This window comes from Nipponia nippon, unplaced genomic scaffold (assembly GCF_047370975.1).
Source record: "Nipponia nippon isolate SJK-2023a ecotype South Korea unplaced genomic scaffold, ASM4737097v1 scaffold_10, whole genome shotgun sequence".
In the NCBI taxonomy this organism is placed as follows: Eukaryota; Metazoa; Chordata; class Aves; order Pelecaniformes; family Threskiornithidae; genus Nipponia; species Nipponia nippon.
In genome coordinates, this window is record NW_028262291.1 from 34,402,586 (window position 1) to 35,556,018 (window position 1,153,433).

General features: G+C 39.5%; 15 protein-coding genes, 3 long non-coding RNA genes and 1 other non-coding gene across 80 annotated transcripts; 9 read left to right on the plus strand and 10 right to left on the minus strand.

Moving 5' to 3' along the window:
- Positions 1 to 486: 486 nt before the first annotated feature.
- ZFYVE26 (zinc finger FYVE-type containing 26) lies at positions 487 to 52,582 on the minus strand. 12 transcript variants are annotated; one of them, XR_015702023.1, is made up of 43 exons: positions 52,397 to 52,581; positions 51,717 to 51,929; positions 50,158 to 50,236; positions 49,220 to 49,309; positions 46,749 to 47,301; positions 45,306 to 45,436; positions 44,295 to 44,459; positions 43,063 to 43,151; positions 42,612 to 42,772; positions 39,131 to 39,334; positions 37,902 to 38,555; positions 36,413 to 36,502; positions 35,641 to 35,709; positions 34,865 to 35,016; positions 33,340 to 33,538; positions 32,753 to 33,016; positions 32,452 to 32,571; positions 32,011 to 32,175; positions 30,900 to 31,127; positions 29,372 to 29,477; positions 27,839 to 28,578; positions 27,065 to 27,261; positions 26,069 to 26,173; positions 25,352 to 25,474; positions 24,435 to 24,611; positions 23,026 to 23,272; positions 21,797 to 21,895; positions 19,726 to 19,883; positions 18,616 to 18,785; positions 17,351 to 17,379; positions 14,465 to 14,586; positions 14,155 to 14,375; positions 13,352 to 13,499; positions 11,988 to 12,197; positions 10,924 to 11,139; positions 8,576 to 8,773; positions 8,050 to 8,252; positions 7,007 to 7,148; positions 6,405 to 6,464; positions 4,883 to 5,065; positions 4,087 to 4,131; positions 2,699 to 2,964; positions 487 to 1,542 (listed from the first exon to the last, which is right to left on the minus strand). XR_015702023.1 is itself a non-coding variant. In XM_087746534.1 (42 exons), the coding sequence occupies exons 2-42, from the start codon at positions 51,905 to 51,907 to the stop codon at positions 2,755 to 2,757; spliced, it is 7,710 nt and encodes a 2,569-aa protein (XP_087602660.1). In that variant the 5' UTR covers positions 51,908 to 51,929; positions 52,397 to 52,581; the 3' UTR covers positions 487 to 2,754. The 12 variants fall into 12 exon arrangements, 9 of the variants coding, with proteins under 9 accessions (XP_087602660.1, XP_087602667.1, XP_087602662.1 ...); XR_015702022.1 differs by having other exon boundaries at positions 487 to 1,574; XR_015702021.1 differs by having other exon boundaries at positions 487 to 1,601.
- A 269-nt stretch (positions 52,583 to 52,851) lies between these two features.
- Positions 52,852 to 58,147, plus strand: LOC104020302 (galectin-related protein A). Of its 3 annotated transcripts, XM_087746555.1 has the most exons (6): positions 53,742 to 53,756; positions 53,843 to 53,883; positions 55,863 to 55,951; positions 56,738 to 56,912; positions 57,267 to 57,452; positions 57,977 to 58,147. In XM_087746555.1, the coding sequence occupies exons 1-5, from the start codon at positions 53,750 to 53,752 to the stop codon at positions 57,408 to 57,410; spliced, it is 456 nt and encodes a 151-aa protein (XP_087602681.1). In that variant the 5' UTR covers positions 53,742 to 53,749; the 3' UTR covers positions 57,411 to 57,452; positions 57,977 to 58,147. The 3 variants fall into 3 exon arrangements, with proteins under 3 accessions (XP_087602680.1, XP_009471967.1, XP_087602681.1); XM_087746554.1 differs by lacking the exons at positions 53,742 to 53,756; positions 53,843 to 53,883 and adding an exon at positions 52,852 to 52,949; XM_009473692.2 differs by lacking the exons at positions 53,742 to 53,756; positions 53,843 to 53,883 and adding an exon at positions 52,996 to 53,518.
- A 2,673-nt stretch (positions 58,148 to 60,820) lies between these two features.
- LOC148057150 (uncharacterized) lies at positions 60,821 to 61,530 on the plus strand. Its single transcript, XM_087746553.1, is given in 2 exon segments — positions 60,821 to 60,944; positions 60,947 to 61,530. Coding segments are annotated over 2 exon segments (708 nt in total).
- A 790-nt stretch (positions 61,531 to 62,320) lies between these two features.
- PLEK2 (pleckstrin 2) lies at positions 62,321 to 74,490 on the minus strand. Its single transcript, XM_009473691.2, has 9 exons — positions 72,714 to 74,490; positions 69,900 to 70,064; positions 68,734 to 68,915; positions 67,910 to 68,001; positions 67,389 to 67,576; positions 66,780 to 66,881; positions 65,306 to 65,389; positions 64,073 to 64,151; positions 62,321 to 63,077 (listed from the first exon to the last, which is right to left on the minus strand). The coding sequence occupies exons 1-9, from the start codon at positions 72,762 to 72,764 to the stop codon at positions 62,950 to 62,952; spliced, it is 1,071 nt and encodes a 356-aa protein (XP_009471966.2). The 5' UTR covers positions 72,765 to 74,490; the 3' UTR covers positions 62,321 to 62,949.
- A 3,906-nt stretch (positions 74,491 to 78,396) lies between these two features.
- On the minus strand, positions 78,397 to 89,428 carry EIF2S1 (eukaryotic translation initiation factor 2 subunit alpha). 2 transcript variants are annotated; one of them, XM_087746549.1, is made up of 8 exons: positions 89,270 to 89,428; positions 87,081 to 87,322; positions 85,945 to 86,024; positions 84,983 to 85,134; positions 82,277 to 82,383; positions 80,349 to 80,446; positions 79,245 to 79,388; positions 78,397 to 78,943 (listed from the first exon to the last, which is right to left on the minus strand). In XM_087746549.1, exons 2-8 carry the CDS (start codon positions 87,319 to 87,321, stop codon positions 78,818 to 78,820), a joined length of 948 nt encoding a protein of 315 aa, XP_087602675.1. In that variant the 5' UTR covers position 87,322; positions 89,270 to 89,428; the 3' UTR covers positions 78,397 to 78,817. The 2 variants fall into 2 exon arrangements, with proteins under 2 accessions (XP_087602675.1, XP_087602676.1); XM_087746550.1 differs by lacking the exon at positions 89,270 to 89,428 and adding an exon at positions 88,695 to 89,259.
- A 216-nt stretch (positions 89,429 to 89,644) lies between these two features.
- On the plus strand, positions 89,645 to 100,261 carry ATP6V1D (ATPase H+ transporting V1 subunit D). The gene is made up of 9 exons (XM_087746552.1): positions 89,645 to 89,821; positions 92,628 to 92,745; positions 93,922 to 94,001; positions 95,405 to 95,472; positions 96,198 to 96,242; positions 96,706 to 96,809; positions 97,241 to 97,307; positions 98,771 to 98,849; positions 99,485 to 100,261. Exons 1-9 carry the CDS (start codon positions 89,781 to 89,783, stop codon positions 99,624 to 99,626), a joined length of 744 nt encoding a protein of 247 aa, XP_087602678.1. The 5' UTR covers positions 89,645 to 89,780; the 3' UTR covers positions 99,627 to 100,261.
- An 870-nt stretch (positions 100,262 to 101,131) lies between these two features.
- Positions 101,132 to 160,222, minus strand: PALS1 (protein associated with LIN7 1, MAGUK p55 family member). 3 transcript variants are annotated; one of them, XM_087746547.1, is made up of 15 exons: positions 160,058 to 160,222; positions 138,362 to 138,449; positions 130,994 to 131,507; positions 123,616 to 123,821; positions 117,525 to 117,602; positions 116,634 to 116,780; positions 115,847 to 116,008; positions 112,608 to 112,685; positions 111,512 to 111,695; positions 110,345 to 110,416; positions 109,816 to 109,887; positions 108,907 to 109,074; positions 107,926 to 108,128; positions 106,414 to 106,524; positions 101,132 to 104,287 (listed from the first exon to the last, which is right to left on the minus strand). In XM_087746547.1, exons 3-15 carry the CDS (start codon positions 131,358 to 131,360, stop codon positions 104,111 to 104,113), a joined length of 2,025 nt encoding a protein of 674 aa, XP_087602673.1. In that variant the 5' UTR covers positions 131,361 to 131,507; positions 138,362 to 138,449; positions 160,058 to 160,222; the 3' UTR covers positions 101,132 to 104,110. The 3 variants fall into 3 exon arrangements, with proteins under 3 accessions (XP_087602673.1, XP_087602671.1, XP_087602672.1); XM_087746545.1 differs by having other exon boundaries at positions 123,616 to 123,824; XM_087746546.1 differs by lacking the exon at positions 138,362 to 138,449 and having other exon boundaries at positions 123,616 to 123,824.
- LOC148057151 (uncharacterized) lies at positions 113,949 to 120,322 on the plus strand. Its single transcript, XR_015702024.1, has 3 exons — positions 113,949 to 114,169; positions 114,605 to 114,737; positions 119,271 to 120,322. It is a non-coding gene; the product is annotated as an uncharacterized LOC148057151 (long non-coding RNA).
- A 9,273-nt stretch (positions 160,223 to 169,495) lies between the features above and the next one.
- GARIN2 (golgi associated RAB2 interactor family member 2) lies at positions 169,496 to 178,234 on the minus strand. The gene is made up of 6 exons (XM_087746822.1): positions 178,100 to 178,234; positions 176,344 to 176,546; positions 175,483 to 175,747; positions 173,154 to 173,392; positions 172,183 to 172,229; positions 169,496 to 169,563 (listed from the first exon to the last, which is right to left on the minus strand). The coding sequence occupies exons 1-6, from the start codon at positions 178,232 to 178,234 to the stop codon at positions 169,496 to 169,498; spliced, it is 957 nt and encodes a 318-aa protein (XP_087602948.1).
- An 11,809-nt stretch (positions 178,235 to 190,043) lies between these two features.
- On the minus strand, positions 190,044 to 496,864 carry GPHN (gephyrin). Of its 24 annotated transcripts, none has more exons than XM_087746556.1 (28): positions 496,736 to 496,864; positions 397,353 to 397,431; positions 366,528 to 366,585; positions 332,627 to 332,719; positions 322,424 to 322,462; positions 307,496 to 307,590; positions 302,669 to 302,735; positions 298,226 to 298,498; positions 296,829 to 296,936; positions 291,289 to 291,423; positions 270,629 to 270,685; positions 262,345 to 262,386; positions 247,616 to 247,678; positions 245,177 to 245,219; positions 241,651 to 241,788; positions 235,061 to 235,153; positions 231,595 to 231,650; positions 226,408 to 226,527; positions 222,243 to 222,301; positions 221,873 to 222,026; positions 219,797 to 219,918; positions 210,501 to 210,572; positions 200,783 to 200,870; positions 198,600 to 198,673; positions 195,727 to 195,791; positions 194,335 to 194,438; positions 193,032 to 193,128; positions 190,044 to 191,054 (listed from the first exon to the last, which is right to left on the minus strand). In XM_087746556.1, the coding sequence occupies exons 1-28, from the start codon at positions 496,797 to 496,799 to the stop codon at positions 190,921 to 190,923; spliced, it is 2,592 nt and encodes an 863-aa protein (XP_087602682.1). In that variant the 5' UTR covers positions 496,800 to 496,864; the 3' UTR covers positions 190,044 to 190,920. The 24 variants fall into 24 exon arrangements, with proteins under 24 accessions (XP_087602682.1, XP_087602683.1, XP_087602684.1 ...); XM_087746557.1 differs by lacking the exon at positions 496,736 to 496,864 and adding an exon at positions 495,083 to 495,123; XM_087746558.1 differs by lacking the exon at positions 322,424 to 322,462.
- Positions 496,865 to 522,766: 25,902 nt separating this feature from the next.
- LOC148057152 (uncharacterized) lies at positions 522,767 to 547,599 on the minus strand. Its single transcript, XR_015702081.1, has 3 exons — positions 547,535 to 547,599; positions 525,141 to 525,266; positions 522,767 to 523,809 (listed from the first exon to the last, which is right to left on the minus strand). It is a non-coding gene; the product is annotated as an uncharacterized LOC148057152 (long non-coding RNA).
- Positions 547,600 to 584,376: 36,777 nt separating this feature from the next.
- Positions 584,377 to 602,988, plus strand: BMF (Bcl2 modifying factor). Of its 4 annotated transcripts, none has more exons than XR_015702025.1 (6): positions 584,377 to 584,486; positions 587,169 to 587,489; positions 588,449 to 588,612; positions 593,354 to 593,541; positions 597,114 to 597,319; positions 602,399 to 602,988. XR_015702025.1 is itself a non-coding variant. In XM_087746584.1 (6 exons), exons 3-5 carry the CDS (start codon positions 587,174 to 587,176, stop codon positions 593,534 to 593,536), a joined length of 663 nt encoding a protein of 220 aa, XP_087602710.1. In that variant the 5' UTR covers positions 584,385 to 584,486; positions 586,071 to 586,231; positions 587,169 to 587,173; the 3' UTR covers positions 593,537 to 593,541; positions 602,399 to 602,988. The 4 variants fall into 4 exon arrangements, 3 of the variants coding, with proteins under 3 accessions (XP_087602709.1, XP_087602711.1, XP_087602710.1); XM_087746584.1 differs by lacking the exon at positions 597,114 to 597,319 and adding an exon at positions 586,071 to 586,231 and having other exon boundaries at positions 584,385 to 584,486; XM_087746583.1 differs by lacking the exon at positions 597,114 to 597,319.
- A 41,481-nt stretch (positions 602,989 to 644,469) lies between these two features.
- LOC148057153 (U6atac minor spliceosomal RNA) lies at positions 644,470 to 644,614 on the minus strand. The gene has a single exon (XR_015702088.1). It is a non-coding gene; the product is annotated as a U6atac minor spliceosomal RNA (small nuclear RNA).
- A 19,156-nt stretch (positions 644,615 to 663,770) lies between these two features.
- SRP14 (signal recognition particle 14) lies at positions 663,771 to 674,653 on the plus strand. Of its 3 annotated transcripts, none has more exons than XM_087746596.1 (5): positions 663,771 to 664,061; positions 665,252 to 665,324; positions 665,956 to 666,068; positions 667,237 to 667,269; positions 667,624 to 668,512. In XM_087746596.1, the coding sequence occupies exons 1-5, from the start codon at positions 664,026 to 664,028 to the stop codon at positions 667,711 to 667,713; spliced, it is 345 nt and encodes a 114-aa protein (XP_087602722.1). In that variant the 5' UTR covers positions 663,771 to 664,025; the 3' UTR covers positions 667,714 to 668,512. The 3 variants fall into 3 exon arrangements, with proteins under 3 accessions (XP_087602722.1, XP_087602724.1, XP_087602723.1); XM_087746598.1 differs by lacking the exons at positions 663,771 to 664,061; positions 667,624 to 668,512 and adding exons at positions 664,436 to 664,765; positions 673,375 to 674,653; XM_087746597.1 differs by lacking the exon at positions 663,771 to 664,061 and adding an exon at positions 664,535 to 664,765.
- On the minus strand, positions 669,671 to 714,690 carry EIF2AK4 (eukaryotic translation initiation factor 2 alpha kinase 4). 12 transcript variants are annotated; one of them, XM_087746589.1, is made up of 39 exons: positions 714,525 to 714,690; positions 708,458 to 708,573; positions 707,160 to 707,262; positions 704,403 to 704,576; positions 703,450 to 703,530; positions 702,808 to 702,956; positions 700,438 to 700,553; positions 699,255 to 699,412; positions 698,309 to 698,844; positions 697,825 to 697,934; positions 697,132 to 697,289; positions 696,374 to 696,786; positions 695,554 to 695,623; positions 694,371 to 694,454; positions 693,036 to 693,158; positions 692,465 to 692,569; positions 692,172 to 692,229; positions 691,396 to 691,475; positions 690,565 to 690,666; positions 689,884 to 689,946; positions 688,659 to 688,895; positions 687,962 to 688,037; positions 686,183 to 686,304; positions 684,967 to 685,016; positions 684,705 to 684,873; positions 684,120 to 684,236; positions 683,346 to 683,411; positions 682,629 to 682,799; positions 681,864 to 681,998; positions 681,624 to 681,731; positions 680,733 to 680,861; positions 679,045 to 679,131; positions 677,599 to 677,711; positions 675,950 to 676,008; positions 674,683 to 674,780; positions 673,339 to 673,407; positions 672,676 to 672,720; positions 671,421 to 671,545; positions 669,671 to 670,192 (listed from the first exon to the last, which is right to left on the minus strand). In XM_087746589.1, the coding sequence occupies exons 4-39, from the start codon at positions 704,571 to 704,573 to the stop codon at positions 670,138 to 670,140; spliced, it is 4,608 nt and encodes a 1,535-aa protein (XP_087602715.1). In that variant the 5' UTR covers positions 704,574 to 704,576; positions 707,160 to 707,262; positions 708,458 to 708,573; positions 714,525 to 714,690; the 3' UTR covers positions 669,671 to 670,137. The 12 variants fall into 12 exon arrangements, 9 of the variants coding, with proteins under 9 accessions (XP_087602715.1, XP_087602714.1, XP_087602713.1 ...); XM_087746588.1 differs by lacking the exon at positions 714,525 to 714,690 and adding an exon at positions 710,507 to 710,716; XM_087746587.1 differs by lacking the exon at positions 714,525 to 714,690 and adding an exon at positions 710,447 to 710,716 and having other exon boundaries at positions 689,896 to 689,946.
- Positions 714,691 to 714,790: 100 nt separating this feature from the next.
- Positions 714,791 to 760,348, plus strand: GPR176 (G protein-coupled receptor 176). 3 transcript variants are annotated; one of them, XM_087746804.1, is made up of 4 exons: positions 715,918 to 715,996; positions 716,421 to 716,455; positions 755,564 to 755,816; positions 757,498 to 760,348. In XM_087746804.1, exons 3-4 carry the CDS (start codon positions 755,572 to 755,574, stop codon positions 758,603 to 758,605), a joined length of 1,353 nt encoding a protein of 450 aa, XP_087602930.1. In that variant the 5' UTR covers positions 715,918 to 715,996; positions 716,421 to 716,455; positions 755,564 to 755,571; the 3' UTR covers positions 758,606 to 760,348. The 3 variants fall into 3 exon arrangements, with proteins under 3 accessions (XP_009471960.1, XP_087602930.1, XP_087602929.1); XM_087746803.1 differs by lacking the exon at positions 715,918 to 715,996 and adding an exon at positions 716,135 to 716,186; XM_009473685.2 differs by lacking the exon at positions 716,421 to 716,455 and having other exon boundaries at positions 714,791 to 715,996.
- A 5,003-nt stretch (positions 760,349 to 765,351) lies between these two features.
- Positions 765,352 to 856,326, plus strand: FSIP1 (fibrous sheath interacting protein 1). Of its 5 annotated transcripts, XM_087746807.1 has the most exons (13): positions 765,352 to 766,623; positions 767,736 to 767,867; positions 769,236 to 769,425; positions 770,330 to 770,428; positions 771,810 to 771,982; positions 772,919 to 773,003; positions 776,018 to 776,116; positions 779,124 to 779,230; positions 779,965 to 780,072; positions 786,185 to 786,349; positions 793,721 to 793,858; positions 851,968 to 852,514; positions 855,804 to 856,326. In XM_087746807.1, exons 1-13 carry the CDS (start codon positions 766,315 to 766,317, stop codon positions 855,824 to 855,826), a joined length of 2,175 nt encoding a protein of 724 aa, XP_087602933.1. In that variant the 5' UTR covers positions 765,352 to 766,314; the 3' UTR covers positions 855,827 to 856,326. The 5 variants fall into 5 exon arrangements, with proteins under 5 accessions (XP_087602933.1, XP_087602932.1, XP_087602934.1 ...); XM_087746806.1 differs by lacking the exon at positions 855,804 to 856,326 and having other exon boundaries at positions 851,968 to 852,978; XM_087746808.1 differs by lacking the exon at positions 855,804 to 856,326 and having other exon boundaries at positions 769,236 to 769,413; positions 851,968 to 852,978.
- A 6,741-nt stretch (positions 856,327 to 863,067) lies between these two features.
- Positions 863,068 to 879,173, minus strand: THBS1 (thrombospondin 1). Its single transcript, XM_087746600.1, has 22 exons — positions 879,025 to 879,173; positions 878,737 to 878,828; positions 877,412 to 877,989; positions 876,782 to 876,857; positions 876,369 to 876,565; positions 876,052 to 876,177; positions 874,392 to 874,485; positions 873,890 to 874,063; positions 873,325 to 873,501; positions 872,834 to 873,007; positions 872,520 to 872,647; positions 872,251 to 872,403; positions 871,515 to 871,733; positions 870,851 to 870,958; positions 870,305 to 870,464; positions 869,791 to 869,909; positions 867,905 to 868,139; positions 867,298 to 867,525; positions 866,885 to 867,156; positions 866,361 to 866,458; positions 866,112 to 866,251; positions 863,068 to 865,419 (listed from the first exon to the last, which is right to left on the minus strand). Exons 2-22 carry the CDS (start codon positions 878,801 to 878,803, stop codon positions 865,412 to 865,414), a joined length of 3,531 nt encoding a protein of 1,176 aa, XP_087602726.1. The 5' UTR covers positions 878,804 to 878,828; positions 879,025 to 879,173; the 3' UTR covers positions 863,068 to 865,411.
- Positions 879,174 to 922,593: 43,420 nt separating this feature from the next.
- LOC148057154 (uncharacterized) lies at positions 922,594 to 982,659 on the plus strand. The gene is made up of 4 exons (XR_015702072.1): positions 922,594 to 922,793; positions 977,617 to 977,687; positions 979,823 to 979,895; positions 981,454 to 982,659. It is a non-coding gene; the product is annotated as an uncharacterized LOC148057154 (long non-coding RNA).
- Positions 982,660 to 1,153,433: the final 170,774 nt, after the last annotated feature.

Here is a 1,153,433-nt window from a genome sequence, read left to right on the forward strand (position 1 = left end):
AACCATTTTTAAAAAGGCTGAAAAGCGTCTCTAGGCTGAAATATTTTGCCCTTGCAGGTCAATGCTCTTCTCAAAGAAGTCTGGTTGTAGATTTAACATAAGACATATAACCACACATTTCAACAGACACACACCCTCTCTTTTTGACCTTGGGCAAGCCTTCTTCTAGGCTGATCTATAAATGAGGGAACTAAAGCTCATTTAGCTGTCTCAAAGGGAGGCTTGCAAGGGAAAGTTAGATTAACTTGCAAAGCTCTCTAACGAGGATTACTCGTTTGTGAGAGTACATGCATGAGGCTGAGCCAGCTACCGGGAGGACTTCTAAAGATGCGATACTCCAATTGATCTCAGTGTCGAGGACACCGTAGCAGAGATTTTGCATGACAATTCTCCCCCTTCTAATTACTCTGCTAAGCATAGCCAAAAGCAAAATACAGATCTAGAAAGAGATCCCCAGCTATGCTGAGATAAAAAGCAAACAGAAGATACGTTAACAGTCATAATACTTTATTCTCTTTTTTCATTGTAAACAAACCTTGGTCATTAATAGAGAAGTTCTTTTTAACTGGCAGTACTCAATCCCTTTTTGATGCTCAGAAATTCAAAGCCCCTTGATAATTGCACTATTCGTGACGCAAGGCAGTTAGTTAGTCAGGATCAAAATTCCAGTTCTGCTGGTAAGAGAGAGATCCCTACGATTCCAGGTTAAGAACATCAAATTACAACAAACACTATATAAAGTGCATCAGGTACAGTGCAAAGAGGTCAGGAAGAAAGGCAGGTACGGAACTGACTGGTCTGCATGGCAAACTCCACTCTCTGTGCTCTACACAGCTGGAGGAACTCAAGCAGAAAAGCAGGTATTACAGCCACACAGATCTGGATACCCACAAGCAGTAAAACCTCCTCCCCATAATTAGAGATTTGGAAATGATCAAAGACATGGATAGTGTCATGTTTTAGGACTAGCCTAACAGCTGTAATCTGATGGAAAGCCAGGTCAGTCTGGCCAAGAAAACAAAAGCAGCTTTCATTAGTACTGCTCACTAATGAGATAATGCAAATCTGTGGTCAGGAGATTGTGAAAGCTAAACGTGGTCATTTCTCACTGCTTCACTCCGAGACATTTCTAGCCCTGCTCTAATGAGCAGAGCACCTCCAAGAGAGGTGTTTGTGTCAGTGCGGCACTGCTCAGGAAACACTTCAGGAGATGCACCAAGTCCCTTCCAGTACCATGGAAGTCTGTTCTGTCACGACAGCGGGCTTAGGATAGTGCAAAACTCTTATTTGACAGTCTCAATTATTTTATGTGCTAAAACTATTTACAGTTATATTACACTTCAGAAAACCTGTTGTTTCTTTCGAAGTAAACAACTAAACTTTCTAACAAAAAAGTGAACTAGTTTTCCTACCTCTTGTGCTGAAATACATGTAAACAGCAAACACGAGCTCTTGTGGAGTGCCATCTTTTCTTCTGTTTCTTTTTGAAGGTCCTACTGCTGTCTGCCATTCTTCTGCCCATTTCTCATCTCCCAATCATGGCTGCAGAGAAGCAGCTGCTTTTTTCAGCATCCCTGAACACAGCCATTACACAAAGATTCCTGCTTTTCATAAAACTGAATTAACCTAACACTTCCAGAGCAAAGCGTATCAATATAGTCTATACAGTATGTCCAGTTAATAAAAATTTAGTCTGGTGTTCTATTGTACCTGACAGGGACAGATTATGCTGGTAAGAAACAAACAAATCCCTGTGTGACAGGGATACAGACCGCCTCTTGAATTTTACCACAGCTTGCTCTATCCATATTGTCTGCTATACCTGATGAAAAACTGTGGAATTTTACTGGCAACTGTTCAGTGATAAAGCTGCATCGCAACAATTGATTGGATATTACCATAGCAAAGAAGTACGTGATTTTTCAACTATTTTAAAGGATTATTTTCCCTTTGTACTCCCCTTACAGGATATGCCCTTTGTAACTTCATCCATCTAGTAAGGGCTCAAGTGCCATATGCATGGCACACATCAGACAGTGTGACTGGTAAGGAGAAACCTGCCATGAAGAATCAGTTCCTACCCTGTCAAATGAACTAAAGAAATTGGGCACATTGTACTAGTGTGTGTGTGTGGGGGAAGAGTAGCAATATATATAGATATATATTGTATAATATATATAGCAATATATATTGTATAGAGGCTTAAAAAAAAATCTCTGAATTTCAGTCTTTGTAAAAGATGATCTCTTCAATCTTGAAAAAGTTTACAGGAAACCCATAATCACAAAAAGTTTTATACTCTAGGCTACATTGAGTTGATGAGATTTTTCTGTCCTCTCTATATAGATTTTCTGGATTAAAAATAAAAAAAACATGAAGTTCAGTGCCTTTAAAAATAAAATCAATGAAAAAAAACCCCAAAACCCACCAACAAAACCAACCCCAAACCAGAAACAGATGTGCTCTCTTCCATACACCTAAGTTCTTGCTTGTTCAGTTCGAAACTGCCCCTCCCCCCGCCCCCCATCAAAGAGATAGCCAAAAAACACCCTGAGGTAGTGACTGTTTGTCAAAATACAGGACTGGCACTTGTAATTTAGTTCCCTTCCTTTCACCAGAGGACCATTAGCAGCATCCATTTGCCACCAACATCAGTCAAGAGACTTCCATTTTACCAAGAGATTGCTGAACCACACACCTTGAAGCTGTCTTGAAGCCTTCCCCTTCTGTATGATGGTGAATGTCAATTACTTATTACTTCCTGGTGCCCTGGGGAAGCCGATTTCTCATTTTGGGCTGATGCACTGAGAGCCACTGGGCACAGATGGACTTCACAACGTCATCTCCGCTGTTCTCAGCCAGCTGTCGCACATGCTGGACTAGCTGCACTGCTCGGGTCTTCTCCTGTCTCACCGAGACTAGATAGGCAGAACGCAACTTGTTGCACATCACGTAGGCCTGGATCTGAAGCAGAAGAGGCAGTCAGAACTTAGAAAGCTGTAGTAAATTAACAGGACAAGCTTAAGCAAGGATTCCCTGGAAATACCTAGTTCAGAAGCATGTTGTACAAGGTAGTAGCAGCATATTATGAAGCAGAGTATGGCATGGAGCAGATTCCAACGTAAAAGATGGATAGACAGCTGTATTTTATTAAGTTTGTCTCTTGTGGAAACTCTGTTACTGTATCACCATGAAATTACCATCAGGAATCCTATCTTGTGCATTACTTTACCATATCCTCATAGCAAAGAGTCTAAACCAGTCATTTTCTTCCATTGCTGATTCTAGAACAGCTCACATCTTGCAGTGATAGATCTTACATAATGGCAGAATGAAAAGCCCATTTTTCAGTCTACATACAACAGTGAGTTTGTCAGTTGGAGCAGGACAGAGGACAGTCACAAATCTTAAGATTTTATTCCCAGCTATGCCACTCAGGATCTACAACAATCCACAAATGCTGAGCCACAGTCTCTTCATCTATAAACATGCATCTACAGTTCGCATATTTATCTGTGACTCTCCAGGGGCTTGGCCGGCTGGTATGAAAGCTAACAAAGAAACCAAGTAGTTTAGGCCTCGCTTCCTCGAAGAAAAAAAGTATAGCAGAATTGGAGAAGTTTTATCATTTAACTCTTGATCACAACAGAAACAGTATAATCCTGAAACAATAAGCTGAAAAGGTCATCTTGGAGGTATGTTGATCCTCATTAGCTGTCTGCCATTGCTGGAAACTTACATGCACCTACGTGAAAAGTTGGATAACAAAACTAACAAACCCACTAATGCGCCTCTCTGACATACTTTTCCTCCCACTATAACAAATGCCTAGCCCTCACTCTGAAGACTGTCAAGGAACTAACAGGGATAACATCAATCGGTACCTTCATGTCACAGCTCTACAGTCACAGACACCACAGCCTTGAGGAATTCACTGTGATTTCTACACTCTAGGAAGTGGCCTTCAAAACTTTGGCTTGAGTGAGGATGAGAGAGAAGATGGTGAAGGAGAGCACATAGCCTGCAGACCAAGGCTGGGCTGTTTAGCTCTTGCTAAAGGAGTTCCTCTACTGTACTTTTACTTACCTTGTTTTCATCACTGTCCATATCCTGAATCAGATTATCGAGATCCTGTATCCAAAGAAGGGAAAAGGAGTTCACATTTAGAGTGACTATAGTTTGCACACCTTTACTCCATCAGGGACCAAAGCCCTGCAATAGAGGAAGGGATGCTGAGATCACAGCTAGACAGTTACATCGTCCCAACTGCAAGTCCTGTAGATGTAGAAAACACAAAGCCCAATTCTTCCCTTTACCACAGCTTCTCCTGCCTGCCATGTCTGTGGGGTATCCCTAGAGAATGCTATGAGCCTGGGAGTCCCCCACAGACATGGCTCGTGTTGCAGGAAATGAATTTGTAGGTTCTCTGCACCCCAGCAGAAGTCGGCCCCTTCACTGGGATGGAAAAGACACTGCAATAGGCAAAAGGAATCTTACAGTTGTTTCCTATGGAGGCAGGAGGTTTCTGCCTCCACACATACTCTGTGTTAGCTAGGGAAGCCTCACTGAAGGGAACACCTCCCACCCCAATCAGGAGCATTTGGCAGGATTCTGTGGAGCAAAGGTTCTTTCCCCATCATGGGTACTTCTTTGGGAAGTGTAGGGTAGGAGCATGCTACAGCTACTTATCACTTCCTCTCAGAGTAACTTGCATAAGGCAAACCACACACTCCCACCTTTAAACAATGCACGCAGTACAGAGCCAGAAGATAGGAAGGACTTACTAAAAGAGCAGCACAGGCACCACAGGATGGTTTCCCTGTAGCCTGTATTGTACATACCCATTTTACTTCAAAAGGGACACAAGGCCGGATAGAATTACCTCAGCAGGAATGTTCTTGAACTCATTTAGACAGTTTAGGATAATGTTATCCCCATCATTTTTTGCTGCAACTCCAGACTCATTGACACACTTGAGGAGCTGCCGGATCTCACTGTACTTCTGCTGCTTCACCAGCTGCTTGGCCACTTTGCTGTACACTTCTGTAGCCTCCAGCTGGAAGTCCTAGAGGTAGTTGGAACATCGAAGCAACATGTTAAATGTTCTCAGCAGGTTTTCTCACAGGGAGTCTCTACAACTGAGACAATCTCTCCTAAGGACAAAACACCGTGCTCCAAAAGTCAAAGCTGTTTTGGAGGCCTCTGATTTTCCAGTCACCGCTGCTCAGGGCTGGCTTAAAGGTTTTCTATAATTAGACAGGTAAAACTCAATTTTGCTCAAGAACAAGAGCACCGTTACCGCCTCCTTTTCAGGGGTGGCAAAAAAAATCAGTTTTATTTCTTCTGGCAAAAGATCTTTCCTAGGTCCCTACCCACCTCTCCCTCACTTAGCAAGCTCCCACTATATTCCTCCAGCCACCCCACCAGCAGCCACCCTTTGTGTACCCCAAGAAACAGGAGGCAACTGACCATCACACACCTCCCATATGAAGGAAGAGATGATAAAAGCTGCAGGCTGATCCTGCCATGAGTAAGGCAAGAAAAGAAAAAAAAAAAGGAAGGAAACGGAAGTGATGCTAGGCAGCTGGACTCACTGCTCCATGTTTACTGGGGGTTAGTGACTGCTGGTGCTGCTAAGAAGTGCTGTTTTTCTAAGGCTCTCCATCTCACTACAAAGAGGCGTTCTGCCTTGTACGTCCTGACCTGAAAGAGGGAGCAGGGCCTGCCATATCCACAAACACTGTTTCAGTGTGCCACCTCTGTCCAGAAGTGGCCCTGATATACCCTCTGTCCCAGACAGGAGGCAACTGCAAACTGCACTGCTTGGAGCAGTACCTTTTAGCAGCTCCTAATATATCAATGAGAAACACACAGAAAAGTTTGGAGGCTCATGTGCTATGCTGACTGACAAGCGCCTCAACTTCTACCCAGACATGAGGAAGGAGAGGTCCCCAGAGAGAGTCTCCAGTTAATTAGCTTTGCTCTCCCAGCCAGGAGAATAGTACAGAGATAGCCCTGGCCTTAGTTATTCACTATGTCTTTGCATGGCTATCATGAACTGAAGAGAGCTACCAAGTCAGAGCTCTCTGCTCACATCTGTGATTGTGGTTTGCCAGAGTTAAGTGACTGAACAAGGTACACAGCGAAGGAAAAGCTGTACTTAATTCCTTTGTAGGAACCAATTAGTTTGGAAGTGTCCTGCTGAAGCAGCATCTTCATTTCCTTACCAATGCTCCTCCAAATACACAGACATTTAAGACTTGAACTAGTGACTTTTCTTGCAAGAGGTTTTCCTTTTTGGGGATTAAAAGACATCTCGCAAAAAAGTCTTCTGCTTAAACAATTGCTGCTTGCAGGATTTTCTTTTGTAATAATAATGCTTGTTTTATCAAGTTTTTCCATACCTGAAGGACTCTAAAAGCAATCCCAAACCCCTCCTCAATGTTTTTGCCTTCCAACATGACCTGGAAAGAGAGGCACATACAAGTTTGAGGATGCACATTCCTTTTTCCTTACATACAGTTAAATAATAACGCATTTCCAGATTTTGCCCAGAGGCCAAAACACAGTGCATTACTTCAACAAAAACCAGCACCATCCCAACAAGTAAAGCAAATATGGGGTCTATTGTCACACACTGATTCCCTGTGGGACATTGGGCAACTTACAGATGGAGCTGAGCTGAAGTTAAGAAGGGTTAGAATAATAGCAATATTTGTCTTGTTTCAAAACACAATAGGATGCATAGCCAAATGGCACATTACTATTTGGATTTGGGATCCTCTGCCTCTGAAAGTTTGAACTTTGAGGAGAGGAGCTCCAGGTTCTCAGGTGTTCTCTGCTACTTGGAGGAAAAACATGAATTTTTCATAAACAGTAGGTTGCATATATGCACAAATAACCTGCCCATAATAAGTACCAGAGGCTGCTCCAACCATCAAGTGTTTCAACCTATATGTCAAGAGTATTGCTGATGATAAATAGTGTTTGAAATAGCCGTAAGTACCTTGCAAGCAACATCCATTTTCATGGTATTGTTTCCAAAGAGTGTGGGCAAGGAGGAACCTGTCATTTGAGCGGTTCCTGAGCTCTCACATCGATGCAGGAACTTTGTTACTTCCATCTGCAGATCAACTGTATTGATGTGCCTAGATAGGGGAAAAAAAAAAAATCTCACTTTATTTTGAAATAGAGAAAGTGTCAATTATTATTTGTGCGAACTTGCTACTTGAACACATTTCAAAATATGACATATTTCCAAATGATAATTATTTTCATTACTTTTTGACTTTGTCTTTTGTATAGCCAGGTCTGCAGCAATAAGATACTTTTCAGACCTGTGCACTCAACATGCATCCCAACCTGAAGGTGAGCAGTTGTTCACATTATTTCAAAGAAGTGAGCCAGAGAATCTGGATCCCAAATAAATATCTGCTCCCTCTTTCCCACCTCATCACATACACTCCCCCCCACCTTTAAGTTAAGAGTCGAGCCTAAAAAAAAAAAGAAAGAAAAAGTCCCTAAGGAAACCACGACATAAAAGCGCAAGAACAAGAGAGATCTGGCTAAATTTACACTTCAGCTTTTGAATGCAGGGATTCAGTTATGTCTGGCACCTATAACTTGTACATAGTTAAATGTTGTGAGTTAACCCCGGTAGGCAGCTAAGTACCACAAAGCTGCTTGCTTTGTGGAGAGGAAAGGGAGAGTAAAAGCAAGAAAACTCGTGGATTGATATATAGCTCTATGCACTGTAGGGTTTTTTTGGTTTTTTTTTTTGTTTTGTTTTTTTGTTTTTTTTAAATTAAAGGAAGGTAGATGACACATAGACTGATATTTTTAGTAGAAACAATTGCTCATCTCCTGGGTTGGGTTGTTGGGGAAAAGGTAATGGGAATCCTATACTTGCATCTACATCGAAGTCAGAGTTGGGTCAGGGACAGCTAGCATCTTTTAGCTACAGCCAACTTAAACACAACCACTGGCGGTGGGGAAGACAAAAGCCTGAATTTCCCCTTTCCTATAACTTAGCTTCTTGTTTATAGATACCTCGACACATCTGTAGCAGACATTTTCTTCCGAAAAGTGAATGCCATTTTTTTCCTTCCTGAACTTCTGGAGACCTCCTGCAGGTAGACTTTGAGATGGTCCTTGATCTTTAGAAGCCACGTCTGTTTGCCTCCCAGTTCAGTGTAAGACTTTGCTCCATGAGTGAAAAATCTAATGCAGGTCATGGCAGCACGAACGTGATCCTAGAAGAAATACACTGAACACTAAGATGGACCAAAGTACACTACCTTCACTAATCCTTGTCTGCACTAAAGTGCTCACATAAAGCACACAATGCTTTACGTTCTTTAAAGGAATAGTTAAGCTACTGCAATGTGCCACATCCATGACAAACACATAGCAGGTCAGCTTCAGTCAGGCTCAGGCCTTCCTATCTGTTTTTTAGGACTGGAAAGTAGCAAAAATATAGTTGTCCACCATGCAGATTTACACCACAGTAAATAACCAAAAAGTCTGACAGTATTCAACATTTCACTGAAAGATACGGCACTGATCCTCATCTTACCTTCATGAACTGTTGCAGCTCATACAGAATATGGTAGTAGTTCTTTCTCTGCAAGTATTTGCAGGCTGCAATCAAGTAGACTCCCCAGCTCTCCAATCCTGGATCAATGATTTCCAGCAAGTTCTCCAACATATGTAGTTTTCCACTTTCATAACTTGGAACGAAGATCCCTTCAATGAACACTTCCGATGGGGATTCCTACACAAACATCAGAAAGGTAGCTTGAAGCAAAGCCACTGTGGCTTACTGATTTTCCTTATATAACATAAAGGAGTATTAAGTGAGAGAGATCATAAAATTAATAAATAATTTAGGTTGGAAGGGATCTCTGGAGGTCACTTGGTTCAAACCCCCACTCAAAGAATGGCTTCCAAGTTAGGTCACACTGCTCTGGGCCTGTCCAGTCAAGTTCTGAACATGATCAAAGTAGGGTGATTCAACAGCCTCTCTGGGCTCCTGATCCCATGTCTAAACATCCTCACTGCAAAAAAAAAAAACAAAACAGAAAAAACCCAAAACCAACCAAACAAAAAAAACAAAAAACAAAACCCCAAAAAAACTTTTCCTTATATCCAGTTGGAATTTCCCTTGCTCCAAATTGTGCCTGCTGGCTCTTCCCCTTTTACTGTGCACATATGAGATAAGCCTGGCTCTATCTTCCCTATAATCACCCACTTGGTAGCTGAAAACAGCACATAGATCTCCTTTTGTCTTCTCTTCCTCAAGCTGGAAAAACCTAGCTCCGTCACTCTCTGCATATATCACGTGCTTCAGGCCCGTGATCACTTTGGTGGCCTTCCACTAGACTTGTTCCTATCTGAAAATGTCTTACATTGTACTAGGGAACACAAAACTGGGCACAGTAGTTCAGATGAAACCTCACAAATAGTGAGCTGAGGGGGATATTTACTTCCATCAACCTCCTGACTATGATCTCGCAAATGCAGCCTCACATACTAATGTTACTATGGAAAGAAGCATGTGTGACAGCATGGCCTGCATAAACGTTTTAAAGACATGATATGGATTTTTTTTTTTACTTTTTAAATCTCGCAGTAAGATCCAAGCTACAAAGCCTGTCCACATAAAATGGTTCTAAAAAAAAAAAAAAAAAAAAAACAACTGCAAGATGTTTCATTAGAATCCTAGTACCTTACAGCTTTAAGGTAACAAACCTTCCTCTCTAGTTTGTGTGATCAATACCAAGTCTCCTTGTTCAAAATTCCCTATCAGATTGTGTGTCTGGAGCATTTTCAACATCTGCTACTTGACTAGTGCAATTGTTTCACCAGCACTGCAAAAATATGCAACTTTTCTTTAAAGGCAAATTTAAACTCATATAAAGGACACATCTGAAAAGCAAATTTAACATGCAGATGAGTATGTGAGCTTGGAATGGCTGATGATATAATGAGAAAGAAAAGCTCATAAGATAAATTAATTTTCTATTAATAAGCTCATAAGCAGACCGAAGATAATGGAATTTGGTGTCTCAAGTTGTACATTCTCAGTAAGAATTATTTCAAATAACAATAAATAATCAGTAAATCAAACAAGCACAGAAACTTAAAAAAGAAAAGAAAAGAAAACACCCCACACACTTAGAGCCTTCAGGCTGGTGAGATGTAATGGATTCACATCTCCTTCACACCTCCTAAGAAGCACCCTCAATGAATTAGTGAGAGCCTTGTTAGAATAATTGCTAGGTTTAATTGCAATTTAGCACCAACAGAACTGTTTCTTCCAGACATTCTCAAGCCCTGCTACATTATGCAGCTTTCCTAAGGCAGAACCAGAAACCATTTTTTTGTTTCCCTAGATTTCTGTCCTCTGGGACGTGATCTGTATTCCCTTATATTCCTAACAGTTACAGAAGTGCAAACATGGGTGTCTGATTAAACAAACAATACCAAGAGACAGAGCCACTGTGATACAGACTAAGTGTCTATTGTTATCGGCATGTTGGAATTCAAAATCTTCTTTGTCTTTTCTGAACTGTGTAACAATAGCCCCAGATTTTCAGCTTTGTAGAAAAAAGACAGTGCTGTTGATGCAGGGGCTCTAAAAAAAAAAAAAAAAAAAGAAAAACAAAAAAAGGGGGCACTTTTCTACACTCTAGAAGCCACTCTTTCAACACAATGGGGAAGAGAAGTTATTTTTTCATGTCATTGAATTCCTGTCAGTCACTGGATAGTTCATATAACAACATTTAGGACCTCAGAAAACTCCTGTGCAGAAAAAACACCCAGAATGCTGTATGATGCTCATTACCACCTCAGACTGGCCTTGAAGTCCTCGTAGCTACTTCTCAAATTTCCATTTAGGTGATGGCAAATTAGATTGCTCACCTTATTTAACAAGTGAAGCAGTGCTTCTCTCATACAGTCATGCCTCATGTAAAAGCTTATTATTGCCAGATTAGTGCCATAACTATGTAAATAGAACAAGCACTCTTGATAGTAGCTGTTGTGTTGAATCTTCCCCTCACACATCATCTCCAGAGACAGACTTCTCGTTCTCAGTGTTGCTTCAAGTTCCCTCAACGTGGCAAAGTAATCATCATCCTGCCATTAAAACAGAGAATCAATGATAGCTAATGACTAAAAGGAAAACTTTCTTTTCAATTAGATCTTGTCACCCAGCCCTGAAGCTTTTCTGTTGATGTTTTTGAAACAGATATTGCTTTAGAGGGGTGAGACTCCAGTAATGCTTTTTATGAACACTAGATTGGAACCCTCCTATCAACAGAGGTGATGAATGTCGCTGTAGCTAGCATAGCTGTTTCCAGGGACGGACAGGAGGCTTGTTGATTTAAACACAATTCCACTGTCAACAGCTACTCCAATAACCTAGTTCAAACAGGCTTTTTTATTCTCCTTGAATATGTACTACTAAGACGTCTTTCATCATTATGATTCTGCAGTTACTTAGTACTAAAAGTCATTTTTTGGTACCTAATCAGAACTTCCAGAGCTAATCCCAAACCATGTAACAGTGCTTTTTGACAAGGAAAGAAGAGTGGGATAGCATTTGTAAATTCCCCTTTGAGTTCCTGCAAAGTTATCAGAGTTTCAGCAGAAAAAGGGCATCACAACTTTGTTGGGATTGAGTTTAGTTTCCTCAGACTGTAGTAATAACATGTTAACCAGTACAGTTTTTCCCCTCCACTGAGTATACCCCAAATTATTGTAAAATCCTATGGTCTGGTTCTCAGCCACCAATTCACCGTGAGGAAGCAACTAACAAACATATTTCTCAACAACATTAAGTCTGCAATATGCAATCATGACAAAAGAAGGAAAGAAACCTGACACCTGATACGGTAACATGCATTGCTATAAGATGTCTATTAAAACATCAATACTTGGCTTTGCTATAGCCCTTCAGAGCAGACAGAACAGAAGACTGTTACCGCAATGAGTATGGGCTTCACTGTGGACTCCAGGTACTGTATCACATCCTGGACTAGCCTTGAACCATGGTTCAGCTGGTTTAGATCCACAGGTGGCTTTAAACATCGGTTAAACTTCTCTCTTGCTGAACTTAAATTTCCAGCTTTAAGGCAAGCCATGCCCCAGGCATGCCATGCTCCACTGGGATCCAACCCAGATTTTGTAGAAACCTAAATTAAAAATTGTTTGTTAGTATTGCAACACAGTCCCGGTACAGAAAACAGGAAAACTGGCTTATCACACAGTCTATGATTGTGACCTTTCACTTCCTAAAGCACATTTCCCATTAAAACAAATAAACAAACAAAAACCCCAAAACAAAACAAGAAAAGACATGCTGATTATTTCTGGATTACTGGCATAAAATGTCAACTACCGAAACACTCATGATCTCCAAATGTAGAATTTTTTTTTGTACAAGTTTAAGCAACTATGTATCTGGGAAATTTCAGTTCAGCACTTTTACGATTCATGACATTTTCACATCTGCTTTTCTTATAAAGCAAGTGATTTTTACAGAGTAGAATTCATCAGGTTTGTGGTTTTAAAAAAAAAAAAACCACAACAAAACACAAACAAACAAGCAATAGAAGATGCGTCATGAACTGCCAGGAAATTTTTTCATTTTTCATAACTTTGCTGATCAAATTTATCTCTGATTTTCTTTACTAGACCAGCTGTCCTTAAACATGAACCATTTTTATTCAAATATGTCATCTATTCCTGCTGTTTATTACTCCTTAAAACTCCTAATTCTGTTTGTAGTATCATAATCCCTTTCCTAACAAACTGCAATACCATAAGCAGAGGCTTACAAAATCCTAGGAGCAGGACAGAAGATGATAAACCACATCAGACGAGCTCCGCTACACAGATTTGCCACAATTGCTGATTTCCAAGTAAACACTTGGGAAAGGTGCCTTACTAATACCTGCTGTGGCATTACAGACAAATGAAATCAAACATACAAGCTTCAGATAAGGTCCTGCCACAAAGGATGTCTCAGCCCTTCTACTCGACGCAAGATTCCTCCGTTTAATGACTTTCTTGCAGTTAGTCCATTCCAATTTTAATTGTACTGGGAAACAAGGCCCCTACCCTTCCCTTCAGCAGCCTGCTCCACAGCAGAAGGACTTTTCCTTCTCAGAAATTTTTTTCCAGTGTTCAGAAAATTATTTCTTCCTTATTTAAAAACTTAATTCCACTTTGTAACTGTTTAAATATTGTCCATTTCACACATCACATCCATCTGAACTCAGGAGGGAGAAAAACAAAAGCCACTACAGAAGCATTATTAACACCGACATCCCTCCACTGTCATTACCTCTACAGCTAGCTGATAGTACTCTGCTTCCAGAAGCTGATTTCTTAATCTTGTTACTGCTGCAGGGAGAAGAATCTGATCCAAAGATGGTATTGGACGGTAAGCAGCAGCAACCAAAATATTCAACACATCCACTTTGCTGATGTAGCTAGAAGAAGACAAAGAGGAAACAAATGCATACACTTTCACTATTATCATACACTTAAAGAACTTTATATCAAAGACAACTCTTAGAACAGTGGTTCCTAATCACCAGTGTATCAGGTTTCTCTATCCATCATACTATCCTATTCAGACTATTTTTTATTGTTTGTTTTTGTTTTTTTTTTTCCCCACGTTCAGTGAAACACTGGCAGATACTGATTGCGGACACCAGCTATATGTTACCAAATCAAAATAGTACGTGTGAAATTTATATATTACACCTGCCACCTCAAGCTCTGTAGGACAAAACTTGAGGGAAGTGTAAAATGCTCATTCTCAGGAAGCACAGGTTTAAAATCCTGTATTGAAATATAGATTGAAAGCAGATACACAATATCAGAAGTAGAATATTTACCTCAGTCTTTGTGAATTATTTCTCCCTACTCTGAGAATTTTCTCAGTAATTACTATGTAGTCATATTACTTGAATTTCTACTATTTGAACTCTTACATTATTCTTACATTATGAACTTTTCTTCTTGTTTAAAATCTCCACAGTACAATCACAAAACAACCCTCCCACCCTCCACTCCCCAGTAAAAAAGGATAATGGTCTCGACAATATCTCCATACATCCTAGTGAACATCTGATAAATCACCTGTCACAGAGAGCTAGATCCTGGCTCCTTCCAGCTTTTACAAACATCATTTTGGCACTGAAGAGCAATTGTTTCATGATGTCCATAAGGAGACCAGCATCCAGCTCAGGATTAGTGAGCCCTTGAGACAATTTGCAGCAGTGCTCTATCAGTTGGTGGCCACACACTATGCTGTCACTGTGCAGGCTAAGGATGGCAATACACAAGGAAGAGCTGGGAGCCTGGCAATTCGAGGAAAGACAGACAAACATGGGTATTGAGGTAGTTCTCCAGGGAACTGCTTATATTGGACTCTTTCTCCAGACCTCACCTGTTCATAATAAAATTCACTGCGTACAATTTCATTCTCCTCTTCATTCAGGGAAAAAATCCATTCAAGCTCAGTTGCCTTGGGTATTCGCACCACTGTGGAATATTCATTATTAGAAGTTTCTGCAGCCAAAAAGAAAACACCAGGTAGAATCGTTGTACAAGAAGCAACAAACCTGGCTAAGGACACATAGAATCATAGATTCATAGAATTGTTAAGGTTGGAAAAGACCCTTAAGATCATCGAGTCCAACCGTTAACCTATCACTGCCAAGTCCATCTATACCATGTCCCTAGGCACCACGTCTACCCTTCTTTTAAATACCTCCAGGGATGGAGACTCAACCACTTCCCTGGGCAGCCTGTTCCAATGCCTGACTACCCTTTCAGTGAAGAAGTTTTTCCTAATATCCAACCTAAACTTCCCCTGGCGCAGCTTAAGGCCGTTTCCTCTCATCCTATCACTCGTTACTAGGGAGAAGAGACCGACCCCCACCTCGCTACAACCTCCTTTCAGGTAGTTGTAGAGAGCAATAAGGTCTCCCCTCAGACTCCTCTTCTCCAGACTGAACAACCCCAGCTCCCTCAGCCGCTCCTCATAGGACTTGTGCTCCAGACCCTTCACCAGCTTTGTTGCCCTTCTTTGGACACGCTCCAGCACCTCAATGTCCTTCTTGTAATGAGGGGCCCAAAACTGAACATAGTATTCAAGGTGCGGCCTCACCAGCACCGAGTACAGGGGCACTATCACCTCCCTGGTCCTGCTGGCCACACTATTCCTGATACAAGCCAGGATGCCATTGGCCCTCTCGGCCACCTGAGCACACTGCTGGCTCATGTTCAGGCGGCTGTCAACCAACACCCCCAGGTCCTTTTCTGCCAGGCAGCTCTCCAGCCACTCCTCCCCCAGCCTGTAGCATTGCATGGGGTTGTTGTCATCTGTAATCCTCTCACTGTGCCATTTCCTGCCAGAACCACATGCCCAGCACACAGATTACAGAAAAGCCATTTCTCAGCAGGCTGCCAAATTGTACCTAAACTTACTCTCACTGTTACTAACACCCTGTCACCAAAAACTGGCTCCAGTAACATGTCTTCAACTGATTATCCAACTCTTATCCTGCTGGACATCAAGCACAGCAACCTCCCCTCTTTAGCCTTCCCTCAGGCAAGTTATTAAATATTTCTGTGCAGGAGGGAAGTAGAAATATGAGAACTGTGGGTTACAGCTAAAAAAGGAAACTGAAGAATCAGTTGTAAAAGAAAGGGTAAATTGACTTAACTGCCTGTATCTTCTTTTTAGAATTCAGGTTATTTGAACATATAGTCCCAGCAGCTTTAAGACAAAAGAGTTTTGATGAAATGATTCAAGAAATGTCATTTCTGTGAAAAGTCTTTTTCTTTCCTCCAGATTAAGGAAATTTCTGTTTTGAAATTATTAGCCTAGAACAGCTACAAATCAGATATTGTCTGTCATCTGAGTGCAGCTGAGAATGCACAAGCCCTCTGATGCTCAAGCTTGTGATTGTGGTTCCTGGCAAAAAATCAACGGCCAATCTCACAATGCTAAGAAATGGAGAATAATGCTAATTTGCTACTCTTTCCCCCGATCAACTTCCTCTTCTCCCTGGAAAAACTTAAAATAAAATAAAAAAAAAGTCTCAAAATTCACTGTTCTAGATTTCACAGAAGGACTGTTAAGAGTGTTGAGTAACTCTAAAACTGAGGGGTGAATAAAAAAAGAAAAATGCTATTTCTAAATTGAACTGGAAACTGGAATAATCACAATAAAGCAGGCTTGAAAACATTTGATAAGCCTTCTTCACAGTCTCATCAGATAAGTTAGAAAAGCAGAATAAAATACTTTCCCTCTTAAATCTGAGGACTTCCATACTGTTCATATTCACTCCTACTGAATGAATCATATGGGCCCAGTGATGTGTAGCAATGCTGCAGGCAAAGAGAAAGATCTAACCAGAAGCAGCAGCTCAGAAACTGCATTTCAGCTGTTTCAGTCTTGTAACAAAGGTAGCAGTAAAGCAAAACTTCTGTCAACAAAAAAAAAAAAAAAATTGAAATAACCCATCATACTTAAAGGGGGACAAGTAAGGCAAATTTTGCACCATGTTTCACATGACTGCTGTAAGCACTTCAAATAACTATGTTTTGGTCTGCCAGAATTTCATGTCAGTGTAGGAAAATTTTGCAGAATCACCTCAAACACCAGACTAAGCAACAAACAGTAAATACCTTCTGAGGAAAAATGGCAGACAAAAAGAAAAAGTCAACTAAATTTTGTTATTATTCCTGAAGTGTTATGATATTAGATGTGGAAACTGAGGCACCGAAGAGAAATTACTAGTCCATATTCACACAGTCAGCAAAGGAGACGGAACTCAGGACACAACCAGACCCATGAGATGGGCCTCATCCTGTGCTATCCCCAGCCAGCATGGGGTATCAAACACCACAGCGCACTGCAGTGGTATTCAGAGTTGTACTGTCATGGTTTGTAAAAAGAGGATCACTCAGCACAGCTCTGTAGTGGGCTAATTAATTCCTACTCATACCACAGCCTTTCACTGACTTGTTTCTAGTATGCAAAGTGCGTTCTCCAACTGTTGTTTTTCAGTTCCTTCCTTTAATCCCCATCCAGCACATTCAATATGGGCTCAGACATCTCTTCTAAATCTCAATTTCCATTCACAGAAGTTTGGAATGCTCAATTTCAGCCTGCACATGCAAAAACCATCACTGATATTTTGTAACTTAAGTTTTGATCACCCTTCAGCTGCAACTAGATGTATCAGCTTCCTATCTCTAACTCTGCTGCTAATCAGGCACTTAAAAAAAAAAAATTGAAGTTTAACATTACTCCATTCCTTACCTTCCACTTGGTTCTGATCTTCTTTCCTGCTGTAATAAAATGACAGAAAAACATCATGCCTACTCCAGCAGACTAGGGAAAACATACTTTTAAAAGAGAGATCAATATGGCTAGCCTTTCCAGAACACTGTCTTGTAAAAATCTAACATTTCTCCCTCCCTGTCCTCTCTGACCCATTGCCCTGCCCCTACCCACTAAGTAACTAGTTCTTATAACCTTCTGTAAGAATAGTACTGTTGCACACATCATAAAAAAGCAGGTACTGAGACCAAGAACTGCCCAATATCAGAATATGTCAGAGCTAAAATGAAGTTTTTGGCATACAGGTCTCTGTCCTTAAGATTTAGTTGATTTTGATACACAAATAGGGCAAGTATAAAAAAACCCAGGCACTTAAGCAATTAAAACGTGACAGATGGCATTCAGGCTCACTGCTAGGCTCTGCTGACCTAATCTGGCAGTGTCAGCAATCATTCTGACGCAAACTGGTTTAGCTAGGGGTAACTGCTTGTTTTTTCAGATCTGCACAGTATTCCCCTTTTCCTAGCAAGCCTGCTGATACTGCCAGAGCAGATACTGCTATCTGCAGGCTTCCTAGGAAAAGAGGAAATGCAGCTGAAAGCGCAGCTGAAAAGAGTGGAGTTTTACTCTCTGTGACCCTGTCAAGCCTGCTGATAGCAGTATCTGACACTTTTCACCAGCTGGCCTAACAAACACAACAAATTTCGGTCCAATTCTCAGTTTAAAGCAACCGCATCATGAAGTCTTTCATCACAGCTGTCCCTTTTATTAAGGGTGGTTTCAAAGCCTAATCTAATCATGAACTTGCATTTGAATCCCCAAGAGTTCAAGGAGTTGTAATCAAGGGATTATGGAATAACATTAAAACACTGGTAGGTTCAGCAGAGCTAGTCAACATGTGATGTTAATCCAGGAGCTGAGTAAACTGCAAGAAACTGTCACACTGTAGCAGTTTGTGCTGAATATGTTTGCATCAAAGCATTCAATTCTTAGGTTTGATGATAATTGATGCTTAAAGAATTAAAGACTTTGTTGCCTGGCTTGCCAGGGTTCTTTCTAATATGAAAAGTAAGCTGAGGCACAAGGAACATCCCCACACCTATCAAACGTGAAAATCCCAACAGCTGGAGGCCAAAGAGCTGATGTTGTTATATTATACAGATAAATGCTTATTTCTCTCTCATTCCATTCATGTACTCTGCTGTGTACATGAAATTGAGGAGAATTAGAATGGAAGGACTTACACGTTTGTGTCTTGAACCAAGCCAGGGAGACGTTCTCTGTTGTAGTAGCTATAGCATTGATCGCATACACGAGACAGATTTTCTCTGCAAGCTTCTACTGCCATTTTCTTGGAGGAGCAAGAGCTGCACACCAGCCTGCCACAGCGCCTGCAGTGATGGCGCCTGTTAAACTAAGCAAAAGAGGTCATGAATGAGCAACAGAAAGAATTTACTGAAGTCTCCTCCTATATCTGCCTCCACTCACGAGTAAACTTACTCCATTTGAAGACAGGAAACACCATGCATGATAAGGCTTTTCAGAACTATACAATGATTGATTCTCCCTGTTATAATTCCTTTCTGGAGAGGGCATGGGTGGGGTGGGTGGGAAACAACAAACCAAACAAACCAAAACCCAGAGGCAGGTATTTAAAACATGTTTGCTGCAGTCTTGGGCTTTCCACTATTTAAACTGAACCAATTTTGATCCCAGCGCTAATTAGATCATCTCTTGGAAAAGTCAGAAGCTGTAGACTGTCTCTCTGACACCATCTTAGTAATTTCCAAATTTAAAAGCAATGGATACTTTGAGAAAACAGTACTGTTTCTAAGCAATAGAAGATAACAGACTGCCAGCACACCTGCAAAATTCAAAATTAATCTCCCTTAGAGCACCAATGCAGTTGCTAAAGCACTCTATGAAACAACAGGTTTTAGAGAAGTGTAACCAACAGCAAAGATTACATTTTCTGTATTGGTAATCTGAATTATGAGATGCTCCTGTTACTTCTTGCTAGCACAGTCAACTAGACAGCCTTTTGAAATATCAATACTGCTATTATTACACATTTTTGAGATCTCATAGTTGTCTCCTCTCTGATGACCAGATTTCCTCTTTAGGCCCCATCACTTCACAGGACTCTGCAAGGAGCTAACTGTTGCCAGTCTCCTCAGCTACACTAAATAGAAATTAATGGTTAAATATCAAAGGACCAGCAATCTTGTCAGGCCTACACTGAGGCAGACAAACTTGCTAAAGTAACTAGTGTCTCTTAGGAAACAGACTATGAGCAAGTGTTCATATTAAGGTCACAGTTCTAGGAATGTCTGTACTTCGTTTTTGCTCCTTACCATAGTAAAGCGTTCAGTTTTGCAAACCATACATAGCGTTTCAGTGTCATCAGGTATCCATTGCTGCTTTGGTGGCGGCTTCTCAGGAGGCACAAATTCGTGAGGAAACAAATTCTGCTGCAGACTTCTGTCTCTGGGACTTGCAGATATGGTAACACCTGAAAAAGAGCCAGGCCAAGAAAAACATGGAACTGGATTTAAGCTGCTTAATGGAGTCTTGAATACCAGAAAACAGTAGTGTTTTTTTAGACTTACTGAGGCTGTAAGATCTTTCTGTCTCACAAGATGACTACCATTATCTTTCAACCAGGCATGGCAGAAAAACATTGTGTAAGGAACATATATGCTTTAAGCTAAAATTGTAAGATTGTAAACTTATAGTTCTTTCTACGATTCTATGATAAGCAAGAGTTCATACCTATTAGTAGACCTGTACCATAACAATTACAGAAGTATAAGACAATTTGTCAGTATCTGTTCTTGTATCTATAAGCAGAGACTTAAAGGAGGAAGAAAAAAAAAATACCCTGGTATATGGATACCAAAAAGTGATATAGCATAAAATATAATCTTAAGGATACCCAGCGTTGACTTTTCTGAAGACTGATACTTTTCTTTGTTATCTCAGGAGAGGTGTGGTATGGCTAGCAACAGCATATCCCTCCCTGTTCTGGTCCCCTTTACAATCTACTATGGGGAAATCAGTTCAAAGAGGCTGGAGTTTAAGTCTTTGGCCTTTGGGATCTTTGACCTTGCCAATGAATACTCATTGAATCAAGTTTACAGTATTAGACAGACTTCTAGTTTATATGATGTGAGCCTGTTGCACTACAGGCTAATTAAAAAGTTGAACACATCATTGCAGCCCTGCAAGCCACCTTTTGTGTACAACTAAACTAAAAAAGAAAAAAACCATCTCCATTCCAGTAAAGCTAACCCATGCTCATGCAAGTAGATACTGGATTGCAAAAGAACATTACAGGACAACACATTCAAGTTTTGTAACAACATACAGATATTAAGCTGACCATTATGAGAAAAACTGAAGAGCTACACAGCCCAATCCAAGATGCTGCTGTCACTTCATGTAGGCAAGGCAAGAAGAGTCTTCAGTTCAGGATACAGAACCAGAGAACAGTTCAGACACCCTAAACTAGATCAGGATATCACTGTGCAGCTCTAGTTCAGGCCCATCACTTGCTGAGAATCACTAGCCTTGGAGGTCTGAAGATATCATTTGCTAACCATTTCCCAAGAGCACAGACTGCATCTCTCAATATATATCCTCCGAAGAGTGCACCTCTTGCATTAGATGCTGAATGGAACCTATAAAAGGATTTGCGTTTGTTTTTAAGCCACAAATATTCTTCAGTTGTTCTGGCTTAAATTATTTTGTTTCTATTCATTTGTGTTTGAGGACTGTGAGTGGAGCCTCTCAGACAATACAAGGTGTGCTATTTCCCTTGGGTCACAAGAGGGATCCCAGAAAAAAAAATAAATTCAAGGACCAAAAGAATGACAAAAAAAAAATACAACACAAATGAGATTTCTACTGTAAAACCAAAGTTAAGATCCAGAAAAAAAAAAAGTTAGTGAGCAAAGAATAGGAAGACAGAGAGAAGTACCACAACAATGGGCTTCCAGACAAGCTCTGCTTATATACCTAGAGAGAGAGTATAGAAGTCAAGACACAGAAGGATTAACCTGCAGCACCATTAATCCACTAGCAACCTAGCTTTGGCAAAGAGGTAATTTGTTTTTTCCTGCAGATGCAGTCCTGTTCCCTATGGTCTGTTCAGGCTTGCTTTTTTCTGTAGAGTCTGGAATGGAAAGGTTTTGTGCTGAATTTTCAGACATTTTGTAGATACCTACCGAAAATCAAAACAAAACCATACACTTTTTGTTCCTCTAAGTTTTCTTTTAATTGGGCCCAAACCACCCAAATGTAGAGACCTACTAACTGGCACTAAATGCAACCCAAGTTACTATTAAGTGGTGGGACACACATATATAGGGGATAAAACAAATAAGAACAGGTTGAAAGAAAATGGCACCAAGGTCTTAACCTCACCAGTAAAGCTGACAGGAGATAGTTCCGATGATCCCGATTTAGACAGTGCTTCACACTCCAATACCTGACTGAGACTTTCTTGGATACGTATCAGAGAATCTAGGACAAAGGGAAGAAAAAAATCCCATAAAAAAACTGAACAATCCTGGCCATATGTCTACCTGTTTTTATGAAGATTAGAGGAATCCATTCACAGGAGTATGTAAGAATGTCAGCACAAAACAGGACTAGTTATGTAATTACAAATTACTATGTTTTCATGAAAATTAGCCCACAACAATTCATGCAAAACTATATAAAATTCAATGACCTAAAACACAAAGAAAGGGATCCTTATCAAAGCAATGGACTACTGATAGGCACAGGAATAATACAGCAAAGAATAAGTATCAGATGTGAAAACAATTCGTTGACACAAGATGCTCATGGCAAATACTACATGCTTCACATTGCAGTGGAAGGAACATACTTGCAAAGTTATGGGTCATTTGGCAGGAAAAGATAGATAAGTGATGCTTTTATGTTAGCAAGAGCTGCATCTTTAAATCATGAAATGAAGTCAACATTTGGAAACTGGCATAAAGCAAGTTGGTACCATATATGTAGGTATAAATAGATACTGATAGGTACACACGCCATGAGCTTTTAATACAGCGAAACAAAAGCACTGGACTTGATCTGCAGCACCCTCTGCTGTTCCAGTTCTGAAATCCTGAAAGGAGAGAGCCAAATGCAGGAGAATCGAAAACAACATGGATGAGAAGGGACTGGCAAACTAGAAAGGAGAACTGTGCTGAGAATGTTAAACAGAACTACAAGTTTAAAAGTCTTCTATATGAAAAAAGGAACAGGACTCTGGTACGAGGAAAGACTATGGAAGTTTAAATCCTCATTCGATTTGGGGGAAGATGCAGTTGGCTGCAGGTTTTAGAACTGCTGAAGTCGTCAGTGACTTTGCGTTAAACGGGAATGAAATATAATTGAACAATATCATATAAGAAGAGACCCCAAAAAGGAGCAACAGAGGAAAGTCCAAGAAACTTTTGAAGCTGTTGGTCCTTGAGAACATCTATTTAAAAGAAAGGCAAAGACTTTAAGAACGTATTCTGGGCTAGGGGGAGACTGGAGGCACACATCTAAAAATGTCGTGGCACAACTGGTGAAATGATTCTGGGGGGAAATTGGCTCTTCTTTCCCAAGTGAAAAACAGCATTCTCAGGGACAGTCACCTGATCTCTTTTCTTTTAATGTGAAAGGGAAGTTGAGAGCTTTTTCTGCATATTTGGAGAGCAAATTGTCAATGTCTTCTACAGTAAAACCAATTTCCTGTCCAGCTAAGAGTTGGTGCAGTGTCTGCACAGCAACAGCTACCCAGTCCACCTTCATATTCATGAGGAGCTGTTCCAGCATGAGCAGCGGCCTGGAGGAGAGGTGGAAGTAGTTAACACGGGAGAGCTCAGGCAGAGACAGCAGCACCTGAGACACAAGGAAAAAAACATGTTAAAATTATACACCTTCAAATCTGTGTTTCTGTGAGATTAAAGACAAGAAACTAGCATGGTAGCTTATGCAGACAATGGAATAACACACAGAGGCCAAAAAATGGAGGTGGGACTTCTCAGACCTATTCCTACTTCTGTTACAGAATTACTGAGTGGATTTGCAGAAATTACTTAGCTTCCACTTTCCCATTCTATAAAACACTCCCTCATTTCAGAGGCAGTTGAAGAGTGGAAAGCATTTTGTGACCCTGTGACAAATATGTTGTAGCAGGGTAGAGCACATTCCCTTATTAAAATAAGCTTATAAAAAGAATATTAGCCTAATCTTTATCCTTCCATCATTTGAGGAAACATCAAGAGAAGCAAATAAGAGCAATTCTCCTAAAGATGGGCAGTTAATATAGACATTTTCCAAATTAAATCTTATCTTCAAAAGGGACAAGTAAGCAAACATTCCTTACAAGCCCAGCAAAATACTGTTGTGGCACACACTGGAGCAAGCTGCTATTTGTAGTCCTACAACAAAACCAACATTACCAAAAGCACTGCATTTTGTTTACATATAATGCATCCGAACAAGGTACTCTACTGGTTAGTGCATCTATTCCAAGGCTGAGCACAGAACCTGTATGACTTCTGTAAAGACAATGGCCATCTAAAAAGAGGAGTGATACTGTGTACCTTTGGAAGGCACTTGGGAGAAACATGCCATGTATGTGTCGAAGACCACTATACAGGTGGGCATATGAGAGTAAGTTGAGAGTGCTTTCTTTTTCAGTTGGGACAAAGATAGCAACTGTCCTGATAAACACCACAATTTTATTTTATTCCACCCCACCCTCTTTTAGCCTGTGCGCTCCTCCGCTCCCTCCAACTCAAACACAAGACCGCTCTGTTCATATTGGGAGCTACAACCACCTCATAATGTAGGAATTGCAAAGATGAAGGGGAAGAGAAGTTTTAAGCCATCTCTAACTTTCCTTTGGATCCTGAGGCTCAGGATCTTAGACCTGATATGGTGATAACGCTCTGGTAAAATCTACAGACTTTACATATTATGTATATATTATGTATTATAACATTACTTATATAATTATATATTGCTGTTAATCCCACAACGCAGGAGTTTTACTCACCTTTGATCCTATATAGAGTGCCTGGATTTCATTACGGCGTGCTGTTGTCAGATTCGCATAGAAGTGAGCTGTGAGGTAATCAGCCAAGAAGTGAGAAGCTGCCAAGTTTGGATGCTGGTCAAGGGACTGTTCACTGATAGCAAGGCAAATACCAGGGTCTTCAATTCTTTGTAATAGCTACAAAAACAAACAAAATACAGTGAATCCCTACTACATTCCAGGAAAGTAGCCTTTATAACAGGCATGACAGATTATTGCCCTACAACGGTCCAGCAAGCAAATTACTTTGCACAAGCGTCTTATATATATAAGGATGATTTAGACAATCCATTTATAGACTACTCATTGCCCATTTGCTCCATTTTGTTAATCAAAATATTTTAAAAATTAAAGTAAGCAAAAAAATTAAGCAAGGAATGGGACAGAAGGTGTAGTGATCAGAAGTCTCCACTTTGCTTCCAGGATATTTTCAAAGCTACACAGTCTGAAAGAGCCTGCACTTTATTTTACGCGCTTTGTTATTAGCAACAGCTCCATAATTATTAAAACCAGAAGAATTCACACTTCACTAATTTAGGCACTGAAGCACAACTGACCAATTCCTGTAATTAGTTTCACTTCTGTTCTTCTGCTTCAGCAGCACAGAAATGCTTCATTATGATTTTACAAATATAAGGGGCCTTGTATTTTCATGTAAGTAACATTTATGGTACTAGGTCCAACAACTAGATTGCCAAGCTGGATTTTTCACTTAAGTGGAACAGGGGAGAGCCAGGATCCTGAAAGCATATCTAAGCAAATAGCTTCTCTTAAGGGAGGAACCAAAGAAGTAATGAAACGCACACGCAGAAGGCAAAGAAAACAGTTCTCAACTTATTTGACCCATGGATGTAAGGCTGAAAGAGTCTTGCTATTACCTGCAATGCTTTTTCCATGTCTCCCATCTCCAGTAAGTGAAGAAGGTGCTCACGGTGAAGGTTGATCAAGTCTTCTCTTGGGACAGGATACAAGTGCCCCCATTCCTCACACAACTCATAGTCCTAAAGAATTGGGAAAAAAAAAAAAAAGTAAAAACAAAAAATAAAAGGACAAACTCTACCCTCTCTGATACAGCTGTTTCTCCCAAAGTTCTCAACAACTTCAAGAAATTTTGTAGCTTAGACTCCTCTCCCATATGCAAAAAGTAAATAATTACATTGACAAGGGGAAGAAGATGATAGTCAATTTTGTCAGAGTCACAGCCTGCATTGAGAATACCTTCTCATCTCACAGTAAGCAAGTTGGCTTTTTTGAGAGACACTTTTAAAGCCAGCCAGATCTACAGTATTAATACTTACATAATAATCAAGCCTGCATTATGCCAAAAGCCATGCTATTAAAGTCTTCAAAGTTCTAACAGAAAAGAACAGGTTGTATCTCAAAGTAAGAGTTATAACTTAAGGATTATTAACTACATGTAAATCTTGACATTAAACACAGATCTGTGTGTTTCTGTAGCACAGAATTGAGCAAAGGAATCCTTCCTCCCAAGGTAATCTCCATTGATCAGTGTTTTAAGATGCTATTTCAACAAATTTATCTATTCAAAGTTTAATGCATTCTAATTCAACAAAATCCACATGATGGTGCCTAACCTTTGCTTTCAGAATGATATTCATGACGGCCTGGGGGTCATCAGTGCAGGCTTTTTTCAGATCCTGCCAGTCATTCCACAATGGTTCATTTTGCACATTCAAAATCTGAAAAAGTTATTAGGGTAGCACAAATTTTAAAAGCTTTATCTACAACAATCATTAAGTCTAAGAAAACAGCTGAGGTGATCACATGAAGAGTTGCTTCACACAAAGAAAAAAGTCAAAAAGGAGACCCGCATTTATCTCTAGCCCTTTTCTGGGATGTTGTAATGCACTTGCGCTCCAAAAAAAGACTACATCATTTTCTCAGAGGTATGAGTCTACAAAGCACATTTATAAGGGAAGGTTTTTAAAAGACTAGATGGCAATAATTATGGATGAGAAAGTATATGTATACTGCAGATATTGCTGGCACTAACAGAAACAACTGAGCTGTCAGTTAGCAGAACCATTACCAGACAGAGCTCAGCAGGAACTTATGACTCCTTTGTTTGCTCTGTTTGGCTTTTCAGTCTATGCTGAACTCCAGGTCAGCTAGTCTGACTTGGGTATCTGCACTACCCTGCAGTCAGAAGAACTGACTGCAATACAAGCACGCTTATTGGACCACTAGTCTTGTACACCATGCCTAGGTACATCTGCACCTCTCAAGCTTATAAAATGATGAATTGGCATGGAAAGCTTCCAGAGGCTCTAGCATTTGTATAGAATGGAAAAACAAATACTTTGCAAAAAAGCAGCCTCACACAAACGTTTATGTCTAATCATGTTTGCAGACCTGAATGCTAACAGGAGAGTGGGAAAGCTATGACAGATGGAAGCAGAGTGTTAATTGGATACTACAGCACTGAAAACACATGACCTGTTTTGGATGAAAGACTTGAAAAGGTATTATGATCAAAAAGAACCAAGGGCTAAAACTTTTTTAAAGGGCAAGCATATTTGCTCCCTGCTGCCTATTTCATCTCAATGGTTACTTGAAGAATGACTTCGCACCTTTTGATAAACCTGAAGTTCTTTCTTCCTGCTCTGCAGACTGGCTTTTAGTTCATCAGTTATGCTCAAATCAGAAATGCAATAAGCTAGGATTTCCAAACAGGCATCAAGGGGCCATTTGTCCAGACAGCGCAGGGCCAGCCTACTTCTTAATGTTGCATTTTTTACTGGGAACAAGTATTGCCAGCCATCCTTATCTGTGGAGGAAACAAATCACTAGTTTGAAATTCAGTTTCTATAATTTGGAAAATAAAAAAAAAAAAATCCTTATCCTCATTGGATTGCATCACCAAAAGAAACAGTACAGTGCTGAAAAATCAATGCAAGACTCATCCCAAGCATCAGATTCTTGGGAAGTAACGAAAGCTAGCATGAGATAGTAAGTAACTTTAGACTCCAAAAGGCACCTCCTTTCACAGGATACATCATCCATGTGTGACAATGACACGGCAGTAAGAGATGTTCCATTAACAGTACTATGATTAATGTCTCCTGATCTATTCAGCTCTTCACATAAAAATAACACCACAGATGCATTCCAGTTCTCTTGTACTAAATTGGTCAGGATTTGCACATTTGCAAAACAGAAACTACACCATCAGAGAAAGCAAATTTAGGATGAAGGAAGGAAAGGTATCTGTTTCTATCTTTAGATTTGCTCAAAGGACCACTACTTTAGTTTCTACCTCCTGATCCAGGCTGTATTCTTCATATATTAAAAAAAAAAAAAAAAAAAAAGATGAAGGGAATAAAGCCCAACTTAATCCTTCTTACCTTCAGCAGCTGCACAGCTCAGCACAGCATCCTTCACATTGACCAGCTCCTCCACATCCTGACTGTACAGATCCAAGACCTTCAGAGCTCTGTCCCAATCCTCTGCAGCAAGAGCTTGTTCAAAGACTCCCGTTAGTACCTTAACAGCTGTGGTGGAATGCAATCCTAGGAGAACCAGAGATATGTATGTCTTGCCAGAGAAGACACTAGCCAAACTGCTACCTTCCTCTTGCTGATTCTGAAGTGGCTCAAACACAGCAAGAAGAAATCGTTCCAATATTGGGAACTCCTTCAACAATGCCTCACACTCCCTGGAAATCTGTTCCAAACCTAAAGGCACTTCCCGTCTGCCCCGAAATTCCATCCAAGATAAACTCGATTTGGGAATTTTCTGTATATTAGATGCACTTAGACATGCCACTGTGGCCATTAGCTTCGACTGAGACTTTAGGAAGTCCAGGGAGGAGGCAGTGAGTGTGTGCTGGCTCAAGTCATTCACAGAGGATGGGGCCTGAGTGGAGATATCCTCAGAGGTCACTGCAGAATTGTGAATACGTATTTCAACATCTGGCAGGCAGTGGTAGGCACACTGGTGTGCTAAGTTGCTGATGTTTGTCAGAAGAGACTTTGCCTGGCTGTTTTGCCTTGCACTGCACAAGGACAGTGGTTCACAGCAACAGTTAACAATAACTTGCTGCACATTCAAGTTCAACTCTTCTTTAGCCAAGAGAGAAGAAAGCCTGCAGGATTGAAAACAGAACCAGCTTACCCAGCACATAAAAAAGGTACTTTACAATTACACATTTTCATAAATCTTCCAAATGTTTTGTGAACACAAGGCCCCTAATATTCTTCACAGGTACATACTGCAGAAGAGTACATATCCTATGTTTACTCAGTATGAAAAAGAGGTATATAGCACGACATCAATAACTCAGAGCTTATGCTGCCATTCCTTCAAAGAAAAGGAATTTACTCCTCAAACATTCACTTTTACCTAAATGCGACATACCAAAATCATTCACCATTAGTGCTCATCTTTTTAAGAGCTTCTGCATCAAATCAGACACTTTCCATCCCAGCCTAGTTTAGTAATTTGTGATGGAAGGACCTTAGATTATCCAGTTTACCTACTGACCAGGGCAAGAGCCATGCCCAGCTGTATTCTTAAGAAGCCCTACTGGTCCATTTTATTTTATTACATTGCTAAGCTGCAAGTCTACTGCTCTGAACTGTCACACATTCAGTTAAAAAAAATCCACATAAACGCACTCTCTCTTCACAACAGACAGTAATTGTTAAAAATGAGGAGCCACAGTCTTCCCGAGCAAAAATCTTTGGGTTGGTAGAGAAGCCACTGACTAAGCTCCTCCCTGCACACTAATCCTTGCAGCATTAAGCGATCGGCTGGTGGGACACAGCAGGCTGTACTACCTGTGCTAAGTAGTGAGAGAAGAATTTAATCCTGGCCGAGGTCCAAAGTCACCAACACCAAAATAACCTAGAGAACTACACAATATGAAAAGCACCAACCTGTCAGGATGAACCTGTTTCTCGAACACAAGCTGGGAGAGCAGCTGAGATGGACTCTGCTGTAACAGTATGAAAGGGTTCCCCACTTTCACTTCGGCAGATATATCTTCAAAAAAAATCAGAACATTTATTATAATACAAACATATTAGCTGAATACACTACCCAAGTCTTATTTTAGGAACACAAATTTTAAGAGCCTGAGTCTGAAACCCCTTTGACTAAATTCAGAGGTCCACAGTCACATTAGCGTGGTAAAATCCAGAGCAAATTGCAGGGCATTAGTGATTACGATATGCCTCTCAAACTTGGCACCACTAGCTCACATTTTACTGGACCTATTACCAGAACAGGTAGAGTGGATAGTCTTCGGCCTTTAAGCGAGATCTAGGTTCAAACAGTTTAGCAACTCTACTTCAAACTTTCACCAAAAGATTTATTTGTGGTAAGAGACAGAAAATGTGCAGTATTGGTTTCTGAGGAGTCTCTGAATGTAGATTAGTGAGTCCATGCTCTGTTCAAGTCAAAGTGAGCAAAGGCAGAGAGGGAACTCAGATGTACAGCTGCTTTTAGGAAAGGAGTGAAACCCTGGCCACTATTGCTGAAAAGCCTTTGTATCCACTACTGCATTATGTCAAGTAACTCTGAACAGATTCTCATAAGTTTACCTTTTCCTTTTATCTTCCAGTACAATAAACTTTCCCCAAAACTCACTCAGCCTTTAAATATTGTGCATTTTTTTTTTTTTTTGGCTTTGGCAGTTAGTCAATGAGGATTGAATCATGTCCATATAGAAGTTATGGCTGGTGTGGTAGTGACCTGAGCTGAACCAGCATGTCTGAAAACAGGTCTTTGGCCTTTTTTCTTAACCTCTTGGAAAGGTATTCTCTGAAATCAGTACTGTGGTATTTTACATTACTGCAGCTCAATTAGTGTCAACTTTAAAAAAACAGACAACTCTTTTTTCTCCTAGCACAGTAAGTTGTTCTGTTCTTCTGACAGATTTATATGCTGATGGTGCATTTTTTTTCATGGACCACCATCATCTGCTGATTCTTTGAAAAAGTTCTGCCTGGTTACCTCTGCATAGCCTTCTACACACTCTCCTCTTAGCCTTGTGGAGCAGCAAGGCACAGGTTGTCTCTAAGGGAGCTGAAAAGTGCACAGCATGCTGATCCACTGGATGCAAAAATCAATCTCACCTTATAGGGTAGCGATCAGAATTTTTGGAAGCCGGGGTTGTTTGTTTTCTCTAAACAAAGTGCAGAATTTGGGTCAGTAGTTAACATTTCTGTTCTTGTTTTCCTACTGCCATCAGCTATTTTCATCTTAGCTGTGGGAGGCCGAGGTGTTAAGAAATAAAATTTAAAAAGCAGTGCAATAATCAGTTGAAATCAAAAGATCTGACTATGCAATGTAGGCACGTTTGGCAAGGAACCATTTTTGCACAATTACTTTCCAGAATCGGGCCAGACTACACAGTCTGGGTATCTTCACCCAGGCTCTCACTTTCCAGCAGAAACCCCTTACCTAGCTCTGCATTCAGGCTTCGTAACACAACAGCAGCCAGTGTAGTGATGTAGTCAAAGAAGGCCTTCACAAAGTTTGTCTGCGTGTTGCTCTCTGGCATGGTTTGGACATGCTGGTCAAGAGTTCTCAGCAGGAGCTGTGTTTGATTCCAAACCAGGTGCTTCTCCAGCTCCGTAGGTTTGAGAGAGGCCTGCTCCACCAAGGTGCCAAGCAGGCTCCCTTTAGAATCTGGTTTAAGAGAACAGACGTACGTCCAAGATTCAAGTAAGTATTAAATGCCAAAAAGGAAGGGGGGTGGGGGGGAGAAAGAGAGAGAGAGAAATGCTTTAGCCTAATTTCCTCTGTGCAATTACAGATCTCAGTCTGGGCATTATAATTTTATTGAAAGCAAGAGAAACTTTTACAGCAGAATAAATCAATGGTTCATCTAAATTGGTAACCATGCCTCAGACAAGTTAGAAATACATTACGGCAGGCCTAAAATATATCTAGTTGTGTGTCATTAACACAAAAGCTCATTCTAAAACACAGGTGTTGACCAGTCCTTGTGCTCTATGACATGTAGCCCTTAGACCTCTCCTAAATTTTTGCTCATTAAACACACAAATATCTTTAAATATTTTACAAACACCTACATGACATTTAGAAATCTGGTGAATGGAGGGAAAAAAAAAAAAACAAAGAAAAAACACATAAGAAAACACCCCAGTGCTAGGAAAGCACTGAGAAAAGGCAACTGTGGAAGACTTCTTCAGAACAGGATGAGATGTTTTATGATAGCCCTATCAAAATTGGAAGGTATTATTATGTTACAATAGTTTTATCTCCTTTTTGTTTAAAAAAAAAGGAAACAGTAAGGATACACCTAATTATCTATAAGCTCTCAGGTTAAAATACACTTAAAGAATTCCTTATTAGGACTGAAGAAAAATAGGACAAATAACCTCAATTGTACTCATTGACATTTTCACACTTCGCATTCATGATTTAAAAAAGCTCATATTTATGCATATGTCAAAGAGCACTACTACTAGATTTATAATTGTCTGGACAGGCCAAAACGAAAATTTAGATCCATTTGTCAGTCTTCACGATAACAGAAATAACTCACCCACAGAACGTTCAACACATGTCAGTGCTTTTAGGATTTGATCCAGATTTTGTGATAAAACAATTTCATTAGTAATACTTTCTTCAGTCAAGGCAGGATAGCAAGCTTGCAGAAGGTCTACGATACTGCATCGAAAATGACTCCCTATTTTCTCATCTGAGACCTCTACAAAGAAGGAGAAAGAAACAGCAACTATAACAAAGACAGAAATATTTTTGCACAGAAAAAGGCCCACAGAACCAATAATTGTATTATAATACAACCAGTTTGCCAAATTCAAAGTGTTTCAGTTTATTCAGAATTGAGCTTGGGTCCCCATCCCCTTTTTTTGTTTTAAATACTAAGCTAAAAAATGGAAAGTTCAAATTTCCATTGCCACAGAAAGCAAGAATTTGATTTAAGCACATTTCAACAGAAAATCTTATCAGCAAAGCATCCTACCTGGCTTGGACTGCCCTTGTGATGTGCAGGAATAGTTGAGAATTTTACTTATTTGCTGGAGAACTGCTGGGAAGCCCTTTACACCTTCAGAGTGCAGTAAAACAAAGTCAGGTCGGTGGCCTGGAGAAGTCATTGTGCAAAGGGGACAAAATAAAAGTTAAGAGTGGAAAAAGGAGAAACTAACATGAAAGTACAAAGTGAGATTTAATTAAGACTCAGGTGTTAGCACAAACAACACAGCACAGAGAGGAGTTTTCTGCTCCCAGGCCCATGTCGATAAACACAAAAATTAAAAGCCTACCCCGAGTTTCAAGGCTGTTGTACAGTCTTCTTTCTGCTGTTTCCAAAAGCTGTTTGCATGTCTTCCAAAGATGGCACTGAGTGCAAGCTAGGTCAAATGCTGCCATTGCTGAAGGACTGAGGTCCTCAAGGACTTCCCGCAGAGGATCAGTATGCTCCAGCTGGATGTTGCTGATCCAGAACTTTTCTTGGAGAGTAGGGGCAAGACTTCCAGAAGTTGCAAGCAATTTATCAGTAACATCCGAGATGGAATAAAATACCATACCTACATGTGTCAGCAAAACACACAATCACTAATTAAACCACATATTTATCTCAGATCCTGTCATGGATAATTATTCTCTAATCCTTTAGGAAAATAATTCAATAGGTGGCCTGCTTCATGGACGAATTACTGCAGAATGGATAAAACTAATTGGGCATTGACAGCAATTTTCAGCATTCTTAGTCTCCTTTTAAGTCAAAGAATCACCACGTACTCTTCTGAACAACTGTTGCACTCATTATGACAGTATTCAAATTGCTTTCTCCTGTTTTCCACTTCTCCCTCACCTTTTATGAGAAGAACTCAAAAAACCCAGTCCTTACCAGCAGCTGCTGCATTCCCAATAGCTTGCAGTGTCGAACGGCCACTGCCAGACCTCCTGATGCCTCCAGTGCCATCTGATGCTTGATTCTCAATATTGTGCTCCACTCTTGCCATTTCTCGTACTGCCTCTTGGTAGCGCTCCATGAAAACCAATTCACCATAGCAAGGTGAAGTATCCAGATTAAACATCAAAGCCACCTTTCAAAAATAACAATAGATGTAATTACAGAGCACATGAAAAGTTTTCAAAAGTCAAAGAGCTTTGGGGGTTTTTAGAGGAGATGAGGGAATAAAATAAAGCAGATATTTTAACTGAAAAATGTCCCCACAGACACAGCAGGCTGAAATGTCCTGAAAAACAGGACCTTAGAGACATTTTTCAACTATTTTTATAAAGCTCAGCTACAATTTGCTGCAAGGGTAGAGTTGAATTAATTTTTGTAAACCACACCTTTCAGAATGACTCATCATGATTTCAATACACTGTGTAATGAGAGAAATCCATCAGTTTGGGCCTCCAAAGTAAACTATTTTAAACAAATTCTTATTCAGCAAGGAATACCTTCTAGAAATGTAAACACAGAGTAGATAAGCACAGCTGTGCAAGTTCCTACTATCAAATCAACAACAGAACACAAACCAAGCTTGAATTCTTTATCATCAATGATACTGAAATTCAAAGTAACAAAGCAAAACAAAATGCTTCTTTTGGCCCTGTAAGAAGGGAGAAGATGAAGTGGCATGCTTGACATCGAACAGAACTAATGAGTTGAGCAGTGCTGCTAATGCAATGCTTAAATGATATTAACTGCTCCAATATTGCTATCTGAAACTCAGCCAGGTCACAGCTTTTTGCAGAGGATCCAATCACTGATGCACCTCAAGATGTTTCTTTGGAGCATCAGCCCAAAAGCCACAGAGAAAGGTATGCACAGCTGTGAGGGAGCAAAGAACTACAAGTGTGCAGACTGTCAATTTCAAGTCTTTCTGCCTGTTTTCAGTACCAGGAATTTAGCCTCAAAAACATACCTCCTTCAAATAAATGTAATCACCACTTTGGCTCTGCTTTGGGTAAGGAACGCATTTGCATAAGGAACACACTTGCGTGTTCCTGCCAAACTTACAAGTGGGAGAGTATCATGGTTTTGATTCAGTGACTAAAGTAAGCAGTTCAGATGCTGCTTCCTCTTCCTCCGTAAGCTCTTTGTGTTCTTCATTCAGCTGAAACACTAAGCTTGGCCAGCTCTCATGAGACATTTTCACGCTTTGAGAACCCACGTTTAGAGAAAGCATTTTTATATAATGAGTTAAAAAAACCCCAGCATCCTTAGGATGTTGGTTTGGAATATCTTTGTTCCTTTCACTTGCTTCTATTTCCGAAGTGACCCTTTCACTTGGAAAGCAGATGCTTCAGCTCTATGCTTACCAATACAGAAGCAGCAGGAACTTCATCAGCTATCACAACCACAAACGTCAATACCAAATTAGCTTTTTAATTGCACAAAATACATGCAACTCATTTACCTGATGGGCTTCTACGAAGTTTCCTCTCAAAACACAAGAAACTAACAGTGATTCTGGTGGGGAAAGCATCATAGGAATGAGGGGGTTGTGCTGATGTGGTCTCACCCTGCTTTCCAAATCACAAGAGCCAGACACATTACTGGTACTTCCCTCTGCAAGACCACAGAATTAATCAGTACGCTATTATGGAAAAAACATTTCACCAAATAACAGCCAACTATCAGATAACAGTACTTCACATATTTAACACAAAAATATAAGAGGAGAGTCGCAAGGAAGTTTTAGGGTAAAGAGGTCAACATAAACATCTTGTTAAAAATTCTCGTTATAGTTCACTATTTGGTCAGAACTTTCATTTTGGATCTCATCCAAATGTAACACTGTCTAGCGGCTACATAATGTGGATGCAATGCTAGGGCACTGGTTCAATATGGATAAAGTGAGAAGTCTTAAGTGTCGGACTTATTAAATCAATTTAGCATGCCTAAGCATGTTTTAGGTTACATGACTACCAGTCTATTAGCTTTTTTGATGGTTTCCACTTTGCCACATTGCACAGTTTCCTGAAAGCCAAAAATATCAAGAAAAATCTCATTTTCTTATTCCAGAAGGAGAGATGTATGCTACAAAAAAAGTTAGCCAGAAATGGGAGTTCTGAGAAGTGAAAGGTTCTAATTCTGTTCTGCGTAGAGCAGTAATTCACATTAACTAGCCAAGCAAATACTTCATCATGCACATTGACAAGACAAAGAAATACTACTTTTGTGGCCTAATACCTGAGGTACTGGTGCTTAGCTCACTACTTGTACTTTCTAATGATGGACTGGAAGTTCCCTCTTTCCCACCTAAAATAGAAACAAATCAAAACCAGCACATTAAATGCACTTTTTCTAGACAAGGTAGTTAAAACTTCCTGCAAAGAACAGATCAAGCAACCGCAAGAGATCTTCAAGAGTATCTCACAAATGACCCATCACTGATGTCTATGATAAATGCAAAAACTGCTGATTTGAAGAAAATGCTAGGCAAGAGACTATGTTGGGGTGGCCCATCAGTGACTCACGTCTGATACTTTAAAGCTTCTTATTTTGGAACATCCCACTCCAAAGGCTAAACAGAAAAAGGGTGAGGAACCCAACTTTCTCTTAAGGCTGCCAATTTAAGCCACAAATTCCTGTAAATTCACATCCTAGATACTATTGTGATAGGAATGAAAACATACCAAACAGTCATTGGATATAGTGGAGAAAGGGAAGAATTGGTACTGCAGTTGCAAAGTTCTCCCCTGCTGTAAATCAGACTATGTATGAAAGAAGTTATTTTCCTACCCGAATTTAAAATTAATTATATTTTAGTTGTGCAGGTGAGCTTTAGGAAAACAACCTCAGTCCAAGTGGAACTGGACTAAAACACTTCAGTTAGAAAACTAAAGGAAATAAATTTAGTTCTCTACTCCTAGTCCATTAAATCTAATTGCATTCAGCTATGAGCTCAGCAAAATTATGCACATTTCAGAGATGTCTTCTACAAGTTACTTTTTCAACTCACCTGTCTTGTACCTTTGAGATCTACTTCGTTTCTTAAAGCTGGAGGACCTGATTAAAGAGCAGTATCTCCTGGAAGCTGTAAGCTGATGTTCTGTGAAACATTTAAGCAAAAACATTACCAAGTAGCTGGGCAGGCCATAAACAGTTACTTGTCTACCTTAAAGAATCTATCAGCACATCTACACAGGTAGAGCTATGGCGGCAAATCTCCAAAGGAAACACAGTTCATCTCAGCTAAGACCTCTTCCGCAGCAAAGTTTAAACCAGCACCTTGAAGTAATTTTGATGCAATTCAACTAATACTGTGTTTTTCACATCCACATCCAATGTTGCTTGGAATGTACTATACCTTCTACACACCCCAATGAGTACTAAGGGTCTTTTCCAACCTAAATGATTCTATGATTCTAACTATACAGAAAAACAGGTGTAGTCCAAGTACATAAGCAGCTAGAAACAAGGCAAAAATAATAAGAATTAAAATATTAAAAGAGAGAGTTTGATTTGTCCTTAAGGTTTTGCTGAAACAACTCAGTTCTTCAGTAATGTGGGGTAGTATGAACCCTTACTCAGTCAACAATTCTGGAAGTGAGCAAGTAAGGGGGGTGCCAGCCTGAGACAGAAAATCAAGAGATGCACAGCATTAAGAAAAGCCAGCCACCTTTCCCTGAAAGATGTTCCCCAAATAGTTGTCATCATTTGTCAGAAGACAGGATTCAAAAGTACAGAATCCCATAGAAAGCTGCTGCCTGTCCAATAGAAACACTGAGGGCTGCCTACTCAAACCTAAGTCCCATCACATCCCCTCCTTTATAGGGGGAGACTTGAGAAACAACTGAACACAAGTTTGGAAACTTGGAACATTTAAGGTCCATACTGCACAGTCTTTCTTGGGACATGGACTTTGCATGGTCTGAGATACACAATAAGCCACACCGATACAAGCAGAAATCTGACAGTAGCAGGGCTAACAAGTCATAGTATATGGAGAAAGGTGGGAAATAGGTTCCCGAGTGCATTGTTCTAGCTACTCTTGAGGAGTGGTCTGTATTTCAGAATAATCCAACTTCCTCTGATACGTGTTCCTAACATGCTTCCAGACTAGGCTAAATCAACACTCTGTCCATGAATAACATGAGTCTATCTGGCTTGCATTGGATCACACACCACCATGTCCCTTCATGTCACTGCACTCTCAACATAACTTGTGATGAAGGGGCAGGAGAAAGACAGGCGAACTGAAGCAGTGTGTCCACAAAGGGGAGAGAAAAAAGAAAAAGAAACCCCAAACTTTCTGATTAGAACAGAGATCACTCCTATTGGAGAATGGTGCAAGAATCAGGCGATCTCCAACTAGGTCACTCTCCTAGTATCTGCCAAAATGCGCTCCCCCAGTAAGATGCTCAGGGAATTTAGTCTTGAGACCACTGCCTGGGCAGTTATAACAGAACAGTGTCAGTATATCAGAAAGTGCCAAATACAAAGCCCACCTGCATTTCTGTTACTCATCACCACCTTGTATCGCCAGTGAGCTTCAGAAAGGTATTTGGAAAACTGTAACACGCGACTTCCAAAGGCATCTCTGCTTGCAGAGAGATTCAAGCACTCGACAAGCTCCAGCTCTTCGCGAAGGACGTTACTGGAGTCCCATGGGAGAGAACCCTGAATTTCTTCCAGATGGTTGAGAAGCAATGTGAGGAAGGCATCCATGGCCACATCATCCACTAAAAATCCAGTAACACCACTGGTGAAGTGTTTCAGATCCAGGTAGCTCAGCCTAGAGGTTTCACAGCTTTTGCCACCTAACACTGAGTCATGAAGATCTTGGGTATCTGTGTGAACTGTCTGAGCAGCCAGCAGATGCCTCTCTAATTTCTTTTCAGCCTCTATTAGGCGCTGTGGACTTTCTGAGGTGGAAGACCGCCGACTAGCACTGCCTTCTACCCTCACAGTAGTACTCTTTTTGTCAAGATCATCATCCTCTGCATAGTCCTCAGGTAGAAGAGTCTCAGTATGGAGGTCACTGTAGGAAATAAAAAGCAAGGAGAAGATGTTCTCCAAGACCTCCAGGCGCAGAGGAGCAGGAACACTCCTTAAGAACTGCTGACACTTCACAAGGTACTGAGGAAATACTGAAGAGCATTCTGTGTAATTAAAAACAAAAATAAAGAACATTTCCAACACTTTCCAGGAGTTCCTTCCTCCAACCTTTGCCCTTTAAGAAAATCCTAGAAGAGAGAATGGTCCCAGTGGCTCAGAACCGATAACTCCTCCAGAAATCAACTAAATACATGTCCAACATTTTACATTTAAGAAGGTAGCGTGCCTCCTCCCTCTCTGCAATGCCAATTATCACCTTGCGCAATGACGTGCAAACTCAGATTACACCCATTTTAGTCATTAAATCAGTTTTAGCTCTGGGAAATAATAAGCTTTTACAAAAGCACCCCTGCCACTACCACCCTATATCTAGTACCACCTTCTTTTTGAACTATATTTTTAATACAATTACCTTAAATATTTTAGAACAAGGCAGGTAGCTTATTCATATCTATTATTACTAAAGGTAAGAACACCTTAAAGAAATGCCATTATACTTGTTTGCAAAGCACTCATAGGCCACTGAATAAAAACATGATATGTACACAGAGTGCAATATTATCCCAATACTAAGTGATAATTCAGAGCCCCGCAAATGGAGAAGCACAAGCTACTAAACCTGAGAAAGGAGGCCAATCACCTGCTGGTTCTTCAGAAGTTGCATCTTCAGGGATATCACCAAGAAGGCTGCGTACACAATCTTTGCACTTGGAATGCTTATGTGAATTCACACAGAGAGCATAGATAGCATACTTCATGGCGCAAAATGCTCGAAAGAGCGCCAGATTGCGTTGCTGACTCAGGGTGTTAGGGAGTGTTGCTGCTGTGGAGGGAAACAAGGGTGGTGAGGGGGTAGGAGGTAGACAAGAAAACAAGTTAATTTTCTCCTGCAGTTCCCACACAGCAATATTTATCCTGTCTTTCTGCCCCAGTGCCACCTCCATCCCAGCTTTGCTCTATCTCACAGTTACTTCAGAACATTTGGAGGGGAAAAAAAAAACAACAACAACAACAAAAACCCTACAACAGATGGGCACAGAAAAGTCAGGTCTGGATCCCCTTCTGAAAAGGAAATTTTCTGTGAATTTGTGTTACAGCACCTAGCTACTGTACAGAACGATCAAAATCTGCTCATGACGAGTCTTATTAGAGGTACATGGTTAAGCTACACGGCTTAACCAGACAGACCGTGCCTTCTTCCAGCATCTTAGAATTTTGTGTTCTATCACAGAGCAGGTAAGTAGGGAGATAGTGTAGACTGGCTATGACCATAGTGAGAATAGAGTACCACCACCTCTACAGATTTGTACTAATGAATAGATATCATGGTTGATTCTATCCACAATGGCGGGCCATACAGGTCATACACAATCTGCAACTGATTAAAGAAAAAGTACAGTCCCACAGTTTCCTTCACACATTTATGATAAAGGCAACTTAGAGAAGTATTACACCCACTCCTTCCCTTTTTGCTGGAGGAAAGAAGGTGTCACATGCCAGAGACATGATTCCTTCTTAGTACAACAGAACATCAGAGCTGCAAATTATGTAAAAGTCACATCATCATCCCCTTCACCCAGGAACACAACAGAGTCATATATTCTGTTATACTGGGTTTAGATAAATTATCCAGCTACTGTACAGAGGTTAAAAAAAACCCAAAACAAAACCAAAACCAAAACTCCAGACAGTATTAAATTAGTGCTTGAATCCACTATCCTATTTTCTTATACAAGGGGTAGATTGTCCCTCTGCCTGTTGTCACGCAGCGGAAGCATTAGCAAAGTTTTTTTTTTAAACAAAGCACTGGTTTGATGTACTGATAATGTCCCCATCCAGACTCTGGGACTGAACAGCATTACCTAGCAAGTGTTTCAGCACTGTCCTACACAAGGTTTGAGCATCACTTCAAAGAACAGCACCAGCCTGAACTTTTCTGAAAACTACAGAGCAGCCAAGACAAAAGCCCTGAAAGCATGAATAGTTTGAAACCAATTAGTCCCTATCACTGCAATTCTAAACAGCAACGATCATGGAAACCATAATGTAGACAGCAGACAGAACTGAGGGAACATCCAAGTATGAATCCTTTGCAGAACCCACATGGCCACAGAAATGCTATAATTCACCAGCAGCTCTACACTAACATGTAGCACCTAAAAAGCTCTCAATGTCACTGTATTAAGAGGACTTCAGGCAGGTGAAGCCAGAGATCTGATAAATCTCTTTTTCTCTGAAAAAGAGAAATGTCTAGCTAGAGATACTACAAGATACACACTGGTAATCAAATGCAAGTTTAATATACTTTTGCTTCCCATGTGGAAAGGCTTGGATGCAGTGAGTCTGTGTCAGTATCCGCATCTAAACCAACCCTTTTCCTCGTACCAATATTGAACTACCCTTTAACTATAAGCACTTGTTTTTCCTATGCCAGAAATATTAACATTTTATTCTTCAATTGTGTAACTCATGAGGAAATTTCTGCCCATCGTTTCTTTTGTTAGTGTGACTGATCAAAGCTAGTGTTATGCATTGATCTGAAGGGTGCTTGAACACAACTGTCAACCAGCACCACTGCTTCAGTTTCACTACTGCAGCTGACAGATGTGTGTCAGAAAGAAGGGGAAGAAGGGGAAGTATGTGGGGTGAGGGAAGAAAAAGGCCTGTTAACACTACCAAGTCAGACAAATCAAAACTTCATGACTCCTCTCCTCCCTTTAAGTTTCAAAGTGGGTTATTTTAAAGGAGATTCTATCAAACTGTGTTTATAGAATTATCTGAATTTTACAGTAATCACTGGGCTGAAAAGAGAGGGAGGACTAGTCTTCCATTAACTAGTTCCGTAAATTAAGGTGACCTGAAAAAAGAAGAGAAACCACTGCTAAGAGTTCTTTAGCTACAGTCATGCAGCTCCCAGAAGACATGATGGGACTGCCTCTTCCTGTTTTTGAAAGGTTTTGCCAGAATTTAAGCACAAAAGAATTAAAATACAAGAACTGATTAAAAAAAAAACAGCACCAGCAACAACGGAACAATTAATTTCAGAAAGCGGGACACTGAAACTGGAGATTATATAGAGTCTCAATCATTACATCTTTTAAGACTATTCAAGACAACTGTCACAATAATTTAAACAGCAAAACTTGTAAAAATAGGACTGGAAACCAACATCTTAACAATAGGATACTGGAAGGAGAGAAAACTGCTTCCCACTAGGCAACCTGGAAAATCTGTGCAAGATCCATCACTGAGAGCTCTCCATGCAACTCAGGTTGAAATTATATGCGTACAAATTCCCATCCATAGAATGAACAAGGCACAAAAAATTGCAGCTTCTTAGGTACTAGTACACAGAGGAAGACTGAGCTTCAGTGTCAATATTAAGAGGCCCTATCAGAAAACAGCATTAAAATAGCAGCAGCTGAACTTGGACATAGGCCACAATCAAAAGAGTGTACAAGGAGAGTCACTTCTAAGTGAACTAACGTGTTTAGTAACCTCAGGTATTTTAGGCATGAAATTGGAACATGAGAAGATGAGAGAAGTGAAGCAAGAGGGATGTAAATCAGCCTTAGTGATTTTAATGTTAAAGAAGATTTGGTAAGACTTAATGTTAGAATAATATTAGAAGAAAAAAAAATATTTTGTATCTTTCAAAAATGAAGATGATATAGCATGAGATATTGTCAATTTCATCTCTCTTTGCCTTTTGATTTTTAAATTTAAGTGCACAGATGGCTGAAATCCGAAACATACACTTACTTTTCAAGCTAAGGGTATTGTACAGTATATAAGTTACAATGAGTAGCACATATTATGAGCATGTGCAAAGTCTTGTTACCATTTTGAAAAAGCTCTTTCAGAGATCTGTCCTTGTCAGATCAAAGAGATTCTCCTTCTTGGGAGACAATTTACTCCCCAAAAGGATTCTAACATAATTTCCACATGCTCTCTAGTTTTCTTCCGCAAAACAGCTGATAAGCGGTATCTTTATTTACAGAAGTAGGTCAAAAGAACAGATTCTTCCTGGCAGAAATACTGAGCAGCACATACTTGATGGATCGGGGTTTTTCTGTGTTCTCATGACCCTACACATTTACCCTGCATCTGTTGGTCTCTAGCAGGAACTTTTTGAAGAAGCTCAATAACATCGTCTTCATTCAGTGCCAGAAGATTAGTGAGATGATGAAGAGAGTACACTGCAGTGTGGCAATCTAGACTGTGCAAGTGTTGCAAAAGAACCTTCCTTGGGATAGTAATGCTGCAAGAGAGAACAAACAAAGAGGTGGCACAGATTTGTGTCTCTCAGCCATACTTAAAGACTTATCTCCCACTCTAATTCTGATTCAGCCAAACTACTGCAGTTAAAAAGAAAAACAAATAGCATAACTAATGCCCATGAAGCAATTTCAAGAGCTTGTGATATACAGTCACTAGGAGATGATTAGCCAAGATTCACAGAAAAGAACACAATTTCTATTTGCATACATAAATTAACTAATAGGCAGATTTGGCAAGACAGTTTGGAAAAAGTCCTTCTGATCATTTTACCTGTTTTGCTGTATACACCATTCAAGAACTTCCACCTGAGCCCACAGCCCATCACAGAAATCTTTCAGTACTGAATCATTGCACAGATCCTAAATGGAAAGACAAATTAAAAGAATCCCTTTACAACAAATCCTCTAGTCAGACAGCAGAACCAAGCCTACGTCACATATGGGGTGTTCATAAGACTTCTTTATCCAGATGGTAACTTGCAAGTACAGAAAATTGCCAGTTTTATTACAAAGCCAGCAAGAAAGGGCTATTCTGAACGAGCATCAGAATCAGTCAGCCTCCACTTGACACACCTACAGACCATGGAAAGGAGGCTAAATCCCTTTTCAAGGTTAGCTTTCAAAATGCAAATTAATGCTTCTTAGTAACAGTCTAAGACACTAACCTCTAGAACTAATCATGTACTAGAACAGATGATATACTGGGTAGCAGACAGTTATTCTTCCTTTCCATGTGCTTTTCTACTACAGACGCCTGCCTGCTAAAATCAGATCTAAGACTTTCACTTTGCAGAGGCTACTGAAGACCTTCAGTCTATCACCAATAGATGGTAATTCCCTTAAGGCAATACCAGCCTAGATCTGCCCCAATGATCCAGCAGTGCAAGGCTCCCTGTGTCCCCACCTCTGTGATCCAAGCCACTTGCCTGCAGGCAGACATCATCTGAACTGCAACTACACCCTCAGAGTTAGATCTCTCTCTCTTCTTCAAAGATGAAGACTCCCCCCGAACAAGGCGGATCTTTCAGTCACAGCTCTTGTCATCTATCATTTCATTTTGAGAATGGGTATGGGAAATTTCCAAGCTTCCCTGTTGCTGAACTCTGGTTAGTTGTGACCAGAATTAGTCACTATCAAGGGATGACTCAGTGGACGAAATGACACAGATCAAATGTCCCCCAGCTCTTTTCAAAACTAGTCAACAACCGTTGCCATCCTTCTCTCTCGTGCTAACAACAAAGGTTGAAGACCTTATCCAAGAGAAACTTTCATAATCTCCTGGGCAATCATACTCCCTTCACAGCTGAGGAGTAAGAAGAAAGGCTAGTGTCCAATAACGTTACCTACGCACAACTGTAACAACTTAGCTTTTTTAATTCCATTTTGAGAAAGATTAACGTTCTCACTGGAAACTCCTTGGTTTTATTTAGTTTTATTTTTGCAAACAAATTGCATTATCTGGACTCAGACTCGGATACTGCCACTTGCTTTCTGCTGATTTACCTGAGTTTTGTGGAGAGTCCATAGCAATGCTTTTGCTGATTCCAAGCTTTGACAATGAGTCCATCCTAGCAATACCAAGAGGCGGCTGAGGGGGTTGAATTCTCTCCTCAATAAGCTGTTCAGGCCTGAGTAGTCTTCTCTTTTCAGTAAAGTTAATGCAGTCACCTAGAAAACAAAAGGAAGAAGTATTTATCTTTCCAAAAGGCAGAGACCCATAATGCCTGGCAGGTTATGTAAGCGATTAGCCATTTCAATATTAGCTTCACTAAAACAGTGAAGTTCTGCATCTGGAACTTCCCTAACCTTGTATTTTCAAGCCATCAGGTTACTCTTCAGTAAACCTGTCATGAGGAAAAAAAACACCATTTCAAATGCTTACTACAGAGCCAATTCACACTCCCTCGCTACATTATCTTTATGTTCTTTCTATTGAATATGTCTCTGTCAAGGGCATTATGTAAGAAACTTGAATGAGCACGTTATTTAGAAGTGGAAATATGTTCAACCTTAAAAACTCGCACTTTAACAGTGACCACCTACCTGTATTCTATTTCTTCTATCTAAGTAAATACATTCAAATCATTTAATTCATACCAGAGTGTTTTTCACCAGGCCTTCAAGCTCTTTAAAACATAAATTTTACCATGCAAACTAGTCTCACTGCCCCAAGTCTACCAGCATCAGAAAAACAAAGCAACGAGGTCAAGGTCATGAGGTAAATCAAGTGGCATATCCAACAAAATCACAAGCAGAACACAGGACTTCTTAAATCCTGAAGATCTAATCTTCAGTCTGCATGCAGATGAGCTTTTCCAAAAACCTCACTGAATGTTTTGAGTTCATCACATAGCTGAAAGCAGGGGAGTTATCACCAGTTACCTCCTTGTTCCTATAAATCACAACCCTAGTAAACACTATTTGAATACAAAATGCTTCTGTGCACCACCAAGGTATACAGGGACTGACTTTAGCCACCACTGGGTTTCCCTCTTAACGATTTTATGGCCGCACCAGAATCTGTTCCAGAAAGTGTTTGCTGCTGCTCAAGCAGTAGAAATAGGCTGTCTTCCAAGAAGGAGCCTCTTTGGGATCTGAGAACAAGCTCATCACGGTTCGCTCTGTATCCAGCTGCTCAGATGAACCTAAAAAACATCACAACAAGATTACCTTCCCGTACAGAGGGGCACCTTTGAAAGAAGCATAATTGCTGTTAATTTAAACCGAGAAACACTCAACGTTTCCTCAAATACTAACCCGCTGTTACATGTTAACACTTAAGACTCTCAGATATAGTTACTGGATAACAAGAAAGCCAAGCAGAGAAATTTGACAGAAAATAAACAGATCGGATAGGAAACCAGGAAACTGATAGCAAGAGCCTGTTCAGCACACAGGTTGTTTGCATTAGCTCAGATCACACTGCCTTTCTTTCTCTAGTCACATGCATCTTATCTGTATGTTGCATGAATTCTCATTTGTGCTCTGACACACTATCCTGCTTTGCAGGGCCTTAGCAAAGTCTTGTCCAGCACAGGAACTTCTCAGATCTGTGCAAAGTGAGAACTGAACTACTCCCAGTGAGAGTGAAGGTACCCATATCTCCATTTCTCTTCCCCGACGACGATGTGCTAACTGTAGTTATTATCAGAAATGCCAGTCTGCCGCACCACACCAGCCTGAACTTCCTTTCAGCAATCCCTATGAGTGAAGGGAGAAGATACAAACTCCACTGACTTACACCTCAGGGTACAGAGGCGAGCAGAAGAGGGCAGGGCATTCTAGCTTTTCCCTCTTTGCATGCTCACCTGCCACTTTCCTGACAAGAGCACAGGCACCACTTGCCATTCAGCTTCAACTGAGATCCTCAACTAAATGTACCAGTCTTAGGGAGCTAGACAGAAGCTGTGATGTTATAGCCGGTACAAAAACAACAGCTGGGCTCTGACAAGCAAGCAGGTAATCAAACTGCATCTTCTTTCCAGCTGGGGTATTGGCCCACTCCACACCTCCTTCCACTTCTAGAATTTTTCTTTTCCAATATTAAAGGGCTTGAACGTTTGAACTGTTATTGGCCTGAAATGGAACATCCTTCACCACAGATGACCCCAAGCTGGAGCTGAACCAATGAAAACTTTATATACATATGGGGAGTCAACCTTCTAGTTACAAGCAAGATCTTCAGCAGGAGAAATGCTGAGCAGATTAAAATAGAGCACAACAAGGGGTGGTAAAGGAAGTGCTCACAAAAGAAGGCAGCACAGACTGCAGAAATGTAGGGAGAGCCCTGGGGTTCCTATGCCAATTCCTTCCTTTAAGTCATTTTAGCATCATCTTTGACAAGACTCCTTGGCACCTTAGCAAGAACGCTGCCCAATTTCTTGACAACTTGCCTGTTTAATACCTCAATGGCTTTGTTAAACAAGAAATGAAAACAAAGCAAGAAGTGAAACAAACCTTTTCGTATTGATTTCGACACCAGAAATTTTTCTCTCGTTCTTTCTGTAAGAACACTGCTATACAGGCTTAAGAGGCCATGGCTCTGTTTCCTCAGCATACAGCTTAGCAGCTTCTCCTCCCTCAGTGGGCTTCCCTCAGCCCAGCATACATCCAAGAGCTCCCTGAACAGGTGCCGTACTTCATCTGCCTGATGCTCCACCTCAAAAGTCACTATACTAAGAGCAGCATAAATTGTATCTACTAGTTCTCTTTGATCTAGTTCTCCTGAAATCTCAGAACTGCACTGAAGCCTCTGCAGAGATTTCAAGGAGTCACGAAGAAATTCAACAAAGATGTTTTGTAGAGAGCAATATTGCTGGAGCGAGGAGCTGTGTGCGCCTTGTTCCTCCTGGAAGAACTCCAGCAGGGCTTTTGCCCTTTGGGGAGCCCGCAGCAAAAGCTTTCGGAGAGCTGAAACAACATCCAAACTGAATCTGTGAGAACAGCCATCTCTTCTTTTCCTGTCTGTGATGTGCTTGTTCTGGATGCACTCAAATGCTTCAAACAGTTCCTGGTAGGGTAATAATAAAAGAGTAAGTATTTCAGACTCCATTAAAAATATGAAATAAATTATTTAAAAAAATAGGAGAAACTTGAAAGCAAGAAGATAACTCAATTTAGAAACATCACATTACCTAGGAAATCCATTAATAATGGTCCACCTTGTCCAATATCCTTCCTACAAGAGTGGATATGCCTCAATATGTTACAAAATATAATGCATCCTATAATACAGAGCTACACTATATGAGCCATGTGCTCAGGTTACCTTAGTTCACAGGCAACTCCTACGGGACGGCTGAAGCACTACTGTATCTACCTCCCAGCAATATATTGACATGACTGTATCTTCATAAGTCAGTAAGAACATGACAATTAGTGTTCAGTCTTTTTTTTTTTTTAAATCCTGCTTTTCCAGATTCATACCATCTATCTACTAACTGCATCATCCTTATCAACACTAATTTTTCAAACTTGGTTAAAACTGGCCAACAGATTCAGAAGCCATCTCACACACTTCTTTCTTAAGCAACAATAATTTTTCTTGCTAACAGAAACAAACCTACAATTCTAGAACTAGGAAGGGGAAAACAAACAAACAAACAAATCCCAATTAGCTCTCCCAATAAGGGGTGGGAAGGTGAGGGACAACCCAGTTGAATAGCAATTCAGCAGCACTTGTGGCATTTCTGGAACTATGTCAGTGCTGCCCTTGCCTGGAAGAGACAGCTCTGGGAATATGGAGGGGAGAGGTGGTTGGTGTGCGCAAAAATGAGAATATTAGCAGTAGAAGACAAGTCCACAACATCCTTTTCTTTATTTGTTGAATCAAAACATAACTCTACCTATTAACACGCCTCTGACAGTAATTGTAACAAAGATATGAGGTTGCTGAATCTCTTATTTCTGTGCAACACTGCAGACAACAGCGGAATCTTTCATGACCTTGGAGGTTAGATGGTAACATACACAGACTTCATTAGTCATTAACAGACTTCAAGCAGATTTATTTTAATCAACAGTCAAGTTTACCTTGCTTGCTTTCATCCCGTAATTGCTAATTCTGTATCCAAAGAACTATTGAACACCTTTTCCTTATTCGTATTTAAAAGCTGCAAATAGCCTCTGAATAAATTTTCATTTTCCTCTTATAAAAAGGCAAACAAAAAAAATTCTTTGAAGAGTTAGAACCTATAAGACTAGAAGCAACATCTGAGGACATTCCACACATCATGTCAGGTCTAATTCTGGTGTAACCAACACCAAATTAGGACAGTTTTACAGTTAGTAACTCTCCTGATTTTCTCCTCCATACTTGCTTTTGATATTAATCCATCTTTGCATATTTCCATGTATTTATCAAGTAAATTAGTCTGCATGTATTAATTAATAATGGAAAAATGGGTCCTGGATCTCAGAGCACACATCATACCAATTACCAAATAACGTCTGTAGTAACAGTACAGCACCCAAAAACTTCCAGGAAGGGGGAAACGGGTGCAGAGGAGATGAAAATTAGGAACTTAGGAGGAAGAAAAAGAAAATAGACATACTTTTAAAATGTGCTTGCTGACTATGGTTTATTTTGGCTCACAGTGGGTTTTAGCTTTATGATTACAGAAGGTGTCTATAAGACTGTGGCAAGTAGCTGCAGTCAGGACTGAAGTGTGTTAGAAAGACCATGTAGAAAAGCTTGTTCCTTGCCTGCCTACAGCCTACTCTCTAGCCAGAGAAACCACTTGCAGGCACGCTGGATTAATTTAGGAAGGGATCTGAATTACAGTCTCTTTCAGTTACCTAGAAGATTAATAACACATTAGCATCTCAGGCAGTTAAGTTAGCAGGAAGTATGAACTTCGATCCCAAAACCTGATAAAGTTGGACCCTCTGCATAACTAACAAGAAGTAGGGCATGCTAAGTAGCTCACCTTTAGTACTTTCTCAGAGACATCTTTCTGTAGCTCTTCCAAGAATAACAAAAATTCAGTTTCTCTCTGAAGAACAAGTGGAACAGTTTTCTGAAACATTATAAAGAATGGGACAGATGTTAGCCAATAAAACTTTTATTTATTTACATTACCATATAAACCTAATCTTAGCTATTTCGTTAACATTTTGAGGCAGACTGAAATATCTCTCTGAAGATACCGAATTCTCAATTAAAGGCTCTTCCGCAATTAGGTTCTGCTCCCACACCAGGGGATTCCATTTATCTGTACATTTGCAAACAGAGACAAGTGCTGCTTTGTCAGGAATTACAGTCCCATCAGAGACATCTTTCCTCAGAAGGAAAAGAAAAAATGCAAGTCTATGTAGTGACAGGGACAAATGAATTTAAAAAAAAAAAAAAAGTATGATCACACATCCCAGTGTACCAATTAAAAAAAAAAGAGGAAAAAAGACTATTTTCTCCTTTACTCGTGAAACATACTGCACCTGTCTGTCTGAAAACAGCAATACAGCAAGAACATCCCTCACCATCTAAAGCTTATAAAGAATTGTCTGATGCCTGAACTATTTCATCTTTAATGTAAGAAAGGTGCTACACAAATGCAGAAGTTGATACGCTCATGCGTTCCATTTACAGAAATGCTCAATGCTAAAAAGCCAACTTCTGTTATCTAAACAAACAAAAAAAAAAATCCAATTTTTCTCTCCAGTGTGGAGAAGATTAACAGCTGTTTCTTGACAAGTTTGTTAAAAGCAAAAGCAATGCACCTCTCCAGCTACCTTGAGAACGTAATTCCGTGAAACGTGGGAAAGTCTGTAATTTAAATAAGCAACCAGGCAGACATTTTGCACTTGGAAGTCAGCTAGAAGTCAGAGCTCTAAGTCGCACTTGGAAGTCAGCTAGATGTTTCTGTACCTGATTCCTGGCAAGCCATTTTTCCAGCACAAGAAGCCAAAGCCATGCAGTTCTCCATGGGCTAGAATTCTGTCCGCGTCTACAAAAGCAATAAGCACATACACTGGATTATACAAGGTCATTCCCATCTCCAAGATCCAGCTAAACACTGTCAGAGGTCATTTTGATTTTTATATTTCTTTGTGTAAGATAAAACCAAAGATGACTAAATAGCTGAAGATGAGTCAGACAGGAAGAGAATTCAGAGAAGCCAGAATATTGGTGCTACTTCCACATTAACTCAAAAATTTCTGCTGTGCAAATAACTGCTTTTAGATCTGCCAAATACCAACACTACTGCCATAGTTCTTTGCTTCAAAACAATGAAATTTATTTCTGGTCTAAAGTTCAGTCTATGTAGCCCTCTTTGAGCACTTCAGCAGATTTCTTTGAAATCTGACCACTTGCCAAACACTGCTATTTCCTGTTCTGTCTAGTGCTACTGAAAAAATGAAACTAAGTTTCAGGTCACAGCAGCACAAGTGCAGCTCTTTATCCAAACTAAAAGTGAAGTAATGTACTAATTAAACAAAGAATACTTCTAATTTCCATCAGCTTTTCATGTGCTCCACTACTTCTACACATATTCCAAAACCTACACAGTTAGGCAACATATTCAGTACTGTCAAAGGGACTAGGAAAAGGAAAAAGCACAAGATCGTTTATTGGCCTTTAAAAATCTCAGCACTGCTAACTAAAGCCTTTAGGTGTGATAGCCCAACTATCAAAGATAAAAAGATCAAAAATGCTTATGTCTCATATAGCTGTTAGCAATATTCACCTAACCATGTGCACACCTTCCTACAGACTCCTTTAACTGCTGTCAGCGTAAACTGTTTCTTAGAACCTTTACCAAAATGTTACACAAATTGGAATGTGAAGAAGTATGATCATCTGCTTGGAGAGGGGGAATACCAATGTTCTCTGAAGTGCTAGAAAGTCACCCTTCGTATGCACCTATCTGAGAAGCAGAGATCAAAACTAACCAGGATTGAGTAAAAACAATGCCTTTTCAAAATCCAGCGTGAGAGAAGTAAGAACTCAATAGCATAATTTGAATTTTTTAGAGTTTACATTTTTAGAAATTGGAAGGTGTTTCAAGAGCTGGAAACAAGAACATTTTAAATAACTACGGTGCTGATTTTGGTGGTTCCGTTTCTAAATTAACCGCAGCTCAGTGTCAAAGGAATGTAATTTCAGGAGATGTTCCTTCTCCTTCTTATCCTTCAGTCAAATCTAACAAAATCAGCTCTGAAATGCTTCCAAATAATTTCAAGCTTGTATCAATCACCATGCCAACTGCATAAATGAACAAAGCTCGTTATCGCAGTGGGCTGGGCAGTCTCCTAAGTGCTTGGGCAGTGATATCGACATTCAGACAACAGCACATCTAGAGACATCCTAGACACCTCAGCACTGAGGCAAGTGCTATTTCCCAGATTCTACCTGCCTCCCACAGTCACCACAAAACGGATTGCTCCTCCTCATTTCACACTGAACCTAAACAGTACCTTACTTACCTTACCCCCACGGGACAAGCTACCAGAGCTTGAAGAATTGCTTCCACCTTCTCAGGGCCATCCCCGTGCCACTGGCTCAGCTGGGGCACACAGGCCTGCGCAAGCTCCCAGTCTCCATGCCGTATGCACTCGCAGAAAAACACAAAGAGCCGCTCCAGAGAGACCGCTTCTTCGTTTCCAAAAGAATGCATCTTCCCAGGACGAGCAGATGACCTGGGGCAGGGTGACACACACGAAGGCCGATGCCATAAGGGCGCGCTGGGGCATCACCCCGATTTCTTCTTCGCACTGACAGCGCGCCCTGGGCAGGGACAGGCAGAGAGCCCAGGCCAGGCTTCAGGGGGCTTCTTCCCACAGGGGCAGGGGGGTAAGGCGCCAACAAGCACCGCGGGCTGACGACGCGGCTGCCGCTCGGCCGTCACCGCCCCGCCGCGGGTGCGCCGTCCGGGGGAGGCGAGGCCAGCCCAGCGGCCCGCGGGATGCCCCCGCCGCTCCCCCAGCGCCGCACGAACCCCCGGGCCGCCCGTCCCGGCGGGGAGAGACTGTCTATGGGGGCGGCGGCGGCCACTCGCCCCAGGCCGCGCTCTCTGCCGCGCACCCGCCCGCGGCCTCCCCCTCCCCCACAAGGTCCGGCCCGGCTCGGCGGCCGCCGGGGCCCGTCCTGGCGCGGCCCGCATTACCTGGCGGGGCAGGACGCGGCCACCCCGGCGGCGCGGGGCTCTACTGCACCGCCCCGGCAACACCACCCCTCGCCGCCGCCATCTTGGGCATCGCCTCAGCTGACTGCGCCGCCGGGCGGGCACGCGGGCAGGCGCCCGCCCATTGGCCGAGCTGAGGCAGGATGTAAATACACCGCCATTTTTCTTTGGGGCGCCTGACGCCGCCTCAGGAACCCGGGCAGCGCAAGCCCCGCCCTCCCCGCTAACCACGCCCACCTCTGCTCACCGGCACGCCCCGCGGCCTCCTCTTACCACCCGCCAGCTCCGCCCCGTGCTCGGGCCTCTCCTGGTTCTGATTGGCTCTTGCCCAAAGCTCCGCCCCCGGCGCTCAGTGGGGCCGCAGCGGCCCATCTCCTCCGCGGGCCGCTCGCCCGGGAACCGGCGGGCTGTGAGGAGGTGGGGGGCGGCGGAGCAACCCCTGGCGGGAGGGTGTGCGTGTATGTATACACCTGTATATACGTATGTTATATACACCTGTGTACACACACGTAGAGAGAGAGCTATACGTACAGGGGTATATACATACGTGTGTGTGTGTCCATGTTTATTTCCTCCTTGTGTATGTGTATAACCCTATAGGTATGCCTCACTATATGTACGTCTATGTAGGGATATGTTATATATATTTACCCCTTTAAGAGAGGACAGAAATGGTATCAAAATAAATGACGAGTTATTTGTGTGTATTACACAAATACAAAACGCTGTGCACACACACACATAATTTTAAATACTTGTATAAAAATGCGTAGGTATAGATACAGATATAGCTACAGGCGTAGGCTTGCCAGGCGCTCCTGTGCCCACCCTTGCAGTCCCCCTGCCCTCTCGCTTGCGCCGGCCGTGTTATTTGTGAGCTTCCCCGGTGGGACGAGGCGCGGAGGGCCGTGACTCAGCTGCTCGGCTGGGTGGTGTCCAGCCGGTGTTTGGCAGAGATAAGCCCCCCCCCAACATCCTCCCTTTATTCCGGAGGTTTTGTTTGGTTTTGTCCTGGCACAAAAACCAAAAACTCCTTCGGGGACTGCTGTGGTGGAGGCAAGTGTAAGAGGCAGAGCGGTGATGACAGAAGAGAGGTGTCCCAAAGTAAGTGACCGAGTGAGTCCCCCAGGGCTCCTGAGTGGAAAATGTGGGAAGGGGGCTATGTCCGTGTGCACGTGCTGGGACCCACCAATAAACCACGTAAGATGCCGCAGGAGTTTGTACCATTACCTCCTACGGCATCCTGAGCACTTTTCACCTGTACTGTCAGCTCAACGTCGACAGGGAAATGGCGTGTGGGTAGTCATGCCTCTGAACTCATTTCAGCCGTGCTGAATGAGCTGTAAGTGTTGAAACCATGTGGTCGTCGTTCGATCTATTCAGTTCTGATTCCCTGTGCCTTTAATGATGGTGCTTACTGTGCTGCAGCTCTGGGCAAACAATTTCTCAACGTGCACTTCCAATTTGAGGTATTATTTTGTATCTTGTCTCTTGTGTAGGCAAGCAAGGAGCTTTAGTGGGACACAGGACCTGTATGAGGATGAAGCTCATTTAGCCTGGGATTTTTTATGCTTATTACCAACTCTCTAATTGCTTTATCCAGTTTAAAGTATCTCCTTACAGTCAGACTCCTTACTTGAGGATCTTCTCCCTCACGTAAGACATCTCGGGTGGTTGACACTTTTCTTTTATTACAAAGTTCAAAACATACCTGCTGGAGTCACCTGTCCGCTTCTACAAGGGTAAATGTACATTACTAACAATTAGCAGTAGTGCTGTCATTTTTTAAGGTATTTTTAAATTAATTTCTTCCAATATTGGCCTTGTTAGGAATTAGATGTTTATTAATACATCTGTGAAGCTGTAAAGGTGTCTGGATGTAAATATCGAGGTGGGAAAATAATTTTTTTAAGATCGTCTTAGCAGAAGATATAACTAGTATATTGAAATTAGGAAATGGATTCTAGGCAAAACATTCTTCATCTTCAATTTGTGTTTCTGTTAAGCAAGCTGGCACTCAATAATTTAAAAATCTAACATTGGTTGTATTTTCCAAAATTTAAAAATACTTATGAAATACCTGTAGCAACTTACACTTGAATGGAAGCCCGTTTGCTGTGAACAGAAGTCCATGGGTTTGCATGCTGATGTAGTGCTTCTCATACTCAAAATACTAAACCACGCATATGTCGTGCAGGTCTTCGAGCAAAAAATGTCTGAATTTTTACCTTGGAACACTAGAACGATAAAGCGCTTTTTATCTGAAACAGGGTCTGTTGTGCACTGCCTTGGAATATTATCAGTGTTACGCAAATTGCTAATAACGCTTAGTGTTTTATAGCAGCTTCTTTCTAAGTGACTGCATAGGGAGTGATTACATGCTACAGTGTAGTACTCTGGCATTTGCATTTTAAAGCCATTTCTGAAACTGAAGCCTCAAAGTCCCTATCACTTGTTTCCAAGCTTTCTCTTTTATTTTTCCATGTCAACCATCGCCTATATTAGTTTCTCCACTGACCATCGAAGCTGTTAGAGAATTACTTGGAGCAAGTAAACGTAGCTCTGATCTTTGGGTGGGGTTTGCAACTACAGGTCTCTGTGAACGGGACAAAAGTAGATCCACTGAGAACGCATTTTCTGGCTTTGAAAAAGTGGTGGGGATCAGCTGTGAGGACAGGGTTGCATTTCTGTCAAAATGTAGCGGCGGTGCAGTGTCTATGCTGGCTTTGTGCTCTTATGGCGGAGGACAGAGGCTACCCGGCCCAGCGTAATGCCTGCTGGTGTCAAGTTAGCCTACCAAAATCTGTTAACGAATTTGAGCTGGCAGAGTAAGTTCACGCAGAGTCTGTGCTCTGCGTCATGCTGCCACAAAGCTTTTGGTCTGCTGCGTGGAGCGCTGCAACCAGATTTATTGCGTCGTTAGACCATAGGAGCCATCACCAACTCGTCCCAGGTGTGTCAGCTACCAGGGTCCTGTCACCTGTGAGACCTGTGGGCCACTGCAGCCTCAGCGCTTGCAGTACCTGCTCTGGTCTTGGGGAGTGGTGTCCGTCACCTGAAGCAGTGGTGGCTGTTCCCAGGGCCAGCTGAGGCATGCCGTCAGGGTCGCTAGTCGCGCATATCGCTCAGGTGGACCACCGACAGCGGCCACTCATCTTACTGACGGTGCTTTTGGCCAGAAACTGCCCGCCGGAGCCGGCACTCCTGTCAGGCAGCCGCCACCTGCTTACCAGTCGTTTGGTTGTGTTGGCCCTCTCGCTTGCCTCAGATACCAGAATTGACAGAATTTATACCGAAAGCATAAGAAGTACTTTAGGATGGAAATATTTTTAAATTCCTTTGTACATGTAAAAATAAAATCAAGCTGTAAGAGGTGACCAAAGCAGCTGTTAAAGCCAGTTAACGCACGGCGTGACCTACCGCGGCGCGTTTTCACTGTTCCCTGCAGGTGGAGCAGTACGTTGGTGAAATTAAAGGTGGCCTGAGACCAGCCATGAAACTCACGGTCATCGGGGTGGTACACTCCAACCCCAAGAGGTAGGTGAAGGGGCTGCTGGGGGCTTCACCCCTGCCAAACATGCTCCTACCTGTCTTCTAAATTCAAATGATTTCTTGGGGGTCTGTGCTTTTCGGGAGGAACAAAGTCATACAGATTCATAATTTATAGCTCTATTTAATTTTCCTGCTCTTAGCTTGAGATCAAAGGGTGAGAAAGAATTCACTGTTTAGACCTTCTGACTGCCCCGCCAGCGTTTTCTCCTCCTTGCCCTTATCTAATGCGAACCGGAGGAGGCACGCAAGGGACACTTCTCCTCCAGGAAGAGGTGCCATTTCGAACCCGCATCTCGGCTGTCTGCTGGGGGCTGGAATCAGCACCGTTTGAAAACCAGTGGTTTTGGCACAGGCGGTGCAGGTTCATTGCCGTGTTTAGTCTGGATGACAGCAGCTGTGCTGTCATTACACTTTATTGCATCTACAGTGATCAACTCCAGTGCAATCAACACTGGTGAAGCGTTTTCCATAACCTCTTTTAGGATACAAATTGGAATTGGCTTACCCACAAATATGTTTGATTCCAGTCACAAGAGAGGGAAAGCAACATCAGAAATCACTGGCATCCTACCAGAAACGGGAGGAGAAACAAAGACTGGCCTGTTCTCATCCCTTTCTGCAGCTTTTAAGCCTGTGCACAGCCCCTGTAGGAGTCCCGTGTTTCAGTTTGACAAGAAATCAATAGCTTTCTCTAGTCTTTATAGGCTTCTGATGTGCTTACCGTGTCCTTTCACATTTCTGAAAGTGCCAGTCATTTAATTGTTTTTTCAGCTTTTCAGTGACTCTGCTCTGTGATCCAGTGGATGTAAACAAAGATGTTGGGCTGTTATTTACAGTTAACTTTAGTGACAAGTCCATCACCCGAAATGCACGAATTGCTGGGAAATGGGGAAGAGAAGAGAAGACTATTCCCTATTTCCCATTTACAGCTGGCGACACATTTAAGGTAATTTTGCGGGTACTATGATTAGGGTGGAGAAAAGTGGGGGAGAAAGGCTGAAGGCTACTTATATTACCACAAATAGCTAACTATTGGAATTGACAGGTTAACTGGTCTAGTATGGCGCAGAGAGCAACAGTTCAAGCCCTGATGGGAGAGATCCATTCCTTTCTCCAGTCTTAGTGAGAGAACTCGCTATAAGGATCTCAGCAGAGAATAGGTTATTTATTAGGGGCATTTCCAAAGAACCAGTAGACTTTGTGCTTCACTATCCCCATCACATGGGGTTCTAAGCCCATGCTGGTGAAATTAGCTCTGCTGCTTGTCCCTAACACCATCCTCTGTCCTTTTGCATTGCAGATGGAGCTCTTATGTGAGCACCAGCAAATACGAATCTTGCTGGATGGACGGCAGCTCTGTGACTTCACTCACCGTATTCAGCCCCTGAACTTGGTGAAAGCTTTGAAGATCACAGGGGATATCAAGCTTACCAAAGTGGCTTGAAAAAAAAGGAGACTACAATATCACCAGAGGACAGAGGCAAATGTACTTGCTCGTGTCTGAGAAATGTTTTGTCTTTTTCCCCTGGCTGATTCTGGAGAGTGGGAACTGTATCTTTTTCATTTGCTGATGTGTTTGAAACATACACTTTTTTTCTCATACACATTCAGCAATTGCAGAGCTATGGCTGGTACAGGTAAATCAGGGGGCCTTTGCCGAGATGCTCTCTTGGCCACCCAAACTGCAAGATTTATGGTGCTATGCAGTATCTCACATCCTCATGGTCCCCTAACGCCCCAGGCATGCCAGCTGGTGGAGGTCAGTCCTCTGCAGTGGGGTGGCTGTTACCCTTGTGACAAGAACTGGGCAGTATGCAGGTGGTGGGACTGAGAAAAGAGAAGTAGAAGATTTCCTTAGAAGTTAATAATGGAGTTTGATGGGCCCCAGCAAGGCTCATGTTATCAGGAGGGAATTGCTTTTCCTGGAAGCTCTGCTCAGTCAGCACAAAACCATTTGTGCTTCCCAGTACAGAGCAATAAATGCCTTACAACCATCCCTGTCTCTTGCAGGTAGCGTTCGCGTGAATTGAAAGGTTTCAACAGCTGTGGATTTCACAGTCTTCTCTGGACCAGCCCTAGGAAATGGTATTTGTAGCTGAAACTGCATTGCCCATTCTTGTATCTAATTAAAACTGCATCTTTGCTGGCAAACTTCTTTACCAGCTCTGTCAAATATCTGAATGCATGTGAGTGTTGTGCTGTTATTTCATTGCTGTAGATTTAGAAAAAAGTCCTAAATACATGGCTATTCTAATACATATATAAGCATATATCACAGCTGCTGCCTTTGGCTCTGTTGTGATTGGTTGGTTATAACACAGGATGAAGGGGAAAGTCTCCAGATGAAGAGACTTTTTTTTAGTACATAACTTGGAGAACAAAAAGATCTGCAAAGAGGTGGTTCTGTGGATAGAGGGCTGTGGGGATGAGACTGTGTTTGACTTCGACAAGACGCAGCTGTGCCCTTGAGGCTTGTTGCAAACAAGGCAGCTGTGCCCTTGAGGCTTGTTGCAAACAAGTTTGCGAAACTTAGAGGCAGCGAAATGAAGATGAGGTTGGATACGTTCCTGAAAGAGGAGGTCGCGTGCACCAACTTGAAGAATCAATAAGCAGCGCTGAAGAAACACGTGAACATAAGGCAGTAAGCAATGAGATAAGCTTTGCTTGCTCGTGGACACTAGATCATATTACAAAAGGGATAGATTGTAAAATAAAGCGTCTTCACCTAAACTCATATGCGGAGTCTGTGATTAACTGGCACAAATGGTGACCCCGACGTGATTCGGTCCTAAGAACCACGGACGAGATAGCAGCCGGTGGCAAGCCCAGCTGAACTATACTACAGCGGACCATAGACCTGCTTGTCCGGACAATTAATTGCCTTTGAAAAAGAGGTGAGCAGCTGGGGACGGGAAAAGGGGGGCGCAAATGTCCTCGGAAGAAAAATCTATTTTATGTATATTTTTGCAAATCCTTGCAAAAAGGGGCATAAATTATGATGAAGGAAAGGTTCGGTTCTTGTTAACTTGGTTGTGAAAAAACGGGCAGCAAGCGAACGCAGTGAACGCGTTCCAGGTGGAGACTTGGGAGGAGGCAGGAAAAGTGTTATGGGAAGTGTCCACCAGGGGAGACTGTAATGCCACAAGTGTTTTGACGACGTGGCGTTTACTGAAAGACTCTTTAGAACAATTGAAGTCAGACGGAAAGGCTACGGCGGCTGCGGCTTCTGCTACCACTCCGGACCTAACCCCGCAGGGCATGCCAGAAACACCGACATTGGGTTCGTCCTCCGACATGTCTCTGTTAGTGGGGGCTCAAGCGGCACAACCCTCTACACCCTCTACGCCAATGCCTCCTTCACCTGCTCCCATGGCTTCAACACTTCTGCTAGACCTCCCGATCCCGGCAACCAGTACCCCTCCACTTTTACCGCCTTTCTCTACCGCCCCTAATATCGGTAATCCACAAACCCATAATCAGTTGCCGCCCGAGGAACGGGGGGCGTCAGCCGCTGCTACGAGGTGGCAAAAGATTAGACACCAAGCATTGCAAGCAGGGGATTTAGCTTTCTGTTCAACAATAGTGTGCCCCGTCATACGCAGCAACGGAAATGGCCCTGATGAGCATGAACCTTTTGGCTATAACGTTTTAAAGGATCTATGGCCAACAGTTGCTGCGCATGGACTGGGTTCTCCTTTTACACAATCCCTGCTGCGGGGAATATTTACAAATGAAATGATACCATTTGATGTTTACATGCTTGTTAATCTTATATTGACCCCAATGCAAAAGGTGATCTTTGAAAGCACCTGGCGTACCGCCTGTCAAAATGCCACAATTGGCAATATGCAGCGACAACAGGGCGACCCTTTACAAGGGGCAGGACTCCCCCAGCTTATGGGGGATCCACCGCTAAATCACCCAACGTTACAGGCACGGTTACGACCAGGGATATTAGCACAAGGCAGAGACCTTGCTTTACAGGCATTACTAAGAGTGCCGGATGCCAGAAGAGCGACAAAATCATTTACATTAATAAAGCAAGGGGCAGGAGAGGGGTATATCTCATTCTTAGATCGTCTTAAAGAGGCTTTGGAAAAAAAGTCAAAAATGCAGAAGCGAGAGAGGTCCTGCTCCTACAATTAGCCTTTGAAAATGCGAATACAGACTGTAAAAAAGTGCTCTTGCCTCTAAAAAACATGATAGAAGCTACCCTAGAGGTGGGGTCAATGTCCCATAATATGGAAATATTAGCTGCAGCTTTTGCCGCTGCAGTGAAAATGCAGAAATCATGTTTCTCCTGTGGAAAAACTGGACATTTTAAAAGAGATTGCCCACAACTGAGAAAGGGAGGAAAACCAAGTGCACCAAGCGTACCTGGATTGTGTCCAAAATGTAAAAAAGGAAGGCATTTCGCGAACCAATGCCGATCAAAATATGACGTAGATGGCAAGTCACTGTTACCGGAATTGGGAAACTCGCGAGGGAGCGCGAAAGCAGAGCGTGCTCAGACAGCAAATATGCCATTACAAGCCTTTCCAATTGTCTCCGAGCCAGCACCGCTGGCAGTGCCAGACTGGATGTTTCCATAGACACCACAATCCTAATTACGGACCAAGCAGTGCATAAAGTACCGCTACAGGCCAAGGGACCAATCGGAAATGGATTAAGCACTCTGCTATTAGGTTGCTCTAGTGCCACCCTACAAGGACTATTTGTTTTACCAGGAGCTAAGACCCCATATATGCAATGACTCAAAGAGTTGTATGGACAATTGGGATGGGAGGACCCCATACCTACACCCCACTGTACAGGAACCGCAAGAATTAGGGCTTTTAGGATCAGTACCCATGGATGCGTTTGTACTTTAATTATTCAAAGAATAACACACAAGTTCAAAATGTCAATGCTTCCCTGAATGATTATTGGAATGCAAGTGTATGGTGCAATTATACCAGTGCCAACCAATCTTGATCATCAAAAACCCTATAGGCCTACCAGCGGGGGTGTTTCTAATCTGTGGAGACAGAGCATGGAACAGTATTCCGTCTCAAATAAGAGGGGGTCCGTGTAGCTTGGGAAGATTGACCATACTTACTCCAAACATAACCATGATATTAAATCACAAGAAAAAGAAAACCAGTAGATACAAACGCACAGCGCATAGTTTTGACAAACACTGTCAGGATAATGTCGAATTTTGGAATCCGCCCAATATCATAGCCACTTCAATTCTTGCACCCGGAGCTGGAACCGCACATGCACTCACCTCCTTAAGAAAACTCGGATGTTGGTTAGTGAAACAAACAAACGCAACTTCTATAGCCTTAAGTGGACTTTTGACGGATGTTGATTCAATACGCCACGCCACATTGCAAAATAGGGCACCCATCGATTTTCTGTTGTTCTATGAATGTGAAGACTTTGACGGTATGTGTTGCATGAACTTATCAGATAACTCTGAATCAATCCATAAAGCAATCAGAGATTTGAAGGAAGGGGTTAGCAAATTACAAGTCAGTGATGGACTTGGTTGGCTGAATCATTTATTAGCAAGTCGGTGAGTTAGCGGGTGGATATGCCATTAGTTAAGATGGGTTTATTGTTATTGTTAATGTTTTGTGCTATAATAATGATAGTTCCCTGTCTAATGTCTTGTGTATGGAAAATGCTACAGAATATGATTAAACAAGCTTTTGTGGTGGAAAAACAAAAAGGGGGAATTGTGGGGATAAATGAGACTGTGTTTGACTTTCACGAGATGCAGCTGTGCCCTTGAGGCTTGTTGCAAACAAGTTTGCGAAACTTAGAGGCAGCGAAATGAAGATGAGGTTGGATACGTTCCTGAAAGAGGAGGTCGCGTGCACCAACTTGAAGAACCAATAAGAAGCGCTGAAGAAACACGTGAACACAAGGCAGTAAGCAATGAGATAAGGTTTGCTTGCTCGTGGACACTAGATCATATTACAAAAGGGATAGATTGTAAAATAAAGCGTCTTCGCCTAAACTCATACGCGGAGTCTGTGATAAATTGCCACAGAGGGCTATCAAATTACTCTGTGACTTCAGGGAAGATATATCGCATGCTGTCTTCAGAGGGCTTTTGGAGGCTCTGCAGAGTCTGGCTGTCAGATACAGGTACTCAGATAACACAAGGAATTTTACGAAAATAGTATATCAGCAGGCTGGTCGGGTGTTTTAATCATCTCATACATTCCATTCTACCCTCTGGTGTTGTGGAGAATGTCTCAGTTTCTGTATAAATCTAAATTTACAGTGTGTGAAACCATTATTTTCATATACTCAAACTGCGCTCTGAGAAAAATAATGTCTAAAAAGCACAGGAGATTCAAATGCACTGGACTTTTTTTATATTTAATGATATCAAAGTCAAGTTTGCTAACAAATAATGGAAAATGTGATGGCTTAAAATAGAAAACGCAATAGTCAGAACTGCTATTAGAGTTCTCAGTCCCAATAGCGCTCCACATAGCAAAAGACTTCTGGTACACCAAGAAAGGCAGCCTCAGACACCAGGACCTCTCATGACTTTGAATTGGTCAGTCTTAACTAATTAAGTTCATAAGCCCCTTTATAAAGGGGAAAGGAGCAAGACATTTCTGCTTTAGGATAAAGCACAACCTGGATCTGTCAGATAAAAAACAAATACTTGTACAAAAGAATTATTTTCTTCCATCTTGGAATATTATATCTCATAGTTTCCTTGTAAAGCCCCGTTTTTCTGTATCCTCCTGTTGTCTTTTGTCTCTTGGTTAGATGGTAAGATCTTGGTGGGGAATTATTCTGGCTCTCCATGACTCCTAGGCACCTAGGATGCTGGTCTGCCAGAAATTGCAAGGTGCTAGGTGGCGATACAAATAACAAAAATGGACTATCTAAGGGAAAAACAACATTCCCAGACAATGAGAGCAGGAAACTTGGTCACAAATGTGACTTGTCATTTGAAATGGAGTCCACCTTACTCATGTCAGTGGTTTGATTGCCTCAATCCACTGTGCTCGCTCTGCCTTGGAGCTGGCCTGGATATAATAATGAATGTCATTTTTGGTGATGATTTTGAAGAGGTTGCCTTGCACATTGCCCTTCACTCCTGCAGAGAAAAAAAAATATGACAGATCAGGAAGGTGCACAGAGAAATGCTTTGTGGCAGATATGAAGCTTCATAGGGAAGAATTTTAATTCAGTGAACTAGGGTATCAGACCTTTCCATTTCATTATGGATAAGACAACTAAAGCTCTTATGTCTTTCATTTCCCTTCTGCAAAATAAAGATATAGTACAGACACCCCTCACATAGACTGTATACTGTGCTTCATATATAAAATAGCCACTGTTTAGATGGAGAATCTTACTTGAGTTATACAATGGAGATTTGAACTCCCTACCAGTTTGTGCAGTAGATTACATTTGCTCCTGCCTATCTTCAGGTTCCTTTTAGCAAGGAGCTGTATTTTTCATCATGGCCCCCACCTTGGACCATATCTTTTTCAGACCTTCTCTTTTGTCTTTAGAAAGATGCTCCCTATTTGAGATCCAGGCGTTGTGCTTACTGCCATAAAATAAATTGCTTTAACAGCAGAAACACTTATCTGTGAGGCTGAGGTTCTAGACAAACGCCTAAGCTAAGCATATTCACTAGCAGAACTGTTTTTTGTATTGTTGTCCTTATGTCTCCCCTACATTTGGGTTGAGGACACACAGAAAAGGCATGGCATTAGGGGATGCCTCAAGACTCCGAGTTAAACAGCATTCAAAAAGAAGGCATTTCCTTTTTGTCTGTTAACTCTGGAATATTAATCAGTGTCTTAGGACTGTCTCAGAGGTCATCTGACTGAGAAAAGCCCATAAAAAGAGGAACACCCCAGATATGTGGAAATAATGCTAAAAAAAATCCCCTCGGGTATGGACAACCCAGCAGTATGGGGATTTTTTTATGATATGCCTCTTCCCTTGCTTGCTTGCAAGGGAAGAGGAAAGGCCAGCCCGCTTGTGCATACAGCCAGCCATACACACAAACCCACACCCACAGACTGTACTGCTATGGCATAAATATGTATGTATGAAAGTGTAGAGGCTTGTGCTTACCTGCTGGGACTCCATTGTCCTCCAGTGCTGAGACAAGACAGCCACGAAGAGAAAATCCACCTACTGGCCTGTTTTCTTCCTGCAAAGAAAAAGGAAATGAGGGTTATCTGGAAAATATCTTCATTAGAATAATTTCCCAGAGCACATCACTTATTTTTATGAAGGTGGAGATGTAATGCCAGTCCTTCCAGATATAAAACATCCATGTCACAAGAGAAGTCAATTAGGACATGTAATTCAATGCATTACTATGTTGTTTCAGTCTCAGATGTTTCTCTGATGTAGCTAGGAATGGTGGAGATCAATTAAAAGCACAAGGGAGAGCTAACAATCACATTTCAAACTTATGTACAGTCTTATCAATAACAACCCATATTAAAAAAAAATATTTCTGCAAGTTTTTAGCTTGCTGCTTTTCACTGGGACTGCATGGGAAAAATTTGACCGTTTTCACTAGTAGGCTGGCTCTTTTGTCTGATCTTCAGGTTCTGCAGCTTGAGTTCATAACAAGGGCAAGTTGCAGTGCAAAAAAACCCCACAAAGAAACAGGCAACAAAAAATGAACCGGCTCCATAAGCTCTTTTCACTGTTACGTTGTTTGTGTTTTCTTCATAAAGCATGTCACATAAAGCATTTCTATACATGTTCTTTTAGCAACCTGTTGGGCTTTGTGGTACCCTATGCATCTGGGGCCGATGGATCCACATGCCCTTCTGGGCTGCTCACATTGATAATTATATCCATGAAGATAAATTTTACTATTCCCCGAGCAAGTTTAAAACTGAGAAGCAGAAATTCCTATAGATACTTTGACAGCAAGAAGACCCTATTCAATGTCGGAATAAGAATATAAAAAATCCCAGTAGCAGTATGACCCTCAAAAGTGGTGGGACGTCAGCCCAGAAAGATCACAGCCCAGGAAGAATCCCTGCAGAAGCACAGTCCCAGACTGTTTGGGTACAGCAAAAGACCAATCCCAAGAAAACTGCTGCCCCTCGGCTAAGGAAAAGGAATCTCACTGGGTAAAGACAAGAGGGAAGATGCAGGGATAGAAGACCTTACAAGGACAATCTCCCAGAGTAAGGCCAGAGAGGTTTTATTCCCCAGGAAATGGATAGAGGAACCCAGAAGGAGATTTGGGTGAGAGAAACATTTACAGCATAGTTGTATTTTCATTATAATGTTTGGGTCTGTAAGAGGATTTCTGGGGGTAGTAACCCCCCACTCACATACCTTAGTGGGGTCATAGTAGTGCAAAAAAGCAGGATCAGCTCTCAGAACAAATCTCCTCACCTTCCAGTTTTTCCTCTTGTGCCCCTGCCAAACAGCAGAATTAAAGTTACCACCAGTAAATACCTCCTGCAATGGCCATTTTCCTGCAGGCTGCAGGAGAGACCTAAACAGGTACTGAAAAAAAGAGGTTTTGGAGCTAACAGAGAAAAATCTTTTCTGACATCTTAGTAGCTCCTAGGATTTTCTGTTTAACATCCTTCTCCATACATTGGTAATTATTTCCTCTCTCCCTTCCTTGTGCTGAGAACCAAGAAAGCAGAGTGACAGAACTAAGTGATTATATACTTGATTCCCGCTCTTAATTTCAGATTAAATACGGGTCTTGGATTAAAACGCCATGCCGTGCGTGCTCTGAGGGGATTATATCAGGTCCTTTTGCAGCTCTTCACTCTTCCCCCCAGCCCTCTCAGCTGCTGAGAGTGCAGGGCAGCACTGCAAGCCTGTGCCAGGCCCTGACAGCATCCCCCGGCTCCTGGAGGTTTGGTGCTGGGGCTCAGGGCCAGCCTGGGGGCTGCCCCTTGCTGCTGCTGACCATGGGGAGAGGCTCCTGGGAAGCTCTCATGTCCTGTGGTTGATGGGGGGGGGGGGGGGATGCCCCGTGGGGATCCCCCAGCAGCTCCTGGCACCCAGCCCCCCGCTGCGCCCTGGCAGCTGGAGGAGGGAGGGTTGGGGAGCGGCTGATGATCCGGTTTGCACAACACAAAAACCAGAGCTCAGGGTACAAAGCTTCAGAGTAGGAATATGGCCATGTGGTGCAGGTAGAGTTCCCTCTGCAGGTGGCTGCGTTATACTTTGAAACAGCGTGATTGATCCTCGTCTTGTTCGTAGCAAGGGGCGGAAACTAAATCTTGCAGACAACGGGTGGGATCCTGTAAACAATTACTGCTAACAGGTAATTATGCCTGCAGAACACAGGTCTCACCACCACTAGAGCACCCATGTGTACATGAGTGACTGTCCACAGACTGATGTCCGCTTCACGCAAATGTCAGTCTACTCAGCTTTGAAATTTGTGGCCAGCAGAAGGTCACAGCTGCTCACACGGCCCGGATGGGACAGGTTAGACCAGAGGAACAGTGGATCTGCTTGGAAGTGAATGTAACACCTCTGGTGGGATTTGGAGTTTGTGTGGGACTTTTACCTTTGATGCTGTTTTATACCTTTCAGTATACGCTCAATATATACAGAATACCCAATTAATCCTGCCTGAGCAGCAAGTTCCGTAGCTCACCTCTTTATAACTAGATACTTTATAACTAGATACATGATCACTGATAGTAGTGCTGACAGGCAAGTTAGCTCTGCTGGCCACAACTCTCCAGCCATGCTTGTATAAATCACATTTATTCTCTAGGAAGCCCTAAGAGCTGTCATTTTTCCTGCTTCCCAGTGAAGGTTCAAAGACTTTATTTACCTGTTTCACTAAGAATCCTTGCTTCACAATTGTGCCGCTTAATTCAGAGATGTTAAATTGTAGCTCTTCCTTGGAACTGGTATTTTTCTTACTGCTCTCAGCCTGCAAATAGGGAAAAGATGGTTCCACTTTTTAATTTAAACACACTCTTAAGTACAAAGTTATGCATTTTATTTTCCTTGAGCTGTTTTTAGCTCATTTTTCCCAAGTAAATTCTACTCCATACCCCTGCTGCTCAGCTCAGCAGGTCTGAGGTTTACGAGCAACAAATTACAGCTGTAAAGCTTCCACACACACTGTGGCCTTGAGTGTTACAGAACTATAGCTTGGCCTCTGTTAAATGCAGACACAGCACTGGTCCCGAGGGACACACCCCTTTTAATACCTAATTATCTAATTTGTTGATCCCTCCATAGCCATGTAGTTATTTGTCTCCAGCAAAAGTGCAAGTGTTAGCACTTCTAAAAGCCTAGAGCTGCTCCCTCTGTGTCTGCTTTCATAGCCTGCATATTTTGCCTTCGGTTGCGTGCTGTGCATGTCCCCTTTACCGCTGCCCCAAATCAAGTGAGGGGCAGAGGAGGTGCCTCTGTTGGCAGCCACGTCACTTACAAACATGTACAGTGCGGTGGAGTCGTCGAGGAACTGCTCAGAGAGGTCGCTGTAGCGCGTGGCCTCAATGCTGCGGGCTCCCACGGGCTTGATGAAGTTCTCCTCCATCAGCATGGATGCCAAGGTGACAGCCTCGAACCGTGATACCGCAAAGCTATTGGAGATGAGCCAGTCCACCAAGGCAGAACCTGCAGGGAGAAAGGCAGCTTTCATACCAAGGCAACGTGCTCTTCCAAGGTGAGACAGATGGTCTCCTGCCACACAGGCCTTCATTTGCTGAAACATTTTGGCACCATCACAAAGACTGTCAATAAAGTGCAAAGTTGACCAAAAGTGTGGGGTCCTACGTGTGCTTCCATATATCCAAAGAGCAAGAGAGAAAGGTGTCGGAGAACTTGGCTGCACCACTGCTTGCCACTGGGCCACGAGTGATCCCACCAGGAAGGCAGTGCAGTAGCTCCCTTGTCACTGCAGTGTGGCGTGTCAGATGCGAGGAAGCTCTTTGCCTGCAGCGGGTGTACCTGTGAAGGTCTCTTTGTATCTGTTGCCTTGCTCCAAGTTGCGGGTCAGCTTAATTCCAGCACTGCTGTCACACATTCTCTCCACTATGTGGCTGTAAAAGAGAACACAGGACAATGTTACTAGAATAGAAAGACAGCCAGAAACTGTCGCCTACTTCTGGCAGTGCCTGGGATGCTCTAATGATTACCAGTATAAAGATGGGAAACAGTCCAGATACTCCCCCATAAGTTTTATCCTAAGTACGGTGTAGGAAAATTTATTGTCCCAATAGTAGCTCTAAACAAGATGCCTCACAAAGTATCACAATTTAAAGCACTTCACACTGAGCTATAGTGAGCCTCCATTTACCTTCTCAACACAAAGCAAATTCATGTAATTTTTCTATTTCTGAATCAGTTCTCTATTTCCTCATGTTTAACATGATGCACCCTAAAAATCCTAGTCTGGATTCTGGCTATCATCAGCTTTGAAAGCTCATCAACACAGCGTGAACAATGTCATTGCTTAGTCTTTCCCTGACATTGCATCTTCCAAGGTCATATATCTCCCCAATGAGAACCTCTGCAGCTGACTAGGAAGGTCTTCAAGGCAGCAGTGAGATGCCTGTGCAGAATCCACAACCCCCCCCAAAAAAAATGATGGCCAGGAAAAAGTGCATTTCTGTGCCCTGCCAAAAGTGTGTGCAAACCTAGGGCAGAGCAGCCAGTTTAGAGGCTCCTGGCCACATGGGAGTGGATCTATGCAGAGAGGAGCTTCCCCACCCATCAGCTCAGGCAATTTGCAGACTACAGCAATAGCAGAAGGAGAAAGCATATACACTTACTGGAGGCTGATATTCTCTAGCAGTTTGAAAGACTTCTTCATTCTGTGAAGCTCTTGCACCTGTACTGGGTGACCAGCATGAATAGCTCCAGTGATGTCCAAAGCCCAAGAGTCTCGCTCCTCCCTGGAGCAACATTCAAGGAAATAATCTGTGTTTGTTTTTGTTGTTAGTTTGATGAGTAGCTGTGGAGAAAGAAGTGCAAAGCAATAACATCATTTAGCTATTGTCCTCCACTTGCATTTTGCTTCTTTTGGCACTGGCCCAAGTGACACAAATAAGTCTGATATTGCACCCCACCTGAGCAGTACAGAGCAATTCTTGGCCAGAAGGCTGGTGGGCACAACTCTGGGTTTTTTTTTGCTTCCCCCTTACCCCAAAACCCTGGGTTTTCAGTTCCAAGCATGGTTTGCATGCATGGAGCTTGTGGTACTTAAAGAGAGCAGACCACCCAGACACTGGATTACATGGGAGTGTGCCGCTGACTGTGGAGCTTTTCACATCCAGATCTCTAGTTTCTCAGCAGCTACACACTCTCACTAGGCTCTTTCTGCCATGAGAAGTACTGAAATAGTCAGCAGCTTCCAGAGTCATTTCCCTTCTGGCCCCACTCAGAGGAAGTCTGCCTGGCCGCTGCCCGCGGGTGAGCGGAGCAGCACGGGAGGCACTTTCCCTCCCAGAGCCCTCTTGCTGGAAACTTTCCACAGCAGCGAAAGTCCCATTGGGGAAGGAAAATGGAGTTTGACCTGGCTGCCCGGGAGCACCCCGTGGACACAGCCAGGGGTTAAGGCAACTACCAGAGATCATAAGTTTCCTTTTTTTCCCATCCTCCTCAGATTTTATTGAGGTGTTTGTGTCCTCCCTCCACACACTGTTGGGCTGATGCATTTGCATTTATTCTTCCCACTGTGTGTGTTGGGGGGGAGCATGTTTTGTTAATGGCTGTGACTCAGATTTGGGCACAGGGAACAGCAGACACGATGAGGGAGTTCATTGCTCATCCCGGTTACACTGCTAATGGCAGCTTGCTTTTGGCTGGGCCTAATTCTGGACACACATACCCCAGTGACATGGTTGCAGTAATCAAAGAAGTCAGGAGAAGAGGAGAAGACTGGGAAAAAGTTAGAAAGTGAACATCATTGAGAATGGATACATATTTCCAGTCATACCGGTCTGTTCTCATACTCCAGGCATGGACAAGTAATAGTGCAGCCATCCAAAAAGATCCTGCCCTTTGGAGAAGGCTCCTTCTTGCCTCCTTCAATTTTGTAATACAGCAGCTTATCCTGAAGCAGAACGAACCATCTCACTTTCCAGTTACGAACAATATGTCCCTAGAGGGGAAGAAATCCACATAGCCAACTTTAACATGACCATTGAGAAATGCCCATATTTTCTTTTTGTTTCTTTTTTTTGGGGGGGGTGTGTGAAAATACCATAAACTAATAGGAAACTGTAAGTAAAGAAACACAGGAAGTCATCACAAGTCCTGTTCTCCCCAAAATACATATTTTTAATAACAAAATAGCACGGCTCCATCACTGTAAAATCATGGAGCAACAGAAAGGTGCTTTGCTCTTTCTCCAGGAAGGACATCTTCTTTGCTGGGAAGAATTGTTTCTTGCAAAAGCTCACAAGAATTATCTCAAAGAGCTGTCATTTAGGTGCACACCTGCCCACTGACAGCACCAGGCAGGAACCGGGCTAAATCCGCAACGTGCGAGGGCTCCTCTCCAGTGACCCTGGGTGGTGGTTGATGTGTTTTGTTCTTCATCATTTTGATGCGGCTGCAGGTGCCAAGTGGTTCTGAGAGCGCTTTGCTGGGTGAATTGGCCTTTCCTTACATCCCCTCTTACTGCTAACGAGTGGTTTATTTCTATACTACCTGCCTCCAATCTCCTGGGCTAAACATTGCCTGTGCTACTGTTTCCTGTAAAGGGAATACACTTTTTAATGGCAAAAGGCTGAATGAAGGCTGCTGTCAAAAGCCTCCTGGGTTATGCCAGAATACAGACAAAACCTCTTCTTTCCCCTGTGTAAACAGCCCCTGGCTCTCTTTATTCTGGCTGTACAGGAGAGCAAACCCAGCGAGGGCTGGCACTGACAGGCTCAGTCCTGTCTGACGGTGTCAGGTCCAGCTTCGCGGTGCGAGGAGCTGACTTGCATTTCCACAGGTGATGGAGCATTACAGCTAGCAGGAGCAGCACTGGGTGGAGGGAGCTCTGGCACCTGGGAGAGGGTGGGCATAGCTAGAAGAAACAAACATGCAAGGTCCAGTTGTGGCAGGAATCAAAGCTCATTAATTCTCTATGAGTAAAGGGGAAAACCAGCAATTTCCAAGAAAAGGCGGGGTAGTAAGTCTCTAAAATCCAGGGCACTTTAAATCTAACGTCTTCTAGTCTATACTAAATACAATTTATCTAACCTGGGTTTCTTCTCTCCTTCCCTTTGCCTTCTTCAGTGTTTTTTTTCACCTGTTGTAAAGTCCCTTGGCCATTTTTCCTGAGAGTATGTTCTTTGCTATGGCTCTTTTCTTTCCTTCTTGGAGATGTCCTCTTTTTCAGGAGGTTGCCTTACCTTTTTTTCTTTATCTTTACCTGACTTCCACATGCTTACTTTATATTTATAATACATCACAATACATAATTCAGTCATTTATAATGCATTTAGATCACATCCTTGCTTTGCTGTCGTCTTAAGAAAGTTCTGTTTTCTTTACCTGATCCCACCCCTTCCTCATTTTTTTCTCTGGATCCCTTGTTCCCTTCTCCCTCAGTTTCCTTTAGGCATCTTCTTTGTGGTCTCCTTCCTATCAAAGTGTGTATCTTGGTGATGTTGTGCAGACTGCTGGCAGTTACAGCTCAATGTGCCGATAACCTATTCCTCTCACAGACTTGATGCCTTGGCTTCCCATCTTGAATTCAGTAGTCACTTAGGAGCCACAAAATACAACCGTAGCCCAGAGAGGAGAGCAGGAGCTGGGACTGCTCTGTCCTCGCTGCAGAAGGGAGGATGAGGAACAGCTCAGGCCATGCAGCCCTTCTCCGCGTAGAGCACGGCTTCACGCGGCCAGCAGCTGGCTGGGAGCCCCGCCAGGTGAGCTCCTGACCAGGATTACCATCATGTTAGCACCAGAAGCACTGCCACGTACTGTAGAAAAGCATTTCCCAAGGCGTGGCAAAGCTTTGAACAAACCTTTGAATCACTTTTTTCGTGTGCAATCAAGGACCATATTAGCCATTGAGACAGGGTCTTGGTACTAAAAGCAGCTTATGCCCCTTGCTATGTTGCCCTCTTGTGTCCCAGCTATGACTGGTCCTATAGGGAGAAGTGTTGGAAAGGCTGAAATCTGTGACACCGTCTTTCAGCTCTTTTCTCCACATTTTGGCTAAAATTCTCTTACAGTGCAGTTTGAGGGGTGTGGAAGAAAGAAATTATTTCAAACACATTTCTATGTTGGCATTGCTCCGATCCCCTTCAAAAAGGATAGTCTGTTCTCCATCCTCACAGATGAAATGGGAAACCCTGCTCAGCTGGGTCGCTAAGGAAGGCACAAACTCTCTTAAGAGACTGTCAAAACATCTTCCCTCTCTCCATCCTCCCACGGCTGCTTCCACTGCTGCCCCGCAGCCATTTGCCAGGTAGTTTTTTATGTGCTCTCTGCAGAGGTGTGCCCTAGGTGCAGACATACTGGCTTTCTGATACCTAACTGAGTAATCCTGATAGCTAATTCACTTTCCCCTGGGTAAATACCAATACAGGGAAACTCGAGGGAGGGTAGTGAACACCTGCAGTTCATGCAGCTCCCCCGGCAGGCATCTGCACAAACCTGGAGGAGCTCCTTGCCCAGGAGAAGGCAGGAGCCCCCCAAACCCAGCTCCCAACGGGCTGCCTTGCCATGAGCCCTGGCTCGATCCGGTCCCTGCTCAGGGGCTGCTTCCACGTTTGAGCAGAACCGCACGAAGGGGAACCGGAGCACTTACCCGTTTGACGAGGAAGCCCTCCTTCAGGACTCCAGCTGCTTCCTGCATCATCGTGGCCAGCAGGGAAGAGAGCCGAGCCCCTGCCGAGAAGCGCCTGAACCCTGGCAGCTTGTCCCTCTGCACGCGATTTGTTTAAGAAAGCTCATTTTTCTCTGCTGCCCTCCTCCTCCAACGTGACGCACCCTCCCTTCCCTGTTTTTTCCTCCCTCTCTTCCTACCTATGAGACATTAGTTAAACAGTGAGCTGGCTCTGATACATTACCTGCCCTCTGGGAAGTAAAAACAAAGGGAAGTCTAAAAAGGATCTAAAAAGAATTTCACAGAATTTAGTATAGCAAAAAACCACCACCGAGTGAGTTGGCCAATATAAGCAGCCACATGATGACAAATCAGGTATTGCATGGGAGGGAGAAGCAGAATTATAGAATCACATCCCTCAAAACTTCAGACTAATCAACTTTACTGCTTAAAATTTCTCATCTAATAAACACATCTCATCTAATAAACACATCTCACAGACCAGAACATATAAGTGTAACATATAGAATATTATGATTACAAGGAGACTTTTACAAACTTTCAAATAATTTCTTTTGCTAGAAATTTATTTTACCTAAGAAGCCCCAAAGCACCTAAAAGCCCAATCTACTTTCAGTGACCTCTGGGCATATAAACCAAGATTCTCAAGTTAATATCCTAAATCCCGACATAACCAACTACGCGGGCTTTGGGTAAAGCAGTCTGACCAATGAACACCATGCAGTGACCTCTTGTAACTCCCGAGCACCTCTGAAACACAGCGCCTTTTTTGTGTCTGAATACGAGTGAAGATGTTTATTGCATTTTGAAGACTTTGGCCATGATAAATCTGTTTGATAGATTTATCAGGTCCTGTCCTGATGAAACAAACAAGTATTAGTATTTCAGATAGCACTGCTATTCAGAAGTAATAGTCTTTGCTGTACTGTCAGCGTTCCCTGACTTGTACCAAAATTAAGGTGATATACGTGGGCAGAGCTAGGGGCTGTGATAAGAAACACGATGTAGAGTATAACAAATAAACAAAAGCACTCGTTGCTATGTAAAAAGAGTCCAGAGTTCAGTAAGGCAAAGTGACTCAAGTATGTCTCAGTCTTTGCACACCCGATCAGATTACTCATCACACTTTCATGTGCCGAGGAAAAGGAACAAACAAATCATTTCCTTATCTTTATACTATTTTTTATAACCTTTACCAAGGAAGAGCAAGACACCAAAGAACTAAAACCTGACAATGTACTGGAGATGACCCAGAGAACAGTCCCGCAGAGATCATAAGAAATGCAGTGGGTGACTGAACGCTACCTGAAGTAAGAAAAATCAATTGCTGTGTAAAGAGAAAGCATACTAGCTGAGATTTCAAAAGCAGCCGGCCCATATGGAAGTTACCTGCGTAGCTCCTACCGTACTCCCTTTGCCACTGTGGAAAAGGCAGGCAGCCACGAGGCAACCGGCTGCGTAAGTCATGTCCCAGTTATGTTTTTTCTTCAGTCCACCTAAAGTAAGTACAGTAAGTTTAACAGAACACCTAGGAGAGTACTTTTTGCTGTAGGTATGTAGTATTTTCAAATATATCAATGGAGATTTTTGCATTTTTTTTATATTATTCTGTCCTTAAAATAAAGCAGAAATGAACTGAGTGGATTTTTTTTAATTTAAAAAATAATCTTCATCTCTGTGTATATACCTAAATATATATATATAAATAAAAGTTGTACTCAGAAGCAGAATCTTGGGAAAAAACTGATGCAGTCAGCAGAAAAAAGAAAATAAATTTCAGCTCACAATGCTCTGTACACCAGAATTAAACTTCAGAAAAAAGAAAACTTGACTCCAGGTACACAAGAGACATTACTGCTGCATGTGTTTCCTGGACACGCATTCTTTGTGTCACCAGCCCCAGGAATACAGTGTTCCACCATTCGGTGTTTGAGGTTTGATTTCACATTGTTCAGCTTGTTACTGCAGGCAATTTAGAACAAGGTGGGTGAGATAATTTCATGCTAGTGAGGACAGGCAGAAGCTTGCAGGGGGCTCTCGCTCAGACAGCGATCTCAGGATTGCACCATAGCCAGTCCTTGCTGAAGATCTGAGCGAGCTCTTTTCCTCCAGCACGCAGACCACCCACAACCCTGCAGACACATCTTGGCAAAATTACCATTAGCAACGAAGAATTTTATTGTCAAACTGCTGGTGAATAGTGAAGCAAACATTGCCCTAGCTGGCCATTAAACAACAGGTTTTGTATCAACTTTTTATAATCTAGAGCCTTCACTTTCTTCAATACCTTGGATATTTATAATACGCACATTCCCCCTCCCCCTGTCTCATTCTGTAGTTAATCAAGGCTAACAAACTGCCCTTATATTGCTCCCGGAGGTTGAGTAAATACAGATCTCTCAGACAGCTTTGTGGGAAAAGGGTCATATAGCGTAAAATGAGTCAGTAGATCTGGGCTGCCGTATTCACACATGTGCTGGGAAGGTGAGCTCTGGCATTGAAGCCTCCCAGCAGAAAAGGATGTGCTTCGCTCCGTATAAACCCAGGGAGCTCCAGAAACTGCATCAGGTCTTCTGTGGGACTTGAAACTCACTGAAAGGAGGACCATCTGTTTCCTCAGATCCATTTTATAGTGGTGTTTTCCACATGTCAGCATAGTATTTTAACAAAAAAGCACAGTTGAATGTTTGACATTTTTCCACTCAAAGTGACCCCAAAACACTTTATATGCTATAGAGTTTGCATTGGCATGGCTGGGAAGAGCCACCTGCAGGCTTTGGGCCCACAGGACACTACTCGCGGTTAAGGGGAAGGGCAGGAGCAGCCGGCTCTGGGCACAGACTGCGCTATTTCAGCTGGCCGACCTGGCAGACATTGCCGGTACTGCCAGCTCAGTCCCTCAGGAAGCCCTGAACGGCTGATCAGGAGAACCTGCCCAAAGGACAAGCCCCGTCGCGTGCTCTGCAACGCCCGTCGCGTATCATCATGTGAACAGCGTCACACGCGACATTACACAGATCCAGCTTTTTCAAAGCAGCTTCTTAAGATGCTAGGACTTTGACCTCCAGTGTAGGACACCAGTAAATATAAGTTCCTTTAGTGGATTAGGGATGAAATAAGATGAAAACAAACCACATCAAAGTAGGGAGTGATGAAACATTTCTAGATAAAAGTGAAAGATGTCAAGTGTTCAGAAGTATTCTGACATAAGAGCATATTTAAAATTAACTGTAGAAAGGTGGCAGTGTTTGAAAACAGTTGCTTAATTGTCTAGACTGGAACAAAAAAAAAAAAAATCAGAAATTAAATACCGAAGTGCAGATTCTGCTATGAAGAACAACATGCCAGCTCTGCTGCATCTAAAAAAAATCCCGAGGGTAGGAATCGGAGAGAACACAAGCAAGGAATTGTCACTGTATTAAAAACCAGACAAACGACAACAGCCCCAAGAAAGCAGGGCACCCCTTCTTCAGCAGCCACTATTTCCCCTGATCAGAAACTGGATACTGGACTGCCTGTTACTGGGCTGTGTGCTTGACCTGAGCCAGTACCTCTGTTTGGGTTTTCTTTTGTATTAATGAGTCTTTATCAGATAAGTAAAATTGTTTCCAAGCTGCCAGCCTTACAAAATTAATTTGGGATATGAAAGTCAAGCTGAGATCCTTACAATTAACACATTGGGCCAAGCCCTGTCCAGAGGCAGACCCGTACCTTTCCCTTCAGTTGAGTACAGGAGTGCAAGCGGAGATTTTGGCCTTGCAATTACAATTGAGTAAACAGGACGCTTGCTAATGAACAGCAGAAATATGCTACCTCGCTTTAGCGACTCGACAAAAGATGTTCACACAAACCCCACGACCCTTATTTTAAGCACTTGGTAAGCAAACGCAGCTCCACACATGCAAAATAGACCAGTTGAGATAGAAGGTATCATCTCAACGGCTTCTAAAGATCCTTAAATCACAGGCTACGGCAAGTGAGGCAGGAAGGCCGAGGCTCAGTGCGGGCTTCACAGGTTCAGCACTGCCTTACACACACCTCACCAACAGGGCTTGACAGCGGCCATCTTAGACCTCCTCCTTCCAGCTACTGCAACACATGAGAAATATCCACTAAGTTGTCTTGTATCATCTGTTTAAGCTTCTTGGGTAAAATTTGCTCAGGCAACAGGAGAGCCTGATTTTTATCTGCCGGTGTAATAAGTGATTGAAATGTGTTTATCTTAAGTCGCTTCCTTACCGTCCTCATCATCTCAGTCGATTTTTTTTTCAGGCACTCAAATTTGATACAGAATTGGGTGCACCAGCATGCTGAGGCTCTGATTAGAAAAGCTCCTGTAGTTACTGAACAAGTTTAGCAAACTTTTGCCTAAGTTACTGACAGAAACGATGCTCGCCTATTAACACGCCAGAACGGTTCCTAGAGATGATACCAATTGTAACCCCCAGTAAGATTCCAAGGAAAGTGCACGTGTGGCTCATTTTTCAGTGCTTTCCTTTACAGCACTATTTTGGCATACAGATCCCATGGCGACTTTTTAGTTTATCAGCACTCTGTTCTTTTACCTGAGTAGCCACCTATTGCGTTTGATGGAAGCCAAATCACTGCTAGTAAGTGGGCAAAGTTGGACAAGCTGTTCAAACAGGGAAACTGACATCATCACAAGCCATGACAAGGCTCTCATACGCAGCTTCTAAAAAGGCAGCAATTTGAGAAAATAACCATTAAAAAAAAAAAAAGATTTGTTTCTTCATTTTGTGATAACACATTCAGGTATTTTCCAACATTCTGCAAAGACTAGAAGTTACTTAGCTTTTTTGGCTTTGCACAGTAAGGGTTGGGTACATGTGCACTGCTCTGATCACGCACGGACCGAAAGCGGTATGCCCTTTGTGAATGCCTCCTCTGGCAACACCAGGTAGCAATTATATTGTTTGTACTGGGGCAAGATGAGGAACTCCTAGTTATGGCTCAAAGCCTCATATTTCATGCATTTTTCCTCTAGCAGCACAAAATATTAAGAAAAAAGATGTGCAATATGGCACATGTCAATGGAAAAAAAAGATATAAATGTTTACAAATGCTCCCCTCCAGTTCCCACAGACAAGGAAAACAGGATTTATTTTTTTTTAATACTCCCAACATGTAAGCACATCTTGTTTCTCTTCTTCAGAGAAGATAAACAGGTTGTTTCTAGAATGAATAGCTCAGCTCTGTGTAAATGAGATTTAGGGTAGGCAGAACTGAAGGTCATGCAGCAGTGAGCTCAGAAGACAGCACTGTCTATTTTGAAGTAGGAGTAAGTTCATTAAAGCTCCTGCTATATTCACCTATAGGAGCAAAGTGCAACTATATGTAATTTTTCATTTATCTGCTATGTTTATTGGAATGGTAACAAGCTATGTTCAAAGTTCTCAAGTTCTCAGTCCCTAAACAGATAAAAAACAAAGGAAATGCTGTTTTAAACAAGTCTGCATCAACAAACTTGCAAGAAAAACATTTTGTTCCACTCATTCTTGGCTTGATTTAAAGCAAACAAAAGAAAGCCCTTTCAATGTTAAAGGGGAGTCACCCACTGACCATACCCTTCCAGGTTTACTCTAGGCCACATGAAAAAAAAGGAAAAAACAAACCAAAACCACCCTTGGGAATTACATAGCCCAGAAATTTATTGAATATTTGCTCATATACATTCTGTATAGAACTGTTCCCCTTGCTTGGTTTTGGTGCTCCCAGGAAAGATCATTAACAGACGCACTGATCCGTAATCACCAATTAGGAATTGTTACGTATGAAAATGTTAAGCACAGGGCTGCAACCTCCCTCTGGCCAGATCTGTCTCTTGAATTTGCATAGGCACCTTCCCTTCAAAGGACTCAATTTGTGTAAGCTGCTGCATAAAATGTTACTTAGAAGAGCCTTTCACATATTGGTCTTTTTAAAACAGTAAAACACTTCAAATATTTGCATTTGAAGTTTTCAATACTGGAAACATTTAGCCCAGAGTGTTTGCAATGGGGTCTTTAATTTTTTATACGGTCTCTCTTCTAAATATCCCAGAACATTTAGTCTTCAGTTTTGGCTTCCATTTCCTCAGCATCATCATCCCCATCCACTTCGGCATTTTCCCTCTCCAGTCTTTCCAACTGCCTTGCAAGCTCAGTCTCATCTGTGTCAGTAACTACCTTAGGCTGAAAAAAAACCAAACAAAACAAAACAGAAAACATAGTAGACTGTCATTAAGAAAGACTGTATGTATTTGTAGGCTCTGATTCTACATAAAGAGCAAGAGAGAAAATACATCCTGAAATCATGCAATAAAAACCAGGAAAATTAGAATTTTTGGCCGTTTAAGAAATAGAGAAGTTTAGGGGTCTTTTAGTTTCTTAATACCTTTTTGCTAAAATTTCTCCTAGCACTACTGATCTTGCTGCACTTGAAAAATGTTGCCAGAAAAAAAAAATTACGTTTTAGAACATAATGTGTTCTTACCTCCATCTGCACATTAAAGACTCCTCTCTTCTCCTCAATTTTTTCTTTAATTACAGCCATGGCTTGATTTAGGACAGACAGTCCTTCAGTTCTCTCCAGTGTTGTTGTAGTCATCACATAACGAGGAGGGGCTATCAGATTAATCTATCACATGGGGGGGGGGGAGAGAGAAAAAAGCAAACTCAGTAACAAAACCAAAGAAAAATCCCAAAAGCAAAGTGTGAATGAATTCATACATTGTACATACAGTTCTGAATGTACAATTCACAGAAGAAGAAACATTTTCCCATTAGAAAAATGCTTTCTAGAAGTATAAACAACTTGGATGGTAATAGTAGACAAGAAAGTGCACAGCTTGTCTGATTTCCAACATCAACATCAGTTATTTCTACAGAGTATGTTTATTTAAACAAATATTGCTAAGCAGAGACAATATCCACTTTGCAGATCAGTACCACAGCCTTTTAATTGTTTGAAAAATTATGTGACAGGCTGTGACAACCAGCACGCGGGTTTTGTTGGGCTTTTTTTGTTTTGTTTGGCTTTTTTTTTTTTTAAGATGACTGGATAAGTAAACTTTTCCTTTTCTTACAGGAAACCATTATAAGAAACCATTTTCAAAGACGGAAGTAGTTTCAAGGTTTTTGAAAACACTTATTCAGTAACACACTCAATATCCTCAAATTGTTGGGGAGAAAAACTAAGCCTGGGTATAGTAGCCATTCTACCAACATGCCAACATATGTGGAGCAAACATTCCTTTTCTTGCATAATCTTGTATCTGAAAATAAGATTTGTTGCTCCCTACTTAAGGCTACATAAAGGAGTAGTAGGTATGTGGTGTGCCAATACTAGACTTTAATGAATTGAACAGAATAAATACAGCTTCTTGAACTTGGGAAGCCACAGCACAGTCACAGGAACAACTGGCAGCACACAGCTGAAAGAAAGTGTGTTACATACCTGCTAGAGAAGAATCGGAAAACAAGTACGTGGCTTCCCAGCCTCAGCTATGTGATTGTGACAACTGCACTTGCATGCTACTGGGACCTGAAGGCATCAGAAAACTTTGCTTTTGACTTCACTATTAAGACAGAAACTTACTTTAATGGGCATGTTCTCTGTGGAACAGTTCAAGCCTGCTCTCAAAGCTTCTTTTACTGCATCTATGCCTTCATACCCGTAACAGGCAACCTCAATATCTAGGACAGAGAAATAAAAATAAGACGACTTTAAAGTTACCAAAAGCTGTAGAATCTTTAAAGCTTTTGAACTTAAGCTTTAGTAAAGCTTTTTAGCAACCAATGTTTATCCATGAGAGCCTCAGTAGCTCCCAAAGCTGAGGAAGGTATTTCTCTTTCTTGACTTGTAAGTTGAGGTAAAAGTCTTCATAAATTCTTTAGACGTCCAACATTTTACATTGTGCTTTCAAAAGCCAAGATATGAAATTATATACCCACATTCACTCACCTTTCACCTAATAAACTCAATGGGAATAATTACGTATTTCACATGGAGAGATGAAGACATAAAAGCAATAAATACCAGAGAAAACAAAAGATCTATCAGGAAAAACATAACTTGAAAAAGAGCACATGCATAAAGTCATGGAATTCTGTCAGCAATTACAATAGAGGCATCCCTTGAGCTGCACTGGAATTTTTTTTTTTTTTAGGTAAGTTATATTAACACGTAGTTAAAGCGATAGTTATCTATAGCTTTTTGTAGATGTTTGGAAATTAAGGCATAGACTAATGCTGGACATATCTGTAATACCCTGATTAGTCTAAAGACAAGGATTTCTTTACCTATGTAGTAATGGTACAAGACTAAGCTACACAGAGAAGTTAGTCTCACTTCCAGGTGATTAACGATAACCTGCTAATTCTCCGCTATCACAAACAAATTCACAGAAGAGCATCCCAGCCAGCCTCAGGATGAGACTACAAGCCAGTGGGAAATTTCTACGCTTGCCTTGAAGACAAAACTAAAAACAACTTAGACTATCACAACAAAATAGGCAAGCTGAAGGAAGTAAGAAAACATGCTTGTCAAGTAACTTTATTTTCAAAACTAATGAAGTGCTATTTATGTCAGCAATTTCATTCTTCATGGCAATCAAATCCCACTTAGATTTTTGAAGTCTACGTTAACTCATGGTGATCTAAAGTAACAGGTAAAGGAATTTTTCATTATGTTACTTTTTGCACTCTCCTGGACTTCACTGTCATGTGGATATGGCTTATCTTTTCTTCTCTCCACAGTAATCAAAAAGTGCTAATGCTCTTCAGCATACCCTTGCAGAGTAGAGGCAATTTCTCAGTCTAGTTAAAAAATGTGACTGCTACATTGACTATCTGTTTAATGGCAAGCGTGCTTTTGGGCTGTTCGGTTAACTGTACAACCAGATTTACAGTTTTAACAGTTACGTGCTTTTTCTGCCCACACTGAGCTAATAAGAGACAAAGCAGCTCATACACTCTATGAATACATTAGAGACATGCGAGGCTTGAGCTAACATATCCTGCTGAATGGTCTGCAATCAGCCAATTAGAAATACACCCAGAGCAAAGTCAGAACTATTTTCACATGTTCATGGACAAGTGGCTAAGACATATGCCCTAGCTGTGCTGATAGAGATCAATCATCCTGTTAGGGAACCAAAGAATTTAACACTTTGAATAATGAAAACAAAATATTGCGGATGCAGTAATAACTATAAGATATTAAAATTCATTGTGTGTCAGTGCAATATGAGAGACTGCATTAGATATCAGGACAAGTACTTGGTGTCCCAAGGAATCTGCAGTTCAGGGGAAAAAATAAAAGCCAAACCACCTTGGACTCTGAGGTAGAACCCACACAGGCATTTTGCAAGCAATCCTTGATTAAGGTGTCTTAATTCTGGAAGAACAGTTCCACTCAAATATCAGCACCACCAACACTAGTTTTAATGGAATGTATAGTTTGCAACAAGATATGCTAACTTAAGTGTCAAGACATGTTCAAGTGAACATCTGGAAAGAACTCACCAGCTCGGATTTTGACTGCTTGTGGTGTCAGACGTCTGTTAATATTGTCAATCAATACACGCCTCTCTTCCTCTGTCAGATCTAGGCTATCCAGGATTGCAGGGTCTCTGAGCCAAGCAAAGCAACGTTACAGAAGTTACACTGAAGTGGAATATGACACAACATTAACTTCTGGTACTATTTCGATACTAGTATGCATAATCATAGAGATCTACTAGGCAATGAAAACAGGGAAATTTCTTAAGAGTACATTGAAACACTGGAAGAAAATAAACACATCTATTTCCAAAATATTTTCTATTGGAAGCATTTAGCAACAAAGCAGAAAAGTAGGTTACTCCATCTGTTCCTGGAAGGAAAGATCTGAATTATCACCTTTTTTTTTTTTAAGAAAATAAATTACTTCTGTCCAGCTCCATTTGTACGTGATACACAGAGTGAGAAAAATATATAGTTGCTTAGTATTTATGTTCCCTCCAATGTGAGGATAAACCCATACCATATCACATGAAAGAGAATCCATGATGAATCTGAGGTTTTTGAATTATTTTAGTGTTTCATCCAAATGCAAGACTTTTGTCATTCTACAAAGTAACCTATACTCATCCCGTGTTATTCTGTACTCCTTTTTAACAGCGACTGGATCACAGACAGATACTTATCTGCTGGCTACATTCTGGGCTAACGAAAGAAGAAAGGTTTTTTAGATCACAAGCTAGTAGTGTAAAATCCAGAGATCAGAGAGGCAAACTCCTCTGCTGTTTATACATATAAATTAGCAGCTCTTGTTTGAAAAGTGGTGTCAATTCTCTTTATTGCTGTATCAATTTTATCCAAAATATATCTGAAACAGAAACTATAACCAAAAAGCTCCTCACAAAAATTGTTCCTGTTCTTCAGAGACAGGAGTTGCAGTTCTCTGAAAAGCAATACCAGATCACCTACAATACTACTAGCAGGCAAACAAACTAAAACGGCCCAAAAAACAGAGGCAATATTGGAAATTGGTGTCTGCTGCTATTAAAACGTTATCTTTCATGATTTTATATACTCTGTATATACAGCAGAAGGGCCAAACATAAGCAAACAGAACCCAGAAATATGACAGTTTGTACACATAAAAAAATATGAACCCATATGGCAGAACTGATTTATTGAACATGCAAATTCTGTTTCTTCATTTACAATCTATTCTGTTAAATCTTCAAGTCACTTTCACAAGCATTTTGTAGGCATTCAACAAATGGGTCCTGCATGTTTAAGTTTTACTGATCAGACGGTAAATATACTTTAAAGTTTGCCACCGGTATCCTGCTGTGTGAAACCCCAAAACACTAATCCTCAGTACTATGAAAGAAATAGCAAGAAATAGCAAGTCAAATTCTTAGAGGACATGCTAAGCCTCCAGAACGCACTTCAGCAAGCATAGGAAGGCAGCAATATCCACATTTTTCTGTTCAACCATTACAGCTTTATGTAGTAGCACAACAGGAACAAATAAAAGTTGCAGTCCATTGTCAGAAATCTTAAGGCATTACTGATGAAAACATGACTAAGTATCAGTTACAGAATGATCTGGAATTCCTTCTGCAGCGATGTGCCCAGATTTGCCCTTTACTAGTAAATTTGCTATCATTAGAAAATAATTACTATTCTGTGAAACAGAGCACATTCGGTCCAAATGAAGATACACATTGTCTCTTCCCCAAAACCACAGAGATGGTTTTAAGTTAATCAAAATGCTACCAAGTGCCCTGCTTCTTTAAGTCAACACAATTTCTAAAATTTTGTTACTGCCATCTAGTGTTCAACTCGAGTTCATCACTCATAGGCTTATGTGCTATAAAAGAGTAACATTGGAAATGTTTATTAAGAAATCTATTTTTGGATTGCCAATTTCATGATAGAATCTTTAGAGGGGAGCCAAATAGGTTAATTCTGAAAGCAAATTAAAATACCAGACTTCATTAAAAAATTAAAATAAAAAAGAGCAATCTATCTCAGTGCATCACAATTTCCAACTCTTTCTGTTCATAAGTCCATTTCTAAGTTCATGATCCCATTCCCATTCTTTAAGTTGGGAAGTGTAGAGAAGTAACAAGCCAGCTTGTTGCATTTAAAAAAGAAAAAATTCTGCCTGTGCGGTGGAAGAGTGACAGTCAGCTGTGAGCAGAAATATCTTCAGACACAGAGCTAGCTATGTTGGGAAACATCTGCTTGGGACTAAGAACAGGTAAATTCTGACAGACAAACCAAGATCAGTGCTGCCTCTTCCGTTAGAAATGTCACAGGCTCAATGATAGCAACAGAAATCTCTCCAGTGTTTGTAATTACATGTTTCTCTTATATTATTCACCAAGTGCCTTAGTATTTCTCCACATCAAATTGAATTACTACTTTTAAAAAACTGACATACATGGAGTGGCACTCTCGAAGACGGATAAAACCAAGTCAACTCTAAGCCTTCTTTCTCAAAAGCACTGGGAACTTGAAGAAAGCAATAAGACAGAGAAACCTACAATAAGCAATTGGAAGACTGATGTCAAAATTTACTAGGTTTACTTGACCAGTACATTCTACATACGGACTCTGGAAAAGAAAACAAATAAAACAAAACCCCAAAAGAACATTACGATGGATCTATTCCAGGAAATACTTCTCTGCAATTATGAAATAAACCCCTAGAAGTAGAAAAGGTGTCCTTACGAGACTGCATGCTTGAATGCATCATAAGCGCCGTATCCTGGTCTTTTGTACTTGTCATCAAATACCCAGGCAGTTCTCTGGAACAGACTCTCAAGCTGCTCATCCTTAGTGTACTCCAAGACTTCGGCAACATGACGAAGGATGCTGTAAACCTTGAACACAAAAAGGGTATTAAAAAAACCCAAAACACCCCCCCACTTATCCAGTCTCACACTCTCTCTCTGCCTGACTCTTACTATGAGCTTGTACAGCATAGAATTGAGTCCCGCAGATCGAAGTCCACAACCAAAATTGTTGATGCAAATAAACAATAAAAAATATCAATGATAAAGTGTCTTGTTTCTAAACACTGCATGATGTTGCAATACAATCCTTCCCTATCTTTAGCAATAAATTACATATTGAGTTCTAAGAACTTATAAAATATCAAAACCACTTTATTAATCTAAACCTTTACTGTGTAGTTATGAAGATAAAATTATTCTCTCATGGAAACAAAAAGTATTATCAAGTTGTTAAACAGTATATTTGCATACAAAGAAAAAAAATTTAGAATCAAAGTAATATTTAATGGTAAGCGTTCTACTCAGAAGCATAAGACCACACAGTAGTAAGGGTGGGAGTTGATGCCTTAAACTACTTGCACGCCTTTTCCGTAAAATCTGTCCACAGAGTGCTAAACCAGCACATGCTTTTGGACTTCTCATCATTTAAACTTCCCCCTTTACATCACAGATTTCCAACTGATATATTACGTGATCTACTGATTAAGAAGCAGCTTACCAGAGCACTCATGGACAGATGAGCTGATTATATATATTTGCATGGGCAAATGAGAATCAGAGTATGCTTAATAAATGAGAACAACACTTTATTTTCATATTATCTTATGTCTGCGCATTTTGGTTGCTCAGGAAAGAAACTGGCAACACATGGTGCCTGACTCTAGCAAAGCAACTTACAGTCTTTGATTTTGTGAATTTGTCTTCACATTTGATTGCCTCCTCTGGAGAAACTCTTCTTTTTGACAAGTCAATATAACCTATTGGGGAAAACCATTTTGAAAGTGTCAGGCATTGTGCAAACTATGTCTAACTGCTTCAGAAGAAAAGCATAAAGAACAAATGCTCAGGCTCAGGATTTGCCCCTTGCCTACACTATCTCTACCTGTAGCTACAGAAAGTAACAAACCAAAACCTTAATGAATTTGATCAAATCAAGATCCAAACTAGGGTATTAAATTTGATTTATCTGAAATAAGTTTCTTGTGTGTCTTTCCTCTCTGCTTTTTCTTATCCTGTCATTCATTACTTAATCTCAGAGTTAACTGCAGTTTCAGAAGTATCCTAGAAAAGCATATTACTTGAGAAACATCATACCAACAGTCAGGTTTCTGAAAGATGTGCTCAGTGTTTATTTTCATTATTTCCTTATACCTGGATATAGATTTTAAAGATTGCATGGAACTGTATTATCAAAATCCAACATGTTCTAAATAGAAAATACATTTAGAATATATATTTAGAAAATATATTTAGAATATAACCCTTTTATTCTAAAGAATAAAAGATTTAAACATTCAGAAGACAGGAAAAGACAAAGTTGCCTGTACAATCTCAACTTGTAACCTTCTACAGAATTCACGTGGTACAATAATTACATACATGTCATCTATTTTATAGCAAAGGTTCAAGACTTGTTAATGCACAGGATGGACTGTGAGCATTAGATGTTCACCATTTAGATTTTTAACCACTGCAACAGATGATCCTTCTCTTCAGTTAGGACTTAGAAAATCTACATAGATATCAAAAGAAAATTCCACTTCACTATAGTTTGTTGACCAAACATTGAACTGGTGAGGACCTACTTAAGCAAATCTTTACTGATGTGATTGACCTTCATTAACCCAATTCCCAAAGGACACAGAGGGATGGAAGAATGATCATAAATATCAGATGGCATGATGATGGTCTATTTTGCTTAAGTGTCTGAAAAAAAAAAAAAGAAGTCCTGGCAAACCCAATGAATACTGAAGTTTATCTGCATTTCTCTCTATGAATTCACTCTTGATATAGCCCAAAATATCCTCAAATACCTTTCTCTTTGTCAACTCTTATGACCACGACGCATTCATTCCTCCCGATGCGGATGAGTTTGTTTATGGAACGAATACGTCTTCTGGATAGCTCACTGAGAAGGATCATGCCTTCAATGTTGTTGTACTCCAGCAGGCTGACATAGGCTCCCATTTCGGCAATGGACCGAACATTGACCATCACTACATCTTCCACCTCTGGAAATTTATGCTGGTAGAATCTACAGCTTAGTCCCGGCATTCTGGAATTTGAGCAGAAAGAAACAAAGATTTTATTTCATAGTACATCACTGACTTCTCCTACAAACATGGTAAAAAAAAACAAGTAAGGACTGGTGAGAATAGAGAGGAACACTGGTACAAAAAATGCAAATTAGGACAAGGCTTGTGCAATTCATACTTTGGTTTAATAGAAATTAAACAATAAATTAACTAGTATTTTAGTATTACCACAACCATTTGCTAAGATGCTAACTTTTTTGCATTAAAGTAGAAAAAGCTTGCTACCCAGACCTTATTAGCCACCTCAACTGCCACACTACCTATCCATAGCACATGGTAGAGAAGAGACTTCAAGTGGTGAAAACGTGGCACTGCACACCTTGCATTCATCTAAGTTCATGAGGTTGTGTAAAATTTTAAGTCAGATTTTAACAGGAGGACATGGGAGAGAAGCAGCCTGCAGTGCTCATGAAGGTATCTGTATGCACATAATAAGGCGGCAGGTGAGAGACTGAGAAAGTAAGAGGTAGAGTGAAGCTTCTGTAGTACTGAGAAGGAGCAGACTCCATACTTCAGAAGATGACTTTCTAAACTCAGCACAAGATGTTTGGAATAATTCTCTAAGACCTGCTTCAGAGGCCACCTCTCAGCAAAGAAAGCAAGGGCAATAATCAGAACAGAAGACAGAACTAGCCTGACATGAATGAAGCACTTAAAAAAAGAAAAAAAGCACCCCGCGCCGTATTGCCAGTCAGCAGGGAAAAAAACCCTGAAAAACACACCCAGGATTCTTTCACTATACATTCAAAAAAAGTAAAAAATTAATGCTTCATAATCATGTAGTGATAAGAAGGAACGCTTAAACCTCTTCATTTTCCTGATGATGAATCCTCATACTCATCACTCACCAGGTTAGTTCAATTCCTTTCATCTATGCCTAGAAGTTTCACACAGAAAGCTTCCTACCGAAGTAGGAGCCGAAGACACTGAGTCACATGCATCACTCCTTCAGAAGGTTTGCTCTAATTACCATTTTGAAGTTTTACTTTTGATCTTTACAGCAGTGCTAACGCTTTCTAGCTATATGAGAATTTAGAGAGATGGTAACGCCAAGCACTACGTACGCATGGCCATACAGTTCACAAGACTGTGTCCACCCTTATTTCCATTCTCTACTTTCAGAAAGGAGAAATACAAACTAGTAAAGGATTACAAAAACACTCCTCTAAAGGTTTCATATCACCTCATATAATTTGAAGCTGAACAAAGAACTCCAAGATTAACAATAAAAACTTCACAGTTCAGTTTTCTAGTCCACTTAATGCGGTTCAGCTCAATCCTACGTGTCTACTTATAAGACAGAGAATAAAGATATATTGCAAAGCAACAAACCCCAGCAAGGCAGGATGGACAAACACGGCTCTGCACACAGATTATTTTACTCCTCTCCATAGACACAAGCTTTTTATTTCGGCCTTCTGCGGGAAGCCTCTCAGGAGCAGCACGGTGCCCACAGCGCCAACGCTGGAAATCATCTTTCCAAGACGTTCGAAACGCCCCAGCAAAGGTTTAAGTCCCCAGGGCCGCACAAGTCTCTGTGGAAACTGGCGAAAATGGAGTCACTTCTGACCAGCGACTCCTCCGGCCGCTGGGGCGTCGCTGACGCAGGCGATGCCCAACGACAGCCACAGCACCAGGGAAGGGAAGCGGTCCCCCGGGCGGCCGACACCCGCTGCCGGGCCGGGAAGGGCCCATCTCCGGCACGGTGAGGGCGAGAAGTGGGCCGGCCCCCGGGGGAGCGCGGCCTGGGAAGCTCGCAGCTGCCGCGCCGGTCCCTCCCCGCCCGGGCCCAAGCGCCGGGGCCCAGCCCTCAGCCGCGCCGAGTCCCCTCCCGGCACGGCGGGCCCGCAGCGGCGCCAGCCGGGGGAAGGCGGGGCCCGGCCGTGCGGCGGGGGCGCAGCCGTTACCTGGCACCGCCCGAGGGGTCCCGCTGCGCGCTCGCGGCCCGGAGTCTGGCGCTGCTCCCGCTCCCGCTCCTGCCTTCAGCGTGCGCCGGCCACCGCCGCCCCACTGCGCAGGCGCCAGCCCGCCCTGCCCCCGCTCCTCCGCGCGCGATAGGCCAGCCCCGCGCCCCCTCAGGAGCATAGAGTCTCAACGTCGAGGCAGAAGGCCGCCCTTTGCTAGAGCGCCCCCCGGGACCGGGCGCTGAGAGCAACGCGGGCGGACAGAGTCAGAGACCTCCGGGTGTCACAAACGGACCCGGGAGCCAATTACGTCGCTTCCTTCCCGTCGCCGGGGGGCACGTGACCACAGGGGACTCGCGGGGCGGGGCCGCGCCGGCATCCGGGTGCTCCCTCGGCCGGGGCACCGCCTCGCGCGGGGGCGGGGACGGCGGGGCCGCGTCACGTGAGGGCGGCGGCGGTGACAGCGGTGACAGCCGGAGCGGGCCCCGCCGCCCCGCCAGCCCCCGCCGCCACCATGTCGGGCAAGGACCGCATCGAGATCTTCCCCTCGCGGATGTGAGTGTCGGCCGGGCCGGGCCGGGCCGGGCGTGAGGGCGGGCTGAGGGGGCGCAGCGGGCCGGCCGCCGCCCCTGCCCCCGCCGCGCCGGCTGAGGGGCGAGCGGCTCCTGGGCCACCCCCGCGCGGCCCCGGCGGGGTGAGCGGGCCCGGTGCGGCGGCCCGGCCTGGCTCGTGCCCCGAGCGCGGCCGCGGGGGCGGGTTGGCGCCGAGGTGGGAGCGGCGGGGGCTGGGGGCCGCGCCCGGGGCAGCCCTGGGGGGCGCCGAGGCGGGGGCGCGCTGGGCTCCTCTTCCCGTCTGGGCCCCGGCGCTGGAAGTCGTTTTGCTGGTTGCGCGTCGGCTGCTGCCCCCGGTGCTCTGCGCCTGCGAGGGGGGTCTGCCTCCGGGCCTCGTGCACAGCGCCTCGATGAGCAGCTGAAGGCTGCAGTTAGATCTTCGCTTCGGTTGCCCTTTTCAGGCTCAGCGTGGGCTCTGTCGGCCATGCAGGGCCCAGCACCAAGAACCCAGCGGCTTCCAGTGGGGGCTACTTAAAATCATGCAATTGCACAAACCTGGATTTTAAAAAGAGCAATTGGTAGAATATATGTATAAGAAAAAATGCACAAATCGAACCATAGCTTCGCTTCGCTTTTCAACAGACCATACTGCTGTACAAGAGGGTGGCCATAAAGTGTTAAAAAAGAATAAGGAAGTAAAATGCATGAAGTGCAATAGACAGTCAAGTAATTTTCCAGATCCTGACAGCAAACTATTTGTCATGAAATCAGATGTCTCCTGACGAGGCTTAGAAAGTTGCCAACATTGGAATGAATGCAAACAATTGAAACTGATCTACTAATAAAATTGCTGTTTTAATAATGCTGTTCAGTTTCTCTTTGGAACCCCCCAGGACTGAAAGACTCTGCCCTAAGGTGAAAGGCTGTTTCAGATCTTCTTGCATAAAATGGGGTTGGTGCCTGGATGTAGTCTTTATAAAAAGGTGCCTTGCAGGACAGAAAACCTCAAATGTAAAGTAATAATTATTCTCATACAGGAGCCCAGGACATATGAAATAACAGCTTATATAGAAAGATTAATACATTGCATGGTAAAGGTTCTGTTTTGAAACTTAGTTCAGAAATAAATTATTGCATATACTTAGTCACTGGTCTCACTCCTGCTCTTCAGTAGTGCTCTTTTCATTCAGTTTACATGTCCAAAGAGGAGGCACATGAATCACTTTTAAAAGGTATCTGGTTTTGTGGGCTGATATGTCATTGTGGCAAGAAGATGGTGATGCACAAAGGCTTAATATATACAAGCCCTGTTTCAAATGAGGTGATAGACCAATAATGTGGCTGATGTTTTGATAGGAATGTAAGTTAGGATGGGAAAATAAAGATGGCCTGCCTCTGCAACAGTTGCAGTTTTTTTTTGTTAACGGACAGAACTTCACCAGGTTTGGGCTTTTTTTGTTTTGCTTTTTTATCTTTATGAAGTGGCTTGCTAGTATGAGCCTCTTTTGTGCTGGATATGGTCAATTACAGAAGCTGCTCAGTCTCCTTGACAGTAAACAAGACTTTGTTTAATGGGCTCTCAGAGCCTGTGAAATCTTGCTTGAACTAGAAGGTCAGCCAGTCTCTGGCAGGTGGTGAACAGAGCAAACAAGTTAGTTCAAGGTAGTGACAGAGACCTGCTTGTTGCGAAAGTAAAGCTGCCTTTTTACTCTTTGACTTTGTTGGTTTTTTTTTCTTAATCATAAACGTTCAGAAAGTATTTGTGCTTTTCAGTTATAAGTATTTGGTAGCTTTTAACGGAGCTATTCTCATCACATGCCAGTAGATGTGGAAAGTAATGGATTCCACTCTGTACATAGAATCTTAATAATTATACTTACTTTTTCCAAGGTCAGAGAGGAAATGTGCAAGGCTTCTCTTCACATAGAGTTGACTTGAGTATTGACCTTTGTGTGTAGTGGCTGCATGTACAAAGTGGTAGCTTAAGTTAGCATGGCTTGCGGTTTTTGTAGTGTAGCTCCTGCTATTCTAGTTAACTTAAATCAAAAAGATTCTTGAAATTACAATATGCTCCCCAGCAGAGAGGGAAGCAAGGTTTGGATTCTTCTTCAGTTCCTAATTCTGTGTGAGAAACCTGTAAGGGTGCTACTGGAAGTAAAGGATATACAATGCTACAGCTAGCTTACCAATAACCCTTTTCAACTGATGCTACTTCTGATTGTCTTCAATAGCTTGTAAATCTCCCGTGCAGCATATGAAGATATGGAATCATTGTACTTTCTGACTTTCTTTAAACCAGAATATACGACTGCTTATCTTGTTGCTCTGTGAAATCAGAACACAGCAACAACAGTTATGATCACATGAAGAATTTGCTGTGTTGTCTGATTTTGAGAAGATGACATAGCAGTAAAAGCGCTTAAAAGCAGTACCAGTGTCACACTGGCGGTGGGCTTTTGGGGTAGTTTGATTTCTGCTGCATTTCTGGTAATTTATAAGTCATCAAGAAAAATGAAAACTTATTTCCTATTATGGAAGTGCTGAAAAATGACGTGTCAATTTTCCATGATCTTTGACTTCACAGATAATAACTTTGTAATTCTCATTAATGATGGAGATAAATATAATAAATTCCCATGTAAATGGGAATATAAAATTCTATCCTGAAGTGGCCATCCTGTTTTACTGCATTGGTGTTTCTTGGTAGCTTCATAGTTTCAGTCATGTCCATGTCAGAAAACTTTGTGTAAGTTTTTTCCTAGTCTCTTCGGACGATGCAGGACATTTTTATTTATTCCTCTGTTTAACAGGGCTCAGACCATCATGAAGGCTCGTTTGAAAGGAGCCCAAACAGGTCGTAACCTCTTGAAGAAAAAATCTGATGCTTTGACACTTCGATTCAGGCAGATCCTTAAGAAAATTATTGAGGTAGGTTAATTAGAATTTTCCTCTGTTTGGCTCACCTTATTTGAAATCTGTCTGTTCTGTCAGTTGTGCATTCCTGTTCTGCTAACTTCATTAGGTAGGCTGGAATGTAGGACAACTTTGTGGATAACCTGTTTTTTGTGAGTGAGGCTACTGAGGACAGATGAGCAGAATTATGTTTTTTCTGGCTGCAATGATATAGAAATTTGGTAAGAGTTAATATTCTTCACCTCTTTTCAGCCAGTCCTAGGCTCTGCTTTCTTTTGTGTCCCAAGTTTCCTATCATCTCTTCTACACTACAGGGAATTTGCTCTGATGCTGCCAAATACTTTAGGAGTGGATTTAACATGTTCTATATCCCCATTTCTGTTGCTTTTTCTGGCTTGAGAGGATACTGCAGATCTATAATGTTTCCTGCATGACTAGGTAGACTGGAAAGCACAAGTTTTGTCCAGATGGAACTTGTTCCTTTACGAAGAAACACCAAGTCCTGCTTCTTCCTTTGCAACATGAATGACAAATCTAAGATACTCAGCAGAGCCTACTGTGGCTTGCTCAGTTCTACCATACTAGATGGGTTTTAGTTGCACTGTTTTGGCTGCAGCTGCTATGATATCCGTGGTTAGCAGTAGTGCTTTGTAGACAAGCTCTTGGCACTCTGTATCTTGTTTCCTATAGACTAATACACAAAGGCTCTTGCTTGTTCTCAATAGCATGTTTTTTAGCTACAAGGGCTTCAAATGTGTAAAAATTGGGAAAAAATGGAGTAGGAGGTGAGTTCAGCTTCACAAAGCCGCATGCACCTGTATGCTGAAAAACAACTTCAGCGGTCTCATAGTATTCAGTACAATATGAAGTAAGAGTGTTTTCCTACTAAGCCGCTTTATTGTTGTGATTTAACCCCCACGTAGTAGAATTTTAGGATTATGAAGACAGACAAGTCTTTTGCCGTTTCTGTGAGTTCTACACTGGGTCAGTGAAACAGCTGAAATGTTTCTTCTTTTGCCAGTCACCTGGGAATTACAATTTGCAGTTTGAGAGTAAGCTACAAATACAGGACTTTCTCACTCTCTTACATTTCTCATTCTTCTCTTTATGCTGTTAGTTATTTATCCTGGAAAAGGAGTAATAATGTGCCTTGTATTTGCTGCCTTTTTTTTTTTTCTTTTCTTTAAACAGACTAAGATGCTGATGGGTGAGGTGATGAGAGAAGCTGCCTTTTCACTTGCTGAGGCAAAGTTTACAGCAGGAGATTTCAGGTGAGGATTGCTGATCTTGTGGATATCCTGCGCATGGGAAAGAGCGATCAACAACTTGTTGATTTCTCTTTTGGAAAAAAAAATAAAAATCTTAAATGCACTTTAAAAAGGAAAAAAAAAGACAGTGGACAAGGTGGGACAGGATGAACTGAATTCCATTAGGTAAAGGTGGGACACATCACTGCAGGAGAGAAATAATTTGCATGATGAAAATGTATACTCCATTGGAAGCTAAACAAAGTGGAAAGGTTAACAGAATTTACTTTATGTTCAAATCCTTGATTTGAGAAGGTGTTGCTTTTTGCAGCTTAGAATCTAAAATGTAGGGAAACAAGAATTTATAGCAGACTATTGGACTATTTATTATATTGATCTTTCTTGTGAATTTGAGGGTCAGATGTAATGTGTGTTGTTTTCTCACAATAAGTCATACAGAAATTTTACTAATTGTTCTAACCTCCTGTCTCATTGACCTCTTGTCTCACTAGGGCTAGTGAGGGCTGTATGTGAGAGGGGAAACAAATCTTTTTCCTCCAGTAGGATATTTTTAAGTTGTATTTTAATAAATTACAGTTCTAACTAGGGTGTTTGTGTAATTCATTCAAATGTGCGTAGATCTTGTGGAATAAAGTTGGGGAAGTATTAATGATTCAGCTGATGGTACTACCAGTTAATGGGGAAGAAGTAAGTGATCAGACAGAGTAGTAATCTGTGTGCTGCTGGAGAAAAGTCTTTTTGCCCTTTCATTTGGATATGGTGCTGTTTCCTGTCCTAACCAGTCGCAGTGTTTAGCTATAAACAATAGTCAGATTCCACGCTGTAAGCAAACTGTACTTGAATAGAAGAGTTGGCTCTGGTGACCTGTTCTTGGAAGACCTTAAGACACTTTAGAATTCTTCAAGATGAGTTGTTGTACAAGCTTAAGTTTGTTAGTATCATAGAGTTAGTGGGTAAACAAACTCATAGATGTTCTGAAAGAACAAACACATGCAAATTCAAATGAATAAAATGTTGTGGCCTTGGCCTGCATTAAAGCTTTGAAATTCCTTCACTTTTATTGGGGAAAAAAGTCTCACAGGATGATTAGACTCAATGTTATTAAAATATTTTAAAGTAATTTGCCAGATAACTGGCTAGTTTTTAGCTGTGCTTTCTATACTTGGTCTAAGACATTTCTAAAGTTACATTTCACAGACTCTGCATCTTTTACATTTCCAGACATTGCTAGAAACCTATTTCTTTCAAAGCTTCTGTGTTAGCTTCGAAGTCTCTGCAGTGAACTGAGCTGAAGACAATTTCCAAATCTTTACAGCTATTTGATAACTACTTCATCTTGTATATAATGATGACTTAATGAACCACTTCAGCTTTCCTGATGAAGATGTATGTTTTCTTCCTTACAGTACCACCGTGATCCAAAATGTGAACAAAGCTCAAGTCAAGATCAGAGCTAAAAAAGACAATGTAGCAGGTGAGTCTTTTCCAGACGACGAGTATTTCAAATCTTAAGGGAATTGTGGGAGGAGACTGTGAAATACACAGGAATGTATCCAAACACAGTCTCCTCTTCTTTATTTCTCCTGTTCATCTAACAGTAGGAACACTTGTAATTTGCTGTTTTTTTCACATACAGCATATAATTTTTATATGTAGTTATCTGCCTCTCATAAAATTAAATGAGTGTGCGTAAACTGCAGTTAAATTTCTAGATCTTTGGACACGCATAACTTCCACAGAGCTTTACTGAAAAATAGATCAGGAAATTAAGTATCAAAAACTAAACAAGTTTCAGGAAATTAAACATCACTAATTGTCTATGAAGAAAACAAGAAAGATAAATCAGGATTGAATGCTTAAAATATTCCTTAAGCACAGGGAATACATTACTAAACAGAAACATAATAAAACTGAACACTGAACAAACCAGAATACTTCCCCGAATTTTTCATGTGTCTAGATCTCTGTGATCTCAGTACAATTCTGAAGTTCCATATCAAGATGTCAGAACCAGCATGACTTAATGGTTCCAAGCTATGTAGAAAGATTTTTGGAAACAAAGCTTCTGAGCTTACATAATGTATTAGAAGCAAATGGGGTAAAAGTAAGTTGTACTTAATAAATCTATAACTATATATAATTATATGATATAACCTAATCTTTATGTCTCTTACACACATTCTTGTTCACTTTTGTCAGGTGTAACCTTGCCAGTTTTTGAGCATTACCAGGAAGGAGGGGACAGTAAGTACAAAACAAGTATTTTCTATCTTACTTGTACTTACAGCTATTCTATGCTAATACAAAAATACTTGTCATGTCACATCTTGCTGATAAGTCAGTTTACATCATAAGCATAGGTGTACTTACTTCCTCTATGATGCTTTGTCCTGTTCCTGTGATATGGAGAGATTATTAGGGACTAGAGTGGATTTTAATTTCCTAAATAAGTGAGCTTTGCAGATGAGGAGAAGGCTTGTCTTGAATTACCAGGTTTTGAGACTGGTAGGTCTTACTGTGGACATGCACAAGAACAATCTGTAGTAATGTAAACCACTAAAAAGACAATTTGTTAATGGGCAATGACTTTAGCTTGTCACTTGCTGAGCTGTCTGTATCCCTGTAGTTTGTCAAGTACTAATTTTTATCTAGTAAGAAAACACCGTAGTAGCAACAAATATGATTTGATGATTTTTTTTTTCCCCAGGCTATGAGCTGACTGGCTTGGCCAGAGGTGGAGAACAGCTGGCTAAGCTGAAGAGGAACTATGCCAAAGCTGTGGAGCTGCTTGTGGAACTGGCCTCCTTGCAGGTTGGTGGGAGGAAAGAAAGAAGGGGATCGTTGGTTTCTCACTGTTCTGAAATGAAAGTAACGTAGTCTCAGTGATTGTAGCTTAATACTTTGAGCTGTACTATACTCCTTTAGTCCCAGTGCTGTACAAAGTTTCAAACCTTTTCCAGCCATAAAACAGAGTTCTATTACCGCTTCAAAGAAGTCCTTATTCCTTAATGCTAAGAAGAAACTTTCTTTGGGGAATTGGTATCTATAACTGCTAATGTGCAGTGTTCAGCGTGCTACCGACATTAGTAGAAAAAATTCTGCTTCTATTAAGAACGTAGTCTGTAAAGCTGCATTACAGGCTTGGCTTTGGCTTTCAAGTGCTATTTGGTTTGGTGTATAGAATTGATGGAAATGCTGAATTTGTCTTGTTATGTATTAATTATTTAATCCCATTCCATCAGACATCCTTTGTTACTTTGGATGAAGCCATTAAAATAACAAACAGACGTGTGAATGCAATTGAACATGGTGAGTATTCTTCCATTTGGTACGCATAATATTTTTCTGTCTCCATGCAAGATGAGGAGCAGGGTCATGGAAACCACTCTTCTTTTGACTGCTTTCTTGTTAGTAGGATTTCTCTAACCAGTTCAAGAACTCTTCAGAAAGCATTGCAATGAAGCATATTGCAAGTAAGAACAAAAATTAAAAGCCCAGTGGAATGGACTGGCATACACAAAGATAAATGAATATGCAAACGTGGGAAACTAATCAGGAAGTTGTACTGAGAACCTATAGAACAAAGATTTCACAAACACGTTCTGGAGTCTCTGCTAGTGACTTTGACTTATTTGGTCAAGTCTCTTGACTAGAAACAAAAGACAGGGATATTTCTTTCTATGTGTGAAGATGTTCTCACAGCTAGCATAATAGCTTTTAAAACTGTAATGGTGGTGTCCAGTGGAGAGCTGGTGAGTTTTTTTTTTTTTTGTTTTGGATGGGAACGCAGAGTAAGCATCCAGAGAGAAATCTTGGTAACCTATTCAGGTTTGTGTTACAGGAAATGGAACAGTCCTAATGTCAATACTCTGGTATTTTTCTTTCATCTGAATTCCTTATCCTTCACGTTCTTGTTTGTAAATTTGTTTCTTGCAATTTCTTAAGTACTACCTATGCACAATATTGCTGCAGTATCCAGGGTGCTTTGATTATTTCAAGTTCCTGAGTTGTTGATAGCTCGGATTTAATCATCTTTATCTGTACGCAATAACTTATTTCAGTACCTGATTCTAAACCATTCTTTTCAGTACTGTTTTTCATAGACTTGTTCCTTTGAACGTGCAGGCCTTATCGGTAGCTTATCACTCTGCAAATTTGACTGTAGAAAAGGTTTCCTCTGCAGCTTTCCACATAACTTTGGTAGTGCTGATAACAGCTTTCTCTTTTCAAAAAGTGATTCTGACACATAGCTTGCCCAGTTGGGTGTTAAAGCTTTGTTTAATGTCTTATCGCTTCCCTTGTGTTATATTTGAATATTTGTTTTCATGGTGGCTTTTTCAAACCAAGATCATAATTCTGTGAGTAGAAGTGCTGTATTGAACAGAAGTTTCTGAAACAATGTAATAGAAGAACATAGTTTTAATTCAAATCTTGCCCACCTCTTGCAGGATTTTTTTAACCACTTCCATGGGGAAGAAGGACCTTAACAAATAATCAGGAATCAGTGCTTACCGATTCCATTGCATCTTTCAAAAGAACGTGCTATGGGAGATTCTGTGATGTTCAGAGTCCTAGTTTAGTCCTGGACTTACTGAAGAAAACAATTTTGTGTACTTGTCCATAATGAAAGAGAGAACCTTCCATGAAAGACGTAAATTTCCCCTAGCCAAAAGAATTACTGGATTGACTTTAAACAACCATCTGTGCACTGCATTAGATAACTTCCTGGCTAATGTAACAGTGGTTCAACTTCCTTATTTCTATTTTTTTAGTGATTATTCCCAGGATTGAGCGTACTCTTTCCTACATCATCACAGAATTGGATGAACGAGAACGAGAGGAATTCTACAGGTAGATATCTAAAACAAGACTAGACTTATCTCTTTTTCTCAAATAGACCATTCCTCAGAAGGGACTTACGGTAACTATTCACCATATCTGGCAGCAAACACTGTTAAGCATGACCTGGTTCTTACTGCACATTGAGTTTCCAGAGGTGGGCGCCTGGAGATATGCAATTACTTGTCTGAAAGTTACAAATGAATCCCTACCACTAGGTTGTACATAGCTGTCATTATCATTCATCCAGAGGGAATGACGGGATACGGTACACTGAGGTGTTCTGCTTTAAGGACATTTCTGCCATAGAGGTCAGTGTTCTGGGCTACCTGAAGCAAAAATGTCAAACCTGAAATGAATTAAAGGAGAATTACCTTCATTAAAGACAAGCAGAGTAGTATAATACAGTGTTTAAGGTCAAGAATATAATTTATAGTTTGGATGAAGAAATGAGTTAATCTGCAGAGATGAAGTTTTTCAATGGCAGCAGCTAGCAATAAAAGCCTTTTGCCATTTGTTACAGTTTTCATTTTCTGGGAAACTTCTCCAGGCAGCTTTATCGTATCCAAGTTGTATGGCATCTTGGCTGCTAGCCTGTTTTATGAAAACATATTTGTTTCACGGATAAACCACATTTCTCTTCACAGGTTAAAGAAGATCCAGGAAAAGAAAAAAGTATTGAAAGAAAAATCTGAGAAAGAACGGGAGCTGAGGAGGGCTGCTGGTGGGGAACATGAACCAGCCAATCTCTTAGCAGAAGAGAAGGATGAAGACCTTCTCTTTGAGTAACCCAGCACAGTTGTTGTATATGGAGCAGGGGACCCAGAATACAGAACATCCATTTGCAATATAATTCAGGACATATTGCCTCAATGATACTTATGTGGCTTCTCAGTTGGTGTGTAAGTAAGTCTTGAGTTGAATGGATTGTGGATTTCTTCTGGGAGATTAGAAACCTAGGAACTTGACTGCAGCATAGGAGGAAAAGGAGAGATGAGTCAGGTGCTTTACTATCAGGAAAGCCTTCTATTGCATGTTCAGCCTGTTTCTTCACTTAGTAGGAAGGACTGTCCATAGCTGTGGTTTTTGCAGGATGGCTCTGGATTTGCCTAGTCTTTAATTGCTCCCCTTCCTAGTCCAAGCAGAGGAAAATATTATTTAGGGAGGGAGATGCATGTAATGTTCTTTACTGCTGAAGTATTAACATTCAAGTTGCCTAAAGCAGGTCTTCGCACAGCTGAACTCAAATGTCAGGAAAGGCAACTCTAGTTTTCTAACCTGTTGATGAAATCCGCAGTCTTCTGTGATTTATTTTTGTTGCACGATTGTTACCATTGGCCTCAAACATCTACAGTTTTCATTAGAGGTTCTGCCAACTTGTGTACTGTCTGTGCTAGAAACAAGTAAAAATTTTGAAGCGTTAAGTATCTGGTGTCTGGCTCAAGTTGCTAGAAGATGGTGGTCTTAAAAGCTTGTCATGTTGATTTCAAAATAAAAACCTTCGCTTCATCCCCTGCCCCCAACTTGGAATCCGCGCTGGGCACATCTCTCTTCAGCCTGTGCCCACATTCACTTGACCTTTACCGCTTTAGATAAGTAACCAAGGAGAAGTGGCTCCCTCCTGACACAAACACATAGAAACTCTTCTCAACTATCCAGCTACATGTTGCTCCCAATCTTCATTGCAACCAGTAGGCTGGCAAGCAAAGCAGGGTTGAATGTACATTAGTCCATCCTTGCTGTGATTCTTCGCATCCTTTGCTGATTAGGGGAGTCTGGGAGAATGGCTGATAAGCAGGCTGTCACTGAATGCTACTCAGTTTGAAAGGCTGTTTTCATAAAGACATTGGTTTGCTACTGGCAAACTGAACACATGCCATAGTAGTAATACTAGTACACTGTCTCTAGCACCACTAGGCTCTTCAAGGTAAGCATCTTGGTTTTAAACATGACCCAGCACTTAACTGCAGATGCAGGGTAAGCGCAAGGAAGTGAATTTCTACTAACACCTTTAAAAAGTAATTTTATAATTGTATGAAGCACAAGGCCACGTCTTTTCTCTTTTGAAGCTGAAGGCAGCACAGCTGAATAATAAGTCCGTACTCTGTTGTAAGATGCATGTCCAGCTTGAAAGAGAGAAACTGTAGATCCGAGGACGTGTTGTTACCTCTCCCACTGGACACATGGTGTCAGAAGGAACAGAGAATGTCCTCTAGGGCACTGATGGATCACAGCATCTTTCACACATTCAGCAAAATTGCAGAAAGAAGACTCCCAAGATCCACTACAAGAAGTAAAATTGTACAGTGATTTACTTTAAATCTAGAAATATTTTACATTTTTACATTAGTGTGCAGTTCATGATGTCTCAAAATACAGAGTGCAGATACATGTATAAAAGTACAATGTGGGGCTAACCACACAGGTCTCAGTGAAGTTACCTTATTTAAGGCATGAAACCCCCCTATCTTATATTTTAAAAAGTCACATATAATTACATTCAAAAATTCTTTTATGCAATTCAGCTAATATTTATTTTTAATTAAATCTGGACTGGTAAAAATGCAGATACCCTCATTTCAGTCTGTTACAGCTCGCTACAAAGCCTGGGATAAGGATGAAGAGTTTCACCACTGAAGTTTGCATAATCTCTTGTACTCTCAAGGGAATTAATACACATTCTTCATTAAAGGTGGCAGAATAATTTCTTAGACAAGGTAGTTCCAGGTCCAAACTGGCAGCAGATGGACAGCCAGGTACATTTCTCAGTGCTGCTCAAGCCTTTCATTTCAGCAGGAGACAAAGCTAACATTGGTTATAAACTACCATGGCACCTCCCTACATGGATGCCAGCGAGTACTTTGTGCCTTGGGAATTAAGAGAGTAGAGCTGAACTTCAAGCAACATTCTTTAAGTCTACATTCAAAAGCTTATTTGTATAAAAACAGCTTCTGTACACCACTGCAGAAAAACTGGGGAGACAAACATTAGTCAAATACATTAATGGCATGATTTACTGTGACTGACACTGCCTGTGAACACTGAATACCTAAGGGGGTTCAGCAACCGTCTTGAGCCGATTCTGACTGCGAGGATGTGGACAGTACCTATGTAGCTGAGCTAGGTTACCCTCAACGAATGCATTTTACTGCTTTCCACCTTCTTGTCCAACTGTGAAACAGTCAATACCAAAATGCCTAATTAATCTACAATCACCTTTCTTAAAAAAAAAGGGTAGAATTGATACATATTTTGTCATCTATGAAACACTGACTATCCAATATACCTGAACATTGTAATTGTCATAAACTATAGATTAAACTGAGAACGTGCCTGCAATGTGAGGCAAAAAGCAATTATTTTGAGTATCCAGCCCTTAGGCCAACAGCTAGCACATTATTATTTCTAACACTGAATTGAACTAAAGATATTAAAGTTTCCAACCCCTTTTCTTTCTGAAGGGTCATTACTTATCCCCACTAATTGCTTAATTGCTTTTCAGCCCTAAATACTAATTAAACCAGCAAATAATTTTGCTTTCTAACAAGACAGAAATGCACTCTATACTTCCATTTCTCCATACAAAAAATGTACTGAATGTTAGTTCAGTAACTAGGATAGTTATCTGACAATTTCTTTATATCTGCTGTATACTTTGAGCTCTCTATTTAACTATGGGTGTGAATTTGTTCCATTAACATTTGAAGAACGACTATATGCAAGACAGAATGGAAAAAACCAACTACTTTTTCATCCTTCAACATTAGACAGGAGTGAACTACACATTGACGGAACTCCAGTGTTTTACCTGTGGGAACAAAGAAACACTATGGCTAACATTAAGAGAGATTCACAGTCAAGGTTCTTTGTGCTACCCAAAACCAAAACAGCCAAGATACCATTATTCAGTTAGCTTCAGCGATAGAACAGCCCTACTGCAGATGCATAGCCTTAGTAGTTAAACCTTCACAGCTCAGAATCATTTGAGGACGTGGAGATACTCTGATCTGCTTTGCAGAACACGCTAGGATATAGACTTTGCCTTTTGTTCACTTGTTTCAAGTTTTTTGTTTGTTTTAACCATTAGAAATATTCCCCTTTCTTGTGACTTCTCAGTCAGTTACCAGTGTTGTACGCATACTTTCACTGCAGTACTGAGCAAATGCAGGACAATGTGTTGGCTAGTGAATTACAATACTCATTTATAACACAGTAGCTACATTCAGCTATTTTAATTCCAGTTAGTTATCCATTAGACCAACAGCCACAAGATGAACCATTTGCAGAGATTAAAAAACCCCACTATCTTCCAATGTTCAGCACATCAGTCTATTTTAGTCAGTATTCCGTTATAAAACATGAGAACTTAAGCTGACTTTTAAGCAGCATGTCTTATAACTATATATTTTTCACAAAAATATAACCTCTGCCTTTCTAAATATCTCTACAGATCTGTGGAAAACAGCGGCTCCAATCAGTCAATATGTTTTAAAGAAAATTCCATAAAAATATCACATCTAAAAGATCAATATAATATTCATCTTTGATTGGACCTAAAATTAATGTGCAGTCAAATCTGATTTAAAAAGTCTGACTAAAAAGACACAAGGATTGAAATATTTACATTATACACATTTTCCAATTACAGTGCTATTAGAAAGTGGAATGTTTGAGAAATAAAACATTAACTCAAGCCTCACAGGGCAGCTCCAGACCAGAGCGGCATCTTCATTCTGTGTATTTTTTGAACAGGAGAGATTTCTCATTAATATTAATGTTTTTCATGTGTAGATTATTTCTCTGCCCAATGATCTGTAGAATTATGCTCCTGAACTACCATCATGTCCCACAAAGTCATTAAGTTAAGTGTTAAATAACATTCATATTTATAACTATGTGACAGCATGGACTATATATACACACACACACTTAAAATCTCTGATTTCATAAGGGTGATTCTACGTAAAAAAAGGTGGATTTATGTATAAAAGTAGTTGCTAGAAAAATCTATCTAAAGCTTTAGAATTTAGTACGGACAAGGTCTCAATTTCTAGACCACAGAGAAAGAAAATTTGGACAATCTTCAGATCAGTTAAATTGGCTCACAAGCTGATTAGCGTATTTTTTCAATAATACGCAATTTCACTGGCAAAGGATGCAGCCACTGAGGTCTAGAGCTCGCACGCATTTATACTAGAATTGGGCAGACCTACACACGATCCCCTTGGAAAGATTACTAGGCTGAAGTCCATTTGTCCCTTGGAATTGCGGTCTCATCGTAGCCAGGTAGAGGGCACCCACTGAGGTTCTGTGTCAAGTTTGTTTATTAACCGAAGTAACTCTTGATACGCCTTATCAAGATCAGAATTCACAATTGCTGTATCGAAGTAGTGGCCATTGTTCTGTTCCATCTCCCTCGTCTTCTCTATGATTTCTCTCAGCTCTTCCGGCTGCAATCAAAACCAGAGAATTAGTGTACGCGTGTAAGCCTCTCCCCCATAACAACAGATTAGGGAAAGGTAACAACTCAACTCAGAAAAGTCTTTTACACAGATTTTCATGGCATTGCTACCAGCTACTGAAAAGTTTACAATAACATTGAACCACGATACGTATTTGAAAGCTAAGGGCACTCAAGACAATCCTTTCTGATTGGCCATAAGTGGCCAATCAGAAAATAACTGTCCCAGACTGAAGTAAACGAAGATGATCTAACTGCTCATTTTATGACATTCATCTTACTGAGGCTCTTAAATCATGTTTCTGAAAAATAAGTTAGGTTGCTAGACCGATTACCCTTCTGAAAAAGACTGGAGATGGCAGAGATAGCGTGAGAATAAGTTTGAACGGTGTAGAACAAGACAACATTCCTCTGAACAAACACCAAACAGCCAAAGGCAACAGCTATCATTGAAATATTTTCGCCAATAAACAGCACTGAGAACCACAGTGAGAGCTATACATGTAAGTCTATCGCATCACCATAGCATCAGGTAAACGACATTGCAGAAAAATGGAAAACACGATTCGGGAGCTGGAAGGGAGTATGTCAAAAGCAAGAATATTGCAGATGTAGATAAATGATGCAAAGGGAGAAGTAGAAATGGTTTGGTTTCCTTCAGAATTTTTTTACACTTGGATTCTAAAAGCGTGTTTTTCTCTTCTGCAGCTTATCTTTGTATTATATAAAGGAATATACAGTTATAATTTTTGAGATAATTTTCTAAAGAGGATATATTCAAAAGGGACTTCAGGCCTTCAAGGTTTTTTTTTTTCTAGGCATTATATACACTTAAGATAATCAAAGCCACATACAGGCAAGAAATACCCTTTTGTTTATCAGGGAAGGGATTTAACACAGTAGCTTTTACCCAACTGAAATAAATACAACTCCAATACAATTAATCAGAAAGAAAACAGGCATAGTTTAACACCAATAACAGTGTACTAATTTTTATTGCAAATGGATTCCTTGATTACGGCAATAAAAAAACCACCCAGGACATACATAAATACTTCATCTTATGTAAAATAAAGTGTCATTCGTTGCATAACCATGAAGGAGGCAACATGCCCATTTAAAGACTATGATTATATTTGACTTGGGCAAATAAAAAAAAAAAAGGAAAAAAAATCCCCCTCTCTTAAGATTTGGACTTTAATGGACTTTTAGATCTTTTAGATCTTACATCCAGGCAATACATCAGCCTTGCATTAAACAAGGAGAGCAAAACGACACAGTGAGGTATGCTTCTTGACCAACAGCCGTATCAGGAGTCCCTCTGAGTTATGCTGGGAAGACTGTTCTTTCTCAGTATGAACTGCATTATGTTCAATTAGTACTTTGAAGATACTAGGATGGCAAAGTGCTCTCACCAACCACGGTAGGGTAGATTTCAGTTTAAAAGCTGAAGATCAACATATTTCATTTTCCTAGCAATAAGCACTTGGTATCTCATAAGCTGATAAGGACCTTTTCTGAGCTTTCAGACAACCTGGTTTAATCTATGGGTTTCAATTCCATTCTGCAGGACTAACTTCTCATTAACTAAGTGATCTGAACTGGATAAGCTGAGATCTTGACATGACTGGCTGAAACATGAAAAGTGATCCTACAGGATCAAGATTAAAATAGCTTTCATCTGAAGAGTTTTGGAATACATTTTCAAATAAATGCTTTTCCAAAGCCAGATAAGTTCTCAAAAGAAAAACAATAATTATTTGCTCCCTAGAATTACTCTCGGGTTTACTTGAAGACAAAGTTGGGTTTTCCATAGTTTTGAAAAAAAGGGTCATATTTTTGTACCCAAGTGCAGGGACCACAACTGAGACATTGTGCCCCGGGATTATTAAATTAGCCGTGGATTCTCTTGCCTCATACCTCTCACATTTTGTTAGGCGAAAGCATCCTGAGCCCTTCCCTTAGTATGGTCTGCCTACTAACCTGGAGCACACAGATCTCAACTGCACCATCTCCCAATTCCAAACAAAGAGTATATGAATTTGTTTACCAAAAGCATTCCAGGTCTGTAAATAAAAAGCAACATGGTTTCAGAAGTAGTTTTAGACACATTACCTTTGGATTTTTCCCTTCTTTGGCCAATAAAGCACGTAATCTCTCTTGTGAAGGTGGTGCAACAAATATAATATATGGCTTCAAGTCAGAATTACGGAGTGTCTTCAGTGACTGCAGAAAGAGGATTTATTAAATATTTAACAGTTCCACACATGAAAGGGGTGTTTAATAATGCATTATTTATATGCTATAATTGATAAACTACTCTTCAAACACAATGATAATTGTACAATATATTAACCATAACAGTATTATGATCACCACTCACGAATTCAGTCACCATTTCCTACAAAATTGATATTCCAACATTTTTCAGCTTCATGGAACCCAAACATTTACTTTTGTTCAAAAATATTCTTCATAACTAAACTGAAGGAACATGTCTTTTTGGTATCCAAAAGCAAGAAAGTCATCTACATTGAAGTAAGTTTCCTTACAAAGCTAAGGAATGGTATCAGCTTTTAACAGAAAGGAATGTCTTTAAACACTACAGTTTACTTTGAATACTACAGTTTAGCCTTTTCTGTTTTGAAATTTAAAATACAAGGTATCAGATGCACTACTACTGTATGCTTAGCATTTTTTTTTTTTTGGCAGGTTACATTTATATTAAAAGACGGGAAATAAAAAGAACCAAATTGTAGTTTGATTTTTCCAAAAGGTTCCTTCTGTGTGTCTCAGAACAGACAACTTGTCTCTAAGATATATTTTTATAGCCACAGAATTAGATCAATTTTCAGTGTCATGAATTTTCAACTTACTACATGCTTTGCGATACTGATCGGCTGTTCTAGAAAAGTATCACATGGTCCCAACCGGTGATGGCTAATTATAGCTTCAATACTACCAGACTTTACTGGTGTGCCTCACTTTTAGGGCTTCTTTTGCAGCATCTGTAACAGCAGTAGACCTCACACATCGTATGTATTAGAAATGGGCTGTGTTCCAGGACTCTGCCTCTTCCCACATTTGACTAAATTTCCAAGTTGGGGTCTGTATGCATAGTTTGTCTCTTCTTTCTCCATAATCAAAAGGTCATAACTAAAGAGCTTCTCAATATTGTTGATGTGATGTACTTTAAGCCTGTCTGTTATGGAACTGCATAAACATTCCCAAAATGCAGCTTCCAAGTATAATAATCACAAACAACTTCCTCTCAATCTTCAAAAACCTCAGACCTCACAAAGTAATAAGAAGACTGAGAGACAAATCTTATTTTAATTAATTTTTCAATTCAGATAGTTCTCACCAGTTCCAAGTATCTGGAAACCAAGGCCCCTATTACCTTTAGCACAGATAAAGAAGATGTGTGTATTTCCAAACAAGGAACAAGAAGGCTGTATGCATAACACACTAAATAGTGTTAACTGAACACCACTGAAAGAAAAACTTGGAATAAACATAAAAATGGACCTTGAAAACACACTCATTTTATATAAACCAAACACAGCTCTTCAGATTTTCACAGTAGCTTCTACAATTAAAATATGACAGGCAACAGCTTTGCCATACCTGGGTATGAAGATTTAAAAGGCATATCTTGCCAGAGTTGATTACTTGCCGCACGGAGTCTATGCTAGTACCATAGAGGTTCTTTTCAAACTCTCCATATTCAATGAACTTCCCTGCAGCTATATCACTCTCAAATGCCTGTCGGGAAATGAAATGGTAATCCCTGCCAGCTACTTCAGTCTCTCGCCTGCTCCGAGTAGTATCTACAAACAAGAGCAACAATAAAGAAATCGAGACAGTGATAAACCTGTAGAACTGAAGAGGAGAAATATGTATTTCTCTTAGGAGAGGCATTGCTAACCAAGCAAAAAAAAGCATTTGAAATATCCAAGAAATGCAAGTATTTTATTTTCCACAATAAATATCCCTGGACAGATTAAGTTGCCAAAGGCTGAACCTACATTTAGAGCTCTTGTTTACATTATTTAGAGGGAAAAAAAAAAGTCAACAAGGAAAGGAATAGTTTTACCTGTGCAGCTGCATTCTGTATGTGAAAACAGCTATTAGCTGTTTATAACAAGTTATATTGTTAAGGTGTTTGTAAACCTAATTTAGGGTACATTAGACATCAAAAATATAAAATTCACTGAAATATAAGTGGTTTGGGAAGGCACTAAAGCCACCTAAATTTAAATTTATGCAGGTGCATGATATGTAGGTTAAAAATTCTTTGACTGATGTACCAGTTTCTTGGTAACTAGAAAACTTTCTAAACTTCTGTAACTCACTCCAATTTTATTCAAACTGATATATATGCATGTCTTACAATGCCTCTGTAACACTGTGTTGGGACACTGGATTTGCAGTGACTTACTAAAGCTACTTTTTGCCACACAAGATGTAACTTTGTTTGTCCTCTATCCAAGAGCTGACTATATCCAGCTCAAAACCCCCAAACTCCTAATTGCTATTTTCAACACAAGAGGATTTGTTTGCAGACAATGTTTAGAATAAGCAACGGTATCTGCCCGTCCAACTTACGGGGAACTGCAGAGGCAAAGCGATCCACTTCGTTATTCATAAGTCGCTGCCGCAATTCATTTTGGCCACAGTTCTGTGGACCGATCAGAACAATAGGCCGTTTCCTATTTGCTGGCTGATGATACAGTGACATTTCCTCATAGGTCAAAATTTCCTCATTGTCATAATCTCGAGAGAGAAAGAATAAAATAGTCACAACATACTTTACCGCGAATTCCATGTATTGCCTGTCGTGCAGTATCAAGTTTCAGGCAGCTCCTGACTCTGTGCCCAGCATCTAACTGCAAGTCACCAAAGCAACAGAACCCCAAAGACCACCACTTACCCAGTAAGATGAGGCTTCCCCCCCCCTTTTCTGGAGAAAGAAAATGTGTTTCCACTTACTACTGATATAAGTAGTAGTATAAACTCAGGAAACAACTTTCTTGCCAAGGAACAAGTTTCTAGTACAAGAATAACACTTTATGCCCAACAACAACAAAAATCATCATCCCAATCCCAAAGTACTTTTGTAAGAATATAGTATAAATAGCATACGAACTCTCTGTGGGGAAAGTTTCCATTTACTGAACTTAATTATGCAGAGTGAGATGATATTACAAAACCATAATAAATTGGTTCATCATTGTAAAATTATGAGTGCTTCCATACCTAAAAAGGTATCTGGTTTTTTACCCCTATCATTTGGTCTTCATTAAAGACACTAAATGACCCTACAAACTCTGCCACCTCTTTTACATCTTTCACTAAATGCTATTACAAACCATACTACTGCTCCCAAACAGAACCATCATCAGGCAGTATTTCTAACATCATATCCTGAATTTCAGCATTCTTTTCACCAGGCTATTTGTAGAATCTTTTATAGTTGCTTGTAAGTGCACATACTGCGCAAAAGATGTTGCTTACCATCATTTTTATTTGCGTTGTATAAAACCTTTTTCCGTTTCTTTTTGTTTTTCTTTGCGCACCAGAGTTTTCCTAACCAAAATAAAAATAACCACAATCAAATAGGGGAAAAGGCTTCCTATCCCATGCACTATCTGGATCTTTAAAGTGGAGAATTTAGTCTGCAGTTTTGAAAAAGCGTAATATTCTTCAGTTCATTACAATGGTTTGGTATGTTAAGCAAACATTGCATGCCAAGGACTTCAACTGAGTCATGGCAGATAAAATTCTTTAAGAAAAAAGGGGCTTTCCAAATTCCCCTACATCATCCTAATTACATTGCACATAGTTATGAAAAAACCATGTGATTTATACAACAAAGTGATAAATTCAGACCTCTATTTACATGAAGAATTTCAAAGAATCATCCCACTTGTATTACAAAAAAAGGGAAGAATTTTCTACAACTCTGCAATGACAAGGTTCCAGATATCACCTCTAACAGTTAGATTTTTTTTTTTTTTTCCCCCTTGGAAAGCATATATCCAACCTGATTTTTCTGGCTCCTTGTCTTCTTCTATGGTTTGCTTCATTGCTTCTCTTTGTTGCTGAAAACTTTTTCCTTAATGCATTTAAAAAAAGTACAAAAGCAGTTAACACTTAGAAACCATTTCCATACTTTTTTTGTAATGACTTATTCATTTTACTTTTTCCTAAGCTTTTACATCTCTGAAGGTTCTATTAAAATATGACAGATAAGAGAAATTTAAAAAGAGAAAATTTAAAAAGAGAAACTAAAATTGCTGCAAAGCTTGTTTATTGCTTCGAAAATATATTCATCAAGATAGACTTGCAGAGCATTTGTACTACTCTGGACAGTTTTGCCTGGAAAATTGAAACTACCGGAAGGACTACATTTCCCCACTATGATGATACGGTTTTCTAATTATTTTTGTATGTTAAACATGTTCTATTTATACTAAATCTTTTGAACTTCAGCTTGAAAAACATTAGCCTATATTTAAATCAGTGTTCCTCTCAACTTACTCAAGTGTCATAAAGTAACAGTGTGATATTCCATGGAATTTGAAAAGTCTTTTGTTCACTGTGTTTAACAGTTCACTGTGTTTAATGGACTAGAGCGCAGTACATATTTCAATGCAAAAATTATATACCGACTTCAATGTTGGAAAACCCTGTTACTCAAAGGGCCCCAACAGTTAGAAAGGAATCATGACTGTTACAAGTAACTGAAGCTCTTTGCTAAGAGAAAACATGCAGAAGAGTTACCATGAAAAAAAAAGATATATTTTTCAAGTATACTACTTGATATAGTAAGAAACCTAACAGCTGCTCTCATCTCCAGAGAACAAGCAGGCTGAAGTCCCACGTTTCTGCCATAGCCAGCAGAGGGAACTCTGAATCCACAGAGTCTCCAAGGCAGAGGAATAAAGGAAGAGGAGAGCAGCTAAAGGTGAACTGCAGTGGAAGCGGTAGCTTTACTCTGCATTTAACATCTATACATGGAGATGCCTTTAAAGGTCAACCTTTTAAGTGAATTACATAACCAACAGTAGGCTCTGTTGCAAAAGATTCAAAGCCACAGATATTTAAGGCAATGGATATTTAAGGGTATATGAGTCTTTGAAAAGCAGAATATTGCCCCTATGGCTATGGGAACAACTGGCTGTCAAGATTTTTCTAGAGCTTTATTTACCAGGGATAAGGCCTGCCAATGGCTGATTATCTTCATCTCCATCTCTGTAAGCCTGCCACCAGTTTGGATCTTCTTGGCTGATCACATGGAGTATATCTCCTTTTTGAAAAGACAGGCCCAACTCTCGGCAGGGGACGTAAGGGTCATCAGAAGGATCATAGTCAAAATGCGCTTTCACATGTATCTGTGGAAGATCAAATGTAAAAACAGAGGAAAAAAAAAACCAACCTGTGACTTCTGAAGAATTACACCCCATCTTCTGTGACTGCAGTGGAGCTCTGATACATAAAACCACCAAGATCCTATAAAACGGAAACTTTATCTGGGGCATACAGGAGATACTGGAATGGAATCATTAATCTAGCTTAGCAATGGAAAAGACACAGTTGTGCTAGGTTGGAGATGAAGGCCTGAATTTAACTCTTGTTAATTCTTAAGTCTATGCAATTTCGTCACCATTTTAGTAGGGGAAACTCCCTGAGCTACTGATTTAAGTTCTTTGCATTCAAAATGTATCAGAGATATTCTGATTTGTTTAAAATACCTAATAAATACACAGATTGAAACCCATTTGCTGGGCTTTAGGCAAAGTTTCACTTGTAAAATATTTTACTTTGTCACCAACCATTAACGTTTTTGTTTGGCCGATATAAATCTATGCATTCTTTCTTCAAACTGTTAAAGCTGTCTCAAGAAAAGTATGTTAGCTAAGAAGATAACGAAGGAAGTTTCCAGTATACAAAATTTTCCTCCCAAACCATATTTGCAAGTTCTACCAATCCAATTTATACATATACATATATATATATAAAAATAGAGAAATTGAGAATTTCAAAAGCACAGGCAGTTCTACTTTTATAATTTCTTACTATTTTAGAAACTGAGTTAAAATCATACTAAGAGTTTCAGCTTAACACTGTAAATAATTTTCAACAGTTAATTCAGGTGTTAGTCTGGTAACAACTAAACCAATTTAAACAATTAAGTTTTGGTTTTGTTCCATAATGTAAATGACCTACAGAAGAACCTTCTACACATTACTGGAAAAAACAAGGTATGTATCACCACGATCAAGAACTGTTGTAGAGCTACTTACAACTGTCTCCTTTGCAGGAGGTGGCTTGCTCTGCTGACTGGGAATCAATACAAAGGTCAGAGTTCCATGCATGTCAGCCTGAGATGAAAAATAGACTCTTCATATACAGTATCAAGATATGGCTTAAGGTTGAGAATTTTAATAAACAACATATTTCAGAAAATGCTTAAAAAATTTCCATAAAAGGCAGTTCCTAACAGCACATCATCTACCTCTTAACTGGTTTCAAAGATACAGTACAGATACAGATGCAGTGATTCAGTGACAGGCTAGAAAGCCAAATGTTAATATTCAAATTTTAAAAGCCTAGCATTCTTGATTATACGTAAACTATTTCTATTTGAAATGGAGCAGCTGCAATTCTGTCAAGCAGAGACTCGAGAAATGGAGAATAATATTCCTTTGTTCTGTTCAAAAATACCAACAAGTGGATCTATGCTGGGAAGAAAAAAATATAAAATATTATTATTTTTCTAAAAATGCTTAAGTGGAAGTGTTTTCAAATCTAAACATCTCTACTATGATTTTATGATGTTAACATTATTAAAGCATACAAAACGTTGTTTAAAAATTTAACTAACGCACTCAAATCCTGCATCTGTAAAGTACTTAATATCAATATTGCAATCACCCTACTAATAAAGTAGAACATTGTAAATGTCCTGGTTTTAAGGAATTCTTATTTGTTTGCATACTCTTGTATACAGAGTGTGTTTGCATACATAATGAATATCTAGATAAAATGCAAGTGCCAACCCATGACAAGGTCTACACGTGTCTCACTTCCTATACACCATTCCACGAACCGTAACACAACAATTTATGTTGCATAAAAACCAAAGTGTATGCAAGTATCTCAAAAAATTCAGACCTAAGGCTTAAATAAAGTAACCATAACTGAGCATAACATGATTAGGCTGCAGGAAAGGCAAATCCACAATTTTCAGTCAGCACGCATTGTTCCATGAGGAATGCATAGAATTGCATAGTAATTGTGTGAACAGTCTTGTCTGAAGTCATGTGCAGTTTAGTATCATTTGAGTAGCAAGTGGTGAGGCAAAATTAAGAAGGCAAGTGATTTCCTTCTCCTGTGGTTGTTTTAAGTGTTTTTCTGGGGACTGAAGCATTTTAAAGCTTCGCTTCCACATTACAAAGTACAAAAGACAACATATAAAGAATTAAAAATATTATTTTAAATTAATGATTTAAAAAATGTATTACAAAAACACATAAGTTTTTAGTTTGTTTTTTGTGTTGGTTTTTTTTTTCAGCAGGTAATTTGTTCTTATGTTAATGTATTGTGGTTTTAAATCTTTAATTCTGTAACTCTAGGTTGCAGGAGCTGCTAAAGAGCAGAATAAGCTCTCTGCAGAGAACTAAACTGCCAGAGCTGAACTGTCTGTCAAGCACCTACAAAACACTCTCTTCAGAAGCACAGGACTTCGCTAAATACGGCTTTTTTTAAAAAAATACAGATGGCAATGGAGACAATTACAGAGCGAAGAATCTCAGATATCTCTGATCCAAAAAACACATGGAGATTGAATGCTTTTCAAGTAGCTGTAAGAATCTTTAAATGGCTTAAAAAAAAAAAACCCCACACATTTCTGCCTCTACTTCCCTCCACTTAACCTCATTCCATGCATTAACTGAAAAATGTTAACAGTAAATTTCAGAAAAAATCCAACTAAAGGTGGAAATTGTCCATTAAAAACTACAGCGTTACTGTAGCATGAGACAACTTTATCTATGGATATTGCTGCCTATTCTTCCTACAATAATGCAACCTACAGTAGAACCCAGGTCTTTGTCCTGATTTTGATTCGTCTATAGAGCGTAGATCTAAGTAATTTGAAGATTTACTAAACACATTTCTCTTTTTTTCCCCCCAAAGACCCTATTAAGTAAGTGCTAGTGGACATTTCCAATGTTTCATATCACAGTTATAAATTAACTTTTAAAAAAATTGTCATTTTCATCTGTTTTCACTTTGACAGAGTGGTCTGGCCTGCTGCAATCAGAACAAAGATTCATAGCCAGGTTCCAGGTGTCCCATCTTGGAGACTGATCAACAGCAGGTGCCATGGAAAAGCAGGAGAAAAGAGCAATATTGGGCAACAGAAAATACAGGTAATTCCCAGCTTTTGACATTCTACCTCACAGGGCCTTTTAGAGAGAGTACTTCTGCATTTACTAGTTCCTGATGGATTTCTTGCCTGTTGTTTTGACTAGCTGCTTTTTGAACTGATGTATAATTTTGTCATTAATGGTGAAGTGTAATAAGCAGAAAAAAGTCTATGCTGGTAAACTGCTAGACAAAAGGGTTTTTATCAGGAAGGAAAGAGTAAGAAGTCTAGTCATGTAAAGGTCCCATGTGACACAATTTGTGGTGGGTTAAGTCTGGCCAGCAACTAAAAACCCACCAGCTCCTCACTCACTCCCCTTCCCCAACAGGATGGAGGAAGAGAACAGGCAGATCAAAAGCGAGAAAAACTCATGGGTCAAGGTAAAGACAGCTTAATAAATGAAGGGAAAAAACCCCAACCCAACAAGTGATGCAAAGGCAATCACTCACCACCCAGTTTTTATTGCTCATCATGGTGTTATATGGCATGATATATCACTGTGGTCAATTAGAGTCAGCTGTCCCAGCCGTGTCCCCTCCCAACCTCTTGCTCACCCCCAGCCTACTTGCAGTGGGGGAATAGAGTGAGAAACAGAGAAGGCCTTGACACCGTGCAGGCACTGTTCAGCAACAGCTAAAACACCGGTGTGTTATCAACACTGTTTCAGTCTAAAACCAGCCTAAAACATAGCATCGTATAAGCTGCTATGAAGAAAATTACCTCCATCCCAGCCAGACACTACCACAATCACACAGCCACACATTTATTAACTGCAGACTCAACCAGAGACAAAGATGAAAAAATCATGGCTTTTCAGAGCTAAACAAAGTTTTTCTTATAAATCATTAAAATCAAGTCTCAAGATGATAGCTTGACTCTTCCACATTTGTAGGCTTCATTTTTGCAGATAACTCCCATTATACTTACTAATAACATACTATGCATCAGAAAGAAAACTTGAAATGGCCCTCCACATATAAACACTAGCTATCAGAGTAAAAATACTTTTAAACTAATGCTAAATATGAGTACAAATGACAAGTAGAGCCAACAGGCTTCAGTCTTATGAAATGAGTATTTTTTGCAGGGAAAACCAAGTAGTGTCCAACTTACCAACAAGTCAAAAACTTCATTAACATCTTTTCCACGAATCTCAATGCCATTAATCTCCAGAACTTCGTCCCCTTCATGTAACAGCCCACTCTTCTCTGCGGCACCTCCTTTCACTATTCGACTAATGATAACAGAATCCATTTCATTGCGAACAGTAGCACCCTGTGTAGTAGCAACACATTCTGAATTTATTATATATAATAATATATATAACTCAAAGTCACCCATTGTATATATTCCAAGCCAGTGGGGAAACATTTCAACATTTCTATATTGAAAGACAATGCAAGTAACACCTCGGATGCATGCACCCAATGCTCCAGTTTAAAAAAACACCACTTAATTTCTTTAAGATGCACTAAAGACTGAAGAATTGAATTGCTCTATACCATATGATACATGATTTTTTAAAAAATGTTTTCCTAAGGAAACACTTATTTGAAAGATGCAAAACAGAAGATGAGAGTTACGAAAAAAAAAAATAATACGTGGTTGGCACAAGACTATAAGCTCCCCCTGCAGCAAAGCTTGGGATAGCGACTTCTTGTCAAGTCCTGTCCAAACCCAAGCTGACAGAAGTTGTACAGATTCTAAATGGTAGTATGGCTACTACTATATGAAGATACACACAAGTTTATTGTCTGTGACTATTTCCCATTTTGGAGGGAGGGAAAGCGTTTCCAAGTTAAACATCAGCTCCACATTCAAATTCCAAAACTTCCACAGCAATCTTCAAAGGACAAAAAAAGCTTACCTCCTTTATATGCAACTGAGTATCAGTACTTACCAATGGAATATCCCGAGCTTTCTCAATGCGAACTATTTTAACTGTCTCCCCTCCGTACATGCCAACATTTTCATAAATTTTTTCTTCTGTCACAGGCTCTGGTTGCATTTCTTGTTCCGCAACCTTATCATGAGCCAGTAAAAGTGCCTAGTATTAAACAAAACCAGCTCAGTTACAGAAAATTTCACACTTAATACATATACAAAATAGTAGGGTTCAATGAAACTCTGCAATTTGAATAGTCTTTGCAGGTTACAGAATACTGCAAACTGACTCAAGCAATAACAAAGATCATTTATCACAGCTATGTGGCACCTACTGCTACATACTTTCCAAAACTATCCTTTCAGACTGGAAAAGAATAAAAAAGCAATTTTGAACACACAACTGTGACTGTACTTACAGCTCCTCCTTCCTAAAAATACAGACATTGGCTTACTATTTATGTGACTGAGCATACAGGCATAAGAAGTTACTGCAGTGAACACTACTCATGGATTTACATCACCACCACAGGACAAAATCTCCTTGCACCCTATGGAAAGCATGAAACAGCTATCAAAGAAAAAACACAGATAAGCAAATCAGCTCATGTGTTGCCCTGACCCTACTGATCTACTGCTACATTGTTTATGTGCAAATTACCCTGTAATACATGTAGGGTGTAGCAAGGGCTGAATACAATCAGCCACTACACTTGATTAGAAGTTTCCAGTAGTTGCAGGAAATGGGAAACTTCTCATCCCAGAAAAATATTAAGAGATTTGCACAGAGTTGAGAAATAAAATCCATCCTCAACCAGTCAGCCCAAAACATTTGCAAAAAAAAACAGTTATACTGAAAACAGCATCAAGAAATACATCCCATAGATTAGAAGTTCCATTGTTTTACCTGCATGTGAGGGGCATTCAGCAAAGCATTAAGCTCCTGCCCATCCTTATGGTGACTGGGTTTCAAAACACACTGTACCTAAAAAGAAATAAAGTAGCAAAACTATTAACATACCCAGTGATATATCAATCCTCCCTCTGCTACTCAAGCACAAACCCCTATAGTTGCAATTACTCACGCAATTGTTGCACTAACTGATTGAGCTTAATCTGGTACACATTAGGAAAACATGCAAGGAGACCACAGGACTACTCCTGCGTATCTTGCGTCAGTAACTGTCTACCAAGTCTAAGCTGGTATCCAGTGCATCTCACAGATCTGTCAATACCAGAGACTGGCAATGAGCTCACCTACCAAAGATGCATGCAAAAAAATTAAACCTCAGAAAGGAACATGATAGTGAAATCAGTCACAATAAAGTCTATTACGTTGATATGCTGGGTCTTTTAAAATGGACTGATTTCTCACTAACATGACTAGCCTCCCTTTGCCTTAAAAGCAGATGGTTTATTTTTACCCAAACTATTTCCACCAACAGCAAGACTAAAGATTCCCACACAGGTTTTGCAATGCATCCTGGAGCCCCTGCCTCAGAAAGTGTACGAGTCAAAACTTCAAAGGGTCCCAGGGAACCAAGTTTCTTTGGATGGTTACAAAATAATCTACATTAACACAAGGACAGTTTTTGCTCAAGCAGCTTCAGTGGCCTAAAAAGGTTTGCCTTCTCATACAGTTACCAAACATATGTTGCCATCATCTCTTGCAAATATTAGAAAATCCTGGTATGCTTATAGAGAAAGCCAGGAACAGTGAAGTCCCTCTTATCTGAAGGTGAGGCTGAAGAAGATACTTTCCGTAGCCGTTATCCTCTGGCCTAATCTGACCAAAGGCACACAAGTCCAAAAGCACAAATGAATCCAGAGACATCAACAGCAGATTATACATACCAGAGCAGCAGCTTTCAGTGGGATGGAAAACATTTTTTTCAAGAGCTTTTTACTCTTAAGGATGAGGTAATGTGACATAACAGAGAATCAAGAAAACACAAGTTCCAAAGTGAAAATAATTAAGCTTTTTGTGTGATCTAACAATATCTAAATGTCTGAAGAGCCTCTATGAGCAATTATCTACAGAAATGCTAACAACGCTCTTGGATGTTACCAGATGACTGCACTGAAAACAGTAAAGATGCTTTTAAATTCCAGCATAAGCCACTATGTGAACTGTTCCCATGGAGCAAGGTCCTTACATTGCCAACCAAACACTGTTACATGGAACAAGATCCTGGGCTTAGCAATAAATCTGGCACAACCTCCAAAGGCCTTCCTTCTGACATCCCTAGAACATGCCTCATGGCAAACACACCTAGTATAGCTTAGAAAAGTCAAACAAGAAGCCAGATTTAAGTAAGTTTTTTACTGATTTCTTTAAAATCCTAGAGAACAGAAAGAATTCAGCTTCATATAGGCCTGACCTCAGCCATTCCTCTGAATTGGCCAGGAAGCTATTATCCCCAGCTTAGCCTGAATTCTGGGATGCCATATAGCAGACAGAGCACTGTAAAGGATGTATTTCACTAACAAACTTTTCCTCTGTGTTGAAAGTAGAGATTCTTCTGTACAAAAGACTTTCTCATAGAGGTTTATTTATGTTATCTAACTTTCAAGGGACGTTCAGTTTCTTTCTTGAAGAAGCTACAAGAAGCCTTAAAGACTGATTTATCCTATCTTTATGACCCTTTTACAGGAAAACCTACTCAGAAAGCAACTTGGAAGTCCTGGAAGCAAGACAACCTTTTGAATGCAAGGTCAGAGGCTGGGGATTTGGCAGGGGAAAAGAATGCAACCAGGCCCAACCAGTCATTCTGTGTGCAGAGAATATCCTTCAAGCTGAATTTCTGCTTTGAACAATTTCATTATTCAAAACCTTAACAGCTCCTCCTCCCCCTTTGAAGAGAAAGATAAATTTATTATTTGCTTATTTAATGAAGTGCTAGGAAAGCTTCAGGGTGCTATAGACACTACTTATTACACCAGTATTGCCGCATGTCAGATTCCTTTGTTACTTGTGGTAAGGAACCCCACAGTTTTATCAGATGAAGAAATTTGAACGTAGGCTGTCATTCCAGAACTGAAACACTACAAATAGCATAGGCAATCCACACTCAATATGTGGCAATAATAGTATTTTCTTAACTCTTCAGCCTAGCTTTTATTGCTAATTATGTTAACTTTAGTTCAAGCAGCCCCCCAAAAGCTATCAATTTGGTTTCATTATACCAATTTGGAGGCATGTACTGTGGAAGCACACGCTGGAGTGATATTAAACATTCAGAATTTAACCACACCTGCAAAATCCTGTTGTTGCTTACTCTCAGGTGGCCAGGACTGTCAGAGGGAATATGCACATCAGAGGGCATATACATACACACTGTAATGCACTTGTACCAGAAGTTACAAGCTTCCAGTGCATCCTCTCAAAAAGACTGATCTAGTTTAATTGCCTGCACTTGCTGAAGTGAACAGTAGCAAGTCTGAAACCTTTAGAAACATAGCCTATACAAATTGAGCCTATTAAATATATTTAGTAGCAAAAACATCTTTAAGGTATTTGATATGTGCTGTTATAGGCCAAAAATTACAAAGTGTCTTGAATGCTGCATCAAATATTCTTAAAAGGTCAAGATTCAGACTATGTTCCCATAATCCTTGCCCCCATCTTGGTCAAGTTTAAATGGATTTAAAATCAATTTAATTACATTTGATGTTTACTGTCTATTTTTATTTAAGACTTGGAGTGTACCACATTACATGAAGATTAGCTCTCTAAAATAAATTCCTTAAGCTCAAGTGCTTCATTCCACCTTTTTAATTCAATTAAAGTTTCTTTTTAAAAAAAAGGAAAAATCTTGAGTTGTTGGTGCCTGGTTATCAGAATTGGTGGGAAAAGTTAACTGTACAAGTGTACTACTCATTTTAAGGATTTCCTAAAGAGGACTAGAAAATAAAAATGTACCGTTCCACTCTCATGTATTGTTAATGGTTAAAAAATTAAAAATAAAGTTTTCACACTGTTCATACACATTATGTTTTATAAAAGCAACTAATCAATTAAAAAGTAAATGAAAACAGATTTTTTTAATTAAGTTCAGTGTAGCAAATGATAATTCCACCCCAAACGCACTTCCAAAAGTGTAGTTTAATTAATTTAATATTAATTTTTACTTTTTTTTTTTCCAAAAGGGAGGATGTTTCGTGTTGCAATATTGCAAACTGTCTTTTTCCGTTAGAGCTACAGAAGCATGAGCTCTAGAACAGGTTCTCTTCCACACCATAAAGCCTTTAAACGTCTGTAGCTTTAAATTAGGACATGCACTCCAAAACAGTTTCAGAGTTGTACACTGTCACTGATGACCTGTGCACTAAAATATGCACATTAGCATTACCTGCCATTTAAAATTAATGTTATGCGTGTATCAGCTATTTTTCTTTCTTGTAATGTCCTGTGGCTTTTATCATCAAGATGTTATCAGTATCTTAAATCCAGGCTTTTGTAAGTGTCTTTTCAAAAACACCCTGAAGTAAGTAAATGAACTGCTTTCTGGGGGAGCTTCCCATGCCTATGTTTGGGGATGGAAAAAGCAAGACACAATCAAAAATCACAGTACAAGAAAAAAACCTAGACAAGCAGAACCAACTTTTCCTAAAGCAGAAATAACTTCCTCCCATACTGCTACCATAACAAATACAGAAGCCTTTCCAAAAGGAAGAAAGGATCTGAAAAACAAGCATAAGATCTTCTATTCAGGCAAGACTAGAAAGTACAGAATGATGTGAACGGAGGCCTCAAGGTGTTCTTCTTGAGACACTTTTGTCAGTCACAGAAATATTTATCCTGAATTTCCGTCTCGATCATTTCAAGATGCTATTTAACATATTGCAAAATACAAATCACTTAAATACACCGGAAGCTGAATCACCGACAAACTAGATTACATCTGAAAATGGGAGCAGACATATGCAGTATTATTGACTTTTCAGGAATTTCAAGGATGGACAAGACAGGCATGGGAGATGAAGAATCAAAATGAGTGCAGGAACATGTTTGCCTTTTATGTAATAGTCTCCTCGGTGATGACAAAATTCCATTGGTTTAAAAATTTTAGATTAAAGAAATATCTTCTTTATGCTTAACCTTCTTCATGGATTGTTAAAGAGACACAAATCTGGCTTTGCACCACCTTCTCATTTTAGGATTTACCAAATCACCTGAAAAGAGAGGAATGTGTTGGGAAGGTGAGGGGTAGGGAAGATCAGGAGGCATATGGAAGTTTGAAAACAGACCTAGAGTTTTCCTAGATATGTTTTCTTCTTGGAAACTTCTATTAAGCAGCAAATTAAAAGACATCATATCCACAAAGGGGAAAAAACAGCTTTCTTAAGAGATAAATCTGTAACATCCTATATTATAAATGAAGATTCAAAAACTCTGGCTTGTATCTGAATGAAATCCTAAACTAGGCCTGTGTAAAGTAGGTGTCTGGGGAAGTAGTTTACAAACAGAAGTCAACTGAAAAGGTTCCTTCAGGCTTGCAGACATCAAAGCAGCCTAGTGAGGATCCTATGGCAGCCTACAGCCAGAGGGAAGCTCATATGTAAAATACTCCCAACCTGGTTTTGGCACAGTCTTACTGACAAACCTAAACAGGAAAATCCTGAGCTGCAGTTTAATCAGCACACTGCACCTTTAGATACCATTTAAATGATGTTCCTCAAGAATCATTAATTTCTTCTGCAAAAGAACTACAAGCTTGCTACAATGCTGTTTTCCTTGACTTACAAAATGAAAATCTAGAAAAAGGACGGACAGTGGAAAGAGCTGTTGAAAAAAAATTGCTTCAGGCAAAAAGAAAACCAGATATTACAAAAAAAAAATCAATTTGCTGCCATACTGAAATTGGAGTGATGTGCCTTTGGGCGACTAGAGAATGGCTATATACTGGCTCAGGTACTCCAACTGGTATACCTGAGCAAGTTTTGAACAGGTAATTTTGGTTCACTTGGTGCTAAATCCTGGAGCATTTACCCAGCCTCTGGATCTGGCTTTGCTGAACGCTACAGTGCTACACTTAGACTAACACTCGTATTCAAGCTAGCTAGTTTAAAGTTAATAAATGTTTATCCATGTAAGGTGTAGCCAGACTTCACTGCAATACATACATGCACCAGGCCATGGAAAATTAAGATAAAGTTACTGAACAACCCCTCAGAGGGTCTTGGCTGCATCCAGCTGCATGTGAAAACTCATTCTGTTCACAGCAACTTTGTATCTGATGAGTTTTCTGTAAATTGCTACTAATGCTTATAAAGCTATTGTATACAGGTATTCCCATCTATATTCAAGTGAGTAAGCCTCAAAGAAAGTAGTTAACCTGGCTGAAACTGTAAAAGTATTTCAAACGTTAAGATCTGACTGAAAAGATTAAAATTAAAAATCTTGCTCAAGTAAATTTCTTAAAGCATATTTTAATAATTTCTAAAAGACATATCAGATCTTATAAAAGAGCTGTCATCTGTCAGACAAAAATTAAGTGGAATCTGACCATCACAGCAGTAATCAAAGCATTGAAATTAAGCATTAAGGGATCTGTCGCTCACTTTAAAGCAGAATGCTTTTTTCCAGTATGGTTGTATTTTCAGAGAGGCCTCCCAATTTAAAGAACCATGGCTCAACTCAGAGGAAAGTCACAATTACAGAGAACTGTAATTCAATTCCTGAATGCTTGGAATAAAGAATACTGAAGGTAAAAGAGTTAGATTTTCATAACTGCTCCCTTTTCCTATATTTAAACACAGCACATTTTCTGTTACATATCTATCCATGCTAAAAAGGGAGTTATATCCCTGAAATATTTCTCTGGTTACTGTTTGGAAATCTGGAAAAACCGGATACAGCAATCAGTGACTATTATAATCCCTTTCATATTCAACATTCAATAACTCAGACAAGCTCGACAAGTACATATTTCAACAACAGCTATGATTATAGGTTTCATATATATATATATCACAGAGATGCATGCTGTACATACCTCTTGCGCTAGTTCTTGTGCATTAGAGATGAGAGGATATGGAGGGCTGGCTTTGTTCATGTGCACTGTAACAGCATTGTGTATCTTAAATGCATTCTGAAAATCAGTATTTTGAATAAGCTGTAAAATGAGAGAGATATCCTCTTGGCTCTGAGGGTCTACCAAAACGTGCTGGATATGCTTAAGAGAAGTTAACAGTTCTTCCACTTCTAGGTAGGAAATAACAAAATACAAATAAGGTACGAGTTAACAAGATTCATAATTAATGTTTGTATTAAGATTTTTACAAAAAATTTTTTTTGCTGTTCTGTTTTTAAATCAGCAATGATGTACGCAAATGTATTAGTTATCCATTATTCACTCAGACTTTTATTAGCAGGACATATCTGAATCAAAAAAAGGACCCCAAGTTGGTAAAAGAAGAAATAAAAAAGTTAATACACTGTTTAAATTTATATTTCTTTTGCTGGAGCAGTTCTCTGAAATACATCACCACTACATAAAAGATCCAATAATTGCAGCTCATGTATAGCTAAATGGGAAAGACAGACTATTTTGCAATATGAAAATAACTCATTTGCTAAACTAATACTAATGTTGATGCACTGAACGTTCACTGTTATTTTGACACATATTTCCATGTGTATCTGTCACATATGGCAGATCTCTCTCTCTCTCAACTAAATATTACTTAATTACAGAATGAGTGTTTGGTAAGTAAACTACACTCAATTTCTAAACATAAAATTATGCTCAGTCTTAGCACATTAAAATGAAAAGTTAAGGATGAAAAAAAAAAAAAATCTATGGTCAGAGTTCTGAAAGTCATCTGCACCAGAATAAAGTTCACATCTTTTACGTACAAGATTATGAGTTCTGCTTGGACCACAAAATATTTTAACATATTTTAATAACCTGTTTCTACATATTTGCAGAATATTGTACACGTACTACATTCTTGAGCTTCAAGAACTAATCTGATGCTTTAGGGGTGCTTTTTAAAGACTGTCAACAAATTTACATTTTTTAAGCCAATCTGAATTTCTGCAAAATGTCACTTCTCAATATTAAGTACTTGAGAAACTACCTAAAATAAGGCATATGAATCATACCTATAATGTGTATAAACCCAGGTAAGAAATACTCAAGCAGACCAAAAAAATACAACAGTGGATGTTTTGGGCCTGATATAATGTATGCATTCTCACACATTATCTGAAAAAAATCTGTTAGGCTACAAGAGGCTGGTCAGCTATCTTTTATTTTAATAAACTCAAGTAAGCCAGAATTTTGAATCCTGGTATTTTTTAAAAAAGAACAACAAAGAAAATCCCAAATTTTAAAACTGTCAGTGCATACTGAGGTCGATCTCCCTTACTGGTATCAAAATATCAGCTTTGAGAATTATTTTTAAGTTTTAGCAACCTTCATTTTTTCATTATGAGCTAATTAAAAAACATTAAAATAGGAATGCTATCAAGACATCAGCTAATCTGCGTTTTTTTACATGAAAAAAATCACAGTAGATACTGATCACTAACATGGATACATGCTATCAAGAAGATTCCTTTACCTGTTTTTAACTGCAAATTTACCAGTACACTGAACACAGTGCTAGACTCAAAGTTGTTGAGCACAAGATTAAAATGGTTGATAAATGGGCACATGAAAACCATGAAGCCTAATAAAATACGCACTTCAAACGAGTTTAATGGCTTTAATTTTGGACAAAGCATACCTACATATATGTTTTCAATTTTGAGTTTGCAAGTCAGGCTTCTGTATAATAAAAGGAAACAAACAATCCAGAGCTAATACTCTTGTACTTTACTGTCTGCAGGACAACAACAAAAAAATCCCCTCCGAAACCATTCCACACATGCTAAAAACATCCTACCCACCAAAGGTCAAGGGCTTCTTCCTGTAACCACCAAGGAAACAAAGGGCAGTAGTACAAAAGCTGCACAGAAAGCTCGGATACCGGCTGTGCAGGATATTCCACAGGTGAAATCCAGTACAGCTCACAACACTAATTAAGGCAGCCAACGTCTCGCTAGGAAACTGTATACACAATATACTGCCTATCACACAGGGGGAAATGCCATTTGGAGAGAAGGCTAAAGAACACTCTACAAGCAAGAATATTTGCTCAACAGGACATTGCCAGCTGGCAAATGTCTTGCCTAGTGGAGTATGCAGACTACCAAAGCATCTCAGCAACTGATTCTCCCGAGTCTGAGGAAGCACACTATTTTCAAGGATTTAAAAAAAATAGTGCCAAACAGTCAGATGTTATTGTAAAGTTCCTCCTGATACCTCCTCAGTTAAAAAACACACCAACCCAAAATTCTGCTCTTTGTTACTGTTACCAGGTTCAAAAAACAGTGAGGCATTAGAGAAGAACTTAACTTCTTCCAGCTCTTCCTATGCATGAATTAATTTATTCACTTATTTCTGAATTGTCTATCCCCCCTTATATATCTGAGAATTGAAATACATACGCACATATGTACACACACGATTCTTTCTAATACATATTCCATATAAGACATAAATACATATAAAAAAAGATAGACATGTTATTCTGTATCTATAATAAAGAGATGCTGTTCCTAGATGCCTCTATGTATTCTCTTCTCAGGAGTTTGCTAGTTCCTTCTGTGTCACCCTGTCTTACAAACAACCACAGTGCTCTCCTCCCCATATAATTCCCTTCTACACCGAATCTTCATCTGTGCTGGATGCAAAAGCCCTATACCAAACAACTTTCCCCCACCATGAAACAGCAAACAAATACCCCCCTCATCACGATTCTAAAAGAGAAATAATGCTTGAAAGGAGTGAAATGAAATATTCCCCAAAAGCTAGCAATCCATTTCCTAGTCACTTGTTTAATAAAAAAACCCATACACATAAAACCACATACAAATCTGGCAGTACGCATGCCTAACTCTCTCTAGGTTCCTGTTTCTGAATTCTAAATCACAGATTAGATTTCAGTGCAGGTTTCTTCTGTTTGGTTTTGGTCTTTTTTTAAAAAAAGTAAAAAATAAATGCCAGGTAACAAAAGACTCCATCTCTAGACATTTCCTATTGAAAGGATTGTCTTGAGGGAAAGAAGTTCAGTAAAAGACTAACATCGGCATTTACTCACAGAAAAATGGCAGGGTTCTTTTGCAGAACAAGTCCATTTTTTAATTGTAGATCAATTAGCAATCAACTTTTTTTTTTTTTTTTAAAGTCTTCTTTCACAAGAAGTGTTGCAGCCTTTTTTCCATTAGGCTATGAAATGGCTGGAATGTGACTGAGCACTGTGCGATATACGCATTAATCAAAAGACTGCCGGGGCAAAAGTATGCAACTGCAGGGGAGGACCCATGGTCACAGCTTAACATATTAGATTAGAAAAAGAAAAGAAAATAGTTGCTGTTTATCACCTTAAACAAAAAGTTATGAACAGCAAACTTAAGATATAATTGGCTTTATTATATGTCAGCATCAATATCTTAATTCCCAAGCTTTTTTATAGATCTCTAGAGGACTCTATGTGCTGGTACTAGCACTCTAATGCTCCGTATATTATTTGAATCACAGGGCTAAGAAAAGTATTGTTTTATCCAAAACTACTTCTGAAGGTTTATAACTTTATAACATTTATAAATAAGTTTTGCCCAAGGTATAAAAACAAAAAATAGGCAGCTTTTCCCCTAAAAAAAAAACCCAAAACCAAAACTTCACTGTAGCCACAAAAGGTTTATTTACATGAGGTGTCAGTTACTCATTTAACTAAACTAGCTGAATGAACTACAGCAAACAAAAAATTTTCTGCATTTTATAGAAGTACATTGTTGTGAAAAAAACAGTTAAATAATTATATGCACATGTTCTAGGTGTGCAGAAAGTTATTTCCATTAAGACAGCTGTCTAAACCATATACTGTTTTGATAACAAACATGTCCTTTAAAATTGTTTTGATTAAGTGTCCTGTTTTATTTTTATAAATAAAATCCAATTTGTTTAATCTAGTTTGCTTTTTTTTTTTTTAAGATGAAAAGATTAAAGACTTGGCAAAGATCTGCCAAGTTAGACATTGGAACTTATGAAACATTTTCAAAACTAAAAATACAGACAATCAGGTCAATATGGCTATTTAAAACACATCTTTAGCAGAGGCTCTATGGATTAACATACCAAAAAAAAAAAAACCCTCATAAAAAAGCAAAACTAAAATCAATATTTTAAAAAAGACTGAATAAGGGTAGTTTAACATCTCTATAATTCACTAGCACCTGCCCAGTTTTATTTGGGGTTCTCCTAACAAAGCTGAGAGATTTGTGAAAGTGACTAACCACTCTCATCTGGACAGCAAAAGTGGAAAGATGGGAAGAGTCAAGAGCAGTGTGGATCAGAAATTCAGTATAACCAAACAGACAAAATGCTAAAAATTTCACATACTAGCAGTTATTTTTTGGATAAAGTTCCAGGCTAGCAACTTTCTTGGAGATCAAAAAGTTGTATATGTAAATTTTTAAAAATCTGGCCTCTCCAGTTCAGGTATTCAATACAAAAGCAGAAGTACTAATCATGACGGACTCAAATCCTCTCTGTGAAACCGTATTATTTTGTAAGTGTGCATGTGTCTGTGTGTATATATATGTATTCATAAGGCAACATCCCTAGCCCTGATACTTATCAGGAACAGACAGCTTTCAGAATTAAAAAAAAAAATGCTACTTCTGAAATTCAGAAGTGTCAGATCTTAGAATGATTAATCCAGAAACTGGAACACATACATGCTTAGTAGTGGAGGAAAATTCTGGAAAAGGCCAAGTTGCTGCAGAAGCACTTCGTTAAATTTAAAATTACGACTCAGTTTTTGACAGCATTAATGACTGAACAGAGGTTCTTTATATAGGTTAAAAGACCACAGCATTTCATTTAGAACTTTTTTTTTTTTTTAAATTTTTCAACAACTCAACATCACAGTTGAGTATAATCGAAAGTGCCACTCTTAACAGGAGTGCTAAACTACTATAAATCCTCTCTTCTTAGATCTTAAGTCTACCTGATCCAAATTGTTACTATAATTCTGCCTGGAAGGAAATAATGGTAGTATGTTTGTATGCCTGTCAATATTATGTCATGACTTCTCTGATTGAAATAGATGCCTATGAAGCCCTAATTCAGCTCCCTGGTGCATATATGGATATATCATGATTTACTCCAATTACATCTCCTAAAAACTCCTTGCCTTTCTAGCTCAAAGAACAGACCATGTTCACTCAGCAAGCTAGTCAACACTTCTGCTCTATGTACATACTTTTAAGCCTTATTTACTGCAATTCAGAGTAGAGACAGACATCATTAGTTTTCTGATTTTCATCTGAACACCAAGGGGAATAGCTTTAGTTAAATCATGCAATTTACTACTGTGTTTTTACAGAAATATGCTGACAGCGGAACAATGACAAGACCCAAGCTTTGATTACAAAAATGAAGAGGAGTTCGTCCTTGTGGATGAAGTCATCTAGTCATTTTCCTTCAAGATGCATCTTATACCATACAGTGCTATTTCCTAATTTACCTCTTTCCACATACACACCTCTATATTCTTGTCTCCGGTGTTTGGTGTTTTTCTTCTTACATCAAGTATTCACACCAATTTCCCTCCTCCTTCTCTTCTTGCTGAGCCAAACCTATTTTCCCCCTTCCAGCTTTTCACAAATACTGTCTTTCTCTGACAATCTCAGCTTCCCCCACAGCCTGTACCCTTTTATCCCCACACTGAGAGATTTTCAAAATAGCCTTTCGTCATCACAGTAATTTCTCCACCATTGTCTCTCCTGTTCAAACAGCTTCAGTCTACCCCAGCTCCTTACTGGTTCTCAAGCTTCTCCAACCCATACTCATTACTCCTTTCTTTCTTTCCTACCAGCTTCCATGCCTAGCTTCTTTGCCCATTCATTTCCACCTAGCCTTCCCTCCAAGTTCTCCGCATCTTTGGCATGAAACCCAGCCTCAGCTTTCTAATTCCAAGTCACTCTCTTTCCTCCCTTCTGTAGTTCCAATTCCTCCTGTAGTCAGTCTTCAGAGCTTTTAGCCACTGTGGCTAAGCAAGTCCCAACAGAAGTCACTTCTACTGTTTGACGTCAATCTTTGCATCTTCTGCTTTGTGTTCCCTCTAAGAAGAATTTCACAATCAAATATCTAACACTTCATGAAGTTAAGTACAGAATTTGCTTCTTACAAGGAGATCTATTGGGCAGAAGCTGACAAGCCCTGCAAACGAGGTACACCTGCCTTGTTCCTACCTGACCCTGCTTTCAGCAGGAGGTTGGACAGGATGACTTCCTGATGACCCTTTCAACCTAAATTTTCCTAAAGAGGGATTTGTACAATAAGGATTACCAGAGGTTATGGAATAGAGCCATGTCTTTAGCAGACATGTTGCTCAGGCACACAAATACTAAAGATGAAGCAAAAAAAAAAAAAAAAAATAGGAATTTGACAGCTATTTTTCACTCTGTGTTCTCAGCTACCAGCCAATAGGAAAGAACAGCAAGAATCTTCAGTGCAGCCCCAAGAAAGGGCACCTTTTTAAAGCAGTCTGGATCTCAGAACAGGTATAGATGTGGAAACCTGAACTGGACTCCTACAAATCCCCAGTGCCTCTTTTTCACTCCAGTGACACACCACGTTTTAGATAAATAGACACTTATGTTTGAGGAATAAAGGTTAGAAACTTTTTCTACACAAGCATAGTTAAAGCAATGACAGCTATGAAATAAACAACTTCAGGATCTATTTCTTCAAAAATTACTAACATTACATTTTCATTAATGTCTAAGTGCCAAGGTAAGCAGATTTTCACTATCAATGCCAACACTTTAAGGAGAAAATGTAAATTATATTAGGTGACAATTGGTAATGCAAGACAGTCAGAATAAGAAGAAACCACCAGCATGCTTCTCCTTAAAATATTAAAAACTCTTGCATTTTGATTTTAAATGGCAATAAGTGTTTATTCATTGTTTATTCTGGTCTGTGATTCATCAAACATAGTAAAATTAGGTATTACTTGCATGGTTTTCCCCAGCCTAAAAAGGATGGAGACATTCACTGAATTCATTAGTTACCTACAGGGTATTTAACTGTTCCTCAAATGGATCAGGGTTTTGAAAAGCCACTTGCTGAGGCACATAGCCTGCTGCTTGACTAAATAAATAAAAACCCCACCAATCCACCACAAACCCAAAGAACCAGAAGACTTTAAATCTGTATAGGAAGAATTAGCTAAATTAGGTTTTCAATGGCCTAAAAGAACATTAATAGGAACTAAATATTTTCTGCATTAGCCCATTCATTGCATTTTACCTACCTAGTGTCTTCACAGTATAATGAGGACTCTCCAAAACAATTCCTTCTTCTGTGTCAAATATTGGATTATCTATTCCAGTTTTAGGAGGGATTTGTGCTAGTTTTTTTAGCCTCATGGAAGCAGTAAGGTCCAGTTCTTGTTTCTTTCCCTCTTCTTCCCGTCTGCGCCTCATGTCCTCCTGCTGCTGACGGATTCGCTCAAGTTGAGCACTCCGCCGCATGGGCATCATCCTGGAGCCCAAATCCCCAGGGCAATCAACAGCCATTTCTCTGTGCTTCTGAGGTTCCTCAGGAGATGCAAGATCCACATTTTTTGCTTCATTGTCTGAATCTTCTGTGATATGTCCATTCATATGAGAAGTTGTCATGATTATTTGTAATTATGCTTATTCTCTTCAAACAGAAATGCTGCTATTAGGCCAGTTTTCGTTATGATGTTGTGTAAAATCCATTATAACTTCTAAAATATTTCCCTTCCATCACAAGACAGCTGAAGAAACATCCAGGAAGAAAATCTAATGAAAGATATTCAAAAGAAGTTAGTGAATAACTGCATTAATAAGAAAACACCTAAGAGTTCTCCAGGTCCCCAGGCATCAGAACAACAGAACTTTTCCTCCACATTTACATAGTGCTTCTTCCCCTACTAAGACCCTCACAAATCTGTTTCACACGTTTTAGTAAACTTCACGTCAATGTTAGAAAAGAAGTACTGTTCAAACTAACGCTAAAGTCTCTTATGTTTCCTGGTCAAAGTAGGGCAGATTCTGCACTTAACACACACAACTGCAAATGAGCAGTTTTCTGAAAGTTCCCGCTCAGTTTTAATTTATCCTTTAATTCTTAAAAATTCCAACACAAACCATGCTTACAATCCTACAAACACTAAATATTAATAACTTGTTATAAACAACATGTTCACAAGAAGTTTAATAAGCTAAACACAAATAAAGATATTTGCATTTATTGTTCATATATTGAGGCATTTTTATGTAAACATTGCTTCTAGGTTCAGAGAAGACAAATCTGGCATAGAGTTCTTCCAAAAGATACTATCTAAAGCAGTCTGAAGCTGCACTTACACAATTCCAAGTAGGGATAAAGTCCTAGGATAAGGGTTGGACAGTTCTGGTAAGCAGCTACTCTTAATACTTCCTATAGGTATGCATTAAAGCAGAAAGGATTAAATACAAGAGTAAAAATCCTTGTGTGGGCGTACAGGTATAGATTTGACAGAGAACAATGATTAATTTCCACAGTGAAGTAGTGACATTCCACTATACTCCTTACAACTTAATCCGGTTTCTCATTCCTGATGATTCAGGCTAAAGAACTTAATAACCACTCAGCTCTTAAATACAGTGCATATAACAATGTGTTTTAAACCACATTGTCTTTCTGTATCACAAAGCCAATGATATGTTATCCTCAGTATGTCCAATTAAAAGGTCATAAAATTAACAAATAGTTGTGTATAGTATTACCAATACACTTAATTTTTCAAGTTCCTTTTTATAATTTTTTTTTTAATTTACTGAAAGGAAATACTACAAAATATCTCAAAGTTTTCTTACACACTGGAAGCACCAAGACTACAAAAAAAACACACCCCACCTTTCTTAAACCAAATGTTTGTGTTTGGAGGAGGAAGGGAAAGATGCTTACGTTGTAATTAAGTTGAAAATTAAACATCAATAGTACTGTTTTGGAGGAGCAGCAATAGAAACTCCTACACAAGTTTCTGCCAGCTTGCAATTCTAAATAAGTACAGCTTTTCATTTCCATACGGAGTAGTATACAGCTACATAGAGCAACATCGAAACAATTTTCTTTACTTGTTTCCTGTCTAGCCACTAACTACCAGTTATTACTCAGATCTTCCAAGAAGTAAATATTAAAGCATTTCTATGGCAGTAAAAGTTCTTTTTTGCCTTTAAAAGATACTTAATTGTACTGCACTGATATGTAAAAATGGATTTCAATGCTCAACATTCCCACATTCAGAAAAAATTCAGGCAACAAAAAAAGCCCATCAAAAGCTGCACAGCAGTAGGGCTAGCACTACAAGTACTGCACAATTATTTGGTGCCTGTAAAACTTCCAGGTAGGGCCTAACTTAAAAATAACAGCATTTTGAAGAATAAAGTCACACAAAATTAGCATTCAGACAGGGTTATATAAAGCACCATATCAAAAAACAGTCTCTGAAATTCAGAGAAAAGCAGGTAATAATTTAGCAAAGTAATCCTCTGAAAGCCACATTTTCCCTTCTGTAAAGGCAACTTCACTGTGCAGAAATACGAGTCCCAAAAAAGGAAGTCTCACTGGGTACAATAAAATTGCAAAGAGCACTAACTTAACTGCGGGTGGAAGATGATTCAAATTCTTTCATGCACATTGGATTGGCCATAGCTTGTCTGAAGACTGAGCCTTTTGAAAAGTTCATTCATCTTTTTTCAACTCTGATAAGCTGAAAGAAATCTCACATTTCTCAGTCCATATGGTACAACTAACAGGTGTCGAAACAATTTGAGAGAATGAATAACATCCATTTACTCAGTAGTAAAGAAGTCAAACCCACTGTCTGACAACATGCAAGAAGTAAAATACAACTTTAAAGATATCATCGTAAGACTCAATCATGTATAAGGTAAATAATGTCACACTCACTAAAGAATCTGCACATCAGAAAATGAAGATGGCCAATATTAAATAACTGATCAAAAATATTTAAGGTGGGATTAGCTACATTTCCTCCATCCAATTTAAAAGTAACCGCTACCTAAGACAAAGAGTATCTTTTGAGGTTAAGTCAGAAAAAGGGCACAACAAAAACTCATGTAATCTGTATATAGAATGTGATGGTTTTAAATCTCTTTAGTTTAGTAATAAGCACTGAAGACCACAGAAACAAAAATATAGTCTGAGGTAAATATTAGTAATAGGCAACCATTAGTAACATTGCTGACATTTTCAGTATAAGCTCCATGCAAGATGCAAAGGGCATATAAAGTCTTGGAACAGAGTAACTGAGGCATTTAAGTGGCCTGTGTTAATAGCTGCTCACTTTCACTATTTAAGATCTGAGTTAAGTCAGTTAAGAAACAAAAGTTATGGAAAATTAGAGTTCTCCTGCAGTCAAACTTTAACAGCAATATCCAGAAAACTGGCATCGGAATTTACGAGAGTTTTAGGAGAATTTTAAATAGAAAGTATTTTTGATATCCCAGAAAGTTAGAGGTGTCTGACGCAAGCAATAAACAGTACAGGCAAAGTAATCACACTCAGGTAATACAAAAGATGATATGAAATACCACTTATCAGGCAGCCTAAAATTCGACATTACCAAAATATCAAACCAACTCCATAAAAACCCAACCCCCCAGATACAACTAGCTGGTATCCATAAAAGCATAGGCATGCTGCAAGTCTGGAATGCTGGAACAACTTCCTTTAATCAAAGAACTTCTGATAACGGGTGCCCCCTTCCAAACCTAAGCGCACTGTTCTTTCTGCTGTCTCAAGTCTGCTTCAGACATCACAAACCCTCATCTTCAACAGTTTTGGAAAAATGCTACTGCCCGACTGCAACAAATGAAATAAGCACATAAGGAAAAAAAAATTCAGATCAGCTCTGAAGTACCTCTCTACAATGGTCCTAAGGAATTTAAAATGTAAAATATGACACTGATAAAATGTTAACTTGGTCCTCAAATTAAGGTGTGGTGCAGCTGAGGTTAAAAATAAGATTCAGCTTGAGGCAGGCATGAGGAACGGAAATTTTTGTTCTAACCAATAAGCATGGCATCAAAAGTCTTATGATGAATAACTTCAGAAACAGTTTTCTTGGCTTTTCTTTCTGAAGGTTTCTTTTGCAATTTTAGAAACCCCAAGATAACAACAATAAGGGAAGGTTGTTATACCAACTCTGTTCTCTGCAACTTGTGGATCATCCAATAAACCAACTTCTCAGCCCAAGAGGAGCTTATTTTGTTACATTAATTCTTATAGTAAGGAGGAAAATTTACAGACATAATACTACCGATTTTTACTACATCATATGTAAAATATACAGAATAATATTTGGAATTAACAGAATTCTTTTCCACTTTAGAACTTGGTATTAGCAGCTTTTATACTCTTTAGATATGTACAAGTCTCTGTGTTACACAGTTTGGTTTCTCAAAGTTTAATAGGGTTAAATTGTGGGTTTGATTGTCTTCCTTTGAACTGCCACTATCTACGAGGGGAACCTTAGCATTTCCACATGACATGGAGATCTTACAAATAAAGCATTTATGACTGTTTTCTGTCCAACTTCATGTCACAAGTCTTACCAACATGGTTCTGGAGAGCACTCTTCTCCACAGACTACTTTTACTATTCAAATTTTTGCCCTACAGAGGATAGTTTGTATAAACTGCTAACATAAGTACAGCTATTAAGAAAGAGCATTGCAGTCACCTCAATCACCATCAGGCGTCACACAAGAATTTCACTGTGAAGTAATTATAAGCAGCAAACAAAGCATATTTCTGGTGCAAGTTCAAAATAGCAAAATTAAACAAAAAACCCACAACTACTGCCTTGCTAACTATACTTATTATTCTCAAAAATACTGTATTTTACAAGTCACATATCAGTCTTTATACTGACCCCTAACAATGTTGTGCTTCTATCATCTTTTTAACCACCCCAAGTACACTAAGCAAAGCACAGACCCCAAAAGCTCTGTCAAAGAATAAACATACGTAAATGCAATCGTCTTGGTGTGCAAGACAGATGCTAGCATAAAATACATACTGACAGGGACAGAAACAGAAGTGCTATAAGGTGGTTTAAGTTTTCAATTGCTTCCTGGGGACTGCGGTTGGTGTGCATAGCAATCCTAATTGCTTTAACAACTGAATTCTGCACAGGAAAATTAAATTTGTTTTGCTTCAGCAACTTCCAGAGAGCAAAAATGACATCTTCTGGAGGCTGAGGTTTTGTGTTACATTTCAGTGGTGTTTAAAATTCTTTCAATGCGAGAAGTATGATTGGATTTGATAGTTCCCTTTTTAGAATTCATTAATTTTGAATGACTGCAAGGGAGTTCAGCGCTCACCTCCAACTGAATTTCATTAGTTTTGGCACAGCTGAGAGTATAAAAGCCCAGCCTACATCTGTAATTATATTATAAACACAAGAAATACATATTTAACATCAGGCACAATGCAAAGGATTTATTATCAGCTGAAAGCCATATACTGTGACAGACACAGTATATTAAAAGATTAATTAAAAACAATTGGAAGAGGAATTCTAGGTTGCTGAAGTGAATTAAAAGTTAAATTAAAATTACATACAAGACGCTTCCTGATATCTGAATTACTAACAAAAAATGAGCATAAAATTATGCTAGAGATCTTTACCATGTATTATTAATGGCTCACATAATGGTGGGTCTTCTGGTATTTTTACTCAGTACTTAGGTTTTGCTTGCTTAGAAATCTGAAGTCATAAAAATTGCAAAATAACAAAGTAAAACACTTCAGAAATTCCACAAATGGAAGCTCAGTGTACAAAAAAAAAAATCCGCAGCTTTCCCTGCATCATTTCCCAAGCACCATTTGTTTCTTCAACAGTATTTCAGTGAACCTGCAAGATTAAGAGACTTGGAAGCCAATTACATAAAGGAAAACACAACACAAACCATGTTGCACAGCATAAAATTCACCACTACCTGATGAGAGTTAAAGATTGGAGTTTATGGTAGAAAATACTTCACAGTTCCTTAACAGTTCCTGAAATAACTAGTACAGACTGGAGCAGCCTGATGTTTTTCAAAAGCAAGTAAAAGTTACAAAACCTATGACAACTTGATACTATTTTTCTTAATTTAAAAATTCTGTAATAGAAAAAAAGAATTCTTTTTACACTAGCTTTGCAACACATTCAAGACTGCGACTTCTGGTATGGTTTGGTTGGTTTTTTTAGTCTACAATATTTTACATTATTTTCTCTAATTAGATGCTCTAGCATAGCCTTGGTATTGGAAGAAAACTCTTCCTTTAATATCCATTTGACTCTTATTTCTAATAATTTCAGACCAGAGTTCATTATAAAACCTGTCAAGTACAGCAACTCAGTTGAACATGTGTATTTCAAAGGGCTTTCAGACATGCCAAGAGGTTTTAACATTCCATGCTCACTTAAACGTGCAAGATATGTGGATCAACAGCAAAAAGGGCTAAACCCTAAAAAGGAAAGTAATTTTCATTGCTAGTGCTTTCTAAGTTACATTTGTACAAGAGGAATAACAATGTTAACTTGCAACATTAAAGCACAGAGAAACTGATGAAACCGAAAATTCAGATGCTAAGGTTAGATTTCAGTTTTATAAATTGTATAAACAAATTGCTCGATGTGCAAACATGGGAAGTTGTTAGCACATTTTTGAATCGCACTGGTATTATGTTTGATAACTGTGGTCTATTTAAGATACATTTAATTTTATTAGGCTTGTTTATCTATTGATGTAGTGGCAACAATCAAAAAAGCCACAGCTCAAGAACTGGCCAGCCTACACTATCAACTTTAAAAGATACAGGGCTACTACCTACAGAACAGATATGAACAAAGTGTTTTCCATGGAAAACATGGACCAATAAGAGTGTACATCATGTCAATCAACAGCCACATCACTCAGACCTCTCTTCAGCAACTGCACCTTTGCAGTAAAATATATATATATAAAAATATATATAATAATATATATACCTTTGCAATTTCTGTGCACAAACTATACGAAATTACGACACGCAGAGTATGTATCATAATTTCATTGTGTATTCGCGTGTGCCAAACCAGAGAGTGGGTTTTAACCTGTTTCACTGCAGAAGCATAAATTGCTTTCTAAGGCACATCCAGAGATTGTTTTATATAAATATTCAGTGTAATACAACACTACATTCTTGTTTCAGTCACTGTTGTAACTTTTAGTCACATCAGACTACTAGATATATTTCTAAAAGAGGCCATGTTTAATTTAATTACCCAGTGCAACAGACAATGGAGTTTGGACAAACAATTCGTGCTGCCTCAAAATTAAAAGCAGAAATACAAGATTTGTAATTGTTATCGCTGATCAAAGTACACTCCTCCATTGCCAAATGTCCAAAACAGCAGCGGGTCACTCCTCTGGCCCAGGGAGGTGATGTTTACTCCCCCTTCGGCTCCTCCGGTGCCAGGGCTCCCCCGGGCAGCGGCTGCAGCCCCCCCCATTTGCAGGACTCAGCATTCCCTCGCGGACCGGAGTGCTGCTGGTTCCCACAGCGACAGCTTTGTCAGCTCCCGCCACGCTCAGGCCAAGAGCTGCGGGACTTACATCACGCGCCAGCCATGCGATGCTGCGCCTCGGCTCGCTCTGCTGCTGCTCCCCAGAGTTTGAGACCGTGGCAGGCCGTCTTCCCGCCCTGTTAGAAATCAAGATGATTACCCAAATGCAGAGGCAAAAAACCACTTTTTGTGAGTTCTGTCAAGCTCGGTCAGCAGATGGCTAAAACCGCTGAATAGAGAGCAGTAGTGAAGCCAATAAAACCTCTGACGTACAGCACTTCAACTGGTCTCTTTACAGCAATCATTAGAAAACACACAGCCTCAATGACTCAGGTGAGTGGAATCGGTTGAAGAGATATGTAGGATACACCACAGTAGATTACTTCTGATAATATATTTTAGCTCTTTTAGGTCTACAGAAATTAATGCCCATTAGAATAAGCATGATCTAAGCTCTAAGAAATTGAACAGGCTGATTTTTATAAAAAAACATGACAGCAGTCACATGAAGAGGGAGGAACACTTAAATCTTATTTAAATTCTTACCAATATCTCTCTCTGAAAAACACACTGCATGCTCTATTAGCAGCAATCTTCCTTGATTAGTAACTCAGTAATGAGACCCTTTAATTAGTTAAAAGTGATAGCATAGGTCAAGCAGAACCGCTGCACAAGAAGCCTTCTTTAGTCTTAACAAACGTGACTTTCCACTGTAGTATAAATGCTTTTTCTCGGTTACACAAATAATTAAAATGCTTCCAAAGTTGACCAAGATTAAAAGCAATTGTTGAAAACAGTAAGGATAAACATCTTTCTTACGTGCTACAATTCCCTTTGTTTTAAATATACACTACCACTTACACATCAGCATTGTTTAATTTCTACCTTTTAGACCAAATGAAAAATTGACGTGAGGGGGAACAGAGGTTCAGCTGGGGTGACTACAGACGTATGGGGGAGAAAGAATGACAACAGAAACACATCAGAGTAGAATTCAAGAAGCTTACTGCTAAAAGTCACATCTAGATAGAAAAACTTAAGACTTTTCCTAAGGTCATTTAAGCATATTTTTAAATTCAATAATATAGCATTTAACTTTTGTTTATATTTTGCCATCTGTATCATCAATAAAGCTCTGACATAGTTTAACACCTTTTGAATACTTATGAACAACTAGTGCTGGCAAGACCTAAATTCTACTTTAGGCGAAGAGCACGGCAGAGGGCAGTCTCTACACCAATGAATGAAAACCTGAAAGAAACACGCTCGGTTTCAAAAAGCAGCCCACAGAAACAACCAACTCTATAGCTCATTAAATGGTCCGACACCCACGTTACCCTAAACAAGCATATAGATTTACTACCCTAGCAGCCCACTATGGCTTAGATTAATAGGCTACAACTATGCATACATTTGACTACCCAGCTCTAATCAAGTCTTTCGCACCAACAATCCCTGCTCAACAAGAAACATTTATTTTATACATAGATATGAGTGGATAACATGGATGTCTATGGGCTGCAATGAAAAGATGATAGAACAGTGAAAGAAAAAAAGAATTATCTTAGTTTAGCAGTTATTCCAAACGTTTAGAAACCTTCAAGCATAACAAATGAAGAGTAAAGAAATTCCTAGAATTCCAGGGGATGTTAACAGATCTCACAGGACAGCCAGAAGCATGATAAAGAGACAGTCATTTCTTATCGCCTATTCACAGACAGTTAAGACTTCAGATTTCATTGTCTTAAAAGTAAACATTCCCGTCCTTGCTTTAAACAGTGGTCATATTCTCTGTGAAATTAAAAATATTGCTGTTATATTAGTTCTCTAATAAGATTCCCCCACCCCCTTCAAATTGTATCTTTTTTGGCTTGGGCTCTTGCACCCTGGTCTCATTTTAATCCCCATATTTTTTAGCATGTTATTTTTAATGTCAATGCTTACCACTGCTTCACTATGCAAAACACAATATTAATAGTAAACGTTCATGAGTACTAATATGTCAATGCCTTTCACTTCAGAGAGGTGACTGAATCAAAACTATACTAACTAATCCCAAATTAAATTAAAGACATGATGTTCCATAATTTACATCTGACATTTAAATTCATACAAAATGGCATTAGTTTAGTCCTCCATAGCAAGTTGTTCTTAAGCCATATTTACAATATTCTGGGAAAAGAGAAATTTATTCCTTACTTACATTTTAATATTCCAATACCTGGTGAATCCGATAAACACATTTAGAAACATCATCTAAAGAAAAGGGGAAGACAGACATTCCTCGCACGCTTTAATCCAAAAATGCTGAAACATTAGCTATCTAATTCAACAGTCTTCAAAGAGGCTAGATATAGGGACCAAGACTGTCTTTCAACTTTATATGATTGAGCTATAGGCTTTGCAAGTTCAAAAAGCAAAGTCTCACAACATTATGTAACAAAGATACATGTGCTAGCCTCTTTTATGTGGCCTTCCTCCTTGGGCTCTCTTTTCAACTCTTTTTTGCAATATTATCTGAATGGGTGACAGCAAAGCAATTTATTTTTTTTTAAATTATTGTCCTTAATGATTTAACCTGATTAGCTCTGTCACTATATTACTCATAGGTATGTGGGGGGAAGGGGGTAAGGATCTTCTGACTTTTTTTTTTTCCTGACCACAAAAATGAGCTGAGACTTCTTAAGATGGAAATTTTGAAATATAGAAGATAAAACACAAAGTTGTACGATTGATGATCTCTGCACTTCACAGAACTCATGGTCACTTATGCACCACAAGCTCAACAACTACATTTCATTTGAGCTCTTCTTTACTTATTTGAGGGGGGCGGGGGGCAGGGAACCACAAACTTTTAGATATGCATGTCTCTGACATCACAAGTTTTTCATTCCTAAACTCATCTGAGATTGTGGTGACTGTTCCACTGAGCAAATCCCTAAAAAACTGCTGCATAAATTTTAGAAGTTTCCTTCTGAAGGATTTTCACTTCATGGGCATAATTCCTAAAGTTTCTCACCTGTACTTGCTTTTTTCTGGAGGACACTGTAAGCAAGGCATAGCAGCCACGCAGTGTGTCAGCTTTTTCTATGATACCCATTTCAGTATTACTACTATGCTGAGATGTCCTGTTAGACAAAAGACAGAAGCCCTTGCTACTACAGAAGAAAGAATCCATCCTCAGCCAGGATAAATGCAATGGATAGCTATGGCGAATACATCCCCAAAGAAATATTTGGTCACAATTTGCAGAGAAGGATTATGCTCAAGTGAATTCGTGTGCATGTAATCTGTTGGAATGTTTCTCGCTCCTGAGAAACTGAAGACAAGTAGCAAAGTCAGAACTCAAAATTTTGGAGACTGAAACAAATTGTTTGGAATTTGCAAAATGCTGTCATTTCTTAATACTGTGTCAGTCGCATTACTTAATATTTGCAGAACGTTTCAGTAATTTCTTCAGGGAAATCACGTAATTCATGTTTGTGACTCCCCAACTGCTAGCACAGAACAAAGCTGACTAGGCTTTCAAGTGCGCCCTACTCTTGAATGCTTCCAAACAGATATCCTATAGTTCATGAATTTATGACAAGAACCAGAAAAGAGACCAACTGTCAGTATGATTCCTTGGACTGTTATGCTGGGCTAGTTTGCTGCTCCCAAAGACTGCAGTCTCGTAACTCTTTCTCTTGACTGCTCCCTTATCCTCTCCACTTTTGGGTTTTACAGCCAATATCTTCTCTGATAGCTGTCACATCTCTGAGTCACCTTAATTCAACAAGACTGTAGAATGTTAAAAAATATTTTTGTTTGCTTTTGGTCAAAGTGGCATGCTAAAACAGCTCACAGTAATGTGAAAGGTGGCAGGACTGGCACAAGGGGCAGGAGCAAGTGGTTGAGACCAGGGAGGTAAAGAGCAGAAAATCCCCCCGCTGGCAGCAGAGAGCCAACTCTAGTGGAACCTCATCTCATGGAACCATATTCTATGAATTCATCCACTACCCACCCCCCCACCCCCCCAAAAAAAATCTCATCAACAGCTACTGATTTTGAAAGAGCTTTTCATCCTAAAAAACCCAAGCAAAACCTACAAAAAAAACCCCAAAACACCACAAAAAAAGCAACCACACACCTACAACCACTTGCATCTCTTCCTGATGATGTAAACAGGACAGTTAAAGAACCTACTGGTTTCTTAAAAGGCATAACCTGAGACACCGCAGGTGTAAAGGACCGCAAAACTTTCCTTTATCTTCAAGCATATTTCCTCCCAAACAAAAATGGTAAATTGAACACCCATGTCTTGAGAACATCATTAAAGGAGGTGCTACTGAAAAGTCTGCACATTCATTACTTGAAGACACTCAAGTAGTATTCAGAACCTGTTATCTTTGTGTAAATAGTATAAACACACTAGATGAAAATCCACAACTCAAAAGCTTTTCTTTTTTTTTTACAGTGGACAGTAATAACAGAGATAAATCTTAATTTTCTGAGTGCTTGCAGCAGAAGGCATAAAATGGTACACTTACTGGTCAAACACTAATGGAAATAAAAGTACTGCTACCTCAGGCATAGATATACCTATACAATGGAATTCACATATGGGTAACCACTTGGAAATTGACAAAAATTACAGATCACCCTTACTGCAAACCTTCCCAATATTTATCAGGAAGATCTGTTAAACTTATGGGAACAATGCCAACCGTGACTGAAGAACTCATGCTGATTCCTTGGTCATACTATAAGGCAAGACTGCTGAACAAACTTACACCGTCTAGTAACTTAAAACACAGGTCATGAAGAAAACCTGTAGAAAAATACTTTAAATAAAGTATTACCAAATTTCACTATAGGATGTGAAAATCCAATGCTTTGTAAATAAGCTACATTACTGGACTTCATAATAAACTTCATAATAAAAATGCATGAGAAAGCTTCACAAAGGCTATAAAGACATAACATTAGAGACCTTCTGTACCTCTCTTTCTCTCCTGTTAAGTGTAAGTGGACTCTTGGGCCTAATGTTAGCAATCAGTTACACAAATTGAGATAAAACCCTGAAAGGAACATACTCACTTCTGCAAATTGAATTCAAGAACATAAGCACTGTGGATGCAGAGCTCTTTCACAGTCCAACTCTTCTGCTAAATTGAAGAAAGTACATTCAGTTTCTGAAACCCTGTTAAAGCAAATGTTTTTATAAAAAAAAAAACAGAAAATTGTGATAAACTCACATGAATGTAAGACTTTTTTCTATGTGAAGAGAAGCAAACTTATTTCGTATGTAATGGTGCAATACTTCTGTCTAGAAAACCATGTCATCACTTGAGATGTTGAACTAAGATAATAAACATCACTATACAAGTCAGGGAAAAACACTTGTAAGCTAAGTGATTTAAGTCCCTCCACAGAACTCTCAAATCACACTAAGGAACAAAGATTCAACACCTAGGAAGGTGGAATTCAGCAGAAACCTCTCTTTGCCTCCTAAGATTGTGGAGTGAATCCTCTAGTGCAATGAACTTCCAACACAGCATTTGAACTTGAGGAAGTTATTTCCTCTCAAATCTTAAATTAATTAAGCTGAAGATGACTCCTCAAACAGTAGCGTTCAAAACTTTTTTTAAAAACAACCTTTTCCTTCTTCGGTAGCATCTTTAAAGCCTCCTTCCCTCCCTTAATTTGAGAGTTGAAAGCGGAATACTGAATTTTTGCTTCTTACACAAAAAAATTCTCAATCATCTTGAATATTCTGTGCCAGTGAAATGGCTAAACAGTGAAAGGTATCTTAACCTGTACTTTACATTTGCTTGTATTAGTGAATACACAATTATTCTTTCAAAAAAATAAAAACACAACATAAATTTTGCCCCGTCATTAGAACCTTCTGAAGTGTCTGACAACTAAAACTAGTTCCATAAACTTGTATTACCTACTACTACCCACTACAATAAAGAAAATTATAACAGCAATAGAAAATGGAAATCACAATCCAGGAACAGCCAGCCAGTCTTCCTAGTTTTCTGTGCAAGTTCAAAATTCACTAATTTGTCCCACTTCACCTTTCATGCATGTTTTTTACTGTTACAAAGCCTGAAACAAGTTTCTCAACAGAAAAGCAGAAAAGAGAGAAGATATCTGGATGTCACTTCTACCTGACATGACTGTGCATAAAAATTAAATTAAATCAAAATCTAATGGATGCAAGATAATGAAACTTCTCTATAACAGACAAAGTTTTCCTCCCGGTGCTGATGTCAGATCTCAGCAATTCAGATATTTCATAATGGGAAATGGGAAGAGAGGAAGAACACTTTCAACTGACGAATGCAAGATATCTTTGCATTTCACCACTGAGTGAAGTAAATTGTATAGGTATTACAAAAGAAGGGCACTGAACATTAAGAATACACTCAAAAAAGTTATTGAGCAATACTTAGAAGAAACAATCACACACCTAACCCCTTAAACAAATACATAAAGATTAAGCTCGTACAAGTTCTACATACCAGTAATGCAAACATATTTATATGCATTACACCAACATAGCTGAAAAATGCCTTTAAAGAAAACATCACAACACTTTATTGTTCCAATATTTAGAACTCAGTCATCAGGTACTTCTGAATCAGAATGTAAGAACTCGGTGTCCCAAAATCACCTCGATGACATAAACTTTACACAGTGCCATTTATAGCCACTTCAGGTAGCAGGGTCTTCACTAATCATTGTTTAGTTTCATTCCAAAAGAGCCATAGTATTGACTCCTTTGGAACAAACTTCTTAGAAATCTGAGCTTCATAAGAACACACTGATGCCATCCAACTGAAGATAAACTGCTATTAAATTCAAAACCCTAGAGCCAAATTTCCCATATTAAGCTTATCTAAGAATGTAAGCTGCATATTTGGCAGTTCTACTTTGGGTTAAAGAATAAAGCCTTCAGCAAATTAGCCTTTAACAGGTTTTACTATACTAATCCTTTGAATAAAAAGAACCATAAGACTCTGGGCATAAGGTACTTCTTTCTTAAATTCACATTTACATAACTGTAAAAATATGAACTTTCGAATGGAAGTATTAATTTGTAAATCCTTCAGCAAAATGATGATCCTGGATGCTGCCCTCTCATGCAGAGACCACGCAGGCAGGTGTTTTCCTCTAGAGGTGGAGACAAATCAACCAGTCTTAGGTACAAGACTGCACTGGTAACACTCTATGATACTGAAGCATTGTGGAAAACAGTGTTACAATTATGAAGTTATCCCAAGCAAAATCCATCACTAAAATGTGCCAGAAATACTGGCATTCACCATCAATGATGCAGTCAGGACAGCCTGAAATATTCTCAGTGCTATTGCCCCAAAACTGGCAGCCTTGCCCTGTTGCAAAATCAGGTGTCAAGACTTCAACTGCTGCTCCAGAGACCACCACCAGGAGTTGCATACATTATGAATGCTAGCCAGGATGAATCTTATTTTTCTCTGAGAAAAGCCAGAGAAGGGAATGAAAATGCAGGGGAGGAAAAAGGGGAGAGTCTAGAACTACATGATATGGAGAGAAGCTCATAATTGGAGAAACCAGAGTAATTTTTCATTCAAGCAATAATCAAAAGAATAGCAAAACTGAATTACTCTAAATTCCCTGCTTGTATAAAAAGCAGAATCCAGTGTCAAAGGGCAAGGCTAAGATGACAGAACAGACAGCAAGAACACTAACTGGATATGGGGCTCGGTGCCAATATCAGCATTTCTATACGCTGCTCAGGAAGCTGCCACTGTCTTTACACGAAGTTTTTCGGCTCAAAGAGGTCAGCCAAACAGCAACAGTAAAGAGTGAAAGCTGTGGTCCACTGGAAGACATAAACTCTGTTTCCTTTGTAAGACAGGGGCGTGGAGAGAAAGAATATTTGCTCTGATTCAGGTATAAGAAATGTGATGAACATTAAACTGAAAAGGTTATGTATGCAGTAATTATAACAATCTAGTCTGGCGCATTTCCCTTGTAGGCAACAGGAAAAAGCAGCAAATTTTGCAGAGAAAACTCCAAATATCACTGTGAAGCACCAGAGCCATAACAATAGCACAACACTCCTATGTCTTCACTGCAGTCACGCTAAAAAAGAGTCAGGTTTACAGAAGGGGTTTCAGTTGAGGAGCTTCATCCAGACCCTAATCATACACATCTCTAGTGTCTGACAGGCAGTGAGAACTCTAGTTACTATACGTCCACGCTTCGTCACTGCAAAGCTTGAAAATACTTGGTCCTTCTCTTGCCTAGCAATTTGAGGAGACCTGACCAGCTGAAATGGAAAACTAGTTTTCCTAAACATACTCTCTCGAGATTTCACAGCAGCAAATTCTCGCAATGCACTGGAGCAGCACAGCTGAAACACTTCAGGATGCAACAATACACACCACCCATGCCTCCACACGCACATATATCCATGTCTCTCAACAATCTCGAGTTACAGCCTCTTCTACTTCCTACCAGTTTTCCCACTCGAGCTTAGGATATGATTCTGCAAGGCAGAGACAACCTTCACCTTATCCAAACCCCCTTCCTCACTTATTTTACACTAGCTTTGGCATCACTAGAGCTCTCCACAAGCCAGCTTAGTGGAATAAAATGGCAGAAAACAAGCCCAGGAGAAAGATACCTCCCACTCTCAGTAGCAAAAAGCTCTAATGTGAGATCATCTGCATACAGAACAGTGGTCTCTCCATCACCAAAACGATTGCAATTTTTTATGAGTTCTAGATTTTTAAAAGCTAAATTGTTACCAACTCTTATTGGGTATAGAAGAGCCAGTTTACACCTAAAAAAAAAATCAGACAAAATGTGTACAAGAAAATTCCATGTGCTTGTGTGTTTAAGAACAAATAAAATCCAAAACCACTCCAGAACTGTGCTGCATGATCAGCAACAAATGATTCAGGAACACAGAAGCACCCAAAGGTAACAGAAAAATTAAGAGACATGCTTACCCTGCATGTCAGATAAAAATCAGGATGGCAGTGAATGCTATCTGCTTTCTCAATTTCAGAAGAAATTTACAAATGTGGATTTAGGACTAGGATTAGCATTTTTGAGTCCCACTTACAAAAGGGAGCTTTTGGGCAAAATTAAGAATTACAGAATCGATTAGAATGCAAACCAGTAATGTCACCCAATGCAAATAAGGCTGCGATTTAAGCAGTATTTTCTTGATGTCTACCTGAATTGTTGCAGACTATTTTAAATTATCTGTCATTAGTGGCATTTTTTCAAATGTATTAGGCCACATTATGAGGAAAATACTTGATCCTTTCTTCTAAAAATGAAACTAGACTAGTCTCTACTAAGATAAATCAATCAACATAATTTATAGAAGTCTGGGAGCTTCAGCTTTCCCTTATGCAAAGAAAACAATGCACACCTTCACCCAGAATAGGTTTTGCTCATTTTCTTAAAAGAACCAGAATGGTCTCAGTAGTGTAAATTATAGAGACACACCAAGGTTTACACATGAAACAAAGTAAGGAAACACACAAAAGGATGTACAGATAAGGAACAGCCTACAGAAGTTAAATCACGCATTTTTAATTAAACCAGGCTATTCAGCAAAAGTTAGAGCAAAAAAACTGGTTTGCTTACAAAAATAAACAACTTACAGAAGTCATTAAGATTTTATTAAGGACTGTGCACAAAAGGATCCAAATAGCTGCGTAAACTGAAAAAGACATTGAAACACAAGGATATAATTCTAGTCAACCTATCACACAGCTAAATGGTATTCTTCGGGCAGCGCTGCTGGCTCCCTCCATTCCCCAGCGCAAGGGGAGGGGTGTTAGGACCTCAGATTGTCTCAACAATTCTTTTTTAAACCAGTAATTTTTTTTCACCACAGACTGGGCGAGTGAGCGTAATCAAGAGGCCTGACATGACCGCAGGTCAATTTTCAGAGTACCACTCAGTATAATGGTTGAAACAAAACACGTTTTAGATCTGCAATAAAAATATTTTAGTCAACAGTTCCAGCGAGCACTAAGAGACCGGGAAACTTTGCACAATGGCAAAGCCTGCAGATATGAGTTTTAGAGGACAAGACAGAGACCACAACAACAAAAAAATTAAAGTGACACTGTGAAGGTCCTGTATCTAGCACAACTGGCAGTGGCCTGAAATTAATAAACCATGCTGATTTTAATTTCTGTCTGTGCTATGCTAACCAGGCTCTCCAAGTTCTTGACAACTTATTAGTTTGGGTACCTGCATTTTAATTACGAGTAAAGAGAACAGGGCTCTCGGACAACAGACTGCTCCCTCCCTGACACTCCAGCACATCCCACAGTATGGCTCTGCAGGGTCCTGGCCAGGTGGTAGGCTACTGTCTGGGCACCAACCTTAAATTCTTTTGCTCACTAGAACATGCAACTGTTGTTCCTACAGATACTACATAGTCCAATTATGAAGCCATTTAATATTTTAGTATCTTTCAGGCAAAGCTGAGTAGACTGAAAATACTACTAATACAGAATTTTAACTGATAATTGAAATGTCACATTCCACACCAGTAAAATCCAGTCTTGGAAATATTTTCATTTTGTTATAGTAAGGAAGTCCAAAAAGTAACAGCAGGTGCTGCAGTCCTGTATTTTCCATTTGTCAGATGTACAAAAGCAAGTCTTTGTGCTTTAGAGTTCATCTAAGTCTAGAAATCAAAAGAGGGTAGCAGAGATATGATGCAGTACTAGTTTTCTAAAAAGCCCAACAGGTTAGCCCAACTTCTAACCCAGCAGGTACACTGTGAACGGCACTGGTACCTTACTGGAAAGCAGCTCCTCTGATGACTGTAGTAATGCCTCACAGAGGTTTTTTATTAGCAGCTCTGCACATTACTTTCTTTTCCCCCACCACTCTGAGGACTTGTTACATGCACTCTGTGTGACGCTAGGAAAAAAAAAAAACCAAGGTTCCAAGATTATGCTTTCTAGTTTTGCAGAGTGAAAACATAGGCTCTTGCCCTAAGGAAGCATTTAATAGTGAGATTTTTTTCAGTAGGGGAGGGGAAAAAAAGCCCCAACCAAAAAACCCAGAGACTTTTCTTGAACAACCCAAGAACACTACAGTGACTTTAATATTTTGTTTGGAACCCAAGAATATAAAACAACAGTCACTTTTTCAAATAACGTCAGAAATATACTGACCTCCTGAACAAGAGCTGCAACACTGTTCACATGCCAATTACTCAGAGCAATCAACTGGCAAGTCTGGTCACTGAGTTTAATCTTTAGTGCCAAATCAACCAACTGTGTTAGTGAGGCAAATCAAAGCAGGTATATCTGATTTTCTGTGAGTCCTGATGGAGTTTCTAAATTTTATCATTACTTTTTACCATCAGCTACTTATGAAACAGAAACAATTTTTGGGATATAGATTATCTATCATCCATTATTTCTGTCTGTCATTTCAAATTGAATTATTACAATGCAATTTAGGTCAGGTTATACCTTAAATCCACTCGAAAATTTGAAAATAATCAATGCAGCAGCCATTAGTGATTGTCAGTGGGGACAACAGACTTATCACCCAGGAACCCCAATATGATAATTCATTCAATTTTCCAAGTCAAGTCTATAATCTTTGCAAAGACATCATAAAATAAGGCAAATTATTATTTCTCCTTGTGTTATTTTTTCAAATAAAGCAAATAAGGCTGCATAAGAGGCTGAGCTGAAGGGACAGCAAGCTTAAAGATGTTGATAGACAAGCTCTAGCAAATCTTGTTGTAGCAGATTAAGTTACTATCCTCAGCTGTAGACTCTGCTCCCATCAGAAGTTACTGATCCCAAAAGCAGAGTTGGCAGAAGGGAACATGTGCTGACACCTCAGCCACTTCCGTGCTAAGACTAGCATCTTAGTTTGGGTCAGATGTTACACTATGAACTGAAATGACCAAGGAACAAGCACTTCTGCTAATTCTGCAAATGAAGAACTAGAACAGAGGAGCTGAGCAGGGAAAGGCAAAAAACTGACATCACCAAATCTGGCAAGATTTCCCAGAGCTATAGGTGCAATCTAAATTTCTTCTACAGTAGCCGGAACCAGATGTGCCACTTGTCACAAATCCATCCAAGAATAAAAAGCACACTCTCGCCAAAAAGTATCAGAAGGACAATGTGAACTGTTAAACAATTAGTAATTATGTTTAACAGGCACTGATTAGTCATGTTATGCACCTTAACGGCTAAATACTCAATTTCAAATAAGCTTTAAGAAATCAAGAACTGAGGTTTTGCATGGAATTTTAATTATCACATGAAGTCCCAACTACAGAAGTTATAAGGAGCACTAACACACATAATAGCAAAAGAACAGCATTAAATATCTTTCTAAGATTTGACAAGAGTAAGCACTTAAAAGGGAACACAAGCTACCCTACAATTTACTACCCAGCCACTTAGGTATGCAGCTGCATTCATTAAATATTTGTATAGAAAAGACTTTAAAAATATTGACAGAAGGAGAAACTGTATGAAGTTCTCACCAATAGAAGTCAGAAACTGGCTTAGGGGACGAAGTATACATAAATTCAAGTTTGCAACTCAAGTTGTTAAATTTAAAAGAAAACATAAATGCAAATATTTAACACTTTACTACTACAGAAGTGGTATTTCAGATTTTATACAACCTATTAAGTAAAATCCTTAAAATTTGTACCGTGCAGTCATCACCCTAGTACTTTTTATTAGGATTAAACACATATTAAACACCTTACTTCATATAAGGTTTATAAATTAAGAACCACCACTGATCAGCCACGGAAACCACACTCAAGGCTTCAAGAGTTTGTACGTAATAAGCAGGCCTAACTGTTCCCTTCTCCAGATTGTCCCCTCCCACCCACCTTTAACTGAGGTTTTTAGCTTCTAAGATACCTTTGCTTTTCCAAACAAGTACATAATACAAATTGCAAGTTCAGCATCATGCAGATGCATTTATAACAGAGGGCCCCACCCAGCTTCGCACATTGTCCACTGATCAAAACTGAGCCATCAACACAGAATCCCAAATGAGACTAAATATGACATTTTTGTAGAGAGGAGTTCACAGTTATTGTATTATTATTTTCTTGTTATATTATTTTGTTAATCCCTTGCTGAGATTTTCCAGCTCTTCATTTCCCCCTTTTTTAAAAACAACCAAACCAACCTCCAGAAAACCAGCTTGTTACATGCTTGTAGCCCAGTGCAGCACAGCATCTCGTTGAGACAATTTATCACATTTTTATAGAACAAATTTCAGTAAGGTGTAAAACATGGTTTCTGGCTGTTTAGGATAACAACATAAAAATGCCCTACTGAGTAAGACCAACGGTCCATCAAACCCAGAACTCTCCCGTCTGACAGTGGCAACCAGACATGCTGTTTAGGAATAACTTGTGCATCCAGAAGTTCAATTCTTAAAGGACATCAGATGGTACACTCCTGACTATTCAATTATGAACCATTAAATATATCTGTCAATGGATCTGCTGCCTGGGAATCTGTGTAACTCCTTTTTTGAATATGCTGATATTGGTTGCTTCCACAAACTCCTATGGCAATAAATGCCAGTAGTTCACCACCCAGTATGTGAAGCACCAGCTTCTTTTATCTGTTTCAAACCTACCATTTTCATTAACTGCATCCTGCATTTGTAAGATCCACAGCCTCCGTGGCTTTTTTTCTAGAATTTCTATCACATCCCCTTCCAACTAAAGAGTTCCAGTATTTCTAGTCTCTTCTTGTAAGGCTCCATCCCTTGATTGTTTTTAGTGCCCCCCCTTTTTTTTTTCAGTTCTGCTACAAGCTTCCTTGAAATGCAGAGACCTGAATTGCACACAAGAGTGACAACAGCAGGGTTTTGCCTAGCTGCAATATGATGTCTTCTGTCATCTTAATGCCTTTCCCGATACATTTAGCATTTTGTTGGCTTTCTGGCTGCCACTCACACTACAGAAAGCACAGCAAACTGATACTATGGTTAAAGATAACTTCCCCGGCCATTCTACAGAACTGGTCCAATTTTATTACACTTCACAGACATCTAGTCATCCCACCACACACTTGCTAAAAATTACTTCTTGAGCTCCTGGCACTGAACTACTCTGCTTTCCATGCTACTAGATAATAGTCATCATTATGTCCCATAAAAAGCAATATGCCTGCTTAACTTCATTCTTACTACAGAAAAATTTCCCACTGCAATCAAGGGGTATCTTTGAATATATCAAAGCTGTAATGAGAGGTAAGAGAACACAAGCACCAGAAGATCTAAAGGAGAACAAAGACAGTACTGCAAAATGAAAGAAATGCTAAATATAGGTACTGTTTTACAAGCCAATCCAACCTTAAGACACAAGGCAATAATATGATGGGAAAGAGAAAGCAAAAGGTCATAAGACTTAAGAGTATAGGAATGGTGTGATCCAACACACAGAACCTCTGTTTCCTTCCCAATATTGTCCATCTTCCCTATTTAGAGAGAAGACTGAGAAATACTCATGTTTGAAGGTCTGCAGAAGGAAAGAATGCAAGAAAATGAGCAACAGAAAAGTTGCCAAAAAAAGCAGCGGCAAAAATGTAAGAAGTCGATACTAAACCAGGAAAGATCTAAAGAAAAACAATACATCATGGCTATTCAAAATTGATCATATGACTACTCCCTAACAGCAATAAGCTTACTAGTCTAAATGAGACATTGATATCAAAAAAGAAATATTTTAACCTAAAAATTACTTCATAAGCAATAAGCCAAAATAACTCAAGTGCTGCTTTAAAACATCATATTAGATGCACCATTCTCTTTTTCAGACAAGAAGAAATAGCTCTGCATTGCACTTCACTTTGACCTCTCCTTACTTGAAAATTAGCAAAAGTTTAAAGGAAGTAATGACTTATCAAGTATATCAAAATGACCAGTCTTGAACAGCTTTTGTACTGTTCTGTTATCTTACAACCATCCTCAGGATTTTTTCTTTTGGGAGAAAGGACAAGCGACATTTACTTTTTGGATTCCTAGCTTTCCTTGGGATACACTTTCAGTCCTTAATCTTTACATCTTGCTCAATAAGCCAATGAAGAAAGACGAAATTCAAGTAGGCTAAAAGGTAGAAGAGTGTCTACCTGACTGTAGAATTCTCAGATTGCCACTTTCCTCCTCTTGCCACTGAAGCCAAGTAACTTGCCTCTTCAGAGTTCTAGCTAGCCCTCATTATATCAGCTTGAAGCAACATGCTTTGTCATGAAGTGGTTGATGACAATAGTTAAAAGTCTTGAGAGAAGAACACAACACGAGATGAATATTCTCTGAACAGACAAGAATTAAATTGATAATTCAGTAGAAAGTCTATAAATCTAAGAAGAACTTAGGCTCAAATGGATTTTTAGTGCTGTTTGTACTCTTAAAAAAAAAATAATAAAGATGTGAAACAGTCTGTTTCACTGGTCAAAACTAAAACCGCTGGACTCATAAGTCATTTAGTCAGTCAGCCCAACAAGACAATGCCGACCTGATCAGCTTTTACCTCACTTTAAGACACTGTGCTAATTCCTCCCAGTAATTAGGTTACTAATTTAGAACACATCTTGATTACTGGAAAAAAATGAAATGGTAAGAGCTTGCATTATGTTGGTTTTAATTATCCTACAACAACAATCACCACCTTTAAATACGTATATCCAGTTCCATTTCAAGTCACTTCCCTTCTCTCCTACATTTGAGAACTTCAAATACTGTTCAAACAAAATGTAAATGCCACTACATAGTGGCAGTAAGCAATTCCATCACCGCTTGATCCTACAGGAACTGATTCTACAGAAATCACGTGATGTCCACTAATGCTATATTCTCCCACTAACACAGGACTAAGTTTGTCTGCTGACATCATATGCCCTTTCAAACACCAGGAAGAAGGCATTTGCTCTCTGAAAACAAGGATGTACATACGTAAAAAGCACAATCAATATAATACAAACCAATACAATCCAAACCCTTATCTGTTGAAATCTCTGGATGCTTAACCCGAAAGGATGAGCTTTGCCTTCAGAGATGAGAGAACATTAGGACATACCAGAGGAATTAGCAACACGTTCTCTTAGCCAATACAAGACATGCAGTTAATTTCTATGGTGCACAATGCAGCTATCTGTAACACAGTTTTTCTACAAAGAAAACTTTCATTTTCCGAGTCAAGGTGCACTGCATTAATCCATGATGAATCTACCTCAAGTTTCATTAACAGTAGCTGACAAGTCAATGGCAATTTGATAAAACAAGACAAACAAGGGTGACCACAAGTTCTCAACCACGACACTGGAGGAACACTGCATAATCCAATATTAAGGTCAAGCCTTAGCTTCATGCACAGAGGTGCATAAAAAAGAAAAAGTTGTCATGACATCTGCTGTGCTGAAGAATTTAACTCAGTACCACAACCATGATGCAGAAAAACATGCTTCCCTCCCTAGATTTCTCCACTGCCACAGTGAAGACCAGCTTCTAAATAAGTGATTAATAGAGAAGGTGTCACCGAAGCATATTACCTTCATTGACCTGAATTGTGAAGATCATCTCAGTTAAAAGAACACTTGGGTTTACATTTGAATACTCAGATGAGAGCTGATTCTGCTGATCTCTCTGCCACTCAAACCAAGATCAAGATTTGGCTCCAGGGAAATGGACAGGGGATGGGAAACATCAAAAGTGAAGTAATTTCTCTCAATCATGTTTTTACCAAGGCATCATACCAGTTATATTTTACCTGCCTTCAGCCTTGAACAAAGTGAACTTTTTAAGTTTCATTACTCTTTCATACACACCTCATTAAATGTAAGTCACTCCTATACCATCACACTGCTAACAACAGCTCACACATATCGCTGGCAATCTTTATAATACACTGTTGAAATGAGAAGTGACTCTTTTAGGCACTGGTATACATTGTCCTCCTTTGATCACATACATTTGTACTCAGAACGCCACTCAACACTGCTGGTACCTAATGAATACTTCTTTTCCAGCATCTCCTTCCCGACTTTAAAAATATACACTTACCCTTGGAAACAGACTCGGAATGCATACAGCCACCTCCCAGCGCCATTGCCAGGTCAAAGAGCAGCTGCTGAGGTTGCACTGGCACCTCCCGGTTATCAAAGGTTTTTAATTTTGCTGAATTTAACTTTCTAGAGAGCTTGAAGACACCATTCAACAACTTCACACAATGAAAGTAAGATAGTTCACACTGACTATTCATACAACGGTTGATGCACATACACAGGTATGTGCTTTAGATGCTAACATACTATTACCACACTTGAGTACTCCTAATACCTTTTGTAAAGGGCCACTTAACTGTCCTATCCCTTTTAATATACCCTTACCAGAAATCGTTCCTGATTCTAAACTACTTCCCCCCCCGCCGACTCCCCAAAAAAACCAAAAACATTTCAGAGTCTTCTGAATCATCTGTTATAGCCAAATAACCAAGTACAACCTTCCAACTGTTTGCCCAGAAGATGAACCCTGATGCAAGACAAGAATGAAACTTATGGTTTGGCTCTACCTTATTTTTCTTAAGAACTATCTTCTTCCAGAATTTCCATCTATTATATCATCTATTCTTTTGTTAGAACTTTGCAGATGAGGAGTTTATTTTCTATGCTGATAAAGTATAGCGAATTCAGGTACTCAAGTTTATGATTAACAACCATGAACTGCACCATCACATGTATCAACTGTCAAGCCTTTTCTCTAATCTTAGGGAAGAAATTTAAAAAAAGAAAGACTACAGGCAAAATCAAGTATTAAAAATGTTAACATAAAATAACATTAATTCTTACTCATTATTTTTCTTTAGAAGACAATTATGGCCAACCAGAACAGATATATGATGCAATAGGCAAATTACTTAAGGAAACACAAGGCACTGAGGTGATATTTATACAACAGATAATAATTATAGGTATATTGAAACAATTACATTTTTGTATCTAATTATTTGGCATCTTATAAGAAAGCAGAATTAGATCCACAAGAGAATCTAAACACCATGCCACCTATTACAGACTCCACAACCCACAGATAAGCAACCAGGCTCTGCTCTACAATGAAAAGGACACATTACAGATGTTGTTCAAATGTCTAATACCCAACATGAGTAGGAATTGGCCAAGTCAGCCAAGAATAAACATAAACAGAAAGATTAGAGGTTTAAGTCTCCATAATTTCACACCATGCTAGGGGAAAAAAAAAAAAAAAATCCCTTTCATCTACTCTTTCAACACTTGGCCTGCAACAAGGAGACCTGGGTTCAAATCATTAATTTGTACTCAATCATGCTTCTTGCCAGCCAGTCCCTGGGCTACATACTCCAGTCACTCCCTTCCCAAGTGAACATTACTCCTGAAGAATGAAACTGGCTGGTGTCTGGAAGGACGTCACACCCAAACACCCAGTGGCCTGGCAGTTAAGGCATTCCCTTTGGGAACTGACACAACTGAGATGGGGGTTTCAAGTTCCCCCAAAAAGCTGAGCTGTTTGAACCCAAATCTCAACATACTGGAGAGGTACTCAAATCATGTACCTATCTGTAAAGAAATGCCAAAAAAGAAGGGTGCAATATTAGGCCTTTCTGAGTTTCCTGCTTCACAGAATAGAAGCATTCCTGGTACAATTGTGCATTACTAATGGTATCTGTTTGCTTTCTAATTTAATTGATGCAAGCTTTGAGAGTTACAGCATTTTCTTCTTGCCACACAGCTATTTATTCGTATGCAATTAGGCACCCTTGCAGTATAAAACAAGTCTTTACCAATAGACATACACAGTTTATCACCTCAGGTTAAAACAAAAACAAAAAAAACCACCACCACCCCAAAAAAAAACCCCAAAACCTAGAAGTTACATTAAAATAGCCTGGTATATAAACTACTTATGTAGTTATAATTTCCTCTTTTTGTTTAGAGTTCTGCTTCATACTTTAGTCTGAACTATACTTAAAACACTTTCTCATATAGCTATATTATGAATGCAGAAAGGAAGATTAGTACATAAAATACTTTTGTCAGAATTAGTGTATTGAAGAAAGTTCCGAAGTAGATAATTATACTAGAAAAATCATTTTGCCAGCATACCTGATTTTAAACCACAGTATAAACTGTTGCCACCAAATGAGTTTTCTATCAGACACACCAGCAAACCTTTTCAAATATACAAATGCCTCTCTTTGCCCATTAATAAAAGGAAAACAATACAGCAGTATTTAATTAATATTTACAAAAAGCCTTGAGGCTTTCTGATGAATGACCAAAGCAGTAATTACTTTAGTGTTTCAAATACCGTAATGTCAAGCCTTTCTGCAACAAGAATTTTAAACATGATATATGAATACAAATACGAATCCTGTTACCTAAGAAGTAGCAGGCTGTTTGAAATCTTAGCCTTCAGTGTTCCAAAAGCCTAACACTAACAGGAATGCACTTAATCAAAAGTGCAAACTGGAAAAAAAAAAATGAGTAGCTGAAACAGGTAGTTACAACTGTTAGCATTTGATTGTAAGATCCAGTCTTTGAGGAGACATCATAACAGAATTTGCATCTAAAAATGCCGCAGGATTTTTTAAAGCCTGCAACTTCAAACTATAGCAAGAGATTTTAATTAAAAAGCAGCAAATGGAAGTGTTATGAAAATATAGTTATTTACATGGGAAAACATATGGTTGCATATGAACTTCAGACTACATTAAGCTTTCTGTGTCCATAACACTCGGTACGAATGCTAACGTCTACACTGCATTTTTACTACTTCACATATTGCTGTGGTAACAAAAGATGCCCGACACCACTCAACGGCCTGAGTAACTCCTGCAGATTCCCAAGGTGGCTAAACCACTCTAGTGAAGAAATATTTTTACTTACATTTCTCAGTAAGTTCAGATCTTTTGAAAGGAAATTTAATAAAAACTAAGGAAAACTACCATCTTTACCATCACCTAATTCTGTATAGCAAAAAATTACACTGCTATTCCACGTATGCCAAGGCAACATGACACACATTGGAAGGATGTAAAATCTGAAAGAACTACTTTGAAAAAAAGAGTTAAGCGATCATGTATTAACGTTTAACTTTGTATTACTTTATCAACAGTAATGTTAATTAAGTTTAACATTCTAGTATGCTGCTTCACAAAGTGCTGCAATATAAATATTTGGCTCTTTGTTAAACCATCTACAATACTAACCATTAGTTAAAACTTCTAACCTGTGAAATACTGAATTTTTTTGGATCCCAGCATGCTGGAAAACAGTTCACATGTGTATAAAACAACCAGAGTCTAAAGTGTTGGACACTTCAATTTGTAATAACAGCTCTAAAGTGATGTTAAGAACAACGATATAGTGTTTGTGAAAATTCAAAGGACAGATTAAAAACAAAAGACTGCAGGCTTGGATGCCTAATTAAAGACAATTCAAAGATATCCTATTTTTGACAAATTCAGGAAAAACCTCAATCCTCCAAAAAGACAGACAGGTCCCTTTAAGGCATATGAAGCTGTCCACAGAAGAAACAGCCACTTAAAAAAAGACCACCACCAGTCACTTCGTAGAATTTTAATTACAGTCATCAATATATCATCACTCACATAGAATGCAAGTATTTTCTTCTAGTAAGTGACCTATGGAACTAGTTTACGCCCAAGTAATTCCACTGTAGAGGCTTTAAGAACTACCTTTTAAAAGAAAAAAAACCCTCACAGCACTAGCTGACATTTACCCCTTTAATATTCCTCGTTAAGTTGTTTTTCAGGGATCTGTCCCACGTGAGACATCTAAGGATACTGTTCTTTTAGACAGCGTTCTAGCTTTGATATCGGCGTTTCAAAAAGGTCAAACGCAAGTTAATCCCGCTCTGTCGTGCCGCCTGCCTCAGCGAGCCCCCGGTGCCCTTTGCTGCTCGCCCGCGCAGTCTCCGCCGCAGCACGGCCTCGGCCCCCCAGCGCGGAAAGCACCCCCGCCCCAAGCGTTTTATCGCTACGGGCTTTCCGACAACGAAGTCGTTCCGAGCCAGGAGGTGCGTTAACTACTGCCCACTATAAAACACACCAACCTACTTCAACTTAACCCTGCAAAGCTTCATCAACCAGTACAAAGCGATCTCCTCACAGAGCTGCCGGGAGACCGGAGGCGCAGAAGGGGGAAGCCTCAAGTTTCTCCCCTCATTAAAACCCGAACGCCCCCCCGTAATCCCGCGGAGAAAGCGCGCAGCCGAGGACGGGAGGGTTTCCGCGCAACTCCTGGGCCTAAGCTGGCAGCGCCTGCCCCGAGGCGCCCCGAGGGAGGGGAGCCGCCGGAGCAGCTCCCGGGAGGCCGCCTGGGGGCCGCCCGCCCCCCGCGCCCCAGCAGCGACGCCGGCTCCGGGCGCCCCGCGGCGCAGGCACCTGTAGCCGCAGCGGCCGAAGCCGCCCCTCCCGGCCGGGCTCCGCGGCCGGGGCAACAGCCCGGGCCGTCGCCCGGCGGGGCGCCGGGAGCGACGCGGTGCCCCGAGAGCCGCCGAGCCCGGCTCGGCCCCGCCGCCCCCGCTCGGCCCCGGCCCGGCCGGACCCCCGGGCCTGCGCGGGCGCCGTGGCCGCGGGGGAGGCTCCCCGGCGAGCCGAGGCTGGCGGCTCCGCGGCGGGACCTGTTGCTCGCACGCCAGGCGCGGGAACGGGGGCTGCGCTCACCGTCCTTCCTTCGCCGCCGCTGACACGCTCCGGCCCTGCCGCCGGCTGGAAGTCACGGTCGCCCGCACCCCGCGGCGCCTCCCCGCCGAGCCCGCGGAGCCGCCCGGCCACAGCCCCCGCAGAGCTGCGCAGCCGCCGCCAAGCCCGGCCCGGCCCGGCCCTGCCCCTCGCCCGCTCCCAGCGCCGGCCGCCGGGCCCCGCCCCGCTCCGCCTCGCCCGGCCGAGCCGCGCAGGCGCGGGGCCGCCCCCACCGCCGCCGCCGGGGCCGCGCCGGCCGCCCGGAGGGACGGGGGCGGGGCGGGGCGAGCGGAGCGCGCGCGCCCCCTGCCGGCCGGGCGGGTCTGCCCCAACGGCCACGGCTTCGGCCACGGCCGCGGCCGCGGCGCGGGTGGCGGGCGGCGGGCGGGGGCTTCCCTCAGCTCTGGCTGGGGCGGGCGCGGACGGCCTGGCGCTGTGCCCGTGGCTCGTCCTCCCGCAGGCGTGTCCCGTCGCTCTGCCACGGCTCTCTCTGCACCCGGAGAGGCACCGCCGCCGGAGCCCCTGTGCCCTGAGCAGAGCTGCCTTGCCTGTCCGGGCTGCGGCCTGCTCCTTCCTCCTCTCCCACCTCCAGCTGCCTCCTCTTCCCCACTCTTCTGCTGCCTGCCGAGGCTGGCGTGTACCCTGGGCGCTCCATGCCAGTGCAGCCCCCTTCTCCTCCACCCGCCTCATCATCCCCCCCCTTCTCCTTGTACTGCTGCTGAAGCCGCAACCCCATCTTGAAAGCCCCAGCCAGGCTGGGGCCTGTTGTGGGACAGAAAATGTTCACTCTCATCTGAGAGCCCGTCTTTGGGAGAGCGGAGGGAGGCTGAGGCACAGAAGGTGCCCAGGACACGGTGTCTGGAAGAATGAAGCAAACAGAGCATTAAAAGTAGTTTTACCAGGTTGTTTGTATCCATGGCTATGTTTTACAGGACCAGGGAGGCATAATCTTTAGCGCTGCAGTTTAGTTTGACTTTGAGCTAAAACCTGCATTCCCATCCCTGGTTTTTCAGGCTAGCCTGTCTAGATCATTGCCTGAGGCATTAGAAAAAATGTTCCACTAACAAGACCAGAAAAAGGCTTTCTTAGATCACTGAAAAGGCCTAAAGAGATACCTGCTTTAGTCCATCTCTCCTTGCTTCCATTTAACCACTTATAAATCTGTGTCATCTAACTCTGTATCATTCTCCATAGTGAAATCCGGGTACAGACTTTCAACTTCCTGTAATTTTACCATATACCATGTTTTCTTTGGATCCGTTCTAAAGGTAGACATGCAGTCCAATTTTCTGAGTCCACAAACCAGATCCCATGGTTTTCTTTTCTTACCGTGTGAAAAGGCCAGATGACCTGACACTAACGAACATCCTGCCCAGCAAACTGCAGAGGAAACTCTGAAAGCATTCTACCTTTTCACACCATGGCTCAAACTCCCCAGGTTGTCTGTTTGCTGTTTTCAGGGCAGCAATGCCTTGTAACCACTTAACCAGCTATTTCTGTTCTGGCCATTAACAAGGGTCTCTGTATCACTGCAAAACTGCAGCACTGCAAGAAATACAAATATCGGTGGACTGCAGAATTATTTACTTGGGAAATAAAAATGGAGGGAAAACATGACACTGGTAATTGGTGGCTGAGCAGCACCAAGCATGGTTCTTTTCACCTTCATATGAAAATGGTGAAAGTTCGCACGAATCTTTTTTTACAGACCACTTTGGCAAAGGACTTGAGAGTCAGAAGGGACTTTTTCAAAATATGATACTTACCTAGAAGATATAATGGCTGCAAAAAGTAGCTAGATTCACCAGTTGGCTCTTCAGTGTTGTCATCCTCATCCAAACTGATCGCTAGTTTACTGTCTTTTCTACATCTGAGGATGGGATGATCAGACACACACACACAGGTTCTGGTTGCAGTTTCCCTCAACTGACAGCATTTCTCCTTCCTCTCAGAGAAAATCTCATTGGTGCCGGTTTGCATGTTGCCCTGTAGCCAGTTTTTAAACCAGGATAATGGAATTTTCTTCAATATGTTGTGCAATTTGTTGTAGAGCAGAGAAGGATTCACACCAGTTCTAGAGTTTCTGCTTCCTTCCTTTACTCTCTTATATCTGTAGCCGAAGTTTTAATCTTTTGCCAGAAGGGGTTACCAGACCAGGTTAAGGCTGAGCTTGGGATATCTCTTGGATATATCTGCTTAAAGATCTGTTTGTTTCTTTGGTAACCAATCTCTTCCTTCTGGCTTTCACAAACCCTAATATTAGCCCTTGCCCAGCTGGCAAATCCATTCATAAGATGCTTGAATGAGGCATGCTTGGCTAATTCTATCCAACAGATTAAAATATTCTGTCAGGCCAAGAAGTTGTCATACCTGAAAATGTTCACAATAGAGCACAGGCTCAGCAGCACTATTTGTAAAGACCCAGATAATCTTTCCTTTTTAAATATTTGTGTTAACAATTTAAATGGACAGGTCTGATGGTTCATTTTGCCTTGTGGGTGCTGTCTGTTGGTATGCAGAGAACACAAAAATTGCTGTGAGAAAATCAACATTTTGGCTTGAATTTAACAAAACATGCAAATTAAAAAGAATAGATACAGAGAAAGAAGGTGAATGGGAGGATGAGGAAGGACAATGGAAAGATGATTGGGAAGATCAAAGCTTTTAGTCTTCCTTTGTTTTGTCTTAGCTGATTAATCTTTCATATCAGAATCTACTAAGACAGCTCTTAAAGGAAATGAGAAAATTACCAAAGTACTCTAGACCTTGCTGTTCCATCTCTTGTTCAAAGTTTTCAGTTGTTATCTTTAAGCAGAAAGGAACTGGAAAGAAATATCCAAGTGATACCTTTTGTGAGCTTGGATCTTAGAACATTTCGATTTTAGACATGATTTTTCTATGATTTTACTATCAGGGATTATGGGAACATGAAAGCATGCTTGCAGATACAGAACCAATGTATTTAGGCAACTTGAAGAACCTTCTTTTTACGGTTGATGCATTCATTCCACAGACAAATATTTTTTAACAAAGAAAAAGTTCATCTTTGATTAATTGAATTTGACATGAATTAGCATCACTATTTGCCAGCAAGGTGCTGATAGAGCCGTTGATCAATCTAAATCTGGCTGATTGTAATCAATGGAAAAGAGAAAAAAAATTCTAACTCAAGCTGAGGCCCAAGGTAAGACAAAATGTTTTCATTGAAAGCATTGCCCTCTGGAGGGGAAATTAAAAATCACAGAAGGATTAGGTAAAAATTCCCTTTTATGTCACTGTGTAACTGAATTTATGCTTTACAGTCCAGGAATGATTCTACAGACTGATGCAAAAAGGAATGCTGTGTCAGAAGAGCAACAGTGGCCACAGTGCTTATGTCAGTGAAGACTGGAGGAGAACTAATCCCCATCTGTCTGCCCTGTTACTCTCCTCCCCTTTATCTCTAAACTCTTTATCTCTAAACTCACTGAACATCCATTCTACAACAGATGTACTTTCTCTTCCAACTTCGTCTTGGATCCCTTCCAAGCTGGTGTCATCCCTCTTTATTTGCCAAAATATTTTTTTATGCAATCCCTAAAGAATTCTTGCCTGCCTGATGTCAGAGTCTGTATTCCATCTTCTTTCTTGACCTTTCTGCTGGTTTTGGTTTTTTGGGTGCTTTTTTTTGGGGGGGGGACGACGGGGAGGAGGGGGATTTTTATTGTCTTGATTACCCTTTCCTTCTTGATCTTTTATTCTTACAAGGTTTTGAGAAATTGTGTTCTCTTCTTCTTTTTATCTCTCTGCTTTCATGTCTGGCATCTATTTAAACAGACTCTTTTTCTCCTGTCTCTGAGAACTTCACAGGGATTTTTCGCTTGGCCTTTAGATATTGATAGCTTATATCTTGGATAATCACATTTAAATGTCACCTTTAAGTGAATATGAATGAAAGCGAGCTCCTTCCTGCTCAGACTTTGCCTATATATTCTCCCTGTGTTGCAGGGGAAATGGCAATATCTCACAGTGGTCTTTCCAGTTTGATTTATAGCAATCTGATGTCTCCTGACTACAAATCTGGTGATTGTTTTAACTCTAAGCAGGACACATGCATCAGCCATCCGAAAGAATTTAACAGCAGCACTAGTCCACCTGTCGGGCTAGCTGTGTTCAATATCTAGTGTTTCCAAGAAGAATGCAAAATACAAAAGTCCAGAAGATAAATTGTGCATTAAGCAAGGAAAAAAAAATCTCTTGGCTTCCACAACTCAGCAACAGAAACCCTGAATTTTGAAATTAATACAGCAATCCAGTTTAATTTCAGCCTTCCTTGAACTAGGACAACAAATATCAAGGATTCAAATATGGTCATGTTTTTCTCCTTGATAGCATCTAGAACTATTCCTTACTTCCTATCCAATAACTACATTTTGCATTCCTGTTCATCTGGGTGGCTGAAACATCGTCCTCTCTGGCTTCTAGTGTCCTCTGCCACTCCTTTATCCTTCAGATCCGAAATTGCACAACTCCAAGTAAGGTCACAATATTTACAAATAGGGTCGTAAACGCAACACAAGTTCAGTTGTAGAAAAAGGTTAATCTCCAGAAGAGAGGTCTCAAGTCTGGGAGCACCACTCATCTCTCGGTGAGAGGTCTTAAGCCCAGAAATAGGAATCATTCCCAGATGGATACCCCAAAGTAAAGCTGGAGGTGAGGTTGTTAATCTAACAGTTTGGGGCACTATTTTTAGTCCAGAAAAATAATGGCTAATAAAAATTATCTTTCTTGCCACTGTTTTCCCTTCCCCTATTAAGTTATACTCAAATTAGTGATTACCTTATCTGGCTTTTTATATCTGTTTGCTGCTGCTTCTTCTTCCTTGAGTAGTTTCTCCTTATTTTTCTATGTTACTTTCTTTATGATTGTATACCCATCTGTCTTTTTGATATACTTTCAGTCTTCTGTGTGCCTTCCTCTGCACAACTCCTCATCTTTGGTTTGATCTTGAATAAATCTATAAGGACTAAAGTACATATTTAAGTCTTTCTGGAAAACAAAATCCTGCTTTGCTATTTACAACTATTATTAATTTGTATCAAAATCCACTCTGTTCTCCCCTGACTTGCGTTTACAGGCTGGATGTATCCTAAAGCCCAAAGGCAAGACAGGATTTTATTTGGATGTTAGTGCTAACCTGCCCTAGTATCAACTTGCACATACTTTTTACTGGGTTTTACTTTGTTTTAATTACTTTGTTTTACAATCTGTGAATAGAGGGAAAAAGCCACTTTTCATTTCTACTCTTTTTACTCTGTGGAGCTTCTTTTCTTATACTCATAAATGTACATAAATGCATTTGTAAAGAAATAAAAACCTATGAAATAACTCACAGATCTGTGAGAGAACAGGGGAAGAACCAACGAAAAGAACCAACAAAAGTTTCAAGAGTTGATACCACCTAACGAAAATACTTAGGAGGTAAATCCTAATGAAATAAGACATTTGTGGTTTTTAGATTCTTCCCAGGTATGATAATCTTTCCTGAAAGGCAGCTTAGTAGTGGTAATTATGTTAATGATGAGACCCTCCTATCTGATAATGCTGCAATGTAAAGCTTAAGCTCTATATATTTATCAGTCAAAAGTACGACACTACGGTATATTGTTCACATATTCTGTAATCCAGAAATGCATTAAATCTTTCTCTTGAAAGCAAACTAGGTGTACAGTAAGACAGCTATAAGATACTGCAAGACACACATAAACAACATAATTCTCTTTCTTGGTCCCTTTTTTTTAAATCTTCACTAAAATAATCTTGCACACTATGCTTTATTTACCAGTCTTGTTTGGTGTAGGTTTTCAGCTTGTACATCCCTGTTATACTTTAATTACTACCACAAAAAGATTTGTGGCCAGTACTGTACCTATATCCACATGGATGTCTGAATATGACACGAGGCAGAATCACTTTCAAAATTATTCTTCTTAAAACTTTCATTTGAATATTCCCCTAGATTATGAGCTTACTTTCAGCTGATTATAAACAACATCTGGGGCAGTTAACTGCCAGCCAGCACGTCTGTTGTTCCCCAGCATTTAAAGCAATGCTTAAAATCTATTTTATTTCAATCCATAACTGCAAAAGTTCTATTGGAAATATTCTGAAACTAAAATTAAGAGAGACCAACATTTTTTTTCTTTGAGAAACATTCTCCGAAAAATCCTCTATACGTCATTTCATCATATGCGTAACTCTGGAGTGGCATGGCACAGAGAAGAAATTCAGGTGTGGCATCCAGTCCCTTTGTAGAAGTCCATGCTGATCCCAACGTAATGTCTTCCTTACAGACATAAGCTGCCAATAGATTTCCATTGCCACCTCTTAAGCAAGAGAGTCATATTGCAGGTAGTTGCTTGATTTGTGTGAAAATGAATTATAAAGGCTAGCACCAAAATACGCTTGTCATATGTTGCCATAACCAAAGCAGGTATGCTTGATTACCTTTCCCAAGATAGCAACAGCAGCCACACAATCACCTTTAAGGAAGAAAAAAATTGTTCTGATACTAACAGAGTAATCATTTCCATATAGCTATGTGGAGCTATACAAATGGCCTTCATTATCCTTGGATAAATCTGTAAGCTGCAGTGCCAATTATACACCATTCTCATGAATCTGCATCTGGACAGAAAGTTGCAAAAACTGTTTTGGAATACATTGCGTGAATACCGCTCTATTTTGCAGTATTTCCTAAGAAGTGTAGTCAAAGATATTATGCTTGGTAGCTCTGCTGCTTGCAGGATCTTCAATGACTGTCATTCTCCCAGCAGTAATTTTTCTTTCAGAGGAGCTGATAGACTGCATTGGCTCGTTGAGCCAACACTGCATACCACTCTACTGAATCAGCTCAGTATAAGACTGTTTTGGTATGTAACCCAGCAAGCATCCATGCTGAGTTATTTTTCTTTGCTCCAGGCACAGCAATTAAGAGGTATTTTTTACTGCATTTGCAATGTAGGCAATTCAGCGTTCTTCCCAGTGTTGTAGTCTGGGAAACACAATACACAATACTCCAAAGTTGCTTATTCTTTGCAGCATTGACTGAGAGCATTTTAGATTGGATTCCAGTAAACTGAGGCTGAATAGTAGTTCCATTTGCATGGTGCAGCAGTCCGTTATCACACCCTGTCTCTTCAAGGTCTGTCAGCGTGGCCACAGGTTAGGGTACTTTGCGTGTAAGAGTGATTGTTTTTGGCAGCACAATGTATTTTCATAGACTGGTCCTGGTTTCTGCAGGTAAAGGACTATATCTACCTGTTCAGTCACTGAAGAGAAACACAATGCTAGAGAGCTGTAATTATTCTAGTGCCACATTGCCACATGAATGACTTCAGAGCAACTGTCGTGGGCTTTAGTGGGCATCTTTGTCCCATTTACCGCAGCATAAAGTAAGTTTTTGTGGATGTATTTTGTTAATTCTTCCATCCTGGCTCATCAGCCTGACTTCTGTTAGGACAAATTATTTGTAATTGGGGCAAATACATTTACTTAACAACCGTTCAGCTCTGAGAATTCAAGAGAGTGTAACTCAGTTATGTTGGTTCTCATCTGAAAATTACTCTTCTCAAAACGTGCTTGGGCATCTGATGATTTGTTTTGATGGATTTTAACTGGTTCCTTAGGACTAGGTTATCTGTGGTGGCGTTACGCATTGGCAGGTTGTTTGGGTGCAAACTAGATTTCTCTTTATCATCGCAGGCAATGTGCAGTGCTTCTCCAGACATGGTATTTAGCTTCTGAGGGAGGTATTCCTAATTAAATCTTTAATTTATTGCATTCCATTCTATGTTACCTAGCATATGCAGCATATCTTGATATGCAATCATAGTTATTACCTCTGTGCTAGCAAAATGATTGTTTCTGATTAATGCAAACAGCTTTTGAATACAGTATACACTATTTAAGAATATTCAAAATATTTGTCATTGATTTTCCAATGTTCTACAATTTTAATTTCATCTTCTTCCCTTTTATTGTGCAAGTTTAGTGTGAAGTCACTGATGGTAAGCATCTGCAGCCAGTCTGTGCGTAGATGATAATGAAGATACTGTTACTGATCCTTATTTTTGCAGTATTTTATGTTTTTTGCAGTATATTGTTTGTTCTTATAGTGGACAACAGCACTTCATAAATTGTGTATCATTCAAGTACTTACTGTCCCTTGAGCAGAAAATAGGCTGTACAACCATTTTCTCAGGGACCACCTCTAAGTTTCTTCCTTTTCAGTAATTGCTACTTTGCTCTTTTGATAAACAGAATCTAGAAATATTTTTTCACCATGAAAAATAACGTTGGAATTTCCAGTTATATTGAATGATATTTCACTCTTGTTCATGTTTTGGGTGATATCTAGAATTTGAATTTGCCGCCATTTGTTTCTTATGGCATTCTAGGCTGGAATCTGATTACACATGGGCTGCCCTCAAAGAGTATTCAGTTAATTTATGTTCTCAAGGAACATTAGATTGGCATTTGTCTCCTCGGAAGTTGTGAATTTTGCATGTCTTCTGTGCTCATTTGGAGGAAAGCATACTGAGTCTTCCATCTCCCATGCTTAGCTATGCTTGTGTAGAACTTACGCTCCAAAACTTCAGTAAAATAGTGCACATGCTGTAAACTACACAGAAATGTCCTGGCAGCAGGTAGCAAGAGCAGCAGCAGATATTTAGTTTGCTTAATGAGAAACGCTTCGTAGTGCAGCAAGCATGTTCTGGCAAAAATGCTGCTATGTATTCCAATAGGGTAGCGAGGTTTATAGTGTCTAAATAATAATAACAGTAACAATACCCAGTCCTTATATAAGGTTCTCATTAGTACATTGCATGGCGATTTTCAAAAGAGGTCTGGCTATCCTCATTCTACAAATGAAGAAGCTGAGGAACAAAAAGGAAAAGTGATTTGCCCACATTCATCTAGAAGTTCACTGGCAGATATAAAACCTGTATTAGTATGATTTTGTGCCCATTACGTGATATTGCTTTCTATCACTTGTCCCCACGCAACGTTGTGAAAGTTGCTTGCGTGAGAAGCTTTCCTGGCCCTATATAAGTGTAAGCCATAGTCAGGTATTACAAAGTTAATTGAAGTGTCTGTTTCTTTGCCTTCTGCTGCAGACTACAAGTCTTCTCCCTGAAAAACGGTCTCAGTCACTGAAAAATGTAGATTCCGCTGCCAAAGATCAGAATTTATTTGTTGTTGCTAGTTGTGAACTAATACAGAGTTTGTATTTCGGTAATAGTTAATTGTACAATAGTAAGAGGTTATGAATGGAATTGAAGTCTGTAGGGGAATTTTTTCTTCTGTGTGTACATCTTTTCCTTGTTCCAACTGCATCTGATGTTCAGGATGCTTTGCTTTATTTTCTTTTATTCCTTCTTACGGACTAATCACCTGGGATATTACTTGAAGCAACCTACTTGACTTACTGCCACTTTTTTGATTTCCTGAAAAGAAACATGATGAGCATGAGGAAAACCGCGCAGGAAAGCAGAAAATGAAAAGAAGCACAAGAAATCAAAAGAGAGAAAAGGACAGAGAAGATAAACATACACCAAGAACCACAAAGGAAGAAAGATCAACCAGCGGGAATTGATTTGCCTTTGTGGGGAGTTTACTCGTGGGGAGTTTACTCAAATTTGTGCTCTGTATACCAAACTGGCCTTTTCCCAGTCTCTCCCATGCTGTTCTCCTTCAGTCACTCCTACAAGCTGTCTCACCTATTCACAACGCAGCAGAAATCATCTTGTCCTTGCAGAACACCTGAGAGGTGTGAAAAGCCCGTGCATAGCTCGTATCAGTTGACACGATATTGTCATACTTCTCAGCTGCCTGACAGTATGTGAAGGTCATTTCCATTCTCTACTGAAAGTTGATCAGCAGGTTGAGAAGACAACAGAGGCTGCAGGCCTAAGTAAGCCCAGGAAGAACACATGCTGCCTTTGCCTCAATATGGCAAATTTGGGAATTGATGGTAGTATGCAGACTGGGAGAAGCATGATCAGAAAATGAAGGAAAAGAGGGGAGACACAATTGCACAGGAGGAGGAATACACCTCTGGAGGAAGGGACCGCTTAAAAAGAGGAAGAGGCACAGAGTAGAGCTGAAAGGAAGTGGAAAGTGAGAGAAAGAATAATCTCAAGCCAGTAGGAAAAGGAACAGGAAAGGTGATCAGAAGGAAAGCTGAAAAGCTGTGAGCAACTGGGAAAAAGGAACAGTTAGACACAAAGAAAGAAGCAAAGATGGTAACAGAAAGAAAACAATGGGAAATACAGCCAGCTATTTTTTCTTCCCTGTAGAAAATAGGCTGCAAATATGTTACTACAAAATCAATACCTAAAAGTAATTGTTTATATAGAATAGAAAATGGGAACAAAACTCTAGAGAGGAAGTGACTGAAATAAACAGGCAGGTCCCCTTCCCTCAATGCAGCAAATCCAAATGCTGGATTTGTCAAGACAGGTTATTTTTCTGAATGATATTATGGTTGTATGTGTGTAATAGGAAAATATGAAGCATTTCTGTTCTGATTGCTTCACTACTTTTCTATTATTACAGTTTTCACAATAAAATCACAAGAAATATCATATTGTAGTACTAAGCCCCAGTAAAATATAATTTAGGTGTTTTAGCACTGTGTGTATGTCACAGACTTTTTTAAAATGCAGGAAATGAATTTGAAATGAGAGTATAATTAATCTATTACTTTGCACAAATTTGTTATTGCTAATTAAATAATATGTCATTATTTGTCTCCATTTAATGTGGAGTGCTGAAATAAGTTCTTGAGCATGTACTAATTTGTATCTCCTCATAGCTCACTGCTCTCTGTCAGTACCCTCATTTCTAAATGAATGGCTGTTAAGAGAGGAAGAGAGGGAAAAAGAACATAACAACGAGATATTAAAAAATATTCGTGTACCAAAGTGTATGTAGAGAGAGATGCAACAAGATTTTCAGACGGATAGATGTGTATTAGTGGACGGAGAGATGTGTGCACACAGAAAAATTGAGAAAAGCAGTTAAATGAGAGCACATCATAAACCAAGATACTTTTCCTTCCAGGTCATGTAGATCACTTTAAGATCACCAGCTGGCAATTAGGACAATGAACGGCACGCAGCCCACCAGCCAGCTACAAAGAGGAGCACACAGTAGCGTCATGTTCACAAAAAACGAGGTTGATATTGAACAAGAGCTCATTCAAACTTTTGTGACTTAGCATAGTGGAGAAGTATGCGGAGGAAGACCATAAAACCTTCTGTTCAAGAGACTGATTCACTCACATGCAGAATGGTCACGAGTTTAGACATAAAGTAAGGGGCATCAATAAGCTAAGTGGCTCCAGTTTTTGTCATTCCTTGGCAGGCATAAATAACAGTGTTTAATCACTGACAAGAAATGGGGAAATATAAACAAGGGGAACTGTGAACATTAATAAAGACTGTCTTTAGGTGCCTACTTTTTCCAGCTGGATATTCTGTAGAGATTTATGTAGAAATGCAGGATGTCAGAAAGGATGTTAATGCTAATCCCAACATGACATTGTGGAGAGTGCTCCAAAACATGTCCACATTCTGCTTGAAACATGAGTCCAGACCTCATGCTTGAGGACGCTGCAGACACACTATCTGGAGCTAAATTCCTGCTCAGACATAGGTATTTGGGAAGCCTTACAGCACACTGGAAGAGGAGGTATGGGCCAACATTATCTCTTTGAACCATCCTAGGCATGCAGCTTTCTCACCCTTTCCACCACCCTGTATTTTATCTGATTTTGCAGTGAAGTTGCAATGGCTGCCATCAGCCAAACAAGTCAAACATCAAGGCCTTTCTAGAAGAAACCTGACACTGAAGCCTGGAAGGTGAGATGGGCTCACAGCAAGGAATGAGCACAGGGTACCTTCTAATTATATGGCCATACAAGTGCTGATCTATTGGCAATGTGGACATAGGAATATTTGTTCTAAAGAATTCCCAGCTCATGAAGTTTCCGCTTCTCTCATCTCTTATTGAAGCAGGAATAGCAACGGGGAAGTGAGTAAATATCGGAAAAACTGTCATACCTGAAGTCTGTAATTTTTTTCCACTTTTTTGCTTTGTTGTATTTGTCCTAAAAAAAAAAAAAAGTTCAGGAAAAAACCATTATGCCGTTGCCAACAAACTCAGGAAAAAGTCTTAGCCTAGTAATATCGTTATGTACCAGGATCAGTATTAAATAGGTGCTATTTTAATCTCTTTCTATCTGCAGTAGAAACATGTATTGCTAAATGATGTAGTAAGCCTTGTTTTGAAGTGCAGGCTCACTAACACATAGAGATATTTGGATGTTATAGACTGTGCTTAAATATGACACATCTGAACATAGCACACATCTGAACACCTCACTTAGGGCCTAGGTGTAGCTTGAGAAGTGACTATGTTGAAGTCTTGTTCTTTGTTCTCATGCAGATGCTCATGTGAGTGACAGTTTTCATTTCCTTCTGCCATCTAACTTTTGCTTGCCTAGTTTGTGCAACACCACCGACAAAAAATCTGCTCCTTTTCTGCACAAGCCAAGATGGATATGGCAGTGAAGGAGATACAGAAAAGACAGATTTCTGGTGCCAGGACATGTTACTGATTTTGAGCAGAAAGGAAACACTGAGTCTGCCCCATGCTGTGCAATTCCCGTCATACACCAGGCATCTAAATCAAAGCTGCCTGTATGCAGATCCTTCAGCATTCAAGGAGACCACTAGCACTTATGTCACTGAACATTCATGCACTTTTCTTTGATTGCTGATCTTGTGAACCTAGCCAGTGGGAGGGTGGGCGGGGGAATCTTAAACATCTGAGAAACCAAAGTCTGGATACTTGGAACCCCACTCTGTATTCTTCAGCTTCCTAATCCATTAAAGCATTAGGAAAATCACAGTAACCCCAAAAAGGTGTTGCAATAACAGATTTTTCTGAAGACAAAAATATGACACATTTTACTTTTCAAAGTCAGCAGCAGAAACTAAGGATATCAGAATAATTTTCCAAACATACCTACCTAGTTTTCTTCTTTTCTGTGCTTTTGCTCTTCTTTGTATCCAGAGGATCTATATTCTTTGGCTGCATGGTGGTTTCTTGCCTGGTTGGTTTCAGGGATCTGTGGAAGGTTTCCTCTTTCCTTCCACTCTCTTCTGTGGGACCCACTGTACCTGAGAGGGGAACTTGGTTGGGGGAGGTCTGCTTAGTAACTTCTTCTTCCTCTGTTTTGGGGTTAGGCACATCTTGTGGGTCATCCCTCTTGAAGGAAAAAGGAAAGATTAACAGATACAGTAGCAACTGACATAAAAAAGAGCTCTGCACAGAGCTATCAGCACAACTGGAACTTTGTGATAACTTCCTATATAGTAGTCCCCTATACACTGAATATTCTGCTATAAAGTGGTGTCAGACAGACCATCCATAGGAAATGCAATATATTTACCTAGAAGAGGGACTACTGTTCCTCCTACATTATCAGTTTGTTGGTGATTATTGGCCTACAGCTTTGGCTAGAGGTGACTATGCAGTCCGTCAAGGGATAACAGGTCCCAAAGCTTAACCTCTGAGCGGTGTTTATGGCTTTGCCTCCAAGTTCTCTGCTTCTGATTCTTGTCCAGGACTCCTTTACCTCCAGGTTATTCTCCTCTTTTTGCTCATATTCGGAAGCTGAGATAAGATCTTTGCTCTCCCTCCTGTCCAGATTTTGAGATTGGTCCCTACTAAAATCTTTCTAAGCCTCCTGCTTTCAAATAGCTGAGGCAGGGATACCTGTAAGCCTCTCATGTGCTGTCACAGCTTTCTGTCTAAACATGAAGAGAGCAGGGAGGATGCAATACTGCAAAGGAAAATCCAAACTTAAAACCTGTCAGTAGAAGAGAAAAGTCAATAGTGAGTGACAGCCAACACCTCAAGGTATTGAAACACTGATGAATGTGTGACTGGAAAAAGAACATATCTATTCTGCAAAGAAAAATAGAGATTGTAGGTCTGGAGCATGATTTTAGTGTATTGGATCACTAGTAACATCTGCTGTACATGCAGGAGCTGACATTCATGTCAGGCCAGCTTACGTCCAGAAGGTTGTACAAGGATCTAATCTTTGACATCAGGTAAGAGAGAAAGCAGAAAACCCAGACGAAAGGTGGCTATGTAGGGACAGTTGAAGCAGGAAGGTATCAATTAAGAATTTTAGAAATCCTATACTTACTTTCTCTTAACAACCTATGCATTCTTGACTTAACCAATATGGTTGTGAGATGTGGCTGTGCAGATTTTTCAGCCAAATCAGAGTCCTATATTTTCTGCAAATCTAATATGAATATGCTAGTTTTTCCCCTAGATTTTCTTTGCTCATCCCTTAACCTCATCACTGATTTTTCTTGAAAGAATAATCTCTCACAGTTCTCTCCTCTCTCCAAAATTATATTTTTTCTAGTCCCCTTGTAATTTTTCTGCTGTATGTACACAGAGCTGTTCCTTCTCTCTGCTATGCATGGCCAGGGAGAAGATGGGAGCTCCTGAGTGCAGAGAAATGATGTACATGCAGCACTGAGCATTGGCCATGTGATTGCGTTGTTTTTTTTCTTCTCCTTGTAAATGTGCCTCTGCTTGGCTGAGAGCTGGGTTGGCTTGAGTGAGAACTAAAGACCCATCAGCGCCTGTGCTGACAAAATGTTGTTTGCTTGGAACTTAGCTTTAACCGTTAACCATCCAAGTTCCTTCCTAAGTGTGACTCTGAGGTAATAGGACCCTTCTGTGCTTTAGTGAAATTTCTGTTTGTGATATTTTCTCTAGGACCTTCTGATGCATTTTTGCTGATCCTCGCTGTTCTCCTCGTTTCTCTCTTAGCTACAGCGAGCAGCTGCCTTCTGCCTGTCTGGCTGCCTGCTGGAGCATTTCCCTCAAGAGCTTTCTTTTTCTGTCCTTTGAATGGATCAAATGCCTTTGCCCTCTTTGCTTATTAGTTATCAGTCCCTTGCATGCGTCTCAGCTGTGCCATGTCTTTCCTTGTCCGCTTTTTTTTAGTGGGTGTTGAATTCAGTAGAAAAGAACCATTTAAGAACATACCCTCAACTATGAGGGAAAACTAAATACCGAACAACAAGTAGTATGCTATTTATTGATTCACAAAAATTTATCAGGGCTATGGTGTGCCTAGCATCCTCACTCCCATTGCCCTGAAATTCTGTGGGGAGTTTACAACAAGCCAGTTATTTTGATAAACAGAACTGTAGCTCCTTCAAAGCACACAAAAACTTTGACTTGAGAGACAGTAAAGAATATTGGCACAAGTGATACCTTCTGATTGGTCAGCTTGAACTTTTGATATCTATTTGCTAGAGACTCACATTTTCTGATGGCTTGTTTGGGCTGGGAGCTTTCTTGTGACACATGCCAAAATCCTTGCGTTTTACATCGACTTCGGTATTGCTGGTATTTTCTGGGGGTTTCAGGAGAGAGATGAGCTGCAGCCACAGGTGGAATAGGTGTTGTTGCTGGTCTGGTGGGGCACAGAGCTCTAGATAATAGGAACGGCCATTTACTAATTTTAACATGAGGTGATGCTTATCTGTGCTGTGGACAGAGAGTTCCACAAACTTCAAGGGGAAGAACCTATAAAAAAAGGTGGAAACTCATCATTCAGCATAAGCGGAGATTCCTCTCAAAGAAGATATTGTGTCTGTCAGACCTACAGATAGAAAAAGACTAAAAGTGAGACACTGGAATAGGAAGAAGCTACTGAGTGGATCTGGACACTCTTCTTATGAGTGCTTCTAGCTGATTGTGGAAGAAATGCTGGGGAGCAGTGCACAGAATGGAGGCAGAGGAAGTTGGCTTCTCTACAATGCCTTTATTCCACTGCCTTATTCCCTGACAATCCTGTACCCCCAATCTTCCTACCAACTTTCAGCTTCTGATATATTTAGGAAAAGGTTTACTAGGTATTCGTAGTCATCATCTATCTATACATGTGGGTAGCGTTGGCCTGAAATGATGACCAGAGTGGGACCTAAAGATGTGTACTTAAACTTAAATGGTTCTCCTAACTTTATTGTGCTAGTGCTGGGATAAAGAGCCACTGCAAATATGAGGTCTGTTAAAAAACTGACCCTTAAAAGAAGGAAAACACTGTATGGAAATGGGAAATACATTCATATTTCTTATTTACTTTTTAGAGCAATATTTAACCCTTCTCAGTGCTAACTCACCTGGTAAGTGCTAGCTGTTCCATGGGAGATGGCTGCTCTGAGAGTTTCCAGAAGTTTGTCGTACTTTCCTGTGGGGAGACGGGCACCTCGCGTGCAACCAGCATCGCATTGGGCATCGGTGAACTGGGATTGGCAGCACAGATGCCAATGGTCACGCAGCTGGGTTGGTTATGGACAGAAATTGGTTCGCCTCTTCGATTAACCTGAACAAAAAAAAAAAAAGCCCCACCAACACTGACATTTTGCCATATGATCTCTCAGAGAATATACTATCAATATGTTTCATGGCGTTTTGGCTTGGGGGCCCTAGAGCTTATGTACTGAGTTGGTGAGGAGAGAGGGGAATGTGGATTAATGAGACAGGAATGTTTATGAATGAAAAGAAAGGAAAGAAGTTGAATAAGGATAAAGGAGGACTGGAAATCACTGGCTCTTGTGTAGTCCAAATCATTGAGTATCTGATTGCTGTGGTCAGAAACCTCTTGAGTACCATTATCTTGAATTTCTCTTGGTGTAAACATGATGGGAGAGGCACTCTGTTCTGATGCTTCACTGTCTTTGTCAGTGTTACTGTGATATTAATGAGACCTGGTTATGAACCAGGATCCTGCTAAGTGCTGTACAAACACAGAATGAAAAAAGATCCCCAGTAATTTATGCATAAGACGTGAAATTACAAAAAGAGAAAAATGAGAAAATACAAGGAGATAAGAATAAGTTGGTAAGAAAGATCAAATCACATGTTATGTACCATTGTCAGGGTTTGGTTTTGATAGCCATCACAGAAAAAGTGTGTCCTAAGAAGGAATTTGAGGGAGGACAGTGCACTAAATTTGTGGATATCTAGTAGAATGTCCTCCCAAGTGTGAGAGACAGTATGTAAAAAAGATCAAAGGCTTTTTTTTTTTTTTTCATTTTAATGTAAATGAGTCAGTGATGTTGCTGTTTTCTTGGGTTGATTGTTTAGGGCAACTGCCTCCTTGATAGTAAATGAGGTCTGATTGATAAATAAAGCAGGGATAAATCATAAAGTACCTTGAAAACAGAGAGTGTAGCTAATTAACATTCTGCATGTGTATCAACAATGCAAGATTGAATTAATCAAGGCAGGACCAAAGGATGTCGCAATTATCACAAAGTGAGGTAATGAAACCCTATGAAAGAGACTGTTGAGATACATCATGTAAATAGAATTCAGATATTTTAGACACACTGTGAATGCAGTATTGTAGGAGTGTAGAATGTTGCCAGAGTCTTGCAGGGTTCTTTGGCCGGTGCTTAGGGCGAGTGACAGGCAGGGTAGTGATATTGCCTGCAAGGATACTAGAAGTTGCAAGTGGGGGGAGATTGCCTGGGAAAAGCTGGCTGCCATTTAGGCTAGGTTGAACTGACGTTGATGCCTAAAAACCTTAATAAGCTAGCACAGAACCAGAAATTTGCTAGAACAGTCCTAGCTGTTGCTATGGGAAGGAGTAGGGGCTGACAAGGAAGGGTGAAAACATAATTCTCTGTCCTCCTCTAATTTACAGCATTGCTGTTGCTGTGTTTCTGGACTATTGCCTTTGAAGTGTGAGCAGAATGAGTCTATAGTATAAGAGAAACATATCCATATCTGTCTAGTAAACAGAGATTAAGAACAGTGAGAATAAATGAATGAGGAATACCTGTTGAGCTGAGGGAGGAAAGAAAAAAGGTAATCATTTCAAGCAGTTTTATCTTGAACATGCCAAATGATTTCATTTGAATGACTTTTTACCTGGACAAACTTGCTCTCGAAGATGGGGGCAGAGGTAAAAGGAGCATATTCTCCTTGGCTAAGAAGTCTCTGAAGGTCACCCATAATGGATGCCTGACTTGAACTGATGCTCTTAAAATCAAACTTGCTATTCATTTTGCCTGTCCACAAAACAAAAATAAATTCACAAGTTAAAGGGAATAGAGATCAAAAGGCTTATATGTTAAAAAAAACCCTGATGATTATGAAAAGAAACAAACATAATCCTTCCTGATAGTCTTTATTATACTACTAAAGAGCAGAACCTCTTTCTGCAAAACACACATTTTTAAGAACATGCAATCTCAAATGCAAAGGGGAACTTAGTAAGGCTTTCTCACAGCTTTTGACTCCTCTCTTACTACTAATTTAAGGAAAAAAGACCTGTAAATCTATAAACACTAGTTTGCACATGCTATTCTATACTTCACTGTGTTCTTGTTTATAAGTGATCTTGTATATTTTTGCCACTGTTAAGATAGCATTTTTTTATTGATGTATTTTTTACATGAGTATAGTGACATACTTTGCAAATAACAGTAGAAACCTTTGGTCTGTTCTCAGTGCTAGATGGTGACTTCTCTCTTTGCACCTCTTGGCTCACATAAGTTTTTGTCAGGAGTCAAGAAGAGGGCAGGACTTAAGAGATGCTCTGAAGCAGAAATTCTCCAGCAGCTGACCAGGCTGACTTTAACACAAAAGCTGGAGAATAAGAAGTAACATAATATCGATTGACTCGTTGAGGGGAAAAAAAATTCAAGGCTATTCATTAATTACATTTCATAAACCTTTATTAAACAGCTAATTTCTAGTAACCTAAATAGATACAAAAATCAAATGATTTGTTCATGACTGCTCAGTACGTGGCAGAATGCCAAGAAGAATAGAAATACCCTGCCACTGGATTTTTAAAAAAATAGATGTAGTAGACTTCTACTTCCCATGCATACCTTGTTTCACTTAGGTCAATCCATTTCTTACACAGAGGAGTATGTCTAAGAAGAGAGAGGACACGAGTGTGCTAGTCCCGTCTGCGGAGCCTACTGGAGTTCTCCCAGCACTAGAAACCCATGATCTGCAGCATCATCAGGCATGGTCCTGATAATATGTTTCCCTGCTTGAGTTTCTTTAAGAACCGATGATATAAAGAGAAGTGGTACGTGAGTGTGTGTACGTGAGGCAGCAAGTTTTGTCCTAACAGGCAGGGTGGTTTGGCAGAATTCAGCTCCATCACTGCTGGCATCACAATACATCACCTGGTTTGTGCTCTCACCAGTCCTGGCAGAAATTCCATTTCTTGGTTGCATCAGGGCATAGTGGTAACAGGTAGCATGGATTCACCTGTGACACGGGCACGTTAAGGTCATGGTAACATCAGAGATTTTTCATAGGTATTGTCCATGCAGTGCAGACTGCCAGGGAACAGCAAGAGTTGGTCCGCTCCATGAGGGACAATGAGCTGGGAGCCAAGGATGACCACAGCAGAGGCATTGCCTTCAACAGTCCTCCAGTCCCACAGAATTAGAAGTGAATGGGCTGAGCAGGATGGTGGTAACAGGGTCCGCTGACAGGCACACACAAGACAAGGTGCAGAACCAGATCTGGAGTCCATCCTGAGACTCTGTTCCAGGAGTCCAGTCAGGAGCAGCAGCAGGCAGGACTGGAGACAGGACTGTAATAGATGTCCAAGAAAGTCCACCCAGGAGTCAGGGCTAGCAATAGATACACCTGTAGCCTCTCTCAGACAAGGACTAGGTGCCCAGGCCAGGGCTGAAGTATAACTCACAGCCCGTGGGCAGGGGGAGTGGCGTGAAGATCCCAGGTGAGGCTGGTCAGGGCAGTTATGGCCTATTGGTGCACTCAGGGCCCTGGCCTGAGTGTTAATGAGCCAATTTAAAATGCAGCTTGTGTTCATGTTTGCTCTGGTTTATAAATTTTAGCTTCTCCCTATACATTCTTTTGCCAGAGTAACCTTTTAGATCAGCCAGGTGATGTCATAATTGACCTATGATGGTAACTCCTTTTTTTCACCTTAAGTGATAACATTGCTGCTTCCAACTCAGCCTGGTGCTTGGACAGGCTTCAGGCCGTGACTGAGCCCCAGGCTGGTTGAAGCTGAACTGGTATTGCAAAATGAGAGTTATGTTGTCTGACAGTTTGAAGAACTGTTGTGCAATCTTCTTTGCAGGTAAGCAGCCTCCTTTGGGTGGGCGCACATCCACCCTTGCTTAGGTTGGCTCCACCAGAGGACAGCTTCTGGACTGTGATAATGCTAGCACTGACATAGCAATGTCCAGCAGAAATGCTTTCTGCTCTCTCCACTATACAAGACAACTCTGATACTGTGTGGAAAACAATGGTGCTTCCCTTTCCCAGCTGGATTTCAGCTGTGTAACACATATGGCTGGAGAAAGGTAAATAGTGTCGCTCTTGCAAAACAGCCACCAACAAGCCCTTTTTCAACACTGAATTGCCTTTCCCTCTCTAGCCGATGCAAATGTAATTGCGAACACCACCACAAGTGAGTGACTGAGCTGGAGGAGACTGACTCCACAGTCAAATGGTCACAGCTCTTGCCTGAGCCATGGAAGGCACAAGTCCTGTCTACCTCCCCCAAATGCACGCATACACTTGGCCCTTGTTTGGACTCTGCAGTAAGCGTGGTATGCGGATAGTAGAGGAAGGAGAGTCTGAGCTAAGACGGTGTTAGGAAGCAGTAGAGCCACTAGGACTCTTGTAGTGCAGGATAATAACATTTTCACACCTAAGACAGCATTACTATATGATGCGCTGTTGTGCCTTATGCATGTTCTGGCATGGACAGTGCTAGCTAGCTCGGGTGCCTCTGCATCACTTCGCTCTAATGTGTTGACAAGTATTTAATCTCCCAAGTCTCAGGGTAATGCATCAGCTGTTGTAAGATGTGCAGCTATCTTTTTTCTGAGACGTGTTTTGTGTGGCTTTTGAGGGGGGTTGTGGGGTGGGGTGAATCTGGTAGCCTGATAGAAGTCAGGATGCTGCAGCTCCATGCCCCCAGGTCCAACCAACAACAAGGCTGAGCGTGTATTCCCAGTAGGTACAACACACAAACTCATGTACACAACATATATACAGCACTCACACAAACACAGAGAGCACCAATGGCCTCATCCTGTTCTCCTCTCTGGCTGATCAGGATGAAGGTCCATTGGTGGGAAAGGGAGACTCGTATACAGTGTGTATCCCTTCAGCAGCTGGGCTCAGACACAGTCTGCCCAGTTCCTGGCCCCTGGGTCCCAGTCTCCACAGCTGCTGGCACCTGGACATATGAGCCCCTGAGGCTGCAGCCCCACTCCTGTTGCTGATACAGACCCCTCGCTCAGACACACACACACACGCGCACACACACACATATACATTGTAGCCTCTGCAGTAGCTGGCTTCGGACACGTAGTCCATGCAGTAGCCGGTCCTGGATCCTTGGTCTGTCCAGCTGCCTCCCCCCCTGGAGATACCTGTGCGCACATGCACACACACAAACGGGTCTCAGATGACCCGCAGACCCCGCAGTCTGGGACTCCCCTGGTGTGTCGTCGTCCCCCCCCCCCCGCCCCCGGTAGCTAGCTCCTCCCATGGTCTTGCCTCTTCCTCACCCAGGAAAAGAATTAGAAATGACATTTAGTAAGATAGGACAGACTGTGGTGATGGGGCAGGGCACAGGGCATGGTCAGACAAGTGTTCCTGTTTACACTTGACCAGCCCTTCTCATCCCTTTATCCCTCTCTTTTCCTACATCTGTTCCTCCCCTAATCCCCTACACCCATTCCTTTCACCCCTTTTGGTTCCCCTCCTAAACATCCCCTAAATCTTGTGCAATCCTAAAATGCTTTTCCCCTGCATCCCACAATGTGTCCCGCACCCCCAGGCAGTAACCTCCCGTAGTCTGAAGGGTGGTTGTGAGAGCCCTCCCATTGCCTCATGGTGATGGGTTTCACCCCCGGGCAGCGACTGCGGCACTCCTGGGACAGCTCCAGCCAGCGTGTCCCTATGAGTCCTTAACTTGGGTTCCCGCCTGCCATTGTGCCCCTGTGCTCCTCTGGGTTTGTGGTGATGGGCCTTTGATGCGCTGATGGCTCCCACGATGGGCCTGGGAGGAGCTGGGGCAGGGTGTTATTCAGGTTTTCCCACCTGCCATCCTCTCTGTTCTCCTTTGTGTGTGTGTTTTTTATCACTCCCCCAAACAAAGGACTGTTATTTTTGCTAAATTTTTGTTTTAATCTAACCCTAGCCACCACCTCTTAGAAAAACTCCAGCTAATGGAGAAGGCAGCAGCATGACTCCTTAGCAACACAGGCTGCCAAGAGCATATTAAATCCTGTCTTCTGCTCTGTTCTCTGGCTTTTCATAGCACATTGGGCAAATTGATTGGATTTGGCCAGTAGGGAGTAAATTACAGAAAGTCAGTCATGGACGTACAGTGCCAACTAACTCTCTTTTATTTAGATGGGTTCAAGTACCATTGCATCTGCATGTGTACCTCTCTCCTCCTGAAAGACTGGCAGATAAGTAGCTCTCAGGCCATTTTTATTCTCATTATTCAATACCTTTAGTGATGAATAGCTACCTAGCGCTGACACAAAGGCCCCGGCAGGCTGTGCTTGCAGAAAGGCATAGTACGCCACAAACAACTGGCTGTAATCAGCGTTGGCTCCAGTTCACACACCCACACGTTCCTGTGAGATAATTCCCTCGAGTGCACCACATGCACCTACCATGGGGCTCTGCAGAGCCACATCCCAAGAGATTGCCCGCCACTCTTCACCATGAACATGCCTGTTGCAGCAACCTCATCCAAATTTTGGGCCCCTCACTACAAGAAGGACATCGAGGTGCTGGAGCGTGTCCAGAGGAGGGCAACGAAGTTGGTGAAGGGTCTGGAGCACAAGTCTTATGAGGAGCGGCTGAGGGAGCTGGGGTTGTTCAGTCTGGAGAAGAGGAGGCTGAGGGGAGACCTTATTGCTCTCTACAACTACCTGAAAGGAGGCTGTAGCGAGGTGGGGGTCAGTCTCTTCTCCCTAGTAACGAGTGATAGGATGAGAGGAAACGGCCTCAAGCTGCGCCAGGGGAAGTTTAGGTTAGATATTAGGAAAAACTTCTTCACTGAAAGGGTAGTCAGGCATTGGAACAGGCTGCCCAGGGAAGTGGTTGAGTCTCCATCCCTGGAGGTATTAAAGAACGGATAGATACGGTGCTCGAGGACATGGTATAGATGGACTTGGCAGTGTTAGGTTAACGGTTGGACTCGATGATCTTAAGGGTCTTTTCCAACCTTGACAATTCTATGATTCTATGATTCTATGAAATACAAGACAGCTATAGGAAAATACTAAGCCAATTTTTTTTTCACTGCAGCTTCTCCATGTATGCACAAGGGTGGTCTTGCCTTAGGTGGGATTTATTAGGTCAGCTGGCAGCTCTCCAAAGTAACGCAACAGCATCCTAAAACAAGAGCACAGATGAAGAGCCTGTCAGCACCAGTGGGCAATCCAGCTGGCAATGAACCACAAAAAAAGATCAGGCATAATGTGGTAAAGTATCAATATTATAGCATAGCTGTCAAGCCACCAAAGCAGGTCTTTTCACACAGCATAGAACAGATTCTCAGCTGAGGTAATGCAGTCTCCATTATCAGATTAAATTAAAGGCAAGTAAATTAAAGGAAGATACTAATTTACCAGGACCAAGAACTGCAGACGGATTGCTCAAAATTGAATGGAAGTGAGTTAAAACAGCTAAGGAAATTCAACACAGATAAAAGTAAAATGATACGTATGAAGAAAACATTTTCTTGAACTGTCATTATAATTACTGTTTTTAGGTTGACTACTATCAATTAAGAATGAGACTTTAAGGTTATCTGTATTTTAAGATCCCTAAAAACACATTGGTCAGAAGCACTGAAGAAAAAAAAATTAACTATTAGGAAGTAGAGAACAAATGGAAGTCATCATTTTGTGGTTATATGAGCTAGCGATGCCTTTTAATACTGTGTGCAGCTCCAGTCTCCTTGTCTCAGACAGAATATAGTAAAACTGAAGAGGATGCAAAGAGGAGCACCAGGGATGATCCAATTTATGGATCCTTGGAGACGGAACATGACTACAAAGGGCAGACTACAGAGACTAGGACTCTTAATCCAGACAATAGCCATCTAGAAAACTATGGGTGGCAAAGTGAGGGTGACTTCTCTTTGTCTGCTCCAATGCAAAAGCCTAAGAGGCATCAAACAGAACTAGGAGGTGGCAGATGCAGCACAAAACAGAGGAGATGCTGCTTCACACTGTGAAAGTGTGGGACTTCTTGCCACAAACACTGTGGGTGCTGGGGGAGTATTTGGAAGATGGATCATTACCCACTTGCCATACGTTTGTAGTCGTTCTTCCTGAGATGGGAGCTCTTGGCCACTTTTTTGTAAGGGAGAGATTTTTAAAAAAAAACATTTATCTAAAAGTGCACAGGATACACGGCGCAGGGAAGTTTCTGGCACTATGTTGTCTCCTTCTCAGCAGTTTCTTGAGTAGTCCCTCAGAAGCTGCCTTCTCCTGCTGGGACCAGCCATTGCCAGTGTAGGAAGTTGTGTCCGCAAACATCCAGGCTGGTTTCTCCTGGCCCAGTGTCTGGTCTGCACATGGTTGCAGAATTGGGTCCCCCTTAGTGCTCCAAACAGCACAACGTTTCAAAATGATGAAGTCACTGGTTACTTTGCCACAACAGATGAACAGCCCAGTTAGGAAATTCTCTTGTCAGACAGGTAATAATGTGTTACGTTATGTGTTATGTTGTTTTTTTAAAAGCTTTACATCCTTGATGTGCTAACTCTCATTTGTCCTGCTGATCTTTCTGATTTCTCTTTGGTAATGGCATCCTTTCAGACCATCATGGGACACAGTAAAATCCACATGAGGAGAATGTCAGGTACCGACAAAAGCCGCTTTGCATGCTTTCTTGTCAGTCCGGTGGGGCAGTTTTTTGTGTGCCAGTGGCTGGCAACATGTCAGTATTGCACTGTGACTGCTTTTTTTTAATGGAAGCAAATGCATCTGGATATGGCTCTCAGTCTGGCAGCGTTCCACACCTACAGAAGGAGTAAATCAGGGTTTTGAGATCTTACCCTGCTGTTGTTTCTAAGGTAGTTTTTGCACAGATATAGACTTACCTTCCATCTTCTCTTATACTTTTCTTCAAGTTACATTACTTCTCCTTTGGAATCCCTGGTTATCAAGATCATGCCAGTGCATTTGCTTTCTCTGGCATGTTCAGATTATCTGTGGAGTTAACTGGTGTACATTCTTGTTTTGGTTTTGCTTGTGAATTAACCCCGCAAAAATTAAGTTGGCTGCCTGTATTTTTAAACCCCAATTGGGTCCATGCAATTGCCGAAGTCCTTGCACAGGGAGAAAGCATGCTGGATGTCACTGCACAGTGCTGGGATGGAGAAAGTAATCCCAGCCAGACCAGTCTGACAACTAAAGAGCTACTGAGCATCTGTGCATTGCCCTTTTGAAGGCTTTATATTCCAAGAGCTTTGTCAGCTTGTGTGCAATATGGCACAAATGCACAGAGCAAATCTTAATCTAATGCTGAATATGAGTCACTAAGCCCTTTCAGAAAACTTGCAACTAGCAGCACATCATGAGCCTGTAACATTTGCAAAACCCACAGGCTTTTCCTCCCCATGAATTAGCCAAGAAGTGTCTGCATTTCAATGCTGAGTTTAAAGACAGCATGGGGACTCACCTTTCTGGGTGGAGGCTGGGATATACTTACTAGAAAACAAAAATCAAGTTTCAAAAAAAACACACAAAAAAAATCCATAAAAGAAAACAAAGAAGAAACAACAATGTGGATTTTTTCACTCTGAGTAAATCGAGAAGTTCAGCTGTTGACAGTGTCATGCTGAAGGGGTGCAAATGCTGTGTTTTGTCTTTCGAGACTGGCTGGCTTTAGGAAGGCCAAGGGGTTGCCAAAGCATTTCATTGCCAAAACAATTGTTAGAGACCATGTTCTTCATCATGAGGTTAAGGCACTTAATTGCAACGTACTGACCAAATACTGCTATGGGAAACTATACCTTGTCTCTATTCGACAGATTGCTGCTGGAACCATCATCAGCTGCTGCAATTGTTCTCCCCACTGCAAATCCTTTTTCTTCATCAATAGTTGTGACTTTGACCACCTTGTTCGCCCCCTCTCCTAGAAATGTCTCTGCTTGCTTTGACTACATGCATAAATGCCCGGCCCTCTCTAACCTGTAGTGCTAAAATTCAGCTTTTTCATGGGACTAATGCCAGCTGACTTCAACTAGCTTCAGGAAGGAGACTACCATAGGTATACAGCATTTAAGCAAAGAGTTTCTTACCTGGAATTTTGAGAAATATGTAAAATAACCTCACAAAATAAATATTAGGTTGGGAATATATTCCTGAATTTATTTGGGATAAAAGTCTATTAGAAATATTTGGAAAGTGTCAGCATAAATGGCAGACAATTTTTATGCTTTTTTTCTGATAGTAAAAACTAGTTTCAATTTTCCAGCTAAGGAAAAATAAAATTTTTGGCAAATTTTGTGCTTGAGCATTTCAACATCTACCCTCTTCCTTCTTATTCCTAGTTTCCTGTCAGGTAAGAGAAAGGGTGTGAGGATGTTACCTGTCAGCCCAAGCTACTGCCTGATAACGTAGCTTGAATTGGGCTCTGACTCATTTGACGCTCTCCCGTTCCTACACCTAGTTCCTCAGGGGAAGTACAAAGCTATACATCCAAATATACCAAATGAATGCATCCAGGGAGACTCTGCCTTTAAAACAACTATTGAACTTGATTGCTGATGAATCTTTATCCACTCCCTGAGAGATGTGTCTTCAGCATTAACCAATACTTACGGCTTTTTGCTATCTGGCCCTTACTTTGCTTGTCTTCTCTTTGTCGACTGCAAACACAGCTACCTGGAAACACCTCAGTGCTGTTATCGTGTAAGAAAAGAAAGCTGTGATATGTTTCTCTTGTTTTGATTTAATGTATATTTCCCTTATATCTAACACACAACCTCACAAACAGTTCAGATGACAGTGCTATTTTTGAGAAGCTGAGTGTTAGAACGCAATAGAGGGCCATAGGAAGTGCTGGGCCACCTTAGCCTGGCATCTGCTTCCCAAAACAAGATGTCCCACTAAAGCCTCAACTCCTAGATGTAGTTCCTGCCCTGCAAGTGCTGGAGCCTGAAGACCTTCTCCGAGCGTGACCTGAGGCAGGCCCCCAACACTGCTGCCATAGGAAGGCACCGAGGCTGGCACGCGCCACCCCAACACTGACAGCCTTGGAACCAAGGCAACCGGAAGGAAAAGGGGGATCCGGTCACTGTACGGGGCACTTCTGTGGTCAGTGCAGGGCATGCGCAGGCTACCATCTTTACCAGGCACGAGGCAAGCAGCGCATCTTCTGGACTGAGATGTTTCAAAGAAGACAACCTTTGGCACTTGGTGCAGAGTGGCAAGCTGGGGAGGACAAAGACAGAACCTGCAGGGCGATTCCAGCTGCATATGGTCCTCAAGCAGTATCCATCTTGTCATATGTTTTAAGTGCAACCCTTCAGCTAAGAATCAAAACCGGCTGAAGATTCCATGCTGATTAGTAATCTCTGGAGTCATACAGATCTACATACATAACTACCTACGGATCAAAGACAAATATTTCATGTTTAGCATATTTCAATATCAAGATAGAATTAACGTTGTAATTTCTGTAATTAAAGTCTTGAGATTAGTATTTGGAAGAGGCCATCTATTCTTCTATTTATCTGATTGAATACAGCCAATTTCTGAATGATGTTTCACATCTGGGTGTACAATCAAGGTTTTGGTACCAGCTAGCCAGGATACAAAAGCTGCTGTACGATTTCTAGGTCACTGTAGGATTATCCCAGCTGGATGAATGGGACTCAGAAGGCCCACTGCGTATGATCGTTGATTATGTTCATTCATAGATGTTGAAGAAAATGCTGTAAAAAGAAGAAAACTACAAATGTTGGAATACCAACCTTATCTTCAGTCATTGCAGGCATTGCTTCTTGTTGTTAAGTAAATTACTATTTTGATTGTGCTAAAACCTTAATTAGAGAAGTAAAAATAGTGAAAGTTTTCCTTAAAATGTTTCCATTTGCAAGTCTCAGTCCTTGAACCAAAGTTACCACATACTCGAAGATCCGTTTGTCCTTGATTTCTTTTCTGAAGCTTCCAACCTTCCCTGAAACCATGAGTTGGGAACGTTAAAAGTAAAAAAAGTGATTTGCATTTATCTGTTTATATCACACCTATATCCATTTATATGACAACAACCAAGGCAAATTCTTCAGATTTTAGGCTTGATAACTGAGACACAGTTGTAACAATGATTTATTGTACTGCTCCCTGAGTTACCTCTCCAACATACTGCTATGGCTTTCAGTGTTGACGAAGGCTGGGCTGTGAGCGTCTCTCTCAGGAACTGCAAAGCTTATTTTCTTGCATAAAACTTTGAAGGCTGGGCAGAGGGGATTACTAAAGAGAGTAGAGTGGCTAAAGCAGTTTATAGTATCAGTGATTTGGAAAAAAAAAATCTTGATTAACCTCTAAATGCTTTATTCTTTACAATGGTAATTAAGTGTTAGATGCTGAGATATGGTTTAAACAGAGCCATGCATTATACACAGCACTTGTGCCAACTCTTCTCTGCCACATTTGTTTTGAGTAATGGTTTTAATGTAAACCAGAGCCACGATACTTCTGGCTAGGTTTCCTCACATCTCTCTTTTATCTTTGTCTAGCATCTCCAATTGCATGAACAATCGTCCCCAAGGTTGTTGTTACTGGTGTCCTTTATAAATTTCCAATTTCCATTATATGTGTTGCCTGCAGTAACTCCTAACTATATAATAATCCTTTAGATTATAAAAGGCAGTGTTCTACATTATTTCTCAGAGATGAATTAATGCTCCTCTCTCTTCCTTCTTCTGTGGTTTACAATATCGGTACGGTAAATACAGGCATTCATGAATTGAATTTGGTACCCTCCTGCTGCTACGTAGAGAGATCACAAATGTGGACATGTAGTCCAGAAGGAAGTATAATCAGCAAGTTGTCTCACTGTTTTTCTGAAAGATCAGCCCCTGGAGTGTCTTTGAACACCATGTATGCCCACCTGCCTTCAAGCTTTGCAGGGGCCTGTGCAGGGAGGATTCAGGCTGCTGCACAGCAAACAAAGGGTCTGGTTTTAAAACCAGCCTCAGAGATGCGCTCTGCTGTTATCATAGAACTACAGCTCCCATCCACTGTGGCAGTCAGGACTTAAACCCAGTTTTCTGTGTCCGCCTTGACCGTCTTCAAAAAATACTATAGACCAATATTCTGGCTTCATGAATGGAGTTGATGGGATAGCATTTTACCCATGAACTCCAAGAAGCAAGGTGTTGTAGGGCACTGCTATGGTCTTAATCCCAGATGAAATGTGAAATTACCAAAATGCATAATCTGGTGAGGGCTGAATAATCCTGAATAATCCCAGTATCAAAAAGAGAATCTCATGAAAAAAAAATACAAATGCTCTACCAAATTCCACACAGTGCAGCACAAGGGCTGTTTGCAACTGCTATGCAATTTAGATGGGGAAAAAAGTATTCTCCAGCTTTGACTACTCCAATTGTAACCCCCTCCAAATGCTGCTTCCATTTTGTCCTTTGGGAGATGAGTGAGAGGGAGCTCACCCTGTATTTTCAGTTCACTCATGATACTGTACCTGAGGGAAGGCCCTGGGTTCCATGCACTACCTTCCCTTCCGTCCTGTCCTCTCCCCCACCCCGAATACCCTCTTAAACCACTATTTTTTTGCTTCAAACAACAAGGCTAAACAGGTGAAATTTTAAATAATGATTGAGGATTTTTTTTATTCATTTAAGTTTCAATATCATTACAGAAAATGTTATGGTACAGAGTTGTTTAACATTAGTTTTATTTCTTTGCTCATTTAATTTCCACACGAATGCTGGTAACACTAATATCTGTACAAGATCAGTCTTTGATTTTTTTTTAGTTTTTAGTTCTGTACATTTTTAAATGTATTGGTTAAAAAGGCTGTCAGCACTTAAGGAAGCAATTTTTTTGTTTGTTGAAATAAAAGGTATCCAGTTACTGCCCAAGAGTACTGAGCTGGGTGGCTGCCGGGACAAGAGAGATCCCTGAATGCGCAGCGAGGTGTGAAAACCTCGGGGCTTCATTGGGTTCCCAGCGCAGCCACTCTGCTTTTGGCACTGTGCACATCAACACGAGATACAAGATAAAGAACAAGCAGAAGCTCTCTGTGAAGCAGTTATGAAGCATACTAATAAGGGAAATCCAAGTGTTGTCTACGCTAGTATAAATAAGCAGACAGCCTTGTTTTAAGAGCATAAGTAGTTGTATCTTAAAGATGAGAAAAAACACAAGTTCTGCAGGCACCTACTGCTGTCTACTAAAAGCTACCGCTATTAGAACTAGCATTGAACACACAAAGCAATTGCAAGGAAAGGAAAAAGTTGCTTTGATATAATCAGAATAAATTTCTTCGTTAAGATTTGTTTTAAAGTTTTTTTTTAAAAGGTATTTATTTAAATTCCATTTGAAATATAATTCAAGATGTTGACTATACTGATCAACTTTTATCCAAATCAGAAAAACTAGCTGTGCCGTTGCATATTACAGGATACAGTCAATGATATGTGGACATGCATCAAAGCTTCGCTCTTGCTGGTGGCATCATAGCCTTCCAATGACCATGACATCCACCACCTCCCCCTTGTGAAGCTCCACATACTGCTCTGTCTTTGGAGGTAGCATCAACAGTCCATTGGCACTGCGCATACTCATCAGACGACTGCTCATCTGATTCCCTACAGGAGAGCGAGAGAAAAATTTCAGTTACATTTTCAGTTAGTTTCAAATGCTGCAACACACCATGCGGGAAACAAGAGCTGTTCTTGCGAAGATGTTCGTGTTGCTAACTTATTCACAGAGCTGGGATCTCGCTGTTCCAAGGTGGATGGAAACAGAGAAGTCCGTAGCGAATTAGTCAGCCTCTCAGCGCTCTGGCTCTCAAAACTCTCATTCCCTCTGCTGATTGCTTTCCTATCCAGCCTTCCACATTATCTGTACCTCGTATCTTGTCAGAGTAAATTGCTTTTCTGTTGGAATTTCTAATCCTATCAAAATTACTCTATTTTTCAATTTGTGTACCTAATTCCAATTGTACAAAGACTCAAACCAGCACAGTCTAGAATGTTTTTAATATACTGTTATAGAATAAGTTTGATTAACTGTATTCTTCTCTCTGAATAGTCGCGTTTAGCATTAGTAGCTTAGCACTAGTAGCTGAAGTAGTTGAAGCCTTAGGCCGCAAGAGCTGATGGAGAGTAAATGTTTTGATAAAACTAATGTTGCTAACACAGAACTAGCTGAATCTGGCAGATGCGAGCAGAATGAAGAAGGACCAAGGAAACAATTCCAAGAGAATGAGGTAACTTCAGAAGGTGGCCAGACCAGCGACCAAGAAAACCAATAAGAAATCAAGAGACCACTGACCGGAATTAAGTGATTGGACTTGGGGACTGGGTGCTGGGTGGTATGGGTATAACTGGAGAGTGCAATCTGGGGTAGGGGTCCCTCTCCAGAGGCACCCAGCTCGAGCTGCAACCTGAGAACTAATAAAAGAGGAATTGGAAACCTTCACTCAGACATAGCATTTTTCAGCAGGATCCTAGGGTCGGACCCTCTTATGGTGGCTGGCTGCGTAAATCCGTAACATACGACCTCAAAAGAATGGGTTTCTTTGGGACATTGATCTTCACAACACGTCCTGAAGATAAACGGTATCACATTGGTAGTACTGACAAAAAATGAAAACGCAATAAAAAGTCATGCCCTAGTTTCTTCTTCTTCTTCTTCTTCTTTCTAACTTCCCGATTGACAGAGAAATCATTCCAGACAGTCTGCTTGCGTAAGGAAAGAAGTGGTGCACAACAAACAAGAGTTAAACCAAATACAGCGTTATAGATCTAAGTAACACCTTGACTTATACCTGAAAATATGTCAGAGGCTATGTGATCTTGGGATTCAATGGTAGGAACTTTCTCTGAGTAAACAGTAAGATGCATTTGAGTTAATGTCTTCCCTGTGGAGACTTGTATATAGTGCTTTGTATTGAACAATTTGGATGTAGCAAAAAGACGATTAGTTGTTTAAGGACCTGAAACTCTTGAGAAAGTGGCAGAGTCCGTCTTCTAGCAGTATACAGCTAACAAAGTACTCAAATATAGTATTTACCTCAACTGCAGCTGAGTATCCAGAAGTATCCCCAGGTGGCAAACATGACTAATAAAAGTCTTAGTCTGCTTTAAGAGAACATATACAGCTTCTGTTTTCTCTTCTACTTTTGCAGTTCAGCTAGAATCACACTTCTTTTATTTGTATTGTTCCTACCTATGCTGCAAATTGCATTTGTTTAGTACATGCACAAGAGCAAAAGTAAGCAAATGCGCCTGTGAGTGCAAGCAAGCATGGGAGGATGTTTATAAAAAGGGATGTATGCACATATGCAAGCATACAGACGTGTTTTTTGTGTGTGTGTGTGTATAAAGGCAGGTTATTCAGATAAAGGATGTTTTAACGGTTAAGTTGGTAAGTCATATCATGACTGAATTTTATACTAACATACATGTATGCATGTGCACAAATATGTCAGCAAATCAGTCTGCATAAGGAAGGTTGTATGAAAAAACACATGCACATGCTTGGTTGTTTTCTAGACACATACGTAGGAAGGCAAGGACCTGTGTGAGTGTGTCTGTCAGTCTGTGTGACTGGGCACTAACCTGTACTCTGTGCCCAAGGTAGTGGTTCTTGGTGATGCCAAGTCAGTATGCACCGATGATATTCTGGGCGGGGGTCCAATTTTACATCACATGATAACTGTAGAAGAAGCAAAGAAAGGATGAAAATGTCATGCATTCAGATTACACTGTCTAAGATAACGGAATCATCTGCTCAATTGTTTTTCCTTAAAAACAGTCTTTTTAAAAACTTGCATTTTGAGGTCAGATGGCGTCTAGTGCAAGATGAAAAGCTGTAGAAGGTAGAGACTTCAGTATTTAAGGGAAATACAAGTGGGATATTATAATATCAAAACATATGATGGATTCTACATGCATTAAGTGGAATATTCCAAAGCTGTTCCTTTACTGGCAGTTTAAAGATAGTATTTCTCGGGAAAAAAGCTTTATTGTTTCTGGTCTCTGGATTACACTGTATAAAGATAAAAATTTTATTCGCATTCAAAATCCTGCTAGCTCTGACAAAAGGGAAATGGCCAATCTTTGAAATGAAAAGACATACAGGGCATGGCTCACAATGGAATTTAATGGAACACATTGGAAAATTCATGCAAAAGTGAGGGTCACTACAAATTGCTCTCTGTTTTAGAGTATTTTAGCTGTGAGATAAAGACAAATCTGGATGCTTGAGGAAGCGGGAAAGAGAGACACGGGATAAGCAGTAAGAGAAAAGTGCATAGCCAAGAACACTAGGAAAATTATAAAAGGTAATGTGTTCCTTGGTACTTTATTTGAATCAAAAATAGAAGAATACATTATAATACCATGCCTTGAATCTATATTAAACAGAGTTACAATATCCATGATTTCTTATAAAAGTGAACTGAATAGTTTAAGAGATTTATATAATTTAGGATGGGGGTCACGTGGGTTACTTATATAAATAACTCAAGAACAGAAAGGCTTTAAAGTTTGTATTTTCTATTGCTAATACAGAACTACTCAACTCTTTAGGTATTCCCAGATTACTCTGCGTTTTTTACCACAGGTTAAAACAAATGTTTTTTTTAAACAGGAAAGCGTCCCTCCTGCCTGACTGGCAAATGGCTGCCTCTGCATCTGCGTATCTTGCTCCATTAGATGGCCATCTAACTCTTAGAAATGATGGGACTGAATATTACCACTAACAGAGATTGAGAACGTACTTCTGTTTTGTGTGAATTTCCTTCAACTTGCCAGAATTAGTCTAGGGCTCAAATTCCCCAAACAAGATAGCCTTTCAGAGCCCAAAGAGCTGTGCTTCAACATCTTGAGAGAATTTTTAAATAGAGGACAAGCTTCTTACCCTGGCTTTGATGATGGTGGGCCGAGGATCCAGGATACCCTGCATTTTCCTCAGTGCGGGAACAACAAAGAGATTGCAGGTGACAACAGCTGACACAGGATTGCCTGTAGGACAAAGAACAGTTGGTGATGACTCCCTCTTGATTTGCTCTGTGAAATGCTGAAAGTGATCTCATGTTTTTATAGCAATTGCACTCTAAAGGACTCTAAAGAGCTTTTCATGCTATGTACGGGAAACATGTCATTCAAGACTGGAGTGGCATGTGGCAAGTACACCTGTTGAAAGCTACACTCTCTGGCTGATGGCATGCTGAAATCCTGCTCTGACCAGAACTGCCCCATGTTCCTCAGGCCCCACCACTTGCCTCTGCTCCTCCGTTGCCTTTTGTCTTACACCAAGATTTGTCTGGGGCCGGGGCAGGGTTTACTGTGCACAGGTATAGGTCCTAGCTGATAGGGCTCTTGATTCATGATTAAGGCTTCCAAGACCTACGGAAAAATAACTTTCAATTCCCTATAGAGTGGTAAAATGCTTTAGTACAAATTCTGAGGAGAATTCTACTGATTTATATGTTTTCTGTTGACTCACAAGAGAGGTGTATAACCAATGTCTGTCAAACACCGCTTGTCTTACACATCTGGACTTCCCTAGATGACAGTTCTAAAATAAATACTACGATCAGACAGATGCTCCATTGATCTCTCTCCTGGAAGAAAATGTACTGCAGCAACTCAAACAAGAGAGAGAAAAAGCACTAGAGAGACAGCTGAAAAACACCAGCTTATCAAGAACAGGATTCCTTGTGTAGTCAAAAATCCTTGCAAAGCCAGAGCAATAAGAACAAAATAAATTCCTCCTGATTTTGGAGGATAGAGATTAGTAGCCAGATCCCTAAGGAAATGTTTATTCTGAATTCGGTGATTTCCCGAGGGGCCGCAGCATGCAGGAGGTGAAGCGATGCTGCCCTCTTTTGGTTCCATGATAAAAAAAAATATTCTGTGACATGTTCCTTGGCACTCCCTCGTTTTTGTCTCCATTTTCAGTACTTCAGAGTGGATACACTGACTTACATGCACAGAATATTTACTGTGAAGGTGGAGGGAGCTGTAGGAAAGAACGACCCCTGTATAGTACCACTTACAAAACCCAAGGAAATTGTTGGATGGAAGAAATCCTAAGGCCTGTACACCGTCAAATTCTGAGGACAGGACCAAGAAAGAACTCCTTTGTATACCCCTATAAGTCTGTCTCTTCTGGAAATTTCTGGGAAAACTTCACAGGTACCTTCCTTAGGGATGCCAACACCAGACACAGGTGCTGTGAAACGTGACTATTCTGTTTCATGTCTGCCACCTATGCACAGCAACAGAAGTAGTTCACAAAACATCTTACCTGGGAGCGCAAAGATTATTTTTCTTACGCCATCAATATCCAGAGTTGCAAAAGTTGTTGGCAGGCTATGGAATAGGAAAGATATTTAATATCTGCACTAGACTTTGACTGAACATTATTATAGAATCACAGAATCATAGAATCGTTTAGGTTGGAAAAGACCTTTAAGATCATCAAGTCCAACCATTAACCTAGTGCTGCCAAGTTATTATGTTATTATTTAAAACATTTGGAAAAGAAAACAAACCAGGATCTCTCTCTCACTCAGCAGTTCATTAGCACCTGCTGCTTATTCCATACTGGGGGTATAATCCTCTCTTTGTGATGACAGAACAATTAGTTTTTCTTGGTATTCAGCTATCAAGTTTTAAGTAGACGATTTTGCTTCTGCTGAGGAAACATCTAAGAGCAGATGAACTAATTAATCAAAAATCTAAATCCTGTCTTCATGCTAGAAGCCAATTAACAAAGAAGTAATACTGAAATTACACAGTTACAGAGCTGTGTTTGTTTTTCATATAAAGCTCTCCAAATTTTTTATAACATCAGTGACACCAATTTCCCTTACTCTGTTGTCTACAGCAGTAGTGGCAACGGAGCAGTATTTCAGAGCAGCAGATGCTAGCTAGTCTGCAGATGAACAAATTCAGATACACAGGCAGAGCTGCAGTCAGGTAAGACCTAGGTTTATCAGTAAAGAGCGCTCTCTGCCTTTCAGAGCTGCTCCTGAGTGATCTTTAGTGACTTGTTATCATCAGGGCTATTACAGTTATACAAACAGGACAGTAACGTGATGGCTCAAGAATGTGGCTCACAAAGAAAAGGGACTTATCCATTTAAAAAGTTTTCTATATACCTATGTTAATATCATCCTTTTAACATTAGAAATGATACTTTATAGGAGCAATAATTAGGCTGAGTTCCTTGGCTTCATCTTGAGCTAACAACTATCACCTGGTCAGCAGATGATAGTTGCTGCCCAGCAGCAACTTTGGAGATTTGCCAGACTTTGATCATTACTACCTAGTTTTGTATCTGCTAGGACTAATCAATATCTTATTTTACCAGGGGAAGATGGTGTTTGAAGTTTCTCTTTTAAAATGTCTCTAACATAATGGGAACTATGTGCCAGACCTCCAAATCTTGTAACGAGTGCACAAACTGAGGTACAAAAAATCTAATTGCTAATTCATATTTACTGGAAACTGGAAATTGCTAATTCATATTTACTGAAATATGAATTCCCATATGAGATTTCAACAACATCATTAGTAAAGTCTTCCAGTACTTTCTTCTGGCAGTGCTGCTAGACACGATACAACCTTACATTAGCTCAGCAACTTTCAGATCAAGTGGAGGAATGGTAAATCCCAGGCATCGCTCTGCAGTCTTGTAGCACATCAAATTACAGGCATGCAATGCAAATTCTGGCTTCGCTCTTGGAACTTACTCAAGGGAATTTTTCCCAATATAGTAATCACAATTCGTATCTAAGGCCTTCTAAGACAGAATTAATGAAAACTAAGACACAGTATTTGCTATCGCACTAAAGCCAATGAAAATGAGAGTGCTTACATTCTCAGTAAGATTAGATGACCAAATGTTTTTGGTACCATTAAGAAATATCTTTGTTATGGCATAAAATGAAAATGGATGTTTGGGGAAAATAAGATTTCTTAAAGCTTTTCTGTCTGGTTATTAAAAGTTTATTGCTACAAGTCTACAGAGGGATCACCAGAAGAAAGAATTACATTCGCTTTCAGATAAGCCAGAACCAGAATTTAATATTCTGAATTCTCTAAATCAGATAATATCTAAATGGATAACCATTCTTGTCAGCAGCAGAGGCTGGAGGGCAGATCCCATTTTTGGGACTTCCCCACATCGGTTGTAGCAGTATGACAGAAGCACGCTGTCAGCTCACTTGTTCCTTTTATGCAAAGGAGGTGGTGGTAGTAGCAGCACAAGCACCAAACCCACATGCAGTTCTTTCCTGGATTGTATGCAGAGACAGTAAAAGTATTTGTCTGTTTTCACAGCAAACACCCACTTTCTGTTCTGCTCCCTGGCAACACTTATGGGCTAGAGGGAATCCTTCCTCAAAGCTGCACTTGGCCTTGCGTTACTGGACCGTGCCAACGTAGCTTGCAAACAACCTGCACTCCATGGTTAGTGAGGCAGAGCTGTAGGCATCTTTCCACTACTGTACTGTGAAAGGGAAGTCTCTATTTTCAATACATGTAGTTTTCATTTTCTCTACAAAGCATGCTTCCAGACTCATTAATCAGCAGTGCTACAGCAAAGGAAAGCAATGCTGAAACAGTTTTCTGAGGCAAACTAAACACATAAAGGACTGTGTTTACTTTAAAATTACTATGCTCAATGTGCCAATTAGATAAAACTTTGTAAATTAGCTGTCATTCCACCTCTCTCAAGAAATTGTTTGTTTGTAGGAATATGACTTATGCAAATTTTGAAGTGAAATGAGATGCTCATTAAGCAAACCAGCAGTTAAATGTCCTTATATTTCCTGGTTATTTCTTAACAATGTCAATATCTGAGCTCTGTGATCACAGGGAAGACTGTGGCCATGTTTGTACCATGCTGGTTTCCTTCCAACCCCCAAACCTGATTTGCAATAATTATCAGAGAAATATCTCTTACTAATAAAAAGTAAGACCTCTGTTCCAGTTAATTTCACCCATAAAGATGATGGCTAATCTGAATAGGACTGCTTTTGCTTCTTTTCCCATATATATCTACCATGTGGTTTACAGTATATTTGGAAAACTGAAATCTACTGAAGCACTTATATAGGATATTTGGCCCAACAGAGCCTCCATCTGTGCTGCCTACGTAGAAAGATTTCTTACCCTGGTTTCATAAAAACTCTGCCAAAGTGAATCTGTGCATGAAGATCGATATCCAGCACCTGTTTAAGATAGTCCTGTTTAAATTCAAAAAAGAAAATCAATTAAGTAACATCAAAGTGGCTTACATCATCTAAGCATTCAAAGCAATTAATTAATATCAAGTGAAGATAAAAGACTTTTCATATACCGAAAGTGCTACAGTCCAGTGGGGAATTTCCAGTATTTGAAAGAAAGTATTTTCAAAAAGAAGAGGTGAAGAACAGACTCATTTTAGGTGCCAAACCTGACTCCATGAGGATATAGCAATATATTTACTTAAAAGTCAGCTGCAGCATCAGAATCTTAGAGGACCCCACAAATACCTACTACTAAAACATTCTCTATGTCAAAGATGGAAAAAAGCCTTTATGGTTCAAAGTTAAGACTTAAAATCATCAAGTTATTTAACTTTTGCCATGGCAGCTATCTAGCAGTAGAGTTAGAGATGTCCTAGAACTTTTGAAATCAATACTGTACTGTAGAAATCATAGTTTTCCAGGATACTGTAATTCTTGGAATTTCTTGGGGACATGGTTTAATTCACAGTGGTCGGGTTTAATAATCCTTAGAAAGGAAAAACTGTGGGTGGCTTCTGCGTTAGTTCAAGTTAAATGATTTTGCATAAATACAATTGATCCAGTTATTAAAACAAATTGAATTACTTGTTTAGTCTTTATTGAAAATTACTGTGCTCAAAGATGTAGTATCCTGTCTGTTGTGTTTAATGAGATTAAACACACAGGACATAACAGTCATCTGTGACGAGACTTTGGAAGCAGTAAATCTGAAGCTCCCTTGCAGTTTTCCCATCTTTTTCTTTTTATTTCGTTGTTTGTTTTTTTTTTTTTTTTTTTTTTCGTGTGTGTTCAAATACAACTTTTTTCAGCCAGGCATGAATTCTCAATTATTGATTGCATTAACCCCGTTTTTACTTTCTATTTACTTTTTGGATGTTCACAAGTCATTTCATGAAAACTGGTGAAAGCTCAGTATCAGAGGGCTAACCATCAGTGGAATATAGAGCCTACTGACTTCATGCTGTTGCCTCAAATTCTGACTGGGAAGAAGTTAGCCGGGAGGCGTAAATGCCTATAAGACCATTCAGCAGCCCAGTCACTTCCTAGTGTTCCTGTGTCTGCACTATGTCGCCACATTCCCAATTGAAAGACCCGCACTTGTCCTTGATTATTTTTCTAGGAATACTGAGGACAATAATGGGATTGAAAGTAATTGGCACTGGTTTAACTAGTTATCCATTTTCGTGATGTATCCAACAATATGATTTCTACTCAGAAAAGTGACAAAAACAGCACTCATGTTTGCCATCTCCGCACTCATGTTTGCCATCTCCTAATGACTGTCTTTAATCTGTTAGTTATAAAAGGAGAGATGTTTCTTTTACCTGCCAAACTCACAGATTCAGCCTGGGATCAAAAAGTAATCTGAGTTTTCCTTCGCATAAGTCATGATTAATAAATGTCCTGCAGGTTCATCTACGCCCCACCAGCATCTGTGTATCCCTATTTTCTTTGATGGTTTTGGCACAGGGATTACCAACAGGAACTCAATCAACAATTCTGTTAATGATTCAAAAGGCAAATATATCAGCTCACTGTGTCTCGTAGGTATTGCCTCTGTAGGACTATCAGGCGCAAAATGCGATAAAACTATTTTTGTAACAGATATAGCTTTGGCATGTTCAGGAAACAGATCTGCTGAGTAAGAAAGAGCTATTTATATACTCAGGTTGCTTTTCGAAGTACTTTCAAAGTAGCTTTATTCTATCTACATTTTACCTGCTCTAAGAATAAGAAGTAGTCTGTTGCCTTCATGTGCTATTAACCAAGCACCTTCCTCATCATAACTACATAAATCATTCCTTAAATAAAAACACATTTGCAAATCACTCACATTAAGAATTAAAATCTTCCCTGTTGTACTATGTCTACTATAGTACAGTAATAAGAACAAAGGGAATGAGGATAGTATTGAAGACTATTTTCTTAATTAATTCACACTTAAGTGTTCCAAAAAAATAGGATCCTTTTTAATGAACATTAATACAAAGGTAGAAGCTCTGATGACAGACTCTGGCTTGAAATTCTTACATATATTGTAGCAAGTCATACTTAAATTTAGCATACCTTTTCCCCCATAGATACGCCTCCTGATGTAATGATCACATCAGCACGGCTGATACCCTCATTCAGTGCATTCAGTAAATCATCTGGGCTACAGAAAAGAACAGGCAAGCAGATTAGTGGCACGGAACTATTACAAGTCGTAGTGTAAGTGTCTGTGTGCACACACACAGATGCATATACACACACGTATTTTAAGAAGGAGATACAGCTCTAGGATAATATAAGATCTTTTCCTTCTTAAGACTCCACACTGCTCTATTCAAGTCAAGAACTGCGATTTCATTAAGTGAACACCACTCTGCTTGGCACCTTTCTGTCTAACAGCTTTGCAACAGAAACAGTGGGATACTTTAGGTTGGGACTGAAGAACACTAACACAAGTGTCCCAAAGTATGTAATTTGCACAGTAGGCAGCAATACAAATTATGATTTAGATGAACTGACAGGGCTATATAAAGGGACCTGACACATGAAAATTAGTGGCCGCCAAGAAGACTGCAGTACTACCTGTCTCGCTTATTTGATGTGTACAAAAATGGGGATAAGGCTCCACTTCAAACTTCCATCAGTGAAAAGTGGGAGTAAATCCTTTGTTTATCTTCTCCATTAGAGGGCTCTGCAGCAAAGCCAGCCGTACATCCACTTCAACTTGAAAAAACACAATCCATCCTGTTCAAGTGTCTATTTACCTTCACGAGGAACACTGTAAGGGGAGCTGTGATGTTCCTCCATACAAAGAGTATAACTGCAAAGGTGAAGGATAGAAGCTGCGTATATTTCAGTTTTGGTGTCTTAACTCTTTTCTTTTTTTGTTTTTTTAGATCTAAACTGGAAACTTTGAAGTAGGCATTAGCTATCTAGCAGTACTGATGATAATACAGAGCTTCAAGGCACGCAGTGGAGAAACTTGGTAATACAACTTACACAAGACCAAAGGAATCCAAAAGAATTTCCAATATATTAAATGCATACTTTGCATTTAACATTTGCGAACTGACCAGAAGCTGACTGATTGCTACGACTGTATGTAATGTTCCTTCAGCAGCATGTTTTTACTTGAATGATCCTGAAAGTTTTTCATGGGAGGCTGTTCCTTCTTAGAATGCAATTGAACGAATGGGCAATAATGCTAGTGACTGCATAAAGGACTTCACCTGGAATACAGCACCTCAGTTAAATACCACACTACAATTACAAAATGCCATTATGGGTTATCAAGGCTTTGCAGGCTGCAAATGACACGTGGTCTATCCTTCAGGCACTTTGACTATATTTCACTGAAAGATAGAATCACTGCAGTTATTTTGGGGTTTGAACTGGAAACAGGAAAATTAGAAATACTATGCAAGTCCTGGTTAACCTTTCAGAGACTAACAGAAACTGTGTGTTTTCAAAGGTCTCTATCAAAGGATAGAAAAATCCTTTTCTCTGAGCATCCTGTCTTTGCCCATGGTTTAGTGAAATACAAAGAGCAGTTAGCATTACGTGGTGCTGTGTGCACTACAATTTATGTGACACAAGAAAGACTGTGCTTCGTCACTGAGTAGATATCTCAAGTGCATGAAACCCTGCACGCTCCTCATCTCCTCACCAGAGAGCCCTCAAGTGTCCTCTGCCTTGGTTATGCCTTACAGGCAGAAAGACTCAAGACCCTTTCTCCATCATGTCCAGTGACGCAGCATCTCCTTTGGCATCACAGTGTGGTTATCCTGCAAAACTTTTCTATTTGCATTGGGTTACATCCACGCTTTAGGGTCATATTGCTTTGTAAGAGGTAGGCAACAAACTACAGCAGAAAGAAGGGCAGATTGCTGGTGCCATAGTGTAGGCTGTAATCTATCAGATAGAATTATATGCTACCATTTTTTTAAAGGAAACAGTGGCTGCAGATCTTGTGGCATGCCTCCATGACTTCCGTTTAGGATACGGGGTATCTTGGATACTCGAAATAGCCTATAATGAATGGCTGAACTCTGTTTTCATTGGGAGAAAATATAAAACATACGGACTCAAGCAAAACCATCTCCTTCTTTGTTCTTTAGGAAACAGAGACATTTTCTCAGCTGCCCCTTCTGAAATCTCAGGATCATTTTATCCAAAACCCAGCACAAGTCTTCACTAGCTGTTGAAGGCAAGAGGAAAGAAGCAAGTCTGTTGTTGGCTACTCTCAGCGTCTTCTTCAGAACCAATTGTTTCATATTGCTTGTCTAAGTAGTAATCTGTATGTAGTAAGATATTGCTTAAGATTATGATAGAGTTTGCAGTAGGAAAAATCTCTCAAGATCTAAGTATTCCTTAATCCTTGCCAATGAGGATGCAGATTGGAATGCAGCAAGGAATACGTATGTATTCATTATACAGGCCGATATAGGCCTTCCTGAAGCTCGATGACAGTCAGACACTCATGCCGCTATTACTTGGCTAAGACTGTTTTCAGTATATTTTTATCATTAGGTTGTGATGCAGCTGATGAACTTATCTGGAGCTTGCTCCAGGCTGTTTCATTTTATCTTGCTTAATTATTTAAAAGTTATTCATAGGTAGCAAGACCACCTGTCTGGGGACATCCTAATTCTGAAGTGTGCTTGCTTTTGGTTGTGGTTTGAGAATAATGGAAAGAACAGTAAAAAGCAAACAAGTTTAGATTTAACTGTTGGTAAAGTTAAATAGAATGGAAGTGCTCCTACTCACATACTGAATATATACATGTGCATGTATATATTCAAAATTACTTAACAAAGGAAAAAACCCAAACAAACCCAAAATAAGCCCAAACTCAGACCATGTGAGGACTCAGTTCACACCTTTGTTTATGAGGGTAGCATACCACTGGAGTAGTTCATCATACAGTTTTTTATTACATGTCATGTAAAAAGTTGAAGATTACTGGACTTGGTGCATTTTTTAGCATTTCCAGTAGAATGACCTGTATAATATATCCTTTTCTTTGCCACCTGTATAATGCAAGACATTTAAAAACTCTACTGCTAAAACTTTATCCAACCAATAGCACTGCATTTCATCTTTTAGACATTTGCAAAATGCATTGAATTCTTCCAAAATGAAAGATGTGATAGAAATCTTATCGTAATAAAATGAATGACGATGCTAGTTTGGTTTTTATTCTGAAGAAAGGAGACATTTAAGAATTCCCTCCCTTGCCTTTGCAGAAGGCTTCTCTCTTTTTGCCGTATTTGGCACATTTCTTTTTGTCACTCAGGTCTAACTAACTTTGTCTCCTACTTGAGGCTGGTAGGTCCATGACTCTGCAATTAACACAAACCACTCCTTACTGGAGTCACCTGCTGTAATCTTCAATCAACACTGGAGCAAACATTTTCCTTGCCTTTAGTGGATTTAATGCAGATAGTTATCATTCAAATTGCATATTAACACATATTTGATATAATCAGATAGCAAGATACTCCTCGTTTCATTTGTTGTATAACAATGAGCAGCTTTTCCTTTGGATTAACACGGGAAGGGAATAAATAATTGGAGACTATCAACTTCTGAAAGAATAGACAAAATAACTTTGGCATCTGAGCATAACAGGACAAGATTATTCTAAAAGGCCTGTGACAAATCACCATGAAGCTGAGAAATAACACTCACTGTCTGAGCAGGTACAAATCAGAAGCTATGTTCTGAAGCCCTGGCCATTGCTAGGGGCAGGATACTGGATTAGCTAGACTAATGGTCTAATTTACTATGACAAATCCTTTAAAACGTCTTGTGAAAGTGCTATTCTTGGATTTTTTTCCTTCACGGACAGAACTGTAACAGGTGCTCAAATATAATGGTGAATACCTTAATCAATGTAAAGTAGATTTTGATGGGAAGTCTCATTTCCAGATGGCAAAACTATTCTTTTTCATTTGGTGATTTTCAAAGTCAGAGTGACATTGTGCACAAGAAAGAAGTGTGCTTTTCTAACATGCTGCAGTTGATTAAAAAAATTACACTCTCTGTATGTTTCAGATCACATCCCAGCATCTTCTGGAAATACAACTAAGCAAATTTGTTCCATAAGGATTACATAGAGTTTACAGGACTGCTCATATAGGTAAGGAAGCACAAATCCAAGCTTTCTCTCAACAGCAGAAATCCCCATCTACAGTAGACTGTGTCTGCACAAATATTATGCGTGTTGTACACACATTTTTTAAGCTGCAGACATAATACGTTACATAAAGAGTCCATGTACTTTTAAGTATATCTTTATACTCTCTGCTAATTTTGCTAGTCTGATAAACAGAGTTATCTACTTCACTACCTCAATTTCCTGACCCTCTTTATTCAGTTTTATGGAAAAGAATGAGCAGTACAATCTAGAAATCGGTTGGAGGGTATCTGTTGTATAGTGGCAGCAGCATGCGTAGAATCCAGTGAGCAGATGTGTGACATTGCAGTTGACATGCCACTTGGTTTCATTAATTTGAAGAGAGGGCTTGCAGGATGGCAGTATACCAGAATAGGAACACCTTCTGGATTCATGAAAAATTCTGATTATCGAAGCTAGTTTGTGAAAGCTGTTATGCAGCACTTGATTACTGAGCTGTCTTTGAATGGAAAAGATACACAAGAGCTTAAGAGCTTGAACAAAAAAATGATGCAAGCCTCATTAAAATAGACATCAGCCATGTAGAAGATTTTTTCCTTTATCTCTCAAAAGAAATAGCTACAGTACAGTCTAGACCAAAGAATTCTCTGTTTTAAGTGCCGTTTTGAAGTACCCTAAATTACAGTGTAATTTTCTCTTTCAAAAAGAAATCAATGTCTGTTAATTCACTTCTGTTGATCCTATTGTTGTGCTTCACTGTCATTAATTATAAATCTGTCAGCCTTTTCTGTGATACAACCCTTAACACCAGCAGTTTGATACATGCAATTAAACTGCTCAGTTTTATAATTTAATTTGGAAAACAAATAACAACAAATGGTGACCTGCATCACCTACCACTCTGCAGTAAAATGAGTGATCGCTGTAAAATTGACCTGGAACATTTAGTTAGGACTGACTTATCAAGCCATTGTCACAGTACAAAATCCATAGCTCATTACTAATTTCCAGGACCATTTCCACCAAGTTCTTTGCCACAGTACTCTCATTCATTCAAATTAACCTCATTACCTGACAGCCATTTCCAGTCCTTGCTGTTCATTGCCATATACAGCTATTACAGCTGGGTGATTAATAGGAACACTTGTGATTGTTGTACTCTTCTATGCATGAGCCCAGGCTCATGGACCCAGGACTTCTGGAAACCTGTACTTGCAAAATTTGTGCATGCAAACCATCACAGTTAGCACCTTAAACCTACGTGCTTTACAGATATATTGGACAAAGATACAGAAAGATATGCATGCACCATAATGCACCAGATGCATGCAGAAGTGTCTTGTGAGTACAAAAGCAGAACTGGGTAACCTTTCTTGCCTACTGTCTTACTTTATTTGAAAGCATCTCAAATGTTTCAGTTATATGCTGAAATAATTACCCCTTCAGACATGATTCCTCACAGATGCAGAGGAGCTACGGATTCCTGGACACATAGTGAAAACTGAAGTGCTAGCAGTGATCCTACAACAATTACACTAAAGACCAAAGTAGACCAGCTGCTCCTCTAAACTACAGCAGCTGACCGTAAACTTCAACAGGCTATGTGCTGTAGGTACCCTGAGTTTTGCACATTCTGGCCATGCCCACACAAACTGGGAACAGTGGTTTGTGCTAGTTTTGCGTCTTATGAGGTCTCTTCTGCTAAACAGATCTTCCAGAAGAAGAGAAGAGTTAACTAAGTTACAAGGACGTGCTACAAATTCCCCTTGTATGCAAAGATCCCAATCAAGCTTTTAGTCCTACATCAGAAAAAAAAGAAACACCTCCAAAACAACAAAGAATTTACCAAAGTAGAACTTTCATCAAAAAAACAAGACACCATACTTATTGTACTCAGACAGAGATCTCATCAAGCTGAATGCCATTTCTGTTTGAGGAAAGATGGGATATGGATTTGATCCTTTATGATTAACTCTCATTTTTTTCTTGTGCTCATTCAGTTGAAGTGACAGATTTCAAAATTAATAGATAAATGCAGCTAGGCATAAAGACAAAGTCTGTCACCCACTTCTCACCTCATGGCCAAGAGGAATACTTTGCATATCAGTAATTTGCAGGATGCTGAATAGTGAAGAGATGCCATATTAGGTTTAACCAACTAAAACCCAACTTCTGTAGAATGTAATATTCAATGTAATTTGACAAATGTATTTCAATGAATATAACTTGATGAATATTTGAATGTAATAGGAATTCTGTGTTTAGACTAGTACGGATTTCTAAAGCAGAAGAAGAGCCGATTTTGATGATGTATGTAGGAACATATGGGCACTCTTCTGAAACTGTATTTGTTTCAAAATTCTCCAGTGTATTTCATCATGTTCTCATAATGTTTCTTCCTTCTACCTTCTGTGGTATTTCCCTGGATCACTTTGAACAGATGCAATATGTTTTCCCTAAGAATATAGGCCAGCTTGTGAGGAAAGCTGGAATAATTACAGTAGCTTTTGGCTTGTTCAACATGACTATGCAAGTTTTGTCTATCTGACAGCAACATAAAAGTATCTGGTTTTGTTACTTTTTGCTGCTCCTTTAATTGATGCTGCTGCAAATAAGAACACTATTTTGCAGAGTATTCTTTTTCATGTTACATTTATGAACTCCAGGAGACTTTGAATAGAGGTCTTCAACTCTTTTGCTGAAGTTACCATGAGATCTGCCTAATGCGTTCAACTTTGTATCCGGATGATAATATATTTTACTCCACTGTTTCCATGAACTGTTTCAGAAGACTCCCACTCATATATATGCCAGAATGACAAAAGACCAGAGAGGTCAGGAGAAGAGATAGCCCTGGGAGTGCAACAGGAAAAGGTCCCATGTCGTAGAAGCCAGGTGCTTATGTACTACAGAGCACATTCCTACACGAAGGCATGTTGTTGTTGATGGTTGGGTCCTGTATCGTGTTCTTGTCTGCTGCTTGCGTACATTCATCTGCAAGCACCTGCTTGTGAACTGTAGTGATTTTTTTCACCAATGCTGAAAGAACAGCACCAAAACTTTGACAACAGTTGTCTTTAGGTGCTGTGCCATTGGACTAACCCGTGAGCACTTTATCCACTCTAAATCCAGGCTAGTGTGTGTCCACTGAATGCAGGAAGAAGCCTGAGAACAGCTGGTTTCCATTAACTGATTATCCATGCCTATTTTACTGGCTGAGGACAATGAGCCTTATCCCAATACTCACCAGAAATCCACTAGTTTTTCCAAGAAGTTGGATGGGATTTCACTGGTAAAGATATTAGCTTCTATTTTATCTTCCTTCTTATGAAGGATTCAGTGGATATATGGATTCACTGAAAAGTTTTCACTTCTGGAGTGAAAAATATTCAACAGTTGTAGCTGAGTCGAAATAATATGAGTGAAGATTATACCACACAATACGATAATCGATGCCAAAGACACCGCTCATCAGTAAAGGTGACAGTGCACTGGTGAGTCTGAAAGGTAAACATGGTTCTGCAGTTATTTCTTTCAGAGCACTCATGAAATATGAGAACTGGCTTATACTGATGTAACTGAAAGTAAAATATTATGATTGATGTAATTAGTGCCAGTTGCTTATATAAAGCAAATAGTATTACAAAATCTGACACACGGTGATGTGGTATTGTTACAACAGAATTTCTTACCTTTTCATTTTGCTTTAGCTTCAATTTTAAGTAAGAGTAAATTTTAAATAAATTTTAAGTGAATTTTAGGTAAATTCATCCCCACTGTAAACTGGTGTAACTGCTATTGAACTACAGCATAGATGTCTCTATGACAAGTAGAAATGCAGTCCCTAAAGGCAATGCCTCAAAATGAAGGGTTTCTCTGTAAAGCTCCACCTTTTACAGAATCATAATTCAGTCACTTGGAAAAATGTCTGTCTCCAGAAGAAAAATGACTTGGAAGCCACAGGCCACAAACAACATAAAAAGGCCTTTTAAAATTCCGTGTCATCAGCTATGTCTTAAAAAAATAGTTATTTTTCAGAAAATGTCAAATGAAATATAACATTGATTTTTATTTACTAAAACATAATACAAATTCTCCAAGAAGAGTAAACTACAGTTTATAAGAAATAAGTGAAGACAAGGAACAGAAAGAGAAACTTACCGTGTTTGAGACCAGCAAGCCAATTTTTTGTCAGCTGTTAGTCAATGGAAGGAACTAAAACTTCTTTTATCTGTACAATACTGGACTATATTCCTTTGAGCACAAAGATGTTTTTAGTGTAAGAAAATGCCCATTGCATTTTCTCCTGCTCTGGAAGCAGAAGCATTTTCTTATTGCTCATGCTTTGGGTAGCAAGGCTTTATTCTAGGGGCTATTTTTTTGTTGATGCTTGCCCCAGCACTCCTTAGAAGAGCCCAAAGGCTCACTTAACGTGTTCTCTAGATTTAGGCTGTTAGCAATGATACGTGAACCGACTTGTATGAGGTATTCCAAGTTGATCACCTGCTGGTAGATTCCAGCTTCTAAGCAACTTCTGATAAAACAGACAGTCCATATTATCTTCTTCACATTAATCTAAAATGTTTTAAAGACTTCAGGTTCTTGTAAGCTAATTGCAGTTAATTTTTTTTTGGATGTGTAGAGTATAGCATAAGATTCTAGTGTGTTGATCTCTTCAGTCAATTTAATGAGGAAAACCTAGATTTATGCCAACCTGGCTTCAGCATGAACAACCAATTGCTAAACAAGAACAAGTCTTTTGAAGGCTAAGGACATGGCAGATTGATTCAGTAATGAGTACAGAAACTTGTTTTTCCAGTATGCAAAGTGAACATTAAGCTGTAACTCAATCCTCCAATTTTTTGTTATAAAAATAGGCCCTCAGTGAGGATCCTCACATGACTGAAGTTTTCAGGTACCAGCCTTCGATAGGTTTTTCATTACTTTTCTGCCTATTTTTAATTCCTGCAAGAATCAAACCACAGAACCTAATTTTTCTGTTTGTTAATGGAGAAAATGACAGGTGGTTTACCCTCCCTCTGTTATCACTCCTGCCCTTTGGCCTGTCTGTGATAGGAGGTAAGTTCTGTAAATTAATCTATATTATTAAGCCACCCCCCCTAAATAAGACCTAGTATATAATTGTACATGTGTATGGGGAAAAAAGCTTGGGGGATAGTTTAGAGGTTTCATGAACATTCCAGTTAGCCTGCTTTAGAGATGATCAGCATGGTAATGGAAAAACAAGTATGCAGGTATGACTGAAGAGTCATAACAGGGACTTCCCTAGAGTTGTACTCTGCTACTACCTTGAAGCAGGTTTCTTCCTAATTTGCTCTATTTTTAAAAGGGAAAAGCCTTGATGGATAAAGATGCTTGCTGCTACTAACGAGTAATGTAAACATTGTTGGTATGAACAGAATTTTAATTTTATCAACATTGTGGAGCCATGTATCTCTACAGTGCACTGGTGCATAAGAACGTAACTGACAAGGCAGTGTTATTTAATGGACAGAATAAAACACCGTTTGCTTCTGTATGGCAACCATTGGTAGAATCCGTGCTCCAAGCTCTGCACTGACAGACACCTAGTCAAGCCTGCCTGTGAGCATGCATGTGCCTCAACATCCCAAGTGTTTTAAAAACAGTGCTCACCAATCTGGTAGGCCTGTCTTCGCAGTGTTCTGGAAGCTCTGTGTCCCTTCTTCTTTAAAAACATCTGGCTTCCTGAGGGTAAAGGAAGCAAAAGGGGTATAATAAAGAGCCAGGGAAGGAGAGAGGCTCCTGGGGTGAAAGGGATGCTCTGTGCCCAGCTGTGTCCCCCTTGGTGGCTCTGAATATTCAAAATCATCATGGGAAATGCTTCCTCTCTGCAAGGCCAGCCAACGGGAGAGAAAGGGAGTGCACGGGAACATCTTTCTGTTGTAGTTTGGACAGGCTTCTCACAAGGATGAAGAGTGAAGTTATGGAAGGATTTAGGCTCAACTGGGCATGCCAACAACGCGTAGTTCATCTTTCTTTGCAGAGTCTATGGCGAAACGTCTTTACTCGTGACGTCCAGACAAAGCAAAATGAAGTGTTAAACACCTTGACATTTTGGAAGGAGGACCACAGATAATGGCAAAATACTTGGAGTTGGGCCGCATTGAAACATTTTTACTCACACTTTCTAGCTTCTTGTTCAGGAAATGGGTCTCAAGGCATATTAAATGTCACCTTCTTGACTACAAGGGGGAAAGGGCTGTACTTATCCTTATTTTATATCTCCATAGTCAATAAAGATGCCACTTCATTCATGAAAAGCTTCATACCCAGCTACCCTGCTGCAGCAGGCAGGATTAGCAAAAATGTTCAAAACTGAGAAAGCTACTGCTATCAGGACTTCATTTAAAACAATTAATGTTTTGCTATGAATTCCTGTTTTATGAAGACAGCATTTCCTTTTACATACACTTCTTCCAAGTCAGTTTCACTGGGAAGAAATAATTTTTCGATAGTCTACTTTGTAACAGAAATATGAAATAAGCCCAAATCTATGTTTTTATACTCTTAAATGTAGAACAATTAAATGTAAAATGTAAAAATCTTCATTTGACATGAAGATTTATAAATATCTCTTTTAAAAAAATCTAAAATAAGATGTTGAAGATTGAAATGGACCAGGTCATGAATCATCACTGCGCAACTCTTGAGCCCTTTCTTCTTTTCAGCTGGCTGGACTGTTAACAACAACAAAGTCAACCTCCCTCCCCAGTCCCAGCCCAGGCTCAGCTGATCCTGCACAGAGCAGCTGCAGTCTGTCATTTCAAAGATCACTTCTGGGCACACACAGATCCTGTCTGACTGAGGAATGCGAGGAGAAGACTGGGCCAGTGCACCTGCACTATTGTTATACGGTTATGCATGCACACGGACACTGATAACGTGAAATCCAAAATCCTCTTTATCACCTTGTAAATCCATGCCTGGTTTCTGCTCATAGGTCATCACAGAAAGGTTCTGTCAGATCAGATGGGTACTAATGTTGTTTGGAAGTCATGGAAAAATAGAAACTATTCAGGTTATAAGTTTAGATGTCCATTTCTTTCTGACAGTTTTCCCAAGATAGCCATTTCCTAACATGGCTTCAGTCCTTCATTTGTTCTATTCATTGGCAGAGGACAAAGTCAGTCTTTGTTTCTCTAAATAGGGTCACTGTGTCAGGAAGTGACATACAAAAGACCCAGATTTCGTAAGTGATCCCAGCTTCTGGTGTATTCATCAACATTATTGACAGCAGTCTCAAAAATCAAGAACTTTTCCCAGCAAGGTGCTAAACTCTAAGAGTACTCTCACTCTCACAATGTCCTCCAGGAAGGCAGACTGAAACTACAGATGTTTCTAAACGACACAATGAATTACACAGAGGTAAGGAAATCAAAAGCGTCTTGGAGAAATTTCCAGAAAGTTTCAAATTCATTTGAGCATCACATATTAAAATAGCCAAAGCTCTGACTGGCATTCTGTCTTTATAGATCACTGTTGCTGTGTTATTTCTGCTGGTACTGGTCTTCTGAGTTTGTGCTTCTACTACATATTGTCCATTAGTATAACATAAAAATTAACTTAATTCTCTGAAGTAAGAGTTAAGAGATTATTTGTGACCAGGAGAAATAATTTTGATAATTTTGTCTGATTTGGTATTTAATATAGTCTGGAGACCTCCCTGAACTTACTTCTGTTTGAACTGTGATCACACTTAAATAAATATCCAGTCTTGCATTGAAATGAGTATCTATCAAAGCATTTGATAGTTTCCTAATAACAATTACGTTCACTGTTAAAATTATGCTTTATTTACAGTCTGATTTAGTCTAATTTAATGTCTAGCCATTGCTGCTGAAATAGAAACTTTAAAGAATATCTTTGTTGAAATAAACAGCCTGAGTTCTGATACTGTTGGAGTGTACGGTCCGTCGTTCAACCACGTAAAAGATTTAATGGTTCTCCTCTGAATTCTATACAGTATACTGTTGTCTTCTTGTCCTGGCAATACAAAGGTAAGGTCAAAAATAATCTCCTAATTCTACAGGAGACTTAGCTCTTTATATATATGCTAGAACTTGTATTTAGCAGATTACGCACTATGATTCTCAAATCTTCTACATCTTTACTTCTCAGGATATAAACCTCCATCCTATAAATTTTACTTACATTCTTTAGTCCTATATATATCAATTCATACTTGGCTGTATTAATAATATACTAATAACCAGTTTTCTAAGTAATTCATATCGCTGACACAGTGACCCATCTTCAACATTCACCACTTCTTTGATCTTTCTGTATCTACTGCCTTTATTAGTTTCAATTATTTTCTTCTCAGTTATTAATAGTAAAATTTCAATCCTCAAAAATTTCTCAGGGACTTGGGAACCCAAATTCCTATATATGATCTAGATATTAAGCAGGTTGAAAGTCATTTAAGTGAATGATAGATTGGCTCCTAGAGGCTGAAGTTCTCTTGTAAACAGAACTTATGTCTCCAAGTATTTTTTAAAATGTTAACACATGCCTCAAAAATAGAATACAGTAGTTTTTATTTCCCTCCAACAAATACAGTTACAGATTCCCTCTGTTTTCAAATATAGGAGAATTTTCATAGTATTCTGTCCTCTTTATTATTTGCTGTTTAGTGTCAAGTTCTACTACTAGGCTGAGATTCTATAAATGCTAATTCAGGAAGAAGTCCATGCTTGTGTTAGGACAATTATGAGAATGACACACTGTTGTGCATTAGCTTTGCACCTGTCACCTCTGCAGCATGAAATTTTATTACCTGTCACACTATGTAGTTTCCTACTGGTACAGAAGATCCCCTGGGACTCGCACTGCCCCATTTCACAAGTTCTTCTTTTCACCTCTGTTTTGGCTCAGATGTTTCTCTGTGTTTTCCGAATATGTGCATTAGATGAGATGACTTGTCACATATGACAACTTATCTGAAGTTTTCCCTAATGATTATCAAGAGTTGTGACAGATATTAAACATTTCTGCTTGAAAAGGAGAATATTATTCTTGACAGGGCACAATGAAAGAGAGGACCTCCATATCTGAATCACCTTCAAACCGTTACCCAGCGTCCCTGGGTTCATTAGGCCATGATCACACTTTATAGCACCATCATTCTTCGAGCAGATCTAGAATGGAAGCTACTTCAGCAAAAACTAATATTGTGACGTTCTATTTAAGGCCTTTTCTCTAACAAGCCTTTTCTTGCAGTCATTTGTTAAATGATACTACTACTACAAATAATTCTGTTGGCAGTTTATTTGATTGTACCCAAGTTGGGACATTAAACTGGTGCAGGGAGAGGCTAGGATTCTGTGGCTGAACTCTGCCTATAACTCATATTCTGACTCATATGATGATATATGTCAAGTTGATATTGCATGAGAAATGTTAGAGTCAGAGCAGTTTCCCCACTCTTCTCCCTCCACTCCAGATGGTCCATCTGAACTATAAGACTGGTAATTACATGCAATTCACACAAGTACAAAAGATTTAAACCTCTTTTTGGATGGCAAACATAAAATTCAAGCGGACTAAATCCTTGAATGAGATCTTAGTATCCCTTCCAAAATATGAAGGGACTCTTTCAAAGCCTTTATTTTAGGGATATCATACAGTAATGCTGTCACAATAGCAAGGGTGATTTTTAATGGGTTTACCTGCCACTTAGGAGCTCTATGTCAAACAACATGTCATGAAAGAGAGGTATATAAATGAGAAACTAATCACTTCTAATGTAGAAAAACTCTCATATGCTGCTCATTTTATAACTATTCTGATAAATTTTTAAAGTAACTGAGCAGATAATGTGAATTTCCTAAATTTTTCTCCTAAGGAGAGGTTCTTTCTCTTTCCGTTGTGAAATCACAGGCTCATGAATGGAAATGCAGCTGGAAGCCGCTAATGTGATACATGTGTCTAAGAAAAATGATAAGGGAATTAGAAAATAGGGAAAAGAATGCAGACAAGGGGAAAATGCACTCATGTAAACAAAGGTAAAAACAGAGTAAATTGAATTCATTACATATGTGATCAAAATTCTTTAGCAAGTTTAATAAGAGAGTCTCTCATAGGAGGACAACTGTCAAAATGGAAGATGGCTTTCTAAAACAGAGGCCCACGCGATAGGAGATTTTGCTCGGGCTAAACTTTACAGCTTTAAATAAACAGTGGATACAAAGAACACCACAAATGAAATAATCAGACACAAAAATAGCCTGATAATTAATAGAGTTCTACAGATCAGATCAGAGATGTAACTCGTTTTTATCACTGGTTTCCAAAGAACCAAATAATTTCATAGACTATAAGCAAAGGACATGAAATTAGAAGCCTTTTTAACTTGGTCTCGTTATATGAGACAACACTCAAAAGTACACTGGAATACCAGCTTTAACTGGCCAGTTGTTTTTGCCATTTTTTTAGCAAGTGATTCTGTGATTCAGACAAAGATGTAAGACACAACAGTAAGAACAACATCAGAAAGGTTCTTCCTTTTTTTGGTTTTGCATTTGTTTCTTGTGTTTGGAGTAGTTCTGGAAGTGGAGTATCTTCCATTTCTACCCAGAGATGTACGCTTTTCAAACAGCTTGGTGTTTACGTGCTAAGAACACAAATAGAGAAAATCCTGGCTTCTAGCCAGACATAACTTCATCTGTATCACATTTTCCAGGTTTGTTCTTTTCTCCTATTGCTTGCTTCTAGGATTTTAATTATAGATTTTATCTACGTGTTTTGGACTTGCTGTTTTTCATTTTGAATATTGAGTCATACATACAATTTATAAGAACGGAAACAAACAATGACAATCTCAGAAATTGTTGAAATGCTCCGAAAAGAAATAAAATATTCGTTTCAATTGAAAATACAAATACAGGCTAAGTGAGACTTGAGTGGCCAGTTCAAAATGTAACTTCACATATGACTAATATGCAAAGGCATTTTTAAAGTGCTCCTAACTACTCTGCAGACACCCACAGACATTCCACGTGCTTCCCCATCCTTTCACATCCTCTGTTGGAACATGTTTATGTGTATCAGTCCTGGGCTTTGAAGCAGCTGGACAAGCTATTTCCTTACCTAAATACCTCTGAGTGATTCATATGCTGAAATGAAATATAGGAATACTTACCTCGAAGTTTGTTTTTGCAAATACTACTCTAAAACAATTTTCATGCTTGAATATTAGCTCTGTAAATATGACTGACAGAATTTCCACGCTTGTTAAAAAACTTGAGCTATTACAGCAACAGTAATACCCAGCTGTGCTCCCTATTAGCTGCTCTCTCAATCTCCATTCAGTGCTTATGGTATACAGCAAGTGACGCTCCCAATAAAATGCAGTAAAAAGTTACTCAATGTAAAATGTATAAACAAAAAGAAATAGGAAAAAAAAAATATAAACCCCAAATGTGAAATATGGGAAACGAGAAATATATTACAGTGATACCTTCGAAGAAAAAATTACAAGTTTTTAATTTTCCCTTCTGAAAAGTATTGTTTGCCAGTATTTTTACTACATCTGTAGGTATTGCAGGCATATAAAATCTTTCTCTTTTTCACTGTCTAGATACATATTATACATACAAAATAAACTGCACATATACATGAGCACACACACACACATAATCTATGGTTTAACTCCAGTAAACCATACAACAGACACTGAAGACTTGTTAATCTTTTCTATAAGCATGCTAACTAAAATGTCAAAATTGTATCCTTTGTAAGATCTCTCTGGTAAGTCTCTTGCATTTGTTCAAGTGCCATGGTACTCCATCAAATCAGTCATGTTAGTCCAAAAAATATATACTGGAATATCCGTATGGGCAACATTCTCTTAGTAGCTTTATTACATAATGAAATAATACCATACTTATCAAACTAATTCACATAATCAGATTTTCCCTTTGACTGAAACAGAACCGCAGGTGCATTTTGTTGTACATATACGGATTGGGCATGTGAGTGTGAGAAGAACGGCAGAAGACTTGCTAAAACAGAATCCTAGTATCGGGTGGGGAAGATTCTTGGCTAAGTCAACAGTACTGAATTATTCTTTCAAAACTTTCTGCAAAGTACAAAATCACTCTACAATTGGAGGCTCATTATTTCTATTCTACGAGCTGAAGTAACTATCTCTGCAGAAATGACTCCCCAAGCATGAAACCAAAAGTTTAAAAAGAACTCTTATTACCTTTGCCAAGGTAATACTATCTCAAGACACACAGAACATCTTAATAGCGAGGATTCAAAAGTATCAACCTCTTTCATAACTGAAAGAAAAGCTGCAGACGCTTGTCTACCTTTGACTGATACATATTTGCTGTCTGGTTTTCAGCTAGCATCCAACAAGTAAAAAAGGGTCGCAAAACATATTTATAAAAAAATACATAAAAGTAAAATGTAGAAAAGTAAAAAAATTCTCTTGGGCTTTAAATTTCACTACAAGAAGGACATTGAGGTGCTGGAGCATGTCCAAAGAAGAGCAATGAAGCTGGTGAAGGGTCTAGAGCACAAGTCTTATGAGGAGCAGCTGAGGGAGCTGGGGTTGTTTAGCCTGGAGAAAAGAAGGCTCAGGGGAGACCTTATTGCTCTCTACAGCTACCTGAAAGGAGGTTGTAGCGAGGTGGGGGTTGGTCTCTTTTCCCAAGTAACAAGTGATAGGATGAGAGGAAAAGGCCTCAAGTTGCACCAGTGGAGGTTTAGATTGGATATTAGGAAAAAACTCTTCACCGAAAGAGTTGTGAAGCACTTGGAACAGGCTTATCAGGGAAGTGGTTGAGTCCCCATCCCTGGAGGTATTTAAAAGACAGGTAGGTGTGGCACTTAGGGACATGGTTTAGTGGTGGAACTGGCAGTGTTAGGTTTATGGTTGGACTCGATGATCTTAAGGGTCTTTTCCAAACTTAATGATTCTATGATTCTAAAATTGTTTGCTATTTATTACAGACAGCTTTCAAGATTAATTATCTTCACAGACACTGCATGCCTAGGAGGTCATAGAAAAAATACCTGAAGGCAATAGAGTATGTAGCTATGGTTTTGCACAATGATCTTAAGTTAAACTCTCCATAGACCATAAAGAACAAACAAGCTTTTCATTCTTAATTTGCCAGAGGGGCTACCAGAAAGATGCTCAAGGAAAGCATCTTTTCCATTGGATTAAGTCACTGTTAATGACAGTATGTAAGTTGATGTTGACAGTAATGTTGATGACAGTAGCAGTAACTTTTGGTCACGCAGGTGGCAAAAAGTTCCACCTCCAGTATTCTGTTGGAGAAAAACCCTGCCAACCCTTCTTTTATGTAGAGATGACTCTCAGGAAATGACAGCCTTTTTGTGGCTGTTTTCTTTTTTCTCAGACACGTAAATCTAGAACCTGATCTCTGGATGTAATAGTCATCTTTGAGAACTTCACTACCTGTGTTTTAAAGTCTAGAAAGGTCCTTATTATATAGAAAACACTCTAGAGATCCAGGACATTTGGATACCAGTCCTGGAAAGAAGAGTCTTATGAGTTGAGACTCTGTTTGCATGAAATCTCCACCTGAAATTGGAGGCATTCACGGGCAGGACGTTTTTGATATTTATTGCTATTTGGAACAGCAACGGAGGCAAAAAAGGATGCCTGGATGCAGGGAGAGTATGCAGTGCCAGTTTGCTTTCCCTAAGATCACAACTGCTGCGGTTACTGTGTGTCACATGCCCTGTATGAATACCTCAAATACAACTGCATTTCCCGGAGCCACCATTCAGGTTGGTTCACATATAGTAAAACCACACTGTGGTTGGCCCATTCACATACTTTCTATCAAGCTAGTGATGCTTTGTATTGAATCCTGCACTAGGGAAGACTGGCTTTGAAATGAGCTGTTCCCTAGCAGTAACCTTGTCTCCCTGCTTAGGAATTTTGTCATCAATGAATGTGAAATGTGGGTGCTCAAATTCACTATATTTCCCCCCTTTTTTTTTTCTGATCTGGCCTCACTTTTAACTACCCACAAGGTATACCCTTTTTCTCAAACAGGTGGAGGTGAACCTCAACAACTCCCTATCAAACCAAGTCTGTCAGTTAGTTTGATACCCAAAATGAGAAACAGGAAAGCCTGTTCAAAGCCTTTGGAGTTCAATAAATTGAGGAAATATGTCATGCTGAGAAACTCAAGCCACGGATGACAGGCACTGCACAGTATTGCAAAGGACAAAAGACTGAACACTTCAGTCACTTATCCTAGAGCTCTCAACAGGAGATGTGACTTCACTACCAGTGGGAAACAAGGAGCAATCACTGTCAAATGAACGGAAAGACTGATCACAGGGTACTACTCTGTGGCAATCAAAGCAGAGAGACCAGTGGAGGAAAAAAAAAAATTGATTCTTTTAAATTCTTTGACATATTTCTGGAAACGTTGAGCAACATCCAGCAGTGGGGCCTTCCCCAAAAGACAGTTACTCAGAATCTGACAAAATTTTATACTCTAAATTAATTTTGGCATGGAAAATAAACTCCAAGAGAAACTTTCCTTCTCCCTTTATTGGATCAGAAAAAAGTATAGTTGCTGTAGAATTGTCTCCTCTTATGGGTATTAAGTATGGTGCTTGTGATGATACTGCAGCAATAAATTCAATTTGCAGCAGTAACAGATGTTTCAACAAACAGAAGGCAAAACAAGATAAACATTCAATAAAAAATTTATCAAATGATTCCTCTTAATATTAGAACAGACTTATTTATTTCTCTAATGAAAAGGGTAAAATATCTTCTCCAAGATGTGCCCTGTCACAACACTGACACTTGCAATGAGTGACATTTTCTCTGGTATTTCTTTTTTCCATGGACGCCATTAAGTGCACTGCATGAATATGAAGTGACATCTTTACTAACATGTAGTACTTACTTATCTCCCACAATTCCCAAGTTGATTGTTGGATAACCATGTTCTTGGATTGTAGCTAGGAGAGTTGAACGGTTACTGTCCCGAATCTTTCCTGGCAAGAGGTCATCTTCAGGATTCAGTAGCTATAAAACAGAAACACTCTCAGTCACTCTCCTTGGAATACTGTGCCTTTACACAAGTGAGAATTTTCTTCTTCAGAGATTGGACAGGATATTCTTAGACAGCTATCATAAAATATATGTGTAAAGTGATTTAGTGAATTTAAATTAATAAGATATGTAATGTGCTTATTTAAGTCCAGTCCTCCACATTGCTTAGTTTGTTCCTATTGGTTTCTGTCTGCAAAACCTTCTTTCTCCTTATGAGTACCTGGCTTCTAATCTCAAACATCAGAATCAAAACACAACCTTTAAGTTTCCAAGTTATTGCTTCTATTTAAATGGTTTTAAAGGAACCTCACTGATGTTGCTAACCTGATTTAAAGGTATTCAAAGAAATATAGAAGTTCATTGTCTACTTACCAATTCAGATGTTTTATAAATACAACAGTCTGTATTGGAATAACAGACAGAAGCTTAAAGCTTGGTTCTTATATCAGTTACTGTTTTGGATGAAAACCTTTCTCTCAAGGTAGTATCATGGCAATTGCCTTACATGGGTTACATATTTTAGAAGTTAAACTACAAAACATACATATGTAAACATGTATTTTATATATATTAGGAATTCTTTTGTAGGACAAAGGCGGCCAACACAATATTGACAGGAGGCAAATAATAATGTATATGTCAAAATTACAGCAATAGTGTTAGGTAGTAAGGTAAGAATAACCAGAAGTGGACCATGGCTAAATTTTGATGCTTTGGCTAGCAGCTCTATTTCTGTGAAGATTTCCATAGGATGTTTAAGAAACCCACTGTGCAGGATCTTTTTTAACACATGATACAAAAGAGAGTGCCCACATCAGTAAAGGACCCTTTAATGACATGCAAGAAACTTCAGACATACAGAAGATACTATTCAGAAAATCATCACCTGTAATCCTTGTAGCTCTTTGGATTTGTTCTTTGGTTAGCAGTATGTTTCCTGCACGACACACCCTGTCTATGTTATGAAATCTGGCAAGATTCTGTCCCAGCAAGGCTGGCCTCAGCCACCCACAGTACCCAGTAGTCACAGAGTAACCTTCCCTGGGGTTGTGGAAGTTGTAAAGACACTACCACATGACAAAATTCAACATATTAAAAGTTTTCAAAATCTTTCAAAATTCAACATATTCAAGCTGTATGAGAATACAGCTATTGGGTTTATGTTTGTGTCTGGATTTCAGAAAGTTTTTCTCAAAGGACAGTCAAAATTATAGGTCAAACTTCATGCTGTCTTTAAACTTCAAACTGACTTTATCTCAACCCACAACTTTTGCTTTTGCTCTTCCTATTCTCTCTCTGTCCCACTGTGGGAGGGAATGAGCGAGCATAGTTGCTGGCTGGGGTCAACCCACAGCATATGTAAAATTAGTAAATTAAGTTAATTGTCAACCTGATTTTTCTGATGTAGTTAAGACAAAGCAATTAGAAAGTTGGTCTGGATTTCTACCAACAGGAGATTGTCTGGATTTCAACATGTGCTACTATTAAAAAAAAAAAAAAAAAGGCACAATACTACAGCAAGGCATTTGGTAGTACTATTCAGTTTTCAAAGTCAGGTTATCTGCCACTAGCACTATAGCTACAGAGGAGGGCTGCTCCAAAGAAATTACTCTTCCAGTCATGATTGGTGGTATGAATTACAACCCTGACTACCCCACAGGTGCTCCCTTGCTGGCAGGAGGAAAGCAGCTGGCACATGGTTAGATACATTACCAAAATTTTCGCAAAGACAGCGTATGAGACTTCTGAGAGAGCCCTCGAGGGAGCAGCTGATTACGGGTTGATCACTCACAAAAATACCTCAAGTCAGCATGAATTGCAGCTCAAAGTGAGTCTACTTGGGAACAGGCTGAAAGTCATAATCCAAAACACTGTCCTGAAGAAGATACAGTAATTCAGACCTTGATTCTAAACACAATTTTCTTACCTCATTCCCTGTTGACATGACTGCAACCACTGGAAACTTGTTCACTTCTACTTCGGTTACTCCAACAGTTGCTAAGAGACCAATCTCAGATGGACCCATGTGGGTTCCTTTAGCCAGCACACATTCACCTCTTTTAATGTCATGTCCTATAGGTCTGAAAATCATAGCACAGAAAAAACCGAAAAAAAACCAGAATGAGATTGAAAGTATATTTCCTTGATTGGTCCTGCTCCAGGTGAGGAGTGTCCAAGGATGTTCATTAGTCAGATTGTTAGTACTACTTATGGTTAAAAAATGACTATAAAAATCACCAGCCCTTCTATTCCTAACAGAGATATTTTACTGTTTATAAAGGAGGCTGTTTACAGACCTGATATCTTGGCCTGGTCGAGCCTGCACCAGGATTCGAACCTCTAGTTCTTCAGTGCCCTACAAAAACAAGGAGATCAAATACAGTCAGCTGGGCTATTCAAAGAAGATTAATCAGCTTTAATTTCTCAGAATTCTACAGAGCTTACAGTACTCATTACACTGAGACCTTATGGTTTAAGCATCATCATTGTTCTCCTGATCTGTGCATCAAGATTGTAATACAATGTGTGCTAAAACTGAACAGCTTTGTAAGAAATTCCGTCTTTGATGAGCTCACCAGGGAAGGACCAGCACTGAATACATAGTTTTACCTTCCTTTTTTTTATGATCCCTGTGCTTATATATCTTTCCTATGTTATGTCCTCTGTTTGTCTGTGGATCTGGCATACTGAGTGGATTCTTTCTGCTCCTCTCAGCCAACCTGATCTGCTTAAACAATTTCAAAGATGGCATTTCAAAAAGACCATTAGTCTGACAGACAATATGCCACTACATCTGCAGAAAGGTGGGAAGAATCTATATGCTAGAGCTGTTTCAGGATTTTCATGTAGATTCCTGTAGTGGAAACTGCTACTTGAGAGCTTTGTACAAATCAGAAAGAGGCTTATTCATCATGTTTATTTACAGTGAACAAGAGACAGTGGCCTGAAAAGTCTGATGCCTATTTTAATTTTTGTGTTTACTTCTTCAGAATTTCAATGGTTTGGTGATTCATTCAATGCCAATAAATGGCACATGACCTATATTGTTAATATTTAATTTATAAGCCCTGCAAATGGGCTGATGATATATACACTCAGCTTTGAGATAATGCCAGCCTGTCAGTAGCACTAAGTCTACACTTATTTGGACTGGAACAGATTTTGGTTTTACATTATCATGTAGTACTTCATACTTTAAGTACCTCAAAGTTATAAATCAGACACTAACATTACAAGACGAACAAGGCATGTCATTGTCATTTGGCATTTTTACAGGAACGATAGTGTTGTATAGGACACTCGGTCTCGTCTTTTTCTATAAGGTGATATGGACTGCATTTTCTGAGTTCAAACTAAGTGCTTTAAACTAAAGGCCCCAAAGTTAAAGTTAATGAACGTGTTGTTACGGATTGTGATTCTGTTTACCTACTGTGAAAATGGATAAATTTAAACCCCTGAAAACCAGGAAATGACTAACAAAAAACATCAACTCTGAAAAAAACTTCTTTATCACAGTATTTTCAAAATACGCTTTTATTGAGAAATCTGTTTCTTTTATACTTGCTCCTGTTGTATAAGAGAAGAGACTATTTTTGGCTGTTAGTGTCCAAAATGGCTGTGCTGGTGCTCAGGATGTCCTTTTATCTCCCTTATCCCCACCTGACACTTTAGGCTCGTGATGAAAATCTGGGGCAACGGTTAGTCTAAGAATTATTTTATTTTTATGAAAGCACTATGGAAAGTGTGACTGTGGACAACATGGTGATGTGCGGAGACTGTTAATTGTAGAACTGATGGATATCCCAGAAGGCTTTAGGAACAGAAGATAATTCAAGGTGGCTAGAAGTAGGGCTTGAAGGGAGGTACGGCATTATGCTGAGAACATCTTCCATTTGGTGTGTATCAGGCAGCATCCTTCTTGCTGTGTATTAACATATTTTGAACTATGTCTGAATGGTTTACTGTGATGGTTGTTAACAGCCAGCATCCATACTGATATACTAATGCTCTTCTTGATGTAGGATCTAACTCTTGTTTTGGTTGATCACATTGGCCTCCTTTTTCCTACAAGGTGACATAAAAACTCAAAAAGAAAAGGTTGTAGACATGTTTTTTGCAAGGATCTTTCTCAATGATTATGCATGTGGCAAGTCGATGAGAATTTTTTTTTCCTGTTGGATAGATGTAATTCCTTTCAGGCCTGTGACTTCTACAGTCATTTGGGGAATGCTTGCTGTGATATTTAAGTACTGCTAACACAACTAGAGGTTAAGGAGCTCCTTTTAAAAGTGCTCTCTGTCTTTTCAGAAGAACATTTTTCAGATGTTAGAGATTTCATTTCCGTTAAATCCCAGACCTGAAGGAGTTCTTAACACTAAGAAGGAAAATATTCTTGAAATATGTAGCCACTCAGGCATGAAAAAGGAGAGAAAAATAACATATTAATTAAACTATACTAATTATTTATGTACAGGATTAGCAGAGTGGCATATTCAAGGACAAGAAGAAACTAAAGAGTTCTACCTCACACTTACAGGCAGGAAAAGGAAGCTGAAGGCGGCTGACCATTCGCTAAAAAATTCAGAATTTAAGCACACAGCCAAATAATCTGGTCTCACATGCAGAGGAGAACATGCACAGGAAAAGTGGAATCCAGGAAGACAGTAATCCAAAGAAGCAGAAAATAACAGGTTATCATGTATGTTGCTCTGCAATGTGATAGTCCTCTCATGATGAGGTGGGCAATGGCCACAGAAAACTTGCTCAGGAAGGCTAATAGAACGATTAACAAGCAGTGAAGGCAATGGTGCCTTTTACGGGACGATATAATCTACACATACACATCTGTAACCTCAAAGCAGGACTGACTCAATAAATTCTCCGTTAGGAAGAAGGCCAGCCTAGACAGCTTGCTGACTTCATCAGATGTAAAAATCTGTGCATTTACAGTAATAAGGCATGAGAAAGGATCATGAGAGTATGTTTCAGTTTTTGCTGTCTTCATCAGCTTTGAACACTAGCATTCATCTGCTTACACCCCAGCTGCAATTGCAATGCTCGCATAGAGCAGCAAGGAACAGCTTGTCAGAACAGCAGCAGAGGAGCAAAGGCTGATTTGAGCAGACAACCATGCACACACTTCATTCCAAAATTGAACTTGGAAGTTGTGTCAATAAGAAACCTATCTTCTTGCCTTAAAATCTGTCAGATGATGGGAAACATGATGATGGTGTCCTGAAATCACAGCTGGGTAAATGAAGGTAATGATTCAGAAGGAATTCTCTGAACACAAAGGAAGTCTAAGATGGACTGTTAGGGATACAGTTGTCTACAGACAGCTCCTGTGCTTCATCAAGAGACACAGTTTACTTTGTTAAGACAACTGTGCATACGGAATTAGTACTACAGTACTCATCCTTCTTCAGTGGTATTTTCCAGCATCTGTAAGGTAGAGTGCTAATGATTTATTGGTATGCTGGAAAATCTGTTCAAATTAAACAGAGTTAAGACTATGTTCCGGGGCAATATGCACCTTATCCATTTCCTGGGTTTCAGAGGCCTTAAATTCAGTAATTTTCTCATTTTAAAGGAGCACAGAACTTTCTATTAAAGAAACTTAGTTATGGTTTAAAAAAACGTGGGGGGCACTTACTTGCCCTGTTACTTAATAAAAACCCTTCTTATTCTAAACGTATGGATTTATTCTAAGGTATGTGCACAAGACACGTTCTCCAAAATTCACCAAATTCACCTTTGCTGTAACGAGACCAACTCTGATAATACAGAACCATCTTCATAGCATAGTTCAAAATAATCCAAGTCATCCCATCGATTTTGCAGCACTTAAAATAGTTCGTTTTTCCACAGCAAATCATATTCAGCTTTAATTACATCAGCGATAATGCTGCACTGTAATATTTCGATGTATTATTCTGGGATCAATATGCATTTTAAGAAAACTTTTCCCCTTCTTTCTTGGTGAGTTTAGGAGAACTTTTAAAGTCCTCATCTCGCTCAGTTTGAGGATGATCCTGAAATATAAAGAAGATTGCTCTACTACTAAATGTGAACTCAGTAGAAAAGAAGGAAATATAATGTCTGATTGCCACTACGCTGTATTTTAAAATGTGAATACGCTAAGCACTCAAATTGGCCTGTAGTTATGGATCTCCAGAAGGCATTTGCCTTTCACTCAAATCATGCTCCCAAATACTTTGGTGTTAGCATTCAACACCTGTGATGAAAAATCAATGTCAGGACAGGCAGGTCTGCAGTACTGTTAGCACAGCCTGAAAAAGTGAGTAGAAAAAGTTGCCACTAGGAACTGATGTGAAAATCCTCAAACTCCTGAGATTACCAGAAGAGCTTTTCTGTAGGACTATCTTTCATATTTACAGGATTGTATCATGAGCCATTTTCTGCTGCACGCAAAAGAAAAATGAGTTTCAATTTGTGACTTACATCATCTGATTCCCTGATAAGCTCTGTATCTTCCACTTGCACCACTGCATCAGCACCACATGGAATTGGAGCACCGGTTGTAACGCGCATTACCTGACCAGGCATCACAGTCTGAGTTGGCTGAAAAATAAGCAAACAAAAATTAATTTACTTTTGAAAAGAAAAATCTCAAACCGTTTGAACTTTATGGAAGTAATCTGAAAGACTAAAATTCTTATTTGTGGCATGACTCTTGCTATACTGCTAGTGATATCAACAGGTATAAACTCCAATGTATTTAAAGATCATTAGGTCATTGCTTCAGATCTGGCTTTTTTTATATGGTCACATGTTAGCTGGCTTCAGATTTTTCCCCTTCGATTTCTATCACAAGAATAACTTTCAGAAGAAGCAATATACTGATACTCTGGTTGCCTCAGAAAAATAACTGGCTCAGAAATATAACAGTTAGATGGTGACCTCCTAGAAACTTGCATGAGCAAAAATCTAGTAGTTCTCTGGACATAAATATTTTTGCAGAGTACTCTGGTCCCCAGGGTTGAAATTTCCTTGCTTTTGTTCGGTTGGGTTTTTGTTCTGTTTTGTTTTACCAGCACACTATATATGGAAAACCAGCAGCTTGTAAGTAAAGTAATGTAACCAGCTGCTTCATTTTTAAGCAGATTTCTTCATACTGAGAGACAGCTCAACACTAGTTCACATGGCATATCTATCTTTGTGAGGGTCAGTTTAGCAAAGCCTAACATTGACAATTTTCTACAATTATGTAAAGTCACAGAACATTACAAAGTTTCAGCAGAAGCAATACAAAGAACAAAAATATCAGAACAACATGATAAAACAAATGACATGGTTTTAATAAAATTTCTCACCAGGCAGCCTATTTTAATACTTTTTTTAAAAAATCCAGAGTAAAACTGTAATTTGACCATAACCACTTCAGAAATAAATAACTAAATGAAAAATCTTTCTAAAAAAATGCAACTAAAAGAAGCTGGTATGATGATTGAGATTTCATTGCTGGAATAGGAGTGCTTGCTCCCCGCAGCACTTCAGTAAGCCCAACTTATTTAGGCTTTAGTGTTATTAGTGAACATGTGCTACACACAGATCTACACAGCTGTGATCAGGCCAACATATTCTGTACGTGTCACACGTATAATTCATGTGCACATTGACTCTATATTCCATATGCAGCATTGGAATATGTCCAGGACTTCTCAGGCTGTCATTAGCACGCATTTGATAGCAACCCACGGCCTGTACTGGCCAAGCACTATTACCTGCTCCTGCCCAGCAGTCATTTACTTCATGACTTTTGACAGGAGACTGTTAGGCATCTGCAAATTCTAGACCAGTGGCCAACGTTTCAGCTGCGCAAACCTGTGTTTGCCTTGCCCATTCTTCTGCTCCATTTCAGCACTGTCGTAACCTCTAAAAGGCGAGTATTACTTTGAAATGTGTGTACTGCAAAGGTTGCTCACTGGACAGAAGCCCTAGGGAGAGGCTGGAAATGGTTTGTACCTGGTTTACCACAGTATCACAGTGACCTACATATCCCAAGAAACAACTGAGCCTGGAGTCTATTGAATCCTGACCCTTTTCTAAGGGTAAAGTAACATCCTGTGAGAACACCACAAGTAAAATGCTAAACTAAACTAAAAAAATAAAAAAAAAAATCACACTTGCCATATGTCATGGTTAGTGTGTTTTTAGAGCAAGATTCATGTTATCCTAAAGTAGGTATCTAAAGCAGATGACATAAAAATAGTACTTTTTTTTAAATGGTATTTATTTCTCACCACTGACTATGCAAAGAGCTGTGGATGAACAGCTGAGATGCTGCCATTTATACTGAAGATGCTTAAAAGTGAAAATAATCTTGTCTAGTGTGTTGTTTTGATTTTTATGAAAACAAATATTGCAAAAGGCAAAGCTTTTTTGCAAAGAGCTCTTTTGCATATTGTTGTAGATATAGTCTATAGGCACATTACAAATAGGTAATATTGTTTTGAACTTACTAAAGTATTGATGTCTTTAGTTACAATTTTTAGAGGAAAAATGTATTGCACAAAAAAATTCTCCCATTTAAAATGCGTTTTTTTGGGCCTCAGGAACCACAAAGAATACAAAATGTCTAGGACTCTGCCAGAAATCAGTGTATATGGTGACAAAATGTGCTGTAACTATCCATGCTTTTAGAGTTTATTACTAGATGAGTTAATTTTTGAGGTGTAATGATGTGAAACTTTTAAACAAATTTATTATACAATAACAACTGCTTTTAGAATTGGTTGCTCATCTATTTAATTTCCTTTTTGTCCTTTGAGAATTTGATCAGATTAACTTCATGAACAAGAGTCAGATTTGTGTGTGAATCTCCAGGGCTGTGTTCTTCTGTGCTAAAGACTATGAAGATAAAGAAATGATTCCTTCTCAGAAAGCATATTAATGTACAACAATTTCACAGAAGCTCTTTTAAAGGCCTTTGAGATCCCATACTTACCCGGAATAGGGCAGTACTGGGTTCTGTCACTTTCATTGGTGATTATCTACTGATAATCACATTCAATGCTTTCATCACGGATAATCTATTTAATGTTAGTCACTGAATAAAACCCAGAAATAATCTACTGAGCACAAGCCCCCATCTCAGGCATTTTCTCTTGCACATGATTACACCTGTCCTGTGTGATTTACAATGAGCCATGCTCTGTTCTGTAAAAAGGCCCAAGTTAATGGAAAGGTGAAAAATGTCTGTTTTCCATCCTATATTACAGCTGGTTAGTCACAGTGCCTCTTACAAACGTCTTTAGAAAGTCTTCCAGGAAACGCTAAGCTCCAGCTATGCAAGTCTATAGGAAGAAAATCATTGCTCCCCATGGCTGAGTTTTTCACACAGAGCCCATGTGGATGCCTCGTGACAAGTACTCTCAAATGTGCCCTAACCTCCCCAAAGCAGGATAGTGTCTGAAATTTTTCCTCAATACATAACAAAAAATGATTGTTTAACATAAACACAACCATCTGGAAATGGAAATCAGAAAATAATACACAATTTACGAATTGATACAGAACTGTCCAACTTGGCTATATGGCCTCTCTGCAATTCTCAGTCCCATCTTCTTCCTCTCTACGTAGCATTTACATAACCCTTTTCCCTACAGGAGGAGCCAAATCTAAACCTATTTTGAACTCCCTGCTGTGAATCATTCTGTTAATTGGTCTGTAACATGAAAAGCAGAATGTTGCTGCTGAGAGTGACTGAAGGGTGAAATGAGACTGAGGAGTCTTCCAAGGCTATAAATAATTTCTTGGGAAGGAGATGAACCTGAAGATTTGTTGGCCCAAGAAAAAAACTTTGACCAATTATTCGGAGGTCAAGAGCCTCATTTTTCTAACTTGCCACTGGTATTTCCAGAATTATTCTCTCTCTACGTGCCTCCTCCCACCCAATTTTTGTTACTTGCCAGAGAGTTTTCCATTCCCATTAATCTGGGAGGACAGACTGTTCCTGCAGAAAGACATTTGTGAGATCCTGAATTCTGTAGGAAGGAAGCAAGATCCCATTTGTCCTTTTATCCTTTGTACAAACCTGCTGAACTGATTAGGACACTGAAACCCTTTAGACCTGTGGGCAGCCCTCCCCATTAGACACAGCTTCAACAGCAGTGTTTTTAAGTACCAATGTACTGTGATATCTTTTAACTAGCAAAATGATAATATTGATGACAGGTGAGTAATGACAGGAGTAATAATTCAGCAGGTTGCTCTGGTTCTTGCTATTTTATAGTGACCACAAAAAGCGTTGCAGAAATAGTTGTCAGTCTTTGGGATTCTGGACTAATGCTTGAAAACGCAGACAGAAGGGCTAAAAATCCAAGGCAGGTGAAATTCATTAGTTTACTTTTTTTTAGTATTTAAAGTAATTTTATGTAGTTTGTATAACAGATTCATTAATCTAAGACCACGTGGATATCAGTATTGAGAAGATGCCTATTATACCAAAGTATAATTCATGATGATGGATGGGATCTACAGCAAAAATTATTTTCATAGTTCTCTGTATCTATCATGATTAGCCAAATTAAATGTCGATTATACATTTAGAGGTAGTTCAACTCCATTTTTAAAAAAATGGAACAATCCTGCAACTGGTAGTACTTCTAAAACCTGAAACAACTTTTGAAATCTATTTTATTCCAGACTTTTTTGTTTAGCAGTCAAAATGGCCACACTGTAAAATCCTCAGTAAAACTGATCAATCCTTTGTTTTGCCTGTTACTTATTCCATTTCTGCATCATTTCACATACAACACACAGAATTAGAAACTGGGACTTGAAATAGCTGGAGAAACATTTTGGATTAACCCATGCACTCCTGAAAAGAAGGCAGCATGTATAATTAAATTGACAGAATAAAAAAAGTGGTTGAACGCAACTGATTCTTTTTCCTATCACCCAAGTATTAGTACAAGAATTTTACCAAATGTACTCTTGAGTTTGAGAGCAAATCCCAAATAGTGTCCGTTCATGAATATTTATACAGCACAGCAGGTCATGAATGGGTGCTGCCCCAACTTGCTCTTAAACTCAATCCATGTAGCCGCTAAGGTGCGCAAACACTCTTTTTATTTAACAAACAGAAAAGGAGCAATACTGCAAACTAGGCTGCTGCCAGGCTTCCTCGAGATTGTTCTGATCATTACCTACCTTTAAAGGCTTCATACCAAATTCTTACACTTTGTTTTGCAGGTATCAGTATGAAATATGCAAGCAGCTCATGGAAACAGTTATTGGGCTGACATCCCTTTTAAAATCTGTCAGCAGGAAGCAGTTAAATCTTGCGTTTCTCTGTTTATGAATTGTAATGCCACTAGAAACCTTACGTCCTCTATCATTGTACTAGGGCAGAACATTACAGTACGCACTCCTATCGGACATGTCAGCACAACGCTCTGAAGTATTTTGGGATATCCTTGTTAGTTCCTTACATAACCGTACGACCTCACTTTCTGAAATCATGTCCCAAGGCACATAGCAGGAGGCTAGGTACAGCTGTGTCCTACTTCATGCCACCTCCAATACTACTGAGTTTTGGAGCACTAGCAAGGCTTGTAATAATACAAAGCAATACCTTACAAAAGAAAAATACATTAAAAAAAAGAGAAAAGAAATTGTGCTCACCTGCTCACCAGCCTGGGATTCCCCTATGATGAATCGATCTCCTGGGCCATCAGCAGCTGTTAAGATGGACAATACAAATGGTAAAGGCTGAACCAAAACAAACGACGGCATTAGAAATGACGAACAGGAGAACCAAAGAATGATCTAAGATTCAGTCCTTCAGTGTCAGCATGACAAAGGTTATAGAACTTTTGCAAACATTTTACATTTTAGGTCCTTTTAGATTGTGTTAATTATTTGGAAAGTTATGGGTTCTATAGTACTTTTAACTGAAAATTTCTGGGCAATATGGGATCAAGTAAAAGGAGATTAGGAGGAATGACATTAATAACAAAGATTTAAGAGTGTTCGTGAGATTATTTTTATAAAAACGTCCACCATAAGCAAATCTTCTTCCATGTGAAACTAACACGGGGGAATCACATATTTTGTACGTGTATTATGTATCTTTTTTCTAGACAACAACGGACTACTGACATTTCTAGATTCTGTCTCTGCCTTTGGAGGAAAACGCGGACAAGTGCAGTGGTTACAGACTGTGTAGATGACCACACAGGTTTGGCATTTTCTGAAGAGCACTAGATAATGCCACACTAGACTGCCACATTAGAAGGCTGGGTTCTGTTCCTTTTTGTAATTTCAGAAGGTAGCACTGAACTAGTTACCTTATACTTTTCACTGAAGCCATTCTGAAAATTAAAAGTCAGAGATCATTGATTTAACAAACAAAGTCTCCAAGACTTCTAATTTAGCCAAATCTGTATTTTTACAGGGACAACAAAGGCGCCTTTACTAGCAAAGTTTAAGCTTCTGCCTGCCTCACCTCAGGTTGCACTAGCGGTATTATGGGCTCTACCATGGTGTAAAGCGTGTATGGAGCACAAGCAACTCTGCCTGTCCAAGCACAGCAGTGATGCTGTCAAGAGTGTTCTGACAAACTGGGTTCATACGGTCACATTTAAATATGTCTTTTTATTAATTTTAAATCTGTCACTGTCAAAAGTTGATTTCCCAGAAATGAAGTCTAATCAGCGACAACCTTTATCTTAATACCTTCTGTTTTATTTCAAAAGCCCTGAATATACAGCTAGATAACCTTATCGTATTGAGAAGAATTGCTTTCAGGAAGGATGCCCATTCAGTCTATATAATGATTTATCCCATTTGTACTCATACATCAGCTGCAACTCTGCAGATGATGATCTATGGTACTTAGTCATGTTTGAAGACTAATGATTAACTTAACTTTAAAAGCCTATCAACAGCCTAATCCGTGAGCTTTAGAACAAACTCTAAAATAAGAAAGTGGAAAAGGACTCTTCAACTACTTGTCTTTGAATGATGCATATAATACTACTGAATACAGTTGTCAGCCCTTCACTGAGATGATCCAGCAAAAGAAGAGGAAAAAATTCCCTAATAGCTAAATTATTTTAAAGCTGATAAAATGCTACTGAACTAGATTTTATTCCCCCATTAATAATGATATGGAGACAAAATTTATAGGTGATATACAACTGACATAGCTTGAAAAAAGTGGACAAGGTTTTGGGCAGACAGGTTTATGTGACTGAAAGGTAATCCTTTTTTTTTTGTAAAAAATATATGTTAATGTAGTTAATATTATTTCTGCCTACAAGCTGTTTCTCGTATCCTGAGAAAACAGGTCTACAAGAACAGTAAGAACAGAATAGAACAGAATAGAATAGTTCAGTTGGAAGGGACCTACAACGATCATCTAGTCCAACTGCCTGACCACTCCAGGGCTGACCAAAAGTTAAAGCAAATTATTAAGGGCATTGTCCAAATGCGTCTTAAACACTGACAGGCTTAGGGCATCGACCACCTCTCTAGGAAGCCTGTTCCAGTGTTTGACCACCCTCTTGGTAAAGAAATGCTTCCTAATGTCCAGTCTAAACCTCCCGTGGCGCAGCTTTGAGCCATTCCCACGCATCCTGTCACTGGGTACCAGGGAGAAGAGATCAGCACCTCCCTCTCCACTTCCCCTCCTCAGGAAGGGAGCAATGAAGTCGCCCCTCAGCCTCCTTTTCTCCAAGCTAGACAAACCCAAAGTCCTTAACTACTCCTTACAGGACATTCCCTCCAGCCCTTTCACCAGCTTGTTGCCCTCCTCTGGACTCATTCAAGTACCTTACTGTTACTCTATTTGAATCCACCACCGAAATTAGGGTCTTGTGTGTCAGTTCTGACAGAAGTTGTTGAAGACGGTGTCCATGATGATTCTGCTCATTCTGCATGTTTACTGAGATTGTACTTGTGCTTTTCCTTACCTTGTAGCAATCAGGTTGCAAGACAGCATTTGCTTGATCCCAAGGCCCTTGTCAGTCAGCATTCTACTCAGAGCTGCCCCTCTTAGCTTTTCTGTGTTATATTACCTGTATTTCTCTGGCTACATCTGCACTCCCTTGCCACTATTACTGGTCATTTTGGTCTGCCTGTCTCCCACACACGTAGATGACAGACAGCTGCAGTCAAACTCATCTTGTAGACCTGGAATTTTATTTTTATATCAAATCCATAGGGAAGCTATTGGACTACATCCATTGCCTGGGTTTGCAGACAGTCTATTTCATGGACAGTTGCTTTCCATTGTTTCAGCTGCCAGCAACAAAAAAGATATTTTAATGTCCCTAGAAGAAAGTTGGCTATTGTGTCCAAATTTCAACACGGTGTTACGATGATTCAACCCCTACCGCCATGAAATCACTACTAGTAAAATGTTCTATCATACATATTTTAATTTTCCTCCATAGTAATCTGAGGTGAATACTGTTAGCCTTACTTTACAAAGGGAAAAACTGATGCACAGAGAAGCAACTTGCTCAAAATCATGCAGCACGTAGTGGCAAAGCAGAGGATGGATTCAGGTCTCCTGGGAAACCACTCACAGCTTGCTCCTTAAACTCACACTACTCATTTTATTTATATACAGCAACCGCAATATTTTCAAAGTAAAATTGAGTTTTCCTTTTGACATGCCTCCGTAAGAGTACATTCTGATATGTATTTTTGAAAATTCTCTAATGCAATCATAAAGTAATTCACAAATAGGAAGCTGGATCTGTGACAGTTCAACAAAGTAAGATATGCAAGAAATTCCTGATTAAATCAACAACAGAGGAACAGAAGAAGAATCTGTCATTCAGAAACAAGCGTTCTATTACTCTCCTGAATTCTTTATGTTTCCAAGAAACTCACTAGCAACACAGGTGCACGTCTATGAGCACACATGGATGTACATTTGCTCGTGTATCCACTTAAAAGATCTGAATTCAACTTTATGGTCTTCCTTCAAGACAGCTGCATTCTACGTAACTGTGACTTCAGCAATGATCTGAATCAAATCTCAACCAAAATAACCATTGCTGGATCCAAAATAGGTGAACTAACATGTTATAAAGTGGTTTTACAGACACTACTGCATGTCTACAAAGTGACCGTTTACCTCTGACAGCGTAGCCGTCTTTTACTGATGCTGGAAATGGTGGTAGATTATCTTTTGCATATACATCTTGAGCAAGGACTCGGCCCATTCCATCTAGAAAAGAGAAAAGAGAAAAGAGAAAAGACCATGCTCCATGTCATTACAGCTAGTGAAAGGGAGAAAAACAGTGAACAGTAGTATGCTCTGATGGATGAAATGCATGTGTGTGTGACATGAATAGGTCTCACAGGTTTTTGATTTCTGCCTCTACATAAATGAAAAAGAAAAAGGAGTCTGAAAGTACTGATGAAAGATTTGTTCAGTTTGTCTGTGTTCCTGGTTATGGTGAAATTATTGACAGTAGATCTGAATGCCAAGTATCCAAACCCAGAGGTAATAGCCCTGATACAGGATCAGACAGAAAAAAATAAGTATTTGTTTCTTCAGGACAAGTTTTTTTCCTGAAACCTCTTAGAAATACATACTTTCCTGTATTCCAGTTTTTTTAAAAAAGTTGTTCTTTTTTTAAGGCTTTTAAAATAACATTTCAAAAGTGAATCCTGTGTGCAAAAGGTGAGAGATGACGGATTGAGCCCAGAGGACTCAACATGAACAGTAATGATGGACAAGTTTCCATAAATTGACAAAGAAGTTTTGCAATAGATTAGCTTTGCCTAATTGCTGAGAGCATTTCTGTTTAATGGAGGGTGAGAGCACATAAGTGTCAGGATTATTTATGTAAATTTACGCTGCTATAGTTCTAAATATTTTAATAGCTGTTTCAAACATACTCTTTCCCTTCACTTAGCAACTATGACTGATCAGTTGTAATTTGGCTCTGCCTCCCTGCAGAGACCAATATGAATTACTTCACCCTCAGTCAAGTGTGCACTACTTGTTTGCTTTTATGGTGCCAGCAAGAGCTTTTCTTTAGTATGATGTGGAACAGAGTGGAAAATATGTATCTTATTCCTTCATACAATGGGAGAGTGAGAAAGATGATTTATTACATGTGTGATTAGATGGACTGGGAAGGGGCACACCGGTCAGAACTACTGAGATCGGCTTGATTCCACTATGTCTAAGTAGAAGAAGGGAAACTCATCTCATAATGGAGGTCACCACTCTTAGGAGTGCATTGTGGCACAGGAAGGCAATATCCAGCTGAAAGTACGAAGGAATGACAGGACGCATGAATACTTCTGCCAGGAGAATTTGCATGGATATGTACTTTATAGATCATGATCGTTCAGACGTGCCGAAAAAGAGAGACATACATAAAGTGTGTTTCTTGTTTTACAGATAAGGAAATCAATGTGGTTCTGGATTTGCTGGGAAGGCAGAAGACCTAACATTGCACACTAAATGGATTAGTTTTGTTAAAAAGTTCACCTACTTGATTTGAAAATGTTCGGCTCCAGTGAAGTGGTATTATAATGGAGATTACATTTTACTTATTAACACAAAGTGATTTAGTTAGTAATTAATTATAATGACTATAACATCATTGTGCTCACATCCATACGTATCAACTTTCAGCCTGAGGTGAATATTCATGTTGCATTTTTGAAATAGGTATTGCCATGAAAATGCTGATAAAACTTGTTAAAGCAACTAGAAAAGCACCTTTGTGATGGCCGTTAATATGTCTGTGCATGACTGCATATCACTGTCTGTGATACACATTATAGAAGTTATTAGAAAGCTCATGAAAGCTTGTACATTTGTGCTGAAAAAAAGAATGCAGGCACAGACATTTAAATTATAGCATAGAAAAGGCAGCTATCAAAGGCCTAGTAGAAACACCTTCTGTTCACAGATGCACAAAATCTCATACAGAAGTGATGCTTCTAATTTTAGCAGGCATGTTGTGTCTTCATTTTACTTCTTGTCTGCATGCAAAATCACACCAATGAGAGCAAAGTTGAACAGTATGTTCCTGGCATTCTGCCATGCAATATTTGAAGGGAATAAATGGCCAGCCAGTAGCGGGAATGAATTTCATTAAGGGGAGAAAAATGTAAGAATTATTTGCTGAACCCTTAGGCATTTAAAATGAAGCAAGTCAGCAACTAAAGGACAATGTGAAGTACCTCTGTACTCTCCTTTATTTGAGCAATTATTTTAGAAATACACTGTTTGACCTTATTTTCATTAATTGTAATTCAAAAAAGATGTTCTGAAATATTTTAATGTCATCAAACTGCCCCTTGTGATGCCCATAGCTTTCTGATTCTAACACAAAATGGAGAATTACATTAAACTCACTTCTCAAATTTGTATATTTTCTAAAGCTTAGCTGGTGAAACTGGTACGGTTCTGTGAAGAATTTTGATTTCGCATTGGTACTGGGATAAAGCAGTGAGACAGGCATTGTACTAGAGGTGATGGATTTGCTCCCATTTTGTAAATATTGCCCTGGTAGCACTTCAGTGTGATGTGAAAAGGCAGTGCTATCAAAATAATCAGCTAGTTCAAAATGAATAAGCAATGGAAAAAAATGTCCAGACTCTACAGAAGTTACAGGGCTGTTGGACCTGGATCAGAAAAACTGTTCCGTTCTGAGGCTTAAGCCCCTAAAGTGTGAAATGCCTCTGCTTTGTACTTTTAGTATGAATTAAACTTCTGCCTCTTCTTAGTTTCAGAAGAATAATCATTATCATGCTGTCTAAAAACTTAACCTTATATACCCATGTATTCAGGTAACTGCATTTAGCTGGAATAAAAGGCTAATTGCGGGCTTCACACCAGATATTGATGATGGCAGGTGGGAAACATGCTTCAGATGCCTTTGATTCATGGCACTTCTGTAAAATGTCCATTTCTTTTTTTCTTTAATATGGAAGAGGCTAAATGATCTACACAAGCACTGAGCAATACACTTACCAATGTGAAAGTCATGTTTCAAAAGATAACTTTACTCATCCTCCCCCTTATGTTAGGAGAGAATAGATTTGAGAGACTACAGCATGCCTTGACTTAATCAAGAATAAAGTCAGGACTGCACTGGCTACTTGTACAGAGTAACATTCAGCAGCTTTAGTTGAGGATGAATACTATGTATTATGTTTAGTAATGTAAATAAATCAGGTTAAAATTAATGAGGTAATTTGTTAATGAAATAAATTGCAATCTTAGAACTTTAAACATTTGACTTTCCTTGCAGAGGAATTGTGCTCCTGAAAGATAATTTTCAGGAGCTCAGTGTTAATTCAAGACACAAAACCACAAAGAAAACAAACACAGCACAATCGCGCTTCTCTGAGTACAGTTAGTTAGGATTCAGACCTCCAGGACTACATTTTTATTATCTCCTGAAATTACAGGCATATTAACTGAAAAATAAATGAATACATAACTAAATTAAATACTTGTTCTTAATTCATTGTATTCTTCAAAATCAATATTTTTTAGCCAACTAACATATATGCGTGCGCACACACACGTACATATACATATACAGGCCTATACAAAAAAATCCTATATATTTGTCTATATAACACTACGGTGATCACTTGAGAACTTCTGAAAATGAGATTCCATCTTAAGATTTGTATCTGTATATTAAGAGGATTGAATTTCCAGTATTACAGACACAGATGTGTCTTTTAGGATGTCTCCTAAAGGCTCAATCCTGAAATTTCATACTATGTATTAGGAAATCTTACAGTGCAAAAATAAGTGCATACTTGTTGAAAAATAAATTGTGAGATACAATTTTGCACTACAGTGCAAAAATATGAAGGAATATGTCTTTGTTAATATTTTCGCTGTTTGTACAATTATGCGAGTATTAAACCAAGAATATATATATCTACAGCTGATGAGCTTACCATGTATTTAACTTTTTTCTTTTGGGTGGGAAGGAAGAAGGTCATAACTGAAGTGTCTCAGCAGACTCAGAACATTATTTTTTAAGGAATAACAGTGCCAGGAATAATAATCAATATGTTCCAGACTTAGAATCAGCCTGAATTTGATGTCAGTAATCAAGTAACACGAAGAGCAAAATGAAATATCAACTAAGATATTATAAAGTATACTAGAAAACCTTCTCTTACATTGACGGCGTACTCCCGTATAGTGGAATAAAAACAGAAACAATCAAATTGCCTTTTTGACAAATTAAGAGTATGCACAATTCCATAGAGAATATAAGCATATAGCTAAAGACCAATTACCTCTATTCTGTCTCTGTAAGGACATTTTGAAGAGCGTATACTCTGAATAGAATCACTGTTATTGGTATGGTAACATTATCAGTATTAACACAAAACTGTTGCTTAGCCCATATTTTGAATGTTTTTTAATATTAAAATAAATTACATGGTGAAAGCTTATCCAAAGCATGTTGCAGCAGGAAATTATATATACTGTGATTTTGTCTGATTTCACCATAGTTCTAATGAAGAAGTTTACAAATCAGATATATGAAAAGTGTGCTACCTACTGTTGATATAAATATGTTTGCACAAAGACTGTTGTATACATATAAATAGATGGCGATGTTATTGTTATACATATCAACATACACGTAGCACATCAGGATTATGCTTATTCTCTGTCTACCTAGAAGAATATTTTTAGCCACATTTTATTAACCTCTAGGGAAAATACAGCTTCTGTCCAGAAACACAACAGCAGGAACACAAACATATTGTGAAACAGTATGTAAGTTTTCATCCAGAAGTATAAAAGACAGAGATGGAGAAAAATGAAAATAAAGGTAAAAGGACAAGAGAATAAGACATGTTTATAGAATCAAGGCCAAAACAAGGAAAAATAACAGCTTATCAATACTTGTGTTTCCCTATAATCAATATAACCCAAATTCAAGAACTTATTTCTTCACTTAGTTTTGCACTAGAGGTTTAAAATAATCAAAACTATTTTTATGCAAAAAAGAATAATAATGCTACAGTACCTTAACAGTGCCTTATATATTGCAAAATAAACACGTGCTGTGCTTATTCTTCAGGGAGGTACATGCCAGACTTTTATCCTTTATTTCAGGACTTAAGTGTTGTACACATTGGACTAAATGTACCTAACACTGTGGCTTATCATATTGTCCACAAAGGGCTGTCTTAGCAAAGACATTTAACTGACAGCTATCCAAAAAGATCCAATAGCTATGCTCAGGCATTTATGCCTTAATGCCGCCTTCTAATCTGCACACCATTATGAAAGAGCAGGGTGTAATATGCATATTCCTTGCTGGTCCAGTCTTGGTGCTGTTCTGAATGCAGGATATGCAGCATCTTCTCAGAGATCTGCTTCCTGCTACCAAGGCAGAGGGGAGTGCTGATCTCCACTCGAGTGGCTAAACCCACAGGTGTGATTCTACGTACAGGCTGCTAAACCAGTATGTCAATATGAAGACACCCGAAAGGTTTGTAGCAGCACAAAGATTTGGTGAAGAGCATGAAAACTTCGAACTTTAAAGCCAGAAGACAGAATATCCCATTCAGAAACCATTTGTACCTCTCTGCTATTGGAATCCACCAATGCCATGAACATTTTGCCTCTTCAGGCTCATGGTTCCACTGTCTCTTTGCTCACCACCTTACCTTCGGAAAATCCGGAGGAATCCCTGGAGGAGGTTTCCTCTTCCCAGCCTACTTTAAGATTACTTGTCAGCATGCTTCCTGTCATGGTTTTGTTCTGTGCCAAGAACACTTGCTCAGATAATGCCCAGGCTTGGTGCAAGGGATAGCAGAAGCAAAGGAGACACCTAATAGGCATTATGAACTCACTGTTTCAGGAGGGAGGATAGTTTAGCTGAATAAATACGAGAGGTGCCCTGGTAATTCCTTTTAAGGCCAGAAAACGGCTTCTACCTGTCCCCATTTATTTATGAGTATAGACACAGTCACAAGGTCTGACATTTTGCCTGCTGTTTGGTGCCTTTTAAGACAACCTCACTGTATAGATCAATAACAGTTACCCTTGATTATGAAGTTTCAATAAATCAAACATTAAATGCAAGTAAGTATCAGAAAAGGATCAAATGTAGTGGTAGAATACAAAGGGAATTATGTTGCATTTACGAGAAGAGGAGGCAAATTATGGAATGACTAGTAGGCCAAGTAGGATCTGGAAAAACAGACTGAGATGAACTGGTAAAGATATAGACATGGAAAAAGGTGACCTGGAATCAATAATCACTTTGATTTGATCATTAATCTCAGACTGGAAAGGGGGTTTAGTAAGAATCTCCCACAGTAAGAGAACAGAGTGAACGATCACAGTACAACTTGGAGCTACCTGGCATCTACAAAAGTCCAGTGTTAAATCAACCACTGAGGCAAATTGTGGTTTCTATGTTTTAGCTTTGTAGCATATAACACAGACGAGAAGAAAACTCATTTATACATTGAATTACAGTTCCATTACAGATTCCTTCAGGGAGCAGCACTGAGCTCAATCAACATTCTCCTGACTTTGAAAGGAGACTTCTGCTTCTATTATTGGCATTTCCTAAAGCAGTTTCTCCTGGAGAAGGTACTGTCTCAGACACATCACAACATTAATAAAAGAGCAAGTGCTTAAGAAGGTTGTAAAATAAGGAAATAACCACCCTAAGCCTCACAAAGAATCCAACTTAATACCTCTGTAATTGATGATTTCTGTTCCAAGCACTGGGGTCATCTCCAGAACTGTGATGAAGGCCTTGTCCATAGACGTCAATGGGAATGGAGACATGCGGTGTCTTCTTGCTACCTTGGTAATGTCAACAGCACTGTGACCTGCAACAAGAGAGCACCAAGTTTATGTATGCTACAATGTGTAGAGGTACACAGTGATGTTCATTTAAACTACTTTGCTGAAATTAATCTGGTACTTTGAGCTAAATTAAATTAGTTAGTTATCACTATTGAGCATTTATGTCAGACACTGGCAAGGCACTGTATTCAACTAGAATCAAAAGAGGGATATAAAACAAAATGCAATTTACAGTTGAAAAAATTCACAAAAGTATATATCCTTACTTGTCATGAAAAACACACCAGAAATCTTGATGAGCATAAAAGGATCAGTTAATCAGAAACAGAAACCCTTCAGGATCATGCAGTATTTTACACTGAGGATGATAATCTGAGGCTAACTCAGTTCTATGAACTCTGAACTCAGCACGATTCACTCCTCATTCTCTTCTCCACAAACACATCTCAATATGCTATGTGCAGTGCACAGATAAAACACAAAAATGGATACTGTCTCAGTGAATTTGCAATCCAAGAGTGAGACAGGAGTCAAAAGGTTTGAAAGGAGGATACAGGGAGGCACAATGAATCACTGGACAGTCAGGACAGCAGACAGTGTTTCCAGCTAGTGGGCAGCCTACCCATTGTCAAGATTTTGTACTCACCATAGCGAAGTGACATTTAAATGTATAATTTGAGTGAAAGCAGTAGGATAGATTAATGGAACCTTACTTTTCCCAAGTATGAGGGACGGGTTAGGAGAAAATACGACAAAAGTTGTTTGAAAATGAAGCCAGTAGCATGTTTGATTCTTGATACTTACTGGGAGAGTAAACAAGGGGACAACAAGCTTTGAAGGATTTTGGAAGTGAAGATAAGCAACTGAAGAGAGGGAACTATTGCAGGAATACATAAACAAGAGTAACAGATATAACCCAAAAGATTAAGAAAATGACATTTGTAGAAACATCTTGAATGGATTTGCCTAGAACAATAAAGTATTTATGAGAGCCAAAGTGAATGATGTTCTATATGTAATAAGCAATGAAATTCCTAAAGCAACATAAATTATAGTAAGATAGCATTAACAAATAATAGAAACTAATTTTCAATGACATGATTTTGCTTTGCAGTAGCTACCTAAATATCCCATTTGCTGCTGCACATGCCTTCACATTCTGGAAAAAAATAGATCATTCCTTTAAGTGTAGTCTTCTAATAAAAAATAACTACAAAAATAGTACAGCAATCATGCAATCTAAGTTTTTCCTTCAGAAGAGAAGGTCACTTAATCAATCTGTATATACAAAACTTCTTTCAGCACTGACACATGCTTGTCTCTCTATGTGGGAGATTGTTCATGATTTTATTTTTCGCTGTTAACACAGTAACAACCTTTAAGAGAAAGAAGTACAGACAAAAAAACTGCCCAACTAATTCCAGTCCCATGAAAGATTCTGGAATAAATTATCTGAGCAATCTGCTTCTATGTATTTAGAAGATAACATGATGATAAAAGCAGGCACTGCGAATTTGTCAAGCACAAATAGTTTCTAACCGACTTAATTCCTTTCCTTAACATAGCAGTTGGCATACTGAGGAAGAAAGAAACAGCTGATGAGATATATTTTCACTGTATTAAGACTTTTCACACTCTTAAACATGACTTTCGCATAAGCAAACTAGAGAGAAATGATTCAGATTGAACTATTGTGAGATAAAAGTGTAACTAGTGGAAGAACTGCATTCCTGGATTTAACAACAGGGATGTCCCTAGCAAGCTTACATTCTCCATTATTATGCCTGTATTTTATTAGCAACCTCATAAAAATGAGGAAAAGGAAAGGAAAGCATTTGTGAGAGACAGTCAAACTTGCCCTACCTTTCCCTGCACAGAGAAAGAAGCCCTCCTTAGCAGGACCATAATTCCTGCAGGTCCAGCAGTTTCCACACAATGTATGAAAAAACTTTTTTCTAACTGCATAAATTAAGAAACTATTTTCTTAAATGGAAAAGTTGGAAAAAATGAAGGAAGATGCTAGGAAAATATATGTCACAGCAGTGAAAACTGGGGGAATTGTGTGGCAGCAAACAACCTTTATGCTACAGCCATTAGATGCTTTACTGTTTATGTTTACTGCTACCTAAAACGCACTGTTAGCTACTTCACAAACTAACATTTCACCTCTTCAACCCTTAAAACGTGAATGAATTCAGAGGCTTTGAATGGTGCCCAGAGTACTAACTTCAGATTCAGAACTCTGTGTCCAATACAGGTCATTTGCTTAAGTCAAAGGTTCTGCTAAAATCTACTAAGAAATGAGTTCTTCAACACAGTTTTTTTGAAAATAGATATAATCCCCTAATGTCCGACAACTTTGTTCCAACACCAAAAGTAACACCCATTATTTTTGCAAGAGAAGCCAAGAAAATACATACTCAAAAATAGAGCCCCTTCAGGTTTAACACTGGCACGAATAACCTTAATGAAGAAAGGAAGACAGATGCATGTGTAACTACTAACCCTTCTCCCTCCCTATTTCTTCCTACAAACAAATCCCAACTCTTCTTTTAGAGGTATCATACATTTAAACAGATTTGGAGACAAACAAATAATGATTTTTTAAATTCTAAAATTACTAAGTGGTACTTTTTAATTACAAGCAAATGACATTAAACAACAACTCAGACGTCCCCAAGTTACCTTTCACTGATGTCAAATGTCAGATAGCTCTAAAAATAACTACTTACATTAAGCAGCATTTTGTATGACAAAATAATCCTCTAGCTTTGAAGCGGCTAAGTCAATTGGTTGCATAAGGTAGAAAATTCCTGACAGCCTTCTCTCTTATCACCGAAACAACCTCCCGTTCCTGTTTTTACATATATACACATATGGTGGATCAAGTTTGTAGACTAGGAAAGATTCCCATAAAGCAAAGAAAAGGAATTGTGCAAATTAAAGAACGGGTCATTTGGATCAAATCTGAATTCCTAGCCTTTGCATTTTTTTGGTTTGGTTTTATGTAACCCAACATTCAATTTCATGTTCAGGTATGAAAATAAAAATTATATATCTTCAACTTGAGAATTTCCATTTTCATTATCTTTGAGTGCTGATTCTTTTTGCCCATAAAACTTGCACACACACGGTCTTTTACAACAATACATCACCACAAACACCATAGACCTCCATGTCATTAGAAGAACAACTTGGAAGAAAAAAAAGGCAACTACCCATTAATACATGAACACTACAAGCTATTTACAATTTTAATTTCCCTTTGGACTGAATTTCATTGTCTTAAGTTATTAAATTTCTTCTGCAAACTCACTTATGTCCCAACCATATCCTTCTCATCTGACTATCATTTGCTGTCTTCTGAGCAGTCTTAGTTTCTCAACAGACTTATGAAGTTTCAGTACTTACTTGCTCTGAGGATGTTCTCCTTGCTGCTGCACCTAGACTGGACCTGCAGAGAGAGCACAGAGTCTATGAGCTACAGAAGTTAACAAGAATGCAAAATACAGAGATATAATGGGCAAGCTCCTGGGATCTAAGACAGAGGCTATACATATTTTCAGCAACATTCTCACATACTCTACATGAGATAAGTATATTTAAGCAGAAGGGTAGTAGCTGATGGTCAGAATCTGATACAAGCAATTTGATTCCACCCCTGCCTCCCAAGAAACAAGATGGCCTAAGGACAGTAGTAGAGTAAAATCAAAGAACACAGTGGTTAAAATTTTGTGTTAAGCTCCAGTTTTAAACAGAAAATCCACATTTTCTTACACAATTGTAATTGCAGTAACTCTGAATCTAGGTCCTGTTTTATGATTAGACAAAATACTAACATAACTATATTATCATGACCTGTTTTAAAATTCTGTTATTGATATTTTCAGGTATTATAGAAAGAGTTTAAAATACTCAATTTAGATTATGTTGATTCTGAAGATATTTAATATGAACTTCTTCGCAATTGTATAAGCAACTCAGAATTGTATAAACAGCTCCCGGCTGGAGCCAGATGAATTTACTCAGTTGTTTCTGTTTGGTTAAAAGAAATGCTATGTTCAGTATGAATTTTACAGTCCAATTCTACTTTAAAAAGTAACTGTGTGAGAATGACAACTGGTTTCTCAACAAATCCTCTTCCTAGATGCTTAGCTGCCACTGTGCTATTCCAGATACATTAGTCTGACTCCAGGGAAACTGGAGGATTCACATTGGTCTAATATTCTAGTAACACTGGATATTTAGAGTTCCATCTGTTTACCATGCAGATTTAAAAAAGAATTGTTTTTTGAAGAGTATCAGTCCTGCAAACACAACACAGTTTAAACTTTATCTATACTGAAGCATCAGCTCTTGTTAATTCTTCTCAAGTTTGGAAAGATAGCACATTGTATAATAACACCAAAGTTGCAAGTTTTTAGATGAACTAATTTGAACAGCAGTCTATCTTCTGGCAGGTCAGCTGACTGAACTGGTGACACTTTAAAAAGCTTTTTGTGTGGACAAAACCCCAGCTAAAGTAAACTTCACAGGAAGACAAACCTCTGAGAGATTATGAACGGAATCCTTCTCTTTTTTATTTTATTGACAAATGTATTGCTAAATTTCAGCGAGAGAGCTAATAAAGTAACACCGTGTACACGTGGTCAAAGAAGTGGAATAGCACAGGTGACGCTGAGGGTGTAATTTCCCTGCAGAACGTTTGTCTCTGCTGAAAAAGCAAAGGAGTGAATCCAGATTATCTTTCAGACTACAGTTTCAATTTGCAGTTACAGAAAAATTGCAGTTTCAATTTGCAGTTACAGAAAAATTACAGAAAGTGAACATGTATGATCTAACAATTGATGAAGAACGGTACACACTCAACCCCCAAAAAGCTGTCTTCAGAAAGGAACGACCATTTAAGGCTGAAACCAACTGTGCCCCAGCTTCTAAACCTCTTTCTTCTGTTCCACAGCAGCTTGCCCCAAATGTATATTCACATAAAAAAACTGGATTCTACAGTGCAACACAGTCCACTTATTGTAATGGAATAACTTATGGAAAGTAATGTTGCAACTTAGAGTGGGTTATGGTGTCCTTCCCTGAAAAAACCTGTTGTTTAAAAGAAACAAACAGAAAAAAACCCAACCCCTCCCTCCTTCCCACCAAAAATACTATACAAGAAAACTGCAAACAAAATATTAATGATGCCCAAATTTGGCCCAGATTTGTTTTACCAGATTTCAAAGGCATGACATGAACTCTCTTTGGAAGAAGTAAGTATTTACCTATAATTTACCAAAGGACAATTCTGGACCAAAAAGATGGTATAATGGTAGGAAAGAAAGCACAAAAGAGAGAGAGGCACAGATTGAGAGAGAGAGAGAAGCAGGATGGACGTGGCAAGGCAGAAGATGGTGTATGCAAAAGGAGACATGGGCCTATGTGTGTAAGACTACTGTTCAAAATGGAAGAGGCTCTCTTATTTCTCACTGAAAACCATATGAAAAGAGAAAACGAGGAATGGGCCTGCTGCAAAATAACCAAGCAATTCAGCAAACTGTGGAATGAAACTCAGTGAGATAACATAGTCCTAAAGAAAAAGGCAAAAAACCAAAAATACAAAACACAAACATTTGAAACAATCTACTAAAACAAACTAAGTAAAATATGTGATCCAAAGGACACAGATAAAAGCTACTAGAGAAGGAGGAAAAATGTTAGCAGACAAAGACAGTGCTAAAGAAGTAAAATGGAAGTCAAGAGAGAGTCTTCAACAAAGTGGAGGAACAGAAGGAGCCCAAACCCATAGCGCAAAGCAATGTTTGCGAATGGAAAACAGCTCCTTTGAGCAGTAATAGTTACTCTCGAGTTGTAGCCTCTATTCCTCCTCAGTTCATCTTTAAGCCCTTCCAACCTATAGTGGAGCTAGTGTATGGACAAAAACAAGAGATTTATAATGAACAGAGCAGCTGAGATTTGCAGATCAAATCTTCTAATATAAAAAACGTGCTGACAAAGTTTTGCTCTTACAGTGTCCAAATGACAATGGCAACAAAAGACAGCTGGCTTCACACGCAGCCTCTTACAGGTCATTTTTTTAATTCTGTGCACACAGAGGACTTTAAATTTACTTTTTGCTTTCTTACACCCAGCCTACAGTTTCCATGTTATCACTCACCTGATGGGCAACATATGCAGTATGAGAAATAATTTGCTTCCCACAAATTTTAAAAGCAGCTGTGGAAGAGGAATCCACGATAATAAAATAAAAGGCTTGATCAGCTAGACTTGATCGTTTCCCAACCTATGCTCACAGCTGCAGAATACAAACCACGTTTTAACATAACTGACATCAAAATGAGTTATTACATAATACTTCTGTTTATTTAATATGAATTGCACATTGATATCCTAAACGTTATTTTTAAACAAAACTGCAGTAAAATATGATTTTGAATAAAACCCACCAGTTTTCTAACACATACAGTTTTAGCAGCAATGGAGCTTTGTATAAATGGGGTCATGTGCTTTAAGTGCCTTTTATCATATTCATTATCTGTATGTTTTACTACTTTGTTATTTGTGACATTTATGAAAATATCTGTATTCTTTTCACAGCTACTGCTAAGTAAAGAATCCATATTACATTGCATATAGTACCACAACTGACTGGGGCGAGTGATTAGTAGTATTATTTACTATAATTCTTCTCATTCACAGGTAGTTACAGAAATAACAGCCTATGGCTGTCTCTCTTTTCACAGGGAAAGTATAGATTTATTGTTTGTCCATTTACAGCCTCTTGGCTCACAATGTACCTTGGCAGAAGATACAGTGGGCTACCAGCCAGTACCATTCCCCTGCGTAGTTCAGGCAGAATGTAACCAAACCCAAAGCGTTCAATTCACATTACTCTGGTTTTTAAGCAAACTGGATTATAGGTTCTTTAAGATATAATTTCATCATGCTATAATGCAGAGTAAGCTTTCTCCCATAGGCTGAAGTAGTAAATAGAATGTGAAATAAAGTACTCAAAAATAAATTAAGGGAATGGTAAAATAAAGAGTCCTGCTGACAATTTCTATCTATCAATCATGATTGGTCTGAAAAATGAAATAAATGACTGTACTAAATTGGATTTATTTAAATCTACATGATATGTTTTGCTGCAAATAAAAATCAGTCCACAAAAAGTTTTTTACAAGAAAAATAGAAAAAGAAACAAAGAAAAGTTCATGCTACAAGTGAAAAATTCACGTGAAAAATAAAGAAAAAAAGAAAATTGAAAAATCCTTTAACACTTTACCATGACTGTTAGGAATGGTTAGAGAAATTACTTACCTTTTTAAAGTCAATAACAAGATTAGCACAGAGTATTAAGTCAGCTCTTCATTATGGGAGGTACAATTAAAAGCCATTGGTTATAATAAAACAAATTGCTACACAAAGATGAAGAGTTTCCAGCCCAATATGAAAAGCTAACTCTTATGGGAGTACATTTCAACTCAATTTTACAACATGAAGAACAATTCAGAACAATGACATCAAAACATGAGTTATCACCAACAGAAAGAGCCCATTTCTCAGGAACACAGAGCCTGTAGGAGGCTAACCCATAATCTTTATCATTTATGGGAAAGCACATTGCTCCGCTTTTAGGAAAGCATGCAGAATGTGGAACCACCAGCAGAAACCCAAACATACGTACAGACACAGAGGACTAAGGTACGGCAAAGGGAATGGGTTCGCCAAGCTGTAATGAAGGAAGCAGGGTATGCAAAGCACAGCAGCTGTTAACAAGTTAGGAACTCTACTCCTCTAACTGTCTCATAAACACCAGGCAGGCCTGTTTATGAGGTATCGCTCCTACTACAACTTACTGTCGGTGAGAAAGTGCATAACTCATATAACCTCTCCTTGATACTTCGGCAGTTTTATGAAGACAATTTATTCTGTGTGACCTGGGAAAGTATGCTGCTGCAGCTTTTTTCTACATGTGATTTATTAGTAGTTACATGATCTGAGTTCTGTACAATACACTCTGTGCACATGCCGTTTGAATGGTCTCTCAAATACTTGCCTGCTTTAAAGAGATTTCAAATCACACCTGATCTGATTTATAACTGTAGGGGTTTGCACAGTATCTCTTGCCTGTAACACCTTTTCCCCGCTAAGAGCGCAACATACATTAATCAGTATCTGTAAATAAATACATAAAATAAAACTAAACCATGAATAACAATGTCTCAAACTGGTGTAATAATACTGTAAAAATTGACTTTGGCCTGTTACTCTAAGCACTATGCATAAGGTTAAACTAGAAGGAAACTGAAAAATGTAATGAAATATATTGGTTGGTTTCATTAAAAAAATTCATTTAAAATCTAATCTGAAGAACAGATTGCTTTGATTGAATTAATGTGGAATATAAAGATGAGGTTGTTAAAAAAATTTCACAGGAGAAGTATATCTGGAATTGCATACTTAGAAAACATTTAACAAAGTATTTGAGGATAAAATAATCCTATTACAAGATGCAATCTTCCTATTTCAGGAATGCATTCCTATTCAAACAGCACTTTTACACTGAGCTGAATATGCAAGGTCTTAAGAGTATGCTTTATGGCCATCTGAATTAGGACTAAAGTCAGTTCAAAACTACAAAATAATTTCTTCTTGTTACACTGAGAACACCTCTGAAAGGGAAAGGAAAGCGAGCTCCAGAAATCTGATAGCAGCAGACGTTACTCATAAACACATTTTTTAAAAGGAGCAGCACTGTTGGTGGGATTCATCTCACCAAAATTTAAATATGAATAATGTAGTATTCTATACATGGAGTTACTCACTTGGAGTCAGTGGGAAGAAATAAACAAAAAATCATTTGAAGCCAAAATCATTTTAGGAGCAGATTTTAACCACTTATTGAGTGTTATGCTTGGTAGACTGGACACTAAACAAAAGTCATCTTCAAATCTTGAATATGCCTTTATGTCTTCATCCAGTGGGTTCTCTTTTCTGAGTTTTTGCTAGTGACCTACACTTTACATAAAGGTATATTTAATTTTGATCATTGTTTCCCAGTAGACTATGAACACATACAAGGACTTTTATGGTCAGATTATGGTTTATCCTTACTACTGTTCCAACAGGACGGTGGAATTGGATTGATGAATACACCACAGAAACATGAAGACTGAATTGGTTCCTTTTACAGAAGCAGTAAAAAAAAAAAAAGATCTTATCCAATATTTGGAACAAAATGAAATGAAAAGGCCAAGGGCAGTTTTCTGGGATGCAAATAAGATGATTAGTCATTGTCTCTCAACAGAAACTGACCTTGTCCTGGAGACGCAAAATCAATACGTTTATTACTAGAAGAGGGTTCAAACAAAAATCTTACACATCAACTAAAATTGCAAGCTGAACACCTCACTGAATGAGAAAACAGGGAGAACTATGACACATACAGCAAAAAAGGAGATAAAACAGCAAACTGCTGGTCAGAAAGCTAATGGGAAAGCAAACTTGCTACTACAAACTGGCAGCATTTTGCTTTTAAATGAAATTTCGACTATTTTCATATTTCTATTTCTTGACCCAGCAAGAGCCATTTTCAATACAGCATTAAAACAATGAAATTTCCACATTACCGCAAAAACATGGAAACTATTTTTCTTGAATGGCGTGACCCTCAAAAAATTTTAAAATAAATTCTTCACTCAAATATAGTCAAGCAAAATTGGCAAGTTGAAGTGAAACACAACATTTAGGAAATATCAGATTAATGTTATGTGTGCAACTCTCATTTTTCCTTTGACTTGTAGGCATTATGATTTCATCATAATTATTTTCAGCAGGGCTTCTGCATGAGACAAGATAAGGCTATTTCATTTTAATCTCCCTGTTCAAAAACTAGTTTCATGTTTTACTTACTAAACATTATCCAAACTCTCTTCTGAATGGGGAATTAATTAGTTCTTTACAGATTTTCTGTTGTGCTCGGTTCTACAATATAAAATGTCCTAAAACACATGAAGGAATTTATTTTTACAAAATCTTTGTGAAGCAGACGGATGACTTGATTTTACAAATGGGAAACGGAGACCCAGAGACGTCTAGACTAAATTTAACTTGACATGCCTACAGCTGGATTACAGAATGCAAATCCCCTCAGCTGACATTTATTTCAACTGCATTTGGAGTGCTCAGCGTATGTGAACATCACTCAGTATGTGCCTCAAGAATGACACACAGAAAATGAGTACCCCTGAAAATGGTGTAAGAAGTTTTTCCAGCATGAAACATGAAGTTTGCATTAATATGGAGACAGAAAATGCAATACAGTCTTCCTTGGTACCTATTCAGGGCCTTCTGCTATGGAATCGTGTTTCCTGTTCCAGCAGACAGCTATGTCTCCTGAACTGAAAGCAAGATAGCTGTAGTCACCACTCACCCCATCTGCTACAAATGGGAAACATAATTCAGTTTTCTTAACATCTAGTTATTGTCAATATCTGAATAAATATTGGTGGGGAAGGGACAGAGGCCTGTTTGGAACTTTTAGCTTCTGCTGCTTTTGTTCCTACCTGGTCTGAGGCCTATGGGCCTCCATCCCTTTGACCCAAGGTCTGTGGGAGTAAGAAAGCATCTCTCCATTGACCTTCAAAGGATTTTGAATCAAAATTGTAATTGTTAACAAAGCCTACAATCCATATTTCATGCTTATAATCTTATCTTCCTGGAAGCTGACTACACAGGTAACATTCCTTGCATTTCTATGTTAAAAGAATACATGAAAACAGTAACAACGAAACCAAAATAATGATAAGCTTCAAAAGCCACCAATCAACTGACCAGTGAATCTTCAGGCCTAAAGAGTCAAAAAAGGGCATCACCCAATTTCTTATGTTTTTAAAGCATCTTTAAATTTCAGCTTTTTCTCTTGGTGTTTGCCAGCAATTTTGGTTGGAGATTTTTATAGTTATTATAATTCTAAAGTGAATGGTTGGACTACCTTTTTAACTATATGAGCAGTAAAAAACCATACGTTTCACCATGGGGTCTGATCAGAATTTCTGCACTGGCATAACTCCAAAGTAGTTGATATTAGTTAAGCTTAACATTTTTATTTGAGCTAGGAGCATCAAATTTAAAGGGCTTCAAGTGCAAGAGCAAAAACTAGTAAACACAGGTAATAGTAATCTTATATATGTTGTATATTATAGTCACTGATGTACGCAGTATTCAGCCAAAACCTCAGACTTGTACACTTTCAAGTACAAAACTGAATAAAACTCCTTTACATTAAGATTTCAACTAGGGAGCAACAACTGTAAGGAAAATAAAGCTTCAGTCTGTGAATCCATCTGAGTAGTAAATATCAGTACAGTGAACTTCCTGTACGAAGAGCTGGGTTTCTGTGTTTGAATTGAGGCAGAAACACAGACTATGTTCCTCTGAGGAGAATCCTTAAAGTGAAATCAGAATCATCATGGATGAATAACACGATGATTTCAGTGTTCGTAAGTTATGGAAAGGAGAGGCTAGAATCCAGGAAACACTGCACTGAGAACTGTCAAACCCAAGGTAGAAATTATTTTTGGAAGTGATCAGAAATACAAATGGAGAAAGAGGATTTCCATTTAGGATTTTGCTTTGAGCCTCAAAGGCTCAAAAGGATAAGATTCCTTTAGTGCTGTCTTGAATTTGGCAGTCTGGATTGCAAGGTCCAGCACAAACAGCAACCACCAGCCTCCCCACAGCAGTTACGTGCCTGAGAACAGAATATTAATTTGGCTAGGCTTCTAGCAGCACCGAACCTTGGAATTTCATAGAAGAGAAAGGGATATGGAAAATACTGTGAATATGGACGTTCTTTCTCCCCTCCAGCTCTTAAATGAAAAACTTCATGGTAATTACGCTTCGCAATAAAGCCATTGTTTCCACGTTACAAACCTGCATTTGAAAAACTGGAAAAACAGGAAGATAACATCGGGAGCATTGATGGGAACCCACTGACATTTGAGCTATACGTTACTGATACTGACACTGCTGTGTATATCTAATTTGATTTCCATGTGTTAAAACAGACACTGTCCACTAGAGATGCATGTAAATTAGATCACACATATGGCGTTTTACATCAGTGATTACTCCAAAAGCCATAATAGCAATGTAATAGAAGCTTTGATCTACTTTGATTTATTACTATTTCAGACTCTAGACTAATTTTCCATAGATTCTATTACTGAAGCTGACTCTGAAGAGTTAGATTGCTTTGGGAGCTGAACCTAGAGAGCAGTTGTGCTGAGCGTTATTACTAGTGTAACAGAATACAAACTAATGTCTGGCTTCTCAAACAAACTGATTTAAGTAGTAAAACCCAAACAAATAAATACTAAACATTGTATGCTGGTGAGCAGCTTGCTACAGGATTTAAAAAGAAAACAGTGGTTGTCTAGAAAAGAAATCTCACAGTTTTATCTAATCAAGCCAGTTTTGATGTCATACAGTCCAAGGTATGGTACAGCACAAGAAAATGGAAAAAACCCTTTGCTTAAATGAATGTAATTATAGAGAAATAATGACAAGACTGACTTTGGAAAATGCAAATGCAGGTTACGTCATGAGTCTAAACTATAACCAATCAAAAGGAAAATGCCATTCATAGCTCTCTGACTTTATCTAATTTGTTTCATAAAGGATTGCACATCTCTACCATAAGTCAGGGTGAAATGTCTCCCGCTTTTGTGGAAGAAGAAGAAGAAAGGGAAAAATTCAGAGATGGTCATTTAAAATTGAAACATAAAGACTTATCTTGAAACAAAGAGCAAAAAACTTCAAAGTTCCAAATGGGGAAGGATGGAAATGATTTCTGAATTACTTGATTTTTAGAATATAGACATGTATATAACATCTGGAAAATAGCTGCGATTTTATCATCCAATTTCTTATTGCATATGCTTCCTAATAGACACTTTGAATTTTATTTATTCTCTCTCTGATAAATGAAGAGCTGGGAAGCATTTTACCATAATAAAAATCAACAAAAAGTATTATAATTTTGATAAATTGAATAGATAAGGTTTAAGACAAAATCTGTAACATGAAATGAGATGCCATTCAAAATCCCAGTTTTTACCACTCTCCTGAATGTTAAATAGTTCTTTGTAAATTAACGTAGTGCTTGAACTGAACTTCTTAGTAGACAACAAAGGAATAAGTGCAAAATGTTAATATGAAGGGATAATTTTATTTGACAGAAGTCACAAGGTAAGGACCATGCACAGAGAAGCTGTAGGACTAAGTAAAATTTTGCTTCTTTTTGAATGTATGAACTAATAATGGATCTAATTTGAGATTCAGCAGTGGGTAAACAAAGATAAATTGTATTTAAAGTACAAATATAGTACATTTCTTAATGAATTTTTAAAAATTAATTTTATTGTAAATATCTAAGATGTCATTCATCTAAGTTATTCATGTATACTTTGATCAGATTATTGCAATAATTATTGCACTCTCCTTCCTGATGTAACTTCAAGTTTTACCACACATTCACTCATGAGCTGTCATGAATGCCTTTCTTGATATGACATCTAGTTCTTGTAGCAAGAACACTTCTCTATTCTGGCACAGCAGAGAGAATGCTACAGAAGATATTTTGTGCAGTTACTAATCCCAATAACAAGAATGAAGATAGAACTAGCAAAGCTATTTTCTACAAATAAGGAAACTAGATGACTGGCTTTTCCTAAATTTGTGCATTTTAATGTGCACTGGGGAAACCACATTTCTCTAAAAGTAGGAATTTTAATTAATTCATTTTTCTTAAGCCTAGAGTAAGGTAGTACTATTAGCAAAGCAAAATGCAATAGAAAAAATGTAATTCTTTAAAAGGCAATTGTCAAATAGAAAGTTTTGACCTCTTGTTCATGTTTGAAAGAGTAATACCTACAAACTCTGATTTTAGTTAAAACCTCATTGTTCTATTAGCAACTGCAAAAAAATAAAACAGAAAACCAGGACTAGATTGTACCAAGATAGTTGGACAAAACCCAAATTATTAGTGGATTCCTATTGGATCTATTGTGTTAATTTATTTCTGAACTGTAGATATCACAGATACATAAAGACATATTTTTTTTTATCAAGATATTATTCTGTTTTCAAGCTGAGGATCTTGTTAAGGACATACGTGGCAAGTTAATTAAGTCCATGTCCGTAAACAATATGAAAACCTCAGTATTCCCTCTGATGAACAGAGCTAACTTGGAAAAACATGATTTCAAATTTCAAAGAGCATCTCTACAAAACATATGGGGTTCATAAGGCGACGAGACAATCTCAAGTTAATGTAGCAGTTTTTCTTCAATGGATCAGTATATTTATGTCAGATGTAAAGAATCAAATTTTCTGTCTGCTGGACTTCTGCTTGAAAGCAGAGAAGAGAATGGAGAGGCACTGCATACATTTACTTCATTTTATCTCCCCTATCCAAGGCATAGCTTTAATTGTCTAAGAGCAATCTTTTGTTTATGCCATGAGAGTGATCTTATGTTAGAGAAAATAAAGGCATAGGTCCACTCTTCTTGGTCATGGTCTTCCATCTCCTGAAACACTTTTTCACTTGAATTATATCACCCTGTGATTGTAAGAGTTGAACGAAATTGTCTATATTGGGGGAAAAAAAATCTCAAGCTAATATATAGACTGAGAAGTTTACAAAAGAAAAAGCAAAGAAAAAGGAAATCCTGTTCTAGAAATTACTATGTGCGACTGATTTTGTTTGTGCTTTCCCTATTTATGGGATATATTCATATTACAGAAGTGGAAGTTAATTGATGTAACAAAATATAAACTTTGTGCCACTCTAATCAGGTTTGTGGATAATATGTTTTCAAAAATGTATCAGTCAAGGGCATAAATACTGAGTGTAAAACCAGACTAATAATCTGACCACTAACAAAGCCATATAATTCATTCTTTATACCTGTAAGTCTAAAGACCACCACCATTTCAAATCTATTTACATTTCTTAGAATTATGTCATACTTTTCTTGCTGTTATTCTAATGATCTTCAAAAACAGTGCTAGAAACAGACCTTTAATAATATGCAATTCAAGTTTCAGATATTGTATATGGATATTCACTATAAAAACAATACTGACATTAAAGCATTCTGGGCTGCCTAAGAATTGACTGAAGACCTTTTCAGTTATTTGACAATTGCACAGTCAATTATCATGGTTAACTTCATTCTTCTAAATTTTTTATCTGGCAAACGGCTTCTGGAAAGTTTTAAGTTATCAGAATAAACTAACTCCAAAATTGCATTAATTCGCCCATGGGTTAGAAATCTAGAGAGAAATATTTTCGATAAAAGAGTAAGAAACCCAATTTTAAAAAAGGATGACAAAGTATGAGGGGTTGCCACATTCTTAAGCCAGCACAAGGAAGCTGGCATACCTTCTTGGAGCCAGAAAAGTCTTCTGGAATTCCTGGATGCAGAATTGGCAGGCAGGCAGCAAATTCAAAATGCTGGGCTTACTGTGCACACATTAAGGGTGCTCTTGAATCTGACTGTCAAAAGTAGTCCCCTCTGCCCTTAAGATATAAACGGTCTACCCATCCTCAAATCAGTTGTGCTATGTAGCGCAGATTTACAACAGATATCAACAGTGAACTGTACCTAAACCTGAATCCTAGGTTCTATGCTGGTGGTAAACACCTGAAAGTCATAGTAGCAGTTCTTGGTCTTTCAGCATTGCTTTCTATTCAAACTAGCCTAACTAAAAGGAGAAACAGTCTCTTACCCAGCTTTAGTTCTAAAGAACAAGATTCAGTTATTTACAACATTTTGTAATGGATGCTATATACAATACTTTAACCTAGAGCACTTAAAAATCTTTCTGCAGTCTCTGAATGGCCTTCTGAAGTCAACTACCTGTTGCAGGAAACACTATTTCCTCTTGTTCTCTGAATACTGCTGATACTTAATTCCCTGTACTGGTCCCCCTCTTCTTGTACAATCAGGTAAGATAATACAAGTCTCTGTTGTTTTATTAACAATGCTAAGTATATAATCAAATCCTATCAGTCAGTATGCAGCCAATACATATTCCAAAACTATTTTTATGGAAATAATGTTCTTTGTGGGAGAGAAAACTAACATAAAACTTTGCAGATCTTCTGTAACACAAGGCATCATGTTCTAACCACTCAATAAGGCTAAATAAAACATATGACATGCTACAGACCTGAGCGTCTCCCTCTTTGAAAAACTAACCTTTTTTTTTTTGAAGAAAGCAGGGTATAGCACTGCAGTAAACACTTCACTGCCACTATACCTTCAACAAGCAGATCAATAGGTTTCCTTCATTACGCTTTTAGCCAAACACATAGCGCATGCAGAAGCCAGAGGAGAAGGAGAGAAAGACAGAGAGAGAGAGACAGAGAGAGAGAGAGAGAGAGAGAGAGAGACTGATGCTGGTAATAAAAAGTCTGCGATACAAATGAGGATAAAAAAATGGGGCCATTGCATAATACTACCTAAGTGTAATTTTATAAATTAGGAGACTATGGACCTTCATTGGTCAATCTCTTCGTTTTACGTTTTGTACGGTATTTTTAAGATACAAGCTGAAGTCAGAGTAATTCTAAAAATTGAAATGAAACCAATCTGATTTAATAATTTCTTAAGTGAACTATTGCTATTAAAAAAATAAATTACTATGTTTTGTGACAACTAGATAATAAGTAAATTATAGATATATTACACACATACTATACTGCACAACAGCATCATTCCTAATTAATATTTCTACTCTTAGAAAAATCACTTAAGTACTCCTGCTAACATTTACAAAAATTACAGGCATAAAGCTAACTGGTTTTCATGAAGGGAGAAAAACTTTATTGCATATTGTGAAATTCAAAGAGAATATGAATTTATATTTTATCATTATACCATTTTAGAGCATGAAAGGTTTACTTCTCTTGCCACAAGGGAATCACTTTTTAAAGAAACTCACTTTGATTTAGTTGAATTGAACCAAAGACAGCACCTCATTCTAGACAAGTGGAATTGTTAAGGTGCTGACTGGGGCTAAGTAGGTATATAGTGCTACTACCCTACAATGCCTGGAGTTCAACAAACTATGAAAACGTTTCTGTAACTAAAGGTAAGTAGAAGTTCTTAAGAACTTTCTGCCCATTCCTCTCAAACAGGCATCAGTTGACCACATCCACAGTTTCACCAGTGCAACTGGGGACAATAAAAAGGAACAGGTGAAAAGAAGCTCCTCCTAATTATTGGACTCCGAGATGCAAAATAGCTTCTACAAGGATGTTTTCTATGAAAAAGATCAGGCAGCAAATTCTACCTCAAATTCTTCACAATGCAGAACAGACAGATCCCAAGTTTCTCTTCTGCTGGAAGATCTTCTTCAATCAAAGACCTTCTATGTAACAACAGAAAAAAAGAATCCCTGATAGTACATTCACTTTCCTTTTTGGCAATCTTAGCTCTAGGAATGCCAATTAATCCAATTTCAGAGCTTTCCTCAACAATTAAAATTCTAAGGAAATTTCTTATGATGAATCTACAATGTATATTTCCGAAAAACATATTTCAGAAATTGTTTATATCAGGTTATCTTTTATCTTTTGTTGTACCTTTGTCAGAAGGCACGTTCAGCTGAATTCCCACAGCACTGATTCCATTTCTCTTGTCTCTGTGTTCCTGGCGTCCTCTGAAGGTCCAAAGCTATTTGGTGATGACTTGGACATATAAAATTAAGAAGCTCTGAACTCGGTGCTTAAGAATCAGCTTAAGAAAAATATTTTCTTGGAATAAAAACCAACCACAGAAATAGATGTAGACACAAGAAACAACCTTGAGATCCTATCAAAAGTGTGGTCCTTTTCCCCCCCCTGGATATGAGACATTATGCAATACAACATTACTCCTTTTCTTCCCCTTGACTGAAACTAATGGCAGGCTTTTGGACTCAATTTAACAATACCTCAGTTTGGGAGATTTTCTATCATATCATTTAGAGGTCAGGATGTTGTTTACTCATAGCAGCCTTTTCCATTTTCCAAAATAATAGCAGATGACATTGAGCATTGCTGGACATGCATCCTGACATTAAGCTGTATTTCTGAATGAAGAGTCTCTTACATAGTTAGAAACTACATTACAAATCCTTTACGGACCCCAGAGAATCTCCAGTCCCTCCTTGCCTCTTCAAATAGCTACAATTGCCACAGAGATCTTCAGTTTCAATTGATTTCTTCCTTTGGAGCTGTTATTGGCTCAAACGGTCTGTTAAAAAATACACAGGGTGCTATTCTGCCACCAGAGAAGAATGTATCCATATTTTTTTATTCAGTTTGCAGTTTAAAAGAGGGCAGTCTAGGTCTTGCAATGTATGTTTCATAAGCATGAAAATCTGATCAGCTAGAAATTTTTTAACTGTATCACAAGATCTGGTTCACCAGGCAGCCAGGTTATCCGCATTTTAGATATGAAGATCTTCTCTTTGGACAGAGTATAAAGGATGAATTGCTTGTACAGTGTTGCACTGCCACCTTGATACTTCGGCTAGCAGACTCTTTACTACAAACTGCAAAGCCACCCTTTGTGGACAGCGTTCACTAAGTCTTCATGCGCTTAACACTCCATTTTTTTCCTTCAGTTGCAGTAAAATCTAATTATTCCAAGATCACTAATTGGTACTACAGCCTGATAGCTTTAGAGAAGGCAAAACAGTTTTTGGAATCTGATCAAGCAGGAGACCCATATATATTGACCAGTCACCAGTCACAATACTGTGGTTTGTATTTCTTTGGAAGACTGTGATCTCTCCAGAACATGAGAGGGATGAATGGCTGAAGTTGCAGACAAAGTAAGAGTCCAGTTTCCCTGGAAGTGGCTTATTTACTTCATAATCCATAAGAGCATGTTCACCATTTTTGCTGATGTGAGCTATCATAGTTGGATTCTTTGAAAACAAAGGTGTCATCAAGCTGAAATGCCTGTTGACCCAGTGCTTTTTCTTAACTTCATACAGATCATTCAGAAGAATGGCTGGTTGAGTAAGGATGGCGCTTGTCTTGCATCTGTAAGCACTAAACTTAATTTCTTGCTCCTGTATTAGCTTAGAAAAAAGTGTCTTTGTGTGTGTATGAGTATAGTATTACTCATTTATTCCATATTGCTGTTTTAATGATAATCATGCTAAAAATAGCGAGGCCTTCATACAATACAGTAACGAGGCACAACAAACTGCAGAATACGTATCAAGTGCTTCTAAAAACACATACTTGATTATCTTTAAAACAACTGTCTTCCGGTGGAGCCGGACAGCAACTATTTATCTATGACAGAAAAACTGGTAAGCATCTTTCTTCTTAAAAACTTTTTTATTAGATCTTTTGCCTGTTCATACACTCAAACTAGAGAAAACCTTTCTATTACTAAGGATAAGGAAGTGCTAGGAATGATTGCTTGAGAAGCTGAAGCTTTCAAGAACAAATTAAGACACACATCAGCAAGGTATTGCTTACACATAGATTCTCCTGCGTAGGGACAAAATGATTTGAGTAGGTGAGCTCCTTATGTTGGCATTTGGTATGACGCTCATTAATAGAACACTCACATCAGGTCTAGAACTCGGGCCACAGTGTGAGATAGAGTGAACTGTCATCTTTTCATCATATCTTGTCAACTTTAAGGGATTCTTTTATCATACAGAATAAATAACTGCATGTGCTCAAGACTGATTCAGTATTGCAGAAAACCTCAAGTCCCTCTTTTAGATACTCATTCAATTCAATAATCAATTATAATAATATGCTGAAGCCTAATCTTTACACAATGGGTCATGGCATTAATTTGACAGTATTTTATAAATTCTGTTTTTATCCCATGATGTTGTGAATTCTAGTTTATCATCTTTCTCCCTTTTTCCCATCCTAATTACAATTGAATGTATTTTTCTTTTCAATTCTTGTGAAGATGCTACTATACCTTATTATAGAAGACTATCGTGAAGCTGATATGGAAGTATTTACAACAGTATATGCATTTAGGCAGGTCGTGACCCAAGCCAGAGCTTTGGGAATTAATAATGAACTTCAGATACCGTAAAACCACCTATATCTAGACAGGTAATTAGTAATCATAATGTGATGGCCATCTTTACAGAGTCTTTCCAGTTTCATTGGCTGAAAATGGGTCAGACTAACCAGTGAAGCATTTTGCAGCCTGGACATCTGTAAGTTTATTATTTTTACTTTAATGTAAGAGATAATTAAGGATGCTTTTATTATATAATTTATGCTCATATGTTATGTAGCAGTTGCCTAGCTAGACTATATATCATGGTGGTCCCAGACTGGTACAGTGATTTTAAAACCATGCTGAACATGGCTGCAGATTGATCATGCAAAATCTGCCCCCCCCAGCTGATTTTTCCCCACTTGTGCACAGTGCAATGCAAAAAAGAAAGAAGTAAATAAAACCAAAAAAGTGTGATGGGCGAGCAGGTCGACTGTGTGAGAGAACACGTGCAAAGTATACCTCAGAAACACTATAGGTGGATGAGCACGAAGGGAGCCGAGCCTGGTTGTGCAGTGGGGAAAAGAAAACATTGTTAAAAAAGAAATGGTGGCACAGTAAGGGTTTCAGAAGGTTTTCTGTATAGGTGGTTCCAGCACTGAGATAGTAGCAGGGGGTTCATTAAGTTCCCACGACCAGCTATTTCACAAACTCCAAATTTATGCTTTTTAAGGTGGAAGCTTCTTAAAAGAAAAAAAGAGTACTGTATTTATAAAATATTTACAACTAATGATGCATCTGAAGACAACTATCAATCCTTGCTCCTCTAAATAACTGACAACACTATCCTTAGGACAATAAGGTATTCTAGGATGAAGCTTTACCAATCTCTTTCATTTAAACCTATTAGTTTTATTCTAACTGTGCAAAGGGTACAACATGAAAACCCATTAGAGGCCCTACTCTTCCCTGTATCTCTTTATGTTTTCAGGTGCTCAAAACAAGCATTTTGACAACGGAGGTTTTTCTTCAGTCTCACTGCCCCAAAAACCAGAATAACTTGCAAAGTTAAATGACTAACGGCCAGATGTAGGTCAGTAGAAATCTGCAGATTATGTCCCTAAGCAACGTAAAGTGCTGTGATTCTCGAGGGACACTGCCCACCGTCGAAAGCTTTCAGCATAAACACAAGTTAATTGGTAATACTACAGTTTTGCTGATTGCATAAGAAACTGTTTATACAAGATACCCATTTTTCTATATTATTAACCACTCAGACATAATTTAAGTATTAAAAAAGGACTCTCCAGTTATTTATAGGATTTCTTTTCCTAACAAATCTGAAAATCCTTTCTTTGATTGAAAACATTTCATGTTTCGATTACAAAGAGTAGTCTGAGTTTTGGGGTTTTTTTACCCCTTAATAATGATCTGATGACACCTGGCTGTGAAGAAAGAGTAAAAGCAGCCTAATAAGTGAAATTTAAAAAGACATGGTTCTTATAAATGCATTAAAAATGTCCTCTTGATTTTTTTCTAGGGGTGGAAAAATGAATTATCAGAAGCCTCAGAAAAACTTCCTTAGACTTCAAGAAAATTAGTATCCGTACAGCAGTTTGGATACATTTGTGGTAAAGATGAACCCAGCAAGAATTTCCACATAAATTATTAGTGACCACTTGCTGAGTCAGGTATTATGATGGACAGGGCAGTGAACACAGTACTCATAAAAAGTCTCTCATGAATATTCTTCAATCTCAAATGTGTATTTCATAATTCCTCATTGAAATATAAAATACCACTTCCAGGAAAATTCTGCTACAGTCACATCTGTCTGTGTTCATTTATGTCTCCGTTATATACCTCTATACAGCTGTTCTTTCTTCACTGAAAATTTTTTAATACTCTGAAAATATTTTTGTTCCTTTCTGGCATTGTGTATTTCGTTTGCTCTTCTAGATAACATTACTAAGGAAATCTGAATCACTTCACAACATCTTAAATGTTCACACACACTCAGCACTTTCTTCACCTGATGAAATGTTTTGTTATAGAAAATGCCTTCAGACAAATAGAAAGAGTAGAAAATGCAGTTTTAAAAAATCACGTATTATTCTTAAACAGGCTATTTTGTAAAAAAAAATAAGGAAAAAGAAAAAAGAAAAAAGAGAGAACCCCTTCTGACAGAGCAAAACCTGTTTCTAGAAACATTGCTTTCAAAGCTTTCTAAGAAAGACAAGGTGAGCATTTGCTTAGAACAGGGGTTCTGCTATTTGCTTAAAACTTTTGGATGAGTCTCTAATCAAGATCCTCATAAATAATGTCCAACCATTGTTCCCATGGTTTGTCTTGCAGCAGCATGGAAAAAGAAGAACCATTAGCTTCGGTTTTGCAGGTGAGGATCCAAAGAATGCAGTAACAGCAAGAAATATCACAGCAGCAGTTTTTTAAGTATCAGCAGCTAGATAAACAGAGACAACAACGATGAGGAGGTTTGGAATCATACTCTGCAAAGTTTTGAAGAACTTGGCTCATCTTGTCTACTTCTCACACTAACTTACAAAGGGTATGCTACACACTTGTGTACTTCTTTAATCTTGTCTTAGACAACTACTGTAAGTAGGATGCTAGTATTTTCCTTGTCAAATTATCGTGTGATCTAATTATCCATATTTTCATTAATATCTAGGCTAAACTTACCATTTAACTTCAGTCTTATTCCTGTTAGTATTTAATAACTTCAAATAATTTTGTATTTTCTTTTTCATAGTTCCAGTTGTATAGAAGCAAATTATAATATTCCCTTCAATAACATACCTGTAGGGTTTATTTCTCCCTATGCTCAAATACACACACAGTTTTTCTTAATCTTTTAATCTCACTCACTCCAAATTCTTTTTTTCTTATTCATACATGTAGAGACTCTCAATTTACCTATGTAATTTTCTCATAACGATGAAATCGAAGGTATGCTCAAGTGTTCTAGTCTCAAAATGATCTAATGTTCTTGAGGAAAGGATTATGCTCATACCACACTTCTGCACATAGTGATTGCCGTTTTCCTTTCAATAGGATCACACAAGGAAACTGTTTAATCTGCTGCACATTTATCATTTCCTGATTGTTTCTATGGCATTGCTTTCTTGCTAACTAGTCTCCATTTTTGAGCATCTTCCTGATTTCAGTATTTTCTAAGTGTATTGCTTCTGTGTTACTAAATGTCAATACTTTTCCAAGCTCCTTTGACGATTCTGCGATCTATCACCTACTCTGCTGACAATTTGTTGTCATATTTGAACTCCAGTGATTGTTTCTTCCAGTTTGAGAGAGGGGCAGCTCTCCTTATTTTGTATGCTACCTGACAACCCCTACATATTACGTTAGGTGAAGCTAGCATGCTAACATTTGAGCTGTTGGGCTCTTTTCCCCCATGAACATTCAAGTTAAGGGGCTATGTTGTCAGTCACAGTAATTCCCCACTGCGAGAATGATTTTAAAAGAGCTACGCCCATTTACACCAACTGAGAATCTCATTCACAGGCTGAAGGAGCAATTTGCTGCTATTCTGAGGGCCTTACTGGCTTGACTCAGATCTTTAATAATGGAATATTAAGAACAGGAATAAAAGCCCTGTAAATGTAATCCTTCATCATGATCAAAGGCGGCAGGTACTTAAGGTAAGACAGAACACTGCATGCAGGAGAATGTAGATTCTGAGAGATACAGCTCTGTATGAAAAATGATAATCCCAGTTTCATTAAACATCATCTATGGACAGTATTTGGTCTCTGCTATGAATTCTGAGAACATTTTTCTTGAACAAAACCAGAACCTTTGACTTGGAACTATGCTGGTCAAAAGCCACACAAAAATTGTTTGCATGTTACTTGGGAACTCTGTGTAGAACTTCCATACTTAATTTTTTTTCTGATGGGCTTTCCATAATATTTTTCTACAGAATTTAAACTTGCATTTAAAATTCTTAGCCTGCAAAATTACAAAAAAAACCCAAAATCTTTAAAACACAGACTGAAGCCATATTGTTCTGTTGAATCTCAGCTGAACTCCACACTTTCAGGAAGGTATCAATTTTAGCAGGTATTATGAGTTCTAAAATATAAACCAGTTAGCTGTTTCGCTGTTGATCATCTCAGTAGGTAAAGCACTTACTTGCTACTGCTACATTAATTTGAACAGTAGGGGAATGCTAACATGGCCAAGTAATAGAAGCCTAATTTTTCTAAATAATTTTTAAGCTCAGCTCCAAAGACAGGTCTCTGGGAGGGATCAAAGGATTAAGCCATGAAAAGAACTGGAACAGCTGCAAGGAAGATGACTGAAAGTCTCAAGAAGAAATGGAAAAACAAATCTCAGGTCAGGATAACTTTTTTTTGTAAATGGTTATGCATTACTGCTGATACTAAAAGTAGTGTTTTAAAATGAAAACTACTCAAACCCCCAAACTGCTTAATGAACTCAAATTTTCATGCATGTTTTCAGTGCAATCTTATTTTAAATATCTGGCAGGCTTTCTAAACTTTTGGTGGAATCTGGGATATTCTGCAGAATTCCAATGTTTCCTACATACTTCCAATGGCCTTTGAATTTAATCTGGAAAGCATGTCTTTGCAATTCATTCTGGAACACAGGTTCCACCTTAATAGTATACACAACTGTGCAATAGCATTTCATTTTCACTTATAGGGCTGGCCATCAGATACTATATGCTCCCCCTCCCACACCATTCAATACATTTCCCACACTGTAGGAGTATTAACAACTTACATCTAACCCCCTTTCCAGAAGAAGTATGGAAGAGATGAAAATTATTTTAAAGATGAACTATTAACAGATGCCTCATTATTTTTTTTTTCAATTGTCCACTATTTAGTAAGGATTTGTTCTATTCTTTGATCAGTCATTTGTATATTGTCTTTTAAAATGTTGCCTTATCTAAAACATCCATTATTACAGCATGAATCAGGGCAGCAGTGACAAAGCAGCAGATTTTCATTATATGTTATTATACTTGCAATGTGTCCTGCTTGTTTTAAGAAACTTAAAGGGCATATGCAGAATATATGGAACATTTCTTAACTCACAATCTGACTTCCTTACTTACATTGTGTAGGGTACAGCCACAAAATAACAGATAAAGTGGCACAGAGGAACACAACAATTTCATGACAACTAATCTGTCATGGCTCATATGGTCTCAGCTTTTCATTTGAAACCTTTCCCCATGTGACATTCTGTGAAATAATGTGTGATTAGAACACCTTTTTTGTAGTACAAAGTTTCACGGCACTGGCTTTATATTTATTCATTAGTACTAAATCATGAAGTTAAGAGTGAGGAATCTAAAATAAAGGAACTTGCTTTGACTTGATTATGACTAATAAATATGAGATACCACCAAATCTAAAATACCACACAGTTTATTCTCCAAAAAATTTGTTTCTTAAAGATTTGCCAGGGAAAAGATACAGTCCTTTAATCAAATTTATTTTATAGAAAGCTGCAATATATTAGCAGCTCAATTTCATTGTATTTGATTATAAACTCAGAGACAATGAGCAGAAATCAACTTTATGTGAGATACATAGCTGGATTTGCAAAAGCATCCAAAAGGGGTAAAAATTATCAAATCATTATCATTATCAAAATTACCTTGCACTATACAACCATAGTGGATTATGCATTAGAATGAGAGTGCTGAGAATGACAATAGTCATAGTGTATGGAAGACACAAACAGGACATGAAGCTAAAGAAATTATTCTGAGAATCTTCACTGGATGGATGTGCAAAGAGATAAATGGTTACTAACTTTCACATCTACTATGCTCACAACTGTCCCTTTTTTCTAATCTTCATTGTACATTAAATTATGCAGCTTAAACTCACTTCTATAGAATTAATTGCTGAAAAGCTGATCTTAATTTATGAGGTTAACTGCTAAACATGAGGTACTGGTGTCTGTATTGTTGGATTTGACTTGCTTTATTAAATACTTCTGTGACAAATGGGCAACTTTATAGGGGTGTCGTGACTCATGCTAGATCCTAACCCTTTTCTCAAGATTTTTTTTTCATTAAAGAACAAACCTAATGCACAAGAAACATGCTGCAGAATTTTTTATATTAGTCTGCTAAAAAAAAACAAGCAACAAAATTTGCATAGCTGGCATTCAACCAAATATTAACCTATTTTGTGAGATAAAATAGGGACTCAAAAAGATTAAAGGCAAAGACAGAGGTACATGTGAATGTATATGCTTTTGGGTTACCTTAATTCAGCCATAGTCTTCAGTTCAGGTAAGGCTATCAATCACTGCAGAAGATATTTTTTTCCTTTAAATTAAGGATATCTATTTTATTCGTTGCTAAGTTGAATATTCAGGAAACTTTTAGATATGCAATCTCAATTTTGGAAAGGGATATTTTTTTGGTTGCCATAAAGCCAAGCAGTTTGATTAGCATTCATTAAAATGTAGTAGAATATTCTTTTAAATAAACCCTGTCAATTTGGTCAGGTTTCTCACACACGTTAAAATAAAACCCCAGCTAGAAAAGAAAGAAAACACAAAGGGAGAAAGAGAGAGAGAAAGGAAAAAGATGGGGATGAGAGGACAAACCAATCAGATTTGGTGTTACCAGGCAGCGGAAGTTTTAAAAAAACAGATCACCGAGTGAAATCGTACATTTACTCGGAGAGAGCATCCTTTGACATTGCCTTCTAGATGATCTCTGAGCTCCTCCAGCTTTCGATGGAGCTACATGTAAACATCAGAAAATGAATTGAAAAAGCAACTTGTTCTCTTGTCACGTTTTTGTTTTTTGTTTTTCCCCTTTTCTCTTTTGTTCTTTGGTTTTGTGCTTTTTTTTTTTAATAAATCATAGCATAACACATTTCTCACTGCCTCTGGCAAAACATTTCAAGACATCAAAGTGCTTTGAACAACACAGACATACAAGCTCAGTAAACTTGGAAACTGGAAACAAGATATTTCTGCTTGATTAACATGGCTCTTTTTTCAGTACAGGAAAAAAATTGAAAAATCAAAGGACAGATCATTCTAAAGCTACTGAATCTTTGCTACATTGTTCATTTATTTATTTATTTGCTTGTTTATTGTAAGGCTGTTTCCTAGAATTTATTTCCATCAAAAATAACTTTTTAGAGGTAAATTTTCATGTTTGGGAACCTCAACTAGGATTTCCCATTTTCTATAAGGATATTCATGTAAGATTTTGTGTCTAAATATATATTTTGGGTCATGAAATTAAATCCTGGGCAATCAGATACAGAAATAATAATCCTAAAATAGGTGTCAGTGGGTGTTCATAAAAATAATAGGTGAATCCCAGCACCTAAATAAGCTACATCTGCATATGTATATGCATTACGTATCTCGAATTGTATGTGATGACCCATTAAAATGCACAGGTCACAGTAATTACATACACAATTTTCAAAAACAGTATAGAAACTGTGGCTGTTTTGTATTTTCCTCCATGTGAATTCAGTGGTCCTGACTATCTCCCACTGAAACAGTGCCTCATTCATGTACAGTGCTCTTCTCATCTACACTGTATCTTAAACCTCTTCCCAAAACACAAGATAAAAAGATAAAGCCTCACAGACAGTGAGGAATGCTATAGATGCCTCTAGCTATAACTTGTACAAACAAATAGCAACTGGCTTTTTCTACGCTGAGATCCATTTAAATGGTGGCACTACTGGAAAGAGGTGCGTAACTAATCCTTCCCCTCCCCTTCTTTATGCTCAGTGAAATAACATTTTCACAAAGAGCAGCTGTAGAGCTGTGTTAGAGAACAGAGAGGATGGCTTGTCCTGGAACAAAGGCAATACACTCACATACAAAACCGAAACAAAAGATCAAAAATCAAGAAGGCAGGAAAGGCAAGGAGAGTGCAGAAGAAAAATGAAACAATTAGCGCTTGAGAAAGGGCTAAAAGGAAATAAAGTGGAAAAAAGGTGAAAAATTGGATGGCTGAAAAAGAGGCAGCTGTTGAGATGGACCCTTAACGGAATGGCCTGGACTCCACATGATCAGCATCTTGGTATAGATTGTGTCCTGTGTTTCAAAACCTTTTATTAGGGTGTAACACTATGCATGGTGGGTACTGATTTAGATATCTGCCTGTTCTGTTAAGTGCTATAATATTTGAGTATGTTTGTGCAAATATTAGAAAGGCAGAAGGGACTAATTATTAGCAAAACAGTGGCTCCATTCTTATTAGCCTCACAGGAATCTCTCTCTCTCATTTCCTCTTTATTTACTCTGATTTTTTCTGATTTAAAGGCTAGATATACATGAAATATTCAACTCTCTTGTAATGGTCTTTTGCAGAATTAAATGGAAAAAGTGTGAGCACTATAAAAGTTTAATTATGTTTCAAGATGGGAAGCAGTCGTCTGAAAATGAGTAAGTCACTTCTCCATGTAACAGGCAGTTAAGAGGCAACAAACAACTTGGATCAGAGAAGTGGTTTAATCATGATCACCAAATTACAGGCACTTCAAGAAAGTTGTTACTATCTCCTATTTGTCATGACATTCAAAGCTAACTAACTGGCAGCCTGCCTTCAGTAGGTTGTTCTATGTGTAGCACAGAAACAAACAAAATGTGACCCAACAGCAATAAGAATACTGAAATAAAAATGATGAGATGGTGAGAAATGGAAAAGCCCCTTCCCTCCCTCCCCTCACCTCCCCCTTCAAAAGGAAAAGTGTAGGCTATAGAAGAAAACTTGCAAAATAAATGTTAGAAACATATTTACTTTGAGGGATCCAACTCTACTAGCAACTCCTTTGCTTTCATCCGGCCGTCTAATTTGCTACAATGGGGGAAGATGGGTAAAAAAGACAGAAGAATAAAGAAAAAGTGAACTTAAAAAAATTTCCACACAATCAGTTAGCAGTACATGCAAGACATCAATTTGACTCTCTGAGACACCTCTAGAGGACAAAGACACAGACTCTAATTTCTGGAATAAATGATGCTTTATCATGGCATTTTAAACTTCCTTTGTTGTTCATTTTTATTTCAATATATTACCAATCTGGCACATATGTCGCATGCTGAATTCACGAACATTTTTGAAAGAATACATGTTATTTATTTGATTTGGATATGAAGAATAATGAAGCCCTAAAACTCTAACTGAAGAAAAAAAACACCCTATACCTTCTACAAATCATATGATCATAGTATGCTGTAACTGGGAGTATCAGGCCTGGCAAGTATCATGATTGATACCTGACAGAATGCAATACAGATTCCTATTGACCCAGGCCTAGAGATTTTAGCCACTGCTATCAAGATTCCCAGTGAAAAATTATGCTGCCCAACCAGAAAATTTTAATGCCAGACCAACATCAGGTTTTTATTTTAAATATACCACGTATATAGCCTAGCTCCCAATATCTCCTACCTGATTACTCTTCCTTTATTATATATGTTTTTTTTCCTAGATGATGCAGAGGATGGAAGAAACAAATGAGGTAGCTGCTCAAAAGGCTTCGTACTGTTAGAAGCATGTAAAGTAAAACATTCATTTACAGCAAAAGTTCATTTCAGAATTGCTGAATTCAGTAAATAAACCTCTTTTCCTAATAAATTAAACTTGTCTCATGTCATTTGAAGTAGGGAGGAAGAAGACAATGAAAATGAATTTAGGGATATCCTTCTAGTCTGAGTCAAGACTGAATTGAAAGTTTTTATTATCTGATGGTTGTTTCACAGGTTATGTAAAACCAAGTCCCACACAACTGAGGTGAACCCTTTCAAACCACATTAGCTGTCTTTTCTTTAAGAAATCTCAGCAAGGAAGCCAAAGACTGAATGAATCATGGAAATTCAGCTATGCTTTATGCTCTCTGGAGAACACTAGCAAAAGCACAAGTTAGATTGCCACCTTTTGGTTTTATCTGACCCATGGAAAACGGAGAAATTCATATTCAAAACACAGTCAACTGAATGTGGTTTTTTTTTTTTTACTTGCACCAGATTCTCAAGAAAATAACGCAATTAAGCAATATAGCAACAATTTAAACATATAGTTCTGATAGGATGTCCACTAGCAAAATACACTGGAAACATTTAAGTAAATTGTTGCTTTTCTTCCCTCGTCTTATGGCATTAAAAGGGTATCTGTTTTGAACTCTAAAGTGAAACACCCACATCACTGTTTTGATGGGACTCCAAGCAAATCTCCAAGCAATTCTGGTATACTGACCAAGAAAAAACTGTCATTCTTAAATAAAATATGTCTCCTTTAGAACACAGATTCAAGTAAAATATATGCAGTTGTACTCTAGTTGCTATATTTTTCCTAATTAAAAAAAAAGAAGCCTCAAGAGAGAAAAAAGATCCTTATTTGAAAAGAAGACAAGAGGAGTTAAGAGCAAAGATATTTGGCCCAATAACCTGGTTGAGATATTACCAGTCCCAGACAATAAGCCATAATCAAGTAGAACGCCAATTCGTGTTACTAATTTGAAACTTTTTTTCAAAAATAATATAGTCGATTTTGTTTTGAAAAATGAGAAATAAGAAAAAATAAATGCTGATAATCTCACATAATTACATGGAACTAGGGCATTAAGAAAAATCCTACGTACCACGGAAACTTAGGGAAAAGTTGTGACAGCAATATGCATTCCCCTTCAGCAAAAAAGTTTTTCTTCTATTACTTACCAATGTGGGTATTATGGCTGCTCAAGTTGTGCTGAAGGTTTAGGATTCAGTCAGAAATGAGACTGGAGATTACAGGTACATATAACTGACATTATTTTACTCTTTCTTTCTTCAAAATATATAGAGGAATACATATGCAATGTACACATTGCAAGCAATGAAATTATAAATGCTTGAAAATATAAATTACAAGGAGATAGCCTAAGGTCAAGTCTTGTTTTACATCCATAGCACAGTTAATATACATGATAACATGTTTTCTTCAGGAACCTTGCTGAATGCAACTTGAGTGTCTCTCAAGGGATGAATCAGGGTGATATGAGTATGGTACAAACTATACTACATCTGTTCTGGGAATTAGATAGGGTATTACCAAGAAGGCAAGGGACAGCACGGATAAAACCCCCTTTTTTTTTTTTTTGGCAAAAGCCATAAAAAGGAATTCAGGTATATCCTTATCTCTCCCTGGTCAACTCCTGTACGACGTTCTAGAAGTTGACTGATAACCTAGTATTTCAGAAAATGGCATGGATTATACATTCCTTGTTTTTCAGAAACTCAGATAGACACAAGATCCCCATCATAGATGAACACTTGTAGCTAGGCAGGATTAGAATGAAAGATGTGTACATAAGTGTTCTAAATCAAAACTCTGTACACTTCTAACCCCATCAGTCACTTGTGTGATCTAGAAACGAGTTCTTTGATTTTTCTATTACCTACTTGTAAAATGAAAACACTACTTCCTTCGAAGCAAAACATAGGACTAATAAAAAAAACCTGAATAGTGAAATTGAAAACAAAACTTTGTGCATCAGGTTTTACGATTTTTTTTTTTTTTTTTAATACCACAACACAAGCTAAGTGAGCGGAATAAGAGATGAGGCACGAGCAACACTAAGTAGTTATTGGCAAAATGTTACCTGAAAGACATGAGGGTTTTGGAACATTCTGAAGGAGGAGAATGAAGATATTCAACGTAATGAAGCAAGAATGGTGTTATGTGGAGAACGTTGCAGGAAACTGGCAGGGTATAATGCACTGACAGTTGAGATAATGCATTTATCTTTACATCCCTTTCTTATTCACAGGGGAATAATAGTAGGAGTTAAAAGCTAAAGATTAGCCACAGGTGTCCCTATCCTGATATCTGAAGAACAAGGTGGAGTTACAATGGGAGCAGAATGAGCTAGGAAGCCAGTGCAAGAAAACTTAGGAAGCAGGGAAACCAGAACCAAACAGTGAGCAAAGAGTAGTGCTCAAATATGCTTAAAGGACTTGTCAGAAGATGAATGAAAGACTTGGGTACCAAAGAACAGACACTTAATGTTTTCTAAGCAGAAGTCTCACATATGGTTTCATAATTATTCCTCTACCTTCTAACAGAGCCCGTAAGAAATGTACCTGTTTATCTTCATCCCTGATTTTACTCCAGAAAAAAGAATTTAAAAGACTTAACCTTAAATATATATAAACCAGCAGTTATGCTCGTCATAAAGAAAGAACAGCTCTGAACAACTCGCTAATCTGAGATTCTGGCTTTAGTTGGATTTATTTAAAGGAAGAGTTCCACAACAGGAGAAATAGTCTCAAAATACCTAACACTATCTATCTTAGACTCCTTTCCCCTTCTGATAATATATCCTGTTCTTGCTACTCGAAAGTTTCCCTGCTTACTGCTTCTGAGAAAGAAATTGGAATTTTGCAGGACCTAAAGTTTTCAGAAATGTGTTTTCACATCCACATTCACCAAAAAGTCAAACATCTGTCAGACTTTTTTCCAAAATCCTGACTAATACATACATGGTTCATAATGACAAAGCCTTTTTGATATGATCAAATTACTTAATTCTGAAAGTGAATAATTGCAGCACTAGCAATGGAAACCCTTTACAGCAGTTGTTTAAAAAGATGTTAAGTTCCTTATTCAATGGCCTGGGCATGCAGTGTTGAAATCATGTTAATCAGAAGCAAGAGGTTATACTACACAGCATCCAAATCAAGTTCAGATTATTTGCTGTACACATAAGAAAAACATAACTGTGCTTCCACTTGACCACTACCACAGAGATCAATGATGAATGGTGAGTAAAGAAAACTATTAATATTACCTGTGGAACACTACATCACCGGGTGTGCAAATAAATGTTTTTGCATTTGTCATATGTGCTATCCCACATATCCCTGACAACTGCATCAACAAACGTTTTCTGTTTTCTTAGACAAAAATAGTCCCTGTTAGTTTCTAGCCATGGCTTCTTCTCATTGCACCCAACTAAAAGTTCCCTTGCACTCCTAAGCTGGTTGCCTTAGGGGATGTGAAGTTAAATGGTGTGAATATCCTCTACTGAATCCTCAGTCACGAAACTTGCTTGCATCATATTTGTCAATGTGACTACACAGACTGTTAATAAATGCTTATGAAGTTGTTCCTTTTTAAAGCAGGTTTTGGGCTGTGAAACAGTGACATTCACAAGTTTGTACATGCTATGAGAAAAGATGACTTCCTGTGGTTTTCCAGTTTTACCTGCCATTACTTCCTTCCAGTTACTGTCTCATCTCAAAATGCAGGGCATCATGGTAAGAAAGGAATGATCAGTTTTGGAAATCTACAGCAAAACCATGCATACGATGCTCCTATTTTGGACCACTTCCTTCAGCAGAATTCCACAATATACTCCAAATCTGTTTTTTTTCTTCCCCCAAGGGCAGTTCAACTGACCAAGGCAAAATACGGAAGAACAACAATGGGATAAACCTCTCTCCAATCCAATGTAGCTTAAACAGATGTTCTATGATTCAGTGAAAAAGTAGGTGGATGTATAAAAACAACATTAAAATGATCTTAAAGATAAATGTATTGAGAAGACAAAAACATTAAAAACTTAGAGAAGAGAAATTAAATATGAATCATAATATATTCAAACAGCTCCCACATGAAGGAGCTTTGAAAGAATAAAATATATTAAGTACAGGGATATTTAGGAGCCATCAGCAATTTTTTATCAAAAGCTTGGGGACTCCTCAAGTTGATATAGTGTATTCAACTAGAGAAGAAGGGGGTCCAGTTGATGAAGAGAAACCATAAAAGTTATACTATGCATATTATTACACCATTCTGTTCCAGGAAAATGTTCTTGAAATCTCTCACACAAATTCTCACACAGTTCATATTAACAGAGAAACGTTATTTCAAAAGTATAACCCAACTGGCAATGATTTTACATTAGCTGGCCAGGAAGAAAAAAACTTTATGTATTGGCCAGATCATGTAAGGGAAGTGAATCCAAAGGAGATTAAATCTTATGAAGATGGAAAATGCTTTTTCTGACTCTTAGTGATGTTCGTCAAAGTTCATGGTATACAACAAACTGGAGATAAGTGAAGGACAGCGACATCCAGAAAAAAAGGAATAAACTGTAAATACTCCGTGGCTGGCAAGAAGTCATTTTAATTAGTGAAGTACTTACATACTGCTTGTCAACAAATTTGATGTTGGGGACTGTGACTGCCAACATCCAAATATTATATAATAAAATACTGATACAGGTGGTATTTTTTGCAACCCTTACTTGCCTGATCCAACAGTGGAGAATTCTGATACAGAAATCTGAACGCCAACTAGAATTCTCTTCTCTAATAAGAACAATGCTCTACATCAAGTGAGCAGTTTCTACTGCTAACAAAGAGCTTAATATATTGTTAATATTGCAGCAAATAAATTTCTTTTAAGTTAAAAAACGCATTATGTATAACTTTTTCATGCATGAAAAACAGACTTGCACTTGAAAGTATTTTTACTTCTGCAGTTTTAGGCCAGACATACGCCAGTTAGATGGGGCTTCCTAAATAAATGGGGAGTATTTTTGAACAAAGGGAATACAAGCTCCTATAACAGACATACATTCTCAATCAATAAACATATTCACACCTATGCTTCATACTGCAGTATGGCATAAATGTTTTATTAGGGTTGCTGCACTTCTTGAAAATGGTAAACCTACAAAAGCATAACGTACATGAATGCTAATGTATGCCAATAAAATGTCATTATCATACCATTACATATTTTGTTCACGCTACCCACATTTTAATTTTTTAATTGTTTTTTTAAAATGGGCGCTACTACTCACACTGTTCCATGTGCAGATGAGGAAATAAACACAGTGCAGGTGGACCAATCAGTGGTAAAAAGTAATGCAATTTTCTTGCAGTTTTGGAGTTTAGTACATTAATATCATCACTGGATCAATGGTCTGTTAACACACATAATGACAAAGATAATGTAACCGTGTCCTTATACAGGAGATTTTATAATACACTGGTTCTTTTACACCAACATGTGGCAGCCTAGTTCTTTAAAAATATCTATTGACTTCAGTGAAATTTAATGGTCAGAAATCAAATCTAAAAGTTGGTAGGTAAAATGTGCAGCCAGGGCAAAAGTGACTACAATAAATACAAACATTACATATTATGCCACTACTCTTAGTGACTTAATGTCCTAAATCTCATTTAAACTGAAGCTCTGGGCATATGAGAGTTGGGTCCGTCCTTTCACTATGCAAGTAACAAAATACACAGGCTTTATGTTGTCCAAGACATGAAGAGATTATAAATGATGAGTAATAAAACCAAATGGCTGCTCTTGGCAGAGGCATGCCTAGCCTAACGGGAATGGTATGGAAATCACACAAAGGGCTCCTACTGATAGTAAAGAATGCTGGTGATCAGAAGGCTTAATTACCTTGCACAGAGCTGCGTGCTATTGAGACCAGACTGCTCCAAGCAAACTGATTAAGTTCAAATACTTCATGCTTCACTTTATTATACAGGGGACACGTATGCACAAACATATAGGGACCAAGTTTTACAGTAGGGTTTCCAGACCTAGCTTGTCTCGGAGCTTTCAGTCACACAACTCTCCTGTCACACAGCTGAAGTTCCCCAAACCCTTCTACTCACTCAAGGCTGCCTTTCTCCCAGTCCTTCCTGACCATAGCCCTTTCTTTTCTCATGAAGCTATTGCTGCCTCCTGCCTCCAAGCTACTTCCTACTCTTCTCCAAACCACTCTAAGCCCTGCAGCCTCATCACTCAAGAGCCACAAATACTGTTTTGCTCTACACCAGACCTCTACCACTCAACCTTTACCTCTGTTTCTCCTCAACTCAATACTTTCAGTCCTCTCATTTCAGCCCTGCTTTGAACATTTTTTCACTGGCTGCTGGCATATTTTGCTCCCTGCGTATGCCTGCAGCCTCATTTATTCTCTGTCTTTCCCCACAAAGGAAAGCAGAATTTGTACCTCACGCTCCTGGTAGAGCTTTTAAAAAAACCAAACACCTGTCACATATATCAGAAATTTGTCTTGGCAAGCAGAGTTGTTGTTCATATTTAAGGTAAAAACATGGTAAGTCCTAGGTGGCAAAGTTTTGAATTCTTTGTATACACCTTTCCCAAACTGACAATTCAGTTCTGAATGTGCTGCTCTTTTGCCTTGCTGTCCTAAGCTGACCTGAAGTTCTACAAGCTGCAGCACATATAGGGCTGTTCATATTTCAGTGGAGGACAGCATCCTTTAAACATTTTCAGATACTAAGCTAGCTCCTATCAAAGATACCTCGGTGGTCACGGTGAAAGACGTTTCATCAGTTAAGTCACTTAGAAGTGACCTGATGGTGGAACAGGTAGGTTATAAAGCAAACCAGCTAAGACATTTGCTCTCTTTGACCACTTTTAGCAGCAAAATTAAGGGAGAAATGTTTGCATTTGGGCTCAGTGTAAGAAGGAAGATCCCACCTTTCTGAAAACAGATGGGCCAGTAGGACTTTAAAGGGAAGAGTAAACCTCTTTGAGGACAAGTGCATTTAAGGTTTGTTATCAAATATTTGTAGTATCCTGTACTTTATCCTTTTGACTAGGCTGTGCTGTGCTTGGAAAATCTGTGTAAAGCTTCTTGTCACATGTATTTCCTCACATCTACGCACCCTGAAGAGTTCAACTGTGAAAGAGAAGTGGAAGGGTCAGCAAGGATACTGAGAAAGGACATATCCATTAAAGCTACAGGAAACATATAATTAAAGCAGTGAGATGATAACCTCAGAAGATGAAGATAAGGTGGAAAGATCCGGGATTCAATTCCCTTTGCAGAAACTTAAAACAATAGGACCTTTAAGTGGCTAGATACGAACAATAACTTGGGAAGTGACCAAGGTCAATCTTTGTCCACACTGACGGTGCTGTTGAATGAAACCATTGTCCAAGGAGGCTGCCTGTGAACTTTATAAAGCAAACAAAGTGTTGCAAAGAACTACCATGCCAACCCACAGAACTCCTTGCTCAAAGGTGGTCCTCACATTTTGAAAAGCTATTTTTAAAAGAAAAAAAGCAGTCTTAATAAATAAGTTGTAATGAATGGTGCAAATCTGAAAGAGAGACTGCCAACAGCTGGTTTGAAATCTTGCCAAACTTGTTACTGTTTCTTATGGGATGATTTCCATAAATCTAGTGTAGGGCATTCAAATGGGAGGCCCAGTTTCCAACATAGCCACTGGAGAGAAATATGTTCCAAAGGTAAGCGCTTTGAATTTCTCACCTTAAGGATCCCTAATTTGTCATAGACTTTTCCCGTAAATACATTCCTACGGCCACCACTATTGCTGGTTTAAACAAAAAGTTCTTTACTGAAATATATGCAGGTTTCAGTAAATTTAAATATCAGTACATGCCTACAGAAATTCTTGTCCAAGAATATGCAATGCTACTGTGAAAATGATCAGAAATAGATAAATAACCACTTCCTTTCCTTTCAAACAAGCAAATACGCTGTTGAAGCCTAACCGAACAAATCAAATTCTACCCTATTCATAAATTCCCCTTTTAAAGAGATAATATGTATTTTGCCATTTAAAATTAAACTAAATTGGTAAGCAAAATAGAGGCAATTAATTTCAGACATTAAAGATAAATTTTGAGTGTAACAAATATGGGGATTCATTTGAATTGTTGTCATTACTATTAATCATCTGAACATATTCTAACACCTAATCTTGAGGCTTCTGTGAATGGCATATCATCTTCATGGTCACATAATTTTAAACTCACATTTTAACATGTCATCAGAATTTTGTCACGATTTGTGCTGCTACAGTTTATTTATTTTACAAAGGCAGAAACGTAGAAAAAAAATTAAATACTATTTTCTTACACAATCTCTTCAAGGAATGAACAAAACTAGTTAAACTGATTGCTGATGTTCAAAATGGGACAATTGCCTGGAGACTACAGTGCCTTCTCCCTTTTCCTGTTGCACGTAGAAAATTAAAACAGGGAGAGCAACCTATGATCAATATTTTACTAAACGAAAAGTGGCACAACTAAATAAGAATTTTCTCAAACACAGGCAATGCATTTGGCACATACTAAATTCTCCTTGCAGATCCAGAATACAGAGTTGGATAAGCATTGACCTAAGCCTTACATGAATTAGAAAATAAAGGGCTTCTGGCATACATGGTGAGAAAGGAGGTAATTAGAGGGGTAAGCAGACAAAGAAGTTGAATTTAACAGGATGAACTGCATTAACAAATCCAGAATGGCTGTTCGAACCTTCTGTGGAAATACTTGCTAAAAATAGCTACAGTTCAAAAACTCGGGTAATCAATATGATGTAAGAATCTACTTAATGAATGAAACTCTCAAATTCTGATAGCAATTGCTCAGGCTAAGTCCTAAAAGATAATTTTCTTTTGCCTTGGAAAGACAAACAGATGAATGACTATATTCACATTTGATGCAGTCCTGTGCTGACCTATAAATGCAACGGTAACATGATTCTGAGAACCAGCTTTTTGTAAAAGAGAAAGCCTACCTGCTTGGGCAAAAAAGATACCAGAAACAAGACCTTGATGTAAAAAAGTTATTACAAAAAAATCTCAAAATTGACATAAGGTCTATGTCTCCTGTGTCCTGCAGAAGGTATCCTGTAAGCTCCGTGCAAAACCAGGAGATGTGACACACACATTCTAGAGTAAATGGTCTATATGATCCTTGCATTCAGGCTCAATCTTTTTTTTAGATAAACAACTAACTTCTTGGATAGTTCTTTTTGTTATCACATCAGACATAGAATCGCTTCGCAGTTTTATACTATAATGAGATTGTTTAATTGCGTTACTACATGAAGATAGATTTGCTTTCAAATGAGAAATATTTTCCGCATGGATGCAATAAATCCAAAGTGAACAGGTACTCAATTCAAATAAGACTGATCTTGAAAAATATACTTTTCTGCATCAACAGACAACAGTTTTATCTACCAAGGGAGACAAATGACCACCTTTCATAAGCCTTTTGCAAAAGTACCATTCTAACTGAAGATACTTTGATGGACAGCCTAAATAAATTCTTGAAATTGAATACTTCGACTCTTTTCTTGAGTAGAAAAGAACAAAAAACCACACCAAGAAGGCCACTAGGTCTAGATAGAGAGCCTGGCAAACATGAAAATAAAAGATATTATTTTTTCTAAGCTAGAAGCTGTTAAGTACAAAATGGAGTTAAAGGAATTTAAAACAAGAAGTGAAAGATTCCTTAAACATAGAAACAGAAAAAGAGAAAGTAGAAATGCTATCATTTGAGGTTGGCAAGACATCAATGGTAAACCACGTAATGAAAAATAATACCTTGTCTGAATTTTGATTAGGGATGATAATACACATTATGGGAACAAAGGCATAGTAATCAATGAGAATTAGTATAAAGCTGTATTACTTTTGATGAGGCAACTGCTCTTATACACAGATGAAATGTAGGACAGGAACATATAGAAGTAAAATAGAATTGTTGGGAAGGCAAGGAAATTGCTAGTGGGAAGGCAACAGTATGTTTTGCTGAAAGAGGAACAGGAGAAGAGAAGTTATGAATATAGTTTGCAAATGAGTGATGTAGAAACTGACCATATCTAGATCTAGTATTTTCAATAATTATTTTGATACAAATGTTAGGAGTGCTCTCAGATAAATATGGGAGGCATTATCATTACAGAATATTGAAGTAATTTCATCAGCAGGTATTTGATAACATTGAAGATTGCTGTAAAAGAAATGGAGTGAATTTTAACACAAAGTTCTAAACTAACAAGCATGTTGGCTACGTGGGCAAGGACTTAACAGTCGGAAAAAAGACAGAGATTATTAATCCATTGTACAAAACACCAGTAAAATCTCATATAAGCAGATATACAGTTTTGATCACTCCAAGGAAGGTGAAATCTACAAAAAATGCAGGAAAAGACTTTTGAAGGAGTCTTTTTTTACAAAGATAAAAAGAAGGGGTTTGACTTAGTTAATTCATAAAAATGAAATCTGAAAGTTTCTATGGCTCCCCTTTATAAGTCTATTTGAGGAATGACAAATGAAGTTTATTTAAAGAATCAAGAAAAGATTGGCCTTATTTAAGTTAAAAGGCCACCAGTGGCACAAAGGCAACTGAGTGCAGACTGACCCATGAGGTTCTAAAATAAGGCTGGAGACAGCCATGCAAAGGGGAAAAGTATTTTTAGTTTGCCAGTCTTAGATGGTATTACATATTACAACATTAAATAGTATTAGATATTGCCCAAAATAGCAGATAAGATTCATAGAACCAGGAGGTGCCATTTACTTTTAACTACCTTATTTCCTAAAAACCTTTTCAAAGGGGAAACTGGACTTCAGGGACTACTAGTACACTCACTAAAGAACCTCCAACTTGAAGGCAATTCCATATTTACATCACCCATGAGAAAAGCAATGTCTGTGCTTTAGATTCTTGCTTCTCTCTGTGCTGGTTTTAGCTGGGAGAGAGTTAATTTTCTCCACAATAGCTAGTAGTATGGTGCTATGTTTTGGATTTGTGCTGGAAACAGTGTTGATAACACAGGGATGTTTTCGTTACTGCTGAGCAGTGCTTACACAGTCAAGGCCTTTTCTGCTTCTCACCCCACCCCACCAGCGAGGAGGCTGGGGGTGCACAAGAAGCTGGGAGGGGACACAGCCAGGACAGCTGACCCCAACTGAGCAAAGGGATATCCCACACCATATGACGTCATGCTCTGCATATAAAGCTGGGGGAAGAAGAGGGAAAGGGGGGACATTCAAAGTGATGGCATTTGTCTTCCCAAGTGACCTTTACGCATGATGGAGCCCTGCTTTCCTGGAGATGGCTGAACACCTGCCTACCGATGGGAAGTAGCGAATGAATTCCTTGTTTTGCTTTGCTTCTGTGCGCAGCTTTTGCTTTCCCTGTTCAACTGCCTTTATCTCAACCCACGAGCTTTCTCACTTTTACTCTTCTGATTCTGTCCCTCATCTGGCGGGAGTGAGACAGCAGCTGCATGGTGCTTAGTTGCTGGCTACGGTTAAACCATGACATCTGTGAGGGAACCAGTGAACTTTTACTGCAGATGGTACATTAACCACAGGAACATGTGTGCCTTGAAATAGCTTTCCTGGTCTAAATTTCAGTTTTGGCTCCTGCAAACACATAACTGTTTGCTGCTGCTAGGCTACCACCACTTTTTACAGCACTTTGGATTGCATGTGTACATGAAATGGAATATTATTATTATACTGCATATCTGTAGAAGCATGATACAGTATCAGGATGCTTTAATAGCAAGTTAATATAGACTTCTACATAAGAATACCCCTGGAATAACTAACAGCTATAGTAAGAGTGGTAGAAAAAAAATGGAAATATATGAATGTGGAAGCACCAGAAAGCATAGCAGAAGGAATATAAGAAAAACGTGTTGATGGCACACAGATTAATAGTTTATTTAGTTCACAGCACTTCATGCAGCTTCTGGGGATACCCAATCAGTAAAACAAGACAACCTAAAATGATTTACAGACCAAAACAAAGAGTTGAGCCACTGAGAGATGATGCTGGAATGATAAAAAGCAGGTTTAGATAAGGAGAACGCAGGACAGAGAGCAAATCTTACATATTCAAGAGGTGCAACTGGATGGAGAGACAAATATCCCCTTAACTGTCTGCTCCTAAAGAGTACAAAAGGCACATCCAACTTAATGGATACCCGTGTAAGAAGAAACCTAGAGAAGTTGTGGAGGACTTCATGATGCCCCACATCCTATACATCATTTCAATGAATCCTTACCAGACCAGGTGGGTACACATAGATGGATGCCTGAATGCTGGACAGACTACTAAATGTATGTATCTTCGTGCTTTTGAGTATGTAGATATGAAAGTGTGACTGAAATCCTTTTTCTTTTAAAATAACATCATCTACCTCTCCTATAATATCTGGCATTGAACTTAGCTATGCCGTTGCTAAATTATTTCTTATACTAAGAAAGAAACAACTAGAAGAAAGAGGATCATTGTCTATCCTTGCAAGTATGTTTTTGAAATTTCTGATCCTTTTATCAAAGAAAGAACACAGCAGTAAGAGATGTGGATTATTTATTATGTCAATAGTCAGTGAAGGAACAGAAGCAAGCCTGCCAATGCCTGAGCTGTTGATTAAGATCAGGTTAATGTATGGATGGCTGAAATTACAGATCAGCAGGGACTGAGATACTAAAAAAGAGAGCAGAAGAAAACCAAATTCCTACAAACAGAACATATGGCTATATGAAAATTCAGCACATAGATGCATAATTTTACTCTTGAAACCGTATTTCAGGAAGAAACAAAAATAAATCAGTTGGCACAGGTAATAAAAACTAATACCCCCAAGGAAAAGAGAATGAATGGAGATGGGAGGTCGATATTGTTCCAAGAGGCCAACTCCAGCAAGACATCAAAATGATCACCAGGCACCGACAGTCTCAAAAAGCATCGTTGACAAGACCAGAACTAGATATATTGAAAATGGAGCTAGCAAGTATTTCTGTAGAGGTGCATTCACAGTAATTTCTAAATGAAGGAACTGGATGAAAGACAGATGTAACTACATTGCTGTTTGGAAAAAACAAAACAAAACCAAACCCAAAAAACCTCGTCTTGTGATATATCAGAATTCAAACCAGAACATTGCTATTTCGGATAGGAATTGAAAAGGTGTGGGTAAGGAAACTAATGCAAGAAGGATGCACATCTTTTCCTTTTCTTAAAGTAATGCCAAACTGAAGTTACCAGAATCTGAAAAAAAAACCACTCGGCATTTGAAGAAAACGTAGTAATAAACAAAAACTCTTGCTCCCAAAGCTAACTGAAAAAAACATTTCAAGGAGGAACTGACAAGCTGATGCAGCATAAGCATACATAGATCTGAACTCATGCAGTCATGTGTGAGCCAGGATGCCTGTACAGAAAGATTATTTACATGCAGAATAGTTACAATTTGAAAAAGTAATTATTTACAGGGAAAGACTGAGAAGCTTATTTCTGACATGTTTGAAAGTTTCCCTGGACTCAGGAAAAGAATGGAACTCCATAGTTTAATAAAGTACCAACTGGTTACTAAGAAAGAGAAATGTAGGAAAATTTTGCACATTAGAGCTTCTTCATATGATTCAGCATATAACAGATCTGAAAAGTAGCTGATTCTACGAATTCAAGAATTGTTCTGGATGCTCTGGATTGGTATAGGTAGCCAATTCCCAACTACTCCAGCATCCTTCTTTAGCCCTGCTATGAACAGTTCTTGGGCAGGAGACAAGGAAGAGAACTGGATTTTGGCACTGCTATTTAATACAAACTCAGGTTACCAAAGAATATGGTGCTACTTGAAAAACAGATATTCAAGAAAAAAGTAAAGAAAACTAAGTCAAATAAGTACTTCTACTGAAATTCAATATTCAGCTAAAACATGATGACATAAGTCTTTATTCTGCCCCTCCAGAGACTTGTTGATGGGTCCATTCTGGTACTAACAAAAAACCCCCAAACCCTACCCCTATATTTTTCAACCTTCCTACAAAGTGAATCTTCCATTTTAGAAAGGATTTTAGTAGACTTTGCTTTATGATGTATTTGGGTTTTTTTGATATCCCAAGCATACCAAGCTGCTTCTTAGTTACAATGTCTCACTTCTGAAGCAGTGGCATTTAGTGTTTTTAACTAACAACAATCAGGGTTTTTAACCAAAATGTAAACTAAAAATAAGACTTGTTAGGACTCAATCACCCACATGTTTTGCCAGGACAATACACTTTAAACAATGAGGAAAAGAGGCAATGATTATATGGAAAATATTCTAGTATTTGATTTTAAAGCCACTGCTGCACTCTGTTGAGGACAGCCTGGGAGGATATGGTAGATTGACATGCGTTAGTAAGCAGGATTCCCCATTTTAAGGCAACCCTGTCTACTTCCTACTCCAATGTACATTCTTTCAGCATCTCTTTTCACTAAATATAATTTTTTGTAATCCTGGAATGTGCACTGAAAAAAATTAAGGAGGACATAAAAGCCAGAAATAACCAAGAAAACATTGGAATTTTTAGCAGGTTCAAATACCTAACTAAGCCCGTGTGTCTATAAACAGCTACCTATTTTACAAAAAAAAGGAAGAAACCCTTGCAGTGCTCGGAGTGTGACTTCACCTACCTAGATCATCCTAACAATTTAAAACATCCTTTCCACTTTTCCATGCCCTTCAACCGTATCACAGCTAAAGAGCTGTGCCAAAGCACTTGCTACTTATTGAAGCAAGTTCCTGGGCAGAAAAAACTATAGCATATGCAAACTTCATAAATAAAAAAGAAAAAACCTTTACTTGGGAATTTGTGTATGCATATAAGCTTTAAAATATATTCATATACTGTCCATTTTGTTTTCACCTTGATTACCACCTTAAGAAGAAATAGTAGGAATCAAGATAACAAATTTAACGCACTCAATGTACACAAATATCTACCCTATGGATAAAACTACAAATCATGTTCTGAACAGCATCTTATTATTAACTAAGAATTTCTGGTAAGCAACCTGATCTTTCTTCTACTGAAAAATACTGAATATTTCTACTGAAAAATTTGTAACAATAATTGATACAAAAGCATCTTCCCAACTCTACCTGGTCACATCTGCTAATGTCATTACTTCACATAGTAGTTGTATATTAAAAGTCACAACACTAGACTGAAAATACAAATCATAATTAGGTTTAGTATTAATTTGTAACTCATTTGACTGTGTGGAAAACTTGCAGCAATGTGCACATTCAACATTAAAGCTATGGTTCATGACAGAAGGTGTTCAAAGCAGCATTTTTCATTGGTATAAAGCATGAGAGATGATTGAGATAAAATATTTTTTGCCACAGAAATAATTTTGATCAGCCTTTAATTTTTTTAAAAAAAGTTTAATGTATTGTTCTAGGCTTTTTCACTTCAGAAATTCTCTGCAACTGAAACATTCACATAAATTACAAGTATCATACTTTTTACATTAGGAATATTGGGTCTTTAGGTGAATATCAACTTACGAATGATAAAGATAACAGTTCTTAATAGGAGACAGCTATAGAAAGTTACAGAAAGTGATCAACTAGCAGAATTAAATGTACTATGCTACAAAGGTGTGGATGGAGCAGTGGATAGATGAGATGACCATTTTGCTAGAATCTAAAAAAAAACTTTTGAAAAGTAGCCTTGTTTGCTCATTTTAGCGGTAAGATAGTGCCTGTATACTTTTTTTACATAGGAATTAAAAGCTATCTATCACAACTACAAATATGTAAGGATGTAACTTAACACCACTGAGGGTTTTGTCTGATTCAGTGTAACTGAAAAATGGATAGCTAGGGAAGGGACAGATAACCAGCAAGTAAAGTAGAGACAGACCTTTTCTTAAGCAGAATACAAGGACTGTCGGGAATGAAGTAGCAAGACGGAAAAAGAAAAAAACGCTCTCATCTTAAAGGTACTATAACAAGTTTCTTAGGATCCTTCATGATCAAAGATAACACTGACAGAAACTTTGCACATTGAAGTGGAAGAACTGAACATCAGTGAGACTGATGATCTTGCAGAGTGAAACACTTTGAACACCTCTTGTCACTGAAATGTATTCCTGGTGATAATTTAAAACCTGTCCTTGGTCTTCTATATCTGCTTCATTTGACTTTGACACACAACATTGCCAAAAATTAAATATTGATTACGTCATTTATGTATGGGAGAAGTGAAGACTTCAACTTGAAAGCTGTAATTTTCTTTTATACTAATATCATCTCCCTAAGAGTAGAACAAAATTAGATTTTTGAAGGAATGACTCAGTCATTTGTCCTGGATATATTCTTTTAAGTTATCTGAAGTTATAGATTTAAAATTTTATACTGTAAGTTTAAAAAAAGCCCCAAGAGTCAACATTAATGCAAACATTAAAAATTTTCTCCATATTTATAAAAGGTATTTTACACTAGGTAGCGTATTGCTTTTGTATCTGAAAAGAACATTGCATTTAACTTCATGAAAATGCCAACCACAAACATACACAAAAATACAGTAAGATCTTAGAATCTGAGCAGCTACTGGAAATGACAAGAAAAACCTGCAAGCCACACTGTGTCATCCTAAACTTTTGTCGTGTGAGTATTCAGCAAATTCATCTAACCTTGTTGAGAAAGCAGTAAAACTTTAAAAAGACCAAACCTATATTGTAGAAGATAAAAATATCTGTCACAATCACTATCAACTTTATGGTTGAATGACTGAAAAAGGGAGGACTGTTAGTGCAGTTTTCCCCTGAGTAAAACTTAGATTGCCTCTATATCTGAATCCATCTACTATAAATATGGTTTAAATGGTCTTTGAGCCGCAGTGGGTTTTGCTTGAAACTCAAATGCAATTTAGAGAACAAGGAAGGTGTTCTACAGAGATATATTAAAAGCTAACAAAAGCAAGTTTGCTTAGTTTTGGGGATGTACCTAATGCTAGACAGAGTAGTCCCAGTGGAAATTTATCTTGAGAAGTTCTGACCTCCCAAGAGGCTACAGTGAAAAATATAATTACCTCTTTTATCAGGAAATTAAATTTTTGAGGACTGATTGAAATATACAGGTTCAAACTCAATATTCATCATTTACTACTTTGTTAGAAACAGAGATTTTCAGAAAACATGGAAGATAAAGTGTAAACAGTAAAGCAAATTTAAAATTAAATGTTGTATTTTGTCTACATGATCTGTGTGTATATATAAACAACATTAGGTTTTCCAAAATATAATTATGAAGAGGTAGAGACTTTTTCTAACAGATCCATCAGGAGTATTAATAACGCACTCTCCCATACCTTCTCTCCAATACCCCCATGCATTAGTAACCTGCTGCTTACATTCATTCAATAGATGTGCTCCCGTCATTGCAGAAGCTTGATTTTTTTTCTGACACACACACACGACTTTCTGCTATTCAGTAAATTCAGTGAGAGAGATTTAAGGGTTTATGCACATTTAGGACAAAAAAGTACAACAAGAAAATGGTACAACAAAATAAACTGGAATATGTAGCTGACAAAGAAATATAGTGCCACTAGCTCTATGGCTAGACCACCACTCCAAACAATATGTATAATCAGAGAAACTAAACTGTTTTTCTTTGCTGAAACTTCCTCTCCTTTGTTTCATTTCATATATACACGGTTTTGGAGCCCTGAAATGAGTTCCTAAACCAGCACATGAGAATATTGAAAAGATACATACTTGCAGAACAAAGAAGGAAAAAAAACCACCCTGGGATATCAACTGGATGCTGAAGTACAATTTATCTTTATTCTCACCACTGTGTGGATCAAGAGGACCAGTGTAAATTTAATTCATATTGCATTATTAGAAAGCCAGGATCCAGAAGGAAAAACACAGAAGAATATGAATGAACTGTATTTCTTGACAAATTCAGATGATGTTTGAGAACTTGAGGGTACTGAAAAGGACTGTACAAAAGGTAATGAGTAGTTTGTTTGTTTTTTTTTTTTTTAAGTAATAAGTAAAATGAACCAAGAGCTCTCTAGGTGGCAAAGCAGCTCATACTTTGTGCAAAATCCAGCCTCTAGGTAACAGGAACAGATGAGACCACCCTTCAAGTTTATTTTCCAGTTGGGCTTTCCTAGATCTTTCCCTGTATCAGCTTGTTCCACCCACTTTCAAAAGACATCACAGAAAAGCTGGACTAGGTAGATGTTGCATGGCAATTCCTGTTATAAAAGTGGTGTGGTTTCATACATTTTGAAGAAAATCCAATTTTGCAGTAATACAGGAAAAACAGGGCTTAACATGAAATACCAAAGCATGATCCAATTATGACAAGAGCTCATCTCAACTACTTTCCCAAAGAAGAGTTTCAGATTTCTAATCTGTTTCAAAGTTCTTGTAGTTTCCTTCTGTAATCTCTGAATCTTTGAAGATAGTCTAGAGGAGTGCATTCTGCTTCACAACAGCTTTACTCCTTCCCGTTGTGATAACCTTCCTGAAAATATATAGGCTTCATCTAGAGCTATTTTTTAGCAGTGCTGTCTCTTTTTTATGCCTGTTACTGGTCTCCTTTGGTTTTCTTTGGACACTTTCGTTTTGTCAACAGGCATAAAACTCAGTGCAGTTTCTGTTTTGTATTGCTCTTCTGCTCCGAGTGTTCTAATGTAATAAGCTCTGACTTTTTATTTTTAAGCCATCAGACAAGTCACAATTTTTTAGCAAAAAAAAAATGAGGGAGTCGCTTGCAGACAGAATTCACTAAACATCTTAAGAAAAGTAGACTATATAATGAAGTTCAAGTATGCTGGCCATCAGAATAATTTTGATTCTATTACAGAGGAGGTGAGTTCTGCATAAAACAATCCCATAGGCTAAACCAAAACATTTCTATCTGTGGTTGCCAATAAATCTTGTTTGCTGACGGAAAAGAATAAGACAGCAGGAAAGAAGAACTAGCAGATGCTGGCAATCACTTTAGCAAGCAGAATAATCTTCAAGGATCATGAATTAGATGAAGAAGAATGTTATTGTTTGCCATCTGCTACAGGTCTACTAGTATGTCAGCATCTGGTGCCACAGAAAGATCTTTGTGATGTGGATGCACAAAGCAAATTCAGACAGAATTTTCTTCTGCTGAAAGGAATCCTGCCGAATGTAAACATTACAGGCCTTGCCACTGGTCAATTCACTTAGGTTTTGATGTATGCTATTTAAAGTTTGATAAAAAGAGAACATAGTAGAGTTCACCTCTATGATTAAATAGTACAGTGTAATCAGTAAGAACTGAATAATAATCCCACAAGGTTGGCATTAAAACTTTCTTTCTATTCAATTTAGGCTGTTTTTTGTTTCCGAATGTCAGGCAGCAAATATCTAAGTTTGAGCAAAACCAGTTGGTTTGAAAGTGTCTTAAACCAAACAATAATAAAGTGGGGCACAGAACTGCCCCAGCCCAGGCTAGAAATTTGCACATATGTTTTGTCAACAAAATACTACTTGCTTAATGTTGTTACTCAGTGGCAGGATTATCTATGTTCCTGGGGATATTAAAGACATTCAAGGTGTTAAAAATTTCATATTCATGATTGATATTGCAAGAGATAACATGAAACTTCAGTAACCATAATGCATTGGTGGACCCACATATTAAATTGTGCAACAGTACACATGGAATGAACTGTTCTGTCTTGCATTTATCTATTACTTAGAATGATACAACCCTTGCATGCGAACCAACCTTGTTCACCAGAGGCAATACATTAATCTGATAGATTATATGTCTAAGCATGGAGCTTGCAAGGCATGAATGTACTTACTTTTGGCGTTGGGCAGGATGCAGTGGAGAGACGAGAGGTGGCCTGGGCACGAGGAGATTCTGAAGGAGTAGTACTGAGGGAAGCTGTATCACGTGGGAGCACCTGAACACCACGAGAGATGATGGAATCTGGAATCTTAAAAAGAAGAAAGATGGAATTAATAGTAAAAAATATACTGTATTTAAAACTTACTCAAAATCTTACATCAAAAATGTAGGAATACCCCACTCCTCAGTTTGTAGACCTCATACGTGGTGCTGGCAGTGGATAATGGCATATTCTCATAATTTCAGTAACAAATACCTAGCAAATATGTAAGATCATATTCTAACTGAACTAGCGGAGAACATATTATTTGTCCTGAAAAACCTATGAATCAGACACACTACAACAGGAAATAACAAGAAAGGAATGTTCTTCCTCTTAAGCCTGTTTCAAACCCAACAACGACCAACAGTGATTTCTACCGTGGCATGAAGGGAGGCAGACTTCCCATTCTCTGACCAGGAGACAATATTCTGAACAGAAAAACATTTATTAGCAATGACTGAACCCCTCTGAAGAAACGTCATGCAGTGAGAAAATTTCTCATAAGAAATGTCATGCAGTGAGTAAATACTCTTCACTCCGTGTACTGAAGACTTCATTTCAGCTACAAGAATTCTTGACGTAAGGTTTGTGTTGCAAAAGCTACAGGTCTCCCTGGAGGGAATACAGGCACTAGAAACCACCATCCAAAGCCAACACTTGGTTTAAAATGCATTCTGAAGGGAAAAATAAAAATGCAATCTTTTTTTTTTCCACATAATGTATTAGAAGGCCAGCTATTTCTAAGCTGGAATTTTAGGAACAGATCCTTTAGCTAGTATTGTTAAGCCACTTAAACAAATGGAATTACATCAAATTACAACAGGGAGAAAGTTGTCTTATTTTCAGTAATAAAAGTGAATCTATCATTATTTTTTATCTTCTGTCTCTTCTGTTCAGTTTTATCACCAGTTCCAAAGAAAAGAGGTAGAAGAATGCATTTAAGAATAAAGCTTTTCTTAGCTTGAACATACTGAGTCTTAGAAATTCTGTTGCTTCTTATTACTGCAGTATTTGGGCCCAGTCATGTATATATCACACCGGCTTTATCATTGACTGGATTGCTAGTTTAACATAATGATTAATTTTTAATTTTTTTCTGTAAAATGGTAAGACATACAAATGATAAATACCTCAGATAGGAGAACTGATCCCTAACATTAATTCTGTAACACAAAATGCAGCAGATATTCTGCTATAACACACCTTCTACAAAGGCTTATTCTGATTTTATTTTCATGATTTTAACCACTTTCTTTTTCAGAGGCAGCACTTCTACCCCAGATCAGATTGCTCTTGCTTTCTGCAATTCACTTTTCTATCACAACAGACAAGAAAATGTAGAAATTCAGGTCTTTGACAGAATATATATACACATAGTTTAAGATCTTTCTCCTCATTAAGAATTTCTTAGCTCAGCCTGATGTTCAAGTTCCAGGAGAACCACCAAAAGAACCCCCATGTTTAAGGGAAATGGCAGTAGTAGACAATAAAAGAAAGCAAGAAATGAAGATCCAGTGATGAGCCAAACCACTAACACTGGACTTTTCCAGCCAGGAATTTTTTTCTACATGGAGATGCTGTACCCAGTCTGCAACTAGGTATTTTGAGCATTCTTGCCTAGTAAGGCTTTAGGGCAGAAGCCACTGGAAAGGACCTCCTTCCAGGAACAAGCTTGAATCCTAGCTTTTAAAATCTGTTGTACCCTTAGGACCAGTGTCAGGATATTAAGATGGCTTTGTTGCTTGTCTCTGTGCAATTAAAATGACCAATCTTAAGGCTCAAGTCATTAAATACGGCTTTTTTATGCCATTTTCCCCCCTCAACTTACTTGGTTCCCATCTATGAATAATGACTATATCTAACTTAGCAATTTTGACCCAGAGATACTGGGTTATACCTGGGGGATCTTATTTCACTATAAGCCTTCCTCCACCTGTTAGAGTTTCTCATGTTTATAACCCGTTTATAAGTTGTGTGGAAACAGATCTTGTTCTCAGTGTGCCACAACTGCCTGCTTTCTGCTCTACTGCTGTGTTTCTAGACCTACAGTATTTTTTTGTCAGTCAATTTCTGTCAGCATTTAAAAAACCCCAACTTTCCTCAGAGGATCTTTCAAGGCTAAGTACCATATGCTGCAATTTCCACTATAAATTATGAGTTTCTCTGCACTATGGATGATTATGCTGGGGATATCTTTCTCTCCAGAAACAGTGTCTAACTGGCCTCTACTTGGAGTATTCTGATTTTAAAATGGCATCTTAGAGATGCACTATAAATAGACGGAAACAGGGACAATGATATTCTAATCATGCAAACAGTTTGTAGTCAGAAGCATCATTTCCCTTCTGTTCTCTTTTTCTCCTGAAATCCCATCTTAAATATGCTAAACACAAAAAAAGGTTGACATCCCTAAGTTTTATACAGGCATAGCTCCAATACTACCTACAACTTTTAACACTTCCTTTTAATCTTCGTGACTAAGGACAATACAGCAAGAAATTACATTTTTTTTTAATAAATGCATAGAATGAAAAGACACAATAAAAGAAAGTACAGTTTTAAGTCTTCAAATAAGACACCTTTTCTTTACCCTCCTCTGATAAAAAGCTGCACACATCTTGATATGATTGTGTATGGGTCCATTATACTCCAAGATCCCACAGTACAAATACAATATTGTTTTTACAAATGATACCATGATCCAGTTCTCCCTGGGTTTACTCTGGTTACTCTGGAGTAACCAGATATTACATATTGTCTCATCCCCTTCAGGCAAGTAACTGTTTGGGTTTTTTTTTTCCTATCCACCATATCCATCAATTATTGCTTCTAAAATTTTATCCTGAAAAAGGATATCACCTTTTTCAGAACAAAAAACTCTCTTTGCAACAAAGTGCCTGAGACAATTCCAGTCTCCATTGAACTGCATGTGAAGTACTAATTTTTCCCTGTGAGAAAATTAAAATTTAACCAAAATTTAAGCCAGGACATTAATCAGAAAAGGAAGCTGAAGATAAAAGGAAAAGATGATTACAGGCATTTCATTTCAATGAGAATTATTCCCTAATCCCTACCTTTACAGAAAATACAACTGCCATAAAACAATCCATATATAAACCTATTTAGAACTCTAAGTGTCAGCTTGCTAACTTTCGCAGACACAAAATTTCACTGAGAAATGTTAGTTCGCAACTACAAATTTTGCTCTCAAGAGGTTTATTTCTCTAATATGACAGCGGAGTCTGTTGTATTGCTAAAGCCAGCATTAATATTCTCTTTAAACCACTACAACCTGCTGATTTCAGAGAAGGTACTAATATGTATACTGCATAAACATAAATATATAAAAAATATTATGGATATATACTGTTCATTAAGTGAAAGGGACATGATGCATATATGCATATATGTTATGTGATATGGGGAATGCCTCATTTTTATCACCTACATTTAATAAGTTTTTTTCCTTTTAAAATTAAATTTAGGTAATCTAAGTCTCTAATCAAGGCAACTTCTTGTTAACCATATTAAAGAGGCTGATAAACCCATGACAAATTTCTGTGTTTCCTGGAGCCTGGAAACTTGCAATAAGGAAGGGCAGGATTATTATTGTGTTTTGGATAGATATTTTTTTTTAAAACTTTCACGAAGTCACACTGAGTATTTATGATGTCTCCCCCTAAAAATTTTCAACTCATTTGTCAGTTTCAAACAAATTTAATAGAGGGTAGAGGCCTCAAAACTCTCAATGGGGCACAATAAAACTCTATGTTCAGTGAAAACAGTTTCTGTTTGCATTAGCTGGAGTGGAAAACCTATTGTAACATACTGATGGAGAAAGAAATGCATGAGAAATGAATGAAGTGACAGAGAAAGATATCCACCATATCCATCAGTCATTGATCCTACAATTTTTATCTGATATGACCTTTTCCAGAAGTACTTTTATATCTGTTTAAATATTTGTGTTTGCAGATTAGAGAACTAAGTGTTGACAAGAAGGGGAAAAAGGAAAAGATAGGAGCTCTTTATTCTCTTTTGCCCAGGACTGGAACAAAGATTGACAGTGCTGGTGAGGTACTAGGAAAACAAGCTGTATATGGTAATTACTATGACTGTTATACAAGAGCAAAAATGTCTTAAAAACATAGAGAAAGGACAGCTTAAAAAACCCAGAAACCTTCTGAACAGCTAGGCACTTCCTGCGCTGAGTTTGAAGATCTGGTCTGGATTATAGAATGCATAAAACAATAGCTCAAGAGTAATGTGCAGAAGGGAACAGAAGCCTGGGTGACAGCTTAACAGAGTGCTTCAGAGAGGCTGAATTCGCTGTTTTACTGATACCGAAGAACATGGTGCAAATTCTAGTTTAGTAACCTCAACTCAAAAAAATGAAACTATTGGAATAAATGTATGTGTATGTTTGTATGTACACATATATAGCTTTATCATCAGGTGTGTGAACTTTAAAGCCTTCACATTTCCTAAGTGACTTTTAAATACAGAGATGTTACGTTATTTGATTGATGGTTTAAATTACTATTTGCCTAATGGAACAAGAAAGTGCAGCCTCTTGTCATCCAATCCAGTGACATATTTTCCCAAGAACTTACACCACGTTTGCTGGCTGACATGGAATGAACGGGTCAGACAGCACAACCCTCTCTAGGCCAACTGCTTTCCTTAGATTTCTCTAACCTACAGTCATTAATACAGTAAATCACATTTCATTCCTGATGATACTGTAGCCATTATTCTATCTTGATTCAAGCCTAAACTAAACCTCTGGGAGATGGAAAATAAAGTACAGTATTTTGCTAGAGCCCAAGTTATAACCTCTGTGTTATAATAAACTAAGTCCTTTCTACCGTCCATTGAAATAGTTGCCACTAAAATCCAGTAATTTGTAAGTCCACTGTATCCTGACTCCTCAAGTCTTCTGTTTTTGGGAAATTCTACTTCTAAACAGAGTACAAAAATAAGGGAGAAACTGCAAGTAAAAAGCAAACTATGAACACCCAGTGCAAATGCTGTATTATGTTGACAAACAATTGAGAGAAAAAAGCAAAGCAAGGCAAATGAAGGGGAAAAAGTTACCAAAATTTCATAGCTCTAAAGCAGTAATTTTAGGAGATTATTTTAAATGTATTCAATTATTGAGTATACTAGATGATAAAGCTGATGACTAATCAGAAACAGAGGCTTTACAGCAATGATCACCTCAGCAGCCAAATGATGATGTTCAAACTGACAGCGCGCACGAACTTTACCTTGTTTAGCCCTGTATCTTAAACAGAATATTTTCTGTAGCATGTTCTCTAAAAGATAGCACTAATGTGTTTTTGTTAGAAGAAAATAAGTAACACTGTCTGTTCACACAGTAGACTAGGAGGCAGGCAGTGTATTTTTAGCTATTGTTAGTGCAAAAGCCTCTTGGAAGTGTCTCTTACCGGTTCTCCTGCATTGCCTGCTGCGTGATGGCAATAACTGATGAGACCAGGGATGGGCTGTTCACCTTTTGCCATGATAGCAGCTGAACTGGTGTAGGATGGATGCTTCTAATGCACAACACATAACAGCTATGAATACAGTGACAGGAAAACATGAAACTATACAAGCAAATGACTGAAAGGGAATGAGGTGAAAACAAGTGTGACACTGAAATGCCAAGCTCATATGAACACAGCCAGTTTACATCTCAGGTATCTTCTGCCTTTAAAAATTGCACATATTATTTATCTTGGCCTATATCAAAAGAAATTAATCAATTTGAAATTTGCATTAATAAAAACTGAAACTTGCAAGTGGTAATTACCTTAATTCATCCCTGTAAAGATATATGTAATCAGGATTTTCTGTACATGAGGAGAAGATCTCCAGCTGCAGCTGTCTTAGAAATGTCAAGATGTCTCAGACCTGAATTCACATTTCTAGAGTTAGAATGTTGCTGCTTTGGTTTAGAAATTGTTTAATATAATTTTGAGTTACTTAGACTTTCAATTCCCACAATAGGAATTAAAAGTAAAATTTGTGGAGTAAATATAGAACAAAGCAGTTTGGAAAAAAAACCTTTCCAAGCACACAGGAATACATTGCCTTTCCATTTGAAAACTGAAGACACAAACCTGAGGTAAATATTTATATATTGCTTCAAATAATATGATATTTATTTGGAAAACATTTAAAATTTGAATTGAAATAATTTGCAAGTGTTATCTAATTTTTTCCTTTTGTAGCCTCAAATTTATTATTTTGGTTTGAGTAATGTTGATCTATAATTACTGGCTAAAACAAGGCTATAAAGACAATGTGATGACATTTAGTTTTGCGGCAGAATTTCACATCTCTTATGCCGACATGCACACTGGAATACAGTAGTCTGGATAGTTTATGACTTTACCTGCTACCTATCTGTCATACTTTTTATCAATGTTTTTAGAAACCAAAAATATTCTTTTCAAAATAGTTATTACGGCTTAGAAAATTTTGTTGCAATTCCTTAATATGCCACCTACTGGACTTCACACGTTCAGGAGTATAAGTATTTTGAATTAAAAAAAACAAAACAACCCCACTAAAAATAACCTGTCACATCAGAATGGTATCATAAAAATGCATGTTATCGTCGAGATAATGAACAATGTATATCTCCCACTGAAATTTGAGATCACCTACCAAAACATGATTCATATATTTTTATGAAGCTATATTTCCACAAAACATACCTAAAATACATCTGTTTGACCATACAGACATCATTGTATAGTCTTAACATGCAAACGAATATTGGTGGAAAGTACCTGACATAGAAACTAAAGGGTCTCTTACGGAAACAAGCCAGACTCACCTTAGCTGCAATGGCTGCTGCTGTTATATGTGAAGAAGAACTGTCCTCTGTTGAGGCAACTCCACTATCCTTCTTCTCTTCCTCCTCTTCCTCACACTGTACTCCTTTGTCTTCTGTCTGCTTGTGAGGGCTGGTGGTTGGAGGAGGAGATAGAGGAGGTGGTGGTGAAGGTAGATCTTCAAGCTCATCGTGTACCTCCTTTACTTTTACAATGGCATCCCGCAAAAGATCAATGGCGTGAGGTAGGGCTGGCAGTATAAACTGAAAGCATTCCTATGCACAGCAAGAAGAGAAATGACTATGAAAAGTTACCTGCAGAAGTAAATAGGGATTTTTCAGATTTATTCTTAAAAGATATTCGGGATTTAGATGTATCTTTTCACCCGATGATAAACAAAACCTTAAATGCCCTATGCAATAGCTCATAGAGGGTAAAAAAACAAACTCAGAAACAGAACTGGGGACTATACTATACATTTTTGCCTTTTTTCATTCAAATATAGTAAGTTGTACAACGGGGCTACTGTAACTAGGCTAATATTGGATTAAAATTTTGGAAAACAAGAGTTAAATTTTCATGAATACATAATACAGAAACCAGTTCACCGCAGTTGGCAGAATGCTACAAAAATGCAGAATGAAAACATTAACTCTATCCCTGTAGGGATATTAGCTTCAAATCATTCCTATTATGTTCCTTCACAATTAGAGAACAATTCATAAGGGTTTCCATAACTATAATTATATATAATTATATCCTTTTTTATTCATGGACTTATCCTATATACTGGAAGAATGACAAACGACACTGATGTCATTATAATTTTATGTAACTCAGAAAAAATTGTTCATAAATAAACTATTTTTCAAACCTCTCCTTGCTCTATGATCTTAAAAACAATTAGAAAGTTTATGCTATATGGCTGGAGAAAGCAAAAATGCAGATGCTGTGTAACTGTTGTTCTTGTTCCACAATGAGCATATACATATATAGCTACCTCTGCTGCTAAAATATGCTAGTATTTCATCAAATCAAAGAGGAATTTCAGGACATCACACATTGCAGCCTCCTGCTCAGATCAGGGTCAATACAGAATTCAGACAGGTTGCTTAGGGCTTTGTTCAGTAAAGTCTTGAAAAAATCCAAGAACAGAGACTCCACAATCCTTCTTGACAACCTGTTCTAATGCTTAATTACCCTCAAAGTGATTTTTTTTTTCTTTTCTTTTTATCCAGCTGGAAGCTACCTTCTTCAATTTATGACTATTGTCTCTTATCCTCCTCCCAGGCACTTCAGTAAAGAGTTTTCTCCATGTCATTTGAGCAGACTGCATATAAACATTAAATTATTAGAAAATGATGGCAGGGTCACAAGAATGAATTGCCATGGCAGTGCAGTTAGGGAACATACAAGTTGACAGAGAAAGCTGACATTATTCCTTTTGTTGCACTTCATTTTCGGTTTTGTTTCAAGTATAAAGAAGATTTTTAAAATGTATTCCAACATCTTAGAGTATCCAGAAAATAAATAATGATAAACATTTTGTAAATAGATACTGTAACAAATATTTTCAATAAATAAAAATTACTATGTAAACAAAATAAAGAGCAAACCAAGCATCAGAAATTACTAGAGTTTATATAAACCACTTTGCAAGTCAAAAACATGACTCACAAAAGCTGTATTTCCTCAAAGCTTCTAAATAAGAACCCACCTTTCAGTCGCTCCTTTAAGAGTAATGAAAAGTCAGACTACTTCATAGATTTATAAATTCTTTAAACATTCAATTTGGCACTCTGAAGAACTGGAGTAAACTGGATGAGCATAAGATGCTGTATATAATGAATATATATTAAAATATATTTGTAAACACAATAAAGAATTATGACTTCTAATGTAACTGCAAACCTCAGAGTCATTGAGTCTCCACAGCTTAATTTTAAAAATAGTTTAAAATACTGAAGCATACAACCATCATTACTTCAATAAAAAAGCAGACCTCAAGTGCTAAACAAGGACAACAATCTGTGAACTGACCAATAATCATGAAAAGGTACATTAATGATTACCTCATTAGAGAAGCCATGTCCCCCACTCCTACCACTGAAATAAAGCCTTGTTGACTTCACTGTTGATGAATAGATTCCCCGTAAGTACTCTAAAAACTCATGCTATTTGTAAAACTCATTGGTTTAGGCAATTGTTAGTACAATTATGAAAATTGCCATAGACCCAATGATTTCAATGAGCATCTGGTAATTTCACACTTTGCCCTCTTTCATAATATTAAATACCTTTTGCAAGGCTAAAAGAAAAGAAAACAGACCAGAACAACACAAAAATGGAAGTATTCTACAGAGCTTGATTTAGTGGTATATGCCACACAAACTTTCCCTGGAGAAAAAACATTTGGCATTGTGTCCATTTTTGAGATGGAGCATTTACGCTGCTGCCATTTTCTATTAATATTTTAATATTTTATTAATGAAATATATATACTGCTGCTATTTCATAGCTTTATATAAGCTTCTTATACGACTGTATTAATATGATGGAAAGGAAATTAGCAAGTCATAAAAGAGAGAAATGAGATAAAATCCTGGTAACAACCCATCCTATCTGGTTCTTGAGATCCAGCCTGTTATGGTACAATTTTCTCTACTATTCATCTTAAAAATCTTTGCTGAAATCTGATACTTTAAAGATGTTTCATATTAAAATAAATTGTGACAGGACAGAGTATCATCATGACAGGAAAAAATAAATCATCAGTTTCTAAAAAGCTTGCTTGTATAATGAAATCATACGACATTTTTTTTCTTCTCCAGCAAAATTACCTTTTTTATTACTTACTTTATATTGAACTATTGTTAAAATACTTGTTAACATTTTTCCATTTCTTTTCCTCATCCTCTTTCTACAATTTACCTATCTTCACAGTCTGAGCGCCTCAGGGCAGAAAATGACAATTTTTTCTGTACCTAGCATGTTAGGAGTGCTACTGAATACAACAAAACCCACTAGAGATCATAGGCTATTTCATCTCTTTCATAATTCAACAAAAGAAGTACAGACTACTGGAAAAAAAAAAAAGCTTCTTACTGGTGCACCAGTCCTATAAGATATGGGGCCCATTGCTATCTTAAATACATATGACTTCCCACTCATAACTGGAAGACTTTCAAGTAGGTATACTCCAGCCCCACCATCCTTCAATGCTTGTTGCATGTTTTGAAGGCTCTTTAATTTCTTTTCAATTAGAGTCTTATTAGATTTCCTAAAAAGGCTCTAAGGAATGGTAGAACCATAGGAAGACTTACTGAATCCTTGAACTGAAACATGTAGACAATGTATCTGAAAACCTGTGATGGCTGCTTAAGATAATAGTGTTCAAAACATTTCCTCTTCAACTTCTAGGTGACAGCCCACGTAAACATTCTTTTATTTATCTCCAGACCTAAGTCTTTCAAGCAACCGTGACTTCAGGGCTGTGCTGCCAAACACATTAGTGCCGTCTCCTCTGTGATTGGGTACTACTGGTTCAGAAGATGTTGATAAACTACCAGGTACGCATTTGTTAGAGGCCAGAGGTAAAGACATTTTTTAACAAGGGCACTGACATAGTCTGAGCCCTGGAGAAATACGTTCTCATGACTGATGGGGGATCTACCTTAGCAGTTTTGTATCAGGTTGTACAGCCCACTATTCAGCTTAGCAGCACTTGTGTGGAGAAGGCTGTTTTTCTGGGTCTGTCAGCCAACTATACAGAAAGAGCGAGCACTGGAAAGATCTAGCCTTACTAACACAAAAAAAAAATTCCTCCTGATGTTTAATTGTGTTTCTCTCAGCTCTACGGTCAGAAAGTAAGCATGAATAAAACCACAAAGCCTAACTTCCCTGTCCAAACTGAGCAAAATGCAGGAAGAAAAGAAAGTGTATAAAGGGTGTAAAGTCTGATACCCATATCCAAAAGATATAAAAAATCCTCAAACTCTTAAAAACGATGTTCCTTTTTTTCCCTCTTGCTGACCAAAATTGGGAACATTCTTCATACTCCAGCAAGTTCTACCATACACTAGACCTTCCTCTTCTGTGTAAAAAAAAGAAAACTTTCTTGGAAGCTGCAGACAACACAGGGACCAGGTACAGGCTGACTAGAGAAGGAGGAAGCGTAACAGACCATTAGACTCTTTATTAGCACTACCTGCTACAGTGAATGCTCTCTTGCACTACATGTAATGCTGTCCTGGTCACACAATACCTTCAGTCAGATCAGAATTGTATTGTTCCTGACTGAGAGTGATGGTGCGTTCAGTTATATGAATATGCATTTCAATTCACATTTTTTAAGATTTTTTGTAGTGGGTACTTTCTACCATTCAGAACAATGGGAGGTACTCATCATAGGTCCTCATTAGCAGATCAGTAAGAACACTTCTTACCTGTGACCCTTTCTTGCTACCTGGCAGATTAATTATGAGAGTTTTCCCTCTGATTCCACACACAGGTCTGAAAAGAAAAAAACCCAGAGTGAAATTCTTGCATGCAACTTTCTCTGCTGTAGAAACAAGAACAGAGCATTTAAGATAAATTATATTATTTATCAGAATTTGTAATTTCGATTTCCAATTCTTCTGCCTAGTAACAAGCGATAGAACAAGAGGAAATGGCCTCAAGCTGCGCCAGGGGAAGTTTAGGTTGGGTATTAGGAAAAACTTCTTCACCAAAAGGGTAGTCAGGCACTGGAACAGGCTGCCCAGGGAAGTGGTTGAGTCTCCATCCCTGGAGGTATTTAAAAGAAGGGTAGACGTGGTGCTCGAGGACATGGTTTAGTGGTGGGCTTGGCAGTGATAGGTTAACGGTTGGACTCAGTGATCTTAAGGGTCTTTTCCAACCTTAATGATTCTATGATTCTATGATCTAAAAATGTTTGCTCAGGAGAAGCTGAGCTGAAAAAGCATCAAACAAGGCTGACAGAGTCTAACATTTAATTGATAGTATAAACATTGGCTAGGTCTCCATCTTTTTTAGATCTGTGTAGCTCCCTTAATTCTATTGTTTACTTGCATCCACTACAGTCTTTGATATAGTCCCTATTTGCTCATACACATGGTTCCTTTGTAACGTAATTGATGGTGTCAAACACTATTTCCCTTGCCAGGTAAAAATACTAAGTCATGCTCATTGCATTAATTCAAATATGTCTTTTTTTTTTTTTTTTTTTTTTTTTTAAGATGCAACATAAGAAAAGCACAGAGGGAAGTAATTCTCAAGTGAAAACTGCACTTATGCAATTCACATCTAATTCTTCCTAACAGTCCTTCCTTCCTCATCAAAAAAAGATGAAACCAGCTGTCAAAGATGGAAGATTTTATTTTATTTTTTGCCTTTAGGGAATTCTTTTGGTCTCGATGCAGGGCTGAACTTAGACACTCAAGTGCTGAATGCTTTCTGTTGTTTAAAGTTTGCCTCTTCCTCCTTTTAGGTAAATATTTTTCAAGAAAAAAAAGAATTAAAATTACTGGATTTTGTCTTAGAGGTTGTAAAGAGTGCCTTCTCCTTTTCTCCACTGTTTATGAAACCAGTGGTAAAAAACCCAGGGCTGGGATATAAGGATAAGAAAAAAGGTAAAAGGACGAAACCAAACCACAGAGATATGGAGGCTACAGTTGAGAGAAGCTGTGTAACAATCTCTTTATCAAACAAAAACATGTACCATAAGTAAAGAGAGAATAGAAAAGAAAACAATTTCTTGATAGGGCATTACCAAAAATTTTGAGCCAAAGGATGTGGTCTGTGGGGTAGCCAACTTCCCTAGATTTCCTATACAAACAATTCTCAGTGATTAATGTCATTTATTGGTAGCATGGCATTTTCTAGCAAGGTAGCAAGTATTCTACTGACAGCTGTCATAATGCTCACAAATAAATAGCACAGATATTGGTTTTGTGCCACAAAATGAACTTTTGATATCCCAGTCAAGCCAGCCTGAAGAGAAGCTGTATTTTCAACTAGCAGCTTGAATATTGCCTGACTCCTAGCCTCTGTTTTCCCATATTTACTTCTTGCACACTATATACCCTCAGTTAAGAAAGAATTCCAGGTAGTTGAGGAATGCTCTACTGCAATACAAAGATGAAGAGCCTGAGTTAAAGAAATGTGCTCATCCACTCTTCTTGCAGTAGTCAAACTTACAAACTCAATCCAGCAAATCCCATATGTGGGATACAGTTTATGACAGATACAAAATAAAGGAAACAGGAATTACCCACAGAGGAATTAAAATGAGGTGGAATTGTGTTTGGCAGATAGCTCCTTTATAATAATCTCCTTCTTGGCTCTTTTATTCTGTTTTAAATAATTTCAAACTAAATGACCGGTACAACCAACCAATAATAACAAAGGACTAAACCAGCAGCCATTCTCCTGAAAGCTACAAGTTTTGGCTGCCAATAGTCACATCTAGTGGCTCGACAGAAATGGAGCTGCCAAAAATTTCTCAAGAGAGCATGCAAAAGTAAGTAAAAGTACCTAAGAACTGCATGGCTTGCAAAAAATATTGTGTGTGCTCACAACACAAAAGCACACAAAATACGCATGCATTCTGAGTAATTTTAGAGATAAATCAACGATGTTCCTGCAAATGTCAACAGTTGAGGGAGATGCCGTGGATGTCATTTTGTCCTCAGCCTTGTGATGCAGGGACAGAAATTTAAAGAAAACACAAGGAAGTCTGAGAAAGAAAAATACAAATTGAAGCAAGGGAGCAGAAGGAAAAATAGGATGCAGGAGAAAGAAAAAAAAGGATGTGGGAGGAAAGAAATACAGGTCTAATGCAGCAGTAAGAATGGAGAACATGATCTCTTTTGGGAAAAAAAAAATGATCTCCCTGGGAAGAAATTATGCTGGTAAAAGCAGAACAGATGTGCAAGGAGATAGACAGTGCTTTAAAAAGCCTCAGTAAAGACTGGCACGGCATGGGTAGTTGACAGGTAAGGAATCGGGTGAAGGGAAGAGATAATTCTGGGACAAGGACAGTTTTGGAAAGCCACAGAGAAGGAAACACTTTCAGGAAACACATAAAAAGGTCTACGACGCTCTAAGATACTCCCTGCTGGACCTCAGGACTGAATCCGAACTATGAGAGCCCCTCATTTGCCCATAAGTATCTGTGAATCCAGTCTACAAAATAACTCACCTAATGCTGGCCCATAGTCAGGAAGACAGTCTATAACTTATAACAACTTTTAAAAGTTCATGTGATAAAATTCAACACGATTGACCTAACATTTCCAAACCTGCAGGTGATTTATAGAAGTGTCAGCTTAATGTTGCATAACAGAACTTCTGCTTTCGTTTTTTTGAAAAGTCAAAGAAATTACATGCAAGATTATCCATCTGAACTTCATTTCAAAATGAAGTCAATGAGAGGTAAGCTTAGGACAAGTGACATTTGATGTTAAATACTTTGAAAAATTAGGATCTACATTTTTCAAACTGTTTACCTAAAATTAGTGTATGTTTTTGACCTCTCCTAATATGTGCCTTTGTTCTCATTGTAAGGGGGGGATTACAACACTACCTTAATTTGCAGAATTTTCTATGAAAATATATTAACAATTTGTGTCTTAGAATAACGAATGATGTAAGCAAAATCCCAGAGGAAGTGAGTGTGCATTCAGAGAGGATTCTGAATAAAGAGCACCAAAACCGATACAGGATTACACAGAGGACAACTGAAACAAAGAAAAGTAAATTTCCTTCCTCCATCTTAAGCATTTGCAGAGGAATTCTACAAAAAAATGTAATCATAACACACATGTGCATTCATGCAGAACTGAGATTGCACAAGAAACCATAATGCTGTAATTCTGCAATTTTTGTGTACTTTATGATCTGAACAGTGTTATACAAATAATGGACTTCTGCATGCTGATTGCTTTTAGGCCTGAAGTAAAGGTTTTCCCTGGGAAATTTATTAAGGCCTAATATGATTGCATGCACTATCTTTGTAATATTATCTCCCATCATTGTCATCAATTACTGCTGAAAGTGGCTGTAGTTTAAGGGACATTTTCTTGCTATATACACAGAAGAGTCAGGTTGCAATCCAGCATTTTGGTTCCGCTACCATTACAACATCCTTTCAGGCATCCTGATCACACCACATCCTAAATCAAACTCAAACATCTAAGTGGCTATCCTTTTCCTGATCAGAAACAGAACAGCTAAATTAACCTTTCCACTCCTTGTGGAAGTATTCAGTTATCCTTTCCCTTCAGATAAACACACACTATGATATAAAAAATTGTATCAGATAAAAAAATGAAAATGCTCGCTAATTTGGACAGAATCTGAAGGTGTTAACTTGGTAATGTTGCCCTTTCAGGTATGTGATATGAAAAGTTTTAAAATGCCTTGTCGAATCATTAAACCTCTCATCTAAATGCCCTTTAAAAATGGAAGCTATCTGAATACAAAGTTGCAGACTTGAAATTTACTTCTTTATTTCTGATATAATTATTTTCTTGTTATACCCTCATTATACGAGAAATCAAAAACCAGTAACAGCCATTGTTTCGTAGTTACCTTGAAATAATGTGCAAGCGCAAACCAACTTATGAAAGGTACTGATACTACTAAGCCTATCATAGGTAAAATGAGGTAAATTGAAGGAATAAAATAAAAATCAACTCCAGAAAGAAATACAGGATAACAAGAGATGTCACTGATAAAAAAGAAACACCAACAGGCAGAGAAACAGTTACTAATTATTTAGTAGGAAATACCAAACTCTAGGAGTTGAAGTACTATATCGGAAAGCACGGGATAAAATACCACTTAATTTATTCAGAGAGTTTTTGCTGATACTGGAATAAAAGCAATATCAAAACAATACATTTGTATTTATCAAGGTTTTTTTTTTGCTAAACAAAGCCTTTTAGTACTTGATGAACAACATACAGAAGAATTCTTCACTCACCACCGAAATGCCAAAGCTCTAGGATGAAAAGACAGCTGTTTAACAGCATGCATCAATATTACAAATAACCTGGCACAGAAAATACAGGAGGATACAGTGTCTAATGGAGACAACAAAGGGAATTAAATGAGAGAACGCAATTACCATTCTTGGAACTTGGCCACTTCACTGAAGTTAAGACTTCTGGTCTTGATAACAATGGCAATCTTCAGTTATTTGTCATTTCGTGACAGTATGTATTTCTAAGGAAATGGTTCACCTCATATGTTGAAGGAAATAGTCTTACCTAGAGAGCATGCCCAGAGGAGTAACATTAAGTGATCCCATCAGCATTGCCAGGGCCATCCCTGGGGCTTCTCGCTCTATTACTTCTTTAGTGGCCTGCAATCAAAGATTAAATAGCGAAGTGAGTGAAGAAGTGCAAGGACAAGAAAAATATGAAGCCAGCTAAAATTTGGTTAAGAATATCTCCTTTTTTTGTTTCTGCCAAGAGACGTCCTTGCTAAATTCTCAACACTGAAATATGTTAAAGAATTTTCTCTTGGGTGTGTAAAATAGGGAAAGACAATGGGTTGGGAAGAAGCACTGTTAGCTGTACTGTAAAGACTCCTATAGAAAATATTAAAAGTCAGGACCCTATATATATAGGAAATGTTAACCAACGCCACATAAATAACAACAACTCCCTCTAACAGAAAGGAAAGAATGTTGGGGAATAAGCAAAGAAAAGGCCAAATGTAACTGCCTTCTCTTCCTCATCAGTCTCATGTGCATTTTCCCGTTGAGATTTTCCCAGGCATGAGAAGGGTGAATCGGTCTGCGCAGAAGACAGAAAAAAAAATTTGCAAAGGGAAGCCCATGTAGCAGGCAGGCAGGCAAATAGTAAAATGGTAATGATAATGGCCAGAGGCTGAGGCCTTCCCTTTTGATCATGTCAGCAAAACAGCGGTTCCAAACAGGCTGGTGGCTTTTATTCACAAGCGGTCCATATGCAGTGGGCATCGAGAAGCCTGGAAGCAGAGTCTGAAAATTTTTGTCTTTTTAGTCCTTTTTCTACACAGGGAATCAGATAGAAAATTATTTTTCTGGGACATGCACAACCTTCTGTCCTTACTTCCTAATACAAATTTTCCCAAACACACAATCCGTCCAGTCTCCCAACCTCTAACTTTAGTTAGGACATAACACCTCAAAGGCAGGTTACAGTCCTACTCTCTCTTCATTTCCCTTACAGTAATTGCTGCTCAGTGGATCATCTTGTTTCATGTTCTGAAACAAGATTCTAAGTTATTTGGCACAACTAAAATGTTAGCAATGCTCATAAAACTGTGAAATCCATTGTAAAACATCCAGCCGAACCACAACACTTTGATGGTACAGCTATCAAAATAGAAACAGAAAAGCACATCTTAAATATAAGGACACTCTGAATAAGCTAGATTTCCTTGGCAGTTTGATATAGCAAAAGAATAAAATGGAAGAAAACCAGACAAATTATTTTGTGGGAAAGATTAAATTATAAATCACATCCTTGTACTTCTGTGAGTTCCTAGTTTACAAATAGAAAAACAAAGTCCTAGAGAAGGAAAACGACAGAATTAACCCAATGGCATCCCTAGGAGAAGGATCCAGGAGTCCTATACTAGCTATACAGCTGAAACACTTACAGGAAGCAATATATGAAACAAAAACAAAAAATTCCCTGAACGGTACAGATATTCAAGTGGCCATATTCTCAAACATTGTCACTAACATTTAACATATTTTAAAGGAATATGTCAGTGTCAGAAGATATCAGACACAGCTATCAAGTAAACCTTCAGATTTTTTATTAATAAGCAAACTTGGTGCATGCTCCATTGTGGGAAGCATGAATTTTGGTTTATACAAAACCAAGCAATTTTAATTCACTAGCTGACACCACAGTCTCCTTTATTTCAAGCATAGCATGTTGGTTTTAGTATCTGCCATCCTCTATGCAGAAACAGAAAAGGCATATAAATACCACCCAGTGTCTGTATTTCTACACAGGGGAAATGAGAAAAAGCAGGCTAGGAATGATGTGGACAAAACTAAAACGTCTCTGCTGAGGGAGATTGCCTAAAGATACCTGCTGAGGTATTAAATTATCAATCACATCAACAAATCTTAACACTAGCCATAGACCTAATGATTTTTATAGTATAGAACAAAAAGCCATTGCAACGGTGAAGGGACACTTTGCTGACAATGAAAAAGTTGGTGAAACATGGAATCCTCTGTGTGTGCATACATAGTAAGTCCGTATCTATGCCTTTTATTTCAGCTAATACCATGCTTCAAAGCTATTCAAAACCGGTTTTGTGCATTTTGATATTTCTTTTTTGCCCTTGAGCACAGTGACACTTTGAAGATATCATTAGTTAAAATTCTAAACAGGCTTCAAAGGTAGTACAAGATGCAAAAGAGTTACATAAACAACAATCCTGCAGCTTGGGGAGTCCTTCAATGAAATTCAAGTCCATTCTCCAACTTCACAAGAAAAATGACCTTCACAAAATGTCACTGCTAGCAGGCAATGTGATTATTAAAAATGTATGGACTAAGCAACAAAATCTGAAAGGGCAGAAAGTCCAAACAGCAGCACAGTCCTCAATAGAAGTTTCTAAAAATACCTGTTTCAAAATATATATGCTTATGTTTATTACTGCAGGCAGACTTCTACAAACAGAGGAATGCTTCCTGTTTTCATATTTGCAGCCTGACTGGATGGGTATAGACAAAAAAGGCTGCTGCTAAGTAAACAACTTTTGCAGTGACATCTGCTCTTGAAATCAGCCACTGGAAAGTCCAGTCTTGGGATGTCCTCAAATAACACAACTCAAAATGTGCAGTGTACAGGAACTGAAATCACCATCACACTGGGAAGGACACTCTTAATCAGCTATACATATATGAATGAAATTAGTGGTGCTGCAGTGATTTGCAGATACTTTGTGTCTATCTGTAACAACTCTGTTTCACTAACAATGCACCAAAGTGCTGCTGGCCAGGTTTTCTAATACTTCTTTAAGGTTTGAAGGAAGGGTGGAAAAGAGATGGCAAAACTAGATTTTCTGTGTCCAGCTCAGGAGTTAACTGCCTGGTACCAACATCTACCTGCATGCAAACTATTAAAGAATTAGTGACTCAGCACCTTCATGTTTTACCAGTATGCTGAAAGGCTGGATTAAGATTGTTAAATTTTGTTCCATGGGCAATTTTTTCTTGGTAGTCTCACCATCAGCCAGCTTTTGCCTGCTGCAGGGGGCCATAGCGTTGGCACAAAATGAATCACAAATCAAGGTTATTGCCCTTGGCTCTCTTACAACAGCAATGACGACACTACTATGTGGCCAGAAGCAGGAAAAACGATGAGATTTCATTCAGAGTTGTCACACTGATGTCTTCATCAGGACCAAAGCTGTACACTGATTTCTCAAACCTGAGGCTGATGACTATATAAAAAGTAGGTGGACAATACTGGAGTAAATTTGCTAAAATGTCAGCAAGGAGGTGTCCCCAGTTTCTCCCACATAAGGTGACAGTGCAAAGAAGACAGATGCCTACAAGATGGAGGTGGAAGAGAGGGGTTCCACAGCAGTGGAAGCATTTGAAGATAAAGGCAAGAGTTCAGGAGAGAGACACAAATGCAGCAAGGCCAGTTTGAAGGTTGCAAAGAAAGGAGAGGTCTGTAGTTTAGACGGGAGAAGGGAATGTGGGAAGAAGGAAGCCTAAGTAGAAAGGAAGAATTGCAGAGAGGAAGTCCAAGCAGCGGGATTGTCAGAAGGGCAGGGATGAGAGTAGAGCGAGGGCAAGTGAATGAAGCGAGTGGGATGGAAATAAGACTGCACAGGGTGGCTTGGATGGACAATAAATGAGGGAGAAACTCAGAAGAAGCAAAAAGGAAGACAGGACATGATAGCAGTGTCAGGCTGTGGGGGAACCAGGGAGAGCCAATGGGACTGAAATAAAACAGTAGTTTCTACTCCAGAAAGGAGAAGTAGAGACTAACAACTAAATGATTATTTCACGGAACTATTCAGGACTTACTGACGATGCCTATGAGAGCAGTTCTTCTTATATTTCATTGCTATATGAATAAATGCAATTTATTCTAAACCACATTTTTGATTGTTTTCAAAGTGCCTTTTTATTGGAGTTAGGGCATTATGTTCCCAAACAAACTGATATATTTTTAGATATCTTTGACGTAGTTGTGGTTGCTTAACAGATGGCTTGCTGCCAATTGGTTTCACAGAGTTCTCTGCTGCTTCACTGCCTTTCTTTGCCTCCATATAAATTAAGTTAGTTCAGTTCCTAACCTGTGGAAGCCCTCCCAGGCAGCTTCTGGAGGATATACCCACTGCAGACCGATTTAATTAAAAGACCTAGGACTACTCTTCTTGAAATGTTCAGAAACTCCTTATCTTTGTCTTTCAGGTATTAAACATAGCAAACTTTGACCTCTTAATAGTAAGTAATGATCTGAGACATTTCATATACTCTTCAGCAGTTTTGGGATGGTAATATGGTTTTATCTCTTCACCTAAAATGCAAATAGGAAACTGAGAAGTCATAATAAATTCAATTAAATTAAGATGACCGAGACTGCCTCGGTTCAAAATATTATTTCTGTTGAAAAAGTTCAAATCTATGACTCTGCATAGCATATCATAAAGCTATTTATGCAAATTAATGGACAAATTTGCAGGTAATTTATATTTAACAGACTATAGAATTAGCATAGGTAACATTTTATTACCTATTTGAGCTTTCCATTGAAAGCAAAAGTCTTGGAAGGGCTTAACCAAAGAAATACCTATATACCCTCTGCAACAGAGATCACAGACCACAGTCAAACTTCAGAAGACTGGACAAAGACCTACAGAGGCAGATCAGTCAAACATGCAACAAAAATGTCAGTCACATCTGTCAACCACTTGTGTAAGAAGTGTATACTTTAGGAACAAAAATTGTATCTCTCAGCTTGGATATGAGATACCTTCTTCAAGGTTACTCAGTATACCTCTGCTGGAGATAACACGTCTGCCTTAATTTCTATTCACAAGTCAGCTATTTCAGCTTACTCTCTACTTCCCTACTCTTATTTTGCAGGGGAGAAAATAGAAGTTACATGGAGCTAGACTGATTAGAGCTTCTTGCCTAAAAATCAGTTATCTATTTCTTCTCCTAGTACAAGAAATACATGTTGCAGCAGTTGGTTTCTTTCAATACATTGAAAAGTTTTTGGATAAGGATCAGTTTCGAGCCAGTCACTCTCACCATCATGTTGTCTTTCCTTGAATTTTTCTCATTCCCTGCCCCCAATAACCTGTGTGATGATATTCTGTGTTTTTTTTTTTGTGAATGGAAAGCTTGACAGGAACTGTGTTCTCTGATGTTCTCCAAAATCAAATTTCTTTGACTAATTGCTCAGTTAATTTGACAAATGGATAAAACCAATCGCATATGCTACTGCTGCAAAGCAACCAAAGTCAAGCAAGTTTGTAAAACTCTCTCAACTCACCATCAAAGTTAATAACTTTCTAACAATATAGTGGCCCTAACACATCATTGGGGTGCTGCAGCCAGAGATACATCATGCAATGGCTGTCCTTTCACATGTATGCAATTATGATTATCATTGACTTCTCAATGCCAAATTATTTGTCACAGATCCATTTACGTCAAGAATGGCCTGCATCCAGAGGGCAATGAATAGCTGCTTCTGGATAGGGTGGATCCCAGAAGTAGGTGTTCATTGTCATTCTAGAGCTTTTGACAGATTCAAACACACACCAACAAACCTGGCCACATGCACCTTAAAAGCAGTAGCCTGACAGTCATCATTTCCTTAACAATAAGTTACCCATGAGTGCTAATGATGTAGGCCTGTAAAAACCCATCAACTGTTTTATAGTACCAGACTAGCGGACAATAACTGACATAAGGCTACAGTAAGCACCAATCGCTATGTTTGGGCTCACAGGATGGACTGGTGGCAGCTAGGTAGACATCAGGCCAGTGCATGTCTTTCTTCCTCCTCATGAAGTGACCATCCAGGCTTTTGTCAGCTTTACCATACAGTAAGAAACCCAGCCTGAGTCTGGCGAGTCTCCATTTTGATATTCCTGTTGGGTCTTTTTGATGTTAAATGCTGCTATGTGTGTCAGACACACGATCTCTGATCATAGAATCATGGAATTGTTTAGGTTGGAAAAGACCCTTCAGATCATCAAGTCCAACTGTTAACCTAGCGCTGCCAGGTCCACCACTAAACCATGTCCCTAAGCACCACATCTACATGTCTTTTAAATACCTGCAGGGATGGGGACTCAACCACTTCCCTGGGCAGCCTGTTCCAGTAATCGTGATTCTCTCTGCCTGCAACTTGCCCCCATCAAAATCCCTCACTCTCTTCGCTGGGATCCATAGTACCACTTACTGTAACCTAATGCCTGTGGCATGTGATTCAGAGGCCAGGAGCTAATTCAATGTCCTTCTTGTTTATAAACTGATATCAGCAAATGATTCTATCAGTACAATTCCACTGTGTATATGACCATAAAAAGCAACTGGCTGGTAGAGGTACCTCTGATAATACTCAATGACTTATGCATGACCAAGCCATTAATATATTTAATTTTTAATAGTTGAACTCCAATGATAGTTATTGGGGAAGATGCTTCACATTTTTATTCACAATAAAGAAGCTGAAAATTTAAATGAATACACTAGAGAAAGCAACATTGTGGAATTTGTAACTTGCTCCTGCACCTCAGTAGGTTTGTATCTAAGTTTTGAGCTAAACCTGGTTGCATTTGATTTATATAAACTTCATAGATCAGTGATTTGCCTGCCCCATTTGTGTAATAGAAATGTTAATGAAATTGGTGCATCTGGGCAACCAAACCATGTGCATCTTCTAAATATCACTTCTAACATATATTAAGTGTTAATAATATTTTTTTAATCCTGATTGCTACACAAAGTTTTAAGATAGTAAATGCGTATAAAATATTTATGCCACACAAACTGATCTTAATTTTACGATATTGCCCACTCCCATACAATGTCATAAAACCAATGGAACAATCACTTTTAGAAACAGTTAACCAAACAAAGAAAACACTTACTAAATGCTTTTCTGCACTATGAGGAATGCACTGAGGCTCTATGAAGATGTACACAGCCCACCAGATGCAGTATGTTACAGCTGTGTAACAGTGTGTGTTAAGCCAGTGTCAAAAGGCAGAGTATTTGCAATGGGGGAGAGGTGAGGAGGATTAGCTTGTTAAAACAACAGCTGGAAACAGGCCACTGCACTTGCTTCCAAAGAAGGGTCAGGTGCTTTTTCAGCACTCTCTTTCACATGCAGACTGCTGTGCTTCCCACTTCACTTCAAGTAAGAATCAATCCCTTGCTGTTCAATAAAAGTAGTACAGCTGAATACTTGCTGGTAAAGGTAGTGACACCATTCTGCTACTACAAAAACAGTTAAAATTTTATCTATCAATCATTATTATTATTTTAAGTTTTCCCTCAGTTACTTCAAACTGCTTTATATTTAATATAAAATGTAAAAATCTATGCAATCCATCACAACTTTTGTAAAATTCTAAAAATTGAAGTGGAACAAAACCTGAGAAGTGAAAAATTTTGTTCTTTGCAAATCACAGAATCACACAGCAAAAATGAGTATCAATGTCTCAATAAGAGTACCAATAAGAATTTTACAATTAATGCAACTGACAATGTAATGAGCTTTAACTAATGGTATAATAACTAGGGAGCACTGTCTCATTAAAAAAATACCCTGTATAGTGCTTCTGGTTATGTGTACTACCTTCTATACTGACTATATATCTATACCAAAGGGGAATCAGGGTACAGTTAGCTTCATTTTGTACAAAACTAGTGCCAAAATTGACTTCTTTATATATGGGGGGGGGGGGGGGGGGGGGAGGGGGAGAAGTATATTAAGCAATGAAGTCTAGAACTACATAAGAGAAATAAACCTGTCACTTTTGCTTAGTTGTGATATTAGTATCCCAGGAATAGAACAGACCCTGTTCTTTAGAGATCCTCATCAGTACACACAAAGAATGAGGCCACCAGGTAGAAATGTATGCTGCTTTCTCTTAAGAACTTGCCCAGTCGCTTGGGCAGTGAAACAACCAAAAGTTTTTACTTGCAGTTTCACTTCTCTAAATAAATAATTTTGCAATGCTTTAGCTCCAACGCATTTGCTACTGAGATTGAGATGCAGAACTCTTCTTTTGAGAATATTGTCTGCTGTTTCCTATCATTTGCCACCTTCTGCCAAGAACAAATATTGCATATGAAATATTTATACTGCTGAAACTTCAGTCAGTTTCTGCCACAGGTAAAGTAGCACCTCCAAACAATTTCAGATCTCAAATCGTCAATGTTGAAGATTAAAAAAAAAAAAACCTTCCTAAAATACACTACAAAGGACGGACTACTGAGTGATGATTTTTCAAGAATATATCACGGCAATACAAGGATTACAAGAAGTACTTTACTTTCTCTTAAGATTCCCTTACACAGTATCTTTACTCCCCAAGTAAATGATAAAGCATATCTAATAACAACAGCTTTAAAGTACTTCTGCCATAACCTAAAACTCATAGAAAGGATTCTTCAGTGAGATCCAGTGATGCAATTCATGTGTTCAGAGTCTGAACAGTTGTCGATTTAGGTACATGTGAATGATGCAGTCGTTGGAACTGTACAACTGAACAGATTTTGAAAGCCAGAGTGACCTACTGTGCATTCTGACAAACAATTTCCTATACAGGATTATTTAACTCCTGGCACAAATCACACCTTTCTTCCTCCAAGATTCTCATGGAAACAATTGGATGAAAAGGTTTCTCCAAGAGAAGATGGAAAGTACGTTGTTGAGACTGCTTCAGCACAGAGCACTGAAAAAGAAGACAGCTAATCTACACTGAGTGAGGAATATTACACATATCAAGTTTACCTTTTCCTCTGCAATTTGATTTTACTATTTAATTAATGGCTTACAATACTTAATAGTTAACAATATAACAAAATCCAATATAAAATATTTTTCCTTTATTTCACTGTTCCCAAGATCTTTTCTATACACGTTTCTGTATTCAAAACACCAGTTTCTTCCAGTTTTAGAAGACGTTATGGTATCTTTCATGCACTAGCTAAAGCAAGTTCAATCATTTATTGACACTCCTTAGCTGTGACAGAGTAATGCTTTCACCTTAATGCAGCTTGCATTGTACAGACAAAATCTGTCGGTTTTCTTCCTAACTGCCCAACCCTTAACTTTGAAACCCTGAAGTTCTTACAATGTAGGCACTTTTTCATTAATACATATACAGCAACATAGGTATATAAGCACCTCCTTTCACATACACTTCTGCTGTGCTTCAAGCAGTAGACCATGCTGCGCAGAAGAATCTTTTTGCTTTTTAATAAAATTCACTGTGTGTCCAAACTTTTCCAGCAGATTGATTTTTACACTAGCAGCATGTAAGTGGATCACTGAGAAAAGTGGTAATTTTTAACAACTGGTAAGGCAGAAGAGATTCTTAGATAGGCACAGGGAACAAGTTGGTGTACTTAAAATGAACACAGGACCGGACTCTTGCAATAAATGCTAAGCAGCTCACTACCACAGCAATGGTAGTGGTTCAGAGAACTACAAACAACTACAAACATCATAGCCCTAAGCAGATTAACTCAAGTAAAAAATCAGACAGCAGTATTTCTATATAATGTATATGGATAATGAAAGACAGTAATCCAGAATAACATAGAACTCATATGCACCTTAGGTTAGCTGCCCAATACTATGAGTCTGATTAAATGAGTTAAATAAAAAAATCCTCATTTTAAAAAAGCTACCAAGGAAAAGAAACAAAGACAAAACATTTCTGGGGAAAATATTACGCTGTCTTAGCAATGTGCAAGCTATTAATTGAGAAAAACCCACAAGTTCCAGCTGGGTTAGTAAATCCATCTTTACTGTGCTTAAAAAAAGTCAAAAGAAAACTCTACTGTTACAGACTCCCTCCTGCCTGCAAAGAGTGATGAGTAGTTAATAGCAGCTTCTCATTAAGATGCTGCAGGAAACAAAATCCCTAGGAGACAAAGACATCTGAAAGAACTTTGTGTCTTTCTTTGTTCTTCTCATCTTGGGACCCACCAATGCTGAACAGCAGAAATCAGTAAAACTTGCATGAATTGTAGAAGAGTTTGAGAGAGACCGCAGTTTTAGGCCTTGCTGTTCATGGATTAATTCTGTATACCTCTGGATACATAAGTGCTATTTTGTTTGACAGAAAGAACTGGTCAGCTTGTAGAAAGAAGTGGCAATAACCCAATCATTTTTCACTCTTGAAAAGGGAGCTCTAGCCCAAAAACTCAGACAAAAAAATGGTGCAATGTGTAGGCTTCATTCAGCTCTGAAGTCTGCAAAATCTGCCACTTGAGTGATGCACATGATTGCAACACTACACAAAATAAAGCTTATTTAATAAAGTCTATCTACAGTCTACCTGCAAAAAGATTAAAAGAAAAAGCCTAACTAAGGTGTACAAATATTTCCTGAAAGCAAACAGCGAGGGTGGAAGAGATTATTTAGTGTTGCTATGATGTACTATGAGAGCAGTAAAGGACTACTCAAATAAAAGTTCAGGTGCAGTCTCAGATAAAATTTCTGAACCATGACATCTATCTGACTTCATCAAACTCTCAAGTGAAGTGAAAGAGGCTCCAGCAAATTCAAAGTCTAAAACCTGGCAACAACAGAAAAACGTACTGGGGTGAACAGTTCTGCAACAGTCGTTGAAGGATGGATGACTGGGTCCTCTTCCATGTATAAACTCAGTAAATATATCAGTTCAATTTACTAAGGAAATTCACTGACTTTAAGCCATGGATATTACCTTAACAAGCAATCAGTTAAAACTGCATTATAACCATGTAAACACATTTTCCTAGAGTGTACTCTAAAGGACATTTTAAGAAAAGGGAACCCAGACAATGGACTGTTTACATCTTCCCAAATACATTCAACAAAATAACAGAAAAAACCATGGGTTACAAATTGCGATGCTCAGAAGTAATCACGTAAACCCAGTATTGTCTTGCTTCTTATGTCTGCTTTGTGTATCTATCTCCCCATTTTCCCAATAAAACCTATTTACCCCCTAAGTAAAGAGGCAACAGTAGAGAGACACTGGAACTTACTCGGTATCAATGTACCTTCAGCAAATTGTTACATGAGTTGTGACAGCAAAAGGCTTCATCGCTGATGACAATGCATGAACTTAAAGGCATATATGTTCTTTAGCATAACACTTATCATCTGAGGCATTCTTGTCTAAAATTAAATAATTTTTTCAAACTAGATCCAGAAGCAACATACAGACATAATAAAATCTGAATTCCAAGTTGATATGAGTCATTGTCAGGCACATTATTCTTAAAAGAATGGAAAACTTCAACTGAAACTGAAAGCAGTGATTAAGTGGATCAGGGCAGTGGAACACCTTCTGGAAATCCCAAGGGTAACAAAATAATTATATACCTGTCTTTCTTTTTGAGAGCAAAAGACCTGTATTAGTTAGGAATTTGTTTTCTTTTCAGAAACAACTGAAGAAATTAGCTGCTTAGATGCTACAATGCTGACTATCATCAGAAAGGATACCTTTAGAAAACAGAGAAGAATAAAGAAAGCAAAATCTAAGAATTTTAATGGAATTTAAATACTGCATTGAAGTGAGAAGAGGATATATGAAAAACACTCTCCTGACAAATAATTTGTAGGATTTAGACATAGTAGTTCAGGAAATGACTATCAGAAATGTAACAAGTTTTTTTATCAGAGATAATAAGGAAGGAAGACAATAAGGAAATAAAACTGAGAGAAATAGGCTGATAACAGGAAATTTAGTTATCCTGGAGAGAGAAACTCTACAAGCTGGAAAGACTTATAACTCCTCATGACTATTCCAGAAGCTAATATTTTGTTGAAAAGTGCAGGGGATAGACTAAAGAATATCTTAATAAAAACAAAAAAACAAACGAACAAACAAACATAAAAAAAAGGGACAAAATAATGTTGTATTTCGTTGTTCCAGGGTTCCAGGATCAGAACCATTGTTCTGATTCCAGATAGATATGATGTTATTCCCAGGGCTTTGTGTGTAAATTTTTCATTGTTTCTTTAACCAAATTTTGACTCATTTATAAGACAAAAACTACAATGTATTCTTTCAACTTAAAATATTTTTTTTTTAACCGATTAAAGTATTTGTACCATACTTGATCACTGCAGATGGAAAACTGATTTACCTGGATATTTTACAGTGAAGCTGCCTGAGACAGCACTGCATCAATTCACCGGTAGGTATAATTTTCAAGCATGAAAATTCCATGCATTCATGAAAAAACATTGTGTTTATTTTCCTTCAGTTTCTGATCCTTTTCCGCATTTTGTTTAAAGTTTATATAACCTGCATATTATTTGAAAACTAGCTGTTTTTCTGAGATAATATTAATTTTTAAAAAAACATATTAAAGTAACTAAAATGATACACAGAAGAATGACTTATGGTTCTTGGGATAAGAAGCGAGTTCTAGCAACGTCCTGCAGCCCCACAGTGCTAGAGTGAATATTCCTCCTCCCTTCCAGCACCTGATGTCACTTCTCAAACAACAGGCTAGGGAAGCAGCAAAGTAACACTGGGAATTAAAGCCTGGAGAAAGAGAATTGCCACTGAGATCTGTTCTTGTCACCAGAACCCTCAACAGTGTGAAGCTGGTGGGAAGTGAGAGACTGCCAGCCTACTGTCTTTAAGAGTTCACGAACTTGTGAAAAAAAAAATGCCTGGAAAAGCAAGGGAGGGTTGGAAAGGCTGAGAAGAGAGACGACAGGAGAGCCTAGGATACCGTAAGGGAGTAAAGGTGGACATTTGTGTCCTCTGGTTCCTCAGAGCAGGGAACAAGTATACAGGGAACAAATCTATAGATATATAGATTTCTAGAGACTAATGTGAACACTAGGAGAAGGTTCCTGCTGGATCTTACTCGGAACATTATCTGCTGTACTGGGAGCCATCCTGCACACGGGCAAGCTGATGTCGGAAGCATGGGAGCAAGGTGCTCTCCCACAACGTCGGTCTCTGATTCCACAGCTAGTCTCGCACAGGTGAAAGAGGCTACTGACTCAAGGGATGCTGTCCTGCCTCTATGGTTAGACATAATTTTGCATATTTAGGGTATCTCTGAAGACAGCCAAAGTAGTAATATTAAATCTGGAGAGATTAAAAGAATATTACAATTACTTCAAGCGTAGGAAGACTTTATTGTGAAATTATGACAGCGTTCGTTATGACAGAATGTTCTCTCTGGTTCCTAGTTGGTACTGGATTCAAAAGCATAATTAAAACCACAAACATAAGCTAGAAACTGTGGCAGAGCTAGGAAAAGAGAGGTCAAGTGAGTTGAATTAAAGAAAAGAGGCAGGAAATCCTGCTTCTTACTCTAAGCTATGACAATGATTTATTCCCTTGCTATGGATTTTATGGATGTAGTCAAGTCCTCGTTCTTCATCTGTGAGAGAGTGACAAAAGGTTTCTGTAAACTGGCAATAGACCATTCTGCCAGTACAGAGAGAGTAGGAAGCAGCAACTACAACACACTGCGGTTTGGTAATACTGTACTAATCCAATGGCTTTTTTAGATAAGCTGCAACCTTGTGTTTTAAATTAAAAGATTGTAAAATTTCTTGTTTAGCTCCTTTGATCCACTGTGTTTACTGAACATAGCTCTGCATTCAAACCTTAATCTTTCTGAGCCTCAACAACAGATTATTTCCCCTGTTATTACCTAGCTTCGATGGATTCTGAGAATTACCATAGGTAATACTAGTGATGTGTTTAGTACTTAATTACTACTGAATTTAATACTGAATACAGTATTACTGAATAGTAATTCACCTATCAAATGAAGTGATGGAAGCAAAGACGAAATACAATTCAGCTTTTTTTTTTTTTTTTTTTTTTTTGTAAGGAGGGAAAGTGTTTTGAGCAGTTTATGAAAAAGCTGGATGCTGGTACTGAGATCAGTTTTTGGCTGGTATGTTGAACTGAATCAGATCATGAAGGAGCCAGACAATTTCTGTTTCCCCATTCCTTACAATTCTTCTTGATTTTTTTCAGACTGGTGCATATTTAGAAATAAAATCTACGCAGGTGGGCAGGACAATATGATAGAAATGCCAGGCATAAAAGCAAGTGGACAGGACAGCAAGAGAGCAAGTATCAGTGAGTAAGCAGACTCAAAGAGCAGCAAGGGGACACCATAATCAAGAAGCAGGTGAAAAGGCAGGAGGAAAATGCCAGACATTCAGCAAGTCGATAAAGCAGTACCAAACAGTCAGCAGGTGTGCCAAGCAGCAGAAGAGCAATTCCGCAAAGTCAGCAGATGCACTCAGCAGGAAGGTGATGCCAGGCACTCGGAGTGGGAGACAGGGCAGCAGAAGGCCAATGTCCATGTGCAATCAGATCGAAAGGACAATAAGGAGGCGATACATGCCGCTCAACAGATGGACAGGGCAGTAGGTAGTCCGTGTCAAGCAATTAGCTGGTCAAGAGGTAATGCCAGACAGTCAGGCAAAGGCCCAAGATTTCAGGAGGACACCACCACACAGCCAGCAGGTAGAGAGAATAAAAAAAGAGAGTAGCGAATGCCAGGCACTCCCCAGACAGGCAAGGCAGCAAAGACCAAAGGCCATGAATAATCAGATGCAACTGTCAGCAAGGACAAAACTGATTGACAGCAGCAGGGTGGCAGTGCTTTTTCAATAACTTAGGATACCATGAGTGAAACAGTCCCAAGAATCTAGATGCTCACCCTCTGGTAATATCATTAGATCAGAGTGAACCATGACAATCCACAGGAGAATAGCACACAAATGGAAACAGCAGATGAGTCTGACCCTAGCACTTGGGGAGGCCATGGGACTTTCCTATAAAACAAAAATATGAGAATCCACAAGAAAATCAAACAAATGGGAAAAATGTGTCTAAAAACTGTTTCTGATGATGATTAAAAAAAGCAAAAAAATACTAGCAAAGAATTAGTTTGGAAATGATTGGGTGGGATTGAAGATGTCGCTTACCCCTCTCTGGAGCCCACATAATGGGAATGTTGGGAATTTCTGCAGCAGAAAAACAGAAGAGAAAAGGGATTTCTGACTCCCAGTTCAAGGAAAGTATGTCAATTTAGGACTGGGTAACCTCTTTGGGCAAAAAATAAGAATTCAACTGAATCTTTGCCCATTCCCAGATACATGCCTTTATTGAGGTTTGCGAAAAATTTAAGAAGCCCACATCACTTTCATCTCATGACATCCCACCCTTATTCCCCCAAACCACACTTACCTCTAGCACAAGGTGTATAAGAGGGGAAAGGGGATGGTCTTGTGAGCTCATTCCCATATCCACTGCAAAATAACTTGTGAAGATGAACAGGAGTACCCATTAACCACTGCCGGCCATTTGTGAGATAAACTGAAGAAGTCATTAACTGTTACTCATCACTAGCGTAGGCTGGTGTTTGAATCTGGCTTAGAGACACCCACAGTCTAATGAAAAGAATTAGTCTTATGAGTCTTGTGGGGTAACCCTCTTCTATGGGAAGAGCTGCAAAAGTACGAAACTTATCAACACCTTTTTTTACCTTGAATCTGCTCTTCTCTTTAACTTGAGCACTCTGTTATTTATCATGGTTGTTTTTTTAAACAAATTAAGCCATGTTTCAGAAATCTTAGCTGCTGTTCTATTTCAGAAACATGTAATGAACTCTGGAATGTAAGAACTGAGAAATCCCAGCAGTAATATAATTCAGTAATTTAACTCATCTGTCATTTCAGTCATGAGTCTTTTTATTCAGTAAGTATCTTCCTAGTGACTCAAAGTCAACCAACCAGGAATCAAACTTCACTATTTCTGTCCTCTTAGAAGTCCACATTGTGCGTGTACTTATCTGCCTGCACATTAACTTCTTATTGGTAACACTGAAAAGCTACATCTCACTTTGATAAGGCAATAATATGCAACAAGAAGCCAACTCTTCCCTCTCCAGAAAACTATAGAGAACCTTAGACACAATAAAGGAATCATTAGTTCTGCTGTGCACTGCTGAATTAGGATTTGGAAAGGTCAGAGAGACAGAATCCATATGAATTTGCCATGTACTCATATGCAACAAAGCTTTTAAGGAATACAGTAGTAACAGGCTAAGCTGACGGAACATTATTGATACTGATCCCCTGACTATCAGCCACTCATCCTCCTTCTAGCTGAGCAAGGCACAGGAATAACACAGGATAATATAACTTCAAATTTAGAAATTGGGGTCATAGAACAGGAATTTCTTCCATATCCAAACCTTCCTGTATCAAACACTACTATTTGGACTTAGAACAGAATGACAAGGACTTTAGGCAGAGGAGACCAAGTGACTTCCATCATATGATTAGTAATGGCATAAACCATCCAGGAATAGCATCCACTGACTGAACCAGAATAGATATTAATATTATAGAGTACAAGGTACTTAGAGCATGCATTGGCAGTTTTATCAAATCCTGTGCTTTTGTGGCCAGCAGCAACTACAGTTAACCGCACCACATCAAGAACAAAATTGCTAGCACCTTCTCTCCAAAGGGAGATCTTTCAAGGCTCAATGAAAATGAACTATGACTAACTGATCTCAGCGAACCATAAGAAAATGTTTATTTGTGTTAGAAAATATGGACTTTTTAAATCTAGTGAAAGTTTAAATGTCAACAATAAATAATCAACAGTAGTTTATGCACCTCACTATTAATTTGGGTATTCTCATTACAAAATAATTGGGAAAAAGAATATATGTATGAAGTCACATGAAGCTAAAATATCTGTGAATGGTCTAAATTAATGCTAAAAAGTAATTATTTTCTTGTCCGTAACTGATAAGGCTTTCATGTCTGAGTGTGACAACAGTCATTTTGGTTTTCTATTCTGGTACTTATACAGAGTTAACATTTTGCTACAGCTTCACTGCTCCACGTGGCAGCAATTAGCAGAAGCAGGCAAAGGACCAGTTATAATCCTAAGAGTAACTGCTGAAGCCAGCTGCTTTCCAAGACTCTTCTCGTTTCTTTCCATTTAGTGACTGGAAGAGCTCCTACACAGCAGGCAAGCAGCAAACGAGAAATTCTCTACTCTTTAATAAGTATTAGTTTTAATGATCAACTATTTAATAGTGAGTCATTTTGTTACTCTGGTGCACTTACGTCAAAAGGACTAACTCACTCATTTTTTGATACATCTTAAATCCAAACTAGCATTTGCCATCTCGTTATCATTTATTTAAGCTGCCTTCACAGAGAAGTCTTCCTAACGTGCCTATACATTTTTTTTGATAATTTTCTCCATATTAAGCTTTTATTAAACTCTTTGTAATAGACCATGACCAGAAAAAAAAAGACACATTGAGGGCAAGAATTGCATAATTACGGGCCTGACAATGTTTTCAAGATTATTTTGCCTTAACCTGATGTTTAATTTTGTTCAGTTCCCTATTATCTGCTGTGAAGAGATGTTTTAATTGAAACTATTTTTAGAAATGTCTGAAAGGAAAAAAAATTCCAAAAGTTCCAAATTGAAAATTTCATTATGCAGAAGCCCAATGGCAGGCATATTTTTCTCCCCCAGTTACAGAAAGGACTGCAAGATCTACCCACTGTGGTGGCTACACTGCTAATAGGAGCCAAGCCAGTTAATTTAAACTAACAGAGAGAGGTCCATATGAGCTGTGGTCCCTACAGTGAAAACACGGCTAAAAGGCATCAGTAATGCCAAGAGGAGGAGAACCCATCTCTTTACCCTCATAAAAAGTAAATTATAATAATATTGTTCTTCTCGGTGTATTTTTGAAAGTATTTGGGATCACTGGGATATGAACGATTTGTCCACCCACAGGATATGCTGAGTCTTCTTCCAACTTCTATTCTGAAATTACCTTGGAATAAAAAACTTAACTGCAAAATTTAAGATAAAAAAAGTGAGATTTCCTGGCTCGTTACGGTGGCTTTGCTTCTCCTTCTATGAAACATTCAAATCCCTTACTGCTGTTTTACTATTGTTTGCTTCTTTTCAACAGAGCCTGCAAATATTACATACATGTTTGAAAGACAGAAAACAGAACTTCTATTTGCTATTTGAGAGTATTAAGGAAAGCTACAATAAAGCAAATAAAAGTTGATCCTCAAATGGACAAAAATACCCAACTGCTTAACAGGAATTCTATTAGTATTATCTTTAGGATATGATGGTCAGACAACTTTACACAGAAGGCTAATACATTAGTTAAATAATTTAGAAGATACTTGCCCCAGCATTCTCAGCCAGTATTACCAGAGTTTTGCATTTTCAAAAGAGACAGAGAAGCAATGCATGTAATTCTTCTGGATGCAGGAAACAAAACTGATTATTTATTAATTTCAGGATCCATTTGATTCAAACTGTCATCTCATTTAACATATACAGAACGTAAGGCTAGAATCTAATTTGGCCTTCCGCACAGGATAACTCATTAAATATCATCCATGACTTCTGTAAGGAGTACAAGATAACTTGAGCTTTATATGACATCTCCCACAATCAATTGCTTTTGATTTGACAGGATTAAAACAGAGAATACAGCTCTTCTTTAGGGCATTTGCTTGTGTGATTAATCTCTCATTGCTAAACAAACAAGCCAACCCAAACACATAAAAACCTTCCATTATGATGATTCTCCTATTAGACATTTCTCGCTTGAGCTTCCTATCACCAGCTATTGTTATAATTCTCCTTAGTAGACTAAAAAAGCCGTTGGTATCTTACATTATTATTTCCCAAAGAAAATACCACATTTTAATAATAGTAATACAGTCTACATCTTGCACTATTATTTCCCAAAAAAAGTACAGGTCAAAACCAAGTTACTTGTCAGTGTTCTTTATGATAAACTAAGCAGACTGAGTTGTGTAACTCTCACAGAAAGCATCTCTCCTAGCCATCATATATTTTTTTGACCTTTTCCTATATCCACTGTGACAAAAAGGGCATGTCAGAAAAATATGCAGCTTTCCACTTTAGACACATCAATCCCATACACAGAGACAAAAGTATCCCCTGTATTCATGTTCCTTTTTTTTTCCCCCACCATCTTCGTACTTGTCTATGTCAGCAAATCTAGACAGAAACAAGTTGAGACACATACATTCTTTCAATCCAGTATCTCAGCTGGATATGCAGACAAGGAAAGACGTTCAAAACTGCTGTTTATGTAGCAGAATATCAAGAATTTACCAAGCCCTCTTTATTTATCAAAATTAGCATTCTTCAGGAATGCTCTCTCTGCATATATTTCTTCCTTTTTTTGTTTTTTTTTTGGGGGGGGTTCGGGGTGGGGTGAGGGGCTTCTTTTCTTTTTTTGTGTAACCTCTGATATTCAAGTAAATGGAGCTGAAATGGGATCTGGTTTCCTTCCCTCTCACATTTCTCACTATGGCTGTCCTGGCAGCTCACAGGTGTTTCCATGCAGTGACTGAAGTTGATGATAGCACAACCAAGCTCTTCAGTGATGCTGCTGTGTTACCAAGTTTTCCTGAGAAACTCAGACAAGAGAAGAGAAAGTGCACTTTTGAGCACTTCATAAGTCAGCTAAATCAGTTTGGAATTTCCCAAGACACAGGTACTTCTGTAACCTGACAGTGTACTGTGTAGTCCAAATAATCTGTATACTGCTGCTTCTCGAAGAAACTGGTAACAGTTGTTTAATGAAAAGTGTTCTGCAACTAAATATATCAGTTCTGCTAAAATAACATGCCTTCCAAATACAAGATTTAAAATTTAATTATAGAAAGTTTAATTGAATGAATAAGGCATACAAATATGTTTGGATTTTTATAACACCAAATACAGTGTTTCAAATAACAAATTTTATTGAAAAATTGAAGCAGACTGGATAAAGACCTAATCATATAAGCTAGGAACTGTCTAGATGACTAAGAAAAAGGGAATGGTACTTTATAGAGTTGTTGATAAACTTCTAACAGAGTAGCACAGAATTTGGAAGGAGTTCGTCACAGCGCAGTCTATTCCATTTAAGCATATTTGTTGCCTAGATGCACCTGGCAAGGTTTCATAATTCAAACCCTTCAGGAGCAAGCTGGGTGGGAAACATAATTTTCTAAGAAATATGGAGAAAAATAGTTCTCAAAAGGTCTGATGGCAAGTTACAGGATCAGACATAATACATACACGGCACACTTCATTATACAATAGCTCTACACAGAAATCAAACTTAACGGGGAGCAAGATCTCCATTAAGAGATACTGAAAACTACAGTCTTAAACTAGACTACAAAAATAAATGCTGAAAAAGGATATTAAATTGGAGGGTACCTTGAATATTAAAGGGTGAAAAACTGAAACAACAGCATGGGTAATTAGAGGTTGTATGATCTCATAAGTATTCCTACCACAAAATGACTAATGTCACATGTGAGATGAAGACTTCATTCCTCCTCACTATGGAGCCATCCTGAAGTGACAGTTTGCAAAAAGAAAACGAGTTTCTTTTGGACCAGTCACAACACTAAGATGTTTTTGGTATGGCACTAAGAACAGTCGAATACTGCTGAAGAACAGAAGTACCTACATATTATTTCTAGTTTAAACTATTGCCTACTAAATGGAAATTGTTATTTGAAATGTCTCAGTGGATTTGGGTTAATCTGGGGGGAACAGGTGTTGCTGCGAGAGCATGGCTACAACGTGACATACCCTGTTCTGTCACAAGCATCTTATTTCATAAGCAAAGTTGAATGGAAAGCAAAGAAACAGACAGAACACATGAAAATTACAAATAATAGAGATTAGGAGCATTGTCCACACTACTTGGAACAGAGAAATGGAAGGATACAGACAGTAAAATAGTCTGTAGAAATAAAATGGAATTTGAAGAAAAATTCACACTAAATTCTAAGGAGAAACTTGGGAAACAGCAAAAGTGAAAGATACCGTAGGGAAGTGGGAAAAGCCAGGTGACAGAAAACTTGCCATTGGTAATGACTATAAAAATGCTGGTGCAATTTTGAATTGAACATACAAAGACTTTATATCACAGCAGCATAGAGAATTTCTTCCCTCCAGACACAGCTTTTGTGTGGCTACGTTTGGAGTATTTTGTTCATTCTGAGCAAGCTTTTTTCAGAAAAATGCTGACAAATAGGAGGGAGTTCCAGAGAACAATGACTTCTTTTCATGGACTAGAGAGCTTTGATGAAAGAATAAATAAATATGCATATATCGTCAGATTACATGAAAACAAGTATGTGTCTAAATACATTTAAAAACAGTCTATAAATATTGAAAAATATAATCAGCAAGAACCAAGAGGAGCATTCATAATTTTTCCAGAGCATTGGAAAAGGAAGAAGACTGTAAGGAAACATCTGTCTGGTTTTACATGATGGAAAAGAGCTCTTCTATGCTTCTTCTAAAGTCTTATCTTAAAATTTCAGGGCCAACAATTACCTGCAGTGGGGCTGAACTGTTTGTGAATATACATAGTGACACAGCTCAAGGATGTCTAGCATCAGTTAAGGCACAACAAGTTGACTTCTATTGCTATTAACTAAGGACATAAAATTAGTCTCGTAGGGTGGCAAACAAGACTTGTGAGACACACCAGAGACGAAGGGTAAGAAAACAGCTAGAAGACTCTGTTGGGGCAGACAAGTGAATTTTTTGGATGTACAATTTTGCAAAAGAATAAATGTAAAAACAGAGAAGACAGAAGATAGAAAACTGTGCAGAGCACCTGCATACATGAGATTTTTCCCTTCTCCCTGGTATTGACTAACAGTAATAGAGAAAATACATTTCTATATCAAAGGATACCTAGTGATAGATAAAAACGCTGCCACATTATTTAAATATTTTCACAAAAGATAATGTATATTATCATTAACATTCTGTAAGAACTGCAACTGTCTACCACTCAAGTATTGCAGTTGCAAGGAAAAAATGTTTGCATCTGGAAATACAAACCAGAAGTTCCCTAAACAACTTAACTTTGGCCATATGTAAAGCCCTGATCTCTGTCTAGCAACAAACACTTTTTAAACCAACAAGCAGACTGTATAAGCATTTCCAGTATGGATTTAAACACTATCCCCATAAATTACAGGCAAAATAAGATAGTAAAAAAAAGTGGTTTTATCTACAAAATTAAGCCTACACTTTGGCTTTAGTCCAAATGTGAACTCCCATCAACTGCCGTAAAAGATGAAGAATTGCAGCATTCACTAATAACATCTACAAGACAGTTTCCTTCAGATTCAGCCATCCATTGGGTGAATTTTGGGTTTTAATTATCCACATGAATTTCATCACTTCAGTCACATGGACAAGAAGGCAAAGGATATTCACACTGCTTAATTGAATTCACCCTCACCCCTCAAAATATGAATCATAGTAACTAATTCAAAAGCTTCTCCACACCCACTGACTAGACTGAGGCTATAAATTTAGGGACCAGGGATAGGTAAGGAAAATCAGATATTGTTAATACCCGTAAGATCATCTATTCCATTGTAAGAAAAAAAAGTCATTACACATCATTGAAACAACTGCAATAACCCAGTATGGTTCCGATAGTGTTCAAAAGGCAAAGTGAGTGGGGAAACGGAGTAATTGTTTTTGAAACTTCATCATAAATTTCTGAAGTTTCAAGAAGTTATTTTTAATAGATACATTATGCTAGGCACTTAGTTTCAATTTAATCAATAATTACAGAATTCAATTAATGTTACTTCTTTGGGCTGTAAAGACTCAGAAACTAGCTTTATCTTGTACACTACAATAGCAATTATGTATTTATGCTCAGAAAAGAAAGCAGAAAAACATGTTTTCTAATCAAAAGTACAGGAGGATTAAGGAGAAGCAGGACTGAATCATTCCAGCTGCAATATGACCCAAGGGACTACTCTCCCTACTCTCAGGAAAAATGCTAAAATGTCTTCCAGTATCAGATTCAATTATTACCAGTTTTAAAATCATGACTTAAAGATAACATCTCAATAGCACCATGTCATGATCACATCATTTCATCATCAGTTCAGTAATGAGAGGAGAGCATGCTGGATGAACACCATACACGGAAGAGATTAAAACCATTTCTGACATCAATGCAAGTTTTCCTGAAGGCTTGCTATTGCACATTTCATGTTGACATAATGAATTTTCCATTTTGAACTGGTTCTCTCATTGACCCAAAAGACATAAAATATGGGGCCAAAGCTTATGCTTCTTCATATGTTTTTGTTATGACACATATTGGCAGACTAATTTTCTTCCCTTAAAAACATTTGTTTGAATGAATGATCTAATAAACCCTATTGTAAGAACAAACCTTATCATTGCCACTTTGTAATAAAAACAGGGATTCAATCTCTCCACTGTGATTTAAGCTTAGTCTTGCAAGTTAATCCAACTTAAACGAGTGAAGAGTGAGAAAATAATGTCCTATATAAATTCTTTTTAAGTATAGGAATAATTCGACAGTCAGAACACTTAACTTTGTTATAACCAACCAAACTCTTGCATACCTATTATTTTTAAAAATAATGCATTTTTTCCTCAGTACAAGGTAGTAATGATTTTTATATCAACGTGTTTTTATTATATAGGATAAAGACACTTCAACAACTCAGATAATTTTTAAAATGGCCCACTGTAATGTCAAAACTAATCAAATAAACCATTGCCACCTATCTTAAATGATTAGTTTGAGTAACAGCAATGAAACTGTATAAGGAAAATACTAGGTGTTTATGTGCAAAGTTCTCATTTGTTTATTTCTTGTCCCAAATGCTGCTTGAGAATCTGTGGCTAATTTTTAGCACTGGCTGCAACACTTCCTCTGGCACTACTGCCTAGGCGCCACCCTGCATGAAGGTAATAAATCAGGAAAACCGAAACAGAAATTCAGCCCTCCTTTTACACGGTGCTGGGAATACAACCTTCAAAACCATTAAGTTAGTTTGCAAGCAAGAGATCAATTCAACCAACACACTTTTCACTTTTGTGTTGCTTTAGCACAGTGAATCATCTGCAAATTCAGTTTCCCTAGCTAGTGCACTGTGGTCATCTTATACTGTTCCCATTTTCTGATACACAGACCCTTAGGTTTTAGTTACTTAAGGTTTCTAGTATATAATCTAAAATCATCAGAAGTAATCTACAGGAGCATTTTCTTTACATGCTTGTTTAGTTACACAAATGTTATACAATAAATTAGAAAATATTTTTAGATTCCTAATGGAAAAAAGTTAAACTACATCCATGTTTGACAGAACACATTTATAAGCAATAATATATAATGAACTCAAATCAACTCTAAGTTGAAAGTCTAAGCAATTGAAAACTTATGTGAGTACTTAAGAGAAATCTAAATATGTTAAATTATGGAAATAAACACTTCAGGCACTCAATCTTAATTCTGCCCTTTAGTGAACATAAGCAAACAAAAAAAAGTATGTGATTTTAAAAGTTCATATTAATCTAACTGGAACCACAAATACCAAAATACTTCAACAGCAATCACGCAGTCATTTCATATTACAACTCATGGCCATGAGGTTATTAGGTTAAGTATCTTTCTTTTTTTTTCCTTACCTTAGCTCCTTATAAGTGGAACGTAACCAGATTTCCTGCGCAATATTTACAAGTGCAGGTTACCTCCATCTCTGTGCCTGTTTAGCCTTTTTTGACAATGTGGTGTCAAGCAAAGCAACAGCAGCTTTGCACAGAATTTTTCCCCCCTACTATCTGCCTCTCACACTCCAACCTATAATGCAGTAGTTGTCAATGCAGTAGCCTACACGGGAGAATTAAAGGATCTCTCTTATCCCACTTTTCCTTGTGCAGGACATAACAAAAGCCACACAAGTTTTTGCTTAGCAGTGTTGTACTGCAGTGCTAGGGAAAATTACACCAAAAGCCTTTAGAATTTTGTTTTGTAAGGGGATTGGAAATCTATTATACTATGCCACATTTTAGTTTGAAAATTGTTTTGGGTCAGAACCCAAGGTCAGAGTAATTCTCTTGTGCTATATTCCCTATTGCTTTTTCTGCTTCCCAGTTGTGTATCCCTTGACCTGTCCAGAGATACTGCAAAGTAAATTTACAGAGGAAGTTTAAAAAAAAATATCACCCCCTCCCCCAGACTCATACATTTCTACACCAAAGGGCAGATTTTTCCTATTCCAGGACTATCTCACCTCTGGAGTGACATCTCGTGGTGCAAACCCTGTTCCTCCAGTTGTTAAAATCAAATTAAGTTCCTTTTCATCACACCAATCTATCAGCGTCTCCTGAAAGAAAACAGGAATCCTGTCAGATTTAACAAGTAATACGTGGGATACAGTTATCTCAGAAAACACCTGAAGACTTGAAATGTCTTAAAAACAGACACACACAATAAATACAGGGAATTGTAAAATCACTCATGGCTTTGTATACAAAGACTTTAAACCACTATTTATAACCAACATATCACAGAATAATTCAAGTATCCAGCATAATATTTTTGGAAATGCAAACTGAAACTCTGTTCTCCATCTCTTGACCTGAAATGGCAAACAAGAATTCACAGTTATTCATTTATATCAGTTTATTTTGATTTTGAGATATAAATATAATGCTTTGACACATGTTGATAGAGTATGCGCATTTAATTCAGATTACATGGTTGATGCTTATTACAGTAACTTTGGTTTCTGTGCTCCACTTTAACAGCCTGAAAAAAGTAAGAACCACATATTTGTAAGCTTATCTACTAAAAGATGCAATAATAGACCTGATGCAGCAACACAAAAGATTATCTATAATCATGTTTTCTACATTCCCTACAACATCTCAATAGGACTGTACATACCAATTTCAAGGCTGGACTAAGAAAGCTTAATAAATCTGTCATGTAAATTCAATGACTTACAATACTGGAGAACTCATGATACTAGAGAAGTGTTTAATTTTATTTGCATTCATTTTTTAAATGACATTTTAAACTAGTTTTCAAACAGTGATAAAAATTTGACATAAGCAGAAAATTTCTGTAGTCTCAGTATGATTATATCACTTATCCTTCATACTCTACTGTGGGCTAGCACAGCAGCAGAATGTCTGCTTGGAGCTCAAAATTAGCTGTGTTACACGAAGTACACTCATGTATTACACAGCAAGGTATCCATCTGCAGAAATCAGTCAGATCAATTACTTAGACAGCTATCCTTATTCTAGCAAAGAAACCTCATTCCTTGAAAAAGTTTAGGGCATATTTATGTTTCTGGAGTGTTATACTGGGGAGGAATGAACTGTTTTGGTGACTGTTGGCTAGAAGCTTATTATTTATCATAAAATTAGATCTGAGCGACATACTGATTTAAACAGCTTAAAATACTGTTGATGGTCATAAAACTGTCCAGAACATTTTAAAAAGTACTACAAATTTAGATTAATCCTCAGGTACGTTCTGCAGGCTTAGCACTGCTACATAACTTTCAATTAAGAGAAAGCTCATATATGGCCTCTTCCAAATTGCACGTAGAATAAACTTGTGTCTGCCTGCAAGCCCCATCATGCAAGCAAAGACGTGGCAAAGCCAAAGGTTCTGTCTTTATTTCTCCTTTCTTTACTCATTCCTTCCACTTTTCCTTTTGCATTCTCTCTTGTCTTTATTAAAATCACATTCATCTTTTTACTCTCCCATTTCGGAGGGTGGCACTTTACTTAGCTGGGCTGTAAATTACCAGACGTTTCTGGTTATATGACCATTTCAAATAAGCTCAAGAAAAAAAACACTTAATGTCTCAGACCTGTACATAAATGAAATATTAAGTCTGACTTCTTACTTACATTTTGAAAAAAATGTGAATTAAGATAGTAAAAAGCATTTTAAGTGTTAAAATTGTTTGTTTCAGTAACAGAGATATGCATCAGAAAAACTGTTTTAAAGAGGTAGCATATTCTCTATTTTATCATCTAGAAACACATACATCGACTTTGAACAGCTACAAATTTCAGAGAATACTTGAGAATTTCAGTATAAAAATGGTGTTTGGCAAAGTTAGAGCTTAATATTGTATATATTTTAAAAATTATCATCATCAAGAAAAAATAGTCAGTATAAAACAGGAGGGTGAGATTTTGTGATTTTTTTTTTTTTTTAAATGAAGCATTTATCTTTAGATAAAACAAAACCCACCAAACTCCAACTGGTTTTACAGAGAAAATAAATCCTTCCTCTGTTCTCATTTTGCTACAGTTCAATAATACTCCAGTTAACAGGGAAAAAAAAGTCATGTGATAGCCTACAAAAAGCTAAAGAAATCAGTATACACCCCAATTCTTCAAATAAACTGAGCAATAATTAAATACCTATTACTGCTATTCCATCAGTGTACTTAGGCAGACATATAATTCTCTATCAAATTCTAGTTATAGTAAAGAAATATAAGCTTTCAGTATGAAGACCTTTGACTATGAGGCAGGAAGTTTGGGTTTCATTGTATTTTGGAAGTGTAAATTGTACCACTTAGATCTTTTAAAACCATGGAAAAATACCTGAGACTGATATTCAGCTTATTTACTTTCTAGCCCACAAAACTCTACCCCCCAAAACATTCTCATTGACATTTTAAGTATGTAAAAAAGGAAGCACCACCCTGATCAAATGAGGACAAAAGGCTACTCATATTCACTTTGCTGCTGCCAGCAGTCCAGCTACATTCTCCATTGACTTTGCATGGAACTGACTTTGCTGTGTCTTCAGATGAGAATTCCTCTATATCAAGGACCTGATATTTGGCTTTAATGATGCTATACAAACAAAATTATTATATAACATTTCAACCAGAAAAAAATTCATCAAATAGTTTTTGTGCATCTTTGTCCTCTTCTATTGTTTCATTGATGATAGGCTTTCAAGACAAAATGAGACTAAGTCAACAGGTTATGTAAATCACTGTCACTCCATTCAAGTCAATGGAATTATGCTGATGGATACAAAAACACACTATCTGGCTCTGAAAACAGCACTGTAAAATCACTACCAAATTTTAAAAAGCCAGAATAAAACTACAAACCTCCAGAAAAAAAAAACAACCAATAAATAGCTTAATATTTTTAACAATTAATATCCTAAAATAGGCTTTATCAATTATTTTCTAGTGTGAAGGTAGACAAGGACAAATGAAGTCATTACAGTCAGTTCCTCTAGACACATTTTTACTTCAAAAGCACACAACTGTGATTCTAACCTGTTCAGATTTCATTGAAGTCCTAGAATAATTATATTAATTATGTTTTTCTGCTGCACAGAAATAAAATGTCAGCCCAGTTGTCTCCTTAAGCTTTGGATTAGATCTAGTGTCCTGTCCTCTCTACCTATTTCTTTGCATTTTCTCTTTTAAATACATTTATATTTCTCTCATTTAAATAAGTAAGAAATCCTTGGGTCTAACATATGATTTATTTCCATCTCTTGCTCCAAAGAGCTCTTGTTTCAATCGGCCATCTCTCTCCCCCAACTTGGAGCTACTTGTTGGACCTCCTATGCACTGCCCAATCTTGAAATTATTTCAGTTATAACACTGCTCATCAAAACCTCTGCTTATGATCTGTTTGAATTTTCTCATGACCAATGTTGATTTCACCAGTGCAGAAAAATCTTGCCTCATTCTTTCACTGAGTTCTTGGTCTTTCACATGTAAATTCATTGATTTTTAATGCCAATAAAGATCATTATCTCATGGAAAGAATGTCTACAGTGTGTGGCACAGTGTCTACCCCACGTTTACTGCAGATGCTTGCAAATTCATACAGGCACTGTCACATTATGACAGACTAAGTCCAAAAGCTGTACAGATGTATTCTTGGGGCACCACACCTAAGCTAGTGCTACGTACCATTTCAGTCAGTGAACGGCTGTAACACTTACAGACATATTTCCTTCTGTGGAGGAAACTTAAGCATTTCACTGTCCAAGATGCAAAACTGCCATTAGTCTAAATGGGCAAGTCACAGAATTTCGGTCAGTTCCTCCTGTATTTAAAACAAATTCTAGGACTCAACCATCTCTTCACTACACCACCCACTCTTCATCTCAAGGATTCAAGAGAGACACAATACATCGTAATTTAATTTGGTAGGGTTTTCCAGCAGCTGTTTATGTTTATCATTAAGTATTTGTTGTGTTTCTAGTAACTGTTTCTTATCAATAATTTCTGTGGGATAATGCCTGCCCCCCCCCCCCCCCCCCCGCCATGATGCATAAGAACCCTGCTCACAGAATGCACAATGGTCATGGTTAGCAAAGTGGGGTATTTTTTAACTCCATTAATGTACCATCCTCTAATCTCTGCAAGTAAGTCAACAGGAGAAACAAACAGGGATTCCTTTCTGGAATGAAAGAAAAAGTTCCCTGATCTTTGGAGATAACTTTTTTTTATTTGTGGGTTACTTATCTTAGTAAATTTTTGCAGTCTCTTGCAATAAAGCCTTATTACAATCATTGGCACTCTCTGTTTCCATCCTTGATCGGTGCTTCACTTAAATAATGGAGTAGAGCAGTTCTACATGTGTAATTAATTATTTCATTTTCAGAGTGACAGAAGCATCCACTCATTGACACAATATTATTAAGCATGCTGTTAGCCAGGAATTTAATCTTGAGAAAGGTTGCAGGATTCCTCCAGATCTCTTACTGCTACTGTACACTGCTCTTCCACGTACATATTTAGACTACGAGTAACGCCCTTAACTGGAGCAGCAGTACTACAAAGCACACAAAAATGGTCACCGTGGATCAGACTAAATGCCTACACAGAAGAGCTGAGGTCTTGAGGACTGTTCCTTTCCTATGATGCTACATTCCTATGGTATTTCTTGTCTTTCTTTTTGTCCTGTTTTTGCCATCACTTTGCTACGAGAGTGTGATAACAGTCCCACGTGTTTATGCATCTGAAATGATTAGAATACAATCCTGCAAGTCAATATTATGGTGCTTATTCCTGGGAGTAACATGTATACTTTTTTTCTTATCAACATGTAATTTACTTCATAATACAAGGACTGTAAAAATAATTCTTGATACATATGCATACTTTTCATACACCTTAACCATTGGAATATGACCTGTACACTGTTACCACTTCAGATATTAATTAGGACAGAATAGGGAAATGCTAAAAAGAATATAAACAGGCAGGTTTTCAGGAAGAATCCATACAGAATTCTTCCATTCTATATTCACTATTGAAACCGGTTAAGTAATTCTATAGTTAACAAAGACGTTTAGTATTTTGGCACACGCTGAATTTTTCTAGCACAGTGCAAATGAAATTATTTCTCCTTATATGCACCACTAATCACATATGAAGCACCATTTAAAATACGTTAAAATTTAATTGAAGTTGCTGAACAAATGTAAATGTTAACTATGAAATTTAATTATGAAACAAAATACATTTATTTACATTGAACTTTGAAACAGAAGTAAGTTAGTATAAGCTGTTTTACAGACATGCATTCTATCTAGAAGTTCTCAAAACAACTTTACGTGACTGAAAAGACCATTGTGGCTTCTGGGAAAAACTACTGATAGTGCTTAGAAACGCAGAAGTCTGTGTTCTACAGCACAGATCTTCTCAAAACTAGAAGCTTTGTAAAATTATATAACTTCTATATTTGCAAATAAATCCTGTTTACTCTAGGACAGTATGTTTCAAAATGCAAGGAAAAACATATAACAGTATGTTGTTAAAGCTATAATGATAACTTTCCTTAGCAATCCAAGTCAAATAAGAACAGTTGTATAAAAAGCCACGTTAAATATCAATTTAGTTTTCTTTCACATTTAGTGGTCTCATGCTAAAAGAGCCTGACATAATTTTCATTTATGATTATCTAATATCATAATTAAGAAATTATAGTGAATGAGAATATGGAAGAACATATCAAAGAAGAGAAAATCTGCATAGTCACAGATTTGCTAAGAAAACTGGATGTCATTTTGACCACGAAGTTTCAGGAACATAGGAATTAGCACATTAAGATCTCATAACAACCTTTACTTAGTCATGTGACTTGAACTACTCCAGACCCCAGTTCACTAAAGATTATCCCTGATATTATGGCGAGAAAGCATACATAACTGCATGAATCAGAAATTCACGTCACAGCACACAAATACAAAGCAGGAAAAAAGAAAAAGAAAATATAAAAGTAATCCAATTGTTCCTCGTTGTTGTATTATTTAGGAGTTTGAATCTTCCCTCTTCGGCTGACCGTGGCTTGTCTATTGATTTAAAAGGGAAAATCAAGTACCGAGGACCATGCAAGAACATGAATACCCATAAACAAAGGCACTGAAGGAAAGATAAAGAGCGGAGTTCAACATTCCATTTGAAAAAGAGGGAAGGCCTTAGAAACATTAATATATTATTGGAATTAATTTCATATTTTTTGCCCTAATTCTTGTGAAGGTTTTATTTCTTATGCTCACAATCTTTCTCTTACTGCTTCAAAGCTTCGCTGAAATGTAGAGGTATGAAGATACTGTTATGTGTGGAGCAACAACTTTGCAACTAATCAATCTCAAAATCATGTAAAAATATCAGAAAATGAAATACTAAAACGCCATGAAAATACACTTGACATTTTCTATTACCTCCACCCTTTTTTCCTTCCTCCACAACAAAAGGCAGAAAGTAAGAGAAATGTTAGGATTATGTTCAGAGTGTAATCACTGTAGTCAAGAGACTTGGATGAAATGCAAATACGTATCTCAATGTGTCTAAATAGACCTTTTCATCTTTTAAGATTTTACTGAACATAGTAGTCTTTTGAAGATTCTACAGATATATTTGCAGTTTTCAGCATCACAGTCATTTTGCATTCTTGTTTTTCCAAATATGGTTTTCTAAATACTAAGCTAATGTATTAAAAGAAGTCATAAAAACACAACTATTGTACTGAAATGCAAAACTAAAGGAAGTAATAAAAAGGTACTCTATAAATAGCTTACTTTTTAAATGGAAATTTAATTGTAGACATTTTCCATTTGAAATAAATTGCAGCTATCAAATATTTCAAGGTTCAACATACTTATGCAGCCTGTAACGTAACGTTTTTTAAAAAAGTACTTCACATCTTCTAAAAGCTACTATTTGTGATAATTATCACTAAAACAGGAAAAAAATAGTAGGCACTGAAGTGCAATGCTCAACAGAGTTCATCTATGCAAATGAGTAGGGAAAGTCAAGCAAAGAGATGTGCAAACACTGAAGTGTTTGCTGGTCAAACCACCAGGACCGAGAGTGCCAACACTGCGGCTTTTTAAGGGCTGAGACTGGCAAAAAAATTTCTAGCTATTAGGCTGGAGAAAGGAAAAGACAGTATAGGCCACATACCAGATTGACTCCACAAAATGAAAGTGCAGTTTTAAATGTTTTTTGCTGATTCCCTTCAGAAAGACAAAGGAGGGATTGTTAATTCAAGCTAACTACCTTGACATATTAATCTTAGTATAAATGAGAAAAATCGTGATTTTATTCTATGATTTAACAAGTTCAATTAAAATCTACAAGGAGGTCTAGATCAGATGCAAACCATAAGTCTAGATGTGCAGCAAGGCACAAGACTTGTTTCCTTCTGTATGAAAAATCTTTTCCCCTCTATTGTTGGTACCACTGGTATCCTCCTAGAGTGCATGCTAAGGTGTTGAAATCACGGCTACTCACTGGAAAGGATCGGTCACTCCAGCATAACAGTTTTCCTCAGATGCCTGGAGGAAGGGATGGAACTTAGAGCTGTCAGAAGAGTCAGAACTAGATATTTTCCAAACACGCTTGTTTCTTGAAACAACTTTCCTGTCCACTCTGAATTTGGCAGATATATATGTGTGTGTGGGCATATATGCAGACATGCCCATCTTTATATAATAAAAATGTACTAGCAAAAGCACTGAAGTTCAATGTGTCTCATTCCTGTCATGCATAAAAGACCTCTCTCTAAAATGTAATGCTTATTTACTAACATAAGTATTACAGTAGCTATAAAATCTCTATGTTTTTCTTAAGAATTTATTTGAAATCAATTAAAAATTAAATAAAAACATAATGCCTCCTTTACAGTATTGCTTTTCCCAGTGAGAATCTTGACATCTAATATATATTCCTCCTATTATTTCTACAACACCACAAGCTAAAATAGCACTTGGAATGAAAAGAAAAGGAAAAAAAAAAGCATAAACCCAACTACATCAATCCAATACTGCTCACCAATAATAGATAAACAGGTATTTTCTCTCTTTTTTGTTTTAAATTAAAGCAGCACTTCAAAGACCTGTTATCACAAGATATAAATGCTTGATTTTAAAGCCGTAAACTTCAGATTAATTGTGCAGAACAAGACAGCTTTTTCCACATTTTCTTCCCCTTTGCATATATTAATGCACATCTAAGGTTGCTTAAAAGACTGTTTACTTTGGGTTTTCTTCTCAGAAGGTGAAAACGCAGCTTGTGCTTGTGCTGACACACAAGTCAGTAACTTTCTAAAACTGGAGTCCTTTATGATATTTTATCTATGTGTATCCACATCTACAGCACATGTATCTCATGCACCACAGATCAGAGGTTTCACTGAACTTTGCTGGCTGTAACAAAGCCCAGATAAGCAACATCTTAATCTCATCAAAAACATAGAAATGGCAAAGCCACAGAAAACCAACTGTAAATTTCTTTGAGCTGCCAAGACAACACTAACTGCTTCAACTCTAAGAAACAGGTAAAAGCATGTCTGTCAATAGGCAAAGGCAATACATCTCAGAGAACTCCAAGTTCAAACATGTAAGAATCCTATTTCTGTAATAGCCTTCAACTCACAAAACCCACACTTCTTAGGAACTATACTTTAAAATAATCACTTGCAGAATTTGCGCATACGTATTTGCATGCAGGTACAACTACATCTCCAGTTTAAGCCAGGTTATACCCTGCCTCTACTTGTGCTGTTCAATGGGTGGGAAGTGCAGTGGATTTAAAAATGACTACAAGGCTTCTGTGATTAAAAAAAACAAAAAAACAAAAAACCAAACAAACACATGAGGAACCCAGCTGTGGAAAAATGTTTAAACTCAAATGTTTGCTTTTCTGTAACTATGAAGTTTTACAAAACAATATAATTGTAAAAATATAATTGATCCTTACAGGACCCAGTTCAGTTCTAGCTTCATTTTCTAATAGTAAATACAATCTTACATGTTACTTCATACATTTAGCTACAATTGTGTAAGCCATTGTTTCATTTTACTTTTTAAATAGTATTACAACTTACATAATTTCAGTTTTTGGTGTAGCTCTCAATGGAAATGACAAATTGACCAGAGTGAAAATATTCAAATATCTAAAAAAGGTTAGGATGGGAGAAAAAAGACGAGATGAAACCATTAGAGAGACAGGGAGCTACTCAATGTAATGCAGTTAGTGGTATAAATTCCTCAATGTGTGTATTGTTCATGCGTTTCGTCCATAGAGTCAATGAATGAAATTGTTTTTAAAATAAAATCTGCTGCTTTACCTGTGAAAATACAGTAAAGAAAATTTACCTACCAACGAACAGCTGCTGTACTTTGAGATATTTAGTCCATACATATAGTCTAAGAGTGGGTGGGCTGGTGGCCTGCCCTGGAGTGTCGCGGGAGGGGCGGCCTAGCTCCTCCCCTCTTCCTGCTCGAGGCATGACATACAGGGCAGAGTGCATCCGCCACCACTTCAGATCCTCTTAAATGCACAACCAAACCTGAAAGAGATTCAGAAAGAGGGGAAAGGCAGGTAGGAGACTAATGTACATGCAGACTATACCTCTCAAAGAACACCAGTTACTGACCAGTAACCTTTCTTCTTTGAGTCTGCATGTACATTCCCGCAACGACTCGCTCCGAACAGTTACCTTTGCCTTCTACCACCCAGGAGAAGGCCTGAGGACTCCCACAAACAACTGCAGCATCACTCCACTGAAGGCTGAAACAGCCCTGGATACTATTAGACTAACATAATGCCGGGTGAAAGCAAAGACAGAACTCCAGGTGGCCTTACGGCAAATGTCCAAATACCATACAATACAGATACTAAGTTTGCCCAGAGATCTAATAGCATTTGCTTTGGCCGTGGCACGAGGGAACTTCCTCGAGTCCACCCAGAGCCAGAAAGCCATCTGAACAATTGTTGTGTGAAGTCAGCTGAACTTCTGGATATTCCCACAGTGCAACAAGGAAAGAAACAAACTAAAAGACTTGGGCCCTTGAAGAGAAATTATAAAGTCCTTAGGAAATCAAGAATTTGAAGTATAAAAATCAATCAAAGAAGCATAAGATCTGGAAATGAGTACTGGAAGAATAATTGCCTGGCTACTCTGGAATTTTGGCACCACTTCAAGGAGGAATTCTGGATGACTGAAGAACAGATGCTCTGCCCTTATAAAAGTAGTATGTAAAATGGCAGTCATACAGACCCGTATACTTCAGCAGCTGGCTGAGAAAACTGTCACCAGATGTGCCACTTCCATAGACACAAGCAGAAGGAGTAAGAATTTAAGAGATCAAAAGGGGAGAAGGAATCACTATAATGCAGTGGTTTTCCAAGACTATTCAGTCATGAACAATTCAATGTACCCCAATCAGCTCTGGTAGGAAGCTATGAGTTGTGAGATGTGAGAACATGAGTATACTCAACCAGAGAGTGCAACTTGGTACCCTCACCAAAGTACAGAAAGGAATCAAAGGAACTGCATTTAACAATAACCTGAAAGAGCTGAGATCAAAGCAGTGACAAACACATTGTACAGAAAATACTGTTTTTTCATAGAGTATGCATGTCTAGATGATACTTACATGCTACTGGCTATCATTACTCTGGAGAGTAGCACTGATGACCCTAGAGACTGATTAATGTTTTGACATGGAGGGTCCTGAGATTGCCACAGCTTGAAGAAGAGCCAGAGAAGAGCTAAAATACAATGTCTGTGGATACTACAAAAGAAATCTCACACAGCAGCATATGAATGACACCCACTGTCAGAACACGGTGAAATGACCCGAAACATAACAAGTTTGTCTTTACTGAATATTTCTCTATATGTGTGCCAATTCTGGCAACTTACAATCAATACACCATAAAAGGAGAAGAATCATTTTGCAAGCCTAATCCAAGCAAAATTACTGTATGGCTTTATTAAGCCAGGAAGCTGAATGAGATGCCAAAACAATGAGTATATTTTAGCAAAAGCACATGCGGTATTGCAAAGAACAGACTTAATTAGGTCCTCTAAAGAATACCCCTAACAGAAACAGCAAAAGTGTCTTGTACCCACACAGAAATTTCCTTGGGGAAGTCTAGTTCATCAAATTCTAAAGAATATACTAAAATGGGCCTGGATGGAATCTCAGTTATTCTCTCTCTCTCTGTCCAGTTCAGGATTATTTTGTCATTCCTGACAGACATCTGTCTACAAAACATACTCTTAAAGACCAGTAAATGTTTTACTTTTGGACAAACGACCACTGGAAGAGTAGGTGAATAAACTGGTTTAAATTAAAATCCGAACTTTTGGAAGAAATGTAGAGATTTGGTCTGAAGTATCACTTCTATCTTATCAAGGACTGTAAATAGAGTCAAAGCCACTTACATCAGGGCTCACTGTCTTCTGTATGCAACAAAGAACATTGTTATGTCAAACAAGTAAGACTGTGAAGAATCACATTAATATTTCAAATTTGAGTTAACTCTTCTATTTAAAATGGAAGTCTGACAATCACTGTATGATAAAGAGAATTTACGTGCTACCAAACTGGTGGATGAAATGCTGAAATAGTTGCCGGATATATAGTAGGCTCATGAGTTTCTAATAACTCTAATATTCTAGAGTACTGAGAAACAAAGCCCACACAGAAGATGAATTCCTCCTGAAGTAAAACCATTTCCATTTTGCAGCACATGTAAAGGTTATGGACCGTTTCCTACCCTGAACCAAAATGTTCTGTATGTTTAAATAGTCAAATATGTTATTACACTTCACTGGATGAAAACTTGAGGGCTGAATGATGCATGTGTCTATTGGTCTGAATGACCCATGTGGGGGAAAAAAGGCAGAATAGACCAGAGTAAACGCCTGCAAGCTCCTGAATTCCACGTACCAATATTGTTCAAGAGAGAATGGAGTGACTGTGGTGACTCAGACACCGCTTTTTCTTAATCACAAGAGAATAAGGGTATTGGTAGATAACCATAGATCTGAGATGCACAGAATTAAAAAGACATCTCCATACCAACTCAGATGCTCTGCCCCTCTAGAGAAGAAATCTTCTTCTTGATGTTATCAACCACAGATTAATTGTTGATTAATAATACTGCCAATACAATTGCCTATTTAGATAATCAGAGAAGTATCTGATAAGAAGATGTGGCAGCATATTTTGAAGATCCTGAAGATAACAGATTGTAACAATTATTTTATGGCGAGCACAACAATTCCGTAGATCTAGCACCTCCTTGCTTGCTCATGCAGTGCACTATGATGGTGCTATTCACCCAAAAATCATTGTTCTGATCATCAGTGTATGGATATAGAACAGCACTCCAGTTTTGCCTAGCAACTTTTACTAGAAGATGCCCCTCTTTTGCAACGAAGAAGCCATCCTTACTGACACCTCTACATATTTGTAGTGGATCCCCCTGACAGCTGAGAAATTTTGAGATTACTATCTATCAGCTCTAACACCTAATTATAAAGCATAAATTAAATGTAAGATGTTTCCAGCCAACCAGTGCATGTACAGGCCATGTGATCTAACAGCTAAAGGCACGATCTTATTGTGATCTGTGATTGTCCTGACACTGTTCAGATTGTTTCAGAGAAGTGTTCTTTTGCCCTGGTGAAGCCTACCAAGACAACAATACAATCTCTTTCCTGAATATTAGATGAATATTAGAATAAATTAGATGGGAATTATCTGTGTTCATCCTTCTACTGTAGTGTAAAATAAAAAAGTATTTGTAGAGAACCCTGAACATTATGTGTGAGTTGATGCAGAAAGGATTCTTGTACAAATCAGGTCACTATATGTGCAAAGATGCACATGCATATATGCAAAGATATTTATTTTTCCCCAGGAAAAATTACTATAACAGACAAATTACAAAGTACCATTTTTAGATGGTAAATGACCTTCCAGGTCTAATAATCAACACCAGATTTAGCTTCCAGAAGATAATAAACCATCAGGAAGAAAGCCCCTTCATCCAAAACTAAGCAGTGTCCTTTATTTCTCCAAATACAAGGAAGGTATGGACATCCTGCTCTGATATATTCTTGTGATAGAGATATACAAACAATGAAGAAAAAGGTATGTGCGAGAAAGGAAAGAAGACTGGAGTATTCTGGAACTGATTAGACTGTCTGCACTTCTCCATTATCTGCTGTGTAGGAGTAATCTTGGAGACCCTGCAAATGATTCTCAAAAGGGATAAGGAAAGGATAAAAACCAATTGAGATTCATTGATGGTTCTTAATGCAAACAACACATTGACAGTTGTTGAAGGCAATGAAAAATAAATAACTGTGATCATTACAGAAAAGTCTTTTCCCTACGAGCCCTTGCTTTTTTCTTACAGAGACAGAGCACAACAGAAGAATAATAGAAGGAACTAGTAATAGGCTGCCTTGCTGATTAGGTTATTGTTTATTCCTGAACTCTAGAGTATAAACATCCAAAGACTAAAATGTAATGAAAGAACCTTTTGGCACTTATAAGACAATCTATTACCAAACTAAAAAGGCCACTCTTCAAAGGGAAGACCTCTTCAGGATTCAGTCTATGCAGAATCTCTCTTACAGGCCCAAAGGACTATAGCTATTACACAATACTGGGTGAAAGTGGTTACCATAGAATTTGATGAGCTATCTTCTGCTTCCATTGCAGCTTGCAGAGGTGTCTTAGCATTAGCTGATCCCACTGCAATCAAAGATTTCAACTGATTATGATACTCAGGAGAAAACTCATGCAGAACAACTCACATTAGGAAGACTTCCTTCCGTAAGAGCTGAAACTTTCTGGTCATTTCTCTTTTGGAATGTTTTTAAAACACGTTCATTTTTTATTGACACATACTAACAACAAAATTACTTGGAGTCAGGTGGTAACAAAAGCATTCAAAATCCTAAAGAAATTTCAAAATCACTTTCCAACTGTTTCTGCAGCTGGTATAAATGAAGCTAAAATCTGCCAGGATACTAAGGTTGTTCAAACATGCTTTTATGGGTATTAGAAATCTCTCAGGCAAAATAATATGCAGAATGTGAAACAACCTACAGCATTTTTGCAGAATTCTTTGTATTGTAATCTCCATTGTTTCTAAGGTCCTAAGTTTCTGTAAATTATTTTGTGCTATACAGAAATATATGTTAACACTTTGTTATATTACAAGTATTATATATATTAAAAAAATGTATATCCTTTTGTACTGTCTGAGGTGGGACAACTTTGTAAGAAGTCTGCCTAATTTGATAAAGTTGCTGCAAATGGAGCAAACAGAAACCTAATAAAGCAACTGCTTCATAGAAGTGATCTAGCTCAATCTAGTCTCAAAATGTTAACAAAGCCAGAGAGGCTAACTAGGACATGAACAAAGTTCAAAGCAATACATGAGAAGAGTTGGAAAGGACTATTCTAAGCAGAATCACCTGTCATCTCTTGCTTTTGTAAAGATGTATGCCAAACTTCACTTGCTAAAATTTAAGAATCATAAAAGAAATAGTAATCAGTACTATCAGAATGAGAAAAGTATAGAATGTTTGCTGCTAAAGGAAGAGCAATCCTTACAAATGCTTGCAGTGGTCATATTGAGTCTCTTGACTGCTGCAAAGAGTGTCTTGGTATATTCAGAAATGCTTTCTAGTCACAACTTCCAACACGCTGGTTCTATTTGCAACTATTGGTTCTGTGACTGAGAGTTTTCAAACAAACACTACTAATTCCAGAGTAAGAAACACTTGCACTAAGCATGTCATCTATACAGGTACTCCTAGCACTTAATCTTGAATGAATGATGGCTTAATTAATTAAGTGTTCTGGCAACGAATATATTTGTACCATATGCTTCAGTTGCAAAATCAAGATCTGTGCCAGAACCAAAAGCTGCAGCACGGAGGGAATAGTCGTTGACGAGTGAAGCCCTTACCGTGTCTACTTCAAGAGGAATTAACGATTTACAAACTCTAGCTACTTAGCACAAGACAAATCAAATCTCAGTGTCCTTTTTACTAAAAGGTTTTCTTACAATTTAAGTTCTAAACCTCAAATGATTGCTATTGTGTTAATCTTAGCAGACATTTCTCACCATAAGTAATCCTTTTGAGATAAGTATTTCAGAAAGTATTTTTCAAATTTATTTTGAAATTGCATTCACTTACTTTATCTGAAGTTTATATTAAACCTTCGTAACTATCTAGAAGATGACATTATTTTAAACATTACAATTAACCGAATTAACATACAGATATTGCAATTATTCATTATACTTTCATAAATGGATATTTCATGCCTCTCTGCTCCTGTTTCCCTTGAAAAAGAATGGAGAGAGAATATATACACACTTTTTTTTTGAGTAGTTTTCCAAAAGGATACGCAGGGACACTCAGTAATTATGGAAATGTTTAAGGAGTACAGTAGGTACAACAGGTTCTAGTGAAAAAAGGGCAATTCCCATTGTTACTGATGCGCTCAAATCAGACAGTGGAAGTTATGCATACGAAATGTCTGCTGCTTCACAGGAACAGAACCCTCCTTGCTAAAGCATGAGTCATTTCTCGAGTTGTGAAACCACGGAAAGCCCTCTGGACTAGGAAGTACTTGTTCGTTATTTTAAAGATGTAAGAAGACACACATGGTAACCTTTACAAGAATCCAGAGTTATTTATATACTTCAAAAAAAGTTGCATAAGACATAATGAGTCTTTTGGACTGTGTATCACCTGCTTTACATACTATTATTCTAACATATGGTCTGTTACATGAAAATGTTTACATAAGTAATTTTTGTTTTTTAATTGTAAAACTTACCCTTCTGGACATGTTAAAATCACATCACAGTCATCTGCTCAATGCAATTTAGAATAAAGGCATCATCTCAATAATTAAAAATACCATATTGCCCCTTTCAAAGAGTTGTATCATCTCCCACACGTTCTACTTTGAGGATTATGATGCACGCAGTATATGTTATCTCTGGACTACTGCTTTCCCTTATAGAGACAATTGCCACTTTAGTGCTGGAGAGTGATGAAGAGCCTACACAGGCAGCAGAGTCATTCAGATAGTATTTTCAGTAAGAGGGAGTAGGCGGAATTAGTGGATGAAGGAGAGTATGCAATAAATTTTATCTGTGAGCAAGAACTGGACAATGCCCTCTGGAAATTAAGGACCACACAATGTTCTATTTATAATGTTTCTAATATTGTAGTGATCCTGACCAGGAGACCATTGTACATCAAGGAGTCAGTGATCCACATAACAGTTCCCCTGCCGTTCCCACAGCGGGCTGTGCTGTGCTCCACATCCAGCGTGGCCTTCAGGCCTGTGTCACGCTGCACAAATCCCTTGGCCAAGGGACAGACTCAGACACCTCATTGTAACAGAGAAGCCTGTAGGCAGCTCCCACTCAGTACTGGTGATTACACCACCAGCGTGGCCCTTTCTTCATCTAAAATTGTAGCAAGAACTTCTCATAAGTGGACAAATCCATCCAGGGATTGATCTGATGCTGCAAGAACACACGGTTCCCAGCATCTGAAGGGAGTAAGATTTATTTGCTATCTATATTCCTCCTCTTACTCTGCCTTATTGAAGACGATATTTTATTAAGCCATTTGTTGTCAGGCTTTTCTTATTGAGATCCAGAAAGAACCTGTTACGGTCCCTCTCTCTCACTCCGCCGCCCCAGTGCAGCACAAACACACACCCAGAATTCCCTTTTCATTTCAACACTCACCACACCTGACTCTACGGAAGGAGAAGCCCTTGCTTTTTTCTTGCAATTACTAAGCAAGTCTTTTCCATCCTGTAAGGGTTCTCTCTCCAGGCTTGGTAATGTCTGTGCTATTTGAAGACTTTTTTAAAGCGAGATGAAAGATTTTTTTCTTCTGCTAAGAGTTATAAATTTGTGGTTAAAGACCAGGTCTACCAGAAATCCAACAATTCTATAGCAGCAATATTCCAAGAGCTTTTACATTTGTACCCATGAATTTAAGCAAAGTATTTGACACTTTATCCACTTAGAACTTTTTGGTTTTGGAGCTGTAACCATCTGTACTGATGGACTCTAAAAAATGAAGCCAATTTCCAAGCCACTGTAGCTATTCCTTCCTAAATGTCACAGATCATTTAGCTGTCCATTAAGCCTCTAGCTGCTGTTTCAGCTTTCACTTCTGTCTAACTCCAAAAGTAGAGATGCTTTTAGTAGGAAACTCTAAGCATTTTTTGTGTCACCCCAATTTCTAAATATCTCCAAGAAAACATCATAAGAGCATTAGCTACAGCAAATAGATTTAATTGGAAAGAGTAGTATACAGCTCTCTACACAAAAAACAACTGCACAGACAAAAATATTTTTTGTCAGACAGATCCTTTTCTATCCTATTTGGAATTTGGGAAATTTGAGTTTTGTGTATTTTTGAACCTTTAGGCGAAAAAAGAAAAAAAAAAAGATAATAATCATGATAAAACCAAGGCACAGAAAAGCAGACTGCCACTTCATTTAAATATACTGAATTGAAGGTCATAACTAGCAAGTTAACATCTGGCCATCCTCATTTACAGTACTGACAAAAGAATACTATTTTGCTCAGGAAATAATTGCAGGCTAACAGAATAAACAGACTTCACCCCTTTAGGCTCCTTTTATTATAATGACATCTTTGTAGGGAGATATTAAATTTCTCACTGACCTACTTGTAGAAAAACTTTCATCAGTAATCTCTGTTCTTTGCATAGATTTCACTGTCTGACTGAGGTCTGATAAGAAAATGTTTAATTCTTTTGCAAACTCTGTAGTTTGGATGTTACCTTCAGTTCCCTGCAGATAATCTAAGATGGAAGAGGAAATCAGGCTTTCATGGGGAGTTTTGTATAAGACAAACAGCAACAATCTTGAGAATCATTTTAAATTAACCTTTCCTAGAAGGGCCAGCAGAAAGATGGTTTATACCGCAGTTTCAATTTTAAATTTATTTTGCTATTTTTATTTTTTATTAGCATTGGTAAGCTGTTATCCACCCTGCGTGTAAAATAAACTCACTATTTGGACACTATTTGTCAGTGAGCTTGATGCATTGCATCTTATTCCTGATTGTGAAACCTACAAGTTGAAGTGACTTAAGTGAAACACCTTAAGTGTGCAGTCAGAGAAAAACTCGCGCCCAGTTTGTTAAGTTTGAAGAATTAGGCTGTGCCTGTTGAGGATAGAACAGATTCTTAATTAAGACCACAAAAAGAGATAAAAGTTGAAGGTAGTTGATCACGTGTTCACTCCATGCTTCAAACATACTCAAAATACATAATTGTAAGGACAGTTAGAAAGAATATTTCCTTTGGTTTTCTTTCCCTATTATTTAGCCATCCTCAGAAGGCAATATAAGTGCTCACACATGTCCAATATTGGTTTCATTGGTAGAGATCTAGCAGAGTAAATTTAAAAACGTTTTCAAAAAAAGCGAGTCTGAAATTAGCTATTTTTTCCATCACAGAGGAAAACCTTTATTTTTCAGCTTGTATATTATGAGATTGCTGTGGTTTTAGATGAACTGCATCATAATTAGTTCAGTTTTTGCTGTTGTCAAGACTATTCCTCTGCTAAAATACTATTTGTCCAAATATAGGATTGTTGTTTTAAAGAGTTTGAGGTACTAAAATTGTGCAAAAAATATTGAAATACAAAATATTCTGCACCCCCCTCCCCCCCGCACAAATATTCTATTAAAATCTATATGTTACTTCATACAAAAATATTTCAATATAAAAATACGTCGTAAAAGTGCTTGGGTATGTAAATACATGAGGTGTATCTCAGTTGTTTTACTTAAAGCAAAATGGCAAATGTAGGGAAGTGTGCCATTGTGACTAAAGCTTCATGCCTGTATATCAACTATTGACTGAACACTCAGAATGTGTGTCCTAAGTGCTTTTCATAGTTAGGTCCGCAGAAAAGACTTAATCACAGAAAACCTCATAATTTCCCTTTATCTGTGCACTTCTATTGCTTATTTCTTTTGCTGGGTCTCTCAGAAGTCAACTCAGTGAGGATACTGTGCATGTGAAAGCTTTAAATACACTTACAGCCCAATGCTTCACAAATACGCATTTTTTCGTTTTTGAAACACAACCATCCCTTTGGTTTTCTCACCTACAGAAGCATTCATAGTTCTGAACAATATTTAGAGACATTTGGAGCTTTTGTATGTAAAGCAGTTCTTTACAGTTCCCTGATTTTAAACTTAGGCATCTTTCCTTCAAAACAGCCTGAGGATAATTGTCTGTTGTCTTTTACAGCCTCAAGGTACTCTGTGAAACTAAAGTGTTAGCTTCAGTGTCCCAAATGACACTCAGCTTTACTTTTATACACTGCCTTTTTTATATAGCATTATTCCCTAGAAATTTTTATTAAAATATAGAACACATTCCTTGCTCCAAATACATAAAGAATGGTTGTTTTCTGTTTTATCAAAGGAGGACAAGAATTTTAAAACATCTTGATGTTAAGCTCTTATCTTCATAAGGTATCCTCAGATACATAGCTTCATTTTCAAGAATGAGAAATGTTAGGTGATTCTCACTTATTTTAAATTATGTTCAACTACCAAGACCACTTTGCTGTTAAGAATGCAGAAGAACCCTTTAAAGTGACAAGACTGAGCGGTATAAACTTCCATAAGCGATCAGCCTATTTGTTAGGAGAGAGGTTTATGTGATCATGCTACTGAAGCAACACAGTGAAACTGTTACAATATTTGTAATTTTAAAATACAAGGCTATTCTGATAGAGCATCACAACAGTAACAAAGCAGATGATAAATCATAAGAGAGAATGGAAATGTCAGTCTATGCAGAAATGGTAAAAGCGAATATGTGTTACCTTTGCAGTCTTAACATTCCACCTAATCTTGTCAGAATGATGAGGCAGCTGAAACTGAACGCAAACGTTTCTGGCAGAACAATCCTAGAAATCCTTGTGTATTTTTTATAAGAGAATATTTTAAAAAGTAAAACTCTGCAGCCACTGCACCTTTACTGAACTCTGATGATTCAGTGGCATTCTCCCCCTTATACATTTCTCTGAGGACAATTAAGTCACGTCATTTCTGAAATCCTACTTAAGTTGAAAGGTACAGAAACAGTGTTACACTAAGTAAAATCAAAATGATAGCTATTTTATCGTGGGGATATCCAGCAAAAGAACATCTCAAAAGCACGGGGACAATGAAAAAGATAAATATTAACCTTTAATCTTATATTAGTGCTTAAATTGAAAAGAATGATTTTTCTTGCCTAGATAGGTGCATGTTAGGAAACACTTCCATAGGGAGCTCAAAGATATTCCGGAAGAGCAAATATTGTGACTTCAGCCACAGCAAATGACATGATGTGTATTGTAATAATATCAAGACATTGTTTAGCAAACTATTTAAGCTTGTATCCAAATATATACTACTACAGTTGTCCAATCAAATACATAATCAGTGTTGTCTCTACACACCATGGCAAAACTAATTGGCTTTTGTTACAACCATAGCTCTCTGAGATAATTTGTCCATCTTGATCCCACTTCCTTAGGAATCTCATGCCTGCACCCAAGATGGACCCACTTCATTCAGGCAACACCTGCACCCTGCACTTGTGTCTGTCTTCTCCTCACCCTGTGGCATCCCTTCTTAGCTCGCTTAGGTAAAAGCCATGAAGAGAAATAATTCCATAAATGATGACTCACACAAACCAAACCACCAGATAAAATATGGTGGTTATCAATGCTAATTAACGCAATAAGGCTTTTTATCTCAGAAAAAAATGGAGGAAGCTCTTGGGAAAGCTTTTTTCTCCCGTGTGCTTGAGTTACAGGAGCAGACTTCAGGGGAAGAGTTTCCTTCAGCCTGTTAACATATCTGTTGGGCTTCCTTACTTAGAACTCTTGCTATATAGTATTTTTTAATGTGGAATAGACCTCTTCCTGCAATTTTTTTCTGGATCCTTTTAACAACCTATTATCAAGAGGATTTTCATTAAGATACTAATGTGTTCAAGTAACCTTTCTGTGGTTTTTTTGCAATTTTTTTTTTTTTTTTGCAAAAACACCTCACATGAAATTTTGAATGCTGGGTGATTTTCAGTAAACTATGACAGCCACAGAAGTAAAATAACAACTTGACTCAAAAACAAACTTACATAAACCAAAAGTGTGGGAGAATTCAAAATGCCTCTTAAAAATTCTATTACCTACGCAGTGATCAGTGCTGAACAATCCAGAAAACAGCTAATCAATCAGGGCTTTTTTTCATTACTTACTGTTGTGATGCTCCCTGAATCAGTACATCATTTCAATAGTCTAGACTAGCGGTCTCCAAAGTGGGGTGCATGCAGGATGATGACTAACCTGATCTCCTTCTATGACAAGGTGATCCACTTAGTGGATGAGGGGAAGGCTGTGGATGTTGTCTACCTGGACTTTAGTAAGGCCTTTGACATCGTTTCCCACAGCATTCTCCTGGAGAAACTGGCTGCTCATGGCTTGGATGGGCATACTCTTTGCTGGGTAAAAAACTGGCTGGATGGCCAGGCCCAAAGAGTTATGGGTGAATAGAGTTAAATCCAGTTGGGGGCCAGTCACAAGTGGTGTTCCCCAGGGCTCAGTACTGGGGCCAGTTCTGTTTAACATCTTTATCGATGATCTGGACGAGGGGATCAAGTGCATCCTCAGTAAGTTTGCAGATGACACCAAGTTGGCCGGGAGTGTTGATCTGCTGGAGGGTAGGAAGGCTCCACAGAGGGACCTGGACAGGCTGGATCGATGGGCTGAGGCCAACTGTCTGAGATTCAACAAAGCTCAATGCTGGGTCCTGCACCTCGGTCACAACAACCCCATGCAATGCTACAGGCTTGGGGAAGAGGGGCTGGAGAGCTGCCTGGTGGAAAAGGACCTGGAGGTATTGGTCGACAGCCAGCTGAACATGAGCCAGCAGTGTGCTCAGGTGGCCAAGAAGGCCAATAGCATCCTGGCTTGTATCAGAAATAGTGTGGCCAGCAGGACCAGGGAGGTGATTGCCCCCTGTACTCAGCACTGGTGAGGCCGCACCTCGAGTACTGTGTTCAGTGTTGGGCCCCTCACTACAAGAAGGACATTGAGGTGCTGGAGCGTGTCCAGAAAAGGGCAACGAAGCTGGTGAAGGATCTAGAGCACAAGTCTTACGAGGAGCAGCTGAGGGAGCTGGGTTGGTTTATTTTGGAGAAGAGGAGGCTGAGGGGAGACCTTATTGCTCTCTACAACTACCTGAAAGGAGATTGTAGCGAGGTGGGGGTCGGTCTCTTCTCCCTAGTAACAAGCAATAGGACAAGAGGGAAAGACCTCAAGCTGCGCCAGGGGAAGTTTAGGTTGGATATTAGAAAAAACTTCTTCACCAAAAGGGTAGTCAGGCACTGGAACAGGCTGCCCAGGGAAGTGGTTGAGTCCCCATCCCTGGAGGTATTTAAAAGATAGGTAGATGTGGCACTTGGGGACGTGGTTTAGTGGTGGACTTGGCAGTGTTAGGTTAACGGTTGGACTCGATGATCTTAAAGGTCTTTTCCAACCTAAATGATTCTATGATCCACTGGGGTGCAGGGAGAAAATATTAGAATATACCTGTACTGGGAGGTGCATGCTCAAAATTTTTTTACTGATGGGGCACGCAATCGAAAAGTTTGGAGATCACTGGTCTAGACCACCTTTATTATTTTTTTTTTTTAATAGTCTGCCAGCATGACTGGATACTCTTTAAGTACTTAGCTCAGACAACACTGTTTCATTGGTAATGATGGTACTATATTATGAATTTCACATTATTTGTAACCTTGATATATAGTGGTATGAGAATGTATGTGCTGGAGGCTGGCGTCTACCATAGCCTGTTAGTTCAAAACAGCAGTGCACTTTTGACAGCTCTCTGCTTACCAGACTTTGGTTCATATCACAAAGTAGTCTTTTAAGCATATGAACTGGAATCTTTTCAGATAAAACTTTTTGGAAGATGGACTTCAGCAGCACATGTAATCCACTCCAGCTGTTAACAGGCAGACAGTTCATAGAATCATACTAGAAGTAGTTTGAAATAAAACATATCAAAGAACATACAATCTGGATGCTAGATCTCCAGCATCAAATGCTTTACTTTATAGTTAGATGCATTTTATTGGTTTCCATGACTTGGCAACACAGATATGGCTCGAGATAAATGTTCAGTTCTTGGCACTAGGGACGTGGTGGCTAGGGCTAAGGAAGGCATTTTTAACTTCATCCTCACACACTTTGCTCTGATTTTGTTTAGCTAGAAGACATCCATTTGTGGAAGCCTTTAGGACATCAGTTAAGCCAGCACTCCAGCTCTGTGCACTGTCAGAGATGAGATGAGCCACTTAGCCAACATACTCAATAAAACCTAGAATCCACTTAAAACTTTCCATTTTACATCTGTGCTCACATACAGCTCATCAGCATGAAATCTCATCTAGATGAATTTTGTGCATCTGATTAAAAAAAGCATCTGAGCAAACAAAATGCCTCTAGCCACATGGTTCAACACGTCTGTTAATACTATTTTACACCATTCCCTTATGATATTTTCTTGAAGGAAGTTTTTGGTTGGTTTTCTGTTAAAAACATTTCAGGTTTCCTATCTGTTTTAGACAGTAGACCTCACATATGATATGGTGCCTAATAGGATTAGGGCATCACAAAAAATTTAATTATCAGAGAAGTTTAATTAGGTGTAATCACACATTGAAGTACTAAGCATCACTCTATTAATACAGTTTACAAGCTTGCATATCACAGGGAGGCATGTGTAGTCTTTGGTGTCTTCCTACTGTGTTTTTCCAATCAAGCCATTAAAACACAACATAAAAAAGCATCTAGATAGAAAACATGCTATAAAAGTAAAATAAACTACACTATTTTAGCAGAATTATCTGCAGTCTACCAGTTACAAATCTTTTTCCGAAAAATACAATCTATTGAACCAGTTTCTGATGGAAAGATGACTGCTGTGTTATAACCAGATAAGATTTCAGCTTCAGCAGTTTTAAGTGAATGCTTTCTGTTATTAGGAGCTCCTTTCTCCTTCCCCCCCCCCCCCCCCCTTACAATCAGCAGATTATCAGCCAATAGAAGACATATAGTCAAAGCTTCAGTGCCTGCTTTCAGGCAGTCTTACAATTTGCATAAATTAAGCATGAGAGTTAATTTAAAAAGTGCAGTAGAAATAAGGAAGAATGTTGCTGAAATGCAACCAAATGTGCCACTTGTGTATGTTTCTGTCTCAGTCTCTTTATCTGTTCCTGATATGGAAGTGCTTCTATAAAATAGATAACTTTTATAATCTGACTCTAGATCTTTTTCAGCCCTACTGTGTCATTTTTGTGATTAGGGGATCAGCCCTTCACAGGTCATTCTATATGGTGGGGCACCAGAGGCTCATACATAACAGAAAAGGTTTTGTGTTCTGGTCTTGGTTCCTTTCCTAATAATTCCTCACAGTCTTTTTTTTTTCCCCTCCCCTTCAGCTGCTCCTGAACACTGAGCTAATAGTAACCACCTTAGCACACTTCTCAGACCTCATTCTTGAATTGCAATAGTCAAATTAGAGCCCCCTATTTTATATGCAAATTTAGGATTTTTTCACACCTCCCATACACATCACTTAACATTTACCTCCATTGAATTTCATCAGATGGTTCGTTACCCAATCACTCAGTATTTCAATGGCCCTTATTTGCAATTACATTCATTTCTCTACAAATAATAATTTTCATAATTCACTAAGACACTACCTGTAAAAAGCTGAAGGATTTTTTTAAAAAAACCCAACTGATCTCCATTTTTCCTCTAGATGCAGTACCAATATTCATCTATTTTGACAATCATAAAAAGAAAGAACTTTCAGAAATCTATTTACCACAAAAGAGATCATACTGTAGATCTCCCTCAAACTCAATCAAGCCCCTAACCAATTATGACATTATCAGTTACGATAGGACAACATTAAATTTCCTTCATAGATCTCAAAAAAGTCACCCGAATACATTCTTATAGGGTAAATATAACCAAATAAAACTTAATGTAACAAGTCACATGGAAACTGATTAGGGTTTTTATATAAACTTGATTTACTTACATACTTGCCAAAAGCTATTTGCTGCTTAATGAAGCTGAGCTATGTTTTCTCCTCTCATTCAGACTAAGTGAGATCCCATTTAAGAACCGCTTTTCCAGTGAGAACAGAAGCCACTGAAAACATTGCCCAGTGTACCGGGTCAGATGAAAAGTACAAGAATTGTGTTAGAGTAAGTAAGAAGATGTCCCGAGACCTAACTAGGTTTCAGGTCATGACTGGTACAGAGATAGGTATTTATCAAAAATGGAAAATGAAAGAAAGCCAGGAAGAAGTCAGAGAAAATTGGTTACTATGGCCACAGAGAGAAGCAGAGATTTTTTTTATGCTGGAAAACAAGAAATTTGAAATCTTTTGTTGTTTGTCTCCAATGTATTTAGTGAAGAAAGATTTGATAGACAAACAGGACTGTGGTAATGAAAAATCTGATACACATTAATCTCCCCACTTAAGGGCAACAGCATCAAGAATGCTTAAATGCTGGGTAACCAGAAAGAAAGATCAACAATATAGTGGTTTGTCTTGTAAATTAACTTTCAGCTATTTTTCTTGTTTCATCCTACAGATACTTCTCTCTGCAGGAGAACTACAGAACTATTTTGTTTGCTTTGGAAAGTAAATAATAATATTACTAAAATGACTTTATGTCATTGCATGGCATTTCAACTTAAATGGATGCACTATCTTCCTGCCCTTCCCTTCCCCATGCTGCAATATTCCATGATCTGCAAAACACAGGCTAAACTTCTTTTGGATTTCATAAGACCAAATTTCACAATAAAATATAAAATGCATTAGTTTAAATCCTTCTCACATCAGAACAGGAATTAATAACTATGCTTCAGCATCTTCCATATTCAAGACAGCTTGTAAGAGGAAGTTAGCTTGGCGAGGTGGTCTCCTCTGTCATTTCTGGAGCCATGCAGTCTCCGAGGCCACAGAGCCTATGAAACATAAGATGGAAGACAGCAGGAAAACAAGAAGTGATCATTCCTATTTTCATGTGGAAAGTTAGTGAGTATACTTTTTCATCTAGAGCATCTAGGCATTTGATGTCCTTGCCAGGAAAGCAGAGGAGTGCTTGTGATACACTCAGCAGTCCTAATAATGATCAGTTCGATCACTAACAGATGTTAAGGAATGCAGGCCACCCCCAGATACTTGCTAGTGGCTCTTCCAAATCAAAAGAAGTCAATCGGCCTCTTCAGTGCCAGATGCCAAAAAGAGCGGATGCCCAGCTTCCCCCACCCCAGTTGCCTGGTTTACATCATGCACATCTCAGAACAGTACAGAAGCAGCAAGGAAGAGAGGAAAAATGAAGTATGTCTGTACTACTGGTAATGGCAGCAACTGCCTGGGCCTAAAAGAAATCCCATCAAATGCCAGGGAACATCCACAATGGCAGGGCTGAATCCTGTTGTCCAATAATCAGGGAACAGCGATACAGACACTTCGGCTCTCTCTCATTTTACATTCTTTTTGTACAGATGTTTTTTTGGTTGAGAGGTCTCTGATTGCAGTGAGTATCCATCATCCACAGAAGATGAGAGAAACAGATGAAAAGCCCCTTCAGTGAGTACTCGCTAAGGAGTTTCTATACAAAAACTTGCTATAGCAATAGCTATAGCATGGAGAACAGTCATGTCCTCCAAGCAAAGAGAGTCTCTAACCTATAAGAGCAGAAACAACCCAAGAGTCAAACAACAACCGTACACAACAACTACTGGCTTCATAGGTGCAGAAAAAAAATCCCACAACAGAAAAGGCATTCCTATGAAACACTCATATTTTGCTGGTGTGAGTGTGCCTGGACAGTGGTTCAGGCTTGCGCAGCCAGGCTTGGCACCAAAAACCTAGATTCTAAGCCAGAACCCAGTGTAATACAGACTGCGCTTTCCAGAAAAAGGGGAAAAATCAGTTTTAGAAGAAATAAAACTAACTTAAAACAACAAAGGACTAATAAGAAGAAAATCTGACATAACACAACAGATAATGAAATCACAGTCAACTAGAAGCAATATCATATAATACAATACAATATAATATAAATAATCAGCTATTGACAAGGACTGAAAGAACAAAGCATAAGTGCATGGCATGGGGGGAGAAAGAGCTAAGAGCACATTATCAGTACTGCAAGCCTAAGTGACTCTATATATGTACTTATAGCCCCAATACATACACACGGACAGACAATTAAAGGAAAGTAATTTTTTGTTTCATATAATGTTTTTCACAATTTTGTCACATCATCTCACACACAAACCTTTCATTCTCTCCAGCATGGAAACAAAAAAAGTCTGTAAGATCATTTAAGGATTAATATAGCAAGTAAAAACTCAAAAGTTCTTTCTGTCATCTAAACAACATAATTTACATTTTTTGTGAGTCATGTGTAGCTTGAAAAAGAATACTAATTAGTGATTGACTCTGATAATGCAGGATTTAGAAATTAACTCGGGAAGAAATCTGTGTGTACATCAGGTAAACTTTAATTACAGGGAAATATGATGAGATGTAAAGTTGTTCTAATGTAACATGTCCCACTTCTCAATTGTCCTAGCTGGATTCATGGCCATAAGAAAGTCTCCTTTATGGAAACCTGAAAACCAAGTAGGAGATCCAAATCTGTAAGTTTATCAGGGATTGCATACACTAAATTGAGATCTCAGAATAGTGTCTATTTTTTTTTACTGGTTGGGACACTTGCAAATCCTTTTAGAAACCTTCTTTTCCTGCCTGCAGGAGCACAATGAAACTGTCTACTGGAGGGTCAGTCTCCAAGTGCATGTTAAGAGAGTTAAAAGACAAGCCCTCAGTTTTAGCCAACACACAGTCCAGCATGACAAGTAACCTAATCATGGAAGAACACATGTGATGATCACACATTGCCTTTAAATCTTTTTCAACTTGTATCTGTAAGCTTTGGAGTCTATGGAGATAGTACTTGTTAATACTCATTAGACATTCAATGGATAATATCCTTTTATGTCATGCTACTCAATAAGAGCTCTTGTGCCAGGAGTTAGTAATTCTAATCTGAGAGGCAGAAGAAAGAGAACACTGGCAGAAAAACTGAGAACCAGAATTGTCCTTCCTGCAAGGTAAATAGTAAAGCTTCTTGGTGCTTTGCATTTCTCAGTAATGGGACTGGTGGGAGTGCATACTTTAAACAGCTTGGGCCTCTTCAAAAAACTCTTAACTCTGAAAGGTCACTGGAGGGACATGTATTTTTTGTTTTTGCTGGATCCAAACAGATACACAGAGTGATAATCTCAGCATTATCACCAAACTGTGATGCCTCCCGTCATACACCTTGGGGAAACTTTTTGTTTTGTAACCATTTTGTTACACATAGCAGATGAACATGAATACAATGATGAAATAAACCAGACCCAGGACTTAAACTCCTATGCAAAACTGGGATGACAGCACACGTCCTTGTTTATGTCATGCATTGTTAATTCTGTAGAAGATGCAAGAAATATTTAAATGCCCTACCTCCCACTATCAAGATACGAAGCCAGTTTTGTGAAGTCTGAATATTTCGAACCACAATTCTGTTCTTATGGACTATCCACCACAGTACTAATGACTACCTTTCTTTCATTTGCTTTTTTGATACAGGACTATAAACCGGCACTTGTTGACAAGTTGCTACTTATTTTTTCCACACATTGACAAACATGAAAATGCTTTGAAGGATCAAGGCCAGCGTCTCTTGGCTGCGCACAGAGGTTGCATGAGTTTCATCAGCTACTCCTACCGGCATAAAGAACAGATTCTGGCATACAGTATTATGTAGGTATATGACACCACAAGGTCTACAAATCAGATGTTCTCTGAGAAAGTCTCTGAATAGATTGATTTTATTTGTAATCATTTCAAACATGCATATTTTTGATGGCAGAGAGTCCACCTCTGCTCTGAAATGCAGCTCACCGATACTGAAATCAGCTTACTTGTTTCATAAGATGTTCCTAAATAGGATTGTGTGGAAAAGTTAAAATCTCTTGAATTCCTAAGTCATCTAGAGCAACTGACCTCTAAGAGGACACAGTGTTCCCCATTTCCCTTCTGGCTACTTCCCTCTCTCTCACATTTTTTATAATTTTCTACTCTTGGATCTTTATCACTGGAGTCTGTTGCCTCACAGACTGAAGGCAATCCGAGAGGAATGTGTTTCAGCTATTCATGAAGAAGATTTTCATATATTAAACTATTAAGTGAACACATACTTCTAAAGAAAAAAAGAGAGCTATCCTATCATTATTCAGGGGAAAAGGTCTGTAGTCTTAAATGTAGCCTTTAATACTTTATGCATATGTGCTTTCATTTAAAGAGCAACTATAGAAAAATTACAGGTGTTCATTGAGGAGCACAGAGTATGCCTCTGTGTGAAAGGGTGGATAATGGAACTAAAAAAACCTCCCATCTTCCTCCAGAACTGCTTTACATCTAAATGTACAAATTTGCAACCAGTACTAAGAAAAATTTCTAACAAGATTTCTTAAAATGAACTACCAGAGGAGGTAACCTTTTAACCTTGTTCTCTACACTGGGATATCTGTCTCGTACCACAAGTACTACAAGAATGAAACACAATGGCAGCCTTTCTTGTGCATATTACTTTCATGAATTGAATACCTGCTGCCAAATTCACTTCTGGTCTTGCGATGATGAGATGCATACATATACCTACATGAAAAGCATATGGGAAAGCACTTAAAAAAAAAAAAGAGAACAATTCCCTTCTGCGTTTGACTTGCAAATCCTAGCAAATCAAGTATTTTTTAAGAAATCTGTTAATGAATGGTCTTCTCATTCACTGAGTCTTCCTCTAGAATAACAACCCTTCACAACATCATGGATTTCCTTTGTAATGACAGAATGCTGCAATCAAAAAGAGCATCTCTCATGGTATTATAAATCATAAGATGCTACTGCTGACATATAAAACTATCTACAGGCATGTCACACAAACCTTCCCTCATTGGTAATAGTTATAAATTGCTCTTTACTCTTGACGCAAACTCCACATTGTACACAAAATTGTATTTTGTCATGAATGTCATTAACTAGAAATACAGCAACATTCATCAGTGTTGCCTGATATGCTCACCAGTCCCCATGTACATGAAATTATTTGGTTTAGAAGACCTCTCCTCTAGGCACAACATACCACTACAGTAGATGAGGAGCAAGGCTGAAATCTGCCAATGCATTTTTGCAAGTTTGAAAAGCTCCTTGCTTACATTCTGATGAGAATAGAACTACAGAGAAAGTGGAAACAGTGACACTTTCTCAGAATTATGCTGTAATTCTTATATTTACTGTCTTCATCAGTTCCTGCAGTATTTTAAAACCAGCAGGTACTGAAAATGAAGTGCCATTGCTTTAACTGGTGTAGAGAAATGACAGGAATGCAGATGGCAGTATATCCATTTAGGCATTCTCTCAGGTCTTCCTTCTCCGAAAGCTTCTCTTATTGAAGCATTGGTCCTGAAGATCCTGTGATAAAAGACGTTTCTACCTTCTAGAAAAAAGTTTTCGGGGGCGGGGGGGTGGGGGGGTGGGCGGAACCTGTGATGGTATCTTCGTATGGTTACCTCTTGAGCATTCTCACTTCAGGAACCTAAGCACCTATGACAAAAATCTAGGGAAGGTAAGTTACATCACACTCCATTTCAGGCTGATACAGATGCTGAGGAACTGTAGTGGTGATTGATTCCACGCAATTCTTCCTAACCTTGGTAAGGTGCATGAGGGTAGTTAGGGTACATGCTATCACTTCTGCCATAAATACTCCTAATTCATATGCCTATAAGCACACCAGACACTACTTAATTTTGGTAAGCGGGATGCACTGCTTCAATTATACCCAACACTGACACTCATTCAAAGAAGTAGGTGCACATATGTACAGGCAATATTCTAGATACATAAACCATATATGATCTCACAGTACATATATACACATAGTAAAAACACACTCACATGCAAGGATAAATATATTCTAAACACTCCAGAATGGAAACACTATAAACGTATTAAAATTTGCTGAGTATTGCAATATGGACAAATAAGTTCTCATGTATATATATATATATATGTGTGTGTATGTGTATATATATATATATAAATAGAGGCTATCTTTTAAATTACTAATATATTTGGAAACACACATTTAATTCATCTTCTAAAGATACTTTTATACTTTTCAACCGGTAGGTATATTAAGGCTTACAGAGTTTTTCCTCTTCCATAAACTCAGAGATAGTCTCTGCTTACAATGGTGTTCTACCTAAGATGTAATTACATGAATTAACAAAATCAATACATGTTTTCCTCATAAATTATTTTGAGCTGTAAAAGAGGTTAATCTACCACCTTTTCTAGAATATATGGAAATGCTGTCAAAGAGACTTCTTATTTATATGTCATAGTAATTACTGCTCTCTGCCTGATAAAGTACCCCCCTTTGCCATTTCAGCAAGTAGTTTACTTTGTAAGGACTATCAGAAAACATGAATATTCCCACTCCTGTGAATATAATTCAGCAACCTGTCAAGTTAAATCATATATTAAAAACCAGAGCTGCTATTCTTGCATATTGCATCAAATTAAACCCCTTAATATTTCATGTTTAAATAGGGGAGGGATAGTTGTGAGGCAAAATAACTCTGAACTATTGTGCATGTAAGGAGATTCTGTCCTCTCTAGAAGTAACTTTCCAATAATCTCAGTTGCTTTCTCTTTTATTTTGTCCTCTCTCCTTTTTCTACTCAAATCTGCTTGGAGAACCTTTCAGAAGTTAAGACTCCCCCTATATTTACTGCAAGGATACTCAGTCTCCCTGTTTGCCAGCTGCTATTCAAAATACATATATACAGAAGAATACTTTTCCATATTCGATATAGATTTGTCCATTATACTCACTGCTAGTGTGTCTTGGCATTTTCCAGTAGTGCCTTATTTCATATGAACACCACCTATTGTATTACAGCTTGAGAAGTTCAATCATTTAAGGTGTGAGAGGTGGACAGACTTCAGTCACAACCTAAAAAAACCCATTACCCAAACAAGACAAGACAGCTACCAGAAACAAGTAAAGGTGGTGATTTTTTCCAAACACTTTAAATAGCTCTGACTTAGACCTATACAATTCTCCCTCCACACTTACACGCTGACACAACTGAGATCAATGAGTAACCCATATTTTGCTGTTTCCTAGGATCTCAAGCATTTAAACACCATCCGAGTAAGAAAGAGCTGAAAAATCAGAACAGGCCTCCTTAGCAGGTGGGGGGAAAAAAAAACACATTCCTGTGACTACTAATCTTGCCAATACAGTAAGTCCCTAAAAATAAAATTATTTATTTCCCAGCATGCCATTTTTCTTTGTTCACTGAACTCGGTTTGCACAATGAAGCCAGAAATATCAGCTTCCTTTTCTTCATCTTCAACATTAACAAAATGTCAGTGGGTTTGGATTTCTTATATTAAAGGAGAAAGATTATGGTTTAGGGTTTTTTATCATTTTTGGTTTTATAGTTTTTGTGCAGTTCTCTGAATATCATGAAAATATTACATAACACTAATAAGTTTTGAAAACCTTCTTTCCTTCTTTCTAATACCAAAGTCCAAGCATTGGATCCATCCTAATAAATCATGCTCCTCTTGATAATTCAGGCTAGAGGAATCCATGAATCTCAGAGGGGAGAAATAAATGTTGATCACAGCGGAGTGATAACTTTGATGCAGATACAGGCAGTCACTGTATTTGTTTACAGTGGGTTTGATGCCAATTGAGGAGGAATAAATCCTCACAGGTTTACACACTGCGAAGTCATGTCTAGATCAGATGATTATGCAAACGCTTCCCTTTACTATATTTTAAACTACTCTTGACTCCCTTTGCACAGCTGAAAATGAGTATATAAAACAGCATAATGGGTTAAGTAATCACAACGAGCAAGCAATGTGTCAGACTTATTGACTACCAATCAAATAAAGAACCAGCTACACAGACCATGCTACCAGATCTAGGCCAAATTCGCACCCCATCTTTTACTCCACTGAAGAAAACAAAATTGACACAAATTGCTGAAGTACTTTCCATGACTAGACTCGGCTAAAGTGAGGTTTTTTATAATGCACATTGCATCGGAGGTAAACCGGTATTTATTGTTGTCACTCCTCAAAATCAAAGAGCTTTTAATGATTTTGAGTACCAATGACTTCATACTATCCCCTTCTTAAGACAGATAATATTGAACAAAATGGATGTGCATTTGATCTCAAAAGCAAAAGGACACTACATCTATATTTATTTTTCGTTACGAAAATACAACTCAATGTTCACAGTAGTCCTGCATCTGTCTTCAGCTAACAAAACAGAAATACGTTGAATTACATGAGTTTTTGTCATCAAACAAACCCTACTGAATTCAACTTAAGCTGAAGGTAAACTGTACTTGTAAAAATAACAAAAATCCTATTTTAGGTGTCTGAATATGGATCTAAAAATTTTACTTTAGACACTTTTCCCCCCTGCTATGATACACTTCAAAGCAATAAATAACATGGCTTTTTAATGTAACATTTCTGCAATTCTCCAAGCAAAGAAATTCAGTGTTAAAGGCAGTAATACTGTACCTTGATTTCTTCTATTTCGTCTGGCACTATCTTGTATGCAGATATAGTCCCACCCAACCTGAAATCAGGAGAAGAAAAATATTCTCTGAAATCAAAAGAAAAATGTTCTCAAAATCAGTACCACAAAGTACAGCATGTTAATGGTGTCATGACTTGTTTCAAAACACAAATATCCCTCCTACCAATTTAGAGGTAAAACCTACCAAGCCTCAAAACAACAGCAAAAAAAACCCTTTCCTTTCTTTATCTAAAGAAAAATCTTCATATGATTAACATAAACCTTAGAAACAAGGTGTCATTCACTAGCCTGAAAGATAAGAATTAGGTCAACCAAGCAGAATTACCATCTCTAGGATGTTATTCTTTGTATTAACGGCCACCAGTCATCATATTCTATGAGATGTTTGCTAAGTTGTACAGATGAGTTTAAATACCTGAAGCCTGATGTACTTTGCGCTCACTAGTTCACTAAGCTGCTATACAGTCTTAAATGCATCCAAATGCAATTCTAGAAATTGAAATTTTTTTAATTAGATGTGCATGTACCGACTTCACAAACCACACAGACTCTATGGCTTCCATGTCTGAAAAGTCTCTGCAATTCAGGATTGGTAATAAAAAGTGGGCGATGTGCAATAGTTGGCACTGATGTGGAAAAATAGGGGGTTTTGTTCCACATTGAACTTACTGAACTTGTCTACATCCTGCAAAAGTTTATGGTATAGTTCACATACTGAAGATGCATGAATAGCATGTACTATAAATGGTGGTAAATATTACATTTTCCCCAGAGACATGCAGACATGGCTTCTTTTATTTCATGAAGTAGTATCATTGATAGTGACAATTCAGACCTAAAAATATAACTGCACTAATGACCTCCCTGCTGGCTCTGCACAGCAACACTAGTCATTTTCTGGGTCCTACAGAAATGGAAATCACATAAGCAACGATTTATTGTAAAGCAGTAGACAGCTATCAAATGTGTATTTGTATTATCTCCCTATTATTGGAATTTTTTCTTCCAATTGTCAGCATTTCTACACAGATGTATTTCCTTATATTCAGTCTTGAAATTATTACACATATTGTTTAGTCAACCTGAAAAGGGGAGAAGAGAGTAACGCAGAAAATACATTAAGATTTTCCCCATAAGTCCTGCCTTTCCATATATCTACAAGCAAGTCACTCTCAGAAATGAACGGTTTGAAGGCTTTAGGCAGAAGATGAAGTCTGCATAGGAAAAATCAAGTCTGAAGTCCATTGCTGCTCCAAGTAATATCAACTATGATTTCTGAGGTAGAGACAGGGTCCAGACATTACAGCATTCGAATTCATCATGAGCAATTAGAGCGTAAGTAGCTGCTCTCTCCTATTTTCTCTGCAACTTCCATTGCTGCTAATCATCAATGGACGTTGAAAGGTGGAGAGAACTGAAACTTTTTTTTGCCAGTGCAAGTACAAACATGAGCTTTTATTCTTCCCTATATCTGACCTTTGTTCAAATGGTGTTTCCAGGGATAGCTACAATAATTGGTTTTAACATCACGACGAAGGATTGCTTCATCATACCGTGACAAGGAATGACTCAGATCAGTGCATGTTATCGTTGCACATGACCAGTTCTATTGCTACTGGAATGAGGTTCATAAGAAAACATTTTTTATTTAGTTCTTTCAGATCCATTCCTGTCTACGCTCTGGACTACCCAAAAAATAACTTCATTGACTTTCTATCCTCTAGCAGAAGGGGAGGACAGGGCCTCTGCTGCCAGCACTCCACCAGCAGGGAATTCCACCTGGCAGATTTCTTTATTGGCCACCCTCGGCACAACTATTAAGAACTTTCTTGGAATACATCAGAAAAATTTTTAAAAAAATCTAAATAATTGACTCAGTAAACTCATCTGGCTTGCTTAAACCATTAATTAGCATCATTTTCTGCAAATACTTCTGCAAAGTTTTGTGTCAGGAGTTTAACATACTCTGAATCTGCCAAGTTGCAGTCCAAATGGTAGCACATTTTAAAGTAAAATGTCAGTTACCACAATTCCACATTTTTGAAAGGGAAAGATATATCAAAAGTTATGTTACTGTTTAAATAAACAATCTCTCACCTATAGCTGCAGCTCACCATATCTATCTTAATACATTTTCAGTCCTACACTGACATCTTTAGCTTCAAAATCCAGACTACATACATAAATAATAACAAATTTGAAACTGAAAGAGAACCAGAGACAGATAAATTTACAATTCTATAAATGCCTCAGTGCTGAAATAAAGTTTTTAAGGAAGCCTATACTTTCTTCATTTCAGAACATTAGATTTCACTCCATCTTATAACTCCTGGAAGAGAGATCCACCACAGCAGACTGCCAGTTGAACCCGGTACTATACAGGACAGAGTAAAGACATTTGACTTTGTGTATAAAGTTTGGTTGTGAGTTCTCAGAACTTTAAAGGCATCACACACACTGGCGGGATCCAGGTAACACAGCCTGAACTCTTCTACTGGTCATAATTATAATATATGTGAGGAACAGAATTTTTGGTTTTACTATATAATAATGTATCTATGAAAAAAAAGGATTTAGGCTGCCTGTTTGGCAGCCTGTGAGTAGTGAATAATAACATATAGATAAAATTTAAAAACAGTCTGTTTTTTTTTCTGGCAAAATGTCTTGATCAGCTTCAATTTCATGCACAAAATATTATGCCATATAATTCACTCGCCAAACAAACTTAAGAGGCAGAACCAGTTGTGAAACATGCTGCATACCCTCCACTCAAAAATCATAAATCCCAGTTCACTCCAACTGCATGGTAAATACTCCAAAAAGAAATTTGAAAGCACTTAGTTTGGTGTTACCAAATTGCTATTACGAATCTCCCACAGTCAGTTAAGTCCACAGTATAAGGGACTACACAATGTCACACACACAGAAGTTACTGAGAAAAACAAAAACATTGTGATGGATGGTAAGAAAGAACACCAAAATCAAGGCAAACTGAAAATCAACACATTAATTGGTAAGTCCAACTTAACGAAAACTTTCTATTTCAAGTAGTTCTCTGAATTACATTGAAGTGTCACTATCAATTGTGATCTGCCTGGAAGTTCGCTTGTTATTTTGCAAATCCTTGATTTGATCACTGACACCCAAGAGAACAGAGACCAGACAATTACACACAGGAGATTTCAGCTACAGGATAGTACGCAGTCTGCGACAGAGGACTTGCACACGACATAAGTTTTTCATTTTCTTGGGAGCAACCTCTCTCTGCAGGTTGGTTTTGTTTGGACATTTTACACTAACTTTTTTGATCACAGTGTTTCAAGAAGCAATTACACTGTGATCAGAAAAGCAAAGGACCAACTAGCATGAGTACACATTAACTACCGTGGGCTTTGTACACTAGAATGTAATGCAGCAAAGAACACGTCTGAAGGGCCAGAATTCAGTTCACCAGGGACCCAATTTTTGTGCAGATTCACTCCTCATCTTTCACACATTTTAGTTTTCTTACAGATTTTATTACATTTTTGTCCAGTTGAATACCACAACATCCAGCATCCTACAATATAAATGGCATTTTCTCCCAGAACAAATATAAAACCAACCAAGAGCGAAGCTAAATATACAGACAGCTACTTCCAGTAAGCTGAAAAGACAGTCACAAACTTCATCTATAGAGACCCACTGTGCAAAGTCTTTCTCTTCCAAACTGCGGCATTTTCACACGATAGCAAGCCGCATTATTTAATAGCGAAATTACTTTAAATACTACTTAGCTTTAATTTTTCACGTGTTTGTGTAACAGATAATCTCTGAAAGGTCCCAAAATTTATATTCAAATTTTGATAGACATCAGTCTCATCAGGTCTGTATCATGCCCTGCATGTAATACAGACACCCCAGTTCTCTAATGCCTTTGCAGAAGAGAAGTGAAGTTATTCATAGATATAGAAATTAGAGCTGACACAATAAAAACAAAGAACCACACCTTATATTGGGCTAAACTGGTGAAGGTCTTTGAGATGAGAATCGGAAAAGATAGGATAGGAATTCCATAAAAATAATTAGGATATAATAAATCTCATATAACAACTTGCACAGGAGTTTGTGAAAGAATAGAAATTTTGTGTCTTTTTTAGGGTAACTATATTAGGAAAAAAGTGCATCTCAGGTTGACATATAATGCATAGACTGGGTTTGCAGGAAGTTCACAAGAAGGGTTCAGGAGAATGTTGAAAGCAAGGTTTCTATAGCAACCTAAGAAATTAGCAAAGTATAGGAAATAAACTGAAGTGAGGCCAATACAGTTGTATTGGAACAGATGGAAGCTTTACTATTTCACAAATTAAAGCAGAATATCACTGAAGAGAGAAAATTTAACCTTCGTCCAAGTAAAGGAAAGTTAAAAACCAGGAGGAACCGTACTCAAATGGAAGCAAGAAACAATGAATCACAGCCCAAATGGGAAGAGAACTCGAGAAGACAAAACTTAAAGAAAAATAAATTGCATCGCTGTTAACAATAAACTACCCATTATTTTAATAAGTCATCCTTTTATGACCTCTTTTGCTGTATGTTTCAATACTCTATTTAAAACAGAAATGGAATTTCTCATTTTTAAAACATTTATTCTGGATATAAGGTTAAAATTATCACCGTGTTATTTTCCATACAGTGGCAAGTTAGACTTCTGAATTGTTTTCCCTTGTGACCCTGTACATATGCATGTGCTGATGGACTCACTGGATTATTATTGCATAGATACATCACGTGCAAGACACCTGTGTACTTGGACTGAATCAGTACCGGTCGGCTTTTATAATTTGAATTCTGACCAAAGATACAAACACAGTCTTTATATACAGTTCCACATTCAGTGACTGCCAGAAGAAGCTGAGCTATTGATTCATCTGTTAACTTAATAAATAAGTCATACTGAATGCAATGAAGTCAATTTTCTAAAAATAGCCTGTAGCCAGCTTGGCTGCTGTCATCTGCTGAAGTTCTCCAATGCCACTTCAATTAACATTAATCTTTCTTCAGATAGATCACTCTGCCTAGATGATATCGAGTTGTCACTAAACCTCCCAGTGAAACTCTGCTTCATCCTTAAATGAAAGCAAAACTCAAAAACCTCTGCTCAATTTTTTTTTCCAGAACCATCCATAAATACATTTGTTATCTACCATGAGGATATTCTACCTTTTGACTGATTTACAAACCAAGCAGAATATTCAAGAGAGACTGCGCTTTTGAGCAGATAATGACTGGGAGCCAGACTGGCTGTTTCTAATTCTAAGGACATATTCATTTTATTACATGCTACTGAATGAATACGTTACGATACTACTTCTGCCAGAGCAAACTGACCAAGACAACATTTTTAGCCTACCCGACTGCCCTAGCTTAGTGTTGACCCGTGAGACATCAGCAAATCATCTTGCCTCGGATCCTCACACACAGTTAAAACTTCACAGTCTTCCAGGGAAAGTTCAAAGTAATTCATTGTCCACTACCTGTAAGAGCATACATTAAAAGCAGACACAAAGCTACTTTAATTGATACTAGTTTCTACTGACCTTTGAGAAATTGTTAAAGCACCCTGAAGGGAGGTAGTAAGAAGACATGCTATTTTGGGCTCCCTTCCTACACAACAGAACACTGGCAGCTAGAGCAAGCTGGGCTGCAGCTCCTGTCGCTGGCTACACGCCAGCGATGAATTGTGCAAAACAGCTTGCAAAGTGCTTCGTGAAGACAGCTTTACTTACTCTGAGGTGTAGAATTACATGATGAAGATCCAGCCCCCCCCCCCTTCTTTTTTAATGGATCCAATAATTAGATCCTTGAAAACGTACTCCCCCCATCTTAGGCTAACTTCAACATTCAGTACTGAAAAACCTCACAGAAATAAAATGATTGCAGATATGCCTTCTGTCAGTTCATGTCTCTCATGAACAACAGCTCTGGGATTAAGATGTAAAAATTACAGCATTCTCCCTCCGCCTCACCATGTCCCAAAGATTTACTGCACACACAAAAAATGAAGAAGGGGGGGAGTAAATAAGATCAACCCAATATTTTGAAATTTTTATTCCCTACCTTATCACTGTTTTAAGAGTAACAAAAGTATAAGAACACATTTTTCACTGCTTTCTGGCTTTTTTTTCCTAAACAGAAAAAACAAACTCCATAAAGACATTATTTTTAAGGAGGGAAAAAAATGTTATTTCTCTCTTTCACCCTTCAAAGCTTTTTTTTTTTTTTTTTTTTTTTTTTTACTTTACTATAGGAAAAGCAAGAATAAATTGGAAGAGGCCAATTTTTTAGACACCTTCAGCAGGAAAATACTATCACCTCAACAATCTGCTATTGGGAAAGAAGGCAACAAGGATCTTTGTCCTCAAGATATGTCAGAAACTAGAGATGAGGTCATATGTACATCATCTGGCAATCACATGACCAGGAGCCACTCTCCCATTTTAGCAGAATGATTTACTTACAGGTGCGGGGGGCACGGGAATTGGAACTGTTATGACATAAAGTATATGAACTTAAAAGACACCTCTATATAGTTATCAAAACCCACATCAGTTCAGCGCTTAGTGTAGTTTTCTAGGGAGTATCTTTGGTTTAACTCAGTGCATGGGGCACACCTATATATGACAGCTTGGGGTATTATTGCTGCCAGCCAAAAGACAGATCTATAGACTGCCTCCTCCTGAAAATGTTTATCAGTTTACTTACTGCCTAATAAAGACACAGAAGGGGAGCAGGGAAGGCAACATCCCCAAGAAATTTTGGGCTTGCAGGCACTGGCCCCCAAAAGAAGCAAAATGGATGAAGAGGACACTTAAAATACATGGACTTTTCAGTGATGCAAAGTTGCTATTTTTTTTACTCTCAGCATGAAGAGAGGGCAGAAGTAGGAATGCTGAACTTCCATGAGAAGAAAAAACTATTGAAGTTTTGATTTTCACTGAACAAATTCATTAATAATTGTTCAAAAATCCTGTCATTAATACTTGTATGCTTCACAGTAAGAGTATGAAGCATGCAGATGGCAAACATTTTAAGATCTTCGAATAGAATGAAATGAAATATAAACAATATGGATATTTATAACTTCAGAATTTTTTTTAGGACTTGAGCATTTAACTGCATCAGACAATGTAGCATGCAGAACACGACACCAAATATTTCATGGTTTGTAATAGCCTAGCTCCACCAGATTATAACAAGAGAGAGATGCTGCATCTGAAATGGGCTGAGAATAAAATACTGAAGACTAATTCTACACTCAGAATTTTTATTACAGGTTCAAAATTTTATTTCTAATTAAAACTGACTTTTAAAGTCTTCCCAAATGCCAGCAGAATCTGAAAACAATCTTGCCATGTGGACCAACAGCAAAAAGCCCACTTCTGTGCGGGACGCATGCGTGTTTATAGCGCAGAGGAATGATTGTACTATGCTCCATCTGATTGGTAATCTAACTATGGAAATCATACATTAAATCAAACAGACAGAAATGTCAGCTAGATTTAAGTAAAAGTGTGTTCAGTGACTTTGAAAGTTCCCACTGGGGCATCAGATGCTTGACCAGCCAGCTCATTAAACAACATGAGCAAGATTTGAAATTTCCTGAGAGAAAAAATATGCAGAAGCAGACAAAAATCATTATCACAAAAACAGTCAAATTCTCACCATTTAGACAATGAAATATTTAATATCCATGTTGGGATTTAGTTGGTAGACTGAGGACTTTAAAACACTATGAAGAGAAGTATTTATAGTAAGGGCCAAGACAATAATAAATGTTGATCTTACTTTGTCCTATAGGAAATACTGTGGTAGGGCAAAGTATGTATTTGCATTTTTTTTGCAAGTACATACATAGGTGAGATACAGAGCATTTGCATATATATTGCTAGCAGTTGCCTGTCACTAAATCCTCACCTACCTCAACTGAAAGCAAATTTTTTGGGTGCCTGAGACCGACCTTTTTCCTATCTTGGAAGGCACTGCAAATTAAAGGATTTAGGCAATATGATAAGCATTGTAATGATTTGCCTGAAAATAAAAGATTCCACTGGTGAACTACCATAACAGATTGTAGAAACCTATACAGGAGGATAAAGCTATTTTTGCTGACACTCCTATCATTTCAGTTGAGCTCTATTTGCTTATACCCAAATGTAAAAGAGAAACCATCTGAATCAAATGTTGAGAAAAAGACGACTCCTCCCAGGGGAATAAGTTGTCCCACAACCGGTAGAAACAGTAAGGCTTATTTTCTTATAAATTAACACTGGCCACCTCCCACACAGACTTTTAGTATCCAACAAAAAATGGATTTAAAAAATAGGGCCCTCTACCATGAACCCTTCAATGTTTTACCATGTATATGCTTCTCACACCCCACTACAATACCATCATTTTCTTCCCAATGACTTTAGTGTATATTTTCCCTTCCACTTCTTAGACGCTCAAGCATGTGTACATGCTTGACCCATGCTTGTGAAGCATGCTTAGACACACAAAGTCCATGTGCATACTTATGCCAAGGCTAATGAATATTAAATGTTTATTTTAAAAAGAGAGGAAGTTTGGCTGAGGTATGTAAAAACAGCAAATGGAATAATGGAAACACAGGGACCCCCAATGTTGGAGAATAAGCTGGAACGAATTGCAGACCACAGGTTGAAAAGAGCAATCAGAATACTTTCTATGATCAGGCAAAAAGGCATCCAGAAAACCTCTTCATTCTGAAAAATACCAATAAGGACTAAAGATGAGAGCAGGATGACTCACACTTGGGAAGAATAAAATGTGGAGAATATATGGAAATGGTCTTATCATTCCAGATTCTAGATCAAATTGGTTCTTTAAAATTTAAATCACAGGGCTTATGGAAGACTGTCAGAACTTTTAAATAACTGTTTAAAATAAAATAAAAAAAAATCCTACAGTTCTGAAATGACAAGAGTGATAGAGGAGTCAGAGACAAGCAGCATCCAGAAGGGCTACCACACTAGTTCACACAATACTTCACCTTCCCAAAGCTCTAATGTCTTATTTCTCTCCACCATATTCCAGAAAGATATAAAGTATGAACACAATCCAGTATACAATTAATTGCAATCTTATTATGTCTGTATTTCTCTAGACAGTTAAATTCAGAGGCAGAATTTGCTGTTGGTTATCTTTTTCCTTAATATATTAGTGTGCTTGCATATATATACATATATTGCCATGTGTGGCCTAAATGGCAGAACTAAATTGTGTTTAAAATAGTGACCTGACTCAACTGGGGCTTTTTAGTGTATGCTGTGTGTTGGGGAATGTGGTGGTGGGAGGGAAATCGGTTCAGCCACAGTATGGAGTCATATGAATAAAACAACTCTATATTTGATCCATCCTTTTTCATACATAGGAGGAACTTTCTACAGACAAATAGCATTACTGACAATGCTGAAACTGAGATTTTTATTGCATGTCTCACACAGTTATCTCTATTCCAGATAATTTACAGTTATTTGTGAAGCCATCATCCATACTTTACAGCTGCTTGTAAAATACTCCTGTAAGGTTCAAACTCAAGTTATTGAAAAATATTTCTTTTTTTTCTAATATATTATTGGCTATAAGGCTTTTTCAGCACTCTTATTTTTGTTTTCTGTAGTTGTCATTCCCTTTTTTCTTTACATCTGATCATTTAAATGTCAACAAAACGTTTCTAGATGAATTTAAAAAATACTGATGTATTGTCTCTGCTATTCATGTCACATCTCAACCTGACTCTTTCAATATTCAGAGACGTGGTAGGCAGGGGACATGCGGATCTCAGACAACTTAAGAGGTCTTTGATTAAATGTGAATTTGTGCATTTTGTTTCATTCAGGTTCTACACAAGGTTACTGAGCACATACACAAGTACTTACTATCATATTCCTTTGGGCAGCAGTGACCATAACATCCCTGATAACTTCAACATGCCTCCAGCCATCCCCAAGCTGAAGAACACAGATGAGGAAGAGATTTGACCTCTTCCCTCAGCTCCTGCTCCAGCACAGGTGAGTAGGAGTGAAAACAGACGAGGTGAATCCTGGATTTTACATTTCTGTAAAGTAACTAACTTTCTTAAGTGCTGTCATGTATATTCCACATTAGCAAGCCCTGGTCAATTTGCCTAGATAAAAATAGCGAAAGTGACAGGAAAGCATCTCTTCCAAAGCAGAAATTTAGTCTAGAAGTCTCCGCCACCTAACAGTGTATTCAGAAATGATAATTCCACACAGGTTTTAAAAGAATTTTAAAAGCAGTAGAGACCTCCCATTTTCCAGCATGACCGTGTTGGTCAGCCTTTTCTCACTATCAATTTCACGTATCTGGAGAATAGTCTTGAGAAATGCTCAACCTGCAATCCTACTGGCAAATACCACAGATAGCTTAGATGTGTTTCTAGGCATCTGAAATAGCCAATACGTTAATTGCAATTATAGATTCACACTGGAAAAGATTAAGGACCATAGATTTTGCTTACACTGTACCCCCAGAACTACCTTATATTAATTATAAGGCTAAATACCTGACTATCAATAGACAAATGACTAACACAACCAACACTAACATTGCTAATACTTTGCACAGTACCTCCTGAGCCATGATGCAGAAAGGAAATTAAAGATGGTTAGGACAACTCTACCTGCAAACAGGTATTGAGCACACTACAGCACATACATGACCCTCAGAGGCATTGATACCCAAAAATACATATGAGGTTTATATACAGAGATATCTGGGCATTATGAATAAACCACTGTAAGAAACCACCATCTCCTTGCCAAATAACAATTTACGATTTCACTCCAAATAAGCAATTGTTATTACGTAACCTGCCTTTTCCTTCCAGAACTAGCACTGAACACTCTCACCCTTTAGAGTAACAGTAGTAACTACAAAAAGCTAGTTAGAAAAGCCCAGAAATAATGCAAATCTGTACTGAAATGAGTTTCAGTAGCACCTAAATTTAGGAACTGAGCTAAATTGCAGCATTACATTAAGAAAGAACATTTAAAGAACTGACAGAGTAAACCACTGTAGATAATGTCAATAGAATACATTTTAGGACCTTAACCTCTGGTAAAACTTCAAAATCATGTTAGGCTGACAATGCAACAATTTAATTGCTTTACAAGGTTATGTTCTATTTTGGATTTGCATTTGTGATCAAAGAGCTTACAGGTAGGTGGGTAGCATCAGGTCAAGCAATGAAAGAATGAAAGGCCTATCCTGAGAAGAAGGCTCAGTACATATCCATCAAATCAAACAAAATTAAACTAATAGGACCATTTTTTCCATTTAAAACCTAAAAGCTGGATCTAGAAAGCAGGTGGACCAAAGGCCATTTGCAAATGAAGAGAAAACTCCAGATTTTATATCTTAGAAGATATCCCCGCCGGCAGAATACCATGGGTAGATTTTACTAGGTTATTCTAACATAAATGGTATTGTCAGCTGTATTTTCATCTAAAACATGTCAGGACAAATAGCGGTTCTATCCCTCCAGAACAGCAGTCAACACTTTAGCTCATATTTCCTCCAGCCATATCACCTGACTTTAAATGCTCATTGATGCATAATGCTACCCCGGATAAGTGTCAAGATACGTTGCATAGCTGCAGTGCCTCCATACCTTAAGCTGCTAAGAAGGCATGCTTCTCCAAATTCAGTAGTGTTCTTCAAAGCCGAGTAACGTGATTACCAGAGCACATTTAGTTGTCTTCATAAATCAGACAATAATTATAGTAAATAGCTTTTTTTTTAAAAAAAAAATAGATTTCTCATGCTCTGAAGCTTAGATTGCAGCTGTTTTAGTATGAAGAACAGAATATCCTCTTTCATCGTAATTAAGGAGAAGTAAATATTCAGTAGAAGTATCCTCTCACAACTTGTTTCACCTTTGTAATACTGTCTTATATAATAACTTGTGCAAAACCCAATTGTACAGAATTCAAAACCATTTGCAATGGATAAATAAAATGTGGCAGAAGCCTTTTACAAATTAAAGTCAAAGTTCAGTACCTGATACCTAAAAATGTTCATTCCAAAGTTATCTTTCTGTCACATCTATTGATCTACTCACAGTTTAGATGATCTTTTGGCCATCACAGTGGCCAATTCTTTACAGTGGGGCACAATGACTCCAATTCTGCCACATATGCCATTAAGACATAAACTCTGAAGGTGGATTTTTAAATCTCAAGTTTAATGTAGCAAATAGATTAAATTAAATTTAGATTTGTAAAATGAACTTTCTATGAAAATAAAAAGATGAAGAAACGAAATAATACAGAGATACCATTGATAATATAACATTATGATCCCTCAGTCATTAATGATTCTGTGAAAAATAAGGCAGTGGTATATGATTGTTTGGAAGGTACTTATTTTTGCTTTAGAAAATTTTTGTTTTTTAAACTTCTACCCACACATGCGCACACATAACACAAGTTAAGGACTAACTGGTGATTTTTGCTGACTAACTTAACATAACAGTGAAAGATTTAACAGGTCACGAAAACCAAAATAGGCCAAAGATACTGTACACATCAAAGCTGAAGCACGCAGAGAGGCTCTTCAATTATTCCTGCCCCATAGCTGGCCCATAGGGAACTGCCAAGAGGTCCATTAACAGACAAACATCATGCAACTGAGAGGCATTCTTTGCTGGAAAAACAAGATGAAGGGAGAAATACAAGCCAAGCATCAGATGTTTCCCACATCTGTGGTCTTGGTTGCCTGGCTCTAAAATCATTTCCAACTGTGAACTTTGAGACTCTCCCCCTAGTACTTAGGTCCTCAGCACAGGAAGGACATGGACCTGTTGGAGTGGGTCCGGAGAAGGGCCACAAATATCATCAGAGGGCTGGAGCACCTCTGTTATGAGGAAAGGCTGAAAGAGCTTGGGTTGTTCAGCCTGGAGAAGAGAAGGCTGTGGGAAGACCTCATTGTGGCCTTCCAGTACTTAAAGGAGGCTTATAAGAAAGATGGGGACAGACTTTTTAGCAGGGCCTATAGCGACAGGACAAGGGGTAATAGTTGTAAACTAAAAGAGGGTAGATTGAGACTGGATATAAGGAAGAAATTTTTTACAATGAGGGTAGTGAAACACTGGAATGGCGACAGGACAAGGGGTAATAGTTGTAAACTAAAAGAGGGTAGATTGAGACTGGATATAAGGAAGAAATTTTTTACAATGAGGGTAGTGAAACACTGGAATGGGTTGCCCAGAGAGGTGGTAGATGCTCCATCCTTGGAAACATTCAAGGCCAGGCTGGATGGGGCCCAGAGCAACCTGATCTAGTTGTAGATGTCCCTGCCAATTGCAGGGGGGATGGACTACATGACCTTTAAAGGTCCGTTCCATCCCAAAGCATTCTATGATTCTGTGATTCTATACTTACTGCAGCCAGGGAGTACCTACAAAATTTCCATCCCAGAAAAAATTATCTGCAACTTGCCACCTTCAGCTTCTACAGCTAGATAGTTCATACAGTATTGTAGCTTTATTGGCCCTTCCACTCCTGTCCCAGTTCAATTTCATCCTCAGAACTGCACTGATACATACATGAGCACAAACACAGAATAAAGGCTTTCTAGCCCACTCAATTTTTTTTCCCCCAATCTTCCCCCCTTCTCAAACAAGCTGAGTAGGTAGCTATAATATAGAAACACTTCAGGGAGCTTGCATATTATTGGAGAGTTCTGTTTTACAGAGCAATTCAGTCTATGACACAGATTTGCACTAGATTACTTTAAAGCAAGCATAAAGCACTAGCAGTCTCCTCATTAGAATAAATTAAAATAATAATCCTAACTCTGAACAATTGCTACTGACAGCTACTTGAATGATGCATTGTAATGCAAGCTTGCTACTTGTTTTTTAAAACGTTTATTACCTCTTCTGGTAGAATTCTCAGAGCTTTTATTAACAACTGAACTATTAAACGTAGGAGATGAAGGAAGAAAAAAAATCTTGGGTCTGTCTATGTGTTATTTTCAGAGAGCTATACCAGGATCCCACATCACATCACAGCCAACTCTGTACCACAGTTAGCGTGGCGCTGAGCCACAACTAATAAACCATGCTGAGAGGGAAAGCGTGTTGGCTTGTACTCAGCACTGTGCTACAGACATCTACATTACAACCAGCCAGCTCAGAGTACAGAGTACTTGTTCGTCCTTATTTGTCAAAAAGCTATTAACAAGACAATATGTAATTTATACGAACTATATAATTTAATTATAAAATCTATAAAATATGTTGCATGTTATAACAGTATAATTAGAAACAGTGGGCTAACTGTTCCATGAGAATGATTTAAATGAACAGTTGTTAGCAGCAAATATGACTCATTTATACCAGTTTGAGATCTTTCATATTAACCTTGGTTAAGAGCTACTTGATAATTTTCCAGTGAAGCTTTTTCATCAAAACACGTAATTCAATTAAAATGAAAATAGTTGTGCATCATAAAAGTTTATCAAAGTTCCACAGTGAAAGGTTTTATGAACACTTTGACATGAAGTCAAATATTATGGTTTTTGGTTTGCCAGTTTAATTTCATGTTCAATATTTCACTCATTTTTACTGGCCAAGTACAAAATATTTATTGCTTAGTTCATCTGCTTTCCTCTTCTTCTTAGAAGGCTTGCTTGTGTTTGCTCAGTATTTTTAGCCCCACTTGATCACATGTTGTATTAAATTTAACACTTAAGGTATCCATCCAGCATTTCTACCTTAATCACAAGCAGCACTGAACACACACCCACCCCCACCCCCCACTATTAGACTTTTATATTAATAGCAGTCGTAAAACAAAAGTTTGTCTTATTGCATGACATACCTGTCCTTTTACAAACTAATCAACAGCACTGGTCAGAGAAAGTTTTATTTTCTGCTACTTTAAAACATGAACTATAGCTGTGAAACTGAGTGTTTAGAAAGGCTCTTGATTATTAGATTCTGGTCAGTGTGACTCACTTCTAGCAATTTCCCCAAGACCAGTCTCTCCCCCCTGCCCAGCACAAAACCCTTCAACCTTCATCTTTCTTTTCTCAAGGCTGAGGAACATACAGTACAATCCTTTCCTCCAGTGACTGACATTTTCCTCCTGTAGTTTGCTACTGCAGGAGGTGGCTTATTTTCTCCCATTGGATTGTCACAAGAGCATCCTCAAAAGAAGGAAAAGAGGCAGACCTGCTGCTGAGCTGAACACAGAAACACCACCAGGCTAATGATCGGTAACTTCAGCTAGCATTTTCTTCCATGTGTTTTAAAATGAAGAAGTAACAGAAGCAGCTGTAAAATCTGAATAGTGCAGATATATATGAATGTACTATTTGATTGTTCACTCCTGTTCCAGAATAACAGAATGTCAAAAGATTTTTTGATAAAGTCTTTCCTCAAGAGCAGCTTTTGCTGAGATAGAAAGGACATGCACCAGCATGGAATCCCACTTTGCTGAAGGAAGGGACATCAGTTCTGGAAGCAATCAAATGTATATAAACCTCCTTGTCATAAAGCTGTCAGTGGTCTGATCTTTCCCATTACTCAATATTCCGGTGTCTTAAGAAACACATATTGCTTTTTGACACTGTAATTGGAGAAACTACAGATGCCTACTACTTTGTGGCTATACTTACAGTCACAGTTCCTGTCCAAATATATTAAGTTTCAAAACTTGCCCTTAATGAGTGCCTGAATAATTTTTGATTAATGATTACCAAAGTTTCAGCGATCTCTTCTTGCTTCTCCAATGATAATCTGAACACAGGGCTTCTGTAAATCGGCTGAGTAGCATTATAGAGGACAGGGTGACACAAAAGCTTGGTATTAGTGTAACTAACAATCTAGGAAACTAAGCTCTGTTAAAAATATTCAGCTAGTGTCCTGTCTTGTGCAGAAGAACAGAAATAGTACAAGGAATGCACCACTTTGTATGCCAAAGTAGCACCAAAAGTTCATGGTCTTGAGAAGGCTCTGTATATATATGCCACTACCTCAAATGAAGAGGAACACTGAGGGAGAGACAGAGAGAAAGAAAAGATGTGAAGAACAAAGATCCCTCTGATAAATTAAGGAACTCTCGATTTATAAGGGTGGGCAACTCTCATTAGCCTGTCTTTCCACAGAAAATAAGGGTTTGGACTGAAACAGTTCTAATTCATCTGAAGTTAAAGAGTATTAAGACCTCGTTAAAAATGGAAGTGCAAATTGGTTCTTTGTTGGGAAACGAAAGTGACTGCAATCTTCAGCTAAGATGCCACTGAAACATTTTAAGATAAGTCATTGCTGCATTAGAGAAATGAAATTCAAAAAACATTTTTAAGTACTGCTAGCTTGCTAGCTTTGCCACACATTACTTCTATCCCTTCACAATCTGTCAGTGTATTAAACTATGCAGAAATATCCAAGCTGGTGAGCTAATGAAAAGCTTGGATACTGGTAACAGTGCAGCTATGGTGAGACTGAAATCAAAAGCTATGACAAAACCTTCCTGAGAAGCTGGATATTCACTCAGCTTACGCTAGGCTTTGGGCTGCTGTAACCACATGATTACTATCAGTATTTTAAAAATAGTTTGTATATATCTATACATGCTGCAGTCATTCCACTGTTCTCATAATGTTTGTTCCCTCACTTACACAATGAAAATAACAGTACAAGTAAGATAATAGTAACACTACAGTAAGATAATAGAAACTAGTGACTGGAAAAAAGGGTTTCAATCCAAAGACACTGTTGTCTTATATTAGAGCTCTTGAGCATGGTAAGCATTCACAAGCTCCACAAAAAACATAATCAAACCCTTTTGTTTAGCACAAACAATAAATTGGCTAAAGAGATTAAAAGGCTTGAGAGTGCCAGGGCTACAGTGCTGGCTGGAGCCTGAAGTACATGCAGGACAAGGCAGGACAAGAGGAACTCCTGAAGGAAGATGAAGGGAAAAAAAAACCTCCTAAATGTAGAATTCACTGCTATTACTGGGATTTCCGAGCAAAACCTTGAGCTGATAATCTTTTTCCACTAGGTTTAGAAAAACTTAGGGGTATTTTTGTTTCACATAAGTACCTTCAAAATGTTCTGCTCAACCATGCAGGCAGAGGCAGGCACACTTCTCACTGTGACTGAGACACTAGCGAAAAGGGAAGAAGTTTTTTCAGTTTTGACTTCTTAAAAACACTCTTCACAGAATTCTTTCACAATATAAAAACAAGTTATCTCTATAAATGCAAAATATTAGAATTTAAAATATAAAATTGTTCTGAAATCTCCAAATCTTTACTAGTTCATCTATTACTAATGCCTATATAAGCATTAGCAAATAACGAAGTACACATAGATACTCCATCTATTTGAACACAAATATAACCTTTAATTCTTACCTAGCTTTTGGTCACAAATTCATTCCTTGAGGATGTATTTTTAATGTTGTTAGCTTCTGAAGAACAATACAGAGCATATTGATAAAAATATGAATCAGTCTGTCAAGTGTGTTGCTTCATCCCCTCACGTGCAGAACAGCCCTTGAAAAGCTATCTGCCTAAGGCTCATGGCAGGCAGCAGCTGTTCTTAAGCCAGGAAGAGGTATAAAGAGAATGTATTAACTGTATTTCTTTGCATTTTTCTAGCAAATTCTTGTTTTCAGAAGGGATTCAATGCTGAAAGATCCTGAGATAATGCATTGTAAAGCCAACTGTACCCAAAGAATACTGTCTGAATACAGTACAATTAACTTATAAACTTTGAAAACTGACATTAGAAGTATAGTTACAATAAAGCATTGTAAGTAAAGATTCTGAGAATCATTTTAGGTGGATTTTTGGGTAGAGGTATTTATTGCAGGTTGGTGGAAAGCAAAGTTTGCAGTTGCTTATACACGCAAAGCTAAGATTATCCACCTGTGAATGTATGGACAGGGGAGGCTGGATGGTTGCCACTCGGGATGAGTATTTTCCGGATTTTGTTGCTTATTCTGTGAAAACTGTTTGATCTTAAAGTTTTAATGTTTCAAGATTATTGAACACTCAAATACATTCTTGAATTTTTCTTAATGGTTTGTACTCTGCAACAGAAACAATAGAATGACACTCCTGAAGCCTCTAATTTTCCCCTGAAATTCATGCAAGTTTAGATGAAAACGAGGTTCTAATCTGTATGTAACTGTAATGATACGTTGAATTAAAATTCATTCAAATCTTGTTCTCTAATTTCCAGAGCATTGCAAATGCTGTAGAGTAGGCACAATAGAGTTTCCTGAAGGAAATGCAGACAGTATGGGTACAGCCAGAGCTCCAGGCACAAAACAGACACAACAGCTGCTCGTGGTACCCCACTCTGCTGCTCAGTCCTGAAACGCGCAGCCATCCCAGAACCACAGGTGTAAAAAATCTCTCAGTCACATTGCCCTGTATTCTCTTTATCTGTATAAGAAAATGAGAACAAAATTACATATTAATGCATTTCCTGGATTATTGGCAATCTGTATAGTGAATGGCTTTCCAGGTTCCACTAGAAAAGTGGTTTTTTATGTTAGCAGAAAAAAGGAAAGGATCTACTAAAAGTGTCTTTATTTTAGAAGCATATTTGTATCTTTTAGTGCACCTTTGGGAAAAATGGAACACAGTAGACTAAAAAACCATCACCTAATAAGTAATAATCTATTATTTAAAAAAAAAATCACAGGAATTAATGAAATATGCTTTGTTAAAATGGAAAAGAAGAGACATTCCAGTTTTGCATTCCCACATTTAATAGCCCGTCCATCATCTACTCTGTAGTTGTACACTTGCTATTGAACATTTCCACATACTGTACTGAGCTATAGAGCACATTAACTGTGCAGAATTCTTGTGATAATGAGAGAAACATACTAAATGAAGAGGGGTTGAGAGAGAAAAAGATCTCTTCATGTGTATTTTTTAAATAGGTAATTCAATCATGTCAGTCAAATGACACTCCAGAGCATCTTGTTTGTAAACCCACCTATCTGAAAATGACACCAATAACAAATTTCACAGAAACACTGTATTTCCAACCAAGAATATCACTTAATAGACAAGATACATTCTCATATCCGAAACCAAATAATGACTAGAAAATAGAATTTTATTAGAATAAAAATTTCTAATAGAATGAAGGAGATTAAATTGGAGGTAAGAAGAGAGATGACGTAGCTAAAGAAAAAGCAAAAAGCTTGAAACAGAATTAGTAAGGGTGTAAATGGAAGCACTTAGTGTTGTAGTATAACTGTGTTTCTTTGAAATAACTGTCTGCGGAAAATCACTTGAGGTAATTTTTGAACCCTTGATATGTCAGTTTTGAACTTGAAGGCTGTCATCATCCATACAAAATATACTTATGTCCTGGTTATGCTCTTGTGATGTTTATACGTTGTATTGGGTGTGCGTGGCAAGGTTTTGGTAGCGGGGGGGCTACAGGGGTGGCTTCTGTGAGAAACTGCTAGAAGCTTCCTCTATGTCCGATAGAGCCAGTGTCAGCTGCTCCAAGATGGACCTGCCACTGGCCAAGGCTGAGCCCACCAGCGACAGTGGTAGGGCCTCTGGGATAACGCATTTAAGAAGGTGGGTTAAAACAAAACAAAACACAAAACAAAACACAAAACAAAACACAAAACAAAAAACACCTGTGCAACAGCAGCCAGAGAGAGGAGTGAGAAAATGTGAGAGGAACAGCCCTGCAGACACCCAGGGCAGTGAAGAAGGAGGGGAGGAGGTGCTCCATGTGCCAGAGCAGAGATTCCCCTGCAGCCTGTGGTGAAGACCATGGGGAGGCAGGCTGTCCCCCTGCAGCCCGTGGAGGTTAACAGTGGAGCAGATACCCACCTGCAGCCTGTGGAGGACCCCACACCGCAGCAGGTGGATGCACCCGAAGGAGGCTGTGACCCCATGGGAAGCCCACACTGGAGCAGGCACCTGGTGGGAACTGTGGAACCATGGAGACAGAAGAGCCCATGCTGGAGCAGGTTTGCTGGCAGGGCTTGTGACCCCGTGGGGGACCCACACTGGAGCAGCCTGTTCCTGAAGGACTGCACCCTGTGGAAAGGACCCACGCTGGAGCAGTTCGTGAAGAACTGCAGCTGTGGGAAGGACTCACATTGGAGAAGTTCGTGGAGGACTGTCTCCTGTGGGAGGGACCTCACGCTGGAGCAGGGGAAGAGTGTGAGGGGTCCTCCCCCTGAGGAGGAAGGAGCAGCAGAGACAAGGAGTGATGAACTGACTGCAACCCCCATTCCCCGTCCCCCTGCGCCACTCACGAGGAGGAGGCAGAGAAATCAGGAGTGAAGCTGAGCCTGGGAAGAAGGGAGGGGTGGGGGGGAAGGTGTTTGAAGATTTGGTTTTATTTCTCACTACCCTACTCTGATTTGACTGGTAAGAAATTAAGCTAATTGCCCCAAGTTGAGTCTGTTTGGTCTGTGATGGTAACTGGTGAGTGACCTCTCCCTGTCCTTATCTTGACTCACGAACTTTTCATTATATTTTCTCTCCCCTGTCCAGTTGAGGAGGGGAAGTGACAGAGCGGCTTTGGTGGGCACCTGGCATCCAGCCAGGGTCAACCCATCACATATGTTAGCATGGATAAAGGGGAAAAGGATAAGTGAAGAATCCATGGTAAAATTCAAGTTATAGTGAAAGAAGGTGAGAAAAGTGTACATGAAAACAACAGAAGAATTATCATGGGATAACTATACTTCCTTCTTTAGCCACCATCTGTATAGATTTCTGCTGTACAGTGCTAAAAAGAAAGTGATTTTAAAGAGAACAAGTGACAGCAGGACAATGCTTTCTAATTAAGAAAGCAATCTAGAATTTAAATACAGTGAGTAGTATTGTATAAAAGCATGAAAACATCTCTGGGTAGCAATTTTCTGTATCTCAATGTTGGAATCATTCCTAAGATGTGCGGCAAAGGCTTCCTTTACATCCGAAGCTAAGTGTTGTATTACAATCTTTCAGTAACAGATTACCTGTTTCCCTTAAGAACTTAATCTACACTGCAAATAAGTACACAAATTTCATAGAAGCGTTCTCTAAATAAGGCACTCTTTCAAGTGCTTACAGCTTTGACAAAATGTATCCTCTCCTACAAAAACACTCATGTCTGGGGGTCAGCTCACAATTGATTTTCAGAAGAAAGAGCATTTCAGAAGAGCATTTAGTAATTTTTAATAGTGAGATTAGAGGAGAGAAATTTTCTCCCGTGTAATAAATTATTACAACCCCTGTGTTGAGAGGGTTTTGTTCCTCCATTACTGGGAGTTCCAAATTTAAATTCGGCCATGTCAGGGAAGCCCAGTCTACTTTCAAGGACAAGTGTTTGCTGACCCCATGGAAAAATATTTCAAGTTCAGATGTGCTCCGCTATTCATGAAACTACTCTTCTGAAAGAAGTATATAAAAATTGCCATACCAGCTCAGTCTAAAGGTCCACACAAATCAGTATGTTGTTTCTGGTGTTGACAAACAAATCCTTAGGGAAAAAACATATGCATAGAGCATGACTTGTGCCCTGGTACACACTTACTGCCTCTTGTCATCTTCAGTTCAGGAGCTTTGGTGACCTAGATGCTGTATGCAGACCATCAGCTTTAACAGCCGTAGTAGGTCCATCAGTCATTCCTTTTTTTTGTATCTATCATTTTTACTCCAGGCTTCCACACGATGTTACATCAATTATGAACTATTCAGTTCTGCTACACTTGAATAAGTATGTACTTTAATTAATTTTAAACCTGCTGTCTGAATTTTTTCCTGTCATAATTTCTGATCTGTGAAAAACAGTGAATAATTGCCTCTGACTGTTTTTTTTTTAATGCTATTCATTCTGTGTACCTCCACCATACGTTGTTTCTTGGTTAAAGTGAAAAGTTCTAGTCTATTTAACTTCTCTTTGTGTGGAAGATGTCCCAAATCTCTGCTGAATCTTACGATCCATACCATACCCTTTTAAAAAGTTAATACAGTAGTCAAGATGTAAGCACATCCCAGGTTTATACAGTCATATAAATAGCCCTTCTGTTTTGTTCTTGATTTTTTTAGTAAGTCCTCATATCTTATTTTCTTTTCTGAGAATATAGAAACACACTTAATACACTGCTGAGTATTAAGATGATCTTCTCAGAGAATTATCCACTGCTGCAGGTTAACATAACATCAGCACTGGACCATCTCTCTCCTGTAGATTGTACACAGTATTTTTCTTTTCAGTATCTAGACACTATGAGAAGACAGTCCCTTTAATACCCAGAACAGATCTGGATATAAACAGAAACAAAGACTAGAGTCAGGAAGAATGAGGTCAGGTGAAGAGCCAGGTTAGCTGAGATTCGAACGAACCGTGGAGGTGGCAAAATGGGCTTAGAAGAGGCTGTTTGAGCTCCGAGAGTCACAGATCCTCAGAGAGTGGAAAGCTGATGAACATGACAAGTGCAACAGAAAAAGACCCCTCCAAAAGAAGCTTGAAATGAGAAGATCAAGAAATGCAAGATAAGGTCACTAAGGTAAGACTAGAGAGTGCAACTAGAAGCTGTGGTGGATTTGGATTGGATGAGAAGATAAAAAGCAAAGCCAGAGAGATGTACAGCATAATCTCTCAAGGAAATCCCTAGCATTATACATGAAGGTTTTAAAAAGATCTTTGATTGTGATTTTAAAAAATGGAATATTGACCAAGAAGCTGGGCTGGTATGCCATTAAATTCAAAAATGATGGGCTGTGAAATTATATTCAACCAAATGAACACTTTACTTTCTACTCCAATCTGTTCTTGTCAATTATTAGTGCAAATCATTACAGAAAAGAGTCTTCTGATATTTAACTCTGAGACTGTGACAGTACTTGGTACATACTCATTCTTCTTACTTCTTCTATATAAAGTCATTTTGGTCTGATCCTGAATATACCCAGACACACAGGAGTCTTGTCTATATCCCTTCCAAATGCAAAGGAAAACAACACAATTGTAATATTACTCATATGCGCACTGGGTCTGGCTGGGATGGAGTTGACTTTCTTCACAGCAGCTGGGATGTTGCTGTGTTTTGGATTTGTGACTTAAACAGCGTTGGTAACACACCAATGTTTTAACTATAGCTGAACAGTGCTTGCACAGCATCAAGGCCTTTTCTTTTCTCCCTCTGCCACCCCAGTGAGTAGGCTGGGGGTGGGCAAAGAGTTGGGAGGGCACACAGCCAGCACTACTGACCCAAACTGACCAAAGGGATATTCTATACCGTGATGTCATGCTCAGCAATAAAAGCTCAAGGAAAGGCAGAGGAAAAGGGGTAACGTTAGTGGTTGTGGCATTTGTCTTTCCAGGTGACCCTTGTGTGTGCTGAGGCCTCGCTAACATCTGCCTGCTGATGGGAAGCAGTGAATTCCTTCTTTGTATTAAGGGTCTTGTACTATTGGAGAATGTATGATATTAAGACAAAGGAATTTAAAAATTGCAACTGGAAAAATAAAAAATCAGCATGAATTCTAAGTGATAAACATAGTGGATACTTTTAAAATCAAAGTTTAAAAACATACATAGAAACAACTTCTAATCAGTTTTGCGAAACTACCTAGACTGAAACTCGATCAACATTTTCCAGTGTGTCATACGCATTTCTTTTCAGACATCAGATGTAAACATAGTAAAACAGAGCAAAAAGGACAAAAGGTTTTCTTTAGAATAGTTTTGAAAATATTTTCTAGCATTTTCATTTATAAATGAAAGTTTAAGTACATCTAATAAAAATAACAAACTTTAACCCTGAAAATGAAGGATCTAGTAAATCTCCATAACCAACGATGATGTTTCTAATTCCAAAAAAAACATCATATATCCATTTATAACTGTTAGTTCCAGAACAAGCCAGAGAAAACAAACATTTATTTAGGCAGCTTCATAAAAAAGTGTGTTTCAATGCATTAAATTTAAAACTTCCTAACAACAAGGAGGATCCCCCATTACAGATCCCATAAGTAAAATTCCCTGAACACATTTAGGTAGAGATTCCTGGCTAAGAAACTTCAAGCAGTGCATCCCTGCACCACAGAGAAGTACTAGAACTAATTCTGAAACTAGTACCAGAACTGAAAAGCCAGATGGAGCACCCAAGCTGCAGCTGCCATGCAAGCGAACCACCCTTTCCCCTCAGCAATGCTTATCAACCCAGACACAGCACTGAGGCTGCACGGCCTGTAGTTCCAGGCCAACTTTTTCAGTTACTTGATTAGCTCATAAATTTCTTAATTGCAGGCTACTGCAGGGCATTGCAAGAGCAAAGGTAAGAAAATTCCTTCTAAGAATTTGGAAACCGTGTAATAAAAGAAGGCAAGTTTGTTCTGAATGTAACTACGGTTGGTAGATAAAGCTGTCGTGGAGCTTTAAGGAGGTCACAGAAGACTACTTTGGGCCAAGAGGTAAAAAATTATTAGAGCTGAAAGTTACTAAGTGCTTAAGAAAGACATTTTTCTTATATTCTGCTTTGCCACAGACTGCTGCTAACGTTCTGCTTCAGACAGATGAAGTTGTTCCTACAGGTTTATGAGTCATTAAGCCTAAACAGCCAAAGAAAAATGCATGCAATACTAGCAATTTTTGCTACAAGCTGCCAAGGAATCTCGTATGTCCAGAAAATTCTTTTCTTGAACTGCAAGTAATGGAGGTCTTCAACGAAGCTGAGAAGTAGATTTCCCTCAGATAATCAGCATGCCTAAACAGAGAGCCCCTTACAAGATGTTCTTAGAAAACATTTAGGGACTTGTTCATATGACTGGAGGTAAAAATTATTTGGCACGTGAACTACAGAACAATCTCTGTGATACATTTGATGGAGTCTGGCTGGACTATGGAGAAGCCAAGCAGGAAAACTGGCCTGAGAAGAAACCTTGGCCACTTAAGGTAAGCATGTTTTAATTATCTCGAAGGGAGAGTAAATACAATTTTTTCAGGCACATGCAAACTCTTCTTGCAGTTGAAGCAGATAAAGGCTTGTCTCACTCATTCCCCCAGACCAATCAGGAACCATCAGGATAGCATGAGGCCAATTCTATTTATATCGACTTTCAGAAGTGCTTATTAGATTAGACTTATTAGATTAGTCATCCATTACTTTAGGTGGGTGTCAGATCTTTGGAAGTTTGCCAAGTACAACTTTTTCATTAGATGCTGTACTTAAAATAGGCTGCACTACTGTTACACCTCAGTATTGCTCCTCTGCCTAAGAGCACTCTGGGCTACCATAGTGAATCCTCCAGTTCTCCTGAGAAAGGTCACCTGGTGAAATCACTCGATGCTTACAGACGAACTCACTAACAGGAGACAAGAGAGGCAAGAGTAATATTTTGGTAAGCCAGGCCTATTAGGGAAAACATGTGCTAATACAGTCAAATAATGGACAAACAACTGAGCATGAACTCCCCCTTGAATGCTGCTGCAAAACAAGATAACAGTGGATAGGATTACAGAAGAAATATTTCCTCTCCATGCTGCATTACTGAGACCAGCAGTTAAATAAAAGAAACAGGCATGACATTCATGTATTATAACAGGCACTGAAAAACTAGGAAGGCTGCACAAAGTGGAGAGGGGGAGAACTGGTATCATCATAAGGTGCGAGACTGAATATGCTACTGATTTTCAAATGATGAGCAAAACCCAGAAAGAATGAACTATGATACTTCCAGTTATCCTCAACAACTGCTAGACAGGTTCCTTCAAGCGAAGACAGACACTGTGAAATTTTACATCCACAGACTTAATATCATACTTATCAGTCTTCAATCCTACAGTATAGCTTGCATCCTCAGTAAGATAAAAAAAATCAGAGCTCCTCAAGAATTCCTTCATCATCTTCAGTCCTTAAGATTAAGTGACAAATTCTAAAGCTCTTACAACTGCTTCCCAGAAAAAGTATCTAGCTCCTCCTTCTAAGGTTGTAAAATACGACAAGGCAGTGACAAAGATGACTTCTGTCAGACTTCTGTCATGGACAAATGGAATCCAAAGTTCATCCAGGAGTTTCTAACATAGACCTGTTAAACTTGTGGATTATTTACATTTTTGTTGTTTTTCTAATAAAATTACATGGAGGGCGAATAACATTTTCTTCTCACAACTTTTATGAAAAACAAAAAAGCTGCTGTAGTACATAGGTATTAAAACAACTTCCTATCTCCTGTCAAAAGTTACCTGTTCTGACCTTTTAGATTTACCTACCTTCTCTTAACTGAAGTCACCTAATTTGAAGGAGATATGAAACACAGTTTAGATGTGATGTGATTTTGCCTAGAAAGAAGGAAGTTATTCACGATCTCTTGGATCTTGTCCATCTCAAAGGAGCTCTGAAGATATTTCCAAAACAAATGTGTATCAGTGATTATGTGCAGCTGCAGCTACTGAATTGCACAGAAAGATTAGAAGCATCCTCCTTTCTGTCTAGACAAGTATTTTATAAACTTCATGTCTATATACAGGCTAGAGCTGAAAGGAACATCTTATAAAGTGATGCTAAGAGCTGAAACTTGGGAATGTCTACACAGAGATCTTCTTCTTGAAGTGGGTGGAGGTATACCTAACCCTGTAATGATCTGATGGTTCACGCTTCAGAAGTGTACTTAAATAACTTACAGTTAAAAGAAATTCAGTAGTAAAGAACCTAGGAGGAGTTTCAGGTGATAGCCATACGGAATTTTATCTAACCCATTTCTCTCCTAACCACAGACTGGGTACTGAGGGTGGAAAAGGAGGGGAAGAAAGAGGGTAGCATTCAGTCTGCTCTCAAGCGAGGAGTCAAATGAACCAATCAATCTTCTATCTTTCCTTGAGCACCAGCTCAAGAAATTTTGCCTTGCTACAGAGCCTCAAAGATCTTCCCACAAAAGCAGAACTTTGCTAGCATCTTAAGCTGTTCCACTGCATTTTACCTCGGCTGAACATAGTCTGAAGAACATCTGCACCACCATCTAAGGACCACCAGCCTAGTTCCTCCAATTACGCCTGCTGTCTGTGGCTTTGCTGTTTAGGACCATTCACGGAAAGACACCTGTAGTCTTCTCATGTAGATAAATCTCCTCTGTAGAATGCAAAACTTTAAATATCTTTTATGTGTGATTCAAAATCATAGGCTTTGAATATTCATAGCCACATTAAGTTACCTATATAGCAATCAAAATAAGTTCCATCTGGTTTTTGGTCATATTAACTACGCTGATGCCGAACTGTCAGAATGCATACCTTTTTCACAGAAGAAAAGAAAAAAAGAAGAAAAAATAAAAAAGGTTTGCCCTTCCAGCTCTCTACACTTAACACAGGATCAAATATACGTAGACTGTAATCTGCAGAGCTCTCCCCGATATTCTTAGAAATAAATTCCAGTTTCTTTATCACACTGACATTTAGAATTTTTTTCTAACTATCCAGACAATCTCATCTGCTATAAATTGAACGAATTCTTTCTCATCAGTCAAAAAGAACAATTCCTTTAATAATCTTTCATATACTGTAGGCAACTCATACTTCCTCTCTTCCGCTCTTTTCTAAATTAAGTAACACCTGTCATGCACTGCACTTTCTAACCGCCTTCTCCTCTTGCCATTCTCCCACACACCTCTACATCTTTAAGTTTTGTGTCCAAAACTGGACACTGTATACAGCAGAGACATCACAGGGCTCTGAGCAACCTGATCTAGTTGAAGATGTTCCTGCAGGAGGGTTGGACTAGATGACCTTTAAAGGTCCCTCCCAACCCAAACCATTCTACGATTCTATGATCTGCTGCAATGAATAAAGAACAGCAGTTAACTCTCAAATCACCTTTTCAGTTGAACTTCTAATCAACTTTTTGTTCAAATTCAACTTTTCTGTAATTAACTCCAAAATGAGTTTTAATTGTAAAGTTGTTGCATGCTTCCTTCTCCCACAGTCACTAACTCCTCACTTTGTTTATTTTATATGCTTGGTTTTTTTCTTAAGCAGCATTTCTATTTTCATTGACAGAGTAAAACACATACAGATATAAAGAGATGATCAAACTTCTGATTTATTTATTACTAATGATGAGAGAATCGAAAGCAGATCAAGTTTACAGAGTCCAGACTGCTCTAGCTGGGAAATCAACTGGGGGGAAAAAGACTACCCTGACAATTAGACACACTTGACATAAATCAGATGCTAATAAAAAAACTCAACAATGCTGTCTTTCAATGTTGCATTTCAATGTACAGACACACTTTCAGCCCTCCAGAAAAAGCCTTCTGCAATAACAAAAGAGAAGTTTTTTGTGATGGAGCTAAGAGTGGCAAACAACAAGGGAGATGCCAACATAGCTTAGAAAACCGTATGAAGTAGCTAAGTCTCACAAGAAACAGACACCACTCAAAATGCATTTTACATGACGTATCAAACCATCCTAACCTAAAACCACTTAAACTTTTTTATACTACCCTCTTGTACTATGCTGTATTTCTGCCTCTGCTGCTAACCCATCACCTGCTAGTAATGTGAACTCCTGTTAACAGTATACACTGATTATCTATCTATATGCTAATGAACCTAAAGTCTCTTGCACTCTCTTTGTTAAACTATGTTACTAGTGTCATACATTACAAATGCACCGCAAACCTTTAGAGTGACAGAGCCATGCAGAGAAAGCACCAGAATTTTTTATGTAAATCTGATGTTGGTATCTGATATTAGATTACAAAGAAAAGAGGCAGTTTGTCTACAGTCAGAGCTAATGAGCATCAAAGAAATCCTAAACCGTAAATATTACACTGGTAAGAGGACGAACCAAATGTTATTTTGCTATTTCAGGTATCATTATAGGTGGAAAATCTTAGCCAAATACTCTAAAGATTTTAATTAAACTTCATTCCTATTTCAAAAAAGGTTTAAATAGCTCTTTGGCTGGCACTCTCATGCTTTGGCCCCACGCTGTCCTTTGCATTTCTCTTTGCATAATAAAGAATTCAGACACCATAGGACCTTAGAGTCACCTACAAAAGCTGGGCTGAACAACATAGCCTTAGATCGTTTCTTCATTTTGGAGATTCACTCACACTGTTACGCATTTTGCAAGAACTCTTGATAGGCACTCAGTTGTAAAACTGCAAGAATATCAATTTGGAAAGACAAAGCAAAGTCTATACATTCCTATCATTAGGCAGGAAGAAACAGACTTTTCTTGCACTATAATCTGTCATACAATAGAAGTGCCGTGAACGGTCCTTGAGACCTAACAGATGCTTTGAGACTTTATTCAATCTTTCAAAGTGATAAAAATGGCTACATTGCAGTCACTTATGTTTCTTATGCTATAAGCAACAGAAATCCATCTCATTTACTTTGCGGATTACAATAATTTATTACAATCTTCTTCATGTAAATTATGGTCAGGGAAGGAAACTAGGAGATTTCATCCTTTCGGTAAACAGCAAGGAAAATGATCATTCTACTACAAAGACAATTCATCCTTTCTGAAAGTAAACTCTGAGGTGCAAAACCAAAACTATGTGTAGCATGTAAGCATACCTGCAGCTCAAAAAACCAGAAATTGTAAAAAACAAAACAAAAAACCCCCCCAAAACCCCAAAACCCAAACAAAAAACACACTCAACAGGCAAATTTTTGTTGAAAATTAAGACCTTTGAAATAGCCTTGACTTCAACACTTATAATTATTAAAAATTTACCTATTGCATTCATTCTGTGAATTTCAAGCAACAATTATACTTGTCCCCTGTACCTCTATCATTTCAGAAGTATAAATTATCAAATATTACATACGTTATGTCAAAATTTCCCAAGAATGCAGGTATATATGCATATGTCATTTACCTGTAGCAACATGACAAAATAAATTCTGCGTCTACTTCATCACTAAAAATCCCCTGTAACTGAAATAAGATGTCAAATATACCTTACTTTCCACTACTTCCCAACCAACACTGAAAAATGTGCTCTGCCAGTGTAAAGGCTCATCATGTTAGGACCCACTGTGGAATGCACTCTCATTCGTGTTTAAAAGATGTGAATATTTTCCCTCTTTCCCTTCCCTTATAACAAGTGGTACACTTGTGCACACTAGCAAGAACATTTTCAGCTAGTACTAAAGTTAACTGAAGAAAAAGAAAAAAAAAAAACCAAACCCCTATGATTTCAAGTCTGGCTCAGAGCTCACGAGGCTGAATTTTATTTTAGAGGAAAAGACAACACTGGGATGAAGACCACTAGTCTTGCCATGAGCTAAAAATTTGGTCATCTGCTCATATACTTGAATTAAAACAGGTCGTAGAGGAAGAAACAAATATTAGCTGTATGAAATCAGATACAAAGAAGAAAGATTCTACATGTTAAGACAACTGGCGATAACATAATTATCCAGTAATCTTCTAATTTATATGCAGTTCCTCCATAGACAAAGAGGGGCGATGTTGTGCATACAACTCCTCCATAGAAATACCAGCACGCACAATCTGTTACCTCTGATGACTGCTCTTGTACCCTTTTCCGTACGTGTTCACTGGATGTTAGTTCATGAACAGAAGTAGGTAAAAAACAATGTGGTTTTAATAATATTTGTCTATATTAAGGACTAATAACTTCACAAGCATATTACCACTAAAGCACTATGTGTACTTCATCATACTACTACTTTATATAATTACATAACTACTCACAAGGATATAATGAAGAAGCTTTTCTTTGCTTAGCAATAAGAGCCAGATACTCACAAAGAAGGGTCTTGGACCAGATCTTTAAGGTTTATCCCACTACGATCCTCGGCAAGGTTCCTGAAGCAACTGTCACTCACTAAAAAAAATAGAAATAAAATTAAAACAAAACAAAACAAAAACAGAGAAACAAAAAAGGTGGAAATTTAAGTTCTTTTGATTAACTAAAAACACTTTTTGGTGTTGGGTAGAATTTGAACATTCATATATAAAGTCTGATTTTCAGCAAGGTTTCACCTAATTTAAAAATAAACCAACTCAATGGAAAGTGATAAACACTGTATCACAGATTACGCGGAAACAATCAGTTTCAGCTGGTGTCCTTACTACTTCTCCACCTGTGGCTACAGAAAGTCTCAAACAGAAATGCTGGATGTGCAAGCATACACAGATACCCATACAGGTAACAGCAGAGTCTTTAATTGTGCACCAGTCAGTATTCTTTACCTAATCAGAAACAGTGAGAGTTGCTATGTATTTAAGTTCACAGTTGGTCATGGGTTAGCAAAGGTGTTTAACAGGAGCAATAGCCAAAACAAACAATTAAGAGCAAAAATTTATTCAAACAGCTAATAATTAACCTATAAAGTGCATGTAAAGCAGCTAGTTACTGTAATAATTGAAATTACAACACAGTAAATTTCACAGAAGTTTAAGAGTACTAGTGTGCTTTCATTTTCTTCACTACATTAAAAAACTAAAAGTGATTTAAATCTGAAACTCCAAATCCATTCTCTTGGCCAATTCTCTCAGCACATGTACCCCACTCCCACAAGTGGGCTCATTTCTCTTAACACCAGAGTCAATTTGAGAGGTGGAAAAAAAAAGTAGTGGCACAAATGCTTTAAAAAAAAAAAAAAATCAGCATCGGTTCAAAGGAATTACAGTTATCTCTGATTACAGCAAACTTTCAGAGGGACACAGAGGTTGTGGTATGGCAAAATCAGTGTAAGGATCAATTTGCCATAACTAGCAAGGTAATCTGCCAGATAGAAGAGAGCTTATGAAGAAGTGTATTACTGCTCATCTTCTGACACAGAACACGGCCTTGCATTTGGTGAGAGGGGATGTGTTTAAAATCATCTGCAAAAGTAAGTGTTCCTACTTCTTTCTAAATGCAAGATACTAATTTTAATTTACATCTATAAGTATTCATGTGCACCACCAGCATCGAAAAAATGCAAATCATTCCCAAAATATGTTATTTTCACAGATTACGATACATACTGTGACAGACCTACCTAACACACTACAAAACTGCAAAACATTTCTACTAGTACCCCTTGTTGCCAATGCATCTCACGAGCCTGAAGCGTGTTAGTCTGCTGGGAAAGACAAGTACTGGAAGAAGTGGTCCCAGAAGAAGGGGCTGGGGTAGCTGACAGAACAGGTACTGGCCTCGGCTCTCACACAAACCCTGACAGCTATCAGTATATGACAATAACAGCAGTATTTGTCAAGTGTCGATAACATTAAGACGTTTACCCACTTTGCACCTCAACACTGTAATAACCAGTTGATAAGAGAAGCTTCTCTTATCTTCAGTCTCTGAAAATGCTACCTAGCAGTTGCTCATCACACACGATCCCTGAAAGCCAGGTGGTATATCACAAGGAGCCTCCTGTCTTTGAGGTAATTGCCACAGATCCTCAGTTCAAACAGCAGCTACTTTTTCTAACAAAGTCCAGAACTCCTGGCTTAGTTCCTACCGAGACAATTTACTCATCGTCTCAATACTAAACTGGAATTTAACTGTATTGAGTTTGCAAGAGCTACGTACCTTGCCAGAGGAAGCTCACCTCGAACACCCCGGGCCTTTAGAAATTTTTCATTTCCATGCACAGCTATCACATTGAACCCAAGACCCTTGAATTTACAAACTCTCTAACTCCTGAGCTAAAGGAGCAATTCCAAGATCAGCAGACTCCTAAACAACCTACACTCTAGATTTTATGGGAAGAAAAAAAATCCCGGCTAAGTTGATATTTGATAGTTTATATTTCCCTCTTGTCAAGTTTGGCAACAAAACAGTAAACGGAACATTTTACCTACTGCCTTGTCATAAATCCTACACTAGTGACGTATCGACATATCTCCTATGCCAACAGTATACATCATGAATAAAAATGATGGTTGATAATGTTTTTTCACTACTAACGAATGAAACATTTCTTAAGTATTAAATAGGCAAGCTAAATATGCTGTGTTTTTTCTACTGTCTTCTCCAATCTCCTCGTCAATTATAATTGTGATTACTTTCGAAGAAACTATTGTGACTGTTCTAAAACTTTGAGGGAAAATGAAAAATAACAACATAAAATTATTTTATCAGTAAAACTGACCATTATTTGTCTGTATAACTCACGAAGTTTATTAAACGTGTTTGAAAAAAATGGTCAAAATGAAAGCCTAGATTTGCCAGACTGCCTTTGTCTTGTCTCAACATAACTCTAATATTATAATACCCTTTTTATCAGTGAAGTTGAAAACTGCAAACCTTCTGTCTAGTTAGCAGAGCTGGGCAATACAAGCTTTTGCTAAAAAGACTAACTCAACATCAGTCAAATATCTACAAACTTGGAAAAAGGTATCAACCTCCCTTGAAGCAATCAAGCAGAGTAGGCACTACATTTCTCATGGCTTAGAAAACCATGAATCAACACTGCACGTGTTTTAAAAAATGGTATACCCTGATTGAAATGCAAGGTATTTATTTTAAACGGGACATAGGGTGAAATTAGGTTTGATGGCATGGCAGAAATACCAGGATGATCAAGTGGTGCTTTAAGGTTTGAGGGAAGAAAAGGCAGAAGAAAACTTTGCATCACAGCCACAAATTGTACTATATACACAAAGGCCGTGTCTAACATCTGTATGAACACACTCCCCATGAAGGATTTTATTGTCTGGTTTCAAAATTTAATTTTTATTTTTTTACCCCCCCCCCCCAAGTTTATAAAACCTAGTATTTTAAGCAGTATTGAGTGCATAGTTTACGCAAAGATACAGAAGTGTTAGCTGCTCCCCTCTACATATATACACCAAGTGGCTGAGCCGCTAATCTGTATTACACCCCCCCATATATACTTATAGACAAGGAGAATCACAACAAAAAAGCTCTCTAAAATGCATTTGCTCCATGGAGTATTGTACATACAATGACAGTCTATAAGGTACTAGAAATGTTTTTCAAGAAATTAAATATTGGCACAAATATCATGGGCATACACTGAACCCACTCCTACTGTTACAGGTATCAAAAGAGAAAAGGTTTTAGCATTAGCTCCAATTCTCCCAACATTCATCCTACTTGCAGCTCCTGTTTTCTATTACTGATGTTCTTTTTCTGATCTCCATCTAGTCTTATGCCTAGGAAGTAACAGAGACGGGAAGCCAATAAGGGAATATAGTTCTCACCTATCAAAATCAGCATCCACACTCTAATGTGCAAACATCCAGTTTACAACAGTTGTGAAGCCTTCCCACTTGGCATTTGTTTGTCCACGTGATTTTTTTTTTTTTTTGCTTTGCTTTCTTTAACAGAGTTTTAAATGAGACCATACTGAAGGAAAATGGATTATTAGCCTGTTGATTTCCAAAATGAGAAGTAGAAGAGAAGTTCTTCAACTCTGAAGGTAAACTAATACTTTCTTGAAGTGGAGGCAGGATACAATCTGTTGTGAACTTAATCCTTTTATTTTATTTTTTAATGTCCTACAATTTGAAAACAATATAGCCTTTTAAAACTGTTACTTAATCTCTTATGTCACACAGTGTATTCCCAGTAAACAAAAGCCCTCTTTAGATCAAAGCACTTCCAATTCTATCACTGTTAATGGTCACTCTCATATCATATGCTTTGGAAAAAATGCGATCATTACCCTCAAAAAAAGAAGTGCTATGTATAGTTTGGTAAAGAAAATAAATAATAATGTTTACCTCCCCAATATCAAAATACGCAATTCCATAAAACTGTAAACTACTATTATCTGCCAGATTTCATTCTTGGTTCTCAGAATTCAGAGTTGCTTTTAAACTAGTTGTGGCTACCTGTTGATAAAAACCATCCTGATAACAAAAATGCTACACTCAGAAAGACAGTCATGGGTAACTGCGATGCACTATTACTTCGAAAGTACATAGACTACTACAACATTGACCAGTATGCACTGAAGTATAAGACATCAATTTCTTACATTTTTGTCTTTTAGTGATAACATCTCCTAAGTTCAGTTCTTTTTCTCAGGGCTTCTTCATCTGTCTGCAGTATTTTTGGCACACTTTCCATAGCAGATCTCTTTCCCTTACCCCTCTTTTTATAGAATCATTTATATGGTTAGGTTTTTATACTAGATTCATTCAGCAGACGATAAATAGGAAAAATATTTAATACACTGGGGATGTTCTGGAAAGTACTGGTCTGGCACAGCATTGTATTCTAGTCTGGTTTTGCTTGCAGTAAATCATTATTTAGAAGTCTCATTTCAGATTCAGGTGGTTCTGTTCCACGCACTGCATGCAATGTAGCAGGATTCAAGTATTTTGTTTTTATAGGCCCAACCTTATGCACGCTATAGCAAGCGACCACTTTTACCTACTGTAATTGTATATATTGTTGACTTCAAGCCATAATCACTGCTAAGGAAGCTTAGGTTTTAGGACATAAGAAGGAAACAGAATTTTTTCTCAGACCTCAAAACATCTCTCTTCAAAAGCCTATTCTCCTGCAGACACAGAATTCCTGTCCTATAGGCATACTTTAAAGGAGGCAAAGCAAGGGTGCAGTACCAGGATGTAAAGATTGATTCTCTTACTATTAAAATGGTTTTAAGGTATTTTGCCTGTCCCACGAACAGTAACATCAGAGATAAATATCCTGCCTCTTTGCGATGCTATTGCCATATTTTTCAAGTGACTGCATGTCAACCAGAAAAGATGCACAAAACAGATGGCATATTACAGAAATCTTGTAGCACCTTCACCAGATCTGTTACAGAAGACAGCAAATTAATTGTAAGAAGAGCACTTACACTATTTGCATATCTGCACACAAATTTCTCTGACGTACTTGCAGAATAAAAAGAACTACTAGTCTGCATGCAAATTGCAAATGTTTGTAACTGATAAGAAAATATGTTGTCTGTGACTAGCAGAAATAATGAAGGCTGGTTTCCTAAGAACTTGTGATCTTTGTTCCTTACCTGCCATTCGCTATCACCATAATAAATCCAGATTCCCTTTGATACCCGCACAAGGAAGAGAGCTAAAGCTAATACAAAGCCATGCATGTGAAAGCATCAGTTGATACCAATCTGCCTTCTCCTCAGTGGGGGTAATAATGTGAGTCTCCTCTTTGCCTGGCTGCTAATTTTCACTTCATTTATAGATAACAGTATCCTTAAAAATTCTCTTTTTGTTACATTGCAGTTACTTTTCTATTATCCTGTTATCACTATATTTTCATACGTGGGTTAAACAGGTTTAAAAGGGGGGAGTTGAAAGACCAATGGGAGGACTGAAGGATGACATTGTCTATCCTTTGATCACGTAAGCCTTGTTTTCCCTAGGCAGATAATCTAAAAACTATTTTCAAAATTGCAAGGCATCAATGCACACCAAATTTGAAGTCTCCTTCCCTTTTCATTTCTAGTTTAAACTTCATTCTGCTAAAAATGGACATAAGAGAATAAAATCATGAAACAGCAACACTTTCAGTTTTAACCCATAACTATTTAACAACAAAAGTAGTTGCAGCACCTTAACATAGTTACGAATAGGTAGGTTGTGCAGTATCTGGGCAAACACGTCACAGTGGAAACAATTTTAAAAATTGAGTTGAAGCACGGTGGTATGTACAGCACACAAACAAACAGCACTCAAAGATTTGCTTAGTTGTGGGCAGGGTCAGGCGACAGAAAACATACCCACCACCCCCTCCACAGGTTCACATATTCTGACCTGAGAGCTACACAAAAAAAAGTAACAAAATATTTTATTTAAACGGAGCATTAAAAGAGCTAAAATGGCCACATGAAGAAAGGAGTCTCTCTTTTATATGGATTGTATTTTTTCTTTTTTAAGTATAAACCCCATTAAATCAGTGAAAAATAAGACTAACAAGTTCAAAACATTGTGCTGGTGAAATTAAGATGTACAGGATATGCAGTATCAGAGATGCTTAACACTTTTCATGCAAGTCCAGATGCAAATGATTTTTTTACCCCATGAGAACAAAGAATTGCATTCCAAAAATAAGCAGGGCCTTTTTATGTCAGTGTTGTATCCGTTCCATTTATATAACCACTTAATTTCTACTGCCACAGAACATACCATGAACAGCAACAGTTTCAGAAAAGTGAAAGTAGCTGAGAAGCCCCTGATCACATGACTGTTTGAGCTCATTTTCCCTTTTACCTTTGAAAAGCTTGCCATCAGAAATACAGAGGCTGAGGTGCAACAGTTTGGAACAAGTTACAGAATGTATCCACTGGTGGGAATTTTTATTGTAAGGAGTAATGTGAAAATCTGATAGGAAGACAAAGGTTGCTTCTGTAAGCTATCAGATGAAGCCTGCAGATCAAAGAAAGCACACTGTTGAGATTAACCTGTTTGAAGTAAAAGAGCAAACCAGTAACTTCAACTTACTTAATAAAATTTATTTTCATTGGGCATTCAGAACTAGTCATAGTATAAAGACTAGCTGTAATTTCAATTCATGTATTATAATTCACTCCCAAATATAAATTCTCAGCAGACAAGAGTAAGAACACATTTATTTTATTCCGGTTATTTCAATTCACCAAAATCCCATAAGTAGCCTCTTTCTCACCCAGCAAGCAAGCGTTCTTATGCTTTCTCTGCCACATCAGTAACCATCAGTACAATGTATTTGTCCCTATTTTCTCTGACCAGGTGAAGGTTGACATTAGCAGATAACGTATCAACTGCAACTTCACAGATTTTAAAGACGGGACTGCAGTGATTAGTTTGACTCCCTGTATACATCTGCCCCTCAGACCTGATGACTGTTTCTGTCATCTGCTTTGTTTTTCACAAAGTTTTTGTCATATACTAAAATACAGGGAAATTCTAACTATATTTTTTCAAGACAACAAAATTTAACATCCACCTTTAAGAATGTCCTGTAGCAATCTCTTCGAACTGTGCTTTACTGGATCTCAGAGCAGCACAAGTCTTCTCTCCCTTTCCCTTCAGATGAAGTCCTACGAAGTGCCAGAATGGTATCCTCAAAGACTGACAAAGAAGTACTACTGTAAAAAAGGAGCTAATCTACTGGAAAAACAGGAGAAGAGAAAGGTTCAGGTGACCTAGTGAAAAATAGGGGATTGTAAACCAGAAATATAATTTAGACATGCAAATCTATTATTTTTTCCAGAAAACACAGGGAAGCTGTCATGCCACCTGTAAGCCAGATGCAAAGGAGGGCTATTGCAATGATAAAGAAAAGTAAGACATCTTAGAGGAGATGAAAAGAGCTTTCTTGATTAGCTTAGCAAAAAGAAAGCATTAGATGGTTCCTGCCTGTGTGTTTATATAAATACACCAGCAAAATAAACATCAGAGGGAGAAGAGACAAAGAATAGTGTTGCACAAGAAAGTAATTGTGAGAAAATCATAAGAAATGGGGAGCAAATTTTCCAAGAGCTAGAGGGCTGAAACCTCACAAATAATCTTTCTGTAAGAAAAGTGAGGGCAAGGAAAGTGCACAGGCTGGTTTTCGACAGATTTAAGAAAAGATTAAATGACACAGGAATTGTTCTTGAACACAGGAGGCCTTCTGTGCCATAGCTGCTAATGCTGTAAAATTTATGTTAGAGCTTCTCTGAAGGCTATGAACTTTTAAACCCTCCCAAGGTTTCTCACATTTTCTAACAGCAATTAAATAAGCCATTTTTTTCTGTGTATCCATTAGTCTAATGGGTTATGCCTCTTTCAAATGATTTATCGTTTAAATTTTACCGTATTTGTCTGGCCTTAGGCTACAAATTCTGTACTGGGTTTTAATTTAATATTCTAACAAGCTTGAGTTTCAACTCAATCACACTGTCAGTGTGATCACTGCAGTGATCAGGTGAACTTCAGAAGAAAAACATCAAACCATTAAAGACATTCAAATCTTTGGAGATGTAGTATTATCAACACTTCTAATTGTTTGTACCTGATCAAAAAATTCAATTCCTTGAAGCTATGAACGCTAAATGCTTGATGGAATGTTTCCTTTGGACTCTTGTTACTTTTCATTGGAAATAAATAAGATTGTGTTTTGTTTTTTTTCCACCCAACAAGTATTTCCAATAAGAAGTTTTTGTTGCACCTCCTTTCACTGTAAAACTATAAAAAATTCTAGGATGGGAAGGAAAAAGATAGAAGGTAAGCACATCTAAGAGAGGGGAAGAGAAGAGTTAAAACAAACAAACAAACAAAAGCTAAGCACTTTTGAAGAGTAATACCTCCTTTTAGACTTCTCTGAAATTATTAGTTCTATCACTGGTTCGAACAGCTGTACTTATAGCAGATGCCGAGAACCATTCCGTTAAAGGGCAGTCTTTACAAGGAGGTCTTGATTTTCAGCTTTGCTTATTTCTTTAGGGGATGTCTGAGAGTTTTTTCCATTACTGTAAAAAACAATATTCTTATCCCTAATCTTAGTTTTCTTGTATTTTATTTAGTTCAGGGAAAGAACATGTTTAGTTTCTTAGCTAACAACATCTGAAACAATTCACAGCATCTTATACAGGCCCAGTTTAACAGCTTACATGGATTCTTGGTTGCAATGTACACTAATCAAGTCTAAAATCAATCTCAGCTAGATGCACTTTTAAATATGACTAAGTATGCCTATGCTAGATGCTAACACAATTCACATCTTATCTGCCAGCTTGATTAAGAAACACAAGCATCACAAAAAAAACTATACTCCACTTTCCTAATGACACATTCTATCGATAAATGCCGTATTTCTTATGTAAACCCCTCCAGTGACCTCTCCATTTCCTCTGCCCCCAAAACACAAACGTCTTATTATGGACCTGTGAGCCCAGGTTTGCATGATCAATTAATGACAGGATTTAAGAAACCACATTTCTCATCATGGCATGCAGCAACATCCCTCTTTGCCTTGCTGCACAGCTAAATGCGTACAGACCTGCTGATACTCAGGTAGTCCTCCAGGACCAACTCACAGGCCCCAGGGCCTCAGTGTCCCATCTTCCCTCTGATTGAGCCCCAGACACCAGAAATCGGGCAACTTCTCATCCTCAAGGAACTTGAGGTATTTTTTGCACAGTTCAACACAGTCTGCCAAACTCTGTTAAAAGAAACCACCTCAAAAAAACATAGTAAAAAAGGACAGGAAAAAAAAGCTATTTTGTTCGGTGTTATTCAGGTCATTGTCCAGCACCCAAAGTACCCAGAACCCTGTCATAGCAGAAGGCAACAACTCCCCTAGTCATCATATCTATGGTTTGAGAAGATGCCTTCCCTGAATGCAGACCTCCAACCATGCACTACAGGACTTCCAAGGAAGGACAGCATGAATTTTAGATTACAGGAAGGGGCAAGACAAAGACAAGGCATGGAGCTGGAGTCGATCCAGGATCAGACCACACCACCAGATGTCTTACTGAGTATTTTGAGTTCATCTTCCGAGTTCAACGGAAAGCAAATAAAGCTCATCCACAGTACTGGACCATGGGAGTGACACAAGCTGAGATTAACAGAAGTGAGGAGGAAGCAGAGCTGACGATACTAAGTGTGTTAATGAGCTAATAACACTGCAGAAATCCCAATGACAACCAAGTGCAACTGCAGCCTGAATGAAGAGTGTTAAATCATATGCAGCTGTAAGATTTCAATGACGGTGTAATCATAGCAAAATAATGCCAGTCAGCACATAAGCCAGGACATAAATACATACTGTGGACAAACAATTCCACTATAGGCAAGGACTTGAAGAAAAAGACATTCCCTCCTTTATTTTCTAGGCAAAATTAGCACATGGACTCAGTCTGGTGTACCTGCCCCTTTAGGTTTGCATGCCTAACAAATCACCTGGGACAGAAAAGTCCCCTGTAAGCAATTACACAATAACAATTTATTTAGCACAGCTCTATATGCAAAGCTCTGAACTGAGGCCCTGCAAGCACCATACTGAGCTATAAAAGGCATTATTTTCTTCTGGGAGCAGAGATGACGAAAAGATGTTGAGATTAAAATTCAATTGTAGCTATCTACTTTATTGGGTATAAGGATGTCCATTCATGCAAAGGAATCTGAACTATTCTCTTTAATCATTAGAAGAGTAAATCTTTAAACAAATCAGTATAATTTACTAATGTAAAATGAGGATGAGTTAAAAATAAAATTTAATAAAAATACTTATATATTTAGTATAAATACATTACCATCTAAACAGTATTTAACTTCTTTCCATTAACTACTTTTCCCTAAATCTAGTTTTTAAGTATATTATATCCATAGATTTACAAATTTCAGTTCACTGAATGTGAATTCTTGATAGTTCATGGCAAAATTCTTTATGGAAGTGGGAAAAATAGTATTAGCAAAAGTGCCTGCACTGAACCTTAAAAATAGGACAATTCCTCTTTGTCCAAAACATAAGTATTTCCTTTAGGTATCTTTTTTGTACTGGTACTCTTAACCCTCCTTAAAGCAAGCGGTAGTACAAAATACACTGTTTCAAAATAGAAATACTTTAAGGAGAAATTTTCAAATCTAACTAGAAAAAAACCAACAATAAAAACAATAGTAGAAGTGGTCAAGAAAAAGAAAGTGCATTAAGATAAATCCTACAGCTTGTTTAAAAAGCAACTACCACCATATGGTTTTCTGTTTACAACCAACTTTCCATTACCAAAAGTACAAGAATACCTCAGATAATGGAGGAAAATACCTCCACGGACAGTTATTACTGAGCATGCAGTGTAACACACCAAATGACAGAGCTCATTTGGGTTCACTGGGTTCAACCCAGGCTATCGCACACTGTTTCTGGAAGGTCTTACTTGCCCAGATGCAGCACTGAACATGGACTTATTTAATCTATTTGGCAAGAGCTCAGTTTGAACTGATGAGCCCTGCTAAACCCATACCATAAGGCAGAGACACCACAGTAGCACCACCAGCACCAGCTTGGATACAGCAGGACTAGCACTGAGGCACATATATTGAATCCTGATGAACCTTCGCTGACTTTATACACTCTAATGCCACTATATAAGCTTAGGTCAGGAAACACCAAGATACACATACCTAAGCTAACTTTACATGGTGCCAACTCAGCCATGGCAGCATTTATCAGCTCAGATATGCAGTGGCGTAAAGGCATCTAAAGTACTGTCAAGCTCTTGGAAGAAATACAGTCACATTCACACAAAGCTGGTCTAGTCAGGCCGTTTCAGATTTTTGCTGGCTTCCCAGGGCTCTGCTATTATCACAAGCGGTGGGAAGCTGTATTTCTTCACAATGATCTGGAAATGTATCACAGGTCTTTCCAGAACACTGAGCTGCCATTCTGGAACAGGTAAGGGATCCAGCTACACCCATCCCTGAACAACTGCTGGTATCAAATCCCACAGAGGAAAGTGCAGGTTCTAAAAACCAGGATTTTCAATATTGTTTATAGTTAGTTCACTTCTGTCTCTACTGGTGGCAGTGGTGACGATCTCAAGTGGGGCAAGTTCCACTCAGGTGCCACGGGAGGAGAGGATATCTCACCAGAAAGCCTATATTTTATGACACAAAGAACTCTAAAAGAAACAAAGATTTATTCCTTACCTGCAATGTCTAACTCAAAGAAAATGAAGGATTTTTAACTTTTTCCCCATGTTTTGCTTATCCTAAAATTACATGTATAAACTCTGCCTACTCTATACAGCTCTGCAGCTGACCATTTTTCAGGGACCTGGTTCCTAGAACTGACATTGACTCCTTCGTCCCATTATTCATTTGTTTCCATGGTTAGGAAGAAGCTTTGAAAACGTGTGTATTGGGTCTGGCTGAGATGGAGTTAATTTTTCCCATAGCAGCCCTCATAGCGCTGTGCTTTGTATTGGTAGCTAGAAAGGTGGTGATAACACACCAGTGTTTTGGCTACTGCTGAGCAGTGCTTGCACAGCATCAAGGCTCGCTCTCCAACATTCTCCCCTCACCAGTAGGCTAGGGGTGGGCAAGATCTTGGGAGGGGACATAGCCAGGACAGCTGACCCAAACTGACCAAAGGGATATTCCATATCATATGATGGCTGCTCAGCAATAAAAGCCAAGAGAAAGGAGGAGGAAGGAGGGCATTCATTACTAAGATGTTTGTCTTCTGGAGCAACCACTACATGTACTCAAGTCCTACTTCCTGGGAAGTGGCTGGACATCACCTGCTGATGGGAAGTAGAGAACAAATCTTTTGTTTTCCTTTGCTTCCACATGCAGCCTTTGCTTTTGCTTTATTAAGCTGCCTTTATCTTGACCCACAAGTTCCATCTTATTTTCTCCTGCTGCTGTCCTGCTGAGGAGGAGAGTGATAGAGCAGCTTGGCGGGCACCTGGCATCCAGCCAAGGTCAACCAACCACAACCTGAACCAATGTCTTGTCATTTCTTCCAACTAGGAGGACCCTGAAAAAGCTTTAAATAACTGGAGCTGCGCCATTTATCTCAGTGAGCTGTGAGAAACCTGAAAATCAGTTAAAAAAGCTAAGTGTGTATAGCTTTACCACTGATCACTCACTCATTCAGCTGATTATTAAAATTACCATCTCAAATGATTCCGGAGAACTAGAAGTTATGCTTCATATACCACCTGAAACATATGCTCTACCAAACCTGACATATAGAAAATAAAAATATGGGCGCTAAAAATATGCTAAGAAATTATAACCGAAGTAAGCTTTACAATTGTGGACCTTCATTTATGTTTACTTACTGAGTTGCAACATTCAAGACTCTTTATGGAGTCTTGATTGCCAGTCCTTGATTTCAGGTCCTAATTACAGGGTGAAAATACAAGGGTTATTTCAGTTTACTGTCCATTCCCTTTCTGGAAGCTTGATATGCTCTTACAATCAGATATTTTAAAACAACAACTTTAACTGACAAATAATGAATTCCATAAAAAATATTTTATTAGTTTAATAACTTTAATTAGTTTACTTCAATTGTAGGTCTTCAGCCCAATGTGTGAGACAGTAAATGAGTGCTTTCTAGCCCTGTACAACCCTCATCTGACAAGAGCCCAGAGAGCTCTAGTTCAATGTTTCCTCCTATGAATGTTCCTCCATGTGTTTAACACATTCACTCCTAACTTTCTATTTCTACTGTATTCTTTTTTAGCTACTGTATTTTAGCCATGCACAAAATTGCATTCCTTATGAGTTACAATGAAATTAGAATTACTAATGCGATAAGTAAGCTAGATTATTTCTCCCGTTTGTTTTAGCTACCTAAACATGATTTTTGTCATAATCATGTCGCTCGTTTACCTAACTTACCTTTCAGGGACTCACAGTCATTTCTATTCCTAAACACCTTTGCAATGTACAAATGTTATCTTACTCCTGTGCCTGTTTGTGCAATGTGAATAAATGCAACATCTTTTTTTTTCCCTGAACAGAAAAAATTATAGCCTCTGGAGATAATCTTGTCATGCTGATATTAGACTGCTTACTCTTAACCATTAGTTCCCTCTCTTGGCCAATTTCAAATCTTTAACAATATTTAAATCTAAGCCTACAGCAAGCAACAAAATAGAAGTCTTTAAAACCTATACAGCTTGTCATCTCTCATATGTTTGCTTATACAGGCACTGAATCCAATCAATCAATCAGCTGTCAGGACCACACCAAGACATTCTGGCATCTGTAGGAGAATGACACCCCATATGAACACTCTCCTCTGCATTTAAATTTCTTGCAGCTCGAAATCCAGCATTCGTCACATTTGTAACATGGCAACGTGGAGCATCCTGCCAAGGGTTCCCCCTCACTAGCTTCTGCCCTACACACCCAGCCAAGGCAACGGTCCTGGAAATGAGATAAACAGAGCAGCAGAAGACTATTGAGAGGTTCCCGTTGACAGAGCCTGCAGAGACAGTATTCCCTGGCAATCGCGGACACCTCCTGCCTGACTCACCGGGTTTGGTGTCTCTGCCTGCTGGCATGCTACGGCACTTGGCATTACAGGCTCTGACATACATTCTCAGGCTGTGTATGTGTGTGAGTGTCTCGGTTAGGAAGGCTAAATAGGTTGCGATCCATAGCCTGGGCTCATTTCTTGCCACTCCAACAGCCCTATCAAGAATTACATGTTCTTGTGGCCCTCCTGAAATTCCAAGTCATATATGGGTACTGGTTTTCTTTACTTGCTCCGAGTCCTCCCTGCCTGACCAATAATACGGAGGAGGAAGATGATGAGAATGATAGGATTATTACTATTATTATTATTATTTACTGCACCTTTAGTGATCCTCGTGGTTCACAAATGGCCAGCAAAAATAGATGCAAATGGTATATGCCATTGAAAAGTTTGGTGCCTCTTCTGTCATTATAGAATGACTTTTGTTCTTATTGAAGCCTCTAAGCTGTGGTGTTTTAAACCAGCCATTTAAAGATTATAAAAATGGGAATGGACATCAATGTTATTTTAATCGGTAAAGAAGGAAACACTTCTCTGCCAAACTTTTTTCTTTTCTTTTTTTACAGTGTACTCTCAGAGCTACAATATTAATAAATTCCCTTTTAAATGGGCAGTTGAGTGGATGGCAAACCAAATGCATCACACAATTTACTAGGTTATTCTGGAGATCTTCTCCTTGAAGTAAGTACTCATTAAAAAAAAAAAAGGGGGGGGGGGTGTCCTTAAAATTTATAGGTACGCATAGTATGCAGATTTCCTGAATTCCACTATTGACTTCTGTGTATTTACAGAAGTATATTAAGAAATTATAACAGATATTGTGAATCAATTATGCCGAATTTTTGCAAATTACTCTCATTCTCCCCTCATTCATCAAGTCACAATTAATACTTCTCATCATTGGGGACAAAATATTTTTTTTTTCGTACTGTTGACTGCAGAAATCCTAAAACAGTGATTACACCTCACATTTATAAATATATCCTAATTTAACTTTTTCCACAAAATATTGACTTTTCCAAAGAAAGACCTTTGTATTCTACCCTTTTTTCTTTAAATTTATATTATATACATACATACCAGTTATATATAAATTGTGTATATATATAAATTTTATATATGTCAGTATATAAAATATATATTATATTTTTACATATCCATAAGTATTTTTATATCTGTATGTATAAAAATTTGTTTTGGTCAAATATTGGAAAAGGTTGACCAGCAAGGTTGTGGACTCTCCATCTTTGGTGGTGTTCAAGACTCTGGAGGTCTCCCTGAACAAGCTGATCTTACTAGACTTGCTTTGTGCAAGGGACTGGCCTAGTTGACCTTCACAGCTCCCCTTCCAACCTAAATTATTTTGTGATTCTATAAAAAGGCTTCTGTTTCATATTTTCAAATTTTACTTACTGTAGTTTTAATGTAAAAACTTGCTTCCAAAACAGAGAAAAGAAGGCCATTAACATTAGATGCCATTAACATCAGTAGCCTCTAGTTACATTTTGCAAGAGAAGCAGCAAGCTGAAAACTCATATGAATGTCCTATTAAAATAATTTGTAAGACTTGCTTGCATTTATAACTGCCAGCAGAAGCACTGCCTTCCTTTCAGGGTTGCTGTTTTTAGGCAACCATCACATTTCATAGTACTGCAGTGTCACAAACTAAGCATGAAGGCCTACAGAATGAAAATTTCATAATATCACCAGATGTTAAGAACAGGTGAATGGTAAACGGCCACATAAATTAAGATTCTATTAATAGCAATGTTTTTATCAGAATACATAAGAAAACATCTTTAATGTCCTTTGCCACAAATGGGATGCTATAACACTATTTTCTGAAGCATCTTAGTCAGGAAAACTCTTTAAAATAATTACTGATCAAAAACTCTAATATAGAGCAACAGAAAATTCAGCATTGTTGAAAATTCTTTAGTGACTGGATTGCTCACCATTGAAAATATCTTGGTGTTTGAAAGTCTTTCCATTTTTCAGAATTTTCTACTGAAAAAGTAATTAGGGATCTTGATAATAAAGTGAGTGACTCTTGAACACTCCTTGTTTATTATGCAAGCCTTCCCCCCTGCCCCCCTTTCGCATAGGCTCCTGCATTTTCTCCCTCACATTTTAAGCATTTCAAAGATATCTATGGAGGAATGAAAATGGTATACAAGAATTTAATTTGAGGCTTCTCATTTCCCATTACCACACGCTTGGAGGTCCTGTCTTCAGTCTACCTGTTCAGTTTTGTGTCCTGCCCTTGTGGCAAGAGGGACAAAAAACCATCAGCATAGGCAGGGCAAAGCCACTGCTCAGAGGGGCATGGAGGGGCCCGGCTATAAAATACTCTCCTCTAAAGAGGCAGAGTCAGGCTGGGAAATGTTTTAAAGGAGTATCTAAATCTTCCTGCACAGCAGGTTATACACCGTTTTGCTATTCCCTAGCTTGCAAAGATGTTAAAATATTTGAAATTATTTTTGTTGTGAAGAAATGGCACTTTGTGGCATTGCTGTTTAATTTGCTAACATTTCATCAGGCAGAAAGATAGAATTTCTGCTCCTCGCAGTGCAGAGCAGTTTTAAATGCATCAACACATCATAGTCAGCTGTTAACCATGCCACGATGAGGGCTTTTTCAGTACAAAAACAATTATGTCAACAACAAAGATGTGCATTGTATCGCTTTATGATCTATATTTTCATGTGTTTTCTGTTTTTTGCTGAAGCCTATTCGCAACACCCTAAACCGTGAGGGGGGTTAGGGTTTCACTGCTCTGAAGTCAATAAGGCACAGCGAGCCGACCAGCAGGGCCACCACCTGATACACGTAGCATGCGTGATGAAGCGTCAAAGAGAAGACAGCACTGCAGTGAGAATGTGCGAGCGTCTAGAATCAAAAAGGATGATGAAAGATACCGCGGATTGAGAGGGTGATGGGGTATAACCATCTCAGCTGAGCTGTTCCTCTTTGCTCACCAGTAAAACCTTTATTTGCTTTAACCGTGCAAGAGCACACAGAAAATTGTATCAATTCTGAAGTTTGCAGATTCATAAAAACATTACCATGGTGGCTCACACTGGTGACATATCTGGGCAATACCCCGTTTCCAGCAGTAGATTGTGCAAGACAATGGAGAAAAAGGTGCAGGATGAGGCTTTAAAACAATCTGCCCCACGTGAATGCTGCATCTCAGTTTCTTCTAGTTAAGTATTATCTTAACTGAAGCATTTTTAAGTCTTCTGATATCTTCTTAGAATTAGCTACAAGATTTTAAGATTTCAGAGTTGCATACAAATACCAAAGCTCTCTTCAAATTTTGCTAGATTCCAGAATATCCCTGCCGAGGAACTGCCTCACTGCTCTACAGGCCACCTCACATGCCATTATCTCATGCCACTCTGCAAAGACGGACTAGCACAGAACAAGGGGTCCTGGCATCTGAGGGAGACGGGTCAGGGAACAGAGTTGCTGGACAAGGTGACCTCCAGAGGTCCCTTCCAACCTCGGCCTTGACTCTGTGAGCAGCATCAGCTGCTGCCAGTTATTCCAGCTGACACAGTTTTTAGGACATGTGCTTATATACAAGATGATGCTCCTTAGTTCCCAATACCAATATTTTGAATGGATTCATGGGAGCCAACAGACTGCTCTGCAGAATTTTTGTAATGCAGTTACACTTATGAGCAATTAAATTCTTCCTCCTTTCTCATTTTGTCTTGAAAGGTTTGAAATCTGAACAACTTCATATTTCTTCCCCAAATTAGCTCTTACCTATTCTGGCACGGAAGGTCTGTGAAATCCCATCTAACCAGATAAGCTGGCATTACAACTGAGAGAGGGGAAAAAAAAGGCAAGAAAACCCCATACATTTAAATGGCAGTGGTGCAGAATACTGCTTTTTCTTTCCATGAAATGCTGGGCTAAATCTGGGCTTTTTCCTTTAGTCTTAAGGAACACATGTTTGAGGAAAACGAAGAAAATATTAATGAAAAAAAACCAAAAACCCAAAACCTAAACTGTGCAGGTGTGTGCAGAGAAACCTAATCCTTTTGATACATCTAGACACTCCTTAGAGGCAATCACCCTTAAACTTGGATAGAAAATTTTCCTAAGTACTTTAAAAAAAAAATCGTAATGCCTTAGTTAAAACTAGCAACATAATCACTACTAAACAACTAAAGCCCACATTTGCAACTTCACCAGTTCATTGAGAAAGGCCATTTTGTTCCTCCAAAGAATTGTTCCATGACTATGGAGCAGGTCAGCAACTAAACTTTTCAAAGCATCGATATTCATAAATTTTAAAAGTGCAAAAAGCTTTCAGCATTGCTGTGACAGAAGAACTCTGACTGCCAGACATACATACTAAACACAACAGTTCTTAAATTATTTAGTAAAGATGCCTGCTTTTGCCTATGGAAATTACTTAAATGCTGCCCATCTCCCTTTTCCCCCTCCCTCAGGTTTCCTTCCAAATTCTGTTTTTTAACCTGATGACCAACTTCAAGTGAATTGTACAAAATTAAACATGTCAAATCTCGTAAGTCATTACAGAAAGTTAGAGACATCAAAGATACTAAGATAGAAAGTATGGGAAAATCAATGGTTGGAGAGAGGAGAGGTAAATTAGTGCCCTTATAAAGATAAGGTTCTTATCCATTCTAGTCCATCAGCAGCCAGTCAATCAAGTAACATGCACATAGCCTTGAATCACTGCGAACATAGGGTGAATCTGGAATTACCTACTGTGAAGGCACCGCTTTTCAGCTTGCTAGTGTATTTATAATTTATAATTGACTAGTTTCAAATGAAGTAATACTTAGACCAATGCAAAACAATTAAGCAAATAGAAAACACAGAAACCCAAGAATTATTTCTAATGTTCAATATCCCAAAACATGTTGGCATAATTATGAACGTCAATGTTGGTGCTGAACTGTTTAATGTATGAAGATTCAGTAATGTATTAAAAAAATCAGTATTAAAATTAGTTTCATTCAAAGGGAAGTTAAAATGCATTGTGGATAAAGAGGAAAATTCTAAACTGAGAGACAAGCAGTGCTATTTTGGGAAGCGAACAGATGGCTATAGAAGAGCAGACCCAGAAATCAAGAACAATATAGGGAGTCAGAGCAGGGGGGCTGGAATGTGGTATAACTGGAGAACTCACTTTTCTTATTTTACTGCATACACTTTCTGATAAGCTCAAGATCCTACAAATCTACACTAGAAAAGATATGAATTACATTTCCAGTTACGTTATTGACTTGCAGAGCAGTTTTGGCTATTTTTTTCTCATCTCTACACACAAGCATTCATACGCAACCATTTAGAAAATCTCACTACTTTGCAAAACTTCATATACTTTTTCTGTGATGCCATAAATAACAGGGAAACTAAAAATCAGGGTCCAGAATGTAGCTTATTTCCTTTAAAACATTTCTATAAAAATATTTGTATTACAAACTTTTAAAGAATTTGCTAAAGCCAAACCAGTACATACAACCTTTTAAAGAACACCAAATTTTTGGCCCACTGTCACATCTGTAATTATAGACCCGTAAAATTTGTAAGAGCTAGGAAAATCAATGAAATATGCAAAAAACATATCTCAATAATCTCATCTCACATTTCCAAGAAAAAAAGGCAGCACTTCCTCTTCTTCCCAAATATGAGATGCAGCCATGACTTCAGCTTTAGAGTACGTGATATCTCAATGGATTTCATTTAAAATCCCATTCATTCAAATTTACTTCTCCCTGGGAAAAGCAGCAATCTTTGTTGTTTTGTGTTGGTTATTACTGTAACCTTAACAATAATTTCTTTGTTCATACCTGTAAAATTGAGACAAGAAGCATTTTAACAGTTGTATTACAATGAAGAAAGTTCTTATCCAAAACCAGTAGGTCTTGGCTTCAGAGCCAAGTTGGCTGGCTTATTTCTCCAGCCTGTCAAGGTCCCTCTGGATGGCAGCACAATCCTCTAACATATCAGCCACTCAACCCATCTGCAAACGTGCTGCCATCATCCAGATTGCTAATGAAAATGTTAAGCAGGACTGGACCCAGTATTGACCCCTGGGGTACACCACTAGCCACTGGCCTCCAACTAGACTTCATGCCACTGATCACTGCCCTCTGGGCCCAGCCATTCAGCCAGTGATTGCCATATATTAAGGACATTTCCTTCTGTGTTTCTATTTTAAGTTTGGGCAAGAAGAGGTTCAGATGTCCTCTAAAAGCTCTTATTTATTTTCTTTCTTTTTGCAAAAGAACGGAAACAAGCAGAAGAAAATGGCTGTTGTCAAAATCTCATTGTAACTTCAGTAAAGAATGGAAGAGACGTAAGAAATTTGTTCAAACAAATGTTTTTAGGTGACTAAATGGAAAACTGCTTCTGGCACACAGGTCCAAATCACTAATCCTAATCCATGGTTCATGATCTGTAAATAATAAAACTAAGCTATAATCTGGAAAAGAGACAATCGAAGCTTAGTGTGAGGCAGAAGTAGGTTACGAAGCCTACTTACATTTTGAAAGATGTCTTCTGAAACTATTGACAATCTACAGAGTATTATATACTCCACAGAGAGGAAAGAGGGTTTTCCCTTACAATTCAGATGAAGTTTTACCATTTAAAAAATGAGCATGTAATGACACATTAAGCAAGCTAAAAGATTACATTTTTGCACTGATACACTCTGCAGTTCTAAATCAGTGCATAAAGGATTAAACTAGCTCTCTATTGATAATTTAAAAATCAAACAGAAAAGATTAATGAATGTATGTGAACACCTATACAAACACACTTTACTCTACTTTGAACTGGCCGGACATAAACCAGACTTCCTCCAAAAGCCAGCCAGCTCTGCTGAAGCGGTGCTACGACTGAGCTGAGCTGACAGGTCTGCCAAGGTCAGCTCTAGAACCAGACTGCCACGTTAACGCGGCTTCTAGTTCAACACCAACATCAGCTACCTAGACTGAAGTATGGGCAAAGCAACTCAGGTGTGTCTACAGATAAAAACCTAAATATATTCAGTATGAATATTCAGAATTAGACTGACACTAATTGGATACCGGTTTCATAGTCCTAAATTAACAAAGAGCTACATTTTTACCATCCAGCAATTTTCTCATGCAACAAAGCGTTTCTCTTTGCCTTGTAGAAACAAACAATATGCTTACCTCAGCCTTGTGATTTCAGCGGCACATCCATACTTGGAAAGAATGAAAGCCACCTCTACTTATTATCGCCTATGCATTTTCAGAGTTTTACGAGTTTCCCAACTACCAGCCTGTTTCCTTTGCTTTTAAGTACAGAGATGTAAAAAAAAAAAAAAAAAATAGATTTACTTCTTCAGAATAGTTATCAGAATTACCATGCTCTCGACACTTCTTGATGCTATAGTTAGCTGAAAAGCCAATACTATACAGGACAAGTAATTAAAAAGCTCTTATAGAGGGTATTGGCAGGCAGTTCTGAGGGAGACGGCTGTGCTCAGCGTCCCAGCTGATGCTCCTACGCAGAAGGCAGCAGACAGTGGCTGCCAGAGGAAGCTCTCACTGGAGAGACACCATTCTGAGACCAAACCCAACAAAATTCTGCCATTAAGCAGAGCTAAAATAGAATGCTAAGCCGAGGAGACAGCTTCTGGCTTTTCCCATTTATTTTTGGAGGGCTCCTCAGCCTTTAGGGCCAAAGGCAAGGTGATTGCAGCATGCTGTGAAGCCAGACACCCTGGGAAGCCTGAAATCATTAAAACACTGGTTTAGACAGAAGGAGAAAAGATGAGTGAGTACAAATTCTAAGCTGAGGGAAAAAAAAAATAAAAAAATCCTCGTTATAACATCTCGATTACTGTAACACATAGTCACCTCCCAAAAGTCAATTAAGTGACATGCTTTAGATTCTTCCTCTTTTAATCCAGATTTCCTTTTTTCTCCTCAGACTTTATGTGGTTTTAAATGTTTTTAAGACTGCCATGCTCCTTGTACCCCTCATTACAAAAGAAAGAAAAATACTTCCAGTTGAAACAATATGGAGATGTTCATCTTTGTTGCTCTCTCATTTGAGATTCTCCTTCATGGTCCTGGACAAGCACCAGAGAAATGCCTGTGTACGCAAATAGATTTTATCCTTGCTGTCAGCACTCCACTGTGTCAAAGAATCAGTTATTGACCATATATATTATCCCTAAACTTCAGGTGACAAGCTAGGTATGCTGAGCTCACTCCATCTAGCACCTTCAAGTTTTTAAGAGCTTCAATTTGATTTTATTTATTTGGAGACTTGTATAGGGAATAGACGGAAAAGAATGCCTGTCCCTCACCGCCTTCACTGCATTATTAAAATGCTTTAAAACAAACTTCCTTAAGGGCTTATTTCTAACTTGCCCAGGTATTATTAATGCAATCTTGTTATTTAGCTGAAAGGTAATGAACTACACAAAAGCCACATTACTGGTTGCCGGGATTGAGCGGTCTTCTTACCAACGGCATATGCCAGAAAACATTAATGGGAGATAACAGAATAGAAATCACTAATAAGAAATTCTAATACTTCCAACCTCGAACACTTAACGAGTTCTGTATGTAGAATTCAACCAATAGCACCTCTGTTGCAGATGCAGGCTCCCAAAAGTTTTTGCCTCTGACAACTTTCATATCACCACCTTTTATGCACTGTTTTAACGTGCTGCTGGTTTTCTGTAGTCTGATCTCCACCATAATGAATTGACCGTTTTCTAAAAATGTGAGGTAAAGAAAGAGGAGGAAAACCAGAGATCAGTGCTACAACACTGAAATAGTTGCATAACAGGAAAAAAAAAAAGCCATAGTAGTGGCTTGGATTTGATAGGTATGTTTCAGAAATACATTTAATAAAATAATTTTGCAAGGATTGAAATATTGCCCTTGTACTGCTTGAAGAACAGTAGTAGTCACATTTCACTAGGACTTTAAATTCACCAGGGCTTTCAGAAGTGCAAGTTCTCAAAAACAGTCTAGAAAAGATAAAAAGGGAAACACGCATTTCAGTTACTGCTTGCCTGGATGAATGCACATGTAATGGATGTAGCACAACTCTCCTTCAGCTAGATGCCTACAGACAGCTCTAAGGACCAGACACTAAAATAAAACAAACGGGGTGAGCCACACCACACAGCCAGTGACCTGGTACTCTTTGTTTTGGATTAAGTTGCCAAAGTTGCAGAGAGGTTTTGTCCAAATCTGTATACAGTTTGAAAAAATATGTATACCTGGCAGACAGGCCTGAAGTTACTGCATCTGCTCGCACCTGTATCCGAGTAGCACCAAGGGAAAGCTAACACTGAAGGGCCAACAGAGGCTTTTTCATCCTCTTATCAACAAATGTCTAATCCACTGCAAAATTAAAATCCCAAAACACATTAAAGTTGGCTAGTTGCACCAAGATTTGCACTTGGAAAACCATCACTGGGTCTTTCCCTGTATGTACCCCCCTCACAAACCCCGCAAAAAAGATCATCCTCTTGGCCATGCCAAGGGAAACACTGTGTTGGTAGCCTTGCGGAAGACATTGTACTTGAGGAATTAGTGATCTTGAGCTGGCCACGCAGACTCTCTTGGGCTTTGTACTTCGTTAAGGCTTGAGAAGCCTGTATGTCAGCATGAGTAGTGCTCCAAGGGAACCTGCTGGCATGCCCCCGGTGGCACCGGTGGATGCTATGACAGAGATGCCATCCCAGGCTCCCAGGAGAAGAGAAACGACTCTTCCTTACGCAAAATAGAAGGCGCCGGGAGGGAAGAGGAACCTCTCCACAGACAGCATCTGGGCAGCGTGCCGTAGGAAAACCGACCTGGGGTTCGTCTGATGCTGCATGAGCACGGAGTTCCCAGCCTCCGAAGGGATGTAAGGTTTACCCACTATCTACAGTCCTCTTTTTATTCTTTCTTATTAAAATGTCTATTTTATCATGTTGTTCCTTGGCTGGCCTTTCTTACTGAGATCCAGAAAGCACCCTGCACTGTCTCCCCTCCCTCCCCCAGTGCAGAATTAATGCAAAAAGTGAACAAAAAGAAAAAATAGTTGATCTACATGGCCCACATATCATCTCTTTTGATATTCTCATTACTTTTTTTCCCCACTCTGCACTCACTTAACAACTTTTGTACTCTCAACTTTATATACAGCTATATAGATAATTTTAGATATTCTATATAAGATATAATCTTTACATAAGCTACACAGTTTAATATATAGCACTACATATAGCTATATCATTGGCTGGATCCTCCTGCATTACAGAAATAAAATATTTTTTAAAAATTCTACCAATGAATACAATGAAGTGGGAAACAGCACTTAGTACAATCACTCTAAAATATAATAATTTTTTTTAAGTTAAATGTTCATTAAAATAATAAAAAAATAACAATTATACTAAAACTGTGTTTTGCTAAGACAGCACCATGCATATTCAACCGTTAATTAAATAGAAGTCCAAAGTCATCACGTAACCCAACAATTCATGAAAAGTATAAATTCTTCCAGCACACATAGACTACGGATAATGAAAGGGTAAATCCAAGACAGCACTGTAACACTTCACAGCCAGAATTGCAACAGGCGCTCTGTTCTCCTCCTGTAAAGCCACACATTGCAAAGAGCTACTCTCAATATCAAAGGTAAATAAAATTTTAAGAGTAATCTGAAAGATATGTTAAACCCTGAAATCAAGTTGTTTATTCATTCCTTTGCAACTAATTGGAGACAATTAGTGATTACAAACAAAGTTAGTTTTCTCTAACTTAAGAATGCTCATCAGAAGATCTGAGTCACCTGCCATTACAGCAAAAAAACTAAAATATTGGTGGAAGGGAGGAATCAGCACCTTTGTTTAATTATAACAGAAAATTGGAATACACAACAAAAGAAAAGTAATTTCAGTAGAGCAGCAGTTTTAAAAGTAAAGGACACACCTCGGATTAGAGTTTCAGGATTTACCAGCTCTTCCAAAGTTAAGCTGTTAACGCTAACATTGCATGCTCAAACCTGACAGAGCTGAAATCTGCAACCAGAACTATGGTTACCACCTGTGTCATGAATTGCACTGGAATACAATTTCCAGGAAAATAATCAATACTTACGCATCTTTTAAACTGGTAAGGGGGGGTGGGGGGTAATCAAAAGGAAAAACAGTGGCAGTAAGTGAGTTCCTAAAAAACATTCCAGTAAGAAGAGACAGAGATAGAGGAGAGGCAGGAGAAAGAAGTAAAAAGTGGGTAAATCAACACCAGAGGATGTTTTTGCAGAGAAAACTCTCCCTTCTAAACCTCCTAATCTTACAATAACATCAGAGCTGTTTCTCTCACTCATACCATATATGAACGACAACACTTATAATCTTCGTTTACATGAACTACCCCACTGAAGTCAATGGTAACTGCTCTACTTCACTCTGTAAGATGAATCACAAAACCCAATATTATAGGTTGATATTTAAGATTACTCAAGAAGGGACTAAGGATTCACACAGACACACCTTCATCAATGCTCTAGAAATGAAAAAAATGCACCTCTGTAGTATATTTCTCTTCTAATTTTACAGTCTAAATTTCTTAGAACTTGGCGGGAAAAAAGGGGTGGAGGTTTCCAACCTCTCATTTGGTTACAATCTGTGTATTCTACATCCACAATCATACCACTGCATGACCGGTCAGTCTGTTCCCACCCAGGCAGGAGGTATTGTCCTCAATTAAAAATCCTGAACGACAAAACAACTTGGGAGCATTCAGGCAAAGCCTGAAATAATGGTAACAACATGTAATTTTTCTTAAGGCATGCCTAAAATAATATATGATTGGTTCAGAAGCAGAAGTTAACTCAATTTAAGGTGAAGTGTAAATGTAAAATAAAATAGTGGATAAATTATCAGGAAAAAAGGATTCTGACTGTGCTGATATTTGTCTGGTAAAACTTGAATGTAGTAGAAAGTCTAAGTTATTGGCATGCAGTAATGCCAGCCAAAAGCTACAATAAACACTGTAGGCAAAGTCAATCCTGCCTATTGGTTCTGAAAAAGAAGAAAAAGCTTCTTTCAGGAATCCCATTCCTTCTTTGTCCCCCACCTATCCACTGCCAATTGCGTCTTCGTCTAGTACTTTCCTGCCTAAGGGGGATCACGGAGAAGGCAAAGGAACGAATACATTTGGACCCACTCCCCAAATAACCAGTCAAAATCCTGATTGCGTACAGTAAGGCAGCCTGCTTCAGAGCGACTCCCAGGCCACAGCTTGTGCAGTTTGAACCCACATGATTGTTTGCACTAGCTATAGCATAACAGTACAACAATAATCCTAGCAGACACAAGGCCAGTGATGCAGCCTCTAGGCACTTAATTATTCAAACCAGCTACTCTTCATCATAATGAAATGTTTGCATTTTTAACCTTCAGTCTGTATATTCACAGGCTTATAACAAAGTCTACTTCAATTTTGTCTTTGAAAAGACAAAAATGGCCACCTTTAATTAACTAATATCTTTTGAACAGTGATACTAACTTCCTAAAAGTTAAGATTAGCAGATAAGTTATTAAGAGGTAAACTTATTAAGAGTAACAGTTATTAAAGTTAATAGATATATCAGACTACCTCCAACTATCTAATAAAGTTCTTCAGATAGCAACGGTTAAAAAGCAGCAGTCTACAAATCAAACTAATAAAAAAAATGGTTACTGCTCAATGAAGGTTAATTACTTATTTCAGCTTTATTGCAACTAGAATTTAGTAAGTACATGTTTCTAATACACCAATTTGAAACACTGTTTGCAATACCAAATTTTTTCCAATTTTTCCAGTATCTGCGATATAACTTTATTATTATAAACGGATACTGTTCCTAGCAGAGTGTTTGTAAGGACTGGCACAAACTAATTCTCTGTAGGAATGAGAGAAAAAGCAAGAAGCAGAGTTTGATTGATAGAATTCATATATAAGTTGTAGACAAGAATTATTTCCAATCATGGCAACAGCTGACTTTACGTGCACTGTTTAGTGGTGTTGAGAAACCTGCCCACTTCTCATAACCTTGTCCATCTGATAATTTCACATTTTAATTTTAAACTCAGATTTAAAGAAAAAAGATGAAATCATATAAAAATGACACTGTCATACAACGGTCTTAAAAATTTTTTACAGGTAGCCAAAGATTATGTCAGAATGCAGAAGGGGGTTGAATGCAGAAGTACATCACAAAAAACAAACTACTTCCAACATACAGCTTTTTCAGTTCCTGTTGTAGGATAGTGCGTAACTTCAGGTATATCCTAAACTTTGAGCAATACAAATATGCATCACGGGGAAAGGAAGTGCAAGAGCAACAGAAGTTCAAAACATTTCTTTGTTTCAACGGCAGCAGTAGATAATTGCCACTGCAAGTCCTTTACTCACAAACGCATACACATCACTGTGAATTCAAGCAATTCAGTTTACTGAGTACTCAGTGAAACAGTGTTTGTAATAAACTTGATTTTGATGAAATTAACACATTTCTCCAAGCTTTGACAAAATTTATCTTTTTGATTTACACTAGGGTACAAACTTGGAGAAAAAAAAAAACAAAACAAAACAACCCAACATAAGGAGCCTGTTGGGCAATATTTTTAAAAAAAAAAACTTCTGCAAAAGCAAGATATGTAAATGTACTACTGCATACATCTCTGTCTCTCTTACCACAAAGCCTACATCATTATATATGGCAGCGATTCTGCAAGAAACAACAAGAAGATAAAATTATTTTGGATACATATTCCATGTCTAGTAATCATCCCGAGAGAGAGCATACAGTTATGAGAACTGTATTAGGAAAGTAAAAATGAGAGCTTCTTCAACAAAGAACCGACAAAGTTCATATCTTCCAGACAGTTATTCATCTCAGTCTTCCTCTTAATCTTTGCTTGCCAGGGATTATTTTGTGTAAATGGTAGTAGCCACAATGTGCTAGCATTTTCCAGCCATTCAAGAAGGGATGGTCCATGCCCCAGGGAGCTCAAACTCTGAAGACAGGCAGGCAGGTAGACAGTAGTCAGGGAAAACAAAATTAAAAGTCAAACAAAACAACAGGATTCAGTACTGCTATCACGGCAAAAATTGACCTGTAAACTGTGAACGTGACAAGCTAAAAGGGTGATGGCTAGAGGGAAAGAACCAGCAGGTGAATTCTTCTAGGTTGTGCCATGCACTGATGTTGCAGAGTAGAAAGCAAAATTGTGTATGAAAAAAGCTGACAAACAAGCAACTAGGAAGCTTGACAAGAGAAACGTAAGCAGAAACTGATAGTTATATATTGTCTCTCACGTTCTAGTTTAACTTCTGTCATTTCTTAGCTTCTAAGTAATTCCTTGTATTATGCTGCTAGGGCTTTATTCGTCAAATCACTTGGGCTCTGTCAACATTCTCAAAACATCAGTTTCTTACATCTCACCCACACAAAAATGGTTATTTCAACAGAAAGGCCATTCTGTTTCCTTCACTGAGGATATCCTTTGGAGAACGTGCTGGACTTAAAATACAGTCCTTGCTGTAAGACTGGAAATGAAAATTAAATTTGTATCTTATTTTTCTCCATGGTTTTTTTTCAAATTTAATAAGTTGAGTGTTACACAAGCATTGTTATAATTCTACATAGTGAATGATGTTTTACACGTAAGGTTTTCACAAAGCAAAACAACTGTCCAAGACCCTCAGAGAACTGGCAGAAAGGAGCTGCATGAATACCAGGTTTTTGTCACAAGGAGACTCCCTGTTTCTGTCCTTAATTTCTCCTTCTTTCTTGCTTGACACATTTTTGCGTAGCTGAAATCTGTATATCTAAGCAACTAACTCACCAAAAATATCTAAGCTGGCTCCAAACACCTTTAAAACTTCCCCCCCCCCTTTTTTTTTTAAACAGAAACCAATTTAAATATTCTCCTAAACTTTCCATGGTTAAGGGCTACTTAATCATCTGCAATTCCACTTCTCCAAAGTAATTTTCTTATAAAATGTTCCATTCTGTTTTCTAAGCGTCTAAACACCAAGACCAATGAATCATGACTAAAGCCTGTTAACATTTTTGAGGTAAGTTTGTTTTTTAAAAAAATTAAATATTGTTGGGAGAGCAGTAAGATCCAAGGCTCTGGTCCAAAATCTCTAAAAGCTGTTCAGATTTCCATAGGATAAAAACATTGTCCTAAGAACTTCCTATTTGAAGGAACAAGAAAAATAGCTCATAACAATAAAAAGCCAATTACAGAAGATCATATTATATCACAGAATCATAGAATGTCTGAGGCTGGAAGGCACCTTTGGAGGTCATCTGGACCAATCACCCTCCTCAAGCAGGGCCACCTAGAGGCAGTTGCCCAGGACCATGTCCAGACAGCTTTCGACTCTCTCCAAGGTGGGAGACTCCACAGCCTCCCTGGGCAACCTGTGCCAGCGCTCTGTCCCCCTCACAGTAAAAAAGTGTTTCCTGATAGTCAGAGGGAACCTCCTGTGTTTCAGTTTGTGCCAATTGCCTCTGGTCCTGTCACTGGGCACCACTGAAAAGAGCCTGGCTCAGACTTCTTTGCACAGTCCCTTCAGATGTTTATATACATTGAGCCTTCTCTTCTCCAGGCTATACAGTCCCAGCTCTCTCAGCCTTTCCTCACATAAGAGATGTTCCAGTCCTGTAATCATCTTCATGGCCCTTCATTGGACTCTCTTCAGTATGTCCATGTCTCTCTTGTACTGGGGAGCCCAGAACTGGAAACTGCACACTAGGTGTGGCCTCACCAGTGCTGAGTAGAGGGAAAGGATCACCTCCCTCAACCTGCTGGCAATACTTCGCCCAATACAGGCCAGGATACCATTAGCCTTCTTTGTCACAAGGGTGTACTGCTGGCTGATTTCAACTTGGTGTCCACCAGGACCTCCCGGTCTCCCTTCTGCAGAGCTGCTTTCCAACTGGGCAGTCCTGAGCATGTCCTGGTGCCTGGGGCTGTTCCTCCCCAGCTGTAGGACTTTGCACTTCCCCTTGCTGAACTTTATGAGGTTCCTGTGTGCCCCTTTCTCCCATCAAGGTCCCTCTGGATGGCAGCACAACCCTTTCATGTATCAGCCACTCATCCTTGTTTTATGTCATCTGCAGACTTGCTGAGGGTACACTCTGCCCCATCGTCCAGATCATTAATGAAGATGTTAAACAAGACTGGACTCAGTAAGGACCCCTGGGGTACACTGCTGGTTACTAGCCTCCAACTAGATTTCATGCCACTGATCACTGTCTGTTCTACCAGTTTCAAACCAGTCATTTCATTATAGACGTTTATCATTGGTTAAGCATGACTTCCCCTTGGTGAATCCATGCTGACTACTCCTGATGACTTTCTTGTCCTTCATATGCCTGGAAATTTCAACTAAACCCTCTTTACAGATCCCCTTCCAGGAAGACTACGCAGTTTGAATACTAATGTACAATATATACCTGCGAAGCTCTATCTTTAGAGCAGTCAAGTGAGAGAAGCATCATGCATTAGGATGCAATGAGGAATCCTAATGCCATGCTCTGAATTTCAAAGGATAACATCTGGCAACAGGTAGCTGGGCTGCGGTATTTGTTCAAAGCCAACCCAAGTGTAAGGATTACAGACTTCTAACCAAGATTGGAAGTAAATGGCTTTGTTCATATTGAAGAAATCCATTTTCCAAAGGCAGTGAGCTACCAAGAGCTGCTGTTAGGAAAGAGCGTGTTTCTACATAAAAAGGAAGTTAGACCCTTTATGGAGACTTAGGTCTCTTGTTGGCTTCACACACCCTGCTCCTTCCATTCTATCTATTTTCAATGTAAGTGAAATCTTCCAGTAGAGATCATGTGCCATCAAAGTTCATTCCTGATCTTAATTTGAACCACTAGGTGCTGCTGCAACACAGACAATAAATAATTACAGCATAAACAGTCCCGTAAAATTATCACACTACACGTGACAAGACTGACCTTAGAATAGTACATGAGAACTCTTAGCAACGTCATCCTTTTGCCATGCTGCAACAGAAAACGAGCAGTTTCCAGGCTGGGGAGTGATCTGTTTTTCTTGGACTACAAGCTTTATTCACTGATCTGTGATTCAAAAGCCACACATGAAAATCGAGCACAGATCCGTCTATCTGCCATTGTGCTGTCCTTCTAAGCTAAGTATATAATGCCCAGAAACATGCCAAAGCTCACTCTCATAATTGAAGTTTCCAGCAGAGCATGTAGCAAGTAACATGTTGCATACTTGCTCATCAAGGTAAAACACTGGTAGCCTGACCATCAGCCAGGACCCTTCCTTTGGATCTTCAATCTCTGAGAAACCCTAGTTATCTCAACTCTTCCTTAACAGAAAATTTATGAGCATTACTAGCTTGTCACAATTCCCAGGACAAGGAGTCACAGGATGAGTTCTTCTCTTTGCACTCCCTTGGGCCATACTGGGTATATCTGGTTGTTAGCAAGTTTAAAAGTCTACTAACAAATGGAGACTGGGCTGTCACTACCAGACTGGTCTCTCCAAGAAACTGATATGATTTAACAGAAACATTATGACACTAGTATAACAGGTATGTAAATAAAATTTGTGAACAACAAATATAGTTGCAACCTTAAGACCCTGCTCACACAGACAATATTAGTTTTTAAATTTCTGCTTCTCTTTTTGCCAGTTGTATTGCAAATTGAATTTGAAATAAACTGATGTCTTCTGTGGGAGACAAATTACAGATTTTAAGTTGACTCTTTCAGTTCCATCATGCATAGTGCTGACACCTTCCAGAGGTCTGTTCTCCAAACAAAAAAATCCAAGAAAGGGAACACACAGATTTCCATTCTGTATCATGAGTCACATTATCACCTCTTTTTAGAACAACAGCTATAACACCACCACTAACTGTAAGAGCTGTTGCCTTAAACAACCACAAATATTTCTAATGTTTTAAATAGTCATCTGGGAGCACATAAATAGTATACATAAAAAGCCCACCATACTCTAGCTGACAGTCGCCACTGTTGAATTCCTTTTATCATCTAATTTTGATCAATTCCCTGGAGGTCCAAGATGAAACACTTTTCTAACTTAAATGTGGGTAAGAGTACTCTTAGTTTCCTCCTAACATCACGGACTAAATGAATTTCTTTTTTAGAAGGGATTAAACTTTTCACTGCTGCTACCAAGAAACTCGCAATCATTCTTGAAGGAAAGGGGAAACACTAGTGGATTTTGCTTTGAAACCTTCTCTTATATCCCAGTGAAAAAGTGCACAGTCACATATCCACACTGTCAGAGACCCTGCCACTCTCCCTACAAGAAATGGGAGGCAGGAAAACCTCTAGTAAGAGACAATTGACTGACTACACTCAGGTGCTGCACAAACCTTTGTGTTTAGGTGATAGCTGAAACACATCGCTGATCTTTCCTGCTTCCCAGAGAAATTATTCTGCACAGGAAGGCTTGAAGTCAGTTGTCATTTCTGACTCTATCAATTTTTATCATCCAGTTTGACCATTTTACAATACAATCCAAACTACCTCACCCAGTAATTCAATTCATCTGTCAGCAGGGATCCATTGACCAGTCTGCAGAATCTGGTCCACAGCTTTCTTTCCAGAACAGGGAACAGTTGTTTCAACAATGATAGATGTAGCCTGAACAGATGAAAATTTCTTTCTGCATCCTCAGTCTGGCTCTTATGGCTGTTGAAGAAGGACCACGCTTTCAGTGGAGAGATCTATCCTTTTCTTGGGAGTCCTGACAAAAGTTATTCCAACTGCCAATTACTCTGTCTTCTGCATCTCATTTCTGATACAAATTTTATCTGGCATTTGCTTATGTAGACTCTTGATCCACAGTGTATCTCTTCTAAAGTAATCTTGGAAAGGAATTTGGAAATACTGATCCAGGAGGACTTGACTACCACGCTCGGTGTAACTGCCAACTGTCTGGTTTTGGGCTTGGAGTTGGGCTTTTTCCTTCCAAGACTCTGGGACAAAATGAACAGTGGTGACCTGAAGCAGAGGCTATTTCCCAAGGCCTTAAAAAAAGGCTTACCACAACCTAATTTTTTAAGTTTCTTAGCCGTATCATAGAATCATAGAATCGTTAAGGTTGGAAAAGACCCTTAAGATCATCGAGTCCAACCATTAACCTATCACTGCCAAGTCCACCACTAAACCATGTCCTCATTGACAGTCATATCAAACCATATCACATTGACAGTCTACAGTTATCTCACAATCAACACATACTCTTCAAACTCACTCTTCTCCACCATTTTCAGCTGATAAGAGAAATTTATTGCCACGTTTTTCTAGATATCAAGTACATAAACTTGCACTGTGCATTGTTAACACCTTAACCTTTTATGCCTGTCCAGGAGGACTCACTTTCTTTTACATAATATTCTGACCCGTATCAGTGATGTTTCCCAGCTATTATTGCCTCAATGACAACACTAGTATTAGGCAGAACTAGAAGGATACTCTCCCAATGTTCCAATAAGTCTGTTCCCTTCTGTTTGTGTCATGTTTAAATAGTTTTCTACAGGACAAGACAAATCTTACAAACACATTCAGTCACCATGTAAACTTTTAAGTTTTGTATTTAGCCATTATAAATACACTGTAACCAAGGAGTTCTGTAGGATAAGTGGCAGTGGTCTAAACCTGACCAATTTAACTAAGTTCCCATGTACTACCATTACTACTTGTTTGACGGAAAAGAAGTCAAATTAAATCTAGACGTACTTTGCAGGAAAAAGAAAATCCAGTCTACTTAATGAAAGAAAGTTTAGCGTTAGCAAAATCTACTTGTCAGTGCTGAATTTCACACTACTTTTTGTTTGCCTCCCTATTTTGAATTATTCTTTCATTAATATTTGAAGACTACTGCCCTTTAGTCAAACTAAAATGCCTGGTAATTCCACTCCTACTTAAAGATCGGCATAAAAATTTGCTATTTTGTAGTTACATGGCAGTCTGCCCAACTTATTTAAAATCCCTGCTACCTACTTACAAGACTGGATTATGCAGAAAAAGGACTCTTTCTCTACTCCACTTCAAAAGAAACTCCTGGGATAAAATTCATATGCTTAGGCTGCAGACTGCAATCAACATTTGGGTCTTAAGTGTCTCTTTCACTATAATCTTTATTTTTGTCTAAAAAAGTAAGTTTCTACATGTGAATCAACACCACTTCAATAGTGCAGAAGAACTCTCCTGGATCAGAGAAGGATTTGCTTCCTTGGAGCATTTGTTTCTATCCTTGCCACCAACTTGCTATGAATCACTGGGCCAAGCCCCTTTTGCCTGTGGTGTCTGACATGGGCATCCCTGTAAACCAGTCCTAAATGGCCATGCACTTCCAACAGCTACAGTCATCAAGGCACACTGAACACATGAAATATGTTATTAAAATGAAGAATTTAGAAAACTAGGAGGTCTCAAAGCAGACATCAAAACAATATGACACTTTTGACTGGATAAACTTTAAATCTCCGTTCCTCCATTTGCCATTTGTGGAAAGGAATAATACTTCCCTATATCAGAGAAGATAAATAAATTCCATTTTCAGACAAACTGATATGCTGAGATGACGAATTATAGAAAATCTGGCAGCAAAACTAGTTACTTTTTATCCATTGTACTCCTGGGACGGTAAAGAAGGCTTATTGCTCACAAAAAATGATGAAGTTATAAAGAAATGCATAGCTACATATTTGCAGCATTGATGAATGAAGTTCCCCATAGGAAAGGAAAAATTTGATGATTACAGACTAACACGATGTTCAGGCTTAAGGAGACAGGCATTTTAAATCCAGGCTCTTACTAAATTTGATGTGCTGAGGTTTATAACCTCTACAACATTTAACATAGTTTTTATGTGCATAATTAAAGGCTGAATAAGGTCCCTAGGTTCAGTAATACTTGGCGGAAGTGCATGTACTTTAAGTTTTATAGCATAATTTATTTTTTTCTCTAATTAAGGAAATACACTCTGCATTATCTTTTGAGATTATAAACAGAAAGGAATCCAAAGAAGCCTTATTGGTTTTGATTAACATTCCTCTAGGTAAATATACATCTGGCACCTACTATAATTTTACTCTTATGGATACTCCTTGTAAGATGCTCTATAGCAACAGACCCTTCCATTTTGCCCTGAAGAAAATTTGAATTTAATATTCAGTTTCACATTATCTGTTAGAACTGCTTTAGAAATCAACTAATGTGACTTTAGGAGAGGAAGGAGAACAAGACTGTGGGTAGCCTTAGTACAAAAATTCCCATTCACAGTTTACAAAAGACAGCTGAATGAATAGCAAGGGGCAGGGGGAAGACTAAGTGAAAAGTGTTTGCTAAATACCTGTTATCTATCACCATACTATTATTCTCCCAATATGCCTACACATCTATTAGAACAATTATTAGAAATATTCATTTCCTGGAGTACAAATTTTCTAAGTACCTATCCATGTCTTAAAATAGATGTACATATCAAAAGAAAAATAATTAAAAGCTATTGTTACAAACAGACAAAAACATGTTCCCTATTATCTTCCTAAATGCCTAAGAGTTCTCCTAACAGCAACCACCAGAATCTTTTGTTCCACGGAGAACTCTACTTATCAGCTCCATCACTGTCACTAGCAACTTTGTGCAGCTCTACTTTTATCTCGCACATACAGCCCTGGAGAACAGTACTGCAAGGGCAAACACTGCAAGAGCAGCGTAGCATTTTTGTTTTAAGGACTGCCGCATCAGGATGTCCCACAAACAAAACATATTGTCCTGTCTGAAAGCATTCTCAATACAAGTCAAAGTAAACCATTTACTTGCAATATTCCAAATAAAAATATCCCCAATCCCAAGGGTTACAAAGAGAGATTAACAGAAATTCTAAAAAGATACTCACATCTGTGACGTTAAGTCTTATTTAAGACTGTTCTTAATCTTAAAGCAAGTCTCATTCTCTGCACAATGAGTCAGATGTCAAGATGCCTCCCGCCCATGGAGCCCATGAGCCTTTCTTATGCAGACTTGCACCCTTAGGTTGGCTGAGAAACAGATTTGGGGGATTGTGATAAATACACACACAAGCTTCTCTTCTGTTTCATTTGGATTCAAACCCTCATTCTCTTTGTTCCCTCAAGATTACTGATCACCAGCTTTTTTAAAAAGCAGTTTCAAAACTCCTCTCCTGGATTACTGACAGACTCAACCATTCTGGAAATAATTACCTTTTGGAAGTCTAGATGCAATTGCCTCCTATCCCAATGGCTATGAGAACCTTTTAATAAGTATCTTGATGCCCAACTAGACGCAACTATATGCAAATAGTTGCTTTACAGTGAAAGAAAACAGTTTTCTTGTCTTCTGTGGCAATACTCAAATCTCAATACAAAGTTTTTCCATGTTACATTTCCTAAAATTTTATATATTTCATGTTTGTATTTCATAGAAAACCTCATCTGTCATGTAAATTAACAATCACAGTTTATCCAAACCTACAGGTGGAATTAATGTATGCAGTTTATCACTGGATTTTGATTTAGGCCAATTACAACCAAAATCCATAACTTTTGATTGGTAAAGGGGAAATAGGTTCAACTTGATGGACTTTGAGGGATACTATAATAGATATTAACATCTACCTTTGAAAGAAGGTAAGAGAAAGAGCTAGAAGTGTCTTTTATCTGCAGTCATTTGTATATTTTGAAAACGCTTTACTAAAAATAAATAAATCAATCAACCACAGGCCTACATAAAAGCGCTCTCACGCTAAGAATTTAAAATTCTATTCAGCAATTCTGAACAGTTTCAGATACGAAACTTTCTATGACCAGTTATTGAGTCTTCCAAAAAATGCAAGAGAATAATGTCTCATTCAGTTGAGACATCTCCTTTGGATTAAAGAGTAACCACTCTGCTAATGTAGAACATGTGCTCTACATTATCAAAATGCTAAGAAAGCATTAATTATTTTTGTATTAACGACTGCTTTATTACTATGGAAGAACCTAAACATCAATCTCTATTATTCAAAACAACAGAATTCAAAAAGTTATTTCAGAGGTTTCTCACCTGTAAACTGTTACTCCAAAACACAACAGATATTGAAAAGCTGTCCTCTTTGAGATGGCAAGCAGATTTTTTTCAACCAGAAAAGAAGCCAGCAGCTACAAAAGTCTTGCCTTTTTAAAATTCCTCTTCACTTCAAATGGAGCTGTTTTCAGAACATTAATAAAGCCAGTTATAAAATGCCCCCACAGGAAAAAATATTCCTGAACGGCAAGATGCTGTTTCCGTTTTCCTTGCATAGGTTTGCTTCCACAGTACAAGGGTTCCACAAGTACACCCTGTCTGCACTGTGGAGATGCAATCAGACACATGCACACGTGTGTAACCCTACCCTCCTCAATCTGTGAAACAAAAATAAATTACTGCATCCTGTCAAGTGAAAATCATCTGTTAGGAGAAAACACTGAATTGTTTACCTCCTGTATACTTACGCCCTAGTTTAATTTACACCAAGAGGAACTCTGTGAATCAAATATTGTATCAGCTATGAGAATGTCACTCAGTATGGTGAAAGAAATACAGCTTTCTAGTTATGAGGTAGCTAAAGCCCTAGCAAAATGTTCCATCCCAGAATCCATTGAGCCCTTGCAGATCACACTAAGACAGACATGAACACATTTGGTGACTTGGGCATACACATACAAATTTTCTTAATATAAAAAAGTGTTGTGAACACTCAGAAAAAAAAATATCACCCCAGCAATTTCAAATACATAAGAGAGATAAAGAAATGGTAAGGCAAGCCTGAGTTATCTCTGCAGATTGTCAGAGTTTAAGAAATAGTAGATGACTCTCCACCACCTTGCTTCTCACTGATGCTTTAACACTGAACGAGTACGTATGAGTGGAGTCAGCCACACAGTTCGTATGCTGGGTTTTCTGACTAGAAGAAACAGAAGGCCACTGCATTTTGATGTTTCCTACACATTAGAAGTACTTCAGAATAATGAAGTAAGACTTGTTTGCAAAGGGTTCAGCGACGTTCACAATACATTTTATTTCTCTTCGCCACACAAACAAAAAGAAAATGGCAGAGCTGTTAAACTAGGGCCAGAAAGATTAACAAGGCTTTACCCATTCTTCCACAGTCTGACTAGTGCTCCTTCTACCTGAGGAAAAATTACTGAAAATGAAATCAATAAAAATTAATTTTAAAGCATTCAATTCAACTTGTTTCCTAATCCTAGAACACTCATAAAGAAACACCATCCTTTTACTTTCACTTCACAGCTCTGACACAGTAAGAAAGAAATTGTAGGGGTTCCAACTTATATTACACCTTCACTCTGGAAGACGCTGTTTACGATCCTGAAGGGAAGCACTTGTTGAAACAGCAGAGGTATACACCTTTCGCATTGCATGAGAAGAACCAGGGTTGCCGCTTACTGGAACTTCCATCAAATTTACCTCTTGCTGATGCTATGCTAAAATGTCAGATTCTGCCTCTGAAGGGATTCTAGGCTGATCACACACTGACAGGATGAATACCTGAAATAATTTATGATGAATGTTGACACTCTCCTTTCCAGTTATATAGCTGCTTGGCTATTCTTTAAATACCTAACAAATATATGTAAATATTGGGTAATTGAAGTCCTGCTCTTGGCTTTACTAACTGATCAGGAAGAAGGAGATGGCATCTTGAAAATAAGAACCTCCCACTGACCAGACACCATACGCTGTGGAGGTCAGCTCCATATGCAGGAACAATTCCTTCTTAGAACTTCTCAATGACAACAGGAAATATTCTTGTCCTGGTTTCAGCTGGGACAGAGTTAATTTTCTTCTTAGTAGCTGGTAGAGTGCTGTGTTTTGGATTTAGGATGAGAATAATGTTGATAACACACTGATGTTTTGCTTCTTGCTGAGCAGAGTTTACACTAGTCGAGGACTTTTCAGCTTCTTGTGCTCTGCCAGGTGCATAAGAAGCTGGGAGGGAGCATAGCTAGGACAGCTGACCCAGACTGGCCAAAGGGCTATTCCATACCATATGACATCATGCTCAGTATATAAGCTGGGGTAAGAAGAGGGAAAGGGGGGACGTTTGGAGTGATGGCGTTTGTCTTCCCAGTAAGCGTTACGCGTGATGGAGCCCTGCTTTCCTGAGGATGGCTGAACACCTGCCTGCCCATGGGAAGCAGTGAATGAATTCCTTGCTTTGCTTTGCTTGCGTGCGCGGCTTTTGCTTTACCCATTAAACTGTCTTTATCTCAACCCATGAGTTTTCTCACTTTTACTCTTCCGATTCTCTCCCCCATCCCACCGGGGGGGAGTGAGCGAGTGGCTGTGTGGTGCTTAGTTGCTGGCTGGGGTTAAACCACGACAATTCTCTATTTAGAAATATCTGCCTATACTGAGGTAGATGAAAGCTGGAAAGCAGATTTAGTTTAGGACTGCACATACAATTCATAATCACAAGGAACCTGAGTACACAAAATAGTCTTTTGCTTCCCAAGCTAGGACAGCTGGATATACTACCCTCTAGCTTTATCCTTTACTATCCTTTAGGTCTCCCATTGCAAGCATATAGTTTTGTGCTAGTGGTTAAATATTCATCGGGGTGTATGCTAATAGAGGCTAACTAATGGCAATCCCTCCTATCCTGAGTAAGGCGCTGGGCACTAAACTTCCAGTCCCCATTCCAAGTACTTATTTTCATAAAAAAAAAAAAAAAAAGACTTTTACATTAAAAAAAAAAAAACAAACCCAAACAAAAAAAAAACCCAAACAAAACACCCCCAAACACTTTAAATTATATATATGTAATTTTATTTATTATATATATTATTTATATTTTTTATTTTTATATAATTCTGAAATTGGCTCCAAGAAGCACAGTTCAATTAAACCATACGCTAAGTATTTGTTCCCGAGACCTTAATTGAACCCTACAACTGAAAAACAGTATCTATAATAAAAGTAGCTTCTCTAAACGATATTTTGTTTTATTTTTTCCCTCAACGGAATAGTTTTCCAATTCAAGAGACTTTCCTATTTGTTTCAGCACAAAGGCTCTGCCTCAGCAACACTATCACATCCTCCTAGCTTCCACTCTTTTCAATATGGAAGACAAAACCAATAATTAGATCCATAGCAAAATTTCATGGTTTAAAAAGTTAATGTGATTACAGAATCACTAATAGGTATTTATTGAAGCTGAATTACAATATTATTTTTCTTCTTAATAATTTGCTGAATGGTGGGAAGTGAGATACAGTAAAACAAACAAACCAACCGACCAAACTTCAAAACCACACAGACTCAAAAACTCTCATACTCTCTCTTTGTAGAGCACATCTTAAATGCAAATAATATATTAAACCAATTTCAAACTCAGCCAATTCAGCCAATTTAAGAAACAGGAAGAAGAAATGAGAACGTGGGTTTTGATAAAGCAGCTGGCATTTGCTTCAGAAATAGCAAAACTATGTGTAAGGAAACAAAATTAACTTCCTTCCTCAAAATAGCCTACTGCTATCAGACAGGTAGATCACAATGTACAACGCATAAAACATTCTAGATGGGAAAGAACACAGGAAGATTTTATGAAAAAGTTACTCCCCCACCACCCCTTGAATTTCCTGAATTCAGGAAAGGGTATGTGTGCTGGTTTGGTGGTGCATTCCCCCCCACCTTTCTTCTTGTGCACCTGGCAGAGCAGGGGAAGCGAAGCTGCTTTACAATCTCAGTAACTCCCATCAAAAGTTGGCCTTTGTGTAACGAATTTGACAGCCAAGCGTCCCTTGACCGTATCAGAAACTCTTATACGGCTAAGGTGGAAGCAGTACTGTCTGTACCAGGGAGGCAGCCCTAAAAACCTCAGAACATATTTTTTGTCTGTACCAGTCGCCACCTGATAGCCTTGGGGCCTCTCTTATCTGGGTTGTAACTCAGGAGGATCTGTACCAGCATCACTGGAAATTTTGAGAACTTTAGTAATTTCCAACATGGGTTGTGAAAGTGGGATGAAAATTTACTGATGCCTGAAGTCAATCATCTCATGACCCTATAGACAGCGGTACCAAGTGAGACCCTTTGAGCTCTCCTGGACCACAGCAGCCTGCACCAGAATCTCCCTCTGAGTGGGACGCCTCTCAGAGCTGCCAACTTCTAAGGTTGCACACGGAGGCCTGGCAACAGGACCTGAGCTGATCTCCCAGCAATTTTTGCTCCTTGAGGATCGACTTTCCCCTGTTGAGACAATCATTTAAAGTGAGTATTTCACTAAACCCGAGCAGAATTTCAATAGGTGCCTTCATCTGTGCATATAATGAGTATTTAGGCCTATTGTGTGATGTGTGTGTGTGTGAATCGATTCAAATATTGTAGTAAGCCTCATTTAATTGCTTTGTAGATGCCAAATTAATCAATGATTAGTTACTGCTAAATTCTTGTGATTTTCTCCTTGCTGCAAACAAACCATAAACTGCTGCTAAACATATATAATCCTTAGCCATAAACCATTGACCAAGTCTGAGACTAGGACTGGATTCAGCCACACCTAGGCTCCTCTCCGAGAAGGAGTTTAGAAAGCAAGGGGGTCCATTCTGAACCTTGCGACTCAACAGGAGGGCCTCCTTTACCCCCCTTGTATTTTCTTCTATCCCAATTTTCCCTTCTCTCCCTCTCTCCCCCCCGCCATTCATTCAGTAAGTAATAGAGTGAACCTTGCCATAGAACTTTGTTAAATCACACTTTTATAGATTTCTGTTAAAATCATTATTCGCAAATACCTTTGATGGTGATTCTTTAAGCAGCCTAACCACTCATCCGTGACAGCTGGGGAGAGATGATCAAGTCTCCAAGTTGATAAATGATTTAAAAAACAAAAGAGAAAATACCGTCTTGTCAGTAACTAAGATTTAACTTTTTTTTTTTTAAATGTTACCTAGAAATTGGACGTACCAGTTATTAAACCTGGATGGTTATAATGAGCTTTTCACTGGTCTAACCATAACTTTATGCCAAATTTAGTTTTAGCTGCCTTAAAATACTAGATTAAAGGGTGTGATCCCTCTCTTGAATCACCCAAGCAGAGTTAGATAGCAGATTTTCTTTCTGAGTTTATGTAAACAGCACATCAAGTATACGCAGCTGGTTCTCCTGGGTAGGTCAAGCCTTAAAGGGCAAAGCAGAAAAAGGGAAAACATGGATTTCAAATGAAAAACTACATTGTTGGGAGCACATTTCAAGAAGATTCAAGTTCCACTTCACCAAATGGAACTGTATGTTCACTGTAAGTTGACTGAAGATTTTCTCTCTCCTTTTCACATTCGTCTTCTTTATAAAGGCTTGGTTTTGCTTTTCAAATGTTTGGCCATGTAAACCACACATATTTGTAGGAGCAGAGCAAAAACATACTAATGTTTACTTCTGATGGAGACCAGTTATCTTGAAAAAAGTGCTGCATCATTTGCGCCTTGTTCTTGTACCTATTATTCCAGCCAATAAATGGTTAAGTAATGGTTTACTTTTAAATTTAAAAACGATAAGATTTTTAACGTTGCATGGATAGAAAACCCTGTGGAAAAAAAGCACTGGGGGGAAAAAAAAAAATCTCCATAAATGATCAGGAAGAATGTGAAGTAGCTCCCTAGCTAATCCTGCATGTCATCTCTTCATTTGCTGTCAGTGTTGTAACTGAATAGAATGAAGGATCATTACCAGCTAGTTACGGGGGGGGGGGGGGGGGGGGGGAATCAATTGCTCTTGCTAAATGAACTATACTGAGAATAGTATGATAATGATAGCGATGACTTTTTGTAATTCTTCTTTAACATCAGATCAAGAGCATTCCATAACATCAATGCCGTCACTGTTCACTATGTATTTAAATAACCTTACATTAAGAACACAAGAGTGAGTGTGCTGGGTCAGACAAATGTCTGTTGAGCTCCAGCTCTCCTACAGTGGCAAACAGAAGACACCTAAGAAACATTACGCCAAGCATGTAGCGATACTTCTACAGAACGCTATGTCAGGCCCCAACTTTTGAGAGACTCCAAAGACCTCAAGCAGTATTTATCCTTATTTTCTCCAGTGAATGCTTCTTTCATTAAGTTCATAAACATAAAACATTTAGTATCCACAACACTGTACAGCAAGAAGTTACATACTACACCGTATGCGGAGAACCACCTCCATTTATTTGCGCATGCTAAATAATCATTTTATTTGATGGTACCTACTTCTTGAAGTAAAAGAGGTCTTGCAATTCAGGCGGGGCAATGACCTCCCCAACATGGGGCGCAGTCCTGTACTACCCAAGTTAGAGCAGAGCATGTCTGCTGACAGCAACCAGGGTGAGCTACAATCTAGTGATCTCTATCTAGCCCCACTGGCCTTGACTACAGGCAGCCAGGGCTGGAGTGGGTGCAGAAGTTGTTGCAGAACCTGTTTTTACAGCCAGGGCTCCCGCACTAGATGTAGCAGCAAGATCACTTTCCTGCATCACTGAGAAACCATCAGGAAACAGTATAATAAATTGGCAGTCTGTAATAAAATTATTATAGTCCAAAGGAGCCAGAAGAACATAATTAGTATGCATGGTTTTTAATGCTGAACAGAAAGAGTGACTACTTAAACACTGGAAATTACAATTGCTTTTATTGATTTATTTAAAATAAAACTTGCATCTTCTGTGAGAGTTAAGAGTGGAAATTCTCATATAGGTGACCCAAATATGCTTTCCAAACACTGCAAATATAGAGACCTGAGACATCAGGTGGAAGACTGGGCATCTTCTAGGAAATCTAGAGGATAATTAATCCTCAAGACCCACGATATGGAAAAGCAGAAACTCCCTGAGACCCCAGACAGGCAGAGGGCTAGGCACCATGGTGAGGGTTCCTGCTGAAACATCCAAGACAAAGCAACATGTGTCACAGATGGAGCAGCATGCCTTAAATGCTTTCTCCTTTGACTCATCTAAACCATTAATTTACTCCTGGTAACAGCATCATCAAAGAAATGTAGGTGAAAGGCCACTAGGTGAATAAGCTGCAACACCAGATTACATTCAGTCCACATGTTTTATCATCACCGTCACCACATCACTTCCAAGCAATACCGCTAAAGCAAGCATATGCGGCAAACCCATGATAGGAAGCTTTTTTGTTCCCCAGAAGGAAATCACTTCATTGCTTAGAACATTTCAAAAGCATTAGCATTTTTCTTAGTCCTTCCAATATTCATCTCCATACAGTAAGCAAGGCTAGCCTACAGAGATGAGAAAAATAAAGCTAAAAATATCCTGTTTGAATTGTAAAGTCAGGGAGAAAACTGGAGAAGTATTCAACATCACCCAACAAAATCAAAGAAGTTTTCACTTAAGCCAAAGCAGTATTCTGAGCTTCAGATATTCAGGCAATTTTTGAAGAGGAATTTTAAAAAGTAACGGCAGTGACTAGATTTTCCTACCATGCGTAACTGGCAGCAGATAAAACGTGTAAGGTGTTTGAGAGAAAATCTGACAGTTGAGTAGCAAAAAAAACAGTAAGGTGGCACAGACAACATGGGAGTCAGTATCAGAATAAATTACAGCTGAAGGGGGTAGGAACCCCAAATCTGTTATGAAAGAATACGTAAACATAAATGATTTAGCTTATACAGTGAGATGCTTCAGAAATCTTTGTCCTCCTCAACATAATACTTTTGAAAGTCTGATCATCTTTTTCAGCTAGATGTTATGAAAACTATAACAATTAGCTAGAAATAGTCTGCTTTGATTTTAGAAATGTAGAATGTGAGCTGTACTTTTGGTTTCTGCTTAAGTAACCTCTGATTTTTTGTAATAATTTTAGTGAAACTGGTCATCAGTCAAGCCTAGCAACAGTTACATGTTAATGAAACATTATCTAACTTCTGTCTTACCTGTCAGGCCTTAAGCATGCATTTAAAATGTTGACTGGACAGCCACAGAGATATCAGAGACACTGGGTTATTGGTTTAGATGAAGAGTCACTTCAGTAGTGAAGTATTTTAAAAATTGGCAGCATAAAGGTAATAGTTACAGATAATTATCTGAATGTCCTCCCCGCCATTGTCTAAGAACAGACCTTGTGAAGAGGAAAGGCATACAAACGCAGGGAAAATGTAAAAGACACTGTCATGGTTTAACCCCAGCTGGCAACTAAGCACCGTACAGCCACTTGCTCACTGTCTCCTCAGTGGGAAGGGGGAGAGAATCGGAAGGACAAAAGTGAGAAAACTCATGGGTTGAGATAAAGGCAGTTTAATAGGGAAAGCAAAAGCCACGTGCATAAGCAAAGCAAAACAAGGAATTCATTCACTACTTCCCATCAGCAGGCAGGTGTTCAGCCATCTCCAAGAAAGCAGGGCTCCATCATGCACAACGGTTACTGGGAAGACAAACGCCATCACTCCGAATGTCCCCCCTTTCCCTCTTCTTCCCCCAGCTTTATATGCCGAGCATGACGTCATATGGTGTGGGATATCCCTTTGCTCAGTTGGGGTCAGTTGTCCTGGCTGCGTCCCCTCCCAGCTTCTTGTGCACCCCCAGCCTCCTCGCTGGTGGGGTGGGGTGAGAAGCAGAAAAGGTCTTGACCCTGTGTCAGCACTGCTCAGCAGCAATAAGAACATCCCTGTGTTATCAACACTGTTTTCAGCACAAATCCCAAACATAGCCCCATACTAGCTACTGTGAAGAAAATTAACTCTACTCCAGCCAAAACCAGCACAACAAATCACCGGCAAGGATTCTAAGTAGAAGAGAATCACAAAAGCAAAGGAAAGGCAACAGTTCAGAAAGCAGAAAATTACAAAAATGATCAAAAGATACAGAGAGCTCACGGACAAGAAAGGACTTGAAATTTCACAGAAAAGAGGCCAGAGTTTTTGAGCAAATTGTTTTGCAGAATTTCTTTCAGAATTTGCAATACCTAAACAATTGCTAGGGAAATTTCGCAGGATAACTGACTGATTTTTGATTAGTTAAAAAGCTAAAGGAATGAAGTAAGTTCCAGCTCTTCTTTGCCTCTGTCACATAAAGGAGTGGAAGAGCACATTTGGGATTTTTTTTCCTGGTTTAAGTGTTTTACAAAGATATTGAATAGCAAAGCCTCAAGTATGAAGTAATTTAAAAACCTAGGACTATGTGACTCTTTCTACTCATCCTCTAGGGAAAGGAAAAAAAAGTATGAAAGGATGAGAGAAGGTTAACAATTGGGTTTCTTTAATGAAGGCTACTAAACATTAAGCATTATGTTTTTTCCCTCTAAAATACAAACAGTTATTACATTGCAACACACCAGTTACTAAAAGCAGTTTGACAGCACACACTTTTTCCTGGTGCAAATGGGTAGTAGCACAGTTTGCAACTGCCATGCTGGGCTAGAAAACATACCAAGCATATATGCAGTTATATCAGCAAAACTATGCTTCTGCCAACACGGTGAAATTTATTTTATAGAAGTAAATAAGCAAGAAGGTTTAGGTAGTATAAAATGCATCAATACTGGGGGAATTTTCCTCATGCAATCTGTCGGCAAAGTCTTATTATTGCTTTTTCTACAACTGTAATATCACAAAGGAACTTCAGATAAAATCTGTTGAACCTGATGTACATTCCCTAAGCTGAGGAAAAATAAAACAGAAAAAGAAATAAAATATAACAACTCATGCAATGACCAGAGAGCAAATGAACAGAATGCTCCTGCAATGATATATATTGCAGATTTTGCTTAATGTCCACAGATTATCACTTCTTTGTTGCTATTACGTTTTAATGCAAGACATTTCTTTATATGCCATTTATGGACAGGCAGCTGTTATGTGAAATTTTAATTCTTCAACTCACTTTTGAGAGAAACACACAACAGAGGTTCTGCCCTGAAGCAGCTGTGCTTCTCATCACAATCAGAAAATATATGAGTTGGTCAGATTGAAACATTTAAATTATTTGTACTGAATCGAAGCCTGCTACTTGCCAAGCCAACTCTCATCAGTTCTACCCCAGCCTAAGAATGAGAGGCACTCAACTTTTTGCCACCCCAGAAGCCTGAAAGCACACACCTGGCACACCCGTTATATACTGCCTGCTCTTCTGACATGCTAGAAGCCCTGGAAGCGATTGGTTTGCTCCTAGGCAAATTCTCTCATACAATAAGGACCCAAACTTACTTCAACTGAACAAGTGAAGACAGAGGTTGCTCACTCCCAAACTATTTCAAGTGCTTGATCCACCTGACTAATCGATGGTGGCAGTTCTGGGCACAAATCACAGTCGTGCTAGTTCTGAGCATACACACACAATGAAAAGAGTAGTACATGGTATAAATGTTATGTTAGTTGTAATTACTGTTTCTAAATGGGAAGAGTCACATTAAAAGCCATAACCACAAATGCTCCTGGCCAAATTAGTAAATAATATTCTGCAATGTACGACAATAACAGACTGTAGGAAGATTAACAGGCTGCAGTTTGAACTTAAGTCTGTAATAAGCAGCAATGACAGACAGCACTACTCCTTCCTTCATGTCATCCTTCGTGTCATCCTCTCGGTCCTGCTTTTTCAGTCAAGAGCCACTAAATGCATGTGAAAGACTTCTGCCTTTACTAACAAGGCAGAACATCTGCTGCTACAACAGAGATTCCTTTCCCTGCAGTGAAATTTTAAAGATTTCTTCTTCAAAACCAGCAAGATGACTAATTAGCAAACTTGTCAGTACCAATGCTAAACAGAAGATGTTTACACTGTTACAATGGCTAACACTTTTCTCCCAACATGGTGTAAAAAAAAAAAAAAAAAAACCAACAAAAAAAAACCCCCACACACCAAAAATCAATTCAACAGATGTGAGATGGATCTTCTCTGCTTACGACACAGATGTGATTTTTAGCAACTAAGTTACACAACAAATGTATACTGGAATTTTGTTCCAGGCCCTGAACAGAATATCAGTGTTTGAGAGAGGCAGCTGTTCACCATGACAGCTACCACAACATCCAAAGAAATCCAACTAGCTAAAGCTAAGATACACAACAGGGAGATACAGGATGTCCACTACATGCAAACAAACATGCAAAAAACTTGGATAGTGACTAGACTTGGAATCTAGCTGAGATTAAATCCTCTTTAAAAATAGAGAGGAATGTACAATTTGAGATTTTCAACATTTGTTACTCTAAAAAATCTGATAAAAAAGCCTTTGAACTCCGATAGCAGGACCACAAGTCAGTCAATACTTCGAGAAATAACTTTCTGAATTTTCTCCGTGAAATGAGAACAACAAAACCACAGCAAGAGCTTTGCATCTCTAAAGCTTTCTTAAGAAAATAAACTATAACAAGGAAACTTTGAAATACAGCAACTCAGATCTGCTGGATGAAACATATTAAAAGCAAAGGGTTTGAAAACAAAATCATAGCCTGTGCCTTTGAGAGGATGGGATCTTCCTTTCAGACTTTCTCTCAGTTTGGCAACTTCCATCCACTTGGATTGAAACAAGTACCACACGGTTCTCTGAGGAGTTCCAGAAATTCTCTGCATCTTAGCAACCAAGTGAAGATTTGAGGTATTTTTCTGAGCCGCACCAGTAGTCACTCATTCGCATGCAACTGTTCACCGCAATAAATAAAATGCTACTGGCATTCTCAGATCTCCCGCAGAAAGTACGCAAACAGCCCGTACAACTGCTGGATTCTGAGCTACACATTTATGAGGTTATCCTTTCATTTCAATCGAGCACAGCAAGACCCACTTCAGTTCCATGGTAATTCAGATGGAGCACTTAAGGACTTGAACACAAACTATTTCAGTAATAAATAAAAAACATAGACACATGATCAGCAAGTTTCATCTAGGCATGAGAGGAGTCAAAGCAAACAAAAATATAAAAAGTTAAGGAATAGTTGGAAGCTACTATTAATAGAATAAAGCGCTACAACAGAGATCATAAAAATTAATATGGCATAAACACTGCTGACATAATATGCAGAATAGCGGGATTTACTTTGTCATTATTCTCTTCATGTCATTGGCAGCCTACCACTGATGCCCGTAAACTTGTTACTCAGAATTCATAGTTCACAGCACTAAAATACCATTTCTGCTGTCCATCTCAAAACCAATTTATTAGCACTACAGAAATACTACAAAAAGCTTTCTGCAGGTGCTGATAAGTGTTAAAAATCAATAAACACACAAAAAATCCCTTTGATCTCTACTGTTATTTCCCACTTACATGTCACCATAACTAAAACAGCACTCCAGTTAACAGATACTAGAACTGTTACAATTCTTAATGAAATATTGAACTGTTTTCCAAATGTCAAATTTTTGACTAGTTAAAAACAAAACAAAAAACCAACACAAAAAAACATGCCCACAAGGGACTTCCTTTTTCTCTTCTCTCCCCATACTCCGTAAAATTCTTTTTAACACATTAAAACAAACATAAAAGCACAGTGCCAGGATTCATTTCTTGTAAAACAGTATATACTAACTCATCCCCCATAATAAAATCACTAGTTAAGACTGCAGAAATAGAAGCACATTTTTTGGAAAGTATTTCCGCTACCGGCTCCTTGTGATAAAATCCTTATCTGCCAATTTCACTGACCAACAGTTTTGCTGAAGAACCCAGCAAAAGAAAAAATTATGCCTAAAATCTGATCCGCCTTGTACATGATTGAAACAGCTATATTTCACAAGTGAACACTGTATGATGCACAACTTGCATTTCAAACACAAAAACGTACCTGTTAAATTGAAGAAGTCTGCAAATCAGCAGGCTTGCTTTCTAAATCCTGACAGAATTTTTAATTATTAGGGCTCATGTGTCACTTGTGGCTCTAGGCATGGGAGGCAACTGATAAAGCCAAAGGAAAGATTTAGATTTTTTTTTTCTTTAAAGATCAGCTTGCACTAGGAGTAAGGGTTCAAGTCAGTTCATCTTTCCACTATCATCATCCCTTCCCAAATATCTGAATAGCCCTACTTGCCAGTCTTCCTGAAATAAAGAAACTACATTATGCATTTTTCACAACATAAAAAACTTTGATGAAATTCCATAGGTAAGTGATATGTATTATCAGAATTATCATTATTCTTACTGGAATCCCCTCCTATTTCACCATACTGTTGCTGCACACAACTGAGAAGTCTGCCTTCCTGCACTTTTCCCTATGAAGTACATAAAAGCAAGAAGCAAGAGAGAGTACATCTGGAAGGCGCATTCACTGACAGCCCGGTATTCTGAATAAAACGTTGAATTATGGGGTAGAGTGGAAATATTAAAATAATTTCTATTACCGTCCAGTCATTAACACTTGCAAGTACACCTGATCTTAAGATTATTTCCTTTGCTCACAGTTTACTCCAGCTTTCTATATTGTACATCTAAAATATTGCACAACTGAGAAGGTTGTATGTTTACCATGCCTTGGTTGCTGCACTCTGGCTCAATTCCAGCCTCTCCAAGAGCAATTGGGCCTGGTAAGCTCCGCAGGACCTTCTCAGTAGGGTAGGAGACCTGCAAGGCAGCTAAGAGAGCATCTACGTGCCTCCAGGGAGCCGAGTGGGGAGCCTGCAGCAGGTACACAGACTGGAAGACTTGCAAGAGGAGAAGGCTGTTCAGCAACAGCCCAGAAGCATACTGAATTAAAGTGGTCATGCAACCATAGCCTCCGGCTTCCATCACAGCAGGATTTCTTTACTTAAGAATAGCTGTAGCGGTCAGAGCAAAGGCTTGACTGTGATTCTGTGTGATTATATGGCTCACCAGTAACAAACACTTATGAAGGTATGAACAGTGAAACCATACAGACCTTTCCAAGGGTACTCCTGTACCTCCTGTCAGGGCTGCAGGCAAACGGCCAAGCTGCCAACTAGGCCCAGGCCTGAGCTTAAGCTAAGAGAGCAGAACATGAGAAACTGCTGGATGCAACAGATAATGTGAAAAGTGACAGAAATCACAGACGGCGCCACAAGGAACAGCTGGATTTCACAGCCAGTTACATGAGAAACAGCCAAACTTCATAGCTAACTGAGGGGGAGTACTGGCGACCTTTTGAGAAGCAGGATTTTGCCAGGCCAGCAAATAGTATTAGTGATACCATATAAACCTGAAGTTCCCTTGGCATCAGTATCAGAAATACCCATTTGGGTACCCAAGGGAGAAAACCAATGAAGAGAAAGTAATTAGGGGTGGATTGTTTACTTGGAAGAAGGCTGAGAGAAGGAAAGGTACAAGGAAGTGAAATGGAGGGTCAGAAAATTGGAAAAGCTGTATCAAGGTACGTAAATTATACGATCACTGCTGTCTAGGAATATATGCTGGGTGGCTCTGCACTTGAACACCGCAGCCTCAATCAGGACAAACCAAACTTGTTGTCCTGACTATTCCACATGTTGTGAAACCTACTTCTGTGGTCAGGAAGGAGGGAATGGGAGCTTCCCCTGGCTGGTAGGGTGGATCAAGCATCTTGGCCCCACTGTGGCAGTCCTCACGCCATACCTCAGTGAGTGTATACCCACCACATCCTAACGCTTCCAGAAGCACTCTCCCAGCTTCCCAATCATCTGGTTTAAGGACTTCCTGAGCAAGAAGTGGCATCTATGTATTTAACAGCACTCAGGGATTTTTATTCCATGAATTTGTATGACGATGTCTCAAGTCACACAAAACATTAGCAGATGCAACACCCTGTGGCAAAAAATACCAGGAACTGAATCGCGAGATCTACAAAAGCATCCTAATCCTCTAAGCAAGCAAGGTGAAACCAGCATGAGTTGCTGATGAGTGCAATGCATTATCCATACAGCAGACAGTCTGAGAGAATAGTTTGTCCTTCTAAGCTGTACAAATGCCGAGCCTACTTAAGAAACGCGTTACCAGATTCCATGTGTCTGCTGTTGACAATCATCTGTGGAAACTGACAACTGGTCTCCTGGGATCACCAGTCCCGTAGCAGTGGAAATATAAATTCTCCTTATCTGTTTTACATTCCACCTCTGCTAAACTCTTCCTCCACAGAAAAAATGGATATAAATATAACCTTTTAAAAATGATTCTCCCTAAAAATAGTTATGAATATTTATATACAGATTGGTGAAATGGCCCAGCTGTACAGTCCAGCTTGCAAAAATAACTTTTGATATGGCTTGAAGTATCTTGAATAGTAAGTGAAAATAGAAGTATGATATTTAGAAACCAAGAATTCTAGTATTCTGAGCAATATGGACTAACTTCAGGTTTTAATGCAAATTGCTAGGCATCCAGCTAAGGCCTGAAAATGTGCATAGTCTGAGTAACTGGAATAAACATGAAGAAAAGAGGCTGGTTGTCTCTGTTTTTACAAGTGTTAAAACTAGAGTGACCATATCCTCTACTAAGCATCAAAAGATGACTTGAAATTCCCCTATTAATTTTCCTCCCTAGCCCCCCACCTCCTCTCCCAGTCAATTAATGACATTACCAATGACATTACGAGCTTCACATGCAATAACCCAGCCACTTGCAGGTCCAACAAATTTACACAGAGTACAGCGCGTCAGGTTTTAGTCACACCAGCAAGGATGAAAACAAGCAAAAGTCATGAAAGAATCAGAGAACTCAAGCAATCATTCAAACATTTTAATACAATGTCATTAAGACTCATTATTTCAGTTTTCCATTAATCATGCCAATCAACTAGCTGTGAGATTCAGTCTTCTCCCTCTAAACTCACCATGAATTTCACATTTCATTCACTGAATATTGTCACTATTCATCTCCATGGAAACAGTTGTGATGGGAAAGACTCACTGGTATATTGTATCACCAACTGAATCAGACAAGAAGACTCTAATTAAAGAAGATTCTTTCTAAATATACACACAGCCTGCAAACCAGAAATACTAATAAAATATTTTTTAAATGGTCTTAAAATATAGGTAGAGTTTTATTAAGACAGCCTCATGGACAGATGCACAGGTTTACAGTAGAGAGTACACTGATCAAAAACCACCTTTACTTAAACCAAAACAGTTCAAAAATTCGTGCTGACACAATGTCTATGATACATATTTTTAAAAAACAGCTGGCAAATAATACCAATGAACCACTGCAAACTTGTAAATAACTACATATACAATGTACCACGCAAACTTTGCACATACAGTGAGACTCCTGTCTGCAATGCTTGCAGACATCCCATGACATTTACCGCTAATAAAAATTGCAAATGTACTGTAGAAATACACTTACAAACAGGAAACAGGCCCTCTGCGTACCTCTGTGTAATTACAAGAGTGCTGCCATGAAGCGTCCTCCATACAGTCATTCTAGCTTTTCTCTTAGGTATTTTCACAGCTAGCTTTAAGCCATTCACTTACCACTTCCTGTGGTATTCATACACATCCATAAAACTCACCAAATACGATAGGGCATGAACTAAACCCAAAAATCCACTATGGAATTCTCCTATCACAGTCTCTGATTTTCACTCTACGTAGTCACTCTACATATTAAGGGTTTACTTAAGGATGAAAGGCATTCCAGAATTTCAGGCTGACAACCAGTTCCCAAATAGCTCTGTAAGCATTCAGCTCCTGTCTTTGTTTCCATATTAAGTAGGATAAATTTAAAAAAATATAAATGATACATTTGATTTTTTTTTAATGAATATGAACATTAACGTAGGGCAAGAAAAAAATCTTTACTTAAGCTGAAAATGACGAAATTACATGACAATTCAAGGTCCAAAAAGTAATGTATAAAGTTGGGAGAGCAGGAAGGTGTCATACGCAAAGAACCCCTGTTAATGTGGTCTATTTCTTGGATGCAGCAGGACTTTATCTGATAGAGTATCTTCAAACACAAGCCATTCCCTCTCCTGGAAAGGGCTTCTTACCTCAGACACAGAGCCACTCCAATGCAACTGCACTCTTCCCAGAGCCGGTGCTAGCTTGGACGCTACTCTTCTGCCACATTCTGCACCACACTTCATTGCACAACATAAACATGTCCTTACATGCCTATAGCAATTTTTAGACTTGCTCTAAGAAAACTAAGTATTTTAGATTAAGGCATTCTAGTATGAATCATCAAAAGCCAGCTCCAATTCAAATTATGTGCTATCAAAAATTCACTTATGGGTTTCCTATTAATAAAGATGATACCACAGGATGTAGTAATTATTGACAAATTTATAGTATTTGGAATCCAACATATTAGTTTGATGCAAGACACTAAATTTTCATATATACAGTAACATGATACAAATCAAGTGTAAATGTATGCAAGTTCAAGTAATAAACATGCTTCAAATTTGACAGCCAGAAGAAAAAGACTAATGGGAGGAAAGATCTTTTTTCCTGCTACCATCTCAGAAGGGATTGAAATTTTTGCTGCAGGACTTACTGTCTTCTCCATTCAAAATTTAATTCCACTAATTTAAAGGGTTTTTTATCATCTGAAAAGTATGCACTCTTTACAAATAATGCGATGTACATATAGTTATGCAAAATAAAAAGCAGCTCATTTCCTAACTTAAGTAAAATTCAAAGCAATTACCAATGACACGTGCAACTATTTTGTTTTACCAGCATACAAAATATGCTGCACCAGCATAGAGTATCCACCAGCATAAATGTGTCCCTTTTAGAAGCTTCTTAAAAACTATGCATAGGTTATCTACGCAAAAACATGTCCAAATTATTATGAAGCTATCGTAGTTACTGAAAAGAAAACTAATAACCTGGATATGAATAGAGAACAAAGTAACTGCCATCTCAGGTGCTTCTCAACTACTGCAAAACAAGACAGAAGGATGTTCAGATGTTTCTGTCTTCCTACGTTCAGGAAGACAGAAAATTCGTAAGCACAGAAAGTAAATACATCGATGTGCAATATGATGCAAGTGTGGAAGCTGTTACAGTAAGGCACCACTAACCAAAAAGAAAAACAATTCAAAAGTAGTTTGTTTTTCTTGCAACAGCCAGTTAATACACAGCTCTTAAAATTAGCACAAGTAAATTTTGGAAGATGTGTGATATTGGGCATTTCAAAATATATGCCAAAGTCCTATAAAAAGATCAAGTTTGTAAAGAACTGAGGAAGTAAACTACTTGCCTGTTCTGGAACGCTTCTACTGACTTCTCAGACCCTTGTAATTAGTCACTAGCAGGATCCGGACAGTAAAGTAGAAAGATGTAAGACTTGATAAATGACAATTCTATGCTCCTATTTAATATCAAATTGTGTCCAACTGACAGTAGTTTTGCATCACTAACAAAATTTGCTCTTTTAATTCTGAATTCTAATCCTTGACTGTTTTGATGTTAACACATTGAATTGTCTAATAAATATTTTATGATTTTGTTTCACTAAGTCTTTTACATACAGTGTTACAAAGCACCCAGCAGGGAAGTTTATTCCAGAAGTATTCAAGCTTTTCTACAACCTATATATTTTTTTATTCTCTATAAATTTTTTATTCTCTCTTATTTTCTAACTTTTTTAACATTAAAACATTACGCATATTTACTATGCACTACAATTTAACACAAATACATGACTCAAAAGAGTTGGCCTGTTTTGTTATAAACAAAGTTCTTGAAGATTATTTAATTTTTAAATGTGCTCATATTTCATTGTGAAAAGAAAAAACAAACAAACAAAAAAAACCCACAGTGTGCAGAAAGCTGTTTGACTTTGCTATCCTACCAGAAGTCATCTGTTTTGGGATGGTTATGCAAATGCATCATATTTCTAAGAAAACACATAAAAACACTAACAACATAAGAGCCACCTTTTGCTTGACAGGATGTATGAATTCATATAAAAATTAAAGAACCTTTGCTTTACAACTCTAATGCTTATTTTTCCTCAAGCATTTGCTCAAGCATTTTGATAGGAAATTTTCCTCGTAAAAAATTTGCAATTATTTTATATACTTGAAACACTGATTCTCAAAAAAAACCCCAAAACCAAAAACAACAAAAAAACCCAACTACATTATTACAAGCCATGCACAATACAATGTAATGATGCATTACTATAGCTTTAATAATGAGTGTCATCAACAGTTGCACATGTAACCTCTTTTTAGCTGTTAAGCAGGATTTGTACCGAGTTCCATTTTTGGTAAACACTTGCATAAATCAACAGATTGAAAATCAAGCCTAAGGAAGAAAAGTGGCAAATTCTAATTAACTGTATCTGAACAGAATTTCTTTAAAAAAAAAATCATTTCCTGCACATTCAGAAGTTTGAGATATATTGCTATAATCCCAAAACCAAGCAGCTAATTTAGAACACACAACAGTGATTTTCAAGGCAAAGAACCGTAGGCAGCCAATGAATCGTTTCCTTCTCTTTCCCTGAATATCTTGTATTAGTTTACACACATAAGAAGTAGGCCCTAAGAGATCAGCAATTATAGTAGGCCACTGCAATGCTGAACTGTCCCAAAATATAATCATACATTCGTCTCATTGTTCATAGAGATCATGTAAGGTCTTTAGGTCAGCAACTGCCTTTATTACTTCATTTTAGACAAGCAGAGAGGGGTCCTAAGCAGCATCCTCGTTAATCCCTAACAGGATACACATACCATCTTGATTTCTTGGGTGCTCTACATAAAGCCTACATACATTATGGGATAAAGACATTATCATAGCATCATAGAATAGTTTGGGTTGGAAGGGACCTTTAAAGGTCATCTAGTCCAGGGACATCTAGCAGGGACATCTTCAACTAGATCAGGTTGCTCTGAGCCCCCGTCCAACCTGACCTTGAACGTTTCCAGGGATGGGGCATGTACCACCTCTCTGGGCAACCTGTTCCAGTGTTTTAATCTTGTAGGTTCTCTCCTCCTTAACTTATTTCAAAACTGCAAAGAAAGTGAAACAAAATACTATGCTACATCCTCCTTACCTAAGACCTGTTCTACGTTATATATGTCAGTGAGGGGAATACATACCATCACGAAATACCTCAAGAATGTAAAATGCTTATTTTAGCTGATGTCAACATATGTATGGATTGCTTAAAAAAAATTCTATGGATTACAGGGAGGTAGAGATGGATGATTAAGAGGCTTAGCAATGAGAGAAAAAATTATGACAGTGAGTATACCAGATAGGAAATCAGACTGGCCTGTAATCTCCCTCAATCCCAGTTCTGAACTGTTTAAGGGGAAGGAAATGATACTAGCTTCCTCTTGAGACCACTCCAAAAAACTGTCAATTGATGAACCTCTATTATGGCCACAGAATGGAGAGAAAATGGTGCCCAAAGAGCAGCTGGGTTTTTGGTAGTACTCGGGAACAAAAGTTTCATTTCCCTCATTCTTATAAAACAAGTGCTACCAAACTAAAAGAGCCTTTCAGTTCTAGGGATCAGAGAGGTTTAGAAAAACAAAGCAATGATGAAACACAGACACATTCTGGAAAGAAATAACATAATGTAATGAAATTCTTTTTCCTCAGAGGACCCTTTGAGCAAGGCAAGAGATTAAAAAAATCCCCCGGTTTCGGGGAGATGGACAAAGCAGAGAAGTCAGGAAGAATACAAGCACATAACTTCTACGCACAGCATTAGGCCATGCCACATGAGGAAAGAAGGGAAGAGGACATGCACAATTATCTGAACAAACAGGTAAACCAGTTTCTAGAATGTCAGACTAAAAAGGCATATCTCAAAAGTGGATTTAGAAGAGTTAGAAAGGAAACATCTTAATATCATAAAGCTTCCATGGGATGTGGAGAAACACACACAGACAGCTATCTTTTCCTTTGGCAGATGTTCTCAAACATCAAGATACAAATAAAGTATTTAAAGTGCTCTGTGCAAAACTTGTTGAAGACAAGTTTCTGGCAGCAATCATGTGACAAAACCAATTCATTTGTCATTTATTTATTATAGCTTGTTTCTGTTCTGCTTCAAAATCAATTGTTTCTGCTAAAAAGCCCTCAGATCCAGCATGCTTATTTACGTGGAACATATCCTTGAAATAATCACTAAGTACCCGGAGCTTGCAGACAAGCACGTTCAGCAACTACCTACCCTTGTATCCAACAGAAAAGAACAGCTTATATATATTTTTTCCCATTTACAGTTCAGAGTTCGTTTACCTTTGGTGGGCAGCAGATCTGCCGCTTTAGGACATTTTCTGAAGAAAAAAGGAAGAGGATTGCAAGTGCTGTTTTAACATAGACAGACAAAACTTGGCACACACTGCGAGATTCTTACACATTAAAAATGTTCTCAGGATTCACCATCACTAATGAATTAGCGGACATTATTCTACAGTGGAGGTTTTCAAATTAAAAGAATTATCTCAAGAGGAGACTTGACTTGTCTATATTTCAGACCTAAGAGGGAGACAAAGCACCATATATTTAGACTAGGTTTTACAAGCTTACATTTCCAAAATAAACTTCAATGTGTAATTGAGTTTCTTCAATAATCTCATTCCAACTTTCAAGTTTGGTCATATTGACCTATGGCTAATTATTTAGCCATTTTATTTACCATTTGCTATTTACTTTTCTATTTACTTTTACTTACTATTTTCTTGAGACTTATTTCTTGAAATTGAGGTGTAAAAGTGTTAAGCATTCCCAAAGGGAAGATAAGAAACCTTCAAAGGCTATTTTAGCTTCTGAATAAGCAGTTTGTTTTAAACCTGTTTTCTGTTAGTGTACTTCTACCCATTGTACACAGTCCTGATTAACTGGCAGAAGGCTACAGGTGTCATGATCACACTTTTTCCATACCAAAAGGGAAGAGACCAGTGGGGAAAAAAAATCCATTATACACTAAGACAGGCAACTGCCACTACAGCCCTTGTACCAAGTCATGTAATGAAGCATCAGTTCTTAGCAGCACTCAAGGAGCAATTTTGATGCATGCTGGGACTGCCAATGGATTTCCAGGGGCCATTTATGACAGCCAGGCATTGCTAGGACACAATAATCTCAGGCATATTCCTCAAATACATAGATAGAAAAGTAGGAAACAGAAAACACTACAGACGTTTTAGAACAGGAAGAACTTCCTACAAGGAGGTTACCTCTTCTTTCAGATAACGTGGCTGCTAACAGCTTTGCCAAGGTACCCACCTGGCAGGATGGAAGGGACACCAGCATTTCAAACACAGAGACACTCTTCTTGACTGCTTTTCATGTCTGCATTAACAAGTAAGATTCAGCTCACAGATTAAGGGATTCAGGATGGTCAGGCACATGCCAGATTGATGTGAAACTTCCTATCTCATACGTACCACAGAACTTAAATCATCTTCTCTCAGGATAAAATTTGATCAGATGAAGTAAGTACTACACAGCGTTAAGGTTTCTGGGGAGAGTTTTTTGTTTGTTAGTTTGAAGTAACAGCTTTCAAAGCCAAAGTCATGAGTGCACTATGTAACTTAACTTTAGCAGAAATGTCAGCTGAGAGTTTCAAATTCCTGCCTCTTGCTCCCACCCTAACTGTCCCCGCAGAACAATTGCTGCAGCGATTTTATCAACAATCAATAAGCCAAACACAGTCACTAAGCCATCAAAAAAAAAAAAAAAAAAAATCAGAAACAGTAAACAAATACAACTTACACTGCAGCTCCACAAACTGCTGTGCTGGCCTGGTATGGGAACAAACATCCAATAATGGGGAGGGAGAACAGCAATTACTACAAAAGGAAACAAATTTCTTATGTCATAGTTTCATGTTCAATCTTTCCAGACAATGCCGATTTATCTTCCGAGACAACTCCGTATCAAATTGCAAGCAAGAAAGAATACGTTCTAATGAAATAAGTAGTACAGGATACAGTCAATAGTCCATAATCCTTGTAATAATAACAATTAAAAAAAAAAAAAAAAAGGAAGAATATGGAGTTCTAAAGCTGACTTTACCCACTGTGGGATGTGAGAAGCAGGGTTTATTATTAAAATATGACTCAATGACCCAGGGGATATTCTGTATAAGATATGTCATGTATGCGTGGAAATTCAGAGCAGAAATACTAATCTCTACACTAACATTCACTGAGCCTGGTTCACATTCCTGTTGTGTGATTTCTAGTAGCATTGCCATTAAAAAATTAGTCATGTCCCTGGAACAGTTTGCAGGTTGTGAAGCCTAATTTACTATCTGTAATTAGAGCTTTGCCCATGTTAGTCAAGATGTAACACCAGGCATTGGAAAATGATCCTGAAATAGAAAGCTTTACAAGTAAAGATCTCCCAAATATAAAGATTCACTTTGTATATTATATAGGAGAAAGCAGCATCTGTAAAAAAACTGCAGTTACTTCAGAAAAAAGTCAATCTGAACAAGCTGGAGAACGTAGCAAAGGCTGCTCTGGGCTCTCAACAGCTCCCTTGAGGGTCTGGCATCCAACAGCCAGTCCTGTCTCTGCTCCTGCCTTAAAAAAATTTCCAAAGTAATGCTCCACAGATCAGAAGTCCATTTCTGTCCTTGCCAACCATTTCAATGAATGAAAAAGAAAAATATCTGGACTGGTTACTTTTTTTTTTTTAACATTAGAAATGGATAAATAGACCTAAGGGAGCATGTCTGCTGCAGAAAACAAGTCGGGAATTGCAACATTTTAATAACAGTACAAGAGATAGAGGCAGAACACAGCAAAAATAAAGATGGTAGAAACATGTCAAAAATAGAGTGATTTAGCAGGGGAAGAAATTTCCTTATTCAAAATTACTTATATCATGAAGGCAAGTGCATCTGTAACTGCAGACCATCCTATTACATACTATTAAAAATAAGACTTTATCAGTAGGAAATTGAGTTGCCTGATCACCAAACATTCCAGTTTTTAGACTATTTTCCACAAGTATCATTAAATAGCTACTCAGTATAACAAGCTCATTTTACAGCTGATTTAAGAACTTCATTACAGCAAACTAACTCCCTGAAAATAATTTTTTCTTTCACTTAGCAAAATAGAAACTACAACTCTCTCAAAACCTGTCCCTTGAGGGCTACGTATATGGCTGTCTTTCATACATACATGAAAGAACTTTTCAACTCAACAAATAGATATTTTATTTTTCTCATTCAAAAAGTTATACAGGTATCACCAGTGGGATGTAAGCAGTAAAGTATACTAAGGAAGGCAAAATTCAACATAAATTCTATGTTAAGAAAAAAGAACTATGACCACTACTGATGACTGAAAAGTTATGTTTAAATAACCCCTCTGCTGGAAGGAAGATCAAAGGGAGTTGCGTTGTTAGTACTTTTTTTGAAAGACAGTGCATTTTTAGGATTCTTAATTTTCTTCCACGTAATATATATTCTGGCCATGTAAATACCATGGCTCCTAGGGACACAGTCCAATTTCTGGCTGGGCAGATCTCCTTTTGATCTATCTGAAAAATATCAATTCCTCCAAGACTTCCTTGTCCACTGCTGGAAGACAGAACAAAACAAATAGAAGAGCTTCAGTTTGGTCCAACGAAAGTTTCTAGTGTCCTCACATCCAAAATATGCTCGTTCTATGGGTGCTTCATGCTTCAGGCAAGGACAGGTAGTAGGCAATATTCATAACAGGACCACAAAGTCCGCTTCAGAAAACAGAGATACAGTTGCCTACCGTTATGTTGCAGAAAGACAATTCAATAGCAAGTATTCCAGTTTTTTTTTAAAGGATGGATAACAGTCGTGTGTAAGGGGAAAGTTCATGCTTTTAAGATCACACATTTCCATTCTCAGAAAGATTGACTACTGAAGCCACTGATCCTAAAATAGGATCCAACAGTCAAACACAGAATATTTACATTTTCTTAACAGGCATTAATACATTGCCACTTAAAGCTGAACCTTCCTCCTTAACTGATTTTTCTCAAATACCATGTTTTAAAGTCTAATGATTACTGGTACTATTCAGCTCAAACAGTAAGTTCAGATTTCTCCTAGTTAGCAGAGGTAAAATGATGCCCATCACTAACTAGAAATACAAATGTAAAAAGCTGCTTAAAACATCCTTTCCAAGCCCTGCACATTGATATGAATGGTATGGTTTACTGGAGATACTTTTCTGAATCTCTTTTACTTTGTCACATCTTGTTTAATTAGAAACAAGCGAAATAAAAACCCTATGCCAAAAATAGTTCCATTAACAAAGCATGTGCTAAAAACATTCTCTCCGCTGCTCTTCACATCCCTTTGAAATCTGCTTGTCCATATAATTAGGGATAGGATGCTCTCTCTCCCTATAAGAAAATGGCAAGAGTGGAACACACAAGTAGAACCAAGAACAGACAACAAAGGAGTAGAATAAAAGCATCATCACTCAGTGACAAGAATCAGGAAGGGAGTCAGGAAGACTTTTGTTTTGCTGAACATAAGCGGCAACAAGAAAAGATTCTACAAGTATTGTTAGTGCAAAAGGAAGTTCAGGAAAACAGGAGTCGTCTGGTGGATGGGTATAGACAACCCAGTGACAGATGATACAGAAAAGACTGAAATACTCCATGCCTTTTTTTGTCCTGTTCCATACAGGCAAAGCTTGCTCCCAGATGACTGGAGGTACCAACAGGGTTTGGGAAAGAACGGGGAACCAACAGTATGGGACCAACAGTTTAGGAAAGCTTAGTGAAGCTGTATTCAAACCCTTGGGGCTAGACAGCATTCACTTAAGGGAGCTGAAAAGGTTGGCCAACGTGATTACGAGATTGCTATCAGCTATCAAAAATTCTAACAGTTGAGGGGTGTTAGAGGGGTCCTAAAGATTAGAAAAAGGCTAATCCCTAAGAAAGGCAAAGAGAAAAGACCCATGGAACAACAGGCCAGACAAGTAGAAAGTACCAAAGATCATGGAGCGTGTCCTCCTAGACTCCATTTCTAAACACATGATGGACAAGAAAGTAACTAGAAACAGCCAGCATGGTTTTACCAAGGACAAATTACACTTGACCAACCTGATTGCCTACTTCAATGACATAACTGCTTAGGTAGCTAAGGGGAAAGCTATGGATTTAATGTAACCAGATCTTAGTAAGGTTTTTGGCACCGTCTTACACAGCATTGTCTGGAAGCTGAGATGCATGGGCTGGAAGAATGACCTGTTAGGTAGATTGAAAATTAGTCAGACCACCTAGATCAAAAAGTAACAATAAATGACTCAACAGTCACTTAGCAGCTTGTAAAGACCAGAATACCAAAGGGGTCAATATTGGGGCCCAGATGGTTTAATTTTTTTTTTTTTTTTAAATTGGCAACCTGAATGATGAGACAGCCTACGCTCCAGGAAATTTGTAGAGGGCATTAAATTAGAGGGAGTAGCTGAACTGATGAATGTCAGAGATTCAACCCAGAGACCTTGAGAAACTTGAGGACTGGGCAAAATTAGAAGGGTGCGCAGCAGATCCAGGTGAATTACTGTTCCTTTCTACTCAGCACTCGTGACCCTGGACCTGGAACAGTGCGTTCAGTTTCAGATTCCCTAGCTTACCAGCAATGTTGAAAAATTAGAGAGGGTCCAGTAGAGAGCACCAAGATGGTCAGGGTCCCAGAGCACATGCACAGAGAAGACTGATTGAGGGATTTGAGCTTATTCAGTCTGGCAAGGAGGAAGCTAAGATGTTACCTAATAGCAACTTACAACTATCTGAAACAGAATTACAAACTTGATGGGGCAATAGCAATAAAAATGTGGCTTGGCTGTTCAGATTAAACATAAGACCTCCAGAGGTTCCATTCAAACAATTTCTACAATTCCATAGGACAGCTCATTGTTCTACAAAATCTAGAGACAATGACGACTCATTTTTTAAGGTAGGTAAGGTTTTCCCCTCTACAAATGTATACTGGTGTATAAGTTACTTAAAAAATGCACCCATTGTTAAGGAACTCAGTCATCTTAGGCAAATATGTTAACAAGACTTGAGCTCAGGAGACTGCAAAGAGATTTTTTTAAAAGCCAAGAAGCATTTTTGTTACTTTTCTTTTAATAAGAGTCATTATATGGTACTTCGTTAGACATCCAAGTCTGAGATCTGTAAGAAGCATGAGTATTTTGTGTTACAGCAAGAACAAATTCCACTGAGACCTTTCCATAACCATTGACCTTAAAATGACTTTCAAACATGCAAAGCCACGTTGTAGCAAGAAAATAACTTCATTAACAACACAGAAGAGGTATTCAGCACATTTAGACAGGCTTTTCCATAATTCATAGCAATCAACTGTTATTACTAATGTTTTTTTTAGAAGAATTTGCTTACTGTCAAATCACTGGCGAGTATTGTGTCAACTGGTCAGAGGGACAACAATCAAGAGGTTTGAGCAAAAATTCATCACTACTGCATTCCTGGACCAACATACATGCTCCTTGCCCTGAAAAGCTACTGAAAACAGCATGCAGTTCTACTTTCAATAACTCTAAGAAAGCTGAAGGAATAAAGTAACAGAAATGTGCAACTGTCATTCATTCTTTCTTACAGACAGTATTACACCTCTGTGTCTTGTCACCTTCAGACTCTTTTGATAATATTTCATAGTATATACAAAGGCACTGCAAAATGCTTGCATATTTATAAAGTATTTTTCCAAAAATTACCACTTCAAAAATTTAAAACATGCCAAAGGCATGCTTAGCATTGTAAGAAAGTTTTACATTTCACATATGCACATCTCTCAAAACTGTCTTTTGATATCACCTCTCAGACTAACTGCAAAATTCTAAACAGAAAATGAGCAGAATAAGGGGTCGTGGTTTTTTAAAACCAATGCCCTTCATCATCTGTAGAACACAGACCCTAAAATAAGCCTCAGAAAAAGCACCACAAGCAAGTTACAGTGTCCAAACTGTCTTTCATGAAATATGAACACATAGTTTTGAGGTCAAAAAAGCACAGGTGATTCTCTGACTGTATATACTCTAGACCTGTTCTGTGTATTGAAGATCTCCATGACAGCACTAGCCCAAACAGGTAACAAAAAAACCTGCAAAATAAACCCAAACCTTTAGAATAGACTATAAAGCAAAATAAACTAAATTTGTTCAGCCAGTCTCTTGCATAGAACTAACTGCAAGCTGTAACTCTTCTTGAAAAACGTCAGCTCCCTTTCACAAAACTACCCATACCCTGCCAAATTTACGACAGCAAAATTTCTTACAGAGTAAGAACTAGACCAACTTTGTTATCTCTGAACGGAAAACCATACCTTGACAAGTCATCTGAATTGATCGGATTCTGGAGAGCGATGTTCAAGTAAAAAATGCTGGAGTTTTTTTTGATAAAATTTTTATTTTGAAAATACTTAAATCTGTTGCCCATTGAACAATTGATATCTACCCTAAGGATTTTTTTCCCATGCCTAGAAACCAAACTGTAGTAGAATCATGGTTATATACAGCATGGGAAGCTCATATTGCCAAAATCTCAAGGATAAGATTGGAAGCAGGGGAATGGGCATCAAGAATAGTGCCAAGCCTTCTATCTGTCTATTACTGAACTGGCGAGAATTTCTACTACTTGATGAAAATAAAACTGAGCTCTTCTACTTCCTTGCCAAAATTACGGTGAAGTCTGTAGCAGAAGGCAAGAAGCCAGTGTTTACAGATGCCAACATGCTGTGCAACCCTGTTCGGGTTAAGATTTGCATTTTCCTACACAGTCTACCAAGGTCTACCCTAGAGTTCTGAAATGCACAGCTAAAACAAATAGAGTAGTCCAGGTTATTATTTGTTTACAGGCATTTCAAACCACATGAAACCTATAATGGGTCTGAGATTGCTGAACACACACCAGCCTACAACACAGGTCTTCCACTAGATCCAACTGAGTCAAATGCCTTATCAGCATTTCACACCTAGGCTAGTTATGGCACCGATTCTGCCTTCATCTCTAAAGGCAAAAGAACACGTGGCAGATGGCAAGTGATACTTTTTGCAGCCACCATCATCACATCCATCCTCATACTGACTGTACTTTTTCCCCCCACCTTTATTGAAAAGGGTTTCATATTCAAATCAAATCTTTAATTTGTGGAACACAGTTCCCAGGTTCAATTTCTCTAGCTGCTCTGCAGGCCAGACATGCTTTCTGTTTGCTACTCCCGATTTTTGACCCAGATATATGACTAGTTCTAAAAACACGTGCGTACTTTTAATTTGTAAAGGTTACTAAATATATATGCTATCAATACCAATCATAAACAAGTAGCACAGCATAAGACAGCAGAGTAACACTCTATGAGAAATTAGCATACTGGGTAAATAAGACTAAAGAGTTTACAAGTTCCTCATCTTAAAATAGTTCACTGCTGAAATATTTTCAGACCTGTATATAATTTTCAGTATCCTTTAAAACATCAACAAAATCTCAGCATAAGTGATTTGCAGCTAAAGTTACATATCCATAAATTCAGAAGATGCACATCTGTTATAATCTGAAACTAAAGTTTATTTACCATTTAAGGTGCAAAGATGGTAGCTGTTAGCTCTGTAGGTCCTGCAATGCAAACAGACTACTGGCATGCTCTGACCACTGACAATTATACAGATAAGCATGTGCTGTTACTTTGTGCCCTGCCAACTGTGTTCAGCTGTTGCCTCACCACTTAAAGCACAATCCTATGAAGACTTACATATTCATTTCCCCTGAAAGCTGCAACCTGTTTAATTGAAGTTAATGGGAAAATTCACAACACAATGGTAAATATGTTTAAGTACCAAGTCTTCAAAGCTCTTCCACTCCTAAATTTAGAAACATTTAAGCAGCATTTTTCCTATTGTAAAAATGGTTATAACAGTATTTAACCATCTTTAAAACAAATTAGACAGTGATAGTGCTTCCTGATTCTAAATATGACCTGCATTGCAATGGCAGTTGGTGGTCCCAAGTTAGATTAGCATTCGTAATCTAAAAAAACAGACAAGACATAGAAAGACAACTAAGCAAAAAGGGTTGTATTACATAAATAACACTGAATAAAGAGTGTGATGTTTTGCATTCATATTAATTCCAATTTGGGGACAGTAACAGTTGGTGTTTATTAGGAGATTCTTCTACCAGGAGCTTAGAAAGCAGCATAAGAACACATCATTCAATTCCTCACATTCTATTTCTGTCTTTGACTAGCACCAAGTATGCAACCTCTTCTTACACAGAAGCATGTACAGTGATGCAGACAACCCTAGGAAAGTGAACCACATCCACAACCAAAGACAAAAAGAGTCCAACTCGTTTTTAACCTAATCTGTAAGAAAATTCATTCCTGACCCCCAATCAATAACCCTGAGCTTAAAACTAGGACTACCAGTAAGGCCACAGAGCTTTTGGAATCATTAAGAACAATGGGAAATTCTCAGTTTTAGTGGCTATCAATATCAAATGTATTTTACAGGTAAGAAAGTGTTTTTCAAGATCTCAAAAAGAAACCAGTAGAACCTCTAAATATTTGCCATTTGCTGGTTTCTTTTTTTTTTTTTTTTTCATACCCCGGCAAATATAGGTGGTAATTTCTATAAAATTATGTAAAAATATAAAAGACACATGCTACCTTGATTCTCAAAATGGCAAGCAAAGTCTTTTGATACCTACTGTAAAAAAATTAATCAATCACTACTACATACTATTACTACAGACACTAAAAGTACAGATTTTATCTGAGCATGGGTTAACTTTGAAGCAATTGTAATGATATGTATAATTAAAACTACTAACTCATAATTTCATTTATGCCTCCTACTACTTGCAATATGAGGAGCAGTAAGTAGTACAGAAGCTGTTCTGTATTCTCTTATGTTAACCATGACAGCTTGCAGAGCAGATCCCTACATGATTCTGTTGGTAAATGCCTCTACAGAGAAGTCTGACAATTTATTCCTACACTTTTCTCATCATTAACCAACTATTAAAAAGTGGAAGGACTTTGCTTCTTATTGCAGGACAGTTTAATTTCTTTAAGAGTCTTCTGAAGCATTTTGAAAATGCAAATTTACTATATCACTCATACTAAAGGCATCATGAGACATTTCAAAAACTCTCCAGCAGACTGAACAGAATTAACCTCAGGAAAAGCTGTTTCAACTCTTCCCCAATATACTAGTAGGTATGCTGAAAACATAGTAGTCTCTGCTGCAGCTTCTGCAGTGTGCTTAATACAGAATTCAGATTTCCTGGTCTGAAGTTGCTAGAATGACCACAAGTATTCCCTTAAAATACCCTCCCTTTCAGAGTTCTGTTCCTTCAGAGTTAGTGACTTCTGCTAAAAACCTTCAATGTGAGACTCACACCATGTTTTAAAAAAACCAAGCAAACAAAAACCAACCAAACAAAAAAAAACCCCACACACTTTAGCATGGTAAGCTCCTTCATCCTCTCTGTACAGAGCACTAGTGCGAAGAATGCATTTAACTTTTACGTGATGGTTTTATTTTCCTGAACTGCTCCTTTTATGGCTTGATGATCTACTGGCCCCAACAACACTCTGATAAGCTTTCTGCTCCCTGATATACATGAACAATGGTTATTATTAGGTGTTAATGGCTTCAGCAAGTTGATTCTCAACAGTCTTTTTTGGGCTTGTCTTATTTAGTTTTGCGTTTAACTTGACAGCATCTCTGAGCATCTCTGATCTAGTTTCCCCTTTTGCATTACATTTTTTTATTACTAATAACTTCCTTTCTCCTGAAGTTTCAACATGTCAGCTTTTATTTTTTGGTCTTCTGATACTGTATCAGAACCTGGAGAAACAGAAGAGCACTTTGTAGTTCTTGGAAGTGGCTCATATGATGGCTACCTACCAGTTCCATAGTGGGGGAAAGACAGGACCACTCCACAACTTCACAGCTTGGTTTCCACAGAATGGAAATAAAGGTACACAGGCTGAATGGAAGATGCAAGGCACTGTAACAGTCTTCTGATCTAGATAAAACTCAGACTAATACACTGCACCATTCCAAGTAGCTAGAGGTCAGCTAATTGAAGCCTTTTCATTTCCAGCACGTTCCAGTTCTGAGTCTAATACAATGACTTTAAACAGATTGCACAGCATCACAAACCATTCAGCTGCTCTTTCTGACTTACCTTTAGCTAGTTGCCTCACTTTTATATACTCTTGCTCTGATTTTTTTAGTCTTTTCCCCTTTTATGCAAGCTGAACTTGACTACGCTATGGTAAAAATTACAGAGTACATCTTCTGTAGCTAGCAGATACTAAGTGAAAAGTTGTTCCTCCTCCTACAGCTTGTCAAACTACTTTTTCCTAGAAGCACTCAGTATAGCATCTAGAATTTCGGTCTTTGCATTCTGCACCAATGTAATCTTAACTCAGATAGCATGGAAGTAATCCAATATCCTTTACAACTGTTTTTTTTCTGCATTTTTGCCCCAAGAGTAATTGCGGTGGGTGAGGAAGAAGATGTGAGTGAAACAGAACGTTATTGCTGAGGTTGGGTGAGGGAGAGAATCATAGAATCGTTAAGGTTGGAAAGGACCTCTGAAATCATCGAGTCCAACCTGTTAACCTAACAGCCTGGTCTACCTCTAAACCGTGTCCATAAGCACCACATCCACATGTTTTTTGAATACTTCCAGGGACTGTGATTGTACCACTTCCCTGGGCAGTCTGTTCCAGTGCCTGACTACTCTCTCCATGAAGAAATTTTTCCTAATATCTCATCTAAATCTCCCCTGGCACAACTTGAGGCCCTTTTCTCTCATCCTATCACTTGTCACCTGGGAGAGGAGACCAACCCCCACCTCGCTACAACCTCCTTTCAGGTAGTTGTAGAGAGCAATAAGGTCTCCCCTCAGACTCCTCTTCTCCAAAATAAACAACCCCAGCTCCCTCAGCCGCTCCTCATAAGACTTGTGCTCTAGACTCTTCACCAACTTCGTTGCCCTTCTCTGGACACGCTCCAGCACCTCAATGTCCTTCTTGTAGTGAGGGGCCCAACACTGAACACAGTACTCGAGGTGCGGCCTCACCAGTGCCGAGTACAGGGCCACTATCACCTCCCTGGTCCTGCTGGCCACACTGTTCCTGATAGAAGCCAGGATGCCATTGGCCTTCTTGGCCACCTGAGCACACTGCTGGCTCATGTTCAGCTGGCTGTTGACCAACACCCCCAGGTCCTTTTCTGCCAGGCAGCTCTCCAGCCACTCCTCCCCAAGCCTGTAGCGTTGGATGGGGTTGTTGTGACCGAGGTACAGGACCCGGCACTGAGCCTTGTTGAATCTCATACAGTTGGCCTCAGCCCATCTATTCAGCCTGTCCAGATCCCTCTGTGGAGCCTTCCTACCTTCCAGCAGATCAACACTTCCACCCAGCTTGGTGTCATCTGCAGTCTTACGAGGGTACACTCAATCCCCTCGTCCAGATCATTAATAAAGATGTTAAACAGAACTGGCCCCAGTACTGAGCCCTGGGGAACACCACTTGTGACTGGTCGCCAACTGGATTTGATTCCATTCACCACCACTCTCTGGGCTTGGCCACTCAGCCAGTTTTTAACCCAGTGGAGAATGCACTTATCCAAGCTGTGAGCAGCCAGCTTCTCCAGGAGAATGCTGTGGGAGACAGTATCAAAGCCTTACTAAAGTCCAGGTAGACAACATCCACAGCCTTCCCCTCAGCGGGTCACCTTGTCATAGAAGGAGATCAGGTTGGTCAAGCAGGACCTCCCTTTCATGAACCCATGCTGGCTGGGCCTGATCCCCCTATTGTCCCACACGTGCCGCATAATGGCACTCGGGATGATCTGCTCCATGACCCTTCCTGGCACTGAGGTCAGGCTCACAGGCCTATAGTTCCCCAGATCTTCCTTCTGACCCTTCTTGTAGATGGGTGTCACGTTAGCTAACTTCCAGTCAGCTGGGACCTCCCCGATTTACCAGGACTGCTGGTAAATGATGGAAAGTGGCTTGGCAAGCTCCTCCACCAGCTCGCTCAGGATCCTCAGGTGGATCCCATCTGGCCCCATAGACTCGCAGATATCCAGCTGGAGGAGCAGGTCTCTAACTGTTACCTCTTGGATTATTGGGGCTTCCTTCTGCATCCTATCTCCATCTCCCAGCTCAGGGGCCTGAATACCCTGAGGATGACCAGTCTGACTATTAAAGACTGAGGCAAAGAAGGCATTAAGTACCTCAGCCTTCTCCTCATCCTTTGTAGCGATGTTTCCCTCTGCATCCAGCAAAGGATGGAGATTCTCCTTGGCCCTCCTTTTGTCACCGATACATCTGTAAAAACAGTTTTTGTTATCTTTGACTGCATTGGCCAGTTTAAGTTCTAGCTGGGCTTTTGCCTTTCTAATTTTCTCCCTGCATAACCTAGCAATATCCTTGTAGTCTTCCTGAGTTGCCTGCCCCTTCTTCCAAAGATGGTACACTCTCTTTTTTTGTTCCTGAGTTCCAGCCAAAGCTCCCTGTTCAGCCAGGCCAGTCTTCTCCCCCACCTGCTCGTCTTTTGGCACATGGGAACAGCCTGCTCCTGCACCTTTAAGACTTCCTTCTTGAAAGGCATCCAGCCTTCCTGGACTCCTTTGCCCTTCAGGACTGCCTCCGAAAATAACGGATGTGAGCATGGGAGTGACTGGGAGAAGATATTACAATAAGGTAAGAAAGAAGAAAAGCAAGATAAAAGCCTGATGTCGATATAACTTGAATAAAGTAGAAAACGTTATCACTCCTGTTTAATGTTCTGAAACTTCTATAACATTTTTTAGAATACAGAGGGGTTTTTTAGAACATCATCTACATCTATGAATTGCATAACAGGCAGCTCTTTGACACCTGCCAGCTGCCATTCATTCTTTACCTAATTTTTGACCTTGGACATTGTACGGCAAATAAATTTTAAGAGTGTTAGTAAAATCTACGTGTTTGTCATAGTAACAAGAACAGTAAATTAAGAAAGTCAGACAAACCTTGAGTAACTATTTTGTCTTTAAGTTTTTGAAGTACAACATACTGGGAGGGAAAAAGTGTCAGTTCCATATATAGGCAACTTCAAGAAAAACTCACGGATAACTAATTGTGCAAGGAGAGACAAGAGCTGGAACACACAGAGTATAATCCTGTATTTGCTCATTAGGTTTCCTTAAAATAGTAAGAATACCCAATCCCAGAGTACAGTTTATAATCCTTTGCTGCAAAACTATAGATCAAACCTGACATTTAGTTTTGGAGAAAAAAAGTTTAACTGCTTACTGTTAGCTGTCTTGCACTTGAGTACCAAATCACATTTTTAATAGGAACCTTTTTGGGTTTGTTTTTGGTTTTTTAAGTTAAATCTCACTGCTTGGGCAGAGACCTGGTTGCTTTTTGCTTCATGGTGCAATGTCTCTTCATTTACAACCCATTTTCATTTCTCATTCTATATTGCTAACCGATGAAATGCATTCAGTCTCAGTCACGTATCTTTTGATAGCATAGTGTCCTGCAACTCAAGGTCCTGTTCCAAAAAACTCACTGACAGAATGTGCCACAGAGATCAAGAGCTTGGTAGAACTGAAAGGGGCAAGCCATTACTGTGAATAAAGGGAGCAAAACTATATGAAATATTGCACACACACGCTTACACCCTGCACCAATTTACTGTACTTCAGAAGAATACTTTCCCTGGAGGTGAACTGGCAGTAACTTTGAAATATTTTGTACAGGCCACTGTCAACAAGTAAATTATAAAAAATATTTATATAGCTTACATGATGTCCTAACAAGAAGCAACAAGGAAAAGACAGCACACAAAGAAATACATATTTGAATCATCTGTGTTTCTACATTCAGTTCTGTTCATTCACTAAACAGAACTTCCAGCAGTGATGGAACTAATAAAGTGTCATTTCCAGGTACCTTCAGTGGAATTTGCTGCTGCCTGAGAAGGGATGAACTCACACAGAAGCCTTTTCCTCCATGGGTATTTCTTCTACCAAGAAAGATGTTTTACAGGTGCCTAAAATTTTCAATACTGCTGTTCCTCTATCAAATTTGATTGAAAATAACCAAAAAGCTCAAAAATAAGGTGACGGTTCCTGATTGCATAAGACTCTCTGCCATAGGAAACACAAACTGAAAAAGAGAAGACTTGCTGCTAAGTAGACACATAGCAAGATTTTATTTTTAAAAAATATGCATAAATATATACACTTGAGGCCTCCTGATTGATCAAAACATTACCTTTGAAACACCAGAAAATGAAATGATAGCCATAAAAATGTTAAATTACATTGAACTATAAATGCAACATCTAAATCTTAATATAAAATTCTAATCTATAAATATTTGTGCAGTTTTATCAGAACAAAAACTTCCAATGCAATACCACACATAACAGAAACAACCTGTTTGTAGAAGTTTGTATATGATATACATGCTGAAGGATTTCATAACAACTTCCAGGTTAAACCCTACAGAAAAAAAATGTAAATACTATTTCAGGTTTCTTTACAAATATCACTCATGGGATTTTTTCTAATTAAAGGTGACTAAGAAACATCAAGTTAAGGGCAATAACAGAACTACTGGAGTTAAGTAAAAAATTCCTGAAAATATATGTCTTGTTTGTGTTTCAATAAGAAGTTAAACTGACATGCAAGAAAGGGAAAAACAAAAATACTAAGTAACTAACCCTAATGCCTTTTACAACATGATATTACACCATATGGATTCCAGTCTGAGACAGTACAGTAATTACATTTTCCTACAGAACACAGAGAAAGACAGGAAAAAATAAATGTTCCCTGCCCCTGGATATTAGTTTTATTTTTCCAGTCTAAGTAGAGAAATAGAAAATGTGTCACATGCACATTAAACCACGCCAGGACCACCCGATGAGAAGATTACTTATATTATACACTTTACAAATGGCAGGCTGGAAAATAGGAAACTTATCCTATTTGTGAAATTGAACTAGCAAGTCGAAAAGCATGCTCAAACTCTTTTCCAATGAAAAGTGAGACTTGTCAGAAGTCAATATTCTCTTTCACATTAAAAAAACTGTAAACATAACAGCATTGACTTATCACCATTTGATATTAGTAGAGAAATATGATGCTAGAAGATACTCATGTTCTTCATACAGCTTAATGAGCCAGTATTTGCATTTTAACCCCTCAAGTGAGTCCAAACCCTGAAGATACCTACTGTTAAAAAAAAAAAACAAACCCAAAAAACACTACAAAACCACACTGATTTTCCCCCCCTCTTACACAACTATATTTTTCAAACAAAAAAAAAAAAAAATGGATTCAAATACATTAGTACATGAAAAATTCTCATAACATAAGGCCAGTCAATTACCTTTGCAGTATATAACATGAGCAAAGACAAGTTTGGGAGTTGTATGACTGGAATAAAAGAAACCCCAACCCCTCACATCGGCTCATTAAGGAGCTAAACCAACCTAAAAAAGATACTGCTAATTTAAATTAAAGTTTCTTAATCACACAAAATCTTGTGCTATAAGAACTTCTCTTTAAGTATGCAGAACATATACACAAGACTTCATTACACTGTAGGCTAATACCAAAAGAATAAAAAGCAGAAAACTCACATAGAATTGCAAATACCAAGATCTCTTTATACCATGAGCATTTGTTCCTCAATGTTTCAAACACATTCTAGGAAAAAAACATTCTCTTTTTAATAAGTTTAAAGAGTATGTGAAGTTCAAGAAACTTAGGCATTATGTCAAGTGGAAGACAGAGGAGCAGAGAAAAAAATTTCCCTTCAAAGAACCATAAATATCCCATGAAAAAACTGGGAGTGCATGCAGCCAAATTTTTGTCCCCATGTGTCGTTTCAGGAGGCTGCATACAGCTATGCAAGTAGAAACCTCCTTTTGGGACACTATATCTCCACTAGGGGCTCTGCAAGTATAGCTCTGCCAGCCAGGTAATTGTGGCACAGTTATTTGCTTTTTATCAATCCACTTTCTCTTCAAAGAGAATAGATCCTTCATTTATTACTTTACAGTGGAGAACTTTAAGTGATTTTTATTAATTCTAAAGAAAAACTTCATAAAAAAACCAAGCAGACTACAGAAAATGCTGATAAAATTACATTATCAAGACTGAATTCCCAGTATCCCAAGTCTCAAAAGCCAGAAGTTAAGCAAAACATTTAATAAAAAAAACCTTAACATAGCTATGGAGATATGTTAACTCATACAGACCTGCTGTTGATTTATACTTTTTTTTCTGACATATCAGCAAAGTAGCCTATACTGCAACCACAACACAGCTGATTTAGAATTTCTAAATTAGCTGAGCAATTTCAAAAAAACGTATTAGAACATTTTTCTAAACAAATTATAAATGCCTTTAATTAAAGTTAAACAGTTCTGGAATATTGCACTACATGATTTCTAATGCCAATAGCACACATTTTAACTGACTGAAACTAAAAAGCATTAATGTAATGTGAAATTCACCTCCGGGATTTTTAAGCTTTACACCTCCTAAACCAATAGTTAACTTCACTTCAAAATAAAGATTAAATGATTTTCTATACACAGCATTTATAAAAAAGTGACAGTAATATAATCACTACAAAACCAATTCAGAAACACAGAAGAAAATAAGAAAATCTGAAATAAATTGGACTAAATAGGGCAAGGCTTGAGATGCCATGGAATCAAGCAAACATTACTGTTCACTAACGTTTCAGGCAACCAATTCAACAGGCACAGGTTAACAAGTTGACCTCAGAAGGGTTCACTAGTTCAGGTATGTCCCACTTCACACTACAGTCCATGAGACAATGCTCAGATTTGTCTGAAACTGAGCTTCAGAAATGTACCCCCATAGATAAGAGTCAGTAAACAAGCAAAGTTCCTCCAGCTACACTGGTACTGAAGACCAAAACAATGACATTTCCATCCCTCAAGTAAACCTTAATGGATTAACTGCTTAACAGAACAAAAACCAATATTGAGCATGTTAAGGAAAGCAAGTTATTTCACTGACAGTATTTCTTCAAAAATATTATCTCAAATATCCTTTCATTTGTGTTCAGCTCACATGAAATACTCTATCAGTCATGAAGGAAACATTTCTCTTCATGTTTGTTTTCTTTTTTTTGTTTTTCCCCTGTGAAGTGAGTATTCTGCATACAATGCATCTTTCAACAGAAACCCAAGAATTACCCTGTAGGCTACCTGCTCACAAAAAAACAAAACCAAAAAAACCAAACATGACCAGAACACCATACTATTTGGACACCCATGAGAAACTGCATCTTCTGAGTAACTCTGAATTCCGTGATTGGATTTGAATCACTACGCTACCTCCACCAGAATTACTCTTGACATGCCAAGCCTGCTGCTAGGAAGGACCTTGTGAAAACAATTCCTTCTCTGCAAAACATAGAATTCCAGTACTTACAGAGGGATGATTTTATTATTTTATGATCCTCATGTAAAGAACAGAATGCTTTGCAAAACTGGCATATCAGCTCCAACCAGAGAAAGACCTCAGTTCTACCCACAGCAGATCCCCATTAATTAAATCTTAAAAGCATAACATAGTTCTATAGGTCAAACGTTGCCCAGTCTTCAAGAAGGGCAACAGGGATGACCCTGGTAACTACAGGCCTGTCAGTCTCACCTCTGTGCCTGGCAAAATTATGGAGAAGATTATTCTGGGAGTTACTGAAAAACACCTGAAAGACAACACAGTCATTGGCCCCTGCCAGCACGGGCTCACGAGGGGAAAGTCCTGCTTAACAAACTTAATTTCTTTCTATGACAAGGTTACCCACCTAGTTGAAAAAGGGAAGCCAGTCAATGTCATCTTTTTGGACTTCAGTAAAGCCTTCGATACTGTCTCTCACAGTACCCTCCTGGACAAAACGTCCAGTATACAGCTCGATAAATACAAAATGCAATGGGCAAGCAATTGGCTGATGGGTTGGGCTCAAAGGGTTATAGTAAATGGGGTTACATTGGGCTGGGAACCAGTCACTAGCAGGGTTCCACAGGGATCCATCTTGGGGCCAGTGCTCTTTAATGTCTTCATAAATGACTTGGATGCAGGGCTTGAAAGATTACTATCTAAGTTTGCTGATGACACAAAACTGGGAGGAGCCGTTGACACTCTGGAGGGCAGAGAGGCCCTGCAGAGAGATCTGGACAAATTAGAGAGCTGAGCAATCACCAACTCTATGAAGGTTAACACAGGCAAGTGCTGGATTTTGCACCTGGGACAGGGCAACCCTGGATGTACGTACAGACTGGGGAACGAGAGGCTGGAGAGCAGCCTTGCGGAGAGGGGTCTGGGGTTCTGGTCAACAGCAAGTTGAACACAAGCCAACAGCGTGCCCTGGCAGCCAGGAGGGCCAACCGTGCCCTGGGGTGCATCAAGCACTGCACGGGTAGCCGGTCGAGGGAGGGGATTGTCCCGCTCTACTCTGCACTGGTGCGGCCTCGTCTTGAGTGCTGTGTGCAGTTCTGGGCCCCACAGTACAGAAAGGATACGAAGCTACTAGAGAGTGCCCAGAGGGGAGCCAGGAAGATGGTGAAGGGTTTAGAGGGGAAGCCATATGAGGAGCAGCTGAAGTCACTTGGTCTGTTCAGCCTGGAGAAGAGGAGACTGAGGGGAGACCTCATTGCAGTCTACAGCTTCCTCACAAGGGGAAGAGGAGGGGCAGGCGCCGATCTCTTCTCCCTGGCGACCAACAATAGAACCCGAGGGAACGGCAGAAGGATATGCCAGGGGAGGTTTAGGTTGGACATTAGGAAAAGGTTCTTCACCCAGAGGGTGGTGGAGCACTGAAACAGGCTCCCCCAGGAGGCAGTCACAGCGCCAAGCCTGACAATATTCAAGAAGCATTTGGACAACACCCTCAGACATATGGTGTGAATTTTGGGGTTGTCCTATGCAGGGGCAGCAGTTAGACTCAATGATCCTTGTGCGTCCCTTCCAACTCAGGACGTTCTATGATTCTCTGAAATTTCTTCAGGAAGTTTCTGTGTTTCTCAAAATCAGTTATTTTCATATGTCAAAGGCTGGAAGACTCTGATACTTTGGGGTAATAGCCTTTTAAACTTATCATAGCAAATTATTTAATCATGCTATTCTAGCTACACACATATTCGCTGCACTCATTCATTAAATACAGTGTCCTAATTTTGTAACAAAAGACTGCAGAGACCTAAAGATTTCTTACCTACACTTTGTTAATGTAAAAATAAGCAAGCTAGGTGAAGTCAATCCCCTCCGTGCTCCATTTCCCAAATTCTGACTATTCCCACAGGCCATTCAAGAAATAGCGATATGTTAATAGCACACTGGAATTAGTTATATTCAGAGAACGGGAAGCTTGTAGGAAAGCAGCACAGAAAGAAGGTAAAAATACTCTAGTCCACCAGAAAATGTTATGGCTCATGACTTAAAATATTTAGCTTAGTACTAGGCTTTTCTTCTTCTATTAGTACTAATCTGTATTACGGTAGTGCACAGCTGTCTGTTTTCTAAGTGCGATATAGAGCTATAACAGAAGGTTTTCTACATGCAAATCATTTACAGTGTATGTGGCTGAGCGTTTTATATCTTGAGTTAAAATACAGCTAATCTGAACTAACAGGTTTATAAAAACCTGTACTCACCATATCAAGGTCAAGTCAACAAACATTAATTATACAGAGTATCCTCAAACACTTTCAGGACCCTTACATTCCAGGAGAATACAGAGTTGTCCACAGTAGGTCAGTATTTGCAGCATACTGAAGAGCTTTCAGCTTAAGACTTGCCTCTTACAATCATTGTGCCTCAAATGAATTACATTTTCTTGACAAACTGAAACCAGTGTCAAAACAGGAACCTTTAGCAAAGAGATCAGATGCTCTGCTATTCAGAAGATTTGATCATAAATTTCCAAAACACATGCTGCAATTTCTAACAGCCATTACAGTGTTAAACTTAAAATAGTCTTTGAAAGTTCTGCCTAACAAAGCAGGCTGGATGTTTCTTTGAGGAAGTCTTTAGTATTTCTTCTGTTGTATGAATCTGTTATACAGACAGATGTATAGACAAATACGAAAAACAGAGATTAAGTTGTTTTCTTTTTTCTGCTAAGTTTTTTTACTATACAGATAAAATACTTTTCCATTAGTTCTCTTTTGATCTCCAGAACGTCATTACTTTGTAGACTTTCTTCACTCCAATCCAGTATTTTTGAGCACAAGATTAATTATAAGAAAGTGCTTCTGTCATTTCTTAAAATAGATTCTGAGTGGGAGCACATGCCATCATGATGCTGTAACTCATCAGGAAATTATGATGCAGTACCATCTTATTCTAAAGGCACCTGCTAGCTAAGATATGGCCAAGGTCATATCAGCACTTATGTTTTTCAGGACTGTTTTCCTTATCAGATTAAAAGAAATCTAGCAAACAATCAAAGATACAGTGGGGTTTTTCAAGAAGAAACAAAAAAAAAACCCAAACTTGACACCAATCACTCTGAGTAACTTCAATTTCCATTTTGCATAGAAACGCCACCACCAAAAAAATTAAGATACAAAATGATAATTGTGAAAATAGTAAGTGTAGCTAATTAAAAAATACAGTGAACTACACCAAGGATTTATTTATCAAGTAAAGCCAAAAACTGAGGTGAGGAGAACAGACATCATATTTTATTTCTTTATTCTTTTTTTAATCATATGGCACGCAAATAAGGGTTTGGGGAAGAAGGCTAAGGAGAGCTCCCCCAAACTTTTTTTCCTGCTTGCTACAATCTTCTTAAAGCCTACACAAATCATTTTTGTTATGGGAAGACACAGAACAAGACTACTTCAGAGAAACTATGGAAGCAAAACCTTCCTAAGTAAAACAGGCAGTTATTTTTCTTTTCTTTAAAAAAAATATTTGTTATTGTTTAACTTAAACAACTGAAAGGAAAACCTGATTGTCCAGGAAATTTATCCTTTCAGGTGTATTAATAAAGCTTCCAGGCTAGGCGATACCAGAACTTTCTGAATGCTAAGATATTTCCATTCAAATGGCAACAAAAAGCAGTATTCCTGCTGTTAAGAGAATTCAAACACTTCATAAACATTCTTGATACTTTCTCCTCATCTGCATGGCTTCTGAATCCATGGGAGCGTATAATAAATGCATTTTTGCATACAAGTAAAATTCAGGCCCTCAAGTTCTGTACAAAGCAATCCAACAAACACCACAGGATTTCCCTAGAAATAGAGATAATATATGCACTTAATTTTTTCTGGCAGAAACTGTATAGAGGACTAAAGCTCCACCAAGACATACACTAAGAGGCTCATACACAAGGTAACACAAAGGTTACACCTGAGGCAAGCACACATGCACCCTGTGAAAGGATGGTGGCAGACTCTGTGTAAGAGCACCACAAGGTGCACAAGGGTCTACAAATGGCTTGGGACTATGAACCCAGAACTTCTCCTGTAGATCCGTACTGGATTACAGTGAGTAACACAGAGGCAAGGAACTTGGGTTTAATTCCTGTTAGCCTATGTGGATTCAAATACACTCATTTATTTCCCAGAAGAGTGCTTTAATTAAGAAAAGGCTGGATGGTGACAAGCTGCTTATCTGCTGAAGCTAGGTAACTACTCAGTTAAGAATTAAAATGCTACGGAATCCAGAAAGTCAGCGACAAGGACCACACTGTGTCCTAATAGCTGGGGCACTCAACTGCAAGAGAAGACCTAGATTCCAGTCCCTGCTCCATGGACTATTTGTGGTTTGTTACTTGCTGTCTAACAGGAAAGAAAATGCAACAGTAGGTCAAAACGCAATGATCTGAACCCTGTTCTCTTCCCTCCCATGCATGGTCCAAACTGCTAATTTTAAGATAGTGAAGCATCGCCACATCTATGTCTCTTTTTGGATCTAGCCTATGACATGTTACAGAGACTTGTTTGATTGACTATTTATATCTCCCTTCAGAAATACAAGACTTCTGAGAATCTGGGCACCTCTTCAGCCATGAAGTTGTTTAATTTCAGCAGTGTACAACTAGGGATGTAGCTCTTAACAGCACTGCTCCACAGAGAGAATAAAGGCAATGCATTCCATTTTACAGAATATTTAAAGCTTCTTCTACTTTTAATGCAGCATTCACTGGAGCAACCATAATATCCCCAAATGAGTATTTGCAGAACTGGATCAACAGAATATTCTCTGCCCTCTGGAGCACACAAACTCCAGTAAATCCACCTCACAAGTCTAAAACAATGACTCAACACCTTCCTCTGCCCCCAACATCCATTATCGCATTATATGTTAACACTAAACTACTTCTTGTGTCAACTGCAGCTTTTTTTTTTTTTTTTTTTTTTTTTGCAACTTGCATCTTTTGGATCATGTACTATTTTTTCCCTCCATCCAAAATATATCCAAAAATCTTCAGTCCACCCTTAAAACACACAAGAAAGGTAATGTTCACATAGGTTGACCAATATAATAAATTAACTGTGAAGTATTTGTTCATTTTTGAGAAAGTGTTATATGGTGCTTTGCATCTTCAACTTGTCATCTCAAATTCTTATTCCCTGGAGCAAGGAGGGATGCAGTCAGAAGTAAAACCTCAGATGTAAGAGGATGGCAAAATATATCACTCCATGTATGTCATTTCCAGTGTATTAGCAGTGCCTCAGTAAATTAAGAGGTTTGCAAACCTTAATTATTAAAGTAATAGTTATTACTCTTAGAATACAATTTTTACTGCAAGTCTGTCCTTTAGTTTAGTGACTGCACTTCAGCCCTCATCCAGAAAGGTAAAACTTTGGTGATATTGATCATGACAGACTATGAGGAAAATCAAAAGCCTCTTGACTCTGTTAGAGCCAAGTATACAACAAAAATATACATTGCATACTTCTAATATACAGAAATTGTACTTCTCTGAATTAGCTCATTTGAACAAACGGGTGAATTGATACAGACCTTTGTTTACTATAGAACAGACAAACTATTTCTACAGAATTTTAGCTATTCAGCTAACAAAATCTATACTGAAATATTCTGTTAAAAAACTAAGGAACCAAAGAGAATGAGACCAAGGACAAAGCTGTCTCCATGTAATGCTTTCAAGACATCTGATCCTGGTTACTTAATGTGAAAAGGCTGAGTAAGAAACAATATGCAAGCACAGAAAACCCCCAAAATAACACCCACTTCCTTTCAACACAGAAATTCTGAGGTGAAATAAAATTATGTGTGTTCTAAGAGCATCTCTCAAGTACTAAATTTTGTTTTTAAAAATGACCTGTAGGCCCTTGATGCAGGGACTGTTATATAAATATTTAACAAATGACATGTCATTTAATACTCAAATTGACTGCAGCCTCTAGGGATCTCTAACATATATTACATTATAATAGTTCTATAAGTAATTCTTAAATGACCAACAAGTGTGTTTTACTAGTAAGACATATTTTAAAAGTCAGGGTGGAGTAGCCAAGGCTAATTACGAGAGTGAATCCAAGCTAATACAAGAATCCAAGTTTATTCAAGAACATCACATATCAGTTTAGTATCAGTTCTTGTCCTCAGAGACTTAAAAAAGCATTTTTTTAGCACGTAGCCTATCTGGCATATACATTTCAAGACTTCCTTTTTACCTAAGAATTTGCGAAGTACTTAGATAAAAGAAATCTGCAAAATGCATAAACAAAAAATAATGTACGCTGGCAGAAGGAACTTCACACAGATTTACGCAGCAAGCAATCCTATCAGTCGCAATCCAATATCTGAAATTACATCCAATATAGAATAAATCACAGAACAGCGACAAGCCGTGCAGCACTGTGAGCTTTAAACGTCTTCAAACCAAGCCTTTACTCAAATGACCTCATCCAGGCACCCAATAAAAGGATTTTCTTCAATTACCTTCACATAACATGGTTAAAAACCCAGTCTGCACCTTAAGATGCATCATCAATGCACAGTAATTGACATTAGATAGCTGTGTAACAGCCCAGAGGAACATTACAAATGTATTACATTGGCTTAAATGGAACTAACACAGTTAAAATGTATACAATTTTTTTTTTCCTATGAAGGAAACTCCTTGAAAGTATGGAAGCTGAATTTCCATTTCTGATTCCATCGTAGGGACAAAAAAAGGAGATGAATCTCCAAAGGCTCCTAAACAGCTATAAAAACCTAACACATGGGAGAAGTAAAAATGATACTCACCAGTTGTAGGAAAACAATTAGCCAACAATGTAAACAGATGATACATGTTCATAAGTCTTTCCTCATCCTACAGGTCATGTACCAGCATCTATGGTAAAGCCATACAGTGGGACATGGCTTCCTTGCACTGATCTATAAAATGCCTGTATTCCTGAAGAAAGGGGGCAGATAGATCAGTGGCACAATCTATAAAATTTCTTATAGGTGCTTTTTGCCTGACAGAAAGCTGCGTACAAAGGCAAACTAGACTTTTCTGCCTGTCTGCCTGACAGGTAGACAAAAAAATGCAGCAGAATACAGAGCCCAGCCTAACAAAATGTACTTTCTACAAGGAAATGACTGGCTTGGTAGATGAGGGGAGGGCAGTGGATATTGTCTACCTTGACCTCAGTAAGGCACACACAGATTTGCTTCACTTATTAAACTGTCTTTATCTCAACCCACGGGTTTTCTCACTTTTGCCCTTCTCATTCTCTCCCTCATCCCGCTTGGGGACAGTGAGCAAGTGTCTGGGTGGGGGCTTAGCTGCTAGACTGGGTCAGCCCACCACAATCACTTTTGGTGATTTCTTTCACTGACTTCCTTTGTATTACATTAAAGCAGTACACACTCCAGATATATCCTCCTGGGCAAGAGACTACTTGCAAGTTCACTGGCTGCAAAATGAAAGAAACGGAGGAAAAAAAATGAAGCCTTGAAAGAATCAACATTACCGTCATGGTCAAAAATGATAAAGTTTAAAAGCAGTTATATATGGAAAACACATTGTTCTCAGAGCTATACTAAGAAAGGAAAGATGGAATGGGGGAAATAAAAATATTCCACTGCGTTGCCTAAGAAGTCATTCAGGAAAGCGCAGCAAAGTGGAAGAGGTGCCTTGTCATCTGCCAGATTTAAAAAGATATGAGAAAACAAAGGTAATTATGAATATTGACCCGATACTGGAATCCTAAGATTACAGGAGACATCAACTCATAGCAGTTCCAAACAAAAAAGTTCCAAGACTTGACATTTAGTAGAAATTCTGTAAGAAAACTCTCAATCTAGCTGCATTCAAGAGGTTGACTGTTTCACCTAACACCAAAAATAAGCTGTGCAAGATATATGATATATTTGATCAAACTCTGTATCAAGGCACATAAACCCAAAGGGAAAAAAAATTAAAAAAGTAAACACCACCACTAAGAAAGATTTCAGTATAACTTGTCATGTTAGAGGCAACAAAAGATATTACTGTCAGTCCCAAAGGAAGTATGCCTTTGTCAATTCACAAAGAACAAGACTTACACAAGAACAGAAATAACAGAAACTGAAAAGTATTTTCAATACAAAAATAGCAGAAAAGCACTGAAAAGCCATTTCCAGTATTTAGCCAGCACAATTCAAAGCAAATGCAAAGATTAAAAGTCAGACATGGAAGAAGATGACAGCAAAGGAATCTGTTGGCCTTATATCTTTATCTTCCATTGTTTTTAAAGAAGAGTTTAAGTTTATTTTTTAATGCTTTATTCTCTTGCAAGCATTAAGAAAGTAGTGTGCTCAAGCATTTTGCTTAATGGTGAGGAGATGAAGGGAAAGAGGGACTGCTGAAAATCTTGGGAATACTTTTTTTTTCCCCTCCCTTCCTTTTTCCAAAACTTTTCTTTTTTATATCGGTTGTAATAAGAGCCATAATTAAATTCTGAAGCCTCACCAAATACCCAACAGTTCTATACAGGATAATAAAGAAAAGTAGTTAAAATAAACGGAATCTAGCGTTCTCCTGAAAGAAGACAAGACATTAGTAAAGTAGGAGCAGATTCACAGATCAACCAGGCATCACCAGAAGTAGCATAATCACTTCAAAAACAGGAAGCCAATCATTTAATATCCAAGAAAACAAGAAATATCCCACAAACAAACAGCATGTGCTTCTGTGAGCATGATTAATTGAATGGAAGGCAACCGAGTTTTGGGCCACATGTAGGCCTTAGGTCACCGACCCTTAAATTGCAATCAGTGGACAACAGGTGGTGCACAAGGCTACCAGATGTGATCATATCCATTCAGTCTTTTTAAAGGAGTGTAATTTCTGATTTTTCCAACTGAAGTTTGGTAAAAGTGCACTGCAGTAACAATACGAGTTTTGAGGGCCTGACAACAGTATATACCCTAAGAATGTGGGGCACTAATGTCTTGACCAAAGACAAGTTTTTCTCATGCATTATTACCAAAAGAAAAAAATCCCACCTTCTTTCTACTGGCAGCAACTTGTTCCCATTTCTACTGTGTGGGCACAAGCATATACTCATAGTAAATCAAGAGAAATTGACTGAAATCTAGCTTATCAAAATACTATCAACTGGATCAGTTCATATTTATTTCACCATATATATGAACAATTTTGCTGGGATAAATAAGAGCTCATGCACAGGATTACATCTCTAGGTGGGATTAATTTCACCATTAATAACATAGAGGAAAAGATGAATTTATCATAAAGAATTGCTAAAAGATTCAATACTTGTCAACTCTGAATAAGGCTCAGTGAGGGATTTTTAAGGAGAGACTATTGGGATTACAAGTATTTGGTATATTTACAAGTATTTGGTATATTTAGGTTTTTTTCTCTATTCTTTTTATAAAAACAATTTCTTAATTTTGCCCTTGTTAAGCAATGTGTTAAACTTTCCTAGTGAATGGGATGCTTGAAGATACCTAGAGGTGCGATCATTAAGCACACAACTCTTTTTCCCTGTTTAGCTAGTCTGCTTTCCATTAACAGCCTTTATGCCTCATTTGCATAACATCAGTCTCTACATTCTTTGCTAGAAGCTATACTTTATGATATGGTTTTGATTTATATTGTGGCTAAGTCTAATGTTCAGCTTTTCTACTTACCTAACATATGCAAGTTACAAATGTTCAGCTCGCTCTTGAGCACAAATGCCTAGCATAGCCTTCATACTCACCTAGCCACTACTCACATGAATCAAAGAAGTTTACATATAAAACGGAAAATATATCTTGACTTACCCCCTCCTCATAATAATTTCCTGTAATGGTCAAATCCTTCCCTTCCTTCACCATGTTTTTTTCCTGCTTGTTATTCAGTGGAGGCAGTGTCTTTGCTTATGAATCAGGACAAGCTAGCAAATACCACTGAGATGATACCTGGCCTGACAAAGCAACACTTGTAAGAAAAGAGACAACACTTAATTAGATAAAGGAGTGTGAAGACTATCTTCTGAATTAATGCAAGTGAACTACACAAAACCAACACATGATTACATCTGTGAGAGCTGTGGTCAGAAAGCAGAAATCCCATCTCCCACCCTTACCTATCCCACCTGTGCAACCCATCCCCTCCCTCACACTGGCACTCCTGAGGTCCCTCCCTGAGTTGATTCAATTTGTTCAGGCTGCAGAAAACTAATCTCTCAAAAAGAAGAGTAGTTTTCCATTAGGTTAGACAGTTAAATTTGTTTTGCACACACTGAAAAATGGCAGGATAGAAGAGTACCAAAGAAAGAACGGAGTCTAAAAAATTTGACAGCAGAGGTAAAAAATTGCCAGCCTTGCTCACCATTCACCTACTGGAGCAGAAGTCTGCAGAACTCGGTGCTGAATGAGATCACACAGCTGATTCAGCTGGAAAGGATCCCTTTTTTCTGGCAGGTTAAGTTTCAGCTGTTTTGGTTCCCTGCCTGCACAGCCACAGAACAGGTTATGCCAGCACAGCGCAGCATGAGAGTGAACAAGCAGCAGTGATGACAGTACCATGCCCAAAATTCCACAGGGATAAGATTAAACCTGGACAGAGTCCTGTTGGGCTTTAAAGCAGTGACCAGTTATAGCAGATGGCATGGTACACCCCAGGAAAGTTACCTCTGAAGAACACGGCTTGAGATGTAGTGAATGCAGGAAGATAAAATCCCTGACAAAGTGCTGCATGTATTTTCCTAACAGACAAGTCAGCTAGGTACAGGGAGAGCCTGTTAGTTTAACTAAGTATTAGTGCAAACATGCTTTTTCTGTCATTTCTTCATCTACAGCTTTTATAAAAATTTGTAATTGTGTGGTTTATTTTGGATGTTTGAAATACTTTTACTTACTACTGAATTTTACTTTAGGCTAGCTTAAGTAAAGAGTAATTTCAAAGCTAGTTAACAAAACACATTTCTCACGCCTCTTTAGGTACTTTCTCCAGAGTATCCAAAGATTCAAAGGATATGCCCTCGCCCACATCACCCTCACAAAATGCACAGGAACAGTCCAAGATATCTTTCCGGACAATTTCCACCATTAGGAAAGTCTCCTCAGCATTACCCACTGGAAGACCTCTCTGGCACACACAAGAACTGTAGGAGGCACACACAATCCTGTGGAGGCAAAAAATAGTGAATAGTGTGTCTATAATAGTGTTTCTGTTTGGTTCAAGAGTGTGGCATTCAAGCTGTCTCCTGACGGTCCTCAATCACCATACTTTGGTTCACACTGCACAGAAGGATCAAAGCACGAATGCTGAATTCATTTTGGACAAAACTAAACAATATGTACTCCAAGAGTGCACCTAATGCACTCTAACCACTACTTAAGAGTTCACTCCATGGGGTCTGAGCTAGTGTGAAGCAAAGCACCGGGAACAGCATGGATGTGAAGCCCCCAGTACTAAGTGGTTTGCTCTACAAATCTGCTTTTCCTAGGCTGTACACTTGCTAACATAGACTTTACTTAAATTGAATGAAATCACGAAAGATAAGTTAAGTTACTGAATTACAGTCAAAAGACTTACGGAGGTACAGCACAAAAGCAAAGATTATTTTTTAAAATTGTCTACTTATCCTTGAGGAATTGAGAGCGCACCTAATTATCCAAATATAAAGAATTTCTGCATCTGCTTGTTTTTTTCCTGCAATGGCTGCTAGTTGGAATGTGAGCATCTAGGGGGTTAAGTTTAAATTTATGCTTTGAACGAATTATAACATATATTTTGCTATTGCCTCAAATGGCTCCAGGCTGATGTTTTCATGATATCTTAAACATAGAGGAAGCTCTTCAATGTGCCCTAATTGTTAGATACTTTCTAGATGCTAATGAGATCTCAACCATTCATTTTAAAGTGGTTTTTGTCTGCGTATTTTTCATATGCACAGCTCAATTTACTTTCTAGAGGCTGAAGTACAGGTAGAACATTTTTAGCAGGTGTTTGTTCGGTGCAGAAAAAGGATACTAGGAATAATGTGAATATGAAGACTTGCTAAAATTTATGGGGAAGGGTACCAGAAGCTGCTACTATTCTGGTAAGAAACACTGAAAATTATTAGTATTTCACATCTAAAATCTCCCTCATGATTTGATGAGTCCTTGCAGCATCTTACACATAACAATAACCAAATATAAGACAAGCTATCAAGGAATTAAGAGATTTTTCTAATATTAAGGATAATCCATGATGTCCCAGTTTAATGCTATACAGAAATTTGCCACAGATGCCTTTTCCAGAAAGTTGTTCTGTTCATCAAAGCATTCAAAAAAAGTCTCCTTGAACCCTTTTCTGACAAAACAATGGTGAAATGACAACTAGTATTTTCACTAATTCTCTTTGATCAACTGCCAAGCCAAAGAGAAAAGTCATATACTGAAACCATTGTGCACAAACGAGAGCTATACCCTTTGGAATAAAGAAATAGGAACAGGCAGGTGAGCATCCTTGAAGCTTAACGATCACAGGAAATTCTTCAGCAGTTGCTTTTTTCAGCAGTTGCTTTTAACATGAACTTTAGACTTTCCATTTTGATCTTTGATGCTTAGGAAAAAAGCCTCAAATAAGAAAGTCCTGCACATTGGAGACAGTAGTAATAGTTTTAATTCTTGCCCCGCTGGAATTTAACTGGCATGATCAGACCTTAAGGTTTTACAGCTTACCTCCCTACTGTGGAACACAGTGTGTTCCTAAAAAACAGATATCAGAATAGCATTAGATTCTGGAGCAGTTTAAATATACCCAACTTGAACCATATACATCTTACTAACATGACCATTCCCGACTTCTTGAAGCTCTGTGCCTTGCCTTCTGTCCAAAGAATTATGCCATACAGCGCTACCCTTTAGTCACATTTACTTGAAAAAGTTTTCAAGTTTGGAAAAGTTTTACTTGAAAAAGATTTCTCTCAAAAATCTCAGCACCCTCTTAAGTCTCTTGGTTTATTCTACATGCCTTTTATTGGTTTCTTCTTTTCTTTATTTTGCTAAATAAATGCCAGAACAAATGCCTGCATGTCCTGAATGGTTTGGAATCCCTCGCAATGGGAGGTTGGGAAGGAAGGAAGGAAATTCCACCCCCCAGATTTTTCAGTCTGTTCGATTGAAGTGATCCTTAAAAAAAGACTACCATCAAGTATATTTTACAATAACTAGAAGTACTTTCATTTAGATTTAGCTAAAGATAGTAGCTAGGGAGTTATACCTCACTGATCTACTATATACATTTATCAAGGCAAAGGAACATTGTTAGAGTGACTATCTGAGAAGGAATTCTTTCAGGGCATTGTAATGACAGTAGAAGAAAAACCTGGAGATTACAAAAACGTTCCCCCAGAAACTCCGCTTTATATACCATTTGTTCTAAAATATAGTCTAAATTTTCTTAAAGTATTAAATCAGAGCATAACAGCACTGCTGAAGTTTTAATCAGAGAGTGTTACACACATATGAGCATCTGTTGTGACTTTTTCCCAGCATCTCTGGAGTTTTCTGAGTATTATCTACAGAAACACTTTGTCCCTACACTATCTTTTAAAGATATGTTTCACCGCATTTTTCTTCAGTATGCTTAATTTACAGCTTATTTTTCCAAGGAAGCTGATTTTGAGGATCCTTGATTTGCTGTAGGCTTATTTAACGTCTCCCCTTGAGTATTCAGACAACTAAAAAGGAAAATGAAGCTAAAAAAAGAGGAAATGAGAAGTACTTCTTCCCTTTAATCTTTGTTTTCTCTGCTTTTTCTGGAAACAACAGGCATTTTTCTCACCAGATATGTACCTACTTTTAGGCATCTTGCTGCTTTCTCCTGATTTTTTTTTCCGAGATGAAGATTCTGACAGTACATAGTAAGCCTTTGGCTTCTCACTGTCTACACTGCTATGCCACTACTCTACAGCATACGAAAGAACCAAGTCAGTGGGAAACTACCTAATATCTGTTTGAATTCCTGGAAATTTTCTTCTTCCAGAAACATACATTGCCACCCAAGCTTTCCTAAGACAAGATTTGCAAGTACCTAGGTAAAAGGATACATACCTGCCCAAAACTACCGTCTTCTCTTTTACAGTCTGGTCTGTCTTCATAATCCCATGAAAATTGTTTCAGGAAGGGGTAAGAAATAGCAGAGCAGAAGCATATTGGTTTGCCAAATTCCTAACTAGTGCTACATTCAGTGTTGCTTCAAGAATTACTGGATGAAGGCTTCATAGATTTCATCTCAGGCCTTGCTATCAATCCCTCCCTAAATGGCCTATCCCAGGGCATTAAAAGCAGCTTGCTAAGAGAAAAGGCAGTGTTATTTTTTTTTAATGGCAATCTCTGCCTATTCCGTCATTTGCAGAGATCCTAGGAACGCTCCCCTTCTGAGTCAGACCGGCAGGATACTTCACTGCAATTCCTTTTAATTCCTAAAGAATGCATATTGTTCTTCATCCATACAGCTTCCCATAAAATGACTCTGAGTAACAGCTCATTTCCTAGATTTCAGTATGAATTTAAATCCCCCACAGCACACATTGAAAAAAAAAACCAAAAAACAATAAAACCCAACAACCCCCAAAAAAAACCCAAACCCAAAACAGCAGCAAAAACCAAACCAACAAAAACATACCATATACTTCAATTTCTTCTTCCCACTTTTAGGTCTCAAAAGTCATACATGATATAGAGGAAAACCAACAATATAAATACAAGAAAGATTTTTCAAATGAAAAATATTCCACATAGATTTTAAATTCCCTACAATATACAGTATAATGGAAAAAACTAAGAATTTCATAACCACACAGTAAGTACTCAAAAGCCCAAAATATATTATAGTTCAAAGCCCACATGCATTCTGGTTCCTTACTCTACTACATAATAAGTGATATAATTTAATTAGAAAGGGAAAAATTAGATCTGAGAAACATGTATTTCTATGGTTGCAGTCCTAAATACATATGCAATACTTAATATATTGCTATATTGGTTTACTAATACAATTTGTATGTTGAATACATAATGAACTGTCATATTAAGTATAAAACTATTAAAGATTACTGTTCTAGGTAACTCACTTGCATATGGAGCTAAATTAACATTGGGTCAGTTCTTTCAGGTCTTGGTGTACATCAAAAAACACTTTACTACTCAAAAATAGATTTTGTAATACATAGCTGTTCACTAAATCACTGAAGTCAGCCAGTGGAAGTTTTGCTATTTATCTCATAGTACAAGGAACAGACAATGCATTTTATTCCTTACAAAATGCCATTAATATAATTTATCCACCTTGTCATAGTAAGACAGAGCCCTGTTTTGCAGGATTTTGCAAAATGTACATAGAAGAAGATTATTCTTGAGGGTTTATGCTAATTTTTTTTGCACTTGACAAGTAAGTTAGGCATAAAATAGGCCTCAGTAAATTAGTATGAAAACAAAACAAGGAAAGAAAACATCACATACAAATGTCTTACTTGCAAAATGAGATTTTTCTAAGATAACTGACTAATTAAGCCTGTTTTTCCCAAGCACTTTTTTATGCAATTACTGTTCCTTGTAAACTTCAACTTACTTTTCTGAATTGCTTTGTGATTAAAAAAAAAACAACAAAACCAACCTAAAAGGCTATGCTACTTTTTTATTAATTAAAAACATCCCACAGAAAAAAAGGCTGCTACCTGCTCATTTCCCATATGGTTGTTTATTATCCTCCTATTCTCCAAAGACAGCTTTCTCAGGCATTCTGCTAAACTTTCAAGAAGAATTCTGTCATACACAAGACTACTAATGTAAGACCATTTCAATACAAGAGGTAGAGTTGAATACTACATCTACACATAGCAACAGACTGTAAATTATTTATTTTCTTTAATCTGCACTTCAAGAACTTACACATATTCTAACAAGAGCTAAAATTTGTTCTCATTTTTAGCTATCATGTCCTCCTGTTGCATAATATCAATCTCACAAATTGCAGACAACAAAAACTATACTTGCTTATCTCAAAAAAAAAATTTTTAAATGCTATTAGCAAAACTATTTCAATCATTGGAATAAGGAAAAAAAAATGTTCCCACATATTCAAAATAAACTTTTTTCAGCTTGAACAACTGAAAAAGCAAAGTGAAAATCTTAACTTTCACTTCATAAAGGTACTGCACAGCAAACTTCTTTGCTTTTAAAGTGCTATAAATTTCACGATAGACATTTTCAGAAAAGCTATGGGTGAAATCCTAATAGGATATAAAAGTACCTCTCAACAAAGACGCTCTACTCTCCTACTTGAAAAAAACAAACACGCAAACAGACAGACAGAAACGGCTAAATCAACATTAAAGGTGAGAAATTCTATGTCTGCATATCGGGCTTTTGTATGCTAGACTCTCCAAAACATGGACTGGTGATCATATATTCTGTTATTGTCCAGTTAATGAAGCCAGCAAACCAACTAAACGTTATCCCAGAACTAACTTAGTTCTCATGAAATCCACGATCACTGATTTTTTAAGGTGAGTAGCACAGAAAGTTCTCCCAAAGTACTGGAAAAGGAGACAAATATAAACCTAGAAAAGTAAATGAAAGCATAATGTACTGGATAAGCTCTGTACTGCTAAATATGAACTACAGACATGGAGCATGGGCAAAGATGGAAGTCTTTCAACCCTATTTGGGTAAGTAAACTCCAAATCAAGAAACACCAATTAGACAAGACTTCTCACCCCTGCTCTGTAAGAACACATAAATCTCCAAATTAACGGCCATTTCTTACATAAGTAGGTATTAATTAAAACATTCTTGTATAGTTGGGAAATAATCTCTTGCTTTACATACTTTTAACTTCAGTGTTTCCACTTATTTCAGTTCAAAAGAAACGGTATCATAGCAAGCAAATTAAACGGTAAGTAAAAGAGTCTGCTTTATCAGTGAGATTCCAGTGGCCAATTTTTTTTCCACAGTGCACATTAAAAAACAGGGAAAAAAAATCCAGGACTTTCTTCCTCTTTAACTATAAAAGGTAAAGTTTCCTATTCAGCACTGTGAAACTATAAAAAGGAAATTGGACAATTATACAGATGACATTCAGTAGACATAAAAGCTTAACATCATAACCATATCAAAAATCAGAAAGAAATGCTTTTGTGAAGACTTATAGCTATAAATGGCAAAGAGGGAGATCTCCTAGTTTCTATGGATAAACTCAACATTATGACAGCCTTACAGCTGGGAAAGACGAAAATCAATGTTGCTCAGAGTCTAGAATGTTTTACTCTTAATGGAAGTACAGCATTTCTCTACTTCTAGAATACATTTGCTGAACTCAGCTTTTGGAAGAAAACTAAGGCTCCTAGGAAAAGCTACTGTCTTCAATCTATGTTTTGAAGATGAGTGCTCAATAAGATGTAGTTTTTGAGAGAAAGGCAGAGCACAAGCAAAAAAGCTAACCAACTTCAATTTAGACAATTAGGGCAATTTGACAATAAGTCCTAGCAAACTTAACGTCAGTCCTTACCCTCCCGCCCGCACCTCTATAAGAAAGTTTACCGTAACTTCCAATGCATGTCCAAAACGTGAATAGCATCACCACCGAGAAAAGATCTTGCAACTTGCATGCTATTAATGAAAAGTCTTAGAGGAAAGTCGTGAGAAGGTACCTCAAAGTAGGAGAGAGGCATATGAATTTTTAGTTGGAAAACTGACAGCATATGTATTTCTAAAACAGTCTGACCAACAAATTGTGACACCCCAACTATTTTGTTCACCATGTTTCTCGAAGATAATTTTTACAAAACTTTTACGTGGGTGAACTTCAAATCTGCCCAGGTAATCTCTTTATTTGGACAATGTTCTCAAGTAGACAACACTCTCGCTATCTGAGAAGAATACTTGCTTCAAAGTGATAAATTCAGACACAATGTATACGCGCTGTGTTACTTCAACAAACTAAATGGTCCCAGACACATAAAGATGCTAGTGTGATCTTTCACACTATGGTATTAAGAGGCTAAACAAGGTCTGAGGTTATGTATTCAGAAACCTTTATCTGCTTTATTGCTTAGGCCCATGGCAACAGCTATCATTCAAAATGTTTTAATCTTTACTTAGAGGAAGAAAGGAAGAATAAAGTACCTGAAGAAGAAATCATTAGTGAAGGGTTGCATTTTGCCAAAACCCTTTGCTCCCTTTAATTGTAAAAATGTTTCATAAAAGTGAAAAGCTGTGTCACCACTTTTTCAGCCATGCTAAAGACAGTAAAACTATCCTGAAAAAGAAAGTTAGTCTGAGATTTTTTTTTTAAAACAAGCAAGAAACAATACAAAAAGAGGAGCAAAGACAGAAAATACTGTCTGTGTCTGGTGATGACTCTTTCTCACAGCCCTACCTCAAAAGCAGACAAAACTGAATAAAGCTTTATTAGCCAACCCCAAATTTGACTAATTTTTATCAGGAATATTCTGAAAAAAAACATGTAACAAAACTTCAAGTTTTGACCAGCTACGTACCGGACAGAAAACAAGAAGAGAGGTAAATAAGAAGAAAATGGGGATGGAGAGAAAAAAGGACAAAATAAAAGAGCAACCAGAGAGAACCAGAGTCTTTTTTCCATCAGGCTACTGAGGATGGCAACATTGTTCAGATCTGTCTGGACGGTTCTAGTCAAGGGTCTGCTTAGTCCCTCACATAACAAGAAAGGTCACAGATTATGTAACTTTTACCAATGTCACCACCGGTGAAGGATGACCTAATATTGATTCAACTCTGGGCACCACACAAATTTTCTTCCCTTTTCTAGCCAACTTCAGCATTACAAAACTGTACTTACTAAGCCAGGTTCAATATCCTGGCACCGATGGTAACTGATTAACAACCACTCTGTTAGAGATATCCCAAACATGAAAGGCTTGCAAGGGGAAACCAGAATAATTCCCTACAAAGATGTGTATTTTACTAATGAAGCACTGGTGCACAACAATGCAGACAGAGCATGCATATAATCCAACCTTTACCATAAATGTAGACATTTTTCCTCTTTTTTACTTGTTTATCTACCCCATATTTCTTGTTTCTCTGGGTGTGTTTCTTTTTTAAAAGAAGATATCCGGAACACTTAAATGACAAAGCTTTGGCCATTGTTAGCCCAACTCTGCTATCTCATTCTCCCAATCTGACAGTTAGCATCACAGTCCTTTTAAAATGTATTTTACCATAAGGCTAACCTCATGACAACGTAACGCTGAAGCTCTATTATTAGTTCATGCACCTGCAGTATATATCAATGATAGAAGAGGGAAAACCTAGGTTTGGAACTTAAGTGAGCAGTATGTTTAATCTGAACACTTCATTAACACTGGGGCTGAATATGACACTTTCATGGTTGCATTCTTTTCACATGTTGCAAAATGTCTTGAAATGATAACGCACAAAGATTAGAACTCAATTTTCTATGGAGACTTCCTATTTGCTCAAGATGTAACCCTCTGCTTTACAAAAAGTTTCACAGTTTTGTAATCCATCATTGTTTACATTTCCTCCTGTTTCAGTAAATAAGCTTAACCCTACAACTTTCTGTATAGAGACTCAAAAACAAACATGAATGACACCTGCAAGTCAGCACATGCTGTATACGCTAAAGTACTTTTTTCAGATTTCAGGAAGACAGTTCTTTCACGTTGAGAAAATGTCCTAATTATGGACTCCGTTCTTCTCATTGACCCTTAACTAAAAGACCTTGACAGTTTGGATATAAGAGAAGTTCATAACTAATTTTTTTTAAAAAACCAAGGTGCCACATTCTGCATAATTTTGCATTTGAACACAATAAGTTACTTCAGCTAAACAATAAGCGAACTTTCTATTTCTCTAATCCATAGTACCTGTCTTAATTTGTCACAAGTGAAGAAATATACATTTGTTTCTAGATAGGAAACTAGCAATACACACACAAACACACAAAGGTCTACCAAGCAAAACTAAATACAATAACTTATTCAAAATTGAATGCAATGAAACTAAGCTACACAACAAACATTATTCACTTTGTATTAATATATTCTGGAGCCATGTGCATCAATCTCGACAACAGACAAGACAAAAAAAAATATTTGGGCATGTTGTTAATGTCCTCATTTAAAAATAAACATACAACCTCACTCCAAATTAATCCAAAGGAGTTACTCCTAAGTAAATTTAAATTCCATCTAAATACTACCATAAGGTGCAATAATGGTACTTTCTAAACTGAGTATACCAGGTCTAATAGGAACATAAATCTATCTGCCTGTGCTGATAAGCCCACAAGTATATACTGCTAACAAAACAAACATATGGCTATGATCTTAATGAGAAAAGCTAAAGAAGTCATGTTATGTTAATTATCCAAATTCTGATCACTGAGCTATTCTAAATGATTAAACCAAAAAAACAGTGCTTATACCTAACCTTTCCCTTCCTACACTTATTCCTTCATACACCAGCCAGGAAGCAATTATCAGTTCATCTCTATGAGAAAAATTCAGAAGAGTGAATTTTTACATCTGCTGTCTTTCCACAGCTGAAACAGCAGAAACAACTAGGGGGCCCAAACCCTCCAAAGTACACTTATTCTCTTTCAGGAGTTAAAGGAAATGCCAGAGTGGAAAATAATTAAGTTTGGCCAAATAAATGATATTTAAGTAACACATTTATATAAAATTTTATTTCATGTCTACAAACATACACAAAAAGGGGGCTAGGAAAATTGTTAGAAACCGAGGTTTCAAAATGGCAAAATAACTCTTTGCAAAATTTTTCAGCCTGCAGTTCAAAATAATGGCATTAAGGGGAAAAGGGCTAAAACTGTTCTGTTCACTTATGCCTTTTGTTTTTCCTTTAAAAACAAAAAATTAAAATCAGGCCACACGCTCTTCTCAATGGAATTGCAAACTATGATACAAAGTTAAAAGAGTTTAATAGTGCTCAAACAGGATTTATAGCACAAAATAAAAACCTCTGTATTCTGAAAGATTATCTGAAGCTATTGTGGGACTTAATCATTATTTAAATTATTGTAACACCATATGTATCTGGTACTGCATTCTGGGAACACTTAGAGGTGAAAATTGTTACAACTCACCGATCAACAGAAAATAATCATCCAAGTTACAGAGCATGAGGCTGTACAAAATACGCAAAGAGCATTCTGTCAGCAGACACCTCCTTCTCACTTTAACTTTTACAATAATCTGTAATTGCAGGCACGTCCTCACTTTCAGAAAAAAAAGCTACAAACTCCCCCAATTTGACTTTTGCACCTGGTCAAACCCGCTCCGTCCTTACGAAGGATACGACTGCCTGAAATCTGAGCGCAACGCGAAGGATTTCCACTTCCATTACACCGTGGTCTTCGAGAGGTTTGTCGCCCAAACCACCCGGCAGCGACACGCTCGGCAGGCAGGGCGGACCTCCCGCCCCGCGGCACCCCCGGCGGCGGGGCGCGGCCGTTCAGCACCGGGCCGGGGACAGCGCAGGCCGCGCGGGCTCCCGCCGCCCCCGCCGGCCGGCCCAGCCGCCGCCCCCGGCGCCCACCCGGTTTCCCGAGGAGGCGTGAGACGGAGGCGTTCGGGTTAAACACCGCTGGGTTTAATAAATAACTTTCGGGTGAACTCCGGGCCTCCTCCCCAACGAACGCATCCCTCCCCCTCCGCTCCGAACACCTGCCGGCTCCCCAGCGGGCTCACAGCGCTGCTGTCCGCCGGCAGTCACGTCTTCCCAGGCTCCCGGTAAAAGCTACTGAGCTCGACGCGCAAAAATGTCACTAAAATCTCTCGCCCCTTCCTCCGCCAGAAACGCTATTTACGCCCTTACACGCTCGACCCCCTCGGGGCTTCATTTCTGGGCGTACCGCGCTTCCAGCGGAGCGCGGGGCTCCGCGGTACGCCGGGACACCCGCAAGGCCCCCCCAAAGGCCGAAGAAACCCCGAAGCCTGCAGCACACGCACCGGCTACGGCCCTGTGCAACCACCGCACGTCGTGTGCCAGGGGTTTATCAAAAGGATCGTCCATGCGCTGTGAGCAGCGGCATCGTACGTGCCCTCCTCCCCCTCCCGACAGAAAGCACACACCGGCACACGCATCCCCCCCACGAAAGCAAAGGCCGGGGCGGGGGAGGGGAAGGAGCCATCCTAAAGGTGCCTGCCGCGCCGAGCGTGCCGCGCTCAAAGGCGTCCCCCGGGGCAGGGAGCTCGGGCCGCCTCCCGCCGCCGCCGCCCGGGGAAGGCAGGCCCGGCTCCCGCCGGCCCGCAGCCTGCGCCGGCCGCAGGCTCCCTTCTCAAACGCCTTCGCACTCGCAGCTCCGCCGCGCTGGGAGGAAGCCCGGCCACGGCTCGACCCCCCGTCCCCTTCGGCAGACGCCCACCCCCGCGCTCCGTCCCCTCCAGGTGGGTGATGCCCGGGCCAGTCCCCCGGGCTGCGGCGCCCGGCAGCCCGCTCCCTCGCTTGCTCCCTCGCCCGCCTGCGGCAGCGGCGCCCAACGCCGCCCGGCCTCGCGTCCGCGCTCCCCGCCGCGGCCGGAGCGCCGCCCCCACGTCCCCGTTCCCGGGCCCGGGCCGAGGCCTCGGCTACCGCACGCACGGCGGAGCGGCGGCTCCCTGCGCAGCGGCGGCGCCGCCACAGGAGACGGCCGCCGGGGCGACCCGCGGGGCGGCCTGACGGCGCGCACCGACTGGCGGCCGCCTCCCGCCTCCCCCCCCGCCTCTCCCCAGCGCCGTCCCCGGCCGCGGCCCGTTACCTGTGAGGACCCCGACGCGGATTTGGTGGTCGTGGTTCGTTAGGATCATCCCCTCCGACGCCATGTTTCCCGGCGCAGCCACCGCACTGACGGGGAGCGAGCGGGGGGAGGGGGCCGGCGCGCGCGAGCGGCGCGAGCGCAAAGGGGGAGGAGCAGGGGCGAGCGGGGCGGGGCCAGCGGGCGGGGGCGGGGCCAACCCGAGGAGGGGCGGGGCGAGCGCCAGCCCGGCCGAGCAGATACAACGGCGGGGAGGCGCGGCCCAGGCAGTACCAATCTAACGCCGAGAGCGGGAGGCGCGGCGCCCGCTGCCGCCGAGCGGGGCCGGCGCGTGAGGCCAGGCGCGTGCTGGGGGCGGCGGGGCCGGGGCCGCTGTCGCCGTCGCCGTGCGGCCCGTGCGGTGCCTCCGCCCTTCACGGCCCCTTTGGCGGGCGGCGGCCCTCCCCGCGCCGTGCCGCTTCATCCCGCACCCGACGGCCCCGGCAGCGGCGGTGCTGCTGCCCCCGGCAAGCCGAGCCCCCAGCCGGCCTCCCGGGGAGACCGCCGGCTCAGCCAGCGCACCGGCGGAACCTTCGCCGCTCCCCGCCTGCCTTCAGCCCCAGCTTAACGCGGCATCACCCCCTGCTGCCGCCGAACGCCCCGCAGGGCCGCCGGGCACCAACGCGTTTCGCTTACGTTTTCCAGCCGGAGCAGCTCCTTCCCTCGGGTGCCGGCACCGGGCGCCGGCGCCAGCGCTCGGCAGCGGGTACCGGAGCCGCTGGGAGGCAGGAGGAGGGCAGCGCCGCCGGCGGCAGCCAGCCCGGGCATTGCGGCTGGCATCACCCAGCTGTGAGAACAGGCTCCCGGCCCTCTGGCTGGGCTGGAGCTCGCAGCCGCGTTGCTCTTGGTCCCCAGAATCCAGAGTCGTTTTTCTGGGTACACTGGGTTAACAGTTCAATTCTTCAGACCTCTGGTAACGGGAAAAGATCGATAGCAAGGACGGTAATCACCCTGTCTTTCGGCTAGCATGAAATACAGAGATACAAAATTTTCCCCACAACTTTTGAGTCCCCAGGGCTCAGCAAGGTGTTTTTGCAATCTTCCCAGGCCTCTTCTCTTCTCTCCTCTTCCAGCCCTTCCCCTTTCCTCTGAGATTAAAACTGTTATGCAGCCTTTAGATAAAGCAACTTGGTATCGTAACAAGTATCTTTACTTTGTCTTACTTGAACTATGTCATCTGGGAAACTGTCTGGAAGCAAATACTTAAACTCGTTTTGAATGAATATGTAGGCAAATGTCTTCCACATTTAATAGCAACATCATGAACTGCAAACGATAACCCACTGTCAAAGTTCAAGCCCTCTGACTCTAGCGGGTATTTATATTTTCAGATATTCCTGTTGAGGTTTCAATACTATCTTGCCAATGGCAGGCTCTGGATTATTCTCCTTTTGACTGTGTACTAACAAGCAATTGAAAGCATTTGTAATTTGCGTAGACATTAATGAACCATTTCAGGAGTTTCCTCTTTAGCATATCATTTTCTTAGATGGACTACTAGCGCAAAAACAAAGGCCTGAAGAAATATCCTGTGTCTCAGGGCAAGTCACACTAGTAGCACTTTGATGGGGTGGTGCACCAGCACACGATATCAGTATTTCTATATTGGCACAGCAGTTGCAGTGCAGCCATAGAGACTGAGAATTCAGGCTCCAGAGATCTCTGGTTATGCAATGGTATAATACAACATATGTGGGTGGGTGTAAGCCTGAACCCAAAACAGCATGGTTACTGAAGATATACTGCATCGCTGGTGCTCATACTGCTGTTCCCTCACAGGTTCAGTCACTATGTGTTGAATATTCTGCTGTAGACAAGGCAAAAAGATTTTTTTTCTCAAGCGTGTCTGAAATTATCTAAAGTACAAGCAAGTAGCTTGACATTTTGTAGCTTCCTGCAGAGGATCCTCACACCCTACACTAAAAACAGTATTGTTTATTCAGAGCATCTCACAGTCTCCCCGTGTAGCCTGTTGATTTGTTGCTCTTGTGGATGGCAAGAAGGAGGGGCAGAATTCAGATTTCACTGGCAACATTAGCTTTAGTACTTCCTGGCTTAGAAGTGCCTACTAGTGGGATTTGTGTGGGATTTTTTTTATAGAAATGTAGTAAAGGATTGTATTAATGTAATGAAATAGTGTAAGTTTACAAATTTTTAAAAGACTGAGTCAAGAAGAAGCTGAAATCAGTAGGAGGGTTTTTATTATCGTGTTATGAAAGTCCTTGTAAACTAGATTGTTAATATAATGGTAGATCCATAATAGCTCAAGAGAAGGTTGTAAATGGGATGATGTCCTGCAATCCAGTTTTTGACAGAGTAAGGAGACAAGCGTGTGTGAGGAAGAAACCTTTTACTGCAGGGAGACATTCTAGGAAATATGCTGGCAGCCCATACCAGACTTCATGTTGAGTGTCCGGAGAAAAACAAGTTTTCCTCTCCAAAGTCAATACACAACTGATAGTCGCGTTTTGTCTTGGTCATGTTAGCGCTGAAGTAAGTACTAAGTACTCAACTTAGTAACCTCTCAGGAAATTTTTTACATTACTTTGTCTGCCAGCTGTTAATTATCAATATCTGTCCATTAACAAAGCACCACCCTTTCATTAAGCTGGCTCTTCCAGCCATGTTTGTTCCATGTAGTCTTAGTCCACTGGCCGACACTGTAGGCTTTCTTATTTTATCATGAGCATTAAATATGCTCATGACATCTTTGAATTAGTCATTTGGGTGAAACAGTTTGAGTGTACAGGAAGCACTTGTTTAGTTACCAGTAGAAATCTTGATGAAAAAAAAAAAAGAGAGTTCAGTATGATTACGAGAAGATATCAGTTTGTTATGTTGATTACAGTGTGGGCAAGGACGATTTGAAAACTCATTGAAAGTTATAGGAGACACTTCATATTTTGAATAGGTCTTCAATATAATTTCTATAATTTTGCTGTCACACAGGTCTGATTTTTTTTTTTTTTTTTTTGCAGTGGCTCCTTAAAAGTAATTTGTTAACTCTATTCTTTGTTATTTTGAATTGGTTGGCTAACTGGATCAGCAGTGGGACGCAGCACTTCAACTGTGTGCCATTGGTACAGATCCCAGCTGAAGTCATGAAATAGCTGGCTTAATGAATCATTAATGGAATTCAGAACATTCTATTTCTATGCCACTGGTGCAAATCCAAGTAAGGTCAAGAGACTAGCTAGCTCAGTGGTTCAGTAATACGAAACAGACTTCTACCTCCAGCTTTTTGATGCAAGTCTATACAAAGCTTTTCTAAAGCAGGTGTCAGTTTAAAGTCAGTCTATTATACGTGATTACTTTCTGATACATTTCAATAGTCTGTATGGATCTATAAGTTTTGAAAAAGATTAGTATAAACATTTTCTGTGTAGCCACTGACATAGCACAACATTCATCACTCTAAAAGAAGGTACAAGAGGTGATTTCTCTAAACAATCCCTTCCCTTAGGCAAGTGTCTAGGGAAAAGACGGAACATGCACCACATTTTAGCAATGTACAGCTAGCAAACCATCTGAATGTCCTAGTGGCCCATACTATAGTCCATCCTTGCCACACCATCTTTGCCAGAGGCCTCCTGAGAACCCTCTCTGGGTTTACACCTCCAGTCAGGAGTAGGAACACAGCTTCAGTGACTGTCCTAACTATCAGTGGGAGGGAAAATGTGCTTTGCTTAGGGTAAAACTGCATTACTCCTTGCATTGCATCAACTTTTGCAAGGTCAGATTTGTCTATTTAGCAAATAGCCTATGTCTGTGAGATTACAGAATGAGAGAAGCTGTTAACTCTTCCACTTGGTAGCAAACTATATCACGACTTAGCTCATACCTAATTGCAATATGGGCATTTGCAGCAATGACAGGCGTGTGGAAAACTCCAAAGGAAAGGTGGCCCTGACAGACGTCCATGCATACAGCCTCTTTCCCTCGCTGCCTCCTCCTACTCAGCTACCTACTGTGGTGCTGTGGTATAACTTTTGAAATGGCACCATATGCTCAAGGATACAACCTCACATATATTCTCAGAAACAACAACATCTGGAAGAGTGAAGTTTACTGAGCTTATATGGTATGGCTTTGATGGCTCTGTGATAGTTAAAACCATGTGAGTCGTCTCCAATCCAGTTCCCTTGCAGCACATTTTTTTACTCTCATACTCTGGTCAGACCGTAAAAGTAAAAGGTCTTCCTTCCCCACCATCCTGCCCAGGCAAAAGCTTATAGTAAAACCATATCTTCTAATTATTTAATGCACAAAGCAGGTCTATCCAGCTCGTGTCTTCTTTGTCTGAGATTTCAGATGTTGCTGTTTTGCTGTTCAGTTGAAGAAATGTTTCTGTCTCTATGAGCCTTTGGAAATGAATGTTTGGTAGGTCTCTGTCCAGGGCATGTTGGACCAGTGTGTTTTGTTGCATTATGCAGATATACGTTTTTTCTGTCCAGACTTTCTCAGACAGAATTCGAGAAGTGCCAGAAGTTCCAAACTGAAGTATACCCTCAGCTTGGTACCAAGGGTTTGAATCCATCAGTAAAGAGCAGTGGAGGTCCTGCAGATCCTGTGCAAAGGATTATCTTTTGGTTCACCATCATTATCTTTTTGCCCATCATCCATGGAGCTGGTCCTACCACAAGTCTTATTTCTCCGTACTATCCCAGAGAAGATACACCAGATATTTTACTGTAGTTATTCTCATCTGCTTTTCTTGAAGAACAGTACACTAAAAAAGGGCTTCCATTCTCTCAAAATAATTTGGAAATGGTGCCAGCCAAAGGTAATCTTTAGGGACTCTTGCAGCAATGAGAAGCTTGATGCTTCCCAGTATCAATTCTTCTGGGTCATTGCGGCCCTTACTGACAATCCTCCAGCGCACAACCCACCTGAGAGGTCTTTGAGATAGGTATGCAATACGTGTGACATCTGACTACAAATGCAGTTCAGTTGATTCACTACTAGTACGGGTGCCTGACAAAAATAAATGAATCTTAGCGTGACTCCACATGAGTGGTGTTGACACATTCAATTGTCTGTGCTTCGTTTGCTGCTAAACAGTAGCTATTTTAGAAAAGCAGTTGATGAGTTTAGCATACACAAAGAGTAGACAGATTTAAAAGACATCTTACTGGAACATTCTATTTTTGAGATTTCACTTTGACAAAACTGCCTCATTAAGGACTTGGATATGAAAAACAGGAAAATGCTTTTGGATCTCATGTAAACTAAATTCAGAATTCTGATGAGCTGAATCAGTTCTTTCCATACATTATTTTCCTTTATCTGTATTTCCCCTTGTTTCTGTGTAAAAGACGAAATAAAACTTTAAGAAATCTTCGTCTTGATTAATAAGCAAGACAACTCCAAACTGTATGAAATAAGGCAGAAAGAGGAAAGAGAAGGTAAGTATGTTGAACCCACAATTAAATTATAATATCTCAGAATGAATTAGCCACAAATGACCATCACATATTGTGACCAAAAGCGAACAAATGACAGCTTGCTTCTGCAGGAAACCTTGTTGTGTTGTTTGTTTTGACTTAATAGAAGCATTAAAAATACCAGAACAGATCCTCTAAGGAAGAGGAGGATACTCTATGGAGAAGGGCAGCTGCAACCTCTTGCCAGCTTGACTGAAGGCAAATTCTCCAATGTGCGTTGAAGAATATTGTGTTTCAGCTGTGAACTACATGCTACTGGGTTTCAAAGGGTTTCTCAGCCTTCAGGCGTATGCAACTATATCAACAAATAAAATTCAGTAAAAAGCGTTTAGCCATGCCTTTCCCAGAAATATTTTTTTTGTTGTGATCCATAGACTATGCCTATAAAACTAGTCGTGTGTACCATCTTTGATGCCTGGTCAGTGATGGTGTGAGAAAGTTTTGTCTCTGTTCATTTTCTGTGAGTTTGCTTGGTTTTCTGTCCCCGAAGAACAAAATCAGTACCTTATTTGCTGTTTCTGCTTATACATCTTTGCATTGTAGACCAGTAAAAGAGGCTTGCCACCTGTGCACATAAAAGATTACATAGAATCATAGAATCGTCAAGGTTGGAAAAGACCCTTAAGATCATCGAGTCCAACCGTCAACCTATCACTGCCAAGTCCATCTATACCATGTCTTCAAGCACCATATCTATCTGTTCTTTAAATACCTCCAGGGATGGAGACTCAACCACTTCCCTGGGCAGCCTGTTCCCGTGCTTGACCACCCTTTCGGTGAAGAAGTTTTTCCTAACATCCAACCTAAACCTCCCCTGGCGCAGCTTGAGGCCGTTTCCTCTCGTCCTATCACTCGTTACTAGGGAGAAGAGACCGACCCCCACCTCACTACAACCTCCTTTCAGGTAGTTGTAGAGACCAATAAGTTCTCCCCTCAGCCTCCTCTTCTCCAGACTGAACAACCCCAGTTCCCTCAGCTGCTCCTCATAAGACTTGTGCTCCAGACCCTTCACCAACTTCGTTGCTCTTCTTTGGACACGCTCCAGCACCTCGATGTCCTTCTTGTAGTGAGGGGCCCAAAACTGAACACAGTACTCGAGGTGCGGCCTCATTACCAGATGACACAAATGACATGGCACATTTGTGAGCCATTATATGTAGTCATATTAAATACAGGAAGTTTTTAATACACAGCCTCTGTGTATTATTAGGGCTTTATATATTTTTGGTTTAGACAAGGCTAAAAATTGTTGGATACGCTTTGCAGTAGCTTATTTAATCTTGCTCCCAAATTCTTTGTTACCTCAGCTTCATCTCAGATACTTCTTTAACTCCCAATATAGTCAGGCTGTTGGTATGAAAAATCTAGCTCTTCCACAGTTAATCAAAGTTCAGACCTTTCTTTATGTGTTTTCATTTCCATAACACTCTTTAGTCCTGTATAGGCTTAGCTTCTGTCTGTCCTTCTGCACTGCTTTTTTAAAATGCTGATGTAAGAGCTATTGCCTTAGTATCCAAGTACATCACAATCAATTTATTCATCCTGACAAGGTCTGAAAGATTAGCCACTATTACTCTGGTTTTAGAGAGAGGGGGGCAACAGAGCTGCTGGCTGCATTACAACTGACTTGCTGTTGGATGCTGTGGTATTATGGTTTCTTGATTAAGGACCTGTCACAGTCTCCTTGGCTCCTGCTGAAGCAGCATATGAGCGCACACTTGGGTCTCACCTCAACAGAAAGACAAACCTGGGAAGGGCATCCAGCTGGGACCTGAAAGTTCAAAAGTGCTTCAGCTCTCCAGTCAAATACTAGCTTGAAATCCGGATTTAAATCTACACCTCTGAGTGCGCTAGGCAGCAAGCTGTCAGCTATTCTGGATGGGATAAGGCTTTCAAGTCCCTCTTGTTTACAGGGTTTGTACTTTGAATAAATAAATAATTATTCTTAAGCCAGAGGTTGAATGCCCAAGCGTGACTGACTATTCGTGATATTAAAGAACTCACTTGGGAAAAGGGAGACCTGGGTTCTAATCATTATTTGAATCAACATTTAATCTAAAACTGGAACAGAGACTGGAAGCGAAGTGTTTCTGTGTCCAGATCCTTGCTTCTAAGTAAGAGAATCACATTGATGACTTAAATTATTTTTTTTCCTTTCCCCCACTTAAAAGAAATCCTTCTTTTCCCTTTTTACTCCACCTGTCAATACTGAAGTTTTAAGTCCAACCTATATAAATTTACTCACATTAAATCTTATTGTCATTAATGAGGACAGTTAAATAAATGAAGCTAAGCATTCTCACAGAATCAATCCCATCTGAAAAAATTGATTTTTTGTTTTCTGGCCAAACAGAAAAGGTTTTAATAGCTTATTGGACGAATGCAGAAGTTTCTGGGCAACATAAGAAATACTAAAAAGTTATTTTGCGCTGAACATTCAGTTCAACCCCAAATGAAATATTATTTCTCTCTTTGATTTTAATTTAGGTCTTATTCAATTGACTTTTATTAAGCTATACTGGTAATTTCCAAAGAGAAAAAAATTATCCTGAAAAGAAAAATTAAAATGTCTTCTGAAAATGTTAGTTTTTCAGGTCCTAGTGTTGCTGTACCTAAGAGAGTGGATTTAAAGTTGCAGGTGCATCACTGCATCATCCTACTCCACTCTTCTCGCCCTCCACACCCTATTGCCGTACCCGATCCTTCCTCCTCTCTGGTGCTGCACTCATCAGACTCCTCCATCAGCCAATGCATTTCACTCCTATGGCAGAAATCTGTGCAGGATTTTAATACAGTCTGGCAGGAAACTCACTCACAGATGGGGCTGAGGAGTGCCAGAGACGGCACAGCAATTAGTGTGAATGGGAGGCAGGGGCCAGTGGAAACTTGGAAAGGTGGGGAAGGACCTTCCTCTTTGGACTGTTTTATTGGCTTGCCACACCTCATGGAATGGCATGCCAAAAGAGACCAGTTCTGAAAGAAAAGGTAGTATTTCTGACTACACCAACAGTTTGCATGGTCAAATTCTTGTTCCTTTGAGCCATTTTTATTAGAAAAACTGATATTTTACCATTTTGTACAAACCTTGTCTCATATTTAATTGCAATATTTCTAAATTTTTGTCTATTTTTCTGTGGCTGTAATTACTCACCAAATTTGAAACCCAGGGATCACTTGAAATTATATTTTCCAGCAAGTAACTTATTCTCTAAGATATTGGCTACTCTGTTTACTCTGCCTCTGTAAAACGTGCTAACCAGTTACAGACTGGCAATGATAAACTGATATTGGGTAACACCATTTCTCTTGTATTCTACTGTTAACTGCTGTTAACTGTTGTTAGCTTGACTTCTTCTTGTTCAAACACAGAATTTTTTCAATGTATAGCTCATAAGTAGGCAACATATAGGTACTAAGAGCACCTTTCTGAATATTTTACTACATTCTCTCTCTGAAATCAAAGAAATGGTAGTGTCGTTGTCCATTTCCATTTTGGCTAAAAATAATTTATTGGGACATTTACATACTATCAAAATAAAGCATATTCTTATTTCTCAACAGTAGAAAGCTCAGCCTGTCTTACGGCTTTAGTCCTGCAATTTCAGAATGCTCACTCTGTAGCAAGGTAGTCTACTTCTTCCAGGTAGCTTCCTCTGATTACAGTATTAGCGTCCCAACACCCATCAATCTAGTGGATTAGTCTCCTAGAGCAAGGAATCTCCTTCACTTTATTTCCATCTTGGACATGGACCTTCTTATTCCCTAAAAGAGCTCTGCAGGGTCTCTGCTTAATGGGTTCAACCCTATTTCTAAACTGTCGCAGGCTTTGAATTGTCATCACAAAAAAACCCCTTAGATTTCCATTCACATGGCATTGCATTTTTTATCTTTACAGCTTACGACACAAGGTCTTGGAGGTCCTAAATTTGGATACCACAGACAAACCTGTCACACTGTTTGACAACTACTTAGAAAGCCCTTTTTTATCTAGTTGACCTTTCAAAGTTTGTCACAGCTGGCGAATACACTTGTTGTGGGAGCATGGTATCCTTTTACTTTCCTTGCTGTTCTGAGACTATACTCAGATTTCAAGTGTCATTAATTTCAAGGGTGATGTTACCTTGAGCAGTAATACAGATGTTTTCTCACAACTATAAGAAAAATAGTCTTACTTTTTTCTATGACAACAGTTTCATAAAATACGAAATACTATGTTGAGGGCTCAAATCTCTTTTTCATTTAGAACAGTGTCTCTGTGTATATGTAGACATGTCTTAAAAGCATGGGTGTGCATGTGTGTGTATTGCAAAATTATTTTTTATTTCTGTTATTGCTTATTGTACAAATAGCGAACCTGAGGAGTCAGGAGTTGTGGTCAAAATTTCCAGTAACTGTTACCAATTTTGATGCAAGCTGATCAGCCGAAAACATAAATGACTTTATGAGATGCTGAGCATCCGCCTATCAAACGCGTAAATGCATTTTTGGCTTTGAGGCTCCCAGTATCAGCAGACGTATTTAGAAACTGTGAGCTGCTCAAGATCACATAATATTTTAGAGCAGGAAGCAGTATAAGCATTCTGATCCTCTGATGTCCATGATTCATTTCAGCCGTTCACACGATACTGTCCATTTTAGTTGAACAGATATTCCCTAGCTACATTTAGGACAGAATTTTCCAGTTTTTTATCTGAGATGTATTCATTTCTCTTTGTAGATTAGTTGAGTACTGTGTTTTTGGGGAACCAACGGGAAAACCTTCTGCAGATACATTGGAATTTTATCCTTTCCACCTGTTCTTTCCACCAGTAAGTAAAGCCAGTTGACCTGTAACTTTGAATTCAGTATTTAAATATAGCCAGGTACTACATACTTGTTTTACTTAGGGTCCCACCTCACTATTTGAAAATACACTTTTCTTAAATGTGACCTGAGAGTAATTCTTTCTTGTCCTTAGTTTTGGAAGAGATTGTTTACTATTCATTTTCTGTGAACTTAGGAGAATATCTTCTTATCTCTGGAAATCCTTTTCTGTCTCCAGTGGTCAGGCTGCAGCATAACTTAAAAAGCTGCTAAATATAGAAAAATATCTGTTTAGTAGGTGAGACCTCTGAAGGATTTTCAGCTTAGCTTTGTAGAAGCAAACTGGGTTTTTTTGGTTTGGTTTTTTTTTTTTCTGTTACTGTTATAGTGCTAAGAATAAGGGAGGTAGTCTTTCAAGTGAAAAAACCCCTGGTATTTCCTCACTGTATCATCAGTTTTACAAATAGCATGCCTGTAGAGATGCTCACATAAGAGACCCTTTAAAATATGCTCCACATATTGATACGAAGTGTAATTAGTATCAGAATTCAAGTAAAGTTGTATAAGCTGTTGTTTTATCCGACACAACAGGTTCTGCTGAGAGCAAATGCTGTATGGGATCTTGAGTTTCATACATCATTAAGCTTTGGAGATACTGATAGTTTTTTGCCATCAACTTGTGTTAAACTCATACAATGCTGTTCTTGATTGTGGAATGGATTTTGTAATGATGGGTTGAAATCTGCAGCAGTTTGCAAGTACTTTTGTGCCTTTCATTGCCTAGGGCTTTTAGGGAAGCTCTAAGCCTTGGTAGATATTGCCAGTGATCCTGTTGCAGTGCAGAGTAGAGATAACTGCCTTGGGGTGTGTGGCGGTACTGCCGCCAAGCTGCCCGATTACACCAATAACTCACTCGTAGTCGAGAATATTTAAAATAACATTTTCTTTTTCATGTCTAGTAAATTTCACTGGCATCCAATTGAGCGTGTGGCCAAAGTGGATGTTCCTGCTTCTTTTACCTCTCACAGCTGTGTTTTCCCATCTCCTCTCTTGCATTGGCTCTAGCAACTACGTGTCCACAGGGAGCATCGATGTCACCGAACTGCACCAATGGAGTAATCATATTTTTCTTTTGGTGGTTCAATATTCCATTGTATCAGTGAGTTGATCCAATTCATGACTGCAGTCATTATGAAAGGAGTGGATAGAAAGAAAGGAAAAGGTGTTGGAGGGGAGGAAGAACAGGCTTGTCCCCTTCATTGGCAGCATAATGTGAAACTTTACCTCTAAGTAAACCTTGTGACAGCGGTGATATTTTTAAACTTAGCACTGTGAGAGAATTACTGCTGTAATGTGAAACTGCACTCTCGCTGTGTCCTCCCAAGCATACAGTTCTTATGACCCTTCTTGGTTTAATCCCTTTCTCTCCTAAGTGTCCACTTTTCCTTTGTTGTGGGACTTCTAATTTACTTCTAGTATGACTTGCAAGCTGTAACCCCCTTTGCACTCCACAGACCCTAAAAATGGAGGATCTTTGCAAGTGCTTGGCCTCTTTAGTCTCCCTTAATTCAAATTCTAAAATGAGATTCTTTACACCTTTGAGCAGAACAGTCACCATCTGCCTTCCTAAATCAGTAAGGCTCACTTCAGTGAACTAGAAATCTGTACTCCACTCTTCTGACTCTTGGAACCACAGAATGGTTGAGGTTGGAAGGGATCTCTGAAGATCATCTGGACCAACTTCCCTGCTCAAAGCAAGGTCAACTAGGGCAGGTTGCTCAGGGATGTATCCAGCCAGGTTTTGAGTATCTTCAAGGATGGAGACTCCACAACCTCCCTGGGCAACCTCTTCCAGTGCTCAGTCAGCCTCACAGTAAAACATCTTTTTCTTATGTTTAATCATCCTGTACTTCAATTTGTGTCCATTGCTTCTCATCCTTTCACTGGGTACCACTGAGAAGAGTCTGGCTCCGTCTTCCCCATCTCCCCCATATAAGAGATGTTTCAGTCCCTTAATGATCTTCGTGACCCTGTGCTGGTCTCTCTCCAGTATGTCCATGTCTCTCTTGTACTGGGGAGCCCAGCACTGGACACAGCACTCCAGGTGTCCCTCACCAGCGCTAAGCAGAGGGGAAGGATCACCTCCCTCAGCCTGCTGGCGATGCTCTGCCTAGTGCAGCCCAGGGTGCTGTTGCCCCTCTTTGCTGCACGGGTGTATTGCTGACTATGTTCATCTAGTTGTGCCTCAGGTCTCCCAGGGGGGCTTATGCCAAGCTGCTTCCTAGCCACTCAGCTCCCAGCCTGTCCTGGTGCCTGGGGTTAGCTGAAAGCTCCATGCAAGTTTTTATTTTAAAGATAAGGTCAGATATTTAACAATTAAGTTAAAGGTTTTTTCCTTCTTGTTCTTTGTGTCATCGAAATAGAGTTACAAGCATGATGATGATACTCTGGAGGCAAACACGTACTTCTGTAAATACTCACAAGTTACACTGAAAACCAGACTAACAGTTAGCAGCAGTTAGCTGTTCTGTGTCTCAGAACTTAGCCATTTCTCACAAAAATTATTCATTAAATTCATATTGGAATATATTATACATAAGTTCTAGAGGCTTTTTAGGCAAGAATGTTTTCTGCCTAATAAACTATTCAATAGCATTTTGTATTCCTTGAGCTGGTAAATAGATATAAATATGCTTGGTTTCAGAGGGAAAGGCTGTCTGATATGTATACACTGTATAGGATTGGGAACACTTTCTTGAATAATCCAAATGATCTCAATACAGCAATTCATATAAATTAATGCTATTCACTTTTAGGAAAGACTGTGGAGCAGCAGAGATGGCAACCATAGTTGTTTCATCACAGATCTTGTGATATTTGGTATTTTATTAGATTCCCAGCTCCTGGAAACAGAATCTCAGTTTCACTTCCAGCATTCTTGGCTGGCAAAAAAAAAATTGAAAAGTTGAAATGACATTTTGAAAACTTAACTGGAAGACAAAACCAGCTTCGTTTTTCCTTCAAGCTGTCTAAGCCAAACTATTTCTCAGATCTTGATTTCTCAGCTTTGAAATATTCAGACTGGTACTACTGGAATCAGATTGAAAGGTTACCTCTGCCCAGTTCTGTAGGACCATCCGCAACAGCACTCTCTGGCCAAATTCTCTGATCCCAGACAGCACCACAGGAGTGCTTTAACTGTCATGACGTATAATGTATAATATCTTCCATGTGCTAGGCCTTGGCACACCAGTCTCAGCATTCCTTGGATCCCACCTCCGAGAGCATCCTTGTGTTGTAATTCCAAGAGTAATTCCAATTTACTGGTCAGTAAACCCAGAGAAATGGGTGCCATGCTCAATACCATCCTAATATTTCCATTGCTGGGATGTTATCACATTCTTCTTCTGGATATGCTTATGTCAGGAGCAGAGTGTCGCATTCTCATCTCCCTGCGGAGGTGAGGGTACTCTAAAGAGCACGCTTTTTGTAAGGTGACCTGCAACACGCGTATCTATGAATAGAGGTTGTTACAGTTTACCAGAGAAACACTTCGAGTGAGCAAGCAAAACTCTTATAAAACAAAAAGTAATAAATAACAGGGACAGTTCCTCCAATCAGGGAAGTGGGATGGGAGGAAGCACTCCTGAGGAGGGTGCTGGGTTCCTCACCTTGGTCTTATTCTAGAGTTAAGGTTGAGTTAGGCTTATGGCTCTGAGAATGAGAAATGGGACACATGGCAAATAAGAAGGGGCTTCAGCAGAAGCTGCCAAAGACAGACAAGGACTGCTGCTGGAGCTCTTCCCTGAGCAGACCTTAGCCAGGGTGCTCCTACTGTCTTGTGGTGTAAATCTCAGGCTGGGGATGGAGCTAGGATTGGGCAGAGAGTACTAAGAAAGCCTAGTCTGAGACAGAGAGTAAGAAAGGGGCTCACTGGGGATCACACAGTTATTTGAGGGGATTTCTCCCCACCGCACTAGCTGGCCTGAGTAACTCATCTTGGGCTCAGTGTACATTAACGGTCAAGATTAAGATTATGGCTCTGAGGAAGGGAAATCTAAGACATGCAGTAAGGCTGGTGCTCAGAAGAGGTTGCCAGCATAATTTAAAGTAAGGTTGAAAGCAAAATAAATTCATTGTTTCTCAAAGCTGCATTTAGCATTTTCACAAGATTGTTCGTTGGCACATCTTTTATTTTTATATTTTCTTCCTTGCTTTGCATTACATATCCATACATGATAGTGCATGACTTTTTTTTGCAGTTATGAAACTCACATGTCACAGTTCTGATAGATCTCAAACAAAGGACTTAGTGTGTGCCAACTGAGAAGCTAACTCCATCTTGCTTCTCTCAGATGAGTAAAAGAAATTCCATGTCATCAGTTAGTTCTTATTTTTTATAAGGTCTCAAAGAGTTGTGTGAACTTTAGTTACAGAGTCTTCACCTACCCCTAAGTGGTAGGTACAGCTGATAAAACAATTGAAGGAAAACGAGGCAGAATTTTTCATAGAATTTTTGGAATGTTAGTGTCGTCCGGTCATCTCAAAAGTAGGCAAGCTGTATTAATTTCATTTTACAGTTGAGGAAACTAGGAAGGGAAAGATCAAGTAACTTACTCAAGGATGTAGAAATAAAGAACTTTGGAACTAGCTGAATACGCTCAAAACTCTTCTGTTCCATTTTCTTGCCTATAGACTGTTTCTATAAACAATAGAAATATTCCACATTTATTTAAAAAAAAATGTTTTGTAAATATGCCCTATAGTCTTAAAAGAAGAAGGGGCTCCCCAACTCCGAGCTTGAATTGAATGGATTTGGGTAATGCAGGCAAATGAAAAGATTGATTACATGTCCCACAAGGATGTAGGGTGCCCTTTCCCTCCAATGTTATAACACAGATTAGTTGTTTCTGACTATTTTTGCTTGTCTCGAGAGCAGAGGGAAACGGCGGAATGGTGACATCTTTCCCTCATCCATTCAAGCACAGCACGACACTGCATAAGGAAGCAAGGCTAGTTCCAAGCACTTTTATATTTTTATGAGAGGTTTCCTTTTCTAGGTATTCTAGTTCTTTTTCAGCAGACTTATTCTCTTTCAGGTTTTCCTGGAGAATTATACCCATTGGTTAAAATGTCAAAGTTTTGACTCTCCAAGCTAATTAGACTAATGACATTTTTCATTTGTTTCCAGAAGGTTATGGATCATGGAGAACTAGACGTGAGGAAACAGACTATCTGCCTTGTGTATCCCAAAGGAGGAGATAGGGAGCTGTGGAAAGATAAGGGGAGTTACGGGATGATTGCTCTGTGATAACGGAACCTGTGATTTCGTTGAAGGCAGAAAGGAAAGAACCAGAGGAGGAGGAGAGGATTAAGAATGAGTGAGAAGAAAGGAAGTAATGAGGATACTATGGAGATAGTATAGTCAGACAATGAAACAAATGAGCAAGAGGAAAAGACAGCTACATCACAGCTGAAAACTGGAGTGAAGGGAGAGGTGGAGGGGTGGCGAAGAGGTGAAAGTGGAGAATTCTGCTGTTACCTCTGGACAGAGAGTAATGTGAAAGGGAAGCAGACAAAGGAAGAGGATTAAAATCTAGAAAAGATCTGAAATTGTAAAAGAGACTACAATGGCTGAAGGCACGGGAATCTTACCAGAACAGTAATTTTGACTTTGGCCTTGCGAGTTGTAAATAATATATATTGCTTCTGTGAGTGGAAGTACATTATTTCCTATTGATGGCATAGGGGATCTGCTTCTACAGTTACTGCAGCAAATATATGAGAAGCAGTTTTATAAATTATCCCTTCTCTTTGTTACGCTCTGCCTCTTTTTCACACTTACAATTTTACAGATGCAGGCATCCATTTGACACAGTAAAGGAAAAAGACATACACAAGAATTCATCCTTCACTGATTCCTTCAGGAATTTTGATGGATTTTTCTTTCTTAAGAAAAACCCTTGTTAGAGCATTTTAGATGGAAGCATATGGATGCTTTTCAGTAGTGATTAAACCATGCCTGTCAGCTAAGAAAAGCCTCTTTAACTGATGTAGCATAGGTCATTTTGCTTGTAATTTACAGACAGAAACAGATTATGCTATCCATTTAGTGCTTTTTTTCATCTTTAGAAGAGGAATTTGTAACAAGTCTCTGGTGTGGAGGACTGTTTGCTATACAAAGAAGCAAAGTCAGAGGGTGTTTTCTTCTAAGGCATAAAATCAAAATAATGATAAGATGAGGAAGTCCCTACCTTAGCAAGGCACATATACAGCACACACCTGGATCCTGGATCAGAAACAGGTAATTATAAATATGGGTGATTTTTGATGAGAGAAATATTCTGAAACAGCTAGCAGTGTTCAAAGTGGAGACTATTTAGAGAGCCTTGTTCCCACACAGAGCATCAGCTTTGATCTTTAATGATGTCTCTGTTTCACAGTTCAGTATTCAATAGCCAGGAACCTAATTGCTCAGACGGCCCCGAAACAGCATGTTTTCTATAGAAGCTCGCATCAGGCAAAGTTGCCCATTGCAGAGATGAGGTTCCTACTCCCTCTAGTGCAGCAAGTGCGCATTCAGGCACTGTCTGACATCGCTTTTAAAAAAGGGCTCAAAAACTTTAAAAGAAGTTAAGGAGTAACAATTTTTGTGATAAAAGCAGAATTAGCTTGTGAGTTGATTTACTAGGAATTCAGGCAAGCTGTCATAAGAACAACGCTTCTAAATTGTCAAGTGATTTGACTGCCGTGGTCCTTAAAGATTCACACCAGCCTAAAAAGTGAGGTGGTGTCCTGGCTAAAAACAGATCTGAATAGCGATGAGTGGCTGGAAGTTAAGCGTGTTTCTAAGGTGCCATAACTCAAGAATTACAAGTCAGATATAGATGTCTCAATTCTCTGTATGGAAATTAGATGAGCGACCAAAGATGCAGCAGCTGGAGTGGGGAGCTGCCTGCAGGTAGCCAAGATGGGTTTGGATTTTTAGGAAGGGGAAAAGACACTCTATGCCCAGCCTTAGCTCCTGTCTTTCACTTCCCCTGTGACTGTGCTGGCATCACTTGCATCAGTGGAGCTGGAGCACTCCTACACGCACGTGAGTAAATCTGCTCTCCTAGTCCCTTTTTGAGTATACATGCCTGACTCAAGTGCCTACGAGCGTTCTTTACATTAACAAAGCAGAGATCCCCATTCACTTCTAAAATGCAGTAGGTAGTGAACAGAGACCAGAATTGTTTCCCCTTCCCTTTGCCCTACCATTAGGCTAAGTGCTCATTCACTCCTTTTTACGTTCCTCTTTTCAGCACAAGTGGAGGGATAGCCAGGATTGTTAGGGAGTTGTCCTGGAAGGTAGGAGCTGGTGGTTTGAATACCTACAGGTTGAAAGGTATAAAACTCCTGCTTCTTGGGGGAGTGTTTTAGTCACTAGACTAAATACATAAAAATTGGGCATGTCATTACTACTTTGACTGAAGATACTGAGTAGGCCAGTCCTCTGAATGCACGTGAAGTGTGCTATAGGCATACTATAGACTTCTTAGGGACATAAGAGATGCTCTGCCTGGTTTCTGGACTGCAACAGGCTTAGATGAGAACTAGATAACTAGTTATTTGAGCTGGAGCAGTTCTGGGCATGCTGCAAAGCAGAACTACAGCCACCTAAGGAGTGCTCAGGTTAAAAAGGACACAGTCAGAGAGCTGGTACAGCCGCAGGTCGTGGCTTTCAGCTTAGGCAACTAACTCCATCTGTCATAGATGCCACGATTTCTCTTTGGATCGATCTTTGAATTCTTCTTTATTACGTTTTTATCTCCTAAAAATAACTTTTGCTTTCCAGATTAAAAAATGCTTGCTCTTTTTATTTCACGTGAGAGGTGGCTGTTGTACTTCACAAAGAGGTGAACTGCATCTTGATTCTGCAACACTAACTGCAATTAGCAGTTGAATCCAATGCAATCAGTCCACTGAACTGGAACCAATTATATGTCACTGTGCGAAATTACTTGAAAGCTCTAGAACAGGAATTTTAAAAGAGCCTAATGACTGTTTCATGCAAAGCTGTGTGGTTTTGGCTAAGTTTTCCTGAAATTGCCAGCCCACTTTGCTTGCAAATAGCAGCGCAAGATTTTAATGGAACATGTAGACTACTTTTCTGCAGAAGCTTGACTACGCTTATGCTTCAGAGATTGGCATGTATCACATGCCTGTGGGTAACTACCTACATACCAAAAATTGCAGATCGAGGCCTCTTCTACAAAAATCTCAGAATGCACTGGCTGTGGTCTCATGTTAAGCACCCCTTCCCAAAATGAAGAAAATACCCAGTATTGAAAGTAACTTGGGAGAAGGTCAGGTAATTCAAAAGAGTTTCTAAAAGATGATACAAGTGCCTGGTAGTGGCTCTAAGTCCCTAATCCATTCAGTCCTTTAAAGACTCTGCTGCTAGTGCTACTACCAATACCCTCCCTTTCCATAGCACCTACAATCCTAAAGAAGCCCAAAAAGTGGTGGTATGACAGAGTGGGCTTCAGAACAGTCAAGAGATCACTAGGAAAACCATTTGGAAATATTTTTTTCTTTATGTTCTGGTCATACAGTACATATGGATAAACATTCATATGGAAGAGTTATGTCAGAAAGTATTGATACCTCTGAACTGTCAGAAATATTTTGCATTTCAAACCAAATCAGTTTAATGTTATCATCATCTTTCATTTCCTTAAGTTATTTCTTGTACATCTTCCTATAATTTTCTTCCAGTCAAATCTTTTTTTCTGCTCCCCATCAGACTCCCGTCCCTGGCATTTGGTGGCTGGACATTGTGGACACAGTAGGGACAAACAGTTCTTGTTTTGTCGTTAGCTGTGACCTTAAGGGTGATTACATTTTCTTTCCCTTCTAATTTTATATTATCCCTTATCAGACAGTTCCTATAATTTATATATCTAATCCCTTCTTAGAGATCTGTTTCTAACTGCTTAATATCATATAAGACATTTTAAACATATATTCTGTTAAATTAATGATCTCCTACCAGTTTTCCGCAAAGATCACACATTATGTGTTAGCAATACAGATGCTGTAATTGTTACAAGACACTTTGCTCAATTGCTTTCTCCCCAGCTACTGCCAGGAAAAGGGACCCCACTCTCCCTTATAGTAAGTATTTTATTACCTGAGTCACCTGTTGTGTCACCTGTAGGGACATGCCCTGGAGGATATGGCTCTCTCAAAGCTCCCTGTGCATAGCACTTCACCAGGATTCACTACCATGAGGGAGACAGGGTGAGACGAGCAATCCTAGCTCATTATCAGCGACATGGCATTTGGATGACAACAAAAAAAAGGTTTTTTTTAGTTATAGTGTTGTGGCAGTCATCATGGTCTAACTTGTGAAGAGAGAGGATATCTTCTATTAGATCATGTGAGATAGCTGGAAAAAACAGATGGGCTTTAGACCACACAATTTAGTAATTAGAAGGCTAATTTTGGGAACCATTTCACATCTTTGAAAGCCAAACATTAAAACAAGCTAGAAAATTAAATGAGAGCTTCAGTTTGGCAGCTTTCCACCTGCTTAGCCACTCTCCAAGAAATCCTGATGTGTGCTCCAGGTCTTCTCCAAGTGAGGGGCTGTTCACAGCAACAGCGCACTTTCAAGTTCTTAATAACCTCCATTTCAGTTTGCGGATTTAGGCTTTGGAAAACAAATGCAAATGACCTAGACAGTCGTACCTGGAGCCAGGCACCTGGACTGATTCCTCTCTCCAGATCTTGCTCACTCAGGCAGGAATATGTCAGCTATGCCAATGTCAAAGATGGTTCTCATCACTGTCAAGAAGAGCTACAGCTGAGCAAAAGAATTGCATGTGCAGGCAAATAGAATCATAGAATCATTTAGGTTGGAAAAGACCTTTAAGATCATCAAGTCCAACTGTTAACATAACACTGCCAAGTCCACCACTAAATCATGTCCCTAAGTGCCATATCTACACCTCTTTTAAATACCTTCAGGGACAGGGGCTCAACCGCTTCCTTGGGCAGCCTGTTCCAGTGCCTGACAACCCTTTTGGTGAAGAAATTTTTCCTAATATCCAATCTAAACTTCCCTTGGTGCAACTTGAGGCCGTTTCCTCTCGTCCTATCAATTGATACTTGGGAAAAGAGACCGAGCCCCACCTCGCTACAGCCTCCTTTCAGGTAGTTGTAGAGAGCAATGAGGTCTCCCCTCAGACTCCTTTTTCTCCAGGCTAAACAACCCCAGCTCCCCCAGCCAGTCCTCATAAGACTTGTGCTCTAGACCCTTCACCAACTTCGTTGTCCTTCTTTGGACACGCTCCAGCACCTCAATGTCTTTCTAGTAGGGAACAGAAATATTTAAGCAAAGAGATTGTCCTGGTGTAAGTGGTCTGGTAGAAGGGGGAGGAAGGCTAGCTGCTGTCACAAGTTGCTAGTTTTTGTCTAGGTCCATTTTATGATTTGGCTAAGCATGAAGCTGCATGAATGCTGCATCTAGGTGATGAGAAGAACTGACAAGAAGAATTGTTCCTTTTTAGCGAGTGGACTTTTGCCAGGTTATAAAGCCTGTGTAGTCATGGCCTGAGTTGAGTACAAGGTGAGTATAAGTCAGAAATTAGTCTGTTCAGTCCTTAAATGCTTCCACTGAAACTGCCATAAAAAGTGGATAATGTTATCATTTTGGTAATCTTGGTGCTCTTTTTTACTTTGTCACTATTTTTCCAGTAACTAGGTAGATGTTAACAAGTCATTGAGCAAAAGCCCCCAAAACTTATCAGATGGAAGTTACTTTGTTACTTTCTAAAAAAAAAATGCCTTTCCTTACCTAAATAAAGCCCAGTATATACTCTACACTTCCTTTTTCCAAGTTCATACACCATCTAAGTGGTTAGCAGGGAAAAAAAGGTTTTTAGAATATCTGAATTCTTCATCTGGCTTAGCCAGTGACTTGGTGTGACAAACACTGTTTAGACAGTTTATTTTGAGTTAGTCCCACCCCAGCACAACACAGGCAGTAACTCTCGGCTCCTCTGAAAACCCATGACACATTTTCTTCCTTGCCACTCTCATTACCTGACAGGTTCATCCCCCCCCTTTTTTTTTAAAGCCTGAAAAAACTCAAAAGTCTTATTAAAGTTCTGTACAATCTGTCATTCATTTTTCTGTGTCTGCATGAAGGCTGTGACCAGCTATTTAAAATAAAACGGATACTGTGCATCTACAATTTCGAGGTGTCCCCAGAAGCTGCAGGTACTTAACATCTGAAAATCTGGGCCATGATTTCTGTATTTATGAGATTAAAAATTCTGAGTTTTTAACAAAACTTGTGTTTTGCTGCCATCAGAATCCACTGTAATGAAGCAAGATCTGATAAAGCACTAGGAAGCTTTCTCTTTGTGTATAAATATTTATGTATGTAAATGTGTATATGGTTAATTATAACTGACAAGAAGAGACTGACACAAACTCAGATCCTCTGTCCCCACGGAGAGATACAACTTGCTTGTTGAAGTGTTGTGGCACATCTCATGGGCTATATACTGAATCATTGATTAAATGCTGCAGCATCTGGATAGCTAAAATGCCAGTGATAATTGAAGAGGGAGGACGGAAAGTGCACTGAATAAGAACACAGAGAGATCATCTGGTCTATATTTCTTGATATTTCATAAATTGGTCAAGAGCTGAATTGTTTGGTTTCCCTTTATATTTTACTAAAGACTGGACTGAAATCTTCTTTACTGAAGCCTGCACAGGCTGTCTAGCTCACACATGCACACAGAATAGATACCCTCACCCAGGAAAGAGTTAGAAAGAATTTAATAAAAAGATAGGACAGGCTGTGCTTCACAGGCATGGGGCAGTCTGAAAACAACCCCTGCAGCTGACTCTTTCAGCATAGGCAGACTCCCTAAATCTGCTTATATATTTGGAAAAGGTTTGCATATAGGTAACATTTTCAAATGAGGTTTGAATGTTTTTTGGTTTCTGTTTTTTTCATTCCTTCTGTTACTTTTGTTACTGTGTGTTTTGTTTGCAGGTAAGCTCTCATCTCTTCTGCCAGGCACATCAAAAGAAGAATTCCATTTTACTTCTGCTTTTACCCCTTAATACTCTTATAATGCTACTTGAAGGGAAAATAAATGTTTAGATTAAATTTACAGTGCTGCTTAGAATCAGAGGTGTGTATTTAATTCAAAAAATATATCTATTTAATAACAATATGAGTAAACGTATAACAATGTGTAGCTGAAAAGGCAGAATATTTCTGCATGACATTTTTGGGACATGAAGGAGAGGTATTTCCTTTTAATACTTCGACTTGCTTTTCCAGCACAGCATCACACACTGCTTGCGCATTCCTTGAAATAGTAATGCTTTTAAGTGTGCTACGTTTTAGTTTTCTTTATTTTTTGTCAGCTGCATGATTTCTAATGTGACAGTATTATAATAACATACCATCGTCATTATGTTTTCTGCAAGACATTCCTTTATTGGACTAAGGCTGTTACTGATGATGGCATTTTTGGAATAAGTGTGCCATGTGGTCTATTCCTGTTTCAGAGAGGAGTCGCAATAGTCTTTGAAACCCTGCTTCAAGGAACTGTGGAGGAAAAAAGATTGTACCAGAACATAAGCTAGCCTGAAGTTTATTCTGGACCTAAACCCATGAAACTGTTTTGAAATGCACTGTTCAACAAATGTACTGCATGTGTGTGTAATGTAAGTGGATGTAAGGAACCTGGTAGGTGGTTTGCCTTAAGGCTGATCTTCCCGGTAGAAGCAGAGATGGCTACTGACCAAGTTCATGGCACTTTCCCCTCCCTTTCCCCACAAATTTTTCTGCTTGTTATTTCTACATGTGGCAAAAGACAGACTCAGCAATGAGTTTTCTGAAACAAAATACAACTAAAAGACCTCAAGCTACAAACTCAGCTATTGCTTTTACAGATCCAACATTTTGCTTATACCGGGTTAATGATCTACATGGTCTCAGGTACAAGGAAATTCATACCTAAGTGCTGACAAATGCAGGAGTGCCTGAAAGGAAAGAGAAAAGCATTATACTGCAGTTGTTGTTCATGCTTTGTGGCTGCCTTCTCCCATTTCTTTTTACTTAGAACCTTCTTTTCCTTTCTCAGCATTACGGTCATTAACTAGAAAGATATCTTTTACAAATTTTCTCACAACACCCTTCCCCTTCTTTCTTTTCTTTGTCTGCAGCTTACTGGCAGGTATATTCCCTTATTGCAAAGGCAATGTGAATAGGTTTGTTCTTCCTCCAGCGGGAGGCCTATGTATACCAGCTCACACCTTCAGACTTTGCTGAAACCCTAACAGTTCTAGAGAAGCAGAGTAACTCTAGTATAATACTCCGGCAAAATTCACTTTTCATAAAGCCAAACAGGTACTTTAGGCTAAAAATTATTTGCAAGGATGACAGAAGTTCAGCTGGCTTTGTGGTCCCTACTCCAAAGCCTTTCTTCTTGCAACCTCTACTTGGCACTGCACACTTCATGTAAACTGAGGTGTCAGTCTGTCTTTTTTGTGTCCTTCCTGAAAGTCTTTGATATGCTGGGTCCAGAAGTTGCTAATACAAATTTCAGCCTTGAACAACTGCTGTATGTATGGTGATTTTCAAGGCCATCTCCCATTTGTGTTATTGCTGTTAATGGGGGATTTGCTGCTGTGGTTTTACTGCCTTCTTATCTTGTTGACCTTTTATAGTTCTATCACCCTCATTTCTTTTTACCCTCCTATGTCAAGCCAGTTGACGGCAAAAGCTTTTTCTTTTCTTTCTAGTCCTTGCCTCCATATTCTTCTGCACATAACCTGTCTGCTTCTATTACATAGCTGTCTTCTAGACCTTAGCCTCTTCTGCTATCTTTAATGTGCAGCTGTTTCATGACCTGCATTCCATTGCAACTTGGATATAATACTGTTGTGCTATGGGGCTTTAATGAGTTAATCGAGTCATATTTTCTTGTGGGTAGTCTATTTAAATTGGAATCCATGAGAGGAGATGTACACAGGGCAGTTCGTGTTTATTTTTCTGTTGACTTTGAAGCCTCCATTTGCAATCTACTTAATTGTTCTTTTTGCATACAGCAGTCTTGCAGAAACTTATACACTGGGTATAGCCAAAAGGCCTTGTAAATCTTACCTGTTTTAGGAAGACACATTAAAATATCGTTACGGAAATTCAGAAATAATTTTCTAGTGTAGAAGATAATGCAAAAATATTTCAAGACCTTTGTTGTGGGTCAGCCCCAACTTCTAAATTTTACAAAATTGGTTCTTCATTGCCATGTATAAATCCTTCGCTGGTGTTTTCAGATTCAGCTGTGAAATGCATGTATGAGTGTTACTAACTAAATTTCCTAATAGATTTAGTTGCAAATTGCTGCTTAAGGGAAAAAAAAGATAAAGGCTTATGGAGTAAAATCATTATGATTGGGGCAACTGATGGACTTGACTTGTAGAAACCCAAATTCAATACAGTTTTGACTGTAAATACATAAAAGCTACAAAAGGAGAAGGTCTGCTTAACTTAGCAGCTAAAGCTGTATGAAACCTCAAGTCTTGAATAACAGAGAATATTGCAAGTTAGGATTGAGGATTAATAACAGAATACGGGCTATGATTAGAGTAGCTATCCTACAGTGAGTAAGGATAGATGGAACATAGCAGCATTGGCATGCAAGTCTGGAGTCACCAGAACTTGACTAGCAGAAGGCAACAGATGAGAACAGAAGCACCGCAGCAGAAACATGCGAGGAGCCTCAGGGCCCAGGACCGGGAGACCAGAGTTGCTGTGAGTTTAAGATGCATTAACAGAAAGTTCAATTCTGAAATGCCTGCAAGTGAAAAGTAATGGCTGCTATAACTTGCATTTGAACTTACAAATTTAAGATTTTTAATCCATCCTTGGAAGAGGAGGTGATCTCAGCCTCAAAAGTGCTAAACTGGTTGTTGCTGCTCTTGTCTAGTAGGAGCAACGGGATACAGAATCTCGTGAGATCTTACTTTTTTTTTTTTTTTTTTTTTTTTACAAAGCTGCCTAAAATAGAAGCAGAAATCCTAACTTTAGCTTTCACTGTCCCTATTTAGAAAGTTTGGTCAAAGGCCTATGGCAGAACTGTGTAATATCCTCTGAACTAAAATAGCTGTCAGTCAGAATGCTTGACATATTCCTTTCTCTTAAAGAAGGAATACCTGGTACTTGGTTTACATCTGCTCCAGTATCCACTACTAGTAAAATAATCCATACGTTTTATTTGAAAAAACAAAATAAGTAGCCACTAAATTTAACCTGTTTTCAACAGTAAAGCAAGTGGCAAGATACTTTGACAGATATAACACTGACTACATTTGATATAATAAGATGTGGGCTCCTCTTTGGTTTCATTCCAGAAGAAAATATATGGAAAAGATTTTTTTATTATTATTATAACACAATTTTTATCACAAATCTGGAATTATTTGGTTTTGCCCTAAGAAATTTATAGATGTCAGCTGATGGACAACTGCTAATAACATTATTTTCCCATGTCTGTTGGTATCAGATTTGTGTGAATAAAAGATACGCTAAATATCCTTGGGAAATCTATCACTCTGCTTTTTTTGGTGGGGATATATTGTATTTATAAAATGTGTTGTAAATGATGCAGGAGTAATAGAGTGTTTAAATTCAGCAGTATTGCTCAACAATCTTTTATTTTATGCTCTGAGTATAGCAAGATAACTACCAAATAAGTCACTTTACAAGACCAAAAGGCTTCTGTAGTTTGCTTACATGTGAAGTCTGTACCTGGCTCTGTTGCTACACATCTCTTTTAGACTGGCTAACTATTATATTTCACAAAGTAAAGGATCTTGTCTCAGCAATTTTATGAGAGCTATTTCAGTTATGGTAATGGTGCTTAAGCTCTTTTCAAAACAGAAGGATACAGCCCCCATTGGCTATGCAGTTCTCTCACTAGAATAGTATTTAGGACAGTAGCATCCTCAGATACTAATGGATGCCAGTCAACTAAATAAAATGAGATAAGCTTATTTTTTTATAATGACTTTTAGATCACCTAATGTTTCAGTTTAAATCAATTACATGAGATGCTGATTCTTTACTTAATCCCATGACACTTTCCACAAGAACTGGATCACAACATAAAAAGCTGTTTCTGATAGACAGGTTAATCAGCACATTCTTTTCTTTCTTCTGCTCACAAAATGCTCAGGAATTTCTCACATTTACTGCATATATTTGTGAATTTATTTGGAAAATGTTTTCACTACATGAATATCTTGTGAACAGTTTGTTGTGAATATTTATTATTCTAACTTCCACGTTAACCCAGTGTTGGTTAGTCATTTGAGCGATACAGTTTCTGTACCAGGTTACTTTTGCACCTTACAAATACATTTCACATTTAAAGTATCATGTGACTAATCAAACTCAACATGTATTTTGCTACTACTTAAGCTTTTGCTTAAATTCACTATTGCAAGTGAAAGTAAACCTCAATTGTTTCTGAGCTCAGATAAATATTAGTGGCATTTTTCCCATTGCTCAGGCAGCTCAAGCGATTGCATTCTGCTGACCCAGATTCTCCCTGCAGACTCAGGTCGATGCAGCTTTCTTCACTTGGTCTTTTACACCGTTGTGCAAAGTCCCTATGGGCTGTGAAGCAGTTTCCACAGTCCACTCCAGAAATTGCTTCATTGCAGTGAAATGCATTTATTAAATCCTTCAGGATCCTTCCATGTAGGGCCCTGAGAGGTAAAATTTCTTTCACATGCTTTGTAATTAAATAATACAATCAACCACTATTAAACCTAAGAGGATATTGCTTAAAGTCAAGCATTTACTTATGTATTTATATGGTTAAATAGAATAGTTCTATTTCTCAGACCTTCTGGTCATCTTCGGGTTTCTGTAAAGTCAGTGACAGACATATACTTAACACTTACTAAAATAAATAGGTCTTCAAAGTGCTGTATTTAGACATTCACACTTGATAGTTTTAGCCCTAGCTTGTCAGTGCCTGTGTGTTTGCCTAATTGTAAACACTACATTTCTTTCATTACAAGGTGCTGTAAGGGTTATATAATTGTTTCAAAATTGCTTTGAGATAATCAGATGAAAGGCAGTTACCAGAGTGCAAGGCATTTTAATGTGGTTTCTCTAAATATTGATCATGGACAGAGGCTGTATGATAATAATATTTTTTTGTGGACAATATCTTTAATAAACTTTAATTGAATCTACTTTGAATTTTAATTGAACTGTTAGTATCTGAAAAGAAGTTTGTTCCTAGGGATTGTAGATGGAAAATGCAGGATGGCAGTGCTCGGATATCTGGGAAGGTTTTCCACTGAAGACATGGTGGAACAACAAACTGTCTTGCTTCCTAGGTGGCCGAAGCCCTTACCGCTAGCCAGCACTGCAGCTTCTCTCTGCATAGTTAAGAGACCTGTCTCTTGGGGTGGGAATCAGAAATTAACAAAGTCTTGGAGTTGTTCTCCAGATGTTGGAGGAACCAACAGGGAGGGCAGAGGAAGGAATTTGGCAGCAAAGGGAAGGGAGCAGAGTATTGAAGAAGGGGAAGAATCTGGTGTTTGCATTTTTAATGGAAGACTTCCATGAAAGAAGAGGGAGAAAGAGAGCTTGGGATTTGAAGTCTGAAGTATCTCAGGATACAGAAGGGTGCCCAGGCACTAAGAACAAATTTTCTCCCTGTATGATGTAATCTAGAGTTATTGATTACTTCACATCTGAAATTTTGTCAGCAAAAGCATCAGAGAATAAATATTATCAGCACTGTTATAGAGTCACTAAATATTTTGTATTCATGAATAAAGTCTCTTCTTCTTCTAGTGTTCTCAGGTGACGTTCACTGCCTTTTGTTATATAGCAGGATTATGCCATTTTGATGAAAAAATCCATTTAGGAATCAGCCTGCATCTCATACATCTACAGGAGATCAGGACATCTTGACAAGATTATCCCCACCCACCCCCCACCCCCAATGTGTGATTTCACTCCTTTTGGTTGTCTTATATTTATTTCACAACCGCAGCAGCAATTTTTCTCTCCAGCATACCTTTTATCTACAACTGTTAGGTATTCTCCTCCCAGACATTGCTGCCCCTACCAGGTCTCTGCTGATGACACCCAGCTGCACTCATCCAGAGACAAAGCCAAGCTCACTGCAAGGGTGCCACAACATCTGAAAAAAAAAAAAAAATAGTCCTGGTAAGAAAAGCAGATAACTCCAGCTCAGCATGGGCAAAACTGAATTGTTACTAACCACTATCTGCATTTTTTTTTTTTTTTTCCTAGAAAATGTTTTTCCTTCCTCTTAGCCAAGGAACTGACTCTGGTAATCCACAAACTAATCATCTTCAGGCCAAACCTCTGAGAATTTTTAACACCATAGACAACTTGGCAGCAAAAAGCATGGGAGAAAAGGGCTACACAAAGAAACACAATCCATCATCACTCATATGACCAAACAACATCTTCTCTGCCAGGACATTCATGTTGAATGAATCACGTTGAATGTTAGCCACAAGTCTGCCATGTACACCAAAGCTACTTAGTGTTCAGAAGATGGACTGCAGAAGACACCAGAGCAAGTTATGTTCTTATGACAGAATTTTTCTGTATGAGGACATCCATGGCCCTTTCAAGAAGTTATTCAGATGGCTTATTTTATTCAGTAGGTAAAGAATAATACGGCAGAAATTTTTACTGACATTTTTGAGTGTTAAGAATTTCACTGAGAGTTATTCCGTAACCCTGCAGTCTTTTACCCACAGCTTCTCCCCAGATGTTTCTCTGTGCCCTTGAGTCTGAATCTGAGTGCAATGTTGTAGGGAAGTTCATGGAACATCCCCATGAGGAACTGACATCCAGAAGGTGACTCTCTAGATACTAAACATTAATACACAGTGTTCAATACATCTATAGCTCATTTATGTAGCATTTGTATACCTCTTCGTATAGGTACTTTATGCAACATCACTCCCACATCACTACTTCCAGTGCTGCCTCAAATCCAGTTTTGAATGCCAGAGTCCTAGCTAATATACTGTTTTTCAGGACAAATGCAAAAATGTGTAGTTCTCACTGTTTGATGGCTTTTCCTTATACACACCTACGGTTCCGTTTTGTTTTCCTTCATGTAATTTAATTCCCTTATTACAAATATCAGCTTTTCCCAGCCTTTTTGTTTCTCCATATACAGAAACTCAGACTAGGAGAACAACTGCAGCAGCCTCCTAGTTCATTTTGTCCTGGGGCAATCCCATCCAAATGCTTGATATTGCTGGACAGTTTGGGGTTGTAGTTTGAGAGAACAACCCTCACATTTCTCAAGTGGATGAGGAGATGCACCAGATATTCCCATCAGCTTCTGCGTGAGACAAACCCAGATCAGAAGGAGAAAAGCTGGCAGCCAAATTAGTGTGTCTTGTCAAGTTACCCAGTTGGAGCCCATCAATGTCAGCTGGTGCATAGACACAGAAGCCACTCAGCAAATTAAATTTACAAAAACAAAACAAGTAGAGTATAGGGGCATGTTTAACCTCCTAAACCTACCGTTCCTCAATTTTGGTTCCGTCTGTTTTGAGTCAAGCTCTACATTGTTTTTCAATAAAATTTTCATTGACTGAACAGATGTGTAGTTTATTAATTGAAATGAAAATTAAAAGAAGTAGTACAAGAGCTGCAAAAGTAGTGGAAACATTACAAACAGGGAAAAGCAGAAGAGAAAAACCAAAAAGAAAATGGAAACAAGATACACATGCCACTCATTTTCTGCTTCTACACTGTATAGCTTTCCCTTACTCCTTTATTTTTGTTTACAGAATAACAGCCTATCTGGCAGAGAGGTGTATCTTTTCTTTTTTGACTGAAGTATGAAAAAAAATCCTAAGCCAACATCTATATTTTACAAAGTTGAACTAAGACAGCACTTGTCCCCAAAGCTTACAGCATGAACTCTTGTCATTTTTACCAGAATATGCATAAGTTACTTTAGAATATTTTATGGCCACTGATTCTGTTTAAATAACAGCCTGTGCAGTTATTGATGCTTGGCCTGAGCTGTACAGGGTTCATGGGAACGGTGCACGTTCATCAAAGGGGAGAGCAGACCAGCAGCTATTGGCAATGAAACAGAAGCAAGGAATCCTTTTCAGGTTGTTAACTCTACAGATTGCATCCAATTGGGTGCTCCATCTTAGCTATTGCCCCCAGACCCATGGCAGCACATGTTCAGCAAAGGGCGAAAGAGACCCTCACTTCACCCTCTGGAGGCTGTCCCCATTGTACAGCCACCTGCTCTGGGGATGGAGACAGAGTGGCCATATATAGGTATGGCCTAGGGCATGCAGGGGGCCCGCACACAGGCACAGCCATGCTCCTCAGAAGCCAGATAAAGCTGTGCCTGTGTGAATCAGCTGGTGAGTCAGCAAAGCCTTCGCCAGAAGAGCAGCAGGCACAGCTGTGGCTGAGGTACCATGGTTACAGCACAGCAAAAGGGACACTAACTGGGTTTCCTAAATAATAGCTTTGTGTTGCACCTTTTGGGCCACAGAAAGTGAAGAAACATGTATGGTTTGTTGTTTCACAGAGTGATTTCACATTTGACCTGGCTAATTCTTCAAAAGTCCTAGGAAGAAGTGATAACATAAAAATGTTGCAGTGATTTTTGAAATTTGGAAACTGCTGGCAGAGGTGTGGGAGAATCAGCTGGGGTGCTCTGGAAGTATCTACAGCCAGGGCAGATGAGAGAGACTGACAGCTAAGAGCAGATTCAGTTGAGAAAGTTTGTTTTTGGGAAAGGAACATAATTCCGAGACAGACAGTTGTGATGCTGTTTTTTATTAGCATACAGCTGGTCATGGCACAGGGCCAGTAATGCTCACCATGTAGTTGTGCCCAAGTTTGACAGAGGCAGAAGCAGAGGAGCTCACCCCAGCACATGCAAGGTAAGGAGGGAGGAAGCGAGGCCTGGTTTACACAGGTCTCCCCAAAGCATCCCATTCACCTCTGTGTGGAATAAAAACATACCAAAAGACAAACCAGAAAAGCCCTATGCATGACCTTAACTGTGCTTGTCCAGTCTTCTGACTTGATGGTACATATGCAATTCCTTTGTAATACACCTAAGGACCTTTGTTCACTTGGGTCTAGCAATACTGAAATAATTTCCCAGCTGTACCCTCCTATCTTCTGCTTACTGGAGGCTTGCTCTAACTCAGCTGCTGAGAGATGGAAGTGATATTGATAATCCATATTCACCTCATCAGGGAAAAGCCTAAGAGGATAAAAGCCATTCTCTCTGCAAGCATCTGCTGTCCTAGCATAGCTCTCATCTATTTTGTCCTCACAGCATTGATTTTAAGAGAAACTAGGAAATAAAAGATGTAGAATTAATTTCCATGGTGACTCGCAAAGACAATAATCAAGGTAAGAGCTGTTCTGTTGTACTTAGGTGTTTAACCACAAGAGCTGTCCTGCCCAGCCGAGGGAGCTCAGTAGAGATCCCAGGGCTGTAAACAGTCAGCAGAACAGTTCCCCTGGCTCTTGGTCCCTTTTTTTGCCTCTTTGCTGTCACTAGGGAAGTGGCTAGAGAGCAGGTGGTGGTGGCTGGTGGTGGCAGCCTGTTCCCAGCTATTATTTTGCCAGGATGCCCAGATGCTTTCCCCAGCACACTGGACTTGCTGCATGTGAGTGATGCAGTATATGAGCACAGCTTGGCTTCCACCTCCCAGATCAGAGTGGCCAATAACTGGCTACAAAGGACAAAGATTCATGAAGCCTCCTCTCACACCTTTTCCCTGGACTGGGCAGAGATTTGTTGAGTGCATGCATGGTAATAGTCACACACACAACCACCAGCAGCTGTAGTACCCATACAGCAAGCTCAGACATAGGATGGACCTCATGCTTGCTGCCCTGCTCTATGGCCCATCCTGCTGGATAAATAGAAGCAACACAGGTTAACAGAGAGAGGATCATTTTGCTTTTCCTGTGGCTGCAGGAAGATGGAATTGGCTTGCTTATGAGTTGTGTCATTAGCAAGGACATGAGTGTTAGCAGCCACGTACTGGGAACCTTCCCAAGCTCATTAAACTAGGCCTAGGACTTGCATAAACATTTGGATTTACTGGAAAGCATGTGTGTTTTGGTTGACTGGAAAGTGGTAAATTAATTCAGAGCTGAAACCACTTTTCAGCTGCAGACATTGTCATTTGCATTTGAAAATAACATTGTAAATAACACTGTTCCAGTGTTCTTTAAGAGCAAATGTGTGATATTATTTCAACTGAAAATTTGGGAAGCCTGCCTAACATGAAGCAGCAAACCATTTCTGCCTGAAATAGATTGTTCTTTAATGCTCCAAAGATTGGAAAGAGATTTATTTTCTCTTGGACAGCTGGTACTAACTACATGGATGGCAAAAATACGACTTCTTTATTTTTAGAAAAAAATGATTACTAAATAGTCCGAAGGCTTAAAAACACAGAACTGGGGTCCCCAGATGTTTGAATTCTCTGACCCGAGTTATATTATTTCTCCTAATTCTGGTGCAAAGTTTTAATGGTATTGTTACTATTTAAACAAAACACTTAATATTTTGAGGTTCTCCTGCCCACTGACTTATAAAAGGGATGATGTTTTATTTGGCTTAGATATTTTAAAAAACACAATGAAAGCCTTGGGCAAATTCTGCAGAGCAGCAGGGAGATACCTAAGCCTGAACTTAAAGGGTATGAAAAGTGGATGACAGTTGAACAAACAGCTCTTAATTGTTAATTTATAGGAGGAAGTAGAAAATAGCAGTTAAAGGTAGCGGGGTATTGCAGCAGAGAGTGCAAGGTAGGAGGGGTCTGAGAAAATGGACACAGGTATGGGAATATGACAATAGATACTCAAGCTATTCATCATCCCTGAACTAGAAGTTCAGTTGTCAGCTGTCCATTGACAGTTTAACTGAATTGTCAATTAAACTGTGGATTCAAAGGCACCACAGCTGACTCCAGGCAGAGCCAGCCCAGCTCTGTGAGGCAGGCTAGCTCCCACCAGCACCAAAACCACACACAGCTGTGGCCCACACTCCAATGTTTGATGAGTACCACTTAGTAACTCTATGGCAGAGATTAATTCATTTCTCCAGCATAACATTAACTGCCTAACCACAGGGCTGTTATTTCTTCAGCTTATTTCCAGCACCCTTTGCTTTCTCTTTCTCTAAGGCAGCAGGCACACTGTCCCCCAGACAGTGCTCCCTCTGCTATGTAACTGCATCCTCTCCAGAGCAGAAGTGCCTGTGGAGGCAAACTAGGCATAAACTAATTTTATACAATTTTGCAGATGTGTATTTGCATGTTTTGTATATAGCTGAAGTGAACTTTAGCATGGATTCAAATTGCCCATGGCCCAGTTCTTGGAAAAAGCTGAACTAACTGGCCAAAGCCTGGATTCAGAATCTGCGTTTACATTTGCAGTTTAAGGCTGGCCTCAGTCACATTTGGAGAACAGCATGTGTTCCAGACACTGTCAAAGGCAGCAAACTGCTGAAAAAATCCTGCCAAAGCAACAGCTGAAGCAATGAGAGCTTTCAGTTTCTTACAACTCCATTTAACTGTGTACTTAGGAGCAAGTCATTAAGTAGCAAGCAACCATGTGAGAGGATGCCAAGGATTAAAGGAATCCTATCATGAGATAGCAGTGACATTTGCCTGCTGCCTTCCAAGTGACAGTGCTTGCCAAGCCTGGGGGAAGTTAGTGACAGCCTCACAGTAGCAAGCAATTTAACCAGCAGATTGCCAGGAACGGGGCCTGCTTTGAATATGAGACTGCTCTAGCCATAGTCATGGCAAATCAAATTTGTGAATCCTGTCAGGGAAAGAATATTATAGAAATCAGTTATCTCTTTACACACATTTGTATGTGTGTACACATTCAGATGGTTCTAGCTCATGCATTTACAAGTCTCTTGAGCTGGTTTGTCAGCCTCTGTAGTGGCAAGTACAAGTGACAGGGGTTGTTGTGCTGCTGATTGTCACAGAAGTGAACACAGGCAGCAGCTCCCTCACACTTCACAAGTTCCCAATGACTGCTGTGACCTGATGGAAACAGAGCAGCTCTGAATTTCCCACCTGTGGAAGGTCAGAAGACACCCAGTGCTCCAGACTCCAGCTAACTCATCAGGACATCATCAGCCCTCTGGGTTCCCCAGAGCTCCTCCAAGCTCTCTGAACCTCAGGATTTTCCAGGCTTTGCTGCCTCTTCATCTGTGTAGCTGTGCTGGAGCATACAGAGGTCTGTGCTGTCTGTTGGCCATTCTAACAATCCAGCATGCATGGTAGTCACCTCTCATCCAGGATAAATGAGAGCAGTCAAATGGGACTTCATTACAATGATGAAAACTTTGCAAGAGGTTTGGGTTTTGTTTTTTTTTTAAGTACTATGTAGAAAAGCCTTGCTGAATTTATGAACAATATGCCTTCCTGATGTTCCTTACAGTTAGCCTCAGGAAAGCAAAGCTTTTTTTGTGTTCTTATTGAGATGTACTGCTCCAGAGAAACAACCTGGAAAGGCCCTGAATGCTAGGAAACTGGTCATATCAAGGAGCAACACTGATTCATAAATCCCTATTAACATCTCTAATTCTAATAACTTCCAACATTCATAGTAGTCCCAGCCTTCTGCTCCAGTCACTGTTCTTAGGTACTCAGTTATTTTTAGGGATTTCAAATGCTCAGTCCCAAGGTCCCAACATTGTGACAAGGGCCCTTTGTTAACTAGGGGTTCTTCCTCTGTGTGGCAGAGGGCACTAACTTAGCTCAGAGCAAGAAAGCTTGCAAAGAATTGTAGGCTGGAAAATAAAACTGAACTTCACAGTTGCTCCAGAAAGGGTAACAAAATCTTTGCAGAGGATACTGCCACCTAGAAAGTGAAGGCAGCTACTTAAAATAAGGTGTATATAACAGGACTGCAAACACCAGTGTTCTCATGTTTCTTTCCTGGTATTATTTTTCTTTAACTTTCCTATCCTGTTTCTTACATCTTTGTCTTGGATTCTCAAGGTAAAGGTGTGCCCAGTGATGTCGCGGGATAGTGTAAGCTAGGGTAGTCACTAAGAACTAGCAGGTGGAGTTAGTTCCCACCTTCCACAGCTTTTTCTGTTCCGAGATCTCTAGAGCCCTTGTTTTATTTTTTCAGCTGGTTGAAACAGATGTCTTGAGCTTTAGTTAGATTTTTCTGTATATATAAAACATATAAGATAAGAAGAAAGAACACATTTTTCCTGTAAGAGCAAGAAAAAAATTCTCTCCCTCTGTAGCAGCACTAGCATAGATAAGTACTTATGTACTAAAGAAGCCCCTGAGTATTGCTTTGGTTGCTCTGATAAGAATGATTTATCCCCTCAGATAGTGACAAAAATAATGTATAGCGTTGGTCTAGAGAGCACTATCTTGTGGAAGTAGGGGACAATGCATCTTTTGGATGACAGGTAAAACTAACGTGGCTTCTAGACTAAGAATCACTAATAATTCCCTTTCATTTTACATAACAGATAAGGCGGTTTGTGATTTGTTTCTCTATTCATCATAAATTTCATTGGATTGAGAATGGTTCTTTGTCATTTGTCCTGAGCTAGCACTGAATTTGTATAGTTCCAGCAGCATTCCTGCTGACAAATGGAAGCTGTATTTCAGCTGCACTTCAGTAGTGGCTTTTATTCCCATTTGGGAATTAACCCCATCTGTCTTCATGCAGCACTTCAGCAAGGGCTGAGTGCACAAGATGAATGCAGGACCAAGACAAATACCCTGTACATCCACTCTCTTCTCAGACACTTCTGAGTACAATTGCAACACATCCATCTTTGCTTGCAGATTCACTAGGCAGGTATCTAAACACACACAATGGCAAGCACATACATTTTTTTCAATAATGTTGTGCTTACCTGTAACTAATGGAGACAGTCAGGTCCAGCCTTGCTTTGGACTCAGGTAGCTTTTTATGATGAAAGCACAATAACATTGTTAGGCTTATTTCAATCACTTAAGAACTCTACTGACTCTGTTTTCAGTAAACAGGGAAGGATTATGAGGTTTGTTATAGTTTGTTCAGCAGGTTCAAGATTGTAGTGTCTAATGGTTGTATCACACAGAGCTGGAAATTACTCTTTAACATGAGCTTCTGAAGCTTTTTAACTTCAAATATTCTCATAGTTAAAGTTTGCCACAGTCACAAGCTGCCGTTGTTTATAAAATTAGGCCATTTTGAGAAGCAAAACACAGTTATGAAATAAAACAAATTTGGAGGCAAGAATTGCTTTCTAATCTTGTCTTCAGTTTATGCAAAGAAAAATCTTTTTCTGCCTATCCTAAATAATCATCTTTGATGTGAAAGTGAACTTGTACTGAATGTACAGTAGATGGAGAATCCTGTCAAAAATATCAAGAACAGACAGAAAATGACCTGAAACTGAACTCTTCAAGTGAGAAGCAAAACAATCTGTTAGATGCCAAGGAGAAGTCTACATGGAGTCCATAGTTCATTTGTTTTCTGTGCTTGTTGTTCAGGATAGGAAAAATGGGATCTCAGTAACCAGCACTTTCACAGCATAAGAACAGCTACAAAGCTAGAAATATTCTCGATTACCACACAAGTGGAGGCTCTCCATCATTTACTTAATCTTCAGACCTCAGACATAATGGGGTCATGTCCAAAACTCATACTGGCCCAAGTGTTTGACCTCATTTTTCATTTCTGTTATGAACGCCTAGAAAAACTCTGACAAGCAAGTTTTGCCAAGTTCTATAATCCCAGGGTCTGAAGGACTTCATTACTCCTCACCTGCCATCTTTAACTCTGTGCTACATCTTATACTCCTGAATTGTGCTACTGAGTCTGTACCAGGTCCAGTGGCCTTTGTGGCTCTCCAGTATGCACAGTTGTTCATCTCATTCTAGTATCCTACAGGTTTATACCTAACTCCACAACTGATTTATATGCAACTCCAACACCAAATACTCAATACCCTCCTTTTCACCCAAATACCAAGTCCCTCTGCCTCAACATGATCACAGTCACAACTCTCATGCCAATGTTTCCCATTGCTTTTGGTATAGGCAGTATGGATTGCACCTAGCTCCATGTACCACCAGTATCAACCCTTCTGTCAAGCTGGACTTAGATTAGCCCACAAAGCTTACAAGTGTCCACCAAACACTATCTTACTATGGTCTATTCCAGTCAACTTTTCTCCCTCCCTCAACCTAGATTCATCATTATCTAATGTGCTTTCTTTAATATACACACCTAGGTACAAGTCCATGAGCATATACAAGACAAGCATTAAGCTGCAGAGCAGTATAGTTACATGTTAATAAGTAATCACACCTTCCATTGTGGAGAAGCAGTTCAGATAAATTTGGTGTTTGATCAGATTTAAAAGCTTTCACTTTGGGCTAGAGCTGTCAATTTTGTAGTACTAGAAATAAGTTTACAGGAAGGCCATACCTTAAAAAGGGGGAAATGTAATGAAATTACCATGTATTATTCTAAGTACAGACCCAAAGAAGTCCTTCATGAAACATATTTGAAGCTTTGGTTTGGAGGTGTTTGGGCCTTGGGGGCCTGAGAAAGGGCAGTACACAGCAAAAAGCAATCATTATGGAATTTGACATGCCTGGTGGGCAAGTTTCTGGAGAATATTTTGTTTCTGACAAGCTCGGCAGTAAAGCATGGAAAGGACATCAAGTTGAGCCCCTGCAGATGGCAGCAGTACTTCAAATTTCAGTGCCACAGCACTGGATGTGGTAGAAGCTGAACCAGATTCCCATAGTGAAGGTACTGTTGACTGTCAGACTGTCTTGAAGTGATCTGTGTTGCTACTCATCAGCAGGTTACTGATGCTTTTTTCAGGTGGAAGGGCAAAATTTTAATATTTGCCAAGTAGCAGAAACATGTTCCTGAGCCTTGTGGAACCCCTCTTGGTTCCCAGTGTAATCAGCTCTTACCCTGTTTTATGTTAAGTACTGAACATGTTATTTTCAAAACAGTTTATATTCTTCAGGCTTGCAACGGTGTTTGACTTTGTTGGCTTGGAGGAGCACAGCACAGTAATACTTCAACAGCAAATTCAGTTGTAGCAAGATGTTAACAATTGCTTTAAAAAAAAATCCTTTCAGTGTCCAATAGCTAGTCCTAAAGACTGCACAAGAGGCAGAATGATCAAACAGACCAAAATATGTCTTTATTCATGGCATACAAAAAAGGTTTGAAGTGCTGTAATTCATCCGTCTGGAATTTTCTGTGCACTGTACACTTTGGCTCTCCATAGCTTCTAAAGGGTCTGAATTTAGATGTAAACAAAACCCCCCAAGATTAATGATAACATTAACAATTTTCAGCCTAAGCATCCAACTAATAATGGATTGGGGTTTAGGTAATGCAAGAGGTTTGAGTAGAGCCATACTCTTCTCCCCCACCCACAGAAGCAAAGGGAAGACCAGCAGAGCATACTGGGATATCCCTTTTAGCAAGACCCAAACCAGGTATCCAGTCTCATGTCTTGAGTTGTTCAGAGAGAAGGTCAAGTAAAGAACCATACTCTCCCTACAAAGCTGGCAAGCAGTTGCCTAAAAATCCTTGATCTGTCTAAAATGCTACTAGATATTGCTCAGCTCCACCCCTGACAGCTTCCCAGTCCAAGACTGAAAGCTCTGCTCAACATCTAACCCTGAGAAAAAGCCTGACTCCCAACCTTGCTACTTCCCAGTGACACATAGAGACTTCACCTGAACAACAGGTCAGGTCCTCAGCCACAAGAGCCTGTCAGAAAGAGACCCAACATCCTTGTCCATGTGCCCACCCTGACTGCCTATAAACAGAAAGATGCCAGCAAGGAGAGAGAATACCAGTTTCTGCAGTGGTTCTGGAGAAGGACCAAGAACTCCTGTATGAATTATCTATAACACATGACAAGAAAAACAGTTCAAATGACCTGAAGTTAGTGGTAGTTATCCATGTATAAAAAAAGTTTCCAAGTCCCAACAGTCTGCAACATGCATCTTGGAAACAGCAATTTCATTCTCCTAAACTGCCATGGGCAGCTTTCACAGCTGTCTGTTGCTATTAGAACAGAATAGACTATTTCAGTTGGAAGGGATCTACAATGATATTAGCTCTCATTCAGCTACAGGTAAAGGAGACCCTGTAGCGCAGTACAAAAAAGAAATTAGGGTTTCAACTCTGCATCCCCAACAAGATATCCCTACTTATCTAGTTGAATATGAAGTAGTTTCCTTTCCTTTTTCTAGCTCTGTTGACCTAAGCTGACACCTTCAGCTTGTACAATTACACGGGCTCTTCCTTGCTCTTATGTCTCTCTCCTTTTTGTCTGTCTCACTAGTAATATTCATCTGTAGTTTTTGTTTCCTGCTTTTACCTCTTCATCATCTCTGCAGTTGCTAACACTAAATTTTACTAAGCTACAAACAATCCAGAACTATAACAAGCAACCAGCCTCATACAAGTAAACTATTCAGGCAACCTTACAATCTCTTTCATGGTAGTTCCTCTACCTTTAAGACAAGGATTAAGACCTAATTATATCTATTATTTTACATCTATTCAAGATTTTGGCTGTAAGCTTTGTTTTTTCTTCTCTACCTCTGCTGCCAGTAGTAGTGAGCTACTGTTTTCACTAGCATAGCTTTATGTACTTATATTGTAACATATCTAGGGTGAGGCTAGTGTCTTTCTATTTTAGGCATGAAGTCGTTGCACAGCAAGCACAATGGCATAGCTGATCCTTAGTGGATAGTTGTCTATTTCAACATCATTACTAGGGTTCATGCCATTTCCCAACTGAAATCAAAGAGACAACACAAATGAAATAAATAGGAAATCATTCACTAGCAGGCTAAAACATGGACTGTAAAGTCTGAACTTTTGACTGATGTGCAGATTTCTTTAGGGCAAGTTCAAAATTGGATGGGACAGATCTGTTGGGTTATTCAGAAGATTTGTGTCTGAGCCTGTAAAGTTTTGCCCACTGCTAAGATCTGTTCAATAAACAGAAATATCTGCTAGCTTAGTTTGGACTCAGCATTTTTGTGTTCCATCCCCTGCCCTGTACTATTTATAACATTGCTGTGTGCTTTTAAAGGTTGTGCTTCAATAGTAGGGGAAGCTATCCCTGTAAAGCCTTGGGATTCATCAAGATGAAAGGCACTATGTAAGTTGTTACCAGCTTTGCTGTTTAATATACTGTGAACTGATGAAAGACAGCAAGGGAGTGATGGTTACCTCTCACCATAATATAAAATTTGCCTTAGGTGGGAACACTGTTTACTGAACACTTCATTCATCCACAGTGGAAAACCAATGATGGCATTTGCTGTTTTCATAACAACCCAGGAGAACGCTGACTCTGACAGGCTGCTACCCCCTGATGGCTAAATAGCTAAGGAGAAGTAATGTGAGAAACAGCTCTGCTGAAAATAACTCCAGCCATCATCACTGAAGCACATGGACTCATTCCTGCCATAGGTCTGTTTTCCCTGCAGCAAAAACCCTCCAATTCCCCTCCCATAGTGGCAGGTTGCTGCTCAGGCTCTCTTTAGCATTGTCACTTTTTTTCCCCCCTGCTTTTTTCAAATGTGTAAACCACAGGACAAAGAGGAAGGGAGGAGCTGTCAAAAGCAATGTGCCATTCTGCTGCTGAACTACTGAGCAAAGGGGATATCAATAAAGAAAACTGAAGCTTAGGTGCCTAGATGTTCTGGGAATCAGATTCAGAACACTGTTTCCAGTCCATTACCATTCTGGAACTCAGTGAGAGAGAACTGCACTGTAACTACCTACTGTGATGGAAAGTCAGGCAGAAAAAAACAAACAAGGGCAAGAACAACAATAACATTGGGAACCTACATAGACCTAGTAGTACAACCCAAGAGAAGACCTCATCAACATTCACATGTGACAGCTAATTCCAGGCAAACCTAGGTACTGCCCACACAAGTCTGCAAGTATAGAACTAGATGAACCACAAAATCCAGTACCTCCTGCAAAGTAAAACTGTGCTGTGATCAAGAAACCAAATGACAGCTGCCAGAGCTGAAAAGTTGTCCCAGTAAAGGTAAAACCCTTTTCAGCCAAGAGGATAGAAAGGACAGAGAGCTTAGACTGGGTGGCTCTATATTGATTATTACATTGTGGAATTTAATAGACCTGGGTATCAAGAGCAATAAGAAATTCCTGATGCATCAAAACAAGAGTCATAAGAGGAAACCAAAATAGCTTCCACTGTCTCTGAACAAACAGTTTCTCTTAATTCTGAGAGAATTAAAAAAACCTGGCAAGCATCCCCAGTAGCAATGCAAGATCTGAAGGTATTCCTGTGAAACCACCTGTCACTATGGGCAAGAGTGATTAAACACAGCAAGATCTGAGACAGGCTTTTCAAAAAACCTCAGCAGTCAAATATTGCAGACTGCTGTATATGTGGTTCTTTGCAATTATATATGTATATTATCCTGACTGGTACTCACCATAGGATAGCTGGGAGTAGCCCTAAAAGGCACTGCACTCAGATGAAGTCAAGAAATGAAGCAGAACAGGGCTATACTTCAGGGCATAGCTTTCTACCTGACATTTTCAGAGTTTAAGACAGACTCCTTATGCTCAAATCACAGTTGCTTCTCTGCATGAGTAGCATGAATTAATGTATTTTTCCACAGATATTTTGAAAACTATTCATGGGAAGGAAGCAGCAATACAGGTAGATTGGTTGGGGTTTCCTTTTAAAGGACTATTAGAATTTATTTTGCTTGGTGCAGAGACCATATGCAGATTTATATTTTGGCTGATGAGTAAGTCCAGGAACTGAACTTACAGCCAAAGGATAACCTGCTTTAGGAATAAGGAAGAAAAAAATCCCTTAAGTTGTTTACAGTGTACATTTCCAAGCCAAGAAACACAGATGAGCCTGATACAGGCCATCTGGTATGCTACAAGAATTGCAAACATCATTAAATAAAACTATGCATCTGGGGGACAGTTAAACCTTCTGAAGGGGCAAATGGCTTCACATCAAGTACAGAGTTAAAAATCCCATTGCTGGACTGTTGGCCTGATCCCCACTTGCATTTTCTCAAAGTTGGTGGGCTTAAGGCTGCAAAATGAACCCACATTCATCAAAAATGAAGCAGTTTAAAGTTTGAATCCAAGTGCTTTCCAGGTGTGATAATGGTCAAAGTTGGAAATTGGATGGAGACACAACTTGTGTTTTTAAAGCTGTTATCAGTCAAATCCGAGGCAGCAGGGTTTGTCTGAACCACAGTCAAACTGCTACTCTCATCCAGTACTAAGTACTCATGTTTTCCATACCTTCCTTGCATCAGTACTTCTAGGATTCCCAAATACTTCATACTAGAAGAAACAGTATACATGTTGTGCCACCTTCTCTGGAGAGGAAGAAATAAAGGTACATCAAAAAAGAGTGAACAGGTTGGGAAATCATTTGAGTGACTGAGCAGCAATTATTCCTGAGGACAAGCACGCAGTGTGCCAAAGTGACAGCTAATATTAATTAGCCTGAAAGTTATTTAAGAGAAATCTGGTGGTAGTCATGGGGAGGCTGCAGCATGTGACAGAAATATGCTGTTGCTGAGGATTTCTCAGGGGGAAGCTATTACTACACAACTAGAGGCAGAAAGCTCAATTCACTTCTGTCTTGCACAAAGTATAATCAGTTAAATTTGTACAAGCATGTACAAATGGGTTTTAAATACTGAAATGTCATGTCTTACATCAGGATACCCCTAAGTAAGGAAAACTGAAGAGGTGGTCTGGTGCAGTGCAGGCACAAGTGTGCTGCTAGAGACCCACTGAGAACAGAGCAGGGGACAGAGCCAGGAAAGCTGCTGAAAGACTGGGAGGGAAGGTGGTGTGAGAAAGCTCTGGCCAGACAGCATAGGAGACAGGAGCTGTAGGAGTCCAAGACCCCCAGGAACTCTGCTGCCCACAGCTCTTAGCTGCTCAGCCATTCCTCAGTGTGTTCTCTCCCAAGGCTTCCTGGGGGATGCAGTAACATTTATGGCAGCTGGGGGCTCCTTCTGCTCTTTGCCTTTCCCAGTTTCTCATGTAATCTTCTCTTGCTTTCTCAGTCCTTTTCTATTTCCTTGCCTGGCCCAAAGATTTCCCCTTGGCTGCATTCTTTTCTTTGCTCTTATCTCTACCTGCCAGCCACTGACCTAAACTTTTTTAGGAATAGAATCATAGAAAAAAATTCAGCTAGAAAGGATTTCCAGAGGTCATCAGGTTCAACCTCTTGCTTGAAGAAGGGCTACCTTTGGTCAAGTTGCTCAAGGACTTCTCCAGTAAGGGAGACTGCTGTACAATATTTGATCACCTTTATTGCAAAGAATATCAGAATTTCCCTTGCAAGTGTGACCCTTGCCTCTCAGCCTTTCATTGTGCTTTTCCACAGAAACTTCTGCTAGAAGGACCTGGTGCAACATGAGAGTGGAATACATGCAAGTAGAAGGTGTATTTTTTAAGTTTGGTGATCCATTTGATAGAGCCTCACATTGCTTTGGTAAACTCTAAGTATACAGTATGGGAAGCAGGGAAAAAAATATGGCATATTGTGCTTTATGCAAGTTTACCATAGTCACTTTAAAACTTGCAGAGGATTTTAAATTAAGGCCAAGCTCTATCTAATCTCCTTCCAGAGCCCTAAATAGGGATCTCAGGGTAGTAACAAGTAAGGAACCATAGTCCCTTTGTACCATGCAGCAGCCACCTGGAAAACATGTTTTTTGGTCTTGAAGTGCATTCTCCAGTAGAGTGTAGTGCCTTGGGCTATACCAGACCTTCTGTAAGCAGAGATGCAAGCCATCTCCTGACCTCCTTCCTTGTCCACTAATCAGCTACAAGAGTGCATGGGGAAGATGGGCATGTCTAACTCTAGCACTTCTAGAGACTGACAGGGTATACTCACTGCAGCCTTCTGTGGGATGATTATGGATGCTGATGGGAATAGAGTGCAGATTTCAGCTGACATACTAGTCCTGGAGCTTCATGTAAAGTTTCTCACATAAAGAACTTGGAATTTGGTTTTGTGAAAGCACAGATATTCCTGCCTGGTACTGGGAAGTGTTGGCATTTTGTCACTTCTGAAGCAGATAATTCTTAAGCATTAAGAATCCACTGTAACAGATACTATGGTGAATCCTCAAAGAAAGATGCCCCTTTCCTTTTTAACTTGCTGACAGGTTTTTAGAGCTCAGATCAGCTATTTACATGCCTCTCATGCACATCTCATCCTTCTCTTCCCTTTTCAAAGTTCAGCTATCCTGGGGAACCCACACATTTTTCCCCATTTGTTGAAGAAGGCTTTAGGACAACCACAGTAGGCAGTCTCAAGAAGAATTAGGTACACACAAGACAGTTTTAATCAGTCAATAAAAGCCTCCAATAAGGCTGAATTTTAAAGACCTAACAGCTTTAGCTTACTACTGAATGGACCCTCAGACAAACTTGCCTACTAATCTGTCTTTTTAGGTTACAACTGAATGTGACCCTTAGACAAACTAGCACCCAGTATTGTTTCATGAATCTGCAGTAGAAGATCCCCACCCCCCAATAACCTTTTTAGGTTTGCTTCAGCTTGTTTGTGTCCCATTAAAATGTTTTTTTAACAAGTGTTTTTTTCTATTCTGGTACCTTAGGCTCAGTTACACTCAGTGACATAGAAATTAATAGAATCATAGAATGGTTTGGAAGGGACCTTTAAAGGTCATCTAGTCCAACACTCCCCCACCTCCTGCAATGAGCAGGGACATCTTCAGTTAGATCAGGTTGCTCTGAGCCCCATCCAACCTGACCTTGAACATTTCCAGGGATGGGGCATCCACAACTTTTTTGGGCAACCTTTTCCAGTGTTTCACCACCCTCATCATAAATTTCTTCCTTATATCTAGTTTAAATCTACCCTCTTTTAGTTTAAAACCATTACCTCTTGTCCTATCACTACAGGCCCTGCTAAAAAGTCTGTCTCCATCTTTCTTATAAGCCCTCTTTGTTGAAAGGCCACAAGAAGGTCTCCCCAGAGCCTTCTCTAGGCTAAACAACCCCAACTCTCAGCTTTTCTTCACAGCAGAGGTGTTCCATCCCTCTTATTTTTGTGGCCCTCCTCTGGACCAAACTCCAACAGGTCCATGTCCTTCCCATGCTGAGGACACAGTAGAATCAGAACATCCTGAGTTAGAAGGGACACACAAGGATCATCAAGTCCAACTCCTATCCCTGCATAGGACAACCCCAAAAAAATCATACCATATGTCTGAGGGCGTTGTCCAAATGCTTCTTGAATGTTGTCAGGCTTGGCACCATGACTGCCTCCCAGGGGAGCTTGTTCCAATGCTCCACTACCCTTTGGGTGAAGAACCTTTTCCTAATGTCCAACCTAAACCTCCCCTGGCATATATATTCCTGCCTTTCCCTCGGGTCCTATCATTGGTTGCCAGGGAGAAGAGATCAGCACCTGCCCCTCCTCCTTCCCTCAAGAGGAAGCTGTAGACTACAATGATGTTTCCCCTCAGTCTCCTCTTCTCCAGGCTGAACAGACCAAGTGACTTCAGCCACTCCTCATACAGCTTCCCCTCTAAACCCTTCACCATCTTCATGGCTTTCCTCTGGACACTCTCTAGTAGCTTTGTATCCTTTTTGTAGTGCAACACCCCAAACCGCACACAGTACTCAAGGTGAGGCCTCACCAGAACAGAGTGGAGGGGCAGAATCATCTCCCTCGACCTGCTGGCCACGCTTCTTTTGATGCAGCCCAGGATACAGTTGGGTTTCTGGGCTACAAGTGCACATTGAAAAGCTGGACATCCGCTGGCAACCACCAGTATCCTCAAGTCCTTCTCCTCAGGACTGCTGTCAATCCCTTCATCCCCCAGCCTGTATTGATACTGGGGGTTGCCCCAACCCAGGTGCAGGACCTTGCACTTGGCTTTGTTGAACCTCAGGAGGTTCACATACACCCACTTCTCAAGCTTGTCCAGGTCCCTCTGAATGGCATCCCATTCCTCAGGCATGTCAACTATATGACTCAGCTTGGTGTCATCTGCAAATTTCCTTACTCAATCCCTCTATGTCATTGATGAAGATATTAAACAGTACTGGTCCCAATATGGACCCCTGAGGGACACCACTCATCACTGATCTCCCTCTGGACATTGAGGTGTTGACCACTGCTCTCTGGATGTGACCATCCAAACAATTCCTTATCCACCAAACAGTCCATCCATCAAATCCGACTCTCCAGTTTATGAAAAAGGATGTTATGGGGGACTGTGTCAAAGGCCTTACAGAAATCCAGATAGATGACATCTGTAGCTCTTCCCTTGTCCACTGATATAGTCACCCCATCATAGAAGGCCACTAGGTTCCTCAGGCAAGGCTTGCCCTTGGTGAAGCCATGCTGTCTCAAATCACCTCTCTGTCCTTATGTGCCATCGCATTGCTTCTAGGAGGATCTGTTCCATGATCTTCCCAGGCACAGAGGTGAGGCTGACAGGTCAGTAGTTCCCAGGGTCCTCATTTCTACCCTTTTTAAAAATGGGTGCAATGTTTCCCTTTTTCCAATCACCAGGGACTTCACCTGACTGCCATGACTTTTTTAAATATCACGGAGAATGGCCTGGCAACTACATCAGCCAATTCCTTCAGGACTCTGGGATGCATCTTGTCAGGTCCCACAGGCTTATGTATGTTCAGGTTTCTCAGGTGGTCACAAACCCAATCTTCTCGTACAGTGGGAGGGACTTTGCTCCCCCAGTCCCTGCCTTGAGGTTCATCCACTCAAGAGGTATGGGAAGAGAGGTTGCCAGTGAAGACTGAGGCAAAAAAGTTGAGTGCCTCAGCCCTCTGCTCATTGTGCCCAACTAAAATACAAATATAAATCACAAAGTTCAGCTAACCCAGAGAAGGTGATTAGCCCTAGTTTTTTCATGTGGAGCACCACAACTGTAGCAGAAGCTAACAACAGAGCCCAAGCCTAAGATAAGTTACTCCTCCCAATACGCAGCACTAATTCCAATAGCTGCTCTTTCCACCAAGAAGTCATATACATAATGACATTTTATATTAAAATGAGCAATGAGATCCCACTCTCTTGCTTTATTTCTTTTTATACTTTCTTTAAATCAAACTTTGACCTTGCAGTGATAAATTAAATCCTATATAATGCTATGTACATATTCCTGCTGCACAGCTTTCCAACTGATATTTGCTTCACCCACCACACTACTTGATTCAGTGCAAGCTAAGCTACTTTTATGTCCAGTTCTTTGCCACCTGTTAAAGAGGAAGACAAACTCTACTGTCCCCGGCACTGCCCAGGTGTACTAACCACATCCCTGACCTTGTTTTATTTCTTCCCAAGACACTCTTTCTACAGGAACGCTTCCTTCAAGTCCTTCCACTGAAGGAACACCCGAAACACCAATTTCAGGAATAGCTCTCTATGTTTATAGCTACTCCCCATCTCCTACAGGCTCTTTACATAATTACATACCTGATGTGTTCTATTGCACCCCAGATGGTGAGCTGTTAATGCCAAAGAAAAATAATCTGTGTAAATTAATAGGATAAGCCAAGTGGTTGTGAAATGTAAAGATCACATTTAAAACAGCTTTTCTTTGTTGTTTTTTTTATTCTACTTCAAGCATTACCCATCACAGGTTTTAACAGACAATGTTAATATAGGCACAAAACTGCTGATAAAATAGTCAATTCTTCACAGTTTAGCCCCAAGCACAGGGCTCTCAACTTTGCTGCCACCAAGACCTTTCTTCCTTCTAATTGCCAATTTCTGGGGTATCTCATTTACAACAGATTTCTGGGTCCCTTCCGAGATCCTGATTGGACCTATTGATTCAGTCCCATCTTATTTCACTCATTCCTCCAAGATCTGAGCCACAGGCTAATGGCCTGTCTGCTTGTGAAGTAGTTGAAGCTTTGCATCCTACTGCAGTTGTGTTAGAGGAGTACACACAAATATACAGGCAATAAATATGTAGCAGCTCCTAGTTATTTCAGCTTCTGTTCTCCTCAGTGGTAGGTTATCAGTGTTCATCCCTCTAACAAGATCTTCCCGAGTGAGTTGACTCCAAGCAACAAGAATGCTGCAGAGACCATCCACATCAAGAAGCATTTGCTGAAGCCTCCTCCCCATGCTAAGGGTTTGTCTACAAGCAGACATTTACCACACTTGGACATTCTGAAATGGTTCTGGGTATGAATCTAGGCTTGTAATAGCTCTAGGCTTATACCAAAACAGTTACTCCCTAATGCCCATCCTGATTATTTTAAGTACAGATGAACTGTAGCAGTAGCAAACATGCTGGAATAAACAGGGTGCTGACAGCTACTGGTGTTTTACATAGGAGGTCACAGAGCCCTACTTTAAGCTGGATTGCTTTATATGTTAGTTGCTGCCTGGAGCACTGTTTACAGTAATGCTCCCTCCTCTGAGGTGAACTGCTGTTAGCAACAATGGAAAACTCTAGTCAAAAACCATTAAATATCATTAAACACAGATAAATAAAAGCTGTTTAAGGAAATTACAGTAGCACTTTCACTTCTAGAGAAACACTGTTATTTGGCAGTGATGTTTGTACAGATTAGTATTTAAATTCAATTATGTAACCTCAACTATTGTTTCAAGGGCAAGGATAATCTTCCAAATGTAGTTTATCTACATATTTTTTTAAAGCAGTGTATTTACCTGATGTAAGTGGCATCTCTAACAGCTTCTTACTAGTCTGTCTATTTTGCCCCCTTTCTAGCTTGATGTCTCTAAGTCCAGATGCCTCCTCAGCAGGGCAGGGCTGCTAACCCAAAGGCAAAAATGATGTCCTTGAAGTCCTGGCACTGAGCCTTTTCATCTCCCAGAGCTCTAGACTCAAGTGGTAGTAACTTTCCTGGAGCCCTCCAGCAGCCAGTGGCTGCCAATCAACCAGGTTATCGTACACAACATTCCAGAATTTGTTTTCTTGGGATACAGGCACTGAGAATCTCAGCCTTCTCCATGCACAGGTGGGCTTGCCCTGAAACTGAGCTCCTCTTTACATTTTGATGCCAGGCTTAGTTTCAGCCCTCACACTGAGCTGCATCTCCGCTCTCCCTCAATGATTACCACAGTACTTGTTCTGCCCCCATGATGAATGCTGAAGCAAACCAATACTTTTCAAGGTTTATTGCAACAAATCCGTCTTGAAGAGGTGGAGTTTAAAAGTATGTCATTACAAAGCCTTCTTGTTTCAGTTGAGCTTTAAATAAAGAAACATACCCCACACTACTATTATGAAGAAAATTAACCCTATCCAAGCCAAAACTAGCACACCATGGACCACCCAACATAGTTACAATGTTGTTACTACCACAAAACAGGCAGAACAAAATAAAAATATGAAGACAGTTATCAAGATAAGAAGTCTCTTCCATCTATCAGAAACAGCTGTAACAAGACAGATTAGATCAAGACAGCAGATCCCTCTCTATCTGAATTCTTTAAACCAAGACAAGCTCTTTTTTTGGAAGGTCCACCAAGTTCTGGTAGAAATTGTAGGTTTTCCAGAGGAATTAATAAATAAGATTCAGCAAACTATGTTAGACAAAGCATGATAAGATTATTGCAAGCCTCCCATCTAAAAAGCTACATGAGGGGTTTTTTGTTTGTTTGGGGTAGGGGATGGTTTCACTGCAGGGCCACAGGCCATCTCTATTTGTATAACAAACACAAAATGTCACAGCCCTGTGGACTTGCTTTATGCAAGGCATGCATATCGGATAAACCAGTGACAGGTACTTGTCTCTGAAACAGAGCCAGGTATATTGATTGAACTAGCATTTACACTACCCTTAAAGAAATTAGACAAACAAGACCATACCTGCCTTCATTGAAGTTTGATGTCTAATATAAGCCACCGAGGCAAGAGATACAAGACAATTTTGTTGTTGCAATCCATTTTCTCAGAACCCACACAGAAAGTGTTTTTACTTGTTCTAGCAAGTAGATAGCAAATAGCATGAAGTGAGCCACCATGCTCTCTCTAATACAGCTTCCTTCTCTTCTTTAGTCTATCATCTAAGCTTAAACACCCATTTTCACACTTAGTCCAGTGTTTCTCTCTATTTGCAGTCACCACAGGAATTAGCACAAACCAGGCCCTTTTTCTGCAAGGGACTGAAGACCCAAATTAATACAAAACTGATATTTCATTTTCATAGCAGCAGCCCAAATCTATTTTGACATGAGACTCACATTCCCTGCTAGAGAACAGCAGCAGGCTGGGTAGCAACAAGGCAACAACACCCCCCCAAACAGGGGGTACAGTCACAGAGCACCCAAGCAAGAAGAGCCAGGGTAACCATGGCCAGCAATCCTACCTGTAGGAATAAGGCAGGTCCAAGAGCAAAACAGCATCAGGAACACCTAACCCACAACACACAAACACTACAGCTCCAGCAAGGACTGAGTCCCAGGCCTGGGTTTAAATGCAGTTCCAGGGCCAATGGGTGGATGGTGTGTGGGTGGAGGCCCATATGAGGCTGATCAGGGTAATTAACACCTGCTGGTCTGCTCAGGCCCCTGGCAAAGCCATGCACCAGTCCTCCTCTGGTTTCTGTGGGGAGGAAAGAGCGCATGTAGGTCTGAAGGGAGCTGATGCAGCATGTTCATGCTTTAGTGCAGCTTAGGCACAATTAATGTTTTTGAGGTAACCCTATAAAAATATGCTTTTGGATGTTATTGGTGTGCTGAACCTCACAAGTGAGGAAAAACAAGAAATTAATGCCGCATTTGAAAGCTGAAAATATTTAGACATCCCTTTTCTTCTACTGACTGTGGTCTTCCCATACCTGTCTCCCTGGTCTAGGTGGTAATCTGCCACAGACACAGAAAATACTAAGCACAGGGGAAAAAATGTCATCTGAAGATAGGCAGCTAGCCCTGAGATGTGAAGGGTGAGTTGCTAGCTGCCTGTGTATTATCAGATTCTCCAGACCTTTCGGAAGCTGTCCAGCCCTAAAGAGCATGTGTTGGTGCTTGTGCAGCATCCAGTGCACAACTGCTTGATGATAAAATGTTTGATGGGGTTTGAAAAAAAGCAGAGATTTATCTATGACCTATTTTACCTGTTTAGTCTTAACTTACTTGGAAAAGGAATTACAGTCCTGTGTGCTGTACTGTGTTGACTTTTCTGGTTGAGACTTTATTGACCAACAGCTCTTCTAGGCTGAAATACTGCTGCTCTGACAAGTTGACTTGAAACATACCTCACCTGCCTTGGTAACCTCAAGGGAATTCGCTGTAGCTTGTAGCTGATCTTTGTTCACTGCTTTGAATAGCATTGTGAACACCAGCTGACCCTCGTTTTCTGCCTTAGAGACAGGTGCTGGTTGGTAGTGCTGTATGGGATTTGCTGTAGTGTGTTATGTAATATCTCTGATAAAAATGTACAGCCCCTAAAATACGTATAACAAATAATTATGCAAGCAATAACAGATAATAGATCAATTATAATAAAATAGACATAAATCATATAACTATATAGTCGTATAATAGATATTTATTCAGGTATCTGATAATATATAGATATATATGGATAATAACAATATAGAACAAGAACACTATTCTATATAATAATATATAGATATAATTCTGATACTCTCCATATAGATCTATTTTATATTTAGATATATAGAGAGCTAAAGATCTCTATAGCAAGAGAGATATAGAACTATATATACAAAAATTGTAATTAATTCTGTTTGGAAGCTTCTTCAGAGCAGTGGTTGGCAGCTTGAAGTGAGAATGCTATAGAAAATATCCTGTATATAAGAGTTTCTACCTCTTTTTATCTGCATGAATCCTCTATTTTCTGCACTTAGGAATTAGAAATTACTTGGTTTTGCCTTCACTGAAACCATTTACACCACTGAGCTCATCCTATATTATTCGGACAATCTACTAAATTATCCTTTTGTAAGACCTGTGTGCTGAGTAAGAAAGTCAGGAATCTGCTGGGTGATGGGTTTTATAGATTCTAGCAACTGATGCACTTTTACTCCTCCAAACTCTGGTAAAGTTGCTGTATTACCAAGTGTCTGACGAGGAATGACGTATCACACTACTCTGGCAATTCTACCTTGGGCAATGGCAATCACGTGTCTTGTACTGTTTAAAACTATCTAGAAAGTCTTGTAAAGGCTGACAGGAAATTTTACACTCTTACTGGCTTGTTTATTTTACCAAGTAATATGATGCAAGCTAGATTTGAACCACCTTGTGCTTGCGAGGCATTATGTCTAATAATCTAGCTGGGGGCATAATATTAACTACAAGACAACTTTGAGACAGTCATGAGACATCGTAAAGGATGTTGAAAGACTTCATGTAAGGACTAACACACCACCTCTGGCTTATCAGAAACCTTTTGAAATTTGAGTGTATAAAGGCTCATGGCTATGGCTCCATCTTTGGAGGAAACTGGAAAATCTGAACCTCTCTCCTCCAGCATTTTGCTTGCAAAGGAGGTAACAAGATTGCAAGAAACTGTGTTGCACTGACTAAGTCTTATTAAGACTGTCAAGAGAGACTGGCAAGCACGGCAAACTTCAGTTTCTTGGGCACAGCAAGAAATGTCTTACGCTGCGAAGTCACTGACCTGATCTCAGGTGTTGATTGCTAGAAAGTGAATTGGCTTTTGACAGCTTCCCTTCACCTGAGCAAGTGATGGCTCGGGTTGCACCGAGGTGAAGGCTGCTTGCTAATCGCCCTCTCACAAGGCTGCCTGGCAAACCTGCGCTGTCTTTGTGTCAGCAATCAAAGCATCAGCTGGAATAGCAGCTTCTTGGCTCTGTCTTTGAAGGGAGTTACATACAGGTGACAGAATCTTGAAATGCTGTTTTTACTAAGGTGAGGACTCATGGTAAGATTTTTCCTAATAAAAGAAGCACGATAGAAGGACGGATGTAGGACAGGCTTGCACAGACAGTAAGTTCCTGTTTGTTATTCAATGTTTTTATAGCGGTAGCTCAAAGAAACCTCAGTCAAGAGAAGAAACCCCTCCTTTTAGATGTGCAGAATTAATGATCTGAATTAGAGATGTCAAGTGATTGAATGGCTCATAGGCTGGGCATTAGGTACTTGGGATGTTTAAATAGGCCACATAACATATTCAGAATTTCATTTAAAAGGAAACTTTTTGGTCACTGAAAAGGTAATGTTTTAGATATACACTCACTGTGAAGTGGCACAATGTTCCCTTCCCAAAGCACCAAACTGGATCAAATAGGGACTGAAAACTGTGAAGCTCTTATCCCTTATTTAGATACTTGGGTTATAGCTCTACGTATCTGTATCGATCTACCTACATGTATGACTCTTCAATATAGATTAAAAAAACACATCAAAATAACTTCATGGTTTCAAAGGTCAGATCTCAAATCTTAGGATATTTGAGAATTCAAGCTGCATATGCAATGCATATGATTTAGCATTGGTGCATTATGATATAGATGTGTACAGTTACCTGACCTCGTGGGTTTTCCTCAGAACAGTTGCCTCATCTGACCCTGAAAGGAACTTGTTTTTCTATTGAATGATGCTGAGTAATATCATGCTTAAGTAAAAATACTGTTTAAAAAATGTCATTAGTGTGGGTAAAGTAGGTCTATTCTTGCTTCTCCCTGCTTTTGAGTGTGATGGGAGAACATAGCAATTTGCTACTGCAAATTGCATCATCCCTAACTGAAAAACAACCATTACCCTCTGGTTTAAATACCTGCTCTGAGAGAGAAATTCAGAAGAGATCCCTAACAAGAACCAATTAGCTAAGTACCTCTGATGAGCTTCAGTAACATCCTAAGAGTTATAAGGGCCTACTATCCCATGGGAAAGGAGACAGAAAGGAATCCTTTGGCCAAGCATAGATCTCATTTGAAATGAGATTATAAACATGCTGACTAGCTGAGCCAATTTTACTTCTGCATATAATACTGTATGCTGTTCCTTGCTTACAAAATTGTAACTCCTATTGATGTCAGCAAAAGCAGTAGTTATTTTATTTCTAAAGCAACAAAAGCCATTTTCTCTACCACTGTTACAAGACAACTCCACGGGATAATATGATCATAATTAAAATAGTAATAGATCTTCCAACAATTTAATTCTAGCAACTCGCCCTTGCCAAAAAAGAGAGGAAGGTAATAAGTGTAGGGAATAAACGCTTCAGAGGTAGGCAAAATGTTCCACAATTTAATCAGTCAAGTCTCCACAGCTGCATGGAAAACACAGCTTCTAACCCATGCTCTCTGGGAACGGGGAGGAGAGGCCAGAGAGGAGAAGTTCTAAAATTGCCAGATGAAGCTGGCACCTGAATGCATCTCTTCAGCTCTGTTATTGTGGCCCCTGGTAAACTAAAATCATGTATGATACTTAAGGAAAATCAACGTTGCATTCATTCATTTATGTTTTGTGATGTTTCATCCTCAAACTATGGCTTTTTTTTTTTGTACTTTTAAAAAGCTTAGAAATTTCGGGTTTGTGATAATATAATTTATACTTTTTCAGATTAGAATTTTACCTGTTATACTTTTTTTCCTGCTTTTTCCATGCTTTTATCCTATTTATTCCACAAATACTTTCTATTCTCCTTATCTGTTTGCCTCACATCTTTTGCTTCCTTTTCTAAGTAAAAACAGACTCAATATATCTTAGCTTGATGATCATCTCTAATTTCCACCCTTCATTTTCTTCACTTTGAGCTAGCAACTATTGGATGAATAAGAACCTGCCTGTAGAATTATGTCATTTAATTAACAAAGAAGGATACAAAATTCCCAATGTGATTGGAAAAGGCAGGGAAAGACAGAAAAAGTAAAAACAAAGGTCTTGCATGAAGTAGTATACCACTAGTGAGACATTATTATCATAACCGGTGACATGCCCTCTCGTGGTCATACTGCTACAAGAGCAATCCCTTTTAATTAAGGGCAGGCTCCTGTTCAGCTAGTACTTAAGCTTTTTAGTTTAAATCACGTGTCAGAGCCGTAAAGTGTGAGTTTGCTGGGCAGAACCGTGCTACAAGGAGAGAAACATCAGTTAGGAAAAAGGGAAAACATGTATTGAACTGTGCCCACGGTTTTGGGGTATAGTTTTTGTGGCGATATCCTGGAAATACAGATCAACATTCCCTATTCAGAAATCTAAAGGACTTCATCAGATGGTTTGTGTATATTGTGTGCTTTCTACAAACTCCTGATGTTATATATATCCTAAAGCTAAACAAGCAGACTTGGAAGACCTAAGACATAATGACAAGACTTAATTTCTTTCCAAATGTCAGATGCCATTTCTGATCTGCAGTTGAATATAGATCAGAAATACAGATTTAGTCTGCAGGTAAATATTGTTGGTTAGTTGACAATTGATTCTTATTGAAAATAACAAGGTACACTTGTTTTCTAGGATAAAGTACCCTCGTTTAATTAGGAATATGCAATTATGTTCTTCTTTGGGTTTGAATGGATAGTACACTAATTTTAGAACCTGAATCCAAAATTATCCATATGAGATGAATCCGCCGTCATCATTTACATTCAATTTGAGCTAGGCATCACATCTTTGAGTCATTGCAATTTCTGCCCGAACTGAAGCCCCTGATTGCTCTTGCTGCAAGTATACTGAATGATGCAGAAAGCAGCATCACATCTGCTGTTACACAACTAGTTAAAGTGTATTTTAATCCTCTAAAAACATCGTAACACCATTTTAATTCTCTATACTTACGCATACCAATAGGTACACATGTAACAGAAGAAAGTTTCATTTGCAACTTAAAATCTCTGGAAGTGATGACTATGGTGTCCACAGTTTCACAGAACATCTTTGGTGCCCATTATTCAGGAACTTGGCCTTCATTGCAGGTGCGGTCATATGGCATTGATAAAGGAAGTTGCATCGGTTGAAATTTAATGGCCTTTACACTAGAAAGTGTGCTAAAGGTTATTAAATAACAATACCTAGGTGTTCACAAAACACAACGTCAGAAACTCTGTAACTTCATTTTCGTCCCTCCCTTGTGGATTCTTCCAGGAGATCCATGGATTTTTTGTAAAGGGTGCCCCAGTCTGGACACAAGAACAGTAGTCCTATTGAAATCTTCATCTTAGTATTAGGGCAACATAGCAGCAAGACTTCCATTCAGTGTACAATCCACAACTGCACAGTGCCATTTTGTGCCTATTATTACTGCAGTTGTATTTGTATGTTTTATTGTTCTTGCTTGAGGTTTTTAATCAGTGTTTGTCCATCAGATTTCCCTTATTTTTTTTCCAGAGCTTATCTCCAATCTGCAAAAAGATCTTGGTTTCTGATTCTGTCATCCAGTGTGTGTTTTTTTCCCAGCTGGGTTTAAGCTGGTTCATTGCATCAAGCCATGTACCATCTCCATAAATTTATATTAAATTATTCAAAATGATTGCAGGCTGAAGAATTCCTAGCCACTGTTGGAGGTGATGACCTTGCTGTCTCAATGAAGTAGGACTCTTTGAGTTAGAGTCTAACTGTGGCCTTTTTTGTTCTCTTAAAAAAGTGTTTTCTTCAGGTTGGTTTATTCCTCCTAGCTTATTGCTGTCCATCTGCTGACTGTATGTGCACCAGTGGTACCAGCTTGCTCTAACAGTAGCCCGGTGACACTGGAGCTTAGGGAGTCCTGTCTACATTTGCTGGGTCCCAATTGCCTTCCCTGCCAGCAGTGTGAAGGGCAGGGGAGAAGGGTCTAATGCATCTGGGTTTCCATTTCAGTGCTCCTGGAAAATGTCCCCAAAGCAATCCTATGGCTCGTTACACCAGCTGTGGAACTTCTTTGTATTTACAGGACAAGACAACAAAGCAATAATTTCAGGATAAGTTCAAGTCTGAAGTTAGAAAAATCATCATAATGCAAATTGTCTATTGACTCAAGCTTCCATGTTTTTCATACGTACGTCAGTAGAGCAGCCTGGCATCTGTGGCTGCATAACCACAATTACTGAATATTTCTAAAGAAAAATATTCTTCTATGGTTTTATTACTATGGATACTTTCTCAGATAAAATATAACAGCTTAGCCTTTCAAATCAACCAAAAAGATTTAAATAGATGGACTTAAAATAAGACTGGAAGATAGGTGCATAAAACTGCTCTGAAAAATCTGGGCTATAATTCATATAGCTTTAATTATGCACTTCTAAAGAAAGGAAGTGCTCATTGAAGTTAATGAATATTTTGGTTCCTTATCAACTTGTGGATCAGAGCCTTGACATAAACACAGCTGGTGTGTGTTCAACCACATCTTCTACTGCTCCGCAAGTTATAGGATGTCATTTAATGAGGAGGTCTTGTGAGGATGTTTATCAAGTTAGCTTGAGTTCGCCAGAAGTAGATGATGTAAGCACTTTACAATAGAAACAGACGCAAAATATGCCTAAAGCTTGTAAACTCCCCTCCCCCTCAAAACAATTTAAACAAGAAGTTGTAGATTACATATTGCATAAAATATCATCATACTTATAAATTGTATGTGAAATTTGTGGGAAATAGTTAATCTGTTGACAAAGAAGTAATTAAAATTTTTATTTACTTTCACATCATAGTACATCTGTTTTGTTTGATTTTAAAATTCTGTTACTGCAGGTTAACATTTGATGTCTATCTGAGCTTTCCATGTGTAACTTCTATGGGAACAGTGGCCCTGCCTAAGATATTGCCATGCTGTACCATGTGCTGCAGTGAATTAGATGTCTTATCCATAAATAGTTCAATGCTGTTTCAAAAGAAAAGGAATTATCACTCCTGTTTATGGAATTTCTCCCCAAAACCTGGAATTTGGTTGATCTCAAGGTTGGGCAATATAAGAAGAAATATGAAAAAGATCTTGGAAATATGCAAAAGTCCTGGTTTCTCAGCTGTCACTGCTGGGTAAATACCAGTTTCCTTCTTGTCTACAATTCCATTTTTCTTTCAAAGAAAACCCAGACATTTGGGACAATGATGTACTGGTTGGTCTCCCTCTCGGTGTTCAACACAGAATTACTGCAAGACAAAAGCACAGCCAGAGACCATGACCATGGGACACCCCAAGCATCTCCATACCTTGCAGCCACAAGTACTTGAAAGATGCAATGACTATTTTGTCAGAATTTTGTTGTTGTTTAGCGACACTTAACCTTGCGTTGGACACCCAGGCTGTGATGCAATTAAAATAGAATTCACTAAAGGAACAAACAAACAAACAGCAGAAAGTTGTCTACCCAGCCTAATGAGAAACAGTGAAGAGAGAACTGAAGTTTAGACTCTCTTCTCATCCCTCAAGAGTAATTGGGGGTGACCATCTGACTCTACATTCTGGATACTAATTTCTCTAGAGTTTAATCAAATCAGATCATCCCTTTTCTCTTGAAGAGCTCTGCACACTGAGCATGTGTTTCCATTATAACGCCATTCTGGTTGCCAGGAGCCAGGCTGCTTTTTAGTTTAATCAGTGGAATTTAATACAAGTTGGTAGAATAACTCCTGATTTTATTTACATTCTCAAGCCTGAGACTGAAGCTCAGGGCTCCCTTATGGATGACAGTTTCCTCTATGTTGGATCAAAGACTGTAAATCATTCATTCCTATTGACTTTAAAAATGACAATGCTGAATAGAAATAGAGACTGTCTAAAATGAGCAGTTTATTATGAAAGAAGATTTAAGTTGAACTACATTTTATATGGTGGTTTTGTTGTACATCCTGAGTTTGTATGCTTATTATACCAATATCAGATTGTGGCTGAGACAAAACCTCTGGGACTATCTCATTTCACAAAATATGCAAACTAAATATCCATATAACTGATAGGGATTGTCTATGGAAATTGACAGTCTGTGGGAAGTCTTCCATAGTAAATGTGCTCTTTGGTTTAGTTTCCTCTACTACAGCATTGTAATTCATTACAATCTATGTAAATGAAGCTACTTTTTATTGTACATTAAAAATGACAAAAATGCACCCCAAACAGCTTAAAATCTCACATCATGTTAAATGCGTTAACACATACATACACCTACAGATATATCGCATAAGTGTGTTTATTCAAGATCTATACACAAGTGTTTCTGCCTATCTTTTGTCAATGACAATCATCAGTTGTATAGTGGAATATTGCTATTCACAAACAAAATAAAATGTAGAAAAGGAAAATTAGGATAACTTTTTTAGGAATCCAAGTTTGACAGTTTAATTAGTAAGCATTTAGTGACATTTATTAGTGAGTTAAGCCTTCGATACACTGTTTTGCACTGTTTCAAAAAGCTTTGTTGGGAGCTCAGATACTAATTCGTACATGCTGGATGAGTGGTGCCTGATACTGTGATCCTTGCTGTTGGGTTTTTTTTCCAGTAGATACATTTGAGTCCAGCAGGCTGCCTGACTTATGATACAGCATTCATAAGGATCCTAAAATAACTTCTGTCCCTCATTTGATATTTATTTTAGGAGCACACAAAAAACAAAGGACGGGGAAATGCTGCCACTGGTAGTATCAGTAGAAGTTAGAAGTTTCCTGTCCCTAGGGGTTCGTGGCATCTCGTATAAACCTGCTACTTGTCACCTTGACGCTTCCTCACACAAGGCTTGTCTACTTAATTATAGTTAGTAAAATTAAGGCGAAGGAACTAATGCATCAAAGGTGATGAACGTTAAATAAAACCCCTCTGGATGCTCTGACTCAGCGACTCGGCAGGAAAAAAGAAAGCTTAGGGATAACTGATATGTAAAGTGAAGAACTAAGGCCAGTTTACATCTGCTGGGAGCACTAATTTTATTCTCTGTTTAATTCTGAGCCTAATGTGCTGATCCTCATGTACTTCATGTGTCTAGGTGAGTTGACTAAACTCCTTGTTTAGTCCCACAGCCCTTGTAATACAAATAAGGAGAACTTCAGTTGAAATCTGTGGCATTGCCTGAATGCAAAAACTGGAATTAGAAGAGAATAGCTATTTTTGTTATGGCCAAAAGATAGGATCAAATTATCTTTAATATTACCAGTGGCAGTTAGTCTTGGTTCTGATCATCCGAACAAGAGCTTTGACTTTCAGGGAAACAGGGTAAGGTTGTGCTGAGTGCGTTTGAAAATCCCACTGAAGATGTGCCTGTTCAGAATGAGGAATGATTTGTATTTATACAAATATAATACATTTATTTGTATCTCTGCTTCTGCATTACTCTCTTCTCTGGAAATGAAGCTCCAGTTATGTTGCAAAGTTCCTACGAATCTGGACCGGAAGTGATGTTTATAAATAAAATTAATACGTCACCATTCATAATGAAGTCTCCTTTAAGGAAACATTGCATGGCCTCAGTATGGTAAAACCACATTGTAGCTGTTCTTTCTGTTTTCTACTGCCCACTGCAGCTTTCTGAGAAAACACTAGAAAAAACTCTAGAAAAAACTAGAATGGCTCAGAAAAGAAGAAAACCAAGTTTGATCATGTGCGATGTAAAATATACGAAACATTTAAACAAAGCAGTATTCCCTTAGCAACTTCTAAGCTTTTCTGTCCAATGCAGAAAACCAAAGTGATAGTTACAGCATGTGCGTGGGAAGGTATATGGGGTGAAACAGAAAACAGGCACAGATACACCCTTATTTTAACATTTCCTTTTAATCGTTCTTGTAAAGTAGTAATTCCTTTATTCTCAGAGCCGAATACCTGACTAACGTTTACTCTTTTGCTTCTGTAGTTACGCATTGTACTTTCTCTTTGAGGGAAACGCTTGCTGAGGTTGAAGCCAATGGGGCTGTGAAGTTTTCCCTCTGGCCACTAGATGCTAGCACAGCACAGCTGTGGCCGCCCGGAGCTGCCGGGCCGAGGGAGCCAGCCCGCGGCCCCCTTCCCCTGCAGGCTCACCTGCCACAGAAACCGGAGCACTTCATACCCTTTTACAGGCTGGCAGCTGCCTCCGTACAAAAATACAGCTCACTGGCACCTTGTACTTCTTCCAAACGACCATGGTATCAATAGCGATACTTGGGCTCAGGGAAGAATGAAAACCTGTAGGACGGTTTGAGCCGCGCTACCGAGTTTTACCTGATTGACTCAGTCATATATACAATTATCTTGGTGCAGGTACAGGGGTTTATTGTATTAGGAAATAACATACCTTACGAAATGAATAAAAACCCAACCATGCTAACTGCAAAACAATACTTTAAGGATTTCAGAAGATCAGATTCAGCAGTCAAAATGAAGGAAATACTAGGGAAAAGAAGCCTAAAAAGATTTTTCTGGAGTGAAGAGAGATGTGTAGCATTATATATATATATGAGATGCATATCTTAGTCAAGTTTGATTCATTTAGAAATTCTGCTTTTCAGAAAGTATTTGGTACTGGTATTGGTATTTCTTTAACATTGTTGGCATTTCTTTAACAGTTGTGATTTCAGGTGTTTTTGAGAATAAATAAGTAAACAATAAATAAAATGTATTCTTTATAAGTGTAGGGCTTTGTTATATTAAAGACAAAAAACCCAAGCTAGAAGAATACCAGAAAACTTAAAAATTCAAAAACTTGAAAGTCAGGAATTGCCAGAATCAAGGCATGCATGTTATCTTGATTTGGTCCATGTGTGCATACATGATGACAGTCATTAATTTAATAACCATACTGTGCTTTTTCTAAAGACTGGAGACCTCATTTAGTGCACATGAAATGGTAGTTATTTATTAGTTACTTTTCTCCACTTCATCACATATATACCCCTCTGCATTATCTACTATACAAACCATACAAGCTCTGCTTTCAAGATAGTATTATTTTTATCTCTTTGTAGCATCCTCTATGTTCATAGTATCCTCATTTTCTACCCCTGGTTAATGAACTTTGAGCTTTTCTGTATGGCACCTAAGAAGGCCAGATGATCATATTCTTATCTCGTGGATAAGAGGCTGAGCCACAGAGGGTAAACCCAGCATTTCTCAATGAACGTAATTGCATACCCTGTATGAGAAACCAGTTCTACAAACTTTGGTGGCTCTTGAGCATCTTGTAATGCATTTTATGTTCAAAGCCCAAACTGGCTTCAGTTACTATAAGTGCTCAGTACCTTTCCAGGATGCATCCCAGATTTGGGAGCCAGAAGGAACACGAACATTTGTCCCTGTGTGATGCTGAACAGATGGGGTGGAATCCATTTCTCCAAAGCAGCCCTCACCTGCCTTGGGCAGTCCCTTCTTGCCTTTCTTCACACAGGCCTATCCTGTCTGGGCCCTTCTGCAACAAATAAAGTATAGGACACATTCCTGAAACAAAAGCTGCCCTCCTTACCTAATTTTGAATTCTTGCTCCAAACTAGCAGCATATCACATTTAGAAAACCGAGTACGGATTCAGCCCTATGCTACACCACGATCACATCACCGAGGGGCACTGTTGTCTTTGGTTAAAGTACCAGCCCTGGAAAACGATGATTCAGCGGGTAAAGGATCTCTGTACCCAGCCCTGGCGCTACCCAAACAAGCTGCCCTGCTCCATCAGGATTGCCCTACCCTGACAGGCAGGAATATTTCAGAATTAGAGAGGAAAAAGTGACGCTGTTGCCTAGTACTTGGGCTTTTTGTTGAGATTACCTCTTACTACCAGCTGTGAAATTGCCTTGGAGATTTATCCACTGGGAACTAAGAGAGACCGAGTCATTTTGCATTCAGACAGTGACTATTCAGTGTGATTCAACTGATCTGAATTAAGGTAGAGGCAACAAGCAGCATCTCATTTCCAGGCTCTGGTTCATTCATTTCTCAAAGAGACCCCAAATTTTAAATTTAACAAAACTGATTTATCATCTGTTTCATTTCAAACTCCTTCCATGAATGCTGCAGACAACCTAAGGCATCAGATCCTGATCTTGGTTGCTGTGAATGCGGAGTGAAAAAACACCAGTAGCTTCAACAGATTTATATTAGATTGGTTCCATTTGTGCTGAACTACCACAAAACTGCTTTAGCCTTGGAACTGGCAGCTTAGTTACATTACTATGAAGGTCCTGGTCACTGCACCAGAGATAAGATGACAGAAGGCTTTTCCTTTTAATGGCATTTCTGCCAGCTTGTACTTCTGTCATGAATATTCTTTTAAAATAGCCCTCCAAAGGCAATTAAGAAAAACAAAAAAATAAGGAGAACAAAGAGACTGTCATTAGTAATCCAAGTAGGGTTTCGTTTCTGAGAAAGGATTAACAATGAAGACAAAGAGCAGAATGAGAAGGCAATTGATGTTGTCATTATCAGCAATTTCTTCAAATTAAATTGGCAAGTCTTGTATTCAGCATGCAATATTCATTGTGGATTGGCATTTGAAAAGATTTGTAAGAATTAAAAATAAGTCTTTAGAGCAGGGCGGCAGAAATATGGTCTGGATCGGGACCTTGGGTAAATTCCATCAGGACTCCACTGCAGCTCTAGCTGTGCAACATGTTACTCGGTCCTGGGGAGATCCTCTATTTTTTCACTGTTCTCTTGATCTCTCAGGGCAAAGTTAAGCACATGAAGTTTTTGGCAGACCAGCCAAAACTGGAGCGTGTGCATTGCCTTCTGCTTTGCAGATCTATGTAGAAACTACGTAGCAGACCTCAGCAAAATTAAATGAGTAGCCTGGTTTAGAGTGAAGGAAACATTAATAATACAGTGAAAGAAACTGAGCTGGGAATTTCCCTCTTTGCAATAGTGAAGAGCTTCACCATGTAACTAATGGAGAGTTTTAATAGAGTATATGGTAGGGATGGCTGAAGAACCTCAGCTAATTTATATCATAATAGGATTTGCTTGGTGGGGAGCTCACTCCAGTGAGGGGAATGAAATGTCACTGAACATGTGGAATTTCAGAACAAAAAATAGTTAGTAGCCAATGAACTATGGTGCAATATTAACATTGGCAGTCTCCTTCAGCTCATATCGTCTAGCAAATATCATCAAGAAGATGGGAAATGTCAGGGTGTTGCCTGTGCCTATTCTAAGCTACTGCCCTGAAATGCTGGGCTGGTGGCTTCTCGAGTCTGCCTGTCCCTGGCTTTGTCAAGGAACACATTGAAACACCTTGATTCCATCCTGGAATTGAATCGAATCCATCCATTCATTCCAGAATGAGAAAACTGCACAAAGTGTCCTAGGATGAGAGATTCGTTCAAATAATGTCATCAACAAATCTGATGTCTTTGTCTCTGTCCTTTAATATCTCCTAGCTTTGCTTAGCCAAGGCCACTGAGTTCACAAAACCGAAGCGAGACCTTGCTATTGTCATTCATCCCTGCACGCTTGCTCCTTGCAGTGCTTCTCTTAACATTTCCCACCATTCTTTCCTGTCCTGCGTTTCTGCTGCTCCTGCCTCTTTTCCCCTCCGCTTTCCCTGCTTTCTCTCCTGCTTTTGTCTGCTGCTCCCCACTGCGCCTCTGTTACTCCTTTTGTTGTGTCCCTTGTGCCGGTGCGTGCACCACTCCTCCTTCAGCCTCCCCTGCTCCTCCTGCTTCTTCTCGCTGTGCATCCAGCCACTTCCCTCGTATATCTGCCACTCCGCCATGCACAGCTGCTGCTCTTCTCCCCACCTCCACCACTCCCGCTGCTGCTGCTGCTCCAAAAACAGTTTTGACCAGCTCTACTTCCAAACAATGAGGCTTTGACCTCTTTCCCCTGGGAGAAGATTTCACAGCCAAACACGTCTCACTGGCAGGAGCTTTTCCTGATATTCAGCCTGTTTCCTTCTCCCATTGCTCCTACTTAAATCTCTTTATATTGAACTAACAGCTCGAGCCCTGGGCTAGGTGTTTTACCCCTCCTTTTCTGCCTATTGCAAAGAAGGGCTGGATACAGCTAGCGAGGCCAAAATGAACAGGGACACCCTCATAATATGCAGCACTCTGCATCCAAGTAAGCAAGCTTCTGTTGTACCCAGAAGGAGCAGAACAAACACACTTACTATAATGAAAAATAGGCCACATGCCTTACAAAAATTCACCAAGGGCCAAATCTTGATCAGTTTTTATCCATCTGAAGGAAAGATACTCATACGGACAGCTGTGTCAACAGCCTGTGAGCCAGGAGCTGAGTGAATCTGAGCTCCTGAAGGGGGGACAGTGATCTGAAATAGGTGAATAAGGCTCAAACTGAGCAAGTTTGGATGCAGAGGGAGAGGTTTGAACCCGGGAGGTAGAGGAGAAAAACATTAAGCTCACAGAGAGTGCAAAAGCAGGAGAGACTGAGTTTAGGTAACGCAAAAGAAAGGGAAGAAATACAGCAGACCGTATGGAAGGGAGAGGGGCGGGAGGGGTGTTTGAGCAGCTGGACGTGGGCTGAGGTGCATTAGGTGCCCTGCAGTGGGCTGACATGGGTTGAGTGGGGCCAAAGGCGAGCACACCCCCCCACACAGCCAGGCCAACAGGCTGTGGAAGTGACTGAAGCCAACTGGGAAGAGACTCGTGTTTTAAGGGCAAAGACTGTCTTTTGACTAAGTATCAGAAAACTGTTCAGCAGAAGAAGGGATTAAGACTGATAGTAAAGCTTCATTTCCAATTTGCAGTTTCTGAGGCAGCCAGCTGATGTCTGTATACATGTCTCAGTGGCTGGTGTGAAACTGAAGTGGTCATCTACCCATACAATCACCTAGACTCCTCCTTGCTAGGCTCAGCACAGATGCCAAGGATAGAGACCGTAGTTTTACCAGGTAGAGTGAGCCAACTTAACTGCTGAAGAAAGGTGGAGATTTTCTTCTCCTTCTTATCCTGTCTCCCAGCTGCATCTTCCTGCCACTTACTCGGCTCTGGCACTTGTTTGAACCCTTCCATCAGCTGATCCAACTCACTAAACCACCACAAACAAATCCATTTCTTTTTTGTGATCAATTTTCTGCTGGCTTAGTGAATTGGTTCATAAAAGGGGTCCAGAGAGCACCAGTTTTAAAGCAGGGAGCAGGACTGTACAGCTAGGCAGGGGATAGTGGAGATGAAGGGAAGAGGGAGCATGATTTCTCCTCATCAGAGGCAAGACTTTAACCTAGCTCAGTGTACAGAGCACTACACCCTGAGCGAGCATCTGCTCCCTTTTCTCCGGTGTTTTAAAATGTGCTAACCAATATGTACCCATTAGCACATTGTAAGGGCTGCTCATTTTCCTAGTCTAGACAGGCCTTTCAAGCAGACATGCAGATCTGCCTTCAGGCGTATTGTCAGGGCAGTCCTCAAAAGTACCTTTCAGAGGCTCAAAAGACGACTTCAGATGGCAATTTGGAATCTTATTCTTAGTGATTAAAATAGCTTATTTTGGCCAGTCCAAAAGCTAAATTATTAATACCAGCTGAATTAATAGCAGTGAAAACCACTCATTAGAAATTATAATAGCACTGAACACCATAACAGATCCCCTATAGTGTAAATCAACCTGGCCCCATTTATTTAATGAAGCTACAGCTGCTTACAGCAGCCAAGGACCTGCCCTAACATTTTCTTGCTTTTGCATGTACCTAACATAACATCGCAACCTTCTTGCTCAATTTTTCTGCCATTCTTATAATTTTTCCCTTAGAGGGCTTCTTTAGACATAGCAAAGACTGCTTGGTAATTTCTATGTCTAGCCTCCTATTTCCCTTGCTACTCCCCCATGCAGTAATTTCTGTGGGGAAAAGGTAAATCAGAGCCACATGTTCCCTTTATAAGCCTGAGATAAAGGGCAGCAGCAATATTGTTTGCTGTGAATTCACCAGGATTAGTCAAAATGCTGTTAACTACGGAGAAGATCACAGTATCAGCATGCTTCCTCTGTTTTGCATGTTACTTTATTGGGGTAAGCTTACTTTCTTCTGTCGGTATAAGAGGCAGCTGAGGGTGGTATGACACATCCCGGTGTTCCTAGGCAGAGGCCTTCCCCCATCACAAGCTGGCACAGTTAGATGTGCCATACTCAGCCAACCAAACGTGCTGTACCTGATGGAGCGTAGGCACTAGCTGAAGGTATGAAGAACATACAAACATTTTAAAGTTTTTAGTTACTGCCATAACAAAAAGATTGGGTTTTAGTTCATCAATGAAAAAATAGGAGAGGTGGATAACACAGAGATTTTTTCCAAGGAAACTATATTATTCATGGAAATCTGAAAACATAACATTTTTATTTTGAAACACCACCATTGTAGTGTGTGTGGACATGTGTGTGTGTGTTTCTAATCTGTCTGTCTCCTGTACTGGGGAGGGAAACGTGCATCACTTGCATCACTGGTTACATCCCGCCATGGGAGATACAGTCCGATCAGGTTCTGCAGCTCTAGAACAAAGATTAGCATTATTACTAGATCAAAGAAAAAACTCCTTTATTAATATCATGCCCAGGGACTGACAGCCCACCGAGTCACAGCATTGTGAACCGTGATCTATTCCAATGAAGTCAAGAGCATCACTGTGGAATTACACTTACATGGGCGGAGACTAAAACTCTTGGTCTTATTCTGGCTCTCATATCTGTTCCCAGTTACGCTAATTAGCATTTCCCTGAAGACCAACCATTAATCCACCTATCGCCAACTGAAGAGTGCAATGCTGACTATTTGAGCAGGTATTTAATTCTTCCCACCAGATATTTTTAGAAACTATTTGTTTCATCACACATTTCCCTAGTTTTGCATCTCCGTTTGAGGTTGCATAAGCACAAAAACATCCATGTGTCCTGCACTCGCATTTACGCTGGAAGTAAGTTAAATCCCCAGATCATTTTAGCATTTCAGGTAATGCTTTTGCGCTAGAGCTGCTGGCCAGTCTCGTTTGTAACACAGTTGCTTAAAATCAGTGTTTTCCAGAGTGTTTCAACAAACAGTTATCAATAACTTTTAATGAACATTTGCTTGACGTGCACTCAGCAGTTCTGGACTACTCAATAATATCACCTGTAGCCACATGGCTTCAAAGATCAGTCTTTTCTACTGCCAAACTGAGAGTGTTGGAGGGACTTAGACATTGTTGACACTGGTAGTGGAACATTTTTTCCCAAATGGATGCTGTTATTCATCTCAGGCTGAAAGACTCAGGGGATGTTTTCTCCCACTTCATTTTGGACTCTGAGACTTGCAGGGCTTTTCTGAAGCTACTAGGACTGATTCTCAGTGAATGATACCCATACGTCTTAGCTTTAAAGACAGAAGAACCTCTTACAGTCATACAGTGGGACCTCCTAATACTTCTCTAGGACATTTCCATCAGATGGTCCAAGTTTTGCACAGAGCCACCATGCTTTGCTGTAGGCCTTGTTTGACAGGAGATGCTGCACCTGAGGTGCAGAATAAAGCTCATCAACACAACTATCCCCCTTTTAGCAGAAAACTAACCGTGACTGCAGTGTAAAGCCCCAGCCAATATTTTCACCAGCTTGCTGGTGTAAGCAAGGACAGGGACACACCAGCTTACAACGTGGTGAACTTGGCTGTGAACTGAAGAGGCACCATCACCAGCTGCATGGTGCTTACCTGATAAGTAGTCACCCAGCATAGCCCAACATAAAGGGAAGGTGGCTGTCTGTCCTCCTCCTGTGGTGGCTGCCTGTCTCTCCTCCTTCTCCCAGGGCCAAACAGTCTCAGGTTACTCCACGCTGGCTGTGGGTAGGAGCGTGTCTCTGCACTGGAAGTTTCACAGCCTTTGATGATTTAATGTGCCTGTACCCTGATGACAGGACTAGGTATTCCGGGTTTTCAGTCACAACCTCTGATCTTTTTAAAACTCCCTTAGCTGTTCTTTACTCATTTCCTTTCCACCTTGCTGGCTTAGTCCAGGTTTTGGTCAGGTGAGATGGCTCTGGGAAGCTTTCCCACTGTGGAGGTAGCTACTCCATTACCTCTGTTACTGTACATTTGTTTAATTAATTGCTCATTTTGTTCCTGAGCTGTTATGCTGGCCCAGTGCACTTATGGTATGCATGAGTGCCTAAAAGGTGACGAGGCTCCTAGGGATGACTCTGTCCCTTTCATTTATTTATAGAAGTTGAGCACATGATCCCTTATTAATTCCAGGCACCATCGGCTCAGCCTGACTGGAGATAAAGTGGCACAGGCTCCAGCCCCTCTCAGCTGGCACTGACGGCAAGCGAGGCAGTAAGGTCCACGCTGCAGAGAGCAAGACTGATCAGCCTAGATCAGGAAAGCAATTAAACTTTATGTGGCATTTGAACTGTGGACCTGGAGGTGCACAGAATAGCCTTTGGCCACTCTAAGGTCTTTTTTTTAAGTGCTGTGACTACTTAACAGAGGTAATTGTAAGAGCATAAATCAAGGTTTCTGTTATTCCTCAGGAGGCCAACATTTATCACAGCAGATCTTAAAATGAATTTGAAGCATAGAAATTATGAGAATTTATGTAGCAAATGACTTATTGTCAACAGGCCACGTAGCAAAAGCTTCAGCAGCAGCAGCTGAGACAAACAGCCTCATCAGTATATGGGCTTATGTTTAAGCACTGAACTATGGCAACATTTGACAAATGTTTCTTCTGGTGGGACTGCTGGTTTAAACAGCCCGAACTGCTTGTTCTTACCCCTGAGCTGCTCTTTCAGATGTGCCTTGGAGTAAACCGGGGCTGCTCGGTCAGTCTGGGTCACCATCCAACCCCACAAACAGCTGCACTAGCCAACCGAGGAGGGGGTGGCACAGGGTGGGAAGGGGAGAGAGTGTGAGGGCTGCTTGAGCCAGCACCGCTGCTAAAAGCCATCCTTGTCAGAGTAGGTCCTAGCTGTCCGAAGCCCTGGGATCTTTGCTCCTTTTCAGCCCACAGACACCTCTGAAGCTTGCTCAAGTGTCGAGCTGGGGATTTCCAGGTGCACTTCATCCACCTTCTCAGTCCCTGGTGTGTGGGCAGGGAGTGGGTACAGCGCAGTATTATGGGGTGGGGATGTGCTGCACCCAGGTAAAACATACATAGTCAATAGAAGTTTCGCCTACGTGTGCTTGGAGGGCAGTGGATGAGAGGAGGTGACAAGCAGGTGTCCTCCATAGTAGATCTGTGGGTTGAGGGAGTCCCCTGAGGCATAAAACCTTCCTTGCCAGGCTACATCAAGTCCAGTGCAGAGAATTTATTGTCCTGGATCCAGGCCCAAGGACTGCAGCTCTCGCTCTGCTGCTATCTGAGTAGTCTGGGACCAACATTTTACCTGTAGTTCACTTTTCACCACCATCTGTTAAACATCTTAAGACATTTGTGCTGAACGTCGAACATGCCGAGTTCTGTATCAGCTGGGTTATAATTAATGAGCGGTTATGATATGGCTGTTGGAAGACTTCCACAGAAAGTGGAGCTTCTTTTATCCACAACAGCTCTGCTCCCCCTATTCATCCTCTGCACGTTCCCTGCGGGTGCGCGCAGCTGAATCACACAGTACTGATCTGGATTTCCTTGTTCATAAGCACTGCTTTTTTTTCCAATACAAAAAGGAGATGCCAAAGAAGGTTGTTGACTTCATGTAATTTCTCTGAGGTGCTTAGATACCGAGCTGCTGAGCATACTCTTGATAGATGAGATTAGATAAAGAAGGAGTGAGATCAAATAGCAGTTTTCTGTTACTGCCTTCCAGACAGTTGAGATGGAGCTCAGATACTAATGTGATGGGCACCCTAGAAACACCTAAGAAAGATAGGTCATTGAGAAGCAACTAAATAAACCATTCTCTCCCCCTACAATTGTAGCTATACAGATGCTTTCCCCCATCCCATTAAACTCTTCTCTATTCCCAAGAGGCGGCAGTCTGGGTCTCTATAGGTGTAACATTTCTGGCTCTTTTTGTCTGCCTGCAGTGGCTGTTGAAAAACTGGGTTTAAAGAGGAGTAGGTAGCAAAATGCGAATTAGTACATATGAAACTTCAAAAATTCATTAGCAAAAATGCTATCCCTTTTTAAAATTAGCAAGGATGATGATTCTAATTCCCATGATGTTTGATTAGAGAGCTAGGAAGTTTGCAAAGTATACTTTTGCTAACAGATTGAACTTGACAATGTTTTGTGAACTAATCCTATGCCTTGGAAAGGCTTTGATATATATTTTGTCTCGATGAATTGATTCCACAGAACACAAATGGTCAGTAGCCTTTTAGCATTACATAAGTTTGGAAGAGTGCTGCTCTATTGGAATTTAAATCTTTATCTCAGTGGTAATACTTGCCATCTAATTTTGACCAATAGTTAGAAAAGCATAGTTAGCTTCCAGGAAAACTTTCACAGAAGCTGTCATGGGAATTATTTTTTGCTGAAACACTTGGAAGCATTTTTGGGAGAGATGTGGGGAAAAGAGGAAGAATCAAATCTTCCCACGTAAAGACACTATATTAGAGAAGAATTTCAAGCATTTTCACCCGGAGACATCCCAGGTCATCCTTCTCTTCTGTCCTGTTCCCCTTGTATTCTGACAGACCATTTGCACTCCCTCTAGCAAAACGTGTAGAGGATTTGGGACCGTGGGATCCATGCAAACACAGTTTCCATGGCCTTCCTGGGACTACTTTCCTCCTGGTCTTCTACCCCTGCTGGTTCAGAGACTCTTCCCGTGATGAGAAAAGTGAGAAGAGTTTTGTGCTTTGGTTCTGAGATCAGTACATTTCAACTACAGTGCCTGAAATTTAGCAGCCAGGGTTGTGCACTCGTTGTGAGAGGCAAACTGCCTGATTCAGCTCAGAATCTAGGTTCCTGAGCATGCTTGGAGAAGGACACCATCTGCAGAACAGGGTGCTTACAAAGGCTTCCACTGTTTTCTTGAATAAGAACACCTTGCGCACCACAAACTTCTCTTGGAGTTCCTTCTTGAGATGAGTCTCTGTGCCTTGGAGATTAGCACACTATAGAGGCAATGCCCCCAGTAGAGCGAAGAAACATGCCTGAGCCAGCACAGTAGCAGCTTCATTAGTTACTTGAATAAATTGTCAGCCAGTGTAGCAGTATGTCTCTAGACTGTGACGCTGGTGAGGCTGTATGGCTATCTGTACCGTTTAGAGCTGCAGTGCCAAAGAGTGAAAGTATTTCTAATATCATGTCAGCCAGCTCTGCTCAGGGATGTTCAATGCTGAAGTGAGTAAGAGAAGATTTCCAGAGTCTCTCATCTCCTGTGGCATCACTGTTTCAGAAATCCTAGCACCCTTTCCTCAGGAGGAAGCTTCTGGCTGCCATTGGCATCACCGAATGATCTCTTTGCGAGCTTGCATTTAGGCCCTGGACCAGTGCCCGGTTTTCAAATCACATATACTTCGTCCTACAAGAGATGCCCCTTCTGACCCTGGTGTCTCTGTTCCATCTCAGGCCGAGACTACAGAGGTTTGGGCCAGCAACTTCTCCATTACGTCTCCGGTAAGAGTCAGTTCTTCCGACGAGACGTGGTCTCCAGAAGTCCCCGGCGCGGCGGTGTGCATTCCAGATTCCACTTCAATTATTCACACAGGGCTGCAGCGCGCTACCTGCCACTCAGACAGCCTCTCTCTCACACTTCTCTTTTAAATAAGACATGCTCTCCTCTAACCACAGAGAAAGGTCTTGGGAGCTGACATGTATTTACTCTAAGTGGGGTTCTTGATCCTACCCTTCTGAAAAGCATATCTCCTGTAAGGTATCACTGGCAACCCCAAAGACAGTTTTGGTGAAGCACATTAGGAGACACTTGCACCATTTGAATTGATGTGGCAATTAAACAAGAGTAAATGTCCAGGTCTCTGTCCCTCAAGCTTTGGCGACCTTGGAGCCCGCACCTGAGCTTTAAGGCACTGATGTTCGGTAGGTTTAAAATACAGTGTTTTCTGTTTTAAAAACTCAAGAACCCTGTACCTGTAAAGCTGCTTTTTCTGCTGAAGGATTTGCTCTCATTGACCCTGAGAATCCAAATTGACCTGTTCAAAGCCTGGTCTTAGGGATGCTGTTGGTTGCTTGTGACCTGTCAGAAGCGCTTTGCTCTTGGGCTCACACACCTCAGAGAAGATCAACGACTGGCATCACTCTACTGGAACCCAGCAAGCAACAGCCAGCTCTGTGCAGGCCACATCTGGGGTTTCTAAATGTACAAATGGTCAGACAGAGAGTCTTTCTGGACTACTAAGAATTATGCAATAGACTAATTAGAGATGATGTTTAGAAAGGGATTTTCCATTGTAGTCCCAGAAAGTCTCAGATTTCACCTATAAAAGGGGTGCTCTGACTGGCAGCCCAAGGGCCGTGCTTTGCCCACAGAAAATTCCTTTGCTTTGCTGGAAATGGGGAACAGCTGGTAGGACTGCACACAAGGCCCACCAGCTGAATGACCCCTATGGTGCCTGTACGTAATCAATTATTAAGAGTCAGGACCTGCCACTGTTGCATCCACATGACCTGCAAGACAGCTTGTGGGGAGAGGGTTGGAGAGGGATTTAGCCAGAATCACCTGGAAAGGCTGCATTTTCCTAGCTGGTTGTACTCACAGCTAGCGTGTGTGGGGGAGCATGCAGCTTGTTTTACACTAGACTGCTAGGTCAGACAGGGTCAGCAAGACAGTAGATCATACAGCTTTTAACTGTGTTCAAATCCTACAGAGCTTTGTAGGATAAAAAAGGGTGGACTGGCATCAGCTATACCAGTGCTAATAGCATTGGCTGGCTTTTTCTGTGAAGGTATTTTTTGTACTGCCTAAGAGCAGGTACTGCACATTACCTGAAGAAAGGTGCATTTTTATATACCAAGGCCAAGAAACAGTAAGGCTTGGTTTTGCCAAACATCTCCACAGCTGCTTTACAGCCACTTGCCTTTGAGTTCATGAGTCCCAGTTAGATGACCAACGCCCTGGAGCAGCTGGTATTGGGAACGAGATTTACAGCAGAGGTGATGAGCAGGGGAATACTGAAGGAAATCAGGAAGGCTGGGGCATGTGTGGAGCCTCACCCTTCCCTAGGACTTAGGTATTTACCTGTGGCCTTGACTTAGGCACCTGTGTACAGTGGGGATTCATGGCCCCTGAATTATTTCCTAAAAGTAGTCATCCCTTTGGACACAAGTAACTGGGTCATCAAGCATGTACTTGACATTGTAACCAACCTAACTATTACAGCAAAGCAGAAAACACAGCAGCTGTAACCACTTTCATTCAAAAGCAAGGCTGGAAGAGGAGACAGCCACATGCCTCGTGTGCCACGGCTGGTGGTTGGCTCCCACACCAAGGAAATGTCAAGAAACAGAGCGGCGTCCTTGAATCCTGGTCCTGCACATCTGCTTCACGGCTCCTGCAAAGTCTGTATGTTAACCATGGTGCAGCAGGAGCCTGGCAGTGATGCAGAGTGTGTGAAAGCCATCATGCCTTGTAGTCAGTCAGGCTGTGCAAAGCCCATGTTCAAATACCTTCCAGGACGCCTGCAAGTAGGTCACACTATGAACAAAGGCACAAATAAGAAAAATGGGATTCTTAGAGCAACTTTTCCTAAATTTCCAGCCCTTCAAAGTCTGTGTGTCCAGTCAGCCCTGTTTGGGTTATACGTAAAAAGTACAGACTCGTTTGTAACACTGCGTATTCCCGTACTGCACACCTCTCTGATGACATGACCTCACTGCCTCCTCACGCCTCCTCTCTGGCCATCTCCTGGTGCTGTAGCTGAGTCACAGCCCCAGCTTTGGTAACAGCATGTTTTCACTGTGGTTGTACGAGGGAGTATCAGTATTAGCAACACCAAATACCTGGCGATCATGACCCAAGCCACAAAAAGGCAAGAGTTTACTTTAAAAACACATGTTTTTAAGAAGCAGTAAGTGTGTAGGATTCATTCTACCTGACTTCTTGCATTTCAGTATTGAGACTCTTGCTTTCAAGCTTTTCTTCCCCATCGCCATGGTTAGAAATAATATTTTGTTCCATGAGCTGGGCGTGCCAGAAACCACTAGATATCTTGAGGCGTACAATGAATTGTTTGAATTGACAATGCTGTTCAGCTGTTTATAAGACTATCTGGCATTTAAACCTGGTGCACAAAAAAATCTGAAGTGGGTAGAAAATGTTGTCAGACTGGAATGGTAGCTGACTTTGCAAAGGTGTAAACCACGGTGAAGGATGAGTGGTGCCAGCTGCCTGCACCGTCCCTCGCCTGCCACGGACTTCCCAAGTGGCCTTGGGCAAGTCACTTGGCTTCCCTAGGCCTCAGTTTCTTGCCACTGTAAAAAGCGGGGCATTTCCTCACTGCACAGAGGTACCGGGGAGATAGGTGTGTCACAAGGGAGATGGGATGGGGCAGTAGGGTTTCTAAGATTAGTTCTACAAGGTCAAAGTAATAGAGAGTTAGGGTTAGCCTGGAATCAGAAATTCAAATTGTTTATTATGTTAAAATTGTTTCAGGAAACTAAGATATTAAGTAAAACATTTCCCCCCCTCCAAAAAAAAAAAAAAACCTCTACAACTTGATTCTAAAAAAAAAAACTCACTTGTCTTTCTTCTTCAGCTGTTCTGAAATATGAGTGGTTTTTCTCATTTCATTCTGAAATTGCATGAGTATCTTCATCTAGGCATGAAAAAAAGCTGCTTGGTTAACATTAATTGGTGGGCCTTCAGTTTAGTTCTCAGTCATCTCTCTCAGGGACAGCAATGAAAAAGGTTAAAAAGGTATTGCTGCATAGGATACAAAGAGGAGTTTGGCTTCAGAATTTATCAAATTGAATGAACTAGCGGGAAGATCCCTTCAGGTCTTTGCACTTCAAGTGAAATAGCTCCGCATGTCTGCAGTGCCGCCTTAGTTCAGGTGAGATGTTTTAGTGACGCCTTCAAACAGTCTGTCTGGTCTCCTTGCAGGGAAGAGCAGCCAGGCTCCACCAGCGAGACTCTGCCTTGCAAACCTGAGCTCAAGCGGCTCTGTCTGAACCGAGCCAGGGACCCCGTGCCTCACACAGAGACCCTGGGTTCCGGTGCCTCAGAGCTCACCGCAGCTCCCTTCAGCCTCTTTCGCTATTCCCCATGGGTCTGTAATGAAGCTGAGTTGCCAACACAATAAAGATGTACCTAAAGAAGAACTAGACCGTGTTTTGTAATCAACCCTCCAAAGCTTTTGTGGGTTAGCAACATGGTTCCACTTTTGACTCATCTCTAGAAATGAGCTTCCTTTCTTTCTGCCAAAAAAGGTGACCTGCCAGCCAGTCTGACGCAAGGTAATTTGTCCTGTTTATCTGATGACTTTGATAAGGTGTAGAGATTACTGCTCTTCCTTCATACTAAAGTACCGGTTTGTTTATGTGTCGTAATCCCAAGTGACTTTTTTTACGGTGAGAGCTTGAACGTGACAATAATTTGGAGAAAAATCTTGGTTGTAAAACTAAAAAACGCACTTTAGATATACTCTTGGTGTCTTTTCTTCCAGCTTGCACATTATCCCTTGTCCTGGCCCCTCTCAGCAGTCACGAGATAAGCTTTGAAGAAACAAGGCCGTTGATTGACGGCTCATTAGAAGTTGCAAGAGCAGCACAAGGGAGCCTGCCGGCAGCCGGGGCTCGCTGCCTGCCTGGCCAGGAGGCTGCTGGTCAGCACTGGCCTGAGAGGAACAAAGACCGCGGGAGACACTGGAGGAAAACAACATGAAATTTTCATGGTGCGCGAGAAAGGCCAGGTGTAATGGATCAGGGCCAAAGCCTCCCCTGCCCCCACTGCCCCGCCGCGTAGATTTACTTTCTATTTATAGGCACAAACAGAGAGTATAGGTTGTGCCACACGGCACGTACACGCGTGCAAAATTCAGGGAATCCTGACTTCTCTATGCCAGACTCAATTTATTTGTCGATCCATTTATAAATGAAAGGCTCCAAGTATGTACGGTGTTAATATCCGTACATATTAGATGTCACGGCTCCAGCCTTAAGTAAGGTCACACGCTGAGCCAAACTCACCCCTGCAGCGTAAGCCAGGCAAGGTTTACTAGGAATGAATTTGGCTTAATGTGCCTGCCTGTAGTTCTGTTTGTTTTTACAAATCCTGTTTATCCCTTGTGTAAGCGTATTCCTCATAGTTAGAAGATTTCTACCAGGCACATGCCAATCCACCTTCAGCCCACGAACGGGGATGGCTGTTTCTTTAGCTTCCCTCAGGGGTCCTTCGAGCCCCCTGGTTCATGCTGGAGAGTGCTTGCTCGTCAGACGTCAAAACCCCTTCTCCCCGTGCAGGGCTGGCGACAGCCCTCCCTCGGTCCTGTGAGTGCTAAACAGTAGAGAGGCGTTCATAACAAATTAATGTGAGGAAAATTAGCCTTTGCCCTTCATATACAATGTCATCTGACAATAGCTACAAGTGATTTTTAGTTGAAATTTTCCAATTCCAATTTTTCAATTTGTAGTTGAAGTGATTTTTAGTTGAAATTTTCCAATGGCCTTTTTTTCCTCAAATTCCCTCTTTTCCATGCTGAGGAGTATTCTGTTTAACGTGTAGGTAGGTGTGCTTGATGTCAAAGATTGTATGATTTCTATTCCTGTAGGTGACATAGTCAGACTTATTCTGTAAGTACTCAGAAAAACATGGTTATCTGTCTTATCTAGTAGTTATCTAACTTCGAGGAGTTATCTAACTTCTAGTTATCTTCCAGTTACCTACTTTTCATGAATAGTCAAACACAGGACTTCAAATTTCTCTTTTGTAAGCTTTCGTACTAGTAGAAAATAACTATACAAGTGGATCAGCATGGCTGGATTATGCTTGTTTTGGCATTTTAATACATTAAATAGATGCAGAATTTTTGTAGGATACTCCTAAATCTGGGACACCCTGGTGAAAACACTAGACCTCAAGAGAAAATTTCTAAAAGAAAATAGAGGTGGGCTGCAACAGCTGCTGTTAGACTGTTTAAGCTTAGAAACTCTTGCATCCTGCTGGAATTTAAGCAACACTTCTATTTGCATATAGACTTTGCAGGTTGAGGAGAGACTGTGTTTTGTGAAATGGATAAACCGAGACTGTGGACATTGTTATGGCATGGAATTTGTTGATAAAACCTAAGCCCATGACCTCCGTTATTCAGTGAGTATAGCTTAATATTAAATTCCCTCAAGCTAGTAGTGTTATGTGGGCATAAAACTGGGATAAACAAGTATATAATCTAGAGCTCAATTTCAGATTAAGAAAAGTTGCCTTTCCTATAATACAGTAATAACCTTTTTCACTTCTTTAATATGCTTTCTCTTCAGATCTCAGAGAGTTCTACAGGTGATGCATAAAATTGTCTTTATTTTAGCAATAGAAACTCTGAGTCATGAGCCAGGCAAGGTGATTTGCCTAAGGTCCCCTGCAGATTCATTTCGAGCCATCTTTCACTCCTTTGTTCTGCCTTCTGCTCATGCCAGATTTAATTTTACTTTCACTTAATCATTGAATTTACTTGTAAGTATTCAGAAAAACTTCCAAAGTGCTATCTGCTGTAAAACATTATAAATTAGTAAGGACTAGAGCTTGCATACAGAAATCAGCTGATTTCGGCAGAAGTGTGAGGATGGGAATTGGGAGCTCTGAGAGAATCACCTAACACACAGCTATAGCAGACAGCCTGTGTGTGCATGTGGAGGCAAATACCCTTTCAAAAACTGCTATCGCAGCACAGCGATACACAAAAAGGCACGAGATGTAACCTTTCTCCTATATTGTAATCCACCCCTTCCCTAAGTGGCTGCCGTGAATTGAAAGGAAATATTGAAGCAAGCTGCTCATTCTTCTGGCGTGGGGCTGTGTGGGCTTCCTCGAGCCCCGCGCCACACAAAGGCGAGCACCGCTCTGCAGGGACCCGGCGGTCCCGGGGGGCCCCGCGCGGGAGCTGCCATATCCCTCCATTGTGATTTCCCTTCGAAAATAGTCTAGTGCTTTACAAAAAGCCCAAAACACAATAGTGTGACTCAGCAGTTTGGATCTGCAGGCTACCAAGCCAGCTCCGTAAAGGTGCCGTTGCTTGTGACTGCAGGAGGGGCGATTCCAGTGCCACCTGCTTTTCAGCCTCGCTTCGCAGTCAGCCTTCGGTAAAGGCGTCCAACAATCTCATGTCAGTGCTGCCACTGAGCTGCTGGATGTCCTTGGGCAGACATATCAGCTAGTGTGAGGTGCTGAAATAATAGGCGCTTAAGGAAAATATACATAGAAATAACATAGTTGTCAAACCTGCCCTGTGATCTTGGGAGGCCAGCTAGCGTCTCGGACTGGATACCAAAAATCATTCGGCAAGCAGATGAGGTAGCTACCTCAGCTTCCCTGTCAACAAAGTAGGTTGGACACTGGCTTCTCTTCCTCTCTCAGTTACCATAACAATACTCTTTGTAAAGCGCTTTGACAACAGAAAGCACCAACTACAGCTAGTAACTACAGCTAGCAACACTCTGCGGCAGCACTGGGGGCCGGAGTCGCCGGTCCCCTTCCTTGGCAGGAGAGAGTACGGGAAAGACAACTGAAAAATGAGACCAGGTTGTAGAAAGCAAGGGACGGGTGGTGCAGCAAAGGAGACGAGAGGAAGAAAAAACAAGAGGGGAGACAGAATTAGCAAACAGAAGCAGAGATGTGAGGAAGAAAGAGTAGCAGAAAGCTGTAACGAAAGAGAAGGAAAGGGGAAAAGGAATATGAAAGCTGGTTTAACCAGAAATAGTCCCTCCGGTTAGTCCCCCGGGAAGGGGAGCGATGCGTCAGGCCAGGCGTGAGGCTGTGCAGCAGCAGTGAGGAAGGCAGGGTGCTTCCCCAAGGGGGGATGCACCGGCCCTGAGTCGCACAGGCAGAGAGGGAGGCGATGCCTGGCCATTGCCCTGCAGCTCCCCTGCACCCCGTGCGCTGCAGCCACCCAGAGCTGGGACCCACAGCTCTCAGCCGGCTGCCCGGATCTGCTCACCCTGGCTTCTCCCCGCTTCTCCATCCTCTCCTCCTGCCGCTCCCCTGAAACCAGCAGTCAGCCTGCTGTCTATGTGAAACCCTCACGAAAGCTCTAATTGCCCCAAGTTCGTGAGTACCCGATCACCTTTCAAACTTCCCCTTTTGTTTTCCCCACTTTGTTTTCCCCCTAAGTTTTCCTCCAACCAGAAGCTCTGGGCAAGATCTCAAAATCTGTGGCAACGCTCAGGCGGGACTTCTGTACCCAAGGTACACACAGACATTTGAAAAGATGGCCATTTGGGGTCTGATACTTTCCAACAAAGTGGCTCTTTGAAATGAAGCGTGCTATTATTCAATTGCAAACCACTTTTTCCATGGAATTTTTTGAAACGGTTATGTTAATATCTCCCTTTAAAGAGGAGACAACTCTTGCACTTTGCTGGGTTTTTTTGTTCCAGACTGCTCTATTTTCAGTGAGCAACCCCCCAATTTTTCTTTTCTTTTCACAAAAATTGGAAGCAAATAATGAAAATCAGTCCAGAGAGTTTCATGTTCAGTTATGAGTTTTCCACATGTGTCAATCTACTCTGCCTGCGCGCACCCTCAGCACCCGGCAGGGAGGGAGGACAGGAGTTTGAAGGAAGACAACCTCCCTTTAACGAAATGGACAAAAATACCATTTGCCACCCTCCGGCACCTTTTGAAGGAGCTCAGAATGCTGTCCACCACAGTATTGTCCATACCGGACACCTGTCGAACCTGAAGCACAAACCAAGTGAGTGGATCCCGCTGTAGTATCGTGCCTTTGGCAGATCCGGGATGCAGGCGTCCCCTCCTGATTGCCCTGCCCTCAGCAGCTCTCCCTGCCCTGGCAGTCCTGGCGGTGGGCGACCTGCTGGGTTTTCAGGAGGGGCCCGTAAAAATGAAACAAAGTTTGTAAGAAAGAAACAGCAAACACCTCTCCAGATTTAAGGAGAGACTTTACTGTAGTTTTGTAAGAGGATCTCGTCTATCTCTTTAATAAGTAAAGAATTTGGGTGACACAGGACCTTCTTGTCTCCAGTGGAGGACATTTTTTCCCCGGGGAACCTGAAGCTCGGTTATTAAAAATGAAAATCTGTCTCAGCCTTTCAACTCAGTTCTTGGAAACACCAGCTGTTAAAAAGGGGAGAGTCAAAAAGGAGCCAAACTGAGGGACCCTTTCTAGATAAAGCTTTCCTGTGACCTAGGGACCAGGACGGCTGCATCCAGCTGCACGGAGGAGAAGAGGTGAGCTATGATGCTTGTTACATATCACACAGAAAATGCTGTGTTTCCTCTTGGGTGCTGCCTACCTGGTGTGCTGAGCTGCACATTCACGAGTCAGACCCAAAGAAAACCCTCTTCCCAAAACCAGCTGGTACAACTCCCCGGGCTGGCCCGGGAAATGGGTTTTCATGAGCATTAGAGGTACTGCGATGAACTGGTGAGTCCTTAGTTGCAAACGTTCCTTCAGGAAAATTGTAAGGAGTCTTGTTCTGCCAGATTATTTTCAGACTTGTTTTCCAGGTTTTGAGATTTGTCAGAAAGTTGTTTGTTTTTTCCTACCCAAACTGTAAAAGTCTATCCATTCTAGTTTTACTGGAATTTGGAGATGATTTGCCACTGGATTCACGGGGAGGAGAATAAGGTACTCAGTTTTATGTTAGTCCTCATAAGTATACATAAAAATACTACATTTACAACAAATACAGTGAAAACAAAAAGTCAAGGAAGCAAAAGGAGATTTTTCCACAAAAAGTGTGGGGGGGTTTTGCCTTCATAGCAATCTTTAACTTTTGTGTTTTATAAAAAAACTTCTAACACAAGGAGAATTTATTAATATAATTTGCTGAAGACAATAAAGACAAAGATCAAAAAGTACTTTAAGAATATTCGGTGAGTGGTGAAACAGAGGACATAGATTTGCATATGAAAATGGAGGGCCTGAATTTACAAACAACGGTGTCCCCAGCCAGAGACTCTGCTCAAAGGTAGTCTGAGCTGACTCAGTAGTCAACATCCTGTAAGCTCTTTATGAAACTGATAGGAAAACCTGCAATTGGAGAGAAAAAAGTTCTTTTTGTATTTCTCTATTCTATATTTTTAATATTTATCTTTCTTTGTATATATTTTTAATAAATAGATAACAATGTGAAGCACACAGCAGCTTCTAGCACTAGATGTTCCTTTTGAACTATTGGCAGAATTAGGCAATTCTGGTTTTATTCCCACTTTTACTTTCTAGCTTCAGTTTAAATTTTATTGCACCTAGGACTTGGTGCTCCACTGAGCTGAACACCCTGCACGGTCCTGTATTGCAATAGAAAACATAAACACTCAGCACCAGGGGTCAAGTTTCTCTGCTTTATCTTCACATTCAGGATCGTCAAGCTCTATTTTTCCACCATTTCCCATCCAAATACGAATGTTTTTGAGGTCAAACCTCAAGAAGTAATGCAGAGCATTTACCAAAATAAATGCAATACTCTCTGCTGGTTCCAGCCCAAGGTCCATGTAGCCCAACATGCAGTCTTTGGCAGTTCTTTGCCAAAACACAACACACAAATGCGATGTTCCTCTTCTGTAAGATGAGAACAGTAATACATCTTGTCTTCTACTGGGCCTACCTGCAATGTACTTTGTTAGGACCTGATTCTGCATCAACTTCTCTGTTTTATGTCCTGTGAGTACCATTGAGAATAATGAAAAACCAGGGAATTTAGAACCTGTGTATGTGCCCCAAGATAGAGTTGATTATTGTCATTAGTTTGAAAAACAATGGAAAAATAGACTGGGGAATTTTTAAAAAATGTAATAAAAATGTATCACTTTTCGATATTTTGAACTTGTTATTTCAAAAGAATTTTCCACCCAAGCTGATTCACACTGGCACAGGTTGCCCAGGGAGGCTGTGGATTCGCCATCCTCGGTGATACTCAAAAGCCACCTGGACATGGTCCTGGACAACCTGTTCTAGGTGGCCCTGCTTGAGCAGGGGGGTGGACCAGATGAGCTCCAGAGGTCCCTTCCAGCCTCAGCCAGTCTGTGGTTCTGTGATAACGGAGTTCCAGAATCAAATAGCCTCATGCAGGCAGGGAGCCCTTGCAGGCAGCGAAGAGCATGGCGTCAAGCCCCGAGGTTACACATTAGCCAGCTGTGACATTTAACAACACCATAACTTTTCGTGCAGTGATATAGAGGAAAGACCTAATTCTGCCTGGCACTGAGTATATCTGGTGAGTCCTGCGTATCTTCAGTGTCCATTACAAAGCATGCTCAAAAAAGTTCTTGGTATTTTAGAGCTGGATCTTACCCCTCTGAAGTCAGTTTTCCTTTGCCTTTGGCAAGGAGCGGATCAGGCCTTTACAGAATGAGGCTGCAACTCCGTAAACATTATATACAGATTTTACTTTAATATCTAGCACATTTCCCTTACAAAATCCCAGCAGCAGAGTCAAATATCTGAGGGAGTTTATGCTGCAGGAGTTGGTCCAGAATACAAGAGGGAAAGATGACAAAGGAAGGAGAAGCAAACTCATAAGTATGAGATGATAGGAGTACATAGATAGGAGTACAGAATCAGGAGGAAAAGACGGGCAATGGAAGAAACCCAGAGATGTGAACGAATGCTTTTTTTTGGTCTCTTTTTTTCAGTAAAAGGGAAGAGAAATCTTCATGGGAACTTCCCCCTAAATTGTTGGCATGGTGTAGAAATTCTGTTCTGTGCAAAGCCTCTGTGGAATTGGACAATTCCTTAGAGAAAATGGAATTGTATAGCAAGTCTTTGTGAGAGGAGGGGAATGAAAGAAAGAAAGAAAGGAAGAAAAAGCAGGGAGGAAAAATTCAGGATAACCCCAGCATACAAGAGCGTGTTCAGTGATACACAGAAATGTGCACACCTCAAGCCCGGTTGTCAGTGTTTCCCTCAGCCCGCTGCCTCTAAGGCCACGAGTGAATTATGCAGGTCTGACAGGAGAAACACGGAGTGGAAAATGCAAACTCCTGCCTTGAGCATTTGCAGTAGGAGTCAAGCGTAGCACCCCAAGAGAGGACGAAGCATTTTCCCAAGTCAGTGCCATTATCTGGGGAGAAAAGGAGTGTTTCAGTTTTGGTTTCAGAAAAGCGAAAAGGAGCAACCCTGGCGAGCTGCCTTAAAATTTGCTCCCTTCAGAAGAAAACCCCAACAGCAATATCCTCTCACTATTATTTATAGTCAGCAAGTGATCCTGCTCCCAAACACACCTTTTAAAATGTGCAACACTTTCTCCTACCAGCACTGGGTGCTGACCCCCATGAGCCCTTCCGTCAGGACGGAGGCCAGCCTTCTCCAAGAGGTTGGCTGGCATGAAGAATGCACAAGAACAGTCAAAACCTGGAATTCAAGCTGGGCTTTTTCTGCCTCACACAACAGTAAAATATGGCAGAACAGAGTTAGTCTGTTGATATGTGTCAGGGCAGAAGACAGTGTTTTCCACTCCTCGGCACTCAGATTGAGCCCCCTGAAAAATCATCCCATTGACCAAATGTTCTTAAGATAACAAAATAAATAGAATCAACCCCGAACGTTTTTCTTGTTCATCCTTGGCTTTATGATCCATGAGGCCACCCTTAATTTCCCTATTCCAAGCATAAGAGCTAGAAAAATAGAAAAATAGAAATGAAAACTGAGCTCATGAGACAAGACTACCCCCCACCAAAGTCAAGTTGGTCCTGTGTGGGTTTTGGAGCCCACCCAGGCAGAGCAGCTCGCAAGACCCTAAGATCACAATGTACTCTGCAATTACGCCACAAGGCTGACAATAGCGTTTTGTCAGTAAAATAAGAAGAAATAGTTCTGAAGACACATGGGGAATACGTAGGGGGGGGCTAACTAAATAAAAGCAGCGATTTTGTTCAGTAGTCTTTTGAGCAGCAGAGCGGGCTGACAGAAGGGCTATAGGATGGCACAGTATTTCCCTCCACAGATGTCACAGGGACACTACTGCATGCGATTTAAGATTAATCTCTTGAATCAAAATGCTACCATGTACACTAATGAGCAAAAACTCTCTGGCAGAGTATCTGTCCCTGGGGCTCCTGCTCCAGGTAAGAAGCTTGTCTCCGTGCTATTGTAGAAACTCTCTCTCGGCAGAGTGCGGTGAGGCTGGTGGTATAACTTGCCCCCGGTTCACAATTTTCCATTTCAGACTCACTGTCTCTGTCTTGGTTTCGGTCTATTTACTCGGAGCCATTTCTTAACAATGTCTAATTTCCTCAAGGAATCCCTCTGAGTCCCCTCTCTTAGAAATGCTGCCATATCTTTTTTTTTAATCACTGAAAGGCACAAATATCCTTCCTGAGCTCTCTTACCATCCAGCCTGATTAAATACATAGATTTCAGTTTCCATACATTTTCTACACAGTAGGAGTTCCCAAAATGCAGCCTCTGGGGATATAAAGTGTGGCCCCAACTGCAGCTCAATGAGATGAAAACAAAGCCGATCAGGTACGGTTTTTACTGTTAATGAGCCTAACCAGCAGGCAGTTATTACTCAGTCTGGAAGACATAAGTGGTTGGAATCATAGCACATTCATTTTTTATTTATAGTGATGCACGTTCACATTAGAAGCCTTCCAGCAGCTGGCATTTTGCCAGGGCCTGACCATCAGTGTGATAAAATTTGAACATCTTGAAGATATAGAATGCCTTTTGTTGCTTTTTTTTTTTTAATAGCATTCTTTTCCCCTCCTACTCGCAACTCCCTTGACCGTCAAAAGTGGACAACGAGGCTTAATTCATTTAGGATCCTGGCCCTTACTGAAAATGAAAGAAATGAGTCCTTTCTCACCTGATGGTGAGGTACAAGTCAAACACAAGCTGATCTTCTCGTAATAAAGCAAAGGCTCAAGCCTTCTGGCAAATAAAAGAGTAGAAATGAACCCTTGGACAAGGACCATAAAGAAATGGGTTCTTGGAGAGGATGCATGTTATTAGCCTGTTGATCTATTAATGGCAACTGTAAATACCTCACCCAAAATCACAGTGACTCTGAAGCATTTAACTGGAGAGGCTCACAGAGCCTGGCCAGGAGAATGCAATACGAGGAACCCGCAGTAGTTTGCCTCACCTTGCTAGTCATCGGTTTCCAATCTAACCCCTCCCCTGAGTTTAAGTTACAAACCTCAATAACTGTGTGGCAGGCTTGACAGCAATTAACATTACTCAGCTGCCAGCTGGGCTTTAAAATCTCCCTTCCAAGTGATCTTGTAACATCGGTTTTAGAAACAGCCTGACAGGGTGCTGCTCCGTGCTGAGGAGCTGGGTCCTGCCTCACTGAACTTGGTGAGATTTTGCTATTGATTGCAGGGGGAGCTGGTAAATCAACGGTAGAGTAAGGGTAAATGGCACTGAGCTGTTGTTCGGAGCGTGAGGCTTCGTTTTTTGTTTTTTCTTCATCTTCTCAGTGAGGGGACTTCACAGAAAGCACTACTGAGAATTTATCATTATCAGTTTAGTTCTTTAGTCCTGTGTATTACTCATATACAGGAAGGAGCAGGACATGCTGCAAAGCACTCCTTGACCCTCATACCTCAATGTTCAGACTTTAAAAGTCAAGGGGAACTTTCTAAGTCATTTAAAGCCAAGAAATAAGAGTTCTGTTGGAAAATAACTAGCTGGAGTCAAACCCCCATCAGTTTTAAAGCCAGCCCAGCAGCGCCGGTAGCGGTGCTCTTGGCTTGGGACGATTGCTGGGGCAGTAGGGTCAGGCTGAGTGTGGCTCCAGGGGGGCCTGGGCCCAGCCGTGAGTCCCGCTGAGGGCTGACAGACAGACAGACAGACACTTATTTCCTCCCTGCTGCCACCTGAAACAGGACGGAGACATTTATTTTCCCGCAAAGACAAGGGATGGAAAAGCAGTTCTTAAGCGAAGGCTGCTCTCCCTGTCACGCAGCCCTGTCTCTGGGCCGCGGGCTGGGCCCTCTCCTCCGCCTGCTTCCCACAGCCGGCACCGATGCGGAGAGCGGCGAAGCGAGTACTCGGGCCTCCCCCACAGCACTCGCCCGGCCGGCGTCTGCGAGCGGGGAGTTGGTGGGTGACACACGGTAGCGCCGGCTGCGCCCCCGAGGGGGCCGGGCCGGGCCGGCCTCAGCCCGCGGCGGGCCGGGGAGGGGAGGGGAGAGGAGGGGAGGGGAGGGGAGGCGGGTCCCGGTCCCGGTGCCGGACCCGCCTCTCGCCCTCCGCCGCGCCGCTCCGCGGGCGGGGCCAGGCGCACCTCCCTCGCGGCGGCGGTTGCCCCTCGCGGCGCGCCCCGCCCCTCTGCGCCCATTGGCCGGCGGGCGGGGGCGGGGCGCGGCGCGGCGGGGGCGGGGCCGCCGTCAGCTGTTCGCGGTCCGCCCGGCGGCGGCGGCGGCAGTTTGGCGGCGGGGAGGCGCGGCGGCGGCGGCGGCGGCTCCTCCCGGGACGCCCCGTCCCCGCGGGACGCTCGTCCCGCTTCTCGGTGAGTGCCCGGGAAGCCCTTTCGCCAGCGGGGGCCGGCCCCTCTGAGCCAGGTTTGCGGTCAGCGCGGCGCCGAGGCCGGGCGCGATCGTGACAGGGAAGGGGGTTCGCCCCGGGGCAGCCCCGGCCCGGCCGGGCGGTGCGAAGCGGCTCCTGCCCGGGGTCCCGCGGCGTCCGGGGCAGCGGGGAGAAGGGGGGGAGCGGGCGGGCTGGGAGTGAGCCGGGTGGGCACCGAGAAGGCAGTGATTTGCTGATGTAAGCGATGGCCGATTACCGGCAGCCAGCGCTGCCCCTCCCGGGCCGGGCCGCCCCGCCGGGCTCGGGTGTCGTCGCCCGGCGCTGCCCGGAGGAGCCGCGTTTAAACCTCTCGGCCGGGGGTGAGTGCGCGGGGCTGGAGCCCGGAAGGGGAAGAGTTAACAGCAGCTGGCGGTGCCGAGGCGAGGCCGGCCAGCTTTGTTTTGGGAAGCTGGCACGCACGTGGGCGCTGAGCCCTCCCTCCGGCTGCCGGCCCCGCCGCCTGTCAGCCCGCCCCGGCCGCCGCGCGGCCGGGCTCGGCGGGGGCTGCCCGAGCTCAGGGGGGGCTGCCCGGGCTCGGCGGGGGCTGCCCGAGCTCAGGGGGGGCTGCCCGGGCTCGGCGGGGGCTGCCCGGGCCGGGGGGGGCTGCCCGGGCTCGGCGGGGGTGCCCGGGCCGGGGGGGCTTCGGGGTGGAAGCGCCGTGGGCCGGGGACGGCGCTGAAGACGCGCGGGCGCCGTGTCCGTGCGCCCGCGGCTGGCAGAGCCCCCGCAGCCCGCGCTGCGCCGCGGCTCCCCCGGACGAGAGGCGGCGGCTCTCGGAGGCTGTGGCTCCCAGCGTGAGCCGCGCTTTGAGGCTGTGGAAGGAACTTAAGTGAGTGGTAGGGTGAGTTTTCCTTCACGCTGCTTCGGCATTCTCCCTTCAGCTTTTTCTAAGAGCTCTGGCAAAAAAGTCGGACCGTATTGTGGGAGGTCGAGTAAAACTTGTTGCTCTCCAAACCCTCTTTTGTTCAGGGTTTGGTCTGCCGGCTAGCTTTCTGCCTTTGTTGCGCTTTCTTGCGCTGAATGCCCGTGTCCCAGCGGGGCTCTGACGGATGAGATCTGGCAAATCTTACTGCAGAGACAAAATACGTTATCGCCCTGCCTTTCTGTCCGGCGATCGCCATCCAGCAGCAGAGCTGGCAGGAGATCACCCGTGCCTGCGTCCCAGGAGCTGTAGCTCCTTTCGGTGTGCTGCTTTAAGCCACGGATGAGAGTCTTACAAGTGTTATGCCAAGACAGCACTGCTGTCACCCAGCGGAGCTGGACCAGTTGTGGGGCTGGTACCTGTTCTGCTCTGCAGACTCTTCTTTGGGGGTTGTGGCTGGGCTGAGCGAACTGCTGAGATGCAACAGCTTAAATAACTGTAGTGCCTCCGAGTGAGAGCCCTGCACAAATAGTTCTTGCACCGCTGGGTCCCTTTGTCTCCTCTAGCCTGCTGGTGGTGTGAGTGCTGCTCACCTGGGGGGAGATGGGAGCACCAAGGGGAGCGCTGAACACATCCTTATAAAATTATTATTAATGTCTCCTTCAGGCCTGAAATTCCTCTTGCTAGTCTTCCATTCTGTTAAATGGCAAACCAGAGCAAAGGAAGAGACGTGAAGAGTTGAATTTCACTGCCTTGTTTGGAACTGGGTGGAAATCCTGGAGATGGATCTCTTAGGAGACTGTCTTCCAATTGGGTTAGATGCACAGGTAACAGTAAAGGGACTTGTGGCTTTTTTGGTAAATCTGCTTCTAATTGCTATATGTTTGCAAAGAGCTCTGAAATAGTGATTTAGGGTTTATTGATTTTTTTTTTTCCCTCCACCATCTTTGTCCAGCTTTGTGCTGCAACAGAGCTCAGGAGTGTTTACTATGGCAGCTACAGAAGTCCTGCTTTAAACACTGACACCAGCAATGTTTTTTCTTTAGTAGTAGGGTGAATTAATGCACTGACAGTGCATGTAGGCTTTAGGGTAAGAGGGGTAATGAAGTGACTGCATTGCCAAATTTGGGATATGTCTTAAGTTGAGCTGAGGGAAGAAATGAGAAGTTGAAAGGAAAGTTGGCCCTTATAGGGAGAAGTTACGGAGAGCTTCACAGAAATGGCTTTGCCAGCTCTTGAGTTTTGCAACCACTGGGGTTTCTTAAAAGTCTGGCCTTGCAGCCTTGTGATTACAAGAGCTTTTCTTCATCAGTAAGTAATAGATGGGAAAAAGTGAATGGGGCATACCATGAAGTTCAAAGACAGCAGGCCAAAGCAAAGCAGACCCCAAAGAAGCTGACTGGCTGACTGGATTGGGGTTGCTTTTTAAAACAGTATCTTTTCAGTTTCTATGTGCTGAGGTTGGGGGTTGGCTCCCTCCTTGTGACGAGCTGTGGAATTGGAGCCGTGGGTGGACTCTTAGACACGTGTGAACTTTGTCTCCCTCTGGCCCAGCACTCGAGGACTTTCCACAAAGCCCTGACCTTCGGCACTGAGTCACTCGCCTCTCCTGCCCATGCAGATGGGCAGCATTGGGAGGGAGGGAGGCAGGCAGGCAGGCGTGGAAAAAAGAGCTGTGTTTTATTGTTGGAGCAGAAGGCATTCTCTCTGGGACAATGTTCTTGTTGTGTCTTAGCTGTTTCCTCAAATGTCCCTTTATTGCAGGAGCAATGGATCGCCCCAGCTACCTGGAAGAGGACTATTCTAGCCTGGATGGGCTGGACGATGACGTGTTTCACTCTGATGACTTTGGACTTGCAGGTCAGCCTGGTGAGATGACTGCAACTGGCATTTTCACACAGAACCAGTCCTACAGCTGCCTTCTGGGGAGGTTTCAACTATTCCCCCTCACACACTGCTGTGGTCCCGGTATCAGGCATCCTGAGCAGCAGGACAAGGCAACTCAAACACTCAGCCCATCCTCTTCCAGTCAGGATGTTATGTTGCCTTGTGGAGTCACTGAAGAGCCCCGGAGACTCTTCTATGGTAAGAGCACTCCAGTGTCACCAGCTTTACAGCAAGGAAACTGTCCCTTTAGCACTTCCCCGATCAAGCAAGGTTTCTTTCATTAGGGCGTTCTGTTAAAGGACTGAAAATTATTTTGCTGTGGTCTTACTCCCTCAGGAAAGACAGCTTGCATTTTCTTACCCTTGCTTGTCCACTGCAGGAACGAGGCACTTGCTCATTGCTTCCGCTGTCCTTGATATTCCCACTCTTTTTCTTTTTGGCTTTATTCTGTCACATTTTATTTTACTGCTAGATGTTTAAGTGCTCACCATACCTCGTATCCTACAGTTTGGCTACATTTTTTAACCTCTAGTGCTGTTTCATCCATATAGGAAGACTTGTAGAAGTTTTCAGTGGAGAGAGGGAAATGCAAAAATTTACACTTAGTGGGACAGCTTTTAGGGTCTTTACTGGAGTTAAAGTTGTTGAATAAGTAGCATGTCCATCCAGTATTTTACTAGTAACTGATGGGACACCACTCAGCTTTGCCTATCTGATTCAGCTTTAATTCAAATCAGTCCCACTAAATGCCAGAAAACTGAGAAAAGTCTGACGGAAAAGATACAGCAACCTTTAATGGGAGACAACTTGAGGCAGAGATCTTGTAAAACTGAAAAATTGTCATTAAAAAAAAAAAAATCAGCACTTGGCTGAACTATAAACAAGCAAAATGAACCAAGTATAAGATCATGCCAGTCATTTGATTATGGGAAGCAACACACAATGCTCTGCCTAATCGATATAAATCTTCTTAAAAGCTGAGCGAATGCTTTACTGCATGGTTACGGTACAGAATCATTGTTTGGGCTTCAGGAGCTGGACTTTAACATGAGTGAAAAGTTTAGGATTATGTGCAGCTCTTTCCTCCGTAAAGTGTACTGAGTAGAAGAGCTATTCTTTGCGCTGGAAGAATGACTCTTCTGATCTCTGTTTTGTAGGGAATGCTGGTTACCGTTTACACGTCCCTCCAGTTGGCTTTGCGTTGGATCCGCACCTCCAAGAGGAGCCTCAGGAAGGTCAGCGGGAAGCGCGTGCCGAGGTGCAGATTGCACGGAAGTTGCAGTGCATTGCCGACCAGTTCCACCGGCTCCACATACAGAGGGTAGGGTGTCTCTGGAGGGGAAGGTGGGGTTTAGCTCTCCAACAGTGGTGCTCGAGAAGACTGGCTCCAGGCATCAGCTAAGGAGGCTGTTGCCTAAGGCAGCAGACTGTCAGCAGTGATAAAATGGCAGGAGTATCCTGATGGATTTTGCTTATGCTAGATTGCTGGCTCTCCCTAAAGATTGGCAGGTGGAGGGAAGAGAATGTATGGGATTGCATTTACTGCCTGGGAAGGTAGCTGTTCTGTGTTAGCTGCTGTTATTCCCGCTCTTCCAGTTCAACAGCAACAGGGCCACTGAGGCTTTCGCCAGGGATCTCCCCCCTGCTTTCTATTACAGCTTTTACTCTTCTCCACTCTCCTCACCACCAGTGTCTTCTCTTCTGTGGCACAAGTGGCGATCACCATCTGTGGCTTATATCAGCTCTTCATCTTGGAGATCACAACAAGCCTGGAGTCTGTTCTGACACTCTTTGTTGTCTAGGGGTAGTTGTCTGAAATGTTGTGGAGTATATTTAGATCATGCTAGACTTGCTAGCTACTCTGTCAGACAGTCCTAGCTAGTGTCTCATACTTGACTAACTTCCTCACAACAAAGGACAGCTGTTAGATGCCATCAGGTCTGAAAACCACACTCAAGAATCTTGATTTTGTTTTCTTTTTTAAAAAAAAAAAAGAAGAAACCCTGCTCTTCAAAGAAACAAAATAAAACCAGCACCCCTAAAACCCCTGATTCTTTCTTCCTTGCATTCTTTCCCCTGTTGAGTAGGGGTGGAATGGAAATCCCAGGCCCTGCCGTTTGTCAGAGGTGGCAGAGGTTTGGCAGTAGGCAGCACTTCCCTACTTCTGTGCAAGCCCGACAAGGAGAGTGTGTATCCGCTTGCATAGGAAGAAACTGATGGTCTTGCTGACTTCAGAGAGGGACAGAAAGCTTATCTCAAGTGACAAGTGATTGGTGCTCTGTTAACTGCGGGAGCTGTTGCAGTTCTTCTCAAAGGTAAGTGAGGATCTCTGTCCTGGTCAGAGAATGTGGCTTGTGGCTGGGCAAAGGTTTGGTCCTCTCTGTGTCATGAGAGGAATTCTGGGACTCTTCATCTCCAACTAGCAGGAGGATTAAAGGAGCTGTAACAGGAACGTTAGCCTGTAGCAATGTAGAAGGGGCTATGAATGTCATTTAGCAAATTGCAGGGATAACGAGCTACTACGAGGTTTTTAACATGTGTTGTGTGTGGTTGAATGGGGTTTTCCCCAGTGCCACCTTTTCGTCAGTGACAGCTGAAGACCCCGCTCTCCCTAGCCAGATTCTGACAGGAAAGGGAAGGTTAACCTCCTCGGTGGAGGAGCCCTGGAGTGAAGCGGTGGAACTGGTTGTAACTTGACCCCTTTCATCTTGGGGAGCCTACCTATCTGATGTCTGTGCCTTGGAAAGGCATCCAGGAATGCCCACCCAAGCTGGACGGGCTAAAGCTGCCCTGGGCCGGGCTCTCTGCTGCCCGGTGGCCCGGGGCGAGCTGCCAGCCGCCGGGGCTCCCAGTGCCATGCAGAGGCCCGCAGCCAGGGCCGCCGGCCCGGGCGAGCTGCCCCTCAGCCAAGCATGTGGGAGAGTTAGTAAACAAAAGCCTCCGCCTGCGCTACCCGGCGGCGCAGCCAGCAGAGGAGGAGCTCTGCTGTCTTTGTTTGAACTGGAAGAGCAACAAGTTGTAAAGGGGGGGAAGAGCCGTTCAGCCATTTAATTTTGAAAACAAAACAGCAAAAAAAAACCCAACCCGAAAATTTAACCCGAGGACGGAATAGTTCAGCCAGTGGTTCTCCACAGCCTGACCCTGGGATAGGCCTTGGCATTTGGATCTGTTAAGGGATTTTTTCTTGTTTGTCAGGAAAACGGAGTACTGAGCCACATGTTAGTGTCCAAGGCACTGTTCCCCGTGGAGCGTTTTGTTGTCGTGCCCAATCCCTTCCCTCCCAGCCCTGCATGGAGGATTTCCTTTGGCTTTTGGCACAGATCTGTGCAGAAGCCCCTCTGTCCTGTGTGCAGTGACTCTTCCCAGCCCGTTGCTGAAGAAGCAAGCCGTCTGCCCCTGGAGACACGTGAACTGCTTCACAATGTGTTGTGGTTTGGAAGGGGCAGTCTCTGAGACATGGAAAACTGGGCTGTCGTTTGTCTTGCTGTGAAACTAATCCCTGATTTGGATGCCCCATTCCAGCTTGTCTCAAACATTTGGTCAAAACCAACTTTCCAGAGTGGTGTCTTAAATCAGATTTAGAATACCACAAAGTTAGTCACACCAGTGTGGTCTTGTGAAGTCCTGAGAGAGAGCAAGCCTGGTTTTCAACAAGCTGTGCCTCTTTTCGGAGCCTACAAACATCTTATCCGTGAACATGTGGAAAGAAAACGTATGTGCCCTTTCAGTGGGAGTTAGGAAAGGCTTTCAGCATCGGCGTAGTGCATCCAGCTAGTGTTTAAGAGTTGCCTTGTCATGGCGCTTGAGTTCTGTGAGACTCTCCAGCAGTTCAAGTATGGCTCCCATTCTGCTGCTGCAGCAGCAAGGCTGTGTTGACACAAAGGCCGCTGGTTAATGTACATCCCTGGCTCAGAGAGGAACTGAGCAGGCAATAGCTGCTGAGGTTGACGTCACCGAGTTGTCATTGGACTCAGCCGCACACACGGTCTAACCCCATCCCACACTGGGAACCCTGGAGAGTCACTGTTATCTCTTCCCTGGGCTCCCGGAGCTATGTGGTATTTATTCTGTGGTTCTTGGCTATACAAAGGATTTTTGGGTATGCATATCGTAAGAACAAGAAAGTTGGCCGCACCTATGCTTGCTTTTGGCATGTACACCATTTTCAGGGTTTCATTTCCTATTAATATATTAAACAGAATACAGTAGTTTAAAACCTGGCGTTTTCATCCTTAGAACAGTGCTAGAGCAATAACGCAACATTCGCTAGCACCCTGCAGCTTTCATCTCCTTAAGATGCAGAATTTATTATAGGAAGGACTTGAGCAACGCTCTGCGTTCCTAAGTAGCAGAGCCTGCTACAGGTTGGTCCAGTTTGCAAAGGGCTCTGCAGAATGACATGCAAGACCTATCTATGTTTCTCGAGCTCTTTAGTACCTCTTACCTGTCTGAGGCTGTGTAGCTTCTGGCAATGTTCCCTCTGTTGTGCTCTTCTCACCCTGCCCCTGGAAAACAGAGGTAGAGCCAAGCCATGCTTTCTGGAGGAGAACCTAGTACCTGCCACCTCCTTCTTGGTTTGGAGCAAGTGTGCCTTTGCCATGGGATCTGTGAACTGTTTGCTGTAGCCCAGCCTGTGGCTGAGCTTAAAGAGTGCACTCTGAGGTTATAGAGAACAGAGCTGAGCTTAGGGGATCTGCTGGTCGATTGGCTGGGATGCGCTGGCTGCGCTCCACGTGTCCAGGCCGTGGCAACAAGTACTTGGGCTCTGCTTTGGGTCCTGAGTGGACTTGAGCTCCCTCACCTTGAGAAGGGGCTTCAACCTGTGCTGAACTGACAGTGTATTTCACAACATGACGTGCTGCTAGATGGGATGGGAGTAGACAACCAGGGATGGCAGCAGCACAAAGCCGCCCCATAGGAGCACGGGGTTATACAAGAGTGGGGTGGATGACACTGTATATCAGTATCACACCCCTTTGGTTTGACTTGCTCCATTGAGACACTGGAACGCCATGGCTTTTTCCAAATAAAATAACTCTTTCTAAGCAGGCTGCAGCTTTGAGGGGACTGCTTTTATCGCGTCTCTTCATGGTGATAAGATCACTTCACAGGGGATAAAATTGTCTCTTTAAGAGCCAAGGAGTGGTAGCCTTGAACAGTTCTGGGCTCGGGTCCAAGCAGAGCCACTGACTTGCTGTATGACCTCAGACAAGTCTCTTGACCTCCTTGTGCTTCAGTCAACCCATCTGGAAAGCTCGGTTTAAAAAAAGCTGAGCCTCAATGAGAACCAGATGCTGAATCAGAGCTGAGCTTTCTTGAGTAAATAAGTGCATTACAAACAACAACAAAGCCCCTTTCCAACACATCAGGAATCCTGCAGTTGATTTAGATATGCTGACCATGCTCAAAAAGCCTCTGTGGATCTAGCTATAGAAAACTTTGTTTCTCTAAATTTCCCAATTGGTTCAGCAAGTAACTCTCTTGCAGTCACTGCAATGGGCTTGAGCAGCCTGTGGAGCCCGAATGCCTGCATCCACACCAGCTGTGGACAGACGGCTAGGCATGTACCTGTTTGCCTCAAGTTAATGACACTGAAAATGTCCAGGAGGAAATGTTGTTTTCCTTTGAAAGTGAAACTTGTTACGTTTTGCATATTTTTTCCCCTCTGTCTCTCATGAGAGTTATCGAGGCCTCCTCTGAGACACTTCTGCTTATGCAACAGGGAGCCCATGTCTCTTGTCGGAAACTTATCGCTGTGAGAGAGTGGGCACGCAGTGCTACGTGTGCATCATTTATCCCAAACTCCATCGGGCTTTTCTCCATCATTTATTGAGGACACTCAGGGAATTTTTTAAACTGGAATTGTTTGCAAGAAACTGCCCTTTATGATGACTTTACATTTTAGGAAAAATGTTCAGAAAAGCTTCCTAATAACGTAACGCAGAGACTCTCAAACTGTCCTGCAATTGAGCCTGTAGCACCGACAGCTCCATATTTTACTTGTAACTGCAGTCTCTTTGAGACTTGGGGTAAGTGCTTTCATTCATTTGTTTCCCGAGTAGGTCAGTGCGTTTCAGGATCTTCTCTGCTGGCTAGTGCTTGCTGGTCCCTGCTGCTGCTGTGCAAAGCAGTGGGTCTCCTCTTCAGCTCTGCTGTCTGTGGGTTGCCCATCGGTGCAGGACTTGAATTTCCAGCTGAGGATGCAGGAGCATGGCGAGGGAGAGTACCAGGTGGAGGACTCCTGAAATGGGTGAGCCCGGTTTAGAGGGCAGGGGGTAGGGTGGGTATGAGGTTGGGAAGATTGGGATGTAAAGCGAAGTTCTTGCAGGGCTATGGAATTGGGATCCTAGGCTTGAGAAAAGGAGGGTGCCATGGGTGGGGGAGAGGAGTTCCCACAGTCAGTGGAGTCAGGAACTTGATATGAGGAAGTGGAGACAGATTTTTTTGGTTAATGTTGTTAGATTTTTTTCCATTTTGACAAATGACAATGAAGGAAGAGGTGGGCTTGGAAGTGCACCTTCCCCTATGCATACAAATGACACAGCAACCTGTTGCCCCTTGCCAAGTACCTGTTCTGAAATCCTGCCACCTGTGGAGCTGATTGCTTGACATTTAGGTTAACAGAAACTTGCTGGACTCTTTCACATCTGATCTGAAATGATATTCTTTGGTATGTTAAGAAAAGAAACTGAGAACAAGAACATAGTTATGCCACTTTATAAATCCATGTTTCTCCCATATCTTGAATGTTACATACAGTTCTGGTTTCCTTCTTCCAAAAACGATGCAGCAGAATTGGAAAAGGTTCAGAGAAAGGAAAGAAGGATGATGAAACTTCCATATGGAAAAATGGGCTAGGACTGCTAAGCCTAAAAAAGACACAAAGCAAGGGGGTAGCAATATTAAACAGAAATCAAAAGTGACATGAACGAGATGAATAGACTAATTTCTCCCAGTACAAGAACTAGGCAAAATCAAGTCAAGCTAGTAGGAGCCAGCTCAAAGTAAATGAGGTAGTTTTTCATGCAATAGGTAGCTCTGTGGAACTCCTTGTCAAGGCATATTGTGCATCCCAGTGCTTTATCTGGGTTCAAGGGGAATCGGGACAAGTTTATGGCCATTGAAGGAGACATTAAATAAACAGAAACCAGATCTGACTCGGGAAGTCCTAAGCTCAAACTAGTTAGGTGCTGAAAGAGTATTAGGGGGAGCTGTTGCATGTACTTGCCCGCTTTGCTTTTCCTCAGGCAGCCACATAAGGCTGCTGTTGGAGGCTGGGCTAAGCAAACTCTTGATGCGACAGTCACATACAACCATTGTATATCGGTTTAATAAAACCCACAAAACTCTTGCAGAAGCCTAATCTATCCTTCTTCCCTATGCTTTCAGCTGACAAAAGATTTAAGTATGTTATGGTTTTGTTCCTGCTTAAAATAGGGGATAACGTTAAAAAGCAAAACTTCCTGCCTAGCTCTGGTGGAGGAAGTGGGCAGAGGATAAGGGAGCCCAGTGGCAGGAGAGCACTGCGAGCTGTGCAGCGGCCCGCTGTGAATCCTTCACCCCGCCAGACACGGGACTGCAGTGTCTTAAGGCAGTGGGGCCACAACCTCAAAATAACAAGATTGCCCACATTAGAGAACACGAAATAATTCTTTGGGATGGTACAAGTGAATTGTTTTACAGTATTTCTAACGTCACCTGCAGTATCGGTGTATGATTTAAATCTCATTCAGTGCTGCTGCGTCTCCTGTACAACCCCAGTGGTCTCTGCAGGCTCTTCTGTATTTCTTCAGCTTTCACAGCACTGTGCTGGCTGTGACTGGTAATGTGCTTTCTGCCTGTAGCAGTGTGACAGCTGAGAAATTATTTTTCAATTAAGAAATAATTGCGGTAATATCCCACTTCTTTTTTAGTGTGGGAGACTAGGAAATGCAGGTTATAACTTGTCTGAGATCATGCAGGGATCGCTGATTGGAACCCAGTCGTTCTGCCTCCAGTCCTCCACTTAGGTTGGTTGATCTTATTAAGATACTGCCATCTCTGAGGGGGATGATGAGATGTTTGGACCGATTATTTATGGTGAGGAGTGTGCATGTTTGTATTTTACTCAATGAAATTTTATGGTGGAAAGGCAGGAAAGCAAGTGCCCAACTGCAGAGTCCTTTGTTTCAAGCCATTGAGGAGGAATGTCCCGCTAGCCTTTTATAGTCTGTTTGGGTTTTTTTTTGTTTCCCCTTGGTAGCTACCCTCGCCAATGGCAAAGGAATCTTTCCGAGGACTGTACCACAGCAGAAAGAATAGTGATCTAAAAATAAAAGCAGTGAGGCAACTTCTATTAACCCCAATTAGGTTTTTCCTGATGTAGCGCCTGACAAGACGCTGGCGATGGCGGACTGCAGCCACCCGCCGAGGAGAGCCCCCGAAGGGCGCGCGGACCCCGGCCAGCGAGGAGGAGCGAGCCCAGCGGGCCATGCGTGAGAGCAGCTCTGCCGGGCAGTGTTTGCGCTGCGGCTGCTGTGTTTATATCGCTCTCTAAATTTAGCCTCTGAGTCATCAGAACTGCTGACGAGAGGCTGCTCTGCCCGCAGGCTCCAGCACTGCACCTGCCCGCCCGCCCGCAGGCTCCCCTCACAGCGGGGCAGCGTGTGCCCAGGCCAGGGCCCTGCGCCCCCCCCTCGTCCCCCCGCCAGGATATTTTCCTGCAAGAACTTGCAAATTGTTATTTTAACCAAAACCCCGAGGTACGCTTTAATCAATAGGGGATGTCTCCCGTGCACCAAGCAGTTTCAGGAGCACCTCCCTTCTTCTGGCGGTGAGGGAATCGATGTGAAATAAGGGTCAGTCTGTCCCACGGCCTGTGCAAGTTAGGTGCCAAACAGGGTAAGCTGTGAAACACCTCTGTCAGTTCACACTTGGGGTCTGAGTGAACAAACCTGCCTGCACTTGCTGCCTGCAGCTGTGGCTGTGGGAGGGGGTGTAGGTCTTCTCCTGGGCGTGGAGGCGAGGTCTGGGCATCTCTCCCTGCACCCTCATCCCTCCTCCCAGCATGGGGGTGAATCCCTCCGGACCCCGGGCTGCAGGTAGGGAGCAGTGTCAGGTGTGGCTCTATGGAAATGCAAGACCCTTATTTACTGTATTTATGGAAAATAAGCCGGTGTGCCCCCCAGGGGTGGAGGAGGGGAAGGCTGGGGGCCTGGGAACGCGGTGGCCGGTGGTTGCCCTTCCCAGGTTGCCGTCAGCTGGCTGTTGCCATGGCGTCTGTCTGCTTCCCCTTCCTGCCCGCTCTGGAGAGGAAGGCGCGAGTGGCTGCATGTTTGTTTTTGAACTACAAGAAAGTTGAGAAAGGGCTCACCTGCGCAGCTGTGCCTGCAGCAGGTTTGGGGCAATGAATGTGGCCGTTTGCTGCTTGGACCGGTGCCTAGGCAGGGGTCAGTGCCGTCCCCCTTGCTTGGGCTGGGCAGCCCATAAATGGGTTTTGGAGGTCTCCTGCACCCCACATCCCCCCTGCTGCGCCCACTCCTGTACATCCTCTCTCCATAAACACACGTGCTGCTTATCTTACTTCGCAAAGCCTGACGGAGGCTTTGAGAAAGGAAGCAGTACTTGAGATGATGCCTCCCTCTACCACAAGTTTAGCCCCACATAAGAGAGCCATGGGGTTTGCAAGCCAGAAGGATGCAGATCCCTGAGGAAGATCCTTGTCCTCCTCTCTGTGTTATCATGAGAAATCGTGCTGCTAAGCTCCTCGTTCAGTTTTTCTCTGTTACTGTCTCCTTTTTTTTTCCTGCTGCTTTTACACATGCATTATTCTTTGGTCATTAGGAATCACAGCTGGAAAGATCTGTATTTGACTTCCATCGGCCTGCATTTCTCTCTCCAGCGGGGGACACCTTCTGTAACCTCTGTTGCCTTGGGGACTGTGACTTTCTAGTCTTTCTAAGCTAAAGCATATTTTGTGGTAGCACAATATGCCTCCAGCCACCTGGCAGCCAAAACAGCCTTCAGCGATGAGTCAGCAACTGCTCCCGGTGTGCAAGTATTTTTGTTTTCAGTGAATAAATAAAGTCCCAACAACTTATTGCTAATACTTGTATTAGTCATTAAAGGAAGAATGATGTTTTTATGTACACATATGCCATTATTCTTCTTTTGCTCTAATAGTGCCATTTATGGCCATATTTTAATCCTTCCAGTTAAGATGGGATCAGAATTTGACCCTTAACCATCTGGAAGCCATGAAGCAAAGTCAGAAGTTGCCCATGAGATCAAGAGGGTAGACAGGTATACCCTTCTGTCTATGTGATAGGAAGGTACCAGACCCACATACGATGTGTATATGATGAAAATATTCTTTATTGGCCTCAAGTTGTGCCAGGGCAGGTTTAGGTTGAATATTAAGGAAAAACTTCGCTGACAGGGTAGTCAGGCACTGGAACAGGCTGCCCAGGGAAGTGGTTGAGTCTCCATCCCTGGAGGTATTTAAAAGACGGGTAGATGTGGTGCTTAGGGATATGGTTTCGTGGTGGACTTGGCAGCGTTAGGTTAACGGTTGGACCTGATGATCTTAAAGGTCTTTTCCAACCTAAACGATTCTATGATTCTATGACTTTTTTAAGGAGGGATATTAATGGCACGTATGTATCAGGTGGAAAAGTGAATCCTATTCATCTGTTAAACATTTATGCTCAAGGATTCAAGGAGCTGTGTCAGAGGGACAACATTTTCTTCAAGGTGTATTACCTGTCCTGATCTTCCCTTGATCACCCCATGCAAGGGCTTGGTAGGAGTAAAAAGCTTTTAACATCTAGGGTGCTATTTGACAGATATATATCTGTATGCTTACAGTGTGAAACAAGTATTAGGAATTAATTATGGGGAGGGAATAAATGTTGGGTCAATCATGTCCCTCTTTCATTTGCTTCCAGGAAAAGTCTTGCTGTTTTTTTGTGTTTGTTTACCAGTATTCTGGCTTTTGGTTCAGCACAGTTCATGGAATAGACTTCACTAACGTACTGTTGTTGCAGAGGACACTTTTCCTGTAAAATGGCCTTTCCTTGTGACTCATTGAAGCATTCATGCTAACGCCTGAGACAGACAGTCTCTTAAGGATATCCCCTTTAAAAAGCAGCAGCTGCAATAGGAAATGGTTTAATGTGTTTCCAGCTTTGTGTTGACTTACTGTATTCACAAGACTAGTCCTCTTTAGTTACAGTTAGTACAGAGGGCAAAGGGGGCTTCTTTCCATCTTGGGAAGGAGCTTCAAATGTTCATTGTGTTGCTACCACATGGAGGTGGCAAAGTGTTCATCCCTGATACTTTTGTGCAGTAGTGACCCCGAGGATTGCATTGTTATGATGAGGGACAACCAGCCTAGGGAAGCTTAGGACATGATAAACCTGTGCCACAATAGTTATGAGTCTTAGAAGACTGTAAGAATTAATTTGGAATGTATCACATCTGAAATAACGAGATACCAAATTCATGGAGTCACTCTCCTGGGTTTTCTGTCATTCCTGGCAGCTAAATTATACCACACAACCCCCCCCCCCGTCCTGAAATATTTTACTATTTTGGTTTTGGCAGAGGCGTGTCTAGGGAAAAGCTACTGAAACTTGTGAAAAGGACGTTTTTTAGGCTGGGACAGTTCTTTCCATAAATTGTTTACTCTATCTGTACTGCAAAGAATATCTGCCGCTTCCATTCTGTGGCTCTTGTCCCATGCTGAATTAGTACCACGGAAAGCAGATCAGCCCAGAAGTGAAGCCATAACTCTAAACCCCGTTAGCTAGGCTTGCTGCTGAAGCAAGCAGTGCCAGCTTGCTCCTCTTCTCAGGTCACCTTTCTGTTGTGTTGGCACAAGCATCAGCTTGACTACATGGTGCCATGGATCAGATGGATTAGGATGACCTGAACAATAGTAAAGACAACTTCTTTATCAGATTAGTTCTGGCCTTGATCATTGTCCTGCTCTAGTTCACTTTCCTGCACTAGTGTGAGGAGAGGACAGTGCGAACGGGCTGCTTCAGTACGCGAGCCAGGGAAAGTGCGTGTGGGACCACACCACCGTGGAAGGAAATGCTGGCTGAATATGGACCCAGGGAAATGCAAACCCTAGGTCTAGGAATAAAACCTGGAAAGCTGCCCTTGGCCTAGTGCTCTATTTTTTCACTTCAAAATAAAATTAATGGTGTCAATGTCCTTCAATGTCCTTCATAAAGTGATTTGAGATATTATGCTTTTTCTAAGCAGGGGGGAACAAGGGTGAAGTAATTCCTGTTCTGCCCTTGCATGGAAATCTCCTTGAGTGTCTGAGGCAAATAGTGGGAAACATTTTTAACTGGAGAAGGACAAGAATGCTGTACCAAAAACATGGCTTCAAGAGGCAGTGGAATAAACACAACAGAGTATGAACTGAAAAAAAATTAGAGTTTTTCTAGTATTTGTGATGCCAGATCCCGCTGGTTCTCTTGCAGGTCTGTAACCCTCCTGAAAGTAGAGATCTGAAACTCTTATTTACCAAATAAAACCAAAACCCAATACCTTCTTCAAAAAGCTCTCCCACCTTCAAAAAAAAAAAACAGGGAGGAGGATGAGCTCAATCCTCCCACTGTTTTTCCTTGAACATGGCCTCCTTTACCTATCACAGCAAAGAACAAGTAATCCTTTTCTGCTGAGGTGGCATTTAAAACTTAAAGAGGAGACAGAATATTTAGAAACCCGCTATGGTGTGTGAGAAGCCCAAAGCAGCCTCCTACATGAAGCAGGACATTAATATGGGGATTCTTACATGTATTTGTCCTCCTGACAGTGTGGAATAGTTGAAATTGCACGTTCCAGATCAGCACACCTCCTCTTGTCTGCCCCCAAATTAACCTGTTTTATAAAATTCCATGAAAGCTTCCATTATTCCATGAGAGCTTCCATTAAAGAGGGTCCACCAGTGAGGCTGAGATATATTTCAAGTTTAGGATTTTGATACCAATTTTTAAACATCCTTTTGCATTTCCCATACTAAGTCCCTATAAGGCACTTCTTTACCCTCTTGGCTGCCAATAGAATAAAATAATCTGCCAGAGCAGATTGTCTTCAGAGCATCTACAGAGCAGTGTTTGCCCACTGTGCTCTCCTAGCATAGTTCCCTACTTGTGGGAACTGCAGAAGGCGGCGTTGTGCTTGCGTGCCACTTCATTGACATGCTACCCAAGGATCTCTGTTTAAGGAGCAGTCCGCTTAAGCTGTAATGGCTTGATAAAACCATGGTGTCTAGATGTCATCGGGACATTGTGGCTCCAGGTGCATGTTCGAGCAGGTTTGGGAGTGTGGCTCAATGGAGGAGGGTGAGAAGAATCTCTGGAGTTTGATGAGGAAGGACAAGCCTGGTCAAACCGAGAGGCGAGTAACAAAACAAAAAGCGTCTTGCTTTTTGAGACCAAATTAGGTTTTTGTAACCCAGGCCTAGGGGATGGTTTATAAAAGATTGTTTTCACCTGTAAACCTAGCAATGCCTGGACAATCAGTACGGACCAAACCGAGGGCCGGTTACTTTGAAATAAATGTAGAGTCGCTGTCTGTGGGTTATGCTCCAAACACAGTAGTGTTGAAATATGTGATGGGATCTCTAAATCCAGGAGACAACTGTTAAGTCTTGAGGGTAAGAATAATGACCTACTGCTAAGATGCAAGATGAACACAGGTTTTCCGAAGCCCGTTTTGTGTGTACTTGTGATTCAAATGGCACAGATCTACTCACGCTGAAATACGAACATAATTTAATTACTATCTGGGAAGGCTTTGAAGAGCTGTCTATTGACACATCTCCAATACACCAACTCCGGTTGCAGCTCTCTCTTATTTGTGATTACATAAAGAATGCCTTGCAACCGTGTTGTTCTGCCCTGTTGGGCTAATCTGAGTTGAAACATCTTGTTCATATAATGTGCTTCAGTGCTCTTTTATGAACTCCTGTGTACTGAGGCAAAGTTGTTGGAAGCCAGTCTTCTGTTTCCTCGTCTGCTGGGGATTGGGAGGGGGGATTGAGGCCGGTTTGTTTTGTTTTCCAGAAATGATCAGTCCTGCTTAGCAAATATGGAATTCTGGATGAGAAAACAAAGACTGACTTCTAATAGAGGGCTGGTTATTGAGGTGAAATAGTATCCCAGGCTGGGCAATGTAAAGAGAAACCCACCTGTTTGTATGAGATGCCATTTAAGTGCGAGAAGGTGGGGGTATAATCGGAGCCACTTTTGCAGGGGTGATTACATATAACAAAAGAAGGAACAGTGTTCCTGCCCCAAAGCTGCATTATATAGTCTGGTGTCCCCCTGAAACTCAACTCCCATGTTTCTTCCTTGACAATGGGACCTGAAATAACCTCTTGGTTTTGGTTTTTTGTGTGTTTTCAAGTATGTTCTTGCTTAAGGTTTAATTGGCTCCAGTCAGTAGGAAAGGGCTCCAAGGCTGATTATTTATGGCTTACTGTCAAAAGTGGCTATAAAAAGGGCAGTATTATCTTGGAGATGCTGGGAAGGAAAATGTGGTGGGGGGAGGGTGGGGGAGTGTGTGTGTGCACGAATGTGTTTTCTTGTACTAGATGAAATCAGAGTTTTGCTGTCTCAGCAGTGTGGTTTAAATTGAAGATTAACCCTTTGACCTTCACGGTGTCAAATCACTTACAGATGGATCACCAGTTATATTTTTTTCTTTTTTTTCACTTTTGGGGTGAAGGGGGGCTTTTTTTTTAAAAAAAAAAAAAAGGTTGTTTGTTCATGCAGCTGGGGCTTTTGAAAGGCTCAGAAGCCAATCTGATTAAAAACAGCACTTGGCTAAACTCTGCAAAATCCTACAAGCAAAAAAAAAGTTTAATCCTCTTGTGCACAATGCATAAAGGGTCTGCTCTTTTCTTTTTGTAATGTTAGAGCTACAATTATTTCTGGAGAACTTATCATTTCCCTCTCTCCCCTCATCCCTTGCTGCACCCCCTTGTTATGCTGATGGGATTAAAGTGTCTGCTCTTGAAAAGTGTAACTGAGTTGTTACTGGAAAAGAGAAGTGGTATGTTGCAATTTTAGAAATATAAATAACCTTGCTTCAACTGTTCTCCTCTACAGCATCAGCAGAACAGAAATCAAGTGTGGTGGCAGCTTTTTCTCTTCCTACACAACTTGGCCTTAAACGCGGAGGCGAACAGGAACCACACTGGGCAGAGGTGAGCTTCACCCGCCTGTTTCAGGCCGCATCCAGTCTGCAGGGAGCACTGAACAAACACTGGTTCGGGGGCGAGACATTGCACACCGCCGGCCGGATGTGAGGACTCTGAATTTCTGATACTCGTCTTCAAGTTTGGGGTTTTTTACGGACTCTTCTTTGCTGCTGCCTGCCTCACGAGGCAGGGAGCTCTTGTCCAACACTGTCGAAGGAAAGCCAGAATGTGGGTGTGTTTGGTAAAGCTTGCTGCTGGTTCCCCGCGCCGGTGACCTCTGTGCAAGGGAGGCAGGTATTAGACTAACAGCTTCCTCTGCCCTGTGCGTTAGTCAATGGTAGAGTGCAGGAGTGTCATTTTGGCTGCTAGTTAAAAATGTTGTCTGGGATTGATGACTCTAAACATACTTTGGGTATCTTCCAGAGCAGAGATGCTCAATTCCTCCACAAAGAAAGTTCTTTTTAACAATGAAAACATTAAAGTAGCTTATATCCATCAGGTTACTTTTTTCTGCATGGGTTGCTGTTTATTTCCTTGCACCCTGTGTGAGAGAAAATCACAAAGAAATCTGATTTCTTCAAGCTTTCCATTGGGCACCAAGTTGTTCTTTGTCATTGCCATCAATAGACAAAATCATTTCAGTAAAACGGTCTTAAAATTAAACCTTCCTGGGGTTGCTGGTGGCTATTAGTTTCTGCCACTGTTTGCTTCCAGTTCAGTGTTCGCAGTGCCTGTGAGCCAGCACGAAGCCAAAAACGACGGAACATGACACACGCGTCATTCTTCTACAATGCTAATGTATATGTTTTTATTAGTTTTATGATGGGTGTTTATTTTGTTTTGGTTTTCTTTTCTCTTACTATAATGTGGTTGGTCAGGAAGGCTTAGGTCCCAGGCATCCGATAGTTTTGCTTCAGGATTTGACAGGGAAATTAATTAGCAACTAGTCTGACATGTACACTGTACAAGCAGTCTGTCCATTACTCTAGTATGTAATGTTTGGAGGCTGCTGTAAGCCTATATTGACTCACAGCAGTAATATTACTTCAAGGGAGATCTTCTAACAGTTCCCGGTTTGTATGCACTCGGAAGTTTGTCCATATGACTGACACTATTGGACCAGCATAGGGAAATTACCCTACCAAAAGGAAGTAGCCTTAAATATCAATGGCTACTTCTCTGTAGCCTTAAATATCGTTAGTTCGCAAACCCGGTGACAACTAGGGTAAAAGATGAACAGAAAAGCAATACAGAATTTATTTTCTTCAGACTGTTTCCGTATTGCCACTGCACTTTGTTGTAGGTCTCAAATGATACAACCAACATGAGGAAGAGCTGTCCAGAGAATTGCTCTTCAGTTCTGTTACAAACATCGATTTCAGATGTTGAGGAATTCTTCTGCTCTTGGTCCACTCTGAAAAATAAGCATTACTGTATGGGAAGAGTACTTTACTTGCACATATGCTTTCTCCTCCACCCCTCTCTGCATATCCTTCTCTAATTCATGCTTTCTCTGGTATTTTTATAATGTCATCATTGCACTGTAGTGTCTGGTAACAATTTGCTGAACACAGTTAAATTTGGACTTCTTCCCTGTCTCCTAGCCCCATTCTCTTGATTTGCATCCTGCTCTACTGTGGCAAAATGTTCTTTAGCTCCCTGAAAGAGGTCCCCAAGCCTTTTTCACTTTCATATATTCACAGTCACTCTCTCTCAACATAAGGAGGGTTTATGTGAGAAAAGCTTTTTTTTCTCCTCTTATGTTATTTTTCTAGCTAGAGCTAGAGTAATATGTTTGTCCATGATGGTTAATAATTCATATAAATGAATCTCAAGCAATATTTTGGGGGGCGGGTTTTATGGAGAGGGAGGGCGGGAGGTTTTTTTAGGAGGGGAGATTGTTTTTGGTTTTGTGTTGTTTCTTTAAGCATGTGCACTACAGAGTTACCCAGAGGGATGCAAGTGATAGCTGTTGCTGACTATGCTGCAGCAGTATGGGAAGCCACTCTCTGCCCATGTTCACAGAGATGAGGCTTTCCATACCTTGCTTTGCACGGTCTGCTCGGACATTGGAGAACGAGGACTTACATGGCAGGGAAAGCCTGAGGGGTAGTGCAAGCACAGACTGAACTGGGGACCCCTGAGATGCTGGATGTGAAGGAGAAGAACCTTAAATCAGAAGCTCTTAAAGAGGCAGGAGTGGAAGTGCTGAGGCTCAGGAAGCAATGCAGCAATGCTGCCTGCCCTCACGGCATGCTCTAGGATCTGCCGCTTGCCTGTTCCCACTGGTTGCCAGCATCCCTTTATCAGCAACAGTCAAAGCTACATCATAACAACCCTGAAAACTACAAAACATTCAGCAAGTGCATCTGACGCTTAAAAACCATCGTGAGCTTTCTGCTTCCCCTCTGCCTTGACTTGACTGCCAAACAGGCCAATAAGGCCTGTTCTCTGGACACGTAAGCTGGAAAGATAGGTCTGGTACTGGCCCTTTCTGGTGCTGCAACCCAACCTGTTTATCTAGGGTAAGACTCCTCTTAACATGGAGAAACAAGTATCTGAAACCGTTCCTCAGTCAGGCTGCCTGCCTCAATAGAGTAATTTGGCTCAGGGAAAGACACATCTTTGCCAGTCCATATTTCCCGCTGCAACAACAGACTTATCAAAATTGGTCATGCCAGGGTCTCAAGTTAAAATCTCCTTGAACAACAATACTTCATTGGAGACATAGAGCTAATGCTAGACAAAGGCTGACTTCCTGCAGTATGCGTGTTGGTCACTGGTGCCAGAGATTTACAACCACTGATAATATATTTTAATTATATTCTATATCTGCATATCTTGGAGAAAGGAAATATGCTCTGTCAACTGAAAAGTCTTATTTTGTTTTGTGTAGATTTGGAGGGGCAGGCTGGTTATTCACTTAGGGAAAAGCGCCTACTTCATACTTACAGTCTCACCTACTTGAGGAAATAGTGGGAAGATTTCACACGTTTATCAACAAATACACAGATGCACAGCACCCATGTATATCTCACCCATTCCATGTTAGTGAGGCCCCTCGAGCACGCACTGAGGAGGTCTTCCCCGCAGAGTAGTTATTGCAGTGTGGCCACAGACATCCGTTGATTGTTGGGGGAAACAGTTCCAAGGAACGTGGTTTAAGTCCTGTTGGTGAAGGAGTATGCTCGGGTTTATAGATATTAGTTTGTGCTGGTGAAAGGAATGGGGCACTGTTTCTCTCTGTGTTGTAAAACTACAGTCTAACAAGTGGGATCTTTCTCCTACAACAAATTCCTATTTTTAATGAGCAGTTCTTAAGAAGAGCTTGAGCTGCTGCTGATGGTACCAGCAGCCTTGAAGTGTCTTGCTTGCCTTCCCCAGATCTCCAAAACGGCTTCAGACCTCAGCTCTTTCCTTGAGGGACGGAGTTCTTCCTGTCCCTTTCCAACTTGCCACCCTTTCGAGTGTCTTGTAACCTGCTCATCCCTGGATCCAGCAAGCCTGGTGCTAGTAGGGAATAGTTTGACTTTTGTTTCCTGCAATTCTTGAAAGCTGAGCCAGTAATCACAAAGTGACTGCCCAGGGATAGCTGCAAACTGCCATAAATAGGATACAACAAAGGCAGGGGAGAGGATGAATTTGCATGGAAAGGGTTGCCCTTGGATCTGTGTGGGTGACTGCAGCCTTCTCCCAAGGTGCTGATAATCCCTGGTAGCACTGAATTCCTGCATAACTGATCACATATCTCAGTTTAAATAGCTGGTTGTTATTAAATTTTTGTTGGCTAAACTCTTGTTAGAGGAGTCCTGAAAGAAACTTCCTTATCAGCCTTTGCTTTGGAGCTGTGTATCAACAAGGGAATAGAGGCAAGGAACCCAGTCCCTCTTGATGTAGAAGGGGTGATTGCAAAGACATCTTTCTTTCTACTGGCCATTTACTTTGTCCCCTCAAGCCTGGATTAAAGGTATAGGTGATGTGTGCATGTGAGGTTACTACAGTCCTGGAGTTGCTCCGTAGCAGTCACTGGAGCTGTACCCAAGGTTGAACTTCATTCAGTGTGGGGCTTGGCACTCTTCTGGGAAACTGCAGATTCTGCCCACTAGTAGACTAGGGAGAAGGGTGGTTTTTTTAAGAAAAAGCAAAAGTACTTGAGGCAGTTGTTGCAATGTCACCCTGTCAACTCTACAATGAATTCCACCCTTCCACTGCTGGTCCTGACCCATATCTCTGCTGAAGCTGTGGGAATGGTGAGACTGTGACATGCTGAATGGTGTGCTAATGAGAGTATTTTTAAAGGGAAAAATAGGGAGAGCAGTCAGCATATGTGCTAGGATCAAACGAGAATGCAGATATGTGGAGGTCTTGCCTTGTTTTACCAGCAATATTTACTGCAGAATTAGAAGTAAAAGGACCATGGAATGCCCGTTCAGATTCATGGGAGCTCTGCACATGGACCAAGCACTATCGAGTATTAGCATAATTTGACAACAAAGGTTTTTAATAATGTCCTTCAAAAGAGTCTGTCTTTCAAACTGGCATTTGTGATCATTTGCAAAAATGCCTACCTGTTGCCTTTGATTGTTTTAGCAAGAAGAAATACCTCAAGGAATTGATAAAAGATCCTAGGACAATCTTTTACAGTTCCTAAAGACTTCAGTGGTCTCTGTTTCTTTGGTTTGCATGTGTTCACGCAGGTGTTACACAGCTCAGTTCTTCTCCACCAGGAAAAGCAGAAAAGACCAAACACATCAAATGCACTGGAATGTAATTGTGTGTGTGTGCGTGCGCGTGCGTGTGCGTGTGTGTTCTTAAACTGAATGCAGTCTGACATCCCCTACCCCTTCTTTCTTCCACGTGCCTCACCTTCCCCCTTAGCCACAGAAAGGAGGGTCTCTTCCTGCGAATCCCATGCTGGAAGTTGGTTTCTGGGAAGCGAAACCTAATGTCTGTGGGCTGTTTTTTAAAGCCATGTTTCAGTTCTGTCTTCAGATTCTTTGCTGCCTTTGGGGAACGGAGGGGTGGGAAGGGTAGATTCTTAAACTGTTTTTAAAATCTATTATGGAAATTTTGCATGTATAAAGTTATTCTTAAATCTAAAGGAGTCTCCCCAATTTGTGGACACAGCTCCAGGAGAGCATCATCACAGATTCCTCAGCTCTGGTTTTGATCAGACTATTCTGAAAGGAACATTTCATGACAAAATGGGGAGAGACTGGTGTGATGGCAAGGTGACATTGTCAGTATCTCCTTAAATAAATGTCAGAAGTTAGGCTTGTAAAAGGGAAATTTCAAAACAGCCCAAGGGATTTGTATGTCTGTTTCCACTGGGTACATTTGAAAATCCTGCCACTAAATTTGAGTTTGGGTATCTAGACTGTTGGGGTTTTTTTGGTAAACTAATCATGTATCTCCTCTTCTGTTCTCTTCAATGGTATGTAGTACAGTCTCCCATGTTCCTAGGTAAAACTCACTGATGAGAGTACTGTGAAATGTGGATTCACATTTTGTCCCTCCCCTTCCTGCATGACTTTTCTACTTTGGTGGGATACTGGTTTTTTTTTTTTCTTTTGTAAAACTTCAGAGTCCTTCATCTGGAAAACAAAAAGGGTAAGGTGAGCTAGAATTTGCAATGTACTTAATAAACTTTCCCTCAATGGAGGGTTTCCCCATGAGTTCTGATATTCACCAGAATATGATACTGTCCTGCTGCAGAAGTAAACCCGATGCTCTCCTGTGAGATTTCTGTCTGGATTAGTCCTGAAGTGCACACACCTTCTTTGCCATGGACTGAGACCCAGTGAGAATGTAGCATTTTGTTTATCCTGGTTGTGTGCCTCCAGGACTCCTGCCTGTACCAATGGTTACTGGGCAGAGCTCCTTTTTTTTTGTATCTGTGCAGTATATTTGCTTTGTGCTTTCTTTCTTTGGTGCTTTTTAATACTTTAATACTTGGATTTTTTTTCTAATAACTGGTACAATTTTTAATAAAATTGTTAAATTCCTTGTCTTGTGTTCTTTGTTTTATTTTTTAAGGGATGAAGGGCATTCACACAGCTGGCCCCTTCTGGAGTTACCCAAATCAGTGATACAATTTGGGTTGTTCAACTTTGAAAATATCTGGTAGATCGTTTTATGTGCACCCTAATACCAGGCCCTGCAACAAAGACAAGATTTTCTTTCCAGATTGGACTGCTCTCCTTGGACATAATTTAATTTATGAAATAGTCTTTCAAGGAGGTATATTCCCATGCTTGGATAGAGAACTGCTGCTACTTGGAGCTGCATCGTTAACTTGCTGCTTCAAATCAGGAAGATCTCTTCAGACATATGTGGGACGCATCCTCCAAATTTGCAAAACGTAACCTTTGATTGATGGCTGCTTACCTACTGCCTATGCAAGTACATTCAAAGGCACTCGGGCCTTGAGAATAAAGACTCATTGCTTGGTAATCCTACTAGGGAAATGCGGTTCTCGCTGGTCTTCTGACATAAAGGCAGCGGAGGAAGGTGGCCATGGCTTTGAGAGGGCTTGTCAAGGGGTAATGACTTCCTCAAACACAGACATGAGAATGTCCTGGCCGTCCCAAGCGACAGCAAGGCATGTGTTTTGGTAATCATCAGCCCTGTCCTTAAATTTTACTCTGTTCCTAGAGGGAAAAACTACCTCCATTAAGTAACAGTAGTTAACCTGGGTGTAGCTGAAATGGCGATGTGTGTATCACGAATTATTTATAATATAACTGGTCAAATTCCTTCAACCACATTCCTCCTCCAGTGCAACGCTGCTGGTGCAGTGTTCATGGGAGGCTTTAGGGAACCCAGTTAACAATCCTGCCCGATGTTAAGTTGCCTCGGCTGGTGTGTGCGTGTTACAAAAGGGCCTTTCATTCCAAGAACACATGATGTGTGTGGTATGAAAAGCCACATGTGCATCTAAGACCACAGGGGGAAAAAGACAGTTTTTCTTTTCATTGTATTAGATCTAGTGAGAAGTGTGTCCCCTGGCCAGCCTCATGTGACCGTGAAAGAGCCTGTTGTAACACACTGATACAAGGGGACAGAAGTGAGATTGACTTAGATGGGAGGGTTGGCACTGAATTTCCTCATTCTCCTGTGGTTAAATTCTCACCGTTAATTAAACTCTCGCTCTTAAAAGCTTTAATAATTCTTGTATCAAAGAGAAGAATGGCTTCTAAAAATGAGCAGTTTGTAATGCTACCCCAGAAGCATTTGCCAAAGCAGCAGGATGCATTGCACCTTGCTCAAAGCAAAGGCAAGTGCACAGGTGTATGGACGGCCTCCCTTCCTCTGAGATCTCCTGGATTAATCTTGGCTCTTTGGTTTGGCTCTATCATGACCTGCTGTCTGACACCTGGCCGTGGCAAAGTACACTCAGGGAGCATGGAAACATTGTCAAGGTTAGGCATCAGGACCAAACGCTACAGGCTGGAACGTTCCTATTACAACAGACATTAATACTTTTTTTTTTTTTGTAGTTTGAAAGAAACTGGATATCCTAGAAAATGTACTTCAGAAAAGCTTTCTTCTTAAAATACTAAGCCTGCATACTAACAGGGCACTTTCAATTTATCTCCAGCCATGGCCCCTTTCATGGCAATCACAACCTGTCCCTCACTTTCTGTACTAGCATGACTAGTGCTTTAAGGGAAAATGAGTTTTGTTATTAACTTCCTAGCGGTGCGCTGTAGGGACAAGGTAAAAAGTTTAAGTAGGATTACTGCTTCAAGGAAAAAATGTTTATCAAGAAGTGCTCAGCCTGTCTCGTTAAAAATAATAAAGCACTCTGAGGACGAGAAAGTTCTTTGGTTGCGCAAGCTACTGCACAAAGCACTCTATTTTCATGGCTCTGGCTGCTGAAGTTTAGAAGCCACTGTAGTATATGGATTGGGGAATATTTTTCAAGCACTTATACCATTGTTTTATAGCACAGTAAACGTGCCTGTCCTTTGTCTCTTCAATGTATGTGCAAGCTTGGAAGCAGCTATACTCACCAACTTTCTCCTTGTGCTCTCATACTTGAGTAATTCAGAAATAATCCAGCCCCATTTCCTCCTTTTGCACTTTTGCACGCCCCCCCCCCCCCCCCATTTATGGAAAGATGGGGTTTGGGAAGGAAAAAGTGTCCCAAAAGCAATTTTTGACAGTTTTGTGAGATTGGTGTTAAAATGCAAGAGCTGCAGTTTCTTCATTGTGCGTATCGCTGGTTCCTATTGAAAGGCTTGAACTGAAAGAAACCTGTTTCCAACAGGAATCTAACAAAGAGCGGACGGTCATTTCTGACAGGGAGTTGTCTTCCACCTGACATGATGCGTGGTACCCTAACACACGTACAGAGTCCGACAACAAACCACCAGGCATGATGCACTGACGTCAGTATTCATAGTCCCCTCTATAAGTCCTTTAAATCTTCATTTCTCTTAAATGAATTATGTTCTCTGTAACGTTCATAATGGACTCTTTTCTTTCTCCATTAAAGTCTGTGTCAGCATTCTCCTTCTCTGTGTTTTGCCTCAGGGCTCTTGATGTATACAAAGGCTCCTCTGTTTTGTGCTCTTAGTCACACGCTTTCACTCTTAACCTCAGCGCTATAAACTAAACATCCACCCACTATGGCTGGAGATGACCCTGTTTACGTCTGCTGCTCAAATCACGACAGCAACAGTCATGAAACTATGTTTTCATGGAGACAGTTAGCTCTTAATAAGATGATAATGAGGCTTGACTTCTTATAACACTACGAGTTTTTGCAAAAATTTCTACAGAAATAAATAGCCCGGAAAAGTTAATGGAATCTGTAAAGAAATGGCTTGTTTCAATCATTTTACTTCACCACCCTTTAAAATTACTGTAGATGATTTGTTGTAGCAGTCCACTGTGGTATTGGGACACGCCAACTGAATCCGAGACAGCAAGGGCACAGGTAGGGGAGCGGAGCTTACGTTAACATTTCAGGGCTGATCATGGTGATCAGCCCGGACCACGACTCTCCACTATGCCACCAGTGAGTGTGGAACAGCAGGGTCACCCACACTGCTGAGAAATTGCCATTTTTGGATGCCTTTGCTATGACTGCTAAGCAGGGACTGGCTGAGAAAATGGCTCTTCCTAAGGAGACCACCAGCCCGTAGGAAACAGGGTGAGCAGTGATGGGTTTGGGAACACCAGGGAAAGGGGCAGGAACACTGTTAATTCACAATGTGGGACAACTTTTTTTGCAGGTGGCTGAAACAGGCTGTCAAGCTGCAGGCAGGTTTACTTCTCTGCAAGCATTAACTGGCTGAAGAGTGTGCTGGGAGCAAGATGCAGGCCTCCATGAGGGGCTGCTGCTCTCCTGGCTGGCTCTCAGCAGGTGCCACTGGAGGCAGAGTAGCCATAGGGGAGGACGGCTGCTCTGACACCCCCACCCTACCCGTGGTCACCTGCTGCGCTCCCCTTCCCTTTCATCATTTGGTAAGAAGGTCAACTGTATGAGATTCAACAAGGCCAAATGCCGGGTCCTGCACCTTGGTCACAACAACCCCATCCAACGCTACAGGCTTGGGGAGGAGTGGCTGGAGAGCTGCCTGGCGGAAAAGGACCTGGGGGTGTTGGTTGACAGCCGCCTGAACATGAGCCAGCAGTGTGCTCAGGTGGCCGAGAGGGCCAATGGCATCCTGGCTTGTATCAGGAATAGTGTGGCCAGCAGGACCAGGGAGGTGATAGTGCCCCTGTACTCGGCGCTGGTGAGGCCGCACCTCGAGTACTGTGTTCAGTTTTGGGCCCCTCACTACCAGAAGGACATCGAGGTGCTGGAGCGTGTCCAAAGAAGGGCAATGAAGCTGATGAAGGGTCTAGAGAACAAGTCTTATGAGGAGCGGCTGAGGGAGCTGGGGTGGTTCAGTTTGGAGAAGAGGAGGCTGAGGGGAGACCTTATTGCTCTCTACAACTACCTGAAAGGAGGCTGTAGCGAGGTGGGGGTCGGTCTCTTCTCCCTAGTAACAAGCAATAGGACAAGAGGGAACGACCTCAAGCTGCGCCAGGGGAGGTTTAGGTTGGATATTAGAAAAAACTTCTTCACCAAAAGGGTGGCCAGGCACTGGAACAGGCCGCCCAGGGAAGTGGTTGAGTCTCCATCCCTGGAGGTATTTAAAAGATGGGCAGATGTGCTTCTTGAGGACATGGTTTAGTGGTGAACTTGGCAGTGATAGGTTAACGGTTGGACTTGGTGATCCTAAGGGTCTTTTCCAACCTTAATGATTCTATGATTCTATGATTCTAAGGTGCTGAGGTGCTGTTATTATAAAAAGGACTCCAGTGTCTTCCCAGCAGGTCTTCCCTGCAACCCTGCCCATCGTGTCCAGCACTGGGGTGGCAGCTTGCCGGCGCTCCCTGCACTGCTCCCCTTCGCACAGGGAAGCCTGGGGCTCCGCAGCCAGCAGCCAGCTCCGTCTCCTCGGCACTCACACACAGCCCTCCTCCAACAGGACGGGGTCACAGAGCTCATTTCACCTGTCAGTGCGAGCACGCTCCCCATAGAATATTTGCTGGCACTTTCATTAGTCTAATTTTAAATATCCCAAGTGAATGCCTTTCGACTATTTCCCTCGGGAGACTGCTGTACCTACTAATAAATCTCACTGACAAAAGGTTTTCCCCAATATCCATCCTAACTTCTTTCTCTCTTAATTATATTCCAATACCCTAGTTGTACGTCCTTGTGTCACTTTGCAAGGAAACCTTACCAAAGTCATTTCTATAACTAATGCACCCCAGAGCTCACTGAACTCCTTGGCAAAAGCTCCTGCTGACTTCAATGTACTTGCAGCCAGCTTTCAGGGAAAAAGCTCTGCCTTTCCCCTTGGTGCAAGTCTGTATCCCTGGAGCCGGCATGGTGTGGCACAGCAAGGCTTGGTTAGCGTTGCCACCCAGGCCTTTCACTGCTGCCCTCGTCCCCTTTCTGCCTGGGACCACCTAAAATGGTCCTAAAATGGAAAACAAGACATATTAACCCAGGATATTTTTCAGGCTTTCAGAGGTGCCCAGCACCCCTGCCTGCTGGCACTGGCTCCACCAGAGGGGCTGGCAGCCTGTGGGATTTGGGCCCGAGGCTCCAGCAGGATGGTTTGGCACATATGTCCTGGGAGCAGCTCACCTGGGAGCAGCAACCTGGCTCCACCACCCAAGTACCGCTGGTCCGGCAGCCACGGCTGTGTCCCTACATGGCAATATCCCTGCCTGGGGTTATGCTAGTAAGAACAACATGACATTTGTTGCTGCAAAGTTGGATGTAGTAAAGAATTTCCCTTCATTTCCTTCCCGGTATGATCATGAATCATGGTTCTTGGGAGCAGATAACGGGGGAAACAAAACAGTGCCTCGAGTTGTGCCCAAACATGAAGAAATACTTAATCAATCAGGGATTGAAAAATCAGGAAAAGAAATGTTTAATGGTGTAAGCTGTTATTTGGCGCTGACATTATGTGGTCCTTATGCCTCCACCTGAACTAGGCACTTTTCCTTCAGGCAGTCTCACCCACAGAAACAAAACAATCCTCATTCCCACTGCAGTCGTTCCCTTGCCCTTTGGAAAAGAAGAGCCAAAGCAGAGCACCTGGCTTTGCACCAGCCACCCATGAAGTTGGCTTGGGTGAGTCTCTCTTGCTGGGGGGGGTTACCACAGTCCACATCTACAGTAGGGCTCTCCTTGACATGGTAGATGTGGCTTGCAATTCCTAATAGCCCACTGAGTTGAAATCTTTAGTTAAAGGTGCTGGTCAACCAATTTGGCACTTTATCAGAGTGGATACGACAGAAAAAGGAGGAAGATGGGGAAGGGAATTATTACTCCTGGTTGTCAAGCTCTGTTGTAACATAAAACACAGAATAAAATCCAGCAAGGGGCATAGGTGCTTTCCTGTCCCTTTTGGTATTGAAGTCTGCACCCACAATCTCCTCCAGATGCTGCCTAACCCTGGAAGGGCTTTTCACATTCAAGTTCCCCAAAAGCCTAAAATCCTGCCGGAGGTGCTGAACATCTCAGGACCAATCTCATGGCAAAGTCCTGTGTTATCTAGTAAGCCGGTGCTTTTGGGATATCTGTTGGGGCAGCCTGTTTCAGAGCACACCACCAAAGCAGGGTTCACAAAAAAAACAGGGAAGGATGATTCTTTCTCTGCTCTCAGCCAATATCTTAGATTTGAGCACTCATCCAGAGTCATCGTCTGCTGCCAGACGGGATCTGAGCCTGGTTCTCTCTGCTCCCAGAGGAGTGCCCTACACACGTGCCTGGTCGGGCTGGGTTGCTCTGAATCTCTCCTGCTGAAGTTATAACACATATTTTTGGGGCCAGAGAGCAGGGAAAGAGAGTGAATACAACCATCTTAGAGCTAGAGAAAGCATGACGTCAATGTAAAATCTGCGTTCCTGTTTACAATCACCAGTTGAATTTGAGGGTTCAAAGTCTTTGAACTCAGATTGAGGGGGGCTTCCCTATGAGGTATTCAAAGTCTAAAGAGAAGTGTTTTATTGGACACTGTCCTTATTTTCTTTGTGCCTCAGTGGCCCTCCCAGCTGTCTCCCCGCTGAGGACACCAGCCTGGGTGGCCTCTGCTCTCAAACACCTGCTGCTTCTCAGGTTGCCTGAGGCGCAGCTCAGGTGCCTGGTTCAGGGCAGTGGAGCTGATGGAGCGGCTACGCACCTAAAAGTTGGGTGTTGCAGAGTTCAAAGATAGGCTGTTAACTTCCCTTTGTCTTTGTGCTCCTACTTACTCATCACTGTGCAAAATAGGGTAGTGCATTTTGTTAATCTCGGAATAGACACAGTTCTATAATGGGACATTACTTCTGTGCATTGCACTTCTTTGTCTGTGATAAGATATGGTTTCTAACGTCTCTTTTTTTTTTTTTTTGAGTTGGTACTTGTCCAGAGCACTTCTTCATCTTGCCAACTAGTGATTAATTGGCTGTACTGAAAGGTTCAACGCTTTACTGTACGTTTACCAGAGGAGGTAGAGGAATGTGTGCTCTATATAGAGTAGAAGCATGCCCTAAGTGGGTTTAAAAATGGGTCATCACTTGCTCATTTTAGAATCTGTGCCCTTCAAACACATAAAGAAAGGTGCCCTACCTTTTTGGTGCCATCTTTTTTTTATCTTAATGATGAGTGGGAATCTCAGTGGGAAGTTCAGAGACTTCTGTTTACCTTCAGGTAAACACAGTACAGACAGCTCAAGCACAAACCTCCTTGTCCTAGCCCAGTGTTGTCAGCTGTCATAAAGAATGTGGTTTTGTCCCTTGCTGCAGGAATTTCCATGATGATGAAACAATTTTAACCTCCCGACAGTTCAGGAGAAAAAAAATTATTAAAAGAGGTTGGCCTAGGCAGAGCCTTGTCAGCCGTAGTTTCAGTTACAGTTCCTATGCTGACCGAGATGTCTTTCAGCAGGCTGAGCCATATATTAAGGCTTTGGAGAGTTAATGGTCCACTTCGCAGCTAGGAGACTCGAGAACACTTTGAGCGAAGCTTGGAACGGGACCCAGCTCTCTAATTCACAGAACTACGTCTCAGCTACTTGCTACATAGCCTTTTAAAAGGAAATCCCAAATTAGGACCTTCTACAATCCATGTTGTCACCCTTCTGCAAGAGAACTTCGTGAAGCAATTTGACCTTGTTCCTACTTCTGTGTTACCATCTGATTCGTTAGCCCTAAGGTTGGAAATTCATGCTCTTGCAAACACACATCCATGGTTCATGTCTTGCAGATGACCCAAACATGGGTGTGTTTCAGCTGGCCATGATGCTTGTAACCACTAGACCACAATCTGCTCCCAGAGCCAAGAATAGCAGGAAGATTTCTGATGTTCGACTTTCAACAAAGCTGTCTCACTTGCAAGACATTTTGGAGTGTTGGCAATGTTAGTAAACTAACAGAGACCCTAGGAGTGGGCAGGTAGAATTGGAAATGGAAAGACAGGACAAGAAAGAAAAAGGATTTTTAAAAGCATTTTCTAGTCTTATTTTTTAGTGTAGGTTTTGTTTGGGTTTCTTTTGAGGCTGACTCACAATTTTTAAATTTGTGGTAGGTTATAGTGTTGCCAAACCTAATATATCTTATCCTTCATCTAATCCTCTCTCCAAAGTTTTCATGCTTATTCAGTCCTTGATCTGTCTTTTGGGATGGCTTCTAAGGATACCAACCAGTAGCAGATGTGATAGGATATTTTTTGTATTGTGGACATCTCCTGAAAGAATTGCACCAAAATAACAAAACAGCAACAGCTTTTAGGGGCTACCAAACACCCTCCAGACAGTTGCTACTTGCAGCCATTGCCAGCCTAAGTTGATTTGAACAGGGAACTGATAAAGAAATGCTGTCAAGCCCAGGCAAGTTATGTTTCTGCTTCTCCATCTGAATCATTTCTTGACTGCTTGTTGAATGCTTGAGAGCAAGTTGGGTGCCTTCCAAAACAAAGCAAAGATAGCCTCCCTGTCCCAGAGAGGTTACAGTGCAAACAGAGACTACCCAGCATGTAATAGCAATCTTCCATGCGTACGGGAAGCAACGGAGGCAGTTGATCATAAGGATTGTGTAGGCAGGACCTAAAGACAGATGTGAGGCCATATTAGTTGCTTGTCTGTGTTATTGGCCTGTTGGAGTTCCCTGGTGCACGGCCTTGCGAAGCACTTCATGTCAGGGGCAGGAGGGACGCAGCCCAGGACACGTCGCTGAGCCAAGACAGGTCCCACTGGTTGCGCTATACACATACGTAATGTTTTAAACTGAGCTTGGTAAAAGGATTTGCATGGATATCCCACATGATCCAAGTGACCAAGGCTTAGTTACCAAACTTTTCAATAGGAAAGGAGGCTTCTGGATCAAAAATTATAATGTTTCAGTATACAGAAATTACAGGTTCATCTCTCTATGTACTGACAGTTATAAACAGCTCTTTCTTGGCCCTAGGTCAGATGTATGGCTTTGACCATAATTACATTCTTTGTAGATAACTTATTTTTGTTTGGGGTACCAGAGTTTTTGTAATGGACCTGGCCTTTGAGTTGCTGTTTGTGTCTCCTTCTCCCTTTTTCTGCCATCTCCTGCCTCTGGCAGCATCTGGGTGCTCAGGACAAGGGACATGCAGCATGGGTTGCCAGCAAGGGGAAGGGAGCTCAGCAGGGAAAAGCTCTGAGTTTTGAGCAGGACCCGTGATGGCAGCGTAGCGAGAAGCCCTGGTGTGGTGGTGTGCGGTGAAGGGGACTTCGCCCTGCCTGCCTGCCTGCCAGAGGAGGAAGCAGTGTTCTTTATCACTCTTGTTTCCCTCTGTCCTGCAGTCAAGTTTTCTGCTTGTTTTTCGTTGTGCCCTTCATGTGTTTTCCATCTCTCCAGAAATCACTGGCTTTGTTTAAAATAGACTCGGAGCAGCTGCCAAGACTTTATCCAGAGAGAGAGAGAAAAACGCACGGACGCCAAGTTCCTATAGAGTTATCAAAAGCTTTCACTCCCCATCAAGATCTCTGAATATACCAGAAACTTGGTCTCCTCAGGAAGCACTCTGCATAGTCACTACAGCTCTTCCCACAAGAGCCACCAAAACATTTCTGCCCAGGAGAGTGCCCCTCAGCTCCCGGTGGTGTCTCCCAAGATCTGCTTGTAAGTGCCCTCACAAGTCTCTTACATACTAGGATTTTGGTCTTTCTTTGCAATGCATTGAATATATACAGAAAAATCATGAAGGTAGAAGAAAATGGCTTAAGGATGTTTGATTCCCAAAACCTTAAAGGTACTATGCTCGTAAAGTAACAGATTTTATCGGAGCACAGCTTTGTGTTGTAGGCTTGTAGCCAGGGAGGATTCACCTTGGGGGGCTTTGCTGGGTATATTTGCCTTCTCTTTATGCTTTACCACCTTTTTCTAACCCAACCCTAAAGGGATTTCCTGCTTTGTCTCTGAAAGGAGACGCTATTGCTAAGTAATTCCCGGCTTGGAGCTTAGCATCTCCTCTCTGCAACCGTTCAAGTCAGCAAGATTGTAAGTATACGTAAAATTGAAAACAGAATCAGTTCCTTCATCACCAGAGTGAAAGATATTAAAAAGGAGACAAAAACGAATGTCCCTTGCTTTTAGGTAGAGCAGTTTGATTTGCCTCTGGCTTTTGGACCTGTTTCCTAATATTTCTTGATCAGAAAAGCTTACTGAAAATATTTGAGATGGCTGGTGGGGACAGGCTTTCCTAACAGAAGCAGCTCGTTCTGACAGAAAGTAAATGAGCCCAGAGCAGGCTTTCTGAGCACCACTCCTCCCACCAGGACTGAAAATGCAACAACTGAAAGCCAGCAGCTCTGAAGTTTCAGTTGCTAGAACAAGCTGTGATGTACATCTAAAAGATACCAGGAGCAAAGGGGTGTTCCTTGCACGCTTTGGTTTCAAAGGCGCAGTAAGGTCTCATTTTGCCTGTGGCACCCTGCAGTCGCTTGCCACCTGCTCTTTCTTGTACTGAGGTCTCTGCATTTACACCCTGGTCATTGCCTGCTTCTTATTTTTCCCACGCACTCTGGGTGGTCCTAGGAAACCAGTCTTTCAGGTCATCTTGGTCGCTTGCTCACCCAGTTCCAATTCTTCTGCCTTTCTGTGCCCCAAATCTGAGTTTCCCTGGAGTCACCTCAGCAATTTGGTACCTTTCGCAGTGGGACCTCGCAGTAGGGCATCAGGGCGGGAAAGCTGCCTTGTCGGAAGGCAGTGTGTGGTAGATGCCAGTTTTTTAATGTTAAAGGAGGGGGAGAGTTACAATTTTAGATGAACTGTAAAAAAGATGATCTCCTGTTTCTCCTCTTATTGCTCATCTCCCTGCTCCCCTTTGAAGGTGTCCTTCTCTGCTCTCAGCTCTGTCACAGGTAATCTCGGTTTGGTGCAGCCAGTTCCTCCTCTTACTCTTCCTAGGAAAACAACGTCGTCTTGCCACTGTTCTTCCCTGCATGCTGACAGAGCAAAATCTTCTTCTACAAGTCCTGGCTGTAGATTACATTAGTGAGGTCCTTCCCATCTCTGCCACTGGCACAGGCGCAGTGTTTTCAGAGAAGTGGGAGTGCCCCTGACTATACCTCCCATGTACGTGTGTGTATTCGTGCTGTGATTAAGTCTGCAATTATGGTAAGCACATGGAGAACTCAATGCACAAAGTATGAACTTGTTGTTTTGAAAGTCTGGGCAATAACATCTTGATGACTCACTTTATCTCTGTAAATAATGGCTGAAAAATACTTATTTCTTCACAGTATTGTAAAGATTCAGAATACTTCAGAAAGTGCTTTGGGGGAAATTGCTGCTCCTGGTACTATTATAAATTAAATCTTTCGTCATTCACCTCATTCATGGTGTTAACACTCCATAAGAAAGAAGTGCTACTTTCATTGCTTTTATTATACCGGTTTTCTGCCATTTCCTGCATAAGCAAGGAATACTCATGTAGCCCCCAAAAATCTTGAGTCACAAAACATCTTTCTGTCTAACCTGGTGCATTGAATACCTAATTCAGCACTGAGCTAGGTGGTGATCGGTTCTCCCAGAAAGCTCAGCATCCATTGCAGGAATTAGCCTTAAGTGTTGATGAGACACACACACAAACAGACACACACAGACACACAGACACGGACACACGCGCACACACACTTGTATTGTGGAGGGGGGAAGGAAGTAAGAGACAGAATAACACAAAAACACTGGTGCTGTGAAAAACAGGGTGAGATGTAAGAGGGAAGAGATGCGGCACCCTGAGTTAGCAGCAAGAACAAAGCACAAATTAAGCCTTTGCACAGCAAACAGGAATTTATAAAAGGCGTCAGACCAGGATGCTGTTTCTTTAGTTCTTTTTGAACAGCTCTGAAAATGAAGTGAATTAATAGTTTCCAAACCTAACAGGTAAGCTTGCAGCAAGCAGAAACATGAGAATAAAGGGGGTGGTAAAGCAGTATTAAAAAAGAAGATTACAGACTGGAAATTGGGCTCAGTGCAAAATCTTTTTTTCTGTCTTTTTTTTTTTTTTTTAGTTACTGTAACTATAAGCAAGAAACATGTGCCAGAGGAAATGAGAATTTAAGAAAATATAGACAGCTTGGCAGGGCCACAAAATGAAAGCTTTAAAGAAAGAAAATTTAGAGAACAGAAGGAAATATTAGTTGGAAAAATGATAGCAGCATAGAAACATCAGCTTTTCAAAGATATAATTTTGCACCCAACTTTTCAACATCGAAGTTCTTCACTGCATGAAAATGGTAAGTTTCGTCATATTGATCCTGGGGCGGGAAATGATGTGCACGCTTTTTTTTTAACCTGTTGGGAGAAAAAAATGCATACACAAAGGCAGGGAAAGAGGAAACCGATTCCAGCAATTTAATAGTTAAGGTGTTGGAATAGTTACCAGACACTGTTTCTGTAGGAATGATGAAGCTGAGATTTAGAAGACGTTGAAAGAATTGTGATTCCGAATGGCCAAATACACATTAGTGCCCCCACCTTGACACAAATAAACCACAGCTGCCTGGACAGCATAATTCCCTTTTGGCTTGAAACTGTATATGTTATTTAGAAGGCTCTTTGAGAATAGAAGTAGCCCAGCGAGAGATTCATAGAGAAGCCAGGGATCTAAAGCTGACCCAGCAAATAACTGCTTCTCACTGCCTGTGCAAGAAAACTGAGGCAGTTGGATCCTCAGCAAAGGTAGCTGGAAATTCAGAAAAATAAGTCCTGATCCTTTCCTCTAAGAAGATAACAAAGCAATAGCAGGTGCTCAGAGGCCGCTGTGAAAGGCCTGGTGTTGAATCCCCGCTAGCATGAAGCTTGTGCTGCCATGTTGGCCTTTGTTAGGTTGTCAGCAAGGAGCGGTATCTGGCTCCTCCTCGTTCTGTAATGTGTAATTTTTAGTTTCTCCAATTTGTGAAGTCACTGAACCTTCTGACCTGTTTACTCAGTGCTTCCAGAGGCCGTTCATTTCCAAACATTATCATGTTACAGGTACTTGGAGTCCCCGGCTCAACCATTTATAGCAGTTATTTATTACTCTGGTTTTGTCTGTGAATGCTGAAGCAGCAGTTTTTTCCTCACCAACTGTCCCACTGCAGAGCTGCACCCTCTGCCTTTGCCACCTGCAACACCCTGGTCCTTGTGCAAGAGCTGCTTTGGTAATTCATTCAGCCAGTTGGTGCTGGGTCCACAACCCCTTAGGCTTAGCCTGCACATACATCTGCAAACAACGTGCTGGCCATAAATGCAGCACCCATGGAAGGCATCAGATGCATCACGTCCGAGGGAGAGACATCAAATTATCCACAAGGCCAAGGATGGAAAGGGCAGCTTGTCTCTGGTTGCCTTTCATGAAACTTCACCCAAGGTTTTTATGGAGCGTACTCAGGAAAAAAATGGGTAATGGGAAGAGCTTGGTGGCATGTAGAGTGGGACTTTTGGATTGCTTTGTACCTGTTTCCATGGCATACCAGCTTCCAGTCATTGATCTACAAGCGAAAGGCTGAGCACACATTTCTGTTTCAGGAAGATGGTGGAGTACAGTTTGTTTAGGCAGGGTCTGCCAGAACTAGCAGTCCACCCATCGACTGTGGGACTCAGCCTGGGATGGAAAACTGGCCCAAGAAAACTGTAAATATTTGAGCAGCTTATCTGTGTCACATTGTCAGTACCTGAGCTAGGTAATTAAAGCTAGCTCTTGCACAGCTACAAAGTCTTTGGTCATGCCTTTAGGTTACAGTTTAGGCATACCTTGGGTGTCTGAGAACACCGGCTTCTGCACTCAAGCCTCCCTTTGTCATTATTTAATGTGATAAATGCATTGTGTGGGGTTCAGGGATATTTAGTCAGACATAAATATCCCTGTGGAAATGGTGGAGAGCACTCCTTGATGCAAATTGCTGCTATTCATGCTTTGGGATATTATGCTGAGATGCTGCACTGTGTTGGGACAGGCAGGCCATTGCTTCCCAGAAGGAAGCAACCACGAATGCACTGTACACACAATTTGTCCCTTTCTTTTGCCCTTCAGCCTGCCAAGTGCTTTGGTAGCCTCCCAACTGCAGACATCACGTGAGCAAATCTTTGGATGTTTGCTCCTATCAGTCCTGTTGGTTAAATATTTGGGAAAGCCAGCTATACCATGCAGTTCACTGCAATGCAGGAGGGATCCCAAAGTGTTTTACAATTGGTATTTAACTCATGATTCGTCCCACCTAATTTTAGGTGGAATAGTTAAATTGAAGCTTTGGCACTTCAGTTTAGTTCCTGTCATCCAGGAGTTGTCTAGCTCCTAGCAATCCCTTACCCACTACTGGGGTGCTGCTTCCCCAGCCTGAAACGCCACCTCCCTCCTGCACGAAGATGCTGGGGACCTGGAGGTGTCCATCTTTGTCCCACTGGGAATTCCCTTGCTTGCAGTGGGGTGGGTGGAGGTTGGAGTGTTGTCTCATGGAGTACCTAGGATACGGGGAAACCCCTCTGTTTGCTGGCCTTGACTGCGTCATGTCTCTGTCAGGTGTGGCCTGACACACAATAGCGTGTGTTCCCCTGAAATGGCCGTTCTCACAGCCGGAAACACCCCGGGACATCGGTTTGCTCAGCTGAGAGGTGGTGCTGTGGGAAGGCCCAGGGATGAGCCTGGGCCAGGTAAACCCACTGGCCCACGAAGGAAGGTCAGGAAAATGAGTCAGGAAGAGAGGAACATGCCTCAGAGCACATGTAGCTGTGGGACTAGTGTACAGAAAGGCTCTGTGATTCATAGGACAAGGTGTGAACTGCCGGAAAAGGTGACCTGGACCCCCTCCTCCTTCCTGAGCCCAGGCTGGAGCTTGTTCTCCAGTGCCGAGGAGCCGAGGTGGACTCATGCTGGTGATACTCATTACTCTCAACAAGGTCTACATATTGTGTTCTCAAGGGGAAAGATTACTTGTTTTAGGATCCTGGGCAAAGTCTTAATGTTACGTGCTGTACCCAGTGTGTGCCCCATAAATATTTAAACTGTTCCCTGACACAAGCCTGGAGCTTTGGGACAGGGTATGCTGGAGCTGCCGTGGGTCTCTGAAGAGTTGGGCTGGTCCTTGGGGCTTAGTGCAGCTGGACATGTCAGCCTTTCTGCCTGTGAGAAGGGAAGGGATGGACAACTGAGGGAAGACCTGCTGTACCCCACTTAAATCACAGGATTCATAAATTTAGTGTATTAAGGACCAATACAACCACCAGGCTCCTGTCTTGTCTCAGCAGAGCAAGTTTTACGGCCCAACTGCAGTGGCAGCATACTCCAAGCATGCCTTGTTCAAGAGGAGAAGCGAGTCCTCTGTGCTCTTTTACAAGGAGCTTGATGGATGCTTTGAAAATGCCAGTCCTAGAGGGGACACGAGGGATGCCCTGTGCTTTCTGACTCAGCTGGTCTAGTGAGATGTCTAGAGTTTGGCATTCTGTCTGCAGATCGGCGGTGAGTGTACATGTCTCAGGAGGGATGGTGGTGACTTCTCTCCTTTCAGTGCTGCTGGTGGCAGTCCATTTTCACCACTCCGCTACCGGTCCAGTGATATGCTGGGACATCTAAGCACTGCCTTTATTTTTCAGATGCAGTATGTAATTCATCTGTGGGACTCACTGCCACATTACTGCATCCAAGAGTGAGTAAAAGGAGCTAGATGGTTCTGTGCAAGAACATTGACTTTCAACATTAAATTAAAACAGAGATGTGATATGAAGAACATAAATCAAACTCTTGCTGTTGGCAACAGAGAAGCAGTTTTCCCCAGGACAGATTATTGCAGAAGATTTCTTGCATCTTCTGGAAAAAGAAATGTTGGCTGCTGCCAGAGAGACGATACCAGAATAAACAGACTGTGTGTAGGTATGACATTTTAGGTCCATGAGTGAATGGGCCACAGTGGCAACAAATTGCTATCGCCCACTGCACTGCTAAGAATGTTTCCTCAAGTGAGAACAAAATACCCTTGCCTGTGTCACCAAACTCGGAGGTAATAAAGATCAGCCAGCCATGTGAAAAGCCACCCTTGCTTTTTCCCTCCCCTATCTGCAGCAAACAGCCTGGGCTACTTGCATGGGAGGGCGGCGTGCCCCCTGCTCCCCTCTGCGGCCGCCCGGCTCCCCTTGCTCCCCGGGTTGCCTTCCACTGCGGAGCAGCCTTCACCACCCTGGCAGGGAGGGTTAAGCTCAGCTGCGTATAATCTTTAATGTGATATGTGTACAGGCTCTCCTTGTTACACTCAGGCTCCGTTAGCAGATACAAGCAGCGAAGGTGAATATTAAGAGCTGCTTTGAGGATTGATTTTTCATTAAGATGAATCTGTTGTAATTAAGCCTAACAGAGATGTACGTGCTAATGCTGTGTTATTTATTGCCTGAATACAATGCTTTTTTTTAAAAAAAGCATGTGAAGTTTCTTTACCTTTCTTTCTTTTTCTTTCAGTCTTGTGCTATTTCTGCCTCTCCCTCTATAATATATGCTGGTGTGTCTTTTCTTCTTTCAGTGTCTGTTTTCTCTCAAGACCAATTTTTTTCTGTTGTGTTTAATTGTTTTTTCTCCTGATTTATTGTTCCAAGCCCATGCTAGGCAGTCTGTTTATTTATAATTTGGATTATTTTAAAATGGATCCAGAGCTCTAGGTCAGTATTTAAAAATTAACTAATAAAATACACAAATGAGGCCCAATGGTCAACATAAGATTACACATCCTCTAGGATTCGCATGCTACTCCAAATAAACCACTGGGGAATAGCACCCCCAGGCATGTAAAATTCACTAATCTGGACTGAAATGGGCTGGTATAGAAAATATATATGTGGACCTTTCACTGACAGCACTACTTCTTCTGAGGCTACTCTTCTTCTGGTAGAGCCAGCAGGTGTTAGTATGAGCCCTCGGGAGGAGTGACGGCGATGTTGGGGTATGGCACAGAAATGCTGGCCTCTGCCCAGCCCAGGACTCCACCTCCCAAGAACTGATCCTCTCATGCTAGGTGTTTTGGGAGGACACAGCTCAAAGGATAATAAGCATAACGTGCTCCACACAACACAGTTCAGGAGACCAGAAGGTCCCAAACTTCTGCTGCACCTTCCTCCTTCCACCACAGAGGCTGCAGGTTCCCATTGAAAAGGAACACCAGTGGGAGGCAGCATGTGCTGTTCTGCACAGGGACACAAACCCACCCGTCAGCTCCCCCTCAGTGTTTTGGCACTACCCTACGCGTGACAGTTACATCCCTCTCTTCACACTCCATTGCAAAACTTCTCCAGTAAACAAACAAGTGGTATCAGCCACTGTGCATATTTGGAGAGGTGGCTCTGGCTTGTGGAGGAGGACAGGCAGGAGCAGCAGACCTCGGGAGGGAGTGTGGTGTATGAACAGCCCCGCTGGCAGCAGGCTGAAGGGGCGGCCGTGCCGCAGCCCGGCTCAGCCGCTTGTGGTATGGCAGGGCAACGGGACCAAGCCAGCGCTTGTGGTATGGCAGGGCAACGGGACCAAGCCAGCGCATCACCCGAAGCGAAGCCATCGGGGTGGTCAGCTGGCAGCCACAGCTACCACACCCACGCACCCCCCAGCAAGCGTGGTGTCCCGCGGCTGGTGCCATCAATGCTTTGAGGTCGATTGTCCCTGCATAAAGCCTGCGCGCAGGCTAGGGGGTGGCTTGAGGCAGCGGGGAGGAGGCGGTACCCTTGGTCATGCCCAGAGATGCCTCGCTGGCCAGGCCAAAGAGAAATGCATGACAGACCATAGGCTTTGACACGCTGGCTTGATAACTGGGCACATTTAGTTGGTTTGCATGAACACGTAAAGCAGTGACACGGGGTGGCCAGCGCAGTGTGTCCTGCTCACCTCCCTGCAGAGGTGGGGGCACATCTAGCAAAGGTAAGAAAACTTCTGGAGCTGCAGGAACTAAATCCACCTGCTCCATCAGTCAGAGCCCGGGCTTGCTGCTGCCCTGAAGACATACTGGTCTTTCATACTGGTGCACAGGGGGAACAAAATTCCCCCCCCCGGGCATGGCTGTATGGCTTCCCCAGACAGAGGTACAGCGGGTGTGCGGAGATGCTGATGCCAGACTCGGGAACCAGCGCCACTCCTGCTGCGAGCAGAAGGGTGTTTTAGCAGTTGCCCCAATGAAAACAAGATCAGGCTTTTTAGTGCGGTGTTAACAGCTATGTTAAAATCCTCACACTTTCCAACAAAAGAAAGGCCCTCAGAGAAACCCAAACAAACACTCGCACAAGCAACACTGGAAGTTGGCTTGAGTTACAAACACAGGAAATTAAATACAAAACCATGTTACAATAGCATTGAGGATCTGACTTAAAACAAGCCAGACAAGAGCATGCACTGCTCAGATTGCTGTATTTTTCCCTACCCCCTCTCCCAGGGGGATTGTCTCTATAAATACACACATGCATGTAAGTAGCGTATGTTTGTATACACATGTACATGCATGCATAATTCTACCACATTAAATAAACCAGTAGAATTAAAATAAGACAGTAGCCTTTCTCTGAACTGAGCTTGCCCAGTATACATGTACATGAAGGTGCTTTACCCAGGACTGCAAACATCGTATGTTATGGGGGAAAAAGTTTTTATTTGTTTGTTTGTTTGTTTGTTTGTTTGTTTGTTTCCTAAACTGGCATCCTTGCAAAGATTCAGTCTACAGCGCAATGTCACAACGAACGAAGGTACAACTGAGAGCAGTGCAAAGGTGAGAGCAAGGACAAGAAGGGAGGAGTTCCTTAAATAGGTTTTACTGCTGAAGAAAACACAACATTTAATCTGCAGCTTCAATTGCATTAGCAGAAGACACCTTTAGTCCAACAGAAATGCACACCAAGGGTTATGCCAGTACAGCAGCATTGCCTGGAAAAAAATGCTCTCCTGATGGACAAAGCTTTACCGGGCTTTACAACTGGTCTCCTTGTGTGCCCTTCCATACCACAGCCAGCGTGCTGCCATCAGGTGATATTATGCGCCCTCTGCAGAAGCCTCTTCCCGCCTCCAATCACAGCCCCTCGCTGCTGGAGGGCAGTGGAAAGGGGAGGGCAGCCTCAGGTTAACATGTCTTGACTTGTCCCTTTCTTCAGGCAAAGCCCTTTCCCTTCGCTGCAAATCCCTATCTCGTGGCCTCGGTCCTAGGGTATGCACTTGTTTTTCTCCTTTTATCTTCAAAACACTCGCAAATGTATTTCAAATGAGAACTCTATTATGTTTTCCTTTCCTTTATTACACTTTGCTACAGTTTGTCAATACTGGCTACCGGTGTTATTTGAGGCCACACTTAAAAAAAAAAAAAAGGTCCTTCCTGAGCTCTGAACATTTATCTGAAGTTCTGCATAAGGTCACATGTCTCCTCCAGCAGAAGGTCTTGCAAAGTTAAACAAAGTCCCCTCGCTTGCTCTGTCTGAGTAAATACAGACCATATTGGAGTAAATAAACAGCCAGGCAGTGTCTCAGACAATGGGCCTTGGCGATGAATTAATAAACTCTGCCTCTTGCATTAGCAGAGTGTGACTGGAACTGGCAGGAGGCCCTGGCGGGACTCCAGAAACGATTATTACTAGACAGAGCCAAAGGAGACTTGGCACGGCGCGGAGCCCACAGCTGGAGATTAGGTAACGGAGTCAAAGCGCGCGCGGAGCTGCCAGGGCGTTGGTTACCCTGCCTGAGGAGAGGGTCAGGACTATGTTTTTGTAGCTCGTATTCACGCAGGGTGCCTATCTCCAAAACTCACGCTGCTCCAGTTTGTAATCCATAGATTTATTCTGCAGGATCAAATTGCCATCCCAAACCGAGGCAGTCGACCAAAATGCCTGTCTGGTGAAACTACAGAGGATGAGCCTGCACCACCCCTGTCCTCTCCACCACCCAGAGACTCTGGTGTCCCTGGGTGAAACAGGGCCTGGTGGTACTGCAAAGGGGACAGCCAGGCCATGCAGCTGGGCAGTGCTATTTTGGGTGAGGGAGCAAGATTGCTTCTGTAAAGAAAAGCCTTATCTGGGCTTGTCTTCTGAGCTGGGTGTTGAATCCGGAGGCAGGAGGTCTGCTGAGGAAGGAAAGCCCTCCTCGTGGCTTGCACTGGGGGCGGGCTGACACCTGTGGGGAGCCACTGCCAAGCCAGCCTCTTCCTAAGCTGGATAGAAGTTGTCACTCAGAAGCATTAATGAAGGAGGTGTAAATAGGAAGGGACTGCTGGTAAAAGTCACCCCCCCAGTTCCCACATCCAAAGAAATACTGTCTGTGTTGCTTGGTGGACTGTGGTGCAGCAGCCCCTGACCTCTCTCCCAAACCAGAAGGACCATCACCTTGGAGCCTGGAAGCCCAGAAGCCATGCTGGATGAGCGTTGCAGCAACTTCAAGAAGCAGGTTTATCAGCTGGGCTACCTCCAGCGTGGATACCCTGCTGACACAGCTGTCCTGCTTCCAAGAACTGAGCTACTTTCTTCAGCCGGTGTTGTACTGGTTTATTTAGACCTATTTCTTGGATCTCTGACATGGGTCTGCTCATTGCCATGCACAGACATGCCTGCGTTTGCAACTCACATCCCCACAATAAGCTATAAACATGTTAGCAATGTCAGGTGGGCTTGGCACTTGTGCGCTAGAGTATAGGTGGAGGGGGAAGTGATACCTACTCCTGCTGTGAAGCATTTTGAGAAGTATGAATGAAAAACTCAAGCTTTTTCAGTGTCTGCTGAAGGGAGGCTGTATGCTAAACTACTCTCTTCTCATTCATACACGGTAAGAAGACTGTGGTCTGAACTCCGTCCCTGAGGGCCCCCACACCATTTTGATGGCCTGAACTGCACGAACATCTCTGTTTGGAGCCCATGCCTTTTGCATCTCAATGACTGCAACCCTGGAAATGAATAAGAGGAAGAAATCAGTCTTTCTTAGTGCCATTACCATGAATGGAACTACCTGGATTGCTTCAAAAACACACTTTACCAAAGATACGGCAGTCAGTAAAGTTAACAAAATGAAGGGAATTAAGTCTTTTATTTCACATATATGCTATAGTAAATGGCATTTCTTATCCTCATTTAGTGCTGAACCTGTCCTGGACTGAATGCCCCCAAAGAAAAACAATAATAGTTTCCAGCTCTGAATACTGCCTTTTGTCATCAGGTTTGAAAGCCCTTCACAAAGGAGAGGAATCTCATTTTCTGTGTTTTTCCACAGGGAGAAAGGGGGTCACGCAGGCATAGCCCGAGCCCCGCTCTGCTCAGTGCCCGCCTGCTGCCACGCCACCTCCTCCGGACGCCGCTGTGCCCTGGCCAGCCAGCCCCGCTCTGCAAAGGCCGAAATGCCGAATGCAACTTGTGTGGACTTGTCCTATAAGCATTCGTTATCTATGCATGAGACTGCAAACGTTCCCGGTGTGAGTAGCTGATGGTTGGGTCAAATGGAGGAGTCTTCCAGTTAATGCTGACCAGGGCTAAGGTAAAACTGACTCCGCAGCCCTTTGCTCACTCCCCAAGCTGCTTCTTCCTCAGCAAGCAAGTGGTTTTTTTCTTTCATAACAAAATTTGAAGCAAAGTATTGGTTTCCATTAGCCAAGGTGCAGATTTTGTTCTTCTCCTTAAATCACCTTCAGCTTGATGAGCGTGGGCACTCCTTGCTGGTGCCTCTAAACATTGCCTGGAGAGAAAACCTCTGCGGAAAGTGAAATTCAGAAGAGCTAATAAAACATTTTCTGAAGGGTTTGAATCTCTCATTCCAAAGAAAACAAAGAGGTCGGCTGACCTTTCAACCTGACCCTTTTCTTTTTTTTCTAAGGCATTAAGAAAAACATTCTGCAAACAATGAGTGCTCGTGGTAATTGTCCCTCCCCTGTGCCCCAGTTCTTGCCAAAAGCAACATTTCAATGGCTATGGGGGGTGGAGGTTGAAAGCAAATGAGTGAGCAAGCAAATGCTGGCTTTCACACATCAGTGGCTGGCTACGCCCAGACCACATTCAAGGAGGTTCAAGGTGAGGGAGTCAAGCTCTCAGGCTGTTCCTCACCGAGTTTTACAGTTGCAGGTATCTGAAATATTGCCGCCCAAGTATGGAAATCTGTGTCGGAAGCGTTCAGAAAGCCCAGTCAAAGGGTAAGAAAAAGGGTCACATAGTGGTAATGTGCAGTATAATTTAGATCAACATCTCTTCAATCGACTGTTGAATTCCACCTTCATGTCACATGCCACATCCACTCGTCCCTCAGCCTGTCACCGTCCTTCTAGTGTCAGGGAGAGGCCTGGTGTGAAAGCAATATTTCATGTAAGAAAAAAAGTGCTATTTTTATATGAGAAAAACCTTCTTGTACCATTTATCTCCATTGTTTTCCAGCACTAGGACCTGCAGTGGATCCTGCTGTGACATGTTTCCAGCTGCAAAAGGAATCAAAAGATTTAGGGTTGAGTTCCCTCCTGATTCTGGAACATGTTCCACTGTGCAATCTTTTGTAATATCTCTCTGCAATAAAAGCACTAATGCTCTCCAAGAGGCCTCCCCCTTTCACTTTCCTCATAAGAGGTGATGACAAGCTCCCAGCCCAATTGTCTACACACATCCTTAACTGCAGGGAGCCAGAGATTTAGCTACCTTTCCTGGTTCTGACACTAACCTGTATGCTGGTCCTGGGCAAATCGCTTAAGCTTTACCCAGCCCAGACAAAATTTTCGTAGAAATCCCTTCTTGCTAATACTGGAGCAGCAGTGTTAGCACTGCTGGGAGGTGGCTGCAGACAGAGGGGCTTTCAGCTGTCTTCAGGGCTCTGCTGCCAGAAAAGGAGACCTGCCTGTGCCAGGGCTCACCTTGCTAACTCTGGGGCAGCTGAATCAGTTTTGTAAAAGCACATTGGTACTGTCAAGGTCCTGCCTTTGAACGTGTTTCTCCAGCTGTAAAATGTGGATAGAAACACCGAGCCAGCTCTGTAAAGGTCTGCTGAGATTTAAGCTATGTTGGCATCCTCCTCCTCAGTGTCAGTAGAGCTGGCAGACACAAGGAGAGTGCAGGACGGTTTCTGCTTTTCTTTGAATCATACTGTAAAACCCTGCAACCCTGAGAACAGACCTCGTAATTCCCACCAAGCACACAAGTGGGTTTAGGTGCTCGTGTGGGAGGGAAGGAAGAGGTTCGGGAGGGTTAAGTAAACAGTGCATCCAGAATCTTTTTGTTACCCTCCAGATTTACTTCTCTTCTTCAGTAGGAGTTTGTACAGCAAAGTACAATTTTGTGGCTCTTCTTCAAGACCATTAACTCGATATAAAAATATCAGCACTGTTTTTATTATCTGAAAAAAAGAGCTCAGAGCTGAGTTTTTGCGAGCAATGCTCGGTTCATTAAACAATGACTCAGAGTAGGTTTTGTGGTGGAGGATTCAGCTTTTCCTTAGCGGTAGGATCAAGATGTCCTGTTTTCATGATAATCTACCTTTCATCTCTCTCACGCTGCAAAATTCATTTTTACCTTGATCCCCCACAAACCTCTTAGTTTCTCGCTTTTGTTATTGTAAATTATTTACTGTAGAAATGCTGAATCATGACACTGAGGTTAGAGAAAAATGCACTTGTATTTAAAATAAGAATTGTTCCCACATCTTCTGAAGATTCCTGGACTATTATTTTTGTGTGTCCTTATGTTTTACGGTTTAAAAAAGGTCAAGTGGCACTTGATTTGGCCCTCCTCAGAGAGGTCCAAACCTGGATCTTTTACCTCAGAGATGTTTAATTCTAGCAAACGATGCCTGCTAACGCTATGTGGGAAGAACTCTGCCTAGACAACGGAGAGCGGCATGGGCAGTCAGGGTGCTGGCTTCCCTCAGACTGTCCCAGAGTGTGTCCTCCTGCACCACTGCCAGCTGGTCTCCTTGAGGTCTGGGTGGCAGAGCACTGGTGGGTCCCGGGCTGCAGCTGCATGGGCTCACATTGTCCGTGAACAGGATGGTGTGCACCAGAAGAGAAGCAGGCTGCAATTCAGAGAAGCGCTCCAGAGTTTGTGTGAACACCTGAAGCTTATGTTAACAAGTTGGACTTGCTAAAAATGAGCTAGAAATCATCTGAAAAAAGATATTTGTAATTCCCAGTTTGTACTTGCCCAGAAACACAAGGAAAAGGAGCCAGAGCCCCAGCCTCAGCCCCAGGCATGCACAGCAGCCCGCCCAGCAGCCTGGAAACACAAGGACATCACAGCCTGGGCCTACAGCTTGGTTATTACCCAGCTGCAACCCCAGCTCAGTAGTGCAAGGGCCACCTCTCGCCCACGCTCCTCACCATAAGCTGTGTGTCAGTGGCTGAATCACATCTGCTGTAAGCGAAGACACACACTGGTTACCCATCATCTAGCGACAGGCAGCTACCCAGGCTCCCTCCATATGCAGTCACGAATTAAGCCAACTTGTTTGTGTGTCAGATGGCTGAAGTGAATGCGAAGGCTGAGATAGGGTGACCTGTAAGGGGATGCATGCAATACAGCAGCAAGTGGCTACTGGCAGTGGCTACGGGTCTGAGCCCAGTAGCCCTTTTTTCTCCATTTTTTATAGATTTTTATGAATACAAAAGATGAGACACAGCGGGGGGGGGGGGGGGGTTAAGACAGCATGCATCTGAAAAAGCCATAATTTAAATTTTGCTGTGTGATATCCGTTTACAGGTGCCTGTTTTACCACCCTGAACACTGCCTATGGAATTACTGCAACACCAGCGCTACTTTGAGAGTAAACTGGATTGGGATACAACCAGCGGGTCGGTGCCAGCAGACGAATTGCTGCTCTGACCAGCGGCTGGCCTCAGGCCATCACACACGGCTCCTACGCCCTCTTCTCTGAGCCAGTCAGTAGCCCACCACGTCTAACAGCAGCGGCTGCTTGCCTGCTGAATCTCTGCTCCACTCAGCAATGTCCAACATGCAGAGAGGCAGATAGGGGCCACCTCGCTAGTCATTTAATGAGTAAACAAACCATTTCTTCAGTGTTATCCAGGATCACTCAGCCTGAGCTGGGACACCAACCTGGCAGAAAAGGGGCTCTTGGTCCAGCCCCCCTCCATAACAGCTGGCGAGGGGCTTGTCCCTCAAAGAAGGGGCCTGCCACCATCTACAAAGCAGGTGGGACAACCTGTGCCAATGACTTTTTCCACAGGCCAGCTCAACCTGCATGAGTTAATCCATGTTTTCTGTGCATTAGACCCCAAGTTCTTTTGTATTACCACTGATAGTTGAATTTTCCATTTTAATGGATCTCATCTTCTGGAGTTGTCAGCAGTGCTCTGTAATTGTGGATTATTTAAGCCTCAGCGCATCTTTCAGGCAGGTTTTATACCCCCCATTTACAGAAGGGCAGGGTGAGACCAGGCAGCCGTCAGAGGGTATGCGCCAAGCTGCATCACAGCCAGGATAAAGCCCCATTTTCCTCTGTTTCTGCAATGAGACGTTGTCTGTTCAATCCAAGCAACTGTCAAGGGATGGGGTTTCCCAGCAGGACAGCGTGATGTGCATGCGAGAGCCCAAGCAGAAGCCCAAATGAATGCTGAAGTGCTGCTGGCTTCTCCTGTGGCACAGGAAAGAAACTATTTTATCTGTACGTTGCCCTGCATTTTACAGCCCTTCCCATCCCGCCATGACCTCACTCCTTCATGGATGGGCTCTCCGGTAGTGTTAGTCCACTTACAGCCACAGCTACAGGGCAGCCACTAATTCAAATCAGGCTGAAAGGAGAGATGTTGGAGTGCAGAGCTGTGAGGAGCTACAGGACAGCAATAACACAGCCAGTCTTCTTTTCTCCCAGGCTTTATCGGGACGCATTTGATGCTTTCTCCTGCTCCATACGTGAGTCTTTGCCACCCTGTCAAGGAGTTGCATGCGTGTGCGCTCTCCCTGCCAGCTCGGAGGCAGCGCTGCAGGCAGGCAGACCTCCCTCACCCCGCTGCCTGCACTCCGGGGTGGCGGCGGCAAGGGCAGAAGCGTGTGCTGGAGGACTTTGAAGCAATGCAGGACTGGGGGGGAGCGCGGAGGACGCACAAAGCAGGAACCTTTGGGTCGCGTGTTAGCGCTAGAAGCCTGCCAGAAACGGGACAAATGCAGGAGTGCAATTAGCGAACCGTATTCCCGGCTGTTTCCAGGGAGCGTTCGTTCCCCCTTCCCAGCTGTGCTGGGGTGGAGGTGAATTTCCAGTGCAGCGGGAGCACTAACAAGTTAATGTTTAACATTATTATTACCTCATCTTCCAGAGGCTCCTTCTAAACATAACAATTGACGACAGGCTCCTGATAGTTTGGAGGAGACCGACCTCAGCCCTAAGACTATGATGAATATGATTTCCCTTCCCCCTCTGTTTTGATTTTCTGCTCTGTTACTCCAGAGCATTGGCTGGCCATGACCCCTGGCTGCTTTTTCTGTAATTACCAGCTCCTGCCAGATTTACTGTGGAAGTTAATGTCTGTTCCAGCCAAGTCAGCCCCACTGTTATATTGTACGAGACAGTAACCCCTTCAGTACAGGCAGAGAGCTCTAGTGAAACAAAACAAAGAGTCAGGGAAGGGGCTTCTCAAGGCCCTGGGGAAAGCCTCACGTGCTTGACGAGGGTGCCACATTAACACTAGTGCTTTCATTACGCAGAGGCAGGCCGCAAAACCTTCCTCAGGGTCTTTCAAATCCTGCAGAGCACACGAGACGCTCGATGAGGAAGGAGCAAGAAAGCGACTCTTACCAGAGCTCCGACAAACTCTCAGGCTTTCCTCTCAGTCCACTATGCTCCTCTGGGCCTTTTCTTCAGAGCCCGTGCATGGTCTGGTGGGACTTTCTTTAATAAATTAACATTCTGGACAGTTACCCTTAAAACTGGAAGGATTTTTTTCAGATGTTGTTTTTGCAAGCAATTTTTTACATGCTCAAATGAAGCTTGCTAAAAAGGGCAAGACTTGGACTCAGATGGCTATCCAGTAGAGGCACGTGTCTCAGCTTCAGGCCAGCCATCAGAAACACCTCATCTTGCATGCACACATTCTGCCCGGCTGATCAGAGCAGCTCCTGGGCTGCACTCATTACACAGCGCGCAAATGCAAGAGTATTTTAAAGGTCTGTAGAAGATGAAACATACTTGAAACATACTCAAGGGCTAAATGCAGTTAAAAAAAAGGCCAGATTCTGATGAAAATTATATTCAGCTACGTCTGTAATAATTCCATCTAAGCCACTGGAGCTGTGGGGTGCAAGTCCTGTGTCATGGGGAAATTAGGTGAGTAGCCTTAGTATGGTGTGCGCCGCATGAGCAGAAGTGGCCACAACAGCAGTGAGCAATGGCAGAAACTTCTGCTCTAGACACAGCTGGGAGATAATAATGAGGAATCAAAGAGATCACCCAAGTACCTACCTGTTAATGCGACCCGTTACTACGGAAGACACTAAGAATAGACCAAGTAGGCTTGAGGAACACATTTCCAGCAAATTCTCCTCTAGGGCTCCCATATTTCTGTTCAAGATTTTGCAGACAGATGCACAGTAAGTGCATTGTGTAAGTAAGTCTGGTGCTTCCAGGATGTATCAGATGTGTGCATGTGCCCTGTACAGTTATTCTTTGCATTTTAGATAGATTGATATTGAGATATATCAGGCAGTACACACGCAGTAGGTCTGTGCATCGGACTGACTTACTTCGTGTGGCTCTTTTAGCACAGTGCATGTGCACAACAGCGTGGGTTGGGGTGCTGCCTGTCTCAGATACGCCAGGGTGGTTCCTGGGCACCTGTTTGAGGCTCTGAGATGTGCTGCAGTGTAGCAAGGGGCTTTTGACCTGATGGGCCAACCAGATATTTGGAAAAACCATGAGAAATCTATAAAGCTTAAACAAAAAAAAAACCCAAAAAACAAAACCCAAAAAAGATCCAACTGGAGATATTTATGTGTGGAAAAAGAGGACATATCTGAAAATGTAGATGTATGGGCAGTCCTTGCCTTCACCACAATTTGAATCTGTGGTTCATGGCAGATAGCCCACTCCTGAGGAAAAAACAGCACTCTCTTCTTCACCAGGGCCATCAGAGCCAACTTTAGGGTTTGTGGGGCTGCGAGCAGGACCGGGCGCCAGAGCTGCTTGGAAGGAGAGGCTCTGTGCTTATTCCCACTCTGGAAGCTGAGACTGGAGATGTACCAGGACAGTGGGGCTGGAAGTAGCAGTTTGACATTGGGGACTCACACACAACCCGGCTTTCGGACCAGCCACACCTCAGGTGTGAAAGAAATGCTGGCTTTTTGCGTGCAAATTTGACAAGAGCTCATGCTTATCAACATCCCAGCGAGTGGGTTGGTGTGGGTCCCAGGCTCTCCTGGGCTGCATGCCTTTCTGTGCTAACGGGGAATGGGAAGGGAACGTCTCTGCCCAGGTAACTTTGATAGCGGATTGCAAAGCACAAACAAGAGTAAAAACAGGGTAACCCCGTCAGAAAGCAGGGGAGATGAAGAGCATCTGAAGTCATCTGCAGTACTCTGGGGGCACCAGCTCTGGACCAAAACCGGGCGGAAACTCACCCACCAGCCCTTCTAAACCCCGGGCTGGGTGAGGACAGCGAAGGGGACCCTGCACGGGCCTCTCGGTGATGAGGCAGACCTCTCAAATCTTTTCTAGCGTGTGAGACAACCCAGTGGCCTGTCACGCGACAGGGTGACGTGTCTGGCAGGCTGGCCCTGCGAGAGGCAGGGGCTGTGGCAGGAGGCCACGGCAGCCTGGCTGCCCGCCAGCCTGCGAGGTTCGCCTCCTCCAGCAACCTGCCAATCTGACGCCCCTGGACGTGCCGTCGGGGAGCAGGAGAGCAGCCTGGCCATGCGCTGCGCTCAGGCATGAGGTATTTATTATCCCAGCAGTGGGGAGGCGTGAGGTGGGAGTCAGCTCTGCGAGGAGCGCAGGGGCTGGCTCTGCCCTCGGTGCAGGGGGATGCCTGAGCTGGAGGCAGGAGGGTGCCATGGGAGCCATGGTGCTGCGGATGGAGATCTCCATCTTCTCGAGGTGTACCAGGGTGCCACAGGTGCCTGTTGTTGAAAGTCGGCTAAACGAACCCCTGCCAGTACAGGGTGGGAGCATTGCCCCTCCCTGCACTGCTTAGGACAACATCTCGTTCCCAGGAGATCCTCCCCCCCGGCTCCTGCTCTCTTCCCCCAGGCTGGCGAGGTCTGCAGCACTGCCTCCAATATGTCTCATGCACAGAGCATGCCAGACACACTCGGGCACGCTCACCTGCCCTTCGGGTGCCACCACAGCCTTTTCAGAGCACCCCAGGCTGCCACTGTGGGAGGCTATGGCAGGCACGAAGAAATGCTGATGAGTGTCCCAGGGTGAATCACGAATGGGGTCGTGCTCTCCATCATCTTCCCGCGCATGCCAAAGCACTGCATAAATGCTATTGCACAGGCTGTTGTTTTAAGGCACGTGTGTGAAGCACCCCACAGGGTGTCGGGGACTGCCCTTGCGGGGCAGATGGCTGGTCTGGTTAGCCGGGCACCTGCCTCTGGCCGTGGCTCGTACGCACGCTGCAGAGAGGAAGGGAGATCTAGTTCCTGCATCTGGCCGGTGACAGCGCTGGGGTCTGCGGGCAGGGAGCTCCCCGGCGCACACCCTGGGGTGCCATCCCACCTCACGGGGGTGCAGGGCTACTGCATCCATCCTTCATCCCTTCTCCCTTCGGTATGGGGTGCGTTCCTGGATGTGTGGTAAGCTGCCAGGTATTTTCATGTTACGAATCACACAGGATAGATAAACATGTGTTACAGGCCATTTGCAACATCTTCACCTTATTGAAGCAGAGATTGAAAGTTTCCAAGAGTTGCAGCCTGGCATCGTCTCAGGTACTCAAACAATTTCAAACCTCCAGATTCACAATATTGAGTTGGATTGGTGAAAAACGAGACTTAGACTTTCTTGATTTTTATATTGCTCACTGTCTGTTTTTTAATAGGTATTTTCAACCTATATTGAAAGGTGAAATATATTGTCAACATCTTTTTAAGTGTCTTCAGGTGCAAGTAGACATGATGGGAAGCCCTTGGACAAGGGCAGGAGTGGGAGGTAGCCCCGTCGGCCCTGTTAATGATGCAGACTGGGATTTGCTGCTGAATTTGTTGAGTTTGACTGCAGTTTTCTTTTGATTTTGGGCTGGGTACATGTTGTGTTTGAGTAACTCTTTTAATAGTTACAGCCTGGGAGAAGAACTTTTTGTGTCTGCAAATCCAATGATAAGAACGTGGAATTTGTCAGTTTGAAAACTGAAGGATTACACCTATGTTGGTGTGTCAGTCAACAATTACTTATATGCAGACTGTTTATTATTGGCAATTACACGTAGTGGAAAGCCTGTGTAGTGAAACCCTCCCTATCGTAAACACGCTCAGCTATCTGGTCATCAAGCTGTGGTTTTTTTCTTGCAGGGATGGAGGCTGACACCGAACCCAGGAACAGAACAAAAGCTTGGTCAGAGGGAAGGGGGTTTGCAGCGTATGAAGTGAGTTTTGATTCATTCCTGAGCTCAGATGTTGCTTTGGGAAATGTATTCTCTTCAGGTCTCTCGCTGTGACTCTATAAACAGAGGCAGCGACTTGCATTTGGAGGCACTAAAAGTGATTTAAATGATTCAGCCTGGGATTTTTGCCAAGCAGCACCTCCTTCTGTTTGCTGCCGGGGCTTTTCTGCCCTCCCCCTTGCTGGTGGGTTCGTTGTTGTGTTTTGTTTTGTTTTTTTTTTTTCTCCTTCCATGCAAAATTTTTTGAGACTATCCTTTGAGACAGTCTCTTTCTCCTAAAAGACGAAGGAAAAAAAAAAAAAGTTTGCTTCTCCAGATGGACAGCTGCTCCCTGCTCCTTTTGATGTTGCTTTTATCTGCCAGGCCAGTGCTCTCTCACCCTCTCCCCTCCCCCGGAGGCAGTTTCCATGGGGGTCTCAGGGGAGCTTTGTCTCTCACATGTGTTTAAAGAGAAATGTGGAGCTGACACAAAGGCTCCACGGCTCGACCTTTCGCCCTCCGGAGTTATGAGGGCCATAAAGCTTGAGTCCCTGGTAACAGCGCCGATGACCAGGGCAGTTCTGGACACAGACAGAGCTTTTTTGGCAGAAAATTGTTTAACTAAAAATAGTTCTAGGGAGGAAAATAAAAGGTTGTGCAAACTAAGCAATGTCTTTTATTGCCTTATTTGGTGTTACTGGTAGTAGTATGAATTTCTTCAGCATGGCCAGAGGGAGACAGTTTCATTGCATTTAATATCATATTTTAAATGCATGGGGCACAGATAAAAAGTGACCCCCTCTGAGGTGCAGGGGAGCAGGCCTGCGGTCTCCGGTCTGCAGATGCACAGGATGAAGGCCGCCCTGCTGCAGCACCTGACCTCCAGGCAGAGCTCAGCGGTGGCCCGGGATGAGGCACAACCTTCAGGCATTGAGGTTTTCCCTACCAGGCAATGGGAGAGCTGCTTCTCCTTGCTAGAGAGGGGGAACCTCAGAGTCCAGCAAAGGCCCGAGGAGCCACCAAGCAACCTTTAGCCTCAAGTCTCACAGAAGCGTTCAAGTGCCTTAGCTCCAGAGCAGAGGAAGGGATTACTCTTCCCTTGCTGCTCACAACTGCGAGGCTCTCCTTGAGCTAGGTGTCCAAGCTGGGTGTCTCCTGCCATGATTTGAGTCATTAGTGGTGCAAACTTTCTCTTTTTTTTTAATTCCTATTCAGCCTGGCTAGTAACAGATGTTGGATCCAGGTGCTCCACAGCTGAGGCAAAAGGTTCACTAGCATTTGCTTTCCTGCCGAAGCTCTTGCCTTCTGCCTAAAATGGGCCAGACATAGAATGAAAGGGGAGAACCCCCCCAGAATTTCTTGCCTCTTGCAGAGGGCATTTATTTGCAGGAGAGTTGCAAGAGTGTTGAGTCCCTATGTATAAGTTACAACAAGTGGAAAAGCTTCCACAGACGAGTGACTTGCCCAGGACGTCTATTAGCCTAATGACGAAGCTGCTCTCCTCAGAGGTGTCGGATACCAGAACAGAAATTCAGAGGTGGATCCTTCATTTTCTTAAGGGAAGATCTAATGTTTGAATACTGGGTGTGATAAAGGGCAGGTGACCATGAACTGGGATGTCTCCCAGTTTTCTGTCCTTCAAATTAAACTTGCTGCAATGTGGCCTGGTCATTCAGACAGCATAGGCATCTGGTGAGCAGGGGTCTCACTGTGTGCATGAAGGCACTGAGCAGAAGCTTCAAAATCTTTATAGCATCTAAATATTGTAAGAAAATGCCTCATTCTCTTTGGGAGCAGGTTGTTTGGGAACAGGGGCCACCTGTTACATACATATGTGCGGGTATATCAGCTCAATGGGGTTCTTATCAAGGCTTAGGGCTATGGCAGTAATAAGACATTTCCCAGGACCCTTTCCTTAAACTTTTATTCTTCTAAACCAGATAAAGTGAGGTTCATTTGCTGTGCAACAGAGGGATAGGTTTTTCCTACTTGCAAAAAAATTCAGGAGACTTTTATTTTAGGTTAAATAAAACAAAGCCAAGAAGCGGGGGTGGGGTGGGGTGGCGGAATCAAGTCTCTGAAAGAAAGAAAAACCTCAGTGATTTATGTTGAGACATTTTGTGTTTTTAACCTAAATACAGCTACTGTTAGAGCAGACAGGGAGAATTTTTACACCAAAAGGTACACACAGAAAACACAGCCAGCATCTCTGTCCACTTACATGATCTCTCACCCCAGTAGTTTTTTGCTTGAAATGAGCAGCTTTGTGTGTGAACACGAACTAAAACTCCCTGTGCAACCATGCACCAACAACTGCATGCAGTAATTCTTCACGTAGTTACATTTGTCTGCCTGTCTTGCATGATAAGGTGCACATATGCACTCTCATTTTCTTCCTATAAATCTCCTTTTCTTTTCAGAAAGTTGTAAACCTAAAGATAACAGCACACACTCTCTTAAAAGCGAGGTTGACACTGAAATCCTTGGCTTAAAAATGTTGCCTGGAGGAGAAAAATCTCCATCAGCCCAAAAGCAGCAGACTCGGCTCGTGTGCCAGTTGTCGCTCTCCCACCCCACCATGGGGAACATGCTGGGGGAAGGAACAGTGCAAAAAAGGAGTGCAAAGGGCAAGCAGTCCTTTGGCTCTGGCGATCCTTCAGTGGTATATGAGCCTTAAGGGGATCACATGACGGGAATAGAGTAAAACAACCATCTAGCTCCTCTAAATCACATCACCTTGTAGAATCAGCGAACACAATCTCTTCCCTCCCATATATCACCCTCACACCAGACAGATCTCGAATGCAGAGGAGAATTGAGCACTTCTGCTCCAGAGCATGCGTCTGCGGTTAATAACAGATGATGCTAATCACCGCTCCTGGAGCCCAGGGCTAGCTGATAACTCTCTCTTCTGACTACTGACACCCATAATCTTCTCATTCCTGAGAAGGAGCAGATATTGTGAATGATGGGTTTTGGCAATTGGGACAAAAATAGTCCTCCTTTTGCTCAAGGAATTCAGATAGCAAACTAAGGGAGCAGCGGAGTGGCTGAGCAGCCAAACTACAGGGCTGGGAAAGATCTGCCTCGTGTATCTCGCTCTGCCACAGGCTTGCTCTCGGTGACCTTAGGAAAATCAGTTAAAGGTCTCACAGTCCAATCTTCTTCCTGTGGAAAAATCAAGATAATAATAGACAGCATCTCCAGAATGGTATTGTGAGGATACATTATTAACTGGTATTTGTAATATGCTTTGAATTTCCCAGAGCAAGGTCGGATATAATATTAACAGCTGAGAAACATGCTTTACTGAAAGTGCTTCTTTACTAAGAGTGGTTTCACTGCTTTTGCATCAGCCCTTGAGGCTGCATTACCACTGAAGGGTAGCCTCACCAACTCTCCATTTACACTTTAAAACCTCTACACAGGCAGCAGCAGAGGCACAGATGCAGCTGCAAGAAGAAACCACACACCACAGTTGTGCAGGTGCATGTGGGCCCCAGTGGGAAAGAATATTAACTATTTCCTGGTAATAGGGACACAGAGGTCCTTCACCCGGGTAAAAGAATCTCAGCACAGTTCCAGGACACAGCCTGTGTGGGAAGCTACTATCCAAATGAATACTCAACTGTGCTTAACCGATCCTAGCTTAAATGACTACAGACCAAATATTCTGGATTCTCTTTCAAATTCAGCTAAGTTTGTGCACTGTGTGCCCCATATGTTCATTATGGCAAGGAAAGCTTTCATCCTACGATTTCCATTGGTGTTAATTTAAAGCTTTGTGTCTGGAAGGCATAGTTGATACTTACCACAGTATTTCAAGATTGGATCCATTTTTTTAACAAGCTAATTGTATTATTTGCATCTCTCCTTGACAAAAAGTTGCAGCAGGGTCATTCTTTGTGCCCGTAAAGTACCTGGGAATTAGAAGAATAATTCATAATTGATACTTTTTTAGAAGCGTTTTACCTTTTTGGAAGAAAATTGTCTGTTTTGATTCTCTCTAACATATTCTTTAATTACAGTTATTATCTGAAATGGAAACTGAATGATTATTTGCAAAAGTTACAAGGCATGTTTCCCTTCTCTGAAAAGACTGAAGTGAGAATCAGGCCTCCAGTATTGAATGTATACATAATCTACATTTTAAAATCATTTTCTATGAAATTGCTTCCAGTTATCTGGTCTGCTAGAATATTAAGATGCAAATCTAGGCAAAGTAGATTTTTTTTTAGACACTTAATATCTGTGAACCTAGTAGGATTGGCTGAACTGAAGCTGCTGCAGGAGATAATGATGTTCTGCTGAAACACAGCAACGCTTCAGTAAACCCTGATGATGAAAATGCATTGAAATAACAACATGTGGCATTGCAATCCACCCACGCATCATCATGCATCACACCAAAAATGTCACGATGTGCTGATGGTTAAGTTTCTCTTCTAAAATCACAAAGCTGGCAGTTCTAGCTGCAACGCTCACAACAAACCATGCTTTTTCATTTCATGTCTTTGGCTGGTTTCAACTGTACCCAGGATCTTTCTTACTTGAGATGGTGATGGTGGATGCTCCTTAAGCATTTAAAAATGAGATTCAGAAAAATACTTAGCCATCCAAGTTTCCACTCTTACAGAGCCCCACCTGAACAGTAGGAGGCTGTAAAATTAGGCAGAAAATCTAGTAAGAAAGAAGTCTGGCACCAGATTTCCATGCCTTCTTGCTTTCAAGCAGAGCAGAAAGTAGCCTCTGTCTTTCAATTCTACTTGAAATACAACTTCTGCAGGTTTTCCAAAATGCCTTTGAACTTACAAATGTGTGAAAGCTTAGATTTGGCACAAGTTTCAGCAAAGGTTTAGGGTGGTAGTTAGTTGGAATGATGGCAGAAGTGGAATTTTATCTTCCCTCTATGTCATGATAACAAAATAGTTATGAAAACTTTTTTTAATGATGTTTGGCTTCTTGTCTGTTTGATAAATAAGACAACACATTCACAATCACTTACCTTCAAGAGCTTTCACTCTTCCTACCACTGGTGGAGCTAAAGCAAAGATGAAAAATTTTAGGAAAAATTGCTTGAATGGATCAGGCTAAATCCAAAGAAGGCCTGCCTGTATTTAGGTTGGGGCCTGGATGGAGATTTGGGGCCTATACCCTAAATTTTAACTTTGATAACCTCAGCTACTGCTTAACTCTGCAAATACCTACTTCCAATAGGTGCTTCAACGCTTAACATCAAAAAATCCTATTTAAGCATTCTTAAAGTTCTATATCTACACATGCTTACTAGCACTTCAGTGTTCGTAGGCCAGAGAAGTGCAACTTCTACCCCACACCGGAGGTCAAAGGAGATCCAGACACAAATAATTTCTTCTCTCCACCCTTCCCTCCTTTTCCCTGTTGAGCTGGATGATGATGCCTGCTGACTTTTTTTTTTCACCTCAAAGCAACAGCGATGGTGATGACGATCCTGTATTTTCATACAAGAGCTTGGCAGTTGCGGTAGTCTTCCCAGGATATACATTAGATACCGCAAAGCGACAGTCTTAAACATGGTTAAAAGTCCATTAGGACTTCTTCCATCCTAACCAAGGGGAGTGCTGTCCTGCTCTCATTTCATATTTCCGAGGTACTGGGGAGATAGACATAATGCCCTTCTGAAGGGCTTGAAATTCACATTTCTTGCCTCCCTAGAAAGTGTTACAATGATCAGGGGAGAGACTGGAGTGGGACATTTCTCTTCTTGTAGGTCTTCCAGCAGGGAAGGGAAAGAAAATTGGATTCACTATGTCAGAAGAAGAGTGGCCATGGCTATGATGCCTACTGGCTAGGGCACTCACCTAGCCACAGCCTTGGCTTCCTCGCCCTGCCTCAGGATTGCTTCTGCATTTTGCACTAAGCAGCTATTGCCTGAAGTACCTAAACAGCCCGGAGATTAGCATGTGGAGCCCAGGATGTCCCTTACCACCTAAGCGCAAACTAAGCAGTTAGATACTTTCCTTCTGGTCCAACTCATTTCTAATTCTTTCCTAAAGTTGTCTTTCCAACAAGAGAGCTTGGGAGTACCCCCAAACCTCTTGTCTAGTGGCCAGAGTACTCTAAGCAGCTGTGGCTTTATGGGGGGCAGAGGGGTAGGAAAGGGCAATAGCAGGGCTTCGCTGCATTTCACACTTCTGGCCAATCGCACCTGCGAAGATATCACACACTCATGAATTACGTGGTGTGACAGTGGCCAAGCAACTGCGCTCCGTATTTCCCTTTGCACTTAGATCAGAGCTGTGCCTGTTCCTGCCTCCTCGGAGGTCGGAACCTCCTCAGGGTCCTGGCTTCTGCTCCATGGGGCTGAAAATTCAGTATCGCAAAGCCTGGCCCTGCAGTGACAAAGTTCCTCTTTTGGACCCAGCAAGTATAGTGTGGGAGTGAAGCTTAATTATATTTTGATACCACTCAGTCCTTGGTCTTTTAGGTAATACTGCCAGTAATAACTGGCAGTGATGGGCATTTAGTTATGGCAGTGTTATTTTGTTATGGGAACTCCCATCCAGTGCCCACTGAACTGAGCCCACAGGTGTCACGTTGCAAAGGCAAGTGAGCAGTTCCTCAGTAGTAAGAGCTTTGGATGGCTCTTGTGTACAGACAGGTTTAAAAACAGGGAAAGGTCCTACAGACCCCACTACTGGTCAACAGAGCCACTGATGCCTGAAGCATGGCCAGCACACAAATATAAAAGTCAATGTGACGCAGCGCACAGTCTTTTTAGGGAAAGGACTTCGGGAACTTCCCATACAGACGTGGCTGCATCTCCTCCTTGTACATACCACAGAGGAAATGGAAGACGAGAAACACCAAGGGTGGGAATTAAGACTGTGTTTTCATTTCCTCTTTCTTGTTTGTTACTTGGTCCTTCTCTAGTAAAAGAAAAAAAAATACAACAACAAAAAACCCAGCTGCACCTGGGTTTTTACATAAATGTTCTTTTGCACTTCAACTCGTTCACCTCCTGGCAACACTGAACTCCAGAAAATACGGCACACTCTCTCTTTAAGAAAGACTGCTCCCTGCCCAGCTGTTGACTTGCCTGAAGGTGAGACCTCTGCTTAAATTCATGGCTCCAGCTGTCAAAAGCAAAGAAAAGCAGCTTTTCCTTGGCGGCTCTCTGCTTTGGGTAGAATTTGACATCTTCCTCAGTCAGCAGAATTTAATCAGCATCAAGTGCCCACAGCCGCTCAGCTCCACCACCGCTGGGCTGGGGCTGGGGCTGGGGAGCCAGACCTGCGGAGGAGAAAAGGGGGAGACGCAGAAGGAGAAAAGGGGGAGAGTCCGCAAGCAGCAGGCACAAACAGACACAGGCACAATTGCCCACTTCTATAGGAAATCCAAAGCTTGTCACTGTCTAGGGAGAGCCTCATTATACCCTTTGACTTAAGAATTGCTGTTATAACACAGTAACCTTACCCAGCTTAGGCTCTGCTGTGTTGGCCTGAGCAGCTGAGAGCAGTAAATGGAGTGAGTTATTGACAGCTGACAATGACACTGATTTCCAAAAGAAAGCTGGTGAAACGGGCTCAGGGATATGGTTTCCTAGACTTCAGTGAACAAGTAAAGCCAAGGGAGCCACTCCTGAGATTGCCATGCCCTGCTTCCCTACCTCCTAGGGAAGAGAGTGCCTTCAAGTTACTGTCACATAGATGTTAACAAACTACATGATCCAGCTCACGTAGCAGAATTGTTAAGCCAAGCACCTAACCTCTAAAGCCCAGCATCTGATGCATTCACGAAACTCAAACGGTCAGACCAGCGCATGCAGACGTAGGTACATGCAGACGTAGGTACGTGCAGACTTGCCTGTGGACCCACCACAGCAGGAGGGCATTTGCTTTTCCCCAGTACTGCCACCTCCTTCCTGCAACCAAGCCCCAAAATCCCGCAGAGAGGAATGCACTGGGGAGAGATAAGGTCGCAGCCAGGGAGGTGGTGGCGTGGCAGGTCCCGTTCCAGGTTTCAGCCCTGGGACCGTGTGTGCTGGGGGGCTGTGCTGGCCGCCCCGCTCCTGCTGCCCTGTGCCATTGCTGGGGAGCCAGCCTGGCTGCTCCGAGACCCTCATCCCGGGGGGCTCGGTCAGTGCAAGACGGCTGCTGTTACAGCAGGAGTGTGCACGGGGTGTTTCCTCGAGGAGACTTTATATTAGTGCTTACCCATTGAAAATAACCTCCTCACAGTAAATATTATCTGCCTATGTGTTTTCAACACACAAACTCCAGACGTTCCTATACATGTAGTTCATTTCTAGCACCTGCAGCTGTTACCCATTTCCTGACAATACCATCGTGCCCATTGAGGAGAGGAAGGACATGTTGAGTTGTTGGGGTTTTTTTTTAATGTTTACCTCTTCCACCTGTTTGATATTAGCCTGCATAATGGCGCGGAGCTCAAGCAGAGGAGGCGGCTGCTGGAAGCAAACAGGAAATGAAGCAGTGCCCGAGGTGAGGGAGGCAGCGGGCAGCAGGGCTGCGAAGAAATGAGTTGGGGGAGCATTGGCTGTGAATATCCACCTGTCTCTCAGCAGAGGGGCGATTTAGTTCTCTCCGGATCCAAGCTAGGTATCAGAGGGACGCTAAAGCACCGAATGCCCCCAGCTAGAAAAGAAGAGGGGTGGGAAAGGAGATGTGCGAGGGGTGAGATGCTGGGGGTGGAGGTGGGAGCGCAGGTAAAGGCTTGCAGCTCGGCCAGTGGGGGAGAGCTCGCAGGTGCATGGCAGCCCAGGAGCTTGACAGTGATCAATGTAGAGCTCAGGCTGTGAACTGTGTACTCTCGCAGCCTGTAGCCATGAATGTGGCGGGGTTTTTTTTCCCCAGTTCCTTTGTATTTGGGGAATGAACTTCATAAAACCTGCATTCATCGTTTCTGCTCAGCCACATGACAAACCTCTACTGAACTGTGTCCTGGAGGGGTGATGCAGCCACAATAACAAGATCCCTCCTGCTCCAGTCATTAAAAACACTGCATTTCTCATTTCGCAGCGCTGGGGGAGGGGACCGAGAGCGGCGGGGGAAGCAAATCCCACTGAGGATACTGTTACAATATGAAAGAGACCATTAACCCAGTGCATTTACCTACAGAACTTATCAACAAATGCCCTACCAAAAGACACGCTTTTAATCTTATCCTAGTATTGCTCATCTTTCTCAACCTTTACCTTCAAAAAAGCTGTTACTGTTAAACAAAGTTACAGTCTTGCTCCCCTTCTTCAACCTCTCTATTTAAAACTTTGCAGCGCTAAAAGGTACAATGCTGATCTTGGGCAGCGTCTGGAGTCTCCTCTTCTCAACTGATATCCCCCTTATATGAACAGCTAACTGAAGACATCTGTTGGATGCAATTATCTTAATGCTGCACATTTGTTTTAGACCTATTATTTTCTATATAACTTGGGGATAATGTATCTAATTATGTTTTTCTGACAGTGATATTATTTGTGAAGGCGGTTTTCTACTGTCAACCAAGTTCAGTGAGTGGTCAAATATTGTTTGTCAAATTTCTAGCAAAATTTTGTTATTGATTAATGATGTAGATGTGAATGTTTAATTATTTTAATAATTCTTCCCAGCCTCCTGTAACTAGCAGAGGTGGAACGCACACTCACGTGCAGATCCTTAGCTTTCCTTCACTGTAACAGATTTTCATGGCAGGAGGTGAACTCTGTTCCAAGCCTTATGTCTGTAGGATTACCTGCCGTACAGCACTCTGCCTGTGGGCAATGGGCCAACTAATAATGTTGGATTAAAGAATAAATGGAAATGACTGAAACATATTTTCTTTTGAAGTCAGAAATATTTTGCTAGAAGTTCTAAAATTTTCATTAAATTTTGTGACAGCAACTCGCACTGACTATTTTATGAAGCACTAGGGAAAACACTTTCAGCAAATGTCTGCAGAAAGCTTTTCTCTACCAACTCCATTTTATCTGTTTTCTAAAAAAAGGCCTTATAGACTCTGACACAGCCAAGTTGCTGTGGCTTGCTAAAATACCAGTGTTAGCTGAAGCCTGGTAATTGTACAAACACGTGCTTTTAGCTGGGGCAAACACAAGATAAATGGCATTAAGTTTTCTCTCGGGTATAAACTAACATGTTTCACCTCACAGCGGGAGACATGATTGCAGGTCATGCCGTGCAGCTCGGCTGATGGGCAGTAACTCACTCAGCTGAGGTTAGCCTGAAGATGCGTCTCAGCTTGGTGTGAAGCCCTGGTCCTTCCCAACACGGACAACAAGGGTCTTTCCCTCGTGCCTGACCTGGTGAGCACAGAGGGAAAGCGTATTATTAGTGTTATTTAATTTGCATTACTGTGATACTCAAGAGCTCCGGTTTGGATTAGGACTCTGTTGTGCTAGGCCTGTATAAACACACATGAAAGCATGACACTGTCCTCAAGAGCTGCCTGCCTTATACAAACGCACACGGGAGCCGGGTAGGGTTTCACACTGAGGTTGGGCTTTGTCTTCCTTAGTGCCTTGGGCCGTGCCAAGCATGTTGTCAGCTCTTGCAAATCCTCTGCATTTAACAGCCCGCACCTCAGCCTGCTCTTTGCTGAATTGGTAATTTGGCAAGTTCCCGTGTTTGTATAGCATGCAGTTACTGAGAAGGATACTTGAGGCCAAGCTGGGACAGACCACGTGAGTCTATTTTAAGGGCAGCTACAAAAAGTCCCAACACATTGCAGTTCTGAGTGGAGAGAGCTTGACCTGGCTGAGGAAAACAAGCACCTAGCACTAGGCACTTGGGGGTCACGAGGAGATGGAGCTGAGCTGGCACCAGCAATGCTACAAGGCTTGTTGGGTCTGCTACGTTCTTGATCCATGCAGGATGACTGAGCAGCCTGAAGGGCTGCAGGACTCACGGTTCCATGGGAAGCATCTCCCCATCAATGTTGAGACAGGCTGTTAATAAGCAATAACAAAATTGTCCTTATATACCTCGGAGAAAGTGACTGAAGCAGAAGCAGAGGCAAGCAGTTAGTTTGTGAGAAATGTTTATTCATTTTCCCCGAATGCTGTTAATAGGACTTCTGGCTTTAGCGGAAGAAATCCCACCTTGTTCCCTAAAACTTGCTCAATAAAGATGAGTCATAAGCAATGTCCATGTTTTGAAGCAGTGATCCTTCCTTCACCCTATGTAGGAATGGCAGGGTGACTCCTGAAAAGGAACGGGATAAAAACCTGTTTGGATATACACTGTGTTCAATGGCCTGTAGTCATAGTCTCATAGTGGTGTGCATCCAAACAATGCTTGGGATTTCTCATTTTCTAAAACTAAGTAGAGAGCTCTCTATGCAGTAATCTCTTAATTTCCCCTCTTCCTCTCAACATTAAAGATCTGACTACATTACTCCTTCAAAACTCATTTAGAAAAGCTACATCGCTTTTTATAGATAGCCAGTAGTAGTTCAGTTGTGTTCAAGACCTTCTCTGCAGAGTGCCCTTCAGGGCAGAGTTCACCAGCATGGCTACAGCATCATTTACGCATATGTTGTATGGATACGTGGTGTGCTGCTTGCAACTGCAGCGTCTTGTGGGTTAAACAAGTGATGTGGGCAGATTGAGTCGGGGAAGGCGTTTACATATCAAAAGATGTAAGAATTCTCAAAACTGGTATAAACCTAATAAACAAGTCTCATCAGGTGTTGTGTTGTTCAAGGCGGTTTGGTTTTGTTCGGAAGTAAGAATGCAATGCAGTCAAGGTGTTGCGGTCTGACTGATAAACCAGTTCTGGTCAAGATGGGGCACAAAGCCTCTGCTGTTTAGCTAACCTCACAGCAGAAGTGAAGCGTCTCGCCTTTGTTTCAGTGCATTGCACTCTGGCTCACTCATGTGATCAGTCACTCCCTATTAAATATACACATTTTTACTCTTGTCAACAAAATGCATAAATATTTGACCCCTGGAAATATGATATACAGCTAACGACAGCCTTTGAAAAACCTGGAGTATGTACGTGCATTATAAATTTCTCCTATCTCACAGGACCAGCATAGTAGGAAAAAAGATAATCGGTTGTGTCTGTTGGTCTCGCTCTCTCACCTCCCTTGCACCCCCCCTCCTTTTTGCTATGGGATGTGCCAGCACCTGTCTTGGCAAAAGCCAGTCTTGGATCTTAAGATGAAGGAAACCCCAGCATGTTCGTGACTAGCTCAGCCTTTACCCGGCCCACCACGAGACGAATACATGGTGCTGGTGTGCTCTGGGGAGATGCAAGAGAGGGGCATCCGCACCCAGCACCGCACGGCTGCCTGGCGAACATGTAGCTTGTGTTCTCATAAATCAGGGCTTTGCAATGTGTGTAAATGTGCGTGCAAAGTGCACGTAAATGCATGCACCCCATGGGCAGACCTGGCAGACACCACCAGCGGTGGGACAGCAACAGGGCACTGCCATTCAGTCTGGTCTTGGTCTGTGTTCCAGTGGGGAGGTCAAATGATCAAGTGCTTTGCCGTCAGTCATAGGGACCTGGCTCCTTCTCTGTACTCAAGAGAGTTAACGTCAGCTGACGGCCACGTGATTTCTACCCACCACCCTCCGCTATGCTGCACCCAGCTTGTTCGCTCTCCCTGTCCAGGCAATCTTTGGCCTTTCTAGAAAGAGTGCCTGCAAAACTTACCACCATCACCACTTTTGGCGGTGGTGATTTCATGACAGAGAAAACCGCTCATTAGGAGTTGCACAGCAGCTCATTTTCCAAAGAAGACACCAACCAACAGTCAACTGATAAAGCACTAATTCTCCTTCAGCCACACGCAGTCTGGTCTGGATTTCGACCAGGGACCGAGATATGACAGGTTTCAGTTCTCATCCCCAGTACCTAATGGTGTCTTGTCCTGATAGTTAAAAATTAAATCACCCTGTGAGTAAACACCCATGCTGTTCTTATTGCGTACGCATCTATCAAGTCCATACCAGGACTTCGGATTGAAAGGGACTGACTGGGCCTTCCACATCACAAAACATTGTTAATGTTTTTGTGAAGCTCCATCCTAAGCTTGTTCTCTATTTTCCCCTTGTTAAATTTAATGGAAAATTTTTATATAAGCTTGTTCCCCGTGTCATTATTTTATACCATCTTGTTCTTGTATTAAGGTCACGCGTTAGTTTAAATAATTACTTTTCTCTCCCTGTTGTTTTCTCCTCTGATATATTTAAAGGCTCCTGTCCCTGCTCATCCATTCTTGTTGTTTTGTTGCTATATAAATCAGTTTCTTTTCTATGTCTTCTAAGACAGACTCTTCATTTCCCTGATCATGAGTTGTTCTGGTCTTTTTTGTAAATATGGGTGACAAGTAGTGTATATGTTGTTCTGGGTGATGTTTTGATACTGCCTTACATAATGGCAGTAGCGCTTTTCCAATTAGCTGAAGTATCTTGTCTAATACATCCTGTGACTGCCTTTACCTCTTCCATGGCTGTGTCATACCAGTGGCTCCGCTACCCTGTAATGGATGACAATACCTTGATCTTTCTTCACCACTGTTTCTTCCAAATGCCGTGTCCCTGTCTTTACAGCAGGAACTCGTGCTGCCTAGCTGCGTGATCTTTTGCGCTGTGAATTTCTGAAGTCATCACATTTTTTCCTGATATTCTACTCATCCTCTCCATTGATGAGACATCTCGTCTTCAGTAAATTTCATTAGCACATTATTATTCTTATTACTATTTTCATGCCTCCATCAGCCCTGCTTAAGACAAATGATAATAAAAGCTCCCTAACTTTCATCTTTTGCTGTTCCTGGTGGGAAACTCATTCCTTAAGTTATAACACGAAACTTCTGCTGCAACTCCTTTTCATCAATGGCAGAAGCTATGCATCCACCTTTGTCTGTCTATTTCTGCTGGACATTTTTCTCCAGTGCAAGAAAGGCAAGAGGAAAGCCGACTTCTTAACCACGCAGCAGAGAACAGCACACCGTGATATGATCAGCCTTGAGAAGAGCCGAGGGTGGGATCCCTAGATGTACTTGGCAAAGCAGCTGACATATGTATGGAGGGGGACAGAAAAAGATTTCTGCTACTTTTACACTCTTCCCAAATGTGCTTTACCCCAGAGCAATATGGGAACTGTTATGGAGGCACATTTTACTGGGGTTCAGCAATATCTAGCTTTACTCCAAGCACAGAAGAAGCTAGGAGGAAAAAAAAACAACAGTCTCGAGTTTGTGTGGCAGTTCATCGTCTTCAGTCTGGTCAGCTCCATGGGGGAAGTCTCAGAGCTTTGAGTGCAGCGTTTCCAAACATTGAGAACAAACCCGAACCATTTGTAAAAACCGCAGAGCGTACAGTTAATACACCCAGATGTGCTGTCAGCCCCACAGCACTGCATCGGAGTGGATGGAGTGTGTAAATCTTGGAAAGGTTAAAGCTGAGAGACCAGCGATATGCTTAAAGACTCGTGTTCCTTCCAGGAGGAGGAGGGGGTGAGGTGTTATCATTCTCCATTAATCACTTACATCTCCAACCTGCCTAAATCCTCTGAAAAGAACCAGCAAAGAAAACACCAGCTGCTGTAGCTCCTACTTTTTCCTCCGTACCCTCCAGTCTCCCTCCCTCCTCCCTGCCTTCCCCAGACTGTGTTTATTTTTACTGCTCGTGAATCAGCCAGGAACTTGCTCCCTGCAACAGGATCAGCTGAGAACACGCTGCAGATTGAATGTTCCCTGAAATCCTGGGTTTGTTTTGTAGCTTACAACCAGCAGCAAAACAGTGGAGAAAAGGAGAGAAAGTGATACACGTCTTTCTCAGCCGGGGAGATGGGACTTTCATTCTGCAGAGAGCGGGACTTCCCCAACTTGCTCTTTGAATGCATGGCAGCTTTCACTAGAGATTTTGAGCATGCTTAGCTTATGAAAGTCACTTAAACTGTGAGTACTTTGGGAAGGCAACCATTGTTTTGTACAGGAGTTCCCAGCTCCTACAGTAACCTGGGCCCATTGCACCAAAGCACACACTGCACCATAAGCAGCACAGCAGCTCTCCCTTCGGCAACGGCTGTTTCTCCTCATATCGCTATGATCTAAGAACTGTCCTGTCTTGAATAGCAAAAGGAGAAAAGGACTTACCTTCCAAGCTTGATCGTGCCATGGCTACCCCAGCTCTGGCATTAGTGCGATGGCTTGCACCGTGTTAGTGAAGTCACTGCAGGGTGCAGCGAGGAATGGCAACTGGTGACAGAGAAGTGACTGATGGGGTGGGGGGAGCAAGAGGGAAAAAATGGAAGGAAAAAAGGAATTGAAACACATCCCAAAAAAAGTGTATGTGGGAAAACAGGAAAAGGCAAAATCATTCTTGGGAGAACAAGCATCTTCCTCAGCTGGGGCAGGGTTTTCTCTCTGGTGCCTCTCTGGACCCACACTGTCTAACAGAGCCCCCACGAGCACACGACCTGTCCCAGGATGCATTCTCCTGCCACGCTGCAGTCCAGGTCCCTAGGAGGATCACACTATTGATCCCCAAGCAGTGAGAATTTGCGGAACCAGGTTCGGAGTCCTGTCCTCCACAGAGCACCGAAATACTAGCTTTCTCCGGACTCTTGTGTTCAAACAGTCCAAAGGCCACCCCGACATGTGCCATCTGACAAATCATGTCATCTGATTTAAATCCAGCGTTTCAATTTGTACACCTTTGAAAGGCATGAAATGCTACCCTTGTCACCAAGCCGACTGGAAAAGCACTCGCCTTGGGAAGAGGGGTGCGTCCCCCGCGCAGTGCTCCGCCACAGCACGCACCAGCAGGCTGACTTGTCACTTTGGCACTGGCCTGGTGCAGAACTGCTAATCTCTCTCAGATTGAAGAGGCTGTTTGCTGCCAAGACTTCTCTGCCAAAAGATAACTTTATAATACTGATAATCAGGCGCCCTGTGATGATAAAATGCCTGTTGCTTGCCCCTGTATGAAGAGTTTCTTGCTGACAAGCCTGCTTACTATGGCAAACCGTTTGTGTTACGGAAAAAGCAGAGCCTTTTGCTGAAAAGTAGCAAAAATCTTATCTTAGCCTGGAAGTGGAGAAAGTGCAATTAATTAATTTGTTTCTGAGTCTGACCTCTACACATAATAGATTTTATAGCACAGCTATATATTGTAATTACAGGATAGAGCAAGCCTATACTGTAGCTTGTAGTTGAGTGCGTAATGAGGAGTGAAAGATTGATGTTCAGTGCGGTCAGATGACTAATACGCTGGTAACAACTGAACTGGTCGAACAAGAGTAACAGGCACCTGAGATAGCATTTGATGTCTTGCTGAATAATGTTGTTGTTTCCTATGTTGATTATCTTCCCCTAACCTGGTAATTAACTTGTCCTAACAGCACTGGGTGCAACACAACATTCAAGACACTGCTGCTCCGTGTGTAGCTGGTGTCATGCCGCTGCTCATCCCTGTGCTCTTTATCCTCCCTCAAGAGCACTATGGGATTTTCCCAGACTGCACACAGTAGGCACAGATATATAAACATGTATGACGAATGTGAGATGCCTTCTGAGAAACTTGCCTTAATGATACTCTTCAATCTTGTCTGGGAAAACAACGCAAGAAAAGATAAAGGTGAGAGAACATCATACCTTGATTGCAAAATAATGTTAGGTAAACTTTAGTGTAAATGAAGCCAGTTTCATTCTGGGAGCATTTTTTTGGTCTTGAACATATCCTTTTTGTGATGTTCTTCATTAAGACCTAGAGCACTCTTCCTCCAATGGAGTTCAGTGGAGTTCTAGCTCTCCTGCCGTGTTCCGATGATGATAAAACACTGTTGGGTCATTATAAGGTTTAAGCACGATAGATGCCCTACATTACTATGTCTCACTGACTGAGCTCTATGCGAAACTTCACTGCATGCTTGGCAGTTTAAGTCCTGGAAATTTTCCTGCTTTTTACTGGCACTATAACCCCATCACAACTTGTCTGAAAAAAAAACCAAACCCAAACCAAAAGGTGGGATTCTTAGGGGAATTTTCCCTTAAAAAAACCACACACACACAAAAAAAATCAACAAAAGAAATCCTTTGATGTGGAGGTTTCTGGCACACTATTCTGTAAACCTAGTGCAATACTTGCATGTCATATCTTCAAGCAATGCCATTCCTGAAGTTTAAAAGCTGTAGGACTCAATTGTCACAGGTTTTTAAGGCTACAGGCAATAACAAAGTAATTGCATTTATAATACCTGCATTGCTTCTGAGAATTTCCTTGGCAAGGTTGCATTTAAGGCTCCGTGAGCTTGATGATTGGCAATAGCTGGGTTACCTGCTACTGCAAGCAGGGGTGACTCACCTGGGATTTCTATAGCCCGAGCACTAACAAAGAGCCTGTGACTTCCAATCTGCCTGGGGCTCCTGTCTGCTGCTCTGTGTGCGTTTGAAGACAACATGTATTCAGAAACGGAGAGGGGGAGGCAGAAATAAAGGGACAGGAATAGCAACAATCTCGGATTACAGTTTGGGTACCTGTGTTTCCTGTTTCTGAGTGATTCCACTCGCAGTTACGATGCTTAGTTTAATCTGCTTTACAGAGCTACCCCCTGCAACCCTTAATCTCGGAAGATGGATTTGAAAAACAAGGCCAGTAAGTGAGGTAGGATTTGGATATGGATGGGGATCGTGAGAGTCAAAGTCTGGCATGGTGGCAAGGGATGCTGCCTGAGTGTGTAGGCAGTAGGAGGGCAGGAGAGTAAGGGCACTCTGTGAGCTGATAAGAGTGGATTAAGGATTTGGCACTGAGCAAGCCATTAGAGGAGAAGGATGTTGTTCAGAAAGGCAGAGTGAGGAATCTCTGCCAATGCTGTTCCCGCCCTAATGAACTGACCACGGCTGGAAATGGTTATCTCAGGATGGTGCTGAAAACCATCTACTAGGATGAACAAGACGTTTTAGGTATTGTAAAAAGGCATGAGTGACTCTTGCTGACACTGATGCTCCAGAAGCACTGCACGTGGGTCTCATTTTCTCTCTCACAGGAGGCAGGAGGAAAGATACAAACTAGTAATGTTCAGCTGCTATTTCAGACCCACTGCCAAGAGGTCCAGGCCGTTTATACGGCAGAGATGCCTTCAAGCCCTCGTTACCTCAGCCTCAGTGCCTCTGCCTCCTCTCCTGCGCTGCCGTCCGCCGGCCGGGGTAGGCACGTGAGGTGTGGGGCAGCGGGGGCAGAGCAGGGAGGCAGGCGGACAGCTCATGTAGAAAACAGTTTTGCTGTGCTTAGATCCTGCAGTTTTTTCTTTCCCCCTATTGTTAAGTGGCATTGAGCACCAGCAAAACAGGAAACCGCTTCCTCCAGCCGCTGACCCAGCGAGCCCAGGGCAGCTGCTGGCTGCACAGAGTGGCCTCCCCACGCCACCCTGTTCCTAGAAAGTGTCTGGACATTTGGAGGAGCCTTAGGGAAGAGCAAGAAATACCAGTAAAGCTTGAGTAAGCAGGTACACTTGGCAGCTCTTACAAGAAGGTAGTCATACTGAAAATATCTAGTGGTAATGGTCAAAACTGTCTCTGTTTTTCCAAAACTAGGGCTTATGGAAGTGAGAGCAATAATGTCTAAGCCAATCCCTGTCACCTCACTCATCTGGTAACTAACTTAATTGTCTCTTTGTTGTGCCGTGCAGCTCTTGTATCAGACATCCTCACTCAGGCTGTGAAGAAACTATTGTTTTACAGGCACTGCAGCTTGTGTTGTGATCCTTAAATCTCAGAAGTCCAGCCAGGTCTCGCTTCGCTGGGCGGCCTCAGCAGAGGCAGGAAACGCTGCTGGTGAGGTGGTAGGTGACCCTTTTCTTCCTGAGAAAGCAACAGCCCACGGTATCAAGAGAATATAGGCTGCTTGGGTTTTTGTCCTTCTGAGGAGACTGCAAATGGAGGATAGCAAAGACCTTGTGGCTTCTTTTCTAATTACACATCCCCTGGTGTTCTCTGATAACAAGGACCATGTCATCCTCCCTGGTGACATTCTGCTGACCTAGAATTCCCAGACTCGTTTTTGGTTTTTGTTTTTTTCTTTTTTAACATGGTGTGATATTCTTCATTCTGTCTCTTAAATACTTACATAGAAAAAAAAATCCTGTAACCTCACTGGGAATGTCTGGTGGAAATTTTTCACAATTGCATTTCTGTGTTTCTGAAAGTAGGACACATCGACGTGAAAGAAATGATGCTCAACCCAATCTCTGTCACCTCATTACTCTTGAGCTCCAACTTAATTACCTCCCTGATGCTTTGCACAGCTCTTAACCAGACATTCTGTGTCTGCTTAGAAATCTGCCATACAAAATGAAGTGATGACTAGATACCCTCTTCCTTCTGGAGAGATGAGCTGTGAGGTTTGGTAAATATCATTTCTAGAGCACCTAGAAGGTGTATCATATTGTACAGGCCTGATCCTGCACCACTGGAGTTCACAGATGACTTACAAGAGCCACTAAAACCACGCTGAAAGCTCATATCACAAAACTGGTTTAAAGATAATAGCAAAGTTTTAACCCCAATGAATTTGTGGTTTATAGTTTACAGCTCCAAAGACAGAATTACGTTAACAGCTCCCAAATTCTGACCTCCTGTATACCACTATGGCTGTATTGATGCCAGTGGGATTGCAAGGAAGAAGAATTTGATGGTTTATTTTCAGAATGTCTTTGAGTCTCTTGTGTGAAAATTCATACCCCCAAGGTGGAGGGGACATACCTGAACGCCTTGTCAAACTTACTCCTGGTTCAAACACAGACCAAGGTCTGCCATTTGAGTCGCCCTGTAACCCTCAAAAAATGTAAGTAAAAGTGAGGTGTACACTGAAAATTAATTGCACATCCCTAAAAATTTAAAATACATTACTTTTAAGAGTAACAAATAATATGAGGTATAACTACCAAGATATTATAATTTTGGCCATGGAGAAGATAAACTGGGAGTTCAACCACAGCACACATCTCAGTGTTGTAAGGATATCAGCACATTCTGATACATTTTTGTTTGTTTCTATACGAGTGTCTCATTTATCTGGGCTCAAACCCGATGCTATTGTTAAGTCGCTTCTAAAGAAGCGACTGCCACGTGGTACAGCACTCTCGGCCACGCAGTCTCCAGTTCACGTAGGTGTGTACAGTGCGGGGTTTCTTCCCAGCGGCGGCAGCAGGCAGCTGCCGACTGAGAACCGGAGAGGCTGCCGGAGGAGAGCAGCAGCGGGGACAGGACAGCTCAGCTGTGTCACCTCGCAGGTGCATTCCTTCAGAACAGGCTGTTCTTACACTTCCCTCTGCTCTGCTTGCAACTGAAAGTTATCGGGACAAATGTACCTTCAAAACACAGTGCGGATGCCCATACTGCATCTCTCTTTTTTTTTTTTTTTTTTTTTATCTGACCGTTTTACTGCAGTGTTTTGCATTGGTTTTAGAGGTCTGTGAGACTGTGTTTTGTTTGCCATGTCCTTCAAAAGTAAACACATCTGGCGACACGTTGCTGCTTCTCCCTAGGCCCTTCCTCATACTCAGTGAGTTAATTGAATTGCCTCTTTAATTCCACCATTCCCAGAGGTGTGTTGCGCACTACGGCATTTTTCATGGATTCATAACGTACTTGTCATTGCTGGGATGCACTCTCTCTGCTCCATCGTCCCCAGGGTGAGCTGTGCCGCAGGGTGTTCCTAGAGAGCACAGATGACACCATCAGTTGTACAGATGACACCATCAGTTGTACAGATGACCAGTTCAGCATCTGGGCTGCCTTTCTTTTGGCCTTTTTTCCCCCATTTTTTTTGTGAGACGGGGGCTTGTCACAAAACCATTTTGAGCATGTGTGAGACACTTAACAATACAGTAAATACACATCCCTTATCTTCCCTGACAGAGAAGCTTTCTAAAATCTGGATGGTACTTCAAAACCATGAAGCCCTTTTCCAACAAACAATCTTTTTGTGTCTCACTCCAGATAGGCTTTGGTTTTCACTACAATAGTAATGTGGTGCACTGGAGTTTTAAGAAACGTATCTCTATCTATTTCCTGGTCTCCCTCACAAAATATAAATCACCGCTAACATTGCTATTACAGAATGAAACTCAGTGCCTGTTGAACTCAAGGTTACACTTAACCTATCTTTGAAACTCATTTTGTGTAAATAAAACATAATATTAAATAAAATAGGAGGAATTCACTAAGATGAACAGGAATGCTTAGGAAAGAGCTCAGGGTACATGAACTGGTTCCTAAGAAATGAGAGAACACCTCCTGTTTCTTGTGGAAAGCTGCTCTCTGGAAGCCGGCCTTCTCACCAGGGGCTCAGCAGCTTTCTGGTGGCATATCCTGGTCTCAGAAAGATCTTTCTAAAATGCCTTGTTTAGTTCTCTGTCTGGACCTACAAGGTATCCAGAATCTCCCTCTTTTGCATGGTTACCAGCTGATCAGGCAAAGAATACCGCTTTGTGCACGTGTATCATCTGTCTTGTTCAGCAGCTCTCCGATCCATCGTTCCCTTGTATGTCCTTTACTTCTTTTCACAAGGGACACATAAAGAAGGTTAAGACCTGATCTGGGGACTGACATTCACCGGTACCCATGTAACCTGCTAATTGCTTTGTTGGAAATCTACCTACCACTGGAAAAAAGAGTAACTATTCACTGCTGTAGTCAGAACTTTTCTTCTTTATTTCCCTGGCACAGAGCTTGGCGATGTTTTGGTAGCTGTTCCAGGGTTAATTGTCTTTCTGCCCAACCAGCCGCTGTTAAATGTTGGCTCTCGAAGGCTTTTCCTTTGCCCATTAATCTCAGATCTGGTGAGGCCAGTAAGGCAGTGAGGTGTGCATCTCTGTTTTTACAGTGCTAATGACAGACTTGTAAGGGGGGGGGGAGGCTGTTACTGGGGTTTTGCTATAACACTGGCTCTTTTTCCTGTGCATAGCTATACTTTGACGTGGTATGCTTGAACTTACAGATCAAAGAGAATTACCAGAATGATCCGCTTGTGAATTGCGGGCCATTATCTGTTATTAACTCATCTTGAGCACTGTGGTGAGCAAACTGTAATTTACAGTATGTTATTACATTTCTGCTCACTGTGGTGTGCAGCAGCTGAATGTGTGTGTGTGATAGCCCATAACGAGAAGTAATCTTTTCTAGCTAATTCAAAGAGGTCTTTGCCAACCTCTACTAAGGTTGAACAAGAATTTAATTTACTTCTAATAATTTTGTTTTTCTGCTTCCTGCCCCTCCCACCACATTTAGGAGACGAGAAGGTTTCACCTTCTCTGTTTCTCTTCAGTACACGCTTGCTTCCAGGAAAACTTGGAAGCGCAGCAACAACCTCCTCCAGTTCTCTGCCAGATTTCCTTCAGGATTTAATGATTCAGGTGGCTTCATTTGCGAAATTTTTGCCAAAAAAAAGTAGTTCTCTACTGACACCATATAATAAAGTTGAGCAAACAGGAGGGCTGGTAGGAGACTTATTTTTATTGCCTGGCTCTAGTCACGTGACAGCTCAGATTACAAAATACTAATACCCCTGCCAACTCTCAGGATCCACCAATTCCTCTTGCTACTGTTTTAATCCAACCTGTCTTTTCTTTTTTTTCTCCCCCCCCCCCCTTTTTTTTTTCTGAGGGCAGGGGGTGAAGGGGAAGGCATTAGACTGGGGCAGGAGATAGAGTGAAAGGCAAGTATATCATGATTGGGAGTATCCCTTTAGCTCCTTCAGTGTTTGTTCAGCACTTTTTCGCCAGCTGAATAGCTTATTCCCTCTGAGTGTTGGCAGCCTTTGGCAAAAGTAAAGCAATGTCAGCATTCCCCTGTTCCATCCATTTTTTTGAAAAGAATCGTTAAAAATATTCCATTTTCACCTTGTTTGTAAGTTGTGATGAAGGCTTCTCCCCCAATTAAATTGTGACATTCTGGCTTGAAAAACAACTTCAAGATCAGGAAGATAAGCTAACACACACACACACACACACACAAATCCTCCTTCTTTCTTACGGAAAGAAGTTCAGCAATCCAGTGGAGCCACTTCTTTTATTAGCAGTGAGACAAATATATTTTCAGAAAAATTGCTGATAAAACAACCGATTTGAAAAATGTAAACGTTATGCAACTCTGGAGTTCTTCACAGTGGTTTCCCCTTTGTCCCTTCTTCTGGCATACAGCAGAACCAGCAGCTTTGGTGTTAGGGGTTCCTGCGAGGAATCTACCCAGATAGGTAGATGCCCAATATCTTTGTACAGTCTCTGATGCCACCGATACCTCAGCTACATTAAGGTGGGCACGACTATGTCCTCAGCGTACCGAAGGCACACCTCAGCAACAGAAGTAGCTCCTAATAGTGGGTTGAGATTTTTGTGCAAAAGGGGAAAAAAAACTCCACGGTGCTCATCCCACAGGCATTGATGCTTTTTGTTGCATAAAAGGTATAGAGAACAACTACGTATCTTTCTCCACCTTTACGAAAGAAGAGCGGTGGTGCAGGGAGGTTAGGAGACCAGTTCAAGGCAACACAAGACTTCTCTGGTGAATTCAAGAGTCAGAATTCAGGTGAGAGCTGTAGTCCCCATGTTTCAGCTACGAGACCACGCATCTTCTCTTTTGGCAAGCATGAGTGGAAATGCACTTCTGCCTTCCAGTGTCTGTGACCATGGTAGTTTCCAAGGGGGAGTATGCTGCAATTGTTTTAGTTTTTGCATTTCTGCTCTTCTTTCACAAGCTGCCTATAAAAATCTGCAATGCTATTGCATCGTCCTCCTTCAGAGCTCTCTTGAAAACACAACCCTACTCTGATTTCTGACAAAACAACCTCTTGTAATTAGGAGTTTGTTATGGCTGCTCCTGCAACCCGGCAGGGTTAGAGGAAGTACATGTCAGCAATGGCTCCTTGCATCCACCTGTCTTCACTTGTTGTGGATGCTGACTGCAAGCTTTTAGGGGCAGGGACCGTCACTTTCCACTATTGTACAAGGCCTGTCAGTACTTCTGACCACAGCACCGATGACGGCCTCATAGAACGCCCGTTTTCAGAAGACTTAAATAACATATACTCCTCTCTTCAGTTTTTATGAGGTTTTTAATGCTATGAGAAACAATGGAATTTATTTTTCTGAAGTCTTTCCTCTTCAACTGCAAATAATACAAGTGCAAAACCATCAGGAAGATAATACCATCCACAGTTAGGGAAAGGCAGTGTTGGATCTCTACGCTTCCTTTGACTCCAGCATAATGGAGTTAATTTAATAAACTGATAGATTTTGATAAACCGTGGCCGTGTTGTGATGACCTGCTTCTTGGGTATTTGTTGCCTTGTTCTTCAGGCAGTTTCATTTCTGTGTGTGCGATCACAGCACCCTCTACTGCCTCTTGCTTAACCGGCAAAAGGACAGCGAATGATCGCAAACTCTAAAAAAGGACTTTTGGAGCGACTAGACTCTCCGATTATGAAGTGTTGTTTTATATATTAAAAAACACCCCCGCCACGAGAAATGATAACGCCAGAAGGCATTTCACTTCTGTCTAGAAAGCAGTGCTGAGCTCCTAAATGAACAGTATGAATTCCTCAGGGGCTGAAGCACCCATCAGCCTGAGAGCAGTTTTCCCCTTAAGGGACTATCTTCCACTTTTGTTATGTCCGTGGAGGAAAAAATAAATCAATTTTCCTAGTGAGAAACATGAAAAGGCACTAGATGAAATGCTGCTTCTGTGTGCTCCCAGGTCAGCTAACCTGGGCCTGACAGAAAACCCCCTTTCCAGCACCCGCCCCTCAGGACCTTCAGGTGTGGTGGCCCTGCAGTGCCCTCTCGCCCCACCCAGATGCTGCTTCTTGTACAAATCTCAGGGTGTTGTTCACGTACCCTCCAACCACACCCTCCAGGCCTTCGGCCGGTCACACGCGCCAGGACCCTTTGCACCGCCGTTTCAGCACGTCACTGGCAATGACGGCCGCCGCGGTTCTGTGCTCACGTGAAGCCAACGTGGCGGCTTGCGAGCTCTTCGGGCGACCTCAAACCGCCGCTCCACCAGCGGGAAGCAGGCGGCCAGGGCCGGCTCATGACCCCCCCGCCCCGCCATCGGCGCGGCGCCCAGGCAAGCGTCCTGCTTCTCGGCCGGCCGAGCGCGGCCGCCCCCTCGCAGGCCGCGGCTCAGGCCCCGCGTCCCGGCCGCCCCCCGTGAGGTGGGGGGGGAGGAGGGGAGGCGCGGCCGCAGGGACGCGGCCGCCGCACGAACGCAGCGCTTCAGGAGGAGCCGAAATCCCCGCGCGCTCGTCGGGGCTGCGCGCGCGCGCCAGCGGTGCGCCTGGGGAAACCCCGCGCTGCGGCCGGTACCGGACAGCCGTGGGGGGGGGGGAAGAGGGGAGATAACGGCGGCGGCTGCAGAGCCGGCCTTTTCCGCCGGCCGCAGCCGCGCCTCGGATCAGGCACCGGCTGCTCCTCCCCGGGGCGGCACGGAGGGAGGGGCGGCGCGGGCAGGGGCCGGGACCAGAGGCCACGTCCGCCGGCCGCCTTCGGCCGCGGGGCGGGGCCGGGGCGGGCGGCGGCGGCGGCGGCACGGGGCTGACGTGGCGCTCTCGGCCGCGGGGCGGGGCCTCCCCGCCGCGCCCCGCCCCCCCAGCGCAAGGCGCTCTGCGCCCGCTCCGTTCTTCGAGCGGCTCGGGGGCGTTGCCGTGTCCGCGGGCCCGCCTCGTGCCCTGGCGCGCCTGCGTGCGTGCGCGCGCGCGCGGCGTTTCCGGGCGGCGGCGGCGGCGGCGGCGGCGGCGGCGGCGCAGGATGGTGCTGCTGGAGAGCGAGCAGGTGGGGCTGCTCGGGCGGCGGGTGGCCGCCGGCCGCGCGGGGTGCGCCCGGTGCCGGCCGCGGGGGGCGGGCGGGCGGAGGGGGGCCCCGCGGCCCCGGGGTGCGCCAGGCCCGCGCAGGGCCGTCCCCACGCCTGCCTCGGCGGCGGGGGAGGGGAGCGAGCGGCGCTGTGCCGGGTGCCTTGGGCGAGGGAGGGCAGAAGCGCCGGGGCCGCCGTAGGCCCGGGGAGTTCAGAGCTCGCGTTCCCGAGTCAGAACCTCGGGCTGGACCGGCCCCGGCCGGGACCTCGCGTCCCGCAGCTTCAGCGTGGGGGAACCCGGGCGCTCCCCTCTCCTGGGTGCTTACTCCCGCGGAGCTGGGAGAGCCCGGCCGGTGGGAACTGCGGGGGCGGCTCCCCGGGCGGCGACTCGCTGGGCTGCTCGGGGAGAAGGAATACTCGCCTGTGCGGTGGCCTCCAGCCAAGGATGGGGTCTCTTTCTCTTGCAGTTCCTGACAGAGCTTACCAGGCTCTTTCAAAAGTGCAGAACTTCGGGGAGTGTTTTCATAACGCTGAAGAAATGTAAGTTTTAAGTCAGTTACTGGATTAAAGAGGTGCTCATCTAAATCAAACTTAGTGTTGGTAGCGTGTATTTGAAAAGATGCAGTTGTAGTTCAGAGTATCTGAAAAGAAGAGTAGTTGTATGGACAAATCAATCATCTTAGCTGCAGTACTAATAACCTTGAAGCAAGACTGTATTTCACACTGCAGAAAATATTGGGACTTCCTAACTGTTAAACAGTAATTGGAAATCCTTAGAGTTCTATAAAAGGAGAATTACAGTGTTGCTTTTGCGTGTTTATGTCTCTCTGGTTTCTGGCTAGCTCGCACTACTTGAGAAGTCAAGTGTCCTAGGCCGCCGTTTGACATGCATTTAAAACAGACTGCTGCTGAGGCAGGCAGTTTGTACAGCATGTCAGGGCAAGGATTTACATTTTTTTTTTTCCTGGCAGATGTACTTTATGGAATAGATCCTTCTGGGGTTACACAGGAAGGCGTCTGTGAACACTTTGGCGGCCATGTCGGTTCAGATGGCCTTAAATTCCAAGGTGTTTTACAGGTCTCCTCAGCAGCAATTTTTAACATCTCATGTCAGGAGGAATCTGGTGATTTTAGTGAAATATGAATAAACATTCTCTGTCTTTCAATACAGATGATGGCCGAACAAAACCAGTCCCACGCAAAGGCCACGTAGAAAGTTTTGAACCAGCAGACAATAAGTGTCTTCTAAGAGCAACTGATGGAAAGAAGAAAATTAGCACAGTGGTAAGTGACAACTTTGGATTAGAAAGATCAGTGGCCCTACTTGTCTTTTATTTAATGCCCCATATTTTAAGTGAAATTTGTCTTTCCATGAATTTCATGAGAACTACCCTCTTAATTCCAGAGAAACCATATGGTAGCTAAACACACAGCTGAAGTTGGGATGCAGAAGCGTCATGTTTACCTGAAGTCGTAATGCTTACACTCAGCATTTCAGATGGGACAGTTGATTGATAGTTTTGCTCTGTATGCTAGATTTTGCTTCAGAAAGAATGGTGCTGCAGGACAGCAGAAAGGGACTCTGCCTGTTTTCACCAACTGTGGCTGTTGTGTTTTGAGTCAGGTGAAATTGTTTGGAAGGGAGGGGGCAACTGCTTCTGGGACGTGGGCAGAAGGACGCAGGGCAGATATGGAACCTGTAGTATGAAGACAAATGGTATGGCTCCAAGGAGAAGAAAGGTCCTGCACGCCTACACCCAGGCCTCAGGTGCCTGCCAAAGGGGTAGTTCCCGATAGACCTCGATGGAATTACTGAAGGTTCTTGCAACCCAGGGAAGAACTGAATGTTCCCAGACTGTGAAACAGTAGGAAAGGGATCCTTGTTTCCTGGCAAGAATGTGTGGACCTGGGTAGGCTCTCCTAAGCTGTAATCTTGCTTAGCATACCTATTTTTTTTTTTTCATTTGCGGAGCTATTTGTATTTCAGGAAATGTTAATTAAAAGTTGAAAACCCAATTTGTGTTTACTTTGAATGAGAGATGGGGAAAGGCTTTGGCTGACAAGCTCTCCTCTGTGATGTAACCCAAGGAAAAATGTTACTTTGAGAAATAGGTGAGAGAGTCTGGGCTGCAACATATTTTTATGGCCCTACAAGTAAATAAAACCTTCCTTAGAATGTTTCCTCACATCTCTTCCATTTGAAAACACATGGATTTGGGACGAATGGCCTCCAGAGGATTTTGTTAATCAACAAGTAAGGAGTGTTTTCAGTTTTCTAAATCAGTGAGGTCCTATGACATACCAGTACAGCCTACCTACCGCTGAATGTGATGAGTCGATCCAACCGCTGCTAAAAACGCTAGATGGTTACTGGTGGGTAAACATGTACTGATACTTGGTTTGTAATAGAAGCCAGTGTTTTCTTGGTTAACCTCCAGTCTTACTTTTGTAGGTGAGCTCAAAGGAAGTAAATAAATTCCAGATGGTAAGTAAGTTTTGTATGCTTTTTATCTTCCTTTTCTGTAGGTATTGGGGAGTGGTCAGTAGGAAGCGCTGGACAGCTGTGAATGGGTTGACTCAGTGCTGGACTGGCATACAGATTAACCTTAAAATACCCACCTGTCTGCATTTATTAAAAAAACGCCCAAACGGTTGTATTTTATCTAACTTTCTGCATTGGTTTAGAAACAGTAGATGCCCAGTGTAGGGTGTAAGAAAGAGCATGATTCTCTAACTGAGAAAATGCAGATACCTATTCATTAGCAATATGTGAAATGTTACTTCTAGTATATTGTCACTTAAGTATTTGTTCTTTTAATGGTTCCAATTGTTGTTTCAGGCATATTCAAATTTGCTGAGAGCTAACATGGATGGCTTGAAGAAAAAAGACAAGAAAAGCAAAAACAAGAAGAGTAAAGCAACACAGTGATGGAATAGTGTCCTACCATCACTATAACAGACTTGACCCTTGCTCAAAGCAAAGTCCATTTCTTTTTGAGTTACCACTTGTCTTTGGCTTTCCTTCCAGCAGGATACTGGAATGTGATCCGTACTTTTGTTTAAACTGAGAGAAGGTGCTTTCTGTGGATTGTTGTATGGCAGGAGTATTTACAGGGTTACGCTGAAATAGCTTTACACTCAGCTGCCAACAATTTTTGTATGTATACTGCTGTTTGTTTTGTATTATACAAGTGGGCAGTGTAAAACCTGTTTGGGGGGTAACAGGGTGAAGAGAAATGCACCGTACCAGGAGCACAGTAAGACTGGAGCAGGAGTCTCAGTGACAGATGCCCAGCTTTACAGATAAGCCTCAGTAGTACTAGGGAAAGTGGGTGCCAATGTATTACCAGGAACAGCAGCTTTCCTGTTTCTTATTCTGAGGGACATGTCTACATGATGCAGTGCGGATATCCTTAAGGCAGCCAGCACAGCGCTTGAGTGCTTGCAGAACCAGGCAGCTGTGCCTTTGCTCCATGCTGATCCAGCTGTGCTGACCCTGGCTCAGGGTGGGGGGAGGGCAGGACTCTGCATCATGTTCCCTTCAGATATGGCTTAAAAATGCTCATGTCACCTGAACTCTTTTTTTTTTTTTTTTAAAAAGCTTCATCCTTCAGTATAGTCAGGGATCTGAATTTCCCCATACTTCACATCTTAAAGTAGCTCCTTCATATGAGCAGATGCAAAAGGTGAATACTTAATTGTTCCTATTAAACACAATGAGAAATGGATTTGGTTGTAATGAGTGATGTGACTTGTCTTGGTGAATTGCTAGGAATGGTACAGTTATCTGTGCCTTTAGGACTGCCTCCCCTGATGCTACTTTGTGTGTTGCTGTTACAACTTCCACAATTCTCAGAAGTTCTTGGGTTTGTCTTTAAAGTTACCTCTTTACATATTTTAACTTTGCCCTCCTCTTTACTACAAGAAAGGGGCAGAAAAAGTAAGTTAAGTATTTCTTAATGCAATGAGTCTGCAGTGCTAAAGGCAATCATTTGAGTTAGAGAAAGAAACGGGGGTAAGCTTTTTAAACAGAAAGAAACGGGGGTAAGCTTTTTAAACAGAAGGTACCACGTGGGGAGGGAGGGTAAACATCAGTGTATTTCCAAAAATCCCAAACTTTTCAGTTTTACTGAAAAGTAAAACTTTTATATTTATATTATTTTATTATATTTATTATTATTATTATATTTAATTTATTATTAATATATATTTAATTTATATAATTATATTATATAATTATATTATTTATATTAATATATATATTTATAATTATTTATAATTATATATATTTATAATTATTTATAATTATATTATTTATATTAATATATATATTTAATTTATTATTAATTATTATATTATATTTATTATTATTTTATATTTATATTATTATTTATATTTTATTATATTATATTTACATATAATACTCCAGTATTATATGTAGTTTGATGTGAAATATAATGCATAGTTAACTATGGCTGCTGTAACTCATCTTCAGATTTGCTCAACTTTACTTTTCCTGATGGGGCTGTGTTACAGTTTAGCTTCAAGAAGATAATTTTAAGATTCCCATCATTACTATGACTTTAACTTCAAACTTAATCTGACTACCCATGTGAAGAAAGCTAGTTTCAAGCTTTAATTGTGCCTCTGTTTCTCTTAACAGTCTTAGGTTTAGGTGCTTTAGGTATTTAGTTCTTCCTGTATCATGTCTTACTTCATCTCCCAGGAAGCTGCTGCTTGATCTGAATGCAAAAAGTACAGGCAGGACAAGCATAGGCAGCCAGGCTTGCAACAACTCTATCAGCTTGAAATCTACCACCTTTTATATAGAAATTAAAACAGTAGGATTAAAAAAAAAAAAAAACACACAAAAAGCTTGTAATAAATATTTCAAGAAGGCTCAGTAGCCAAACCTTTTATTACATAAAAACATTTCTTCAAAAAAGTTTAAAATGGTTTGTTAGAGTTGAAGGTAATTCATCCTCTCTAATCCTTGAACTGAGTTTCTCATTTCAGTACTACTGTTGCATACTGACATACAAGGCATTCTGAAACAATTAAAAAAGTAGTTTTACACCTGCACAGTTGATCATCTCTTTTGTGGCATAAGGGGCAAGAATTACATGATCATATATAGCTGTGGCTGTGGTCAGACTTGCTCCCTAATTGCCTATAAAACATCATTTCCACTTTTTGACATAAATTCACAGCTTTATATTACACATGAAATTCAATCTGGACACATAAAAAGGCATTAGTTGCCTGTCTTGCATTATTACAGCTTTTTGAAATTCCTTTTGACAAAACGCTGTTGTCTGTTAGTAAAAGCATCCCATAAAAGATGCTTTAAGCACTAAAACAGAACCTTGTATTCCTCTCGGTAACTGTACAGGATAAGTGCAGGAACCCTGCCGAGGGAAGGAAAAGAGAGACTTTTTAAACTCTGAAACTGCAAGTTCAAAATCTACAATACCTGTGGCAAATCTTAGCAATAAGCTAACAGCAAAGTTTCAGTAGAAAAGCAGTTAAGTTTTAGTTCCTTTGGCTGTGACTGCAATTTTCCCCTTCATTCTCTTTCCATTTATCTAGCCTGTTCAGTTTTCATTCAGTGATCTCAAGGCTTATGGCTAAGCAGCATTCTGTGTGCAGGCATCAAATGGGAAAAGAAGGCTTCGTCAGGAACTGCCTTACATTCACACCCAACACTGCAGGGAATATTATTCATATATAGTAATTGGGTTCTGTTGCTCACAGCCTTGCAAGCCACAGGATAAAAAAAAAAATGTTGTACTTGGTATTCAGTTGTCTTAGTAAACATTAGCAAACCTGAAGCAATTTTGCTGCATCTCTAACAAAAAGGAATCAAAGTCAATTTTTAGTCTCATTTAAAGGTTAAGTAGTACCTTCAAGCTAAACATAGAGGTTTAAGAAAATGTATTATAAATGAAACCCACAGTAGGACATAAATACCCAGGTCTCACTTAACTGTACCAGTACATGCAAGAGTTGAAAATTTGAGGCTTAAAACTAGATGGGCCCAGACTATCTGTTTCCGGCTTACCAGAATCCAACAAGGAGATTACAAGTTGAACATAAATGTTTTTATGCTTAGAAAAGAGAAATGGGCTTTACTGTACATGCTGGGAGAGCATGCACTGTGTTTGCTTAAAGCTGGGCAGTCTGTCAGCTGTGCCAGATTCCCATCTTATTCCTTCAAAGCAGGAGCAATTAAATGTGCTTGTGAGTTTTAAAAAGCAAGCTGAGTCCTCCCCATGAGAAAAGAGGGTTACTATGTAAGTAAAATAACAGTATACCTGAATGTATATCGTAGTTTGCTATTCAGTTTTATGAACAAAGCAGCAAATAAGATAACAGTGGGAATACATTTTAGAATTTCTTGAAAAGGCTTGTAAAAATGAAGAATTTATATGGCCAAGAATTGACATTTTACTACAAGTGAGGATTAGATGACCAGCAGACTCTTCCCATAGTACTCAAGGAACTATACACATTTCCTGAATATTTTTTTTTGCTCAGGGAAAGGGGAGGACAAATTAAGAGCAGCTTATTTAGTAAAGTTTGAATGCAGAAGTAATTGAGATGTTTTATGTACCTTTAAGAGCTTAACAAATTTACCTCTTTTCCATTTTGATACTGTAAATTTCATCACAAATCGCTTGTAAGTATGAACATCTCTGTTTTGGCCATCGTGACATCAGTTGTCTCACAGTAGCATCAAAGGCTTGTCTGTCTCCACCAAACTAGGAAAAAAAAACGACAAGGAACTACGATAGTCTTACATTCTCTTGTGAAGGAAATATTTCTCCCAATAGGATTCAGTCTTCTGAACATTGTGTGATGTCAATGCTCCTTAATTAAACGTTTCAAACAAAATTCATATGAACAACATATGCAACTTGATTTTTAGGTTTTTTTTTTTAAGAAAATGTATGAAGAATTTAGTGATCGGTTTCTTTACACAGTTTAGCAATACAAAGGCATAAGCAATGAAAAGGGCTCAATCAGTTTTGCAATGCTGGATAGAATATAAGAACTGTGGTGTAAAGGTGGTCAAAAGTGAATGACGCAAGCTGATAGTATGCCTTTTTTTTTTTTTTTTTTTTTTAAGTAAAAGATGATTAACCATCTCCATGATTTGGATAGACTGGATGAACTAAGTATTTTGAAAATATTTTCAAATGTTTCACTGGGGTCTGATTACCAGTCAAGCACTGCTTCAGAGCAGCAGATGAAAGTACTAAATCCACTTTCAGGCAGGGTGCCACTCTTGAGTTTGTTTTTTTGGGGGGTGGGGAGGCATCCATCTCTCTAGTAAGAACATCTGACTTTAAAGCTACTGCTGTCATTGGAGGAAAGAAAAGAGTTTTGTCTGTGGTCTGTTTTTTCCCCCTCATCGAGCAGTTTCTGAGTTGTTAAAGGTGTCAATATAATACTTACACATCCTCTTTTTATCTTGGCTTCACTAAGAGATGTTTCAGCTACTGTACTCGCAACAACTGCCTCTGTATTTTGGGTCCTCTTTCATTAACAGTTTCAAGAAACACCTTTGCTGAAACTGCTATTAAAGCTTATTGGTTTCTGAAAATGAGCAGTAAGACGTAACTTCAGTTAACTCTTCTTGGGAAAAAACCTAGAGCTTTGGATTAGGACTTCCTAATGGTGTCTTGCGTAACGGGCATTTGACAAAAAGATTCTTCTAGCCTCAGTCAAGCTCCTTGGGTACAAAAATCCTTCCAAGTTTTAAAACCTAATTCAAACTCCTTGAAGAAGAAAAACTACAATGGGTGAACTTTACATTCCACTTCATTAGGAACAGAATTTACCATCTATTGTTCAATTAGAGTTTTGGTGGCAATACTCAATTGCTTACCTCTAATGATAAGAAGTGTATCACAGTTGCTTTTGGCAGATCTACCTGTAAAAATATAAAGAAATCAATACTTAACAGTTCTTCTATTATCAGTTTGCCAACTAGAGATTAGCTGTACTGAAGGGAGTCAGACTTTTTGATTTCCCAAGAAGCACTCGTGCTGATAGAACTGGGAATTTACCGAGGTTTTAAGCATTTTAAACAAATAGTTCATGACGGATTCCATTATGGAAAGCTCCAAATAGGCACAGGCAAACAGGCAGTACGTTTCCTGAAAAGCGTATACCATTTTAAAGTCCTTTGTGACATTGTCAGCAAAGTCTAAAAGCTATATACAAACAAAAGCTATGTTGGTTTAAATGTAAGAACAAATCTAGGAGGAACAAGTTATTAAATCTACCACAGTAGTTAGCATAAGTACAGTTTAAGAATTTACAATTAAATACTTGTTACATTTTGTTCTATGCAACTGTCCAATACACACAATTTGAGATAATTTTCAAGTATTAAAGAAACATGCCACGGGTCTTATTTAACCAGAAGTTTGGTTCATTTGGTATCTCTAAAGTGAGGCTATTGGCAGTTGTTTGTTCCAGATAGCAACTGCATCATCCAATTCAATTAAGAATTTGAAATTAATTCAGGCTTCTGCCAAATACTTACTGCTAAAATCTCAATCTCACTTGTTTTCTGTTGCAGGCTAGAAATGAACGTCTGAAGTTTTGTTTGCACCTGGCAACAAAAGATAGGCAAAAGTAAAATACATTGCTTCTGTGACACAGGCTGGGAACATTTATTTTCTGTTTCATAGATGATGAGAACAGAGAGGCTGCTCCTGATACAAGATGTAGAACTACATCATATTTAAACTAAAATTCACATTTAATATAATTTTCAGTAACAATTCCACAATAATCCTTGATGAGTAGACAGGAATGAGACTGGGGCTGAGTCACTCTTGCAGCAACGGTCAAGACTTGATAATACCGGTACTGTACTAAAGCAGATAGAACGGCGCATTACAACGTGAATTCTTGCATATGTAGTAAAAACTGCCTTTCTGTTTCTGGGTGTTAGATAACTTTTCAGAGGAATGTGAGAACCTGTGACTGGATACATCAGTCATCAATTCTCTCTAGCTGAATAAGGACGACTGATTTGAAAGCCAAACCAAAGTATGGGTCATGCCTTGTAACACGGTCTTCCAGAGCAAGCTACTAATCCTGCAAAGGTAGCACTTTACAAATACAGTTGCAGCCTTGCACTACGTAGTTTTTTGTACCTTGGAAAGATGCTTTTACATATTAAAAACCTGAAAACAGCAGGTCTGTTTAGCTCAAAGCTCAGAGAATAACATCCACTTCTTTATTTGGATTCTGAGAACTATTTATAGGGGGGATTTTTTTGTTGCACACCTAAATTTGGACTGAAAAGGGGATAAGATTACAGTTCTGTTTTACCATGTACTCTAAATTTAATTTTGAGGCCAATAATCCTAAATGAACAAACTCTGATGTTTGTTTCTAGCATAATTTAATCTTTTCTACATTATTATAATATCACATTTTAGGCAGGTTGTTTTTTTTTTTTGATCTGCCATTTTTTTCTTAGGCCTTTAGTTTGAGACAACATAATGAAATACATAGAGTACCTGTAACAAACATATTACCAATTAGAAGTATGCTGAACTTGCACCTTTAAACACACTTCAGCATTTATTTAAAAAAAAAAGTGGAAATTCCAGAACCATGGTTGCTACTGAAGTAAGATTTCTAGTATGTATGTACAATGATGGCTGAGCCACAGTGTCACAGATAATCCCCAAGATCGAAAATGTTAAAAAAAGGTAGTCTTTGCCTTCAACCTTTTGTGTTGTTCGTAGTCTATTTTATGAATAAAGAATAAACAGGATGTATTTGTGTAAGTTAGGTGATAGTGAAAATATGAATTCTACCATTCCTTAACTTTTAAGGATCACTTCTTAATACTTATTTGATGTGTGTGTACCTGAATTTCTTGACGACGCCTGGCACTGGCAGATAATTTTTCAGGAGCTATAACACTAACATTAGGCACTACAAGAGTTCCATGTGATTCAAATACACCTAAAATGCAAACATACAGTTTTAGATTGTATTATTTCTTTATACAAGAAGTAGCAAGAAACAGAAAATTGACAAATATTAATAAGCTAAGATCTGTGTAGTATAGGGTTCGAAAAGCTGCTTGACAAGTCAGTCAAGTAGAGAGGATAGTGAAACACGTGCATGTAAATTCTCAAATGCTCACTCATGACTTTGAAGGACTGGCTGGTAAGACTAAGAAATTTGGTATTTTACATCAGTTTTCCCTGAAACTAATAAAAGGTTCCAAAAGGCTTGCAGAATTTTACAGAGGAATGTAGCATACCTGATATCAAAAAAAGAAAATCTATTACAAGAATGAGGCAACTATTTAACGCTCAGTCCCATAGCAGAGTCAATGACAAAACAAACAATAAAACCCAGCCCTCAGTTCCCCAAATAACAATAATTAAAATTTGAAATAGCTTATTTTGAAATCCAAATTGTCACTTCTGGTAATCACACACACAACAAAAAAAACACCCAAATTAAGCATGGCCATCTCTCTCCCTCACTGTTATGCAAGAAAGGGAAAAAAGTGTTTCCTTAAAAACAACAACCACCACATACTACATCAGTACTTAATAAAATAATTACCAAAAATGCCAAGCGTTATCCACACAACAAGTACTTAAGATTATTCTTTAGATACAAACTTCTATTATCAGACTAAGGAGTGCAAATCTGTAGCTAGAAATGTAACAGCATTTTCATTTGAAGAAAAAGAAAAAATCTTAATGCAACAGTAGGTCTACATGGTACATGGGTCTCAACACTGTAACAATCACAGGTCATGCCATTTTCCATCAAGATGACATTTAATTTCTCCTCAGCTAGGAAATGTTCCTGGTTTTTGGCTTTTCCCCGCCTCCTGAATTACTGCATCAGTAGATGCTTGTATGGGGAATATTCTGTCTGTTGGTCTGAGCACTTATTTTGTTCAGAGAAAATTTCAGTTTTAGATCACTTGGAACAACATCTGAGATTAGGAGGAAGTGTCTCTAACCAGAGGCAATGCTAGAGAAACATTTTCTTGCTCTGACTTTGGTAATACTTTTAAAATTCATGTTCCAGCAATATTTTCTTATAAAAAACAGTTTTTAAGCAGAAAGAGAAACAGTTTGTATCTTCTATAACTAGAGACTAAATACCTGAAATATTAGTAAATGATCCCTTTTGATTTGGTACTGAAAGATTATCTGCGGTTTCTCTAAAAATAAACACAGACAGTTAGGGAAACAAATTTACCGTAATGAAGAAATACTGTAATAAGACATGGTTTCAGATTATCGTACAAACATACTTATTTCATTCCAACAGGTAAAGAAATTTATGGATACTTCCCAGCACTATTCTGTTCTATTCTGGAACAGACAGGAAGTCATACAAAATCACATTACAAAATCAGATCTAGAAGCAATCTTTATGCTTCCTATGGATTAAAAAAAAACAAAACCAACAAACATGCTCCACATCATGCAAGAGTGATTTAGATCCTAATATTAGAATATATTATAAGAATATTCTTTTTACATTATTAATCTATTTCTTACAGGTTTCTGTGAGATAATACTAAAGTATCAAAGTAATATTTATACTTAAGACCACACATATTCAAAGAAGCTTTCAATAATTAGTTTGGATCCCTTTACTTTCCACATTCAGGATTCATTACCGAAGAAATTTGCCAGTGTTATTACAATCATAGTTATTGCATTTCTCGGTTCAGTATTACCAAATACGGGTTCTTCTATATTCTGTTCTCACGATCTAGAAATAAAGTAACTTTTAGAAAGAATGTTTTTCTTTCACAGCTTCTAATAGATCCTGTAGATCTGTCACAAAACACGTGAGGATCAGGTTAGTTGTGAAGTTAAATGCCAAGACTAGCTGAGGCCAGAAAAAGGAGAATGAAAAGGTGGGTGGCAGGAGACGTCAGCCACCTGCACAAACTACTGCTCGAGTTAAGCATTTCCCAGCTTAACGATTTCCTTTATTGTTAAGTCTATTCAGAAACACTATGGATGTCCAATCTGTTAGTTTCTGAATTCTAGTTTGTATAACTAAACCTGCTGCCAGTACATACATACATATGTATGTGTATATATATAATTATACACACATACATAGATGTGTGTATAATTACATGTTTACGAAGGGCTATGTGTGAATAACAGCTATACTGCTTATGCACACAGGTGCAACTGTAGCCTCTCCTGTGATTTCTGTACTAACTTCTATTGGTGACAATAAATAGTAATTTCAACAAAGACAGGATGATGGGGTGGTGTTATGTACCCCCGAGTCTTTGCCAGGTGTTACTTTGACTTGTGCCAGCCAAAGCGTATAGGTGTGCTACAGTTACACTCTCATTTTTACCATATCAACACTGCCTTAGAATGAAAGGGATTTAGTGCTTTAATTCTTTGATTACACAGTACCTGAATGTAATGAACTTCTGGTCAGTAGCAGGGACCTGCAGGCAGTCCTGCTGTACAAACAATACTGGTGTTCTAGTAGCATTTGAGCTGGATGACTCCATGGCCTTTTAATTTATGAAGTGCTATGGATGTTTGAATGTAACAGCGGCTAGGGAAATCAGTCTCTTTCTTGATCTTGATAAAATTCTGTAACCAAGCCTTTTGCTTCCTTGTCCCCTCAAAAGGAATTCAGCAAAGCTCTTACTCTTTATCAAATAAAATCAAGGTTTAACTAAGCATATCTTAAAATTATTTCATTAAAAGAAACATACATTCACTGCTGATTTTGACTATTCACACTGACATGTTATGCTACTTACCTACTACATCTTTCGTCACAGATTTTAGTTTTCAGTTTCTGGATGAGGTGATCTACTAAGTCAGATTCTAAAATCCTTTTCTCCGTCTGTCTGTCTTTCTCAAAGGCTTTCACCTATGATGTAGTTCAGTGGTTCTTAAGATTGTTGATTCTTAAAATGGCATATGAATAAACTTATCAAATTTAATCAAAACCAAACAGGATTCTTCACCCGTTAAAAGTGAAGCAAAGGTAAGAAGCTATCATCATTACCAATCAATCACTGCGAATTAAATCTTTGATTAGATTTTAATTTTTTTTCAACCAACTAATTTACTCTGCATTCCCAAAGCTTAAACTAGCTTGGCTACTTGTATGTAATATGTGATAATTAATTGTTTAACAGAATGGCTTATAGGTACAAATACCATATTAATAATAGCATATTTGGTTTGGGGCTTTTTTTTTTAGTTAAGAAATTATTCTAGAATAAGGCTTGCCTTTCAGTTTGCAAAAGTTAGATTTAAAGATTCAAAACTTAGAATATCTGCTCCATCTTTCCTGGGAAGAGATAATCAGTACCACCACCATTCACCTCATTAGCATGTTCTTTGTTGGTTTTGCTTCAATAAAGCTACATTTAAAAGAATGCTCTGTAATAGTCTTGTGGAAGACATTGATATATCGCACTCTCATCAAAATCTACTTGTTCATACAGTTATTGCAGTTATTTGCTATCTCTGTTACAGTGACAAGGAGAGCGAATAACTGAAAAATATTTTAATAATGCACATTGGCTAGGTAACATGGTCATGACAGATGCTGTCAAATGGCTACTTTATTTTCAGTCAAAAAAATGAATCTTTATTTCAAAGAATAATGATCTTTTTCCTAATGATCCAGAATAAAGAATATTTTAAAACTTTTAACTTCTAAAACGGTACCAGAACCACAGGCTGCAGAACATAGAAGATGGTAATTCATGTTGTAACACAGTCCAGTCTTTCCATCTTAACCTTAGCTTACAGAGATGAGGAATGTGGTTCAGACTCTGCCTGTTTGAACTACGTGGCTTTTTTTAGATTTATGTTTTAGTTAGATTTATTTTGTAACATGAAAGCTGCCAACTGGAAAGATCACCGAGTCAACTAATTCATTTTGTAGATTCAGAGAAATTAGAGACAATAGAAACCTTTTTCCACGTAAAAAGACACCAATGACTCAAAGTCAAGCAACTTTTGCACTAATTTTTGGACTTTCCTAGAGGAAAGGAGGTCTGTGAATAACAGTGTTATGGAGGGATAAGAAGCAGGTTTCTTCAGCTAATACTTAGCAACTGAAACTGTATTCACCTGAATTCCATCTACTTAAATACTTTATTGAAAATAATGATCTTAAAAAAAAGAAATGTAGCACAACAGATCATAAATCTGAAACAGCATCAAGCATCCTCTGATCCCACACTTACCTTCACATGACTTCCTTCTTTATCTGACACAAGAGCCACATATGTAATCCCAGAGCATCTGCAATATTCCTGCAGTTCTTCCTGGGACTAAAATAGGAACAGGGGAAGGGGAACGGGACAGAAATTTGAAAGATTATAAAATGATCACTTAAGTAATCAAACTCTCCTGTCCTTAATTAAAATAACTTGATATGCAGCAGCTACACTGATTATATAAGCTTCTGAGAGAGGAAAGCTTTATTAACAAGTCCAGGAGGTGAAACTTTACTACGCATATATTTATCCACCTACTGCTTCTTAAAAATTTAAATCTGTCTAAGTCTACACTAGACAGAGAGAATGCCCAGGTCCTGCAGTCCTAGTTCCCACGTGGAAGGGCTAGCTGGATTTACAAGTGCAGGGTCTAGATAACTAAAAATGTGCAATGTAATGTCCATCAGTTACCACCCCACTGTCTGCAACTTTCAGTAACAGCTCAGTCCTGCACGACTGGTACTCTGTCATGAAAGCTGACTCCAGCTGGGTTTCATGTAAACCTGAGGCTGCTCTACATCATTCTCAGTGCTGAGCTTACTGAAGGGCTTGCTACGCTGACTTAGCGGTGGGTTGCAGGACAGCATCAGACAGAGGCAAGAACTACCCAAATCTTCATTCCTTAAGAATCGCAAAAAGAAGAGAACCCAGGGTGATTGTAGGAAAAGCATAATGATCTGGATTTTTTTCAATTCTGAGGGATTGAAACCCTCAGAAATGTTATGGCAAAAGATTACAAAAAAGTCAGACGATTAAGTGAGTGAGCTCAAAACCGTCTGCTCTGCAGCACATGACTCAGAATGGGCAACTGCAGAGTGTTTCTTTTGTTAGTCACCAACTGGCATATTTAAAGGTGAAACCGGACTCATAATCCTCAGATAACTGCCACCACTATTAAAAAGGACTTCAGCATGCAGCTCGCTATTCCAGTGAGGTAGTAGTGGCTGAAGATCTGCTTGGTTTCAACTGGAGAAAAAAGTGCACAACTCAGCTTGCTATTGTCTCTCCCTCCTACCACAGATCTCTCCAGGGACTACATGGGGACCCCATACCATATCTAGTAGCTCAGTTTACTAAACTGTTCTTCTAACAGTAGAATGATGTCAATATTCTCTCTGTACCTGATAGTCTTCAGCCATATGGATATATTTAAAAGTCAATGCTACTGTTCTGTTTCAGACATGCCCTTTATTAAGGATTAACACATTAATTCAGGGATCCTACTTGCAGCCCTCATTGAAAGAAAAATTTATTGCCTTCACTGGCACAAAATATCCTTCTGCTTTGAAGCATCCGCACTTCACTTAATTGGAGCTAACTGGCCTCATTTTAAATTCATAATGCGACTTTCCCCCTTGATTTCAACAGGCCTTGGACTCCACACTCAGTGTGTAATTGGGAAGGTCACTTAATTCCTCTGTGTGCATAAAGATCCTCCATTGCACTTTTAAATACCCTGGGAGGTAGAGAGGAATAATGCTGCAAGGCCAGTGAGACTTTCTTAATGTTATTGTATCTGAATAGCACCCTACATGCTCAGTTTTATGAGTCTGTAACTCAATCGAAACTAGAAAAAAATTGAAAAAGGATGGTCTAAGGCTGCACTAAACTTAGAGAACAACAATATAGTTAACACATGGAGATAGAAATTCTACCTGGGACCAGTCATACATTATTTCGGCTGGAATTCCTGCAGTCCAGAGTTTCTGAACAATATTGATAGCTCTACCCATTGACATCTGACCAACACTTACAACCAGCAGGTCACACGAGCTGACAGAAACCTGAAGGGAAAGTAAAAACAAGGGGGACAATATTAGCCACAAGACCACCTTTTCCCCTTCATAAGGCAGCTAAAGTAACAAAGAAGGATAAATATACTAATGTTTTTCAAAATGCATCAAGCTGAAAAAAAGGGGTTAGATCCACCTCTTTTTACAGCCACAATCTACCTAGGCATGTTTGAAAGTCACTGAAGCTTAATCTTTGACAAAAAGCATCTGCACAGCCTCATCTTGCTAAGTATCCTAGCCTATTCTGGTCTTCCCTTCCCACTCTGCTTAGCAATGTTAATTTATTCTTATAAAGAAAAGTTAATAAAATACACATTCCACAACCAAGTGAAGTTGTGTGACACTGTACAAAGTAGTCCATTTTCTTAAGTTTCCTTCCATCTCCACCTGCTATACTTTTATAAAGGGAGAAGTGGTAGGGGCAAAGTAACGCTTATTAGTTAAATATCTACAGTTGTATTCTTCCATCTGAAACAATCCACAGGCTGAGAAAAATGTCCCATTTAAATTAAAAGTGTATAAAGCCTGAAGATCCTCTCTTCTCCTAATCATTATTTTGCTAACTAATTCTCTGTGGAGAAACACAGAAGAAAACAAGTAATCTTGATGTTTGCTGTCTATTTCAGTATGGTATTATTTTGGAACACATCTGAACATCTTGTTTTTTGCCCATCTGTGGCTACAATTAGGTTACTGAACTGTCAGGAGTAAATAAACAAACAAAACTCCCCACCTCCCAAAAAACAGACTTACGGAATCCTCCACACTGGAAACAGCAGCAGTTATTTTATCTATAGCTATGCTGACTCCAACAGCTGAAGGAACTGGTCCCACCATCTGCGGCCCTCTAAATTGTGGAATCTCAAAAGAAGACAAAAACAAAATGGAAGACCCAAACAGTTATCTTTGAAAAATGTCAAAAAGGTTTTTCATTTTTTCATGGTTTAAAAAAAAAAAAAAAATCTAAATTCATGAAGAGAGATGAGCACATACCAGATGATCATATCTGCCCCCTGCAGCAAGAATTTCAGGCACAGTTCTTTGTCTTCTTTTGATGTATGCTATAAACTGAAAGATAATACCATTGTGCTGCTGTATTTTGTAAACTAGTCCCAGATTTATAGAAACCTGTAAAATAAAAATGAACATGTGTACAAGACCTTTACCAATATTGCTGGATAATATAATTAATTTTCTGTGAGCAGTATGGATTGAAAACACTGTTCTCACTTAAGGAAGACATGGAAACACTCCTTATCTCCAAAAATTTCAGATAAAATTAAAAATACAGAAATGATGCTTTAATCTCAAAGCATCCCAAGAGACCTATAGCATAAAACCCAAACAGCAAGCCTCAAGGAAGGTGGAAGAGGGGAGGCCTTTCAGTAGTCATCAGCTTTCTGTATTTTTAAAATATTTATAATTTATTTCAAAATTTAAAAAATTCCTTTATGCTCTAGGTAATACCTTCAATCTTGGTTGGGGAAAAAAAAAAAAAAAAAAAAAAAAAGTCGGTGTGTCATTAGACAGAAATTAAGCCAGAGGCTTCTGACTGGAAGAGGTTTTATTCTTAAAATGAGTCTTTAAAAAGAACAAAACAAAACAAAACAAAAAAAATCAATGCCAGTATTATTACTTGCCATCAAAAGACTTTGATGTGCTTTTTCTATTCTAAATATCATTACTTTGTTTCCTGGCAAATTACAAGGCCCATCAGCCTATAAATCCATTAATTTATTAGCAAAGTATTTTACAAACCTGAAGTTTTATTCCAAGTTGCTTTAAAAGACCAATGATTTCCTCTAAATCCTTCATGCCATGCTTCAACAGCTGAGTGACACCTGGCTTTTCTTTTATCATAGTGTTTAAAAATGGAAATACATTACTTGCTTCTCCCTTCTGCTCAATGAATCTGTAGAGTCGAGAAAGCTAAAAACAAAAAATCAAATTAAAAACAGGTAGCACCACTGACAGCACTCAGAATAGGTCACATCTAAAAAAATTAAAAATATTTGACTTGGTGTGAGTAAAATATCTGCCTTTTTTGCTTGTTCTGCCCAGCAGCCTGTTTTTACCTCATGACTTGAGGAAAGGAATGAACAGGCACAAGTCTTATCAGGGTGTCAAGAAGTTAACATCAACTCTTTATGCACATTCATCAACATTTGCAGACAAATTTTTTTAAAAGTTTCTCTCAGTTCGTTTCACTAAATACCGCTGCACAGTATTCCATTTACCCTTTAATTGTTTCCACAGTCTGAAAAATATGTTTAAAAGAAAGAAACTTGGACAGTTGCTATACTGACTTCCGGAGAGAACAGAGAACAAAATCAGACCACTTCCAAAGAGACTGATCTATTCTGAACAGAAGATGTAACGGTTTCTTACTCTGGTTGATTCAATTGCAAAGTAACTAAAATATTACTTACTTATGGCAAGTTACAGGGAAATTAACACTGAATTAAAATTACTTACACTACTTGATGTGAGAGAAAGATTACAGAATTTGGCTTCTACTTCTCTTTTAGTTAGCTTTTCCGTCTACAAGAGAAACAGATTCAAACATACTCAACAACTGAGTTACCAAAAAAAAAAAAAATTACTATTGCTGAGAATTAAAACACAACTTTCCAATACCTTTAATTAAAGGTTGCATTTACAAATGGCAATTATACTGTAAAAGAACAAACCCGATAAATAATACATTTTCCACCAATCCTGTAGTGAGGCTGTATTCGGCTTGGTTTCAAGAAGCAACAAAAAGTATAAAAATACCAACTTTGTTGAAAAGCACTTCTGTATAAATACCGAAATGCTTATGTAAATTAATTAGAAAAAGAATAAAATTAAAGGAAATAAAAAAGGCATTTCGTTGGGATTTAAACACTACGTTAATTATTCAAATTAATGTAATCTATTTTCTCTGCTTATAAGGTAGAAAAGACCAACATGATATTAAGATACATTTTAAAGTTTTTATTGAATAGCCTACCAGGTCTTAATTATACAGGTGAATAATTCTCTCATAAATACACGTTTAAAAATCATCTTAAAACATCCCAATCCAGAAGTAACAGAAAACTAATTAATCTCAGTTTACAGCCCAAAGATAGCCAGCCATTTTACCTATTAACAGGATATTCCTTGTTATGCTGGCAGTGGGCTGTTACTCATTTTTAGAGATAGCTCCACAAAATAAGATACTCTACAGTGATGATTACAGAGATTAGATTAATAATAGTATCTTACCACAGCATCATACAGAATGATGTAGACTTGATTGAGTTTATCCTCTGGTATCCCACAGTGCAGAAGTATAGCTTTTAGTAAGGCAGTGTGATTCAAGTAAATACTGTAATTTCTTTCCTAACAAAGGGTGAAGAAAAAAGAAAGAAAGGAAGAAAGAAAGGAGGAAAAATAAGTTTTACTTGCATTCCATTTTGCTAAAGAGAGGTTTCCTAAACATTTAATAATAGCTCAAAACTAACTTCAGACCTCTCCTTCCACCACCTTACCTTCCATCTATAACTAAATAATGTCAAGGTTTGTCCCATTCTAAAATAATCACTTGCCTGATAGAAGACAGATGTTATTTCAGTGGCACTGTAAGGATTCAATTAATATTTCCTATGCTTCATTTTAAGTTTACCTACGAAACATATTTTTTATTTAAATGACAGCGTTCTCTAACTGACTATTGATAAAGTGTGTAAACAATTCGGTACTTCTTAAGGTTAAAGGAACTATCCTTTTTAAACACATTAGACTAAATATTTACCTAGATTAAAATTTTAGGATGGAAAAGAGAGCCAAGGGGATGATTAGAGAATCTACCTGTAGCACTGAAAATTCTTGAATGATTTCTGAAATGGCATAAATTGTTTCTGCTATAGGCAAAAAGCTATTTCCAGTAGATGTAATGATGTCAAATGCACATTCTAGTAGTTCTTTGGGATGACAGCGGTCTAACTTCCGAGGTCTGAAAACTCGCTCTATACAGTATCTAAAGGAAACATTGAAGAACGAATCAGCATATTCAGTGGTCAGTGTCATAAAGCACGGCATCTGTGCAAAACATCATCTCCATGTCCCTTACCTTTTCAAGTTTGATATGTTATTTCTAGCTACAAATCTTGCAAAAGGAATCTGAAAAACAAAATACAAGAAAATTGTGGAAACAAAACATTCAGTCTGACTAGGCTCTGAAACTGGAGACGAATTACTACTGTGCAGTAATACTTATTCTCTCACATGTGTAATAATACCTTAAATATTTGCTGTAGCCAAGTAATATTAATTTAATCATGCTTCCCTGCAAGTTTTAAATAACATTCCCTCTCCCCCCCCACCCAAGTTCCTAGAAGAGCTTGGAGAGGGACACAAGGACATTTCTTAATTACCCTAATGCATGCAAAATGCATCATAAATCAACTATGAGCACATTAAAATGTACAAGCAGGTATTCTGCTGTTCACATAAAGATATAAAGAAGTATTTTTTAATAAATCTTTAGTCAACACATTTTCCAAAACAAGTAATTCCAACAGAAAGATCGATTTTGTAGGTCCTGCACAAATCCTTAACTGTGAATCATATTGTATAGCTTAACATTATAAATACAAAGGAAGGGTGAGTCAAACTGAACTTAAATTAATGAAACAGAATATAAAAAGTCAGGTTCTTCAACTGTTGATAATAAATAAAAAAATATAACTTCAAGCATTTAGGTGTTAAATTAAGTGCAAGGTAATCAATTAGGCCAACATTGCATATAATTGCGTATTACTGATAGAGGAATCCCAGACAGCAAAATTTGAACTGTGCCAACAGCAATTTCCCTCAAGAGTAGAATGATCCTTGATAACATCTGTTTGAGGAACACAAAACTGGACAGACTGTTACCCACATTCTCTATAAGGACCTATAAATAAGAAAGGGCTGGGGATATTAGAATTTTCACTGGTCATTGGAAAAGTCTTGTCTCTTATATGTGCCAAAAAAAAAAAAAAAAACCGAAACAAAAAAACCCCAACAAACCTGCAGTGACATCTATCACATTTATAATATGGCATTATTTTCACTTGGGGGGCAGGGGGAGAGAGGGAGAGGGGGGGGGGAGAGAGAGAGAGAGAGAGAGAGAGAGAGAGAGAGAGAGAGAGAGAGAGAGAGAGAGAGAGAGAGAAGAAAAAAGTCTATTTCTTCCCTGTGTGGGTGTAAGCCTAACCAAATTTGTGACTAGCGAATCTAAGGTATCTACAAACACCACAGCACTCTTCAAACCCAGCTTTGCCTGCAGAGATGACACTACTTACTCTGAGGTCATAAGGAAGCATTACCAGCATCCCACTGTGATCCATGAAATACGAAGCTTCATTATGTTCATATACCTTTTTATTTCTGGGCATTAGCAGTGGAGTATGCAGCTTGATGGCTCCTGCACAAAACCAGTAAAATACTATTATCTCCCATTTCAGAAGTAACATCTGGTTTTTACAAGCTCATGAACAGTCTTGCAGGGCATGATAATCTCAACCAATACCTTTTAAACATTACACTACTTTAAGTGTCCTTTTCTCTTCCACCGTTCAAAGAAAGCATATCAAACAAACTTTCATGTTCCATCTTGCACGCTTCTTGGACACAGCAGGCAGCCCACAGAGAAACAGAGGAGAACTGCCAATTCCACAGCCCAAGCAGAATCCTCACCTTGCCCTCCCTCTTTAAACACCACCTTTCACAAAAGCACACATACAAAACAGGTGAGAAACTCTACAGATACCAGTAGTACTGTTTCGGTCTGGAGGCACCTTCCATAGAGAATAAATACTGTTCACACGTTGCATCCTGTGTCTCAAAAATGTACTAGAAGTGTTTATGGTTCACTTTAAAATCTCATAAATACCTTTTTTTCCTGGGTCTATTTTGCAACCATTTATCTGTATGAATCCAGTCTTCATTGAAACCTTACTATTAACAATAATATCACTAATCACTGAAAAATACTTTCCCGTTTTAAATTCTCTACTGTTCTCAAACAGTTATTTTACTATAGAAGCTTTACTCATGTCTTCAGTTCGATTTCAACATAAACATTTAAATCAGGGAAAAAAAAGCCCCAAATACAAGGAAATGCTTCTAAATATTACAGAGAGCAGATACACTCTAACGGAAAAAATATATATCCAAAACCCCCACAGTTCTTTTCCAAAAGAATGAAAACATTTCAGTCTCTCAAATGCTGACAAACACTTTCCAAAGTCTGTCAAGCTTTAAAGGGGCAGGGTGTGGGGAGGAATAACTTTTCCTTACTTGACTTCACATTTCTCAGTTTCTTATTCTTTTGTATTGCCAAACCCTGATCATGCTTAATCAGATTATGAAAAATTAGGAAATCTCCCAGTTTCTATTTTAAAATTCTCTATTTTTATATAAAATATTATCATGAATGCATATAAAACAATACCATTCACAACATTTCAAATGTGACAGTGTGTGCATAAATTTTCTTCCTCTCTTAAAAACTAATTTTAAGCAAATACTATTACTAACGACTGGATAGAGTTCTGGAAATTTAAACCATCAGAGACTACTGAACATCGTGATGCCAGCTCTGGCTCAGGAAGTTCCTGAACAGCTACTAAGAGCAGTATCGCTGAAAGTACCACTATACACTTGCTCTGTTTCCACGTTCTTTCTTATGCCATTCCCATTCTGACTATATTCAAAGAGAGGTTACTGTGCTGCGTGGATGTTTGGTCTTTCACTATAGAGGTATCCTTATATTCAGATCTAGATTTTATGTAACACTCCCTACCTCTAAAAGCTCATACAGACATATCAGAATAACCAAACACATTCAAAGATATAATTAAGATTTTCACCGTTCTTTCTGTAGAAAATATAAATCATTCAGATTTGAAGTTAACAGCTATTACTGGGATGCCGAAATAACAGCACAAAACAATGTAAAACTTCAAATGATATGCAACTACTGAACATACTTTCTGACTCATGTGATATGAGCCATTCTATTCTCTTAAATCCATTCAATCATGAAAAAGGAAATGAATGACTTTTGTAAACACACCCACCGTGTCTTTTAAATATCCGGCTGACAATCTCACATACATGCTGCTGTATCTTGGCTGCCCAAATAGAAAAACTACCCTGAAACCATCACAAATAAAAAGTACATATATAATTCATATGTCATGAACACTCCACGTAATATAGGCAATCATTCCATGTAAGGCAATAAGCATTCTGCTATCTCGTCCCACTATAATAAACTGCAATGCTTACATAATAAAAAATAACTATAGCTATACAAAGCATTATTGTACTGTGTTACCTTGTTTTCTTTAGACTTAGGAAGATTTAAGAGGTGAGAAACCGAGAAGGATTACTTTGATTGCCATGATCAGAAAGGGAAGAAAACAGTCAGAGGCAACACATTCTGCTGGCAATCGGATGCAAGTACCGTTAGTTTGACAAAAATTCAGAGTAATGAAAGTAATCATCTGGACATGAGCTTAAAGCTTTAGCTGCTACAACCAAACACTTCTCGTTTCTTCATTCAAGAATGAATGTAAGGTTCAAATGGGAAGTGGCTATTCAAGACCACATAGTACAGATTGTAGCTTTAAGTGGGAACTAATGAAAAGGTTAATCTTAAGAGATAATGCAATTCTCTCAAACATGTTAGAGTTTACCTGTATAAAATTCTTTTTTAAAATCCAACACAAGAAAAAAAAAAAAAAACAACACATCCCCTAAACACCTACAAACCTTCAGCATATCACTGTCATAGGTGTAGTCTATAGCCGGAGATATACGCTGTGAAAATATCTGACTCATCATAGTCCGGTAGGCCTTTCCATCCACATTTGCTAAGGTATGGTGGAGTACTTCATGGAGTTCAGACTCTTCCATTTGTGGTGGTGGAAGATGTTCACTTTTTAACAGCTCCACAGCTGTTGGTCGTGCTGCAGGATCATGGTTCAGGAGCCATGTAATAACCAATCTCTACAAATAAAATCAAAATTTTATAGTTTAGAAAAACTTTATATATTAGCAGTATTTACAACAAACTTCTTAGTCACATCATATTAATAAAAAAATTATGAGACTCTACAGGGGACAAAAAGGCAGGATCTGAATCTTCGGGGTAGCTATTCTTTGCTTATTAAACTCTAAATATGTTTTATTTTGTTATTATCTGAATAAAATTTACTAAAACACAAAAGTTATTAGAAATGTGCCACCTGGGATGATGAAATATCTAGTATCCTTTGTTGTTCTAGGTTATGCTAGCTCTGGCATCTCTTTATCAACAAAAAGTTAAGAGAAAGCAGAATCATATGCATAACAACAAAGATTTGAGAGTTACAGATATTAAAGACAGGGGAATCTTCGTGGCATACTTCAGTGAACTGTACAAGACAGAAACATTTTTATGGTACTAGTAACGGGCAGATTGCTGTTTCACAGGCATAACAGACAAAAAGCTAATGCTAATGGTCAACAAGAGTCCACTAGCACAAGGAAAAAGTTATCTAGATGGTCCAGAAAAGATTACACTGCTCCTTATCACTTCATTTCTCTGCCATGGCGGGATCCAGAACAGCTCCTGGCAGCTCTTTTGAAACTCAGAGCAGTCAACTTAGCTTGCACACCTCTTTCTGTTCTGTGACACAGATTTCTTTCAGAAGTTGAAAGTTAAGAGTTAAACAATATAGATGCCATTTATCTGAGCCTAAAAAGTCTAAAATGTTCCGCAGAGCTTAAAAGGTATGCCAGTGAACTCTGCATTTCTTTATGACTGTGCTCAGGGAATGTTGTGGGTAAGTGTATTTCCATATCAACTTAGTATACTCTTTTGAGATTTTTCTTTTTTCCTTACTTCGTTCTAATGCCATGTAATAAGAATTTGGCAGAGATTACTAATTTAATTTTAAGTGCGAAAAATGATAATTAACATTTCTTGACAGGAAATACCTAATAGTTAAAATACCTTCAAAATTACCTGCTTTGCATGCTTGACTTCATCAAAGTCTTTAGGAAATACAATAGTGGGCTATAAAAAACAAAAACAAAAAACACATTTAAATTATAACAGGCAGTCCAGCTTGCTCACGCTAGTCTTATTTTTAAGTTTTACATATTTAAACAGATAAACTAAGTATTTTTATTGCCCATGGGGGGGGAAAAAAAAAAAAGAGGAGAAAAAAAAAAAACACATAGCAAATTTAGTTTGAAGAGCTAAAAGGAAAAAGAATGTCACTGACATGCTTTTATGATGTTTTGTACAATGAAGATACAACCCATAATCACAAGCACTTACCAACTACAAATACCAACTGGTTCCTGAGAGAGACCCACTAGGTCTAAACCTAGGTGTACTAAAGGCATGACGTCTTTATCTGATGTTTACACCTCTAATGTTTTGCACTATAAAAATTAATTTCACAGATAGAACACTGACTGATGGTAATGCCATTAGGGAATCCACAGTGCATTAAGGGAATGTCAGCACCAGCTCCAATTTTATTCTTCACTTTTCATTATATATTTTATAAACTTTTTTTTTAAGCACTCCCTGTGGAAACATTTTTGGTATGTTTTGCATCCTTTTACTTCTCTTAACAAACTATTTGATGCACAGAATTAGTATCTTTTATATCTGTGTACTTACCAGTCTTAGCTGACCAAGAACAAAGATCCTTTCTGATGCAGTACTCATGGGATGATAAGACATTTCAAAGAATATTATACCCAGACTGAACAGGTCCACTTTCTAAGGAATAAAAAAATGGAAACTTAAATGTAATACCTGGGAATTCTTTGCAGAAGATGATAGCAGAGAAAAAATAATGTTTTGGTTAAACACAGTATATTACAGCCAGAGAGGGAGGTGGGTTTTTTGTGGTGTGTTTTTTTTGGGGGGGGGGGGTTGGTGTTTTGTTTTTGTTTTTTTTTTTTTTTTAAATTCTTTTTTAAATGACACGATCCATTAAGATTTGGTAGACTTCAATGCCTTCTATCATCACAGCACTGCCATGATGTAAAGGACTCCCATTTTGAAAACATTCTTGCTTTGAAATTCAGCTCGTCTCTGCATATAAACAGGATCCTCTGATGAAAAAATGCACCCCCACCTCCGAAAAATCAGTCTAGTAATCCAGGAGAGCAATATATACTTCCGATGATGACATTTTACCGTAACTAAAGACTGTAAGATTTCTATCCTATTCATTTATAAAGGTCCTCCATGATTAACCGCTTTCAATTTGAAGTCACTTGCACCTAGTCATGGCCACAGCACAGGCAGAAAAACTGACTTGCCCACATCCTTCTACCCTTGGTCTCCTCTCAAAGGAGTATTTTTCATTCCCTTGCTTACTGCAGCAGTCCCACCACACCCTGTTCCACCGCGAATTCACCTTTGTTGAGCAGGAATGACCTAAATTGTACCTGGTACCTTAGATTCCATGCTACCCTTTTATTAAGTCTACTCTAATCATACCTGATTGTATGTAGACTTAGTGCTTCCTTGGACCTCTGGGCTGACATACAGCGCGGTGCCAACCATCCCTGTCAAACTACCTATGTGGCAAAAGATGAGAGTACCAGTTTCAATAAAGTGGGAGAGAAATGCAGCATCAAATTCAAGAAAAAACTTACTCATCTTCTGTCCTCATTTCTTCTAGGTTGGAATGCAATCCTTATTGAGAGAGATCCAGTCAAGAAGAGTTTGCAAAACAGACAGTTCTTACTTCACATGTCAAGTATCTGTGTCTATCTATAGTAGCTAAACCTATATATTGCTTTACAGAACTGTAGTAGGTCAGCACACAAATGATACAACTAAATTTCACTTCCATTACATTCATCTTAAGACACACAATGTACTAAATTTTCTCAAGTTGAGCCTGTTATGGAAGGTGTCAAAAAAACCCCCAACCAAACAAAAATCCCTGAAGTCTTGAAATTGTCCTGTACAGGCAAGAGAACAGAAGTGCAGATGGAACAGATAAACAGGTTCTCTATACACATCACCATGAGAAAAGCACTCATCTATGGCAGAAGGCTAGCAGTGGAAGCAAATTCACTTTTAGATAACAGTCAAAACTGCCAGATTATATGTAACATATCTACCCAAAAGTTGGTGGTTGGTTTCCCCCCCCAGTGAAAAAGGTTTTAGTTTCAAAGAATGAATGGAAGTTCTAAGAGAGTATACGAGACTGCAGAATGTAAGTGTTTGCTTAAAATCATTTAGAATAAGCTGCTATGTAAACTAACCTGATGGGTCAGACATAGCAGAACCATCCGAGTGACTTTCTTCTTGTTTAGAGACCACCTGAAATCAGGAAAACAGACATATTGTAAATGGCACTTGAAATGCTTCTGTTGGCTTTTCTTGCCGCTTTGGTTGGCAGTGCGTGGCTCAATTCTAGAACCTTAGAAATAAAAAAGTTTATGGCATTCACAATGTAAAGTCCAATGTCCACTATGTTTTTATGGTTTATTTTCATCTTTCATGTTATGACAACACCAAATCCAAGTTTTTTTCATTCACTTTCAGCTGTACTTACTGCATTTGCTGGATGATCCGTAGCTAAACCAAAATCACCAATTTTGACATGATCATCTGAATCTAAAAAAATGTTCACAGGTTTCAAGTCTCTGTGGATCATTCCCTGTTACATCAGGAGAACAAAACAAAAAAAAAGACGCACAGAATAATAAAACAATAAACAGAATTCAAAATAAAATGTTCTTTATCATAGACTAGAAAACCGTATTACATACTTTTATTACGGTGGGAAGTCTGCTGCATTAAGTCACTGATGATTAATTTTGAAATAAGACTATAGTCTGTAGTCCAGAAGCTAGGAACAATTTTTAATGCGACCAGATACCCAGCAGAATGTTTTTAAAGGTGCTCAAATTTTTCTGACAAAGGAAAAAATCTGAAGTGGTTCATTACAAAATTCAAATTTATGATAAAATATTCTAAACCCCTAGAACAGATTAATAATGGAAAGGGCAAGGAACAAACCTTGCTGATAAGTGCCCCAAAATGAACAGAATATGAAAAAACCCATATAGAAAGAGGCAAAGTGTAGATATTATGGACAGGTCATAACTGCCATATTTACTAACCTTTTCATGGATGTAAGCTAACCCATCTAAAATTTCTCGGAAAAGCCTCCAAAGCCGACTGGTGTCTTCATATAATCCTTGGTCAATAGTATCCCTTAATGTGCTCTTTTCACAATACTCCATCTTCAGTTGTGCATATGTAGGAGACAGGGGAAGAAAGAGCGGTTTTGTCAAGAAAAGAGACCATCAGAAATTTCTATCTGCATATTAATGCCTGGTTCTGTAACACACAGTTCAGGAGCAAACAGTATCACCACAGCATTCAGTTGTTTGCAATTTTCCTGAGAGCTGTCTTTTAGCTAGAAAGAATTCACTTGTGGGCCCCACCTCATTATCTGGGACAATGGTACGAGCTTGTAGAGTAGTATATTCTCTAACATAAATGTTAAAAACAAGGTGAAACCAGCCAAGCTATAATGAATGTTTAAGCCAAACTTTAAAGAATCTCTGGCTTTATTTTACTTGGCTTTTTAACTGCTTATATTATGAATATACATAACACATGCAAACAAGCTTATTTAAAACTCATTCCATCTAATTATATCTTTCTTCCAGACAAGCTCTAGCATTAAGTACATTATAAAAAATTGCACATCACCACAGAAGAGCTATGTTGACTTTTCCCAGAAACAGTCTAACTCCTAACACAAGGGAGACATTGTGAATAGTAAAGCCTGAAGTTGCAAACCTGCAGGAATTTTATTTTGTGCCTACTGTTAGGGCCATACAATGGCTTTGCAGATTACTGTTCTCTGTTAAAAGAAAGTGCACACACAATATAGTGCCTTTGAAGAGAATGAGAAAGCTTTCATATCTGTGAAATACAACTTGCCCTCTGGAAGTTAACATAGTACACTTCAACTCCACATTGGGAATTAACACCATAACCAAACTCAAGAACACCAGTTACAGTGTTAGGGGGTTGGGACGGGTATTCTAAACACGTAACAAGCACAAGGCAAAACAATGCTTTGGAAACCACGGACTCAGAACGGTTGGTTTGTTGAGTTGTTCCAAGGTTAGGTCAGGAGTTGCCAACTTTTACTTGTACACAAGCAACAACAGTGATCCCATTACACACTATGGCACTACAAAACTTTGCTCTCTCCGACCACAACTACAGAGCCTCAGAAGGCATAACAAGCCATGTGCGCTGCACAGTGTCTTCCACCAGCCAAGACTTTCAGAAAACCAGTCTATTGCAAAAACAACATTGAACTTAGTCTCATTTGCATTTTTTGAAGGTCATTACTTTTCTGATTAAAACCAGCAATTAATCTCTGCAGGTTGGAATAAACAGTATCCTTTTATCTGAAAATGCAAGCACATTTGTACCTGAATGTACAGATAATGCACTGTTTGAATGACTGGTGTCCTGTCTTCTCCTCCATGGCTATCCTTTTCGTTGCCTTCTTCATCCTTTATCACAATAAAAGTAACAGAACAGTTAGCTACAGGAAGCCGTCCAGAGTTTTTTTATGCATACGACTATTTTTTAATGGCTGGAACACATTGATGAGAACTCACCTTCTATGGCTAGGTTTGAATAACAGCAAAATAATATATTGACATTTTTGTAATGCCACTGCTTCTAAGCGAACTAGAAAAACAGGCATGACCCAACTCTCATTTTCAAAGTAAGAACAAGTAAAATTTTTCCATCATTAGACACTGGAGGAAAAACATTCCAGAATATCTGGATGAAACCTAAATCTCAAAGCGTGTCACGTTTAAAAAAAAAAATTTAAGTAAGCTTTGTATATTTTAGTTTCAAAATAGAGTTAATAATGCAACCCCCGCCCCCACGCAACAATTTTGATATAGTGTGTATATAGATATAGTGACAAAAAACACGCTGCCATAGTATTAAATTATATATTGAAAGCTTTTTCATGCCAATGTACATTAAAACAGAAAGAGAAAGGAGATGAAGCTTTAATAAGAGCATTTTACAGATCATCAGGATTGGCAGAAAACTGTGCATTAGCTTTCTAGTGATAAACTGCACTGACTGCTCACAGCAAGTGCTGTGATACAAAATCTTAAAATCAACTAAGACCTTACACATTATTCTGACTTCCTGTCTCTTTTTGACTGCTAGCAATATGCATTGTCACCACTTTCAAAAAGTGGCTAGTGCGAGCAAACGTACTGGTTTATATCAACTAAAAGCAGAACAGAATTTCAACTTTCAGATGATGTAAGGCAACCTATACGCTTAACTACATCATGTACATACTGAAGCGTTAAACCTGCAATAACCAGGCTCATGACTATGAAGCACAACTCACATTTAGCTCAATGAACATTAAGGGAAACAGAACCCAGATTTCCTGCATCAGACTGATTTCTATGGAACACAGCTCATGATGGCACAATATTTACTCTGATGGCACATAACCTCATATGGTTCTGTACTTACACCAGAAGTGAAACAAAACTTCCCAACTGACCTGTTTGCTTGTCAAAGACTATTTAATGATCTTTTCATTTTCACTAGCTTTATCTTTATACTTACTGGAGGATGACCTTTACTGTTTTCATCCTCGTTATCAAAAATTATTTCGCTTTCTGAATCTGTGGTTGGCCTGTTTAAAAAAGAAAAAGAAAAAAACACAAAAGTTTTGGGTACCAAGAAGTATTTACTAAGAAATCTGGAATCTATGTGCGGAAGAAAAGAAACTCTAAGCTTCTGTTGAACACGTACCCTATGCCTTAAACAAAAACGCAGACCAAAAGAAAACCCAAAAAAGTATCCTGCTTGCAAAGCAACACTTCCTTTGACAGCCCAGTCTCTTAAAGTATATATTTGCATCAGTAAAATTTAATATATTCAATAAGCAAAACGGAGATAAGTTTACTTATTTACTTGCTTTACACTTGCGTACGCAAAAAACCACCATGAGTGAAAGAAGCACTTCATACACAGAGGCAAGCATGGAATATGTTAATAAAAATCAAAACAAAAAGAAAGGACAAGTAAGGTATTTTTCAGGATTTGTAATCTTTCTGTGCTATTGTTTATTAAAAACTTTGCTCTCAAGGTTGAAAAAGACAGACCAACATAAAGTAAACAGTCATGCATTCTGACACAAATGGTAAGAAACTTCTAGAAGTGTAACCCAAAATTTTCCTTGTACACTGACAGTTTTTAGCTACAAATTTTCCTCTCCTTGGCTATCTGACTGCTGGAAAATACATTGGTTTTGAACCAGGGGACAGAATGAAAATGCAGTGAACTACCTCTGACAAAAGAATTGAGAATGTTAAAAGACACAAACTTGGAAAAACCAACTCTGCTCATGTTCCCTATAGTGCCAATACGGAAGCCTACTTACAAAATTGAATGTGAGAATACCCCATCACCGTCATCGTCGTCATCACTGGACTCCTGATCAGCTCCACTGAATTTATTGCTGGAGGATCTTTCACACGAAGTACTCCACTCAACTGAACTTGTCAAAACGGGAGGAGGAGCATTAGTTTCCACATCATTTGTGTCCTCAGTGGCAAGGATGAACACACCAGCTTTGGTGGGCATTCTTTTCTCTTCGGTTGTTTCAGATGATGACACAGTGGGAACAGGACTTTCATGTTTTTCTATCCAAGCATTGTAATACCTCACAATATTCTCATGGTTCAAGCGGGAAAGTAATGTTACTTCCCCCTTAATCCTCCGAAATTGCTTGCTGGCAGGGTTTATGCGGATACGTTTCACAGCATAATAGCAACCGTCAAGCTTATTTCTCACCTGCAAAATTCAAATAAATCTTAAGCCAAATGCTAATGAACACCTTACCAAGTAGAGACAGAAGTAGAATAATTTCATTGAAGAGGAAGTTTTCCTTCCACCTGGGAAATGAAACTACAATTCAAATGCAAGCTTCCTCATACTGACAGGCTTCTCCCCAGACTCCAGGAACCTCTCACAAAACTTATCAGCCTATTCAATTCCAGATAAAAACCACACCACAGGCACAGCACACTAGAAAATAATAAATAAAACCATGCAAACATTGAATATATTGTTTTGCTTCAGAAAAAACAAACGTGTCCCCAAAAAGGATTCCATAGAGGGCAATAATTTTTATACCACCTTGATGACTGCTCCAAAAGCCCCTTTGCCAAGTAATTTTAGCTCTTCGAACTCATTGTAGTAGCGCGAAAATTGTTTCTGTGTTTCTGTGAAGAATGAAGCGCTGGATATCTGACTGCTGGGTACAACTGTCTCAATGCAATCTATACCTGCTGAATCTGTAATGAGGATATCAAAGTTACCACCGCTGGCAGTATGGGAGTATGGGGATAAGGCACAATGGACTGTCAAATAAGCATCAGGAAAAAGATAAAACCTAAGTAACTTTAAGTGCAACTAAAACCTAAAATACAGAAGTGCTCTGCTGTGTAGAGTTAAGCTCTGGTACAAGCATAAACCTTAATACAGTTTTTAATTACTAACATTAATTATGCTGAACAAAGGAACTGATTCTAACAAGAACATAACAAAGGAAGAAGTCTCATTGGAACAGCATCTTCCAAGGACAAAGTTAAGTTTGACATTTACACCATGCAGGAGGTGGATGAATTTACAGGTCTAATTAAGGCATCAGCAGTCAATCCACCCCAGCTAGTCATGGATATAGAAGTTAAAGACCATACTAGCTTTTAAGTTAGTTAATGTTAAAAACTCATGCAGTCTTGTGAAGCTCTAGCACAGCTCAATTCTTCTGTTACTGCAGGCATGTAGTCCACTTATTTAGCAGAATACGGAAAGAACCAAGTTTCTTACCATCTAGATTTTCTTCAGCTACAGGTATTTTCATTTGTGGAATGTTAATAAAACTATGTTGTAACAACTGCTGAGGAGTCCATCTTTCCTTATCTTCCAAGCAAACGCATCTGTTAGCAAACCAAGAAGAGAACTGTTCAAAGATCTATTCCATATCAGGCCTAAATGTTCAAAAAGGTCTCCTTGTATTTAAGAAATTATCACCTTTATCATTCAGATAGGAATCAGAAGCAAAGACAGACTAAGTGACTTATCCACAGTGACACAGAAAGTTGGTGGCAGAGGAGAGAGGTAGAGAGCACCAGACCTGTTCTCCTGAATCCCAGATTAGCAGCCTGAGCCGTGAGGGAGCAATCGCCTCTTCTCTGAAAACTATAACTAGTGACAAGGGGGCATTTAGCTGTTCTTTCAAAAAACCGTTAAAGTCTTTAAAAATATATAAAAAAATCAAAGACAAAAAGATACAGGAATGCAACAAACATACTTTTCCAGAAAGTCTTGGAAGTCAGCAGGTAAATTGGTAGGAACAGCAACTGGATATTCCTTGGTTACTTGGCCCTGGCTGAGTGAAAGCAGAAGCAAGCCCAGACTCCATACATCTCCTTTTTTTCCAGGTTTGCTGGGAAGACCATCCTCACTAAAACGAACTTTGGTTTGCTCAAAAACATCTGCTTTGCAGATATCAGCTAAGCGCTTGGAAATGCTGTAGTCTGTCACCTTGATGTTTCCTTCAGCATCTACCAGGATACTGGAAGCACAGAGAACTTTGTGCACTACTGAATTATTGTGCAAGTAGTCGAGAGCTGACAAGATCTGGGTCACATAATGGCGCAACTGCTCAATTGGAACTGGAGTCTCTTTGTGCAAGTATGTAGAAAGGCTGCAACCATTTATGTGCTCCACTAAAACGTCCACCACAATTGAATCATCCCGTTCTTTAAGGTTCATACATTTATAATGTACTATGTTTGGGTGACTTAGCTTCGTCAATGAGCTGAACTCTGTTTCTGCACCCTGAAGCTGTTAGAGAAACACAACATAACATGCATTGTGTCATATCTCACGAACACACCACTACTAAAATATATAAAATATATTACATTCTTATCCTTTTCTGAAAAGGAAATATTGTACACAAGGGGAAAGAACAACTTTGGTTTATGCCAGGTAAGCTTGATTTCCTCTTTCTTCAGAATTTTAATATTTTATTTATGCATACTTGCAAATACACTTTTTTGCATTTATATTATTGTAAATGAACTCCTGAATACCCCAATACACTCATCTTCCTCTCTGGTGCAGATACTCTAAACACCAGCATTTTCAAGCTCATCACCACCCTCTCAAGTTTAATATAAACTAGCAGCCTCAAGAAAAGCACTGAACCCCACCTAACCTTTATTAAGCCAAATGCAAAATATGGGCATTACCTGTTTCTTACACTTCCCAATCTTTTCTATTTCATGCGTTGTAAGAAACTTTCCCATCTTTTTTTGCCAGTGCAGAACCCATTCATATATTAAAACAAAGTCTCCACTGTGAATTTCCAAGGCATTGTAGACTGATTTACCAAGCTGTTCATCCTTGCCTATACATAGAGAGAGAGAAGAGGAACAGGGCTTTTGTTTCTAAGGACTTGTCAAGAGTGCCTGCAAATGCTAAATAAATACCAGTAAACCTGCTTTCTACAATTTCAGAAACACAAATCTACTTACAACTAAACAAGATTCATACCTACATGGTACGTATGGAAAATATCAGGTCTGATGAGACTGAATGCTATGTAGCAGTAGTCAAATGAAAGCAATAGCATATTGGCAAAAAATTGCTGCACATTTTAAAGAATTTCAGGGTTTAATAAACGAACACTCTTCCTGCTGAGGAAATGCCAAGCTCTACACACAGTAACATAGTCGTTCATCCTCAAACTGCAAAATAATAAAATTCTCTTTGCTCCAGAGACTTTCAGGTTGTTCATCCTGCCACTGAGGAAGTGCTATGTTGAAAATGAACAATGAAAACATTTGATGGTCCATTCATGTGGGCACTTCATGAAGGCCTTTCAGCTCTGAAAGTCATTGCCTGTATTTATATTTTCGCCAAAACTGCTGCTTTTATGCCGCTGCTATCGGCAGCAATGGAAGGAGAGTAAGTGTGCATTTCTAACCCTCTGTTTATCACTGGTTTCACATGTTACTGAAAGCTAAATGACTTCTTGCTTGGTGGCCATGTGTATCTGACAAGCCAGATATTTAAATTTAAAAGCAAATAGTTTTCAGTATTATTTTAGTTATGTAGAGAACATAAAATGTTGAGAAGGTGTGTGTGGGGGGGTGGTATGGCTGTTCAGTTATCTAATTGTATCTGGAGAAGCAAATTTTTACCTAAAATAGTCCTAAGAAAATATAAATTATTTACCACAAAGTAACTTCTCCTATTACTCTCTCCCACTCTTGACTGTGACATTTCACGATCCACAACAATATTCTCTCCACCCTTGCTGCTTGTAACTGCTAACATTGTTTAAGTTCTCCCTCTCAAAAAAAAACCAACCCCAAAAAAACCCACAGCCCAAACCCCAGTATTTCAAGCTGCAATTGTAATTTTGCTTACCTAGACATTTTCCTTTATGGACAACAAGTTGTCCAGCACCACTTGTGCTGAAGTTCAAAACTTCATAATTTCCAGGGGACTCTTCGTTATTACTAACAGAAAGCTGGCGTTCTCGTCTGCAATGTGAACAGAACATTTTTCTCCAACTCAAAAAGATAGTATTGTTGCAGTCCTTAGTCCCTAAAGATATCAATTCTGCAAGAGGATTAGCTTTCAGAGACTTTTGCATCCAATGATAATACCCCTTAATTTCAAAGATACTGAGTTAGTGCAAAGAAATATGTCTGATCCAGCATTTTAGCAGCAACATCATGCTGCACTGGGTCTCTGTATTCAAAGACAGGAGTTGACTCCAAACCTTAAAACTTCTGCATCTTAGGACTGACATTCCCAGTTGGGGTGGGGGGGATGAGGGGAATAAAAAAAAAAAAAGATAAAAAAAAAGACTACATACTACAGCTCTGAAAAATATGTAAGATTGACTTGATTTGCATTCTCTTTCAAAACATTACAAAAAGCAGATAGATGCAATTTTGGAAGTTCATTCCAGCTTTAGCTTAATTATTTTTCCTAACTGGAAATGGGTTTCCCATTTGCCTCCTTTACTACTCTAATCTCCTCCCTCAAGAAAAGGGAAGTTTTGCAAAAACTTTCAAAGCAAGTATGATTAGGGTGTTTCTTCTCACATGCATGTATGGAGTTACATGCGAGATCAGAAAGAACTCAAGACCACTAACCCAAATCAACCTCCATTACGTCTTTGTACAATCTATTTCAAAATTAACAGAAATATCACCACTGCAAGGGTATCTTCCACATAAGTGCAATCACGTGGAGAGATCATAGGAGTGTATGAAGGGTAATGTAGAAGCTTTTTAAAAATATTGCATTTATTTAAAAAGAAAAAAAAAGGTAAAAAGCACTACATAGAAAGCAGATGCCACAGGAACTCCTTACAAGTGCTGTATAAGGAAAAATATACAAATAAAGCATCTGGCTTTCTGAATTCTAATATATTTTATAAATGAAATTATTTTAGATTTTAGTAGTCTTCTAAAAGTTTGTGTCCCAATAGCCAAAATTTCAGGCTTCATCAGATAAAAATATGGCAGCACTCTTCTTGTGAAAAGAGACCTCAGAAAAAACTAAACATGCCTAGCTTTTGCTTAACTCTACAAACATGGCATCATGAGAATTTTCAACGTTTCAAAATCCTTTTTGATTATTTTCACCATTGCTAAAATAAGTAACTCTGCCTTTTTTGTTTGGTTGTGTTTTTTTGGTTTTTTGTTTTTGTTTTTTTTTAAATAAGAACATAAAATATAAGAAGTTGTGTGGAAAGGTAATATAAGTCCATTTTATGTGTTCTGCATTAAAGCATAGTAATAAACTTTTGAGACACTTGTCTTGTTCCACAAGCACAGACAGTGTCTCATTTTGTTAGATTAGCAAGAAGATAGGAAGGGGGATTTTTGGACTATCAAACACTATACAGAAGCTACTGCCAAATGTGACTTGGGATAGGCAAAGGGAAGAGATGGCAGTAAGAGTCGAAGTAGGATAGATCAAAGAACTTCTGCTTCACATATCTAGTGTTGCTGATAAATAACGTGAAAACAATTTTGAAGTCTATAGACAAGAAAAAAAAACAGGAATACACTATTCCCGTTAAAACAACAATCCAAATAACAAGTCATTGGCACAATCTGAATCAAAACTAGGATATCAGGGTATCTCCACTGTCCTTCACAGTTATATTAGCTATGAACACAGGAAAGGGTGAAAAAAGAAAAGAAAAAAAGAAAAACAAAACCCCCAACCTACCTATATCATCACCAATCCTAACCTAGATGAGTTACGTACCAGCAAAAGAACCCTCCAATAACTGTCATCTTCCCTCTAACAAGTTGCTCTGCAAATGCAATCAGCATTATCCAATTCTCCAACAGGGAACTTTACACTGGTGTATCTTTACAGTAAATGCTTTGAGATGAATATAAGCTTTAATTTATTGTGCTATTCCAAAACCTTCATGAACTGATTTAAAATAATTTTTTCTGCAATTGCCAACATATTGCATACTTTTAAGAAACTAAGTAAGCCCTGAATATACCTTCCAATGATTGCCAAATACCTTCTACGTTAAACTAAAGGCCAAGCTGACTCTCTTAACTGAAAAGTTCCGAAGTTATCCATAGCACATGAATTAGTTAAACCATGCCAAATGAAGAGGGGGATGAAGGGGTGGGGAGGGGAGGGAAGACCAAAATGATCAGTGAGCAACATGGCATATTACTCTCTTGCCTTCAGATTTCACTCTGAAATCTAATGTGGGGCGGGGGGGGAAGCCACACATGCAAACTGACATACTTTGAACGTCCAGCTGAATTTGGTCGGTGTTTATTATTCACTCCATGTTCCAAACAGTTCCCATTTAAACTGGAAGCAACTCTACATCCGGCAACGTCTCTCCTGTGAGAATTTTCCTGACTTGTCAGAGCAGCTATTTCCAAACGTTCCTATAAATCAAGAAAAACACCAAATAAGTACAGAAGCTGCTCCTATCCTCAAAATATGCGAGTACTTGACTACTACAAAGTCACATCACAAGATCACAGAAGAAATAGGTTTCCATAATAAATGTACGTATGAGGCTGAGGAAGAAGTGCTGAGGTTCAGAAAGTACATTTCAGTCTATGGCCAAGCATGTAAAGATTCTTTACAATGAAACTAGAAACATTAACAAAATAGCTTGTTTCTATGTCTGTTTGAAAATGTCCATCTTAGTACACTTAAGATGCTAATATATTAAACTATTTTCTCTTACAGTTCATTTTATTCCAGAAATAAATCAAGAACCTATTTTAACCTAGATCTATTAGAAGCACTGCATGAGAGAAGATGTCCAGGACAATTCAGTCATGTAAATCTCTCAAATTTTTATAAGCATATGCTACAGTACTGGGAAGAAGTTATTGCAATGGCTTTTGCACACCTGCTTAGAAAGAATACCTGTTTGGCAATCTCTTTCTTTTTTCTTTCTTCTCTTTTCTCTTCCTCCCTTCTCTGAATCTCGTTAAGGATTTCACGTTGCTGAAATGAGTTTCAGTATTGTTAGAGACACAACAGTACATGCAATGCAACTGCTAATCTTACCCTGGTTTAAAAAAAAAAAAAAAAAAAAAAAAAAAAAAAAAGAAGCTATGATGCTTATTTTCCAGAAGTGTTAAAGAGGACTTGTGGATCTCACAAGAAGAAAAAAACCAGAAGTCTAATTAGCTCTCCGGAGGAAGTTAACAGCATCAATTGTATGATATAGGAGAACGCATTTACAGACAAAAGAAAATTGCTTCTACTGACAGACTCAACAATAAAGTTTCACAGACAGAAAAGACAGAGGAATAAGCTAAAACATTATTTTTAAAAAAGAGCTATTCTAACCATATTCCCACAGTGTGAAGACTCCACACTACTAGTCTCTGTGAGACTTAGATGAATCCCCTTGTTTCTAGTGAAGAATGTATGCAGGTCTCTTTAGATTAAATTTATTGTGCTCTAGAGAAGTCTGTCAAAGTAAACATTCCAGTCACCCTATGGGTGAAGGAAGGTATGATTACCTATCTGTCTAGCTAACACTTCCTAGTTTAAGATGGAACACATTTAATATATGCATTTGCTTACACTTTTGTATAAGGTCCTCTTTATAAGTGATTTTCATAGGATCAGGAATCAACATTCAGGTTTGTTTCAGACATAAATATTTCTCGGGGTTAAAAACACATCATTAAAATATTACAACTGCAGCAGCAAATAGTTCATATAGTACATATTGTTCAACTCATACTGACAGGTCTAACAAGTTAATAATTCACTAAAACACACTGCTATGCAGGATGATTTACAAAATTGTGATTGTTTATGCTATTTTAAGAATACAGGGTTATTCACACTTTAACTTCTCTTACCTCCTGCTCCTCTCTTCTCTTAACTTCTTGTGCCCTACGCAATTCCTCCTGAGCCAGTCTTTCTTGTTCTTTTTGATGATTTTTTAGCATTTCTTCATGAAAAGACTTGGAAGGTGGTTTATTATGCTCACTGAGAAATGACTGTACGTGGTCGGCAAGTTCAAATATCATCACCTGAAAGAAGATAAATATGAATGACATGCAGAGTTCAGAGTCATTGTAAAATGACACCCAACTTGGAAAAACAATACAGCAGCAGCGTCACTGCTGATTTTGTCACTTATCAGGGAGAATTTAGCCTATTTCAGTATTTTTTGTCAGAACTATTTATTAATAAACTGTAACATGAAAAATCCCTGACCACAGCAGCAAAGATGGCAAAAATTACTGAAAGACAGCAAACTTCAAACATCGTCTTTTTCTAAAAAAAAAAAAAAAAATCCTTTTCTTATCTTCTTTTAGGCACATTTTTCTATTTACAAAGATATATGTTTATGACATACGAGCTACAACAGAATAAATTCTTTGCCATTACTGTATCCACTACTATGAAACAGTTAGTTATTTCTCTGCTAACATACAATCCAATCCTTCCTCTACAAACTAGCCCCCCCTGTTAGAACTGTAAAGCCACTTAAGGCATTCCACATTCATATAGCCACAGCTACTAAAATAAGAACTGCACTGAAAACTCAGCTGAATTCTGCTACATGGTTTGCAAGGTTGGAATAAATTTTCAGTTACTGTTTACTTGCACTGGGTACGTACTAATGATCTATTCACCTGTCAGGGCTTAAGCTTTCGTCAGTCTAGTAGCATCCCTTTATTAATTCAAGCAATCCATAGTGCTAATAGACCATCGTATCTCCAAAATTTAAGAACAGTACATCAGAAAGATGCATCCCAGCAGTCAGCAGCAGCACTGAGCAGGATTTGCACGTATAGGTGGGAGAACAGCCAAACTAAATTGTACCATCTGTCTGTAACAGGCTGACATTTAGAATATTCTCAAACACTGAATCCCCTCCTTGAAAGTAAGAATGAAGCCAGGAGGTAATTCAGAACAGAAATAGCACAATATGCATATATATGACATGTGCAAACTAAAATATCTTTCCCAGTTTACTATTCAGAAAGGAAAGCAATCATGCATGCACACGCATGTATAAAAGAAAGGAGGAATCTCAATCATTAAAAAAACAAAAACAATCTGCTGCTCAGTTTGACAGGTAACTGAGGTATTCTCAAATTTTCCATATTGCAGAATATACTTTAATAAAGAATACCTTTATTGTCAAGGCGTAGAGAACAGTTATCTCCCTTACCCTGCAGAGAAAGTAATTCAGGACTGCGTTGTGTATGTCATTCATCAAAAATGTGTATCATACATGTAACTCACAACTGTATCTACCCATTGCTAGAGCACGCACAATTCTTGCTTTGGAAAACCAACATTAGGAAAACCTATCACACATTTGTAGCTCTCTTCAACAAGATCAGAAATCAAACTGGGATTTAAAGCTCTTGAGGTCAGCTGTGAGCGGACAAAATGTACCACGTGGTTTAGTGGTTACTTAGGAGAATTTGAACCTTGTATTTCCTATCAATTGTCCATAGCACAGCCATTAAAAAAAAAAAAAAATAAAAATCCAGAATACACTGTTAAACTGCTAATTTCCAAAGATATGGAAAAAAATTGAGGAAATTCTTGGTTATTGAACAGAACGAACAAAACAGTTATCTGGCTAAAGCAGTTCTTTTGAAAGTATCTGCAGAAAAATTGGCAATCAAAATAGAAGCATAGTATGCAAATGCAAAAAAGGCTTGACGTGGCAAGACTAAATGACAGGCAACCCCTGCCAAACCTGTAAAGTTGACAGGCTTAGGAAACTGAAAGCAGAATATTACCCCATTTCAGCATGTAATAACTTCCACAGCTGTGTATGTCTCACTTTTAAAAAGGCAAATTGAGCGAATCAAACATGTTTGCCTGTAACATTTCCGAATAGTGATAAGAAACATACCGTAAACCCCGCTTGCACCAAGAATTCAATGTTTGCTAGTAATTCTTTGAATCATTTCAGTCCTCAGCAACAATGGAAAGGTATTATTAATACCAAACATACCTGGGGACTTATAAAATCCCTTAAAATAGACACACGTTCCTAGCTTCACGTTTCTCCATCTTTCTCTTTTTATCCTATTGGGGGGGAAGTCAAGCATCACTATTCCTAAACACAGTAGAAAAAAAGGCACAATGGCATGGAGTGACTGTGCCACAGCCACAGAAGTCAACTGTTGAGCTGGCGTTGTAACTAAGGCCTCTTGCCCTTCAGTTCGGCATTAGATGAACAAGATCACACTGAAAAACTCCCCATGTAATCGCTGTTTGCTTAAACAGGTACAGCCACTCACAACAGTCAAATTAACCTGAAAAGCCCAGAAAGCTCTTGATTTTAGAGTTAGTATTGCTCTTCATACTGTGAAATAACTCCGAGAATAACATGAACCTTCAAATCTGCCTTTAAACAGGGGTAAAGCTTGCACTATTTACACATGCACTGTATTTAAGAGCGTGTATATTCTGAGCTTTCATTAATTAGAAACATTCTTAAGAAAGAAAGTAAGTCTCTCCTTCCTTTGGAGCAATGCAACTTATACTTCCAATGTGGATGTATTCCATTATATTATACCATGCATGTTTTTAGAACTATTTAGGTCCAGAGTGTATTTCTCAAGGAAGTGAAAAGCTCTTACCTCTCCGCAGCGCTGCTTTGCCAGTTCAGCTAGTCTGGATTTTAATTCATTTATTTTTTCATTTGACAAGCCTTTTGAATTTTTTAGTTGTATTTCAGGAACACTGGGGGACAGCAACAAAACATAAAGAAGTCCTCATTAGAAAAACTCAGTGTAAGAAGCAACAGAATGTTGATAAAAACAGTGGGTGAGGGAAAAGGAATGGAGTTCATAGTCACTTGGTAATTAGTCAATGCTCAAATAAGCAGTACAGAAATATTACATATACCACATAGAATAAAGCCAGAAATACTGTCTTATATTCCCTACCATCAAATTTTCTGGCTGCAGATTACCTGTCAGGTATACTTAACAGGAGAACTACCAAGGAAACCCTGCAGACTTTCATAGTTCAGCTCTTAACCAGTAATTTACATAAGAGTCCTTTAAAAATATTACAAGCATAATATTTAGGTGTTTAAAATTTATTTATCACCACTATACAGGTTACACAAAGCCAAAGAAACATATGCAATAAATAAATAACAGCTAAATTTAAAAAATGTTTAAAATAAAGTAAGCAAATAAAATGCCTGTAGCTATGCTATCTTAAATTAAAAAAAAATTGAAGTGGCTGTTATGTCTCGTGTTACAGGGTATAACTGAGCTATCACTTGGTAAGGAACAGCACTTCCCTTGTACACCACTCATGCCACAGCAAAAATGGATGGGCCAGAGGAAATTATGTGTTGGACACAACCAGTGTCATAAGGACTGAATGAAATGAGGCACAGAGCAACACTTAACCCAGAAATTACTTGCCAACCCGAAATTCTGGGGGGGCTGATCACCTGCAATTCTTTTTACAGTTCTCTACAGAAAACTCTTCCAAAAGGCCAATCCAGCAGAAAACAGGAACAGCAGATGCAACTAAGACAGCAGACTGCTTTAAAAATGAAGATTCAGTCCCTCTCTCAGCAGGTCATGAGCTCAAAAAGTTTAAAAAGGGCACTGAGAGGCTAGCAGGTACACTTGTGTTTACATCTCTCCAAGCTACGGACTGGGGCTGCAGTCTTGCACTGACAAATGCATCCCTACTATTCTCCACTGCACAAAAGGACACATCCAATTCAGGTGCCAAATTTTACAGTTGCCTATTATAAAATACCACAGGCTTAACAAATACTGACATGCAGAAAGCATAGAAAGCAAGAATAAGACCGATGAATAAAACTACATGTTTTTTCAACTTACGCTTTACTATGGAAAACAGAGAAAAACGTTCAGAGAAAAAAGGTTATATTTCAGTGTTCACTCACGTATCAGGGTAAGTATGTGGACACTTGACCCACAGATCAACTTTGGCATATACTTCATTATCACCCGTCAATCCCTGAGGACGCAGAACTAAATTAATTTCAGGAGGCTGTCGTACCTAAAATGGAAAACAAAACTTCTCATTTAAAAGGGTTTTTTGGTTTTGTTTTAATGAAAGCACACAACTCTCACAACCTACATTATGGCAAAATTCAGGTTAGACCATCCAAACTGTGGGAAAATTATATTAATGTATTGATATTGCTCATTGAGAGTGAATTGTTCACTGATTATCACAGTTTATCCAGTATATTTTTAGAACTTCTTCAGATAAGTGTTGTTACAGTTATTAGAAAGATGATTCAAACTGAGCAAAAATGAGGTTTTATAATAAAACCCTTGTATTCTGCTTACTGTAGGCTAGTAGTAGGAAAAAATTATGTAAGTGTAGCAGAGGTTCTTTATGGAATATCACAAATTAAAGCATTCATAATAAGAATAATATTGTTTCTTTTGTGTTTGTTTTAGATCACTAATAAACACGAGTCAATATTTTATTTTCTGACATGGCAACAAACTATAACATAACATCTATATACGCCTTGTGTGGCCAAACAAATGGATAGCAATTTTTTTGTATTTATATTTTTGGTTTTGGCATAAAACAGAGTTTTAACAAGTACTGCCCCCCCCATCCTGTTCAAACTGCCTACTCAGAATCAGAATAAAACATGCCCATATAAACATTCTAAACTTTTTATTTTCAATTAGATTTTTTTTTTTTTGTATAAAAACAACCCAGACCTTAGTAACATGACAAACAGGTAGGGAAATAAGACCACAAGGAATAACAAATACGGAAGCAGGTTAAAAGATGGTCACTATCCCCTCTATTTCCCCTTTGCATTTCCAGCAGGGAAAAGAACAGGTTAAGTCAAGAGGATGTCAGGTATGAATTTAATAGGGAGTGAGGTCTAAAAACCAAGCAAGTTACTAACAGTATTCACATCAACCTCCATGAAAAAAAAAAAAAAGTTATAGAGTTTTAAGTTTAGGTTTATGGCAGAAAAAAGACAGCTGGGGCTATGATATGTTTTGTAGAAACTAAAGACAAAAGAATGTAAGAAGAAGCAACAGTAGCAGTGAACTTGGGGAACTGAAAAGAGTGACCAGTACCTCCAGGTACAGGAAAACAGTGCCACAGATGCAGCTGGAAAAAAATTATCCATTAGACATTGCGGACAAGAAAGAGAAATGGAAAAGAGTAGTGAGTGCTAGACCCGAGCATTAATTAGTTGTAATTAAAAAAACTCCACAACTATAAAAATGAAAGTTAAAGTATTAAGTTATCATGGAAACAGCGAGTTTGAGTAAACCACAGCATATAATAAATATGCAAAAATCAGCAACGCGTATACTCATGAGATGAATTAATTAAGCAAGTATGTAATTAGTCGGTTAAGGAATGAATTAAGGGGCAATTTTAAAAAAATCTGACAATTAATTAAAATGCAAGCTATATGCACAGCATTAATTATAGCGCGAACGCATCGATCTACAGGATTAACTGCAAAGGCAATCAGTTACACGGCTGCCTACTGAAGCGAGGGGCGACAACGGGCAAACAGCAAGAGGCCAAGCGGCGCCAGGCAAGAAACACCAGCCCTTGCCACCAGCGAGGACGCACCCGCAACGCTCCCGCCGCCCGCCCGCAGCCAAGGCGACCGCCGCCGCCCGGACCCGCCAGTTGCGAGGGCCCGGGAGGAAGGAGCAGGAGCGGCTCTGCCTCGCTGCCGATTAACGGGCGCAGGAAGCGCTACGGGACAGCGGCGACGAGGCCGCCGCGCTTGGAGGGGCCGGGCAGGGGCAGGGGCAGGGGCAGGGGCAGCGCCGCGCCTGCGGACAGCGCGGCCGGGGCAGGGCGCCCCGGCCCCGGCAGCCGGCTGGCCCCGCGCAGGCAGCGGGCCGCCGGCGGGAGCCCCGCTCGCTACCTTCCAGGCCTGGCTCTGCCGCAGATCCTGGAAGTCCTGCCCGTAAATGGACTCCAGCACCTGGAGCTCGTTCTCCTGCCGCAGCTGGTAGCTCTCCGGCGGCTCCGCGGCTACCTCCGCCGGCGGCTGCTGGGCGCCGCTCGCCCGGGCCATGTCAGCTCCCCGGGCGGGGGCGGGCGGCAGCCATCCCGGACGGCCCCGCCGCGCTGCCACCGTGGAAGTGGCGTCGGCCCAGCGTCGGCCCCGCTCCCCCGCGCCCCGGCACCGCCTCCGCGGCGGCCGGAGGAGGAGCCGGGGGGCCGGGGCCGGGGGGTGCGGCCGGTAACGGCGGCTGCGGGAGAGGCGGAGGCTGGTCCCGCAGCCCTCGCAGGAGCGGTGTGCCGCGGTGCGGTGGGCGGGCGGCGGCCTTGGTGCCGCGTTAGCGCCGGGCCGTGCGGGGTTGTGGACCCGACGGCTCTCGGCGGCCTGTCTGTGTCTCTGCCAGCCCCCGAGGGCCCGCGGCACATCGCCCACCGCGGCACATCGCCCACCGCGGCACATCGCCCACCGCGGCCGTCGTGCCCCGCTCCACCCCTGCGGCCGCTCGAGGTCCCGCCTGCCGCCTCCCAAACGCGCCGTCCCCGCAGCTGTGCGGGCCCGGAGTAGCCGTGCCTCACAGAGTACCTCGAGTTGGAAGGGACCCGTAAGGGCCATCGAGTCCAACTCCCTGCTCCTCGCGGGACGAGCTAAAACTGAACCGTATGACTAAGAGCGTCGTCCAGATGCTCACTGAACTCTGACAGGCTCGGTGCTGTGATGGCTTCCCCGGGGAGCCTGGTCCAGTGACCGACCACCCTCTCGGTGAAGAACCTGTTCCTAATGTCCAATCTGAACGTCCCCAAGAGACGCCTCCAGGTATATCTGCAAATGCAGACATACGCACCAAATACGAGTAGTTACTGTGTGAATTTTTTTTATAGACCTTGAGAAAGATTTGCAAAGGGGAAAAAGAACCACAAAATTCAGAATGGATTTCATGTAGAGCTAGGCCAGGATTCAAATCCATGTGGAAACTAAAAAAAATGTTTCCACTGAGGATTGCTTTAGCGACTAGTAGGGGGTGGAGTTACTCTCCAGGAGAGCGGCCTTACTCTCTGGCTGGTTGAGCTCCAAAGACCCCTTCAGCCCCTGGGCCTCCATGGTGGGGCTGCCAGAGAGAGGCAGCCGGGCGTTGTCCGGGGAGCGGTGGTAAGCAGGGAAGGAAACGTGCTTTTCTTCATGCGGTAACTACCGGACAGAAGGATTGCCACAAGATGATGTAGCCCTCAAAGTTTCGGGATCTTAATGAAAAAAACCCAAGTAAATTCATACATACAAGCTTATCTATCAGGTATGTAATCCCCAGGCAAAGAAAAATGCTGCAGTCATCTGTAGCTTACTACCATGCACCCGTATACTACCCGTAAGTGATTTCATTTGTTAGGAAACGTAGGAAACAAGTGTGGGCCACTGAAACTGAATGAACCGCATCTTGGAGTTTTCCTTCTGCCTTAGACCTAATCATATCATACCAGGATCCCCATTAGTTATATTATCTTTCCCCGAAAGATCAAATTCCATCATCTTAATTGAAAACAAGTAAAATAAGTTTCAGAGCCGTATTGGCATTATTTTAAATCTCTACTGTTGCAGTATAATGGACTCAATTTTTCTTCTGTAATTGCATGAAAAATCCTCTGATGCTTTTACTTACAAGGTTTATATCAATGGAGTTCTGGTGATCTTCACTTCACTCTGACCTTCGAATACAGACTTTTTGTTACAAACAGATTACTTAAGGAGGGGCTCACTCTAATGAATAGTTTCTATAGCCCTCAGTTTGTCCTTCTGAAATTGAAAACTTGTTACATGCATACTTTTGTTTATCTTTCCGTAATTATTATGGTCCCAGCTGGGATTATAACTTACTTAGTAACTCGTAGTTTCATAATGTCATTAGTATCTAACCAAAACCAAATCTTAAACTGTATCACTGTTCCAGTGCAGTTCTCTGTTCTTTACCATGTCTGGGAATGCCTGGAATGTGCCTTTAGTGGTAGCGTTTTTCTGTCTCAAATTCTTTTTTGTGGGAAATGCATGACCAAAGCTGTGTAGTGTTTATCTAACAACAACAGAAGTCTCCTTTTCAACAGTCAAATGTGACCTGAGGCACTGTAATTGTCCACTAGTTTCTTGCACCTTCTTAGAAGCTATATATGAACCGCTGATGCAGTTGGGTATGCTCATCTACCAATTTGTTTAAATAGTCCTTCTGTGTTAAAGACTAGAAATAAAAGTTTCTAGGCCCTGGATTCATCTTCTCGCTCACACAAAGATGCAGCGAGAATTGCCAAATTGAAGATAAGATGCAGTAAGTCATTAAGAAACTTCAGTAAAATTTTCTTTAACAGAAATAATGGATTTATACTTTCCAAGCACTTTGTGTGGGGCACACAGCCCAGCACATGGGAAACTTTACATTGCATAACCATGGGTGGGTCAGGTAACATCATGCATTGTTAAAGCTGCCTGACTGTTCCTGTTCTTCATGACTTGGCAAAATTTTAACCAGTTGGGGTGAAATCTTCTAGACCAAATGTCTACCTCGGGCTATTTTCTTTTTTGTCCTTAATTTCTTCTACAATGATTCATTGTTTCCAAGAGGAAAGACAGAGAAAAATGTCATCATAATAAAAACATTCTGAGAATTTCTTTTAAAAAGTCTTGTATCCCAGCAGAAGTGTGAAAACATGATGGGTGAGGGGGAAGAGACAACCTTTTTCAGTGCTGTGGCTTTGCTAGCTCTCCTTGTGAAAACCTGCACAAAGTACACCAAATTATATTATTGGGAGGGGAAGTATTCACATGCTCCGCACAGATTTACTGGAGTACAGTGAACATCACTGAAGAGTCCACTTGCCCTGAACATGTGCCAGACTGCATCTGGACAGAAGCTTCCCTACCAAAATTTAAGACAAAATTTAAAACTCTCACATCCCACAACATTAAAATTTAATTCTAGCCATTAAAATTCAATGATGTGGGATGCAAGAGTGTGCTTTCACTTCCCCCGTGGATGGTGAGGGACGGTGAGTCTCCTCAGGTGAAGCGGAGGAGAGAGGGGAAGGGTCCCAGAGGGAGGAGCTGAAGAAATGGGCTGCTGGGTGAGGAAAGGCACCTTGCTGGTGGCTGGAAGGGAGCACGCCAGAGTCTGGTCACAGAGACTGGCCAAAATGGCCACAGGGATATTGGGGGACCAAAAGATGGGGAAGCCGATGCAGGAGCCCCGGGAAATAAAGATGAGGGGAATGCACAGTGGAAACTGCTTATTATTGCCTGGGGAAAGTGGAAAAAACGTGGGACTGTCTGGACAAGGTGAATGAGTTGGGAGCAGGGCTGAGAGGAACGGCTAGGCGGGTGAGTGAGCCTGGGGCCAGGCTGGGAGTGGGGAAGAGACACAAATTACTAGAAAAGAGCCTGAAGCAATGAGCTGGGAGACTCTCACTCCCAGAGAGGAGGCTGCAAAGGGCAGGGCCCGGACGCCTGGAGGCAGAAGCAGAGGCGCACCAGCATCCTCCGGGCCTGCGGTGGGCTGGGCGGGTGGCAGTCCCCATTTCCCTGCCGTCAGCAAGTGTCTTTGGGCCCACGGCAGAGCGCTCGGCTCTTCCTGGGATCATCCAAGTTCACAGGAGACAAGACGTGGATCGCAGAAGCACGTTTTGTCAGTTTGGGGTCCCTGAAAAAGCCCTGCAGTGCAGAGGTTATACTCAGGGGTAGCTGTTCTTCGGGGGGCACTTCCAGACTCGCTGGCCGATGGCTGAAAAACCTTTTCTTGGCTCGATTTTTAACTAGCCGTCCTCCTAAAGCCTTCAAATTAAAGGCAAATATGCACCCACTACATGGATACACAATTTTTGCACAATTAAGCCCCAAACTTATTATGCCTATAGAGGAGCTTTCCTGGCAAATTAAGTATTAAAAAAACCCCTGTTTTAACAGATCATGTGTATGTATAGAAGTTAGTACTGTGTTTTGAAATTCTGTCTTCCGAGTTACGGACCTGTTTTACAATACCGGTTTAGAAATTCTGGCTTCCAGCCGGCAGTTGCCTCCCGAGGACGAGCTGCGGGCGCACGGCCGGCCCGCCCGGCGGTGGCTGCGCGGCGGCCGCCACAGGGGCTTCCCGCCGGCCCCAGCCGCTCCCGCCCCAGCGATCCCGAGCAAGATGGCGGCCCCGCAGGCCCCGCTGGGCGCCGCGGCCACGTGATGGCGGCGGAGGCGGGAGCGCGGCGGCCCGGCCCGCCCCGCCCCGCCGGGCCAGCGCCTTTCGCGGGCGGCGGGGATTGGCGGCTGTCCGCAGTGTGGAGCAGCGGGGCCGCGGGCAGCGGGGAGCAGCGGCGGGTGTCCGCGCAGCCCGGCGCCCCGGCCGGGATGTTGGCGCACGTAGGGGCAGGGCCGTCACCGCCGGCCGCGCTTGGTGCGGGGCGCACTGACAGGGTCACGCGGGAGCGTACGGAGGCTTTGCGGTTCGTTGGAGGCTCGAGAGCCCCCCGCCTTGGGATTCAAAACCAAAGTAATTTTCCCCGAGAAATAGCTGGAGTGCAGTGGAAGCCACTGGGCAGTCACTGACTTCTCTGGACGCTGTCTAAGGCTCTTCTTGGCGTCCAGGGTGGCGCAGAGCAAGGAGGGACGCGGGACGGAGCCGTGTCTCTCCCCAGGAGGAGCGGGCAGACGGCGAGAAGGGAGCGCTAGGAGCTGTGCCACGGGGAGAGAGACGTCTTTCCTCTCTCAAGGTTGTGAGAAAAGCTAACGCCGAGGCTGAGAGTGGAGCGGGGGGACGGAGCTTGCGGGCCGTCAACTTTTCCAAACCGGTTTTAACGTATAGTAAGTCCGTGTGCCTGCGAGCCCGTACGCGGCGGGCGCGAGGTGACCTTCTGGCGGGGTTAGGAAGATGAGCCGCGGCGTGGGCTGTAATTTCCTCGTTCACGTTTATCAGAGTAAAACATGCTGAGGAGACGCTGTGGTATTGTGAAGCAAGAAATATGGGACAGCTAACTGCAAGGAGGAGCCTGCTTTATTTTCTGCTTTTCTGTACCGGCTATCGTGATTTACGAGGTAGGAGCGTGGAAAGCCAAGCCTGCTTTCCGGGACACAGAAATGTGGTGAAGATGCCTCCGAGTGTCAGAGACGGGGCTTTATCCTCAGAAGCACTTTTTTGCCTGTGGGCTCCACTCAGTCATTAAAGGCAGGGGCTCAGTAACCTGTGGTTATCAGGTGGCAGCAAGGAAGGCAGGAACTTGGCCATGGGTTACGACAAAAGCTGGATCTCGAGGAACGAAAGCGAGCATGCCCCATACCAGGCTGTCACCAGAGCTCTGGAGATGAGGAACGCCTCGGCTGGGCAGATGGTGTGGCAGGGTGGGAACGGCAGCGAGGCTGGCACCGCGGAGAGCGAGGAGCACGGCGAAGAGCAGACCTACAGGCATTTCACTACCACCGTGCAAATTGTCATCTTCGTTGGCTCTTTGCTGGGTAAGTGGGTGTTGCTGCAGTTTTTTGTTGATGTGGTTTGCTTATCCTTATGGTCAGGGGCTGCAGACCAAATGGTAACTAACATCATTTGCTGCCTTAGTGGCTCTTCTTTTTGCATTTTAGGTCCTCACGTGTATGATTTCTTGTTCCTTGTGGATTTCTGATGTGTAAAAGCTATTACTACAAAAAGGTAGCTATTCATCACAGATGAGAACTGGTACATGATATGTAGGTATCACTTAGTAAACTTTTCTATCAGAATTTAAATGGGGAAAAATTTAATGGGTTGATTATAGCCTTATTTTCAACTGTAATGGGATCTGTTCTCTTTACCATAGAAAAGGGTGTGGGGTGTTTTAAACAAGTTTTACTGAATTTCTGTTTCACACTGCAGTAATTCTGCATTTTGTCCTGCTGATTTCAGATGAATCCTGTGGAAGTACTTTATGCTGTAAACAGGTATAACCATGTGCAATCTTGCCTACTTGTTAAATTAGGAATCTGACACTTTAGATACGTGGTAGTAAAAGAATAATATATATGGCCGTATAACTTTACAAATATGTGTACATTTGCTTTCTTAGGTGCTTATAGTATATTGTTTGTTAGGAATACATGTGAATTTCTTACCAAAAAAATAAAAAGGCAAAATAAGCCTTTTGGTGAGTCAATTTAGCACCGTTTGGGAGATCAGTAAGCTAGATTTCAGTAAAGTGCCACTACTGTCTGTCATTCAAAGCTAGTTACTGGAAATGATGATGGCTTTTCATACAAGGCTTGACTGAGAAAGTCTCCAGCTCTCTTAGGTGAGTTCGGTAGGACTTGGCTGATGGTCATTGGCTCTTATTTTCAAGGATTTGTTTTTATTTTTCTTGACCTTGAGTAATGCTAAAATCCATTTCTGTGCTCATAGTAATTAATTCTGATATCGATTTTTTCTTGGTAATATTTAATATCACTTAATTTCTAAGAAAATGGTAAGCATAGGCTTGGAACAGTGTTGAGCTCTGGGCTCAGTCAGCTATACACTTACTAGTTATTACTGTAATCACTGAGTCTTTTGGCCTCAATTATTCCTCTGTCCAGTGGGTGTAATCCTCATGGTTCTTGCTTTTTTTCTGTTTATCGCATAGGTAGTGTGGGGAAAGGACTCTCTTTTTCTGTATGTTGGATAGTGCCTGGCATAAAATGATAGCCAGCAAGTAGTGTCCTAAAAATAACAAATTTAGATGAGAAAAGTCGGAATTTTAGTTCTTTATCTTCTGGGTTTTGAGTCTTAAGAGTGTACATTTGGGTCATATGTCCAGACTTACTTTCATGAACATGGATCCTCAAATTTTATTTGAAGAAGAAAACAGACACTGCCATGTAATCATGCCTTCAGCGGCTAGGAGTTTTTAAAAACTAACCAACCAACTAACAAATACCATAGCTATAAATTTTGCAAGACTACTGTAAGTCATGGTTTGGCACTCCTGCAGTTTGCTTTCAAGAGGTGGCCTCTGTGAAAAGATTTAGACCTATTATAAGGGGTTTATCTGCAGATTGGATGGCTGATGAAGCTTCCAGATCAGTAACTTCTCCAGGCCTATCAAAGAGCAAAACAGGAGAGGAAATAATGTTTTTTTTTTTTTTAAAATATGAAAATGCAGTAGTCGAATGACAAATGTTAGCAGTGGGCCTTGTGAATTTACAGTGGTGGAAACCAATTTTAACTATTTTTTTGAAACTGCCTTCTTTTCCAGTCTCCCTGCTGCCCTGAAACATTATTTTAAGAACATTTATAACACACGCTATCATAACAGCTGAAAACTTGAGAGTCTTTAAAAATGTCTTACCTTATCATCCCTATGAATGTAGTGATATTCCCTCTTTACTGAATGGAAACAAAGCCACAAAGTGGCTGAAACCCTGATCTCCAGAAGGTCTCAGGGTTTTGGTGCCTGCATGCTCAACCCTCATACGTGCCAGAAGTTTTGCTTGTGCACGTGCTGCACACTGTCTCTGCATCAGCAGGGGAGAACAACTTGATATTTACCTCACACTTACACTTGCAAAACCACCGTTAATTAAGTTTTCCTCTTCATTTGTTCTCTGCTGTGGTCCTTAGAGCATGGGAGGCATTTAGCTTTTTTCTCCCTCAGGTGGGCCCCTCAGCTGAGCTACAGAATAGCAGTTCTTTGGTCCAGTGAGTCTCAGGTTCCTATTTGCAGAGGGGAAACCCTTTAAGGGGAATAAGGACTATCCTTCCCCCTAAAGCATGAGATGGGGGACACACTCCTCAGAGGTAGGATGTGTGGGCCTGAATCCTTTCTGGTTTAGGAGGATATGCAACTTGTACGTCCCACAATGTCAGTGCCCAAGCCACTTTGCTATTGGATAAAATAGCACTACCCTTTTAAAAGAAATTTCTGCTTCCAGCTTGAAAGGGAGCAAACGTATATGCCTCAGTCTTGATAATGAATACTGGGGTCTGACAGAAGCAGCAGTCTATGGCACAGAGAGGTCCAGGTCCTACAAGTGGGAAGAATCACAGTTGGGGTTGTGAATTTAATTTGGGTTCCTGCTGCGCAGAAAAAATGTGATGGTGATAGTCAGGTGTGAGAGATGTACACTATGTTTTTCTCTCCCATTTAAGACCCTTATTTGAGACCTGTGGGGAGACTTGTAACAGCAGGAGAAATTCTTGTGTTAGTTTTCCCTGTATTGTGAAAGGACAGTGCTATGGTGAGCGTTTCGTGATACCCTCTAAGGGCAAGAAAGAGTCAAACTGTTCGTTATGGTTACTTTACAATACACTGAAAGCACATCCTCAATTCATTTATTTATTTTAGGTAGAAATAACTGATACCAGATTCTAGAATTTTCGTTTGTCTTAAAAAGGGATTATGTAGTTGTGACAAGCTTGCCAAAGCCTGAACCTGGATGTGACCTTAACATGCACGTCAGAGCATCTAACTGGTGGAACCAACCAGAAGTAGAGAAGAGGCTTGCTAATTGGCAGACTTTTTTCCTATTGTTTTTTGTCCTAATTTGTAGAAAGTTTTCATCGTTAAAAATTTCTGATTTTGTAAAGAATCAGATTATTCCATGTTTGGAATGGACAAAACATAATTATTAGTCTAACAATCACTTATAATTTAGGGCAGTTAGAGATGAGAGCTCTTCAGATAACTTGGTCATGAGTTACTGAGTTAGTGAAGCTATCATGTGCTTAAATGCTACAGTTTTAAATAGCTGTTCATGTGACTTTGAGTCTGTTTGCACAAACTTCCTACTGTTGCTTTTCCACTGCTTGTGTGGAAGTTCTTGCTTAGCAGACTACCTATGATTTTAATTTTCAAGGACTGAGGAATAAAATGGGATAAATCTGCATCTCTGTACTTTGAAACCAACTGGTACTACCCATTATGCACTCCTTTGGCTGTAGCCTACCACGAGGTTTCAGCCCAAGACAGGAGGCATTAGAGGGGGGAATTCGGTCAGTTTGGTTATCCTGATCAGCAGCTCAGTTTGCCTCTATGAAGGGAAGATTTGCGGTATATTCAAGACTTGCAACCCATTTCTGGCTGTGATGCTTAGCTTGAGTGCATGAACTGGGGAATTCATCCAAGGGGCTTTAAATAGAATCATAGATTTCTATTTCAAGAAATACTTTGTACATGTCGATGAACTTATTTACCAAACGCGCAAGGTAAGGTACCGAGTATGTATGAGACTAGAAGGTGTCGTTAATGCTGTCTTGTGTGCAGCTCCATGGCTAGTAATGGCAGTTCTCCTAGTAATGGCATTTCCTAGACTGTAAGCTATGAACTCAGGGCACGGCTAGAATAAAACACTCAAAACGTTTGCCACTGGTGTTTCTCGTTCCACTGTTTGAACTGTACTTGTATTAGGGAGTGTGGAACATGTTACAGAATAAAATACAAGCGTGTTGAGCATCAGCAGAAGAACTAGGAAAAGACCCATGCCTCTTGTTACCACTTTCCTTTTCTGATCCACATGTGTACTTGGTAATCCCTGAAATCAAGAGAGTGGGTGCCTCAGGAACTCTGGGATGACAAGTGCATGTGTAGAGATGTGTTTCTGGTGTGGGGCCAGGTGAGTTGCACTCAGTAGTCTGCTTAGGCCATAGGTGTGCAGGTACGGTATGATTAAATCTGTTGCTTCTAAGAAAAGTTACTATAGGGGAATAGAAGCCAAAATAATCATGCTGCTTCTGTCAATTCTCTCATATGAATGACTGTTTTTTGGACCCCTCAATTGCCCCTAATAGGCTTAGCAGAAGGAAAACTATTGTGTTGAATTTCTGTGTGTAATGCAGCAACTTTCATTACCTTAAATATGAGGGAAAGTGAAAGGCATCAATGGGAAGAACTAGCTGATTTTACTGGCCACCGGAATGATGCAGACAGGAGCAGTGTGACATGAGAAGCAACACATGCTGTCAGTACTGATTCCCTTCGGTTGACTTAATCCTGTGTGCTAAAAGGTGTCCAGACATTCAAGCTTTGTATGTCCTAACTTGTTTTGAAAGGATGTAGATGTCGTCAATGGAAGAACAAGAATGGTAGAGATTTGCTTTGAGATTGATTGCTTCAATTCTACTAAGCCTGCACAGATATATCCGCTCTGTGGTTCCCCGTGCCTGACTCAGGTTAGATAATTTTTTACTGCCTTGTAAGAACTGCAGGAACTGTTTTGTTTTGTCTAATCTGTGTTTCAGGCCAGTTCCCTTCACCTCTGCCACCAAATGGATGTGGCTAAGATGACGAAGTCAGGATTACTCGTGGAAGTGAATGATGATTTGCACTCATGGTAGTACTGGCTAGGGTCCTTAGCTGGCAAATTCAGATGGCTACTATTGAAGGAATGGTGTTGTTCATGTGAAGTTGATAAAGGGAAGGATAAAATGAAACTTAGGTTTAGAACTACTGCCCCATCAAATGACTAAGTTTTGAAGATGGAGACCATATTCTCCATTTTCATGATTTTTTTTGGCATGTTACCCTGTTTGTCTGTCTCTGGGTTCTTGTTTCAGAGTCTTTCTTCTGATCCTTCCACTTCACAATGTTGTTCTGCTACCTATTGCCATAGTAGCAGAGCACCATAAGTGACACAAATTCATAACAAAAGCACGGTTTTTGATGCAGTTTCTAAAGTTGCTTCTCTTTGAGCAGGAGTAAAGTTCTGCTTGGGATTTTTTTTTTTTCTTTAAATCAAAAAAAGAGATTTGATGAATTTTGCTGATTGTGTAGGGATTTATCTGGAAGAGGACTGACAAGTACCATTGGAACGGTAAAGGAGGAAAATTTGTAGTGTTCCCATGTCCATGGGAAGTTGGTTCCTCTTGCTGGAGAATAGTTAAGCTTCAGTTTTTGTATGATTTGTTGTGCTCACAATGGTCAGCATGTCCGAGAGCAATGCAGGCCCCTGATGGTTGTGCCCATGACTCTCTCATTGTGCTCGGTTGTCTGTACCCTTGCCATGTGTGGATAGGGCTTGTTCTCACAGGGCAAGTACCGAAACCAGGAAGTTCAGGAGCCTTTCAAGGGGAGATCAGTTTTTGTTGCCTGCTACTGCAGTGAAAAGACTATGATTTGTGTAACTGAGATCAGTGGGCCAGGAAAGTGAGACTGCTGGCTTCTTCCATAGTGACTAATAGACTGGGGGCTACATCTGGCTGTGCAGACGTATCTGCATTGGCTTTAAGGATAAGAGGACCCTAAGGTAAAGAAATTTCCACCATTTGAGAAGCATGCTGAGCAGCAATTCTCTTATATTACCCTAGGAAAATGTTTCTTGTTTTTTGTTTTCCATTCTCCCCCTTCTGAGACCTGTGTAAACTGGGTGCATTCTAGATTTTCTCTTGTTTGTTCTCTCATCATGAAGACCATACAGTGAGATGGAGCTCATGCAGTGATCTCACTCTTCCATTTTTGGGGGTATATCTCAGGCTGTTTGGGCTTCTAATATGCAGAGCATGCCATGAGGATTAACTACAGCATGGTAGAACTGTAACTAGCACTGCAATATATTTCAGTAATGCACAGCAGAGCAGCCAGGGGGATTACCAGTGCTGTTGGTGTTACTCATCACACACTCGCAGTCAGAAGAAATAGAGGCTTCAGATCTTTCAGTCTGAGGTCGAAGGGGTAGAGCAATGTTTATAGGTTGTTTTTCATTGGATTTAAGAATTTGTAGCTTGAAATTTATAGTATTTTTAAATTCAGATAATTTCTTCCCTCCACCCCCTCCTCCAGCATGAAAAGAAAAGAGCAAAAAGCTCTAGTATATCCTTGGCTGCTATTAAAAAATGAATAAACAGTCTATGAAAATAGAGTATTTGAACATGGTAACTGTGAAAAAAGATTAACTATTTGATTCAGAAGAATATGGAGTTACTGCTCTTACTCTTGTGGCTGTCGCTAGTTTAAAAAAGGATACATGTGGACAATGACTTTTAAGTGGGTGACAACTTAACTGATGAATGGCAAATCAAAGATGCTTTTTTTTTTTAAAGCTCAGAATGACACAGGGCTCCTTTTCAAAGCGAGTAAATTTTTAACAGCTTCCTTTTTATCAAAGAAGATTCTTGAGATCAGATTTGCAGTGAGTATAAGAATAGAGCAATACTGCTCTACGAAGGATATTTTTCTTTTGCCATTAGAGGTAACCAATCTGCAGAGACTAACTATTACTTTAGCACAGCAACCAAACCTTTGACAGAAGGAAGAGGCAGTATTACTTCTGAGCTTTGGCGGGGAGAGGTCACTGGAGGTGGCTGCAGCTGCTTTCAGTTGAGTGCAAGCAGTGGGAGGGGATCTTGGAAACGAAGAAGAGGATCTCCAAAGAGCACCTGTAGCCAGGATGCACAGTGAGCTTAGCTTGAAAGGGGGATAAAATTGATGGGCAAAATGCAATATAGAACAGCACCTTCTGTTATTCTCAGGAGAAGGGAAAGGAAGACCAGGAATAACAGTTTTGAGGGAGATCAGGATGTGGGCTCTGTCACTCTTAACATGGATTTTTCCACAGTTCACTTTTTACATACAAATTTACATACCATTAACTGCAGTTAAATGGGGGAGCTTATATAAATTGTGCTTTCACTGACTGTAGTATGGGTGTAGCTGAATGTTTGTGTCATGTTAGGTTTAGGTGAGATTATATCCCATTATCATGATTTGTGGTTTCTATTAGTTCCATATTTCCCAGGTCCGAGAGTCTGTATGTGCTCCTGAGGTTATTTGAGTCTGTTCACAATTTTCATGTTAGCCATGTAGATAAAACTGCATGAATTTCTTCTTTAAAAAAATAATTCTTTTCAGATGTTTAGGAAAAAAAACCCACACTAGACAATTGATGAAAATTACAATGAGAAAGAGATGTCCTCAGTGCCAGTGCCTACTTCCCAGACTGAATATGCATCTTACTTTCTGTGCATTTTTTACTAACTGCATCCCAAATAATCCCAAATCCAGGAAACTTTCCCAGATCTTGTAGATCAGTGCCTTAATTGGGGTTTGGGGAATGAGGCTCTTTGTTACTTGCTCTTTTGTCTTCCCAAATGTGTCTTGTACAGAAAGAAATCTCCCTGGAAAGGCTGAGGATGCTCTGATACAGTTTGAACTCTGTTCTAGTGGTTATAACACTTTTTTGGAAGCTGTGGGTTAGACTGGTTACCTCTTGGTTTCTAACCACGCTGTAATGATATCAAAGGGAGATGTCCTTTCAAAGAAAACAATGTGCTTTGAAACAGATACCAGATTTCCAAGTGAAAACTGAGCCTTCCCAGTCCTGCAGGAGAAGAGCAAGGTTTCAGGCTTGCCCCTTTTCCTGAGGATTTCCCATGAGCTGTTTGGCTCCAGCCTCTGCCTGCCCTTGAAACTGATTTTTGTCTCCCTGTCTTGACATCTGTGCACAGAGATGTAAAATGGAAACAGCACCTAATTTACAAAGGGATAGGCCCCTTCTGGGATACAATCCTAAAGTAACTGGCAGTCTAGGTAACCTGGTTGTAAAGGCAAACGTATACTAGCATAGGGAATAAATATTTGTATCTTGGAATAGCTACCAGTGAAGTTTGCCACAGGCATCTTCTATACGTAATGAAGCAGGGAATCTTGCAGTAAAAAATACTGCAGGTACATGATTAAAGACTAGACTGAGAGAATTTTTGAAGAATGAGGGGCACGTCTGCAATAGCTCCAGCAAACATTTATAGCTCTGCCCCCAAAAAGGGTAGAACCATCTGAGGGGAAAAAAAAAAAAAGGTCTGGGGATGGGAAGGATGATGTTTTGTTTCTACTGATGTTACCCTTAGAAAAATTGGAATTGTTTTAGATGAAATCTTCTAAACTGGGCACTTTGCATAGATTAACTTTGTTGCTGATTAGCTGGAATAGTTAAAGTTTGGCAAAGCAAAAAGTGACTGAAAATCAAGTCTAATAAACATCAGGGGAATGTAATGATATGAGTGGTAATATTTGCATGTAATAATAATTGTATAGTAATAACGTATTAGAGTATCATAACATTATGGTAATAATTTTCCCCTGCATTTTTGTATGGGTGGTTCCAAGCCTCAGGAATAATGGACCCTGCAGCAGTAAGCCCAGTTCAGGTTGCACCCTTGACAAGGTCTGTCTGGAATAGGTATTTACATGCTTTTGCTTTTTATGTGTCTTCAGGTGAACTACTAAGCAGTTTTCTTTGGAAGAAAAATTGAGTTTGGGGAGTGGGTGAAGAAGAGGGGTTGTGAGAGCCTCTGTGGTCCCCGTTGCTATGGAGACCTCTCTTCTTCCTGTGCTTCGGCACAGGCGCCTTGCCTGGCTGTAGCTGAGGGGGTACTCAGATAGCACCGCCGCGTTTTAGAAGAGAGGCATTGGGAAAATAACGATTTACCCAGTCTCGAAGTGCATGAGATGCAGTGATTTATACTTGAAATGCAAGTGCCTGATACTGTGGGGATACTGTATGCTAGAGTGTTCCTCAGACACGTGCTGGGGGGTTAGCCAATGTCTAAATATCATGTGTGTCGAGGATGTTAAACTGATCGCTATTTAGGGTGAAACTGATTGATACCAGTCATTTTACTGTCCCGTGTGAACCCTTTAATGACAGCTGTGAACCAGAGCTGTTTAACTAAGTGACTGGATGTCATGTTTTGCTTTTCACTGTGAGTTACATTTGCTCAAATGCCAGCTGATGTATGTATCACTGACTGTTTTGAACTTCAGTGAAAGTTTAGATACATCAAGATTTTGTAGTGGATATTATGGGCAGTAAGTTAGTATTTCAGGCATGAATGAACCCAAGCGTTTAGGAAGAATTTTAAATGGTGTTAGTTCTGTTACAGGTCTCGTTTATGGGCTTGCTATCGAGCAGGCGTTATGAGCACTTAAATGAGTTTTTTTTTTATTCTTTTCTGTGCATCTTTAATAATTAATTTCTTATTTCTGTGGTGTTGGAAAAAGTAAGTTTGCCACTTATTGGGAACATTTTTCAAGATCTAGGAAATGGTATACTTTCCTCCCACTGAGCCCCAGAAAAGATGCCGGTAAGTTTTTAGGTGCTGCTGAATCCCGTAGGCTGGTAAGAGGTTAGCCTACTGCAGCTCTGTGTCCTCAGGTCCAGCCATAGCAAGGCTGAGCACATGTTCCCAAGAGGCACACGTGCACACAGTACAGATGTACATCCATGCACGAGCAGCCACACAGACTGACACAGAAAGAAAATGCAGCACTCATGCAAACACAAAGAGCACCAATGGCCTCATCCTCTTCCCCTCTCTGGCTGCTCAGGATGAAAGCCCATTAGTATAAAATACATAAGCATATACATATATGCACATCAGTATGGATCCCTCTGTAGTAGCTGGTCTTAGACACCCAGTCTGCCCAGTAGCTGGCCCAGGATCCTCTGGTCTCGCAGTTGCCTCACACACAGACGGAGATGGGTGTCTCCAGTTGCTGTCCTGGAACTATGACCTTACCAGTAGCTGACCTCCAAATCCCAGGGTCTCTCCAGTAGCTGTCTGAGACCTTCTGGTCTTCCATTAGCCAACTTTCAGACCCCTCTTGTCCCCCCTTGTTAGCTGGCCCACACTTATGGCCACATCAATATTTGCCTCCTAAGCATCTTATCCTACTTGCTGGCTAGTCTGGCTTGATGTTCAGTAGTTTACACTGACATACACACCCACACAAATGCACACTCTCCGGTGTCTCCAGTTGTTGCACCCTGGTGTGTGGGCCCTGATGTCCCATCGTCTCACTCCAGTTACTGCACTTGGACCTCCATATGCACACAGACCTGTGAAGTAGAGAGCCCCTCACCCACGAGAAGAATTGGAAATGGAGTTTAATGAGAAGATGGGTGGACTGTGCTGACCAGGTGCAGGGCATGGCCAGACTAGCATACTGACCAAATGCCAGTTTATACATAGCTTTTATCCCCTCTTCCCTCTAGTCGCCCACACTTGTTCCTCCCCAAACCACCCTGAACTCTCCCTTTACACACCTTTTTCCTCTTATCATAAACATCCCATAATAAGTTTTGTATAATCCCAAAATGCTCATTCCCTGCATCCCACAATGATTCCTGTACCGCTGGACTAAACCCCCTCAGTCTGAAAGGAGTCCCAGAGAGCCTCTCCCGCAGACTCACTGTGATGGGGGTCACCCCTGGCCCATGGGGCTGAGGCTCCCCTGCAACAACCTGGGGAGGGGGGGGGGTGTTGGGGCAGGGGCTCCTTTCTCTGAGTAGGTTATTGGGGTTCCCCCGCCTGCTGCTGTCTCTGTGCTCCTTCGTCTTCATAGAGGCGAGCCTGTCATCACATTTGCTAATATAAGCTACAAACTGTACTTCTTTTTGATAATTTGGGTATGATGAGGCTCTGAGATCATACAGTAGATTGTATGTGTACTAGTGGGAATATCAATGTGAAGTGATTTGCAAAGAAAAACAAAAGTGGATTTTATATACATCCTGTATATACTTAAGGAAAAATTCCCAAATGATCAAGATAATATTTTATTTTCCTGCTGTACTTCTTTTGATCCCCGCCCTGCACCCTCCCAGCCCGTCACAGAATTTGTAAATGACTGCATTCTTGGGTGTCCAGTATAGCTGGTCACTGGGGCAAAAGCTGAACTGGAAGTCCAAAGACTTGGGACTTCTCTGTGTTATGTTTCCTATACTTGCTGTCTCGCTATCTAACAAGGAAGGAGTTCTCAAAGTGTTCTGAGAGTGGGCTAGGTAGTGCTAGAAAGTTTGCAAATGGTAGAAATACCAGTGAAACAGCTGTTGTATTGTACCTCTCTTCATTTCACTGCTGATTAAATGCTATCCCTGTAGGAAGTACAGCCTCTTGCTTTCTGAACAGTACTGTTATATGTAAGGGTTTTTTATTTTTAGCATCTTTAAATTAGATTTAGCAGCTGGAAGCAGGGACAAGAACTGGTGCCTTGTAGTTAGCCAGCTTCCATAGAAACATTGCAATAAGGACAATATCCTGGATTGGAAGGCTGGCTGGATAAGAAATTGCGTAACCTCTCATGGTAAGGCATTAGATCAGCCAGACAATGCAAATGGCAATTATGGTAGTAACAAAAGCAGTAGTGAAGCTGAAATGGTGATGGCAGGGAGAGCTTTAATTGTCTTATTCTCTGCTCATGGTCTTTTGCTGTCATTGGGGATTGCTGGGAGATTGCTGTGGACTGCTGCCTTTTAAAATGCTTTATTAGTTATGATATTCAACACTGTAATTTACATTCTTCTCCGTCATGAATAGTCTGGCTTATTTCCTGACAAATGTGGTCCTTCCTTCTGTTCTGCCAATTCTCTTGGGGAAAAAACAGCCTGTAATTTTTTGGGGGACAGAGACTGTTTTTAGTCTGCTTTTTTCTACCACCTTTGATTTACTCTCTTGTCTGTCAAAGCAATTCCATGCAAGAACTCAACAATTCTTCCTGATGACTGGTAAAATACAGAGTGATCTTGCTTCTCATGTAACCTCTTGTACCTTTCTCTACATACCTGGTGTCACTTGGCTTGTGTTCAGACTCCAGCAGGCCTTGCTTTTGTTGTGTATCTGTATTTCTTATGGCATAACTGGATCATTTCTCTGATACTGTAGAACAAACAACAAAGTCAGTCATACAAGGGGCTAAAATACATTTTCTACTATTTCTACTATTCTGCTATTGCCTGAATTAATTTGAAAAAGTGGAAAATATTGAGGCAGGGTAGGTTTTGTTGTTGTTCAGTTTAATATCTGTAGTTTTAACCAGTATCTAGAACAGAGAGGGTAGTCTGATTTGCCTTTTGTATTTGTTGTATTAGGCTGTTTGTTTCCCTTAGCCTTTTCAGAGGAGCATTAGCTACAACCCCTCTGGGACTGTGTCAGTTTGAATCAGGTACTCCTTTGTGCCTTTTGGCTTTCACCAGCTTTTAGTTTAAATGTTTTCCTGCAATTTTCAGCCTGACTCCAGTTTCGTCAAGGTACAGCCAGCCTCTCCTTTTACAGATCTGTCTTGTCTCAAAAGGTACGCCATTTCTTAACGTATCTAAAACCCCCTTCTCAGCATCACCATCTCATTCAGGCTTTGAGACTCCAGATCTCTGCCTGCCCTTAGCATATAGAGCTCTTAATAAGTCTCTTAATGACAGTGGTTATGAAGGTCCTGGGCTTCAGTATCCTGGTTGATCACCTGAATTGAGCCTCCAGAATGCCCCTCCGACACTTCCCAGTGTTACCAGTACTGATACAGACTGACCATTGACGCTGTTCTTCCCTATGAGCTATTGGGAGATACCAGGAGGTCCGCTCCATTTGCACCTGACAGGCAAGTTACTGTGCAGCCCTTCCTCTCCGGTGTCTCAAAGCCAGCCAGCTCTGTGCCTAGTAAAGCAACCTCCTGCCACTGCTGCATCCTGTCCTTGGAGTCCTTTCTACTGCAGGCACATCCAGTATGCAAGAGGACGTTCTTGCCCAGATGGATACTGTCCTTCCCTGAGACTCGTCCCCAGCGCAAGAGCTGCTGCAGTGGAGGTGGGGCTATGCAGCAATGTCCCTGTAGGCCTCATCTGGGACCTTTTTTTATTTCTTTTAGCTGTTCCAGTTTAGCCATTCCCACCTGAAGAGCATGAGGGCCAGGAACTCCTTGTACTGTACACACACATGCACACACAGAGAAAAAACCTGCCCTGGAACAGGTAATCATATGTGCTGCACTCAGGCCAGTAGCACTATCTGTTCCTGGACTTTGACTGGCACGTTGAGCTTAACATGTTAGTTTTTTAAAAGTTTTGTTAGTTTAGCTGTCTTTTGCTTCAGTGATTAAGATTGCTGTCCTCCTACTGTACTGTACCCTTTTTAAGATGCTTAGCAGTGAAATAAGTTGTAGCCTATATGACATAAATTGAGGAGTCAGTGTGTGCACGTGTGAGTGAGCATGTGTGGAGAAGCAAGCTCATCTGTACCTTTGCCAGTGCAGGCTCCCAGTGCACTCTTCCATCTTGGCTGCCCCTGTTCACTACGCTCCTCTGGTTATTTAGCTTCTGCCTTTTGTCCTGTTGTTGCCTGAGCCCCAGGTATGCTCAGCCCCCGTGTCAGGATCAAGGGACCAACTTGCAGACCTCTTCCCATCCCACCCTCTCACGTCCTCCACAGCAGTCACTTGGCAAACACTCAGAGCAGCCTCAGCAAACTCCCACTTACTCAGAGCACATGGCCACCAAAGAAAGCAGGCCAGCCCCAAATTCGCCGATCTTGCTTGCCTTCCCACTGTTCCTGTCTTTCCTGGGCAAAACAGCTGTGCCACCTGCCCTGTTTGATTGCCCTTTGTTTGCTACATGTACTCCCACCACAGAGAGATAAGCATTCATCCTATTTTCTTTGGAGTGCACAGATACCCTCTGATGGCTGGATATAGCATCCATCTGTTTTTTGCAGATACATCGTGTCTCCATCTTGTGTGGGTTAAGTCTGGGAAACTATACATATGTGTACAGCAACACTGTGTATATGACTACTAATAATCAGGAAATTGTAGTGGGATGTTGCCACATATACTGCTCTTTAACACGTCCATATTTTTTTGGAGCACGTTTTGAAAGATACAGTTCTTATTTTGCCCACTTCACCCAAACATTGATGCATTAATAGAAAAAGGGAACATTGCAAGGAACATCATGTACAGGTCAGCAGAATTGCTATAATAATTACAGAAAAAGCTGCAGAACTCAATAGTGTATTACAGAATGTTCTTTCACTTCACTTATAAAAATTTTTATCTATTATCCTTATTTTCATCCAGTACGGTTCTCTAGTGTTCATGCTAGAGTTGACTAAGTTCAGTATTCTATGTCTGCAATTTAATTTGAAAAAAGAAATAAATTGCCACCACACTAAAAATTTTCTCAGTGTAACAAGCCTCTCTAATAAGACAGCAAAGACATCCTTTTGTTTTAGTCAGTTTCTAAAACACAGTCAGCAGAAGAAAATAATCTGGTTAAAGGAGATACTAAAATACCCATGCAGTTGGGAAAGGCTGATACTGCATGATGTGGTACCAGTGTTTGGAGACTTATTTTGATTATTTTAAGCATTTAAGGAAGTAAAATTGCACTTCAGGTTCCAAAGGAGCTGAAAAACACTGAACTACTCTTTGGATTCTGTTTCTCCAGTGATTGCTTTGCGACCGAAAACGCAGGTTACATGGCCAAAGACATTTCTATGTGATAGGGTCTAAAACACATTATATGTGGAAATGTCTAGGGAGGGCAAATAGAGCCCTAGAGCCTCTGGTATCTATATGTGCTGCTAGTAAGTGATCTTTTCTTCATTTAATATTGTGTAGAGAGCTAACAAAGATGGTAGCTATTTGCATAGTAGTCCATTAATAATGTTACAATTACATGTATCTTAGCATCATTGATGAAGTGTTGTTAACAGTCTCTGTCCATACATTCTGCTGTTTTCAGAGCTGGTAACTTCGCAGTCCTGAGAGTCTGGTATCTGAAAGAATTTCTTTGATTTTTGTTTGGAGGGGTGGAGGGAGACCTGGTTCAGGTCTGTCCCTGGGTGAATTTTAGGGTGAGTTAGGCTGCTCGCAGGCTGTCTGCGAGGCTTCCCTGTGGACTGGGAGACAGGCAGGCTTTGAGCCTGCTTCAGTCTTTGGTCAAGGCCATCTTCGTATGTTGTATGGTCAAGTCTATCCAATAATACTAGTCTGGAAGAATGAGACCACTCCTTTTTTAAATTGTTGAAAACTGACTCTATAGGCTTTCTGTGCTGTATATCCAGCTCTAGTGCAAAAGTAGATTATCTCTGAGACCGGTGTGGCAGCTTGGGGTGAGATGGCTGTCTTATGTTGCTGCAGGGTAGAAAGAACGTGTAAACTCAAGCAATAAGAATAGCCTGAATATGAACTGATTCTACGTGTATCATACCACAAGTAAATGGCTCTATGCAGTCTGTGTTGGAGCCTCAGGTGGCGAAAACACTATTGCATTGCCGTGTATTCTCAGTGGCTAGCATGAAGTACAGCATGATCAATATATGCTAGCAGCAGCTCTTTAAATAAAGTATTTTTTGTTTAATTGTTTGCTTTTAAGGAATAGAATTTCTCAAATATCTTACTTTAGACATGGACTTGATGTGTTTGGCTTTACCACTGACTTACCCAAGCATGCTAAAGAAGAACCTACTTTTGCTGTGGAACAAATGAAATCTGTTTATCTAGTCATCTTTTAAAGATGGGTTTTCTACGAGAGAGAGCAAATTATCCGAAAAGGCCAGCCTTCCTGTTAAAAAAAAAAAAAAAAAAAAAAAAGCAGTATCCATCTTTGTATGCATTTTTGCTTTGCTAAGTAATAGTTAAGATTATTTACCTAATACATTATCTCCTACATCTAAGAGCAAAGCTTTTATCTGGTGTCTCTCTTCTTATTCAGGCAATATACTAGCTAATTTATATGTTATCATTTGTAAGCCGTGTTTACACACAAACTTGCATTCATTTACATAAACCTGCTTTAAATGATCACTCTTATTCAGTGTCAGCACCTCTATTCAGATGAAAATGAAATTAAGGTTCAAATGGTCTTCTGCACCTGGTAATGGAGTGCCAGCCATAGTGTGCAGGGGTGACACTGAAATTGAACTACCACACCCTGGGGACAAGGTGTGCCGAGGTTTTTTGGTGCCTGGCCTTATTAAGTGACAGGTGCTTTAACCACTTAGTTTAATCTGATAGCACAATCATTTCTCTTGAGCTTTGATACTTTTATCATTAAACTTGTGTAACGTCTTTAATTTCACACACACACAAGTGATTGCCACCAACGGAATAAATCTCGCCTTCTTTCCCCTGCCTTCTCCAACCTCTTGTTTTGTAACCTTTAGTTTAACACTGGGGGAAGAACAAGATCTAGTGAATATCAAAGTAGGTAATAGCTATTTAAATATCTGATAAGCATCTCCCAATCATATATGTACACAAAGCTTAGCAATGAGCGATGTGCAGCTCTTACACCTGATGAGGTATGCTCCAGGCAGTGCTGAGTGTCCTAAGTGTGCATGGGAAACGGGGCATTTGAGTGGGTCCTGATGGAAAGTACTGTTCTTACTAGGGAAAAGCATAGTGAAAGTCATCATCAGCCTCATCATCTTCACCATCACCAACTGCTGCACGGGCAAGGACATCAAGGGGAGGACATTTGTCTTGAGACCCCTATTGTTTCCCCTCCCTATCACCATGGGTTAGAGTTTTTCCTATTTCCCTTCTCTCTCACTTTCTCTCCGTTGTCTTTTTAATCTCTGAATTAACTTTGAAGTCCATGCATGCCATCAGCTATGGACCCCATGAATAAATTTTTGTGTATTTAAGCCATTGTCAACATCCTTTGGGCAATGAATGGAAAGTGCTCAGACACCATAAAGTTTCTGAACCTATTTCTGGTCTCTCATTCTAGACAGTGGCCAGGCTCAGACTAGTGAAGACTCTGTAATTTTGCTTTTGGCCACAACAATTTACTTCATGTCTATAATACTTCTAATTTCTGGAGTGGTTTCCTTAGCTATGTCTTGAACTAATTTACTGTTCTTTTCTTCTTCCCTGACTTAATAATTTTAGTTAAGTTTTAAACTTGAGATGAGCTTGTATGGTGCATTATGGATCAATATTTGGAATTGTGCTTCCCCAGCATTTGGAAGCCTTCAACATGTCTGTATAAGTCACTCTTCATTTTGCCTGAAGTTGTCTGAAGAGCTTATAATTTAGATTTCTAAAGTCCAAAGAGCAAAGGAAACAGTAAAAGAAGCCGGAATACTTGAAGGTAATAGCAGAAGGAGCAAGGGTTGTGATGTGCATGTATGTCCGTACAGCTGAAATTGTCAGAAATTATGAGTGAGTTTTGGCTGGCTGTCCTGAGAAGCCGTACAGATGGATGTTTACCATCTCCTGAATATCGGGCTTAGGGTGTCACCCAGCAGAATCATTATCTGCTCTTGCAAAATTGGGCTGTAAGTGACTTCCAAAGGTAACATGGCTACTTAGGGAACCCTGTGATCTCATTTCAATACTCCTGTTTCTGGTCTCTCATTCTAGACAGTGGCCAGGCTGTGCCTTTGGAAGCTCTAGAAATAAAATTTTCATATACTTTTGATTTAACCCCTCCCTCCCAAAACCCCCCACTTCTATTTTGCTTCAGCTAAGTTATTTTTAAAATAAATTTTGATTTGCAAAATGATTCACTACATTGGAAGAGTCTTAATTAGAAAATCCCTGCTGGCTGTTGAGTGCTTTCAGTTATTCTGGTTATTTGGATACTACCACTGTGTGGAATAATTCTGCTATGACTTGGGGAGTCTTTTGAACAATTTGCTGCTGCTCAGGGGTTCCCAAAAGATTGATTATAAACTGAGACCATCACAGGAGCATGCAATAAAAAAAAATCATTCTGTCCTTTTTTAACTCTGACAATTGCAAAGCCTGTAAAGAACTGGAATAAAGACTGAAATCTGGCTGTAGATATGGAGGTGAGTTACAGAAAATTGCTTTGCTCTGTGGAGAAGACAGCAGTCCGACTGAAGAATTTCCTCAGATCTTCTTTTTCCTGTAACCTTTTGACTCTGTTTTGTTGCTAAACCTCCTGAGTGCAATGAAATTTTTTTGAGAATTGCCTTTTTGGCATGGTAACTACTGCAACAGCAGCATGTAGCAGTCACAGGTACTAGCAGTGTGTTAGTAGTCAGCAGGGAGTATTAAATTATAGACCTGTACTGCAGCAATACCCAAGAAACACATGCTAGAAAGTGCCATATATTTCAGTGAAGCAGTGGGGAACCTTGGTTTGATCTTAAGTATAAATGAGAGCTTTTGATTTGTTGTATTTAACTTTCTTTCCTGTTAGGAAACCAGCCATAGAGATAGCTACCCCAGCTGGAATAGAGGGGGAGCTTCTCTGGTCAAAATAAAAAAAAAAGTTACGTACAGGTTAAGAGTAGATCCTGTGTGAGATATTTGCCGTCTTTTTAACGTCCTCTCTCTTAAGGAGGAGGAAAGTGGCAGCACACAATATTTAATCTCTTTAACTGGAAAATAAAGTGACATAGGTCTCAGATCCACGCAAGAGACAGGGGAAGAGACCGGAGGCAGGCACTACCTGCCATGTAGCTGATGCCAGGACTGCGTGCCCAGCTCGGAGCTTGAACGCTGCTGCCAGAGCCGTGAGCAGGGTCTGGGGGTCCCAGGTGAGGTGGGTCGGGGCCACTCAGGCCCTCATAGTCAGCCTCTGTGAAATCTGCTTTTGCACGTAATTGTAAAAAGCACACGTGCAAGATTAATGTTAATACATGACATTATGTCTGTGTGAAGGTATGTCTGTAACCATATGTTGAGCATTAATGGCAGTGGTTAGTGCTTCTCTGAACACCTTTCTGGCAGATAGAGGATGGCCTGCTTTCTGCCTTTCTTGCCCAATCTATGTCCCCACTTAAAAAGCTAAGAAAAGTGGTAGGTGCGGTAGCTTGCTGAAAACCTGTCAGGCAGCGCAACCAGATCTTTAATATACTTCCCTCTCCCTGCTCTGGTCACTCAGGCACAATAAGGGGAAAAAGTATACTCTGCTCTCTGCAGCATCTTGCACCCTCTGGTAGCTGGTAAGAGAAAGCAACTGAAGTCTGGGTGCGGCTGTTAGCACAAGCTGCACTGCCGAGCCCAGGGCCCGCACGGCTGGAGAGGTGATGTGGGCGCCGAGTCCCCTGTGCATGGGCAAGGAAACCAGCGCCTGCCGCCTGGCTTGCTTTCTCACTATTTATCACAGTAAGGGCTGAGAGAGATTTCTGTGCTCTGTTACCTACGAAGCAAAGTCTTACACCAGGTAACGAGCGACACAAAGCGCAGTGTTATAGTCAGGTGCAGAGAGAAAGGGTGTTGGAGTGGAAGAGGCTCCTTCTGCATTGAAGTATGTGCAGGAGGAAAGCAGGCGGGGTTGTTACTCAAAGCCCCGATGTATTGGTGATGTTTCATCCAGGAAGAGGGAGATTCCTATATTTTGTTCTGTCTGGAAAAGAAACATTTTGCTGATTTACTATCAGCTATTACCATGAATCACTGTCTCAGGTAAATCAAGCTGCTGGCCTCCCTATTCTACAGGACGTTATACCAGGTTGTATGCTCTTGCATGTGTTGATCTAGTTCATGCTAAAGGCCTTGGTTGCTTTTCATGAAGGTTTTCATGGGAAGATTTATAGGGGAGTCAAGTCACCAGAGCAAAATGTTTTCAAAATAAAATAGTAAAGGTGCTCAAAACTTACAAATGTGACCTTATAACTGGCTAAACTTTTATTTGTTTACTCCTGCGAACAAGGACAGCAGCCTATATTTTTTGTAATATCTGAGTTCAGGAACTGTTGGCAATCTGAGTTTTCCTTTATGGGTCCAACTTGGACCTCAGAACTGTAACAAACAAAATGTGCTTTGGTTTTCCTTGCACAAATGAGTAGGTGTGAGGAAACTCAGTGTCATGCCTGGAGCAATGGGACTGCTCTGTCCCATTTGTGTGGACTCGAGGTAGAGTGGAAGTATGCTGAAGTGTTTATCATCCTTTGCATCCAAAGTTATGAAGTCACGGATGTGATTTGTGCTTAAGAAACAAGCTTTTAGACTCCTCATGGCTGTTCCTTGCTAACAAGATCTGTGTGGCGTGTTGCAGTACTGAGGGCTCATTTTGTAAGGTTCTTTTGTTCCAGCAGATTAGTGAAGTTAGAAGTGGTCTAACGCTTCTAAAAAAAAAAAAAGATGTTGGCCTGCCTTTCTAGCGTTCTTAAAACATTTTCCTGCGTTTATGTAGGTTTTTCATGATACAGGAATTTTCGTTCTTTAGAAAACATTGTTCAAGCTGTAAATCCGTAAATTTCTCCAGGGTAAAAAGGAGGTTGTCTTTAATCAAGTTAGTTTATTTTCAGTGTCTTATCCTTAGTTCAGTTGAGTTAGCATGATTAGAACTAAGCCTCTCTTGGCCCAGTACATATGGCAAGATCTTATTTTGAAAGGTGCAGAGTGAAGAATATGAGAGATTTCCCTAATATATTTGATTGTTATATGTTCCCCTGTGTTTTTTAAATGTATTTTTTGCTAAAGATCACAAAACTGTAAGTCAATTTTGTCCACAAAAAGCAAAATAGAGGACTCAGATGATCCTGCCACTGGTACCAAACAAAAAAAAAAAATGCAATTATGCTGGAATTTTACCTCCACCTGCTCTGATTGCAGGCTGTGCGATATTGTGTGGAGCAAGTGCAATGATAATTCAAATAGATAAAATTAAGTTCAAAGGCACATGAGTAAAGGTTTTTAGGTAAATATACTGGAAAGTGCCTAAGAAAATAGCTAAGTACTATTATTCCATCCAAATGAACAGGTGAGCTGTGTACAAATGCTACAAACACAAAAGCAGTGTTAATGCAGTATTTGTCTCAATGACAGCATCATTAGAGTAACAAGACTTAGCTTTGAAGATTACTTAGTATTCACATTTATCATAAACTCTGCTTTATTTTGCATTTTGTTTACTTGTATTTCAGTAAATGTGAGAAATATCCTACCAGGTCTGTGCTAAACCAGATAAAAAAGAGCTCTTGTAAACAATAATAGAGATCAAAGAGTACCGAACAACTCTCATGTCCAAGAGAGGTCTGTCTTTAGCCTGGAAGCTTCTCTTTCTCTTCCCCCCCAACTTCTGCAGGTGGTTTAATACAAGATATTGCCTCCCGTACCATCTTTGCCTCTCGTTACTTTGCAGAGCTGTGGTTCCTGTGGGTGTTTGTTGTACTGAAATGGTAATTTGAGATTAGATTTTTTTTCTGCTTCATTCTCTGAAAAGATGCAAAGACCTTACCTGTAGAGGAATTCCATGAAATGTACATGGCTACTCCAATATAGCTGTAGTAATAGGTATTGAAAATGTATTTTTTAAAAAAAACAACCATGAACAATTCAAATAGGGTAAAAATGGAAAATTAATACGTAAAATGAATTAATAATGTTCACAGACATAACACTTGGCAGAAAGAGGATACATTCAGAGAAAAAAAATTACCCACTAATATCTATTGTAGCCAACAAACACAGCATGAAAACAGTCTTTATAAATCTTCATGTTTTTAAATGTGATAAATAATTCTAAGAAACAAAAAATTACACTAAGAGCGTATACGTGGGCAAAGAGGAGGAGGCATACATTTCTTGTTCAACATTTATTCTGTTTCCCAGCAACATAAAATTGGTAAAACAATTAATAAGTTCACAAAACAAAAGTTAGAATAGAGCAAAGGGAATAATTTTAGTGCCAGTTGCATTGAATTACAGTTTTCATGTATTTTCAGAGCAGTATGAATCCGGTAATTGTATTATCAGTGTTCATCTAAATGTAATGTTTGAAGGAAATAGGAATTTAACCAGATAATGCCTTCTGGTTCCTCTGGTAGGCTGCGGAGAGGAACACTGGGGTATGTTAGCACTGATTACACTGACGTGACGTTAGGTGATGTGAGGAATGAACTGTCAACACAAGAAGGGTCTGCGGGCATCTTGGGCTAGGTCCTGTGTTGCAGAGAGAATTAAAAATAGTGATCAGATCAATACAGATCAGTCTCTGAGTTTGTGCCTCTGGGAGGCTAAAGCTGTACTTCATACTCCCAGTAGAATTTGAACTTGGCACGTGTGATATGCACACAGGGGGTAGTCTCTTCCTCTCTTCCTTTTTTTTCCCCTTTGTCTTTCAGAGAAGGAAACCTGCCTTCCTCTTTTATGGGTGGCATTGCTCTTACATACTAACCTGGTGAAAGGGTTGACAGAGTAGAGGAAAACTGTCCATCATCTTCTCCTCTTCATTCAGTTGTCCATAGCAGGGAGAATTAGAGATGACCTGCAAGTCCTGCTTTCCCGTCACTGCTTGTGTCACTATCTAAGCAGGGTTGAGAAGGCAGTAAGGTAGCTTTATGATCATGTCCATCTAAGTAAGTATTGGGACAGCCAAATTCATTGACAGTGGCCTGCTTGAAGGATGAAAAGTGGCTTCAGGTCTCAGTTTTGCATTTTGTTTTGTTTTTAGCTTTTCTAAGTAGGTTCATTTATAACGTAAGTCCTCTTGCGTGTTGTGCAGAGGCTCCATCATCTCAGCAAAGAAAAGCTAGTTATGAAATATTTTACAACTAATTCATACATCAGGCAGCCTGGGATCAGTGGAATGACAAAAAAAAAGGATATCTAAAAATGCTTCCCAATTAAGTCTGCTCATTTCCAAGGAATGGAAATAGTCCTTTAGGTCATTCCACAATTCTCTTCATGTGTGGCATTATAAAATTTATTTTTAATTTCCACTTTCTTTGCAGAGTATCATTATCAGGTCACATTAAAAACACACAGCACTGAGAGAGTAGTGCCTTCTACTGACGTTTATAAGGGAGCTCTCTGTACACTAGCAGGCTCATCTGTGGTATGTGGTTTCAAAACATTGCAGAAGATAAAGCTACATGACTACCATTAATACTGTAATGAGCCATGTGGCAGAAATCACTGGCCAAGTATTTGGCCTGGAAGAGAGTTGCTTTTCTTTTTAAAAAGAACCAAACCCAGACATGTTGCAAATTAGATACAAAATAATTGATGCATTGTTTAGTTTAACCATTTAAACTCAGAAGAGACATACTGGCAATATTTGCTGCTCTGTACTGCCAAATTAAGACTTATAAGTAGGCTATTAAACAGCAATTCAATAACAGTAATTATTAATGTATATACAACTCAAATATTAATATTGCATTAATGTTTTCTGAATGTATGTGTACACTAGATTCTTTATGAAACATTTATCTAACCATTGTTGTTGTCAGTTACATCTCTCTGTTAGCATATTTTACCAATAAAGCTTGAAATGGTAAATTAACTTTTCCATCCTTGAAATACCAGGAGGTTTTGGTTTATTTGCTGTTGGAACACTGAGGCATGAACAAAAAATGAATAATCTCCACTAAAAATAATTTTATAGGAATCAGGGAAGTGCTATGTCATGTAAATTCTGCTTTAGGATACAGGTAAGACACCCTTGCTCTCCTCTGTGCAGGTTCTGCTATGGTCTGTTGAGCCACTCACACAAGCGATGGTAGAATGAGTCGGGGTTTAGCAACATGTCTTTGAGTTCCCACGTAATGGTTTTTTTTGCATCATTATAGTGCTAATTTTTGAAGTTAAATTTTTGTTGAGTAGGCTACAAAGGCAATTGTAGACTGGGTAAAATGCTGTGAGCTTTTTGTTTTTTCTTTCTTTGCTTTCAGTCTAGAACATCTACTGTTTTAATTCCAAGTTTGTTACTTTCCTGATGAAGTCTTCCTCTACTATGCTTTTAGAAAAGAGACTTCTTCTGAAGGCACTTCTCATAAATTAAAGCTTTTAAAGCAGCGTCATAGTTTGTGGTACTCTTACAATGTTAGCACAAAGATCCAAATGGATCATGGATATGGAGCATCAACAGGTTTCTCCGTACATAGGAGTGGTTGGCAGGACGGGGCAGAGGGTTGTCATATAGTTCCCTGTGCTGAGTATTTTTCTTTTGCTAGGAGAGCACTGGAGTGTTGCAGTGTGTCAGCAATAATTATCTTTTTTTTAAAAAAAAAAACAAAGAAGAAAATGGGATCACCTTGACAGAATCTGAAAGAATTCCATATGCTAGCTTGCTAAAATGAAGACGTCTTAATGAAGACATTTTGGAACACAGGTGGCTATTTTTCATGCTATATTTATATAATTTTCAAAATATGAAAGATAGGTTATTACAATTATGCAATCTAAAATGACCATCACTGTGAAGCCCTCTATTTGCTTATATTAAACTTGTCTTTAAAGCTTACAGAGTGATTCTAACGTCGTTTTCCCCAGCACACATCTGGTAGCAAACTGTTTAAAACAGTTACTGCTGATGAGCTGTCTCCCACTGGAAAATCAGGAAGAGTTGAGGTAACCCCTGACAGTAGATTGTGCTGTTATTTGAGTGCCTCCTCATTAAGCATTACTTATGCTTGCATTGGCACTTAAACACCTGAACGGCTTATTACAATGTCTCTTAGAAAAAGAGAATTTCTGTAATGCCTTTTTCTTAATTTGTTTTTTAATAAAATGCCCTACCCAGATTGAATTGACATGAGAAAAACAACTCATACATATTCATTACTTTGTATTTGAGATTCTTTTACAGTTTATTCTTAGTGTAAGCACACTGATGGTTTGCTTTTGGAACTTTAAGGACAGTTTGGTAATGTACTTGTGAGTAATTTTTCTGTTACATGACATGGTACACCACGTACAATACTGTTGTTTGGTTTTTTTTTTTAAACAATCCTGTTTTCTTCTTCTGCAATTCATTTATTGTATATTTTTGATGAGATTTGTTTGTTTACAACACTAGTTTTATGTCTAGTTACTTATTTTAATAAAGCAACCCAAATACATTCCAAATACAATACAACTGTGGATTTTTTAGTTGTGGAATGATTTTGTATTTGTATTTGTGAACGTATTTAAGTTGTTTTTGTGGTCATTGCTGATAAAAATGAGTATAATCAGTGAAATAAAAGCTATCTAAAAATTCAAATAATCTTCCTCATAAAAGAATCAGAAAAGTATGTTTTGAAGCAATTAAAATTTTTTGTATTAATAAAAAATAATATTGTGTGGTTAAAAAAAGCTAAATCTGATTGCTCCTTAAAGGTTTCTTCTGAAAGTTAGCAAAAACACTTCAGTAAAGGAGATTTTGGTTTTTCATGTGCAACAGCTCAAATTGACTAAGACCAGGAAAAGATGCAGAACTGGTTTGGACTGCCTCTATCTGATGCAGTATTGTTACTGTGGCCTAAGGATATAAGCAAGGTAAGGTTTCTGAGGAGGAATAATATATTTTATCCTACTGGGTGGTACAGCTGGAAGAGAGGACCTCTGAAATGAGGTGAGAAGCAGACAAAAGAACTGTAAAATTGGGTATTGTGAAATTAAGAAACCCTAGTAACATAATAGCGTCGTGCCCTTGGAGCAAAGACCAGTTTTTCTTTTAGGGTGCTTTAATCGTAGCCTGGGTTCTGCCCCCTGGTTGGTTCCTGCTGGCTGTGCTGGGCTCTCGGCATGGGTAGCTGCCAACAGTTACTGAGACTATGTAACTGAGACCATGTAACTGACACCTTGTGAGCGGAAGCTCAATATCCTTTAAGCCTTTTTTCTTCATTCAAACTCCATCAGTGGGAATTATGTCCAAATTGCAAGGCATTGACAAGTTTTGGGATGGGTATTGGATAATACCAGTATTACATAGAAGGAGGTTGCTGTTATATACAGTAGAAAAGCAAAACTAAATTTAAACTGGTATCTTAAATTCTACAAGAATTTAGTGTAACAAAAATCGATGTGAAACCTTACGAAAGGGAAATATCATTTTGTTTTTTAAACAACACTGATTTCAGCCCTTATTCTCTTGCACATGCTCACCAGCACAAACACATGTGTCTTCGTGCCGTCTGGATTACTTTGTGTGGAATGGGGAAGATGACAATGAAATGTTTGAACAGGTTTTTCTAAACTTGTTAGGAGCCAACAGTTACTATGGGAGGATCTTCTGCCTCGGAATCCTCCTTACAGTATTTTTAATTACCCTCTGTAATTCCTTGGCAAGGTTGCTGCCCCTCGTCTTTGTTCCGTCGTTTTGGGAATCAGTTGAAGTCTGTCTTCCTGCTGGAACAGGCAGGAGAGCAGTGACTGCACTGCTGTACTACAGCCTCCTTGCCGTTCCCCTGTATTACAGCACGAGTCCTCTGCTGACAAGTCCTCTCTGCTGTGGCCGTTTCGGAGCACAGGCTTCCTGGTCTTGATGCAAACAGCACGTTCCTCCTTATTTACCGGTTTTATTGCTGCCAGTGGTGTCCTTGTTTTATCAATACATGACATTCTTTTAACCCTTGCTTCATTGTTTCTTCTGACACTTTCACACACACATTCACTTCCATTCATGTTTCATTCAGACTGATTTTAGGATTTCCGTTGCAAATCTCTCCAGGCAAATCTCTCAGTGCCTCAGGAAAGGATCCACACATTTTTCATGCGTTTAGATCACTAGTTGAAGTATGCCAAACACCTGTAGATAAATTAACAAGAGCTTTTTTTCTTTGGCTCCGCTAGCATGGAAGACCTTTTGGACTTGCAGTAGCAATTTTCCAGGGACTAGTAAAATCTACAAACTTAATCTTGCTCTGCATATTTACCCTGAAAAGTCCAAAATGTGTCTATGTTTCTTTTTAAGGTAACAACACTAATTATATAGCTGTTACTTAAAATAAAGAATTTTGTATCCAGGCAATGGAGTTAGAAAGCTGAAGGGGTTTCATCTGTAAATGTACACCTTTTAGTTCCTTCATGGAAGAGCTGAAATCGCTACAGATTTTTCGCATACATTTTGTTGGTAGTTCATCTGCGAAAGCCAAGAGAAATTGCTGGATTGTTTTTATTTTCTGTTTGTTTGTTTCCATATGGTGGAGAGAGATCTGAAACATTTTCACCTGCTGACAGTGGATGATTCAGTACAAGAGAGGAGCAATTACACAAATGTATCATGCAAGCATTCCCAACCATTGTGTCATGGTAATTTTTGTAGGAAAGCAAAAGGGAAGAAGTGGGTGAAAAATGTAGAAATACAAAAGACAACTGCTGAAATATAAATAATACATGCCTTGGTTTGTAGTGATAGATGGGTTGAATGTTTAATAAGCAGAGGTCAATGATACAGCAACTAACATCTTGGTTATTTGTGGATTTACTGCCTGCATCACAACAAGAAATGTTGTTTTACAGATGACTGCAGAGAACAGATGCAAGAACCCTGGAAGGCTTTGCTAATGAGCATGTGTTTGTTTGTGTATAGGAAAACACAGCAAGCTGTAAGTGATTTGATACACCCACTTGCTGATTCGCCCCAATCAAACAAGTCACTGCCTGTGTGCAGTCCTCTTTGGTGGAAGAGACAGGCTATGCATATATGGTTCTTCTCTCTCGTTTCTGATGGTGGCTGCTGTCTTTTATAGGGTTAGTTGTATGCTACATGTGTCTTAGGTTCATTCAGTTTTTACATGCATATGGCTAATACATGGTAGACCATATCAGGTTATATATATGTGGCAAGACAATGAAATAATTTTTTAGTTTCAGAAAATGAAACTAGAAACTAACTTTAAGTTACTTTGTTCTAGCTTTGTATCATTTTTTTTTCATATTGAAAAATCATATTGAAATCAGTTTGATTTTAATACACTAATAGACCTAAAATTTCTATATATCAGCAAAAAGATTCTCTTCAGCTGCATCTATCAGCAAAACACAAGTTTAAAATTTTATACTGCATATGGATGATTGATGAGGGAGTTTGCGTCATCAGCCCATGCTAGGTCATAAGCCCATGTTAGTGCAAGGAAACATATGGCAAAGTTTTGGCAGTGTTATGGCAGGTTTCAGTGTAGAGTATCTTCTGCTGTGCCTAGCAACTTATGAAGTCCAAATATGGATGGCTAATTGTATTTCTAGCACTAAGGAAGAAAAGGATGCTTACAGTAAAACCGACCATGTTATCTTCCTTTTCCAGCAAGGCAGTCACCTGGATTCTTGAAAGGTTAAAAGACAACTTAAAGATTCTTTCCACACACCAGGGGTATATTTGGGGTGAATGTTATGCAGTTTTACAGCTTATCTTACCCTCAGAACTATTGTTGCCAGAGGGTGTCCAGACCTAGAATTTTTAAAACTTTCTTTATTCTTAAGGTCAAGAAAAATTTCAGTATTTCTTCAGTTTGTGTAACTGAATCGGGTTCCCTTTACTTCAGTCAATCCTGGGCACTTGTATGTCTCTCTGGATTTTGAGTCATCAATCCTGATTAGACTACCCATTGGCCTTGCTGAGGAGATACAAAATGTGAATCTAGGTGAATTTCTGGCTTTTTTTAATAAAAGGGAAGGGGTAAGCAATAATATTAATGTTTCATAGTGTTTTCTGTGAAGGCATTTGAAGGATGAATGATTGTGGCCCATTTCACTAAGCCCAATGCTATTCTGGGTTTAACAGTGCTGTCTTGCAGAGAATGCATCTGGCAACAGCAGTGTCTCTTGCTGGAAGGATTTTGAGCAAAGAAAAGGGAACTCAGTTATTAAAAGAGTAAAAGAAAGCAGACTAGAGAGTGGATACTATAGAAGTCCTATAGTGGAGTTGTTATAGATGGGGGACTGTAGCAAAATGAGAGAGAGGAAATTTGGGGAGAGTCTCAATCAAGAATAGTTTTCGTAAGTGAAATGCTTGATCAACAAAATCTCAAATTTTACTTCAGGGCTCTGTGTGTTTTAAGGAAAAGAAAACCAAACCAAAACCCCAGCTCTTGCATTCAGTCAGGCCAGAAATGTCACTGTGATCTTGACAGTGAAACACCTTGCCTGCCCCAAGGTATCCCATGGGAACACATCTCTTCCCTTTGGCAAGTTGGAAAAAATCTGATTTGGCTCTGTAAATTCATATTTCTTCAGTGAAATACCTCACTCTGGTAACTAGACAGAATATTTTTCTGTGTGATTTTTTTTTTTTTTAATATATAGTATTTGATTTAGGGTCGTACTGATTTTTTCATTTTATAACTCATAGTGTTTCAGATGTGTGTCAGAGTCCCCATCTCTACTTTCTTCTTCTTAGAGAGTATTGCTTGAGTCCATTCACAGGGCTGGGAGGAGTGGAGAAAACCATTCATTGCAGAGTCAGCTGTGGAGGGAGGGAAAAAAGCTTGTTTCTAAATATAATGTAAATTAATCACACTGTGCAGGACGTATTAAGCATATGTAACTTCTGTCTGAAGACATCTGTGCATAAAGAATCAAGAGCAAATATGCCCAGTTGGTGACCTGGTGAATGGCTGCATGGCAAAACTATATAAAGAATAATACTTTGTTTCTGATAACCTGGCACTTTGGAGAAAGGGAAGTACGGTCAAACTGATGCAGAAATGACATCAGATCTTTCTTAGCTGTATAAAGAAAAAAAAAAAAGTCACAAGACTGTGGGGTAGGCCAGAAAATAATTTCTGCTCTATGAAATAGCTGTTACTATGGTGTCTCTCAGCTACAAACTCTGTAATTTCAGCTGCAACAGAGGATGAAAATTGATGCTAATGGGTAGGAATTATTTTTTTAATCAAGAGTGCAAGATAGCCTCAATTACCAAGAAAAATATAAAGTCTGTCTTCCAACTACTAGTAATTACCACAGGCTTTTTAAATTGTGCTCCTCTGTTAAGTATCATTCATTTTAAATGGTGTATATTTCTGCTTTTTTCCTCAGTAAATGAGGGGAAATCAGATAACCAGTAATTCAGTCAAATTGTCCAGTTGGTTGTATACTATTAGACAGTATAGGTCTCACATATCCACTATATTACAATATGGCACAGCAACTAATTCCTTTTATAAGTTTTGTCTTAATATCTTGAGTAAACAACTGGAAAAGTATTAGATAAAAAAACCAATTTTTTGCATAAGCACGATGTTGTTGGACCGTGTTCATGTTGCGTTCTGGTCTGGTAGTGTTTTGTGAAGGCAGGAGGGAGTATAACTCTGAAGAGCACAGGAGGTCGTGAGGTCCGGAGTGGAAGATGGAAAGTCATTCCTGTCTGCTGTGGATGCTGGAGCAGCTTATAGCCCAGGCTAAGTGCTGGAGCTGCTCTAAAAGACATAAGTTCTTCCACAGCCTCAAAGCGCAAAACTGCCAGTCTCCTCCTGGATCTGGCCTGGGCATGTCATGCAGAGAGGACAGGGGTCCTGCAGGTTTCTCCTGGAAGAACCTAGTAGCGATTGGGGCTGGCCCTGTAAATGAAGCAAAGTTAAGCCGCATCTGTGATGTGAAAAGTCACATCTTGGTGACCACATCTCCTTAACAGGACCAACATGCCTGCAGGTGAATTGCAGGTGCACGTGAGTCAAGTCAGACAAAAAAGGAGCGTCTGAAGAGGCGTGTCTGGATGTACACAGCGAGGCTACCAACAGAAGTGGGTAGAGGCTCTCTACAAACACAGAGGTGCTGGCAGATAGCGTTGTTATTTAAAAGCAAATCTTAAATGTACTTGCTCCCTGTGTTAAGACTGCTATTTACAAGTAGCTTCAGCACAGCTGTCAGGGGAGCTCAAGTAAATCACTGTGTTGCTTGACATCACCTTGTGTAAGACGTGGTACTATTGCATCCCCTCAGTCGTTTTGTGACATACAGGTTCAAAATGGCCCTTTTCTGAGTTCTTTATACAACAAAGGGACAAAAGCTATTCCTCTTGTACCAAGGATGATGAAGAACAGACAGATTGGCTGTTCAAAAAAATTACCTGCTTCACTTGCTTCCCAGGCCTTGTAGTGTTTCAGTAACAACATCAGATTTGCTCTCTGAGGGTGGCTGGCACAAAGCCTGGTGTAAGAAAGGCCAGAGGGATCACTAGATGTGATATTCATTTGGCAAAGGAGCTTTAGCATCCAGTACTTATGCTCATCATTTAATGTACATTGATGATGTGGACGTCCAGTATTTTTATCTCTTCTATATCTATTTCCTTTATTTTCTTCCTCTATAGAAGAGGTAAAAACATTGGTCCCCATGTCATGGGGGACTCTCATAGGGGTCATGTAAAGTCCTTGGGTTTAAAAATTTTTGGTTATATTTTTGCAATAAGTAAAACAAGCTGGTCCCTTAGGCACTGTGATTCAAAAAGTTAATAACTTTGAAAAGATTTATATTCCTGTTATGGTTAGAGCAGTAAATCTGGACATTCTTTTTTCAGGTTTTTAGTTTCCTAGCTTCGGTTTCAAAGGTAATGCTATACATTTGTCATATTTTCCTGACGTGGGAACAATCCAAGGTCCTGAAGTTGCAGACGCAGTATTCTTTAAACTTTTTTCCTTCCAAGGAGCTTGAAGAGTTTCAGGTTCTTTGAGGACATTGGTTTTAAAATAGAGGCAAGGAATTCAGACAAGTCAAGTGTACTTCAGCAAAATAAGTGGATTTGGTTATTTCCTTGATTGCTGAAATGATCGTGGTGGCTGTTGAAGGACTGTAGTTTATTGAAAGGGAGAAAATGGTTGTTCCTGCCCAGAAATTCTGTCCATTTAATGGGACACTAAGTACAAAAAGTGAGGTGGGAAAAAGTGGCAGTGGATATGAAGAACTGGAGAATTATCAGTGCAGCGCTTTCTTATCTCCCTTCAGATAGGTATATCTGAAAGAAATACAAGTGGGTATCCGAGACGTTTAGCATGATGCAGTTACTTTAGAATCTGCCTACAGACAATAAATTTATAAAATACTAAGGACAACAGTAAAAAAAGTCACAAATGGAATTGTAGTAGTGATCATTTCCCATAGTGATTTTGACATTACAAATACCATCCTATCACACAAGTAATGCTTGCTGTAAGAACAATTTAAAATTTCTTCATATATGTTTTCTAACTTTACTCCATCTTCACTTCACAACAAGTCACAGTAGCTGCTGCCAGTGGATTGTGTAGGAAGGTGTTGGCCTTGAACTAGTCCTAGGCAATACTGCAACAAAAGTCAATGACTTACCTGTTCCTGCAAGGAAATCTTATGTTCACTTTCTGAGACTAGGCTGCTATAAACTAGCTCCTTCCCTAAAATCTTTTCTACCTTGTAACTGTACGCTTTCTTGGGAACAGAAACCAGGTAGACAAGTATCACACTCTAAATGAAAGGGCTTCCAATATAATTTACATCTATGCTGAGACGCTCTGCAGGTCACTACTCTGTACCAGGCAAGTTGGTGGTTGATGTGGTTCAGTTGAACTGAGTTTGGTGACCAGAGCTCCACACTGATAAATCTCTTACATAATTATACTTCTAAATAAATAGTTACTATGTAAATAGAAACATGTGAATGACAATTCTAAGAATAGGAGTGAGAAACATTATCTTAAAATTAAGGAGATCACCTGTTTTATGAAAGAAAAAAAAGTTTGGTATACAGTAAACCTTGTTCCAAGGTAGTTCTCTTGCAGCACACACTTCATCGTGGATAAACATTTAATTGCACATGTGCACAAACTGAAAAAGAAAGAAATACATTAAAACAACAATTTAAGTTATTGCCCACTCTTTTTAACTGGAGTGCAATTGTTATTTTAACACTGAATTTTGAAATTGGTAGCTAGAATGTTAAAAAAGGTTGGATTTGGTTTCAGGAAGTTTACTTTTTGTTTTTGTTTTATGTTTTTTTTATCTATAAAGGCAATTCTGTCAGTCTGAGGACTATACTTTTTTAAACTAAAATATACAAGAATTATAAAGAATTATAAGAATTTGGCTCTGATTGAGCCGGGGTTTGGTCCAGATGATCTTCAGAGGTCCCTTCCAGCCTCAGTCATTCTGTGATTCTGTGATAAAGTTATGCGTTTCTGCAACCTATGTAAGTCAACATGGATCCTAATACGTCCCTCTTCCCTCTGGAGATGAATAAGTGAACAACATACATTTTAACATAAGAAGGGTATTGGATAGCTCCGTATCATGGGTTGCCAAAATGTTTCCAGTGAACTGCTTTTTGAGTCAGGTTTGTCTTTTAACAGAATAAGTTCTGTGGAAAACACCTTCCTCAAAATACCTCAGAAAATAATTAAAAAAAAAAGAGAGTTTGAGGGTTGGGAATGTACTCATCCTGGTGTTTCAACAAGAGAAGTTTTTCCCATTCATCATGTTGACAGAACCTGTGACTTTTCGGTTAATTGTTTTTAATGGAAGGTTTTAATGGCTGAAGCCCAGTTTCTAACCTTGTTTGTTGCTTCCTGCTCTGTTTTTTTGTAAAGAGGGCTGCCAGCTCCTTCCCCGTGCCACCGTACGGAGCGTGGGTGGGCTACGCGGTGGCTCTCTGCGGGGAAGGACGGCTGGGTCCCCAGAGCTGGGACATCAGCAAGCGGAGGAAGGCAAGCTGTGAGGAGGAGGATTTTGCTAGAGTGTGGACTATGTTTTGATTCAATTACACGCTGATTAACGTTAACAAAAATGTAAGATGAATGCCATACCCAGCTAATGGATTGGGTTCCATGAGTTAATCGACAAAGAGCAATATTTCTTCTTTTTTTTTTTGGATGACTGCATGGCAAATGCATTTGTTTTAGATAACAGTCTCTGGTTTCCATGGGGATTGTCCTTCTGCTTGTTAAAGGTAGTGTTAAGAATCTTTCACATTATTTGAATTATTGCTAAGAGCTGGTATTTCAAAACTATCTCAGCTGTTGATGCCTGCATCAACGCTTGGTGTCTGGCAGTGAAATCCGAGGAGGGTACAACTTGGAAGAGAAGCACAAGTATTTTTTGCTGCTTTGAATCAGACTAGTGCAGTCCAATCAAACATTTCATGCTCGGAGAATGTTACTCCTTGCAGATACAGTGAACTTGAAACACTGTAAAGGCTTGAAGGATGCCTGGGCAGAATGCTGTGTTGGACCGCTCTATTTCTCAGTGTACTTCTGTGCAACTATGTACTGTGTGGCTGCTTATCTATGATATTTCTCAATTAAAAAATAATGCAGGGGATGACTGGAAACAACCATCCTTTCCATCTGAATACAGTGGAATTGGTATATAGTACATGGAGATTTTATTGAATGTTGATAGTTATGATAATAGAAGAGGATAAAATGAACTCAGTTTGACCTTGTTTGGCAGGCTTTATACATGTGTTTGTTTCTAATGTGAAAAGAGCTGCTTCTCATGCAGTGGTTACCTTTAAAATTATCTATTCCTATTTTTTACTTGGAGAAATTTTCAAAGGCACAGACAAACTGGGTAGTTAACCTCCTGTGTACTGACAAGGTTGTCAACTAACGTCAGGTGTAGTAAGGGTTTTACGTAGACATAGCTCATTCTCTGAGAAGACCAAAGATACACTTTTCCTTTTTAAATGAAAAACGCTTAGTCTTTTAGTGGTGGGATTCTGTGCAACCAGTATGGGATATGCCTTGTCACATGTGATCACTTGTAAGTGACACTCATGTCCCAGGCAGTATTGACTTAGAGGAAACAGCAAGATGCTACATTTTCCAGCTGCTTCTTGACTCCAACTTTCCCTGGATGCCTCCCAGCTAACCAGTACAATCCCGTTACGAAGTTTGAATCCAAGATTATGTAGCCCTAGACCGCTTGTCCAGCAGAAACACGTCAGAAAGTAACCCATGGTAGAAAACGACAGCTTTACCCACTGTGAGGATGTGCAACAGCCTAGTACAGTTGTAAGCCAAGGAAAATACTGGTGTTAGACTAGTGTCTTTCATGGGTTCAATAGATTATGACTAATAACATACAGAACAGAAAAGTGCCTCTAGACATTGCAAAAAGATTCACAGCGCAATTGCTATAATGCTTGTTGAATTACCTTGTTACCTGGAATGTTGTTATCCCTTCCATGGAAAGGAGCTGCTGGGGAAAGCTGAGGAGCAGTGAAATTGGAAATGCGCGCAGTTTTGTTCTGAAGCTTCTTAATATTTAATGCCGTGCAAAGTTTCTGGTGTAATTTTTTTCTCTGAGTGGGTGGCTTTGAGATGCATGAAGGGAAATACTTGCTTTGAAGTCATCAGCAGGAAGAGCTACCAGTCTATACTGAAGCTAATCTGGTTCATCAGAGCAGCTTATTAATATACAAGTTACTCATAGTTGCAAGTGGAAAAAGAATGTTTCCCTAAGGGATATTCACTAAGGGATATTCCCTAAGGGATATTCATTCACTAATTTTCCAGTGTCCCAGGTATCCTTTTTTCCCCTTTCAGGCTCTGACTTTATTTTGTCTGTCCAAAGAGTTCTTCCTCATCTTAGAACTAGTATTTTTTTTATGCTTTATTCTTTCCACTTCCATTTAGGATTAGTCATCACCAGAGCTCATTTCATTTCATTGTGACTCTGTGATGTATAAATGACAATATGACATAATTTGTAGGAGTAATTCAACATTTGAGAATCTGGAGTCTTGAATGAAGCTCCTCTGTAGGACCCTGAAGAATAGCTTATGAGTTCTCTAGGAGCTTCTGAAGTATTAATGAAAAACCTTCTGATTTCTTTTATTTTTCCATTCTTCATTTATATTCATTCTCATGGAGGTGAAACTTCCTTTGGAAGTAAGGTTATAAAATCAATGCAATTCAAACTAGACAAAAGATTTAAATTAAAAAAACAAACAAACAAAAACCCCCAGCTTCTTCCCTACTCCAGGGCATTGTGATAATATATTATTACTATGTGAGAAGTACTTCATTAATAACTGCAGAGTTAGAGATATTTTTGAAAGCAAGTGGTTTGATTGACTTAATATCTCCTAGCAATTTAGGAAGCTTTAAATTCAACTGATTGAGTACTGCCTGTGGAATATATTGTCAAGCCCAAAGCACCTGCCAAAACCAGATGATGATTCCATTCTTTAAAACACATCCGATAGTAAATACATAACTCAATATTTTGTCAGCTACCAAAAAGGAATTTGCGTAAGACGCATGACACAATATATAGAAAATTGAATTCCAAATGGCATTCAAGTACTGCAGACCTAAATAGTATGTCTGTGAGGCAGATTTTAAAGTTAATACTGCATGCTTCTATCGAAACGGTGCACTGTTTTATCAAGAAGCTAAACTTGACTTTCTAGTATTTCTTGGTACTTGCCACTTGGTATACACATTGGCCATGCGAACAAGAATATGATCTTGCTGGCATTTTATGTGGGTAACCATGGGAAAACTCTACTTGGCAAATAAAAGCTTGGTTTTTTTTTTTATTGGTTAGAGGAAAAATACAGCCCAAGAATGGTAGTGTCAAGAGAAAGAAGTGGAGGGAACTGCAGGTGCTTTTTCATATCTCAATCAGCAGCTTAAGATGCTGTTTTCTCTCATTGTATATATTTGTAGGTACCCTACAAAAATACTAACAAATCTGATTGCCTCATAAACCCATTACACTTCAACTCAAAAGAGCTCCTGGTAAGTGTCAACGATATATAGTATCAACAACATGCAGTTGTTGATATAGTTTGCAGTAAGAACAACTTAACTTTTCTTGGAGGTAGGAAGCTAAACTCTGCATGCTGTCCAGCTGCAGCAGAGTAAATGGAGTTGTTTTGTCAAGCAGTATTTTTATGCTGGTGGCTACGCTTTGGTTGATGTGGTGGTACTGCACAGTACGTCTCTGGGAGAAATAGAGGAGAATCACATTTTATTAAGATGATACTGGCCTTTACCATGTAGTTACTGCTAGTGCAAAACAACTAGCTCACACACAAGCTATGCACTGAGCACAGCTGCATAATTTGGCCCGTGCTGAGAATTTTACTGATTCATTAATACCTGTCATTCAGGACAATTTTTGCGTGGTGCACAGTGAACTGGATAACAAAGAACGATTGCAGTGTTTCTTCAGTATGAAAATTTGAACGTAGTTTAATCAGTCTCATGCACTGAGCTATTACATTTTATTTTTGTCTTGGATTTGCAGTCTGGCAAGATGATTTAATGACTGTCTTTGTTGCCTAGTGTCTTATGGAAAGAGAGGTATTTAATAAACTACATTAGAATTGATTAGCTAGGGGATAGTATTGTCAAGAGATATGTGCTCCACTAGAAATTTTTCTCCATTAAAACCACTGTGAAGAATTACTAGGAGGAGTTGCATAAAGTATGTTTGCTTTCATTTCTTTGTCAAATCACTTCATAAAAGGGTGAATGCTTTCTGAAAATAACTGTTGCCTTGTAAGTTTATAAAGAACGCTTGTGAAACCCCTGAGAAAACTTTGCATGTTTTGTGCTGTTTTTATGATGTTTATGTGACAAACATTCAGCTGAAATGTTAGGCACCTTTCAGTTTCAATTGGACAACTTGCTTACAAATATATGATCTGTACATATCTTTAAAAATGCGTCCTTCTAACTTGCTGTGATCGCCTTGCACATTCATCTGCTGCCTTCCAGTTTTAACACACTTTGAAAGTTTCTGTTTCCTATTGCTGTCAGTGAGTCTTCAAATGCTCTGTCTGAAGATGGCACTAAAAAGTTCAAGTGGTAGGTGCTGGGGCCTGAGCCAAAACAGTGTCTGTGCAGGCATGGGTGGAAAGCCGGGATTACGGTAAGGTTACGTGATGTAGAACGTGTGTGCCCTGCTCAGCTGTGCTAGCAGAGATCCTCCTGCCTCCTTAGCTCTGCACTAGGACATCTCCATCTGCTTGGGTACCACAGAAAGTCTCTCCCACAGCGTCTGATCAGCCTAAGAGTTTGCTGCCACTTGTGTACCACCTGCCCTGGGAGGGTAAAGCCAGATCCAAGAAGACAGGGAGCAAAGAAACCAGAACAGGCTGTGTGCTTCTCAGCACCCTCTCCCTCCTTAACACCACTCCCCTCTGCCTGTATAGACTTGGGAGAAAGGGACTTCTCAGTCTGAGCAGACCGAGGCAGAACAGGAAAGAGCTATTGCTGAGCCAATGTGTGGTGTAGTTCCATGTATGTAGTGTCCGTGGAGCTGAGTGTGCTCCAGGCAGTTTGCAGCAAGTGGTTAAATACAGATGTGTGATTTCCACTGCCAGCTATCCTGGGCTGACCTGCCTTTGGGAGTCCTTCTGTGTGCTTCAAATGCACTTGGAGCAAGTAAGCATTTCTGTGGTCATATACTGGGTGTCTGCATTTCCTTCACCCTATAGTATTGTCTTTACCTTTTATTAACTGGAAGTGACCAAAGCTTTGAAGATTGTGGATGTTTTATGACATTCAAGGTAAGACTTGAATATTAAATTCATCTTCATTTTTGCACAGTTCTAGTAAGCCTTTTGTTTTTCCTAGTAGCATTCTTTTTTTTTTTTAATTAAAAAAAAGGCAAACATCTTGCTAAAGACAAGGTTTTTTTAAGGTTTTTAAAGGAGACATCAAATCCTATATTCTGAGTGGGAATTTTCTGACATATTGGTATGCATTAGAAGGGGCCCAGAGCTGCATGCAATAAGAACAGATTGCTTCATTTACTCTTGTGCTCTTGCTGTGTGACCTAGAATTATAGGGAAATTTGTGATGGAAGATTTGTTTCTATGATTTGATATTTCTTCCTGAGATCTGGGTAGAGTAAGCTACAATGATAAGGGAAAAATAGTGTCTGTCTAATGCTGGTTTCTCTCTGTACATCTGTTCCACTGCTATCCATTCACCTTATTTGAAACAAATGTGTAGGGCTTGAATATCCAAAACGGTGGGTTGCATTCTGTGTGTAGTAGTTTTGTGAAGTTAGTGCATCAAGCCTTTTTTTTTTTTTTTTTTTTTGCCTCTCCCATTTGTTTAATTACATGTTGTTATGTATATATAGAATCTCTTGAAAAAAATAAAGACAAATTTCTTCTGGATGTGGCTTCACACAAGCCCGTCTGTGCTGTTGAAGTGGCCAGTGGAAAGAAAAGCAAGCTGCTGTGATCCACTTACACACAAACAGATTAAAACTAGACGTTTATGTTTATGTTTACTTACAGTGTATTTTTATCTTTAAAAACCAATTGTGTACTAGTTATTAAAATATGAGCACTTTAGCAAATTTCTATATTTGAATACTTAGGATGGCTCATTTAATGCAGGAGTCAACATAAGTATCTAAAAACATGGTCTGGATATCTTGCTTAGGTATTTGCCTCTGAAATTCCCCAATTCATTCATTAGTGGATGCTGCGAGGAGATAGCTGGGGAGTAATTGTTTTCAGTCGTCTGATTTATAAAGCCATTAGCCATTACACAGACTTCTTAGTTTGGGCAGTGTGATGGTTTAAATCAGTGACTCCTGGCAAACTGCAAACAAGTATTTTTATTTGCAGTACTAGGGAACATTCAAATCTGTTAAAATTATTGTTGTTGGTTTTTGGGGGTGGGTGGTTGTTTGAGGTTTGGTGCTTTTACTTTGCTTTGTTTATCCTTCCTGTCTCTACTCACAGGTAACATCATGGTGCTGTGGTCAACTTGCAGAACATCGGTACTTAAATCTGTAACAAACCGATTCATTAAGAATTTGGCCTGCTCGGGGATCTGTGCCAGCCTAGTCTGCGTGCCTTTTGACATTGCTCTTAGTGCCAGTCCACACTGCTGCTGGTGGATCTATACGATGCTCTTCTGCAGAATTGCCAAGTTTCTGCACAAAGTCTTCTGCTCAGTGACCATCCTTAGTTTTCCAGCCATTGCTCTTGACAGGTAAGACATCAAATTTGCCAGGATCCTTGATTTGTCTTTCTTCTTTCTCCCTTTGAAATCCTTATCTTCCTTTCATGTTAGTCTTGTAAATGCTATTTGTGCTGCCTTGTGCCATTACACGAACTGCTCTTGTTCCAGTGCTTTGCTCAGTGTACAGCTTCTTTCCAGAATGTACTGAGATATTCTTCTCTGTAACGTTGAAAACCTTTGTTTTTCAGTTTACTCTGATATCTCTGCACATTTATAAAGGAATTTGAGTCTATAGATTTATCTTCAGAGAAGTTTTTATCCTTTCTTTCTTCTTGTTAATAATTCTTGTTCAGTAATGGAACTTGAAGCCAGACGACATCAGACTATAGACAAGGTGCACATTTTTAACTGTGGAAGTTGAAAGGCATTGCCTGTTAGAAGAATTTAACAATGACTGAGGTAGATTGTCCATCAATTTCAAATTTCAAATGGAGATTTGTTTTTAAAAAACCCCAAACAATATTAATACAACCAGAATTAATTCAGAGAGGTTTTGTGTGTAGATCAGTCTAAAACCAAAGTGGCCCTTTGTACTGTCTAAGTTTTTGGAGTCCACTCATTTTGCTTATTACTATTAACAGTCAATGATCCCACCTAAATGCACAGCTCTGTCATCTTGGTAGTGAATGTATGTTAGATATTTTTAAGGAAGGGTAGGTACTGGTTTAATACAGTTTACATTACTAAAACAGTGGATTTATCCATGCCGGATAAAATTTTTGTTAATCTGTTATCGTGTCTCACCACAGAATACGTAAGTGCTACAAAACCAAACTGTACACCTAATAAGGTGATATGTCTCTTACTTTAATGTCTTGATAAATGCAGTAGCACTATCTGTAATGCACACCAGTGTTGCCACTGGAACAGCATATCATTTGCCCTTCACCAGTAAAACTTCGGATCTTCCTCACAAAAAGCACAAACTGCTACCACTAATAATGATAACGATAGGTCTCTCATGAAAAAGTCTGTGAGCTTTAAAGTCCACAGTAGTAAGGAAACAATGGATCAGTGCCTGAAATTTGAAGTGCATGTCAGAGATGCACTTTTTTTTTAATGCACACAGAATGTTCACTGTTTGACTACTCAGGGCCTTGCCGACCAGAGCTTGTGCAAAACAAAACCCCATTGTATTTCCAGTAGATGAGTACATGTAATTTGTGACCAACAGCTTTTTCCAAATATTCAGAGAAAAAAAATCTATCATAAAGCAGCTTTTCAAATTAACTCTGAGTACAGCCTTTCAATGCGATATATCTATGCCTCCATCATGTTTTCTGAACTTTTGTGCTGTGTGCAATATGCGGTCCACTGTACAAGTAAGTAAATGGTGAAATCTTCAAAATACGTTCATGCACATCAGCCAAAGTGATATAGTCCCCATTATTGAAAGAATTGTTCACCACCAATAATGTGATCCTAAAGTTTGAATATTCAGGTTTTTTTTTTTTTCTACAGACAGACCTGCAAAGGCAGACCCTTGGTTTTTTTGGTTTTTTTTCTCTCATAAGCAGGTAGTCAGTTAGCAACCCAGTTGGGGATTTGGGGCATTATGCTCAGACAGCTCCTGAGAGGCTTCTCATAAGCACTGTGCTCATTATAGATTTCACACTTTGCATTGTATCAGTTGTAATTTTTTTTTTTACAGGTACTACTCTGTTTTATACCCTCTGGAAAGAAAAATATCTGATGCAAAATCCCGAGACCTGGTTATCTATATCTGGGCCCATGCAATAGTAGCCAGCATTCCAGTATTTGCTGTGACCAATGTGTCTGATATTTATGCCATGTCCACTTGTTCTGAATCTTGGAGTTACTCCCTTGGACACCTGATATACGTCGTCATCTATAACATCACCACTGTGATTGTACCAGTGGCTGTGGTATTTTTCTTCATGATTCTTATTCGCAGGGCACTGAGTGCCAGCCAGAAGAAAAAAGTCATCATCGCTGCCTTAAGGACCCCTCAGAATACAATTTCTATCCCTTATGCCTCCCAGCGAGAAGCTGAGCTTCATGCCATGCTGCTTTCCATGGTTATGATATTTATTTTCTGCAGTGTCCCCTATGTGACTTTGGTGATTTACCGCACCATACTCAATATTTCAGATATTTCAGTCTTCTTGCTCCTCACTGCCATTTGGTTGCCCAAGGTCTCTTTGCTGGCCAATCCTTTGTTATTTTTAACTGTTAACAAATCTGTACGGAAGTGCTTAGTGGGGACAATAGTACAGCTGCACCGAAGGTATAGCAGGAGAAACATTGTCAGCTCAGGTGGTGTTGCAGATGCTAATCTGGAGCCCAGTGTCCGTTCCGGGAGCCAGCTTCTGGAGATGTTTCATATTGGGCAACAACAAATCTTCAAGCCAACGGAAGATGAGGAGAATGAGACCAAATCCACTGGCTCTGGTGACTTTCAGCAGAAAGAAATTCCTACCACCAGTTTAGAGGTAGGAGAGACTTTGGTTCACAAACTTATACCACAGACGATTGCAGACTCTGCAGCTCAGGTGGCACCAGCTCTGCCCACAGAAGCTGATATGGTAAATGACAAGTATTCCATGCAGTTTGGTTTTGGACCCTTTGAGCTGCCTCCACAGTGGCTCTCAGAAAACCGAAACAGTAAGAAGCGACTCCTGCCTCCTTTGGGGAATACCCCTGAAGAGCTAATCCAGACAAAGCAGCCAAAGTGTAAAGCAGAAAGAAAAATCAGCAGAAACAATAAAGTCAGTATCTTTCCCAAGGTGGATTCTTAGTAAGAACAGGAGCTTTAAGTGACAGAGGAAGGTCACCTTCTATTGTATGTGTGATCCCATGGATCTTCATTATGCTGAAATTTGTTACAGGCTGATTTCTTTTTTTTGTGCCAAGTGTAATTTAAACAGAGAAACAAACAAAAGGGAAACATATATACAAGTGTTCCTTTTTAATTTGTTTTCATGAAAAGAATATATCAAAAGATGGTGATTCTTAGTTTTATCTGTGAAATCCCTACAATGATTAACTTTCAAAAAGTACACATGGCTTTGGCAACACTTTGTATGGCTGAAATATGGAAATATGGCAGTCAGTTTGCTGGGAAACCTCATGTATTAAAATGGACTGGAGGTATCAAAGTAACTTAATAGGAAAGGCTGCAGGGAGCAGAAGACAGATACAAAATGGGTAAGTCCTAATCTTCTGTAAATGGACACAGCAAGGTACTGCACATCTCATTAATGAAGTAAGATGGACTATTAAGTACATCTATTTTCTGTTAAGCCCACTTCTTAAATCAGTGTTAAAAATAAAACTTGCTGGACTTTTTGCACAAATTAGTTACCAAGTATTTGCCAAACATCTAAACTTTTTTAAAACCTAAACCACTATTTTTTGGCTTAAAACTTGAGCAAAGCCAAGGATACCAAAATCGTCATGTGTGTCATACCTGAGAAAGACCTTTTTTATAAAAACACACATATTCTTGTAGTTTTAAGTAAAAACTGGATTGGAGACCATGCAGGACAAATCCTGACTCCAGTAAACACGTATGTATGTGCCAAGGGCATAAAAAGAACACTTTGATCCTGTGATAAAGGGCATATACTGTCCCAACAGTGTAATGTACGTATTGTGTAAGTAACCAAGGGGTCCACCTTAAAATACTCATCTGCTGGCGCACTCTGCTGTTTTCTTATGGGAAAGCTAGCAAATGAAAGAAATGGGTCAGAAATGCCAGTAGCCTTGTTCTGAACTGCGGAGTGAGGAAGCTGATAACAGACGCCAAAAGGCAAGGTTTGTTAATGCCACTGCTCTACTATTGGCAGAGGTAGGGAGGTTTTCCTTCTGCCTTCACAGATAGAGATGCCAACCATCCTACTCCACTCGTCTCACAGACTAGACCAACCCATGTATGAACATGAGACTTTCAAATCTGGTGCCTAATTCCTGAGTGGATCAGAGTCACGCCATCCCTGGTATCAGCACACCAGCCTTTCTATGAGAGTTCAGGCATTGTACTGCAGCTTGCCCCCCTGCATCATCACGGGTGTATTGTCTCGTTTATACCGAGTGTGAATTTTAAAGTATATCCGTCTGTTAGATGACCTGAAACTATTGTAACCCTGGCATTTTAATCCTTGTTCAGTTGCAAGTAGTCTTTCCTTCTTCCTTATGTGCATTCACTGTTGTCTCTGTGGGTGGTTTCTTAAAAGCACAATCTAGTAACATCTGTGTATTCCTCGTGGTTCTCCTGTACTTTAGCCCTCTGGTGCATGCTGAACCTTTACCTGTAGTTAGTGCCTGTTTATGAAAGTAGTTTTCTTTAACACATACTTTTAAAAGGACAAAGTGAAGAATCTGGCCAAGTTCACAGTAACTTATTAAATCCAACCAGTAAATGTTAAAAGTGAGAAAAAATTCTGCTTAAGCAGAATTTGGAGATGTACCTGTTCTTCCTTTGACACGTTTGAAGAAAGTCAGCAGCTTCTGATGGCTCCAAGGTGGTGGATTTCTACAAGGCTTTGAAAGCAAATGTTTTAATAAAAATGTATTTAAAAAGTTTATAAATGACTGTGTAAATGATGTTTTTCTCCATTTCCTCTTTGGTTTCAGTGCTTTGCACTGCTTGCTAGTTCAAGAACTTTTCAAGCTTGGGAGTGAGGAGCAGTCTTCAATGGTTCCAGATGGGTGGTGGGAACCCCAGCTGCCCTGCTTCTTAGGTACAGAGATGAGAAGGCAGACATAGCTTGCCTGAAATCAGACAGAAGAAATATTCCAGGAAGAGGTGTTCCTTCTGTGGCAGAGGTAGAGAAGTACCATAGCAGACATTTTTTTTTAAGTGTTGATAAACAGTAATTTAATGGAGTGTTTGTTTTTTCCAAACTTAGTGAAAGAACAGATGCCATTCAAAAAATCCCCAAAACCTCAAAAGCAAAGTACAAGTTATAGTTTCCTTATGAATATTGATTAAATTTATTACTTATGGCCCACTTACATATAGATATTGGTCAGAGTATCCGTGATTAATGAATGTGGATAAATGGTTACTCAGATCTGAACTCCCTTTGAGGAAAGGAAACTTATTCTTAGTTTTGCCCCTTTCAACTCTCATGTTGAATGAAATGCCAATGGTAAATCCAAAGAGCCAAACTGTATAGAATTTAGTTTTATCCTACCTGGAAAGCAAGGGGTTTGTGGTGGTTTTTGACTGTTGAGATAAAAATATCTTTTTCTTTCAAAGAAGACAAATGTGAAACCTTGCTTGTATTTTTTTTTTAGCAGATTGTGCCTGAAGACATTGAAACCTTTCACCAAGAAATTAAGTAAGGTGGTTTTCCATACCTGAAGAATTATTTGGGAATGTTTTATTTTAGTCACTCTTTCAACAGCTTATCCATGTGAACATTTAAGGGAAGTGGAAAAAATACATAAAACCATATCTTTGCATAGAAAAAATAATCTGTGTAAAATTCATCACAGCTGCTGTGCTAGAATTGTCATCGGAAAACAGTAATTCAGGAGACTCTTTATGCAAGATGAAATATTTGACTTCTAGAGTTTGGTTTTTAACTTCATCTAAGACAGTGGTAACTTGGAGTCATTACTGCTGTCTGTTGGCTTGTTGTTCAAATGATTTCTACTGGGCAAAATGTTCTCCAGCATCCAATATGAAAAAAAAAAAATCAAGACTTGTTTTCTTCTTCATCATCACATTAAAGATAAGCAAGTGTTTTGGTTTTTTTTTTTGTTATGATGGTTGTTTTTAACCACCACAGGTGTTCGTAAGATAGATTTTTCTCTCCAGATTATTGATGAACGAAAGTGAAGTACAAAGCAAAGCTGTGGGAATTGAAGAAGTGAAAGCCTGGGGTAATTTGGCCTGTGCAAATGGATTTAAAGGCTATACTGGAGAATAAACTTGGAGAAAGGAAAGTTAAAACTCATTATTCTAGCCCTTAGGGGAGAAAAACAGAAAATGTAGCTCATATTAAACAAAGGAAGAAGTCCTTTAAAAAGGATAAAAAGACAATGGGGACAATGTCAATTTACTGTTCCTTGATATCCTCAAGAAATATTGTTAAATTCAAACAAACATCATGCAAAAATTAAAAAAAGAAAAAACCCGCACAGTCCTTCAGCACCAAATAATGCTATGTTGGTTGGCTACTTGGCAACAATGTATTTTGCACAATGGGATAAACTTCCAGAGAAAAGCAGTTGTTTTCTAGGAACTCCGCAAGTATTCTACTCTACAACAGATGTAATTGTTATTAAGCTGCAGTAATTTAATGAACGCATTTGGTTTTGTTTTAAAAATGCACCTATAATATTTTGCAGAAGAGGCTGGCTGGATTTTTTTAGTGAGTTTTCTTCTATTCTGCTCCCTGTTTCCTGGGAAAATACTCCTGTATCAGTGGGCTGTATCTTGAAGACCGGAGAGGAAAGTCAGGCTGTGGTTCCAGAGCAGTAGCACTGCGACTCAGCAGCTGGTTCCAGCTAAAGAGGAGCTGTCCCATAAGCTGCTGTGATGGTAACCAACTCTGGAAGCGATTACACCTCCCACAGAACTTGGGTAGTTCCTCTCATTCATGTCACCTGACCTTGCACTGCAGAATTTGATAAAGAATGTAAACATAAAAGCACAATCCCTGCCTTCTAATCTTATTTGATTTAAGTTACTGTGTAATTGTGCTTTAACCTACGTAGGAGTTGGTATGAGATAATGGTTTTAGGTTTTTTTCGGCCATAAAGGACTCGCCCCCCCCAAAGATATGGTTGAAGTCATTGCTTTCAAACTTAAAACATTCTTGCCTCTTCAAAAGACTGCTGCTTATTTTAGTTGAAGTGACTTTGGGGATATTAGCAGGATTTCTAAACGAGTTACAATGATGTCTTTATCAAAATGGGATTACAAGCTTAGTCACTGCGCTCTTCAGTAATTTGTAGTTTCAGGACAGTTTAGGAAAACACAACAGAACAAAACATATCTTGTCAAGAATTGCAGAACTCCAGATGCAGATGCTTGTACTCATGAGCAAGTTGATTCCTCCCCTCCCTCAGAGGACACAGAGGGGGAACAGCAGGAACCAGCCCAAAGTGATCTTTGTTCCACGTCTGTTTTTAAGCTGCTAAACCAGCCAAAGGTGGTGAAGAGTAGGCAGAGGCTGATTTTTCTGATTGCTTTCTTCAGGGACAATACAAGAGTGGGATGCAGAAGCATTCTTCATCTCAGTGAAAGCCCCTCTGCACGTGCATAGGAGCAGTTCTCTTGTTTCTTCTCCATGAGGAGAAAGTGGACTATTTGTTGAAGAAAGTGTGAGAAATAACAAGTCGGATCCAATTCCTGAGTACACATTTGTTAACACAAACCAGGGTTTCTCTACACAGCTGTTCTTCTGCATCCTGAGGTTCCCTATGGCTAAACACAATGCACCAAGAGGTGATTTACTCCAAAAACTCCTTTGTGCAGAGTACTTACCTAAGCAGTATTCTGTCTTCTGTGCCTCTATTTTCTGTAAAACTAAACCCTCTACTTTTTGCCTGGCTCATATCCTAAGCCATGGAAGAAGGTCCTAGACACCTGTAGGATCTCATGCTTCTGGTCCCCTTGCACCTGTCCGGTAGCAAACTCCAACACGCTGCACCCCACGGCACTGAGACATTTCAGCACAACACAATCCGTTTTCAGCTCCTGCTTCCTAAACTCTGCTGTTTTCCAGCAGCAGCAGGTGTGGCAGCATGGAAGACAGTCTTGCCAAGGCAGGACCTTTCCCAATGCATGTCAAAGAATGAAAGCCTGGCTTTATTAAACACAATAGAAGATTGGATTAGGGAGAAAAGGATAAATGAATTCTGTTACTATGGTGACTGGGTTCTGAGTATCAAGACAGCTTGTCTAAATGTGTCTTCATCATGTTATAACTTATCTTTTAGGATGAAAAGCACACCTTGGAGTGTTTTTCTTGCTCTGCCCTTCCTAGACACAAGAGTTTTCTCCAATTTAACCCATTTTTTTTGTTTTTATCATCATACTTCAGAGAAGTATCTAGTTTATCATGGCACAAAATTGACCTATTCCCAGAAAGGCAAAAAAAGAAATCACACCCTTTGTTCTGCTTTTCTAGTTCAAACTTCATTATAAATACACCTGCCACCTGTAACAATATTTAAGATTCTGTAATATTTAATGGTGTTTACAAAGTTCAGTCCTCTTATGAAGGACTCTGATGAAGGATATCTTCCTCAGATGAAGACTCTGATGGCCCGATTTGCAGGATTTGAGATGAACTCTATGAACCTCTTCTTTTCCTCTCTGGGTCTTCTAGGACACGTAACACTCGGATCATAAGTTCACCTGTGGTTTGAGGTATCCCTGCTAAGCCATTAACTCTTGGCTGCGACCGTCTCATTGAAAACCGTCACTGATTCTATCTGGACAAGCAGCAGTAAGGAGCCTATTCCTACACCACTTGCAAAGGAGTTTTATGTCTGTTCCTTACCAAACGCAGGGCTGGACACTCTCCTTTCATGGGCTCCTCTGAAGTTGTAGGCAGTCTGTAATATGGGAAGCTGATAGCGAGTCAAACTCTGTCAGCTGTTAAAGCATATACATGCTACTGTAGAAAGAAGTAAATGTGGGGGTAGTTATACCTAGCTGCTTTCCATACCTCATTATTCACAGCTAACATAAGTCCTAATACAGCAAAAGCTAGATTTTAGTTTAGCGAGTTCTGAACTATATTGTCCATTCTACTGCTTTCTCTCATTGTCATTACTGGCCTTAAATACTCAGCTTGGGGATGTAAACGTTCAATCTGCTATTTTTGCTTAAAGTCATGACCTGCACCATCTGGAAAGCGCCACACGTTCCAAACACCACGGTGGTATTGCATTAGCAATCGCAGGACTTACGTTAGAATTTTAACATATAAGCTCAAGAATTTTAACATATAAGCTTAGCATGCTTAGGAGGGAGGCTAAAATACACGTGGTTCACTAGTGTATTTGTCTTCAGCTCTTAACTGTAAACCACATTGCATCATTACTACACTAAATACCACAAAAAAATGTTCTTCTTTTACTGGCGCTTCCAGGAATGTGACGGTAAAATGCCATACGCTATAAGCATCAATAAAAACTCTACTGCAGACAGCAAATACATGCCCCCAACAAAGTAAAATTTATTTTGGCAGAAAAAATTGTCAGTCAAAACCTTACTACGAACAAGATGCACTTTGTTTCTTCAAACTGTTTCTTGTAAATTTTTGCCACCAATGAAAACCCGATTTTAACACACATAGGTATGAAAGGGAGTTGTAGGGGGCCAGTAACTGTCTACCGTTTTTACAAGTTAATCAGAACACAGGAATTAATCCTTACATCCTATTTAAATGTAGAAAAGAAAGAAAAAGGGATGGGATTAGGAAGGTAATTACGCTCCCCCTGTTAATTAAATTCCTTATTAACAGTGAATATTCAGGTAAAAAATGGAGACCACGGTGTTAGTTTTAACGAGTTTATTTAAAAGTCATTCAGCTATCTTTGTTTACAAGTAAACATGACACGATTTATGCAGGAGACAAGACAAACAGACTGACAAAAAAAATGATGATAATTCGCAGCATAGATACATTGTTTAAAAGACTCAATACAGTAACTTTTTCCTGTTGGATTAAACACTTCAAAAATTGATCTTCTACTGAAGGGGGAACGGCAGCAGCTATGAGAATTACGCCATCAGGAAACCGGTTGCGGCTCACGCCTGCAACGCGCCGGCGAACCGGTTTTAACGCCGACTCTAAAGGACCCCCCCGTTGCCGCGCCCCGGCTCAGGGCCAGGGGAAGGGGCGCAGGGCGGGGGCCGGGAGCACCCGCCGCTTCTCGCCGCCGCGTCGGAGAAGCCCGGCTGCAGGCTCCGCAGCTGCCGGCCACGCACCCCGCCGACGGCACGCGCTTCCTAAACGCGACCCAGCTTTCACCCAGACGCCGCTCCCGTGACGCGCGGTCAGCGGCGCCAGGGCAGGACGAGCCCCCCCAGGACACAGAAACCCGCCGGGAGGGCGCCCGCCGCCGCCCTGCGTCCCGGTGACACTCTCAGCCGGGCTCGGAGACCGGGTCTCCCTTCCCCATCGCCCAGCCTCCCGCTCCTCGGCGCTGCCCGGCCCGGCCCCACCGCGCGGACACGGACACCCCTGCGCCCCGCCAGAGCAACGGGCGCGGCACAGCCCAACTACCTGCGGGGGGGGAGTGAGGAGAAGGACGCTCTCCATACAGCATTTCTCTCTCTCAGGACGGAGCAGACAGGGTTCAGTGGGGTTACCTACTGATTCAGACTTCGTGCGCAAGTGAGAGCTCGATTACATTTACATCCCTGTGAACGGGCTAAGAACAGCTCCTCCACCGTCGCCCCCGTCCCGACGATGGTATCGCCCCAACCGAAGGCGGGATCCTGCAATGATCGCGAGAGTTCGGTGCGTTGGTCGTCATGGGAACGGCGGTGACGGCGGCGGTTGTGCTGCCCCCGCGCTGCCGCCCTCCCGCGGTAAGGACGGGGCGGCCGCAGGGTGCGGGCCCTGCCCGGCCCTGCCCTCCCCTGCCGGGGGTGCCGGGCCCTGCCGGGGGTGCCGGCCACAGGCGCTCCCGGGCGGGGAGGGCTCCGCCCGCCCGCCCTCTGCCAGGCGGGGCTGTCGGAGCTGCGGCTCTGCCGGGCAGCGGTCCCCTCAGGGCAGCGCCCGGCGCTCCTCTTGCGAGCACGGGAAAGGGCTTCCTGTCTGTCTGTTCGCTGAACCCTCTTGTGAGATTTTTTTTTTTTGTTTGTATGTTTGGTTTTTTGTTCCGGAATCCTTTGGGTCTCAGCTGTTGATTTGGTTTCTTCCTTTATGTTATTTTGGGTCTTTTGTACTTGCTTTTCCACCCGCCCCGGGAAAATGAAAGAAGCTCTTAAAAAGCCCTGAGACGTGGTGGAGCACCCGCCGTTGGCAGAGGCCTAGGGGTGGCCAGGACCCGCCGAACGGGGCGGGGGGTCCCGGCGGGGCTTTGCGGGCGGTCTCCCGCTGCCGCCGCCTCCCCGGGCGCCCCCGAGCGCCCCCCGCTGCCGGCGCCGCCTCCCTCCCGCCGGCCGGTGGTGGGCGGTGTGACGGGGCCGCTTCGAGCAACGAGCCCGAGATTCAGGAGTTGAGAGCAATGAACGAACATAGCTTTCTCTTTTTCTTCTCTGCCCGCTTCTTTATACTGTGTCAGGATGCTATGGACCTGTATACGTAGCTCAGTTTGTCCCGGTTCTTGTACTGAAATAAAGAGTTGTGTTCACTTGGGCCTTCTGGAAGTTACCAGTGCGTGTCACATCCTCAGATATATAATTGCTGTGAATTCATGCAGTTTTTGCAGAGCACCATGCATTTCTATTGTTTAAACTCAAAATTGAATTGGGACTGGGAACGTGATTGTTTGGATTTGGGAACTCGTCCCGTTTGGAGCTACTGAATATAAAAAGCTTTTGGCTGCTTTATTTGATGCGTTCAAGATGTCTATAAAATACCCTCATTCTTTTGTTGATGCTAACTTTGCCAGTCCCATGTTTTTAAAAAAAAAAAAAAAAAAAGAGAGGGGAAAAAAAAAAAAAGAGCCTTTTTCCTTTATTGTGAGATTTAAGATTTAATCCATTTGAAGTTTCTTTCACAGTAAGCACATATGAATACTTTGGTTAGCTTGATGATACAGTTATATATTTTACGCATATTAAAAAGTGTACACGTGAGTGGAAAGGTAGTCTATACTGGAAAGACCTCTCAACATTGAATTGTTAGAAACTTGTTTAGTCTACATCAGATATATTATGGGGCTTGTGTTGCTTTATTATAAAACTGATAGTTTGGAAAGTTGTTTTTGGATTTTTCCCAATTTTAGGTCACAATGGATATTACAAAGGGGAGCTTGGATAAAATTTCAAGGCCTGCATCTAGCTCAAGGGCTTATCCTAATTGTAGATCTTTAAGTTCATCTATGGCGTTACTAACACCAGAGCCACGTTTGCCAAAGGTAACTCTTTTCACCTTGAGTGGGTTAGAAACTCTTGTGCCTAATTTTTCTTAATAGAATGCCGAAGAAATAAGATTCTGCTTTTTAGTTTCATACAGAGTTCTGGGCTCTGCAGGTGTGCTAAGGGGTTACGTGAAAGTTCATGAATGTGGGCTGCTCCTTATGCATGCATGGAATGATGCTTAATTTCATTTTTCTGAACATGTGTTACTTTTATATTTGCCACAAAAAGGGCTGTTCAGCACTGCAACCTGGAAAACTTGGTTGTCATCTTCCTCATATTTAATCAGATTATTAAATAAATTCTATTTTAAGGAAAAACATTTGAAATTCTGGAAATAATGTGTAGATACACAGCTATAGGCTGTTGATGCATGAGCCAGTATGTACGTCATTTCACTTCCATCCCATTTGTGCTTTTAAATTTAAGTTGGAATAAAAATTATTTTGCTTATTAAAAGGAAGCATTTGAGCAATCCTTACAAGTTGAATTTTTGACTTAAAAGGCTCTCTTAGGATATGTCTGAATCAAGTTTAAAAAAAAATTCATAGTATTCCAAGAAATATGTCAGCTCCAGGGATTCAACAAAGTCCATTGGAAGTAGGTGTTCCTCCATCCTCTGAGAAAATTAGTATCGGGGATTAAGTTAATTTTGGGAACGGGATATGTGATATGGTTGTTGGGATGTAGGAACTGAGACTTGGGAATTAGAGATTTAGATTGATTTACTTAGATTAGTCCAATTTTATAGTACCTCTGTTCACCTGTCTGTAGAATGGGATCATACCTAGATGCTTCCCAGAAGTATAAAAATATTTTTTTTATAGGTTCACAGTCAGGTATTAAGGTTAATATCAGATAACTCTGAATCCAAGTTCTGACCTAACATCATAGGCTATTGCATGAAAATTGCAGTCTCTTGAGACTGATGAATTAAGCATAAGCTGTTTAGCCCTTCAAAGACTATAAAAAAACTCTACAGTATGAGCAAGAGACTGGGATGCTACTTGGTGCAGAGCACCCACAGTGTCAGGAAATGGATGAGGCTGTTGTACACACACAGACTCCTAACTGGTTGGCTGTACCCTCTGCTGCAGTAGAAATGGTGTAAACCTTTGGAATAATTTCGTAGCCTGGCAATCCCAAGTCTGTCAGTCTGTGGAATGATGAGCTTGAGCATCAATGTGATATCTAAGAAAGAGAACTCTCTATCAGATCTGAAAATGGTTCTTTCATTTAATAAGTACTCTGCAGTCTTGTATAGAATCGTTGTTAGCCTTTGTAATAGTATGTGATTATTGTGATTATCTTTTTCTTCCCCCCAAAGATTTCTATTTTTATGGTAGTAATTAATTTGCATTTCGTAGGTTGATTCATCTGTCAGTTTGGCTGGTGGTCATCAAAGAGGCAGTCTGGAAGACTGCTGTCCAGAAGAAAACAAAGGTGACGACAGAGAGAAGTCTGATGTCAAGGAAGTAAGAACAGAACAGCAAACCACAGTGGAGAGTACATCCTTCTTTCTTCAGAAGTGTATACTGAATCCCAGTGAGTTGTCAGGTGTGGGAATGACTAACACTTTCTTGTGTTGTGGCTAGACCAAGTATCATGTTTGTATAGTTTGGGTAAAATTCTAATGATGGAGAGAAAAGAGGATGCAAATAGGTAAAATCCTAGAAGAGAAGGAGGTGTCAAAATTCATACCTTCACTTCTCTTCACTATTTTGAATCCATCTTTGAAGAAAATATAATGGTAATGGCAGTGGTAACACAGGGTATATCTAAGCATCTAAGCTGTGACCTGCACCTTGGTGATGGCCTAAAAGATCAGGAGAAACCATCTGCACGTGTTCCATGGAACCATGTTAGAAAGTGTTTTCAGTAAGGTGTCTTTATCAAAATTTTCAGAGAGATCATGATCATTCGTTAGAATCTTTGTATCCTAATAATGGTCCACCAGTCCAAAAAATTAGAAATTATGATTGTAAGTAATAGTATTTAGAATGCTAATACTAATAACATACTTTAAATATAAATATGCAATATCTCATTTTAATGAAAGCACTTGTAGAAGTGCTTCAGATGACGTTGTTTTGGCATTCTGTAAATGGTAGTAAATTAACTTTCTAGAGCTTCTGACTATTTAAAAATAGAGAATTGAAGGCCAGTGTGTGAAACAGGAAGTTTGGATACCTTCTTCAAGTTTAGATAGATTTCATGACAGAATTGAGGTCAAAAGAAATCCCTTGATTCCTTCTCCTGTGTTTAACATGAGTCCTGGTGTACTAGTACATATCTTTTTTTTTTTTTTTTTAACAGTAATCCACTTCAGAGGCTCTGTGGGGATCCCTAACTGACAAAAATGTATTTTGTTCTCTTAATTGTTAACATTTCAAACAGTATCTTTAAAAGTTTATTTCACATGTGTTTTATTGTGAAAGACTTTTTTTTCCTTGTTTTTCAGGATGTATCTCTAATTCAGATTCTGGAGATGACAGCACTGAAACACAGACTTCGAAATTCTGTGAACCTTCCCAAGGAAAACTATGTAATGCAAAAGCAGGTATTACATTTCAGGTGCATAAAGTGAACAGTGCAATAAAACTTTTTTTTCTTCTAGTAGGGTTTGGGATCATAGTGTATTTGTGTGTATATTATATAGTTATAAAGAAGTATTACAAATTGAAAACGTATATGCATTTTGATATTCAAGAGGTGTTGGATGGATTCTTTATTTAAAGATTATTTTACTACAGGATATTAACTTTCTTTAATGATACAATGGTATTTGAGTTTTACATAGATTTGGTCAATCTAGTAAGGCAGAATCCAGTGGTGATTCTATCTAGTGCAGCGGTGCTGGCCATCTAACACAATATTCATTTCTTCAGAACAGAAAGTGGCTAGAACTCATCTTCAAAGCTTCAGTCAGTAGTTTTAGGTCCAAATCCATCTGCTGGGTTCAGGCCAGTTGAAATAAGTCCTCTTTTTTTATCTTTTGTCCTTGGGGCTTCCCTGGAGCTCAGTTAGATTTCTATAGCTTTTTGCTTGTTGAATCGCTCATCTCTTTTTATGGCACAAAGTAGACTAATGCATCACAGTAAATGCTTGAGATCAGTGGATGTGTAAAGCATTTAACCTCAAAAGTTTAGGAAATGAAAAAGTATTGCAGGACTCCAAAACTTGGAAGTCTGTGGGATACGGACTATGCTACAAGTGTTTCCTCTATGCTTGCTGTGGAAGCTAAGTTTGACCAGAAAAGAGGGCAGAGCATGAGGATGCTATAGGAAGGGGAAAAGCTAAAAGTGATCTGAAACTGTAATCTGCATGTTTAGGGAAAAAAGGAGACAATATAGAAATCTTTTTTAATTAAATAATGATGTTAGTTTCCATAATGTTTCACCATTTCTATTTTTCAAAATGACATTTTTCGAGAAACAGAAGCAGAATCTGGTTTGGCTGAGATATAAGTCAACACTGAAACTTCTATAACATTTAAAAGTAGAGATATTGCAGAGTGTCTCTTAACCCCAGAATTATTCATTTTAATGAGTGACATTTCAACATGTATTCTACTAGTTGTCCTGAAGAAATTATTTTTGATTTTTAAGCTTATTTGTCTGTGATTTTTGCGATACCGTGGAGATGTTGTCACTCTTCCATTATAAATGTGAATCTAATCACTTGCCCAAAATGGAGGACTCTTCCTCCCCTATACCCCCATATCCAACTGCTACAGCTAAGAGTTTGATTCTGCATTCTGTTACAGACTTTTATATTTTTCCCTGCTACAAACAGGTTTAGAAATGAACATGATATATATGCTTGAGAATAATTGTACACTTGTCTATGGTTGTTATCAAATTACTTGTACAGCTTTTTAGTTTTTTTTTCTTTAAGTTGAAATGCTTCAAGGTAACATTAATTTTAAATCTATTCTACAGCAAACTCTTCCAACTTGGCAGATTCTGAAGAAACAGATGTCGATCCTCAGACTCAAGCAGCTATAAAGAAAATGAATAAACTTGACAAAATACTGGCAAAAAAACATTTTAAGGAGAGAGCAATTAAAAAACAAGGCAAGGAAATGAGGGCAAAGCTCTGGGAAGAGCTTCAGGTTAGAAGTATTCTGCTTATTTTGTACATAAGTTAGGGTACTGTCTTACAGAATTATCATATTTCAGACGCATTGTTTTATTAAATAACTCACAGCTGGCTGATTAAAGTGAAGAAATTGATCTTAAAAAGTACCTTTGAATAGGTTTTAATATATATTGACTAGGCAAGCTTTGATAGAAGGCTGTGATCCTTAAAAATTGGTATGACCAATAGCCAAATACACAGCAGCCTAGGTGTGGTTTACTAGCACAGTCTTATGCTTCAGCTTGCTACCTGCAGGTATGATAAGGCGTGACAAGAGGTAATGTCTGTGAACGCAGACCTAAAAGCGTTTATTCTGCTCTAGTGTGACTGTTCTTAGGCTCATCTGTTTCAGTACTGTCTATTATTGAAGAAATTAGAGATGCCCCCTGAAGAAGGCATGAGAATGCTACAGCACAAATTCCTTCACATTGTCCTTATCCTGGTCTCTAGCAGTTAAATGTCACTTTAAGCCTTGAAACAGGAGATTTAGTATTTCCTTTGAGGTTAAGTATTGTATAATTTACATGAGTACAAATGTCAGTTGTGAAAAAGACATGATTGCAGTTGGTTTGACTGCATCTCATCCAGTTTCAATGGATTTGGATTGAAAGCCATATATACAATACAGAACTTCTTTGTCTTATGGAATGTGTTTCCACGTAAGAGACAATATAGAATAGAGGCTTTAAAGTTGCACCATGCCTTTATCATAACTTTAGGAGATGTTCAGTTGATAGCCTCAAGGAGAAAACAAAGTGGTAAGTAAATGTTGCCACTGAACAAAGAATTTTTAATAGGTTCTGAAGTTCATTAGATCTGATAAGCAGACAATGTATTTTGCTTTAAAGTATTTACTTTAAATATATGCATGTATCTATCTGTATATTTATGCTTTCTTTATTTTGAATAGTCTGTCAGTACCACTGGAAGCCATGAGGAGATAGAAAACACAAAACTTTTTTTAGCTTTGATCTCATCATGGCAGGATACAGCTGGTAAGTAAAAAAGAGAAGTAAACACCCTGATATAATTATCCTGTATTTTGATTAATATTCTTATTTTTATTGGATAATATAAAAACAAAGCTTTCAATCCTATACAATAAAATAATATTTGCATTGAAAAGTACATCAAGGGAATATTTAAAAAATTAACTGAAATAATTTTTACATTATTACAAATGTAGAAGTTGTATTTTAACATTAATTTTGTTTATAGAAACTGTATTTTTTCAAAGAACTGGCTACTCTAGAAGGGTAGAAATCCAGGATAAGTAAAGCTTACATTTTTCAAGTTGATGGCAAAACGTATTATTTCAGAAAGGATGCATGACTGATAACACTGGTAAATTAAAGTAATGATAGCAGGTATAGGGAAAATGAAGAGTGGAAACCTGCTGAAAAACTTGGATGTCTTTACCATTTTGGAACATCAGGGCTATAAGCAAGGAATTCAAAATTGCTTTGGTAAACAAACAAAATGATGAAGTTACTGATCTGTGGTTACTGTGGTTACTGGTGGTCTTAGTGAGAGAGTTTGCCAGGCTGGAGTACTTGGTGTAGGAAGGGCAGGCAGTTGAAAAATAAAAGGCCTAAAAATGTTACTTAGATGTTATAGGGATGTGGGCTCTGCCACATGTGTATCTTGGAGAAAATTTTCATGTGGGAGTGGGAGAGAGAGTGAGAAGGAAGCAATGGCAACACCATGGTAAGGATCTCATAATATGACAGGTCCAGAGCGAGGGAAATCCTGAGCCTTTTTAGGAATTGTTAACAGAAGAACCAAAAGAATGGGACGAAATTATGATACTACCTACTGAGTTGTATGTTGGAAAACAATACAGGAAGATGCATGCACAGCCCAGGTCTTGGAACATGGTCCAAAAGGGAGTGTAGGTCATTTACATGAAATTTGATACTGATTATATTACATTTAATTAACTTCTAAAATAATTTAAGATTCTGAACATGAGAGAATTTGAGTAAAAGGGATCATCAAATAATATAGAGTGTGATTCTAAGGAAAAGGCATGAATGTGAAACGTGAACTTAGTTTTTTTAATCAGCTTTTTTTCTGAGAATTCCAGGGAAGAAAATTTAGGATAGATGGCACTTCTAAAAAGTGAAAGTATGTTAAAGATGTGCTAGCAGACTATTCTCGGGAAGAAAAGACCACGAAGTCTGATAAGATAATTTCTGAGTTTCGTCATGATATGAAGACAAAAATATTCAAAGTGGAAACGAACCCACTGATAAGAATAAATATTTGCATTTTAGTCTTTTAGTAAAAATCACTTCCATCTTAAGTAGCATTTAGAACACCAAATTCTATAGCTGCATTAAAAACAGACAGATGACTAAGGAAGGATTGAGTTCTTTAACAGGAAAGGTAAACAAATAATACAGAGAAATGTGGAATGTGATACATAAAAAAGGACTAACTATGATCAAAATTACAATGAATACCAATAATGTAAAACTATAAGTAGAATAGGGAAGAAAGGTTGGTTGAAATGAAACAGAATTGTGGTGCATCCTTTCTTTTTTTCTTGTTGGGGAGAGAACAAGGATTTGAGGTCCGAATGGTTATTGCTGAGCAACAATCTGAGCTTGAATGTTGGAATTACATGCATAATAATGTTAGTAATGTGTGGTTAAAACATTTTGACAAAGCTTATTATTACCAGGTAACCTGCTTTTATTTCTATGCTAAAGTTTGGGTTACTAAGGGAAGAATGCAGAATTTGATACGAGTGATATCTAAAAAGTCTCCAGTAGATGTCAGGATATAGTAAAAAACCAGTAGGCAAAGAAGACTATATGGCTGTTAATGAACTTGATGGTCTAGTTCCTCTTTTACTTCAAAGGTAACTCCTTGCTGTCGAGATCATGTGCATCATATAGGTTCTGGTGTACTGTACTGGCAAAACTGTTTAGATTTGTATTTTTCCTCCAGCTTGATTTTGATTTTGAATTTTCTGTGACATGCTAGTGCCTTACTTTTCAGGTCTTATTTACTTATTTATGTAAATGAGTGCCCTGATAGCTGCCCTGCTTGATACTGAAATGGAATGCAATTCATATATTTTGCTTTTCAGAGCTTGAATTTGATAAAGAGCTTTATTAAATAAATTTATTAAATAAATAAATAGGGGAGCTATTTAATTATAGCTTTTAATGTAGCTGTGAAATCAAACAAAAGTGCTGGGTACAAAATCATTAATAACTTATGTGTCCCAGCCTCTCAGGCACAAAAAAAACCATCTGACACGCTCATGGCAGAAATGTAAATCGGGATTTAATTAAATGGCCTTAAATTCATTCCCCTGTGTTCTGTGTAACAAAATCATACTTTTCGTTGAGCCCATTAAACTTCATTATTACAGGATGTTGGTGGGTTTTTTTTTCATTGTGAAAATTACGTTTTTCATATGTGACATATATGGTTCTTTGCAATACGAGTCCTTTTCTGTAAGTGCCAAGAGTATAGACTGCATGTTAATGCTTTGACTTATACTTCCAGTTGATATATGTCAGTACCATGATTGAATATTTTTGAGTAACTGAAACAACTCGTGCATGCTAGGGTGTTTGAACACTTTTTTCAAGACTGTACCCTTGACCTAAGCCACTTGGAAGTCTAATAATTCGTGCACAGGCAGACACCAACTGTGAAAATCTGGATACTTTATTCTCATTTAAACCTCTAGATGACTTGCCACATGGTGTCTGCAGAGGCTTTTGAACTTTAGGGCCCTGGGCTGTACCTTCTAGAATGTAATTATTTCTCTTGTATGGGCAGTAGTTAAAAACACAGCCATATGAAACAGCATAATTATTCCCGAGACACACTTTGCACTTTTCTCTCTTCTTTGTTTCTTGAGAAATATGGTTTTATCCAAGTAAATTTCTTTAACTTTCATGTGTGAGATCTTATAGTATGATACACATGAAAGTAGATCTTCTTTAAATACATTTCAATTACATTTTACTGAAAAAATTCTTTGCAGATCCCTCCCATGTTAAAGAAGATGAAATATGTACTTCAGTATTTCACACACAAATTTATCCGGAAGATTATGATTGCCATAAAACCCAACATAATCAGGGTAAGCTTTATTAATTGTATAGTTTGTATTTCTAGATATGGCAAAACAACATGTACAATGGGTGGGTAGTGAAGACTTGGCCTTTGTGGCTAGGCCAATGAAATCAGAAAAAGCAAGGTTGCTTAGTGGAATGGCAACAGTTCTTATTTTTTTACAAATGATAAAAGAGAATAATTTTGTTTGTGACTTATCTGAAACGTTTTACTCAACATGCTAAGAAAATTTTTACTTTCAGGTTTATAAAACTTTTTTTCTTTCATTGCAAAATGATGAAGTGCACAACTGATCCATTGTAAAATATATCACTGGTTCTTCATGGAAATTCTTTAAAAACTTGTCTTTGCTGTTATTCTAAGGTACTGTAGCTTTCATTAATAGGCTTGTATTCAAGAAACCATCTAAAAATGAAGAGTGGTGCTGTATACAGTTTCAACTGTTCTGTAATTTTTTTGTTTTGAGGAGGAATTGTATGGATGTGACAAACCTCAGTCTTCAGACAACTCATTTTATATTTTGTTACACTGATTATTCTAAGGGCTGTATTGCTTTTATGGGTTAAGTACTTTCTGGCAAAAATCAAACATCTGTGCTGGTTCTTTTAGACATCACTTGTTTACAGGCCCAGAATAGAGGTATCAAATGCTGGTAGTAGTGTAGTGTGTCCAACACTTCAAAATAAATGGAATTGTGCTTTTGTGCCTCTCTTCTTTCCTTATTTGAAATTTGAATTTGTATGGTTGAGTAACTTCTCATGTGTTATGACCTAAGAAGAATAGTTTCAGCTGCCTTTGCTATCAGCTGCAATTGTTTATTTCTTTGTCATCTACCATTCTATGTAAACAGTAGAATCTATCATCCTGGTGACTGCCTAAGATGTCAAGGGTATAATAAATGGATGTTCCTCAAGGTTGGAGCATTGATGGCAGCAGAATCTCTGCACTTTTAAAACAGGCAGTCACACTCAAAACTTTTCAAACCTGGACCTCAGCTCCCGTATCATTTTATCACTTGTCTTAGTCCACAAGTACGTGGCCTTAACTTTGTGTTGCTAAATGTTTCTCCACACTGGGTTGGAACAGTGCTGTGCTTTTGATTTCTCTGCCTTCCTACCATGTGTCTTCATTCCTCCCTTAAAATGAATCTTGACCCTTATGCTTCCACCTTCACGCTTTCTCAGTTGTGCTGGAGTGTTCTTGAATAGCAATGGCGGGTTTCATGACCGGTATTCAGGACAGCAATGACTTCTAAAGCTCGCGGTACAGGCATTGTTGGGAGTTGCTGTTGCTTGCACTATTTTGAGATATCCTACATTCTTTTAGTTTGGGAATGCATGAAATAGAGATCACTTACTACTTATGAGCAATAAAATACTTAAATGACTTTTACTATTTCTGCTGGAGGCTTTTGATACGGTTTCTGAATAGCTAAGACTTACTGTTTTGATTGCTTTTGGATTTCTGTGTAACAGTTGTCATAAAGGGAGACCCTGAACAAGAGGAGCTTAACTTGTGAAGAAGAATGTATGTAATAGTTTTATAGTATTACTTTAACAGTCTTATCAAGATTTGTACCAAATCTTTGAAATTTGTACCAAATCTACCAAAACTTTTATGCAAAATTTGTTGAGCTGCAGTCTCTCTTTTACTTACCCATGGCAATCTTCAGTGTATTCCTTGTCCTAGTGATCCATATCTGTCCCTTCTTTACTTGAATGTTCTGAGATGTTCTGTATGATGGTTCCCTCTCAAAAATGCTTATTCTACAGTTAGAGAAAGATGTAGCTTGAAAGTAACGATTCATGTATGTTGCGTGTTATGTTGGTGTTTGGTGTGTTTTGCTCATTTCAGGATAAAACTTATGTTTATATAGATTGGTAAATTCTTATATGATCCAGTTCCTTGATAGATTCAAGATGTTACCTCATAATGTTAAAGAGAGATTGGGATGCTTTCAGTGAACAGTTGTGCATTTGAACTGTGACAGGGTTTCCTTGGTCAGATCCAACATCTCAGTCCTTTAAGGTTTACTTGCAATTTGAGAGTACATCTGATTGGTGAGAATGTTGCAGTTTTTTGTCCATAGTGTGTAAAAGGATGCATGGAATTTATTTCATATCTTTGGGAGTTTGCTGTCAGTCTACTCGCTCTGAAAAAAAGTTACTTCCATGTGAACTTCCATAGCCTATCTTCTATTATCTAACATGTTAAATTGAGTTTTTTTTATAGGCAAATAGCCCACCCATTTTTGAAATCTCTACTTTCCAGAAAAGCCAAAAGTACTATGCCTACTTTTGAAGTAGTTTTTGAGACCTAGAAGTTGGTTATATTTGCTTAGACTTGTTATTTAATATGATAAATATTTGCTGTTCCTAAAGGAATTTTTGTTTTAGAACTGGTAAAATTCTCTGAAAAACAGAATATGTGCCCATTTTTGTATGATGGATAGAAACCCATTGCTGAAAAAAAGTATGTGTGATGTCAGAATATCATGTAGCAGTTTGTTTAATAGCTTTAGAGCTCTACCACCAGCTTTATTTTTAAACAAAATTTGTTTTATAAGCTGTGTTATAATAATATCAACTATATCATCTGTTCTTCAGCTGTTTTATTTTTAAAAAATGTACTTGATATGTGTCCAAATAGTTCTGTGGTTTTATAAAAAAATATTGTCTGGTTTTGTACTGATGATAAAACTGAAACAATGATAGGGTTTGAAGGAATGCCGTGGCTTTTAAAGCTGCCATGTTTAACATTTTTGAGGTCAGAAATCCGAAAGTATTTTAGCGTTCCCAACATTGAACGATCTCATATAATAAAAGCTTAAAAATGAGATTAGATTTTGACAATAGTTATGTTTTAAATATAGCAATATAGTTTATATAAATAATGAAAACAAAAGTTTATCCACTTTATATGTTTGTTAAATATTTAAAAGGGGTTGCTGTTACTACAGCTCGCATTGAATCAGAAAAGGAATGACCATAACTTAGCAACTTTTCTTCCTCAAGCTTCAGATTATCCAAGTGAAATAGAAACAAATGAATTTCTTAATCAAGCAGAAAAAATGCATAGCAAAAGTAGAAACAATCAGGATTTCATTAAAAAGAACATTCAGGTAAGCATTAAAGCATAAAATCACTAACAATTCTTAAATGTTAACTAAAAAGTAGTTTATAAGTACTTCTGGAGACAATTGGGTTTCTTTATCATGAACATTAAAAGCTAATTAGGCATAAATGAAAAAAAAATCTTTCTGTTAAAAATTGTTGTTTATGGCAGAGTGCTGTATAAGACAGTTCGCACCGTGGATACTCATATTGGTGGGGATAATACTGCTTCTATGATAATACTGCTAAAGAGTACTGGAAACTGAATTGTTCTGTTTGTGCCTGGATGTAGCTTGTTTTGAGGGCAAATATCTCCTAAGACTTTCTTTAAATGTATTTACTGTTAAGTTAAAGGAAGATATTCTTATGCGTAGATAAGGAATAGGTATGCAGGTTGTTCATGTATAGCCTGCATGGGACCCTTACTTACAGAAGATTTCTTTCTGTCAGGAAATAGATGCCTTGATTTTCATGCTTTTTTTTCTGTGAAGACCTAGTAGCTATAATGATTTTTCATCCAACGAAAAATATCTGCTCCCCCCTCTATGTCGAAAACTGTTATAAGATTATCAATTTATTATATGTAGGCTGCTAGATTTTTCTGAGAGAGCGGTAATTTGTATTATGGCAATAAGGAAGATTTGGATGTTAGTTTCACAGAGTTTAAAAACTTCGTTTTGGTGCTGTTTGAGCTAATGGAGTTCTAAAGTTTATTTATTTATTCTTTTTGTAAATATTTCAGCTAGCAAAGGATTCGGGAAACCAGATTGTTATGCTTGAGGGAGAAAGGAAAAGGTTAATTGAACTATTGAAAGACTTAGAAGATGGAATTGAATTGCAAAGTCTTGAGGTATGGCAACTTTAATTTGTACTGTCCTATTGTATTTGGCTTATTTGTACAGTAGATCTAAATTTGATTTGGTTTTAGTCTTACCATGGAGTAACCTACTGAGATATGAGAGAAAAGCTGGACAAATCCAATTGGCTTTGTCTGCAAGAATGAATTTTCATTGGCTGCTTTGTCCATTTTAGTAACTCTTGGACACGCCTGCCTTCAGAAAAACAGCAGAACTTAACAGAAAAGTTAGACACAGGTGGAAGGAGCCTTAGAAGCACAGTCAGAGAAGATGACCTATTTTCTCTGCATAAAATCTGAAGTGACTGCCTATCAATCTGAGTGGCTAGTGCTGTAGTTTCTGGTAGAACGGCCAGCAACTACTTAAAAAGAAACTCCCGAGCGTTTTTTGAGGACATGAACTTCAGAATGCAGCAACTGGGGAAATGTACATTGATGAAGCCTGTGTGTCCATTTAGGAAGATAACACAACATCTTTGTGTGGCTTTCAACTCACTCTGTCTGAAAACTATACAGGCAAGGTCTGCTGAAGTACACTGCAGTGGATAGCAAGAGCTGAAGTAGATAGAAATACCTTTCCTCGTGGAGAGTAAAAAAGTGTTTCTCCCACCAATCACTGCTTCTAGGAGAGTCTGCCACAAAATGATTCCCAGTAACGCGAAGATGTCAAATAGTCTTTTGATCTCTGTGTTACTAGGAGATGGCCTTTATTTCTTACTGCTTTGAGGGGAATGTCACAGTGAAGGAGTTCTCCGGGGCTCTGTTGTTTTACAGAAGTAATCCTAAGGCTGCTAGGATGGGAAGATAAATTTTGGTTTGAAAAATGAATCATACTAGGAACTTACAGTACTTTTCAAGTATGGATGGTATTAAACATGCTAAAGATATGTGTTTTTATAGAATGAACATCCTCAAACTATGTAAACTTGACGTAACGCTTCAAGAAAACTGCATTTTAATAAATAAGAAGAAATATTGGGAAAATGCTTGCTTTGTGTAAAGAAATTAGGTGACCTTTCTAATTTGTTTTACATTAAAATGTACATTATGTTAAGTCTGTAGTAATGTTATGAACTTTCTCACAACATTTATAAGTATACACCGAATGACAGTACCTAAGAAGAAAGATGTGAACTTTGTGTAAAATGAACAAAATATATCCAAGGTCCCATTTCTGTTTAATTTATACAGCTAAGAATGATCTGGAGTAAATTATTTTTCAGTAGGTTAAAGAACAACTTATATGTGAGAGAAAGAAACAAAAGCAATATTTTTTTTTTATTCTCTCTTCCCATATTTTACTTTGAGTTATTTTCTAATAAGGTGGTGAAGACATCCAAGAGGTGATGCTCTTCATTACTCTTTTCTAAAATGTGTCTAAAATCCATCTTTATAAATTACAGTTTCAGGATATAGGATAAGGAGATGAGCTCAGGATTTTCTTCATCTGAATCCAACTGGTTATGGAAACAGAGAACTAACCTACCCATGGTTTGTGACAGTAAACAAATCTGTAATTTACCCAACTTCATTGTGATTTCTAGGTCGAAACTCTTTCGGTCTGTGGGCCAAAACTTCTCTTTACTCTAGGGAAACTAGTAAATACACCATGTTTTGGCATTTTCAGAGCTTTGTGGGGCAAATATAAGTGAAGGAGTCCATATCAGTCAGGTAAACCTGATGCACAAATGACTAAGATTATATAAATGTGCAGTATTTTAACAGTAACTGTTCTTTCACAGTTAGTAAGCTAAAGTACAAGCACAGAAAACATAACCTTTGCTGATCATTGGTATGCAAAGGTTTAAAACTGTTGGCCACACTCAGTGCTTGTGTTCATGAGATTAAAAACTTCAACTTTTGTAAAATTGCACCAGTCTTCCTGTTGACCTGACATTTGTTCCCTCGCTTTACATGTAAAGCTTATTTAATTTTTTCGGGCATGAACACTGAGCTTGCAGATTGACCTGTTTATCTGTGTAAAATACTCATCAGTTAATGACGTTGCACAGAGATGTTTGACTTAACTGACATAGTTAGGATTAAAAAAATGCAGTGGAAGACTGTTTGGTCTAAAGTTGATCTACTGGTTAGGAGAGTTGATTTTTATTGTACTCCTAATTTGTTTGCATGTTAGAAGAACAAACTTAAAGCTCACTGGATCATTATTTAATGAATCTTTCATCTGTGCATTTAGGAAAAGATTCAAGGTTCAAAGATTGAAACAGCTTTCTGTTAGTAAACATCATAGCTTTCTGGCCTAGAGAATAGTGGCTTGTTTTTTTTTTTTTTAGAATTTATTATTTTACTGATTGCAAAAGTTGTCTCTCACAATACGTAGTTATTGGGTTTTCTCTTACTTTAAGCTAGTGTCTTTCACAAAATGTAGAGGCATTTATGCAGAATAGCTAATGCAAATACTGACTAGCAATGTGTACCTTTTTTGCACCAATTCTCAAGGCATCAAGGCAATGGAAAAGTATACCATTTTTCCAAATTTTGTATTTGGCACATGTCACTGTCATGTGGGCATGTATCTGTAGAGATTTTACTCTTTATATCAGATATTAAATAGATCACTACGCAGGACGTGTGTTGCTCTATGTTCTTGATACAATGGACAAGAATGGGAATGGTAATTTGTGGGTTAGTCTAGTTTGTACTAGATAATCTTTTTAAACAAAACAGCTCCTAAATCTACTGCCAAAGTAGAATAAAAGAAAGGATAATAGTTACTTAAACCTGTCTAGTCTGGAGATGGATTCTTCCTCTTCCACATTTGAACGATATTATGGGTGAGGCATATCCTCTGGCTGCTTTATAACAAAGATCATGAGGAAATTATCAGCTAATGAGTAATCTAGGCTGCTTCAAGCTGGCCCAGGTAACTGTCCAGCTGATGGCCACTTTCATCTTATTTCATTCTGACTTTTATAAAGCTGGTGCAACCACATTGGCTGAAGTAATGGTTTGGAGGTTATCAATCAAGGCAGAGCTGGCTACGCTGTATGAATTCCTCTGTATAGTGTAATGTGGATTAGGTAACTTCATTTGATTTGTACTACTAAGTATGTCAAATATCCAAACAGCACTTCTCACTTTTTTAAAAAAGTGTTTTATGAGTATTTAAAATATTTTAGAAGTACATGTTCATGCTAATCCAATTGTCAAAGCTGCAGGGGTATAATTTGTTTCAGATGTTCCACAGAAATAAGCACTGACTGTGCCGTTATAAAAGTATTGTTCTGAGTTAACGCATAGGAAACATTGACAGGACAGCAGCTTATTTTCCAAGCAAAGCCATCTTGAAAATACAAAAGAGAATGTGTGAGTCCATTTAACCCTGGAGTAAAGCGACTACTGAAGTAATTTGGATACTTAGAGCATGGGATACAGACACTGAGCTGCAGCTAATGAGCCCAGTTGCAGCTTAACTGACTCCTGGAGAGCCATTTCTGTGTGTTTGCACTGTTCTCTTCAATGTCGGATTAGGGCGTGGTTAACATGGCACAGGTGTAGTACCACATGTTGTGATGGTCACTGTCTCACCTGAACAGATGCTTCCACAAAGTTGGCAAGCTGCTAGAGACATTTTTGAGTGGCTCTTCTAGAGTCAGGTCATGTCTGGTCAAGCTTACTAGTTGTGTCATCATACTTGTATCAGAAAGCATTAGAAGAACTGATTTTGTTTCACAAAAGAGATGACTTTTTTTTTTTTTAATTTAGTATGGAGGTAATTTACAACAGGGTTTGGGGTATGCTTTTTTTCTTTTTGCAACCAGTGTGCTTTAGGGTAATGGGGATGAACCAGGGATGACCTCATAGCAGTGGTATTGTAACTGGAAGCTGATATTTCCTCCTCTTGTGCGGATGCGGCCGCTTGAATAGCCAGAGGACTAATCTGGAAGCTGTAAAGGAGTGGTGGACATGAATCCCTTGCAAGACAGATGTTGAAGTCTTAGGGCAAGGTGCTGGCCTTCTTCTGTTAGGAAACAGAAAGGAAACCAGCAATACACTCATGTCCTCCCCCACATCCCTGCCCTGTCCTTCTAAGGTCATACGTGGTATTTCTTTGGGGTCAGGACAGAGATGTAACCTGCTAGTGTCATTCCCAGTGAATGGTGGTTGTGCAGACTTGCTTCCCTGAGTGTTAGACAGGAGTACCAGCTTGCTGTGGAGAACCTGCATCTGTTTGTGAATATGAGCTCATTTGTTTGGGTTAGATGGGCCAAGCTCACTCATCATATGCAACTGTCTGTACTAGGAGCACATATTCATATTGGTTAGTCAGGTGTTACTTCTATCAAGAAGAAAAAGTCATCTAAATCATAATCAGGAAAAGAAGTCTGAGCTCCCTGTCTCTCCCAGTGTTTCTGTGATAATATACTGGGGCTCTAGAAGGTTGGCAGATACTCATCTCAGAGCAGTTCCTTTGCTTTCCTGTGGATGCCTTATTTTCTTCTTTGGTGATGCATTGCCAAGTGTCACATACCCTCATTTTGAGATTTGGCTCCAGGTGGTTTCTGCCATGGCATCAGCCTCTGCAGTTTCATCCCAAGCCTGGTTTTGGTCAGGTTTTCTCTCTTTTTCACTCCTTATTGGATGGAAAGTGGTTGTCCTTTTAAACATAGCTGCTAACTGTATTTCCTTCTTTGACTTGCACAGGAGTCTGTTGCTTCCGCTTCCTTTAGAGGACAGTAGAGAGTAGTGTATTGTGTTCCACTTTATTTGGACTTCTAATGTGCTGCTGTGGAGGTGTGATTGAGTGTGTACCAGAATAGATGTCTCTCTGCATTTGCTGCCAGACTTTGAGATGCAAGTTCATTGAGGGAGTTTGACAAGGTGTGCTCAGTGTAGCTGAGAATCTCTCATTTTTATGCCTGTTGACTTGCATTTGTCTTTTAAAAAAGCAAAAAATATCTTGCTGTCTCAAGTTTGCTATATGGTCAACTCCATACAGTTCCTTGGACTTAAGCTGTAATACGGTGTCTCCAGAACAAGTGTGCAAACAAGGAGTGCTGAGATGCAAGGCGTAACAGAAGTGATTTAGGATGATGTTGAGGACAGTCCTAGCGCAGTTTCTGAGGGCTGTGCTTTTCCACTTCAATATTAACATTGAAAATGTGAGCTTAGAGCATGTTCTTTGTGTTTTCTCTCTTAGGACTGGTGGATCTACATCTGCCAGACGCTTTCCTCTTCATCTCTATCCTCTGCACTGTCTTGCAAAGGAGCACAACACTCCTAAAGTTGGTTTTCATGTCAGTGGCATCATAAAGTGATGCTTGCTGTGCAGCACTGGACAGCAAGATCTATATGCAAGTTAGACTGTGAAAAGCAATTATTCCTTCAAAAGGGAGTTGGGACTGCTATATTGATCAAATACAGAAACTGCAACAAGGGAAGAGTTTGCATCCATGGAAGGGAGCTGCGATAGGCATGGCATGGCGTGAGACTGTTAAAGGTTTGACTAACTTGGCTAAGAGGCTATAAAGTGAGATGCATCATTAAGGAAAAGGGGTTAGCTATCTAAAGCGCTTCTCTTAGGCATAAAGAGAACTTGATCAAGGGAGTTGTATAACCTTCAGAAGAATGGATGGGGAACTTGGGAGCTGTCTGATTGCTCTTTGGCCAGCTGGCATGGAGGTGAGGCATCTGGTTTTAAGCAATTTTATTTCAGGCTTCTGAGTGGCTAGTCAGTGAGGACACAGGCTTTGGACTTTTATAGAAATAAGTAAAATAGTAGCAGAAGTCTGTTTAGGTTAACACAACACCTTTTTTGCTCTTACATTTTAACAATATATGTAGCTGCATGTGCTTTCTAAAAATAAAATGACATATATACTTTTTCAAGTCCATTTTAGTTGCTGCTTGGTTATATTTAAAAATGAAAAATGTATGCCTCTAATTGTTCTGTCCATATCTGCTTTTGAGTGTACTTGGTACATGAATATTGGCAGATTTCAGCTATATACTGAGATGGATGAAATCTTACATTTTATTCTTAAGAACAGTTTATTTGAAAAATAAATACACTTAATGTGTGACTGCCTTTAAAGTCTCTTTCCTTTGGGAATGAGGATTAAATATTTTCTGTATCTTTAAATAGGAGGATGTATCTGGCTATCTAGCACCAGGAGAAGGGTACACACCTGAACCGATGGAATTTCATCACCTAAATGAGATAGATATTAAGCTTCAAGTACTGCTATCTGACGGTGATTTTTCTGTGATTTCCAGCTCTTGCTCAAAACCTCCAAGCCAGATTTATCAGGTATATTACAGAACAGACCTTATGTTGCAGATTTCTTGTTTGAAGTGTGCGTTGAGATCTGATGTAAATGAAAATACAGCATGCGTCTGTATTTGTATTTTTTGCATTTTTCTTTAGTTATCTTCTATTTGTTCTCAAAGTATATGTGTTAAAGAATGAAGTGAAATCTTTGGGTGTAGAAATCATACGGAAAAATAGTATGTTGCTATTTTGAGTGGTATATAATTCAAGGACTGTCTTGTTTTTAACATTTGTTGATTCCACACTTTCAACAAGAAATTTCATATGCAGGAATTGGTAACTCAGACTTTTTTAACTGTGTGAGGTCCTCAGTGGTTTTGTCAGCATAGTAACACGTTACCCATGATAATTCATCTTTGGGAATTAGAATTAGGTTTCTTCTTAGCTCAGGATTCCAAAAGTGCCTCTTAATTTATGATCTGAAAGATAAAGCAATTACTGATAAGCAATGTTAAAGACTGTAGAAAATCGATTGAAATTGTATGTCCCTTGTTTTTAATGGCCTTTGTCTTTTTTCCCTTGCCAGCAGTATTAAGAACCTTCAGGGTCTCAGCCTTGAGAAATGATTGTTTGAATTTTGTACATAGAAGACTCCAATTTATCCCATGCCCCAAAATAATTGGAGAAATACAACATAAAATGCCATAATTCCTGTTTTGCCCTAATTTGCACAAAACTTGTTTACTTCTGTAAAATTTACAGTTTGTAGCCAGAACAGGTATATCAGAGGCTCTGTAAGAGTGTACATGGGCAAAACTGTGTTGTCAGTTACCAGTGTATGAGAAACATCTCTTTGAATGGCTAAAACAACTGTGTGATTTTTTTTTTTTTTTTATTTCTTTTTCTGGAGAACACTTTAATGTCATTTTTTTGTATTGATTTCTTTCTGAACTTCAGAAACTTCAGGCTTTGTTTTACCTATAGTAGTATTTTCTGTTGCTCTGACAGTTCCAGAGGAGTGGCATTTTGATGTTGATGATTCAGCAGCTGGGATTTAATGTGTGAAACAGTGACTCCCTCTAGTGGGTAATCACGTATGCAAATGCAGTTGTTACCCAGTAACTTCAACTTTGTTTTGCAGAATATAAAAGGTTTTTAGACATTGTAGTTCCAGGAAACACTTACAGGATTCCATTTGTCATTTTTTGTTTTGTTCAGATAAACTTAAACATGTGAGTCATTTCAATGAAAGCTACCAAAGTATGGGACTATTTAAAGGTGGTTTTATAAATTTAGAGAAAGAATAAACAGAATAAATATAAGTTGAAGTGAGTAGGAGGCTTTAATTATTTAAAACTGGACTTAAAAGGACACTAATTGCATAAATCCAAAACGAATTAAAAAAACCCAACACAACAAAAGGCACAACAAAAGCAAACCATACCACTCTGCACCTAGCTAATTCCAGACGTGTCGTGATTTCCCAGTGTTTTCACGGTTGACTCCAAAATCCCCTAGGTGCCTTCATTCCTGCTTCTCTGTGTGTCCAGAGCTGCTGAGGACAGTGGCTGCCTTAGTTGCATTGTGATCCAGACTTTAGGCAAGTTAGTGTCAGGCTTCATGAAGCCTGATTTGGTAGGTGCAATCTGATTGTATCTGGCACAGTGACATGACTAGGGTTGTTTATATTTACCTAGAATTTCAGCTGCTAAATTTTTTTTTATGGTAAGTGGAGGAAAAAGTAGTTGTCTCAACTTCCAGTAACTTGACTGCTTACTGTGGAAGCTTCGTACCAGATCTAGTCTTTAGTCCTATGTTTGTGGTTATGGTTATTTTTGTTTTGGTAGGGAAATAATCACTCTTCAATTCATACACAGAGCAATAACAACAGGTCAAGTTCTGAATTTGGTTATGTGAGTGCATTCTTAACACCTTCTGTTTTCAAATTCCTTTAACAGTTGCTTTTTCAAAAAAACCAGGAAGTAACATGCAGCAGTAATTGAGAAATTCGTGATTATTTTGAGTTTAAAGAGCTTCCTGTCAAAAGGCATGAAAAAATGACTTTTTTTTTACAAGTAGTTGCTGTAAGTTCATTGCTGCTCATGGTATTTTTAAAACTGCCTTGTTTATCACAATCAATATCCCCTAATATTGTTATAAACTGGAAATTTTAATGAATTTGCTTTTTAAAAACTTGTTATTATTCTTGAAGCATCACTTCTGATCTCAGAAAATAGGTGGATCACAGAGCAATATCAGAATTCTTTGTACTGAATGTCTTTTGGAACCTGATCAAAGGCAACTGATACCTACCCAGAAAGGGTCTGAAGAAACTAATTGAATGATGCTTTCGCTAAAAGAAGATCTTGTTTTGTTATATATTAGCATGAATGCAACATGCAAGACAAAGGCAGTAAGAGTTCCAGTTGTCTGCCCCTTCTTGGGTTTAATTTCAAGTGTTTCATGACAAGATTTTCAGTTGCTTCTTCAGCTGACTGCAGCAACTAAATGAGGAAGTAAACTAGCTATCAGCACTGGAAGGCTGTTATCCTCTAACCAGTTAGAAGTGGGACACATTTAACTTACTAATAGAGTGAATCAAATACGCAGGAATTACCTGATTTGTTAATCCTCACACATATTTGCTAAACGTTGTGAGAGACAAAATATTTGTTGGTGAGACTGGGGATCTGTAGTATTCAAAACTGATAGTGATAATCTGATACAGTTGAAGTCTCAGTTAAGTTTCTATTGATTTCTTTTATTCAGAGTTTCAGCTTAGATTGTGTCACTACTTCTCCCATAACTGAGGTCAATTCTGTAAACTTTATTGCTAGATAAAGATGTTGACACAGATGCTATGCAATGCAAATTTGAATGCACTGCAATATTTGTTTCTTAGGAGTCTGGTTTTTTTTAAAGTTTGTTTTTTAAATTAAGGTGCCAGGACAGGGCTAAAAAAAAACCTGAACGGACAGAATTTATTTTGAATGAGTCTACTTGTTACGGGACGTAAATCTGATTGGGAACATGAATGTCCTTTCCTTTGGAGAAGAGGCTGATTTCAGTGACATTAATCTTTCTTCTAAAAATCAGTGCTGAAATTCTTTCTGATTTCCATGAGATGTGGATTTCATATGTTGTGGTTGAGTAGGGTATAATGCATTAGTGATGGGGACCTTGGGAAAAATTGTTAGTGTGTAAATCATCTGCTTGGATTTTCTTTTAGAATTTTAGAAGTAATTAAACCAAAATTAGTTTGGAGTTGCATATCATAAAGCTGCACATTCTTTTCTTCCAAGAATTGCATTAGATATAACTTTCAAAATGCAAACACTTAATCACCACTGGCTCAATGGGAGAGCTGCTTTCTGCCGCTGGCAGATACTTTGGCAGGATACAGGATCTATGCTCTGGCTCTGAAATCTTTAACAACTGGCTTTAATTATCCTACAGTACCATAGCTGAGCTGTTACAGAGGAGCATACAGATTCATCTTTTTGTGCAATGAGTCCAGCTGGATTCAGATTGCTTTTCCATGACTAATGTTCTGTTTTACATGGAAATGTTTCTCATCAGAAGTGTATTTCTCTCTGAAACATTTCTTTGTTCTGGTGCCAACTTAATTAAATATTTAAAAATGCTTCTGTCTTACTTAATATTTTTGGGGAAGAACAAGTAAGTTGAATGTAATCCTGGAAGAGACAGGACAATGGTAGGATGAAGAATATGAAGTGTAAGACTTTGTGTGATGAGTAGTTACCAGCTTGAAAAACTGGAAAACTACCTGAAAATAAAAGGAAATGGAGACGGTGTTTAAAGAAACAATAATATCTGTCTGCTTGATTGTCTTATAAAGATAATTACTTTAATGTTGTGTATCACCTTGATGAGTTTTTTCATACCTAATTGGGTTTCTTTTATCAGAAAAATATTCCATTTTTCAATTATAGCAGTAGACTATAGTTAATAGTTTAAAACTAAATAAATACTCAAGATGATAAAAAATTCTGAAGATACGGTAATGTTTCAATTAATCAGCTCTTCAATAGCCTATGCTCTGTGCCTGCACTTCACCAAAACAGGTGGTTTTGACAAATATCTCTAATTCAGGGCAGGGTTAGAAGCAGGTTAATAAGCTGATCAGCTGGTTTTGTGGCTCAAGAAGATTGTATGACACTAATATCTTTCATTAGGTGGGATTTTGTTTTTATTTATTTATAGAATTTTGGAGAAAAGGGAGTGCAACAAATAATTTTAGCCATTTCAAATACTGAATATTTGTTTTGCGTTATGATCGTTACAGCTTTGGCTGTTGCTAAGTACTTATATCTTCCCTTGTGTAACATATCTAACAGTTTCTTTTCTACCTTATCTTTAAGATTTTTAGATCTTTATTAATCTCAAATGGACTTCTACCTACACGTGGTATATAATTGAAACATAAAATGTTTTGAAGCATTTGAAACATTGCCAATGAAATGTTCTCCATGATATAATACTTCCTACCATTTCATGATATATTGAGAAAACCATTAAAAAATTAGTAAGTGGGGAAAAGTATTAACTTTGCTCATATGGTATGAGTTCTGATCAGTTACTGCTCAGGGATGGGAGGAATGAGACTGTAAGAACTACTGTGAAAGCAGCTGCTTAATGCTCCATAGTGGTCAGATATCAAATAGATTACTAGGAACAATTATGAAAGGAATACAGAATGAAACAGAAAATACCACCATGCTGCTGTACACATCTGTAGTGCACCATATAGCTTGACTGTTATGCAGTTGTGGTCCCTGGGTCTCATAACCAGTACAGAAAAAATGGAAAACTGGTTACCAGAACGCACAGCAGTGTAGAATGGCTTCTGTGCAAGCAGTGACTTACACAGAGACATTCTTTAGCTTGGAAAAAAGGAAAATGTGCAAAATCATGCTCACCAAAGACAGAGTAAATAGTAACAATTTTTTTTACCATCTCATCTAAATAGAGTTATATCAGTTGATGTTGGAGAAATGTTGAAAGAAGTACTTTTTTACTTCTGTTTTCTGGCAAACGTTCATAGTTCAAGTTTTATGCAGCAGTACTCTGTGATAAGAATTGGTTAGGTATCATGGCAGAGATAAATATTCAAGAGAAGTTTATGGAGAATAAAGTCGTCATGCTTATCCTACTTAAGAATTTATTTTGAAGGAACAATATTGTCTTACTAGAGAAGCAACCAGGCTTAAAATCATACTGAGTGTGATAAAAGCAAAAATAACTTACAATACATAATTTTCCTAAAGTTTGAAGAGGTTGCTCATTAGGGCTTGCAGCAGCTGAGCTGTCTGCAAAAATGAAACATGTATGCCTGAAACTATTTGAAAGACTAAGTCGGAGATCTGCATAAAGCTATGCTTCAGAAATGTGTATGGAAAAGAAAATAAAAAATTTGAACGTAGTAACTTTTTTTTTATTTCATGACTCCTTTCACTGTCACCTTTTTAAATTTAGGTGGTATTGCAGCAATAATATTTTCAGAGATGCTGTTTGCAGTTTGAGCTCTGTTCTTCATTGAAGGCTGAGTTCACATAAAAATATCAACCAGTAGTCCATGCATACAACCCCCAAAATAAAATACTGGGAAGTATAATATAGTATTTAGTGACTTCTCAGTACCACTAGTTGCATATTCTTATAGGTCTACTCATAACATTGCTTTTTAAAACAAATCATAACTGCAGCTCTGATCCATGCTGAGCACTAACTGCTCACATGGCAATGTCTCTATATATGCACAGATCAAAAGATTGGATTTAGAAATGTAATTGAAGAAATAGCTATGACTTAAAAAAAAAAAAAAAAAAAAAAAGAGAGAGATATGATGCCATCATCTTCTTCCCTGCCTTTCCATGAACAATTTCACTTGTATTAAAATCGCTGGACGAACAAAGCCACGTAAAAGCAATTCCTTTCATTAGAGGGAGCTTCAGGTGTTATACTTTGAGCTGCTTTGCCAACTCTGTATTTATATTGCAGATACAAAGGTCATATCCTTGTTTCGTCTATCAATAAACACCAGTTTAAATAGGTCCTTTGGTTTTTTATGTTCTGTATCGATGCCAGTCATGCAGATTTCTTGCCATTGGACAACTTATTTAATTAAAAAAATTCTCTCTGTATTTAGAAGCCTAGCTTTAGACACTCAATATTAAGAATTTGGCTTTAGGTAGCCCACATTAAACTTCAGTCCAGTTTGGGGAGATTCTAGTCATTTACAGATAGTGCTGTTTACATCTCTCCGTGTTATAGGAAAATTTACTAGTATTGTGGTCCTGCCAGCTATTGCTGATTGTAAATACATATTCAAAGATTTGTACTGTGTTAAAATAAGTTTATTTTCAAGCAATTAATAGTTTGCTTTAAATGTCAGAACTCATAGATTCGTTTGATGTTTAGAAAAAGTTGTTTACAGATGCTTGTGATTTTTTTTATGTATTATAGTGGAGAAATTTTCCGTTGAATGTTAAATTGCAAAGGTTGTTTTTCTTTCCAATTAGACATGCTACTTGAAATTATTTTTTTTGTGTGTGTTTATTAAGATTGCTTGAGCTGCTTCTGAAAATAAGAATGAATAGAGTATGTTTTTATTAAATGGTTGCTCATGTTCCTTTGGGTTGAATTGACTAACAGGGAGTTTTTTGTTGTTTTTTGTTGTTTTGGGGTTTTTTTCCCTCTACTGTTATTTGGATTCCTTGAGTTCCTCTTGGTTTGCAAGAGAAAGCCCTGTTTTTTTCTGATTACAACATAACTTTGCTGTTTTGCCAATACTTGTCATTCTTAGTGATCTAAATTACATGTAATATTGAACCTTGAATGTATTCAGGACTAATACAAACTTCAGAATCTGATCCAAAGCTACTGAAGGATGTGAGAATCTGTAACCCAAATCTTTAGTAATGGTTGTGCATCTAACTCTGACTTACAGAGAGATGGTTATTTCTCATTTACCGTGATACCTAGTAAACAAAACCTACAGTCATTTCAGTTGAGATCTTCTGGCCTAATTCTCATCCCAGTATGGTTAATAGGAGCAAGCTTTGAACCCTTCATTCAGTCTCCCCAGTTCTCAGTGCATTTTTATTGTTATAGTAGAATTTAAGCATCAAAGTGTTAGCTCTGGAGACTAAGAAATTCCTCTTAAAATGCGAAGGGGAGGAATTCTTTTATTGAAATAAGTCCAACCTGATCTTTAGTTGTTGTATTTGAAAATGCATATAATGAAACTTACGCATTTGCCAAATTTGAAATTGACACATTATTGTAAACATTTCCCTGTTTTCCTGATAGAAATCAAAAGAACACTCGTCTTGCTTTGAAGCAATATGAAGTCATGTGTTTAATTTCTGCTTATTCTTCCTTTGTCAGGAGTCTCTGGTTTATGCAAACAGAAGCCTAGAAGCAGTTCCAGGTGAAAAGGTTCTGCGAGACAATAAGGAGCAACGTGATCAACAAAATCGTCTGAAAGAAATAGATCATCAGCTGAAATCCCTAGAGGGAAGTCCTGTAAGTCTCCTATTTTTGTCATATTTTTCCCCCTCAGTTTGAAAACTGTGGAGATTTATCATTCCATGTGTCTTAAAATAAAATAAAATCCTGCAACCTTGTGTAAATTCTTGAAGGAATCCCCGAAGAAATATATAAGCAAAAGTCTCAAATAATTTTTATTAATCTGGGAAACATATTTTTCAGTCATAATGCATGTTTCCCATTAACACAGTGTCTTTCAAAGTGAAAGAAATTATTCTCCTCTCTTCCTTCCCAGAGGGGGATAGTATAAAGAATCATATATAAATACATCCCCAAAGGATTTTTTTTTATGCCACACATAATTCAGTGTTCTTTGAAGGACCAGGTCTGGTGGGAATGTTGTATACACTAAGTTATTGTGTGATTTAGTTTTGCTGAATTCACTTCATTTTCATTTAATACATGAATTTCATAGGTGCAAGGGCCTTTAAAATAGGAGCAGGTAAGTAAAATGGTAGTAAAAAGTCATTGCTGTTTTAGAATAAGTACATCACATCTCATCCTTATTACTACTTTGATTAAAAGCGGCTAGGGAAAAGGCAACTTAAAATCCAAGAGGATCCTATTGTTAACCTAATAGGCAGAAATTATGTTTATTTCTAAGTCGTAGAGCCAGGACTAAGAAACCAAAACTTATGTGCCTCTCTCAAGTAATATATTACTATTCTTTTCTTTTTCAGTGAGTATAATTTATTATATTACTCTCAAGTTACAATAAGGAAATTTAACTTTAAGGTCTTCAGGGATCCTTTTACTCGTTTTTAAATATACATTGTAAACATGCTGTTTTATCTGTGCTGAAAGAGCTACAAAGCAGCCTATACAGAAGAGAGTTAGGGAGAAAATATATAAAACATTAAAAAACAGACAAATTCAAAAGGAGAATCCTAAGATGATGCAGTTGTCATTTGTTTGGCCTGAAAACTAATGTTGGTATTTGTTTTTATGTTGGATCTCTCATAGATCTTCTTAAGAGAACAGGAAGAAAATATCTTCCCGGGTTTGTTTTGTTTGTTTGTTTGTTTGGGGTTTTTTGTTTGTTTGGGGTTTTTTGTTTGTTTGGGGTTTTTTGTTTTGTTTTTTTTTTTGTTAGTTTTTTTGTTTTTTTTTTTTTTAATAACTTTGTACAAAACTTTGAAAGTTTGCCTTGCTCAGGTGAAGTCAGGAATGAAACTGCTGAAGACTCAAAAGAACATTACTGCATTACTGAGCTGGCAGTAGCAGTTAAAACCTAAATATATATGCATATTTTTAAGTTTTTAACATCTTTTTTTAGTGTTATTTTTCTGCTTTGAGATGAGAAAGCTTTTGTTCCTCCATAGAATATGCAATGCGGACAAGAAAAACTAGTACAGTAGTGTACGAGAAACTGTGGTGAGATGACAGCTGGCATGGGTAGCCTGATGAAGCTCAATTTTTACTAGGAAACCCCAAGTATTTTGGTATATTAACAAGAGGCATCAGTATAGGTAACTGACATAAAAGAGGTGTGCAAATGAAGAAGGTGGTGACTGGGAATAGCGAGCATGGATTTACCAAGGGTAAGTCATGCTTGACCAACCTGATTGCTGCCTTGGATGAAATGACTAGATCTGCTCTCTAAGCTGGAGGGCAGGGCTGCCACTCACTGGGAGTTAGGCTGGAGGAGTGAGCTGGCAGGAACTGTGTGAAATTCATCAAGGACAAGTGCAGTGTTCTGCATTAGAGAGGAATAACTCCCTCTAACGGTGCAAGGTGAGCCTGGCTGGCCAGAGAGCAGCCCTGCTGAAAAGGACCTGGCGTGATTGTGGACAATAGACTGCACATGAGGCAGCACTGTGCCCTGCAGTGATGAAGGTAAACAGTGTACTTAGCTGTATCAGCATGAGCATGGCCAATAGGTTAAGGGAAGTAATTACTCCCCTTTACCTGTTACTGTGTCTAGAGTATTGCATCCAGTTTTGGGCTCCCCAGTAAAGAAAGGAAGGTGTTGACACACCTGAGCAAGTTCAGCAGAGGACCACTGAGATGATTTGGGGCCAAAGCACTTGACCTGTGAGGCTGAGGAGACTTGGTTTGTTTAACCTGGAGAAGAGATGGCTCAGGCAGACCTAACAGTAGCTTTTCAGTAGCAAAGAGGATGTTACAGAGAAGACAGAGCTGTAGTATCTTTCCTGAGTTACATGGTGAGAGAGCAAGAGGCAATATTCATAAATTGAAATATGGAGGTTCCAACTGGATTTAAAGAAAAAAAAATACCTCTGAGGCTAATTAAAAATTGGAAGCAGGTTTCCTGGAGAGACTGTAAAATCTCCATCCTTGAAAATTTTGCAGACTTGACTGCACAAAGCCATAAGGCATTTGATCTGATCTCACAGCTGACCCTTCTTTGAGCATGAGGTTGGGCTAGAGACCTCCTGACATGCCCCCTCCCCAGTTTAATGATTTTTTTTGATTCTACAAGGAAAAGGATCAAGAATTTTTATGCATTTCTCAGGTGGTAATCTTTCTTTATTATCACTACTTTGAAGGAAAAATAGTATTTTTTCATGGCTGTGCATTGTAGAAGTTTGTTTCTTGTGTGTAGCTGATTTTAGTGTTTTTCATGTAGTCATAAAAACACTGATATAGGAGTTTGTTGTGCCAGACCAAAAATCCATGTAGTCTACCTTTGGCTTGCGGAGGTCTTATAGGCTTACCTTCTGCAGTAATCAGAGTTAGGACAAATACTGTTCCAGTTATCTTTTATTGCCCTCAAAAAGGGATCTCCAGTGCAGATCAAAAGCTTTGTGATTCAGATAGCAGCATAACCGCAGTGGTATACTCTCAATTACTGATAGCACTGTTGCTACAATTGCAAAAACTTCAGCACTATCTACATGTGCAGGGTTTATGCTGGCAGTGCTGGAACTGCACAGCCAATATAATCAGACTTCTAGCAGATTTAAAGCTAATTTCGATATAACTACATGCAGACCAGTCTTTAGTTTGGGGGGAAAAAAAAAAGGCTAACAATTGACACATTCTTCCTGATGTCAGTTAATTTTATATACTTATGGAGTATGGGAACAAAGACTTTGGACAAGGAGGCAGTGATTGCTTTAGAGGCTGTTTACTTGTGTGTGTGTGTCACTACAATAAGGCAGCATATTTTGTTCTTATCTGTTCACAGTACCAAATCAATAACAGAACTTCATTTTAATACACTGTTCTGTTAGACAGTTAAAAGATGGGAGGCAAATGGAGGAACTTCAGTGTATTGAATAGGTTAATGGGTAAACAGATAAAATAAGTGCATATTGTCATGTTTTCCTAGTCATTGACCTTTATATCACTTTTTGTCACTACTGACCTTGTTCATGAGGCAAACACAATATGAGGAAGTGCGTCTGGGAACTGTGTGATAGTCTACAGCAGGCCTGGGAAATGCAGTGGGCTGCTGAGTCATTCAAATATTTTGTATATAAGTGAGTCAATTCCAAGTCTTGGTTGGGTCATAGCAGTGTTGTTTGGTATCACATTACATGCAGACTTGCAACATACCACACATTTTTCCTTGGTTAGATTGTGTGTATTTAGAACTCTAAATCTATGGGCTGTTTACAGGCTTTATAAGCATAGAATATGTTCTCTGTACCAATGTGTAACTCATGGCCAGACTAGAATTGCTGTGTGCTATGCAGCACCTGGTAAGACCTTTTCAGGGGGACATACTGTGCCTTCTTATCCATTGCTGCTCTGTAACATGACTCTGAGATCATAGCATGTGGATATGAGATATTTGTGTATTAGGCCTTCTGCGAGATACTTTGGTTGCCAGTGTAAATAAAGGAGTATTCAACTTTGTATTAAAGCAGGTTTTTCCTTCTAACAGTAAAATAAAATATATAGAAAATGCACACTTTTTTGTGTGAACAAAGAACAGCCTTCAGAAAATACTGCTTTTTTTTTTTTTTGTTAGTTTTTGTCCTTGATACCTTCTAATCTTATTTCTGTAAAATACAGTTATTCCTAGAGAAGATTGGACAAAACAGCATGGTATCTCCTTCTGATGCAACATACATAATTGAATAAAATTTTTCTTATTTGGTGTGGGAATGTCTAAAAATCAGGTAACTCTTATGCAGTGTGGATTGAGCACCTTGTTTCTCTATCAAAGTAATATTTTGGCAATCAATTCTGTAACAATGTTAGCAGCAAAACTGCTCTCCGTGAGGAAACTGTGTGATGAAAAACTAAACTGAATGCTTGGGTTGAGGGGGGCAGTATGTAGATGGCATGTTTCCAGAATAATTATTTCTGGAAATACTGTTTGTTATTCAATAGGTGGCACTCTTCACTGTATGTCAGAGGAAGAATGCCTAGGCATGATTCTAGGGGATATTATTACTGGTGAAAACTTTGTCATTTCTGTGGTATAAAATACAGGTTATGAGAGATTGCCTCTCACATTTGGCAAGATTCCAGATGTGCAGCTTTTAATATCCAGTTATTTTTCTAGCTTAGCTAATTAAATTGTCTGTTTAAAATTCACATTGCATTTAAATTTCTTCTTTACTCTTTCCTAAACCACTGTAATTCACTGTGTAAAATTGGAAATAAATTCTCTGCTCTGAGTAGAGGAGATGATTTGTCAGCAGTTAGGAATGTTATTTCTGAATGCACAGTTATACTGGGCTTTATAATTTTAAAATATAGTAGTTTACAAATTTAATGTCTGAGAAATGACTTTTTAAAATATATTTTAAAAAATCCTTCAGATAAAATCTCTTCTTGTTGTTGCCATTTCTTTTATTTGTTTGCTTTTGTTTCCTATTCCTAAATTATGGATAGTTTAACTAAGCAGAATTTAGCTCTGTGTGTTAAGGGGTAATTTACAGTAGGTATAAAGGTAACTTTATTCATAATTTTTTTTAATATATGATAGAATGCATACTTCTTCCACTACTGCAAAATGAATTATTCAAATGGATTCACATAATGGTAGCTTTACTCTGACCTTCTCTTCAAGGAGGAGGAATATATTCATCAGGTTTGTGGAGCAGGCTATTTAGTAGGTGCTGGCTTCTGAAATTTTAACATTTATGGATTCCTCCACTACACCTTACCTTGTGTGCTGTGACACTTCATGTTTTCAGCTAAGTCTGGGACTGAGCACACACAACAAGGCTGGAAGATAAGACTTTAACGTACTTTACAATCGATACAAGAACCAGAAAATCTGCTAAGTATTATGCTTGAAGTAATGAAACTAAGGCCTTTGGAATCTGAGTTCCTCCTTTATTTTGAAAAAATTGTCCCCAGTGAATTAATATACCAAAGAATGTATTGTATTCATTGTTGAAATGCATTGTGAAATTTCAATCCAACTGAAATGTATCTGTACCGTGGTTTCTGGGCCCTTGCTGAATTTCTTTCAGGTTTTAGTTTGACCTTAGTTCACTTGTTCTTCATTTGAAACCATGGCTGACTCTCTCCACATTCTTTCATCTTTCAGTTTCCTGGAAACCATTGAGCTTATCTTTGTTTTGTGAATTGCATTGTTAACTGCTGCTTCAAAAAAAATGTTCAGCTGCCAAATGCGTGTTGCTGAGCATTAATGAAAAGAATTTTATATAGAAAGAATAATAAATGTAGTTAATTTTCAATTGTGGCTTCTACTAGTTGGCCATTTGCGATAATCCAGTAGCACGTTTGATGATGTGTTGAATTTCTTCATGGCAGATAGTAGATTTAAATGCACATCCAAGCAAGCTGTTAAGTAAGATAGTTTCACCTTTGCTGGCTGTATGTGTGTTTATTTCAAATGTCTTACACTGGAAGCTGATTCTTTCCTGCCAAAATCTAGCCACAGACGCCTGTTTTGGGGTTTTGGTATGTAAATTCAAGAATATTTCAAATGCATATTGAACATATATGCATATAATTGTTTGTATACAGACACATGTGTGTAAATAGTGTTACCTCTTAGCATGACTGAGATACTGATACCTACTTCAAAAAAAAGTCTGCTTACTTGCAGTAAGTACTTTTAAAACACAAGCTAAATCTAGTTTGCCTAGTCTTAAATTTAAATTTATCATCAGATGTCTGTACATCTCCAGGAATTATTTTTTCACAAGTTTATTCAATTTAGTGGCCAAACGCAGTATGTGATTGTTAATTATTGAGGTCTTTTTTATATTAAATAATATGAAATTACACATATTCTGTTATTGGACTAGCTGAACTTTGCAAGAAGGTGAGCAATTGGTGTAGATAGTGAAGAATAAAAATACAAAGTAGTAAATACATCAATGTTGTCAAGAGCTTTAATTACCTGCAGGAACTTACTCCAAAAGGCATGATTCTTATCTTCTTGATGCAGAGTAATGTATATCTGTAGGGAAGAAAACCTCAGGATAAAATAAATTATTGTTTAGTGCTGGAGAAAGTCTCCCAAACCATTTCATTGTTTACCCTGCATTAGGATGATGAGGGGGTTTGTTGTTATACATAATTTTATTCCAGCTTTTTTCCCTGAATTCAATGCACCTGATCCTGAGTCTTTATTAGGCAACTTGCAGAAAAGAATAATTTGTTTCTGACTTCTACCACAATTCCTTTCATCCCCTTTAAAGGGAAGAAGAGAGCAAGATAAAGTCCTACCATATATTTGGAGAGTAATTTGTCAACTAGACAATCCTGTAATATGGTTTTCAATCACAGTGTGTGCAGAAATTAATTGCCAATACTTTGACAACAGGAACATAGCCATATTGTTTAACTACTCTACTTTGTGCATTGATAGGCCTTCTAGGTTCTTCTAATATGATGTGCAGTAACATAAAAAGAGCAAACATCTTTATTTCAATTCACGTAATATCATGTAGTGGCTGGTTTCTGAATAAGCATATGTTTGTCCATAAAAGTAGAACTTGTGTAATAAAATACTTTCATAACGCATATTTCGTTGCACCAAATAAAGGGAAGAAGGACAACTTATCTAAATAAGGTTGAGATGTACCACTTTCTAATTATTCCTTCAGAAAGTAAATATTAAATTTTTAATACTAAATTATATTAAAACATTAATCAGTTAAAATCGTAACAATGCTTCTAGTTTATATGGAAAATTATTAAGATAATATTTATGTAGATGTTGGAGCCAGTTAAATTGAGCTGTATTCATATGATGTTAAATAACACTGCCAACTTGCATCATAAGTATTAGTTATGCATTGATACTGTGTATGAGAAATCATTGCTGCAATTTAATACCTGCAATGAGACCTGTTTTAAACATAATGGGTTTTTAGATAAGAATGATCAAATTCTCTGTCAATTCAATGTACTGATCCTCCTTCTCCCAAAATGTAGAGAGTTTCCAGTTAAGATGATGACTCTGCTAATCTTTTGCCCCAGAATGCGTAGGAGAAAACTGAGAAGGATCTCCCTTCTTGTACTTCTCTCAGCTAATTTTGAACAAAGGAAGCCTTTTGTCTTTTATTTTTTTCCCTCTAACCACTATATTTGTTCCCATTCTTTTTCCCAATGTCTTAGAATCATAGAATTGTTAAGGTTGGAAAAGACCCTTAAGATCATCAAGTCCAACCATTAACCTAGCACTGCCAAGTCCACCACTAAACCATGTCCCTATGTGCCACATCTACCCGTCCTTTAAATACCTCTGGGGATGGAGACTCAACCACTTCCCTGGGCAGCCTGTTCCAGTGCTTGACCACCCTTTTGGTGAGAAGTTTTTCCTAATATCCAACCTAAACTTCCCCTGGCGCAGCTTGAGGTCGTTCCCTCTTGTCCTATTGCTTGTTACTTGGGAGAAGAAACCGACCCCCACCTCGCTACAACCTCCTTTCAGGTAGTTGTAGAGAGCAATAAGGTCTCCCCTCAGCCTCCTCTTCTCCACACTAAACAACCCCAGCTCCCTCAGCTGTTCCTCGTGAGACTTGTTCTCTAGACCCTTCACCAGCTTCGTTGCCCTCCTCTGGACACGCTCCAGCACCTCGATGTCCTTCTTGTAGTGAGGGGCCCAACACTGAACACAGTACTCGAGGTGCGGCCTCACCAGTGCTGAGTACAGGGGCACTATCACCTCCCTGGTCCTGCTGGCCACACTATTCCTGATACAAGCCAGGATGCCATTGGCCCTCTCGGCCACCTGAGCACACTGCTGGCTCATGTTCAGGCGGCTGTCAACCAACACCCCCAGGTCCTTTTCCACCAGGCAGCTCTCCAGCCACTCCTCCCCCAGCCTGTAGCGTTGCATGGGGTTGTTGTGATCGAAGTGCAGGACTCAGCACTTGGCCTTGTTGAACCTCATACAGTTGGCCCCGGCCCAACAATCCAGCCTGTCCAGGTCCCTCTGTAGGGCCTTCCTACCCTCCAGCAGATCGACACTTCCACCCAACTTGGTGTTATCTGCAAACTTACTGAGGGTGCATTCAATCCCCTCATCCAGATCATCAATGAAGATATTGAACAGGACCGGCCCCAACACTGAGCCCTGGGAAACACCACTCGTGACCGTCTTGCATATGCTCTCATTTTCCTCTGTAGAGTTGAGCTTCCTGATCATTTTTCTCCTATATATTATGGTGTTTGCCATCTTAAACCAACAAACAAACCATCTTTGATTACCCACCCATCTCTAAATTTATGTAGTGCTATTTACAGTCATTGTTTGATCTCCTTCAGTTTTGTGTCTCTAGTATGATTTAAATTTAACTGTAAATGCACTACTTGCTTAATTGTCTTTATTTATAAATGACATTTGATGCCATCAAACAGATTCTTATTGGAAATGTGTTTTGTCTTAGATGATGACAAAATTCATGAAAACTGATTTGCTTCTATGCTCTTATAGTATTCTTTCAGTATATCCTTTGTCACACCCTCTGACCTCAACAAATACGATATAACAGTGTTGTTGTATTTGCTTATTACTTTTTTTACTATGCTATCCTTTTATCTGTCCCCTGACCTCTCCCACCATCATGTCTAAACGAGGTTGCATGTATCCACTTGCAAGGCCCTTTTTCATTCCTTCTTAACTCCTCTTTCTCTCAATCTGTCATCTTCAGTTCATGGTTGAGATAAATACATGGCTTCAAAGCAGCACAGTGCCCTTCATCACCCAGTTGTTATATTTTCAAATAATTGCACATTGCTCTGCTTCCCTCATGCCTAAAGCCTTTTCAAAACACTTTTCAGTGAATTGATGATGATTATATTTCTGGTTTAAGACAGTCAAGCGTATTGATCAGTGGAGTTTCAGTGTTTTCCTGGTACTTGACTACCTGTGTATATGTAGGTTTTGTACGGATATACTTACAGGTTTGTTTGGGATTTTCTTTTCTCCTTTCTTTTCCTGTGTTTGTACAACATCAAGCACCACAGTTCAATGCAATGACTATGGTTTCTAGCTGTGGTGGTACTAAAATAATGATTAGCAATTTCTCTGGTTAGTACAGGTGTTCACAGCATAAAATTTTCATCATTGAAGTGTGCATGTCCTTTTGAGGCAAGGAGAAGGTGTCTACTTGTTGCTACGCATCTCTGTTGGCAAACTTTGGGGTTCTTCATTCCTTCCTGCCAGTTAGCACTGTTCTTTAATCTCTGTAGGAAAGAAGCCTTGGTTTTGTTGGCCTGCTTGCACCCTGTGCCCTAAAGAGAAATAGTCAGGGAAGAGCCTCTGTTTCTCTGCAAGTCTTGTAGGGAAAGGCTATGTTTCTACTTTGCCCTAAGATGTCACATTCAAAATGAGAGAAGAGAAACAACAGGGCTGCTGTGGAGGAAACCTTCTGTAACATGTACTTAGGTGTAGTTTATCCTTTATGGGTGAGTATTTATATCTTAAACTTTTGATAAGTAGCATATAAGTGCATCTTCCCATCTTAGGGCTGACGATTATGTAATTTAGAGTCTGCGATAATTGTGAACATAGAATCTTTTTGGCTGTAAATTTCTCTTATATATGTGTGTCTGTATGTCTGCATATACAAACTGTGTAGCAGAGCTTTAATCTTTTCTTGAGACGCTTTAACTTGTTAGGCCAGGATGGATGTGTAATCAAACAGCATTTCTAAAAGTGAAGGATGTAAAGCACATAGTAGATGCACAGGGTGCTGATAGTCTTGTAAACTACATCAAACTATTTGACAGTCATATGGGGCTCCTAAGCCAAAAAACATCTTAAATGTCCTAGCAGGATGTGACTTTTATTATAAATATTTGTAATATTGGTGTTGACATCTCATGTATTTCAGTTTAAGCTATGTAATCATTTATGTGTTTTCACCTATAAAAGGCAATAGTATTAAAGAAAAAAGTTATTTTCAGTATGATTCCTAAGAGTATACAAATTCCATTAAATCTATAGATAAGATGGATATTGCAATTAATATAGTAACACTATAGTAACACTAGTAACTGATGGCATACTGTGATAAATCTGATAATCAGAGGTTTATGGGAAAGCTTAGTTGAAAACTAGAAGTATTTCTGTTGGATTTTTGGCTTCTAGAAACAGTTTCCTGAGGTGACAACAGCAGTATTTGTAGCATGAATGTGATAATTTTATTTTCAGAAACACTATAATCCTGTTTACAGAGTCAAACAAAGTTGGTTTGAGAAAAGCTTTGAAAGTTTTGTCTCCTTGATCTAAATAGTCTAATTACACAGCATATTTTTTGGTTATGCTGCACAGTGCAGGCCAGTATCAAAAAATACTTAGAAAGTTGGGATGTCCCTTTTCCAGAAAATCTTCACTTAAAATATTCCCTCTCACGAGAGTCGGAAGAGCTAAGGGCACATAAACTTCTGATGGAAAAATGATGTAGATACCTAACATACTGCTACTGAGTATTCACACTGGTTGCCAGTTTGGCAGAGTTGGGCATCTTGTGGGCTATCTCATGCCTAAGTCTGTTTTTTAATTCCCAGACTGAGCATTCCTTTGTCTATGGGCTCTGTTTTTTAGACATGCTCAGAGCATGCCAATACCCCCAAGCAGCCATAAGTACAAAGCATGTTACTAGTCATGATGGAGATTATGCCCATTTCCTTTCAGAAACACAACCTAGGAAGTCAGCATCTGTCTTAGAGTACTCCTCCACTTTCTTCCACTTCAGCAATTTCATCTCAGTAGCTTTGTCTCCATTTTCCTTCACACAAGAGAGTGAACCAACACCTACATCCTTTCTTGTAAGTTTGAGAGGAGGAAGGACATCATCTCTCCAGTGGTGAAATTAAGATATTCATCCAGAACAGAAGACTCGGGGCCAAACCAGCATAAATAGAAGGACGATATTTCTGTAGCCCAGTGATGGGCAGAATGCTCCTCTGGAAGAAAAGAAGATAACATTCTGAGCACTGCTTGTACAGACTTCGATTCTCTCATGCAAAATGCATGAGATTATAGATTATTGTGTGGGGACTAGGAACTTCCTTTTTGCAGATGACGGTCTCATCGTTGATCTAGGTTAATGGTTTCTAACACCATGAATTTTGTTTTTCCTAGTGCTTTGTTTCAGGGCTGTGGTGAAGAGAGTTTTTGTTCAGACTTGCCTATATCCTTGTCATAAAAAGGGGAAGTAGGTTGAGACTTAGGAATCGCTTTCTGGGCACATACTTTTGTAACTATGAAGGGCAAGTGTAATTGTCATCACACAAACTGATTGTGTGTACCTAAGAGGCGTGGCCGCATACCTTGTGATAAATCCTAATCTTCGACACAGTTCTCTGATTCTGAAAAGAGCAGGGTTGTAGGTTCTTCTCTTTGGCTCTTTTCTGTTAGCGGATTGAGTTCTAGTTTTTATTTCGCCTTCCTCCCATTATCTCTTCATTTTTGCACTGTTCTGCTTATAAATACTGAGAAATGTACATTGGTACATAATACCGCATGATAATGATTATTCTTTACAAGTTTTCGCTTCTAAAGTACTTATTTATGGAGATATGTTTACTAAATGGTGTGTTATCTTTAGTCTCACCTATTCAGGTAGTACCTAAAAAAGAAGCCCATTATAATAAGTTGACATTGGAAGACTGAAGATGCTGACTGGACTTTGTAAGAAATGTTTTCCTCTACATCTTAATATGACCTATTTTTATTTTTCTACTCTGCTAATTATATTTAGGAGAAAATAGGTTTATTTGAATTCCTTCCATAGAAGAAGTCCCACACTTTTAAATTATTCCTTCAAGAGTACTTGCACTATATCTTCATAGGCTCTTTTATTTTTTTTTTAATAATTTAAAGAGTAAACCAAATAATGTAGTCAGTTTTTTTTTCCCAAATACAAAAAGCAGTCAAAATTAAACACACCGCCATACTAAGAATCTCCCTTTGTATGCCCTCTGTGACTGCCCTTTTTTTAAAGCACCTCCATGTTCTTCATGTGGTTTTCTTAATTTTCTGATGTGCAGGGGGCTCCCCATTCCTTTCTGGTGGGACCTAGTCGTTGTTCATATTGTGGTCATACAGTCTTTTCTGCCTGTACTATTGATAATCTTTGGTTAGAGGATATATACTTTTCTTCTGAGTGAATTTATCTTCTCTAATGCCTTATTGCAAAGAAGTGTAATTATGCTGTGGTGTGTGTATATATGTGTGTGTATATATATATATATATATGTATGTATTGAACACTAAACAATATTTGTTGTTAAGAAGAGTATTTAACTCTATTCTAAATGGTTTCACTTTCTGTGATGTTCATGGGGAAGAAAGATTAAAACTGGATAACTGCTTGTACAAATATGAACGTGTGGCTGCAGCAGACCTTTTTTCTTCCTAGCTGCTTTTCTTTCTGTAAATCAAAGCTTTCCTTCAAAGAAATCTCAAGAAGAAGTGGTGTCTCTCAGCAGGGAGTCTTCATTCTACAAGAAACAAACATTTTGTGCCTGTCCTCTGCTATTGGGTTAAGTGTAATAGAAGCTTATTAAGAGAGTGCTGGAAGCTCCTGCTTTGTGAGGAGCAGTCTACAGGACTTTGGCCTTTTTGTTGAAGCCATGTGTATTACTTTCTGAATTTCATAGAATCTTCTTATTGAGGAAGCTCTTGCCAATGCAGGCTTTTGCAGTTAATGCTCTTCCTATTAAAAAAATCCAAAGATTCTTATGTTAGGACAAGAAGGTTGCGTATAAATATAGCACATTTTAAAAGTTTGGGGATTTATCATGTATTTAACAGGTATACTTGTGTAATTGGGAAAGTAATTAAAGTTGTTTATTGCTAGAATTTTCACTCATATGCAATATCTTGTACTAATTTTTCATTTAAGATAATTGATTGGAAATAAATTCAATGTAAACACTAACAAGTGTTTTTATTACCAGTATTTTTAGGGACAATGCTAGAAAGCAGTAATGAGGGAAGTGACTTCAAAGTGATAGCAACAAGCAGCTAAGATTTTTTAGTGTTACAAAGCAGCAAAAGAACAGTGACCTTTTTGGTACTGTATACAAAGGAGGGCGTTGTGGCCTGTGTTTGTAAGAGTAATTTCAAGTACAGTGCGATAATGGATTCAGGGTACTTTCTCAGAAAGGCATGTCTTTAACTTGAGCTTATATAATAATAATAATAAGCTTGAATTATGTGAATTCAAGAAATGGCCAAAGTAAGTCTTGTATAGAATGTAGGGAGTATGGACTGATTTGTGGAGAAAGATTAGAAATAGTAATTATGCATATACTAATCAAACTCTTTATGAATCATACACATAGAGTGTAACCTGTAAATAGATCAGGAGTATAGATATGATGTGTGGAGAGAAATAAGTGGTGCGTAATGAATTCATGCAAACAATCGTTATGCAAACAAATGTCTTTCCAGTTGTAAATAGTAAGAAAGCTGAGTTCTCAGTGTTTGAAATTATTGTATGAATCACTTTGATAGCTGGTTTATTCTCTGTCTCATTAACAAGTGACTTTGAGTGACTGTCTAGTTTCTGAAGGTGAAACGGTGTTGCTTGTTTTTGAATGGATACACCTATCAAATAATTTTCGATTGGAGGAGGGAGGATTTGTGCCACGTGAATTAATCTTTAGTATAAGTTCTGATACAGAAATGGCCTTTTAACTTTTCTTTGTACTCTCTATTTTTCAACTCCCCATACTTCCTTATCTGACAATTTGTTTTTTAAACCTTTATAATAGAATGTTTCTAGTTTGTTTACGAAGCTTTGGTACTGAAGCTAGGAGTTTCAGGTGCAATATATTAAAGCTAAAAAAATAAAGCATAGTATTGGAAACTGAATTGATAATATCAGCAGGAAAATCAGCTGCAAATTTAGATTCCTTACATTAATGACATGGTTTTATTCTCATAAAAATTAATGGAAGATAAATTAGATTGAGTTTGTTCTATTATTACATGCTATAGGAATTGCATTTTTTTTTTTTTTTTAATGCAAGTGTTGCTTAATAAGAGGGTGTTTGTAGTAAGAGAAGTAATATCTGTAGCTTGCTTGTTTTAATACCAGGGGTTCACAACAGTGTTTAGCTACAGAGAAAAGTGAGGGAGCAAATCTATTAATTAACCTCCATGATTATGCATCATGCCCTCTTCATTAAATAGATCTAACAGGGAGAAAAGCCAGTTGTTTCTAATAATTCTCTAGTGCTTTTGTGGTTTGTATACTTCAGTGTTCTGAAGGTCGGATAGAACTACCAGACCATAAAATCCAGCCAGCGAGAGATCTGGAGCTAAGAGAGCTCAAGGATTTATTAAGTGATGTGAAACTCTATTGTTTTGTGCATGTGTTACATAATTGCTGTCAATGCAAGGCTGTTAAAATTCCCTGCTAGTAATAACACGAATACCATTTTAAAGCTTCAAGAGGAGATAAAAGAAGTTTCTTAGTCAGCACTTCAACAATATCACAGCACATGTCAGTTTTATTATTCTGGGGCCTTCAGTTTTGGCAGATGCTCTCCATTCTGGCTGTGTTGTGGTAATTACCATATAAATTAAGCAGTGAAATAAGCTGAGTGCAGCCTTATCCCTGCTGCCTGTAACCAGGTTGCGAGTAGCGCAGTGTGAAACAGGCATAATTCAGGCTGATTATATTTAGAAGGCCACATTTTGAAATGCGGGCCTTTCTCTGTATTCATGTCAATTTTAAAAGTAAATTGAAGCTGTTTAGTTGCTGTGCAAACAGAAGGATCATTCTTTCTCCACAAGGTACTCTCCATAGTAGCATTCCAGGAATTAGTTAAATCCATCCAGGTTTGATTCGTAGCCACTAATTATATTTCAGCATACATGCTAATGCTTCAAATTATATGTGTCATTACTTTAATGAGTTGTAACTAGTCTTTAAATTGGGAGCTTTGCACTTTTCTTTTATATCTAACAGGCTTTACTTTGGATCTTATGGGATTAAACTACTATGGAAAGTCTAGGAAAGTGAGCCGAAATGAGTGGATTCGTTTTCTTTTGCTTTGTGTTTTTTCCTAATTCAGTTAATTCTGCTCATCTGGGAAGCCTTGGAAATTTTAAAGTCAAGAGTCCGCATGCAAATTCCTCAGATGATAGTGATAAACCAGACATTTTCCTCCATGTGATAAGTAACTGCATATGTCAAGAGTGGGCAAAGAAAATAAAAATGATGTGAGCAACTGATGCTTTTTAAAATCAGAAAACTTGTGTTGGAAAATAAAAGCCTCAAAAGAAAAATAGTGTTATGTAATATTTTTTTTTCTGGTATCGCATTATAGAAGTCAAAGCATTTAAGAGAACTGGATATGTTATCAATGGCAGAGTGGACACAAAGAAACATGGCCAGGATCTTGGTGAGGTGGTGACAAAGCTGATGATGTAACTGCAATCTTTTGATTCAAATTCTTCTTTTAAATTTGGTGTCATGGAAAGAACTAGAGCAGAAACTTGTGCCATCAGTGTTCAGCTACAGTTAATTATCTTTTGCTTTGCTAGACTATTTTCTCTACAGATAAGTGAATCTGCAAAACTGCCTGCTACTTCAGAGATAACTTCTGATCTTTTAATAAGATGGAAAGTAAAATTAGGGATTTCGATTCTTGTGCTTACTTTTCACCTCTGAGGCATAAGTCACAAGATATTATTTGAAGTTATTACATTTATAAAAAGTGTCTTTATTATATTCAAAACAGAATAAAATTAGAGTTCCTATTTTGCCAAAGTACTTTTGGAATGAAACCTGTTTTCCCTGTTTTGGTGATTTTCTTCAAGTATAGAGTTTGGATTTCTTTAACATTCTTGACATGGAACTGGCAGTGTAAGCAGTGAAACAGAACTGAAATAATAGGATTTTTAATCTTTAAATGTCAGAATTGTATGTAACTATAGATGAAATAAACACCACTGCCATTCCAGCTCAGCTAATTTTATTATTCCTACTTTAAACTCCTCTTTGGTGTCAGGTATTTCTTTTTCTGCCAGTTGTATGTTGTTTGGTTAGGTTTGGTTTTTTTTTTTTTCTTCCTTTTTTTCTAATGATATGTGTTGCTCAACAGTTGACTTATTTTTCTAACTGACAATGTAGGTAGTTTCATGCAGCACTTCAATGTCCTTTAGAAACAAAGATGCTACCTAAAAATAAGCTGTTATTTGAATAGCTTGATTTTGAATTGTTAAATATTTGAATTGTTAAATATTAGGCTAATCTTTTTGTGAACGTATTGAATACATTTTGATATAGATAAACAAGGAGAAGAGGCACCTCCAATCTACCAGACAGATGGTACATGACATTAAATGACTTTTTCTGTTTTGGAGAATTCTATCTTTTTCTCATTTTTGTAAGCCCTTTCTGAGGAGAAGAGAAAATTAGATAAACCGTTTAAATAATTATTTTCTGTATGTGTATCTGCTCTATACATTTCTATTAATTCTTACTATATAATTACCTTCATTAGGTCTCTCTTGTATTTGCATTTTCTTAGAGATTAAATCAATTAAGACATGTTGTAATCCCACAGAATCTTTAGAGAATTCACAGAAGAGTATGAGTGGTCATAGAGATCTGCCTGAGCAGGGTAATTTTAAAATTTAATGCTGAAGTTACTACTTGGTTTTGATACTCAGACCTTTCAGTAAATGCTTAGTTTAGCGGCCATGCTTGGAATGTCTGGTTTATAAGACCTTTGTGAAAGTATATTCTGTGGTTGACAGAAATGATCTGAGAACACAGCTAACAGTGGATAAAAACAGTTAATTGATGCTGAGAATATGGGAAGGGAAGACCTTGGTTAACCATTAGAGATGTGTCACAGTTAAAGTTTGATACACTGTTGAGCTTGCTTCACAAGCAAATACATACAATAAACCAACTCAAAGCTACTAATTATATTTTACTACTTGACTTATTATTTGGATTTTTGCCAGGTAGAAAATGATTAGGCTAAATCTTACTTGTACTTTCACAGCTGACCTCCCTGTAATCCCATGGAGGGGGAAGAAAACCCAACAAACCCACAAACAAACTCCCAAAACATGGGAAATAATACTTCATGGGGAAAAATGTGTTTGAGTATTGGCAAACTTAATATTGCTTGTGGGAAAACTGCATTCCAACACTATCCTTCACTCTTAAATGTTATTCATTTGCAACTTTACTTCTCATTCCTTTACCAGAAGTACTTGTAAATACAAGTAAAATACTTGTTACACCTGATGCTGTGGCACTGACTATTTGATGCAGGTAACCAAGACATTGGTAGAATCTATTACAGTAACTCCAGAGACTAGATTATTTGGAAAGTGCTCTTGACAGCTTTAGCTGTTGCTTTTCCTTCTCCACTGTCTCTCAGGCTTTCTATTTGTATTCTCTTTATTGTTATTTGTAGTACTTCTCTTTGCATCTCATAGTGTGCAAGTGGACTAACCATACTAAGCCAGGCAATGGCAGATCTCAGCACCTACTTGTAGAGTGAAGATGCTGCTACCTATGGTTCTGTGCTGTTCCTCTTATGTTTAGTCAGTTTTGAATATGGAGTAATATTGTTTATTTTGATGAATTCCATTGAGCATGCAAATAGCTGAAAACAAATTTCACTGTGAGGACAACAGATTTTAATGTGCAATTTTAATCTTGATTTATAATTTTACCTCATTTTGTTTCTAGAACACATCATGCAGCGAACACTTTCTAATTCAATTTGTTCTTAATCTTCTCCATTTTAAACCATTTCTGTGGTTTACCTAGAAATAACTTATTTGAAACTATGAGCTGCCAGGTGATGTGCAAATTCACTAGCTATATAAACTTTAAGGTTAGGTTAAATTAAGTAGTGTTGATATACACTTTTGGTACAGGATACCAGAATCTCATGCAGAAATACAGTGAACTCATTTATGTTTTGATGAAAGCTAGAGAGAGCAGTCATGTTATGTGTTAATTTGTTGCCATACATTTTTAAGCCTTACTAGGTCATTTTTCACTAAACAAGAAAAATTGCTACCTTAAAAAAGCCTACATTCCTCTTCCAAATGTGACCAAATGTGATGTAGACAAAAGGAAACAAACTGTATGAAGTAAAGACATGAATGACTTTGAGCTCTTTAATACCATGAAACTGCTAATGTCTTTAATAAAAATTTTAAAAGAGGGTAGAAGCAAGTAAAACAATATAGTACAAGAACAACATAATATGCAAGATTGAAAAATTATGCCCATTCTTGTGGGTTTTATGGTATAGCAAGCTAAATTTTGAATTTAGTGATTTTAACAGTTGGCCCAGCTGAACTAGCTAAACATTGTCTATAGGACAGCATTTCCAGTGCAGTCTAATTAATCATTAACACAACTTTGTGAAATGAATGCCCCCTGCAAAGAGTTTGCTTCATCTACACAACAGCCTGTTGTCAGCCACAGCTGAAAATTGTAGGTAGTTTCTGCTTTGAAGCAAAACATTCAATTCTTGGTTACTTGTTATTGCAAGAAAAAAAGAGAAAAAGCTTCTTAAAAACATGCTTAAAGATTAATTTGGACTGAAATTGCAGGAATGTTCATTGAATCATTCTTGCATAGCTGTCTAGTGTAAAATGCTTTAAAGTAGTTAACATGCATATTTCAACTTGATGAACTAGTATTACATTGGCACAAAAAAATGCAGTCTGCAAATAATTAAACAATAATTAAAACAAGAATAAACTAGATTTCTTTTAGTACTGAGATCATACTTTTCAAAGCTGATGTTCTCTCAGCCTTTTGAGTTTCCTTTTGTCAAGAAAGGGGAAGTCTGCCCAAGTTCTCTGTACTGCCAGATCCTTCACAGAATCCCTACGTACAGAAAGCAAAGTGGCTTATGTGTATTGCTCTACTCTGAAGGTTTTAACTGTAGATGCAGAGAGTTAGGGAGGTGTCAGGTAAGTTCAGAGAGGAAGATTCCTTGCATAAGCTTATTTGTAAGTCCATATATTCATTTTTTCCGTAGGTAATTAAGAATTTTTTCTTGAATATTCTGGTAATTCATATTCTATTAAAACACTACATCTATTTCAGGTAAGATACATACAAGTGCTTAAATCATTACAAGAATGATCACTATAGAAAATCTTGATGTTATACAAACCAGCGCACAATGCGGGAAAGTGGAATTCATTTAGTTTAATGTAGCCATAGTCCTGCATGTGCATTCATGTGCTGTCTGTGAATGCTGTTTGTGCTTGGGCATCAGGTTGCCTAAAAGGTATAAAAAACCCTCATGCAGTTTCATAGTTTATGCTTGAAATGTTTAAGGTACCTGCTGAAGTCTAAGTCAATTTAAGCTTCTAAGCTAAAGTCAGTCATAATCTATGCTCATGACTTCCATTAGTAACGTTAAAAAGTCTGTTAGACTGATTTTTACCAATTTACCTTCTGAAGAACTAGAAAGTAGAAAGCTGTCCCTTCATTTTGAGCAGAATACTGTTATTCTATATTTTGAGTACAGGATGAGTAGTATTGCTTGGATAAATAGCAACTGTCTCATTCTCAGGCCCATCTAGTTTCAAGGAATGTCATTTATGTGGTAATTTCCTTCAGCATTTATTGCCTGTCTAAATCTTGAATGAATCAAATGGAATATATTACCTGTGGCATAGATTTTAAAATAAGATCATCTTGAATGTCTCTTTGGGGGTGAGGGGGATAGCTTGATACTCTGCTGCTTCTTATACTTCCTTAAAACTTTGTAAACTAGTCATTCAGCATTACTGCTTCTTTCGAAAACCAATAATTTTATTTAGATATAAACATACATTCATAATAATCTTTACAGGTAAACTAGCTAATTGTTTAATGAGCTATAAGCTTTATGGGTTTTGAAACAGTTTATCATAAATGTTTAAGCTGGAGAATCAAGACCCTTATTCTTTTTTATGTTTTTGCTGTGACAGAGAAAGAGTGGAACATCTATTTGAAAAAGAAGACTCCAAACCAAATTAATTTTCTTGAATACATTTATCTTCTTCCTCTTTGTAGATATTTTGTGTTTGAGCGCAGTAGTCTTCGCAATGAATTCTGGAATAGAAAACTAGCGATAATAGGAACAGTGGCCTTGTATCTTGGACTTCTCTAGTGAGCTGCTGATGTACTAGTTTTTCAAAACATTTATTGAAACATCACAAATATTTTAGTTCAACATAGAAAGTATCAGATACAGAGTTTTGAAATCAACTGAAATAAATTAAAAAAAAAAAAAAGAGGTTCTTGTTCTACATAGTATGGTTTTGACTAAGAAAGTTTTCATAGAATTGTTTAGGTTGGAAAAGACCTTTAAGATCAAGTCCACCAGTTAACCATGTCCCTAAGCACCACATGTACCCGTCTTTTCAATACCTTCAGGGATGGAGACTCAACCACTTCCCTGGGCAGCCTGTTCCAGTGCTTGACAACCCTTTCAGTGAAGAAGTTTTTCCTAATATCCAACCTAAACTTCCCCTGGCGCAGCTTGAGGCCGTTTCCTCTCATCCTATTGCTTGTTACTAGGGAGAAGAGACCGACCCCCACCTCGCTACAACCTCCTTTCAGGTAGTTGTAGAGAGCAATAAGGTCTCCCCTCAGCCTCCTCTTCTCCACACTAAACAACCCCAGTTCCCTCAGCTGCTCCTGACAGGACTCGTACTCTAGACCCTTCACCAGCTTCATTGCTCTTCTTTGATTCTGAATGACTTCTCTTAAATAGTAAAGTTATTAATAAAATAAAATATTTGCTGTGATAAGTCAAAAGGCGTACGTAGTGTTTGAACATCAATAACACCTCAATCGTGCAAAGTAATAAGGAAAAAGAACTAGCCATTCAAAATATAATACTTAGGCTGAAGCAGCGGTACCTTACAGAACACAATGAATGACATATATTTAGCTCAATACAGTATCTATTTTGTATCTTTTCATTTTTTCAGAGTTAATACGTAGGTTACTGTTTTTGTTGGAAAAAGGGAATATTGGTCACAAAACTATTAAAGCTGCTATTATGGAGAAGATTTTAGAAATAGATCTCCTCTCGAGTTACCATAGTTCTCTTTTCATTCTGACAGATTTATCAGGACCATTCATATCAAAAACAAAGTAGTAGGAAATGTCCTAGGCTTATTTTCTGTGGAAGAGATAACAATGTATACAAGTCACAAACACTCTTAAGTTATTGTTTATAAAAGCAGGATGGCTTTTTGGCTCAGAGTGTCTGTAATGTCAGTTCATGTCTAGCTTTTGGCCTCCCTTAATTATGTCTATGGTTTATTTACATATAGCTGCACAACCCAGTCTAATAAAGTGGGAAACCTTGCTATGAGTGGAGTTTTGTTAGTGTGACAAGTAGACTAAACAGTGAAGGTGATTAAGCGTTAAGAATTCATATTGGATTTCAAAGTGTTTTACTTCAGAGAAATGTTATTGAGTTCTCTTTCATGTCATATATTGAAGACATATAGTGATATATAATAATATTTCTAGAAGTAACTTTTTTCTCACTTTTGTTTTCAATTGTTTTCCTTCTCCAGAACAAACATGATAGCTCTGTTTAAAATATGTAGTCCGTATTTGTGTATTTGGATGCTTCTGTGGTGTAGATTAAGTTTCCTAGACGTTTCCATGATGTACTTACATTTACTGTGAAGTGGTAAAACAAGTGGTTTTGTTTGTCATAATTATGTGCACATGCTTAAGATTGTTCAAGTACGCAAAGAAAGCTTTACTTATTTCATATTTTAAGGGTTTGTTATTCTGTCTTCACTAAAATAGATGTTATAAAGCCTGATCCTGCAGGTCCATGCTTGTAATATGGATTCAAAGAAATATTTATGATTGAATTTTGTCCTGTTGTGTATTTAGGATCAGGCCTGTAATTTGCATTACTGGAAATTATGAAAGTCACAGAAAAATAACACAATTCATTATTATGGCCTATGCCTAGGAGAAAAGTAATTCAACAAAAGGTTTAGACCATTTCAGAGATTTCTTAACATAGGAAAAATGAATACTTCTAGGAGAAAATTGCAATTTTCTGGTTGCATATAGTAAGTGGAATACTTTAATTTTTACATTTTCTTTATGACAATAACTTAATTATGAGCATGCTCCTGTTACTCTACACTAAAAACTGGTCAGAAATATTATGATGGTCCTGTGAGTTAAGTTTGAGTTTTGTGTGTTTTTTAAATTATCATTAGATGAGCTTTGTACACGCACGTGTGTATTTAGACGTGTATGCTTACTTAGAATGCTGTCTTGCCTAATCAGGCAACAGAAACCAGGGCTGAATTTTCAAAATGCTATCGTATCACTAGACTGTGCATAGCAAACACATGCTGTATGCAGTCATTTTCTCATGCAAATTAATGTTTGCATATGTAGTTACTGCTTTTAACATAGTAATGTGGAGATTTGCTTTCACAATAAGAAAGTGCCCATTGTGTATACATAATAAATTAGACGCATAACTTTAATCATGTGAAAAGAGTTTTTGCATGACCAGATGAGACATTGCAAGGTAGCTATAGCCCCCTGAGATGGCTGGCTGTGAAAACAGCCAGTGAAAACAGCGAAAAAGACAGTGAAAACAGGATAGATATTCCTTTGTTTCCATTTTGGTAGTTGTCTGTTATATTCAGTCATTTTGTAAAGCTGACTTTAAAAAGTTTGTTTTATCTCTTTACTGGTCAAGAAATACCAGACTTCTGATATGTAAATCATATCATTGCTTAAGCAATGGTTCATATGCATGAATTTTGTATAAAGGAATAAGAAACTTTTTTGCCATATGTGTATTGTTTGGCTGGATGTGGTTTCTACCTTCACTATTTAGATGTATTATTACTGATCTACTTTAAGATCAACTATTTTCTACTTTTATGGGAAACAGATGGAATGTCTGGAATCCCACTTACTTACAGAAAGGAATCTGTATCCTGCTGAGTAATAGCAAGACAGTTGTCTTTTTTTTTTTTTTTCTTTCCCTCCCTAACTGCAGATGTAAAATTCAATACCAAAGGCATGCAAAATATTGAAGGTGATTTACTACTAAGATTTAATATTGTTTCTTAAATTACATAGCTATAAGGAGTATATCTGGCTGCAGGATTAATTTCAAGAGAGGTAGCTTAATCTTTTGGAGAAATGCTTTTCTAAAAGGAAGAAATAAAAAGTCATAAATCTAAATCTTTCAATTGCTCATATTATTAGCATTTTTTATTTTGTGTATTTGTTGCTGTTTATAAGCATTCGTTACCTGCATGTGTACTTCCTATGACTTTAGCAAGTTTAGGTACGTAGTGCAAATAAAATTGCAGCATATTGCTGAATGTGTTTTGCTTATGTTGATGACAGCAGAAACTGGAGATGCTCAGAAACTTGTTGAAAGATGTAGGTTTATCATATTCTTAAGAAATTTAAATACATTATTCTTAAGACTTAAATATCAGGCGCTTATGAAAACAGCAATGAACCAAAAATGTAGGTCCACTTGCATCACTAACAGTAATATAAATAAGCAGTGCATATAACCTCTTCTTATGAATTAGACATGTATCATTATTTTAAGGATGTGATAGTTTATATTTACTCAGCAAAATCCCTGACATCTTTTTCACTAATAGCATTTTGTTGGTATTATTTACTAGTTTTCAGCCTTCTCTCAGAGGAAGAATATGTTGGAAATAATACATTAAAAGAACGTCAAGCCATTATTCAGTGTGAAGCAGATATACTGTGGTGAAACAGCAATTACCCTGTAGTTAATACTTGCTCATGTTTTCAAAGTCATGTGGATTTTGAATAAAATTAATATGAACTCTGTGACTGCATCCCTTGGATTTGAAAATTTTAGCAAATTGTTGTCATTTTTATAATGAATTTAATGCTTAATTTTCTTCTTTAATAAAATACATGGGTTGGCAGGTGAAGTAATATGGCCAGTTTTTATGTTACTAACATTTAAAATATTTAATTGAACACTGTTTTTATGTTATCAGATACCCGATTTTAAATATGAAGTCCTATATAAAAACTTTTGAGCACTTTGATTTTTTTAATACTAATGACAGAGACAACAAATACGACAGACAAGTTGTTGACTACTGTTCAGAAGTACACCATATAAATGCAGAGTCCATAAAGATATTTTTTTAAATTTAGAAGGAACTCTTCAGAAGTAGTTTAGGTCTTGGAGAAGCACGGGAATATTAGCTCTCATTTTTTCTACAGCCCTCTGGTTGTAGAATTCGCAGTCCTAATCTGTTAAGGACATCTAGCAGTTGGAAAAATCTCAGGTCTGTAGGAAACAGAGTTAGCCAATGCATTTTTTTTCCCTGTTGGGAGAACTTTCAAATTTGCACTCTGGGTACAAAGTACTAGTACAGGTTCATGATGCACTGCAATGCGTATTGTGTTGAATTTCTAGTAACATTTGAGTACATAAACCCTCTGTCTTCTATGATTGTGTATCTTTTTAGGAATCCTTTTAATAGCATCTGGAATTTTTACAAACATCAGGAGTAAAAGTGGGAGAACAATACTTAACTTGCACCAGGTATATATCTAAAGTCAAACACTTCATGGCTCTGAAGGAGTAGCAACGAGATGTATGCACTGTTTCAACAGAGGAGATACGATTTCTGGGGCTGGAGATGTTTTAGAGTAATTAAAACACACAGCTCATGCTGAAGTCATTGGAATTTGGTTGCCTAATTAGTTTTTATAAATCTTATTGTATAGGGTTAAAATACTTGGTTTCTAGACCCGTTTTTTTGTGTAATTGATAATGATGATTCTATTAGGACTGACTTACTGAGTCCTCTAGACACCTACACTTAGGTCAGAACATGGGTACTTAACTGGTTACCAGTTTTCCTCCTTTTTGGAGTTTGACTTATCCTCCTTCGATTGCTTCCATAGATTTTGTGTTTTGGCTTTTTAGACTATTTCAGGGAAATGGTAAGTTTATTTCACTGTTTTATTTCTGTCTTTAAACCATGAGTATATTACCATGTCAGTAAATCATGCTCAATAAATTCATGTGGTTAAGTCCAGAAGGAGGAGTACCACGTAGGTGCCCTTAAATAAAGAATAAGACTTTTGGAGAGAATGCTGGCATATTGCAGGGAAAAAAAAAAAAAAAAAAAAAACCAACAAAACAAACAACCCACCACATTTTCTCTTGACTAGTTCCCTGTGGCTGAGGGCACACTCTTACTGAACATTTTAGAACTCATTCTAGGTATGAAATGTCTATGAGAAGTTTGTGATTGGAAGTCATCTGAGACACACTGTGCCATAAAGAAAGCAATAATAAATATAGTTATACTACTGACTCTGATTATTAAATATAACATTACCATGTTAAAAGCATTGTAATACTAGCCAGAGTGAAAGGGGGTGCAAATACATCTCTATCTATTTGTCATACTGTTTCTTATCCTAGGTAGAGCACACCAGTAACGAGAGGCTCGAAGCATTCATTTGGTGTAGATGACATTGTTACAGGGAACATTCAGCATTCGTACTGTTTCTGAAAGTTTGTTTTTTGCTGCTTGTTTTTAGCATGCCTTTTAGCTTGCCTTTTTTTTTTTTTTTAGTGCAAGGTTGCCTCTTGCACTTTGTCTTTTATCCCACAGTTGATTTCAGGTGGTAAAGTAGCAGGGCAATCGATAAGGTGAGCAGAGCTGTGGCTTCTGACTCATGGGTCTTGATGGAATTTTTAAGCAAATTAACTGTTTTGATGAAGTGGAAAATAACTTTTGGTTTCCACCCCCCACCTTGTTTCTCAAATTTGAGTTGTGTTATATTTCTTAGTATTTCCCACATCAAATTCTGTTTGCCCATTCTGATGTCATAGTCTTTTCCTCTTCCCTTCTTTCTCTGCTTTCCCCACAATAGCAATGGTCTCTTTTGAGTTGTTATCAAACCATTATGATGGTTGCAACCCACTCATCCCTTCGTTTCTTACAATATCTTACCATCATTAGCACAACTTTGTGTTGTCTCCTTTAGTTCATGTAGCTTCCCTCCTTGATCCCTGCATGCTCCTTCTCTTCCATGTCTCCTGCAAGAAATCTCTGATTTCTAGTCACTGTAAAAACTAGCCTTTGTAGAGAAGATAGGGAAGGGAGTGTAAGAATAGTTAAGCAAAGTATAGAATCTCCTTTGAGCTCTTTTTCTCCTGTTGCAGAGAAGGAGGTAGAATCAGAATGGGAAATTCTTTCCCCACTCTCACTGCCTCCTTAGAAGCACATTTTTCCCTAGAAGGGAGACAGCTTGACAGTCTGTACCCAGACCAAACGAGCAGGCCTGATTATCTTTTCAAGCCATTAAAAAAATAAGTGTTAGAATTCTGTTTCAAAGATTTGGATCTTCAAATCAGCATCCAGATTACTTATAAGTTAGGAATAGAAGATCATAATCTATTTTGTGAAAAGATTTGCTTTGTGCAATGATGTTTATAAATACTGCTCTCAAAATCCCTTACTGCCATTCAACTGGATGATTTTCTTAATTGTCGTTGACATTGGAGATCTTTATATTTATTTGAAATTGTAAATGACAAGATATTTGTGGGTGTGGTAAAAAGGGGAAGAGAGTTAACTGAAGGCTTGAAATAAAAAGATCTGTTTAAAAATAGAAGTTATGATTACTGAATCTTTCAACAAGGTACAAAGGTGTTCATATCTAATAAATCAGAGCCATTATCTATTACAACCATTTTTTTATATAATTCGTTTGCTACTAGATTTCTGAGAATAGTAGAATACTCTTTCTGCAATTCTTGAAATTTAAAATCCTCGCTTCAGGTCAATTCAAGCATGCCACTTCCTATGCTTCTTTAAAACACAGCACAAATCCCTGTTTGGTTAAAGCTCCACTGAGGCTGTATGCATTTATTGCACTTGTAGTCTGTAAAGATTTTTAAATTCAAGAAGCTTTTAGTTGCCATTAGTGAGACTGGATTCAAAACCAGGTGGCAGAGATGAATAGACAATGTCTTTGAACAATGCTTTGTTGAATTCCACATCACAATACCTACCCTGATGAGATTCTTTTCCTTCATACTGAAATAAGAATTAAATAGCACACAGTGGATTACTGAATAATGCTTTAAGAAATATTAAAAAAAATATGTGAAGTTATTCTTTTGGTATCTTTGTGTGTTTCTTTGTTGTCTAAATTCAAACTGGTTTTAATCCTTCAACCCCTGTTGTTTCTTGCATTATTGCTCTCAATGCACCACGCATTGTTATTTCTGCCCAAGTTCCCTTCAATGAGAAAGGCTTGGTCCATTGTCAGTTCTAACTTAATATTGTGGGGAAGTATTGTGAGTATGAACTACAGAGATTTTTTTTTTTTTTATTTGGAGTACTACTGTGATTATTAGTATAGTTGTATTTCTTTCTTGCTTCTCTTCAGTCTTTATCAGCATGAACCTGCAACTGGGTACTGAATTTGGTATTTGTCCTGAATGCTCGCCTCTCTAGAATATGTGACTCCGGGGGAGGAAAATTCTTGTACTGTGACATCAATTAATGGTATTGTGTTGTATAGTAAGCGTGAATGGCAGAAATCCAGCCAGTCAGAGAGGCATGTGACTTCAGGTTCTTTTGTTGTAATAGTCAGAGTTGGTTTAAGCTGGAGATAAAGCTTTGATTAGCGCATAAAATTCCATCACTTTAGAAAATGAAATATGATTTAGCTACTAACTGGAGATGGAAGGGGATATGGACACTTTCTTGAGAGTCTAGATTTTACTTAGTTGTGGACTTCTTAGCTTGGATAATGTATTTCCAGAGAATAGGATGAAACTGGGAAGCATTATTTACAGAGGTGACCTAGTTTTGTTCATAGTGATTATAAAGTACAGTATAAAAAGTGTTCTTGTCAAGTTTGAACATGATGCCAAATGGGGCGGGGGGCGGGTGATGGTGACACCAGTCAATACACTTGAGGGCAGGGCTGCCATCCAGAGAAACTTCAGCAAGCTGGAGGAATGCGCCAACAGAAACTTTATGAAATTCAGCAAGGGTAAAAGCAAAGTCCTTCACCTGGGAAAGAAGAACTGCCAACAACAGTGCAGGCTGCGGACCTATGGGCTGGGAAGCAGCTCCACTGAAAAGGACCTAGGGGGGTCCTGGTGGGCAGGGGAGTCAAGCTGCATGGGAGCCAGCAGTGTACCTTGGCAGCAAAGGCAGCCAACAGCATCCTGGACTGTATTCACAGGAGCAGAGCCAGGAGAGTGAGGGAAGTGATTAACACCTCAGCTGAACACTTGTTAGACCACATTTAGATTTTCTGTACAGTTCTGGATGCCCAAGCTCAGGAAAGACGTTACTAAACTGCAACAGAGAGAAATCTGGGGGCTAGAGCACTTGCCCTGTGAGGAGTCGCTGAGGTAACTGGTCTTGTTCAGCCTGGAGAAGAGGTGGCTATGGATAGCAACCTTCCCACACCTGAGAATCCAGGCTTTGGTGGTAGGACAAGAGACCATGGGCATAATGTGAAACAGAAGATTCAGACTGGATAAAAGAAAGAGCTTTTTTGTAATGAGATCAGACAGGCAGTGGAACAGGTTGCCCAGAGAGGTTGTTCCATCTCCATCCTTGGAGGTTTTCAAGACCCGACTGGATAAAATCCTGAGTAACCTGGTCAAAATTTTCATTTCAGCAAGAGCAAAGACGACAGATGGTTCTGGATATCCTGAGGAGTAACTGAGGGCTAACAGACCACCTCTGCTAGCTAGATGAATATCAAGTCAAATTGAGAGCTCCTCTAATATGACAAAGCTAAAATCAGGAGCAAGAGGTTAGGACTATGAGTGTATATTAAATGCCAACTGAGGAACTGAACAACCACTCCTGTAATTGTCTTGGATTTGCCTTTTGGAGTATTCAGTTCTCCATGTGTTCATATCATCTGAATATGAATAAATGGGTAGTCTTAAAATCCACTGAATAACTAAACATTTGATGTTCTTCAACTTACTTCTGAAATGAAAGTTCATTTCTTTATCTACTTATTTGGAGGTTTAATTTTATGTGAAAGTGTCCTGGTTTCAGCTGGGATAGAGTTAATTTTCTTCTTAGTAGCTGGTAGAGTGCTGTGTTTTGGATTTAGGATGAGAATAATGTTGATAACACACTGATGTTTTGGTTCTTGCTGAGCAGAGTTTACACTAGTCAAGGACTTTTCAGCTTCTTGTGCTCTGCCAGGTGCATAAGAAGCTGGGAGGGAGCATAGCTAGGACAGCTGACCCAGACTGGCCAAAGGGCTATTCCATACCATATGACGTCATGCTCAGTATATAAGCTGGGGTAAGAAGAGGGAAAGGGGGGGACACTGGGTGTGATGGCGTTTGTCTTCCCAAGTAACTTTTACGCGTGATGGAGCCCTGCTTTCCTGGGGATGGCTGAACACCTCCCTGCCGATGGGAAGCAGTGAATGAATTCCTTGCTTTGCTTTGCTTGTGTGCGCGGCTTTTGCTTTACCCATTAAACTGTCTTTATCTCAACCCATGAGTTTTCTCACTTTTACTCTTCCGATTCTCTCCCCCGTCCCACCGGGAGGGAGTGAGCGAGCGGCTGTGTGGTGCTTAGTTGCTGGCTGGGGTTAAACCACGACAGAAAGTAATTTTAACATCATATTAATAATTGTTAAATTCTCTGCATATGGTTACTTAATATTTTCTTGTTTAAAATTATTTATCTTAATTTTCTATCTTTTTTTTTTTGTATTTATGAACACTGGGAGCATTGTCTACTACCATTTATGTTACTGTCCACTTTCCAGACTTTTGCTTCTCCAACTTTGAGCAAATTTCCTTTTTTTTCGAGGGCAAAATTTTGTATGTATGAAATGTATTGCTGCATTTCAGCATGTTCACTGGAAGTTGGGAATAATTCACATGCAATTGTTGCCTTTCTCCCAGAAATAATTCCTATTATTCTAAAGTTCTACATCTTAAATTAAGGGGAGATGTATGTACAAGGTGTCAGTTTTGTTTGCAAACTGAAAAGAAAAAGCTTCATGTTTGAATGCCTGCCTGTTTATCTCTCAATAAGTAGTTGCTGAGTAACGCTGCAAGGCTCTGCAGGTGTGTTTTTAAAAAAGTAAAAGATTGTACAGGTATTTGAAACCTGTATTGGGTATTCTCCAATTATAATCATCTCTTACCTTATTTAAACTCAAATCAAACTTGCTAGTTGCCCTGCTAGTGACTGCCAGCCTAGGGCATTATGAAGGTGAAAACATTTCTAGCAAATGAGAGCCAAGTTGGATAGGAACGGCCTTCCTCACATTACTGCATTTGTATGTTTATCAATGTTTTTTATATATAAAAATTTACCCCCTTCCTCCAATTTATAATACTTCTAAGCCCTACTGACCTCAATTTTGCTTAGGCTTAATGCCTCGCACTTTTAAATCACTTTTACTGTCTCTTACCACATTTAACAAAAAACCAAACCAACCACTGAACGCAACCCTTCACAGATGTTAGCAGGGTTATAACACAGTTGTTTTAATAGAGCACAGCAACAGCTTTGTTGCAGGAAATGAGGCCAAATACCTCTTCCAGTGGAAACTATGGGAAGAATTTAAATAGAAAGAATATTACCCAAACTAGAATTTGGGTTTTTAGGTGGTAAACCTAAAACCTGTATGCTTAAAGTGCCAAGGGATCTCTCGAGCACAGTTGTTAATTGTAGGTTTCAGTCCAAATAAGGCTGGTCATATTATAGAACCTACATATGTCTCTGTAGGACAAAGATCCTTTTTTTTTTTTTTTTTTTTTTTTAAAAGTCAGCTGAGTCATGAACTAGGAGTTAATCAGATCTCTCTTGTACAAAGTCTGAGTTGAAGTGGATTCTGTGTATAGCATGCAAGATCACACAGATGGTAGGTTTCTTTTTTCCTGTATTTATGTCAAGTGATATTAAATCTTTGAATTTGAATATTTTCTCTGATGGTATCCTCAGGTTTGTGATATCCATCTTCAACTTACTTTAGGAAAAAAATTCCAGTGTAATTTACTATCACTTCAACCATTTAGTCTGTCTAACCATTTTGGCATCTTTCGCGTTAGTAATAGGTGATGTGAGTGTTAGCGCAGAAAAAGCCAAGGTATTAGCTGATGTTTTAAAAAGAAGTTTAAAATAAACTACCAAATTTTAAGCCATCTTGAACATGTCAAAATGGTACGTTTGTTAAAATATTAATTCTGATGTATTCTTTTGTATTTCTACTGATTAATGAGAGAGTTACAAGGACAATTAATAAGGTTACAATATATTCATGAGTACATCCACTGCCACAGTATATTCAAAGAACAAGGATTCCAGCTGGTTAGAAAAGTTTGTAATATCAGCGTTAACAGGAGAAACTACCCACTGCAATTTCTGATCTCATCAGAAAGCAGATTGTATTCCACCTCTAATTAACCACCTGTTGAGATTAAGAATAGGTGTGCTGTCCAGGCAGGAAATGAAGATGAAAACCCAGCATTTGAGAAAGAAGAGTTATACCTCGCCAGATGCTGTGAGGATCTTGAATCCGCATTGCAGAGGCACCAAAAGGTAATTGTGGTTGATGGTTTCACTCTTAGAGCAGTTAGGAGACTCACCAGCCTAAAGTACTTGTCTGGTAGGTGAACTGCTGCTTTCTGGGTTTTTTGATATGAGGTATTGCTGAAAGGCTGTTGAGAGTCATCAGATGACCCCTGCTCTGTGCTTATACATATAGGTTGCTGTTGCCAAGAGTGCTTTTAATTTTTGACCATAGGATGATGTTTCACAAACTATTCATAAAGTAATGAGGGGCAGAATGAGTGATGGAAGTCCACAGGTAAACAGAAATGGCAACTTGGGAATTGTTCTAGAAACTAGAGTGGATGTGTTTCTTGAGAACTGTTGGGGTGGGGCAGGGGGGTGCAGGAGCAATACATAGATAGGTAGGTGGATGTTAGACGAGTGTACTGTTGCAAGAATTATGTTGAAAAAATCGTATAATTGGAAGCCTTAATATATGATTAAGGTATGTGACACAATTGACATGATTTAGTGAGAACTCATATGAGTGGAATATTACTATGACAGGGTATAGCCTTTTCAAAGACAGGCCAAAGAATCAAGAGGAAAAAGCATATGTATTCAAAATGTAGAGGAGCCTAGGGTTATTGAATGATCTGGTAAAGTGTGAAGGGGAAATAAGATAAAGTCAAAATGAGCAGATCACCACAGATGAATAAATGGATGCAGCATTTTGTGAGCAGTTGGTAAAACAGTCTAGAATTTGGTGGTATGAAGAAATTTTTAATTACCCAGATATCCTTTGAGAAAAGTATAATAGAGTAAGTTTAACAAGCATTCACTGGTGACTTTTTTTTTTCTTTTAGTAATGTCATAGTGCTTTTTTTTTTTTTTGGATAAGGAAAAAGAAAGTAACTTGCTGGAAAGTTTCTATAGATGTAATTTTAAATAGTGAGAAATCAGCTGGGAATGGGTAAGTGAAAGGCAACTTGATTGATGTGGCAGTGAAATGATGGTACTCACAATGTTTAGCAAAGAAAACAAAATAGAAACAGTGGATGTCAAGAAGCAGACTCTGAGAACTAATAGAACTAAAGGTCTCAGGGGAATGAGGATTGAAAGGAAAGCTTTTTTAAAAACAACACCCTCCCACCCCCCAACTTTCAAACTCATTTGAAAATAGAAAGGTCACAAGTGAAGGTAATCCAATTGCGAAGGAAGAATTGGGATACACTTGTTGACTTGAAACACACTAAGAATAAAAAAAGGGCTAATAATGTTGCATCAGTAAGACAGTAAGAGTGAATATAAAAGAAAAACATCAGTTTAGACAGATAATTTCAAAAAGGCTAAGGCTCATTTCAGAAAAAATGAGCAAGATATGTCAAGGAAAGCAACATGTATGTTAGAAATTCCTTGTACTAAAAGGAGGACCAAACCCCACTATTCAGTAAAGGTCTCTTTTAAGTCATGCTAAGGACAAAGTTTGTAATACTTGTTTTTACATCAGTCTTTGCTAAAAAATTTGACTACAAGTGGTAACCTTACTATTTCTAGTATTGGTGGACTAGCATCTTTGTCCATAACTAAAAAAACCAGGGTAGATTCTGTACATAGACTGGGTGTTTTCAAATTATCTGTTTGATGGACCTCATCAAACTTAAATTACTGCATGAAGAAATGTCAGAAATATTTACAGTCAAAATTAAAGATGGCCACAAGAGTGGTTATTGAGAGACTGGAAATGGCAAAAGTAGTGCTTATTTTTTAAAAATAAGGAGAAAATAACAAGGATGCAACAGCAAACATATCTGTCAAGAAAAATAGTATCAAGACAAAGGACTTCTTCCTGTGACAGGGTAGCAGACAGAGGCCATTTCGATAGAAACAATAGATTGACGTTGGGTTCAAATCTATTTACACAAGTAAGCTAGAAATATTAATGGTTCACTGTTGAAATGTCAGTGAGATGTGGCTCTGGAGGGATTTATCCTTGGCTCAGTTTTATTCCGAATTTTCATTTGTGACCTGGAAATCGAAATGAGCAGTATGCTTATTAGTTTTTGATAGCATGAAGTTGACAGAAGTGTCAATATCTTTAAAAATGAGGATTGTATAGAAACGGTCTAAAAAAAGTTAGGATGCAGTTCAGCAAGGGGCTGTGATTAGAAATAACAGCAGATATACAAAGTAGAGTAGCTGTTTAGGTGGAAAGTTTCTCAGGTTTATAGCAGGTCATGAACTGCATGAGTCATATGGTTCAAAAAATGTGAAACATCAGACTGTGGTCTATAAAAATTAAGATATATTTCTGTCCTATGCAGGCTTGTTAGGTCTCAGTTAGAATCCCACATTCTGTTACGTGAACCTTAGTAAAAGAGCTGTGGATCATTTGGCAAGAGTGCAGCGGACAGCATCAAACAATGTCTAGATGCCTAGATCACAGACCTAGAAAATACCTAAATCAATATGGAAAGAATTGAGGTGAGTCAGAATGAATGAGAGAATGTGGTAACAGTCTTCAAGTATGCACTTCTGCAAAGCAGAAGAAAAGAAATGAAATTGTTTCCATAGGGAAAAGACAAAAGAGCAATTGTGCTTGATTTGAAGAAGAAAAAATCCAGATTAGATATTAAGAAAACAGTAAATAGCTAGGGTTCTTATGTAACCTCCATACACTAGGGGCCTGAAAAGAGATTAGAGAAAAGTTGGATTGGAAATGGCATGAGGATAGGTAAATATTTCTGGAGGGCTTGGAATAGGTGATCTCTTGCAGTGATTTTTCATGTTTGCTTTCAAAATGTCTAATTTTCTATATGGGCAAAAGGAGATGTCACAGAATTTCTTATAAGTTAGAGCTAGATGCACTCACAACATGGCAGACAGTACTAATAGGGAAACTGCAATCCTCAAAGGAATTTGTTATTACAAGACTTGGAGTGGATATGCCACATAAGGCTTATGGGGAGGCTACAGTTCCCTTAGACTGTCAGTACATCTGTACCTGTAAAATGCTGAATACGAACTATTGTACATCTGAAGGCAATCCAATAACAGTCATCTGTGCAGTGTGCGTAAAACATCCTCAGGTAGTAAAGAAGGGAATTAAGATAAGCATTCTTTCACTGAAAGAAGATAGATCAACATGTACTGTGTAATGTAATTTATTTTTCACGGTGTGTTAACAGTCTATATAACATTGCCAAGTAAATGTTTGCTTTGATGTATTTTATCTTTCATTCCATTTCAAATTCTGTTGCATTTGAAAGCATTAAGTATGGATTTGATTCTTGAGCAGTCATGAAGCCTCAATAAAAGTTAAAAGTGCTTTGCATCTCAGGATATGCAGTATTAACTTAACCTGAGACCTGAAATTGGTTTCATAGTGTGAATACCTTATTGTTATATAATGAATCACTTAGGAAAAAGTGTAACCCTGGTACAGAACAGTATTTCCCCACCCTGGTACAAAAAAGTATTTCCCGATTCACTAAATAGAATCATTGGGCTACTAAGGCACATCTAATAAATTTCTCATTGTCAAAGAAAACTCATAGAATTAGTAATCAGTGAGAGAAACGTCTAAGTTTTGTACTAATATTTAAAAAAGGAGATAGGGAGAAAAGCAATAGGGACAATGACTTTGAAGAAGTCAGCTGAGTGGTAGTGTTAATTTATAGTTTCATGAATAAAATAAGAGCTTTCAGCCAAGGCTGAGAGGCTTAAAATAATCTTTGAGCTATATGATTCACTTGGATGGGATATAGCAAGCATCAATTTAGCTTTATTGCACACGTCATATGTCTAGACTCTTTTACTAGAAGTCTCTGGAGTTTTTCCTAGCTTGCAATCTGGGACTTGTTCTTTGTGATTGAAGAAAGAAATGCTGTGAACTGGAGGAGGTTGTGGCTCTGAAGTCACTTGCCTGTATGCTGTGGGAACAGACATGATATTTAGCACAAATCCATTAAGTGCTTGGTAAATCAGCTGCTGTTAAAACCATCTTGAGAAAAAAAAAATATATATTTGAGGGTAGCGATCAGCAAGACTGGCAGAGAGGATTCATTGTCCCAAAAGGGCTGGGAGATAAAGCAGAAGTATGCAATTTCTGTATGGATTAATGCAACATAAAGAGTACGAGTACTCTAGAGAGCCCAGAAGTATGACTGCAGCAGTGGTGCTTGTATTGATAATGGAGCTGTTGTTAGAATGGATTCACCATGGACTGCAAATGCTGTCCAGGAGATCCTGATAGATTCCATGATAGCTGGCCTGGGTTGAGTTCTCCGTTGCCATTGTTTTCCTGCTAACAGCTATTTTTAAGATAGTTTGTATATGGCTTGACAAACAGCAGCCATCCTGACGGCAATCCAGACACAACTTTAGACTTGCATATGCATTTGATATGTTTGACACAGAGCAGTTTTGTACTAAAAAGTTCTTGATAAATCTTTAACTTGACAACAGATTGCAATGTAAAGCTCAGATGAATTTCATTCATTGTTTCATGTACTTACAATTTAAGATGTCTGTCTGGTTTTTTTTTTTTTTTTGCAGCTTTGTTTTGCTAGCCATCTTATGTAACCCAACAATTGGCTGATGATTTTGTTTTTTTAGAATAGTCAAGCAAATAGTAACTTTAGCAAGCCCAGAAAAGGATGTAAATGTTTGTGAGCAATGTGTTCTTAAAATGTTAGGATGATTTACTGAGACTGTTAAAGGAAAATTAATTCACTTGGTGTTAGAAGATGAAATGTGAGATAGAGTCATCCTTGTACTTATTGATGGTCGCACATGCTGTTTTGGTTTTTTAAGGAAGAGTTTTAAAATCTTGTGTTAATTAAGAGTATTAAATTCCTGACATTGTGTGAATTTTTTTTTCAGACACTCTTTTGTAAGTATTTCAAATTTATTGTAGTTTAACTAGAATCAGAATGCAATTGGTGGCAACTAGCTCACAAATCATGCTTCACAAGCATTATTTTCATATCTTTTCCTGCAGAAAAAGAGAGATGGGTACAAATTGAAATACAAGATGTTCCTTTTAAACATAATGGGAAAAAAAACCAAACCAAAACTGTAAGAGTGATTGAACACTGGAACAGGTGGCTAACAGGTTGTGGAGTCTCCATCCTCAAAGACTCAGACCCTGACTGGATGCAGCCCTGAGCAACCTATTCTAGTTGACTCTGCTTTGAGCAAGGTGTTTGGACTAGGTGATCTCCAGAGGTCCCTTCCAACCTCAACTACGCTATGATTCTGTGATTCTATATCTGATAAAAGTGTTCATATCTTTGAAGAAATCTGACTAAATATTTGATATCTTCTTACATTAGCTTCTTTGAAACAAATGATTTTTGTATTTCTCTATTTTTTTAATACTTGTTTATTATTTTATTGGACATACTATATGGGTTGATTTTGTATTTCTCTATTGTTTTAATACTTTTTTATTATTTTATTGGACATACTATATTGGTTGGCTGTTTCATGCTGAATAAAACCAGACAAGCCCAGTATTCTTAATGTTTATCAAGAAAGGAGGAAATGCTTTAAAAGCATGAATATGAGGCTTTTGGTTACCATGCGTATGAACAGTATACTTCACATCTTATTTCTACAAATTGCATCATGGTACTGTCTAATGATAGTAATCCTTGACTTTTGGCAAGGTTGGGATAAGGTGCATGCCTGAAAATTGTAAAAGTGGAATTTTGTCTAGATATGCTTATCTTTTTTGGGGAAAATACCCTAGGTAAAAGTGCTAGAGGATATATAAAAACCCTAAAGGACTTGTGTTTTACAGGAAAAAAAATCCTCTCAAGCAGGGAAATACAAGTAGGTATGCTTTACAAGAATTTCTCTTATATGTAGCTGTCAAGGGAGGTGATGAGCAGGAAGGTCAAACTATAGTGGTCCACTCTGTAATGGTTCTGCAGGACCTTGCCCCTGAGCAACCCCTTGAACAAGCCAAAATTAGAAAGGAAAATAAGTTTTTTTTTAAAACCTTTTGCCCTTTACCTCCCATTGTCTGTGAGTTCCTTGATGCTATTGAAAGGTCCATCATCTAATCTCACATCTGGATACTGTCTGTGGCTCTACTCAAGCTCCTTGTAGTTATATGACAAGAATACTGAAATATGCAGGTGCAAAGAGCGTACCAATATGCCGTGGCATTACCTCATGGTATTTTCTATCATCTGAATTGTTCCTATGCTCAAAATGTAATGTTCTCTTCAGATAGTACTGTAAAATGTGCAAGCTAATTGCATTCAGAAAGCTACCTTCGGCACTCATCTTTAGGAATGGTTTTAGTATGTTTAGTAATGCTGTAATTTTAATTACAGTTCTGTACTTTTATGGTGTCAGGCATACTGTGCAATAGGGGCTGTGTAGACAGTTTGCAATCGTAGGATATATAGCAGTCAGGATTAAATAGCAATAAAGGATTCACTGAACTGCACTAACAAATCAGACGTGATTACAGTCTGTCAATGCATATGCAGAGATTAGAAGATGTGTGCTGATGAATAAGCTGTAGTCCATTTGCTTGTGTTATTTTTCTTTGTGTGAGGTAAGTGAAGAGAAAATGATAGTATAAGTATATGGTCCTAAATTATATTAAATATTTTTTGAAGGCAGTAATAGTTGAGGAAGTTGAATTAAACATTCCTTCATTTTTATGATGTATGTCATCTCTCACTTCTAGCTCTGTTCATCAATATGTTTCCTCTTTCCATTATTTTTTAGTAATCTTACCATTATATGGTTCTCAATAAAATAGTTTCCTTTAATGTTCAAAAAAATGTAACATTCCATCACTTGTGGTGTCCTACTGTTTCTAATTTCTGTTTTCAGAATATAGAATGCAGTTTTCTCTTCATTGTTTGACTTTTTTTGTGCTTACCTTTCTCAAACTCTGTTTCCCCCCCCCCCCGCCCCGTAATCTCAATTTTGCAATCACTTGCATGAATAAAAACACAGCATTGTGCAAAGTGATTTGTAGGTCTCAGTTCTCATTCTGAGCATGTACAATATTGCATAGCTTGCCCATAATGGTATTCTTTCTTGCCATCATACATATAATATTTTTTATTCAAGGAACTCAGAGCTCTTCAGTCAAGCTTTTTGACGGACCCATTTTGTCCCTTAAATAGTAATTTTTTTCAGATAGATAAACATACAGTAAATGGCTGAACAGAAGAGCTTTAATAGAAGCGCCAGGAATAGAAATTGGATGATAAACATAATTTACCCTTTTATGAGTAGAGTATCTTTGGTCTTTATTTCATGCGTGATAGAAACTGTATATAGAACTTCTGGTAGCAACTGAAGTTGAGGAGGTTAAACGCCTCTTGTTTAATTTGCAGCAGTTTCAGAATAGCCACAGATGTTTTTTAAATTTAGGATCAGATTCACTTTTGTGTTAGGAGAAGAGATTGAATAAGATGGATCATTAGTTCCCTGACTCTCAAACTGTTCTTGTTCCAAGAACTGTTGGCACCTTTTATGCAGTGCTCTAACTTCAGACAGGCACGGTTTTATACTGTAGCTATAACCAGATGTAAACGCTCGGAGCAGGGCAAGACTTTCTCTCCCCTCTTTGTTACAGTATGCCCTTTTTGCATAGGCAGTAGAGTACTTGGACCTCAGGGCTGTCCAAAAGCCAGAAGGTTCCCTCCTGGTAGAACTCTCAACCAAGTACTGCTCATCAGAAATAGAGAGGCTTCATTTGCACAATGGAAGCTATCTCATGGTATTTGCTGTATTAACAAATATCCACCACTCCTTTCTGCCCCCCCCCCCCCCCCAGTAACCTTTTAAAGTTTTCAGCATGAACTTTTTTCCTGTGTCATGAGAAAAATAAATCTTAAGTTCCTCATTATAGAAATTATTAGAATTCTTTGATGAGTCTTGTTATTATTCCTGGATATTTTTAAAAGATGGATTTTTTCCATATGGTTCGTTTCATGAACATATGGGTCTGTTTTGTGGTTTTGGGAGATACAGTGATCCAGATTTTCTCTGCATGTCCTGGAGTCAAATACTGGGATTTTTTTTTAATTATATAATTGACTACCTAATACTGCAGAATAGGAATTTGCATTGTACGCATCCACTTCACTTACTAACTTATTTTTAGTACTTTATTATTTTGCAGTGTTTTCATTTGCAGCCTCTTCCTGTGTCCATCCTGATATTTCTGGTTTGGTGAATAAGCCAGTAAATGATTAAATTAATTCATTCGGGTGCGTGGTGGATATATGCATACATACTTGCACACCCTTACTCCACATATATAGATATAAATCAAGCAAGTGAGAGAGACTTAAATCACTGATTCCTTTTCATTAATGAGACTTGTTTGTTTGTTTGTTTTTTAAACAAGATGTGTATTTCTACTAAGTAGGCCCTAGGAACATCATGAGAGAAAGGTGGGTACAGTGGCTCAGCTAACTCTCTGCCATTCCACCTTGGGCAAGTCAGTTAAAGCTATATTGAGTGAATGCATGTTAATTCCTGGGCTTTCTCTGCAGTTCAGGGTGAGGATTATGTGGTTTAGAATAATATTCAGAGCAGCCAGTTCACTGAGCTGGGAACAGCCTAAGGCTAACCTATAAGAGCAAAAAAAACCCCAAAACTGAAACCTGTCTGGACTCTCACCCTTTCTGGAGCTTAGGTATTTTGTGTGGGCTCCAGTCAGGTGCCTTTGTGTTCTTAAGATCTAAAACCTAGAGAAGCTTTGTAAAGCTAGGCACACTTAAAACATTTTTGTTTCAAACAAGGAAGAGCTCTTCTAATTGATATATCTGATGGTTCAAACATTTGCCTAGCAATGGTAGAACTAGATTTAGTTCTTTGTAAGCCTGCTGTTTCAAACTACATCTGTGATCTTCTAAGAGAAAACCATCCATCCTCAATATGGGATGAATAGAATAGATTATATTAATATAGCTATAGAATAGATTCAGTGCAGTACTATTCACGGCTGTCATTGAAACTGGGCTGTGTTATGTGAGGACAGCCAAGCCAAAGAGACCATGCCTGAAAAGGTGCAAGATGTTATGACCTAGTGACATCCAGCTCTGAGCAGGGAGACTGAAGTGCCTTAATCCCCTTTCCCCAGAGTGACTTGAGGATAAAATACAAAAATACCTATGTCATGTCCCTCCCCTTGTTATTCTCTCCATACTCCATTTTATGGCTGTTTAGTGTGGGAACTTGCAGCCTATTGCTCCCGCTAGCCAATATTAAACTGGCTCACATAAAACTACCATTTGTATAGTGACCCACGTAAGGAATATACTTCCAATAATGCATAAAATAAAACATAGACTGCATCAAATGCATCAGGTGTATTAAAAGAATTCCCATATCAAGTGGTGCTTAGTACCATACGGGGATACATGGGTGAACAGATTTCACAAGGCAAGAACAAGCTGGTTGTGTCTCCTGCCAGGCAGACCAGTGAGATCCACAACAATTCATTCTTAAAATTCCAGAAGGAATGGATTTCTGATGTCTCTGAAAAGGATAGAATATCATTGGATGGCTCAGAACCATGATGTGTCTTTCTTAATTAAAACTCATTCATTTTAGCAATTGGATAGAGCTCTCAAATTGTGCTAGCCAGGCTGGTATACACACACCTAATCACGTTGTAGAGGCTATACTACTACACAGCATCATTCTTCCAGATTGTAGCTGTATCCAATCTTGGTATTTATGTAGATTGTTTTGTCTCTGACAACAGCAGGTTAGATATTTATGTATGTGTTTATTATTGTCATGAGCATAAAAAACGTCAGATACTTAGAACTTCTGTCTCTTCTAGTATGCTCTTATTGCATCTTAGGCAGTATAATAATGCTAGAAACTGCTGCTAAACTATGTGTTTTCAGAGGTGTGTGTCTACGAACATCTGTCATACTTGTCTTAGCTTGATATATGAACTGTGTTTCAATCAGATCCTTAGTATGTTTAACTTGAATGATTTGCTCATCTCTCCTGAAACTCCTTTAAAAGTATGAAATATTAATATGCTTAATGGAAAAGCATGTTAACCTAAGCAGTGAGTGTCCTTGGTTAAAGAAGTTATGACTTTTAAATATTTATCATCCACCCTAAGCTTCTACTTTTCGTTTCAAAAAATACGATCTGTTCTTTTCTCAATGTATTTCAACAAGGAACGCTCTGAGTTAGCTTAATGAATAAGTAGCTTTCCGCTAACTGCCTGGAAGATGCACACAAAACATTGGACTGTGTCATTGCCTGCTGATGCGGTAGCTGTGATTCCACATAAGCGAGAGTAGTGTAGTGTCCTCTAAAACCAACAATGTCATCATTAATTCATCAGAAACACAGCTGTGAACTTTGGTTGTTTTTTTTTACCAAAGCAACCAGGCAAAAACATTCCAATGTGCAGTAAAGAAAGTTCCAAGCAACTAGGGTGCACAGCGCTTTGTGTTTAAGCCATTGACCTTGTAATGTGATCACACAGACTTTTTGTAAATTAATCTTTCAGATCTTATGAGTGACATGTGAACTTTGACTTCATGGGCAAAAGACAGACTCCAGCTCCAGTAGAGTCACCTGTTTCCCAAATGCATGATAAATTTACATAACTTTCTTTTGAAAAACATGATTCTTTTGGTGCTTTCATGTCTTTCACTAGGGAAAATATTAGACTTTTTTTTCCTTTTTGTGCAGTGGTGTACATTATTGACTATAAAGGGGATTGTCCCAAGCTTCATTTAAATATATATTTTAGCTATTGCTATAGCAATTATATGTTTCAAACTGCAAAACTTTTAACTTTTCTGTGAGCTACATACAGCTGTACCATTTTACATTTTGGTAAATTTTTTTGTTTTTTCTAGAATTGTATTAATTTTCCTAAAAGTAAAATTTCTTAGAATTGGTGTTTATACAGCTGTTTTGAAATACATTTTACATATGAGAATGTTTGGCAGAAAACAGGTGAAAAATTCAAACACTAAAATATTCCTGTATCATCAATACATTGTTTTATAAACTGTGAGTCTTTTTACTATAAAGCCTTTAGATTTCTACATGAGCATAATTATTTTTTGTGCCTGATGCAGGAAAGCTGGTATGCTTATGCTTAGTAGATGCTGTTTGGGCTATCTGGTTTCCCGTACATCTGTCACTTGGCTTGTGGCATTCTCTTTGGTGATGAGGAGTAAGTACAGGAGCCTGCCCGGTGTGGTTGTGTGACCTGTCGAATGCCGTCATTGATTCTAGTTACAAACATGAAGCCATCTATTATTTGCCAGGCATGAGTTTACCAGGAAATGAGTAAATGGAGGGAAGGAAACGTGTACTACAACATTGCATTATGTACCCATTGGCCCATAGCTTCCATAGTCAAATCAACCTACTGTCTCTGTAAAGTGAGTAGTCTTTCTTGCTTTTTATCTGTATTCAGATACATAGACCTGTGCTTCTGATTACACAAACCAGGAGAATAACAGTAAGGAACTGCAACATTTCGAATGCATGTGCTTTTCTAGATGCCTTTCTTCTGGGACATGAGAAAGGATCTGTGACTGAGAAAAAGAAGAGCAGAAGATGCTGAAAGGGGTTCTTATTCCTAAGGCCTAGAGAATTTAAAACTATCACAAATTTAGTGGCAGAAAGTAACTGTGAGGTTTTTCCTCATCCCCCCAGAGGAAAAAGTAGGAGGCTGGCTCTCCTACCCCGTCTTATAATGCTTATACTGTTTCTTGTTTGACAACAACATAAAATACATGGATTTTAGTTATAATAATAGAGGAAATTTGTCATGCCAGCAGGAATATGGTCATTGGTACTGTTGCACATTTACTATATGTGTTAGACAAGCCTGAGGAAAAACTATATGGGTTTTAATAAACGATCAAAACTAAGGTTTACTTTAACAACTAGACCTACTGAAAAGTGATCTTTGTAGTTAGACAAAAAATGAATAATATTGTCATTTTACATTTCTAATTGTTTTTAAAACAGCTGTCAAACATCAAGTAATAATAATTGTTTTAATAACTTGGTTTATCTCAGTCTTAGCTTTTCTTATTGTTATGTGGTAAACGTAAATTTTCTGGTAATGTATATTTGAATATTTCAAGGTCTAACGCCTGTTCTTATACTAACTGAAAGGATCCACCCCCCCTTCCTCAAAATCAAGAACGGGTGCAGACAGGCTTGAAACTCCAAATAAAATGTTTTCCCTGGGGCAATATTGTTCATCACATTCTTCCTAAAGGCTTTTGGTTTTTCGTTTTGAATGGAAATAGAAGAGCCAGATGCAGGTATCTCATTTCAAAATACCCTTCCATTCTTTAGAAAAGAAAAAGATTCTCCATTGTTCTCTTTCTTTTTTAAAAATGTTTTTTCAGCACTCCATAAAATATATGCCCGCATTGACAAGCACAGCTGCAACCTGACGTTCCCTATAGAAACTCTGCATTTGCCCTGTGGCAACAAGCCCCACCAAACACAAAACCGAAATCAAATTCTTTATCAGTTCTCTCACCTGTCATAAGCAGAGACTGAGATGTGGCAAAGCTATCCCTACCCGTACTCATTTATCTGTACTCATGTACAGTGATTTTTCTCTAAAAGGCAATGACAATTTCATAGATTTTAGATGGGATGTTCCTCAGTGAGTGTAATTATTCATGCTATGAATTGAAAGAGTCAGAAAAATTTCATGAGCAGTAGATGGGAACTTGATTTTTTTTTTCTTTTTTTAAGAGACTTAATAGTCCTGCCATTGTGAGGTAGGATTCCGTATTTGCAATTCACATAACTACAAATGTTGCCAACTTCTCTTTCTTTTCCCCCACAAGTTGTGTGATTTTTGGTAGTGTTAAAGCTCTAGGTTTTTGCAGTGCCATAATTGCACTAGAATCTTTGCTCCTTTTAAAAAAGAGACAAAACCAAGCCTTTCTTTAAAACTGTAACAATTAAAAGATCAAGAAAATAAAAAATTACAGTTTCAGAGGTACTAAACGTGGTATTTTTGTAGAGGTGTCCTGGCTCTTAGTGTTTGAGTGCTTGCATTTGCCAATACATAGCAGTACTGTACATGCTTTTATTGAGCTTGTGGCATGAACTACAAGACAATGAAAGCTAAGCCAGTGTGATACATTATGGGTCTTGTTATTTAAAACGAGGTATCTTTACAATTCTGTACTTCAGCCTATTTTTCGGAAACAAGTTTCTGAAAAGTAGTGTCTTATATACCTTTTTCTAATCCTCTGTGATTTACCAAATTTCTGCTGTAATATTGATCTCTACTTCTTCCGATTTATTCTCGTTTTGCTTAGTGTCCTTTGAATTGTGTTGTCAGAAAGTTTTCAGTTTTAAAACAATAATTTGTAAGCAAAACTCTAAGTGTTCTTTTCTTTAGATTTTAGCTGGGTTGAATTACAATCTGAAGTGTTGGTGTCTCTCTGCCACCTGCGTGGACCTTGGGGAACTACAGTAAATACTAGTACTTGGCTGAGGCTCTTGATTTAGGTGGTGTGAATGCAAAACAAAGACAGGAATACTATTATCTGTATTTAATGCAGAGTCAAAAACTCTGTAAGAAAACCACATTTATAAAAGAAACTGCATGCTTTTTTCCTTAAGTTGGATAGTTGAGATTGTCCACTACCTGTATTACTTCACTAGAGAACACTGCAGGCTTCTCTATCTTGTTATTCCACATACAGCAGAACTTCCTTCTTAACATACTTCACTATTGGGAGGGAACATTTCCAACTCCAAAATATGTATCACAGGTCAGGTTTACCATATACGTATATATGTTATATAGAAGTAGTCAGTGTTCAGAGGTGCGTGTTGCTATTGATAGACAGGGCCAATTAATAAGATTCACTTTAAAAAAATACCCCTAAAGAACATCAGGAAATATGGTCTAAACTCCTAGAATACATAAACTATTACTTTGTTCTTTTTTTAAGCTTCTGCCTATAGTTGCTTTTGGTAAGTCTTCGTGGCTTACTGCTCCGTGGGCCAGTCCTTATTTGTAGTGAGACTAAACTGCACCTAACTACATAGGTCATCTAGATCATGTGCTTGTGGCTTCCCTGTTTTTCTTCTTATTGGATGGAGGCATTTTGTTAGTTTTATTGGTGTTTTAGCACTTGCAGTGAAGTTTCTTATGTTATGAAGAAACAAATCTCCAGGTCCTTAGTTTTATTACTATTTATATTTTCTGTTCCCCCAATAGATTATGGGCCTGTAAGTAGTCTTAAAAACTTAAAAGATACTTTGTTGCAGAGTTTTAAAATGTTTATATTTATAATAAGATACTGTGGCACCATTATGCTACACTGTATCTATTTCTTGGAAAAATAAAAGCCAACATGACCAAAAGAAGAAAAATAAATGGGTTTTTCTAACAGAAAACGGCTGTGACCACATCAAGGCATTTTTGTCTACTCTACTGGCTTTGCTGAAAATTAAAGCCACAACTTAATAATATTCAAGGAAGATAGTTCTATGGAATGAAATCTGTTAAATTGCTTGATAACAAACAGTTAAAAACACAAAACGGGATGTTTAGGAAACTGTTTTTGAATGCTAAATAGCCTAGATTGCAGAAGTTCTGCTTCTTCAGTGGAGGCTAGCAAATGAAATTCTTATTCAGAATGATGGATTGTAAATACCAGTTTAGGAATTTGTCTCTTACGTGTTCGCAGTTATGTTCAGTGTGTTCAAATAAAACCAGCTTGCTTTCTGACTTAAGAATACTTGAAAGTGTATGAAATCAAGTGCACTAAAACCAGGGAGCTATCCATGTGTTGAGGAAGATTTCAGAAATGAGAGAAAAAAAACTATACAGTGACTCGTATATAGTACAATGCTTAGTTTTTCTATCTACAAATGCAGTAGATTAGCTGAGCTAAACATTGAACTAATCTGAAGTGAGAAGAGCTGAATTCTTGCAAAACATCTCTTGACAACCTTGGAGTAGATGGATTTTAAATTCCAAGTGATTTGAATCAGAGACTGTTACCATAGTTTAGTATTTAAATCAAGGGGGGGGTACATCATAATTTATGCAGCTTTTAAAATCCTTAAACTTTTAAATTATTTTTCTAAAGAACAGTTGACTCTTATCGTTTAGTGACTACTAGGATATGTTGATTTTCAATTAAATATGCCCATTACATTAAGTCAGTACCTCTTTGCCCTAGCCAGGAAAATATACTCTATGCACATTTAATTACACAGTTTAATTTATGTTTACTTAGAATTGTGGTTCTTACCTTTTGTTCTATTGAAGATGCCAAATAAAATTTCTTCCTTTGTTGACACCTGCTTACTAGAAATTTGTGCCCAGCTGCTTATGATGGAAGCTGGAGTATAATTCAGAAGTAAGACAACAGTGTTTCAAAACTATTGAAACTTAACTAATGAAATTTTTTATTATGCAATATATACACAAGTCAAACATGCTATACAATTACAGCCAGGATCTGGATCTTAGGGCAAGAAGTGCGAGAACACTACAAGTATTGGTTGCAGTTAGGAAGGAGAATAGAATAACATGATAACATTTTAGGTTATCTCTTGGACAGAACCAGATTTCATTATGATGTTGGAAATGTTTAAAAAAAAAAAAAAAGTAAATACCCCTGTTTAAAGTTACTTGCTTTCTTGTTAAAAGGTAGTATTACCTGCAGTTAGTGGATTGATCCTATTGCTTGAAAAGTCTCCATGATTTTAGAATACTAGATCTCTTCTTGCATTTGTTTTTATTCATCACCAGAAGATCAAAACTAGTTGCTTGCTCTTCAAACTCCTGTTTGGTTTCTGAAATTCAGATGAAACAGAATTGAACTGAAGAAAACAGGGTAAATTCAAGTGCATAAAATATCTCTTAGTACCTCTGAAAGAGACTATAATTACCAAAATTTGGCTTATCAATTAATTTAACTCAGCTGCTTAGGTAGTAGCAATTCCCAGCCACTAATAAAACACTCTTTATAACTTGTTTTTGCTCTAATGTAATTTTTTATTTAATGTATAATAGTTTATGTTTTAGGAAGGTCAGACTTTATCAGATTTAGCCATAGGTTCACACTCACCAGTATTTTAGGAAAGATTAGGTAAATGGAAAAATAGCTCTAATTTAATTCAAAATAATTTCTATTACCCTTTATTTGCTTTTGTATTTAGGTGTTATACACAATATATTCAGAATTTCCTTTGATATTCCTTTGTCAACCATTTGTTTTGTTGTGTAAAACCTACCCTTCATAAGTTAATTGGGTAATAAAATATAGGAGTTTTTGTCACAGTTTTACTGTTTTGTAACAGTAAATCAAAACTCACTTAGCTTTCCTTTTTAACATGATGCATAAGTCTTATGTTATATTAGCTCCTAAAATAACAGAAAAAGCCAGCATGCTAATGGAAGTAGAGATTTTAATGAGTTATATTTGATATTTTAACTGCTTAGGTTTGCATCCAGTCCTGTTTAGGTTCTAAAGGTCACAAATACTATATTTGGTTCAGTTCATGAAAATGGAGCTTCAAAGTCAGAATCTTTCTCTAATGTGTATATGCATATATAGGCAATTGAGAAAAATAATTATGTAGAGTAACCTTCCATTACTTTAAAAATATTATTTTTTTATTAATAAATACATGCCTGATAGGAATGTTAGAAACTTTAGACCTGTGTGACATTTTCAGATTTTGTTTCCTAAAGTTACCTTCTTAAAACTCTGGTGAGGACATACAAATTTAGATTTTGGTGTCCATGAGTGAGAACTTCATTGCTAATATGCGGGCACCTAGAAAATGTTATACAACCTGTAGATCAAAAGCTGCCATGAAATGAAGCTGAAATTGAAAGTAAGCTTCAGAAAATGAAGGGTACAAAGTATGACTTGTAGAAATTCAGAAAGAAAGCTTTTTGGATCTTTAAAAGTTAGAAAATTATTTCCATATGCTTCTAAGAAGAAATTCACACTTACAGGCACTGAAACCTCTTCATTATATCCTAGTGCAGTATCATGCAAACTGTGCAGCTGCAAGTAATGTAGCTTAGTGTCTATGGTATCAATCGAGAAGAAAATGATTGTAAAAGATATTTTAGCTTCCTTTTTTTTCCTACTTCTGTCACCTCTGGCAACCAGTTCCTTTCTCTTTCTAAAGTCTACAGGGTGTGGCATAGCTGATGAAGCACAGTTTTTCATTATTTGCACATTCAAACCACAACCAATTGACTGGATATTTTTGAGAAAGATAAAATAAAAACAAGTATTATGCCTCTTTGTAATGACTAAAATATGCATGTTTAAATTAGTTTTGCCTGCAAGAACTTGTCATAATTATTTTCACTTGTATAACCTGTAGGCTATCTTAAAAATCACAGAGAAATGAACTGCTGCAATTACCATGTCTCTTCACAATTTTCACCTACTTTTCTTTGTGTCTCTTGCTACTCTAAATAAGAGTAAAATTGTATAAACTCATGTCCCCTTTTGATGTCTGTTAAGATTTCTCTTTGTCAGAGAAAGAGGAAAAATCTTTTAGAGTTTTTTATTTCCAATTTATTAATTAAGTTTATTTTCTCTTCTGAATTTTTATACTATTTTTAGATTTATTTTTTAACGGAAATTTTATATGATTCCATGAGACTGATAATGCCTTTGATGTTGTGGTTCTGATGGCTCATGATGTTACAAGCTGAATTTTCTTTTCAGACAGTGATGCTACCAGATGCCACTAATCTCCTCCTCTTTTTTTTCTGGTGCTCTGGTTTTCTTACCTAGATATTTCTGTCCTTTCCGCTTTCTGTCTATTAGCAGCAGCAACTACAGACTAGCAGCTGACTACCAGACCTTTTAATTCTGCCTTTATACAAACAGAAACAGTGGAAAAAATAAGAGAAGGGAAAAATATAACTAACAGAAGGAAAGATAGCAGAAGGAGGAAAAGAGCAAAAGCAGGAGATTTTCTCCTATGGCTCAGGAATCCTGTTCATTCTTAAAGATTTATGTCTTTTGTGAAACAGTACAGAATTCCCCAGATGCACCCAAACTAGACAGAAGCACAGGACCACCAGATAGTGAATCATCATTGTAGCACAAGGAGCTCTTAATTTCTAAATCCATTATTTAGCTTCCAGTCTTAATTTTTAACACCATCAAATCAATACACATTACTGTCCTCCCCAGAAATACGCTCACGGAGTTGTAAGCATGTTTTTGATCTACTCTAGTTACATGTTCTCTCATTACATTCTGAAATAACTCTTTTGAAGTAGCCTTACAGAGGAAAGATTAACTTTTTTCTTTTACAATCTTTAAGCTCTGTCTTGTAACATAGTGTTTTTAAAACAAACAAGCAAGCACTGAGAGCCGTACCATGATGTGCTGGACACTTAAGAGTGTCTTTGTGAAAGTGGGTGTATGGGTCCCTGTACTGGGTCTGGCTGGGATGGAGTTAATTTTCTTCATAGCAGCTGGTATGGAGCTGGGTTTTGGATTTGTGACCAAACCAACGCTGATAACACACCCACGTTTTAGCTGTTGCTGAGCAGTGTTTGCACAGCGTCAGGGCCTTCTCTGTTTCTCGCTGTGCCCCCCCCCCCCCCCCGAGGATAGATTGGGGATGTGCAATAGGCTGGGAGGGGACACAACGAGGCAGACGACCTGAACTAACCAAAGCGATAGTCTGTGCCATGTAACATCATGCACAGCAATAAGAAGGGAAAAGAGGGGGTTCTAGGAAGTTACCCATCTTTTGCTCAGGAACTGGCTGGGCATTGGTCTACCCATGGGAGACGGTGAGTGATTGCCTTTGCATCACTTGTTTTGTTTTCTTTATCTCTTCTTTCACTTCTCCCTTGCGTATTAAACAATTTTTATCTCGATCCACAACTTTTATTGCTTTGACTCTTCCTTTCCTCTTCCTCTGTCCCACTGGGGCAGAGGGGGTAGGGAGTGGCAAGCAGCTGTGTGGTGCTTAGCTGCCTACTGGGGTTAACCCACAACAGTCTCATAAGGACATATTCCCATAATTTAGATTAGTTTACAAGTTATGGACACCAATCCTGACTGCTGTGGTGCAAAAGAACTTTGGGCTTTTAGCATTTCTGGAAATTGTAAAAAGCTCTTCCACAATGACATGATGTGTCTGTTTCTGTATGGAGCATATTAATAATATTGCACAGTAGCACTGACCAGTACTGTTCATAGACAAGTGCATGGTGATGCATAAAGGTGAGACCTTGGAGTTGATGGTGCACATTGAGTTGAGTAGTGTGGAGACAGAAGGCAAGGATTGCCTTTTCAAAGCAGAATAGAGCTGTTTGAGAAACTATTAATAAGTCATGAAATAACTAAAACTTACAAAACCTTCCTCTGCTGATATGTCAAAAATCTGAATGTTGTCTCAATAGATCAGTGTACCCTTAAAATGGAGCCTTTTTATCAGGAAGAGAGCAGTTAACTTTAGAATTGACTGTTGCAGTCCTACACATCAGTAGAAACATATCTAAATTAGACCATCAAAGTAAATTGTTTCAAGCAAATAAAGTATCATGAGAACTGTAGATTGTAATACTTTCAGATTAAGCAACAACATATACAAGTTTGTAGACATGCCAGCTACATGAGTCCTTAAATAGTCCTGGCTTTCTAGTGCTTATTCATTTACTGTGTGTCATTTTATGATTATTTACTATAATTAGAAATAATCCTGACGTTAGCTTTCTCCCCATGCTAAAATCTGATAAGGCTTTTCAGGGTTAGTCTGTTTCTGTTACTGTGTAGATGTGGATAACAAGCCTAAAGCTTTGAACTTGCAAGCCTGTAGTCACAGCAGGTCTGTCCACAGCGATCCAAGTTTGCATTCCTATGACATGCAGTAAGGTTTTCTCTATAGACCCATGTCACCGAGGAATTCAGCAAGAAACAAGAAATCTTCAGTCAGAGAAGGGCCACAAGTGTGTGAAAAACTAGCCACACATAAACAGTAAAGGTCATTAGCAGGCTCCTAAACTCCTGGCTAGGAATTAGTTTTTTGGATCATTAAGGGTAAAAAGCCTAGGAAATGAATAGGACTCAGTGTCCTATTAAAAATTAGCCAGAACAATTAAAAGGCTTTCCAATTTCTAATGGGAACCAGACCTAATAGCTCATTTTCCCTTGTCTAGTGGCCTCTTTCTGCATTTTGAATTACATTAGTTTTATGTCCTTGTATTTTTAAAGAAATATCTTGAAGTATTTTTACTGTATAGGAGTTGTAAATTATTTACGGTGAGGGCAATGAAAGCTTGGGAGAAGTGGAATCTAGTGTCTCCCTAAGACAGCGTTACTGATTCCAAGTCTTGTGACTCTAAACTAGTACAGTTAGCTGTGACAGGATTTCTTCTGGTGTGTGCAAATACACACTTTGCAAACGCCTAATACAGTTGCTGTATTATGCGATCCCATGCGTTAGAATGCTCATTTGGTTGCAAATGCACAGCCTTCTTTGGTGTGAGGTGTCTCCTTAGGGTATTACATGTTTCCCGAAACTCAGTTTTCTGATTTCAACAGCAGCCTTTCTGCTTTCATTTCAATGTAAATTTCTTGCTGCTGAGTGGATGACTGATGGCTATTTAAGAGCTATCTTCTCTTCTGCTGTGTATTTTTCCTTAACCCTAAAATGACTTTGGCACAAGAAAATTGTGAACAGTGGGCCTTTAATATTTTAAAATGTAATTTTTGGAGAGGTATGTTAAATACTTTTTCGTTCCTTATCTTTGCATCCTTGCAAGCATGCTTTACAAAAAAATCCAAAGGGAGGAAGAGATAAAGAAAGCACAAAAATAAGTAATGTTTTAAAACAAGTAATGTTTTACGTTGTGTGCTTTGCCTGCAGGCCTGCCACTCTGGAGGAAAACAAGCCCACAAGTTACCAAACTTGGTCAGTCTGTACCTGTTACACTCATTTCCCTTCCCATTCACCTTAGGCTCTAAATCTCCCCACCTAGCCCTCTGGTAATAATCTAGGTAATCTATGAACTAATTATCAATACAAGGCCCATGATTTTCCTGAAAAGAAAAAAAAGAAAAAAATAAATTTGGACAAGGAAAAGTAGATTGCGGATAAATAGGGTGGGGATGGGGGGAATAAAAGGACAAAAGAAAGGCAGGATAAGATGATCTTCCTCACTATGTTCATTTTGTACTCAGTCATTCATTTACAGCAGATGCAGAATTCCCTTCTGCAGTGAGTGAATTGGCCTGTCATTAACATAAAATTAGCTCCAAATGATCTTGGCCAAGAGCTTTGAAATATGTTAATATAGAACCGCACACTCAAAAACATGTGGGAATCCATGTGGGTTTCCAGATGTGAGAATCTTCTGTGATACAAATATAGTTCTCTTTACACAGCATAATAGTCTGCTCTGTGGATATACTCTAGATGCCGTTCTGCTTCCAGTAACTATAGTGGTGTAACTATGTTACTGTGGTGCTCTGCCTGAGTGAATGCATCTTGTTTCTTGTAGTGAGTCTGTTCTAATAGTGACTACTTGTGAACAGACATTGTCCTGCAAGTTAAAATACTCCTTCAAGAAATGTACGACATTCAGTGTGAGCTAGTAAATTAGATTGAGAGTGAAAATTTGAAAAATTCCATGTTTCACTTTTGATTTGTCATGTGTTTTGCTACTATTTGTTTTTTCCTGTCTGACTTATTTTTCATCAGTGAGTACTTTCTGTGCTAGGATTAAAATTTAAAAGCCTGAGAAAAGTTTGAAGAGGTCATAATTTTTCCTTTGTTATATAAATAAGTGCTTAAGATAGTGGTTTGATTTCAGTTACCAAAAGTACATTGATACCAAGATTAGCTGAATCTCAATATAATTACCTGATTTTATGTTCATTGAAATAAAGCTCTCTACACATAATGATAGTCTGTCCATGCTCTTTTTTGTTTGTTTGTTTGTTTAAAAGCCCTTAACATCTCAATTTCTTTAATGCAGTTGTCTTCTTTTGTATGTGTAGGAAGTAAACTCCAAGTGTCATTGGGAAGGAAGTTGGTCTGTGCAGGAAAAGACTAGTGGGTTGAATAAATCTATAAAACTGAGTTTAATTACACCAGCTACTGCCTGAACTGTAAAGTAGTCTATAGTAGCAATTATTAGCTATTATTAATGTTTGAACATGTAAATACAGAATGGTGACTGAAAGTAACCTAAAATGTCTTTCTTGTTCACTTTGTAGTGTCACCTTGTAATTTTTAGTAGCCACAACAAGTTTTACAATGAAGCACTATTTTCTTCCTGACTGAAAACAGTCCCCATTCATGAACATGAATAATCAGTTTTCAGGCGTAATCCATACACCCTGTGCTACTTAGGTTGCAATCTCATCATGTCATATACATCAAACAGGGTCATATCACTCCTGTAGTTGGATAAGAGACCTTCAGGGAAAAAAAAATTAGCTAGACATCTGATATTGATCTTTCCTCTGAAATGACAGTAGCTCCATGCTCTAACACAATGTAAAGTAAATTCTGTGTAATTGTCATTACAGAGTGAATAAAATCATTTTTTGACATAAATCTCTGCAGCCTTAGGGAGTTCATCAGATTGTCAACTGATCCTTTGGCTCTTGGAGGTTGGGTAAAACCAAGATTTTGATTGTAGAAAGCATTTTTTTCCATTAAATGTTGCACAGTATCTATAACAGTTATAATATATATTATTATATCTTCTATATCTCATATTTCATAGTCAAATGTATTATGGATATCTAAAATATGTCTTGTACTTTTCATTATAATCTTTAAATTGTCAGGGAGTATTGTACTTTTGTATTTACTGGAAGAACAATACAGCAGCTCGCATGTCATCCATCAAGTTCCTGGAATTCATAGAGGACTGTTTCCTCTTACAAATGTTAGATGTGCCAACCAGGAAGGAGGCACTACTGGACCTGCTATTCACAAACCAAGAAAATCTGCTTTTTAATGTCTCAGTCAGTAACAACCTTGGCTGCAGTGATCACAATATTGTGGAGTTCGGAATCCAGCTGAGCATGCTGAAGGTTAGCACCAAGACAAGGGTTCTAGATTTTAGAAGAGCAAACTTCAGCTCGCTCAGAGCTCAGTTGGGAGGGATTCCGTGGGAAGATTCCATGGAGGATAAAGGAGCCAGTGAGAGCTGGGAGTTCTTCAAGAATGCTGTCTTGGAAGCACAAAACCAGTTTATCCCCTATAAAAGAGAAGGAAGTAAGCGGAGCAAGAGGACCCCTTGGCTCAACCACAAGCTCCTGGGTCTGCTTAAAACCAAAAGAGGTGCATACCAGAGATGGAGAAGTGGAAGATTGTCCACTGAGAACTACAAGGGCATTGCCAGAGTGTGCAGAGATGCAGTCAGAAAAGCAAAAGCTCAACTTGAATTGGAACTGGCCAGAGACGTCAAAAATAACAAGAAAGGGTTCTTCTGGTATGTAAGTTGCAAGCAGAAACAGGAGGAAAACATAGGCCCACTGTTAAACAGTAGAGGTGAATCAGTCACCAACAATGCTGAAAAGGCAGAGGTTCTCAACACCTTCTTCAGCTCTGTCTTTACCAACACTGTTGGATCCCAGGTGTTGGGAACAAAAATCCAGGAGGATCCAAACATAGACTCACCATCAGTGAAGAAGGAGTTAGTGTGTGAATTATTACAGGAGCTTGACCCCTACAAATTGATGGGCCCTGATGCCATCCACCTGAGGGTGTTGAGAGAGGTGGCTGATGTCATTGCAGGGCCACTGTCTATAATCTTCGAGAAGTCGTAGAGATCGGGGGATGTCCCAGAGGACTGGAGGAAGGCAAACATTACCCCTATCTTCAAGAAGGGATCAAGGGAGGATCTGGGTAATTATAGGCCCATCAGTCTTACTTCAATCCCCAGAAAAGTCATGGAACGGATCCTTGTGGGGGCCATCACGAGTCAAATGAAGCACGTGATTGGGAAAAGCCAACACTGCTTCAAAAAAGGCAGATTGTGCCTGACAAATCTAGTGGCCTTCTATGATAAAAGTGACCTGCTCGGTTGACATGGGGCGAGCGGTCGACGTTGTCTACTTGGACTTCTCCAAGGCTTTCGATACGGTTCCCCACGGCCTCCTCCTGGAGAAACTGATGTGTTATGGCCTGGACAAGTGGTCTGTGCAGTGGGTGAGGAATTGGCTGATGGGCGCACCCAAAGAGTGGTGGTAAATGGATCTTTTTCAAACTGGCAACCCGTCACAAGTGGGGTCCCGCAGGGATTGATATTGTGCCCAACGCTATTCAATATCTTCATAAGTGATCTGGATAACGGGATCAAGTGTAGCCTGATGAAGCTCGCAGATGACACCAAATTGAGTGGGGAAGTAGACACTCTGGAAGGGAGAGCCACCCTGCAGGAAGATCTGGATAGGCTGGAAGAGTGGGCTAACAAGAACCTTATGAAGTTTAACAAAGATAAGTGTAAGGTCTTGCACCTGGAAAAACATAATCCAGGAGTGCAGCTCAGACTGGGATCCACCTGGCTAGAGAGCAGCTCCGTGGAAAGGGACCTGGGGCTCCTGGTGGGCAGGAAGCTCAACATGAGTGAACAGTGTGCTGCTGCGGCCAAGAAGGCCAATAGGATGCTGGGTTGCATCAAAAAAGGCATCACCAGCAGAGATAAAGAAGTCATTATCCCACTCTAGTCAGCACTTCTCAGGCCACACCTGGAATACGGTGTACAGTTCTGGTCCCTGTTATACAAAAAAGATGTGGACAGGTTGGAAGGGGTCCAGAGAAGGGCTACCAAGATGATCAAGGGTCTGGGAAGCCTGCCGTATGAGGATAGGCTGAGAGAGCTGGGTTTGTTCAGCCTTGAGAAAAGGTGGCTTAGAGGTGATCCCATCACCATGTACCTGTACTTAAAGAGGAGCTACAAAGAAGATGGAGACTCCCTTTTTACAAGGAGTCACATGGTGAGGACAAGGGGTAACGGATACAAGTTACTCCCAGGGAGATTCCGATTGGACACGAGAGGTAAATTTTTCACAATGAGAACAGTCAATCATTGGAATAATCTCCCCGGGAAGTGGTTGACTCTGCTACGCTGAACACGTTTAAGACTCAGCTGGACATGGTGCTGGGCTATCTCGTCTAGACTGTGCTAGAAAGGTTGGACCAGATGATCCTCGAGGTCCCTTCCAACCTGGTATTCTGTGATTCTATGATGTATTACCAAGGAGCATTAAGGATTCTAAAGGCTAGAAGTAACTCCCCATTGCAAACCTCACTAAGCAAAATATCCTTTGCTATTCTTCACTGTTACCAGCTAATATCAGTCCTTATGTTTAATATCAAATTTTAAGAAATGTTCAGTAAAGGAAATGTGCATGATAAAAACGATGTGAGTGTGCCACTGTCTGAATAAGAAATTGACTGAAAAGGTACATCTAGCCAAGCAGTGACACCTTGTAGAAAGCAGTAAAACTGTCGTACAGAAGATGGGGCTTTCTTCTGTCACATGCCATGGGACATACTTGACATGGTAGGTCCTGTAGACGAGTAACTGATGTGCTTTTTGTCACATAGTTGAGAGAGGCTATGTTGCATTTCTACAGTGAGTGGCTGGGAATACTTCAGTCAATATGTGACAACCTTTGTGGGCTGGTGCTGTCCAAAACCATTTTTGACCCCAGTTGCATCGCCCCAACAGCTGAAAGTCTTTTAGCAATGTGCTGTTTTGCTTTCAGTAACTAAAATCTTAATGTGTGTGTCTGTATGTACACACAACAAACCAAGATATATGAAAAAGTATGTGCTTTGGTAATGAAAAAGCAGTGATATCTAGTGGAAGACTAAGCAAAGTCAAAGGCCTCTCAGTGCTTTGTGGACATCAGACTTCTTTCCTAACTTTCAGAGTCTCATCTATCTAGAACCTAGTGAAGATGTTACATAAATGATGTAATTATGTAAATGTATATTTAAATTAAGTTTGAATTGAAAAACATTGATATCAATGTAAGAGTTCTGCCAGTGCTTTTGTATCTGTCAAACTGTTTTATGGTGCTGCTTTTCATTAATTATATTTTGACTGAAGAAATTCTTGCCCCTTTTCTTTTTTCAGACGGAAGAACAAACGGGCCTCTCTGAAGAGCAGCTTAAGACCCTTCTGGAAGAATGTATGCAGCCTCAGAGAACAATAAGCAACGTTACCATGCCAAAGTCTCAGGAATCTCTTTCTTGTGGATTAAGTCCCCCTTGTTACACAAGTCAAGACTCCACTCTTCACTCCACATCTACTCTTTCCAAAATGTTAGTTGAAGACCATATTGTAGGGATGTTAACGGCTCAGGAAAAGGCTGGACTCGAAGACAAAAGCTTATGTGTTAATGCAGAGAGTGAAATCCCTGGCTACTATATCAGCAAAGCATTGGCTGATAGTCACTTATCAAAGGATTCACTGGCCCAAACAGAGGAACCTGATGACCTAGAAGGTTTACAGAAGATGGGCGATAAGAGTATTACTGAAGGTTACTTTATGTCAAGAGCACTCAACACAAAAAGGTTGAAGAAACCTTCTTTCTTGGGTGAACCATTATATTGCATCAGCATGAACAATGAGCCATCCACAGAGGCTGACATTCTCAGCATACCACTGCAAACCAAAGGAGGTGAGACTCTTAACAACCCTTTAGAATAGGCTTTTGATTATGATGAAAAACACCAAGCAGGTTCTCACCAAAGGTATGCACCAATACACACTGATTATTATGGCGGGGCAAGGATGTGCTTTTATAAAACATAAAACTGTGCCAAAAATAATACACACAAAATAACAGAATGTTTATTAAAATTCTTGCCCTGACATAATTGACTATAAGTCTAGGACTCTTATGAAATATAATATTGATGTTGATTAATTCTGTCAACTGGAAAACAGTGTTGACAACACATACGGATTATCTTTTTGGTAGTAGAAAGTCATGTTCACTGTTCTGTGGAGAGCTAATATTCTCCCAGTAGCTGGTATAACAATTCACACAAAAATCCAAGTGTTTCTGGCATGTTTTTAATAAGGTAAACTGAGTAGTATAGAAACAAACATGACCTAGCTATATTAAGAATAATAAATTGCTTTCAGGGAGTTCAGATTTACAGATAGAAGATAAGAAAATGAATAAATACTGCATAATTTCTATAAATTACTTTTTGTTCAGTAAAAGAAAGAATAGACTTTAACCAGCAAAAAATTAAATTCACCCTGTCTGGTATTACAAAAAGATTTTGGAAATGTCTCTGGTTTTTATGTCCTTTACTTAAATGCAATTATATAGCGATATTGTAATCTAAATCTACATTTAGATTTTTAGCCTAAGACCACTTCTCTTTCTGGAAAGCAAGCTGTTCAAATAAGCCAGACTTTAGGCAGGTACAGCTACATCTTTAATTTCTTTCATAAAAGTTGTGACAGTATGAAATTGTTGGTGATTAAAGTGCTATGGTTTAATTGTATTAGAAATCAATAAATTTTGCTAGGTTTGTCAAGATAAATCTTTGTTATACTGGTAATCTATTCTGAATTTGGAGAAACATTTTTTCACATTCATTGGTAATTTAGAAGAACATCCTAATACCTCTTTACTATGTTATCATTTCTTAATTATGTTCACAACTGTTTCTTTGATTGTGTGCACTTAACCTTTCTACAGTGAAAGGAATGTTAATTTTTTAAAAGTGATTCCACCTATCAGAAAGCAAGAAGGCTTGGTTTTGCTGTTTTTACACTGCCAGACAAAGCTGGTATTCAGACTCACCTGCCCATTATGAGATTTAGGCCATAGCTGCAACAGGAAGAAAATAGAAATACAATACCTGTAGAAAAGGTTGGGGTTTTTTTTTGGTCAGTTAGTTTTCAGCTAACTTCACATGCCAGCTTTGCTCTTCACGTAGATGCAAGCATCAGAAGAGTGGAGCAAGGGAAGAAGGAAGTGGTCTGCCTCAGAGGAGAGCGGGGTGGCAGTGGTGGTGATGGGGGACACCACAGAGAACCACCTCTGCGAGGGGCAGCCTGATCTCATGCAGGATTAACATACTACACCACCAGTCTTCTTCAGCAACCGATAGTGAGAAAAACTCAAGTTTCACTTGCTGCCTTCACATGAATTGAGGTTCTCCTTTAGCCTGAATAGATGTAGTACAGATTCAAGTTATGACTCAGCCCCAACTACCATCTCTCTTTATTAGTGTATTTTAAGATGGGATGTGTTAAATCAAGGAAAACACCATGCACTGTAACCACTATGTAGTGAAGTGAGCAGGTAACTGTTCATACCTGTTGTGGTAGACATAGTCACTATGAGGTAATTTTATTGCACAAGGGAGAAAAGAGATTTCAGCTATTAAGTAAATTTCCATATGGGACATCTCATGGTAAAAGTCTTTGAAGTGAATGTGTTAACGTTTATCACATAATAATTTAAATATCTTTGAGTCATAATTATGTGTTGTGTCAGAGCAATGCAATAGGGTGTTTCAGTTATCTATTTTCAGTAGTGGCTGAGTAACGTTCAACCATATAGACCTCAAATCTGTATGGTTAATAAATGTCTTGGGTTTACGGTCATTTTGCTTACAAAAATTTTTTTTTTTTGGCGGGGGGGAGTGTTCTGAATTTTCAGAGTCTTTAAATCTTTTCATTTTTACTGAAAACCTAAAAACAAAACCAAGGATATCATTACAATATCATTACCTCATCAGGCTTTGAGTCTTTGTGTTGGTGTCTGATTTTTAAGAATGGTGTGAACAGGTAATCTTTAGGCACAATAAATGTAGGTGCAAAATAAAACCCACTTCAGAGGTTTGTAATCATTTTTACATTAGTGTGAAGTATTTTGCAGTTATCCATAAGATTAAATTAATTATATTCAGATTTATTGTATTCCGTTAATATTACTCTTAATGCTAAAATGTACATCCAAAATTAGCATTTAAGTGGAAGGCAGTCCATTCTTATTATTTTTGTCCATGTACTGCTTATGAGAAAGTGTACAGTATAAACCAGAAAACCCTGATACCTTTCCATGGAATTAGTTTCCTTCAAAGGTGACTCACTTCTGTCTTAAGCAATTATTCCTGGCCATAAGCAAAAGGTTGTGATTTTTATCAAATTTGAAAAGTTGCTTAATGTATTCTATAGGTAAGCTTGTTGTTAGTTCAGACATGATTAGATGTGCTTTCATTGTATGGAGGAATGGAGAACCCAGGGAAGTCCAGTTTAAGGCAAATACATCCGCAGATGAAGGGCTCAGGTGTATTTTTATTTTTAAGAGACATTGACATAGTTGAGCTTTGTTATGGTCTTAATTCTAAAGGACATTTAAACATTTATGCATAATCTTCTGTAAACAGTTTGATTTTCTAGCCTGCTGCATGTGGTTTAAACGCTGTGTAGTGCTGTGTAAGCAAACAAAACTGTGTTTGTGTGAAACTGGTTTACCAGAATTTCTGTTTTGGAGTCATTGTGGTATTGTAGTCTGTGATATAGTTTTACTGTAATACATTATTTAAGGAAAGCACAATTATTAACATCATTCATATATATATATATGTGTATATATATCTGAAGGAAACTCTCATGGGCCTTCAGACATAAGTAATTCCTGCTTCTTGAAAAAAAGTAGTAATTTTCAGGGTAATTCAGTAATTCAGGGTCATATGCATGTATGTATAGGTGATGTTTACTGAGATAAACAGAAGCCAGACTTACCCACACACAGATAAGGAAAGGCTGTTATTTCTCAGTTGTATGAGCCAATTGGTAATTAGTTCCAGCTCTTTTTTTTTTTTTTTCTATATTAAATTTTAAGTAGAAGTTGTATCACAAACTGCTGTTGCTTTTTTCTCTTGCAAATAATATTGTGCTTGCAGCAGTTCAGCATATGATTCTTTCCTTTTTTACAGATGATATGAAGATTGAAAGTTGAGGGGAGAGTGATTATATGCTTCTTTACACAACGGTTTATTCTAAAAGTGTGGTTTTCAGACACTCTGAATCCAATGAATTATCATCATTGAAAACTATTTCATGAGGTGATTTATTCTTAAGAGATAATTATTATTATCATTATCATATATTTTTTCAGCTTGATTTCAAAATAAACTCTTGCACATCATTACATTTCCTGGGAGTGTTCTATCTAATAAATAAATGTACATACGCATTTCTGTAGCTGTGTGTCTGATAGATGTGCATGTCCTTGTTCACGAAAAATATAAAATACAACTTGCAAATTCCATTTCTACTGATGAGACTTTATTAGAACAGATATGAAATGTATATAATAATTTTATCTTTCCTCCTTTACACACAATCTACTTTTTTCCTGTAGTTAGCTAAGACCTGGCCTCTGTTATCCCAGTACAGTTTGACGGAGCTTGCAGCCTGTCTGACTGCTGAGCCCTGACTCAGTGAGGGACCCAAATACATACTCAGTCTTCTGCCCAGGGGCTGTCTGCTGGACTGCTGGTTTGATTGAAGGTAAAGACTTGCACAAGTCCTCTGCTGGATCAGAACATCAGCACCAGTCTGCTCAGTCTGATTCTTGGTCCTGCAAAGAGTATAACCATATAGCGACCAATCTTATCCTCTAGTTAAGAAGTGTAACTAAGTAATGAAAGATCGCAGTCCCCTGTGAAGGCTTGGTGTGAACAGAAGTGAAGGAGTTCAGAAGCATGCCCTAGCAGTCACTGGATTGTGAAACCTTATAGTAATGGCTAGCTGGGGGAAGGGTAATACACCTGTTTTGTGTTTGAGATAATAATAAAAATTCATTACAAGTTTCTGCTTGTCTACCCTTTAACTACTGTTTTTCCTGGATTTTCTACTTATTTACTGAGCTGATGGTTGGTTTTTAATTTCATGCACTGTAGTGTCAGAATAAGAAGAAATTATTACAAAAACATGGTTCTCCATTAAAGGGTTTTCTTTTGGGGGGGGAGGGAGAGAGATTCTAGCAAAGAAAAAATAGATTTTCCCGCTGCCAAGTTCTCATTTGACACAAGCTGAAAGGACAAATTCTTTCTCAGATATTATACTAGCCATTTAACATTCAACAAGAAAAGATGTATGGATACAATGTTAACTATACAATGGCTGCATTATAGCATAGGGCTTACTTGAACTAATCTGAATGTTTAAATTAATGCACATATTGGCCCAGATTTTAATCTCATTTACGGAGTTGCCAGTCTGAGTGGATGTACACTCCTGAGGAAGTGGCAATCATGTGGCTATAACAGAGATCAGAATCTAACCTACTTTATTTTAATTAAAAATGTAAATGGGATACTGTATTTGTGACAAGCAAGTGCTGTTTATTGTTTTCTGATATTTTTACTTGTTTTGCAACAGCAATAACATCCATGGATACTGGGCATTCTGCGTAGTCCCGTTGCTCTGCACAGGATCGCTGTAAGCACATTTAATGGAGCTTTGCAAATCTCACCTAGATGTATTTCTTATCTTTCTTAAAAATTTTAAGTCTGTGTTGTAATTTCTTTAGCCTAAACATAAACAAAGCAATACTGACGAAGTTTTTTCAAGAGTATTTTCTGTGCTTGTATGATATTTGTGCAGGACTGTCCACTGGCTGTAATCTTTCCGCAGTCCAGTTATTTTCACATGAAATTCATGTGTTATAGAGTCCTTCTCAAAAACACTGTTAAAGTGCTCAGATAGTTTTTGAAGAAAACTAAGTTCTGTTTCAAGTTTATATGTAGAATATCTACAATTATATTAAGAGAAATAATAATTATTTCTTAGTTTCCTAGTGTATTTTTTTATCTTAAGTCTCTCACCGTTATGAAAGAGCTTTTCCTAGCACCCTCAAGGAAGAGCCTGTTGCTGACTAAGCCTTACAATATTCCTGAAGCCATGAATACAACTTTTTATTCACATCTGGCATTTCAGGGATAAGCAGGCAAGTTTGAATGACTATTGACTTGAAGAGTATATTCCGACAGGAACTCTGCTACTTCACTTCAGGTCTTGGGAAGTGCCAAGCACCCTGCACCAGTTGTAGTCACTGCAAACTGCAGGCACCTAGCTCTCGTGAAATGCTATTCCAAAGGTGCTTATGGTCAGTACCTGAAATCAGAGACTGCGTAAAAAATTAGTGACCTAATATTTATCTGTGTTTGGTTTCTACTGCATTATCTTAAATAACAGGTTCTTTGGGAAGATTTTATTTCTTACTTGATGTTACAGGTGAAATAGCAATTCAAGCCCTCCTTTCTTTATTTATTTTCAGTTTTAAGTAAAACTGTCGAAAAGAAAATTATTTGGTAAAACATGTTTAGTGGTATGAGGTACAGAATAATGGAGATGTTATATAAAATATAGTGCCCAGGTCGTTTGCTGAAACATCACCAATATCACGGTAAAAGGAGAGTTGAGCCCGGGAGGATTCATGGGTTTTTCATTGTTTTTCCAGTGTCTCTGTGTTGTGACCTGCAATAACCCCTCTGTCGAGCTTGCCACTGGAATTCCAGCTGCGCTGGAATGCGGCGGCTTCTCATCGGGGAGTGATGCAGCAGTGATGATTAAGATATTCAAATGAATTTTCATTTGCAGCCTAACTCAGGATTTGGAAACAGGGTTTCCAAAATACATACCTTCATTCAGTGTAAGTTGTATTTGGTAAAAAATTCTGACAACTAGCTTCTTTACAGTCTTTCCTAGTTCTGTTCATCCCAAAACGCAGCAGAGCACAGGAGACTGATTTTTAAAGTTATCCTTCTGACTTTTGGGCTTTGAGATCTCTTTTATATTGAGGAATAAGAAATTTTGTGTGTGCATGTAGGTTTGCGCTGTTTTCTGCTCCTTATTTTCCACTATGACTTTACAACACACGATAGATAATTTTGTTCCAAAATTTTAATATTGGTGAAAGCAACATACCCATGAAGAGAAGATTTTGGTGTGCTTGCATCTGTTTGCTGAGCCATATATGACCAAAGCATTCTGCCATTGTGACTGAGACTCCTCAGTAATATACATACAGTGCTGGTGTTCATGGTGGCCAGCGCTCAGCTGTTGATGTTGATTTACTCTAGTGGGTATGTTTTGATGCTGCATGCTTTACCCTTTTAAGTTACAAACTCCATAGTGTTTTCCACTGAAAGAGGAAAATAAGGGTGATTCAATCATTTTCATGAACCATATGTGTGTATATATGTAAGTGTATATAAATTATATGTATTAATTTAATATATATTATATATAATATATACTACAAGTACATATATTTGAGCAGGATGATTTAAAGAACTGTAGTGTTGATTTCAGTATACTGTAATGGTATGAGAAGTTCAGTCCAGATTTACAGTTATTATGCAGATTTAGAGCAGTTGAGGGTCTTTTCCATTTCAAAGAGAAGTGACAGACTAAATATCCTGATTTAAAATAAAAAAAGAAAAAGTTTGTTGACTATAGACAACAATAATAAAAGGAGTGAAGTTATTCTTATATGTTCAGAATTCAAGTTTAAATTAAAGTAATTCTATCAACGGGTGGAAAAACTTCCAGCTTCGTCATAAAAAAAAAAAAAAAGAGGAGGAGGAAAACACCCCACAAAAATTCTCAGCCAAATGCTTTTTTCGAAGCCAGACAATGGCTGGTATCTTCTTTGTGGATCTGTAGTGCATGTTTTCCCTCTCACTTCCCGAGCAGAACTCCTGCAGAGTCAGTGGGCACGCTGAGCACAGAGTGAAACCAGGCTCTGCAAAAATTATATCTGCTGCGTAGATCAGAGAGGAAAGGGCTGCTTAAATATGTCACCAGAGTAGCAAGGACTAGTCTAGAAGTGCGAAAAAGTATGCCAGTAATTCACGGGCTAGAAAGGGTGCAAGTTTACCTCCCAGTCGGGGGGGGATAGGTGAGAGGCTGTTGTTTGCAGCTCAATTGCTGTAATTTCAATAATGATAAGAATTTTTATATTTCATTAACCCCTCCTATTTTCTAGATAAAGTTTCAGCAAATAATATGAGAATGCACCTCTTCTTTTTGTTTCGCTTCTTAGAAAGGCTTTCTAACCACAGCTTTAAATGAGATCCCTCTCTCTTGCTTTTTAGGTGCAAAATCTGTTACACTGTTTACACTTCCAAGAGCGCTTCCTCCCCCAGTTACAAAAGAAGAGCCCCACCTCTGGGAGTCTCACAGTTCGAAGGGCAGACACAGGAGACAAGGGGGTGTGGCAGATGCTTGGAAAGTTGTTAAATTAGGAAGGTTTTTGAAATCCAGGAAAAATAATAGCTGTGATTTTTTTCTTTTTTTTTTTTTCAAATTTTCAACAGATTTATTTATTGAGAAATAATGGCTCTTTTATTTGTAGCTAGATTTAAAGGTCAGGAAAACTGTTTCCTTTTTAAATAGAATAGAGGCGCTTGAATACTACTAATGCTATAACCTACAGTTATCCAATTATACGTTTCATTGAGAGATTGGCTGGAATCCAGGTGCAGTAGTTAGAATAAAAGGCTCCCAGTCATTTAGTCTATATGTGAAATAGTTCACTGCTCGCAATTGAATCTGCAGTACCTTATCTATTTAAAAAAAAAAGCAAACTGGAATGCTCACAAGTGTGTATTTCTAGAGTGCTGAAGTGCATGAATAATTTTGATTTACAGGCAGGTATTCTATATTTAGAACTCTTTTTTTTTTTCCACTTAAAAATTTGCTGTCTTCTTGTGGAAATACTGTTCTATGCCATTATTTTCCTATTGTTTGCTTTGTGTATTTGGTATGCATAGTTTTGGTGGCAAGGGCATTGCCACAGGCATTCTACTCTAATTTTACAATAACACTAACATGGTCTCTCCATACACATTTTGTGAGCGGAGTCATCAAGAGAGACTGACACAGTCTCTAAGCAGCACTCAGTTTAGCTCTTGTATGTGTTGCCTAGGCTAGCAGTTCTTGAATTTGAAAGCAGTTGAAAAATTAAAGACAAATGATGTCTGGGCGTCCTGGGATTTGTCTAAATTTGAAAATCCAAGTTTCTCTGTGATACTTTCCTAGTTTTGTGGATTTGCTATGGAAGATTTTATCTTTAAGACTTTTGCTTGCCAAACACTTTTCTCTAATGAGTCCTCTTCCTCTTGTCATAACTCTGCTTAAATATTCATACAACTTTGTGCACCTGTTCTGTCTCTCTTGGAAAAGGTGAGAAATAAGAGCTAGAAATCCCCTTGTGGTTATATTAAGATGCTCTTTTCTATAATCTCAGCAATGCTTTCCAAAATGAATTTATGTTGAAAATCAACCAGGTACCATACTATGGACTTCACTACAAAATCATGGCGATATCAGTAAAAAGTGCAGTGTTGTCATTAAGATGCAGATCTTGCTACAGTTATCTCAGTCTTTATCTCCATAGGTTATCAATATCTACAGGTTAAACTAAACTACTACACCTGTTGAACATAGGTTTGATGCAGATGACCACTTGAAAACTTAGGCTACTGTATTTGCATGGGCTCTGAGAAGACCGTGCTATGGTAAGAAAACATTGCACTCTCTGCAGTAGCATGAAACTCAAAGATCAGTTATGCAAAAAAGATGGCCAAGTACCCAATAACACTAGAAGTGGCATGCATTAGTTGGTACACTTATGTGTCCCACTGATGAGTCTCCAGGGAGCTGGGAACAGCGTATTTCGCACAGGCTTCACCTACAGAGTTTTTGCTGTGTGGAATACGGCCATTTTCCATGCCCTTCCTGCTTAGTTTTTCTTCAGCAGTTGTTTCTTCGGGAAGGCACAGGCCTAACTGACCCCAGCTATAGCTCTTTCTTGTGTCCTATTCTATTCACACTCCCCAAGCAACAAGTGGACGGACTTAACCTATGGGTTAACACAAGGCATATGCCTTGCCTTTATTATTCTAAGGCATATACCACCCCCAATTCAGATACTACACTGCTATAAGCTACATAAATCCATGCAATAAATTAGCATGAAAGTTTGGCTTGGGCTCAGACAAGGTCGTTGGAATGGGCTGCCAAGGCTATCTTCCCCCACATCGGCAGCAGTTCTCTTTTTTAAACTTCCGTGAGACCTACATACCTATATATCCATATATAGATACGTCTGTTCATACAACTGATTGATTGGCTTCCTAAATCCAGAGTATCTCATTCTTCCTGTAAGTACAGTAAAGAGATTTCTCCAGGTGGGAACTTTGTTTTTTGTAGTTCTTGCTCTTCTTGGTGCCCCTGGGACACAAGAAGAGAGTTTGAGACCAGAACTGCAGGACTTGTGGTACAGCAGGCCCAGATAAGATCAGATGGATCACACTGACGGTGCACTCCCACAAGAGACTACCATGTCTCACTCCTGTAACTGGCGAGAGCAGAAATTCAGCAGCCACTCATATTTTGGAAGCAACAGGTCAGAAGCGCTTTGTCTTTTTTCTCCTTGTTCTCAGTGGGATAAAATATACAGGACTGTCCTCAAAAATGTAGTGACAGAAAAATAGGAAAAAGCTTCATAGTACAGGACTCTTCATCTTCAGGAAAAGGAGATGTAAATATTAATGTATACCTGCAGGACCCCCTAAATATACTTCTCATGTGCATATCTAGCATTCTTAATATAGCACCAGCTTTGCTAAAGGGCTCATGAGATAAACTGCTGCTATAAGTAAAAACTGAGCAACTCAACTTAACTGCTCTTACTTTTAGCAGCATGTTCCAGCAGTTGATAGAGTGCCACATCCTCAGCTTTTTAAGCATGCTAGCAGTCTCAGTCTAGAAGAGATATTAACAGATAATCATCTGCCCCTGCAGATAGCCATCATGCTGCTGCTTTTCACTGAAAAAAAAAAGAAAGAGGGGGTAAGCCTGGCTGGGGATGGCTGAAATCCCCTCAAAGAGCGTTTTGCCTTGTGGCTGCACCATGGGCAGCATGGCTGCATCTGCACTTACAGAAGTCTTCAGTGAAGCCTTCAGAATCAAATTTGCCAGCTGTCCATGCTACCGAACTGCGGAAGTACTTTCAGGTGGACAAGCTGTTATACCTGGCATGAAAGCTCAGGTGCATCCCCTCATCATAGTTTTAATGAAAAGAATGTAGAGATGTCTTGCTTTGAAGCCCAGTTTGACATGAGCAACGTATCAGTGATCCACAGGAGTATTATAAAACATGAATAAAACTAGGGCACAAAGGTATAAATATAAATGGCCTTGTTGGTTTATTGTTCTTTGTATGAAAGAAGCTTTATTGTACAACTTACACAACTTTAAAATGGAAAATGGTTAAAAATGTTTACAAAAAAGTATGTTCTTAGAAAATTATGCTAGCAAAAACATTGGGAGGAAGGAAGCAAAAAAAAAAATCTTCAGTTCAGTGTGCAAACATTTTATAAAAAATAGAAATACTAACTCTACAGGTAGCATTTCATGATAAATTATTTAAATAGCATATCTACACAATTATGTGATTAACTATTACAATGGCAATGAGAAAAATAATTTATAAAAATACAAGCAATGGTATACAAGATGACAGGAAAAATATAACACAACATTAGAAACTGTATTTGACATTTTGTTTTCTTCCAACGCCATTTCCTTACTGGGAATATATTTTCTGCAAAGAAATTTTGACTATGTACAGCATTAACTTTTTAGTACTACAGTAGCTTTAAAGTTTGTTAGACATTTGAACTCTGCTTAATCCAAAGGTTTTTCTCAGTCACACAACAATGAGGTAATACTTGTACGTAAAACTTTCACCATGTTAATTTCTTTTCCTTTTTTGAAGAGACAAGGAAATATAAGGATGCTGCCCCTTCTGTTGGGGAAAACAGTCTTCTAATGTACATCAAGCCCTCTCGCTCTTTTGCAAGGAGCTCCTGAAATTCTCTCTAGTCCGTAAAGAATTCCTTATTTTGTAGCTGCACTTCACTAGTTGCAATAATTAGTGTGCAGCGGCATGGTTACTGATGGCAGTCGTGCCTCTTTCTGCAATCTCCTCAGGGCAGGTATTCTGGGTTTGTGTCAGGCCCACTGACCAGTGGTAAAGCGCTGCAGATGTTTCCCCAGCATTAAATAACGGCTAAGAGGGTAAACTGCATTCCCTCATCTCCAGCACTATGGATGAAACAGGAACTGCTACCATCTGAAGGGACTTGAGTTTTAGCACTGCAGAAGAGTTGCCTGCCAGGCTACCAACTGCCTTGCATAAAGAAAGGAAAAGCCAACATTGAGCTCAGACTGAGAAAAACAAACATCCCATTCCCCACCCCACCGCTTTTCCCTGCGCCTCAAAGCCTTTATGGGAAAACTGCTCTTTGTAACAAATACATCACCACTATCTGCTCCAGACAAGATTTTTTTCTCAACTAAAACCCCTCTAGTTTCAATATAGAACAGAGTTAATAAATAATCTGTATTTACAATCTTACAGTCATGAAGACTTGTAACAATGATTAGGTGGATAGTCTTGACGCATTTCTTCTTGTTTTAATCAATAATCCCTCAGTCATTATAACATCAAGGATAGGTAAAAAATAAATATTTTACAATTTCAGTATTTTATCTACAGGCCCCTTCCCCTCCCCTCCAAAGCAGCGAGGGGTTTAAAGCATCTATGGCATGTAGAAAAGGAATGTTTTCATTATTATTATTTTTGTGCCTTTTTAACCATAAGAAGTGAAGCACATGCTGGTTTCCTGAAGAACAGCACAGTGCTAGCTGAGATGGCGGTGCTTTCTGGCACCATATCTGAAAGAAAACATTTAAACGTAAGAAAGATCTGCATCTAATCAGGAAAAAACAGAACCTAGTTGTAAATCCCAGTTCTCCAAAGCTGGTGTGATCCAGTGTGCCAGTTTTTATCCTCTTTCCCCCTCCCACCATGGAAATCAGTTTTAGGATATCTGTTTTGTCCTGTGTAATAGAACAGCTGATCTAGCTCACGACAAAGAGTAAAAGGCTGTGTTTTCATCTGAAAGATATGACATATAAAGTGATAATCATTTCTCCAAGTTAAATAGATGTAAACCAAGGTAGCGCAGCCCTCATTAAAAAAAATTCCTCTCCCCCTTAAAGAAAAAAGACTTAGAGTTCACCCTCCCACCCAAATATCCTTTTCCCCACACAATGAAAGGTCTTCAGTTTAAGTAGTCCACAGCACATCCAAAGATGTTCTTTTTACAAAATGCTACTCCATGGGACCTCCAGTTAGAGAGGCAGTGACACTGCACTGTGATAAACAGCAAACAAATGTCTTTCCTACTGAAAGAAGTGTGCTTGTTCAGTGAAGGCAATTCTCATTTGCAAGACACATTTGTTTCCTTCCACTTCAGCAGAGGTCAGATACCAAGTATGTTCTCACTTTCATTCTCTCAAAAGCATTCTCTTGAGGCAGGTCATGTGTTTCGAGTCCACATTTATGCAGAAATAAGAAAGGAAGGAATTATGTAATGGTCCCAGGACTTGTAAGGCTAAACGTTTCAGAAGGTGCAATACCAGCATTTTTAAATAGTCTCTGGATCCAATAACCTTGTGATTACGGATCTGTGAAAAAGAAAAAAAAATTAAGATATTCAAATATTTCTGTGTATTGTGCATGATTATGTCTAAGACACGAATCCCTAGAGACATTTGTAAAGAACACGTTGGTAAAGAAAACTGAAAGTGCTTAGGTACTTTCTTGAGTTAGACTTCAGAATCTAGTCTGTGCAACCATTACATAACGAAGTCACAGCTTAAGAAGACTAGGGCACCTGGAACTAGTCATATGCACTTACCTCCACTGAACTGCAAAAGCGCAATATATGGACAGCTTCAACTTTGCTTGCTTTTAAGCAAACTAGTTTTTTGCATATCAGACCCTACTCTCTTGCTTGCTAAAGTCAATATTTTGCATTTTCACCTTGGACTTTGTCAGCTATGTTGATTCATTCTAGTCAGCGTTTTAAAGGAGATTCATTTCATATCTGGAAGTTAACATGAATTTCTGATACTTCAAAGTAACAGGATAGAAATATACTTAGATTTTATACATTTAAGCTTTTAACTGTGAAGAGTTTATCAAAAAAAGCGTCCTGTTTCTGCCTGCAGACCTTGCATGGGATTGAGCCATGACAGATCATGGGTGAACTTTCCTTCTTAGCTCTTATTTCTCGATCCATTCTATTTTTCTTGAGAGCAGCTTTCTTGAACCAATTAATTTATACAGGATCTCTTAAATACAAGATCTTCCTTACCTCTGCATTCATATTTAAGATCTGAGAAGAACACCATTTCTTGGGAGAAGACAAATAATCCTAGCCGACCACCAGCATAGGTTTTATCATAGATTGGTCCTGAGTCTGCCATGATTTTCTTCCCTTCATACATTACAACCCTACAATGAGACAAAGGTCAGCCATCTTTAACAAGTTTCTGTTAGGTTCATCTTTACAGACATACACTTTCCTTGGGATAATTACTTACGATAAAAGGATGATGCTCACCTGATGTAACCAGTCTTTGGTCTGTGGCTAAGACGCCATCTGTACGCAGTGAAGTCTTTCCAGCCTATGTGACGAGGGTCATGCCACAAAGTTCTCACCTACAAAAGAATTTTTTTTATTAACCGAAGGCCTGAGATAACATAGCCATTATTTTGACATGAAGGTGCCTTGACAATCAGCATTTTGACTAGTAAAGGCTTAAAGTCAGTCATTAGGCTCTGTAATGGGGTCTTTTGAAGTCAACTGCATTTAAATTTACTTTTAAATATGTAAATAGGAAGCTACTCCACAACTCCAGAAACAATTGATTCACTGCTGCTGGAAAGCTTATCTGCAGCATGCAATCCTGTTAGTTTTATACAATATTTTGTAAGATTTGGGGTAATGACAAGGTTATCGGTCTTTGCCAAGAAGAGTATGCCGTTCTGATCAGCATGCACAGATGCCCTGTAAGTGTCTAATTTGTTGGAAGAACAGCCTGCCTTACAGTGAACAAGAGCGGGTTATCAAAGTGCCACTCTTACCTGGCCAGGAGTGTTTCCTGTGTGCCACAGAGCATTACGAAGGTGTTCTCCTGGACCAGTGGTAGAATTCACAACTTTGATGGAGAGACCCGAGTAGCCTTGAGCTTTGGTTGGTGTGGAGTCCCAGTAAGACTGGGTGATCTGCTTCCACATGACAACATAGAAACGACTGCTAGATTGGTAGCCAAATACAAAGCCAGCATAATCATCATCCCTTTCTGTATTGATGAAGAAGGTGCCACTGAAGTCCACAGCATTGAATTCATCAAAACCTATGGGGGCATTAAAGGAGAAAGTTTTAGGCACTGCTGTTTTGCAATTCTTAAACAACTCCTTAATAGTTTCTCAGGTTCTCCTCCTCCTCCCCCCTGCCCCTAACCAAAAAACAATGCTTGTTAAAGTTTTCCCCTTACCAACTGCAAGGCCAGGGTCACAGTTGACTGTTTGAACCAGTTCTTTACCCTGGTGACGAACAACCCAGTTTGGATCATTTTGGGATGTTCCTTTGGGATCCAGGGGAATCATCTGAAATCTTCGGAAGTCAGTCTCACTAATGTCCACATTTTCAGGGCAGATATCATCAACATCTGGCACGCTGTCCTGGTCAAAGTCATCTTTGCAAGCATCTCCACGTCCATCGCCTGCAGCACACAAGTAATTTCACCATTATAGCACCATTGTTGTTTGTTTCCAACTCTTACAACTCGGAGTTGAAATCTTAATTGTAGATCTCTGACTGCCCAGGTACTGCTGGCAGACACAGTACAGAAGCCACAACAGCTACTGTGTTAATGCCTTTTCACTCCAGCCTGATAGTGACTTAGGAATAAGTTGTATATGTGGTCATTTTCACATTGCTCCTTACTAATAAGGAGCATTAAAACAACAGCACAGACATTCTATCTTTTTATTACTTGGAATTTTTGTCCAACCCTAAATAGTGTAAAAAAAAAATTAAAAAAAAATGGCAAACTATTAGAAGATACTTTTAAAATGTTTCTATGATACTGGCCATCTTACCATCAGAATCAGCTTGATCTGGGTTGGCAACCAATCTGCAGTTATCTTTGTCATCAGGGATACCATCATTGTCATCATCATGGTCACAGGCATCACCTTTTCCATCCTTGTCATGGTCAGCTTGATTGGCATTGGGCACATAGGGGCAGTTATCAAGATTATTTTGATGGCCATCTTCATCTATGTCCTGGTTATTGTCGCACTGATCACCTATGCGGTCAGAATCAGTGTCTTCCTAAGAAAGGGAAAAAATAAAGAACATTTTAAAAAAGCCACTTAAAAAAGGCTGAAATATGAGTCTTAATAGCTAGAATTAGTTGGGATTTCTGCTTGCTTTAGCAAGAGCTAAGACAGATGTAGTGAGATACTAGGATTAACACATGCTTACTTAAAGCTGCCTGGGCTAATTGCTTTTGGGCTGCTTTAGTGTTGCCCTGGTTTTAATTTGAATCCACAGCAGCAGAAAGCAGTGTGGTCATCAGCTTCTCTTCTCCCTTCTGCCACATGACTCTTCTGTCATTAGTCTACCATACTGGACACAGGGTACTTTACTTCCCACCTTCTCTGGCAGCTCCCTGGTTCCAAGGGCCAAATAAGGGTAAGACTACTCTGTACCTAGCCAGTAGAGACTGTAACATTAAAATATAGTCTAAGGAGTCTTGGTTTTACAGCTTCCACACCATATCATGATTTTTCTTATCATAAAAGCCTATAATGCTCCCTGACTCAGTCAAGCCCATTATTCCCTTAGTGGTCAAAGACTGCATGAACTGCTGTGCTGTGCTTACTGATCACGTATTTCAGCCAGTCATTTGCTTAGTCAGTTTCTGAAATAAGAAAAACAATTCAGTCATCCCTGAGGCTGCCTCAAGGTTCAGTCTAGCAGTCTCGTCACTGGTGGATGACCCTGGTGTTGATGTAAACAGAAGGCATACCACACAGTTTGAATAGCTACTAATTCTGCCATTTGAAAGCTAATATCTCCAGTTCTAGAACCCGATTAGAAAAGTGTTTGAAAAACTATTAGAGTCCCAAAGTGTTAAGAGAAACATTGCCTGAAAGGATCTTCAAGTATTTTCCACCCTCAGGTAGGGAAGTAGTAAAGCAAGTGACAAAGACTAAGAAATTTTGTATTATCTGTCTAAATCCTTCAAGTAACGCTGCTTTTAGGCGACATGACCATACTATACTAGATTCCACTGATTTGCAACAGCTTTTCTAACCCTTCAAACATTCCAGTTATGTCCCTGAAGCTATTAAACTTACAGCCTTGTACTTGACAGGATGGCACAGGCTTTATCTAATTCTGCCTTCAAACGTTTTTGAAGGAGTAAGTTGTGTGAGAGGCTGGATGCCCCTACGTTTTTATGAAGGGGAATTTTAAAAGTGTCAGAATACACCTTTGCCTTAGAGAAAAGCAACCTGTGCTGCCTTTGACTTCCTGGTAGAAAAGTTATCTTTTGAAATGGAGCTGCTTCGAACTTAAGGACAAAGATTAAAGAGCGACTTTGTGTTTAAGTGAACACAGCACTACAGGCTATGAAAGGGGTAGTTCCTACCTACCTAGATTTCATACAGTGCTCCCAGGAATTTCATATCCTCACTGCGAGGATCACCACAACTGACAAAGCTAAGAAATGTTTGGGAGACTAGTACACACAGCAGTCTCAGATCTTCACTAGAGTTACTTTTCAGAAAATACCTAGCAGCTATTTGAACTGTGAGGGCATGTTATTTGATAAAGGCACCATTTGGCAAATTAATAAGAATGATTCCTGACAAGTCAAATTCAAGCTTTAACTTGTTCAAATATTTTCTACAATACACAACATTCTATATTTTTTTTATAATACCAGTCTTCTATTTATAGAATACAAATCCCCTACCTGGTCAGGATTGTGTTCCAGTGGACAGTTGTCACACTGATCTCCAACACCATCCAAGTCTGTATCCCTCTGGTCTACATTGTAGACATATTGGCAGTTGTCCCTTTCATTAAGGACCCCTGCAAAATTAAGGAGAGTTCATGAATGAAAGTCAGGCCTCTAAATGCTGCAAAGGACTGTATAAGGCCACCACATGCTTCTTGATATATTTTTGAAAGCTTTGAGTGGCATTTGAAAGCTTTGAAACTTGACTCATCACTAGCTCTGCCACACACGTTTCTGCTGCCTGCAAAAGTAGAGCTACAATTGAACTGTGCCAAAACATGTATATTTCAAAGAACATTTCCATTAGCTGTAACTGTTGCTTCAGTAGTCTTTATGTCCTGAAACCACCAGAGGAGAACTTTTGCATGTTCAGGGATGAAATTCTGGTAGGAAGTCAGTGGTATGCTGGGTACATTTGATCAATCTGTGATTAGAAAACCATCTAAAGGAGTGATTAGAGGCCACCTACCATCTCCATCAATATCCACTGCACATGCATCTCCTTCTCCGTTGTTGTCAGTGTCAGTTTGATCAGGGTTGTGATTGTAGGGGCAGTTATCACAGCGGTCACCAACATCATCCCTGTCATAGTCATACTGCTGTGGGTTGTAGATGAATGGACAGTTGTCCTGCAAGAGCAAGAAAGTGTCAAGCTTTAAAGAGAGTCAAATTAAAACTTTAACCAGGGTCTGCTTATGCTTGTACCACTGTATGAAAGGAGAAATGAAAGGCAGGGAAACAGTTAAAACTGGAATGCTTCTCTCTCAAAACACCCCGTTGCCTGCATGAGTGTAGGAATGGCTGAATAAAAACGAAGATTCACTTCCAAAGCTCAACCAGCTGCAGAAAGTTTGTCTGCATAGTTATGCATATCTAAAGGTTTCTAGGATAGCTGTCAGTGCCAGCAATTTCCTATGGTCCTCCCTTAAGATTAAGGTCAGAAGCTAGACCCCAGCCTTAAGAAGGGGAATGGGAGAGCTGCATTCTTAAAGGCTGTTCTTTTGTGTTGTCTTACCCGGTCATCAGGAATACCATCATCGTCGTCATCATTGTCACAGGCATCACCAATCCCATCCTTATCATAGTCTTCCTGCCCAGAGTTGGGCAGATTAGGGCAGTTGTCCTAGAAAGGAGAAAGTACACAGATATGTTTACTCTTGGCATGATTGCAATAGGGATTTTAGCAGGTAAGATCTAGTCATTAGGCAAAATCATACCTCAATCAGATAGGTGTTATCTTACTGTAATTCTCTCAATTTTAGCTAGTCCTTACTGTGAGGATAAGTCTTAGAAAGCCATAGTTCAAATCATTTTTAAAACAAAGATTTGGCTGCTTTTGAGAATCTTACCCTCTTTTTCTTCCCCTGTGGACAGATATCTGTCAAAGCAAAGCTGATATAGGTATAGCCTAGAGTCTTCCTAGAACGTTTATAATTGTGTCAAGCTTCATATTTTCCCATCTTGCAGAAATATCTACAACAGCAAGAGCCTCCTAGCAGTACCTTGACAATGGTATCCCTACACAGAGGGGTGTCTTACTAGTTTTATTTGCAGAGAGGATAGTTTAATAGCTCTAACTAGATAGAGACTTGCTTTGTACCTCAAACCTAACATATTTTGTATATGTGTCAGATAGACAGGCTGTTATAACAGCAGATGGGAAGACAGGATAAACTTACTTTTTTACAGTGGTAAGTGGCATTGGCAACACAAACAAGGTTCTCATTTGGCCATCCATCCAAGTCAGTGTCTTCTCCACAGATTATGCCATTGCCAGCATAGCCTGGTTTACATTCACAGCGATACATGGGGTCACTGAAATGGCCAAGGTAGTTGCATTTGGCATTCTTGTTGCAGTCATGTGTTCCATCTGTGCACGGATTACGTGGCTTGCAGACCTAGAAGACCACACAGAAATTAAATCCACTGGAAACATCTTTTCATCCCTCATTTTTCCCCAGAGATTCAAATAAAACAGAGAGTACATGCATATTTTGATCAGAGATCTTTTAGTCAGAAAAAAAAGCCTCATACATTCCTTTCTTCCACTCCCCAACTCCAGTAGCAGTCTTAGCACTAATTATTATTTTTCTTGTTCAAACCTTACTTATTTTCAAATGGAACCAAGCACTAAAATATCTAAGACACATATTGTTGGATCATAAGTGAATTCTGATTAAATTACTCTTAAAATTATGTATAACATCTGAACCCTCCACAGCTGAGGAGGAAAGTGATTTTTAAAATTCATTGTGAACTTCAGTAGAAACTGCCTAATGCTCCTCCTGTTCCAAATCAGAGGACAGTGTTTTGTTAAGTGTACCAAGTCCTTCTTCCCCAAAATGCATAGGTGCTTTCTGTTGTTTAGAAACTTTGAGGTTTCATAACCCAGAACAGTTCTCAAGTTGACAATACCTGTTTGTTAGCCATGGCATCCTCAACACTGCGACCAAATGGCTGTGTCCCAGTGAAACGTGGTGGACAAGGCAGACAGTTGTACCCAGGTTCAGTATTCTCACACCTGTGCACTCCGTTGAAGACAAAGCAGGCATCGGGAACCTCTTTGCACTGAAATATGAGTTTGAGATAAAGGAGAAGAGTTAGTGTTATAAAACACTGGGATTTTATTCTCCCTTCCCATTTTGTTTCACTCCCTTTCAAGGGGCAAACTCTAGTCTTCTTACCTCATCAATATCTTGGCAGTGGACCCCATCACCATGGTAGCCAGCGGGACAGGCACCACACTTCCAGGAACCATCAGGGGAGCTGGTACAGGTAGTTCCCGCAAAGCAGGGATTAGACAGACACCCATCTGAGAAACAAATGAGAAAGTATTAAGATGAGGAACGCTTACCATACTGCCACAGTACTGTATTTGGCCAATACGCTAGTTTAAAATTCTAGCACTTGTGTTTTACAGACTTATGTCAAATTTTTTAATCGGTATTTTCAAGATTTTCCACAACCTTCAGATGTTTATGGGAAAATGGATACTCACCAATTGGACAGTCCTGTTTGTTGCAGACCTGAGTCCCTCTAGCTTCACCTACGCAAGTCTTCCCACCATACTGAGGCTCAGGATTATTGCAGAGACGGCTACGCTTTTGAAGTCCTCCTCCACATGTCACTGTGCAAGCATCCCATGGAGACCATGGTCCCCAGTTGCCATTAACTAAAAGGAGATACAAGTTAGAAGACATGTATAGCTTTAAATTCAGTGGTACAACTAGTTTCTACCTGACTGAGGACTATTACTTTTGTAGCGAGAGCACTTCAGACATTGTTCAGACATAAATAATAGAATTAACAGACTCCATGGAAGAGCCATAGAAAACAGTTTAATTTCACCTAAAACTAACCTGTGAGGTTTTACCTAGCCCACTTCTAAGTTTAAAGAGAGAAGATTACTAGAACTAGATTATATAGCAGCTACTCAGGAAGTTCACCGTTTAAGCTACTGAATAGTAGTTACCACCTGCACACACTTACTTGGGCAAGGATCTTTCTGGCAGGATTTGTTTTCTCTTGCCTCACCCTCACAAGGTTTGCCGTTCAGCTGTGGTACTGGAGAGTTGCAGAGACGAATTCTAGTGATGATGCCCGTGCCACAAGTGACAGAACATGATGACCATGGTGACCAGTGACTCCAGCCACCATCCTGTTTAACTACAAGAGAGAAATGTCTGTTATTGATAGTGTTTCTGAAGAACAGACTTCAGCTGCACAGCACCTGGGACAAAGCCAGTACCAGAACTGTACGAAAGACTCTACATACATTGGATAGCCTCAGCACTGTCACAGATCAAGTTGTTTTATCACTAGAGAAACTGCTTACCTAAACTGGCCTCAAATCTTGTCCTGGGAGCACTGCCCAAACATGCTTATTTACTGCATTAACTGTCTGCTCCCCTTTACCTGATTAATACAAGTCCTTAAAGCTAGAAGCCAATGCTCCATCCCAGTGACAGAGCTACATGGTCATCTTTGCTGTTAACATTAAGCTAATAAAAGTGGCCTGTGCTTTATTACCAGTGTGAGCAGATTAAGTACTTACATCTCTTATCGCACTCCTGAAGGTGGCAAGTCCGAGTCTGTACAGAAGACCCTTCACAGCGGTTATTGAGACTGTCACAGGATCGCCCTCTCTGCTGAATCCCATTCCCACAGGTCACAGAACAAGAAGTCCATTCAGACCAAGGAGACCATCCATCATCTGCATAGTCGCTAGCTGCAGAGGAATACAGCTGTTACAGCTCTGAATAAGACTCCAGGTACATGTTTTTCCACAGCCTTTTCTCCCACCCCTCTCTCCACAAAAAAAGACAACTGTCCTCAAAAGCCACATGTGTCTTCCTTTCTTGTACAAGACAAAGGCCATGAACTCAAATGTTTCACTGCTCACATGCATCACTTTAGTGATTAGCCTCAAAGAGGCATCAGGCTAACCTTACTCCAGTGGTGCAAGGTTATATCCAGTTGTGGCATACTTTAGAGCAGCATGTGTCTAGCTAGATGAAGCCCACTGCTATAGAAGTGTGAAGGTATTAAGTACTTACGCCAGCATCGGGGGCAGCACTCCCCATCAGGCACAGTGGCATTGGAACAAGGCATGAGAGGACAAGACACTTTCCGGCATATAGTGGCAGAGTTCTATAAAGAATTGCGAGAATTGCAATAAGCAAGACAAATATAAACAATGTCTGGAGTCTGGTTAAATGATAGAGATCTTTCTGCAGCACTTAAATGCTCAATAGCACATCCAAAGCAGAGATCCTTCTATTTAAAGCTAATACAACCCAAGTAGTCCCAGGTATTTTTAGTCAAACTTTTAGTCAAACTTAATCTCATTCCCATTCTCACCCATTACTTTTCAGTCAAGAGTGGAAGTATTTTGGTTTTGCAAATGTTGATCAAGAGTAGCTACCAGATGCTGGCTAGAGTAAAAGAGTATCACGTGATAGCCGAAATATAAGGTCAGACTTCAAGGGAATGAAACAAGAATGAAAAGCCAACTTTCTTTTCAGTTAATATGGATTTAAGCTGATTATATGGTAAAGATAAAATGAGTTTAGTGGACTCTGCTCAAGAGCCATGAACTCTATAACTTATACTTAGAGGTCTTTGATCTTTAAGCCAAGCAGGCAGGGTAAGAACACCCACCTCCAATCTCAATGAGACCTAAAGGGCAGCCTGTAGTTTTGCTTCTCGAAGGTAGCAGCTTGGTCAGAAGAATGCTCTCATGATTGCTATTTTTAATCTCTCCAAATAAATGACTACATTAAGGCAATTACAGCTAACACTGAGTTAAGAGGGTTGGTAGGACAGAGGCAAATGCAGAAGTCACAGTATCATTTGCTGACTACAAGACAAAAGATGTAGAGACCTATAGAACCAGATGCAGAACTTGGTGAGATGCCTTGGATTGCACATGTACAAATACTCAGCCTTTAGTTTCTAAACAGCGGCAGGCTACTTAACCCACTCTTTGGTAGACTGGTACTCCAGGCTGCTTTTGCTAAGGTATAGTTACAATTAAAGGGAGCAAGCGAAGAGTTCAAAGAAACTCTGAAACTGTATGTTTTGGCGTACTTTTACAACATTATGCCTTGTGTTCCACTTCTGCGGAAATATCTTGCCAGGTGATCCTGGGATTTAAACAGCTAAACTGAAATCTGGAAGGAACTGCTGTTCCCTATAATCTGTAACAGCTAATAGGACACAGCTAGAAGCATTTGTTAGGTAAAGGAAAACCGTGTAAGTTTGTTGAGAGCCTTTACTGAGTACTAGAATCTCTTTTCCTACTAAGCCAGCAAAAGATTCAGTGAGGACAGAAGGTAAGTCTAAAGTATTCCAGGGACCAAAGCTGCTAGTACTATAAATTTGTTCTATTGATGCTGACTTACAGTTTACTCATGGACTTAGGTAAAGAATACAGGCATTCCCCAAGTTAAGGAACTAAAAGTGTGTTAACAGCTGTATCAGAGTGATGTTTTGTATAATTTTCTAAAATACTGCTGTTGTAACACTGTATGAAAGCTGCCTTTATACCAGAGATCTAGTAGGATGAAATAAACTGAGTAATTCTCTGGCTACTGTGGTATGCCCAGTTCTGTGAAGGATTCACTCTTTCTAACAAAGAATGCCATTCAGAAATATCTGTTCATTTCAACAACGTGAATTTATGTAGAGAGGATTCATGAACATGAGGAATCTTACCTGGCAGGTACATTCGGTGCAGCTGTCAATAGTCCACTCTTCCTTATTTTTGTGCAAGATTCCATTATGAATGCACACTCCAGGAGTGATCTGGACCACTTTGGCAATGAGTTCATTTTCTTCAGTCTTGGGAGGTGGGGGGAGGCAGGAGAAAGAAGCAGAGAGAAGATATTTAGAAGTTAATACAGAAAACACCCTTTTCCACAAAGTCATAGAGTAAAGTTATTGCTGTTTATCCAGGCTCTCAAAGGGCAGGTTATAATTCATTCACTAAGTGCCAGTTAACGTAAGGTACCATGAATTTAACCAACACTCACCACTTTGCGAACTCTGTCTTGAAGTGTTGTAACCATGGACCGGAGCCCTTGCAGTTCCACAAACATATTTGTTAGTTCGTCACAGGAAAAACCACAGACTGCTTGGATGTCCTTTGTTTTATGGCCAATGTAATTAGTGCGGATAGCTGGGCTGGAACCATTGATGGGGTTGTCCAAAGTAATGATCGCACTAGTGGCTAAGAGACAAAAACACACATAAAGTAAATGCATTTTTTACTATATGCATTTATCATTCCAGTGTAACACCTGCTAAACAGCTGCCACCAGATTCATTAGGGTGCCTGCAGAAATATAATCTTATTTCTTATGCAATGTGGATTTGCATGTCAGCATAACGTAACGAAGAATCTTATTTTTAATAGGTCATTGGATTCAGAAGATTGCAGACTTACAGCTGGAGCAGCCTTTGTTCCTCAGGATGGTTTCCAGAGTTGTTCCAAACACAAACCGCACGTTCTGCAGCAGTCCCTGTGGACAGAGGAAGAATTACAGCTACTTGCAGCAACTGCAAGGGAAAGCAGTACAACTTGCATGGAGAGAGCTGGTAGGCTCTTAAGGTCATGTAAGATTGTTAAGAGTAATTTCATGACAGACAGATGACAAAGCGAAATATATTGCTTTATTCTCCTTAATGATAACAAGCCCTGCTTCCTAACATTCTCATCTTTGACCGGACAGACCTGGCAACTCTCCAGGCGGGAAGGAAAAAACCCATGAGTTTCTGAATCTCATAGAAGCAGCTGAGCAATGAAGCTACAACTACCTGGTTGGAAGCTTCAGTGCCTTCTTATTGAGGCAGAAAGTTCTATCCCTGCAAATCTAATGCTTCACCCTTCAAACTCCGTTATTAAAGTTTAGTAGATTTAGAGGCGGTCCATCAGATGTACACAAACTGGTCAGTGGTGGAACCCTTTCTCCCTGTTACCCATGTCTTTGTAGCTATTTAGGCTGGTTGAGTAGCTAATGCACCTTCAAGGCAGATGACTGAAAATACTAGGCAAAAACATAAGTGAAAGTCTTACCTGGAAGTTGTCATTGACTCCCCCTTTGGCAATGTGGAGCCTGGCACTGCTGGCCAGGTCCCTAGTGAAGATGTTCTGGATGGGTATGTCCAGTTCGGCGTTCTCCATTTTCTCACACCCCACATAGAGCTGAGCCCGGTCCTCCTGCACAAACAGGGTGATGTTCTTCCAGTGTCCTGTAGCTAGCAAGGCATCCTCTACCGACACTAATTGCTGCTTGCCATCACCAGAAAGGCTCAGGTCCAGGGTGCCTGCCTTGCCATTTGATACTAGACTGAAGACATGACCAGAGCCATCTTTCTGTTCCACGGACAGCAGCGTGCCTCTACTCTTCTTGGCTTGCCGGAGAGTGGCCAGGAGGATGAAGCCCTTCTCAGCATGGATGGCATCTAATAAGTCTTGGAACTTGGAGTCGGGGACAGCAGGGATGCGACTGGCATCTTCAATGCGGTAAGCAGGGCTGGAGGATTCTGGTCCCTTCACCAGGTGCACCCCGGGTGCCCGGCGCCCAGCTCCCTTCCGAATGAAGCCGATGAGTTCAAAGAGATCAAAGACACTGTTATCATCACTCCTGGACTCTGCAGAGAGATCAGAACAAGCATCATAAGCAAGGGACAAGAAAAAGCTGAATAGGTGCATATCTCGCAGGATTGCTTAACATATTGGCTCATGGTGCCTATCATGCAAGGCACAGCGCCTCACATCAGAGCACAGACAGCAGCTCCGATGGTACGGCAGTCCCACCAGGAGCTGCTGTGCAGCAGTACGTGTGCATTCTTGTACAGGAGCCAGCCGGCACAGGAGTGCCAGGTACCTGCTGACTGACACACAAAGGTAGCAGCCGTTCTGGCACCTCATTAGGCTCTAGTAAAGGAGAAATGGACAGCAGAAGCCCAGACTGCAATATTCGCATGCTAGGATACAGCAAAGTGAATTTGCTTAGTCGGGCTGGGTGACAGCAAGCACAGTAGCAGCTTCTCCATAGCACCATGACAGCAGCCCACTGCCCCATTCCTTCTTCAGCCAGTTCCTACATCACATTCCTCCTTTCCTCTGCCCAGCGCAGAGGTGGACAAGCTATGCGCTCAAGTCCTGGAGACTCTGCATTTCTATTTCTGAAGGTTACACGAATTCCACACCAGAGAAAGTTTCCTGTTCCCAACTAGCCGATGCTCAGGTTAAAAAGTTTTTGTTCATTGAAAGCTTTGGAACTCTTCACCACCGAACACAATTTCAGCTGCCTACACAGACACCAAGAACTGTTTTGTTCGGTTTTTTCCCCCCTTCCCTGACTGCTCCGAGTTCCGGCACAGAGCTGGTCTTACCTGCCGTGCGCTTGCCCTCCGAGACGCCGAGCATGAGGAGGAGGAAGAGAACAGCCGTTGGCCCCATGGCAAAGGTCTGTCGCTGAACCAGCCTGGGGACAGCACAAGGGAGAAGGTCACCGCGCTGCCGTCGCACCCGGGACCGACCGCCCAGCGCGGCGGCACCAGCGGCCCCCGAGGCTCCCCGGAGGCAGGAAGGCTGCGCAGCGGGAGGCAGCGGAGACGGGGCAGGTGCCCGCCGCCCCCGGAGGGGACAGCGAGCGCGGCGGGAGCCGCTTCAGCACTTACCTCCGGGGAGAGCGATCCGGGCGGGCAGCGCCGGCCTCCCGCACCTCCGGGTACCGGCGACTAATATCCTCGGGCAGCCCTCGACTGTCCCGGCGAGGGAGGGCGAAGAGCGGCGGGCGGGCGGAGCGGCGGGCGGCGGCGGGAGCGGCGCTGCCGGGACACTGCGGGCGCCGGGCGCCGCGCGCGCCTTTAACGGGTGGCTCGCATTCCTCGGCGCGCGGCGGACCAATCAGCGGCGGCGGGGCAGGAAGCGGGAGGCGGGTGCCGGGTGGCTCCGCGGCCAGAGACAACTTTCCACAGGGGCCGGGGGGCAGGGGCGGGCCTGCTGCCGCCGCCGCCGCCGCGCCCCGCCGGCCGGGGGAGCGGGCGGCCGCCGTGCTGCGCCGCGCCGCGCCGCGCCGCTCCACTCCTGAGGGGCGGCGCCGCGCCCGGCCGCGCCACTTGGGGGCGCCCCGCGAGCTCGTAACGGCGCTCGTCCTGCAGGGCCCGGCCGCCGCTCCTGGGCCCCGCGCCGGGCGCGACGCCGCCGGCTCCCGGTCGCCTTCCCCGCCAGCAGCGGGGAGTCGCGGCGGGGCCGTCGGGGGCCCTCGTCTCCCGAACCTGCGGTGAACCGCGTCTGGCACCCGTTCCCCGCCGCTCCGCGCCTGTCCCGCTGCCCGCCCGGCGTCCCAGCCCTGCCCTCCGGCCCCTTGGCGCCCGGCCGCTGGCCCTGGCCGCAGCCCCGCGCTGAGGGGTGAGGGCGTCCTGGCCTCGCTGTGCCCGCCGGCCAGCCCTGCCCCCGGCGGCCGGCGGGCACCGCGGGAGGAGCGCTCGAGGGGCGCACCCCGCCACTGTGCCGGCGGCCCGGCTGGGACGCAGGGGAGAGGTGCCCGAACACCACCACCTCCCGCCGTCCCGAGTCACTTAATGACAGCAACCTTCACTTCATTAACTTAATTCACTTAATGAAAGGCTTCTCCTCCTGCCCACTGGTTGCAATACACAGCACACGGGACGTTGGGCCCACAAAAGAGGGAATAACGTAAATCGTCGTTAGCTCTTTCTGTCCCCCCTGGGAAAGGACGCGGGCCGGGTCGCGTGGGGCAAGAGAGGGGAACGATGGCGGGGGAGGAAGGCAGGCTGGAGGAACGGGGGAGCCTGGCGCCTTCTCCTTCCCACTGCCCTTCTCCTTGTCATGGGAGAAGAGTGCATGGGGATGACCCTCGGTTAATGACTTCGCTTAGGGAATGAAATGACTAAGGCTGTACTGCAGCTGAGAAGCTCCTGTAGTGGCGTTGTTTAATGAACAAAATGACTAATGCTACTTCAGCCAAGAATTTCCCACGTAAGCCAGATTTCAGGTAAGAGGAAAGCTTTTAAAGGTTAAAAAGGCAGGTTCTCTCCGTCATGTCATACTCTATATGACCAGAAGTGACTTGAGTGTGTGAAATGACTTTGAAGTAATTGAATTCCAAAAATGGTTAATTCCTCTGCATTCCCCAGCCTTTGTATGCTTGGCATGTGCTCCTGTAGAAAGCTGAGTGTCAGTGAACGAGCAGGATCTCGTCAGGCAATTGCGTGTGTGGTGAGGGAAAATTGGAGTGAGCTTGGCAACCCTGAGCGGTGACTGAGTTGGTCTCTGAACTGTGTAAAACGCATCAGGCAATCGGACTGGCTAATGTATGAGGAGGCATTGGTGCTGTGCAGATTATCCCAGGAAATGCCTTGGGAAATTCTTGACCCAAAGCACAAGATAGCTGCAGAATTGTGTATATTACAGTAAAGCCAAAATGATTCTCTGCCCTTTTAACTTAAGAGATAGAGTATACCATCTGAAGTAGGCCTCTTTATTGTATAATGATGCATAGAAGAAAAACCTCAAGTGTCTCAAGATGAAAAACAGAGAGAAGAGAGATGATGGTGATGGTGAGAGCCCCGCTAGGAAAAAAAAAATCAGCAAGAGAGAGAGCAAGAAAGACATACTGACTGCTTCTACCTGGACAGGTTTAATGGACAGGTAGCTGTAATTCTTAGTGGTCAGCCCACTAAGCCCTTCATATACCAGTGCGTTTCTCTGATGGATTGATTGTCTCACGGAAGCCAAAGGGGCTGCTGCTCATAGAATCATAGAATCATAGGATCGTCAAGGTTGGAAAAGACGCTTAAGATCATCGAGTCCAACCGTTAACCTAACACTGCCAAGTCCATCTATACCATGTCCTCAAGCACCACATCTATCCGTTCTTTAAATACCTCCAGGGATGGAGACTCAACCACTTCCCTGGGCGGCCTGTTCCAATGCTTGAACACCCTTTCGGTGAAGGCGTTTTTCCTAATGTCTAACCTAAACCTCCCCTGGCGCAGCTTGAGGCCATTTCCTCTCGTCCTATCACTCGTTACTAGGGAGAAGAGACCAACCCCCACCTCGCTACAGCCTCCTTTCAGGTAGTTGTAGAGAGCAATAAGGTCTCCCCTCAGCCTCCTCTTCTCCACACTAAACAACCCCAGCTCCCTCAGCCACTCCTCATAAGACTTGTGCTCCAGACCCTTCACCAACTTCGTTGCCCTCCTCTGGACGCACTCCAGCACCTCGATGTCCTTCTTGTAGTGAGGGGCCCAACACTGAACACAGTACTCGAGGTGCGGCCTCACCAGTGCCGAGTACAGGGGCACTATCACCTCCCTGGTCTTGCTGGCCACACTATTTCTGCTACAAGCCAGGATGCCATTGGCCCTCTTGGCCACCTGAGCACACTGCTGGCTCATGTTCAGGCAGCTGTCAACCAACACCCCCAGGTCCTTTTCCACCAGGCAGTTCTCCAGCCACTCCTCCCCCAGCCTGTAGCATTTCATGGGGTTGTTGTGACTGAAGTGCAGGACCCGGCACTTGGCTTTGTTGAATCTCATACAGTTGGCCCCGGCCCAATGATCCAGCCTGTCCAGGTCCCTCTGCAGGGCCTTCCTATCCTCCAGCAGATCGACACTTCCACCCAACTTGGTGTCATCTGCAAACTTACTGAGGGTGCACTTGATCCCCTCATCCAGATCATCAATGAAGATGTTGAACAGGACTGACCCCAGTACTGAGCCCTGGGGAACACCACTCGTGACCGGCCGCCAACTGGATTTGACTCCATTCACCACCACTCTCTGGGCTCGGCCGTCCAGCCAGTTTTTAACCCAGCGCTGAGTGCACCCATCCAAGCCGTGAGCAGCCAGCTTCTCCAGGAGAATGCTGTGGGAGACTGTGTCAAAGGCCTTACTAAAGTCCAAGTAGACAACATCCACAGCCTTCCCCTCATCCACCAAGTGGGTCACGTTGTCATAGAAGGAGACCAGGTTAGTGAAACAGGATCTCCCTTTCATAAACCCATGCTGGCTGGGCCCAATCCCTCGGTTGTCCCGCACTTGCTGCATAATGGCACTCAAGATGATGTAACCTTGTGTCTTGGAGCCTGGGGTGTTATGATCAAGCTTTCCTTCATGTGGCAGTAAGTCAACCCGAGGTTAGGTTTGAAAGGCAGTGACAGAACCTCAAAAGTGTTTTTACATTAAGTGAGGAGACTGGGACCGGCAACCAGGAACTGTCCACTTCCAAATGAAAAATAATGTCCAAAAGTTATCTCTTCTTTCATCCAAAGGTGTGGGGGTGGATCTGTAATCTTTTGTCAGAATAATCCTGCTTGATGGGTATTGTGACATTTTGTAATTTGGACCCATCTTTAAATTTTAAAGAATGCCTTTAAAACATGAATTCAACTTTGAACTGATTACACCAGAAATACACCACAATGATTGAGGTCAAATTCTGAGCCATAACTTCAGCATGTCCTACACTTCTAGGTTCAAATTCTTACCACAGTGTGTAAACCTGGCTTTGTTGACTTCTGTGGAGCTAATACCAATTTACACCCTTATAGCTGATGCCAGAATTTGACATTTAACTCTGCTCTAGTAGGCAAGAGATGAGGGACTTGTTGAAACACTTTTAGTGGAATTTACCTGTTGTCGTTTGGATGTGTTCAAGAATGTAAGCTCTGCCAAAACTGGTAGCCAGGTCTTGGGAGTGCATGGATGTTTTATGTGATCAATCCATCGTTCACTCTCTTGCCATGAATCCGGGATTCACATCCTTTTCCTTACTTTCTCTTGAGTTCAGAGTCCTTTTATATTTTCATTGAATATTCATTGCAGAATATATTTACAAGTCCAAAGCTTCTTAGTATTGCTTCATTTGAGACTGTAAAAAAAAGTAGTTGGAAAAAAGTAATGTATATACAGTAAGTATTTAGGAGAACATTGATAATAATTTCACTTCTGTGAGTGTAAATGTGCTCTCACTCCATTGGCTCAGACTTAGTTAATATGTTCATGATACCCTCAGAATTTGAATAATTAATTTCTATTGCAGTACCATTCATTTAATTGGAGATATATGCAGAATAAATTTGGACTCTTGCAGTTATTGTACACAGAATAATTTTGCTTACTTCATAAAGCCTTCAGTGAAAAATGTCAGAGCTTTTTATAAACTCTCTATTGACTTGAACAAGCAGATTAATTTTCAGTGGGCAGGGTGTGATCGAGGTATTGCTAAGAGTATGGTTTCCGAAGTGCCAATGTTGGAAACAGAAACTGAGGAAATGTAGAGCTGGATCTTCAACTTGTTTGAGCTCTGTAATAGCTCACATTTTATATTAGTTGAGATGATTTTGCTCCCTTCTTGCAGTCAGTGTCCTCCTCCTCAGCAGAAAGCTGAAGAGCAAAGTGAATGCCATATCATATCATATCATATCATATCATATCATATCATATCACAGAGTGTTTCACGTCCATAAGCATAATGGTAAAGTACAAGAAAGAATAGCAGATCTGCTATGATAACAATATGCAAGTTTAAAAAAAAAATCAATCCGGATGTTTTCAAGTATGGTTTGATTCTCAGGCAAACTACAAAGAAATACGAAGTTGCTATAATAGAAATGAACTTTTCTCTAGATAAGACCTTCTGCCTAGAATCTCCTTAAAATGTTATCCCCTAGCACACAGAAAGAGATTTTTTTTTTCATTTAAAGTTACATAAATAGAAAAAGGAATCTTAATAACCTGTGCTGAAACTGAAATTGAGGGGTAATAGGACAGACAATGTACATTGGAATTATGCTACTGAAATGCATGGTATTAAAACAATTCACACCAGTTTATCTGATATGTTTTAGTCACATAGAAGGAAAGCTTTAAAAATACACAATATACCTTTTTATAAAGGTATAAAGTATACGAATATAAACATATAAATATATAAAATATCAACTTCATGGCACAGCATTGAAGATACAGAAAGTTTGGTTTTTTATTGTTATTACAATTTTACAATTTAGCAAAGATATAAAAAGTTTTTATGATGCACAAAACTTTTTTGGCTTGTTTTTGGTGGAATTCATTTTGCCTACCATCTGAAAGGTAGACCAGGTTTGCTGCTTAGGTCCTTCCTCTGTTAAACAGAGTCTTCAGAAGACCTGATTTATTTTAGGATGATATGAATCCCCTCCTAGAGGTGCTCTGTGTTTCCTAAAGAAACAGCTAACTAGTTCAGTTTTAGTGAATAAAGTCAGATGAGAAGGATCTCACCGTGGACGACTCTGTGGTGCATCCCCTGTCAGCATTTATTGTGCTATCAGTAAAGAAGCTAACGGTTAGCTCCCAGAGGAGAGAGAGACCTGCCGGAGGAGCGCGGATTTGAATGCAGGGCATAACCCTTCCCCTCTGGGGTGGAATCCAGGACATTGTTGTTCGGCAAATCTATGTGATGTCTGTGAAAGGGTCACTCTACATAAATTACAGTTAAAAAGTATGTTGGTGCATATGTGCTTGACAAGGATACCCTGCTTATTGGTGTTCTTTCTTTGCAGGCATATTTCCTATGCAAACCACGTCTGTAAGCAGCCTGCATACACTAACCAGATTGGATATTTTTTGTCTTTGAAGTTCTTGCATCAAATGCAGACCCATTCCCATATCAAAAAATGTGTGGGAAATTGCAATGTCTGATTAATGGATAGATAGCTTATTGAGCTGAGCCTTAACCCCTTAATAAGCAGAGATATTTGTAGCTGAATTTCTTCCGAATTATAATGGGTGCACAGCACATTTGTTTACTGTTAGTCAGATTTGGGGGCTGGCAAAAGGTATTCCAGTTTGATGAGAAAAATATGCTTTAAAGGAATTAACTGTAGTGACAGGATTTTCTTACAGGAGTTGCATACAGTTTTGTATTACTGTAATACCAGAGAAAAAGTGAAGCCATTCAATAATTTTTAAGCCTTTTTTCCCTAGAAGAAAAAAGCATTTCTTTTTAAGAAATAGTTAGAATTTGCAGTATGAAGCAGCCCCCCCCCCCCCCCCCCCCAATTCCTGAAACTAAAAACGTTCACTGTACTTCAAAATTCAAGTAGGTTTCCTTTGTCTATGAAGGAATAAAGAAGAAAAAACCTAGTATTCCCTATCAAAAGGCTTTTTCACGTACTTTCTTTGTCAGCAGTGGATCAAAGGTAACCTTAGATATAGGCATCTAGTCTCTGCCTCAGTAAAGTATTTCTAGGCAGGGAATCATTAGAGCACGTATTCAAATTCAAGCGCATGGTAGAGTTTCCTCGGTTTTCATTAGGATTCAGAGCATACTTGTGGACACGCGTTTTCAAATGTTTTACTCAGCAGAGGTGAGCATAAGTACATATGTTTGTACATTTATATACTGGGACCTTTGATCCCATGAAGTGAATGAAAGCTGCTCATTTGCAGCTGTTAGCAGTCCGTGTCCCAGTGTGTTTTTGCGTGTTGTAAACAAGCAGCTGCAGAGCTTATATTCCTCTCAAGATAATCACAGATGAAGTAAAAAAGAGACTTAATTTTATGTTCACCTATCAAACAGAGCATCTCTCGTCTCCAGCGTTAACTTCCTATTACACAATCAGGCAAGACTTGATTATACACAAGACAGAACATATACATTTTACCACAACATGAAACCACATTTGAACAAAATGCCATATCATATACAAGCCTTTACTCTATTCTTTTCTTCTTTTAATTAGGCAGAAGCAATCAATTATTCATGGGTCCAATAGAGCACTCTTAATAATGCCATTACTTAATATTGCATAATATCTTTTAAGCATCAGGGAAAAAGGCATTGAAAGATCTGTGCAATACATAGCTGGGTGTTGCTGGCAGTCATGTGGTAGAGAAAGTGAATAACATGTATATTAAAAAAGGACTGTGCTGTCATTACACAGATTGAAAGATATGCATTTAAAATAACTAAGAGAAGTGATGAATAGACAGTAATGTGCTCCCGAGAAGGAAGATTAACTTTGTGCTAGAAAGTGATGTGCCTGGGAGTTTCTTAAAGGCCAGTTGCTTAAAATGTGGTGTCTGGAAGGGACCGAAATATAAAATAAAAAGCCTGTTTTGTAATTTCCGAAGTCCTCTCCATGTTATCACAACATATGTAGCTGTCTGCTTTGTTCTACTTTGACGAAAGAGCATCCTATAGTACAGTTCATCTGTGTCATGAACATGGTCTAGATTAACAAGATAAGGCAAATGCTGAACTTCACTGTAGAGCTGTAAAATAAAAAGTACTGGCATTTAGTCATTCACTTATTCTGCACAAGTATCTGCAGCAGTTTGACACAGCAGCTGTTGCGCAATGTGCACATACAGAGTAACAGTAGACATTTTAGGAAGAACACAGACTGGAAGAGATTTCTGTTTCATGTTGAGGAAGGAGACTCAACAACAAAATTGCCTGGTATAGTTATTTGCAGGCTTTTATTACAAACAATGCCTCGGGGACAGGGAAGTAAGATGTCTTGCCAAGAGATTATTTTGAGCAAATAAAATGATCTATGAAGTTTATGACCAAGAATCCTTGACACGCCCCAGTTGAAACTCCCATGCAGTCTGCTACTTAATGGAACCACAAGCTGCATGATGTACATACATGAGATGAAAAGTGCATAGAAAATACGGGCGCATTCTTTGCAATTTCAGATTGTGTCTAGCCTCGTCTTTATCCCAGAGGTCGTAACATCAGAGTAGAATCCTGCAAAGCCTTTCTCATTCCTGTAATGTTTAGATACGTCATTAGTCCCATTGACTTGCTTACATGAATAAGGACTAGTGGCATGAATAAAATTCTTCAGGATCAGGTTCTTACACTGCTTTATTAGAAGCGCAGCCTGCTCTGACTCACGCCTTCTAAATTCAAATCACATAACATAACACCTGTAGCAATTATAGTCATGTCCCAAATTGTGTCACGTTAATTACTATTGGGAATGGGAGGAAATTTTAAGAAAGTTGTCTTTGCAGTTTGTTTGATACCATACTGTTGTCTAATTGCACAGCATGTGGAGTAGAGTAAGCTGTTGGTGGAGAGAGTCATCCAGGAGATAAACAGGTGTGATGTGTAGCATGTACCTCCCTCTCTCCCCTGCAAAAATAAAACTAATCTTTCCCACTATCCAGCCACCTCTACATTGACTGAAACAAAACTTCTTAGAATATCTGAAATTTGCCAGGACAATCTGGCAATTCCCAGTAACATTAGAGAAATCAAAGCATTTGATCTGTAGTGAGGAAAACTTCTTATGGCCCTTTTGAGGCTGAAGGCTTGGTCTACAAAAAAGAACTAAAGCACAAGCACTGCCCTACAACAGTTCTGCCTAGGGATGCTTTCACTCAATATTAGGGAAGTCCTCTAGGAAATGACTGTGGGACATGCGGGCCTTAAATTCACAGCCTAGCATATTCTTTTATAGCCTCCCTTTGTCAGCAAGCACCTCAGTCTAATGAACATGGCAGTGGAAACAGTTGCTAGGGCCTGAGAATGTAGACATCCAAATTACTTTATCTTTGATTTGAATGAAGTGGAGTTAGTAGGGGTAGATTTTTTTTGCTTAATTTTGTAAGGAAATGAGGCATGTGTAATCACACTCTGTCTGTTTGGCTGTATCTGTGTAACAGACCACTCTCTCCCTCCCCACCTGGTAACTTTAAATCTGTTTTCAAACAAACACAGTCAAACACAAATTTGACAGAGGAACAGAAATCTTAAGGAAGTTCTAACAAGTCACGTGAAAATTGGCAGATGGGTAAAGAAAGACAACCCAAATTACAGAGGTAAAGATGTCAGTCAGCTGCTTCTATGAACCAGTCAGCTGCCGGATGGCCAAACAGCTGCTCCATCCATGCTTTTTACTTGCAAGCACTCTTAACCAGCCCCAATGTTTGCTTCTTTATTCCCAGGCAATGTGCAGATGAAGTAAGCAGGGAACGGAGGACATAGATGAGGTTGTCAATGTGAGAAGGAACTGGGGCTGTCAAATGGCATCTCAGACCACAGAGAGCTAGGTGAGTTGAGAAGATATGCAACAGGGCATACAAGTACAAAGGAACCCAAGCCGCCACTTGTTTTTGTAAAAATTCTGTGCTGTAGATGGTATTCTAGAGTGATAGCAGCAATGTGAGGGAAAAGAATAGAAAACTGGGAGTTAGATCTCAGATAATTGTGTGTCTAATCCAGTCTTCTACAATAAACCAGGCTCAAGCATAGCAGACCATCCCAAAGGGATAATTGCCCAAGCTGTTTTTGTAAACCTTTTGTTCAATAAAATTCCACAGCTTCCCCATGCAGTTTGCTTATACCTCTCTACTTGTAGAGGTGCTTTCATAATATGGTTTTCTTTATTACAAATTGCTCTGATTTCTTCTTGTCCTTCCTTCAGTGGACATAGAGATTGGTTACTGTCCCCTTACAAGCAATCTTTCACACATGAAAGCCTGCTATCATGTCTTCTCTCAGTCTTCTAGACTAAACAAACCCAATTTCTTCAATCTGTCTTCATAGGTCATATTTTCTGAACCTCTTCTTCTCCACTTTGGACTTTATTCAGCTTTTCTGTATCTTTTTGAAAAGCATGGTTACCAGAACTCTTATGCAATGCAATATTCCAGCTGAAGCCTTAATAAGACTTAGTGAAGAAAAATAATTACTGTCTTTTATATAGAATATTCCTGGTGCTGTATGCCAGCATGACAGCGGTCTACTTTTTCTTTCCTTTAATTTTAGTTTTGCAATAGTGTCATATCATTAATCTATGTTCTGCCTGTGGTTTAATACAGGCCTCAAGTCCTGTCAATGTTTTTTGTTGTCTTGCCAGTTATTTTCACCTTGTATGTGATTTCTTGTTCCTAAGTAGAGGAGTTGGTCTTCACTGTGTTGAATTTCACCTTAGCTATTTTGCATAAAAGACTTTATAGGGTACAGCTCTTTGTATCTGAACATGGTTTTAGCCAGCTTTGCCAAGGTAGCCAACTGTGCTGAGGTAAGCGAAGACCAAGAATCTGATATACCTGCACAGAGCAAGCCAGGAAAGCTTATCTTCTGTTTGGAAATTATTATCAGTATTATAGCATTTATTACAGAATTATTCAAGAATATTCTTTACGTATTTGTAGAGAGTTATATTATTCAGTTGCAGAGGTGGAAAATAGAGGCATGAAGGTTTTGACAGTAACATTTTCAAAAACAGCCAGTGCAAGTTTTGTGTTCCCAAAACCAGCTTTAGATGTATCAGCCAAATGTAAGCCATTGGCTTCCTAAGAATAAGCCTGATCTCCTGCAATGGTGCAGGCATCCAAACTTGAAGGCTGTTTGGAAAATTTTGACCAAAGGAAACTATCTGAAAACATCAAGCCAAGGCAGCAATTGGAATGTAATTTGAGTGTCTGTATCTACAAGTACACCCTATCTTATGTCTTGGCAAAGTGTCTGAAGTAAAATATACAGCCTTGCAGCTATGCTTATTAACTCAGGCACGGCACTAACCGGCAGTGTCTCTATACCACAGCTGGTGCATGTCTAGCTGGCTCAGTCCATGAGCAGAGTTAACGCAAGGTTATTTCCCTTGTCCATTTAGGCAAACACTGAATCTTTGTTTTCAGTCTTATCCTCAATGGGTAGATGACGCACCGTACTGCCTCACATTGGCAGCCTAACATTTTTCACAAGTGATAAACGTCAAGATTTGAGGATACCAACTGCAATTTTCTCTTAGGAGCTTTTACTTACCTGAAGTTTCCCTGTGCAGAGAGGTGCTAAATGTACTTATTACGAGAGCTGGTTTATCAATGCAGAGATACTCCTATAGATTGCTAACTGTTGTATGCATGTGTGCACATCCAGTATCCTTGCTCACATTCTCAGTCACGTACAGATTGAAAAGACATTGCTCTTGATCCGAAGTGCTTATCCTTTTTGGACACTTTTAATTCTATCTTTCTGCTTTTTTCTCTCGTCACTGAATTTACTTATTGAGAAACAGCTGCAGGCACTGTGTGAATTCCAGTATACGTATTTCCCTCTTACAGCCCTTCCTACAAACATACTCCATGTGCTAAGAGCCCTAACAAAACGAAATGCTGGCTTTGTGGCTGTGAACAACTTTTTTGTCATGCTAAAGAGACAATATTATTTAACATACAGATGCAAGAAAACCAGACCTGCTAGAACATATTTCAGAACATGAACAATAGTCAGAAGCCAGGGATAAAGTACAGCCTTCAATTCACTTGCAGAAACATAAGCAGATAAAGTATGTATATATTGCATTTAATAAAGTACATATCCTCAGGGAGAGAGAAACAGAGTATTTCTGCTTTTACATAAAAATAGACAAAAAATTAAAATCAGGAACACATTTAGTTTCTGGGGTTAATAAATCTGTGTGTAGCTTTTCAGTTCATCTTATGCAAGAAACCGCCCCTGTATTGCTGAATAAATCAGTCTGTGTAGTTTTGTGTTTCACAAGATGTTTATTTCTGAGACAGTGATACTCCATACAAAATAACCACTCTAAGAATAAGTAGGAAATCATGGTTAATCAGAGCTTTCAGTAGACAGAAACTAAAAAGGCAGTGGAATGTGTGACTGGCATGAAAAAGTAGGCATTTTTCTTCTCACCTTCCTTTTTTCTCTGTTGGAAAATGTTATTTGAGGTCAGGTAGCCCATGTAGGCTGAAGGAAAAAAAAACCATAAATCCAAACCCCATTGCCTATGATATGTTAAGGAAAGGCATGTTTGTGGAGAAATTCCCTGAGCAACTCGGGTCTCTGGATTTTGGAAGCAAGCAAGTAAATATGTGAAATTAAACTGGAAACAGGGAATTCTGCACACCTTTTTGCACCCCAACATGCATGACCATAAGGTTATGAGAGAGGATTAGCTTTAACAAATTAGGAAGTGATAGCAGTCAGATGTTGCTGTACCAGTTGTGACCATGATTTTGGGACCTCACCCTGAATGAGCTAGCTGCTTTGACTACATCACGATTCGCATGTTTTTCATGCATAGTAGACTGTCAGTCAAAACACTCTTTTCTTCTTTAATGACATCCTTATTAAGGGGAACAGGTTCCTAGCCACATCTTATTCTGATGGAAGGGAAACATGAGACTTTTTCTTCATTCAAAAAAGACGTTCTGTCTTGAACTCCTTCATATCTAAACAAGATATTGAGTATATTAATAGGTTGAAGAGGACCATGTAACTGAATACGTACAACTGAAATGCAGAAAGTATGTATATAAAAGCTATGGGGTTTTTAGTTGGCATACCGCTTGTAACCACAAAAGGGAAATTTTGACAGTATTTATAATGCATGCATTGATACATTTCTGGGGGGAATGCTAACTCATGTATGGTAATTCATTGGCTTTTAGAGCCTGTTGGCTTATTACTTTCTCCCTGTAAACGATGTTTTAAGAACACTGTCTTGTAGTTGTTTCATCATGCAAGGATGTTAGCGACACCAAGAGTATTTTCATTTATTTCCTTTTCATAGTTAAAGCATTTTTGTAATTGCAAACCCCCTCTTTAATTACCATTGTTATTTCTACAGTGGGAAGCTCACCCTGTTTTGGAATGTTGGTTTTGTACTTAATTCTTTGCCTTCACAGCTTGTGTAATTCTACATAGGCAATTATTGAAATGTAAACTTGTCTAGCAGCAAAACGACCACAGAGGTTTCCACATAAAGATGAGTAACTGTAGCGTCAGGTAGGAAGTGAAAAATTTGAACTTGACTGGGAAAAAGGAAGAGAAGAGAACATTTATGGGAACATTTGGTGGGAGTACAAAGGATGAACAGCCTACCTGTCTGGGCCTTGCCATTTGCTTGCTTTGCCTGCTGTGTGGCAAGCCAAATCAGTTTTCTATACCTCAGATCACCCATCTATTCAATGAGGCCCATAGCACAAACAGCAGGATAGTCATGAAATACATATAGCATATCAAAGATAGGATGCTGTTATGAATTCAAAGTGTTTGAAAAAAATATATCTCTGTCAAATAATATATCACTTTTACAGATTCCAACAGACTTCTATTTATTCATTTCAGTCAAAAGCCAGCAGGAAAAGGAGGGTAATGAGTTGTACTAGTTCTTTACAAAACTGCTTTAAAAAACAATATAAGAAACAATGCTGTTGGCATTGGAAGGGGTGAGGAGGCTTCAGCTGGACTGCATTAGCAAAGTTTAAACCTTATGCAGGTGTCGGGAGTGAGGTAATGAGACATGGCCAGGAAGTGAAGGTTCAGGGAGGTTTCTGGAGGGTGAGATAGTTGAAGATGACTCTCAGAGAGCAGGACAAGGTAGAAGAGGGCTGGGCTTTTATTTATTTATTTATTTGTTTGTTTGTTTGTTTGTATGTATGTATGTAAGCTCTTTTGTGCTTTGAAATACTTTGTATCTCTTGCACAAAAACCTTGCAAAGGGAAATACTTTTGATTAAGGATTTGACACTGTGATGGGCCTGGTCCTTTTTGCATGCTTCATATTTTTAAGGCAGCAATTAGTTGCTACCCTTGGTCCAGAATTTAACTGGGTATTTGTAGGCTTCAGATTCTGCATTCTCTTCTCAGCATCTTCCTGGGGTCCATTTAAACAGCATAACCTAGCTCTAACTGGCAGGCTACTAGCTGTGTGCCCCTCCTGGGGTATATCTTTAGGGGTATAGAGAGTTACCAGTGAGGACAAGAATAGCAAGCTGCTACCAACCACCTGGACTCTGATCCTGAACGACAATCTGAATTATGCTTACGGGGGCTCTTTGTTATTGTATCCTCCTTTCTGAGTGTTCATATAGGATGTGATGCTAAGAAAATCACAGGGAATGATGCTGGAGGGTTAATCTAGTAAGACCAGAAAGCTGATATGTGTGGGTATAGTGAACTTTTTTGGCCTGATGATCAAGTAACAGAATTCACTTTTTTCCTGTCATTTGTATTTTGCTTTGGGTTATGTTCTCCTTCCAAGTTTTCAGTGAGAAAAGCATTTGTTCCTCAGAGCTTAGTTTTTGGCTGGAGATGGAACTCATTACTGAAATTCTAGCAAAGAGTATGGCTAGATGTATGATGTGAAATTGTAGCCATTGGTATGACCAATTTATCTGAAAAGCCTACCACAGAACAGTGAGTGATGTACAGTGGTGTCTGGAGTGAAACACTGTACACCCTAAACTCATAAAATGCTGTAATATTCTCATGAACATACTGATCACTAGGTAAAAAAGAGTATCTGCAGCTGTATGATATGGGATTATGGAAGTTTATTATGTAAAGAAATGCACAAGGAAAATGTGGTAGTTTTTTTCTGAAAGATAAGTTTTGCAGCTACTGTTAGAGCTATATTGTTGCTCTCTTCTGATCCATTCATGCCTACAATCGTAGGCTCTATTTAATTTATTGAAGCTATGAGCAAATACACATTTTCTCAGGATTTGCAACCAAACTGAATGTATTCCCGAGAGTTCCCAAGAGGTTTCACATCCAAAATGTTCAGATAAATATCTAGTCATAAGAATGCTTAACCAAAATACTGGAAAGGCCATTTTACTAAGGAAAAAAACACAGTAAACTCCTTTTGTGTACTGGAGATTCCTCGCAGTGATGAGAGTTGGCACATGCAATGGTGTGAGGAAAGGAAAACAAGCATGCACAATATAAAGTATTTAGAATGACTAGGCTTTTCATTTTGTTTATCATTTCAAAGATTAGCTAATCTCCATACAGAGAGAGAAAAAAAAAAAAAAAAAGCCATAGTTTTGTTATAAAATTATTTTGGGAAAAACAACGACTTTAAAGTTTCTTCCTTTCTAAGCATGAGTACAAATAAATGCCTGGCTGTATAGGTAGTCGGGGAATGGTACAAATACAGCATGTGCTTATAGGGCGTGCATGGTAGAAATGCACTTCAAGAACTGTCTATAGACGCAGTATTAATTTAATGAATACTGTCAGCTAGAGTGTTAAGTGCAGCCTGCTTACTGAAACATTTGGAATCTGCGCTGCTGAGAATGTGACCTAAAAAAGTTGCCTTTAGACTTTTATATAACCTCATCTTGACCTGGCTGGATTTCAGCTGAAGTTTTCAACAGTCAGTAACTCATACTCTTTCATGTGAGCAGCAGGGAAGACTTCAGACTGAGGGACAGCAAGTAGAGAAATTAATTGTCTAAAAAAGGGAGGAGGAAAAGGATGGAATGAGGAAAACATGAGAACAGAATCACTGTGAAACTTGGTGACAATGACAGTAAGATTATTCTTATTGTTTGGTTTTACCCTGGGCCCCATAAAACTTTAATCCAGTCATGCGGGGAAAGGAAAGTAGATTACTGTAGAAATTATTCATACAAAAGAACATACACTAGAACATGCTTTCCTAGCAAAAGAGTTTGGGATCAGCACTCAGGATATGCAGAATGGGAACAAATATTTGTTTTTGAAAAGACCTCAGAAAGAAATACAAAATAATCCTCTTGAGATGGGAGGAGTATCACTGACAGTATGAGTGTGTCAGATCATATGAAGAGTAGAGTGGTTACTTGTGTGTTGCAATGGCCAGAATAACGAATAGTTGCTATGTTGCTAGAGAACAATACTGGTTATTTTTCCTCTGGTGGTCGTCTTTTTTTTTTTTTTTTTTTTTTTTCTCCTGTCAGGTTTGGAATCTGATACTATCTCTGGTAACTTGTTTGAAGGGTCAATGTAGCTGCAAAGAGCAAGACTCTTTGCAATTGTATGAAATCTTTAACAGGTTTTCTACAAAAAACCTCAACCAACTCAGCTTTCCATTTTGGCACAGATTCAATCATTAATTGGGTTTTGTTGCTGTTAGTAAATTGAGCAAGATAGTATTATGCTTTTTGAGGCAAGGTTATTGTTCCAGATAAAAGTCTGTTTTGAAGTTGCATTTGGATCAGAAGTTGGTATCCATTCAAAGGAGATGGGAACACATAAAATGAGGAAAGGTAGTAAAATTCTTTAAAATGCTTGAAACATCTTAGCCTCACAAAGGGTTTGTGCAAGTGAAACCTCTGATTTTTTCACTCGTACCTTTTGGTATAAGAAAACTTCAAACATTGCTTGACCTTGTTTTTTGGTGGCATTTTGCTGTAGCATTGATGATCTGATGTGACTTACAGCTTCAATTCAATGACTTGCAAAAGCATGTAGAAACTGAAGGCCAAAATATTTTTTGGAGATGGAAATTTTTGCTCTGAAGTCCTTCTAGGTAGTTTTGGCAAATGTTCCCTGTGGCTGCACTTACTTATGTGTTATTTGTATGTCCTGGATAAAGATGATCAGACTTGTATACTGTCCCCAAGGGAGGCCTTTGCCATGTCTTTTACAATGTCATTGACCTTGCTTAGCTAGAAATAAACTGACAAATACACACTGACACTCATAATTATTTCAAATGATATGACTTATCGCTCAATGTGGCAAAGAGAAATAGTCTTCTAATTTTTTTCTGCAGCCATGTACTTTTTGATAACCTTGTGATGGGATAATCAATGGTCAAAATACCATCCTTCAATTCAGTCATCATATTGCCACTGGAAAATTTCCTTGCAGTAAAGAACTCCTCCTAACTGCTGCTTATTCAGAAATTTTGTAATGTATTAATACCAGCAAGTGCTCCTTGTAAGTATCTTCTGTATGTGAATTGACAAGATGTCTTAATCTCTTTCCCAGATTGAATTTTAGAGAATGGGCCCATGTGACGGTCTGAAACAGCTGAGCATTTATGCTTTAAGTGTCTGAAAATTACATGCATCTTTTGTCATTGGCCAGCAAAGAAACTTGGCTTTTATCCCTGTTGAAGGAAGTGATATATTCTGATGACAGACTCAAAAGAAGAATGACCTCAGCTAGGTATTTGCTGTTTACATATACAGGGAAGACTGATGCACGATCTTACACTGGTCAAAATTAGGTTTAGAGAATTAGGATTACAAAATGCCATGCATGAAGTAAACGTTTTCTTGGTGAGGTGCCAAAGATGTCATGGCTGAGATTTCCAGAAAAAGGTGAAATTCAGTGCTGGGGCATTTTGTTCTGTTTTCAATGTATACAGATTTTATGGTGAAATTTCTGGGGCCATAAAGTTTTTGTATTCCAGAATTCTTCTGGATGTGTGCGTTCTCTCTCACACACACATATACACACACATGCATACCCACACCCTCCAGAAGAATCAACACAGCATGTCACATCAGTCTGGCAGGATTACATTCATTAGATGTTCATTTTTACTCCTGACCTCTACTCACCCTGTCTCCTTTAATTTTCATTGTGAAGAAACAGCTCTAACAGCAGGGTTATTCCTGGATTAGCTGAGCTCTTTAGCATATTGTCTATGGGCTTGTTTACCTTGCAAGAATCATTGAGCCTGAGCTGAGTCCCATAGCAATGTTACAGGGTACAATGGCCTGGCATGAGTAGTAGTCACAAAAAATCAGGACTATTAGCCTGGCATAGGGAATGGCAATGGTGAAATGCTGCTGGCAGGTTATTTGAGCTGGCAAGAGATTGAGAGCTGCTGCCAAAACAGCAGAGACCAATTTCTGCAAAAAGTTGGAATGGCCTGCCTGGGAGTAATCTCAAAGTCTAGTCCAATTGGTTTTGAAAAGCAGAAGAAAATAGCTCTTCAAGATGCACTGTCCAATTGTGGACCTGGGTAAGAGAAGAAATGGTCTGCAGCACAGCAGAGATCAATGCAAAGCTCTTTACTTAGGCAACCCCCCTCCTGTTCTGCCAGTTCCCAGCTCCTGGGCCTGGAGGACATCACTGAAAATTTAGATCACAGAGATTTTTCACTGTGGAGACCTCAGTATGGAGTGAGGTGTATGTTCTGATAGCAACTGCAGATATATGGATGTCTATTTGGCACATTTATCCCATTTCTGTTCTGGGCTGCAGTATACATTTATCCTTGGGCTGAATCATTGTCTGTACTCATAGTGTGGTTCTTGATCCTTTTTTTTTTTTTTTTTTTTTTTCTCCTTTTTTTCTTCACTGGGAACTGTGCAAAAGGCCTACAGTTCAGAATCAGGATCTTGGATCTTCCCTCCCTAATGTCATTGAATGCTTTCTCTGAGAGTTGTGATTTGTAAGCTGATTTAAAGTTAGATTTTAATGTTTAAATTCACAACCAGCCTCCTCAAAATAGCCACTTGCAGTCATGAGTAAGAGCCTCACATCAGCCTATTGTTTTTTATCTTGGGAAGTGAAAATACCAATTCCTAGCATGGCAGATGGCAATTGTTAGTTATGCACTGAATTTTCTTTCACTCTTCTCCCTCCAAATGTCATAGAAACCAAACTTATTTCATTTTGTCCCAATGCGGATTTTTTTCTGAGAGGCTATTTGGATTTGACTGTGACCACAGTACTCTTGGCAGACTTATAATAGGCCTATAAACTCCCCAGTTGTGAGTGGCTGTTGGATAAAAGCGTTAGTTTAAAGAATAGTTTCAGGGTATTCGTAGAAAATTCTGAAAGTCATCTTACCCAGCGGATTTTCACACAGTGGGTTTTGCATCACTGTCACAATGTCCCCGTGATTTCCCCATATAATCCACTTGAGTATGAATCTTATTAACATCTTTGTTTATAATTGTCTTCAAGGCCAAAATGTGGAAGGATTGCAATTCCAGAATGTTTTGAATCCAAATAACATGACCAAAGAAAAGTGTGGAAAACAAGGGGGAAAGTCACCACTGAGGGGAAAAAAAGAAGGCTGCTAGCAAGATGAGGAAGGGGACTGGACTCTGCCAGTGCTTTTGCTGAGCCCTGCCAGTCCCAGCCTGCTCCTCTTGGCTTCTCCAACATGTCTCCTTGCTGATATGCAAGTCTGGAGGGAGGGTGAGGAGTATTTGAAGTGTGGAGAGGAATTGATCTGGATTCAAAGCCACTCACAGCCACTGGAAATCTCCTACTGGCTTTGATGAACTTCTAATCAGGACCCTGCCCTACTGCAGGCTCCTGAGTGAACCTCCACTTCCAAACAGAATAGATGGCTTTGTTTTAGGCAAGCACATTGTGAATCACTCATCCATTTGTTGCAGCATGCATAGCAGAACTATTTTTTCCAGAAATGAGCCTAAATCCTAAATGCCAGATCCAGATTCAGCCTTTCCTAAAGTTCAGGGGTGTTCCTGTCTGGCGGCTGCACCAAATCCCTTGCCTTTTGCCATAACCGGTATCTGTCCCCCTTTGTCTTTGGAAGAGCAGTGCTGTTGACCAGCACTGCCATTGTGCATATCACAGGGAAAGCTAACAAACTCAGAAGTAAAATTTTAAAAAGTCTTCATTTTGCCCCAAAAAATGAAACAGAAAAACACACTTTACCCCTTCCTCCCCTGGCCAAAAAATCTAGTTATGAACTGCTGTCTCAAATTGATTTCAATCCTATGTGAGTGACTTTACCAGGCAGGACTTTGGGGCGTTTTCAGTTTGCAGGCTAGTTGTTTACTAAATCTTACAGTGTTTGCCTTTTCTTTGAGAACAAGCTAAAGCTGGGAGTGTGAGTGTGCTGGGAGATTTAGTGCATCTGGCAGCTGCAAAATAATGATTCTCAGCCAATATGCTTATGAAAGAACAAGGCAAAGAAAAAGTTACAAAGTATATAGTAATAAATAGCATGGTTCCAGTGTTGTCCTTTTCCAAGCAACTGCTACAGTATGTGGCATCTGTGAACAAACCTTAGATTGGTATTAAACTTTCGCAAAAGGCTTGACAGAGCTCTGTCTCTTCTTGCACTCCCCTGACCTTACGTGTAGCTGGCTTGATTCAGGTCTTGCTCATTTGCAATTTCTCTCTGTGAGATCAACATTTTTTATCATCAGCAACTAGCTCACATATTTTATTTCAGTGAAATCTGCTAATTTTGCTTCTTGGCAAAGTAACAGAAAATTGTCCTTAGAATTTGTGAAGAGCTGGAAGAGATAAAATTTTTGTGTGACAGGATCAGGGCACGTTGTCCCTTTGAGCTAAGTCATTCAGTGGTGGAAATACAGCCTGGCCCATCTGCACCAATACATCTCCTATGCCAATTTTGTATGCAGGTACCAAAGTCAAAGAAAAAGCCTGATTTCCAAACAAAACCAAAGGAAAGTTTCTACAGACAGCATCTCGTAAACCTCTAGTGAGGCATTGGTATCTTCCAGGCACTTCAGTCAGACGCCAAAGGGAACCAGGTCCTTCTGGCTTCAGGCATTTCTCTCTTCCCCACAGCTTCCCTTTCCTTGCTCATCAGTTGGACAGACTTTCCTGAGATCCCTAGGAAGAGGGGCTGGGAGAAAGCCTTTGCACATGATGGTCCATTGGTAGTTTAGTTGCTGAGGTGGTATAGGGACAAGAAGCGATGCTATTGACAATAGCACATGACAGAATTTATTTTTTCATTTGCTTTTCATTTATGCAATGTAGCCAGATGTAGCTGGGACAGATCCCTTGCAAATCATCAGTAAGTTAATGTCTACACCAAACACTGGCTGAAGGTTTAAATAATCTAGCACACTGCTCTGAAATGTTGCTTGTCATGTTTTTCTTTCACAGCTTTTGTGGTACCCTTTAAGTTAGATGATTACTCACTGAGGATATTTTTTCTGTTTCCCAATCTATGGTATGTGTCTACTTACTTTTAAATAAATGCTAAAGCTGTTAATGATCAGTCAGATGCTAGTGCAAAAGTTCAAGTCCTGAAATGTCCATTCCTTTCTCTCTGTCTATTGTCACTTTAAGTGGACTGAGGAAGTTTCTCAGTGAGACTTTAAAAGCCTAAATGCACTCAGATGTGTTGAGCGAGACGTAGAAGAAATGTCGTCCTGACAATATTTTAGATGGAAGCTATTTTAAAGTTAAGTTCCTTTCAGTATCAGGCTCTTTGGCTTGTTAAGCTTAGATGTGTATACATTGACATACATGAAGTGGGATTGTCGTATTCCTGTGGTCTCATCCAGAACTGAAATGATCACATGCTTCAGCTGTAGCATTATGCCCAAGTATTAGCTAGGTACTTTGGTACAGAAAGGATTATTGGGAAATGATGAACTTACGGCAAAATCTCTTCAGGTATAAGAAGTAAAAGAAATCTGTGAAAGATAAATTAATATTATTCCATTCTGATAGATATAATTTAACAAACATTGTTTTATATCCTGGAGGCAAAAATGTTTTTCTTTGTGTGTCATATAAAAGGCCTTCCAGAACGGATTAATGCAAGTCTTCAGTACATATTCATGAATCCTTGCTCCCCAAAGAGCTAATAATTTTATTTCTGGATTACATTCTCTCCGTATGACAGCAACATTTGAACTACATCACATTGAAAATGCAAGAGTCATAGAAGTGACAGATGGAAATGACTTACTAGATCTCTGAGTTCTTCCATTAGCATGGCACAAGATCATCCTTCAACATGTCACCATGATGTTGAGATCATTCATTTTCTCCTCTTTAGGATACTAATTATATATTAAAAAATCAGACAATGAATTCCCTAAAGCTCAACAGGTGTCCCTGAAGTTTGGTACTCCCTTGAGTAAGGACAAGCCTTTGGAAAACCAAATGAAGACAACAAAACTAAGCTTTCCTAAAACAGGAGGTTTTCAACAAGTCTGATGACTAAAAGAACCTCCCCTAAACCCCCAAAGATCCTTCTGCCTGCCAAAAATCCTCCCACCTCCGTTTCCCACAAACTTAAAGTAGTAAATAATTTTAAAATTGCTTTCCATAAGAAAAGTTTCTCATTTAAGTAAATGTTGCAGAAGCAAATACTCTTCCAATTGAAGAATCTTTTGAAGGGACATATGAAAATGTTTTCTGTTAAAGATCCACACTGAATGGATTGTTATGCCTACTTCCCAGCACAATGCAAAGTCTTACCTGCTTCTGTTGTTACTTTTGAACTTCCTAATTCTATAAAATGTGAAAATTCAAAACCTTTTTTTTATATGCCTGGGACTGAAAATGCATAGACATCACCTTTGAATACAGTATGGTTTAAAGCAAACGTTCCACAGATAATTTAACTTTGCCCTCTGAAAACTGTTAATGACCTTCAATTCCAGATGAGTGATTCAGTTAGCCAGAAGACCACAGGTATGAAACCAAAATGGAGTAGGAATCCAGTGGGTGCTGCCCTAGCCATTGACACTGCCTTATAACAGTGCCTCTTGTAGGGCTAACACATGTTTTTCCCTCGGTGCTAAAACATTTTTTCTTCTGATTTTAAATAAAAGCATGATCTCAATTATTTGGCAAGTCCTTAAAGATGTTATTCTGCACTTAATAAGGAGAGGATAATAGTTCTGGTGGGTTTTTTTCCACAATTTACCATGACTAACTTCTGAGCATAATCCCTGCATGAAATGTTAAGGCTCAGTAGAATTAATTATTTTTGAATACTACTGTGTCATGGAAAATGCCGTTACGGTGCATTGTTAGGCAATGCCACTATCTTCCATACTGTCTTGTTTGCCTTTCACAGCTTAATGAATTGATTCCTGAATGATTTAAAGATGCTTTATGCAAGATCCTGTGCCATCTTAGAAGAAACATAAATTGATAGTATCAACACAGTTATTTTGTCATAATTGGTTTATATGATCAAAATTACTTTTAGAAAATTGAAAAAAAACTATCTGTAGATCTTCCTCACTACTCAGCTCAGATATAATTTTGGAAACGTTTTCTGAAAGTGATCCAGAATGATTTTGAACAAGCGAAGAATCACTGAAATTGGCATGATAAACGCTATTGGAAAATTAATATGTTTTGAGCTAAACTAGATTTCCACCACCACCCCCCTTGAAGGACAGAAAAACATAATGCAAGAAAACAAGGCTGTTTGCCTGCTTAGCATTCCATCGTCTGTGGAGCGCGGCAGTAATCTGATATACAGCTGACCTAGTCCCATGCTACCGTATAGGGCTTGGTGGAACTGCAGTTCAAGGCTCTGGTCTTTGCTCCCAGGCTGGCTTTGTGCTCGGTCTCTTGGTGCTCTGCGTTACATCCTTAGCCAATTCAGCAGCAGCATTACACATGCTCATGAGGGAATCTCTGTGCAGTCTTTCTTGCTAGGAAGGATAGGCTGCCTCATATGAGACCTTGCATGTGGGAGGAGTACACAAAAGAATAGGATGATTCAGAGTCCTTAGAGAAGCAAAATGTAGCAGCAGATTGATTGTTGGAGCTCTGTCTGGGCAAACTGGGTTTGATTCCCGATATGGCAGTGCAAAAACATAGCCACCTTGTTGATGGTCTTCCCATCAGACCTGCATTTGACTTCCAGCTTTTACAGTGCTAAGAGGCCGTAAGGCTGTCTTTGTAGGAGGGCAGAAGATGAAAACAAACAAGTCAATTCCAAGTTTTGGTTCAATCCAATTGCCATAGTAGCTGCTTGTTTTTATGTTAAAAGTTTTGGCTTCACAGTGTCTTTTTTTCTTTCTTACCCCCCCCCCCCTTTTTTTTTTTTAATAAGTATTAATAGGGCATGTAAATATTTCCACATACTGCTTTGGCATTTGCAGTTCAACCTCAGCCCTTGTGTCAGCTTACACTTCCAAGACATGAATATCTGCACTATTATAAAAAAGGAGGTGAGGTTACAGGTTTCCTTGAGCACATTCAACATCAAGAGGCTCATGAAAAGTTCCCAGAGCAATTTCAAGAAATCTCAACCCTTTTCTGGCTCAGTAAATTTCTACCTGTGCTTGAGTCAACCCAATCTTTTGTAAGGCCTCATATTTCTGGAAAAGCTACCAATGAAGAACATTTGCTTGCACCAGTGCCCATTTTCTGTAAAGAACTTGTGGTTGTTCTTTTATGGGTTCCCCATATATATCCCATGTCTAAAGCAGAATGATGACTGGAGATATCCCAGTGTCTGTCACACAGTATGTTACACCAGAAAGCTACATGATTTCAACAGAGGAGATATAGAAACTTTAGATCAACTTGTATGACTGGAGTAACCACTTTAGATGTTATAATTGTTTTCATAGGTATATAGAAAAATTAAGTGCAGATATATTTTTCTGTATTTGTCACCATTTGCTCCATTAAATCAGGCTATAGCATCAGGTGAGTCAATCTTTTCATCATAATTTTAATCAGAAGATCTTCATATAAATAAATAAGCCAAGATACTCTTTCCCTTGTAGTGGATCTAGATTCCTGCAATTTCCACTGAGACTCCAGTTGAATCAGTTGAGAGTAAAACATACACCACCAATACTACAGTTTTTGCATATGGATTTAATTTTGAGGCTTGATGTGGAGGGTGAGTGATGTGACTATTCAGTCTTTTCTGAGTTGGTGACTTATTTAAGGCAGGAGATGCTTTTTGTGTTCCCTGAAGTAGTAATTGTGGGACCAACCACTGCATTGTGATTCTCCAAGTTTTAAAAGATCAAAGTAATTTAAAATTTGATATTAGATGATGCTGGAGCCTCTTAGTTTTATCTTCATATTCTGTGAATATTCCTCATAGTCATGCTAGATGTTTTAGGGGGTCCAATCAGATCCAGTGGTCTGGATCTACAAGAATTAAGTACTCCCACCCACAAACTAAGAACTATGAAAAAGCTATACAAAGAATTTAAAAAATAAGAGAGTGACAACCCAGACAATGGTACAACCAACATTGGTTTTAGCATGTGAGTAAATATTTGCTGAAGAAAAATTCCCCTGCATTTGTTCTCATTGATTTTTGTCTGTTTTGAGCCAAAGACTTAGAGTCTGGTAGCTTTGATGTTTGCTGTGTCACAGACCTTGGCATTACTAATTCCTTGATGCCATGGAAAAGTACCTGCCTGTCAGAGGCGGAATTTTACTTGCTGGTGTGAGAGTCTCCAGGGTATGTTCTGGGCTCCCTCAGGTATCCTGACCTAGCTCTTTTCCTTGTCCTAAGGCAAGCAGTTGATGCCAGAAGAGAATGCATCAGGAGAAACACAAAACTTTTAACTCGGGTGTCTTCTAGGATATCGGCTTTCATCCAAGACAGTCTTTGGGGATCTCACATATGGAACCTCTGAATAAGCACAAGCAAATTTTAATAAAGGAAGACATTTAATGGCTGTTATGATATGAATAATGTTTTTTCCCTTGGGGTAGATCTGTTATCACCAAATGGCAGAAATGAGACTAGTCATCAATCTCGCTAAAGATGGGCCATCTTCTGAGCTCAAGCCCTCATTTGAAAGGACAGTGTGCTGGGAGGTGATGTAATTGTGAACTGCCTGGAGTTGTTGCAAATGTATTAAATAGGAGGCTGAACAGGCCAATACAAATCCTTTTCCCCCCCAAGGTTCAAAGTCTAAAAGGAGCAAAATACAACTGTAGCCAAGGACTGGCTGGCTGGAGAAGGAGCCCTCAGAGTCTGTAACATCAGCACCATCACACCATCAGCAGCCAGAACTCCAGTTTGAGAACCAGGTGTAGCACAAGGTCAAGAAGGCAAAGTTTAAGGCAGAAGCAGTGCGTAGGGTGGTGTCAAAGAGTTGATTTGTCAACTCAATGGATAGCTAAGGAGTTCTACAGGGAAGCCTGCCTGCTCCTGCCTTCTACTCCAGAGATTTACTTGCAAGGAGTACACTCAGCTTTGCATGTTCTTAGACACATTATGGACTTGGAGAGGCATGAAGATAGTGAATTCGAACGCAGCGGCATTGTTGTGTTTTTCTGGCAAGTCTTTTCTTAATCAGTATAAATTATTTCCATCTACAGCAGAATTGAATCCAGACCAGAACAGAGGATCTCAGTCTGCTCATTCTGTGGGAGGGCTCAGATCGGGATGTGGCTCCAGCCTTTTTGGCTTAAACCCATTTCTTGTCTGTGTTGTGGTTTTATGAGTTGATATAGCAAATATGTGACATTTGCTCTCCTTTTTCTTCTCTTGGATTTTTTAGAGAGATGAGAGTTCTCTCTGTAGTATAAGGCAGAAAACAGAAGGAGAAGAAGTCTGAATAATAACGGGCATTCTGTGCAGAAATCTCCATGCCTGGAGAACAACAATCATTTGCAGCCTCCTAAAGGTTAAGGATGTGATGGATGTTAATGCATAGACATTTGCGGTTGTTCATGAAACAGTCCCTTTTGCGGAAGAGCAGAGACACAAACATCATTTTCCCCAGTGGATGTTACCAAGCTAAGAAGTCCCTTTCTGTATCTCAGGAGTTTCTAAAGGGACAGCATTCCTAGCACAAAGAAGCAGTCTTACTAAAGAATCTCAGTATAGTAATATGAAAGATCAGATTGAGTTCAGACAAGTTCTTTCTGGTAGTTATTTGGAAACATGAAAACGTCACCTAAAAAGGAAGTTTAAAGATCCTTTATTGGACACACAATTCTGGTGTTTTTAGTCAGGTGGGGATCTGACTTTGATATTATGAGTTTAATGCTTAGAGACCACTGATACCATCACTTCATCTGGGACAGCATGGTCTCTTTAAAAATACATTTGCTAGGCAACGTGTCCATTTGCTCATGACCGCAGAGAGGAAATAGTTTGGATTCTGGAGAAAAGCTTCAAATACAAAAAAATAGCAGGTAGTCTACTGGTGTGTCAGGAAATTGTCAGTATTGCATTGTAAGTGGGATTCATAATATCTAGTTTTAGGCAACTGAAAGTTAGGCATCTAATCTAATCTAGTTGCCTGGTCATCTCTTCTGTACAGTAGAGAGAGATGGACACTTCCAGCAAGTGACTCATCTCTTTGAAAGAATAGTGCCTAAGACAGCTGGAAGGATTCACTTTCTGTCTCTTTTCAGTGGGTATAGAGGTAACATGGAAAACTAATATGGTCTAGACACCTAGATTTTAGATGAACTGAATCCCTCCCTATATTTCTTCCCATTGTGGTGTAGAGAGGCAGTGCCTTAGTTGATACAGATGCTGTGGAAGGTGCTAAGTTGAATGAAGCTAGTCAGGAGTGGTGGTCTAAACGTTTGTGCATCAAAGTCTACAGCACCATATATTTAATTTTAAAAGTCAGAACAGGTAAGCAAACACTGCTATACTAAAGTATGAAACACGCTCCTGTCTGAGCAACAGGAACGTTATCTGACGACTTAAAATTCCTCAGAGCTGTGCGGCTGTTACAAGTGGAATGGTTAAAAGCAGTCCCATGTCATTTAATACTAACTAACAATTTTAGATATCTTGATTTCTAAAACTACCTACAATACTTTTGTGTTATGCTTTTGATGGGTTTTATGTGTGTTGAGCTTGTAATATTGTCATCCACGTCCCTTGGTGTCATAAGTCACCAACTTCAAGGCCTATTGAGAAAACATTGTCCTAATAAACAGGGCATTTATGCAGAGCTCAGGCCTTTGTGCTGGGCCTTTGTGCAGTGTTGGAGTGTTAGGAACAAGAAAAGATGGATACCGAAGAGATTGATTTTCTTGACTTTTTTGTATTTCTTGGTAATAAGCAACAGGTGAGAATTCATCCCTCCCTTTCTCCCCAGAGTATTTGAAATATAAACAGAATCAACTTTTTTTGCAGAATGCTTTTTTCTGTTGTTTTATTTCCTTCATGAGATGTCAGAAGCAATTAAAAAGAAGAGAAGCTGGAACAGTTCCCTTTTGGCCAGAGCCAACTTCACTCATGCTACAGTGACCTGGCTCTAACTGATACTTTCTTTGCTGCCAAATATTCCAGATAGCCATCTAAATTCAGCAAAGAAGTACTACAGTGTGTGTGTATAGGCCTCTTATATGCTTCTGGTGCATCTGCTCAGTTATACCTGCCTAAAAATGACAGCAGCATTGAACTGCTGCAGTTGAAAGGCTTGTCAGCACTGTAGCACTCAGAACCTGCCTTACAAAGATATTATGCAAAATGCAAAGAAATAATGCTCAGCTATGTATTTCAACCTTCAAACCTCCACCAGTCTTCATACACTTGCATATATCTCCTTGATCCACAGCCACGTTCTGAGAATGGAGTTGAGCTGTGTTGGATATTTTACGTTATGTTTAAGCTAAGGAAACAATTTTTCCCTGATTTTGATTGCTTGTATTCTTAGAATAGGGTTTGAAAGGCAGTGGATAAATATGCACCAATAATTTTGCGCTTAGATTTCTGTGTGTACAGAATCCTGTCCATGCATCCTGCTGCCATTGGCATATATGAAATAAATACTGTCTGCTGTGCTTAGGCAAGTAGAGTTTCCTGCTGGCAAAGGCAGGAATTTGAGATAGAAAATACATTTTCACAGGTAAAACTAAGGGTAATTTTGGTGAAGGCTTTGAAGTCCCTTTGCAAGCACTGCAGGAGGTATCACACAAGCATACAGAGTTTGTTACATCCAGATGGCCAGTATTATAGTATTAAAACTGAGAGATAAATATACCCCAATTTAAGAGGAATAGATGATTCTAAATGCAGTTATATAGCTCAGCAGTGTCAAGGGAAAGCTTCCAAATACAAAATGTCCAGCTGGGAAAGGTAGGAAATTACAGTGATGCATTGTCATCTTACCAATTTTTTCCTTAGAAAATACTTTGCATTTCCTTCTATAAAGTTGATTACATAGCTTTGCCTTCACCAAGGAGATTGCTCTTAGACACCAGGTTTTTTTTGTCTGTATGGAGAAAATACTGATGTCACAGACCCATCAGACTGAATCTAACCAAATTTTCCTCTACAAATATCAGCATGCTTTAGCTGACCTCAGTAGAACAGTGTGGATTCATACCAACAGCTGACATGGCCCATTCTTAAGAATATCCTTTAGTTCAACTTGTTTTCATCCAGAAGCCTAAAGGCTGGATCAGTTTGCTGGAAGCCATCTAAAGAGCTCTTACATCTTCAGGTACCATACAGAGCTCTCTGTTTATCACTCAGCCCTATAGATTAGCCAAAAGAAAGACAAGCTTGTATTAGTTCTGTGCACTCCTCACCCAATTCATTTCATTATGTTTTTTCTGCGAAGACCAGGACTTGGTAAATACTAGCATGTGGCATGTTCTGTAGCTGGATCTGAACTGCCACCTCTGTGGTACATCTCCATGATGCATGCCTCAACTGTTGTATCTTAGCTATGTGGTAGCTAGGCAGAATTTCAAGGCAGAAAAGGTTACATGCAGATGTCTGAGGAAAGATGGTAATGCACTTCTTGCTGTCACTGGAGAGTTCTGTCTTACGTACATATTTCAGAGGTAGGTGCTTCCCTTCAGAGAATTTTCAGTAGGGAAGAGGCAACAAACCTACATTTTCTTCTGTATTGATTTATTATTTAAACAAGTGTTTCTGATGCAGATGTAATTTCTCAGTTTGCGACTTATTATTTCACCTGTCTTTAAATGACAATGCCAGCACATTGCCACTGGGAGCAGTGAGGTGTCTTGTTTCATTTTAACCCGTACAGCATGCTAACTTTGGTAGCCTCCACTGCAAGTCTTTGTCTTTTGGCTTTCCACAGTAATATTTTGCCATAACTACCAGGCACACCTATGTTTCCTATAGGAGCTGGAATTTAGGAATAGCAGTACTTTTCCCCTTCTCTAGTGGCATGGATGGTACAGGCAGCTATTTTTCCCTATACTGAATTTTCACATTTGGTGCTGAAACTGAGCACCTCTTCATGCCCACTTGCCCCTTAAAATAAGGCTTATGATAAAGATTTACATGATGGCTAAGTGAGTGCATTCTGAAAGTGGTTTATTTTCATGCCTGGAAGAACGCGATGCATCCACAGCTACTAATCTACTGATTTTTATGCATAACTCCCTCTTGCCCGTATGTCAACACTGTTAGAGTTATGATGTTGAATACCTGTTAGGAAACACCAGAGCTTAGGTTGGCTCTTTAGTATTAATTTGTGCTTTCTTTTTGCATACGCATTCCGAAGTTGCTAATTATTATTTAATTTTACTGCTAACAGAATAATAAATAAAAAGTACTTGAATAACATTGTGGGGAAGAAAATATCCACTGCTCTTTCTGAAGCAAATGTGAATAGATATTGTCTTAGCTCAGAGTATACTTTTCCAGTAGCTGATAAAGAAAGGAATTTTCCTCCTTTCCATATTGGAAAACATCATTGTTAGTTGTGAATTTGGTCAGAGCTGTTTTTTATTTTCTTGTTAAAATGCTCATTAAATATGATTTTATAAAAATTCTGATTTTGATTAAATGGGAGCCATTCTTTTTTCAATTTAGTTTGTACTTTTTAGCTTTCACAACAGAAAATATTTCCTTAGTTTCTCACATAATTTTGAGGAAAATTATCTTTTCCAGACAGATGTTTTGAGGGCTCCAAAGAGATCAAAAAATGACCAGAATGCCCATTAAAGTGTTTGGATTCTAGAATGGTGCTACACAATTACTATGCTATTACCACTTTGCAAAAAGATAGTATTAGTTGAAAATTGTTCCTACGTAGCATTTTAAAGCCACTAGATTTGAGGATTTATTATAAAATAAAGGATGTACCTACATATGTTTCTTAATCTGCAGGAGGGGATTAAGACAGTAACACAAGTATATGAAAAAGTAAGAGTAGCATGTGAAGTAACTTAAAAAAAGAGGCCAAGAGTGTCTTGTCCAACCTTGCCCTTTAAAGTCTAATAGCCAAAGGATAGGAACACAGTAAAATAATATTTATATGTCAAAAGCACTTTTGGCATCTGTTCTTTATTGATGAGAATAATATTTATTGCCATCTGGATTTCCTAATTCATTTTTCTAATATTGCTTATCTGGGGTTGCCATAGGACACAAACAGCTGGATTAAATTCCATCATGTTGTGTCACTGTGACTCATTTATTTTTTCTTATCTATGAAAATTTCTTGTTGTAAATAACGTCTCACTCTTTCCCTTTCCCTTTGCTCTCTTGCAGAAGTAGTGTGGTCTGTCCTCTCCCCTCCACTCCCTTTCCTGTTCCTTCTTTTCATTATTTTCCTCTCTCTCTCTCTCTCTCAGATTCCCTCTCCCTTTTCCTCTTTTTCTCTCCCGTTTCTTATGCCAAATAAGAAATGCCAAGTAGCTTTATAGATATGTTTTAGCCTTATCTATGGGATCTAAATATATGTTTAATATTGCCCAAATAATAATAATAATAGTAATGCATTTTATAATGTGAGAGGTTAGTTAAACTTCCTTTAAGCTTCCCAACTGAGATTTCAGTCCACTTAATTCAGAGACTTTGACCCAGTGACATTGGGACAGGCCTTCATGGCTGATTCCCTGGAACTGTATAGCTACATGCACATATAAGAGATGGAACATTTTATGGTTATTATGATGCCTAATGTATTGGCTGTCTTCAAGCTTTTGTAGAGTGTCTGAAGCCCAATAGTCCTGGATAAGACTAGTACCTGCATCAAAAAAAATAATTGCAGAAATGTGATTTATTAGTCAAATATGAAAAGTCATAATGAGTGCTATCTTGACTATATTTCTTCTCTACTAGGCCATCATCAATGATTGCTGTTTTAAAAAACTCTTTAATTCTAGAACTAAATCATACACACAGCACTTCCTTTGAAACTATGGTAGTTTTTTTTCACAAACTGGATATTTTTAGGAGTGTCAATTCAGATGTAGCTGGAAGTCTTTCAAAAATGTAGATTCAGATCTGCCTCAGATTTTGGGTCAGACCACAGTGCAGCCATTTTGTGCATTTTTATTTGAAAAATGCTATTTTTTCATTGCCAATGGCAAAAGCTAAAATGAGATCCCTTGTTTGTTTCATGAGAGGGGACTTCTGACAATGAAAATGGTTATTGTTCCACTGCAGAATCTTAGCGTTGCACAGATATTTTGCTTTCAAAGGTTTTACTCAAATTTTGTATATTTTTAATCTTTCAAAGCAGCATGCAACATATTGCTGCAAACATAATAGATACTATTCTAACCACTAAGGATGAATTTTTTAATATAAGATTGAGTAAAGAGACCTTCCTTTAGGTCAGCTGCTACAAAACAGGGGGGAAGACTCTCAATTTGGGGCAGAAATCCTTGAGTGCAGTTTGACTCTTACCCACACCTGAAGAGGTCGGCTCTTTTGTGGTGCTCTAAAATCCATCTGAATCTCATCTAGCCTTCCCTGTACCTGTCCCAGAGGTATGTCTCTGGAAATGACCCATATAGGCATAAGTGCACCTATTGCAAAGGAACAGATCCAGTAGCTCTGCAAGGTGCTCCTCCACAGCATCGTAAGGGCATTGAATTAAATATATAAACACGGAGTGGGAGCAGAATGCAGGACCAGCTCTGGTGCTGTTCATGGAGGTCAAAGCTGAGGCACAGAGGATGTGGACATATTCTGGGCAAAGCCAGCCTGACAGTCTAAGTGTCTACGGAAGAGATGGAGGAACTGACTGGGGAGACAAACAGATCTTGTTGGTATGTCAATAAGAACTAACCGGCATTATCTACGTCATTGTAAAGGAATCAACAACCTTATATTGGGTGAGAGAACAGTTGCTGCATCCTAGGTGCAAGCCAGGAAGGATTTCTCTTGGGATCAAATAAATGTAAGCATGCATGCAGGAGCTGATATTAGTGTAGTCTACTGCATGTATAGAAAACTGGTATTAAAGATGCAAACTAAATTCTGTCATCAGCTGTGGAAGAGGAAAGGAAAACAAGAGGACTTGTGAAAATACATGCATACCAGTGTACTGCTTCTTAAGCTAGCACTAGCATTACAGTGTTTTCAGAAGCAGCCAACAATTCTAAAAAATATCACTGGCCTAGGAAATATTTTCTGCATGGGTTGTGACAATATTTAGTCCAGAGAACTTGCAAAGCCTGTTGAAAATATGGATCCAGCATCTGACTACCATGGATGGAAAAGGGGAAGGAGTGTTGCAAAGGCACATCAGTGGTGGTTCTATGCAGCTTCATCCTACTTCAGCATCCTGTTTATACTGGCCTGAATTTTACTCCACTCCAGGGTAATGGTGCTAGAGAACATCTCATGAAGCAGGAACTTGAATCACTCTGTCAGGTTTCTCAGCAGTGTGAACTTCCCCTTTGTCGTGCTCTCACTGGTTGCTTACTATCCCGTTCAGTTGTTAATCCCTTTATAATTCATGAGATGATGAAGTAGCTCCTTGTAGAATGATGCTTTCATATTGGCCATTTTGTTCTGCTTGGCTCTCTAGCAGGTGATGTCATATGAAGAGAAACTGGAACTGGAAAATCTAAATAAAATGCATAATAGTGCTTCATTAGAAAACATAACTGCATTGAGGTTAGGTTGTTAAATGGTATAAACTGAGCTACATTCTACAGTATACAGTCTTCTCCTGTGTATACAATCTACAGTATACAAGACCTTTTTTGTTTTGCTGCTCCGCTGAGATGTTAGTGATACTTATCCCATTGACCGTAGACATGCATGCATTTAAGAACCTGAGAACCATGCTGATTTGATGTTTTTTTGAGTTGGGTTTTTTGTGTGTGTGTTGAGGTTTGGGTTTTTTTGGAGTGTTTTTGTGCTAATTGAAAGAGCAGATATTTCTTCTAACTAAAATCTAGTAATTTTTGAGACTAGAAGAAAACATTTACTGACAGTCAGTCAGACATGGCGCTGCCCAGGTTCTTTAAAAAAAAAAATTCTCTTTCCCCGAAAGATATATGCATATAAACAGTGAAAGGAACAGTGACTGGCCAAACCAGGTGCACGTACAAATTTTCTCTTTATGGTATATTCTAAGAGGTACTGAAATATGTGTTTATCACAGTGGTTATAAAGATGAGGGGAAGGTTGTTTATTGGTTAGGGTTACTTTTGGCTATTTCTGAGAGTCAGCAAAGTAAACAGAAAGGATGATTAATATGCTCCCATAACAAGTTTACTGCACAAGGCCATGGCAAGGATTCACAGTCACTTCTTAGGACAGATGTACATTGTAAGCATTGTAACCCAAGCAATGGCTACTCGATATTTGAAATATGTTCTTTATATTTCTCTGACATCCCTCCCTGCCAACTCATTTTACTTTTTAACCCTGTCACTGATTATTCTTACTTGTATTGATTTTTTTTTGAGATCCAAGGGTTTTTTGTGTGTTTGTATTGATCCTAATATATTTGGTGCTGCTTAGTGAACTCCTCTATGACAAATGAAAAATATTCAAAAGAAAGAAAGGATGGAATTTTTTCCCTAGGGAACCATTACAGTAGCAGTCATAGTCAGAGGCCAGTGTCCCTGCAGCCTCTCTTGAAGCCTGGGACATGGCAGCTGAGAGGATCCCACAGTGGAGGCAGAGCTGGGATGCTGAGGGGAGCACTCTGCTGTCATCACAGCATGTCATGCTTGACATTAGAACAAACATAGCAAGGGGTAAGAATTTTACCCTGGAGCTGCAGAGATCTGTAGTTAACATGAGCATTTGTACATACTGAGGAGTACCTATCCGCATGAGGGATAGAAACAGGCATCTCAGCATTTATTCCGTTTGGCAGCCAACAGAAGTAAACATAATGTCTTATTTCTTTGATTTCGAAAAGAGAGAAATATATTCTGGAGGGTTCTAAGCCCTATATTCTGCTACATTTAAGCTCTGCATTCAGTTTTAAATGCTACTTGTCTTTACAGTCTGAGTACAACCCTTAAACTATGCTTGAAGACATCCTTCTCTTTGAGCATCAAGTTCACTGGTCCCAACCTATGCAATGACTGGAAGAGCAGGCAGCACAAACAGAGGGAAATGCCGCTGAGCAGACTGGTACAGTATTTCTTTTAAGCCTTACTTAATGAGAAAACTTGTCTCACAAATTAAGTTTTGAGGAAAAGCAAGAATTAAGCCCTTCTTTTAGCTTTATGGCATATCTTAGTAAAATAAGCACAAAAGCAAGTGTTCGGTTGTCTTTAGGATGTCTTTTATACTTGTAAAGGAATAATTTCCCATCCTGTATCATGGCACAAAACAAAGCCAAGTTCAGATGAGGAGTTATTAAACACTGAATTTTTCTCTTCTTAAAATCTGAGCAGAATGAATTACAAGGGACTTTCCATAATGACAGGCCAAGGACATGCTCTTAACTCATTGCATGGGATCTTGGCAGAGACTTTCCAGGAGTACTTCTGTGAACTAATTCTGTTCTTCCATAAGAGTATGTAGGATCAGGAAAAGAAATGTAGAGGAGTCAGTTGTGTGCAAAAAAAACCAGTAGAGGCTGTTGTAAATAAGATTTCTTCCCTAGTGTTGGTATGTTATAACTACACTCAATGTGCCAGATTTATTCCTGCTGGAACTTAATTGGAGTACTCTGGCAGATCATTTTAGTGTCAAGTCACACAGGGATTTTAATATCAAATCCTAACATGCTTGAAGATTTTAGGAAGAAAGGTACTGTATCTTCTAAATACCAACTAGTAGTACTATTCTGAGTTTATTTCAGAAGTTCTTGTTAGAGCCTTGGTGATTAAAACCTCACCTTGATACCAGGTTCTACTTCCATGATAACATCAGGGCAACAACAGCAACAGTACTTTCTGATGGATGAGCAGGATCAGATGAAACAGCATCCAACATAAGAACTGACACCCTCCCACCCCCGCCAAAAAAAAACAACCCTGAAAAAACCTTGCTCCTTTTTTCCTAGGCTTTCAAAAGCACAATTGACTTTTTTTTTTTGTTTTCTTTTCAAATGGAACTATTAGATGAGCTGAGCTAGCATGAAAATATTGCTTCTAATGTTATTTCTAGCTTGGCCTTGCCAGGTTCCTATCTCAAGAAAGGGCATTATTATCACATTGGATTTATTAGGCTCTGCTTGGAACTCCCAGCCATGAACCAAACACAAAGATCTTACAATGTAGTTCAGACATCAGCAAATAGAAGACAAAAATGACCCTAGCTTTAGGTATCAAAAATTAATTTTGGAGTTCAAAGTTCCACTATGATTTATTGTCTGCTTGTTGCAGTTCAGACATTCCCCTTCTACCAGTGTATCTGCAATGTGTGCTTGTGACCATACTGTTGCTCCCGCTTGCCCTGCGTCTGCTTGTTTTGGCAGTTTTGACGGCAGAGAACGCCGGGCTTCTTTCATGTGGTTTGTGTCACATGTGCTGCTGTGCGAGACACGCGCAGCTCTTCGGGAGCATTTGCCGCTTGTTGCTTCGCGTGCTCTCTTGTGCACTTCCTCTGCAGATGGCTTTCCTGGCTCCCATGGACCATATGTTTTTTCAGTTTCTTTTAATGTGTGTACACCCACCCCATGCAGTTCCAATGAAGTATGTGTTGTTTATGTCCTCTGCTGTCCAGCTCTGAAGGTTTAGATCTAGGGAGGCAATCACTGACACTAAGTGCAAGAACAATCCTTAACACAACCTGCTCTTTTCCTGGGATGCTTATTCTTCTCCCTCTTGGAAGGGACCTCTGGGGAAGTCTCCACTTGTTCTGTTTTTAACCCTGTAGTGACTAATTTTAGCTATCTTACTGCCAGGCATCCATTGTCCGTGGAGGGAGGTGGATGAGATATCCTCCTAAGGCAGGCGTCTAAGATAGGTGGACAGATTTGCCTCTTTCAGATGACTTTCATTTCTTTCCCATTGACGCAACGGAACCTAGATGACAAACCTAGGCTAAGTGGCCCGCTTTGAGATAGCAATATCTAGGTGAGATACCTCTTTCTCCAGGGACCCAGCCTTCGTGGTGGCATGCATGAATGCTGTATGGGTGCAAACTGCTGGCTGGGATTTTTTTCATCAGCTAATTCTCTTATCAGCACTTTCCATACTGCCTTACCCATGAGGACAGAGCGGAGAGCTGAGTGTCAGCAGAGGGTTATGTGAGTATAAAAGATAAGGACTAAGAGCTTCCTTACAAGTGGGTCAGTTCCAGACTCACGTGAGGGATTTGTTCACTATATGAGACAGAGTAACAGGCTGCCCTAGGTAAGAAGGGCAGGGTATTGGTAAGAAATTGGGGCAAAAACCCTAAAACCTGATAAATAGAAAAATCCTGGAACAGTAGGAGGACAAACCTCCGACGCAGAATATTTCAAATGCAGGTGGGAGATTTAGCAAATCCCTATAGTCAGGACTAGAAGTGGAAGCTGAGAAAGGTCGGGCTTTTGATAATGTTAGTGGTCCCCTTGACTTACTTCCTGAAAAAGCTGAATGTGTCCCATATGCTTTATTTATACCAAGAGCTATTCATTCCCCATCCAGACTGATGTTTTTATTAACAACTCTGCTGTTTTCATTCAAGAGCAAAACTATCAGAACCCGGATAGCAATGGCAAGTTTAAAGCATTTCTGCTGATTCATGAGATTTCTTCACAAATTGTTTTCAGAATTTGTACCACTTCTATATTTAAAGGTGTGCATTAGGTAAACTAACCAGACACATCTGTGAGAAAGAAGGCTTTCTCACATCAGAACCAAAAACTTGCTTTTGGTAGAGCTGTTAAAATATCCTAGATTTTTATATCCTGAAATACTACTGAATAGATCAAGTAAGACAGTAGCAGGAGCAAGATTTTTATTTTGGCTGTTGTCCAGCAGTAAGAAAAATCATATAGATACAGACTGCTTCTCATTTTCCTTAGCATTAGCAAGCTGATCCTTAGTATGAACTATGTGTGATAGTCCCTGTGATGCCAATGGAAGCTCTGCACATGGACCAACTGCAGAATCCGTTCCCACATGTAGGACGCAAGGGCTAGAGTGAAGGAGGTTTTAAAAGAGCAAGGTTATTACCTGGAGAAAAACTGGAATTACCCTAATTCTGCAAATCCGTAACTGCTGCAACATAAGGCAAAGAACGCAAGGCAATAAACGTGGATCTGTGAGATATGGGAGAATTGACAGGCTTGAAAAGGTGGTTTCTGTTGTAAGAGAGGTATGATATGTAAGGGCAGATTTATACTGCTTTGTTTCCAGTTTGGTCTGTATCCATCTCTTAGGAGTTTCCTGTACGAAGCTGTTGAAAAAAAATCCTGCATAGTGTGAATTATATGTAAGGATCCAGTCCTATGCTCATGCAGCATCCTGTTGTAGTCACTGGATGTCAAGCCTGTAGAGGCAAGACTGGGCATGTAAACTCCCTTTAAAAAATACCCTTTCTTTCCCTGAAAATTGATTAAAAATAAAATAAAAACTAGTGTTCTTTGCCACTGGCACCAGCTCTACAGGGCATCAAAGCAACTGACTGCTTGTAATCTCTAGACATTTCCTGACTGACTGCAAAGGTCATCTTGGAGTGAGCTGGGGAAACTGAAAGAGAGTTATCTGAAGGCCAAATAAGGTGAAAGTTGCTGTGGCTAAAGTTCAAGTTTGTTTACACAGAATAAAAAAGAGAAGTGAAAAGTTTGCTGACTTATTTACTTTTATTTTAGAACGCTTTGGAGTGGTTTGTGTAAAACAGAATGAAAGGTAAAAAAAAAGGAAGTAGAATGTACAGTGATACAATAGAAATAGCAGTTAATGATTGTAACTGGCAATCTTTACTTTTTCATTATTTATCTCATTCTAACCCAGACAGCGATATCTGTGATGTTGCTGTTATTTTCTAGCTTAGGAAATTTTTGAGATTGGGACGTTCTCTTTTTTTCCTCTGGGAAAAATTGCTTAGCACAGTCTTGCTGGTATGGAAGGAATATAAAAGCTACATACAAGCAGTGAAATTAAGGAACTACAGTTTCATGTAGGTTTATGTTCTAGTTTAGATTTATAACCTAATCCCCAACACCAAAATAATCTTAGATTCTCCTGCATTCCTTATGGCATCCCACGGACTAGTGACAGCACGTGTGCTGAATACTTTGGTCTCAAAGCCTGTGCTGACTGGCTCATTATCTGCTGCCAACCAGAATACAAAATAGCTGAATTCTGCTTGCTGGTCTCTCCCAGGGCACTAATTTGAGTCTCTCTCTTCTACCCGCTTTCATGAATTTTGTAAAAATTCATCTGCCTTTAAGATATTCACTCCATGTTCAAACTTGCCTGGAGATGGCCAGAAGGATCAAAAGCTCCTGGGGCGAGTGCAGACAGACAGTGAAATATCTTGATCACTTAGTTGTCCCTTCTCTAGAAAACCAGACCAAAGATAATGTCAGGTTATTGTTTACTCTGGAGATTATTGGTTAGCTGTGGCTATTGAGGGAAAACAAGTCATGAGCATTCATTAACATGTCATAAACACTAAGCAAGATTAAACCAACAGATTGGTTTAAATCTCAAAATTATAAATTTTATTCTTGATAAGTAGCATTGAACCTTATGCTTGCTTCCACAGATGCCCAACAATTCCCTTGCTAATAGCTTGTTAATCATGTCTTGGTCCATGTTTGTTGGAAGCAACATATTTTAGTGAACAAGATACTGGAAGGGACCCAAGAGCTCTGGATTAGATTTCCAGTGATCACTCTTGGTCTCCTGTGATCACTCTTGGTCTGTTTTCCTTCTATTGACTGCTAAGATCATCACGCTTGTGTCATACATAGAGGGCCCCCTTAAGCCTACTTGTATCACACTTACATTGCAAGTTTGCAGGTGATCTTGACCATGGCTCACAGGGAATGTCAGTAGATACTGCTGACGAGCTTGAATATTCTGGCAATCATTCTTGGGCCACAAATCAATCCTGTCTTCCTGTGTGGAGACTCCTGTTCTCTGCAGTGATATAATTGGCTATCTATGAAAAAAAAAGGACAAAGTTTTATTTTTTAAAAGCTAATGTCCCAGGATGATACTAAAATGAATGAACACAAATATAATCAAAGCATTCCAAAGTTTGTACACTTTCACTGGAATACAGTGTTGTCATTCTGTTTTAATAGATGATAAATAACAAAAGAGTCCTTGCATTGAAACATATATGATAATGCAAATGAGAATGATAAAATTTCTGTATTTTATTGACTGTTTATTTATTTTTAACATCAAGCAGCTATAAAGGAGAACAGGACTCCAGTGTTCCTGTATGTTTGTTTTGACTGTTGTGATAACTACACTTTAAACCGTCATGTTAGGAGAAAACCTGTTTTGAGTCTTCAGGAAAGCAAAGTTCAGCAGTTTGCTTTCACACAGGAAATTACTGTTTTAAGGGATAATATTAGGTATCAAGAACCCTAATTGCTGGATAATTCCTTATTTCATTATGACTTACTTTGTAGATTTTGGGATTCTGTCTGGAAATAATCCTCAAATTTGATGGGGATTTGGAGCTAGAACTGATAAAAAGGAACACCGAAGATAGATAGTTCAGATAGATAAGGTATGCTGGTGAAAACAGTTTCCTCTAGTGCAGCAGCACACAGTTATCACAGCAAAGCTTCCATTGGCATAATCATGAATATTAGAAAAACCTGTTTGTATTGTAGTTTGGAAAGATTAATATCTTAGGACTGAACATATAGCACCAGATATTCAAAACTCTTGTTCAGCTTATTTATAGTAATTGATTGATGCTGCATTCTTATAACAGTGTTCAAGAAAAAAAAAAGTCATAGAGTTGCGTGAAACTGATTACAACAAAGAACGTAACACACTACTATGCTACAGGCTTCATAAACTGCTAAAATCTGGCACCGCTTGGGTCCCTGCTTTATTAGATGTTTTACAAACACTGATAAATTAAATATTCCATGGCTTAAGAGCCTTCTAAATCTAAGTAGTTACGCTGGCGTGGACGACGTTCTTCCTGGAGTGCGACGGCTTGATTGCACAAGTGTGTAATGTAGCCCTTTCCTACACGTAGGCTCGTGCTTCATTGAGACACCTGTGTTGGCAGAAAAGAAAGTGTCAAGGACATAAGAGACAAATCTTCTTGCCAGACATTCTCAGTTTGTCTCCTACTGCTTCCAACCCCGTTTCTGTTAACTGAGATAAACCAGTGGTAAATAATACCTTTGCACAAATGTAATAGGTGACTGGATATTGCTAAGAACTTAAACTCTACTAGTCAAAAACAACCAGGACCACAGAGGAGCACAGAAGGGATCTTGCTCTGCTGACTGTGATTTCATCCTGTGAACAGTGTTCCTTACATAGATTCTTCATGATTTTAGTACTGTTTCCTGCTTGCCAGCTTGCTATGAACAGGCTGATTTTTCTGAATTTGTGAACTGTTTGCAGCTGTTGAACAAAGACGGCATCCAGTACTAAAGAGAGACTTCAGCTGAGTATTCACCTACTTATGTGACACCCATAGCTGGTGGGTTGTTTAGGAGCTGTTTACAACAGCTCTTCATTCACTCTTTACCACACGAGTTGCAGGTTTGGCCGGCAAAGCTGTAAGGTATGGTAATGGAGCTTCAGCATTTACAACATATGTCTTGCCCTTACCCTGTTGACCAAGGAAGTGAAGAGAAATATGAAGGAGGAGTGACAGAGCTTTCATTTAAGTTTATTCATGTCAGATCATGCCAGTCACAGCTGCCAGACTTCTGAAAACATTAAGGGAGAGGGAGACTGAAAATGAGTTATCCATGGTGTTGCATCATTGCACGTCTAGGAATGGCAAGTTTTTGAATTCCAGGAAACCATTTTATGTTACATCAAAATAGCAGTGTCTATAGAGTTGAAGAAAAGGGTTGTGTTTTTTTGTTTGGTTGGTTGGTTTTTTTAATCTTTATGAAAAGAAAGCAAAATATCTGGGCTAAGGGCTAAGGTAAAAGAAGGTGTTGAGAATATGCTTCAGGAGGAAATACAAATGGAAGGAAATTTCTGATCTTATTTCTGTTGATAGAAAGCAGGACCAAACCCTCTATCTGAATTATATAAATGTGAAGAAAAAACCATGGTAGTAAGCACAAAGAATGAATGAGTAGGTCTATTGAGATTGTTAAGATCTAGTCTTTCTTCAACATTAGACAATTTGTAGCAAGAACAGCAGTGGGGATTTTTCTTTCTGTGTAGTTCAATGAATTAGCAAGAGTAGGATCAAAGATGCCTCTGTCATCCAGGATTCCCATCTTGTGTCACTTTTCACTGGCAAGCAGCTGGTAGAAAAGGGAAGGCTATGAGAAAGCAGTGAACAAGGGAATGAGGAAAGAAATAGGTAGAAAGGCTAAAAAAGGAGAGGAGGGGATTAAAAGATAGATGGAAATGGGGAAAAACATGGATCTTGTGGAAAAAGACTAACAGTTGGAGCCCCAGCAACACTGGTCTGCCAAAGCATCCGTGTTTTCTAAAGCTATTTTCATCAACGTGCTGAGCTTGCATCTTGTCTTGTGTGGTCCTAACAGCTTTTTGAATTTTTTCTTGGGGACTTGGAGGCTTTCTATAGAGCTCAGTGGGGCCACAGGGATGGACACTAGCTGAAGATCCCTTCCATGAATTCTCAAACATCTGATAACTAGGATTTAATTCTGAGAGGTCATTACAACATGGAAGCGTGCTTCAGAGTCCTCTGGTTCCTTACTCAAATATTATGTGCATGGGCAGAACTCAAGACAGAAACAGGTTATATCTGTAGGAGATACTCATTTCTATACACCCTTGCTTAAGCTTGTAGTATGCTCTTGCAAAATTGTATATCACCTGGCGAGAAAAGCACATTTCACTGTAGTGCATATAGTAACAGCAGCAACAAACTGGATGAACAATCTAGGTGGCAAAGCCCTACCCTAGTTAGTGTTAAAGACACACAGTGCCCCAAGGGCAGGATTGCTGTACCAAATGTCAATATCTATGATATATTAAGTCATTTTGGGGAAACAAAAGAGCATCTCTCTAACAGGTACAGAAGAAAACACATGCAAAAATCCCTCTTAGATCTAACAATCCTCTGAGCCCTTCCCTCACTCTACGCCAGGACCCCTTTTGTCCTCTGGACTGTTGAAAATTGCTTTCTCCCTTGGTTTAATGCAGTGAATGCAGAACAGATGGCAATCATGAACTCAGTCATGGGCCTTGATTGCTACTGATCTCTACTTTTTATCCTTTGTCTATTTTACATTCATGAGTGGCTTGCACAAATTTTGCCAAAGCATTCTTTTTATTATATAAAATGATAAATAAGGGTAGGGAGAAAATTTTGCCCAATTTAAGGCTAATTTTCTATACCAAAGACAGAAATGGCAGAATTTATTAAGTACTGGTGATTTCACATGAGCTCCTGTCTCTGGCTAAATTTTTGTGGCTGGCTGTTGCACAGGTGTTGTGCATGCAGTGAGTGGCAAGGGAAGGGCTGAGTGGTGAGCCCTGAGGGCCCCCAGCTGGCTACTGTGATTACTGGGGGCGGGCTGGAGGGAGCTGAGCCTGGTGGGAGCAGGTGTGGCTGTGCTTAGAGGGACAAGTTACTGCCCTCTCCAGCAGCCAGGACAGTCGGTGTTCAGGAGAGCTGCTCTCTAGGTGAGCTGAAGTGGGACCTTGTTTCTGGGGGAAAGAGGAAGCTTAGCCACACTTGGAAGTCTCCAAGAACATCTGTGTCTTCTGAGGCCTTACCCCACAGCACAGGGTGAGTGGAAAAGCTGCAGAGATGCTTTCACTGGTGGACTGGAGCAGTTTTGCTAACCCCTTGTGTTCCCTGGTTGTGGAAAAGTGAAATTTGTTATGTGACTCTCGTGATAGGAGGGAGGTGGACTTGTGTGTAGAAGTGGAGGAATCCAAGCAGTTGCAGTCAGCCCAAGTAATTAAACAGAGCCCAGCTTTTGAGGAAACTTGTGGGACTCTTATGTCAGGTACTGTGCTGGAGCTGGGCTGCAGTAACTGCAGGCTATGTGTCTTACAAGCATAGTAATTGGGGAGCAGCTGTCTGACCTGTTACCGCTTGCAGGTATAATTAGTTCGGGCTCTGCCACATACCCTGCTAGGGGCTCAGCAGAGCTGAAAACAACTGCTATCTGCTTTTTTAGGTAGGCATATGGGGCATGAAGTCCCAGTCCTGGTTTGAACTTGGATTCTGGGGCAGGGTGGGAGGGAAGAGCAAATTACTTTAGAAGAAAAAGGTAGAATTCTGGTAATAAACTTTGAGGCCTGTTGTTTGAGGGTGGACCTGTGCACGTTTGGCTGTGAATCCACAGGTGTATAGCAGGGTGTTAGGAGTTGCTACTCGCGATACAAAGAATGTTTGTGGATCTCTGTAGGACCAATATGAATCTTATTGTTAATTGCTGATGGCTTTTTGTTTTGGAGTCTTTATTACAAGTCTTTTATGAGCTTGATTTCACAGGAGATAATCACACAGAATGTGACCAAGTTGAGCTGTGTTTCCAAGACACTCTTGTATGATTTGCTGTCTTAGATATTCCACCTCACTCACATAGCAGAGAGCAGAATGGCTGCTGTACAGTAGAGAACCATTGCTGCCTCTGAAGAGAGGTCATGGTTCTCACTTTTACTCTAAATGTTTGTATATATGTGTTGGTAGCTAATAGCACTTCTTACTCCATCTTCCTCCCCCTGGCAGGCTGCTGTTTGGTTCTCCCAAAGCTGCCTCTTGTGCAGGCTGAACAAGGGCGGTTCCCTCAGCCTCTCCTCACTAGGCAAGCGTGCCAGCCCCCAACCACCTTGGTGGCTCTCTGCTGAACTTGCTGCAGTTTACTGCTGTCTTTCATGTACTGGGGGGCCCAGAACTGGATGCAGGATCTGGATACGGTCTAACAAGTGCTCTGAGTAGAGGGGGTGATCGCTTTCCCTTGCTATTCTGTCTCTGCTCCTGTGAATACAGCCCACAATGCTGTTGGCCTTGTCTGCCAGCAAGGCACACTGCTGACTCATGTGCTGCTTGACCCCCTCCCTGCTCACCAGGCCCTGTTCAGCAGTGCTGGTTCCCAGTCAGTCCCTTCCTCCATCAGTGCGAGAGTCTCTTCCTTCCCAGCTGCAGGCCTTTTTGCTTGTCCTCATTGAATTTTAGGAAGTTTCTGTCAGTCCTTTCCTCCAGCCTGCTGAGGTCTCTCTAGACCTGCCCTCAAGTGTATTGACTGGTTTCTGCGAGTTTGGTGCCATCTGTAAATTTCACAAAAACCTGTTTGTTCTATTGTGTCCTCCAGATTGTTGACGAAGATATTAAACAGCATAATCCCAGGACAGAGCCCTGCTGTTTGCCCATCTAGCCATCCACCTATTCAGACAGTAATGTCCCTACTTGAGCACAAGAATATTGTGAAAGAGAGTGCTTGAAAGCCTTGCTAATGTTGAGGTAACTGGTGTCACCTGCTCCCCCTCATCCACAAATCCAGTCATCTTATCATAGAAGACAATCAGACGGGTCAGGCATTACTCACCATTGGTAAATCCATGCCTTTGCCTGTTCACAGGCAGAAGCAGTTATTGCTTGCATGAAACACCCACTTTAAGTAACTGAAGGGAGCTTATGTCAGTTTTATAAGAGGAGAGAATCTACTTTTTCTGTATTTTAAACAGTTCAGTCACTTCAGTGTTACAATTATCCTGTGATGATTGTTCATAAAGTTATAAATATCCTGTAGGGAGCTGTTTCAGTCTGCAGATTCAGGCAGACACTAATGAATTTTTTACCTGCATTCATAGTGGTAGGCTGTGAACAAAACCTTAAAGAAAGTTTGGATTTTGGGCACAAGTGGAGTCTAGTGCTAGATAACATTTTGTCAGGGTGCTTCTGAAAGCAATGGTTTTACAGCTTTTTTTTTTCTTTTTTTGGAAGAGTGGAAATAACTCCTGTATAACATGTAAAAGAAAGTTTTAGTATTTTCAGGGAAATGGTATGTAAATGCATGCAAGAGAAAGAGAGGTTTCTTTACGTTATTGTGTAACCTGACAAGCTTTGTGGTTAGATACCCTATTTCTGGTCATTATTAGACTGGAATGCGATGTGCTAACCAGAAAGGAATCATCTGCCCAAAGAGTTCTCTGGGAGTTTGAACTGGGTTCTCATTCAGGTATTGGTGTGCTAAGTGAAGGAAACAGACACTTCACAGTTTTTGGAAGGTCCTCTTTTCACTCAACATAAAGCCTTGAAACTGTGATTCTCTCAATAGAAGAGAGTACACAGTGAGATGCACTGAGTGGCGTCCAAACAAGGTGGTTCTTGCTTCATAGAAAAATGCACGAACAGAAGTTAATATATTTAAACCCTGACAAAGCATGCAATAGGAATGCTAAATAGCAGAAAAGGCAGTGCTTCAGGGACAAATATATGATCTATCTAGGTTTGGGATGTGTATGCTAAGTAACCTGTCATGTGCCATGGGCTCTGTAGCAGCCCTACAGTGGTTTTTCTCTAACCAGCGCTTTATTGAAATTGTCCTTTGCTTTCAGCTTTGTGACTGCCAGCTTATCTTCTCTTCCAAAACATCAGATACTGGCAGCTTTTGTATCTCTGCACAAAGGCTGCAATGACTTTAATTGCATGTCCTCAACCACAGTCTGCCATCTCTTACAGTCCCTTCAGCATCCAGCCTGAAGGAACTCATGGAAGAACAGGCATAATAACCAGTGATACTGCTTCTAAGAAATCCTTTCCATTAATGTTCTTTCCCTCATGTTTTCTGGAAGTTGCATGACTTCTCTAAATCATGTTTTGGAGTAGATGCTGTATGATCTTTTTCTCTGCCTTCTAGTTCGTTCTTTCCTGCTTAAAACCATGAAGAAAAAGGTACCCTCTCGTGTACTTTTAATGAATGTTTTATCTTACTGAACTTGTGGTTCCATCTCTCACTGTGGATACAGAGAAAGGAGCAAGACAAAGCAACAGGGACTTGTAAGGACAAAACCCAAGTGTTTCCTGGGTTCTAAGAACAAATCTGATGAAACACCCTAGTGAGCTCCAGCTGTGGGGGAGAAACTGCAAAAATCCAATAGCTGCAGTGGCAGGAAGCCTGAAACTTCATGATAGAATTCTCTCTCATGAAAATTGCCTTTTTTTTTTTTTTTTTTTTTTTGTTAGCACCTCTTTAAGTCAAAATACAGGATTAGGTAGAGCTCCACAATAGAACCTGTAAGTCTTCAGTGGCTGAGTGTTATCTACAAATATATATATATATATATATATATAAACATTCAGAAATAAAGTGGTTTTAAACCAAAATGAAAGTCTCTTTCTTCAAAAAATGAACTCTGAAAAGTGTTTTGATTGCAAAAAAAAAAAAAAAGGAGGAACTTTGATCATGGATTATGCTATGAAAAACAGCAAGAAAAAAAGTTAATGTTGTGAATGATTTTTTTTTTTTTTAAATTGGCTTTTCTGTGGCCTGCCTAAAAATCACCAAACCTTACCTGTATCAAATCAGCCAGAGAGGTACATCCTAGATTTGAAGACAAAGAAGGTCCTGGCTTTGGTTCCCTACTAATCAAATCTGAAGGTATAGTGAGAGTCCAAACAGCGTGGACACTTTGCTGTTGGAATGCTTCACTCATTAAGGCTGGATGAGACTGTAACTTTTATCTTGAATATACAGCAGATGCAAATAATGAGTCATAATGTTGTTCAGACAGGCTTAAAGTTGAGCAAAAAAAATTGCAATCAAGAATTAATTTTAGATATTTACCTGCTTTTCTACTCCAGACCTTATTTGTTACCTCTTGGTTTTGAGTTCATTTGTACTCAGGTTTTTTTTCACATCACGGCATTCAGATCTAAGATTTGTTTAATTTTGAGAGTGAAATTTTATACGATTTAATTACAGAAGCTTCAGTAAACAAAACTTATACCTTATTATTTGCTTCTCCTTGATCTCCTACTCTTGTAATAGATTTTAAAAACAAATAAACTAATACTGTTCTTATAAGTAATAAGGCCAGAACTCTGTGAACTGGTAGTGGCAGTATTATTAGGCTAAATCTGCAACAGCTGTTTCATCTCTGTGTGAAGTTATGGGGTAAGCTGAACTAGCCTTCACCCTGAGATTTTCACCTATGAAATGCAACCAGCAACACAGGCATGGGGGACAGAAAGAATTGTGACAATAAGTAATAACTATTTATTATTACTTAACAAGCAGTAGTTACATTTGCAGTAAAACAGTATATGTTTTGGTACTTTGAGTGTCTTTACTTTTCCTTCACTGCATCTGACAAATAACTGAGGATCAAATAGAGAGAGAGATTGGTTTGTTGCATTGATTAGTGCCTCCCTCACTTTCAGGAAAAAAAGCCAAAGCTGTATTTTCTTTCTTCTTTTCACCTGTTTGTAATCAGAGGGACTGTCCTCCTTTAATCTGCTTAATGAGGCTGTGGTAGACTTGCAGAAGTAATTATTGGGCGTTATGTTTTCACAGTTCATTCTCAGCACTTGAGAGGCTGCAGTAGTTCACTCTTTTTAGAATGACAAAGACATTATGAAATTTTACCTACACTTTTGTTTTGTCTTGCTAATGTGAAGTAAAGTAACCAGTAGAAGTCATAGGAGGAAAAAAAAAATCAGGTTACAGAATGCTGATTTAACAAAATACATAAGCCAAAGAGCTGAATAGTGAAAGATTGTTTGCTTGACCTATTAGTTCGAGAACTGCCAGTACCCTGCACAATGATTTAAATAAAACCTGTAGTCTGGACATGGTAATCTGGAACGGAAAACAGATAGTTAGGAGACAGAAGAAGAATTGGTAAGAATCCTGCCTGGAGAGGAAGGGGTACACTTGGGTATGGATTTGAGAGGCACATGGTGTGAACAAGCAGTGATGCAAATTTTTTTTTGTGTTCTGTTGTCTAATTCACTAGTGGAATTTGTCATACCTTATTTCTCATATGTGAATGTCTTTCACAGGTTCAGATTTCCAGTATGATTTGAATTAGCATAGTAAACTTCCAGTGAGGTTGGAGAGTTTTGAAGTCCATAACTTCTCAGTACTGTTCACCTCTGCTACTGTTCACCCCTGCTGTGTTGAATAGCTTGGGTATCGTACTGTAATAAAGTGTTATGAGGGTTACTTATTTACTTTCTTTGTTTTTTATAGTAGATAACAGTTGCATGGTAGCTGAATATTCAGCATGGGTTGATTGTTTCTGCATTGCATTAAAACAGCAACCCACTGGAATATATTATTAGAATGTCCTTAATATTTATCAAAGCAGAATATGATGAAACATTGCATTTATTATGATAATGAGCAAAAAGTGAAAATTATATGCTGTGTTATAGACTTTATTTGTTACAAATTGCAAGCTTTTGATTTTATTTTTGAGGAGTTTTGTCCTTTGTTGCCTTCTGGAATCATTTGATCATCATGATAGCTATATCCTGAGCTTCCTTGCTTCATTATTTTAGGTGTAGCATAGTCAAGAAGAAGTCTTAAGAGATGCACATACTCTGGGAGAGCATATTGAAAAATCTTGTTAAGACATCAGCTCTTTAAAAAAATTTAAATTCTTTCTCTTGGCCCAAATCCATGGCAATATTTGCCCTGCAGTACACACTGAAGTGTTAGCCTTTGTAGGTGTGACATTTGGTGAGGTCTCAAGCACTGGAATGAATTAGTGTAGTATGCATAGCGACATTCCTTTCATCAGAGTGGGCAGCAGCCTGGGAAACTTGATGAGTTAAAGGGAAAGCATGTACGGGAGCATGTTGCACGTCATAGGAAGTTACAGCCCATGTTTCTACATATAAGGCCAAAGTTCCGGTGGAAACCGAGTATTGGCAGAAAAACATCACAAAAAAATAACCCATCGTTGAATCTTTGAGCATTCCCAGATTACATCTGTACATTTTCCAACAGACAATTGGCCTGCACATTTCACTGAAATATGGAGATTTTTTGGTTGTGCAGTCATGCCTTGGCTGATAGGAGGCTTCCTGTGAAATCTGTAAATCATCAGTATTGAGATAACAAAGAAAATCTAAAAAGATTATTTAAGTTAGCTATGTAAAAATTCATGTTCTCCCAAACAGGACATGTCCCCAGAGCATTAATGCATTTATATACAATATTACAGCTGTTGTACTGGATCAGAAGTGGTTAGTGACTGAGGAATTGGCAAGAATAAAAGAACAGCAATGGTTTGGTGACTGCTTGTCATTTATAAGAAGCAGCTGCATTTCCTTTTCCTTCAGCTGTATGTGTTTTTTTCCAACTGAACTAGTTAAATCCCATCTTACTTCAGTCTGATCATCTTAAAGGTTTTTTTCCTAGAGCTGAGCTAATAAACTGATGACCTCTGCCTAGCTCTCAGTCTGTTCTCAGCTGGAAGTAATTGCTGTTCTTCATGGCAGACTCAGAAGAAGGGGATGACCAAACAGTTGTTGAACTCTGCTCTTACCCCAGAGGCAAAACCTGTCTGCTTAGAGATGATAAACGCAAGGAGATGCCAGGGGGAAAACTGTTGTGGCTTGCTATGCTGCCTCCTCTGGAGAAGAATTCAGTCTGCAGTGTTGGTATTCTAGAACCTTTAATTAACAATGCATTAAGTAAGAGTTTACTCATTTAAAACGGGAGAAAATATTAGTTGTGGAGTCCTTTGGATTTAAGTGTTTTAGCTGAAGCCAAGTGAATGGACTAGCAGTGGAAATAGGCTGCGGTAAATTCTTGGCCACCACATTTGTCACCCCAAATGTCACAGGAATAAGCGTGTTGACAGATGAGCTGCAGAAAATCTCGCTTGGTGGTTTGAAAAATTAAAGCCCTAGTGCTTCCATTGCCTGCTGGAGGTTGCTGTTTCTATAACAGGGTCAGTGGGAGAGAATGATCTAGTTCTGCAGCTTGGAGGAAACAGCCAGGCTTTGTACAGGGAAGGCTGAAGCATGCGCTCGTGTTCTGTCCCACTGCTTGCTGTGGAAAGAGTACTGCTGTGAGGCTGGAGCACCAGTTGACGGAGCTCACCTGTTTGTGTGTTCAGACTAAGAAACCCTTACTGAGATTACTTGGATGTTTGTCATTCTGTGTTAAGGTCTGATGCAGAAAGGCACTCCTGATTAAAATGATACTCCAGCTAGTACCCAATCTTGTTTGAATCAGTTTGGGTGGTATTGTATATTTAATCAAAGTCAGGCTTAATTGCTTTTCTGACGCAGAGCCTAAAATTTACCATTGTATGTTAGTAATATCAGTGACTAAATAAAGTCAAATTCTTTTCTGAGTAGCACAGCTGCGTCATTTAATGGTTTCATGGATGTTTTACAATGTAACTTTGATGGGAAATTACCTTCTTGAAATAGAAATCTTACCAAACATCCTAAAATATAAATTGGTTGATAAATTGAACATGACTACAAAGAACTCAAATGTACAAATGTATAGCAGTTCAAGATATAGCATGACCTTAAGTAGTAAAACTTCTGACTGACCGTTTGAAGTTTTAAAATATCTCTGTATCAACCTTGATTTGAGCAAAACATGCTGCTGTGATATAGTTATGAGATGGTGAAGAGTACCTTTTCTACTGAAAATTAGAATCTTCAGACTGCATTTATCTTTTGTTCTCTCATATCCAGTTCCTGCGATTTCTGTATTTCAGAAGGGTAGCATGGTGAACAGAATCTACTAATTGGTTCACCAGGTATCTTTGCATAATGTTGCTACTGTAGAGCTACTTGATGAAAAGGTTCATAGCGGTTTATTAAAATATGACTTAATAGTAGTAAAATGCTTTGATAAATCAGGTTTTTTTTTTTTTTTTTGCTTGCAGCTTTCTTTAGCAGGACATTCTTTAAGTGATAGGTATGATAATGTGACTTAGTGAATTCCAGGATCTGGATTATTACAGCTGTGATTTTAAAGAAACAAAACCCAAAACCTCAAGAAATTCTGTACCTGAGACTAAAATAATGTTGTGCAGACAGCATGAACTCAAGAAACCTTTGTTTAATGTTTAATAAATAAATAAAAAGACAAGGCAGTGAATTGCCACACAGATTTTTTCCCCCTCCCTTGGTTCTGCTTATTAGAACTGACTAATGTTAATCATTAATAAACAGGAAGAACTTTCCCCATAAATGATTTAAGCTGTTAAATATGCTGACTCATCTGTGTTGAATGCGTCATGCCATGACTTATCCATGTTATATATAGATGTATATTTGGGATTCCTGGTGCATGAATAATCATTGATGAACTCCTCGTAACAGAAGGTTATAGCTGTGGAAAGGAAACATCCTAATTATTGTCTGTAGGACCTGGACTTCACCTGTGAATGACCACATCAGAAAAATTTGGGTATAAATAACAAAGTTATTTTGGGAAACTTTGCTGCTTTTTATTCATCAAAAGAGTCCATTTCACGCTAATGTTCTCAAGGCCATTCCTTTCCTTCCACTGCCTTCTTGCTCCAGGATGGCCTAGTGCTAAGTCATATGAGCACAGGCTGCAATTACCTTTATTCTAGTGAGATTAACTGCTAGTGGAGTACACAAGACTCCAGTGTCACCATCTTCCTGCATAAGAAAAGCATTTGTGAGACTTTTTGAAGTTGCTAGTTTGGCTTTTGTTCTTCAGAAAGACCTTGTGTGGTAACATGGATATTATAAATGCTTGACTTGGTCTGCAGCCAGCTATGTCTATATGTCTTCTACTTTATGCTGTAACAGATGCTGTGTTCACTTGCTTTCTCTGAAGTACCTCACATGCTGACTTACAGCACACAGCTTCACTATTGGTAACTTCTCCCTCCACCAACTATATCAATCTCATTTGGCTTGACATCATGACAGATGGTTGTGATGACATGTGAGGTGACTCTTGCCTTTGAATGGCTATTCTTGCCTTTGCACCGGAACGTGTTTGGTTTTAGTCTGTTGATTAATTTTCTGTCAGTAAGATTTACTGAAAAAACTTCTGAGGATGTAGACAAATGCCAAAGTTCTCTACAGGAATTTTAGTATACTGGAAATTCTTTTTTATCACATAGGAAATTAGCCTTTCTAACCAGGTGGGGGGTGGCTAAAACCACTCAGTCTTCTGTCTGTGACCTGTAGTAAACTGAGGCTGCGATTAAATATGTCAAGCTATTTCCAGTATCCAACTCCTCCTTTTTTCTTGCCCAACCAAAAAGTAAAATAGCTATTTCCCAGAAGCTAAATGTTCTTTAATCCAGTTGTGTGAACGACATTATAATTCCATTGCCTTGTTTTTAAAAAAAAAAAAAAAAAATTCCGGGAGTAGCTCATTAAAAAAGGTCATCAGAGGAACAGTGCTTTAGCACACTCACTGAAGAACTTGCAGTCCTTCCCTGTTTGTGGTTCGGCGCAGTTGGAGGAGTCTGGCACGCAGATGGTGTGGCGCAGAGCTTTTTAGCAGAGAGAGGTAGTGAGGAGGCCAAGAGAATCTAGAAAGAATGACAAAGCAGAATGAGCGGGCCAAACGTCTTAAAGATGTCTTGCACATGCTCTCACTATATGAGATTGTGTCAGATGTTCTCTCATGTGCGTTTACAAACAATTTGGTGAAACGGATTATTTGGATAGACTTTAGGGGAAAGGTTTTACTCTATAAAAGGATTCTGGAACTTTGATCTTAACTCTCTTTCTTCACTCCTTTCTTTTTCTGTGAGTTTAGTTCTTGTGTGTGAAGAGCTTTGACTAAAAGTGATGTGAATACTGTTCTTGCAAAAGAGTCCAGTCTTTTGAAAAGAGTAATGAAAGTCATATTTGGTCTGGTGGCAACAGGCTTGGGCTGTGTTTAGTTAAAGTGTTTCTCATTTTGCAGTATGAGGGAGAAGTCTTTGTTTTGCCAGGATTGTTGCTAAAACCACATTGATATCCACAATATATCATTGCCTACTATCTAAAGGGCCTTGAAAAATTGATAAAAAATGTTGGACTGGTAGGAAAGTACTGTGGTCTGTTTTTGTACAAGCCCATGAATTTTATGAAATGGGTGTTTGAAAAGCATAAAACTGGAAGAAGGAGGATTCGGATATCTGAGGAAAGCAGAAAGGTATCTTTTGTGTTGTACTGCATTTTGTATTTGGAAGAAATGACAATATATCTCTTTACACTCAATTATAAACTCATACCTTGCTGTCAGCTAGCAGGAGAGTCTCCCATTTAGTGCTTGTTTGCATTCTTGACAGTTGTGTAAAAATAAAGACAGGATATTTGGTGCAAAATTTCATTTTACCAGAGGGATAAGTGTTCACCCTCTTATACTGGTGTTCTTTTCCTGTATGACCTTAAGAATTATAAGAAAACTGAGGCCTATTACTGTTTCCCTTTAAACTTCCATCAATCTGATGACCTAAATGAGGATTTAAGAGAAGATTTTGACTTGACCAAGAGTGTTTGCTACCATGGAATTCAGAGAGCCAAATGTCTAATAGCAGTCTGGAGAAAATTTCACTATCTTCCTTCCTCTTTTGGAAAACAAAACCAACTATCTGGCATACGCCAGATACATGTTTGGGCAATACCGAATGTGTTGCTGGTGCAGTACAATAGCAGGCAGAAATGCAGTAGGTGCGTCTGTCATTTCTTGTGTGGCTTATAGTATACTGGAAAATAAGTCAGTTGATGCAATAAACTGTTTTCTAGTACAATGCTCTTCATGCTTTCTGTTGCGCTGCATCCCTAGCTGGGAGGAGTGTCCCATAAACATCCTCAAGGTCACCTTTAGTTCTGGCCTCCAGACTTTGTTTTCCCATGACATCCTCAACTTCCCTCCCCTTCCACACCCCGCCCCGGTAACCTTTCAACTTCTGGTTTGATAAGATTAATTTATTTCACATCTACTAGTCTTACTACTTTATTGTATTCCTAGACTTCCAGCTCTTCTTGTGTTGTCTCCATGCTCTACAGCAATTATTAAGAATATATCTTTTCTAAGACTCCTCCATGAATGACTAACATATGCGAAAACACAAGTCTTTAATTCCTTTCCATGTCTTTCAGTTTTCCCATCGCTTTTGGTTTTCCTTCAGGAGATATTAAAATGACACATTAGCAGAAGTGTTTCAGAACTGGATACCTCTGAGCACCATCACATCATACAGATCCTATGAAGAGCAAATACCACTGTAAATCTGTGGAAGGTTCTCCTCTCCTCATCTAGATTAGCTTTGGGCGGTGGTTGTAGTGTGGTTTTTTTTTGTTTGTTTTTTTTTTATTTCATTTTATATACTTGCAGTACCACCACAAAGCACAGCTGAAGTATTCAAGGCAATCATTGTCACAGCTGGCATGATCTTTTCTATTGTTTTCTAAACTTTTAGTTTCTCAGGTAACAAACAACAAGCCTACTGCATCACTTCTAAGTCTTTGTGTTCTCATGTTGTCCTGAGTTTTTCCCCCTTTTTGGGTAAATATGGAGTCTCCTTGATTGCATTGAAGATCTGAGTCTTTTGACAAAACTCTATTAAAGTGATGTTTGGCAGGTTATTTAAATGGTGTTTCTTTTAGTTATGAAGTTGCATTCATTCCTTGAAAGGAATTAAACATCTCGGAATAGGTGCCTTTTGAATTTGATCATCTTACTAGCCAATAAAAACAAGCACTTTGCCAAAATTGCTAATATAAATGAATATAAACTTTGAATAGTATTTGTGCAGAAGGTACAGGGACTCTTGTTAGGTAGGCAGGGTACTAGTGCTGTCAAATGAAGACGATTGCAGTCTGCAAACATTGTCCAATTTAAATAGCTTAAGAATCGTGCTTGTGACTCAGGATGGCCAGATAGCCAGAGGATATATGTTGTCATTATTTCATTGCCTTTAGTGATTCTATGCTAGCTTACACCATGGGACGATCTCCTCCAACTATCTCTGTCTATACTGTAACTCACTAACTAAAAAAGCGAGGATGTTACTTATAAATCTTCATACAAAAGAAGAGGTGAAAGGAAACAGATTCATGTAGATGCAATTTATATTGCATTTAATTGGATGCATCAGAGCATTCATCAAATAAGTGATCCATGGCTTCTGTTTACTCAGTACTTTGTAGTATGCAGTGAATTTTTGGAGTGGCCGAGTGCTGCAAAGAATGTTCCTCAAATAATCAATCGAAGAGGAACTCCAGCATCTTTAAGTAACAGCAGCAGCTAGCTCCAGTGGATATGAAGCCAAGCATTTCAGTAGTCTTTTGGCTTCCCTTGGTGTTACAGACCTGAGATCACTTTACAACAATCCATATCAGTTAGATTGCTATTTTTGTTCCTATTCTACAAATTGTACATGGCACAGATGTTAACTAGTTCACTCCAGGCCATATATTAAAAGCCCAACTGTGCTCATTTCCAGTTTGAGTGGTCCCATTATGACACTGTTTGCACGATCGGATGTTCTTCAGCTTCTGTAAGGTGAATATGTTTTTGGCAAACCCTATAGCATCTTCATAACTGGATACCATTGGCCTAATTGTCTAGAAATGTAAATCAGTACAGCCTGACTGAGGCCTTAGCTGGTGTTTCTCCTTCATTTAGGCTGATAACTTTGCTTTTATATTCAAGGTCACGTTATGCCCTGGACATTAAATGGAAATGATTGCAGTAATGGAGTTGATAAGCACTATCCCTTGTCTGTTCCTTGCAAAATTAACAGCCATACTGCATGCATAGCATCTAGCTGCTTAATCTGTTTTGTAGCATCTGGCCACTTGCTCTGTTTTGAGGAATTTCAGGGAAAAAAAGCCCTGACAGGTGATCTGAAATAAAGAAAAAAAGAAAAATCTAAGCTTTTTTTTTATACTTTCCTTCTAGAAGCTGGCCAATTAACCTTCCTATCAAATTATTATCTTTAAACCTGTGGTTTCTTGTATGCATCCCACTCTGCAAAAGGAATTGAATCTGTCTACGTCCTGCTTATTTTTAGAGACATGAGTCTCAACCAGCAACTAAATTTTCTTCCCCCCCCCCCCCCCCCCCTTATTTTTTTCTTCTTTTTTTGGCAGTGAGATTGGAATCTGGACCTGGATTGCAAGTAAATCTTATGTCTTTTTCCTATCAAGCCCTCTACAGAGGGTCAAACCAAAACTGCTCAGTGTGTGGGTGGATGGGAGGAAATGCACTGAAGGAAGTCACAGTCTGGTGTGGGAGTCAGGCAAGCGGGCTAGATGATCATTTGCCCTTTCTCCTCTTGTCTTGAGGGAATTTTGAATCTCCCATCTAGAAGCTGGAGCTTTGGCCATTCTCTCTTTTTGCTACCATTTGCTGGTTGTTTGTTGCCGAGGGTAAATATCTTACTAATCAATGTATTTATTCAGACGAGGTCTGGGAAGGGAGGTTCTGATGTGAAGGGAAGCTAATGGGAAAGAAAAAAGAAGTCTCCTGTTCTGCTCGATTAATTTGTTTCACTTTTCCTACATTAGTATCCAAAACCAGCTGCTGTCATAGGTCAAAGGGGAAATTTGACTCAATTTCACATTTTTGCAGCTTGAGTTCCATCCATGTACTCAACAGCATTTTGATAGGCAAAGCATGGGGTGGTGAGAAACCTGGGTGCATAGCTTGGGAGAAACAGCAAATGCTGGAGAAAAAACCCCAAACAAATAAACCCCAAAACAGAATGGAGACTTTTGTCTTTTCATGGAAAGAAGTTTCAGTCTTTTGGAAGACTAGAAGTTAGAGGGAACATTTGAATCTAGATTGAGTAGCAATATAAGAGGTAGCTACTATGTAGATTTAGAAAGATATCAAAAAAGATAGTCCTTATAATTATTTGAGGGGGATTAGATTTTATAAAAAATGTAACAATAATATAGAATATGTGAATAATGTAAGAATACTTATTTTTAGATATTTGTATAAACATAATTGCCTTAGAATTTGCTTTTACAGTATGAGTAGCTGTCTTGTGTATAAATGTTCAATGTTTAATCATACACAGTAAACTGAAAATCCATAATAATGCAGCCTTGTGTTGTAAGGATGTGTAGGAAAATTCAGGTTGGAAAGGATCTCAGGAAGTCTCTAGTCTAATCTCTTGCTCAAAGCAGGGTCAATTATGAGGTCAGTAACCAAGTAGCTCAAGGCTTTATCCATTCTCATCTTGAAAACACCTGAAGCTGGAGATGACACAAGCTCTCTGGGTAACCTGCTTCACTGCCTAACTGTCCTCATGGTGAAGATCTTCCTTATATCCAGTCTGGACCTCTCGTTTCAAATGATGCTTCTTGTCTCTTCTCCTCCCTCCATGTACCACTATGAATAGACAGGCTCTGTCTTCTTGATACCTGGCTCCCTTCTCCAGATACTGGCAGGCTGCTGTTAGGTCCCCCCACAAAGCCATCTCTTGTGCAGGCTGAACAAGCCTGATTCCCTCAGCCTCTCCTCACTGGGAAAGTACCCCAGCCCCCAAGCATCTTGGTGGCTCTCTGCTGAACATGCTGTCGCTTGTCAGTCTTTCCTGTATTGGGAAGTCCAAAAGGTATTACCATAAGGAGAACAGAAAATGAGACTATGCTTTACCAGTTCCTTGCTTATGTTGAATTATGTTTCTTCCTTCTTATTCTCTGCTGATGCAGGGCATCAATTATTCCTTTTTTTTTTTTTTTTAACCTTTCTTTGGTTTAATGGCTATTTAGGTCCTTGCTTCTTCATTGCTTCATTTTGACCAACAAATTGACTGATGATAAAACTCCTAAAATTTGAGATGCTGTGCTCTCTTTTCCCCTCTACAGTGGATGTACTAAGAGGAGGGCTGGGCATGAGATCTATTATTACCTAATGCTTGGTTTACAGATGGCAATGTTCCGTAAGAGTGTACATGATGACAAATGAACAGCTCTACTCATTTCAGCATTCTCCCATTGCCAGAAATAGTTTTCGGGCCCTCCAGAAAGATTTCAGTTCTCCTTTCTCTCAGTCTGCAGGATCCAGACACGTGATCTGTCTGTTGCTTGTAACTTTTTAACAGTAAGGACATTTTACTGATGTTGCACATGCCTTGCATTTGTAACTCACCAGCAGTAATGGGAAAAGCTTTGTGGGAACTGGATAGTCTCTCACCTTTGTCAGCCTGTGAACAAGCCTGTCCTGAGTCTCTTCATGTGAATCATGGATGTGATGGCATATAATAAAGCCTAACTGTGGAACTTGGACCAGCTTTCTGATCCTGCTTGAAGTGGAAGGCAGCTGATCAACCCTGGCTCTTTGAGTGCATTTGCACTCTAGGGAAGATTCCTCTAAAGCCTGGAGTCAGCTTCCTTGGGAACTCAATGGTTGCCTCTAAAGATGTCACTACCTTGCATTTCCCCACACCCACTTTTTTCCCACCTTTCATCATGTCAAATCTGTATCCAGATCCAGCTCATTTCTGTTTTGCTGCATTTTCTCAGCTTTATCTCATTTTGCCAAAGTCAACACTTCTACACTAGAAAGAACTGTGATTCTCCAGTGACAGAAATACTGTGGAAATCTGGGCTAAGGGGAAAACCCCACTATATGCCAGCTGTGATATCCCCGTTGTTTGGGATTCACTTGTTTCTGTGAATATCCTGTTCTCAGAACAACTGCATGTTCATAGCTGGAGTTCACAAGTTAGCAGTGACACTTCCCTCTACTTAGACTTTTCCTGATTTCGGCAGTGCTACGTGTTGTCATGTGGAGCTTACCGGAACTCTGGAGAACACAGAGGATAAACTCCAGAGACATAAAGTGAGGAGTTTCATTGCTAGTCCTGTGGCTGCCCTGTGTAGTGCTGGGTGAATCCTCGTCCATATAAATTGTCCGTCATGCTGCAAGAGCTTTGTTTAGTGAGAAAGTGAGCTTGCTTAACTGCTGTTAGAAGGCTTCAATTTACTGTAACAGTAAACTTTTTGCATTTGTTGGAAAAAGTAGAAGTATCTAGAACCTGAAAAAGATTTAAGAGCAAAAGTGGTATAGCATATTCATATAAAAGTATACATACAAAATCTTGCAGGCTCAGTTTTCATAAGAGGCTTGGCCTGGAATATGTTGGTTTTTCATACTAAACGTAAGCTAATAACTGAGTATTTTGCTGCTGCTGTGACCTTGCTTGACTTGATCTAGTATGCTGTATTTTAGTTGGGTTTTTTGTGATGTAAAAAAGGGTATGCATATTTCAGTAATGCTGTCATTCAGAAACCTTGTGCCTTTATAAGCCATTCCCTATTTTTGGCTAAGGGTTGTGTGGAGGGTGGGTGACACATCAGAACTTGATAATCTACCCAGTACATTCTGTACTTTGAACAAAAACTGCAAAACCCTTTCTCCGAGGTCAGTTTGAACTATTTCAAGCAGCTATCAACATAGATTAAAAAATAGTAGTATGGATACTCCCTTCTAAACCATCTACATGTGTAACACTTTGAACTACTGTATTTTAAACAAGCATTGTGCAATGCGGAAGATATGGAAAGGCTTTTGACTTGGGATTCCCAAATGTTCAACATACGTTTGTCCATGAATGCCACCTTTAAGATTCTGGAAGTGTTCCTTACAGTGTGCTCCATTTATATATATATATTTTTGGGTTTTTTTTTTTGGCTTATGGGAGATGTTGAGTTCAAACTGAGTGGCTGAAATGACCTTCTGAATTCAGCTTAAAATGATTAAGTTGATATGCTTTGTCCAGTCTTCAAACACCACAGTCTACAAGATTAAGTACCGACATTTCAGCTGGCATTCTTGGCAAACTTCCTGGGCAAGAACATGGACTGTAGACTGCTTTCCCTTAAAGAAGGTATTTTTAGGCTTGCACCAGCACTGAAAAGGACCTAGTCCAGTAGGAGGTTAGTAATGGCTTGTCATACTAATAGTGTGGTAGCTTATGGAGGCTTGCTTTTCTACTGCCTGCAAAACATAGTTTTGTGGAAAAATGGGTTTTCTACATTTTTTTTAACTGCGTGTTAACATGTTTCTTTAGGAGGATTAATAGCATTTGAGACTTAACTATGCTTCAATGTTACAGCATGAATGGTGCCCTTTAGAGACAAATGCAAGAGAAGCAGTTCCCAGATGCTATCCAGCATAAAACCAAAGCTGTTTCTGAGCAACTCTTGTTGCTATCAGCTAGACTGTCTGGATTGCTTTCGCCCTCAGCTACTGAGGGTAAAATACAGGAAATTTGGTCCAGATACTGCAGAGAGAAAAAAAGAGCGCGTGCCCAAGGAGTGAAGCAAAGCGAAGTCTTTCTGTTGGTCTTATCCCTGTGTGCTGAAAGATGACTCACAATTTGCTCGTTGAACTAATGGACCTTTGGCTCTACAGCAGCAGTAGGTTCCCATGGCTTGTGTAAAGGCCTCTGAGTCTTCAGTTCTCCTTTCCGAGAACTTAATTATTGATCATCTCGGTAAAAAGATGAAAACAGCACTAACAAAGAACTGAAAAAGGAAGATACTGATAGTAAAAAGGAGTCAAAAGTATAATTTACACAGAGGTCTTGTGACTCCTTCCAAAATAAGTACACGTTATGAATTTGTAAATTTAATTAAGACTTTCCTTTTCCATTTCTGATCTCAGCAGTACTACAGATGACTTTTAATCTGGATTTGATAGAATCCCTAAATCACAGCTTCAGAATACATAGTATCACACTGTAAAAGAGTAAAAAACTTCAAGACATTTTCAAAGAGCTGTAAACAAAAGGCTAAAAAGAGCTGTTTAAAGACATCTGGCTCCTTCTTGAGATAGGGAGCTAACCCTTAGCATGCAATAGTCATAGTAAGAGAATAATTTATGACCACGTACCTGTACCAGTTGTGAAATGGGGTAAGGAAAAAGATATTCCATCAAGATAGTATAAATTACTACGAAGTACAAAGACAGTATGAACAAATTGGTTTTGGAAAGTTAAGGAGCAGTTAAAATTTTCCTTTCCAACTTAGTCTCTTGAACTAAGGGGAACTAAATGTTTTTTTGCTTTACTTCAGTTTCTTCCTTTCCAGGAATGCCCTGTACTACAGAATCCAACAGGAAAGAGATCAACTTTTTTTTTTTTCCCCCAGAGAATTTGGGCAAGTCTGTATGGAAACTATTTTAAATATTTGAAAAAGTAGAATGGATATTAATAATTTAGAATTCATTACGTAAATGATAAATCTCTGAATCCTGCAATTTCACTTAAACCTTCTGAAGAAATGTTTCATTAATTTAAAAAATAAGGACTTCTAGGCCTTTTCTTGAAGAACTGATTTGTCATAAAAATGCAAATAAATATGATGAATGGCTGAAACACTGTGAGAAAGGCTTTGCTTGAATCACTGATGAAAGCAAAAAAAAATCCAAAACCTTTTACAGAGATCTCTACAGAAAGCTGGACCTGTTGAATTTTCTAACAATTTTCTACTTCTAGGAAATTCTAATAACTACCTGCTTGCAAACAATGGAAACTTTTTGAAATACCTTACCCACAGGGATTTTTGTTCAATCTGAGGTGACTGTTGAGCTGAACAAGGAGAGCATAAATAATGCAGGTTTAAACAGGTCTTTAAATCCATGTGCAATGGCTTCAGTATACATTAATGCATTTCTAATAACCACTCTATAAACTTCTGAAAACATCTATTAATTTCAATGCTTCTTACAAATGGTGATCAGTACGTTTGTCACTGTCCACCTTCTCCTTCATGTAATGTTTTAAATTATTTGGAGTCCGTCTGTAGACTATTCTCCATTCCTTTGTTTTGAAACTATCCTGTGCTTGTAGTACTCTTAGAAATGTGGACTATTTCTTTGTCATTTTGGCTTTTGTATTTGACAAATGACTTCTTCCCCGTTGTTTTTGATTACAGTTTATGGCTCATGTGGCTGTCTTTATTTAACAGTATCTTCAACTTATTACAATGTATGATCACAAAAAAACATTGTTATTAATTTTACAGCATCATCAATTACAGCTACACTTTTCTATAACTGTTCATAACTATTTTTGTAGAGCTTGCTTATTGAACTCAAGGCACTTTTTTACGCTGTGTCGCTAAATAAAAGTAGGTCTTATGTAGTGTAAAATAAAACCTCTGAGGAAAATGATGGATTTAAGAACAAAAGATTTTCAAGTTTCAACACAACCATCTCTGTGGAACTAAATGTATGCCCACATTTGTCAAGATGAAGACTGTGCAAGCACTACTTTGTGCTTTGAACCTTTGCTTCTTGCACGACCTCTGTGGGAATGCTCATCTACAACTTGTATTGCTGACTTTAAGAAATGTTGTCAGGAAGCAGCTGCATGGTAGAAAATACCTTCCTTACATTTTTAGGTTTTCTAGGCTATAATCTTGCAAGCATAATTCTGCAAGGCTACTGACGTGCTATAACTCATTCAGAATTTTCATCTCGCTTTGTAGATATGGATAGACAAAATTGGGTCAATAGGTATTTTAGTTGCTTGTGTGTCTTGGGAAGAATTTGAGACCAAATCTAGACATAGCTCCCATGAGATCTAAAGACTGACAGAAGATATAAGTTAAAATTCACCTTCAGTAAATATTGCAGAATCTAGCACTCAGTTGCTTTTGAGTAGGAAATATTTAACAGAAGTATTTTGTAAAAACAGAAAATGTATACAATGACAGTGCTGTTAAAAGTTTGATGTTGTGTGGTTTTTTTTAAGGAAACTGTGCAAAGGTTTTGGAAAAATCCAACAGAAATGCAGTACAGGATTTTTTTCAATTGATTGTAAGGGCCAAATATTTTTGAAATTGTATAAAATACACCTGAACTCACTGTCAACATTGTACATTTTGCCTGTATCTTGTCAGGATGAATGTAGGATGAATTGCAGAGGTGTAGCTTGGTCTCCTAGTATATTTAAATTGTATTTGCAATTTATCTGAAGTTTTGCTTATGCTAAGCCCTACTGTTTTCAGCAGAAAACCAATTACTTGGAGTGAATTTGGAGTACTTTTCCAATTCTTACTAGGCTATGAGTCAAATGAGCAGAAAACTTAAACTGCTGAGCCATTGTCTAGGCCGCCTTATGGAAATTTTAGCAAGCAAAAAATGGAAACTAAGCGTGGTTGAAAGAAAATGAGGAATAAGAATTGGTTATTTTGAAAGAAATTGCATTGACAGAAAAGGGTAAAGCATTAGACATACAGACATCTCTTTGGAGTCAATACATCTCTTCAGGTCTCATGCTTAAAAGCTTTGCAGGAATGGAAACGTAATGCTGGGCGAAGAAGCCCTAGCTGAGAAGTTGTGTGTGTACCCAGCAAAAAATTGATCCAGTTATTATATTATTTAAGCTTTAGAAACCCCCATCTCAAAACTGCTTTAGGTATCATGGAAATTGATATAATCACTTTGCTTCTTCATGCAGAAAAGGCAAGAATACTATTGCATAAAAGAAGAGTGAAAAGTTAGGATAAATGTTCCAGAACTGTTAACAAATAGATAACCTTTTTGAAATGTTACACTGCATGTAAAATAATACTTCCTTACCAGTGTAAGTCTTCCTGCGCTTAGAATGACACTAAGTCTTTAATGAGTAGGATATTGGAAAAATGGAAGGGAACTATAAACTAAATATAGATCACTGATCTTCAGTGATGGTAACAGCATCAGACATGTTTTTCCTGGAATAATATTAAATATGATTCTGTTTTTTCCCTAGAAATCAAATGTATCTGTGACTCAATTGGACATATCCAAGGCAGGATTAAATGTCTTCTGATATTGTACAAGTATTTTTCAGGAATTACTTTTCTAAAGGGTACATTGGGCTTATTTTTTATCCCACAGATGGGAAGCATGGCTTTTTTCTTAAGAGAATAAACTTTTTATTTTCTTTGCGAATTACGGGTTTAGAACTATCCAAGTCATCTTGGTCTTCAACATTGCTTTATAAAGGATTCCACTCTGTGCTTGGGAAAACAAGAGCTAAATGTCTTCCTAGTTTAAAGATTGCTATTTGAATGGAGGGAAGGCCTGATGGACAGGGCACTAGTTAACTGGGCTTGTTAGTTTATTAACATTTATTAAGAATGTCTTATTCAGTCTGGCATGGGTTCTGGTGGTGAAAGGAAGGCATCACAAAGCATGGTAGAATTAAGAATATCCTATGAACTTTTCATTCCAGATACCAAATCTGTGTGTAAATCATGGTTCAAGAATGATAAATTGTTTCTGGAGAGCACAATTTTAGGCATTTGCTTTTTTTTTTTTTTTTTTCTCCCCCCTCTGCCTTCAGAGATGGCAGTTCCCATACACATCAGCCGTTTGTTGTAAATACTGGCCTACACCTCACTGCTCTGAGTGATCTGCAGTTCTTGGAGTTGGAGCTGTCATAAAAACATTGCTTCAAGTACAAAGAGATCACATAGTGTATTAAGTGTTCTTGGATGTGGCTGTATTTTCAACCTTTCAGTGACTTGCAAATACGTTATATCCAAATCAGGCATGGCGCCTGCATAGTTTTTGAAAAAGGACACTGTAGGCGCTCCTGATAATGGTGTTTAGAGGGATTTTATTGAAATGATTTCATAATTTCTTTGTAAAATTATTATAAGTAAAATCAAATTTAAAAAGCAGTCTTAGTCTTTCCCTACCACTTAAAAACCCCCTGTTCCCCTGTGTTTCTGGAAATGGTACAATCACATCGGGGTAGTTCAGGTGGTAGTATTTTCTCAGAGCAATATTTTTATAAGCAAGGGTGCTTTCCTAATGTTCACAGACATGGAGAACTAAAAGTAAAGAGCCCTTGTTTCATTATCATTAAATACAACAGACTGTAACCTGATTTTTTTCTTATTACACAGAGAAATTTAATCTAAATGCAAATAAAAAAAGTCTGTATAATATTTTATGAACCAACCAGTGAAGTTAACATAGAAAAAGTCCAGATAGCCAAACAGCAGTTAGCAGCTAATAATACTACTGCTAAAATAGTACTGAGACTCCCTGCTCTTTTTATAAGTTTATGCATGATTGAATAATAGAGTATACTATAAGAAGCATAATGTGTGCACACTAAACCACTGTGATCAGATATAAAGAATTGCAGGACAAAATGGCATTGACTGGCATTTTATGAATAGGATAGCCCCAAGCCCTGATTCAAACACATGTGCCTGCAAAAATGGTAGTCTTTCCTTGGTTTTGAGGGCTGTCAAGTGTGATTTATACTGCTGCAAGATAAGCAACCACATACATGAGAATTCCATCATGCCCTAATCCATCCAGTACCTGACTGGGCTGCACTTCAGGGTAAAAGGATCACTGATAAATCAAGACAAGCAGCATTTCCTTGTAATCTTTGCCACGTGACAATGTGGCTGTGCATATCACAGATTTGTTGGATGCTTGCAAGACACCTCAGAAACTGAAAGTAGCCTAGAGTCACAAAAATTCTTTCTCCCCACTCCAAAAATATTTTTGTTACCTGTTAGTATAGTGGAGATCTGCTCTAATATTCTTGACTAGCTGCTATTGATACTGATTGATTTTTTTTTTTTTTAATAGATTCTTCTTGTATTGAGCGGGGAGGCTAACAGTAACAAAATAATAAGTATCTGAGGAACTCAACATGTATTTTTATATAAAATCAGAGTGATCCAAAGGTTCTCTCCAAGGGAGCCTGAGCAGTTTATGCTTTGGGAGTTTGCTTTGTTCATTAGAATATAATAAGAATCAACATAACAGCATCCATGCTACTGGTAGATATAATTTAGCTTTTGGAAGGAGTAATTCAAAACACTTTAGAGAAGTAGGCACTGAAAATCACAATGCAGAGGGTTCTATTTTTTGTGGCCAAGAAGTAATTTATGCCATTAGTGTTTGAATTCAGTATCACCATTTTCTTATTCAAGACTTTTGGAGTGTCATTTTTCTTTGAAAACATGAGCCAAAAAATTCCAGAGACCACCTAAGGTGAGTAGTAGCAAGGAAAAAAATTAGTTGAGAGCCACTGAACCAGTGGATGGTATGGAGTGTTTGATTTTGTGTATTGGGCTGGCCAGCTGTAAAAATGATTGAACAGAGCTATAATACTACTCATGGTTTATTTTCTTCTTTCTATGAAAGCATTGAAAGCAAAATATACATCTAAATGATCGCTCAGACCCTTCAAAAGGAGTTAGACTTTTTCCTGGAAATAGGCATCTCCTGATGTGGCTGTTACAGGTGACTTCTCCCCCCACACCCTAAAAGGTTGTCTCAAAGACCCCTTTATAGAGGAGACCACAAGTAATACCGTGAAACATTCCTGCTCTCCAGCTCTCCTACTTTACAGTCTCTGTAAACAAACATTAACTTAGATCAGAGTGTGGACACAAGATAACCCCTTCTGCAAACAGTGTCTGACTTCTAAAGCTAACACAGCAAATATGTTGTCTCTCTCCCTGGACCCTTTGCTCAGGAGAAGGGAGTGTCCTCTTAACTCAGCAGGCAAAGGATTCCTTGATGTGTTTGAGTCTCTGTGCTGAGATCCCTGCTCAGTGATATGGGAACGTTTAGAAGCTCCAGCTTCGTGAGGTTGAAGTGTCGGGTCAGGCAAACAAAGTTTGCCAATCCTGTGTCAGATCTCAGAGTGCCTGTGGAACAACCAAAATAGTGCATCTGATGTACTGACGTGCATATAATACTGGAAGGGTGAGTGTCTTTGGTTGCATAAAGGGGTACGTTGCAGACTCCTGTGCCTGTGACTCAGAGCAGATACTTTCCAAATGTCTGGGGCCTATTCTTTTAGAAGAAAAACATACAAAGCATTCTCCTTTTATAAGTCCAAAGGAACATGTCGCAATAAAAAAAATGCCTTTTTTTTTTTTTTTTTTAACTAACGCTGGTATTTTTAATGTGGCTGTAAGCTCCTGATTAAGGGCCTAATCCAACTCTTACTGAAGTAAGGGGAATCTTTGACTGTCTTGAACAAAAATAGATATAGCTCAGAAAGTGCAAAATTCTTGAATGGGGTATATTGTGAAAAGGACCCTTGTGCTTCATTTATGTATATCCTTCTTGCATTTTGCTTCATGGTAGTTCTTTTTGCTTGCCTTTTATACAAGAATCCTTTGGGTATTGGTTCTTTTCTCTTTGCTGCTTTCATTCTTAGCTAAGATTTTAAATTATGAGTGGATTATGAAAAATGTAGTCCCAAAGCAGGAATCTAAAGTTTGGTGCCTTTATGCATGTATAAGTTACTTATAAAAGACAAGAATATCCTGATTTTCCCTGTAGTGCTAGCACTGCAGAAAACAACTGAAATTATGGGGAGAAATGGAGATTTAACCCAATTAAAAAAAAATAAATAGTCTATTTAAGTAGACAGCTAGGCAACAGTTATTTTTGGGTGAGGCTTTTTAAAACCACTGGAAAGAAAGGATAATGTGGAATAACAGAAGAGGATCTTTAAGTTGTTGTTAGTGGTATCATCAGAGTCCTCTACCTCTGAGTTAGTCCAGTCAGTAGAGCCAAGGCTCCATCACTATTTTCTGCTTCCTCATGCTCTAAGTTCATCAGAGCTCGGGAACTCCAGAGTTCAAAGCCTGCATCATCTAATGTTGATGATTTTAAAGGGGAAAATGAATGAGCTATTTCTTCTTTTAAATTGAGTGCAAGTGGTTTGATGTCTGAAATTATGTTGAAGATTATTTTTCCCTCACATAACCTCCTAGTCTTTCTATCAGATAGTGCTCTGATATTCTATCCCAAGTATTTTAAGTTTATTTTCATTAAACGATGAGGTTTTGATAAAAACAGAAAGATATATGTTCTATCCTAAATCTTTTCATAAGAAGGGTCCATGAACTTGCAGACTTGAAAATAGACCATGCCATACATAAAAACCATATGCGGCTGGATGTGAGCCTTCATGGACTTAGAATTCCTAAGCCTGTGTTAATACAGTTCTTGCAGTACATTGCTTTGGAGTGTATTTCCGTGATCATATAATCTTCATTAGCTTGTCCTTGGCCAGGTCTGTTAGAACACCTGTTGAGGCAGCTACAAGTTTTTCACAGCTGCCACTCAAAGAGCAGCATTGACAATGTCAAGGCTCTGCTCAGAGCCTTCATGCTGCAAAAGCAGGCAGTCCTGTGAAAGTGAAACCATGCTTAGTAGGTGGTATTAAGTGTATTTATTTCTCAGAGCCAACAAGCTTCCTAACCCTCAAATCATATCAAATCCAAGATTAAATCAATGCAATCTCCCCACAAAAACGCTTTCAAACACACCAGGCTGCAGCATCCTAGTAGTTCTGCAAACTACTGAAACTAGCTATGCAGCTTTGATTTTTTTTTTTTTTTTTTTGAGACAATTGCACAGAGGTTGTTTTCACTTGGCAACTCTTTCTGGTGAGCTTGAGCTCATTTGCTTCAGCTCTGTGTAGTAGGTAAGAGAATGCCCTGCCTAAACATCTTGGGAATTGATACACAAATCTGTTTTATCTTTGTTTCCTTTATCTCACTTCCAGCAAAAAGACAAATGTAAGAAGCTATACACAAGGCCAATTTCAGGATATATCCCTAACAACTACTGTCATTTCAGCAGAAGCTTTTAGTTAAAGAGAATATTGTCTAGATAAAAAAAAAAGTCAGTTTGCTTTTTCTTTAAATAAAAATAAACTCTAAAAATTCAAAGCATTATGGGGGCTGACTGAAACTAACAAAAGGTAAGTAATTCTGAGGTAAGGATGATTTGAATCGGAGCAACTTTACTCAATTCATGCTGGTTAGGAGTACACAAGTTTATCACTGGGCAGCCAGAATTAACTTTCACTTGAAAGTTAGAGCTTTGCTTTTCACTTTAAGGTCTTCTTTGTATTTTTCTTTCGATACCCTTGCTATCTTGCGCTCCAGAGCTTTTGATATTTTGAGGTAAAGGTGTTATGACTAATGGAAAGTAGTTCATATACAATCAGCTGCAGAAATAAGAGTTAGCTTCAGTGATTCTAAAGGCTAATGAGGTCTCTATTTGTACATATCCATTATTAAGTATTTCAAATGTCCTCAGTAGCTATTTCCTACACCATTTCTAAGTACTATATAATGTTATGATTCTTAAATTTGATGAGATGCTACCAAATATTTACAAAATGCTGTTATTATTTTCTGCTCAGTTCTATTGAATTTTTCCATGGGACCCATGTACTACAGGGACGAAAAAAAAGGGGGACAGTATCTTTAATTATGGGGGGAGAAAAAAAAAAAGGAAAGTGGAAGTGCATAAGTAAACCCTAGGGCACTAGACAACATTTTTAGTGTCACAAAAACGTTCATGTTAAAGAGCATAATACCTCTCTATATCTGAAAAACTTGTAGCGTGTACCGGTGGTGACTTTGTTAGCTTCTGACTGAAACTAGTGTGTGCAATGCAGAGAATTCGGCTCCAGTATTAGCTTAAGCTACTTTTTGCCAGTTTTCTTTAGCTGGCTATGTTTTTTGAACAGTTTATAGGCTGACCCACTAAAAGTTACATGAATTGTTGCAGGCTGTAGTGTGGGAATGCTCTTAAGACCAAAATGCTCTTAAGACAGAATTGCTGCATGCAGCTCTTGTATAATGAAATAACAACCTCGGCATTGATATAAGCTTTTTGTTATCCAGTGGTGCTGTCACTGCAGAGTTGACTGTGGTTATGACCCAAAGATTTCCTCTGTTATTAGCTTTGTCCTTACGCAGCCACTCATGAGTATAATGCTGCATCTAACAGGAATAGGCTGGTCATTTGGGATCAAAGGGTATTAGCTGGGCAGGGTGTAAGATCGCATTAGAACAATTTGTCAGCAGTAATACCATCATGCAGCATACCTCAAGTGAAATTTTGCAGTATAACTTCTCTTACCTAGCTTACACCGGTAGTTAAATTGAGTCATATTTGCAGGGAAGAAATACATGCACCTTTCCTGATTGGAAAGGTCCTGGATCATGGGAAAGGTCCTGATTGGACCTTTTATCTAGGTTTCCCCTTTACCCAGCTTCCGTTCACAGGGGGAGCAACCCTCTTCCCCAAACAGTGGTGCTTTAAACTTGGACTAGTTACCTTGCTTTGGGGTGTAAATTAGAGATTAAGTACTAATTTCATGTAGGATAATAATTTTCAGTGAAGAAACTGGCCAAGACATTTACATGTTCACAGTGATCTGGCTGCGTCCCTGCTGCTGTTTTCCCTGAATAATCGCAAAACAACTGAGTTTGGAAGGGACCTTTGGAGATCATCTAGTCCAACCCCTCCTGCTCAAATCAGGGTCAACTAGGGCAGGTTGCTCAGGGTTATGTCCATTTGGTTCTTAATATCTTCAAGGATGGAGACTTTGGTTTGTGTCCATTTCTTCAAGTCCTTTCAGTGTGGCTCTGTCATCTTTACTCCCACCATCGGGTATTTGTACACATTGATACGATTCCCTCCTAAGTCTGCTGTTTTCCAGGCTGAACAGTCCCAGTACTCTCAGCCACTCCTTGTCTGAGAGATGCTTCAATTTCTTAATGATCTTTGTGGCCCTTTGTTGGTCTCGCTCCGTGTCTCTCTTAGTTCAGCACTCCTGATGTGGTCTCAGCAGTGCCGATTTGAGGGGAAGGATCACCTCCTTCAGCCTGCTGGAGATGCTGTTCCTAATGCAGCCCAGGAGGCTGTTGGCCCTCTTTGCTGCAAGGGTGCGTTGCTGGCTCATGTCCAAAAAGTGTGGAATGTGAGAAAATATTTGAACCCTTACTAAACAAATTCAGTGGAAATTTTGTTGTGCTGAAGAACAAAAGGATATTCCCAGAATTTTTATCAGTATTAATGAATTTCAAGTGCATTAATGCATGATTTTTTGCAGCACAACTACTCATGCCTTGGTTTGGCTACTCTAGTGATTATCTATCTAACAATCCAGCACTGGAGTTGTCAGGATATCTTTTACACAGATGTGTATAAAAGGAGAGGAGGAGCTCTTCAGGTGTTCCATGCTGCACCTGCTTGCAAAAAAAAAAAAAAAAAAATCAAAGAAAGGCTAAGATCTGTTTTTTATCTCCATCCATCACTATGATTCTCCTTTCTTCTCAGAGATGAGGCCATGGAAAAAAGCGTGGTCCTGTGCTTGCAATGTTCACAACCATTTGGCAGCAAGTTATGTAGAGCCAGATTTTAATATATTTATATGACAGACTGCTTTTTTTAATATCTAATTTGTGTTAAACAACTGTCCTTTTTTTCTTCCCCACCCCACCCCCCCCCCCGCCTCAGTTTTTCATCTGTAAAATGCAGGCAAGTATATGTTGTTACTACAGAGGAGCAAATCAGAAACTATGAAAAGCAACTTTTAACAAAATAGAGAATCTTTTCTGTTTCCACTTTTTGGACTCCATCTTGTTCTGAAATGAAAACTTTGTCAACATACAGCTTCACTCTAGTGCCAGGATTTAATCTTTTTACTTAAACTCTTTGTCAGATTTTAAAGACTTTCTAATTAAATTTGTTCAAAGTTTTCCCTCAGGACAAACTAAGTAGGATCTTCAGGGTCTAATCCATTATTTTGTCCTGATGTTCTTTAAATATCTTGAGGGTAACTTGCTCTTAAATGCATGCTTGTTTTCATACACTAATACCACAGAAGGGCTTATCTCTTATAATATTTTTATTAGACTGTTTTATAATTTTTAATATCTAAAGCAGCTAATTAATTTACAGAGTGGTAACTCTTTCACCCCTTTTAACCAGTCAGTGTATGTGAAAAAGATAGGATTTTATTAGGAAGGACTTAGACCCATCCTGCCCCTGATAATTTTAGTTGGGAGGATAACTCCTCAGCTCTGAAAAGTCAGGCTCTTTGGGCCTTCTCTAAAGTCAATGAAAGTCCATACTTTATTGAGCCCTGAGACTGGAGGTGTTAGTGCTCATCCTGCAACAATTAAAGAGAAGTCAACCTGTCCCATGGTTTGCAGTCTGTATTAAATGTGTATCTTTCTAATTTTGATTTTTTGTATTTGAATTTGATGTTCAGTTTGCTTTTCAGAGTGACCTTTGTAAGAAACGTGAGCAAAAATTTCTCATTGTTTTAGTTTCTGTGTATTAAACACATTCCTCCTACCTCATTTTCCTCCTTCTCATTACACTACCACCTATGCAGTGTGTCTCATGACATTTTTATAGTATTTTACATCTACTTTTCCTCTTTGTGGACCAATGAATATCCTCACACTGTGCTGCCTCTACACTCTGCTGTGCTGAACTAACCATTTTTGAAGGGCATTCTCCCATCAGTGCACATTTCTAACAAGTCACGTCCCTTTTTACTTTGTTTGCTCGGATTGATGGTATATTTTGAAAGAAAGTTGCCTCTTTGTGCTGTTATTGAAATTATTATTTATTCCTGATGCTTTGGAAGAAAGAAATGTTAGCCTGGTCGTAACGTTTGATAATTCTTATTATGTGCACGCTATTATTTGCCAATTTTCATTAGACTGAGCAAACTGAAGGTCTAAGATTGCTGAGTTTTGTATGTGTCTTTCAGGGCAAAGCATTTAATTAGAAGTACTTTGCTTTACCTTAGGCTATTTTGCCTAGGGAATTTATTGTTGCCAAATTCCTGCGGTTGAGCTGTCATTCTGTCCAGGACTCCAAACCCAAGTATGCTTTTGCCAATCTGAAATAAAAAGATTCTAATTGATTCCCTAGATTTTTTAAAAAATGTTTATTGTTATATACAAGTAGCAATCCTACAAGGTATTTGCTGCTCCCTCACCTTTTGGTTTACCTAAGATTGTGCCACACCTGCTTGGCAAAACCCGTTTGTTAATTTCTCATGGTCCTTAATCTTTCTCTTTTTGTCATGATGTTGTGTCATAGAGTTCTTTCAGCATCCAGGTCTTTTGAAAATGCTTTAAAGCTTATTAATTTACCTTAGTTCTTCTTTCTTTGTGCCATAGTCTGCAATTTTATATTTACAGGTGTGATAAAACTGGCAGACTTGAATTTCCTAATTATGACATCTCTTTTCTACACTGAATTCCCAGATTTATACCTGAATTACAGATTTTAAAGTGTGACAGACTGTACATCTATTTTATTCTCTAGCTAGGTAAATACATTTACTGTGTATCTTTTTTAGATGACAATAGTGTTTTCAACAAGACTGAGTTAGGCTAGAACTAGGTTTAGAACCACAGGGTATTAAGTAAGGATCTGCAAACTGCTTAAATATTTTGGTAGACAAAACCTCTTGAGTAGTTGCCACATCCTCTGTTAATTCTGATTCTGGAAAAGGCTTGTCACTTAAACCATTGTTAATGAGGTTTGTTTTCTAATGGGCTGCAACTCCTGGATGTAAAATAGCCCCAGTGAAACTAATGAGAATTTGTTTCCATTTGAAGTCATTGTCATCATTTTCTAATGGAACTTAGCTCTAACAGAAAACTCAGTTTTCTTCTCAGGTTGGAAAACCAGGGCCTTATTATCATTTACACTTGAATGCCTTTGTGTCACTCTAGTGATCTAAAGGACTCTGAGTACAGATCGGAAGAAAGGTTTCTGGAGGTTATAAAGAATATTAGTACTATACAAAGCAAAATAAAAAATTACAAACTATGTGGGTTTTTTTTGGTTTTTTTTTTTCAAAATGAGGAGTATCAAAATAAAGAAAACACTGCTTTGCTGAAAGTAATAACGTGTCAGAGCAATGAAAATTTGAGTCAGAATAGGCATACCTTCACTAGACCTAATTAGGGAGAACATAAGTAAAATCAAGGACTCCTGGAAAATTCTCCAGTTTCATCTTTGACAAGACCCTAGAGCATTCACCCTTTAAAAAAAAAGAAAACAAAAACAAACAAAAGCTCCTTAGACTATCTGTATTCTGGAGATGGATGTCCAAGCCTAAGGACCTGTAGACGCAAAACAAAAACTGGATTGATAAATGAGTTAACTAAAATAAAAACCCACAAAAAAGCTTTTCTATTAAAAATTTAAAAAAAAATCATAATTTCTTTGACATCCAATGACTTGATTTTTTTCCATAATCTAAACCTCCTGTTTCTGTTGTCACAAAATGACATCATAGATCTCTAGATCTGCAAGACTAAATATTGCTTAGTGTCGACATCAGGACAGGGTTATTTTCTGAGAGAAACTTTGTATTTAGGGGGAAAGTGGAAAGCATTTTTGTGGCGTGCTGATGTTTGGAAAACAATGGTTGTTTAGAATTGCTCAGAGGACTGGAATGTCGGAAGTAGTCCGAGAGAAAATGGATTTGTTGGCAGAAGGCAAAGTAGTCAAAGCCACGTGCTAAGTGCAGTTTGTGACATGGCTTTTTGGTTTGCCCTATACCTAGTACTAGCACACCCGTGGATCTGGTTAACGTGCAGCAATATGAAGCTGTCTCCATAGGCTGTAGAATTTCAAAATGTACATTTTAAATGTACATTGTCATAGCCAGCAGCCACATGTTAAATTCCCGTAACATTATCAGTGTTTCTAGAAAAGACTCAAACTTTTTGGCGAACAGAAATTTTGAATTGTCAGTAAACTTGATTTGCAGAATGCTTTTTCAACATGTTTTTCCAACTTGCGCACGATGAAAAGCTGTGGTTTTTGAAAGGAATAATATACAAGATGGCTCTAGTTTAAACAACACTGAAAGTTCCAGCCTGCAGGATTCTTGGTGGGGCTTCAGTGAATGATCTTATTGGAAATAGATTAGTTCCATAAACCTAAATTTTGAAATAGGAAGAATAATACTAAGTGCAACCAGATTGTGAAAGTAAAAATCCAACCACAATTATATCAGGGCAGCACTGGACAAGTGTAATTTGTTTTTCACTTACAAGTCCAAGCAAATCCTCAACTGTTTCAGAAAAATTCTTGGGCTTTCAAACTAGAAGGTTGTTGATAAGGGAAGAAGATTGGGGCACTTTGCTCTCTGGTAAAATACTCAGGTGGCTGTTTCAATTAGATAACTGGAATGGTGTTTTGCATAAAAAGTAAGATTGCTTAAGAAGGTCTTTGCTTTCTTGTTTGATATCAGACATGGGAAAAGCAATCGCATGCAAAATTTTTAAGTAGCTGAGATTTAACCTGTTTTTGATATAATTAAAAGCTCCAAGCTGAGCTTTGCTAAGGATTTGTGACCTTTTTTTTTTTTTTTTTGAACAGAATCATGTCTGCTTATGTTTTTCTGTGGAAAACGTGTAAAATTTGGAAGGGGGAAAAAAAAGAGATAGCTTTTTATTTCTTATACTTATAAATTTGATTGAATCTCAGACTCAAAATAGTATTCAGGAAATGTGATGATATCTTGGGAGAAGCAAGAATAAGTTTTACATTGACTCTTGGAAAATGAAAAAAAACTTTTCTCAGATTGCTCTGCTATGTTAACCAGCATCTGCTACATCAGAGTAGATGGATGAATGCTCCAGAACATGAAACTATCTGTCTAGGGCTTCAGGGATGCTCAATTCTTGTTTGCTAACTTGCAAAAAAACTTAGCTGTGTCAACTTCATCGCCAGTTCCTTCTTTATACAGCTGCTGTGCTCAAAGAAACATGATACTGCTGTGGAGAACCAGACTGTATAATTATTTTGCCCCTCTGATTATCTAGTTTTTCTCACTAGGCCATAGAGAGCAACGGGCATGTGTGTAGCATGTAGTAAGAAAGAAGCAAATGATTCAATATGAACCCTGTTGTGAAGCAAAGTGATGCTCAGGCTATTGTATACCCAGGGGTTGCCCAGCTCTTGAGTCTGTTTAGAACTAAGGAAATTCAAGCCTGGCTTGTGGAACAACCTTTCTTGCTCTGCAGAAACCATGGCTGAGATTATAGGCCATCCGTGCAGACTTGCTAACACCTGGGTCTTACTTGTCTTTAATTTGATCTACACAGCTTTTATTGCTGTCTTCCTCCAGGAAGTCAGGAGGGGTATTTTGCATGTCTTTCTAATTAAGCCACACATGAGTGCACCAATGCTGCTCACCGTTCAAAATTCTGAGTGGGGTAGGAACTGGAGCCAGATTTAGTTCCTACACAAAAAAGATGATGCTAATGTTTCTTGGCCCTTGATATTTCTAGGCACGTTTCCTTCATTTTTGCTAAAGATCAGCTTGGATCAAGTCCTCCTTATCTTTTGAAGGCTTTGGAATTGTAGTGAAGTCAGTATTTTCACTTCTGGGGTAGAAACTTAGTTATTTAAACTGCTTCTCTCCAAAGCAGGTTTGAGAATCTGTTTGTAGAAGTGAAAGATTTTCATTTATATCACCACAAATAAATGTATCTTTGCTCTGATGACACCTGTCACTACCCAGGACAACAAATTTACAGACTGAGCAAATACACTTAGGCTGCTGCAATCCCATACAGCTGCCTTCAGAAGCAGATTCATGTTTCGTAGGTGAAACCTGTTGTCAGAGACTTAGCTGCTTTATGGTTCTTTGGAAAATGATAAATGACATGTAGCATGTGAAAGAACTCTTGGAAGTGTAATTCACCTAGATTTGATCTGAAGTGGAAAGGATGTACAATTAGAACAGATTGAAGAGGCAGATCTCTTTTATAAAGTTTGTTCCTGTGTTTTTGTATATTCTACAGAGCAGATCTCAAGTACAGCTTTGAAGGAGAGCATTTTCAAGATTTTTTTTTTTTAAACTTAGCAAAAGAAAGCTATAAAAACTAAACAGATTGCTGAGAATTAAGACCAAATATATTATGAAGACACAAATGGAGATTCTAACTGCTAACGGTAGTGGGAATCAGTTTGCTGCAGTACTATAATTAAAATGAAAGAAATAAAATATGAAACAAGTAAAAATTTGGCTAAAGTTTAAACATAGCAGAAATATAAGTAGACAAAATAAGTAATTGAAGGACAACATTGGAATATCACAAATATTAAGTAGAATTCAAGGAATTAAGGAAAAGTATCTTAAATAAGTCAGTGGCAAGAAACTGATAAGATTTTATTAATATCATGCTTCTTCCATTAGTAAGTAACAGAGGGCAAAAATTCCTTAATTGATGGTACCAGGTGTCAGGGAATGCTTATTATTATTATTATAGCTATCTCTAAAAATAAATTCATCTATAAATAGAATTTCCTCTGGTTCTACAGGAGGTAGATGCCCTTAAAAACCAAGGAGATATTTGATACTCTGTAGCTGCTGTTCATAGACAATGAAAATAAATGAAAGTAATCTCTCAGCAAGAAAAAAAATAGAGGATAATAATGGTAAAGGTAATACTACTGCTGTCATCAGTGCATTCTAATAGTAGCAACTGGTGAATGGAAAGAGGCTGCATTTGTATAGAGAGAAGTAGTGTAGAATAATTAGAGATGAACCATGGGTACTCTAAAAGCTGCGTTAATGCCACTGAAACAACACATCCTCCAAGATTGTGTACAAAGACATTGGCAAAGGTGCTGAAGATTGACAAAGTCAATTTAGCAGTACTAAAAGAAGTTGATGTATCATCCATCATTATCTGCCAAAAGTTTGCATTACCAGAACTTCGCAGGTAGCTCACTGTGTATATCTGGAAATTCTATGTATGTATTGTATGTAATCTGAAATGCAAGTCAAGCTTGTTTGAATTCATTTCTTTGTAACGTTTGGCAAAAAGAAAGATGAAAGGCTTTCTAAGGAAAAAAGTCTTACTTTAATTTTCCTATGAAAATATCTTTTTCTGAAAAAATGTTTTGTTTTAGATAATCCCTCTTTCCACAAAAAAAAAAAAAATTGTAACCATCCCTGCAGATGTTTATTGAAATGCAAGAAAAAAATTGTTTATTTTGCATTAAAAAAAACCCTGCAGAAATCAGGCTTCTTTTTCTCACATCTCCCCTATCAGATTAATTCATGAACACTTACTTCAGTATTTGGAAAGGCATATGGTGATCCCTTTACATTTTTTAAAATGCATGGTCTATTTTGGTGCTCTTTTGAGGGAAGGCTTGGCTGAAGAGTTGCAGTTCTTTAAGGTGACGTTGGAATTTCTAGAAATGCAAACACCATCTTGCCACAGAAGCCATCAGCAGTTCCAGCATTTTTCCGCTCTTTTTTTTCACCCTTATTTTTTGAGGCTGGGATACAGAAGGGACAAAGTCCCCTAAACCCTCTCCTCTGACAAAACCACAAAAATAAAACAGGAGTCTGGAAAAAGGGAGACACAAAATGTGGGTAGGGGATTATTATTTTTCCTACTATCATCATCATTGATAACCGAGGTGGTATTATTGTTCCAATTTTCTTTCTATTTATTATCAGTAAGCAGGTATGTTGGCTGTAACAATGACTTTAGTGTGTTTTTGCTCTCAAACTTTCAGCATGCAAATGTAGCCACCTAACATTTGAAAAACAGCTACATTTTTGTAATAAGTCAAAGGCCCTGCTTTACCTTTAAGTTGCAATAGTGCAAATCTTTTAGTAATTGAAGCCTGAAGGAATCCTTTCAGGTGAACCAAAGGCTAGTGAATCCTGTGATTTCAGAAGAAAGCACTTGGACACAGTTATTTCAGGTAACCCAGGTTTAAGTTCTGAAAAGCCTCCAGTAGGTCATACCCGAATTTCTGACTTGCAGGAACCTGGAAATTCAGCTGTACCCTGCCAACTGCCTTCCTCATAGTCATTAGGTTACCACTAACCGCTCTTCTGTGACTTTTGCACTTTCAAAACTCTTTTTCCGGTGTACTTGTTTGTTAGCTAAAACTTCTGTATGTGGGAAGGAGAAACAGCTGTAGCAGTCCTTAGGTGATCTTAGGTTGCTGTAGGCAACTTCTTGCTTTCTTCAGTTGGTTATTTTTACTTGCTCTTTAAAACTTTCAGTGTTCTGTCTCCTGGATTTTTCACTGTCCTTGGAGATGTGGTGCATCTTCACACCAGCTAACCAGAGCAGCTCTTTCTGCTCTGGATTTACATACTATGCCTGAATTATGTCAAAACTAGAAGAAAAGGGTTTTAAGGTCTTTATTTAAAGAGTTGGAAAGCCATCCCAGAATTCAGATTATGTGATCACCAATTGGTCATTATTCATCTGGAAATGCAACATTTATATCGGATGGGACAATTCTCATCAAGGACAATTCTCATCAAGGATGGGACAATTCTCATCAAGGTCTAAGGGTTCATCTCCCCATTTTCTCTGTTGGGCTAGAATTGTCTGTGAAACCGCATCTCCCATGATGGATTGTAACTATTGTTTTCCATGACTAGTTGGTGTTCATACAGGGTAAAGAGACTCCTATGCTGCTATTGTGGAAGCAGAACAAACAGGGCCATAGAGGAGAATGGGAGGCTGAGATGTGAAATGGCAACTTCCATAAAGCATTTTTAAAAGGATATTTCTTTTTGTTTAGAACCAAAATTGACTTTCATTGGAAAAAAAAAAAAAAAATCTTCTTTGCTTGGCATTTCACATTAATTTGGTATTGGGAAGAATCCATCTTCACAATGCCCCTGCCAAAAAAAAAAAAAAAAAGAAAGAAAAAAACCTGCCAAAACCCCAACAAAATAGAAAGGAATTAGTGGTTACATGGTAGCTCTTAGGCTGATGCTCCCCATGGGCTGGGGAGTTGGGAGCCACAGTGCATCCCCATGGGGGCAGCAGGGCTTGGCAGCCAGGGCTGTCCCACTGCCCCAGCCATGAGTGGGGCAGCCCCAGCCCTGGGGAACTTCCCTCGGGACAGAAATGGGCCGAGGCTGCGACAGGACATCAGCCTAAAGGTGGAGTGAGGTCTTACATCAGTGAGCTACGTGCTGCCAGGCTGCGGCATGGCTGTGGCACAGCTGGAGCTGCAGCTTTGGGACAACCCAACCCTTAACCAGGCCCTTACAGGAAGTGTTTTACAAAGATTAAGAGCTCAATTAATTATATTTCTTTTTAATGGGGCTGTTTAGAAATGAGAGTGCAGAATGGGGAATTATCTCCATCCATCCCTCCTTCCCTGGGTGACTTGCAGGAGTGTGCCTCAGCTCCTTCATCTGTAAATGGTTATAACAGTCCTCGTAGGACTATCGCTGTAATGAAAGTTCATACCATGGTTCTGTTACAAGAATTATGGAATATGTATTTAAATCCAATGTAGTCAAAAACGTTCTGTTTGAATGTGACATTTTAGAGCTCAAGTGTTTAAATAAATGTACTATGAATAAAAAAATGCAGATCAATTTAAAAACAATGTTATGTATTATATCAACATTGTAGGATGCTATACAGATATATCTATAATACTACATATACTGTTCTGGCTGAACAGCTTCCATAGGACATTCTTAATCAAAAACGTTGCATTGCAGGAGTGATGTTTATACCAGGTGCAACAATTTCTTTAGTAGGTGTTGTTTTTTCATCTGCTGAAAATGCTGAAATACTCACTTTGTCTTTTCAAGGTTGATGACCTTAGAATATTTTGAAGTTTAACATACAGGAAACTGTACTGGATTTACTGGTACCTTTAAACATACTAATTTGCTCTTCCCTTGTTATCACATCAGACTATAATCCTTGCTTCACATTTATGGTGCGCATGAAACCCCATTCCATTTGTCATTCTTGACACACATCTCGTTGCAGTTCCTTAGAATGAATTGTTTTCAGCTAAAAATAACTTCTGGCTTATGGGTATTCTTATTATTCACTAATAGTTAATATTTTTCTTTTGTAAATAAATCCTTGTCTTCAAATTTACTTTTTCCTAACTCTCTGCAGATCGTTATGGCGTGCTAAAACTGCAGATCGTTTGAATGTCCAGCATAAGCGCCTGTGGTTAAAGGTTACTCACTTTCTAGCAAATAGAGGTCACTTAGTTCCTCTAAGTATTGTAAACCTGCTAGTATCTGCTTAGAAACATAACCTTTTCAGCATTGTGTATTTTCTTGACACTTTCAAGCATTTGGTCTTGGTCTTTGTTTAGAAGTTGTTTTTTTTTTTTTTTTTTTCTGCAAAATGTAAAGGTAATATAAGTTGCTATTCATAAGTCCTTGAGAGATTAACACTTCAGCTTTGTGTTGTTCATTGTGGACTCTCACAGTCACTCATCCGTCTAAGTCTAAACACATACACATGTGCAGGATATCTGACGTTAAAGGAGTAGTATGACACTAGCAAAAGTCAGGAAATGCCAGAATTAAGGTTCAGTCTCCTTATGCGTGCACATACACACATTATTTTTAATCATATGGAAACAGGCTGTTTTTTCCAGAGGCTTTCTGTCTTATTCACAGTAAATCCTAAGTGGCCGACATTTAACAAGATGATTATTTTTCATTTTGCTCTTACTTTGCAGTTGAATGGATGGCCCCATGTTATTTTAGTATACACTATTGAAATCCTGTTCTGTATACTGAGTGCTTGTTTTCAGAGTGGATTTCTTCTGATGTCCACAGCTGTAGTCCTGGAATGCCTCATTATTTTTCACAATATCTCGGTAAGAGGGGAGGAGGGTATTATTAGAAAAAGGAGATTGAAATGTAGAAGCATTAAGATTAGAAGTTTCCACTCATTTTGGGGACGGTGTTTGAGAATGTGGCATGTGCTTTCATTTCTCCTACAGGTGGACACAGTCCTCATCTGACAGGGATGGGTGAAAGTAGGTTCTTTGTAAAGCAGGGTGGAAATACAGAAATGTCACATGCCATCATCTTGATACCTACACTGTTTACAGGCTTTTTGCTGATGAGTATGTTCAGAAATCAGAGAAACAGTGGTATTCAGAGGCCAGGGTTCCAGTCTGCATCTTGTACAGGAGCATCCTTGGCAAGATGTTTGCTTTTTTTGTCCAGTTTTTGCTAGCTTTAACTCTGCTGCTCAGTTCCTTCTGCCTGTTTTTGTTACAGTCCTGTCTCTCCCCTACTCTGATTCCTTGTTCAATCCCAGGATCTGCTTTCCCGTTTCTTCATTTCAGTTTCATTCTCATTGTTGTCTTGTAGATCTCTCATGCAAACCCAAGTCTCTGTTCTGGTCCCAGCCCTTGCCTGGTCACTGCTGTCTGGTTTGTTCTGGTCACGTATCACCTCCCTCTGAACCATTCAGTTTAATCTCACTTCCAAGTTCTTGCCCTGGGTTTCTCACCCAATTGTAATGTTCACCTTTCTTGCCAGTTTGCATTCAGATGGCGTTCAGCAACTATCCACCTTTACAATATCAGGTCCCACAGGGGGTGAAGATGGCCAGAGCACTGTACCTGGGAGTCTGTCTGCTGATCTATGCATTCTCACTCAGGAACTGTGAAATATGGATTTTTATTTTGGCCAAATTTGAGTAGGTTCTTAGCAGAAATGCAGTTGTAAATCACAGTAAAAGGGTCTTATAAAAGAAACCTTGATAAATGAGAGAGCTTTCAGTTTTCTGGCTCTACTTTTCCATGAGCCCTCAGGCAGTGTGGTTCAACCAGGCTGCTCCTGGGCATTGTAGGGAAGGGGAGTGAAAGAAACGCCTCCTGTCTCTCTTGGCTGCCAGAGCAGGGTGTAGTGGAGGAACTACTGCAGTAGAAGCTGGAGTTGGAAGCCATGCCTCAGCAAAGGTCTTGCTGCCCTAGTTGGTCTCCTCTGTAGCAGCCTCCACTGGCTGGAGCCTGTGAGGAGTCCTGCGACGTGCTCTTTTAGGGCTTGTGCAGGGGGTACGGGTCTGTGAGGAGTGTGGAGGTGTTAGTGACCTGCCTTTTCCTGTCATGGTAGAGACATCTACCACTGCGTGTTCTGACTGTCTGCATGCTAAGCCATCCAGCCAGCCAGTACCGTTTCCGCTCCTTTGCCTTAGAAGTCCTGAATGGAGGAATCATGTCAGCTGTCATCAGAGATGTGTACGTTGGGCAGGAGAGGCTGGAGCACCTCACGCTTGCCCCATCTGCCAGGGCCCTTGTCCCTGCTCTTTCCCCTCCCCTCCTCTCCTCTCCCTGTGCCAGCCTGTGCTGCCCCTCTACTCGCCAGACCCTCGAGCTGGCGGCAGAACAGCAGTGCTGCTGCCATCAGATGCTGCAGCCCCAGGGTGCCCCTGCAGATGATGACAGCCTTTCTGCAAGCTCTCATTAACTGTTGTCAGAGTTTGTTTTAAATAAAATAGAAATGCCTCATTTGCACTGCTATTTTTCAAACCATAGGAGGTTCTGAATCTGTTATTACAAAGAGAAGAGAACTTCAAAGCCCTAAAAGAAAGCAGAAGTCAGCTAATAACTGCAGGGAAGGGGAGAACAATTCCCTGATCAGGAAAGCAGACCAAATCAATAAACTGTTATTTTTATTTCCCACAGCGTGTGGATGAAAGATACCAAAACTTCAGGAATTAGCAGTGTGCAAGCACTTTAGGAGGTGTCTCGAAAGAGAAGGAAGTTGCAGGTGTCCTGCTTTTATCAATCATCCATCGTGACAGCCTTCATCGAGATGTTACTCAGTGTTTCTTTTACTGCCAGGCCTCGGTCGTGTGTGCATGCTTGGCTTTGAGTGATACAGGTCAAGGGCAAAGTGTGCCATGCAACAGTTTTAAATTTAGTGATTCCTAAAACACATTTCTGTTGATGAGGTATCCGGCATAATGCTGTGCTTTGTCACTTTATAGAGTAATTTAAAAAAGATTAAAAACTCTTAAAATTTGGAAGAGACAGTAGGACATGAATGTTTGGCAAGAATTTCCTAGATCAATCACTTAGGCAACCAGACTAATTAATTATGTTTCCAAGGGCGTTTTGTTTTGTGTTTTCATTAAGTGCTGCTGAAATCTCCCAGATTAACAGCATTTTAGAAACCAAAGTTCTTTATTATCGAATGTATATAGCACCATTCAAGACCCAATGATATAGATCAATTTTTTCTTTATTGGACTCTACTACTGTTTAAGAAACTGCCCTCAGTTTGACAAGCTTGAGGAGTTGACCTGTGGGGCATTAAAAAAATAAACAAACTATTGCTAAGGTTACCAAACACTGTATTTGAGTAAATAGATGCTTCCAACAGCCATAACTCACATACACTTTAAAAGAAGCAGTATTGCTCAAATCATGTGAGTACTTGATAATTGTACATTCCTGTTTCAAGTTAAGTGCTGTGGTGGACATCTTTCTGAATTGCATGTTTTCGCCTATTAATGTTTTATTAATAAATTAAAGTCTGGAAAACGGATCTGTTTGAGATTAAACTATTGCCCAATACTTACTTAGAGAAACAATATAAATCACAAAATACATTATTTTCTCAAAGGAGGCCTTGGCATATACAGGCATCCAGCTTCTTTTGGAATGAATCACACATAGAAGCTGAACTGCTTACTTCTATAGTGACTCATTTTTAATATACTTCTTCATTAGACCTCAGCTCATGAAACAAACAAATTCACCAGCACAAATTTGTCCCATCCCCACAGTTTATTTCAAGCACTGTTGGTTCTTATCGTGTCATGTTTTGTGTGATGGAGGGACCCAGAGGCCTGAAAATAGGAATGAAACAGCGTGTAGTGTGAATGCGATGAAACCTTGGCTCCTTTTTAAATTCATGCACCAAAGCACAAAACATTTCTTATTGTTTGAAAACAAGGAAATGTTGACCTGGCTTGGTAAAAGGAGCATCAACTGCCCTGTTGAAATGAGCACAAATTGTTTTGACTCTATTTCAGTTCAAAGGCAGTTTGGTATCTGAAACAATTTACATCATGTGGTCAGATATAACATGATGTCTTTTCCACTTCATTATCAGGAAAAAGGGGGGGGAAGATAACATCATTAGGTCACTGACAAAAGCTCTAGCTGGTAATGCTTTCTGTTGCTGAAATTTGCAGAGTTTGTAGATTATATCTTTTCAGATATTACTATAATCTGAAAAAATGAGAGACTAAGTTAAATATCCAGTCACCCTTTAAACCCTTTCCAAACCTGCCTGGTGTCTGAGATGCTGCCATTGTTTTCTATTCTGTGTAAGGAGCTGAGTGGGGGAATCTGGATATGAATAACTATTTACATTTACTGTCTCTTGTATTCTCTGATCTTATTTCTTTTGTGTCTTTATTTGCTCAGATATGTAGGCAACAGTAAAGATATCTGGAAAGGCCATCAATTTTGTAGTGTTTCATCTCTAAGTTCATTCCTTCATTTGAGATAGCTGCCAGAAACTAGTGGAATTACCAGTAATTTCATGTGTTTTAGGGAATCCATGAAAAAGATGATGGTTTTTAAACCGAATAATATTCACTATTGTTTTGTATTTCTCTCATATCTTTCACTGAAATGACCCCAAGCATACCATTTCTGTATATAGAGCCTTACATGATGTTGTAAACTGCAATGTCGTGGGCTACATAAGGTGTATGTGGGAGTCATTTAATATCATGGTATGCTTCTTAATCTTGTGTAGAAGTGTATCTTGTATAAAATTATCACATTTACTCTTTTTTGTCCTCACTGTAAGCTACCAGTTACTTCTCCTTTCAGTGTTTCCCTGTGGAAAAGAACTGTTTACTCTAAATCCATTTTTCCTGCCCCTTAAAATGAGTGACCATAGAAGAGGCTGTAGGAACAGCTGCTTAAAGAGATGGGAGGAGATAAGGACTCTGGGACGGCTGATTTCCATGCCAAAGGATTACAGCACAATTTTGTTTTCTACTTCAAATAAGATGCCTTAAACAGCAGTGTTGGATCATGCTTGCTCCACGATTGGATTGTATCCCTTTTGTTGTGCAATATGCAAATCTCCAGATAGTGACAATACCTGCCATAAATAATGTCTAGTCGCAGGGCCTTGCATTTTGGGTAACTAGGATAATGAAATGCTCAAAAGAATTTCTAGCAAGACTTGCTCATATTTTTGGGTAGTCTGATGAAAACCTGTTTAGTCTAAAGGTTATTCATTCTGCTTCCAGGCTACAAGGAGGACACAATAACTTGCAAGAGGTAAGGGGAGGAACACAGACATAAAGATTAACCCCTGCAATTGAAAGATATAGTCAGAGTATTTTTTGTAGGATTGCAGCTGAATCCTCTCATATATTTCTTGCCAGCTCACCAACTCTGACTTAGTAACACTTGGCATAGCTCAGAACTCTCTTTGATCAAAATGCAGTTGTGAGTTTGGAGGAGGTATCAAAGATTCAATAACCCAAAGAATGAAGTCCTTTCTCTTTCTCCAAGACAGTATTTTGCCATGTTGTGACATAGATATATTTTCAGGCATCTCTCTATTACAAAGTGCTGGCCAAATACAGCTCCCCATAAAGGTACTGCTTGTATATGCTGCCATCAGCAAAGATAGGGATGAAGTATTGAAGGGAAAGTACTGTCAAAGCATATGTGTCCAGGTGTCCCCACAATCTCCATTCTCCTCCCCGGCATGCTGACGCATTCCAAAGTTTCATTCTACCTGTTGTGTCATTTACTGAATCATCATACTCTCAGTCTGTGAAGAAATTATGATAGTGAAGAGGATGTTTGTTTTTCTGATTAGGGAGAGACATATGTGATTTCTTTGAGTTTCCTTTAATTTGTCACTTGGCATAGCTGAAGGTGACTTGATTTTGATCTCTGCCAAATTCCATTGACTGTGATAGAAGGAAGTGCTGCAGGAAATGTGCAGTTGAGTGGCGGAACATAATTACTACAGCCACTCAACCTAGTTATCCATAATGTCTCATCCTAAAGATAACACAGTTGCAGCCTTTAGTTTGTTTAGAGGAGTTTGGGTTTTTTTTTCTGCAAGCTTCCAGACTCCTAGTAGGATGATTCATCACACACAGTAGAAGTTGCACAGACTGCACAGAAGGAGGAGCGATAGTCTTTGACTATTTCTCAGTGTAATTCCACATCCTGTCTAGCCATAATCTTTAAGGTCTTGATTTGAGAAGGTTACTACTGAGAGACTTTTAACCAGGTATCTGAAGGCTACGTATTTTTAAAATTATGTCTGATGTACTGACGTAGGAGACTGATTGTACCTGAGAGCTACATTCTTGTTCCTGATCTAGAATCAGCGAGCTGTGAAAAGCAATTGACTAATTAATTGATTACAAGAATGTTAAAAAGAACATTTTCTAAAATGTGCATATACTGAAGACTATTGAATTTACAGTAACTTTCCCTTCCAAACATTCAGGCGAGTTACCTGTGACACTGGTTTTCTCAATGGTATGGTTCTGCTTTAAAAAGTGACTGTAAAAATAGTATAATTGGACGCATCTTTTCCACTGCCCTGTTGTTTCGAGTGTGCTTAGTTTACAGTCGTTCTCCCTAAAAACAGGCCAATTCATTCAGGACTGTGAGAATCACTGTAACTTTGCAATTTATGCATCGTGCTCAGTAGGAAAGCCAAATTTTGACACCCAAAGTGCAAACATGTAAAAAAAAAAAAATCTCCCATGCTGCTCTGCTGCCTCTTCTAGCTGTGGTTTGTGAGAAACCGTTAACGTACATTTTATTTCCAAGAAAAAGCTCTTGGAATTCCAAGAAAAATCTTGGAAAACTGTGAATCGTATTCTTCTTTTAGGAAAAAAAAAAAAAAAGTCTCTGTCCTGGAGAAGGGTTGTAGCTTAAGGAAGCATTTCCTTGTTAGTTTAAAAGCCTTCCAAATGATGTGCTGCTTTTGTGGAACTCCTTTTTAGTTGCTTAACTCTGCAACACCTTGAAGCAGGAACTGAATTGCTTGTTCACAGCTATCAATTCCCGGAGGTGGTGGAAAGGTAAGTGCTGTGACAATGATGCTCAACCCCCTTTGTGGATCAGTTCCATGGTAAATAATTCTGTTGATGATGCAGAATACTGTACAGAGAATCCTAGTCTTCCTCCAACTCTTTTCAACCTTCTGGCATACGATCTAATTCTGTAAGTAGATAAATGTTTGTTCTTGCCCCTCGAGGCATCTTCCCTACAATTCTTCATTCTAGAAAGCTGTATGCCTACTTAGCACCTAGGTGTGATCTGAAATGCCCAACAGATTCTTAAGCCAGGCCATCCTGTTCCTTTATAACCTGTGTTTCAGTTTGTTCCGTGCTCAGGAAAATTTTTATTTCAAACACATTAGTAAAGAAAGAAAGAAAGAAAAAAAAAAGGTGTAGTTGAAAAATATGATGCTGCATCCTCCTGCCAGAATTTGAGTCAAATCAGTAGTTAAGAAAGCAGTTTCTTCCAATCTCTTGATGCAGGCTGGTAGCTCATCAATGAAACCTTTCAGTTTTAACAGATTTTTAAAATGTAAGATATAGGGGGCAAGGAGGGGTTGTAAACTTAGTTTGTAGCAGCAGTATATGTCCTTCATGTAATTTAAAATTCAGTCTTAATAGGAACCAGAATCTGTATTCAGCAGAGCACTGTCTTTCAGTCTGATAAGGGTATGTGTAAGTGCTTTCATTGAAACAAAGTGATTTAAGTCCATGCTAAAAATAAAGCATGTCTGTACACATTTTACTGAATCAAGAGTGGTTTGCTGTGAGATAACACCAGTACAGTTTTATCACTGCTATGCAAGTGTTCAGTAGTAGGTAGAAGAGCTCAAAACTGTTATTCCTTTCATTCCCAGCCAGATGCAAACTTATCCTCTCACCTGGAGATGACTTCAGCTGTGCTTTTTTATAGATTGAATTAGTCACAAATATCTCCTCTACAGCTTCCTGCTGAGGAATGGTTCTTCCTTTTTCATACTTAAAATCAGTATACATGGTTCCAGCCATTTCTTGTTATACAGGTGCCAGAGGTTACTACAATTAATAATTTGTCCCAGATTGTGATTGTTTTTTAAACCAAGCTAATATTTTTAGTTCTGCAGAATTTTAATTGTATACTATACTCTTGTAACATTCATGCTGCATTTCCATGAATTTCTGCGAAAAGAGAATGTAGCTTTACAATGCTATAGCAAAACAGATTGCTTTGCATAATTGTCATGAAATCAAAGTGGTTAAGCCTGTCAGAAGAATATCTAATATGTAACTCAGCAGCTGAGATTATGCTAGAGTGAAATCATTTTCAGATCTCACCAAATTAAATCAGATAAGCTGTGGCTGAGTAAATAGCATAGTTACAAGTAAAATTTCCTTTGAGAATGATTTATTTATTTATTTATTTATTTAGTATCCATTTATATTTTGGCTGCTCCTGGGAAATTGCTCAAATAATTGCAGGTAGAATAATGTTCATTTCCAGAAAGTGCTGAAGTCATCTTCATCATGCATATATATATAAAATCATAAATTCATTTTATTATTAATCTGAAAAGGTATTAAAGTGAGCATACAGATTTAGTGTCCTGGTTGAATTTATTCTTCCAGATTACAGAATGACATGTTAAATTATTTTTAATTAAAGATTGGGAAGAAAAAACAGTCTTATTTTTGTTACTTAAATGATTCAAAAATGGGTAAATAGTGTCTATGTAATGCCTTTACACATGCTTTTCCTGTAAGTCCGTGTTATATATCTCAACTTTGATTTCATCTTAAGCCCCCTGGGGTGAATGGAAGATAAAAAAAAAGTAACATTAGCAACATAGAGTTTATCATAGAGCATAGATGTAAGTGTGGAAGATAAGACGCCAAAAGGATTTTAAAAAAAAAAAAAAAAAGACTAGATGGAGTTGGCTCCAGCTCACTATAGTGTAGTGTAAACCACTATTACTGCCCTTAGAACCCATGTATACCATTGTGCATACAACTGGAGAACACTGGGAGATGGTGATGGACCATTTCTGTAATTCAGAAAATTACAGATGAGCTACCTTTTTCAAAACAGTAGTTTCTTTTAATAAAGTAACTGGCAATAGTTAGATATTTGTCCCTTGTTACTTAAGGTAGTTATCAGGGTAAAAAAAAAAATTAGTTTTTATACAATATTAAAAAAAAATGTTTCAAAATCATGATTAGAGAGAGAAAAGGCAGAATTTATCCTTGATCTTTTTATTCTAACATTCTTAAAGGTTTTTATCACATCATAGCTCATTCATTAGTTATCCTAAAATTGTGTTACTGTGGTCGCAAGTAGTACTTCCGCACAGCAGCAGGTAAGACCTTTCTTCTATACTTCTGTTGTTCTGGTTGTTTTAGCAAGTAATTTTCAGTCACGCTAAAAAAAACCCTAAAAACTTTAAAAAATCAGACAGTAGTCTTTCATATGCATTAAAAATAAGAGTAGGAAGTTAAATGCCTGATTCCCAGTCTGGGGCTGAATGGTAAGCGACCTCTGGCAGAGGTACCAAAGGCAGAACTCAGATTTTTTGATGAATAGCACAACTAGTGGAGACATAGTATCAGGAGCTTATCAATATTTGGGAGGCAGCAGCTACTAGAAAACTGGCTTAGAGTAATTCTGGTCTCTGAAGATGTCACAAACTCAGAGTGACAACACACCATCAATAACTGCTCGGAGAGACATCTTTGTGAAGTTCTCTGAAGCGTACCAAGCCTTTCCTTTAGGAAGAAAAATGCATGTCCACTAAGGCTCAGAAGGTTGAAGCAGCAGTAGGAATTGCTCTTCCAGTGTTGGCACAAAGGATCATTTACAGAGACCTCCCATCCCTCTCTTTCCATGCTGTAGCTCTCTATCTGCCTGAAGGATATTCTTAGAAGCATATCCTTGGAGTGCAGTATTTGAGTTTGTGCTTTTCTATGCTCACTTTATCTGATACTTGTCCTGAAGATCACACAGTGAAGTGGAGAACATCATGGTCTCTTTACAAGAGAGGACACCTCTCTAACTCCCTTCCCCTGAGGGATAAATATACATTTTGCTGAAGTCTTTGGTAACAATTTAGACATTTTGAGTGCAAATAATGTAATACCTTTTTTTTGCAGATGTGGTTGCATCAAAACAGACCTATTTCTGCAGCTGGTCCCAGGATCTTACAAGGTTCATGTTTCTTCTTTCCAAATTTTGAGGAATCTTTACATAGTTGAGGTGCTAGAGATGACCTCAAAGCCACTAATTAATATTCCAGAATGTTAATGGCATAGTATGAGGAGGAAAGTGGGTTACTAAGGAATGGCAGTAATTGCCCAGGAACTGAAGGTGTACCACAACTCTGTTATAAATTTGAATTTTGACACTATATCACCATCTCCGCCCCTGCACCCACAATATCCTGCTGAAAGAGAAATCTTGGCATTCCTGAAATTTGGCACGCTCCACCTTGTCCTAGAGAAGATTGTTAAAAAAAGAGGAAAATAGGTTTAAATCTAGGAGGAAGAAGGGATATAAAATCTCATTGGCATTAGGATTGGCAGGATTTGAGTAGTGTATTATGAAAATTCAGTTGCCTTTGGTTTACTTGTCCTCACCCCCCAGTGGTAACTGACTGCAAGTGTGGGAAATACAGCAAATTAATTAAAACTTGAAATAGAGTATAGTGGCCTGTGCAGTAATTCAGCGAAAATGTGAATATTCTGTGGGCACTGAGCATGGCCAGTGCAGACTGAATCCTCAGCAAAGGGTCTGTTGTATTATTACAATCCTCTCTTCAGCATCAGGGAATTCATATTTTTCAGAGGTTAGACTGGCCTTATTTGAATGAAGTTTTGCAGACATCAGAACCTCTCAGAAGGTAATAAATTAATCATCCTGAAGTAAACATCCAAAATTTCAGCCAAAATAGTTAATATTTGCCTAATCCTGGAAGAATTAAAGAAGTCTGAAATGCTGGGGAATGTTAATTTCAGGAAGTAATTCAAACTTTGACAATCCTAAAAGGACATAAAGTTGTTTGTCTTAGCAATTTCCTTCATTAAATGATTACCACAGTACAACAATTTAATTTTAACTTGGGCAGTTAACAGTACTTTTTTCTTATATTGTGTGTGCGTTGCGTGTGTGTGTGTGTGTGTGTATTTCACTAGGTCCTGGAGGTCTCAACTGAGATTGTGAACTCTTTGTACTTGACATAACTGTGATACAAAATAATCACAGGGACCAAAACTTGAAGGGATGTGTATGATCTATCATTTTCCTCAGTCTAGTCTACAGATTGGAAAGATGGATGATCCATAAAAATGACATGCTTATGTATCTGCTAAATTACAAAAGTGATCTTGTTTCTCCCTAGACCTATTACACTGCTTTAACCTCAGGCCTAATCTTCTTCCCATGACTGCTTTCAGTCCTTTCTTTGAGAAATTCTCAATGCAAAGCTCGTCAAATGCCAGGAATTTTCGGACAATCCCCAATGTCATCAGAAAGAAAGCAAACATCCAACGACTTTGTGCACCTCATGCCACTTCAGTCTAAGACTTCCCTGGGAAATTTGGTCAGTAACCAGATTAAGATAAACATTTATGCATTTTGAAAATGTCATTGCAGTTCTATTTTTTCAAAATTCTTGTCGTGTTCTTGGCTTACAATATCATTGACATGACTTGGTCATGTTTTGTTAAGTTGGCCTCGCTGGGGAGTACTGCAATTTAGAATTTTGGAAGAAGGTTAATAGGCTACAAGAGGTTGTTTTTGAATGCATAAAGATCGTTTTATCCTTAAACAGTGCTAGATTTGAACTGATCTCCCTCTAAATCCAGCTTCTGGGTCATGGAAAAGCATTGGTTTCCTGGCAGAAGAACCAGGAAAAATGCAGAAGAGGGGATGAGAGTGAGTATGTTTGGTGAGTAGAATGGAGATTTCCTGAGAGTTCACACAAGGATTACAAGTCAGACAGGATATTGGAAGGTCGTGAGAAAGTGAACGGGTTGCCCCACTCCAGGTGCCCACCAAAGCTGTTCTATCACTCCCCCTCCTCAGCTGGACAGGGGAGAGAAAATATAACAAAAGGCTTCTGGGTTGAGATAAGGGCAAGGAGAGGTCACTCACCAACTACCATCACAGGCAAAACAGACTCAACTTGGGGCAATTAGCTTAATTTCTTACCAGTCAAATCAGAGAAGGGTAATGACAAATAAAACCAAATCTTAAAAACACCTCCCCCCCCACCCCTCCCTTCTTCCTGGGCTCAGCTTCACTCCTGATTCCTCTACCTCCTTCCTCCCAGCAGTGCAGGGGGATGGGGAATGGGGGTTGTGGTCAGTTCATCACACATTGTCTCTGCTGCTCCTTCCTCCTCAGGGGGAGGACTCCTCACACTCTTCCCCTGCTCCAGTGTGGGGTCCCTCCCACGGGAGACAGTCCTCCACGAACTTCTCCAATGAGGGGCCTTCCCACGGGCTGCAGTTCTTCACGAACTGCTCCAGCATGGGTCCTTTCCACAGGGTGCAGTCCTTCAGAAACAGACTGCTCCAGCGTGGGTCCCTCATGGGGTCACAAGTCCTGCCAGCAAACCTGCTCCAGCGTGGGATCCTCTCTCCATGTGGTCACAGGTCCTGCCAGGAGCCTGCTCCAGCGCAGGGTTTCCACAGGGTCATGGCCTCCTTCGAGTACATCCACCTGCTCTGGCATGGGGTCCTCCACAGGCTGCAGGAGGGTATCTGCTCCACCATTAACCTCCACGAGCTGCAGGGGGACAGCCTGCCTCCCCATGGTCTTCACCAGGGGCTGCAGGGGAATCTCTGCTCCGGCACCTGGAGCACCTCCTCCCCTCCTTCTTCACTGCCCTGGGTGTCTGCAGGGCTGTTCCTCTCACATTTTCTCACTCCTTTCTCTAGCTGCAATTGTACAGGGGTTTTTTTCTCCCTTCTTAAATGCGTTATCCCAGAGGTGCTACCACTGTTGCTGATTGGCTCACCCTTGCCCAGTGGTGGGTCCATCTTGGAGCCAGCTGGCATTGGCTCTGTCGGACATAGGGGAAGCTTCTAGGAGTTTCTCACAGAAGCCACTCCTGTAGCCCCCTCTGCTACCTAAACCTTGCCACGCCAACTCAATATGTAGCTATAACTTGTCCCGATATGGTGAGATATAAGTGACAGGGCATTTATCTTCCAAGGACCTGTATAGCTAATACTGATTGATGAGGTAAGGCAAACCACATAGTATATTTGTGTCGTCTTTCTGTTCCTTTTGACCTTCATTCTTTTGAGATTATTTTTAGAAAGTTTAGTCATTGTGTGACATTAGCAATACATTTCCTGGGGTTTCTGGGACTTTCTGTGTTGTTGCGACCTTAAACGTCTCTTAGGGAACTGTTTTATTTATGACGCATCTTTAAGTAGTCAAGTTAGTGTTCTGTGTTTGAGCCGAATCTACTCTCTTGTCAACATGAAACTATTCCTGCAATATTAGGTCGTTTTCTCTTATTCACTTTAAATATTCTTCATGGCGATGGTAACTTGCCTATTCTAGAAGAAATAGGTTATATTTCACAAGATGGAGTTTTGAAGAAGTGGCAAGAAAAAATTATCAGTCAAGATAGAAACCAAACCTGGTTAAAAGTTGCCAAGTTTATTTCACTGTAACTGTATATGTGTGTTATGCATTTAAAATCCTCATGATTTGATGTCGGAGAAAAACTGATGTCAGAAAGCTACAAGATAGGAATGTTTGTTATATTCTTTTACAGGAAGTTCTGTCCCCAAACAGCTGCTAGGAAAGAGTTTCAGACATATGAGACTATTTAAAAGGTTCTATATTTATTTATAGGTTATATATAATGTATATATCATATGTAAATATGATATTTCCAGGAATTACCAGGAAAAAATAAATAATTGATAAAGAATGTGATTTAATTGATGGTAAAAAGTGTTACATACAAGCAAAATCAACAGAAGAGTACTCTCCAGCATAATCTGCAACACACTTGCCATCTGCATTTACTGCAACAATAACTGAATGTATAGTTTTCAAAACTGTCTACTATGTTTTATGATATAATGATAAATTATACACAAATGTACAGTGAATAGATGCAGAATATTTTAGTGAATCTTGTCTCTTATCCAAATTTTCATCCAGGGAAGACAGAATTATTGAATCACAGAATAACTTAGTTTGGACAGGGCCACAACAGGTCATCTGATCCACCTACCTATGGGAAGCAGGGCTAGCTGGATTAGTCATGTAAAATCAGAGAATAAAATGTTAAGGAATAAAATTATACTTGTTTTAAACTTGCTTTACGTGAATTTGAAGAGCATGAAAGGAAAGAGGAGTCTTGGTAGGGTGGCAGCTTAATTGTCAGTTAAATGGATGTGATTGAAAAACCTGGAATAATGACTTCTGAAACAGAGCCTTCAGTGCAGAGTTTGCGACATAGCCAGCAAAAATCCTATTTCGAGTGAACTGGAATTGCCAACTAATTATTGCCATAAAGAGATAGGCTATAGTTTTCAACACTGAGGATGCTAATATAATTTTTTGAAACATACTACCATTTATAGAAACTCTATTTTAGATAGCTAAAATTTTCTTTACAATTCCGATTATATAAATGTTTTAAATGCTATTTCAAATCTACTTCGCAGTATATCTTTAATTGGTGGTGTGTTCTTTTGCAGAGGTGACTTTAGATGTACAGAACTCCCACTGATTACCAAAAGTTTTGCCTGGCATAAGATAGAAATAAGGTCCATAATTAAACTTTAAATGTAAAAGCATTTCTGGCATTATTACAGTTCTCAGAGCCATTTAGAGCTGTGGATTTTTAAGGAGAAAATACATTTCTAAAATCACCTTCTAGATGAAACAGAATTTCTATATAAAAGAAAATTTTCTTCTGAGGACTGTTATTCTCTCTGTTTTCTCTTAACAGATTCAAGCTAGGGCAGTTTCAACTGCGTGGCCATTTCATTCATTAAAATGACAGATCAAATTCTAGTACCGAACATGTAGCTACCAACAAACTTTGATACGATTCTTCCTTAGAAGTCATAAAAGATATAGAAAAGCATGTGTATAGCTGCAGATGCACATAATGAGTATTGTTGTTCAAAGGGAGCTGGTACAGTGTTTGCATTAAACTTGTGAAAGACTGCTTGAAAATATTTTCAGTGAGAGAGTTTTGCTCTCTTCTTTGTCTCAGACCTACATAAATAACTGTATGCGTTTCAGCACAAGAAGCAGGGAAGACTAATCATGGGGCAAAGAAGGGAATCTCAAGCAAGACATGGAGGATTGGTCATGCTGATGTTTTTTCATTGCAGATCATTTGCATTAGGGTGCCAAGAATTTTTAATATGCATTAAGATGAGCTGTGTGTCTGCCTACTGTCTGCACAGTCAGATCAGACTTGTATGGTTTTGGCGTTACGGATTTCAGCTGGTTTGTTTATTATAATACAGCTGGGCTTCTGAAGTCCGCAGTTGAAATTAACTGCGAGAAGTGGAGTAGTACATTGCTTTTCACAACTTTGTGCTGTATTTCACAGGAGCTTTTAAGCTGTGCTGCTTACAGATTTTATTGAGGTATAGATGCAAGAACAGATAGATGTCTGTTTATTTGCATAAAAGGAGTTAGTCACTTTCTGGAGCCAAAACCTCAGGGGTGGGCGCTGTTTGGCCTCAATGACTTTAAGCTTTCCTATCAATGTAAAAAAGCTATTTGTCTGAATTAATTTTTTATTTTGATGTGCTAAGTTTTTTTTTTAAAAAGATAGTGCATTATAAACAATCCAGGCTGTGATTGTCAGTACCGAACTAATAAACATAATTGACTCCTGTTTTATAGAAAAAATAAAGAGCCCAATAAAGATTCAAATTGACTGAGAAAGTCATAATTGGAGAATCTCACCAAGAAGCCTGATTAGTTTTATAGGCCAAGAAAAGCTGAAGTCACTCAATATTAGGGTCTTTTCTGGAAGAGAATGTGGGATATAGATGCATGAATCCATGAGATAGACAAGTTCAGATATTGTGGTTCTGCCTGCTTTACACATGTTTCTGGCAGCACACCTTTTTTATCCTCCTGTTGCTGATGGTGTGGAAACCCTGAGTGGAACACCACAGTGAGGCTACATGTCTTATACGTTTCTGTTATGGGGGTACATTGAGTCTAATACTTCTCGACTCACAAATATGGACAGGAATGAGTGCCTCAGTGCTTCTGTGTTAATGATGGTTCATTTCGTGGTCACCTTTCATGAGATGATGCTTCAAGGGAGATAGTTTGGGACTGGACTTACAATTGTGGAGGAATTGAGTTTTTTTGCTCAGGTGGGCACTATGGCCAAAACAGACTTGGGGAATTTGTACTTGATTTATTGCTCGTTAACAGAAACTTCTGATCAATGTTTTGTGTATTAAGAAGAAAAGAACATAACCAATTAAACACCTTCCCTTCCTCTTCCTCAGGCTCAGCTTCAGGCCAACACCTATCCTCCCCACTTTCTAGTCTCAACTTCTCTCATTTTCATTAAGGATTACACTTGGTCCATACAGATTCCTCCAGTGAGGAAAGAAGTGGTGCAGGAGGCTGGCGGTGTGTGTGCAGATTTTGGTCTGCAGCTCTGAGCTTCTTACTGGTCTTCTGCTACTGCTCTTTTAATTAGTACCCCCACCTTTGTGCAGGTTGCCTGTGCACTGCAGCCTCTCATGGGTGTCTATGGCCAAGTGTGGGTTGCCCATGCACTGCAGCCCCTCAGGGGCGTCCCTTGTCTTGGCGTGGCATGTGGCAGTTGGGGACTTGCCGCCCAACACAGAACACACACAACAGTGTGTCCTGTTGAAGGTGTACATTGTATTTGATACCTAAAATGTTCATTGAGGGTAGTTACGGAATGGCTCCTCCTCCCAGTTAGAGACTTGTCTGCAAGAGAAGTGACCCAAATTCTGCTCCCTGTCCTGACTAAAATCTAATTATTTTACTTTACAGATTAGAAGAGCTTTAGCAAAGGAGGCTGAAAGAGACTTGGCCTGAGTGATTTCTGAAAGGATGCCTGAAAGGTAGGAGTCCTTGATCCAGACACAAGGCTGAGACTGAATTCAGACACAAATTCAGAGTCGAGACACTGAATTCAGACATGAGTGATTTCATCCCAAATCTTCCACATCCCATGTGAATGCTTTCTCATCCAGCTAGTTAACAAAGTGCCATCAGTCACCACCATGACTGTGTATCTGCAAGGAGCCTAATCCTGTCACTCAATGTGCCTTTAGTTCAACTATTGGATTTAGGTGCCAGGTGGTCTAATCACTGGTTTTCTGGAGATCTCAGGTGTGAGTAACATCCCTTGTCCAGGCCAGAATATTTCAGGAATGCCAATGACACAAGACTACAGTCATGTAGATACATTTCGAGCCAAGAAAGGATGTGCTAGTGTTTTCAGTCACTTCAAACATGAGGTAGATGTCTGTCTGGGATATTCTGAGATGCACTGTTGTTCCTAAAGGCTTAAAACCCTATTTTAAGCATCAAAGGGCATGAGTTTTATATATGGGATTCATTTAATAATTTCATATTAAAATAAAATAAAAGAAGAAACTACAAAAAACTATGGAAGGGTCCTTTTGAGAAGGCCTGATGATAGACAAACTGTTCATGGTTCCAGATATTTCTTGATTAGAAGAGCCTCATTATGTCCCTTTTTCCTGGTAAGATATTGTATCAAACATAATAGATTAAAAGAAGTTGCTGAAGGTTTAATTTATTTCATCACCTGTAGAAATATCTGGCAAAGTTTTTTGTGTGTGGGTGAATATGTTTATAGGAGCTGCTTTGCATTTCTTAATACTTCCAGCTTCTAAATGTAGCTAAAAAGAGCAATGAAATATCAGTGTGATTGTCCCGAACATCGCAATAGTTGCAGTTCAGTGCACTGGGATCATACACAGAGCTTCTCTCTGTTAAGTTGACAGGGACAGCACAAATTTATGATTATTTCTGATATTTTGCAGTGAAGTATGGATCTATATAAAGTTGTTTGTCAGAACATTTGTTTCTCTTATTTTGGCTTACTGGGACAAGACTCTTCTTTTTTCCTAATAGAATATTCCAGTTCTGATTAAGCTGCATTTAAAAAAAAAAATCTGTTATTTTCAAACCACTCACATCTCACAAAGAATACTATGTTGTAGTTCCTTGTTGTTTTTCTTACGGTAGATATACACTCAAGGTCATTGTATCCCTTGCTCAGTGCTTATGATCTTCCTTTGGTAACTGAATTTGCAAAGTGCTGAACGCTGCTACTGATAGAGGTAGGCATTAAACCACTTAATTCCACTGAAATCTGTGGGACTACTTACGTCCTTAAGGTTAAGCATGTGATTCAGTATTTTTCTGGACTGGGGTCAGAAAGCTCAGTGCTTTGCAACCTGGCTTATTAAGCACTGATAATGCAGTTTTAAAATCTTAATTTAAAGCTTAGCTGGAGAAGGCAAGATTTCTATCGGGCAATGCAATCTGCTTGTGATCCTCTCTTCAGTTTCCAGTGTAGCTTGTGTATAGACAGAAGTGCACTGGGGCCACTTGCATAGTAAATGAAGGGCTGCCCAAGTCATAGGTAATGCACTGACAATGCATTTAGCTAACAGATTTAACTTCGTTTTTTAGAATAAGTCCTAACTGTACATCATGTATAAACACAAACATGTCTGATGCCCAGCATGACTCATGTTTAGTTATTAATACAATCCTGGAGATAATGTGTTTGACAAGAACATGCCTTTATGCATGCTGAAACTAAGACGGTTATATAATACCAGGAGTAGCAAACAACTTTTTCAAAGTCTCATGGAAACCATTCAGGAGTGGGAACTGAATGCCAATTTCGTTATCACCTACAAGGAGCCAAACAATGAGGCATTGTAGGCTCACAGGCTGTGCTCAGAACCGGAGGTTTAAGTGCATCAGCCAGTAGGTAAACTCAATCAGGCTAAATCCTGTCAGATGGAATATGTCTGTTAACAAAGCCATTAAGTGTATTTTAAATGTTAGTTAAAACTTTTGCGAGGAACGTTCATGGAATGAACAAGGGAAGACGCAATGAGCCAGGCAGTAAAATTCATAGTAATAGTGGGTCCACAGTAGTCTTTTATCCACTGGTCTCAGGACATTTTATGTTTTTATGTGCATTTTACAGACCTGAAAATGAAGAAGGCTGTGCTTAAAGGGAACAATAACATTTTCAGCTAAGGAAGGAAGATGCTAGAGAGGTAAAGAAGCACAGAAAATGCTTTTTGATTGAAGTGTTTTTATGGGGGAAAAGAATTCCAATGAACCTAGTTTTGAATAACTACTGATGTTGCAATTTACCAAGATACCAATTTTATGTTACAATGTAAAAGTACGGGTAAGAATTTCCTTCTACAATTCTCTTAGGCGTTTCTAAGGAAGTTCTATTTTTTCCTGAACAATTCATTGAGAAAAAAATCCATGAACAGGGTTAGTGAAGAAGGATCTTCCCTTTGCCTAGTTACATCCAACACTTAAGTAACAGTAGGAAGAGTCTGCATTTAAGAGAGAGAAGAGCCAAGATGGATCTGACTATATAGAAGCCCTGCCCTGAGTGAGGAACCTTCTGGAAAAGGTCTTCAATGTCCTTTAAAGAAATCACAAGAGAAATGGTTTCCTGATTAATGATAAAGGGCTACAGCTATGATAGTTCTAATTGTAGTCTAACTATAGCATTCTAATAATAGTACTTTCCTACTTGAGAATACAAAATTGGAAAGTTTTGTATGTCCTGGTACCCTCTAAATATGCAGAATTTTGTCAAAGATGATGTGAGAGAAAATGTGTTAAATCAACACTTCCTCCCTTTTGCTCCATACACCTTCAGGTAAAATAAATTCCTTTCAACTTAACAAGGATACAGACAGCTGTTATTCAGACTGAAACAGTGATTCAGTGAAGGAGTCAGAATTTTAACGTTGGGAGTCTCTCTCATGTTGGTGGAATAGCTCCTTCAGTCACTTCATGAACAGGACAGAGGCAGAGCACCATTGAATGGTGTCTGCATTGCTCTTCAGGAAGTTCTGCCCAGAAGAAGCTGCATCTCTCTTCTTGGCAGAGGTGACAATAAAGATTTTCGTACTGAATTTATTTCCCAGCAGCAGTTAGCTTTTACCTTCCAAACAGAGCAGACTGCATTCAATAAAAATCATGTTCAAAAATCTTGACAAGGAAGAAGGATCCAACCTGCTGAACTCTTACAGATGTGTTGATACTCACATGCATCCCTCACACATTGCAAGCCTAGCTGTCACATGTAATAAACACCAGATTTTCCTTTAGTGATGTGATCCCAATGTAATTTTTTTCTACACATTCTTATTAAAAGGAATAGTAGGGCATTATTCCTTTACAGTGCCACTGACTGTGTAATTTGAATCTAATTGTCATAGAATCATATCACTCTTTGCAAGTAAGATGATATAGTCCCCTCTTTACAGGCAAAAAAACCCCAAAAACAAACCAAACAATGGAAGAGTTTGCAATTCGTAGCAGGTGTTACAGAGCTATATGTGATAAAAACATGTGTAGAATTTGATACCCTGACTTTGGTTCTGTGTGCTGATGGAGCTATTCTTCACCAGCACCTCCACAAAGCAGAAGAGTGGGAAAAGTTGTGGGTGGGATTGTTCATTCATTTCTAGGGTTTTCCAGTTGAAGATTCTGCCATACCAAATATAGGACTTGTCAGTCTTTAAAATAACTTCATGTAAGGGAATTTCCAGTATATTTCTGTTTCTATTTGTTTTACTTTCACAGGTTCCCCATGGAATTTTTTTTCTTTAAAATTCCCAGAATGACAGAAGAGTCCTTGGTGACAAATTATTGTAAAAGCCTTCTTTTCCTTAGTGCGAATTCGTATGTGACAAAGTTTGAGAATATTTTTGCAGTGCAACACTTAGACATTATGAAAGTTAGGAAGGCCTAAAGGGGAAAGTGAAACCCAGCTAATATCCATTTCAGAAGAACAGTAGCATCTCTCATTTTGACGAATGTGTGAATTTAGATCCAGATTGGGATTTACGTCTAACTCTAGCTGTAAACTTTCTCAAATTGTTGTCTGTTATTTCTGTGGATCCATAAATCTCCATTGTCATGCAAGTATAAAGCAAAATTATTACGAACCTCAACAGTAACAATAAAATTCAGACTCCAGTCTGGCAAAATGAAACTCCTACAACATTCTACTTGAGATATCTGAGAGAATTTATCCACTAAGTTAGAAACAGAACTCAAAATTCTTATGTTTCATGTACACTCTCAATACTAACACAGCATGCAGGCACTGTGGATGCCAGGATTCATACAGCAGAGCAGGGAGGGCCAACAAGTCCATAACTTTAGACTGAATTTAAAATTTGAATTGGGCTATAGTAAATTACTTCATGAGATGTCCTCATCTCAAATTGCTTCTAGTATCATCTATTTGACTCCCCTTCTTAACTCAGCCAGAATAACCCTTCAGCTTTTTACTCCCTGCAATGTGAAATAGGACTGAGCTATTTTCCTCAGCTGTGGTCCAGATTTTTTTTCAGTTTTGAACAACGGATGCTAGTGTTAGGACCAGTTCTCATCTCCTTACTTTTCCCCATAGATTTCATAGACTTGTGGTTCTCAGACTGGACTTCCAGCTTAGATGTTCCAGTCTGTAACCTAGGGAAGCCAGAAAATTTAGCTGCTTTAACGCGAACACGCTCTTATTCTGTCACCACTGAGTTAAACAAAGCTAACAAATGTTTCTAAAATTGAGCTTTTCTTCTTGAGAAAGATTCAAATGTAATCACGTAAAAGTAGCTGAACTCATATGTTTATTTCCAAGATACTAGTTAAATATTTCTTAGAAAACTAGCAATCTGTAAGGTGAATTAATCTTTTCAAAACTAATATCCTTATGTAGGATCCTCCTCTGAAAATGTAGTTTATGTGCCTGACCTTTGAAGCCACCTTATTGTAGAGCTCTGGCTGAAACGCTGGTTGTGTAATTAAGCTAGGATTTGGTTTGTTTGTTTTACTTCTGTTAGTCATGAATGGGTTAGGAATGAACTAGCATGGTTTGCGATGACAGATTTAATATGTTGTTGTTCTCCAGCTTTTTCACAGAGTTCTGTCTGTGTGTGTGTTTACACGTACATATGCTTGCGAGAATTAATAAAGCTACAGAGTCTAGATTTTTCACAGTGACAAGTCAGTAGTGTCTCTGTTGGAGACTGCTTGTGTTTGTCTTCGGTTGTCAGCATTTTTATTTAGCCGCAAAACAGAATTAACTGAAAATGCTTAATATCAATTAAGAGTTTTGACGTACATTCTTAGACCAATTTTCAGGACATCCAGATGCAAAGAAATTTTGGTATTTGCCCCAGAGTTTATTCACTGCACTTGTTTCCAGAAGACCGATATAAATCAGAGTTTGCTATACAAGACAGAAGGTAAAAAAGAAGCAACTTTTTAAGTGTTCCTGCTTGGCATGGGAAGTCAGTATATAGCTGACTATCTCCCTAGGCTACATTCTCCTGCCGTGTGTGTCATCCTTTGAGCCCAGGTTTTACTGGTGTGATAACACTGAATTTGTTTAAATGGTGTCGTGTGTGTTTCAAGGTCTGTTGTTAAAACCCAGCCCTACATAGGAATGCCTTTTTATTCCTCATGCCAAATTTTCCTTGGGAGGGAAGTTCTAAGAAACACATTGTTGCTTTATACTTTTAGGCTTGAATGCCTCTTTTTATAGCAGGTAGTAGATATATCTCCTTTTGTTTAGTGTAGTAGCTGTTACTTTATCATGGATCTGTTTCAGAGTACACGTGAGGTAGGTTGGCCGCAGTTTCTGTCAGCTGCTCACATGATTTATTTTCATCATTTTGTGTGTCTCTGTCTAACTGAAGTTATGTCCTAGTCCAAGCCAAAATTCATTATGCTGAGACACACATGGTAATGTTATGATTATCTCTTAGTATTACTGGAAATAGGCATCATATAATGCATGATGTGTTGTTTTGAGTTCTTTTCTATCATAAATTCTGTAAGTAATGTGGCAACTGAGGTAAAGCAAGAATATTTGCAAAGTGTGCGTCACTAGAAGATAGTGAAAATTGCTCTTTTTTGGACTTTCCATATTCCAGAAACTTATAATTCATGCTTGCTGATTTTCATCTGTCTTAGCTAGTGATGACAAACCAAGAGAGAAAATAAGAACACAACAGAACTTACGTGGGATCTCAAACAGTGAACTTTTCTCTTAGCATGGACTTGTCTTGTATACATTGTTTTGCTTCCCATTTCTAGGTGCAAATGAAATAGATGAAAAACGTAATGAGGTGGAGTCTTTCTACTCTTGACTTTCAAATGCAAGCCAGGAGGCAGGATGATGACAGGTTGTTGAATGCTGTGGATCACTTTGCCATCTTATTTTTAGTGGACAGTTTTGGAAACTTCAAAACTGAGAAATGTTCTCTGTTAAAGATAGAACAACTGAGCAAGCATCACAACTTTATTTGTCCCTTCACCAGTAATGTTTTTCTCCAGGTAGAAGTTTGTAGAAGGTAGCACGTAGTAAGCTTGATGGGCAGTATGTAGATTGAGTTTGAATTGTGGATGTTCATCTTCATAATTGTTTTCTAAATAATGTCTAAATGTATAGTTATGAGAATACTTTTTAGTTCTCTGATCCAGGAGTGCAGGCCTATCCCATTTTCCAGCCTTATGTCAAGGCCAGATCCATGTGTCCACTAGTCCTTCCCCCTGTGTCTACACTTGATTCCTGTGGAAATGAAATCCTATGCATGGGCTGGGAGGGAATTGGGGCCGTATTTCAGCAGATCCCTGGTCTGCATAATGGGAGAACAGTATTCCAGGGATCTGGAAGGAACTGGGTCTCAAATCTTGATGTAGATTTTTCCAAAACCTTCTATGGGTAAAAGTACACTTGAGAATGGAGTGCTTTAAGGGGAAAAGTGAAAAGAAGTGAAGTGGAAGCAGGGGAGAAAAGGGCAGATGGGATTCTGTAGGAACAAAGGAAAGGTGAGCGTGCTGGGCAGTGGGAGTGGGATATTGAGGTGAGGAGAGGTGGACTGTGTGATTCCCTCTTTTCTATGGATACTATTCAACAGGTGGACAGTAAACACGGACAAAAGTGACAGAATGCGCACCGTTCAGTGGTCTGATAACACCAGCAGACCTGAGGGGATCTTTGTTTCCTGGTGCTTCTGTTGAAAGGAGCTCTGGAGGCTTCCTCCCAAAGTATAGGACCCTTGTCTCTTCTCTGCTAAGCTCAAAGCAGTGACTTCTTTGAAGGCTTGCCTCAGGGTTTTGATGTTTTTATTTACTACTGACAGTTATAAAAGAAACTGGACTAAGGTTTAGTTCTCCTCCTTGCCATCACTGGATTTGTTGAGTGAATTCCAGGCTTGGAGCAGGTTCTGGTTTTCATAAGAAATTGTCACTTGAAAATCAATGACACTTTCGTCTCGATAAGGATATGACCTGGCAACTACAAGTGTGGTTCTGGTCTGGGGATTTTCTTTCAGTATGAATTCAGTATTTTGTCCTAGAATGTACTTTGCCTAGTTTCTGATCCTTTTTACAGATGTTAGATGCAGTTCCATATCAAAGTTTGCTGTATATGGGAGGACCTTAGCTTTCATTCAGTGATGTTCTTGTCCTGGTGGTCTTAGGAAAGGGCAAAAATACAAAAGCGTGAACGAAAGCTATCAAATTAACATTTTTGCCCCAAAATTTTAGTCCCAGAGTCATGCAGTTGGAGTTAGCAATAATATATACTACTTCTATATTTTCTCTGGCTGATGCTTTCTGATATTGCACGCGATGACACCAAGTATTGAGATAAGATTTCTTGTGATAACAATTGTATCTAATAGGGTCTAACTGTTGACTAAATACTTTCATATACTAAAAGTAATACACAGCTTAGTGGTTGCTCAATTAAGGAAAATTGTGTTACATCATCCCATTTATCTTATTGACTTAGAACAATGATCAGTGGAAACTCAGTATAATATACTTCTCTGTTATGAAATTTTTGTCTGTGATTGCACCTATCCAAGAAAAGACTAGTTAAAGGTCATTTTCTGGATAGGGAAGGTTATGACTCATAAAACCCCCAAAATATAAGAATGATCAAACATTTTTGTGATGCATATTGAAAATATATTTTAATTATTCTCAGTGATATTTTATTAATCATTTCTTGTCTTTGCATAAATTTTTCCCAGCTTGCACAAAGTTCTGAATTGTTTGGAAGATAAAAGATTTGTAGTAATGAGTGATAGCACTTTTTACTATGCAACTATTTAAGAAGTTCTGACTCTTTAAGAGAGGTTCCAGGAAATATTAATCTAGTTGGATGTTTAAAACCAAACGTACAAAAATGTGGCAGCTGTAGCTGCTGAAGTTTTTCCCAAAAAATGAGATAGTGAGCTTAGCAGAGCTAACAGGAGACTAAATTAATGTATTAGACCTGATGTAAAGATTCAACCTATAAGGGATGATGGGGGAGGCACAGGAAATGTGAATGCTACTGCACCTTTGTCATCGGCAAAGAATTTCTTCTGTAGTATTTGCTATCCATGTTCAAGAGATGAGAAAACGTGCATGTGGAATGTGAGAGATCTTTAAGAAAGCTGTATTCAGTTAGGTCTTCTCAGCTTTTCCAAAAGTACTTGTCTCAAAATAATGTAAGCTGATCACAATTCTGAGAGATGATTTGAGCTATCTGACTGGCAAACATACGGGGCTTATGGCTGTAGAAATGCCCTCCATGGGCCAACTGAAATGTCATCACCTTAAAAGAGTCAAATACCTTTATTTGTAAATTAAAGAAACCTTGAGTTTATTGTGAGTAAAATTCCACACTCCATGGAGGCAAATTTCCAATTGACATCTGCCCAAATCAGAACTTGCAGAATTTGGCCCAGTGACACAATTGGCACAGGGTATATCTGTATTGGGTGTGCGTGGCAAGGTTTAGGTAGCAGAGGGGGCTACAGGAGTGGCTTCTGTGAGAAACTCCTAGAAGCTTCCCCTATGTCCGACAGAGCCAATGCCAGCTGGCTCCAAGATGGACCCACCACTGGGCAAGGGTGAGCCAATCAGCAACAGTGGTAGCACCTCTGGGATAACGCATTTAAGAAGGGAGAAAAAAACCCCTGTACAATTGCAGCTAGAGAAAGGAGTGAGAAAATGTGAGAGGAACAGCCCTGCAGACACCCAGGGCAGTGAAGAAGGAGGGGAGGAGGTGCTCCAGGTGCCGGAGCAGAGATTCCCCTGCAGCCCCTGGTGAAGACCATGGGGAGGCAGGCTGTCCCCCTGCAGCTCGTGGAGGTTAATGGTGGAGCAGATACCCACCTGCAACCCGTGGAGGACCCCATGCCAGAGGAGGTGGATGTACTCGAAGGAGGCCATGACCCTGTGGAAACCCTGCGCTGGAGCAGGCTCCTGGCAGGACCTGTGACCACATGGAGAGAGGATCCCACGCTGGAGCAGGTTTGCTGGCAGGACTTGTGACCCCATGAGGGACCCACGCTGGAGCAGTCTGTTTCTGAAGGACTGCACCCTGTGGAAATGACCCATGCTGGATCAGTTCGTGAAGAACTGCAGCCCGTGGGAAGGCCCCTCATTGGAGAAGTTCGTGGAGGACTGTCTCCCGTGGGAGGGACCCCACACTGGAGCAGGGGAAGAGTGTGAGGAGTCCTCCCCCTGAGGAGGAAGGAGCAGCAGAGACAATGTGTGATGAACTGACCACAACCCCCATTCCCCATCCCCCTGCACTGCTGGGAGGAAGGAGGTAGAGGAATCAGGAGTGAAGCTGAGCCCAGGAAGAAGGGAGGGGTGGGGGGGGAGGTGTTTTTAAGATTTGGTTTTATTTGTCATTACCCTTCTCTGATTTGACTGGTAAGAAATTAAGCTAATTGCCCCAAGTTGAGTCTGTTTTGCCTGTGATGGTAGTTGGTGAGTGATCTCCCTGTCCCTATCTCGACCTGGGAGCCTTTCATTGTATTTTTTCTTCCGCTGTCCAGCTGAGGAGGGGGAGTGATAGAGTGGCTTGGTGAGCACCTGGCATCCAGCCAAGGTCAAACCCACCACAATATCATACTATTTAATTTGTAACTCTTCATTATCTTCAGCTGCCCTGGACAGACATGTAAGTTGTGCTTACAGACCTTAAAAAGGAGAAAAGCCTGCTTGTCTAAATGTTTTGCTATGGTGGAACCAGTGAATGAATGAGAAAGACTGGAGTAGCATGGTTGAGAAGGAGGGACTATGAAATAGAAATAAATTTTGAGGAGGGGCTATCATACAAATACAGACTTACTGGGAGAGGCAAAGGAAACTTTTGCCTGCCTACTAACATGAGTCAATGCAACACATGTTCATGCAACAATGAGATGCATCTGCCCCGTAGCATTGTACACACCAGCCTAGAGGCCCTTATATAGCAACAACAGTCAGTTAGGTGAAACTCATTTACCGTCATAAATGAGGTGTACTCATATCCGCTCATTTCAAAGCCAGTAAGTAGTGTTGGTGGGGTAAGCTCTTTCAAATGTCTTTAGATTAAATATGACAGCAAGTATTAATGAATGACAAGATCCATTTCAATCCAAAAGCTAAGGTAAACATATCAGAATTTCCTGAGGGAATTTCCAAGTTCTGAAATCTATTCTCTTACTAATAATGCAGTATTAAAACATTGGGTTGTAGTGGCCTCCAAAAAACAAATTCTTTGATGTTCTTTTTCCCTCCCAGGAATGTTTGAATGGCCTATTAGTGCTGGTAGGCTGAACGTGGGGAGTCAAATGACTGCTGAAAGCACAGATGTTCTTGAAACGTGGGCTTACCTTTAGAATAAAATCTGCAAAAATATTTAGACACCGATGTTCCATCGGTTGCATGTTGGTGCCTGAATATCTTTGAGGATCTAGCCCTTAATTACTATAGTGGAGGTAAACAGAAACATCTAAGATAAGACAACCTCAGTTTTAAAGAGCCCAAACATCTGCAGTTATTATCAACTTTGACAGGAATTGCATGTTTGGTGGCAGGAAAGTGGAGACTAATTTAGGACATGTAAGAAAAATCATAGTCCACTGTAATAAATTTGTCTATATGAATAATTTCTGAAGCTTCACTGTTTGATAACGATCTTCTGCCCATAACCCAATCCTGTTCCTTTTCTTGTGAAGTAGAGGTTAAGGAAGAAAATTAAGATTTTTGTGTCTAGATATTGATACCAGGTTGTGATGCAGAAGATGTTTGGAATGCAGAAGAATAGCAAACTTTAACTGAAAGTTGCTTCCACATTTATTTAATTTGTGGTGCTCCTTGTTTATTCTCATATTTTTCAGGTGAAGTGTGCACTTTATAGTTTGATTAATAAGATTGAAGTTTCCTGCTGAAAGTAATTTAAAGGGCCAGATTTATCCACTTTCCAGTGCTTTCCTTATTTTTGCACAAATTTTGAAAGTTTGAGACCCACTTCAGTGACGATTCTAAAGCACTACCTATGTTTGTCTTTTGAGAAAACTCAGTCCTCTCTTTCCTTAATTTTTGAACAATCTGTCCATGCTGCTGTTCGATATGTAGAGCGCTTTCTTTTATGCAAAGCAACATATAACGAGTTGCTCCTGTTACACATCTGATGTAGTAACAACATCGGTATCGGCCTCAGTGAGCTGGAATTTCCTGCATAGTGGACATACCACACGAGAAGCATCAGTTAGTTAAACCACCAGATAAACCAGAGACTTTCTCAAAGCTGCTACTTCTATGACAGGTTACGTACCACTTACACTTCCTCTATACAGTCCATCCTAGGCAGACTTTAGCACGCTCTTTCAGAGCCCAATGGCCTGAAAGGCTGTTACTTCAATCTCATGAACATCTCTGCTTCAAAAGATAGGTCCATAGTCTCTAGCAGTAGCATGAGGTTACATATACACATAATTATATTTTGGAAATGCGTCTGTGAGATGACATTCTTTTCAGGTCATCTCCTCAGTTTTCTTAAGATAACTAATGAGGATTGTTCTGCAGTATTATGTCCCTGATGTAAAGTAAAGCCAGAAAAAAGGCTCCAGACTCTTGTCCTTTCTGCACAATATAATCCATATATATTTATTCTGTCTTATTTTCTAAACACATTTCTGATTTTGCCTAGTATAAAAATCACCCCAGCTTCCCTAGGGGAAAACACTATCCAACACATCTGTGCAGAAACACTCTCTACTATAATGGAACAGCAAAAAGAAATACACTCTTCACATTGATCATTAATGTAACTAGACTTAGTATAGCCCAGTAGCAAAATGTTTGGGTTTGGTACATGGAAAATGTGTTAATAGTGTAATTCACTTTGTTATGATGTAAATACTTTCTGAAAAAGATAGAAAAAATAGTAGGGGAAAAAAAAAATCTATTCTTACCCAAGCAAACAATGGTATTGATTTAGCAGAAATTAATTCATCAATTCTCATTCCCTTGGCTGAGAAATTGAATGATCAAATATGCTTAATGACCTGTTTTGGATAGAATGTGCCGAAGAACAAAGGAAAAAACTTTTAAATAACAATTCCAGAAGAAATCTGCGAAGTTATGCAAGATTCATACAGTTATAGAGTCACAGAAATGTTGGTTAGAAAGGACGACCGGAGGTCTCTACTCCAGCATCCCACTGGAGCAGGACTATTGCCAAAGCAATCAGATCAGCCATGGCTTTATCTACTCAGGTCTTGAAAACCTCCAAGACAGAGGATTTCATCACCTTGCTGGTTAATTGTTCCAGTGATGCATTAGCTTCCTGGTGAAAACATTGTTTCTACTATCTAGTCTGAACCTCCTCAATTAGTTTGTGCGTATTTTCCTGAGATTTACCAGCTGTGACTAGCAAAAGTTTCATCTCCATCAACTTTGTAACTCCCTTTAAGTAGCCCTAAGTTGCATTTAGATTCCTTTCAGCCGCCTCTTCGCATTTTTCACCAGTTCTTTGCTGTTTTGAGCAACAGGACAACTGGAGTATCACCTAGCTTGTTCCCTCTAGCATTTATGTTGTGAAATTGCCATGAATGTCTTCAAGAAAATGCAATTGCTCTCCCAGTAGATGACTGTATGGGTGGAATCATCTATAAAGATGAGAGCCTGTGAGTGGGAGACTTCTGCTAGTTATTTGTAGAAAGCTTCATGCTCTCCCTCTTGATCAAGTAATCTATAACAGACCTTGGGATCTTGTGTTCCTTCTTCTTCTTGATCTTGACTAAGAGGCTGACAACAGACAAATCTTCACTTCTTACTGGAGCTCCTTGACACAAGAGTGTAACTCCGCCTCCTCTTGTTCGCTGCCCGTCCTTCTTAGTCTTTGCCTATCCATGAACTTGTCCCAGTTTGTGTGCTATCCCATCAGGTCTACTAGATTCTGCTCATGTGGTAGCCCCACAACTGGCCTGGATTTGCAGTTCTTTGTTGCCCAGGCTCTGCACATTATAGCATCACAGAATCAGAGAATCGTTAAGGTTGGAAAAGACCCTTAAGATCATCGAGTCCAACCGTTAACCTAGTACTGCCAAGTCCACCACTAAACCATGTCCTCAAGCACCATGTCTACCCTTCTTTTAAATACCTCCAGGGATGGAGACTCAATCACTTCCCTGGGCAGCCTGTTCCAGTGCCTGACTACCCTTTCAGTGAAGAAGTTTTTCCTAATATCCAACCTAAACTTCCCCTGGCGCAGCTTGAGGCCATTTCCTCTCATCCTATCTCATTAGTGTACAAACACCTTTGGAAAGCTGCCTCGTTCTTCAAACACAGCACAGCGATCAAAGAAGACATATCTTTGCTGGTGACACAAGCTGTGTAGCTGTGCGTTCGTTGGCAGCTGAGCACATCTGCTCTTTCCTGGGCTCCTACCCTTGACCAGAAAGACTAAAGATAACACCATGCGAGCCCTTGTCCCCCTCAGCTTTGTCTCCAAAGCCCAATAGTCATCTTTAACCTGCTCAGGGTTTTCTCTGGCTGTCATTGGTGCCTGAAAGGATGCTTGTCAAGGATATTAATCAGAAGGTTTGAAACTAGAAGTCTGTTCAAGTTGAGAGTCCTAACGAAATGCTGTAATGATGTGCACATCTGGAAGAAGAAAAGTATATTCTGAACAGAGTGAATTCTATCCATTTTACATCCCAAAGGAAGACACCTGCAAATGCAGGTGACTGCATCTTACATTGCTGAGCTGCAAGACAAATCAAATCATTAGAGTTATGAATATTGAATTCACATTTGCAAACAAAGAAGCTAGGAAACATGTCTACACCCTAGTGAAACATATATACAGTCACAGAGACTGTGATTTCAGGGAGGTACAGAGAAACTGATTTAACAGTAGCCTGTCAGCAACAATTCAGACCATAACAAATAGTGTTAATTTAGCAACATTTAATTTAGCAACATTTAAAAAGTGTTGTTGTTTGGTTTGCTTCCATTATATTCTCTAATTCCTGTCTGAAACATCAAATTCTGATGTTTCATGCTGAAGCAGTAGAAAAGAATAGCAGATATGACATTACGACATTAAAGCATCAGAGTGAGAACACTTATATAGAGCTTTGCAAAAGGAACAGCCTCACAAAGCAGAAGGAAAAACTCATCCCCACATAACTGCACAAATGGCAGAGGACAGTAAAACAAGGCTCCCTCTAAACAGTTATCATCAGCGAATGCGATCTGATTTCAGAATGCAGAATACTTTGGCATTCAAGGAGGCGTTATACAATACAAAAGACGCATAAGTCTCCTTTTTTTATCTATACACATATTGAGATAGGTAGGTTTCTATTTACATGCCCACATCAATGCACATACTCCGTCTAATTAGCCCAGCAAGGGTTAATCAAGGGCATAGTTACCTCTCCAGTTGGAATTAACTTGCCAATCAGAAAAGAGATAGGAAGAAACCTATAGCCTAGGGCCAAATGGGGGCAGTGAGTGGGATGTTGTGTATTTTCACAGCTCTGCTCCGCCTGTGTCTCAGAAGTGCTGCTAAAGGCAACATGAGGTATGCAGGGGCAGAGCAGCTAAGAGTAGAGGAAAGAGTAAGAAAATCTTTTACTGCTGAAGTTGTGATCCTCGAACTGTCAGTCAGAAGGTGGCTATTCTCTGGTAAAAGAGGAAGCGGTAGCTCTTGCTGTGACAAAACCAGCAAGCCATGAGTGTGGCATATGGCCATTTGGACTTGGATATGACTTCTGCTTTTCTCTGATGGCTAGTGTATTCCATTCCCTACAGATAGTAAGGTGATAAAATATCCAGCCTTGCTGTGGAACTCAAGCAGAGACTGAGCTCCTAGTCATACCTTTCTGTAAAAATTAGTGCTTTGGTGGCTTTAGAGTCTCTTTGTTTTTTAAATTCCCTTTTTATCCATACTGTTTGTAAACAGTGGGAAGGATGAGAAGGGAAGGAAAATTCCTTATGAAGTTGCATTGAGGTATAAGTCAGGGGATATCAGAGGGGAGATTGAGCTTCATCTTGTTCATGATGTTTAACGCAGTGAATTTGTAAGGAATACCAAGTTTCATAGTTTGGTAAGAAGAACGCAATATACGAAGTGCTCATAGAAATATATTGTACTTTAGGTTCATGCTGTTTCTACAACTTCAAGGTGATACAAGGTACTTTATTCTTCCCTGTTGAATAATCTCACAGAGCTTAATGATGCACCTTATGGGCTCCATAGTACTGCAGATGATGCTAACGCCAATGGTGGGATCGCTCCTTTGGGAATGGACTGATGATAATCTGAGTGGAAGTGATTACACAGTGAAATAGTTTATTATTCTAAAGTAAGGAAGTTATAAGAAAACATACCTCTGAAAAAACTACTTGAGAAATCACCCTTCAGAAAACATGAGAAGCTGATAGGTAAAGGTCTTTGGGAAGGCAAACTGACAGAGAAGGGAGTGAAGAAGGGCTGTCATCTAATGAAAGCAGCTGTCATAACAGTATAATAGTAAACTATTTCCACAGAATGTAAAGATAAGGAACAGCAAAGGACGTAACAAAGTTCTAGAAATTCATTAAAAGAGCAAGAGAAAGGAATGCTCATTTACAAGGGCAGGAGTGCAAACTGCAGTTGATACTGAAAAAGCAGTGAATGATTTCTGTTTCCATTTTCAGGCATCGTGCGTAGTTTAAAAATTTATGATATAGGTATTTTTAAAAGGAGACAGAACAGTAACAGGTTGAAGGATGCCTAGATAAAACAAACGTGATCTTGTTGCATGTGTCTAATGAAAATTAGCGCAGCATACTTAAGTCAATGATAAAACTAGTCTCTGAAGCATGAGTAATTATCTTTGAAAATCTGGATGATTTTAAAAAGGAGATGCCAGGCATTTGTATGCATGGATTCCAAGAGAGATGCTGAAAGCAATTATTACTTAGTAACAACAGGGAGAATAATAAATTGATAAACAACATGAATTTGTCAAAAATACATTACAGTAAATGTATCTATTTTCCGTATTTTTAAAAGGGAAATTGCCTAATGGAGCTGCAGATATGAGGTATCTTGAGCTTAGAACAACTTCTGTATTGTCACGTCAGTTCTCAGAATTAAGCGAGACAAGTCAGGTCTGTGTAATGTTTTCCCCACAAGTTTTATTGCACAACTGCCTTGGTGAGAAATTATTAAGGATTCACTGTCAAACTGGGAGAGTATTTCAGGGAGTCAGTCTTCATTTTTAAGCAATATTTTAATGTAATCATTCAAATTTTGGAATGGAAATTGAGCTCAAGCTAGGCTCTTTGGATAGTGGCTAGGGACTGAATGCCACTTATGATTTGAATATTTGCACTGTTTTATGAAGAAAACGTTGGTAGAGAATGCATCCCCTGGGATAACTCCAAATACCAGAGAGTACTTTCTCTATTGCTAAAACAGTCCTTGATGTCAAACATTTTACAAAGTACTGAAGGAACTGAGGTGAGGTAGAGGCCTGTGATGGTGCCCGACTTGCTCATCCCTGAGTTTGATTCTAAGCCAGGTAAATATCAGTGCTCTTCTGAACAATCTGCATTAAGGCCTTATGCAGCAGTGCTTTAAAAATATCAGCGGACCTCTTTGCAGCTAAGAAGTTGTGCAGAATAATAAAATGGATTCGCCATTCTGCAATTCATTGTCTGTCTTGTATTTTATAACTAGTGAACGAGAAGGGTAAATTATAGGAAGAAACACCACTTCATACAAAGAGGAAGGAGACGAGAGCAGGGAGATGTGGTCCAATGAGATGTTTTTTTCAGTTCTAAAGGTAATGGAACAGGTCTGGTCTCACTCTATAATAATACCCATACCTCCAGATGGAAGAATAATATAAACAAGTCTGTAAAATAGTGCTGCTAACCATCCCAGCTGTATGATAGCACAGAGCCTTTCATCTGTTGCAAATGAAGAAGCTAAAATAGTGCAGATCCTGAATATGATTGTTGGCAGGATCATCACCATAAAAATAAAACTGCTTTCTCATGTATCCTGGCATGCATGTGGCTCAGGCATTTCAGTAAACCCTTATTTCTGGCAGACCTCAGGACAGACATATATATACACATATACAGGTGTATACATAGGAATAGTTATGTGTCCTAGCAGTGGCACTGAAAATTCCCCTTAATTAGGAGAAAACATAAGCAGCTCACTTTTATGGCTCTACAGCCTTAATAACAAAGAAACTTAAATTGTTGTCTTCTGGTCCCACAGTGCACAGGTATATAAAGTATACTTAGGTCAATGGTTACCTGGATGAATGGTCTTCGTGGATTAACTTGATATAAAAGGTGGCTGAATATGAAATAGATGCACAACATATTCTTTAGAAAAGTTTTTAGGGCAATGTATAACGTCATTGGTCTTGTGTCCACATCATGCTCCCAACGGTTCATGCTACGTGGATTTCTGAAATTCAAAATGGGATGAAAAGAGCTTGAGTCTACCCAACACTGGTGAATTTTTCATAAAGAATTTTTCTGCTAATTATTTCAAGACTAGGGAAATCTAGCGTAATACAACATGCAATAGCAATGCAATACAGAGATTGCTGATTAACAGATAGAAAGAATTCCAGCTTTACAACAACATCCTCTGCCTTGCACTAGTTCACTTCCAAAGTTCCCTAGAGCATGTAATGGTTTCTGTATTATACTCAGCTAGAAATTCCATACCTCTGATAGTGCCAAATCTACTATAAATTGAATTAAATATGTCCTTCATTGTAATTTATTGCTCCCAGTCTGTGAATTGCTGTAACAGTTTCAAACATCTGGACTTGTCATATCGTATTATCTCAGAACAATAACCATAAGCTGAGAAACTGGTCTGTTTAATAGAATGGTATCTGTGTGGGGCCACAAAATCAGAACCAAGAACATTTATAGTTCCCTGCTTAGTGCCTTATGCTAGAGCAATTTACACTGTACCATTTTGTGCCTTCATCTTAGATATTGAGCAGAGATTGATGTAACAGAAAGGAGTGCTTTGGTTATGGCTGAATGTTTTTTAAACATAGAGCTGGACAATTCTTGAGCAGGGCAGGAAAAGTTAAAAGTCCTGTACTAAAGTTTCATTCACTGCTGTGTGGTATATAAGCGTTTTAGTAGCTGTTCAAACAGAGATGAACATCAATCTCTAATGCAGTCCATGCTTCATGGTCTTATATCTGTTTCTTGACAAATGCTGTGTGAGAAACACATCCCTTTACTGAATTATCTGTATGGGGTGTTTTTCATTTTTATGAATTATGATAAATACCTGAATTACTTGCCAACGTTCTTTTTACAAATTATTATTGTTATTGTTATGATAACAACCTACTGAAGATTCTTTTGGACACATGGAAACCTTGTATAGCCCCAAACTTGGAACATTCTGGGTGAGTCTAATGCTGGATTGTCCACAGCCCACCTATAGCTGCCACTGGCCTCCTTCCCTACTGATGGCAGCTCTGGGAAGAGCTAAGAGTAAGTTTTTCTCTACAGAATAACTTCACTGCTGGACAGAGGGCATACAGGAGCCTGGGGAGACACTTAAGCACCACGTGGGAGTGCATTTTGAAAGATAAGTGGGAGCTGTGTAAGCCTTAGCCAGGGTTTTCAGAAGTGCTGATTGTATGTGCTGACACAGATGTATGCAGATAGTTTCTTTCTCTGCCTGTGCTTGTGGCTGAACAGATATGCATCATGTTGGGCTATTGTGAGCCAAGGCTACTTGCCTGTGCTGACAGGATGTATTAGGTCAAATGCAGTGTAATGCTAACGTACCTACCCGGCTTCTGGGCTGAATCTGACTTGTATCTGTCCGGGCTAACGGGCAGGGTCATAAACATGCTTGTTTACACCCTTGCATGTATAGGTTATGTCATATGGATTTTATTGACTGCAAATCTTCAAAAGACTTACACATCTTTGAAAATCTCACTCCTTGTAGGCTGTGAAGAATTTGATTTTACATTTTCAGTCTGGAAGGGCGGAGTACAGTAGAGAGCACACAGGATCACACAAATTTGTTATAGCCTCTGGTTAGGTTTTCAGTTTAAAGGCATTGTGATTTGCTTCTACTTTATACTAAAGTAACCAGAAACATTTCTGTAACTGACTGAAATGTTATATACAAGTTTGCTTTTTAGAAGTTAGGAACGAAGAAAAAGTATATTTGTACAGAAATGTACAGGTATCGTCAGTATTGCTTAATCTTCTTTTTTTGAATAATAAATAATGAGAGCCTCTCTTCAGGAGTAAACTTCTCTCAAGTCTACATTTCTTCAGAAATACATTCTTCAGAATATACAGTACAATTTGTTTGTTTAAAATCTTCCTTTCATATTATGTGCCATTTTTATTACTAAATTCCATTAATGCATCTTTTAGAAAGTCAATTGACAAATGCTGCTTAAATGCATAATTGAAATTAACTTCAGTTTGAAGCTCAAATCTGAAAGCATCAGCGTGGTGTAGGTTTCTATAGTATGTATGACAACATTATTTTACCCTGCTGTACCTGAGATAGAGCAAAATAAACCCTACCTAGTTTTCAGTTCTCTCTGAGGGGAACCTGATGTTTATGGTGTTTCTCCTTCATGATTACTGAAGCATGTATATTTGTAATGTATGGAATCTGTCTTTTTATATAGCATACTTCACTCAAGCAATATAACTTTTTCCTTTTGAGAGTGCTTATGATTTCCTTAAATTTCAGCATTTCTCAAAGGAAACAGATGAACTAATTTAAATAATTTTATTTTCTAAAATTAGTGATGAAAAACCTTTTAGGGAATGAGAATTAATGGTACAGTCAAGTTTTCCTTAGTTGTTTTCCACGTTCAGATCAGATAAAATCTCAACCAAAATTGAAATGATAAGAAATCTTCGCCTCAGTTCTTTCGTGAAACTTACCCAGCCCTGATTCTGAGCTCACAGGCAACTCTTCTCACAACTCGTCTTTCCTTCCTTCTAGAGATCAGCTCTGCAGTTCAGAATATACCAGTACTTACCCAGCCCTGATTCTGAGCTCACAGGCAACTCTTCTCACAACTCGTCTTTCCTTCCTTCTAGAGATCAGCTCTGCAGTTCAGAATATACCAGTAGCCCAAAATAACAACCTCCACATGGCTGATGTCCTCCTCTGTTTTTATGGGTTTTGGAACTGGGATGAACATTTCCTGAGACCCCCTTAAAGACTTTACTTAAAAAATTCTGCACGCTCACAGAGGGAATGAGTGCGCTTTGTGTTTCAAAACCTGCAGACCGTATGCCCTTCGTACTATGGCCTACTAGTGCTGATGTAGAAAAAAGTTTCTTCATATCTAGCTAATGATGAACCTTACAGAAGCTTTTCCCTTAAAGGCCATTTCCTTACCTGAGCTTTAAGTGCAAAAACAGATGCATGAAATAATATTATGGGTTGCCAGACAAAATCTCAAACAAAAAGCCACACTTAGGAGTTTTATTTCATCTATACAATTCAGCGCAGTCTTACAACAACATGAAATAAGACTGTTTTGAGCTCTGTGGCCAGGTTTTGTTGAAAGACTGAATCCCTTCAGCCTGAATTCTGCATTGAGAACAAAGCGTAATCTGCCATTGTGTTTCTCAGAGTTGCAATGTTGCAAGGTCGAGTGATTCAGCCTTCCCCTGCCCGTGTGATGAATGACCAGATTAAGACATTTCCTGAAATGTGGACCAGGGCTGGTCACCATAAGGGCCAAATGAAAGAAATACAAGGGTGCCTTTAAGATAAGATCACTCATGTTGGAAATGCCTATTCTGTTGTAAGAGAGCACTGTACTCTTTGCTGGAAGAGTCCACCCATCTTGTGTTTACTGCACTGGACATGTGTCTTGACTTAGAGAGAGTGCAGTATTTTATTTTCTTTTTTTAATTAGGACATATAAGGCTCTGAAGTGAGACCCCCAAACTCTATTTTGTAGAGGAATTTAAACTGATCTATTAATGACTCTTTGGTGCGTCTAGATGAAGAGCACTAAGATGTGCTAGAAACCGCAGCTTGTTACTGCCCACAGCAATGGTTCTTAGATTAAAAAGGATTCCTCAGTGGTTTTGCTATTTTATTTTATTTTATTTTATTTTATTTTATTTTATTTTATTTTATTTTATTTTATATATCAACAGCTTTTGTCTGTTGAATACTACAGAGCAAGCTCACCAACGAGGCCAGATTATTAAGTTTCTGAGAACAGCAATGAGATAATTTGTATATTCTTTGTGTCTCTACAAGGAAGCACAGAAAAGTAACAAACAAGAACTTTATTTTACAAAATTACTGTCTCTGCTCTGTAACAAAAGTCTCTGTTCTTCTGTGGTGAAAAAAGTTTAATTCAAAAGATTTTCCTTTAATAAATTAATCCAGCTCTGGGCTGGATTTACTCAAATACTACACTAATGCAGGATGAAGAGCTGATGATAGACTACTGGCAAACACCATGATCATAAACAAAATTTTTTCTTATGCATGTGTAGTTGCAAGGCTGCCTACCATCATTTCTGTGAGTTCTGGGGAGGGAGGGAGGCTTTGGCAGGTGTTCATGCCTTGACAGTGGTCAAACTTCTGGAAGAAAAATTCGTAATTGTAATTATCATTTTAGAGGTTAGCTGCTAGATGCTGTACTGTGGTCCAGCTGACTCCTAAATTTTTTCTGTTTTGTCAGGAAATAGTTTTACATAGAGCACATTTAGAAACCTGCTATACTGTGTCACCTTTAAAGCATGTCTTCTAAACTTGCGTCAAGAGCCTGGTGTTAATTTGGTGGCAAAAATCAGATTTGCTTATTTGTTTTATTACCTTTATACCAGATACTACTTTGACAGCTGCTGCTGAGAAACACTAAAATGGCTTAAAGTGTAATACAGCAATAACATCAGTACACATCACAGAGCTCTGCTGCAGATGCTTTGGGATGAAATACAAAACCTCCCGAATAGCTGCGAATGAAAACAGAACAATATGTGCTGATTTATGTTGCATTCTGAAGGTCAATAAAGCTGGGATCTGGCAAAGAGCACACGAGAGCAAATTCCATAGGAGACGTCTGCCGCTGATAAGTGGTGTTGCCAGTGCTGCAGAACTCAACAACAGAATTTGACAGTAAAAAGCATCCTTACTGGTGTTTAACTGTTTAATTAGCCACTGATAGGCAATATGAGAACATATTTAGGCTTATGTTGGTGAAAAATGTCTGGTCAAATGGCTAATCTAGCAGGAAATATTTATAGCTTTCAAAGTTATGTCACACCGACAGCTTGTGAGTGGACTGTGGAAGACTGATCTCTCTGGGAGCTCCAACTGCCAAAAGCCCCAGACCTCAGCCTGGATATGTATCATGGAGTCACCTGAGGATAGTCCATTAAGTCCAATTTGTGTTACTCAAGATTAACACCTGGATGTGTGCAGCGAAAAAGAATTATTCCAGTTAAGAAGGAAGACAAGGGATGGTTCACCTCTTATCCCTGGTGCCTGTCTTCACATGATAAAATACACTATTTAATGGCCACAGTTCTTGGTGGCCTCAGTAGAAAGACCAAAGATAGGTTAAGTTCTGAAGTCTGAATTACTTTTTCAAATTCTTTTTGGAAGTGAGGCCTGCGTAACCCAATGGAAATATGTTGGAAAGAGACGCTGGAAGAAGTTAATGTTGTTCCTGCATGGGGTACTTGGTCTGTGACTGGACAACAAATCCAATTCTTGTGCATTGTTAGTGTCAGGTTGGCTATGGCTGTGATGTGTTTGGGTAGGTTCCATGTGCCACACTGGGAGAAACTAATCTGTGGGGAGGCCAGAGGTTTCTTATTTCTCCCACCAATAGTAAATCTTATGTCATTGTCATATGGTGGAAGGAGTGGGAGGAAGCCACAAAAATATAAATTTCTTGCAATTCTCCAACCCATAGCAGCATCTTTGCCTGTACCCTGTGACCCTTATGGGGCCAACTATATGAGATTCAACAAGGCTCGGTGCTGGGTCCTGCACTTCGGTCACAACAACCCCATGCAACGCTACAGGCTTGGGGAGGAGGGGCTGGAGAGCTGCCTGGCAGAAAAGGACCTGGGGGTGTTGGTAGACAGCCGCCTGAACATGAGCCAGCAGTGTGCTCAGGTGGCCGAGAGAGCCAATGGCATCCTGACTTGTCTCAGAAATAGTGCGGCCAGCAGGACCAGGGAGGTGATAGTGCCCCTGTACTCGGCACTGGTGAGGCCGCACCTCGAGTACTGTGTTCAGTGTTGGGTTCCTCACCACAAGAAGGACATCGAGGTGCTGGAGCGTGTCCAAAGAAGGGCAACGAAGCTGGTGAAGGGTCTGGAGCACAAGTCTTATGAGGAGCAGCTGAGGGAGCTGGGGTTGTTTAGTGTGGAGAAGAGGAGGCTGAGGGGAGACATTATTGCTCTCTACAACTACCTGAAAGGAGGTTGTAGTGAGGTGGGGGTTGGTCTCTTCTCCCTAGTAACGAGCGATAGGACGAGAGGAAATGGCCTCAAGTTGCGCCAGGGGAAGTTTAGGTTGGATATTAGGAAAAATTTCTTCACCAAAAGGGTAGTCGGGCATTGGAACAGGCCGCCCAGGGAAGTGGCTGAGTCTTCATCCCTGGAGGTACATAAAAGATGAGTAGATGTGGTGCTTGAGGACGTGGTTTAGTGGTGGACTTGGCAGTGCTAGGTTAATGGTTGGACTCGATGATCTTAAAGGTCTTTTCCAACCTTAACGATTCTATGATTCTGTGATTCTATGATTTTGTTAGAAAATTGATTAAAAAAAGCTAGAAAATAGTTTAATGCTTCATTTCCTAGTTTGCAATATTTTTAACTGTAAAAAGGATAATGAGAAGTGAAGACCTGCAGATACAGGAACAGGCTCTTTCAATCACTGAAACAGAACTGTGGGTGTTCCCTTGGCAAGCTGCTTTGTCTTGTGTTTAAGTTAAATTTGGAATAATCTGTACTTTTTGGATCTAATTTTATAAATACTTAAGCACAGAAGTAAACGTACATGTGTAGCATCAGAAATGTTAAGTATATGTAAAGAAAGGGATTTTTAAGTGGTAAATGTTTGTTAACGATGCTTTGAATGAATAAGGTTCTGATTAAAGCTTCAAAGGAAACGTGGCAATTGGTAGTACATATTTAAAAAGAACTATCTATATTGAGAAGTGGGAGAGTGTAAATTACTCCAAGAATCAGTAATTGGAAAATAGAAAGTGAGGCTAAGATTGCTTGACAATATTTCTCTAATTTCAATGATGATAGGACTGCTGACGGTTTATTTTAACCTCATCTAAGAGCTTGTCTGTCTATCTGACAAGAGAGCAAGGTAAATAAGAGTTATGCTGTAATAGCAGTATACAGAGACTATTCCCAGCTCACTTCTTTTTTCTTACTATAACTATTAATTGCTCTTTTAAACTAAAGGCTGCAATTGATTTTTTCCTCAGATTTGAAGGACTTAAAAATATTGAAATATGAAAGAATGAGCTTAATAAAAGGTAATCCTTTGAAAGAAAAAATCTGGAGTGCATGTGAGGAAATGTGTAACACAAACATTCTGTGGGAGGAAGCCTTTTAATTGCAGGTATCATTACAGATAACACTTTAACACAGAGTATGCAATTTGCTGAAACATCCCTCGCCACAACAAATCCAGAATGCACGTGCACAAGCAGAGATGTAACCTGACCCTGTGCGAGGAACTAGGGGCCAGCAAGTAAGCTTATGCTCTCCAAGTCCTTAACAGAACACTTTTCATACATCTGTATTGTTGGCTATTGGCTTGTGATCAGCTAAGCTTCGGAAGAGCTGCGTTCACTATATTTGCTGGTAAACTGGGCTGTAGTAGCCTTTGGTACGCCCAAGAATCTTTGCCTGACCCACAGGAATGATGCAAGTGAGAACTTGGGTGCACAAGACCCCTCTAACAAGTTCAGGCTGCATCCGGATGTGAGAACACGCTTGCCTGTTGGGCAAGTTGGTATCTGAGAATGGGCTCAGACTCCTACTCCGTTAGTAATTTAGACCAGGAGTTTTTCAGCCTGTGGCTCATGAACTATTTTTGACTTGCAGCCTATAGAAGGAAATTAAAAAAAAGAAGCCTACTGCTGCTAGGCTTATATTTGCTCCACAGAGGTCTGGTCAGCCCTGGAAGATTTGCAGGGGTGTAAAAATTAAAGAAAAGAAAAACAGAAAAAGAAAAAAGCGCCTGATTTGCAAGCCCTACTTTTCAGTGGAGATTGCAATTTAAATGGTGCAGTCAGTCACAGGAAAACATTTTAACTAAATGCAGGGAGTTGTGAGAATGATGATTTAAGTAACTGGGAGGAAAAATTCTTTAGGTGAATCGTATTAAATTCAATGGGAGCAAGTTCAGGCCCAAAACTAGAGAAGATTAAAGAAACTATGTGTATCCTAATACATGTTCTGTGGAATAATATATAATTATCTATTAATCAGAGAAATATGAAGATTTTTGGAAAGGATAATTTTAAGTTAACAAAAGCCTTAAATACCCCAAAACTAATCAACTGGGAGGAAAGACCTAGTTGTTTTTCTTGTGAATGACCAATGATAAATATGCAATGCAGCCTGATTTTGCACGGACCACAGCAGTTTTTCTTTCAGATGAAAACAGATTGTTGCTTTATTATGGTACTTATTTTTGGTGTAATATTGGGAGATTTATGAGGAATCATTATGAACATAATTAAAATAATCCTATTATCCTTGATGTGCTCTCTTGCCAGTTGTGTGTTTCATTCTCTGATGCATCTGCCTCTGAATACAAGAGGTTAGATTAGACCCCACAAGATTTAATTATAGGTGTATTTGCCAAAGCGGAGAATAGGGCTTTCTAAACTGTTTTGAAGTGCATTATGTCATTTAAACCTTTATATGGTGCATAATAAATGGTGCATATTCCAGGTGAGTCAGTCAGCATGTTTTTCCAGAGATAATAAGAGTGGTAAATTAGGGCACAGACTTTTTAGTAGTCTTTATAAAGGATGTATTTTAAAGATATAAACCTCCTCAAAATCTGAAGAGCTTTTGCAGAATTAATGAAATGTTTTTCATTTTTTAGACTTAGCCTTTTTTTTTTTTTTCAGGAGTGGCAAATATGCTTACAAATAAAATCAAATCAATCACAATTCTTTATAGTCTGTATTCAAAAACTCCATAAGAAACTTGTGAAGACTTCCTTTTGTATACCACGGAACGACTTTGTATTAATCTTTTATACAAGCTTTAGAGTCTTAATCACTTTGCAGCTGGGATTTATAGGTGAATAATATTTCTCTATATTGAAGGAAAAAAGACTAAAATCTGTGGCCTAAATCCTACTATTGAAAAGGCAATGGTGGATTGTTATATTTGTAGATTTGAAGGATTTTTCTTTTTTCACTTGTAGGATTAAATCCTGTTATATAATTTCCCATTAGTCAAGAGTTCAACAAGTTGTCAGTATAAAATTCAATCTAACAAAGGTTCTAGAATAGAAAAAAGAACACAGAGAAGTTGCCGACTAATTACAAGAGGAAATAAAAATATTTGTCTAGTTCAAAATGCTATAACTGTGCAATTTCCATGGACACAGATTATTATGAAATGTAAATCAGCAAAGAATACATAAATATAAAGCAATTTTAGATCAAGTACTCTAGGAGATTAGTACTCCAGGTGTGGCTTCAGCACTAGTGAGGCCACATCTGGAGTGGTGTGTCCAGTTCTGGGCTCCCCCATTCAAGAGAGATGTGGACATACTGGAGAGAGTCCAACAAAGGGCCATGAAGATGATTACAGGGCTGGAGTATTTCTTCTATGGGGGAAGGCTGAGAGAGCTGGGACTGTTCAGTCTGGAGAAGAGAAGGTGCAGGGGAGATCTTATCAATGTATATAAATACCTGAAGGGAGGGTGCAAAGGGAATGGAGCCAGGCTTTCTTCAGTGATGCCCAGTGACAAGACAGGAGGCAATGGGCACACACTGAAACACAGGAGATGCCATCTGAATGTCAGGAATCACCTTTTCACTGTGAGGGTGACCAAACACTGGCACAGGTTGCACAGGGAGGTTGTCAATTCTTCCTCCTTGAAGATAGTCAAAAGCCAGTCCTGGACACCGGTTCTAGGTGGCCGTGATTGAGGAGGGGGGTTGGACCAGATGACCTCCAAAGGTCCCTTCTAACTTCAACCATTCTGTGATTCTGTGAAAAAAATCAAACACAGACAATTTCTCAGTTTTTCTTGTGTAGCTTCAGAGAGCTGGGTTTTTGGGGGTTTTTTTTGCTAGATGAGTGGATATACTTCTCGCCTTTCTACATGCTGTTATGCAGTCTGCCCATGGATGTGTTGAGCTTAAATCAGGGCATATGGGGGAGGAAAGGAATATGATAAATGTGAATTGATGCTGTCTCTTCATGCACGCTCTCTAGGAATTTTAGTTATTAATGGACACAGAATTCATGACAAAACAAAAGCAGGACATAATTTTTCTTCCCACAACAAATTATTTCTTTAAAACGCAGTCATCTAGTATTTATGGATGTAATTTTCTGTTAATCTGGATCTAAAAGTCTAGGCAATGCTCATTGCGTGGGTGTATCTTCTGGATACTTTTATAACAGGATTTCATGTAAATGATAACAAGATAAACAGAAGCAAAAGGTGCTTACTGCATATTAGTAATTATTAATTATTAGTATTATTTAGCCCAGTCATATTAGAGCAAAATAATTCACTTCCCAAAATGTTTCTATCTTAATTAGAAGTAATCTGTCACAGTTGTGAGACAGCTCTAACTAGCATTACCTGCATATCATGAAAGTGGGAAGGTGTACACCTCCTTTGCATCTTCTGGAGACCTGAGATAATGAGTAGGGAGGATGGACCAGAGCTTGAGTTTTCAAGAGTTGTAATTTTCCAAGCCTTCTAGTACAATCCCTGGCAATTCTATTAAATAGCAGGTCCAAAAAAACAGGCCCTCAGTAGCTATTGCGAATTTGTGTAACAAGCCGTTTGCCAGATTGGGGGAAGCAAAACCTACAAGCCCTACTTCCCAGGGCTGGTTTGCTAACTGTTAGACTACAATGCACACAGTTAAAACAGTGGAGAAAGCTTTTTCATGCACAAATTCTACAGCCAAGTTAAATAAAAGCATTTGTAGTTGACAGGAGGCCATAGGTCACTTGGCTGGTGTTTTTAGTTTTTGTTGTTGTTTTTTTTTTTTTTTTCAAATTTGAATAAACTGGAAATGACTGTTGGAAAATCACTGTAAGCATGAAATAAAAGCTACTTATGATAGCAGTGATACCTCAGTAATATTATAAATGCATAAGAAAGTTCCATCAAAAGACAAAGTAGCTTGCTTTTCATCAGAGACAAGTATCAGCCAGCAGTTAGATCAGTAATTAGATCTACTTTAGTAGAATCAAAGTAAAATATAACTATTTAAACCTGGTACCTGTTATTTAAACCTTGTAATGTTCCAGAACACCTTCTATTTATTTGTAAAATTAAACTGCTCAGAGTATAAAATAAAAAAGTTTTTGAATGATTCGTAGTTTTAAAATATACAGACTTGTCTTGGTCTCCTCTTCCACAAATCAGTAGTCCCAATTGTTTTAGGTATTATCAGATAATGCCCTGTTAGTTAAAATCTTTAATAGTAGAAAACTTGCACGGATAAAATATGGCGACATAAACAACTGACTATGATCATGTAAATGCTTCCTTAGCATGTCACTTGAGAGGAATTATTTTTCATGTTTACTCTTATTTGCTTTTATCTTATTTGCCCAGTTACCATCCTAAACCATCCACCAAGGAAAGCGTATAGTAAGAGATGCTTTTTCATTAGATCTAGTGTTATAAACTTATGCTCTCTGCTCTCCAAAAGCCATGATTTCATCATCTGGGAAGATGAAATCTTTGTAAAGGGATGATATGCACACCACTTCTCTCAACTCTCATCTCAGGGAAAACAAAAAGTTTCAAGATCAGATCACAGCAAGAATTATATACAAGAAAGACAGGGACAAAAAAGAAGACTGTAGAAATGCAAACAAAAACTAAACCTGGTCTCCTCTGTTCCACAGCCGTAGTTTAAAATCTTAAGTCTTTTTTTTGTAGATTAATTATCGTTGAGCAAAGGAAAATATACAGAATTGAACAAAATTTAGGCTATTTAAGTCTAATTCCTGACTCCCCTGCAAGCACCTAAGAGAAGCTGGCTCAAATCCAGGTGAAATGCTCTTGGGAGTGCCTTTTGGTAGTGGAGTAATGCAGGGCTAAAGGAGAGGCATGTTTGACGAGTAAACATGTGCAGCTCTGCCATATTCTTCTACATTGATTTTGTCAGATTTAATTTATTACTGTTTTGTCTTCATGTCTGTATACAATTGAACATCATTGGTCTCTTTTTACTTAGGTTCCTTTGTTTTTTTTATCCTTCATTTCATTTTTGTGTATATAATGACTAGAAACAGCGTAGGTATATGCGTATGTCAGGAGATCTATCGGTTTCTACAAAATACATTGCATTACACTATTGTCACCCTTAGGATAACAGTATCTATAAAAATTAGGAATGGAAAGCTATAGTTTTAAATTATTTGTTACTTGCAAAGTATGAAAAATGAGCATTTTATATAGAGTTTAATGAATCACATTATTAAACATTACATATTTTCCACCATGTCACAGCACAGTGCACAGTCCTACTGGGCTATTAATCAGTTTTATTAGCAGACTGCAGAGCATGTTTTAAGAACTTTATCACGTTAACAAATATTTAGAAAATAATGACTATTACATGAGTGGATTCCCATGGGTTATGTCACCATGATGCTGTTACTACACTGAGGAATTCCCAAATGCTTCCTTTCTTCTTATTCTTATTGGTTGTGTGCACTGGCTTTTCTTCTCTGAGGGGGAAAAATACGATTTATAAATTCTTTCTATTGTTCCCATGTTTGTATTAGTATTGCACCTAGTGTAAACGGAAAGGAGGTCTGCACTGAAGAGGTTGCTTATTTTTTGTTATACCTCTGAGCCAAGTTTTGATTCGAGTTCTTGTGCTAAACACTGAAATAGACCCAGAACATCACTTATTATTCTCTTCAAGCTGATACATAGAAGCAATTTTTGTTCCTGCACACATAGAACACAACAGCATTTTCCTGACCTATTCTTGCTAAATGGAACTGAAATCATAAAGGTCAATTATTTGTCATTTTTTTCATTTTGTTGTAATCCCCCAGTTTCATCACTAGGGGTGCTGTAGCCATGAAGCTTCTCTCGCATTCTTATAATTGTCTCTTAAAGTCAGGGGGCATGAAATCACACAACAAAACTTGCCCAGCAGCAGCATCTTACAGGATGAACAGCAGTATAAATAGATAAACCCACGTACGTAGTGGTATAAATACAAACAGTGCCATGGTGTAAATACCACTAGTATATTAACCAGTACTAATCAGTAGCAATGTACACAGGATTTCATGTCATACAGGACATTTAGAAGTATATACAGAGAGCATGCAGTTTTCCAGGAGGCAGTGAACAAGGAGACCTCCCAGTGGCTTGTAGATACCACCCATCTTTTGGCAGTTTTAATAAGAATTATGATTATCATTGATAATTGATAGTTCTCTAAATTCTATATTAGTTAGGGTAGCACGTGTTATTCATAGAAAAATATAATATTCAGCAGTGTTCTCAGCTTGCTTTATAAACTGGTAATTGTTGACAAAGGTGTCATTTTAGAGTTGATTGAGTTTTCTCAAGAGAAGGATATGGAGATTTTTCTCTGGGTAGATTCAGGAACTTTTGTTCCCACAAAATGCATTCAATCCCTGTTTTCAAAACCCAAAGCTAGTTCTTCAAGCCTGCGAGATACTTCTTTGACATTTGGCAGGGGAAGGGACTAATAACCCCTTCAAATCCATTCTGACCTACTTTTTTGTGATTCTTTGGTTGGTCTATTACTCTTTTGATTGAATCAGCAGCTTAGCTTTTGAAGCTCCTTTGGATCTACTCCACTTATGGAGTCATAGTCAGGATACCAGATTGAGGCCAGGTTGAAAAATCCTGTTGAGACAGGAGGTTGATGTTTTAGTAGCCTTGCCTTGTGTATGTTTCACATACTTTCCATATAATCCCGTATTTTGGTAAATTCTGTCTTAGATGAAATATTTACTATATGATTCAGAAAAAATGTTTGAGAAGGGTTTCATCCTGTAACAGTAGCTCACATTGGGACAAACCTCTTAAATATCTTGCATTCTGGGGCCTTGAATTTCTTTCTGGTTATTACTTTCCTGCTGTAATTATCAATACATAATTTATCTATCAGAAATTTCAGGGAACTGGATTTTTTGTGTTTCTTTGAAGGGATTAAGAAAGGTTATTTAAATTCTGTTAGTTTATTTTTATTTTTGCCTTTTTACTCTGGGGTAGTGGCTTGCAAACATCTGAACACTGGCAATCCCTTGAGCTCAGGCTTTCTATAACTAATCAGTTTTGGTTTTAACTGGAAGTGTCTCTTCTGAGAGAAACAGGTTGCAGTAATTGATGGTCTCAGTTACAGATGAAGTGATTGGATACTGGCTTATGATAACTAGCTCAGGTGAGAGTAGAATCTGCTCTGCCTGAAATTCGCTTTCTTGTTGTGTATGGTTTAGTACTGCAATATCTATGCTCTTAATATTAATTTAAAGCCTCTGCACATTGAATTTCATTAAGTCTACCATGTGTATGCATCAGAAGGATCTCCACAGTACCCTAACGTGATAGGTATGACCAGTCATCCCCTGAAGCTGTATGTTCTCTGCTGTTCTATGATCATGATGTTCTACAGAAACAGCACTGCATTCCTGAAAGTGCATGAAAATGCACCATGATTACATAAGAGGTATCACTCTGTTGATTGTTGTTTATTTTGATTAATTCCTCTTTCTCAAAGATAAAGATAATGGTAATATGTATTTCTGAATGTACAGCATATCCTACAAGGGGATTTATCTAAAGGGTGACTGTTTCCCTAGCTTTATTGATTGATTCATAAATTACATAATATATTAAGATATTATGAATGCCAGTAAACATCCTCATTCAACATCAAGCACCTGTCACACCATGCACATAAAATGCTACACTGAATTTCTAAACTTAACATTTAAGAGAACTTTAGCATACAAACATTTGTATATTTAAACAATGAGATATTTAATGTTCCCGTGTAACTTTGCTGAAGTCTGATGATGAAAGATCAGACAGTTGTTACACGAGTAGCAGAACTAGTAATTTATTTGTGACATCTAAATTCCTTGATGTAAATGGAAAGTTCTTCAATAATGCATTAACAAGATCTGTTTTCTTTATCTACTGGCCTACCTCTGTGAAGCTTATAGAAATGCCATGTCTTTACAATGTCTTTACCTCCTGTCAGTTTTGGTTGAAATCAGCTTAGGGAAGTTATTAGGACGGTGTGATGAAGTAAGTCTTGTTTCTTCAGGAAATTAGGCTAAAATACTACTTTTTTTGACCATTGTAATATAGTGCATAAGCAGTATTCTATAAACAGTGTGTTTGCTTCTCCTTTAGCTAATATCAGCATTGGTATACTGTAGTATTACAAATACAAAGACACATGAAATCAGATTATTGAAGTGTTTTTCCACTCTGGAAGTGTTTTTTTTTTGCTGAAGTGCATTAGAAATTCATGTTACCTCTTGTCTTTGTTGTCCGGCTGCCAATTTGCCACTAATTTACCTGAGCAGCAACATGTCTATTGTTTTGCTCTGTGAATGGAGATGCAGAAATCATGACAGTCTGCCTTCCAAAATTTCAAGAAAAAGATAATGGGTTGGCTAAACTTCTTCCTTGCAGCTTTTCTGTTAGTAGCTTTTAGGATTTCATTGAATAAACACCAGCAAGGTAGATTGCATTACAATGTTGAGCATGCATTCTTTCATTAAGAGAAGAAAGGCTGAGAAAAGACTAAGACTAAGAAAGGTGGGGAGCTCTCATGTCCTGACATTTCCACTACATGTATCAGTTTTTATGGAAAACTACTGGCATCTTATACTATACACTGTATGGAAAGAAGATGAATATAGAAGTAAGATTATGAAAGAACTTTTTCTAGGTATATTTCAGTAAACAATATTAGTAAAATACGAATTAGAGTTAGTACAGGATAAACACTAAAATGTGAGTTTTTCACAGATCTCTAATTTAAAGTAAGTCTGAATATGACAAAAAATAACTTAGAAATTTTCTTTAAGGATCCAAATAAAAAGAGTTGAACTTGAGAGAGTGGGATTCTAGAAAATTTTAGATTTTATAAAATTTCGTAATAATGTCCTTTCCTCATAGTATTTTCAGTAAAAGTTAGAGATGATACAGGTAGACAAGATACTTGAAGACTTTTAAGTTTAACACTGAACAGAAAGTCAGTTTGGACATTATTTTATCTAAACCAGTTACTCATTCACCTCAATTTTAGACAAAACTGTGCCTAATACCTAGAGTCGCAGCTGATGTAGTGTGACATAATCCTAACCTGTTTTCCTTCAGCTGAGGCTCCAGCTCTGAAATTGTAGAGTTCAAGGCAATTTCTACTACCACCCCAATTTTATTCATTGCCTGGAGGTTTTAATGCTTTATTTGCAGACATTTAATACAGGTTGAATTTGAATGTTATTTTATTAATGGAGAGTCATTGTTTTAAATGAGTCATACATTGAAACTATCTACCAGGAGTCCAAGTATTAATTAAAAAGAATATACCAAAGTCAGTGGCAGAAAAATACCATAATGATGAACAGTTATTAAAGGATAAGATCCTTTTCTGGCAGAAGATACATTCCTTGGATTTTCATGTCAATGTCTAAAGCAGCAAGAGCTGCCACGGTCAGCTGTTGGCAATTTAATCTCAAATTGCAGGAGGCTTGCCAGACAGTATTTTTAAAACTTCAGGATTCAGAGACTTTGTATTGAATGTGCATGTAAATTAAACCTGTTGGAATCTTTTACCAAATCTTAATTGCAGAAAATTCAGGAAAAAGCAAGATAATTTATTTACCCTACAAGTTAGGATGGTAAAACTATCATTTTGAAATGGAAATCCTTTAATGAATATTTATCACCATATCCCCCCCACTAGACCCCAAAATTGCTTTAGCGTTCCTTGGCACCAAGCATCTCCCTTATTTTAGTAGATGATCATATTTTCATGCCAAAACAACTTGAGGAAAAAAGAACAGTACGTCTTATGAAGTGTGTCAAACCGAGTTCCAGTCAACAATTCAAACTGTGACAATCTTATACTATACTTCTTAAAATAGGTGCTTCTTAGTACAAGTTATTTCCTATTAGACTATGGAGAGGGACTTCTCAATCATTTTCTACATAGTTGTGTGTCCCATCATTGAATTAATCTGCCATATCTGACTGAAGGCTTCCTACCAATACCTAGATCCTAATTCTGGAGCTGTATAAATAAGTCATCAAATATTTGAGTTACTATAGATATGACTTGTTTCTGAAGGATTAAATTCTCTTTCCATGTAATGGCAAATCTTACCTTCGTGGGATAAAAGCCATAGTGTCTCTATCAACAGTGGTAAAGGCCCTTACAGTCTATTAGGTAGAAATAGAAGATGAAGGGTGCAGTTCAAGACCCAAAATTTCCTCTGAATAGTTTGTTTTATTTTGCAATTGAATATTGTTCAATAGGCATCTGCATGTATCCTATTCAGACTGTTTTACTGGGACATTACAACAATTTAGGGAGCATCCATATTGCAAAAGATTATAAGTAGCGGAGTCAGTCATCCAGATAATGACATAACTTCTCACCTTACCTCATGGACACAAACATTCCCACCTTGCCTTCTGAGGCTTTTGAAAATAATGTTTTGCTCTGAAAAAGTTCCTGTTCTGAAGAGGACACAAAGTTACGTTGTTTTGTCCTTTGAGATCCACTCAGTTTACGGTGACCTCAGTCTGTCCTTTAGGACATTGTGGGAGTTAAGGTAGCTCAGATGAACTAATAAAAAAAGTTAGCTTTTAAACCTTTCCTATATCATCACTGCTGATAAGGACTCTGTCAAAAGATTTTAGATGACAGCAACGTTCATGATGGATTATCATTTAGATAACATACCTGTTGCTATCTTGATATTGGAAGCTCAATAAAGGTGAAAGGCTCCTTCATATTATAGAGTGAAGGGCAGATCTACTGCAGACAGGCAGTCCGACTTTAAGAAAAAGAGGCTCACTTTTCTGTAAGGACCTCAGGGTCTTGCCAGGCAGCAAAGTGCACTTGAGCCAACAGCGTGCCCTGACGGCAAAGATGGCCAACAGCATCTGGGGCTGTATTCACAGGAGGGGAAATGGGAGAGTAAGGGAAGTGAATAGCCCCTCTACTCAGAGCACTTGTTAGACCATATCTAGATCCTGAATCCAGTTCTGGACCTCCCCAATACAGGAAAGATGGATAAACTACAGCAAGTTCAGCAGAAAGCCACCAAGAGCTGAGGGAACTAGGCTTGTTCAGCCTGGAGAAGGTACAGCTTTTGGGGGACCTAACAGTACCTACAAGGAAGTTATTAAGAAAATGGAGCCAGGCTGTATGTTCAGTGGTGCATGAGGGCAGGACAAGAAAAAAAGGACATTAAGTTAAAGCAAGAGAGCTTCAGACTGAGTATAAGGAGAAATCATGAGAGCAGTGGAACAGCTTGCCCAGAGAGCTTGAGCTGTCTCCAGCGTCAGAGGTTTTTGAGACTCGAGTGAACAAAGCCCTGAATAACCTGGTTTGACCTGTAGCTGACCCTGCTTAGGGCAGGAGATTGGGCTAGAAACTTCCTGAGATCCCTTCAAATCTGAATTATCCTTTGCTCCTATGATCTGTAAACCCTAATGTAATGTACAATGAGAAATTACCTCAATGCCCTTATTAACCATTCTGTGTCTAGAAAATTTGCAATACCTGGTTTTGTTATTGTTTCTAGGACCAATTTAGAGAAAGGGAGAGGAAAGATATTTAGTTTACAAAATACCCTAATTATAACTTTACTTTTCATGAAAAACAATTTCAAGGTCAGACTTGGAACCTTCACCCTTCCTCCACCTAACCATGTTCTTCCTCTTTACAGTGAGTTAACTCCTCTGAGGAGGACTGTCAGACACAGAATTAGTCATAATAATGGCTAACCATTGCTTTAGCATGGAAATGTCCAGCTTGCTGGTGCCTCAATAGGAACTGCTGTGTCTTCATGAGAAACCAAATGCACATGGACATGTATCCTTGTCCATCAAAGTACATAGCAAGACGAGACAGAGAATATCCCATTTATAATCCATACCACTTATGCCTTCTGTCTTTAGGAAGGACACTGACAGACACTGTGTGAGATTTTGTGGGGCTTTTTGTTTCTGTTTTTTCTTTTTTTAACAGGCAGTTTAAGGAATTTTATGGCTTAGCTGACTGGTAATATGATAAAGAAATTTCATTCTAGAGGTGAAAAATCAAATCCAGGAGAATTTACAGGTTAAGATAATGTTTTTAAGTAAAAAATATTTCAAGCAAACTGAATACTTTGCACATTTAATTTTGGTTGGTTTTGTTTTTGTTGTTATCTTCGTTCTGTTATTATGCAATTTCTACTTTATCTGTATGTTTTAACCTTTTCTTCAAGGGTAAAACAGGAAAGTGTAGAAGTATATATGACAAAATATACTATTCTGCCAATACTTTTCAAAGTTTTTCTCAAAAGTAACAGATAGTTTTCGCAGAACTTCCTGTGTTTCTCTTGAAAAAAACCTGCAAATATTCAGTGAGATGCTTAGAAGGAAATATGATTATTAGAGTGTTTTTTCATCTTTTTTTTTTTTTTTCTTCCTTAAATCAGTTATGCAGTCTCTTGCCAGCTAGCTGTTTCATGCTCTATGTTGTTATCCTCTAGAGTGGAATTTTCATACTCCTCTCTAAAGAAACATGCTTGTGCAAGAAGATAGCCTTCTTTTGTCTGATTGCTGGCATACTGTATGCAGAAGATGATAAAATGCAGTTAACACTGGTGACTGAATTGTCACCCTGTCAATGGTTTATTCAGGTCAGGATTAGGACATATTGCCTGTTGGAAAGTGTGGTGGAAATTCATAATTCCATTATCCTGTTTTGTGCCTGGTTTGTCTGTAGATAAGAAACACTGGAAGAAAAGTCTGGGTGAGCAAATTGTTGTCACCTTTTCTTTCTGAAAGGTTTACGTGGTAGATGGGAAGACAAGGCTGTTTACAGAAATGTCCTCAGCAAGAAACTGTGGCAGACTCATTTTTTTTTTTTCTGGAGTTATGTTATTATGTATTTTGCTATATTTTCATACTAAAATGATGCTATTGACTTTTTGAAATTGCTTAGAGCTTTTTCTTTGGCTTTGTGGGGGTGGTGGTATGTGTGTGGCAAAGACCATAGCAAACTAGGACACAATTTAATCTGGAAACAAAATGGATTCTACAGGATTAACAAATCATGTGTTGCAAAATCTAGTTAATTGCTTAGGTGAAGACAGATAACTAAGTAGAAATTCAGGTGGCATCTTTTTCTCTTTCCCTTTCCCTGTTCCTCAAAGGAATTACTATTAGACAATCATTTAAAGTGTTGAACTTTTTTTTCCTTCTCTTTTTGTGTTTACAAGTAACTTGAAAATAGTTTTCAGTTTTCTTGAATTGATTCCCTAGGCAAAATTATCTGCCAGGTAATTTATTTAGATAATCTTTTAAGTCCATTGTGAAACAGATGATTGCAAATATTCTTCAGAAAGATGAGAAGATAGGATCTATTTGTATTAGCTACACTAATCACATACTTCTGTTTCCTGATAATATGAGACTAGGTCATTAAAATTGTTTTCCAAAGCAATGTTTCTGATTACAAAATTGCAACCAACATCCCAACAGTATTCTGTAAAAAATTCCTAAAATCTACTGTGCCTATCCTGTTATCAGTCTTGTTCACTACAGTACCATCATCTTGTGTAACAAGGTGATTTAAAAAAAAATAGGGTTGGTTTTTTTTCAGTGCATACCTAGCAGATGTTAAATGAGACATTTTGTGAGTAGATGTAGGGTGGGAACAGTAAAGGAAGGATACAAGCACAGGAACATACCACTGCGTGTATGGATGTTGTGATGTGGTAGTTCATTAGGATGTAATTCTGGCAACAGCCTGCTTCTATACAGTTCCACAATTATTGCTGGAAGTCTTACAATGGAGAAAGGCAGCTATTCTGGGATTGGCCATTGCACGTAGTGAAAAGATGTGGTACACAAATAAAGAGCTACACACTGATAAGGAAGCAGAGGGTGGATTAACCGTAACCCAAGCCTTTGCCTTTTTTTGGTGGGATGATTTTATCCCTGTAGATGCCAATAAAAAGCAGTCATGGCACTCAAGAGAATAATCTAAGTTCAGCACTTGTGGCCTTCCCAAAAGGAGCAAGGAGAGCAGGGTGCTTTTACCATGTCCCATAATGTCAGCCTATCCAAGGCTTTGCTCACTGATCAGGGCAATGTAACTGCAACGTGAAGAGGGGTGGATGAGCTAGCTTTGTTTGAGTCAGCTTGGGTAAAAGTAACAATGAAGACATGATGGCACAAGCTCTAGTCACCCAAGTAAATGCTCAGGCAAATGGGTATAATGAGTGCTGAAGTCCATGTCTTGTCATCAGTGCCACTGTTGTTCTACCCAGATAGAAAAAATAGTTCAGAATTACCATAACTGTGCATAACTGCAGCCATAGCCACATCCAAATGTAGCAACTTCAGTAGAGCATAAATAAATACAATGGAATTGCTTATTTTCTTGTTATTTGTTCCATAATAACTGTAGAAGTTAAGATTTGGATGAATGACAGCACCAGCAATTCTGACTCTTTATCAGGATAAGGTCTTGTGCCAAGGACCCTGTAGACAGTGAAGTTTAAGGATACCTAAGTAGACATATTCTCAGACTAAATTTCCTATGCCTATTCATACAGAACATTTCAAAATGCCTTCAGAATGCTAGACCTTACTGTGAATAACAGGGCCAAATGTTTTCCTATTGACTCCATTTGTTAGCTTTTAATTCATTTGCATACCTGTGACAAAAGAAAAAAAATAGGGAAGAAATAACTGGCAGAAAAAAATATGTTCATTTTCTCAGGATTTCTCACTTCATCAGTTAGAGAAAAGAAGTACCGTAGCACCACATAGTAAGGATATGTTAATGTTTTGATTTCACTTAAGTCTATTTGAGACACAAATTGTCTAAAAATATGTAGGACTTCTTGAAGGATTGTATTATGAATGTTAGATTCTTCATAGGATGCAGATAAAATCCAGTGTTGCAGAGTATAGAAATCCAGTCTGTAATAATTTTGTCAACTGAAAATCCCAAACTTTACTACTTCTATACAGGTAACAAGAATCAGCAGCTTTTCCTTTTGATTTGATGGTGAAACTGTCTGAAAATTTTCAAGTGACACAAAACCAGGTAAATGAGTCTTGAAAACTGTTGGGCCGTGGCACACTGTGATATCTTTATCAGAGAATGTACAGACTTCACACTCATCCCATGAGTCGTTCTAACAGCGTTGTACCATACCTCTAACCCACGTAAAAATTTCCAGTCAGGCACTGTGACAAACTACTCAGAAACAGAAACAAAATAAAAAAATGTGATTAACATTTAGCCCCTGAAATAATTTTTACTAAATATAGTAAAATTTTACTAATAAATATAACATATTAATATATATATATAATAAAATTTTACTATAGACAAAACAAAAGCTATATCTGGGCTAGAAGACGACTTTTCTAAAATTGACAGATGCATTTTCTCGTAAATTAAACATGACAGATTTTGACACACTCGTATGTCTTCTACTGTAGTGATGGACAGAAAGCTTTGAAGTTAGTGGGCATTATACTCTTTCTACGTACATGGTAGTGCTTAAAAATCTCTAGTATCAAAGTCTCTTTATCTTTAAGAAGAACTTTTCTTTATGTGAAAAAATAACGCAGGACCTCAGGCCTCACTTATGCTCCTAAGTGGAGCTGAAATGACAACCTAGTACCTGTCACTCTGACAGGGGACAGATTCATATTGCCATAACAGCTTGCCATAGATAATGGTCTGCTAAAATCTTCAGAATGAGAGCTTTTTTTCTGTGAAGAGCTTCATTTTCCTAGCTGAAACAGAGATTATTGACATTCCATGTTAAAATCTCTGTTTGACAGAAGTTGTACACTACCATCAGTACTTTGAATTGAGGCAAAGAATGTCAAAATCTTGGCCAGTTAATGAAATTTGAATTAGCTGCTTTGAACATGCATTTGAATGTGATATGTTCTAAGGTTTCCCGTGCCTCTTGGCATTTGTTCACAGCTAGTCAGATCTCTCCTTTTTTTTTTTTTTCCTGAAATTCTTTTTCAATTCATCCATGGTTATAATGTGTTGAAATTGACTCCTTTTTCAGTTGAGAATGCAAAAGCAGAAGGAATGCATTGTATCTTTGCTGCAGAAATGAGTAAGGATTTCAGAATTTGGCCCAGAGACTGGTCTGCAGCCTGTGGACTTATGGGAGGCAAATGCTTAAATGTCACGGGAGGCTTTTTATCATTATTTGAAGTCCTTTTTAGCCAGAGACACATATGTCCTAACATATATAGCATAAAGTAAGAAAGGTCAACTTTTCAGTCAGTTTTATTGGAATCTTCTGTATGGATTGCATGTATTTGTAGGAAAAATCCAAGGTTTTTATTAGTGGCAATTAGTGTAGTATACATTTTATAAGATAATTTTCCATCACTGCAGTTTACAAACAATTATATACGTGTTACACTATAACTGGGGTAAAATAAAGATGTACTATTTAGTTTTCAATAGCCAACACATTTACTATACATCATATCAGAAAACCAGGAGAAAGCAACATTAATGATTCAAACTGAAAATGTGTCTTTAAAAATTCTGTTTTCTGGGACGTAATTAAAGGTGCTAGAGGTTTGTCTGGAGGTGACAGCTCTGCAAAGGAAACCCTTCACTTGCAGAAGCAGAACCGTCAGGTCTCAAAGGCAATGTTGTTGCTAATGAAACAAAAGTATGCCAGAATAATTCTCCCTGTGAGAGAGAGGCCCAAGAAATGGGAACAACTGTAGAGAAAATGGCTACCAGCTACAGATGATAAAAGAGACTTCAACCAACTTATGCCAGAAAGAAAAGAAGAAACTTGCTATTACACACAACATGGGCAAATCAGAAGGAAACGCATCATTCCAGCATAGCCTTTAGATATGTCTCACAAATTTCAGTCAGCTCTAATTGTTATTTAAAGGTAGATGTTTCCACCTATTAGTCTCTCTTCCATTTTGTTTGGATTGATCTTTAGCCAGTTTTCTCCAACTCACACTCTCATTTCAGGCAGGTCTGAAGATCAAAGGCTTTTTCTTTATCAGCTAAAGAGAGATGATTCTCTCTATGCTCCTGAAGTCTCAGTCATTTCTCAGTCTTCCCAATAGTTTTGCAATACACTCTGAAATAAAATTAGCTAATCAATGGAATGTACATGTAATGGATGTAGTCATTTATAAAGTCTGTGGAGTTAGACATAACCAGACAGTTCTGTCCAGCAGTGTCTAAGGTGATGTAATACGCTCACTGAAGAGGGATCAAATGTGCTCGAGCAAGTTCTCAGTGAATCAAAAGAATCTTTTCCTGATTAGGCCAGAAGGAAATCTGACTGAACAAACACATCTGGATTTTAGGTTCATGGCTGTTCCTCCTCAACATCCTCATACAAAGAGAAAAAAAAGACGTGATAATTGGCAAGGCTGGCAATTTTATGGGATGTCTTCTGAAGGATGGGCTAATCAGCTACTCATTTGAGGTTATCTGTCCATTGATCTCCTGCTGACAGGCAGTAAAAATCATGGTTGCCAAATACTTTTAAAGCACAGATCACTCTCTGGATGCCAGGCCTGCAAGGCCTGTTATTTTGATGCAGCTTGCTGGATGTAGAAGGCCTGATTTGGAAATCATTCTCTTTGATAGATGTTGTTTTCGCCTTCGGCTTCCTAGGAAAGTGAAGCAAGTAATAAACATAATAAAGTCACAGCACTTAGAGGTAAGCTTTCAAACCAGTCCAAGAAAAATATTATTTATGTAAAATAATTCTGAACCGAAACCAGAATCGTCTCCTTCGACACATACATAATTGTAACCCATAGCATTCTCTTCTGACCAAACATCATATGGATTTTATATTTTCACATTTACTTCCCATACATTTCGGAAAAGATAACCTGCCTGGTTTTTAATAGTGAATATTTTAAATCCAACGCAATCAGTAAGATATATTTAATGGTCAGTTCTGATTAACTGCATCTGTCACTTCTGGAACGTTTGGGAAACAGAGATAGACCACAGATGTGGCAAGGTTTTGTAAAATCTTGGACTGTCTTTGAGCATATCTATCACAGATTGTTTGAAGTTCAAGACTTCTAAATCCTCTCTCTACTTCATGTGCAATATTTAGGAACTTGATTGTTAGGTATTTTTCTGTTTGGAGTGCCAGAGTTAGAATTTAATGTAAATTTTGAAGATTACAAAGGTTGACTCATTTTATTTGCCACATTTGAGTAGATTTAGTGTGCTGGGGTTTGGATTTTTTTTGGTAATGCTGCTCATTTATATTTACTATGACCTAATTTTTAAAACTCTTGCGCAAGCCAATTCAAGCAATGTGACCTAAAAGCATAATCTCTTCTGAAATTGTGGGTCGATCAAAACAAATGGCTGCCTGTGACACTAATTTTTCGGGCTACAGATTGCAGTCATAGACTTAAATTACAAGAAAAATCTACTTGTTCTGTTTTGGTTTACTTCAAAACCAGAGATGAGGAAAACACACCTGCCTTAGACAGACTGCCTAGAGAATCTTCTTCCTCTTTATGACTTCAGCTAAAACTCAGGACCATGCTTACATTAAACACAAAGGCAGAGCCTTTGACCTCAGTGGTATAACTCCAATACTTTAAAATTAAGCCAATTTTTAGAGAGGCGTTTGTCTTAAGGGACTAGAGCACAAACAAAAATTAGGCAGATTATTGCCCTTCTAAAACCAGCCACACTAAGAAAACCCAGGCAATATGTGTAATTTCCTCTCCTTTGAAAACTCAGTCTGGCATGCAATTTATTTGTTGTTGGAGCAATAGGTGACACTTGCTGTGCTGTTGGAGAGAACATTGTATTGCTCACGATGAACAACCTACCCTTCTTTTCTTGCTTAATCCACACAGGTGACTACTAATTCAGGATCATAGGATAATTCCTATTGGAAGGGATCTCAGGAGATCTCTAGTCCGACCTCCTGCACTGACAGGGTCAGCTATGGGTCAAACCATGTTACTCAGGGCTTTATCCAATTGGGTGTTGAAAACCTCTAAAGCTGGAGGTGACATAACCTCTTTGGACAAGGTGTTCCTCTTCTTGACTGCTCTCATGATGTCTTCTTATATTCAGTCTAGACCTCTTCTTCTTTCAATGCAATGTCCATGCTCTTGTTCCCCACCTTGTGCAACACTGAGTAGCCTGGCTTCAATTTCGTAATAATCTCCCTGTAGGTACTGGCAAGGCTGCTGTTAGGTGTCCCCAAAGCTATCTGTTCTCCAGGCTGAACAAGTCTAGTTCACTGAGCTCTCCTCACAGGGTAAGTGCTCCAGTCCTCAACCATCTTGATGTCTCTCTGAATCTCGCTGAACTTGCTGCATTTTATCAGTTTCTTTCCTGTACTGTGGGAGTCCAGAACTGCACATGGGATCTACATGTGGTCTAACAAGTGTTGAGTAGAAGGGATAATCACTTTGCTCACTCTCCTGGCTCTGCTCCCATGAATACCGCCCTGGTGCTTTTGGCCTTCTTTGGCACTGGAGCACACTGCTGACTCATGTGCACCTTGCCCCCTCCCATCCACCAGGACCCCCAGGTCCTTTTCAGCAGAGCTGCTTCCAAGCCTTTTGGTTCCCAGACTGCATGGGTGCTAGGAGTCTTCCTTCCCAGGTACAGGACCCTGCATTTATCCTTGTTGAATTTCATAAAGTTGCTGTCAGTCCGTTCCTCCAACCTGCTGAGGTTTCTCTGAATGGCAGCCCTACCCTCAAGGGTCTTTTGTCCCCAGTTTGATGCCACTTGCAAACTTGCTGAAAGTGCACTCCTTCACCTGCAGCTTGTTGGTAAAGATGCTAAACAGTACAGGTCCCAGGATAGACCTCTTGCAGTACCCCATTTCTAATTGGGCTAGTAACCACTACCCATTGAGCCCAATTATCCAGTTTTTAACCTATCTAGTTATCCATTTATCCAGACTGTAACATCCTAATTAGGATGCAAGACCTTCACTTCTGCAGGGTCTCTGGGACGATCTTGTCAATATTTTTTGAAGTGCTCTGGTGTTGCACGATCTGCACAGCTATTCACAGAGTTCCTTGACTTGGTGACACAGCTCCTCAGCCAGGGCATGCCTCCTGCAAGAAAGGACATCTTGCCTGCTCCCAGCCTCTGCCCCAGGCACTGCCAGCAGTCTGGAGAGCTGTGTTATCCCTCTGGAGCTCTGTTTGAGTTTGCTCACTGCTGTGCCAGGGTAGTCATAGTCCTCTTCCTAGAATATGATGAATGGGTGTTTGACACTCCCTAACAATGAGTCAGCTGAAGACAAAAGCTCAAAGCTTTTGATAGAGGCTGTTAGAAACTGATGAAGTTTGCTAGAAGTGAAAGGCTTTAGTAGTTACGCTTTCCCAGCAGTGACAGACTAGAATTAATTCAAGCAGAGTCATACTATTTGGTTAACTATACAGCCTCACTAATACTGGAACCATTTTTTTTTGCCTGAATCACCTCCAAAAACCATCAAAAACATATGCCAAGAGATGTTAGGGGAAGTGATGTTGATGATTTTGTAAGGGAAAATCCTTACATTTATACCAATTCTGAGTCAATGTCCATAAAATTCCTTCAGAAACTGACTCAATTTACTAATTTCAAAGAAGGCTACCTGGAGAAGAAAAATGGTGAGCAGTTTTATGCTGGATGAGTTTAATCTATTCAGTGAAGAGTGTCAATAAGCAACAGAGCAAAGGATCCATGAGGATCCTCCAAGAGAAATGAGGAAGGAAAAGGAAAGGAGCAGTGATAAATGAAGTAAGGGAATGTGATTTCCTGATTTGGCCGTGGACAGCTTTTGTAACCTCTTTCAAGCTTGTGTGTTTTCATTCTGAGTGGTATGAAATTGCAGCGTGTCAAAGGCTCTGCAGCAACTGCCCACTCCTGCCCCAACATAAGGACATGTTCCTTTATTCCTGTCATGAGCTAGGTGAGCTAGGTTGTATGGGATTATATTGACAGGCAGTTTTCAATTCTCTATTAATTCAATTCTCTATTAAGTAATTATTAATTAATTTCAATTCTCTATTAACCAATGCCCTACATCTGTGACCTACAAGCAAAGTTATAGTCTAGTTTGTCCTTGTAACTTGTAATCTGCCCAGACCCTCAGACACTTAATAGTTGAACGTGACTGTCAAAGTGTTGAGTCTGACCTTCACTGGACCAAATGGATAAAGTAATGCTACAGCTACCTTTAATTAAAACTGAGAATTGTAGATTGGAGTTTAACCCTGAAACATATGAGAGGAAATCCCACTTGTAAGATCTTAATGTTTTCTAATTTCTGATAACATTTATGATGCTAAAGCCATGTAGAATTAGGTATCTGTCTCATGAACTCCCTTATTCTTCTTCAAGGAATCTGAAAAACTTGATGTTAATTTCTGTCACATCTCTAAATATAATGTATACTTGGTATATGTTTGATTGCTTTTATGAGTTCTCTTATTTAAAATCTTGAGCCATACTTTCAATGACAAGCAATTTATGAAAGCAATAAGGAGACACTGCAGATAATGTTATTAAGGCTACTGGTAACAAAGGTAAGAGAACAAGGATAAAACCATGCCATGCTTTCTTTTCAGTGATGACAAGCATCTCCTCTTCCTGTTTCCTGTGAGAAATGTGATGTGCTCATTGCATAAGTAACAAACCAATGAATATGTGATGGATATAAAAAGACACTTAATATGATATTTAAAATCAGTGTATGATAGTAACTGGAAATGATAACTTCTAAATGGTGACTAGTAAGCATTGAGTTTCTTGCAGGACTTTCAGCAGTGGGAAGATTCTTGATAAATACTTTAGTAATCAGGGTAATAATTTCTTCTGGTGATCCCACAGATAGTGAAGATGTCAAAAAGTCTCCTGTGCCGTTTGAGTGGCAAGAAGCATTCCTTTGTCTCCACGTTGTGCATGGTACACAGAGGAAATATGAAAATACCTCTGAGGATTCTGGTTGGGAAACTGTCTGCCAAACAGGTGAACAGAATCTATACCAAAGACATTTCTTTCTAGAACATTCCTTTCACACTATCCATGCCCCTCTCACTCAGCGTGACGGCTTGGACAGGAGAATAGATGTGTATTTGAAAAAAGATGTTAACAGTTGGAGCGAAGGAATACTTTATCCATCAGGTTGTATCAGCTGTTCTAAGCCATTAGTGAGTGTCCAGTCTGAACCATTGAAGAAGTAGCTCAGAAGACTGACCTGAAGAGCCAGTCTCTAGAGCAGAAGGTTTGACAACCAAGCCATTGCTCCCTGTTGCCAGTCTTGGCCCTTCCCTGCAAAACCCCCAACACTGCATTCTGGGCCTTATACATATGGAAGGGTGATGGCAGGAACTGATAGAAGTGGTACTGAAAGACATGCAAAATATGAAATGCTTATCAAAACAACATTTGACACATTGCCATGTTATACAAAACCTTTTGTGGTGAGAACTAGGAGCTAGCTGGAACATTACACATTTCTTTCTTTGTAAGTGATCTGACAGGCCTGGGGAATATATTGATGGTACTGGAATGGAGGCAGGTAGCAGCTTGATTTTGTGAACCTTGTAAGTCACAAAGCATCTATGAGCAATCAGTACCAGCCAGAAAGTAGTCACATTAATAAATGACACTGAAGAATCTGATACAGAAATACAGATCTTATAATCAAAACCTAAAGCTGGGGTGACTCTGAAATGGCTGGACTGTCAGAGTGCTCCTTAAATTACATCTGTAAGTAAAACAAAACTTACAGATAGGTACAAGCTCAAGAACTCAACTTATAGTAATGACATTGCAAGCATTTAGGGCTTGTACTTTTTTTTCCAGGTTATGGAATTATGTTGAATATATAAATTGCTGAAAAAATATTTACTCTTCCCTCACTCCCTGTTTTTGGTCATATAAATTCTAATAGACAGTGACTACATTCTGGAGATACAAAGCATTCAGGAGAAGTTTCTTTGGGATATTATGGGCTATTTTCTGCAATCACCAGTTCCATGTTCATCAGTGTTCAGAAAGATAAACAAGACTTTTGGAGAGGAAATAAAAGAAAACAGAAACTTTGTATTTGTATGCAGATTCATAGTTCACCTAGATCTTAAATACTTCATGCAGCCAGCTTAAAACACACAAGGGTATAATAGAATTTTAAAAAAACCAAAACCAACAGAGAGAGTTTATCAAGGAATGGAACAACTTTTGTAGAAGGAAATGCTAAGTAGGCTAGGACTGTCAGTATTAAAAAAAGACAACAGACAGAGGTATGATACAGGTGAATGAATGGGAGAGAGAGAACAAAGAATGACCTTTCACTCTTCACTGAGCCTGACAGCTAAGGGGTACCCAATGAAGTGTGTGGACAGCTTGCTTAAAACAAAGTACTGTGTCACACAATATGTAATTAGATTGTGGAATACGTTTTCTCGAGGTATTATATAGAGAAAAACAAGAAGTGGCTTCATGGAGAAAAGGAGTATAGATGGTAGTTGAACAATATGACTTGAAAGCAACCTTTGTCTCGGGAAAAGCCTATCAGTGATTTCTGTAAACTGCAAGGGACAGGAGGAAGGATGACTCTAAACTTGTCCTATTTACTGTTAGGTAATGTGATTACAGGCTCATCTCCATGAACACAGAGGAGCAGAGAGGCACAACAGCAGGTGTGGGAACCCTAATAACCTACTCAGAGAAAGGAGCCCCTGTCCCAACACCCCCCCAGCCCCCGGGCTGCTGCAGGGGAGCCTCAGCCCCATGGGCCAGGGGTGACCCCCATCACAGTGAGTCTGCAGGAGAGGCTCTCTGGGTCTCCTTTCAGACTGACGGGGTTTAGCCCAGGGGTATGGGAGTCATTGTGTGATGCAGGGGAAGACCATTTTGGGATTGTATGAAACTCACAGGATGCTTAGGGTAGGTACCAAACATGGGGAAAGGGAGAATTCAAGGTGTTTTGGGAAGGGACAAGTGAGGAAGACTAGAGGAAAAAGGGGATAAAAGCCATCTATAAACTGGCATTTGGTCAGTATGCTTGTCTGGCCATGTCCTGCACCTGGTCAGTGTAGTCTGTCCCATCATCTCATTAAATTCCATTTCTGACTCTTTTTGTGGGTAAGTGGCTCTATTCTCTGTTCTGTATGTTTGTATGGAGGTTTAAGTGCAGCAGCTGCAGTGGGGACTGTGGGTCATTGGGGCCCATGCATCTGAAGTGCCAGCAGCTGGAGTGAGGGCTTATGTCAGCTTGTGATCGCTAGTAAACATCAAGCTGAACTAGTCAGTGAGTAGGTGAAGTGGTTTGGGAGCCAGGTATGTATGTGTATATGTTTCTTTGAGTTCAATGACTGGAGGAGTTGGCTACTGAAGGGATCAGGGGATCCAGGCCTAGTGCTGAAAAGACCATGGGGTCTGGAGGTCAACTGGGAGACCTGTTTGTACGTGCGCCTGTGTATATGTGTGAAGGGTTCATGTGTGGGTCTGAGTGAGGGGTCTGGACCAGCAGCTGGAGTGGGGCTGCAGCCTTGGCAGCTCGTATATCCAGGTACCAGCAACGGGAGATATCGGGAATCCAGGGGCCAGATACTGGGCAGTCCGGGTGTCTGAGCCCAGCCGCTGGAGGGATCCACGTTGTACATATGTACATGTTTCGCACTAATGGACCTTCATCCTGATCAGCCAGAAGGGGACACTGGATGAGGCCATTGTACTGTTTGTGCTTGCATGAGTTCTGTGTGTTTCTGTCTGTGCAGCTGGCTATGTGTACGCGTTGCATGTGTGTTTGTGCGTGTGCCCATTGGGAATATATATTCAGCCTTATTATCGATTGGACCTGGGGCGCAGAACTGTGGCAGTCTCGCCTCTTTTGAACTATGAAGTTTGACCACTACCTAACATTTACTACCTCTTGTTGCTACCAGAACACTTTGAGTAAGATGGCTTTTGTTCTGGACGAGTACAGCAACCCTGTACAGACAATTAAGGATGCATTGTAAAATTTCAACAGCCATGCCTAGCAAAAAAATAATTAAAAGTAATGTAATAAATTCCTTCTAAATTCCCTTTACTTCATATTTTCCTTATCTGATTCTCAACTTTTTCCTCCCTACATGAAGTCATCTGTTGTCTTTGTATCAACTAGCCTTACCTTTACACATTCTTGTATAACATTTTAGCTCTACTGCTTTTATATTCTTTGAATTCACCTGAGGGAATAAAAATCATCATAAAGTTAATAGTTCTTCAGCTGAACAATGAAAGGAAAAATCAAGGAAGAATCCAACAAACAACATGAAAACTAGTGCAAATTGTGGCTGAACGCTTACTTGATCCCTAGCCAAGGTGATGTGAAGTGTGAATTAGTATTTCATCATTTTTCTTTACTTTCCACAACAAATCACAATAAAAAGATGGGAAGCTGACATGTGGCTATTTACATTTCAGTTTGCTGTTCTTAATACCAAGTGATGTTATAGTAGCATGTACCCATGAACATGAAAAAAGTTACATACCTGTTCTAAGGAGGTACTATATTATCCCCTTAGATTTTTGTTTTTAAAAGCTTTTTAAAGTTTTTAAAAACAATGTCTTCCACTTCCTTTATCCATGTATGTAAAAATAACTGACCACAGCCACCAGAGATATATGGTAGAATTCAGTGGAGAATTTAGGGAAAAAGTTCACCCTAAGAAAGAAAAAATGCATCATAAACAGTTAAAGTTGTGAGGAGACTTTAGATTAACAGATCGTAATTAGCAGAAAGCAAATTTCAAGCACGTTTATACTGGAGTTAGTAACACCAGACTGATCTGTCCACTAGAAGAGTCTGTGCATGGGAACTTAGGACAACAGTTGAGGTCTAGCAGAAGTTTTACACCCCCAGGAGCATAGGTTTCAGTAGCAGTGGATTGAATCCTGACTCAAAAGAATGTTGTTTCTTTGTTACTTCAAGAAACATGTGAGGTCTCTTGTGCAGCTACATACACACATGCACTGAGCTAGAGATCAGAGAGGATCACAGCCTGAAGTTATATCACTTCAGGTTAGAAATAAGTATAAAATTTCTTAGAAGCAGCCTAATGTCTTTTCTTTTGTTTGACGGAGCTATACATAATCAAAGACATTGCGGTAGCTTAGGGCTGTGTATTTAAGTTATTTCCCTTGTGAATAAGCTGCACACAATTTAACTGCCTAAGTATTTACATATTTTCTGAGACTTCCTCATTGCAAAAGAGAAGCAGTTGTCTTCATAATTGTCAAAACATGCTACTCTTTAATCTGGCATAATATTTACCTTTCTGGTACTGTGTGTCAGGAATTCAGGCTCAGGTTGTAGATGGTATTGAATTTTAGTAAGTGATAATGACATTAGGGAAATGTTGCCAGGAGAAACATCTGAACTATGCAAGTTAAAAATTGCCATTCAAGCACTGATTTAAAGTGCTTCTGATCCTAATATTCCTTTGCAATGCCATTGAAATTCTTACGTCTATTTGTACTAGGCAATGCCTTTTGTAATGAGGGGCAGTGTTTTCTCATCTCTGAAGTTCAACTGAAGCACACTAAACAAATCAGCCCCAGAGAGCATTCACCTCACATTGTTTCACTAGCAAATCCCTTTTCTTTCTCCCCCCGCCCCTCCCCCCAGTAAACATACATAAGAAATTCCTGGTGTTACTAAGCTAATTCTATAAACCTGAGATGTTCAAATGAAAGGGCTAGAGATGAAGACAGACATTCTTAGCCAGCTAGAATATAGATGCTGAGCTGACTAGTGAGTAGACTATTTTAGACTACCTGTTCCACTTGATTGGTATAAAGCTTTCCAATGTCATTTTGACTAGCTATGAAATGAATTATTCTGCATGAAGTGTTACGCAGCACTGAACTGTTCTGTCCATGTGATATTGTGAATGACTCTTTGTATGTGACTCCTCATTTTTATAACCGTCCTGGACAACTGTTTACTCCTAAGCCACTAAGAATCCAAAATTGCATCCCTGCCTAATCCTGGGTGCCCAAGCCCAAACTGAGCCCATGGAGTGCCCACCAAAACTCTGTGAGTGTCCAAATCCCCTGGGCATGCTTAACGCTAAGGGACAGCATCTGATACTTTGCAAATGGCATCAGTAGTTACCGCTTTTAGTGGATGTTAGTGTGGTAATGATGTAAAAGTCTCATCTGTCTAACAGCTAAGGGATTACGGTACTCAGCCTTCAACAGGAGACCTAGTTTCAACTCACTCATTAGTCTGGATACATATCTTACATTTCTAGAAAAAAGAGGAATATTCAATGAATAATAAGTGTATGAAGCTGGAGATAAGGACATGAAGGAAAGGTCAAAGGGCAGGTCCAGAGTGATGTGTGGGACAGGACAGAGGTAGAGAGAACAAATGAGAGGGAAATAAGACTCCACAATCTAATGGGAGTTCTCCCCTGGGAGCACTGAGCTGAGTCTGCCCTTTTCAGGTGTTTTTGTCAGTGAGTATTTATTGGAAGGACAAGTTTGTGGGGCCACATGTTATCTTTCATTAGATGTAATGTTGAAGAAAGCTTGTAGGGAGATACTCTCAGGGTAGAATTGCAGATGTGGATCTCAAGCAGTTGAAGGCACTTCTCTGTAGGTTTGGGCAAATCCTTCTTGCCTTTCCTGTTTCTTACTGATGATGAGCCACCCTTTGCTCAGTGTGCTGGTTGGCTGGAATACCAGCCTCGTGCAGGACTTTTGCTCCTGCACTGGGCAGAAGGTGCAGGCATGGCACCCAACATGCTACTACCACTCCAGGTTCAGGCACTGAAGCCATACCTACAGGTAGCCCTGGGGACCACACTGAGAGCAAAGAAGAAACCCGCAAGAACAGGTCAGCTGTGACCAGAATGTACCTGCAGGAAAATGCGGGGATACCTGCTGCAGACATTATTCAAGCTGTCCTGCTTTAGGGACGGGGTGCCTAGGATCCTGGGCTCACTACTGTGTTCACAATTGTCTTTTTGAGAGTTATGTATATGAACAGAAAGTTGCTGCTGTGACTAACTTCAAAGTGCAAAATTCCATTACTGCAACCACCCTTTAATCCCCATGACTGTATCATGCCTATAGCAGGTATTTGGAGTTGCTGTTGGGCTTGCATATTAAAAACCAGTTGATTGTACTTTTTTTTTCATAGTGCCTTTCAGATTATTTTGCAGTATGTTTAGTGAATTTATAGCATAACCAAAATTAATTAAGCAGCAAAGCAAATAATGTTATCAGTGTATGATACAGTAGACTAATTAGCTTTTAAGAATATTTTGTCCCATTTTTAGATTATATTCGCACTATGACGGACAAATACTTCTTTTGTTACATGGCTGTTTGGAGCAGTTCCTGTAAGAAAATATCTACTCTCATATTGAACTAAGTGTGAAATTACGGGTTAATACTGCAGTCAAAATGTATTATTGAATGTATTTCCTAAAAAAACTACTAAGAAAAGCAGTTGTTAGCTTACTGTAAAAAGAAAAATAAAATTGTGTAATGAAAGCTCAATCTCCTCTAAGTGAACAGAGCATATTGGGGAGAATGATCAGAAATACCCAATTAAAAATTTATTTGTTAAACTTTGAATGGAACAAAACCCACTGATCTTGCCAAAATCTCTCTGTCTTTGTTAACTAAAACCAAATGAAATTATTTACACATAATAGCTATATAACCACATAAAAATAAAGAAAAATGAATGGCATTTTTCAAAAACTTGTATGCTGTTATTTTTATCTACAGTCAGTATATTCACAGTCAACTGTTCTAAGGGGCTCTAAAATAAAAATGTTGCGATTACTTTATAGGAATGTGAATAGTGCCTCTACAACAGAACAGAAAATGCATTTTTTGGTCTGCTTGCGGCTCCAGATGGCATGCTGATTCAGAAAAGAGATAGATAATAGTTACCTTCAGGATATGAGATGAACAGAATGGGGGATTGATTTGACAAGTTTATTGTACTCTGTTTCTTTTGTCTAATGTAGGGTTCTTTAATTTATTGCTTTTCTTCCCAGAAAATCTACAGTAATATTAGAGAAGTGCTGATAGTGTAAATACACTACAGTGAGCTACCTGTAGGTAATACTGATGTGACCTGTTTCTCACAGGTATCAAATTCTCTAATTACCCTAAAAAATTTCAGCTCACATGTCTTCTCTTTGCAACTATCATTCTTTCTTTTGTTTGCTCACTCATTCACACATTCTCTCTTTTTTCCTTCTTTCCCGGTAAATATATGAGTCTGGACAGAATTTTAGAGTTTTAGAAAAGTAATGATTTGAAAAACGTTAGTAACACTTTGTGATCAATATATTGCAGTGCATGAATTTGTCAGTTGCTGGTATCACTGATATTACTGCGTGTAAGGAAACAGTTAAAATTTGGTGAGAGGAAGAAACCCACAAAATACCAGTGTATGAGAATAAGTAAAATGGAGGAATAATAAAATCACAGTTGTTTACAGCATTTCTACCTTCTGCTGAGTTATTCTAGTACATCAGAATGAAGACTATAGTCAATGCAAAAAAAAATACTGCAAGTGTAAGTCGCAAGGCAAGTGAAAAAGTCTACTAGATTGAATCTGACAAACACCATTCAGAACTGAAAATCATTACTATATCATATTTACAAGTTTTCCTTTCTGAAATGAGTTAAAAGCTTCATTATGCTGCCTGTCAGGCAAGTTACTGAATCTCAAAATCATTGTTAAAATTGGTCTTGAATACCATCTTCTTTCTTACAGTGGTTGAAATAGACATGAAATGAAATTTTACCAGGCCATTTTCCTTAGAGAATTTTGAAACATAGGTTAAACATTCTTTTGCTTTTTTTTTAAGCTGTCAGTATTTTGGGGAGAAGATATGCAATTAGAACCATGCAGCTGAGCCCTAACATGCACGGTTGTGGAAATTAGTCCTCTTCCTGCTGTAAAATGTAGCCTAGGCTGTGATAATTACTAACTATTTCAGAAAAGCCACTCTTTAATCAAAGGAGTGGTTTAGCAAGTTACATTGTAAAGAGCAATTGATATGCTTTGAGACCAAAATTCATTGAATTTGTAGTTTTTCCTTTTATGGTATAAATGAATGGTCATATATTTTTTCCTTTTCAATAAAAGCTAAAGAGTTTAAGCCAACAAGAAAATATTTCCACACTGAACTGGTTTGTGGATATCTTTCCAGCAGCATTTGATTTAGCACTGCTAAACTCATTACCTTTTTTTTTCTATAGTGGATCAAAACCAGGATTTCCAAAAATATTACTACCGTTCTCGGATTGCCTGCTGACCATATGAAAGAATAAGTTTGAGGTAAACTCCTCCTAGGTATCACAGCCAGTTTGGAGATTGGCCGAGCCACATGCCCTTTGGTATCTTCTTAAATGGAGAAGCCAAATTTGCAATTTGCTCAAAAAATATGTCTGGGACTTAAATATTTTCAGAGCTACTTAGAATGTCAACTTTTGGCATGTTTACTGTCCAGCTGTGAAGCACAGCATAACACGTCAAGTGATAAAAATGGTGAATGAATTAGACAAGTCTCTTTGGTCACTAAGTAGACGTTCAGACAACTTCTGACAACCTGAGATTATAGATTGTGGGTTTTTTAAATCCCATTGCTACAAACAAACTCCTTTTCAAATCCATTCTTTTTTTTCTTTTTTTTGTAATTGCTTTAGACTTTGGACTTGACTGTCTCTTTCTTTGCTATTTTACTGATTTAAGGTTTGAATCATTTGGTTTAATTCTAAGCCATAATTTACCAGCAGTAGCCTTGCTGTCCTCAATTTTCGTAATTTCCATCACACACTGGTAAAACTTGAGGCATCCAAAAATATATTGACTCACAGTCTAGGTATTTGGTAAATGATCTGCATCTTTCCTTTCAGTTTTTCATTGCCTAGGTATGTGTGACCATTCTTCACATAACTGTCATTATGCAACAATAAAAACTTCTTTAAAACATAAATGAAAAGCCAAATGAGAATGATCAGATGAACAAAGTGGTTGGAAGGAAAAGTGTGTATGTGAAATTTTCCTTTATAAAATTTGCATTTGTTTTAATGGCTCCATTTTATTATGTTTATGAACAAATTGTCCTTTCTCTTGAAAGACAAGTATGTAGTGTAGCGGCATTGTGTGCCCCCTTAATCCCCGTATTCTTAGCAAAATGAACTTTGCTCATACCGTGTGTTTGTTCAGCTTGCTCATCTATGTAAACTTCAGTATTCATGCCAAAATTAGACTGAGTGTCTTTGAAGAACAGTTGTTTGGATACACAGAATGTGTCTTAGTAAGTCACTGAGTTATAAGGTAAACTAAGGTTGCACTGCTGCAATTCAGCATAAGTATTGTCTAATTTACTGCTGCGTCACAGAATTGTAGTTCCATAAGAAAATAAAACAAAACAGCAGAAGGAGTTTGATTATACTGATAGAACTGGTGGAGACATAAAACCTACCAGTGAAGTAGTTACAATGCAAATTCTGAATATTTTACCCAGATATTCAATTTGGACTAATAATCACATGCTAGCAGGCATTTTAATGAGTTGCTTATGTTGGTCTTACTTAAACAGATGGGACAGTCCTTACTCATTTTGCTTCTAAATTGATAATAGCTCCTCAGTGTTGTCCTAACGCTGCTAGTTAATATTGATCAAACTGAACACGAAAGTTTAACTAAAAACCAATTTACAATTGTTTGCTTTAACCAATTCCAATAGATGTGTCCACAGGTGACATTTATCCTAGGTAGCTCGAGTTACCTTTGATGGGAGTTTTTTCCAGGTTGGTTCTTTTAGTCAATGGGGATACAGAGGCAACTTCAGAAGTCATTTATCCTATTCCAAAACCAGTTTTGAAGAAAAAAAGTGTGATGTGTCATATGCTGAAGATGCTGAAGGACCTGGGGGTGTTGGTTGACAGCTGCCTGAACATGAGCCAGCAGTGTGCTCAGGTGGCCAAGAGGGCCAATGGCATCCTGGCTTGTAGCAGAAATAGTGCGGCCAGCAAGACCCGGGAGGTGATAGTGCCCCTGTACTCGGCACTGGTGAGGCCGCACCTTGAGTACTGTGTTCAGTGTTGGGTTCCTCACCACAAGAAGGACATTGAGGTGCTGGAGCGTGTCCAAAGAAGGGCAACAAAGCTGGTGAAGGGTCTAGAGAGCAAGTCTTATGAGGAGCAGCTGAGGGAGCTGGGGTTGTTTAGTCTGGAGAAGAGGAGGCTGAGGGGAGACCATATTGCTCTCTACAACTACCTGAAAGGAGGTTGTAGTGAGGTGGGGGTCGGTCTCTTCTCCCAAGTAACAAGCAATAGGACGAGAGGAAATGGTCTCAAGCTGCACCAGGGGAAGTTTAGTTTGGATATTAGGAAAAACTTCTTCACCGAAAGGGTAGTCAGGTACTGGAACAGGCTGCCCAGGGAAGTGGTTGATTCTCCATCCCTGGAGGTGTTTAAAAGATGGATAGACGCAGTGCTTGAGGACATGGTTTAGTGGTGGACTTGGCAGTGATAGGTTAACGATTGGACTTGATGATCTTAAGGGTCTTTTCCAACCTTAACTATTCTATGATTCTAAGATCCTATTCATTTTCTCTATTTACTTTAGAGATAGTCTAGCTGACTGTTGTAAAATAGATGCCTGACTTGTAGATGGTTAAATTAGGTGAGATGAATCACACCTTCAGTTGTATTCTGAAATCATTAAATGAGGCATAGTTAAGAATGGAAGTAGAGTTTGTCTCTCCCTGCTCATTAACATAGGCCTCTGCTCTTAATCTGCAGGATTATTAGGTGACTGTTTTTCTTTGTAAGCCTGCAAGGAACTATAGTTATTACAAAGGCAACCAAATCAAGATGTATGTTATTCTCTTCCCACAGGCATGAGGAGTAGGGTTTTGATTTTCAGTGATTTAAATATAGTGGTAGGTTAATCCACAGAAGTTCAGGTTCTAACCACAAAGATTTCCTTGTGTAAATCTGAACTGGCATGCGTCAGTATACAGTGGTATGGGATCACATAGCCAAGAACAGCTCGTGCCCTGGTCACCAGTCCCAGAATGCAAATAGAAAAATGGTAGAATGGCAATTATCTGAGGTAGTATTACACCCTGTTTCTGCACAGTCTTCTGGAATGACGCTTCAATTAGTTGTAAAGACAGATTCAGGCTGTCTACAAGCTTAGGCTGCCTCTTCCTAATATGGTCATTCCTGGCTTGCCTGAGTTGGAAAAAGTAGCATGAATTCATGGGCTGGTTTTACATGTGAAGCTGGAGAGATGTCCCCATATTTGTAATATGCAAATCATCTTCAAATTAATAAACATTTCCATATTGTTCAAAGTAGTTTTCAAAGAAGAGTTCAGCTGGCAAAATTTCCCAAGAGCTAGAAGATTATAAACTTTTTAATTCTGAATAATTTATACTTGGCCTTTTCTCTGGGTATCAGATAACATCGTCAGTATGGCCATAGTGACGATAACAGTAAGATCAGTCTCCACTTGTGATATGCATTTCTCTTTTGTGTTGTAATGCTGCCTATGGATAGTCCCACTGAATGCCATTATTTAATGTTCTACGGTAAGTCTTGGTGAAGTGATCAAAAATAGAAAAAACTCAAAAATGCATGTTAAATTCATTGGATCATAGAGGATAGCTGGAAAAAGCTCAGGTAATCTCAGGTATGGATGTGGTACCAGTTGCAGCTACAGTGACTGATATTTCTCAAATTCTTCTTCTTCTTCTTCTTCTTCTTCTTCTTCTTCTTCTTCTTCTTCTTCTTCTTCTTCTTCTTCTTCTTCTACTACTACTACTACTACTACTACTACTACTACTACTACTACTACTACAGTAATATTAATACTGTAGTAATGTTATTATTACCACAGTACCACTTACTGTAGTAAGTCTTCTACAGTTTTTACCACTTTGACTTCTATTTAAGCTAACAATGATCTGCTCTTTACGCGGAACTATGGACTGCTGCTTATTGCCTTTCATTCAGTTTTGCATGACAGATGGAAGGCCAAGAAAACCTTTCAGTTGCCAAACAGATATTGAAGCCTTTCAGTGTGAGATGCAGTGAGGCATTCAGCCCTTAGAGTGGGCTACACTTCCAAATAAGTTGATAAGGCAATTAGGTTCTTAGCCATACAGTTAGGTTATTCTAGTTTGGACTAGAAACCTTGTGAAAATGTAGGTGACTTTCTAATGGAAAGCTAGCTGATGAAACAATGTTTCTTCGTGTAGATGAAAGACAATATTTATAAAACATGATGAAGATATAAGGGAATATCTAAATGTTAAATATTATCAGAATTACTTTGTTCATTCACTCATTCAGAAGGCGCAATGAATTTAGAAACAGTTGGCGCCAATATGCACTTCTTTGTGTAAATATGGAAGGGAAAGTATTACTGGCTAATTTATGTATTTACAAAGGACAGATTAAAAACACCAAGCACTCCTAATAGCAACTAAAAATTAAAAACCCAATCTTTCTAAGAGTAGCTATTTTTATTAATAATTTTAGGATATATAAATTATAGAAAGTGAAAACATTAGTGACTTGTGTGACTTCTGTAGCTGTATTTTTCATTTAAACTATGCTTCTGGTAAATACTTTAATATAAAACATAGCACGAGAATTTTTTAAATTTTGGAATATGGTTACAGAGAAGCTTTGTTTCTCTGGTGATTTTTGAAATAATGTCTCAACTGTTAGATCATTGAAAAACCAGAAGGAATCACTTGTAGGCCTTCTGACTGCCTATTTGATTTTTGTTACTTGGCTACACTGTCTTTACTTAGAAAAAGAGGAAGAAATATTTTTCTCAAGACTTTTCCTTGATTTGTTTTGTTTTCAGAAAGAAGTGAGACTTGTTCTATTTCTTTATAATAGTGATATCCAGAGGTTTTTGCTCTGAAGTACTTTAATTCTAGTTTTAGCTTCTATATATGAAGTCCTAAAATAAATTTTCAGACAGTCTTTTTTTGTTTTCTTTTGATTCCTTCACCACAGTTTTAGACATGTACCAGATCCTCAAAAAATCCAAAACAAAAATCTTTCTTGCAGTAGCCAACAGGGTATCATGTAAGGGGTGAGAAGGGCCAGACAGCAGAGACCATTTGTGAAGTCTGCTTTTATCTGTTAGCTAGAATTGTCTGAACCTCTTCAAGTTTCCTGAAAAGGGAGAAGTCTTCAGACTAGAGGCTGATCCAGGACTGACACCAGATCTTTACTGAGTACACTGTGATTCAAGGAATTCACATGTGTCTAGGATTCATGCCAAGAATTACCCTGTGCTTCTGTGTAATCACTAAGTCCTCCTCTTGCTGAGGAAGCTACATTGCTTTCATAGTCAGAGGATTCTTCAAAATAGTAGGAAAAGAGATTTCCTTTCCTCTAGACATTGATTACAAACCTTTACACATTAATTTAGAAAGCTATTCGTCAATCAAAAATATTTTGTAATTTCCTGAAGTTCTTTGTTAATTTTTTTAAAATGCTAAAAATAATTTTAATATATAATACATAATTAATCTATATTTATTATTTGTTAATATATATTAAATATTATTTAAAGATATAGCAAGTATACATTATTTATATACGAATGTACTTAACATTCAGTTAGAAGTGCATAATGAAATCTTAGATTGGGATTTGCAATGTTGCAAAATTAATTATAATATAGAGCTACTTTGGATAAGGACACTATATAGTTTTTATAGTATACTGATATTAGTTGGTGTTTTTGAATGAATTCTCAAATAAAAATACTTTCTAAAAAAAGACAAAAAACTGTCAAAAGTGGTGACAAAGTATGACTTATGTTGTTACAGATTTCATTTGTCTTAAGTTGTGGTCTTCCAAAATTTTGCCTTTCCCAGCTAAAATAAACAGCTTCTCTACACTGCTATTTTATCTTTGACTTACAAGATGTTGTATTTTTATTAAAGGAACTCCTCTTCCTGCTTTCTTGGAAAAATAATATTCTTGCAGCCTACTATGCTACGTATTAACAAACCAAGCATAGTCTTTGTAGGCAATGGCTGTTTGCTTTACCACTGGTTCCAAAGCTGACTCAAAGTTCTTTGATAGTTTGATAATCAGAGAGTACATGCGATATTCCAGGAGTTGAAGAAATTGTAAAATTTTCTCTTTCCATATACACACTTCACAATCACAATGTCTCTATGTTACTGGTCACTTACCATTTAAAAAAAGAAAATCCAATCTGGATTGTAAAATTGTTTGCAATAGTTCAACCCAAGATTAAAAAAAAAGTAGCTAACAAATCTTTTTAAAAATATTCTGTGGCTGGACAGAAGCAGGCTGACAGACTCTGAAATACTTTTGTGTGTTTACTTGGTGATATCTTCATTTAACTTACATATTATGAGTTGGTTAAACGTACTTTTTTGTAGCCTTCCAAAGCATAGAAAAAAAAGGCAGAATAAATACCCATAGAGTAAAAAGATATCAGAAAGATATCAACAACCCACCTTTCCTCATTGAGCCATTGAATGAGCTCTTTCCAGCTTCTAAAAGGCTTGACCCTCTTATTTCAAAGACTTTAACAGTCTGCCTATTCAAAAGCTAATAAACCATGATATCAGTTAGTATGACTTAGTCTTTGATTAGCCATTGTAAATCAATAAATAACTCTCACTTTTTAATGACTTAACAAGCTTTCTATTTTCTTTTCCTTTTTTTTTTTTTCCTAGCACATATTGGAACAGCGTTCCATTTCCTACTCTTCACACAGACTTCACTACTCTTCAGCGTTCCATTTCCACTCTTCACACAGACACTGACCTGGCATTCAGCTGCCCAATAACTAGTCAAAATTACTAATAAAGTAAGCTAGTAATTTAGAGGAAACATTATTCCAGTGTCATGATGGTTGCTCACTAGTTATTTATCAATAGACATGCAAGTTGTAGAGCTGCTAAAAGTAATGTACAGTGGAAAGGCTTTTCTTAAGAACTGAAAACAATTAATTTGGTGTGATGCCTTAGAGCCTTTTGCGGGAGATGTTATCTTGCTCGGTAGAAAACTAGATCAAAATTGAACCAATAAATGAATGTTTTTCATAGCTTTGTGTGGTTACAGAACACTATTTGTAAATATCAGAATAAATATATCTTCTCATAGCTTTTCATACATAGTACTAACCCATATGAAGATCAAAACCGTAACAATTTTTATGGGTTTCCATGTATTTTATTGCCCTTGTGGCAATGAGAGCAGAGTTTGCAGCTCTTTGCCTTCCTGTATGGATTTTTGTACTTGCAGGAACAACAGAAAATATTTTCAGAAGTGTCTCATGGCGTGTGTATGTGTTCATTTGGACTTAGTAGGACCAAGTCCCATGTAACTATTCCTCACTCAATGCTTGTTCTTATCATCTCTACTCACAGGATATGCTCTCCATCCTCTTATCATCCCATTTGTTGTCTCTTTCCCTTTTGTGGTTAAAAAATCTTTTTCTTAAAGGAGGATGTCAGAACTGTGTGCAGGATTCCAGGTCAGGTACATTTCTTTGTGCTCTGGAAACGTTTTCCCAGATAAACACTAGGATTGATCTGTCTTTTCCACTTTTCATCACACTAACAGTCTTACTCATTCTGTTATTGAATAGTGCACTGTGTCTTTAGGTCTTTAGCAACTGGTGATTTCTTAGCTTATAGAAGAAATTCCTTTTATTTGTATTTGTATCCAGGACCATTCATTTTTTGCTGTTGAGTTTATACCATTTGTATTATTCCAGTCCCAGAGGTCATCCATTCTTCCTGTATCCATCCTCCTCTGCATTTGTGATGGCTCATAACCTTATGTCAGATTTTTTCTGCCAACATCACAGGTTAAACACTGTACTTAAATAGTCCTTGAGGAACTGCTTTAGGAACATCCCTTGCACTATCCATTCCCCCCCGCCCCCTTCAAATACTGCCATTGTTAGTTCTTCACCTAGCTTAGAAACTTTATGGTTAAATGTGTAATTGCATTAAATGTTTTACTGAAATCTGACGTATTAAATCTAAACCTAAAGATAAAAGGTCTACTCCATTTGTCTAGAAAATTAAATAGTTTTCCATCTGAACTAGTAAGTGTACTTCTATCTAATGCTATACTGAAATCTAAAGAGATATGGTCTACTTTATTTCTGGAGAAAATAATTTTAAAGAAAGGCTCTGTATTAAGTCTGGCCTATTCCACCTTTGGCGAGTACATATTTCAGTTTATTCTATCTTCTGTTTTCATCACTTATGTTTATACAATCTTTCTTTCAGAATTTGTAGCCTTGGTTATGGTTGAGAGTAAATAAAATTTTTGTCAACAAAACACAGACACTCTATTATCTAGTCCTATAAATATGATTACCTACCACAAAAAGTTTAGAATTACTTGGGTTTATTCCGTGGCTTTAAATAACTCCTGCCTATGGATAGTCTCTTTCCTTAAACTCTGAAAGTTATGAATGATTAATTTAAAACTGTGAAAATTGCTTGCAATGAAGAATTATGCAATGAAGGAAGTCAGATAAGCAAGTACACATTTTTGTCTGTAATTTCAGTTAATCAGAGCAGCTTATAAAGTCACTAAGGATCATAACTAATTAAATATGTTCTGGAAGGAAAATTTCTAGAGTTTAAATTCAAGTTCTTAAATTTTCACTACCTTTTGTATTTGAACTTTAATTTATATATTGAACAAAAGATTAAGCTTTTCATCCTGCATCCTAGCAGAATAAATATTTTCTTTCCTTATACTCATAGATCAGCTGATGATTCAATGTCTAAGATTTGCATTTCTAATATAGTCACCAGCAGCATTTTCAAGGAAACTATATCTGCAATTTCTTGTGATTAATGATAAGCGAGTCGTGATAAGAGGTGTTATGACACATAACAGTAAAACATTTTGAAACAGTCATAAAACAAATGAAATTATTCCTCAGGTCTGACTAGATAACTCATAGGGTATTCATTCTCTGGAAATACCCTGTACGTGCGAAACAAGTCCACACCACCAAACTTAAAAAACGTAATTTGCAATTTGGTTCTCTTTATCTTATGATCTGTCATCTCTGATAGTGAAACTGTGGTGCTAAGTTTTCTTTTACAAAGACCCTCAACCCTTTGAAGGAAGAGACTGGATCACCAGATATCTTTCTACAAAGACCACTTGATTTACAAAGACCCCAATGCAGCACTAAAGCAGCACCAATACCCATCTGGAAGTAAAGACTTGCCATTTGTAGCAGCCTGGCATAGAGGGATCTTCTGGACCATTTTCTAATGCATCGGGAATTAAAAAAAAAAAAAAAAAAGGCCAGATTTCCCACAGAGTACCAGAAGTTCCCTTTCAGACACCTAAGGGAGTGGCCACAAATCCCAAACTGCTCAGCATCCAGCAGTTTCTAGAGTGAGTGGCAAGAGCTACTTGTTGAAAATCTGGCACCATCTACTCCAGAGCTGCACTTTTTCCATTTTATCCAGGCTGGAATATCATACACACAGAGAAATGATTACAACATCATGGGTATTAGGCATAAGTCAGGTGATGGGCAGGGTATTTCATAGCTGCTTTTAAGTAATCAGCATTCAAAACTTGACACACTCCTGGATCGTCACTGTCTAAGATTTTGCTAAAGAAAGTCCAAGGACTCTAGATAGTGACGAAGTAATTTCCTACATGGCAAATTCTGTAGGCAAATCCATCATCTCAGTGTGCTCTTGGCATGCTGTGTGCTGTCACAGGTCTTTTGTGTAAGATATGAAAGCGAGAGAGACCCAAGTGATTAGCAAAGGCCCCAAGGTAGTTTGCTACAACACAAGTGTCAGCCTCCAAAACTGAGCTATACTGCAACACAGTCAATTATCACTTAAATGTCTCCAGGGGTTTCGGTTAAAACAAGAATTTGAGTCCCTTTCCTGCTCCACACAACCCTCCAAAGTATAGCATAGTCTCTCCATCTCCCCAAAGTAGTAGCTGTATTTCATTAGTGAGCAATGTACAAACTCTGGAGAGCAATATAATGCTATGCTGAATATAGGTCACTATTAATCATTGGTGATCTACGGCTCTAAAAACGGTACAAACATCACATACCATCAGGTTGAGTTTACATGGAAAACAAAGAGACTAGATATTCATTCCAATTTGTTAAAGTTAAATGTGTGTCTGGTTGTAGAAAATGCCTGGATTCTGCCAGAATTTAACTTTTCATTTTTGATCTCCACAGGGGAACATAAACCAGTGATGATTTTTTTTCCAATGCTGAAGTTGTTAGATCCTAAATTTCCAGCTGCTCATACTGACACCTTTTCAGGGACTCTATGTGAACAATTTAATCATTTCTTTCAGCAGAAAAACCGACTCCACTAGAGTGCAGTGGCCCAGAGGACCAGGAGCAGCTGTTAAAATGCAATCACTGTTGAGCTCATATAAATTGTTATAAAAGTTCTTTCACTGTTTCTGTATTTAAACTTGCTAAAGTACATCCAGTAAATGCATCCAACCTCTCCTTTAGATGCTTGCTCCTACTAGGGTTATGAAAGAAGGTCTCTCTGTAGCAGTCTTTGTGTTGTTTTTTTATCCTTGGTAATGTTCCAACCACTCTGAAAATGGCAATTATTAATTCACTGTGAAAAAAGCACCACTTCTATCCCAATATTCTGATTCATTTTCTTCCAGTTTCTAACCTGCTGTTTCTGGCAAAAGCCTTTTTGATAAAGTGAAGGCTGAGTACTTTTGAGGCAGACTTTGACAAAATTAGGTGCCATATGTGACAAGTTTCAGTTGGTGTTTATTTAAGCTAGGGGGTAGACCACAATGACTCTATTTGGTAGCTCAGGTCTAGATCGACAAAAGAGTATTTAGCTGCTTGACTCCTCTTTAGGGACTAATTCCTCCCTGGAAGTTCGGCAACTCATACCTCTGTGGACTTGAGCCTTTCCACCTAACTTGATAGGATGAAGTGAATCTCTACAGAGCATGCCAATACATAGGCTAGCATCGTGCTTGTCTGACTGAAATCACAATACAGGGCTGGCATGTGCTTAAGAAGTTCCTTACAGATGCAGGCTATTACCTAAAACTGAAAGTTTGTTTCTCTCATCAGGCTCTCCAAGTCTGTAGAAACTGTAGCTACAGTCTGACCATATCGATGTATTGCAAAGCTGTAAGTTAGGTTGTGAATTTACAGGTAGTCAGCTACTTAAGAAAAAGGTTTTCTGTGTGAAGACTTATTCTAGGTTAAATTTGAAGTAGCTTATGCTTCCCTTGCTGTGGAGGTGAGCTACCTGGAATTGCCTGGTATTTATCTGAGGCTAAGAAACACAGCTGGATGGTTGCTGGAAAGCTGCTGATGCAATTGTCATCTGTTCATTTGGAGTTGGACCAAAATCAACATAAAACTACTTTCATAGAAACTAATGGGCTGCCTTCAAGTAGTATTGGGTGCAAGTTACTCCCAGAGAGATTCCAATTGGACATGAGAGGAAAATTTTTCACCATGAGAACAGTCAAACATTGGAATAATCTCCCCAGGGAAGTGGTTGACTCTTAAGACTCAGCTGGACAGGGTGCTGGGCCGTCTTGTCTAGACTGTGCTCTTTCCTAGAAAGGTTGGACCAGATGATCCTTGAAGTCCCTTCAACATGGTATTCTATGATTCTATGATATTGTGGTGATAATAAAGAAGATCCGTTTCTTAGGCACCAACCTGGACTTGGGAAATCCCAATCCCAGCACTCTGTAACCCCCAAAGTGATCTCAGGCAGTTCTTTTCTCAGATCCTCAAATGTATTTACACATCACTGATTTCCAATGGGTATCTAAATGGCTTTGAAAAATCTGACCAGAATGCCTCTGTGCCCAGTGCCAACTCCGCTGAATAGGTTATTAGTAAAATCTCGTGTTATAGTAGTGCCGTGGGACTAAAGAGATCCTATGTTAATGACGGCACTATGAATAGCTAAGACAGATAACAAAGATAGATTATTACTGAACTGAGGAGTATTTAAAGGGAAGTTTCCCTGTCATTTAGAAACTCCCAGAGGGAATCCAACTGGAAAAAGCAATTCTGAAATACTCCAAGTTTTCCTCCTTGATATCCTTCAAGGTTCAAGTGCTTGTGTTATTTGAATCCTACCTCAGTCTTTGATAAAGTGGGTTATGAGACCCTACCTGTTTCATGACCTCCTGAGTGTATTAAATGGTGGCAGTGAATTTCATGTTCTTCTGCTCAGGTTCAGCAAAACTGTTCCGTTGCTGCCTTCTCATATGCACAGTATGTAATAACCTTATGGTATATCATAGTTTTTTTGTTTGCTTGCAGGTAAAGGTAAACTTTTCTATTTGTATCCTGAGGTTTACTGATATCTCCAGTGAGGCATAGGGCATTCCTGTATATAACTTAGTTCAAAAACAATTGTATATCAGTCCTTCTGACACCTGTGGGGATTGAGTTACCAGATCAAAGCTCAGAACTGGTTTTGTTCTTCATGGTTGCTTCACTCAGTCAGAAATAATTTGTAAAAGACCTCTAGGGCACCTTCAGCTGAGCATAACTGCATTGATTGGAGAGATATACATACTTTTGTGAGCATACTTGTGCAGATTTCAAAGTGTAAGGTATTCAGACCAGTGTTTCCCTGGAGGAATACCAGTGAACTACGTGGGTGTATGCATTCTTGTATACCTGGAGAGACATCTATGGGCTGTGAGCATAGTTAAAACAGAAAAACTGTCAATATTCTAATTGGAAAATGAAAGAGAAATGTGCTGGAAATCTAGCATCAAGCCTATTACAGCTGCATTTGGTGGGTAAGCAGGAGAGGACAGGACAGGACATGGTGTTTCCTTTCTTCTCTATTGATTCTGATCACTGCTGGCTTGAACAGTGAACATTCTCTGAAAAGAAAGAAAAGGGTCGATAACAGTGTGTGTGACAGTCTGCCTATTTCAATAACAGTTAGAAATCCATGGTCAGGTGAAGAGATTTCAGGATTTTCTCATTTGATAAATTGTTGCAGTACACCTAGAAGAGCTGGCGAGGAAAAACAGAGACTGACAGACATCAATCATTTCATCCAGCAATGCACATCGTTGCCATTGACAAAAGGGAGCTATTATATCAATTTTGTTAAAGGAGGGAAGTCTTCTGCAAAACTCATCAGTTCCCGAGTTTTGGGGGGTGAGAGGGAGAGGAGAGAAGTACATTTTAAGGGATGGGGAATCAATTTGTTGTTGTGTAGCTATTTCCCACTTATAAAAGGTACACTTTGTAATGATAGCTATGTACCCAGAGCTTGGGGTGAGTGATTAAATAAGTCCAAAGAGTGAAATAATTAAACCTACCCCTTTTCCAATAGAAAGAGTGTCCAACAAGATAAAATTATGGTTGTGATATAAAAGTACTGCTGATAAAAAATTAGAGAGTTACAACACAAGAAAACTAAAAGAGGAGTCTGAGTAGTAGAAAACTTTATATTTTTCACAGGACTTCCTCAAATATGAGAATGCTTAAATTACTACTCCAGCACATTTGATGTACATGATGTTCATTTTAGAAACGTCTGATTTCATTAGCAAATGGAAGTTTAAAACAAAGCAGACAGATCAGTAGGTAGTGATGGCTAGAAATAACATTCTAAATATTTTAATCCTGACATTCCAGAGATGTTTACCTTTGTGAAGATAAGCAGAACATATACAAAAAATGAATGAACAACAATCTGCATTCCATCATTAAAATGAACTTTGCAGATGACTTGCTCTTGGACTCTGAGACCAATTCTTTTTTTAGAGTATAGTCTGCAGAACCAGAAAATAAAGACAAAACCAGCCTGTTTTCAACCTCTCAGGGACCAAATACGACACAGAAAGTCATTTTGTGTTTTTGTATTTATTTTCAAGTGCTTAGTTTAGTTATTAGAACACCACTTTTTTGTTGTCCTGAAGTATTTACGTCATTTAAAGTGATACTTAAAATGTCTGTAACTTCATTACAGTTACAGAAAATTCATGCCAAAAGACTTTTGCTTTGGAGTATATACCATGTCTGCTGTATGTGTCTCTTTTGTACCAGTGCTGCATGATAAAGAGAAAGCAAGACACTTTTGAAGCATTTGCATTATCATTCTCAGATGCTGCTTTCATCCATCTTATCCATCACTGTAATTTTTACACATTTGGGCTGTCTTACACCAGGGCAAGCTAACCTGATTTCCCTTGGCATTAAGGCCCTTTTAATCAAGCCTGCTGAGAATAGAGCCTAACATGGCTATAAAATTTTATCAATAACTTTCAAGGTTCCTAGATGTTGGGAAAGTAATGCCCAGAGGATCTAAGTCTGGTCAATGTTCATCTGAACGTTTTAACATGTCAGGGAAAGTCAAAGTCAACAAAAGCAATGTGTGAATGAATAAAAATGAGGATCATCAGACTCTCATAGCTCTAGCCGTCTTCTAGGTGAGATATAAGACTGAATCCCTCACTAGTGATCATTAGGCAAACATCTACACTGTGATAGACAGCAGGTCTCAGGGTGGCACAGAGGTCAAAATTCTTGTTCATGTACAGTACCACCTTGGTAGAGTGACATTGGGGCTGATTCAGTCATAACCCTGAAGATTTTCCCCAGGGAAATGGAAGGTCCACCAAATGCACATGCTCCAGAGAGCTGCCCTTCGCAGTACAGGTGAAGCCCAGCACTCCCTGCAGCCTCCAGCTATGCCTTCTGGCTGAGGCAAGAGGAGGCAGCAGGGAACACCTCGAGACCTTCTTAAAATGACTCCTGTGTCACCTGTTTCGAGCAGCTAGCATCTGTAGGGAACCTGAATTTAGGTTGACTTCAAGCAACCAGCATCTTGTGAGTCTTGTTGACACTTCCAGGTACAAAATGTTTTGCTCTTTGATTTAACAGTTAAAGAATTAGCATCAAACCCTACATTTTACCATGCAAAAGCAGCTAATTTAGACCAAATCCAGAACGCTGCTTCCTCATCTAGCCAAAAGCAAGGCAAGACATACACAGAGCTTCAGCAGTCTTTTGTGTTGCACTTCTGCACAAAGCAGCAGAAAAAAATGAGAGCTGGCATGAAAATATGGCAAAATTTAATAATATACTGTCCTTTAAGAGTGTCCTAAAGAGTATAATAATGACCGTCTTTATTTTTTCTTTCTTTTTAAAAATGTTTTGGTTTTTAACTGACCGCTTCAGGAGAGTATAAATTCTGGCTTTAGTTTGTCAGTGGCAAAAGACTACAATGTATAAAAATTGTGGAATTCAAACTAGCCTGTCCTCAGGGATAGGTCTGTCTGCTCCCTTCCTTGGGCACACGGTGTGCATACCAGCAGGCTGTGCTCCTCAGTGGCTTCTGAGTAATCCTTTCACTAAAATAACATAATAATGCTTTAGGTATTAATGGGTTACTTTAGCCAACTTCAGTAAATGAAAGAATGGAACTTGTTACATTCCAAAATAAAACTGAAATTCTTTGAACTGCTGGCAGTACTGAAAATCAGTGAAGTTCATAGCACGTATGTATCCAAAACTCATACAAAAACAGGCTCTGAGACATTCTTAATTGCATTTTTGGGTAACGATGTTATCACACTGTTTTTTGCTTGAAGGATCTGTGTCCTGCCTGGTTCTCTCTTCTGTGACTCAGTCACAGGTCTGTACCCAACATCAGGAAATTCCTGAAGGTGCCCAAGGAGAGTCACATTTCCAGCTCTTGTGTTTGTACCGTTAACCTTCCTTATTACTTGCTGTAGCCTTTCTCCATTTGTATTTGTGTGTGTGTGTGCACGTGCACAAAATTGTTAAGCAGTCTGGAGGATAACTAGCAAGTGCTGTGGTGTGGAGATTTCATTTGTAAGGGCCAGTTGTCATGAGTGTACCAAATGAGCACATTGCAGCTGCTAATGGCCTGGCATTAGCTAACCCCAAGTGTTCAACTTTTTTATGATTTGTACCTCCTGAGATGATTTCCAGTGAAAACATAGACCATGCATAAAGAATTTAAGCCTCTTCATCTTCACAGACTCTCAGGAATAGTCCACAACCACAGACTGATAACCATGGGGCTACATATAGCAAAACTGTAAAAAAAAATCCTTAAAGGAATGTTGTATCCATCATATATGGATATGAGTGTGACAAGGTTTGTACAGAAGGGTAATGTATTTCACAATATTCATTCATACTGTAAAGAAAACAGAAACACTAAGAGTGCAGAAGCCTCACTTCTGGTCCACAACAGAAGGAACAGACTTAAAATTAAGTACAAGCTGGGAATAGTTGCTCTGAGTTTAATTTAGTTATGGTAGTAATCAATTAGAAAAGTCTGGGTATTATTTGTGAGCAGAATGAGATATTAATTATTAGGAATTACCAAAGTTGCTAGCTCTTCAGGGATGGACACAAAGAAGTTATTGCCTGTGGAAATCTGAGAGTTTATATTGTAATCAGTCTTCATGTATTCAGAGTTTCCTTGACAAATTTTCTGCAGATGTGATCTAGTACTTTTTCCTCTGAATTGTATAGCAAAGAATCACGTGTTTTGTTCACTGAGAAGAGTTAAATGCGAAGTGCTCTAAGGATATAGTTAAGTCCTACCTAGAATCTCATGTGACAATATTGGTAGCTTAGGGCCAGGTTAATAATTTTGATAGATTAAGATTTTTATTTATTTATTTATTTTGCATTATGACATAAAATTTACACATTTTCACACTGGATCTGAATCAGATTTCTGATGCATTCAAGTCTGAGTTATTAATTAAGGTCCGTTCTTAAACAAAGCATTATTATACCAGATCATAGTAAAGCAAGCTTTAGAACAAGAATAACTCCCTATGATTGATGCACCTTCTGTTGCAAGTTACATTTTTTTTTCAGATTATCATGCAAAGTTTTCTCTTACTCTTTTTTTTCTGTGTAAACTAAAACTTCGCTTTTGCTTTTCAAGATTTTCACCATGGGACCATTTTGTGCTGTAATTTGGCAGAGGTGCTTTCTGAGTAGGAAGTTTGGACTTGTTTTCAGGATAAATGAGGTATTCTTTTTCTTTGCTTTTGTTAAATTTTGGTATTTTGCTAACCTTTTTGATGAGAATATAGGGACCTGCAAGAATAACTTTTCTCATGGAAATAGAAAAATTTCTGTTGTCTGCCATACATAGGAGTGGGAAGGGAAGAAAATTATTCTCTTTGAAAAATAAAAAGCAAACAAATGAATTTATAGAACTGTCTGGAATTCATATCCCTGAAAAGGAGCTGGTTGTACTTTTATACAGTTCTTCTCAGATACTTCTTATTTTTCTCAAGCTATGTTCAGTCATTCCTAGAAGAGAATGAACCCCCCTAGTCATTAAGAAATTTGCTATGTGATACCCATGAATTAAAAACTAAATTGGGGGTAGAGTACAGCAGTTCTGATGTAATGTCATGGTTATTTTTAATGCACATACTAACAAATCTCTCCAAAACAAGGAAGTAAATTCATAAAAATACGTTCATGTAGATCGGTATTTCTACCCATTGGATGCTCTTCTCCTTGTTAAATCCGAGGTTAAATTCTTGACTTCCATTCCATTCCTTGCCAATGTTCTGCTAATGTGTCCTTAGAGAGCTATTGTCTTTCAGTTAGCTCACCTGAAAAATGCCTGTTGAGGAAGCAAAAGTGAGGAAAAGTGTTCTCTAAATTGTATTTATTGACTTTTAATTTTCTTTAAATTGTATTTATTTATTGAATCCTTCTACGAAAAGTTAAGTACATGAAAGATAAGCCCATGGAACAATAAGTGCGTTAACAAAAAAAAAGATTTATTTGTGTAGAATATGTATTGTTATTTTCAGTTTTTATATATCTCTGTATATACCTCTAAGCTGCTGTGGCCAGTGCCTCAAATCAGTGGGTTTTCCACCTAACTAGCAAGAGAAAGGTACCTCAATAAAATTTCCTCCCTTTCACAGCCCAACTGTCAGAATTTTTTGTTTGGAGAACTTCCAAGAGCTGCAGCTCACCATTTGAGAAGGGATCCATTTTAGTTGGACAACAGAAGGAAATGATTACATCTGGTGATGGGGTCAATAAACAGTAACCTTTGCTCATAGACAAATTCCCTGTCCAAGTAATTGCACTCTGCTTAAGCTTGTAGTCCTGAGGTCACGTGCAAACTCATTCCTCAAAAGCTCAGCAAACTATAGAACTGCTCTAAGACCTTGTGAAGGGAGATTTTTTTTAACAACTTGATTTGTCTCAGATATGAGGAGTGGAGATTATTCTCCTTCACTGCCCAAGACTTGTTAGCTGGGATTCCAAATTGAACTGACAACAATAGACTAACTTTTCAGGTATGGCTCTTGTTTTGAAAATCAGAGCATTACTTTTATCTATCATGTTAAATACTATCATCCCCAGAAGAGTAAGGTATATCAAACACTTTCCCTTTTCGTCACTTTCCAGATAACTCCTAGAAGTACTACCTCTGTCATTCTGTCTATTTTCTGTATGTTCCTGACTCTCAAGATCCTGCAGTTTACAAAAGACAATTTAAGGGATTATTTAGAATTTATAGATTGTTCATGTTCATATAAATTGAAATGTATTACAAGTGCCTTCTAAAACTGCTTAAGCCATCTGACTTTACTTCTGGAGCAGCAATGAAATATATTAATAGTCCTGAGAGGACCTATACTCTGGGGCAGTGGAGCATCAAGACCTTGATCCACAGTTAAAATACCTACCTTAAGTAGCCTTAGCTTAAAATAAACCTATTTTCTAATACAATTTCTAGGTTTCCAGTTTACTGAGTCTATTACCAATTTATCTTTGTAAGTGATAGAAAGCTTGTTCTTCTACACTAATTGTTCTTACTCTCACATGAGTCCCTAAAAATGACATAGTTGATTTTGCTTTACAAGAAGTGTTTTGAAGGGATAGCCATTTTTATTCCAGAAACTTCTTTTCACTGTGGTCCCAAAGTAAGCCCACAATGAGTCTATGGGAATTATCCACCCACCAAAACAGATACTCAGTTAGGCCTTTATGGTTTGGATACATATGTTAAGAGGTCACTATCAAACTATCGCTCAGTTCATTGTCAGAGGGACAGGACTTTGGAGTTTGCATTATACTTGCAAAATGAAGCATACTGAATGGCACACATGCTGACTGCTAAAACTTACAAAGCATTCCTGAAAATCAGTGCTTGCCATATATAACTTTCTATGAAGGTACTATGTGAAACATACACCTGCTAACCTTTTCAGAACATGTGTGTTTAATCTGGATGTAATTTTTAGAGCGATACAAACAACAGCAACGGGAAACTTGATTTCTGATATAGTTCTTCTGACTGTAGGGAAGTATATCTAATCTTCAGCCTGAACTCAGCAGCAGCAAAACTGCCCCAGAGATGTTTTAATTTCAATGGGGTTTTTAAAAAGTAATTAAAATCAGTACATCAGGGTTATTCCAGCATTCCTGTAGAAAGTGTAATAAGATCATTAACTTCCAGATAGAGATCTGAGGCAGTGGCAGAACATTTTATTGAATGTATAGTGAGAAACAGAAGATTTGAGTTTTCTTTTATTTGCACTGGTAGACATTAGAAATATAGTGTGTGGTGTAAAAGAAAGAATGGCAGTGTAACTTCAAAGAGAATAAAACTAGTAATTTCTAAAAGACAAGCACCTGTTCTGGAAAAACAAAGTTTCTGGTGTTTAATTTAGGCTGAAATACAGGGACAAAATTGTAATTATGTCTATATAATTCTCCAGTCTAACTCCAGTACTGCATGTGAGAGAATACATTGTAAATGTGGTTGATAAAAATACCACAAATTCAGACATCATAATTTTCAACACTAAATGCTAAATATGTAAACCTTTATGTAGAATGGAGTGGAGCATTTTTAAACTGTCAGGATGTCTGAGTTCTAAAAATGCCTTTGTGCATTCATGCCTGGATTCATCCTTTACTGACAATCTAAAGTATGTGTTATTGACTACTTTCTAAATATGATCAGAACTTGTTTCAAAGTCTTTGAAATTTGTCTCAGAAGCTGTGTCTTGTGTAGCATACAGCATTGGCATCTGGTAAGAGAGCTACACTGAAAAATCCTAGTGGTACAGTCATATAACAGCTAAGTGGAAGATATCAGCAAATTTTTGTCAACAGCACTACTTAATTTTGAAAAAAAAATATTCAATGAGTTACAAGAACTTATGTGTTTTGCAAAATTATTCTCCAAGGCTGTGTTGTGATTTTGCTCAAAATGTATTGCGTTGTTCAACAAATACGTACCATTGCCTTTTCTCTTCTGGAGATATTTGTTCATTTATAGTCATGAAAATAAGTTCTATTCGGGAGCAATGTTTTCCCACTCTGCAGACTTAAAGGATGTGAGAGAGGTTCTTACTTGTGAACTATGACATATTTCAGGTATGTTGGCTACCAACACAGAATGTGTTCACCTTGGAGCTGGAGGTTTTCTGCAGAACACATCAATAAAATGATCTTTTAACAGCCATCCATTCCACCACCCAGGTGTGCTGTACATGCATCCTGTTTCTCACACACCAGAATGCTTTCAAATATCAGGGTTCTTTATTGAAATCATGGCCAACCATATTAAGATATGATTTCAGGTAATTATTAATCAAAATAATATTTATAAAATACCTGCCTGACTAAAGGTCATGCTGCTGTACAAAATCCATGTTTACCTAGGAGGTCAGTCTACTCCTTTGGTTTAATAAACCATTTGTTGGCAGATTTGTAAAGTGATACTGGTTCTGCAGGTCCTAGTAGTTCTCCGCAGAGGAAATAATTTTGCTGTTTCAGATTACAAGTGCTACAATTCTTAACCAAGATGTTATTTGGGAATGCCAGCCTTATCAAATCTGCTGCACTCTCCTTGAAACTCATCTATCCACGTGCTTAATTTACACCAGAGTGTGACAGCTCTCTCCTGCTCTGTCTTATGCAGCTGGCCGATCTGTGATCAGTGACCAAAAGTGTGTCTGAAGGACAAGGTTCTGCATCTGGGTCGGGGCAACCGACAGGGGCAATACAGGTTGGGGGATGAAGGGATTGAGAGCAGCCAGCCCTGTGAAGGACTTGGGAGTACTGGTGGATGATAGACATGAGCTGGCAATGTGCTCTTACAGCCCAGAAAGCCAACTGTATCCTGGGCTGCATCAAAAGAAGCACGGCCAGAAGGTTGAAGGAGGTGATTCTGCCCCTCTGCTCTGCTCTGGTGAGACCCCACCTGAAGTGATGCGTCCGGCTCTGGAGTCCTCAGCACAGGAAAGACATGGACCTGTTGGAGCAGGTCCAGAGGAGGGCCACAAAAATGATCTGAGGGATGGAACACCTCTGCTATGAGGAAAGGGTGAGAGAGTTGTCATTGTTCAGCCTGGAGAAGAGAAGGCTGTGGGGAGACCTCTTGCAGCCTTTCAGTACTTAAAGGGGGCTTATAAGAAAGATGGGGACAGACTTTTTAGCAGGGCCTGCTGCAATAGCACAAAGGGTAATGGTTTTAAACTAAAAGAGGGTAGATTTAGACTAGATATAAGGAAGAAATTTTTTACAATGGGGGTGATGAAACACTGGAACAGGTTGCCCAGAGAGGTGGTAGATGCCCCATCCCTGGAAACATTCAAGGTCAGGTTGGATGGAGCTCTGAGCAATCTGATCTAGTTGAAGATGTCCGTGCTTATTGCAGGGGGGGTTGGACTAGATGACCTTTAAAGGTCCCTTCCAACCCAAACTATGATTCTATGATTCTATGAAATGCATCTGCGTGGTCAATAGCAAATTGAGCTGCAACACTGTCTGAATCAGCATTTGATTTTAGACAACTATTAAAACATTATTTCAGTGAGCTTGGTATTCTGAAGAAGTATTGGTTGAACTGAAAACTGGTGTTCATGCTTAAACTTGAAGCAGATTGTCCTCCTGCAATACTGTGCCCTTGCAGAGTTCAGCATTGCAAGGAAAAAGAAAAACATTGGACCACTATGCCTCTCTTCAAGACTTTTGAGTCATTGGCAGCCTGATTTTGTTTAGGAAAGGAAACATGAAGCCTTTTGATGTGGTTTCCAATTTTTCTACTGAAATACAGAGCTGAGTAAGGGGGAAGGCTGAAAATTTTTCAGTAAGGTAGGGTGGCCTAATAACCATTGCTCCAAAAGTAGGACATGAAAGCAATGCCAGAGAACTGTAGCTCTGAAGTACATACTATTTTCAAGCATTGTCTTAGGATTCATGGCAGAAAATTCCTCTGTGACAAGCATGACCAGCCATGACCACATGTACAAACACGGTCGCTAGGCAGTGAGAAACATCTCCCTGCTCAACGGAAGCATCAGGACCAGAGGAAGTGAGTCGTGACTCACTTTCCAAGGATCAGTATGAAACAAATGGGCCAGCAAATGGGGATGACAGCTGCAGCTTTTAGTGTCAAGGGCCCAGAAAAGTCATCTGGTTCCCACAATGGCATATTGCTTGCGTTTTTCTTTCCTGTTGTGATGACTCCCATCTTTGTCTTCTGATGCTTACAGAGTATTTGATAGGGTGTAGTCACAAAACAAATGTTTCAAAGAAGCTGAAAAAGTGAAGATATGCTGTAGGTTTCATGTTGCTCTTACTTACAATTATTTGGTAAGGAAAGCAAAGTTAGCCAAAGATAGACCTAATCAGACATTTACAGAAGAAACTCCTGTCCTCTGGCAAAGCTGTGGCATACCAAAGAGTAAACAACCCTCCTGATAGCCTGCTTGCTGCACCGTGCTGTAGCCTGTTAGACCTGTATGAAGTGTTTAACTTCAGTACCATAGGCAATCCTAAGTTTTCAATATTTTGTTACTTTCCAAATAAGGATGAAGGAATGTGTTTGAGCTTTTTGTGTGTTAAGCAAATTATTCCAAAATATTTAACTTCAGTCTTGCTGAAATTATTATTTTTTTTACCTTGTCATTTTAACTTGTACATTTGTAATCTTTTGAAGGGAAGAAATTATAAAGACGAGATGTCTGTTCCTGTAGAAATGAATGTTTTACTTTGGTCAAAATAATATATTTTCACCTTCTTGGATCTAGTTCTTACACTAATTTCCTGTAAAACGTGAACAAAATTGATCCAGTTCACAGCATGGTTGGATGTGCTGGCAGCGTGACCATTCAGTGTTACCACTGGCTTGACACCCAGCGAGCAGAGGACTTCCCTGCCTCCGCAGATCACAAGAGGGAAGAAAAGCCTGTGTTGGGGTGGGAGGTGTCATACTCTGGAGCGAGACAAAGTAGGAGACCCATGGAGGCTCCTTCAGTTGAGCTCTTTGACAAGAAAAGACTTGATAATGGGCAAAGTGTGGCCTGGGCATGGAGACGGTGGGGTCTGGGCAGAGACGCTGCTCCCACTGGCACTACAAAGGGCTGAAGCTGCTTGGTTGTGCTGATAGGGCTGATCCTAGAGACTCAAGACTCATGGCTGTCTGAATTTCTAATCAAATACTCAATGCCTTTAACGTAAGCAGTATGTGAATCATCTTAGTGAAGAGCTCTATTATTTGAAGTGTGTGAACCCTTTGGGAGCCTTGCCAAGTGGCAGCCAGGGTTTGGTGGCAATATCTCTTTCTGCTGAGACCACAACAAACCCAGCCCACTGACAGCCCTTAAAGGGGACTGGGGTCTCACAGTGCTTGCAGAGACGGCCACTTCTTTAAGAAATTTCCATTGAATTGTTGTGGTCAGGTATTTTTTTCACAGATGACTTCTGTTAACTTTATCTGACATTAGGTGGATATTCTAGAAATGAAGCCTTCTGTGAAAAAAACACCCAAACAAAACCATATAGTTCTAAGCCCTTACATTTGTAAAGAAAAGCACTGAAGAATGTGAAGTGGCACTGATACAGCAGTGCTTTCCTGAGCTGGTCATCTGATGCAGTTCTTGGTACGTGTGCCAATGGATATTCTTTCATCTATTTAGCTTTGACCTAATATTCCCATAACTTTATTAACATTCTTAGTCTTTTTAAACAGCATTCCCAAATATGGTTATTTGGCAAATCCACACTCTCCACAGCAATATTAAAACTCTGAATCCAGATGATTTCTCTGACTTTCTGTTTTGCCTCGTCAGTCCAGGTAATTTGTCTATGGTAGCCAGCAGTTCTAAGAATCAGGGTTCATTCTGTAAACAAAGTTTTAATTAAGACTTCCAAGTGCTTCCAACAACCGTGTATCTCAGGAAATATTTGGGATTCAAATATCTGGGATATTTGATTTGGGTTTTTGTTTGGTTTTTTTTTTTTTCAAGTGAATGAATCCATTCATTTGGGATTCATTTTCAAGTCTTCATATTTCCTTTGATTATAATGGCCCAGTAAAAACCTATAATGACGGCTTTAGTTACAGGCATACAAAACTAACATCTTAGTGCCATCATAGCATTGATAATAGTAAAGCACACAAAAATTTAGGATTTTTTCTAAAGGTATTCTTTTCTGAATGTGCTGGACATCCTGACTTAGTCCTGTAGCTGAGGAGGACATAGGATTCTGAGTTTTAACTGGATTGCAAGTTGTTTTCACATCTGCTGTTGGCTGTTATAAAAGCCACTTTTATCCGTCCTGTAGATATTAAGCAATAACAGGGGATTTTGTTGTCCCTATTAATTATTCTTTTTTTCAGCCTCATTTAAAATGTTAGAATATAGGGATACTGAAGGCAGAGTAAAAAGTGTTGAAAGGTTCTCTATTAAAAATACTGTAAAGGAGTGGGTTTTAAATGTCAATATTTAGCTCCATTTGGTACATACAATTTAAAGTATTTCTGAAGCCCAATGGGCAAAGAGGGGATATGGCATTTCTTGCCCATCCTCTTTCTCTCTGGCATCTCCTGTCCCTCTTGTTTGTATACTTATGCCTCCAGGGTGATTGTCATGTGCAGCAGCACAAAGGCAGATTAAAGATAATTTTGGTCCTTCATATACTTTTTCATGCCTTGGGAAGCTAATTATGGACTTCTCTACCTTTCACATCAGGGTGCAGCAAGGGCTGGCTGCTCCCTGAGGGCTGGAGAGCCAGCAGCTGAGTGAGATACCATGGCCAGCAGGGCAGGGAACCAGTGGGGCAGGGCCTGTCCCACCACCAGCAATGAGGAAGAAGCACAGACCCAGAGGTGGCAGCCAGCTTCAGCCCAGAGCCTAGGTCATCAGGCAAGTATGTGGTGATGAGGCAGGTCCAAAGTCAAGCCAGGAAGTCAAGTGGCCAGTCAGGGTCAGGATCAGGGCCAGTGATCACCAGGCAGATCCATGGTGATGAGGTGGGTCTGAGGTCAAGCTGGGAAGTCAGTCTGTGAGTCAGAATCCAGATCAGTGGGGCCCATGGCTGGACAGGGCAGGGCTGTGGGGAGCTGGAGATAGGCACTGCTGCAGCATCTCTGGAGCAGGGACTGATGGCCCCAGGGGGCTGAAATGGGGTCCTGGGCTGTGGGCAGGGTGGGGAAAGCCCCAGGAGTCTGATCAGGGCAAGGAAGGTACATTGATGCTCTGAGGACCCTGACATCACATGCCTTAGCAGAATACATTAGAAAGAGGAATGAAAAGTCTAAAGAATCAGAAAGGTCATACAAAGGCAAGAAAGAAAACCTGGTTTTGGAGTGTTAGTGACCACGTGCTCCTTGGTCACCAAGCTTGGAAAACAAGCACAGTTCAGGGAAATAATGGGATTTTTCAAAACCCTTTCCTTTCCCAGGACTTTTTCAGGCACACTGATGTCTTTACCAAGTTTGCCATCAGGTTTTCTCATTGCCCACTGTTTAATAACAGATCAAGTGAGGAGAGACTAGAAAGGCTGGGACTCTTCAGTTTGGAGAGGAGATAGCTGAGAGGGTTAGCTGAAAAAGTTTCACAGAATTATGAAAATAGTGAAGATGTGGCAGTGTTGGTCACTGCTATGTATGAACCAGAGGACTCTCAAAGGAACTGGTAGGAGACTAGTTTAAAATAGGTAAAAGGACAAAAGTACTTCTTTCCACCATAGGTTGTAAACTGCTGGCCACTGCTGCCTCAGGCATTGTGGATACAGAGAGCATTTGCTGGTTCGATAGGGATTAGATAAATCCAGGGACGACCAGTCCATAAACAGAATATGCGAAGGAGTGCTAAATGGTTCATCCCTGCTTTATCTGCTCTGGATGTTGGGACAGTACAAAGGAAATGCATCTCACAATGGCAGGGTCACCTCCTTTCCCTACATACCCTCTCCTTTGGCCACTGCTGGGGACAGACTTCTGCGCTTCACCTAACAGGGCACTTCTTATGGGCTGATGACTCCTCTCCTGAACACTTTTCCATTACCATTAATTTGAAAGCTTTAGGTCCATTTGCTGGATTTAAACTCATCAGGGAAGTCAGAGAATGTGCACACATGTATCGTTGGAAGATTATGTGACCGAATGTGCACACATATATCGTTGGAAGATTATGTGACCAACTGTCCACACTGAAACACTGGATTATGACCAACTGTCACTGCTCTTAAATCTTCTCCAGCTGCATACCATGACTGCTAAAGTGACACAATGACCTGCTGGAGGTCCATTCTGGGTATATACTTCAAATCTAACTCTGTTCAGATATCCATAATTGTGTGAGTCAAATATTCAAGACAGAGAATGGATAACAGGGACAGAAGCAGGGAAAAAAAGAGATCAAAGGAGGACTTGAAAACTTCAGTAAAAGGGGAAGCAAAAGGAACAGAGATCATGAAAAGCACAGGCAGCAGAAATAATGGTAACTGGTTGAATGTAACTGCAATGTGTAAAAGTAAGGAAGAAAAAGGGGATGGAGCTGGAAAAGGAATATATAGTGGGAGAAAAACTGGCAATTCAGATGAGAAATGGAAAAAACTAAAAATAGTGGGGAAGGAAGGTGGTGATACAGAGAGTGTAAGAGTGAAAACAAAGTGAAACAGGAAGAATGAAGGGAAGGAGAGTATAGGAGATAAACCATGGAGAGACAAAATACAAAGTAACAAAAGAAAGGACTTGAAGATAAGGAAGGAAATTAAGGAGTGGAGGAGTCTTAAAGCAGAACTGGTCTCTCCACAGATGCTGAGGTCTCCCCTTCCTGGTTGCAAAATGAACCCACTTCATCCACTGATTTGAAATGGAGAGGACCTGGCAGACACGCAAACCAGTCTCCTCAGCACAAGGACTATCATGGGCCCAAAAGTCCATGGTAGCTGGAGGCAGTGAGAATGAGGACTGTAGCATGGCAAGCTAAGGGATGGTAACTCCCCACTGACATTGGTTATGAGAAAGGCAGTTTTGGTAAATTGCATTTTCATTTATCCACTGTTGTGACACTGGTTTTGTTGCCATGACATGCAGTGTTTGGAGAGTCTGCAATTTACCCATGGCAAACGATTATTGAGACTGGGCAGCAGTAAATCTTTAATTTGTTTGCTTAGGACAAAATATGTTCTGTTGCTTTTCCCCATTTTATTCTAGCATAATGGGTACAACATGAGAAATGTTGTTTTGTCTTTCTTTTTGAAGAACCTATGTCCAGCTACTGTGAGTTTAAGATGTAGCACTCTGTTTTTATTTCTCTGAAAGAGTGAATTTGTTGTGTTGACTCCTTATTTTTGACATGGGATTAGTTAGAAGCAGGAATTATTTGTTCTCAAGCTAAAGCAAATAATACATTTCATATACGAATGGGCCTACTGGGTTGTACATAGCAAATTGCACCTCTGCTTTATGCTCTTTGTGATGACCCTTCCTTCTCCAACATCCTGTCTCCTGCCCTTGCACTGACTGGTTGTAGAAGGATGACGCTAACCGTAAAAAAGCATTTTCCTCTAATCCGGGGAGCCTATTGGCCATATGAGTCCTTTGAACTGACAGTGTCCCAGTAACACACCTCACCCTGCCAGCTTCATGGGGCCTGCAGGCAAAAGGCAAACCCCAGTCTGCTGCACTGAGACAGCTGTTTCCTCATAAACAAAGTAAGGAGGACAGTGAAGCAGGGTATAATCTCCCCACATCTACTTGAAGCCATGGGAGACCTTTTCTTCCTAATAAACATCACTTCCCTTCGTGTTCTGGCTCTGTATAGTGAAAGCTTTAGTCTTTTCTGTCTTTTAACCATGAAACGGTGGGATGTAGGTTTAGACAGTGGCCATCACACATGGGCTAAGCAGTCCTGAGATAGGGAGAGGACCTATATCCAATCTTTGTTCTTCTCATTATAACTTGTGTCAAGTTAAAAAAGTACACCTTCTTACAATTATTTTACAATAAATTCAGTTAAAGTAGAATGAAACATGATAAAACAGCTATTATCTTCTTAAATAAGAGAGAGTTGTTTCTATGGGTTTCAGATAAGAATAATAACTCCGCTAATCATTTTATACAGAGTACAGTGCAGCACCCTTTATTTGGGGGGAACACCAAAACCCCAAACAAACAGAAGAAAGGAAAGCCTTTAAAAGAAGTTTACTATTTAATATGGACATAGCTTTAATCTTATTTAAAACCTTTTGACTATCTTGCCTGTCTGTTGATTAGACAGAGGAAAATTTGATGTGTTTGTTTTCTTAACTTATTCGGATGAATAAGTGAATGAGTGAACAAGTAAAGTGGCTGCTTGCTCCCTCAATCTGTGTTCAATAATAGCCTAAATGGGCTTACTTTTGGCTGAGGGAAAATACTTGCACAACAAATGATTGGGCAGACACTGTGTCCAATACCAGGAGTCAGCCATCTGGATTTAACATCAGGTGCCCAAAGAAAGAACAGAAAAGCTCTTTGTCCTACATAAATCTCCAGAGAAAGTTTTGATCCAGATCCTCAGTCGGATGCTGCTTTGGATACCACTGAAAGCTTACCTTCAGTTGTTTATTAGTGTCGTCTGCTTCTGGATTTGCAATGATCCTGCCATTCTGTTCCTATGGTTGGGATGTTTGTTTTCTCTTCATTTGTCAAATCAATGATGCCAGAGGAAATACTAACCTTCAGTGACCTACAGATATCTTTATATCTTCCCTGTCAAACCGTACAGCAACTCAGGGAACAAAGACCCCTCTTTTCAGTCCCATTTCTTTGCCAGAATATTTTTATGTTTTCTGGGAGGGACCAGCAAGGTATTCAAGGACAAACTGCCAGATGAGACAAACTGTCACTTAACACAGATCTTACTGATTCAGTCAGGAGGGAGGATTTCTTTTGTGTCAGGTAGAACTGCTACTTTCAGACCAAAATCTCAGTTTAAATATCATCAGGAGCTACTGTCCAGGAAGCATACACTGGGAGATTAAACACTGGATGGGGAGAGTCCACTAAATCATTGTCTGCTGGAGTGTCTGGCCATCATTCGGCAGACACTGCTGGGCCACATGGTATAACAAAGTTCAAGCATTATAACAGAGATTCCTTACTGGGACCACAACGCAAAAGTATTTTTTTTTCTAATAATATATTGCCAGAAATATCTGAGCTGTTATTTTTATCTTTTTTTTTTTTAAAGCCTCTAAAATTATGCTAAAACCATATGACTTGCAGAGATGTGCCTTAAAGTCTAATTGCTGTCTTTTTCCAAATACAGTTCAGTGAAATTACCAGTATAACTAAAGAACATGTATAGTGCCAGTTCCTTGAGAGGGTGTGAATACATTTTTAAAAATTATTAATTTATTTCTCTCTCTTCCTTTTCAGAGAGAATACAATATAAGGCACATAAATAGTGATTAGCAGACAAGTTTTGTGCAAGAACTTATATTGCTTAAGCAGAGAACAGACATCCATAGGTAGTTTGCACGTCTGTGTGCAAATCTAGTTTCAGACCTTAAGATCAAGCTATACCTCAAGATGTTATATGCAAGGCTCAGACTAGAGCTTTTGTATAGATATATGTGCTTACATATTTATTATTCCTGTTTTGGCTTCCAAACTGAGAATTTCCCTGGAATGTTAATTGATGACACTCTTGCTACTACAGCCCCAAGATGATCTTGAAATTTAATGGATTTTGCATTGTTTTCATGTATAATCAGCCACAGAATGCAAGAGATATATGACTGTGCTTTCTAAGCCCTGTGGTAAAAATATCAGACCTTAGAATAGCCACATCCATAAAGTTAATAATTTTAATTCTCATGTATAGCTTGAAATCTCTCTGCTTTTCTGGAGCAGGTATATAGCTATACAAGAAAATACATAATTTTTCAAGGACAGGGATTAAATTTTTTGCTTTGTGTATGTGTGATAATTATCTTTATGTTACATCATGCAGGTAACAACTCTTTGGCACAGTGCCAATGCATATGTCTCCCTTAAAAAGGCCATCCATCTGAAGATCTGTTAGAAATCTCTTTCCTGAACTATTTACATTGCTGCACAGTTCATTTTCTTCCTTTAGATGGGTAGCTGCATTTTCAGTGTTTATAAATGCAATTCAGTGCTGGCACAATTGAGTTTTCCATAACTAATTACTCAGTAGTACAGTAAAAAGCATGCAGTTTATGTAATGACAACATTCTGTAAATGAATCCTAAAATGGAAACTGCAGTCCGTCTTTAGGAGGGCATCATATGCTGCCATTGAAGTAACATAAAATGGTTTTCACCTCAGCTTTGTACTGTAAATCTATTTCATCTCAGTTAACTGAGATTTCTTTACCATTCTGTTTCTGTCTATGAACTGTAGAGCAATCCACTTTTCATAGGTAACAGAATTACATTCATTTAATAATCCAGTTCTATACATGTAAAACATTGTTTGATCCCTTGTTGCAATGTTCTCTTTCTAAGAGTGCCCAGTAGGAGGTAATCAGTGAAAGATACAAAATAGAAAGGTTCTGTAGTATATTGCTTCACATCATGATTTCTCAGAAAGATCAAATATGCCAGATGTTAAACAAATATCCATTGAACTATTTTTCTTTTGAGAACACTTGAAAGATTACACTGCAAAAATGTTTTACATTTCCTGTAATATAATTTTCAATGCATAAAGTAATGCTAGGAACTCAATTTGAGATGAACACCCAGAAGCAAATCTTTATTGCAGTATGTTTTCACGTCAAACAAGGATGAAAGGATAAGGAAAACATGCTACTAGAAATACTGTTCAATACTGGGCAGGTCCCATCTTGTAGCCTTCTTCCCTCAACCTATCTTAGAAGCAGTTGAGGCAAGTGAGATAGATAGCAGAGGGTTGCCTGTGTTTGTTCCTTGAAATTACTGCAGTGTGATTTGCTACTCTGAGACAAAGATGTACTGTCCTTCCTGACCTTCTCCTTTCCTTAGAGCTCGTACATTTTGTGGTAGGATGGGCTCTCTGCCATGAACATTGAGTTGTGAAAACATGACAACACAACATATGACACGTTAATTTTGGAAATGACTGTCTGATAAATACATATAATTTCTTGCTTTACATGCATTATCTTGCTCTGTATTCATGACAGTGAAGTAGACATTGTCAGCCACTGCAGGTGCAGTGATGCTCTGGAAGTACTGATGCCTAACTACATAGATTTTCTCAGGTATGTATTTCTCTGAACTCTGTCACTATGTGCCTCATTTGGAGGCTGACTGTACGATTGCTTGACAATAACTACTATTCAAAACCGTAGGCACAGAAACACATGGGTTAGCGGGTCAGAATGCATGGAATTTCTTCACTGTGACATAGTTATTTTAGAAAAATTGCAGCATGAATTGTAGCATTGATTTTCTATTTGTTTCTGGCTCCAATTCACTTGTGTGCTCACAATGATTAAAATATTTGTTCTGGGAAGATGCTAACACACCCTTCTCCTCCCAAATTCTCCAAATCCAAAATACACAAGAAGAAGCTGAAAAAATGCTTCAAAGCCACAGAAGAAGGGACTTCAGGCTGCTGACAATTAAATAGTTTAAAAATATTACCACGAAAATGTCCACAATGTTTCCAAATAATTATGAGGAAATATTTGGTCATGAGAACTGAGATGATGTCTCGTTTTTGTGCCTCATGTCCCCTCTCAGTTGGGCACAGGCAACATGGAGAAGGAAGATGTATGTTACAAAAGCTGAAGAGACAGCTAACCTGGGAAGGGAACAAATAAAGAAGCTTAAGGGACACATTGCAAGCAGATGCTGGTAACGTTTTATCAGGAAATGGATGCCTGGGTAGTAGGTGGCCAAGAAGTCTGGACCTATGAATCATTGGATGAAATGTAGGAATGGACAGGCGTGGGTCCTGGACCCTGGAACTGGCTGAGCAAAGACACTATAAGGCAAAGAAAGTGGGAGAAAAAGAGGACAAAACAAATTCAGGTCAGAACTGAGTCACAGGGCAAGAAATGTCATTAACGGGGTTGACAAGCCAGGCATGTATTGGTTATAAATCTCTATTTGTTTTATAATCTAATGGTAGACTGTTTTTCTCTCCTGCAAAATTATTATATAAATTTGAGTTGTGCTGTGCTGAGAAAAGCCTCAGAAATATAGCTTCTGTTTTTTGGGTAAGCATCCCAGTCATCATAGTGTTTTAGAGAATATGAGCACTACCCTGTAGATTAGGCATCTGCTGAGTGGGACAAGTCAAGCAGTCGAATAGGGTTCTGGTCTATGAATCCCAGTCTCAGGGAGCTGCCCCATCCAGAAAGGAAAGATGTGCAGACTGACCCCTCTATTCAGTGCTTCCTAATGATTTACTTCCATTTGGCATGTTTGGTGTTGTGACACCTGCTCCCCATTCTACAGGGATTGGAGGGAAGATGGGGAGGGAAGATTTTCTCTCCTGAAGCCACATGCCTAACTTATAGTCTTTTCAGTGTCAGCAGTAACATCTGAATCTCATCTGAGCCTCAGTTCTTGGATATAAACATTACTCGGCAATCCTTTGGCAAAGGCAGGGATAGAAACCTGTTCTCCTGGGGAACACGTAACTCCCTTAGTCATGGGACCTTCTTTTGCTAATCTCAACACTTCTGGCTTCTTACCCTGTGCATCTTCTTGTTGATGAAAAATGATGCAGAGGGCTCTGCATATGACATGCCTTCACCTATGAAACTTTGATTCACCTCCCCCTCTGCAAAAAGAAAGCAGGATTCTTCTATAAGCAAAAGGTACAGGAGGAAAAAATTGTGTGATCTTCTAAGTAAAATCTGAATCTTGATATATGGGATCAAACTAAAATTGTACAGGCAGATTTTTAAGTTTGTGTTATTTTTATAAAATATATTTCATAACATCAATTATGTTATCTTAACCTATTTTATGTGGGTTATGTATAATACTTGTGAATATTTACATTGTTTTTTATATTGGACTAACTTTCTACCACCTTCCTTTCTCCCCATTCACTTGTAAACTCTATGACAAACAAGCATATAGTATAAGTGCTTTGGGGGAATTTCTTCCAAAATAAATTCCATTTGGATTTAAGTAATTAATTCTATACTGAAATGACGAGAGAAAAATCACTCATACAGAATATAGCCCCATCATTTTTTCTCAGGTCTTCAAAAAGCCGTCAGTGTAGCGTCTTCATTTGCTTATTTCATTTGAAAAACACTGAAAATGCTGTCCAATGAAGACAGGAGGTGATGGGATTTTTAGGCATATTTTTTGTGGTTTTACTTGTAAATTTTTTATATCACTGGGATTTTAGCAGTAGTAGTTAAAAAGTAATTCTAGCTTGGCCAGAATACATGCTGTTTGTGTCACAATTTTATGATGTCAGTGTGTGTTTCATCTACGTAGAAGTAATTTATCAGCCTTGCTAGCCATGTGTTTAAAAAAAATAGTGACCTAAACCTAACACCTCCTCAGTTGTCCTGATGGAATGATAACTGGTCTTGCATACTTTTAAAGAGGCGTTTATCTTGTAAAGAAACATACACACTAAAGAGGAATAATCCAGCTAGCAGTTGTCAGATTTGCATACCATTTGTGACCTGTTCTAAATCATGCTTTTCCTAGGAAGCTCACCACATTTGCCACAGTTTCCTTGGAATGAGACCACGCGTGCTTCAAATTGATACAGGAAGATTATTTGAGAAGGTCAGTTGTAACTGTCACAGGGAACCAAAAATAGGTTCTTCAAACAGAAAACCTGTTCCTTTCAAGAGTTTTTGCTAAGCAGATGTGGCTTTGACCACAGTTTGAATTTACATCTCGCCTTCAAAGTTCAGGAATGTTTCAAACCAGTTTTTCCATACACTCCTCTCCAGTTATATCTCGTGGTTGCCATTCAAAAGATAATCAGTCTCTGTTGGTATTTTAATGGTATTCATCAGAGGAGGGAAGGACTGAGCAGCCTGCTAAATCTCACTAATTTCTCTGCCATGAAGGCAAAGCTGAATGCAGCAGAGCTACCATGACACAAGCGGCGGAGCACAGATCTGGAGCTTGTTCCCAGCTCAGCTCCCAGTCCTCTGGCTGGTCCTTGGCGGCTGGTTTCCACAGCCCTGGGTTTCTGGTTTTGTATCTGCAAAAGGCAGTAAAAATCCCGACTTCCATTATGCATATTGTTATTTCTAATATAGTTATCTGTTACTATATCCATACTTGGCTATTTCTATTCCTGCATGTGGAAGCTTTTGTGTGCCCTTAAATGAAGAGCATCAGCTGTTGTGACTGAGGTCTTTGGGACATCATACATACTTATGGCAACAATACCATGCATAAGACAATGAGATTTTGCATGTTTGTTGTCCTTGCATGGGTGGATACCTGTTGATCACATCCTAACTCATAGGCCAGTCTTGTGTAAGAGCTAAAGAGGAAGACACTATCTCAAGATACCATTTTCTTTGTCAAGGAAGATTATAGGAAAAAAGACAATGGAAAACACTAGTGTTTTTTTTAAATTGCATTCTATGCCCTTGTGTTTGGCAAAAAGGCTGAGATTTGGAGAGAAGCTACAAAAGGCTGACACAAACCTTACTACAGAGTTAATATTGAATCTAAATACAAAAGTAAAATTGCACCCATGTTGTTAGAATGAGCATCATAAACCTCAAAACCAAGCAACAACCTTGATTATGTAAAAATTACTAGTCACCCAAAATTTCCTTCAGCATTTTACTGCAGACTACTATGTCCCTAATCCTACAAACCAATCCTCCTCTGGTGAGGCTCATCTGGTGTTAATAGCGAAAAATAGCAAAATGCAAAGTGTAAAAAGATATGGATTGCACCTACCAATGCACAGTTCAGATCTATATGCAAACAAGTAACTGTTGACAGAAGAATGGCTCATTGTGAATAGTGAAGTTCTAATTCTGTGATCTTTTTTTTTTTTTTTTTCCCCATGGCATCCCTTTGATGTTATTTATATTCCTTTAAAAAATATTTTTATTACCCAGAATTGTTTTCTTTATAGTGTCTTATCTTTTCCATTAAAAAAACATTAAAACAAACATTCTGCCCCTCATCTAGTTTGTAGTGCAACTTGGAAAATACAGGAAGGATATTGTACTGTTTTCACAAATGTCCCTTTCTCATTTTCCTACAGCATATTGGAAATCTGTGTCACAGTCTGTCTTTTTGGCTGACCTTCAGGAGAACTCCATTACTATGTTCTGGTAAGGAACGATGAAATATATCTGTGATCTGAATGAAGCAGTAGTGGGGCAAAAATCGGAATACTTAGAGAGAATGGAAGTGAAAGAGACTGGTTCTATCTGAGACCATAAGACATCCTCTAATAGTCTTGATGCTCAAATTATGCAAACATGTAATAGAGAGTTGCAAATATTCTGATTACTTTCATTGTTTGAATTTAAGTGCTCTACATACCAGACAGAGAACATTCATGGTCCACAGTGCAGACTATATTAACATCTTCTCAAATGCACCTTCTATTTGCAAAGGTCCTGAATGCACAGTGTGTTCTTAAGAGTTCAATTAATGAGCTTGCCCATAAATCAAGAACAAAACCAACACAAAAAGCACAACTCCACTTCTGTGGAGGTATGATGTTGTCAGCAATAAATGTGGAAAAAGCCATTAAAGTGGTTATGGAGCCAAATAAAGGCTAAGGATTATTGGACTGTTTGCACTGGCTGTACATAGAGTTTTAACAAAATGAACACCTACATCAAATATGTGGCAATTAGGCTTCAAAGAGTGTTTGATTACAAAATATGTGAAAAACCTGTAAATTTCAGTGCACTGCTATTAGTCTTGTTAGTGTGCATTTTCAATTTCTTTGCTTGGAAAAGTGAAGTTTGTATAGTTTCTGACTGAATTATGGCTGAATTATCTTAACTCTTAAAAATGGAGTTTTAATTCTGAATCCACATTTACACATTTAGAGGCTATTTTCTGTAAACACTTCTTCAAACAGACTTATGCTGCTTGCTTTTCTGGCCAATAAAAAACTTAGTTATAATATTGTGCAAAAATCATCATGATTAGGATGCACACAAAATAAGCACAGTCTGCAATTAAATTCCTAATGAACGTTTATACAGTGTGGTACTAGTGTGGCCTGTGGTACAGTCCTAGTGATACATTAGAGGCAGGAAACGGCCGATGTGAAGGTTGTGCCTCAATTTTATTGAAGAAACATACTGTCAACAGAAGGGCAGCTGATTACAGCCACAAAACCTCAGGGGTCTCTTGCAACATCTTGCTTGTCCATGGAGAGGTGAGTACTCCTCCACTTCTTGCCCACAGTTATCACATCCGAGCCACTACTCATTCTCCTGCTGGAGCACCTGGCTTTAATTAGCAGCCTTCATCACATCCTTTTTGTGTGCATTATTGTACAGGACTTTTAGTTCTCATGGATAGTTGCTGCTGCATTTCACTCCCTCCTGAAAGTAATATATTACAATTGTGGATAAAGGCAGGGAAGGTCATACAAGGAAACAAGAAAATATAAGAAGGATTCAGTTACCTAAATGACGGTGTCCAGTGTCATTTAGGATGCCTTCTACCACCCAAGATAACCGCGCAGAGGCTGACATAGGACTTATTAGGACTCTGGCACCTCTCTGGAGCAGCAGTGGAAAGTGCACAATGCCTAAAATGACACTGTTTGGGTAAGCAAATCTCATGCTGTCAGTCCTATCGATGTGCAGTCCATAGTGCTGATGCCTTAAAACTCGTCAAGTTTTTCATAGGCTTCACACTAGTCAAGAACTGAGGAATTGAAGGACAGTAGTTACATAGCTTTGCAGGTTAGTACAGGACAATCCTCAAAGCAGAATGGAAGAAAACAGAAAGGGTGCTTGCTTCAAATGCTAGACTATCATATAGACAATCATCTGGGATGGCTGATGGAAGGAGCTAACCGCTTGTTTTCACTACTGAATGAGAGATTGTATATGGGACATGGTGCTTAATGATTGGTGAAATTCAAGGACAAATATGATATGACCAAAAGAGCAGATTAGGGAACTTCTCTGTGTAGGAGCATTCAGAAGAGGCTTAATGAGGAAAAGACTGCATTTACAAAAGACAAAGAAAAGGGTGCTTTTGTCCTCTAGACAGAAAATTAGGAGAACGTGAATGATGAAGATGTCAAAGGCTTTGAGATGCTGTGCAAGAACAAGTGTAATATTTAGACACTGACTGGATGTAGGGTCTTGACTGAGATCTGAGTCAAAGTTGCTGCCCAGGACTCCAGGCTGGTGTAGGCAGACTGGCAGCATTCACCTCCACAAAAGATAGGATAGAGAAGTATGCCAAACGCTGCTTAGCAAATCCCTAAACAGTCCACTCAGTGACAAATTCCTGAAGATGAAATGCATTGACATTGCAAGCCCTTTCATTTTGCAACAATTTTATTGGACTGCTATAGGTTTGTGACTATCTTCAGCAGGGTTTTATGTGGCAGCCATGCCTAAAGCATAATCCTAAGTCTCTACTCAATTCTGCAAGACCTTTTGTAGCTTCGGTAGCACACTAAGCTCACATTTCTAGCAGACTTAACAAGGAGGTAAAAAAAAAAAAAAAAAAAAGGTTATTTGAGACAAACCCCAGTTGATTTACCTCAAAAGGTTTTCTCTTCTCCAGGAGATAGCACATCTAAGATAGAATGACATGGGTGCTGAGTCAACCTGATGGTTTTCCAGTTCAGTACAGGCTCTTATTGATGCTGTAACACTGCTGCTGCGTAGAATGATCTTTTGGATACCTCAAGAATTTAAGACACTTGTCAGCTGCATTTTGCAGATCCCATTTGTAATACAGGACTCGTTGGGTTAAAAAAGCTTTATACATTAGCTTTTCAGCTTCAGACAGAAGCTCACTATTGCTTTCTTTTGCACTGAATAGAGGCTTTTACAGTGTAAAGGTGCCCTTATCTAATTCATAGGGTTACTGCTAGCCAGCCAACACAACTGCACTTAATCGTGCAGTTGTTAAGAGGTTATTTTATTTCAGCGAGAACAGGTTGGGGTTTTTTCTTGACTTTTGTCTCCCATCAGGGTAAGATGAAGGAAGGCTGGAGTCATGGGGTATGTACAAACACACTTTATTTAGGTCTTTCTTTGATATGAAACCCTACATTGCTGAAGTTATTTCGTTAGATCTTCCCATAACATCTTTGTTGCTGTTTGTGGCCTGACTTTTCTGTTAGTGATTGATTATACCTTTCCATTACATTACAACTTTCATTCAGAAAGACTGCAATGCACTACTTTATTTTTGTAAAAACTCTCAATTTAAGCACCCAGTTGAATGCAGCCCTTTCTGGAATGCTGCGGTTATTCCACAGCATCGAAGTCCCTATTCCCTTTGCTCCACTGCTCCTTCCTTTGCGCCCAGCCTCATAGGACACCTTCTCCCTTCTGACAGTGAAAGATCCCCAGTAAAAATCCAATTCAGCTTCTGAAGTGACACCAAATTCATCCAAAAAGAATGAATGTTTTTCAGCTGGTTTTATGAGCTGAACTTGCTCACCAGTAAGTCAGAGCTGGCACAAGGAATAGGGCAGGACACTGCACCTACAAACAGGTCCTGACCTGATGAAGCCAGAGCAGGGAGATGAAGTTGAACTACCCCTCTGGGAGGTGTTTTGATTACACGAGTGCTTTAGATGAGCTCAGCTGTCTAACTGCAGACAGAGGTTAATTAATGGCAATTGTCTGAGCTGGACTTGTCTTGGACCAGAGTTCAAACAGAGACATATGCCCTTTAATGCAAGCAGCCACGTGTGCAGCTTCTGCTGTTCTTGAAAGTAAGGCAGGTTCGCTAACACTGCTTCTTGTTAAAGTCTCCAGACCAGTTTAACACCTTGTCTCAAATGAGAAGTTATTAAAAACATCCCCTCTTGCAGCAGCTTGTTTAGAAAAAAGTAAATCTTCCTTGTTGTCACTGACAAATCTATTAATAAGATGTGCTGAGAAAGCAGCTCGATGTGATGTAGCTGTAAGTAGTGTACTATATTGCTTGTATTTTTGGGACTCCATCTGAACTGAAAGATCTACAAGAATGTCACGTGGACAGGGCAGAGAATCACTCAAATAGTGAGCCCTGCCCCTGTCTTTTGAGGTATTTCTACTGTGTAGAGAGCGATGTAAACAGAGATAAAGAAAGCACTAAAAGGAGAATATTTCTGTAGGCTAGTGGTTAGGCTACTCATCTAAGAGAGAGCCCTGGGCTCTGGTTCCTGTTCACTGGCCTGCTGATGCAAATGGATATTGAGTTATCAGGTGCAGATGAAGTCTCAGGCACTGAGGCTAGGACACCAAACTCCCCATCCTTGTCAGTGGCTCGACTGGATTGCAGATTCTTCCTTCTTGGCTGCCTACAAGCACAAGTTCATTAGTCTTTTTGGAGAGTCCTCACTTTCCCCAGCCCAGCCTACTGTCTGGTGATGAGCACACTATCCAGGCAGCGTAGGCTTGGATGCCCTTGGGCAAAAGATTCCAGTGTTTGCCACCTGGGTTGTTACAAGTCAGTGAATGGTATTTGGGACAAAGTGGATTCAGTGCAAAGTGTCTCTGACAAGGATGGTGCAGCAATCTGCTTCTTTCTGGCAGCCCTGTGTTCTCATCTGGATGTGATTCCCTAGCTGTCCTCTTTTGCTGGTCTGAGACTTTCATGACAATCATCATGAGAGTATATTGCCTAAAACACGTTCAAAAGAGACACGCCGTTACGACTGGCCTGATGTCTCTGTATGCTGTGCATATGATGGTCCATAGTGGGGGGGATCAGTGTGGCACAACCTCCTCATGAGTACGGAGGAATGGAAAGTGATAGGTCAAGACAGCAAGGAGCCTCCAGAACTTCTAGGAGTGCTGGTAAATCATCACAGGGGCTCATTTGGGGGCATGACCAGTGGGTGTGAGACAGCATGAAACTTTACTGAGTACTGCTGGGCCAGATCTGGGCAGGGAACAGAACAAATCTGTGCAGGGAAGCCGGCAACATTCAGCTGAGTCACATGCACTTCATCCCTCCTAAAACATGGGGTTGCTTCCTTCTCTGGGTAATGAATTGAACAGCACCCCTTCTATCTTACCTTTTTACAGTTAGTATAGCTATACACTGATATACCTACAACCTGTATAGCTCAGTGGTTACAGATCTTCTCATTGCAGATCTAGAGATAGAAATACAGCACTCTTAGTTGAGAAAATTTATCTCCAGAGGAGAAAATTCAGGACTCAGAGGCATGATAAAGTCACTGTGGCATAAGAAGTCAGTGCATGCTAAGCTCGGGTCCATAGCTGTTGGTATCTGTCTCTGTGAATGCTCTCAGCCAGCCCCTCACATGTCAGACCCTACATGAGAGAGGCTTGAACTGTGATGCATCATGCTACAGCCAAGGTTGGCTAAGTTTCTGAACGGGCATAATTGTTCTGCTTTACCTCACAGATGGCAACTTGATAATCTACAGTCTAGGCCCGGACCCAGGAACTCTTCCAGCACTCTGCAAGACCTACCTTTTTGATAAATCTCTAGGCTTTGAAAGGCTGTGTGTTCATAACACCTTGTGACCAGCTTGTCTTAGAAATTAAGGAGCATTTTTCTTCTGAACATAAACATGAATGTAGTGTAATTCAATGAACTTCATTGAAGTACTTCTGGATTTACTTTGGTATAGTTGACAGCAGAATTTGGCTCTATATGTGTTGGCATGCACTCTATGGGACATTGTGAGAAAAAACAACAAAGTTATCCTTCTTAAACCATGTTTCAGCTTGCCGGTGGATCTGAGCTTTAAACACTACACTCTAGTCTAATGCCAGAAATTTTACCTACTTTCAGATCTCCCCATTGTAAACTGTCTGCCAAAGCTTGAAGACTGTAGGTGTAAAATACAGTTAAGGACTTTTACGCTCTGAGACTTGCCAAGCAAAGTAGAGTCCATGTCTCTCCTGTATTAATGACTTATATTGTAGCATGTCTGGAAAACTAAGGCTTTAATTAGCAAAAAATAGAAAATGCTTTAAAATGCAGCCAATTTTGGTACATTAGTGCTACTTCTTAGAATGTAAGTTTGAAAAGGTTTCATTTTCTCTTACCAAAAGAAAAAAAAGGGAATGTAGTATCATGCTGAAAGTTTTGATTCCTTCTGGTTAGCCAGAGAACAGGTATATGCACAAGAAAGATTTTACATGATGTAACTGTGCATGTAACTATCTTACCTAGATTTAGCCTTTGTGAGCAAGAGGTTTGTCCTGTTCATTGGCTGAAGGCTAATTGCATACTGGCCTGTATCAATAGGAGCATAGCTATAGGAATTGATTATACTCCTTTAGTCAACACTCATTAGCTCACATCTGGAACAGTGCATTCAGTTATGGGCCTCCAATACAAGAAAGACATTGAAAACTGCAGCAAGTTCAGCAGAGAGCTACCAAGATGGCTGGAGGCTGTAGCATTTACACAGTGAGGAGAGGCTGAGGGAACTGAGCTGGTTCAGCCTGCACATGAGAGAGCTTTTAATAGCAGCCTTCCAGTACCTACAAGGAGGTTACTGTGAAGACAGAGAAAGGGTGAGGTGAACAGAGTGAGAATGAGAAACGATAATAAGTTGAAACAGGGAGAGTCCAACTAGATAAAAGGAAAAATTGTCTCCATGGGGATAACTTTTCTTTGAAACTGGTAAACCAGAGAGGCTGTGGAACCGAACAACCTGATTTGAATCCAGTGTTGGCCCTGCTTGGAGCAGGAGGCTGCACTAGAGACCTCTCTGAGTCCCGCCCAACCTGAATGAGTCTATGATGTTATGATCTTACAGAGACATTTGCATCAGTGAAAGTGAATGTAGCAAGCTACCAAAACAAAATGGAAGTTTATTTTGTCTGGATACAAATTCTGATACACTGTGCAATTTAAAGCAGTGACAAATGACTAGGCATCATCTTGACTTAGCTTTCTCTGTTCTCTACCTACTGAGTTTGTCATGAAGTCATTAATGTCAAGCCAAATTAAATGAGAGTAGACTTAGTCCATTAAGTTACTTCTGAATTACTAAGCAAACTAAGTAGCTGTATGAACTTAAAAAAAGTTATACTGTGAACTGAAGGAAAAGCATAAAAAACCCCTGAATGCACAAGAATGAAAAGAGAAAAAAAAGATGAAAAATGAAGGACTAAGTTGTCTTTATTATTTTCCATGATGTTTCAATGTATTTTGGACATTTAAATTAGCAGTTTAGTCCTCTATTCTTTGGGTCACATTTGAACTTCCCAAGTTGTGTCTACCCCATAGCTGCACTATGAATTTCAGGATGCTTGGTAGACCTATAACCTGGTGTCTGGGACACCAGTCTGCATTTAGCCTCAGCTCAGATTCTCTAAAATTTAGGTAATGCCAGAGTTTAGAATGGACTCCAAGTATTCTGCAGGGTAAAACCATCCTTAGGTCTTCTGCTTAAGGTGATGGGATAGCTGGAAGCCTTGATTTGGCAGGCCTGCAATTTAGTGTGAGTTTGGGGTTTTCCCACATTCTCTCTGGAACATAAGCATGGCCTACCTTGAGCAAGGCAAGTATCATACACAGACATTTATTTTGGTCTCTGGTCCACCCCTTGGGACAGTTTAGAAAGCAATGCAGGTGCAGTAGTTTAAACAGCAGTCAATGTTCAATTTTCTTGTTACAAAGTCTTCCGTCTTGTGGTATTAATATGTAATGGGACAGTTGTTTATAAAGATCCACATTTGATTCACAGTTGCCTTCACATTTAATTGCCAAAATCAGTCTGATATACTATTAAAGTTTGCTTATTATGGATTCAAATGCTATTATTCTTATTGGTCTGACTATAAAGCACCACAGAGAAATCTGACCAAGAATTAAAAACTGACCCTGGTATCTCCAGTTGTGTACAAAGGTTGTACATGGATACCACTGCTAATTTTGAGAAGGAAAAATAGCTATGACTCACTGTTGATCTTGTTAAGAACAGCAATGGATAAATGGTTGGGTTAACATTGATTTCTAAGAGGGAACCTTCATTTTACTTGGCTTACGCTGCAATTATTTTAAAAACAGCTAGATAAAAAGACCCATTAATCTACTCTCCTTCAGTGTTTTCAAACGTGCTGCAACATAAAGTGCCTGATAAAATTATTATTTATTTCACAGTCTCAGTGCCTTTACATGTCTGAATGTCACCCAGCCAGCAGTCTACTCAGAGCAGTCGTTAGTGTGCGCAGTCAAAAAAAAAAAATTGGTTAGAAAAGCTATTTTTTAAAGCAACTTGCTAGAGTATTCTGGTTTGTATGTTAAGCATTCTCACAAAAGGTAAATTCACTCATGTTTCCAGGCAATTCAATGAGCAAGAAGCACAAAATACTTTAAAAAAATCCAAGACTGTTTTCTTTTTGATTTTGTAAAATCTTGGTAGGCAATGTTTTTCTTTAGGTATTCCCCACTATCATCTTGTAACCTAAAGATGCAGAAAAGAAGTAGGGGAAACTGACTTAAAACGTAGGTATTTTGGTGAAAGGTAGCAGTCCTGAATCAAAACACAAACTGCTTATGTTCCCCAAAATATGACCTGCTATAGCCAACAGTTAACTGACTCACATAGTGTAAAGCTGATTAGCCAAGATTTTACTTCTTTCACTTAGTAGGTCTTTACGAGTCTCATTTTGCCATTCTGGCTCAAACTGAGCTGTAGCTTAGTCCTCAAGGCATGCCTTTGATTCTGGTTGCTCTATCTAGACTCTACTCAGGATGACTAAAACTTCCAGCATCTGTTTTCGTGTGGTATATTTAATATTTTAAAGATAACTGCAAGCTCAATTTTGGTTGCCAAGACTTTGTAGCAAGTAAATTCTGTAACCAAAAATACAGAAGATAAACCACAGATACAACCACATCAATTTCTTAATTAACAGAAACCACCCTCAAGTTGTGTTTTTAAACTGAAAGGTGTTCTCTTTCTTCCCATTTTCACCATTGTGGCTGCTTTAAATCTCCATGCTCTGGTTACCATAGGGTATATGGCCACAAACACACAGATCAGTCTCAGTATTGGTGCTAGTAATTAAATCATAGTACAGGGTGTGATTCTACAACCCTTGTCTTGTGAATCCATGTGCCCAGGCTGTAATACAGTAGGATTGATTTAATTATTTTGGTTTAGGATAGCAGGGGCTATGGTACATTCTGTATAGTTTCTCAGAGACCTTCAATATTATAAAACTTAGAGGTCTGATTCTAAAGAGACCTGATATTATAAAACTTAGAGGTCTACATTGCTCTGTAAGAGCTATATCACATCCTCCAAATGGGAGTCACAGGAGCCAGCAATTTAAGTGGGAGCAGCTTATAATAGTCAATAGGAGATGTTGAAGAGAAGAATATATCTTAACTCATTGAATCATATGGTAGTTTACATTGGAATTTCACTCTGAAGGTCAACCTGCTTCTCAAAGCAACTCAACACTTGTTAGGGCAGATTGTCCAGTGCCATATACAGTTGAACTTTGAATGTGTCCAAGGATGGAGATTCCACAACCTCTCTGAGCAACCTGTTTCAGTGGTTTATCACCTTCACTGTGAAGACTTTTTTTCCTTGTATCTATACAGAATTTTCTGTACTGCAATTTGTGTTCATTGCATCTCATTTTTCCACTGTATACACCTCAGAAAAATTTGACTCTGTCTTCTCTATAGCCCCTTCCATTCCCCTGCAAGTTAAAGACAACAATTAAATTCCCCTTTGATCTCTTCTTCAGGCTGAACAAAAGTTATGTCTGCTTCCCTCTTTACTTCCCAGGTCCCCTTTTAGTATGCACAAGGGAGAGCGCAACTGGACATAGCATTCCAAACAGTTTCACAAGTGCCAAATAGAGGGGAATAATCACTTTTCCTGAATGTTACACATTCTTGCTAATATAGTCCAGGATGCTGTTGGGCTGCTGCTGACTCCTGTTCAGCTTGCCACCCATGACGCCTGGTGGTCTGACCAGGTTTCCATCCACTTTGTAGTTTACTCATCCAATCTATATCTCTCTAAAGGGGAACTATGGGAGACTGTCTATAAAGCCTCCCTAGAATCATCCACCTTACATATACCCAAAATAGAGTTCAGTCAGGAGTTCCCCATTCAGCTGAGTATCCGTTCACTCCTAACATGCCTGCCTGGTTTCTTGCACAATGCCATGAACTACTCTTGTGCTTTCAGGAGGTTGTCTTTGAAAGCCAGACAGCTTTTCTAGGCCCCTTTGCTCTTCAGGAAATCCTGAATAAGCTGAAATCAGATCTCTTGGATCCTAGGCTCATTATTCTGCTACTTGTTCTCCTCATTTCCCTCCGGTTCTTAAGCTTTGCCATGTCATTGCCACTACATCCAATGCAGCCATAAACCTTCATATCAGCTCTTCCTTATTTGTGAACAATAGGTTCCCCCTAGCCGGTTAGTCCAACATCACCACCACAAAATTTTCATTGATGTACTCCAAATATCTCTTGGATTGCTTGTGACTCCTAACGTTGCCTTTCCAACAAATGTCATGGTGGATAGATTTCCCTATGGGAGCCAGGGCCTGCCATAGTAAGGCTTCTTCCAGTTGTTTATAAAAGACTTTATACAATTCCTCCCATGCACTGCCAGGTCTGTAGCAGACACCCACTGCAATGCCCCCTTTGTTGGCCTTCTTCCTTTTAATAATATATAAGTGACTAAATGTCATGGAAACACTTATGTCAGAATGGGACTCACAGCCTGTAACAGTCTCCTGGATTAAGATGCTTGCAGGCAAGTCTCAATAGAGTGTTAAACCATTTTATCAAGTTTGCACCTGGACCTGATTCATCTCCCACCACCTGTGGATGTCCACATCCCCTCATATAGATATGCCCTTGATCATGTGCTCTCACCTTACAGCAGCCTCTGAAGAAGTGTGCAGAACTGGGTTCAGCTTCTTCCTCTCCCTACTACCTCTTGATCAACTATGGCGTTTTAAAAATCATGATGGTACTGATTTATGTCATTTTACATACAAGTGATTTACCTCATTTACATACAAAAGTCTGAGAATCATCAACAGGCGTTAAGCTTTGTCATACTGTCTGAAGTTCCAGGCACACAACAAAGCTGAACAACCTACACTTCTTGACTAGCAAAAACCTGGACATCTGTAGACCACAAGTGCCTGTGGAGCTAGGCAGTTTTTGGTAATTTCACTCTTAGGTGCAGTGCCTCAGTTCTATAGAAACTCCACTTTAGGCACTCTGTGGATTTTAACCCTGGCTTTTAATCCTTTGAAACAGTAAATGAAGACACTGAATTTTTTCAGGGACAACATATTTCTTATAGTAACATGGTTCTACTCAAGGATGGAATTGTGAGGCAGCATCTGTACATATTCTCTCCTGAATCTTTAGATCAGTTGGGCTAAATTAACCTTAGCTCAAGGGTACTTTTCTGCCTTGAAAATCCAACTTAAGATCTCTTTTCTGTGGATCAGTACCAGTGCTAGTGGTGACAAACATAAGATACTTGAGGTGACTGCTCTGCCGTCCTATTGCTTTCAGTAATTATGCCTTGAACTCACACATGGACCCATAAGAAAGGAACCCTCATTTAATTTAGTTATTTCTGCATTAACTCTGCAGTGCTAATAGAAACTAAGTGTAGTCAGACACTATTTTTGTCTGGGAACTAAGCAGCTCAGATGCTGAATGCAGACAGAGAACTTCTGCTGACTAAGCAGCTGCTTTTTATACACAGTCATGTCTCATAGACGAGATACACTTAAAGCAGTAGTTTTGTATCAATGGTTGACACTGAATTAGCAGAAAATTCAGTTTGTCTCAGATCATGTGTGGTGATGAGATAGTTGTGCACCTATTTTTGCCAGTGTTGTGGTGTTGAATTTTTGGATATGACTCACTCATGTAAACCCTCTTTCTGGAGTAAAGTTGCTAGATTACTTTGTAATTTTCATTGTAACTGGAGATGCAATATATGATTGTGTGAAATCATGAGTTATTTTTTCATCTTAGCAGTATACTTTTCATATTTTTGGTTTGATATGCTGTGTGTAGAAGGTGTAACAGTAATTTCTGACAGGGTCTTGTATTTGCAGGCACTACTGGTGTAGCTATTATAGTCCAAGGATTTAAGCAAGGCAAGATTTGTAGGTAGTGATAATATCTCTTATTAGAGAAACTGATATAGCTAGAAAGATAAGGCACACAAGCCACATGTCTGGTCTAAACAGAAGTAGCACAAGTCAAAGCTAAACGCAAGCTGAGCACAGGGTTTTACTAAATATGTATCAATGAGACAATTGTGGAGAAAGAGAGACAGGTAGTTTTATCTTCCAGACAGTAACTGCCTACCTCTTTTTCTCCTCTTCTCCACATAACCATGACCTTATTCTCCAGGGTAAGGTTCCAGAGAAAGGAAAATTGACAATTTTCTTATTAAAGGTTGATGAATTTTAATTGTTTCATATTATGGACCTAAGTCAAACATCCCTGAGAAGAAAGCAACATAACGAACTATAGAGAATGAATGAATGAATGAATGAATGAATGAATGAATGAATGAATGAATATAGAGCAAATCAAAGATATTTCAGCAATAGCCAGAAATCAAAAATTCTCTTTCAAAGCACAGAAGATACCAAACAGAGACTTAGAGCACAACATTCTTATACCTTCTTGATAAACTAAACCCACCTAGAGAACACACTACATGCACTACCTGGCTTCCCTGTTGTATACAGCAACCCTGGGGTCAGCTGTGCAGGGCATTTTTTATCTAGAAATGAGACTGTATGAGGTGATCTTTCTACAATGGATACCAAATCACCATTGCATGGTTGAAATTGTCTTCTGTTGACTGGGAGCATTTTAAAGACAACTCCTAACAGCTTAATAGTCTTACTATTTTGCATAACTAAAAGGAAAGGTTAAGACACATGGATTGTTGATGAAGAAATCAGCATCTCTGCCATTACCTAATGACAGCCATTTGGCAGCCTTTTGAAAAACAAGTAAAGAGATGCTGAATAGTACACTTGTCGTTAATTTGTCAAGTCAACATATTAATGTGATTTGGGTCAAGTTAGTGGTTGCTCAGCCAAGCATTCACGGCTTCACTAAACCCTGGGAGTAGTAAGAGAAACTGGGGAAGCCTGTAAGAAAGTTTAGTTTGGCAAAGAAGTGAAGAGCCAAATAAAGGAGAACTCCAGGGGGAGACCTTCTCCATCAGCTTATATGACAGGGAGAGTGAGCAGGGGAGTTAGATTATGGCAAGTCAGGAAATCGGTGAGGGGCAATCGTTAGCCCCGGTAGGAGAGCTCCGAGGCAGGAAACAGGAAAGTCTGTGAGTCTGTTGACCTCCTGGTTTCAGAGTTCCTCTTTCATGAGCTCATAGGCCAATATTCTCATAGGTCTGCTAACGGTGAAAGACAGAAGTGTTTGTTTCTCAGGTTAGGGGCTCTGGTTTCTTTCATGTGAGTTCAACATTTTTATCAGCCTTAATGAAAGTTTAATTCATATGAGATGAATAGAGCTGGTTCTCCCTCGCGTTTCCCGCGTAATCAGAAAGATATAACTCTGTGTTTATGTTAAGGACAGAGGGACAGAGCACTACATGTTGTGTCTTACTGCCTGCTCAGTCCACTACTTTCCCAGTAATTTGAAAGGATTAAACATAAACAAGAAAAGGACCGACTACAAAAGGCAGTGAGTATTCTGCAGCACTGATATCAGTCAGTTCAGTAATGACCATTGGTGTTCTTCTCTAGATGCATTTCAGAAGTACAATACGTAAAATTTCTACTCTTCATGAGTAATATAGAATAGCTGGTGATGGAATACAGGTGTGTTCTGCTAGCATGCCCCTGGGTATTTCTATTAATTCTATTCCTTTTAGGATATCAGAAAGAGTGTGCTAGGCACTGAGATCACTCATCCTGCCCTCAAACTTGTCCCCTACAATAACAGTGAAAAACCAAGTCTTCTGCTTGCTGAAAACAGCATCCTGGTACTATATACTGACAAGTGTCATCATTTCAACATTGTTTAATGTTAATTATCAATTATCAATTCATTTGATCAGAACAGGGTTATTTACTGTACTTCCCCCTTCCTGATAGCCTTCAGGTACACTGAGGTCATTAAAGAGCTAATTTATATAGGAGCTTCCTAAAACATGATCTACTTGCATAGACGTGAGTGGAGCTTTCACACACAACTGAATGCAGGTGAAATTTAAAGCACTGTATTTAATGTCAACTGTAAAATATACATGCAGTAAACATCTATTCCTAGTTCTTTTCAGCTATGGCAAAACTAAAAACAAAAAACGTGTCCAAAATGTGCAATATGGTCCTGCAAAGCTTGTGCCAGTCACATTGAAATAGAATATTAATGTCATGGTTTCAACTCTAAACTGAAAAGATCTTTCTTTTTTTTTTTTTCTGTTTTTTTCCCCTTTTTTTCTTTTCATTCAAACTAACAGTCAAAGCTTATATAATGGTGGTGCACCAGATGTCATTAATGGGTAATTTAGCATATATTACTATTTATCTATATGGAAAATACAGGTCACAAGCATCTTTTTTTTTTCCTCACTTAATATTGCTTTTTCTCTCATAGATCCTTAGCAATTTGAACTACTAGAAATGTCTTCCAAGGAATGGGAAAACAGACAACGTAACAGGTCTGTTTTCCAAACATTTTTTTTCTTCCTGTTCAACCTGAAGTTGACAGAAGTGAAGCCTTTACTTCCATGGAAAATGTTGTCAGTGCAAAACCTTAGACAGCATAGGCTTTGTGGTTCTGATTTTGTACAGAATGCAGAGGGGGTGGACAGCTAATCATCTAGACTGAAATCTTTCTCTCTGCTGCTCCGGTGCAGCAGTAAGCATCGATTGTATCACTGTGGCTGACAAGGCACATATATCTTGGAGCTGGGGGGTGTCGTTTTCGTAAATATGTCTGCAGGCAATTAGATAAGGGAAGATGCTGTTCTTTTTCAGAACAGCAAAGAAACTAGCTTCAAAAGTCATGCCCAGGCCTGTCCCTTCTAATTAAACCTTGGCTCTCAGGATTCCTACAGCAGAGGAAATCTCCCCCTTTATGGAAGCCAGTCTTTATGGAGCCAGCTATCTGTTTTTATTGTGGCTGGTCATTGAAGTGTTTTTCCATAAAAGGCAAATTGTCCATCCAAACAGAAGGTGTTTCATTAAGGTGAGGAACTGGAGATTGCAGATTGTGGAGAATGTTATTACATTTCTTTGCCTACAAAAGCAGCAAACACCTTGCCAACTGTACTACTGTCTTCTCATTAGCTTTTATGACTTGTATTATACTACTTCCTAGCCTCATTGTACCAGCTGACGCAGAAGCAAAGAATAAAATCCAGCCCCTTTGTAGCTGAGCTCCCTTAATATTTCTTGGAGGGGTGGTCTCAGGCCAGTGAGAAACATTGACATAGGAAGCAAGATTCCTGTATTTCCTTGACAACAATCTAAGCTGCAAAGAAAAATTATTTTAGCCTGAGCTGGGAGTGGTTTTGCCTTAGACAACCTCAACATCCAACAGTCTGAGTCAGCAAGAAAACTGCTTCTGAGTTCTCCAGCATACTAAAACAATGAATGCAGATTAGTCTCCAAAGAAATGTAGTAATAAGGCCATTCCCCTATATGAACCCTCGTAACTTCTGGCAGAAATTCTACTCCCACTGAAGTTTAGTAGGATTTTTCCATTGACTTCTGAGAAGCCAATATTTCACTATCAATTCTCAGAGCTATTCCTGCCCTGCCGTCTCCCTCCCAGCAGTGAATGGAGAACACCTGTGCAATTATTGCTGTTTAGAGTAGATGCATTTGATAAAATATGCAAGAGATTTTAATTCTATTCTAGTAAAAAATTTTGATGGCAGCTTTCGTAGGATTTTTTTTTTTTTTAATATTGACTGTAGCATATTAGACCTGCCTGTATGCTAGGTAGTTTTTCAGTAACTTGGTAATATTACTGCTACCTTTTACTATTTTTTACTCTTTTTATTCTATCTGCTACTATTGCTACTATCATATCAGAGAAGACAGAGGAAAAAAAACCAACCAGGGTTCTGATTTTCAAGGTAGAGTACCCAACTATTTTGACTTCATGTCAGCTGAAATTGCATGCCTAATACTTGTCAAAATACCCTGTCAATACTAGAAAGGATAGATCTGACACTTGAACTGTTGTAGATAACAGCTTTCCTTGGAATCACTGAAAAAAAAAAAAGTTTTCCTCAAAGGGAGAGAGAAGAATGAGAGAAATGAGAGACAGAGGGAGGGAGAGGGAGCTGGATGACACTCTTCCTACCTGAGGAAAATTATACCATCTCTGCCTCTTCCAAATCACCAGGTTAACATCAGAGAGAAGAGAATGAAGCAATATTGTTACTATAAGCATATGATTCCCAGTCTCTGTAGTCAAAATCTATAGATTCATTAATCCTTCCCAATTTTATTTTAATAGGAACCTTATTGGATATTATATGTCTTCCCATTGCTTCAAAAATTCAGTCAGCTGTACTAGTGATAGATATTCCACAAGAAGCAACAAAATGAGATTCAAACAATACCAGAAAAAAAAACATCTGTGTGCACACCCGCACACATACATGCACACACACACATACAGAGGAGTCACAAATTCAGACTAATTCTCTCCCTGAGCCTGTTTAAGAATAGATATCCTGTTTATGTTGGTGGCATGCATGATTTCTGATTAATGCCAGCGCTGGTATTCCAGGCTTTAAAATAAGTATGAAAACAGTCCTTCAGGGAAGATGTCAGCTTCTTTTAACTTCCCTTTAATCTCCACTGCCTCAAGAAACTCCATGTGTTCACACCTTTTCTCTCTTCAGTGTACGGAAAACTTATTATGAGAATGACTGCATTAAAAAATAAAAGTCAGTTAGGCTAAGCCTTACAATCATAACTTTTAGGTCTTTTTGAAACCTCAGAAAAGGAACGTGTATCAGCTTGTAATCTGAAACGTATAAGAGCACTGTGTAATGTTCAGCCAGATCCTGAAGCCCTTCTCCCTGTAATTCCTACTGAATATAGTCCTCAGAAGTATTGAATGCCTTCAACTGCCCTAGAAAAAGTGATTCAGGTTTATCCAGGAATAATGTAGCTTGAGAAAAGATTGCGTCAAGCAAACATCAGCAACTCAACGTTTATGAGAATTCCACTGTTCAGGAACAAAACCTGGGGATATGGATTTCTGGTGTTTCATTGTTAGAAAAATAAAGCAAAGGAGTTGAACATGGCTAAAGATGTTGTGGCAATTTAATAATCAGTAGGTAGACAGAGGAAGTGCAATTTCTGGGATACTGACTCTTCTGAGAGTTTGTGGTTTTATCCAGCTGAGTGTCTGGCCTAAACTTGGCTACATGTTAAAAAAAAGCAGATCTAATTTTTTGGCCTACAGTATCTAAGAAATTGTTCAGCAGAAACATGAAAGCCTGCATGAGCTGAACTGGAAAGCAGGAGGACATTGTGTAATAAATAGGAGTCAAGAAGGTGACTAGGGAATAACATTTTCCATTACACCAATCCAAAGCAGAAAACTCAACCATGAGTTTCTTTTTCCTCCCTGTATGTTCTCCTTCTCAGAAAGGCACTCACTGTATTCAGATGTAGATTCATTTTTCATTTCTTATGCAAATATTAGCAAACTGAACCATGAGGCTAAGTTCATCATGTTCAGCACTTTCAAAAGAACATACAGCTGCCAAAAGTTTGTGGTGGTTCAGGGACTTTGCTTTTACAGACTTCTGCAGAGATTAAAAGTTAGCTCCAAAACAAACAGCCCTTTCATTAGGCTCTCACTGATTGTGACAATGAAATCAATTTTTCAGAAAGCACGCCATTAATGAGTAAACTTTCCTTGTTCCCAGGAGAGCTATCTGCGTTAAATAAGATGGATGCTAATTTTAGATACTTAAAAAGAGAAATCATTGAGGAATAATCTTTTTAGCAGACAAGGCAGAAGACAGTTTGCTTTCTTCTACTGATGACTCAGAGGATGTGTTGCTGCATAGCAACCTGTTCCCAAAGAAGAGGAATATTTCTGTTTGATCCTAGTCTTTGGAAACTGCCCCTTTTTTCTGTCTCTGTTTCTATGCCCCCACAGTAATAACCTTAGCCAGATTCTGATATTGGGTGTATAGCCCTGGATGTAGATTAGCTTTTGAGAGCTACACAAAAAAGATTATAACTAGCAACTCTCACAAGCCTCAGAAGTGGACTTCAATACTGAGCCGCTTCACTAAAAGTGCCTGCAAGAATGCCAGTCAGTGGGAATTTTGTGTGCAACATGTGCATCTAACAGTTAGCAGCAGAACTGAGATCATAAAGCTATTGACAATAAACTGAAAACTTTAAAAAAATATTCTACTCCCAAAATAACTAAGCTTCCATGTCACAGATGTGGCTACTGCTTTTTTGGAAATGCAGTTCTACTTACTCCAAGCCAAGAGATACTCTTTCAGTACAACAGTATTCTTCTCCTTGCATGGAGGAGCCTTTATAACTCACTCATTTAGCTCCCAATCCCTTTCCTAACCGGAATTTCCTTGCCTTGCACTGTCCTTATTGTTTTTTATAAATTCTAAAGTACCTTGTCAAAATCAGTTTTTATTACTTTTTTAATGTAATTTTTGCAAATTCATGCATCATTAAATTAATGGTGAGAGAACAGATTTTTTTTTTCCCCCAATAAAAAAGCAGTTTTACAAGGGCACTAAAAAGCAGATTTCATCACAACACAACATACTACTTCTCTGAGATTCCCTGGCCTAGGCAGAATACACTAGACCAAGAATCAGAGTCTGTATGACCACAAAGCTGCCATGCTTTGAGGGCAGGAGCTAGCAATGCACTGTGAAGGGTGCTTGGAGATAATCTGGATATCTGAAACATGACACTGCTTTATGTAATGCAGATATACCCTAATTCCCATTTCCAATAATCTAGGCGTTTAGTTTCTTCAGTCTTCTTGAAAGTTGAGTAAAGCTTTTGTGACAGTGAATCTTAGTGAAGCAAATGGTCTACAGGATTATGAAACTGTCACTGTGAAGGTTCATCTTCTTGGAAACAGCAGGTAATGGTTAGTCCTGTAATTATTTTGAGGGCCTAATTTTAACTCCTCTGCAGGAATAAACCTGTTGATTTACAGAATAAAGTAGAATTACCCAGCTGTAACTGTCTCCTACTGTGTTACGATGTTCTTTCAGTACACGCACTGCTCTCTGCTGGAAGGTTGTTGTGCGCTTGTGTGGTATGAGAGCCACCGGTAGCTCTCAATCAACATGCAGTACGATTCACTCTTTCTTACGTATTTATGCCAACAAACTGGGTCTTGTGAGTGGGTGATAAGTAAGACCATGTGTTGTTAATCCTTCTTCATATATACATCAGCTTCTGGTCTTTTGTCTAAATAGACTCCATTTCTTATCTGCTGATACAGTAGATGGCATATAGGCAAGCAGCAAAATGTTCCCTGGGTGACATTCATGAGACCGCGCTTCATTATTTTTCCCATGAACAAATCAGTTTAACTTGAGAGCATATTGCTTTTTTTCCTGATCTTCTTTGACCTCGTATGGGTACCTCAGCATTTTCCTTCAGCTTAAAAAGTTTATGGCATGTTGTTTCTGTGGAGTAAATGACCAAACTCCTAATATTTTTAACAAACCCAAGCTGATTCCCAGTGATGCTGTCAGGTTAAAGATCTGTTTCTTTTCTAAACGGTACAACATCAACTGAAGCCTTGGTAGTGGCAATCTGGGCAGGGTGCTGCCTGTGTGGGTAGCCACACTGCTGCTGGTCATTCCTCAAGCATTGCTCTGTCCCTTGAGGTCATGAGAACAGTTTCCAGCTGGGAGGCATGAGCAGAGAACAGGTTAAAGATGCTCTACAAGAGGACATGAGATATGAGAATGGAAATGGAAGTGTTTTAGTTGTTCACAGTTTTGGAAACAGTACAAACCCATGCCCAGAGTGTGGCTCCTGCTGCCTATTTCATTTTGTTATTTAACAATTAACGTTTTGAAACACTTGAACAACTTTTCTGTAGATTCTGATAAACTTTAGCCACTTTATAATTTTAACTATTTTTAAGTGTAGAAAATAATGCATAAAATAACTTTTTATTTGTTACTGGCTAGCTTCAAGAACACAAGGAATAAATTCAGCCAATCTGACACTACATGGGCCCTTTGTCTCAGGGCCACCTGACCTGTGCAAACCAAACTTTGTTTCTCAGTTCAGTTGCTGTTGGGTAGGGGATTGTGGCATAAGCAGACCTGATGCCATGGCAGGGAAGACAAGAAGTTTCTGGACAGGGTGAGAAAACAATCTTCTTATCAGTATAGCTTCCTCTTAATGATCAAGGTAGAAGTTCACAAGTGGAATAATCACTATGCGATCATTGCCTTTGGTCATAAACCGTGGATTTCCTTTTCCTGGAACTGAAAATTATTCAAGTTAGCTTCTCTACATTGACTTTATATAGCACAATTTAAAGATGTCTGAAAGTCTCTAAAAGTTGAAGTATTAGTCAATCAGTTTTCTGACAAGTGCTGAAAATATGTACGAGGACTACTGTTCATAATAAATTAAGCACTAATGTGACATGTTAATCAAGTAGAATAGAAAAGAATTGTAGAATCATTTAGGTTGGAAAAGACCCTTAAGATCATCAGGTCCAACCATTAACTTAGCACTGCCAAGTCCACCACTAAACCATGACCCTAAGCACCACATCTACCCATCTTTTCAGTACCTCCAGGGATGGGGACTCAGCCACTTCCCTGGGCAGCCTGTTCCAGTACCTGACTACCCTTTCAGTGAAGAAATCTTTCCTAATATCCAATTTAAACCTCCCCTGGTCCATTTCCTGTCGTCCTATCACTTGTTACTTGGGAGAAGAGACCGACCCCCGCCTCACTACAACCTCCTTTCAGGTAGCTGTAGAGAGCAATAAGGTCTCCCCTCAGCCTCCTCTTCTCTACACTAAACAACCCCAGCTCCCTCAGCCACTCCTCCTAAGACTTGTTCTCTAGACCCTTAACCAGCTTCGTTGCCCTTCTCTGGACATGCTCCAGCACCTCGATGTCCTTCTTGTAGTGAGGGGCCCAAAACTGAACACAGTACTCGAGGTGCAGCCTCACCAGTGCTGAGTACAGGAGGATGGTCACTTCCCTGGTCCTGCTGGCCGCACTATTTCTGATAGAAACCAGGATGCTGTTGGCCTTCTTGGCCACCTGAGCACACTGCTGGCTCATGTTCAGGTGGCTGTCAACCAACACCCCCAGGTCCTTTTCCACCGGGCAGCTCTCCAGCCACTCTTCCCCAAGCCTGTAGTGTTGTATGGGGTTGTTGTGACCCAAGTGTAGGACCTGGCACTGAGCCTTGTTGAATCTCATACAATTGGACTCAGCCCATCAATCCAGCCTGTCCAGGTCCCTCTGCAGGGCCTTCCGACCCTCCAGCAGATCAACACTTCCGCCTAACTTGGTGTCGTCTGCAAACTTACTGAGGCTACACTCGATTCCCTCGTCCAGGTTGTTGATAAAGATGTTAAACAGAACTGGCCCCAGTACTGAGCCCTGGGGAACACCAATTGTGACTGGCCCCCAACTGGATTTAACTCCATTCACCACAAGTCTTTGGGCCTGGCCATCCAGCTAGTTTTTTACCCAACGAAGAGTACGCCCATCCAAGCCATGAGCAGCCAGTTTCTCCAGGAGAATGCTGTGGGAAACAGTGTCGAAGGCTTTACTAAAGTCCATGTAGACAACATCCACAGCCTCTCCCTCATCCACTAAGCAGATCATCTTGTCATAGAAGGAGGTGTGGTTAGTCAAGCAGGACCTGCCTTTCATAAACCCATGCTGACTGGGCCTGATCCCCTGGTTGTCCCGTACGTGCCACATGATGGCATTCAGGGTGATCTGCTCTGTGACCTTTGCTGCACTGAGGTCAGGCTTACAGGCCTGTAGTTCCCAGGATCCTCCTTCTGGCCCTTCCAGTAGATGGGTGTCATATTTGCTAATCTCCAGTCGACTGCGACCTCCCTGGTTAGCCAGGACTGCTGATAAATGATGGAAAGTGGCTTGGTGAGCACTTCAGCCAGCTCCTTCAGTACCCTCTGCTGGATCCCATCCAGCCGCATAGAGTTGTGTATGTCTACATGGTGTAGCAGGTTGCTGACCATTTCCCTTTGGGTTATGGGGGCTTCATTCTGCTCCCCATCCCTGTCTCCCAGCTCAGGGGGCTGGGTACCCTGAGAACAACTGCTCTGACTATTAAAGACTGAGGTAAATTCCATTTCAACAACATCATAAGAAAAAAAGACTTACATTAGGCCTGAACAAACTCTGCTTTTTGAAGAGCTGAAAGAGTGATCTTATAAAAATGTATTCTTGAATTTGCCATGCAAAACAGTACATGAGTATAAAGGGTCTGTTTAGTGGGTGTATGTATAAATGCAAGTATGTATGCATAAAAATTGTAATTTCAGTACCAATGCTGATAATCTTAAAATGCTATTTATACAAATATATCTTGAAGTAGTATGAAACTTCACACTTTCATCTTCATATGAATACAAATAATGTTCAGTGCTATCCCTAGTCCAGCTGTCTCTGGTAGTAGTTTTAAAACCTTTATGCTTCTGGAATTGTATCAAAAGTAATTTCTTCTTTTATGGAAATGTTTGTCATAGTGCAAAGGATGTGGACAATCTTGTGAATATGTGTATTTGCACATGCCCAGTCCCTCACCTACTCATTCCTGTAAGACATCCTTGTCCTTCTTCCTTGATGAAACTCACGATTCCAATGCTGTATTTAGTTGTGTTCAGTAGTCACTTGGAGTATTCATGAACACAGCAAATCCAGAAAATTTGTACCAAGCTATTTCTGGCAGATGAGAAAAAAAATAGTTAGTGATTTCCAGAAAAGTCATAAAATTTTGAGAACCTTTTGTATGTGTTGTAGATTGGAGTGGTGGCACCATCTATTAAAATTGCCCAGAAGTTCCATTACAAAATCATTTTTCTGTTGCTTATAACTTTGCCAAACTTTAACTATTTGGCCTGAAATTTTGCATACTGGGTATCTGCCTCAGGCTGAATCTTTCTGGAAAAAGTCAGTCAAAATGACTATTTCCAAGAACAAAATTAGGGGAAAATACATCATTCTGTCCATATCAAAATATTCTGGTTACCTCTTTTGTGTGAAATTTTAATGATTTGAAACAGAAACATAAAATTTGGCAGGGGTGACCGAGGTGTCCAGCCTGTGCTCTTTGTTGTTGATGTGGAACTGCATCTTGAATAAATTAAGAATCGTTCAAGAGAAAACAAAAATAATAAAAAAATTAATAATCCCAGTTTGCAAATGCTGAGTAGAGGATTAGTAGACTTCTGAAGTCATAGCTCTGACAGACTCCTATGTGTACTGATCAAGATATCAGCTTGTAGTGAGCTGGGTTGTTTTTTTTTTTGAGTAGACTCATAGAATTGTTTAGGTTGGAAAAGACCCTTAGGATCATCAGGTCCAATGGTTAACCTAGCACTGCCAAGTTCACCACTAAACCATGTCCCTAAGCACCACATCTACCCATCTTTTCAGTACCTCCAGGGATGGGGACTCAGCCACTTCCCTGGGCAGCCTGTTCCAGTACCTGACTACCCTTTCAGTGAAGAAATCTTTCCTAATATCCAGTTTAAACCTTCCCTGGTGCAACTTGAGTCCATTTCCTCTTGTCCTATCGCTTGTTACTAGGGAGAAGAGACCGACCCCCACCTTGCTACAACCTCCTTTCAGGTAGCTGTAGAGAGCAATATGGTCTCCCCTCAGCCTCCTCTTCTCCAGACTAAACAACCCCAGCTCCCTCAGCCACTCCTCCTAAGACTTGTTCTCTAGACCCTTAACCAGCTTTGTTGCCCTTCTTTGGACACGCTCCAGCACTTCGATGTCCTTCTTGTAGTGAGGGGCCCAAAACTGAACACAGTACTCGAGGTGTGACCTCACCAGTGCCGAGTACAGGAGGACAGTCACTTCCCTGGTCCTGCTGGCTGTACTATTTCTGATACAAGCCAGGATGCTGTTGGCCTTCTTGGCCACCTGGGCACATTGCTGGCCCATATTCAGCTGTGTGTTGATCAACACCCTCGTGTTCTTTTCCACCGGGCAGCTCTCCAGCCACTCTTCCCCAAGCCTGTAGTGTTGTATGGGGTTGTTATGACCCAAGTGCAGTAGATCAAGTCAGGGACTAGTACCAAAAGTGCATGCAGTGAGACCTCAGCACTCTCCATTCCCAGTTTCCTTGGTCAGGCAGTGTAAAGGACAAAGCTTTCTATTTCCACTACAAAGATAGCCAGAGGTCACTGCAGGAATATTTTAGGACAAGGAGCTTGGTGGATAAGAGACTGAGACTCAAAACATCTGTCTGTAAGGAGAGAAATGGAGATCACAGGAACCAGAATATAGGAAAATAGGGCTGTGGGGTGACTGGACTGGTCCTGAGTCCTGGGGACGTCTAAATTTTTGGACTGGAGGTTGAACACCGAACGACCATGAAGGGAACGTGAAGGCAGGACTCCTGTGGAAATAGTGCTGTGCAGTCCTGTAACTAAATATTGTCATAGCGCACATACTCAGCAGTGCTGCATCATGAATACAATTTTGACATTTACTAATGTGTGAATGCTTATTACTGGAACTGTTTTAATACTTCTAATGCTGTACTTTAGTATGCAATGTAAACGAATGCTGTGGTTTCCAGTGTTAGGCTCTCATGACCTTCTAGAGTTGGAAACCCAGACTTTATAACTCACTAGAAAACTGGTAGGCTTTCCTTCTGATTTATATAATGTTCACACCATAACCCATTTGAGTGGCAATATATTGGACTTCTTTATATCCTCACTCATGACAGAAAGTGCTATCCTGGGCTTGAAACTCCAGATTAGTCTTGTTTCCAAAGATAACAGCTAATGAAATGTTTCAATTCTTTTTTGCTTAAAGTGAAGGGCTAGAGCAGTGTCTTGCTGTCTCGCTCTGGTGAAGGAAGCACTTTATTAATATGGGAAGGACTCATGTTGGATGCATGGGGTTATAAGTGCTGAGATACATGGTTTATAAACCAGTCCTGTGTGCAGCAGGTTAGAACTGGACAGAGAAACTAAGTCGGCGCTAGTGCGATTCAGCTGCTGAAATTGGTTCCTTCACAGCCTGTGCTGTACTGAGCAGAAAAGAGTCTAAACCAACTTTTTCTTCAACAACTGAAGACACTTATGGAATAGTTTAGGTTTGAATGGACCTTGGAGGTCATCTGGTCCAAAACCCTGCTCAAAGCATGTGTTAGAAACTCAAGAAACAAAATTAGACCCTTATGCAGAAAACAAACCAAAACTTTTTTAGACATTTTAACTAAATACCATTTTTCTTATAAGAAATTACTCCCTTTACAAGAAAAACACATTTTTGAGGTCAGTGGATCTGTTTATATCTTATGTCATATGAGAACAAACAATGAGGGAGGAATTAGTAAAATTCTTAATACAAGAAACACAAAGTGTGAGATTCTTGAAAACAGCTGTTCTGCTATTAACAATCCTCAGACACTGAACAATTTTCAGAGTGGCTTTAAACCTTGCCAAGTTAATTGCCATTGTAGCTGGGTTGGTTATGGCGAAGACTATTGGAAATGGGGTCTTATTGTTGTTCACACAGGTCAAATGAGGGCAAGTCTTAGCTGATATCTGAACTGTGAGGTTAAATGTTTGACCTGATCAGATTGTCAGGAAGGCAAAGAGGGCAAGAGACAGAAAGAGCTGCTGGGTTAAGCAGCGGTAGTTCAACCATACTGTCTTCCACACAGTTGCACAGCTATAAACAATGTAAAGAATGGGAGAACTCTGTTCTAAGGTGTCATAAAATAACATCTGAGGAAAAGTTGTTTAGCAGACACAGGCCCTGTCTCTGAGAAGCTGATCATATCAGCCACATGCTCTATATACAGAAATGCATTTGCGCAACTTAAAAATCTTTCATGAATATTTCCTTCTGATTTGTGTTTAATGAGAATATTTGCAGCAGTATGTAAAGCATCAAAAGGTGTAATACAAATATCATAGCATATGAGCTTTCAAAAACATTTAACCATTAATGATGCTTAATAAACAAATTTCTGATATGACTGACCAGCTGGTCCACTTAACAAATAGCTTAAAACCATGATACTTGATGCTAACCATACTTTTTAAAAAATGCAGATACAGTATGCTTGAAAGCAGAAATAAACATGAAAGTTTATGCTTGGAATTTCCCCATCTACTTTCCTAGTGGTCAGATACAAATAAAACTGTGTGGCCCATGTTTTTAACCATGGCTGATTTTCAGACAATAATGGATCTGAATGTATCCTGACTCTGCAGTTTATAAAGCAGAAATCTGGGACTGCGTTATCAGTAGGTACTTTGAACAGTAGATGTTGGACTGCTATCACGGGATTAATCTTATCTAACTTTAGCTATCCGAGATGTATCCATTGATCCTAGCATAATCCTTTTAGCACTCTCTACAGGTGGCAAGAGACATACATAGCTCCAAAGAGCAAGTCCTTTAGAGAACCTCTGAGGGTTTCTGGTGGTCCCCACTGAGTTCAGATGAGTAGCTGAGACCGTGTCCCTTATTTTTAGACTTTTAAAGCCATGTGAAATGAAACTAACTCTGAATCTATACGAATTTTTTTTTCCTTTGGATACACAGAGACTTACAGCACAGTGCCCCAAACTTGAAAATGTGTTTTGCTTTTACAAAATAGTGTAAACTTACATATAAATATAGTCTGCTAAAAAGATCTTAGGGTCCATAGCCTGGATCCAAAACCTGGTCCATAAAAGCCATCGGTCTTGGACAAAGTATTGTCTGTAGAAAGGAGCTGAAGAATGCATGTGATTGGAAGGATTAATAAGAGGTTGAGAAAAGGCAGAAATTCTGTACAGATGAAATTTTCAGGGTGGAAAAATGTAATGACCTCCCTGTTGGCCATGAAATGTCACTTGTTCCACAGTACTAAGTTAAAACCCAATTAAAATTGATAATACATTGTTGATTGCCTGCTCCATATCAGGACTTCAGGATCTAGTTTGAAATTTTTACTTGTACTCTAAAACTCCCATCATAAACTTTCATTTTACAGATTTTTTTAACAGTGTTTCATCCTTTCACAGCTACTTTTATGGAAGAAATAGACTCCCTATGTTAATTGATGTTCATAATTAGTAGTTCATTGCACAGGAGACAACAATAAAATGAAACTGAGGAGCTAAATATTTTGTTAGTCTGTTAACCCTCAATGTTACATTACAGAATACTGTTTAGCAATTGTATCTTGAGCAATTTTATTCTCAAACTGTCTATGTAGTACAGACACCTGAAAAGTACACTTAAATTACAGGGTGAGAATGACAAATGTTCAGATTCTTGGTTCTTTTGGATTTGTTTAAAGCATATTTGACATTTTAATTTATTTCAATTTTGTATTGGTCCATACCATAGCAGTGGTTTTCATGAATTGTCTCTGCACCCAGGACGGGTCTTGGTTAACTATTGCTAGAAAAAAAGCACAAATGTTTAATTATAATCAAATCATCAGCCTAATCAGAGCTGCAAACATATGTTTATTCATGAAAGACAAGCAGTGATTTTTATTTAATAGGATATAGTCTGTATCGTAAACTGACAGCCTCTCAGGTAAAAAGGTGTAAGCACTTTATTCAACAAACTCTTGTCTAATAACGCGCTCTTCTGTCTCGTTGCAAACATCGCATTGCTGACAGTCTGAGACCAATAGGCATTTTGTTCCACCAGTGACTGCCAGAAAGCTTTTTAAAAACAGCTCTGGCTTATCAATGCCTTAGGGCAAGGACCCACAAAACAGCCATTTGTTATCAAGGAAATTTCTACTGATCATGTAGCCATAGGACTATATTATTAATTCCTCATCCTCTTTCTTGTTTTCTTTTTCTGTTTACCAGTCTGAATTCATGTGCAAAACTGTCATTTTTGGAACTTGTATCAGTCTAAATCATTTCAACCAATAATCAGATATACAAACTGAAATTATATTGTTTCATCAACAGAAAAATAGTTACTATTACTAAGGAAAATATTATTCACCCTGATTAACTTCAAGATGAGCCTTAGATGGCTTCAGTTTGACCCACTTTCTCTTTTACTGGATTTATTGCCCAGACGTCAATATTTTGTGAATTTCAGATTGTTTTTAACTGTCATTAAAAACACACACAGTAAGCCGGCATTGTTTTTTATTTGTTTATTTTCTTGATCTGTAAGTAAAAGCTAAGAGCACATTTTTAGATTAGAAGTATTCAGTCAAACATTACGAAGTGAGGGAAAGTGGATATCTGCTGCCAGTTATTAACGTAAAACAGAAGACTGGAAGTGTTTCATATTTTTCCCTATGACTGATCAAGATAGAGAAATAGACTTAATTTCTAGAGTAAGTGTTGTGGCTTGTTTGTTTGTTTGTTTGTTTGTTTTTCCCAAATAAGTGCTTTTAATCAGAGCTAGTTGGGAGCTAGTTCATGTCCTGCAGCATTTTCAAGTGTTCAGAAATGTTCCTGGTTCCATACCCAGGTAAAAAGGAAAGAGGGAATAAAAAAGAAAAAAAAAAGGATGTTTCACCCATCCATAAACCAACAGTATCCACGGCACTGAAGCACTCCCTAACAGGACAAAACCCACTAAATTTCAAGTTCCTGATCCAAAAGACTATACTGGGACTGTGCAGCCTGGGCAGGCCCTGCTTGCCATGGGTCCTGCCTCTCCACGGTCCAACCTGGGGAGCAGACCGGAGTGCACCACAGCTCCTTTTGAGCCAGTATGTACAGGTCTCACCCAGGGCACATGCCTGAAGTGCTGCTAAGGGCTGGAAGGAATCCCTAGCTCTGCTCCTCTGGCTGGGTCTCCCTTGGTGTGGCCGGATGAAGTAGTTCCATTTTGTAGGACTGACTGAACACTCTTGAATGCAGGTTCTTGACCGTTAGGTGCCCAACCAGCAAAATCATCTGTTTGGGCTTGCAGAAATAGTGACATTTTCGAGGGTGGGAATTAACAACAGCTCTTGCAAATCTCAAACAAGCTGCTGCCAAGAGTATTGGATGAAAGTTCATTTTGTATATTCCTTTTTTGGACTTGGTTCATTCAGCTGCTTGACATCTGCACATCTATTCATCACCTTAACTTGCTTGGAAAACAATGGAGCCTGTGGTGCTGAGTGGAGATGAAGCGCACTGCTCTCCACAGGAAGCAGATTCCTCGGGTGGGATGTGTTTGTGTCTACCACGTGACATGCTAGCCTAAAGGTAAGACTCCTAGTACCATTGCAGACTGACAGCCTGAAGGACCATTTTCATCCTGAAAAGGAAATGCATTTTCACACCTACCTTCCTTTACATTTGTGTGAACAGCCAGCCTGATTCTGAAGGACAGGCTGCATCCTCAGAGTTGTGTGGATTACAATTTCCTGCATCCGAGGGCAATCCAAATATCACTGTCCAATTTCTGTACTGATCCATTAGTCCAGAACAAAATAGTCACACACGCTCTGTTTACACAAATTAACTACTTGCTACACATGGTTCTTCAAAGTATCATACTGGATACTACATAAGCATGAAACAAAAGAAAACATGTACCTCAGAGAGTTTTGAATCTAACAGCACTGCCAAACTTTCCTCTGAGTACGGTGGCCCAGAAGAGCCCTAGAAGTAGCCTGGAGGAAAATAATGTGAGACCCTTGCAAGTACAAGGGGTAACCTTGAGAAAAATAATGCATATGCTTCTTTGGAAACATAGCAGCATTCAATCATGAACAGAGATAACAACCAGGACCCAAAAAATACAGCGAATGAGGAGTCCTGCAGTTTAATGTGATGTAGAAAGGAGGAATTTCAAAGGGAGCCAAGGAGATGGGTGATACAGGTAACATAGATGGGTGAGAAAATAGTCTTTGCAGCAGGGAAACTACTCCATTTTCAAGTCCCAAGAGAAAGACAACAAAGCCACCAGGCTGAAAGAGCCTGGGTGAAAGTTGCAGGTGTGCAGATGTAGAAGAAAGATTATCTTAGTAGTATCACATGGAAAGAAACACAGACATGGTCTGGATATGAGAGCTCAGAGTGAGCTTAAAAGGATGACATTTTGTGTTGCATGTGAACCTGTGATAATTTGTTCGGAGAGTAATTTCTGTCCAGAAATTTGTCAGTTTTTGTTTACTGTTACTACCAGGGCAGCCATTATCCGTTGGAGAATGATATTTGTGGTGCATTTCAAAGCAGAAACATGCTGTGTTGGGAAATAATGTGGAAGAACATTAGGGGCCATATCTAAGTGCATGACAGAATGTTTTCAAGCCTTGACAATTTTCTTTGCAAATAGACAGTAACAAGTAAAAAGGTGTGGATGGTATTTTTGGTCATATATTCATTCATGGCTAAAGTCTTGGAAGTTTCAGTATTTTTAAAACCTGGTCATAACAGGTCTGTATCACCTGTATCACCTTCTGTAGACCTGCTCAGATTTGGACATGAATTCACTAACAAAATTTTCTGAAATTGTATTATCTCTGCTTTCAGAACAGATGTAAAGTAGTGCCTGAATTTCCCTACCTGGAAAGCCAGTTGGCTTTCTCAGCTGGAGAGCAAGTAAAAGCCAACTTGCAGGCAGATCTGATGATTAAGGAATTTGGGCTCAAGTGTAAGTTCAAACCTCAGGCTAAGACGACAGCACAGATGCAGCCAGAGCTAGCAGCTGATCTCAGAACTCTGTTAACTTGCCACGTGCTGGGTGTTTTCTTTGCTTAGTCCACTCTACAGTTTGGTCTACTGCTGCATTACCACATTTGCAAAAACAGTGGGACTTAGGGAAATAAAGTTGGAATAACACAGCAAGGAGCAGGACACTTATCTTTGGATGTTGCCTGTGACTAATTTTTCATTTGTCTCTGCTGATAATCAAAAATATGTGAATGCAAAATGCACTTTGAGGCTGGGGAACTCCCTGGAATCCCTGTGAGATGCACAGGACTCCAAAGCAATAGCGTGCTGGATAGCAAAGATACTGCTATGGTATTCTCACTCTTTTAAAGTACCAGGGGTATTAACTGGTCTGCAAATGATTAGTACCATACCCTTAGTGAAGGTGGGCTTTAACTGTGTTTCTCAGTTTCTAGGCTATAACTACTATATGGCATTGACTCTCAGTACTGCTTTGAATTTTGAACAGCAGTCTGGTTTCTCTGGGAGAAGTTGCTTGTCTGCATAACGAAAGCAAGAAAATGGTATCCTTTGCTGTCAATCCAGTTCCCCTCAAAACCTCCTTCTCCTACACCTCCCGAAGATAAGGTTACTTTTTTCTGAAGGAAGAAAAAGATAGTGATGTAGTTATAGGCCATGTTCAAGAATGCTTTGACATATGTGGGGTTTGACTCTTAGTTCAGTCTAAAATCATAAACAAAATTCCAGCTTTTTTAATCATATGTATGGTCTCTTTTATTTTAATATCAGCACTTCAAAGTGAACTTTCCATAAGACTCTTTGCAAAGAGACCCCACAGCTTAAGATTTACATTTTAGCTGAATAAGCTCTTAAGCATGACAGTCATCTGCAATGATATATTGCTTACAGCAGCATTTTACATTTTTCATTAAATATTAACCCAAATTTATCCGTGTTTGGTAAAGAGGCAGACTAAAGAATGTTAACGTTAGGGAGACTATTTTGACTGCTATTGCAATCCATAATTTCCCTGTGCAAATCCCAGAGGGACCAACTGGTGTAATGATCACTTTTCCTGCTGCTCAAAAGAGGCAAGAACTGGTGACAAATGCAGTCAGAGAGGGCAGCTTGGGCAGCAGCAACCATGATGTGACTGAGTCCAGGATCAGGATGAAGGCTGGGAAGAGAAGCAGCAGACTAGAAAAGCACAATTTGGTTTATTCAGAGAATTGCTAGGCAAAACGGTGCCATGAGGGGAAAAGGTGCCCAAAAGAACTAGCTGATTTTTAAAGAAAACTCTTTGAAAACTCAGGAACAAACTATCCTGCTGTGCAGGAAGATGGGGAATTTCAGCAGAAGACCTGCTTGGCTAAGCAAGGGCTTCTTAGCTCCTCAGTGAAAGGGATCTAAACACAATCTACAACTACTCGAAGGGGAGTTATGAAAAATGTCAGAGTAAAACTCTTCTCTATAGTCAGCAAAGAAAGAGGAAGTTGGCACAAACTGCAGCCTGAGAGGCTCAGACTGACTAGAAGGAGAAACTTTTTAGCCAAGCGAGTAGCGCAGTACTTGAACAGGTACCCAGAGAAGAGGTGGCAATCTCCATCCCTGGAGATTTTCAAGATTTGATTAAACAAAGCTACAGCTGACCTGAGCTAGGTCTGCTGTGAGAAGGAGGTTGGAATAGTCCGCATTTCTATGATTTTAGAAATATCCTTGAACAAATAAAGAATCCGTTTCTCCGCCTATCTTGGTTGAGTGTTGAACCTGGCTGAGTTGGGGATTGAGCTGTTGAAGAGGGAATGGGAACATCCTTCTGCCTCCTTGGTCCTGAATGAGCCTCAGCATGGCGTGCAAGACTTAGAGAGCAGCTCCCTATCGACTTACTGCCCAAACGGAGGCTGTGCTGAGCATGCAAAGAAGCAGACCATCAGGCACCATGGGGAACTTCATTGGTAAGATTCTTTTTTGTGGAATAGTTGCATAGTGATCTGGGGCTCTGTTTTGTCAAAATCCCCATAGATGCCTAAGTGTTTTGGTCTATCTAGGCCAGTGGAATGACTGCAGTTCTGTGACTCACTCGTTAGAGCTAGAAGTCTGATGCCTCTGAAAAAAAAACAACAGTAAAACAAACAACAGCAACAACTATGTATTTACTTATTACTAAAATTTTTAAATGTTAAATCTTTCAGAAAAGTTTAACATTAAAAATGTTGTGTATGTTGCCTTTGGAAAACTCCATTGTAATTAGAGCTTCTTTCACCTGACAGCTCAAGCTTTTTCTCCATTTCAGTCTCTGATTTCTGACCACACATTCCTTTGCTATTTGCAGTACTTGCTAATTAAGTGCTATCTGCAAACTTGGAAGTCTTTGCTTTCCACATTGCTGTCTATGTTATATTTGTGTAAATATTTCAAATCTGGACCTCTAACACTGACTCCTGTCATCTTCTACTACTGACATTTTAGTTTGAATACTTTCCATTTATGACTACAGTAGATTTCCTACTAATGCAGCCAAATTTATGTTTAAGCATGCCAGTTTTCTTCCTCTCCTATGACTAGAGCAGAGGAGCTTAGTAGCAAGAATCACCTAGATTTCATGCATTTTTTAAAATTAATCAAAATGTGTTTTTGAAGAAAGCTATGTGCTTCTTTACCTCTGCTAAAGGTACTGATTGCTTTCAAAAGATTTAAAACTGAATTTGTCTCACCTGAAATGCATTGCCTTTTATAATTTTTCTCATCTAGTTCACTATTCTAAAAACTTTTTGTGATACCTCTTCTGGTTTAAGATCATATTTCTTTTTACATCTAGGCATGCATAACTGTATATGCCTCTGACTGTATATGCATACATACACAAGCACATATTCAGGATTTAATAATATTGTTTGGAGGAAATAAAACTTTTTTTTCTTGGAAGTTCCCTATCCTTTAAATGTTCATCTTGAAAATTTCAAATTATGAAAATAATCCTACTTCCTCTAAAACTCTCTCCAGTGCAGGTGTGCTTGTGTACATGCCAACTGGTCCATCAGCCTTCCTTTCAAACCACTTCAAGAATCTGCACATCCCTAAGGATCTGTGGTCTCCCAGAAAAGGTGCAGTTTTACAGATGGAGCTTCTTCATGGCCTTGTTTCATGTTAAATGTCCTTGTCTTGTTTATGTTCCTTCTTCAATGTTTGCCTCTAAATATACTTTTCTTGGCTGCACTTTAACAGTGTGTTTCTGTATTTACATTACTGATGATTTATATTGAATACCAAAGTTAATTTTATTTGAAGCAAGTATACCTGGTTTTCACCATGTAGGGATCTAAACTTAATTATTTAGAAGTACAGAGCAGTTTGTAATCTGCCTCAAACAAAAAGTGGAAAGCACTACTGTTATGAAGAAAGAGAATTATTTTTTATGAAGGATTGCCAAATCCTTTACAGGCTATCCTGAAGAGTACATGAAACTTACCAGTAAAAAAATTTCTGAGGTGTAAGTATATATGCATGCTTTACATATTGACGGAAATACTTTGGCACATAAAAGACAAAGGTTAACAGGATATTTTTACACAGCGTTTTGAAAGAAATGTTAGAGACAATGCTCATTTACAGTATTCAACAAGTGCGGTCCATGTTAAAGATGAAATATTCTGGCAAGCAAAAGAGACAAATTAAACAATTATTTTCCATAAAATACCTTTTAACAAACCAAACCCATGTTCCTGGCACTGCCATAGTATATGTTAAGAATATACTATACAGAGAAAATAGATTTCTTTTTTTTTTTTCTTTTTTTTTTGCTCTTTCTTTTTTTTTCCCATAATGTAATGATTTATACATAATTCAAAAGCCAGTGTCTTGTAGGATTCTCACTAACTCACTCAAGCCAAATTTCTGTTCTTATGAAGAAAAGAGTTTTTTGTTCATTATGGTTTGATTGTCAAGTATGACCATTTCATCAGCTAGCTGTCAGGCTATCTCAGAAGTTAAAAGGTGATTCTTCAAATACAGAAGTTATAAGCCCTGGAAGATAGGGGATCTTCACTGCACAGCTCACAGTATGTGAATTCATTAGAAGCTGTATGAAATATGCTTGCTGTACAAAAATCCTTTTGTATCTGTACTGCTATACTTCACACTTCAGATGTTTCCATTGACTACCTTGGATATAGTTACCAGATGACAACACTGGGGCTCTGCTTACATGCAATTGATGTTCTCAAGTATTTTTTACATTAAAAAAGAAATACAAAAATACCATATGTTAAACTAAAACTTCAAAAAAGAGTCAGTTTTTGGACAAATCAGTGAGCTTATCTGACCTACCGCAGCAGTACAGCTGCTGGAGGGCTCCCAGTGAGGAGGGTTAAAAGGTGAGACTGGGCACATGGAAACAGCCTGATGGCCTCTTCAGTAACAGCACATAGCTGCAAACTGACTCTGAGGCCTCAACTTGAATGTCTGATCATGACTTACACATAGTTAAGGCTTTTGACTGTAATCCAAATATGTTCCCAGGGGACTATCAGGGAAGCATCGGTCATGTGTGTTTCAGCCACTTCCAGTTAATACGAGGAGTGTGTCTTCTGCTACCTAACTATTAGCTGCAGAAATATCTTACAAAAAGGTGCATGTGGGATAGCACGCCTTACCCTATTGTTCTCCAATCTGCTTATCTGGTTTATACAGCTGTAGGCAGTGGCTTTGGTAGGCAGAATTCCCATGGCTGCTATCTATCAGTAAGAAACATCACTTGTTGCAATTACACGAGAACGCGCTGTCATGTGGAGTTGTGGGACAGCTGTCCCCTAAGGCTATGCCCTAAGGCTATAGAGAGGTTACGTCTCTATACAACTCTCATATGATTAATCTAATAGTGTATTACATGCCATGCTTCTTGAACGTTCCATTGTGCTCTCTTTTTTCCTATCAAAGAGCTATTCAAAGTAAACAGTGACCTCATCAATACTGTCTGAAACTTACAGTAAATGGAAATCTTCCAAAACCATAATAGAAACCATATTTCAACAGACGCAAAAAGCAAGATGAGGAGTGAGAATTAATTTAGATGAGAATGCTACAATACTTGATACTTGACTTGGCTTTGTTCAACCCGGTCTTTTTGCTAAGTACAGTATACTTTTTTCATGTGAGAATCTAGATCAAAAAAGAATAAGAAAATGGCCAGTGCATTTTTTGTTGCAACATTCATGCCTTGGTGAAGAAGATAAAAGTAATTTTACCCCAGAAGATAACAAGCAAAGCAGAAAAAAGCTGGCCTACAGGAGAGAGGAGCAAAAGTATTGTCATGATTGAGATTTCTAAAGCTGCATAAAACACAATTTTTTATAAAGGTATTCATTAACCTATTCATCCATGACCTTTAAAATGCCAGCCTTTCAAAAAGCATGCAAGGATTGCTAGAACAGGAACAGAGCTGCTATTCAGGCATTTTAGATTGATCACAGCCAACAAGCCAAATAAAATAAAACATCTTATCAGAACATCTTAGTATGTCAGACAGCATTAAGCTGCAGGTGCTTGATTTCCATACAACTCGGAGAAACACTTGTCTTTGCTTTGTTGATGTATCTGGATTCTCTTCATCCCTGAAACTCTTAGGAAATTGTCCAATCTACAATCATTTTTCTTTTCTAGATAAAGAGAGAAACATTGACTTTATTTAAGGGAATAACACCAGAGGAGTACACTCTGATTCAGGATCTGCATGTTCAGCAAACATTTAAAGAGCAGTACTTGCTTAAATAGTAAGCCTTTAGTGACTTGGATTCCTACTCAATGTCTGTCTTTTTTTTTTTACCCTTAGATTAGCATCTCATATAATAAATTCTAATTCTGTGATCATTAATGATCACATTAATGTGATTTCTATCACATTAGTAGAAATCTCTTATCAGGGTTGTTCATCACTGGTGCAATTTCCTGTCAGGGAATCCTTGCTGTTACCTAATGTAACAGTGCTTACACCCATTAGGAAAAAAATCTCAATAAAAAAGTCATATAAAATATACTAATGATGTGGTACAGTCACAGTGAAGCCCTTATTTCCAGCATTTTGGCTAACACCCTGATTTTTCTTACCTAATTTTGAAATCCAGAAGCTATAAAAAATTGAGCTGGAGAAAATAGTATACAAACTTTATAAAGGCATGACCTAACATACAATCAAAAGTGTATTTATATTTACATGTATTGCTATATTAATATCTCAATTGTACTTTTTCTATCTAGAAGCCACAGACATTCTAGGTAGGTGTGATTTATCCCTCAGAGTGTGAAGCATGTCTAATAAGCATGCAACAGGTTTATCATATTTCTGGAAAATGTGTGGCACCTTAAGAAAATTGTGGTCATTTATAGCATTGGGAGAGTAGTATTTTCTTTGGGTTTGTTTTAAATAGTCATTAAAAATTGAAGAAATCTCATTAGAACATGTGTGCTTTAGTGTCAACTGATGGTCTGCTTGCTGATGTTTTTATCACATCTACAAGCCATACCCTTTTGTGGATGCTCACTCTGCTAGACTCCCCTTGAAGAAGATGTTACTTCTGGTCCCAGTGACCTTTTAATTTTAGAAGAAGATAAGAAACAGGAGTTCAGATGGGCAGAGAAGAGTGTACAAGAAAGCAAGGTTGGACAGCATGATAAACAATTGGATCTGCACAGTTGGCAGCCATCCTGGGAAAGCAGCCTGTAAGTGCTTATGTGTAAATGTGTCTGTCTGTCTGTCTGTGGGTATCATTTGCCAGAATCAATAGTATATATTCTTCTAAACGTTAATTTTCTTGATAGCCTGAAAAATACCGATATGCTAAGTAGCAAGATCCTGATTCAATGGAAGTGCAGTTATTTTAAAGCTGTGTAAGTTCATATAGCTGTCCTCAAATTACTTTTTTTTGGAGGATAGGGAGAATTTCATTACTTTATATGGGCCTCAGAGTATGAAGCCAAAAAGCTTTTTCTTGGAACAAATCCAAAACAGTTTAAGTATGTGATGCTTTATGTCCCTCTTGCATGTTTTTTCTGTATTTTTCTCCCCCCATCCCCCAGCTATATATCACAGGATAAGTGGTCTTCTCCTTTGTATAGGAGGTCTGGAGGGGAGAGATACGCCAAGCTAGAATTCAACTTGACAGGTTTCAGTAAATAAACATCTCTAACTTTTCCATTTTAGAGTCTGCATTGGTTCATCCTCTGGGGTGGCTTTTTCCTCCCACTCTACATTGCTAAGAAATTGTATAGAAAGTTTCCCTTTCTTCAATGCTCTCATCATTGCTTTCTTTCAACAGAATGACTCACTGTTGCTCTGGATTCCCCGTGCATGCTATCACAGTTCTGTGAACAAACTTGCTCTCATGTTAGCCTGACATCATCTTTATTACACTTTTATTGTCACTGACATTAAACAGGATGGGCCAAAGGAGACTACCTGTATCTCATCATTTCAGCAGCACTTAAACATTATACTTAGCATACTTTCTACCATATTTCTCCCTTGACACGATTCCTCTTCTGGGAAAACAATATAGTAAGTCAAGCACTTCATAGGTATAAGCTTTTTCAGCTAGCTCCTGTTAGGATTTATATCCATCACATTTCAGCTCAGATGATATCAGGGCACAGAGGCAATATATTTGCACTTCTGTTAACTTCTGTGGAAGAAAACATCTCATCTAAGTAATGCAATTCACAGTTAAACATCTCTTGTCTAATAAGGAGGATGGCTTTTACTCATTTCTGTCAGCCCTGAGCTTCATCGTCCCTGCTGGTCTGGAGTCCCATGAGGTATCATCTCATGTGCAGAAACCAGCAGTTACTCCAGTGTATTTTTCTGTAAGGCAAGGAACCTCGCTTCTCTTTCAGCTTTATTGGGGCTGCACATTCAAAATGCCTTTCACAAAACCCCCTCAGTCGTTCTTTACTGTGAACTTCTACAGTGTAGTGTGTTCATCCTGTAATGATCCTGTGTTGGATACAACCACTAGTCCTACGGTGACTGTCACTCTTGAGGTTACAGCTCACTTCAAGCAGCTGACAGAAAAGTTAATGAAAAACAGCAAGATGAGCACATAAAAGAACTATAAACTCATAAAGAATCTAAAGAATGACGGGCTATGAAAGGTGTAGCAAAGCAGTAAAACTACTAGTTTGGGTGAATGGCAGGGAGTGGGATTTACTGTCCTTCCACCAAAGCCCAACCTCACACCATCACCACCTTCGCCACCTCTAGAGAGACCTCAGTGCTTTGTGAGGTGGTTTGACATGACATAGAAGAGGACCTGAACTGTTGTTAGCCATATTCTCTGTATCCATCTCAGGTATGTAATAAGGGTTTGCTTAGGAGGTGAGTGTCTGAACTCCATGAACAGTGTTCAGAGCCCTCCCCAAAGTCTTACGCCATTTTTTGTCTTAATATCTTGAACACGGCTCCATGGGGGACTGACAGAGTAAGTCACAGTCCTACAGGGGAGTGGATGCACTCTCTTTGGTAAGAGGACATAGCTGCTATGTGAAAAGCAGTGGATAGGAGATCACTGTTCTTCACTGGGCAAGAATGGGAGGGATCAATGCTGCTGTTATGCGGGTACCTGGAGGAAAGATGTCTAAACTGGTAAAACTTTGTTTGAGGTACAACTTCAGTAGTGTGGCCCTATCAAATCTAGGTCCTTACTTGAAAGCCACAATCTGCTCCAGCTGTCTGTTGACATTACTCTGGCAAACAGCTCTGACTATTCTGCTCTCAGTTTTTCGGTGTGGGGTGCTGTTCCCTCCACAGCCCCCCTCCCTGACTGCTGCATTTAGAAAGAGACAAGCGTGGCCTAGGGGACAAATATGTACGGGTGTGTGAGGAACACCGAGTTCTGGCCACGGCCAAGCAAGTTCTGGACAAGCATATGTGAGCAATTGCAAGCTAATGGGGCACTATTTTTATTAGTCTATTTCAGTCTCTTGCAACTCTGACCAATGTTCCACACTGAGAAGTCTGAAATACAGGAGAAATATGTTTCCATTGTGACCTTATATGTATTGGCCAACTCAGCAAGGGGTGATTCTGTAACCTGTTGTTGTAGACAACAAATTAGTGCAATGTGCATTTTGGGAGAGCAGGTCCTGCACCATTCTGCACTGAGAAGGATTGTGCCTTTGATGTAGAGAGTCTCAGAATTATAGTCTTCTAATGCTCCCTGTTTTGTGACTGGCTGGTTTGCTCCCAATACACATCTTATATACACTATACATTACAAACACCACATATTATCTTGGATAAGGGCTATGCACTAAAAAATCTTTTTTTTTTTTTTTTCCCTATTAAAATATGTGACTTTCCACTCAAAAAAAAAAAAATCCCCAAACTAAAAATAAAAACTATATTCCTGGAAAAAGACAAAAGATTTCAAGAGAAGGAGACACTTTTCACTGCCACATTTATTTGATCAAAAATCTAATCTTCTATTTTTAAAAGTTTCATCTCAGTATTTTTCACTTTTTAACAGAAAACAAAAAAAGGAAAGGATTCCATTAGGCAGTCCATGAGGAATTTTGCTGGGTGTCCCAAAGATCCGTGTACTTCATACTCTATTGTTCTTTCTCTATGCAATGTATCAACAGCAATGAAACAAAAGGTTAAAAAGAACACGGAAGGAACTGCATGGCTCTAAAAGCCAAGTCTGGCTTGCATGTTTTCAGTCTGCATCCTGCTGGGCCATGCCAATTTTCTAGTTTGTGAGGAGGAAAAACCTATTCAAATGTTCAAAACCATCACTCTTAAATAACAATAAAGATAAACTGGCATTAAGAGTTTGTAAAGATATGAGAACTAGTTTCACAAAGGTTGCATTTAATTATTTTTGGTGCACTGAAACAGTTCTCCTTCACTACCACAAGAGAGAAATTTCTGTCAGATGTTGCACAAACTACTCTGCATGACCAGGATTCAGCTGCTGCCTGCCTGCCCTGGTCCAGGCCATTCTCATTACTGCTCCTGCTGCAGACTGATACTGTTTCTGATGCAGTTTCTTCTCAGAATCCTGTGCCATTGTGGAAGAGGTTATAAGCAATTTTAACCTTCATTTAAGTTATGGGAAGGAATTCTAAAGCAAGAAGAAATTTGTTTGGTACTTCATATGCTTTGAAGCTGGGATGGAGAGGACCAGGATGGCACTCCCCCCCCCCCCTTTTTTTTTTAATACCCAAATGACAGCACTGTTGCTGTTACCCAGGAGCATGCTACACACAGCACAGTAATCTCCTTTACAGTAAAACACAAGCCTTTAATTACAGATGGAACAGACTGGAAAAGTTCTGACAAAACATTTTCTGGTAGGAATTTGCCGGTTCAGACAGACTGAAATATTTTGCTGAGACACTGGCATTTTCCCTTGGTTCCCTCAGAAGCCAGGCAGCTGGGGAGCTGCTCTGGGGCTGGGGCTCCAGCAGCTGAAGGGTGCAGCTCTAGAGCAGCTCCATCAGGAGCAGCCTTCCAGGGCAATCCCCCTTCCTACCCTGGCTTGAGAGATCTCGGTGCTCACAGGACCAATGCTTTGGGGAAGCCTGGGGGCTGACTTACTCCTACACTGAAGCTTTATTGCCTTTCACAGATAATTATGAAATGTTTGGCTTTTGTTCCAAACTGGAACAAACCCAGATTTCGAAATATCAAAATCCTGTGTGAAAGTCAATTAGTTCTCTCTGCAAAGCTGAAACTATGACCACATACTTCCCACGTGTAGCACCTGCATGAAGATGTCAGTGCTGAAAAACTGGCAATGCTGATGAAGTTGTATTCAACATTTTGGGAGATCAATGTCTTGAATATAGTGTGTTTCTTTACCTATTAGAGGTACAGGTCCTGTAGAGCTTCCTGATGTTAGAAAGAGTAAACAAGGATGACACTAGATATTGGATGACATTTAATATTATAACTTGGAATTTTCTTGCATTTAAGGTTTTAAGATGTGGCTATGTTGCAAACATTAATAGTCTCAATGCCTTCAGAAAATAATGATTGTGTATGGAATACAGAGAGAAAGTATTTTTTGACATTTTCAATATATAAACTTATAACAAGAGATTCTTTTCTCTGCTTATAAGAAATGACTCATTATAAGTATCCTGTGTCAAAAGGACTATAAATTTTCACTAATATGTATTTTTTTTACAATTTCAGGGTAAACTTTAATTTATCATCCTCCAAAGGGCAGTGTAAAATGAATTACTAGTGAATAATTTAATTGACATAAATTCAATTCTTGTTTCTCAATGTTCAGGTCAATTTATGAGGTATATTCTCAATCTGCTGTTCCCATGAGACTGAACAAAGCTACATCATTTATACACTCTTTTGCTGTATCCTACAGATGGTTGTGTTATAACACAGAAAGCTCCTAATAATCTTCTTCCAAGCCGAGTGTTGAATGCAGGAGGGGGAGGCAAGCAGAAATACTGCAATTCTCTCCAAAGAAACAATGAACTCTACACTTCTGGAGCCTTATATGTGCAAATACGTCTGAGTCAAAAAAATCTGCAAATAAACAGTGTTGCAGTTTTAAGAAAGAAGCCACATCTCATACCTTTTTAGTTACTGTCAGTCTGGAGTTGGGAGAGAACAGCTGCAGATATAGCACTGATAGCCTTGGCTGGTGGCCGCTGTGTGGTGATGGAGGTGTCCGTACTTAGGCTGGTTACGAACAAGCTGTTTGCAACAGATTGCACATCAGCTGATGCATCTGCAAATGCCGTAAATTGATACGTGAAGTCTTGTAGCACATAAAGGAACATAATTTTATAGAAAAATTTTCTTAAAATCACTCTATCAAATGTAGGAGAGATGCCCTATGATTTAATTTATTAAAATTTAATTTTGTGGAACAATTCATTGAAATCTATAGGAGGAAGATCACTTTGCACTAAATACTTGTACCTAGCAGTTTCAAACTTAGTCAGCTGAACTTCAGTTTCTAAATGAGGGTCTTTGTTCCTGAACATATCTGGTCTGTGTTTGAAGAGTACCACATCCTAGAGTAGTTCCTGTTTCATTAACATAACTTTTGCTTTGCTACTTAGTGTTGCATCTTTGTGCATCTGTGAAGCTTCAGGTTAATGCCCTGTGCTGCATGTATCTTTGCATATGAAAGGACTTTTGAGAGATTCTTACCTACAAAGCCCATGGGAATATGATAAAGCAAGCAAATATATTTTCTTGCTAATTCAACAAAGCTGCTGTACAGTTACACTGAGAAATATCGGTTTTCATAGCATTCTCTGGATGGAGAGATGTTTTTTATATGTAACTAAAACATATGTATCTAAACCATAGTATGTTGCAACAGCAGTTCATGAACTTTTGTCCATTCACTTTTTGAGATACTCAGAAACTTTCTGGTTCCCAGAATAATTTCTTTCCATGGTCATGTTAATAATTTCTGTCCAGGACCTCCCAATTACTGCCTCATTTCTAGTTTAAATTTAATTTATATTATGCAGTTAAAAATAGAAGGTGGTGGAAGACGCCAGGTAAATATATTCTCCATTATTCTGTGTTGCTTCTCTTCAAAAGGCTTTTGTGGTATAGATTTTTTTTTTTTCCTGAAGATAACTTTGGGCCAGAAAGCATGTTCTCTTACTAGTTTTCAAAACAGCAAAGCAGGACATTAGTACAGAAGTTGTTTTTATATATTTGAGAAGTAGACTTATACCGATGTTACAGTGATTAACCTCATTACTCAATCAGTGACCCCTTGTATTGAGCCTAGAGAGCAGAATTAGGAGCTTATGCAGCACAGTAACACTTCTGAAATATATGGAAAGCTCTAATTCCAGTCAATAAGTTGGAATACTATATTACACCATGTATGAATATGAAGCTATATTTTGTTATAGAAAGATCAGAATCCTGAATGCAACTTAACCTACTAAATTTTGATACGCTATTTGAACCCCACCCTCATAAAGCTGCCCGTCGGAAAAAATGAACCTTAGAGGAAGTATACTGAACACACACAAAATTTGTTTTTCTAGGGTGAATAAACAGCAACATTGTTACAAGGTTATTTTCCTGTTTCCTTCTTATATGACTAAGTTTAATGATTTTTTTTTTAATTATTGAATGGGGCTTTCATATTTCTCAAGCTGTTCAAGAACCTCCCACTCTCACAGTCCTCAGAGATTTGCAGCCAGCCTTACTCAGAGGACATTCCAGACTTGTCACTGCACAGCTGCTCTTGGCAGACAGCCCTCCGTGCAAGGGCTTTGCCAAAACATCGCTTGGACCCCCCAACCACTCAGCTGAAACAATAGTTAATAGTATGACATTTGCACGACTGCTAAATTTTTTTTTTTTGCTTTAGAATTAATTTGTTTACTTCAGTTATAAAATGTGCTGTATCTTTGACGTCACTGGATTTACTCCTGCAGCCTAGTGCGGAAACCGCCATTGATATCTTATATTCCACATATAGGCTGGTAGGTAGCATAAGCTTAAACGTCTGGGTTGGTGATAAATAAGATTCATTACATATCTTTAGTTGTTTGCTTGTGCTTTGCTCAGGGAGTTATTTACTTGGGAGAGTCTTCACTTTCTAAATCTTTGAAGTGCTTGCTTCAAATATCAATGATTTAAAGAGATAAAATAATAAATCTTACCTGGAAAAGGTTTCTTTCCTTTTCCTTACATACTGAATTTCTATCTGGTAATTTATTGTGCCTGATCCTGAAGCATTTAATTCCAGACAGTGAAAGATAGAAACGTGTGTATTTCTTTTGTCCTATTCTAAACTTCATACAATCACAGAATGGTTTGCGTTGGAAGGGATCTTTGAAGATCATCTAGTCCAAGTCCCCTGCTGCAGGCAGGGACATCTTTCATTAAACCAGGTTGCTCAAAGCCCCATCCAACCTGACCTTCAACACTTAAAACTTACAAACCTCCCATTCCTTGTAAATGCCAGGAAGTTTGATACGGGATCTAATAAACCATTTAAAAAAAAAAAAAAAAAAAAAAACAGATTGGAAATTAGCTTTGAAAAAGCTATGTTAGACTTTGGAGGTCTTGAGCATTTCCCATATCTATTCTTTATAATTTTTATCATCCTCTAAGAACCAAAGAACAAGGGATTCTCTCACTACAAAGGAAAAATATACTATAAAAATAGTGGCAATTAAACACTACAAAAATGCTTAGAGAATTTTCAACATAGTTTAATTATAAAATATATGACAAATTCTGCCTTTTTTAATACAGGAGAAACTAACTTTCTATTTAAACATCTTTATTTTGTTTTAAAATAAATGTGGGGCTGGTGAAACATTGCAGAAAGACCTCAGAAATCCTTTGTGTGTCAAGCAAGAAGAGCACAAGGCAATAGCAGTGAAAACTTGCCCCCTACCAGCATGGTGTCAAGGGATCATATTTGGCCCTAACTAAGCAACATCCCTCAATGTGCACTCTGACTATGAGGATATGCTTAAGTGCTGAGAGGGAATCCATTTCTGCCCCTTTGTATCTTGTTTCAGCTTTATATTTCTCCACCACGGGTTTCATCCATGTTCTGTATTGTGGAACAGGAATATGTTTTTTTAAGGCCAAACTCAAGTTAACTTTTTTAGGAAGATGGCGGAACAGGAAGATGGCAACTTTTATTGTGTAAGGATTTTTTTATCAATACTGATTTAAACAGTTGTTCTTAGGAATGTCTTCAAAAATATTGGTTAGTGTGCAGATTGCTTTGATTAGGTAAATGTTTTTAAAGGCAATTACTGGAATGTATGTGAGCCTCTGAAGCTGGAAACTAAAGTTCAAACTCTTCACCACTGTGGTATGATCTTCTTTATTTGATCTGTGTACCTTTTTATCTTGCATACAGTTATTTTAATTTCATGAACTATGGAATGCAATCAGATTCTAAGTCTGATGAATTCTTCAAACATAAATACACTATTTAATAGAACTTTTATTTTTAGGCATGAACCTCAGAAGATTTACTTTCCAGTAATACTCTGTCTGTCTCATTTGCATCTTACCTAATCAGCTTTTGAACTTTCCTGTTGTAGTAGTAAGATCAGAAACCTGGCATAAAGACAGTGATTCATTTTATTTCCTTTACTCAAATTGCAAGTGCTATAAGTTATCCCTAACTATCTCCAAACTGTCAGCTCTAGTGCCTATCCAAATGGGAAACCATGATATGAAAAATGAAAAGACAAACAATTACAAGGCACAAATTTCTCCAAAACAAAGTTTAGTTCCCTTAGAACAGGATGACTCAACCTTCCCTGCTAGAAAGTTAGTGACTGTTTCACTGGGGAATCAGAAAACTCTCAGAATGTACTTTTGTACCACCTCCTGTAATGTAGGATTTTTCTTTCCTTAAGCAACTGGTCCTGTTTGTCACTCACAACTTCTCAACCTGTGATTAAACATGCAAACATTACCTATTTATTGACTCAGCTAGAAAGGAATCCATGGTCCCACCACTTAAGTGACATTTTACAGCTGTGCTGATGTCTTTGTTGTTCTGACTTCAAGTCCAAAATGCAACAGATGTTTACTAGGCTTCCTCTTGTGATAATTTCTTTTATTATTATATCATTCATGTCTATGAAGACATTGAATGAAATGGCACTCTAAGTCTCAGCAGACTGGAGAGTTACCTGAAGTGTTCTAAACTATTTTTCATTCTTTGTGGAAACAAACACAGGCTTAATAAGGTTATTTTCTTTATGTTCCAAATGAAGAAAACTTTAAGAGACTCCTTTAGATTCTTTCAAGAATGTGCAGTTCGTTTCTCTCTTGTATGTTAAAAATGCATAAAATTCCATGCATCATTGACACATTAGTTCTTACAAGTTTTGTTAGAGAAAAAATGGAAGATTTTTTTTCCACGCTTTGGCTAGACTTAGTTCATAGGGACTGTTGAAGGAAACCTTGAGATTAGCAGAACCCTATTAGTTACTTTGCTATCAGTAAAATATAGTTGGAGTTACAAAACAAGTGTTCAACTACTAGCAGGCAGAATTAGTATTTCAGCTGCTGACAGACAAGAAGTGGTATTAGTGATTTAATATTGTCAGTGATTTTGTTTTTTATGGCAACAACAAACAATTTATTAATAAAATCCACAGAGGGCTCATGACTAACAGAAAGTAACCAGCCCTCAACTTTCCCATACAAGGCTTACTAGTTAAAAATAAATATATATGAGCTGAACTGCTGTGGCCTGCATTGAAATGCCTAATCAAGTGGGCTGGGATAAAGTTCAAGCAAATAAAACAAGATGAAAAATTCATTTTTATGAATCAATCACAGGATGACTAAATCTCCAGGAAAAGAAGTCAAATGTCTAGGCAATCTTAGGATGAACAAGGAGAGGAATTTTCAAGACGATGTATTAATGTTTTTGCACACAGCACTGGGAGACTAAATCCAAAATGAAAAATGTGTACAGTTCTGCTCCCCCGTGTTTGAAGAAACTTAGGGGACTGGAACAAAATTACATGGTTTATTGAATCTAGCGAAACAAAAGTAGAGAAGACGTACGGTTGTTTTCTTGAAGCATAGCCAGAATAAGCACCAGTAAGGAAGAAAGAGACATACAATATGAAGAATAAAGCATGAATTTGGACTAGGAGTTAAAAAGCTTCTGACTCTCAAAGGAGTGAGTTTCTGAAACAACCAGTGGGAACACAAGGAGAATAAATATGATGTGGTTGCCTGCACCTCAGTTATATAGATTTGCTGAGCTTTTTAACCTTGTATTTGTGTAATATAAATAGAAAGCAAGGAAAAGGTTAAAGATGAAAATTTAAAGGAATGTGCCTCTGAATTTTTCTAAACAGGCATGCTTTATTTCTTAGGAATGAGGAGTTACATGGAAAAGCTTTATGTAAATATGCAGTTAAACACTAAGCCAGTAGCTGTTCATTCTCTGGAAATCTGAAAAATAACCAAACTAAGATAACTATTATCAGTAGGCAAAGTTTATTAATCTCCATTTATACAGCACCTTTTCTCTCAAAGGGTCTTTAAAGTGTCTTTAGGCCTTACCAAACTAATAGCCTGTGTGAAGACCTAACTATCCAAACTGAACTACGCTCATGTTTAAGAAAGGTTCTGATGAAGGTACTGGTTTCTCTCCCTGCATAGACAACAACCACTGTGAATCTGTGCAGTCTATAAACTTTAAAGATCAGTTTATCTACTCTTATCTTCCTTATTAGACTTGATATAATCCTGCAATCTCCTTTTTTGAGACAGAATTTGCAGAATTAATCACAATATTTAAGGTGAAGCTGTACCATTACTTTAGACCATAGAGTTGCATATTTTTCTACATTCATTCCTGTCTCATTCTTTATAAAGTCTGACATCTTGCTTTTCTGTCAGCAGCTGAATGTGAGTAGGGGTTTCCACTGACCATGCAAGTAAAGCTTTGAATGCAAAGACTTGAAGACTAGCAGTTTTCATTACAATTTTACTTTTTCCCTTTCCTTTTCACTCCTTGCTTGTAAATGATGCAAAACCAATTCCTGTTCATCTTGGTATTCAGATAACCTACAAAAACTGAGAAGATTCCATCATGGACCAAGGCTGCCTATCTCTGTAAAATGCTCAGTACATAGCTTCTTAATCTCTCACGCTTCCTGGGTGCTCTAAATTCTAATTTATATCTAACTTACAGGCATTGGAGAAAAACTTTAAAAAATGGCAGCTTATTGTTGCCTCATAATAAAATATGATGTGTGCTATTTATTTATTTATCCATGTGATTACCTATGTTGCTGTGGTTCCTGGGAACACTGGTCAGATGCTAGCCAGTGTATGGAAGTAGAAACTGAGGACTGAAACACCTCAGAGGACAAAGGGTAGGAAAAGACAGGCTGTTGAAGAGAGAGATTGCTGGAGAACTGAAAGGCATCAATCAGCCAGTATCAGGACAATGGCTGTTGGCACTATATACCAGTACCTAAATATGGAAGATCTGATCCATGGCAGAGGACATGAGGGGAGAGGCAGTCCTAGGCCAGGGAGGGTAGCTGCAAAAGCAATGACATAAACAAAGAAGAAAAGAAATGGATCTCATCTCTCTGAGAGCCAGGCACTAAAAAGAATAAGCTATGGAGAAAATCTGGATAACTACCATTTTATTAGTCATGGAGCAAGCAGCTAAGATACAGCCAGAGAAGGGATGACAAGAGAAATGGATAGGTGTAAAGTGAGGAAAGGTGATAAGAGAGATATGGAAGTAGGAACAGGAATGGTGGAGAAGGGATGATTTGGAAGAAAAAGGGTGAGGACAAACAATGTGAGAAGAAGATGATAAAAGAAGGATATGGAAATGGGATCTGAATTTTTGCTGCTGGGAGAAGGTAAGGTGATTAAGATAAAAAGCAAGAAACCATCAAGACTAAATGACATAAAGCACAGGGAGAAGAGAGTCATGAAAAGGAGCAAATGGGATCAGTATGAGGAAGGAAGGCAGAGGAGGTCTGTAAAAGACTGTCCAAGTGTCAACTGTGGGAAGTGTCAAAGGAATATGAGCACACTATGAAAGTTTTAAAAACTGGGCAGCGTGGTGAAGGTGCTCCTGTGTAGACCTGCTAGGTAGCTGTTTTGTCAAGCATAATTTTCTTGTCCATGACTGAATCATATTTTTCCAAGTTGAAGAAAAAAGAACCTGGGATGTTTTCTTGAGAATCTAGCTGATGACAACATATTTACTGAACTTCTCACAAAAATCATCACATAAATATTTGACTCTGATTGTGATTTCAGCAAGTTTATTTCCAAGAGTTTGATTTATAGATAAAATTCCATGCACCAAGTCTCCAAGCAAAACAACAAAGACTGAGAATATAAGAGAGACAGTTATTGGATTTTGTTGTAACTTATTATTTTCAGCTACTCATTGTTATTTTTAGGATATAAATCACAGAAACTAACTGAAGCTGGAGAGCATCCTTTCAGTTGTAATAATTCGCATTTCAATATTAAGTCCTTCTGCCCCCTGACAAATTCCTTGCTGCAGTTTTTAGATATAAAGTCCTGCAAAGCAATGCAAAATCCGAATACTGCCGAATTAAAAAATTAAAGTAATGATGTAAGACTATTCAGGCTGACAGAAATGTAGAGTACCAGTTATAGTCTGATTTAGAAGATTGCATAATGCTGAGACTTTGTTTATATCAGTGGAGTAAATTCCTGATTTCCAAGGGAGACCTGAATCTATTGAAACATTTCTAACTTTTTCCACAGTCATATTTTTAGAGAATGAACTGTTGGCCATAATGAGGCATGAACAGGTTCCACCTTCCATCATTTCAGAGCTGAGCTGCTGTCTGCTTGACAGCTGAACTGAGAGTTTACTTGCCACTAAGCTTGATGAAAATAAGTGGAAAATCTATTAACTCTTTTGCTCTCTGCTTCTTTTGGATCAAAATTTCATTACTTTAAAGTACTGTTGCTGAAATATTTTGAAATCATATGCCTGAAATAAATGTCCTCGTTACTTGAAATCAGTTCTAATTCTAGCAGTAGCTGAAGGAAATGTAATTTCAGGAGTGTGAACCGGTGCAGCTGAGATTATAAACTGGCACTGCACATATCCTTTCTAGTGCATGAAAGTCAGTGGAAGTTTTCTCTGGCTAAGGACGTAGTACCCAACATGTCAGGGCCTCATCCTGGCTTTGCTCTTGTTTGTACATTTTGCACATTCTTTTTATGAGTTGCCATAGAGCATGTATGAGGACCGTATTCTTTCTTGAGGACTGAAGAAACCTTTCAAACACTGTTAGCAGGCTACAAGTTTTCCTACTTCTTCATGGCGTCTTATTTTAATATCCCCAAAAGTTATGTAGTAATTCATATGAAGTAAAGACTGATGAGCTGTAGGTTTGTCAGCCCTGCCATAAAGGAAGCAGTCACCTAATATGGGAGATGAGAAGCTTTTACTCTTTTGCTATATCCTAAAAGAAAAACAAGGTCAGGGAAATGACACTGGACTGTACAATATTTGAGAAGTGAGCTCTGCGCAACGTAAATTGAATATACTAATGTACAAGCTTGGTAAAGGAATCCTAACTGTGTATATAAAATGTTGCCCTGATGAATAGTCAACAGCTCTGGTTTGTGTTTAAATTCCTCCCTCTACACTCATGCATCTAGGAAACCAGACTGGAAAAGATTCATTTCTGTCATTACCAGATTTACTGGAACAAACAGGAACACATTTACTGTGAAGAAACTCTTTTGGAAAGAGGCACTGAAGTTGTTGTGTCAGGTGGAGAAGACATCTTTAGTCTGTGTCATAGCCTCCATAGATAGGCTGGCTGAAAAGGTCAGGATGCACTGAAGCAGCATGACGTTTTGTTTTCCCAGAACATACCACCCGTTTAACATGATAAATTACACCAAGTTTGAATATCAGATGTGTGCAAATGGCAACGCTTTATCATTTAGGCCTAGGTCTTCACCCACAAACATCTGCTACATTTGGCCTGGAAATGTCTGTAAGAGTTATTCCTGCCTTGATGAATCCTGAGGACCACTGCTCTCTAACAGGGAAAATAAGAGCACAGCATGGCCTTGACGGTGGCCTAACTGCAGTGACCTGGCATGTCTGTCCCATTTTACCAAACTATTTTTAAAAATAAGCAGCATGTCATCTGAAGAAACTGTTTTCAGCTTCTATTGCTGGGATGTATTTAAGAGTCTCTTTTCTCCTTACTAATCAAACAAAGGGGGTAAAGTTTTTAAGAAAAGTATCTAAATATATCCATTAATTAATGAACATGCTCATTTTGTTGCTTGCAGGACAATAGACAACTTCTGGTCATCAAATAAATGCAAGAGTAAATGGAGGGTTTAATTAGGAATTGTTTTTGTGGGAAGCTGTAGTTGTGGTTGTGGCATAAAGCAAATTCTTTGAATACATAGAAAACATTAATCATTGGCATCTAAAGAGGAAAAAAATGTTAGTGATGTTTATTGAAGGCATCATTAAATGCCATGGCTTATTATAAAACATGAAAGAAAACAAGCTTTAACAAACCACAGTAAAAGGGAGAGAATTTTTTTCTTACATTACAAACTTTTGGAAGAGCTCAGTTTCTGTTTTTTGGGAGCAAATATTTCCTACTCCATGTTTAACCTTCCAGTAGGACAAAGGTACTGCAAAAATAAGTTAGACGGGCAGCACTAAACCAGGACATCATTCCAAGATAGAAGACAGGAGAAGAAAGAGAGGTGAACTTGGAGTCAGAGGACATGCCACCTCAATGTAACCTGCAGTACAGTCACTAAGAACAGCAGATCTGTTTTGCTGTGAATACTTTCTCATAAAATAAAATAATACAAAATAAGATAGACTAAACTAAAAGCATCCAGCTTTTTTGGATTTCTATATAATGTCAAATTTGAGAAACACTGCTTCTGAGCTGAGGTGAACAAAGGAGTACAGTATGTATTTCAGTCTTTCAGTATGAAACAAATATTAGTAATGAATGGGATCAGCAGCTATTCCAGATTTACTCAGAATAGTGGACCCAATTTTTAAAAATATATATCTGTTTGTTAATCCTCAAAAATAGCATTTTAATACTCCTTATTCGGTATCATAGTTATCCTCCATTAAGTAATAAAGTTACTGTATGTTATATAAATGTCATTTTAATATTGAAACCAGATGGATGTACGTAGATGTTTTTATTACATGGTGTTTACCATACATTTATAACGAGATCACCTGCATTTCCAAGAAATAAAGGACAAACATATGGAAAATTCAAGACAAAACTTTCTTGGCTTCCCTTTATCCTTGCAATTCTATTCATATTTTGTAGCTTTTGAGCAGGTAGAGGGAAAAAGTTTGACTAAATTTCAACTCTGAGCAACTGGCAATTTCTGGAATAAGATCTCATATAAGAGCAGATATTTTATAGTTTTTTATTGTCTTCTTGTAGTGTTGTACCCTACCAACAGTTAAAGGCAATAACTATTTTACAGATCGGTGTTCCAGAACTTTTTGTTTTTGTCTTTTACTACATGAAGAGAAGCAGCCAAATCTATAAAAGGTCTATAACAAACTACTATTCCATGCCACTGTCTAAGATCATCTGGATTTCTCCCATTATTAGTGTATTCCAAACATTCCTAAACAATGAAAAAGGTTACTGTCTTACCCAAAGTCAGCATAGATTATTTTAATTCTGTCAGCTGGTATAAAAATAATCTATACTGTAGAATGGATAGCTATTTTTATGCATCTGAGGTATCCTTTGTTTTGTTGAAGTAGTCACAACTTATGCTTCATCTGGTGCATGGGGAGGCTGATGTTATGCGGTTTGTCTGCTGTTTTGGCTTTTAACAACCAGTTAGAGCTTCTATATTTTTACTGTTGGCTTGGATACTACTCCTGGACACAGGCTAAGTTGTTTTTTTACTTACTTACTATATCTCAGCTCAAAAGCAACATGACCGCAGTAGCAATTTCTCAGTTGTTTTACTCCTCATTAGCATTGTAACACTTCAGTAATGTTCTTGTGTTCTCTGGATCCCTTGACTATGGGGAAAATACTTTGCCCTTTAATAATCTTTACAGAACTGGTCTGACATGGAAGTGGTCTTTAGGCCTGATTTAAAAGATGCCTTGCTGATGCTGCCAAAAAGTACTGGACAATGGGCCTGCTCTGAGCAGTGGACTAGATAAACTCCAGAGATCCTTTCCAGCCTAAATAAATCTGTGTTTCTATGTTCATCTTACAGTTACAGGCATGAGTATGTAGGGCATGTGTTGCCCTACCTTTATGAAGTCCATACTCTGGAACTACTTTCAAATCTAGAACATTTTCCAGTTTTATTGTTCCTGTAATGACATTTGTATTCTGTCTCAATTATACTAAGAATATTAAACAATCCTAAAGCTGCACATCTGGAGCTGCTGGACTCTGTTATCTTCTCTTTGCTGTATTGTCAATACAACTGAGCCAGCATGTTGGGAGGGTGCAAGCTGGATGGACATGGAACCAAAGCAGCCCAACAAAAACTCTGGGATCTTGTGCAATTATGCAGTTAGCATATGAGTGGATGCAACAGCATTCTCTCTTTTCCTTTGGCCTGTTCATCAATGTCTTTGTGTATATAACACAGCAGATAACACTCCTTACCAATATAGAGAGTTGATATCCAACCTATATCAATCAGTGGCCAGGAGGAGCTGTTTGAGAAAAAGCGTGCAAGAAGAATAAGGTCCTTGATACATGTGCATGTCAGTGCAGACACACACAAACAGGAATAGACAGCTCTTTCTCTTTCCAAATTACAAGGAGATGGTTAGATTTGCAGCAGCAAACTGTGGTAAATATAAAACCTTGCAACTTGCTATCACAAGAAAATGCAAAATGAAGCAGCAATTCTCTTGCCTATTTCACTGTATTCAATAAAAAATATGTCTGGTGAGATCTTTGCAATATTCTTTCCATCTTTATCAGGAGATAACAGAGGTAGTGATGACACAATTTATTGCTCAGTTACTTTGGTTTCCTGCAGAGTTAGCATGTTCCCTTAGAGTTACCATACAGTTCCTGCAAAATACCATGCGGTATTTTATCTTTTCAAAATCATTACTTTGTGTTCTCTTTTCCTACTCTAAAAGTGAAGCCTATTAAAAGAAAATTCATGAAAAGCATTTAATCAGGATTTGTGCTATTTCTTGGTAAAAGATGATGACAGAGGCTGCACTCCACTTCAAAGACATATCAGTCTTTTTAATAACATGCCAGCAGTAATCTTTCTGTGAGTTTCCAAACCAGAAAACGAAAAACACGTGAGGCTGTTCTGCTATAAAGGATTGTGTGTTAACTCTTCACCATTCTATTAACAAATGATAAACTACGTTAATTTCTGCTAATGAAAAGAGAGATGGCAAAGATGATATAACCTGGCTTCTACTCTCATAATTAAGTAAATAAAAATACCAGTTCCCTAATCCCTCTTTTTGGTCTGTCAAGCTAAACAAAAGTTAACAATAAAGGAGCATTTGATTATTTCGGTGGTCCAGTCAGTGAAATTTGAATCAGTCATGGCCTACTGTCCCACTGTCTCATAGGAAACCCCGTGTAATGAGAAATTTTTGGTAAGAAATAATTCTGTGAAGATGAGATGTGAAATAGATACTTTCATCTCAGGAGTAAGAATCAATTTCCTCACATCACTGGCCATACAGAAATTGGAACTGTAATCTTTACAATCAATACATACATACATACATATGTATGTGTTTATGTATATGGTATTGTAATGTGATGCTACTGATCAAAAGCCAAATGGATTTTTTTTCATTTATATTTGGGCACATAAACACCTTTTGGCTAATTTGGCAAATATCTGGCTTCCAGTCAAATTATAAGGAATTGGCAGTGTATCAAACCAATTAAAATAAAGCTAATATTTAGGTATCTGGATATGAACTGAAGTTTTAACCCTAGGTCAGATCTTGGGTCACAGTTTGTATAAGCAAAGAATACTATATACTGCTTCAGTGATAAAGTAAAAGCCTCTAAAATGTGATCTGTCTCCTTTCAGCTATACTCTGCACATGCCAAAAAATGCATGCATACACTCACAAACCCACATATATGTATAAATGTAGGAAATGAACTTATGTATAGGTGCATAGGATTTCCATGAGAACAGCTGTACTGCCAGTTTCTTCCTTAGGTAATACCTTTTTTAGGATTTGAAGAAAACAGCTATTCCACTTAAAACATTCCAGCTCAATCACAGCAAGATTTACTATATCTACATCTTCACTAGACATTCATGGACTCTTTTGCGATTCAAAAGCAAAGGAGGAAACACGTGAATTTGATACCCGCCTAGAAGTTGCAGAGTAAAGAAGCAAAATCATCATAGTCTGCAACAGGCAGTTGCAGTAGGAAGCCACTTCAGGGAGTACAGCTGTGGCCTGCTATCCTCTACCCATATTCCAGTTGTTAAATGCATAATTAAAGATGCATTCGTGCAGAGATGATGGTGGAGTACTATGCATTTTTATGCAGATCCTTGTCTTTTCAGACTGGGGAGTCAACTCACCAGGCAACAAAACCCACATAGACTGAATATAAGCTTCCCATCATGATAAGAAGTGATATGCTAGAAGTACATGCCACATACTCAGATGAGAAAGGAGCACCGTATATGTGCCTCACTAACCACTAACTTTGATTAGTCTTAATTCATAAAATCTCTCTGTGGATAATGCCAACTCAGAAAACGACAGAAAAGCTGGTTTTGGCCAGTAGTTTATCCAATTCTCTCCAAGTCCTGGGCTGTACATATACACTCCAGTTTGCATCATAGCTGCTGCAAATGCTTGAACTTGCAAGGTGGCAAATCTTCAGAGAATTTTGCGGCTTGTTTAGATTTATACACGTAATTAATACCATTGAAGTTAACAGGACTAGTGCCCTTTGCCTTTAGGCTGGAGTGCTCAGCACTTACAGTAACAAACCCTGAGCAAGCCAGAGGAACATGCTTTTGTAAGACACTGAAAAGTTATTTGGATTTCTTTGAGCACTTTCCTAACCCAACTGTTTATGGGCAGCCTCGAAGTTTTACATCTCTTGATGCCTTAGTCTATCCATTCACTAATATAAACATTTCTTCAAATAAAACAGAGTTAAAGATTTTTGTTTCTTTTTTCACCATTCACATTCTGAATGGATTGTGACTTGGTCTCAGAAGCAAATTTCTAGTTCTTCCTCACTATCGACTGTCCAGCACCATGCACGTGCATGAATCACTCATTATGTTTATTTTTTTAATAGCAAGCCAGCAAAAAAATGGTCTTTAAACTTATCACTTCTTAGCATTCTAATCTGCTATTACCCAAGATGACTCTAAGAAGAAATAATTTGTCATTGTGACTATTGTTAGATTCAAATATATTAAAATTATTTCAGAAATAGGTATCTGCTACAGTGGGGCTAAAAGCCAACAACAGTTTGTATACAAGAAGAAAACAATAAAAACAGATACACAAAAGCTGATCTCTTGTTTAAAGGATTTAATATCATTGAAAACAAATTATCATCTACCCACATAACTAAGAAGCACATCTCTCTTTTGAAGAGACCCAAGCTTCTTTGTTAAAGAAGCACATGCAATTGCTGCTGCGTGCCTTTAGCCAATAGCTTCCTGCTGAATAAATGCTGAGGGCATTCCTGACATTCCTGGAGGAAGGCTCCTGGTGGAGCAAGCTGTGACTGCTCTGTCCGTCCCAGTTATGTACGGAGGGCTGAGCTGCACCCACGCAGAGGCCGGCCCTGGGATTTCCAGCCATATATGGACAACAGCCGTATGTGAACACAGTGGCCATCTCCCCCGAGCACAAAACGGGACTGGAACGCGCTGTCTCACGTTATAGATTCCCAATGATGTAATCGCATGTATCCAGCGTCTAAATTTGGTAGCTACATCACCAAGGCAGAGTGGATTTTTTTTTCCTTCCTTTGTTGTTTTCGTTCGGTTTGTTGGTTTTGTGTTTTCTTTTTTAATTAAATAAAGTGGAAATTATTTAAATAAGGTGGAATTTATTCCAAAAATTTCAGCATTTTATTACTTTTTCTAAGCTTTTGACAGAAATAACATGGATCTGCAATACAGCTTATTTTTCTCAGTAAACTGTGACTAAAATAATCATTCATGTTATTTAGCAACTTGAATCTTCTTCCAAATGCTTATCTTTACAAATCTGACTTAACAAATGGAATGAGAAAAATAAAATAAGCCCCGATTTTACACCATCATCTCTCATGCCTGTAGAAAACCACTGCTTTTACTAAATTTCTGAAAAGTCATAAAGGTATATTTATTACTTCTTTCAGCTTAGAAAACTGAAAATTTCCAGTCAGAGAGTCACTGGTAAATTTTCTTCAGGAGGCAGAAATATCAAAAGCTCTTTATCAACTGAGCATTTTTGGCAGCCAGTTATAAATGTGTTGTCACCCTTTTCTTCAACAGTAGTGGCTACCTATTTCTTTCATTACTTCCCAACAGTTCTGGCTACTCTGAAAGTGCAGTCGTGTTGCTCCAAATACAGAAGGATTCAAATAACAAAATCCACCCCCACCCCCCCCTCCCTCCTTTGCCACTGCCTCCTTTGCAGTGTTGTTCCTAGGGTTGTTTTGTTTGTGTATGAGACTTATTTATGCTCTTTTCTTACCCTGTATTGCCGGTGTTCGTGTTAGAGCTCATTTCCTCTGTCCACGTCCGGGGGGGTGTGTGTGTGGGTGTGTGGGTGGTGGGGGTGGTGGGTGTGGGGGTGTGTGTGTGTGTGGGTGGGTGGGTGGGTGGGTGGGTGTGTAAGTGTGTAAGTAAGTAAGTAAGTAAGTAAGTTAAGTAAATTGCCACTCCTTCTCTACATTGTCATGAGATCCCTGTCTACATTGTCATGAGATCCCTGGGACCTTGAACTATGTTGCGTATGTGGAACAGGCAGCATCAATATAAACGACCCTAAGTATGGACTAACATTGAGGGGTACTGGAATGGTTTGCTGCTTCAGGTGATCATGGTCAAAATGTCAAGCAGAGAAAATAAAGTATTCCAGCATGCACTGAGCTTTCTCAAATTGGAAGACATGCTACAAGTACTACTTTCTCTCAAAGGCATGTTCTGGCATTACTCGCCTCAAGCCACCACTTACATGCAGAAGCATCCAGCTGCCCATACGTGTTAGCTAAAGGAGAATCAGGGGTTTTATATAGCAAATAAAACTTTTGTAAAATACGTATAAAAATGTATCATTAACATGATCCATTTCCTTCTCTGTGATCCTTATGCATGGCTCACAGAGTTTATTAGTTTTGATGAGGCAGAAGCATAGTGATAAGGTATGTCTAAAAGATGCTACAAGAATTAGTTGCAAGTTTCCCAGTGAAAGTGCCCACAAATAATTCAAATGCCTTTGAAGAAACTTGACTTCGTAACATTGAGTTTTTTGTTACAGCACTGAGTATTTAGGAACTGTAATTTAAATTACAAATATGAAACAGCTAAAATACACAGTGGTATAAGAGCAGATTAATTTGTCTTATTATTCTTATTCAACAAATCTGATTTATTGGCCTTCCCTGCACTTCCCCCCAGCCCTAAATTTTGAGGCAGAGATTGTCTACTTACTATATGTTTGTTTAGTCCTTAAGATAACGGGCCCACAGGCTAAGATCAGGAGTCCCTAGGAACCCCAGCAGTAAAAACAACTGATATTTTAACTAAATAGGGAGAAGAGAGGCAAATGGCATAATATTTTATTTTGTTATATTTTATTCTCTTTGAGCAAGGAGTATTTATGTATAAACTACTGTAATGTCCATCCCAAATGGGTATACAAAACATATACAAACTGTAACAAAAGAACAGTCCTTTCACCGTAGTGCTCACTTGGCTAAGCTGGGACAATGTGTATATCTAAGAAAGAGAGAGTGAAAACAGGATAAAAATAAAATCCTTGGATTAACATGGCAGTCATAGCACATGTATTATTTTTGGTCTGTGTGTATTTCTACTAAATGGAGATGAAAAAGTCCAACCAGGGATGAAATGAAACCCAGCGGAACAGCCAATAATTGCTTTTGAACTACACAGTGTTTTAAAAACTTGAGGCTTCCTTATCGGAAAGTGTTAGGAATTATTCCAAATCTGAGAATGTCAGCTAATATCCTGGTTGCTGTATTTTTCATTAAAATATTTCAGGTGACATTAAAACTGAAAATGTTAGTTTGTTCCGTCAAAAGTTCTCTGAAGCCAGAAATTTTAGCTTGGTATTTAAGCATTTCAAAGTACTGTCAATTAAATAAAACTTCATCAAAATGTCCTGTTTCCTCAAATCCAAGTTTTTTTAGGAGACCATCAGTTTCAGCATCAATCAGTTTTTTGTGATAACTTTGGCACAAGGAAAAAGGCCACCAGTAGTACTTTGCATTCCATTATGTTCAAACTCGCTGCTATGCTGTTTGTAATCTGTTACCGTGTTCTGCATGTTTCTACATTGCTGTTTAGCTAATGTATATATTTCCTGTATACGTTTTCTGCTTCAGTCAGAGGAGTTTCTTTGAATCTCTAACACATTTTGATTTGTCTATGCCCTCCTGACACCTTTGCTTGATGTGCATTCCCATGGATATTCCACAGCTACAGTGTCAAAGAGAAGGCACAATCTTACATTACTGTTTGTATTTCAACAAACTTTCATCAGCAAGACCTCTTAGGTCAATGTATTCAAGATCATTTCTGACCTGAAAGAGATCACCATAAAATCATATGTAGGACATAAAGAACAGCAGAAGTGAAAAGAAACTCTCTCAAGTGAGCATTTACCAGGCATCACTAAGAGGCAAAGGATCCACATCATCCTCCTGATTTGGAATACAGAATCACATTGAGTATTTCTGTCTGTCCAAGAGAGAACAGAGGATAGGGTTGTTTATTGTTGGACTGGGAAAGAAGCTGTCAGCATGTTCTTCAAGAATAAAAAAAAAAAAAAAAGGTCTGCCATCTTTCACACAAACCCTGTGCATAAGAGGGAAAAAATAGGCAACAGGAATATGAGGGTTCCCCTCATACACACAACAAAAAATAAAATAGATGACAAAGCACTGCTAGAACAGAGGACCATCCCCATAGGCAGTGGACTGTAGCTTGCAACCAGGATTTCAGCTGCCGGCTTCCAAGCAGGCTGTTGAGACTAGGTGAGTTGAGACTGTCCAGTTAACCTACTCAGGATGAATGCAGAAATTTAATTTGAAGACAGAGCCTCAGAAAGGAAGGAGAATTAAAATATACCAGTTCTTAGAAAAACCACCACCTGAAAAATGCCTGATCCAGCTGAGCACATACAAGGATTTAATGAATATCCTAAGTGAAATGGCAGAATAAAGCAAATTCAGATTTGCCACGCTAGAAGGCCTCTAAAGGAACGAGTAGGAGTCAAAGTCGTTCTCCTATTTGCATGACAAAGAAGAGAGTGCACAAATAACATCAATATTTGTGGGAACTTGTGAGTATTTGTGACTACAACAGTGAAAAGTCATTCACTTCTCAAACAGATCAAGGACAGCACCTTCCTAATGAAAAGTACTGCGGGGCAAGACACAGCCAAGAGCAATTCTAAGAAACGTGGCTGATGTGATTCTAATTCTGAGCGGAAAATGGTAGGGTGTGACGGAGGATCAAAAACAGCCCATTCCACAACCTTCAGGCTGTTGTGAGACAACTGACAAAAAACCCACATCCCATGAAGAAAGTCTAAGAAGGAACTAGTATTATTTCTTCAGAGAGCTCAGAAGCCCACCCTCCAAAAGAAAAATAAATTATCTTATACTTCTAAACTGCAAACCATGCCTCTCCTCTTCAACAAGATCATCCCAGAAGTATCCAGTTGCACATGCCGAGTGGCAGTGAAGAAATAGTGTTTTGGCTAGAGATGAGAAAGTTAGAATAAAAAAATTCTTCCTTGTTCATATTTCTTAATATTGTCATGAATAAAAGGCAACATCACCATTTGCTTTTACTTATGGTGCCATACTGAGATTTGTGAGTAATAAGAAAACTGCAACAATCCCACAAAATTTTTCTTAATCCTACAAGTTCCTTAAATTTTACCCCACCTGTTTATTGACTTCAAAATTCCTATCCAGAATATATCTGTTATTTTGTTCAGACAGAAAAAAATGGCATCTCATTAATTAAGTGACCAGCTATACAACGCAAAAGATGACTACTGAGCCATCAGGGCAAACAACAGCAGAAATTCTCCCAGGTAATTATCCAGGCAAATACTTCAAAATGTCAAAACCATGTGAAGAAATCAAGATGAGCTTGTAAGTGATTTGCTAAACAGCAGGGGGGAGTAATTCACAATAAACACTGTTGTATTTTTTCTAGCATCAGCATCACCCCTCTGCTGAGCTCTAGCACGCATTCAGCACCTTGTGAGGGGAGTCAGAAAAAAGGAAGAGAAAACTTGGTAAGCTTTTAATGCAATTTCTTTTGCTTACATTATACACCATATGAGGAAGAAAGCAAAAGACCTGCTGTTTGCCAGGATCCCTTTGCAAACGGGCCCAAAAGAGACAGTGTGGTTGGAATTCCCTCGTGCTGAGCTTGCCCATACAGTCAGAGAAGGAGCCTGGGCGAGTTCATTGAAACCACGATGGCTGGTGATGCCAGGTATGCTAAAATGACATTCCCAAAAGCTGTATTTTTTCACTGAAGTATTTTGTGGAAAGAATTCCTATTTGATTCTTATGGCAACGGAGGTGGAGCTATATAAAGCTGGGATGTCTGAATAGTTTTCTCCTGCTCTTGTTTACTTTTGGACTAATAAGTCGATATGTAGCAAAGAGAATCAATGACCAGCAGGCAAACAGTTAACATTGTAAACAAACATGGTAATACTTCATCTCTATTTGTGGCCATAATCAAGGAAGGGCCAATAAACTGGGGATGGAAAAGAGGTTATCATGCTTTTCCTGCATGTCTTTTTCTGCAGCAACTCTGCCAAAGCATTAAGGAAGATAAGCAATGGGCTTATAGGTCAAGGCCCTCCAGCAATCTGAAAACTTAAAACAGTTCCGAAAGAAGATGACACGAGGGATTTTAAATGAATAAAAAACTGATGTGAAATGTTTTACCACCATATTATTCTGATTTAATTCTGCTATCCTATATCATCCATAAGAGAAATTTGCCCACAGTTCAGTATGATGTTACTGGTGCAGAACATAGGCAGATTACCTTTGGCAGCGGATGACTTTCTCCCCATCCCCCATTGCATTCTATGGGAAAACTGACAATAGGTAACATGCTGATGGGAAGATTTTGCAGGGGGTACTGAGGGGTGAATAATGAAAAATTCCTGCAGGAGGCACCTTCCAATAATTAAATCCATAGAGCGGAAATCCTCTTTAGTGATGAGAAGAAACTTCAAAGGTACCTCCCCTTAAAGAGTGTGAATCATTTCACAGAATCCAATTCATAGATTCAGATAATATGTGCTATTAGTAGTGAAGATGACCAAAAAAAAGTTATGTACATCTGGTGTTGCCTGTTTTTCTTAAGGTACTACTTTTAATTTTTATCTCTATCCATCTGCAGGAATTCATCACTATACTTTTTTCAGACTCATCTGTGGCTGTACACAAATTTGTCAGGCAATGTGGCTGCATGTCATTAGGCATCTATCCAGGCTGCACTGTCTGCAGTGCCTGAGCCAAGCACACTAATAAGTTCATGGTAATTATTTTATACTAAAACCAGACTTTTTTAAAGAGCAAAATGAAAATACTCCTGTCAGATGTGAGCTGTCTTCCTTGTAGGATTCTGGAATAAAAACAGAAAAGCACAATTCTTTTACAAGACTTGCAATACAGACTGGAGAACTATAGTGCTGCTTGGAGGGAAAAAATCTGTAGCAGCAAACCTTTGATATGTGTGGCTGAAACTAGAAATGTATCTTTTAGGTAGATTTATTCCCAAAGTTGATGCAACTTTAATAAAAAAACAAAACCCTTAGATCATATGAAACTCTTTACATTCTGTTTTGAAAAGGTAAAAATGGGAAACTAGCACAAAAACCATAAAAATTATTTTGAAGGATTTTTGACTGGAATCTTAAATCAGTCTGTGCTGCAATTTGACTAGGTTGAATAGGCTAACTTATGGTTTGTGTAAAACAAATTTGATTCCAAACCCTTGCCAAATGCAGAGTTACCACTAAATTTTTAAACAAGTCAGATCACAAAATGTTTAGACCTGGACAAATCTTTCTTTCTCTCCCTGATCTTTAAAAGTTGTTTTTTAATGATATGCATGTAGATAGGTGCATAGTACAGTTTGCCAAAGAAATTAAATTCCCTCACTGATTTTAAATACTTAAAATTATTGATTTTAAATAATCATGATCAGCTACGTTTCATACAAAGTAAGTATATTAGGAAGGTCTGTCTTGTTCCAGAAACATCACTGATTCTCATGCAGGTCACGTTTAAGTAGGGAAAACATTTCTATGCACTGCAGTTCTATTCCTCAAACCATCATCTTCTGCAGTTTGTTTTATCTGTCTGTTGAACAAGGTATTGCAAAGTGCCAAACAGTGGACAACATCTGTGTGAATGGAGGAGGTTTCTCCTCCCATAACCTACTCTGCACTGGCATTTACATTCTGTGGATGGAATGCGGAGAGCCAGGAATAATATATCAAAAAGACAGGTCAATAATCGATGCTACAGAGCTCTTAAATCTAGTAGTCAAAGCCATATGAAGGCCCAATGGCTGGCAGCTGAAAGCTGCTAGGTTCAACTTGAAAATAGGATGGAAGATTTTAACAACAAACACAATTGGTCACAGTTCTGCTAGCCGTCAGCTGGAGTCTTCTACGCAAGATGTCCTGCCCTTGTGAAAGATAGGCTCTAATTCAGCTGTGGGTTTTGGGGTTCGACGCAGAAATGACTGGGTGAAACTCATGGCCTGAGTTATGAAGGAGGTCAGACATTCTGTCCAGAACAGACTTTTCTGGAAAGGAAATTTATAAAAATAGTAACAGAAATATGTAACCCAGTGAGTGTATCAAGCATTTATTTAGGACTTGGGTTCAACACCTCGAATGTAATGTACTTTTCCCCCTCAGATTCCTAAAGTCATTTATATCAGGCCAGCTTCTCATGACTACTTATATTTATAGTTTGCCTGTTTGGTAGTCACTGGTCACATTTTTAGGCTTTGCATTGCATTTTAAATCCCTTGAGTCACTTCATGTTCATGTTTACCACTCTTTTCCTTCTTTTATGAGATTTTTCCATGAACCTGAAATTAAAAACATCCTTTCCTCCTCTCCACTGAAGTCACAACCATAAGTCATCCATCACAGCTCCAATTTGTCCCTTAAAATTTTCTCTGATCCCTCACGGAAGAGGCATTTCCAAGCAAGAAGTTAAGCTCCATTTCTCCCTATTTCCCAGGAGAACTGAAAAGAACCTGCCTTTCTTCCAGATATTTCATTTCCATTTTTTTCTTCAAATTCAGCGTAGAAAATGAATTCAATGAAAAATTGGTCTTTTCACTCCCTGGCACCTCAAGCACTTGCAGTTCCTTTTCATTTTTGTGAGCTGTTTTTAAGCTGGAGGGGAGAGAGCTGAGAGGGAACAGGCCGTGGTTGTGTCCATCATCTCTCTCCCTCACGCATAGTTCACCTGTTTCAAGCTTCAGAAACTCATCACTTACTTCCCTTTGTTCCCTGGAAATAAAGAAACAACTCATGCACAGAGTGGAAGAAAAGAGTATCAAAGTATGTTCAGAAACACTGCATAGCAGCCTCTTCTTTAAAGAGGGGCTTTTAACTCCACGTTCAGCTCTGTGTTGTACTACAGGCTCAACGTGCTGATTACAGGCATACAGCTAATAATGTCCTGCATTTTACTCTGAACTGTGAACAATCTCAGACCTGAATGAGATTTGTCATCTGAAGCATCACTCTTATCAGATGTAATAAGCTCTTTTCCTACAGGTTTCCGCAGATGGGAGTAGTCTAGTGGTGCCAGGCTACTATATACACATGTGATACCTCAACAGCCGTAGGGTCCCGTACTCGGGACCTCAGTGAGGCCTGTGTGCCTCCAGCTTCCAGCACTTTGGCAGTGCTGTGGCTCTCACACCCAGGATGGTGAGTACATGAGTAAGGTTTGCAGTTGACTCTGTTGGTTTCTACATCTTCATATTTAGTTATTGGTTTAAGAGACAACACAATACACAGGGAAAAATAATGTGATGTGTGGGAGCTGGCAATAGGGATTTTTCCCAAATGTTTGGAAGGATCCCATTTCTCACAGATGGTGCTGCCAAGAAACAGCCTACGTTTCTTTCAGAAAGTATGGATTGTTAGCAATAATCTTCTGCCCAAAATATTTCCCCAGTCCAAACACTAACCCTACTGTAAAACAAGAAAATCTTCTTCAAAGAAAGTTACTTATTATTTCAAGTGGGAAAAGAAAGCAGAGACCCAATAGGTGGTGGTGAAAGGATTAATCTAACACCAAGAGGTAACTACAAAACTACCTTGCAAAAGACCTTGAAGGAGTGGAAGGAACGAGAGAGAGCAGGCTCCTTCCCAAGCAGAAGGTCCATTGCTTATCAACCTCAGCTGCAATGGTGGGAAATTTTAAAGCTGGGTGTATCCAAGGTCAAAGACTGACCCTTTAGAAAGGAGGCAATATAGTATAGCACATTTACTTTCACAGACCCATACGTGGTTGTGTCATGCCTACTCTGTTTTGTTTGTTGTTCATTCATATTCCCGCTCTTTTTAATCGATAGGCAGAAAAAGCATTTCCTTCCCTTAAGGAAAGATCAGGCAGGATGGCGAGTCATACACTTTTATTCTTCTGGCTGTTATTCAGTGCATTAATAAACAAGGAATGTAAATATCTGTACAGGGCTGGGGGAGAAGTCCTCTGCTGCAACTACTGAACAGAGCTGCTGACAGTGAAACCCATGCAGGGCACTGTATGGGTCCTGGCATTCGGAATACAAGGGAGACAGACACACAGAGGAACCTGCTATCACTGGGTTGAAAAGATAAAGCAGGTTTCCTCCTGACTGAAAAACTGTCAGTGATCACTCTTAGTGAAGGAAAGTCAGAAATCAGAGCAGCATGACCTGTTGAGCTTAACTACAAAAGCTAATGCAGAAGCCCCTGATGCTGCCAAAATTATGAGGACAAAGAATTTGGCTTAAAGACACTTTCTATCTCTTTCTTTGTAACTGAATAACCCCAAGGTGGTATAGAACATAAACCTGCTAGAGAAATATGAAAGCCTGCAGGTTGTTTGTTGTAACCATATCTGATATAATTGCTGGTAGCAGAAATGAACTTGAGTTAGAAGCTATGAATCCCCAGTCAAACCTCCTGAAAATTTAGCATGTGTTTGGGAGCGAAGGTTTGGGTTGGATTTCTCCCTCATGGGCAGACAGAATGTACTAATTCTGAGTTCAATTCCATGTTTTTCTTTGTTTTGGTTGTTATGATAGTCATGGCTACTGCTGCAAAATTAGGCCATTAAAAAAAAGGCAAGCAGCCCAATCTGAATGATTCCCATTTGAGCTAAACTCCTTGGGCTCAGCAATAAACAGAGAGGTACCTATTTAGGACATGTGTTTTCTACTTATTTCTGCCCTTGACTAGTTTTGGGTGGTACAGCTAGTTGACAGATGAAATCTTCTTCCTAGGGAAAAAGGATGATATTTTCAAAACTATTTTCCTCCCAAATTGGCATTTTCAGAGACCAGTATGTTTAGAAAAAAATCAGTTCAGAAATGTCAAAATATTTTTTTTAAAATCAAGCCCAAATATTCAACATTTCCCAACCTGTTTTAAGCTTGCTCCCACATGAGCTGTTATGTGCTCTTAGGCTGGAGTCATGTTGCTTTCCTAGGGAGTGGCAAGTGCATTATGCTTACATTTATGCCTATAGACTACACTCAATATTTCATCAGATGTTGAGATGATTGAAAGCTGCTCAGAAACTAGAATCAGTATGGGAGACTTACACTTGTGCAATGCAACATATTTCTGAATATGCTAAGGACTGGCCAAGATGAAAACCCCGGTCCAGCACTGATAGATCTTTACAATGCGAAGACAGTACTGGATCCAAAAAGCAACCTAGCCGTATTATCATGGCACAGAACCCACAAATGCTTCACTCCACTTCTCAACCAAACAGTGTAAAAATTCCCTGTGTCTTTCATCTGTTGCTGCAAAGCGTCTATGGTGCACAAGACAAAATCATGATCAAAAAGTTAGCAGCTGGTCAACCTTACCATAGATCTACTAAGTTGTTACAGCACTTGCACAACTTAAGAGTGGGAATGGAATGGTCTCTCAGGATCTGCAGAAATGAGGGATGGTATTATTTGGAGGGAAAAAAAGCAAAAATATTCAGATCCTGGCCCTAGAAGAATTATTGGTATTTTCTATAGGTTTCACACTTGTTCTTTAGCCTGAGCTGTGCTTTGAGGTACATTAACTCTTATATCTTGAGTAAAACACAAAAAAATGTTCCTTTCTTGCTGATTTCCCCACCTTTTAAAAGGTATTATGAAAGTACAGTATTCTCATAAGACCATTTTAATGAGAGAGAAGTGTAGCTATGTAGCTTACAGACTTTATTAAATTGTGCTTAGAACTCATTCACTTTGTTGACTCAAATTATGGAAGCAATTCTTGTTTTAGGATTGTTTATATGTCCCAGAGCATTCATAACTCACTGAGTTCAACCATCTACAAGTGCTTAATTACAGACTGTCTGTTTCATGTAAAAAAATGTTTGCCAGCAGTCTTTTGGCAGAATAAGGAACGAACTTTGTAGAGGAAAACTGAGTTGCTCATGAGCGGCGGCAGCAGAAATGGGGAAAAGAAATTCCCGAGTTCCTTGAAGATTCCAGTTGCTGGATCCTGGCATGATTTGGTTTCTTATATAAATCTTGCTGGAATTGTGCATTGAAATTTTTTTTGCATTGAAATTTTGCATTGAATTTTTTTTCCCACTTCTACAGCTGTAAATGCATGTACATTTAAGAATAGCATGTGAAAATTAAACTCACAAGACACAATTACACAAGGTGTGCGCTCAAATTTTGTCCAGAAAGGGAGAGAGCATCTAATCTTTGAAAATAGTATTTCTTTGTACTTTTTGAAAATAGGAACACAGATCATCAATATGCTACTAAAGTGAGGCTGCATCTCACATTTCACAGGCGTAAAAATGTCCTGTATTATTTAATCTGACTGATTATTTAAACTGACTATTTTGAATATTTGAACTGACTAGAGGATGGAGGTTTCTTTACCTCCATATTTCTAAACTGATTTTTTTTCATGGTAGATTTCTATGAAAAATGTCTTGCTGTGAAATGCTGAATTTACCTGATGGAGTGCTAAATCTGAAGATTTGGGTTGAAAAAGACTGATTTCTTGATTTTATTTTTTTTAATTTGGAAATGCCATTATCTTGATTCCTGGGAGGTTTCATGTGAATACCTTATGGACCTTCTCACTGCCTTTGGTTTGAGATTCATGGCTGCAGCTGCTGTGCAAATCAAAGTTTCCATTGAACGTCCATTTCTGAAGAAAAATTTCTACCATTCTTAACTGCTGAAGTTTGAGATCTTGTATTGGGCCAGCACACCATATCGCAACCTCAGCCTCCCCAACCTGAGACGCTGCTGCCTCACCTCAGCGGAGAAACCCATGTAATCCTTTGTTGGCAGACGTTAGATACACCAAAATATATGAGAACTTGTCTGGAGAGTGGTGTTGTCTGACCTCGGTCCAGAAGACAGAATACAAAATTGAAACAGGCAGGACTTAAAGAAAAAAAAAAAAAAACAAGTTATGTCAGTGTTTAGTATCTGAGGACCAGCTGAGCAAGTTTGTCATACTGCAAGTGGAAGTTTTATTGGAAAGGTGAGGAGAAGGGTTTCCCAAAGCTACAAAGGCAAGCGCAGTGAGTCTGAATGTAGGAGAAGGTGCCGTTTCCACCATCTCTGCACTTCAGCATATGCCAACATGTCATCAGTGTGGCCTTCTCATTTGTATTTCAGGCTCCCGGATCCTGCCCCTCACTGACCGTGTGAGGGGCCATGCCGTGCCTGCGAGCTGTGCCAGCAGGGAGGTCAAACAGCCACGAGGCCCAGAGGCGGCGGGAACTCTGAGGGGAAGGCCCTGCTTTGCTGCTGCTGGTGTGTGCCAAGGGGAAGGGAAAGCCCCGGGGCTCCTGGCCTTCCCCGTCCACCCTCCTCTGACAGCTGGGTGCCCATGATATGCTGAGCTGGACCAAAACCCTCGGGCAGCGATCAGCCATAGGGCTGTGGGTGGTGTGTGCCGGGGGAGCACCCGGGCCGAGGGAGCCAGCCTCCCATCTGCAGCCCTGGCAGAAATGCAGGAAAGTTCTCCTTAAAAAGCAGTGAGTTACACAGTTTCACACCTGAGTCCTCAGCCAAGAGGGTGGAAATGGCCTTTTCAGGCTTTCAGCAGCCAACCAGCCAGAAGGCCAGGGGTCAGTTATGAGAGAGGATGAAGGTGAGTTATTCCCCTCCGATGGCTCCTGTTGCGGGCTGAGTCCGCTCCCCTCCGGGGCCTGGCTGTGCTCCGAGGTACCTTGAGGTACTTGAGTCCTTGCAGTGTGAGCTCATTTGTTGTCATTTCCACTTCTGGGAAAAAAGGGGTCACAAGAAGAGATCATTAAATGCGCAGTATTCATAAAGCATGGCCTCTAACAAAACAGACACATTGCAGTGTTATCATATCCCGGAAAACAGCAGCAGACAGCATAACTTTAAAATACCACCCAGAAACTCTTGTTTGGAAAGGACAACTCATAGCATCAAAGCCTAAATACATTTGCCAAACCATACTTTAACTTACTGCCAAGACACCGGATTTATCCCCTTAATAACAATGATCCACTAGGCAACATGGTGACTGCTACAGCAAACTGGACATGGGTTTATTTCACAGAGGTCAAGATTACAGAAAGAGCCCTACACATATTAATATTTGGTGAGAAAGGTAAGATTTTTTTCCATATGAAACAGGCCTGAGGCTAGTTTCTTAATAAATAAGCCTCATAGGAAGAATACAACAGAATAAATATAACTGCTAGCTGTCAAGTCTAAGGAAAAATATTTATGAAAATTTCAAATGTTTAGATGAATAGTTTCAGACCAAAAAATAAATAAGAAATAAATGTCTAATAGAAATTGGATTTAGGAAGGGTAAAATTACAGCACAAGGTGTATACGCATACACAAAAAAGTTAAGGGAATGCCCTGGTTTCTACCTTGCTTTTTCAGACTTGTCATCTGCAGTTATTTCTATGGCAGCCTATGTGGAACAACTTTCTCCTGTATCCGCAAAGACGGAATGGGATGGAGGAGTTGTGTCTCCCTCTTCCCTTACTGTTCTCCTCAGCATGCTGAGCCAGACAGAAAGTAAAGTCACCTTTTCATCTGATGTAGCCTGATTCACATCCCAAAGCCCTGTAACAGTGCGCTCCATGTACTGAAACACAGCTCTCTGAGCTGCCAGCTGGCTCCTCAAACTTCTGAGACAGCGTGCATCCAAGGCAAGGCTTGTGATAATTGTAATCACGGTATCAACTGACATTCTGACCTATGTTTCTGACTGTGTGCATGGGTATGTATGCATAGCTCCAGAGGGAAAATTCTGAAGACCGTGATATGCCTGACATTGTTTTATGACATTTGTATATGATGAACGTGTGCGTTGTGGTATGTTTCTCACCCTGATTGCCAGAAACTCTTTGGGGGAGATGGGGGAACAAGAAGTAGAGGCAGTTTGCTTTTGTAATATTGCTTTTCTTCTTTTCTTTCTTCCCAGAAATGCATTTTGTACTCTGCATGCATCTTTCAGAACTGGTCCTTGGACTCCTGAAAGCAAAAATGTGGATGCCATAGCCAGCTGGGATGGAAAAAGCTGTTAGGTGGTTTAAACAGAAAAAAAAACAAAACAAAAACTGTATGCAAAATAGATGCTGCAAATACATGTAGCGCGTACTTTTTGTATACAGACACATTGGTGTGTGCATGCATATATGTCACATATGCAAATATACATGTACACACAAATACATGGCATTTGTAATGTGCATATATGCACAGGCAAAAATCCTCCTGAACCACTCCAAAGTGCTAGTCTTGGTCAGAGAGGAAGCAGATTGGTTTTGCTGTTTAATATTTTACCATCTGAACTCAGGGGATAACAGTAAGCATATGTAATTTTGAAACTGAGTTTAGTCATCTAAGATTTTCCTGCAAGTGCTTTGTCTCTTGATATATTTTAGGGAGTTTGTAAATGTCCATGTATACTTCTAGGAATTAAATAGATATGAGTTCAAGGAATCAGTCTCTTCTAGGTGTAATTCAAAATGTTGATACTCATCAGCAGGACCTAAAGCAGATCTCACTGTTTTTTTTTTCCATTGACTGCCTTTACTCTGATACCAGGTCTTAAATAACATGTTTAGATTCTGATAACCTGAAAGGACATTTCTTAGCATAATGGTGAAATCAAGTGATTTGGTTTTTGATGGCTATTATTGACTTTAATATGGGAGCAAAATATTCTGTGTAGAGAACTCATTAAATTTATGCCGCCTTTATTTATATAGTCTGCACATGCTCACTCACAGGACATAGGATTCAGATTTATGAGGAGCAGGAAGGAGAGGATGGTATTTGTTACTCCTATTCCTAGCCATAAATGACAGTGTTTGCAGATTTAATGGTGCTAACCAACCAAAGAATAATTTTTTGCTTTTGAATATTTCTATATCTGTGCTCAAAAAGAGATAGCTATGTTTTAAATCTTTTTAAACACATAAACACATAGACTTTAAGGAGACTTATCTCAACCACACTACAATTTTCTGAGCCTGGCAAGTCTTACAAATCCCTAATCACAGTTGCATGTATATGATAATGCAGAAAAGTCCAAATTTAAGGAGTAACTGTTGAAATGTATGTATATGGGGCTAATTGGTTTCAGCTGTTACATGGCATAGAAATAATAAGGTGCTGGGCTGGTTGCAAGGACACCTGCCACCTGTTTCTAGCTCAGCCATGATTTGCCATGTTAGTAATAGCAGGCCTTTACCACTCTTTGTCGCTGCTTTATTTGTCCTGTTTTGGCTGTCCCATCAGACTGTAAGCGTTTGAGAACAGGCACATCACTGCCTGCGCAGGATGTGGGTGCAGGGTAGTGTGGTTGTGAGTGGCTCTTCCATTCTTACAGTACTCATACTAGCAATTATAACAGCTTATACTCGTCTTCAGTGAAGTAATCTGACAGAAAACTTAAGAACTTTGCCCAGACTCTTCTCTGGAAGGGAGATAATGGTGAACATATTTTAACAACACACTGGTTGAACCCCAGTTTGGAGGTCCAAAGATGTAATGTCTGATTGATGCATTTATATACTACCATCGGATGCAAATCATTACAAAATGAATCTTCTCTCATCAGAATTCTTTTGCTTATGAGGTAAGTTTGTGGTATCCGATGATGTGTTTTTGGCTGGCCATGTCTTTAATTTGGAGCAATTCCACCTGCATCATTATACTTATGTGACTGCAGTCACTGACAGAGGCCCTTAAACAGGAACATGGATGAATTCCACCAGCGTGGAATGATAGCTGTTCCTAGTGCAAGATGTAAAATTACTTGATAATATACAGCAAAATATTGAACAACTTCCTGGAAACCTTAGCAATGCAGAAGTTTAAAAGAAATGGCATGGCCTATAGTTCATAAACAACACAGGCTGAATAAGCTGCTTCTAACTGCATCAGAAACTTTTGCTCATAGATTTAGCCTTCACTTCTAGAACTAACAGTGCTAAAAAGTGGCATGACTAAAAAGGCAATGCAGCAATAAAAATTCCAGTTTGACTCTAGGGATAGCTTCAGAGACATTGTGGTCAGAATTTTCTCCATTATTTGCAAGTTGCCAAAGAAGAATGTTTTTTGTTCTGGGTTGGCTTTGGGAAATCTATTAAGACTTTTAATTGCATTCAAAATTATTCTTATGTTTTGAAACCTAGTCTGCAGGAAGTTTAACCAGCCCTTCATTAAGGTGTCTGAGTGTGGCTGACTTGTGTATTAGCAAGGTGCTTTGCTTGTCTCTGCCCAATAAAAATACAAGGAATAATGCCAGTTTGGGGAATGAATAGAGCAGAAGGGAAGGGGGGGACACAAGTTATGAGCTGCTTTGGTCTTCATACTCAGGAAGTACTTACCAGCTTCCATTGCCTCATCCCATCTCTTCCATTAGAAGGCCTTTATAAATTACAGGAATAAGTGGCCCTTAGCAAATAACCTCACAACAGAGACCAACCAAATGGGACTGAAGCAGAATAGGAAACTCCCTTCTACTGCAGATAGTTCTGAGCTCCTAACGTTTTTTTCCTCTCGGATCAGGATGAAAGGCAAAAATCTCAATAATTTCCACAAATTGAAAATCTGAAAAATGTGTGAGCTGAGTGCAGATAAAGCATTTAATTTCAATAATTTTGTAATATCTTGTTACAATGCTGATCTGTCTTTAATCATCTTATGTCTAAATTTGCTAAGATTTCAAAGACTTTACTCTTGTAAAAAGTTCCAGCTTGAAAGAAACAAAAGCTTTCTAATTCAAGAAGTTGAAACAGGACTATTTTTAATGTTTCTTATAAAAAATAATAATTAAGGAGCAATGGGAAATCGAGCCTTTTCTTATCCATTAGTCTAAGTCATAACTCAGATCAGTAACAAACGCTGTGTGTTTCAGTGTGGTGGCTCTCCAGTGACTAACTCTTTTTTTCCTATCTGGTTGACTGCAGTGGCATTTGGATCAGGCCTAGTAAGATGGTTCTCTTAACAGTGCCAATACCAGAAGAAGGCTTCGCTCATATGCTGATAAGTCAATGGAACGTCAAGGAGAAATATTTATTTTTTTAGCCAAGAACAAGTTATTTGACAGTGGAGCTGATCACAAATGGAGTGTATCCTTTGGCAATAAAAATTTTCCTTTACAGTCAATTCCGTGATTGAGCCAAAGCCACTGCTTTGTTCCTCCACCTGTCTCTGTGAGTCAGCAATGGTTTCCTCTTGCTTTCCCTCCAAGTGGGATGCCAATGTCTCGCCTGGACTGCAGAGGCACAGGTGTTGTGCCCACATTTGTGAATTGTTTAGTTTTTGCAATCTTGGCAGCCTGTCTGAGCTCTGGCAAGCTTTTTACTAAATGGGATAGAGAATGGAGGGGACAATCCACTTTTCATGCTGCTCATGGGTTTTTTACTCTAAAAATCAGGAGTTTGAAAATCTCATCAGAACCATCTGTAATTTGTTTAGAACTGTGACTAACAAAATGCTAAATTTTGTTCATCAAAAGAAGTACTGAAATGTTTTAGAGTTTAATTCCATGGGATTCTAAAAGTCAGAGATGCAATATACACATTTGGGCCAAATTTTCACATTCAGTTTGTGCGGTACATGTAACTCCAATGACACAAACATATCCAATAGGTAGTTTTGTACCTGTGAGTTATGCTGTTGTAACAGACACCTCTCTCATTTACTATATACATTTTAGCTTATCTCATAGCTCCATTTTGCACTCAGTTCTCTCTACTGAGGTAGGTATTTGATGGCTTTTACCAAATGTTCTTCTAGGGCCAATATGAGTATGAACAACAAGGAGTAAGAGGTGCCACCTGTACAAGTGTCATGCCAGCCCAGGCAGTGTGCTTCCCACCCAGTCACAGTGGGAAAGAATCTGTGTGACTCAGAGGCAGGGAAAGGAAAATAAGTGTCAGACCTCTGGACCAAGTGCTCAGCTTGCCAGGGAGGAGGGCTATCAGAGCCAGTGAACTCTCCACTGCCTTTTTCAACGGATTGTAGGTCTATGATTCCTGTCCCTATGGCATCCATCTCCCCCATAGAAACAAAATTCTTCATCGAGTTGTCATTGGTTTGGTGATAGCAACTGATCCAGACACTTTGAGGCATGGTGTTGCTAATATAGCCAGTGAGCATGTCAGTAAACAAGTCAACCCCAAAACACAGAAGACTATGCATGTGTCCAGTGTGTGCGTGCACAAACTTTAAACTGACTCCTCTCATGCCATACTGATGAGCAACATATTCTGGCCGTTTCTTTCCCATGCAGGCTTAGCATGGCTGATTTGTGTACTCAGCACTGAAACCTACACTTTTCCCAGGACCCATCAGGTCAGATTGCCCATAACCTATTGCTCCTTTGATGGCTCTCATCCTGCTTTCAATTGATGTGGCAGTGCGTGAATACATATGACCAAAAGCTTGATATAAAATTCATTTGTCTAAACACTGGCTATTTATGTTTGATGGCCTGAACAATTATTAATCCTGATTGGAAATATAAGTCATTGTGTCTACAGCGCCCTATCACAGCATCCCTGTTAGCTCCCCTGAGGCCAAATTCTCTGAAAATGCACACAGTGTCCGGTTCTTTCTGCATACAGTACCATGCCCTAGATGAAATCCCAGGCAGGAAACCTCTTTTTCTGTGTGCTCACCAGTGTGGATGATCCCCAGAAATTTTCCTGGTCTGCCAGTGTATATCTCATAAGACAGGAGACAGACCTTGCAGCACCGTGTTCAATAATTTCCATGCTCTCACATACTGTTCAAAAATGCCATGGCACATGCACCCCTCGTCCTCAGTGGGCACAACATGCATCCTGCCTGCCAGGGCATGAGCTCCCACACTAGCCCTGTGTCTGAGGAAAGCCCTGAAGGGACTGGAGCCTCCCTTAACCTACAAAGAGAGTGGAAAGCTCCAGAGCAGCAGCAGGCCTGCTTTTTGTGTTAAAAAAGCAATATATCCCTCCTTGCTTCACTCTAATCTCTGAATTCTCACCCTTACTTGAAGACTCTGCTCCACCACTGCCAATGAAATACCAAGGACATCAGATGACCTACACGTGCCTAGGAAACAGTCACACACGAAACCCAGTACAGCAGGGACCAACCACCCTATGTCTTGCTGGTCTGCATCTAGTATACACATTCACCTAACACTATTTTTTCAGTAGTTATTCTACACAGCCACCATGTGCCAGCCTGTGCACAGCCCAGTGAAATACAGAGGCTGGCCTGGGCAATGGTACCAGTTACTGCTGTGGTGGGGCCAGTACCCACTAGGTACAAAGGATTCCCAGTGCTGCAGGGCCCCACGGCTCCTCTCTCTCCCTGAAGCACCAAGCTGCAATGCTAGGATGTGGTAGCAGAGCCCCATGGCGAATGACCCTACACAAACTCATGTGTCTCTTTCCCAGGCCAGGAAATGGCTAACAAAGCCAGGGGAAGCAGTTCAGACACTCATAGCTCAGCTGTTGTGGAATAGTATGGTTTGATTTCTGTCCCCAAATATCCCAGGGCTGTTGAGCATTTCCTTGGTCTGATGTGATGGGAGGCTTCTAGGCAGCCATGGACCTGCAAATGTTGGTCTTTGGGGGCTGGCACTACAGGTTTGGTCTTTGCACACAAATGGTGTGACCGAGGGAAGCATAGGTACTTCACCTGTCACAGCATTTTTTTTCTGATTCTTACAAGAAATATGTGTTTGTTCTTGAGTTGTGTTTTGTCTCCCAGCACAGTGCCCTGGGGAGGAGCTTGGCTCCCACATTCTCACACATGCGTGCACACTGCAGGGCTGTCTCCTCCCAGCTTTCCGGCAGGCTGAACCATGCCGTACCACATTGCTGATCTCCAGGATTTCTGGATCAAGCCCCTAGCTCCCTCCTGGGAGAAAGCATGGTGAGTGGCAAGGCATCAATGATTGATGCAGTCAAGCCAGGCAGGGCTGTTATGAGAAATCTCTTGCTGGGTGAATGAGAGGGGGAAGGCTAGAAGAGAAATGTAGAGTAGATACTGTCTGAAGGCATACCAGGCAGAATGTGGCATAGACACCCCTGGAAAACTGCAGAGATGATTTATGGATCTGCAAGGTAGATTGAAACAGGATGGTTCTCTATTCTCTGTTGGCCTTATTGGGATAATTACCAGGAACACTCTACCAGCAGACTGCAGTAATGAGTAACAGAAATATTGATTTTGAATGTTCAATCTTGTAGAAGAATCTTCAGCTTGAGTACATCATCATAACTTCATTTTGACTTCAGTGGGGTATTCCATTTTCCATCAGATGACAACATCACCCTACATACAAAAATATCAAGGCTGTGTTTTGGGCTTTTTTAATGCTGAATGAATTAGACACCCACTGTAAGACTATAAATAATATTTTAGTGCAGGCAGCTAAAATTCCTGGATCTTAATCCAAAAGGGACTATAGTAACCATTTAGTCAGACCTCCTGCCTGAAAGTGGGCACAGACTGAATGAAGGAGCATTGTACCTCTGGGTATATATTTCTATATTTCCTATTTCCTATTGCAGTGACACAGAATTGAGGTTAGTTGTGCAGCAAAAGCCAAATGTGCCGTTAGCTGATACTCTTGCATTTCATATACACTATTGCAATGCCACATTTCCTTTGCTTACAGTGAATCAATACAAGGATATAATCTGCTATAAACAACACAGTTCTGGAGAATCCAAAAAGCACTTCAGTTAAAGAGTAAGTTAAGTTTCCTTAAAGTCTAAATGAAAATGCATACAGACTTTTTGTTCCATATGCATCATACACTCATTTGCTAATGTTACTTACATTTTCTCCAAACAAAATGAAAATCATTAAGTAAATTCCTAAAAGGTATTAATGAATCAATCAGAAACACCACAAAATATTTTTTGATTCTTCCAGTTATTTTTTCAGATATGTGTGAAAAAGTAGTAAAATATTCTATCCAGAAGCCTACACTGTGTAAATTATTATTATTAGCTAAAACTGCACACTAAATAACATCAGACAATTTTAAGCTGAATTTATAGTGAGGTAGAAGGTTTGGTTGATTTTGGGAGTTTTGTGGTTTGGTTTTGTGGGGTTTTGGGGGGGGTTGGTGTTTGTTTTTTTATTTATGAAATGGAATATTCTGCTTCGTGAACTGATTCAATGACGGAGTTGCTCCTGAAAGTCATTTGTCAGTGAAAGGAGTAATGAGAACATAATAGCTAATCCCTCAAAAGTTCAGCTGGATTAAAAGCAATTTGAATTCTTTTTTGGAACCAAAAATAAAGCTATTTGCAGATGGTCTTCATTAGAAGTACTGGTGGCAAGAATTATTTCACAGCTCTAACAGTGTGTCTAGGCAATATCCCTTAGGCCTTAATATTTTCAGTATCAGAGATGAACATTCTCTTTGTAGTCATGTGTTTGCATTAAAGAAATATACTTACCATACACACATATAGATATGATATACATATATATATACATACACACACACTGTTTCTGTAATGCAAGCAGATAACTATATATAGTAAAAGATTTATATATATTTGTACTACAAGAAAAAGAGTGAGATACACTTGACGCTGAGAAATATACTGGTTCAGACTAATTTTTCCTTTTTTGAATCTGCAACTCAGAAGATTAACAACTTATTTTATATTATACTGATAATGGAAATTATACATTACTATTGCAAAAACAATTTCCTGCTATGGACAAAATGGATGTACCCTGAAGAACATTTCAGCCTCCATGTCACCCCAACGCCTTCACTTAGCTACAGTACCACACACAGGCAGGTAGTTAGATATATAGTTATCCAACCTGCATATATTATCTGATTGGCATGTTCACTTGCTCCTTGACTGCCATAAATGAGTGGCTGTGCAGGTGCCATTAGCACATGCATCTTTTTCTGAATGCACCATTGTAGGAGTAGCTGAAAAGCTGTTTGTACTACACAGTCAGAAAGTTGGCAGCAGTGCTGGGTGAAAAATGGCAAGTATGTTTCAAGAAAAATTCAAAAAACTTCATGTTTACTCTACATTTTTTAACGTCTCAATGAGAAATTCAAAAAACCTGAAAGTATTGAAACCAAATACTTTTCAGGTTTTGATTTAACAATTATTGCATTTTCTTTTTCTTGCCTTTCTTCCTGCTTCCATTTTGTTTTGCTGTTTTCATTTCTTGCCCTTTGCTTTTAATGATCAAGTAGAAGAGAATGAAGATAAAGTAACAGAAGGAATAGGAGGGAGGAGGAAACAATACCTGGGAAGCTATAACACTTTTAGCAGATTAGTTTAACAGAGAGGCCTTTGTATACCCGTACTATGGTAATAAATGTGCCAGTAGGTGAAGCTCAACAATATACAAGATAGTTTACATCTGCTCAATTTGACAGAAAACTATTGGGCTTGCTCAGGACGTGTCCGTTCAACTGGTTGTAGACTTTGCCTTTTGCTCTCTTAAAAATGGAATAGTGCTTTGTTAGGCAACACTGTAAAAGTTACTGCCTTCTTTTGCCTCATGGCTTGGGGTGTTTACAATATGTGACCTGAATCAGCAGATACATATGTTTCATGCATATGTATAACACTTTCGAAAAGTTGGCAAGATATATCTTTGAGTTAGCAAGGAAAAGAAACAAAAATTTAATGGTTAAAAATTTGGGATTAAGCTATTCCTCCATTTCAAGCTTCATTTGTTTGCTTTCCATTTCAGCAGCTGCTGGAAGCACTCTTCAATAGGAACCAAATAAATCCATACCACCTGTCCCACTCTGAATTGAAGGCCAAATCTTTCTCTTAGCTATCTCAACATTTAAGAATTAAAAGAGCATCTCAACCTCAATTTTCATGCCACGGAAAAAAAACAGAAAAGGAATAATAAAAGCTTTGTTAGGCAATTTGTGGGCATGTGACTTGCAATTTCAGTAAAATCTTCATCATTCCCCCCCCAAATTGTCTGCAATCTGAAGTACAGTGTCTTCCTCTCCAAATTTGGTAAATGCCAATATGTTTTGGCTGGAATTTAATGCTGACATATATCTATTTTATTACACTTTAAGTTTTTAGGTCTTTTGACATTTAGCCTCTCCTCCTGATATGTCTCATGGCAAGGCAGCTATGAAGAAACTTCTGGATTTGTGGGTATAGAAACAGCTATCTGAGAAAACTATCAGGATTCTCCCAGAACCACATGGCACGTTTATCCCTATAGACTTGAAAGTTATTCTACTCTAAACTCTGCAGATCTCCCACACAATGTTCATAAATAAAAGCAGATTTTGAATCCCTGCCTTTAGTCCTAAATCCCAAGGTAAGGATTGACTGGAATATATTGGAACAGATCTTTAGGTTTGGACTAAATGCTAGTCTTAGGTCATCGCCATGCCTTTCAAGCACTCAAAAAAACTACTGTAATATGTTATTTTGGTACTGGGCCATGCAAATCTTGCCCAAATTTTGAGTGCGCAAGCTGTCAGCAAAGAGCTGTATAGTTGTAAGCAGGAGGCACTTCAATGCAATTCAAGTGAAACTTGTCCCCCCATTTCACTTCACATCAGCTGATTAGAAAGAATGGCTTATTGTGCCAAGATAAAAACAGATAAGCCAAACTGCTCATTTGTTTTTCCAGGGAGAGTTTCGTACAGTTTATTAAATAGAGAATCCGGAGCAGTAATCAACACTTTCACTGGGATGTTAATGGAGATATGGTAAAGCAGTGTATGACAGCCAAGGGACAGAGTGCACTGCTTACTCACTCTCTCCAGCCATGAAATCAGTAACTCAGATCATTTGTCTAAGTCATCCACTATTACTTTGGAGTGAATCAGTGCATGGAGGTTTAAGGACATCCCAAGCAGATTTGTTCATTTAATAGGGAAAAAACAAAACAAAAATAACGACTGTTTTATTTGAAAGCCAGGACCAAGGGAGATTTAGTTTAGCTAAAGCAATATTTGACTCCAGTTCAAGTTGGGCAGGAGTTCAGCCAGAAGTTATCATATGATTGGGTTTTGGGGATTCTATTTTTTTGGAAGTCTGTGTGAAATGACCTAGCAGTGGTCTCAGTCCAAATTCCAATCCATAAGTGCCTCTGTTCCTCAGAAAACCCCACAATTTGCACCATTGTTAAGAGTCTCAGAATAGAAGGCAAGAGATAGAACCCATAGTTTGCTCAGGGTCTGCTCGGCACATCTGAAATGTGGAGATGGGGAACATGAAATGACACCATTACCTTTGCTCTCTTGACAATCCTCCATTAAGAAGAAAAAAACATTGCTGAGAAAAAAAGAAAAGAAGTACCAACTACACCAACAACTCTGACTTATTTTTGAGCCATTTGAAGAGCATATGCCCTAAAGTTTGTTCAAATTTAACTTTTCAGTCATTTGCTTTCTAGGAGGTGTAAAATAAAAATATCAACAAATACAGAGATTAAGTAGAAAATATCGTGAAAAACACTGGAGTATTTCAAATATATGAAGTTATCCAGTTTTAAGGAATGGTTTTTATGCCTTATACACTCTAGACTTCATTATAACCAATGAAACATATTTAGTCTGTATTTAAAGTAAATATCCCATGGAATAACACATGCTCAAAGTACAGGAAAAGCTTTCACTAATCTCTCACCCACAATGCAGCCTTGAACTACATCATTTGCTCACTCCTTGTAGAGTTTTTTAGACAGTGCTTCTCAGAGCACTGTAATTAAGAATGACATTTTCTCAGTCCTATTGCTGCCGGCCTCCTCAAAAAATAAACTATATTCCTAAGAGTATATCAGGACAATTCAGCACTTAAGAACACTTGCAAACCAAACTCCAGTAGGCTAGAGAGTAATGCAAAATGCCTGAAGTCATTGGATATTTTCTTTGCCAACACCAGCCATAACATACCAATAATGATTATATACCATTTCCCCATTTGTTCATCGAATTGTTTTATCTGTCTTCCTCCATCTCCTTTCACACCTCCCCTCCACCTTTCCAAATGAAACTATGCTCTTAAAAATTATGCTTGTCACTCAGGGTTTCAGCTGAAAATGAAATTTCAAATTGCAGAACATGTCTTCAACTTCAGATAAAGGGATAAAGTACCATTAAAACAGATGTTGAAATCAACAGTAATATTCTATATTTATATAGTTATATATGATCAAACTTTGGAGTAGTTGAGAATGTCTTCTATCCTCAATAACCTTTACCAAATCACACACAACCAGATATTAAAATGAAAAAGAACTGAAAGTTATTTCTTCTCTGCAGCTTCATTTTACTCTTTCTCATCCTTGCACCATATTGAAAACAACAGGTTGTACTGAAAAGATTTTAATCTTATTTTACGTCTGTTCTATTGAAATGTGCCATGCACACTGTGTGGCTGCAGACTATTTCTGAGTCACATCACTTCAACAGGAGTAGAATCAGGCCCACGTAATCCTGCAAGGATTACAAAGGTATATGGTTTCCTTGGCATTAATCAGAACTGCTGGATAATGGCTCCCCTCAGAGGCAGTATAGGAAGCATGCACCAGTCCAGTATGTCTCCTTGCTACAAGATGTCAGGAGGAAATAGATCGTGCGTTATATGTGATATAGTTGAAAATGCACGGCAAATTCCATGCTATCATGCATCAGAGATTGCCAGTTTAGGTTTTTTCTTTATGGCAAATGACTGTAGCTAGTGAATACAATCTGTTATAATTAATGATGGAAAAATATAGAGGAATTTAGAAATCAAAAATTGGTATCAAGGATTAAGCTTCATTTTACGAAATATAACCCTTTTTGAGGTTGTATTAGAAACAAACAAAGGAGAAACTTACCTGACTACATTCTAATACTTCAGCTTCACAAAACTAAAATAGAAGGCAAAATAATGAATAAAAGGCTTCTATTGATTTAAAAGTCAATTACTTGCAAGCTAGAAATTTTAACATTTGTCCAACCAGATGTTTAGAGTGGCTCTGTGCCAAGCTCAGCTATGTTTGGGAGAATTCTCTCTCGCTAGTGTCCCATTCAGTCCTTTAAAGCTTACAAGCAAATTCTCTTGCCTCAAAGCTGTTAATTTTGGATAACACATCAGCATGTACTCTATCCTATACCTCTTTGAGGGATTCTATTAAGGAACATGGAGATTACTTCTTCCAAGATTATCTCCTGCCACTTTTATGAGATGCATAAAAATGTTCTTGAACTGACTTTTTAAAAAATATTCTAAAAGATTTCTAAAAATTACTCACAGTTTGACCATCAGGTCATTGTGGAATATATTAGTTTTAGTTGTTTCTTAAACAAGACAATAAAGAAAAAGGATAATTTAATAAATAGAACATATTTTTTGATGTCTACTGGTTCTTCAGATTTCTCCAATACAAGAAATCAAGGGTATCAGATGAAACTAGCATGTGGCAGATTCAAAATAGCCAAGAGTAAGTGGTTCTTCATAAATGAGAGGAAAAATATCCAAGTATATAAAATGAGAGTTTCTGAAATGACCACCATCCCGCAGGAAAAGTCTGGAAGTTATAACAGGTGTAAGAACTAGGAAAACATCAGCTCACTGCTCAGTAGCAGTTGAAGTACCAAATAAAATTATAGGAATTATTAGGCAAGGAACAAAAATCAGAAAAAGCACAGAGCCTTGCCACAGTGTAAACCCATGCTGCATCTTGACTCCTATGTGCAGGTGAGTCCCTAGTCTCAAGAATGGATACAATGCAGTTGGGAGAGGTATGGAGAGGGGCAGCAGTAACGATAGCGTGTGCACCAGCTGCCGTACATGGAGCAGCCAAGTAGCTAGGCCTCTCGTGCCTGGAAAGGACTTAGCTGGGAGGAAGTATGACAAAGCTCTATAAAATCATGAGAAGCAAATAAAAGGTGGATTGGGACTGATTGCTCATCATCACTTCAAATATAAGAAGTATAGACCATGATGGAACCGAATGGGTGGCAGGTTCAAAACAAGCAGCAGCAGGCACGTCTTCACTGAATGTGTCGCTAAGGTGTGGAACTGCATGCACATGTGAAGCTTAAGTAAGTGAGATAAAGAGGAGACCGGAGAATTTATTGGAATAAATGTCTGTTAAATCTGTAGATTCCATGTCTAGCTCAGGAAATCCTTTAGTGACAAATTGCTGGAGTCAGAGAGAGTATTTTATTTTAAAATTTTATCGTTCTGTCGATAAAGCAAGGGTCCAAGTACATTTTTGATGTTTAAAGGAATTTCAGATTTAAACATAATTCTTAATGGACAAAACTACACACAGAGAAATTGTATAGTGTCTTAGAGATTATGAAATGGCAAGCATCATGCAGAAAATAGCAAACCAAGATTAAGAATAATTCCAAATCCATCAGTCTTTCACTGGCAGTTCTAAAGCACTTTTGCTCACATACACTATTCCTCACACTGTTATAAGGTGGGCCAGTAGCATTTGTTTTTAAAATGGCTAGATAAGATAAGGAATGACTGATACTTCCTAGTTTTCAAAGGTTTGGTCCATCCCTATCTTTCACTGAAAGGAAAACCTGTCACTATAGTTGTCAGGTTACATTGGATGGCAAGGAGAGAGTAAGAGTCTTACTCAGTACGTACATCTGAACATAAACCAATAATAAAGGTGTGCACAGTCCCAGAAAAAGAAATATAAAAATTATGTTTTCTCCCAAACACTCGGGAAAGATTTTTTTTTTTCCGAGCAAATATAAGTGATGTGTATGAATTGCTTTGTGCATCTTCCTTCATTCAAACAATACACTAATTAATTTCCTGGCCCTAGAAGCTGGAATAAACTAACACTAATTAGTGCACTACAAATTTTAAGAGCCTTATATACTACAACAGTACAACATTTCACATTTCTTCTTTTTTTTTTTCATGTC

Bases quoted from the DNA above. Each gene is read 5' to 3' on its own strand.
- ZFYVE26 (XM_087746532.1), bottom strand. From the start codon at position 51,907: ATGCATTCTTTTGGAAACGAAGAAGCGGTCTCTCTGGAGCGGCTCTTT. The intron at 44,460-45,305 runs GTGCGGCCATAA...TTTGTTTTCTAG, and splicing joins ACTTTCTGGAACAGATTCTG to GTGACTGCATTAACTTTACT. The intron at 24,612-25,351 runs GTAATAGCAAGA...TTGTTTTTGTAG, and splicing joins ACATGGAAAAAGCATTGCAG to CTATTACAAAGAATTGAAGA.
- LOC104020302 (XM_087746554.1), top strand. From the start codon at position 52,875: ATGTATACACCTGTATATACGTATGTTATATACACCTGTGTACACACA. The intron at 52,950-55,862 runs GTATATACATAC...TGTTCCCTGCAG, and splicing joins AGAGAGCTATACGTACAGGG to GTGGAGCAGTACGTTGGTGA. The intron at 56,913-57,266 runs GTAATTTTGCGG...TTTGCATTGCAG, and splicing joins CAGCTGGCGACACATTTAAG to ATGGAGCTCTTATGTGAGCA.
- PLEK2 (XM_009473691.2), bottom strand. From the start codon at position 72,764: ATGATGCAGGAAGCAGCTGGAGTCCTGAAGGAGGGCTTCCTCGTCAAA. The intron at 67,577-67,909 runs GTACACCCGCTG...TTCTCCCTGCAG, and splicing joins ATACAAAGAGACCTTCACAG to GTTCTGCCTTGGTGGACTGG. The intron at 65,390-66,779 runs GTAAATAAAGTC...GCTGTTTGGCAG, and splicing joins AAGGATTCTTAGTGAAACAG to GGGCACAAGAGGAAAAACTG.
- EIF2S1 (XM_087746549.1), bottom strand. From the start codon at position 87,321: ATGCCGGGACTAAGCTGTAGATTCTACCAGCATAAATTTCCAGAGGTG. The intron at 86,025-87,080 runs GTATTTGAGGAT...TTTCCCCAATAG, and splicing joins AAGAGTTGACAAAGAGAAAG to GTTATATTGACTTGTCAAAA. The intron at 79,389-80,348 runs GTAAGTTTCTGT...CCCATGTGATAG, and splicing joins CAGAGAACATGCCCATTAAA to ATTAATCTGATAGCCCCTCC.
- ATP6V1D (XM_087746552.1), top strand. From the start codon at position 89,781: ATGTCGGGCAAGGACCGCATCGAGATCTTCCCCTCGCGGAT. The intron at 94,002-95,404 runs GTGAGGATTGCT...TCTTCCTTACAG, and splicing joins TTTACAGCAGGAGATTTCAG to TACCACCGTGATCCAAAATG. The intron at 95,473-96,197 runs GTGAGTCTTTTC...CACTTTTGTCAG, and splicing joins TAAAAAAGACAATGTAGCAG to GTGTAACCTTGCCAGTTTTT.
- PALS1 (XM_087746546.1), bottom strand. From the start codon at position 131,360: ATGACAACTTCTCATATGAATGGACATATCACAGAAGATTCAGACAAT. The intron at 108,129-108,906 runs GTAAGTTGGACG...TCTTGTTTGTAG, and splicing joins CTTTGCCTCTGCAGTTCCCC to ATACTACTCGGAGCAGGCGA. The intron at 106,525-107,925 runs GTATGGCAAAGC...CTCTTTCTGCAG, and splicing joins TTTTAAATCTTCATACCCAG to TCACTGAAGACACTCCGTAA.
- GARIN2 (XM_087746822.1), bottom strand. From the start codon at position 178,234: ATGAATAGCAAGTTTGATTTTAAGAGCATCAGTTCAAGTCAGGCATCC. The intron at 175,748-176,343 runs GTGAGTTAGCAC...CTTTTTTTATAG, and splicing joins GAACAGCTAGCACTTACCAG to GTTCTTCCCCTTGAAGTTTG. The intron at 172,230-173,153 runs GTAGGTATGTTT...TTTTTTTTTTAG, and splicing joins ACAGAAAAGAAGAAAACTAG to GACAAATACAACAAAGCAAA.
- GPHN (XM_087746556.1), bottom strand. From the start codon at position 496,799: ATGGCGTCGGAGGGGATGATCCTAACGAACCACGACCACCAAATCCGC. The intron at 296,937-298,225 runs GTGAGTCTGGCT...GTTGTGCATTAG, and splicing joins CAGCAGCCATTGCAGCTAAG to AAGCATCCATCCTACACCAG. The intron at 245,220-247,615 runs GTAACTATTACT...CTCTCTCTGCAG, and splicing joins ATAGAGGCTACAACTCGAGA to GTCCAGTCTAGGTGCAGCAG.
- BMF (XM_087746583.1), top strand. From the start codon at position 587,174: ATGGATCGCCCCAGCTACCTGGAAGAGGACTATTCTAGCCTGGATGGG. The intron at 587,490-588,448 runs GTAAGAGCACTC...TCTGTTTTGTAG, and splicing joins GCCCCGGAGACTCTTCTATG to GGAATGCTGGTTACCGTTTA. The intron at 588,613-593,353 runs GTAGGGTGTCTC...TTTCCCGAGTAG, and splicing joins ACCGGCTCCACATACAGAGG to GTCAGTGCGTTTCAGGATCT.
- SRP14 (XM_087746596.1), top strand. From the start codon at position 664,026: ATGACCCCCCCGCCCCGCCATCGGCGCGGCGCCCAG. The intron at 665,325-665,955 runs GTAAGTTTTAAG...CTTTCAATACAG, and splicing joins TTTCATAACGCTGAAGAAAT to ATGATGGCCGAACAAAACCA. The intron at 666,069-667,236 runs GTAAGTGACAAC...TTACTTTTGTAG, and splicing joins AGAAGAAAATTAGCACAGTG to GTGAGCTCAAAGGAAGTAAA.
- EIF2AK4 (XM_087746586.1), bottom strand. From the start codon at position 710,599: ATGGCCCGGGCGAGCGGCGCCCAGCAGCCGCCGGCGGAGGTAGCCGCG. The intron at 704,577-707,159 runs GTAAGAGCTTTT...ATCTTCTTTCAG, and splicing joins CAAAGCAGCGCTGCGGAGAG to GTGATGATATTTGAACTTGC. The intron at 674,781-675,949 runs GTATTTAGTCTC...TTTGCATTTTAG, and splicing joins ATCATTTACTAATATTTCAG to GTGTATTTGAATCACATGGA.
- GPR176 (XM_009473685.2), top strand. From the start codon at position 715,768: ATGGGTTACGACAAAAGCTGGATCTCGAGGAACGAAAGCGAGCATGCC. The intron at 715,997-755,563 runs GTAAGTGGGTGT...CTCTACTCACAG, and splicing joins CTTCGTTGGCTCTTTGCTGG to GTAACATCATGGTGCTGTGG. The intron at 755,817-757,497 runs GTAAGACATCAA...TTTTTTTTACAG, and splicing joins CCAGCCATTGCTCTTGACAG to GTACTACTCTGTTTTATACC.
- FSIP1 (XM_087746806.1), top strand. From the start codon at position 766,315: ATGGGAACGGCGGTGACGGCGGCGGTTGTGCTGCCCCCGCGCTGCCGC. The intron at 766,624-767,735 runs GTGAGATTTTTT...TCCCAATTTTAG, and splicing joins TCTGTTCGCTGAACCCTCTT to GTCACAATGGATATTACAAA. The intron at 770,429-771,809 runs GTATTACATTTC...TCTATTCTACAG, and splicing joins ACTATGTAATGCAAAAGCAG to CAAACTCTTCCAACTTGGCA.
- THBS1 (XM_087746600.1), bottom strand. From the start codon at position 878,803: ATGGGGCCAACGGCTGTTCTCTTCCTCCTCCTCATGCTCGGCGTCTCG. The intron at 874,486-876,051 runs GTAAGATTCCTC...AATTCTTTATAG, and splicing joins GCACCGAATGTACCTGCCAG to AACTCTGCCACTATATGCCG. The intron at 866,252-866,360 runs GTGAGCATCATC...GTCTCATTGTAG, and splicing joins CCAAAGACTGGTTACATCAG to GGTTGTAATGTATGAAGGGA.